This window comes from Lissotriton helveticus, chromosome 2_1 (genome assembly GCF_964261635.1).
Source record: "Lissotriton helveticus chromosome 2_1, aLisHel1.1, whole genome shotgun sequence".
Taxonomy (NCBI): Eukaryota; Metazoa; Chordata; class Amphibia; order Caudata; family Salamandridae; genus Lissotriton; species Lissotriton helveticus.
In genome coordinates, this window is record NC_136059.1 from 1,384,809,723 (window position 1) to 1,385,675,542 (window position 865,820).

Below are 865,820 nucleotides of genomic sequence, written 5' to 3' on the forward strand. Positions count from 1 at the left end.
AAAAGTCTAAATTATTCAACTGTATCTTCTGATTTCGTATGAGTTAAGCCATCCCCCCCACTTTGATTGTTTTATTATATGATCTAGCCCTCTGATCAGAAATCTGTGTGGCTAACAAATGTTCTATTCTTTCTCCATATTCATACTGCTTAATCTTATATTTATGATATCTAGTAGCTACTTTATCCACCAGCCCACGTTAAGTTTAGCTCTAATTTCCGCCAGGTGGAGATATATTTGCTGTTCCTCCTTATCTTTAGCTATAATAGCTCTAGCATGTTGTTGCTCCAGCTCTAATAACAACTTGAACTCCTGTTCCTTTTCCCGGTTAGCCTGCTGATTCTACCTTAAAATTATCTGCAATGTAGCCCCTCTAAAATACGCCTTCAGGCAATCCCATACCACTGCTATAGCCGTAGTACCCCTGTTATTTTCTAAATATTCCCGTAAAGTATCCTGCGTAAATTTCCCATACTCAGGATTGCTTATAAGATGCCCAGGAAATGTAAATTCCCTACGTGGCGTCTTATCGTCTGACTTGATTTGTACGGTTAACATGACCGGATTGTGGTCCGATGTAATCTTTGGACATACTTCCATAGTCGCTTTATCCAGTGCTGCCCTGGTGGTAAAAATCATATCTATTCGGGAATAATGTTTACGCGGGGACGAGTAAAATGTAAACCCTGGATCTTTTGGGTTTAACCTCCTCCAAGCATCCTCCAACTGGTGCAAATGCAGGAGTTCCAGAATTGCCGCCCTAGTTCTGCCCATTCTAGCCCGCTGTGCTATATTAGTAGTGTCAATCTTTTTATCGATTATACAATGAAAATCACCCATTAGTATCAGGTCACCATCCCATTCCAGCAATTCAGAACATACAAAATGAATAACCTCCGGACGATCCGTATTTGGACCATAAACCACACATATCGTATATTTACGCCCCGTGTTCAGCATTTGGGCAATTGCCCATCTACCTTTAGAATCCGCTAATGTGCGTGTTACTGTTGCTCTACAGTTTTTTAACTTTAATATGGCTACCCCTGGTATAGAGACGGCCTTTGACCTGCATACTATTACATCAAATCCTAACTGTTTAAGCTGAAATCTATCCTTAAACGCATTATGGTTCTCTGTAAGACCCAGTATATGGGGTTTAAATGCTCAAAGCGCCTCCATTACTAACCGTCGTTTCCCGGCCTGATTGAGCCGGCTACATTCCAACACATATATTAGAAATCAGACATTAGCTCTTAATTGTATCTTCGCTGTAGATACTTCCTCTTTTATTTATTAACTCTTTCCCTTTCATATTTCCCAAAATTACTCTAGCTAAGTAAATTAAAACATGGCTATTTAAACCCTCCCCCCTACCCGACCAGCCCCTCCCTTCTGACCTCACCACCCAGTCGGCCGATAGCAGCCCAGTACCTTCCTCTGCCTGTCATCCACCCTTCCTAACCCCAGCCTGTGCCTACCAGAAGGAATCATCCCTGCCTCTGCTGTCCGCACTGAGAGCTTGACAAGGCGCCTCGCCCTTCCCCCTCCCTGAACCCTCCCGATCCCTGCCCCCTCACCCCCCAATGAAATAAGCTAATGTAAGAAAACTAATGCAGTTTTAGAAATCCCTAAAAATGCAAAATATGAGTAACAGAGCAGGCAAGGCAAACATAACCAAGAGACATTAATAAACATTTAAGTATTCATTTCGCCTCTATTGCCCATGCTATACAATATTTACTATCAGCAATCACTTTTTAGGATCCGACTGCCACTTGGCTAAAGCAGATTTTGCCTCTACTTCAGTAAAGAGAAAATTTACTTGGGCATTTCTAATAATCTTGAGACTGGCCGGCTCCTGGAAAAACACTTGAGAACAGATTGTTTTAAGTGGATCCATTAGTTGCCACAGCCTCCAGCGCTGATCCATTGTGAATTTGCACAAATCCGAGCGTGCAAATATAGACATATTGTCCAGTTTGACGGGAGTTGCTGGGCGTGCCTTTAGGTAAACTGCCTGTCGCAGCAAAAAGTTCCCCAGAAACACCAGTATTGGTCTTGAATATCTAGGCACCGTCTGTTTCCCAGGTTTTATTGTCAAAGGCAATCTATGTGCTCGCTGTACTTGTGTATCCATATCCCAGTCCTCCAATTCAGGAAATGCTTTCTGAAACAAACTGACAATATAGGCTTGGGGGTCAGACCCTTCGGCCCCAGTTTTCCAAGTCTTCGATTTTGGTCTGCATAAACATGATTTGGTACTCCTGTGTCTTAGTTATATTTGTAGTGTGTGTATTAGCCTCTTCCACTGCTGCAACGCGCTCCTGCAGTTCCACAACTTCTGACGAGAGCTGAGCAGCCTTTGAGGTAACCTTCCTTAGTGCTTGTTTTATCTCGCTACTATCGGCCAGGCTTGTTGATAATATTCTTGATCCTCCGCTCTTTGGCTGGTTAATGCCTGCAGTATTATGGACAATGATGGTACCTCACAGTCAACCGACTGAGAGACCATTTCGGTACTCACTGTCATCCCAGATATAGATATAGAGCCAGGTCTGAAGATGCTAGCCTGCTTAGCGTATGAAGAAGGAGCCTCTGAAGCTGCATCTACCACAGTTGTGATTAGGGAGGCTTCCAGAGTTACTGAAGTTGTTAGCGTTCTTGCTACATGTGCATCTAAGGAGTGATGAATGTCTTGTGGAACCCTATTCATACTACCTCTGCCCTCAACCACTCAACCAAAACTAACAGAGCCCTCTGTCTGTGGTGTAAAACCCCCACTGTTTGATGTGTTGCTTACTTGTTCAGCTTCAGCAGCCGCTCCAGCCTTTCCTGCAACCTCCACATTACCAGTATTCGAAAGTCTTGAGATAATTGCTTTCACATCACCCTTTAAAGCCACTCACTTCCGTATGGGGCTAATTCTAGACCCCACACCAGGCTTTGCACTCTGTGCAACAAAGTCCTTTAGTCTTCCCACAGCAGAAGCAACTTGAGGTTTGACACCACCACCCCGGCCCTTACCTCATTTAGTTGCTTTAGGTGCTTTAGCCACTTTTGGGCCTTTCGCCTTTAAGCCTGAGCCTGTACCTGGGGCCCTCCCCCTCAGAGGGCTGTTTTTTTGGGCGCCAGGCTCCCCCACCATGACATATCGGCTGATCTGGGTAGTTTGCTGCATTAAATCTCCGCCCTTCTGATTATTCTGTGCATTGTCCGTATCCGTCTCGCATTCCTCTGCATCCTCTATATTTGCTTTGACTGCAGTATCAAGAGATTCGCCAGGAGTTATAGTAAGAGTTATAGTCTCTTTAGTCTGATGTTCCATGAGCTCTGATTGCTCAGCTGTTTCCAGATTACTACCATCAGGCTGTTTGCTAACCTTTGTGACTGCACCTTTTTGCTCATATTGCATTTGCATCAGTGTTACGCTTTCATCATGTTCCTCAAAGACATCGGATTCACAGTAATTCTCCTTAGTTGCTCCAATATCTTCCCCCATATCTATCTGGCTAGTCACAGACTTAGTTACACTGTCCTGTACTCTATTACCCATTTCTCTTTCGTCATAAGTCTCATAAGTCTCACATATATCTATGTGCACAGTGCCAGGTTCAAGAGTTAGAGGTGATGCTAGCTCGGTATTTCTTTCCTCATTTTCCCAGCCTGCCTCAACCGCTGCATTCAGCATTTCTGCCATCACAAAACCAGGGATGGACTCTTCTGAGCCACAGGATCGTAACACACCTACTGCTCTACCAGAGCACAAGAACCGCAGAATTGGTTTGCCAATTTGTGTACCTGAGTCTGAGCCTATCCCCGGTGCTGCCTCTGTGAGCCGCGGTGAGTTCGTAGCCCCAACACAGCTGCTGCAGTTTCCGCCACCATCTCCATTACCAGCTACAGGAGCGACCTCCAGGTGCCCCCGTCCCCTACCGGTACGTTGCGGGCCATATTAGTCTTCTGATTAGCCCACCAGATATTTTGCGTAGATAAGCTCACTGCTGCCGATACTGGCACCCGCGCCACGTTCCAGCGTGCAGCGCGTCCGGCAAATATCAGTTCCCGTAGCCGCTCAAACCGACGCATCCAAAATATGTCGCCTGTTCAGTATTCCTACTATGTTCGCCAACAAATTCCACATGAGTGAGGGGGGAGGAGGCAGGATCGGCGGTTACTCCAGGGAAGTCTCAGGGAGAGGCATCCTTTGATGCGAAAACCATCCGCCATCTTCATTCCTCTGAATTGAGGTTACTAGGGGGGCCACTGGTGTTCCCTCTTCAAGAGTATCCCCACCCACAGTATCCTGTTCTTCTGCCCCTCCAGGATTTTTGTCATCCTGGTGCAGTAGCTCTAAGAGCAGCTTAATGGTGGGGTTGCCACCTGTCTTTGTCTTCCTAAGGCTACACAGGGTCCTTAGTTCCTGGAACTTTAGACCACTGTACTTAGTAGGCTGGGGTACACTGGTATCCCCAACTAAAGACATGGCTCTAGGTATAGTGAGGTTTTGCACCTACCTACCCTAGTGGAAACTAAACTCTCTGAGTTTGGAGGAAGGGTTGTTCTAGACCCTTAACTACCCAACCCTAAGTTCAGTAGAACTTACTTATTTTAAGCTGTATTATATGTGCCTAATGTCAGTGATTGTTTTTCAATTAACCCACAATAATATTAGCTGTTACAACAATGCAGGCTTGAATCCCACCGCTGCCACCAATGTAGAAGGCTGGCTTAGTATATGGTGCTCACTTATGTAAGTGTAGCACCCTTCACTAATCCTGACAACTCTTATAGTGGATTTTAGTGGCCTTAGACAACTTTAAAAGCTCTCTAAGTGGTAGCTGTGAAAAACAACCTTCAGGCTTATTCCATAAGGAGTGTAAAGCTACTTCTTTTACCAGAACGTAATCTTATTGGTAAAGATTAAGTGAAAAAGAACCACACGGTGTATTTATAAAAATATGTATTTATTATAAGACACTCACTAACACATACACATATCTCCTATCCAGAGATATAACACAATGCATACAATACTTTGCAAATAAAACAGGTAAGTAGCACGAATACACAGTGGCCGCCAGGGGAGAACAAACCATATACTAAAATAGTGGGATGCGAACCAAGATTCAAGTCAAAACTATACCCAGAAAAGGTAGAAGTGCTGGGTACCCAAGGAACCACCCGAGGTAAGTAACCAGGAACCCTATGGAGGCCGTGTGCAGAGTGGGAACACAACTGCGTGCTCAATTCAAGTCAATTGGTAAGTCACAGTTGCAATTTTAAAGAAGAATGACCCTCCCAGTGGACCCTGAAGAAACCCTGTGGAAGACAGAAGGTTGGAGAGCCACCCCTACCCGTGGATACCCTAGAAACCAGGATACCTACCCCAGGGAAGCTGGGTGCATAGGTGTGAAGTGGTGTCGGAAACCACCATCAAACTCAATGGAGGATTTCAGGAAGATGCAGCTGGTGAAGAAGGTGAAAGTGTCCAGTAACCCAAAGGCAAATTCAAGATGTGAAGAACCTGCAAGCAGAGGGGACAGAGTCTATGCCACAACAAAATCCTGGCCAACTCCAAGGAACTTTTCAGTGTCATTCAAGAATTCACCAACCCAGGCAGCAAAGCCACAGACATCACCCCATCCCAAGACCTCGGTGACAAGCTTGGAACCTATTTCCACCTCAAGATCAAAAACCTTTATGGCAACTTCATTGACCATCCACCAGGCCCCACAGATGGCCCCCCACACCCCCAAAAAAAGAGGCCAGCCCACCATCTCCAACTCGGCACCGATCATGGCCGAAGACACCGCCTCAACATGAAAAGCATCCACTTGGGGGCCCCCACCGACCCCTGCCCCTCACATCTACCACAGAGCCACATCTGCCATTGCACCCGAACTACAACACACCATGAACACCACCTTCAAAACAGGCACCTTCCCATATGACTGGAAGCAACAGAAGTCAGACCTCTGCTCAAGAAGCCCACAGCTGACCCCACCGACCTCAAGAACTATCGGCCCATCTCGCTCCTCCCCTTCGCAGCCAAAATCACCTGCGGAGTCCCACAGGGTTCATCACTGAGCCCCACCCTCTTCAACATTTACATGGCCGCCCTTGCAGCCATCGTCTGACAACACGGCCTCAACATCATATCCTACGTCGACGACACCCAGCTCATCCTCTCCCTCACCCAAGACCCCACCACTGCCAAACTCAACTTCCAGAAAGGAATGCAAGACGGAAGACAGTCACCCACACACTCATCACCAGCAGACTGGACTATGGAAAAGCACTCTATGCCGGCATCAACAAGTCCCTCCCTACTCCACAAGCTCCAGACAACACAGAACACCACCGCCAGACTTGTCCTCGGCATCCCCCGACAGGAACACATCAGCCAACACCTACAAAGTCTCACTGGCTCCTCGTGGAGAAAAGCATCATTTTCAAAATCCTCACTCACGCCTACAAATGCCTACACAACAACAGACCCAAATACCTCCACAAGAGAATCAACTTCCACGTACCCAAAAGAAACCTCCCATCTTCCAACCTCGCTCTGGCCAAATCCCAGCGCATCCACAGAGCCAGAGCAGGTGGAAGATCCTTCTCTCATATTGCAGCCAAGACCTGGAATGAGCTACCAGCAGACATCAGACGTGCCGCCTCCCTGAACACCTTCAGGAAGACCCTCAAGTCCTGGCTCTTCGGCTAAACAGATCTGCAGACCCCAATCTCAGCGCGTTGAAACCTTCACGGGTGAGTAGCACGCTTACAATTCCTTGATTGATTGATTGACTCAGGAGTGACAAGGAGGCACAGAAGACGAATGCTCACCGATGTCGGGTGATTCAGTAGAGTTGTTGATGACCATGGAGCTGCAGCTGTGTGTACCAGGTGACACTGAGGGAGACAAGGAGCTGTTCAGAAGTTGTCCCACGTCGGATGTTGAGAATTCAGGGGTCAGTGTCCGTCTGGATCACCAACAGGCCTTGGCGACTGCAAACAATGTGGCAAGTGAAAAAGGTACAGAGTTAGGACCAGCAATGTCCAAGGGACTCATCACAAAGGGGGAGTCAGAGTAGGCCCTGAGCAATCTGCGGAGCCCACTGGAGTCGAAGAAGACCCTTGAGAGGACCCACAGGCCAGAGGCACGAGTCACAAGAGGACCTCGAGCAGCACACCAGATACAGACCCACAGTGGAAGGAATGTGGTGAGGATGAAGATCTTGCCTGTAGAAGATTCTTGAGGCTGGAGCTTTTTGGAGCCCAAAGATCTCTTGTGAAGAGAGCCAACAAGCCTTTGCAATGGCAAGTTGACGGAGTGCCCAGGGGTTTGGTTCCTGCAGTTTCGACGAGGGATACTGGCCTCAAACACAGTGAGAAGAGATTGAAGGCCTTGAGAAAGTTGTAGAACCACCACCTGTGTTGCTGAGCCTTTTGGAGTCCGTGGGAGCCCAGGAGCAGCAGACCGGTCAGCTTGGTTACAGTGCCTGCAGATGTAGGGAAGTGACTGCTTAACTTCAAGGGAGAGTCCTTCAGGTGTCTTGCATGTCCACAGGCCTTGGAAGAATCCTGTATGGAGCAAAGGCACAGACATTGCAGAGGACGAGCAGAACAACGAGACCAGAAGCAGCAAGAGTCTTCCTTGTAGCAGTCCCGGTGCCCAGAGCAAAGTCCAGTGAAGTCTAGAGTACCCAGACAATCTAAGATGAAGTGTTATCTTGATCTGAACCTTGTCCCACGACGAATCTAGGGACCCACCCACAGGTAAGCCCTTAAGTACCTTAGGGAAATGATTGGGACGATTCAGGGGTCCCTCACAGAGGAGGGGCTTCACTGTGGGGAGGATACTCCCATGTCCTTTGTCCAGTTTCGTCCCAGAGTGGGAGCCAACGGATCCCTGAACTGGTTTGAACTGGAGTATGCAAGGAGGGCACCAAATGTGCCCTTCAAGCAGTCTCAATGGAGCTGGCAAATGCCCCCACCCTGCCCCAATACACATAACCCTGTCTGGGAGGTGGTCACAACGTCCCTGTGACCGGATATCTATTGTTATGTCTTCCCCTGCTCGAGCTTGGATTAGCAGCAGGAGGGCAGCAGCCCTACCTTGCTGTCCTGTTCTGGAAGACTGGTACCAGGAGCACTGAGGGCCTCCCAGAATAGCTTTACAGTGCATGGAATCCTACCTCCCACACTGTTTATGGTGTGGGAGGTATGATTCCCACATGTATGATACCAAACATGATAGGGTTTATTACAGCCAATTTAGATATGGTCATTGCATAATGACGCATGGTCACTCTATATATCGTAATGGCTGATGCACTTACAATCTGGGAGAATGGACACCAAACGTTGTAGGGGTGTCCCGCTCACCCTCACACTTAGAACCGAGCACCCTGCCTTCAGGATTGAAAGGTCTGTCTCAGGGGTGACTTATAGGTTTTAAGTGCAGTGACCTCAGATAGTACCAACTTACACAGGCTGCAATGGCAGGTCAGTAGTCACAGTCTGATTGGTCTCCCATGGATGGCATAGTAAATGCTTCAGCCATGGGGGACGCCTGGTGTACCTATGCCATGGGTACCTTGGTACCATATACTAGGGACTTATAAGGATGCACAAGTAGCCAATATGGAGTGTACCTAAGTACTTACCATAGTCAATTTGGGGGGAAAAGCACAGAGACTGGGGTCCTCATTAGCAGGATCCCAGTCAGACTCGTCAGTAACAGCAAAACACAAGGCAAAAAGAGGGGGTAACCATAAAAGCAGTTCCTATTTGGGGGGCGGAACTTGCCGGACTCCAAGAAGGCCGCGCACTAGCGCCGCTCCGCCACTACCGGCTCATTATCTTTCACAATACTCTGCAATCCCTGGTGCCCTCGTTGAAGAGTCCACAGTCCCCAGTCCCCGGCTCTCGAACCGGGGCTGATTTGTTGGGTGTGGTGGGGGCTTCCCCAGGGCCCTGGGGGGCTGATACACGCTCCTGTGCTGCTTTGGGGCCTGGGTGTGGCCTAGCCGGCCTGCATGTTCCTTTGAGAACTCGCAGCCCCGGTGCAGAGGTTTTGGTGTGCGGGGCTGTGTCGGGGGATGGCCCTTCACGGAGCACTGAGGTGAGCATTGACTGAGCTGCCTGCTTGCCCCGGGGCAGGGCAGAGAGACAAGGGCTGCCTGGATTGGTACGGAGGCGCTGCGATGTTGATGAATGCGGCCTTGCTGTGGCCTGTGCTCGGATGACTGCCCGTGCTGCCTCCAGCGCCGAGACGAGCTCCGGCTGTGCCCCTTGTGGACCCTCTTTGCGCTCGGAGAGACTAGCAGATTTTGTGCTGGCCTGTAGCACTGTGGATGGGCAGACTACTGCATCTGGTGCACTGTTGTACTGTAGTCTCTGCTGTGGTTGATGTGGTTGCCCATGGTGGGGTTTCGCGGACTGTGGCAGGGGAAGGCCGGGGCGGTTCTGAGACCGAGCTCTCCCAAGTCAGGGGGTTTGGACACAGAGCTGAGGGGGTACCGACATATGAAGCAGTGGCGACGAGTGCCCCGGTCCCCCATCAAAGAAAATTGCACAGAGTGGAAGGGTACACCTCCTACACTGCGGTCTAGTGTTGGACCTAGTGGCTGGGAGAGTGCTGGTGCAGACAGACTGTGAAACTTCAGGTGCCTGGACAGGTTCTCCAGGGCATCGGCGGACGCACACAACTTCGCTCTACAACAGAGGTCAGTGCTGCATCAAGGACACTGGTGGGGCTGGGGTGGAGGATACTCTGTACCTTGCCTGCCTTCAGCCATACAACAATCTGAGTGCTGATATCTATGGGCGCCTGTGCTGGTCATGGCAACCTTGAATGCTACTTTCACCGTACCACGTCTGCCTCATGCCAATAATTGTTGCTAGTGGTAAAAGGCATCCGCAGTGACACTACAACAGTGGGAAGACAGACAAGTTGCAGTCAAGGCTATCATTTCAGCCACGGAAATTGCAAAGGAAGCAAGAACAAGATAAGAACCCTTCAGAATTAGGCTGTGAAGCCGGCGACCATGCCTCCGATCCAGATATCAAAAAGCTTCTGACTATCATGCAACACATTCTATATAAAATAGATGGCAAGATAGATGCCCTATCCTTTAGAATGGATAGGATGTCTGAAAAAATTGGACAAGCAAGGGGGTAGGCTTGCCAGTGTTGAACAACATATATCTGAAGCGGAAGACTCTATAAATTCAGTGACCAGATCACAAGCAGCTGTGAAAAAAAACTGCAGGCGGTGCAGGCCAGGTCTGAGTATTTGGAGGCTCGCTCCCTGCGGATTAATCTCTGCATCATTGGGATTACAGAGTCCACAGACATCTCTAATGTGGAGCTGTTCATAGAGCGCCTACTTACCACACTGCTGGGCTCAGATTGCTTTTCTGCAATGCTTGTGGTTGAGAGGGCGCACCAGTCGCTGGCCCCTAGGCCAGTCCGGGGGTGCCGCAGCGCCCAATAATAGCGAGACTACTCAACTATAGGGACCGCGATAGTGCAGTTCGGAAATCTAGAGAATTGCAAGAGCTGCGCTATGAGTGGATGGCAGTGTCTCTATACCCGGATATTACACCTCAGGTCCAGGAAGTACGCAGACTGCTCGCGCCTGCCAAAAGGACCCTGCGGGAACTCCACTTAGAGTATAACATGCTGTACCCGTCAAAGTTAGGAGTCACGGCGGATGGCACAACACATATCTTTATGGATGCCTACCAAGTGATGCAATTCATCAAATGCAGGAAAATTGCCGGTTCCAAAAATGTCTCTGAGGCTGGTAGTGAAGACGAGACTCATTAGCATGCACTGCTTCCAATGTGGGGACCAGCGATGGAACTGCTCTGGCCCAAGGTGGAAATTTTGTGTGGGTCGGCTGCATTGAAGACCGGACTGCTGTACCAGCCCATGGACTGTTAATTAGCATTCTTCCACCCCAGGTGCTGCGCCAGTAAAGGGCGGGGTCTGTGTGGTACGGTGGTGGCACCTGAGTTATCTGCTTTCAAGGTGTTGGTCTGTACTGCATGTTTTTGGCCCCTACCCGGAAAGAGGGGGGATTTACTCCCTCCTTCTGTTTATAAGCCCCTGCAGCGCACTGGCGGGATGTGTGATGACGGCTGGACTTCATCGATGGGCACACGCATCATAGACTGAACTATATGATTTTGACAGAGTGCCGGTTGGCACCATTTTTGGGTTGGACCTGGGCGACATCTGCCCTGCAGTGTGATCCACAGAAGGGTATGCTTTATTTTAGTCTATTAGGTTTTAATTAGTTTAACAGGGTGAACCAGGGGGGGTACAGGAGGGGGTTTTGTTTATGCACGGCTGGGGTTTGCATAGCATGGGTGGGGCAATGCAGAGAGGCGAGACATACACTGGAACTGCCAAGGACTGCAAGGTGCATATGAGTATGTTGTGGCTAATAATGTTGAATGCATTGCAGGAAGAGCTATGATGCACAACATCCTTGCCACTCTTGCTGATCATGGGTAGCACGGTTCATCTCCTCCTATGGAATATCAAGGGACTCAATGATCATAGGAAGCTTGTTGCATACATAAAGCGGCCTCACATAGACATTGCGCTGCTACAGAAGTCTCACTTGTCCCCACAGAGCAGCATGTTAGCGTGTAAGACGCGTCAGGGAAGGGTTTATGCTGCAGGTTTCACACCACATGCCAGGGGAGTCCTGACATGGGTGAACCCGTTGTCTGGTATTGCGGTGCAGACACTCGAAGATTACCCCAATGGCAGGTATGTTATTGTGAGATGCCAGAAAGAGGGTCTTGATGTCAAGGTTGTAAACATCTGTGGGCCCAATTATGACGACCAACAATTCTATAATAGCCTGGGTAGCAGCCTGCTCCGCTACAGGGACTCCTCAATGGTAATAGGCGGGGACTTCAATTGTATCCTAGATCCCCAAAAAGACCACTCAAAGGGTCCCCGCGTCGACCGGTGGCGGCCGGTGCGATACTAGATCTGATGGGAGGCTTAGAATTGAAGGACATTTGGAGGCTCCTCTACCCTGACATCGTTGGCTTCACCCGCTACTCTGCACCGCATGACACCCACACGAGAATCGTCTACTGGCTTGCGTCCAAGGACCTTATTGGCCAGATCACAAAATACTTTCTCCACCCGTGCACTCTTTCTGACCATTATCCTCTACAACTAGATTTGCATTGCCCAGCTAGGCAGGCGTCAGCTTTCCTTTGGAGGTTCTTTCTCTACTCTCTTCTTGATCCAGTCTTTGTGACAGAAACCTCCACAGACATTGAGACATACTTTGAGAAAAATATGGAGTCAGTTGACAGCTTCACTACCATCTGGGAAGCTTTTAAAGTGTATATCAGGGGTATAATTATAGCTAAACACTCTGGAGTGCTCATATCATTGAGGAACCGACTGACTAAACTTGAGCAGGACATTTCATCTTTAGATCAAAAGTTTCAGGGGGCACGGGACATCAACATATTGGGTGACATTAAGGCAGCTCTAGAAGAGTACCAGGACACAGCAGATAGGGAGATTAAACACCTGGGCAAGTATGCCACGGCAAGGGTTTATGGTGGGGGAGACCGCCCAGGGACAACATTGGCAGCACTGATGCGCCCCAAGCACGAAGTGGACACTATCTCCGAAATACTAGATGAAGGAGGTCAGCCATTGCGTAGAAGTCAAGACATAGCAAGTCAATTTCTTAAATACTATTCACATCTGTACACTTCCCAGGCTCTCCCTGATGTAGATGCTATACAAGACTATCTGGAACACATACAGATGACCTGGTTATCAAATGCGCTTGGAGGGTACCTCATGTCTCCCCTTTCCCCAGGGGAGGTCAAAATGGCCATCAATTCCATGGGAATCTGCATTGCCCCCTGCATAGACAGGCTTACTCTCCTTCTATAAGACATTCCAAGGTCTGTTGGTCCCGCACCTCATGACCTTGTATGAACATATGGCCCAAGTCAGCATTATGCCCCCATCCATGAGAGAAGCACTGACCATCATGCTACTGAAACCAGGGAACTGAACAACTGAACAACAACACAAGTGCCAGTACTGGGCTAACTTCATATATAATATAACCAAAGAGCCTGTTATGATTTAAACATAGCAGTCTATCTTTCACGATTTTTGCGAATTTATTTGATTAATTTTTTGATAAGATTTTTGAATACTTTTCAAACGAAGACTTTTTGGTGCATAACATGAATATATACAAAATGTACAATACATACAGTCTTTTTACAAATATTTACAAAAACAAAACATATAATAAACAGCCACCCTGAAACTTTCACTCCTCAAGCATACCGTTTATATTCAAAACAATATTTTAAAACAATAAACAACAAATAAACTCTGAGGTGAAGGTCTGTGTCAAAATTTAAATGTATTATATAAACTACCCAACCATATATCGCAGGGAACGTAAATCGCATTAGTGATTTAAACAAAGCAGGTCATATTATGTTTTCCTCTTTAAATATTTTATATGACACAGGACCAATAAGGTCGACGCGTTTCGAACCCCCTCAGTACAGGGGTTCTCCTCAGGACCAGACACGATTTCTTCAATAACTTGTGTGTTGAAGCTTAGTCCAATGTAACCAAATCTTGAAACCAGGGAAGCCATCAGAGACCTGCTCCTCGTACAGACCTTTGCCCGTTATAAACGTTGATACCAAGATATAGGCTAAAATTGTAGCTAATCGATTGGCCCCACTGCTGCATTGGGGGTTCATCCAGAACAGTTGAGGTTTGTCCCAGGGCGCAGCCTTACTTCTAATTTACAGCCATATTTGGCACATCCAGAGGCTTGAGCCAAGGGTCAAAGTGGCAGCTGTATTTTTAGATGCCAAGAAGGCTTTTGACTCTGTAGAGTGGACCTTCATGAAGGGAGTTTTACAAAGAATTGGGGTTGGAGATATTTTTCTTCAATTAGTAATGACTCTGTATGCGCAACCCACTACTCATTTCTGGCTTGGTAGGGAAGTTACGGCCCCTATACATTTAACTAGAGGGTCTAGACAGGGCTGCCCACTGTCCCCGCTCTTGTATGCTCTGGTTGCTGAGACCCTCGCTGTGCGCTGTGAGAATATCATTCACACAGGGGATTGGGATTCCCAGGATATCGGTTAATAATTTCTGCCTATGCAGACGATACCCTGTTGTATGTTGGTGATACAGTGAACAACCTCATCCCAGTCCAGGCGGAGGTGGTTCAATTTGGGAGTATGTCGGGACTTAGCATTAATTGGTCCAAATCGCTGGTATTTCCTCTTACCGCTGTGACTACCCCAGCTGCGTTAGACTTCCCTATGCAATGGACTTCAGACCCAATTTGTTTCTTGGGCGTTCAAATACATGCCGACCCAGCTGTTGTCCTAGTGGAGAACTAAGGGAAGACCATTTCTAAACTAGAGGGCGACATCAAAAGGTGGATCAAACTACCTCTCTCTCTCTCTGATAGGGCGCATTTTCTTAATGAAGATTGTCATCCTGCCCAGGTTCCTCTTCCTCAATATCCTGATATTACTCCCATGCTCTCTCTCATGCTCTCTCTTTGGTTTCCTTCACAAACTATTGATTACTATTGATTACATTGGCCTGGTCCGGAAAACAGCCAAGAGTCAAATGGGATACATTGACACTTCCATACGTGGCTGGTGGACTGGGGGCGCCAGACTTAGAACTTTATTACAGGGTTGCACAGGCTTCACATGCATACAGATGGCTGCACAGCCGTTTCAATCACCCACGTTTGTTTCTGGAGCGGGACGCAGCAGGCCCCTTGACCCTCCCACAGTACCACTTTACCCCCCACCACGTCCGTAGACACGGGGTAGTGGATCCCCTAAACTCCTCAATAAATGCATGAGGCAGGCTGCTAAACTTACAGGCGGGAGCGCTGATGTACTCCCCGCTCACTCCCTTGGAGTTTCCATCTCTCACTTACATTATTAAAGCTAATTCTACAGTGAAACTTATCACTGTTCTCTATTCCCTGGCCCAGAAACCTCAGAAATTACAGCCCCACAGAGCCAGGGCGGAATGGCAAGGTGATCTGGACACAGTTATTGACAATAGGTGCTGGATGTCCTGTTGTGAGGCCACGAAGCGGTTGTCCCTGATTGGTAGGCACCATCTGATCCATTTCAAACGTCTTAATAGAGTGTATTTTACCCCCTGCAGGCTAGTGCGATATGGACTGTGGGAGAATGCTTAATGTGACAGATGCGCAGAGCTGGACGCTGGATTCCTCCATGTGGCGGGGGACTGCCCTGAGATCTTGGCCTTTTGGGAGAAAGTATTGTCAGTACTGGGCGATATTGTGGGACAACTTTTAACGCCCAGTCCTTTAGTTGCGTTACTGGGATAAGACAGGGATATCCAGGCCGAATGCAGGAAACTAGTTGCTATGGGATTGCTATTGGCCAAGCAAAGGGTTGCAATGCGGTGGACTAAGGGCCCCTTACCTTTTAATTGTGATTGGAACTCGGATATGCTATACTGCAATACATAATCTGACGCAAAGAACAAACTTCTTCCCCTGCAGTATCGCCCAAAAGGCTTTTGGGGCCTATATCAGCAATGCTTAGAGTTGGGAAAGAGACTGGCGAGCCGGAGGGGGGAGATGAGCAGATTGCCACCTGAAGGGAGCTGTTTCTTGCTGCTGTCAATGTTATTAAGGCCACTGTAGTATCAGTCGTAGGGGTACTGCTGTACATTTTGCTTATTTCTGACTCTTCCTATATTATTTGTGGGACCGTGCTTCCATGTGCAATTGTGCACTTATTGTCAGGTCTTTGATGATGTAACTTGCCACAAGTACCTCAGCAATGATAATGGGATGTCTCGCCTTGTTGGGTGGGGGGACCTGTTTGACTGTTCATATGCACTTGCTATAAGTCACATCAGCTGCGATAGAATAATCGATGTATGTTGTGCAATGTTCTAAAATGCAATAAATCAATAAAAAAAAATACATTTTAAAAAAGCAGATCCTACTTTCCTACACCCGGATACCCCAGTTACCTGTTGGACTTGTTCTGCACAATCAGCTGATTTGAAACATTTCTCATTTATTTGTCCCCATGTTGCTTTTTTTTGGTTACAAGTCTGGCGTCAAATTAATCTTATTTTCCATTCCAACGTTCCATTTTCTATGTGTACTGTATTTTTGGGAAGTGTCTCTGATGTTTGGACAAATAGTTATTTTAATAATAGAATATTGGATCTTTGATTAGCAATTGCTTTTCTGTAAATCACCCAAAATTGGAAAGACTCTAAGCAGCTGTTGGCCAAAGCGTGGTGGAATGCAGTATGTCACAACCACCGTTTGGATACTGCATTAATGCAACCTTTATCTCTTATTTTAAAGCTAAAAGAGTTAAGGAATCCTGATACGCAATTCCTTGATAACTCTGTGAAGACTTCTTTTCTTCCTACTCCAGACACCCAAGAAGTTTTGCAACCTCCTTGACTTTGTTTACTTTATCATAATATATGTTTTAGTATTTCTTTTTATGACCTAAAGTGTCCTTTTGTTCAGACATGGATATATATTATTTGCATACTTTCCCCCTTCTCCTCACTCATTATTTATTTAGTTTTGTTATAGTTTTGCTTTAATATTAATAAGCTTACTCTTTAAACGTAATGGGAAATTAAAGTATGGTGGTCAGATCAAGTGGGTGCTGCGCAAATGTCTTTGAGCGAAGCCCCTTTAAACACTGCCCATGAGGAAGAGACCACCCTAGTGGGTTATCCCTCAACCTGCGATGGAAGCGAAAGACCTGCCCTTGTGTAACCCTAAGCAATCACTGTTTTATTCCACCTCTGAAGCATAGGAATGGTAGGCTTATGGCCTTTACACCGGATCCTGAAAGTGAGAAATAAGAAATCCACTTCCCGAAATGAGGCAGTTCTTTGCAAATAAATTGTAAGAGCTCAAACCAAATCCAAGGAAGGCAAAGCAATTTCTTTCTCTGGGGATCAAAAAGGAAAGAAAGAAATGAGATCCAAGACTTGAGATAAATAAAAAGAGGAAGAAAATTTTAAGAGAAAGGAAGGGTCAGGCATCAGCACAACCTTATCTGGAAAGATATGTAAAAAGGTTTTGTGGCAAAAAGAGCCCCAATTTCCCCCAACCTACGTCCTGAAGTGATGTCGATAAGAAAAAAATCTTTCAGAGTTATATATCTCAAGGATACTGAGGAAAGGGGTTAAAAATTAGGTTATTTTAAAGCAGAGAGAACCAACAGGAGATCCCATGGGGGAACTGGGTAATGAATCACAGGTCTTCTGAGATTAAAGCTTTTTAAAAGCCAATTAGCTAAAGGGTCATAAAGTACAAGGGAAAGGCCATGAATAGCCTTGATTGCTGCCCAATTGCTCCTCAGAGTGGAGACAGCTAACCCTAATAAAATCCATCTCTAAGAAATTCAAGTACCTTACCCTTCTCACAGGATGTAGGGATAGACCCATTATAAGCACACCATTTAGTAAAAGTAGACCAATGTCTCTCATAGACCTTGAGCGTACTTGCCTTGCCTTCCTAGAATTCTGAGTTGAGGCTGCAATATTTAAAGAACAACCTAAAGAATCCAATCGCTGCCTTTCAATGTCCAAATCCCCAGAGAAAGGTGGCGAAGGGAGGACTCTAGTAGCTGCAGAAGGGATGTATAAATTTGGAAAATACAAGGAGACTGAACCGCTAGTTGCAACTGGAACCAAGGTGGTGCTCTCCAATAAGCTGACACCAGAAGGACACCCCCCTCTTCTTGGATCTTTGAGAGAACTTTGCTGTTTAGCGGAAAGGGAGGGGTGGCATAGAGGAGAGCCCTGGGCCATCTGAAACTCATCGTGTCCACCCCCAGGCCTCCTGGCACGGAAGAAGGGAACAATACAGAGGCAAAAGTGCATCCTGTGGAGATGCAAACATGTCCAACCATGGGGTTCTGGAGGGAACTGTCATCTCCTGAAATATCTGAGGCGACAGGGCCAGTAAGAGAGACCAGGGAAAAGTCCAGCTCAAGTGATCGCCATGCATATTCTCCTTCCCTGGAAAATAAATCCCTATTAGGGAGGGAATGTTCGCCTCTGCCCATAACCCTATCTGTTCTGCTAGAACAGTCAACTGAGGAACCCGGGCACCCTCAAGATGATTGATGCAGGACCTGATTGTCTGTTCTTATTTGGTCAGCTTTCTAGACAATTTTAGGACAAAATGACAGAAGGGCTCTGAGCACCGCAGCCAAATCCTGCCAGAAAACAGAAGATGGCTCAACATGCTTTTCTGTGCATTAGCCGTTTCCCAGTATCTCCTCTGTATGTGTTTACATGCTGAAATAGCCGTCTCTGAAGCTACAAAAGCCGCTGAAAGAGAGTCAAAGTGATGTCAGAAAGGAATCTGAACTGAATGTCTTTTTTAAATCTCTTTATTGGAGTTTCATAGTATGAGCAGACAGATAGTGTCAAAAAGCTCAAAATACATTTCGCCTCACTGGGCGATACAAACAAGAAACCAACAACTAATAGCCTTGATCATATCTTACATGATGTGCCAACATAGTAAACATTTAGATACAGGTCATGTCATAATTTGTCATATAGTTACTCAGAGTCATATATGCATACAGCAGTACAATATTGTTTCAGGGTGACGTATCGATTCTTTGAGCCTGTTGTAGCAGGTATTGCCTCAACGGCTCCCATATATCCTTAGGGCGAGAAGTTACTGGAAGTTCCTTAGTGTATAGTTCTAAGGTTTCCTGGCAATAAACTAAGTCTTTGACCCAGGCCTCAACCTGAGGAGTAAGCTTACTTTCCCACGTGATTGCTACACGCCTTTTTGCCAATAGGATGGCTATTTGCACAAATCTACCCAACACACCCTTCAGCTTAGACACGTGATTGAGCAGACACGAAAGGGGTGTGTATTGAAGCGTAGGACCCGTCAGAGCGTGTAATCTGCTAAGCACTGTCTCCCAATATTTGAGAAGAGGCCCACAGCTCCATGCAAGATGATAGAATTCAGCTTCCCCATGCCCACCTCGTTTACATTGATCTGTTTCCCTAAGTCCCATTTTGTGTAATTTGACAGGGGTGTAATATATTTGGTGAATAAATTTAAAATGAATTATGCACAAATTTCCATTCGGCGACAGCTTACCATTTAGCATGCATATGTGTTCCCATTCATCCATAGTGAGAAGGGGGTCCACGATGGAGTTCCATCGCCCTAAACTTTTATCCTCCATTTGTAACCGTCTCCTCCTGTACTGACTTGTATGATTTAGTTATCAGCTTTTTCTTAGTGGGAACTACTATAAGAAGCTGAAACGATTGAAGTGAAGGAGGTTCGGTAGGGAAGGACGGGTAGGGGTGTTTCATAGCCTGCTTTAAGCGATATCCAGTGAATGGGAAAAGCGGGGTAGAGTTCGCGATAAATCCCAAGTCATCATCATCTAGGTATGTACCCTCAGGGTAAAGATCCCGCATATGTGTTAGCCCCACCTCCCGTAATGATTTTTAGAGGGCCAGACTCCTGCATGACAGACAGTGCCGCATGCCCCGCTAATGGCATAGCGGGCGCATATAAAGGTAATTTATCTGCTAGCTTGCCAATCGCCTGCCATGCCGCTACAGTGGTATCAATGGTGTAATGTGACCTGAATGTCTGTAATAGAGAGCTGCGCAGTCCCATTGTCCCACTGCTGTAGCTCCTCAGCCAGAGCCCTAAAGTCATGCAGAAGAGACTGTACAGTATAGGTAGCATAAGCCGAAGCCCTAATAACAAAATTGGAAGCCGAAAAGGATCTCTTAATGGCTCTTTCCTCATTTCTATCCACTTGGTCTGCAGGGGAAGCCTCCTCTGAAATAATCATATCGCTAAAAGATAGTCCCGCCACCAGGGAATCCACTTTAACAGAAGCGGGAAATTCTTCAAAAACTTTTCACATAGAGTATTTCCTGGTCATAAACTGAGGAAACCCCACCTTCTCAACATCAGCCCATTCTCCGGACAGCAGACCACAGACTGCCTTGTGAACAGGAAGAGATTCTTGCTGAATTCTTGCATATTGACCAAAAAATCTTCCTCCTCGCTCTGGGCCGTGGCAGCAGGAAAGGTAAGGTTCTCTCTAATATGCGCAAGGTTCCTTTTCAGATCTTACCCTTGAATAAAGCAACCTCTCTACTCTTCCTCCTCAGATAGGGCAGCGTCTGGGTCATGGGCAGGAAACACCACACTCGCGGGACTTTGGGCACCGGTTGTTCCATTGCCACAAAAGCCGCCTCCATCGCCTTACTGATCAAAGTCTGGAGTAGATCAATATCACCAAGACGATCATCAGGGGGTAAAGAAGACCCAGGACTCCCTTCATCAGAGCTAGATTAGGCCATATGCTGAAGCTAATAATGATGAAGTCCAATGTAGGTTCTTGTAGAATAGGTATTTATGTAGTAAGATGGTACAAGTGGTAGTAGATGGTAATAAGATAATAAGAAGGAATAAAAACCCCACCAGGAGCTGTCACCTTACAGCTCAGCCCCAAGCACCCAACTAAATTCAAAGAGCTAGGAACCCAACATTCTAATGTGTCATCAAGAATATTAATATTCCACATGGTGACATCAGAGGATGAGCAAAACAGGATGAGTAGCAATCACTACACATCTTCCCCTTTTATACTTTTTATAAAAATAACTAAAATGTACAATGTACGCATAGCATCAGAAAAAGGAAACCAGAGTACAAAAGGAAACAACACAAGAAAGGAGAATTACAAAGCAGTAAGGAAACAGAGTAAAGCAGAAGGAAAAACAAAAAATGTAAAATGGAGAATAGAAGATACATTTAGATAATGGAAACATAGGAGATAAGCTGTCACCTTACAGCTCAGCCCCAAGCGCCCAACTGAATTCAAAGAGCTAGGAACCCAACATTCTAATGTGTCATCAAGAATATTAACATTCCACATGGTGACATCAGAGGATGAGCAAAACAGGATGAGTAGCAATCACTACAGCTTACAAGCTCACTTTACCTCCATGGCTGCAATTGTTGTCGCCTGGAGAGAAAGGCTGCTTACATTTCATCGCCAAACATTTCCCGCATTAGAGCTTTGCTTAGCAATGTCCCCACGAAAGCTCAGTAACATGGGATCATCGCCATCATGGAAAGGGCAAGTGGTCATGATAAAATATGCCGAACTGGGCCTCTCAGACCACTCCCTACCAAAATAGAGCGGCGGACAGAAACAACGTGACTGCGCTCAGCAGCGATTACCCGCGAGAGGCACAAGGGGCAGCAGCGGCTGCATCCAAATCGCTCAACGGGGGAGACAGCGTTCAGTGTATGACCAAGGTGGAATGCGTAATGCAGCCACTATAGCCAGCCACAAGCACAAATGCAACATAAATAAATATAACAAATCAAAAGAAGATAAATGCATTTTACCTGAATTATGGCTGAACGAGACCTACGAGTTCACAGAAGAAAAAACACCAGATAGTGCTCTGCCTAAATATCCCTGGTTTCACAGTACTACCTGTGGGGGCCTTATTGGTGTGGGCATTATCGTGAGCATTTCTTTTAGTTTTGCGGATGAATGCTGTGCACGAAACATAACAGTGCTCATGAAGTATGGATTGTGGCAAGGAAGATCGACGAGGTAGGTAATGTTATTGAAGTTTGATTTTCTAGCGGGACCTGCGTGTGTAAGTACGTGTCCAACTTTCTCGCTAATTAAACTCTCTTCCTCAATAACCACCTGCCATTGGCATGGTGTTTGGACGTGGGGTGAGGCGCAGGCCTTGACCCATTTACCCATGATTAAAATCCTCATTTGCGTCTGGTCGGCTCTGATGGAACCCACTTACAGTAATGCCGGTAGATCGAAGAGAACAGCTGGAGTGGGTGAGGGGCAAATATTCTTTTATTGGCAGCAATTCTTTTCCTCTAGTTTTCAGGGAGCGCCTCTGTAGGCATGTTGGCAAACAGAGGCAGACTGGCCTATGGGGTGACAATCAAGCGGAGACACTCCATGTGGACAAAATGGATGTCATGCTCTTAACACTTTAAAAAAAAGTATAATGATTTATTTCTTTATTTTTATGTATTTTAAAGGTTTTATATAGCGCTGGTTAGACACGGAGATATCAGAGCACTTTACATTAGTGTCAGACCATAGTTGCAGGTTACATCGTTACAAAGGTTACACAATTATTCGAGCTTGGCAAACATAGTTACATGTAAGGTTGAGACAAACAAAAGGACATATACGTAAGGGAAAAAGTAGGCAAGGGGAGAGATTCAGGGGAGGGGTGTAGGAGCAGGGGAAGTAGACCGAGAATGGAGGAGACGAAGAGGAGGGGAGGCTGAGAGACACAGCATGGAAAGAGGAGGGGAGGGTGACAGGGACACAGATCGGTAGGCGAGTCAAGGCGGCGTCCAAAGTCCATTAAGCTGTGTCCCAGGGGAAGTGGTATCATTTCCCCATCTCTGTTGCGAGAGGCACCCTATATGCAGTGGAGACTCACAGAGGGGTCTCTGAGACTCCAAGGCCTACATACTGGATCCTTCCCCAAAAAGGGGAGTGGGAGTGCTTTGGCAAGGGGTGTCATACCATACCTCTACTGTGAGTGGCTCCCTTGGCACTGTGGACTCTCTCAGCGGGTTTGTTGAGCCTCCAGAGTATAAATATTGGATCTTTCCCCAACAAGGGGAGAAGGAGTGCTTAGTCAAAGGGCACAAAAGGACAGGGGGCTAGGCGGTGTAGTAGGCAGGGGAAGTAGACAGAGAATGGAGGAGGGGAGAGACACAGCATGAAGAGAGGAGGGGGGGGTGGCGGTGACACAAACCGAAAGACGAGTCACAGCTGCGTCCAAAGTCCAGTAAGCTGTGATCCCAGGGGAAGGGGTATTTTACTGAAATAGCTTATAAACATACACCCAGTTACATTCCCACTGTCAAATGTTTTCTTACATGAGTTTTCACTGTTCATGCATAAGTGTCCAACATAATAGAAACTTCAACCGAGGATTAATCATTAGCAGGAAAAAGACAAGCATTGGCATAGCCAATAGGTCTCGCATTTGGGACCTTATAAGTATTTAGTTATGCAGCACAATTTCCTTGGTGCAACAACACCAACTGTTGCATGGCTAAACACTTATAAGGTCCCAAAGGCGAGACCCATTGGCTATGCCAATGCTTGTTAAGAGCAGGCACTGGTCCATGGGACCACTGCCTGGTCATAAAAAAATATTTATTCAACCATTTTCAAAGTGGAAGTGGTCCCTTGCAAATGAGTTACCGCCAACTTTGAGTTGGTGTTAAACTGCAAATGTTTTGCAATCGCATTATGATTGCAAAACATTTGTACATAACATTGTGAATCAGTATTAGGAAGGGGCTCCCTCAACACGCCCCTTCCAAATATGGAATAAAAAACCCAAACTGCGACTGAGTAACAATGTAGTTACGTAATCACAGTTTGTGCTTGGTAATTTAGAAAAAGCATTTTTGTGTTTGTAAACAGCCCAATTCACAGAATCGGGCCTTTTTCGAATGCAAAAATGCTTCGTACATCTAGCCCCTGGTACTTAGAATGAGCAAGCAGTCTGAGGGTCAACCAGCTAATAGAAGTGCCACGCCGGGAGCCCATAGTTCCTACTTCTACACACATATACACATGCACATACAGTTGTACCTAGAGCAATACCTTTATTGCTTAAATGGAAGTCCAAGTACCATTCATTAACAACTCGAAAATATAGCAGAATAGTGTCAGAATAACTGCATTACGATGTGGTATCAGAAATTAGATTTAAGAATCTGACTATAAAAGGATGAAAGAAGGGTTATTCAAACCATAAGAGATCTTGGAGAGGGTGTTTGAGAATCTGTATTATCAGTTTGTACAACAGAAGTGCTCCTCCAAATCTGAGTGCCAAGACAGGCAAGTATGCTGTATACCATAGCAGCAATGCAGTCACCATACACGGTACATTTAAGGAAAGCAGCAACTTTCATTATACAGCACGCACTGTGGTGCCAGTTTGCCTCACAGCCTCCGTTATGTTTTTTACGGGTCGTGCTGACTGGATCTCTCAACACTTCAGGGGTTTTCAACCCGCTTTGTTTGACGGTATTTCTTCTGAAAATCATTTTTCTCACCTTTACCCAACATTTCCTGAAGTCTTCAACATTTTCGCTGTGTTTTCATACCTTATGAGAATATTGTTTCCTTCAAAATGCCTTCACTTTTTGTGACATGCCCCTCCTGTGAGAAAAACAAGGTTGCTTCTGAGCTCCTCATGACCTATGTGTGGTCTGTTTGTCTCCCTCTCACACTATTCAGGACCGCCACTTTTATCATAAAATGACAAAAAGGCCTCCGAAGGACATGGAAGGAATATGCGTGAGAGAAAAATTTGAAGAACTCTGGGCTGAGGAAGAAAGAACGAGCCAGAAAAGAGAAGGGACTCCCTCTACACCAGGCTTCTCCTGTAAAACGGACCCCTGTAGAGTGAGATCAGGTAGAGAAAGTGCTGATAACACCACCATCATCACTCAAAGTCCTTCCAAACTTCACTGAAATATTGATGCCTTGAGCATCAACATATCTGCTATCAAAGGCCTCTACAGTTCCAACAGCATCGACTCCGAGAGCCCACGTACCAATTATTACTTCTTCGATACCACTGCCCTTGACGTCCGTGCCCTAGATTTCAATATGCCTCTCTTTTTCCACAACAGCAACACCAGCAATGGAACAAATAATGATGCTGGTGCATCACCAAACAATGACATCACATTTAATGACGGTAACTCCATGGCACCTTCATTCGATGCCAAGATACTCCATGGCAATTTCTTCAGCGTTGAGTCACCATCATATTTCTGCGTTGTGAATAGCTCTCTCTCTCTAATCGACTCTGCGATCGATGTCAAGGAGATCAATGTTGAATACACTTAACAGTCTCGCTGAAGCTGATGAGGAGGGAGTGGGAGGGGGGAGTGGGGGCGGGCACAGTGGTGCGGCCGCAGTTGTAAAAGGCAGGGAAAGGGTGAGACTGAGAAAGGGAAAGATAGGGATCAAAGGAGAACAAGCGCGCGCTGAAGCTGACGAGGAGGGAGTGGGAGGGGATTTGCGCGCTGTAGAAAGCCAGATGGCAGCTGTGCACGTGGCGCGCGCTTGTGCGCGTAACAGCAAGCTGGTGGCCGACAAATGTAGCACTTAGAAACCCCCCTTACTAAAAGTCGAGCCGAGCAAACAGCGCATGCGCTGCTCTAGGCTCGACCTAAAAAAGGCTAGGAATTAAAAGAAAGGGAGGAAGGTTTCACGCATGTGCTCTGTGCGTTTTACTACGTTATGCTAGTGGGGTGCAACAGCTTTTCTCTGTATCGGTCGTGGAGGTGTTGATCAGCTCATGGGTAGTTCGTACCATATCTGATATGATTAGGAATGCGTATAACACTAGGGTGCTGGTGTAGCATCTGGGTGTGGGGAAGTAGCAGGCGCAAATCCTGTTGGTGTCGGCTGGTGCATGGGAGAGGGATCTAGGGAGGACTGCTGTGTCTGCTGCAGATAACAGCGGTAAACGTGCCATATGTCTTTGGGTCGTGAAGTCGGGGGCTGCAGTGTCGCATATACTTTGGTTTGCATATCACAATATGACATGCTTTGGAGCCATGCTGCTTTCATAAGGCTTTGTTTGGCTCCCCAATGTATCACAATTTCTCTTTTCGCTAGCAGCAATGTTATCGCATTGAACCTGCTGTAGCAAAGTTTTATATGATTAACTATTCCCAGCAGGGCGAGTTTTGGAGAGGGGAGGAGCAGCATGGAAACCACATCAGAAAGCGTCTGGAATACGTCTGTCCAATATGCAGCTATCCGGGGGCATGCCCATGTCATGTGAGCAAAGATCGCGAAGGGAGCCTAGCATTTTGGGCAGTTGGACGATTTGGAGGGGTCATATTTGGTCAGTTGTTGTGGGTTGATGTAAATCCGGTGTATAAACCTGAAATGGAGCAGTTTGTCTATGGTTGGGGAATACCCTCTTTATTTGTTCATGACAGCAGGTCCATTCTTTGTCAGTCATCGGCTGGCCCAGGTCCTCCTCCCAATTAAGCCTCACTCCCCTGTCCTGACCTGTTTAAGTGTCATACACTCCTGATACAGCTTGGTGACTAAGGGCTAGATGTAGGTAACTTGAAAATACCAATTCCTAAATACCGAATTTTACCGATTCCGTATTTAGGAATCGGTAATTCAGATGTAGGCACAAATTCAGTAAAAAATATTGAATTCTTAATATTCGTTACTACCGAATCGGTAATTGAGATTCGGTTATAACGAATACCTACCCATTCATTCCTATGGGCTTGGAGGCCCATAGGAATGAATGTGAAGACATTCTGTATTACCGAATCGGTAATACTGGGAGGTATTTCAAGGGTGCCAGGGTGTCCAAAGGACACCCTGTTGCACCCCTGAAATGTGCATGTGTGCACATGTGGCACACATGCATGCCCTAAGGGCATGGATGTGTGCCACATGGCACATAAAAAAAGCAAGAAAGTGCTTTTTTTAAGGAATTCGATAATTACCACCAACTTGAAGTTGGTGGTAATTACCGATTCCTAAAGGCACAAAAGCACTCTTTTAGGTGCTACCTACATTGCATTTAAGGAATCAGTATTACTGAATCCTTAAATACAAGGCCATAAGGAATCGGTATTAAGGCATCGGTATTTACCGATTTCTTAATACCGAATCCTCCCGACATCTCAAATGCCTAAATACCGGTCGGTATTGGCCACCTACATATGGACCTAAGTGCTTTCCCTCTTTGTCGGTTATAAGCAGTGTAAGTTGTGTGAACTCAACAGGTGGAGACGGGAAGGGAATGGTGGTCAAGCAAAGTGCTCCGAGTAATCTGGTCGCTACAAATGTAAATGCTAAAGCTTCTTTATATGTAAATGCTAAAGCTTCTTTATATGTTTTGTAGAATATCCCTGATAATCCGTTAAGGCCTGGTGGTTTTGTTCCCTCCAAAGCATCTACTGCCTGAGTGATCTCCTCCACAGTGAAGGGTTCACCGAGGAATAGCGCCCGTCCAGTAGTAAGCCACATCATTGCAACCTCCTCCAGGTAAGCTAAATGTTGTGTAGAATCTTTGGGGGGCTTGGTTGCATCCAAAGACTGATCATAAGCGACCAGCTCTGACAGTATGTCCGCATCGTCAGTGGCCATGGAGTCGCCTGTACGCCGTATTACTGCTATATGCCCGGCTCCACAAGGAGACCGCACCAATGTCCTACCAGGGTGCTCCCCCTCCCCATATCGACGTGCTGCTTGGTGCTTCCCCCGTAGGTTTGCCTCCCTGTCCTCGTGCTTGTTGAACTCAAGTATAAGGGCATTGCGTCGATTTGAGGTGTTTGGTGTAATTGGGGATGTGTTCAACCATGTAAAATATGTCTGAATCCTGGCAAGGCTGCTCCGTATCGAGCGCAGAACTCCTGAATTTGAAGGTGAATGCCGTTTTTATGATGATTAAAAGGCGCGATTACCGGTTCCGAGGACCACCACAGCCAACACCTAACCTGGGATCGACAGAACACTGCTATTCAGCCTGTGTCCTCGGAACCAGTGATCGTACCGACCGAGTACGCCTAAACAACACCCTACCGATCAAGCTCAATCGACTCTCTTGACTGAGGAGCCACATTCACCTTCAAATAATAATAAAGTTTTTATTGCACAATTATTTAAAATCATTGCAATATGCAAGAATACAAAAAACGGTAGTAAAAACATTCGAGACTGTTAAAAACTAAAACAGTGAATGGGTAGGAAGGGAAAGTAAAAAGACAAGGAAAGTCAAAAATCGATTACTTGCCGGGAATTAAATTCAGGCATTGGTGTTATGATCAACTTAATGTTTAATTTGATTTTTAAACATTTTAACATATTTATTTATTTTCTGTGACAAACACATATTTGTAATCTTGTGTGTCCAAATATGATGAAATATAGATTTATAATAGGGTGCTCTACTATAATGAATTGTAAGTCTTATATGTGATGAATCCTTTTGTTTTGTTATATTTTATTGTATCTTTTATGTTGCAAGTCAACGAAATAAAGATTAAAATCTGAATCTGAAATTCAGGCATTGCACAGAGGGAAAAGTCATGGAATTAATTTCAGTAATGAATTTGACAAAGCGGGTCGCCATTTGAGGCGAATCCCCCCTCATGCATTCCTCGAGTGCTTCTTGGCATGTCCTGATACCTAGAAGGAGTCAAATTGGTCTCAGCCAGAATATTCTTTGTGGCCGCAATTGATGACAAATGCACAAAATGTGAATTAAGTTTTCCTCTCCCCGTTTGCAAAACCGACATTGGGAGGAGGCTCCTATCTTATATCCTTGCCCAAACTTGTATGCTTTCAGCGGAATTAGGCCAAATTGAAATCTCATTAGCTGGTGTTTAATATACGGTTTCATTGCTGATGCAAGATAGGATGGAAGGGTTTTCGGAGCATATAATTTGGCGGCCCAGGCGCCATGAGAGAGCTTAAGCACCAGTTGTGTGTCCGATTGGTTTGAGAGGATTTTTGCTTGCTTGATTAAGAGATTTCCTTTCGTTTCATTGGGTAGAGAAGAAGACCATATGTCCCCCGCTTCGAACGATTTGAGGCAGAACGTTAGGTATTTATTCCATGATGTAGCGGGGTTGTTGAGGACCAGCCATATAGAGCTCTTTAACGTATGAGAATTTGCTTGTTTCGCTTTTAAGCAGTATGTAACGAATCTTGCAGCTATAATCCAACGCATGGAGGATAGAGAGAATTCTTTCCGTATTTGGGCATGGGAAGTCGAATTTGGCAGTCGAAAGACCAGGCGGAAACATGATGATTGCGCTCTATCGAGCCAGTTATTCAGTTTGTCCTTGAAGATGATTGCTCCAAAGGAAATTGTGGGCAGAAATTTTGCTTTAATCAATTTTATTAATGGGACAAAATCCTGAGAATGTAGGGCATTCTTTGTTCTCATAAAGACCCCCTCTAGACGGCGAGCCACTGTCAGCATCTCAGTTGTATGCACCGAGCATCTACCTTTGTGGTCAATCCAGATGCCTAAATATTTATATGTAGGGACAGTCTCCAGTTGCTTCCCCTCTATGAACCACAGGAGCTTTTTTGTATTCGTAGGTGAGACTGCCATCGCCTTGGTTTTACCTACGTTTATCTCGAGCATATTGTTTTTACAATACTGGGCGAGAGAGTTGAACAGCCTTTGGAGGCCCACCTGTGTTTGGTCTAACAGAATCGTGTCATCCGCATACTGCAGAATTTGGATTTTGCTTTGGCCGATTCCTGGGGGGAAGGCTCTTGATCCGGTTAACCATTCGGGAAGGTCAGCAAGGTACAGATTGAAAAGTAGTGATGCGAGAGTGCACCCTTGTTTAAGGCCTCTACTTGGGTAAATTTTATTAGAGGTGGTCCATTTTGATGTTACTCTGACCTTGACCCATGTGTCCGTATGAAGGGCTATTAGCGCATTTAATAGTGCCCGCGGAATTCCCCATTTTGACAGTTTTTCCCATAATTTGGGGCGGCTAACACTGTCGAATGCTTTGCGGAAATCAATAAATCCCATGTACAGGGATTTGCCTTTTGCAGCTATGGTAGTCTCCATCAGGTGGACTATCGAAATCAGATTGTCTTCGATGTGGCAGCCTTTTCAGAAGCCAGTTTGGCTGAAGGGGATTAGATTATTCGATTCCACCCATTTTGTAAGTTCTTTCAGCAATATGCTTGCATAGGCTTTCCCGTCCACGTCGAGTAGAGCTATCATCCGATAGTTATCGGGATCAGAGCGCGAACCTTTTTTATGGAAAGGTACTAAGAGTGATCCTTGCCACGTATGCGGGATGGTACGTCCCAGTATTGCATCTTCAAATAGCGGAGTCAACAGCAAAGCCCATTTTTGTGCAGCGGCTTTAAAGACCTGCGTTGGAATTCCATTAGGGCCTGGAGCACCGCCAGAGCGCATTTTCCTTATTACCGCAGCTATATCTTCTGTTGCTATCTTGATAGGACTGGACGTGTCTTCCTCCTCGACTTGCTGGTCTAGTGTTAGTTGAACGCACCTACTGCCCATTGGTACGCCCGATGTTGTATACAGCTCTTTGACATACTTCTCCCAATCAGCGGGGGCGATATTAGTTGCAGTCGGAGGTTTGGCAGCTTTGGATGCCTCATTCACCCAGTTCCAAAATTTCCTTTGATCCTTGGTTTTAATTATCTCGAAGGCTGCCGCACAGTGAAGCTCTTCTTCCTGTCTTTGTAAGGCGAATCTGGCCTTCCTATAGACTTTTCTAGCCGCTGATATATCGCTCTTCAGAGATTTGTGTTGGCTTTCGCTATACGTATGGGCTCATTGCAACTTATTTAGTTTACTCTTTGAGAGAATTACAGCTTGTTTTTGCTCCAGCAAGGTAGTCGAAACCGGAAGCACCTGCAGAGGGCTACTTGTTATTTTTAATGCCAGCCGGTCTCTGAATTTACTCAGTCTTGTTTCCCAGGAGGGACCTGCCAGATAGTCAGCCCCATCATGTCAATGTTCGGAAAGAAGATTATCAATCTCTGCTTCAAGTACCTCACAATTCTCCTCGGACCATCTCAGTTTTTTTACCTTCTGATGGTTTGATTCCCGTCCAATCAGGGGAATTATTGGGCGATGTTGGGGCCAAAGGGCGATGTTACATACTAGGATGGCATGATCGCTGTCTACAGATGGCGTTACCGAGAAATGGCGCACCAGATGAAAGGCGAGAAGAGATATCCAGATGTAATCTAAAGTGGCCATGCGGAAAGGGGATATATGGGTATAAGCTGCAGGATTATCGGTGGGAAACCTTCCATTAAGAGCACGCAGACCCGATTGGTTTAGTTTTGTTGCAAGTCTCATTCCGCTAACTTCCTTCCGTTGGTATTGAGACTTTATCTCCGGAATTGCCCACTCTTCATTTCCTAGTGCTATTTGGAAGGATTGGGTTGGGTCCAGGTCCATTAGGTTGCAGTTGAAGTCTCCCATTATCAACCACAAATCATTTGGGAATAGAGCTTCCAGATCCTCTATTATGGGAATCAAAGTATTTAAAGTTGCCTCCCGGCGAATTTTTACAGGATGTAGATAGATGCAACCGAGGATGATTTTTTTGCCTTATTTTCCCCTTATCGTGGCTCTTGATCTCGATACTGAGAAAAATATAATCGCCCTTCCCATTATAGAGTGTCACTAATTTTGCGTCCAGTGTATTCTTTACAGCGATCAACACGCCCCCGGATGCGTGGCCACCTACTGCAGAAGGAATAGCAAAGGATTCGACTGTAGTGAAATCTTCCCAGGTGGTATTCTCTAAGGCCCAAGTCTCTTGGATCGCAAAGATGTCGTTTAGCTCCTGGAGGTCCTTAATTGTGCGACACATTTTCTCTTTGGTTAGGCCCCTGATATTCCACGAGCAAATGTTTAAGCATCGAGCTGTGTCATACTTTGGTTTGCTTTCTTGCTGGCTTGCCTGTGTACTACCCTAAGGCCTTGGAAATCCAGGACCAATCATGAGATTTATTTAATTTAAATATGCACTTGCGTGGACCACCTGCAGCTGTGGTAGTTACTTGAAGTGGGGTGTCCATCCAGGGTGCAGCTTTTAATTCCTGTCTTGGGCCACGTAACGTCGGCTGTTGCTGCTGTCTTCTCCCTTCCACATTTAAGTCAGAGCCCGTATTGTTGGGCAACGGGGTTTCAGGTTTTTTTTTTAAGAAGGTCAGGTAGTTGAGGGACGTATAGGAACTAACTCGAATGCCCCATTCACTCAGTTGTTTTGAGTTTTTAGCTAATATTTCCGCAGGCTCTGGATTAGTAAAAGTTACCAGAGTTGACTCATTTTTTTGGCCCCAGGCAGGGTCAATAAAAGCCACTATTTCAATGTCTGCTGAGTTGATGTTTTCTAAGCCTGGCAAATTCTGGCAAAGTTTTAGAACATTTCCCCTGTTGAGGATGTCCCATTGACCCTGCGATCCGTATTCTGGATAGAGTAATACTTTTTTATTCTGTCGCTGTAGAAGGCTAGGTTCCTGAATATTAGTAGTAGCTTTATGCAGTTGTAGCCGATTGGGGCTACAAATAGGAGGATCTGTTTGGGGCTTTTCATTGACACAATGTTCTGAATTTTCTAGAACAGTTTGCTTTGAAGTCAAGGAGTGGGTACTTATTAACTGAGCGCTTGTAGCGGATTCTTGAGAGGAAGGTGTTTTATTATTAGGTCCGACCTCCTCTTGCGCAGCCCCTTTATTGGTTTGACTTTCGTCTTCTCTTAATGTTGGTGTTTCTCTGTTAGGGACTCTTTTTATTTGCCCCAGGCCTTCAGCAGTGGGCATGTTTATTCCGCTGGTAACAGCTGAAGAGTTTTTAATGGCAGGTTTAATAGACTTTTCACTTTGAGTCGGATGATTGCTACAAGGCATTTTCAAATTGCTGTTATGTTTGGGTGCTTTTTCCTCCTTTAGGTCTATTATTTTCTGTGTAGGATTTTGAATTGATTTTGATTTTTCAACAATGCCTTTGTGGAGGTCCGTTGATTCGTCTAGCTCCTCCACCTGGTTTGACAAGAGATTCCTCCCATTTGTTCCGAGCCATTGTAATAGTGCCATGTTCTTTTTATTAGCTTTATTTAATTTCTTCAGTTTTTTCTTATTTTTTCTGGACATCGTTGTCCCTTCCTTCAGGGCTTGCTTGGGCTCACTTAAAAGCATGGAAGAGTTTATTGTAACAAGAGGTTGGTCAGGAGGGAGACTTATTGCGGTATTTAATTGTTGCTGATCCTGGTTTGAGCTATTGTTATTATTACTGGGGCTAGCTAAGATGTTAAGAGTTGATCTAGATTTCAGTGGTGTTTCATGGATTTGGGGATTGGACACGGGGCTAGTTTTCTGTTGAATTGAAGTGCATGCTTTCTGCGGTTTATTTTGTGGCCTTGTCCTTAAATCTTCAATTAGCTCGGACATTATATCAGGCAGAGTCTCGAGTTTTTTTATCAGAGGCTCACAGATGCAATTGGTATGCGTATTGTTTAAATGTGGGGTGATGTTTGCTAGCAGTTCCTGGTTTAAGTGTGCTGCGAAGGTGTGATTTTCACCCACGTTATTTTGGACCCTTCGGATCAGTGAGTTTAACTGTTCAAGTTTTTTGTCAATGCCCATTATAGAATCTGCTAGGATTTGGAGGATAGCTATCTGCGTCTCGAGTTTATCGGCATGCATATGGGCAGCAATAGCCATAGAATTCAGGGCCTGATTAGTCGCTGCAAGCAGCATTTCAGCTTTAGATGTTCCTGGGCTTGCTCGAGGAGACCTTTGTATAGTATTTGCCGACTGGAAGTTTTTTCCATTGGGGTGCTTGTAGGAAGGCGGCGAGTTGAGAAGTGAGTTTGTGGAATCTTTTTGAGAATTTTTATTAGAATCGTAGTTGAAACACTTGTCTTTGTCTTTATTTACAATTTTACTGTTGATGAGGTTTGCAGACAAAACTTTGGGCAGTGCCTCAGGTGAATCGATATTACTAAAGGGCATGAATTGGGGGTCTCCATTTGGAATTGGGGTAGATGTATGAGATAGGAAGAGAGGACTACATTTTTGGGTGTAGTCATTTGGCACGCCCTCTGTCATGTTTATCGTTTTTTTATGTGGTAGCACTTCTTGCTGAAATAGTATTTTTGATGATTGATTCAAGGAGCAAGGCGATGAAATCCAGATTACTGAATCGGTTGAATCGGCTGAGGAAGGCGCCGTTGTTTTAACATTGACTTTCTCTTTTCCCCGCTGGGCAGATGTAGTTTCTTTCTCAGGGTCATTTGCGATGGTGAGGCTATTAGCATGCGATGTAACAAAAACAACAGACGATGAAGTGGGTGATAGCGCAGATGATAACGCAAGTGGTGATTTAGTTATACTTGACTGCACCCAATGATCGTCTGGGATAAGGGGGGGAATGGGTAATAATGGGGAAGAGAGGGGAAGGCTGTCCTGCACATTCACTAGTTTGGTGCCGGGGACTAAGGCAGTGGCTTGACGATGAACAGTTATTTCTGGGTAGAGAGACGTTAGATTAGAAGGATCAGACAAGTTTATAAATTGCTGCTGTAGTTTCATGGTCTTATTGCGTGCTAATTGGGGTGTTGCGCTGTTTCCTTGGCCGATCTTGTAGAAATGATCTCGAATATCAGTCATTCCGCTAGTTTTCGCTTTTGATTTATGCGGAAGGCGGGCCGTTAGCGCCGTTTGCGCAAAGCCTCTGCTGGGGTTGTTTTTGTCCTTTTTATCCTCGAGGATTCCCACTGGAGCGCTAGGAAGAATTTCTGAAGCCTCTTCCATTTGTTCCGCTTGCTTTGGGCAGAATCGAGATGGAGATTGGCGACTGCAACCTGTCGCCTGAGGATACAGCAGTTTTGATTTCTGGCGCTTGGCAGACTTGTGAGGACGGTGTGTTGGTTGCAGTAGAAGGGAGCTCCTAGTGCGCATTTTAGTCGGTGCGTGATTGAATTATATATAGGCGTCAGTCAGTCCAGCAAGATGGCTTCAAATGCGAGAGTTGGTGACAGCTTAAAACTTGACAGCTTAAAAAAAAATTTAAAAAAAATTCAGGTTTAAGAGCAGGACCCCTCCGATTGGGGGAGGTCAGGCGTTTCACCCAGCTGCTACTACCTTTATTAGAGAGTCAGCTAGAGAATACCAAAAGCTGATGCGAGAGTGAGCGGATCACATAGGGGGAGGCCACCGGTGGGATCAGACCTAGTCGGAACAGCCTGGCCTCCTACCCCCGGGCTCTTACTTTTAGCTGCCTCTAACGCCAGCTGAGCTCACTATCTCTCACCAGTGCACCAGCACCCCAAGGAGACTTTTTACCGGCGCGCAGTTTGTCAATGTGGTTAGCTGTCGCAGGTCCCAAGTCGCAGGTGCAATTCGCCAGTGCAAGTTTAAGTTTAAGTGCGTGAGAAGTGCAGGTCGCCAATCTGTCAGGGTTCTTCGGCTCTTCGGCTCTTGGCTTGCAGGCTCTATCACCCTATCCTTGCATTGCTTTCGCTGGTTCAGTCAGCTGGTAGCGCGACTAACCTCTGTTAGCGGACTCGGCACTTCCAGCGTTGCCTCCAGCGGTAGTGGTAGTGGGTGAAATGAGGGGGGAGCGCAGTGGCAAGTGCCTGGCCCCTTGATTATGGCACCCCTTGACTATGGCTCCTCACAAAACGCTGCGACCCTAGTAATCCATAGTAATCCGTACTATACTGGGTCCCGTAGCCTCGGACAGTGACGGCAGCAAGCAGTAGTTGGGGCAGTAGTTAAAGTCCGCTTTTGCCGCTTTTTGCCGCTTTTGCCGCTTTTGCCTTTCTTTTAGTACAATTGTTGCTTTTCTCCCTTTTCTCCCACTCCGCTTTCTCTCTCGCCCGGGGGGGACAGCAGCGGAAGCAGAAGCAGCAGCGGCCGCGTCCGGTGGTGGCTCTGTTTTCCCCCGCTTTATCTATCGTCCGGGGGGCAGCAGAAGCAGCGGGAGCGGCAGCAGAGGCAGCAGAGGCAGCAGCAAAAAGCAGCAGCGAAAAGCAGCAGCGGGAGCAACAGTGGCCGCGTCCGATGGCGGCGGCGGTTCTGGCGTTTCTGGCGTCCTCTCACAGATTCACGGCTCACAGGCGCCCTCTAGTGAGTCAAGAGTGAATGCATAAACAGCCCAACTGTCTCGAAGATCAAGTTCAGAATAGTACTGGAACAGAAACAAGCTTGTGAAGACCCACAAACGCCTTCAAATTCTCCACAGAGCAACCCCGTTGCCCATGGCCCTCGGCACATGAGGCTCTAATTACTCAGGCACAATCAATTGCCCTGATGATGATCCGCTTATCCCCTTGCTGGATCAAAACGCCGTTGACACCATAAAAGCACCGTTTATGCTGAAACTCTATGTATTTTTGCTGTAAAGGTGTAATTGGTGATTTGTTCTTGTGATACTGTCTATTTCATGTGTGCAACAAACCCCAATTTTGCCTGAGCCCTGTCTGTTGTCTCTGTCTCCCCCTTGTTCTGTAATCTATTGGCTAAGTTGGGCACAGGCTTGTGTCCCACTTTATGTATCATTGTGTATCATCTTAACCATCACTTATCAAGTAAAATTGACCTCTGTCCGGCTGGACACGTCCGTAAAATATAGCAACGATTGTGTCTATATTTAATTATTTACTTGCGCATTTCCCTTTCTGGGGACCACTGTTGTTCATAATAATTAACTCCCAAGGTCCCCGGACGACTTTTTGGGTTCCCTTGTTGTTTCAAAATATGTTTGCACAAAGCCAGCACGTCTGCAGAGCTATCAAAGAAGCAAGGTTTATCGCATACCATCACCCGCAAGATAGCTGTGTCCAGCATGGCTTATTTCAAGCCCAGTGCCTGTAACTGGATTTTTGCCTCCACAAATTTATGACGAGCTCATTCTAACTGGCGCGTTGAGTCTCTTGCTTGGTCCTCGTGGGTGGGAGAAGCATCTCTCCACCTCATCGAGGCTGGTACTGTGCCCCTCCAAGCGCTCCCTCATTCTGTCTTGTCTCACAGTTAGAGAATCAAATCTGGAATCTATTGCGTGGAATCCTGCACGTAGCTCCGCCATTATGGCTGCAGGCTGCAGCACCCTCCATGGCATGTGGCTGTTAATCCCTTTCCGATCCATCTCCCCTATCAAGACTATGGTCCGTACGTTCCGACGTGCCCTGTTTATCAAAAGTCACTTTGCGCTGCTTGGGGTCCCCACGACCCATTCTTGCATTGTGTGGAAGAGTGGTTAGTCAGGATTGTTACGAATATACTGTTAGAGTTCCTGCAGCAGGCAAGGGTGTTGAAAGCAGTGGTGTTTCTCCTGGGCAGGCGTCCGCAGCAGTTATTATCTGAGGACCCTACCCCTGAGAGTTGTGTGAGTCCTTTCTTCTCTTTATTAAAATAGCAAATTTAAAGTGGACCAATAAGAAAACTTTATAGAAACTTCAACTCCCATGAGCACATGGGCCACAGTGTCCATAACAACTGCCATCCAATCACGGGGCTGTCCACTGTATAACCGGTCCTGACGTCCCTTCCTCTTCCTCTTCTTCTCTGTGAGGAAAGATTCCCAGGGCGTACATCATTCCTTCTGGTCTTGTCCTAAACCAATATAAGACAAACCGTTATCTTGATTCCTTTCCGTATACGGAAGCAGAGAAAGCGATATACAGAGCTGCATAACCAGGTAACATATGAAAATTTTCACGGACCGTCCGTCATTTTAGTATGATGCCTGTAAGGCGTCCGTAATTTGGGGATCTCAAATTACGGACGCCTTACAGGCATCATACTTAAATCGAAATAGGGGGGAACAGCAGCCTTAAGCTATGTGGGTCTTCTAACCCCTAACGATGAGCTTTCTCGGGTCCTGCGTGCTGTGACCCGGCCCTCCAGACTCACCTGGCTCCTGGCGTTGGTTGATGCTCCCTCGGTCAGTCCACACACCGCAGCGGGGGGCCCAGCGTAGCACCGCAGCTCCGGCATCAGGCTCACCCGTTGACCCTGTCACCATGGGGCCTCCGAGGCGTGCTGGGCCTCCGCACGTCTCTACCCTCCACCACTGCAACAATCCAAAGTCTACGGGGAGTTTGCACTGGATTTGTTTGACCCCAGCTTCGGCACCGCAATGTCGTGTGTGGTTTCTGTGGCATTTTCAAAGGCAAAAACTACTGGATCATGCCGTTTCCTTCCCTTAGAGGGCATCGGGCGCAGGAGCTTCAATGTCTTGCAGCCATTTTGGTCGTCGGCCTGGCCACGCCCCCCCATGCTCTTAATACTTAACTTTAGAGTCCTTTTTACTCCAAAAACCTGTTTCATGTCTGTGAGTGTCCACTGGTGCTACATCTTTCCAAACTTCCACTTGTTGTGTGGTCTGTGGTATTATTACTACAGGTCCTGTTCCGGACAGGACACTTATGCCTGTTGCCTCGAAACATGCTCTTATTTGAGTGTGGAGACTATTGGGTCAAGCATTTGATATGAATGGGTGTCTGAGGCACCTCATCCTAAATGGTAGCTAAGATGCCCTCCATCCTAAGAAGGCCTGCAGGGTCTGCAGTCATCCCTTGTACAATTGCTGTTGGTGCCATTGTGAGACCAACCTGTATTATCTGCTCTTTTTTCTGCCTACAAGTTTCAAATTTGGAGGTTTCTTGCATTCCAAATTTAAGATGTTACAATGCAGTCTTCTGATATGAAGCAATAATGCACATTTCTGGACACTGTTTGACTTGACATATTTCTTTTTCAAAACACATAACAATGACAGATTTAAGTGTTGGCATATACTGTACATTTATTGTAGGAAGGTGGAGTATCATTTGGTGATGCTTTTTAGGCTTTACCATGCAATACTCTCACAAAACCCCAAAGATGGTCCTTGGATTCACAATAATAAATAATCTTTAGCTCAGTCCTGCTAGAGTGGCAAAGAGCAATCAGGCTTTATTAGAGGAACATGTACTAAATATTTCAGAGTACCAACATGGATGATAAGTAATTGTCACAACTTGAAAGAAATCTGACAGCAATTTATGAAAATAAAGCAGATTTTAATATAATTTTAGACACCAAAATTAAGTAAACATTTTAAGTTTTACCAACATTATGGATTTTAGAAGCAATGTTAAATCAGTGCAAAACAGTACTGCAAAACTTTATCATTTTGGTAAATTGAAAAAAGCACTAATGACAATCGGTCACTTACAGGTCGAGTTGCGTGGAACCCAAGAAGGAGAAAGGTGATGCGGGTCCCAGGACCAAGCCACAAGAGTCAGTTCGGTTTTACCTGACTCGAGAAGCCTGGGTGCAGAGTTGTCCTGGCTGTATATGTTGCTGAAGTGGGAGCCGCAGGAGAGCAGGTTTTTTCCATTTACATGGTGCTGGTGGGGAACAGGATGCAAAAAGTCAACAACAAAGCTACTGATGACGTTGGATGAAGGTTATGCAGAGTTCCCTTGAGGTGCAGCGTTGAGTAAAGGGGGTGGTTGGCGGACTGGTGACCAACAAGCCTGAGCAGTGGTAAGCACAGCAGAAAGTTATTTCGACATCCTGAGGTCTGGGGGAACATGGTAGCCACCTGATAGGTCATGGAGGTCGGGACTTTGTTTCCCACAATGTACTGGACCATGTACTTCTGGGCAGTCCTTCGGAGGGTCCCAGGTCCAGCGATTCTTTGGTTCCTGTACATTGTTTTTACCTGTGGTGTACAGAGGTCTAGTGCCACTAGTCCCAGGGAGTCTGGCGATCCCTTTGGGTCTCAAAGGGGTCCCTCTGTCCGGGGAACTGATCTCTGTCACAGGACGAGTCGCAGTCAGGCAGTTCCAGGAAGGTTGCCACAAATGCAGAATATTATGCTTTCGGTTTGTGTAGCTACTGTTGTCTCAGACTCTGGTCTCTTCTTGTGTCCTTTATTGCAAGTCAGCTGAGAACTGAGGTTTTGGTGTCAGGGGTAGCCCGTACATCCTAGATTTAGGGGCATTAGGGGTGTGGGTGCAAGTGGCCAATAGGTTACTAGCCCCAGCGGCTAATCACCCCCTGAGGTGACCACATCCCCGGATGTAGGTCACCTTTTCTACCGAGAACCCTCTATTCTACCACTTTTAATAATGACAGAGGTCTTCCTTAGCTGTAGAGACCAGGTAGCCCACCTTACATGTGTGCCTAGCATTCTGGGGGTGTACACCTCTTAAATACCTAATTTTCCCACCTCCCTGGTTGCAGGGGGAGGCCTGTTTCCTCTGTTTGTTGGCAGCCTGGCTGCATTTACAGGCGTTGCAGCCTTTGAAGCTCACTGCCTTGATGTGCCACTTCCTAACCATTCTGTCAGAGAGGGAAGTGTGACCTCCTTCTTATCCATGCCTTTGCTTCTGACTCCTGTGAGTTCACACCTCCTGGCAGAGGGTCAGATTCCTGTCTTGGCGACAGCAGCTGCTAGCTGGCAGACAAGCACAGGAAAAACTGGGGCAACCAGGTGGGCTACCTCTGAGGTATGCTCTTTATGTAGCCACCTGGGTGCATGCCACATCGTCCTCAACAAGAGATTCACGCTGGGGGTGATAAGGCATGTTTGATAACAACATGACATATTTAGGTGGTACCATAATGAAGCTGCCAACACTCTGATTTGCCTGGGTGCCAGCTCATGTTAACCTATGGACCATATATCACTTATAGTAGCCTTTAATGGTAAAGGCAACGATAGGGACATATAAGCTTTCACTGATGTTTCCATACCTTTAATATAATGCACCCTGCCTTCTGGGCTCACAAGGCCTTCCTTAGGGGTGATTGGAATATATTAAAAATAGTGCATTGATTTTGCCACACATGGTGAGGACAAAGTTGAGTTTGAGCAGTTCTCACTTCTCCTGCAGTCTGCAATGGCAGGCCTGCTGTCAGTAGTTTACTTGGGTCACTCAGGGTGGCACAAACAGTGCTTCAGGCCCTGGTGACCCCTTTAACGCCCATGACCTGGGTACCACTGGTACCATATACTAGGGAGTTGTAAGGGGGTTAAAGTCTTCGCCAACTGGGGTTAACAATTCACTCATATCAGTTTTAAGGAGAGAGCAGTGGCACTGGGGCCTGGGGAGCCAGTTGCAGTGCACTTTCAGAGTCATAACCATCAACACTTGAGCAAAAAAAGTGTGTGTGAGGCAACCATGCAAAAAGAGGACTTTCCTACATTTATAAAACACCTTTAGCTTCAAAACACTCATGGAGCAGTAAGACAAGAGAGGAGAAGAAATTTTTTGGGAGTGGTGATATGTTTCAGAGGACTGAACTACCTACTTTGGCTTACTGATTGTGAGAAAACCGGTACAATTGAAAAATAGGTTTATTTAAATGTTGCCACCTAGGGCTTCCGTTGTAAATAATTTTCTAAGAACAAAAACCAAATGCACACCAAAATACAGTATAGAGAGAGATGCCTCAATGGACATAAAAAGTTCAATTAACAGTGATCAAAGCAAAGGGAAAACGATTGTGGTACGATTCCTCTTTTATTGCATGGATGGCCAGCCGACACGTGTTTCGTCGTCAAGCGGTAACAGTGCTTGCACGACTCATCAGGGCTGGGGAGGATACAAAGTACAAACTGGAGTCTGATGTCCACACGATATTGACGTAAAAATGTTTCAAATAGTTCTAGTGACTGGTTTTCTAGTGCGCGGGTGAGTGCAGGTGGAAACGTGAAAATAATTAATTTATTCTTAATTAATTAAAAACTGTAAGGTGGAAGCACACGGTGCCACACATGGTGATGGTGAAAAAACTATATATTGGGGACAAGAGGTGACTAGATGGAGGTGCGTGAAAGAGTGTGGATAATGTGGATACCGTACGCCACGAGTGTGTGGAGGTTAATAACACTGGGGGATGATGGTGAGAATATGTATCCCGTGAAAAGACTAAGGGTGGTAGTACAAAAAGAAAAAAAGTCGTCCAAGGAGACAAAAATCTTTCAATGTCTTCTACTTATGGTGGGTAAATACCAGAATAAAATGCAGGTAAACTAGCGAGTGAGTATGGTAAATATACAAAAAGTCTTCTAAAAATAGGGGGGGGGGGGCGGGATACTTAGCGTTTCCTACCTGTAGCGAGAAGGGGAAGGAGCACAGGTCTGTAGCGTGAAAAAGGAGAAGGAAACAAAAGTGCAAAGCAACGTATCATGACCAGTGTGATTAAAGAAAAGAGCACTGTAAACAACTCATAGGTCTCATGGGCGGGTACAGATAATGGCAAATATATATGGTGGACACAAAGCATACGGACTCACCGCTTAGCCGGTGATACTTCCGACCCGGCCCCTGCTCGAGACCAGGTTATAGGTAGTAAATAGATGTGGCTCCAGATCCAATAGAATATTGAGGTAAAAGTGATGCTGAAAAGGGGAGCACAAAAAATGCCGTATTTATAATGCCCCAAACATTGTCAAAAATTTGACATCAATGTCACACTCGATCTGGGCGGCGTGGAAGGGGGGTAACGTGGCCGCACTACGTTAAAGCATTAAGAAAGTGTTGGGAGTCTCACCTCTACGTAGAGTAAACAGTGCTCCAAAATCCTGAAGTACGATTATGCCACCAAAAGGTAACGAGCATTCACTTCGAGATACAAAAGTATCTGAGTAGTCGATTCAGTGGTGATAGATAGAAGTCTTGCGATCGCTCTAATCAGCGGGATCTGTAGAGGAAGGCAAAGGAAAATCGAGCGTGAGTGGGCTCGTCCCTGAAGACCGAGCGGTGCGGTCTTGAGAGAAATGCTGAGAGGATCGGACCATAAGCGGTCGGGTGGGGGGAGAGCAAGCGCTTACCAGATATCAGAGCTAGAGTCAGCGGGACGGGTGCTCCCACACAGCGGTTCCGGGTACGGACACGTGGTTCCGACCCGGAAGTGGTTTTATGCTACAAGGCGTGGAGCCCGTATGTAGAAGACTAGAGCGGCAACTGACCCCGGTCGGAGGGTGTGACTCAAGAAAACTTTATTAGCACAACGGGATGCCCGTGGGTGAGGTCAGAATCCAGGAGATTGTCAAATGACAATATAGTTGGCAGATAGGATATCTAAATATAAAAAAAATATATAAAAGAACTTCTCTATGATTTGTTGTTAATGTTAATCAGGAAAAATGGGGTGATTAGGACTACGGCGGATATCCAGAACATGCAAAAAGGAGGTCATGCATCCGATCCACAGCATGCGAAAGTGTTTGTGATTCATTACGTAGTTGATAAAAACGTATTGCATTATATTGATCCTGTCATATAAATCAAATATACATGGTTGCGCAAGAAAACAGGTTATAAACATATTACATCACCACACTCCTGTAAGTTCTTTCGAAATACACGGTTAGGCATGGAAACAAGTGATAAATATGTTATCCTAGCAAGACGTTTGTGGTGGTCAAATAAGTCAAATAGTAGTGTGACATTCCTGGTATGACATAAAAGCAACTGACATAGTGAATGCATTATCATTTGTGGCATGAGATCATCACTCGTATGTTTGTGATAGTGCAAATAGAAACAGTTATGTCAAAACCAATAGTAACCCCATGTGAGCCCCATCAAGAGAAACTGTCCGCAAGGGTGGTGTCAGAGGACAGTATAATGGGGTCTGGTACAGTGTTAACTACAGAAAAAGACAAGATTACAGCATGTGTCCTAGCTATATATGCAGGCAGTGAATATAAGGGTTCAGTCTCCCAGAAAGAATTGCATCTCCTGGTCAAAATTGAGCCCCTGAGACACGGTACGAAGGCGGAGGATCCAAGTTGCCTCCAAGCGTCTTAATTTAAGTTCTCTATTGCCGCCTCGTACACCAATCGGGACAGTGTCGATCCCATAGAACGAGACTTGTTTGTCCAGAGATTGTTCCCCGCACGCAGCCGCGTGTAGAGCGACCGGATATCTAGGATCCTGTTTGTGTATGGCTCTTATGTGTTCTGCTATCCTTTCTTTGAGCGGACGGATAGTACTCCCCACATACATTTTTTTGCATTTGCATTCGATGATGTATACTACATAGCGTGTAGTACAATTGATGTTTGTTCTGATGATGTAGGTCTCTCCCTTGGTGTCATGAAATTCCGTAGTTTTGTGTTTAGCCCACCGGCACATGGAGCAGAACCCGCATTTGTAGAAGCCAATGTTACGTTTGGACAGCCAGTTATCCTCTGTGTTGCTTCGAGGGATTGTAGGGCTAAGTCTGTTCCTCAAAGTTCTGCCTCTCCTGTAGGTGATCTGAGGATGTTCTCCTACATAATTCGAGATATTCTTGTCTTTCTTGAGGATGTTCCAGTGTTTGCTAAAGGTTCTGCGTAGTGCTTGGTGATGGTAGCTGAAGTCGGTAATCATGCGGATAGTCCCAAGGTCGTCTGTCTTTTTGTTGGGCTTGTCCTTCAGAGTGTCTTTTCTTTTGATTTTCATGATCCTAGAGGTTGCTGTTTTGAGTAGGTCATCAGAGTAGCCTCTTCTCTTGAAACGTTCCTGCATACTTTTCAGTGTTTTGTCGAAATCTTGATCGTTACTGCAGTTTCTGCGAGCTCTTAGAAATTCTCCAAATGGTATGCTGCTGATCTGGTGGGATGGGTGAGCGCTGTTAGCGTGCAGAATCGCATTGCAGGCAGTGTCCTTCCTGAAGAGTTTGCTGTTTAATTTGTTTTCCCGGATGTATATCTCCAAGTCCAGGAACTCAATCTTATCCAGGCTTGCCGTCATGGTGAACCTCATGTCCCACGTATTGTGGTTGAGATGTCTGTAGAATTCCATCAGATGTTCATGTGTGCCAGACCAAATCAGGAAGCAATCATCAATGTATCTCCCCCAAAATACTATTGAGTCTATAAAATTGGCTCCTTTAGCGCCCCAGATTAGGTCATTTTCAAGTGCGCCCATGAATAAATTAGCGAACGAAGGGGAAAATTTTGAGCCCATGGCGACTCCTTTTGTTTGTCTGTACCATGTGTTGTTGAACATGAATGAATTGTTATTCAAGATGAGTTCCATCATGGAGATAAGCATGTTAGTATGTTGCCACATGGTGGCTGGGCGTTTCTGTAGAATTTTAGTGACAACATCAAGTCCAAGATCCGGTTTGATGCTGGTGTACAGGGCTACCACATCCATAGTGACCAGAAAATTGCCTGGTTGCCATTGAAGATCAGAGAGAATGCTCAATATGTGTTTTGTGTCCTGAATGAAGGATGGTAGGTTGCGTACCAAGGGCCCTAGGAACAGGTCGACGTATTCCGCTATTCTTTCCGTGGGACCCCCAATCCCGGAAATGATGGGACGTCCGGGAGGAAAAGGGTGATTTTTGTGTACCTTTGGAAGGGTGTACAACCAAGGGAACGAGGGTTTGATTACTTTCATGTAAAGATATTCATCTTCATTGATTAGACCACTTTCTTTCCAAGTGATGAGAGATCTATTGATGTAGGTCGTAAGTTGTGCTGTGGGATTATGGTCAAGGTGTTCGTAGCACGTGTTATCTTGTAACTGACTGAGAATTTCCTCATCATAGTCCTTTTTGTTCATGATAACAACGTTCCCTCCCTTGTCTGCTTCTCTTATGATGATCTCCTGGTCTTTAATGAGGCTGTTCATGGCTGCTCTTTCTCCTGTTGTTAAGTTGTCTTTGTATCTGAAGGTGCGTTTAGTGTCTTTCAGTTCCAGTCTATCGATGTCCTCCAGAACTCTTTTGTAGAAGCTATCTATGGAATTGCCTCCAGGTAATGTAGGTATCCATTTGGATTTGGATTTGAGCCCACTGACAATGCTGAAGTCTGATTCGATATTGAGTTCCTCTAGTAAGGTGTCCATATCCTGTGGAGTTCGTTCTAAGTCCGTAAGAGAGAGAAGGAGGTGTGTAGCTTGAATGTCATTGATAGTCAAAACATCAGGTTCAAACTCAGTAGGGATATTTGCAGAGCTTTTATTAGACATGATCTTGTTAGAGAAATGCTTTTTCAGTTTCAATTTTCGAGTGAATTTAAACAAATCAATCTTAAGTCTACATACATCAGTGTTGGAAAAGGGGTTAAAGTTAAGACCCTTACTAAGAAGGGAGATCATGTTAGGAGTTAGGATTTTGGAAGAAAGATTAATGACCTGAACCTCCCCTTCCTGTGTGTCGGTTACTGTTGGAGGTTCCCGGATCTGAGTTTCTTCCGGTAATCTTCTACACCTCCCCTTCCTGCCCCTACGGGTTTTGGTTCTAGTGTGCGGATGCCCCTTCTTATCCGCTGGATTTCGCATAAAAAAGGAGTTGCCTCGTTGTCAGTTCTATTGGACTCATCTTCACTGACACTGATAGTGCTTAGTGAAGTGCTGCTAGACGAGATAGAGCTGGCATCAGTAAGATTCGCTCTGTCTCTTGTTTTGGATGGTGGTTTGTTGATCATGTAGTCGTATTTCCTATCATAGGTAAAGATTCTGCCGTCAGTATTGTCAGCCTCATCTCTTTTCAATTGTCTAGCTTTACGGCTTTTAATCTCATTCTGATGTTTAAGTAGAATCTCATCTAGTGTTGTATAATTCTTAACAGTGGATTCAGGACGATTCAGGTCTTTGATCTCCTGCTCCAAAATGGCAATCTCGGCCTGAAATTTGGCGACCTTACGGTCAGAGCTCTCAATGAGAATGTCCATGAGGATATTGGAATTGTTGGTCAAAGCATCTTCCCATTTGCTGAGAAGATCTGTATCTAGGTTGTCGTAGGTTGGGAAGATCTGCGCTCTCAAACCTCTCGGTATGCGCTTCAGTCTAACATATTGCTTCAAAGTGATGCCATCCCACCACTTTGAATTTTCAAATTTTTTCAGTTTTTCTAGTCTCACAAATTTGTCCCTCAGACCTTCTTCCTTGGTGCTGCTAGGGGCGTTGCTGGTAGTGGCTCTATGTGTGGACATGCCTTTGGCAAGATTGTCAAAAAGCTCTTCGGCAGCTTTATCCCTGTTCATGGTGAAGAATAGAAATTGCTATCCTATATGTGGCAGTTAGAATACGTGGCGGCTGCCTCCCTGTTCAATACAATGAAGCCTATGGAGAACTGGGTTTTTTTTGGAGTACAGGCAGAAACTAGGCGCACAGCACACGTTAGTGTTGGGTATAGATAGGTCTGGGTGCAAGTAGGTGAGGGGACAAAGGCCCTAAACCCCTCCAAGAGTGTGCGACGCACACGCCATACAAAGCAAGAACAAAAACCAAATGCACACCAAAATACAGTATAGAGAGAGATGCCTCAATGGACATAAAAAGTTCAATTAACAGTGATCAAAGCAAAGGGAAAACGATTGTGGTACGATTCCTCTTTTATTGCATGGATGGCCAGCCGACACGTGTTTCGTCGTCAAGCGGTAACAGTGCTTGCACGACTCATCAGGGCTGGGGAGGATACAAAGTACAAACTGGAGTCTGATGTCCACACGATATTGACGTAAAAATGTTTCAAATAGTTCTAGTGACTGGTTTTCTAGTGCGCGGGTGAGTGCAGGTGGAAACGTGAAAATAATTAATTTATTCTTAATTAATTAAAAACTGTAAGGTGGAAGCACACTGTGCCACACATGGTGATGGTGAAAAAACTATATATTGGGGACAAGAGGTGACTAGATGGAGGTGCGTGAAAGAGTGTGGATAATGTGGATACCGTACGCCACGAGTGTGTGGAGGTTAATAACACTGGGGGATGATGGTGAGAATATGTATCCCGTGAAAAGACTAAGGGTGGTAGTACAAAAAGAAAAAAAGTCGTCCAAGGAGACAAAAATCTTTCAATGTCTTCTACTTATGGTGGGTAAATACCAGAATAAAACGCAGGTAAACTAGCGAGTGAGTATGGTAAATATACAAAAAGTCTTCTAAAAATAGGGGGGGGGGGAGATACATTGATGATTGCTTCCTGATTTGGTCTGGCACACATGAACATCTGATGGAATTCTACAGACATCTCAACCACAATACGTGGGACATGAGGTTCACCATGACGGCAAGCCTGGATAAGATTGAGTTCCTGGACTTGGAGATATACATCCGGGAAAACAAATTAAACAGCAAACTCTTCAGGAAGGACACTGCCTGCAATGCGATTCTGCACGCTAACAGCGCTCACCCATCCCACCAGATCAGCAGCATACCATTTGGAGAATTTCTAAGAGCTCGCAGAAACTGCAGTAACGATCAAGATTTCGAGAAAACACTGAAAAGTATGCAGGAACGTTTCAAGAGAAGAGGCTACTCTGATGACCTACTCAAAACAGCAACCTCTAGGATCATGAAAATCAAAAGAAAAGACACTCTGAAGGACAAGCCCAACAAAAAGACAGACGACCTTGGGACTATCCGCATGATTACCGACTTCAGCTACCATCACCAAGCACTACGCAGAACCTTTAGCAAACACTGGAACATCCTCAAGAAAGACAAGAATATCTCGAATTATGTAGGAGAACATCCTCAGATCACCTACAGGAGAGGCAGAACTTTGAGGAACAGACTTAGCCCTACAATCCCTCGAAGCAACACAGAGGATAACTGGCTGTCCAAACGTAACATTGGCTTCTACAAATGCGGGTTCTGCTCCATGTGCCGGTGGGCTAAACACAAAACTACGGAATTTCATGACACCAAGGGAGAGACCTACATCATCAGAACAAACATCAATTGTACTACACGCTATGTAGTATACATCATCGAATGCAAATGCAAAAAAATGTATGTGGGGAGTACTATCCGTCCGCTCAAAGAAAGGATAGCAGAACACATAAGAGCCATACACAAACAGGATCCTAGATATCCGGTCGCTCTACACGCGGCTGCGTGCGGGGAACAATCTCTGGACAAACAAGTCTCGTTCTATGGGATCGACACTGTCCCGATTGGTGTACGAGGCGGCAATAGAGAACTTAAATTAAGACGCTTGGAGGCAACTTGGATCCTCCGCCTTCGTACCGTGTCTCAGGGGCTCAATTTTGACCAGGAGATGCAATTCTTTCTGGGAGACTGAACCCCTATATTCACTGCCTGCATATATAGCTAGGACACATGCTGTAATCTTGTCTTTTTCTGTAGTTAACACTGTACCAGACCCCATTATACTGTCCTCTGACACCACCCTTGCGGACAGTTTCTCTCGATGGGGCTCACATGGGGTTACTATTGGTTTTGACATAACTGTTTCTATTTGCACTATCACAAACATACGAGTGATGATCTCATGCCACAAATGATAATGCATTCACTATGTCAGTTGCTTTTATGTCATACCAGGAATGTCACACTACTATTTGACTTATTTGACCACCACAAACGTCTTGCTAGGATAACATATTTATCACTTGTTTCCATGCCTAACCGTGTATTTCGAAAGAACTTACAGGAGTGTGGTGATGTAATATGTTTATAACCTGTTTTCTTGCGCAACCATGTATATTTGATTTATATGACAGGATCAATATAATGCAATACGTTTTTATCAACTACGTAATGAATCACAAACACTTTCGCATGCTGTGGATCGGATGCATGACCTCCTTTTTGCATGTTCTGGATATCCGCCGTAGTCCTAATCACCCCATTTTTCCTGATTAACATTAACAACAAATCATAGAGAAGTTCTTTTATATATTTTTTTTATATTTAGATATCCTATCTGCCAACTATATTGTCATTTGACAATCTCCTGGATTCTGACCTCACCCACGGGCATCCCGTTGTGCTAATAAAGTTTTCTTGAGTCACACCCTCCGACCGGGGTCAGTTGCCGCTCTAGTCTTCTACATACGGGCTCCACGCCATGTAGCATAAAACCACTTCCGGGTCGGAACCACGTGTCCGTACCCGGAACCGCTGTGTGGGAGCACCCGTCCCGCTGACTCTAGCTCTGATATCTGGTAAGCGCTTGCTCTCCCCCCACCCGACCGCTTATGGTCCGATCCTCTCAGCATTTCTCTCAAGACCGCACCGCTCGGTCTTCAGGGACGAGCCCACTCACGCTCGATTTTCCTTTGCCTTCCTCTACAGATCCCGCTGATTAGAGCGATCGCAAGACTTCTATCTATCACCACTGAATCGACTACTCAGATACTTTTGTATCTCGAAGTGAATGCTCGTTACCTTTTGGTGGCATAATCGTACTTCAGGATTTTGGAGCACTGTTTACTCTACGTAGAGGTGAGACTCCCAACACTTTCTTAATGCTTTAACGTAGTGCGGCCACGTTACCCCCCTTCCACGCCGCCCAGATCGAGTGTGACATTGATGTCAAATTTTTGACAATGTTTGGGGCATTATAAATACGGCATTTTTTGTGCTCCCCTTTTCAGCATCACTTTTACCTCAATATTCTATTGGATCTGGAGCCACATCTATTTACTACCTATAACCTGGTCTCGAGCAGGGGCCGGGTCGGAAGTATCACCGGCTAAGCGGTGAGTCCCCATGCTTTGTGTCCACCATATACATTTGCCATTATCTGTACCCGCCCATGAGACCTATGAGTTGTTTACAGTGCTCTTTTCTTTAATCACACTGGTCATGATACGTTGTTTTGCACTTTTGTTTCCTTCTCCTTTTTCACGCTACAGACCTGTGGTCCTTCCCCTTCTCGCTACAGGTATCCCGCCCCCCCCCCCCTATTTTTAGAAGACTTTTTGTATATTTACCATACTCACTCGCTAGTTTACCTGCGTTTTATTCTGGTATTTACCCACCATAAGTAGAAGACATTGAAAGATTTTTGTCTCCTTGGACGACTTTTTTTCTTTTTGTACTACCACCCTTAGTCTTTTCACGGGATACATATTCTCACCATCATCCCCCAGTGTTATTAACCTCCACACACTCGTGGCGTACGGTATCCACATTATCCACACTCTTTCACGCACCTCCATCTAGTCACCTCTTGTCCCCAATATATAGTTTTTTCACCATCACCATGTGTGGCACAGTGTGCTTCCACCTTACAGTTTTTAATTAATTAAGAATAAATTAATTATTTTCACGTTTCCACCTGCACTCACCCGCGCACTAGAAAACCAGTCACTAGAACTATTTGAAACATTTTTACGTCAATATCGTGTGGACATCAGACTCCAGTTTGTACTTTGTATCCTCCCCAGCCCTGATGAGTCGTGCAAGCACTGTTACCGCTTGACAACTAAACACGTGTCGGCTGGCCATCCATGCAATAAAAGAGGAATCGTACCACAATCGTTTTCCCTTTGCTTTGATCACTGTTAATTGAACTTTTTATGTCCATTGAGGCATCTCTCTCTATACTGTATTTTGGTGTGCATTTGGTTTTTGTTCTTGCTTTGTATGGCGTGTGCGTCGCACACTCTTGGAGGGGTTTAGGGCCTTTGTCCCCTCACCTACTTGCACCCAGACCTATCTATACCCAACACTAACGTGTGCTGTGCGCCTAGTTTCTGCCTGTACTCCAAAAAAAACCCAGTTCTCCATAGGCTTCATTGTAAATAATTTTCTGCCTGCCCCAAGGGGAATCAAGATTGGGCAGCCATTTTAGCAGGCAACCTTAGCATTCGGCAGCAAAGGCAATGGGCTACAAAGAAAACCTTGTGACCCTGCACTTGAGTTGTGTTTTTTATGGTCTGGCTTGACAGCGCAGCTGCCGCCAGACAATTATGTGAGCATCACTGTAGAGGGGCTTTGGCACCTCCCATATGTTGGGATTTTGGGAGCCAAGAGTACATGTTTAGTTTGAGTAGAAGTTATGTGCTTCCATACAAAAAAAGTGCTTCCCCTCCACAAAGCTTTGCACATTTTGTATATTTATCTACCTGCCGATGCTTGAACTTACATTGGAATGCTTTTAAAATGTCTTAGACGACTGGATAATTTATGTTGTGTTTTTCGGGCAGCAGCACAAATTGGAGAAAGGCAGTCATTAACCTACATGGATTTTTAGATGTGACTTGACAGTGCAACTATCATCTGACCTTTTAACTTACACCAATATTATTGTACAGTTCTTTTCTACCATGCAAATGCATATCTATTCCTGTGCTATTTGCTTTTCATGCTTCACAGCACCATACAACATTCCTTTAAAGTCAGACCCATTGCCATTTCCCATGCCTGTGTTTTTTACTTAAGCACAAAACTCAGCCAAATGATGCATTGACTGCAGAAATCTGTGGACATGCTTGTATGTTACAGGTTTAAATGCACATGAGATAGTAACGCTAATTAACGTTCCTGATGCAGCAGTCTATGTAAGCCATAAGTTATCATTTTATCAAGTAGTTTGGCAGGTTAATGTGCTGTCTGCGGAGGTCCACATGGAACCTGAAGCTTGTAGCTTTGCATCCAAGTTGCATAGCCCCGATTAATAAATCAACCTGCTGCTCTTTTGCATTTAGCTTTGCTGATCACATGTGCCAGCACTTCCCTTATTTGAAAAGCAGAGAACCAGCACTGCTCAGATGGAATGCAGAACTTTAATTTGGGAATTGTTGGCACTTCTGAGTAACAGCAGGTACTCTAGGATATAGCACTGCATTGTAGTTTACTCTACAGAATAACTTAGTACGTTTTGTAGAGCTCAGGCAAGCCGGAAACCTCCAAGTAGAACTCATCCCTAAGGTGTGGGTCGTGTGCTTGAGCATTTCTGTAGGTTTAGTTTACAAAATGCTTAATTTCTCCAAGGGTGATGTGTCCCAGTTCAAGGCAATGGTGTTATAAAAAGCCCTAATGCAAGGAAGGGGAATGAGCCTTCCACACCACATTTTGTAGTAGCAAACAGCCATTAAATGAGTCTAGTGTGCCTCTTCCCTCCCTGAGCCCTGATGACTTAGTAGCCCTGGTCTATCCGGCCAGCTCCAATTGTCCTGAATCTGTCAGCCTGATTTGCATTTACATGAGGTAGGAGTACTAATTTGACAAACTTTTTATAGGGGAGATCTCAGCCTCAAACCCTCTTGCCTGGTGTGCCCAACCATTGGGATGCCAGGCTTGTTTGGCAAACCAGGAATTTCCTCAAATGATTAGAGTGTTCTTACATAAATTATTTGAAAACTATTGTTTTTGTTCACTTATTAAGGAACTTTGTGCTGGAAAAAGTACTTTTCTCTATAATTAAAAAAAAAAAATTCTTGGAAGGAGAATCTCTCCCTCCCAGCTCCTAGCGGACAGTTGTGATTGTGTGCTCGGGCAAATTCCAGGTTTCACAATGTATTCTCAAAACCTATCCTGCTCTGGTCCATACTACGCTACTCTCTCCTGGCTCTTCCAATCTACAAGTGACAACCGCTTTCTTCTAAGGCTGATATGCAGGCTGGGGATTTTTCAGTCTTAGTAGGCCCCTGTCCCTGGCTCTAGTCTGGGCTCCATCCGGTCATCGCCCAGCAGGCAATAAGAAGCCTCTTTCTTTGCATCCGTGGTCTTATAGCCATCTTGCCATTGAACTGTCCCTTAACTGTGGAAAGCTGGTGCTCTGCCCCGTTCCTACTCGCTACCAGGCCTTTGCCAATGGTGCCAGGTGGAATCTCCTAGGGACTGAGATTCTTTCTATCAACCACAGTAATCTAAGTGCCAATATCTCTGAAGCCGGCAATCTTCCTCCCATTACTATCCACATCACTGACAAACACTATCGTGTTCGACTGAATGTGATGCATCTAATCACATCTAGATCCCTTTCCCAGATGTCCATAGCAATTCGCTGAGAAGCACTAGACCCACACTGGTACTCATCCCTAAAAATAGAATACTACAATTAAGGTGTAGCTGATTTTGGATCCTTAACCAGACTATCCTTCTAGTAATGACATTTCCAGAATCACCTAAAGCTGATCACTACCTTTGACAGGGGATGGTCTGTATCCCTCCATTTTCATTTTGTCTTTGAGTAGGAATACAGTTCTTCTTAGGTTTTTATCTGATCAGGAACCCATGATAACCATTCTAGCTGTTCCCTTTTACGTTGGGAGCATTAAGGTCACCAAATTATCTAACAACTTATCAGCTAACACAGCAAGCTTCTCTGGATCTCTTTCGATTAGTCAGAGAAGTACTGTTGGCGTAGTATAGAGCGTTACTACCTGAGTCGCTCTGCTCCATCAGTTGACTAAGGAACTGGTAATCCTTTGCTCCTATGCCTCCCACCACGTATTCCAGTCAGACAATATGTTATAGAACCAGTTCTCAAACTGATCTGTCTTCTTATTCATCCACAATCTCTGCAAGTACTGGACTGGCTTCAGCCAGAACTATCTAATTAGAGCTTCCTCGATACATTTATAGTTCAGTTGTCAGTTTCAGGCATTCTTCCAGTGGTCTCTGTACCTTCAAAACGAAATCTATGCAGTATAGTTGCTAAATTTTCATTAAGACTTTGCTTTTCATGCAATCTCAGTTCCACACAAGAAGGTATGTGCCTGTTACATATGAATGTATAAGCTCCTTTGGTAAGTCAGTGGTAGATTCCTTGGATTTGGAGGGGATTACTTTTTTTAGAGTTAACTGTTTTGTTATTACTGATCTGAGTTTCCTTTTTTCTAGGGATATCTGCTCCTTCTCCGATTCCCAATCTCGTGTTTTCTTCTGCCTCTCATGTACCCCTGTCCTCTCTTTCAGAGACCACTCATTCTATCTATCCCTTCACATCGCCTTCTCTTTGTGGTGGGCTAGCCAGCGTTTCTTCCTCCTAAACTCCCTATCCTTTTGCTCTTGCTTTTTTCTTAGTCTTCTAGAGTGCTAGCTCCAGTTTCAGGGTCTCAGCAAACATGAACCCATTTAAGGGAGTAAAGCCAGGGGGCATGATTAGCCTGGACAAGGTCAAGGACACTCTCTCTAGGAAACTCTGTAGAGCAATCTAGGATGACAGTTTGGGGGAAGGCTGCATCAGGGAACTCTGAGTGCCTGCCCATATATTGTGGGCTGCCACCTACCCAACGCCCCCTACTCTTCTTCTTGTTTGTAAGGGCGTTTCTCATGTTGGCCCGTCATGAAATCTATAAGGATCTCCCTATCCTTGGAACTTTGATTTCTCTAACCCCTGCCCAAACACAACTCCTTCAGCTTATATAGGGACAGGCTTTTCAGACTTGCTTCCTCCCATTTGCCAAGACTATGTGCGACTAAACTTGTTTGGTTAAACTCTATCTGCATCTATTGCTGCTAGTGTGGGAATTTTTTCAGAGTCACATGGCAATCGAGGGCTGCTGGGCTCAGGTTGTGACAATCAAAGTATTTGTACTACTGTTAATATTAGGGCTTTACCTTACTATTGTGCACACAAACTGAGCACCAAGGGCACTCTTTTAGCACTTCACCCCAGGGTAGTGAAGCCCAACATTCCAAGGCTAATCTTAGAGGGGGTGTGGGGGTAAAGGCTGGGTACTCAATAAAGCAGCTTGTACAACTTAATGTCAGTATATAGCCATTTCTTCGTCGTAAAAAGAAAGTATGTTACTATTAAATCCCTACATAATTCTGTAAATAGATTTTTAAACGGCAATAGTTATTTCTCCGTACTCAAGTAATCGTATATAGGTCACTGGGAGACAGAGTTGGCCGTTCCCTTGGAACATTTCTTAATAGTACCCTTAGTGCAAAGCAAAAGAGCCTTGGTCATGGGACATGTGGAAAAGTAAATTTTGCCATGTTCTGTGTCCCTACGCCTCATCCATCATATGTTATGTGTGCATGACCAATATGCATATGTTATTCCCCATGTCCGATTAATGACGCAATTACAGTTGTGTCCACCTCTGGTATGTCATTTTCCAGTCCTCGTGAATACTACGAATATCAGGCCTAGGTAAAGTTATGTTGCCACGTTTCTTAGTGTGCACGTTATTCCATTATAAAGTCCCCGTTTCCAGGCCTCAAAAGGGCCCGGACCCTGGATTCAGCTCCTGTCTCCTGAAAGCCTCGCTGAGGAGCGATACAGCCCCCACCTGTATCCTCGACCCTTCACTTACTTCCTGCTTCGCAGTGCCCGGTGCAGCTTGGCTCTGCCTCTGAGTCTGCCAAAAGTATGTTATAGTTCCAGTTATCAGTTCAGTCCTCCTCTTCTGCATTCCTAAGCTACTGAACTGCATCAATAGTTTCCGTCATTGTCTAGCCTTCTCGTCTCCACGTTAGAGAAATACTGTATTTATGGTCATTTAATATTCTTCATCACGCACTACATGTAGAATAATGCATGGTCCAGTCTTAGAGTCAAGTTAGTTTTTCCCCCCATGACTCCTAGTTTATATCAACATGTTCCCTAAACATCAGATACCAGATAGGGTTTAGGTACATGTCGCTCCGACCCTCCAGACTCTAGTCTCTGCTCCTAGCACAGAGTTCGTAGCCCCCAGTTTCTCCTAGTAACACGTCATTGCCAGTTTTCGCGCACCATTAGGTTAGAGGTCCCGGCTCCTTAGGTAGCCCCCTCCTATGTTTCCGCCCATTCATGACATATTCTGTTACGTTTGCATCACATGTCTAAGTATACTCCCAGTTACACCTCTTTTTACTGTTATCTCTCGCGACTGCTACGCGTCACGCCTTCTGCTCCACCCACTGCTACGCCTACTGCAATGTAATGCTATGTGTTTGCGCTATGTATATAAGTTGATGTATTGTTATTAAAAGTTAGCGCGCTCATCCCAGACCTAGCCCCAGCAGCTGCTGGGCCTCTTTTCCCCTGCTGGGCCCCAGTTGTCCTGCTGGGCCCTGTCACCTCTGTTCCTATGCAGGTTGTCCTGATCCTGTCCTTATGCTGTAATAAACCTGCAGAAACTCCTACTACCTCGAATCTTGACTCTTATTTTATTTGAGCTATCTGTTATTCATTCATTCATTCAAAAATAGATCCGGTATTATTTATTTATATACCACATAATGGCGCCCGAACAGGGACTTGCCCTTTCCCCACGCGTCGGTGAAGCCACGCCGACCCCCTGACCCTCTGCAGTCGTGACGGAACCATACCGTGCACTGGCAGATATTTCTGCTCCAAGTATCCCTCAGGCCCACGGAGGAGACGGAGGAGGCGGTCCAGCATCCAAACGAGACGGTGGAGGAACGCGGCGAGTCCCGACCAGAGCCCAAGCCGAGAGTCCAATGTCCGAGGTATCCGGAGGCCCACCTGTAACTGAAGTCCGAAGTTCGTCGTCCGTCGTCCAGTCCAGTCCGAGGCTTTCCGTTCCGTGCTGCCCGGTGAGTACCATTGCTGGGGTAGTATCTAGACAGGACCAATCTAAATTGACTCCTGGTCCGTGGGTTGGTGGTGCCCAGACTCACAAACGAAGTGTTCACCTAGGTGGATACGGGTCTTGATGCGTCCCTTTATGGGACCGGTATGTTCCGTACTGTTACAGCAGTGCATCCAGTAACTCTAGTCTGTTCCGTTCTCGAGAAATTCTGTTCTGTTTCTGTTCTCAGTATTTCAGGTAATATTCTGTTCGAACTGTTATTTATAATGTTCTTTATGTATTTTAATGTTGTGGTATGAGTGCGACGTGATTTTGTGTTTTCATTGTGTATTGTATTGTGTCCAGATTACAGTTCAGTCATGCCGCTCTTCTCCAAGTTACGTCAGTTAAAAACTAGAAAGGGTTTATTAGAAGAAGCAGTTCCTGTCCCGCCTAGGGACAGTCCAGGTCACTTTATGTATCAGAAACATGGCATAAGCGCCATAATGTATCTAGATTTATGGGTAGAGTATACCAAACAGTTAGAAGAAAAGTATAGATGGCCCGTATCGGGTACATGGGATGCCGAATGTATCATGCGAGTAGAAGAAGCATTATGGAAAAAGAAAGCCAGACAGTCACAGAAAGATGCCATCGAGTTATGGCGTAAAGAAGCGCATAGAAGAACCGAAAAGGAAGTCAGAAAGTCGGAGTTAAGTAGAGAATCCCAGGAACGAGCCCAAGAAAGAGAATTAATCGAGATAGGTGAACAAGTCAAAGCCGAACAGTCAGACAGACAGAGGCATGCCCTTATTAAGGGTATGTATCCTCTTCTTGCCGAGGGCTTGCCAAAAGCGACCCCAGAGGCATCCAGTAATTTCCCGCCGCCATTAGTTCCGACCAAGCTACGTCACAAACAGACCGCAGCTGATATTTTTATTTCGTCCTATCTGGACGACACAGTCCCCGAATATGCAAATCCTGTTCGCGCTCCGCCAGTCCCTGTAAACCAGGTAATTCATGCTCCTCCAGACACCGGGGTGCCCTTAACAGCTCCCCCGGCCCAGTCCGCCATACAAGTCCAGCCCACGTTACAATTACCGACTCTGCCAGGACGAAGAATGTCAGTCGACGATTCTAGTCTAGGGGCCGCAGGAGGAGGTCTTCCTCAAACCCCGCCGCCACACAAGCGTTTAACATTACTCGAATTACATGCTCAAGCGTTACAGCGCACGCCTAAACATCAGTCTGTTACAGAAATCAGGCAAACCCTTAACGAATGTGTCTATGATCCAGTTCCAGGCGAATATAATATGGTTTTATATTCCTTACGTGTAAGGAGAGTGACCGAGTATCTAGTCACCTTGCCGAATATGAAAGAAGATCTAGACAGAATATATCGTTTCATCCGTACAGGGGATGATCCAGAAAGTATTGGCGAGATTATGTCTCAAAGGAAAGCCGAGATTCAGCTCATGATATTAAAGTTCCTGATCAATTGTCTAATAAGAGAACAAGATTATCCGTCTAAAGATTCCGCCGAAATGAGAATCCTGACAAGGTGGAGTGATAATATAGCCGAGGGTAAGCACAAGACCGTCGGTGCTATGGAGAGTATGTACAAGAAAATTCGTAAAGAAATAATAAGGTTACACGAACAGCGTAAAGCAGCACAAGTAAGCGAGAAAGAAAGTATCTCTGATCCTGAAGAGGAAGACGAGAATCCCGTCAGAATAGCGTATGTAGGAAAATCCAGATTTCCAGATCGCCATTTACGCCTAGAACCCAAGTCTATTTTTCATCATTCAGCACCAGAACAAGGTTCTCTAGAACAAGTATTTCAAGCTACCGATCACATTCTGAAATCACGAATCGGTTATAGTGAGTTAAGTACCATGCATGAACAAGAACTAGTCCGATCAGCAGTCCGATGGATTACTGATTCTACCACTTTTCCAGACGAAATAGTGGCACACATGTTTCTGAAACTGCCCCCAGCCGAGCAACGACTGGTGGGTATGTATATGATCCAGCACCTCATTACTCTGTATGAGGGTCAACATTCTGATCCAGGCCCGTTACACGATGTCCTGAACGAGTTACTCCAGTATAGATGGAGAGGTCTAGGTACCGATTTAATTAGTGTCATTCTAGAACAGCGCCACAAATATAGAACGTTCCTGAATCCGCATTTTGTTCATGTCTCACCCCCAGAAAGTAAATCATTTTACATAGACAGACAGAATCCGTTACGAGAAGTCCACCCAGTCCAAGGGGCGGGTGGCGTAATGCAACGAGTGTTTGTATACACTCCGATTTCAAAGATGGAACTTCTTGAAATGAAGAAATTAATTCCCTGTCATGACAAAGATCCAGCCGGGTTCCATAGAGAATTAAAAGACATGCTCCGTATGGGAGAATACACGTACCCAGACATCATTAAAATGTTAAAGGTCCTGTTACCCGCAGGGGTGTATGAAAAGCTAAAGGAAAAAGAATGGGAGGTGGGAGAGAAAAAGATCGATTGGGCAGCTCTAGAAGCTGAAGACAAGGCACGAGTACCAGGTACCGGTCTTGGAGATAAATGTAAAGAATTACCAGAATTACTGATTCAAGTTTTACCCAGATTATTGACAACTAGGAAGGAAGACTGGGATGCAATCTCAGCCTGTAAACAGAAACAAGATGAAGATATTAGTGATTTTTATTCTAGATTTGAAAAATGTTTCAGTATCAATAGTGGTCTCAAGACAAGTAGTGAGTCATACCCTCATCTTTTTGTTACTAAATTAGTCGAGAATTCGAGTCCACAAATTAAAAATCGAGTTTTGAAAGTCGAAAGCACCTGGCAAGCAAATACCCCGTCCCAGATGCTCCAGATGCTCCAGTACCACCAGAATAGAATCAGGGAAGAGCAAGAACACGAGAGAAAACGTATGAAAGACACGAAAATGAAAGTGCTAGTTGCACAATCTGTTCCTCAAGACAGTCAGAAGAGGGGTCCGAATCAAGCCAGTCATCCTGCAGCTCCCGTTAAAGGGAACTGCAATTATTGTAAACAGCCAGGTCATTTTATAAACGAGTGTGCAGTTCTGAAACATAACATAGCTACTGGTAAGACTAAAGAAAGACCACGTCCGCCTAGACAAGAACAAGTTTCACAGACTCCGCAGTCACAGAATGCACAACAGACAGTTACAGCTCCGCAGCCTATTGCTGCAACACAGCACGTTACATCACAGATGTATCAGTATGCACAGTCCGAGTATCCAGAGTACCAGCCATATTCATGAAACAGCCTAGAGAGGGAGGTAGGCTTGCCTCTCATCGAGATACCTGTAGATCAAGAAGGTCCCTATGTTCACAGTCAAGTATTAGGGAAAGACAGAAAGTTTTTGATCGATACAGGGGCAAGTAGGACCACAATTAGTCACGCCGAAGTTCCAGGGGCTCCGCTCTCAGGCTCAAGAAATGTTTCCCTTGGATTTTCAGGAAAGCCAATAGTTAATGAGATTTCCAAGCCAGTTACTCTAGAAGTAGGTCCATTGTCCCGTACTACTGATCTGTTACTTACTAAGTCATGTCCAGAAAATCTATTAGGCATTAAGACACTGAAAAAGTTAGGTGCAGTCATATGCTGTTCCCCAGAGGGAATACGTCTGTTCCTACGTGACTTTAAGGGTCACTATGTATTACGAGATTTTGATTCCAGATTGTCTAATGTTCCGCAGCACTTATGGGCGCAAGGTCCAACTGATGTAGGTTACATGCAAATCACACCCCATCGTGTGACTCTCAAGCCAGGCGTAGTGTTACCCCGAATCAGACAGTACAGATTGCCACCTGAGGCTGTAGCAGCCTTATCCAAAATTATTGACGAGCTCATGGTTCAAGGAGTAGTTGTAGAAACTGACTCCAATGTATGCAATTCTCCGGTCATTCCAGTCATGAAACGTACTGATCCGAATGCACCCCCAGTATATCGATTAGTGATTGATTTACGAGAGCTTAATAAATGTATTATTCCTCAGTACCCAGTTGTTCCAGACATCTCTTCCCTGTTAACAGCCATTGATTCCGAAGCCATGTTTTTCACTGTCATAGACCTCAAGAATGCATTTTTTAGTGTTCCCATTCATCCGGACAGCCAGTTTCTTTTCGGATTTTGTTTAAATGGAAGGAGCTATATGTTTACACGCGCTCCTCAAGGTTTCACAGAAAGCCCTAGTATTTACAGTCAAGCACTTAAGAGACAACTAGACAACATTCACATGCCAACTGACACTGCCCTGCTCCAGTATGTCGATGATCTCCTGATCACAGCCCGTTCTGAACGTGACTGCGAACGAGCGTCACTGACAGTTTTGTATTTCCTTGCCGAGATGGGGCACAAGGTGTCACCTTCGAAGCTTCAATTCTGTGTCCAGCAAGTGGTATACTTAGGACACTTGCTGTCCAAGAGGGGTAGGCAGTTGACACCAGACCGTATCCAGTTAATAGCGAGTCTTCCCCAGCCCAGAACCCAGAAGGAGGTACGTGCCTTTATCGGCCTTACTTCTTATTGTAGACAATGGATTCCCCAGTATGCATTTCTAGCCAAGCCACTGATACAGTTAACGACACAGGAGGCAGCCGTATCGACTGTCCTCCCTTGGACATCTGACCATACACTTAGTTTCAACGAGTTAAAGAAAGCCCTATGTCAAGCTCCAGTTCTAGCTACACCGAACTACAGTAAGCCTTTTACACTTTTCGTTACTGAACGCGAAGGTACAGCATTATCTGTTCTCACACAAGATCAAGCAGGACAATACAAGCCCTGTGCTTATTTTTCGAGCACATTAGATCCAGTCGCCCAGGCGTTGCCTGCGTGCCTCAAGTCAGTTGCAGCCACAGCTCTAGCTATCAGACAAAGTGATTCCATAGTTTTAGGACACTCCCTGACAGTACAAGTTCCACATTCAGTAGAAGTTCTCTTAAACCGAACACAAACACAGCACTTGACAATTGCACGTTTAACAGGTTATGAATTGACACTGTTCCAGCCACACATAGAAATCAGACGCTGCAACGTCCTGAATCCTGCTACACTGTTACCATCAGTTAATTCAAATCCTGACCCACATGACTGTGTGGAAGTAGTTAACATTACGACTAAGCCAAGACAAGATCTGACAGACATTCCGTTATCAAATCCTGACCTGACACTTTATGTGGATGGTTCGTGTATGAGAACAAGTACAGGAGAACTAGTCGCCGCGTATGCAGTAACTACTGACACCGAAGTTATTGAAACACACCGTATTGATACTCTGTCCGCTCAAGCAGCAGAGCTAGTTGCTCTGACACAAGCCTGTATACACGCCAAGAACCTGAAAGTTAATGTTTACACAGATTCACGTTACGCATTCGGAGTTGTACACGACTTCGGAGTGCTCTGGCAGGAGAGAGGTTTCATGACTTCTCATGGAACCAAGATTCAGCATGGTCTCCTTATTCAAGCCCTGTTAGATGCCATACATTTACCGACATCCATTGCTATCATGAAGTGCAAAGCACATACGAAAGTCACAGACATTATTTCCCAAGGTAATGATCTAGCAGACCGCACAGCCAAGCTTACAGCACAGACTCCAGACATTCCAGTTAATCAGACACATACTCCAGATCCGATTACATGCATGACAGTTAAGGACCCTACTCAAGATGTCATAGATATCCAGTTACATGCTACTCCCGATGAAATCAAGAAATGGTATGAACAAGGAGGGGTCCAGACAGATCAAGGATGGTTAACGAAGGGTAGAGCCACATGGTTTCTCCCCGATTCTATGGTTCAAGTCATTATCAATACCGCACATAGTCCAGCACATTTAGGAGAAAAAGCTATGTTAGACAGTATCCAGAACATTTGGTTCAACAAGCATTTACGAGCTGCAGCCAAGCAGAAAGTCCGTACCTGTATGATATGTTGTCAGTTTAATCCAGGTAAAAGTGTCCCGGTGGAACAAGGTGGTTTCCAGCCCCCTGACCACCCTTTTGAGGTCCTCCAGATGGATTATATTCAGATGGAGCGATGTCGAGGTTTCAAGTATGTCCTTGTAGTAGTATGCGCTTTGTCCAGGTGGACAGAAGCATATCCAGTCCCAGATTACACAGCCGCGACCACTGCCAAGCAGTTGGTTCGTGAATTTTTCCCTAGATACGGACTCCCTAGAGTTGTATATTCTGATAACGGTCAGCCATTCTCATCTGAACTCATGAAGCACGTTTCCCTTTTGTTAGGGTACCAGTGGAAGTTCCATTGTGTACGCCATCCTGAAGCAGCCGGTCTAGTCGAAAGACATAATCAGACCCTGAAAATCCGTATTGCCAAAGTCTGTAAAGAAAAAGGTGTGGACTGGCTAGTAGCTCTGCCAGTCGCTTTGTTTTATATGCGCATGGTCGCACATTCCAGATCAGGTCTGTCCCCGTATGAGGTCGTATTCGGCCGCCCCCCTAACATGTGGGGTACTCCTAGACCCCGAAGTATTACTGATGTTTCATGTAATATGCTGACAGATTACCTAGCTTCCTTGATGTCTGCCCTCAACTCATGTCGTTCACAGGTTGCTGCCGCCTTTCCAGACAATACCGAGGTGGCACCGCACGAGATCGTTCCAGGCTCCTTGGTGATGATCAGAAATTTTGACAGATCAAGTCCGCTGGAACCACGTTGGAAGGAGCCACGTCAGGTCCTCTTGACCACCCGTACTGCCGTCAAGTTGGAAGGCAGAAAAGGATGGATCCACCTTTCTCATGTTAAACTTTTCAATGGATTGAAACCCGTCTCCAAGAACATTTCCCAGGATTCCCAGGATTCGAAAGACTGTCAAAACATTGTTTTAAAGGACTGTCCCGCACAAGACATTACTACAACCCCTCCCTTGTTAGAGAAAACTCCGCAACAGGAGTATAAGTTAAAGCTCAGATCTAGTAAAATAAGTCAGTCAGTTTGATTGTATAAGTCCTCCCCTAGGTGAAACGGTTAGACTGTTTCTGACATGTATAAAATAGACCCCCATAGTGAGAGAGTTAGTCGAAGTTCAATTCAATGTATCGTTTTTCTGAGTTTCGTATTATTCATCAGCATTTTGATTTCCTGCACCAGCTATGCGTTCTATCTGTATTTTCCAGTTCCTCATGCTAATATGTCTGCTAATGCTACAGTAGAGCACACGTTTAGTGATCTGCCTCCTCACGAATATTCATACCGCCTCGCTATGCGCAACAACACATTTATCCGTATGTTACATTATTCACACCAGACCAGCAATGCCACTAATTGTTGGGTGTGTGGTCGACTCCCCCCTTTTCAGACACCGAAGGGAGTTCTGCCACTGTTTCCTTATCCATTCTCACATAATGGTTCGTGTGGAGCATGGTCCACGTTAACGTCATCCTCAACAGATATGTCTTTTCTTAACAGTACATGTTTCTCAGACAAGCAAGGTTTCCCCCATAGAATAGGTTTAGATCTAGAAAATGAAGTTTATAATTTAGGTAATTATTCGTCGAATTTCATGGTCCTGAATGTTCAGTCTGATACTACTCCAGACTTACCTGCTATTTCAGTACTACCTGTCAAAGGCGAATTATGTGTCCGTAGTTATGGTTCCGTACACGTAGGACATAGTGATTGTACTACTGTTATCCAGTATAGTGACAGTGGGAAATCTGTTTTCAAAGCTTCACGTCATTCTTATTTTATTTGTGGCCAAACTGCATATGTCTGTCTGCCCCTCGATTGGGAGGGAACCTGTTACATTGCTTTCTTACTGCCACCTGTTTTCCTAGCCCCATCTGATTATCACAGAAACACACATCTAGTACACATTAGACATAGAAGGGAGTCCCCAATTGTCGATTATACTGAAACTACTCTAGAACAGTATACAGATTTCAATAAAGGTTTCTTCTTCTTTGTAGGACCTGTCCAGAATAGTAAACTGATCCGTAGGTTAACAAGAACCCTTGAAGCTGTAGTAAATGAGACTGCCTCTGCTCTAGGTAACCTAACCGAAGAACAATCTGCTATGAGATTTGTCGTTTTGCAAAATCGTCTCGTCCTTGACGTCATACTGGCCGATAGGGGCGGGGCCTGTAGAGTCATCGGATCTAGTTGCTGCATTTTCATTCCAAATAACGCGCCGTCTGTTTATTCAGCTATAACCAGACTCCATAAAATTGCCCATCTGTTACATCAAGATCCAGGCACCTGGACATGGTCAGGTTGGTTCTGGAATATAATTTCCGCATGGGGATGGAAAGTCCTGTCCTTTCTAGGTATTGCAGTAGCGATCATATTTAGCTGCTGCCTCTGTATACAATGTGGCCCTGCGATTTGCAGCATGTGTGCTACCTCTTGTATTCCTAGTCCCAAGCCCCGTTCTAAATCCCGTTCCAAGACAATTCGAGACGAGCAAATGATACTGTATGAAATGATAGATGGTATCATGAAAATTGATGTTTCCTGATGGAAACGTAGTGACAAGGAGGGAATGTGGAAAAGTAAATTTTGCCATGTTCTGTGTCCCTACGCCTCATCCATCATATGTTATGTGTGCATGACCAATATGCATATGTTATTCCCCATGTCCGATTAATGACGCAATTACAGTTGTGTCCACCTCTGGTATGTCATTTTCCAGTCCTCGTGAATACTACGAATATCAGGCCTAGGTAAAGTTATGTTGCCACGTTTCTTAGTGTGCACGTTATTCCATTATAAAGTCCCCGTTTCCAGGCCTCAAAAGGGCCCGGACCCTGGATTCAGCTCCTGTCTCCTGAAAGCCTCGCTGAGGAGCGATACAGCCCCCACCTGTATCCTCGACCCTTCACTTACTTCCTGCTTCGCAGTGCCCGGTGCAGCTTGGCTCTGCCTCTGAGTCTGCCAAAAGTATGTTATAGTTCCAGTTATCAGTTCAGTCCTCCTCTTCTGCATTCCTAAGCTACTGAACTGCATCAATAGTTTCCGTCATTGTCTAGCCTTCTCGTCTCCACGTTAGAGAAATACTGTATTTATGGTCATTTAATATTCTTCATCACGCACTACATGTAGAATAATGCATGGTCCAGTCTTAGAGTCAAGTTAGTTTTTCCCCCCATGACTCCTAGTTTATATCAACATGTTCCCTAAACATCAGATACCAGATAGGGTTTAGGTACATGTCGCTCCGACCCTCCAGACTCTAGTCTCTGCTCCTAGCACAGAGTTCGTAGCCCCCAGTTTCTCCTAGTAACACGTCATTGCCAGTTTTCGCGCACCATTAGGTTAGAGGTCCCGGCTCCTTAGGTAGCCCCCTCCTATGTTTCCGCCCATTCATGACATATTCTGTTACGTTTGCATCACATGTCTAAGTATACTCCCAGTTACACCTCTTTTTACTGTTATCTCTCGCGACTGCTACGCGTCACGCCTTCTGCTCCACCCACTGCTACGCCTACTGCAATGTAATGCTATGTGTTTGCGCTATGTATATAAGTTGATGTATTGTTATTAAAAGTTAGCGCGCTCATCCCAGACCTAGCCCCAGCAGCTGCTGGGCCTCTTTTCCCCTGCTGGGCCCCAGTTGTCCTGCTGGGCCCTGTCACCTCTGTTCCTATGCAGGTTGTCCTGATCCTGTCCTTATGCTGTAATAAACCTGCAGAAACTCCTACTACCTCGAATCTTGACTCTTATTTTATTTGAGCTATCTGTTATTCATTCATTCATTCAAAAATAGATCCGGTATTATTTATTTATATACCACAGACAGATGGTGCTGGTGGAGACTGATATGGACTTTACTGATGCTAGTGACTACTTCTTGCCCTGCAAGTTGAGTTCCTTTCCCCTTTAGTATTCTTCCCTTGCTTAGCACCTTTTATTTTGTTTAGTCTCAATGGTGCAGGTAGATCCTACTGTCTCTGTTGGTCTGCGGGAGACAGTGTGCTCTGCAAAGGCATGAATGGCATTACCTTGCTCCTGGACCACCTCAATATGGTTGCAGCCCCCAACTAGAGTGCCAGTGTGCACTGGATCAGGTGAGCAGAGACAGTGGCAGCACCAGTTGCGAAGGAGGTTGCAACTGGATCATAGTCTGATGGTTCTTTCTGCTTGGGTATTTCCTTTGGTCCAATCGCAAAACCCACCACCATAACAAACAAGGCGCCTGCCCTGGGTCACAGTGATAAGTACTTCGGACTGGTATACGCCCTCTCCCTAGGTGTCACATCTCCTCTGGCACGCTAATTCTTTTGTGATGGGACTGACAAATGTGCCCAGGGTAATTCTATCACTCTGATACTTTTCTGCAGTCGATCACTTTGATGGAAGCTACACATAGACGCGATCTTTATCACCCTGGGTAGAGCAGTGGGTAGCCTTTCCTGGAATTGCAGAGAATATCCTCAGTTTGTACCACCTTGTATCCTTTTTAGACCTCCTTGTTCTGAGCAGCAACCTTCTCGTGCAATGGCACCTCCAATGGGCCCCATCAGCATTCGGTCATTTCTTTCCCTCAAAGCAGGCTCAAGGCAGATTTTCCTGGCAGTCTTGTAGAGCTCTCCTACTTTCTTGTCGCAAACCATAGTTAGTTCCTCTGAATAATGGAGTTTTTCGCTTGCTACTGGTGTAGAGACCTTGTATTCTGGAAGAGCAATCTTGGCATCCTGGCTGGAAGCTTCTGTTCCATCTTTATATCATATCACATGTGATTGATGGATGAGTGATTGTGAAATTAGAAAGTAATTGATTCTGTAGTAAGAATTGTGTTTATCTGAATAGAAGGAATATTGTTCTTGAAGAATCCACCAAGGTAGACAAAACCATGGTGTTGAGGACTAATCATGTACACATAGCAGGGTAGCCCTCATCACAAACCACACAAGAGCCCTCGGGTCTATTGAGAGAAGGAAGGAAGACACAAAGGTTGACTAGGAAGAAGGCATCCCTTTAAAGGACTGTTTCCCTCACCCACCAGAGGTGGCAGGCTTCATCCTCGGGAATCCTCCTCGCATCATAAGACCTAGTCATGATGCGGCCTACAACCCCCTCACTCGAGGGAGGTGCTCAGGGATGTTTTAGTGTAAGAGGGGTTATTACTAAAACCCAATGCGAGTTAACAGAGTGTTGTGAGGGGTGCAGTGCTGGTAGAAAGGTGGAAGAAAACTAGCTATAGGGTTTACCACATCATTTTTATTCTGGCTACCTTTTGCTAGGATTAAAAACAAGATATACGACAAAAACCATTAGATCCTATCTTACTGGGCTTAGATCAACATGTTTCAGCCAATGACCTAGAGAGTGTTGCAGCTTTCTTCAGGATCTTAAATAAGCTACTGCTGTGAAAGTGATATATACAGGGGTGTGCAAAAATTATACATCAAGGCATTGAGCCGGTGTATTGAATAATGATACAAAACCAGTGACCCAAGGGAAACAAGATGGTGGATTCACCGGTGGTAACTGTAGGGGGACATAAACAACATACCAAGCAGTTTATGAGTTAGAAAGAGCTTGAAGCAGAGCAGCCGATGTGAGAAGTTGGCCTGGTATATGCTGTCCACTCGTTATAGTGGGCACCTTGTACCAGTCCAAACAACCCTTATTGATGAATAGTTTAAGACAACCTTTATTGAAAGCTATCCTAGTGGTAGCTATGGAGAGCAGCCTTCAGGCTAAGTCTTGAAGGAGTGTAAAGCAGCTTGGTTTACCAGATTATAACCTCTTGAATGACCAAATGAAAGGAGAACCACACCAGGTATATATAAATTATATGTATTCATTACTAAAAACTCTCTACTAATCTCTTTATGAGATTAGAGAGCAAGGTACACAATATTAAAACACTAGAATGACAGTAAATAGCACAATATACAATGGGAACCAGGGGGAGACCAAACCATATATTAAGAAAGTGGTATAACAAACCCGACTTGACTAGACACAGTGCCTAGCACACGTAGAATCGCTGGGACCCCAAGGAACCACCCAAGGTGGTGACACAGGGGACCCACGGGGGACGCATGCAGTGTGAGAACACAGCCGCGAGCTCCTTACAATCCTATGGGAAAGTCTTGGTTGGAATTTTAGCATTTAAGGACACTTCGGAGAGGACTTGGAGCAAACCGTTTTAGACCTAGACGGTTCTAAGACCAGCACCCATGTGAGCATGAGAGTAATCGTGTTACCTCACCCAGGGAAGCCGGGTGCATAGGTGTCAAATGAGGTTGGGAATCTTTGCTTTTTTCAATGGTGATTTGCTGCAAAGTGCCGCTGCTGTGGAAAGGAAAAGTGTCCGGTGTGATCCAAGCCTGGATCAGAGCTGTGAAGAACCTGAAGGCAGAGGGGACAGAGTCTGGGTCACTTCAGGGTGACCAGGGGCACGGTAGACCAATGCCCACCAATCTGGTGTTTCAGGTGCGATGAGGTGAAGCTTGACTCCGCTGCCACGGGGACCAGGAGACGTCAACAATGACCAGAGTCGGCAGGCAAGCTGTCCCACTAAGGATGTCGAGTGCTGGGGGGGTCGGTGTCCGGATCGTAGACCAACAAGCCTTGCCAACAGCAACCCAAGCGATGAGAGTAAAAAGCTTCGGTGTGGACCAGCAAGGTCCTGGTGACTCGCAAAAGCGATGGAGAGTCAGGGCACATCTGGAGCACCCAGGTAGGCCCATTGAAAGTTACAGAACCCTTCTCAGGGACCCACAAGTCGACGGACAAGGGATCGCGAAGGGACCTCGAGAGGAATCACTAACTACCAGTCCACGGGTCACTCATGGAGTGTAGGCCAGTAATCTTCAGTGGAATCACTGCTCTGGGTGTGGACTTCACGTAGCCCAAAGCACAGCCTCAGGGATTGCCAAAAAGCATATTCAGCTGCAAAATGTACGCGTATCCAGGGGCTCGGGTTGCACGTCCCCACGAGGGCTTTGAATCTCAGGTTTGCTGAGAGCACAGATCGGCCTCGGGGAAGCTTGGAAACCCACCTCCTGTGTTGCAAAGTCTTCGGGGTCCTTCAGGAGCTGCATAGTTGCAAACCAGACAGATGCGTCTTTGGTGCCTGCCTTGCAGGAGAGTAACTCCTTTACTCCAAGGGAGATTCTTTGGTCATCCAACGAAGCGTAGATAGTTGAAGTTCTGGGATTCTTTAGCAGAGTTTTGTCCAGGTTAATCTAAAGTCCTATAGTCAGGGGTTCCTACTTTATACCCAAGGAAGGGGTGGGACAAACTCTGTGGACCTACATATGGGAGGGTCAGGACAGAGGGGTGGCTACACCCATGTCCTTTGTCCAGTTTCGCACCAGAGCAGGGGCTTAGTGCCCCTGCAACTGGTTTGAGCTGGACTATGCACAGGGACACCAAATGTACCCCCAGTGCAGACATCAAAGCACTCTTGGTGTGCACCCACCCAGCCCCAATACACTAAAGCCTGTCTGGGAGGTGGTCACACCTCCCTGTGACAGGAAACCTATTGTCCAGCCTCCCCTGCCGGAGTTTCGTCCAGCAGCAGGAGGGCAGATGCGTGTCTGTGGCTGGCAGCATCCATTTTATGATGCCAGGGTTCTGTGAAGCTGGTACCGGGTGTACCGGTGTAGTCATATTTCTCCCTCTAGGAGGGTGGAATCATACCTTCCCTGCCAGTACTGGTGGGGATGTATGATTCCAAGATGTTTGACATCAAACACGACAAGTTTCCTTGCAGCCATTTCATAGTTAGCATTTACTGCAAGGTTATAATGCACTTAAGAGTGTATGGTTGGCTGCATCACAGAACAACCCCGGAGAATAGATTCCGAAGGCTGCAGAGGGGCCCTGCTCATGCATAGGCACCCTCTCACACAAAACCCAGCACCCTGCCTTCAGGATTGATAAGGCCTGCCATAGGGGTGACTGATAGGTTTATATGTGCAGTGACATTTTATCTGACGCCTGTACCAGGCATTCTTTTTTTTTAATGTTAAATCTTTTTATTTGCATTTCAATCAACCAAAGAACAATAAGCATATCATGGTTACATTTGTGCAAAGACATATATATACAATCCACATCATATAAAATCCACTCCCTCCCCTTTACGGGCTATTTGAATCTGTATTTCCCAGTCAATTATTGATCCCTGCATGTACCAGGCATTCTTAATATATTGATTCCATATGTGCCTTTTTGCACGTTCTCTAGACATAACAGAACGTGCACTGCTTTTAAATGTGTTGCTTGTTTCAGGCTTCCAAGAGAAGCCATATGGCTTCAAGGTTTAGAAAATGAACTTTTGACTCTGCGATTTTCGCAATTTATATGCTTTAACATTTTATTTCAAACTGGAGTGTCTGGTTGTGGAATTTCTGACATTCTGCTGTTGTTTTGTTTATACCAAATGTTTTAATTATTATTTCTTTCAAATGTTTTGTTATATAATGTCACATTGATTTATTTACAATTTCAGCTGGATGTTGTCATTGTAGGTAAATCGCTTTCACACTATGATTTCTTTTTTTATTTACGGATTCATACTGGTTTGGCACAAAAAAGGTGTCATACGAGTGTTCATACATCTGTGCATAGTTAATTACATAAGCGTGTGATTATGAAAATATGCTTTTGGCAAGCCATGACGAGTTTTCTTTTGACCAATGATGCACAACATTGGCAAAAAATGCTGTTGCCGATTCTATACAACCTTGCCCAAAAGCAAAACCATTAGTCCTCAAAGGCGAGGATATTGGCATTGCCAATAGGTCTCCCCTTTGGGACCTTATAAGTGTTGAGCCATGCAACAGTTGGTGTTGTTGCACCAAGGATAGTGTGCTGGATAACTAAACACTTATAAGGTCTCAAAGGCGAGACCTATTGGCTATGCCAATTCTTGTTCTTTTTGCATTTTGATTGATTTTTTTCTTTTCATAAACCATCAATTCTTCAATAATAATAATTGCACAAAAATCGTACAAAATCCACAGAAGAACACAAAACAAATATGGTAAATTAAATTGCAGACCTTTACACTACTACATACACTGTCCGACCAAACATTTACAATACATTGACAAGACACCTACTTACAACAGACAGGTACAATAAGCTCCAGTTCTGTTATTAATGATCCTATTTCTCATTTGTGAAACAGGAAAAAAGAACACTTCACTGTTGATCGGCTTTTGCCTGCCTCAAATAATCTTTTTAACAGGGCATAACTAAACAGTGGACTATTACTAAATCAAAAACTTTTTTCATAAATAATTTGGTTCAACCGTCATGTCTTGAGCCAGCTTAGTAAATCCTTGTGCAAACCACTTGTTTAGTGAAACACCAGTCGACGAGTTTCAAACCCACTAATATATCTTAAAAGGTTTCTCCTCAGGACACAAAACTCATTATGAGCTCTTTTTTTCCAGAAATCCTTCTATATTAGTTTATCTGTATTCAGACTCTGCCCCAATCTTAATTGTGTGCAAACATTAGTTTGAGAAATGCTCTTTGACGAACGAGGGGGCTGTATGCCGTTCTATTGGCGCCTGTTTCAGTTCATGGTGGTTACTTTGTAACTTAATCGCAAAGGGGCATGGCATGAGACGTGTGGGTTAACTGTTTATTATAATAATGAAAAGAAAAAAATGTGTGCAAAATTCGAAAAGAAAAAATTATATGCGAAAAATGAATAAAAAGGTCAACAAATGGTCACTTTAAGGGCCCGATTCTGATGCGGTTAGGAAATCTTCCCGATCTAATCGATTTGGAAATGGTTTCCGACCGACTTGGATTGGGAGAGACTGAATGACCGAGTATGATGCATCCAGATGCTTCCAGATACGATTTGGTTGGACTCCCATTGACTTATATGAGAGCCTTTGTTCCTAACCGCATCGTAATCTGGCCCTCGGTCAGGAAGATACGTTCCCGATCAGATTTGGAAGGCGCAAATGCTGTTGGGAGGCCTTCCTAACCACATCGTAATTGGGCCCTAAGTGTGAATGCTTTCCTATCCGCATCAGAATCAGGCCCTATGTGTCAAGTGTGATCATGCAGAGTGATGAGTAATGATTATCAGTATTGGCATGTGTGTTGTTGTATGATTGTTGTAGTACAGCACACACATGTGAGCCAGGGACATTACTACACCCTGCTTACCTTTTAACTCTTTGTAGTGAAGCATGGAGGAGGCTAAGAATCATCCTTAACTCCTAGTGAGGGTTTCACAATTTCTAAATTAACTTTAAGATACTCTCCAACATGGACATCAGACACACTGAGGCACGCTCTCTCTGACTGGAGCAAAATGAACACAGAGGGAGGATTGCCCCCCTGGATTTGAGATGCTTTTACAATATATATGAGTTGACTTGGTCTCCGCTTTTTATTATGCTTGTTCCTCTAAATTTGTACCTACATTAATGTCACAACCTTTATCTAACAGGTTGGAGATGCGTTTGTCCCTTAACCACCTAGGCTAAGGACAGCTGGGGCACTGTACCTGACTTTTGCAGGTGAGTGCTTCATATAGAGGACAACCTGTTTATGGTTTTATAGTAATTCCTAAGCACTGTGTAACACCCTTCATGACAGGGATCTTTGAGGGTGTTTATTGGAAATGTCTCTCTACTGTACAATACTTGTTTGTGTAACATTCTTACTTGACATCTTTATGACTCACAGTTTGACAAATTGGCTGCTCTGCTTCAAGCTCTTTCTACTTCATAAACTGCTCGATATGTTGTTTATATCCCCCTGCAGGTACCACTGGTGAATCCACCATCTTGCTTCCGTTGGGTCACTGGTTTTGTATCATAATTCAATACACCGGCTCAATGCCTTGATGTACAATTTTTGCACACCCCTGTATATATCACTCTCAGAGCATTAGCTTATTTAAGATCCTGAAGAAAGCTGCGACACTCTCTAGGTCTTTGGCTAAAACATGTCAATCTAAGCCCAGTACGATTTCTATCAAATTACTTCTGTCCTACGCCTTGTTTTTAATCCTAGCACAAGGAAGCCTGAATAAAAATGATGTGGTAAACCCTAAAGCTAGTTTTCTTCCACCTCTCTACCAGCTTGCACCCATCACAACACTCTGTTAGCTCATATTGAGTTTTAGTAATAACCCCTCTTATACTAAAACATCCCTGAGCTCCTCTCTCGAGTGAGGGGGTTGTAGCCCACATCATGACTTGGAGTGATGCGAGGAGGATCTTGATGATGAAGCATGCCACCTCTAGTGGGTGAGGAAAACCATCCTTTAAAGGTACGCCTTCTTCCTAGTCTGCCTTTTTGTCTTCCTTCCTTCTCTTAATAGATCTGAGGGAGCTTATGTGGTTTGTTGAGGACTAATCACCTCAGCCATGTATTCCCTTAGACATTGTCTCAAACCCGGAGTCGTATTTCCTATGAGAGGGTCAATGACTAGATTAAAATCCTAAATCCAATCACATGGAGCTGTAAAACTGATCAATTTCAGAATAAGTAGACTAAATGCCTGACTTAGCTCCATAAAAGAAACAAATCTGGAATCTTCTTCTATAATGCTTTCATTTCAGTTTTATCAATCACTCATTTGGCTCTCTGCCAATTCTAGCAACCTTAATGTGTGTGTTGTAAAGAAGAATTACAGTTGTGTAATGTTAAAACCCTCTGCAGTAACCCAAAGTGCCTTCCATGCAAAATGTCCAGAAAATTAAATGTAGCTGGAAGTCAAATGAGTTTCCAACAAGCCTACTTTATAAAGGTCCTGCCTTTAGACATTGCAGAATTCTATTTTTTTCTGACAGCTGTAAAGTCTGTTAACCTTCCACAATATTATTTTTAACCACATTGAAATGATGATTGAAAGACATTAGATTGTTGCTGAGGCTGATGTTGTAAAGGCAGTCTGCACCCCTTCTATTCTAACTACTGAATCTCGCACAGGGGCTACTTACCCCTGGAGGACGCTGAAACCACCACCGCTGAGTTGTTGTTGCCCGCTGTGTCGGGCCACCCGTGTTTCAGCTAGGAACTACTCCCGCCCGCCCAGGGACCACAATTCCCAGCAGCATTTGCGGCAAGGACCCCGCCTACGTTGTACCAGCGCCCGGGGGCGCTTAAAAACAGCTGGGAGCCCTGATGAAGCGGGGGACTGAATCTCGCACAGGGGCTACTAACCCCTGGAGGATGCTGAAACCACCACCGCTGAGTTGTTGTTGCCTGCTGTGTCGGGCCACCCATGTTGCAGCTAGGAACTACTCCCGCCCGCCCAGGGACCACAATTCCCAGCAGCATTTGCGGCAAGGACACCGCCTACGTTGTTCCGCAGGCGATTAAAAACAGCTGGGAGCCCCGATGAAGCGGGGGACTGAATCTCGCACAGGGGCTTCTTACCCCTGGAGGACGCTGAAACCACCACCGCTGAGTTGTTGTTGCCCGCTGTGTCGGCCACCTGTGTTGCAGCTAGGAACTACTCCCGCCCGCCCAGGGACCACAATTCCCAGCAGCATTTGCAGCAAGGACGCCGCCTACGTTGTTCCGGCACCTGGTGGCGCTTAAAAACAGCTGGGAGCCCCCGCTTCCCGGGACGCGAGCGGGCCGCGCCGGGCTAAGCCTGGGCAAAGGGCAGGCCGTCTGTGGCCATCGGGGGCCAAGGGAGGCCGGGCTGGGACCGCCCTTGTGGTTTTGATAATTGGCATCAGAGTGGGTGGACTAACAGCGATCAAGAAAGAAGAAAGAACAGAGGGGAGGCAGACTGTACTGTGACATTGGGACCTGTAAATCGCAAGTTGACTGAGAGGGACTGTGTTGGGGGGTTGGTTTGTGTTTTCTTTCTATCTTGTTGGATTGCATTCTGGTAAGGGGAGGAGAATCAATTTGAGCGTTTGGGTTCTGCAAAATCAGGCTTACCCTGGGTATATTGTATTGATTTCTCCCAGTATGGCCAGTAAAGTGAAAACCCGCTCTACCAAAGCAAAGTTGAATTCCCCTCCCACTCCCCGGGTGGTTTCACATGACAAAAGTATACCCCCCCCTTTTTTCCGCACAGCCTACCGCAATTGATTGTATGTTGCGGAAAGCCATCGGGGCAGTATCGTGCGAAATAGAGCGCACGGACAGACGCTTGTCACTTACACCAATAATCGACCTACTCACTCTGCCCCAGGAATTAGAGAATGAAGTTATGGTCATCTCCCCACTCATCTCTTTAGAGTCTTCTGATCAGGACATCCCTTGTGCGCAGCACAGTACCGGCGTAGATAGGGTAGAATCTTTGCCCGGCAAAAAAGCTGTAACTAGCAGGAAAAGAAGAGTTTGCCCAAAGAAGCCAAGACTTAAGAAAACTAAAACAAGCTTCCCCTCAACTGAACCAGGAAGTTTGCTGAGAGAAGCTGGGGCCGAGCAGGTGCCTCAGTTGTTAGCCCCCCCCCGAGCTGGATGGCTCAAATAGTTTTAGACTTACAAAATCACCTAGAATCATTCATTGTAAGTCAGATAAAGCCATTAGCTAGTAGGCTGGATAAACTTATAAATGAATTAAAGAATAGGGGTAGGGTGCAGGGTATACCCTTGGATACTGGTACCATAAATAACCCGACTATTATTGACACCAGTCAAGATCAACAGCCGGTTATGCAATCCAGCAGGATGTCCAGTGAGCATCCTACGGTTATACAGGTCCCTAGTCTATCAGGCATTTCCCTGCATTCGGACAGGGGCATGGTTTCTGGAGAGGGGGTTTTACGTGCAGGTGCGGAACTTTCCGTGCCATCGACAGAACGGCAAAGTAATCATCCTTCCACACCTGAAGTATTAGCGGTAAACCAGACTGGTTGTGTGGCCAATATATTAACTACTGAAGCTCTACCCATCATTAATTTACCTCCTGAAGCGTGCCCCTACGTACTAGTACTCGCGGGGGTTCCAGATCTAAAGATAGAGCAGAGAGAGTCACACACCGAATTGAGAAATAAGATCACACATTGGCTGAATCAGAACAGGCCTCTTGCAGGTAACAAAAATGGGGAAATCCTCCACGTTAGAAGGGTGAGCTGGATAGGCACCAGTTGTAAAGATATAGTGGGGAATTGCATAATTGTGAATTTCAGGGATGTAAGTGCAGTGCAGCACATTTTAACCTGTGGGACGAGTAATCAGGCAAGTAGTATAAGATCCTTGCCATTAGGATACTTTTATCCTAGACAAATTGTCTCCCATGATTCGGCCTACTTCTTTGGGAGTTCTAGGGAAGGACCAAATATAAATAAGGCTCGAAGCCACACTTTGTGTGGCCCTGTGGCAAGAGATTGGGAATTATCTAAATGGACCAACAGATTTAGCCCCTTGACGTCCCTAGAGGAAAATGATTGACTGATAAGGTTCCCCCTCATAGCTGAGAGGCCAGCAATAAGAGAAGGTGGGAACATGAACCCGCAGGGACCGCGAGGTGTGGGGCCACGGGTGCCCCAAAAGGTTACTCTCATAAATCCTTTCTCTATAGAGGAGGTTCATACACTAATAGGACCTAATGGGGTGAAATCAGTCAGTACGCTAGAATACAAGATTGGGCCTGCATCGGGAGGCATCAGCTGTGAGGAGGAGTTAGAAGATGATTTATCCCTGCTCTCACTACAGTGTCGAGGAGCTCAAGTAATGTCTTTAAGGGTTGACGACGGGTCTGTTACTGCCCAGGGACCAGCCTGTGATCAGTCACTAGAATGGGGGCTAAAAATAATCTCGTGGAACATAGCTGGTTTAGCGAGTAAATTTGATAATATTGAATGGCGGCAATACATAAGCAAGTTCCAGATAATTAGTCTACAAGAGACCTGGGTGGTTGATAGTAGTCTCTTCCACATGATAGGGTATAAATGTTTTTTGTGCCTGCCCAGAAATCGAGATCAGGAAGAGCAATGGGAGGACTATCTGTATATGTAGATTTAAATCTGAAAGGAACATGGACCAGTCCATCCTGGATAACTCACAATCTCCAGGCATTGGGGTTTAGGGGTAGCGGGGTAAGGCTGATCCTGTTCAATGTATATAATACAGGAGCCCTCAGAGAAAATAATCCCACATACCAGGAACTAGATCATAGACTTAACCAGGAGTTAGCCGAAAGGAACCGGGCCTTGGAACCAACTGTTCTAGTCATGGTTGATCTTAACTGCCACTTATGTCCAATGTTGTTCCCCCTGAATGCAGAATGGTCCCGCTGTCCAGTTGAGAAAGGCCCTCATTTTGAACACACAACTGAGGGAATGGCCTTTAGTAAACTCCTAAAAACCCATGTCCTGGAACATACCATTGACATGGTAAGACTGGAGCAAGACGGAACCCTCGTCCCAACTTTTAAAGGGAGAGGGTGTTCGTCATTTATTGACTATGTCTTAGCGTCCAGGTTATTAAAAAACTGGATTAGATTGGTGGGGATTGATTGGAGCCCATTTAGTGACCACAACCCTCTGGTTTTAGAGCTCATACACTTGGGTCGACCTAAGATAGGTCCCGTGGCTGGTACCTCTGCGAGGGTAACGGACCAGGGAAGACGGCTCAGGTGGTGAAAAATTGATGGTGAGGCATTCTATAAATCACTAATGGTCACTGGGAAAGTCCCTATTGGCGAGTGTCTAGATCTCGCGGTTGAGGGGCCATTGTTAGTCAGGGCGTTTTTTCTAGTAACTAGTTTGGTAGAGGGGCTTATGAAGTCAAGTGTCCCTATGAGAAATATTACCCACCCGAGATGGTTTGACAGGGAATGTTCGCGTGCCCTGAAGGAGTTAAAAATTAGTTTAAAAAACCATCCTAGGGACAAACAAAGAGTAGTGCAGTGCAGACAGGCATATAAGAGTGCAGTAAAGAAGAGGAAATTATCACTCCAAGTAGATGCATGGGCAGATTTAAGGGAGGCCGCAGATAGAAGGGACATGACAGAATTCTGGAGAATATTTAACAAACCGTGTTTCCAGGACAGTAATGCCCCTGAGATTGGTTCAAATATCCTCCCGGAACAATGGCTCACACACTTTAAGGGCTTGTATAATTACAGACAGGACACTGCCCCAGAGGGGGGATGGGTCGGCCAGTAGGGCCAAGTAGTAGAAGTCTCCTTAGAGGAAATTATTGTGGGAATTCAGGGCCTGACCAGAAACAAAGCCCCCGGCCCTGTCGGCACACCACGTGACCTGTACTTGAGCAATGTAGATCTATGGGCCCCTATCCTCACTGTGTTAAATGCGGCTATTAGGTGGGGACTACCCCGCTCTTGGTCCACGGCAACAATTGTCCCTATTTTTAAAAAGGGTAATAGGGACAACTCCCAGTGCTATCGATCTATCTCATTGATAGATGTTTCCGCCAAAGTTCTGGGTCAGGTAATTCTTAATTGTTTTACTAAGTGGACCGAAGAACATAACATCATCTCGGACATTCAGTATGGCTTCAGGACAGGGAGGTCCACAAGTGATCAATGCCTGAACCTTTATTTGCTGGTGGCAAACTACACCAAAACCAGCAATGAACCGATCTATCTTGGGTTTATGGACCTGGCAGCCACTTTTGACCATGTCAATAGGGAAAAGCTCTGGTCCTTGTTGAGTAATCTGGGAATCGACCCGGGCCTGATCAATATTCTTAGAGAATTACATCTGGATACCACCGCCACGGTCTGCTATAACACGGAGGGGGAGAATACAGAACCCTTTCCGTGTACTAGCGGGGTGAGGCAGGGTTGTATTCTTGCCCCCTTTTTGTTCTCGCTCTACATTAACAACTTAGAGCAGGCTTTGATTGCTCTGAAGACAGATTGCCCGAAAGTAGGAACGCGCCATATTCCGGTGCTCTTGTACGCGAATGACACGGTCCTACTGGCCCGTACCCCAAAGAGTTTACAGAGTCTAATTGACGGATTCGTAAAATTTATGGAAACTTTAGATCTCTCTGTGAACCTAAGTAAGTCCTATGGAATGTTGGCTGGCACAAAACCATGCAAAAGGTTCTCTTATAGAATAGGGAACCACATATTAGAAAAGGTGCAGTCTTTTCCCTATCTTGGCTTGTTATTTGATGGGTTATTAAAGTTTGATTTCTTGGTGGAGGAACGATGTAGCAAATTGGTATCCTCAAATGGTGCTATAGCAGGCTATGGGCGTAGGCTGGGTCGCTGGTCCCCTGAACAAGTTATGAACTTGTACAGTTCTATAGGCTGCTCCAAAGCTACGTATGGTTCTGAAGTGTGGGGTTTTGCAAATGTTGACCAATTGCAGCGGGAGGAAACAAATATTTGCGATCGATCCTGAAAATACCTCAGAGTACCCCAGCTGTAATTGCTCACAGGGAACTAGGGACGACATACATTGAGGACCTGGTTAAGCTCAGACCGATCATGGCATGGATAAAAATCTGGGCAAATCCTGAGGCAGTCTTGAGCAGACAAATTTTAAGAGACTGCTTGGATAGGGACAAAGGCCTGGAAATACCGTGGTTGAAATACGTGAAGATTACCTTGGAAGACCTAGATCGGAAGGATCTTTTCATAAACCCCACAGCAATCTCACTACAGGACAAACCTGAAATAAAGAGATCGTTCTTGGACTGGAGAGCCACACGTAGAGCAGCAATTGAAGGGACCAAACACTCAGTAAGTGCCCATGGCCATGTTAAGAGTACCGAGGGTATGGAACCGTACCTTTACCTCATGTATAATGCCCAGGATAGGTTTTTAATGTCTCGTTTTAGGCTCAATCTTTTACCTAATTTACTTGCTGATCCACCAGGTTTTACATTATCAGTTGAGCAGAAGGGTGCCTGCGGCAGTGACAATAGGTCTCCGCAGGACACCCTTCATTTTGTACTTTTGTGTTCTTTTTATGCAACACCTAGGGGTAGATTTTTGGTAGACATTTTAAAACAGGCCAAGTTGAGACATGCTAAAGCCGCTTTACTCTTCTTGCAAATGGCGAATGATTCCCGTACATTGTGCTGTATAATGAATTGTATGAAAGTTTCTTTAAGATTAAGGAAAACAAGGGGGTAGGCCTGACTGTGGATTTTGTAAAGTTTTTTTAAATTATTTGTGTAAATATCAGTCGGGTCCAGATGAATATTTAATCGTATTTTAAATTGTATATATTTGTGCTTTTATGGTGTTTTTTAATAAACAGAATAAAGATCCTCTGAACTACCCTACATAGTGTGCTATGTGCAAATAAATCAGTATTTGGCGTTTGATAACTTCTTTAGTGTTTGGTTTTTTGCCCACGGCCTTTGCCCCATTCTGCACTCCACCCTAACGTCCTCTTTAAAAGCAGCTGATGGCTTTATAGTTTTCTGCTTAAAGAGTGCCTGAGCCTAGATACCCACCATCTTCACTCCCTCCTATCCCTCCATGATCACCGAGCGTGGCAAAACCCGAAGTCTCCTGGTGTGTGACACTTGGAATTGAGCCCTAGTTCTGGCCTCAAGTGTACCTTGACATAGCTTGTGGTTTGATCCAGTGTCCACCAGAAAGAATGTTACCGAAGGCAATTGACTTGTTCCTATGCCTATGGAACACATAAAGACAACGATTAGAGCAAACGTTTTCAAGGAGATAGAGAAAATGAGCAGGCTAGCTTGGCGTCTGGGGTTAAATAAATGTATAGGAATCCATATCCGGTGACGTATCAGAGAGCTACTTGTTGTTGCGTGCTGGGCACCGAGACAAACTTCGAGGTGAGGCCCTTATGGCTGTTGAATGCGATTTAAACAGTCAACGCTGGCACTGCTGGTTGGCAGCCACTTCAGCTCGAGCTTGGTGCTTGCAGGCGAACTAGACCCGGCTTTCTCGTCTCGTGCATCCGCTGTTCTCTTTCCCGGGCTCTGCGAAGCACGCAGAACCGTGGTGGAAGCGACACAGAGCCCAGAGACCACCCCAGGCCTACACTGCGCGAGCTGCCTCGCCTGCACACCTGGCCCCACACTGCCTCTGTCATCCTAGCTGTTTAACGAGGTGGAGCAGCAGCACGGAGCAGTGTATAACGACTGTTAGTAAAGTGGCCCTTCCACGGTGTATGAAGAAAGATACTGAAGCTGGGTGGGACTTTCCAGCAGTGAGTGGCAGCAGCTGTGCCCGGGCCCAGAGGAGAGCTGTCCAGAGAGATGGAAAGAGAGGGAGTGAGAGCCCCGCCGCCCCTCCCAGCACAGTCCATCCCCTCGGCGCTGGCACTGCAGGAACAGCAGCACCGCACTCGGCGTGCAGCAACTTCTCGAGGAGGCAGTGCAACAGTTCGTCCGCTCAGAGCCCGGTCCCATCCGCACCTCAGAGAGCTCCCGGGGTAAGTGGCGCCGGTTCTACCCCCCCTCCCAGGTTTCTGTTGTTGTTTGCCCAACCCCACTGTCTGCGGGGCGCATCTTTTGTGATGCTGGGGTGCCGCTTCGGTCGCAGAATGGAAACCATATCTGGTCAAAATATTCAGCTGTCACCAAGTGGGACAAAGCTCGGCGGCTCCCTCTATAAATAGAGCGGTGATGGGAGCGCGCGAGGATGGCGCGAGGAGGGGCGCAGGAGCCCGCACGAGGAGCGGGGGCTGAGGTCCAAACCACCCGCGGGGCGCGATGGGGATGCTGTTCAGCGTGTACAAGACAAGCCCGACCCGACCTGGTTCTGTTAAGGGTGTGGGGCGAGCCGTGAACACACACACACATAAGTCCGTGAGGGCAGGGGGTTGTGTTTACCCAACACCCCCCTATGGTGCTATCAGAATCCACAGTGTTGAAGTCCGATGCTCAGTGGATGCTGGTGAGAATCCCTCATCTTTGGCCACTGGGGGAGGGGGATACATGTAGCTTACCTTAATTTAGTCGATGGGTAAAAGTCATACATTATTTAAGTTTCGGGAGTGTGATTGGAGCGTGAATAAACTCATTGTCTGTCAAAATCACGAGTACCCCCAAACAGACAAAAACTATACCCGAGGAGAGCAGTTGCTCTCTGGGTCACGAGCAAACATGGGTCCAGGCTGGGCACACCACAACTGAGCTTAATTTGTGCCGGTGGTTGTCACTGGCTCTCAGTTTAGAGAACGGTGGGCCTTTTTTATCGTCAGATCAATGTAGAAAAGGGAGAAGGGAAGAGGAAGAGAAATGTAGGAAAACTGTAAAAAGTGAGAACGCAGTGCTAAAAAAACTTACGGAGTGGGACATAGAGATAGGAAGCGTAGGGTCGTAGAAGAAAGAGACATGAGAAGGAATTAAAACTAGACAGCTTTCATATTCACCAACTTTCAAGTTCAGCTCCTAAGAAAATATTTGGGCAACTGCCCTTACCTTTTCATTTTTTTCTACAAATAACCGCATCACAGGTCTCCAAGACTGCATAAACCAGCGCAAATTTGAACTGTTCGATCAGCCCCAGATACGTGGCAGGCAGGTCTAGTTCGCCTCACCTGTCTTTCCTCTCTTCCTATTAGTTTCATGTAGCACTTCTAATGCAGTTTACTGTTTTTGCCAACAAACTTCATCTCGGTGTTATATCGTATGCACCTAGTAGAGCCCACCCTACACAACACCAACCCGTGACTTTTTCACTCCTTCTCTCTTTATTCCTCTTCTCCACTTATGTTTTCTCTCTCTCCCTCCCATCTCTGTCGTGTTCCACCTCCCCCATCACTCTTCTCCACTTCCCTCTTTTAAAACCCGATTCTAGACCTTCGCCGTACAGGGGGATACGTGTGTGTGCCCACCATTCTTGACGTTTATGAGAAGTCTGTGTTCTTTCTGGCTTTGAGCACCTCAGCATGTAGATTGCATGGCTATTCTGGTCTTGTCCTTGGAATTTTTGATGCTGAAAGGTATCTGTTTCCCAGTAATCGCGCCTGTCTTTCTCTTTACCCTGATAATGCGCTAAATTCCTCGATAAACAGGCTGCAGGCAGGGTGTGCGCGGGTGGAGTGATCTAGTACAATATAGTTTTTCTACCGGAGTCTACAAACTCAAATAATGTTTGAAAACCAAAGTAATATAATTTAAAGTCCTGTTCAGAGCCATCGAACAAAGCTTTCTGGTTTGGGGCACACCAGTAGGTGAGGGGGGGGGGGGGGGAAGCACGGACACAGACACCAGAAGTGTGTGAAAAAGGCCGCTTTTATTGGAATCAGGTGCACATATAAAAACATCCCCCTTGGCCTGTGCCGCACAAAACTACTGCTCACTAATTAACAACTGCCTAACAGCCCCCCACCCCCACCCCTAAATGCAAACCCGAACATTGCAACAGTAATACAACAACATACGCTCATCAACCTGCCCCTCTACTAGATGCCCCTAATGACCTCCATGACCCCAAACCCCCGCTACCATGCAGTCCCAGGCCTCCAGCCAACCACCCTATTTCCTTAGGACAGCGCCCCACAACGCACCTGTTCCAGCGACAAAAAACACAACCTCAAACCTAAATAGTGCACCCTCAACCAAAAAAGCCCCTCGTGACAAATCCTCGACCACCCCCCCCCCCCCACCCCGCAAGGGGAAAACAGCTTGGGCCTAACACAAAAACCCGAAGAAACCCTGCAAAAAGGGAGGGAGGGTGGGACAAAATATTTCCCCGACCTGGCTGCTGTGTCACCGCACCACAAACGTGCGCGGTGACACAAAATGGCCGCCTATATACCCCCACGTCCCTAGGCAGCCCAAAAGGAGCCCAAACCGCCCAACCAGCCCAAAAAGCGCCGCTACGGCGCCCCCATAGGGTCAAACTTCCCCCTCCCCCCCCCCCCTCCTCTGGTGCCCCAAACTTCCCCGGGGGGGCGAGCCTCCCGTTGGTCGGCCACCCCCCCAAATCCCCATTGGGGCACACCAGTAGGTGAGGGGGGGGGGGGAAGCACGGACACAGACACCAGAAGTGTGTGAAAAAGGCCGCTTTTATTGGAATCAGGTGCACATATAAAAACATCCCCCTTGGCCTGTGCCGCACAAAACTACTGCTCACTAATTAACAACTGCCTAACAGCCCCCCACCCCCACCCCTAAATGCAAACCCGAACATTGCAACAGTAATACAACAACATACGCTCATCAACCTGCCCCTCTACTAGATGCCCCTAATGACCTCCATGACCCCAAACCCCCGCTACCATGCAGTCCCAGGCCTCCAGCCAACCACCCTATTTCCTTAGGACAGCGCCACTCGAAAGTCGCTTACGACTTTCGACCCCCCCACTAGGACTCCTGTCTCCTGGGGTACCGAACCACCCCCAGGGCCCCATCTATAGCCTCCTTTAACTGCACTATATACAGCTCCATGCCGTACCTGGACAGGTGGACCCCATCCTCCAAGAAGAAATAGTTAGCACCATAGCACAACTCCGGGTGCTCCATCCTCCCCACCCCTTCCTTGGCGCAGAAAACGCGCATCTCACAATTGATCTTCCTACGAGCCCTGTCTATGGCCCCTGGGCGCTCAGCTCCCCTCCACACCCGCCTGGGAATAAATTCTGACCATATGACATGGCAGCCCGCCCATTGCCTCCCGATTTCCTGCAGGTCCTGTCTCATCTGCTTGAGCAGCGCCAAACCCTTGCACTGCACCAAGTCGTTCTCGCCCAGGTGAATTACCACCACATCCGGGCACACCCCCCCTTTTACCAACGTGTTTAACAATGGCAATAACTCATGCCAACGCCTACCCCCTTTTCCCCTCCAATGACATCTATACAACCCCGGATCCAATCCCAAATTGAGCGCCTGATGTCTGTCCCACTCCGCTCGTTCAGCCCGCCTGACGAACGAATGTCCCACAATATACAAATTCAGGACAGCCACATCCGGCCCCGCCACAGCACCTGCAAAGACACATATATTAACATCGGGAATCATTGCGACAAAGCACCATCCGCCTCCCTCAACCTCACATACGTCCTGTAAGCGTCCGATTTCCACCTACCCAGCCTCTGAATCTCTTCCTTACCCCAACCCCTCCGTGCCGCCTCCGTCGCTGCCCCAATCCTAAAAGAATGCGTCCCGAACGCCAGGGGATCCTCCCCCAGGACCCGCAGCGCCCGCCGCAAGACCCACAACGCTTGCGACGCCGTCACCCTTCCCCCCCCACCCCGCCCAAAAACCTCCCCCTCCGACACGCCACTTTCAGCCATCAACCTCCTGCCCCAAACCGCCGGGCACACCCCCTCCGTGTCGCCCGGCCCCAGCACCACCCAAGTACCAACCCCCCGCTGGTCAGTCTTCGAGCGTCTCAAACACACCGCCACTTCCCGGGCCCGCACCTCCACCTCTCCCCACAGCACCCCCCGCCGCCCCCTTGCGCCCAGCAGCTCCGACACTCGAAACGCCCCAAAGAAAAGCCATGACATCAACGTAGAGAAACGCACCGACTCGCCCACATCCCTGCACACCTCCGGCAGCGCGCCAATCACTCCTGCCAGCAAAACCGCCGAAATGGGACGGCGCCGCCGCACCGTCGCCCCACTCTCCCTCGCCCACCCCTCCAGCAGCCTGGTTCCCAACTCCCCCGCCGACGGAGGGTAACCCCACCACATCTTCCCCATGAAGGCCACCGCCGACAACTTTCCCGCAATTGACACCCGCGACAAACCCCTGTCCATAAGCGCCAACATGAATCTTACCACCTGTTCCTCGCGCTGCCACCTGTCCCCACACCGCACCGCACCTGACTGCAGAAATTCCTCCCACGCTAGCTCGTAAGCCTTCCATGTCGACACAGCCACAGACGTCCTCACCAACTGAAAGACCCGGCCTCGCCTACCGACCACAGCTCTTCCGGCACCGGCGTCCTGACTTCCTCCGCCGCCGTGGCTAGCCCATGGAACCTCTCCCACTGTGAACGAGACAAGGCATCCGCAATGTCATTGTCCACACCGGGAACGTGGCGCGCCTGAAACAGTATGTCATTGTCCAAGCACCGCAAGACAAACACCCGCATCAATTTCAGCACCTGAGGATCCCGAGCCGACTGCCTGTTCACCACCTGCACGACGGCCATGTTGTCCACTCGAAAAAGCACCCTCTTGTGTGCCAACGCCCCTGCCCACACCGTGACAGCCACCACCAAGGGGAACAACTCCAGGAACGCAATGCTCCTCCCCCCCGCCTGCCAATGGTCCGGCCACTGCTCCGCACACCATTTTCCCTCCCAGTACAGGCCGAAACCACCGACGCCCGCCGCATCCGAGTACATGGTGACCTCCCACTCCCAGTCCTCCGCCGGCGCCATCGGCACCCCATTGAAACGCTCCAAGAAAGCCCGCCACATGCGCAGGTCCTCCTTCACCCCCGCCGAGAGGCGCACATGGTGATGCGGCAATGGCAAACCCGACAACGCCAGCCCCAAACGCCGGCAAAACGTCCGTCCGGCCCGCACCACGCGGCACGCAAAATTCAAATGTCCCAACAACACCTGTACGTCCCGCACCGTCACCTTCCGCCTCGCCAACATGTCATCCACCAGACCCAACATCGCCACCCGTTTGTCTTCTGGCAGGCGTGCTTCCATGGCGACCGAGTCGAGCTCGATACCGAGAAAGGACAACACCGTACTGGGACCGCACGTCTTCTCTGGCGCCAGGGGAACCCCAAATTCCCCCATCAACCCGGCCAAACCATCCAGCAGCCGCTGACAATCCGCCGCACCGGGCCGCCCCACCAGGAAGAAATCATCCAGATAGTGCGTCACTGACTCCGAGCCTGTGCGCCTGGAAAAAACCCACTGAATGAAGGAGCTGAACCGTTCAAATAATGCGCACGAAATGGAACACCCCATCGGCAGCGCCTTATCCACAAAGTAGTGACCTTGAAACTGGATCCCTAGCAGCTGGTAATCCGCCGGGTGCACCGGAAGGAGTCGGAAAGCCGACTTGATGTCGCATTTCGCCAACAGCGCACCCCGCCCCGCCTTCGCAACCAGACGTCGCGCCACGTCCACCGACGAATACGTCACCGACGCCAAATCCGCCGAAATGTACGCATTGACCGACTCCCCCTCCGGCCAAGACAAGTGCTGTATCAGTCGGAACTGCCCTTCCTCCTTCTTAGGCACCACCCCGATGGGGGAAACGATCAAACCTGGCAGCGGCGGCGCCGTGAAGGGGCCCGCCATCCGCCCTTCCCTGACCTCCTTGAACAGTTTCTCTCGCACTATGCCCTTGTGCGCGTTCACCGATTTTAGGTTTTCCGCCCAGCGAGCAATCCGGGGACCTTCGTACCCCAACCGAAAACCCTCCCGAAAACCCCTGCGCAGCACCGCAGCATCCTCCGCCCGCGGATACGCCGCCAACCAGGGCTCCATCCGCTCGATCCTAACCGGCGTACGAGCCCTTTCCCAGAGCCCCTGCTCCCCCCCCTCTACCCCCACCCCTCCCCCCGCCTGAACCCCCTCTGGCAAATCCACCCCCCTGCGGGGGCAGCTGGCCTGGGGGGCCCCCGGAGCCCCAACACCGCAGCGCCGGGTGGTTCCGTCCGCACGAAGAGCACTCATGCCGGAAACGGCACGCCGCCCGCCCGCAGGCACCCCTATTGAAATCCCAGCAGGCCCCGATTGTGGCCTGGCTGCCGGAGGCGCCCTGACCCACCCCCCCACGGGTGGGGCGCGCCGAAAAGGGGGGGGACGCCAGCGGCAAACCGCTGGCCGTGTAGATGGTGCGGCCAAACTTGGCCCCTCCCATCGTCTGCTGGTACAAATCAGAATCCAGCTCCCCCCACTGGGCCTCGGGGTCCCCCGCCAAGCGAGCCCGAAACTCCTCGTCGTAGTGCGACCAAGCATACCCGCCGTACGTCACCTGCGCCCGTCGGACCACATCCATGTATTTAAAGAGCGCGACGCACCTGTCCGGAAATTTCTCGCAATACACGCTCGCGTAAATTAGGAACGCCGCCGACCAATTGTCCAGCGTCAGGGGTACCCTTGGGCGCCTAGCCAACTCCTGCTCCTCCTCTTTTGACCCCTCCTTCGATGTCAACTCCCTATGCAGCAGCTTCAAAATATCGATGTATTCCCCCTTCCAAATCTTCTCCTTCGTAGCCGCGGAAAGGTGCGCCCCCAGCGGCTTGGTCAGCCCCATGTACGGAAGCCTCCGCACCGGGATTACACAACTCTCCTTACTTCCCCCCGCCGCCTCCTTTCCGCCCGGCGCCGCGTCGCCCGCCGCCTCAACCCCGCTTCCTCCGCCCGGCGCAGCCCCGCCCGACCCCACGCCTTCGGTACCGACTCCCGCGTCCTGCACATACCGACCCCGCACCAGCCGCCACCCATCCTCCCCATCGCCCCCAGACCCCACGGACACCTGCACACAACGCCTCTTAGCGCTCCCCGCGCCGTCACCTGTCTTACCTGGCGTCAAGGTCGGCGTCCTTGCTGGGTCCCGCCGCCTAACCAGTGGAGCCGAGGGGGCCGTCACTCTGGGAGCTTCCTGCCGTGCTGGCACCTGAAATACACTTCCAACACCATTACCAGCCCCCCCATCTTCCCGAATCTCTCCCTCCTCCTCAGACTCACCATCCGCCGGCACCACACCACTTTGGCCCCCCAACTGGAGTTCCACCCGGCTCAAACCCGCCCGCTCACGACACACCCGCATTAAATCCATCAAGTCCACACTCCCCCTCCTAGGCACCACACTCGCAGGCAACCCAGAAATATTCGTGTCCATCCTTACTCCCCCAACCCCGGCGGCCGTAGAGACCCATCGGGAAGGGGCCGGCGGAGACGCGTCTCGCCTCCATTCGCCCAGTCCCTGAGCCAGGTCCCTCGCTGGAGCTCGGCCGTCCGCACCAAACAGAGCCGGCCCATCCACTCGGTGGGTGGGAGCCGCATGCTGCTCCCCCGAGCGCCTTACCAACAGCTCCTGCCAAGGAAAAAAGGTGGAGTCCAGCATGCCAGGGTAAAAACCACCCCCCTCGCCCCCCCACGCGCTGCCCCCACCGCCAAACCCCCACCCCATCGCCGCACCCCTCCCCCATCCCGCCGAATGGCCACCGCGCCGCGCCGGGACACTCCCTCCCCCCAGCTCCCAAGCCCCTTCCCCCGCCCAACCCCCCGGCCCACCCCACCCCCCGAAACCCCAACTCGGCCCCACCCCCCTTCCACGCCCCACCCCCCCAGCCTCCCCCCAGGCCACGCCACTGCCCCCCGCACCCCACCCAAAACTCGCCACCCGCCCGCCTGTGCCCCCATCCCGACCCCCAGCCCCCCCCTCAAAACCGCCCCTCCCAAACGCCCCCCCCGACCCACCCCCCTCGCCGGTCAAGCCGCCGCCTCCCCTCCCGCCACCCAGCGCCTCCGACCCACCCCGCCCTCTCACCCCCGCCCGGCCCCTCTCCCCCCCCCGGGCCCCCTGCCCCAGCGCCAACCGCCCCCTCGCCCCCCCTCCCCCCTCCTCCTCCGATGACTCACCCCAGTCCAGCTCCGTGTCCTCCCCCCACCCCCTCCTCCTCCACATCTGTCTCCTCTATGAGCAGAGGCGAAGCAGCCCCCCCCAGCCCCACCCCCACCAACTCCCCGCGCTCCCCACCGCCACTAGCGCCCTCCCCCCCCCGCAGGCCCCTCCGCACTGTCACCCCCCCGCCCCCCCCCACCATCGCTCGCGCCCTCCCCATCCACAACTATCCGATCCCCACCCCCCTCCCCCACACCTCCCAGGCCCCCCGGCCGCGCATCCACCGCTGCACTCCCCTCCTCCCGCCCTCCCCCCACCCCCCCCTCCCCACCGGTCACGAAGACGAGCGGCCTCTTCCGCCCCGCCTCCCGGGCCTTCCGCGCCCCCCCCTTCGATTTGGCCGCGGCCTTCGCAGGAGCCTTGGCCACCGCCCGGCCTCCCCCTTCCGCCCCCCCGCCCCCCCTCCCCCCCCGCCGAGCAACCCGCGACCTCGGAGGGTCGCACGCCGCCACAGCTGCCGCGGCGCCGATGGCAGCGCGCCGCGGCGGCCTCACCTGCACGTCGGGCCGCATTAAGTCCATGCGGCCCGCCTCTGCCAACAGCCTCAGCGCCTCCACAACACGCGGGTCCGTCGCCGCCATCTCAGTCCTCACGCCCCCTACCGCCGACGCGGATCACCGCACCACAAACCGCCGGAGCGCCGCACACTCCTCAGCCCGCTCCCACGGTTCGGACAAGCCGCGCACCGCCGCCACACAACCGCCGGGCCCGAAATCCCCACTATAGCCGGACAAAATATTTCCCCGACCTGGCTGCTGTGTCACCGCACCACAAACGTGCGCGGTGACACAAAATGGCCGCCTATATACCCCCACGTCCCTAGGCAGCCCAAAAGGAGCCCAAACCGCCCAACCAGCCCAAAAAGCGCCGCTACGGCGCCCCCATAGGGTCAAACTTCCCCCTCCCCCCCCCCCCCCCCTCCTCTGGTGCCCCAAACTTCCCCGGGGGGGCGAGCCTCCCGTTGGTCGGCCACCCCCCCAAATCCCCATTTTACTGTAAGTGCTCTTGAATTCAGTTTTTAAGCCACATTCCATATATTTTGCAAATGTGCAAAATGGAGCAGGTGCTTTTTTGCAATCAGTCAAACAAAACTGAACTATCACTTCTATATCGTATTTAGTATAAGAAATGAAGAAAATGCAGTTTACTCCACTTTTAAAAATGTGAAAAATGAATTTAGATTTGGGAAATAAAAATGTTTCTGTACATTTCCAGTTCAGCATGCGCACTGCAACATATGATTTTGCATTTTTTGGCGATGTTATTCATGATCTAAGATTCTGCTGTGTTAAAAAAAAGTTATTTACATGCATAAAATAATCTATAAGCACACAGAACGTTGTGTATATTTAGCAATTGATTCAGTCTTTGTTGCCTCTTTTTGTGGTGGTAGAAAGATGTACAGGGGACGGGATGAAATAAAGCCCCTTTTTATCTTCTCACCCATTACGTTAGGACCTACATGGTGGAAAATACCATTTACTGCATTTTTGCACGAGCGCAAAATTCATGTAATCTCACCATGTTGTGCACATTATAAGCCCTTAGCATAACACAGCAATTCATTTATCCATCACATTTCAAAGACAAATACAATTTCTTTCACTGTAGCACCATCCTGGCTCAAGGGTGTCTGGTTGACTCGTTACAAGTGAAATAATTAATTCCAGACCTTTGACCTGCGCTACTACGGCCTAACCGTGTATTTATTTGTCTGTGTCCACCAGTTGCTCACTATATGGAAGGTTAAGTGAACTTTCTATGTCATCTAATAGCAAGCATCAGCAAAGCCAATAGGTCTGGCTTGTATTTTCAGTTTTAATCCAGACCGGCTGGATTTGCCAAAGCTGTTGCTTGCTTTGAGACTGTATTTCCACAAGGGGGCACTCAACCTCAGCAGTGGCTGGGTCGTTGCCAAGGACGACAAAAGGTTGTATCTTTAATGGAAATTATTAAAGGGATGGTCCTTTTTTTATCCAAAGCAATTCATTTGTTTTGACATATATTGAACCAATGTGTCTTGCAGCAAGAAGAAAAAGCAACAAGCATTGGAAAAGCCAATATGTCTCGCCTATGCATTGGTCATGTCATACAGTGGCATAGCGTGGAGTAGAGTGGCTTAGCACAGAGCAGAGTAAAGTGTCATGGAGTGAAGTGCCGTAGAGTGGAGTGGACTGGAGTGAAGTGTCATAGAGTGGAGTGGCGTAGGCAGTTGCAGAGTGGAGTAGAGTGGTGTAAAGTGGAGTTGTATCGAGTAGAGTGGCCTAGAGTGAAGTGATATAGAGTGTCATAGAGTGGAGTGATGTAGAGTGGAGGGGCATAGAGTGGTAAAGCAGCGTCATAGATTGGAGTGCCGTAGAGCGGAGTGCCACAGCGTAAAGTGGAGTAAAGTGTCAGAGTGGAGTTGAATAGAGTGAAGGAAAGTTTTGTAGAGTGGAGTAAAGTGTCATAGAGTAGAGTGGCATAGTGTGGACTAAAGTGGCATAGTGTGGAGTGGAGTGGCATAGAATGGAGTAGAGTGGCATAGAGCGAAGTATCATAGAGTAGAGTATCATAGAGTGGAGTGATGTAGAGTGGCACAGTGTGACCTCTGACCCTGCTCGCAGGCAGGTCGCTCCCCACGCTGCTGCACGGCTCTGCCTGCATTGTTTTTGCCTAATCTTGTATTTTTCGCCTGTGCCTAACTTGCTTCTTGTCCAGACTTGTTTTTTTCCCCTGTGCCTGTCCTTGCTTTCTTGCCCAGACTTGTTTTTTCCCTAGGCCTAGCTTGCTTTCTTGCCCAATCTTGTTTTTATTGCACTGTGCCTGTACTTGCTTTCTTGCCCAGACTTGTTTTTATTCCCCTGTGCCTGTACTTGCTTTCTTGCCCAGACTTGTTTTTATTCCCCTGAAGACCTCTGGGCCTTTAAGCAAACCTGCTGAAAGCTGGAGAAGATCTGGCTCCGTGAACGAACACCGGACAGCCACGCAGCCCACAAGAACGCCACCCGCAGACACCATCACCTCATCAGATCCGCCAAAAGGGCCTCCTTCAAAAACCACCTAGATAACAACGCGCACAACAGCAAAGAGCTCTTCAACATCGTGAAGGAACTCTCCAACCCCAGCTCCAACACCAATGACGACCCACCCTCGCAAGACCTGTGCGACTCACTGGCCACCTTCTTCCGCCGCAAGATCGCAGACATCCACGACAGCTTCAACGCCACAACCGCCTCGACAACCACTGAGACCTCCGCCCCACGACCACCATCTGCACCAACCGCCTGCTCTCCCGGACCAACATCAAGGATGTCGACACCATCAAGATCATGAACACCATCCACTCCGGATCTCCGTCAGACCCATGCCCACATCACATGTTCAACAAAGCCAGCATATCCATCGCACCCCATCTCCGGAAAGTCATCAACACCTCCTTCAAGACAGTAACCTTCCCGGAGAGCTGGAAGCATGCCGGGATCAACGCCTTACTCAAGAAACCCAAGGCGGACCCCAAGGACCTCAAGAACTTCAGGCCCATTTCCCTGCTCCCGTTCCCGGCAAAGGTAATCGAGAAGACCGTCAATGAACAACTGACCCGCTACCTCGAGGAGAACAACATCCTGGACTCTTCCCAGTCCGGGTTCTGCAGCAACCACAGCACCGAGACTGCCCTCATCGCCGCCACCGATGACATCAAGTCCCTGCTGGACAACGGAAAAGCTGCAACCTTCATCCTCCTGGACCTGTCAGCTGCCTTCGACACGGTCTGCCACCACACACTATGAACATGCCTCCACAATGCCGGGATCCAAGAGAAGGCCCTGGACTGGACCACCTCCTTCCTCTCCTGCAGAACACAGAGCGTCCGCCTTCCCCCCCTTCTGCTCCAAAGCCACCTAGATCATCTTAAGTCGTACCCCAGGGCTCATCCCTCAGCCCAACTCTGTTTAACATCTACATGGCACTGCTCGCCCACGTCGCCCGTCGACACGACCTCAACATTATCTCCTACGCCGATGACACCCAGCTGATCCTCTCCCTCACCAAGGACCCCCACACCGCCAAAACCAACCTTCACGAAGGAATGAAGGCAGTCACTGAATGGATGAGGAACAGCCGACTGAAGCTGAACTTGGACAAGACGGAGGTCCTCATCCTCTGATCCACCCCTTCGGCCTGGGACGACTCCTGGTGGCTGACCGCACTGGGAACCGCCCCAACACCCACCGACCATGCACGCAACCTAGGGGTCATCCTCAACTCTACCCTCTCCATGACTAAACAGGTCAAGGCCGTCTCCTCCTTCTGCTTTAACACCCTTCGCATGCGCCGCAGAATCTACAAGTGGATCCCCACTGAAACGAGAAGAACGGTCACCCAGGCCCTCGTCAGCAGCAGGTTGGACTACAGAAACGCCCTCTACGCCGGAGCCTCGGCCAAACTCCTGAGATTGCTCCAACGCATCCAGAACACCTCTGCACGCCTGATCCTCGACATCCCTCGCCGCAGCCACATCACACCCCACCTGGGAGACCTGCATTGGTTCCCAGTTCAACAAGAAGATAACCTTCAAGCTCCTCACCCACGCACACAAGGCACTCCACAACACTGGACCAACGTATCTCAACAGACGACTCCGCTTCTACACCCCCACCTGCCAGCTCCGCTCCGCCGACCTCTCCCTCGCCACAGTCCCCTGCTTCCGAAGAGCGACCTCCGACAGCAGATCGTTCTCCCACCTCGCCACCAAGACCTGGAACACCCTCCCCATCCACCTATCGCAGACCCAAGACCTGTTGACCTTCAGAAAACTCCTCAAGACCTAGCTTTTCGAGCTGTAGTAGCTTCCCCACCCCAGCGCATTGCGACCCTCATGGGTGAGTAGTGCACTTTACAAATTATATTATTGATTGATTGATTGAGTGTAGAGTTGAGAGGAGTGGAGTAGAGTGGCATAGAGTGGAGAAGAGAGGTGTGGAGTATCGTGGATTGAAGTGGAGTTGCGAAGAGGGGAGAGGCATAGAGTGGAGGTGGAGGTGCCACTCAAAAGCTCGAGCCAGGCTCGAGCCTTAAGCCAGTCTCTGGCTCAGCTTAAGGTCCTGTTTGGAACCTCAAGTCCTTAATAAGCCGAGATTTCACGTGTCTTCTGTCTGCCTGCCTCCCTCTACCCAATATGTGGTGTTACAGCTAGAACTGCCGACCAAGTTTGAGACTCAGTGTCGGCTCAACATCCTGGGTTTCTGGACAAATCACTTAATCTTCCCCTGCCTATATACAATAAATGTGACATTGTGTAATATAACTAATGCTCATGTAAAGCACTCCAATACCTTCTGGTCGAGTTCATGCTATATAAAACTGCAGAAAAAAGCACAAAGAGGTAAAAACGAATTCTTGACATAATGAAAGTCAAATAGAAACCCATTTTCTGGCTGATTTGTACGAAGGGAAGCCAGAAAACCTGGATAAATTGAGGCTACCCTGCTTAAATTGTGTGATCTTAGGCAAATATTTTATTTCACCAAAGCTAATTTTTAATCATTATCACATATGAACGCACTTTTAAATATGTGAGCTCAGAATACCAGTTGAACTAAAACCTATTGTGCTAGATTTAATAGACTATAATGTTGCACTATAATTATCTGGGACACATACAGTGTTTACATGAAATTTGTCTTGCTTCTAAGTGCACTAACGGTTAATGTTTAAAAGTACCACTTTTAGTAAGTACTTCTCAGTGCAGTGCTATAATGTGATTTATTAATATCAAAGCTTCACATGTAAAGGAAACACACATTCTTGCTATATCTTATTTTATGTTACGTTTGTTGTGTGATCTACTCAACAAACATTTTCAGGGCTTGTGCATGGGCTCGGAGATCTGAGCCAGGCCCTTGGCTCAGTACTGGATTGGCTCTCCCTGCAAATCTCTTGGCTCTCCTACCTCTGGTGTAGAGTGCAGTGGCATAGAGTGGGATGTTGTGTCATAGAGTGGAGAGGCGCAGAATGGAGTAAAGTTAAGTGGCGTTGAGTGTCGTTGAGTAGAGCAGAGTGGCCTTATACTGGAGTGATTTACAGTGCACAGGCATGGAATGGCATAGCATGGAGTGGAGTAGAGTGTCGTGGAGTGGTGTCGAGTGGAGTGGTGTAAAGTGGAATGGTGTAGAGTGCAGTTTTGAGGAATGAACTAGAGTGGAGTAGAGTGGAGTAGAGTGGAGTGTCATAGAGGGGAGTGACATAGAGTGGCCTGGAGAGAAGTGGCATAGAGTAGAGTAGAGTGTCGTATAGTGGAGTAGTGTATAGTGTCATAGAGTAAAGTGGTGTGGAGTAGAGTGGCGTGGAGTGGAGGTGCATAAAGGGAAGTGTTCTGTCATATAGTGGAGAAGAGTAGAGACTTGTGTTGTAGAGTTGAAGGGTATAAAGTGGAGGGGCACAGACTGCTGTTGATTAGAGTAGTGTGGAGTGTCGTAGAGTGGCGTAGAGTTGATGGGTATGGAGTGGAGGGGTGCAGAATGTTGTGGAGAAGAGTAGAGTGGAGTGAAGTGGAGTGGCGTAGAGTAGGGGCACAGAGTGCTGTTGATTAGAGTAGAGTGGAGTGTCGTAAAGTGGCGTAGAGTTGATGGGTATGGAGTGGAGGGGTGCAGAATGTCATGGGGTAGAGTAGAATGGAGTGGAGTGCAGTGGCATAGAGTGGAGTGGCGCAGAGTGGCGTAGAGTTTAGTGGCCTAGAGTGTAGTAGCATAGAGTGGAGTAGAGTGCAGTAGAGTGGAATGAAGTAAAATGTCATAGAGTGGAGTAGAGAGTCACAGAGTGGCGTATCATGGAGTCGAGTAGAGTAGATTGAAGTGTTGTAGAGTTAAGTGTCGTAGAGTGGCCTAGAGTAAAGTGGCATTGAGTGGAGTGGAATAGAGTGGAGAATTGTAGTGTGGAGTGGTATAGAGTGGAGTAGCATAGAGTAGACTGTCGTAGATTGGAGTAGAGGGGCCTAGAGTGAAATGGCTTAGAGTGGCATAGAGTGACATAAAGTGGAGTGTTGTAGAGTTGAGTATTGTAAAGTGGAGTATGGTAGAGTGGTGTAGAGTGGAACAGTGTAGAATGGAGTGGCGTAGAGTGGAGTGGCATAGTATAGAGGAGAGTAGCGTGTCCTAGTGTTTCATGGCATAGAGTGTTGTACAGTGAACTGATGTACAGTGGTGTAGAGTGGCGTAGAGTGGAGTTGAGTAGAGTGGAGTATGCATGGTATGGTATCGGGCTTCCATTACACATTTTCAATTGAAAGGACAGTTACATTTGCGCAGAAATACAATTTTACTGACAAAACTATGCAGTGCACAAATGATAATGTGTGGAAATGACATCACAAAGTGTATTGAATTTTTTTTATCGTCTTAAAATATTACTTCACAGCAAACTTCTGAATTTAAAAAAAGTGCCTAATTTTTCTTTCCTTATTCCGATATATTCTGGAATATTTGCACAGTTATTTTACAGACATTTATATTTTGTTGTACTAAAAAAAATAACATCCTACACCCTTTAATCTCACCACAGGATTGTCACATAAATCCGCTCACTTTGAAGTCAGAGAAAGAAAAGTAAACACAGAGCTCCCTCAGAAGACAGAGCTTCAATTTTGACCTCTATGTTTGCATGCACAGCAAATGTGGCAAGATAAGTACAACATTTAAAGGTCTGTTTATAGAAAGGGAGGAATCATGGAGGAATACAAAGAGTGATGGTAAACTGGCTGTGCTTCTTGGGAGGGATAAGGGCATGTTGGACAGCCTAAACAAACAAAGTCAGCAAATAGAAAATAAGCAAATGTGAGTAACCAACTACAAAGGTAATGGTAAGCAATGGGTGGAATGCATTTCCAGGGAAGCTTTCAGAATGTCCCCAAGAAGTATATGCAAATCAGACAGCAGCACTGTCTGATAGACCTCGTCCTAATAAAAAGTGATTGCTTTTGCATGCAATGCACTTATGAGATAAATAATCACATGTGACAGAGGGTGTGATTGCCTGTAATTTACAGCTCTGGTAAAAGTCCAACATGCACTGCAATTGAACCACTACATAGGAGGCAGAATGACCAGCAAATACCCAGTAGCATGACTTATGGAGTGTATACTCCTCTGGATTGATCAAAGATGTGATTGATATCTCAAAGCAAAGACTGAAGGGGGCTGAGAGAATGCTTGCTCTCTGTATATTGTAAACAACGGGTCTTGCACACAGCTATGCTGGCAAGTCTGACCTAAAACACATGGCGCAGTCGTTGGTTGCACATTAGGGATGGGTTGTGTAGACCCCAAATATGAAAATCCAGTCAACTTTGCAGGACATCCCCAGTGAATACGTATAAGGTCAATTTCTATATGATGCATTTCATTGGAGATTATTTCCATGTGTGGGGGTCCGTCTGAAAACCATGTGTGTTTTAAATGTCAGTGGCTTTGGCGGCCCGACCCTAGTACAGAATAAATCCGAAACACTGCATGCACTAGGGCATGTCTGGCATGTCCCTGTGTGGGGTGCTTAGGTCATGGGCCAAGGGTATCTCAACATGGTACTGCTGAAACTGCCATTTGATTTCCTACAGGCGAGATTCTGTCCGAACCCCACAACACATTACAGGTGTTTTAACAACATGAATGTGTTTATAAACGTGGCTCAAAGTGTAACAACTCGGGGGCAGATTTACGAGCCCCTTACGCCAACATTGGGTCACTTTTTTAAACACATGACACATCTAGGGAGATGCATCGCGTTGTAAAGCCCTGAGTCACATTATACCTGCGCCAGGTATAATGTATGCAGGGTGGGCATTCCCACGCAAAAAAAAAAGTACAACTGACGCAGTGACATTTAAATTTCACTGCATCACTCTACACCTTCACTGCGTCAAAATCCCTACATCTGCTCAGACCAGGCGTAAGGAATGACACAGTGCTTTTTGTATGGGACTCACCTATCTGGTGTGGCACATTGCTGGAGTTGCGTCACTTTCATGAGCAACTGCAGCAATGCATCACTTTTGTGCCAACAGATGCGCCAATATTTCTGACGTATCTGTTAATCCTTGCGCCATAAAGTACTGTATTGTAAATACAGCGCATCCATGGTGGCACAAGGACATTTGGTACTGGCGCAAGGAAACTGACGCATCTATTCAGATGCGCCAGTTCCTTGTAAATCTGTCCCTCGGTACCGAACGTTGGTATTCTTACATTTTAGAAAAGCACGTTTGTTGTCGCCCAAATTGAAAAAAAATTCCAGTTCTTCTTAAACATTAAGATCTGTACGTTTAGTGTTTTACTTAGCACAGGGATACCATGTCCCTCACAGCCCACGCTATATTTTGGACTGCATCCACATAAAAACTCTAGATGTGAGGGAACTTTAAAACACCATCTGTGAAATTTCAAGAGACGTGTATATATTACTGCTTATGACAGTATCTTTATTGTTTAAGAACAAACTTTGCAACAGTGCACAGTAACAATTTAAAAAGAGTATTTTTAAGAGTCTCATGTCGTGATGTGGACAGGAATGCCTAAAGGGGTGACTCGAGCTATTCGGTAAACTGGTTTATTATAATCAAAAAGAGGCAGGGGTACATCACGCGTACTCCTCTAGGATCAAGATGTTGCTGTGCTCGGTGCCCTGGCACACTGAGCTTTCCCAAAATGACCCTCATAGAGCCAACACACAGAACACTAATGACACCAAAATACCCAGAACCACAGCACTCAGAAGAGCAGGGATGTAAACTCGTTAAACAAAAAGCTCTACACCTACCTACACAATCATCCGAATGCATGGCAGGTATGTGCTTTTATGGCAATTTTATTCCATGTAAAAGTTATTTTGGAATACCAAAATAATAACTTTTTTGCAAGTGTCACACTTAACGGACCTCCATAAACACTACAGTAAGTGGCAACATCAAATAGGTTGGGTGAAAGGGAATTCATTGTATTTCGAATTTAAACAAGTTCTTCAGGGAAATGAGAGACACGCAAGTAACAAGTAGTGACAAGTTCAAGAGCTCTGGCACGAAAGTGTGTTTATTTTGCTTGTTGAAACAGTGTTGTGTGTAGTTTTGGGCTGTTTTCATGTAACACTTCTTGCTGCTTCTCTCCTATTATTCTTTGTATATAGAAGGCTGTAGGTTTGAAAGCCCCTACCGCTTTGTCCAGGTGACAAATTGTTTCTCACTTTAATGTTTTTTGATCTGGTATGTTTTCTGATGCAAGAGATTCATGTCACAAGTCTGCTGGTATCTGATTTGGGCATGGTGTTCTCAAACAGAGTGCCAGACTTGGTTGGATGCTTGATGTCAGCCAACAATGGTGCTCCTTTTAATGTGAGTGGCTAGAACCTGTGATCAAACCATGACCCACTAATGGTTGGAAGCAGCTGACTACAGTAGTGGAATGCAGACCTTCTTACCTGAGCCCCAGGAGGCTGCTTCCATGCTCTCCCTGGTAATTCCAAGTTGTATGCCATGGATTGGTGCCCTCATTGACACTGATTGCATGCAGACTGTGCATGAGGAAACATGTGAGGTGGGGTATCTGTGTTAGAATTCCACCTGGATATGTGTAGCCTAAGCGGCTGTAGAACATTCCATAGGGTTTAGTGATAGTAAGGATTACTGTGTTTTGTTTTTCCAGCATGTCCCCATGCACTGCTCCTTAGACTTCCTGCTCCATTTAGAATTCATTGTAACGCCAGGTACAGATGGCTGCCTTGAATCATCTTCTTGCAGGAATGTCATTGACCATGTCATGAATGATGTAATATGTGACGTCATCAGCAGTGCATTATGGGGGTGCAATTTATAGTTAGCTGAACTAATTATAACAGCGGAATTTCTCTGGTTTTGGACGAGTGAAATGTCCAACTAACTATAACTTCCCTGAAACCTATGTTTTTTTCAGTGAATTTCTAAGGTTTTTTATATGCTAAGGTACCGCCAGTAAGCGCCACAGAGCTGCGTTGCAGAGAGGTGGTCCAAGGCCATGCCCCTTTTGACACCTCTCTGCAACCAGTATTCAAGGGGAATTAATTCCCCAACTTATAACGCGCTACGGGGCGCGTTTGCAGAGTGATGCATTGAGGGGACGGGGACTCTGGCACAATGCCGTTTTTTAAAATTTTATTTTTTAGAAGGGGAGCTGTGTGGCAACCCTTTTTTCCTATTTTTTGGGCCCTGGGGACCCCATCCCCCAGAGCCGGACCCCTGTTTTGTTAAAAAAAAATACTAGACAGTGGCCACGTGTCCTGGCCAGTATTTAAAAATGCTATTTACAATATCGCCGCGTGCTCCCCTCCTCAGGCCATTTATGGCCCCGGGGACCCCATCCCCTGGGGCCGGCCTTTCCTTTTTTGGGGGGAGGGGCCGCATGGCCCCCCTCCCGTGCCACTTCTAGCCCCGGGGACCCCATCCCCCGGGGCCTGGCCACTCCATTGGGGACCGTGGGGGGAGCCCCTATGCCCCCACGGTCCCGCCGGTTCCCCGCCTACTGCGGGACCTGGCATTGCTTTTACACAAGGGGAGCTGCTAACATGCAGCTCCCCTTGTGGAAAAGCAATCTGGTTTGGATTTTGGAAGGGAGAGCAGTAAACCTGCTCTCGCTTCCAAAATCCAAACCAGTGTTTGCTATGACAGGGTGAGAGCCACATAGCTCCCGCCCTGCCATAGCAAACAGCAATGTCCCGGGGTTGGGCATCCCAGGACACTGCAGGAGCAGGCCCGGGGGGGTGGCTGTCCCCAGGGCCATCAAGGGCTTCAGGAGGGGGGCTACGCTGCCCCCCTCCCTACCAGTGGAAAGGTGGTCCCTGGGGCTTCCATATTTAGTTCCCCGAGGAGGTGGTGGTCCCCGGGGCGTGTGGGAGGCTCGAGCCCCACCCCCACACAGGTTAAAAAATAAATAGAGCCCCAGGGAGGTGGCGGTCCCCGAAGCAGCGTGGGGGGGATTGGAATCTCCCCCACACATTCTTTCCACAGCCCTGGGGAAATGGCGGTCAGTGGAGCTGCAGGGGGGCCGCGTGCCCCCAAGGTTTTTCTGACAGCTCCGGGGAGGTGGCGGTCCCCAGGGTAGTGAAGGGGGATTGGCACCCCCTCGCATTTTTTTCACAGCTCTGGGAATGTGGCAGTCCCCAGGGATGCAGGGGCCCTCGCAGGTCCCTGTTAATTAATTGGCAGTACCCCCGGGGGCTTTTTGAAAACGAAGAACAGGAGCCTACGCTTCTATTTTTAAAATAATTTAAACTAGATTCGCGACAATCTCGATTTCTGCTGAAATTATTTTTAAAAACATACTTATTTTGGCCCTGGTGGTCCTTGTGGGACTCCCTGAGCAGGCCTAGGGGGTTAGGGTGTTTCTACCTTGCCCCCTTTTATTGTTTTTTAACCTCTTTTTTCTGTTTTTTTGTGACTCGGTTCTACCAAGTCACGAGATGGCTGCCAACACTTCCTGGTTTAGAATGTTGGCAGCCAATCACAGTGAAGCTCGTGCTCGGGAGGGTTCGCAAACCCACCACTGCCCCAGATATCAAAACTTTTTCTAATTTCTCAGGAACTACTGAACAGATTCACACCATTTTGAAAAAAGGTCGCTTTCTGAACCAAGACCTACCTTTTTGCCAAGTATGGTGTTATTCCGTTCAGCAGTTCGGGCTGTAGCTTTGTCTAAAGTTTCCTATGGAAAATAACATGGGGAAAACACGTTTTGGGACCCCCTTTTTTCTCGGCCGCAAGTCAAATCACCCTGAAACTATCAAGACAGGAGCTGACCAAAGTGCCCCACTAGTTTTGAAAATTTCGCGAAGATTCGTCAAACAACGGTAAAGTTATTGGGAAAACAAAAACGCTTTTCCTATGGCAACTAGATCCTAACTATAACTACCTACTGGCAACGGTGACCAAGGTGCGGCTGCACCGAAACGCGTTGGGCGTTTGGCTTGCCACATGCTGCAATAAATCACTTGCGTGAATGCAATTGGACTCAAGCATCTTTTTTCGTCAATACAGAAAAAAATTATGATATATTTGAGGACTCGCATCCTCGCTTAAGCCCGCCACCATTTGTGGCAGAGAGACTCGCAAACTGAGTTATACATATATATATATGGTCATCATGCTGCGGGCCAAAGTCCACTTGGAACTAATTTTCAACACACCCACCTGTGAACAAGGCGGAGTAACGCTGAAACGTGTCAGGACCAATTAATGTGTGTTTAAAGCTGCAGTGTTCTTGACGAAATAAAAGTCAGCTTTCTGCATCAGACGGAGTTGGGCTCCATGGTTGTTTGTGAGGCATCGGGCAGGATTCTGTTTGAGGAGCCCGCCCTGCAGACTCGGGGCCCCCAGTAAAATGGAACTTTTTGTGGCGATTCTAATGAGGGGGATGAGGTGCTTACTAACGCTGCCAGCCGCAAAAGGATTTCCAGAGGCTACGTGGCAGTTCGTTTTGTAAGAAAGGGAGAGGTGAGAGGTGCCTTCCTCTCTTCTGCAACTCCGCAGCGTCAGCAATAATTCGTAACACTGCAGCATGGTGAGACATTTGCCAAAGATGTAATTTTTCATGCACCCAGCTGATGGCAGAATGTATTGTTTTAAGGGAAGATATTACGTTATTTGCAAGACATGCACAAGTTCCTATTTACAAGCAAAATTACCTTGCTGGTGCATTCTGGGTCCCGTGGTCATCATGCTGCGGGCCAAAGTCCACTTGGAACAAATTTTCAACACACCCACCTGTGAACAAGTCGGAGTAACGCTGAAACGCATCAGGACCAATTAATGTGTGTTTAAAGCTGCAGTGTTCTTGACGAAATAAGTCAGCTTTCTGCATCAGACGGAGTTGGGCTCCATGGTTGTTTGTGAGGCATCGCTAAGAGGCAGGATTTCCATTCCTGTTTGAGGAGCCCGCCCTGCAGACTCGGGGCCCCCAGTAAAATTGAACTTTTTGTGGTGATTCTAATGAGGGGGATGAGGCGCTTACTAACGCTGCCAGCCGCAAAAGGATTTCCAGAGGCTACGTGGCAGTTCGTTTTGTTAGAAAGGGAGAGGTGAGAGGTGCCTTCCTCTCTCCTGCAACTCCGCAGCGTCAGCAATAATTCGTAACACTGCAGCATGGTGAGACATTTGCCAAAGATGTATTTTTCATGCACCCAGCTGATGGCAGAATGTATTGTTTTAAGGGAAGATATTACGTTATTTGCAAGACATGCACAAGTTCCTATTTACAAGCAAAATTACCTTGCTGGTGCATTCTGGGTCCCGTGGTCATCATGCTGCGGGCCAAAGTCCACTTGGAACTAATTTTCAACACACCCACCTGTGAACAAGGCGGAGTAACGCTGAAGCGCGACAGGACCAATTAATGTGTGTTTAAAGCTGCAGTGTTCTTGACAAGATAAAAGTCAGCTTTCTGCATCAGACGGAGTTGGGCTCCATGGTTGTTTGTGAGGCATCGCTAAGAGGCAGGATTTCCATTCCTGTTTGAGGAGCCCGCCCTGCAGGCTCGGGGCCCCCAGTAAAATGGAACTTTTTGTGGCGATTCTAATGAGGGGGATGAGCCGCTTACTAACGCTGCCAGCCGCAAAAGCATTTCCAGAGGCTACGTGGCAGTTCGTTTTGTAAGAAAGGGAGAGGTGAGAGGTGCCTTCCTCTCTCCTGCAACTCCGCAGCATCAGCAATAATTCATAACACTGCAGCATGGTGAGACATTTGCCAAAGATGTATTTTTCATGCCCCCAACTGATGGCAGAATGTATTGTTTTAAGGGAAGATATTACGTTATTTGCAAGACATGCACAAGTTCCTATTTACAAGCAAAATTACCTTGCTGGTGCATTCTGGGTCCCGTGGTCATCATGCTGCGGGCCAAAGTCCACTTGGAACTAATTTTCAACACACCGACCTGTGAACTAGGCGGAGTAACGCTGAAACGCGTCAGGACCAATGAATGTGTGTTTAAAGCTGCAGTGTTCTTGACGAAATAAAAGTCAGCTTTCTGCATCAGACGGAGTTGGGCTCCATGGTTGTTTGTGAGGCATCGCTAAGAGGCAGGATTTCCATTCCTGTTTGAGGAGCCCGCCCTGCAGGCTCGGGGCCCCCAGTAAAATGGAACTTTTTGTGGCGATTCTAATGAGGGGGATGAGCCGCTTACTAACGCTGCCAGCCGCAAAAGCATTTCCAGAGGCTACGTGGCAGTTAGTTTTGTAAGAAAGGGAGAGGTGAGAGGTGCCTTCCTCTCTCCTGCAACTCCGCAGCGTCAGCAATAATTCGTAACACTGCAGCATGGTGAGACCTTTGCCAAAGATGTATTTTTCATGCACCCAGCTGATGGCAGAATGTATTGTTTTAAGGGAAGATATTACGTTATTTGCAAGACATGCACAAATTCCTATTTACAAGCAAAATTACCTTGCTGGTGCATTCTGGGTCCCGTGGTCATCATGCTGTGGGCCAAAGTCCACTTGGAACTAATTTTCAACACACCCACCTGTGAACAAGGCGGAGTAAAGCTGAAACGCGTCAGGACCAATTAATGTGTGTTTAAAGCTGCAGTGTTCTTGATGAAATAAAAGTCAGCTTTCTGCATCAGACGGAGTTGGGCTCCATGGTTGTTTGTGAGGCATCGCTAAGAGGCAGGATTTCCATTCCTGTTTGAGGAGCCCGCCCTGCAGGCTCGGGCCCCCAGTAAAATGGAACTTTTTGTGGCGATTCTAATGAGGGGGATGAGCCGCTTACTAACGCTGCCAGCCGCAAAAGCATTTCCAGAGGCTACGTGGCAGTTAGTTTTGTAAGAAAGGGAGAGGTGAGAGGTGCCTTCCCCTCTCCTGCAGCTCCGCAGCGTCAGCAATAATTCGTAACACTGCAGCATGGTGAGACCTTTGCCAAAGATGTATTTTTCATGCACCCAGCTGATGGCAGAATGTATTGTTTTAAGGGAAGATATTACGTTATTTGCAAGACATGCACAAATTCCTATTTACAAGCAAAATTACCTTGCTGGTGCATTCTGGGTCCCGTGGTCATCATGCTGTGGGCCAAAGTCCACTTGGAACTAATTTTCAACACACCCACCTGTGAACAAGGCGGAGTAACGCTGAAACGCGTCAGGACCAATTAATGTGTGTTTAAAGCTGCAGTGTTCTTGATGAAATAAAAGTCAGCTTTCTGCATCAGACGGAGTTGGGCTCCATGGTTGTTTGTGAGGTGTCGCTAAGAGGCAGGATTTCCATTCCTGTTTGAGGAGCCCGCCCTGCAGGCTCGGGCCCCCAGTAAAATGGAACTTTTTGTGGCGATTCTAATGAGGGGGATGAGCCGCTTACTAACGCTGCCAGCCGCAAAAGGATTTCCAGAGGCTACCTGGCAGTTCGTTTTGTAAGAAAGGAAGAGGTGAGAGGTGCCTTCCTCTCTCCTGCAACTCCGCAGCGTCGGCAATATTTCGTAACACTGCAGCATGGTGAGACATTTGCCATACATATATATATATGGTCATCATGCTGCGGGCCAAAGTCCACTTGGAACTAATTTTCAACACACCGACCTGTGAACAAGGCGGAGTAACGCTGAAACGCGTCAGGACCAATGAATGTGTGTTTAAAGCTGCAGTGTTCTTGACGAAATAAAAGTCAGCTTTCTGCATCAGACGGAGTTGGGCTCCATGGTTGTTTGTGAGGTGTCGCTAAGAGGCAGGATTTCCATTCCTGTTTGAGGAGCCCGCCCTGCAGGCTCGTGGCCCCCAGTAAAATGGAACTGTTTGTGGCGATATATATATATATATATATATATATATTCACTGAAAAAACCATAGGTTATAGACCATATATAGTTAGGAATTAGCATTTACAAAACCTTGAAAATTCACTGAAAAAACCATAGGTTATAGACCATATATAGTTAGGGATTAGCATTTAAAAAACCTTATTTTACTCACACAAAACCATTGAAATTCCATATATAGTTAGTTGTACTAACTATATATCACGCACCCGCAATCCACTGCTGATGATGTCACATATTACATCATTCATGACATGGTCAGTGACATCACTGATGACATCACTGATGACATCTCAAATGACATCACTGATGACATCACTGATGACATCTCAAATGACATCACTGATGACATCACTGATGACATCTCAAATGACATCACTGATGACATCTCAAATGACATCACTGATGACATCACTGATGACATCTCATTTGACATTACTGATGACATCACTGATGACATCATTCATGTGATAATACGATGAAGCTCTTCAGACTCTAATATAACCTTAGATACACTCAGTGTAAACACAGACTCAAAGATTGTCACTCATCCATGAAGTTACACACACACCTAGACAGTCATGCAAACAATCAATCACACCTCCATTTCCTTAACTATACAGTTAAACACACCTTACTTATTCAAACATATACTAAGACATATTTACTCACTTATACAATCCTGGATACAAGTTCACAATGATCCATACAGCCACTCACACATTCACTGGCTCTTATGCACAGTTATTTATATATGTCAACTCTCACATGTATTGTATTTTACATATGTACTTAATTTGACATGTAGCACTGAGATATCTATTCACTCAACAATACAGTCATGCACACAGTCAACCGCCCATACAGCTGTTTCCAACATGCACTTTTGAACCCATACATCTATGCACAGAGTCATACACTTCCCAGCCACCCACACACACACTCAGTCTCCCATACAAATGCTTGGGCAACCAATCAATAACCCATATAGTTACTCATATAGCTACTGATCAACACATGCAGCAGTTTACAGAACAACAGACATAATGATGCACAAATTAAGACAGTTTAGTCACTAACCCATGCACTCAGTGAGACACATTTAATCACTCACTCATACATTCAGTCATGCACCTACTAAATCCTTCGTCCAGACACTTATACATCGACTCATTCATAAATATGTAAGACATATTTTAACTTTACAGAAAAATACAGTCACTGGATTTTGTCATCAGTGATGTCATCAGTGATGTCATTTGAGATGTCATCAGTGATGTCATCAGTGATGTCATTTGAGATGTCATCAGTGATGTCATCAGTGATGTCACTGACCATGTCATGAATGATGTAATATGTGACATCATCAGCAGTGGATTGCGGGTGCGTGATATATAGTTAGTACAACTAACTATATATGGAATTTCAATGGTTTTGTGTGAGTAAAATAAGGTTTTTTAAATGCTAATCCCTAACTATATATGGTCTATAACCTATGGTTTTTTCAGTGAATTTTCAAGGTTTTGTAAATGCTAATTCCTAACTATATATGGTCTATAACCTATGGTTTTTTCAGTGAATTTCATTGGTTTTTTAATAGCTAATATCAAAACCTTTACAATGTATTATTCTTTAAATAGAAAAATATTTTTTACATGTTTTTAATACAATTTTTTTTTAATTTTTTTTGTTTCGCTCCCGGTACGCGTACCGGTTGGCTTCCCGTTAGCTCAATCCGGAGGCGCGACCCGGTACGCGAACCGGTAAACGTTCCTTTTGCGCACCTCTCGCGTTACAAAACAACATCGTGACGCTTTGCGTCAGCATGACGTTTCGCGTTCTCGCGTAATACGTCATATTACGTGCTACGTTCGCGTACCCGGAAGCGTAGCGGTACGCGAACCGGAAGCGATCCGCGGCGCGGCGCCGACCGCGTAACGTAAACACAGCAGGTCATGTGACTCGGTAATAACACTTTTCATTGGTTCATTTCACTTTTGGTTTCCTAATGATGTAATACTAGGTCATGTGATCTAAAATGAACACTTTTCATTGGTTTAGAACTTTTGTTTTTCCCAAATGATGAAAACCCCTCCTTCTTTCCTCACTCTGACTTTCATCTTGGTGAGAGAAAGACCCTTTATTTAGACTTTGAGATGGCTTCATTAGTAGCTTCAGCTGGTGCTAACCCACCACCTCCACCAAATCCAAGAAAGAGAGGACCACCTGCAGAAGTAATTTTGCAAGAAGAGGAAGAACAGGAAGAGGAGGAAGAGGAGGAAGAGCCTGAGTTTTTGCCAGAGGAGCCCAGGAGGTACAATCGAAAGGAGAATTACATCTGGCAATTCTATAGAATTCCAGAGGGGCAAAAAAAAGTGAATGCACGCTACGTGTTTTGCCGTATATGCGGTGATAGATTGTCAAGGGGAACTGATAAAAAATACAGTTACGGCAATCACACTATGCATCGGCATATGAGTAGGTGGCACCCAAATAATTATAGTGCTGCCCAGCTACGTGACGAACAACAAAATCCCCTCCCAATGGCAAGAAGATCGGTTGTCCCAGAGGTGTCGGGACCAGAGGCGAGGGAGATGATCGCAAACATCCAAATGTTGTTTGGGCACGTAAAGCAAGTGTGCGTGGAATGTGGCGCTTTCATCTGCTACAGAGAAAGTAGCATCAGTTTGATTTTACGAGCTATTCAAAATCATGTTAATGTTTGTCCGAGACGCCCCAAAAAATAAATTCTTTTTTTGTTGTTGCTCCTGTTGAGCCCTTTACAATGGATCGTTTTTGTTTCCCCCCCCCCAAAAAAACCAAATTTTTTTTAAAAACGTTCAGAAAATACAAAAAAAGTAAAAAAATGTTCAAAAAATACTAAAAAAAATATAAAACAACAAAAACATAAAAAAAAAGTTCTTTTCAGAACTAACTACCCATTATAAAAAAATTGGTAGAATATTTGAAACTCTGCCAATCTCTATTTCTCTTAGTTCGCTCCCGGAGCGCTACCCGGTACGCGTACCGGAAGCTAACCAAAAAAAATATTTTTTTTAAAAAAGAACAGTAAGTATAAGGTAAGCAAACAGACAGTTATGTGAAAAGAAAGACAGCGTTAGGGAGTAAACAAGAGATACTGTTACCTACAATCCACTGCTGATGATGTCACATATTACATCATTCATGACATGGTCAGTAACATCAACAGCAGTGGATTGTAGGTAACAGTATCCTTAGTTTACTCCCTATAGCTGTCTTTCTTTTAACATAACTGTCTGTTTCCTTCCCTTATAGTTACTGTTCTTTTTAAAAAAAAAATTTTATGATCAGTCATAAACATTGACATTAATAGAAACAGAGAGAGTGAACAAGAGTGAAGAACTATGGTCCTCCTCAGCCACCCTCAGAAAACCAAGGGGGTCAAGATACATCTACCGTGCCCCCTTCTACCCATTCTGAACATTATTTGCCCTCCATCTTGTATCTTGATTCGACTGAAACACAAAATGGTGGACTCCCATAACGCTGCTGGTTTGCGAACCAGGCAACTTCCCGGGAAGCGGTCCAAAAAAAAAGGTGGGAAAGTAATTCACAGACACTAAGAGTAATAGAGATGGAGTGAGTGAACAAGACTGAGGAACTATGAGAACAGAGGGACTGAGAAAAAGAGTGGAAGGATTTGAGTAAGTAGGTAATAGAGAAAGGAATGAGGAAAGTAACAAAGGCAGGAAACTGAGGATTAAAGAAGTGAAGCAGTGGATCTAATAGTAGGTGAATGTGATAGAAATGTAACGAAAAGAGTACAACTATTTACCTTGTAATTGCCGTTAAATTAATCACATTTTATTTTTATACTTTCAATCTGTGAAAGAGAGAACCAACATTTGAAAAATATTAAAACATGTATTTAAAAATTACAAAAGACAAGGGAAAATATTGAAGGACAAATAGTTTTTCAACAACTTTGACACTGACAGAAGCTTCTGCTTCTCCAGGTCCTCTACACAATCCTAAAGATATACATTTTAAACTAACAGTATCTTGATGCAGATGAAGTGAGGCCTATCTTAAAACATGGTGCATCTTTTGCATTGCTCTTGTTTCAGAAAAGTGTCGCTTCAGGATGCCAATAACATGTCTCCTATCCAGAGATTTGTTTGAGGTGAGGCCTACTCAGAGTTCAAGATGAGATTTACACTTGTTGAAGTGTACAGAGGAGATAATATCTGTGAAAGTCTACCAATGAAGTGAGTCATGTCCACTGCACTCTTCAACAAAGTAGAAACCTCCTATGTTTCCCTGGACAGACCTAAACTTGATCTGCACAATGTGATTCATAATGATAGGAAACACAGGTGATGTAATTGAAATATGTGCAATTTATTTTGCTCATTTCACAATCACATCACTTGTGTTTCCTTTGCTTAGGTATCTCATTGTGCAGATGTAGTCCAGCATATGAAAGAATACGTAGAAGTGCAGCACTGCATGCAATAAATTTAACACTTACAGAAAACTCACCTTCTCCATGCCTCCTACACAGTTCTACATATATATCATAAATGCAAACAGTACAGAATTAATTATACATGTTAAATGGTTTATTTTTGCTGTTCTCAGAATGTATCAAAATTCACTAAAAACAGTGACTTGAAGGTATTCATCATGTAACAGCGGGGAAAAAAAAACACAATCAAAATGATTGTGTTTAAAAAACCCATACAACATCAGAAATTAAAATTCAGAACTCCTTAAAGTTAACTTACTTTCCATGACGTCCAAGGATGTCCTATGAACAGCTTACACTCTTTTGTGCTGTTATTACTTTCAGCCCGCCACTTTCTGAAAGAAAACCTCCATCGTTTTTAAAAACACGTTACATGCAATAAATGACTTCTTGCTCTCTACCACTATTTTCCACAAGGCCAAATCTAGTCAGAGATATTTATAACTCTTGGATTTCTTGTAAGCCAATCCCATCATTTGGCATTTCCGCAACTTTCACAATTAAAATGTTGAAGATCATTTTCACAATCCTGGAATAGTAATATCTTCCCCTTCTTGCTCAGTCATGTTCTACATTTCCTATGACACTGATACTGCTTAATATGAAGCAGACTTACACTACCTCTATGAGTACTACAATTATTTAATTCTGTACATCACTTTTAATCACAAAGCAATGTAAAACAGTAGACAGCATTGCAGACTTACATTCCCTCTACTCCATGTTTTGATTGGCTGCTTCAATTAGCTTATGAAAAGAAACAGTTTTTCTGAACTCATTAAAAGTGCACATATATCTCCATGATGTCCAGTCCTATGATTAGAAGTTATGTCTCTGAACTACACTTATCCTCAAGGCCAAATTGTGTAGGAGCCATTAGAACTTCTTGAAATTCCACAGAGCACATCCCGAGATTATTTCCCTAAAATATTGGTTTTAAAAACACCAGGTAAGAGTTTTTAAGGTCATACGGCAATTTTTTTTTGAAAATTAAAACAGAATCATTGCAGAATGACCAGCCATTTCTAGACTTTAAATAAGCTGTGTAATGTCCTGATGTTATTGAAGGGCCGTCATGATATATAATTGCTGTAGTTACAAAAGTCCTTCCTGATATTGACAACTGCGAAGCTACAAATTTTTTTATTAAAGTTGTCAATTTTGTTCCATCAGGCCTACATCGTTGGAACATTAAAATGACGTACTGGCCATATGTTCGTATAAATAATGTGGACATCATTTCAGATTTACATTGGCTACACTCCATGTTGTGATTAGCAGCTTTTACTAGCTTATTAAAGGAGCCTGATTTACTGTCTGGCAAAGTTAAATATATAAATCTTTCTGAGTCTACACTAGTAGTACTTGATACCATACAGTTCTCGCAGTCATGCTGCCATTGATAAGAAAGCCCAAACAGCTGATCTACATCTACACCTTCACCATGTAATACATCAAGCATATACATTAAAAACTCCTGACAATCTTGCTGAATATTTTGAGAGAATTGTGTTTGGCCTGAACATCTATCTAACAGATTTCTAATTTCAGACACACTTTCTATGTTTCTTCTATCAGTGGTACATTTCTCTAACACAGAATTTAACAAACTGCAAAATCTTTGATCAGAATTGACCACAATCTCTTCTTTTACATTTTTTAGAGAAAACAAAACATTAATTACTACATTAGCATAGCAGTTGACACCAGAACTGTTTTCAAACTGAAAACCAACAACATCTTCAACAGAATCCTCTTTGTTTCTGCTTGTAATTTTAGGTTCATTCACTTTTTGTCTTTTTGCTACAACCTCCCCAGTATTGTTCTCATTTCTTCGTTTCCGGCCTACCAGACGTTTCTCAAACAAAGGAAACTGAGGCAAATGTGGCGCATACTCTCTTCTTAATCTATTGTATTCCTTAACACAATCTAGATCTGCACAAATGTTTCTGACATCACACTCAATCAAGTACAATCCCGATAAAGTTCTAACTCGTGACAATGCCACATATGCCATACCCTCCTTGAACACAGAACTGCCAATATTCACCAATGCACTGTCTACACTTAAACCTTGCGATTTATGGATTGTCACCGCATATGCCAAGCAAACAGGGAACTGTTTACGGCGAACATATAAGTCTTTTACAAGCAAAAATCTAGCAGAACAATGAGCAATTAGCTGTACTTCCTCAATGCCATCAAATTTAATTTTTAAAAATTCAATTCCATCTCTATTTCTGTATTTCACAAAATCAACAACATTACCCATTGATCCATTTACCAGACCTCTTTCAACATGTAAATTCCTTCTTAAAATTATACGGCAGTTCAAGCACACATTCAGAGTCTTTTCAAAACCTGCAGTTTTAGATATACTCTTCTCTAATGAATCCAATTTAGTTTTCAGATTCTCAGACAAAATAATTGTTGATCCCATATGCTCTACTCTATCAATAGCTTCCAGTTTCACAATCTCTTGCTTTTCTAAATGCAACATTTTGTTGTTAAATTTGGCACATTCTGCAAGAGTTGGCATCAAACATATTCCAGATTTCTTTTCAGTAATTTTCTGAAAAATATTCTCAGGCACAACATCTTGTTCTGGATATAAATTTGACAGTAATCGTGCATTTAAAACTTCTTTCCCATGCTCGGTCACTTTTCCAATTCTAACATCTTGTAGAATAGTCTTGTAAACTTCATCCTTCGCCTGACGCATATTTTCATGCAGTTCAGCATAATTGAAGTTTAACCATATATTGACGTTGCCAATGCTGCCTAGGCACTTCCTGGTATCTTCATGCGTGAGCATTTTGAACACAGGTTGCCCTTTCACTGGTGTCAGCTGCAGAAGATCTCCGAAAACAATGATGTGTTTGCCACCAAATAACACATCATACTCTGTTTTGAGAACTTCTTGCATCCTCAAATGCACAAAGGCAAGCATGACATTGGAAACCATGCTTACTTCGTCAATGATAAGAAGTTTCATTTTCCTCAAGATTCTTGAAACTTCAAAACAAGCATCTCCAGATAGCTTGTGATATTCTAATTTGTTGTCATGCTCCACTGGCAGCATCAGTAAACGATGTAAAGTAATCCCTTTAATATTATGTGCTGCCAGTCCAGTTGGAGCAGTGACAACACAAGACAGCGATGACTCTGTCCTTTCCTGCAAATAGCATGAAATTGCTTTAATGAGGAAACTTTTTCCAGTTCCCGCTTCTCCACTCACGTACAGTCGGACAGGCTTCAACGACGTACATGAGCACTCTTTCTTATCATGACTTAATCCATGATCAATTTGCATGGTAACTTCGTCATATATTTTCCTCTGCTCAACGTTGAGTTGCCTTTCCAACTCTTCTAAGTTAACCGCATCCTCTTGAGCATGTGCCATGGCTCTTTCCACTTCATTCATAGCAGTGGCAGCTTCATTTTCAATAAGAGGTCCTCCTAGTGGATCCTGACTCAATGAAGCAGAACTCTGACTGTCCTGAGAACTGTCTCTGGCAATCTCGGCTGCAATCGTTGCTTCCTGCTCAATTTCCGCATTCAACATTTCTACATATTTGGGAAAAGCAGGACATTCTATGGTCTCCTTGGCGGCATTGAAAGAGTCTTCGTAACAGAGGAAATCTCCAAGCAGTTCCTCTTCTGCACGCCAAGGCTTGAAAAGTTGCAAAAGTGCTAAATAGAAAAACTCCTTTTTTTCAGGAGATTCGCCACTCAATTTTCGATGGTTTATCAAGTGGCATTTTCTTTGCTTGACCAGACATCCCTCACTTCCTATTACAGCATACACTCCTTTCTCAGTATCTTCTTTGATGTTCCTCTTGAATATGTAATTTTGCAGAACCTCATACAGACAAACATTCTCTAGGTGACTGCTTCGATTTGGATAATATGTATCCAACATGTTTGTCTTCAAAATGTCGGTACTGTTTGGCTCCTTTTCCGCCAAATACTCAATTTCCCGCACAGGTTTGAGAACTCGATTACGCGTTGCAGCAAGACCAAGACTCGCCCAAACGATACTCCTGGACTTGGCATAGAGACTTGCTGAAGACAACCGGTCAGAACATTCGTACGCTCCGATTTCTCGATGCGACAACATCTTCAGACTGAAACTGTACAACTTCTTGCTGAGGCTCTTTTCATGGGAAATGTCCTCCCACATATCCTTCAATTCTGTCTTCTCTTTTTTGGTGATGTAAGACGTCACATACCGAGCCACAGCCATACAGTTATCAGCCACAAACTGTATATCCATGTTAGCATTCCACATGGACAAAATCACCGGGTTGTAGTCGTTGATGTACTTGGACTCTTCATTCCTCTTCAAATTGTATGTGTTTTTAGGTGATTTCTTCATCACATTATGTCGCAGCGAAGACATCAAACTGTTTACTCTTCCTTTAGAAATCACCGGTCGTGGAAAGCCGAAACGACATTTGGTGTAGAACTTGTCTTTGTTTTGGAATTTACGACGGCAGTACTTTCCACATCGATGGCTTTGGAAACGCAGAACTTTTTCTCTTAGGCTTTTCTTCCCCTTTGCGTTTGGAACAGCACACGTAGAATACTGTTGGATGAAACTCATCACTGAGTCTTCTGGATCCGTTCCAAATTTAGGTGCATCCTTGATCCACAACAACATATGTATATGAGGAGCACCTCTTGCTTGGTACTCCTTTCTCCAGAAGAAATCCAACACCTCTCCAAGAGGTGGATTCTTCTTATTCATGATGAAAGACATCATAGCTTCAAATCTATGATTGAAGTACCTACATACATTGACTGGATCCAAAGAGCACAGTTCTCCGGGTGTCTTGAATTCGATGTTATCTACGTTAGCATTTGCCTCTCGTAGAAATTGAAGTAAGTCTTCCCAGCCATACTCGGCACAACTCAGAGTGAGGAACCATGTGGGAGTACCTAAGTTCCTCAGCATACATTTTAAATCACCATGACGACGGTACCAGTACTCATTAGTACCACGCTGACACGCCATGAGATTAATCAGGTGAGAATCCAAAATACTATCTTGGACATTCACTTTATCCATAAAATCACTTGCCGAGATGTTTTGCATGTGTATACCACTTTTCAAGATGTGGTTCACTGCATATGACAGTCCAGACAGATCGCTTTCAAACAGGAGATGAAACAAATAAGGAATGCATTGTCGAAACCTAGCATCTCCTGCATACAATCGCAAAGTCCGGTATTCAGAAGCAGGAATTTGATGAGGTCGCTCATCATATCTTCCTCCCTGACCTGTTGGAAAAAGCTGTGGGAAACACCGAGCTTCCAAACTTTCCTCCCAAACACTAATGGGACTCCCTTTGGCTTGTTTCATTTGAAACAACTCAATAGCATTCCCCATGACTTCCTTGGAATGCAAAGGATGAACACTATAATGTTCATATATTTCCTCACTAGTAGAGGGTTCTACTTTCTCAATTTGACCAGCACACAAATCGCTATCCTCTTCCTCACTTACTTCCTCTTCTGCAACATATACATTCTTATAGTATTTATTATTTTTTTCAAATACAATGTTGCCTTTTTAACTTTCCTAACATCTACTAAATCTTGCCATATTTTCTTATTCTTTGTCGGAACCCCATTAACTAAGATAACCAGAGGTTCCTCTTCCACTTTTTCTACTCCAATTGTGTTAATGTTTTTCTTCAAATCTAGAGGCAAATAAACAACTCTTCCCTTTAATCCTCTCTGTAAATCTGATGGAGGCAATTTCCCTGTCTTTGGCTCCATTCTTACAATAGCCTGAAAGGGATGGATACTTTGAATCAAAATAGATTCATAAGTATTTAAGTCCTTCAATTCAGAAGGAATCTCAACCAATTCCAGATTATTATGAACTGCTCTAGCAGGCATCTGGTTTTGTTTTAATTTGTTACAACAATAAGTACACACACGTTGATCCAATCCCAAATCAAAACAATTTTCTACCATCAAGTATGTTGCAAAATCCTTCCATTCACTATTATTTTCCCTTTCACTTTTTGCATATAAATCCACTAACTTAGTCTGATTCTTATAATAAGTGCGTCTACAACACACACAAGTGAAATTAGGCCTCTCACTTGATTTCATGTCAAACGTCGCAATTTCCCTCTGGAAATTATCTGTACTGGAAACATGTACACTATCTTCCAAATGACCCTCTACTTCTTGCTCAATTTCAACATTCTCCTCTTTACTTCCAAAGTAACAAAACTCAATTTCTTCACATATATTCTTCACATCTATTTCAGAACCATGCAAAAGAGCAGCGCATAATTGTTTCAGCATAATTGCTGGACTCTTAGCATAATACAACATTCTAACTAATTTCCTCACTTTGTTATGATGCACTGCTAGCATCCTGAAATGATGAAAAACACTCTGGCATACTCTCCTGGAAAGACAAGCCAGTGAATGACCATGCAAACCTGTCACTTCTCTTACTCTGCAAGGATCTAATTCTTGCAACAACCTCATTTTCTGCTTCAAACTTTTTTTGTTAAATGACCGTACAAAATCACAAAGCAAATTGATGGAATCCTGTCGCACACTGCAAATACTACTACACTTCCAGGTGTACACAGGACCCTTAGCACGTCTTCCTAAAACCTCATTACCTAACAACTCTTCTGCCTCTGTTGTCACAAGTTTTTCTTTTTCAACTGGACAACCATCTTTCACTTCATAAGCACGACCACTGATGTCAACTGCATGCACCAAATCATTATCCTGGAAATAACTCTCTTCATTAAAAAATGCCTCACAGCTTGAACTATGCATCCATTCTCCAGAAAAAACTTCACAAAAATTACTACGATTAACTATTCTCTTCCATCTACTATTTCTTTTGAAATCAAAAATTGCCTTGTTTAGCTTCCTAATTCTATTGATTATCAAAATAAATAACTTACGTTTAATTTCAAATGCCTGATCAATAACTTTCTCAACTTTTTTTTTTCTCTTATAAAAAACTAGTTTCTGTTGACCTTTCTTAATATTTTTTAACAAATTGCCAATTATCCTGTTGCGGAACATTCGTTTACGAATCTCCCTAAACTGTTGTTTCCTTCTACTATCATGCACAGATTTATCTCTTGCTCTAGCAGTAACATTTTCCATTGTCCTTTTCTTTCCATTTGATTTACTCCTCGTGTTATGGACTGAAACATTTTCTGTAGTAATATTTTTTTTATTACAAATATTTCTTATGAAATATTTAGAGCTCTTACCCGGTGCTTTCTTCGTGGCTTGAGAAATCTTTTTGTTAGAGGACTGCTGCATTTTTTTTTTCTCCTGCTGTTTTTGACGTTTTGCAGCCTTTATCTGTCTTTGTGTTGTAGGCATATTAAAATCTTGAAATGATCTGCAGTTGAATCTGAGGAAAAATATAATAAAAAATGTTAATAAACATTATTATCAAACAGTAAATCAGTAATAGTGATCAAAAACATAACACACTACTTGACATTTTAATTTGAAGATTTTTTAGTCATTGCCATTTTTACAATACAGAAATACCAGAAAAGAAATGACATTTATATTTATGTTACCTATGCTATTTTATATGTGAATCTGATCTAATTTTATGAGCATATTTTAATATTTTATTGAAGACACTACACATAACCTGTTTTTGAAGGTGTCTTTACTTTTAAATTAAACGGTTTACCTTTTTACTTTTTATTGATTATAAATTTTAAAAATAAATGTTTATAATTCCAAAGGCTCAAGCAGGTCAGCTTCCCATCCTATATCATATAATTCGGACAAATCTGCATCCTCATCACGCTCTTCTTCATCCTCAGGATTTAAATCATCCAAGGGATCAACATCCACTGATGTTTCAATTACGAGTTCAATGATGAGGTCAAAATCAACTGATTGCTGATTGTCGCTCATGTTGATGTTGTCTTTATCTTTAAAGAAAGATAACAACAATGAGATGTTGCAGAGTAAGAAACAAATCTCAGAGATTATAATAGTAAAATTGTTTAACAAGATTAACATTTTGCAGCTATTATTTAGCCATGTCCAGCAATGCTGAGCAGGTGAAGCCTATGTCTAATTTTTCACTGAACAGGACTCATCTCTTCTTAACCTTGGATAAGCCTCAACGACTCTGTGTCCCCTGCACATACTCAAATGTTAAAGTGCAGATTTATATTAAATGGCACATCCCCAGGCATGCACCAGTTAATGTGCACCACTGCTTTACCACCCATGGTGTGCCGCATTTACAATCAGATAGGAGAAAGCTGCGTCAAAACCCTGCGCCTGATTGAAGCTGGCATAGGTCTTGACGCAGCATTGTGCAGATGGGACACCCCTGAGCCTTGCTGGAGCTGCATCGCACTTGCGATACAACTCCAGCAATGCACCACCTTTACGGCACAGATGCGTCACGCATCTGTGCCGTTTTTGCCCCATGCTGCGCCACATTGTAAATGCAGCACAACATGGGTGGCGGAACAGTGGCGCAGGATGACTGTCACATCCCTGGTGATGCGCCAGTCATCATAAATCTATCCCTAAGCTTCTTATCTTGTTACAGATGAACTGCCATATGTATCATCAAAATATTTTACATTTTCTAAATAGCGAATTTTAAGGAATAAATAGCGATTCTTTACCATTCCTAATTTGTGATGAGCAAATTGCTAATTGCAAGTTACCCATTCATTTCCATGGCCTAGGAGGCTAATATGAATGAAGGTTTAATTTGCGATTAGCAATTTGCTCATCACAAAGTAGGAATTTTTCCAAGGGTGCAGGGGTGTCTCAAGAACACCTGCTGCACCCCTGAAAAACAAATTTGGGGGCATATGGCACACATACATGCCCTAAGAGCATGTGTTGGCGTCATATGGCACCTTTTGTTTTTTTGAAAAAAAGCTTTTTGAAAAGAATTCACAAATTACCACTAATTTACCACAATAGTTTCCAAATCCTTAATGTCATTTTTTACATAGTTTTTGTTTGATACATTGCATTTAAGTAGTCACAAAATTTACAAATGCTTCAGTGCAATCGCAAAATAAGGAATAGCAAATTTTGCTACTCCTTATTTTGCATCAAAGTTGTTTGATACATACCATTTGTCTAATTAACATTCGCAAAGGCCGAAATTCATAGAATTTTGATCTTTGCAAATGCTAATTAGCTTGATACATATGGCCCCAAGTGAGGCCTGTCTTGCGACATGGTGCATCTTTTGCATTACTGCTGATTGGGTTTTATGTGGTACGTTTTTTTTTTACACCATGACATATCTGCCTAAATGCATCAATTTTTAATGTTGGCACCTCATAGCAAATATTTTGCACCACCGCTGTATCATAAAAGTGACGCACAGTGGCAGAAAAAAGGCATACACCTATCATAAATCTATCCCTAGCATTTTAAATGATTAATCCAGGATGACAATAAAGTGTGTCCTATCCAGAGGTTTGTTTAAGGTGAGGCCTACTCAGGATTGCAGATCAAAGTTACGCTTGATGAAGAATACAGAGGAGATAATACATATAAAGGACTACCAATGAAGTAAGTAATGTGCACTTTATTGCACCAGTCATCATAAATGTATCCTTAAGCTTCTTATCTTGTTACAGATGAACCACCATATGTACCATCAAACTATTTTCCATTTCCTAAATAGCAAATTTTAAGGAATAAATAGCAATTCTTTACTATTCCTAATTTGCAATGAGCAAATTGCTAATTGCAAATTACCCATTCATTTCCATGGGCTAGGAGGCTCATAGGAATTAAGGTTGCAATTTGTGATTAGCAATTAGCTCATCACAAAATAGGATTTTTTTCAAGCGTGCAGGGGTATCTCAAGAACACCCTGCTGCACCCCTGAAAAAGAAATTTGAGAGCACATGGCACACCTACATGCCCTAATGGCATGTATGGGCGTCATATGGGACCTTTTTTTTTGTTGAAAAAAATGCTTTTTGAAAAGAATTCGCAAATTACCACAAACTAGAAGTTGGTGGTAGTTTCCAAATCCTTAATATCATTTTTTACATATTTTTTTTTTGATACATTGCATTTAAGGAATCGCAAATTTTGAATTATTGACATTTTAAGTAATTTCCACATGTGCAGTGTTTTCAAAATATAATATGAAAATCGTTTTTGGGGAAAAGTAATGGTTTGCAAATTTATGACAAGGACATAATGGTGTATGCTTCTCTATAAGGCATTTCAGTGTCTCTAATGTCATTTTTCCCATATTACATTATAAGACCTTTCCCCATGAAGCACATTCCTTGTAAATATGCTCCCACCTGTGCATTGCAAATTTAGATTTTGACTGTTTCAGTCACATAGCCATGTTGAAAGTGACCCAAAAAATTTGCAAACGTTTTAAAATAACACATTCATGTGTCTTAAGGACATTTTAAGTCATTTCCCCATGGACAATGTTTTCTAAGTGGCACAAAAGAGGTATACACCTATCATAAATCTGTCCCTAGCATTTTAAATGATTAATTCAGGATGACAATAGGATGTGGCCTATCCAGAGGTTTGTTTAAGGTGAGGCCTACTCAGGATTGCAGATTAAAGTTATGCTTGATGAAGAATACAGAGGAGATAATTCATGTAAAGGCCTACCAATGAAGTAAGTGATTTCTACTTCATTGCGCCAGTCATCATAAATGTATCCCTAAGCTTCTTATCTTGTTAGACATCAACCGCCATATGTATCATATAACTATTTTGCATTTCCAAAAAAGCGAATTTTAAGGAATAAATAGCGATTCTTTACCATTCCAAATTTGCGATGAGAAAATTGCTAATTGCAAATTACCCATTCATTTCCATGAGCTAGGAGGCTCATATAAATGAAGGTGCAATTTGCGATTAACAATTTGCTCATCACAAATTAGGAATTTATTCCAAAGGTGCAGGGGTGTCTCAAGAACACCCTGCTGCAACCCTAAAAAAGAAATTTGGGGGCATATGGCGCACATAGATTTTAACAACATTCCTTTACCTCAACAACGATTTTCAAATCATAACTTCAAAACACTACACATGGGAAAATTACTTAAATTGTCCTTAAGACACATAAAAGCGTTTTTTGATTGGCTTTCCTGCATGGTAGGGTCACTTTTAACATGGCTATGTAACACAAACATTCAAAATCAAAATTTTCCATGCACAGGTGGGAGCATATTTACAAGCAATTTGCGCCACAGAGAAAGGTCTTACATTGAAATGGGAAAAATAACATCAGGGACAGTCAATTGCCTTATAAAGAACCATACACCATTATGTCCTTCTCATGAATTTAAAAACAATTCCTTTTTCCCAAAAACGATTTTCAAATCATAATTTCTAAACACTGCACATGAGAAAATGACTTGAAATGTCATTGAAACACATGAAAGCGTTTTTTGATTGGCTTTCCTGCATGGTTGGGTCACTTTTAACATGGCTATGTAACACAAACATTCAAAATTAAAACTTTCCATGCACATGTGAGAGCATATTTACACACAATTTGCGCCACAGAGAAAGGTCTTACACTAAAATGAGAAAAATAACATCAGGGACAGTCAATTGCCTTATAAAGAACCATACACCATTATGTCCTTGTCATGATTTTATAAACAATTCCTTTTCCCCAAAAACGATTTTCAAATCATAATTTCTAAACACTGCACATGGGAAAATGACTTAAAATGTCATTAAAACACATGAAAGCGTTTTTTGATTGCCTTCCCAGCATGGTTGGGTCACTTTTAACATGGCTATTTAACACAAACATTCAAAATCTAAATTTTCCATGCACATGTGAGAGCATATTTACAAGCAATTTGCGCCACAGAGAAAGGTCTTACATTAAAATGAGAAAAATAACATCAGGGACAGTCAATTGCCTTATAAAGAACCATACACCATTATATCCTTGTCATGAATTTAAAAACAATTCCTTTTCCACAAAAACGATTTTCAAATCATAATTTCTAAACACTGCACATGAGAAAATGACTTAAAATGTCATTAAAACACATGAAATCATTTTTTGATTGACTTTCCAGCATGGTTGGGTCACTTTTAACATGGCTATATAACACTAACATTCAAAATCAAATTTTTCCATGCACATGTGAGAGCATATTTACAAGCAATTTGCGCCACATAAATCATAATTTTCTCCTTAAAGCACACTATTCTCTATCTAAAATAAAGAAATATTTTCTCACCTTAGCAAATACTTTGAGTTTGAAAACAGTCTAAGAAACACACCAATTTGTCTTCAGCAGAGCAAAAGGTATGCACTCCAGAGTCTGCAGCTATCAAAAGCACAGAAATGCTGTAATTCTTCACACATATTTCTCATGTCACCCAATCAAAACTCTTCCCTCACTTTTTTTCAAATGAAAACCCTTCCCCCCTCTGCCATTTCTGGCTATTTTCCATAGCAACCACCTCTTGGAGAAACTCTGGTGTTTGCAAGTTCACACAACAATGTTGCAATTGAACTCTGAACTCTCAGTGCACCTGCATATCCAGTGCTTTCTTTCATTTAATGATTTTTTATTGACCACTCAAAATACATCTCTCAAACAACACATCTGTACACCCTAACTTTCTGTTTTCATCAATCAAAATCCACCAATCACTGTTACTGCTTCATGAACACAGAAACTCCATAGTTTTTTTCATTTCAAACTCTCATTTTTTCAACTGCCATTTCATTGCCACACTTCATCTGACTGCAGGAGAACCTTCTCTCACCATGTTTTCTGTCTGGATTGTTGGTCATAGTTATATTCACTGGGCTCAAAGGTACGTTGAAAGCAGGAATTTACCTAACCTCAATTTACAAGATGTTGGAAATTAAGTGGTTTGGCCACAGAGGATTAAAATGTCACCAATTGATACCATTGGTGAAAACCTTTATGCATTTGCCCAAACCTGACCTGTTAATTGTGCACTGTGGAGGTAATGACTTGGGCACTTTGACTGGTGTAGGTCTGGAAATGCTTTTAAAGGACACCTTTGAGCAATTGATGGCACTTTTTCCTCAGACTGCCTTGGTATATTCAAATATATGCCAAAGACAGAAATGGAGGTGGTCAAACCAATTTTGTCCACAAATTGAGAAGTCGAGGAAGCATGTAAACAAATCTGTTTCAGCTTACATGAGAGACCATGGAATGGGCTCCCTGTACAACAATAACTTGCGTTACTACATGCAAGATATCTACAGAGGAGATGGAGTTCACTTCTCAGATGAGGGCAACAGAATTTTCACTCTGAATTTAAGAATGTGCATTGGTACCTACTTATAAGTACCTAAATGTACCATAAACCCAAAAGCTCTTCTCAGAGCTACCCTACATCTAATCACTCACAATTATTATTTTACTCTAACTTTTTTCACTAATTTTCAACAAAGTACACTCCCTGGGGCGCTACCCGGTACGCGTACCGGGAGCTAACCTCGCGAAATTTTTTAAAAAAATGTTTTTTTTTCGCACATATGGGCCTCCTCAGCCACCCTCACAAAACCTAGGGGGTCAAGATAAGTCTACCGTGCCCCCTTCTACCTATTCTGAACATTATTTGCCCTCCATCTTGTATCATAATTCGACCGAAACACAAAATGGTGGACTCCCGTTACGCTTAAGGTTCGCGTACCAGGGCGCTCACCGGTTCGCGTACCGGGTCGCTTCCTGGGAAGCGCACCATCAAAAAAGGTGGGAAAGTAGTTCACACAAAAGCCACTTGAGACAATTTCACCAAATATAGATTAGCTCATACTACATACCAATCCCTACCATTTTCACAAATTTGATTGGAATTCCATTTAGCCATTTAGCCTGTAGACCTCTCTAAATACCGTGAGGTAAATTACTTCACAAAACACATCTGAAGTGTTGGAATTGACAACCAATTAAAATGTTACTTTCATTTTCTACTTTTTTTACCTGACATTTGATTGGTTATGTACCCGAATATATATAAAGGAAGACAAGGAAACACAGCCATTTTGACTACTACTTCCTGGTGTACATTTCAATAGGATTTTCATTAATAACTTCAACTTCTTTTTAAAGGTAAGTTGTTATTTTTAAAACTGAAGTATATTGTGCACTTTAAGTTAATATGGCAAACTTTTTCTGTTAGTTATATACTATCCCTCTGTAGTACTTATAAATTTAGATACACTTTTTTATATTCCTACTTCCACTCTGATACTATACACTGCCCAAAGATAAATTCACTGTTAAAAACTGCCTATCTAAAATTAATCCCAACAGTGCCCTACCTCTACTAATATATATTTTTTTTATGCAAATTTCAGGGAAAATGGAAAGTGAACAAAAAATTTCATTTGAAATTGTCCTTCCAGAGTCCAACACAGAAATCATTGATCCAAATGAGATTGAATTTATGGATGAAACTTGGGACCAAGAACTACTGCAATGTGTACAAGCAGTAGATAACCTCATTGCAAATGAGGACATTTTACAACCTCAGAGACTACAATGTATATTCCATGATAATAATGAAATTTCTGACAATGAAATGTTAGAAAGTTTAATAAATTATGAAACACAATAAAAAATGCTTAAAAAAAAAAAAAAAAAAAAAATAATCAACAAAACCAACAATCAATTAACATACAGCATTTGAAAAGTCTATCATTCATTTTTCATTGTAGTACGCTCCCCAGAACGCTTCCCGGTTCGCGTACCGGGCGCTAACCACGAAAAAAAACAAAAAAAAAAATTTTTTTTTTTTTGCCCCGCGGGACCTCTTTAAAACCTCCACATTAAACCTAGGGGGTCAGCGAGGATCTACTATGCCCCCTTATAGTTATTTCCCCCTTTGTTTTGGCCTCCTCTTGTCTCTCGATCCTACCGAGAGACAAGATGGCGGCCGCTCCGGACTGTTTAGAATGTTGACAGACACCGGAGAGCCAATCAGCTTCGCTACGCGAAGTTCCGTTACGCGAAAAGTACGCGTACCGGGGCGCTGCCTGGTCCGCGCTTACAGATATATATCTTTTTTTGACCGTTAATTTCTCAAAATCCACTGCAGCACATATATTAAGACCTACAAAAGGCACATCGGGCTACCAGTCCCTACAATTTTGCCAAGTTTCGTGCAAATCCATTCAGCCGTTCGGGCTAAAAGTGAGGCTAACCGCCCTATGGAAAACTCAATGTTAAAAACACGTTTTGGGACCCCCCTTTTTTCTCGGCCCCCCCTGGACCAACTCCCCCCAAATTTCCAGGGGCTGCTCAGAAACAAAATGTGCCATTTTCCTGAAAATTTCAGCCAATTCCGTCCACAAACGCCAAAGTTATTAGACATAGAATTTTCAAAAAACCCATAGAGAAAAAATCCTAACTATATATACCTACTGGCGACCGCCAGTAGGTAATATATATATGTATATATATATATATATGTATAAAAAAAACTCAGTTCGCAAGTCTCTCTGCCTCAAATGGTGGCTGGCTTAAGCGAGGACGCGAGTCCTCAAATATATCATCAATTTATATATATATATATATATATATATATATATATCCTGTTACTTATCGCAAAATTCCAATAACGCACTCTCATGAAATGCCAAAGAATGCTGGCGGTACTCCATGTATTCAGCTTCACATGGGGGAGCCAGCACCAGAAGCTCCAAGGAAACATCATGATGAATATGGTGAGTATAACAATCATTAACGTATCCGATAGACAACTAAGTGAAATGGAGAAAATAACTCTTTGCCTAGGATTTCCTTGTGCCCAACCTGCTCGGAGTGGTAAATGGCCTTGGTTATTTTACAACTGAGCATGGATAGCACTGTGCTAGTCCTGTGCTTAAAAACTTTGCTGTAGAAATGCCAAAAGACTTTATCCCTTTCTCTCTCGGCGTGGATGGCCCTATGCTAATCCCACTCTTAAGGACTTTGATAGAAAAGCAGACATTTGAGGTGAGCAAATTTAGAGTGTTGCTGGTGTTGAAGGTGCTCTATACGGAGCTGCTTTCCACCTAAACTTGAGAACTACCCAGAGCTCTCTGCTTCTTTTTAAAATATTGTATGCATCACTCCAAGCCTGAAAGGGTATTCTTTTGATTGATATATATATATATATATATATATATATATATATATATATATATATATATAGTCATGTGATCAAGGCAGGGATCTGCCGAAACTCGTCATGGCGACTGATGGTGTGTTGAAATAAATATATTGCACCAAACCTGGGTCTACGCTCGTTTGTTTTGGAGAAGACAGTAAAGCAAGGTTTGTGGCATATATATATATATATCACACGGTCGTGTTGTTTACCTTTTATTTGGCAGGATAGCAGGGAAACAGCAAGACTCATCCAGCTTTAATAAATGGCCAAACGCGTTTCGGGCTGCCTTAGCCCTTGTTCACTGACACCTAATGGGGGAAACAGCAGCAATAGTTTTTTGCGGCGATTCAATATAAGTCTCACCCTTGTGGGCGTGTCTCCCGACTGCATTATGGTCTTTGAAGTATCAAAATGTTCTCAAAACCAAAGTGGCATGCTGCTGTGACTCCCAGTAAACTTGATTCCCTATATTAGGTCACTGCACAGGGTCGAGTGGGTTCCCTGCTCAAATTCACCTCGCCAAAGTGGTCACGTTGTTCCCTTGACGCCCGTCATCATTGGCGTACAGGAGCTGCTCATCCGTACAGGGCGTCTCGCGATCTGGCATCGACCCCTATTTTTCCAAATGCAACACACCACAATTGAGGCACCACACACGGTCGTGTTATTCACCTTTTATTTGGCAGGATAGCAGGGAAACAGCAACACCCTTCTAGCTTTAATAAATGGACAAACGCCTTTCGGGCTTCCTTAGCCCTTGTTCACCTTCATCTAACGGGGAAAACAGCAGCAAGAGTTTTTCGCAGCACTTGCAGCGATTCAATATAAGTCCCGCCCTTGTGGACATGTCTCCCGACTGCATTATGGTGTTTGTAGTATCAAAATGTTCTCATAACCAAAGTGGCATGTCGCGGTGACTCCGAGTGAACTTGAATCCCTATTGTAGGTTACTGCACAGGGTCTGCTGGGTCCCTGCTCATATTCACTTCGCCAAAGTGGTCACGTTGCTCTTTTGACGCTCGTCATAATCGGCGTACAGGAGCTGCTCATCCGCAGCTGGGCGTCTCGCGATCTGGCATTGACATATCCAAATGCAACACATGGGCGGGACTTATATTGAAAGGCCGCAAGTGCAGCGAAAAACTCTTGCTGCTGTTTCCCCCATTAGATGTACACCGACTAGCCTACCTCTTACCTCCTGTAAGCCCCACACAGTGGGATTGCTGAGAGATGGACACTGGCCTCGCCCCTTTTCTCCACCACTCTGCAGACGCACCTCCTGGTGCATTCTGGGTTGGAGGGGGCCGAGGTGGTCTGAGGCCACGCCCCTTTTTACACAACTCTGCAAACGCGTCTCCTGGCTCACTGCTGCTCGGAGGATGAAGTCCACTTGTGTCCTGAAATCCTCAGGACACAAGAGGACCTCATCACCCCACCAGCAGTGTGCCAGGAGGTGCATTTGCAGGGTGGTGTAAAAAGGGGCGTGGCCCCAGACCACCTCTCTGCAACATAGCTCTGTGGCGTATACTGGAGATACCTGGGGGGCTAGTTGGCCCCCAGGGACCCTCAGTATTCAAGGGGAATTAATTGTCCAACTTACAACATGCCAGGGGGCTAGTTGGCCCCTAAAGGACCCCCAGCAGCGAAGAGGAATTCAATCCCCATCCAAGAGCGCAACAGGGAGCGCATTTGCACAGTGGTGGGCAAAGGGGGCGTGGCCTGCTATAAGAACTTAGCAATCCTTCTGTGTAGGACTTACTGGAGGTAATAGGAGGGGTAGTTGGCCACCAGGGATGTCCTTGGGGACCAACTACCCCTCTTGTTACCTCCAGTAAGTGAATGAATGAATGAATTGTATCTTATACCGCGCTAACTTAGCCCAATGGGCGTCAAGGCGCCTAAAATAAAGAAACAGCCAAGTCAGACAGAAAAATCTCATTGATAGGCTCTGATGAAATACCAAGTTTTAAGGGCCTTTTTGAACAGGTCAATGGAGGGAAGGGTTTTGATCTCCACCGGAAGGGAGTTCCAAAGCTGAGGAGCAGCAACAGAAAAAGCTCTCGCTCCCCATCTGGTCAGCCTGGCGCGGGGCACTACCAATTGATGTAGACCGGCCGATCGTAGGCATCTAGTGGGAACATAGCGGGTGAGCAGGGTACCAAGTGCATCTGCAGGACCCGCCGCAAGTGCTCTATAAGTAAGACATAGGAGCTTAAAGAAGATTCTAAACTGGACAGGGAGCCAGTGAAGATCTTTCCTAGCAGTGGTGGCAGATGATGCTATAGGAAGGGCCAGGACGAAGCGCGCTGCGGCGTTCTGTACAGTTTGCAATCGGTGAATAAGGCCCTTGTTGGACTCCATGTAGAGAGAGTTACAATAATCAAGCCTGGAGCCAAGAAGAGCAATTGCAATCTGTTTGCGCGCCTGGAAGGAGAGGTAGTGGAGAATTCTTTTTAAGATCTTGATGACACCCCAGCAAGTGGCCACTGTCCTATTTACTTGGAGCGTCATGGAGAGTGAAGTGTCAAAGATGACGCCCAGATTTCTGGCCGATTGGGAGGGAGTGGGGCAGGTGCCTAAAAATGAAGGCCACCACTCGCTCGACCACATGTGTTGGTCTTTACCAAAGACCAAGACCTCTGTCTTGTCGCCATTCAGCTTTAGGGAGTTAAGAATCATCCACTCCGCTACACGCTGCATGCATGATCTAAAGCTGAATGCGGATGTACTGACAGAGTGGGCCAGCGACACCATTATCTTGGTGTCATCGGCGTAAGACACCACCTCCATCCCCTGCGATCTTACTAGTCTAGCAAGGGGGGCCACGTAGATGTTGAATAGGGTCGGGCTAAGAGCCGACCCCTGTGGCACCCCACATTGCAATGACTTGGCAGGGGAGAGGAAATCTCCAAGCATGACTCTCTGTTCTCTATCATGGAGAAAGGAGTTAAGAAGACTCAGGGCCGGTCCAGTAACCCCTGCCTCGCTAAGCCGAGATGTTAAAATGGCGGGAGACAGGGTGTCGAACGCAGCTGTGAGGTCTAATAGGACCAGCACTGTTGTTTGGCCAAGGTCCACTTTGCGGCGAATATTATCCACCACAACAGTGAGAGCGGATTCGGTGCTGTGATATTTTCTGAATCCGTGCTGAGAGCTATCAAGATACTCACTAGCCTCAAGGAAGGTGGAGAGATGAGTATTAAGGTGCGCTTCCAACATCTTAGCCGGGGCTGGGAGCAGAGAGATCGGCCTAAAATTTTTAAGGAGGCCCGGGTCCAGGGACGGTTTTTTAAGGAGAGGCTTCACAGTGGCTTTCTTCCACACCGGCGGAAATACACCTTGGACAATGGCCCCATTCATGATTTCCAGCAAAGGTGGAAGCATGCTGTGTCTGCACTCCTTTAGCTTTTTTAGCGGTACAGGATCCATTGGAGAGGAAGATTTGGTCCTGTCTAATAGGAGATTAAGTCCTTCCAAAGAAAGTGCTGGAAATTGAGTGAAGGATTCAGAAGGACCTTCAACAAAAGTATCAAGGTTGGCTATGGTGAGAGGAACATCGTCGTCCAGGGAGTGGCGTTGAGCTTCTAAAGAAGTGTGTATATCTGCGATTTTACTATAAAAGAAATCCGAGATGTTATTGCAGAGATCTTGTGAGCTCACCACTGGATCTGGAAGTTGAAGAGAGCACAGAGAATCAGCAATTTTAAAGAGTTCTCTAGATGAAGTAAGAGAACCTGTAAGATTGGAGAAATACTCCTGCTTTTCCATGATCACTCTCTGTTTGTATTCCCGCAAGGTGGACTTGTGTCACACACAGTGGGATTGCTAAGACATCTTCGGAGGCCATGACACTTTTTCTCCACCACTCTGCAAATGCGATTCCTGGCAGACTACGGGATGGGGGATTAAGTCCAATTTTCTCCTGCGGGACTTTGGGGGCCAAGAAGCCCTCGTGGTACTTCCTGTAAGTCCTACGCAGTAGAATTCATGAGCGCAGGTTGGAGGCCCAGAACCCTTTCTCCACCACTCTGCAAACGTTACTACAACTTAAAGAAGCATATTTCGGCACCTCTGACTTAGAGGTAGTTTTACTCCCCTTGCTCTATTATATACTAGGGCTTTACAGGGGAGGTTATGCCAATCATGGGGGTACCTCAACTCATGGTGTACCCTAGTGTATGTAGGTGTTTTCACTGTATTCTAAGTGTCTTTTAGCATAGCACTGGCTCCGGGCCTGGTTAGTCAGAGTCACCAGTACCAGTGAGCAAAAAGTTGGGGGCACAGGATGACTTTGTAACAAGGCCTATTTCTGTACCTCTATTAGTTCTTTCTGCATTTCTCTTGCCTCTTTCTGCACCTTTCTTTGTCTTTCTGGACTTCTGTTGCCTCTTTCTGCATTTCTCTTGCTTCTTGCTGCACCTTTTTTCTTCTTTCTGCACATGTCCTACCTCTGTAGGCATAGTTAGGAATTAGCATTTAAAAAACCTTTGAAATTCACTGAAAAAAACATAGGTTTCAGGACTTTATAGTTAGAAATTAACACTTAAAAAAACATACGTTTCAGGGACGTTATAGTTAGTTGGACATTTCACTCGTACAAAACCTGAGAAATTAGGCCGTTCAAGTTAGTTGAGCTAACTATAACTCGCGCCCCGGCAATGTACTGCTGATGACGTCACATATTACATCATTCATGACATGGTCAGTAACATCACTGACGGCAACTCAAATGACATCACTGATGACATCATCAAGTGACTGTGTGTTTCTGTAAAGTTTAAATATGTTATATATATATATATATAACACACAACACATTTTTTGCACTATTAAGCACTTTAGTCATTCGGCAAACAAATTACTAATGGACAACTCAATACGCACATATAGAATCGGGTTGACAAAATACAAAGGTTAATATATGTTAAAAGCAATATTGAAAATTGCATAGCATGATCATATGTAAGCACAAGAGAGCAGCATTTGAGACAATAATGGTATGGGATTTAACCTGAAACAACTCAAAAATTTAAAATGCTCAGAAATGGTTATATAATCAACCTTCTCTTTTTCTATTGTTATGTATATATATTTGTATATATATATTTTTTCACAACAAACATTTTTAACATTTTATCCTTGTTTTCACTGCATTATCAAATGAAGTATTTTGTCTATGTTTATGCGTATTTTGCACATGTGACTATGTTTGAAATGCACTGAGCACTTTAACCCCTTGCGTGCGGCTGCGATTCTGCGCCTGTGCGGCGTTTTTCGAAGTGGGCGGGTTCATGACGGCCCCCAGCCGTCATCAGCACACGCCCACCGTGCTGCATGACGGACGGGGGCCGGCATCAGCACGCAAGGGACTAAATACAACAAAGACATTGGTGAACTTTGTCATGTGATCAAGGCTCCGGTGGGAGCTGAAACGCGTCAGGCCGCCAAGCACGAAATAAACTATCAAATTGGCAAAATACCGTGGTCCGGACCTGTTTTGTTTGGAGGGAATCCACTGTTGCAGGTGTAACAAGATATATATATATATATATATATAAAAAATGCAGCTCTTGACCGCCAATTGCAAGGCGGAACCGAACAGGTGCGCATCTCTCCCCCAAAATGCAGATTCAATAACGGGCCACTGCACAAAGTTATGCAAGCAGTTTTACAAATGTATTGCATTGTTCTTGAGACTAATGTCCGCCATGACGCGTTTCACTCCCTGAAAGGAGCTTGATCACAATATATATATATATATATATATATATATATATATATATATATATATATATATCCTATCACGCCTTTACACCATCCGTCGCTCCTCTTAGCCTTGGGTGCCTCCTTCACGCACGGTGAGATGCGTAATATATGCCAACACACACGGTCCACACTCGCAGGTCCGTTCCACAATGAAGGGCACACTCAGCAATTACTCCGTCGTTTTAATGCCAAGGTTTATTATTTTTGGCGCTGCATAATCAAATCAACAAACGCGTTTCGGCGATCCCGCCTGACGATATATATATATATGTATGCCAAGGTGTATTGAAGAATGAGTGGGTGTATAAGTGTCTTTAGTAGGTGCGTGTCTGACTGTATAAGTGAGTGAATATATATATATATATATATATATATATATATAGTCATTTTAAGCAAATAGAGTGAATACTGTTTACAGTACCCACTTTTCTACTCATATCAGCTTTCAGCTTCGCTTATCTTTGTTGACTGTCTGGGGCTTGATACATATAAAAGCTCTCCATAGTAGGGCATTAGTTTTGGAACAAATGTTCAGTAGTTTTAGGGACTTGGCTTTCTCTGAACAGTTGTATAGAGATTGAACACCGCATGCAATGAGGGTTTTCCCATATATTTGTGGTTGATTGTCAAAATGGACTACGCTACCTGTGAAGTGTATGGTATAGAGTCAATGTGGCTTATAACCCATGCTTTCTACACCTAAGGGAGTTACTTCTGTGATGACATTAATGATGCCTCATATCCTTTGAGCTATTTTGTACTTACTTTCAGAGCTCTAATGCTATACCAGTTTATAGAGCTATGTTTGCAAAAGAAGCTTGAATAATGCCATCAGTGATGTCGTGGATTATGTCATAGAACGATTCATGACTGAATTAATATGCAAGGTCATAAGTAGTGCATGGCGAGGAGTCAAGTTATAGTTATCTCTGCTAACTATAACTGGTAAATTTCTGTGTTTTTTTTAATTCAAAAGTTTAACGTTGTCACTGACCAATTCACCTTACTATAATGTTACTTTAACCTTTATTTCTTTCTGTGAATTTCAAAGGTTTTTAAAAGAAACAAAAAATAACTTTTTATCACACCTAGCTATAACGTTTCATGAACTTTTGATTTCTTCACTAAATTTCTAGAGTTTTTTAAATGTAAAGTAATATTTTATTACCATACGTAAAGCCAACACCTGCCACACACACAGCCTAGCTGCAGGGAGTTGGTTACATGACCGTATATTTTTTAAAGGGGAAGGATCCACATTCCCCTCTCCTGATCCTTATTGGGACCTTTCTTTAATGAAAGTGGAGGCAGGCCACGTGACCCCCCACTCTATGCCTTGTTAGGCCTTGGGGATATCATCCCCCAGGGCCACTACTTAACATAAAGGAGAAGGGCCATGCGACACCCCTCCCCAAGCATTCTTAGGTCCTGGAGACACCATCCCCCAGGACCTTTTTTTGTTTTCAAATAAAGTGGAGGCGAGCACGTGGCCTCCTTCTTGAGCCTTTTTGAGTCCTGGGACCCCTTAGCCTTCTTAGGGCCTGGGGTCCACATCCCCTATGGCCTTTTCTTAGTCAAAGGGAAGGGGCACCATTTGGTTCCCCTCCTCGAGCCTTGTTAGGCCCTGGGGACTCCATCCCCCAGGACCACTACTTGAAATGAAGGGGAGTGGGGCCACGTGCTCCCCCTGAGCCTCCCTGAGCCTGGTTAGGCCCTGGGGACCCCATCACCCATGGCCTTCTGTTAAAATGACAAGAGAGGGGACCATGTGGCCCTACTCCCCTAGCCTTGTAGGCCCTGGGATACCCCATTCCCCAGTGCCATTTATTTTAATTAAAGGGGCAAGGGGCTGCATTTCCCCACTCCTGAGCCTTCTTAGGCCCTGGGGACCCCATTCCCAAGGGCCTTTTTTTGATGAAAGGGGTGGGGGTCACATGGCTCTTCCCACCGAGAATTGTATTGCCATGAGGTTACCACCCCCACGTCTCTTTTTTCTAAATAAAAGGAGAGGGGTCCTGTATAGCCCCCGCGTTGAGCCTTTTTTGGCCCTGGGGACCACATCCCTCAAGGATAAAAAAATTGTCAAATTTGGGAGGGGGCAGGTGCTCCACTCTTTGAGCCTACCTACCCCCAGTGAATAATTATTCAAAATGGGTAGGGGGCATGCGACCCCCTTCCTGTGCCCTTTCTGGCCTCAGGGACCCCATCCTGAGGCCCGCAGTAATAAAGGTGTGTTCCCACCCAGGGTGCCCACCATACATTTGTTAGGGTCTGCTGGGGAGCCCCAAGGCCCCCGTGGCCCAACCGGCTCTCTGCATGCAGCGGAAGCAGGCATTACTCCTGCGTATAGGGAGCAGCTACTAATGCTGCTCCCTCCAAGTGGGAGCAATATTTTGCTCATTTCCCTGCCCACATCAGTGCGGGCACAGAAACAGACCAAAAGTTGAATCCTGGCTGACAGGAGCATTTTTAAAGCTCCCACCCACTGGGAGTCAGCTAGGTGTTTGCTCATGCTTTGGCCATGCAGAGCAGGGGATTGGAAAAAGAGCCTGGCCTGCGGCCAACCCATCCAGAAGCAGCCAACACAGCTGAAGGCAGCCAAACCCACACTATGCACACCTTTTACCGTTCACTGGAAGCAATAAAGGTTAAAGTAACGGTATAGTTAGGTGAAAATGTCAGCTAAAATGTAACATTTGACACTAAAAAAAAAACACTGACATTTTTAATTCACCAAGCTAATTAGAACTTTTGCCCCACCATGCCCTGCGTTGGTATTAATTATGTCATTTGGGGTGTCATGAGTGATGTAATCAATGATGTCCTTGAACATGCTGTGAGTGGTGCAATCTGTGAGATCATAATCACACTGTTACCTAGGGCTAGCTCATCTTTCCTGCACCCTATAGGCCTTGAAAAACTTTGGTGTAATGTCAGGACTACAGATCAATTATTCCAAATTCTGTCTGTTCCTGCTGAAAGCTCTGGAAAACGGTGACATAGATCGGCTGCTACCATTTGCCCCTGAAGTAGAAGTGCACAGCTTTTAAATATGTTGGGGTCATATTGTACCACCAGAATTCAGACTTTATACATGGAAATGTTGCCACGCCCCTCTCAAGTGCTGCTGCATCTGCAACTTTCTGGTGGAAACTGCCATTATCAGCTATGGGAAGGATATCGTTTTATTTTTACTTAGCTTCCTTTATTTTATAGGGCTGGCACGCTAGCTGAAGGACCATGCCACAGCTGAGGCTGCATAAGTTTGAGAGGCCCTGGGAGTCAAATCACTTCTTACTGCTCTGATTGCAACCTTGGCTCCCAAACTGATGAGTAACACTACCAGAGGTGACATATCAGTGCTGGCATGGAGTTCTGAGGAAAACAAACACAAAAGTTTAATATACCCTTAGTTTACATATAGTGTATTCCTGAGCTCAGCTGGGTAATTTTGGCTGCTGACAGACGAATCTGGGCAGCGGCTGGTGTAATCAGGTTAGGTGACTTTTCAAACAGAATTTTATAGCACTGCTAATCACCTGCATGGGTATCCAGGTGCTGGGGGTTCTGCTGCTCGGGTGGAATCAATTAAACAACCAGGTCTTGAGTTCCTTTCTGAAAACCTGCAGGGAGGGTGAGGTCCAGAGGTGAAGGGGGAAGCTGTTCCAAGTTTTCGCGGCCAGGTTGGAGAATGCCCGTCCATCACTCTTGCTTCAGCAGATGCAGGGGTTATGGATGAGGGAGAGGGAGGCAGAGCTCAGGTGTCTGGTGGGTTGGTCGAAGATCAGGCGGTGATTGATGTATGCTGATCCATGACTGTGTAGGGCTTTGTAAGTGTGGGTTAGCAACTTGAATAGGTGCCTCTTGTGGACAGGGAGCCAGAGGAGTTTCCTGAGGTGTGAGATGATGTATGTCCACCTGGGAAGGTTGAGGATAAGTCTGGCTGCTATATTCTATATGGCCTGTAGTCTCTTCAGCAGGTGTGTGGTGATCTCTGCATAGAGTGTGTTGCCTAAATCCAGATGACTGGTGACAAGGGGTTGAGTAACAGTAGATCTGGTGCTCACTGGGAACCACTTAAAGATCTTCTGGAGAAGGCGGATGGTGAAAAATCATGCTGAGGATACTGCGTTGATCTTAGTTTTTCATGGTGAGTTTGCTGTCTAGTATGATGTTGGGGTGATGGGCGTGGATTGTTGGTGTGGGTCCTAGTCCCGCACGCCACAGGGAGAAGTTCCAGTTGTTCCCGAAGATTAGTACCTCCATTTTGTCAGTGTCAAGTTTAAGGCAGTTGTTTTGCATCCAGTGGATGGCGCTGGTCTCGCACAAGCAAAAGTTGGCCCTCGTGGTAGATGGGTTTGCGGAGAGATGGAGGGTAAGCTGGGTACCGTCTGCATATGATATGATGTTGAATCCATGGGTCCTGATGATGTTGGCCAGGGGTGTAATGTAGGTGTTGAATAGGGTGGGACTGAGGGATTACCCTTGAGAGATGTGGCAGATGATGTTCTTGGGATCCTAGGTGGAAGGTGGACTCTCTGAGTTCTTCCGGTGAGGAAGGATGTGATCCATTTGAAGGTGTCCTCTTGGATACTGATGTGATGGAGCCTCTTGATCTGGTGTGGTGTGACATGGTGTTGAAATCTGCTGCGAGGTCGAGGAGGATCAGTGTGGCCATTTCTCCTTGATCTAGGAGAGTCTCGATGTAATCGGTAGCTGCGATTAGGGTAGTTTCCGTGCTGTGGTTTGAGCCCAATCCAGATTGCTATGGTTCCAGAAAGTCATTGTTCTCCAGGTAGTCCATGAGTTGGCGTATTTCCATTCCTTTGGGAAGGTGGCTATTGTAATGGTTGTGTTGAAGATGGTGGTGAGCTTGTTGTTGATAGTCTTGTTTCATCTGTCAAACATGTGGAGGGGACAGAGGTCAGTTGGTGCTCCTGAGTGAAGATACAAAAGGAACGCTCTTCCTAATATCGAGTCAAGGGAAAACTGGTTTTATGTGGTCATGAAGTGTAGGAGGATGAGGATTCCTTCTCTTGGAAAATAGGGCCTTCACACACCCAGCAAGGTGTCATGCTTCATTATATGGGCTGCTCCTCATCAGGTCGGCGCTGCAATACCTGACGGGCTCCCCATGAGGGGCTCTTTGGCGAAGATCTTTTATTCCAAATGCCATTTGGTGCCATGGGGCTGAGGGGCCTAATTAGTGTTGATGAAAGTGTGGAGGTGTATAACCTGAAAGAAATTTTAAAACAGGTAAGGGAATACCAGCGAAGACTGTTTTAATCAATGGGTCCTATATTCCAAGAGGAGGAATCCTCATCCTCCTACACTTTGTGACCACATAAAACCAGTTTTCCCATGTCTCAATATTAGGAACAGCATGCCTTTTGTATTTTCATTATTGTTAGGGCATGTATGCTGGACCTGTCTAAGAAGCCCAATGTCCCTCCTTTGTGATTGGTGCTCCTGAGTGGATGATGGCTGTGCTGCTTTGCATGGTGAGCTGGTCCCATGTGGTGATCCAATGGTTGGGGAAGGCGTTGTGGAGGCAAGGAGGCTGAGGATGCTGGTGGCAGAGTGATGGAGTTAGATGTGTTTGTAGATAGTGGAGATATTGTTTTGGAAGAAGTGTGCCAGGGTTTCTGAGAGATCTTGGGAAGGGGAGATGATGTATTTGGTTGCTGAGGTGGTGAAGAACTCCTTGACGGTGCTGAAGAGTTCTTTGGTGTTGTTAGCGCTGGCTTTGAGGCGGTCGGCCAGGACATTTTCTTTTGCCTCTTCCGGAGTTTGTGGTAGTGGTTGAGTACAGTCTTGAGGGTGTCACGGTCAGGTGGATCATTGCTAGAACGCCAATTCCTTTCTAGCCACTTGCAAATACGTTTCATGATTCTCAGTTCTGTGGTGTACCACTGGTATGGTTGGTGGGTCTCCTGAGTTTGGTGGACTTGAGGGGGGTGATTCTGTCGGTGCAGTCGGTGATCCAGGTGTTGAAGTTCTTGACAGCCTCTGTGAGGTCGGTAGTGGTGTTGGGGTGGAAGGTGTTGAAGGCTTCATCCATTCAGATCTATATATTTTGTTGCAGCTCCTGTGTGCTGTGCTATATGGGTTGGTGGCAGTAGTGGTTGCTGCTGTGATGCTGAAGTGGATGATTAAATGGTCCATCCAGGTGAGCTTGTTGACATGGTGTTACTTGACTCTGGCTGTGAAAATGGGGTTGAGGGTGTATCTGGCTTTGTGAGTGGGGTCGGTGACTATTTGGGTGAGGCTGAGGTTGTTAATGCATTCACGGAGGCTGGCTGTGTTGGCATTGTTGGAGTCATTGAGGTGAAAATTGAGGTCGCCGATCCGCAATCGGGCATTGAGCAGGAGGCAGTGGAGTTGTCCTAGCCCAGTCATACTCGGCATGGCGGTGGGGTTGGGTGCATGTGTGGAGGCACAGGAGAAGAGGCAATAACAACAGGCGAGCAGTCCTACTGTTGAGAAAGGAGAAGCGTGGCTGCAGTTGTTGTTTCAAGGTCTGGGGTTCTGGTGTAGATGTGGGTAGTGGGCGAGCATGGTTTCCTGATACTGAGCGCGGTCCAGGCGTGGACAGGCACAGATAGACTTGCCTGTGGCGCACCCTCAGCGCTGCCGTGCTGCAGCTTCCATTAAGTAGATCCTGGGAGGGGGCTGGGCACTGAGCGGGATTGGGGAGAGATGGAAAGAGGGAGGGAGAAACGGCATTGAGGTAGGAAAAACGAGTGGTTAAAGAAAGCCTATAATACAGTGTGAAAACAAGCATTTAAGATTAAGTGGAACTAAAACAGTGGAAAAACGAGTGCCTAGATGGAGAAAAATGATGATTAAAAGGAGAACAAGTGATTAGAAGGAGAACAATGAGTGACTAGATGGAGAATAACAAGTAATTAGATGGAGAAAAACAAGTGATTAGAAGGAGAAAAACAAGTGATTAGATAGAGAAAAGTTAGGTGGAGCAAACAGTGGAAACAAGCATTGGTATATACATTAGGTTTCACCTATGTGATTATTAATACATCTTATTTTATCCAAAAATGTGACATGGATCAGATCTAAAGACCTGTAAGAGTGCTAGAAAATCTGAATTTGCTTCTGCAGCAGTACTGTGCTCAGTACAAAATTGAATGTGGTCCATTTTCAGGTGATTAGAAATTTCAGAGCGGGCTACCAGCCTTGTATCACTATAGTACACCGAAGCAAACAAGATTAGGTTTTTGAAGGGAGTATCACTTCAGAAAATGCCCACTGCATAACCAGAAAAATAAAACACAGCACGTAAACCAACGATTAAGACATCATGAGTTACCAGCAAGATAACTAAACGCCGGTCCCAGGTATATGAATCAACCAAAGAGCAGAGTAGCTATGAGTGCAGTGCAGGCAGCAAGCAACACGAAAAATCGGACACCTGAAGGGCCTACCACTGATGCCCCCAGTTATGGGTGACCCGTGGCTTCAGGGTTGCATCTTATCATAGAAGACAGTGGGGTGAGGAGCGCAGATCCCTCCATCACCAGCATACACAGTTTCACTGCATATCTACACCTCAGCTTTGTCTAAAGAGCCCTGTGGAGGATGCTGAGGTAAGAGCGTTCAGAATTAATAAATACACCGGAGTTCCCCTTTGTTTAATTCCTAAATCAATTTTGGTGGGAGTAAGATTTTATATAAACACAACAACCACATGCGCAAATACATTCCCTGAGCATATCTGGTAGTTAGGTAGAATGGTTAATGGGTAAAGCGTGTACTTACAATTCAGAGAAATCCCGCTGCAGCACGGCAGAGAAATAAAGCTGAAGAGTTCATTCATCACAAGATTATTCACAGCTGTTTGAATAAAAGTTCACCTGCACTGTGATGAACACAAGAGGCATGGTGGGTACTAATTTAGGTAGTGGCCTGTGTTACCTTCAGAGTTTTAGATACAATACAGTTAAATGTGTGAGAAGCAGTGCAATTTTAATGATGCTGTGAAAAGTAATTTAATCTTACATTTCATATATGCAAATCCCGTTTTCATGTACACAATCTGGCATTGGCTCTCGGGTGCCCCAATGAATGTATAGCACTCCATTGCTACCCAGGTATGTTCCTGCTAAATAAATCTCTAAACATACATACATGACACATGGTGATCTCAAAGTACAACCGCAATGGAATGGGATCTAAGAAGTTGAATGTGTCTAATCACTGGGGCAGCTGGTTTGGGATAAGCTGCGAGATCAAGGATGGCACGGCTGGGACGGTGGCAGTGGCAGATGGAATAGCTGCAGTGCCTCTTGATAGTTGGTCTGGCAGTGCTGAAGATACAAACTCAAGCACAGAGCTGGGCATCTAAGAGTTGCAGGTAAACAAGTTCAGAGCATTCGCTCCCTCTGTGGAACAGTATGTGCTGGTATCTTCACAAGCGAGGACTGTTCATTGCTTTAGGATTCATGGTTCCCAGGCATCTAATCTTTAAAATGCTTATTGGGCTCAGTGAAGTCACCACTCTAACAACCCGCAGCTTCATGTAACAGATCTGTGGGAGAAATCGCCCACAACATCAAATCAGCACTGACTGAGGCCTGTGAGATAAGAGCGCACCAGGAGGTGCAGCGCGTTGCACATGAATGGTCCCACCTGATATCCTAAGCCCAGAGGATGAAGATGTTTGTGCCTCTTAGGGGATAAGACAGAGGAGTCACCGGCCGGAGTGGACAAGGAGCTGTTTTCTACCTGTTCTAAGGGGTTAATGTGAGCATTAAAGCAGCTGAAGCTATAATATCGGACTCTAAGGTAACAAGCTGGTGCATGTCTAAGCCCCAGGACGCATGTAAGAAAACACATACTGACACTTACCAGTGTTCATCCGAGTACATGACATCAACGGCAGTGAAGTTCGGCGTACAGTAATGAAAAGCACCTGACTTCAAGTCTTTCATGCTAGAAGTACTCATCAGCCATGCCCCGATAGTCAACTAGCGTGTGATCCACCTCGCATAGCACACAAGCGCATAAAGTAAAAGAGTACCATCTGGTAAACGTTTTTGTCAAGAAAAGACGTAACGCCCATCACATAGTCACAGCATTTGTAAAGACCTGAAGCCTGCCACTTGTAAAGACCTGAACCCCATTTCCAGTCATGTCAGCACCAAACCTTGGGCCCAGACACCCATATCACAATTGAACCTGACTAAAAATGTGTTTAATGTGTTTAATCACTCAGCCGAAGTACACGTAAATAAACAAAAAGCGACGCCTCAGTATGTGTGCGCCTACTATATAGCCAATCATCTGGAAGTTGAGTGAAACAAGAATTCCAGCCCTGTCTTCAATTTGGAGGTCCGAGCGACTAAAAATTTGTTTAATCACTCACCCAGGACCCCGCGGACAAGAGCAGTAATGGGCCTCTAATATATAGTGAAAGGAAGGGGCGGGGAGCAAAGACAAAACATAAGAAAAAGTTCCACAAAATTGGATGGAAACAGTACTTGGGCCCCTGGACACTGATAAGAGAAACACATGAGGAACAACAGGAAATAGTATGCTACCACCAATAGAAACGCAGGAAAAGTGGCAAGCGGAGGAACCAAGGAAAGCAAGAGGGCAGGATGTAAACCCCTTTTAAGATTCATCTTAAATACAATAGATTTCACAAGCACAGTGCAAGTGCGGTGCAGGCGAAACCTTAAAATTACTTATATGATGATACAGCATGCCACTCCTTCGAAACTTTCCTGCAGGAATTTTTCATTCCAGCGGGGCAATTTCTCCTGTTGAATGAAATAAGCAGCATTGTTAAAATCATTTGGCCATGCAATGCTCAATACCTTGCTTGACAACGGCAAGTCCAAGAAGGCGTCACTAGATTATATACCGCATTGATAGAAATGACCAAACCGGACTTCTGTGACTTGAAATCTACAAAGAAGCTTCCTTTGAATACCGAAATATCAGAGCAGAAATAGGGCAAAGGTTCAGCCTACCCTAAAACAGTATCAATAAATGCTGGTTTAAATTAATACACCACAAGCTCATCTGCCACACATACCTGACTCCTGGCTAAATAGAATATTTTGCAATGTCCTAGACAGTTGCCCAAGATGCTGAGACAGGAAATCAGACCTATACGTTTTGGTAATGTACTAAAATACAACTATTCTGAGAGCATGTTAAAAGCACAGCTCAAAACATAATCAATATACAAGTTGAGCAATCCCCAGAACTGTTTTCTTGGGTTTAATGCCTCATCCTAATACACAAAAATATGCGACCAGGTTTATCTCTTGCACGGGGCAGAAGACTCTTCAGTTCAAAAAGAATTTTATTGAAAGAAAATAAGGTGTCTGAGTATAACATACAATCTGAAGTATAAATCAATACAATTAAAGCTTTTACATTTAAAGTAGAGATATTGGACTCTGAACATCAAAATAAAAAAAGAAGATAAAACAGGATTTGTTAACAAAGATACCATTGGGAGATAAGAAGAAATTACAGGAGCCATTAGGAGAATCAAGGTGGTTTAAGAACTTCCTGCTGAAAAGGTTTTAACATAGAACTTCGTTTGGCACAAACATCAATATATGTTGTAACAGGTGACCATAAATCCAGGCGATTCTTCGCCAAATTAATAGGATAAACAAATACAGTATCCAATCTATGATTATGGCAAACAGTGTACCACCAGGCCTTGTAAGAAATTTTTGTAGAGTCTTTCCAGTTAATGGTTATTTGCTGAAAAGCGACTGCTAATAATAAGTCAATAATTTTAACATTGAGCCGGACATCATCCAAAATAGGGGAGAGGCTGCCTAGGAAAATGTGAGAAAAAGAGAAAGGAAATTTAGTATTAAAAATTAAGTTGATTTGAGACCATACTTGCTTCCAGAAAGTGTGTACATGTGAGCAAGAAAAAAGCATATGGAATAAGTCAGCAGTGGGAGACGAGCAAGTCCAGCATAAATCTGATGTGGTGGGGAATCTTTTACTTAAGGTAGCTGGTGTAATTAGGAGTCTGTTGTAAACAAAAAATAAGGTTTGCGTAGTGTTTGCTGCCCTAGAAGATTTACGGATCTTAGTCCATATGCCTTTCCAAAGTGATAGGGGCCAGCATATATCAAGGTCACGTTCCCATGTCTCTTCTATTTTAGTCTTTTGTCTGTCCAAATCAGTATCTCGTAAATAATTATAAATAGTGGATGCTTTGGGTATAGTCTTTAATAATGTATGAAGATTTGGAGAGGGCTGTGGGGTAATAGAGGTATCATGTGATGCTCGGAGTTGATCATAGGTATCCATCACATTTTTTTTTTTAGCAAGTTGTATTTATGCAAAAAGGAGATTGTTAAGTTAAATAATTGGCTAAGAGTATCAAAAGACAAACAATTTGAGTCCAAAAATAATTGATGAACCCATATTAAACCTTTGTTTCTCCAAGTTTTCCAATACAAGGGCTTATTTCGGATCATCAAGTTTTTATTGTGCAAAATTGTTGAGTCAAGGAAAGAATCTGTGGTAATGGAAGTGTGAGCGGAAGGCAAATCAAGAAGTTTGGAAGTATGCTTTATTATTGGAGTGGAAATGGATTGTGGCTTACGTGAGAAGGAAAGGTACTCTTGGAATGAGAAGGGAGATAAAAAACAGCCGTCTAATGTAGTCCAAAGAGGGCGGTTGTCCATAGAGTTAGGCAACCAAAGAGATACTTGGCGTAAAAGGAAAGGTTTCTGGTAGATTCGGAAGTCCGGAAAATGTACACCTCCTTCTGTTTTGGGTCTTGTTAATTTTAATGTAGACATTCAAGGTTTTTTGTTATTCCATAAAAAGGAGGATAAAATAGAATTAATTTTCTTAAATAATTTGGCAGAAATTGGAACTGGTATATTAGAAATAGAATAAAAACTATGGGTGTCAACATCCTTTTTATGGTATCTAAGCGGCCCCACCAGGATAGATAAAGGGGATGCCATTTAGAGGTTAGTTCTGAAAGTCTTTGAATGCATTTATTCATGCATAATAGTACCGTGCTTGAAATTGAAGGTGTAAAATATATACCTAAATATTTAATATGATTTGGACTCCAAGAGAATTTAGAGGCAATGAAATCGGAACTAAAAGTGTATTTCGTCAAGGGCAGAATTTCACATTTGTCATTATTTAACTTGTAAGAGCAAGACTTAACTTCTGTTAAAAAAGCTGGAACCGAGTCATTTGGATTTTACAAAAAAAGTAAGATATCATCGGCGTAGGCCGCTAGTTTTATATGGGCTTTTGCCGTTTGGAATCCATGTATATTAGGATTCTGACGTATTTTGGTTAAAAATGGTTCCAAAGCCAAATTAAACAAAAAGGGGGAAAGAGGACATCCTTGAAGTACCCTTCTGCTTAAATAAAAAAATAGAGAGATCAACCCGTTGGCGCAAACAGCGGCCCAAGGGTTAGAATAAAGGAGAGAAATTATGTTTAAAAAATTGGGGCCAAAGCCAAACCATTTGAGGGTATAAAATAAGTATTTTGATTCAACTCTATCGAAAGCCTTTTCGGAATCCAGTGCAATTGCTGCTAAAGGGTGATTTAAGTGAGAGGATTTGGATAGGACATTAAAGAATAGTCTTGTGTTATCTGTTATAAACCTCCCCTTAACGAAGCCGGATTGTTCTTTTTCTAATAGTTTCAGTAAGTAGGAATCTAATCATATGACCAGGTTTTTAGAAAAAGTGTTATAATCAATGTTGACCAGGGAAATGGGCCTATAATTTTTACAATGTTTGGAGTCTTTATCCTCTTTAGGGATGAGGCAAATATATGCTTCTAAAAAAGAACAAGATGAGTTCTTTGAAGTATAAAAGAAATTTATCAAAGAATGCAATTTTGGTATTAAAAGAGTAGAGCAATGCAGATAAAATTCAACAGTGAATCCGTCTGGACCAGGTGCTTTGTCTCTTTTCAAGATATGAAGAGCTTTTAAAAGCTCTTGCTGATTGAGAGCCGCTTCTAAGGGAGAAAGATCTGGCTGGTCCTGTTGGGATTTTTGAATGTTTAAAAAAACTGTGATAATGTGTGGTCAGTAGGATGGGTTTCTGATGCATATAAGGATTTGTAAAAAAGGGAGAACTCATTCAAAATTTCAGCATCCTTAAATTTTAAAACCTGGTGCTTGTCATAAACAAATAGTTTGCTAGTATTTGACCTGCCTTGTTTTTACCACCATAAAAATGTGTGCTGGACTTTAACAAGTAAAGTGGAGCGTCCTCTGTTGATTTCTTGTTAAACGACAGACAATTTAGCATTTATAAGAGCCGTTAAACATTCTTTCGATTTAGATACATGAGTTTTTTAGTTTCTTAATGTCTTGGAGGAGATCTCTGGTATTTTTACGTGTGATTGTACGTTTTTTTGCAACAAAATTAATAATGAAATCTATGGCTGCAGCTTTAAAAGTATTCCAAATAGTCAGGATTGGTAAGGATTCTGTTTGGTATATCTCAAAAGTAATCATTAAAGAAAGAGATGAAAGAGGTAGTAAACTTTGGGTCTAAAAGAAGTGTGTTATTAAAATGCCATCTTCGAACAAAGCCATGAGGGAGAGATAAGATACCTATATAGCGAAAAAAATACAAAAGAGAACTATTTGGATGTGTTATGAGAAATAAAGATAACAATTTAGAGATGAGAAAAGAGATAGAAGTATTAAAGGCACCGTGAGAAGAGAAGGAAAAGAAATGTAAAACCAAAGACAGAACAAAAGACAATACACAAAACATACCTACAAAAACGAAACATGAATGTGGGGGTGGGTGGAACCACATAGAGCAGACGAACCTTCCAGGGAAGACCAACCGGGCCAGGGAGACACCACACCAGTAAATAAACATAACTGTAAAAGGTGAAGAATAATATAATTATAAAATAGCCAAGGAATAACTAATAATTAGATACAAAAAGAAACTGAAGGCAAAACAATATAAATTACATTGGACTAGTTAACTAGTATGGGTAAGCAACTATATGTAATCCATGTTAACGGAGGACAACAGTGAATAAGGAAGATAACAAAAACGTAATACTAATAAGAGAACATTCAACAATGAACAATAAAAACGTAACAGACCAACAGAGTAACATAATTCGAATTGGAAGTAAAACAATAAACATATCCTAATCAAATTGGGTAAGAATCCTTATGATCAAGAAACCTGCAAAGTAAAAAGTTAAAATCCAAAGAACTTGTGAATGGTATATATAGAAAACCAACACTAAATAGATAAAGGATTGAAAAGGCAGCTTCACAACCAATCCCTGAAAAATTAGGTACTAAGTAATTCCGATATGTCCATAAAGTCAAGTATTGCTCGAAGCAGAAGGTTGCAAGACGTCCATGGCATTTGGGTTACATGAATTAATGAAGCTTTGTAACCAAACTGGGTCTTCATATGTTTTTGTCCTGTCATTGTATGTAACCTTGAATAAACAGGGATTAAAAATACCATAGCGAGCACCCATTGATCGAAGAGCTGGTCTCAAATTGAGAAATGTTTTACGCCTGTTGGCAGGGGCTTTAGCATAGTCTTGCGCGAAATATTAAGTTGAACCAGACCAAGTAATCCGCTGAGAAGATTTGACTGCAGATAACACCAATAACAAATCTGTGTATTCCAGAAAGTATATGATAACTCCTCTTGGTCTTTGTGAGTATGAAGTGTTAGAAGAAGGACAACCTAATCTGCGTGCTCTTTGAATATTGAGTACTGTGCTCTTTGCTAGGTTTAGTACTTTGGGAAGAAAAGATTTAAAGAAGGTGAGGGGTTCCGACCCCTCACCTCCCTCCACCAGACCATATATTTTCAGGTTATTCCTCCTGTTATGATTTTCAAGGTCCTCAATCTGTTTTAGGAGTGTCGAAACGTGAGACTGGAGCTGGGCTACATCTGCTTTAGTATCCCTAAATGAGGACATACTTTGTTCAACTGCAGTGACTCTTGTGTCAAATTGAGACCAATTGTCTGTGAGGATTTGTAGTTTAGAGTTAGTCTCCTGCATAAATGGTCAAAGGGCCCTTATTTCACCCAGCAACATCTCCATGGATACTGGTGAGACTGATTTAGGAGGAAAAGGAGGGTTTTGCTTTAGGCGTTTAGTAACAGTCTTCCCAGAGGACGCCGGTGAGGGATCCATATCTGCCACCGAGGAATGTGGCGTAGCCAGCATAGAGTCCTCCAATTTAGAGTAAGCAGTGAAAATGTTGGCATTTTTGACAAAAATTTGCTTTGGTTGCTGCTTCGTAGTTAGAGCTCCTTTCGTTCTGCCCTTAGAGACAACAACACACCTTTCAGTGAGAAAAAGGCATAAAATGTATGACTCTGAAGTAATATGCAAATAGGAGGAAAGAACCATGTGAAATGTATACAAGATATGCAGCAATGGCAGAAAAGGTCAAATTCTGAGCGCCCTTTGAACTTGAAGTCAGAGAAACAATTTCATAGTTATGGCGGTGCTTGGTATAAAACAAGAAATAAAGAGTCATTGTTGTTGAAACCATAGTAGCTGAGGCTGTAAATATAATGCAAGAGTCATAAAAGTGACCAACGTTCCATAAGATTAAGAAGTAGATTTCCCCATATATATGGGGAAGGGTGCGCAAAATGGCCGACAAGGTTATCCTCTAGTCAGGAAAAATTAAGTATTAAAACACCAAACGACCTTCTGCCTTCAGAAAAAATTAAAGAAAATCCAGGAAATGTGCATTAAAACGCGTACAGGCAAAGCATGCTATAGAAATCAGTCAGAAAGATGTTAAGGACTCCATAGCCGGTACCTCCGTGCTCCTGAGGAATGCCGCCTGTGATGCAGATCCTAAGATGGCGGCCGTGATAATGCGTCTCCACTAAAGATACTCACTTGTTAAAAGGCAGCATTATCCTGATGATTTAAGAGCACCGAAAATCTCAGGATGCTCAGTGCATCTTCCGACGTCCTGTCCGCGTTTTGGTTTCGCGGGTGACGGTGGTGTAGTGCGGAAACTCCTGGTCCTGTCGGAGCACCTCACCTAGATGCCCCCATTCTCTGCAGGCGCCAAGCCACGCCCCCCAGGGCAGAAGACTCTTAACTCAGACGTGGAAGGCTGTCGATCCTCCTACATGCGAACAAAGGAATAGGGAGTTACATAAATGGTTGGAAGCAGAGTGCTCTGTGATAAAAAACCAACAACAGCCTACGACATGGTCATACCCAAATAACTAGCTGGGATACAATCATACTGAACCTGCTTAACAAAGATAATGGGAAATCCCTTTGAATCCTTTTCTCCGACAGTCAGGTAAGCCCTATAATATAGCACTGGCAGTTATGGGAGTAATGAGAATGCAGTTGACTCGATCAGACCGACAGCTGCATCGTCTTCTTCCTTGTTCCCTTCCCCCACTGGTCAGCGCCATACTTTACCTGTGCATCAGTGTATCTCTATATGCTTCATATTCTAAACCCTGTCCGAGGCACACTCAATACAATTTGCATACCTAAGTAGGAGGCCACATTTACAATTGTACAATCAAAGTTGGTTGATGTCCTGTTAGTTTTATTATGCACACAAGGCAAAATTGTTGTTGCAACTAAATATATCTGAATGTCTTCAATGTATATTGAATCAATAAAAAACTTTTTTTTCACTCATCTCTAAATTAGATAAACAATGTCTTCATCTGGCAGACTGTCAAAAGTGTTGGTGCTGATAATTAAGTGCTGGTGCGAAGCACTGGAACCCACCTGCACAGCTTAATTACTGCTCACTGGAAATTTCTCTGGATTCCAGCAGTATTAGCTTGTTTTGTTTGTAAATCAAGTGGAATAAAAAACGATTGAGAAAAATATTGATTTACTATTTTTAATTCCACATCTCTGTATCTTGAAAATTTAGATCTTAATACTTTGGTAGTATTTTATACTTTACTTATGTTTAGGGCTGAAAACAGCCATTACAACACAGCCATTACCATACAATACCTTTGCCATGCATTCATTACAATGAATATGCCTTTACCACGCATGTCTATACCACTCAAAATTTTACCACGCAAATGCCTTTAAAATGCATTGCCCTTAACAACGAAAATGTAAGTATTTAGCTGGTAAGTGTATAATATGTATTCACTAAAAATCCAGAGGTTACAGGGATCCCAACAACATACTACAGTTAAGGAGGCAAATTGTTTGAGATGCTCTGGAAGGGTGCTGGTAGTGGCTCGGGGGGTCATGTCCACATGGCTACACCAATCTGTATGAGAGGCTTGTCAGGGTTGTAACTTTTCACACCACCATCTTCATCCTACCTTTTGAGTGAGGTTTGTTTTATCTCACTTCACTATGAGCTCAATCACTTTTAAGGGCATGAATTTCAGAGCTCATGGAAGTTGGTGGACTGACAGTCTTGGAAGATAAAGTCTGCAATATCAGCACAAGACACTTCATATTGTCAGTCTACGTAGACCCAAGACCGCCCAGATGTATGAGCAGGTAGCTTTGATAAAACCAGTCATGACTCGTAGGGGGGGGCAGGTGGGGGGTTTGCATGGCGGAAGGTAGGGTTGGATAATATTTTTCTTTAAAGAATCTTACCTTTCCAAGTCCTGCGATGTTGCGGATCCTGACCGGGTCCCGTTTTCCTACTCTCCTGCTGAACAGGAAGCAGGCAGCCTCCCTCCCCTCCCCTCAGCCAATCACAATGCTGCAATGGCAAGGTTGTGATTGGTGGGGACAGGGCCCAGCTGGGGGCCTAAGGGGAAACTGTTTTCTCCTTGTAGGCTGCAGCCTTCATGGAGAAAAGGGAGAGTCTGCATGACTAGTTTGGTCGGCCTCTGGGGCCAACCAAACAGTCAGGACCCACAACATTGGGAAAGCCGCTCCTCCAGTCCCAACCCGCCCGACCCCCCCACCCATAACCAGGCATACCCTTCTGTATTTCTCACAGTGCGAGAAGCATAAACATAAAATGGTAGTTTAACAAATTTATGTTTCTGCTTCTCGCACTGCGAGAAAGCAGTGAGGCGACGCTCCTCCGCCCTAATGGAAGAGGCGTCCCTGGATAAAACACCAGAAAAACTATGACAACAGAAGCTATCTTTTGCTCTTCTGCTGTGGGCTTTCTCAAAGGCCCCTGAACCTGTTGGCATTTGTCCTGGCAAACGCGAAAATTACTGCATGTTGGTTAGCAGTGGAAAGTGGGGGGTTATATCCCATGTGATAACTACAGTCAAAATAGTTTGCTTTTTCTTAAACGCACTAATGCCGTTGAATTAGCCTCATATTGACAATCTATTCATAATAAACACAGTACACACACTCTTGCATCAACGTTCTGTGTGTCCATTGCCTTCATAAAACAGAGACTAAAGAGAAATTCTTCGTAGTTAAAGTTATTTTTAGTGCATATTAATGCCAAGCCAACGTAGAGTGGTGCATGTGACATCCAGCTAACATACAAACTGTTGTAAGTTGTTATGAATAGCGTTGTGTTATGACAATACATGCAAAGTGATTCGGGACCAGAGCTCTTAACTCGTTTGTTTTTTAAATAGAACATGTTCTTGTTTATATGAGGAATGGAAAAGAGCATCGTGCCTGGGCAGCTGATGATTTATGGTATATTTACACTGTTAACAATAATTGCATTTATGTATGATTTAGCTTTTATTGCTAATACAACAATGAAACACTGTGACGTCACTACGCTGATCAGAAACACCGTTTAATGTTACCGCTGTGTGTCTCAAGAAGGATTCACTTTTTTAGGTCTAGCCTAGGCAGTGTGCATGCGCTGCTCCAGGAGAGGGCCTTCACTTTTTTTTTTTTTTTTATATTTTATTCACAACTTGGTACATAGGACAAAGAAAAATAAAATGCATGTTTACATGATACATAATACATAACAAACAGAATGAAGCAATAAAAACACATACAAAAACATAGCAGTGTAAAACAAAGAAGAAAAATGACAAATAACATTGCAGGTGAATTCATCATATTAAATCCTGAAGCTTTTCAAATGATAAATGTACCCCAAATTTTGTCAAATTTAATTAACGAACGGGTGCCTCTTAGTTTCGCCAGGGCCAATTCCATAGAATATATATCATTGATCGTTGTCCACCATTCCATAATATGTGGAGGTTTAGAAGAGATCCAAGCACGTGCAACCACGTGCAACCACTAATTTAGCACACGATAGTGCAATAGTAACTATAGATTGCTGCGGAATAGGTGTTATATGGATATCAAGTAATGCAGAGGATGCTGTAAGGGAAGGGGAGGAATTTAGTTTCAATTTCAAAATGTTGTCCAAGGCGGACCAAAACTCAGATAAAACAGGACAAAAGAACAGCATATGTTCTAAATCCGCGGCGACCAAGCCGCATTTTGGGCATTTAGTTCCGTCACTAAATAAGATGTTATTAGCCCATTTGGATATCCTCTCAGGTGTGTGATAAAGCATGCAAGTGGTTTTAAATTGCTGTAGCCTTAAGCTTGAAGACTGAACTAAAGGATTTATATTATGGATCGGAGAAGTAATCATAGTGGGGTGATATTAAACCCTAGCTTCGCACTCCATTTTTCTGCTAATTTTGGGCAGTCACTGGTTTTAAAGTAATGAGACGTTTATAAGCTCTGCTGATTAATGACTTATTCTTTAATGAATAAAAACTGTCCCGTATATCGTTGTCAGATATTTCTCGTATTCTCATCTTACGGAAAAAAAAGTCGTGAATTTGCATGTATTTAAATCTCATTGTTTCTGTGATTTTATATAAAAATTGAAGTCTCTCAAAGCTCAGAAAACCATGAGTGCCGAATAGGTCCCCAAGTGTATTATTGCCATATATGCGCCAGATATTTGTCATATTATCACTAAATATCCCGGGGAGTCCGGGATTGCCCCAAAGTATCAATCTGGGGTGAAAAAGGGAGGTTTTACAGGAGGTCAATATATTGAACCATATCTTGACCATGTCCCTCGAAGTCTTAAATTTAACTCTTTTAAAGTAATTGGGGTCATTAACTCTTAATAAAAACATATTACAATCTGAATTTAACATAAAAATTTGAAAATATAGTTGATTATCAGCGTTAAGTAAGCTTCGTAGATGACCAATAAATGTTGCCCAAAAATAGAGTTTAAAATCCGGGAAGTTAAGTCCCCCGTTGTCTAAGGAGCATTTGAGTAGTGACATAGATCGACGGGCTTTCCGATATCCCCAAATAAAGCTACTAAATATTAATTAAATTAATCCGACCAATAATATTGAAAGGAAGTTTTTGTCATTTTTTTAATTGGATAATAGTAGATTTAACTAAAGTGTCGTAGTTAATTGTAATAATAATTCCGCTGAAAGTTTGACACCTAAATAGGTGGCCGTATTGCATAGACCCGGTACTATGGTTGTTGGTTTATAGTTAGCGATGATCTGCGTTTTTTTTAAGTTGATTTTGTGGCCCGAGACATCGCCAAATCTGCTAGCCTCCATAGCTATTCCCTGTAAAGCCTTCACAATGTCGGTGGAGTAGACCGCAATATCGTCGGCATACGCCGTAATTTTCAGTGTATGAGGGCAAGAGCTAAAGGGTATTATGCAAGATTGTAATTGCAGAGCATGGAGAAATGGCTCCATTGAAAGAGTAAAAAGTAAAGGTGACAAGGGACACCCTTGACGGGTGCCCCTAGATATGGAAAAGGTAGATGAAGTCAAACCCGCGTAGCTAATTCTCGCAGTAGGGTTGTCAAATAAGGATCGAATCCATGTTACAAAGTGACCTCTAAAACCCATAGTTGTTATTACTGACCAGAAATAATCCCACCCCACTCGGTCGAAGGCCTTCTCCGCATCAAGAAGGATCATACTGAGTGGGGAGGGGTTAGTCCCTGCTATATCGAAGGCAGTAATGGCCATATTATTATGAGCTGTGGTATCTCTACCTATTACAAACCATTGCTGCTGTGGATTAACTATCTTAGGTATCAGTGGAGCCAGCCGCATGGCCAATATTTTCGCAAATACCTTAGCGTCTGTATCTATAAGCGAAATAGGGCCATATGAGCCACATTCATTGGCCGGCTTATCCTTTTTAAAAAAAAAATCAGTTTGGCAGTGTTCCAAGAATTTGGAGCTTTCCCATTCTCACCAATATAGCTAATAACTTAATGGAAGAGGGGTGCTAGTTTGTCAATACAGATCGTATATACCTCTAGGGGTAGAGTATCTTCTCCAGCTGCTTTCCCAGATGGTAGAGAGAAAATGGCTAGCCGTATCTCTGATAAGCTAACGTGTTCAGACAATAGATCAAGGCCTAAGTGATCAAATTTTTCTGTAATATGACAATCCAGATAAGCTTGAATATTAGCCGGGATAGGAAAATTGTCTGGTGTATATAGTTTCTTATAAAATTCTACAAACTGTTCTAATATCTGTAAGGGTTGATTAAGTGTGACATTATTCGGACCTTTTAAACTTTTAATCCTAGTGTTAGCTCTTTCATCAGTAACTTTATAGGCTAGGAGTTTTCCTACTTTATCTCCACTTTCATATGGGGCAATATGGAATTTATGTAGTTTTATACTACTTTTTTCCCTGAGTATTGTTTTTAGAGCAGCTTTTAAATGTCCAAGTTTGAGCCCAAGTTCCAGCAAGTTGGGGGAGCAGGTGCGTAAAGCGTCGGCCAATAGAAGTTCAGCTGTAAGGATATTATTAGTGAGAGTTTTGTTGATTTCACGGCGCAGAGAATTTTGTCTAAAGAGAAATTGTGGGGTAAACCCCCGGATACTGGCTTTGCAGGCATCCCACACAATGATGCAAGAGGTAGAGTTAAGATTGTTCTGAATAAAATCTGTGATATGAATCTTAAGTTGGGAAATAAACTCTGTGCTTGTGAGTAGGTGCCTGGGAAAGAAAAACATCCTAGGGCTTGTATGAATTTGTGGTATATTAAACAAAAGCAAGATGGGGTTGTGATCCGAAGTGACTCGAGGACATAGCGCAATAGAGCTAGTATTCAATACATTATCTGATGCCCAAACCATGTCCATGCGAGAGCATAGCTTGTGAGGGGCAGAATAATAAGTGTAGCCGGCCACATTAGGGTGAAAGCTGCGCCAAACATCTTTAATGTTATGAATACATCCCAATTCTAGTATGGCAGCCTGGGACCTGCGCATGCGTTGGAAAGCACCGTGTCTAGTAGTATCCAATTGGTAGTCCATAATGCAGTTAAAATCACCCAAAATAATTAGTTCTCCTTCCCATTCCAGAAGTTCAATATTCAGTTGGTGAAACACATATGGGTCATCAAGATTAGGGCCATAAACCATACAAAATACAAATTTACATCTTTTAATTGATAATTGCGCTATTGCCCAACGTCCACTTTTGTCGCAAATAGTTTTATGTGTTTCTACTCTAAGGCGTCGATCTTTAGGAATAGCCACCCCCCTAATTGAGGTGTTAAAGGTAGAGCAAATAATAGTCTCATAGCCCAGTTGTCCCAATAGCTTCCTGTCTTTATGAGCAATATGGGTCTCAGATAGAAAAACCAAATGTGGGTCATACAACATTAGCTCTTCATAAACTAAACGTCTTTTATTTTTGTTATTAAGGCCTGCAACGTTCCAAGCCAAACATTTTAGCCGTAACATTCCCCCCAAAAAATATAAATATCTCTTTTCATTCTGCAAAAATATAGCAAAGTAACCTCTCCTTAGTGCATCCATCAAAACCGGCCCAAGTTGCTTTTTTTTAAACCAAACCCCCCCCCACCCAGCCGCCTCCTAGAGAGCCCACCCCCCTCCCCTAGCACCCTCTCCTCCCTCAGGAGGGAACACCCCTCAGCAATCCGCTGCCGCTCTAAAGGCAGATACCCTATTGAGCAGCGTAGGGCTCAACCCAGTACCCTACCCGGGAATATAATCAGAGAGAAAAGTAGGAAAAACCAATTAAAAAAACGCATATAGAAAAAAGAGAAAAAGTAGGCATTCCATTTTTTTTCTTTTTTTTAAGAGACTAAATTTTCATTCTCTCTGAATTAGGCAAATGTAGAAAGCACACTCTCAGCCTCCTTTTCGTCAGTAAAATAATAAGTGCGACCTCCCTTAATAACTTTTAGGCGGGCAGGTTCTTGCAGGAACAATTGTCCGCCAAGGGACTTAAATGGGTCTATAAGTTTACGCAATTTCCAGCGCCTGTCCATTGTAGCTTTACTGAGATCAGACCGTACAAAAAAAAGATAAAGATTCAGTTTTAACAGGGGAGTTAGGCCTTGCTTTTAGTGAAACAGCCTGACTCAGTAAAAAATTCCCAAAATAAATAAGAAAAGGGCGGGGGGATTTGCTTTCTTTGTTCCGCAGAACAAGTGGTAATCTGTGAACTCTCTGGAGTTGGTAATCCCAGTCCCAATCAACTAGATCCGGGAAAGCTTTCTGAAACAGATTAACAACATATGCCCTGGGATCAGATCCCTCTGCCCCCTCAGGAATACCAAATAGTCGCAGATTTGATCGTCTTTGACGGTTCTCTAAATCTTCAATTTTTAATTGTAAGGACACAATCTGGGCCTCATGTTGGTCTACAATTGCCTCAGTGGGCGAGGAGCCTTCTTCGATGTTAACCACCCTACACTGTAGATCCTCCACTTCTTGTGATATCCCCCCATTTTATGTGTGATCTCTTGCAAAGAGTTCTGTAGTTTGCTATTATCATCTCGCAGTTGCAGGTAATGTTCTTGTGCTTATTGCCGATGGTTGGTTAAAGTCTGCAAGATAATATCAAGAGAAGAGTTGACAGCTTCATGTACTCTTGGTATAGTTGGTATAGTTGGTGTAGTTAATCCAGAAGCAATGTTTGGGCAGTGTGGTACCACAGAAGTTAATAAAGAGAAGATTGAAAGAGTTAATAAAGTTGAACTGATAGGGGGGTTAGTATCATTTAAGGTTGCCTGTTTTAAAGATGTAGTCTCAATTGGAGGGATCAAAGCGTAAGGTGCACCAGTTTGGGCAACATCGGGGAAATCCATTGAAGATGAACATTTAGTAGTTGGCAACTGTGATATATTGCAAATAGAGGAGGTATCATCTGGTGAAGCAGAGGAATCTCTGGTAGAGTCATGATCTGATGGGCTCGTACCAGAAAGTCTGAGTGTCTATTTTTTTAACCAGCCCCTTTGCCTGTATCCATTTCCTGAGAGGACTTTTCTCTGCAGGAAGAAATTTCCTTGTAGGTGGAGCAGTGATTAGAGAAGATGTATTTACTACGCCGAGTGATTTCCCTTTTTTACTCTTGGATTTTGATTTGAGCTTAGCCTTCTCTCTTCTATCAATCAGATATTTAGCTGTGTCATGTGGAGAGCCAGTGTCTACTAAATCCTCATATTCCTCATTAGACGCATCTTCTCCTATAATCAGTGGGCAATCCAAAGAGTCTGCAGGTAGATCAGCAGATAAATCAGTGGGTATATCAACAGGTTCAATTTCCCCTGCCGCCTCTACTGCCACTGCTGCGTCGGAAATTAAAGAATCCCCTACTAGGTTCGAATTCATAGTGTTCTCAGTTCCAGTTCCAGATTTTAGCATCCCGTCAGGAATGATCTCGGGTCGAGGGGTTATCTCTGGGGCTACCTCTAGGGTTACCTCTGGGGTTGCCTCTGGTTGGATACTACACATTTGGATGTGGATGCCGCCACAAGCACGAGTGCGAGTGCTTGAAAAGTGAAAGCAGTGGACTTCCCTCACCTCCCGTGAGATGTAGCCTTGTACCTAATTTGTTGACATTTAGATTACTAAATGTTGTAACACCAACTTCCGCACGCGTTCATCATGAGTGATTAATCAATTAATCGCACGCAATCATCATGCGTGATTAATCAATTAATCTCCCCATGGTCCCCCTGTTTACTAAAAATGGGGTACTAAGGAACATTCACATGCACTATAAGAAGGGATCACCCTTTTAAATCTGTTTTGTGTTCTATCTACTCACTGTTTTTTTATTTCTAATATTCGGCCTCTTTCGCGCTCTTGTGAGTCCCCCTTCGAGATCTACCTCTCCTTCCGCATTCTGCCAGCACCCTCCTACCCAATAGTTTTCCACCACCACCACCACGTCCAACACCACTACCACCACCCCCACGTCCACCACCACGTCCACCACCATCACCAAGTCCACCCCCACTACATCCACCACCACGTCTACCACCATGTCAACCACCACCACATACACCACCACATCCACCACCACATCATCCACCACCACCACATTCACCACCACCACCACGTCCACCACATCCACCATGTCCACCATCACCACCACGTCCACCACCACCACCATGCCACCACATCCACCACCACGTCCACCACCACCACCACATCCACCACCACCACATCCACCACCACCACATCCACCATGTCCACAACCACGTCCACCACCACATCCATCACCACCAGCACATCCACCACCACCACCATGTCCACCACCACCACCACCATTTCCACCACCATGTCCACCACCACCACATCCACCACCAACTCTACGTCCACCACCACCTCCATGTCCACCACATCCACCACCACCATCACATCCACCACCACAACATCCACCACCAGCACCACATCCACCACCACCACAACATCCACCACCACCACCACATCTACCACCACATCCACCACCATGTCCACCACCACCACGTCCACCACCACCCCCACCATGTCCACCACCACCACCACATCCACCACCACCACATCCACCACCACCACCACCACATCCACCACCACCACATCCACCATCACGTCCACCACTACCACATCCACCACCACTCCACCACCACCACTTCCACCACCACCCCCACCATGTCCACCACCACCACCACCACCACCATCACGTCCACCACCACCACCTCTCGTGATGGGTAAAGTGTCACTGGAGGGCAGGGGTAATAGGAGTGTCAACCCTGGCTGTAAATTGGACATTTAAGGATGCATTGGGTGCAAGAAGATGGGAATAGGTGCTAGAAGTATTACACCAGACCCAAGGTACATTTTGAAGAGGCGCAATGTCACAGGGCCTCCTGTAAAAGCCCTTGCAGCATTTCTACCTCACTGTGGCATAACTGCATGAGCCACTCACTCAAAAAAAGCATTGGCATAGCCATAGGTCTCTCCTTTGGGACCTTATAACTGTTTAGCCATGCAACACTTTATGTTGTTGCACCAAGGATATTGTGCTGGATAACTAAACACTTATAAGGTCCCAAAGGCGAGACCTATTGGCCATGCCAATGCTTGCTCTAAGAGGGGTTAGGTTAGTCGAACCAGTTTATTTCGGTATTCAGCCCTTTAATGAAAGGATGGCTATCAACAGTTCCACATCATGGCGGAAAATCAGGATAGACTTGGCTAAGTGTGTTAGACTGCTTTAGAAGAACAGGTCTGCCTGTATCAAATAAAAATCCTGGCAAAATGCTTGACATCCTGCAAATCTGAAACCCCAGCCCAATAATCGATACACCAAACTTATCACTTCCCACCCTTAAAACGCCTGACAATAACCATACCCCACTGTAAGTACTCTCTGCCTGTTGATGCCAACCTTGATGAATCTACCCATCCTCAATGGCACCTGTCTTTGCCCTTCGTATTCCCGCCCTTTTAATCCTCTCCATTTGCTTTCTTCACCAAGTTTACAGGTTAGTGCTCTCGCTCAGTCCCCTTGAGCTGGTTTAGCTCCTCCGTGGTGAAGCCAACCTGCGAGATACTCAGTAAAATGAAGCCCCATGCTGCCTTGATCAATAGGCACACATGTCCTACCACAGGCAATGTAAACAAAATGAATGCAGCACACATCAAAAAACAAAAACAAATAGAAAGAAAAGCATTTCTCCTCGTGCACCATTCTAATGCCTGTTATTGCATGGCATTAGTTTTTGGCACTGCCACAGACTCACACCTCCTTGTAAATCTGGAACAGTGTCAAAAAGCAATGGGTGTAGCGGTGGAACACCCACAGCTACTCCCTTTGCAGGATCCTTTGCTGCAGAGGACAGTGGTGGAAAGGGGCATATGTACAAGGTGGCGTTAAACCATTCAAAGTGGCTTAGCGCCAACTTGTAAATATTGAAAATGGCGCTATGCAAAAGTGACGCTTCAGTGGCGATAGGGGCTTGTAAACATGCCCCACTATTCCTTGCTCATGTTGCAACAAAGCAGAAAGTGAAATATATTTATATTAGGCTCCTCTTCTTCTTGGTTACAGAGTATATGGTCACACTTGCACTCTACATATTCTGAACTGTAGTAAACGTCAATAATCCCCTAACAGTTTTTTCTGTGCACTTTGTGGAATAGAGTAGGAAAAGCCAAGATCACTATCAGCCTGATTCATCAAGCCGAATTGCACTCGCAAAGGGCCAGATTCTGAGAATCTGGCCCTTTGCGAGCGCAATTTTTGCATTTGGGATTCATCATCACAAATGCAAAAATCGGTAATTGCTAATTCGCTAAATTGCGAGGAATTACATTTAAGGAATCTCTATTTGAGATTCCTTAAATGCAATTCATCAACCATTTTTAAATTGCTAATTCGCAATTTCGGGCCGCTATTTACCGAGAGGTCAGACCTCTCGGTAAATAGCAAAAACTTAGAAAAATGCTTTTAAAAGCATTTTTCTAAGTTGCATGTTGCACACACACATGTCCTTTGGACATGTGTGTGCGCAACACCAGTTTCAATTTGCATTTAAGGGGTGCTACAGGGTGTCCTTTGGACACCCCCGGCACCCTTTAAATCGCTATCTTATTTGCGAGTAGCAAATTGCTAATCGCAAATAAGGAATAAATAAGTTATTCCTTATTTGCGATTAGCAATTTGCTACTCGCAAATAAGGAATGTGTAGGAATCGCTATTTATTTAGCAATTCCTACATGAATACCGTTTTGCGAGTCCTTAATAGCGATTCGCTATGAATCGCTATTAGGGGCTCGCAAAACGGCCCGTTGATGAATAAGGCTGTATATCCATTATCACTCATTTGGCACATATGAAATGGATGTGTACATGCAGGCACGCATCTACTTTCAAAGGCACTGCAATGCAAGCACTCTGTGATGCGAGAGTAATAGTTCTCGGGGCATAGCCAAAGCCCACTCCATGTGTATTTTAAGTAATTGGTAAGAAAAGGTTTAGTAGGCAGCTAAATCTGTCTAGAGATGAGTTTAGCCTGACCACCAAAAATAAAGTATGAAAAGAAAACTAAACAAAGGTAGCCATAGTGCCAATCCATGCAACCGACACACACAGGGACCCATACATTAGCAGGGACGTTTACTGTTGAAAAGCTAGACCTAGTGGCTTTCTCAGTACTTATTACTAAAAGTGAAATCTGTACTGAGAAGAACATTGTAAATGCGTTCAGGCTATTTTGCTGTACCGAACAAACACAGCATTTTAGAGTTAATCAACAAATTGCATTTCTGCTATACATTACTGTTATATATAGACACTCTAAATTCTGCAGTGCATTTCAGAACCTTCTAAGCAGTACCTTGCAAAAAAAAAAAAAGGTTGCTACACAATAGAAATGGCTCTGTCCTTTTGAATCTACAGGGCAGAAACAAACATATATTTGTAATAGGGACCACATCTGACAAGATTGCCACTCCATACATATTACCAGCAGTGATCACCTCAGTTGATGCGGCAAGGTTGCCAGCATTAGTGTGATAAGAGTTTTATAAACTTGGAATGCTTCAGCATTGTATATACAGCTCTGGCCCTGCCTTACCCGCAATGCTTCTAGTACCAAGTTACTAATCATGCTAATGTCTCCCCAACACCTTTCAGTTTATCACTCAAATATCAGTTTAAACATATTTAGAAAATCTAACAATTTTTTTCCAAACACCAGCTTGCGTGTTGTGAAAATACACACATTTGTGTCTTAAATATATGCATTTCCATTTTCAAATGCAGATAATAATTCAACCGAACAAATTGTTCCACTTTAGTATGCTGGGCTGGACACAAGAGAGATACCTACAAGTAGCTGGAGAGCTACCAGTAGCTCACGAGCTACTGGTTGAAAAAGCCTGCTCTAACCCCTTCGCCGCGGGGGTAATTCCCCCACGGCGCGGGGGGAGGGGGGGCAGCGGCACCGCGGTGCTCGTGACGAACCCAGCTCGTCATGAGCCACAGTGGAGCTGTGCTCAGGACGAGCTGGGCTCGTCACGACCCCGCCCACTGATTAATTCTCCCGCACAGGCAGGGAATCAATCGCGCGTGGGCGGGCAGCGGCCATTATGACGAGCCCAGCTCGTAAAGAGCCATTCAGTTTGGCTAATCCCACACTCAGAGGCAAACAAGGGTTCCCATTGGCAAGGTGGTTTGAGAAGAAATGCTGTGTTGCAGGAGAAAGTGCTTGTGGTGAATTTACCAACAGTCCAGTGGAAAGATACAAAAAATGACAGGGGCCAAACTAAGGGGCAGATTTATCATTCGTTCACTTAGCACAAAGCTGCAAGCCCCCTTCCTGCGTGAAAGGCAGGAATGTGCTGTATTTAGTATACGGAGCAATCTTGTCCTTTCCCAACCCATGAGCACATTTTACTGCCTAGCGTCAGCACAGGCCACTTACGTCATGTTGCAAGGGTGCCTGCTTTGTAGCCAAAATTTTCGTGCAGGAAGGGACACCATCTTGCCCCACAATAATGCTACGAGGCATTTTTCTCTTCCTACATGTTCTGCAGAACACAGCACATGCAGAAAGAGGAAAAACAAGTAGAAATAAAGGCATTTTCCCTCGTTCGCCTCATCTGGGAAAGTCTAGCATTTGAGGCATTGCCAGGACTACCACTAATGATAAATCTGGGAATGAGCCAAAATCCATGGGTGGATGAGTGCAAACACCCACACTCTACTCATGGAACGCCTCCCTGCCAGGGAGTAACTCAAGGTAGCGATTTACATTGCCTTGCATTACTCTAGATGTATCAAGCAATGCAAGGTGGCATAGCGTGGCTTGATAAAATTCACTTTGGTTTTGTGAGACTCTTTTGCCTCCCTGTGTGGTGCAAGGGTGACGCAATGCTTTGATAAATATGAGCAAGTGGTATTAAAAACCCATAAACATGGATCAAGACTCAAGTTGAAACATTTTCAAACCAACATTCAACATAGTTTTGCACAGTGTATCGTGCTCGAGCCAGATGATGAATGAGTGAATCTCTTTGGTGAACAATATGGGCAGCTGATGCGAGGCATCTGATGGACTAGTCATGGAAACTACCGTACTGGTTTAAAGTGTGGAAATGCTGTGAAGTTAACTGAGTTGAACCAAGGCATGTCTAAAGTCTGACACAGACAATTTTAGGTCCTGTCGAGTTTTGGAATTGAAGACAGTGGTAGAAGCCAGAGCATACAACATCCACCTTTATGGGTGTGATGGTCTCAATCACCAATAAAACATGATGATGTCATCTGTGATATGGTTTAAAACCTGTTGCAGTAACTCCACTTACAGAAAAGCTGAAAAATTGGTGTTAAATGTATGCAGGTCTTCATGTCCAGTCTCAATAGACACTCATGACTTGGTAGATGCATGTATACAATGCTTTGCTCAAAGTCCTTACCAGCACCACTCTGGCATCCCGCCGAGGCATCCTACATTCCACTGCTTGTCTCATCAAGGGCTTGAAGAAACTTAACCACATCTTTGACTAGAAGGTCATCAGAAAGTCTTATCTGTCCAACAAAAAACCCTGTTAGATGGATAGCAGCATATCAGGAGCCAAGACATTGTTAGACTGGAGAGGAAACTGTGAAGAAATGAAAAACATAATACATGCTTGCTCCATGTAAGCTCAGAGGATATAGACCAGCATCTCCATCAATATCAGAATTACTGCAACCACCCTGAAGTCAATAAATAATCAGAAGCTTTATCTCTTCATGGGACACTATCCACCCACTGGTTGAAACAATCAGGTTCCCTGCCCCTCTCCCCCTAATGACCTTGAATCGTTCACCTGGGTTCTCAGCCATTGTGCAGTGTTTTGTTGTGCATAGCTACGTCTATTAATATATGCATGCAAATGCATTTCTGAATGTGATATGTCAGAAAAAGGCTTTTTGCTGGTTCCCCCCCCCCCCCATTTTGGACTAAGAGCTGCTGGTTTTCGACTTTGAGAGTGCACTGAGGCCTTCTCTCGAGACCACAGTGACAGTGTTCTTTCCTTTTCAAATTGGTATGTTTAACTGGATGACCCCGATTGGCATGTGCTGACTTACTTATAAATCACTAGGATCAGATACCCAGGGCATGTAAGGCTGGCTGTGCATACAAGAGCTGCACCACTGGTTGTGCCACTCTGTGTGTAACAGAGTGAAACCATGACCATTAAAGACTGAAGAGGCTGTGCATGCATTGCACACATGGCTTTGCCATTACCATTATTGTCAAAGTGCACAAACCCCTTAACTAGCTACACAAGTCTCCTCTAAGGCCAGCCTATGAAGCCCTAAGGCAAGGAGCTGTATATTGTTAAGACAGACATATAATTTGGATTTTTCAGTACGGCAAAACCATAAAGTGTTGGTGGCTGCTGGGGATATTTAAGTAGCCTTATAAGGTCATTCCAGGATTAACGGTTGGCATTCAAATGCATGTAATTTCTGACAGGGACTACCGAACTATGTCATGTTAGATCATGCTGGTAATGTTTGTTATTAATGTATTGTTATTTTTCATGAAAATTCAATAAAAATAAATAAAAAATTCTATGTCATGTTAGATGTCAAATGAAAAGAGACATGAAATGTGACTCAATGGCGCAGTTGACATTCATGCCAAATTTAATGCTGGCCACATTTACGAAAGTTGCAGTTCCTTATCCCAGCTGGTCCAATGACATTGCAGAGGCACATGTTTCTTCTGCCTGCCTGGTGGGACATGTGAACAACTCCCAGGACAGGAAAAAAGGCTGTTTCCACATTATAGGTGTGCCCTGACCACCGTCCACAGAATGGTATGCAAAGGGTGTTAGCACAAAAGGCAAGCATCAAAGAGTGATGCTGCCTTTGAAGGGCCACTGCAACAGCACTCCCACATAGAACACGTTTCGTTTCCCCAAGACAAGCTAGAGCCAGGGCCAAGGAAGGGAAAACGGGTTTCAGAATTAGTTTTCCATGGGCATGCAGCCCCTTGTAGCCATACCGCCAGAAGTGAGCTACCAAGGTCCTTACACTCAAGGAAGACTTCAGCCCAGCATGTTTTTTTTGTGGTGTGCAAGTTACACTCTGGGATAATCAAGTACCATACATCACTGGAACTGTGTAAACAGATAGGAAGGGACCTACTAGCCCATCGACTAGTGACCGCATTGTCCCCTTAGACACTTTCACTGGAATATAATAGACACCCCTGGCACTCGAGACTTCAGTACTAACTCAATTTGGAACAAGGATAAGAAGAAGACAACTTTGCACCCATTGAAAGTGCACAAAGAGAGGCTGTGACATTAGAGCGATTGCACCTGCTGCCCTTTGGGCTAGGGAAGTTTGGAACCTGTTCTGTCTGCCTTGCTTGGGTAAAAGTTGATTCCCAGCCCCAGTCCAAAGTTGATACTCCAAGGGTCAGTTGGCTGACCTCCCAGACTGGCACTGGGAATACTAAAGCTGAAAGAGCCCAAGTCGCATCTCTGGTATACACCGAAGATGTTTTGCTGCTACCGGACGCCGGGCACCCCAAAGGACAATTTGGAAATGACTAAAATGTGCACCCCTGTCTGCTGTACATGTGAGTATTGGTTCTGACTGGATTTTTCACCCAAGGTAGACACTGACCCCCACCCCCACCAAAGATCTGCACCGTGACCACTGTGTTGCAAAAGAGCAAGGTCTTCATTGGCATCCTTTGGAACCCTGCATAGAGTACTTAGTGGGTCACTGAGATCTGTGGATGGAGTCGCCCCCACTCACCTGTGGACTGAGGACTCGACCGGACTTCACCCTGAGGACCGCACAGCATCATGAGCATTACTGAGCATCTTTAAGCTGCATCCCTCAGCATCAGGACCACTCCATAAAAGTCAATGGCGGTTGGCCTGTAAAATTTGGAACTCACTCTAAAAATGCTCTTGTGGGCTGTTAACTGTCCCACATATTATTTCTAGCCCCTTAGATCTAATTCCTGTTGGATTTGGTCACCCAAGTCATGCTGGAACACTCACTAACTTTTACAAACTTTTCAAGTTTTTTCAAACTTTAGGTTTGCCTATGCTTGTTTGTGATTGTATTCAAAAGTTATAAAAAAGTTCCAAAAATCTGTATCTCCCTCTGGTGGATTTTAATGATAAAGATCTAAAAAAAATTATTAAAATATGCTCTATTTTTAAAAATTGTTGTTGTGTCTTTTCTTGTTCAAGGATTTTCTTATTCTGTTGTTTGGTGCTGTTAAATGATTTGCACATTGTTCGTTTGCTAAGCCTTGCTGCTTTGTGCCATAGCTACCAAAAGGTTGAGCTTAAGGTTAAGTAAATAACCCTGACTGGACCCATTAAGGTCTCTGCAAACGTATTCTTGGATAAGGTCCCCACAGCTATATCATATAGTACACCTAGATCCTCACATGAACCAAATTCCAAAATGCCAGCAGCACACAAACTTTAATTTATTTCACTATATTCTATACTTTTAGGAGCCAGACCTTCAAATTAAACATGTCATACAGAAGCCTGAATACTTAATTTTTTCCCATACAGAAGCCAACTTTGGGTTCAAATGGTGTGTTTTCCAACTTATTTTTAGGTCGTGCTTACAGCGTTTGCACTGCTGCAAGACATGTTGTTGTCTATTCTGTGGGCTTTTGGCATGCCCATCAGTTGCCATTGGTTGTTACCTGTGGCATTCTGAAATGCTGGATTTTAATTGGTGTTTGTCCCTTCTTTCTGTGTCTGTTCCCGCCCCATGGCGATTTCACAAATTGTTTATTTTGGTCGTCCGCAAACCATCTCAACATGATGATGCCCCTTCCTGCATGAGATCCCCCCCCCCTCTGGGCATGCTGCCTACCCTTTGGTTAGTCATCACATCACAATGCAACACTTCATCATCACACGGCAAAATCCTCGACTCGTACCGTACCTGACAGCAAGTTCAACCATTTACTATGGCATTTATTTGTTATTTTGTTGTGATATTGTTTAATTTTAGTTAGTATTTAATTTGGCATGATCAGGGAGGGCTGACGCGGAGATTCAAACTGGTGTCTCCAGTCCTAAAGTTGGCAGCTCTGTATGTTGCACCAGATTCAGCCCTCTGTCTGTTGTGTGTCCCGTCTAACGTAGATGTCAGCACAAAGGACTTTCCTCTAGTTTTACTATGGAGTAAGATTTGGCACTGTTTCCTTCCCAAACCAATCAAAAACGAATTACTTCATGAAGTGTTCCCTGCATGCCTTCACCGTATTTGGCAGTTGTTAGGCATATGTGGAAATTCATTTTTTCTTACAAAACTATCATTTTAATTGCATTTATATAGAGCTTACTACTCCTGACAAGTCGTCGAAGCACTCTATGCCGAGCATGGCACTAAATATGCTGATAAATATCCTGAAAGAATGCTGTCATGCTATGAAATTTGTCTCAATCTCAGACTCTTCAGGGGGTGGTATAAATCGGGAGTTGCAGCCTTCATTGATGGACAGTGATGAAAGCGATTTTTAATATCAAATATTTAGAAGGGGGATGCCTGGAAACACTACAGAGGTCCCCCCCCCCTCCAGGGGGTTTGGAGTGCCGCCGAGCTCTTTGCCAGGGCGGGTTTGCGGACGATTTTGTTACAGGGCCGATTTTGCTGCTATGCTGCAAAAACGGCCCTGTAACAATATCGGCCCCCAGGGGCCCAAAATCGCCCCCACCCGTGCGGCGCAACGGGGGATTGCCCGGTGCCCGCTACGGCCAGTCCAGCCCTGGTAGCATAAGAAACAGTCCGGCTAAGTTTCACGTGCTTGTAACACAAAGCCTCTTAGCTTCAGAGGTGGATGATTACCTGCACACCAGGTTGTTTTCTTGCAGTGGTTGCCGTAACATTGAAAGGTAATTAAAACAGAGCAAGGTTAGTTGAGGGCACTCCAGTGATGGATAACCTGGGCATGAGGCAGGAGGGTTCAAGGACTGGGGTCTCCAGATGATTCGCGTGGTTTATGCCATGTGTACACTTCTGTTCGTGCTGCTATGTATCCTGCGCCCACTAGGTAGAGCTCTGAAATGAGCGGCTAGTAGTAACGTTTGCTACTTAAGACGGAAAGAAAGTTTAGCTTCGGGTACAGCAGAATTTAAAATATTTTTGTGCATCTTTTCACAACTACATTTAAATCAGAGCTATCCATGTGAATGATCAATATTATTAATATTTGTCTATGATTTGCGTCAGAGCAACATTTACTTTGCCTGATCTGAAGATTTAATTGTACAGTACTTTGGCACCTTGGAAGTTACAAATGTTTGATTAGGTGGAAGCTTTTTGGTTTTCATGTTATTGCGAGATGTGTGGGTGTCTTTTTTTTATTTTTTAATAAATGTAATCACTAAACTAGCCTGGGACAACAATTAAGTGATAGCTGGAAACGCTCAATCTTTGGAATTTCAGAACTAGCTGTGCTTAGCACCCCTGCGCTCTCCTCCCATTCCCTGTAATTTAACTCTACACCCCGCCACCCTCCCATTGCTTTACCACCCTCCTCCCTCATATTGTTCACAACATGGTTTTTGAAGAAAAGGGAAATGGAGCTTTGTGTGTTTCTAGCGTCCCATTTTTAGGTCTTGCCTCGCGTTGCTGCACACATGCGCAGCTCGTTCGGCGAGATTTAATGCAGATGAGTGCTTTTCTAAAAGGGCTTTAAGCCCTGCCCCTCATTCCCATTGGCCGGCGTCACCTTTTATGTTACACGGTGGCCTGCCATTGGAAATGAGGTGTTTGGGCTGCCTCCCTTTGGCTTTCTGTGCCGGCCCACCTGGACTGGCTCGCCTGCATTACGGTTGTCATGACGAAGTTTCTTATCAGAAGCTTCGTCACACGTTAAACGGTGGCCTGCCATTGGAAATGATGTGTTTGGGTTGCCTCCCTTTGGCTTTCTGTTCCTTCCCACCTGGACTGGCTCGCCTGCATTACGGCTGTTGTGACGAAGTTTCTTATCAGAAGTGTCCTGGCTCTCTGATTGGGCATCTATTGCAATCACGCTGCCTTCACGTTACTGTCCCTCCTCCCCTCTGCAGCAGCAGTGAGGCAGCGCCATGCAAGGGGGACTCCCTGGGGACACGGGGCCGTGCGTGTGCCCTCATGTCTTGAAGTTCCGTCTGACGGTTGCAGTAAAATAGAAGATTTGCAAATATATTAAACCCCCAGAGGAAGCACTGTGGTTTAAAGCTATTCTACGTCGTACTGTCTCTATAGTAACCAGAGTGCGCAACTTATTTGTTTCGCGGAAATGAAGTACAGGAGTTTGCAGCAGCAGCGGAATGATTCTCTTTTAACACCTCGGAGGCGAAAGTTGTCCATAGAGTTTTTTTTAATATCAAAAAGTTAGAATGAACAATTGCACTGTCGGCAGCCGGCAGCTCTTTCGTTTAATATCTGCGTGTCCTACGGGCTGATGTAATCAGGGCAGCGCAGCGCCTCTGATATTTATATTTTGGGGGCGCGAACTCCGAATACAGACAGGAGCGCAAGAGACCAGGACTGCGCCACACACTTAGTTGTATCGCGACAGGCGTGTGAATTTGAGGATTCTAAGCACTATATAAACGGTGACAAATGCAGTCACCACACATAATGGATTATCCTCTAACATAACTCGACAGGCTTGATTAAAAATTTCCTTTCATATGCCACATTCTTTCAGCAGTGTCCTTCCCTTATCTATGTAGGAGAGGACATAAGTAGAAAGGGGCCGGAAAGACGGAGAACGAGTAGAGGCAGTAGCGTAGCGTGTGAAAAATGATGGACTGGAATGCAGCCCTGAACGTCCTAGAGTGTCTGATATTAATTCAAGCATTCATTTAATTGTTTGTTACTCTTTCCCATCAACGTACACTCTCTCTCTCCTCTGTGACACATTCACTCCTTGGCTGCATTCTCTTTCTCTTTAGCTGCACTCTCTTCTCCCTCCTGGACGGCACTCTCTCCTGTACATACTCCTCAGTGGCACACACTCGTCAGCGGCACACCACCCACTAGGCGCGTGTTTTCTCCTTGGGTGCACATGCTATCTCCTCTCTGTGTGTTCTCTCCCTTCATTGAACTGTTGGTGCTTTCTAGCACATGCCACACCCAGAACGGCAAAGAATTGTCGCTCATTTCGAAAATGGAAAGCTGTGAGGAATACATGTAGGATAACAATTCATAGAGTAGGTGACCGGGTTTTCAGTAAGCCCACACAGGGCAACATCTTCGGAGGGTGCTGTGGGAGGTTGCTAGTTCTTGTTAATAGGTTGGCCGAGGGGCAGTGTTTCTGGGCTGCCAGAGGAAGCCTTTGGGTGGGGCGCTGACATACCTTGCTAGGTAGGCAATCAATGTGAATGTACCGAGAGGCGCTCACTGTATATCAATGAGTGTAGTGTCTTGAGTACAATAATGACAGACACTATGTATGTTGAACATGGAGCTTTATTAGCTGCCTCTTATCTCGTCCTGGTCCCTACTCTAACTAACCCTTTCCTGTCTCCGCTCCTCCTCTTCCTCTGGCCCCCTAGCTCCTCCCACTCCCAACTACTAGAATGCATCACAATATTACATCTCCCCCCTTGTTAACGAAATGAACTTAGCGTCCAACATCTTTATAGTTCCTCGATCAGCCACACGGGTCTGCAGGCCGTTCGTTTGAGCTATGGAGACGCATCTCAGCTTCCGTTGTGTGGCTTTCTGTCACCTTGACGAGAGCATCCTTCATTACAAGAGTGCATCTTTGCAATTGCACCACGTCTCATGTGATGTGCGTATGCTCAGATTTGTGGTGACTTTCAATCAGCTTCTGGGTGATCCCCTCACCTTCAGTGTCTGAGGTGACTGTGAAGGGCTCAGCTTGATATCGACAGTCTGTCTTCCTTTGTGACTCTTGTTCGATTGATGTTCGATCTCCTTTCTGAGGGGATGTTGTTCTGGTTCTCTTCCGAGCACTCGCATGTACTTTTACTTCTCTTTGTCTTGTCCAGTTGAAAGCAACGCTGCCCTCCTGTTCGGAGTCATGTATGCCAGACGGTAAGGTACTATCTGAAGAGATCGTCTTGGTTTGGTTTGGGGACTCCTTTGCTGCTTCTGGTTGCCTCATCCACTCCCCCTCGCGTTTGGGACTGGTGAACCCTTGAACCATCAGTGCATATGTATGTTTCTCTCTCATCCGATGATAATCTGTCTCTATGGACACATCTGGCTTTCCTTGCAGATTGACTGGCTGGTCCCTTTCCATCCAGTGAGTAATGTCCACTATATCTGCTTTCCTTTTGTAGGCCCTTTGAGTCAGACTCGCTGACCCCATCAGGGGTGACGGTGTATTATCTACGTCTTGATACACCTGTGACTGACATGACAGGTTGTCTTGTGGAGTGATTGAGTGTTCAGAGATATTGGTGTGAGACATGGTGCTCTTGACGGGAAGAATGTCCCTTGGTTCTCTGGTGTGTTCGGGTGATTGACGCCATGGCCGTTGTCGGGACCACGACTCGGTCGGCTCGAAGGATCGGACCGACATGCTTTCTGAATCAGAGGAGTTCTTTGTCGATTTCCTTTGAGAACGTTCCTTTGAGAATGTCTTAACGGGTGGATTTCTGAAATGGGTAGTCCGCGACGAGCTGCTCTTCACGTCGGAGTTATCTTTGGGATGTTTCTCCGAGTATCTTTCTCGACGTGTCTTCGTTGTCAATTCACTGGAGAAGTTGTTCGATAACCACGTACTTGTTTCTTGAGTTTGATCCCAAGGTATTTCATTTCTGCCTCTCTCGCATGATGGTAATGACCTCCTCTCAGTTTCTTCATTATCTCGGATGTCATGAATGCGTTTGTCTTCCCCTTTACGTTGTCTGAGTGAATCAGTCCATCTTATGCAGTTCGCTTCCTCTTCACACTTGTTTGGTGCACTGACATCTGTGCTACCGGTGTGATGTGTTCTCCTGTTTGCTGTCTCCTCGGACTCGTCTCTAGAATTTGGCAAACAGTGAGGTGCTTGTGTGTGGTCGTGTACCGATTTCCAGTGTTGACGTGACTGGTCCAGTCTTCTATAGTTTGCCTTTCTTGCGCGTTTGTTGGGCAGACTGTCATCTGGTCCATTGGTGCGATCTGTCCCACTTGACACTTCATCTGCTTCCGAACCGTTTGCACCATATATTGAATGACTCCTTGAGGTTGAATAACTCCTTGAGGTTGTATCAGTGCCGCTATCGCAATCCTGACTCATCCTGGTCTTTTGTGTTGTTGACTCAGAGTATTTCATGTCACTTTGTCTCTCCCGTTGTTTGGAGTACTCCATGTCCCTTTGTCTCTCCTTTTGTCTTGACTCTGGTCTGCCTTCACCCTCCCTCTTTCTGGTTTTGTTTGTTTCTTGGGTTTTGTTCCCAGACCTGAGGGATGTCTCTTTCCTGGTATCTTTGTGTCTTGCATTCAAGTGCAATTCTTTTGATCTGTCTCTTGCTTTGACCGGCACTCCAGCTTCGGCCTTTCTGATGATTTCCTTTAGCGACCACTGCCCTCGAAGGATCTTGCGCTTCGTGTTAGAATTTGAACAGCCTTCGATTATCCGGAGCCGAACTGCTTCCTCATTCGTAAATGTATTGAAATGGCAACATGGTACCAAACTTTGCAACCGGGTGATGAATTTTGGCAATGGTTCTCCTGGTTCCTGCCGTGCTGTGTTGAAGACGATGCGATCATGATCCACGTCTGCCTGTGCGTGAAAGTGGGCACGTAGCTTCTCTTGGAGTCTTTCGTATGTCTCTGTGTCCTTTTCAGGAAATGTTCTGATTAAGCGTCGGCCCTCATGACCTACCAGCTGGAGGAGTAGTATCAGACATTTTCTATCTCTTCGCTCACCAATGGCCTCAAGAAAATCGTCCAGTGATTCCAGCCACCGGTTCCATTCAATACCCAAACTCCGAGTGTCAGTCTGTGTCACTGAGGGCGGCACTTCAATGCAGGGATTGGACCGTTGTGTTACTTCTCCCACCGCCATGAGAGAGGAAGATTCTGATCTATTACAGGCACAGGACTGTTCACTTTGCTTCCCGTTTTCTTTGCTGACTCTCTTCAGCCGAGATCCTTGGTCTGGTCGTTTGCTTTGAGGTTGGTAAGCTTCGCAACTATCTCAGTATGCGCCAGTGAGTGAAACTTGGATTTCTTTTTTTTTTTCTTTTTAAAAAAACAAAACTTTTTATTAAAGAATAAAATGACAAAATACAGAAACAATAACAAAAACACAAACAAGGCAGTACTTTACAATACAGTGTCGCATCGTGCGGGGGGGGGCGGGAGGTGCACTACAAAGCGAGTTTAGGAACACATCATATGAGGGGGGGCAGAGGGACAGAAAGCAATCAAGAAGTCTAAGTCGTCGTAGGGGAAACGTTGGGCCGGGGAGATATCGGTTCCGTGTCCAAGTCCAGGAGGGGAGGAGCACATATCTCACCACGATAAACATTCCATTGAGACCATATCTTCCCCCATTTGCGAGGCGTACCTCGAGAAACATATACTGTTTTTTCTCTGAACATGCACCAATCCAAATTCTGTTTCCATAGCAGAACTGTCGGCGGTCTCTGGGCACCCCATAGTTGTGCGATATCTCGTTTGGCAATCATATTACCTAAGGTCACCCATCGAAGCTGCGCCACACTATAATCATTCGGCTCCCAAACGTTCAGCAAACATCTCCGCGCCTCGGGCATCGACCGCACACCCGTGACCTCAATCATAACTTCATGCACACGCGACCAATATCGCATCACAACAGGACACTCCCAAATGATATGGAGAAACGTTCCCACGAAACCACAGCCACGCCTGCACAGTCCATCCTCAGAAAATCCCATGCGTACAAGACGGGGGCCGGTCACATATATCCTATGGAGAATTTTAAGCTGGACAAACCGGAGGCGCGCCGGGATCGCCACTTCCCGAGGGGAGGAGATCGCAGCCCGCCAATCTTCGTCATCAAGTTCCAGCCCGTCACTAGTCCACGCCTCACGAAGGCGACACAACAGGTCGGTTCTAGAGTTGATCAACTTTTTATAAATAAGCGAGATCGTACTGTCAGGGACGTACCCATCTAATATCCTATCCTCAAGCGGGGATGCCTCCGGTATATCCGTGCCCAAGGGAAAGACAGACAGGACCGCGTGTCGAATTTGCGCATACCGGAAGAGTTCTCTATCATTCAACTCATATTCAGTTTTCAGCTCATCAAACGTCTTGACCCTGCCCTTAATCCAAACGTCATTCACCTTGCTGATACCGATGACGTCCCACTTATCAAACCCCTTTGACCGCCAAAGGGAACCAAGTTTGTCCGATGCGTACAACGGGGTCGCAAGAGTCAACCGGTCCGCCCAACGCCACCGTAGCACGATACCAAACCTGGACTGCCGTCCTGGTAGGGCCTGTGAGAGTCCCACCAGGAGATTTTGCATAAAGAGCTCTATCGTAGTTCCCACCGAGCAGCAGCCACTTATCCATCTCAAAGGCCGGATTCGGCGAGGGCCCGTAGGTACAATGATTAATAGCCCCTAACTGCGAGGCCCAGTAGTAGCAGCGGATATCAGGGAGCGCGATGCCACCGTCGTACCACGGGAGCGTCATCTTAGCGATAGCAATACGAGAGCGGCCCCCCCACAACAGTTGTCTCTGCAGACTTTCAATCTCTCGGAAATAACTAGCAGGTACAGCGTCGAGTGTGTTGTGCAGCGCATAAAGGAACCGGGGTAGCGACATCATCTTAAACAGCGCCGCCCTTCCCAGGGGAGAGAGAGGGAGCCTACCCCAAGCAAGGACATCAGCGCAGAGGCGCCGGAGGGGGGCAACAAATTACGTTCATAACGAAGCCCCGGGTCTAGGGTAACAAAGATTCCCAGGTATTTAAAACCCTCCCGCACTACTGCAATAGGACAGCCACGAGGCAAAAGAGGAGCGTCTCCCGAGAGAACATAAACACAAGACTTTGACCAATTAATGACAAGGCCAGAATTCTTACGGAAGGAGGTCAACACGTCAAAAAGGACAATTAGCGATTTTCGCCGCGACGTGAGGTATAACAGGATATCGTCCGCATATAAGGATACGCGGTCCTCAAACTCCGGAGTCCATCTAATGCCCTTCAATGACGGCTCCCACCTCAGCCAAGCCGCAAGCGGCTCCAATGCGAGGGCAAACAAAAGAGGAGACAAAGGACAGCCCTGGCGCGTACCTCTTCCCAGCGCAAAGGAAGCAGAGACTCGACCATTCACGACCACTTGAGCCAAGGGGTCAGTGTAAAGCAGCTTCACCCAGTTAATGAAAACCGGACCAAAACCAAATTTAGTAAGGACTGCCCATAGGTATGGCCACTCTAACGTATCAAACGCCATAGTGGCGTCCAGGGACGCCAAGATGGCCGGTTCCCGCAATGTTTCCGCCCGCGCGAGGACGCCATGTAGTCGCCGGAGGTTAAGCGCAATATTGCGGTGTGGTATAAAGCCGGATTGGTCCGTATGAACCAGGTCGCTTATAACAGTAACCAAGCGATTGGCAAGCAATTTGGCCAGGATCTTCGGTTCAGCGTTAATCAGCGATATCGGCCTATAGGAGGTGCAGCGGTCGCGGGGCTTGCCTTCCTTAGGAATCACTACTATAGAGGCTAGTCTCTGATCAGGAGGGAGGGTACCCATCACTAGCGATTCCAGGAACATCGATCGTAAATACGGGGCTATCGTGTCCGGACGGAGTTTGTAGAGCTCAATAGGAAGCCCATTAGGACCCGCGGCCTTCCCGGAGCGAACCGAACGAATGGCGGCCGAAACCTCCTCCACCGTGGGCAGCGCATCGAGGAGTTCCCTCTCAGGAGCAGACAAACAGGGCAGCGCGATGTCACGCAAAAGCAAGTGGGAGTCGTGCTCAGATCTATTAGACACAGGGGAATATACTCCCCGGAAATAATCAGCGAAACATCCAACTATTTCAACAGGATCAGTAAGAAGCACTTCATTCACATCCACAATCGCAGGGACCACCCGACTCGCACTCTCCCTCTTATCCAGCCAGGCAAGCAACTTCCCAGCTTTATCACCAACATCATACAGGCGTCCCTGCTGTTCCCTGCTCATTACCTTCGCAGCATCTGTGACCAACGCTCTATATTCAAATTGCTTGAGACCCAACAGATGTAGTCCGTCCGGGGTAACCCCGGACTCCAGTTCCCCCTCCAAGGAAGTCATTTCACCCTTGATACGGACAACGTCAGCTCGGTTACTCCTCTTAATGTTACTAATCAGAGAGAGGGCCTGGCCTCGAATAACAGTTTTATATGCTTCCCACAACGAAACCGAGGAGGAGACGGAGCCAACGTTCTCAGCAAAGTAGTGGTCAAGTGTCTTAATCAGGTCAATTCTAACCTTGGGATCACGGAGGTACCAGGAGTTAATCGGGGCAACGCGACCTTCCGTCCCCAGCTGCGCATCTACAACCAACCACACCGGGGAGTGATCCGATATACCTCTAGCGAGATGTCGTACCTCCCATATAGCGGAGGTCTTGGAGGAGGGCATCAGCCCGTAATCCAGTCTCAAGAGACGGCCGTGTGCCCCAGAGTGAAAGGTATACTGTGATGACCCCGGGTGAAGCAAGCGCCAACAATCTGTGAGCCCCAGAGTATCAAGGAAGTCGCCCAACCAGGACTGAGCTTTGGAAAGTTCCCGGGGAGGATAACGATCACACATCCCCGAAACTACGGAATTAAAGTCCCCGCCCACCACAAGCAGACCCTCCGGGACTCCCAGGAGCACCCCTCCCAGATCAGCATAAGTGGTAGTCTGGAGGCTGGGCGGTATGTAGACGGAGACCATAGTTATGACCTTCCCCTCCCAGCGCCCAACAATGGCGGCGTACCGTCCCCTATCATCAAGGATGATCTCGTCAATAGCAAGAGGGAGGGAGTTACGGACCAATATGCCCACCCCCCTGGATCCAGAAGTGAAACCCGAGTGCGCCAGGAGACAATAACCACGCCTATTCAACGCGTGGCACGTATTGCCAAGCAAGTGCGTCTCCTGGAGCAGAGCAACATCAGGGGATAGACGTCGCAGCAACTGCAACACCACACCCCGTTTAATCCTATCCCCCAACCCGTTAACGTTCCAACACAACAATCGAAGTCCCCTACCCCCATCCCAATAGTGAACCCCGCCCCCACTCCACACCCAGTGCAACAAAGTACAACAGAAGCTCGTCATTACAGTGCCTTGTAAAGAACTAAGAAACATGAACACCAACCCCCCAACCCACCAAAAAAAAACATACAACACACCCCCCTCCCCGCACCCCTGCGTGAGACTAAAAAGCCACCCCAACTTGCAGTGTGCCTGTCGCCCTAGTACCCAACTAATCTACGAAAAGAACCCCAGAGGAGGAAAAGGCACCCACCCCCCACCCACCCCCAAAAGTGACCAGGTGTCAGCAGCAATAATCATAGCATCAAACCAAAGTGAAAAGTCAATTCGATGGACAAGGGGCCGGCCACGATCCCTATTCCTGTTCCGCCGGGCCGCCCTCCGCACCTCCGGAAGGTCCAAGGTTCTCTGAGTGATCCCGCCCCATAGGCAGCGAGTCCAGCCAGTCACTTACGCCCCCAGGATGGTCGAAGAAAAATGTCCGTTCGTTGTAGACCACACGCAGTCTGGCCGGAAAGAGCATAGCATACTTCATTTCTCTGTCTCTCAGCCTCTTTTTCACCCCTTGGAAACTAAGTCTCTGCTTCTGGACCTGCTGGGTAAAGTCCGGGTAAAAACTGACTGTAGTATTCTCAAAAGCAGTCGGGCCAGACTGGCGTGACGCCTGTAGAATCGCATCCCTGTCCCGAAAGTTGAAAATCCTAGCAATGATAGGACGCGGAGTGGCACCCGATTTCGGCGCGCCACCAGGGATCCTGTGCGCACGTTCCACAGCAAAGAACTTGCTAAGGCCCTTGGGTGCGAGATGATTCAATACAAGATCCTCCACCAGTAGGTCCTCCGGAGAGGGCCCTGATGTTTCCGGGACACCGATCAGACGGATGTTATTCCGCCGGGCACGGCTCTCGAAATCCTCCAGGCGTCTAGAGAAATAATCCTGGGCGGATCGTAGGTTACCGACCTCGGCCTGCAAGTCAGAGACATCGGTCGTGAGACTAGATGTCTTAAGATCAAGAGACTTAACCCTCTCGTTGGTCTTCGCGAGATCTGCCCTGATCAGATTAACATCTATAGCGACCGTGTCTAACTTATGAGACAGGGCCTCATATTGCTGCCCCAACGTCGTCTTCATTGCAGAAATGGCGCCCATAACGTCCCACAGCGACAGGTCCTCACCAGTCGAGGAGTCATCTGTAGCAGTAGTTGGGGATTTAGTCGGTCCTCCCGGCGAGCCCTTGGCGAGGGTATATCTATCCATGATGTTCGTCTGCACAGACCTCCCTCGGACACCCGGCTTGGTCTTGCGTTTTTCACCCTCAGGCTTGGTGGCCATCTTAGATCTGGAACCCCGGAGGGAAGCCTGGTACCGGGTGAAAATGGCTACAACCAAGTCTCCAGCATCAATGAGAAGGGTGAGCTAAGCACCTCTTGCCAGGCCAAGAACCAAAGTAGGCCAAAGTCACACTTCCAAGAAGTAGTAGAGTGGAAGACGATCGGGACAGGCTACGCAGGCTGAATAAAGGAGGTCCTCGGACGAGAAACGAAACCGAAAGTAGACAACCGAGCCAACAGGACTCGGACGGTCCGTTGTTGTTCAATTACTGTCCGGCTGGCAAAGAAACAGAGCCCGGGGCAATGCCATGGAGCAGGCCTGAAAAAGTCAGAGATCCATATCGCCGGTTCCCAAAGTCCAAATCAAATTCTGGAAACTGATAAATGATCAGCAGGGCTGTGCCAGTAACAACCCGTCGTCCAAATCAGGATAGAAGTCAGGATAGACGGTGGAGGTGGCGAGGGTCCGGGGAGCCCTGTGCTCACGCGACCATCTTGGTTACGCGCGAAGCTCCTCCTCCGAAACTTGGATTTCTTGAGTTCAGAATGGTCACCACTCAGCTACACTATGCGTAACTCGTGGCTCCCTTTCCTTAGAGTTGCATGCTAGCTGCAGGTGGTTGATGGTTCTTCCGCGATGATGCCTGGCACATTTGACATCTTGTTCGTTCATGCGTCTCTTCTGGACTAGTACAGGTCCTTCAATCGCTTCGTTGATGAGGGAAGGCTTCCTCGACATTCATCTACTCATACTTCTGGATCATTTATTCTATTACCCTTTGTTACTTTTTGAATTGTTTGTCTTCACGTGGTGCTGAACATTTACTTTGGCACTTGCCTTTGCTTGTGTTTGTCGCATTCGAGGTTTGTGGGGGCTTGTGCTTGTTTTCAGTGCATCCCTTGCACTTGCCAGTGTTTGCTGTGTTCATTGGCTCTTTGCTCCTTTCACTTCATGTTTCTTGTACTCGTGCTTGTTTACATTCGGTGCGATCTTCGCTTGTTTCCGGTACTGCCTTCTGCAGGACTGCCCTCTTCAAGTTCTTCTGCAGGACTGTCCTCTCTGGGTCTTCTGCAGTTCTGCCCTCTTCGGGGTCTTCTGCAGGACTGCCCTCTTCAGGTCCTCTGCAATTCTGCCCTCTTCGGGGTCTTCAGCAATTCTGCCTTCTTCTGGGTCTTCTGTAGTTCTGCTCTCTTTGGTGTCTGCTGCAGGACTGCCCTCTTCGGGTTCTTCTGCAGGACTGCCCTCTTCGGGTTCTTCTGCAGGACTGCCCTCTTCGGGGTCTTCAGCAATTCTGCACTCTTCGGTTTGTGTTCAACGTTGTCTTTATCTGTCTCTTGCATTAGCTTGTGCTTGATCTCTTACACCTCTTGCGTTTGCTTATGTTTTTTTGATTACGTTTCTTGCATCTGCTTAGGCTTGTTTCATCACACTTCTTATATCGGCCAGTGCTTGTTTTCTTGCACCACTTCTATTTGCATGTGCTTGTCTTCGCCAATGTTTTTTTGGTCTTTGCCAACTCTTGTTTGGTCTTTGCCAATGCTTGTTTGTTTGCTTGTTGTTTTTTCCAGTGCTTGTTTTGCATCTATCAATGCTTATGTCTGACACTGCCTGACTTTAAGATGGCCGCTTGCAATCCTCACATAGGGGATGTCCTGATAGCTGCCTGACTCCAAGATGGCCGCCGTCACTGAACTCTCAGCTCACACGAGACTTCATCTCCATTCATTCTCTCAAGGCTGATTCTTTCCCAGGACTCACCGGCAGCCGGTCTTGGAGACGGTGGGGCTTCTTTATGGCTTCTCACTTTCCTGCGTCGCTGCAGCATCCAGGTAAGATCGGGGTGGGCTCCCGACTTACTTTCTTCAGTCGCGCTCTCGCTCGGCGGCCGCGTGCCAAGTCTCACGCATTTGGGGTGAGCTCCCGATTTTGGGCGCCAAGTAGCGCTCGGCTTCAGGGCACGTTTACGAGGCTTGGACAGTGCCTCAGACGCCTCTCAGTCACCGGAGCAGCAGGCAGGATCGGGGTAGGCTCCCGATTTCTTCTCATCGAGTGCGTGCCGTTTTACACGCATCGGGGTGAGCACCCTTTTGGCGCGGACCGGAGTTTTACTTCAAACGCTCTCAGCGCTCGATGACGCTTCTCCCTCGGGGCTCCACGCGACCAGCCGATCGCGGAGCAGGGGAGAATACCGCTGGCCTCTTGATCTGGGCGGCGGCCTCAATGAAGACACACGTGTCTTCAGCAGCGCTTTCCTCTTTCTGCGCTGCAAGGGACGGGACGCTTCTTCGTGGTGTTCTAGGGATGGCAGACTGCACTATCCCACCCTCGTCGCCAGCTGTAGTGTCTTGAGTACAATAATGACAGACACTATGTATGTTGAACATGGAGCTTTATTAGCTGCCTCTTATCTCGTCCTGGTCCCTACTCTAACTAACCCTTTCCTGTCTCCGCTCCTCCTCTTCCTCTGGCCCCCTAGCTCCGCCCACTCCCAACTACTAGAATGCATCACAATATTACAATGAGCATGTGCGTTTCACATGTTTGTGCTGATATCAATGGACGGGCTCCAGGCTGCACAGCCTTGCATATGGTTAAAAAAAAAAAAAAAAAATTCTCAGGCGATCAAGCAGGCGGTGATACGCGGATCACTCGATCGTCCATACCTGGGGCCCCTTGGTCCTAGGATGCCTCAGGGACTGGTTGGGGGGTGGAGGTGTGAGAGGGGAGGGGGGGAGGGGGGAGAGGGAAAGGGAGGGGGAAGGATGGGGAGAAGAAAACAGAAAATGGAAAAAGGAAGGAATGGTGCAGAATAGGTAAGGGTCAACGGAGGACAGCAAGGAAAATGATTTCTGAAAGGATTTTTGATACAGGTTGTAACACTCAAAGTGATGACACGCATTAATATATGTACAATGAATGTGGGGGGATTAAATGATTGGAGGAAAAGACAGAAATTAGCATACGTAGTAAAACATAACAGAATAGATCTTCTCTGTTTACAAGAGACCCACCTCCCTTGGTCTAAGAGAAATTTGCTTTCTATAAATGGATTTGAATTATTAGCCTGTACAACACAAACATCTACAATCAGAGCGGTTGCCATTCTAGGAAGGAAAAGTTTAGGGAAAGCGAGGAAGGTGAAAGTAGATAGTAATGGCAGATGGGTGATTATTGTGATGGATTTGGGTTTAACTATCTGTACGGTGTATGGTTCTAATGAGGACGACCCTGAAATTTACAATTTCCTAGAAATAGAGCTTGCAAATTGGCCCTCTCCTCTGGTTTTCACGGGAGATTTAAATATCTCATCTGAATGGGGGATGGGCACATCGTATCAGGGAAGAAAACCTAGAGTCTTTAAGGCGGTTCAATCTATGTTAGCTTCTCATGGGCTTCAGGATCTATGGAGAGTTAAAGAACCCTCAAATGTAGGTTATACTTACTTTTCTAATCCAGCCCAGAGATATTCAAGATTGGACTACTTTTTTGTCTCTGCTTTAGAATCTGAAAAAGTTAAGATATGTAGACTCCCAAGGGTCATTTCGGATCACAACCCTTTGCTGCTAAACTTCGATATGGGAGGGCTAGAACGGTCTAAAACAAACTGGACCTTTGAAAGAAGGCTGTTGGCAGATAGCAGATTCGTGGACCATTTGAATAAATGGGCTGGTGAATTGTTTGCGGCAAATAGATACAGCACATCGCGGAATGGGGTCTGGGAGGCCTTCAAAGCCGCTCTAAGAGGAGAAACAATCAGTTGTGCCGCCAGGCTTAGAAAAGAAGATAGAAGCGAAGTAGAGAAATTAATGGTCAAACTAGCTGAGGCGGAAGAACAACATATAAAGGATATTGCTTCTGGCAGCAATACTGAGGCTAGTCAGGGAGTTCTGCTGGCAGTAAAAGTAAAAGTGGCACTGCAGAAGGAGGTTACACAGAAAGCAATAGGGGAGTACCAATCATCAAGGGCAAAGAGGTACGAAACGGGTGAGCAAGCTGGTAGAGCGCTTGCACTCCGGATCAGACAGGAAAAAACAAAGAATGCGATTGCATGTATAGAAGAGGAAGGGATAACATATACAGAGATAAAAGATATCCTATTGGTATTTAAAAAATACTATCAGAAATTATATGAGAAGGATCCTTTTAATAATGATCAGGAGGAGAGATGTATTGACAGCGGACCTTGTTTGGATGATATAACAAGAATAGCACTTGATAAGGATATTACGTCTGAGGAAGTTTTATCTGCCCTGCGAGAATTAGCCCCAGGGAAAGCATCTGGTCCTGATGGTCTCCCCTCGGAGGTTTATAAAGCAATTGAAAAAGAGATCGCTCCTCTTTTAGTAGATCTTTTTAACGGGATACTGTACTCTGGGGTGGTTCCCGATTCGTGGAAAGAAACCAACATTATAGTCTTTCATAAGAAAGGTAAACCAGCAGAGAATCCGGGGTCATATCGACCTATATCCTTAATAAATGCCGATACCAAGCTATATTCAAGGATCTGGGCAAAGAGGTTGGGCAGGATCATAGGCGGTCTTGTCTCTCCATGGCAACATGGTTTTGTTCCTGGGCGTGGTATGACAGATCACACATGTAGAGCAATAACTTTGTTTGATGCCCAGGAAGCCATGGGGGGAGGGATGGCCATGATCCTGCTCGACGCAGAAAAAGCTTTTGATCGGGTGGGGTGGAGCTTCCTCTGGAGCATTTTGGCCGGGAGGGGTTTTGGTCCAAATATCGTTAGGGCTATCAAAGCTATATATATATAGACCCAGAAGTGACAATTACGGCAATGGGAGAGAAATCAGATAAGTTTAAGATAAGTAGAGGGACACGGCAGGGCTGTCCCTGCTCCCCCATACTATTCGCTCTATACATTGATCCGCTCATTCAGAAGATTTTAGAGTGCCCTAGAATATCTCCAGTGATTTTTAATGGCTAAGAAAACAAGATCTTAGCCTACGCTGATGACCTGGCGGTTATTACAACAGACCCGCAGCAGGCACTCCCAGAATTGGTACAGATGGCTAAAGCTTTCGGTCAAGGTTCTGGATATCTTCTGAATGAATCCAAAACCCAGATAATCTGCTCTAGGAACATACCAAGACCCGACATAAGGTATGTTGATTCTGCTATATATTTAGGGGTTAAGATAAATGCTACAGTGGGTAAGATAGTGGAAGAGAATTACCCCCCCCCCCTCGTAAAATCCATAGAGATAGAACTGAAAAGGATGGATGCTCTTCATCTTTCGCTGGTCGGGAGAGTAAATGTCTTAAAAATGGTGATGTTTCCAAGGGTGCTATATCTATTTAGAGCCATTCCCCTATATATTGAGGAGAAAATTCTGAAGCAATTAGAGTCTGTCTTTATCAGGTTCATATGGCAGTACGGTAAGGTTAGACGATCAACGACCCTTATGTCCCTTCCGTGGGAAAGGGGTGGGATGGCACTTCCGAACCTGAGATTGTATCACTGGACCTGTCTCCTAATCCAGATGTCAATCCTGTTTCAATGTGACACTGGTGCGACTATTACAGACAACCAGGGTCCCCCTCCTATCTTCAAACTACTGTTGGGGGGGAAAGCAACTGGTCTACTGCTGATGGAACTGGAATATAGGTTCTATAGGAAGGCACGATTTAAGATCTTGCTAGGTGCATGGCAAGCATGGAAATCAACCTTAAAATTCTTTCATGTCCCTAAAATCAACCCTTCTCTCCTTTTGGAAAATTCGAGCCTTTTTCCTCAGTTAAGTAATAATGGGATCCTACGAGTCTGGAAGGGCTTAGGGGTTAAGACTATTGGAGACCTAATGGTAGGAGATAAGATAAGCAGGTTTGAGGATATGCAAAGGAGATATGGCCTCCCTTCAAATCAATGGCTTATATATGGTCAAATCTCCGGTATCTTGCAGGCTTGTAGGCCAAAGCTTAAACCCCTTGCAGACTTTCCTGTGGTTGAGGGCATAGGAAGAAGGTGTAGGAAGATAAAAGATGTTTATAACATGCTGGTGTCCAGATTACAGGACGATGTAGGAAAAGTAGAAAGTGACTGGGCAACCAAATTGGGAAACCCGGATGTAGATTTGGACCTAGCATTATGCTTGAATAAAAAGATCTTTCGGGCGTCCAACTTACCAGCACAACATTTTAAAACAGTTTTTAATCTGTACCATACACCGGCTAAACTATTTGCTTGGGGTGTTAGGAACGATGATTGCTGCCCGAGATGTAATAAGGGGCAAGCCGACTTACTACATATGTTTTTTACCTGTGAGCGACTGGCCCCCGCCCTGGATGGAATAACAAAATTTTGGGAGGGGCTGCTAGGTCATAAGATCGATCAATCCCCAACACTGATGTTATTTGGCTCAGATTCTAAATTGGTTTAAACAGAGGATGAGGCTGCTTTGGTTTTTATGTCAGTCGCTGTGCTCAGAATTATAATCTCGGCCGGATGGAAGGATGTTACAGCCCCGTCTTTTCAGATGTGGATCTCCAGATTCTTGGCCATTTACAATATTGAGTCTGGCCTCTATGAATTTAAAGGTGTTAAAAAACGAGAAATGGGAAGACGATTATGGGCCCCGGTTAAGAAATGGCTGGACGATAGAATAAGAACTTGAAATGTACTGTATTGTTATATTTATTGACAGATCTTCTATATAATTTTTATCCCCACATGAAATATTGTGTTTTTTTAACTGCTTATATATGAGCGATCATATAATTGTATCAGATGTTCTTATACCTTGCTTATGGCTATTTATGTATTTCCTTATTGCACCATGAACTCCAATAAAAAAAAAATTAAAAAAAGAATTGGATGACTACCAACCGCTGTTATATTATGCCAAGAAGCCCCAAAGGGGTGAACATATTTTTTTCAGGTTCTGCTTAAAGCCTAATAGTTCATATTGAACTGTGTTGCATTTTAGTACTGTTGAACGCATGCTAATGCATTTTAAAAGTTATCACTGTTGCATCTTTTACTGTAATCAACTTATATTTTGGTGCTCGGATCTGTATATCACTGCACTTTAAAACCCAGAGCTCTGCCATCTTAAATAGTAAAATAAAAGTGGCACAGTAAACCAATCTGTTACAGCTGACGAGTCCCTCTTTTTAATCAGTTTTTTGTTTCCTCTGGAAAGGTATTATAAAAGACACTGGGAAAAGTATTCTAAAATACAAAAGGTGTTTATCAACTGTGTCTCTGAGAGCTGCAATCTGAGCATGGCACATCTCACCCATTCAAATCCCCAGATTTCTTCATTTTAGATGGATTGTAATACACACAATAGCCATCAGATACATACACTTCACTGCAAAACACATTTACATTACAACGCCAATAGCTCTAACTCTAAAAAATGCAAGACCTATTGTGTTGCTAATGCTTGTTACAGTTATGTGGACAAAAACATTATTTGTAGAGACAGTGCTGAAGGGGGTCTTATTAAATAATCTATTGCCATAGTGCTCGGGCAAGTTAATGATTTGCAGCAACAAAAACCTGTATGTGTGAATGAAAAAAACTGTGGGTCTTTGCCCATAGAAGCACAAGATGTACTGTAGGCAAATGTTTATGCTACTGGAGAAACAGTGCCCAGTTTGTATTTCTACCCTGCAGAAAAATTCCAATATTTAAATCCCACGCCAAGAACAAATAACCTCATTTTTAAGCATTGTACCACTGCCATTTAAAGAGAGTAAAATGAAATCTGAATTGCTGCTGTCAAATGTCTGGTTTTAGGCGAATACATTCTTTGGTGCTCCACGTTTCTATCAATAATGCCCGGCCAGGCACAATTACACGTTGTGGCTTCTAATCGCACTGGGGCGAGGGGATTCTATAATATGCCACTGAGTCGTTCCATTATGGGAATTACTCTGTTCGATTGTGTCAATATCGGTGTTTATTTATTAATTCTCAATGGCAGGTGTGCCATTTAAAGATGGCCGTTGTGCTTCACTGTTATGTCAGTAACATTGGTAATGTATGGCAATGTTACTGTACATGACAGTGGTTTCACAAAATGTGACAGCGGGCTTGTCATTTACTTCAGGAATGTTGCTGAGAAATGTCTCTGCGGCGGGCCAATTTCGTTAAATCATGCTTTAAATTAATAAAAGATGGCTACTCTGTTACTGCAGGGCCAGCTACTTTATCATGCCAGTGGTGCTGAGCAATTTTTCATCGTGGGTGCTCATTAATGCCACTGATGCTGCCTATTTATGTCAAATTTCTTAATTATTTTTGGAAAATATAAAATTGTGCAAGGGGTATGCACTGTCAAGTCAATTCCTATTTAGAAGAACCCACAGCCTAGTGCCAAAGTGCTGCCTATTTATGCAATGTGCCTGCCTCACGCCCGAATGCTAAAGAAATATAATGGTGCTGGGTCATCCCTGTGCCAAGTTTTTCTTATTCGTCCAAAAGCTGCCCTGTGCCGGCTACCCAGTTACAGAATACCGCTCAGTGATTTCAGGGTGAATGATGCTCATTGTCAACATACACGGGATGCCGAATACCACAGTTCTGCCCTTAGATAGTAGGAATATGCCGATTGCGTTGTTACCTCTGTACACGTGACATGAAGCACAATGCAGTGTTGTTTATTAGCATATTGAACACAGGGCCAGTCCTAGGACTTTTGGGGCCCCGGGCGAAAGGTAAAATGTGAGGCCCCTCTAATTTGCATGTCACAACACAAGTAGTGACATCACAGACTGTGGCTTCACAGGACTATTAATCTTCTTTGGCATTGTTGAAGTGGTTTACTCCTTTCATTTGGAACGTGTACTGCTGCATTTATGATGGAAAATGAAAAGGCAAGTTCCAGAATGCAAGGAAATAACAGCAGAATGAGCTACTTAGTTGCGGTATAAAGAAGCAACTCGAGACCTCCTCTGGTTTAACTCTGTCTTGTGAAAGTTGCAATTTTCATATAAATACCTTTTACTGTGACCAGAAAAGAAAGTTTGATTATGCACTTATTTTGGAAACATTAGTGAAGCCAGTTGTGAGGATAAGGCAGTGGACAGCTTTGGTGTGAGTGTACTCATGCAAGTGTTTGTTTGTTGCAGCTGTATACCATTGCTGTTTTTTCCTGGTGATGCAATAATATGGGAGTTGAGGCCTTTGTATCATCTGGACTGAGAAACAATATCAGCAATTAGGTTTTGCCTCAAGACTACTGGGGAAAAGCTAATTTTCATAGCTAAAAACTGGAGGCCGACCCCTTAATCATCCAGGGAGAATTGGTCTTATACTCTTGGAGTCAATAAGTTCTTGCATCACACTGCTGCGGGATGTTACCAAAGAGCTCTTGTTTTGGTGGTAAACAAAGGGTGCGATTGCTGTGACAGATCCACTGTAGTAATGCATTATGGGTATGTCAGCAAGAGTGACTTAAACTAGGGAGTCAGACTTTATTTATAGACGCTTTGCCGAGAGATGCACTGGCTGACAGAAGTCACAAAGGTGTCTCCCTGCAGCTTCTTAAAGAAGGCACACACTATTACACAGTTTGTTTTGGGCATCTTCCCTATTGCTACAAACATAATATACATCTCAAGCACTGCTCGTGGCACTATAAGGATCACTCTAGAGCAGGGGTCTCCAACCTTTTGTGTAGTCAGAGCTACTTCTGGCCAGTGAAAATCGTCGTGAGCTACTGAACCCGAAGCAACTCGCACATTTTTCCGAGAGACCCCCCAGACCCAGTTTCATTGACTTTAAGCCTAATTTCATCAGAGCCCATACTGTGGTTTGAACAAAATACCCAAGACAGGCCTGACTTGAGAGTTCCCTAGAACACCAAAAGGAATGACTTTGGATTTGTGACGCAAATTAATAGGTCCAAAATTAAGGTCCAAAATTAAGACCTTTCAGTAATAGTTGTCATTGAAATAATCATTGTAATGCAGCTCAATTAACAAACATACGTGGAAAGCGATCTTACCTTCAATGTGGAACTGATTTGTTCTTATGCTACAAATAATCATTTGGAAAGGTGCTCAAGATTCTTCTCTCCAGCTACGTTTTATTGTGTTTGTAATACAGACCTGCAGAACACATTGCATTGTTCTTGTTCAAATAATAAAAAAGCTTTGAAGGGGGCTGAAGATTCTTCTCTGCAGTGACTTTAATCTTGGTTTTAATAATGAAACAGATTTGTGATTTCAACAGGAACTGTGACTGAACAAGTATTGATTACGACTGCATACAAATAATTTCAGTGAGAGACTTGACACTGCATGGTGTCCAGTAATGCCTTGTAATCTGGGGTGTAGCTTGAGAGGGCAAATCTTATGGAGTCATTTAAATGTTCATCAGTCAGATGTGTGCGAAACTTAGATTTTATGAAGTTCATATCGGAAAATGCAGATTCACAAAGATAGGTAGAGCCAAACAGGGAAAAAAGTTTCAATGCAGCTGCGTGGATGTTCTTACATTTTTCTGCATCTTCAAGACTCCAGAAATTAATGTCAGATTGCCTTGATTTCAATTCAATGTCATTTCAAAGTGAGAAAATATCCATTTCCATGGTGTCAGAGTCAAGGTTCAGAAGCAAACTAATTTTCTCTGATAGGTCACTAACATCCACTTCCATGAAGGGGTTTTAAGTGAACATCACACAGGGCTCCAGTTGCTCAAAATCACTAAACCTGTCACTGAACTCTTGATTAAGCCTCACGAGGAGGTTACTGTATTTTTGTATGTCAAGGATCTCTGCCTCAGTTTTGTTTTCTGACAGGATTTGGAGCACAGAGGGAAAGTGCTGCATCTTTCTTTTCTGTACATGCTGTATGAAAAGGTTAAGTTTTGTTTTGAATGTTTTCACAGAACTAATCATGTTGGCTATTATCTTGTTTTTGCCTTGCAACTCGTAGTTCAATACATTTAATTTCTCTGTGACATCTGTCAAAAAAGCTAAATCGAGCAACCATTCAGTGTTTGACAACTGTGTGGTACTTTCATTTCTAGACTCCATGAAAGCTTTGACTTCTGGCAATAGAGAAAGGAATCTTTGCAGTATTCTTCCCCTGCTAAGCCATAGGATCTGAGTATGCAGTAAAAGGTCACCATACTCAGCTGATAGTCCTTCAAGGAACAATTTGAAGGTTCGGTGCTGCTTGGCCTTTGCACGAATTGAATTAATAATTTTAACAACAGGAGTCATCATATGATCAAACCCCATTACCTTGGCACATATTGCCTGTTGATGTATAATGCAATGGTAGTGTAATAACGGAGGGAAATCTGGATCTGCTTTACAATTGGCAATGAAGCCAGAATGATGCCCTATCATTGCGGGTGCACCATCAGTTGTTATCGCCACTAACTTTTTCAATGGGACATTTTGTTTCACAGAATAATTTTTCACCTCATTGTGGATGTCATATCCTCTGGTTGTGGTTTTCAGAGGCAACAGAGTTAAAAATTCCTCTTTATAAGTGAAATCTTAAAAAACCATTCTAACAAAGATTGCCAACTGTGCAATATCGCTTGCATCAACAGATTCATCACATTGCAGAGAAAAATATTTACATGTCTTTAAATCCCTCTCCAACTAATCTATCATGTTGCCCGATAATGAAGATACCCGTCTTACCATAGTGTTTGACCCCAACTGCACATCTGAAATGCCAGACATTATTTCAGGGCTATAGTGAAAGTCTTTGAATAAGGAGTGGGCCATTATAAGCTTTGCTTCCTTCACAATTGCTCCATCTGAAAATGTTGCTTTGTGCTTGATCAAGTGATGAGTAACTACGAAGGATGCTTCAGTTGCCGCAGTGGCTTTCTTTGTTGGCTTTGTAAAAAAAGATTGCTGTGTCTGCAATGCAGATTTCAGTTCATTTACTTTTTGTGATCTCAGGCTGCTTCCCTTAGGGAACTTCCTCTCAAAATGCATGTGCTTTGTTGAAAAATGCCTCTCAACATTGCCCTTTTTCCCCACTTCAACTTTTGCTCCACAGATTAAACACACACAGTTGTCTTTGATTTGTGTAAATAAAAATTCATTCTCCCACTCTTGATGGAAGTTGTAAGTCTTCGCCCTTTTGGAGGGACCTGGCTCTTCACCCATCATTGGTTGTTGAGGCTGTAGCAAGAGTAAAAATGTTGATGATGTCCACATCCAATCCATAAAAGGCAAGAATACCACGTGGACACCTTTAATAATGCTGTAATGCAGACCATTAAACCAAGGAAAAGACTTTCAATCACACACCGAAATGTTGAAATATCACATTCACTATTAATGGTGGACCTGGGAATGCGTAAAAAAATGCTATGCCATCCCAGGTGAGGCGTAACAAGGAGAACTACCTTTATTGCTTCTCTTTTAGGAGGTGCCCCTAAGCTGAAAATCTACGATTTGCTCAGTGTGCCACCAAGTGCTGTTTTTGGCTTTATTACACTACTATTGATGAAGAGATACCTTTTCAGAGTCACTGCTAACGAGTACAAATTACAAAACGTTACTTGGCAGGCAGGTAAAAATACTCGTTTTTTGTGCCTTTCTGCCCTCTGTTTCGCTCACTTTGTGCCTTTCTGCCCTCTGTTCCACTCGCTTTTGCTTTGTTTTTTGTGCCCTTTTGCCCTCTGTTCCACTCGTTTTTGCTTCCTTTTTTGTGCCGTTCTGCCCTCTGTTTCACTCGTTTTTGCTTCGTTTTTTGTGCCCTTCTGCCCTCTGTTCCACTCGTTTTTTGTGCCTTTTTCAGCAATGGAGATTGCTTTCTTTGCACTATCATAAGTCATCTCCCGATGTAAACACGGGACATCCACTGGTGCGCAGGCAGAGTAGACACCCCCCTTTGACAAATGGCTGCCATGGGTTAACCAGCCATTTTATTGGGAGCTGGCAACTGACCTCTGGAACTGCAAAAATCTAACATTTCTCCGCATATGTTTCCGCTTCAACAAACCTCTGGTTATGTCCTTTGTTCCTTCGTCAAAATCACACATGGCTGGATAAAGACATTTTTCTACAGAAAATGTGATTGAAGTAACTTCCTCCGAAGGGTGATTGGTAAATTAATGCAAACTGCTGGTGTGGATATGAATGAATCACCAACGCCTGGCGTGTCAGTGTAGCACTGGGAATTATTCAACATCACATTCATAAAAAAGACAGAATCCAACATCACTAAACTATTTATCTGCTCGTCCCATGGTACCAGGATGACTAAAGCCTCGCTTCAAGGGAGGAAGAGCTGCGATTCTTCCGTCATTTTTTAAATGATTCAACATTGCGGTATGTCTGAAACTAATTAGCATGATCGACAGAGAGCAGGGCAGAGAAGGGAGAGGGCAGCGTTTCAAAGATGTTATTATATAAAACGCAAACAAGCCTACCTTTTTAGCCCGGCCCTGCTATTTATATCGCTTTATTGTGACACAGTCCTCAATCGAACTTAGACGTGTGGGAGTGCGTCTAATTACACGTATAAGCAGGCCTGCCTCCTACCATCAGGACAGGAAGATAATTAAGTTTACCCGTTCAGAATTGTACATTTGTCTACTCTAAGTTAATGCCACGCCGTATAGGCAGAGCGAAATATATATTCCTAGTTGCAGAGAACTTTACATATAGTATCTTTGCACTTACAAACAATAAAAGCACCATTGAGCTTACCTGCAGTGTAAGGCACGTCTCCTGGCTGCTTCTGGCGGTGGAAGTCACATCTCCTACTGCTCCGCGCTGGCACCCGTCGCACAATGGCAAACAGTGCGATGCCAGCGCGTTTTCAGTAGACGATGACGTCACAAGAGTCAGACTCTCACGAGAGGAGTCTGCAGCTCCAGGAGAGGAGCGTCATCCTCTTCGCCCGCCCACACCCCAGCTTAGCTCCAATCCGAGCGGCTGGTTTGAGTGAGGGCTGGCAAATGGAGCTGGAAAGGCTGAAGGGCTACATGAGCTACTCCCGGGGTCTTTGCGAGCTACCGGTAGCTCGCGATCGACCGGTTGGAGACCCCGGCTCTAGAGTCTTACACTTAAAACAAAACATGCTAAAATGTACAGTTACTAACTAGTCTTGCATTCAAGTAGCAGTTGGGTGTCACTCAAAATGGCATATGAATGATGTAGAGATGTCATATATAAACTCACAATAGATCCGACCTGGGAATTACAAGGCAAACTTTTTAAAATCTTACAAATTGGTTTCGAAAATGGTTTTCTTGGAAAGAAGGAACATGCTTATTTGCAAAACAAACACCCAAGAACACCAATCTTTTACGTCTTGCCAAAGGTCCACAAAGACGAACATAAACCACCTGGACGACCAATCGTCTCAGGATGTGAATCCTTATTTGAGCCAATCTCAAAATTTGTGGACTTCTTCTCAAAACCCTGGATGACCGAAGTGAAATCATACATAAAAGATACAACCGATTTCATCAATAAACTCGAATTGCTGGAATTTGATGAACAGAATGACCTTTTGGTTAGTATGGAGGTAACATCTCTCTACACCCAGATCCCCCAGGAGGAAGGACTGGCAGTATTAGAACTATACCTAGACAAACGACAAAGACCAATGAAAATACCCACGAGTTTCATTTTGGAATTAGCCCGTATGGCTTTAAAAAGAAACTACTTTAAGTTTAAAGATGATTTCTACTACCAGATAAAGGGAGTGGCGATGGGGTGCCCATTTGCCCCAGAGCTAGCTGTGCTGTTTATGTCTCAATACGAAGAGAAATTTGTCTACCAAAATAACCCCTTCCATCAATATATCGGATGTTGGGTCCGATATATTGATGATGTCTTCCTGATATGGAAAGGCTCTGAAGGCCAGCTACATGGATTTCACGAATGGCTGAATAACCAAACAGAGGACATAAAATTCAGCATCAACTTCTCAAAAGCAAAGTTGGCATTTTTGGATGTTGAAATATATCCCTCAGAAGGAAGGTTAAAAACAACACTATTCAAGAAGAAAACAGATAGAAACAAATCGCTCCATTACACCAGCAACCATCCGCGCAGTTTAAAAGACAATCTACCGGTGGGACAATTTTTAAGAATTAGGCGCAATTGCTCATTTAAAGATGAATTTTTCTTTCATGCCAGCAAGTTGAAAGACAACCTGCTTGCCAGAGGGTACCCCAAAAAAATGCTGAAAAGGGCAATAAAGAGAGCTTGGTGGACCCCCGAGAGGTACTTCTAGAACCAAAACAAAAGAAACCTATGGATCGGATTGTGTGCGTTTCCACATACTGCCCATCGTCAAACTGGCTAAAAAAACAGATAAAAAACAACTGGCATCTAGTTCAAGAGTTGGACAAAAAATTGAATGAAGCCCCTCTTTTTGCCTTCAAAAGAGATAAGAGCATTGCGAACCAAGTGATACGAGCTGCCCTCCCAAAAGAGCGGATTCCAACAATACGTAATTTCGTGAATCTGCCTCCGATAAAAGGCCACCATAAATGTGGCACCTGCCTATGTTGTAATTCAACAATAGAAGGAGATTTGTTCAACCATAAAGGGGTCTTCTGGAAGCATGAAAGCTTTACGAATTGTAAATCAAAAAATGTTATTTACGCAATCTTGTGTCCATGTAAAAAAATCTACATCGGAAAAACCAGCCAAGAGGTAAGACATCGAATATCCCAACATAAATCAAGGATCAGAAAAAATGTACAAACGGCTCCCCTTGTAAATCACTGGCACATGCACACACACACAGAACAAGAACTACAGTGGACTATAATTTCGAAGGTTGACCAGGACGCCAGGGGAGGAGACTTGGAAGCAAAATTGTCAAAACGAGAAGCAATGCTTATCATCAAATTTAATACGACCATTGACGGACTTAACGAGCTGTCAGAGATTTACAACCTGTAGTGTAATAAATCTCTTCTTGCCTCCTACAAGCATAAGATGCGACATAATGTAAACAAACTACAAACAGGACGCGGATGGTATAAGGTCCATGCCAGACCTTTCGGTACAACCACTGACACGCATCAACAAGTTGCATAAAGAATTCATATTATAATCACCAATAGGTGTCTTATGGACAAAAGTAGTTTCGAAGAGTCGATCCGTCGGCTAGAAATGTTTTATACATTAACCGAACTACATGCCCCAGAATTCCTTGACTAATAAATAACGCGAGACCAAAAGCGGCAGTTACAGCGGCTTCTCAAGACGGATTACATGGAGAAAGATGAACGGTAAGCGAGCTGAGCGAGACGCAAGGTAAACACACATAATTCGAAAAAGGTCGAGTTTTTATACGAGTGAGGAGCAATTAGTCACGCGCCCCCCAGCAGCATAATCCCGTAACTCTAGCAATACACAATAGAACAGTCCGTTTCATATAAAATTCATCCGCGCACCATGCAACACAAAGGAAGGATATTACACAAAAGACTCTCAGACGAGACCCTGCATAATCGTCCATTTCAAACTGAATGCATTGTCACACGTTCCCTACATCAACTGGCCAAGTAGCATGACTCCGTTCCCGTTTATCTTCCAGATTTATACAAGACGTGTTCGCTTCAAGCAAATCAAGGGACCATAACAACGAGGCAACGAAGGTAGGAAGAGCACATGTTCTGCTCATGAAAAAACCGCTGATAATTAAATGCACGGCAACAACAGATATCACCAAGTAGCGTCTTTTTACATTTCTAGACACCCCTGGGTCCAAGCTTCAAGTTCTCGAAACATTAAAGCCCTATACCGGAAACAGCAACGATAAAGTAAGAACAAAGCCCACTTTGTAGTGATACACTGCACACACGCTTTTAGACAGACAGGCTCTGATTTATTTATCCTTTTTTATGATTTTTCAGAGTACGAATGTTGTTATTAAATAACAATAAAGGATGTGAACCTTAAGGTAAGAGAGCCACGCCCCGCCCTGCAGACAGAAGGGTTACCAGTTTCCTTTATAACACATTAAGACAAGCCCTTCTATTATGTTTTTCAGATCCAAATTGAGGTCCTGAAGAGAGTTCCTCCCCCAAGGAACTCGAAACGCGTCGACCATCACCGTGCTATGCCAATCTGTGTTAAAAAACCTGATAACAGATTTTGAAAAGTATTGTGTATTTCAGATGGCCTATTGTATAAATTAGCAAGTGTTCCATTGTAAATACATTCCAAGTGTAACGTTTGACCGAATAAGAGTTGTATAGAACACAGTTTTGTACTTATTTGGATTTGGTTTTCCCTTCCTCGCACCCTCCCCTCTTCCTCCACACTTTTCTTCACAAAGTATGTATGAGTATGACTGAGGTTTCATGAGCGAATGCCTGTATGAATGTGAACCTTAAGTGAGTGTAAATATTGTCCAAAGGATCTTTTCCTTTCCTTTCTCCTGTGCATTGAATTTCTTAATCTTTGTGATAATGCAAGAAAAGTTGCCGCTTAAATAATGTTGAGTGACTTTGTTTTGGAAAATAAATAGATTAAATCGAAAAGTAAATTGGTCTGCAGAACCAGTTTCATTTCTGTTCTTCGTGTTGCAATTGTAGTAAGAAGAAAAAATTGCAGTATTGGCAATTGTAGTTGTTTCTTAAAGTTTCAGGCTTGGCCTTACTGCAAAGGAGCCAGACCCTTTCTTTGTTTACACCACGATACATAAACTCACGGCAAATGCAGAAACGTCACCCATAGGCTAGGAAGGAGCCAGAATATTCAAATGCACCCCCACTTTGAACCAAAGCTCTTATGGCCCAAGCAAGTGTAGTAAGTCATAGAAGCTCTTCCCAGAGTCCTCTGTTGTCTATTCTATCCAAGCATCTGTCCAGTCACACTTCCATCTACCATTTTACTTTTACATTCCGACATCCATTCATTCTATCATCCATCAATCAGTCTTTCACCATTCAATCCGTCCGTCCATCCATCCGTCTGCCCAGCGGTAGCGAAACCTTTCCATCCATCTCCAAATCTATCCATCATCCATAAATCTACTCATACCTTCTTCACTATTTCACTCATTCATACATCTTCTCAATCATCCATCCATCCATCCTTTCAATCAACCAGCCATCCTTGCGCTTATCCGTCCAGTCTTTCATTACATCATCCATCCTCTCACTCACCCATCCAACCTTCCACCCAACTATCCACTCATCCATTAATTTACCCTTTCCCCCATCCAGCCATCCTTTCACTTACTCATCTACCCACCCATTCACTCATCCATCCACCCAGTCACCCTTTCACTCATCCATACATCATTTCTTCCATCTCTCCAACCTCCACTTTCACTCATCCATACATACTTTCATTCATCCACCCTTGTATCCATCCGTTCACTCAACCTTAGACCCATCGATCCTGTCAATCATTCATCCATCCACTCTTTCACTCATCTATCCACCCTTTCACTCAGCCATCCAGCCTTTCACTAATCCATCATCCTTCCACCCATGTATTCATGCATTGACCCTTTCACTCATCCATCTTTTCTCTCATCATTAATACATCCTTTCACTCATCCACCTATCCAGTCACCCTTTCACTCGTACATCCATCCTTTCATCTATCCACCCTTCCTTTCAGTCATCCATTTATTCTTTCACTCATCTATTCTTACATCCACCCTTTCATCCACCTGTCCATCCATTCACCTTTTCACTCATCCATTCATCGGTCCAGCCACTCATCCATCATTTCACTCATCAATCCATTATTTCACTCCTTCCCTCCATCCACCCTTTCACTCCATCCATCCTGCCTTTCACTCATCTGTTATCCACTCTTTCACTCAGCCATCCATTCTTTCATACATCCATCCACCCTTCTACTCCTCCATCCACCCATCCATTCATCCACCCATCCCTTTACAATTTCACTTATCTATCCATCCTTCCACTCACTCATCCATCCATCCTTTCTCTTATCATCCATTTACCCACCCTATCACTCATCCATCCACCCATTCACCCTTTCATATTAATTATGAGTCTATGTGAGTTGCACACAAAAGAGACACATAAAAACTCACCCCTGCTGTGGTTTCTAAAGTTGTAGGGGGGGGGGGGGGGGTTGGAGAGGGAGACACATAGGCAATCTGAAAACTTGGAAGACATGCATGATGCTCAGTGCCAAGATGTGAGTTGACTGACATTTTGTTGTGTTTCATTTTGTTTCTGTTTTTTTATAGCGTAAAATCGGCACAACAGCTTTGGAGCCCTTTACACGAGTACCAATTACATTACAAAAGGTCAGATATTTTTAACAACATGGGGAGATTTAAGTGATTTGCCCATAATCACAGGATTGTGAACTGACACCAGGACTTGTAACCGGGCCCCCAGGTCCATTAAACTGCTCCAAGTGCTGTGAGGCCCAGGGGAGGGAATTTCAAGCCCTGGGTTTCACAGCCATAGTGTAGCACCAGGAAGCCAAAGAGAACGAGCCCCTGCCCAGGGCCTCACAGCCCAGGATAAGGGTTGCAAGGCCCAGGGAAGGGGGCCGCACTCCTGGACCTTGCAGTATGGTCCAGCGCTGTTCACTGCTTGGCTGGCGAGGGATGACAATAATAACGTCGACATAGTTAAAGCACGTGAAAGCATGGAAGCAAAGGGACAAACATTGACAAAGTACATATTTTAACTGTGGTATAATAAAAATGCTGTCCCAATCTTTGCAAACGCGCACACACACCGGTTGGTTCCGTATAATCGCAAGTAGTGCAAAGATAAATAAACAATAAGGTACTGTTATGGTAGCACAGGTGTAAACTCTAGTTACGCACAGATGAGGTGCCCATCCTGGTTTTCAATCAAATGGAATCCGGGACATGGCACAAACATCGAAGTATGCCTAATGGCCTTATGGCATAGAATGACTCACTTAACCACTTGGCTGCTAAGAAGGCCTAGGAGAGGGGGTTCCTCTACCCTGGGCCTCACAGCACTGGATATTGACTGCAAAGCCCAGGGATGGGGGCCCCCTCCTTGGACCTTGCAGTCTGATTCAGAGTTTGAAGGCCCAGCAGAGAGCGCTTAATTGGGCTATGCTAAACACTGCTGCCTTGGCACTCTTATCTGGCTGTTACCTCCTCCCCCGACTCACCGCTCTTCACATGATAATGCCCGGCTGGTCCTTGAAATAAAGGTGCTTTCTGTTGCCTGGAAATCCAAAACAGAAAGGGAAGGCAAGGTTTCGGGGCAGGTTTTTAAGATAGGTCCTTTCCCGCCCCAAACGTTGTGAGCAAACACAATTGTTGACTTGTTGATCCTGCCCACTTCCCCACCACTGTTTCCTTTCCCCCACCCCAGCACCCCATTAATGCCACTATGTATTTGGACCAACGAGGTCAAGACACCTTGCTTAAAAAATACATTTGTGATGTGATCGGAAGGTAGAGGGGGCTCTCGGGGGGCTTGTGTGCTGATAGATGGTGTGGCCTTTCACTCGGAAGATGGGGCCCCATGTTTTCGACTTGAGCTCGGGATCCTGGGCAGCTGCCCACACTGCCCATGCCTAGCACTGGCACTGATTAAACAGAAGCAGTGCTCAATTTGTTAACAAATTAGTGCCAGGGCTCTAATCACCAGGGCACTGCAGCTTGCACCACCCATTGCCCCGCCAGCACTGCCTATGATAGTACTAATACAACTACTAACCATCCCACTCCTTCTAGTGTGACAATTCAGACTATTCCACGCCTCTAAAGCCATAAGAATGGCTTGGGCGGCAAGTAGTGATTTTTAATGTATAGTGAATTAATAAACTGTTGCTGTGCTCATCTCTAAATTAGACAAACACCGCCACCATGTGGCAGACTGTCGTAAGTGCCGATGCTGACAATTAAGTGCCTGTGCTGTGCATCGGAAACAACTGGCTCAGATTAAGCACCGAACAGTAGATAGTCATGATAAAAAATAGCAACACCACGGGGAAACCTATGTAACATGCAGATTTTATGCATGAGTATAGTGAACCTGCTCATTTATGGTTTAAATCTTTTATTAATTTTCAAGCAAGAGGAGAAACGAGACCCCCAGCTCAGTGAAATCAATGCAATATAGACAACAAGTGTCGCAAATAGTAGCATTACCAAGGTAATATGAGCGGAGCCGGCATGTGGGAATAAACAATAAAATCAAAACGAACAACTTGAATCCAACATTACCACCCCCCGTCCACCAGAAAAAGGGAAAATAAATAATCTGGGAATCAACGTGGTCACATGCGATGCTGTAAGGAATCATTATGTGGGAGCTGTGTGTCTGAAAGGCGGAGAAGTCTCGAGGTATCGGGGCATGCCAGTTCTCGGAACTCGGATACAAGTAGGGTCAAGAAGGGCAGCCACATCTCTGGGAAGTCAGACCCCTTGCCAGCTAACGTGAGGGTTAATTTCTCCATACCTAACACCAGCCAGAGTCGCTGTAGCCATCCGGAAAGTGTTGGGAGCTGGGCGGTGCGCCAATGCACCTGGATGTTCTGTGTGGCTGCGCCTAATGCAATGGCAATCAATCGGCCCCTCCGGGACTTTAGCGGATATGTTATGGGATTGGGTAAACCCAGGAGAATGTATGTAGGAAATCTCGAGAGCTGTGTCTCAAAGTGAGTGTCTATTTCATCAACCTGGGACCAGTATGATTGAATACGGTCACAGCCCCAGAGGAGATGCACCAGAGTGCCCACCTCCCCACAACCCATCCAACAAAGGGCGCTTTGTCGTGAATCAAATCGGTGCAGGCGTTCTGGTGTATAATACCAATATGTGGCTATCTTAGTCAGTGTCTCAGTAAGTCTCATTTGGTATCCGGAGTGTCGAGCCCTTTGATATATGCGTTCCCATTCCTTGTGGCTAAGTGTCCTTCCTAGGTCTCGTTCCCAACGTGCTCGACCAGCATTGTATGTATGCGTAGTGTATGTTTTTTTTTTTAAACCTTTATTGTTCTAGACAGTCCTTCACGTATTCACACACCTTTTAGCCTACAACCCATAGGGCCGGCCGCAATGGTTGTTAGACAGGGAGTATTGAGCAGTGTGACACAGCCATTCAGCCGACAACCCGGGGGTCCGGCGGCGTATTGTGTGGAGAACGTGTGGACACAGTATAGCATTGGGTACAACAAACTATTAGGTCCATACATTTTCCCATTTTCTGCAGTAAATCTGGTTGGTTCGACAGTGCGCCCATGACGCTTGTAACAGTCAGACAGCAATCTATGTCCACAGCTCGTGTGTAGTGACAGAGGTAAGTGCTGGGCATGTTGTGGATACATTGCCGAGGGTTTGAGGACGTCATGCATGTAGGGTCGCTATGGAGTGAGCGGTGAATAGTAGTATAGCTCACTAACGCAAGGAAATGAACTCGCAGCGCTGGTGACGGCAGTGCCTGGCCAGCACAGCCAAGGCTGGGATGCTCGTCAGTTGAACATCCGTGGCATCTCTCAGCAGCGGCCATGAGTGTGCTCGCAGCAGTGGCGCTAGCTTGTTCCCACGGTTAATCCTTCAGCGTCAGGGAAGGGGGAGGGGGCGTGGGGGTGGGGGGGTCGTCGTTCACCATGGTGTGCAACGTGCGTGTGCAGGGGAGGATCTGTAGATGTCTTGACAGGAGAGCATCTCGCCTCAACGCCCTCGTTGTTCCGTAGCAGTGTCACCGTATGTGGGATGTCTCTGTCTATGGCAATATAAGGTCCGGTCGGGGAACATGACCGATGAGTAAACAACAATAGGCATATGTGCAACTGTGGAGTAATAGCGGGGCGGGGGTGAGAAACCTGTTATGTTATCAGTGTGGTGTGCGATGAGAGGTCCGTTGTTAGCGAGCCCGGGGGGAGAAGGGGGGGGGGGAGGGCAGCGAGTTGTCAATAGCTGCGGGGCGGACAGCAAGAGTGTTCAAGGGGGGGAGCGAGCGCACGGGTATGGGCACAGTGCGGTGCGTCCGCGGTCATAGTGGGCGAGCGTGAGGTTAAAGTGTTGGTCATGGTTTGGGTGTGGCGGTAGCCAGACAGGAAAAAAAGTGGGGGAGGGGGGGGCAAAAAAAGGGGGGGGTCAGAGGGGAGGAGAGAGAAGTGGGGTGGCGAGGGCCATAGAGTTCCGGCTCGTCTCATTCCCATACTGCGGCGGCTAGTCACGTTGATTCAGTGCGCCTCTCTTTCCTGGCAAGCGCGCTGAAAGGAAGTAAGGAAAGTGTCCCAAGCTTGTGCTATAGGGAATTTCCGGAGGCCTGCCGTTTCCTCCCGGCAGAGCACCGCACTCTCTGCCCGTGCCCAATTAATGAAGGATGTGTGCCAGTGTCGGATGTGTGGGGGAGTGGTAGCCTTCCAGTGTTTGGTGAGTAGGCGTTTGGCTGTTATAAGTCCCATGTCCCAGAACCGTGTCGGCACTTTGTTCAACTTTGTGTGTTTGTATAGCCCTAGTATACAGGCTTCCCACGTGTGTGGCACACGCTCGCCAGTGCAGTGTGCAAGTGCAGTTGTAACGTCTTCCCAATACGATTGGATATTGGGGCAATGCCAGAGCATGTGTAAAAGATCCGCTCCCACCAGGGAGCAGCGCTGGCAGGCTGCGTCCGTGAGGGAGAAGTATCTATTGATTTTGTCAGGTGTGAGATAAGCCCGGTGCAGAATGTACAGCTGTATAAGTTTAAAACGGGGATTGCGTGGAACATTGGTTGGTCCCTGCAATATCCTCTCCCACTCCTTGTCTGTCCACTCTCTGCCTCTGTCAGCCGTCCATCTCGTCCTCAATTGCGCGAGTGAAGGTTGCGTGTGTGCCAATAGGGCTTGCGCCAGCCAATGTATAACATGAGAGCCATTGCCCATAACATGCAGATATTGCATGAATTGGTGCATCGGCGGTTCCTCCATGATGTCGCCCCAGGGGGCTGTCAGCGTGCGCATTATGGCTGCATGTAGTAGGAATTGCCCGGCTGGGAGGTCCGTGGTGGCGGCTAGAGCCTCAAAAGAGAGTAGGTCGCATTCAGCGTAGAGGTCACCCAGTGACTCCACTCCCGATCGTGTCCAGCTTGCCAGCTGAGTGTCCGTCAGTGCTCCCGTCGCCCCTGGGGTGCCCTGTAGAGGGATCGCCAGAGCATACGGCATCGTGGTCAGGGTGAGGCGCAAGCAGCGGAGGTAGCACTTGCGTGCCACCGCCAGTGTAACTGGGAGGGACAAGGGGGTCGTGCCAGGGGGTGGAATAATGCGCAAATCTGTGCCTGGGTCCAGGCATCAATGTCCGAGGCTGTATCTTCCAGATTCTTGCCACTGAGCCATCCCGACACCCACTGCATCTGCGCCGCCAGGTAATACAATTCCATGTTGGGAATCGCCAGACCTCCTGAGCCTGTAGGCATATATAGTTTGGTCAGGGCTACGCGGGGTCGGCCCGTGTTCCAGATGAGGCCACGAAGCAGTATCTCGAGGTCCCGAAATACTCTGGTGGGGATGTAGGTCGGAACATTGGAGAAGTAGTACAATAGTCGCGGCAGGACTATCATCTTGGCTAGTGCTACCCGGCTAGGCACGTTTAGGGGCAGGGTTTTCCAAAAGCCAATCTGAGCATGGATAGAGGGAATCGCTCTCATCAAGTTTCCGTCTGATATGTCTGCTGGATTCCGATATACACGTATGCCTAAATAGCGGAATGTGGTGGGGTACCACTGCAGCCTCGCCCCGCCGAGGTGTATGTCGGCTTCAGGTGTGTCCGGGTTGAAGGAGTAAGCCCCCGATTTAGACCAATTGACCCGCAGGCCCGACATTTCCTCAAAGGTTTGGAAAGTGTCGGTGAGGAAATCTGGAATTGCTGTCAGATCCCGGACGTATAAGAGCAGGTCGTCCGCATATAGCGAAACTACATGTAGACCGTCTGCCAGTGGGATTCCCCACTCGTCCCCCGCGACCGGAGAGTCGTGGCTAGCGGTTCCATAGCTAGAGAGAATAGCAGGGGCGACAGAGGGCAGCCCTGTCTGGTGCCTCTGCACACACGGATGGCATCAGAAATTAGTTTGCCGACGCGGACCGTCGGTCCGTGGTAGAGCAAGTCCACCATGGTCTTATAGCCACCTCCTAGGACGTACTTCTGCAGCACTGCCCCCAGGTAGGGCCACTCGACAGAGTCGAAGGCCTTCTCCAGATCCAACACCAAACACCCCGCTCGAGGCCAAGTCCGAATCGCGTATTTCTGAACACGGAACAGACGGCGTATGTTATGGGAGGTGTGGCGCGTGGGTACAAAGCCATTCTGATCTTGGTGCACCAGGAGAGGGACCAGAGGCGCCAGCCTTCGAGCCAGTGTGGACACCAATATTTTATAGTCCGTGTTCAGGAGGGCCAGGGGGCGATAAGAGCCTAGTCGCGTGGCATCTCTTTCTGGTTTGGGTATGGATATCAGGGTGGCCTCGCTCAGAGTGGGGGATAGAGCGGAGTCCTCCATGGCTGCAGTATACATTGCTAGGAGTTTCGGCACCAGAATATCCGAGCCAGCCTTGTAGAACTCGGCCGGTAACCCATCCGGGCCTGGGGTTTTACCATTAGATAAACCGAAGATGGCGTCACGGAGTTCCTCAGACGTGAGTGAGGCTCCAAGTTCATCTTGCTGTGCAATAGTTAACTGCGGCATCTGGAGGGGGGACAGGTAGGCCACTATATCTGGGTGGGGGTTGCGTAGCTTGGAGCGGTACAGAGCGCCATAGTGTGCCGTAAACGCCTCGTGGATGCTGCGTTGCGTGTATTGCAGGCCTTTCCCCTCCACGTGTATCACCGCCACTGGGGTCGCCCGGTCTTCCCGCGATATCAACCACGCCAGTAGTTTGCCAGGCCTGTCACTTAAATGGTGTGTGCGTGCCGAGTGAGCTGCGTAGTTAAGATCGCGCAGTCTCTCTAGAAGGCGCGTATGTTCTGCTCGCGCTTCCGTCAGTTGGTCAGGCGCACCCCCCATCGCATCTCGCTCTCTATCTAGTAGGTTAGTCTCAAGTCTTGTGAGGTCGCATTCCAATCTGCGCTGCATATGCCCCTGTGTACCCAGGCAATGGCCTGGAATCACTGTTTTAAAGGCATCCCATTCAATCTGGGGAGAGGACGCCGTGTTGGTGTTTTCCTCAAAGTATTGAGCCGTCTGCGTGAGCAGAGAGTCACGGAAGGCTGCGTCTAGTAAGAGCGCCGGTTGGAGTCGCCAGGTGGGGATGGGTGGGCGTGGGCGTTCCCAGGGGATAGCCTGAAAGTGCGGGTTGTGGTCCGAGTGTGTGCGCCCCATGTAGCACATATCAGTGACAAGGGGGAGAAGGTCAGTGGACACCATGAATCTATCTAAGCGTACGTGTAGGCTGTGCGCGCCAGAGTAATAAGAATACGCTCGCGTAGCTGGGTTGTGAACTCGCCAGGCATCATGTAGGTCCCACTGTGAAGCCCAGCTCCGCAGCGTCTTCGTGGTGTTGTGCGCTGGTGCAGCGGCTGTGGGTGGGTGGGAGCGGTCGAGGGTCGTGTCTAGTACACAAATGTAGTCACCTCCCAGCAGCCATGGGTCTGTGTGCCAGGTCGCCAGCGTCGTAGAGAGGCGCGTGAAAAAGCCGTTTTGGTCTGTGTTTGGGGAGTATAGGGAGACCAATGCCACCTGTTGCCCGTCTAGCCTGCCCCGGGCTGCTACAAATCTACCCTCAGGGTCAATGTGCGTGTCCGTGACCACCCAGGGGGTCCCAGGCCAAACCCACAGCAGGGCGCCTCGTGCGTATGAAGAGTAGGTCGCGGCATAGAGCTGCCCACGCCACCTGCGGTGTAATGCACTCACCTCCGCCGCATTTAAATGCGTTTCTTGAAGGAACGCTATGTCAATTTTGTGACGCTTAAGGTAGGAATATATCTGGTATCGTCTTGCCGGTGTGTGTATGCCCCTGACATTCCAGGTACAGAGTTTGATCTTAGCCATATTCACTAGTCGTGTCGATTCCCTTCTCGCCCACCCGGCCCAGTCCTGCGGGAGGCACACTCCGTAGGTTTCCCATCGCCTCTCCCGCCACCGGCCCACCACCAGACATCATCACAATTCCACAACAGTTACTCAGGTACTCATATGAAAATTGGGGGGGAGGGAAAAGGAGAGGGTACATAAGGCCAAGAACAGGCAACATTGTAGGTAATACCAAAAGGGCAGCTAGACAACATGTCGCCGTCCAAACTCTCAATTGAGCTTTAGTAAACTATACAGTTCTAAGGAGTGGTGATCAAAGTCTTCAGGCAATGTCCAGAGTTCTCAAAAGGTAAAACGCCTCTCCCGGGCGTGAGTAACAGGGCACTGCCAGGCGAGTTTCCCCAGGCCACTTCCGCCCCAGGCATTGTGAGTTAGTATTGTGGAGGGTGAAGGATAGCGTATCGGGTACATAGCAGGGCATTACTCACTGTGTCTCGGCGTCATGTAGTGGCTTTAGTCGGGAGGACACTTGCAGCAGACGGGGTCAGTGTTCATTGTCTCCAAGTTCAAACAAGTCAACACTGGGCTCTGCGCTCCATGTCCCTGCCGGAAGGAAGCAAGGGTCGCGCATCTCTTCAGCCAAGGAGATCTACAGTTTGTGGCGTGACGTCTGGAGGGTCCGTAGAATGTTGGGAGTCCGGTAGACCATATATTGCCTCGTTGTCACTTGGAAACGTGGATGGGCTAGCATTCGGGGCGTTGGACGGGGTCGGTGAGCTGCTGATCTCCGTGACTCTGCGTAGGGCATCTTGCTGTTCCTGCAACACTAGGTCCGCTGGCGGGGAGCGTGTGGGCGTTTCCTGAGTGCGAGGGGGTGTAGGTGTCCTGCGTCTGCGGCGCCATCTGGATCCCCTCGCTCGCGGGGCCGTGGTGGTCCCCAGCATTCTCCGAGGCATCTCGGTGACGCCCCCGTCCAGCCAGGCCTCAACTTCATCCGGGTTGGTGAAGAAGTGCGTTTTGTCCTGTGCCACCACTCGCAGCTTAGCGGGGAAGAGTAATGAGTATTTGAGGTGTTCCTGGCGTAGCCGTCTCTTCACTGCCAGGAAAGAGTGTCGTTGTCTCTGAACTTGTACCGTGTAATCCGGAAAGAACATCACTACGGTGTTATCTATCCTGACATCTCCAAGTTTTCGTGTTTCTCGCAGGATCGCATCCCGGTCCCTATATTTGAGGACTCGGAAGATCAGGGGCCTGGGATTGGAGCCAGTGGGCAGGGGCCGTGTGGGCACCCGGTGCGCCCGTTCCACCACAAAGTGAGCCGACAAAGCTCCCTCCGGTAGCAGTTCTTGTATCCAAGCTTCGACTCGCCCCACCGGGTCCATCCCCTCCCACTTCTCCGGAACTCCCACCAGGCGGATGTTATTCCTCCGCGCTCGTCCTTCCGTGTCTTCGGCCCGCTCCTCCAGGAATTCCACCCGATTAAGCAGGTCCCGAACATGCTTATCCGTCTGGCTTACAGCGGGTTCCAGCGTCGACACCGCCGCCTCCAGAGTTGAAGTGCGGTCTTGTAATTTCTCATGATCAGCCCTGAGGTGGGTTAGATCTATCGCCACACTGTCTATCTTAGACTCCATGGAGGTGCGAGTTTGTTGGAGTGATTCCTCCAGCCGCTCCATAACAGCCAGGACATGGTCCAGCTTGGACGTCACTTGGTCCGCGTCCATTTTAGACATCGCCTTGGGAAGTTTCCCCTTGTTTGACGCGCCTCCGGTGCCGGTTCTCGTCCTCACTCCTCCAGACATGAGCTAGGCACAGCAGTCGTGCCAGGTCAGCGTATCGGTGTGCCTGCGCAAGTCACAGAAGCAGGCAACCCGTGAGCAGTGTCACAGGAGTGCAGTAGATGTAGGAACTGCGCAGGCTGCAGATAAGCTTAGTAGTGTCGCCTGTTGCGTCGTGGGCGCAGCGTGGTGTAGGGCACCTCCTTGCAGGTGGTCAGCTGTGCAAGGTTAGTCGCTGCCAAGCGGGCGCGTCTGCAAGCTACTGAGTAACTCGTCTCCCAGCTGCGCCCCCGCTATCGCCTCAGTGGCCCAAGGTGTAGGCGTCCTCGCGGGGGAACCGCTCCGTTTCCGCCGTTTCCAGTGACGCAGTTGGGAGGTCTCCGCGGGGTGTCTATTATGTGGCAGCGGCCCCAGTCCGCATTGATGGGTCTTCACTGAGGAAGCAGGGGGCCCCACCTGTCCAGGTAGCTCGTGGACGCGTGTCCTTAGGCTCTCCCAAGTCAGGACGGCAGTGATCCCTCCCAGCCGCCTCCAATGGTGGCAAACGGCGAGCAGTGGGCTATGCTGCTCGTGCCTCAGGTCACCGGTTCACTTGGCATTTGCCTAGTTTTACTCCTGCGTGCCCGCCCTCTCAGTAGCTCCGGCAGCGGGCGACTTGTAGCTGCGCAGGGGGTGTCGTAGCGCGCTCTGGAAGGCACGTGTCGCTGTCGTCGGGGCCACCAAGGGAGCTATGTAATGTAGAAAGGAGGGGGTGGGGGGCGCCGTCCTGTCCCCACCCCTGGCTGTGTGGGGTATACTGTGGGTGCCGATGGGCCACGAGGCTCGGCTGCGCTCGTCTGGCTGCAGGCTGTGGGTGCCAGTGCGTTCAGGGGGAGGGGGGGAGAGATCCGACCCCAGGCCCTCAGCCCCCAGTCCTCGTGGTCACTCACCAGGTACTTGACCGCAGCACACCAGGGCAGTAGGCTGCACTCCTCCAGTGTCTCCTGTGTGTTGCCGGTGCCTTGCGCTGTTCGAAACGGCAGCCCGTCCGGATCCCCCAGTTATGGCGCCGTCTCGTGGTTCGTCCCCTCGCCCTCACTCGTGAAGCCCGGTGACGCGTACACAGTCTTCTGCCTAGCACCGAGGAGCCTGACCGAGTGAGAGGTCACATTTGAGAGGAGAGCCCTTTCTCAAACCCCCGCTATCTGGCTGCAGTGTCCCCCTCCCGCCGCCGCATCTGACCACGAGGAGCGGCCGCCGAGCGGAGGGGGGCCCCTAACAACTACAAGCCCCAAGACCCTTTGCGGCGCTACACGCCGAAAACATCGCGCCAGGCGGCGCTTAAAGGCTGCGTCACCCCGGCAGAGCGGGTGACGCGTACACAGTCTTCTGCCTAGCACCGAGGAGCCTGACCGAGTGAGAGGTCACATTTGAGAGGAGAGCCCTTTCTCAAACCCCCGCTATCTGGCTGCAGTGTCCCCCTCCCGCCGCCGCATCTGACCACGAGGAGCGGCCGCCGAGCGGAGGGGGGCCCCTAACAACTACAAGCCCCAAGACCCTTTGCGGCGCTACACGCCGAAAACATCGCGCCAGGCGGCGCTTAAAGGCTGTCACCCCCGCGACGCGGGAGCGCGCGGGAGCGCCCGGGGCTAAGCCCGGGCAAAGGGCGGGCCCTCTGTGGCCCTCAGTGGCCGAGGTAGGCCGGGCTGGGCCCCGGTATTTTCTATTTTAATTTCTAAGCTGATTAATCTTATTATTTCTATTTGTACGAAAATAAGCAGATAGATCTACAGACACAAAGTACGATATCTGCTTGTATGAGCCTTGCCTTCTCCCCCTGTCCGTTCATATTATATTAATTGTGATATTTATTCGAGACTGTGAATTTTGCAGTAGAACTAGACTCTTTTCCGATATTATGGAGGTAAAGAAACTACGCTCCGGGAAAGTTTTAACGGAGAAACCTGGTACAAATTCTGGATCTATTCACTTGAGGAAAAAGCCCGTAAATAGTGCTATTTTGAAAGGTCAGATGCACCTGGAACAAATTTGGGAAAAAAGTATGAATAAATCCCTAGAAGTTTCCATAAAATCTGACATTGACTCATTACCAAAATTGGAATTACTATCTAATATGGAGAAGGATTATCAGTGTGAACCTATGATGCAAACAAAAATGCTTCAGAGTCAGTCAAAGGAGGTAAACCTCCCCTCATGTTCAGTAAATGAAGCTGCTTTTGATCCTTCACTAATAAAATCGCAAACACTGTACCATAATCCTCTTAAGGGAAATGTTAATATGGAAGAAGATATGGGTGATGCTTCTATAGCTACCAGTATCGATCTGGAACTTTGTGGTCGATATGTGGACAAGAGATCTTTGACTCATCTTGCGGATAGTAAAACACCAACTGGAGAAACGCCTTCAGGATTGCTACTATATAGCAGCACTCCTTCTATCAAATCCAATGATAACCTCTCTATGCAGAGTGATTTGAAATCTCCACAATTTAACCTATCGGGGATTTGCGCTTTTACTTCATCTAGCTATCCAAAAAATGAGAAACCTATCTCTGAGTCACTCATAGTACTTGAGCAAATTCTGTCCTCCATATTACTTTTACTTGGTAAATTTGCTGTGAACTCTGACTGTATTTTGTCTTCGGTTACTGAGATATTGCAGGTATTGTTGGCTAAAAATGTTGAAAATGTGATTATTCCTCCCATTACTTCTATTGGTCCTGTTGCCCATAAAGTTGTTGATAACACTACCGTAGTGGGGGGAAATGCACCTGTGGGACTGTCTGTAGAGGTGGATATTCATAAGCCCCCAAACCAATCTACCTCATCTTCCTTATTACAGAGAAAAAATTCAATGTTGACAGGGAAGGAAGATAGTGTGGTAGAAGTATCACAAATGGGGGGTAATGAACTTTTCCCCATTTTTATCCAAGATAAAAAAGAACCTGAAGGTTCTTTGACGACTATTAGAGCCGCAAAAGTAAAAACTAGAGGGAAAAACAGGAAGCAGATACGTAAATATAAAAAGAAAAGACCAAGGCAAATCATTTTTCAAAAACATATAATATCTGAAGTGTCTGATTCTATTGAAAGTGGACATAATTCACGATCAGATACCCCTGTTAAAGAGGAAATTTTATGTATTACTAATGATGAATGTGGGAGTACCCCGGCTGAACCAACTATGAGGGGGATAGTTCCATGCCCTGTGATAAATGCTCCTGATCCTCTACTCTTAATTACCAAAGATATTACAAATACGCCGATAGTAGCAAGGGTATTTAATCCATCTGCACCCATTTTTCGGCCACAGCCTGAAGTAGTCAGAAATACAATCATTCAGCCAGTAAAAAGTCCGATTTCAAATGTGGATACTCTGTTATTGGATTTTCTCCCTTTATTTGATTCTGATCTAAAAATGAATAGATCTTGGTTACTTAACTGCTTTAAAGAGATAGAAAGCTTAAAATTAATCTTAACGAATGATATTGATTTAGTTCTCCCAATAAGATCCATAAATGGGCAATGAACAAGGGTAAAGTTTTACTCTAAAATAATTGCCAATCTTGTTCTTCAACAAGCGGAAGTTTTTCAATGTAGAGGAATTGACGTGTTACCTTATGATAATAATAATTTGTGTATTTCCTCTAGCGAAAGAAATACAAAGTTGGCTTCTGGGCAAGATGAGCATCCTGTATGTAATAAAGATCTAAAAATCTGGGTCTCCAGAGGTAAACGAATGGTCTCTCAGGTACTTCCATTACCTGATAGCACAGATATTCCTTTAACTGAAGACAATTCGATGTGGAACTGGTTACCAGGAGTTCTTTCAAATAATACTACCTCGAAAAACCCACGACTATTTTCGCATCTTTAACACTTATTTAAAAATTGTCTCTTGGAATGCCACCGGTTTGTCTAATTGCCCCGAGAAATTTGATTTTCTATTCTCTTTGAATGCAGATGTGTTATGTATCCAGGAAACATGGTGTAAAAATCTCTCATATGGCGGGAAAGATTACTTCGTCCTGGAGGCCCCTGCGACTCCCTCTAAAAAAGTCCACGCAAAAGGTGGAATTGCCTGTTTGCTATCAAATGCTTTACAATGGCAATTCTCCCATTATACAGACGAGAGTAATCTCTTCCAATCCATAACTATTTCTAATCTAGCCTCTGCTGCCCAACGGTCTTCGTTTATAATTTTAAATGCCTACATTCCTCCGGAAGATAAGTTTACTGCAGTTTTAAAGCGTATGTTTTCCTATGTTAAACAACTACTAGAGGTGGATCACCCCCCATATATATTATTGGTGGGGGACTTAAATAGTAAAGTGTCTAATTTTACTTTAGACATGTTTAGAAATAAAGCTAAGGAAGAAGCATATAATATACCTCAAGCACTCCTGCCTAATAAAATAAAAATGAATAAAAGAGGTAAGATTCTCCTCGAGGAACTTAGTTCCCTAGAGGGACTTATCATAAACGGCAGGATGCCCTCAGATACTCCCGCTAACTATACACATGGATCCATTAGGGGGGAATCTATTTTGGATTATGTAATAACGGACTTTGATACGTTCTCCTTTCTCAAAGATGTGGAGATCTCTCACTCCCCCTTGAGTGATCATAAAATTATTAATATAACTGTCTCATTAATTCCCCCTGAAACTAACTCTTGGTCCTTAAAGAATAGAGGTTTCTCTATTAAGTGTAACTCGAATAGATGTTATTGGGGATTTACCAATCTCAAGGACGTACAAAAAATCCTTGCCCAATTGCTATTAGAACGTGATCATTGGCAAGGTAGGGAATTCCTTTATCTTGAAAATCTCCTTAAAAAAGTCACCGCGACGGCTAGGACTATAGGAAATCCCAAAAAGATACATTTCTCTCCCAGTTCACTATTAATATTAAATAAGGAGATAAATAAACTTGTCAGGAAACAATACCTTAATAGATCAGGGGAAAATGAGTATCAGTTAGCTGTATTAAAAAGAAGGAGGGTAAGATTGAGATCCAAGATAAAAAGAGAAAAAGAAGATTCTCTATGGATCAAGCTAAGAGAGGCTTCAACATGCAATAATTCTAGAGATTTCTGGTCCTTAATAAGGCAAGGATGTGGTTCTATAACAACTCCCACTCCAATCGCTATTACAGAAGATGCCTGGACCCTATTTGTGTCTACCTTATATGTACCTAATGGTGCAGGGGGGGATACATGGGATCCAGGCCCAAATATTGATTATAAAATGGAACTTCCTACTGAGCAATCCATAGCTACCGTGATAAAGAGCATGCGCTCTTCCGGAGCTATGGGTCCTGACGAACTGCCCATGTCTATAATTAAACAAGATGTTACCGTTTGGAGTAGGATTCTTCTTCCAGTATTTCTAGCATGTTTTAAATTACGAACAGTCCCCGACTCTTGGCGGGGAAGTATATTAATCCCTATTTTTAAAAAAGGAGATCGAGACAAACCCTCTAATTATCGTCTAATAGCTCTATTAGACTCAATAGGAAACATTTTCGCTAAACTTTTATTACTGTTAATAATGGAATGGGCAGATTTAAACAGTATTTTACCTATGGAACAGACAGGATTTCGAAAAGAGCATGGAACCTTAGATAATTTAACACTATTACAGGTAATTATGGATAAATATGTTCGTGTCCGAGGCGGCGGCGTGTACGCAGCATTTATAGATTTCTCCACGGCGTTTGACAAAGTGGACCGTCCAACGCTGTGGAGAAAGCTGGCTGCATTGGGTATGCCAGGATACTTACTCGATCTAGTTAAGTCTTTACATTCGAATACATGGTGTAAGGTGTTACAAGGTGGTGAGAGGGGCCTTTCTCAATCTATCCCCTCTCTGAACGGATTAAAACAAGGGTGTATATTGGCACCCATATTGTTCTCCTTGTATACGGCCGATTTACCAACCTCCATTGCAGTTTGTGAGGGAGTAGCCCCGTCAATCGGAGGGTTACCCATATCGATTCTAATGTATGCGGACGACATACTTGTTTTAGATTTGACCCCGAAAGGTCTATCTAATCGTCTTCATGCATTGAATCAATTTGCTGAAGCACACTATATGAAAATTAATAGTTCTAAAAGTAAAATCATGTGCATCTTCGGTAAAAAGAAATGCAGGTCTAGTAGCTATAATTGGACTATTAGCGGACAAAAACTTGAGGTGGTCAAAACCTATAAGTTTTTAGGTAAAATAATAACTGCTAATCTTAGTGAGAAGCCTCACATTGAACATAATTCTCGTAAAGCGTCGGCCCATGGTATGGGATTATGTTCTTTGTATAAAGCTATCGGGAAGAGGCATTTCTCCCTATGTATGGATGTATTTAGAGCGAAAATTCCTGCAACTCTTCTATATGGAATTGAACTAGTGGAGTTGAAACAATGGGGTTTAATGCAAAAAATGGAAGGAAAGGTACTAAGAAAAATTTCTTCATTTAACACAGCTTGTTCTACATCTTCATGCAGGCTGGAATTCGGACTCCGAAGTTGTTGGGCACAGGGGTTGGTCGCCCTCGTAAGATGGGTAGCCTGTTTGGCCAGAGGTAAACCGGGTACCTTACGAGAAATCTTAAAAAAGGAACTCCTGGGCAACTTTAACGAGTTCTCGCAGCTGGTAAAAAACTTTAGAAAAGCGGTATCGCTGCTTGAATTGGATGAAAGTACGTTATTTTTACTTTCACCATCTGAGCTAAAGCTGAAACTAAAAAGCTCGTCTTGGGAACTTTGTTTCAAGTCGGATATACTTGCCCAACCTAATCAAAAAGAAAGGGAAGCCCTGGTTAAAACATATACCCCAAAATTGGCCCAACAATATCTTAATTGGAATACTCCTCATGGTGTCCGTAGATTATGGTACCTTCTACGACATAATTTGCTTCCACTCAATTCGCTTTTAGGAAAATGGTATGGGGTATCTCCTCTATGCAATTTTTGTAATAATGCTGTACAGGATCGTAACCATGTTTTGTTTATTTGTCCTGTATTGCGCCCTTTGCGCCAAAAATGGTTAAAACCAATTTGTTTACAATTGGGAATTGTAAATGTAAAAATGTTTTTCCATGCACTTTATTGCCCCCCTAATGAAATGTTCTGTTCCAGAATTTTTAAATATTTTAAAGGGATTTTAGATATTTATTAATGAAGCTCAGGGAGACGTTGATGATTGCTTTACGCGCAGATAACTTGTGTCTATTCTTTTTGCTTTATGATGTCATTTTTGTATGTAAATTATGTGTATAATTTTATGTGGCCCTCAATGAGAGCCAAAACATAATAAATTTTGACTTTGAGTAGCGTGAAGCCCGTCCACGGCAGGCAGCGGGTCCAGGGGGCCAGCGGCCTCCTCGATGCCAGTCGGCAGCCTCGATGGTCGTGGGAGGTCCGCCGCCGGGCGCCGCAGGGTCTCGGGTAAATGGCGTGCAGGCCGCGGGATACGGCCTGGTCGCAACCCTGAAGCCCCGGCCTCGCGTGATCAAGCTCCGAGGGAAGGTCGCGATCGCGCCGGCTATCGCCTCGCCACAGGTGCCGGTGCGGATCCGCTCATCCAAATTCTCCCCCAGCCGGTCAGTTGGTGGGCAGGGGGTAGGCGAGGACTCGCCTGCGGTTTCCGGCCAATGCAGGAGTAGTGTGTCGGATAAATTGCCCGGGAGAGGGGAGCTCAGTTGGGAGCTCTACCCGGACACGTCTTTCCCCATCTCGATCCAAGCCACGCCCCCTATGCGTAGTGTATGTTAGTAACAATTTATACAGGTTAGAAATGATTTTTTTTATCGGATGAGCCATTTCTCGTTCGGGGTCAGAAGGCGCTGAGCCTCAGGTTTGATGTGCGGCTGAAGTGCCCAGTGTCGGAGCTGTAAGTAGGGCAGGTGTTCTGATTCAGGAAGGCCGTAATCCACCTTGAGTTGTGGGAATGGGATAATCCCCTCCAAGTCGAAGAGGTGGCCCAGGGATCGACATGGGGTGGAGCGCCAGGCGGGAAAGGCCCTAGTACCCATGCTAGGTTGGAATTCTGGGTTATCGAACAGTTGTGTGAGGGGGAGGGATAGGTAGTCAGATTATGGGCAGTGTTAGTGCGATCCCAGGACTCGATAATCGTGCTTGTGATGTATGATGCATAGAGACTGGGTGGTCTATGTAATTTACGGAGGAAGGGAATGCCCTGTAGAGTTATGGCCGCCACTGCTTGGTCTTGGAACAATCAATGTTTCTCCAATTCTAGACGGTGCCATTCCACTAAATATCGAAGCTGTGAGGCATAAAAATAGAGCTGGAGATCAGGAACCCCTATGCCTCCCTTCCCCGGTGGAAGGATTGCTATCGCATGTTTAAACCCGGGCTTGCGGCCTTGCCAAATAAAGTGTGCTAGGTTTGATTGGGTCTGTTGAATCCAGCCTGAGGGAGGGCAAAGGGGAAGGGTCTGAAAAAGATACAGGATCTGGGGGAGGATGGTAGCCGCTATCCTACCTAGCCAGGATAGAATATAGTGTTTCCACTGGCCTAGCTCCTTACGTATGTGCCAGCGGAGCATCGAATAATTGGTTTCATCCGTAGCCTGTATGGAGGGGGCTACTTGAATTCCCAGGTATGGAATCAAGGAAGTTGACCATTGTATGGGGTGTTCTTCCTGTAGATGAGCTAAAGTGTGCGGGGAGAGGGAGATGTTAAGTGCAATTGACTTATCCATGTTAATCTTAAATCCTGAGGCCTGTGCGAAGCAATGCATTTTAATGAAGAGGGATCGCAGCGCAAGGATTGGGCTGGAGAGGGAAAGCAAGATGTCATCTGCGTACAAACTTATAGTGTGAACGTCTCCTCCAAACTTGATCCCAGAAATGAGGGGATGGCGTCTAATCCGTAATGCTATAGGATCCATATAGAGTGCGAATAAAATGGGTGAAAGAGGGCACCCCTGCCTGGTGCCCCTTCCTATGGGAAAACAAGAGGATGTATGGCCATTAACCCGGACCGTCGCCTTGGGTGAGCGGTAGCAATTGAGGATTCGAGTGCGCAGTTTCTCACCGAAACCGACGTGTGTCGAACCTGCTCATTTATAGAGAAACCATGAATCAAAGGCAATACGCCATTGACAGATCTGATAGAAGCCCTTTAGGAACTGTTATACTGACCATCGTTTGCAGCCTAAAAGGTTACAATTCTTTCAGCCAAAGATTAGCGTCTGCAAGGTCTTCTTCAGTATACATGCAAGAGCTTGTGAGTTCATTTGCATTACAGGTCAAATGGTTTAAAGTTTGGAAGTTTGCGTGATTCTTCTGTTTAAACTATTGTTGGAAGAATGTGTTTCAGTCTGTTTGGGATCAAGAAATTGACATAATCAGTTCATGATTTTAAATTTGTTATGGAGATTGTTAAATTAAGAAATACATTCTAAAATGGCAGAGTGAACAACTTTCCTTTCTGCTTCTTTATAAATGAGTATTATTTGGCATTCTTTGGCTAGTTGTAGTGCAACAACATTATGAATAGACATTATATAAAAGCTAGTGTTTCTTTTTAACATTACTCCGGTGAATCACAGCTATTACATACTGTTAGTTTCAGTTTTTTTGGACAAAGTAAGTGCGCATTTTCCAGTGCACAACTTGAAACCAATATTTTGTGACAAGGGCCCAGATTTATCATTATTGGAAGCAACGCAAGGCAGCAAGACAACTTGCTGCACTGTGTCAAATGGAGAGAGCAGGAATGCACCATATTTACCAACATATGGTGCATTTTTGCCAAAATATGGTTCAACTCACAGCTCACGGCGTTCATTTCCTCAATGGAACTTCTTGATCCATCACAATACGGTTTCCGGGAGGGGCATAGCACTGACACAGCTATGATCATGGCTGCTGAAGAACTAAGAGACATTCTGGATGTTGGTGGGTGGGCCGCCCTGATTCTGCTAAATCTGTTGAAGGCCTTTGACACAGTGAACCATGTAATACTAGCCAACAGGCTATCAGAATTAGGAATCAGAGGCACCGTCCTTAAGCTGCTGACATCTTTTCTCTCTGATAGGGTTCAATCAGTAGAGTCTGAAGCTTTCTCGTCCGAACAATTCGCACTCCCTTGTCCCTAAGCCCTACGCGGTTCAGTCTCTACATTTCCCCTATGGCTAAAGTCATCAGGCAGTTCGGTTTCTCAGTGTCTTCTTAAGATGACGACACCCAGCTAGTAGTGTCAGTTTCCAGTAAGGTTGAAGAGACAGCAGATCGTTTTAAGTGCTGCATGACCATGGTCAACCAGTGGATGAGTTCCAACTGCCTTAAATTGAATGGCAGAAAGATGGAGGATCTCTTGTTAGGTACAGACACATCTTGTTGGTCACCCACATGGCGGCCTTCCAGTTTCAGTGCAGAAGATGAAAAATGTACTATTATCTTTGATAACAATCTTACCATCAAAAACCAGATTAGTACCCGAACTTCAACTATCTTTTTCATCTTAAAGATAATTAGGAAAGTTTGCCCCTTCATTCCTAAAAAAACATGTGACATCACTAACCTTGTCCAGAATGGACTATGGTAGTGCCTTGTACATGGGTATCCAAACACCGTATCTACAAAAGCTACAGCCCCAAAATGGGGCAGCTAGACTGCTGCTGGATATCGAGAGGTTTCAGCCAGTCTCCCACTGCTTGAGAACCTTGCACTGGCTCCCAGTGGACAAGAGGATCAAATTTAAATCCCAATGCCTAGCATTTGAGGCATTGCACTGTTCTGGCCTTTATTACCTGAGAACCATCTGATCTGGTACGTGCCTTCCAGAAACCTAAGATCCGCACATAGCAAACTCCTACAAACCCCCTGGTTTAAGGAAATGCATTGGGTGGAAAAAGCTTCTTGTTAGCGACTGTTAAAACATGGAACTCGCTCCCAGTCGGCATAAAGAACAGCCCAACGCTGTTATCATTCAGAAAATCACATAAAACCTGGCTCTTTGCCAACTAAAATTCTCATCTTCAGTTTCATCAGCAACCTTACTGGATTTTCTGGTATTAGCGCCTAGACACACCTGGGCATTTTTGCGCTTTGTAAGTGTTCGATTCATTACTACACTCTGTTTGCGCTGGCACACTGTGTGCTGCCTAGCGGCACTGCAGGCATCCATGCGCCATGGTGAATGGTGTGTGCGTTGTAGACTAGATTGTTTTTGTGCAGGAAGGTTAACCTTCTTGCACAAAAACTGTCCTTAGAGGCGTTTTTCTCTTTCTACGTGAGCTGGTTGTGGGGTTTATAGGGGTATAAGGTGGGAAGTAATTTATTTTTAATGAATTATCAATTAGTTGGTAATTAATTGATAATTAATTATGGGACTTGTGTAATTCATTTTAGGTGCAGGTTGTGGGGTATATAGGGGTAAAGGGTGGGAAGTAATTTATTTTTTAATTAAGTGATAATTAGTTGATAATAACTAATTGATAATTAATTTTGTTAATTGTTTAATTATACTTTTGGGGGTGTAGGTTCGGCTTTATAGGAGTAAAAGGTGGGAAGCTGTTTATTTTTGATTAATTAGTAATTAGTTGTTAATTAATATTAATTCATTAATTGACACTATAATATGGAAATTGTGTAATTAATTTAAGTTGTGGGTTGTGGGGTTTTAGGGGTAAAGGGTGGGAAGTAATTTATTTTTAATTAATTAGTTGTTAATTAATATTAACTAATTCATAATTAATTAGGGTCATTTTTATTTTTTTGTTCGTGGGTTGTGGGGATTATAGCGGTAAAGGGTGGGAAGGTAATACATTTTTATGGCTTTTTTTAATTAATAATATTTGTGTAATTGTTAAATAATTCTGGTAATTATGTAAATAATGTTTATATGTATTTTAGATGTGAGTTGTGTGTTATAGGGTAGGAAGAATATAAACTAAATGTATGTAATAATGACTGTTTTTGTTAATACATAATTTCTGAATAAAAATATTTATTTGTTTGAAAATTATATTTTTTTATTTTATTTAATACAACATTTGTAGGTATTTGTGATATGTATTTAACATTTTAATATGTTTTTATTTTATTTTCAATTTAGAATATTAAATATGTTTTTATTTAAATGTGTAACATATTTATATAGATATGTTTTTTACTTTAAAAAATATTTGTATTTTGTTGATGATATTTTGTTTGCTTTTAATTTTGAACTGACTGGAGTGGGAATTAGTAAATGTTATCCCTCTGCTATCCAACACTTTTCATACTGTTGCACTCACTGGAGTGGTCATAGTAATTTTGACCCCTCCGCTATCCAACACTTTCCCTACTTTTGCACTGACTGGAGTGGGAATAGTAAATTGTTTCCCTCCACTATCCAACACTTTCCCTACTGTTGAACTCACTGGAGTGGGAATAGTAATTTGTACCCTTCCGCTATTCAGCACTTTCCCTACTTTTGCACTCACTGGAGTGGGAATAGTACATTTTATCCCTCCGCTTCCAACACTTTCTCTACTGTTGCACTGACTGGAGTGGGAATAGTAAATGTTATCCCTCAACTATACAATACTTTCCCTACTGTTGCACTCACTGGATTGGAAATGGTAATTTGTATCCCTCTGCAATCCAACACTTTCTCTACTGTTGCACTCACTGGAGTGGAAATAGTAAATTTTACCCATCTGCTGTCCAACCCTTTCCCTTCTACTGCGCTCACTGGAGGGTGAATAGTAATTTTTACCACTCCGCAATCCAACACTTTCTCTACTGTTGCACTCATTGGAGTGGAAATAGTCATTTTTACCCCTCCACTATCCAACACTTTCGCTACTGTTGCACTCATTGGAGTGGGAATAGCAATATTTACGCCTCCGCAATCAAACCCTTTCCCTACTGTTGTGCTCATTGGAGTGGCAATAGTAATTTTTACCCTTCTACAATCCAACACTTTCCCCACTGTTGCACTGACTGGAATGGGAATATTACATTTTACCCCTCTGCTCGTTAACAGTTTTTTTGGTGTTGTATTGGCTGGAATAGGTGCAGTAAATAGTTTTTATGTGTAATTTATCTCTTTTACCACCGTTGCATTTATTGAAAGGAGATTTTCAAATGTAATTTTTATCCAGTATTAATATTTATGTTTTGTGCTAAATGGGAGTGGTAAATTGTTTGTATTTACTTTAATAGTTTGCGTAGTTTTGTTTAAATTGTAGTGGGAAGAGTATGTGTTTTAAATGTTATAATTAATTTTGTATTGTTATAATTTATATTATTATGTTTTGTTTATTTTAAATTTTCATATTTTTAATTATTAATATTTCTTAATTGGAAAATAATTTTGAATAAGTTTTAAGATTTGTAAATATTTTAATGTTTTGATTTAATTACAAGGTTTTTTAAATAGATGTTATGTTATTGGTATATGTGTGTATATATATATATATATGTAAAATTGTATAATTCAGCATATATGTGTGTCACCAGTTACATTATTGGTGGATCCAGTACAAACCCATATGTTTTTTCATTTATTTTTTAAGGACTTCCAGAATCAAATCTCCGTATGAAATTTAGAACATCTGATTGGTTCAAGTTGCCCCAACGGGTGAACCAGTTGAAAATTCAACTAAGATGAACTATATAGCTGATACTAGTGATCCGTTATTGGTATACTCCCAGATAAGAACTTTGTATATATTGATAAATAGTAACTTTTTGTAAAAAAAAGCTTTTTTCTTCACTTTTTCACAATATCACATATATAATCATTTATGGTATAAAAAAATGTTCTTTCTTTCATTCACTTAGGATTAGGCAGGCACTGTGGGCACTTAAAGGACTTTTTGCGAAACAATTAATAATCGCATTATCATATACAGTTATTGAAATCATTTATAGATGCTATTATCTAAGATCTGGTATAAAGTTATGAAATTTATTGTGAGAAAATAAAATTTTTGATTAAATTATATATATAGTTATATTATATGTAATTATTGTAAATAAGATTTATGTATATTTATTTGTATATACATTGTTTCATTCTATTGGTTGGATTTGTTCAACAATGATTTCATTTCCAGTACTTTATAGTTCAATACTTTATATGATTGAGGAAAAAACAGTGCATTCATGCAGTTATATTGTTTTATGTGCCCTTATTGTTTTTATGGGTTTGCACCTATGTGGTGTATAGATGAGTATTTCATCTATGTTTATTTAACATGTGACTCACTAAGGAGGTGGAGCATCACGTAAGAAAAAAAGTATTTAATTGTTAGTTGACCAGGTGTATGGTGTGTGATCAAGGGCACGAGTTGCTCGAAACGCGTCGCCTGAGAGGTTGAATAAAATCTCCCTTACTGCAGCCTTGGGTCCGTGTCTTCATTACAGGAAGTTGATGGTATGAAGATTGCGTTGCATATATATAGGCCGAAACGCGTTGGGTTGTTTTCCGTGTTCGTATCACGATGCTGCAATGGAATAAATAAATACACTTGGAATAGCGCACTTTGGTTTGAAGTGTGATCCCTGGTTTTCTCGAGGCGAGTGCAGTTGGCGTGGCTTTGCTACGCATTGTGGATTGATATATATATATATATATATATATATATATATCAAACACCAAGAGTTTGCCTACTGTGGAGGATGTCACTCAAACAGGTAAAGTTTCGCCATAATTTTCTTTATTGTCGGTAGCAGCACGGGACCGAAGAACAGCCCAGCAACATAAAATTCCTTCCCAACGCGTTTCATGTTGTAACACACTTCCTCAGGGGCTCAGGAATCAAAGTCAATGGTGAGGCATATTTTGGCGGCAACCTAAATAGTCAACTTACTCCGCCTTAGTGGGCGTGGCCAAACCAATGGCCTGCTGGTAGTTGTGGTGCACGTCGTATTACTTCAGTGAGCAGCATCACAAAATCGCTTTGCATAATCAAGTTAATATCCAAGTGGATTGTGGCACAGTTCAAGGTTGCTCGCGCTGCTAGCTTACCCCGCAACAAAAGGCACCTGTTTCCATAAGCAGGTCCGCCGTATGACGAACTTGCTGGGATATATATATATATATATATACTAGCAGCCCGCCCCGGCGTTGCCCGGGGCAGAAGGGGGCTGGGGGCAGCATTTTCGGCTTTTGTGCAGTCCGTGCCGGCCCCCGCCCGCCCCGACATTGCCTAGACCGCCGCCCGCCTGCCTCCCGCCCGCCTGCCTCCCGCCTCTGCCTTACCTGAACCTCGCTCCGGACTTCACCGCCACTCCCGGGCCCCTGCCCGCCCCGACATTGCCTAGACCACCTCCCGCCCGCCTGCCTCCCACCTCTACCTTACCTGAGCCGCGCTCCGGACTTCACCGCCACTCCCGGGCCCTCGCCCTCCCCGACATTGCCCAGACCGCCTCCCGCCTCACCTTACCTCATGCGCCGCTCCTCCCCGAGCTCCGGACTTCACCGCCTCTCCTCGCCGCTCGTCACCGCTCCTCCCCGCCTGTCGTCATCACGCACGTCTAGGTCGCGGTCAGCGCTACGTCGCGGCCGGCGCTAGTTTTAGGGGACTACTTTGTTTGTAAATTTTAATTTTTTAATTTACGTTTTATTTTTATTTTATGTTGCCTATGTCCATCTACACACCCTGAGGATTCCAACAATGTATTGGGTGTGTGGATTGGCGCTGTGGTTCCCGAGTTTACCTCGCCAAAAGGTTTCTGTTCTCTCTTTATACTAGTAGTATAGATATATGAATTTTTTATACTATTTTAAAATTAAAAAAGACATTATAATTATTAGTTCACTAACTGTTTTGAAGTAAATAAATATATATATATATATATATAATATATATTAATATAAATGTATGTAACTTTTTTAAATTAGGTTTATTTTTTATATTTATTTAAATGTTTATTAAATCGAATTTTGCTTTTTTAAATTGTATTATTTAATATATTTAATATTTATTATTTTATTTATATATATATATATATATATATATATATATATATATATATATATATATATATATATATATATATATATATATATATATATATATATATATATATATATATATATTACCTACTGGCGGTCGCCAGTAGGTATATATAGTTAGGATTTTTTCTCTATGGGATTTTTGAAAATTCTATGTCTAATAACTTTGGCGTTTGTTGACGGAATTGGCTGAAAGTTTCAGGAAAATTGCACATTTTGTTTCTGAGCAGCCCTTGAAAATTTGGGGGGGGTTCGTCAAGGGGGGGCCGAGAAAAAAGGGGGGTCCCAAAACATGTTTTTAACATTGAGTTTTCCATAGGGCGGTTGGCCTCACTTTTAGCCCGAACGGCTGAATGGATTTGCACGAAACTTGGCAAAATTGTAGGGACTGGTAGCCCGATGTGCCTTTCCTAGGTCTCAATATATGTGCTCCAGTGGATTTTGAGAAATTAACGTTCAAAAAAAGATATATATCTGTAACAGCGGACCGGGCAGCGCTCCGGTTCGCGGACTTTTCGCGGTACGGAGCTTTGTGAAGCGAAGCTGATTGGTTCTCCGGCGTCTGTGAACATTCCAAACAGTCCGTAGCGGCCGCCATCTTGTCTCTCGGTAGGATCGAGAGACAAGAGGAGGCCAAAGCGAAGGGGCAAATGAGCATAAGGGGGCATAGTAGATCCTCGCTGACCCCCTAGGTTTGATGTGGAGGTTTTAAAAGGGCCCCGCGGGGCAAAAAAAAATAAATAATAATAATCGAATGGCTGAATGGATTTGCACGAAACTTGGTAAAATATTAGGGACTGGTAGCCCGATGTGCCTTTGCTAGGTCTCAATATATGTGCTCCAGTGGATTTTGAGAAATTAACGTTCAAAAAAAGATATATATCTGTAACAGCGCTCCGCTTCGCGTAACGGAGGTTTGCGAAGCTGATTGGTTCTCCGGCGTCTGTAAACATTGCAAACAGTCCGTAGCGGCCGCCATCTTGTCTCTCGGTAGGATCGAGAGACAAGAGGAGGCCAAAGCGAAGGGGCAAATGACCATAAGGGGGCATAGTAGATCCTCCTTGACCTCTTAGGTTTGATGTGGAGGTTTTAAAAGGGCCCCGCGGGGCAAAAAAAATAATAATAATAATAATCGAACGGCTGAATGGATTTGCACGAAACTTGGCAAAATTTTAGGGACTGGTAGCTCGATGTGCCTTTGCTAGGTCTCAATATATGTGCTTCAGTGGATTTTGAGAAATTAACGTTCAAAAACAAGATATATATCTGTAACAGCGCTCCGCTTCGCGGAGATAAAATTATATCTGTATTACCTAGTTGTTGCTAAAACCAGTTAGCGACGGCTAGTAGGAGATAGCGACCATCTTGGGCCCCACTTTGCATGTGAGTGATATTTATCACTAATGACATGCAAAGTGGGCATGCCAAGATGTTAGCGACTGGAAACAGTCGCTAACATCGCTATCTCCTATTATCAACTTTTGGAAATATTCGCGATAAGCGCGAATATCTCCAAAAGCTAGCACCTGCCCTGAGCAGTTCTTAGCCATGTTATCCAATGGGAGGTGGATAACATGGCTAAGAGCATTAGCTCGGTAATGCATGAATATCGCTGAGTTTTCAGCGATATTAATGCATTGCGGTCGTTTTTTATCGTATTTGCGATAAACCTTGATAATAGCAAGGTTTATCTGCGATAATTTCTGACGATGCTTAGCGGTAAAAAAATCGTTGCTAAGCATCGTTAGGGATAAATATCGCTTAACTTTGGTAATATGCCCCAACGTCTGTTAACGTTCGATTCGAAGGAAATCAGGAAGTGTTGAAAAACATTGTCTGCGCCATCTTGTCTTTTTTCAAATGCCACACTTTTGTCGTGCACTGCAGTCATTTTAGATGCCTTGACCAGACCCACTCTGTGCACGCTGTCGATCCTTAGCATGGCTCCCCACCCTCGCAAGCATCTCCCCCAGGCAGTGGTCACCCCCGCTCTCTGTCTTATGCATGGGTAATAAATCTCCCCCCATCTGCGCTGCTCTTCCCTGAGAATCACACCCTGTGCCCGCCCGACACCTCCCTTTCGCCCTATTCACTACCGCACCCTCTGACACTCCTTTTCCTCTGTGTCCGATTGTCCAGGCCGGTCCTAGGGTATCAGCTAGCCCTGCAGATGTAGTTTATGGCCCCAGCTGTAAAGAATCACCCCTCTTCAAAGGAGTTATAGTAGATCAAGGCCCACACTCGATGAGATCCGTCACAGCAGACGCGTTCCTATTATCTGAAAACCATCCTGTATTGTGATTGGGGAGGGGACCGAGCCTGAAGCGGAAGATTCCAGGGATGACTCTTTGTAAATCAAAGTTTTTACAATTATGTGTCACATTAAAAATATATAGCACTCCGACAAAGTAGTAAGATTATAAAACTTTAATAACTTATAAATATATACAAGAAAACAAAAACAGTAATAACATATAAACATTTTTAGGGAAAAACAACGAAGTAGCGGTCGGCTGTGCGAATAGTCCCAACGCAGCACAACGTCCAGATTTCTGGCGTGGGGCGTCGCGGGGGGTGGGTCATCAGTAGCAAACTGTTGTGCGAATAGTTCCAAGGCAGCAGAACGATGGCACCAAGGTGATGTCCAGTAAGTTGCCTCACTGGTTTTGGTATCCTACAATGCTGCTCCGAATAACGGCGTGGGGCGCCCCGGGGGAGGCGGCGTGAACGGGCCTCTCCAGGTGGAGTCTCATCTGTTGTAGTGGGGCGCCCCTTTACCGTTTCAGTTGCCATTCCGTCCGTTTTTGGTCGACTGTGTCAAAAGCCGCAATTCAGCTGAGTTGCGCCCACTCTTGCGGTGCAGCGATAGGCGGCTGTCACAGGACTCTCAAAATGGCGGCAGGCTGTTTCCTTTTTGGGCCTGGTCCACTGAAATGGCCCTGGGACACCTTGGAAATCGGACGCTTGTCTGCTAGGTCTTGGACCCCATTCTCGAAAGCGTCCCCTCCGCCTTGAGGATTCATCAAAAGTTTTGGGGGCCCCCGACTCCTGTAGGCTTCTGGTGGGGAGCGGCTGCCATGATTGCTCGCGGAATGACCACGACGGAGCTACGAGATGGTGGTGCTCTCATGCTGATGCCAGCTTCAGTCTGAAACATCCAGAAACAAGGTGGGGCTTTCATCGTTTGGGGAAAAAAAAAAGTTTTCATCCAATGAAAAGTGTTATTTTTAGGTCATATGATCAAGCCTTCCATCATTAGGAAACCAAAAGTAAAATGAACCAATGAAAAGTTTTATAAACAAGTCACATGACCTGTTATGCGGCATAGGGTATAAAATGCGGAGAAAATACGTTGGCACGTGAGGCGGCGTCAGTAGCGGACCGATGTGCGAATAGGCCGAAGGCAACACAACGCGCCAAGATCCGGATGGCACCGAGGTGGTGTCCAGCAAGTTGCAGCACTGGTGTGGCCATCCTACAATGCTGAAAGTCGGCGTGGGGCGCCCCGTTGGCCTGTGAGTTTGCGTCAGTAGCGGACCGATGTGCGAATAGGCCGAAGGCAGCACAACGCGCCAAGATCCGGATGGCACCGAGGTGGTGTCTAGTAAGTTGCCGCACTGGTGTGGCCATCCTACAATGTTGAAAGTCGGCGTGGGGCGCCCCGTTGGCCTGTGAGATGGCGTCAGTAGCGGACCGATGTGCGAATGGGGCCAAAGGCAGCGCAACAATATTTTCGGAATAGAAGACACCACAAGGCGCTGAGATGCCAAGATCCGGATGGCACCGAGGTGGTGTCTAGCAAGTTGTGGCACTGGTGTGGCCATCCTACAATGGTAAAAGTCGGCATGGGGCGCCCTGTTGGCCTGTGAGATGGTGTCAGTAGCGGACTGATGTGCGAATGGGGCCAAAGGCAGCGCAACAATATTTTCTGACTGACACCACAAGGCGCTGAGATGCCAAGATCCGGATGGCACCGAGGTGATGTCTAGCAAGTTGCTGTACTGGTGTGGCCATCCTACAATGGTAAAAGTCGGCGTGGGGCGCCCTGTTGGCCTGTGAGATGGTGTCAGTTGCGGACCGATGTGCGAATGGGGCCAAAGGCAGCGCAACAATATTTTCTGTATGGAAGATACCACTAGGCGTTGAGATGCCAAGATCCGGATGGCACCGAGGTGATGTCTAGCAAGTTGCTGTACTGGTGTGGTCATCCTACAATGCTGAAACTCGGCGTGGGGCGCCCCATTAGCCTGTGAGATGGCGTCAGTAGCGGACCGATGTGTGAATAGGCCGGAACCAGCACAAGGCGCCAAGATCCGGATGTCACCGTGGTGGTTTTATAGTTGAGAGGCACTTCATCTGCAGTGGGGCGCCGAGATCCGGATGGCACCGAGGTGATGTCTAGCAAGTTGCTGTACTGGTGTGGTCATCCTACAATGCTGAAACTCGGCGTGGGGCGCCCCATTAGGCTGTGAGATGGCGTCAGTAGCGGACCGATGTGTGAATGGGGCAAAGGTAGCGCAAGAATATTTTCTGAATAGAAGACACCACAAGGCGCTGAGATGCCAAGATCCGGATGGCACCGAGGTGGTGTCTAGTAAGGTGCACTGGTGTGGCCATCCTACAATGCTGAAAGTCGGCGTGGGGCGCCCCGTTGGCCTGTGAGATGGCGGCAGTAGCGGACCGATGTGCGAATGGGGCCAAAGGCAGCGCAACAATATTTTTGGAATAGAAGAGACCACAAGGCGGTGAGATTCGGTTAGCACCGAGGTGGTGTCTAGCAAGCTATGCAGCTGAGTTGCGTGCGCACTTGCGGCGAATAGGTCGAAGGCAGCATAACAATGTTTTCTGAATAGAAGACACCACAAGGCGCTGAGATTCGGTTACCACCGAGGTGATGTCTAGCAAGTTGCCGCACTGGTGTGGCCATCCTACAATACTGCTCCGAATAACGGCGTGGGGTGCCCGAAGGGGGGGGGGGAGGCGGCGTGAACGGGCCTTCCTAGGTGGAGGCTCGTCTGCTGTAGTGGGGCGCCCCTTTACCGTTTCAGTTGCCATTCAGCTGAGTTTCGGCTGCTCTTGATGCTACAGCGACAGGCGGCTGCAACAGGACTCTCAAAATGGCGGCCTGTTCTTTGGATTTGGGCCTGGTCCACTAAAATGGCCCTGGGACACCTTAGAACTCGGACGCTCGTTTTTTTTTTCCTTTCCTGTACATGCAAAAAAAGGTAAATGCCCGGTACGTTACACGCTTCATCTGCCACGATGAACTCTCCAGAGGAACCGAAAAAAAATATAGTTATGGTAACTATACCATGCATCGTCATATGGAGAGGTGGCACCAATTAATTATAGTGCTGCATAAAAGAGAGATTTGGAGGAGAACCCCTGACCTGCTAGTACATTCATCAAAGAAGTGGCACTGACAGCATCAGAGGCAAGGGAAACGGTCCCAAATATTTAGAAGAACTTTGGAAAGATTAAAATGACATGTTTAGATTGTGGCAAATTAATTTCATGTGGACAGATGAGTGTTACTCTAATAAATACAGCATATGAACATCATCATAGTCGATGGTTGGTAGAGACATTTTGACTATATATTCTGGACCTGCCCGTCCTCGCCCAAAATGGCGCCGGAATAAATGGGACTCGTAACTCCTTGTTGTGTACTGGTTGCAGAACCTTGAAATCACGAGATACGTATGCAGTTTTGAAGCACATGGCGGGCGGGGACGAGAATTGATTGAATATTTCGACATCCCTATTGATATTAAGTTCTGATGTGTTATTGATTACTGTACTATTGAAAGTTCGAATTAACGTTACCCATGGTACTTGCCCGCAAATGTATATCTAGATAATTTTATTGTAACTGGCCCTGTCGTATTTTAATTATAAAATGTACGTCCACCGATTCCGTAACTGTTAGACACCTTAGTTCTTGCAACCTAATGGCCCGCCCGTTACGTTCCTCTACAGTGTAAATGTCTACTCATCATATACGATTACAGTTTGCTCCGTGGCCGGCCCACGTGGTTATAGGCTCGTATTTGTATAATGAAATTTTCACAATAAAGGTTTTTAAAAGAAAACATGGTAGTAGTATATACATTGGTAAAGTTTTTAATAATAGTCACTGTTTTAGAATCATTAAAAGGCAAGTGAAATAAAGCAGACTAATTACATGAAGGGTAAAAGGTATAATACGAAGGAACGCAGTAAAGATAAATGGTCAAGGGCTGTTGTGTTTTCTATTCCTGCAACATAAAGTGATCAATAAGAATCTCATATTCAGGCGTATCGGCGACTAAGACAGCAGGTCGACCCTCTTTTGCTCAACGGCTCCGTCATGGGACGAAGAAACGCTCTTTTTCTCGAAAAAAGAATATATTTTACTTGCAGGACAGTTGTAAATTTTCCGGGAAAGTACACTAGCCTGGAACATTATAACATATATTTAAGAAAAAATAATGTTCAGAAGTAATAAAAAGCGTAATTTTTAGGTCATATGACCAAGCCTTTCATCATTAGAATAAGAAAAGTAAAATGAACCAATGAAAAGTTTTATTAACAAGTCACATGACTTGTTATGCTTACGTTACGCGCTGCGCGCCCCGGATGACTTCCGGATGCGCTAACGCGGCGCGTCATATGACGCATTACGCGACAACGCAGGTCCAGAATATAGTCAAAATGTCTCCACCAACCAGCGGTCGGAACACAACCCCTTTCAGCAGGCTAAATAGTTCTGTTAAATGACAACAGAAGGGACAGGCAACAAGAACCATTAGTCAAAGAGGGGAGGGCTAGTTCTTCTCTACCGGGTTACATTGGGGCGCTACCGGAACTGATCGAATGGTAGTCTACAGTGTTTCTGGATGTTTCAGACTGAAGCTGGGGTTAGCATGAGAGCAGCACCATTTCGTAGCTCCGTCGTGGCCATTCCGCAACCAATCATGGCAGCCGCTCTTTATCGTTATTTTGGGCGGGGTGGGTGGCGGAGCCGAGCTGTTTTGCAGCCATCATTGTGTGGAGTTCAGTTCATTTCACTAGTTTTGTATTTGTCATGAGGGGTTGTTCCTAATGTTTCTATTTTAGCGAGGTCAAAAAGAGATCCCATTAGTGGCCTACTGATTTTGCTCGATTCCTTTTCTTTTTTTTTTACACGATTTTTCGTTATCTGCAAAGACTAAACAGAGTATTGCGACTCTGTGTTTGTTTGTAAATAGAGAATGAACCAAAGAGAACCAATTCTAAAACAGTAAATACTTGGATAACAATCAATCAAATGGAGAGAGAAGCAGGCACAACGTATTACAACGGGGGCAAAGGCCTGCGTTAACTACCCTTCACTATGTGCAAAGAGAGAGTACTCCTAATAGAAATGAGGGGGGGGGGGGCACCATTCAAAGCAGATCAGTGTGCATAAACACGAAAATGTTTTCACTTACCACGTACTTGACATTCAACAGCTTTTGATATTTGCTATTAAAAAAACATTGAAATTCACTGAAAAAACCATAGGTTATAGACCATATATAGTTAGGAATTAGCATTTACAAAACCTTGAAAATTCACTGAAAAAACCATAGGTTATAGACCATATATAGTTAGGAATTAGCATTTAAAAAACCTTATTTTACTCACACAAAACCATTGAAATTCCATATATAGTTAGTTGCACTAACTATATATCGCGCACCCGCAATCCACTGCTGATGATGTCACATATTACATCATTCATGACATGGTCAGTGACATCACTGATGACATCACTGATGACATCTCAAATGGGCTGGTTTCCATTGCACCATGTATTATGCTGGAATAAAATAGTATATGATATACGATAAGCTGGAGTAATTGACTGGTGATTTTGCCGAACTGGAGTGCAAGACGCGACCGTTTGGAGCGTTGTGTGAGACGCGATACTATTGGCAGGGAGTCCTCTGACCCTGTATTGCACCGCAGTCTAGGTGTCCCGGTTCTTTCGGAGGGAGTGAGGTGGATGGTCTATAACCTATGGTGTTTTCAGTGAATATATATATATATATACGATATTTTGTACAACTATATTTATGACATCAATATTTTTTTCGAATTTTTTTTTTATTTACCTTTATAAATATAGGATGCCGATATTTTTTATATCGATATTTACAACTTGATATAGTGGTTTGGCGATCTTTTAAGAATTGATATTTTGTCAGTGAGCTGCCACTAAGTCTACGTGCAGCTGACTCACCTGAGCAGTCCTTTAACTGTTGAGAGTTCCTGCGGATGTGGGACACTCAGAGACGATGCACTCTTCCTCTCTGATTGAGCTGGTAAGACTTGTTACCTGCCTACTGGGCCCTGAGGGACTCGCTGCTGAAAGCGATTCGACACTATGACACTTTTGACTGTATTTAAAGAGGGAGAGTGGACTTTTGAGATAAGGCCTGCTAGTAAGCATTTTCTTGATGCAGCTACCAGTGAATGGGGAATAACCATTATCATTTTGTAAGGAATGGGTGGGACTTCCAATGGAGCACTAGAGGCCTGACTTCAAGTGGGGAAATGTGCTGTTGTCTGTGAATGCTTAATATTCCTTTTAATGAGTAAAGTTAGAAATAAAATACTTCTTTTAGTTATATAAGTAGTATTTGATTGGACATTGATTTGAGTTACGAGCCATATCCTCTGATCAGTATACACACTCCCATCCCAAGGGAACCTTAGATTGCTCCTCAAATTTACCACTGAGAAACAAGTGCAGAATGGGTAATTGGCCTGGTTGCTCAATATACATAGGAGGTCCGGCCCTGGGACATCTGGACTAGAAGGCCTCAAATGTAAATGTAAATGTAAATGTAGTATACTTGTAAAGCGCACAGCTGCCCCAGCAACGGGGCGTCCCGGCGCTGTATAACTCTGGGGAACCCGTCCTGGCTTTCCCTGTGGGATGGTCCCTGCTGGGAGTCCCCAAGGTGGAGCCAGGCATCCCCGGAATTGGTGGGGCCGTTGTGGAGATTAGGCAAGCTAATGCCCAGAGTTGCCGAGTGGAACCCCTGATTAGAGTAAGCACTGAAGCGAGAATTATCGAGTCCGCTGACCAAGGTCCACGACCCTGCCGCGTCGGGAATTGAACCCTGGTCCCAGGCTGACTTCTGCTCTCAGGCCTGCCGCCTCTAACCAGTCAGCCACACCACTCCACTCCACAACCACCACGGTTTGGCCGATTAACTCCTGTGTGTCACGTGGCCCTCTGAAAGGGGTTAAGACACATACATTTTACACATGTCAATAATAATGCTGAAAAAAGGGGATGTTTGCTGTTTTCCAGGAGTACCCACAGGATTATTTGAGAATTCCATAAAAGAGAGAAATGATTTTCATTTGTAAGAGTAATCCCATGTGAACTGATTGACATGTTTAATCAGTGCCTTTAGTCCATGGGCAGCAGAGAGCCTTACCGCTAACAAAAGGATGAGTTTACACTTCTTTATAGATATAGCAATGGGTGTTACATAGAAAACATAGTATGTAACAAACTGGTCTTTTAAAAGGATTCAGGAGAGGTTGATCTTCAGCCCTTTCGGGAAGGATGTAGGTTGGTATTCTGTTGGAGGTTTTCTTGTGAGTGGTTCCATAGCCTCGGAGTTTGGCATGAGAAGATCTAATTGAGAGTTTGTTTTTTATACTTTTTGGACTTCCTAAAACTGGTTTGCTTCTTGTATCTCTTTCACCTCCTGAAATTTAAATATATGGATGCGCGATGTGCAGTGACTTTTGTGTGCTGCAGGCTATTTTAAAGGTGATTAAGGTGTGGCAATGTGGTCTGGCTTTTGAGCGCCAGTGATGAGCCATGCAGCAACATGAGAATGACTCTAAGGACCTTCCTGGTTGTAGGTGACCTAAATATTCATTTAAACGACCCTCAAAATACGGCTGCCAATAATCTGATCAATGATTTAGCGGCCATGCATATTTTGCTTCATAATCAGGGGGCCACTCATAGAGATGGCCACTTACTTGACCCTATATTTGGCAACCTTCCTCAGATCCAATGCCTTCCTGCCTTACCCCTTCAATGGTCAGATCACTTTCTTACATATTTTACTATCTCTGGCGGGGAAGCCTCGTCCCCTCCCTACATATCATCCCTCTATGGTCACAGAAACTGGAAGAAACTTGATCTGACTCAACTGAATTCAGCATTAGACTCTGTCCCTGGTGATCTTCTGAGTGGCGAAACTAACATGGAGGCCATAGCTGCTTCAACGGACAGGTGGCTCCTGGGAGCCATTGACATCTGCCTGCCGCTTACTAATAAGAGAATCAAATCTCATAACACTCCAGCGCCATGGTTTAACGACGCACTCAAGGCAGCTAAATCCAAATGTAAACGCTACGAGCGTCTCTGGAGGGAAGACTACTCTCATATTTCTGGGGAAACCTACAAAAAGGAACTCAAGCAATACCATAGGGAGTGTGCTGTAGCTCGTGCAGCCTATGTCACCCAGACTATCTCAGCTGCATCAAACAAATCGAGGACATTATTTAACCTAGTTAAAGAATTGGCAGGATCTAAGTCTACTGCTGATCCCCCCTCCTTGAACAATGCTCAATGTGACGAACTGGCTCAGTTTTTTACAAACAAAATTGAAAGAATCTATGATGATATTTCTAAGCAGCAATCGGAAGAAACAAATAATAATACTGCTAATAATAATCAGCAAACACAATCTGCGCTAACATATCTCCCTCTAATTTGCTGGCCTGAGATTACTATCCAAAATCTACAAGAAATTGTTAAGAAACTAAAATCGGGCTCCCCGGTAGATCCTCTCCCTGTGTCAATACTCAAGAAACTTGACACTAGGCATTTGTCTTTAATCTGTAAAATCTTAAACCAGTCCCTTGTCTCTGCCACTGTCCCTATATCATGGAAACATGCTAAGGTCACACCATTGTTGAAGAAACCTACGGCTGACCCTAAAGTTCTGGGTAACTTTCGCCCGATCTCCTTGTTACCCGCATTTTCCAAACTTTTGGAAAAACATGTTTATTACCATCTGGCCCACTACTTAGAGATAAATGACATTTTCCACTCCTCTCAGTCGGGCTTCCGACCCGGTTACTCAACCGAGACTACCTTGCTGGGGGTCGTAGAACATCTGCGGAGCTTAGTTGACAAGGGACTCACTGCTGCACTGATATTACTTGATCTCAGTGCAGCATTTGATACCATCTCACACAGTATCCTGCTCAACTCCCTTTTTAATGTTGGCATAAGGGGAATCGCTCTTGAGTGGCTAACCTCTTTTTTAGATCAGCGCTCTTTCCAAATTAATTCCAACATAGGCACCTCTGGTGTCTATCAGTCCCCTTATGTTGTCCCCCAGGGCTCGGTGCTTAGCCCCCTGCTTTTTAACTTATACGTGGCCCCTCTTGCCCGTATCGCAGAAAATGAAGGCCTAACCATGTTTAGTTACGCTGACGATTCGCAAATAATCTTCCCTCTGTCCAGTACAAACAAGGACTTACCTTCGCCCCTGAAATCTGGCCTTGCCAAAATCGCAACCTGGATGCGGACCAATCTGTTGAAACTTAACGGAGAAAAAACAGAGGTTCTAATCTTTGGCCCCAGCCATGATCTATGGAATGCCTCCCACTGGCCATCCAGCATGGGCCCTCTTCCCATCCCATGTGACCAAGCCCGGAACCTAGGTATAACTATCGATAAAGGACTTACGATGCAGCCTCAAGTTGGAAAACTTACTGCCATGTGTTTTGTAATCCTGAGATGGCTCCGTAAGATTATATGGATGCTCCCGGAAGACACCAAGAAATCTGTAGTCAATGCCCTAATTACCTCTAGGCTTGACTACGGGAATGTCCTTTACCTAGGGGCAACCCAAGCTGTAATGAAATGACTGCAGCGTGTACAATATGCTGCGGCCCGTCTATTGCGCAAGTGCCATAGAAGAGAACACATGTCGGAACACCTAAAAAATTTGCATTGGCTTAAAATTGAGAGCAGAGTAAAATTTAAGACTCTCTGTTTCATGCATAAGATAAAATTTGGTTCTGCCCCAAGATACCTAAAATCCCTAGTTCATGTCTATCTTCCCACTCGGCATCTCAGATCCTTTTCTCAGGGCCTCTTTAACGTGCCTAAGGTCCGGCTTTCCAGAATGGGAGGCAGGTCCTTTTCCTACCTAGGTCCTAAGTTATGGAATTCCCTCCCCCTAAAATTGCGCACTGAAACTAATCTCGTTACTTTCCGTAGATCCCTGAAAACCTGGCTGTTCAACCAGTAAACCTGGCCTGGCTATCATCTCCCTCCCCTCCTTTCCTGCACTCAATCTCTCTACCAGCGCCGGGAAACCCTTCTTGGGTAGCTGTAGCGCTTTACAAATCAAAAAAATAATAAATAATAATAATAAGGGGAGGCAGTATAGATTTAAAGAGGTGGGATAGCCATGCATTTTCCCTGCTGAGATAAGAGAGCAGTGGTGTTTTACCTGGTGCCCTTAAACCTGCAAAAGGAACAACATGTTTGACTTTTCTAAGCAGATGTAATCAATAGAATATGTTTTTGTAAGTTTGGAGACATGTGGAATAATAGATTTTTATCAATACAGAATGAAAGTGTCTTATCAAAGGGGACCAATGAGGGAGTGAAATCTAACTGAGTGCTGTTTAAACCAGTTGTGTGCTGGAGAAGGAAAGTCATTAAAGTAAGTGAAATTCTGATTTTGTTTGATTCAATTTTAGAGAAAACTGATTCATTCAATTAATTAGATTTAAATAAAGTTATGAAGACACGAAAAGTTTAAAAGTGGTGAGACTCTGACATATAGCTAAGTATTATCAGTATAAGAATTGTTGATGCCATTTTATCTGAGCATGACACTGAGGGCCCGATTCTGATGCGGGTTGGAAAGCTTCCTGACCAAATCGGTTTGGAAATGGTTTCCAACCCACTCGGATCGGGAGAGTCCGACCGACCGAGTATGATGCATCCGGATGCTTCCAGATACGATTTGGTTAGACTCCCATTGACTTCAATGGGAGCATATGTTCCTAACCACATCATAATTGGCCCCTGGGTCAGGAAGACACGTTCCAGATCCGATTTGGAAGGAGCAAATGCCATTAGGAGGCCTTCCTAAATGCATCGGAATCAGGCCCTAGGTGGGAATGCTTTCCTAACCGCATCGGAATCAGGCCCTTAGTGGTTCCATGTAATGGCTGAATAGAAATGGTCTAAGCATTGACCACGGTTTAGACATGAGTGTTGTTGATGTACAAGAGTCCATCTTTTTTGGGGGCCTTGATGTGAGGAGGGTTGGAGACAGTTCTTCCAACCACATCCAAGATATCAAATAGAGTGTTTTGGTGAATTATTTGGAATGCCGCTAACAGCTCAAGCAGCACAAGGAGTCTGGTGTTATCTTCCTCTAGAATGTGGGGAATGCTGTCCAGTGGTTGTAGTGTTTCCATTTTAGTGGTGCACTTAGGGTGTAATCCAAATTAAAATATGTTTAGTAGGTCATTGAAACTGCTTTCACAAAAGTGTTCACCTGGAAGGGAATCCTGGCAACTGTTCTGAGATTCTGTAGGTCTCTGGGGTTGGAGGTTCGAGTGAGGGACTGTAGTTACTCTCATCCAACAAGGAGTTGATTTTTAAAAAAAATATTTAGTGGGGGGATGCCTTGGACATACGCCTCTATTAGAGTATCATGTATTGTAGCATCAGGATATGATTTGTAGTATTTCTTGCTTGTCTAGTTTCCAGGAGGACAACTACTTTAATGTGTTACTTTTCATGTGCCAAGAGGAGGTAAACTTTGAGATTTGGATTCAAGGTACTTTTTGTATTGCCTCTGAGATATTGTCTGAGATGGAAAGTGAGTTTGGGATTCTCAGTTGCTGGATGAGATTAGTAATGTGTCTAAATGTGCCAATGCGATGGAAGTAGCCGCTGTCATTCAGTAGGTACTCTGTTGAGATACACTTTATTTGTAAGTCATGGTGTGACGGGGCAGATCTGAGCTTGTGCTCTACTTGGGAGACAATCTCCTGATAAGTCTACCCCTATCAGGTGATTACCCACGCTTTATAAATCCTGATTGATTAATTAATTGATAAGCAGTGTACAGAAGGGGTACTGTGGTGTGGCAGCTTGTACTGATTTGACCCCGTGCAAAAACACTGACCTGAATGAAAGAGCTATTGCTTGTGTGGCATCTTACAGATTGCAAAGTAAATAGAGAAATCTGTAGTCTGACAAACCAAATTTCAGTAATTATTCGAAATTAAGTGTTCTAAAAATATGTTTTTGTTCTGATGTTATGTGCTTGAAATGATGTTTAGCATTTTAACTTAAATGAAGAGTATTAGCCAGAGGAAGAGATGTAAAAGATTGAACAGCCTCTGTGTGAAACGGTATAGTAGTTTTGTCACTAACTTAGTAAAAAGGGGCGTCTCATACAAATGATTTTAGCCTTCACAAACCATCTTATTTAGTGTATCAGAGAGTTTGTGAACTCTAGCTACCTTTTTCAAATGCACTAAGCGCATTTAACGATTCAGAAAAAGTTTCCGAATCACTCAATCAGTTTAGAAATAGTTTCTGAGTCACTATTTGGAAGGGGTGTGTTTTGGGTGTGGTTTCCAAATAGCAAGTCAGACCCCGATGTATCCCAAAACATTGAAAAGTTACAGGCAGGGGTGGCTTCTCCATGTGGGCCGAGGAGCGTCGCCCCACTGCTTTCTAGGAGTGCGAGAAGCAGAAACATAAAATGGTATTATAAATGCCATTTTATGTTTCTGCTTCTCGCACTGCGAGAAAGCAGAAGAAGTCAAGTCAAGTCAGGAAATTTATATAGCGCGCTACATACCCAGAGGGTCTCAAGGGGCTTGAAGAGGGGAGGGGAATTACTGGTCAAATATCCACGTTTTAAGTTGCTTTCTGAATGCTAGGTGGTTCTGAGTAAGGCGAAGGTGAGTGGGAAGTGAGTTCCAAGTTTTAGCTGCCAGGTAGGAAAAGGATCTACCTCCCATGGTGGTTTTGTTGATGCGAGGTACAGTGGCCAGGGCTTGGTTGGATGATCGTAGCTGGCGTGAGGGGGTGTAGAAGGACAGTCTTGCGTTGAGGCATTCTGGTCCGATTTCGTAGAGTGCTTTGTGTGCGTGGGTTAGGAGCCGGAAAGTGATCCTCTTATTGACGGGGAGCCAGTGGAGGTTTTTCAGGTGACCAGAGATGTGTTCGTTGCGCGGGATGTCTAATATGAGCCTGGCTGAAGCGTTCTGGATTCGTTGGAGTTTTTTCTGGAGTTTAGCGGTAGTACCGGCGTAGAGGGCGTTTCCATAGTCCAGTCGGCTCGTGACCAGAGCGTGGGTGACCGTTTTCCTAGTTTCGGTGGGGATCCAACGAAATGTTTTTTTGAGCATGCGAAGAATGTTGAAGCAGGATGAGGAGACGGCGTTGACTTGTCTGTTCATTGAAAGTGAGGAATCCAGGATGACGCCCAGGTTCCGTGCGTGGTCTGTCGGGATGGGTGCTTTTCCAAGGGCTTCTGGCCACCAAGAGTCGTCCCATGCGGAGGGGGAGGTACCTAAGATGAGGACTTCTGTTTTATCTGAGTTCAGTTTCAGACGGCTGTGTCTCATCCATTCGGCTACTTCTTTCATACCTTCGTGTAGGTTAGTTTTGGCGATGCTAGGGTCATTGGTGAGTGATAGGATCAGTTGAGTGTCATCCGCGTAGGAGATGATGTTAAGGTTGTGTTGGCGGGCGATGGCCGCGAGGGGGCTCATGTATACGTTGAAAAGGGTGGGGCTGAGTGAAGATCCTTGTGGTACGCCGCAGATGACTTCAGTGGCCTCTGACTTGAATGGTGGAAGGCGGACTCTCTGGGTTCTTCCGGTGAGGAACGAGGTGATCCATTCCAGTGCTTTTCCTTGGATTCCGATGTTTCTGAGGCGCTGTAGAAGGGTGCTATGGCAGACTGTGTCGAAGGCTGCGGAGAGGTCGAGGAGGATGAGGGCGACTGTGTCTCCATTGTCCAGTAGAGTTCGAATGTCGTCTGTTGCTGCGATGAGGGCGGTCTCAGTGCTGTGTTTAGCTCGGAAGCCGGACTGTGAGGAGTCGAGGGATTTGTTGGCTTCGAGGAAGGCGGCGAGCTGGTTGTTGACAGCTTTCTCGATGACTTTGGCCGGGAATGGAAGGAGCGAGATGGGGCGGTAATTTTTGAGTTCGGTGGGGTCCGCTGTGGGTTTTTTCAGAAGGGCGCTGAGTTCAGCGTGTTTCCAGCTTTCCGGGAAGGTGGCGGAGTTGAAGGAGCAGTTGATGACGTCACGGAGGTGCGGTGCTATGATGGAGTCTGCTTTGTTGAAGATGTGGTGAGGGCATGGGTCTGTGGGGGATCCTGAGTGGATGGAGTTCATCAGGCGGATGGTGTCCTCAGTGGAGATTGGGTTCCAGTCATTAAGGATGTTCGAGGGGGGTGAAGGTCCAGCAGATGGTTGGGTGGGTTGGTCTCCGGGTTGGTCGTCGAAGCTGTTGTGGATGTTTGCAATTTTGTTGTGGAAGAATGAAGCTAGGGAGTCGCAGAGGGCTTGAGAGGGGGTGATGTCGTTAGAGTTGGCCGAGGGATTGGTAAATTCCTTGACGATGTTGAAAAGTTCCTTGCTGTTGTGGGCGTTGTTATCTAGTCGGTCCTTGAAGGCGGTTTTCTTGGCCTTTCGGATCAGTTGGTGGTGTATGCGGGTGGCGTTTTTGAGGGTGTCCTTGGTGTTGGTGGTTGGGTCTTTTTTCCAGGCCTTCTCAAGGGAGCGGCAGAGTTTCTTGGATTTCTTAAGATCATCGTTGAACCATGAGGCCTTCTTGCTGCCAAGTTTGCTTTGTCGTTTTTTCAGTGGTGCTAGGATGTCGGCGCTGTTGGATAACCATAGGGTGAGGTTGGTGGCGGCTTGGTCGGGGTTTGAGGAGTGGGCTGGGGGGTTTAGAAGAAGCGATGAGGAGATCTGGTCGATGGTGATTTTGTTCCAGTTTCTTTGCAGAGTTGGTTGGGGGTGGGTGTTGGGTTTGGGCTTGTTGTAGGTAAAGTGAACGCAGCTGTGGTCAGTCCAGAGGAGAGCCGTAGTGTGGCTAAAGGAGACATGGTTGCTGGAGGTGAAGATAGGGTCGAGAGTGTGACCTGCGATGTGGGTGGGGGAAGTGACCAGTTGTTTAAGTCCGAGTTTGGCGAGGTTGTCCAAAAGGGTGGTGGAGTTGCGGTCGTTGTTATTTTCAAGGTGAAAATTGAGGTCTCCCAGAAGGATGTAATCTTTGGAGGGGAGCGCGTGTGGAGTGATGAAGTCCGAGATGTCCTCACTAAATTGTGCGCGGGGACCTGGTGGCCTGTAAAGGAGGGTGCCTCTGAGTGTGGTATTGGGGTCGGTGTGGATCTGGAAGTGAAGGTGTTCGGAGTTGGCGAGATTGACGTCAGAGCTGGTTGAGATGTGGATGGATTTCTTATGGACGATAGCGATTCCTCCTCCTGTGTGGCCGGTACGGTCCTTGCGTATGATCTTATAATTTTCTGGGATGGCAATGGTGATGTCTGGGGCGGAGGAGGCGTTCATCCATGTTTCTGTTAGGAAGGCGACGTCCGGAGAGATGGTGTCTAGTAGATTCCATAGGTCGATGGCGTGCCTGTGGACCGATCGGGTGTTGAGCAAGATGCATTGTAGGTGGTTGGGGTCGGGAATCTGTGGTGTGATCGTGGCGGAGTTGTTGACGGTGCCGATGAATTTGCAGGAGTAGCATGAGAAAGGTCCATGGGTGTGTCCAGGAGCGGCTTGGACGCAGTTGGGGTAGCGGCCGGGGTTAAGGGCTAGGAGGGTGGTGGCATCGTAGGTAATGCGGGAGGGCTGGGCAATGCGAGGGCCAGGGGGTCTGGCGCTGGGCGTGGGCCAGGCGTGGACGGGCGTAGACGGGCTTACCTTTGGCGCACCTTCGGCGCGGATTGGGCGCGATAGCTGCGCGTAAACGCTGCGCGCGGGACTGGCTTTCATATATGGAAAGTGGAGGGGGAGGGGCGAGGGCGGCTCAGCTGGGAGGCGGGGCGGGTTTACTCGGACCACAACAACAAACAAAATGGCAGCGGAGCGCTGGGGGATAACGCGCAAACACAGACAAAGTTACACTGGCAATTAATAATGAAAACAGAGCAAAAGCGGCAATGTAAAATGTCTACAGAGCAAAACGCGGCAAGCAAGGCAGATTGCAGGCAATAACAGCGAGGCGCTGCACAACGATACCAGGTGTCGTCAAAGACACTGGGGAGCGACCACTCGGCTCGAGAGCGAAGAGCGAGTCACAGCGCTTAGAGGGAATGGAGCGCTGGAAGTAGTCTGTGGGAGGGCGGCTCAGCTGGGAGGCGGGGCGGGTTTACTCGGACCACAACAACAAACAAAATGGCAGCGGAGCGCTGGGGGATAACGCGCAAACACAGACAAAGTTACACTGGCAATTAATAATGAAAACAGAGCAAAAGCGGCAATGTAAAATGTCTACAGAGCAAAACGCGGCAAGCAAGGCAGATTGCAGGCAATAACAGCGAGGCGCTGCACAACGATACCAGGTGTCGTCAAAGACACTGGGGAGCGACCACTCGGCTCGAGAGCGAAGAGCGAGTCACAGCGCTTAGAGGGAATGGAGCGCTGGAAGTAGTCTGTGGGAGGGCGGCTCAGCTGGGAGGCGGGGCGGGTTTACTCGGACCACAACAACAAACAAAATGGCAGCGGAGCGCTGGGGGATAACGCGCAAACACAGACAAAGTTACACTGGCAATTAATAATGAAAACAGAGCAAAAGCGGCAATGTAAAATGTCTACAGAGCAAAACGCGGCAAGCAAGGCAGATTGCAGGCAATAACAGCGAGGCGCTGCACAACAATACCAGGTGTCGTCAAAGACACTGGGGAGCGACCACTCGGCTCGAGAGCGAAGAGCGAGTCACAGCGCTTAGAGGGAATGGAGCGCTGGAAGTAGTCTGTGGGAGGGCGGCTCAGCTGGGAGGCGGGGCGGGTTTACTCGGACCACAACAACAAACAAAATGGCAGCGGAGCGCTGGGGGATAACGCGCAAACACAGACAAAGTTACACTGGCAATTAATAATGAAAACAGAGCAAAAGCGGCAATGTAAAATGTCTACAGAGCAAAACGCGGCAAGCAAGGCAGATTGCAGGCAATAACAGCGAGGCGCTGCACAACGATACCAGGAAGGGTTTGGTTGGGGACGGGCAGGTGGGCTGTCCTGCAACAGGGCAGGGGAGAGTGGCTAGCCCAATGTTGCAGGCCCTGACTGTTTGGTCGGCCCTCTGGGGCTGACCAAACCAGTCATACACACTCCAATTTCTCAATGCAGGCTGCATGCAGCCTACATGGAGAAAATGGCCTCCCCATAGATGTCTGTGCGGTCAGCGTCCAAGCCAATCACAACGCTGCGATTGCAGCATTGTGATTGGCTTAGTGGAGGGGAGGGAGGCTGCCTGCTTCCTGTTCCTGCAAAGGCAGGAAAGCAGGATCAGGCGCCGGAGCGGGAGCCGGAGCCTGGAAAACGTGGGACCAGGGAAAGGTATGTTTTCTTATTATTATTTAACCCCCCACCCTACCCCCCTCCTTGCGTGACCACTCACCCGTAACCCCTCACCCATAACCGCCCCGCCCCCCACCCGTGAGCCATGCCAGCTGCGACTGGCTACCTGCTGCCAAGTTGGGGTGCAAACTGATTCAGAAATGAGAAGGGGTCCCTATTTGGCCCCCTCCTCTTTGTGAATCTTGGACAAAGTTTTAGGGAGATTTGGCAGTGATCCACTGGACCACTGCCAACTCTCAGTGAAACCTTGTGAGAACAGAAAAATTTACTGTCCTAAATTCACTTCCGTTTTCTTTATGGAAAATGGGCTTCATTAAAAAAGAAAAATCCATATATATAAACGGATCACAGCCATGGTTGTCTGCTGACCCTTGCAGGCTGCCATTCATGTGACTGAGGCCAATCGCAGGGATGACAAGTTGCGACCTACCTAATGAATATTAATTAGGAAGATCTTCTGTGTTCCACTATGACTCAGTATTTCATGAACTGACCTATTTGTACATAGGTCAGTTCACAAAATACTATTCCATTCACAAAAGTACTTTTACAGATGACAACCACTTTTACGAACAAAATAATAGTACATGAGGCCTAAGTTTCTTTAAGCTTTAATCTTGACTTTGGCGCTTTACTACAAAATGTGTCAGTTTAAGCAAATCACTTTATCTTACTGTGCATAGAATTTTAAATATGGGGGGCCTCATTTACAAGAAAGTGCTGCAGCACCGCAAGCTCTTTGGCAGCACCATGCTGCAGCACTTTCAAAGCACAGGGATGCGACATATTCACAATGATATGTCGCATTACTGTGCTTTCCCCTGCGCTGCCGAACAATGGGCTGCCATCCGCCCGTGCAGGCACCCTTGCGTCACGAGGGTGATTGGTGTCTTTCAATTTCTATATCTGCTGCATTAGCACACATAGAACTTATAAATCGTATTTTTTAAAATTATTGTTTAGATGCAGGAAGGCTTACCTTCCTGTACATAAGCAATCAACAGATGTGATTTCCTCGTTCTATGGGGCCCATTATGATCGCGGACGGACTTGAGTCCGTCCGCGATCACCGAGGAGTAGGTAACCTCCGCATGGGCATGCGGAGTTCCTTCCTGTCCAATTAGGAGGTGACTGCCACCCTGGCGGTCACATCCTCTATTTGTAACATTGCGGCGGGTGCGGCTTCAAGCTGCACCAGCCGCAATGTTACAAATGCATACATTGCATTTGTATGCAGAAAGCGGCAGGCACCATGCGGTGCCTGCCGATTTCTGCATACAAATGCAGGGGGGTACCATAGGTACCCCCATGTGCACCCCCACGCCCCCTTCACCCAGGGGGCCCGCTACGGGCTCCCGAGGTGAAGATCCGCATGCTTTTCCTCGGCGGAGAAGCCGCCGCGGAAAAGCATGTTTTCTCAGCCATCCTAATATGTCTGGCGGTGTCTAAGAGACACCGCCACCATATTAGGCCTTTTCCGCCGTGGTTGTAAGCCAACAGCGGCGGAAAAGCGGCGGACTGAAACCAGGACCCACCAGCCATCCTAATGTGGCGGTGGGTCTTTGGTGGGTCCGCAGAGGATTTTCGCATCCTCCGGGCCGGCGGTGGCTTCCGCCGGCCCGGAGGATGCGGAAAATCCTCCATCGTAATCAGCCCCTTTGTGTTTTGCAGAATGCAGCACGCATAGAAAGAGGAAAAAAATGAGGAGAAATGAATACGTTTTTTCTCTTTGCACCTCCCTACACCTCCCCTGGGGAGGCATAGCATTTGACGCATTTCCAGGTTGACGATTTCTCATAAATCTGGAAATTAGTCAGGTTTCATCGGTATTGCCTGAGAACACCCACAGCTACATCCATGGAATGCCCCTTTCACGCAAAGTGCTGTGTGTAAAGGGGCAATATTTACAAGGACAGGAAAAGCCACGGAGGTTGGCGTTTCCTGTCCTTGTGAATATGGGGCAGTAAAATGCGCCGCCGGTGCATCACAAAAAGTGACGCAGCTGTGGCGCAAGGGGCTTGAAAATAACCCCTATGTAATGTAAAATATAAATACGTGTAACTGTGCAATGTAAGTATCCGACATTCCCATTTTCCCGCTTCCTCCCTGTAACTAACACCTGTTCTATAATCGAGTCACACAACACACCTTGCAGTGCTCTGCACAGCACCTTCTGTTTGAGATGCTTCTGATATAGTAAACTGTTTGCTTTAATGTGCTCCTGCTCCAATATGCTCCTTAGAGATAGGTCTGCCCTACATCAAATAGCCCAAATAAACAGTAATAATCAGTAGAGCTACCAACAAGCCGGTGCCATTTCACAATACATAATACTGATAATACGGCCGCTCGGTAAATGTTCTGCTCACATGAGCTGCACTTTAATGGGGGGCCAAGAACCCGTCAAGTACTGCCTTCGGCTGACGGCAAAACATTTTCACTTCATAAGTCTTAAAATAATGAATTGTTTTCGTTAAGGACTAAAAAGAGAAAAGAACTGGCAAGCAGCGCACGAGCCTTCAAATGCAGGGTCCCATGGCCAAGTATGTGTCTACACAGGGACATTGACTAGATTTATAGTTTATGCAAAGAGTCCATTGCTTTGCTTTTCGTTTTTGGCTTAATGTCATATTTCCTCATAGGAATTGCTGTTATCGTACAACACCCGAAAATTGGAAGCAAAATCCTTTTAGAATTACGAAGGATCTTTTTTTAAGTGACTCACACTCTAGTTTAAGTATGTCTTTCAAAGATAATGATATCATTCGTTTTTATTCTGGGCAATGTTCTTTAGAAATAGAAACAACAATCGCCTGTCCTAAATAGCTCGTCTAAAAGGATACAGGAAGTACTGCAGGGCTCAAGTGCAGTACTATTTGAGGCTGTTAGGGCTCTAAGCTCAACACTAGGTACTGTGACGTGTCATAGGTACTGCACCGGTAGACGTATCCAACCGGTCGACTTGACCATCATTCTGAGATGCCCACCATTAGAATGGTAACTCAGGTTTAAGTGGTGCACCCAATAATAGCTGATAGCATGGGGTTCAGAATTTACCAGGTCTGCAATTTGGAGCCCATTCCGATTTTAACCTCTTTGGAATGAGAGCTACCTGCTAAGAACACTTTGGGCCTGATTCTGATTCAGTGTGGAAATCTTCCTGACCAAATTGGTTTGGGAATGGTTTCTGAGCGACTCAGATCAGGAGAGTCCGAACGACCGAGTATGAGGCATCCAGATGCTTCCAGATACGATTCGATCGGACTCCCATTGACTTCAATAGGATCCTATGTTCCGACGGAATGCATAGGCTCCAATTGAAGAAAGGGATGAGTGCCTGCCACACTGTGCATGACTGGTAAGGGGGGACGCATGGGTACCCTCACTGGCCTAATTGGGAAGGCTCTAGTTGCAGGGGGGCCCGCTATGGGCCCCCAAAGTCTGATTCTGACTGCTGATTCAAGTCGGACGGCATGTTTTGGAAAGGCTGTCTGAATCCAGCATCGTAATCGGTTGTTCAGAAATGCGGCCCGTAGAGACGTACGAGTCTGCTCCGTGCAGCTTGGTCATTCTAAATGCTGTCGGGTTCAGATTGGGAAATTCCTTACGCCTAACTCGCATCATACTCGGTCGGTTGGAAACCTTTCCGATTCAGTCGGAAAGACATGCTCCCGATCCAATGCAGACAGAGCAAATGTCGTTAGGAGGCCTTCCTAACCGCATCGGAATCAGCCCCTAAAAGTCTGTTTTCTGTAAATACAAATATTTCTAAACTTCCACTTTGAACGTGCTTCCTGCTCGGTTAACCTACAGTGCTGTGAGGGTAATAGCCGAAGTGGCATCTCCTTTCACAGCACAGAGATTCATGCCAGGAAAGCGGGGATCTCTAAATTGGCTGGACTGTCCTCTTGCAAGGGGCGGAGACCATGGTGGAACGTTTTCCAGGGTCTAAATCATCCCCAATGCAAGCTAAGATTTTTGTTAGGGCATCCTGGGGTTTTGTTTTTAGTTGTTATCAATAGTCATTACTACATTTAGGGTAAAATTACACAACATCATATTTACAAATAATAACATGCCAATGATGTCACATTGCACGCTTGCTTTTCAGCCCAGGTTTCCTATATGACATTTGTACTTGAGGTATGCCTCCACTGAAAATCATATTTCAACGCGCTGACAACAGGCCGAAGGCAAGGCATAGAAAGTGCGCAGTTTTACAGAAATTACACGTTACATTTGGGAATATATGTCAATATACTGTTTGTCCATTGTTTGAGTCGTTTTTTATTTGGCATTAGGATGTCATTCAAAGCCAGGTGAGGTGCAGTGCTTGATGTGTGAAAAAAACCTCAAGGGATTCATTTACAAACAAGCATTGGCATAGCCAATAGGTCTCGCCTTTGGGACCTTATAAGTATTTAGTTATGCAGCACAATATTCTTACTGCAACAACATTAACTGTTGCATGGATAAACACTTATAAGGTCCCAAAGGCGAGACCTATTGGCGATGCCAATGCTTGTTTAAATTTGGAAAGCATGTTGTGTAATCTATTACAGTAGCAGTTAGACTAATTCCCTTGCTAAAGTCATCATGGCTTTTCGTTCTGCCCACCATTAAATAAGGGTCAATTCCACTAAATGAAGTAATTTTTTCTGTTGAGTAGGTATTGGTGTTTTGAAATTATTTTGGGTCACTGTTTCCTGTAAACAACCATCAAAGTCAGAGTATGTCTGGTTAAAAAAGCCCGTAGTTAGTCAAACATCACATAAGCAGCTTGACATCATTGCTTCCATATGTCTGAACAATCTCGTAAATACTAGTTGATTTGAAACAAGTGTTGCCCCTCTAAGACTGGTATGTCTGGCAATAGTTACTTACAATTCCGGATAACTTGGAAAAGAAACCTGGAAAAAGACCAGTGGGGCTAGGCAGGGTTCTAACCATTGAAAAATGTGCCTTTATGTTAACATAGCTGGTTATCATATATCATACAAGTCACTATGAAAGATTAGAAACTCACATTTCAGTATCACCTCTGTGAGGCTGACTTGACATGTTTTGAGTCAGTCATTTGTCAGGTTTACATCTGAAAGGGCCTTAGGGGGTCATTAGGATGTAGGGCGGATTGCCATCGCCCGTATGTCGGTGGCGATCCGCCCTACATCCGTCCCCGCCCACCACCCATTTACCCCCCGCCACATTAGTATGGCGGGGGGTACCGCGGCAGACGGGAAGACCGCCAACTGCTTTTCCGCCCGGTCGACTTGTCGACCGGGCGGAAAAGGGTTTAATATGGTGGCAGTATCTGCTAGACACCGTCAGCCATAGTAGAATGGGGGCGGAAACATGCCTTTCCGTGGCGGCAAAGGCATGCAGAGTTTCCTTACGGGGGCCCGTTGCGGGCCCCCTGGGACTCTGGAGGGTGGGGGGTGCACATGGGTGGTACCTATGGTACCCCCTACAATGTCATGGACATAGTGACAGGCACCTCGCGGTGCCTGTCACCTTGAAAACCGCCCGCCACAATGCTGGAAATGGAGGATGCCACCGCCACGGTGGCGGTGGCTTCCTAATCGTTGGGGCGGCACTGCCGCACCACAGGCGGTCGGTCCCAGCTCCGCTAGGCTGTCCGGCCGCCATCCTAATGGCCCCCTTAGTGTTTGGGCAGAGTCAGTCAGACCCCAAGCACATTCTTACATCTGACTGGCCCTGTTCCAGCACTGCTGTATTATGTGTGGGAAATTATGTGTGCAATAATTTTGACAAAATAAAATTCTCCATAAATGTATGTCTTCCTCTTAATAAATCTGTGTGAATTGGAGCTCCTGCAGGCTTAATTAAGCTACTATACCAGTGGGTCAAATGGCAATTTGTTGATTTTTCTAACTCTAAGTGAGCTTTTTAAAACAGTAAAGTATGTAGTCGTATTTTTGGCACTGAGACAAAATTGTTTGAAAAGTCACGATATGTACTCCTGTTTTGTGCTCTGGCTTGCTGATCTTCCCCCCCCCCATTGATTCATTTAACCGAGATTTAATTTTAACTGCATTTAATTTGGTTTAAATAACTGTAAGTTTATGAGGGCTAGATTTAGTAGCTATGTTTCAACATTTTAGCTTTTAGAGATGTAGCAGCCTGAGACCGAGAACTACCACAGACTTCATATATACTGTGATTGAGCTCCCTCACATCCTTGTTAGGGGATCCCTGTGGGGCAATCCAAATCTGTCTCCTAAGGTTTATTTTGTGGTAGCTTAGACATGCTGACAGACTATTTGAGATATTGTATGTGAGGTTGTCACATAAAAAACAGTCTATACTGTTAACAGAAAAATAACTGGGAGACGCAATTTTTTTGATAATAATATCAAAACCTATTCATTAAAAACGAAAAGGATTGTCAATAGAAAACATAGATCAAATGATAAAGAACATAGGTTCAAACATTACCATATAAAAGAGTGGAATTAACCATAAGACTTCAGGATTTTAAAGATGTGGGCTATGGAAAAGATGACCTGCGAATTCATGTGGATGATTGTATTATTGACTAGGGTTACTCAGAAGTGATATCCTTCAGGTTTGGAGTTTAAGAGGAAGACAATAATAGCCAGGGAGAAATGGAGGACATATCTGGAAAGACTTCCATATTGGGTATGGTCATCAGGAGTCTTCTGGGAGTAGAGAGGATTTAGGATATGCTCCAGCCGAGAGAAGGTGCTTTATTAATGGAGATGTAAAATCTGAAGGTCACCGGATGTTGTTGTTGAGGCCTTCTGTTGCTTGATTTATTTTGGGTTTCTTCAATCTTTCATTGGCCCTGCTGGTGAAGCTAGAGAGAAAGAGAGAGAGAGAAAGCGAGAGGAGAGAGAGAGAGAGCGAGAGAGAGAGAGCCCGGGAGTGCTACATGGGTGCGCGCGCATTCTGCTCATTTTCAAGCACTGCACTAATGCTTGTGGTGCACCCCTGCTTGCTCCCGCAAGGTGGATGCCGCCACAAGCACGAGTGTGTGCTTGAAAATGACCAGAGCGACGGCTAAAGGTCCTCCTAAGCAGCGCATGCGCTCTGAGTAGGCGAGACCAAAAAACTGGCGTGGGGCAGTGGCACAAGTCTTCTGCTGCACTGCCCTATACCAATTTGAAAGGGCGGGAATGCACCATATTTACGAGATACGCTGCATTCCTGTCCTTTCTTTCAGCCAGTCATGGTGAGCAATTTGGTGCCTCGCGCCAATGCAGATACCCTTAATCCATGGTGCGAGTGTGTCAGCATTGTTGGAAGGATTGTTTTGGTGCAGGAAGGGGCACACATGGAAAGAGGAAAAAATTAGGAGAAATTAAAATATTTCTCCTCATTACTCCTGTTCTGGGGAGGTGTAAGGTTTTGGTGCCAGGTTTAAGGGATTTTGTAAATCTGGGACAGCATCAAAATCCACGGATGTTACATGGGCACACCCACTGCAATGCCCATGGAACGCCTCAGTGGCACAGAGTAAAGCAATGCTGTGCTTTGTGCTTCCTTGCCTTAATCTATATCGTTGAGGCCATGCAAATCCATGCAGGGTGGCTTTGCGTCACTTCATAGATATAACTGAGAGGTCTGAGCCACTGGAGTGTAAAAAAGTGACGGTCCAGTGGCGCAGGCCTCTTGTAAATAAGCCCCTAATTACCAGGGCCCTTGTCAGGAGGTCACTGCAGCTTGCATCACCCATTGCCCCTTTCAGTGGTGCCAATGACAGTACCAACATGACTACTAACCATCACACTCTACAAGTGTGCTGATTCAAACTATTCCAGGCCCCCAAAGCTGTAAGACTGGCTTAGGCAGCAGGTATTGGTCATTTTTAATAAACAACTGTTTTAGTGCTCATCTCTAAATGAATCAAGCAGCGCTAATGTGGCACACTGTCATAAGTGCTGGTGGCAACAATTAGGTGCTGAGCATCAACTTTCACACAAAAAATGTTTTTGTGTGTAAAAGTTGAATGGTGTTGCCTTTTGTGCCACTTTGTACTGCTTAGCATGACACGAGCACCCACGCAAAATTCTAGTAAATCTGGGTACAAGAATTGCCATCCAAGTTTTCATTGTACGTTTCAACATCATACTGTTTTAGAGCATGTTATGTTATGTAACACATTTTTATATAGCACAGCATTCACCAATTAACTATCCATTTGTCACTTTTATTTTCTCAGTGGTAGAATAAGGATAACAAATTTGGGGTTTTCCCATGTGAACACCTCTATGAAGGTTAAATCATTTGATCTCAGCTTCCTTTGGTAAGAATTGGAGATGGGGTCTGTAGTATGAGCAGCGCAGCGCATAGTGCTGCCTTGGATTATCGTGCATCAGGTAGGCATTACATGGGTGGAGCCAGGGCGTTACCGTGCATCCACCTATGTATTTTGGTGCAAACCCATATTTACAAAACGTGTAAACATGGGCCTGCGCCAGATTTGTCATGTCTATCTGAGGCTAGTGTAACCAAGAGAAATATCTTTATTTGTCTCATTTTTTCCTCTTTGCATGTGTGCTGCATTCTGTATCACACATACAAAGAGGAAATAGCCTCAAAGGATAGTTTTTGTGCAGGACGGTATTCATTGGACCTAGGCAGACACTAGTGCACCAGCGCTTGTAGAGTGCAAAAGGGTACTATATCTTTCTAAATATGGGGCAGTTACGCTCTCTCCCTTTCACGCAATTTCCCTTGCTGTGCTGTGTTGCAGTGAAATCTTAGTAAATCAAGGCCTAAGTGCATAACTTTGTCAAAAATAGGTATGCAGTTCCGATGAGAAGATGAAGGTTTTACCAAGAGGAGACGAGGGGGAGTGCTCTTTTGAGGGTAACAAGACAAAATATCGAATTCAAAATATAGAATTACCCAAATATCGAAGTCAAAATATAGAATGGACAAAATATCGAATGGACAGAATATAGTGGTGAAAAATATCGAATTGAAGGTAAGTAATTTAATTTCGAAAAGTAATTTTTACCCCAACGCTATCCAACGCTTTCCCTACTGTTGAACTCTCTGCAGTGGGAATAGTAATTTTGACCCCTACGTTATCCAACGCTTTCCCTACTGTTGCACTCTCTGGAGTGAGAATAGTAATTATTACCCCTACGCTATCCAACGCTTTCCCTACTGTTGCACTCTCTGAAGTGGGAATAGTAATTTTTACCCCTACGCTATCCAACGCTTTCCCTACTGTTGCACTCACTGGAGTGGTAATAGTAAATGTTATATTTATTATTTCATTATTTTTAAATTACTTTAAAGACATTTTAAAAAATTCGATATTTTGACTAACTATATTTTTTAAAACGATATTTTTGATTCAATATTTTTGTACTTACGTGTTTGTAGGTAGGAATTCGATATTTTTGCATTCTATATTTTTTCTGCGATATTTTGGTAATTCTATATTTGTGTATTCGATATTATGTCAGTGATCCCTTTTGAGGAGTAATGGCCCTCATACACCCCAAGGGGTGTAATGCTTCATAAACGGGTAGCTTCTCGTTGGGCCGGCTCTGCAATGCCCAATGAGCCCTGCGAGGGGGCTATTTGCCTGAGTTATTTTCTTTTTCAATACCTCCCGGGCAATTATGTACCATTTAGGTAGATAGTTACATTGTGTGTGGCTTATTAGAAAATGTTAAGGCCCCCGCTATAAAGATCCCTACTGCATTTCAGGGTTAATTATAGCAGCTGCAGGATCTATCAAGGTAGACAATGACTGTACTGGGAAAGTGCCTATACATTTTATATGTTTGAAAATATATAGGCTGTATGTATCCTAATAGCAGTATGGATTTCATGGTAAACGTAACTTTAGTATATTTAAAACATTTTTACTAACTTCACGATGTATTTTTATAGCTTTTAATGTATTTTGTGATATGTTTGTTTTTGAATGGTCGTCTGCGAAAGAAAATTGATTGCTTTATTGAGTGAACCTTCCACGCCACTCCCACTTAATACCACACAGCAGGAGCTTCACTTGCTCCCCATACACAAACGAATACATTTCACACTCCTCACACACACTTTCAAGGCATTACATAACACTGGTATTATCCTAAATGCATCCTAAAGCATGGAACGACCTGCTGCTACACATAAGAGCATCCGCGTCACATCTTGAATTCCACAAGAAGTTAAAGACCTGAATGTTCAAGTCGAGATGGAGCGCGGGCTGGGTAAAGGGACCCACTTGGGCCCGTTGAATGAAAGTACCATTATCCTGGCTTGCTTCAGTGTCGAAGAAGATGTAAGGTGCATATTTAAACAGGCCCTCAGGTGTATTATCACTGTTTGTTGGAACTGGCACTGAGGAAGGTCGAAAGACTGAAACGCGTATGCCGAGCGTTTCACAACATTGAACTTGGTTCATGCTTTGCGCTTTTAATTTTGGCAATAAAGCTACTAGTTGTCACTGAGCATGTATTGGCCCGTTTCTGAGCAGGAATGGGGTTGGACCTGATATATAAACTAAGACGCGCCAATCCTGCGTCTATAAAGGAAAGCACTCACAAGGTATCCGGTATACAAAGTGCTTTATTCTGCAGACCCACTCCCCATGACAGATGCGTGTTGCCTTGCGGCTTTGTCAACGTCATAATGTAAAGGACCCGAAAAAAAGAAAAGATAAAAGGAAGGAAGAGAGAAAGAAAAGCAAGTCAAAATAGAGGAAATCAACATTTATTGCTGAATACGAGAATCAAACATGAGAGGTATAATCACTCCCCCAAATGCACTGCCAACTCCCTGCTACTGTTAAGACCCAAAGGACTCTTGCTTTGTAGATCTGTTATGTAGCTGGATTCCAAACGTCTCAGCCTCTGAATACTATCTCCTCCCCTGGGGCTAACTGATACATGGTCCAAGCAGTGGTATGTTAAGAGATGCCTGTTGCGTTATGTTCTTTATTAAAATGTCTCGCCACAGGGTAAGACTCGTCAGCATTAGCGATTGCCCTCATATGCTCTAGTATGCAAACTTTCACAGGGTGAATGGTAGTCCCGATGTATCTCAGCCCGCACGGGCATACTAGGCAATATACAGTGTACGGGGTTGTACATGTGAGGAACTTCATGATTTTCCTAGGTTTGCTGAGTCCTGAGACAGTGTAAGACAAAACTTGTTTGCTTCTTTTACAGGCCTTACACTTACCACACAGATATAATCCATTGAGTGTTTTTAAAGCCGATCTAGGTGTTTCAATGTTTTGATAACTGTGGACCAAATTATCTCTTAAAGACCTGGCTTTTCTAAAAGTGATCAAGGGGTTCGATGGTAGATGATCCCCTATAACAGTGTCAGAGAGCTAAATATGCAAGTTTTGTTGTAGCATCCTCTTCAATTGCCCCGCATTGTCAGAGAAAGTGGTAATCTTCCTGAAGGTCCCATTATTAGACTTTCTACCATCCTTCTATCTAGGACTATCTTGCTCGGCAAGTAGCTTCCCTCTTTGAGTAGAGTTTACTCTTTGTAAGGCATGAGAGAGGACTGCTTCACTATAACCTCTCACTCTGAAGCGTTCCATGCTAGATTTAGCTGCCTTTTGAAATTCTAGCTCTCTGGTGTTGTTCCTCTTTAATCTCAACAGTTCCTCATAGGGGATGCTGTTGATAGGTTTCTTAGGATGACTACTTGTCGCATAAAGGGTGGAATTCCCTGTGGTAGATTTCCTATAAAGCCTGGTATGCAGCTGCCCATCTGCCACATATACATCCAGGTCTAAATAGTTAACTTCCTGGGTGCTCACTTCGCCTGTAAACCTCAAATTGATGTTATTAGAATTCAGTATCTCTATGTACGATCTAGCCAGCTCTGGTGGACCCTTAAAAACAATGAAAAGATCATCAATATAGCAATGCCATGCTATTATCCTGTAATTCCAGGCCTGAATGGGTGCAGCTCAGGCCACCTGCTTCTTCTACCAGCCCACAAAGAGATTTACGTAGCTGGGGGTGAAGCAGGTGCCCATCGCTGTTCCGGAGACTTGTCTGAATAGTTGATTTTGAAACAAGATCATATTGTTATTAAGACAGAAATGGATGAACTTGAGCAACATACTGTTGTGTTCAGAGAACCTCAATGAACGGAACTCTAAAAAAACTGTACAGCTTTCAAGCCATCTGCATGGGCTATGCAAGTGTAAAGACTAGCAATGTCTAACACTACCAAAAAGAAGCCCCCCTCCCACTTGATTTTGTCAATACGTGTAAGGAAATCCTTGGTATCCCTCAGATAGGATTTCAATTGTACCACATGTTGGGAGAGAAAAAAGGCTATGTATATAGACATATGTTTGGTTAAACTGCCTTGTGAGGCAATGATAGGCCTCCCAGGAGGGTTCATGATGTCTTTGTGAACCTTAGGCAGGTAGTAAAATCTGGGAATAACAGGATTCAGACATTTTAAGAATAAATGTTCCTCCAGTACCAGCATATTTCTTTTGGACCAGGAGGAAATCATTAGATGATAATCAGTAATGCTCTGGTTATACATTTGCTCATTTGTCTTCTCATAGCTATGAATATCTGCTAGTTGATGATTCACCTCCGCCTTATACTGTTCTTGTGTCAATAGAACAATATTGCCCCCTTTATCCGATGGTTTGCAGATAAGAGAGCTATCTTGTCACAGGTCATTCAGCGCTAGTTGTTGTTGCTTAGAAAAATTCATTGTTCTCTTCTGATATATATTGTCACCCCATAAACGTACCAGATCTTTTATATCAGATTCCGAAAAGGTGTTGAATGCATCTGTGGAAGAAATACGGAGGCTGATTTGAATGGACTCAAATCCACGCTTTGCTAGACTTCTAATTGGGCCATTAGTTGAGTTGGGCCCATAGTTGCATCTACCATCTCCATTGCCTCATTTGGTAAACTTTCCAGTGTTTTTAAAGTCTGAAGATCTTTGCCCGTTAGAATGTCTGTCTCAGTTCTCATGAGACCCGAGTGTTTTGGTCTGGTTGTTGACGGCTTCAGCTTAAAGTATTTGAACTTGCAGGTAAACTTGAAGAGGTCAATACGTGACTGTGTGAATTTCATGTTCTATTGTGGGCAGAAGGACAAACCAAGTTTTAAAACAAACTGATTCCTCATCAGCTGACAAGATTTTAGGTGTTACGTTGATTATTGTTAAATTGCCTTCCTCATTGCCTTTCTCTTGTTGAAGAACTTCTTGCTGCGAGTGACTGGTGGTGAGCGTTCGCTTATTGTGGCCCCCGCCCCCTGCCTCCTCTTCCTCTTACTGCCCGTTCCGCCAGTTTTGCCAGCAGACAGTCCTCTACCGCTTTCCTCACTTGACGAGTCTCGCCCCTTCACCTCAGATTCCGAGGTATCCCAGGCATCCGCTGATGACTGCATTGTCTTCTGTTGTAATTCTTTTCTTGGATTGTTGTACTTCCTTGCAAAGGTTAGTACCCTGCCTTGGCTGTAGTCTTTCTCGTCACGATAACATTTCTCTTCCTTCCGTTGTTTGATCTTTTGCTCATAGCTTTTTATTCTTTTTTTCATCAATTCCAGCTTTTCTTCCAATTTTGTTTGATCTTCTTCTTTTAATAATTCTTCCTCCAACTCCTTACTCTTTTCCAGAGCCTTCTCTCGGTCGCTCTCTTCCTTCCTGTTATCTTTCTCTTTTCTTCTTTCTCCTTTTCGGGTCCTTTACATTATGCATTGAATATGTTTGATTAATTGTGTTCGGTACTATGAATCTGTATATGAGCACTTATTTGGTTAGGATACATTATGCTCAGACTGCCTTTTTAGCTGACTGTTGATTTATTGGTTAATGATTTTATACACATAAATTGCATCCGAGTATAATCATGTTGAGAACCAAAACCCATTCAGGGCGAGATTGCGGACAGAGGTGTGAAAACCACATTTGTTTACAGAATTATTTGTGGCCCAGATAGGGCATTATCATTGACTCTTTGATTAGATGAATTAATTCACAAAAGCATAGTGATGAAATAAAGTCATTGGGAGGGTGAATATTATGTATATCCACCATACCGGGTTCCGTTATAGATATTGTAAGATGGTGGAATTCTGTATGCTCAGTAAGCATTGTTATGTTTAATTGGTCCTTTCATTGTTTCTACTACCCGGAAACCGACAATGTTTGTGTACAGAAAATGCATATATGAAAAATGGCGGCTCCGGCGTTTCCTGCAAACATCGAGGAAGGCGGTTGCCGAAACGGGTCTGTATGCCCCGAGTTAATTTGGTGAATAAAGACTTTGGAATCTGCCCCCGTGAGTGCTGTCACCCTTTGAGGGTACGATTACCCGGTGGAACTGGTAGCAAGATACAGAGGGGGGGGCACCCCCGCCTGACAGGCACCTGTGTGCGAGTGAAACAGGCTGGTGTACAGGGAGCCGGAATATATATTTAAAATATATATTACACGCTGGCGGTCACCAGTAGGTAGTTATAGTTAGAACCTTGTTTCTATTTAAAAAGCATTTTTTCTTTTGCCAATATCATTAGCGCCGTTTAACAAATCTTTGCAAAATTTTCAAAACGAATGGTTCACTAAGGCCAGCTCCGGTCTTAAAAGTTTCTGGCTGATTCGTCGAGCGGGGCTGAGAAAAAGAGGCGTCCCAAAACGCATTTTCTCCATGTTAATTTCCATAGGAAACTTTAGACAAAGCTACAACCCGAACTTCTGAACAGAATGACACCCAATTTGGCAAAAAGGTAGGTGTAAATCTGTTCCGTAGTTCCTTAGAAATTCAAAAAATAAAAATATCGATATCTGGTGGCCGAGGAGGATTCGCGAACCATCCCGAGCACAAGCTTAATTTTTAATGGCTGTCAACACTCCAAACGAGGAAGTGTTGGCAGCCATATTGTGACTCGGTAAACCGAGTCACAAGAAAACAGTAAACAAAAAGGATAGAAAGCAAGAAAAGGGGGCAGGGTAGAAACACTCTGACCCCCTAAGCCTGCTCAGGGGGTTCCACAACGAACCCCAGGGCCCCATATTTTTGTAAAAAATATTTTAGGCCAATTTCGCACTGGGTGCTTGAATCCGGACAAATAAAAAAAAATGAAGCGCGGGCTCCCGTGCTAAGTTTCTATAAGCATCCGGGTGGGCCAGGTCCAGGGGGCATTATTTAATAAATGTGCGGACCCCCGGGGACCACCACCTTCCCGGGGATTTACTACTGATGGGAGGATGAGAGCCCCCCTCCTGGAGACCTCTATGACCCTGGGGACCGCCACCCCCCAGAGCCAGCTCCGGCAACATCCATGGGGTACCCGCCCCTGGGACATTGCAGCTGGCAATGACAGGGCAGGAACACGGTTCCCACTCTGTCATTGCAAACTATGCTTCGCTTCATGGAAGCGAGAGCAGAAAACCTGCTCTTGCTTCCATGAAGCGAAGCAGATTGTTTTTGGACAAGGGGAGCTGCGTGTTAGCAACTCCCCTTGTCCAAAAGCAATACCGGCTCCCGAAGGAGGCGGGGAGGCGGCTGCGACCATGGTGCATCGGGCTCTCCCCACGGTCCCCAACGTGAGAGCCAGCTCCACTGGATGGGGTCCCCAGGTCTAGAGTTGGCCCGGGAGCAAAATGCCCAGGCCCCTTCCAAAACCCAAATAAAATAAAAGCATCTCGCCGGAGGCCCAGCTCCCTCCCTGGACCACTGTGAAAATGCGCCTCCTGGTGCATTCTGAATTAGGGGATTAAGTCCCCTTCAATCCTAAGCATTCTTAGGGGCCAACTAGACCACCAGGTACCTCCCGTAATCCCCACATTGTGGGATTGCTGAGAGGTGGTCTGAGGCCCTGCCCCTTTTTACCCCACTCTGCAAACGCGCCTCTTGGCCCACTGCTGGTGGGGCGATGAGGTCCTCTTGTGCCCTGAGGACCTCAGGACTAAAGTGGACTTCATCTCCCGAGCAGCAGTGCACCAGGAGGCACATTTGCTGAGTTGTCTATAAAGGGGGCCTGGCCTCAGACCACTCTCAGCAATCCAGTTGTGTGGGGCTTACTAGACATAACAGGAGGGCTAGTTGGCCCCCAGGGACCTTCAGGAGGCAAGGGAACTTCATCTCCCAACCAAGAGCACAACAGGAGGCGCATTTGCAGATTGGTGGGGAAAGGAGGAGTGAGCTGTGTCCACCACTCAGCACTGTGTGGGGCTTACTGGAGGTAACAGGCAGGCTAGTTGGACCCTAAGGACCCCCACAAGCGAAGGGTACTTCATCCTACAACTAGGAGCATGCAAGGAGGCACGTTTGCAGAGTGGTGGGCAAAGTGTGCGTGGCCTGCTATGAGAACTTAGCAATCCTGTTGTGTGGGACTTACTGGAGATAATAGATGGGGTAGTTGACCCCCAAAGATGTCCTTGGGGGCCGAATACCTTTCCTGTTACCTCCAGTAAGTCCCACACAGTGGGATTGCTAAGAGGTCTTCGAGGCCACACACCCCTTTCTCCACCACTCTGCAAACGTGCCTCTTGGCACACTGCAGGTTGGGGGATGAAGTCCACTTTACTCCTGAGGGACTTTGGGGGCTAGGAAGCCCTCCTGGTACCTCCTGTAAGTCCCACGCAGTGGAATTCCTGAGCGCTGGTCGGAGGCCCAGCACCCTTTCTCCACCACTCTGTAAATGCGACTACTAGTTAAAGAAGCATTTGCAAAATATTAGGTTTCGCATTTGCCAGAATTAGAGCTATTGGCATTGCAAATGTAAAAGTTGTCTACTAATGTTTTTTGAAGTGGAGTGGATGTACGTTGTGTGAAGTGGAATTATGTGGTATGTTGTATGTTGTGCAGTGAAATTATATGGATAGAAATTATGTGGTATTTAGTGTATAGTAATTATGTAGAGTGGGATTATGTGTTATGGAGAGTAATTATGTGGTATGGTAGTCTGTGTTGTGGAGTGGTAACCTCAGGTTTAGTCTTTCTCATTTCCATAAAAGCTAAACTATGAACTAAATGAGACAAAAAAAGAAGGAATCACTGAGGAGCCCTTCTGGACCTAGTCAGAGGTATGAGCAGGGCCACTGGAATTATGCGACTGCTTGACTGCAGCGACTTTCTCACAATTATACATTTTCTGCATTAGCCACATATTCCATTATCTGCTGCCTAATCTGCAGATTGGAACAAAAAAAGCCTTGTTTTTAGCTCAAACGGCTCAAACTTTACAAAAATGCAGGAACAAGTGTTACAGTGTCGTGGAAGGTCCTTTGTAAACCTAGAATGGTTCCCTGTAACTTATTAAAAAATGTGGATGTTAAATTGGTACTTATGGTGTGCAAGCCACTCTTGCTTCTTTCTGCACCTCTCTTTCCTCTTTCAGCATTTCTGTTGCTTCTTTTTGCTTCCCTCTTGCTTCTTTCTGCACCCCTTGTGCCTCTTTCACACCCCTCTTCTCTCTTTCAAATCCCTCTTTGAAATCCCTCTTCCCTCTTGCAAACCCCTCTTGCCTCTTTCTGCATCTCTGTTCCTTATTTCTGTACTTCTTTTGTTTCTTTTTGTACCTCTCTTGCTTTTTTCTGCACCTCTCGTGCCTCTTTCACACCCCTCTTCCTTCTCTCTGCACCCCTTTTGTCTCTTTCTGTACCTCTGTTCCTTCTTTCTGCACTTCTCTCACTTCTTTCCGCACCTCTCTTGCTTTTTTCTGCACCCCTCTTCCCTCTTTCTGCACTCCTCTTGCCTCTTTGTGCACCTCTGTTGCTTCTTTCTGCACTTCTTTTATTTCTTTCTGCACCCATTTTGCCTCTTTCTGCACCCCCTGCCTCTTTCTGCATATCTATTCTTTCTTTCTGCACTTCTTTTGTTTTTTTCTGCATCCCCTTGCCTCTTTCTTCATCTCTCTTCCCTCTTTTTCACCCATGCTGCCTCTTTCTGCACCTCTGATCTTTCTATCTGCACTTCTTTTGTTTCTGCACATCTCATGCTTCTTTCTGCACCCCTCGTGCCTCTTTCTGACCCTCTCTTGCCTCTTTCTGTTGCTTCTTTCTGCACTATTCGTGCTTCTTTCTGCACCTCTCTTGCTTCTTTCTGCACCACAATGGCTTTTTTCTGCACCCCTCTTCCCGCACACTTCTTGCCTCTTTCTGCACCCCTGTTCCTTCTTTCTGCTCTTTTTTTGTTTCTTCCTGCAACCTCTTGGCACTTTCTCAACCCATGTTCCCCCTTCTTGAATCTTTGTTGCTTCTTTCTGCACTTCTCTTGCCTATTTTCCCACCCCTCACCCCTCTTTCTGCACCTCTGTTGCTTCTTTCTCCTCTTCTCTTGCTTCTTCTGCACCGCAGTCCTTTCTTTCTGTGACCCATGTGCCTCTTTCTGCATCCCGCTTCCCTATTTCTGCTTCCCTCTTGCCTCTTTCTGCACCTCTGTTCCTTCTTTCTGCACTTCTTGTGTTTCTTTCTGCAACTCTCTTGCTTCTTTCTGTATTCCTCTTGCCTCTTTCTCCACCCCTCCTCTCTCTTTCTGCATCTCTGTTGCTTCTTTCTGCACTTCTCTTGCCTCTTTCTGCGCCCCTCTTCCCTCTTTCTACACTCGTCTTGCCTCTTTCTACACCTCTGTTGCTTCTTTCAGCACTTCTTTTATATCTTTCTGCACCTCTCTTGCTTGTTTCTGCATCCCTCTTGCCTCTTTCTCCATCCCACTTCCCCCTTTCTGCATCTCTGTTGCTTCTTTCTCCTTTTCTCTTGCTTCTTCTACACATCTGTCCTTTCTTTCTGCAACCCTTGTGCCTCTTTCTGCACCCCTCTTCCCTATTTCTGCTCTCCTCTTGCCTCTTTCTGCACCTCTGTTCCTTCTTTCTGCACTTCTTGTATTTCTTTCTGCAACTCTCTTGCTGCTTTCTGTATCCCTCTTGCCTCTTTCTCCACCCTCCTCTCTCTTTATGCATCTCTGTTGCTTCTTTCTGCACTTCTCTTGCTTCTTTCTGCACCTCTCTTGCTTCTTTCTGCACCCCTTGTGCCTTTTTCTGCACCCCTCTTTCCTCTTTCTGCACTCCTCTTGCCTCTTTCTGCACCTCTGTTGCTTCTTTCTGCACATGTTTTGGTTTTGTTTCTTTCTGCACCTTTCTTGCTTCTTTCTGCACCCCTCTTGTCTCTTCCTCCACCCATCCTCCCCCTTTCTGCTTTACTGTTGCTTCTTTCTGCACCTCTCTTGCCTCTTTTTACATGTCTGTCCCTCCTTTCTACAACCCTTGTGTTTCTTTCTGCACCCCTCTTCCATCTTTTTGCTCCCCATTTGTCTCTTTCTGCACCTCTGTTGCTTCTTTCTGCACTTTTGTGTTTCTTTCTGCACCTTTCTTGCTTCTTTCTGCACCCCTCGTGCCCCTTTCTGCACCGCTCTTCCCTCTTTCTGCACCCCTCTTCCCTCTTTCTGCACCCCTCTTCCCTCTTTCTGCACTCCTCTTGCCTCTTTCTGCACCTCTGTTCCCTCTTTCTGCACTTCTTTTGTTTCTTTCTGCACCCTCTTGTCACTTTCTCAACCCATGTTCCCCCTTCTTGAATCTTTGTTGCTCCTTTCTGCACCTCTGTTGCTTCTTTCTGCACCTCTTTTGTTTCTGTTCCTTTCTGCACCTTTCTTGCTTCTTTCTGCACCCCTCTTGTCTCTTCCTCCACCCATCCTCCCCCTTTCTGCTTTACTGTTGCTTCTTTCTGCACCTCTCTTGCCTCTTTTTACATGTCTGTCCCTCCTTTCTACAACCCTTGTGTTTCTTTCTGCACCCCTCTTCCCTCTTTTTGCTCCCCTCTTGTCTCTTTCTGCACCTCTGTTGCTTCTTTCTGCACTTTTTTGTTTCTTTCTGTACCTTTCTTGCTTCTTTCTGCACCCCTCGTGCCCCTTTCTGCACCCCTCTTCCCTCTTTCTGCACCCCTCTTCCCTCTTTCTGCACTCCTCTTGCCTATTTCTGCACCTCTGTTCCCTCTTTCTGCACTTCTTTTGTTTTTTTCTGCACCTCTCTTGCTTCCTTCTGTACTCTTCTTGCTTCTTCTTATACCCCTCATGGCGTACCACCAACGATGCAGCTTCCCCTTTAATGTTACTTTACATAATTGTGGATGTTGCAGCAAAGTAGTCCATCAGTTTAATCCCCTGGGCAGCAGGTGCCCGGTACTCATTTTAGATCTGTATACGCACCTCTGGCAAAACAGCTAATGACGGTGTACCATGTGGTCTGGTATATACTGCAGCAAACACCATACCTCAAGTGGTGCAGTCTTCCACTAGGGGAGCCATCGCCATTGGCAGACATTTATTGAGAATTCAGTGCTTTTCCTGAGTTCCTGTATGGGAAACACTGCTTCAGGCTGGTTTGTTTTTTGTGCAATCCAGAACGAAATTTCTGCCAGTCTGATGGGAATTGTACCCACTACAACATTGATTGTTTATGGATTCATTCCAGATGTAGCCAATTGTGGTTGTGCAGCTTAAGAAGCCCTTGCAGGATTTATTGTCATGGTTCTCATGGCATCTATATGTTTTAACCAGATCTGTATATAGCATACGTAGCTCTGGAGCTGTCAGAATTTATATTTCTGGACATAGCCATGTTGCTCCTTCATTACTAAGGGGACCTAGTCTAACATTACTGCTGGTATATGGTAGGGCTCCTTTAAACCAATTTTGATGTTCTTGGTAAGTTAGTGGTATTTCTAGTGCTTCATAAGCTCCGTAGTTGTTAGGAACTGTATCTATACTGTATATGTGAAACAGTCTTGTGGTTGTATTAGCTGCTAGTATTGTAACCCATGAATAGAATACCTCTGTCGTAAATGCTTTGTGGGCCTCAACCATGAAGGCGATGTCTCCACCGTCTAGGGCAGACCACGTTATAACAGCGTTTGTATAACCGCATATCTGTAGTTAGCTGGTATGTTAATTGCTGGTTCATCTTCAGACATTTGAATATGTGGAATCAGAGAGGGTATCTCTATGGGGAGATTCTTTGAAAGGTTTAAGCTTGAACAACCTACAGCCAATAAATAGATTTTACCTACTAAGCTGAGGAGGATGTTTCCCTAACATCAAGGACGTTTCCGGTTAAGAGGTGAGTAGGGGTCTTTGGGTATTCAAAATATAACTACTCAGGTGATCAATTAAATAAGAACCCAAGCTAGAAAGTTGGTGGAGCCATGTCGTACAGCTCATACTTTCTTAAGTAAAACTGTGCATTTGTTGGACAACATAACCATCTGAACTGTGTGAGACTGATTCCCTGCACGCTGTCCGGATATGTTGGCCTAAGACCTGCTAGCTCACAGTGCACCATCTGTACCCCTAACCTGGTTAAATTAACAAATGGAGTGTGCAACCTCAGAACATCAGAACATGGCAACCCTGACTCCCCAAGGAAGTAACATCCTCCATATTACCATTCGGAAGCCCCAGCCAGGCTGCTATTGTTTATTCTTTTGTGATAGCTCTGTTGGTGAGATGCCAAATGTACCAATCCCTTGTACAGAAAGTTCAAGATGTTTTCATAGAGTGCCTACGAAATGATAGTGTAAGCAAAACCGAGTTCGAGGAATGAATGTGTGTTAAAATGTAATCGTGTTTAGGGAGGGAAATCAACTTAAGAATGTGAGCCTGTAAAATGGTGTTTCTTTACCCAGGCTGCTACCGTGACAATAGGAGAAGGATGTAATTTAAATTGAATTCTCAGGGAAAGTGGGAGTAATAACCTGCATCCAGTGACATTAGTCTACTAAATTATGATCTACTAGAATTAGCTTGATTGTGTCATTCAATTCACCCCCTTTGATATTCTAGATACATCTACTATATCATCAGGAACAAGTGAAAGGCAGCCTCACGGCGTTCTAATCCTGTAGTTGATATTATTCTTTAGAGAATCACTGTCTTCCCTTGTCTGTTCTCCTAGATTGAGCACGTCAACCATGTAAAGCACAGCTATCCTATTGAAATGAAACCTTCCACTAAATGGGTCCCTGCGTACAACATGTCTAGATATCATACAATCCTTAGGAACTGACTGGAAATGGAAACAGTTAGCTGAGTCCATTTTCCTGTATGAGATGCCAGCAGGAGCAGCAGGACCTTACAATAATGCGGGCAAAGTGTATTTCTCATGTTCTTTCAAGAATACTGCATATGCACAGGGGGCTCTGTCTGTTCTCGTAGGAAATTCTGGGGCGAGTCATAACTGAAGCAGACTGAGTTTGAATAGAAAAAGAGGAATGACACTCTATTCTGCATGACTGCACTCTATGCCACTGCACTCTACTCTGCATCACTAAACTCTATGCCACTCTACTGCACTCTATGCCACTGCACTCTATGTCACTACACTCTACGCCACTGTACTATACATCACTGCATTCTACGCCTCTGCACTCTACACTGCACCACTACACTTTATGCAACTTCACTCTACACCACTGCAATCTACTCTTCACTGCTCTACACCACTGCACTCTATGCTACTCTAAGACTCTGTACTCTACGCCAATGCATTCTACACCACTTTACTCAAAACCAATGTATTCTACGGCACTGCACTCTACGCCAATTTACTGTGCACCACTGTTCTGTATGCCACTTCACTCTAGGCCACTCTCCTACACTTCACTGATTGACACTCTGCTCCACAATACTCCACATTATGATGCTTTAGTCGATTAAACTTTGCTCCACTGACACCCTACTCCACTCTATGTCACTCCATTCTACAGCACTCTATGCCATTCTACGTCACTACACCACTCTGACGCGCTACACAACTCTTCCTATGCCACTCAATGCCACTTTCCTCCACTCCATTCTATGACACAGTACTCCACGCCACTTCATACCACTCCATGTCACTCCACTCTATGACAATCTACTCCAGTCTATACCACTCTACTTTACAACACTCTACTCCACTCTACACAACACCCTCTACGATACTCCGCTCTGCTCTACACCACTCCACAACACTCAATGCCACTCCACTCTACAGCACCCTACTCAACTCTGACATTATACTCCACTCTACAACAATCAGTTGTATGCCATTTCACTTTATGACACTACTCCCTCCACGACACTTCACAACACTGTACGCTACTCCATGACACTCCACTTCACTCTTCTCCACGCCACTCAACTCCACTGTACTCCACTTTACGACACTCCATGCAACTCTCCTTAACCCCACTAACTTTTAGCTATCCTGCGGTACAACATTGCTAAAACATATTGGTAAAGTCAATTTCTCTTGCATAAGCGAAATCTATTGGCTTTGCCAGTGCTTGTTTTTGTCTTCCATTTGGTTTCCATTTTTTTTCTTCGGACGTTACCAGCTATCATGTATTCTCCCCTTGCCATTGAAGCAAATAAGCAGCATTCTTCAATCAACACTAATATCAGACAATGTCAAATACTGACTAGCTGTTGTTTTACATTCATAAAAAGCCTCTAGCTGTGTGGGTAGCTAGGCCTTAGTGTGCCTCGATATATTCCTGTCCATGTGTTAGCAAGTTTACTCCTCGATTGGAGTGAACTAAGAAGGATATTTTCACACACGTTGCTTTCTTTCTATGGGTTCAGGACTAGACCGAGGCACAGTAAGCACAGGAAATTTACAGTTGGCTCCTAAAATATGCGCTGCTGCTGCAGAGCCATAATGCTCATAGGTGCTGTGCGGGCGATAAAGTAAAAAAGAAAAACGCCTTTGAACTCATTTATTTTTATTTGCATGCCATGACCAGGATGCCTTCACTATACTTTCTTGGTGCCCTGTGTGGCTGTAGATACACAATATTAGAGCCCGTCCCTGATTTGTTCACATGTCTAGCTTCAAAGGAGATCTCATGACGGAACCTGTTGTGGCATGAATCTTGAGGCATGGCACGTGTCACTCCGCCCTACAAAACATATATGTGAACATCTGACATATCGGTAGTCCTTATTCTCTTGATTTCTACTGAGCTAAAACTCCAGCTCGTTTTATAACCGAATGTTGAGGTGAAAAATATTTACTAACAATAATCTTGAAGGTAGGAATTTATAGGTAGGTATGGATTGACTGTTCTTAACTCCACCTCTATGTATTTTAAAAATTATATACATCACTTTGTCAAGGTTTATATATTGGGTTAAGAATAGTTAGTCTATGTTTATCTACATGTACGATGTATACTGTATATGATATCTTGGTACTCAATATTTGGCCACAATATTTTGGCCGGTTGTATTAAAATCTCAGTATTCTGGTGCAATACCCGTGCATGAAAAGCAGTACGTTGAGCAATGCCAATATCCAGAGGGTGTTTGAGATTGCTTGAATTGCCCCAACATTGGCTCAATCAATGATATGGGATGAGGGATGGTACCTCTTAATTTAAATACACCACATTAAAATACTCTCCAACCATTCTGAAATTGATTATGTCCCAATCTTAGTAAAAGGTCAGTTATATTACAAATCAATGTTGAAACGTGTCAAGTAAAATATTCATGAGACCCATATGCCATGTCAACAAAGTGCAATACTGAAGCAGTTTGGATAGTAAAGTTCTAGACAACATCCAAGATGATCAATACCAGATGATTGACAATAATGGGATTCAATGTCTAGATCAACCATTGAGCCCTCAGGCAGATGGCTATAATTCACTGTACAATCAATAATCTAAATTTTTGAGTCTGCTCTGTTTATGGCCCGAACACAGAGTATGGTTATGATCGCATACGGATTGTAGCTGAACTTGCTGCCTTCTCTTGTCCTATAACCTGGTGCAGGGATTTCCATATGACATGAAATCTGTCATGTGATATGCCCTTAGTGTCCTAAGTAAATCTTCACTTTGTACAGCAGCGAGAACAGTTATTCTGCAAGAAATTAAATCTCTTGATCTTGCAAATATTTGATGGAGTGTGAATCCTGACAGATAAAAGTTTAGACATTTTCTGACCCCCATAAAATATACCCATGTATGGATTATTTCTTATTTTCAAGTGCTAGGGATTGTCCTTCTCAGACTGGCCCAGTGGTGGTTACTGGCCATGCAATAATTTATCTTCTGCTTTCCTACACAGATGCAAGTGTGACTCCCTTATGCTGGACATTTAATCCTACTTGTTCATATTTGAAAAAAACATCTAGTTGGATATGAACAGAATTCAGTTGCTCTCCTGCTACAAATATAGGCAATATCAAGATATGTACAGTGTGAAATGCTTTGAAAGCTATTTTCAGGGCTGATCTCAAGGTTATCCTATAAGAACGCTCTTCGGACTCTAAAGGAATAGTCACAACTTCAGTATACTGTGCGATTACTTCAGATGGAAAACTATGTCCATCTCCAGACAGGATTTGCCCGCTGCTGGGCTTCCTCTAGAAGAGATAATCGGTTTAAAAGTAATTTTATTATAGCTGAGCCGGGTATCATTAGACAATGCATTAGAACCTAGAATAAAAATACATTGAAAATTAGGAACGTATTAGAACTACACTATAGGAGATTAGATGCTGCAGTATATAGCTCTCTTGGTGGATCCTCCTGGGGCAGTCTGACTTCAAAGCAGTCAGTCCTCGGGTAGAATATGATATCGCGTGACAAAAGATTATCAGTCAAATGTATTTTAGATCAGACAAGAATAGGTCCTCAGTCATTTCAGATACTTAACACTGCTTTATACAATTTGCTACCACGAGAAAGTATAAAAAAATCGATACTGGTGTCAGCTATTAATTTTATTGGTGTTTGTGTCATCAAAATGAATGGGCAACACCTCTGAGTCCCCATGTTTTACGATTAAGCCCACTGAAATGTATAAAGTCATAGACAAAGCTGTGATAAAGCTGAGATGAATGTGGCAGAATTTTATAAGTTTAAAGCTCTGGACCACTAACTTTTAGTACAAGTCTTGCAAAGGGCTATGGAAACCGCTCCAGTTCTAGATCTGGGGCCATATGTGTCAAGTCTTTTGCGAATCGCAAAGGCCGAAATTCGCAGAATTTCGGCCTTTGCGAATCACAAACGGCCTTTTTGCATGTTTTGGTATGTATGAAATATTCGCAAAATAAGGAATAGCAAAGATTTGAGATTCCTTATTTTGCCATAGCATTGAAGGAATCGCAATTTTGCGATTCCTTAAATGCTATGTATGTAGCATTTTTGGGTTGCGAATTATGGTTAGGAATTCTCAAATTACCACCAACTTGTAGTTGATGGTAACTTGCGAATTCTTCAAAAAATGCACAATTTGGCATTTTTGAAGGTGGCATGTGATGCACACACATGCCCATAGGGCATGTATGTGCGCCATATGCACACACATGTATATTTCAGGGATGCAGCAGGGTGTCTTTGAGACACCCCTACACCCTTGAAATAATTCTCAAATTGCGATTCGCAAATTGCGAATTCGCAATTTGAGAATTATTTTGCAATCATTCCTATGGGCCTCAGGGCCCATAGGAAAGCATTGGAAATTATTCCTTAATTGCGAATTCGCAAAATGCGAATTCGCAAATAAGGAAGTTTAAGGAATTGCTAAAAAAATAGCGAATTTCTTCATACATACCATTTTGCGATTCCTAAATAGCGATTCCTTAAAAATCGCTATTTAGGAATCGCAAAAGGGTTTGTTGATACATATGGCCCCTGGTGCTGAGCGGCGCACCTAACAGGGCCGCGCACATCGCCAACCCTTTTGGCTTTATCTATCACTACTCTACTCATGGCGATTGAAAAGTCCTCGGCTAGCTCACAATGTCAACATCTGAAACATACAGGGAAAGTATTATCTTAAGCATTCGGAGGGCACACAAACTATGAAGGAAATAATGATAACAGGTTCTACAGCTTTCTGAAAAGAATACAGGTATTTGAACTCTGGCTAAGTACCTGGATTCAAGCTCTGTATTGATCAGTCTCCAAGTTGGGTCATAACTTTTGAGCACCTTGATTATTGAAATATGCCATAATCAACCTCTACCTTTCCTTTCAGTAGGATTATAAATTAAACTACTGCCAGGAGGGAGATGCAATTTGCGTGTGCTCCTCTATTTGCAAGTCAGCTCCATCTTGCCAAGGTACTCATCTGTGCACGTGCGGCACCTTCTGAAATTTCAAAATTACAGTTGGCACAAATCTTGACAAAAAACAGCACTTCACGAGGTTTAGCGCTGTGTTTAGTTTTACGTAGCAAAGCCTCTGTGCTCATGATGAAAATATAAATTCATTGACTCGACCTTTCTGAAGGGATACAAATGGAGAAAAGAGAAGTGCACATTCCTACTAATATTACCTAATGTGACCAGACCGGTCCAAGGCGAGGAAACCTAATCCAAGACGTTCTTTCATCATATGTGCAAGTGTTAAACTCTTCAAAGCATTGATATAATGCTAGCAGCTGCCAGTGGAGGAATCCAAATGCCCCTTCAGAAAGGATGAAATAAACAGAAGACCGGAAGGTAAGGCCCTCCATGTGAAATCCATTCTATTTCTGTCAAAGTTTATATAAAACTTGCCTAGGGGTGCAGTTAGGTAGAGCTAACTGAAGACACTCTACTTAGAGTAGAAACTAACTGAACTGCCCCTTGCTTCCACCTTCATCCCAATCGCCAGTGGACATTCTCCACCCTACCACTCCACTGCCCTTCTCGAACTTTCTCAGTGGTGACAGATCGACGGACATGGCACAGGTAAAGTATTCCAGGCCTTTTCGGGCACCTCCTTGAGGCTCGCACTCTGTGAAAGGAATATACACTATTGTCCTTTCTGAAATCGTGGGAATTTTCTCTACACTAAATTGTTGACAGCAGAGAAGTAATTCCCAGTTGTGCTGAAATATTTCAGACTCCTGCTGGCAGCAACACGAGGCGCACCTCCTGTTAGCAATTTGGACACTCTCAAAAGTGTATTGCTTGTTGATATACGTGCATAACAGGGACATCTTAAGGTCTGTGGGGGCCCCAGGCCAAACGAATGTTGAGGGCCCCTGTTCGGAACAGCTTTGAATTTATAATCCAATTTTAGCACTTTTATGCCCTCTTTATCCAGGTCACTGACAGTGCGCAGACACACTAGTCCAAATTCTAAATGTGGTTACATCTAATAGTCAGGGATAGTGATGTGTGTTTTCAATATTGTAACATAGCAGCTGCTCAATAATATTACTGCAAATAATCTCTGTGATAACCCTCCCAATTTCATATGTGCGATCCTGTTTAGAATTTTGATTTAAAATAAAAATCAAAATAATTATGGATGTTGCATGAAACATATCACACTTTCTCTGCAAAATGTCTGTAATAGACTCTCGCACATCACCCATGCAAACATAAATTAAAGGAAAATGGTAGTTAATCTATTTAAGAATTATTAAACGTCTTCAGGGAAAGACTTTCTGCAGAACAGAGCTTGCTATATCAGGAAGCTCCTGAAAGGCTGGGCCTGAGTCTACTTTGCCGATACCTTAAACCGTTTCTGGTGCTTAAGGTCACTCTGAGTGTCCAACTGTACAATAGAGTGTAAAGATATATAGGATAAGTTACCCACTTTTGTACATTATAAGGGGAATGCAAATCACTAAGGAGTTACGGGACCACATAGACAAACAAGGTTGAAGGCTGGGTTCCTTTAGAAGGCCGTGGAACTTCGAGGTGAGTTACTATTTTCTTTTAATGTATGAGTGTATTTTATTCCTTATAATACATGGTCACACTATCACCCTTCCCATAACACGCTTAAATCCTTGGTGCATCAATCTTTCATACGAAAGAGATAATATGATTGCAGTAAGTTTAGTGCAAAATTAATCACACTAAAAATCAGTGAGTCATGTGTTGGTAAAAGATATTAGAATCAGCGTAATGTAAATCAGATTTTAAAAAAATGCTTAAGCTTAAAAGGCTTAGGGGTAGATGTATCAAGATTCCAACTTGCGATTTCTAAATAGCGATTTTTAAGGAATCGCTATTTAGAAATCGCAAAATGGAATGTATGTAGAAAATTGCTAATTTTTAGCGATTTCTTAGTCTTCCTTATTTGCGAATTCGCAATTTGCGAATTCGCAATTAAGGAATAATTTCCTATGCATTCCTATGGGCCAGGAGGCCCATAGGAATGATTGTGAAATATTTCTTAATTTGCGAATCGCAATTTGCGAATTCGCAAATTGAGAATAATTTCAAGGGTGCAGGGGTGTCTCAAAGACACCCTGCTGCACCCCCTGAAATGTACATGTGTGTGCATATGGTGCACATACATGCCCTATGGGCATGTATGTGCGTCACATGCCACCTTCACAAATGCCAAATAGGGCATTTTTAAATGAAATCGCAAATTACCACCAACTACAAGTTGGTGGTAATTTGCGATTTCTTAACACAAATTCGCAATTTTTAAAACCCACATACATCGCATTTAAGGAATGCAAAATTTGCGATTCCATAAATGCTTAAGCAAAATAAGGAATCGCAAATGTTTGCGATTCCTTATTTTGCGATTTTATGATACATTTAAAAAAATGCAAAAAAGCCGTTTGCAAATCGCAAAAGGCTTGATACATCTACCCCCAAGAAACATTGGGAAAGATTCTATCTTTTATGTAATAACTGATAGCGTGGAACTCCTCCTCAAATTAATCCTGGCCCCCTGATATACCTCCGTAAAAAAATAGTTGTCCACAGATTTTCATTTTTGATTTCTGTTTTTAGATCATTATAGAACTAATTCAGCTTGGGTAGACATTGCTGATTCGGCCTGAATTTTTCTGGAGGAAATGTCAGATGTGTTGCAGTGATGATGTAATATTTCAGGAACCATGAGACCTATATCTTTCATTTTGGTGTCATAACATAGGTTTTGGGGAAAAGTAGTCTTATAGAGACAGAAAATAACTCCTCAAATAATATATTATATTTGAACATTTGGTATCACGCACAACTCACTCCCGGGGGAGTATCTCGGTACTGCGCTGCTCAAAAAAGGCTGGAACGTTCTAAAACAACCAGGTCTTCTATCCCTTCTACAAGGTGGCGAAGTCTGAGCAAGAGTGAGGACTCGGGGAATTTATTCAGTTGATGCTTAGCTGTGTAAGAGAAAGATCTGCTCCATATCTTAGAGTGCAAATGCGTGGGATCACCAGAAGTGCCTTATCTGATAATCTTAAATATGTTGGAGGCAGGTAGGGGTATAGTCGAGTGGACAAATAGGTAGGTTGAGACTTATGAAGTGCCTTATGTGTCAGACAACATAGTTTGAAAATAACACGCTTTTTAATGGGCAGCCAGTGAAGCTTCCTGAGAATTGGAGAGAGAGGCAAGCATGGAGGAAGGTTACATATTAGCCATGCAGCGATATTCAGGACCACCTGCAGTTTGGGCAGCAAGGTGTTGTTTACTGATGTCAGCAAGGCGTTCCCATATTCTAGGCGGCTGGTGATAAGGGCCTGGACAACAGTTATCCTGGCAGTGTCTGGAAGCCACGGGAGGGCTTTTTTTAAGAGCCTATTGGTGGCAAAGCAGAGGCACAGGTGACATTAACTTGATCTTTCATTGAAAGAGAATGGCCTAACTTCACTTCAAGATTTTTTCCCATCCTGCTTAGGAGAGAGAGCGGGGCCAAGTTCTGAAGGCCACCATTCTGCAGACCATATCTCAGACGCCTTGCCAAACAACATGATCTCTGTCTTATCGCTGTTTAACTGGAAACAGTTGTTAATCATCCAGGCAGCAATCTCCCTCCTGCCATTTACAAATTTGCCTTTCACCTCATCTTGGTCAGGCTGGCGGAGGTAAGAAGTTGAATATCATCAGCATCCGACACGACCTCCACACCACAGACTCTCACGATATGGGCCACTGGGGGTACATAGATGTTAAACAAAGTTGGGCTCATGTACGATCCTTGAGGCACTCCCTTGTTCATATGCATCAGTCGAGACTTATAAGAGTCCATGCAGACTCGTTGGGTACAACTGGCAAGGAAGTTCCTGAGCTAGTGTAACGCCCTGCCATAAAGCCCAACCTCATGGAGCCTGCGGATTAGAATGGAATGGGATACTGTGTCAAAAGCTGCTGACACATCTAACCGGGGTTCCTGAATCTAGGGAGAGCCTGGTGCTATCAGCCACAGCCAGCAATGCTGTCTCAGTACTGTGGAGCGCTCTAAAACCTGATTGTGAGGGGTCCAAGATGTGGTTATCTTCAAGAAAGGTTGAAAGTTGTTTATTAATAAACATTTCTAGAGCTTTCGCAAGTGATGGTAACAGTGAACTTAGTCTATAATTAGAAAGAGCCTGTGAATTTAATGTAGGTTTTTTAAGTAACGGAGATACTAAAGCACATTTCCATTCCTTAGGTACTTTAGCTGTAGTTGAAGCAGCCCTTCTGCCGTTTTCCATTCGGTGGCTATAATAGAAGAAGAAAAGACATATATAGAAAATAAATAAATAATCATGGTGTTTTAATTTTTTTATGTATACACCAAACAATGTTTATGACCTGCATATAAAAAAGAAATGTTTATCACTCCTCTTTTAGACACATTTTCATAATTCACTTTATTTGTTTTGAAAATCACGAATGGCACCTTTTGAGAATGTTGAACATTTAGGAAGAGCATGTCATCAGGAACATCTTTTTGTACCACAGGTTTTGCTAGTACATTTAAGTACAGTACTGTGGGTAGAGGCTTTTGGATATTTTGTAGGTTTTAGCATCCCATCAATATCATCCCAACCAAATTCACTTACGTCTTCCTCTACATATGCATTATCCAAAACATTTACACGTCTTCTAGAACGCTCTTTTAATGTGTTTATGCAAAGAATATGACGTCGGTGGAAGGTCACTTAGCGGGACTGATCTCTTGAACTCACCGTACCCAAGATCGTCAAATGTGTGACATTCAGAACTCGTTATTCACAGACACACAAAGTATTTTTCTGTCTTTAAAGTCACATTCTTCTTCTGTCTCAGAAAATCCTTTTAAAAACTTCACAGGTTCAGCAGGCTCCAATTGTGCTCATAGTGTCATAATTCATAAGAATATGTGCCTTGATAAGAACACCTGGTCAAGTTTCTTGTACAGAATGTGAAGCAGGATTAAGTGTCTTTTCTCGCCTGTTCCATAGCGTATCCATAACTGTGACAATCCTTGACTTATGAGCAATGCAACAAATCTAAGTAGCACAATAATAACATTTGTGTCATTTGACACTACAATGACTCAATCAGAGCCATTTCAAACAGCCCACTCAACATGTGGCACAACACAAAGGTCAGCTTCCTCCAATTTCCTGTTAAGTTCTCGAACAATATGGCCCTTACTTTTTTTATATATCTCTGCAGGCACCAACTCCTCATTGACAATCATTGCACTTGCAATATTTGGAAATTCAGTGTTCACTGAAGCATCAGCAAAACTTTGGCACGTTAACATTTCCAAGTTCATCTTGTTCAATGTTGATGGCCAGAATTTATCAAGTTGCACAGGTATAGGTGGAAATTTTTGATGCAGGCAAGGTCAATTGTTCCACTTGTAGACATTAGTCTGATTCTCTCACATTATTTGACAGATAGTACAAGATAACTGTGAAAGACAATGTGCAGTTCTTACAAGGTGCACACTGACTTTGACATCTGTAGAACAGTTTGAACGATCTCTCCGAAGTTTTGCATGGATGAAATCTTGACCATTCGCAATTGTGACATATAGTCCACAACAACAGGAGGTTTCAATGAGGACACCTTTTCTAATTGAAATTCTTCAGGTGAAAGTTTTTTTCCAAGCTTTTGTATGAGTTTGTGCTTCACTTGTTTGGTTGCAGTATCTCTATCAAATAATGCGTTTGTTGTAAGAAAGGCATGCAGTAGATTGTCCTTGATAAATTCACACCTTTCTTTTGCTACATCCATCTCTCTATGTACTTGTAAAAGTTGTTTTTTGTAACCAGTTTTTCAGTGGCTGGTTTCCTTGCTGCTGCATGAAATAAAGAAGGCTGTCAACAAGTTTATTAAAATGTTCCCCTCTCTTTGTGGTGAGGAACAGTTTCACGATGGTCCATTAATTTAGAATTTGTCCTCTCTCTGAAAACATTGCAAATAGAAAGGACTTCATAGTAAACTAGCTGCCATTGAGCAACATATTCACTTTTACGTGTCTGACCAACAATTCCCTTGGAGCTTTTTTGTCATCTCTGGATCATCTGTTCCAATTTCGTATCTGGAGCTACAGCGTTGATCCTTTCCTCTCTGTCTTTCACCACAAAATGTATTTGGATGAATTTTCTGTAGTGGTATGTTTTTTCCACCTCTAACTTCTTCATTCTTTCAAAATTCCAATACCCATATCTCAGATAGCAATCAAATTTGCGAAACACAGTAATCAGTGACTCCACAGTCTTCACATGCAGCTCCCAACCACCTTCCAGATCAGCATGTAGCAAGTTTTTCACTAGAACTATCATGTGTAAAACATTTCCCCAGTATTGCAAAGTTCTGATTTTTCTTCACATTCTTTGACAAACTCTACAAACTTGGTGTTCGGATTTTGATCCAAGTGTATTGAACATTGCCTGGCTTTGTATTATGTCTTTTGAATGAAATGCACCCTGTGCCTTGTTCACTTCTGAGATGATTGCAAAACCTAATTTGTCATTCTTGTTCCAGAAAACATTCCAACGCAATGTTTCTATGGACTCAGATATGATGAGCATAACTTGTCACAAATCAACATAATGAGTTCCGCTCAATACTGACTGGACAGTTTTGCTTTCAAAGATTTCAGTCTCATTAAGCGCATTGTCTATGCCACTGCCACTGATCTAACTTCCTGCACACCTCAACGCAACTTTTGTCATGTGGAAAATGCCCATCATTGGATATGGATCATGAAATTCGACTGGATTGCTCATAAAAATTTCAATTACAATACAGAAAAAACCTTCATCACAGAAAATTGGCAGGATAGTCTGTTCTTCAAGCTGAGCACACACATTTTGGAATTTTTTTTAGAGCTGTGTATACTGTTGCATAGTTTGTGACTGGAGATGGGATTGCTGGTAAAAACTGGTTCAGTGGAATGTTATTGCTGGCTTTTCTTCATCCTTCCATCCACAGTCAATAAGTGATATGATAAATTCAGTGAAATTAGCTTTACATACCGCAGCATCAGGTCGAAGAAGATCCACGTGCTCAGCCACTTTGAAACTTTCTGGTAGACTGGGACGTGTTGATAGCTTGTAGTAATTTTACACACAGTTGGGTTATGAGTTTGCAGCTTCATTTGTTTATGCCTAAAGATGACATAGCTTGTTTTCCAGCAGCTACTTCATTGGAACATTCTTGAAAAAGCACCATGGCAGTATCATGTGTGCTAGATGTTCCAGACAACATGATCAAGAGCAGCAATTGTAAATCCTTTCCTAGTAAAGTGACTTGGAAGTGGTGTGCTGTCGATTCGCAAGATTTTTCAGCATGAGCTTATAACAAGTTCCTGCTCCATACTGTCATTATAACTTGTTGATACACCAGTCCTATCATTGGAAGTGATTATCTCTCTACTTTTGCACTTGTCATGGATTGCATGGGCAATCATCATGTGTAGCAGAGTTTTCTTTTTGTCATGATGTAAGTCATAAAGCATGATTCAGAAAAGACAGCACATTTACACAGCATAAACCTGTTGTTTCATGCAGTGTCGTAATGAAACTTGAGGGGGCCCCCCTGCAAAGCACATGGAGGGCCCCCCCACCCCGGCGGCGCGGCCCACCATCTACCACTTTGCCCTACCATCCAGAAATCTAGCACATTTTGATTTGAAACCTCCAACATTTAAATGAAATGCCTCTATATTGTATTTCTCTAACTTCTAATGAGAAAGTGGGAACCACTCTTAACATCTACTTATTGAACTATTTGTAAAGCGCTCTGATACCCTTCTAGGGTCAAGTTCGCGCTATATAAAACTTTATAAATAAATACAAGCTATGCAATTTGTAACAATACTGTCAAAAGCAGATTATTTAACTGAGGCAGCAATCAGAACAATGCCAAGGAGTGATCCTATTGTCTCAGGAACTGCCTATGGCTGAAGAACAAAGAACAACTATGAAGGGTATGAAATAGAATTGACAATACCTTGAAACTTTGAAAGACAAACTCAGTATCCTGCAAAAGTCAAGAGAAATAGACTGGTAAATTATCTGCATGCCACACACTAGTGACTGTCAAGGGTTGTGTATGATAATAACATGAACTGAGGAAGCAATTTCAATCATAATGTCTTTATTAGTAAGCACTGCAAAACAGGCAGGCAAACAAGGCTGAGTAAGAAAACTGTTTTGATGCTTCAGAACATTGATGCAGGTGTAACCCTTCCTTCCTCACCCCTACATGCCACCCAAAACGTTTCATAGATCCCAGAGACCCCTGCTCTTTCTAGCATCCTCCTGGCCTTCTGGAATGTCCTCCTAGAACAACTCCCACTTTCATTATTAGTAAAAAATGACATTTCAGGGTAAGGCTCTCTGTACGTGCCAACGCATTATCCAGGGCACTGGCCCTGTGTACCTGCGGCGTCTCCTTACCTCCTATTTGCCTGCACTAGTGGGACTGGCCTGCTGTTAGTCCCTAAGGTTGAGGCCAGGATGGGTGGTAGGTCCTTAAGGCTTTTGGTGGCCCAGAGCTGGAATAAACTCCCTCTTAACCTTCGGTTGGAGTCATCTGAGATGAAGTTTATGAAGGATCTCAAAACTTATCTGTTCTCATATTAATAGTTATGCTCTGACGTCGTCTTAGGTTTTGTGGCTCTGCCTCTCCCACTCATACTAGCGCGGGGACACGCCGATGGGCGTAACCAGGCACTTTATAAAACTCATTATTATTATTATTGTTATTATTATTAAAAAGGCTTACCCGGCGTTGACTGTTTAGGCCAGGCCAGCAGCATGGCACAGATTTGTTAGGACAGCAGCATGGCACAGATTTGGTTGGACAGCAGCATGGCACAATTTGGTTGAACAGCAGTATGGCACAATTTGGTTGGACAGCAGTACGGCACATAATTGGTAGTTCTCAGTTTATTCAGCCCTCTGAATGCCAGCTTCACCAGCTGAGTGTGTTGATGGAGTCTATTGTATATGCCTTTATCAGCATTAGCATATGAAAACATTCTGAGGCCTGCCAGCCAGCCAGGAAAAATCGAACTACCTCCACCACATTAAGGGTCGCTACAATGCCTGATGCTATCCTTGCTGACTCTAGTTCTAGTTCAAAAATCAAAGTTTATTTGGACTATTGTCCTTAAAGAGATAAAAGCATTTTAAAAGCAATACATTTTTACATTAAAAACTTTAAAACAGTATATGACTTATAACTCATTAAAATAGATCACACACAACTTAAGCTAATCACAATTCAAATTTCGTTTAACTTCTTGCATAAATCGCCCCAATGCACAAGCAATATCTAAGTTCATCATTTCTGTTAGGAGGACACTTGCAGCAAGTCTATTATGTATACCGTATTTTTTAAAAATGGGGCATAAGATCTCTTTCCGTGGTTCTAAAAACTTTGAACAATCCAATAAAATATGCATCATATCGCATGTAGTTCCCAATATACACTTACAGTTCCCAATGCTATCTATCATCTCTCTTTTCTTACTCTAATATTACAATAGCAAGGATTCAATCCAGTTCTTAATCTTAGAACTTCTCTCCTCAGCCATCTATTTGGTAGTCTATCAATATAAGGAAAATGTATGTCTTTTAGCCAGGATTGGGCCATAAACTGTACCGACTTTTTCGTCGCCAGGTAATCTTGGTCCTCGGCTCGGGATACTTCATATCCAACATCCCTAAGAGCCTTCCTCGTAACCTCCATTTGGAGGGTCACGGGGCTCACATCCAGTCTCAGCAGTCTGCCAACTATCCTAAGGGAATTTCTAACCCCTTTAGCCCATGATAGTTCACTCATCATGGCTTCCCTCCTACACCATTGCAAGACTTTAAGATCTTCTTCAGTGCCCAGGCGCTGCCAGAATCTAACTAAGGCCATACAAACTGTAATCTTCCATTAGATTACACATGTTTCTAACCTTACAGCTTGCACCATTGAGCATTTAGGGAGTGAAAATAGATTTTTCAAAGCTTTTCCCTCCTCGATGTCCATGTTTACTACTAACTTTTTCAATTTACAATACTCATAGAAGTTGTCCAACTTTCTTTGTAACCCGATCTCTGTTTGGTCAAAAATTACCAAATTGTCTGCATATAAAAGACATGCTATATGTTTCCCATTTATCTTAGGGCTTGCCCCCTTGCTCTACCTAAAATTGAGGGTAAGTCTGCTATAAAAAGTGAAAAAAGTTGAGGGGCCAAAACACACCCTTGTCTTAGCCCATTTCCAATTTCAATTTTTCTAGATAGACTCCCATCTGTGTCTAAAATAATCCGTGCCCAGTTTGCAGTGTGCAGAAGTTGTATTAGGGTCAACAAATCTCTGGGAATATCATAGCCAATCAATGTCTCCCACAGCTTCCCACGGTCCACTAAATCAAATGTCGCACGGAAGTCCACGAAGCAACAGCACAACCTACCATTCTGCTCCATGGACTTCCCTGCAATAGACCATAGTGCGAAACAGTGGTCGACCGTGGAATGGCCCTCCTTAAACCCCCCTTGTTCTAGAGGTACAACTTGATTCGTCTCTGACCACTCCTTTAGTCTTTCCAGGATCAATTTGGCAAATACTTTTTCGCCTATATCCAACAGATTGATTAATCTATAAGTTTTTTGGAGAATTAAGGTTACCTTTTTTGTGGATAGGCCTTATAATTGCGCCTCTCCAATTTTCCGGAATTTGGCCTGAGGTAAGTATCCCCTGGAACATTTTTGAAAAGAAAAGAGCCCACCACTCCGACCTCTTTTTTATCACCACCCCAGGGAGATTGTCAGGGCCAGCTGCCCGTGTCAAATTTAAGTTGGATATAATTTTTTTGACATTAACGACTGAAAAATGATCCTCCATTTCTTTACTCACTCCACACCATACTATTGAATTTAAACATTCACTTTCTTTCCAGTCCCCATAGATTTCCCCCAAGTATATTGCCCACTCATTTTCAGGAATCACACATTTCAGGGCTCCCCTTACTTTACTTGAACTTTCTTGTACCAATCTCCAAAACCCTTTCAGATGTTTGGATTCTATTGCGGTCAGCAATTTATCCCAGCAACTCTCTCTATAACATGTTTTTTATTCCTCACGAACATTTTATAAAGTCTCCTTTGCTTCTGGAGAATATACAACAATTCTACACTGTATTTTACCCTTAATCTTCGTTCCTGTTGCCTAATTACGATTTTGGCCTTCCTACATTCCTCGTCAAACCATCCTCCCCTTTCTTATATACTCTATTTTCCCTCCCACATCTAGAGTTTCCTTCTTTAATTTTTACCCTCAGACATTCCACTAATACACTAATTGAGTTCTCAAACCAGGAGCTGTCATATACGCTTGGGATATCTTCTACCAGCAACGTCTGTTGAACAGCTACTAATTTTTCCAAATATTCCTCCGTAATCCGAGTTTTAAGTCATCTGGGGTAATCAACCTGGACCGGCAACACTGTATCCCTTTGTTTTTTCTTTTGCTCACACATTTCCAGCCTCAACGGGAAGTGATCACTTTCTTCTTCACATAGCACCTCAAATTTTTTGATCAGCTCAAAATTCCAAGCTTGTATATAAACATAGTCGATTGGGCAGAGTTGCTGGCCTGACTTAAAGGTTCGCTTTGCTGGTCTATCTACATCAAATCTACCATTTGCACAAATCAACCCCAAGGCACCCAACATTTGACCTAAAGTCGAGTCATGTTCTGACATTGCACCCTTGGAAATATTGCATTCCCAATTTTATAGAAATGCAATAGATCCTGACACCATTGATCAGTCCACGCAGGGTTTAACTTGTGATTAAAATCACCCAGCACTAGCACTACATCTCTTGGATAGTTCTCGATCATAGTTGACAGATCTTCATTTAGTTTTTCCATATCTTCCCTTTTCGGCCTTTCTTCCCCCTTTTGAATGTACACATTTACAATAATAATACCGTCAAACCGAGAGTTGGGGTTCAACAATAACACTCTACATCCTATAACCTATTTACATTTTACATTCAACAGAACCACTTTCTTGGCAATTTTGGTCGATACCAACGTCTCTTGCCCACCTGAAAGTCTACCAAAGCGTCTTCTTACCGCTACCTTTGTCTGCTGAACAAACCCTGCACTTACTTGGGTATCGTCACACAGCCAGGTCTCTTGCAGGCACACAATTTCACAGCTATCAATGATCTTTTTAAAATTTGCCTGATTTTCTATTATTTTAAACCCATATACATTCCAAGATAACACTGTTAGGCTGTGCAACGACCCAGATACCTAGTCAATTTCATTTAGGCTCCTGTTTATATCATAATCAGGAAGTGCCAAGGCTCTATATCTATTTCCAGCTAATATTGCTTCATCGCCTAACTCCTGATCCCTGTTTCTTATCGTAATTTCTATATCATCCTTTTCTTCCCAGCAGGCACCAATCATTCTGACCTGCCTTTGTCACAGACCTGCATGGTTTAATAGGAAAGGTCTCTCCTGCGTAGTTGTTCCTTGCATTTCTATCTTTTTAACCAATCTAATACCTTCTTTATGTAACTCTGGTTCCGCTCTAATTAATGCAGACTTAACTAATTCAGAATACAGCAGAACCTTAGTGAGTTCAGCCCCCCTTATTATTTACAGAGAACCCCACTTCTTTAAGATCTGCTGAGGTAAATACTACGTAAACTTTTACAGTTAGCAAGAGAGAAAAGCAATTGGGATCTATTTAGCGGGATTCATTTCCTCACCTTTTTCCTCCCATTTCCCCGGTCACTCGGCTCAAAATATATCCACATATCTGAGCCACCTTTTACCTCTAGCTCTCGGGGAATCCTTAATGGGTCCCTTATGCTTATACTTCTTTCATGGAGAATACCAGTCTCAACCTGCCCTTTGGTAGAGCTAATACTTTCATCAACTTGTGGTCTCATTCCCTTCTTTTTAGCCTTTATCCCCTGGTCTGGTGCCACATTATCCTTACCAGGGCTATCTTTCTTGTTCTTAGGATTTCTAATGTATTTTTCATTGTGCCTACCACTTCGGGCATGTCAGAGGCAATTCCTTTACCTCGCTTATTTTCCATTAACTGGGCAAACCTTACTAACTCTTTTTCACCCTCTCGTTCTTTGTCACAAACTTCATTTATTGGTCTCTGCTGAGTAGAAGATTGGCAGTATGAAGAAAAGGGGTCCAAGACAAAGGACGAATAACTGCAAATTATTACCTTCGTACACCAATAATTCTGGCAGCAAAGCTAGTCGATACAAAAAGAAGTTTAATCAATTCTGCATATTCCCTATTCATGGGATAAAATTCATCATATATATTTCATTGCATATAAGACAAATTGTTAATAATCATAGGTGCCCACATTCACAACGGGGAGGGGGTGGTGAAGGTAGTGTGGGGGAGAAGGATGGTATCACGTAGTAGTGAGATTCATTCAGTGACACAAACTGTTTCAGATTTGGAAACTAAATACATGTGGTCCCTTTGGAACAAAGGGCCAACTCAAAAAGCTCAAAAAGAGTCCAAACAAAATTGTTAAATCACAGATCCAAAATCCGTTACAACCGTTAAAGTTCTGCTTGGGGTAGGAGATTGGTCGTGTTCAAATAGTCAACGTTTCGACCCGTAATCAAGGTAGGTAAATGTTCCTTACACGGTGGGTCTTCTTCAGGACAAAATAAGTTGTGGGTAGGCAACCTCCTACGGAGTAGAGAAATTTATTTTGATTTGTTATATAATCACCAATCTTGTTAATTAATAAACAGAGACGGCGGATTAGACTAATAAATTTCTCTACTCCGTAGGAGATTGCCTACCCGCAACTTATTTTGTCCTGAAGAAGACCCACCGTGTAAGGAACATTTACCTACCTTGATTACGGGTCGAAACGTTGACTATTTGAACACGACCAATCTCCTACCCCAAGCAGAACTTTAACGGTTGTAACGGATTTTGGATCTGTGATTTAACAATTTTGTTTGGACTCTTTTTGAGCTTTTTGAGTTGGCCCTTTGTTCCAAAGGGACCACATGTATTTAATTTCCAAATCTGAAACAGTTTGTGTCACTGAATGAATCTCACTACTACGTGATCCCATCCTTCTCCCCCACACTACCTTCACCACCCCCTCCCCGTTGTGAATGTGGGCACCTATGCTTATTAACAATTTGTCTTATATGCAATGAAATATATATGATGAATTTTATCCCATGAATAGGGAATATGCAGAATTGATTAAACTTCTTTTTGTATCGACTAGCTTTGCTGCCAGAATTATTTGTGTACGAAGGTAATAATTTGCAGTTATTCGTCCTTTGTCTTGGACCCCTTTTCTTCATACTGACAATTACCCAGGTCCTATTGACAGTAGTGGGTTTAACCCTGTTTTCCATAATCTATCATTCGAGTAGAAGATTGGGTCCTTCTAATTTTTCCCTTACCCTCCCACACTCGTGGTCGAGGGATGCGTAATTTGAAACCCCTCCTCTCACTCCTTTTTTTATTATCATTGAGTATCTCGAGATGTACACGTTAGGTTCGGACTTCTCTATCAGTATATTAGGCAGCTGACTTCCCCCCTCTCGAAGTTCCTCTCCAACCGGTCTAACCATAGAAGGCATAAGATCTTTAATTTGTTTTAACTCCCCTATCATAATATTAAACTGATCCCTTTGAGCCTTTATGGCTTCATTATTTAATACTGCTACCTCAAGTAAACCTTGCAAAGTATTTTGTAGTATCAACATCGGATCCAACATTGAAACACTAGAAGTCCCCGTAACCTCTAGATTGGACACAGATGGGCTGGTGGAGTCAGTTGTTTTTTCCTGATAGGTTTCTGCTCCGTCCTTCTCCCTCTCATCACGATATTCTTTTGAAGGGTGAATAATTCTTGGATACTCCTCTATCTCTATCCCCCGTTCCTCCGCCTCCCTCCCTATCTCATGGACACTTAACGAGGCATTTGGTGAGGTATATAGTCTTGGCGAAAGTCTTGGGGATGAGGACAATCTTGGGTCCAACGATGCTCCGGAGAGATTAAGGTCGAACAGCACCTGTGAATCTTGTCCTAAACTTACTGAATTGTCTGAAATTGAGCATACCATATTTGCTGAGGCTGGGGGATTCGTATCCGCACTTAATTCCCCATCCTTCGAGCTCTTTCCTTTATAATATTTCCCCACGAAGTCTTTAATTGATTTTGTAGCAAAAGAACTGCCCTTTACCCTCCTTGGGCAGGCCTGCTGCAGTATAGTATCCGGGGGTATTTGCTCCTTCAGTGGTTTTTTTTTACGTGCCGGTATCTTGCCATGTGTACCTTTTGACCCACCCGTAGCCAACTCTTTGCCCCTTTCTTCCATAACATCTTCTTCTGTTATGCTGAGATCCGGGTTTTGTTTCTTCTTTTTTTGAATGCCCTTCCCGACTCTTGTTCTCCCAAGGGCCATCACCTTCATTGCCCTACCCAGCTTAATATGTCCTTAGTGTCTAATAACAACTCTCCGTATAAGCGTTGTCTCCTATCGTACTCCTTTAGTACTCCTTTAGTACCCCCACAAAGTTCAATTGGCGATGCCTCCTTCAATTATCCCCACACCGTAATTACACTTACATCTGCTCCACGGCTACATGCCGCCGGCTGCACGCTGACTGACTGCTGTTACTGAAGCGGGGTCCAGCAGGGTCCAGCTTCCTACGTCCGTCTTCTGCACCCCTACGCTACGAACAGCAAGTTCTCTTACAAAGCAGTTCACTAGGTCCGCATACTGTGGAAAAGTAAATTTTGCCATGTTCTGTGTCCCTACGTGTCATCCATCATATGTTATGTGTGCATGATTAAATATGCATATGTATTCCCCATGTTCGATTCAAGACGCAATTACAGTTGTGTCCACCTCTAGTATGTCAGTTCCAGTTCTCGTGAATACTACGAATATCAGGCCTATGTAAAGCTACGTTGCCACGTTTCTCAGTGTGCACGTTATTCCATTGTAAAGTCCCCGTTTCTAGGCCTCAAAAGGGCCCGGACACCAGATTCGGCTTCTGTCTCCTGAACCCTCGCTGAGGAGCGATACAGCCCCCACCTGTATCCTTGACCCTTCACTTACTTCCTGCCTCGCAGTGCCCGGCTCACCCTGGCTCTGCCTCTGAGTCTGCCAAGAGTATGTTATGATTCAAGTTATCAGTACAGTCCTCCTTCTCTGCATTCCTAAGCTACTGAATCGCATCAATAGTTACCGTCATTGTCTAGCCTTTACGGCCCCACGTTAGAGAAATACTGTATTAATGGTCATTTAATATTCTTCATCACGCACTACATGTAGAATAATGCATGGTCCAGTCTTAGTGTCTGTTAGCCTTTCCCCTCCTGACTTCTAGTTTATATCAACATGTTCCCTAAACATCAGATACTAGATACTGCTTAGGTACATGTCGCCCTGACTCTCCAGACTTCAGTCTCTGCTCCTAGCACAGAGTTCGAAGCCCCCAGCTTCTCCTAGTGATACGTCATTGCCAGTTTGCGCGCACCATCAGGTTAGAGGTCCCGGCTCCTTAGGTAGCCCCCTCCATGGTTTCCGCCCCATTCATGACATATTCTGTTACGTTTGCATCACATGTCTATGTATACGCCCTGTTACACCTCTTTTCACCCTTATCTTTCGCGACTGCTACGCATCATGCCTACTGCTCCACCCACTGCTACGCCTATTGCAATGTAATGCTATGTGTTTGCGTTATGTATATATGCTCATGTATTGTTATTAAAAGTTACGCCGTCATTCCCGATCCTGTCCCCGGCAGCTGCCATCCTATTCCTGTGCAGGTGGTCCTGTTCCTGTCCTTATGCTGTATTAAACCTGCCAAACTCCTACTACCTCGAATCTTGACTCTTATTTATTGAGCTATCTGTTATTCATTTATTCATTCAAAAATAGGGTATTATTTATTTATTTACCACATAATGGCGCCCGAACAGGGACTTGCCCTTTCCCCACGCGTCGGTGAAGCCACGCCGACCCCCTGACCCTCTGCAGTCGTGACGGAACTCTTCTGCGCACCGGCAGATATTTCTGCTTCAAGTATCCCTCAGGCCCACGGAGGAGACGGAGGAGGCGGTCCAGCATCCAAACGAGACGGTGGAGGAACGCGGCGAGTCCCGACCAGAGCCCAAGCCGAGAGTCCAAGGTCCGAGGTATCCGGAGGTCCACCCGTAACTGAAGTCCGAAGTTCGTCGTCCGTCGTCGAAGCAGTCCAGTCCATTCTGAGGACTTCCGTTCTTGCTGCCCGGTGAGTACCATTACTGGGGTAGTATCTAGACAGGGTCAATTTAATTGACTCTGGTCCATGGGTTGGTGGTACACAGACCCACAAACGAAGTGTCCACTTCGGTGGATGCGGGTCCTGACGTGTCTCTTTATGAGACCGGTAAGTTTCGTACTGTTTCAGCAGTGCATCTGGTTTCTGTTCTAGTCAGTTCTGTTCTCGAGAAAATTCATGTATTCTGTGTTCCGTATTCCAGGTAGTATTCTGTTCGAACTGTTATTTTAAATGTTCTTCATGTATTTTAATGTCGTGGTATGAATGGGGAATAAGTATCGTGTTCATTGTGTATTGTATTGTGTCTAGATTACAGTCCAGTCATGCCCTTGTTTTCTAAGTTACGTCAGTTAAAAACCAGAAAGGGTCTGCTGGAAGCAGCAGTTCCGGTTCCGCCTAGGGACAGTCCAGGTCATTTTATGTATCAGAAGCATGGCATAAGTGCCATACTATATCTAGATTTATGGGTAGAGTATACCAAACAGTTGGAAGAAAAGTATAGATGGCCCGTATCGGGTACATGGGATGCCGAGTGCATCATGCGAGTAGAAGAGGCATTATGGAAAAAGAAAGCCAGACAGTCACAGAAAGATGCCATCGAGTTATGGCGCAAAGAAGCTCATAAAAGAACCGAAAAAGAAATCAGAAAGTCGGAATTAAGTAGAGAATCCTCAGAACGAGCACAAGAAAAAGAATTAATCGAGATAGGTGAACAAGTTAAAACCGAACAGTCAGACAGACAGAGGCATGCCCTCATTAAGGGTATGTATCCTCTTCTTGCCGAGGGCCTGCCAAAAGCGACCCCGGAGGCATCCAGTAACTTTCCGCCACCATTAGTTCCGACCAAGCTACGTCACAAACAGACCGCAGCTGATATTTTCATTTCGTCCTATTTGGACGACACAGTCCCAGAATATGCAAATCCTGTTCGCGCTCCGCCAGCCCCTGTAAATCAGGCACTTCCCGCTCCTCCAGACACCGGAGTACCTGTTACGGTCCCCCCGGTCCAGCCCGTCATACAAGTCCAGCCCGCATCTCAACTTCCTGCGGTGCAAAGACGAAAAGCATCAGTTGATGATTCTAGTTTAGGGGCCGCAGGAGGAGGTCCTCCTCAAACCCCGCCGCCACATAAGCGTTTAACGACAGCCGAATTACATATGCAAGCGTCACAACGTACGCCCAGACATCAGTCTGTTGCAGAAATAAGAAAATCCCTTGCCGAATGCTGCTATGACCCAGTCCCAGGCGAGGATGATATGGTTTTATATTCATTACGCGTAAGGAATGTGGCCGAGTATCTAGTCACCCTACCGGATATGAAGGAAGATCTAGACAGAATATATCGTTTCATCCGTACAGGGGAAGATCCAGAAAGTATTAGTGATGTCATGTCCCAAAGGAAAGCTGAGACCCAGCTCATGATATTAAAGTTTCTGATTAATTGTCTAATAAGAGAACAAGATTACCCGTCCAAAAATCAGGCCGAAATGAGAGCCCTGATGAAGTGGAGTAATAGTATAGCCGAGGGTAAGCACAAGACTATCAGTGCTATGGACAGTATGTACAAGAAAATTCGTAAAGAAATAATAAGGTTACACGATCAACGTAAAGCGGCACAAGTAAGCGAGAAAGAAAGTAACTCTGATACTGAAGAGGTAGAGGACGAGAATCCCGACAGAATAGCGTATGTAGGAAAATCTAGATTTCCAGATCGCCATTTACGCCTAGAACACAAGTCTACTTTCCATCATCCAGCACCAGAACAAGGTTCTCTAGAACAAGTATTTCAAGCTACCGATCACATTCTGAAATCACGAATCGGTTACAGTGAGTTGAGTACCATGCATGAACAAGAACTAGTCCGATCAGCAGTCCGATGGATTACTGATTCTACCACTTTTCCAGACGAAATAGTGGCACAAATGTTTCTGAAAATGCCCCCAGCCGAGCAACGACTGGCGGGTATGTATATGATTCAGCACCTCATTAAATTGTATGAGGGTCAGCACTCTGATCCAGGCCCGTTACATGATATCCTGAACGAGTTACTCCAGTATAGATGGAAAGGTTTAGGTACCGATTTAATTAGTGTCATTCTAGAACAGCGTCACAAATATAGAACGTTTTTGAACCCGCATTTTGTTCATGTCTCACCCCCAGAAAGTAAACCATTTTACATGGAGAGACAGAATCCGTTACGAGAAGTCCACCCAGTTAGAGGAACGGGTGGCGAACTAGAACGAGTGTTTGTTTACACTCTGATTACAAAGATGGAACTCCTAGAGATGAAGAAATTAATCCCCTGTCATGATAAAGATCCAGCAGGGTTCCATCGAGAATTAAAAGACATGCTCCGTATGGGAGAATACACGTATCCAGATATAATTAAAATGTTAAAAGTTCTGCTGCCCGCAGGGGTGTATGAAAAGCTCAAGGAAAAAGAATGGGAGGTGGGAGAGAAAAAGATCGATTGGGCAGTTCTAGAAGCTGAAGATAAGGCACGAGTACCAGGTACCGGTCTTGGAGCGAAATGTAAAGAATTACCGGAATTATTAATACAAGTTTTGCCTAGGTTATTGACAACTAGAAAAGAAGACTGGGATGCAATCTCAGCCTGTAAACAGAAACAGGATGAAGACATTAGTGATTTTTATTCTAGATTTGAGAAATGTTTTAGCATCAACAGTGGTCTCAAGACAAGTAGTGAGTCATACCCTCACCTTTTTGTTACTAAATTAGTCGAGAATTCAAGCCCACAAATTAAAAATCGAGTTTTGAAAGTCGAAAGTACCTGGCAAGCTAATACCCCGTCCCAGATGTTGCAGATGCTCCAATACCACCAGAATAGAATCAGAGAAGAGCAAGAACACGAAAGAAAACGTATGAAAGACACGAAAATGAAAGTACTAGTTGCACAATCTGTTCCTCAAGACAGTCAGAAGAGGGGTCCAAATCAAGCCAGTCATCCTGCAGCTCCCGTTAAAGGGAACTGCAATTATTGTAAACAGCCAGGTCATTTTATAAATGAGTGTGCAGTTCTGAAACATAACATAGCTACCGGTAAGACTAAAGAAAGATCACGTCCGCCTAGACAAGAACAAGTTTCACAGATTCCTCAGCCACAGAATGCACCACAGACAGTTACCGCACCGCAGCCCATCGCTGCAACACAGCATGTTACACAGCAGATGTACCAGTATGCACAGTCTGAGTATCCAGAGTACCAGCAGTATTCATGAAACAGCCTAGAGAGGGAGGTAGGCTTGCCTCTCATCGAGATACCTGTAGATCAAGAAGGTCCCTATGTTCACAGTCAAGTATTAGGGAAAGACAGAAAGTTTTTGATTGATACAGGGGCAAGTAGGACCACAATTAGTCACGCCGAAGTTCCAGGGGCTCCGCTCTCAGGCTCAAGAAATGTTTCCCTTGGATTTTCAGGAAAACCTATCGTAAATGAAATATCAAAGCCAGTTACTCTAGAAGTAGGTCCATTGTCCCGTACCACTGATCTGTTACTTACTAAGTCATGTCCAGAAAATCTGTTAGGCATTAAAACACTGAAAGAATTAGGTGCAGTTATATGCTGTTCCCCAGAGGGAATACGATTGTTCCTACGTGACTTTAAGGGTCAATATGTATTACGAGATTTTGATCCCAGATTGTCCAATGTTCCGCAGCATCTATGGGCGCAAGGTCCAACTGATGTTGGTTATATGCAAATCACACCCTATCGTGTGACTCTCAAGCCAGGTGTAGTGTTACCACGAATCAGACAGTACAGATTGCCACCTGAGGCTGTAGCAGCCTTATCCAAAATTATTGACGAGCTCATCGCTCAAGGAGTGGTTGTAGAAACTGACTCCAATGTATGCAATTCTCCGATCATTCCAGTCATGAAACGTACTGATCCAAATGCACCCCCAGTATATCGATTAGTGATTGACCTACGAGAACTTAATAAATGTATTATTCCGCAGTACCCAGTAGTCCCAGATATCTCTTCCCTGTTGACAGCCATTGATTCCGAAGCCACATTTTTCACTGTCATAGACCTCAAGAACGCGTTTTTCAGCGTTCCCATTCATCCAGACAGCCAGTTTCTTTTCGGATTCTGTTTAAATGGAAGGAGCTATATGTTCACACGAGCTCCTCAAGGTTTCACAGAAAGTCCTAGTATTTACAGTCAAGCACTCAAGAGACAACTAGACAACATTCACATGCCAACTGACACTGCCCTGCTCCAGTATGTCGATGATCTACTGATCACAGCCCGTTCTGAACGTGCTTGCGAGCGAGCATCCCTTACAGTCTTGTATTTCCTAGCCGAGATGGGGCACAAGGTGTCCCCTTCTAAGCTTCAATTCTGTGTCCAGCAAGTGGTCTACTTAGGACACTTACTGTCCAAGAGGGGTAGGCAGTTGACACCAGACCGTATCCAGTTAATAGCGAGTCTTCCTCAGCCCAAGACCCAGAAGGAGGTACGTGCTTTTATCGGCCTCACTTCTTATTGCCGACAATGGATTCCTCAGTATGCATTCCTAGCCAAGCCACTGATACAATTAACGACACAGGAGGCAGCCGTATCGACTGTCCTCCCTTGGACATCTGAACATACACTCAGTTTCAATGAGTTAAAGAAAGCCCTATGTCAAGCTCCAGTTCTAGCTACACCAAACTACAGTAAGCCTTTTACACTTTTCGTCACAGAACGCGAAGGTACAGCATTATCTGTTCTCACACAAGATCAAGCAGGACAATACAAGCCATGTGCTTATTTTTCGAGCACATTAGATCCTGTAGCCCAGGCTCTGCCTGCGTGCCTCAAGTCAGTTGCAGCCACAGCACTAGCTATCAGACAAAGTGATTCCATAGTCTTAGGACACTCCCTGACAGTACAAGTTCCACACTCCGTGGAAGTTCTTTTAAACCGAACACAGACTCAGCACTTGACAATTGCACGTTTAACAGGTTATGAATTGACACTGTTCCAGCCACACATAGAAATCAGACGCTGCAACGTTTTAAATTCTGCTACATTGTTACCATCAGTTACTTCGAATTCTGCCACACATGACTGTGTGGAAGTAGTTAACATTACGACAAAGCCAAGACAAGATCTGACAGATATTCCGTTACCAGACCCCGACCTGACACTTTATGTGGATGGTTCATGTATGAGAACAAGTACAGGAGAACTAGTCGCCGCGTATGCAGTGACTACCGACACCGAAGTTATTGAAACACACCGTATTGACACCCTGTCCGCTCAAGCAGCAGAGCTAGTTGCTCTGACACAAGCCTGCATACACGCTAAGAACTTGAAAGTTAATGTTTACACAGATTCGCGCTACGCATTTGGAGTCGTACACGACTTTGGAGTGCTCTGGCAGGAGAGAGGTTTCATGACTTCTCATGGAACCAAGATTCAGCATGGTCTCCTTATTCAAGCTCTGTTAGATGCCATACATTTACCGACATCCATTGCTATCATGAAATGCAAAGCACATACGAAAGTTACTGACATTATTTCTCAAGGTAACGATCTAGCAGATCGCACAGCCAAGCTTACAGCACAGACTCCAGACATTCCAGTTAACATAACACACACTCCAGATCCGACTACATGCATGACAGTTAAGGACCCTACACAAGATGTCATAGATATCCAGTTACACGCTACTCCCGATGAAATCAAGAAATGGTCCGAACAAGGAGGGGTCCAGACAGATCAAGGATGGTTAACGAAGGGTAGAGCCACATGGTTTCTCCCCGACTCTATGGTTCAAGTCATTATCAATACCGCACATAGTCCAGCACATTTAGGAGAAAAAGCTATGCTAGACAGTATCCAGAACATTTGGTTCAACAAGCATTTACGAGCTGCAGCCAAGCAAAAAGTCCGTACCTGTATGATATGTTGTCAGTTTAATCCAGGTAAAAGTGTCCCGGTGGAACAAGGTGGATTCCAGCCTCCTGACCACCCTTTTGAAGTCCTCCAGATGGATTATATTCAGATGGAGCGATGTCGAGGTTTCAAGTATGTCCTTGTAGTTGTATGCGCTTTGTCCAGGTGGACAGAAGCATATCCAGTCCCAGATTACACAGCCGCGACCACTGCCAAGCAGTTGGTTCGTGAGTTCTTCCCCCGTTATGGACTCCCTAGAGTCGTATATTCTGACAACGGCCAGCCATTCTCATCTGAGTTGATGAAGCATGTTTCCCTTTTGTTAGGGTACCAGTGGAAGTTCCATTGTGTACGCCATCCTGAAGCAGCCGGTCTCGTAGAGAGACATAACCAGACTCTGAAAATCCGCATCGCCAAAGTATGCAAAGAGAAAGGTGTGGACTGGCTAGTAGCTCTGCCAGTTGCCTTGTTCTATATGCGCATGGTCGCACATTCCAGATCAGGTCTGTCCCCGTATGAGGTCGTTTTCGGCCGCCCCCCTAACATGTGGGGTACTCCTAGACCCCGAAGTATTACCGATGTTTCAAGTAATATGCTGACAGATTACCTAGCTTCCTTGATGTCTGCCCTCAACTCTTGTCGTTCACAGGTTGCCGCCGCATTTCCAGACAATACCGAGGTGGCACCGCATGAAATCGTTCCAGGATCCATGGTCCTTGTCCGGAATTTTGACCGCTCAAGTCCGCTGGAGCCACGCTGGAAGGAGCCCCGACAGGTCCTCCTCGCCACCCGTACAGCCGTGAAGTTGGAGGGTCGCAAAGGCTGGGTGCACCTTTCACATATAAAGAAGTTTTATGGACTGAAACCCGTCTCAAAGAACATTTCCCAGGATTTGAAGGATTGCCAAAATATTGTTCTTAAGGACTGTCCCGCAAAAGACATTACTACGAACCCTTCCCCATTAGAGAATACTCCGCAGCAGGAGTACAAGTTGAAACTCCGGTCTAGTAAAATAAGTCAGCCAGTTTGATTGTCTAAGTCCTCCCCTAGGTGAAACGGTTAGACTGTTTCTGACATGTATAAAATAGACCCCCATAGTGAGAGAGTTAGTCAAAACTCTATTCGATGTATCGTTTTTCTATGTTTCATATTATTTCTCAGCATTATGATTTCCTGCACCAGTTACGCATTTTACCTGTGTTTCCCAGTTTCTCATGTAAATAAGTCTGCTAATGCTACAGTAGAGCATATGTTTAGTGATCTGCCTCCTCATGAACTCTCTTACCGCCTCGCTATGCGAAATAATTCTTTTATCCGTATGTTACATTATTCACACCAGACCAGCAATGCCACTAATTGTTGGGTATGTGGTCGACTCCCCCCTTTCCAGACACCGAAGGGAGTTCTGCCACTTTTTCCTTATCCGTTTTCACATAATGGTTCGTGTGGAGCATGGTCCACGTTAACGTCATCCTCAACAGATATGTCTTTTCTTAACAGTACATGTTTTCCAGACAAGCAAGGTCTCCCCCACAGAACCGGGTTAGATCTAGAAAATGAAGTGTATAATTTAGGTAATTATTCTTCGAATTTCATGGTCCTGAATGTTCAGTCTGATTCCACTCCAGATTTACCTGCAATTTCAGTACTACCAGTCAAAGGCGAATTATGTGTCCGAAATAATGGTTCCGTACACGTAGGACATAGTGATTGTACTACTATTGTCAAGTATAGTGACAGTGGGAAATCTATTTTCAAAGCTTCACGCCATTCTTATTTTATTTGTGGTCAAACTGCATATGTTCGTCTGCCCCTCGATTGGGAGGGAACCTGTTACATTGCCTTCCTACTGCCACCTGTTTTCCTAGCCCCATCTGATTACCATAGAAACACACATCTAGTGCACATTAGACATAGAAGGGAGTCCCCCATTGTCGATTATACTGAAACTGCTCTAGAACAATATACAGATTTTAATAGAGGTTTCTTTTTCTTTATAGGACCTATCCAGAATAGTAAGCTGATCCGTAGGTTAACCAGAACCCTTGAAGCAGTAGTCAATGAGACTGCCTCTGCTCTGGGTAACTTAACTGAAGAGCAATCTGCTATGAGATTTGTCGTTTTACAGAATCGTCTCGTCCTTGACGTCATACTGGCCGATAGGGGCGGGGCCTGTAGAGTCATCGGATCTAGTTGCTGCATTTTCATTCCAAATAACGCGCCGTCTGTTTATTCAGCTATAACCAGACTCCATAAAATTGCCCATCTGTTACACCAAGATCCAGGCACCTGGACATGGTCCGGTTGGTTCTGGAATATAATTTCCGCCTGGGGATGGAAAGTCTTGTCCTTTCTAGGTATTGCAGTAGCGATCATATTCAGCTGCTGCCTCTGTATACAATGTGGCCCTGCGATTTGCGGCATTTGTGCTACATCATGTATTCCTAGTCCCAAGCCCCGTTCTAAATCCCGTTCCAGGATAATTCGAGACGAGCAAATGATACTGTATGAAATGATAGATGGTATCATGAATATTGATGTTTCCTGATGGAAACGTAGTGACAAGGAGGGAATGTGGAAAAGTAAATTTTGCCATGTTCTGTGTCCCTACGTGTCATCCATCATATGTTATGTGTGCATGATTAAATATGCATATGTATTCCCCATGTTCGATTCAAGACGCAATTACAGTTGTGTCCACCTCTAGTATGTCAGTTCCAGTTCTCGTGAATACTACGAATATCAGGCCTATGTAAAGCTACGTTGCCACGTTTCTCAGTGTGCACGTTATTCCATTGTAAAGTCCCCGTTTCTAGGCCTCAAAAGGGCCCGGACACCAGATTCGGCTTCTGTCTCCTGAACCCTCGCTGAGGAGCGATACAGCCCCCACCTGTATCCTTGACCCTTCACTTACTTCCTGCCTCGCAGTGCCCGGCTCACCCTGGCTCTGCCTCTGAGTCTGCCAAGAGTATGTTATGATTCAAGTTATCAGTACAGTCCTCCTTCTCTGCATTCCTAAGCTACTGAATCGCATCAATAGTTACCGTCATTGTCTAGCCTTTACGGCCCCACGTTAGAGAAATACTGTATTAATGGTCATTTAATATTCTTCATCACGCACTACATGTAGAATAATGCATGGTCCAGTCTTAGTGTCTGTTAGCCTTTCCCCTCCTGACTTCTAGTTTATATCAACATGTTCCCTAAACATCAGATACTAGATACTGCTTAGGTACATGTCGCCCTGACTCTCCAGACTTCAGTCTCTGCTCCTAGCACAGAGTTCGAAGCCCCCAGCTTCTCCTAGTGATACGTCATTGCCAGTTTGCGCGCACCATCAGGTTAGAGGTCCCGGCTCCTTAGGTAGCCCCCTCCATGGTTTCCGCCCCATTCATGACATATTCTGTTACGTTTGCATCACATGTCTATGTATACGCCCTGTTACACCTCTTTTCACCCTTATCTTTCGCGACTGCTACGCGTCACGCCTACTGCTCCACCCACTGCTACGCCTATTGCAATGTAATGCTATGTGTTTGCGTTATGTATATATGCTCATGTATTGTTATTAAAAGTTACGCCGTCATTCCCGATCCTGTCCCCGGCAGCTGCCATCCTATTCCTGTGCAGGTGGTCCTGTTCCTGTCCTTATGCTGTATTAAACCTGCCAAACTCCTACTACCTCGAATCTTGACTCTTATTTATTGAGCTATCTGTTATTCATTTATTCATTCAAAAATAGGGTATTATTTATTTATTTACCACAATACTTATTAGCTTCTAATCATTTTTTCGGTACCCTGCGCGGTGCCTCCTCGATAATAATCACGCCTTTTTAACGTTTTTTTCTTTTGTAGCTTTAAACGCACCTCCACCGTTTTCTGCTCCTTCAATCCAATCCGGTCCGGTCAGAGAGTGCCAATCACGTGATCACGTTGAGCGTTGAGCGTTGTGCAGCGTAAGCAGCGTAAACGGCAGCCGGGAATCAGAGAAGTCCAAAGCCAATGAGTATCTGTGACACATGGGAGAGTCTACTAAGGAGCCTACAACCCAATGATTTGCTCTGCCTCGCCCTTGAAAGCATAGAAACAGAGTCAGCCCTATCTGGCTTCCAAACATTCTGACATGCTGACTCATGGGCGGGCACCATTCTGCTGACTCCTTACATTGTGGCGACAGGACCTGCTATCTGCCTTTATCAGCCTTAGGAAATGAAACCATGCTGAGCCCTGCCAGCCAGGAAAAAACTAACTACCTCCACCACATTAAGGGTGGCTACAATGTCTGAGGCTATACTTGCTGACTCCTGGTGGGGGGCTTCCTGCTGACCACCATATTTTGTGGTGATAGGACCCTCAATCTGCCTTTATAAGCATTAGAAAATGCAAGTACGCTCGCTGAGCCCTTGGATCACCCCTTTACGACACTAAGGCTACAATCTTGGGCCCAGAGAAGCTCGCGCCGTGAGGGAAACGGCTGTGGGGACATTATATCAGCTTCTTCTTCCACCGCCATGAGGGCAACGGCTAGAGACTCCAACTTCCAGGTGCCCCAGGGATCACCGGCGCACCGGTGACGACACAGCCTGCGCCCGGAGGTGCTACTAAACAGCGGAACGCCGAGCGCTCTGGGGGGCCGCAATCTTGGGCCCAGAGAAGCTCGCGCCGTGAGGGAAACGGCTGCGGGGGCATTACAGCAGCTTCTTCTTCCACCGCCGTGAGGGCAACGGCTAGAGACTCCAACTCCCAGGTGCCCCAGGGATCACCGGTGCACCGGTGACAACACAGCCTGCGCCCGGAGGTGCTACTAAACAGCGGAACGCCTCCCACCCCGCGGGATGCGCGCGGGCGGCGCCGGGCTAAGCCCGGGCAAAGGGGGGGCCGTCTGTGGCCATCAGGGGCCAGAAGAGGCCGGGCTGGGCCATCCCTCTTGGCGTTTTGTAGAAAGGAACAACGATCCAGTAAAGTAAGGTAAAAATGCCATTTACTCAAAGCATTGGTGCATTATACTCATCACACAAAGTATGTCACAAATGAGTAAACGGAAGGGGGTAGCAGGCACACTGGACGATTTTATCGTAAGGGCTGAATCGGTGCTCATCCACCAAATCCAGGCAACAGAGAGACGGCTATCCCTAGACCTTGCCGCACCCCAATCACGTTTATTTATTGGGGGCACCGATGATCCACTTTCCTCAGCCAATTCGAGAGCTAAACCTGTGCCTTTGAGTCCGGACATAGAGATAATAAATACCCCACTTATTCCCTCTCCGAATACCCAGGCCTCATATGCTCCAGCTCTTAACACACGAGGCAAGGTGACCAGGCGGCAGACACCGATTGCTTCAGTACTGGGTGGGAAGAAAAATGCACCAAAATCCAATCAGGCGGAAGCCAGAAGAAAGATAACTGAGCCAAGTACAGACGTCGCGAGTAATATTGAAGGAGGGGCCAGTAATGGAACACTTGAGGCCAGGCCTACTAACTCTATCTCTGCCCAGACTGAATTTCCCCCTGCCAATGGCTCCATCGCAACTGATATTGGCATTGAAATTTTTGACACCTTAATGGAAGGGTTTGAATCCAGACTCTATGACTTAATGGGTGTTTTTGCAAAGAAACTTGATGGCTTATGGAAAGAAATGCTTAAAATAAATGATGTAGTAGCAAACATAAAAAGTGTGGGAGAAGGTATAACTGCTTTGCAACCTATGCTGTTTGGTCTTATAAATTGTGATAAGGTCCCGCACCCTCGATGCGTAGCCGATACTACGATACCACCTCAAGCAGTGCCGGGTGACGTATGCAGGGACAGGGGGGCTGCGCCATCTCATGACAAAGATGCTACTATTAATAAGGGAAGCGGTGGTTTATTTCCAGTGATTCGTTCTGAAAGGTCGTACGAGGGTAATGCAAACCAAAGTAGACCCCCTAAGCTGTCCCTAAGGCCAATTGATGGTAGTAATGATATAACTCGAGCACCTAGTGAGTCAAGTGCCACCAATAACCTGGATGTTTTGCATCTCCCACCGGCCTCCACACCATATGTACTGGCCTTAAGTGGCGTTCCAGCACTGAAAATGGGACAGAGGGAGTCCTGGTTCGACTTGCAAAGAAAGTCAGTGGACTGGCTCCACAAGCATAAAAGTTTCGAACCCCACAGAAGGGAGGACATAATCATGGCCAGAAGAGTAGGGTGGATAGGCCCCTCATACAAATGTATTCAAGGGGATTGTGTTGTCTTAAATTTTAGAAGGCCCCAGCAGGTTCGCCATCTTTTGTCTGTTACTGATGATACTTTTAACCCTCCCACTGATATTAGTGCTCTCCTTCTGGGCTACTTTTATAAATGACCACCCACCCCCAATTGCGGCCCTAGAACAACTACACTCCTGTCAAACAATTATCAAGTTCTTTGTAGTTTAGACCAACAAGATTGACCACAAATGCCCTTAGATTCTATGGCCGATAGTATTATGCCAATTGAAGATATATTGACGGTACCACATCGTGCCCAAGGGAAGAGAAAACTGGCAAATAGGGATAATGGAGCTACTTTGAGTATATTGAGCTGGAATGTGGCAGGTCTTCGATCAAAACTTGACAATACCGAATGGGTAAATTCGATAAGGGAATATGACATTCTTATGTTCAGGAAACCTGGGCGACCGAAAATGTATATATCGAGGGTTTCCATTGTTTCAGTATTCCCTCAGAAATACCCAGGAAGGGCAAGCCATCGGGGGGATTATTTTTGGGAATTAATGTGGCAGCTGGGGGAAGTTTTAAAGTAATCTTAACACATAGCCTAGATTTTCAAGCAGTATTGTTTAAAAGAGGTATCCAACTCTACTTATTACATTTTTATAATAATGATTTTCAGTCAGTTCCCAACAAAAGTTTTTTAAAGGTATTTGATTTTATTTCAGATTTAGATAACCAATCTGACAAGGGAGACCCTTTGGGTATTTTAGTAGGTGGCGACTTTAACGCTAAAATCCACGGTCTAGGCCCTGATATGGGTATAGGTCTCTGTGCACAACCCTCGTTTAGCAGAGGTAGAGAAGTTAAAAGGATGATCAAATCTTATAATCTATCCAATGTCATGGACCTGGTCGTAGGTTCTGATAGGACCAACTATCCGACATATAGGGGAAGGGGGTGCAGTTCCACAATAGATTATATCTTTGTATGCCCTCTAATTGAAAAACAGTTGGCCTCTGCTGTAGTCGTACCCTCTGACTTCGGGGACCATAACCCCATTAACCTCATGGCTGCTGGAGCGATTCCCCTGCAGTGCTGGGCCGTAATAAAAACGGGTGTGGTCATGACGAGCTCAGCTCGTCATGAGCACCTGAGAGGTATATGCCATGACGAGCTGAGCTCGTCATGAGCACTGAAGGGGTTAAGGTAACATTATATACAACCAGAAGGCCTATCTTGAAGACTGAATATGGGGTGGCAAATTTACTGGTTTCAACTGATAAGCTAAGATTATGTTGGAAGGGGGCTGACAATGCAGAAATCTTCAGGATATTGGCAAAGGGCAATATGCCACTTATCGATTCTTGTCTTTCCCTCAAATCCACACCAGCGCAGATAATTGAGGATTTCGGGAAGATTTATCAGACGATTAAAACTATCTTATCTAAACCTGCACATAAGGTGGCATCTGCCCCCAGCTGGTTCAACCATGACTGTTCCGAAGCGAACAGGAACCTACGTAGGGCATGAACTACTACCCCGAGATGCCCCATGATGGTTAAACAGGCTGAATATAAGGTGGCTACCAAGAATAGAAAAAATTAAGTTCTGAAGGAACGTTGGGACAAATTGTCCGATGCCGCTAATTTGAAAAATGGCAACATCTTCTGGGCGGCAGTGAGGGAAGTACGCTCCATGGGTCAGTCACTGACGCTTATTAGCTGCAATATAACTAGTGATGCTTGGGTGGATTATTTCTCAACTATCTACTCCGTTCAATCTCCATCCGACTCAACTCCTATTCTTGGTAATCCAATACCTATAGATATCAGTATTTTAGAAGTTATTGAAGCAATCAATCATAGTCTAGGCAACAAAGCGCCTGGCCCCGATGGGCTGCCCATAGATTTAATCAAGTGGAACCCGGCCTTCTGGGAACCCTTACTTCTGAATATTTTTAACAATTTGATGTTGGCAAAGATACCCGACACATGGGCAAGAAGTATAATAGTCCCGATCTTTAAGAAGGGTGATAGGTCACTTCCGTGTAACTACCGCCCTATCTCCCTAATAGATAATACCCTCAAAATTTTAGGTAGAGTTCTTTATAATAAAAACACAGATTGGACAGAAGCAAATAACATCTTAGATCCCTGTCAACTGGGTTTCAGGGGTAAGGTAGGAACCAAGGAACAATGCCTCAACCTGAACTTAATTATTGGCAAATACGCCATTGCTAAGAAATCCCGGGTCTATATGGCTTTCATGGATTTGTCCACAGCTTTTGACCTAGTAAATAGGTCAAAGGTGTGGGCAATCCTTCTGGCCGGGGGTCTGGATGAAACCCTGGTCAACGTTTTGGCGTTTTTGCACAGAGATCTTAAGGCCCAAGTGAGAATTGGGGCGGGTGGAGAGGTCTCGGGACTCATTGATATTGACAGGGGGGTCAGATAAGGATTTGTTTTGGCCCCCTGCTATTTATCATATATATCAATGGCCTGAATGCCTCCCTGAAATTGGCCACCCAAGACGTCCCATATATCAACAAAGTACCCATCCCTGTGCTGCGTTATGCTGACAATGCAGTTTTACTAGGCCGTACACCAAATTCACTGCGCCTCCTTGTCCATAATTTTAACAATTATATGAAAAATCTAGACTTGCGGGTACATTTTACGAAATAATTTTTAATGAGCAGTGGACCGGGTAAGCATGACTTACGCCCGATCATAATAGATGGCCATAAGATGACCGCAGTAAAATCTTTTGTATATTTGGGCTTGGCCTTTGCTGCGAACAGCTCCTGGAGTGAGCATTTAGCTCACGCCAGGAGCAAGTTCTCAAAGGCCACCAATTCGATTTTAAGCATACTCCGCCCTAAGACCATGGGTGCATTATTAGCTGTACAAAAAATTTAAAAACTTCAGTGCACCCTGGTAGCCACATATGGCGCCGAGATATGGGGAACGGTCAATTGCTCAGCTATACAGCAGGAGGAGAATAGGTTTTGTAGGAAATTATTGAATGTCCCAATGTCAACCCCGCAATACATATGTCACAAAGAGCTTAATATTAATTTTATTACTGATTTTATTTGGGCTCGCCCGACACTTATGTGGATTGCAGTATGGAAGAATGAAGCAGCTTCCTTGACACAGTTGATCATTAAGGACTGTTTACGTTGTGCTAAGCGTCTAGAAATCCCATGGTTGAGTGGTGTGCTGAGTAGTTTGCGCAGTATAAATATGGAAAATATTTTTTGGGATTCCACACTTGTTGCCTCAGTCGCTAAAAAAGAAATGCAGAATGCTCTGTACTCTCTATATAAGATTGAGCGGGAGGCGGCAGAGGCCAGGAAAATAACTGTGCGCAACTACATGGTTATCAAACGGTATAGTCATCCACTCCACATGTATCTGTCTTTACCAATGAGCCGATGGGAGACAAACTTACTGTTTCGTCTAAGAGCTGGTACAATTTGTTTTGCACTCTGCTTTCCCCTTGGCTATAGCCTTAATTCAAACCTGAAGTTGTGCCCTTGTGACGGGAGGAGTGAGCAAACTATCATGCACTTTATATTTTCCTGCAAATACTATATCAAATATTTTAAACAGTTTTTAAGTTCTTATTTTAATAAAAGAAGACCAATCAGTCTAGGGGCAGCATTTCGATCCATGCTAGCATTAGATGATGTTGATCTTATTTTCCGCACTAGCACTTTTCTAAAATCGGCAGTAAGGGCGCGCAGAACTATGATGGACCCTTGATTGTTGCAAACAGGCTCTGTTATGCTTTTCTATTTTTACAATTTATATGTATTCTCATGATGTATAGCTTTGCACAAAGTCACTTTAGCTGAATATTTTTAAATTATCTTAAATTTCATGGGCAAGTTTTGTGATATATTTGTTTTTATGTGCTTTTATGGGTACTGTTGTATCCAAATAAAGTTGAACTGAACTGAACTGAACTGAACACTAAGGCTACACAATGGGCAACTGAAAACGGGCGACATTCACTCCCTCCGACCTTTGCTCATTCTTTCCAACCTTTCTTTTATTTCCTTTCTTATTCACTTCTTTCCTACTTCCCTTCTCACTCTCCACTCTTTCCATTTCTTCCCCTCTCTTCCTTCTCCCTCAACCCTTTCTGTAGCTCCATTCCTCTTTTCCTTCTTTGTTCCTTCTCTTCCTCCCTTGCAGTCTTCTTCCTTTGCCCTATCACTCTCTCCCCATCTCCTTGCAAGCTTCCTTCCTTCTCTCCTTCCTTCATTTCTGCTTCACCACATCTCTATCTTTCTTCTAGCTTTTCTTCCATACTTACCTTCCACCCTCCTTTCTTCTCTCCACCACTCCCTTTTCCTTTCTTCCTCCCTCCCTTCTACTCTCCTAACTGTCGTCTCCCCACCTGTCCTTCCTTCCATTCCGCTCTCTCCTTTCCCCCCTTCTGTCTTCAAGCACCCCCACCCCTCTTTTTTGCTCCCACTCTTTTTACGTGTACGTCTGGCCCAGCTTCATCTGAAGTGCAGCAGACACCCACTAAGGGTTTCTTCAAAGTGTGGGATGTGCACAGTCTATAAGTTTAACTGAGTTTTCCGTGCCGCCATGGGTATCACTCTCCTACCTGAGTGTAATAGAATAATCAAATGGTCGCAGGACTATTACGTCATAGCCCTCTCACCCTGGGCACAAGAAAATTTCTGGATCTCCAGCTCCTTTAATACCCACTAAGGGTTTATCATAAATCATTTAGCAATGTTTTGTTCTGGTCTCATATGTAATTAACAACTCGATTAATATTTTAATATTAACTTGCTTTATAAACCCTAACATCTGTTAATTCATTTATTGATGCCACTTGTAAGACTGGCAATGGGGCTCACATCAATTTAGAACAAAGAGAATTTAAGACAGTAAGTAAAGACAGGTGTAAGACACATCCCTGACAAAAATCAACTGCAATTTAAAGAAATATGACTCTAAACTGCTTGATGCACAGTCAGGCAAAAAGGCAGCGCTACCTAATGATGAATGCATGATGTCAATGAGCTACAATGACATCCACACAAGTCTCCAAGGAGCATCATTTAATCATTATAGTCTAATACCTCCTGCCTTGAAGGAACTGCACTGGCTTTCCATTAAACTAAGAATTACATTCAAAGGTAATGTATACAAAGCATTTCAAGTATATGGTCCTTTCTATCTCGGTAACTTGACCCCAAATATAAATCAGGAAACAACCTGAGGTCAAGCAGCACTAGTCCTCCAATAGACCCACATGCAGATGAAAGCCGCATGCGGAAAACAGTGAGAGCTCAGGGGATGCTTTTTGGAATTCCTTGCACCACATCCTTCAAGTCACCGCCAAACTTTCATCCTCAACAAGGTACTGAAGAAAAAGTCATTCAAAGGAACCTATGACCATGAGCAGACACTATTCAGGATCACCCGTCACCCTTTTTATCATTGCGCTCCTCATGGTCCGTTGGCTCACAGTGTAGCTCCCACCAATATCCATCTCAAATATTCACCCCTAACAGTTGCCCATGTCAGTCTTTAAGCCAAATTTTTATACTGTGAATTCCATCATTCTCCTACTCGAAGTGCAAAGTTTACTTAGCAATAGGTTAGGGAATTACAAAAATTATAAAACAAGTACATAACTAGAACACTAAAGGCAAGTGAACAAAGTGTGTAACTTTTCTTGGAACCAAGTAGAAACTCCTCCCTAGCCCCATAAATGTAGGTGTTCCTTCCACATTAACAATTTGGATATAGATAATTTAAGCCCATGTCAAATTCATGTTCTCCAAATACATCAATGGTTGCTCCCTGCCCATCCCCACACTGGATAGCTATTTATTCCTACCCTTAACATGTGTAAACCCTCAACTAGATCAAGGTTGGGAATGCGTTTCAAACTTTGCAAATAACTGCACACTGCAGGTTTTCCACTATTTTTCAAGGCACCTCCCCCCCCACTCGAATGCCCACTCCACACCACAGCACTGAGATGTTTGCTCAACCATATAATTACATCATGATTAAATCAAGTAGCAACTGAAAATTCACGACTTTTGTAAACACTACATGCAACCTGTGGAGCGGCCAAATTAATCTTAGTTACTCGTACTCGTAGTATTCTAGTATAATTATCCTGGCACGGCACGGCTGCACCCTTCTCAGAAATCAGTACTGGTACAAGTCACGCGTACTTTTCATTACAATGCGCATGACTGTGGCACCAGCACCAGCCCCGCCCCCACCCCGAAGACGCGGCACCGCGCACGCAGATGCACCATTTAATTATGATTACGGGCGTACGTACTGCACTAACTATTTAATTCTTTTATTAATTAAATAGTTAGAGGCCGTCACCATGGTGTGCGTGCACAGTTTAATTTATGGGGACTTGTGGAGGCCTCAGGCCGTGCGGGCAGGGAACTTGAGCATCATTTTATTTGCGAAGACTGAGGCTTGCTTGCACTGCAGCAGTCTCTCTCCGCTGACAGTGAGGGGGCCCCTGGAGGAACGTGGGGGGCCGGGCCCCCCCGCACCGCGGGGGCTGCGGGCCCTGTGTTACGCCCCTGGTTTCATGGGATTGTCTTGCACTTCTTCGCTTATATCTTCAAAGCCATCATCAATGTGGTCAGCTTCTGTTCTGAACTCAAGAACTTTAGTTTGTAACAGTTTTGCTTTGCTGATATTAAACAATGATGTAAAAAATGTTAAGACAACAACAGGCATTCTTGTTGACTTCCATGATTTGCGGACCTCCGGAACATCACAAACTGTGTCATTAAGTCCAAAATCTAAATCTTTCAGGAAATGTCTTAAAATGGTTCCAGCTGATATTACTGCATCCTTTAGTCTTATTTTGGCAGCAAGAATTTCAGGAGTCAAATTAGCTGAGTACTTTGGAAGAAGCGAACAATTAGCACCGGGTTTTGTGCATGTTTCTCAATGAGAACATTGGACGTTGTACAAATGGACTAGTTACCAACTTATGTATTCTTGATATATTCTGTTTTATTCTTATGAAAATATTATATTATTTGCATAAAGGACACTGAGCTTCCTACCATATTGGCATATTGCTCATCCGAAAAACCAAAAGTAGGTAATTTAGCCATGATTACAAAAATGCAAAAATTGTTAACCAATTAAAAAGTGAGGTCTAAGATTAAAAGTAACAGGAAAAAGTGTCAATGGCTAGTAGCTCCGCTAAGCCAAACCTCCCGGTGGGGAAAGAGGGTCCCTATGTGATGTAATGATTACTATTGTCAATCTGATCAATTGGTATATCTATGTCTAACCCCTCACGGACCTGCCGCGAGAATACTATTTGTGGAAAAGAGGGGGCACCTGCCTCAAAGGATAAACCCTAGCAAGGAAAATGTACTTTGGAAGAAGCGAATAATTAGCACCGGGTTTTGTGCATGTTTCTCAATGAGAACATTGGACGTTGTACAAATAGACTAGTTACCAACTTATGTATTCTTTTTTTTTATTTATTTTTTTATATTGGTTCAGATCAAAGCCAGATAAAAAAACAAAAAAAACATTAAATCATAGCAGGACATCATATATACGGACTTATGGTGCAAATATACACGAAAACAAGAAAAACCAAGAAAAAAAACCACAATACAGGGAACAATACCATCATATACAGTCAAACAAAGGTCATTCTAACGGGCCTAAATGGTCTATCATTGCATGCCAAATTTTACACCCCCTTTGCATTTTCCTAAGTAATTTAATACGATAAAGGTTATATTCTAAATAAAAAACATTATAGAACTTTGCCCGCCACATTTCATATATAGGTGCTTCTGTTTTCAACCACATTGAGGAAATACATAAGCGAGCTACGGCCTTAGCCATAAATAAAAGATATCTATTTTCATGATAACCTAAAAAAAGATCGGTGTCATTAGATAGACCAACGATAATCAACTCTCTGGAAATAACCACATCACAGTTTGTAATATGTGACAAAAAAATTTCAATAGATGTGAAAAAGGGTTTTAACACTAAACAATATCTGCCTGATCAGATTAACACCTATAACATTTCCCATTATAAGCATTACCCCATTTCAGCATTTTAAAAGGTGTATGGTAAAGGTTAAATAAAGTTTTATAATGCTGTGAGTATAAACTGGCAGACAAAATAATTTTGGCAGCCGTATGGATTGAATCTTGAAAGGGTACTACAGAAGTACCCAATCTGATACACCATTTAGACTCCTGTGACCCCATATCTTCCTACTGTATATTCAACAAATAATTATATAAAGTCCCTATTCGCGATGGCTTTTTAAGTATTTCAATAAAATCATTTGGACATAGCGGTAGAATATTTGGATGTTTAAGAATAAAGTCACGTAATTGTAAATACTTAAAAATATCATGCTGGGAAACAGTATATATATCTTTTAGCTCCTGAAATGAAGCAATTGTACCATCTTTAACCATAGAACCAAGAAATACCATGCCTTTTTCCCCCCATGTACTTATCGTGTGATCCCAAAATATTGGAGGAAACAATTCTGGAGACTTACATGGAGTATAAAAATTAATACGTCCTAAAGAAATAAACTTCCGAATTGATCGCCATCCTTTAAAGGCAGATAATACTAATTTGAATCTAGTTCTTTTATAATAACTAGGTTCTAAAAAGCATAGCAGCATCTGTCGTGATTGAGGGCCAAGTAAAAGAGAAAAAATATCAGGGCTCTCGAATACAGGCGGAGTCCCCCCAATCACAAAATATTTAATATTCTGCATAAGACAAGCCAAATAATATAATGCAAAATTTGGAAGCCCCCATCCACCGCGTAAAAGTGGGAGTGTCATAAATTTGGAAGCCCTGCGCGCAGATTTCCAACCCCATAGAAATCTATCAACTATAGATTGTAATTTCCTCTGTTGTAGCACAGGTATCTCCAATGGTACTGACCGAAAATAGTACAACACTTTAGGCAGAATAGACATTTTTAAGACATTGCGTCTCCCAACCAGCAACAAATGTAAGCATTCAAGTTTCTCTAGCTGATTTTTAACAGATTGTAATATATTTGTCCAGTTCGCCATAACCAACTCTTGATGCGATAGCCTAATTTTAATGCCAAGATATTTAGCCTCCGGGGTAACACGACAATCATTATGGCAGAGTCCTGTTGAGCAAATAACCTGCGTTTTCTGAATATTAAGCTTATACCCCGACACATTACCAAATTCGCGAGTTAGGTTTTCAATCTCGTGTAATGCTGATTCTGGATCAGATGTTATGACGGCAACGTCATCAGCATAAGCTAATACACGTATATTAACCCCGGGTAGCACCATAGATTGTATGTGTTGAGATGACAGCAGCATCTGTAAGAGTGGTTCGATGTACATAGCAAACAATAGCGGCGAGCATGGACACCCCTGCCGTGTACCCCGAGTGATATTAACAGCTGCAGATTCCTGGCCTGACAAACAAATCTTGGCCCTGGGACGTCTATACATAACCTGTATAGCATATAGAAATCGAGGTCCAAATCCCATTTTTTCCAAAATTGCCCACAAAAATGCCCATGCAACGCGATCGAACGCTTTTTCGGCGTCTAAAAACACCAAACCAACGTTCATACGAGTTGCAGTAGCATAGTCCAAAGCTGCAATAACGCAATGTATATGATTGATCGTGCCACGTCCTGGAAGAAAACCATGTTGTTGTTCAGAGACTAATGCCGATACAACTTGAATCAGCCGGTTCGCAAGGATTTTAGAATATAGTTTCGCATCTGCATTAATAAGTGAGGTAGGTCGGTAAGACCCCGGAAGATGCGAAGGCTTATCTTTTTTTTAAAATACAATTATACTTGCATCATCCCATGATGGGGGGGGGGTGTCCATCTTGGGCCTCAATAAATGTCGCCAGCATATCAGCTTTAATAATAGGAAATAGCACATGATATATCTCTACAGGAAGTTTATCGGGGCCAGTAGCTTTCCCCAAAGCTAATTCTTTAAGTGCAGTCTCAAGCTCTTGCATTGTAATTGGTGCCTCTATCTCTTCTTTATGTATAGAATCTAGCTGAGATAGATCAAATTTATCAACAAACTGACCAATTAAATCAAAAGAAAGGTCTTCTTGGGTATATAGGTCTGTATAATAGTTGTGAAATACCTGGAGAATACCCTCCGATGACTCAACTAGAACACCTTGGCTATTTTCTATAGATGTTATACGCTGTGCAGTCTGGCGCCCCCGCATTCTTTGAGCTAAGCATCTTCCCACAGTCTCACCATACTCATATCTCTCAGCACGATGAATTTTATATTGACGTGCTATATCCTGACTCCACGCCCCATTAATCTTTGCCTTGCATCTTGCAACTTTATCTTGTGAAGCACTACTATCCTGATGCATACTAATATCACGTGTCAATTCGCGCTCTGCATTTGTTAGATCATGTAGAAGTTGTTCAATTATGTTTTTTTGTTTACGTTGTAGAGTCCAGCCATAGCTACATGTTTCACCACGTAATCCTGCCTTAAAACAGTCCCATACCATTGCATGAGAGGCAGAGCCCCTATTAAGATCCAAAAACTGTTGGGCCCAATCTAGAACTTGACGCACATAGGTTTCATCCAAGAGAAGTTTCTTATTAAATGAGAAAGACCGTTGTATACGCTGGATTTTAAGCAAAGGCATGTCTATAACAATCGGGGCGTGATCAGATGTGATACGTGGCATTACAGACATTCGAGAGCCTTCCGCCAGATGGCTAGGTAAAAAAATGTAGTCTAAGCGCACAAATTTCTTATGAGATGAAGAAAAAAAAGTGAGGCATGGATCCCTCGGATTTGCCAAGGGCCACCCATCAATCAGCCCATGTTGAAGCAGTAATTGCCGTAGCTCTCTGAATACTTTCGGCTTCCTACCTATATAGCCACTAAATTTCGAATCCCAGGTATTCACCTCACCGTGGATATTAAAATCACCAAGTAAGAATAGTGGTGTACCTCAAAGAGCCAGCTCCACATTCAAAAACTCTAATACAGCAGTATCCTCAATATTTGATCCATATACCGTGCATATCGTAGCTGTAACATTCCCTATAATACACTCAGCAATTGCCCAGCATCCTAGACTATCGACTTTAATCTTTCCTGTTGCAGCTATGGACTGCCGCCCCAATATAGCCACCCCTCGGTTCATAGTAGTTTGTTGTGAAGCCGCCAATACTATATACCCAAAATCCCCCAGAACTTTCCTATTCACCCATGGAATATGCGTCTCCTGGAGACATATAATGTCGGGTTGAATCAAGCGAATTTCATGCAGCACTCGTTTACGCTTATGAACATTGTTAAGGCCACATACATTGAATGAACACATACGAAAATTATAACTAGCCATCGCTTCTTAGTTGACTCATTAAACAGTGGCACCAATAATTAGAAAAAAGCAGTATATTTAAGCTTGAAACTTTATGGCTTTGACCAAACTTTTCCCCCATTACTCCCCATAACCCCTGCCGTGACCCCCCAAACCCTCCACCTACCCCACCACAACCAACCCCCACCCCATGTGACCCTCCCCCACAACTAAGGCAAAGGGGCCTATCGCCCCGCCCCGTTGATGTGTGTGAGAACAGCTCTCAAGTTTGGACATATCCGTTAACATGAAAAAATAAAGCATGAGGGGAAAGACCAATATAAAGAAACAGATATACAAAATTCATAACATCCCCTCACACTAATGAATTCAGGTATTCCTTTGCTGGGGCCTCAGATGTAAAAAAACGATTCTGCCCTTTATACACAGTTTTTAAAGTAGACGGTTGGAGAAGAAAGACTTGAGCACCCTTCAGTTGAAACGGAGCAATCAGCTGGCGTAGTCGCCAGCGATTTTCTACAGTGGTATGGCAGTAATCAGGGCGCAAAGAAATTCAATACCCTTCCCAGAGCGCCTTTTATCCGGTCTTGCAAGATCGTATACTGTTTGTCTTGCCAGAAAGTTGTTTAAAGATATCAAAATGGCACGAGGATATTGATGGCCTTGAATCCCCCGTGATGGTTGTTGTCGGAATGGAAAACGGTGTGCCCGTTGGATCTCCTGACACCAATGCCAATCCTTAACCTGCGGAAAGGCCTCTTCAAAAAGTTCAACCACAAACTGTTGCATGTCCTGACCCTCACGCCCTTCAGGCACTCCCAAAATCCGGACATTATTACGGCGTAATCTATTCTCCAAATCGACCAGTTTTATATTGACATAATCTTTCTGAGCCTTAATACCATCAATGTCGGATTTGTTATGTGCAACTTGATCTTCAAGTGAAGCTATGTGCCCTTCTGCCTCTGTCATTCTATCTGTGAAGTCATTACATTATTTTGCCAGCCGTCTCACTGTATTCTGAAGTTTTTTGCAAGCAGTATGCGTTTTCAAATGTTCAGCTTTAGCCTCTAGGCGTTGATCTGAAATGGCTTTCAAGATAATATCTAGTGGGGCTTGGCTTGAGGTCCCAGGACTATAGCTATAGCTAGCTTGATCGGCAAAACCTGTTCGGCCTTCCTGGTCACATTGATCCAGTATAACCTCTTGATCTGTTTCGGTCATACCCCCGTTGGGGATTTCATCCCCCCAATTACTATCCGCTTGTTGGTGTACCATAGAGATAAATGTAGCTTCCTTGCTGGTATTTTCCAATGACGAAGTCTCCACTTCGTCCTCCAGGTCACCCTCCAAATCAGAGCCCCCGGAATGTTCTGACAATGAATAGAATTCGCTGTCCTTGCTGCTAGTTGGATCACCTTCTATCCCGTCTGCCCTAGAAGGATTCAGAGGAATATCCAAAGTTTATGTAAGTTCAGCACAAATATCAACATCAGCGTCAGCATCAGCGTCAGCAATAGTACCTTGAGGCAGAGCCGTTTGTGGTGAAGAAAGCACAGGGGAAACTGCTGGTGAGACAACTAGCTGTTCAAGTGCTTCCACCAGGGTCTTATCTTGATCAATATCAGCCTCCAAAACATCAGCGTTTTTGTTATCCCCGTCTCCAACGGTCAAAGTTTTTACCACTGGATTCTTTAATTTAGTATTGAACATTTGCGGAATTTTCAGGGTAACCGTTTGGCTGGAATCAAAATCATTGCTACTGCCATCTTGTTTTGTCTTTGCAGCGAGAGCGGCCCGGGTCCCGATCTGGCTCTCCCCACTGGGTCTAGTTTTCCCACCGCGAGCTGTTTTTGGACCCATAATAGGCTAACTGATTTTTTTTCATGAGCAGTGCGAAGAGGAAAAATAGTATACAAGCAGTTGAAAAAAAAAACCAAAGTCTATGGCTGTGATATCTAGAAATGTGAAACGAGAAAAATGTAGCAAAGTTTTTTTCCAGAGGTCACATACTCCAGCTTAGAACAGTATCAGTGTTGTCGATAATGTCTTGTAGCTTGCAGATTTTATAGCAACTTTGTAGCGATTTTAAGAAAAAAAAAAAACAGCCCTCTACAATCCACCTCACCGCACGCCTTCAGCAAAATCTGATCTGCCGGTCTCAGACTCGCCGGTAGCACCGCTCCACACAAGCCCCCGGACTCCGGGGTTACTGCCTCAAAGCTTCCGACGAACTCTCTTGAACCTCCACACGTCTCGGCGTTTTTCCACCTCTCTCACGAGAGACTGTCTGTCAAACGCCACCGGCACTGCAATACGTCTTGCCGCCTCCTCGCCTCCTCTCTGCCTCGCCTCCTTCCCTCGAACCAGCGGGTGAACACAGCGGCACCAAGCCGTGAACTACCACAGCCCGCGCTGGCTACCAGAAAACTTTCACCACAGCATCGTAGTCGTCGTGAACATCAAGTCAGGTCATACGCCCGAAAAACGCCCGGAGATAGCCCCAGATAAGGTAAATCGCCGGATCGCCCAAAACGGAGCTCCTCACACGCACGCCTGTCTGCAGGTGCCATCTTGCCTTCCGGAATGATTGCCGATTCAGCAACTTTTTATGTATTCTTGATATATTCTGTTTTGTTCTTATGAAAATATTATATTATTTGCATAAAGGACACTGAGCTTCCTACCATATTGGCATATTGCTCATCCGAAAAACCAAAAGTAGGTAATTTAGCCATGATTACAAAAATGCAAAAAATGTTAACCAATTAAAAAGTGAGGTCTAAGATTAAAAGTAACAGGAAAAAGTGTCAATGGCTAGTAGCTCTGCTAAGCCAAACCTCCCGGTGGGGAAAGAGGGTCCCTATGTGATGTAATGATTACTATTGTCAATCTGATCAATTGGTATATCTATGTCTAACCCCTCACGGACCTGCCGCGAGAATACTATTTGTGGAAAAGAGGGGGCCCCTGCCTCAAAGGATAAACCCTAGCAAGGAAAATTTACTTTGGAAGAAGCGAACAATTAGCACCAGGTTTTGTGCATGTTTCTCAATGAGAACATTGGACGTTGTACAAATGGACTAGTTACCAACTTATGTATTCTTGATATATTCTGTTTTATTCTTATGAAAATATAATATATTATTTGCATAAAGGACACTGAGCTTCCTACCATATTGGCATATTGCTCATCCGAAAAACCAAAAGTAGGTAATTTAGCCATGATTACAAAAATGCAAAAAATGTTAACCAATTAAAAAGTGGGGTCTAAGATTAAAAGTAACAGGAAAAAGTGTCAATGGCTAGTAGCTCTGTTAAGCCAAACCTCCCGGTGGGGAAGAGGGTCCCTATGTGATGTAATGATTACTATTGTCAATCTGATCAATTGGTATATCTATGTCTAACCCCTCAGGGACCTGCCGCGAGAATACTATTTCTGGAAAAGAGGGGCCCCCTGCCTCAAAGGATAAACCCTAGCAAGGAAAATGTACTTTGGAAGAAGCGAACAATTAGCACCGGGTTTTGTGCATGTTTCTCAATGAGAACATTGGACGTTGTACAAATGGACTAGTTACCAACTTATGTATTCTTGATATATTCTGTTTTATTCTTATTAAAATATTATATTATTTGCATAAAGGACACTGAGCTTCCTACCATATTGGCATATTGCTCATCCGAAAAACCAAAAGTAGGTAATTTAGCCATGATTACAAAAATGCAAAAAATGTTAACCAATTAAAAAGTGAGGTCTAAGATTAAAAGTAACAGGAAAAAGTGTCAATGGCTAGTAGCTCTGCTAAGCCAAACCTCCCGGTGGGGAAAGAGGGTCCCTATATGATGTAATGATCATTATTGTCAACCTGATCGATTGGTATATCTATGTCTAACCCCTAATGGACCTGCCGCGAGAATACTATTTGTGGAAAAGAGGGGGCCCCTGCCTCAAAGGATAAACCCTAGCAAGGAAAATGTACTTTGGAAGAAGCGAACAATTAGCACCGGGTTATGTGCATGTTTCTCAATGAGAACATTGGACGTTGTACAAATGGACTAGTTACCAACTTATGTATTCTTGATATATTCTGTTTTATTCTTATAAAAATACTAGCAGCCCGCCCCAGCGTTGCCTGGAGCAGGAGAGGGCTGGGGGCTGCATGTGGTGGAGCGAGCAGAGGTAGGTGTGATGTACCTCACGACCCCCGCAGCCCCGACCCCCTACGCTGGCAGATTGCTCCTCCACCCTGCTCCGCTCCGTTCTCGGCCGCCCTCAGCCCTCAGCCGGTCAGCTCTGCTCCGCTCCCCTACGCTCGAATTGCTGCAGCTGACGGGACTCCTCCTTCTCCTTTTTGCCTTCAAAACACGGACACGTTTACGGACACGGACCACCTCCCGCCCCCTCCCACCCCCACTCCCGCCCCGACATTTTCCGTGTTTGTAAATGCCTTACCTGATCCGCTGCTCCTCACATCACCGCCGCTCCATGTCCCGTCATCACGCACATCGCGGGCAGTGCGTCGCGGCCAGGGCTACGTCGTGGCCGGCGCTTCTTTCAGGGGACTACTTTGTTTTTAAAGTTAATTTTTTTAATTTACGTTTTATTTTATTTTATGTAGCCTATGTCCATCTACACACCCCGACATTTTCAAGGATGTATCGGGTGTGTAGATTGGCGCTGTGGTTCCCGAGTTTACCTGGCTCAAAGGTGAGAGTTCTCTCTTTATAATAGTAGTATAGATTATATTATTTGCATAAAGGACACTGAGCTTCCTACCATATTGGCATATTGCTCATCCGAAAAACCAAAAGTAGGTAATTTAGCCATGATTACAAAAATGCAAAAAATGTTAACCAATTAAAAAGTGAGGTCTAAGATTAAAAGTAACAGGAAAAAGTGTCAATGGCTAGTAGCTCTGCGAAGCCAAACCTCCCGGTGGGGAAAGAGGGTCCCTATGTGATGTAATGATTACTATTGTCAATCTGATCAATTGGTATATCTATGTCTAACCCCTCACGGACCTGCCGCGAGAATACTTTTTGTGGAAAAGAGGGGGCCCCTGCCTCAAAGGATAAACCCAAATTAGCTGAGAACACCATAAGTGAATCATTATTTTTGTTAGACTGACACAAATGAATTCTGTCATTGTACATTCTCATCTGAAAACTCTTAATTACGTTATTATGGATCAATACAGTTTCATCAATGTTGACCATTATTTCTCTGATCTCACTTAGTGTGAACCGGTAGCCAGCACTAAAGAGTGGCTTTAAAACGTAATGATTTTTCAAAGAGTGCAGACTTGACTGAAGGCTAGCTGTTACGTTGCTGAGAGCTTATATTCATATTTTCAAATATATGCACACATGCAGTTCGGGTGGGCATGTAAATCTGCTGCAAATACAACTACCTCACTGTTTAGATTAGCTACTCGGCTGAAAACGTCATCTAGGAGAAACTCACTGCAGATAAAAACATGTATACCCTTAGAGACTCACATACGCTGTACTTTGTTCTTTCATCAATCCCTGTGGCCCGTGCTCTGGATCAACCACAGATAACACATTGAAGATCTTCTGCTTTGTGATCAGTTGTTGGAGTTGGACAAGGGGTAGCCATCGATCTTCAAAGTGGATGGGCACTAGGTTTGGTTGTCATTGCTGTCTCAGAAGACGTGGGTTCTTGTTGTTATTCACTGGTTTTTGCTATTTATTGACACTTTTTTCAGCCTTTTTTCCATTGTATATGAGTAGTAGCACTTGTTGTTTCAATAAAATATTTGATCCTCTTCACTCATCAGTTTTAATCTTTTGTGAATTACGTCTTTCCCATATTTCTGCAGCATCTCAAACTTTCTTCTGTCCAGCGGAAGTTTATGTTAGCTTTCCTTTCAGATTAGTTTGGCATATAACACATTTTTCTTTATTGAAGGAGTCCTCAGATTTTGTAGTTCGCAACACTCTTTCAGGAGGTAATGATCCTCTCCTACCACCTGCTTTGCTTATGTTTATGAATTTGAATCAATGGACAACCTGAAACAAAAACATTATTAAAATACATTTTCAATATGATGGCTGAAACACATCATTATAGAGCCGCCATTTTGGAAAATGGCGGAAGAGTTGCTCTGAGGAGTTATTTTCTGTCTCTATAAGACTACTTGACCTCCAAAACATATGTTTTGACACTAAAATGAAGTATATAGGTCTCATGGTTTCTGAAATATTACATCATCACTGCAAGACATCCGTTATTTTTAAAGATGTTGCCCCGAAAAATTCGGCCAGGATCACTAATGTCTATTCAAACTAAATTACTTCTCTAATGTTAGAAAAACACAAATCAAAAATGAAAATCTCTGGACAACAGTTTTTTTACAGAGGTATATCAAGTGGCCAGGACTAAATATATAGAAATGCCATAAATATCTCAATTTAGCAAAACAGATCTGAAGAATAAAAAATACTTTCTTGTTTTCATTGTTTAAACTGCAGCTGTAATGATGCTCTGTGGCCTGCCTTTCATCCTGGCTCTGGTAACAGGTAACAGCATGGTTCTGAAATGGGCAGGAGTATTGTGGTCATTGCTAGCATCTCTAGCCATCATCTAGTAGAGTGTGGGGGAAGCATGCCCAATCCCTTATTTGGCATTTATACTATCTGGTGCTGCGATATTTCAAAATGACATGGCATTTCAGTTGTGTCAGTGTATTTAAAAACGATGGGGCTTGTCAGTGACTGTTGTTCCGCAGCATTATGAGTCTGATTGTGTTGTGAAGGCAGCCGGAATACCATCGCGAGATCTGGCTTTTGTTCGTTAAGGCGTTTACGAAGGATTATCAAACAACGCGTAACACTATGGTCTTATAACGCGGCTTAACTGTGCCTACAACAAGCAATTCTTTGGCTCTAAAGAATTTTGCCGTTTTCGAAATATACAAACTTGCCAGTATCGTTCCTGTCTCTGACTAAGAACCAATATGACCCGCTTTTATCCATTTTGAGGCGAATGAGGACTATTCGCTATCCAGGATCATTGATGTCGTCCATAGATTGAGCACCTTGATCTGTGATCTTAATCTGTTTGACTTAGGATTTGGTCTTCCTATTGAATATGGGTCGATTGTATGTTTTATCAATATAAATAGAAGTCAGACGACCATACCATAGAAGACTTATGAAAAACGATTGATTCTAATCAGCCTGACATTTAATCTATTTTTTGTCCTGTCCAGTTAATGTGCGAATGACGGTCACCTGATGAAGGCAGAATGCCGAAACGCGCGTAGTCAAAACCAACCGCTTTGCCTACTACAATAGAATATTGACCGGTCCAGTGTGACTTGTTGTAATTTATGTTTTTGGTCTGTTTGTTGTTTTCTGTATAAATGTGAATTGTTTATTATGAATTTATTTTCACTGAAATCATTATCAAAATTGAAAATGAATGTACTCAATGAAATAAGTATGCTTGGTGCAACTATTTAAACGAAACAAATTAAAAAAAAATTTGTATATCAATATAAAATGTGTTGTTATATTGATAGGAGTACATTCAAGGTCGCATTTGTTTGTAACTATTTTATTTAATTCTCTTTTTGAGAGAGCTGGCATTTATTAATTGAATGTTTGCTATATGTATACTTTTTCCAAAGCGGCAGCCGGAGGCAGTGCCTGTTCTGAGTTCATCTTGTGCACTAATGCAAGAGGGAAACATGTGTGAACTTGTACTCTCTGCTCTTTTGCCTGCTGTCCGGACACAAAGCAGACACCACCGGCCTGTTAGGATTAGTCGATGTTTTTCGGCCGTCATAGACAAAGGGACAATACCCCTCCTTTGTTCCTCACCAACCACACACAGTTAATGCTGCGGAAGAGTTTGCTGTAATTTCTCAGCCTTTCAGTGAAAAAAGAGGTAGATATGAACCTTCAAATCTCTCTTGAGAGTTCTCAGGCTGGTAATCTCATGGGCAGATAGCTCAAAAGCAAGTACATTGGTAGTACCACTAAAATGAAAACATTCGAGACCACACTCAACTCTGCCCGAATGTTAGGTAATCAGATGTGAAAACAGCAACCACTATGTATAAGCATGGATTTAACACTAGACTCAAAGCGCTATTGGAAATCCACATTGAGCACACACAGGAGAAAGCTTCTGTTAAGGTTCGGACTTAAGCCAACTGCTGCAAGTGAAAGCGCTTCTTCTTTATTTGGCGAGTTTGTGTGTGTGGTTGTGTGGATGAATGGGTGGATGAAAGGGAAATTTAAGCAATGGGTTGAGTGGATGATTGTGTGCATGGATGGATGGATGAATGACTAGCCGAGTTTATGGATAATTCATGGATGGATGGATGACTAGGTGAGTGGATGGATGAATGTATGGTTGAATACGTGAGTACATGGATTTATGCAAAAAGGTTACGCCAACTTTGCATGCTGAGCCTCAGACAGCAGTATTGATAAAGTGAACAAAATACCAAGAAATGCCAGTGTTATCTCTGTGTAAGCACTGCACCATGGCTGGGCCCCAATATGCTGAGAATGGCCACAAATTATGAAGAATTATTATCGTTCTGTCTATGCACACACCACTCAAATAGTAGGCCAAGGGTGTCTATAAAAATTTAGAATTATCATAATCATGCGGGTGCAAGAATTATACAGCAGTGGATACCATTGTTCTTAACATGCCATGTCAAGAATTATCACCATTATACATGACCCAACTTCTGCCAGCTTTTATTGATCCTTAATGCAGGTTTCCAGTTTTCATCATCCATCATTAACCCTGACAGAATGCTTTGATTTATCTCATAAATTAGTAATCCTCAGTTCATGTGAAATTTACACCCACACTCATTAATCTCAAATTGATCTTCAGATTTGCACCATGAATTCTCGACTTTTGTCGACTGGCCAATCCAGGTCTCTCTACACCTTCCAGTATAATTTCTGATCAAGACTTTTTTTCCTTCCTGATTCCCAGGGGAGTAGCTTTAGGGGGGTGCTTGGGGTGTTAGACCACAAGGCATGGTATCACTTGGGTGCCGCTCGCAGCCTTGATAGAAGGGCACAGAAACCTTTTTTACGGACTTTTCCTTGCTGGGACACTTGAAGGCTTCCCGCTGAACTCCGGACGCCGACTGGGGCAGAGTGGAGGAGTTTTTACCACGGGTGCGGGACTGCGAGGACTGCCACGACCAGAAGCCAGTGCGTGAATCCATCACACGCAGCTGGCCCTCTTCCCGCCCACTACCTCCTTCTATATAGCAACGCCCACATCCACGATACGCGGGACGCGCGCGGGCATGCGCCGGGCGAAGCCCGGGCCAAAGGCGGGCCCGTTTTAGCCCGTTCTAGACCGGGCGAGACCGGACCGGGCTATTTCCCTGACATCTGTTGTTCCAAAGTAACATCACCCCAGAGGACCCTACTCTGAGGACCATGGCAGGACGGGAGATGAGAAGTAAGTCTACATTAGCGGCGGGACATACAACGAGAACCATGGACCAATTTCTTGTCAGAGCCAATACCCTAATATCCAAAGAAATAACGGTCCTGGAAAAACGCCTTTCGCAGGGAATCTCGGCAGCCAAGAGATCCTCACTGGGTGGCATTGCGAACGCCAAAACACCAGAGAGGTGTACAGTCACAAATATTCATGAACTACTTGTACCCGTGTCTGATGACATCTCGTTAGTTAACGAACATGATTCACAGGATATTGAAATATTGACTAACGATATATTGCCGGAGATTAATTTGTTACTTAGTACCCATGGTATTAGTTCTACTGATAACGAGGGAAATGCTAACTATATGCAGACCAATGCGATTAGGGAGGGGCGGTCCCAAAAAGGAAGCGTGCGGCCCAAAAACATGTTGGGAGACAGGCCAAACAAGCAAAACAACTGAGTGGTACCGCTCACGAAGGAAGGACCCCTACTGATATGAGAAAGTCTATTGAACCACCGTGTGTGGGCTTGGCCCCTTCTTCCCAGGGCAACCAACAGCCAGTATCGACAAGCCCTATATTGTCAACTGAAGGCTTAGGCGCATTTCTTAAGACCCTACTCCACCCCCTAGAAGTAAGGCTGGCCAACATAGAATCTAGATTGGCAAGCATCGAAAAGGCTACTACTGGGGCCGTAGAATGCATAAGTAATGTAAAAAAAAAGCTGGATACAGGTGGGAAATAGATATGTTAGGGGGGGTGCATTTGCCTACAACAAAAACCCCAGTTATCACAAACGCTGCTCCTCAACATCCCCCTAGTACGACTGCCGGCCCTCCAACGAACGCCCAGGCACTAACTAGCAAACCCGAAATACCAGCAAAACAAAAGTTGCAGGTAGACAGTCCCACGGAAAAAAAACTATTACTACCGGATTTGCCTCCTGAAGCTAACCCTTTAGTGGTCGTCTTAGCTGGAGTCCCTGTCTTGGAGGAGCAGGCAATAGAGAATCTTTTGCTTCACTTAACAACAAGGTAGCTAGTTGGCTTAATTTGTATAGACCACTGCCCCTCCAAATCTCGAGCGAGATCATAATGGTAAGAAGGCTCCCATGGCTAGGTAAAACAGCTAAAAAGATAAAAGGCGATTGCATATTAGTGACTTTTAGAGACCCTAGATCTGTCTCTCATATATGCGCATGGCCTAGTCAAGTATCTGACACCACCATTCAGTCACTCCCGCTATCTTTCTTCTACCCCCCGGTTTGTACGGGGGTTTTTAAGGAGAGGATTGATGAATGGTTAACAGTAGAACGTAGGGGAGGGAATAGGGGGAATCGGGGTAGACCAGGTCCCATGCATATCCCTGACACATTTTGTAATTACAACCGTTATAGCTGCTTAGAGGCAGTAGATTGACTACTTCCTCTAAACCAGCAGTCAGGGATATGCCCGGATCCGGAGGGTGGTACTGGACCCCTGTCAGGGTTCCCTGAGGTGCCCACCCGAGATCAAGCCAACATAATGGAGGACCGTTGTCTAGCAGAGAACAATGTTGTGGTGGCACAAGATAATGTGGACTCCGCAGGGGCAGTTTCCCAGCCCGATTCCATTACAATTTTAAGTGGTCAACCAACTCCGAATGCAGTGTTAACAACGACATTAGATGCTACCCCCTTGACAACCATTGAAGTCTCCGAACCCAGAACAGGAGCTCAGTGTAAATGGTATAATTTAGCCAGCTGGAATATCGCCGGGTGGAATAGTAAAGCAGATTCTCTTGGGTGGAGGGACTTTGTTAACAATTATGATATATTATGTCTACAAGAGACATGGTGTACGGAGCACATTAATTATGAGGGTTATGTCTCTTTTAATTTACTAAAAAACAGTAATGGGCCTAGACTCGAACTCAGTCAGGCTGAGTCAAAATACAAAATAGAACAACACGATTGCCAAAACTGAGACAGCCTCCTACAAAGTCTTACTATAGAACTCTATGAACAAAACATAAATGTCTGCTTTTTAGTTACACCATCTAATGATTTATTCCAGTTTTTTTTTCCATAAATTTTGCAAAAAAGAAATTCATTGTGCATAGTATTAATACAAGCTATATACAAACATATAATATGACCAAACAATCAATACAAAAATGTACAATATTTATAACTGACACATTAAATCCAACTTCATACACACTACTCTCATACTTCACACACTCACACTACAAACAAGTCTCAATGTACACAACAATATATATCAACATAGGAATGAAACCGACTGTAAAGAAAAGATTTTCTTGAAAACTTTTTTATCTTTTTCCAACCAGAATAAAGCTGTGGTTACTTTTGTTTAGAAAAATAAGAACAAAAAAAGTCTCTTTCTAGGTGACCTGGGACCAGGTCGACGCGTTTCGAACCAGTAAACTAATGGGGTTCTCCTCAGGACCAATAAGACTCTACAAGACAAAACAAAAGACATAATTTAAAATGCCTATCCGGCTTTCATCTCTACCAATGCCTCTCCGATCTTTGTCATCCCTACCTTATGTCTTCTGGGTGACTCCCTTCATACTTCACTCTGATGTGTCAGTACCTACAAAGCATACATACATTACTCAGACCCAAACGGACTTCAATCATTTAATGTGTCAGTTATAAATATTGTACATTTTTATATTGATTGTTTGGTCATATTATATGTTTGTATATAGCTTGTATTAATACTATGCACAAGGAATTTGTTTTTTGCAAAATTTATGAAAACAAAAAAAGTGGAATAAATCATTAGATGGTGTAACTAAAAAGCAGACGTTTATGTTTTGTTCATAGAGGTGTATAGTAAGACTTTGTAGGAGGCTGTCTCAGTTTTGGCAATCGTGTTGTTCTATCTTTTAATTTACTGGCACAGGGATCGATTATGGGCAGAGCCAAAGGTGGTCTTCTCATTTTACTTTCTGTGAAACTCCCAGTGCAAGTTATAAGATATGAAATGGTCAGTTGTCACTCTCAAGTGCTCTGGTTACAACACAAGAATGGCCGCAACGTTTTGTTAATTAACTACTATAATAATTTGTTTGACTCCTCACGTTATTGTAGTTAATGAATTAGAGAATGCCTTTGATAAGATCTGTTTGGATACTCATGTTAATTTTGCTTTTATTTGGGGAGGTGATTTTAATATTCCCATGTGCCCCCTATCGCTAACCAAGGTCTGTGGGTTTAATGAAGACAAAGGGGAGGATTGTACTCACATTCTTCACAGCACCTATGGAGACTTGTTGAACTCTGTAATGGTTAAATTTGACCTGCTTGCACTGCAGCCTGCCAAAGATAAGGAGGGTCATTTTGTTCCTACTTTTACTGGCAGAAATTCTGCTACCGTTATTGACCATTTGTTGATCTCAGAGGATATTAGTGTTTATTGCGATACCCCGGTAGTACTGGATTTATATGTTAGCAATCACAACTATATTACGCTAGCATTATTTGTCTGGGGTTCTAAGGATCAGGGCATCCAAACTGTTGTTAATGATATAGTCCCTTGTAGGCCAAATGGCCATAGGATTAAATGGAAAGGAGACAATTCGGAAAAGCTCATGATTAAAAACGTGGTGGCCTGTTTACCAGAGCTGCATAATTGCTTGGATGGGAATACAGATTCATTGCGCATCTTAACGAGTTTTAATAAGATTAATGTTTTAATTAATAACATCCTGACTACGACAAAGGATAGTAAAAAGAAGGAAAAGATAGGGTGGTTTGATAACGCTTGTACAGAGTCCTTACGCAAGTTAAAGAAGGCTCTATCAAGTAGCCCCCGGGATAAGCCAACTATCATAACTCTTAGAGCTGCATATAAAGAGCAGCTGAAGCGTAGGAAGCGTGAGCTTCAGGAGGAAGCCTGGGGCAAATTGACAATGGCCGTAGAATTATCAAACAGTAAGCTCTTCTGGGATACAGTTAACAGTCCCTTTCTTAGGATTGACGATGCCCCAGTTTTAACTGCCCAAGTCAGTGAGGAAAGTTGGGTCTCTCACTTCTCTAGCATTTTCGGCCCGGCGGGTGTGGTTACCTCATCTACTCGGGACGACATTCATTGGCCAATTGTCCCCCTCCACATTACAGTCCTAGAGGTAGAGCATGCAATTAGGTGTAGTAAGGGAGGGAAAGCCCCGGGCCCAGACGGAGTGCCAACTGATCTATATAAGGCCGACATGTTACTTTGGGGCCCTCTCCTGACCAAAGTTTTGGAAAGTGCACCACCTACCTGGGGGGAGTCTGTAATCATCCCTATATTTAAAAAAGGGAAATGGGTCCGATGCAAAAAACTATCGACCTATTTCCCTTTTAGACTCATCCCTGAAAACCATGAGTAGGGTGCTGCTGTTTAGGCTAGAAGAGTGGGCCGAGGACAATGGAATCCTTGCGCAGTCACAATTTGGGTTCCGGAAGGGACTTGGGACCATCGAACAGTGCATTAACTTGGACCTCATAATAGAGAAATACACGCGCGCTAAGCAGGGTTCGCTTTTCCTCTGCTTTGCAGATTTAAGTAGCGCGTTTGATTTATTCGATCATTCCCTATTATGGACAACGTTCCTAGAACAAGGTGCCCCTGCGGCGATTATTTATTTCTTGGCCAGACTTTACCCTAAATTATCTGCTCGTATACGGTATGGTCAAGCAGGAGAATATACTGAGAAAATCAAGGTCAATCTAGGCATAAGGCAAGGCTGTGTCCTTGCGCCCCTTCTTTTCTCCCTTTGTAGGTCTCGTAGGCGTTAGCCGCGCGACGCGCGGTCTCGCCAGACACCTATAGTCAGCGAGTCTTCTTTCCAGGAGAGGAGACAGTAGCTGGCCGCGCGCTCGGAATTGAGCGGGCCACGCGCACGCAAACGCGCTTGCTGTGGCCAGCTCCTGTCTCCTCTCCTGGAAAACTGTACCACACAACCACACCTCCCCCTGCACGCATGCGCACAAACAGAGACACACACACAGGAGCGCACCTACACACACGCACGCACACACACATACAGAGACCCCCGCCACCGCCGCACACACGCCGCCGCACACACGCCGCCGCACACATACGCACACAAGCGCGCACACACACACACAAGCGCACCCCCCTCCAACTAAGCCCCACTTTCCGGCATTCTGGACTTCTGCAGACTCCGCTGGGCTCTCCCTTGGGCATGGGAGCCCCGCGTCAACAGCACTGCTTCTCTGGCCATCCGTGGGCGCGTGCGCGGGCTCCCGAAGGCAGAGGTCCCGCCCCACGTAAGGTTTCGGTTTCCTGTTGTGGGAGCAGAGAAAAACTTATTGTAAGTACCTGCTTTTAATGCATGCCTAGGATGTATTCTGTCTTTGTGCCTCAAAAGCTGGGCATGTGTGTTACTCATAAAGCAAATGCTTATTTAGATTCTGTCAGCTCACTATTGCTCGAAGGCCAGGGGTTGACTATCAAATACATGTAATGCAGAAAGGTTAAATACTCACATTTGGAATTTCTCTGCACGCTCATACCAGAAAGTAACGCTTGGACCTCAACCTTCTTAATTCATGCTGTCCTGTTTTGCCATCTTTTACAGCAGGCTTTTAACTTCACCCCGGTACACCTTGGGAACTGTTCTGCACGCACATTCCAGAGAGCAATGCTCCTTGCCCCTCACCTTTTACTTCGCTCCTATAGTGATCACGCTCACTTTGGCTTAGCCCGGTCGGCACTAGCACCTCCTCTAATTACATTGCGGACTCTACCTCACGAACTCTCTCTATGGAAGCCCCTCAAGACCCCACGGAGCTAACTCTTCACGTTCCTTACCAATCTGCACGGTGCCCCCAGCCGTATGCGAGCTACGATATTGGTCACTAAAACCTCCAACTTCGATATCCTGTGCTACCCCCCTGCTCACACCACCATTATTCACACTGCTCACTATTATTGACTCCAATCCCGGGCTACACCCTCCCTATTAGTCTATGAGTTTACTTTCTTTTGTTGCCGAATTTTAAGATGTGATTTAATTTTGTAATGGGACTTCAATTACCACTTGTAATACTTGTAACGCTTGTTTTTTTTTCTTCCGTGCTCGCTGGTTGCTGCGGTGGCTGCGGTCTCTTTTTTAATTTTTTTATTCATTTAATGCGTTTTTATATAACGCAGACTTTACCCGAAGGTGTCAAAGCGCTTGTTTAACTAGCCGCCTCTTCCCGGCTAGCCCCGGACTCCTCTGTGATCCTTGACAGAGAGCAGTCCTAGCACAGCCACGATAATGGAGAACCGGGTGTTCTGCTTTTCCGCCTTCCACGCGTCGGCCCTGGTGACCCCCTCCTGACCTGTGTACGTGATCGAAGCCTGATGGACCCTGCCCTCTTCCCCCACCCCCGTATCACTGGCCTAATACCCCCTGCTGGCATGTGTGAGTAAGTGTGATGGACCCTCACACCCCCTGTGGCATGTGTTCCTCGGTGTGATCGACACTGCCCCCGGCTTGTGCCCTTGCCCCCCTCATCCTGCCCTACCCCCAACCCCCCCCCATTGACTGATTCTTACCGAACTTCGAGAGGACCATTAAGAGGAGACAGTTCTAGCCGGCCACATTGGGAGTGAGGTATTGCGGGTGTCTGGTGTGTGTTTGTCCGTGTGTTCGACTGTACATGCCTCTACGTGCCTTTGTGTATTTATTTCTGTCTGCCTAGTTGTGTGCCTGTCTGCGGGAGTGCATTCGGACTGTGTGTTCCCATTTGTTTATCTGTGTGTGTGCGTTTGTGTATATTCCCCATCGAGGATCTTATCCAGTCTTTCCTCAGCCTGCAGCCGATTGTTCCTTTCTCCTGTTTGTTGGTTGGCTCTCCACAGTACTCCCTCTCACTTTTCAAGATTCTGTATATCCCTTAAAATTCACAAAATTGCTTTAAAATGCACCTTTTTGCCATATTTTAATTTTTTTTAGGAGATCAACACCCCACAACCCCAGTACCCATACACTCACTATTTGTAATTTTCTGGCTATTACCTTGCTTATTTATTTGTTTTCACTTTTATATAGCACAAACTTTACCCGCAGATATCAGAGCGCTTTAAATCAGCATGCTTATAACAAGCAAGACTAGCAATCTATATTACTGCCAATTTAGGTTAGCATAAGCAACAGCTAACCATTCACAAACAATGTTTATATACCAATTGCAAATTAAAAAATAATTAATGCAAAGCATTGTCATTTACAATGCCAGTAACTCAAACTTTAATGCTGCGAGACCTATTGCATTGCAAATGCTTGTTATTAATGCCATTGATGCAGAGCTTAAATTGGTTAATTCTGACGCCCCGCAAGCTGAGGGTCAAGTTATCCCTGTGCTGCTTTACGTAGACGATGCAGTGCTTTTATCGAGAACTCCCCTTGGCTTGCAGAGATTAATGAATAGGTTTTCAGGTTTTATTAGGGGAAGGAATCTGAAGATTAACAATACTAAAACATTTATCATGTCATGTGGCCAAAAAATGAGGAAGTTGAGACCCTTCTATATTGAGGACCAAAAAATACAAGTTTTAGAAATGTTTTGCTATTTAGGTATAACTTTTAGCAGTAGTGGTATGTGGTTGCAGGAGATAACTAATGTTAGAGCCAAGATGGCCAAAAGTGCCTTTGGAGTTTTTAAATTTGCTAATAAGTTGGGGGACCGCCGTATCCATGACATGATGTCTATATATTGTCAAAGATGCGTCTCAATTGCACTTTATGGATCTGGTGTCTGGGGGCATTGCCGCCATGGGGATTTACAAGTTGAAGAAAATTGTTTTTAAAAAAACTTCTTTGCTTACCTATGTCAGCCTCTACTGAGATAGTACATCATGAAGTGGGGTTGGAATATCTGACAGATTTAATTGGGCTAAGACCCCTGATGGTATGGAGAGCGATATGGTTGAAGGAAAAAAACGGTTTTACTAGCAGTATCATCAGTGACTGCCTTCGCCTGGATAAAAGCTCATTGATCCCATGGATTAATTATGTGGTAACAACCTTTAGGGATATGTTTAATGTGAATATTATGGCTAACCCAGAAAGCGTAATCAATATCCCCAAGAAAGAGATCAAGTACATATATCTGAGGAAGAAAGCCCAAGCACGTAGAGATGTCAACATGCAGTTGACAATCCCCCAGTATTATTACTCTAATGTGGTCACTACCGGCTATCAAAAATATCTAACGGTTGTTACCTGACCATCCCATCAGTTTGTTCTCACTAGGCTAAGACTAGGAATCGTACACTATTTGGTAGCATTCCCCTGTATTAAAAAATACCCTTCTGCTCCATGCCCCTGTGATGGCGTCACGTAACAGAGCACTACGCACTTTTTATTTACTTGTGATTAATACCTGCATTACCGCATCACTTATCTTAAACCACTGTTTAAAAAAAATGCAGTAACAACTATAAAATCTGCTATGAGTTTGTTGTTCTCTTTAGAAGAGTCAGATATATGTTTTTTTACGGCCACTTATATTCTGAAATCAATGGCCGCAAGGAAAAGCATGGTTTTTTAACATACATTGGTTGTTTGCTGCTACATGGATATGCACTGATTTTCTTTAACGCCTGCTTTTAAACTTGTCTTTCCTTCCTTGATAACTGTTTCAGAACATAATTTTATGGATTGTAAATGCTTAAAATTTCTATGTGCTTTTATGATTATTTTTTAATCGAATAAAGCTTTTGGAACTTGAACTTGACTGACACGCAATAGGCACTGGGCCCCGATGGAATGCCACCTGATCTTTATTTGTCAGATGTGGCACATTGAGCTCCAATACTCACTTCTGTAATCAACACAGTTGCTAGGCTTGGCACATCGTCGTAACTTCCATCATTGTGCCAGTTTTTAAAAAGGCGGATATGGATAGCACTGTGTGTTATAGACCCATCTCCCTATTAGATTTGGTGGTAAAGGTGGGTGGTAGGACAGTGCTGGATAGGTTATCGACCTGGGCTACTGACAAATACATTCTGTCGGAGGTCCAATACGGGTTTCGCCCTGGCCGTTCCACAATCGAACAGTCTTTGAACCTATTTCTAATAACCAGTAAATATAGAGCTGCCCGTAGGGGTACCATCTTCCTGGATTTTATCGATCTGTCATCTGCATTTGACTGCGTAAATAGGGGCATATTATGTCAGATCATTTTAGCCTTAGGGGTAGACAGGGAGATGGTCTCCTTTCTCTATGACCTCCACCGGGACACCAAGGTGGTAGTGCGATATTCGCCTAGCTTGAACGTATCTCATTCATTCCCCGTTAGGTGGTGTCTCGACTGTACATTGGCCCTGTTTCTTTTTAATCTCTACATTAACAATTTGGGGAAAATCCTCCTGGAGACTAAGGTTGATTATCCCCGGATCGGACATCGAGGTCTCCAGTTTCTGCAGCTGGGGACGCAGCCTTGTAGATCATACATCTTTAAGGTATGGCCTACCCTGATTCCTAAAACATCTGCTTTTTCCTATCAGGGGGTATACACTAGGATGACAAACTGAACTGGGGCCCACAACTTACCAGTAAGAGAAACAACCTTAATAGGGAATCTGCCGCAATTTTTTATTTTGCCGTGAGACTGGGTAAAATAGCGGTGGGAGCTCTTTTGGAGCTCTACAGGGCAGAGTGTCTGTTAAAAGTACTTTATGGCAGCGAAATTTGAGGATATGCTGAAGGAAAGGATGTTCAAATTCATGAGATTTTTGCTGTCAGTTCCCCAGGGTATCCCCTCTTTTATTGCCCATGAAGATCTATGAATGCCCTATATCACAGATAGCCTTTTGCCCGGTGTCACTTTGGTTAAAAACATGGGTTAAGGTGGGGAACTGGACCTGGATCAAGTAATAAGGATACCATGGCTGAAATACATTAAAAGAAGTCTAGCGAACATGGGAAGAGGAGACCTCTTTTCTAACCCTGAGGGAACCCAAAAAGTAGATATACCCCTTCTGAAGACAGAGTTTAGCACGTGCCAGACTATATTAAGGGAGGCGAGGGAGCTCATGAAGCCAAGTGTTCACCACTTTGTTATATTAAGGTCCAGAGAGAAGGCTGAGCTGTATATACTTGGTTTAGTGAACTCTTATGATAGATTCCTTCTGACCAGGTTTCGTTTTGATCTGTTTTATTTACTTCTTACTTGTCCCAGGGATTCAAACAGAGGGCAATCTATTCTGCCCTGCGGTTGGAATGGAACATCTCCGCAGGAAATGCTACATTTTACCAAGCTTTGTCTATTTTATGACACCCCAGGAAAATCATATTTAATTCCCATCTTGAAACAGGCCAACTCAAAAACAAGTTCAGCCCTCTTTTATATTTCTCCAGATGCTGACGGGCAATACTCTATTTTATGTTTTAAGTTTTTTTAAACCTGCTATCAAGCTTAGGGCGAGTTGTGACTAGCTGGCTCACCCCTTATTACTATTTTTGGTTTCATGTACTTTTATAGCTAACAGGTCGTGGATCTAGCTACCGACTTTTATGTACTTTTTTAGTAGTTTTATTCTAATATAATCGGTGTCTGGCATTTTAGATGCAATTTGTACATATAAGATGAATTATGAACTTGCACAGGCTTGCTCTTGTGATAATATATATTGTATTACACCATTTTTATTCTGGTTTTCACATTGTGCTTTTATGGTTTTATGTAACATGAAACCGAATAAAGAAATTTGATTTGATTGAACCCTGACGGAATGCTTTGTCTCATCTCATAATTTAGTAATCCTTAGTTAATGGTGAAATTTACGCCCACACTCATTAATCTCAAATTGATCTTCAAATTTGCACAATGAATTTGAAGTCTCAACTTTTGTCGCTGGCCAGTCCAGGTCTCTCGACACCTTCCGCTATAATTTCTGATTCAGTCTTCTTTTCCTTCCTGATTCCCAGGGGAGTAGCTTTAGGGGGGTGTTTGGGTGTTAGACTCCCCCTTATAAATGTCTTTTCTGATTAATAGTTGGGTACAGGTGCTTACAGTCAGGTATTGTGAGATGTCAATTGGATTTCACCAGGAACTTTTACATACAATTACAATTACAAACAGACAAAATGCTCACACTCTCTTTTTTTAAGGGTCCTCAAAGTGTTGGTTATTTTACAAAATATTACGTTTTCTTTACTAGTACTCCTACCAATCTGCATTTCTTTCCCTTTCCACGGCCCCAAAGGCCCCTCTCATGCGCCCTGCTTGTCCTAAAATGTTCTTAAACTTTATATTCCAGCCTGATTGTCATACAATCTAAGGCTCACCCCCTAATCGTACTGACCAAGCTGCGCCCCTGTGGATTCCTGCAGTAAAAAAGCAAAATGTTGAGTTGCTGTTCCAACACCAAATGACTGTAATGTAGGCTGATCCAAAATGTGAATGACACTTTCAACAAGCAATAACTGAAGAGGCCTGACTCATTGACCCTCTGTTTTCAGATTATTATTTTATTACCTAATGAGTTCAAGAGATGTGACAACCTACTACAGCTATCTCTGGCGCTATGCCACAAGCGTTTAGCACGCATGCCTTCACAATGCTGGCATTAGGACGAACATGTCGTTACGGTGTGTTCCTTTAGTGAGCAAATCATTACAAGGACTTGCCTTAGTGGGGCACTGGACTTCAGAATAGTATCTTTTACTATTTCAACTCCAGTCTGCACAACAAGAGAGAAGGTGTTGGACTTAAAATCCAACACCACACCACCTATGTGCCCTCTTAAAGCAAGTAGTTGTAACGACTTGTGTGCTAAACAAATGCGTGCTAATGACACTTTTGTTCTATTGCGGGCGTTGTGAAGGCATAGCCTGATTCTCGCTTCGTTCTAAAGAATGTTTCCCCTCTGGCAGACATAATATAGATTGAGTGTACTTCTATTAATCTAGCTGTTCCACTTCAGCCACCAACCCAAAAAAGTACAGTCATCTCCATATCGAATGTAGCATGCAGTGCTGCAAGATTAGCTTTACATGAATCATTTAACTAGGGATATAGAGTTGGTGGGACCGTGCACCTGTGTCGGAGGCATTGTATTCTAGATAAAAAGGCAAACCCATTACATACAAGGATGTGCAGCCAACTACAACTGGTCTGGTCTACCTAAAGTTACCACACTGCTCTGAGAGAGTCTCAGTAAAAGTGAGTGAATTGGTAGCCTACAACCAATGCTTGATGTGAATCAGGACTTCCCTTGCTTTCCTAGATGCCCCGAGTGGCAGGTTCGGAAGCAGCACACTCTCTTTACTTCACTAAAAAGCAACCAGTGTATAAGACAGTCTCTGCTTCTTGGGAGAAAAAAAAAAAAGAGAGAGCAACACTAGTGATAAGATAGTAGGCGACATAAAAAAACATACTGCCCCACAGTCGTAGCCCAATGTGTGGCCCTGGTTCTTAATGTGTAGCTACGTGATCGTCCTTATTGGCTAGCTTGACCTGCGGTAAACAACCTTTACAACGCAACTTTTACCACGCAGTGCCTTTATAACGCAACTTTTACAACGCAAACTATTACAACGCATTGCGCTGGGGGGCGCTCTAGGATAGGGAATAGGTTTAATGTACTATCCAACACCTTCCCTACTATCCACGGGGACTGGAGTTGTAATAGTAAATTACACAATTCACTATCCAGCGCCTAAAAGCACTATGCGTTGTAATGGTATGCGTTGTAAAAACCGTGTTGTAAAAGCATGCGATGTAAAAGCATGCGTTGTAATGTCATACATCCTTGACCTACAGCTGTGGTGACCTTGTTGTTGACTGGTCCTTCAGCCTACTGTATCCTCCTTCTATGAACTGATTCTTTGCGTTAGATGATGTTACTCTCCTCCTTGTGCTATTTGTCTGCTGTTCTGCTCTTTTAGGGCTTCTGGCGTTACATGGTGCTGGTGGCGCTATTGGGTTTTGATCTGTTTGGTGGTGTTATGGTGCTGGTAGAGATGGAATGACATCACTGATGTACAGTGATAGCATGGTACCAAGTATCTGACCCCAGACATAACTTTTGCACAAATCAAATGTCACTTTTGATGGCATAAGCTGCTGCGTGCTCCCCTCCCCCACCATTGTGAATTTGAATGCTGAGATGGAAGTCTGATGACTCATGAGGATCTTTAAGCATTGCCAATGGCTGACAAGGAGGCACAAGGCTGATTTCATCCCATTAATATTAATGAGATTTGCGACTTGATGCTCACAGCAAACAGTCCCTTGGCACTGGGGTGAATTTAAGTAACGTGAAGCTGTTCCAGTGGCATAACGTAAAATGATGGGGCTCCCTTGCATAATGTGGTGAGGGCCCCTGAATCTTCCATATCTCACAGATATTCATTGCCCTTGGTTTGAATGGGGTCCCCCTGAAGGTTTGGGGTTCACTAAAAGGTTGGGTCCCCATGCACAGAAGGGGGTGCAGGGGTCTGCATTAAGGCTCCGGGCTACTTGGAGCACAATGCAAAGCTTGCATAGCGCTGCAAGCAGCCTACTTATTCACGAGGCCTTTGGATGGTTCTGATTTCTAGAGCAGATATTTCTATGATGGGGCCAGTGGTCGAAGTGGGAGGGGTCTGAGAGGCACAACGTGCCCATACTTTTTAAAGTTTAGACAAACTATAGTGGTTCCCCTACTTTTTGTGAAATGGTTAGGTTAATTCCAACAGTTGAAATGCTTCAGAAAAAGTGTAGGGCATGGAGTCCCATGTGCTGTGAAACTGAGGGAGGGGCAAACAGCTAAACCATCCTTCTTGGAAGGCTGTCTGCTTGCCTGAAAGAAATGTAAATTTGCACAAATGGTCAATCTTCAAAAATAAAGGGTGCTTTAAAACTGGTATTGGCTTTAATTGATGGAATCACTTGAAGCTTCATGATGACACACATTTATGTTTTTTTTTAAAGTATTGTAAGGTAACTATTAGCTAAGCTAAGAAGTGTGTGCTTTGAAAAAGACAGTTATAAATAAAAAATTGCACAGTGTACAGTCTAGGTATTACTAAAACCTATATTTTGGAAGCAGTTTTTGTCTTAAACCATTTTGCGTATTTTGTAGCAGACCATCTTATACTGTAATGCAAGGCAAGTTGAAAATAATGACCTATGAGTTCACAGTGCTTTCTGTCACAGACTGGGACCTCGTAGCATTAACTTACACAAGTCACTGTCCTCCACTGTGCCACCTAGGATTGAATTATGTGGCACTCTGGTACAGTGCAATAACTAATAGAGGTTTCACACTGTAGGATAGTGCATTTCCAGCTGGTTAACATAACTTGCATTTAATTTTCATTTAAATTGTGCGTTATGTTATATGTAGTTACCTGAAGGTGAAAAACCTAAAAACGTTACTCAATATTTTGTTTTTTCAGCCACGTCTTTGACCACGCCCCCTTGCTCACTCACGCTGCCCCCATTGCGCACAGCATCACAGTTCCATACTTTTTTTTAGGTCTCAGCTCTATGAGAAGTGCATGTGCTGTCTCAAACCCAGACATGCTGTATCTACTTCTGGGCGTTTAGCCCTGCCCACAAGCTTGAAATGTGCTGGCATCATGGTGCTCCAATTTTAGGTCTCCCAATAGGTCAAAGGCATGCATACGTCTTTCCGTTTCCGGTGTTTGGCCCTACCCCAAGCACACAGCCCAAGTACTTTTTAAGCATATAGAGCAGCCATTTTCCTCTATTTCGGGACTACTATACATTTTTTTAACGGGTGACTGGTCCACCACATGTAAGGAGGGCTGGTGTGTTTATTGGCTACTAGCACTGTTTAAAAAAAAATCCTGGGGGCGTGGCCAAGATGGCGGCGTGATCAGACGCGCCTTCCCGGAGCTCCCGCCGACAGCGAATTCCAGCACAGGCCCACGGCCGTTATAGCGACGGTCGGTGTCTGGCGTTGGTGACCCTGGCCCCTGCGGGTCCTGGTAGTGTACGGCCATCGAATTGGGCTGCCCGACAGCGGACGGTCGCCGGGCGGGAGCAGCCGCAGCCGGGAGGTGGTGTGCGGTGAAGTGGCTGCGCCGGAGGGGCCGCGCTGTCCAGCCCCGGTTGGGGCGGCACCCCTGGAGGTGGTGTATGGCCATGAGGGAGTGCTCAGCAGAGTGACGAGCGGTACTCGGCGCCGAGAGTGCGGAGCCGGAGACGGTGACCCGGCGGCCCGCCATTTTGCGGAGGTTCGTCGGCGGCAGCCTACCGGGGCCCTCGCCGGTGCGGAGTGGTGGGCGTCCCGGCAACAGGAGCAGCGAGGCCACAGGTGGAGCGGCAGAGGACTGAACGGCCGGGGCCAGCGGTGGTCCATGGCAGACGATACCAAAGATCTCCTGAGCTTTACTAATGGTCTCTTCAATCACATTTTGGGTCGCTTGCCGGAGGAAGAGATACGCATTGGCCGAGCACACAGAGTGGCCCGCCGCGCTCTCCCACGGCTCCCCCGCCTGACATCCTGGCATGTGTGCAGGACTTTCGCACCAAGGAGGAGATCTTGCTAAAAGCTCGGCACCTGCACCCTCTTTCTTACAAGGGACAAGCCCCAGTCTTGTTTCAAGACCTGTCTGCCATTACCCTGCAGAAGCGGCGGCTCTTCAGGCCGGTCACGGCCTTCCTGCAACAGCACAAAATCCCCTATAGCTGGGGTCATACCTTTCGCCTGATGTTCAAGAAAGACAATAAGTTGTTTCAGTTGTGATCCCTGACAGAGGCCTGCCGATTGCTGGGAATTGACCCACCTGGGGAGCCGGACGGAGCGGCGGATCCCGCGCCAGACCGCGACGATGGGAGGCCCCGATGGCAGCAGCAACGCAGAAGACGCCGGCTCAATAGGCCTCCAGCGGCGGCTCTCGAGGAAGGACAACGTGCCGCGGTGGCGGCGGTGTCCTCCGCCCCGGAGGTGACCAAGCCCAGCTGAGAGCCGGACCGTGCCCTACCTTGATGGGGCGGGTTCATTGATGATAGCCCCCGCTGTCGGCGGGAAACCGGGGAATCGTGAGTGTGGTGCAGTTGATCTTCCCTGAGGTGACATTTTACCATTCATCCCTGGATGATGGACATTGACTGTGGGTTTTTTCGGTGGGGGATAGTTGTAACTGTTTTCCTTCATGGTTGGGCGGGTAGTTCTGGTGGGATGGGAGGGGGGTTCCGGATTCGAGTGCTGCTGGTGACGTGTGAGTGTGTTGATGTCTGGGATGTTGGTGAAGGGTCGGAGAGGAGAGATTGCTGGTGGCCTGAACATCAGTTGAGAATGATGCGGCCTGCGGTTAGGCCGGCGGACTATGTGTCAGAGCGAGGGGTGGTGATTACCTATGCCTGCGACTGAGCTGCGTCTCCTCACTCTAAATGTACGTGGGCTCAACAACTCCGTGAAACGCCGGGCAGTCCTGTCCCTCCTGGAGAATTCCAAAGCGGATATCTGTCTTCTCCAGGAGACACACTTGCTGCCCAAAGACTGTCACAGGCTTAAATCCCGTCATTTCCCAATACAACTCTTTTCTTCCGCACACACGAAGACAGCAGGGGTGGCAATCCTGGTGTCCCAACGGTTTAAGGGGAGAGTGATACATAAGGGAACCTAGCTTAAAGGGCGATTGTTGTCATGCAGATTCTCACTAGGGACAGACACCTTCACAGTTATTTCAGTGTATGCACCGAAAGAAGGGCAAGAGAAGTTTTTTCGCCAAGCACTCAACGAAGCAGCTTCTGCGCCCGACAGACACATCGTAGTGGGGGGGGACCTTTATCTGGTATTCGACAACCTCTTGGACAGATCTGCTCAACGGTCCACACAGGCAGGCACTCTCTCAGAGGGGGGGCGGAGCAGATTGGAAGAAATGGGGATGGTTGACCTATGGCGAAGCTTTCACCCGGGAGTCCGGGACTATACATATTATTCCAACGCTCACAAGACCTATGCGCGCCTGGATTATTTCCTAGCCTCTTCCTCGCTTCGGGCGCTAGCGTCAAGTGTAGAAATAGGGGCTGCGGCACTCTCTGACCATGCTCCACTCTCTGTAGTGTTCTCCTTTCCCCCCCTCGAGCGCGGCGCGCGTTGCTGGAGGTTGTGTGACACACTCTTACATAAGAAAGACGCAGTGGCCAAAATTAAGGGCGCTATAACCGACTACTTAACACACAATCGGCCGTCGGACACCTCCCTGGCGACACACTGGGCGGCTCTCAAGACGGTCCTACGGGGCGAGTTCATAGCGTACTCGGCGGCGGAGAACATGGAGAGGGCATGCAAGAGGGAGGAGCTCACGTCCCGCGTGAGGGAATTGGAACAGATACACCAACGGATGGGGGCGCCACGGGTTTGGAGACAGCTGCGACTGGCACGTCAACAGCTGGCGGCTCTGGATCAGGACCGAGCAGAATACGCGGCGCTGCGGGTGCGGCACGCGTATTACACAGCTAGGGCGAGCCCTCCGTGAGCAACAGCAGCGACACACGGTGCAGGAGGTCCACACACAGGGAGGGGATAGAGAAACCGAAGATGGAGCCATAACAAAGGCCTTTAGTGACTTCTACACCTCGTTATATGCAGGGGCTCGGCTTGATCCCGCGGACAGCGCGGCCTTTCTGGACTCGGTGTCCCTCCCGTCCTTATCGTCAGACCAGTCAGAGCTGTTCGAGAGGGCGAACCGTCCTGAAGAGGTCATATCGGCAATTTCACGTCTCAAATTAGCCAAGGCGCCGGGCCCGGATGGTATCACCGCTATCTTTTATAAGACTTTCTATGCCCAGATAGCCCCGTTATTGACCGCCCTTTTTAACTCCTTTTCTGAGTCCGGTGCTATCCCAAAGGATCTGATGGGTGCCACGATATCGGTCATCCCTAAACCTGGGAAGGACCAAACGCAATGTGGAGCCTACCGGCCTATATCACTCCTTAATGTGGATCTCAAACTCTATACTAGTATTTTGGCCGCGCGGTTAGGTCCATTCATTCAGGGATTGGTTGACCCGAATCAGGCTGGCTTCATCCCAGAGCGCCAGACCGTCGACAACACGAAGAGGGCACTCCATTTGCTTGAGCGGGCCACAAGACTGCCAGGCGAATTTATGATGATGGCAATAGACGCAGAGAAGGCGTTTGATCGCGTTCACTGGCCATAATTGGAGCAAGTGCTTATTAGAGCAGGGCTGGGGGATAAATTTCGCACATGGGTCCTGAATTTCTACACCTTCCCCACGGCGTCAGTGCGAGTTAACGGCTGTTCGTCGCCCACTTTTCCCATCGAGCGCGGAACCCGGCAGGGGTGTCCGCTTTCCCCCTTACTCTTTGCGCTGTACATGGAACCTCTAGCACATGCTATGCGAATGGACTCGAAGGTGCGGGGAATCAAATTTGGGGCGTATGTCCACACGATCAGCTTATACGCTGATGACGTCCTTCTTTCCCTAGCCTCCCCTGCAACATCGTTGCCGGCTAGTGTGGCGGTCGCGAGGCATTTGCAAAAGCTTCCGGCTTTAAAGTTAATTTGGCAAAATTGTTGGCCTTGGATCTTTCCCTGGAGACACAGACACGTGCCTCATTGGAAGCGCAGTTTCCCTTCCGCTGGGCGTATGATACAGTCCCCTACCTGGGGATCCAGCTGGCGGCCACACTGCAGGACACGGTGCGTATTAACTACGCTACCCTCAGTCGCACCATCCGTGCGGAAATAGGTTGATGGCGACATCTCCCGCTTTCTTGGCTGGGGCGGGTGGCGGCGGTAAAGATGACGGTCCTCCCACAGATCTTGTACATCTTTCGGGCTATCCCGCTACGCCCCCCCCCCCCGAGGGTTGGATCCGTCGAACACAGTCGGAACTGGCGCAGTTTGTCTGGAACGGAAAACGGCCCAGGATGAAGCTGCGGTTGGCAATGCATCCCCCGGAGAGGGGTGGCTTGGGACTGCCAGATTTACAGCTCTATTATCAAGCGACTCAACTCTGGACCCTTGTGGAATGGAGCAAATGGGAATCGGAACGGCATTGGCTTTTTCAGGATCAGGCGGTGGTGGGGCGCCCGCTGCAGGAGGTGCCCTTCCTCCGTCGACACCACCGACCCCTTAACCGGTACGCTTCTTTCATCACGTGGGTCCCGCTTGAGGTGTGGGATCAAACTTGTGTCCGACACGGCTTGACGACATTTCCTTCCCCCCTCACGCCCTTGTTGGAAAACCCTGATTTTGGCCCGGGTAGAGATGTTCGAGCTTTCGCACTCTGGCGCCCCGCAGGCTGTAGATGTCTTTTTCACATCTATTCGGGCGAGGGGGTGACACCCTTCGAGGATCTGCGGAAGGTCTATGGCTTACCGGAAACAGAGCGCCTTCGCTATCTCCAGGTGCGACACTGGGCGTTACACCCCTGGTCTGCGGGGAAGCGGACCGCAAGCTTAGTCAATACGAATATTGGCTTATCACACACAAGGCAGACAAACGGCTCATTTCGGACATCTATCGGCTACTCTTGGACAGGTACTCACACGTTTATAACGCAGGACGGGTGAGACGGGAGAGAGAACTGGGGCCGGACCTGAGTAACAAGAAATGGGATGACATTTGCTATCATGCCCGACACTCTGCTTACCATAGCGGCCATCTTGGGGGTAGACTGGGGTTGCCGGTGCAGTTGCACGGCCATTCCCCCCTCTTGCGAGTACTTAGACGCGCCCTTCACGACGCGCGCTTGTTGGCAGCATTTCCTTTGAACTCCTGAGGCGGAAGCCAGGAGCATCGAGAGCGCTGATTTTAAAATTGTTTATTTCTTTGCTGTTTGTTTTTAAATACCTGTCTCGCCATATCCCTCCTCACTGCCCTCCCTTTCTCCGAGCAGTCCATTCCTTCCGCTCAGCCGATTAGGTGCTGCAGCGGGGAACGGCGAGGACAGCGGCCATCTTGGGGGTAGACTGGGGTTGCCGGTGCAGTTGCACGGCCACTCCCCCCTCTTGCGAGTACTTAGACGCGCCCCTCACGACGCGCGCTTGTTGGCAGCATTTCCTTTGTACTCCTGAGGCGGAAGCCGGGAGCACCGAGAGCGCTGATTTTAAAATTGTTTATTTCTTTGCTGTTTGTTTTTAAATACCTGTCTCGCCATATCCCTCCTCACTGCCCTCCCTTCCTCTGCACAGTCCGTTCCTTCCGCTCAGCCGATTAGGCACTGCAGCGGGGAACGGCGAGGACAGCGGCCATCTTGGGGGTAGACTGGGGTTGCCGGTGCAGTTGCACGGCCACTCCCCCCTCCTGCTAGCATATCATGAACCCTCCTACCCGGCCGCGCAGCGGACGCGCCGACGGCCCGCCGAAGGCGCACCCAAGGCAAGCCCGTCTGCGACCGACCGGGACCCGGGCCCAGTCACTATGCCCGTCCCCTGACCTATTCTCCCCTCCAACTCCTCGCTTACCAGGGCGACTGGTCCCTTAGCATCCCCACTTTAGAACGCATAGGGAAGCTTGGCATATTAGTGCCCGCCCATTCTTTTCTCTCCCACTCCAGCCACAAACCCCAGCTTTCTCTCTCCTCTACTACTCTGTCTGAGCCTCCACCTCGGCCTCCCTCTTGCCCCCCTGTTGCGGCTATAGCCTACCTCCTCAACACCCGTTCGGCGGTGAAACACCAATTAGAATTATTTAATCTGCTTGACACTGTCAAACCCGATCTTCTGTTTCTTACTGAGACATGGTTTGCTTCGGACTCACTGCCTGACCTCTTAGCGGCCCTTCCTGACTCTTATTATGCTTTCCGTGCCGACCGCTCCGATGGGAGGGCCGGTGGAGGCATGGCCATGATCGCTCGCTCCAATCTTCAATTTCAACTCGTCTGTTACCCTCCCATCATGGCAGCCGATTTCTTGGTTGTTAGCTCTGTTAATCTAGTGGTCCCCTTCACTTGCACGCTCTTCTACCGCCCACCCCAAGCCATGCCCCACTTTATTCCAGCTCTTCAGGAGCTACTGGCCACTTTGGTGGTCAACAACTCCTCCGTTCTGCTTCTGGGCGACTTTAACTACTGGCCAGGTGACCCTAAGGAGGATCAAACCTCTAAAGATTTCTCTGAAACTTTACAATCCCTGAATTTTACCTCTCATATCTGCTCCCCCACTCATACTCACGGCCATACATTGGATCAGGTTTGGTCAGCCAATTTACCCATTCTTTCCCCCACCGTTTTCCGTTGTCCCTGGTCTGATCACCTTTTTGTTTCTTTTTCTCTTGACCTCGCGACCACCAACAAGCCCCCCATGGCCAAGAATGTCTGGGCTCGAAATTGGAATCATATAGACCTGGGTGCCCTCTGTTCTTCCCTGGCAGCATCGCCCCCTTATATGGCTGATGTCCCACTTGATCTCCAGGTGGCCACCATCAACAGCTGGCTCTCTGCCTCCTGTGATTCCATTGCCCCTCTCAAACTTGTTAGGAAATGCCGCTCCCACGAGGCTAATAGGTGGTTCACCAATGATCTAAAAACCCTCAAGCTGGCACTCAGACAAGCGGAACGGCGCTGGAGGCGCAGCTATTGCCCTACTCTTAAAGCTCAATATCTGGTCCTTCTCCGAGACTATAAACGAGCTATCCTGCTAGTTAAAACTGAATATTTCTCCCAGAAAATTCTCCTGGCAGCCAACATGCCCAAAGAGATCTTTTCTATTGTACAGAATCTAGCTGCATCCGACAGAGTTAATCCTAAGCCCGTCTCCTCTCAATCTCTCTGCAATCACCCTGCCTATAATTAGGGAGGTATTAAATACTTCAATCACCTCCAGTACTGTTCCGGTCGTCTGGAAGCAGGCCATGGTCAGAGCCCTACTAAAAAAGCCCAACCTAGACCCAACTGACCTGGGCAACTATCGACCCATCTCCCTGCTCCCATGGGTGAGCAAGATCCTAGAAAAACATGTAAATCATCATCTAGTGAACTTTCTGGAAAGCTTTCACTTACTAGACCCCACGCAGACGGGCTTCAGACCGAAACACGGGACCGAGACCGCCCTCCTCATGGTCACCGAGGAAGCTAGGAAAATCCTGGATCAAGGAGGGTCAGTGGCAGTGATCCTCCTTGACCTAAGCGCAGCGTTCGACACGGTCAGCCACGACACCCTGCTGCACCGTATGTCCTGTGCCGGGATCAAGGACAAAGCCTGGTTATGGTTCAAGTCCTTTCTAGAAGACAGATCCTTCAGAGTCTTTGAAGGTGAGTCTGTCTCCTCCAGCAGACCCCTGAAGTGTGGAGTCCCCCAGGGCTCCTCTCTGAGCCCCGCACTCTTCAACCTGTACATGAGGCCACTGGCTGAAGTCGTCCGCCCTTTCGGGATTAAGATCATCTCGTATGCGGACGACACACAGCTGGTGGTCTCACTGGCGCAGGAGGACATCCGACCTGCGTCAGGTGGGCTCAGAGAGTGCCTAGAAGAGGTGAAGACCTGGATGTCCTCTTCATCCCTCAAGTTGAACGGGGACAAAACGGAGCTGATGCTCCTAGGCCCCCCAGATCTTCGCCTCCCCGACGCCCTGTGGCCCCCGTGCCTGGGTCCTCCTCCAACCCCCAAGGATAATATCAAAAGCCTAGGAGTCTGGCTGGATAGATCCCTCTCCTTCAACGTGCAAGCCACAAAACTGTCTGCCACCTGTTTTGGCATCATGAGGATGCTAAAGAAAATGTTCCCCCTCCTTCCCATGGAAGCCAAACAGGTGGCTATACAAGGGCTTTTACAATCACGCCTTGACTTTAATAATGTGCTCTATCTCGGCGCCCCAGAGTACACTCTGCGCAGGCTGCAAACAGTGCAGAACTGCGCAGCCCGCCTACTGCTGGAGATCCCTCGGAGACAATCAGTGAGGGCCAGACTGGTTAGCCTCCACTGGCTACCGGTCCGCCATAGAATTCTTTTTAAGGCAATGTGTATTGCCCATCAAGCCTTCTGGGACACAGGTCCGAGTATTACTCGCGACCTAGTCACTCACTACACACCCAACAGAAGTCTCCGCTCCAGCCAAACCTTTCTAGCAGTGACTCCCAGAATAAAAAGATCCAGATCCGGCGGCAGGTCCTTTACCCATAACGCCTCCAGAACTTGGAATACCCTTCCACTGCCCCTCAGGTCCAACTCCAATCTCACTGCGTTTCGCAAACAGCTTAAAGCCTTCCTTTTTAACTCACCTTTGTAGACCTTCTCTCTTCCCTATCTGTCTATCTGGTAGGTTCTGGTTATCACTAGCGCTTGGACGCCTCAGGGCAGCAATTCGCGCTCTACAAATCCACATCAAATCAAATCAAATCAAATCAATTCCCTCAATTGCTATTTCATTGAGAAAATTGCTACTATTAAGCGCAACATCCCTCTGCCTTCCCCTTCCTTTTCTCCTCCCCCATTGCCCCTCAAGTTCATCGGTCTTGATCATTTTCCCCCGATCACCAAAGAGGCCTTTCTTACTCTGCTTAAAAAGGTTAAGTCAGGCTCTCCATCTGACTGCTGTCCGGCTCATATTTTGAGGGAAGCATTCTCTAGCTGCCCGACCCTCCTTTAATCCTCCTTAACACCTCCATTACCCAGGGAATGGTCCCAGCCTCCCTCAAAGCAGCCTCAGTGATCCCCATTTTGAAAAAAACAGGGGCCGATCCCTCACTACCGGCCAACTTCAGGCCAATCTCCTTGCTCCCCTTTCTGAGTAAGATTCTCGAGAGCCACGTGACCACCTGCCTCTCTGCCTTTATCGAGGACAACCATCTTCTGGTCTCCCATCAAGCCGGCTTCCGTCCAGCCCACTCGACGGAATCCGTGGTCCTCTCAGTCCTAGATGAGCTTAGGAGAAGTGCCGACATCAACATCCCTCAGGCCCTGGTCCTCCTCGATTTGTCCGCTGCTTTCGACGCGGTCGATCATTCCATCTTACTCGGCCGTGTCGAGGCAGCGGGCATTCGAGGGACTGCATTAGCCTGGTTTGCCTCTTTTTTGCAAGGCCGGACGCAGGCGGTCCAACATGATGGCTTTACTGCCCCCACTTGTTCGGTTTCCTGTGGGGTCCCCCAGGGGTCCTCCCTCTCTCCCCCTCCAATTTAATATCTATATCCATCCTCTTATAGCTTCTCTGCAAAACATGGAGGTCGGCGTTTTTAATTATGCCGACGACCTCCAGCTTGTCTTTAATCTCTGTTCTTCCCCTGACTCCATCCTTAAGCTCCAGACTACTCTTGTCTTTATTTATGGTTGGATGAATTACAATCATCTAAAACTTAATCCGGACAAGACGGAGCTGGTCCTCACCTGTGGCCCTTCCAACCCCGGGAATTCCGCCTTTTGGCCATCCGCCCTTGGCCTCTCACCGGTGCCTTCCACCTCTGTCAAAGCCCTGGGCATTAAAATCAGTCCTGACCTTTCTATGCGTCCCCAGATTAGCTCCGTCGTTTCCTCCTGTTTTCTGTCCCTCAGAGTCATTCGAAAGATTTCCTGTTTCTTCTCCCATGATGCCCTTAAACGTATCATCCTGGCTATGATCATCTCTCGCTTGGATTATGGAAATGGTCTGTATGTAGGCATCCCGGCCTATGAACTCCGGCGCCTACAATCCATACAAAACCAGGCCTCGTGTCTCATCTATCGGCTCCCCAAGTTTCATCGCATCACCCCCTTGCTTAAATCCCTTCACTGGCTCCCCTTCCTGCAGAGATCTCTTTTTAAGATGGGTTGCCTGACCTTCATGGCCCTCACCGGCTCAGCTCCAGCTTTCATCAACGCCATGATCTCCCCCTACGTCCCACCACGTACTCTTCGTTCCTCTACTCAGGCCCTTCCTAATGTCCCCCGCTTCCGGAGGACTAAGTTGGGTGGCATGAGGTTCTCTTTCCTTGCCCCTCATTTTTGGAACACTCTTCCCCCTCCTATCAGGTCCATGACAATCTATCTGGACTTCCGTAAAGACCTTAAAATGTATCTTTTCACCCAAGCTTACCCTCTGGAATAACCCTCTCCTTGGTGCCCCCTCTGCCCTCCCTGCCGACTTACAGCGCCATGAAACTGCTTGGTGATCAAGCGCTTTACAAATCATTTCAACTTCAACTTCAACTTCAACATGGGGTTAACGGACACCTTTACAAAGCTGGTGACCTACTGGTACTATACGCGAACGGCTGCATGAAATGGATCGTACTAGGGATGCTTCCTGCTGGCGGGGTTGCGGGGAGAGGGGTACGTTGACACACCTTTTGTGGGATTGTAAGCATATCCAGGGCTACTGGAAAGCGATCCTAGATGAGGTGAATGCACACTTTGATACGGAGATCCCCCGATTCCCGGCCTATGTCCTTTTAGGGCTTCTCAATGCCATTACCTTCCCTTTGAGAGCGCGCAGGGGCCGATTGATTGCGATAGCACTGGGTTCTGCGGTTCAGACTCTTTTGGCTCTGTGGCGCACCGCGCATGTCCCTAAATTCCAAAGTTGGCTGGGTAGGCTCTGGTCTGTCCTGGGTATGGAAAAACTGTCCCTGGCGAAGGCGGGAGAGGGGGCTAAATATGCGGAACTGTGGCAACCCTTCCTCTCCCTGCTGGCCACTGAATTCAGAGAGGTGACCTGCCCCCGGTATCTCCGATTACTCCGCTTATCACACACGGATGATTAACTTGCGTTGGTATGTATGGCTGTATGTTTGGTGCGGGACTTTGAATCCGGAACGAGGATGGGGGGTGGGTAGGCCGGGAGGTAGTTCTGGGAGGGGCGGGATGGGAGTGGGGTTGTTCTTGGTTGTGGCTCTGTGGACAATGGGCCTGCTCCGACTGATGGTCCCGCAACATTCGGGGATTATTGGACTGTGTGGGTGTACCCTAACGCTGAGTATCGTTGGTATTGCTTTGGAAGTCTGCAGTTTTTTATATGCTTTGTACAACGATCCATTTCTGCTTTGTGAAAGAGCCTTTCTTTTCTCAATAAAAAGATTTAATACTAAAAAAAATCATGTCCCACTGCCTGGCTCTTGATTGTCCCAGCAACCGCTTCCTACTCCTTTGGACCTAAGCCCCTAGCGCTACCCCCTCCCATTGCCCTCAACACATGCCTGAATGCATAAGCATAATAACTGTGATTTGGGAGCTCTTCCTCCAAACCACCCAACACAGAAACCTATGAACAATCTCACTACCTTACGAGCTATGTTTGTGACCCTACGTCAGCCCCAAAGATTTCTCCAGCGCACACATTTCTGGCACTGCCATGTTGAGCCCCTACACTGGAATAAATACGTTACAGCAGATAGCAGGGCATCAGCTAATGAGCAAAGGGGTAATAGAGCCTTGAAACCCATGAGCATGGCAAGGGAGACCCACCCCTTCAGTGTTCGTCGCCTGCCTGGTGACTATCTTCGAATGGCTGGCATGTGCGCCGCTTTCTTACACTCATATAGTCTGCAGTGGATTTTTCTTTTGCAGGGCTGAAAGCATTTATTTTTTAGTGTAATGTTTATTTTTGATTAGCTTATCAATTTTTCTTTTACATTAATGACAATGTTCTTCAAATGAAAAGAAGTTTACTTGTGATATGATACTTAGACCTTTTTCTTCTAATTACTTCAGCTGGGCTCAAGTTCGTTTCTCCTGCAGAGCAAACAATCGCTCCGTAATGGCCGCCGTATTTAATTTAACAGTAGCTATCACTCAGGGCCGGCGCTAGGCATGGGCAGTATGGGCAGCCGCCCAGGGCCTCGCGCTCAGGTGAGAGGCAGGGGGCCTCCCCCTTCACTGTGAAATGAATTACTTTCACAGATTGCCCCCCTGCTCCACCAGGGCCCCCTCCCCACACATTACAATACACATCAGAGATGTCTGGTGTCGACGACCGCGTGGTGGCATTCCTGGGGGTGCAGGTGTGGGGTGGAGGGACAAACAGAGTGGGGAAGTCAAAGCGGCAGGGCCAGCAATTAGGGCTCAGAGTGTCAGGGGCGAGGCAACACCTCTCTTAAGTACCAGCCATTCCCTGACTGCATTTTGTTGCTAGGTGACAGAAGGCCCCTTTGTTTCCAGGACCAGCCGGACACAGGTAAGGAGCAGTGGGTGAGGGGAGGAGGGAGCAGCCAGATCAACTGGTGCTGGGGCAGTGTTTTAAGAAAGGCCTTGTTACTGCTTCGAAGGCCCAGCGGAGGGGGGCCCCTTTCCCTGGGCCTCGAAGCACTGGAGCAAGCTGCGAGGTCCAGGTGTTGGGCCCCCTTTCCCTGGGCCTCTAAGCACTATAGAAATCTGCAAGGTCAGGGTGTGGGGGCCCCCTTCCCAGGGCCTTGTAACCACTACTCCCTCTTTTGTTTCCTTTATTTGTTCACCTGTGAAATGAATCCAAAAAAGAAAAACTTTTTTGCTGGAAAGGTCATCTTTTTTTGTGACATTTTTCACTTCCAAAGTGCAGCCTTGGGAAAGAGAGAAATAAAAATTTAAACTGTAAAAAATAACTAAAGCAAGACAGAGTGGGTCGAAAAGGGGCCAGATTGATTTTATTCACACCCAAAACACATTAGTGCCACTACACAGAGTTTACCAGTGAAGCGCTACTTTTGTTTTCTTGTCTTTCTCTAAACAGCATTGTTTTCCCCGGGTGGGGAAGTGCACCATTTCTGGATGTACTGCAATACCTGCTTGATGGGCGGACTGGAAAATAAAGTGCATACCGCTGCTCTGTATTCACAAATGTGGTCTTTTTAAACCATATTGCTTTAGTTTTGTAAGGATATATTCAATGGGCATTGAAGCAGGTCCGTTCCGGCCCTGTAGTCATGGCCTTAACTTTTCATGCAAAAGCACTCATTTATTTCTGAATAGGGATACATGCCAACCCTACCGATTCAGGCGTGAGACTACCGTTTTGATAGCTAGTCTCCCGCCTCCCGATTCTTGTATTGAAAAACCCGATTCCATGCGAATTGCAGAATGATCAGCTTAACTTAGAGCTAAATTGAGTTCGGAAATGACCTATGCTCTCTGCCCTTTCTCCCCCGCCTCCTGTAGTTGCCAATACATTATATTTTGAGCCCGTTATAAAGCTATTGGCTTAATGTGAGCTTAGGAAGGCCCAGGGGCAAGGACTCCGGAAAGGAATTTTGCCTGGCTATGTCCTGCGTAAAAGTATTCCTCGGTGGGCTTCAGCAGGCACTAGGGTTTGGTTTCCTGTGACTCAAAGTAGGCACTACCAGAAACCAGCTCCTGAAATATTGTCACACCCCCTTTGCCTGCCATAGCGTTTTTCTGTGCTCCTGACACACGTTAAGGTAAGAAAATAAGAAAAACAAGTGAAACTCATCAGTAGCCCCTGGGAGAAAAAATGTGTTTCAACCAAGGTTTCTAACTCTGTTTATTTGAACTTTGTAAAACTATGAAAATTAAAATGTTGATGCCAATCTCTACCTCTGACATTAAAGCTTAACTCTTTGTCCTCAATTTTTTGGGGGGGGATTAACTTTTTTGGGGGGTCCTTTTCACATAGTGCTTACAAAACAGAGTTTAGAACTCTGTTTTTGTTAGCGCCAACAATGAAATGCTGGTTCTCCCTATACTCCAGATGTGGTGTTAGGGGCAGAGTTGCATACTTTGGAACTGGGGAACCAGTTTCAAGTCCCAGCATTGGTTCAACATCCTGTGATTATGGGCTAATCACTTAATCTACCCATGCCTATAAACAATGAATGGTGACATTGTGTAATATAGCTGGCGCTAATGTAAGGCACTCCAGTACTTTTGGGTCAGTTCATACTACATGAAAAATGAACAAAAAGGTAAAACCAACGCCTTAGCATAAGTAAAGACAAATAGATACCTATTTAGGGGCTGATTTGTAAATTGTGGCTTCCCTGTATAAGTTGTGTGATTTTAGTCAAATACTTTATTTCACCAAAACTCATTTTTCTTCAAGAGCGCTTATTAAAGCATTTTCATATATGTGAGTTCAGAAAATCAGTTAATCTGGGCAGTCTACAGGTTTTACATGACACATGACTTGCCTTAGTTGACTAATGGTTTGTGCCTCACAACTATCACTTGTAAGTATTTCTTAGTACAGTGCTGTAATGTGACGTTTTAATGTTAAAGCTTCTACATGTTAGAGAAATTCACTTTCTTGAATTTTGAAGATATTTTGTCATATTTTACATGATGTATGTTGTATGATGTACATAGCAAACATTCTCACTGCTCAGCTTGTGCACGTGCCCTAAAAGCCAAGCCACACTCCTGGCTCAGCACTCCCTGTTAATTTGCTGGTTCTCCTCTCTAAGAAAGCATTATCCTTTAATATCAGAGGCAGGTACCCATCTACTGGCTGGCTGAATTGCACAGTGAGCAACTAGAAAATTGGGGATCATTGCTTTGTCCTTAATTCTTGGAGGGGGATATTATAGTCTGTGACATATATCAACATGTTATTTTTGGCAGTTTTACACAGCACAAACCAAAAATAGCAGTGTGGGACCGATTTTGTTGCACTAGCACTATCTATTGTGCGGCTGCTAAAAATAAAATGCTGATTGCCTGTTGCACAATCTCCCCTTTCAAGAATTAAGGACAAAGCATTAACCTTTGGTGTTAAAGATTGTACCCATCAGGTAGCTGAATTGCACAGCATGAACCTGGAAAAGTTGTAGATTAATCCCAACTTCTCTGCTCGACCAAAATGTCTTCCTGTATAGCTTCAGTGATTCATCGATATTTTGATAACTTCCACCTTCTGCTTAACAGCATCCAGTAATGTGATTCTGTACCCATTCCTTATGCACCCTTCTTCGTCGGGTATCTCTGTGTGGGATTATGAACATTCACTCATTTTGATGACAGAAGACACAGAGCCAGATGTGTATTACACCTACCCTTTATTATAAATATGAAGAAAGTGGTATTAAAATCACAACTCAAGTTGACACACAGTCAAGAGGACTTAGAATTGCTGGGGACCCAAGAAACCACCCAAGGTAAGTAGATAGGGATCCCACGGAGAGCGTGTGCAGTGTGCGAACACAACCGCGGTCTCCGTACAATTCAATGTGTATATTAGTGCACGGTGCAAACCGTGCTTTAATGTGCTCTCAATAGGTTTGTGCTAATTGAGTGTCATTGAGTGGTTGTGTGCCATGTATATTGTAATGCTGTGCATGACTTGGCATATTCTGAACAGTGACCCATGTCCTATGACGTGTCATTTTGGAGATGCATGTAAAAATTGTATGTCAGTGAATTTGTTATTCCCAGATTTCACAATATGTGAGCATATTTGAAATGCACTATATTTTATTGTTTGTAATTTCATCCGTGTATTTATTCCATTTATTTATTGTAGTTTAGGTTTATGTCATTTAGGGTGATGGTTTTTCTTCCATGTCTAGGTGAATTAGATTTTTTTTTATTTACTTTATTAATGTTTGCCTTTCTCCTATTAGTGTTATATCCTGTCTGCATTGGTTTTCAGAGTGATTCGCTTGCAGTGCATGTGAGTGGCTTACTCCAAGGCTTGGCTGGAGTAGATTTGAGCCTGTCTGGGCAGTTGTACTGCTTGAATAGCTGTAGGTGTAACTTATGAGCACTGGGTCTGCCTTACACTTTTGTAATAGTGGTTATACGTATTCATGCCCTCCGTATTCCCACTTACTTTTTGTACTTTTCCCTTCTTTTCTCCCACTTTGTAGTAGGTTTTGTTTATTTTTCTGACACTCCCCTGCCCTGGCTACTCCCACACATACTACAAAGTAGTAGGTCTACGTGTACCTGAGTTCTGCTTGTAGTGGTAGGAGCCCTCCGAGAAATGCAGCAGATTGAGGTGAAAATCTACAGTGTGGGTTTTGGCAAATAGCACTTAGTTTTTAGAGACGTAGTACTACAATAGTATTATTCTGAAACTCGAAAATTGCCTATTGTTTATAGTTTCAACATTCGTAGTCTCCATGGCCCAAACGTAAATGTTATCAGTGACCGTCAGAGGCAATTGGAACAATTGGAGGACAGTCACACAAAGCAAATGTGCGCCTTCATCCAAAGCAGTTCTGAATTACCTTTGGGTCGCGTTTCCACTCTAAACACTAACACTCTTTGAAGTGCAGAGTGACTCTGCACTTTAAAGAGTGTTAGTGTTTATAGAGTGAGAACGTAGACTAGTGCAGAAAATGTTTCTCACTCTGAAGCTACAGGCCCTGCCAGGCGTGACGCACCTCTGAGAAGCATACACACTGAGTGCCAGCACTGGGCCTAGCTTTAAAAACCTGACAATAGAAATGTTTCTGATGCTAGGCCCTTCTGGCACGCAGAGTGTATAGTGGTCAGAGGTGCGTGGCACTGGCAGGGCCTAGCTTCAAAAACATTTCTATCTACATGTTGTTTTTTGACATCCCTTTATTAATGTACACTGCACTTTCACACTTGCTTTATCAACATTCTTGCTTCTCAAATTTGCATGAAAATGCACCATTTACCCACTCTTTTTTCAAAATTTTCTCAGGGGTGAACCCACGAACCCTCCTTAAGGTATTCAGGCTCGCAAGCTGTGCTCGCTCACAGCAGTGCACTCCCACAGATGTTTACAGCCCACAACTTTCAAATGCCACCCGCCACCACTGCCTCCAATCTATTTTGTGTTACGCCTGACCCGTTTCGTGTTACGCGTTATTCAGGTCTTTCCGCCCGCGAATATTTCTCCCTCTTATCGAAGTTGAAATGTTGGCATGTATGGAATAAGTGCAAAAGCGTTAAGGTAACCATGTTGTTCCTGCTTACATTTCACATGTTTTATTTAATCTTACATTCCTTATGAGCGTTTGCTTTTTCCAGAATGTTGTCACTTTTTTTTTTAGGCGGCATATTGCTCTTGTCTAGTGCGTAATTTGAAATGAGTCGCCTCTAGGTGTTTGTAGCGGGGCACAATTGGGTTGTAGTTGAAGGCAATGCGAGTTTCTCTCAGTGGGGTAGTATGGTGTTCAGTGGAGAGAGGATGTGGCACTATGGTCAGAGCTGCCGAATTTGGAACTGGGGAGCCAGGTTCAGCCTTCATGACCAGTCCCCCAGACCAATCTCCCTGAGGGAGCACATTTCCATGCTAGACCTTAGAAGGACCCCCACGACCTTAGAAGCCCTGGTGTCTTAGCACCAGCAGGTGAACCCTAGCAGTGGCAAGTGTGGGTTAACCTTGAAGGCCTGTCTACCACAATCCCTATTGAAGCCCACCGCAAGTCTTTTGGGAAGGCCTACAAAGCAGCACACCCTAGAGCAACAGTGACTCTGTCATTGAGGTCACTGGACCCTTGAGCAGGGAGGCTCTAGGGCGGTGCAAACGGTGAGATCGCATTGAGCGCTGACTTTGGGTCATATTTGTGAATATATTATGTTTCTAAAAGCCCTTGCTGCCTCCTTCCTGGCCTCCAGGAATTTTCGGCAACAATAAAAATGTCATGAAACTCCGGTGATCAATGTTCTTCCTAGAGAGAGATGGAGGTTTGTCAAGTGGAAGTTTTGACTCATGAAAAGGTAGCGCAGAGGGTTAATGTGCTCGCTGCAAAGAACATGTCCCATGCAGATCACTAAGTCCACATAATGTAAATAGGCCAGCGGATTACTGCTTTTGTCAGAGAAATCCTATTGGTTCTTGCAGTTTATAAGTCAAAATCCTAACATAGAACAATAAGCTATTAACTGTCATCTATGAGCTGCATGCCAACTGCAAGGTATAATTTACATCGTTATGGTTTTTTCCCCAGTCTTTGATTAACATAATGTTGCGAAAAGGGTTCACTTGAACAGAAATCAGTTCTGGTTATTAAAGAGAACTTCCAATCATGGTATTGCGTTCTAAATTCAGAGTTTGTGTTTCTCCAGATCAATCACTATTAAACTATACTGCCTACTAGTACGATTGTCATGTGACTCCTAGTCCTTTGTCTTATGTAAAATTACCTATTGTGATTTCCACACGTATTATTGATTATCTCTGTGTAATGTGTGATATAAAGTTCTCTGACACTCTAAACTGGTATCAGTGGTGCTGTTTATCAAATTAAATGCATCTGAGAGAGAGTGTAGTTTATGGAGACTTGAGGGGCACTGTTAAAGGGTGGTAGTGAGGGAATCCGTGGCAGAGCAAGACATTGGGGGCACCAACATTGTCGCACAGGGCTCCACCAGTGCTAAATCTGGCCACATCTACTTCCTACAGTTCTAATACCAAATCAAAAGCGTTGATTTGACAACCCCTTGAATCTGTAGCATACCTTCAAGTCAATGTATGATTTAGCAGTGGTCTCGTTGTTCTAAGACTGTTTTTGTTTATGTAAAATCTTTATTTGTTTGCAATGGTGTCTTGTAATTTTGTACTATATGTGTTGTGTTTTTGCACTTAACATAATTCTGGTGAGTAAAGAGCACACACAAAAAAGATTGTCCTACGTCTCTTAGCATGGGAGTGTGGGATTCTGGTGAGAGGACTTACGTTAAAACAAATTACGTAATGTCATCCTAAGGTAGCACAATTATGGCACAGAAAGATAAGGGAGCCTTTTGAAATGTGCAATTATATCCATGGTGTGAGAGGTTTTCTCTTGTGTAATTTTATATTTTGAATGATTCCGCCCCTCATTACCTCAACAGGATCTCCCCCCTTTATGAGGCAGAATTGGAAATTGTATCATGCACTCATCTGGAAACAATCTGTTAACGAGGAGTAAATAATATATATATTTGTGAGACCTGCAACTAGCTTTTCCATCTAATGAGACAAATGTAATCCATTTAACAGTTTTAAAATAAATGGACTTATTTCATTTGTATATTTATCTTTTTGTCCATGTTACTGATATCCACGTTAGGTCTCTTCAGGGATGCCAAATAAGATCAATAGTCCTGCAATGTCACTTTCTATGATGTCACTTCTTGTGATATTACCAAGGGTGGCTCCTTCACTAGGGCGGAGGAACGACGCCCCATTACTTTCTCGCAAAAGCAGAAACACAAAATGTTAAAACGACCATTTTATGTTTCTGCTTCTAGCACTGCGAGAAAGCAGAAGTGTTTCGTTGGGGGCGGGCGGGTCTGTTTTAGGGCAGGGGAGGATTGCCTTGCCAACTGCTAAGGGCGCTGACTGTTCGGCCATACCAGTCTTGCGCACTCTGGCCTTTCTCTATGTAGGCTGCAATGCAGCCTACATGGGGAAAATGGCCTCCCCATAGGCGCCTGGCTGGTCGGCGTCCTGATCAATCACAACGCTGCCATTGCAGCATTATGATTGGCTTAGGGGAGGGGAGGGATGCTGCCTGCTTCCTGTTCTCCACCCCCCTTCCGAACTCCTGCGAGATCCTTCACCCGCGAGTCATGCCGGCTGCGACTGGAAGATACATGCAAATTAGATGGGCCTCACATCTTCTCTTTCGCCCGGGGCCCCAGGAGTTCTAGGACCGGCCCTGCTATCACTACTAGATACTAGAACACAGTACTCGCATCCAGGCGTGCCTCTAGATTGGAAACGCTTGCTGTCCGTGTTGATGAAGGAACACCACCAGCAGCAGTACTGCCTTTTATATCAAACACTAGAAACTGCGCCATGTTTTCAGTTAAGTAGCTTGGAGCTAGGGTGACCATCTAGCCTTTATTTTACACCGACGGACAGTTGTCCGTTATTTATAACATAACAGATAGTATCTGCTGTGATAGTGTGGCTGTGAGACAGACATTTAAATCAGCATTTTCTTCTACCATGTAAAGCGTGGACGTACTTAGTATGTGTTTTGCAGCTTATATAGTGCAAACTTAGACTGAGGGCATTAAATGTACACATGAAGCAGAAGTTTTACACTTGAAAGCATACTTTTCAGGTTTTATTGCGAGGGCAAGTTAAGTGATTTGACCCGATGCTGGGATTGACCTCCCCATGCCACAAAAACAAACAAGCATTTGCAATGCAATAGGTCTCTTATTTGCGAGAGTTTGGGATATTTGCATTGTAAATGACAATGTCTCTTTTTTATACGTTTTGAAAACCTGTTAGCGGTTCATAAAAACATACTTAGTACTGATAGTTCTAGCTTACGAGAAGCAAGGCTGGCAGAAAGAGGTGCATTTACTGCCAGCCTTGCTTCTCGTAAGCAACGACAAGAAGAACAAAGGGCGTCTTTACGCGCCCCTTGCAGATTTTTAAAACACATAAATAAAAGGCATTGTCATTTACAATGCCAGTAGCTCAAATTCTTGCAAAAGCGAGACCTATTGCACTGCAAATGCTTGTTTAATACACTTCGACCATTGGATAGGGCTGATAATGCAATGGTAATTGTAATTGCATTTATATAGCTCTTACTATACCATTTGAAGCGTCAAAGTGTTTTTTCTGTGATTAGCACGCTACTCTGGAACCCATAAAGGAATAGTGGTGAAAGAGTATAGTGAAATATGAAAGTAATTTGAGTGGTGGATATATTAGTCTGTTATTTGGATTAAGAAGGATAGTGGAGTGATAGAGGAGGGAACAGGTTTCCATGTATATAGTGCTTGCTACCCCTGAGGAGGTGTTGAAGCGCTTTTCGTCGAGAAGCACGCTACTCTGGAACCCATAAAGAATTAGTGGTGAACTAGTATAGTGAAATATGAAAGTCGTTTGAGCGGTGTTTATGTTAGTCTGTTATTTGGATTGAGAAGGATAGTGGAGGGATAGATGAGGGAAAAGGTTTCCATTTATATAGTGCTTGCTACCCCTGATGAGGTGTTGAAGTGCTTTTTCAGCGAGTTGCACGCTCCTCTGGAACACATAAAGGATTAGTGGTGAATTAGTATAGTGAAATATGAAAGTAATTTCAAAGGCCCTTTGTTACTTCTCGACTCAAAAGTCCTAATCGAACCAACTCCACTTGGGAATCCAGGAGATTTTCCTGAGCAAAGCAGTCTTCATGAAAACAAAAAAACAAAACATCCAGGAAGTGACGTTTTCCCTTAGCTGCGAGCTCTCTTCTACCTTAACGTTAACTTACCGCCTCATACAAGACACTGATGAAAGAAGATCGTTTTATTTTAAGAAAAGTGGAAGTGGAAGTTTAATCCATCGGTGCAATTTTTCTGACGCCCCCTTTGCTTTTCTTTGTGCGGGAAGACTAGTGGAATAAAATTAGTACTATATTTATCCGGTGTCCCTCTCGATCTGCTTCGGGGTTCGAGCCCTGCTCAGCGCCATCAGTTGGCTTCTGGTATGGAAACTCTGACTGGGATCTAACGCGTCATAACCTGTCTTCTTAGCATCCAAACAATTGGTGAGTTATGATGTCTCTGCACCTGTTGCGTTCTCTGAAAGGTGATCCCTTAACACGTGATTGAACAACACAGTGACTGGTATGACAGCTGCGGGAATTGTTTGTCCTTTATGAAGGGTTAAGGGAGGGTGATGTATCGCCGGGAATAGGTTGGCTATTGTGGAAGAAGGACTGAGGGAGTGAGAAGGGGGTGGCTGTGAAAAGGGTTCACGCTGCCAAGTAGCAGCACGAATGCCTTTCGCAGCCTGACCCCCCTCCCCCCAATCCGTATTTCATAATAGCCATCCTATTGGCCGTTGACTTTAGTTTGCAATTTACAGAGTGAGCAACGAAATAACCATGGTCCATTTGGGTGTAGCGTGGTGCAGCTCACCTGTTTGTCAAAGGCATCCTGACATCCAGGCTGGAGAGAGGCACTGAAAAAATAAGTGTGGCATAATAGACGTCAGTATTCTGCCCGGGTACGGGTATTACGCTTCGTGCGGGTTCCAAAAGCTATTTGCGTGTATAAGTCTGACGCACCTGCACAGATGGCTGAGATTCCGGCTGCTAGGGGCTTTGCCATTGCAACACTTTTACTCAATCGTAATGGCGCATTCTTACACAGGACTACATCCTACGCCACTGATGAGGAGTGGGCTTTCAAAAGTTTTGTTTGCCTTTAAAGTTTATTAAAACCCACAAACATGAAGTGGTGTGTTTTCACAAACTCTTCGCAAAACACTTTCCACAATGGAAGTGGTCAGTATTTCACGCCTGTTAAGGGCAGGAGTAAATCCCTCTCGATAAACCGAATAACCCCAATTTCTGTGGGTGTAGTGAAAGGGGAACAAGTACTTCACGAATCTTTTCTGCGACTGGCAAGTTTTCTGAGCATGACCAGAAATGATCTGTGAATCCCATACAGTCGTAAAACTACACCCACGCACGGACAGGGTGCTGAAGGTGTAGTTTTACCATTTTCTTTCTTGAATCCCACTCTTCGAATCTTAATTTCTGTTAATGACATCCTTTGGATCAAGTCCCTTGATTTTCAGGGCAAATCAACTCCGTGTGATGCGTTGGACTGGTTTTGCACCATATGTCCTGCTGCAATAGCAGTTGCCCCTAAAGGCATCCGACAGAAAAAACACATCACTGTGTTGGGCTCCGTTTTAACCTTTTAAAGAGCAGAAAAACATTTCAGAAATATCGAGCCACGGTCGATGAGAAGGCAAATATTATTCTAAAATAGATGCTTACCTCAGAACACACGTCTCTTTGCTCTCCGTCTATTTTGACAGAGTTGAAAAAGAATCCGGCCTCAGAATTACAATACACCAGCGGTGCGAGATCTTAGATATACGATTTTTAAAGCAGCTAACCTGAGAAGGGTGGAGTTATTTTCAAGGTAGCAGCTGTATTATACTCATAAAGTTATCTACAAAATCTCATTACATGCTCCAATAACTAATTGGGGGAATTGGTGACATATAAAGCAAGTGTCCATGTCTTTGTGTTTTTTGGGAAGAGCTGTTCCCTATTTTAGGCTTTAGTCTAGGAACTAATCTCATTCCTCACTCTTTTACTATACTATTTTCGTATACAAGAACCAATAAAGATTCATCAAGTCCAGTGTGTAAATTCATTTTTGCCTCTATGTCAATCAATAAATGCCAAAATAAATAATCAAGTCTAGGAAATTTCTAAAGATTTGGTAGTATTTTAACTCTTTAGTGAACAGGAAAAGATAGAGAAATTGCAGCGATGCATCAATCAATTTATTAGGAAGGTTAAGAAATCTCGCATGTCGAGACACAAAGCCTATCAGGCAATAGAGGATAGAGGTCTAGGAGTTCCCTGCTTACCACTCTACTACGCGTTGGCACCATTTCGATACATGGTCGAATGGCATTGCCCTTCCTCTGAAAAGCACTGGTGCTTTATGGACCAAACGGTCGCTGGCATGCAAATATGGAAAGTTCCATCGCTGGTGAAAAAACACGGCTCGTATAGGATGTATGTCTCTCTGGTGGTAAGATCAGCAGTGGAAATATGGGACTAGATTGCTAGGATCTAAGGATTAACAATGATGCCATCACCATTGGCCCAAGTAAGAAATAATTACCAACATCAACCGGCTAACATCATTAAAGATGTGGAAGCAAACACCAAGTCCGCTTCCAGAGGGAAGGCGCTTCAAGAATGCTCCAACTCACCGGGAGTGGACTTTTTATCTGTTTCCCTGCATTACTAGCTGCTCCTTGTGGGTGAGAGCAATGCTGGCTTCTGCTGTATGCAGTAAGCTTGCTGGGGCCACGCGCCCTTGTGCCTCCCCTCGTGGCCCCCAATGACACTATAGTGGGTGCTCACCTTTTATTGTGCCAGACCCCAAAGGGTGTAGTTCCAGGGCCGAAGCTGGCCAGGGAAGAGAGGCCGTGTGCCCTCCTCCCACAAAAAAGCATGCTGGGTCATACCCAGCCCTCCTCCCATTTACTTAAATAAATGATCCTGGAGTCCCAAAGGCCAATAATGGCTCAGGGAGGGGGACACACGCCCCTTCCTCTTAAAATAAAATACTGCCATGGAGGATGAGGTCTCCAGGCCTAAAAGAGGCTCAGGGAGAAGAGTCACGCAGCCTTCCTTATTTTTATTTTCAGAAATGACCCTGCGGAGGTCCCCAAGGCCTAACAAGCCTCTGGGAAGTGAGCCTAGACCCCCTCCCCTTTAATTAAAAAACAAACCGCCCTGTAGGATGTGTTCCCCTGGGCCAGGCCCTACGGCCAAAATCCCACTGCGCATGGGGATGGCTGTATAGGGGGGTTGGCAGCAGAGCATGGCAGCAGGCCATACCCTGCAGCCAACCCTCCACTGCACAATGATGAAGACCATGCGAGTTAGGGGGGTGAATTTACGTATGCTACTTAAGTATAACTTTACGTTAAAAAAAAACTAGAATTCGCTGAAAAAAACAAAGTTAACATAAGGTTATAGTTAGGTGTGATAAAAATATCTGCTTTCATTTTAAAAAACCTTAGAATTTCACAGAAAAACAAAAGTTTAAAGTAATGTTATAGTTAGGTGAATCTGTAAATTACAACATTAACGTTTCGAACCAAAAACCCACAGAAAACTATAAAACAAACTAGCACACTCATTGGATAATGTTATCAGTGATGTTATCAATGATGTCATGGAACATGTCATGAGTGGTGTCATATGTGAGGTCATAAGCAGTGTATGGCGGGGAAGCAAGTTGTAGTTAGTGCTGCTAACTATAACTGTGAATTTCTGTGGGTTTTTTAGGTCAAAACGTTAAGGTTGTCATTCACCTAACTATAACATTACTTTAACCTTTGTTTTTTTCAGTGAATACACATATATGTATATATATATATATATATATATATATATATATATATATATATATATATATATATATATATATATATATATATATATACATATATATATATTCACTGAAAAAACCATGGGTTATAGACCATATATAGTTAGGAATTAGCATTTACAAAACCTTATTTTACTCACACAAAACCATTGAAATTCCATATATAGTTAGTTGCACTAACTATATATCGCGCACCCGCAATCCACTGCTGATGATGTCACATATTACATCATTCATGACATGGTCAGTGACATCACTGATGACATCTCAAATGACATCACTGATGACATCACTGATGACATCATCCAGTGACTGTGTGTTTCTGTAAAGTTTAAATATGTTTTACATATTGAAGAATGAGTAGATGTAGAAGTGTCTGGATGAAGGATTTAGTAGGTGCGTGACTGACTGTATGAGTGAGTGATTAAATGTGTCTCACTGAATGCATGGGTTAGTGACTAAACTGTCTTAATTTGTGCATCATTATGTCTGTTGTTCTGTAAACTGCTGCATGTGTTGATCAGTAGCTATATGAGTAACTATATGGGTTATTGATTGATTGTCCAAGTATATGTATGGGAGACTGAGTGTGTGTGTGGCTGGCTGGGAGATGTGTGACTCTGTGCAGATCAATGTGTTATTGTATCAATGATTGTATAAGAGAGTAAGTATGTGTTAGTATATGTTTGAAAATGTAAGGTACTCTATGTTTAACTGTATAGATTAGAAAATGGAACTGTGATTGATTCTTTACAGGACTGACTAGGTGTGTGAGTAACTCCATGGATGAGTGGCAGAGTGTGAGTGTCTGTATAGGTGTATGAGTGCATATGATAGTGTTGTAAAGATGAGTGATTGTATGTATGAATGATTGTATGGGTGAATGAGTGAATGTGTGTGTAGACGTAGGAATCAGTGAGTGCGTATGTAGTAACTAGTATTGGTGTGTCAATGGTTTAAAAAATTATATTCTGTATTTAACACTGGGTGTAACAGAGGTTATATTAAAGTGTGAGGAGATGCATTGTATTGTCACATGAATGATATCATCAGTGATGTGACCATTGATGTCAAATGAGATGTCATCAGTGATGTCATTTGAGATGTCATCAGTGATGTCATCAGTGATGTCACTGACCATTTCATGAATGATGTAATATGTGACATCATCAGCAGTGGATTGCGGGTGCGCGATATATAGTTAGTGCAACTAACTATATATGGAATTTCAATGGTTTTGTGTGAGTAAAATAAGGTTTTGTAAATGCTAATTCCTAACTATATATGGTCTATAACCCATGGTTTTTTCAGTGAATTTTCAAGGTTTTGTAAATGCTAATTCCTAACTATATATGGTCTATAACCTATGGTTTTTTCAGTGAATTTCAATGGTTTTTTGTTAGCAAATATCAAAAGCTTTAAAATGTCAAGTACGTGGTAGGTAAAAACATTTTCGTGTTTATGCACGCTGATGTGCTTTGAACGCTGCCCCCCCCCCTCTTTTCTTTTAGGAGTATTCTCTCTTTGCAGATAGTGAAGGGTAGGTAACGCAGGCCTTTGCCCCCGTTGTAATCCGTCGTGCCTGCTTCCCTCTCCATTTGATTGATTGTTATCCAAGCATTTACTGTTTTGGAATTGCTTCTCTTTGGTTCATTCTCTATTTACAAACAAGCACAGAGTCGCAATACTCTGTTTAGTCTTTGCAGATAGTGAAAAATCGTTAGAAAAAACAAAAGGAATCAAGCAAAATCAGTAGGCCACTAATGGGATCTCTTTTTGACCTCGCTAAAATAGAAACATTAGGAACAACCCCTCATGAGAAATATGAAACTAGTGAGAGGAACCGAGCTCGACGCTATGATGGCTGCAAGACAGCTCGGCTCCGCCGCCCACCCCGCCCAAAATAACGACAAACCCTATGCAAATATTATAAATATATACAACACACCAGCAAAGTAACAGGGTAAAACGTTTTATTAAATAACTATTTACATGGCAGCCTGCTGCAACATCGATCCAAATGCATGCCGCCGTTCCCGGGATTTCTCCCCGACTACTCTGCGGCCTACGAGATGGAGAGGCCGGGGCGTTGACTAGGCGGGGCCTCCGGCCGCAACCACAGCGCCAACGATCGCTGCTGACGGAGGGGAGCCTTGCCGGTGAGACCACTGATCTGAAGAACCGCTGCCTGCGGTGCCTCCCTGAGCCGCTTGACGGAGGCCCCCGAGGGGCGGTGTGGTGGCGCGGACTCGGAGGGGGTGCTTGGCTCCTGCCCCCTCTCCAAGTCTTGTTGCCCTGGTGTGGCTTGAGATCTCCCCCGACATAGGCGGCCAGCTCCCGGGGTCTGGCGGAACTTTTAGCCTTTTGGTGACTCTTCCATTCTGGACCTTGTCCCACAATCCGTTTGACCTGAAGACACGTCCTGCGGTGCCCTGGTCCGACCATCACATATACCTGCGCCAGGAGACGGCGTGGGGTGCACTGGAAGGGAGAGGCGGCGCGAACGAGCCTCCCCCATCTCCCCAGGTGGAGGTTTCACAGCTGCACCCCAGCACTTCACTCGACGTAGGCGGCCGGCTCCCGGGGTCCGGCGGAACTTTTAGCCTTTTGGTGACTCTTCCATTCTGGACCTTGTCCCACAATCCGTTTGACCTGAAGACACGTCCTGCAGTGCCCTGGTCCGACCATCACATATACCTGCGCCAGGAGACGGCGTGGGGTGCACTGGAAGGGAGAGGCGGCGCGAACGAGCCTCCCCCACCTCCCCAGGTGGGGGTTTCTCAGCTGCACCCCAGCGCTTCACTCGGCAGCTGAGTTACGCCCAATCTTGCGGCACAGTGCCTCTCTCGGCCAGCTGAGTTGCGCCTGCTCTTGCTATTACAGCGTCTCACCCGCCATCCGGCTGAATTGCACCCATTCTTGCGGTACAGCGACAGGCGGCTGCCACGGAGCTCACGAAATGGCGGTCGGCTCCACAGAATTGGGCCTGGCCTGCAAGGATGGCTCTGGGCAACCCTGGAACTCGGACGCTTGACTGCTAGGACATGGGCCCCATTCCCAAAAGCGTCCCCTCAGCCTTGAAGATTCTACAAGAGTCACCGGGGCCCCCGACTCCCGCAGACTTCCGGTGGGGAGCGACTGCCATGATTGCTCGCGGAACGGTCACGACGTAGCCACGGGGTGCTCTCATGCTGACGCCAGCTTCAGTCTGAAACATCCAGAAACACTGTAGTATCGCGTTGTCGCATAATGCGTCATATGACGCGCCGCGTTAGCGCACCAGATGCGCGAAGCGAGGCGCGAAGTGCAGCTTCCCGGAAGCGATCCGGGGCACGGCGCGGAGCGCGTAACGTAAGCATAACAGGTCATGTGACTTGTTAATAAAAATTTTCATTGCTTCATTTCACTTTTGGTTTCCTAATGATGTAAGGCTAGGTCATGTGACCTAAAAAATTACACTTTTCATTGGTTTAGAACTATTTTTTGTCCCAAATGATGAAAACCCCTCCTTGTTTCCTCACTCTGACTTTCATCTTTGTGAGAGGAAGACCTACAGTGCCTCGCTCGGCCACCTGAGTTACGCCCGCTCTTGCGGCACAGTGCCTCGCTCGACCAGCTGAGTTCCGCCCACTCTTGCGGCACAGTGCCTCGCTCGGCCAGCTGAGTTCCGCCCGCTCTTGCGGCACAGTGCCTCACTCGGCCAGCTGAGTTCCGCCCACTCTTGCGGCACAATGCCTCGCTCGGCCAGCTGAGTTCCGCCTGCTCTTGCGGCACAGTGCCTCACTCGGCTGGTTGAGTTTCGCCTACTCTTGCGGCTACAGCGTCTCACCCGCCATCCAGCTGAGTTGCGCCCACTCTTGCGGCCTACGACATGGAGAGGCCGGGGCGTTGACTAGGCGGGGCCTCCGGCCGCAACCACAGCGCCAACGATCACTGCTGACGGAGGGGAGCCTTGCCGGTGAGAGCCACTGATCTGAAGAACCGCTGCCTGCGGTGCCTCCCTGAACCGCTTGACAGAGGCCCCCGAGGGGCGGTGTGGTGGCGCGGACTGGGAGGGGGCACTTGGCTCCTGCCCCCTCCCCAAGTCTTGTTGCCCTGGTGTGGCCTGAGATCGCCCCCGACATAGGCGGCCGGCTCCGGGGGTCCGGCGGAACTTTTTGCCTTTTGGTGACTCTTCATTCTGGACCTTGTCCCACAATCCGTTTGACCTGAAGACACGTCTTGCGGTGCCCTCGCAATGCGGCCTGGTCCCTGAATGTGTGCAGGGGGATGGTATTGATTGGATCAAGATGGCGGCTTCACACAAAGCTGACTCAAGTGTTGCTGCTGATGCTATGCAGACAAAAACTGGTTTTCAGTTTGTACATTCTTCAGGATTTTTCCATCCAAGGCTGGTTGTGAGTTTGTAGAACGATGGCTTCAGATTTTCCACATACTACTCTTCAACATTCTTCATACATGTAACAATGTGAGACTCACTAGGAGAACGGCCGTTTATCTTTCCTTTCAAAATGCTGCCAACAATATTTTCTGAATGGAAGACACCATCTTGTAGCATAAAGGGCTGCGTCAAGGGTGGTATTGCCCAGAATGTCTTGTTTTCTAGTGCTCGTAATGACGAAGCCAGAACTGCCGAAAGGGATTCTGGTCCTGCCGCTACTTATTGGAGACATTGAACTATACTCTGGACCTGCCTGGCCTCAACCAAAATGGCGCCAGTATGGGAGCGACTTGCAACTCCTTATGACGTTCTAGTTACTTAGCCTTGACGTTATGGGGGATGTATGCGGTCTTTGTGCACATGGCGGGCGGGGACGGGTACTGACTGGGAATACGGACAACCCTATTGATGTCGATTTTTCATTATTGATTATTGTATTAATAAAGTTTCGAAGTAATGTTACCCATGATACTCGCCCATGGTGTGCGTATGGACGATTTTATTGTAACTGATCCTGTTATACTTTCAATTAAAAAATCAACCTTCACTGATTCGGCAACCGTTTGTCACGTTTAGTTTTTTCAATTAAATGGCTCGCTTGTTACATACTCCTATACCCCAGGCTTTTGAAAGACACCATCTTGTAGAATAAAGGGCTGCGTCAAGGGTGGTATTGCCCAGAATGTCTTGTTTTCTAGTGCTCGTAATGACGAAGCCAGAACTGCCGAAAGGGATTCTGCTCCTGCCGCTACTTATTGGAGACATTGAACTATACTCTGGACCTGCCTGGCCTCGACCAAAATGGCGCCAGTATGGGAGCGACTTGCAACTCCTTATGACGTTCTAGTTACTTAGCCTTGACGTTATGGGGGATGTATGCGGTCTTTGTGCACATGGCGGGCGGGGAAGGGTACTGACTAGGAATACGGACAACCCTATTGATGTCGATTTTTCATTATTGATTATTGTATTAATAAAGCTTCGAAATAATGTTACCCATGATACTCGCCCATGGTGTGCGTATGAACGATTTTATTGTAACTGATCCTGTTATACTTTCAATTATAAAATCAACCTTCACTGATCCTGCAACCGTTTGTCACGTTTAGTTTTTTCAATTAAATGGCTCGCTTGTTACATACTCCTATACCCCTGGCTTTTGAAAGACACCATCTTGTAGAATAAAGGGCTGCGTCAAGGGTGGTATTGCCCAGAATGTCTTGTTTTCTAGTGCTCGTAATGACGAAGCCAGAACTGCCGAAAGGGATTCTGGTCCTGCCGCTACTTATTAGAGACATTCAACTATACTCTGGACCTGCCTGGCCTCGACCAAAATGGCGCCAGTATGGGAGCGACTTGCAACTCCTTATGACGTTCTAGTTACTTAGCCTTGACGTTATGGGGGATGTATGCGGTCTTTGTGCACATGGCGGGCGGGGAAGGGTACTGACTGGGAATACGGACAACCCTATTGATGTCGATTTTTCATTATTGATTATTGTATTAATAAAGCTAGAGATAAGTCAAGTACGTGGTAGATAAAAACATTTTCGTGTTTATGCACGCTGATGTGCTTTGAACGCTGCCCCCCCCTCATCATTTAGATTACCACCGCCCATTGCACAAAAGCGTACCGGGCGCTCCCCATGCAAAAAAAACGATTTTTTTTTTTTTTGTTTTTCCCCGCGGGGCCCTTTTAAAGCCTCCACATCAAACCTAGAGGGTGAGGGAGGATCTACTATGCCCCCTTATGGTCATTTCCCCCTTTGTTTTGGCCTCATCTTGTCTCTCGATCCTACCGAGAGACAAGATGGCGGCCGCTCCGGACTGTTTAGAATGTTGACAGACACCGGAGAGCCAATCAGCTTCGATTCGCGAAGTTCCGTTACGCGTCAAGTACGCAAACCGGAGCGCTACCCGGAGCGCTGTTACAGATATATATATTTTTTTGAACGTTAATTTATCAAAATCCACTGGAGCACATATATTGAGTTCTAGCAAAGGCACATCGGGCTAACAGTCCCTACAATTTTGCCAAGTTTCATGCAAATCCATTCAGCCGTTCGGGCTAAAAGTGAGGCCAACCGCCCTATGGAAATTAACATGGGAAAAACGTGTTTTGGGACCCCCCCTTTTTTCTCGGCCCCCCCTTGAAGAACCCCTCCCCAAAATTTTCAGGGGCTGCTCAGAAACGAAATGTTCCATTTTCCTGAAACTTTCATCCAATTCCGTCCACAAACGCCAAAGTTATTAGACATAGAATTTTAAAAAATCCCATAGAGAAAAAATCCTAACTATATATACCTACTGGGGACCGCCAGTAGGTAATATATATGTTTTTTTTGTTTGTTTTGCCAAGACTTTAATGCCGCTTGACGAATCTTCACGAAATGTTCACGAAACTTCCTGGTTCAGCTGTTGTGTTCAAAGTTTCGGGGTGATCTATTAAGCCGGGCAGAGAAAAAAAGGGGCTTTATAGGAATTTTTAAATTTTTGAACATGACGTCAGCCTGAACTGCTGAACGGAATTACACCAAATTTGGTTGAAAGCTAGGTGTTGCGATTTGGTGTAAATCCATTCAGTAGTTTCATAGCTAATACAATTGATAAAATATAGATATCTGGGGACGCGAATCCTTGCAGTGGACTCGCCGTTCCTATATAAAATTTGATTGACTGCCAACACTTCAACCAGGAAGTGTTTGCAGCCATCTTTGGATTTGGCTTGAAGCCAAGTCTCACAAAAAAGTAAAACATTATGAAAAGGGGGCAGGGTAGGAATACCCGGACCCCCAGATATGGTGGGGGGTCTAACAGGGTTCCCACGGGGGCAAAAAGCTTTTTTTTTAAATTTGCCACAGATTTGTGGGTGGGTTTGTGGCAAAAAAAATTAAAAAGCCCCTTGGTGGGCCAAATTCCAGGGGCATGCTAAAAATAAAGGAGGGGGGTCCCAAGGTGCCACCCTCCTAGGCTTTTACAAAGCCATGGACACCGCCACCTCTCAAGGCAGTAAACAAGAGAAATACGGTAGCCTACTCGGCTCCCCCACAGCCCCAGGGTCCACTACAAATGTGGTGGGCCCACTCAGCCCCCGGCGGCTCAATGTACCGCCACCTCCCCGGGGCACAAGTTTAAAAAAAAGAAAATGCAGGGTGGCAGTATAGCCCCAGGGAATGCCACCTCCCGCAAGCACATACATTCCTGAAAAAAAAATAGGGGGTCCATTACAGACCCCTGGGGATCGCCACCTCCCCGGGGCTTAAGTAAACATTGGAGGGGGCCCGTGCAGCCCCCTTCTGGAGCCGTAGATGGTACTAGTGACCGCCACCCACCCAGGGCTGGCTCCTGCAATGTCCCGGGAGCATTCCATCAAGCCGCAGCAAAACGCTCCGCTTTCAGCAAGCGAGAGCCAAAAAATGCTCTTGTTTGCTGAAGTGGAGAATGTGTCGGTTTCCCTGCCTGCTGTCAAGCAAGCAGGGAAACATATAAATTGCTTTTAAGATCCAAGGAGCTGCATGTTTAGCAGCTCCCTGGGTCTCCCGCAGGAGGCAGGGACCACGGAAGCCTCAAAGCTCCCTGCGGTCCCCAATGGAAAGGCCAGGCCCAGGGTCCTGAAATCGACTGGGGAGGAGTGGTGTGTGGCCCCCTCCCCTTTTTCTTTAAATGAAAAAATAAAGGCTGGGCCCGGGGTTGGTCGAAATCGGCCCAGGGAGGGGAGCCACGCGGCCTGCCTCCCCATTCAAAAAATGGCCTGGCCCGAGGGCCGGGGTCCCCGTGGCCCACATTGGCACAGAGAAGGGGGGCATGCGGCCCCCTCCCCTAATATATAAATTACAAAATAAATAATGAAAAGCAGACCGGCAAGTTGCCGCAGCCCCGCCCCCTTTCTCCACCACTCTGCAAACAAGCCACCTGGCGCACTGCTAGTTGGAAGTTGAAGTCCCCTTGGATGCTGAAAGTCATTGGGAAACAACAATCCCCCCTGTTACCTCCAGCAAATCCCACACAGTGTGATTGCTAGAGGTCTCGAGAGCCCTGCCCCCTTTCTCCATCACTCTGCAAATGTGCTGGGTGAAGCACTGCTGGTTCGGGGATGAAGTCCCTTGCATCCTGAGGGCATCAGGACTACAGAGGACTTCTTCCCCCAAGCAGTAGTGCTCTAGGAGGCACGTTTGCAGAGTGGTAGAGAAAGGGGGTGTGGCTTCTAAAGACCTCTCAGCAATCCCACTGTTTGGGCCTTACTGGATGTAACAGGAGGGCTTGTTGGCCCCCAAGGACCCTCTGGACCCAATGGGACTTCATCCCCCAACCATTAGTGATCCAGGAGACGCGTTTGTAGAGTGAGAGAGAAAGAGGGCATGGCCTCTGAAGACCTCTCAGCAATCAAGCTGTGTGGGCCTTACTGGAAGTAACAGGAAGACTTGATTGCCCTAAGGACCCTCTGGAGCCAAGGGGACTTCATCTCCCAACCATCAGCGCCCCAGGAGGCATGTTTGCAGTGTGGTGGTCGATTTACCGGCGTCTTGCTGACGCCGGTAAATCGCCGGTAAATCGAGAGTGGAGTACTCTCTACTGCTCGGATTCTGAAATACCAAGTGTGGTTGCCCTATTGTTCTGGATAGGAAGACTCTGAAAGATTGATGCCCTGATGAAGTCAGAGATGCGGAAACACATGTTGGCTATTTTTGATCTGGAGAAGATTTTATCATACTTCAAGAATAAAATCACTGTGGATAAGGAAGACTGATTGGACTTTGACTTTTTTGGAATATATAGTTTTGTGCTCAGGACAATCTATTCTTCTTGTTATTAGACTGGTTTACTAGTCCCTTTTGGGGGTATGAGTGGCTGTCCCTGTCCTTGGAGCACACAAGATAAATAGTTTATATCTGATTGAAGGGAACACTAGAAAACTTTTTGCGCACAAGAAGCCTTGCCACTATTCATTTTGTTTTCCAATAAGCTGCAGGAGTTGTAAGTGTTGTAGTAGATGTGGTTTTCATTACTGGGTTACGCAGAAAATGTCCATGTCGTTGTGTTTTTTAGACTGGTCTCACAAACAACAGAAGCAGCCCTATTAGGGTGCCTGCAGGAAGAAGATAGTCAATTAATTTGCAGACTGAATACATTTATTTACTGGCAAATGCTGAATAAGTTAATGCTGAATTAGTTCATATTTAATAGTCGGCACTCTATGAATTGTTCTCATAATTGATTTTCTGCAAAATGGAAATTGAGGAATCGTTTACTTATAGAGTGTGCTTCTAATAGAAAATAAAGAGGTCAGTTTTGCTCTTAAAGAGTACAGTGTTACATTTGTGTGATAACTAACTCAATGATAGAACACAGGAGGACAATGAATTTTGAGTTTCACAGCATTTGGAGGGCATACCATTAAGGGCCAGATGTAGGAAGCCAAATAGCAACTGTAAACGCCAACATTCGCAGAATTTCAGCCTTTGCGATTGCAATTTGGCTCTGAGCAATGTAGGTAAGAGTAAACCTACTTGCAAAATAAGGAATCGCTAAAATTACGATTCCTTATTTTGCAATTGCATTTAAGGAATCGCAAATTGCAATTCCTTAAATTCAATGCACGTAGCACAAAAGAAAGTGCACTTTAGCTTTAAGGAATCGCTAATTACCACCAACTTCAAGTTGGTGGTAATTAGCAATTTCCTTTGAAAAATAACTTTTTTGCTTTTCTAAAAGTGCCATGCACAGATTCATGCCCTTAGGGCATGCATGTGCGCCACATGTGCATTTCAGGGGTGCAAAAGGGTGTCCTTTTGGAACCCTTGCACCCTTGAAATTGCGCCCGGAATTTGCGGGTGCCTCTTGGTTACTCGCAAATTGTGTGCGCAAATCCTATTAATTTCTATGGGCCTCTTGGCCCATAGGAATGAATGGGATGGTATTCCTTAATTGGGAATCTCAATTTGCGATTCGCAATTAAGGAATATTAAAGAATCGCAAATATTTTTTTCGATTCCTACCTACATTCAATTTAGCGAGTCCTTAATAGCGATTCAGTAAAAATTGCGCTATTAAGGACTTGCTAAATTGAATTTACCTACATCTGGCCCTAAGACATTATTTAGGAATGTTTACATAATTCTCTGTGATAACAGAATTGTATTTTGTGATTTTATGTGCACGTTAATTGGTAGATTTACTGTTAGCCGTGAGCTAAGGTCCGCCCCTTTGTTTAATTTTAAAATGTTTGCAGAATATTTTACAACACTGTTCTGTCATATTTTGATATCTTCTTATTTATTTATTTATTTATTTATTTAAAAGGTTTTATATAGCGCTACTGGACCCAAGGGTATCAGAGCGCTTTACATGGTAGGTATACATATAAGACAAAATTAACAGTGTACATTTAATCATGTATGATAAAAAACATAGCATTCAAATGAGCGAAGGGGGCTGAGAGGCAAGGTGATCATTAAGGGGACGGGTAAAGTTGAAATTCAGAGAGAGATGGGAGTAGGAGGAGAGGAGGTATGAGAGGGGGAGTGATGGGGAGAGAACCGGAGAGTATGAGTGAACAGTGTCAGATTCAGTGACATTACATACCCCAGCATTTGTTGAGAAGAAGAACTTTGAGTCTTTTTTTGAAGAGAGGGTAGGAGGGGTTGCAACGAAGAACCTTGGGGAGAGATTTCCAGATCGTAGGGGCATTACCAGAGAAAGCACGCGATTGGGCTTTTTTGCATTTGAGTCTGGGAGGGATTAGGACAAGGGAGTTAGTGCTCCTCAGGGACCTGGAGCATCCAGCTTTTTGTAATTTGTCAGCAAGGTAGGAGGGGGTGTTTTGGTGGAGGGCTTTGTGTGTGATACATGCAATCTTGTAGGTGGATCTTCCTTCTATTGGGAGCCAGTTGAGGTTTTTAAGGACAGGAGAGATGTGGTCGAATCTTTTACAGTCGGAGATAAGTCTGGCGGCAAGGTTGAGGACACATTTGATCGGTGCCAGGTGGACTTTAGGAGTGCCAGCTAGTGTGGCGTTACCATAGTCAATTCTGGAAAGGACAAGCGATTGGACAACGATTTTAAAATCATCTGCTGGAATAAAAGGTTTCAGTTTTTTGAGGTGGTGGGGGGTGAAAAGGGCACCTTTAACAGCATTTTTAATGTGTGGGATGAGATTCAGGTTCAGATCAATGCTGATGCCTAGGGATTTGACAGAATTCGAGGTGGAGAGGGAGCAGTTGAGAGCTTTTATATCGTTGATCCAGAGATGAATAGGGAGGGAGTTGTTTTTGGGAGTGAAAAGGATGATTTCAGTTTTTTTCGGGTTCAGTTTGAGATGATTAAGATGGAACCAGGCTTGTACTTTGTTCAGGGTATCGTTGAGATAAAGGATGTCTTTGTGGGTTTTGATCTTGTAGTATAGTTGTGTATCGTCCGCATAGAGGTGGTAACATATTTTAGCTTGTTTGAGAATGAGGGTGAGTGGTTCCATGAATAGATTAAATAGGGTAGGGGAGAGGATAGAGCCTTGTGGAACACCAAGTGAGACAGGTTGGGATTTGGAGAGGCGGTGGCTGACCTTAATTTGTTGGGATCTATTTTGAAGGAATGACGTGAACCATTTGAGTATGGAGCCCTCAAGACCAAAGAGAACTTTAAGGGTGTTAAGAAGGGTGGGATGGTGGACAGTATCAAATGCAGCGGAGCGGTCAAGTAGGATCAGTAGAGAGGACTCACCTTTGTCTAGAGAGTGATGAATGTCATCTGTGATATTGAGCATGGCAGTTTCAGTACTGCATCCTTTTCTGAAACCAGATTGGAACATGTCAAGGAGATTGAAAGAGGCGATATGGTTATCAAGTTGGGACAGGACACATTTTTCCAGGGCTTTTTAGAGGAAGGGAAGGTTTGAGATGGGGCGTAGGTTGTTAAGGTCATTGGGGTCCGCAGAGGTGTTTTTAAGGATGGGGGAGATTTTACCTAGCTGAAGGGAGGCGGGAACACAGCCAGTGGAAAGAGAGGAGTTGATGATATCGGTCCGTAACGGGGCAATGATGTGTTTGAGTTCTTGGACCAGGTGAGCGGGAAGAGGATCTTTAGTGAGAGGGGATGGTTTGAGTTTAGAGATGATATTGATGATAGCGGATTCGGAAACAGGGGAGAATTCGCTCCAGGAGGCATTGTTTTTAGCATGGTGGCGCATGGGAGTGGAAGCAGGGTGGGGGAGAATAGTGAGGGGTTGAGAGGGATCCTGAAAAGGGGGAGAGGAGGATGAACTTGTATTAGGAATGTTAGGGAGGGGGTGTAGATTGAAGGGAGGTTGGAGTGAGAGAGGGGTGGAGGCGAAGGAAAGTTCGATCGTGTTGACTTTATTAGAAAAGAAGCAGGCAATTTCTTCACATCTTTCCACAGTGGCTAGTATTTTGGGAGGGCCAGAGGAAGTTTGTTTTTTAACAGTCTTAAAGAGTTCTCTAGGGCAGTTTCTGGCCTGGTCAGTTGTGATAGGAGGCTTTTTCATTGAAGATGTGTTTTTTGTATTGGTCTCTGACATTTCTAAGGAGAACCAGATTGTCAGAGGTGGGAGGATTCCTCCAGGCACGTTCTAATTGCCTGAGGGCCCGTCTTTCCTTATTGAGGTCAGAATTGAACCAGGATTTGGGTGGGATGTTTTTTTGTTGTTTCAGTTTGATTGGGGCAATTTGGTGAAATATTTTATACTGTACTGTTCGCGGGAGGATTTAAAGATTTTCCTAATGATTTTAATTAATTGAATGAAGGAAGTATTACCTATCTAGTAAAATATAAGGGCCTGATTCACATAGGTACACTTTCACTTTTGTGTAAGTTTACGAATATTTGCTATTCACAAAGGTATTTTACTAGTAGAATCTTTACAACTGTGGCATCTCCGCACACAAATAGATAGGAATGCCCAACATTTATGTGTGCGGAGGCTCCGCAGTCGTAAAGATACTACTCATAAATACCTTTGTGAATAGCAAAATATCATAAACGTACACAAAAGTGCACGTTTACCTTTGTGAGTTAGGCCCAAAGACTTTAAAAATTGCATATGATTAGGCATTAAGAGAAAATACGCTTAATGAGAATGGTTTGTGAATATCTGTGAAAAACCAAAACTCCTCAACAGAACCACAGTAAAGGTGAATAAGGAATGTTATTGGAACTGAAATTTAAAATAATAATCCAAACATGCAAAAGGTATGTCATGTTGGTGTGTTTAATCCTTCTTTTGTACCTGTGGTATTGCATCTTGCAGAATGTAATTGTGGCATATGTATCTTTGTTGTTTTTCATCTCTTCCCATTCCTCCCTTACTTGTTTGTGTGTGTGTGCGTGAGTTACCATGCAAACAGTGATTAAAATGTTGCCTGAGATTTTGAGCCATTTCTTCTGTGGTGCACCATAACTATAGGCAGAATAAAGAACTTTCTTGCTTACCTCAGCCTGTTTACTACTACAGGTTTTGGTGACGATGAGTGTGGGATAAGAAAATCTTCCCTTTCCACCCTTCACACTTCCTTGTGGGCTCATTGGCCCCTGTTCCTGGCCTTGTGACTGACGGTGCCCTCTGCTCTGTTACACACAGTCTGCTTGTGTAATTCTTCATTGGCTGCCTTAGTCTCTGTGTTGCTGCTCCTACTATGGGCCGTCCTTGTTGCTTGCTCTGCCTCAGCAGCCATGCCCTGGTGATGCCATCTGTGCAGATGTACGGGTCCTGCTTCACCGCCTATCTAGTAGCCACACCTGGAGTTGGGATTTTTCTTCAGTCGACACTTATCACTCCCTTTTGTTCTGACCTTAAGGATCCTGTAACACCCACATTTTTCTGCAGGCACTGTTATTGGAGTGTGTGTTCCTGCAGTTCTCTAGCTCCATCGTTTGGGTTTGTAGCCTGTTTAATATTCCCTTCTGCCAAGCTGTTATTAACTCACATTGGCAATTCCTTCACAGTTTATATTGTTATTATTCTCAGCAACTGCAGAGCGGCCATACGTTTTTCCTAATTAACTATGACAGGTGTAATTAATGCTGTGTCAATGCCTGCAACTTTCTTGGAAGTGCAAGGTACTTTAAGACAGAGATGGAGCCAATGGATTACAAGTTTTGAGATGTATTTGGTTGCCATTGACATTACACAGTAGTGCCAGATGCTAGCAAGCTTTAGTGTACAACTGTTTAGGGCCTGAAGGTAGGCGTTTTTTTGACAATCACCACCAATTGGGAAGCCAGATGAGGTAGATATGGATAACTTGGATGTTTATGTTGAAGCTAAAAAATGGAGTGAATATTAGACACGAGCATCAGCATTATCATGGAGCCCCACTACACTATTCTATTATATCTACTACAGTTACCAAGTTCTTGGTGAATCTGTAGAAGCATATGTGGCAACATTTCAAATGTGAGCTTCAACTTGTGTGTTCAACAACACTGATGAGATGCTTCCTAATAAGATTGTTATGCACACAACTTGCATTAAGGTACAGGAGAGGTTGCAATGCCACAATAATTCAACTCTCTACAAAGTAAGTAGCACTAATAAAAATAGCCAACTTTATGCCAAGGGTGTGGAACCTATTAAGAAACTAGAGAGTTGTGACAATAAGGTAAACCTTGTAGTCTGAAAGTCTAGGCAGTGAGTTAAATGTTATACAAGCCAATGCACAAGCCAGGCATGACAACGTCATTACAAATAATAGAACTGCTGGTCGCAGGCAGGATGAGGCCTACTGCAATCAATTCTACAGCTATCATCCTATAAGCCGTCTGGATTCCTTCAAGCTATGTCCTCGGTTGGGCAAAAAGTATTGCAGTTGTGGCAAAAGGGACCATTTCGTCAAGGTCTGTTATGCTAATGCCCGATCCATGAGGGTGCTTGCAGTGAAAAATGAGGATGACGAGGAAGAAATTGAGAAGAATTTGGAAGATCTTATTTTATTGGTTGCCATACTTGATAAGCATAAGACCCATGAACAACCGAAGTGTACCATTCAGCTAAATCAATGTGGCGTCCAGTTCCTGGTAGACATAAGTTCTCACATTACTATAATCTCATAGGGGGATTACAAGAATTTACCATGTAAGAAAAACTGCGGGTGTGCTGCATCACACCAGGTACTTATGGTGGACCCAAAATTGCATTGGAAGTTGTTTCATGACTGACCTGTCATTTGGGGTAAGATCAGCCACTGTTAAGGTTTATGTGGTAGACTTGGGAGACCACATTCTAGGGTGGATTGAGCAGCAGAAACTGCATATGTTAATTATCCATTCAAGGCACTATATAGTTTTAGCATTTCTAACAGCAATCTGGAAGGTGTCTTGCAAGAATGCAAAGTCATTTTTTGAAAGTAATTGAAACATTCAATCCTTATTTCGTACCTTTAGCATTGCATCTTACGGAATGTAATTGTGTCAAATGTATCGTTGTTGTATTTCTTCCCTGCCCTTTCCTCCCTTCCTCATGTGTGTGGGAAAGTGGATAACCTTGTGCGCTGTGTTAAAAAGGTTGCATTAGGCTTTGAGTCATTGCTTGGATTAGGGTATTTTGTGGTGCCCCATGACTGAAGGCAGAATAAAAAGCTTTCCTCCTTATCTCCTTCTGTTCATTACTGCACATATTTGTATTACTGAGGAGCCAGGAATTGGGGAACAAAGTTTGAGTCTCTAGGTTGGCTCAATATCCTGTGATTCTGGGCAATTATAAATGGTTCATGTAAAGCCATTCAATACCATTGGGACGATTTTGTGCTATATAAAACAACACATAATAACATTATATCTGGGGAATTATTAACCAAGACAGATATGGGATTTGAACACCATATGGATGATAGTGTGATAGTATTCCTGAGCTGCGGTATGATTGATATGTAAGATTTAGGGTGAGCACTCTTTCATTGTGTGCCTATATGACAAAATAGCACCCAAAGAAGAATGCCAAGGGGATCCATGATTGTGACCTGGGTGGAACTAAAAAAACATTCTTTTTTTGTCTTTTTTTGCAAAAAAGTGAGAGGACATCATTCTACAATATTGTATCCTCTGTTCAAAATGTATGGAATTGCGAACTATAAAGATGGGAAGGAAAGGCATCTGTTACAGGACAGTTACGACACTTATTTATATCACAGTATAACTTTCTATAAGAGCTACTTGATTGAAAACAAGTTAGCATAATGCATTGGCGTATGAGAATTATGAGCATAAGAATATTCTATGTTTTTTTGTGTTTTATGTATCATATGGCTTTTTAGGTGAATTTGAAACTGAACATGTTCGATCAGTGTTTAAAATACTATATTCAAATTTGGATACTATATGTAAAAAAACAATAGTAGTAAATTAGAAAAACATTGAATCATTTCGGATATAAGCTCAACCAGTCGTATGCTTATCTGATGAAATGGAGGCAGATAATAGATTTGTTTAATTTGCACCCAGTCATATATAAATATGTTATATTGCAAGTTAGCATGCTACCTGTTCAAGTGCAAAACAGTAGAGAACCGAATGGCTGGAAGGGGGAAGAGTTCCTTTTGCACTGTAGAAACAGCTATTAATTTGTTCAGTGCAATCCATCATTGTTTGCTCTCTTCAGCGGTGGTATCCAGTGTTTAATGTGTACCTATTGCAGGTGGTGGGTACTGATGCATGTTATATTGAACCGGGACATATTTATCATCATCAGACTTTGACTCAAAGCAAGAGAAAGAAAGGCAGAACAGGAAGAAATCAGTAGGGGAGTAAAGCAATGGAAACAGCCACAAATGGGGAAAGCAAGGATGAGAATGGATCTTCCAAGACTCAACTAACGACACAGGAATTGTTTTTGGGTAAAAGGAAGAGGTATGAAGTTTAATCATGTCTACAACCCTGGTATTCAGAAGTTCAGGCGGCAAGAGCCTGAGAAAAACTCCTGCTTTTTCTCTGTTTTTGTAGAAATTTAGCTACGATTGATGCAACAGGTGCAGTGGCACCGGGGCCCAGAGCCCAGACGGGCCCATTGAACCTTCGGACTGCTGTATGTTAACAATCCAACAGCAGTCAAAGGGGCCATTTTCCTTGCTTGCACCACACCCGTGGCATCCTTGCCGCACTACTGCTAAGCACTGGTGGTACTGTTAAAGTCTAGGCCCATTTACACAATTTCCCCTGAGGGGATAAGTCTTTCTGGAAGAGTGAGTTGTGAAATAAAAATAAATCACTGGCTATCATCCCAATACAGTGTAACCAATGGGGCTATACATTAATCTACTTGACTCTTGATCTGAGTTTAGTAGATTATAATTATAAGTTTAGGAACAAATCAATATAGCTCAATCTCAGAATAATTGTATAAAAGTACAAAAAGATCAGAATAAGTCCAAATCCCCTCAGGAGATGTACCCTATATAGTACAAAGCAAATGACTAACTTTAAGATGTTGATGCAATCAGAAAAAAAAGAAATGAAGGTTAAATTGCATCACATGATTCTCTTTAACGAGCATGAGCAAACTAACTTTCCCTACACTACCTTAAAAAAGGAAACCTAACTAAATCATTTGGGTCAAGATATCTTTATGAAGAAAGGGAAAGAAAGTTGTCAGCCATCAGAGTCTTCAGTAGAAAACACTCCAACTATAGATCAAGTAGCTTAAAGCCACTCAAGCAGAAGCCTAGGTCTGCTCTCTGAGAAAACCTAAGATGGACTCTCTTCCTCACTAAACATAGCACATAATATTAACTGCAGTCGAATTGACACTCCCATGTGACTTCTTCTTGGGAAATTTCCTTAGCTCCGGCACAACTGGATACTTTCAGCACTTTTCCACCTAGATAAACCTCAATCTCTTCTTGCCCTCGGTCATTCCTCTCCCATGAGAACTCCTCTCCTCACTCGTTACTTCGATTTCCCCGGCTGACTCCTCCTTCCCATGCTTTACTATATACTAAAACAAAACCCCTTTATTCTAACTAATGAGGCTTTGCCACACCTGCAGTAGAAACAAAATGTGACAAAACATTCTTTAGCAAGGACTGAACATAGACAAAACATGAGATTACAACGTAAACTTGCACTGAAACAGAGAACGTTAGGCTAAGATAAAATAACACATAAAGTTCGGCTAATACACACATTAGGCTGCACTTTAACTGTCAACTTTTTCTAGTGCGTGGGATTACAGATATGTGCCCATTTCTACGAACTATATGCAGCCTCTCATAATCATGAATATAATGCAACCAACTACGAAAATGTCATTATAATTATACTTTCACATAAATAACTTGGGTCATACATATGAACTTGTCAATTACTAGTTGCACACACCCTAGTTACAAATCTCACAATAAGACATTTGATGTTAAATTCTCCTGTCAAGTGTTTTCTTTTTTGTATAAATGATTTTTATTGTTTTTGACAAAATAATAAATTTAGCATCTGCATGACGACATAATCCAACATTGACATTGTAATGACAATAATTTGAATGGCGTAGGCAGGATGCCAAGAGAATCCCGTTCAGTAAGAAAGAAAGTTCACTCTATTAGCCGTGCCGCCTCACATTTCCGTGACATAGTACATTTACTAACAGTTGCATGAATCATACGAACAAAATGAAAATCCGTCATTATTACACAGATCAATTCCATCATTGAATTATACATGAATAACAAAGTGAAATAACATGAAAAAGAAGAACTAAAGGTCGATCTCTGTATGTTGGCACAAGTCAAAGTGTACTTGTCGGTTGAGCATGTCAGTGGGCATCACATATGTAGCTAATGGGTGTGGTGGTCACGCCTGGTGGAGAATGCACTGGGGGGGGGGAGGGGAGAGAAATTCTAATATGTATATTGTCACATAACTTTAATAATCACGTTCTAAGCATATATATTTCGAATAAAATGCAACACTTCACTTCTTGAAGTCCACTAATTACAACAGAACATATGAGTGCTGGCTATGCTTCGGCATGATGCACTCCTACATTAATCTCAGATGTGATCAAGATTACCTCTTCTTCAGGGTTTTTACTGGAAATATTTTGAAGCACTTGTAAGAAATTGTTTGGTTTATATTATTTGGGCCTTGAAATAGTGTACTTTCTTTGTTTGAAAAAATATTACTAAGGGTTAGCAGTGGGGATTTTCTTTAACTTTCTAATAGATCACAACTAGATCACTGCCTCTTTTTATTTCTTGTGCTCTCTGTAATAATTATATATGTGTAATTGTAAGCGTTTTCAGCACGTTAGTGGCACAAAATGAGGTAGTACATTCTGTACTCTGTTCTGCAGACCTTAAAACCCTGGGCAGCACAGCTTTCTAGATTATGTTCTAGATGTGTAATTCTCACACGACCCCTTTTCTGTTTTCTAGGTCACTTCGATATTTCAAAAACATCGCAGTTGAAACGAAGATTTTTCTAAACATGTCTTACAGACAGGAATTAGAAAAATACCGTGACCTAGATGAGGACGAAATCCTAGGGAATCTAACGGAAGAAGAGATCCGAAAGCTAGAAGATGAACTGGTCGAATTAGATCCTGATGTAAGTAACTTTCAAACTTGCACAGCTGGAATTGCAACTTTTAGTTACGAAAATTATGATATGAACAGAAAACGATTTGCAGGGTCATTTAAGGTCAGGCGGGTGAAACTGCAGCCTCCCGGTTTGGCAGAGGCCCTGGACTCTGCATTCCTCTGCAAAGGACAGGCTGCATATTTACAGATCCATGCCTGACTGTGCAGGACATCTAGGCCAAAAATGCCTACACCAGTGTGGTGGGCGCGCTTGCGACAGAGCTGAATGCTGAGTGGACTCCGCATGTTTTTCAGCAGTTTCCCAGTTCTAAATTGGGCAGGACAACAGTGAGCTTGGCAGGTGGAAGAATTCCTACCTTTGCTGCAGTTCTCTTCCCCTGCCAAACTTGAAATTAAATTCAAATGCATTTTCCATGGTCAGGAGGTGACTTGTGTACATACCGAAGAGGAGTCTAGGGCCCTGTGCTTAGAAATGGTTGTAAAGATGGAAGAACGCAAAATAGATGGTATTAAGATGATTTATTGTAGCATAGTCGCGCAGCAGAGAAACACCTCTACTCTCTTCCCTCAGCCCTCCAACTGTCCCACAATCTAGAACACCATGACAGTGGAAGCTAGCTTGGAACGAGGGAAAGAGTGAGACAAGGCACGAGAGTAACATAACTTACATAACACATCTTCCTCCTTATAAAACAACGCAAAAAAACGATAAAGATACCAACTGAAAAACATAACACATGAGGAAACAAAAAAAAATCTAACAAATATAATCTGACATCCATTTTGGTTTATGACAAATGCGCTTATCAAAACGCTTATGATTTACATTGACATTGTTATGCTCTAAACAAATTGGCAAATCTTGAGTGTCATCAGAAGGTAAAATGGCATAAGCAGTGTCTTCAGGGGGTAAAATACCATCATTATTTCTAACAACAGCATCAATATTGACATTAGGAGAATCAAAAGGTGGATCTGTAGAAATATCCCACTCAGAATGAGGATCAAAAGAACGAGCAGCCCCCAAAGGTACTGAATTCTCAGACCACTTTGAAGAGGGATGAAAAATTGCTACCCTTTTTAAATTCCAAACTTTACCATCTGACAATTTTACGGCATTTTAAAGAACTGACTTTCACCTTTACAAACCTTCCAAGGTTTCTTGACTCTAACCCATGAACCAACTTTGACAGAAACAGTTTTGGTGTTATGTTTCAAGTTATACTTATCATAGTACTTGTTACACTTGTCTACAATTCTTGACCTGACAACTTCAGTAGGAACAGTACTAGAAGCAGCTTCTAAAAGCCACTCAGGATTGCATTTAGTCCTTGCACACGACCCCTCATAACATCAAAAGGACAAACTCCTAAAGAATCATGAGGAGTGGTTCTATACGTCCACATGGTTTTAAAGATGTCCACCTCCCAATCACTTTGATTCTGAATACCCATTTGAATCGAGTTTTTTAACACTCTATTGAATCTTTAGATCATACCATTACCAGAAGGATTATAGAGAGAGGTGGTCCTATGCTTAATACCAACTCTTTTAAAATACTGCTGAATTAAGTTGGACAAAAACTGAACACCATTATCAGAAATAACCTGAGCAGGCAACCCTTCTTCAATAAAAGTTCTATCAAGAAATCTCAATACTTCATTCGAAGTAATCTTGTCAACAACCTTAATAACAGGCCATCTCGAAAATACATCAATCAGTGCAATTACATACTTCTTCTCAGAACCAATGGGACCCATAATATCTATGGCAACAGTATGCCAGGCTTTACTCAGAATAAAGGATTCTCCTAACTTAGGTCTTAAAGTAACCAAAGATTTATCAGAATTGCAGCAAGCTAAACAATCCCGAACAACCCTGTCAATTAAAACATCAATGCCCGGCCACCAAAACCATTGCTTAACTCTTTGTTTAGTTTTATTAATACCACAATGTTCTTCATGGCATAAGTTAATAACCTTCAATCTTAAAGAGCTAGGAGGTACCACTTTATCACCTCTGAAAATAAACTTATTAGTGACAGAAAGTTCTTGTCTAACTTCCCAGAAGGCTTTAAGCTAATCTAGAACTCTACTCTTACAAAGCCAGCCTTTGTTTATGAAACCCAACAATTGTTCCAAAGATAAATTCATATTGTAACTTGTTAACCATTTATCTTCAGTAAAATTGGATAACCCTTCATTGAGCACCAAAGCGACCTGCTCCACATCCAAATCAGAGGAATCACATTCAGAGATATCAATCGGTAACCTCGACAAAAAGTCTGCAATAACGTTCTTTTTGCCGGGTACGTAAACAACCTGGTAATTATAATCCTGTAACCGTAGGGATAATCTCGCAATTCTAGCAGAAGCGTTAAGAATACCTTCCGTTGTTAACAATTTAACAAGAGGTTTATGATCAGTGCGTAAAAAGCAAAATCTACCCCATACAAAGTAATCCATAGCCCAGGCACAAGCAAGGGTTTCTTTTTCAATGACGGAGAATTTCTCCTCCGAAGGAGACAAGGCACGTGAAGCATAACCCACGATATTCTCCTTACCATCAGATCTTATTTGGGATAATACACCACCCAAACCCTTATTGCTCGCGTCAACAGTGATAACATTCTCTAAATCTGGATCAAACCCTTTAAGGGCAGGTGCTTCAACAATAGCAGATTTGATAGAACTAAACTCAGCCTGGCATTCCGAACTCCCAAAAAACATAACTCTATTTTTAAGAAGCTGTCTGATGTTGTACATTTTAGAAGAAAAATGTTCAACAAATCTAGAGTAGAACTCCGCAAGTCCTAAAAAGGATCGAACTTCTTCTTTGTTCTTCGGATTTGGTGCATCACGAATGGCCTCTATCAAAGAAGGCTTAGGCGAGATACCCTCTTTGCAAAGAGTATGACCTAAATACGTGATGGATTTCACAGCAAATTTACATTTTGAATGTTCAACGGTTAGACCCTTGGATTCAAGAATAGAAAGTACCTCATTAAGAATTTTGTCATGCTCATTCCTATCGACACCAAAGACAAGGATGTCGTCCTGAAAACATCTTCCATTTTTCATCTTACCAAACAGATGGTACATCAACCTTTGAAAGATGGCAGCTGCAGAAGCCAAACCAAAGGGAAGCCTTTTATATTGAAAACAGCCAAAAGGTGTGATGAAGGCTGTCAATTGTTTGCTTTCCTCGGCTAATGATATCTGATGGTAGGCAGCAGATAAATCAATAGATGAAAACCATTCTGCATCTTTCACAAGCGACAACATTTCAGAGATTTTGGGGAGGGGAAATTTGTCTACAACACTATTATTGTTTAAATGCCTAAGGTCAATGCATAATCTCAATTTGCCATTATTGCGTCTGGCAACTACAATTGGAGAAATCCACTCAGCAGACACTATAGGGTCTATTATGTCAGCTTTAACAAGTTTATCTAATTCTTTCTCCACATCATCCATAAGAAGGATGGGAATGTGTCTTACTTTGTGCACTTTAGGACAAGCATTGGACTTTAAAACAATTTTGTGTTCAAAATCATTGAGATTGCCAATGTTTCCATTAAAAACCTTCGGAAATTTCTTTAACATCTCTGCACAAATTAAATCATTTTTATTAAGAACCATGACAGGTTCGGAAGTATTCGGATTAAGGATTATATTCAATTTACCCTGATCCTTCCAACCTAAGACAGCTGGCCCCTTCTTAGCAACATATAGCTTACTAGAAGTCTCTCTGTTCTTAAATTTAAAAACTAAGGGCCTGAAACCAACCATATCGATTTTTTCTCCGTAATATCCGTCAGGTTGAATATCTGAAACCAAAAGTTTGTTCCCTAATCTAGTAGCAAAAAGAGATTTCCAAGTAGCCTCATCAATAATCGTATAAGGGGAACCATTAGAGTCCGCATACATTTGTACAGTAATCCTTCCTATGATCATGGAACATAAGGGGTTTTTACACGACTTACTGTTGAAATCATTTATGTTCCAAATAAAATGGTCAATAGACTCATCACAAGAATCTTTAATAGTAAGTTTCTTGATGCCCTCATCACCATCACTGGATTCGTAGTCCGGTTCATCTAAACACTTAACTTTTTTACCACCCCCTTTTCTTCTGCAGGCCTTGTTAAAATGGCCAACAATACCGCAATTAGAGCAACGTTGCTTCAAAGCAGGGCACAACTTGCTTGAAGCTAAATGTGAAGGACTATCACATCTGAAACATCTAATACTAGGGTTGCGGCTATACTCTTTCTTCTTTTATGACTCAACTCTATGTTTAATAGGAATTGAAGGTTTAAAATTAGATGCCTTTGCTTTAATCTTATTAACAACTTCAGCAGAAGTTTCAGCAATAGCAGCATTTAGTTTAAGTAACTTTGCACTACGGCTCGACATTTCGGCTTTCTCGACAATACTAAGAACATCTTTAAGTTCAACATCACCGTTTATCCACAGTCTGTCTTGAACAGCCAGATCCTTATTGTGCATAACCACCTGATCTCTAATAAACTGATCTACCCGGTGATCAAACTTACAATCTTCTGCAAGTTTCCTAAGCGCTGATACAAATTGATCAATAGTTTCACTACTTTCTTGTTTACGCTGGAAAAAACGGAATCTTACAATACCAATGCATACTTTTGGTGCAAAATAAGTATCAAAATCATTCACAATAGCATCAAAAACATTTACATCACCACCTCCCAACACTTTTATCATTCCTTCATAAGCTTTAAGCCCACCAGGACCCAAGGAATGTAGTAAAAGTTTATTTTTTCTATCAGGTGACATTTTTCCTTCCTCATCAATAGAAGCAATAAAGTTAAGGAAGTAAGCCTTCCATTCTGACCATTTCATGCATGGTTCGGATCCTGCTAGCCAAAACGCCTGAGGAGGTTGTATAGAATAATTTTGGCTTGTCATGTTGGAAAAGAAAAATAATTTAAATAAATAAATAAATAAAAGTCACAAAATGTAAATAAGCAGAATATAAGCAAAATATCAAATCTAGCGCAAATATCAAATCTCAAATATACTAAGATGAGATGTGCATTAATTAATGGACTGGTGTGCACATCGCCAGATGTAATGCATCGAAAATAACAGAGTACATCAAATTAGCGAAATGTACATTACGATAAACTGTATGGAGAGCAATCTGCATGAAGATCCTTGAATCAACTTGTACTTTTAGAAGTCACATCAACACTTACTCCCCCAAAAAATTACCACAGAGTGTTGAAAATAAACTCCTTCAACGCAGAATAGCCTGGTGTGCGCGTCACTGATGAAAAATAATGGATTTGCGCTTCTAAAAGACACATCAACTCATATTTCCTTTAATCTGCAAGGTATGTAGAAATAACTCCTTTTGCGCTTAATAACCAGGTGTGCGCGTCACCGAAGCAGAAGTTACAAGGATGTCAACACGCAAAATCACTGGTGTGCGCATCACCAAAGTAGAAGTAATGAGGATGTCAGTGTTAAGAATCACCGGTGTTCGCGTCACCGAAGCAGCAATAATGATCACTTTAAAGATGGCAGCACGCAGAGGTCAACAACGTGACCCGAACGTAATGCGTGGTGCGTCGATTCAACAAGGAATGCAGAATCCTCGAGGCGAACTCTGCTGAGCTGAAGTCGAACGCTTGGAGCGAGGTAAGGTGCTCGCGTTCGAAATTGGCCGTTTTAAGCTTTAAACAAAAGCATGAATGAAGGAAGAAAAGAAATAAAGTTAACAGGTATATACGACCTGTGTGCGATCCAAACACCAACGTGGGAGGAGCAGCTGCAATGTACACCCAACCGATGCAGGACGCATGGATGTACGACATTACAACGCATGCTTTTACATCGCATGTTTTTACAACGCGAGTTTTACAACGCATACCATTACAACGCATAGTGCTTTGGGGCGCTGGATAGTGAATTATTTAATTTACTATTCCAACTCCAGTCCCCGTGGATAGTATGGAAGGTGTTGGATAGTAAATTAAATATATTCCCTATCCTAGAGCGCCCCCCAGCGCAATGCGTTGTAATGGTTTGCGTTGTAAAAGCTGCGATGTAAAAGCATTGCGTGGTAAAAGTTGCGTTGTAAGTGATGTTTCCCAGGACGCATGAGTAAATTCATCCAATAATTGTAAAACGAAATCCAAGCGCATAAAATAAAAATGCTAAGACGAAGTTCTTGAAGTGCGTGAGTTCTTGAATCCAGTCGCCAAATTGTAACGATGGAAGCACGCAAAATAGATGGTATTAAGATGATTTATTGTAGCATAGTCGCGCAGCAGGGAAACACCTCTACTCTCTTCCCTCAGCTCTCCAACTATCCCACAATCTAGAACACCATGACAGTGGAAGCTAGCTTGGAGCGAGGGAAAGAGCGAGACAAGGCACGAGAGCAACATAACTTACATAACAATGGTGTACACTGAATCATAATTGTTAACTATTGCCAGCAAGGAAGTTGGGGGAGCAATTACTGTGGCCACTGATAAGACTGCCTCCAATGTGGGATGATTCGGAGGCTGCTCAGAGTACCGGGAAAGTGACAGAATGAAAGGGGCTTCATCTGCAAGCCTACCCCAATTGTTTCAATTCTGTGAGCATTTTCAAACAAATACTCAGCAGCCCTTCTGTAGCTGTTGTTTCAATGAGGGATCCATCCTGTCTCTGGATCCTTATAGGATCAATTTGCTTTTGAAAAATGCAGTTGTTAAAAAAGCTGCTCAGGAACCCACGAGGTCTGGATAAGTTTCAGGTGATCTCCAAAATCTTCTATTTTGCTGAACAACTACATTAAGGTTTATCCCAAGTAATTCAGTCTTTCTGGACATAACTGATGTTATTTGCTGGCTGCTGACATTATGGAAGTGGTTGCCCTGTTTGGACCTTTCCAAAGCCTTATGACACAATTATTCGTAACATTCTGGTACTTAATGGTTGGCGACTGGCACTAGGGACTTAGCTCTAAATAGCTGCAATTTCTTTTGCCACGTGATTCTCAATTGGGTGCTTTGTCCCTTTTCTCATTTCGGCTTGAGTCCTTGAGTTCTGCTGTTCCACAAGGGATGCCGTTGTCAATTTATTTTTAATAGCCACACCTAACTAAGAATTCCAGTTATCCATTGTGTCTACCATTCTTTAATTAGGTAGATGACACCAAATCCTACCAAAGCTTCATTTGCATTATTGTATTTAGTTATTTCAGATTTTTCTTTTCTGTATATTTGGATGGAAATCTGTCAAAGTACATTTTGTCACATATAACGGGTAGCATTGCCAATGTTTTCAAAATCTAGAGAGCTTGAATGGGAACCAACCTCATCTCAACAAAATAATTGAAATCCTACTCGACATTGCACCAGGTGACCGAGCATAGAAAGCAGACTCTCCAGCGGGACTGGGATTCTGCTAACAAAAACTCTAGAAAATTAAACAAGAAAATGAAATGTAGCTGTGAGAAGTTGGCCTGGTATATGATGCTCACTAGTTCTAGTGATCACCTTGTACCATGCCAAGCAACCCTTATGGTGCAGGTTGTAAAGTCAACCTTATAGACAAGCTATCCTAGGGGTAGCATGGACTAAGCAGTGTTAGGCTAAACTCTGTAAAGGCATGTGAAGCAAGCTGTTTTACCATACACAATCCCTTGAATACCAAATGAAAGGACACCACACAGATATATATTGAAAATATATATAGATTTATTTCTACAAATAACCCTGATACTCTTTATGAGCACAGAAGCAAATGCGTTAAAACAAAACACAGTTTAAATACACAAAAGTTGCACAATTATGGATGAGCCCTAGGGGCCACCTAAACCATATACTAAAATAGTGGTATAAGAACCACTATGGGGAAAGTGAAGAGGCCTAGGGCCTGGGGAATCGCTGGAGCTGTTCGGGACTAGCAGTGAAGAAGTCGGGAAAGGCCCGCGGGACTCGGGTGCAGTGCGGAAAGTGCACGCTTTACCTATGCAATGTCAATGGTGCGTAAAAGTTACAAAGTTAGTTATTAAGGAACCTTCCGAGTGACCTAGAAGGATTAAACTTTAGACACAGACACTAGAGGTGTGTACCAGTGTGGGAACACCGGCGTTGCTGAGTTACCTCACCCACAGGAAGCGGGTGCACAGGGTCGAAGTAGTGTCGGGTTTCGTCACGCAGGTCGATGGTGCTTGGAGCTGAAGATGCTGCAGGCGGCTCGATGTGAAGAGTTCCGGTGGATCCAAGGGTGGATCTGAAGAGGTGAAGACCTGAAAGCAGAGGGGACAATGTTCAAAGTCACTAGCCAGTGACTACCGTGGAACCAGACTGGACCCAGGCGATGTTGGGTGCAAACAGGCGTCGAGGTGTAGCTTCTCTCTGCAGCCACGTGGACACGAGGGGTCGAAGACGTCCAGGAGTCAATCACGAGCTGTCCCACGCAGGCTTCTCGCTGTTGGCGGTGTCGGCAACTTGATTAGAGCAAACAGGCCTTGGCTACTGCAAGCCACGCAGGAATCAAAAAAGGCTTGTTACTCGGACCAGCAAGGTCAGAGCAGGTGCTCCTTTTTACAGGAGCGAGGGCAAGTCTGGAGCAACCAGACCCGTAGTGTAAGTTGAAGGTTTCGTCACCAAGATGGCCGCTAGCCACGTGGCAAGTGGACGGGATGGCGCATCGAGTGGCACAGTGCAAAAGGGCCCCACGCACATTGTGGAGATGCTGGGGGGCTGATCTTCGGTGCAAGGGCTGCTCGACGTTGGGGCTTCTCAAACCCCAAAGCACAGCGTCGAGGGTGCCTCTGATGCTGTGCAGTCAGCGTTTCGGGGGTCTTCCAAGAGGTCCGGTCCCACGTCTCTCGGTGCCTCCACGGGTCCCTTCTTTGCAGGGACTGTGGATCGGGCGGTGAGAAGTCTAGGAGTCTGGGTCTTGTCAGGCTCTGGGCTCGGGCTCCGGCGGGAGGCGGCGGCAAAGCAGACATCGAGTTGCTGGTTGGTGCCTGTGTTCACAGGGTGGTCACTCCTTGGCCACAAGGGAGATTCTCTTCCGTCTTCTGTGCAGCAGAATGTCGAAGTTCAGTCTTCTTCTGTATTTCAAGTTGATTCAGGATGATCTCAAGTCTCAGGACACAGCTCCTACTCTTATTCGAATCTGGGGGGCCGGATCACCTACTAGGTCCCTCCGCTGGGTGGAACCAGGAAGGGGGGTGGTTACACCCCCTTTCCTTTGTCCAGTTTCGCGCCAGGACTGGGGCTGGAAAGCCCCAGCACCGGTTTGAACTGGCCTATGCACAGGGACACCTTGTGTGCCCCAGGCATGTCTGATTCTATTCAGCCCTGTCCTACCCAATACACAAAATCCTGTCTGGGGTGGTGCCAGCACCTCCCCAGGCAGGAAACCCTTTGTCCAAGCTGCCCTCGCTGGAAGGACTCCCAGCAGCAGGAGGTCAGACTTGTGTCTGTGGTGGCAGCATCCATTTTGTGATGCTGAGGCTCTGTTTAACTTTAACCGGGGTTCAGGCTAGGTACATGTCGTGTCCCTCTAGAAGGGTGGAATGCTACCCCCGTCGCCAGAACTGGCGAGGGGGTAGTATTCCAATTCGTATGACACCTTACTGGACATGTTTTGATAAAGCCAAACCAAAGATAGCATTTAACCGCGAGGTTCATAATGCACTTAAGAGTATATGGTATGGCAGTATCATGAAACAGCTAAAGGACATGGTTCCGAAAGCTGCAGACAGGCTCAGCTCATGCCAGAGCACTATCTCACATATTTCCAAGCACTCTGCCTCCAGGATTGATGAGGCCTTCCATAGGAGTGACTGATAGGAACATATGTGTCCATTTTAGGTTAGGTATAGGCATACTACACCTACGTAAGGGGTGGTTACACCGACTTACCCCAGCTGAGTGATCAGCCAGTTGTGTCAAAATATGGAGGCCAGGCCAGGGGTGGCATAATACATGCTGCAGCCCCTGGTAGGCCTTGGAAGCACCTATGGCCTGGGTACCTGGGTACACTGTTACAGGGGCCAATAAGGTGAGCCAATTTCAATTGTGTATGTACCTAAGGTACATGGAGTCCATTTTAAGGAGAGAGCAATTAGCCTGGGGCCCTGAATAGCAGGATCCCAGGCCAACTATGTAAAAAACCAGCTAAACACCAGGCAAAAAGTTTGGGGGTAACCATAGTCAGATATCCACCTTCCTACAGTAGCTATAAATGTTTTTATTCGCTTTGGTAGCCACACATACCAGTGTCTATGCCCACAAGCCAATAATGCTTAAACGCAGGACAACTACATATAAACTATACCCAACATATCCCCACATTTTCCCAGCCCTCACCAACAGACTCTACTCATTTTAGATTGATGGACCTCAAAGTCCTTTATTATTTTGAAACTGCAGAATATCTTACTCTCTTCCATTTTTATGTGGGCTATTGTAGCATTTGTGATTGTTCTCCGAGTATGAGTCACATCACACTCAAATAGCATGGGCATGTGAGTTCCCTGTATTGTTGCGAAAATATTGTGATGTGTGGGTCCCAATAGTATGTCATATTAGGGATGTACGTTGTTACAACGCAGGTTGTAACAACGCATACCTTTACCACGCGGCCGCTACAACGCAAGTCGTTACCACGACTTGCGTTGGAGGGCGCGGATTTAGGATTTTTATAATTTTATATTCCAACACCAGTCCCCGTAACAGTAGGGAAGGTGTTGGAATATACATTCATAAAATTCCTTATCCCACAGCGCCCTCCAGCGCAAGTCGTGGTAACGACTTGCGTTGTAACGGCCGCGTGGTAAAGGTACCGCGTGGTAACAAATGCGTTGTAAAGGTTACATACCCATATTAGTGTTATCTTTTCCATGCATGGTGGTCCACAGACATTTTTTCAGGGGGTATAATTTTAATGTCATCCAGTGGATGGTCACATTTGAAAGTGGTGGGGTGTAAACGTTCGGGATGAGTGAAATGTGGCAAGCGAGCATAGTGAGCGAGTCTGACCGCTATGCCCCCACCCCAGTTCTCCCCCAAGAGCATTTTGAAAGAAATGGTGGGCAAATGGTCTATTTTCAAGCAAATTGGAAAAAGCAAGAAGGTTATAAGGCAATTGTGAAAGTGTAGTTATGACATCAATAGAGAGATTTCATGAGATAATAATGTAGGTAGCTGCTTATTCAAATGTGGCACATTTTGTGATAGCATTACTTCATAATTTGTAATTTTTACACGTTAGCACTGGCTGTGCTTTCATTACTCCTCATTAGTAACAGTTTAACAACCAAATATAGCAACAAGCAACTGAAAGGTGGCCATTCAACCTTTCCAAAGAGCCTTCCACTGCATGGCAACACATTGCTACGTTTTCAGTAATTTCTTAACTGTGTGAGCTAGAAACACCTTTTTTAATTTAAATCTGCAGATTATGCAGCAGCTGATGGATTATGTGGCAAATGCTGAAAATCTATAACTATGCGAAAACTACAGCGGTCGCACAGTCGCATAATTCCAGTGCCCTGCAAATACCATAGGAGGCGACTTTATGAAAGTTATCACTTGTCCAGGTTTTTGGAATTGAGGGTTAACTTAAGATCTGTCACAAAGACCCAGACAAATCACCGGCCAGTATTTTATGCCTAGACAAGTAAGGCAGGTACCACAGCTGCCAACACAAGCGGCTTTTTACTTCCAAGTTGCACCTCCTTATCCTGCCACAACCCTAGCACTTACCCACACTATACTGGATCTTTTAAACTACATCCACCCACCACCACGGTCCTTCTCACAGGATTAACATTTTTAATGTCAAATGAGGCTAATGACTGTGGTATCAGTTGCAACTAAATAAAGTGTTGGACGCTCACCGGCACAACTAGGTGTCCAACAGTAAAACACACTTGGTTTGAGTATCACAACCTATTGGATACAGTAGGACACATGTCATGTGTGAAGTTCAGGCTTCTTGCAGCTTTTCCTCCGCAGATATTCACAAGACATTAATTATTTTCACTAGTCCTCCTATGACTGTTAAACTGCAGATATAGAAGCTTGTGTATGTTTTATGTGTTTCTTTGAAATAGATATGTGTTCACATGCAAAATGAAATACAGTTGTGAAAGATTCCAACGCACTCTCTGCATGTGATTTTACCATTAATATTAAAATGATACAGCATACTCGAAGACCTTTCCCTGTAAAGCATCGCTCGATAGCGGAGAAAGGGGGCGGGGAGACTCATGGTCTGTATTCTCAATGAAACTGTTAATGCTGATGCTAAAATTGTAAGACATTTAATCATTCTCATTTTCTGTCACTTCGGGAACTAAAAATTATTCATGACATGTTCCTGCTGCATAAATATATACCTGTGTAGAAACATAGAGTGAACTGTACCGAGGACACACCTCAGTTCTAAAGCGAACAGGATTTTTTTTTTAACTATTAACTGTTTATTAAATTGCTTCCCTCCTTCCTTGTCATTCACAATCACACACAGGCAGGATAAAGTTGCAGCAAGATAACCAGAGCCCCACTGTTCCCCTCATTGCTAAAACAATGATTCCAAAATGGGGGGCCTCACAGCAATTCATGCTACGACCCTCACGTCCGTGCTAGGACTTGCACCAAATAGGGCAAGGAAGCTACTGTGAGAAGCTCCGACTTGAACGATTACTATAATATACAGCAAGGTGTTTTATAAATGCCAGCACAATACAAACCAACAGCAAATATAACTTGCACAGGGTGAAACAAAGGGTCACATGCAGGTGACGTTACCTTGACTACATCATGTGTTGGGTCTTGTTACTCTCTTGTTATTTATGTTATGAGAATAGCAGTTTCACTTATGTTAAGGTGCCCAGGGTAAGCTGTGAATGATGTGAACATTTTTGCTTTAAATGGCAGAGGAGTTAAGAGGCCATTTTATGGTCATTGTTAGACAAAACAGTGAAGTGGCAAGATGAGCATCTTGGGCGCAATGCATAGTCAGTTTTAGCAGTGGGACTAAGGAGGTACATCTGCTGGTGTAACAGCACACGGCGCTTGTGCCACCCCTCATAACTCACTAATGTGCACCTCTCTTGTGTAACACTATCTACACATTTGTGTATAGTGACAACGCCATTTTGTATAACGCGGCTATTCTATGCAAGCCCCTCGCTTTACAGCTACGGACAGACCTCATTACGTTTCTGACTTTTAGCTGCCAATACTTACCACTTAATGAGAATGAGTGGCATGGTGCAAGGGTTACTCAGTAGCCTTTAGATGGAACCACAGAATGATTTGTGCCACCGCATGCCCTAATTGAGCCCTTCGGGAGACAACAGTGAATTATTCTTTTTTAATAAAGTCACGACTGCTACTGATTAAAGGAGCCACCAAAGGAGGCATTTGTTTCTCTTCTTGATACTAGCGAATGGCGCCATAATTACTCGGTCTGATTGTCCACTTGACTCTGCAGTACTACTCTGATCTTCGTGATGATTGGTCAAAGGCTGCTCAACTCACCACAGCAGCATAGGTCACAGGTGTGGTCTGACAGGCTCAGCTCGCTGAGAGGGGGAAGAGGGAAAGACAGGCTGACCAAGCACGCGTCGCACAGTCAATCCTGACGCTGCTCCCTTGCTGTTATACAGAATGAGAGCACTGCCAACCAGGATTTGCTTGAGCGGGGAGACTTCATTAGGAGACTGGGGTCTGCAACTTTCAGCAACCCCCACTCATTAATGTGCAATAGGAAGAAGCCCCTAGTGCCCGTGTCGGGCTGGCCGGACAGGCGCACTTTGTGGCCTAGCCGCCCTGCGATGTCTGAGCTATCCATGCATGTTTACATCGCATTGGTGCCCCTTCAGAGCAGTTATCGTGCCCACGGAGAAGGCTAGCTCACAGTTGCGCTAATTGGATTCCAACAATTCGTGTAGTTTGTATATATTCACTTACGGGGACAAAATGTCAAAGAGTAAAAACCCTAAGGCAAGAACTGCCCCTCATCCATCCTCTAACACTATTTGACAATGTCGAAAGGCAGGCGCATAGTCATCAAAGGGCAGGTGAAAAATCCAGAGGGGCCAAGCGCCCCCCTCTCGCTCCCCGACCCACCTGCGGACACCCATGTCTCCATGGCCACTGTGTCCCATAATCTAACAAGCCAATTTACCTGGTCAATTACTTTTGCTTACTCCATCTCGCCGGAATTGCTTGGGTTGCTACTGTTGGTGTGACTGCCAACTGTTTACCCCTCAGTGATTTGTGGGATCTCCACCTTTGTATTCGAGGCCCAGGAGGATTGCCCCAGGCTCCCTTGGTATTTGGGCTTTAAAGGCCCTCTCTGATTCAACAAAACCTCCTCCCAGTAGCTTTTCATTTAGGCAATGCCAAGCTAATCGTGCCAGCTATTTCCCTTCTGAATGTATGGCAGCTTGCTAATTGCTCTGAGTATTATACCAATATGTTAGAAGCATGAAGCATGTATTGTGTTTCTCTCTTCCTTTGCAGTGGATGGATAGTCTTGGTCTGTCTCAGATTCTCTCTTAATTCCTTTTTGTCAGGAATCATCTACGGTTGTGTTGAGAATGTGTCTATATAGGTTTGATATGATATGCTTGTCGTGTATTCCATCTTACAGCAACTTCTCAAAAATTGTTAGTGGCAAACAGGGAACTGACCAGTACTCATCTGTTCTGTCTCCACTTCTGGAATTTGTGTTTGTTGTTTGCTGGAGTAAAATCTGGATTAATGTAAATGGGCAAGTTGTTAGTCCCCTCTGTACACTTAGGGGCTGATAACCATGGGGGAAGGACAGTCACTGCCGGCCCAGTAGTGGCGGTTCTTCCCACTGCGGATCGCAAATTTCCCACCACCAGATTGCAATGGAAGTGGGATCCAGACCCCGACTGTGGGGGACGCAAAGACTGTCCGTGCGGGAAACGCCACAGACCATCGCTCTGATTGCCTGACGGAGCGGTCTGCGTCTGTAAAATGGAGGCGGTGCCTAGCAGGCACCGTCCTCCAAATTACGATGAGCTCCTCCGCCAGCCTTTCTGCCGCTTGTAAACCACCACTGAAAGGGTGGTGGAGATTGGTTTCAGGGGCCCGTTACGGGCCCCCAGTGTTAGCGGGAGGTGTTGTTGCACTGGGGGGGTACCCATTGTAACCCCCGACATTGCATTGCACCAAGTGGCAGACACTGCATGGTGCCTGCCATGTAGTGCAGTGAAATGCACAACATGCCTTTTTTGACACCTCGGCGGAGCTGCTGTCAGCAGCACCCGTCTTAGTGTTTAAGGTGCAGGATGCGACCACCACGGTGGTAGTCGCATCCTGATTTGGTGTGCGGAACCGCTGCAGGTATTGCGGACGGTCCTGTTCTCCACCACCATGGCAGACGGACTCCTGTCTGTCTGCCATTGCAATCTGCCCCTTAGTTTGCCCAATATTGCAAGCGGGTCTCTTGTAATAGGGTTTCTGTGTTATGTAGTTGTCAATGAAAGATCATTACTTAGCCGTATCAACCTTTTCCCACTCCATCGGGAATTTGTGCCACTGACTAGGATTTGCACCCTGAGTAGGATTGTGGTTCCTGCTTGGACAGGGTGCATACATCTACAACCAGAAACCCAATTTCTAACATATATCTATTACCTACTGGCGGTCGCCAGTAGGTAGTTATAGTTAGGACCTATTTGCCATAGGTAAACCGCAACAATCTATTTGGAATAACTTTCGCTCCGGCTGACTAATCTTTGCGGAATTTTCAAAACTAGTGGGGCGCTCCAGTCCGCTCCTATCCTGAAAGTCTCATCGTGATTCGTGAAGCAGGGGCCGAGAAAAAAGTGGGGTCCCAAAACGTGTTTTCCCCATGCAATTTTCCATAGGAACCGTTCATCGCGGCTACAGCCCGAACTGCTGAACGGAATTACACCAAATTTGGCAAAGAGGTAGTCCTTGGTTCAGACTCGTGCCTTTTGCTTAAATGGTGTAAATCCGTTCAGTAGTTCTTGAGAAAAATCACATTTAAAAGTACATATATATCTATGGATCCGCTCATCCTGAGCGCACCTAAAGTGCACCGTGCGATCGCGTGCTGAATGCTAATTGGCTGTGGAACAAATGTCCAAAGCGGATAAAGGGGGCAGGTTAGAAATATTTTGACCCTCCAGACCTGCTTAGGGGGTCCCACAAGGACCCCTAGGGCCCAGAAAATGGAGAAATGTGCACTGGGTGCATGGATCCGCCGTAAAAAAAAAAAAGAAGCGCGGGCTCCTGTGCTTGTTTAAAAATTAGCTACCTGGGAGGGCCAAATCCCGGGGTCTAAAATATTACATTTGATGGGGGTTCAGAGGGGTCCTGTAGCCCGGGGACCCACATTCCTCGGTGCTACAAAATAAATGGGTGAGGGAGCTCATAGGTCCGTCTAAGCCCCGGGGATTACCACCCTCCGGATCTTTTTTATATTTTGGGAGGGGGGTCGAGTGGTCCCCATTCTGGAGCAGTCGAAAGCCTTGGGGCACACCACACTCCAGGAGCGGCTCCTGCTGTGTCTTGGGGTGCCTAACCCCCGGGACACTGCTGTTTGCTATGGCAGTGCGGGAGTCAAGTTTCCCGCTCTGTCATAGTAAACTTGAGGGCATATTAACAAGGGCCATTTCGCAGCAATAAAAAAAAAAGCCAAAAATGAGGTGAAAATGATATCGCCATATTTACAAGGCGACGCTAAGATGCATTAACGCATGTTAGCAGCCGGTTTGCTAACGGCTCACCTCGTATCTCCAATGAGTTGCAAAGAAGGCGTTCCCAGTGGCAAGGTAGGTGTTCCTATGACAATATAACATGGAAGAGGGAGGCATGACAACAGTGTTGTATTTACAAGGCGGCCCTGGATTTGAGGACCGATAGCAAAACTCTTGGTAATTGCGGTTTATGTTGGAGCTTAACATCTGTCCTGAAGTAGACTTAAGCATGGTTAATATGCGAGGTGGATTGATGTGTTAAGTCCACAGTCTTATATTAACAAGCTTTTCACTTGCGAGCACGAATTATCACTGTATTTCTCGTGATATTTAGGGCATATTTACAAGGACAGCGTTAAAATTATCGTCGCTTTAGCGTTAGGAAAGTGCCGGTAAAGCGGCCATAATGGGCTTAATAATAGGTTTTTGAGAATTCGTGAGAATTCCAATAGAAGCCCAGGTTTACACCCGAACATTTTAATGCTGTCCTTGTAAATATTCCAATTACCGACTCCTAATTTTACCGTAAAAAATATATCACCTACTACTAATTTTTATTCTTCCTCGGGATCCCATCCATGGGCGTATATTCAACGTTGGGGACTGTGGGTGGAAGCCCAATATCCCTACGGTGCCAGTCAGCTCCCTGCGTCCTTCAGAAGCCACCATTACTTTTCCACACGGGGACCTGCTAATATGCAGCTCCCCGTGGGGAAAAGCAATCTGCTTTGTATTTTGAAAGAGAGAGTAGGTTTTCGTGTTCTCTCTTTCAAAATGCAAACCAAGTGTGCTATGGCAGGGCGGGCGCCTTGGCTCTCCCCCTGCCATAGCAAACAGCAGTGTTGAAAAAATCTTCCGGTAAGACAACAAAGGATTTTGAAGTCCATTATCGCCGTTTTAGCAGTAGTTTGCTGCCGCTAAAGCGACGATAATTTTAACGCCGTCCTTGTAAATATGCCCTTAATTTTGGAATGTCGACAATCCTGTCTCCCATTTAAATAGGCACGAAGTATTTAGTGAAGTGCACACTGTGAATCGTGAAGCAACAGTGTCTGTGTTCGATAAAGAATTGCCCATTGTTGATTACAGAGTAGGCAAATTGTACATGGGGTTTAGTAACGTCAGTGGCTATTCCTCGAGGACTCTCTTGAGGTTAATTCGAAGAGTTGTGTACTTCTTTTGCTCGTAATGTACATAGTGTTCTGTCGTCTCAGTTTGCTTTCCCCTCTGTCATGTAGAGGATCCTGGGTAAATATAACGGCTTCTGTACAGCCAGTACCTTCCAACCCTACCCCCAAACTGCTTACTGCCTGTTACCATAGTACCAGTTCATGGAACACTTAACTGAGTACACAGGTCACAAGTTCACCACACAATGTTGCTAATCCAAACAGCAAGTGTGCTGGACTTTTTAAAATTTTCCATAGGAATCGTTAATTGCAGCTATAGACTCTGGTAAAGAGCTGGTAAAGAGTTAGCCTCAGTATTATACTTCTAGTTATAAACATCATTTCTACTTTTGATTTTTAAATCTTCTGTAAGGATATTATTATCACCCACAATAATAGTGAAATGTTGTCAGAAAAAGAAGACGTATACACTTCGTAACTTTTATTAAAACAAAAATAAATAAATAGAAACGTAACTTTAACATAACAGTATAATGAACAAAATGTGAGATGGACTCCAATGGTAGGAGCGTAGGTAACCTGCAAAACGAAAATGAAAATAAGTCTTTAAAATTAGATCGATGTGTTTGAATGAGGTGAGAGATTACATCTTTACGAAAGGCTAGATAATTTTTTCTCACATGCACACTCAGGGTAGTGCACCCTACCCCTCCCACAAAATCACCCTCAGCAGGAATCTGTAGGGCAGCGCTGCTTGTAGGCTTAGGCCTATCTTTTGGTATAGATGGTATTAAAAATGAGACAGAGATGTGACTGCAATGAGGTCAAAGATCACAAATTAACATAACACTTGGCAATATTGCTTATTCACACATGTGCAGTGTGCCTGATACATCCCACCCGTCTCATAGGCCCACGCTGAAGAGGTGTCTGTAGGGAAGTGCCTGCTGGGTCAGATCTAAAGTATGGTCCAGGTAGGTCTTTAAAATGATTCAGAGATGAGACAGAATTAGGTGAGAGATCAAGTTATTATGCAGGACAATATTGTTTATTTGCTGCGCGTTTAATTGGAGGCATTGTGTATCTAGGCCGCTCTGCTTACCTTTTGCAAATACTGCTTTTAGCAGAGCTCACAACTTCAATTCTGCTTTGGTTCTATACTGCAAACTGTATTAAATTCAGCCTTGATTTATTTATCTGCAGAGTGGACCACAGCGTTCATAACTTGAAAAGAGAAGGAGAAACAATCTGAGAGAGAGAAAGAGAGAAAAAACAACATTGAAAGTGTGAGAGAGAGAAAGTAATAGATGGAGTAGGAGAGGTAGTGTTGACACTGGAGAAAATCTTCATAGGTCACCTTTTTGCCTCCGGTGAGTGTCCAAGCACGTGCCGGTGCATAGTGCATCCTCAAGTTTAGTGATCTGAAAGATAGTATAGAGTTAGTAATAGCAGAGTCAACTGCACACGTATATTTCTGCGTTATGCCTTTGGACACTCAGGATGCTGTATTACATCAACTTCCACTCAAGGAGGTGTCTGTGTGCTCTTTTTCTCCCAGAGTACTATACCCATGCACTCCCACTGCATAGTGGTGAGTTCTCATTACTGCGTACCCAGACTGTTGTACCCCAGTGATTCCCAGTTTCCGGAGGTGAGTGCCCTTTCTTGCGCACCCAGACTGTTGCAACCTATCCACTCCCACTGCCTGAAAGTAATTGTACATTCATACGCAGTCAAGTTGCTGCATACTATCCACTCTCTCCGCCCACAGGTGACTTCTCGTTGCTTCGGAAACAAGCTTCTTTGCTCACCTTGTGCCATTGGCGTGATTAAAAGAGGGTCCACCATGTGTCGAAGCAGCCTTCCTATGCGTTGTTACGATGGCTAAGCATCATCGCAGAATCCTCAAACATTGAGCTTTGGAGGTGTTTGGGGGGGGGGCACTCCAATTTGTGAAACACAACCTGTTAGATAAAAAGGAAGATAAAATTGTGCGTCATTTGTTTATCAAAGGAGAGAGGAAGGGAGAGAGTGACTGAAAAGAATATTTGCAGCTCACCTTTCTGTCACCGGTGTGTCTTCCACCACGTGCTGGGACATAGTGCACCCTGAAGCTCTACATCTGAAAGATAGTAAAAGAAAGATGTTATGATTTGTAAATGCCACTATCTTAATGTGGAGTAGAATAACATTGTCCTTTCACACACCTTCCCTCTCGCATTAAAAATACAACTATTTGTACAGTTCCAACTTGTTTAAAGGGCTTCGATTTATGAAGAATTAGTAGAGTAGTAATGTTTTCCTTCCAGTTATAGAAAACAAGTGGTGCGCAGTGATACACGTGGTTTCAATCATCACGAGCGACTGACTTTTGACCGACTATAAAAACTTTCCTGCTATAGGAAAAAAAAATACAAATCCAATAAGATACGGTATATAGGACTGTGTATGCCTAAATCGCTGTGTTGCCTTTTTGTATCCAGTCTGCTGCACCCCATCGACTCCCTCCGCTGCGTACCCAGGCCTCACTGCTCACCTTTTCGCAGACAGGGTACATTCTACATCATGCAGTTCCACCCACCAAAAAGTCTCACATTTGGTGCTGAGTCTTGATATCGCTATGGGAAAGGACATACTTGTGCACCCATCATCATCGCAGGTTCCTCACCCGCTCAGTCCTTGCGGTATCACTAACTCAGTGACCAAAGAGGCCACGCACGTGGTAGTGGGCCCACCTGTTCGGTAGTTCGGGCCTACATGAGGCATCCGAAACACCAGGGCGGGCCATCACAGCGCTTGTGATAAGAGCAACTCTAAAATGGCGTAGAGCATGTGCGCTCCATCTTTTTTTATTGCCAGTGTCACGTGTGTTGTGACGTCTGTCCTGGATGGGTGTGGTGTGGGTGTATACTAGCAAAGAGGGAGTGTGTGTGTGTGCCGTTCTGACAACTAGACCTGGAACTAAGAAATCACTACAATGGAAATCTGGGCCATGTAGCATTGTTGTGTTTTCCTGGAAGCGTAAGCGGAGTGGGCTGGACTGACGTATGCCAGTGCTGCGCGAAGCTGTGAACGATGACTCCGGAACTATGGGCGTGGTTCCGTCGTGAGCTATATGAGAATTCAACTGATTCGGGTGTCCGTGTTGTAGTGCTGCCGTCACCCGGGTCTTAAACGCAAATGTGTCATTATGTCTGTAAAGTTCCACAACATGGCCAACATGGAAGGTACGGGGTATCACTGACCCTATATTCATCCATAGTTGCACACATAAAAGATGGTGGACATGACGCATTTCTGCGAATACGAATGTTTGTTGTACATTCAGTGGGACGTTTTAGCTGTAGTAATACAGGGCTATGAAAGCTTTAGGTTGCAGTTTTTGGCACATGAAGGACAGCTAATATATATATGTATGTGGTTATTCTGGTATACTGTCGAACTTGGTGCTGGAAATCTGTGTTCGAGGCTCGGAGTCGCGTCCACATCCTGTTATTGTAGAGGAATTAGGTAATCTACACGTGCCTGAAAATGTACTGTAAATACGGTGCTCATGTAAATTGCTGATATAGTTTTGGGTCGACTTCGCGCTATATAAATATACTACATTTTTTTATAAATTGAGCAATAGCACACACTTATAAATTTACTATACACTTTGTTTGCAGTATTGTAATGATCCAGTGTGTACGTTCGGATTTGTAGAATGAGCGAGAGAAATTTATATAATCAAGGTTTTTGTTATTGGCAGAGGTAGGATGGTTGCATACGCTGTTTACAGCACAATATAATGTGGTAGGGCGCAGGAGCAGCATTTTACAAACATAATAAATACACAGACAGATAGATAGTTGAAGTGGGTACGGGCATGTGTGCTCGCCTCCATTTTATTACGTTGCTGTTGGTAACAAGTAGAATAGTAATCATGATATCATTCACAGCTATTCAATCATAAACGGTTTATGACTTCTGCTGTACAAAGATAGGAGCACTATATGTGAAATAATACACAGAAGATTCTATCGTAAAGGGTTCATGAGTTGTGGTGCACTAAGGTAGGGTCAGTTTGTGTGGAGCCTGCGATGATGTGTGGTCCAGGCAGAACACACTGGTAAGAATGTCTTTTGACTACTGAATTTTGCCTTAATAAGGCCACGTGGCGATTATTTATGGTGCACTGAGTTAGTGGTACGTCTGGTGCTCAGTGTGTGCGCACTCTGCATAGATGCGTGGTTCGAGCGGTCTGTAATGGAAGCATTGTCTGTTGCCTACTGGATTACATCATCTGTAATCACGATTGAAATAATAGATGAAACATGTATGGAATACATTCTCAAAATATGTATGTTTCTGGGACATTATAGTTCAAATTATGACCAGTGCTGTCTGCAGTGTAGACTGCCATTGGGTGTGCCTTTGCACTTGCAGCGTGAATTTTATTATTCAACTAAATCTATAACTGATATAAAAGAAGTTCTTGAAGGAAGCATACTAAAGGGATATTGTATAGGTTTGATAGATGTTATACTTAGTTTGGTATTGTACACTGCAAATAATGAATCAACAGTCTATTTAATTGTGAGCTCTGATGACCGCAGTGTAGACAGGAGGCAACGGTTAGCAAGAGCCCACGTCCACGTGGGGTTGAGTAGAACTGCACAGTATTGGTAATTTAGCGTGTGTGCAGCCAGCGATGATAAGTGGTGCACTGAGTTAGTGGCACCTGAAACAACAAGGTTCTGTGGAGCCTGCGATGATGCGTGATCTGGTCCGGGCAGGCCGTACTGATAGCCATAGTTTTTGTCTTGTGAATTCTGCCTTAGTAAGGCCATGTGGCGATGATTTTTGGTGCACTGAGTTAGTAGTGCCTTTGGTGCTTAGCGTGTACGTACCCTGCGATGATGCGTGGTCGGGGGGCACAGTAATTGGAGTAATGTCTTTTGTCGATTGAATTCTGTATGAATTCCATATAAAATTTATAGTATGCGTCACAGGCCACCCAATCTCTATGCGTTGCAGATCACGAGCACGGTCCTGACCACGTGGGACAATGCAGCAGTGCAGCGGGGTCTCACCTCATTTCCCTCCCCAATGACACCGATCTTTGGCAACCCTGACTTCTCCCCTGGTCTCGACCCTCAGGCGTTTGCGATTTGGAGGAAGACGCCTTGCAGAGCGGTGGGAAACATGTTTGACCTCAACGGTATCCTTCCCTTCCAGAAGGTAAAGGAGGACTACGGCATACCGGAGACGGATTGCCTGCCCTACCTGCAGGTCCGTCACTGAGTCCTACACCCGTCAATTACATCTGGCGCGCAGCGACTCCTCACGCCGTATGAAAAATGGCTCTGACACGCACTTCCGACAAAAAGCTGCTCTCTGACCTGTACCAACATCTACTTCTCACCAACATCCATTCATACAATGCGGGGAGGGCCCGATGGGAGAGGGATCTGGGGAGAGAGCTCTCGAGAAAGGAGTGGGAGGGCATATACCACAGAGCCAGACACTCAGCCTACCACATGGGCCTAACCGAAACATTGACCAAAGTGGCCACCTATTGGTACCACACGCCTGAACGCCTACACCGCTGGGACCCCCGAGCTAGTGACCGTTCCTGGAGAGAATGCGGGGGACTCGGCACCCTAGAACACCTATTATGAAGCTGTGAACGCTTACAACCCTACTGGACCTCAATCCTAGATTTAATAGACATGCACCTAGACACGCAGCTTCCCCGATTCCCCGCCTATGTGCTGCTTGGCCTCCCTAACTCCCTGATGTACCCCCTGAAGTCCATGAGGGGGAGACTTATAGCGATTGCATTGGGGGCAGCGATACAGAACATTGTGCCGCATTGGAGGGACACTCAACCCCCTCTGCAACTTGGGTGGTTGCATAGGCTATGGATGGTACTAGGTATGGAGAAATTATCGCTGGCAAAAGCAGGGAAGAGTGCAGAGTTCGCTGAACTCTGGCGACCGTTCTTGACCCTACTCACTGAGGAATTCAGGGAACTGAGCTGCCCCCGCTACCTGCGATTGCTGCGACTGGCAGATACCCCACTTGCAGACCCTAAAAAACAGTCACATAAGACGAAAGCCCGGAAGTGAGACACCCTCTGTGAACCCCTTGAAGTGATGTTGGCCTCCTGCTGTTTACTTGCTCGATGGACAAGGAGGGGGGTGGGGCGGGTGGTGTTGGGAGGAGGGCTTGTTGGGGTTGTTTTTATGTTGTTCTATGACATACCGCAACCAACGATGGCTCCTGATCCTTTACTACGCGGCCGGCCCAGCTGGGTTGTAGGCGGCTTGCTGTGTATAAACGCAACTGTAAGGAGCTTGTTACAGAACTGCCTACATACCTGTATTATCATTGTTAGGCCAGTGCCACTTCGAATGCGAGCCGCTGTATCACCTGTGATGTCTTTTCTCTCCATAAAAAGATTTAATACTAAAATTGACAGTATGCCTCATTGCTGACATAAAACTGTTCACTCTTCATTGCGATGATTTATGGTGCACTCAGTTAGTAGTATCTTCGGCGCTAAGCTTGTATGTACCTTGTGAAAATGCGCGGTCCAGGGGGACGCATTCTGACCAATGTCTTTAGTCTGTTGAATTCTGCCTGAAAATGGCCATGTGGCAATGAATTAAGGTGCACTGAGTTAGTAGTACCTTTGGCACTGAGCATGTATGTAACCTGCGATGATGCGTGGTCCGGGCAGGCCTCACTGGGAGCAATGTTTTTTGCCTAGTGAATTCTCCCTTAATAAGGCCACAGGGAGATAACTTGTGGTGCAGTGACTTAGTGGCACCTAAAGAACTCAGCGTGTGCGCATCCTGCAATGATTCGTGGTTTGGGTGAGTTGCACTGGTGCTATTTCTCTTTCTTACTGGAATGCGTCATGTGCAATCGCCATTCCACGTGAATAGTGAGCCGTCACAATGTAGATCGAAGGCAGTAGTCAGCACAGACATCAAGAAATTATTTTTGTTGTATCCTTTAACAAAATCTGAGGACATAGAGTACAATTATCTCTGCCTTAAATACATCAAGGCTGAATTTCATGCTGTCCGTAGTGTAGATCCACAGCTGAATTCAAGTTGTGAACCCTGCTGTCTGCACTGTGCATTGAAGGCAGTAGTCAGCACAGATATCGACAAATGATTTTTGTCACTTATTTTAACAAAATCTGAACACATACAGTACAATTGTCTCTGCATTAAATAAATCAAGGCTGAATTCCCTACTGTCCGTAGTGTAGATGCAAAGCTGAATTCAAGTTGTGAACCCTGCTGTCGGCAGTGTAGATCGAAGGTAGTAGTCGACACAAACATCGAGGAATGCTTTTTGTCACATCGTTTAACAAAATCTGAACACATACAGTACAATTGTCTCTACCTTAAATAAATCAAGGCTAAATTCAATGCTGTCCGTAGTGAAGATCCAAAGCTGAATTCAAGTTGTGAACCCTGCTGTTCATAGTGTAGATCGAAGTCAGTAGTCGGCACAGACATTGACGAATGTCTTTTGTTAGATCCTTTAACAAAATCTGAGGACATAAAGTACAATTGTCTCTGCCTTAAATAAATCAAGGCAAAATTCAATGCTGTCCGTAGTGTAGATCCAAAGCTGAATTCAAGTTGTGAACCCCGCTGTCCGCAGTGTAGATCGAAGGCAGTAGTCGATACAGACATAAGTCTGTGGTGCTGTGGCGCTGAGTTCGCAATGGGCCTGTATCAAGGAGGCACGTGGTGATGGCAGCAGCCACCTGGCAGGGTGAGGACCTTTGCTGTGGCAGTCTTTTGTCTTTGCACAGGTGAACCACGCCCAAGGCGTAGCCTAATTATTTATAATCTTACCCTGGAGTTGCGTACTTTGGACCAGCCCACTCCGCTTCTGCTTCAAGGGGTGGGAGACAACACAGCTACATGACCGAGATATTCCCCAGTATCTGAGATAAATGGTTGCGCCCACTGAGCAGTACACTACACGTATCAATAGTATATCTACACACAGAACCGTTTTTGGTTTGTATAGTGAGTTGTGTATAGCATATAACCGGTAGTGTTAGCATTGTGTACATTATTGTTGATGTGCGAGTTCCCTCCCTTATACATAGTTGATTGCCACATCTCTGAACATTGAGCTAGTGTGCTGTTGAGGGGATATATTATTTTGGGAAGGTCCGTTGTCCTGTTTTGCGCTGCATCTGAGGTAGTAGAGGGGGAGGGGACAGGAGGGGTGGTTGTAGTGGTGGTGGCACTAGGTGTTGTGATTTTGTTGGGTGTTGGAAGTGCATAATTAGTACCTCTATTACATATTCGTCTTTAGATATGAGTGTAAGTTGGATATAATTCACACAGTACATAGACGACGTCCTTACACTAGTTAAATGTTGATATTAATTTGTTAGTGGTAAATGGAACTATCGCCTGTTTTTTTAAGTAGCAGGGGTTTCTCTGCTGGCCCGGGGGCGAACGTTTGGCTCTGTGCTGCCCTGCCACCTGCTCGCACAGCTTCCAGCTCCCGGCTCCGTGTAGTTCTCCCTCCCGCCGCCGCAGCTTTTCTCCACGCTAGCGCGGCCGCTGAGAGGGGGGAGACTACACCTACCGTGATCCTTTGCGGCAGGAAGCCGTCTGCAATCATCCCGCGCTCGGAGGCACTATAAGCCCACCAGAGACCCCGCATCGCGGGACTGCGCGCGGGCTGCGCCAGGCTAAGCCCAGGCAAAGGGCGGGCCGTCTGTGGCCTTCCGAGGCTGAACGTGGCTGGGCCACATCTCTTGGCTTTTGAACTTCAGGATCCCTACTAACAATGAAGTGAGACTCACGAGCACTATCACGGACTGTATGTGGGGAGGAAAAACTTTGGCTGTGGCCTTGTATTTTATGTTTTAGCTAATGAGGAAATTTGGATTATAGTTTATCTAGTTCCATCTGCTTCTATTCACATTTTGTATACATTTTTTGTTTTAGCTGCATAACGCAAATATGTCCAAACGAAAGGGTAATAAAACCCCCCTGGAGCTAGCTAGCGCCACGCTCGACAACTATCTGGTAAAAGCGGTTAAGAAAATAAATAATGAAATTGATAAAACTGAACAGCGATTATCGCTGGGTCTGGGCAGTCTGCCAATTATGCCCTCTACACCCCTGGCCATAACAACTATAAATATTAGTAGAGACCCTAGTAATTTAGCTGGTTCTTCCCCTGAGGCTCCAGCTCAAATAGTAATAACACCTACCAAACTGGCCAAAATCTCTAATACCCCTATTCAGAGATCTCCGGTCCCTAGAACAAGAAGGGGTTGTAGAAAAACACAAACTAAACGTGGGGGAAATCATAATAAAAAAGTTGTTAAAACGCCACCAACAAGTACTATAGGAGGAGAGGAGTTAATGGATAACTCAAGTACAGTAAAAATAAATGCTGATCAGCTTGATCTGTTAGTTAGTATTATGGGTGCTAAAATAGAAAATTTGATCAAACCCTTAACAGAAAAGCTAGATCTGATTTCTATAGAGGTCTCAAGGTTAGGCGACTTATTATCTGCCCATATTGAATCAGAGAAGAGACCTAGGGTTGAGGATGAAGGCCCCGGGGCCAGTAAAGCTGCGCTAAGTGCACCTAGCTCAGCTGTCAACTGTAATGAGGCGATAAATATGACAGAACCAGACATGCCTAACCCTCAACAGACTGTAGAAACTAATTGGGGGGCACTACCAACCAGAATATAAGATCCTTAAGTATTTGCCCGGCGGTGTCGCCTCTTGAACCCACAAAGAAGTTAAACTATTGAAGAGGCAGGCGCTGGAGACTGGAAGGCAGGAAACAAGGATTTTATTCTCTCCGGAGGAGAACACAACGAAACGGACAGAAGGTATCGTTCTGAGGTGCTCTAACTGCATCCCTGAGGCCTGGCCTCTTATACACAAGTTTATCTTTTTATTGCATGTAACACATTCTCGTCGATACTTTGATGTACGGAAAGACATCCTCCGAATCCCCCCCTTCCCAGCCCGTTCCCACGCAAGGTTACAGTGGGAGTCCCCGCCCCGTTCACAACAGGTGATGATCATCGCGCAGCTGGATATTCCGCCGATTCACGGAGTGTGTGGGGTTTGATCGGATCTCGTAGGGCGGGGGGGGCTTTGATCAACCCGGGGATCCCTTGCTGGGGGGAAACTTTCTATTGCACGGGGAGGGGCAAGGAACAGTATCGGCAGAGCTGGGTGTCGGCCTGGGAACGAGGAAGACAAACGGGCACACGGGGAAAAGGGGTTTGCATCAAAGGGCCGGGGATCATAAATGGGAAGAAGGGAGGTGTCGCGCTGGGAACAGGACGAGGGCCTGGCGCAGAGCAGCGCTGAAGAGGGGTTTTATGATTCGCGGCAGGTGCAGGCAGGGGGGTTGTCAGTATGCGGGGGATGCCGGCGAAGCTAGGAGTGGGAGAGAGGCGCGCTGGCTCTTGGCGGGAGCAGGGAAGCCATGGTGTTCAAAATGGCGGCTGTTTTACGCGCACAAAAAGGTTAAGGAGAGCAAGAGGGCGCCGATAATGTTGACGGTTTCAGCTTACTTTCAACAGTCCTCCCTTTTCAACATATCTAGCCAACTTGCTTACTCAATGTCAATTTTCATCAAATTCCTAACTTCGGTATCATACAATGCTCTCATATGTTCGCTTCCAATGTCCACAGTTTTGGGAAAAATACAACTCGCACATAAAGAACACATAGGTGGCAAACATTGAATTCCTAAGCATAGGCCACATATTACAACTACGGGAATCAGGATAATGGTGAGCAGTCTCCAGCCCCAGTTTTTGACGGTGTCCCAGAACCAACCACCAAGCGACCATTCTTCTTGCTCTTGGTGAACTTCCGAAGAGAGTCTGTGAAGATGTTCGATGGCTTTGTACACTGAGGGTGAGTTGTCCGGTATGTATGTACAACAGCTGGACCCAATAATGCGGCATGCTCCTCCACGGTCCGCCAGAACCACATCTAGAACGAGGCGGTTCTGAAGAGCCACCAAACGGACCGCTTGGAGCTCGGCAGTGTTGTTGGCAAAGATGCCCGCTGTGATGTTCATGGTTGTCTCGACTGCCTGGGTCAAATGTCGGATGGCACGGCTGTTTGCCATCGGGCCCCAGAGGGGGATGAGTCCTTTCATAGCATCGAGGAACTGCGCCCCTGTTGAGTCGGCTTGTTCAATGTCTTTGGCTCGTTTTTGCCGGTGGTGATTCGCTGGGGCTACATAAGTCGGAGGAAGGACGAAGGAGATGTAGCAAGTGCCCCCCCAGCCTTTGGGGAGCCAGGTGTAGGCCTTCGTGCCGCAGATGAAATACATGTTTGGGGATGACACAAAGGAAGGTGGATCCGTGGAATCCAGAGTTCTGGTAAAGCGGCAGGCGCTGCGACCCACCAGCTGTGTCCCAAGTCCTTCTACACACATGTGGCCTGTGACGTTGATGACCGTCAGGGCCACAGTCAGAGTGGCAGCCGTTCGTTTCCGCAGATAGGAGAAGGTGGGTCTGGTTGGATTGTTGAACACCTGCATTTCGATTCGTTCTTTAGCCGGGATGTCCATTTGGATCGAGTCGCTGGGGGTCAGCGGGCAGAAGTGTGTCTTTGTCTTGTTTCGCCCGGCCCCATGAGAAGGATGTGCTGCAGTTCTGCTGGAGGTGGCATTGCCCGTATAGCTTTCTTGCAGGAGGATCAGCCAAGCAAGGCAGGAGCCGTGGACAGAGAAGGGTGAAGGGATGAATGGTATTGAATGTCCAGTGGCATGGGGTAGCAACCCACAGATCCAGCAGTTGGTGGTATTGGTGGCAAGATTGTGCTGGTGAAGTAGCTGCACGAAAGAGTTGTTCCAAAACTCCTTTCGCCTCTCTCTTAGTTGAGGAGAGAGCGAAATTAGATAATGTTCCTTCATGGTGGTAGGCTGAGCAGTGGTTAGGAATGTTTCGTGAGCAGGTGCGTGTTCTTCCATAATCCAGAGCGTAGTCATGAGGAGAAAACAGAGGAGGATTACGATGAAGAGAGCAATTGTCTTTGAGCTATGGAGTCTGTCTATTCTCGGATTTCTGTAGTGGGTATTTCCTGCTGTCTCCGTCGGCTTCTTATTTGGCGCTTCCATCATCTTCTTATCTGGCGCTTCCATCATCTTCGTCTTCAAGGTGCTCGGTAGTGGGCAGGACCACAGACTTAGTTTTAGCCTCTCTCCAGGTAACCTTTGGTAGTTTGGGTCACCGTTCTGAGATCCTTTAACCTAGTCCGTGGCCTACTTAGCCGAAGCTCCCTCCTTTCGACGCAGGAAATACCCTTCTCGAGATGGCACAGTGGGGTCAGGATGTTTTGAAAGTTCAAGTGTCTCAGTATCAGGGTAGCAGTTCAACGATGGTCGGTCCTGGTTCAGGAGCTCTTCTTGGGTGTTGACGGTGTCTGTCGTGGCCAGGGCTGGAGAGACCTTTTTGCAGTGATGAGCGTGCAGCCAGTGTTTCTTCCCCTCCACTCGAAGTGCGGTCCGAGTGGTGATCAGCACTTGCCAGGGGCCCGTCCACCGGGGTTCCAAACTCTTTGATCGCTGAAAATTTCGGATCAGCACGAAGTCCCCCGGCTGGATGGCGTGACCCGGACCCCTGGAAGCATCGGGGATGGCCTGCTGCACCTGCTGATGAAGGACAGACAAAGTTTCAGTCAATTTGTACAGATAATCAGACATTAGGACATCCGGAACGTCATGAATGGAAGTTGGTTTCGGGGCGGACCAGACGCTCATGGGTCGACCGAAGACAACTTCATAAGGGGTTAAGTGATGTCGGGTGGGGGTAGAGCGCATCGATAGCAATGCCAATGGGAGGGCGTCTGGCCATTTCAGGCCCGTCGTAGCCACTATTTTGGCCAGTTTAAGCTTTAGTGTGGCATTGTGTCGTTCGACAAGCCCAGCAGATTGAGGGTGGAAGACTGCGTGGAATTTCTGTTTAATACCCAGCCCATTTAGGATGAGCTGGATAACGTTGGCTACAAAGTGGGGGCCATTATCACTCCATAAAACACGGCAGAGGCCATAACGGGGGAAAAACTCCTTTAACAGAACCTTTGCAGTGGCCATAGCGGTGTTGTCACGGGTTGGATATGCTTCCACCCACTTGCTAAATGCGCACACCACGACTAGTACATATTTCAGGCCTTGGCATCTGTCTAGCTGGATGTAGTCCATCTGCAGGACTTCAAATGGGTGGTTTGGGACCCCAAATCCTCCCCGGGGTACTACAGTTCCTTTCCCGGGGTTGTGTTGCAGGCATATTAAGCATTGTTGGACCAGGCGTTTGGCGGAATCTGGGATCTTGTCATTGTGCCAAACCCTGGAGACAAGTTCGATCATGGGGGCTGATCCTATGTGGGCAGGGGAGTGTGCCATGGTTAATATGGGAATCAAGTACGAATCAGGTAGCAACCATCTGTTCGTGTCTTTTGTCCGCCAGCAGCCTTCATCGTCTTTCAATCCCACCCGTGTCCATTCAGTCAATTCGTGTTGTGTGCTAGTCGTTTGTATGTCTCTAATTGTGTCCTTGGCGTCAGTCCAGTTTTCTGCTTGTGACCTGGTCACGTACATATGTGTTGTCGTTCTATTTTCAGCTGTCGTTCGGGCGGTGATGTCGGCTAGTGCATTTCCCTGTCCAATAATGTCTGTTACTTTCTTGTGTGCCTGGCATTTGATAACGGCAAGTTTGTTGGGGAGGAGGACAGCTTCGATTAAGGCGGAGACTAAATCCCCGTGCAAAATGGGTGTGCCGTGTGAGGTCAAGTATCCTCTCTCCCTCCAGAGGAGCCCAAAATGGTGAACCACCCCGAAGGCATACTGGCTGTCGGTGTAAATGTTCGCTGTGGTTCCTGTTGCCAGGATGCAAGCTCGCGTCAAAGCAATCAGTTCCGCTGCCTGGGCAGATCGCTGGGCGATGCGGGCTGTTTCTACTACAGTTCGAGCCGTGGTGACTGCATAGGCAGCGGAAGTGGTACCATCGGGGAGTTTGATGCAAGAACCGTCCACCCACAGCTCCCCGTCGGGGTCAGGGAAAGCCGTGTCTCTGAGATCGACCCTACTCCTGGTCTGTTCGTCCGTAAGAGTCACGCAGTCATGTACGGGGTGCACATTGGGATCGTTCTCTGGCAAGGGTAACAGAGTTGCTGGGTTCAATGTGGTGCATCTTTTCAGGGTGATATGGGGGGCAAGCAAGGTCAGTTCGTATCCAGTCAGTCGTGCACTCGTCAGATGTTGCGTCTTGGTTTGGTTCAGGAGGGTGTCGACTGCATGGGGTACCAGTACCGTGAGGGAATTCGAGAGTACAATCCCCTCACTCTGTCGGATAGAGACTGCAGCAGCAGCTACAGCTCGAAGGCAGGCAGGCAAGGCTCTGGCGACAGGGTCAAGAGTGGCAGAGAAGTAAGCGCACGGTCGTTGCTCAGGGCCGATGGCCTGGGTCAGGACAGATAAAGCGCACCCCTCCCTTTCGTGAGTGTAAAGGGAGAAGGGCTTTCTGTAATCAGGGGTACCCAGGACAGGCGCTGAGCAAAGAGCATCTCGCAGTTCTGTGAAGGAAGTTTGACACTCAGGAGTCCAAGGGAGTGGGAAAGGGACGTCTTTGTTTAGCAGAGAAAGCAGTGGTATTACAATGAGGCTGAAGTTTGGTAACCATTGTCGGCAGAAGGAGGTGAGGCCTAATAGGGAGCGAACCTGCTTCTGGGTTTTAGGGACAGGGGTATCTAGAATGGTTTGGATTCGATCAGGGGTGAGTTTTCTTCCATCTTTGGACAAAAGGTGGCCTAGGTAAGTGACCTGGGGTAGGCAGAATTGCAACTTCTTCTTGGAGACCTTGTGGCCATTTTCCGCAAGGAAGTGCAAGAGTTGAATGGTGGCGGTAACCGCTAGAGGGGTGGTGTCGGCTGCCAAAAGGATGTCATCGACATATTGTACCAACACCACCCCGTCGGGTAACTGGACTTGGTCTAGTTGTCTTTTGAGGGCCTGGCTGTAGATGCTAGGGCTTTCCGTGTAGCCTTGAGGAGCTCGGCAAAACCTATATGAGCGGGCTTTTAGGGTAAAGCCGAAGAGATATCGGCTGTCCGGGTGGATGGGGATGGAGAAGAATGCGTTCTTGAGGTCGATGACGGAAAAGGTGGTGGCAGTGGATGGAATCAAGGTCAGGATGGTGGTGATGTCTGAGACCACAGGGTACTGGGGTACCACCACTTTGTTGATCTCTCGGAGGTCGATGATGAAACGGTATGCTTTCTCATCTCCCTCTCCCTGCTTCTTGATAATGGGCAAGATAGGGCTGTTGCAAACGTTGCTAACCACTTCCTCTACCACTCCTGCGTCTATCAGTGACTGGATAATCATTACCAATGCCTTCTCGCCCTCTGGCGATATCCGATATTGTGGGAGTTTTGGGAGTGTTGCGTCTGGTCGGACAGTAATGTGCACTGGGTCAATTAACATACGCCCTACGTCCGAATCCGCTTTGGCCCACAGATACGGAGGTAGAGTGTCAAGCAGGGACGCGTCAACGTCGGTGATGGAAAACATGTGTCGGGGGGAACAATGTCTAAGCAGAACGGGGTTGTCGTAAAGAAACACTCGAACTCCATCTTGAGAACACCTAATCGTCGCTCGGAAGTGTTTCAGTAAGTCAAGTCCCATAATGGCGTCAGGGCTATTGGAGGAAAGCAAGAACGTGGTGTCGGTGGTGTTGTTTTCTACGTCAAAGAGAATCGGGGCAGACAAAGGGTTGGTGGAGGGCGTTCCATCGAAACCTGTCGATGTTATGAGTGAGCCAGACAAGGGTGCCCTTGGAATCAGTCGTTTAGATAACGCACTACGTGTTGCGCCAGTGTCTACCAGAAATGGAGACTTGGTACCCAGGACCTTAGCAGTGACATAAGGGCCCTGCTGGTCAACATAGAGCTCGACTGGATCCCTCCCTCGCCCTTGGCTGTCCTATGCGAAGGTGTGAGCGTCGTCATAGTCAGATTGTTGATATTGGTTCTGTCGGGGTCGATCGAACGTATTCGGTCTGCTTGATCTGTCATTAGTCGCGTCATTTGGGGGCCCTCGTTGTTGTCCCCTAGGTCTCGGTCCGTTTGTTACATCCCTGGGGTCTTTGTTTCTGATCATTTCCAGAAGAACTGGGCACTGGGATTTCCAATGGCCAGTCCCTTTGCAGAAAGCGCACTGGTCTTCTCTAAGGTCTGTGCGTCCACTGTAGGAAGTCAGAGTGCGGTCCTGGGGAAATGTAGTCTTAGGGACGTTTGTCTGGTAGTTTCCCCGGTATTGGTCTCGTCCTATAGTCACCCCTTGCAGTTTGGCAATCATCACCCTCTCTTTTAAGTCCTTCTTCTTTTTCTCTGTCGCCCTATCGTTTTCATTTTTCTGATGCTCATAATATTGGGCCATTTGGAGAATCGCGGTAGGTTTGGAGGCTGCCCAACTACTCTCGCTGGCCTGTAGTTTCTGGGAGATTTCCGATGATAGGCCCTTAACATAATTCTGGACAAACAGATGGTGTCCGGTTGCAGTGGTCATGTCCTGGCCGCTGTAATCGGAGAACACCGTTTCAAACCGGGAGAAGTATTCCGATACATCCTCCTGGGGTTTTTGGCGACAGGCTGTTACTATCGACCAGTCCACTTTCTTTTCTGGGATTAGGGTTTTTAATTTCTCTACGATTTTATCTGGGAGGTCTAGAATGGATTTCAACGGCTTTTGTCCTGGTCCCCGTTGTTTGTCCAGGTCATCGAGTTGTGACCAGGTATGTCCAAACAGCTCAAGGTGGTCGACTTTCCGGATTTGCTTCCACACATCAGCTGGTAGACATAACCCGAAGAACAAGTCGATGTCAGCCAGGGTCATGATCGTTGAACCCAGGGCTGTACCCAATTCAGTATAGAAGGCAGTGGGGTTTTTACGTAGGTCGGGTAGAGATTTCCGGAATGTCAGTATCTCTTGCCGGTCCCACGGCTGGTAGACCCAGTTGTACACTACCCTTCCCTTCGCATCTTGGTTGTTTGCATCATCGTGAGTCCCTGTACCCCTAGGAGGAACCCAGTAAGGGGCAGCCTCACGTATTGGCATCATGGTGTTAGATTGCTCGGTTGGTGGTTCGGTCACTACAGAGGCTGCGGATTTTGCTCCCGGCTTTCGTTCAGTGAGGTGGCGGAAAACCTCAAGCGTACGCGTAAGGAGGTCCGACACATCACACTCGCCCTCATCCCCGATATCGACCTTCCGGTACAGAGTCCTTAGGCTCTCGGGACCTTTGTCTCGATATCGGTCCTCGTATGCATTCAAGACATGATAACACAGTCGTACGGTAAAATGTCGTCTGTGACTCCCTGTATACGAGCTGAACATATCTGTGATGTACTCTTCATCATCCTTCCTTTCTACCAGTGTCCTTGCTATTTTGTCGATCCCCGCTCGCGCATCTTTGTCTAGTCTGTTTGTTCTTGCAGGGCCAGCCCCTCGAGTCTCATGGTCGTCTAACGTCGTTATTGATGCGGGTTTTAACACAAGGGGTTCGGCTGGCACAGAGGCCATTGGGGCCGACGCTGTGGCGGTACCTTCGTTTGTACCTGGGGGTGGCGCGTGCTGCGCCACGGGTTGAGAAGGGGCATATGGAGGGGGCATGTAGATGATAGGAGGACCTAACAGCAGGTCCTCATTGGCTTGTCGTTTCGAGGGTAAATCAGGGTAGAGCATGGAGGGGGTTCTAACCGGACACTGGCTTGGCGTTTCCATTTCTAGTTTCTGTTTAGCTTTCTCTCTTTCTTTTATCTCTTTTTCTAGTTTCTGAGCAGCTAGGTGGGCTGCTTTTCGTAGCTCTTTTTCCAACCTACTCTCAGTTTTCTTTTTACGTTGTTCAGTTTCTTTTCGCCACATGCCGAAGCTGTCAAGCATAGTAGGTGTTGTCTTGTTTTTACCCAGGGCAGTTTCTAGCGTTTTTATTTTATCATCATCGAAGGATCCTATCAGGGGCCATTGACTTTCTTGACCCTTTTTTGTATATTTATGCCATAGTTTACTATAGGCTATAGCGGTCAATCCATGCTTCATGAACATGTCCTTATTAGGGGTGCCTTCCAGTGGGGCTGGATGGTCCATCTCTAATAAGCGGTCCGGGCTAAACAGGCTACTAATCAGTGGGGAGAAGACAGACATGACGGCTCGTAACGAGGGACTAAGAAGTCAGCACTGCCTATCTTATCACTAGGTGCAAAGACGGGACAGAATATTTCTATTCTACGTTGTTTGCAGGCAGTGAATACCTCATGGATCAAAAAACCAAAAGACCAATAAATAACAATGGGGAGAATGAGTAGGTCCGCAAAGATCTGCGTTACCTACCCTTTTCACTATCTGCAAAAAGGGTGGTCTCTTCCCTGTTTGCAGACAGGGAATCTCCAGGAAACAATAGTTTTTCGAACAACAGTTCAGTTTCAAGTGTTTATTGAGTGGGGGAGAAAAAAATAAGCACGGCTGCTGCCCTACCTATCCTCCACTGTTTGCAAAGAGAGAGCCCGTTGTTTCTCCGTTTGCAGACAGTGAATCTCCAAATAGATCAAGATAACAAAAAGACCGATAAATAACAATGGGGAGAATGAGTAGGTCCGCAAAGATCTGCGTTACCTACCCTTTTCACTATCTGCAAAAAGGGTGGTCTCTTCCCTGTTTGCAGACAGGGAATCTCCAGGAAACAATAGTTTTGCGAACAACAGTTCAGTTTCAAGTGATTATTGAGTGGGGGAGAAAAAAATAAGCACGGCTGTTGCCCTACCTATCCTCCACTGCTTGCAAAGAGAGAGACCGTTGTTTCTCCGTTTGCAGACAGTGAATCTCCAAATAAATAAAAAGAGCAATACTAGTATTTTTTAAACAAACAAGCAATCAAACAATTATTTCGCGACTTGTCGTGGTTACACGACCTTACCCGGACCGCATGGACAGTTTCCTGTCTTCCGAGTCCAGCGCCCGATCGTCCTCTCTTCTTCGTTATCCTCGCGGCACTCCTGATGGTTCCCAGTCAGGACCGTAGATCACTCGAGAGAGGTCTGTTCGGAACCAGTGAAGTTCGGATGATCGGCTGTCAGACGAGGGTCTATCGGACAGACGCGTTCCCGATCGTTGCAGTCGTTCACTTTGTCGTCAGGACCTCTCCCACTGGATCCATGGGTCGCTGATGGGCACCACGCTTGGGACGCCAATTGTAGAAACTAATTGGGGGGCACTACCAACCAGAATATAAGATCCTTAAGTATTTGCCCGGCGGTGTCGCCTCTTGAACCCACAAAGAAGTTAAACTATTGAAGAGGCAGGCGCTGGAGACTGGAAGGCAGGAAACAAGGATTTTATTCTCTCCGGAGGAGAACACAACGAAACGGACAGAAGGTATCGTTCTGAGGTGCTCTAACTGCATCCCTGAGGCCTGGCCTCTTATACACAAGTTTATCTTTTTATTGCATGTAACACATTCTCGTCGATACTTTGATGTACGGAAAGACATCCTCCGAATCCCCCCCTTCCCAGCCCGTTCCCACGCAAGGTTACAGTGGGAGTCCCCGCCCCGTTCACAACAGGTGATGATCATCGCGCAGCTGGATATTCCGCCGATTCACGGAGTGTGTGGGGTTTGATCGGATCTCGTAGGGCGGGGGGGGGCTTTGATCAACCCGGGGATCCCTTGCTGGGGGGAAACTTTCTATTGCACGGGGAGGGGCAAGGAACAGTATCGGCAGAGCTGGGTGTCGGCCTGGGAACGAGGAAGACAAACGGGCACACGGGGAAAAGGGGTTTGCATCAAAGGGCCGGGGATCATAAATGGGAAGAAGGGAGGTGTCGCGCTGGGAACAGGACGAGGGCCTGGCGCAGAGCAGCGCTGAAGAGGGGTTTTATGATTCGCGGCAGGTGCAGGCAGGGGGGTTGTCAGTATGCGGGGGATGCCGGCGAAGCTAGGAGTGGGAGAGAGGCGCGCTGGCTCTTGGCGGGAGCAGGGAAGCCATGGTGTTCAAAATGGCGGCTGTTTTACGCGCACAAAAAGGTTAAGGAGAGCAAGAGGGCGCCGATAATGTTGACGGTTTCAGCTTACTTTCAACAAGACAGGATGTCGGAAGAACCGGGCAGTGGAATCTGAGAGTGGACCGGTGCTGATAGAAGTCAAGAGAAGCCATACAATTAACCTACCTCCTGACTGCGCTCCATATGTGGTTGTTTTAACAAATGTCCCACCTCTTGAACAACATTTGAACCAGAGCCAACAGGAATCGCATGAATCCCTTAAAAATAAAACTGTGTTCTGGCTCCATAAACATTGTGGGTTTCCTACAATCTATTCTGATCAGATTTTAACTACTAGAAGGGCTAACTGGATTGGCAACTTCAGAAAGAGTAGTGGTGGAGACTGCGTTATTGTTAATTTCAAATACCCCCAACATGCTGCTACTGCCTTGTTAAGAGCGGCTTCACTACCATATTCTGAGAAGGGTGTATGTCTACGCCCACTTGGTTTCTTCTATAGGCATCTTATTAATGAACCCTCAGACAAAAGTAGAGGAGGCCCCCTAACCCCCAACAAACGTGCCAACCCACTCCCTGTATTTGAGGTACCAGTGCTAAATCGTTATCAAGCCCTAAGTACCCTAGATGCTAACGATTGACTTAGCCAAGATTGTTGTTCTTACCCTGAGGTGATGCCAGCTTGTCAGGTGGCTGGAGTAAGTGAACAATCTGTAGCCCCCGGACCACTATCATTGGTCCATCTAAGTATAGCAGTAGTTAGTAGGGATATGTTAAAAGGTGATCATAACGTAGGGGATGGACAACATGAAGTGCCCACTTTAGACAGTATTAAGACAGGGGAAAGAAATGGCATTTCTATTGTTAGCTGGAATATCGCTGGCTTGAATTCTAAGGGCGATGTTCTGGGCTGGACGAATTTGATTAATACTCATGACATTGTTTGCTTTCAGGAAACGTGGAGTACGTATTTTGTCAACTATGAGGGTTTTGTTGCTTATAATTTATTAGCACAGCGCTCTATGTAAGGAAGAGCCAACGGTGGACTTTTGACCTTAGTTTCCATTAACCAGTCCATTACTGTAAAAAGGTATCTGACTGTGGGTGCTCATGTTCAGATCCTTTGGCTGTATGAGAGACAAGGACGTAATGTACTTCTCCTTAATTTTTATAATAATGTTTTTGATAACACCAGGATGCAAGTTGTAAAGGATCTGGCCGTTGCCATTGATAATTTGAATGCAGAATTGAATGTTCCTTTTGATTTTATCTGGGTGGATGATTTTAATATCCCGACTTGTGAAATGTCAACCCAAAAAGTCTGTGGGGTTAAAGATAATACTGGTCTGGATGATCTGCATTTTCCCCATACTAGTACTAGAAACACTTAATAAATTCATGGGCGAACATGACCTGGAGATTTTAAACTTCTCAAAAGATGAAAAAGGCCAGACTGTCCCTACCTTTAAGAACCGTTATACCAGCTCAATCATAGAACATGTAATTGTCTCCTCCAATATTGTCCCTTACTGCTTGGCTCCTAGGATAGAAGTCTCCTCTCTGAGTGATCATAATTATATTATTCTAGAAACTACACTTTGGGGGGGTAGGTATGTCTGTCATGGGAGAGCAGTAACGAATATTGAACCACATAGACCAAATGGAGTTAGACTTAGATGGAAAGGGGGAAAATCTGATGAATTATTGAGCTCCATTGTTAAAGAATGCTTGGCAGATATTACCCTTATCCTAAACAATAATACTGAACCAGATCGGGTTTTAAACGTTTTTAATGGCATTAATATATGCATCGATGCCAGGTTTACTAGATATGATAGAGTGCAGCATAAACATGGACCGGGTTGGTTTGATCATACATGCACCACACTATTAACGGAATTGAAACATGCATTGATGTCATACCCCAGGGATACCACGCTAATTATTAAGCTGAGATTAGATTACAAACTCGCTTTGAAACGGAGGAAAGGAGAGCTGCAGCAGCAGGCATGGGAAACCGTTCATCAAGCCGCTGAACTTTCTAATTGCGCACTTTTCTGGGCAACGGACAACTCTCCTTTCCTCAAGGAGGAAACTATCCCGGAGCTTACTAACGTTTCCAGCGATGGATGGGTTTCCCATTTCTCTATGATTTCTAAATCCGATAACTGTAATGAAACCAACCCTAGTAACTGGCCGGTGGTACCTTTGGACATTACTGTCGCTGAGGTCGAACTTGGTATTCGTGCAAGCAAGGGGGGTAAGGCCCAAGGACCAGATGGGGTACCCATTGATGTCTATAAAGCAGCCCCAGAGATGTGGAGCCCTCTTCTGGCTATTGTCTTTAATGCAGCTGTATGTCCCGAGGCCCCCATGACCTGGGGGGAGTCAATTATAATCCCGAAACATAAGAAGGGCAATAGGTCAGATGTTAAAAACTACCGCCCTATTTCTCTTCTAGACTCCTCAGTCAAGATCATGAGCAATGTTCCCTCTAATTTCTTTCCTCTGTGTGCGGCAGTGGAGGGTCTCTGTGCGCTGCAACCATGGCTATGTGCGCCAGGAACCAGACAACACGCGTGTGCCATGCCAAATATCACTCTAAATATTTACTTAAAAAAGTGAAAAGATGGTGCATTTTCACACATACAGCGCCACGTTAAGGGTCTTAAGGTCGGTTTGCAAATTGGATAAACACGCCATTACATGAATTAGTTACACAGACAAGTACACTTCAGGCTTAGAAAAGCACAAGACTCCAGTGGTGGTACCATCATTAGATTTTACTAAATATTCTTAACTGGAGCACTGTTCATTGGGTGGGGAAATATTGAGAGCCTATACAATATCACATGTACACAATAAGTTACAAAATTATATAACATATTTACAATTTGATGTGAGAGCTGCTGAGTGATGTTGGGCTATCCCACCAGAGATAGTTTGTAAAACTTAGACATCCAGGCAAACATGGACTGTGGGAGAGAGCCGTTCAGACATGTCAAGTGGCATCACTAGATGGGTGACAGGGTTGCTTCTCACGGCGATCCTTGCCATTTTTCCAGTGCTGATACACTCTATCAAGGTCAACTTTCCCATTCAGGAGGTAGGCCTTTGTCGTCATCAGCATATCCAAATGCTTCTGCTCTAGTCTATTCCTCAATTTACTCTTGATAGTATTCATGAGGCTGAATCCTCGTTCACAATCTGCACTAGATGCTTGAAATGTTGCACAGACATCAACAAGATGAGACACAACACTATACTGAGCAGCATTGCATACAGTGAAATTCACCAGGTCTTGAAAGGTGGTAAATAACCCACCCTTTACATGTTCTGCACCACATATTTATAATCTCTGTATTGCCGAACAACATCTTCTGGTGTTTCACAATCACCCAGGACCAAGACATTTTTATACTTTTCAACAAGTCTTTGTATATTCTCAGTCCCAAAATCAAAATGTGATTGTGTTGCCTTTGCCTGTATTTCAAAACGTGCCCATTCTTTCAGTTCATCTTCAGGGAACCTTTTTTGCATGTGCTCACAAAGAAGGGAAACAAAGGGCAAAATAGGTCCACTGTCAAACTCTTGCCTTTCCTTGTACAACACAATCATATCTCTTACATTGCTGCTCCAAAAGACAGTGTCCCCCAAATATTGTTCCTTAATTTGGCCAATCTTTGCTCTTGCATACTGTACAGCTTCAACAGTAGTCAAAGAACTTTTTGGGAACAGTTTGCACAAAGATGCAAATTCACTCAGAATGTCATTAAGTAGTGCAAGGGAAATACGGTAGTTTGAGTCAGATAGCTTTTTGTAACAATATTTAGCAACTGGATCATTCTCTTCAACTTTTTCATGCTCAAAGTACTTAAGAAGAGCCTCATAATTCCGAATTAGTGCACCAACTGCAAAATGCCTTGAAAGCCACCGGACTTCATTCAATGGTCGAAAAGAGACCATTTCAGAATAAGTGACTGATGCCATTTCATCCAGCTTGGACTTCCTTGCAGGAGATCTGGAGAACACAGTGTAGACAGTCCTCAGTAATGTCTCCATCTCTTTAATCATTGGAACCATCTTCCAGGCATCATCAACTCCCAAATCTTCTCGGTGAGCGACACAATGCTGCTCAACTAGATGGGGGAATGGATTGTTTAAGGCGAGTAGCAACACCATTATTTTTACCCAGCATCACAGAGGCACCATCGGATGTGAACATGACCATTTTCATGAGGTCCAGTTCATTGGCAGTGTAGAATTCTTTCACAGCAGTAGTGATAGCCTCAGCATTACAACTAGTTAGCTTCACTATGCCGCCAAACAGTGTTTTGTGCTCTGTTGAGGTTACAGGTCGGAACTTGAAATACATGATAAGCATTTTTGTAACAGAAATAGCTGTGCTCTCATCAATTATCAATGTGTGATACAAAGCGTAACGAAGTTCTGCCATACCTTCACAGTGTATCACGCTATTGATGGCCTCAAGGAACTCAAAGGCATAGTTCTTGCTCCACCAGCTGTCTGGTATCTTCACATACAAAGCTAGGTGGTCATGGATGTCTTGTACAGATAACATTGAAGTATTCATCTTCACTGCCAGCAACACATTGTTGATGAGAATCTTTATCTCCTCAGGCAGGGATCTTTGTCGTACCACTACTTCCATTCTATTTGCTTTGTCAGTGGCAGTTTCTGTCAGCATTGCCCGCACTCCAAAACCAAACCTGGCAGCAGCACTTCTGTTTCTCAATATCACCATGGCAGACTCGTGAACTTTGCTAATTAGATGGCGTTTCAGGTAATCCAGTTTCCAGTTATCACTCCATTTCTTCCCCGTAGAAAAGTCCCCAACAATCTTGGCTTCGGCACATGCTTTGCAAATCAAGCCCACGTCTGGACTGTATTGAAATAGTTCCCCAAGTTGCACGCGAACATTGCTTCGTGATTTCTGTGTCTCAGCCTCCAAAATTTCTTTCATCCACTCTTCCTTGAATACAAGGCAGCATTTCTTCCTTTGTGGTGAAGCATCCCACTCTGCAGAAGGTACAGCTTTGCGCTTGAACATATTTGTGATAACTAGGTTTAGCCTGCCATGCCACAAAGCCTGCAAAATAAAGAAACATAGCTACAGTTGATGCCTATGCTCATGATTTCAATCTGTCACATAATACAGAGGCATTGCAGGCAAAACGTAGAGTGTAATTACCTGGATTTCTGTCCACTGCCCTGCCCTTTCAAACTTAAATGATGCACTGTCCGTAGAGCCTGCAATAGAAGTAAAGATTGTTACAGCACATTGTGAATTTGTGATACAGCAATATACCATGTGCACCATAAAGGAACTCTACCAAACAATTACCTGTTGTGATTGTGCTCACGTATGCCCGTTCAAAGGTGTGGGGTACTGTCTGCGAAACCTAGAACAGAAGAAAACATGGGTAAGGTATGTTGTTAAATTACAATGCACAAGATGGACCACAGTTTAACTCTACCAAACAAGTACCTGCTCTGCTTGTACTCATGTATCCCCGTTCAAATGTGTGGGGTACTGGCTGGGAGTCCTAGAACAGAAGAAAACATGGGTAAGGTATGTTGTTATATTACAATGTAAAAGATGCTCCACAGTTTAAGACTACCAAACAATTACCTGCTCTGCTTGTACTCACGTACTCCCGTTCAAATGTGTGGGGTACAGTCTGCGAAACCTGCAACAGAAGAAAACATGGGTAAGGTATGTTGTTATACTACAATACACAAGAACACAAGATGCACCACAGTTTAACTCTACCAAACAATGACCTGTTTGTTCTGCCTGTACTCCCGTCTGCCTGTACAACTGTATTTGTAGCACGGTCTCACAAACCTGCAAAAGAAAAGGGGTGCAGATTATGAATCTATTTACCCAGCACCCCCAAAATCCAATGTGGAACATACACAGAATTACCTTGTCTTTGTGGGTACTCACGCCTGACCATTCAAATCCAAATACCTTACAGACTGCAAACCTGCTATTGAAGACAAGATGGTTAGCAAAGGCTCTAGGAGTTACAAAAAATGAATGGGACTGGCCCAGATACTCCATTAGGAAAAACAACCATAGCGGCCATGGTTTCAGGTTGCCTATGTGCGCCATTTGCATAATGTCAGTGTAATTATGAGTGCCATTCAAGGACTATGAGTGACACTTTCTCCTGAGCAAAATAAGCAATGATGGAAAGAGATAAATATTAGAAGTAAAAGCTTTTTGAGAATGGGAAGCGGTAAAATATCTCCAAACTGCTTTTCTCGAATTCATATTAACCCACTCGGCAGCAAGCACGGTCAGTCTCACTCACTTGTGAGGCCTCAAGGCTGTGATCAGAGCCACCGCAAATCAGGTTTACTTCGGTGGGCTGCCCTGGCTGCCCGCTTTTTCAAAGTACAGACCTGCCAGCTGCACCAGTCACTCCCCGTCAATTATCAGCGGGCCATCATTGTAATTTTACATTTATTTACTGCAGCCTGGAGCCATGCGGCAATGAGATTAGGGGAGCGCTGCTATGATTTGCTGTTGGAAACACAATCTTTATGATGCCTTTGGGACCATAAGGCAGCACACTCTGATGCCCTTAATAGAAGATTAGAGAAAAACCTAGAAAGCCACTTACCAAGCTTAACATGTAGGATATATAAAGTGTGTGCGCCACTGGTGATGGAGAACAGAGCTCTGCAAACAGTACAGCCTTTCGCTCTACCACAGGCTCTTACATAGCTGAATGTCCCGGCTGTCACCAATCTAGATTTTCCTTTAACCATTGCTGTAAATCTTTCAGATCCACAGATTTGGTATGCTGTGAATGTAGGGTAAGGGCCTACATTTATTATGTTACAAACTGAAACGCCTTCAACTTTCATTTCATGCCTACATTCTCCAGCAGCATGGCCAAATGCAAACAATGCAGCAAGTTTAAAAACACAGCTTGTGGGCTTTTTAGGGTAATCTGCCCGGTTTGCAGACTTGCTATATTTATTTTTTTACAAAGTTTTATATAGCGCAAACATGATCCCGAAGGATATTAGAGCGCTTCACAATAGGATGGAAGGGAGGACATAAATGCAATATCGAGCGGGAAAAGGAAAGTAATAAAATAGCAGTAATTACACAAGTTACATAAAAAGAGTAAGTAGTGCTTTCTCTTTTTATAACCTTCCTCCTTTGGTGCGCTCTGCCCCTCCCTGCTTATTGCTGTTACTCCTTGAATACGTAACGTGTGACTATCGCATTCATTTATTTATTTTATTAAACTTTTCAGGAGGTTCTGTACACCACAATTTACAACCTGGTCACTCCATCCTTAAAATGTGCTCCTGTGCACTTTTTTTTTTTAACGTGCCGCTCTAAGGTGGGCATCAACATCTTGAATGTAAATTAAAGAAGAAAAAAAGACAAAATGACTGTCACAACGTGATGTATAATGTTGCACTTGTGATGACTGGTGAGAGCATACGTGATCACACTTGCCTCAAAAGATAAAATGGCCACTGAGTCATGATACATGCATGCACGAACAGCACACTGGGGAAGGCTCTTCATTATTATTTTTCCCGGTGCTGGGCAGTATTGGCTGGAATAGTTTTTTTATTTTTGTCGATGCTGCTCAGTCTCAGACACTTGTGTGTAATGTGAAGTTGCTGGCAGGCTGATGCGTTTCATTTGCAATGCTCCCACTAAAATATGAGCCCACAGAATCTACTTTCCTTATGTCAAATTTTTAAATTAAGGTAGTAACCTGCTAGGGAACTTATCGCTGTGCCAAGGCAGCCAGCCAAAGCTCCCTGGAGGCCTGTAAATGTCATCTGTGTCCATGGCAGCCTGCTCTGCAGCACCCAGGGCAGCCTGCACCGCCTACTAAACATTTACAAATCTTCGCAGGTTTTCTCTAAATTTCTTCAGCACAAATTCTCTAAACATTGCAGTATTTGGCAAATAAACAATTATTACTTCCGTTTCTTTTCAAATTAGTTAACTGCAAATGTCTGAAAGGGGCTGCGATTAACTGGGATATTTAAATAAATTAACACAATCTGCCCGCAGCCTCGCTTTACTACCATAATAATGCAGCAAGTTTAAAAACACCGCTTGTGGGCTTTTTAGGGTAATCTGCCTGGTTTGCAGACTTGCTGTATTATTTTGTTAGTAACGCGAGGCTGCGGGCAGATTGAGTGCTTTTGTTAAAGTATCCATGTTAATCGCAGCCCCTTCACGAGCTGCGATTAGGATGTATGACATTACAACCCATACTTTTACATCGCATGCCTTTACAACGCGGTTTTTACAACGAAAACCTTTACAACGCATAGCGCTTTGGGGTGCTGGATAGTGAATAGTTTAATTTACTATTCCAACTCCAGTCCCCGTGGACACTAGGGAAGGTGTTGGATAGTAAATTAAATGTATTCCCTATCCTAGAGCGCCCCCCAGCGCAATGCGTTGTAATGGTTTGCGTTGTAAAAGTTGCGTCGTAAAGGCACTGCGTGGTAAAAGTTGCGTTGTAAAGAATGTTTCCCCTGCGATTAACATGGAGATCTAAATAAAAGAAAACAATCTGCCCGCAGCCTCGCTTTACTTCCAAAATAATGCAGCAAGTCTGCAAACTGGGCAGATTTCCCTGAAAAGCCCACAAGAGGTGTTTTTAAACTTACTGCATTGTTGTGTAAGATTTGATTTAATTAGAGGAACAGAACTGCATGGCATTAAGTTACTATTACACAAGAAGACAAACAATTAATAAGGAGTATTGGTCTGTCGATTAAATGAATTGAGTAATAGTCCTCAAATGTCATTAAAAACATTTCAGATGATTTATCGCTTTAATAGACATGCACCATGCCATACAAGAAAGTCCAGAAAAGGACATAGGTGAATAGGCCTCCAACAAGCCCTCCGGTGAAGAGTGGTCTTCGGGATTTGAAATATTTTTTCCACCGCCGGCCAGATTTTAGCACCAAAAGTAGAGATAGGAGAAACCAGTGCTTAATTTGTGCCGGTGCTTAGCACCGGCACTTAATTTTCAGGGCCGGGTCTACATGCGATATTGGCTGCACACCGGTGAAGAGTTGATATTGCATCACAGCAGCCCGCCTTATGAAGGCACACGCTTAGAAACTGCCAGGGTCCCTGCCTTATAATAAATCACACGCTACCAATGATGATCCCTTAGTTGCAAACTATACATTTAGCCCGCCCCATCCCTACTTGACAAATCGTCAAGTGTGTGTCCTGAGTTGGACCAATGGGATCACTGTGCTCGCTGCAGCCTGCCCAGGCATACTGCGCAGCTGCAGCGATTTTCAACGGATGTCATGAAGCGAGCAGCGTGTTGCGCAGCAGGCCTCTGATGAAATAAAACTAAAAGGCTGTCCCAGTAAGTAGTGATTTAACATGATGCTGCTGGTAGTAGTGTGTGACCAGGACCTCCGGGTGTGAGCTGTTGATGATCCAGGATACTGCCCTATTCTACACGGGCAGCCCCTCCTGCCCCCCTCTCCCTCGTGGCATAAACATTTCGCTTTAAGTTTAACACGTCCATGACACATCTTTGGGCCCCGTTACGAGATCAGGAGCAGTTCACAAGGACACTTCAGCAGCTGAAAGCAGCGAAATGTTCAGATGAAAGTAATGGAAGAAAGTAGTAAATCAGGTGCTGAAATCTCGCCCCTCTTGTAATTCCTCATTTCAGCGAGGTACGTACACCCCTGCTATCAGCAACTTTGGTAGGAGTGGGGCGCGGGGAGGGAATAGCATTCCTGGTAACTGGGCACCATATATGCATAAGTGGCGTATTCTGTAGGAGCTCCGTTTTAAACCTCACTCCAGTTTTAGTTTATGTATTCTATAAAGTGGGTGAACATAGACTAATGTTACGTATTTATTTGATAGCACGAGACAGGCGCAAGAGTGACTCTAATTTCACTTACACTTTGAGGCCTCACACATTTCATGCCTGCCAAACTTCGATCAATTCCAGATCTGAAGTGTTTACTGTGGCTGGAAGTCAACAAGATCCCCAGAAGGCGTGTGAATTCCTAGTTTCATCTCTTGCTAACCTGCAGTCTAGTGACATTTGAGTGAAATCAGTACCATCGCCACAAGTTAAAACCCAAATCGTGAAACAAGCAAAACTTGTATTGTATTCCGAACATCGAGCTGAGCTAAAACAAAAAAAACAGAAAAAAAGAGGAAGCACATGTGGATGATGCTCAGTATGTAGAATAACGTAGCACAAACATATCTAATCTTCCTCTTAGCCTCGAATGAATGTGCAAATCAATTAGGAACAATGTTTAGTCTGTTTCCTTCTGCTATGTTCGACCTCCTGGTTGTGCTTAATATGAGCTGGCTGAACAACAGCACCTAATCATTCATTTTTGGTGAGCACAGGTTGATTAAGTGATTCGCCCAGAATCACAGGATGTTGAGTCCAGGCCGAGGCTCGAACCTGATTCCCCAGACCCAAATTCGGCAGCTCTGGCCATTACGCCACTTCCCCCATCCCACTTGTAGGGTTTGTTGGCAATGTGTTAGGGAGTGCTGATAGGAGAAATTGGCCGGTCGAAACTGCCTTCTGATGAGAGCCCCGGCGCTTTTTTTTTTTTACAAATTAACCACTGGGAGAAACGAAGCCAGGAAATAAAAGACAAAGCCGTACAGGCCAGTCAGACCCAGAATTCCTGCTGTAGCCCCCGACAAGGCAGATACAGATGTCCTGCAATAGTCCAAAACTGCAGAATTGCCTCGCACTGCAGCTTCACTGATGAACTGAGGGCCTTCACGCTTCATCGCCAAAGCTGCCATTGCTGTAAATGGTTTTAACTGCAACAGCAAATACCCCGTTCAAGGGGTCACCAGGAACTCCCAGCAGACTCAAGCCCGGACGCCGGCTCAATAAAACGCAGCAGTCCGAGTCTAATCACTGAAAAATCAGGAAGTCGTCCATTTGACAGAATGGGAGAATATAAAGCAGATGCATGCTACAATAGAAGCACACCGTAAGCTAATGTTGCGTTTAAAAAACAAATAGCAGTCCAATGGGGAAAAAAGTGTGCTATCTTCGGAAATGGTTCTTCCATCTGTTGTGTAAGTAAAGCGAGGCTGCGGGCAGATTGATTGCTTTTGTTAAACTATCCATGTTAATCCCAGCCCCTTCACGAGCTGCGATTAACATGGATAGTTTAACAAAAGCACTCAATCTGCCCGCAGCCTCGCTTTACAAATAAAAGAATATAAAACCAACAGTGCGAGCACTACAGGGCGGCAAAACAAAAGCGAACCCAGCAAAAACAAAAGGCCAGCAAGTGGCCACATTAGAACACTTACCTCTGCTCCCGAGTATTCAATCACTCCAAAGTGTTCACTTCCGCTGCCGTCCTCCACAATCAGGAAATGCCCGTTTTTTCGCAGCGCGCGCCTTTTAAAAGCGGTGGCGGCGCGAATACCCTCACGGGATGTGCCCTCTGTGCGCGCTCCACACATGGGACTGCGCGCTCGGGGGTAGGGAAGTGCGTGCGCGCGCAGCCGCGCGCGTTCCTGGGAACAGTGATCATGAGTAGAGTTATGTTGGTCAGATTGGAAGAGTGGGGGGAGCAAGAGGGGATTTTGGCTAATAGCCAGTATGGATTCCGGAAGGGACGGGATACACTCGATCAGTGTATTAATTTAGATCTACTGATCGGGAAGTATACGCAAGCCAAATATGGTTTCACTATATCTCTGCTTTGCAGATCTAAGCAGTGCTTTCGATCTGGTGGACCATTCCATCCTATGGCCAACCCTGTTACAGCTTGGGGCACCAGAGGGCATAATCTTCTTTCTTGCCAGGTTATATGAAAAATTACAAGCAAGCGTGCGCTATGGCACCAAAGGAGAGTGTACCCCTAAATTCAGTGTTAACAGAGGTATGAGACAAGGCTGTGTCCTTGCCCCCCCTGCTTTTTACCTTATTTATTAATGAAATTGACGCAGTTTTAAAAACCATTAATGCTGATGCCCCCAGGTCAATGGCGTCACAGTGCCGGTGTTATTATATGCGGATGACGCCGTGCTACTTTCAAGAACACCCATTGGTTTGCAACGTTTGGTCAACAGATTTGCCGTTTTTATTAAGGATAGGAAACTGGTCATCAATAAGGGAAAAACGCATACCATGACCTGTGGGACCAAAAGAAAACTGTCTAATGCCTTTTTTATTGACAGCCAAAAAGTGCAACATGTAGATACATTTTACTACTTGGGTATAACCTTTTCAAAAGATAGCAAATGGTCTAACGAATTTACCAACGTTCGTAATAAAATGGCTAAAAATGCTCATGGGGTTTTTAGATTTGCGGCCAAGATTGGAGACAGACGTACCATGGATATGCTCCAGATTTACCATGCCAGATGTGTGTCAACTGCACTGTATGGGGCAGGTGTTTGGGGACATAGCTGTGATTATAGTCTACAGACGGAGGAAAATTCTTTCTTGAAAAAGCTTCTCTGTTTACCCTCTCCACCCCTACTGAGCTGATCAATAGAGAACTGGGGATTAATTATTTGATTGACTTACTATCCTTAAGGCCTCTTATGGTTTGGCACTCCCTCTGGTTAAAGGAGGAGAAAACTTTTAACAGATCTGTTATAGAGGATTGTCTCTCTCTAGACAACCACTTAAAAATCCCTTGGTTAAAATATATTGTTGATTGTTTGAGAAATTTTTAATATAAATATTATGGGCAATCCATGTGCTGCTACCGCAATACCCAAAAGTGAGCTGAAATCAACATTTTTAGCATACAGAGTGAGGAGGCGGATATTAAAGACCGGGGTGCTGCCCTCCACTATGTTTTATAATAGCCATATTGTTAATGAAGGTTATCCCCTATATCTAGCTATGGTGACTAGACCATCCCATAGATTTGTACTTACTAGACTAAGGTTTGGGCTGGTACACCATCTGGTGGCTGTGCCCAACCTTAAAAATCACCCGATCGGCCCCTGTCTATGCGATGGTCTATCAAAACAAAGCACCTTGCACTTTCTACTGATTTGTAAATTTTACATGAATTTTCGTATTGCCTATTTAAAACCCATGTTTATCAAATATAGCTTACGTACTGTTAATGAAGCTATGAAATTAATTTTTAATATGCAATCTGCAGATATATGCTTTTTTACTGCTACTTTTTTAATTCAATCAATTAATGCCAGGAAAAGTATATTGTTTTAATCTTTGTGTCTGTATTATTGTTTAACTCTGCAATATCTGTTATCCTATGTGTTATGCATGTGCTTTTATGGTCATTTTTATATGCACCGAATAAAGCTTTATGAATTGAATTGAATTGAAGTAGCAATGTAGATTTGGTTTGTTGTTGAAAGTATGGGGAAGTGGTGTTTTTTTTTTTTTTCTACGGGAACGCCTAGTTTGTGTATTATTAAAGTTAGCTGTGGTTCTGGTTTGTAGCGATTTTCTTGGCGGAAGAAATAAATTGAAGAGTGGTAATAATTGCAGTTTTTACTACGTTGAGAACGGGATGATAATTAGAAAAGATAGAAAAAAACAGATATGCTTAATGAACATTATAATTAGGAATGGTCATTTAAAACCCTTTGAAATTCACTGAAAAGACCATATGTTTCAGGCAGGTTATAGTTAGGAATTATTATTTAAAAAACCTTTGATATTCACTGAAAAACCATAGGTTTAAGGCAGGTTATAGTTAGGAATTATCATTTAAAAACCTTAGAAATTCACTGAAAAAAACCATAGGTTTCAGGGGAATTATAGTTAGATGTAGCTAGACATTTCACTCATACAAAACCATTGAAATTCCTCTGTTATATTTAGTTGTACTAACTGTAACTCTCGCGCCCGCATTCCACTGGTGATGATGTCACATATTACATCATTCATGACATGGTCAGTGACATCACTGATGACATCTCAAATTACATCACTGATGGGTACTGGTGGTAACTGACTCTGACTAACCAGGCCTAGAGGCAGTGCTATACTAAAAGACACTTTGAATACAGTGAAAACACCCACATACTCTAGGGAACACTATGCGTTGGGGTACCCCTGTGGTTAACATGACCTCCTTTGTATTTGCCATGAGTTAATGCCTAGGTCATTGCATGAGTACATGAGTAGTGACTGGATGATTAGAGTGCTACAAGGAGAGTGCATGGTGATTGTATAAGTGCTTGGGTTTTTGCGCAGTGATTGGATAAGCACATAGGATTGGCTGGGCGATTGGAGGACTGCAAAGATAGTACCAGGGAGATTACTGGATTGCATAGGTAGTCCTCAAGGTATTGCAGCAGTGCATGTGTTAGTGACTGGATCATTGCATGAGTACATGGGTACTGAGTGGATAATTAGAGTACTGCAAGGAGAGTGCGTGGTGAATTTATAAGTGCTTGGGTATTGTAGGAGTGTTTGGATTAGTACATGGTAGTGGCTGGGTGACTGGAGGAGTGCACAGGGAGTGACAGTGTGATTGCGGGATTGCATAGGCACTACCTGGGGAATTGAAGGAGCAAATGAGGTGTGTAAGTGGGTACAGGACTGTATGGGTAGGGCATATGGGATTGTAACAGTGATCAGTTAGTGCCTGGATCATTGCATGAGTACGTAGGTACTGACTGAAAGATTAGAATACTGCAAGGAGAGTGCCTGACTGAATTTATAAGTGCTTGGGTATTGGTGGAGTGTTTGGATTAGTACATGGTAGTGGCTGGGTGACTGGAGGACTGCACAGGGAGTGACAGGGTGATCGCTGGCCTGCATGGGTACTACCAGGGGAATTGAAGGAGCGAATGAGAAGTGTGTAGGTGGTTAGAGGACTGCATGGGTAGTACACAAGGATTGTAGCAGTGCATGTGTTAGTGCCCGGATCATTGCATGACTACATGGGTAGTGACTGGATGATTAGAGTACTGTGAGGAGAGTGCATGGTGAATTTATAAGTGCTTGGGTTTTGGTGGAGTGATTGGATAAGTACGTGGTGCTGGCTGGGTGATTGAAGGAGTGCATGGGTACTGACAGGGCGATGGCTAGACTGCATGGATAATGCTCAGGGTATTGTAGCAGTGCATGTGTTAGTGCCTGGGTCATTGCATGAGTGCATGGGTACTGACTGGATGATTAGAGTACTGCAAGGAGAGTGCATGGTGAATTTTTAAGTCCTTGGGTTTTGGCGGAGTGATTTGATAAATACACACATGTCCCATCAGTCCCTCCCCCTCCCTTCACCACTGTGCAAACGCGCCCCCTGGCAGGTTTAAGTTGGGGGATTAATTCCCCTTGAATCCTGAGTGTCCCCAACGGAAAGGCCAGGCCCCGGGGGATGGGGTCCCCTCCCTCAATAACAACAAAAAAAAGAGGCACAGCCCCAGGAGATGGGGTCCCCGGGGGCTAATAGGGGACTTAGGAGGGGGGCCATGCAGCCCCGCCCTAATTTGTTTAATCCCTACTAATAATATAAAGAGAGAGCCCAATCCTTTGAGGCGGGTAATCTCAGTAACCACAGCACCAATCACAACACCCAATACAGCGTTGGAAAGGGCAGTTGCAGCAGAAGGACATAGGCTATGCAGACGGCCACCATATACATTTAAAAGGTAAAAGAACCGTGCCAGCAAAGTAGTCCCTTGTGGGCGTGTCTGCGTTCTGCTGTGGGCGTGTGCTGGAAGGCGTGACAAATGCTGGGGGCGTGTGGTACGTTCTGCCCTTCATGCCATGTGAGTCGTAATTGCGCCGCATCAAGGGGCATGCTGGGGGCGTGACACGCTGGGGCCGTGACAAACGGTGTGGGCGTGTGTCCGCGCTGTGGGCGTGTGTCCGCCCTTCATGCCATGTGAAGCGCCAATTACGCAATTGCACCGCATCAAGGGGCCCGCTGGGGGCGTGACAAACGCTGGGGGCATGTGCTACGTTCCGCACTTCATGCCATTTGGGTCGTACATTAATCAGATCGTCTGCTGTGGCCGTGTGCTGGGGGCGTCACAAAGGCATTCACCTCAAAGCGTGTTAAGTAACCATTCGCAAGACTCCCTTGGGGGACTGCCCGTTGTCTCACACATACTGGGGCACCGAATGCAGTGTGTGCCTTGGCATGGGTGCGTCTGAAAGGGCCGAACGCAGTGTGTGGCTTGACCTGGGTGCATCTAAAAAGCACTCGGGCCGAAGAGCTACGGTGTGGGTCATAAAAAAATAAGAACAGCGGGAAACAATCATTCAAGACTCACACAATTCTAATTGTTAGACGGTCGCCGCTGGCCCTCAAGCCGGGGCACACGCGACTGAGCGTGTCTGCGGGGACAATTACTGCAGCCTCTCATGCGCGTGGTTACTGAACTATCACATTAAACCAAATTACACGCGCCTGCTAACATCAGCCAGGGCTGTAGCCGGGCTCAGGCGGCGGATCACTACACTAATTACATGCGCCTGCTAACATGAACCAGGGCTGCAGCTGGGCCTCAAGCGGGGGAACACGTGAATGAACGTATCTGAATACACACATTACACACATTCTATTTCATACCCGGACAACGTCGGGATGGGCTGCTAGTATAAAATAATTACATTTATGGACATGCCCCGGGGATGGGGTACCAGGGGCCGATATTGGCCACGCAGCCCCCTTCCCATTTATTTATTTAAATAAAAAAATAGGGGTTAGGCCTTGGGTAATGGGGTCCCCAGGGCTTCAAAAATGGGAAAAGAAGTGGGCCCTTCTGAAACCCCCCCAAAAAAACAGCATCGGGCTGGAGGCCCCGCCCCCTCCCTGCATCACTCTACAAGCGTGCGTTCCGACAGCGTTCCGACAGCGTTCCACGGCAGACCGGTGAATTCCAAAACATGAACCAAATGCTGATTTAAAAGATCCTCAAAAAACAGCAAGCCATAGCCCAATCTTCTGTATGTCAAGCTTCTGAATAAAAAAATGCTTTTGCAAAGATTGTGCCACGGCTTGCTGTTTTTTGAGGATCTTTTAAATCAGCATTTGGTTCACATATATATAGACACAAGCCCCGGGCCGCTTGGATGGACTTCCCCTTTGTCACATTATCTATATTGCCAGCAGCGTGTTACAGAAGCCCCTGTCACGTCGAGGGTCTGGACTGTCAACTGGCACGCCTCGCGGCTCACTTTGTTCTTCCAGGAATGGAATGGGTCCGGACCCGCCCCTGCTTTCATGAGGACAGACGCGGTTGAGGTACTTACCTCTCCCTGTGGCAATCTGCATTGTGCATATAGCCCCCGCATTTTGGACTTTTTTGGCGGCAGAGGCTGTGGTGGTACGAGGAGACTGGAGGAGGGGCTGCATGATCTTAGAACAGACTTGTGTTACATCGCGTCTTGCTCCTTGTGGGTCCCGTGACAGAGGGCAACATCATTCTACTCTCTCCCCCAATTTCCACCAACCCGGTTTGCTGACATACCTGGGCTTTCTGGGAGTTGTAGTTCGGAGTACTTACACGAGCTGCAACAGGTGAGCTCCATTTGCAAGGGGGAGGAGCGGACCCGTGCTCACAGCATCATAGGAGGCAGGACACAAACTCTCACCGTGGCTGTTATTCTGGTGATGGGCGCTGAGGAAGGCGAAAGCCGAAATGCATTCGCCGCCACTAGATTTGCACTGAGAAAATAAAGCCTCTTCTTCAAGTTTCTCCTCTGGGCTTCTGCTTCTTTCCTTGTTGGAGGGAGATTCCTGTTCACATTTTCGCGCTTGCCAGCAGCGTGTTACAGAAGCCCCTGTCACGTCGAGGGTCTGGACTGTCAACTGGCACGCCTCGCGGCTCACTTTGTTCTTCCAGGAATGGAATGGGTCCGGACCCGCCCCTGCTTTCATGAGGACAGACGCGGTTGAGGTACTTACCTCTCCCTGTGGCAATCTGCATTGTGCATATAGCCCCCGCATTTTGGACTTTTTTGGCGGCAGAGGCTGTGGGGGTACGAGGAGACTGGAGGAGGGGCTGCATGATCTTAGAACAGACTTGTGTTACATCGCGTCTTGCTCCTTGTGGGTCCCGTGACAGAGGGCAACATCATTCTACTCTCTCCCCCAATTTCCACCAACCCGGTTTGCTGACATACCTGGGCTTTCTGGGAGTTGTAGTTCGGAGTACTTACACGAGCTGCAACAGGTGAGCTCCATTTGCAAGGGGGAGGAGCGGATCCGTGCTCACAGCATCATAGGAGGCAGGACACAAACTCTCACCATGGCTGTTATTCTGGTGATGGGCGCTGAGGAAGGCGAAAGCCGAAATGCATTCGCCGCCACTAGATTTGCACTGAGAAAATAAAGCCTCTTCTTCAAGTTTCTCCTCTGGGCTTCTGCTTCTTTCCTTGTTGGAGGGAGATTCCTGTTCACATTTTCGCGCTTGACAGCAGCGTGTTACAGAAGCCCCTGTCACGTCGAGGGTCTGGACTGTCAACTGGCACGCCTCGCGGCTCACTTTGTTCTTCCAGGAATGGAATGGGTCCGGACCCGCCCCTGCTTTCATGAGGACAGAGGCGGTTGAGGTACTTACCTCTCCCTGTGGCAATCTGCATTGTGCATATAGCCCCCGCATTTTGGACTTTTTTGGCGGCAGAGGCTGTGGTGGTACGAGGAGACTGGAGGAGGGGCTGCATGATCTTAGAACAGACTTGTGTTACATCGCGTCTTGCTCCTTGTGGGTCCCGTGACAGAGGGCAACATCATTCTACTCTCTCCCCCAATTTCCACCAACCCGGTTTGCTGACATACCTGGGCTTTCTGGGAGTTGTAGTTTGGAGTACTTACACGAGCTGCAACAGGTGAGCTCCATTTGCAAGGGGGAGGAGCGGACCCGTGCTCACAGCATCATAGGAGGCAGGACACAAACTCTCACCATGGCTGTTATTCTGGTGATGGGCGCTGAGGAAGGCGAAAGCCGAAATGCATTCGCCGCCACTAGATTTGCACTGAGAAAATAAAGCCTCTTCTTCAAGTTTCTCCTCTGGGCTTCTGCTTCTTTCCTTGTTGGAGGGAGATTCCTGTTCACATTTTCGCGCTTGACAGCAGCGTGTTACAGAAGCCCCTGTCACGTCGAGGGTCTGGACTGTCAACTGGCACGCCTCGCGGCTCACTTTGTTCTTCCAGGAATGGAATGGGTCCGGACCCGCCCCTGCTTTCATGAGGACAGAGGCGGTTGAGGTACTTACCTCTCCCTGTGGCAATCTGCATTGTGCATATAGCCCCCGCATTTTGGACTTTTTTGGCGGCAGAGGCTGTGGTGGTACGAGGAGACTGGAGGAGGGGCTGCATGATCTTAGAACAGACTTGTGTTACATCGCGTCTTGCTCCTTGTGGGTCCCGTGACAGAGGGCAACATCATTCTACTCTCTCCCCCAATTTCCACCAACCCGGTTTGCTGACATACCTGGGCTTTCTGGGAGTTGTAGTTTGGAGTACTTACACGAGCTGCAACAGGTGAGCTCCATTTGCAAGGGGGAGGAGCGGACCCGTGCTCACAGCATCATAGGAGGCAGGACACAAACTCTCACCATGGCTGTTATTCTGGTGATGGGCGCTGAGGAAGGCGAAAGCCGAAATGCATTCGCCGCCACTAGATTTGCACTGAGAAAATAAAGCCTCTTCTTCAAGTTTCTCCTCTGGGCTTCTGCTTCTTTCCTTGTTGGAGGGAGATTCCTGTTCATATATATATATATATATATATATATATCGAAGCTCCTGCTTGGTCCCACCAATTGAGAGGCACTTAAAAAACAACACGGAGCTCCAAGCTTCAACTCCTTTATTCCAGGTATGGAGGTTAACACCAAGCCGATTTCTTTCACAGCCTTTGTCACAGATGCCTGACGCGTTTCAAAATTTCATTTCTTCCTCAGAGGCTGCCAGTGACGAGGGTAAAACACAGTCCAGTCCCCGCCTCTTAAGTACCTGTGATTGCGCGCCCTGGATGGGCTGTTCATTATGATGCTGCGCAAGTACTTCTGGGAGTTGGAGTCCCGGCAGGAAGTGCGATCCCTTTGTAGTGTTTGAATTCCACTGCTGACACATTCAAAACCCGCAAATGGGTCTCGGCAGGCGGGCTCCTCCTAAATCCTAAGGTGTTGTTTCTCCACATGGAGGGAATCGTTGCTCTAATCCCCCGTGGCCCCCTTTGGTTCTGAGGTAGTGCTCTCTCGGTGGCTGGGCTGCCACCAAAAAATCGAAGCTCCTGCTTGGTCCCACCAATTGAGAGGCACTTAAAAAACAGGAGCAGGAGCTTCGATATATATATATATATATATATATATATATATATATCAGAACAAATCCTGAATCCTTGGACTCTTCAGGAGCCTGAAACAGGTACAGACCACAAAAAAGTGCTCCAAATCAGCAATTCAGTGCATGAATCTTTATTTCAACATGGTGTTCGCCAGCATGATGCATTTCGGCTGCAGGAAGCAGCCTTGATCACATGACACCCCGGACTTAGTGCTCAGTATATATACATACACTTCCTGGTTAGGCTAAATTGCCTCACAAGTAAAAACAGACAAAATACTATTGAAATTGCATAGAATCCTGGATCCAAATCACATGATAAATCGTAAATACTAGCTAAAAGACATATAAATATGCTTTTAAAACCAAGTATATGAAATACGATAAAATATTTCCAATTTAAAACAACCAATATAATTAGAACTGTAAAATCAGAGTTAATTCATATTGTTGTGAGCATTTTTGTAAACATTTTGACATAACGGCCAAGTGGCCATAGATGATGGAACCATAAAGATTTAAAAGATCCTTCAATATAAGATAAAAAAGATGTCTGTTCCACCTATAAAAGTACAATAAACTCCTAAAAAAAAGTGCTAGTGCAAGAATTATATACACTCCCTTGTGCAAAACTTATGCCTAATATCAAGGAAAAAACATGATATTAAAAGTCATATCAATGGATTACAGGATAAAAAGTATTTATGTGTATTAAAAAAATAAGTAATTTAATAAAGAGAAACCATGGTCTTGTGTAGCTCTATTGATGAAAAACCTGACTATAATAAAGTGCAAGGTCGCTCCCCACGCCGCACGGCTCCTCCTCTGCTCCCTTGACCCCTGCGGCCACTGCCGAGAGTACGCCGCTCACGTGCTCCCGTGGTCCTGTCCTGGTGACTGCTTTGTGCCTTTGTTGACTGCTTTGTGCCTCTTTTCCTGTAATTTATTTTACTTCTTTCATCTGTATTGCATTTGTATTGCATTCGTATTGCATCTATTGTCGCCCTTAGCGCCCCTGCCCTCTGTACCCCCCGCTCCCCGCCGCTGCACTCCTGCGGCCCACCCCCTTTGCCTTCTGTGTCCCGTCCAGTCTCCGTCCCCCTTCGCCCATTGGCCGCCCCGCTCCCGCCTCCCAGCTGCTCCTCCCTCCCACTTGGCCTTTTATGGAGGATGCCGCGCGGTAGTGAGTGTGACCCTTGACCCTGTTCGTGGGTCAGGCCACTCCCCACGCCGCACGGCTCCCCCTGTGCTCCCTTGACCCCTGCCCCCTGCTGCCACTGCCGAGAGTACGCCGCTGACGTGCTCCCGTGGTCTTGTCCTGGTGACTGCTTTGTGCCTTTGTTGACTGCTTTGTGCCTCTTTTCCTGTAATTTATTTTACATCTTTCATCTGTATTTCATTCGTATTACATTCGTATTGCATCTGTTGTCGCCCTTAGTGCCCCTGCCCTCTGTACCCCCCAACTCCCCGCTTCCCTGCGCTGCACTCCTGCGGCCCGCCCCCTTTGCCTTCTGTGTCCCGTCCCGTCCCCCTTCGCCCATTGGCCGCCCCGCTCCCGCCTCCCAGCTGCTCCTCCCTCCCACTTCGCCTTTTATGGAGGACGGCGCGCGGAAGCGCAGCGGACGCGCGCAGCAGGCGTGCCGCTGGCGCGCCGCTGGCGTGCCAAAGGCAAGCCCGTCTGCGCCCGTCCGCGCCAAGACCGCGCCCAGCGCCAGAACCCCATGGACCCCGAGGCCACCGCAACACCAGACTGCACTACAACTCCAACACCCTCCACGCACTCAACGTCGGACCAGCTCACTCTTGCCACCGGACAACCCCGAAGAACACCCAAGGGCCTTTCTCCTGCCGGAACTGCAGCTTCACCAGCATCCGGCTCGCCAAACCATCAACCAGAGAACCCAACCACCTACGATGCATCCTCCTCAACACCCGCTCCGCTCGCAAGAATGCCATCGAACTCTGGGACCTCATAGACTCAACCACCCTGGACGTCGCCTTCCTGACGGAGACCTGGCTGAACGCCACCTCGGCACCAGACATCGCCATAGCCATCCCTGAGGGCTACAAGATCTCCCGCAGAGACCGCACCAACGGAGTGGGATGGGGAATCGCCATCATCCACAAGGACACCCTCAGAGTCATGACCAACGCCAACGACACCCTCACCACCGCCGAGCAAATGCACTTCCAGATCCACACCGACCCCAACACCACCCTCAGAGGAACACTCGTCTACAGACCACCCGGACTACGACCACAGTTCAGCGACACCATCGCCAACCTCGTCAGCACCCACGCCCTCGGATCCACGGACTACATCCTAATCGGGGACCAGAATTTCCACCTCGAGAACAACAATGACGCCAACACCACCACCCTGATTGACAACCTCGCCAACCTCGGACTAAAACAGCTCATGACGACACCCACCCACGCCGCCGGACACACACTGGACCCCATCTTCTCCGCAAGTCCCCACGTCTCCTTCAACCACACCACCAAACCCCACTGGACCGACCACAGATGCGTCCACTTCCCCTTCAGGAAACCCACCACACACCACCGCACCCAACAGTTGCCACGCCGCCGCTGGGGCAATGTCACCGAGGACCAACTGATCGCCACCCTCGCCCTCAGTCCACCCGACGACCCCACCGACCCCGACACCGCCGCCATCAACTTCAACAAATGGGTCAACAACTGCGCCGACACCCTCACCCCCCTCAAGACTTCCACAACCCATCGCATCAACAAGAAAGCCGCATGGTTCACCGAAGACCTCCGGACCTCCAAACACACCTATCGGAAGCTGGAGAAGAGATGGCTTTGCGACCGAACTCCAGACAACCACACAGCCCACAAAAACGCCACCCGAAGACACCACCAACTCATCAGGACCTCCAAGAGGACCGCCTTCAAGAACCGCCTGGACAACAACGCACACAACTCCAAAGAGCTCTTCAGCATCACGAAAGAACTCTCCAACCCCAGCTCCAACACCAACGACATCCCACCTTCGCAAGACCTGTGCGATTCACTGGCCACCTTCTTTCACCGCAAGATCGCCGACATCCACGACAGCTTCAACTCCGACACCCCCACACCTACCGCCGACACCGCCCCCGCGACCTCCACCCGCACCAGTCGCCTGACCACCTGGTCCAACGTCAGCGAGGAAGACACCATCAAGACCATGAACTTCATCCACTCCGGATCCCCATAGGACCCATGCCCTCATCACGTCTTCAACAAAGCCGGCACAGTCATCGCACCCCATCTCCGGAAAACCATCAACACCTCCTTCGAGACAGCTACCTTCCCAGAGAGCTGGAAACACGCCGAGATCAACACCCTACTGAAGAAACCCAAGGCAGAACCCAAGGATCTCAAGAACTTCCGGCCCATCTCCCTGCTCCCCTTCCAGGCGAAAGTCACAGAGAAGATTGTCAACAGACAGCTGACCCGCTACCTCGAAGACAACAACATCCTGGACCCATCCCAGTCAGGATTCCGCAGCAACCACAGCACCGTGACTGCCCTCATCGCCGCCACCGACGACATCAGGATCCTGATGGACAAAGGAGAAACAGCCGCCCTCATCCTTCTGGACCTATCAGCAGCCTTCGACACGGTCTGCCACCGCATCCTGACAGCACGCCTCTACGACGCCGGAATCCAAGAGAAGCCCCTGGCATAGACCACATCCTTCCTCTCCAGCAGAACCCAGAGCGTCCGCCTCCCACCCTTCCGCTCTTAGACCACCAAGATAATCTGCGGAGTCCCACAGGGATCCTCCCTCAGCCCGACACTGTTCAATATCTACATGGCACCGCTCGCCCAGGTCGCACGACAACATAACCTCAACATCATCTCTTACGCCGACGACACCCAGCTGATCATATCCCTCACCGAAGACCCCCACACCGCCAAAGACAATCTCTACAGAGGAATGAAGGCCGTCGCCGAATGGATGAAGGAAAGCAAACTAAAACTGAACTCAGACAAGATGGAGGTCCTCATCCTCGGCTCCAACCCCTCAGCCTGGGACGACTCCTGGTGGCCCACTTCGCTGGGAACACCGCCAGAACACCGAACACGCACGCAACCTGAGTATCATCCTCGACTCCACCCTCTCCATGACCAAGCAAGTCAACGCCGTCTCCGCGTCCTGCTTCAACACCCTCCGAATGCTCCGCAGAATCTTCAAATGGATCCCCTCCAATGCGAGAAAGACCGTCACCCACACCCTCATCACCAGCAGACTGGACTACGGGACCGCCCTCTACGCAGGAACAACAACCAAGCTCCTGAGACGGCTCCAACGCATCCAGAACGCCGCGGCCCGACTGATCCTCGACGTCCCACGACGCAGCCACATCACACCCCACCTGAGAGACCAGCACTGGCTCCCTGTCGACAAGAGGATCAGCTTCAAGCTCCTCATCCACGCACACAAGGCCCTCCACAACACCGGACCTATATACCTCAACGACCGACTCAGTTTCTACAACCCCACCCGCAGCCTCCGCTCGGCCAGCCATGCCCTCGCCACAGCTCCTCGCATCTGGAAAACCACCGCCGGCGGCAGATCCTTCTCCTACTTCGCCGCCATGCCCTGGTACTCTCTCCCCACCTACCTACGACAGACCCAGGACCTGCCGAACTTTAGAAGACTTCTCAAGACCTGGCTCTTCGATCAGTAGCAGCCCCCCCCCCAGCGCCTTGAGACCCTCACGGGTATGTAGCGCACTTTACAAATGTATTATTGTTGTTGTTGCAAGTGCAAGAGTAAACAATACACAGTTAGGCCAAAAATTGAATATACTTTGTAAACATTTCATATATGTATAAAAAATTATTCTCATCACGGTAGGAAAATAATAATGGAATTAACTAATCATTTAGTACATTATTATCAGAGGCATATAGTATAAAAAATTACGAAGGTCTTCCCCCATATTGAGCCCATTAGGGATTCTAGAATCTAGCATTAAAATGTATTTTGACTCTAGTTGTCTCAGTTGTTTTTCTCTGTTGCCTCCCCTGCTTAAATCCTTCAAATTCTTGGCATGCACAAGCTTAAAATGACAGACTACTGGGTAGTTGTCATCTTAATTTACAATTGCTCTTATGTGTTGTAAAATTCGGACATACGCTTGTAATTTAGTGCTTCCAACATACTTCAATTTACATGTACATTGTAAAACATATACAACATAGTCCGTACGACATGTGTATAACCCACGCATCTTACTGGGAGTTGATTGAAGTATAGATTGGTATTCACTTGTATTAATCCCAGATTTGCATGCTCTGCATGAAATGCATTTATAAAATCCTCTCCTGGCCGACAACCAATTACTATTGCTTACTACCTCAGGGCTAGACCTTACCAATGCATCCCTCATTGAGGGTCCCCTTCTGAAGGTAATGCAGGGTTGAGGGGTCAGTATTGGTGCCAGTGTGATGTCTGTCTTTAGTGTAGGCCAATATTTTTTAACAATTGCCCTCACCTTTCTTTCTTCTACATTGAAAGTAGTGATAAGTCTGATTGGTTCCAAAATTGAAGGATCAGTACTAACATCAATGCCTCTTCTATGGCTACTAGAGATGGTAGTTTTAAGGAAGTCATCTCTAGAGTGACAATTTACTTTGTTCATTGCTACTTTAAGATTGTTCAAGTTGTATCCTCTACCAAAAATCGTTTCAGTGCTTCTGTTTGGCAAGTCTCCAGATCCACAGGTGAACTACAAATCCTATGCATTCTTAAAAATTCACCATATGGTATACTTTTTATAAGATGACCCGGATGTGCACTACTGGCATGCAATATTGAATTGCCTGCCGTAGATTTACGATGCAGTTTAGTTTGTATACCATGATCATCAATATATATTTCAATATCTAAAAACTGAATTCTACTTTTACTGATGCCAGTTGTAAATTGTAGATTCAGTTCATTAAGATTGGTAAGTTTAACAAATTCCTCAGCTGATTCAATAGTACCTTTCCAGATCATACATATGTCGTCTATAAAACGCCAAAATTGCACAATATGAGCGTCATACACATTTTTATGGGTACCCATGAGGACGTGTTCCTCCCACCACCCTACATACAAGCATGCATAGGTGGGAGAGAAACACGCCCCATAGCCACACCTCTCAACTGCTGGTATATAGTTTTATCAATCATAAAATAATTGTGTTCCAGACAGAGCTCAATCATTCTAAGTAGCATATCATTGTGCTGACGAAATTCGATACTACACTGATCCAGAAAAGGTTTCACTGCTAAAAGACCATCTCTGTGATGAATACTAGTATACAGTGCACAAATATCCATGGCTTTCAAAACATAGTCATTTTCCAAAATCACACCAGACAACTTAGATGAAAAAATGGCCTGTGTCCTTGATGAAACTAGGTAAATTTACCACTGCATCATGTAAGAAAAAGTCTACATATTTCGATATGGGTTCCATTAGACTTCTCTGGGCCGAAATGATGGGTCGACCTGGGATAAGGAATGACTGTTTATGAATCTTGGGTATGAAATAAAGAATAGGCATAATGGGAAAATCGTTGGTGAGATATCCAAGTTCTTGTTTACTTAGTAACCCATCCCCCCTGCATTGATTCAACTCCTCAGTGACTGTTTCTTTTAACTTTTTCATATCGCTCATAGTTCCTTTTCGATAACATGACATATCTTCCAAGTGTTTTGGCTTCTTCCATGTACAAAGGCCGTGGCCAGATAACAATGTTCCCTCCTTTGTCAGCCTTATTGTCAGTAAGCCAAAGATCTTTATTCGGAAAAAATAAATCCATAAAAGTACACAACAAATGTTATGACATGCAATATAATACAAGAAATGAAACAGCTGGCAAATATGATGATATGTCTGATGTGCAAAAAGTGCAAAAACATTTTTTTTAAAAGAGACAAGGCAATATATACATTTCAAAAAAATTTCTTAAAAATAACGGCAGTTATCCACACAAATACATATAAATATATATATACACAGCTTAAAACATATAACAAACAAGGTTGATATAAGGTGCAATATGCAGATTGTAAATTCCTATCAATCAATGCTCAAAGTAACTCGTGAGCGAACAGCAGCCTTTAAGAAACAGCTCACTCTAAATATAATTTCATCAGTACCTAACATTAACAGATTCCTCATAGCAATCTTAAAGTCAACCAGATCGTGTTTCCTGCAATAAGGCATTAAAAAATGCATAGTAAACAATTTATAAAAATCACAGAAAAACATGAAATGCATGAGGCTTTGTTTCATACACGGGTTACAAGGACAACCTAATGTTTCCAAATCTTTATTATAACCCAGTGGAAAATTTAACAAATTTACTATACTGCCGTCCCGGAACCGGAATAGTAAACTTCTATTCCACCTACCAAGATTTAAACGTAGGTATTTCCGGGGTGGGGCAGTGTAACTAGAAATGAGCTCTGAATGGCCCAAATATTTGGCAACTGTACATTTAGGGAAGTGTATCCTTTCCCGTTTTTCTCTGTACAGATTGTTCAAAGCCCCTTGAATACACTTCTCATGAGAACGATCAATAAGGTTAGGAGATGTAAACAGATAGCCATACCCAACATCTATTAAGCTTTCTTTTACTGCTTTTAACCACGGTATATAATGTGCCCTATCACATTTTAGGCAGTCTAGTATTATGTCTTGGGTCAATATGGCTGCCGGATTCGTCCATAACTTTAACCAAAAAAGGGCAGGCCGTGATCTAACAAAGTCCTCAATATAGGGGATGTTTAATTCACTATGACATATGTAATTTGAAGCACAGATAACTCCTCCCAACGATTTCCGACAGAATCTATTTTCTTCCGTCTGGATATGGAGACAATTTGTATATCCCCATACCTCGGCACCATAGGTGCCGATAGGGATGCATTGTGTTTGGTAAATCTTAATTAATGGTGTTATCACATCCGCATGGTTGGGTTGACGTAAAGAAATTAAGGAGTTAATGGCTTTACCAAATTTGTTTCTGGCATAAGAAACATGCGGTTGCCATGAACCGCTGTTTGAAAACACCAGCCCCAAATATGGAAAAGTACATGTGCTATATAAAACATTCTCCCCTGAGGTTACCCTTGTGATTTTATACTTTTTTGGGCCACAGGACATAATAAGGGATTTTTTGAAATTTGTACTTAAACCCAGATCAGCCATAAAACTAATGAACCCTGAGATTAGAGTACGCAGGGCCTTTGGAGTGCGGCCCATTAGGACCGCATCGTCAGCGTAAAGAAGGGTAGGTAACGGCATGCCCTTAATATAAGGTACATCTTTAGTTAGGATTCCTAATGAGCTGCTCAATTCATTAATATATAAGATAAAAAGCAGCGGGGCCAGAACGCAACCCTGTCTGACCCCCCTATCGATTAAAATATCATCTGAAACTTCACCATAACAGTTTATGCGCACACGGGCTCTTAGGTTGCTGTGAAGGTAAGATAGGAAATGCACCAAATTTTCGTCTAAACCATAAGTAAGAAGGGCAGTCCATAAACGGGAGCGGTTTACAAAATCAAAAGCAGAACTCAGGTCCATAAAACCAAAATATAAGGGGGATTTTTTGGCAATTGTATATTTGGCCATTATCAAGTTTAAATTTAGGCACTGTTCTACCGTGCCCACCTTACTACGAAACCCTAGCTGGCTTGGGTGTAGAATAGAACTTTCCTCCGCCCAGGTTCTAATTCTTTTAAAAATTACCCTGCCCAATACTTTCAGGGTGTTATCAATCAATGATATTGGGCGGTAACACCCAGGGTCAAGCCTATTACCTTTTTTAAAGATGGGGACGATAGTGCTATTTGACCAAGTTTCAGGGATGGATTCATTTGTTAAATTGTTAAAAACATTGCATAATAATGGAGCCCAGAAATTAATTTCACATTTTAATTGGTCGATGGAAAGACCATATGGGCCAGGTGCTTTATTACTGGCGGATTCGGTAATAGCATCCTCTACCTCAAGCAATGTAATGTTTAAGGGAGTTGGGGAAGGAAGGTTTACTACAGGGTGATCAGATACAGTATAAATCGTTGAAAAATGCTCCACCCACGCAGGTCCCAGGATATTACAATTAATCGATGTTATATTCGAACCAAGTGATCTTAACATCTTTACCTCCTTCCAAAAACCCGGGGTATCTTTTAGGGCGGCTGAAAGTACTAAAGATTCCCAATGACCTTTAACTAGTTCATTTGATCTAGTGCGCAGCGTGGATTTGTATCTTACTCTCAGAAGCCTTACCTGGGAAATATCCCGTGGTTCGGCCATGAGAGCAACCCTTAGATCCCGGTTTGCCTTTGAGCAAGAGGCATCAAACCATTTTGGGGCTCCCTCAGCTTTCCTTGATGTTGGCTTGGAAATTTCGCTTTTTATTGCGAAGCAGAGTTCCCCAAAAGATTGAATCAAATTGCCCCCGCAATTATCAATGTCTAGACAATCCGAGATCAATACAGGATGTTTCCTAATTACGGTGCCCAAAACACCTCTGTTATCCACTCCCCTCCAGACAACCCTTAATCCATCCGTTGTCGCCGCCAAGTTAGCTGCGCCGATTTCCCTATGTGATGTTTTCCCCCTTGGCAATTTCAGATGAATCACAATTGGGTAGTGGTCACTATATACATTGCACACTACCTCTGCCTTTGATAAAACATCGGCAAGGGAAGATGAAACAAATATATAATCAATAGTTGTTGCACTCCCATGACCGATGTAAGTAGGGACTGGTTTAGTGCTTGTATCTTTACCAGCAAATTCCATAGAGTTTATGAGTTCTCTAGTTGCAAGGAGATCGGATAATTCTACGCCTCTCCTGCATGGGGGATTCTTTAAATGGATGTGAGCATTAAAATCCCCACCTAAACAGATCCCATCAAACTTCCCGTATTTATGCCCCTCTATTATATCATCGAAAAAATTGAACAAGTCTAAAAAATTACGGTTTGGGTGAGATAAAAAATCATTATTATAAAAGTTTATCAGACATAATTTTACCTCTCTTACATATACCAGTGCCATAAAACTTGGGTTATTAGTTTGTATTACTTCTATTTTTACCTCTGCTATTATTTTTATCCAAATTGATAAACCCCCACTTGGACAGCCTAAAAGTGGGGATGGCACAATACTATTGTGACAGCTATACCCTTCTAATAACAGATTAGTTGTGCTCCAAGTTTCCTGGAACATTAAAACATCATAACAATTTACCCAATCCTTCCAAGCTTTGTTTTCTAATTTTGCCCTTAGCCCTGCAATGTTCCAACTTACAATGGACAAATTCTCATAAACACGTGGACAAACATCATAAGTGACGATAGTTGTTAAATTAGACACTTGATCACATTGAGGGTTTAATGGAAAAGGAGGGTGGGGCAATGACAAGACCATCCCAGAATCTAAAGTCTTTAAAAAATCATCAGCAATGGGCAACACTGCAGCAGAATCTTCCAGAGTTGCAGGCAGTCAATCTAAAGTGCCCTGATCTGATAATGTTGAGAATCTATTATGTAATGGAAATGTTGGTGGTGATTGCAACAATCTGTTGGGGGGTCTGTAAAAGTAATTCAGAGGTAAGGGGGTCACCACGGTAGATGGACCATTCTGAGTATTCTTCCTGTTTAGTAAATATTTTACTACGCCCGGTTCCTAAAATTGATTGTGATACAATCCCCATTGATGTTTTTAAACAGGGGACCGACCCAGGTCACCCGGCGAGCAGAGAGAATTTCTTTTGTTATGTCGTAGCCAACCCCCTTGTGCTTAGTTAACCAGTCAATACATTTGTTGTGTAACTGTACCCAAGATTCGCTTTGGCCCTCCCTAAGTGGTGGTATACCGGCCAAGACCAATACATAGGGGCACGACTCAGGAGGAAGATGTAAAGCTGGACCTTGATGTTTTATTGGTCTATTATCCTCAGGTTGAGCCCTGTGCTGGCCAGGTCTGGTAGGTACTTTCTGTTTAGCTGTACCGGTGGGGGGGGATGCTCTTTTTGGTAATGTTTGTGATTTTAATCAGACCAGACGGTGGTGGGGGAATGGGAGGCGAGATTTGTACAATTTGTGGAGAGTCATTTTGTTTTGTGTTAGCTTCTGCTAGTGTCAGGGAGGGAATGTTAACAATTGGTACCCCTGTGAACCCTTGAATTTTAGCTAAATTACAATTTTTATTGGGCTCTCCGTTGGATAGAGTACTAGTAATAGACTCTAAATCTTTTAACAAACGATCGCCTCTAATTTGGTCTAAACAAACCATCCCTTTCCTCTTTGCTTCATCATTTTTTACAAGAGTCTCCAGTCTGTCAAACCTTTTAAAAATAATATTAAATTGTTTCATCATTTGACCTTCAAGTTGTTTAAAAATTGTATCTGCAACAGTCTCTATAAGGTTTCCCTGTGGTTTAAATTGATGAAAATTTTCAGTAGGAAAATCCGTCTGTGTGCAGATTGAATTAGTACCATCATTTATTATCCCGGTATCACAATGTTCCCCTATGTCCAAACAAACTATTGGGGCTTCTGTTTGACGCTTTTTCCCCCTAGACCACATACTCTGTGGGGTAGGCTGATTAACACTCCTAGGGGGCCGCTTCCTCTTGTTTAAAACAGTCTTTGCTGGGCCCCTTTTACCTTTTGCTCCTGCAGTCTTAATATTTACGGTTGAAGGTGCAGATTCGCTAGCAACATCAGTAGCTATAACAAGGGTGTTTCCTTCTTGCGATACAACAGATGAGCTCGCCGCAGAGCTAGATTTTACTATAATTACCTCTGGTGATAGGGGTATAGTGTGATTAGGATTTATAACAATGGTCGGTTGGCCATTACTTTGAGAAGCCAAAGAAAATCTCCTTTCGGTCTCAGCGATCTCATTAAACGCATTTTCCAGGAGACTCTCGAAGGAAAGTTGTAGTGATGCAGGGGCTTCGGTAATCTTAGTATCTATATTATTTGTACTAGTGGAGGTGTTGTTACATTCCCCCATAATGGACGATGAGTCTCACCTTCCAGTAAAGGTTAGATGGGTGGCCCGCCCGACCACTGTAGACCTCTGAGGGCCTCAGGGGGCCCGCCCTTTGCCCGGGCTTAGCCCGGCACACGCCCGCGCGCGTCCCGCGACGCGGGCGAAGCCTACGCCCTTAGAAGCGCCTCCGGGCGCGCTGTCAGGCGGAAGTGGGCGGAAGTGATCGCCGAGCACTCTGGGAGCTGTAGTCTCCCCGCGGCGTCCACAGGCTTCACTGGACCGCTGCGGCGGGAGAGAACTGCAGCGTGAGCACCCCAGAGGCGGCGAGGCAACGAGCAGGTGAGTGGTCCCAGGTCTGGTGTCAGCCGTCCGCTTATGGAAAATGCCCCCGCTCCTCAGATGGAGCCTACGCCCTTTGAAGCGCCTCCGGGCGCGCTGTCAGGCGGAAGTGGGCGGAAGTGATCGCCGAGCACTCTGGGAGCTGTAGTCTCCCCGCGGCGTCCACAGGCTTCACTGGACCGCTGCGGCAGGAGAGAACTGCAGCGTGAGCACCCCAGAGGCGGCGAGGCAACGAGCAGGTGAGTGGTCCCAGGTCTGGTGTCAGCCGTCCGCTGATGGAAAATGCCTTATTGATAATAAGGTTTGAATTAGATCTTAATTTCTTCATTAATTTGGAGTGTTGTTTTTCCATATATCTGTGCCTGTTTTTCTTTCTATTGGACTTATTCTGTAAGGCCTTCAGGTCCTCTATTATCACATCAGAACAAGTATCTATGGCATCCTTAGCCATCAAAGGTATAAATGTAGGGGGCTGTTTAAAGATACTACAACATGGCAAGTTACTTTTCACCCCCATATCTTCCAATTCTTGCTGTGTGGAATTAATTTGTGTCTCTACATTAGTTGTTAAGGCAAAAAAAGTTTTCAAATTCTCAGTGTCATTCACTGCTAATTTACTGGTTGGTCGTTTGGCAATATTGATGGTTTTGGATAACTCTTGAGCTTTATTCAATTTAAAATGTTTCCTAAGCTTGAGTTTCCTGATGAACTTAAATACATCAATTCTGGTCTGAACATAGTCAAAAGAGTTTTGAGGGCAAAAAGACAAACCTAATTCTAAAAGTTGGACTTCAGCTTTAGTCAAGATCTCATCAGATAGGTTCACCACCGTGTTATCAGGCTCCATGATGTTGTTTTGCTCCATTACCACTTTTTCCCCCTGCCCGTTTTGCAAACTTTGGAATTTCTGATTTTTATCCGTTCTTTTGCACTTCTGTTTTTCCTGCTGCGTTTTTCCCTGCGTTTTTCCCTTGTGGTTGTTGCGTCCGTGGTCTCAACGTTTGCCGCCTGTCCTCCACTAAAAAAAACAACTCTCCTGAGGGTGAATATTGTGTGGGTACTGTGGATTGATTGCCCCTAGTACCATCGCCATCTTCTAAGTCTGCGCTGCTTGCTACTGAGCTCACATCTGTATCAGACAATACGACATTGGAAGTGCAGCGTTCCATATTGGCAGGGTTTTTGGGAGCTTGTGTCTGAGTCTGTGCTTGTCTTTTTACATTGTCGAACTTGCGCGCACACGTGAAAATTCTACCTGTTTCGTAATCACGTTTATCACGCGCAAATTTATATTGTTTTCTGATTCTTATAGTTTCTTCATGCTTTGTCAGACGTATTTCCATCTCTCCTCTGTATTTAATGATCAAATCTCTGTTATCTTGTGATTCTATTTCCTGATTTAATGTCTCTATTTCATTCAAGATTGCCATGCGGTCAATTTCGGCATATTTAATTAATATGCAGATCATATTCATTGATGCCTCGAGATTATTTGATGCCCATTGCTTCAGCATTAAGGGTTTGGGGTTCTCAAATGATGGTGCTATGAGAACCCTCAAACCCCTAGGGACACGTCCAACTTCTTTGTATTTCTCTAGAGAGCGCTTCTCCCACCATTTCGTTATTTCTGTCCGTGAGAGCTTTTCCAATTTCCTAAATATTGTCCTTAAATCAATTGCAGTTTTACTGGAATTAGAAGTGTTAGAAGTAGTATGATTACTGTTATTTGTATCAGGTAAATCTTCAAATAGAGCAACTACCATAGTTTCTCTGTTCCGGAGCGTTTCTGCTGACATCTCCATATTATTTGAAAGATTAAACTGAGCACTCGAGAAAAAAGCTGCAGTCGCGCTGCGTTTCTCCCGTTAATTGTCGGCACTATCCTCTCACCCGCCAGACTTAAGGAAAGCAATATCGAGCATCGGCAGCTTATCACAGAGACACCAGGTCTTCCCGAAGGTGTCCTCCGACTCCTGTCCAGTTCTCCTTATGTGTTCTTGTGTCGGCTACCGAGCATGCTCTTCCATGCTCGTTGGCGGGGGACTGGCTGCTTGTAACTCCTTCCGGGTTAGTCCTGTGCTTCGCGGAAGCGAAATCGACCGCTGAACAAGCCAGTCTACAAACAAGAGGAGGGTCTGCATAGGCGAAAACCGCCAAAATTGTAGAACAGAACAAATCCTGAATCCTTGGACTCTTCAGGCGCCTGAAACTGGTACAGACCACAAAAAACGTGCTCCAAATCAGCAATTCAGTGCATGAATCTTTATTTCAACATGGTGTTCGCCAGCATGACACGGTTCGGCTGCAGGAAGCAGCCTTGATCACATGACACCCCGGACTTAGTGCTCAGTATATATACATACACTTCCTGGTTAGGCTAAATTGCCTCACAAGTAAAAACAGACAAAATACTATTGAAATTGCATAGATTCCTGGATCCAAATCACATGATAAATCGTAAATACTAGCTAAAAGACAAAACCAAGTATATAAAATACGATAACATATTTCCAATTTAAAACAACCAATATAATTAAAACTGTAAAATCAGAGTTAATTCATATTGTTGTGAGCATTTTTTTATATATATATATATATATATATATATATATATATATATATATATATATATATATTACCTACTGGCGGCCGCCAGTAGGTATATATAGTTAGGATTTTTTCTCTATGGGATTTTTGAAAATTCTATGTCGAATAACTTTGGCGTTTGAGGACGGAATTGGCTGAGATTTTCAGGAAAATGGAACATTTTGTTTCTGAGCAGCCCCTGAAAATTTGGGGGGGTTTCGTCAAGGGGGGGCCGAGAAAAAAGGGGGGTCCCAAAACGCGTTTTTCCCATGCAATTTTCCATAGGGCGGTTGGCCTCACTTTTAGCTCGAACGGCTGAATGGATTTCCACGAAACTTGGCAAAATTGTAGGGACTGGTAGCCCGATGTGCCTTTGCTAGGTCTCAATATATGTGTTCCAGTGGATTTTGAGAAATTAACGTTCAAAAAAATATATATATCTGTAAGCGCGCTCCGGGCAGCGCCCCGGTTCGCGTACCTGACGCGTAACGGAACTTCGCGAAGCGAAGCTGATTGGCTCTCCGGTGTCTGTCAACATTCTAAACAGTCCGGAGCGGCCGCCATCTTGTCTCTCGGTAGGATCGAGAGACAAGATGCGGTGAAAAACGAAGGGGGAAATGAAGGAAAGGGGGCAAGGTAGACCCCTCCTGACCCCCTAGGATTGATGAGGGGGATATTAAAGTGCCCCACGGGGCAAAACATTTTTTTTGTGATTTTTCGCCATAGAGGCGCGTCCCGGTACGCGAACCGGGCAGCTAACTGGCAGCGTAACGGGAGTCCGCCATCTTGTGTTTTTGGAGCGTCCGGTTCGCGTACCGGGTAGCGTCCCGGTAAGCGTAACAAGAGAAACAGTAAAAAAAAAAATTATGCAATAGATTATCAAGAAAACTTTGAAAAATTGTAGGGACTGTTTGTTTGATGTGCCTTTGCAAGGCCTCAAGATATGTGCACGTGTGGATTTTGTCTAATTAAGGTTAAAAAAAATATATATATCTGTAAGCGTGCTCCGGCGCGCTTACGTTACGGGTTTTGTTTGCGCTGCAGAGCCGATACGTCACGGTTATGCGACGCGTCATGAGGCGTCTCACGTGGCTACGTGATACGTCACGTAATAAAGAATATATTTTACAGATATAGATATTAGCTTTTAAAAAACCAATGAAATTCACTGAAAAAACCATAGGTTATAGACCATATATAGTTAGGAATTTGCATTTACAAAACCTTGAAAATTCACTGAAAAAACCATAGGTTAGAGACCATATATAGTTAGCTGGACATTTTATTGACATAAAACCAATGAAATTCCATATATAGTTAGTTGCACTAACTATATATCGCGCACCCGCAATCCACTGCTGATGATGTCACATATTACATCATTCATGACATGGTCAGTGACATCACTGATGACATCACTGATGACATCACTGATGACATCTCAAATGACATCACTGATGACATCATCTAGTGTCTGTGTGTTTTTGTAAAGTTTAAATATGTTTTACATATTGAAGAATGAGTGGATGTATGAAAGACTGAGTGTGTGTGTGGCTGGCTGGGAGGTGTGTGACTGTGCATATCAATGTGTACTTGTATCAGTGATTGTATAAGAGAGTAAGTATGTGTTAGTATATGTGTGAAAAAGTATGGTGTTCTGTGTTTAACTGTATAGATGAGGAAATCGAAGTGTGATTGATTCTTTACAGGACTGACTAGGTGTGTGAGTAACTCCATGGATGAGTGGCAGTGTGTGAGTGTCTGCATAGGTGTATGAGTGCATATGATTTTGTTGTAATAATGAGTGACTGTATGTATGAGTGATTGTATGGGTGAATGAGTGAATGTGTGTGTAGACGTAGGAATCAGTGAGTGCGTATGTAGTAACTGGTATTGGTGTGTCATGATGTCATCAGTGATGTCATTTGAGATGTCATCAGTGATGTCATCAGTGATGTCATTTGAGATGTCATCAGTGATGTCATCAGTGATGTCACTGAAGTATGGTGTTCTGTGTTTAACTGTATAGATGAGGAAATCGAAGTGTGATTGATTCTTTACAGGATTGACTAGATGTGTGAGTAACTCCATGGATGAGTGGCAGTGTGTGAGTGTCTGCATAGGTGAATGAGTGCATATGATAGTGTTGTAATAATGAGTGACTGTATGTATGAGTGATTGTATGGGTGAATGAGTGAATGTGTGTGTAGAAGTAGGAATCAGTGAGTGCGTATGTAGTAACTGGTATTGGTGTGTCATGATGTCATTTGAGATGTCATCAGTGATGTCATCAGTGATGTCATTTGAGATGTCATCAGTGATGTCATCAGTGATGTCACTGACCATGTCATGAATGATGTAATATGTGACATCATCAGCAGTGGATTGCGGGTGCGCGATATATAGTTAGTGCAACTAACTATATATGGAATTTCATTGGTTTTATGTCAATAAAATGTCCAGCTAACTATATATGGTCTCTAACCTATGGTTTTTTCAGTGAATATATATATATATATATGTATGTATATATATGTATGTATATATATATATATATATATATATATATATATATATGTATATATATATGTGCGCTCAAAGTGTAAAAACACCAACCACACTCGCGGGGCTTCTGTTCAAGGTTTATTCTCACAATAGTTGCTAGATGGACGATGAGTCTCACCTTCCAGTAAAGGTTAGATGGGTGGCCCGCCCGACCACTGTAGACCTCTGAGGGCCTCAGGGGGCCCGCCCTTTGCCCGGGCTTAGCCCGGCACACGCCCGCGCGCGTCCCGCGACGCGGGCGAAGCCTACGCCCTTAGAAGCGCCTCCGGGCGCGCTGTCAGGCGGAAGTGGGCGGAAGTGATCGCCGAGCACTCTGGGAGCTGTAGTCTCCCCGCGGCGTCCACAGGCTTCACTGGACCGCTGCGGCGGGAGAGAACTGCAGCGTGAGCACCCCAGAGGCGGCGAGGCAACGAGCAGGTGAGTGGTCCCAGGTCTGGTGTCAGCCGTCCGCTGATGGAAAATGCCCCCGCTCCTCAGATGGAGCCTACGCCCTTTGAAGCGCCTCCGGGCGCGCTGTCAGGCGGAAGTGGGCGGAAGTGATCGCCGAGCACTCTGGGAGCTGTAGTCTCCCCGCGGCGTCCACAGGCTTCACTGGACCGCTGCGGCAGGAGAGAACTGCAGCGTGAGCACCCCAGAGGCGGCGAGGCAACGAGCAGGTGAGTGGTCCCAGGTCTGGTGTCAGCCGTCCGCTGATGGAAAATGCCTTATTGATAATAAGGTTTGAATTAGATCTTAATTTCTTCATTAATTTGGAGTGTTGTTTTTCCATATATCTGTGCCTGTTTTTCTTTCTATTGGACTTATTCTGTAAGGCCTTCAGGTCCTCTATTATCACATCAGAACAAGTATCTATGGCATCCTTAGCCATCAAAGGTATAAATGTAGGGGGCTGTTTAAAGATACTACAACATGGCAAGTTACTTTTCACCCCCATATCTTCCAATTCTTGCTGTGTGGAATTCATTTGTGTCTCTACATTAGTTGTTAAGGCAAAAAAAGTTTTCAAATTCTCAGTGTCATTCACTGCTAATTTACTGGTTGGTCGTTTGGCAATATTGATGGTTTTGGATAACTCTTGAGCTTTATTCAATTTAAAATGTTTCCTAAGCTTGAGTTTCCTGATGAACTTAAATACATCAATTCTGGTCTGAACATAGTCAAAAGAGTTTTGAGGGCAAAAAGACAAACCTAATTCTAAAAGTTGGACTTCAGCTTTAGTCAAGATCTCATCAGATAGGTTCACCACCGTGTTATCAGGCTCCATGATGTTGTTTTGCTCCATTACCACTTTTTCCCCCTGCCCCGTTTTGCAAACTTTGGAATTTCTGATTTTTATCCGTTCTTTTGCACTTCTGTTTTTCCTGCTGCGTTTTTCCCTGCGTTTTTCCCTTGTGGTTGTTGCGTCCGTGGTCTCAACGTTTGCCGCCTGTCCTCCACTAAAAAAAAAAACTCTCCTGAGGGTGAATATTGTGTGGGTACTGTGGATTGATTGCCCCTAGTACCATCGCCATCTTCTAAGTCTGCGCTGCTTGCTACTGAGCTCACATCTGTATCAGACAATACGACATTGGAAGTGCAGCGTTCCATATTGGCAGGGTTTTTGGGAGCTTGTGTCTGAGTCTGTGCTTGTCTTTTTACATTGTCGAACTTGCGCGCACACGTGAAAATTCTACCTGTTTCGTAATCACGTTTATCACGCGCAAATTTATATTGTTTTCTGATTCTTATAGTTTCTTCATGCTTTGTCAGACGTATTTCCATCTCTCCTCTGTATTTAATGATCAAATCTCTGTTATCTTGTGATTCTATTTCCTGATTTAATGTCTCTATTTCATTCAAGATTGCCATGCGGTCAATTTCGGCATATTTAATTAATATGCAGATCATATTCATTGATGCCTCGAGATTATTTGATGCCCATTGCTTCAGCATTAAGGGTTTGGGGTTCTCAAATGATGGTGCTATGAGAACCCTCAAACCCCTAGGGACACGTCCAACTTCTTTGTATTTCTCTAGAGAGCGCTTCTCCCACCATTTCGTTATTTCTGTCCGTGAGAGCTTTTCCAATTTCCTAAATATTGTCCTTAAATCAATTGCAGTTTTACTGGAATTAGAAGTGTTAGAAGTAGTATGATTACTGTTATTTGTATCAGGTAAATCTTCAAATAGAGCAACTACCATAGTTTCTCTGTTCCGGAGCGTTTCTGCTGACATCTCCATATTATTTGAAAGATTAAACTGAGCACTCGAGAAAAAAGCTGCAGTCGCGCTGCGTTTCTCCAGTTAATTGTCGGCACTATCCTCTCACCCGCCAGACTTAAGGAAAGCAATATCGAGCATCGGCAGCTTATCACAGAGACACCAGGTCTTCCCGAAGGTGTCCTCCGACTCCTGTCCAGTTCTCCTTATGTGTTCTTGTGTCGGCTACCGAGCATGCTCTTCCATGCTCGTTGGCGGGGGACTGGCTGCTTGTAACTCCTTCCGGGTTAGTCCTGTGCTTCGCGGAAGCGAAATCGACCGCTGAACAAGCCAGTCTACAAACAAGAGGAGGGTCTGCATAGGCGAAAACCGCCAAAATTGTAGAACAGAACAAATCCTGAATCCTTGGACTCTTCAGGCGCCTGAAACTGGTACAGACCACAAAAAACGTGCTCCAAATCAGCAATTCAGTGCATGAATCTTTATTTCAACATGGTGTTCGCCAGCATGACACGGTTCGGCTGCAGGAAGCAGCCTTGATCACATGACACCCCGGACTTAGTGCTCAGTATATATACATACACTTCCTGGTTAGGCTAAATTGCCTCACAAGTAAAAACAGACAAAATACTATTGAAATTGCATAGATTCCTGGATCCAAATCACATGATAAATCGTAAATACTAGCTAAAAGACAAAACCAAGTATATAAAATACGATAACATATTTCCAATTTAAAACAACCAATATAATTAAAACTGTAAAATCAGAGTTAATTCATATTGTTGTGAGCATTTTTTTATATATATATATATATATATATATATATATATATATATATATATATATATATATATATATATATATATTACCTACTGGCGGCCGCCAGTAGGTATATATAGTTAGGATTTTTTCTCTATGGGATTTTTGAAAATTCTATGTCGAATAACTTTGGCGTTTGAGGACGGAATTGGCTGAGATTTTCAGGAAAATGGAACATTTTGTTTCTGAGCAGCCCCTGAAAATTTGGGGGGGTTTCGTCAAGGGGGGGCCGAGAAAAAAGGGGGGTCCCAAAACGCGTTTTTCCCATGCAATTTTCCATAGGGCGGTTGGCCTCACTTTTAGCTCGAACGGCTGAATGGATTTCCACGAAACTTGGCAAAATTGTAGGGACTGGTAGCCCGATGTGCCTTTGCTAGGTCTCAATATATGTGTTCCAGTGGATTTTGAGAAATTAACGTTCAAAAAAATATATATATCTGTAAGCGCGCTCCGGGCAGCGCCCCGGTTCGCGTACCTGACGCGTAACGGAACTTCGCGAAGCGAAGCTGATTGGCTCTCCGGTGTCTGTCAACATTCTAAACAGTCCGGAGCGGCCGCCATCTTGTTTCTCGGTAGGATCGAGAGACAAGATGCGGTGAAAAACGAAGGGGGAAATGAAGGAAAGGGGGCAAGGTAGACCCCTCCTGACCCCCTAGGATTGATGAGGGGGATATTAAAGTGCCCCACGGGGCAAAACATTTTTTTTGTGATTTTTCGCCATAGAGGCGCATCCCGGTACGCGAACCGGGCAGCTAACTGGCAGCGTAACGGGAGTCCGCCATCTTGTGTTTTTGGAGCGTCCGGTTCGCGTACCGGGTAGCGTAACAAGAGAAACAGTAAAAAAAAAAAAATAATGGAATAGATTATCAAGAAAACTTTGAAAAATTGTAGGGACTGTTTGTTTGATGTGCCTTTGCAAGGCCTCAAGATATGTGCACGTGTGGATTTTGTCTAATTAAGGTTAAAAAAAATATATATATCTGTAAGCGTGCTCCGGCGCGCTTACGTTACGGGTTTTGTTTGCGCTGCAGAGCCGATACGTCACGGTTATGCGACGCGTCATGAGGCGTCTCACGTGGCTACGTGATACGTCACGTAATAAAGAATATATTTTACAGATATAGATATTAGCTTTTAAAAAACCAATGAAATTCACTGAAAAAACCATAGGTTATAGACCATATATAGTTAGGAATTTGCATTTACAAAACCTTGAAAATTCACTGAAAAAACCATAGGTTAGAGACCATATATAGTTAGCTGGACATTTTATTGACATAAAAACCAATGAAATTCCATATATAGTTAGTTGCACTAACTATATATCGCGCACCCGCAATCCACTGCTGATGATGTCACATATTACATCATTCATGACATGGTCAGTGACATCACTGATGACATCACTGATGACATCACTGATGACATCTCAAATGACATCACTGATGACATCATCTAGTGTCTGTGTGTTTTTGTAAAGTTTAAATATGTTTTACATATTGAAGAATGAGTGGATGTATGAAAGACTGAGTGTGTGTGTGGTTGGCTGGGAGGTGTGTGACTGTGCATATCAATGTGTACTTGTATCAGTGATTGTATAAGAGAGTAAGTATGTGTTAGTATATGTGTGAAAAAGTATGGTGTTCTGTGTTTAACTGTATAGATGAGGAAATCGAAGTGTGATTGATTCTTTACAGGACTGACTAGGTGTGTGAGTAACTCCATGGATGAGTGGCAGTGTGTGAGTGTCTGCATAGGTGTATGAGTGCATATGATTTTGTTGTAATAATGAGTGACTGTATGTATGAGTGATTGTATGGGTGAATGAGTGAATGTGTGTGTAGACGTAGGAATCAGTGAGTGCGTATGTAGTAACTGGTATTGGTGTGTCATGATGTCATCAGTGATGTCATTTGAGATGTCATCAGTGATGTCATCAGTGATGTCATTTGAGATGTCATCAGTGATGTCATCAGTGATGTCACTGAAGTATGGTGTTCTGTGTTTAACTGTATAGATGAGGAAATCGAAGTGTGATTGATTCTTTACACGATTGACTAGATGTGTGAGTAACTCCATGGATGAGTGGCAGTGTGTGAGTGTCTGCATAGGTGAATGAGTGCATATGATAGTGTTGTAATAATGAGTGACTGTATGTATGAGTGATTGTATGGGTGAATGAGTGAATGTGTGTGTAGAAGTAGGAATCAGTGAGTGCGTATGTAATAACTGGTATTGGGGTGTCATGATGTCATTTGAGATGTCATCAGTGATGTCATCAGTGATGTCATTTGAGATGTCATCAGTGATGTCATCAGTGATGTCACTGACCATGTCATGAATGATGTAATATGTGACATCATCAGCAGTGGATTGCGGGTGCGCGATATATAGTTAGTGCAACTAACTATATATGGAATTTCATTGGTTTTATGTCAATAAAATGTCCAGCTAACTATATATGGTCTCTAACCTATGGTTTTTTCAGTGAATATATATATATATATATGTATGTATATATATGTATGTATATATATATATATATATATATATATATATATATATATATATATATATATGTATATATATATGTGCGCTCAAAGTGTAAAAACACCAACCACACTCGCGGGGCTTCTGTTCAAGGTTTATTCTCACAATAGTTGCTAGATAGCTGAGAGACACAGGAACAGGGTTCGTGATGCAAGCCTGATTCGTCGTGTATCCTGACGCGTTTCGAAGGCGTCTGCCTTCTTCTTCAGAGGAGGACGAATAAAGTATTCAGGTAGTGGCAGGAAAAGCCCTTCTTTTATGTTCATGACACGCCCCTGGATGGGCGCCGTGCCTTATGGTGCTTGTATTCCTGCGAGTGATGCTTATCGCTTATGGCGACCGAGTCCTGAATTCTCAATTGTCGGGAAACAGCCATGGACTAGAAACTCCCTCGCCAGCCGTGCAGCGTCATGGTGTTAGAGCAGGGGCAAAGAAGGATTCATCTCCCCTTAAGCTGGATGCTCACCATTACGGGCTCATTCCATCTCGCTGTTTGGCGGTGCTCTGACGTAATGTATATACACACATACACACACGCCCAGAAGCTTGAGGCCGCACTGCAGGTGAGTAACAGCTCTATTTAAACCAAGCAGGCAGCTTAACATCCCTTTGAAGTCCATGGCCTGACGCGTTTCGATGCCGCTGTTTGCATCTCCTCAGAGGCCGTGTCAGCGGAGGTGATTCGTGGCTATCGCATCTCCCCAGCGTGTTTCCGCAAGCTTCTGGGCATTTTTGGTTACATATTATGCGGCGGTTCCAGGCCGCAGAAGGATCGCACTGCCCGAAACTAATAGGCATTAGGAGAGAGGAAGTTTCCTCTTTCCGAAGCTGCAGGGTACCTTTAATGAAGCTGGCAGAGTCTCATCCAAGGATCAATGGAGGGCCGAGAAAAATTGTCCATAATTAGCTGCAGCGGAGGTAACCCACTAGAGGGCGTTAATTGTAAAAATTAGACCTCAAATCCCAGCGTGCATTTAAAAATGAACTGCCACCAAAGGAGGAGCACTGAAGCCCCCTATTACGGAAACACGCAGGGGAGATACTCGACTGCAGTGCTGTGCGGCCTCAAGCTTCTGGGCGTTTTTGGTTTTAATTTCACAGGAATTCATCAGGGATAGGGGCCCCTCACGGCACTGTGCACTAGGCCCCATGCCATTCTTGTTCCTGATAACACCTTTAGAGCATGCCCAATTTGGGCAACACTTCGAGCATCAAGATATCACAGTGGCCACTGGGTTCATCTGAGCCCTCAGGACTATTTTCTTGCCACCTGGACATTTGTCTACTCACGTATGTAATCTGTAATTTATTTTGACACCATGCCCAGCTTCAATTGAAGGTATTTTACCTGGTAACCTCAACCTGGCAATATGACAACTGACCAGTTAATCACAGTTGTCCTTATTGCCGTCTGAGCACGCTTTTCACAGCCATGCAAAGACTGACATTTGTTTCACACATTTGTTTAAATGCAAAGCATGTAGAACCCAGGTCATGAGACCTGGCCTCTCTTCAGTCCTGCCAATCATTGAGACATAGGACCAACACGTCATGCAGGGGCAACCTGCGAACCGGGGTTTTATCGTTCTTGCGATTGCATGCATTCATTAATTGTGGAAATGGATAATTCCTGAGAACGATTTATTTTTATGAAGCTTTTATGTTTGTGCATTGTGTTCAACAGCATGTTCAAAGGTGGTTTCACATTTCATTTGGCGAGCAACCTGTTACAATCATGTGTTATTTAACCATTACAAGATGGCCGCCATTGTTTTGATTTACATCTCAGTCCTTTCTCTATGGCCAGGTGATTGCTCGTAACTTTATTTAAAACTTGCACGCATTTTTTGTCACTTACGTGATCAAGGCTTCGTGGAAGCCGAAACATGTTGTAGGTGGTAATAAACACCCTTGGACTTTGCTGGCTTGGCGTGGTGTTTTGGGTCTCTGAGAGCGTGTGGAATTACATTGGAACTGTTGGATTTATTCGTTTACCGGCACGCTCGGCCGGTGTACACGCCACCTCCCTCGGGGCCAGGCAACCTGATGAGCAGTGTTTGGGGGATATATATATATATATATATATATATATATATATATATATATATATATATATATATATATATGTATTTATTATATGTATATGTGACAAAGGGGAAGCCCATCCAAGCGGGGCTTGTGGGCGACGTCACCGCCATAACACAGCAATACCTACATGCAACATCCAAAGAGCGAAATTAAGCCACCCAGCCAGACGCCAGGTAAGAAAGTTTTAATCTTCAACAGGCAGAGCATTATGCTCTCCGACTGCCAAGTGGTTCTTAATCATATGCTAATGTGAGGGTCAGTGGGATTGGGATTTAAATGCACTTAGGTTTTCAACAGTGAAGAAGGACTGCAAGTGCACCACATGTCATTTTCAATAAAGAGTGTTTTTTTCAAGTATGAGGAGCCAGGCAACATTTTTACTTATTTAGTACTCTTTCAATAACATAGCTAATGGCCACTATTAAATAATCTTTGAGTTTTAATGGTCCTGGATAGAAATCCTGTCTTTCAACGGAGTACCATGTCCATAATGCATTGTGATTGTCTTACAAAGCCTCGTAATGTCCTTCATTCTTTAAAAACCTTGGATGTCTTATTAGGCCTCAATGAAAGCAAACTGCCACATGCTAGCTTCAAAAGGAACAGTTCCATGTCGTGCCGAGTGGCAGTCAATCTCATTTTACCTGTAAGGCACTGTCCCTCGTGTGCTCATTGGTCCGATTTTCATAGTAGCTGCCTGTGAATTGTTTTACTCGGTCTGATTGTGCATGAGTCCAACAACCCACACAAACCCTGGCTGCCTAGCAAATATCGAGAAATCTCCAGCCTCCATGCCTCCTAACAAAACAATGGCGGAGGCCCCTGTGTTTGAAGTGGCACCATCATGGCGAAATCCTTCTTTCCAAAATTAGAGCAGCCGGCGGGCCTCCCGTTACATGTAGATCCAAATGCAGATGCGACGAAAGGGAGGCCCATACAAGCGGGCCAGGGCTTGTGGGCGACGTCACCACCATAACACAGCGCAACCTCCAAAGCGCGAAATCAAACCCTCCAGTTAGACGTCAGGTAAGAAAGTTTTAATCTTCAACAGGCAAAACATTATGCGTTTCGACCACCAAGTGAGGCTTAATCATATGCTGATGAAGGGTGATGCCCTGAAACCGGTCTCAGGATGCTTATTTCCGGTCCAGGGAGGACCTGGCTTGGCAGTTCGGGCTGGACTACTCCGACAAGGAACAGGGTCAAGACTGATTGGCATATGGCTGGGTCCAAACTGGGGTGGTGTGGTGAGCAAAAGAATGATGGATTTAACTCAGATCCTACTGACTGGGGGTGAATGTGTGCACTGTCCAGCATTCTGTCCATCAATTGTTTCTTTTGCCTATGTCGCCCTAAGTGGGAAGGGTATGCCCAGACGTGAGTCCTGTGCTCACTACACCACTGGATTTAAGCTAGTCTGACTGTTGAAGGGTGATGGCCTGAAACCGGTCCCAGGATGCTTGTTTCCGGTCCAAGGAGGACCTGGCTTGGCAGTTCGGGCTGGACTGTTCCCACAAGGAACACGGTCAAGACTGATTTGCATATGGGTGGGACCAAACTGAGGTGGTCTGGTGAACAAAAGAATGATGGATTTAACTCAGATCCTTGTGACTGGGGGTGAATGTTTGCATTGTCCAACATTCTGTCCATCAATTGTTTCTTTTGCTAATGTAACTATAATTCGCTCCTCTGCCACACACAGTTTTCTAATCAATTATTTCACAGCAAATGTTGGAGAGATATTATCAATGATGTCATATGTTATGAGTGATGTAATATGTGGGGCAATTAGAAGTGCATGGTAAGGGCATGAGTTATAGTTAGCTTAGGATAAGAATTATAGTTACTTGAGATAATTCTAATCATAACTGCTGAATTTCTTTAGTTTCGTGTGTGTAAAATGTGAACCTAACTATAACCTCCCTGTAACTTTTGTTTTTAGTGAATTTCTACAAATGTTTAATAGTATTTCCTAACTATAATGTTCCTATAACCTTTGCTTTTTTCAGTGAATGTCTGTTTGTTTTAAATGTAAAGTAATATTTAAATACTATAAGTTATTCCAACCATCATGGGGGTTTGGCCGCAGGGCCTGTAGCCAACCTCCCACATGCAGCCCCCCTCCTTTATTGATTTTCCTTTAGCGTCTTCCAGAAATCTGTGATAACATGAATCCTTGCATAGAGAAGATGACAAGACTACAAAATGGTGAATCTCCACAACACAAGGGTAATTCCTCTTAACTGTATGAAATAAGTTCTTCTTTGTTAGGTGTATATGTTCCCCCATTCCTCAGAATTGCTGAGAAAATACCCTTGCTTTGCCGTAGTTAAGCCCAAGAATTTCAGTCGATGTTTATATTTGCTGGTGTTTCCTGTTGAGGATTAATTTCTGTGTAATGAGAATCAGGGCCAGATCAGAACCTCACCTGCCTTTTAATCCAACAAGATTCATTAGTTTTGTACAAAATGGCTATCCAACTTGAGTACTTTCTACTGATTGAATACTAAATGCTACCTTGTTGGATAAACGTCTAGTGTATATTCTACACTACAGCTGAGTAATGGAACATTAGGAAATGATCCAGTGACCTTGTGTGTGTACTATTTTAGCTATGTGATTGTTCCTCGAGTGTTTTCTTCCAGAAATCTGTGATAACATGAAACTGTGTTTAGAGAAGACAATGAGACTACAAAGAGGTGAGTCTCCCCCGAACAAGGGTACTTCCTCTTAACTATATGAAGTAAGTGCTTCTTTGTTTGGTGGAGATGTCCTCATATACCTTGGCATCAAGAACACATTGGCAAAATTGGCAGGAAATGCGCTGGGGGGGCCTTTTGGTAAGCTGTCCATCAACCTGGCAAAAGGCGGAAAGATCTTTGCATACTACCAAGATGGACAGGGTGGGTCCATATGGGCGAGCTTCTAGGTGATTATGCACTTTGACGTAATATTTTAAAGAGAGAACCATGGATTGTGCTCTCACCAGCACTGTAGTGTAGTTCCTATATCCCTAATAGGCTCTGCGCATTGGAATAATATACACTATAGATTTGACATAGGACTGAGGTCAGTATATCTCTATCGAGTACATTAAACTTAATTGTGTGTGCCAACTAACTCAGAGGTCACTAGACACTTTCTTGAATGAACAAGGGATTAGTCTCTGACAACCACATAAACATGACAACGTTGTTTCCCTTAGAGTCGGAACAATATCTTCAGAGTTGTGGAAACAATAGATAACTATTTCATTCAGTCAATCTTGCATGCTTCTTTTCTACAGAGTAGCAAAGAAATAGAGAGACAGGCGTTTCAATAAAAAGGGTTTATTGAACAGTCTTCTTTCTCATGCAACCGATATGAACTGCTACAATCGTAAGACAGAATGCGAAGTATAATGCGTACAGCGTAAACAGTAATATAAATTAATACTGTAATAGCATGGGCTGTTGCTATGACATATATAAAAATACATACATAAATAACACAGGCTAAAATACTCAACTGGTGCTTCTAAAATACGCCTACCCCAGTGTATCTAACCTAGGTCTAGTACGAGGGAAGAAGTAGGTGCTGGTTTAGCAAAGGTTTAGTTTTGCCAAGAATTGCCAAAGGTTTCTCTAGGTTCTAATCAGCTCCATACCTTAGAGTGAGAGAGGTTGGTATCTCTTTCCGGGGACTCGATTTCCCAACAACACGCAAGGGGATTCAGAAACACTGGAGCTGGATTTTCGGCAGGAGGATGACAGCTTATGCTCAGTGCGTCAGCTGGGGAGTTGGCTTCCTTCAGTACTTGCTGTGGCGAACTGCGTCGTGCAAGTAGGTAGTCAAACTGCACCGAACCACACCATGCTTTGCCATAGCAAGTGAAGGTATATGTATACCTTGAAGGTGTTTAGGAATGCCAGTATTGACGTACGAGTCGGGCATATGAATGTCATGAATGTACCTCTAAGGAATAGATGTTCATATATAATAATGAGTTTCTTGGAGAAATCAATATTCAAACAAGGGGATGTCCCTAACGGCTTAAGAGTCTGTTTTTCCAAGAAATCGTTGTGACGTAGATGAACGGATGTAAGTAGCTATGCCTGTATTTGGGTAGCATGGGCTATGCCTAAATAAGGATTGGATTTCTATGCCTATATAAGAGCAATGTGGATTGTACCTATATAAGGGCATGAATCAGGAAATACATATGGAATCTAAATCAATATATAATACCCACTCCACTTTCGTATGTACGATGTTACTAAATTCTAAACATGATAACATATCTAAAACTGTATCTACACACGAAGTACGTAAAGCATGTTATAAACACATTGTAAATATTTTATTCAAACTATTTCATTGGTGCTGTACACATTAAAGCAAGTATTCACTCATAGCATATTTTCGACATTGTGAAATGCAAACATGAATGAATCATAAAAATATACACTTATGAAATGGCTCGTAAATACAGAAGAAAAAGGGCCGAAACCATTTCATGTCAGATTACATAAAACTGTTTGTTTGTGGACAAGGACTCTGGAAGTATTCAAAGAATTCTTGTTCTCTATGACTAGTTCTACTGTAAGCAGATTACATGTGCCAAAAAGTGAAAAATACAAATTTGGAGAAAAAAATTTAATCATAGGAAAAAATTCCAAAGTTAGTACCTTGTTTTGAAAAAATGAAGGTCAAATTCAAAGTCTCTCAGAACACTGTGTGCCAAAATCAAAGTCAGTGTTAGGGCTTGGAGAAAACATGAAATCTTCTATGTCTGTTGACAAAAAGGCATCTACCATTGTAGGCGAAAGTTGGATTACCTCGTTTAGAAGATTAACCGCACATAGATGTGAAGCATCGCCTTCAGCATTGGTCGCATCAGCAATGTTCGAATTGGATGGTACCTGCGGGCCTATTATTTTCTCTCGTACCTCAACATCAGCATTTTGTGTCTGTGAGATCTTAATGTATGCCGTCATCAGATTTGGTAGCCGCTGGGGACAACACAGAGCATGGGCTGTTACGGGGTCCAGCAAAGTATCAACATCCGTTGGCATGACTGATGGAAGTGTCAGACAGGTGTCCAGCACGCATTCTTCTCTGCATAGCAGGCAACGTAGAACAGGTAAGATGCAATCTTGCCAGATTGGTCTGGATGACAGAAACCATGTGGTATTTAATTCTCATAGACGAGGTAAACCCAGAATTTGATCAATGCACTCACAACACTTCATCGACAGTAGAGTTGTCTCCATGGAGAACTGGGTGTCGCTGGTGATTTAGCTTGCCATATCGCAGCAGTAGGAGCAAAAATAGTATCCCTGCAGCAAGTCTCAAAAGGAGGGGCAGTCCGCCAAACACAGAGTGCACAAAGTTTGGAAATATTCCGAGGACTGCTTGAAAAGGTGCTAACAGTCCGTAAAATACGTTCTTAAATAGATGTACAATACCGCTCGTATCAGACATGTTTAAGATACGACTTAACATTTCTGAGAAAGGTATAGGGCAGTTTGTATTCAAAAGGGCATGTATCTCAGCAGAAGTCCTTGCGACTTGTAGTTCATACGTTTCTTTGGCCGAGGTCAGTGGCACAGTTGTTTGCAAAAGAATGGCTTTTATTCTGCTTAAGGTGTGAATTCGTATAGAAGAGATGTTCCGTGAAGGCCAGATTGGCGACTTCCTGACGGTCTTGGTTTTTGGAAACAATACTTGCATACAGCAAGGGACCCTGGATGACACAGTTACTAGATATGGTATACCTGGCAACATGCCACAGGAGCTGTGATCGTTCAACATGAGGTAACTCCCATTCGAAAGTTTTCAAAAAATTGGATCAATCACTGCAGCTGGGGAACCTTGCAGGTGACAAGATAAGTTGTTAGAGGAACCATCACAGGCCCCGTGTAAATTAATACCCTGACAAAGGAGAGAACCGCTTAGTGCATTTTCACAGTTTGAACCACTAAGAAACACCTCACGCTCCCCACTCCAACATCTGTGTGTGTATGGTAAATCCCAGGATGTCTTGATGTATTCTTTACCCAACCCTTCATATTTGCCTGCTGGTATGTGTTGTAGGCAATACTGAAAATGGAAAATTATAACAGGCAGAGAGATTGTTCCATGTATAATCCATTTAGTAGCTGGTTTTTCTGCCACTGTAAATGGTAATCTTTCCAGTTTTTCAATGCTAACCCAAGGCAAGACGTCTGTTGGACAGTGTCATTCAAAAACATTATTTGCTCAGGGATGCTACAGGCTCTAAACATAGCTTCTACACCCTGTACCTGCCAATGTTTCGTACCCCAGACAGTTTTTGTCTCAATGTTGTCTTTCCAAAAGTCGAAACCTAGTCTAGACAGTTGGGCAAAAAAGCTGCAGAATAAATCTATTTGGTATTGGTCAACATACTTTACCTTCCTGTTCTGTTCACATTTCTAAAGTAAAATGTTTCTGGATTGGATACATTGAACCCTGAAAAGTATTGAAATATAATAGCAAATGTTTTTGAGCTACCCTTTTGTGGCGTAGGACAATGTTCCCATTGGTTATACATTAATAAATTTCTAGGACTTGCAGATTTGTGCAAGAAATGATGACCATAATGGTTATAACAATACATTTGTTCATAGTCTGAAGAACCTTCTAAATATTCATGATTTGTGAATACTGCAGACATTTCTAAATCTGACATCATATTATTAACAGTCTTGAAGTCCCAATTATCAGAAAAGGTACTAGATGAAACAGAGTCACTCAATGAAATCTTGAATAAGTGTGGAATCTTCAACAGCTCCGACGGGCCAAAAATGTCATATTCTGTTTTGTCCCAGGCTATACCATCAGGTATAGGAATGGCTGTGATATATACTGCTGACAAGTCTCTTTGTTCACGATGGGATGATTTGTGTGGCTTGAGGAGTAAGTTTACATTCTTACTTGCGGTGTCCATTTTGACATATCTTCCATTTATCAGCATACCCAGAGTTATTACTAGAGTCAACCAAAGTAGAAGAAACAATATTCCCAACACAATCCAAAGTTTAATACATGGTGAAACCAGATAACCAGATAAGTCTTTTCCAGGTGATGAAAAAGTTTGGTTGCTTGTTCTTTGAAAGTTCCTTTCGCTGGCGTCGTTTCAGATTCACTGGAATCCTCAGAAAATGTATCAAAGTTAATGAAATAGCCAGAGGCAGTTCTGTCAAAAGTTGGGATAGCATCCGGATTTGTTGAAATCACTGAAACCACTTGATCACTTGTTACGTCGTTGTCGACAGGTGTTTCACGACAAACTGTTATTTGGGTCTCAAGAGGAATGAGTTCCATAGCTTTATTGCTTAGTCTTTCTTTTCTCACTGAAGATTCTTCAAAGGTGATGAGTCTCTCAGTTTGAACCTCTTGGATTGTAGCTAGAGGAGTGCGTCTGCTACTTGGTCGGAGTCCACATGGCCTACTGCTTAGTATCGGCCACATAGTGTGGTTTGATCAGGTCGATAGACACAAACCTGTTCTCCTTTTTACCAGCCAGGGGCGGCAGCAAAACTGTTCTTGATTTGTGGATTGCTAGGACAGGCACTGGTTGTCTGTAAGAAGGCCCAAACTCCTTCATGTCCGCAATCTTTTCTCTGACTAGATCACCAAGCTTTGGTTTTTCCCCAGTGGTGGTTGGCTTCAGGAACACGTTGCTTTGTTTCGTTCTTAGTTCATTTAAGTCCTGTAAAACAGCCAAACGATCTTTGATATCAAATTTCTTTTGTTCCACCACTGATGTGTGACAATCAAGGTCCAAGACCAACATTCTTGTCCCCAAGAGCACCTCATATGAAGTGATACCTTTGAAAATACTTTATTCGAAACAAAATTTCATAAAAGTACATATACAGTATCCATAGTAAATCCATAATAAACTGTACATAAAACAAAACATAAAACAATTCAGACAATGGGTACAAGTTTTGACCTAATGAGCCAAGCATTCGCCACATATTTAGCCACCCCACAGACCATATACATTGAAGAAACGTCTGTTAAAAAAATACGCATAGCTAATCTATGATCCCTCACCCCTAGGTTCCTACAGACAGGTTTCAACCACCTTCCTCTAGGTATTTTGTAGGCTACACATGCAAATAGGAAGTGGCCCAAGGATTCTTTTGGGCAGGAACAACCTGGGCATTTGTACTCTGTTCCTCTATATCCCTTCCAACCTGCCTTGAATGTGTTAAGGGGTAGAATACCATATCGGAGTTTCAGGAACAGTGTTCTATCACGAGGGACCTGGATGAAATCCAAAAAGGGCTCTAACTTCCTAAGGGGCTTGTGATCAAGGAAGGTACTAGTTAAATGACCCCAGTTTGGATTCATGTGTTCTTTGGCAACAACCCAATCCCAATAAAGTTTTTTGACAATTGCTTTTGGGGGTGGCAGTTGCGAGATCCAACTCTCCTCCAGACCTATTGATTTTACAAGCCTCTTTAAATTGTTGAGCCATTTGATTTTGTTTGCTACGTTTAGACTAATCAGCTCATCCAGAACCTGAGCATAATTATAAAGTTCTGGGGTCCTTCTAAGACGAACCCAGAATAACAAGGGGCGAATTTGCACTAGATCAACAACCGATTTTTTACCCATGTCAAGAAAAAGAGGTTTCAGAGGGGACGATAAGGGTAGCGAGACCATATCTCTAATAAACTTATTCTCGGCCACCGCTAAACCTTTTGTATTTTCCGCCCCCCATAGTTCTGAACCATAAACTGCCGCTGCCAATGCTTTCCCTTCATAAATTGCCAGGGTGGGGGCTATGGGACGACTGAAAGATCGACGCTGGTTCTTAAGAATTACTCCTGCAACCCTTTTGAGATTTAAAACCATTTTGGCGATATGGGCTGACCAGCTCAAGTTATTACAAAGTCTCACCCCAAGGTAATCAAATTCCTCTACCACCTCCAACGGGGTGTCATTCAGCCTGAGGTTTACCTTCCTATGTTTCTTTTTATTAGATAACACCATCACTGGAATCCTCAGAAAATGTATCAAAGTTAATGAAATAGCCAGAGGCAGTTCTGTCAAAAGTTGGGATAGCATCCGGATTTGTTGAAATCACTGAAACCACTTGATCACTTGTTACGTCGTTGTCGACAGGTGTTTCACGACAAACTGTTATTTGGGTCTCAAGAGGAATGAGTTCCATAGCTTTATTGCTTAGTCTTTCTTTTCTCACTGAAGATTCTTCAAAGGTGATGAGTCTCTCAGTTTGAACCTCTTGGATTGTAGCTAGAGGAGTGCGTCTGCTACTTGGTCGGAGTCCACATGGCCTACTGCTTAGTATCGGCCACATAGTGTGGTTTGATCAGGTCGATAGACACAAACCTGTTCTCCTTTTTACCAGCCAGGGGCGGCAGCAAAACTGTTCTTGATTTGTGGATTGCTAGGACAGGCACTGGTTGTCTGTAAGAAGGCCCAAACTCCTTCATGTCCGCAATCTTTTCTCTGACTAGATCACCAAGCTTTGGTTTTTCCCCAGTGGTGGTTGGCTTCAGGAACACGTTGCTTTGTTTCGTTCTTAGTTCATTTAAGTCCTGTAAAACAGCCAAACGATCTTTGATATCAAATTTCTTTTGTTCCACCACTGATGTGTGACAATCAAGGTCCAAGACCAACATTCTTGTCCCCAAGAGCACCTCATATGAAGTGATACCCCTTAGAGTCTTGGCAAGTTGTTAAGACTACGTTGGACACTTATTAGATGTTTGACCCACCCATCACCCGTACCTAATACCCTAGCTGTTATAGACTGCTTTATGTCCCGGTTTTTTCTTTCCACAACCGAATTTCCCTCAGGATGGAATGGACTAGAATACAGAAACTCTGTCCATCACCAACCCCCTTTTCCAAAATCGGTTTTATCCACACTATGTGTGGGAGGGTATGCTCAGACGTGAGTCCCTTGCTCATTGCACCATCAGGATTCAAGCAAGCCGGGCCGAAGAAGGCTGTGATGCCAGAAACCGGTCCCCGGAAGCTTGTTTCCTTACCAGTATAAGAATTGGCTTGGTAGTTTGGTTTGCCCTGTTCCCAGCATGCTCTGGGACAGGAACAGACTAATTTGCATATAGCCAGGTTCTGAGCTGGGATGGTGCATTGAGCTAAAAAACGGTGATGGATTAAAACCATGATCTCTTGACTTGGTAAGAGTATTCTGCATCATTCAGAAACTCTGTCCATCACCACCCCCCTTTTCCAAAATCGGTTTTATCCACACTATGTGTGGGAGGGTATGCTCAGACGTGAGTCCCTTGCTCATTGCACCATCAGGATTCAAGCAAGCCGGGCCGAAGAAGGCTGTGATGCCAGAAACCGGTCCCCGGAAGCTTGTTTCCTTACCAGTATAAGAATTGGCTTGGTAGTTTGGTTTGCCCTGTTCCCAGCATGCTCTGGGACAGGAACAGACTAATTTGCATATAGCCAGGTTCTGAGCTGGGATGGTGCATTGAGCTAAAAAACGGTGATGGATTAAAACCATGATCTCTTGACTTGGTAAGAGTATTCTGCATCATTCAGAAACTCTGTCCATCACCACCCCCCTTTTCCAAAATGGACTAGAATACAGCAATGCAACGCCAAACTGGCCATGGCCTCTTTGTAAGCTCAAGAGCTAAACGCAGGACCCTGGTCAGAATGTAGCGTGCCAATTGCGCATGTGCCGATAAAGACTCGCAAATCTTTTATAACAGTTCGAGCGTCAGCCGAGCACGGCGGCCACATCCAAAGGAACCTTGTCTTAACATTTGTGGAACTGCATGTATCCACAGGGATGTCTGTGTGTAGAAAGTCTAATGCTGTCTAACAAGGGTGTCTGTACTGGGCTGCCTATGTTGTCAGGTATCTGGTGGCGTTATGTGCTGCGATCTCTATTGCAGTCTATGCAGGTAATGACAAAGATGTGAATATGTGCATTCATCCCTGGCCACCTTTAAAGTTAATATTGTTTTAGAGATCCCCAGATGTATCACACCCTCTCCCAAATGTGCTTCGTAAATAAAAGCCGCTCTTCGTTCCATGTTTGGAATTACCCTATCCCCCACTCCAGGAAGTCGAGCAAATGGAACGCTGTTTGCATCAATTATATATGAGTATTTGAGTGGAAACGTTTTAGGTAACACTGCACCGCTGCCTTTGCTTGTAGCATTGACAACCAGCATTATTTCACTGTCTATTTACGTTTTTGAACGAGTGATTGCAGCTACGGAAGCCGTTTGCACAGCTGCCTTTGCGGCTTCATCAACCAATGAATTCCCTTCAGCGTGAATGCCATCACGTTGATGACTCAGTGTTTGTATCACGTGAGTGTTTTGTAGTCCTTCTCGTAACCGAACTACTTGTTCCCAAAGCATTGTATGCTTGATTGTGCCACCTTTTGCATCTTTGAAACCGTTTTGAAACGAATTCTGTAAATATTCATTGTAAGATTGGACACAATAGAAAGAATCGCACACTATGAGTGTGGGGAATTCGCAATCCATATTTTCAAGTGCCATTTTGAATGCTTGTAGTTCAGCTCGCTGAGCTGTACAATCTCATAGAGATTGCGTTTTTGTGACCATAGGTCTGAATTTGCCATTGCGCATATGACCTTTAAAGATCGTGCATGCAGCACTATAAGCTTGTTTACCCCCTGTAGCGGGTTGTGCTGATCGGTCAGTATAAATTATACATTCATACTGGTCTAGAGGCAGAATTTCAGTAGGCAGAGGACATTCTTGTTCGTATTGTAGAAATGCATGTGTTTTCAAATAAGGATAAAAAACGTATTCAACATCAGTTGCAGTAAGAGAATTAACCCATTGTATCCATCTCGGATGTTAAGCTTTAGCATTTAGAATGCTTGCTTATGTCACTGCCTCTAAGGCAGGTACTGGAGTTACGACTATAATGCATTTCCCTTGTGCTAGAGCTCTTTCTCTTGCTACAGCGGTTTGAACAGCTGTCTGATTTGTTTCTGTAGAAGTGAATTTCATTTCTGCTTGTGTGTACAAATGTGATTTGTATGCTAATGGTACTTTTTCACCTTCATTAAAAGTTAAGTAGGTGAATCCGCTTTGACCCGGAATTATTCAAATCACTAGATTGCGTACGTTTACGCATGTTTGTAAATGTTTGGTTGCTAACATGTCTGTATGGAGTGAATGCAACATTTCTGTGTATTCTTTTTTCCAATGAATGGTTTTGAAATCAGGTTTGATTAATTAACCCTTTCTGCGTACTTCAGAATGTAAGTTCTTCAGAAATTCAGGAAACCTAGAATCGGCTGTAAGTTTTTCAGCGTTTTTGGAGGTTGGAGCAGCGCACACTTTTCTAAAAAGTTGGCTGCCAGGCTTTTGCCTTCCCTTGATAGTTCATATCCTAGAAAGAAGACGTTGAGATGGGCAATTCTCGATTTTTTTAAAATTGAATTCATACCCTTCAGAGGCGAAGCGAAGTATAATGATGTTCACCCTGTTCAAGTGCCTACCTAGGTCATCGTCTCTCAGATATATATCATCGACATATGACAATGCCTCATCATCATAAGTTTGTTATAACTCTGTTACCCTTGCTGAAAATAACCCAGTACTGTTCTTGAAACCTTAAGGGAGACGACAGAAGTGACGCTGTGTCCCCATTATTGAGAAAGCGGTCAAATACCTACTTTCTGTTGCAATGTTTTGACAAAAGAAACCATTTGATATGTCTAATGTGGTTTTATATTTTTATGCACAATGTTATTCATTAATGCTGTACTGTGCGCATTTTTTGCACTGCAAATGTTTTGTAACAAGAGTTTAGATGTCTGTAATCCAATACTAGATGATATGTATTGTCTGGTTTGGAGACAAGAAACAAAGGATTGTTCATTGATGAGCTGCATGTTTCAATCACCCCTTGATATTCAAGTTGATCTAAGATCTCCCTGACCTGTTTTTTAGCTTCTTGCTTAACTGGGTACTGCCTTTGCGCAGTTGGTTGATTTTTCAACTGGATTTTATGGTGAGGTGAATCCTCATCCCATCCTACATGATTTTTGTATAATGCTGGGACTTGGGCGACTGCCCATATCCTGGCGTAAGTATATTTTAAATGTATTGGAATATGATTAGAGAAGGCTGGCATAATGATGTCTTCTCCCTGTGGGCACTCCCTGACATATTCTGGTGGCCAGTCTTGTTCAGCTAGAAGTATATCATGGCCTTTAGAAAGTCGCTCCCAAAAGAGTGCTTTCACTTTTCTTGGTATGTCTCCCTCCATCCGGAGTGTTATTTCATATAACCTATGTGGAGAACTAACCCTGGTATCTGCAGTTTCAACTTCAATATCCTCATTCAAATCCACTGTCTCCAGAAGTCCCTTCAGGTTCTGGCGAGCTATTGTTACTTCTGCTGCGCTGTCCATCATTGTCTGAGCCCATTCTCCATTCTTGAGTTGTGTCCTCAAGATCCTCAGTATGTCTGATTTTTAGACCTGCTACCTTCTTTTTGGTGAATTGAGGTTTTTTGTTTTTCTGAACGTGTTGATCGTCTTTGGACTTCACGCGTTCTTCCTTGTTTTCTGACCGTCCTCTTCTTTTGGATTTCCCTGACGAAGTCTGAAAGGTACGAGAGGAACGTGTATGAGTATCTTGATATCTATCAGGTTTTCTCAAATTATCCCTATTCCTGAGGTTGTACCTCTTTTCAGAGGGCTCCTTTGGGGAGACCTACGTCAGGAATGAAACCGCTTCTCTTTTGAAGTTTGTTTGCTTATTTCCCACTTCTTTTTAGAAGAGGTAGGAGTGTTTTTAGAAAAGACCTTCTCAGGACTTTCGGACAATTGTGGTTTCACTGGTTTCCCAACCAAACTGTCTCTGCCTGATTCTTCATAGGATTTTTCAATTATTCTGGCTAGTTCTTGTGGTTGCTCTGTTACATTAAATTCCCTAAACTTCTGGCAGATCGCCACTGATGCTGCTTCTCCTTTAATATTTGATAATATTATTGTAGAGACCTGTTTAAAATCTTTCAGTAGTTTCATACCTAAATTTAGAACAGGCTTTGACTCGTATTCATTTTGAATCTGTTTCAGGACATCAAGTATTATCGCCATACACGGAACACCATGTGTTTTAGTGTAGATTGTAGTGAAGATTGTACCCCAAGTGGTGCAGTCCTCCAGGTGTGGTGTGATCCCCATTGCTAAACAGATTGTTAAAATTCTGTGTTTTTCATGAGGGCTAGTATTAGGAAATACTGTTTTTTCTGAGTAATTTTTAGAGCTATCCAGAATGGAATTTGTTCACGTTTTGTGGGTAATTTACCCATGACTGCGCGTAAAGTCTGTAGTGAAATTTTTAGTGTATTCCCCTTGGTGAAAAGTTTTTTTGTGGAATAACTATTGTAGGTTGGACTGTAAGAGTCCACATGACATATTGGACCAATTGTCTGTAGATTTTGATTAACTCTTTGAGTTGAGCTTGTAACTCTACGTCTGACATGTCGTTAATGTCAGGATGTGGCTAAAACCGGCCATGCTGCTCCTGGTCTACCTAGTGGACCGAGCCTGGTAATGTGATTTAAATGTTTTAGGGCGCCATTAAACCAGAGCTCATGCTCCTGGTATGTGAGTGGAATTTCAATATCCTCGAAAGGGATACATTCCTCTGGTGGATCATCTTCTTTGTAGAAGAGAAACCTACGTGTTACTGGATTTGCTTCAGGGAAGACTATCCACGAATAGACTGCCTCTATCTTGTGATACTCATGTGCCTCTGTCACAAAAACTGTTTCTTCCACCCCTTGATGATAGGCCATGTTTTATAAGTTTTATAGTGATGGCTTTCCTTAAATTTTGAGGAATGATTATAACATTCGCATCAGTTTCTTGGAAACCGGTAAAGTTAAAAGCTTCTTCGGCATTGCTGCCTGTAGCTCCACCGGCTTCAGTGTTGTTGACTTAGTCAGCCATTTGTTTAATGAAAGTTGCAGAGCAAGTTTCAAGGGAACAAAGATAAGGTGCGCAATATTTTGGAACACTGTATCCTTCAACGTTGAACAAACCAAAAAACTAATACATAGGATTTTTCGTCCTACTCAGCTATGGCGGATATTAACCCTTACCCACTCCAGACGTCTAGTGGAGTATCATGAGTAGGGGGTCTCTGAGAAAAGCACGACTGAGTTACTTCAGTATCTAGCATTAAATTAGTGCCTTACCAAATGTTGGGCGCCATGTAGTGTAGTTCCTATATCCCTAATAGGTTCTGCGCATTGGAATAATATACACTATAGATTTGACATAGGACTGAGGTCAGTATGTCTCTATCGAGTACATTAATCTTAATTGTGTTGCCAGCTAACTCCGAAGTCACTAGAAACTTTCTCGAATGAAGGAGAAGGGATTAGTCTCTGACAACCGCATAAACATGACAACTTTGTTTCCCTTAGAGTCTGAACAATAGCTTCAGAGTCGTGGAAACAATAAATAACTATTTCACTCAGTCAATCGTGCATGCTTCTTTTCTACAGAGTTGCACAGAAATAGAGAGACGGGCGTTTCAATAAAAAGGGTTTATTGAACAGTCTTCTTTCACATGCAAGAGATATGAACTGCTACAATTGTAAGACAGAATGCGAAGTATAATGCGTACAGCGTAAACAGTAATATAAAATAATACTGTAATAGCATGGTCTGTTGCTATGACATATATAAAAATACATACATAAATAACACAGGCTAAAATACTCAACTGGTGCTTCTAAAATACGCCTACCCCAGTGTACCTAACCTAGGTCTAGTACAAGGGAAGAAATAGGTGCTGGTTTAGCATAGGTTTAGTTTTGCCAAGAATTGCCAAAGGTTTCTCTAGGTTCTAATCAGCTCCATACCTTAGAATGAGAGAGGTTGGTATCTCTTTCCCGGGACTCGATTTCCCAACACCCCGCAAGGGGAGTCAGAAACACTGGAGCTGGATTCTCAGCAGAGAGGATGACAGCTTCTGGTCAGTGCGTCAACTGGGGAGTTGGCTTGCTTCGGTACTTGCTGTGGTGAGCTGCGTCGTGCAAGTAGGTAGTCAAACTGCACCGAACCACACCGTGCTATGCCATAGCAAGTGAAGGTATATTTATACCTTGAAGGTGTTTAGGAGTGCCAGTATTGACGTAAGAGTCGGGCATATGAATGTCATGAATGAAGCTCTAAGGAACAGATGTTCATGCATAATAATGAGTTTCTTGCCAAAATCAATATTCAAGCAAGGGGATGTCCCTAACTGTTTAAGAGTCTGGTTTTCCAAGAAATCGTTGTGACGTAGATGAACGGATGTGAGTAGCCATGCCTGTATTTGGGTAGCATGGGCTGTGCCTAAATAAGGACTGGATTTCTATGCCTATATAAGGGCAATGTGGATTGTACCTATGTAAGGGCATGAATCGGGAAATTCATACGGAATTTAAATCGATACACAACAGCACCTGCTTCCCTAGCTACTAATTTTTACCTTCTGCCCCTTCTCGAGGTGTAGGAACTGCCCGGGCATTGTTGGATCTTCAAATTCAGAGTTGAAACGACGAGGTGGAAGCTGCTAACGCAAGGCTTGCTGACGTGCCGGATTGCATTCTGTGGCTAGGTGAGCCCGTGATGCACGCGCGGTATCACGGAGATCGTGGCTGAGGAGAAGACGAGTGGAGCGACAAGCCCTGGTTGTGCTGCGATCGAAGAGAGGACCGCCTTTGCTGCCCGACTGGTTGCGGCAGGAAAGACCACGGAGTTCCCGGCCAATGGGCAGTGAGGTGCCTCAACTCCCAAGAATAGTCCGGATGGCGCTCTGTGAAAGCCCTGGTCAATCCGGGCATCTGAGGTGAGGGACCGCTCAGCAGGAGATATTTATGCGGCAACGACTGGAAGCCTTGTGTGCCCCTCCCTCCGGAATGCCATTTCAATAAACCTGCAATTCTTTCATCTGTTTTCTTGTCCGCTTGACAGCATGCAGGAAAACAGATTAAAAGTCCACTCCCAGCGATTGGAAGCAGTTTTCCTGCTCTCGCCAGCTGGGACTTACTGTTTGCTCACACTTGGTGGGAGCTGTCAAAGCTCTTGCCATGGGACAGCAAACAACTATGTCCAAAGGGTAGGCCCCTGGGGAGCCGGCCCTGGTGGTGGCTGTATCCAGGGCCATTAATAGTTCCAGGATGAGTGCTGCATGGCCCCCAGCATTTGTTACTGCATGGTCTGCCCCAGGGGTTGTTGACGACGGGAGTGGGGCAGCGCGGCCCCCCTCCCCATTCTAAATTTGCCCAAGCCCCTCGCGGTGGTGGTCCCTGAGGCTGTATTGGCCTGGGTAGGGGGATATGTGTACCCCTCCCCCTTTTAGATAAATCAGCCTGGCCCTAGGAAGTGGTGGTACCTGGAGATTGTAAAGGGCCCTCGAGGGGGGTCCGCTCGGCCCCCCTCCACAGGTATTTTATTTCTTGCCTAGCCATGGGGAGATGATGGGCCGCTGGGTTGTAAATGGCCTTTTGAGGGGGGTTTGAGTATGGCCCCCTTCTCCAACTTTATATTTAAATTAGCCCCCAAGGACCTGGCTGAACTTTAAACAAGCATGGGAGTTTGCAGTAGTTTTAAAAAAAATGTTGCAGTGAATTTGCAGAACCAGCATGAATTTGCTGCAAAATTAAAAAAGAAAATGCTTTTGCCACCCCCATTGGGTCCCTGTGGGACCCCACCACCGGGCCTAGGGCCTCAAGGTATTCTTACCCTCCCGGTTCTTTTTTTATGTTATTATTTGGGATCCGGCTGAGTCTTTGTCCCCAAAAGGGCTTCCAACACTTCCTAGTTGAAGTCAGTCAATAAGATCTCAGCATGGAATCTGTTAGATCCGCAGAGCATGTGCATCTCTAGATATACAATTTTATATTTTCTTTAATAACTCAAAAGCTGCTGAACAGGTTTACACCAAATCTAAAAAATGGCTCTTTCTAGACCAAGAGGTAGTTTTCTGCCAAATTCGGTGTAATTCCTTCTGCGGTTCGGGCTGTAGTTGTGTTCAAAATCCCTATGGGAAAACGTATGGGGAAAATGTGATTTGAGACCCCCCTTTTTTCTAGACAGCAGGTGTACTCAAGTACGTGCTAAGTTTGAAAATTTCATGGATAAGGATTTTTTGACTTGCCCATATCTTTGGCGCCGTTTGATGAATCTTCACAACATTTTCCCAAACAAGTGTCAAGTTAGGTCTTGTTGTGTGCGGAAGGTTTAGTGGCAATACATCAAGTAGGGGCGGTCAAAAAAAGTGTTTTTTCCATGTTGATTCACATAGGAGCTTTGAACACCACTACAGCATGAACCACTGGGGGGAATTAAACCCGATTTTGCAGAAAGTGAGATTTGGTTACGCAGATAATGCTTTCCGTTATTTGGTGTAAATTAGTTCAGTAGTTGTAGTGTGTCTTGAGTTAGGTCAGGTAAAGGCAGTGTGTTGTGCAGTAAAAGACTTTCCTTTTGAAATTTGCCTACTTCAAAGGCAGAAAGGTATTGGACCTCTGACATCCCAAAATCAGAAAACTTCTGGACTGAGGACATTCTGCCAGGAAGAAGAAATGGATGCTGTAGGAGGGACTGCCACTCTGCCTGTTGCTTTGTTGTGATGCCCTGCTGCTTCTGTCCTCGGAGTGAAAAGACTGGACTTTGCTTTCTACATCCTGCTTCCAAGGTTCTCCAAGGGCTTGTGCACGCGTGCTTCCTGTTAAGAAGTCTCAGGGCCATCAAAGACTTCACCTACCAGTACCTGGACTGCTCTGCTGAGAGTCCTGACTTGCCAAGTGGGGCCAAATCCAGTTCCTGGGCCCTTGGAAGCGTAACCTGGTGATCTTAAGGAGAAAATCCATGCACAATGTAGGAGAGTAGGGTCTGCTTCCTATGGTCACCCCCACTTTTTGCTGTGATTCTCTGATTTTTCGACGTTATTGTGGCTGTGGGCCTGCTAATGAGACCCACAGCCCAGCTGTTTTCTCTCTAAATTGATACCATGCACTTTAGGTGCATACCAGATTGGTTACTGGGTCACTCTCGTGAGCCCCTGTATAGTGTAACATAGGTACCCAGGGCATAGGTGTAGCCTAGGCCTACCAGGGCTACAGCATGTATTGTGCCACCCCTGGTTTGCCTTCCAAACTGACACCACAGTTCTGTTCACACAGCCTGGGTAAGGTGGTGTAATCACCCCTTACTTAGATATAGTATACCTATATCTAACTTTATATATAGACACATATATACCTATAAGCCACTCCTATGGTAGGCCTCAACAATCCTGGAGACAGAGTGCTTGGTTTTATGTGAGAGGGTGCCCTAGCATGAGCTGAGCCCCTCTGCAGCTATCAGAACCATCTCCTTATAGCTGTTCTATGATATAGCCATACCATATACTCTTAAGTGCATTATAATCCTCGCGGTTAATGCTAACTTTGGTTTGGCTTTATCAAAACATGTCATGTAAGTTGTCAAACACTTTGGAATACTACCCCCCCTCCCTGCCAATTTTGGCGGTGGGGGTAGCATTCCACCCTTCTAGAGGGAAAAGACATGTATGTTACTGCTTTACCCGGTTAAAGTTAAACAGAGCCTCAGCATCCCAAAATGGATGCTGCTGCCACAGATACGAGTCTGACATCCTGTTGCTGGAGGAAAATCCAGCAAGGGCGGCCTGGACAATAGGTTTCCTGTCCAGGGAGGTGCCAGCACCTCCCCAGACAGCTGTTTTGTGTATTGGGGCAGGGATGGCTGCATTCAGTGAATGAATCTAGACACTGCCTGGGGCACACAAGGTGCTCCATGCATAGCCCGGTTCAAACCAGTTGCTGGGGCACTCCAGCCCCAGCTCTGGCGCGAAACTGGACAAAGGGAAAGGGGTGTAACCACCCCCTTCTCAGGTCCACCCATAGGAGGGACCTAGGCATATAATCCAGCCCCCATCCTTAGTATAAGTATAGGAGCTGTGTCCCCAGGACTTTAGATTATCCTGGAAAGAAACTTTGATACAGAACTCTTGGACCTTCAACATTCTATTCTGACTAGAAGACGGAAGACATCTCCCTTGTGGTCAAGGAGTGACCACCCTGTGCAAACAGGCACCACCAGTAACTTGCTGGTCTGCTTTGTCGACGCTCCCGCAGGAACCCGAAGACTCAGCAACACAGGAACTGGACTCTCAGACTTCTCTAACTCCTACCCATATCCACAGCAAAGCTGAGACCCGTGGCGGACACGAGAGACGTGGGACCGGACACACTGGACATTCTGCATTTTGGTAACTGTTCGACTACCGAGGTACCCTCGCAGTTGTTCATTGGGGTACAAGAAGCCCCAGACCCGAGCGCCATTTGCACTGAAGCTCAGCCTTCCACACTCCATGAGTGCCACGTGGGGCCTGCTCTTGCATTTCAGCTTGACGCGTCTTCCCGGTTCCTTGCCCGTTTGCTAGTGAGCCCCCTGAAGACTTTTCTTTTGAACTAAACTGCTTTCCTGGTTGCTTCAGGCTTGCTCCAGCTTCCCTTTAAAGGAGAAACGACACAGACCTTGCTGGTCTGCATCAGAGCCAATCTTGACATCCTATGTGGGTTGCAGTTGCCAAGGCTCGTTGGGTCCAATCCGGATACCGACACTGCAGTCAACTAGATCCTTTATGGGACAGCTAGAATCCAGTGCCTGGTCATCGTCGATGCCTCCTGGACCTCGTGGCTGAAGAGACAAACTCACCTTCTTCACCTTCAAGCACGCGACATCACCTGGTTCCTTCCTGGTCACTGACTAGTGACCCAGACTCTGTCCCCTCAGGTTTCAGGTTCTTCACATCACCGATCCACCCGGACACTTTTCCTCTGGTCGCCTGCAGCACTTCTTTGCAGATCTCCATAGAAAACGACGACGAAACCCGACACGAAAAGACACCTATGCTTCCCTGGGTGAGGTAACACGAGTACTCCAGTGCTCCCGTGGGTCTTGACTCTCGAAGTGTCCTAGTTTAAAAGGGTTCCATCCTAGTCCATCCGGAAGTGTCCTTAAACAGTAACTTTGTAACTTCTTAGTTTCCCATTATAAGTCAATGGTAACTCGCGACTGTGTTTAGACACTGCACACGTCACCCGTGGGCCTCCTACGTCCTAACCTTTGGTTGTTTAGTTTAGTCCCAGCGATTCTACAGGCCCTAGGCCTGCTGTATAACTCTCACGTGGTTCTTATACCAGTTTCTTAGTATATGGTTCGTGAGGCCCCTAGGGCATAACTGTATATGTGCAACTTATCGTATGCTAATTGAGTAACTTGTGATGTACTTTGACCTCTGACCTCATAAAGAGTGCAGAGGGGTTGTGTTAGAAATAAATACATATATATTTGATATATACCTTGTGTGGTGTCCTTTCATTTGGTACTCAAGGGATTATATATGGTAAATCAGCTTGCTTCACATGCTCTCTGAAGTCTTAGCCTATGACTGCTGGTTGGTGCTACTATTAGGATAGCTTGTCTATAAGGGTGACTTTACAACCACCTTCAATAAGGGTCGATTAGACTGGTGCAAGGTTCCCACTAGAATAGTGGACATCATATGCCAGGCTAACTTCTCACACACCAACTCCCAGCATCTGTTTTATCGATGCATTGCTACAAAAGACTGATGCAGTGCCTGCTTCATGGCTGAGGAATCGATGCAGCACCAGCTTCGCAGGTGTGGAATCGACGCACACCTGCATCACCGCTATCGCATCTGGATTTGCGAAGCATAGTCTGTCAACACCGATTCTTCATCGACACCACACGCAGTAAGGAACCGAGGACACATGTCCAGAACCCAACGCATCACCTCCCCTGCCATTAAGGAACTGATGCCTCACCTCCCCTGCCAGTAAGGAACCAATGAATCACCTCCACTACCGTGCAGTAAGGAACCAACGTATCACCTCCCCTGTCAGTAAGGAACTGATGTATTGCCTCCCCTGTCAGTAAAGGAACCAACTCATCGCTTTGCTTTTCCAGTCCTTTAACTCCCCTGCGCCTAGCACCATCTTTGATTTTGCCGCATCTAAGAAACTTGTGCTAAAACTAATGCATCCATTGATTTCTATAGACTAAACTTGCTTAACCTTTTAAAGTGATATCTTCACTTGTGTGTGTTAGATTTTGTCGTTTTGATCTTGTTTATTCAGATACATGTTGGCTAGTTTAAGTTTTCTAAACTGGTGTGGACTCCTTTTGTAGTGTTTTCAATGTGTTCCTGTATGATGTGTGTGTACAAATACTTTACACATTGCCTCTGAGACAAGCCTGACTGCTTGTGCCAAGCTACCAAGGAGGTGAGCAGGGGTTATCCTGATGTGTGACTCCGACTAGAGTGAGGGTCCCTACTTGGACAGGGTACAAACCACTGCCAAAGACCCCGTTCCAAACATGTATCCTTCGATGGGCTTATGAATTAGATTGAGGGTTATTTGAGACCGAGGAAATTGATGTTAAATTATTATCAGTAGCTCCTGAGAGGCGCTTCCTACCTCACTCCCATCATAATCAGACAAGGCCACTGGATGAATTATCGTTGTCGAGTATCCATCCTTCATCCTCCAGCCCGCTTTCCGAAGCCCTGTCTCAGTCTCTTTCTAAAGTTTACTGAAAAACTATTTATGCAGGCTAGCGTATATCTTACCTGGACTTATGTTTTCACTCAGTCCTGCGATTTGTTTGTATCACCTTCCTCCTTAATATGACTGTTTTAGCACAATGGCTTATTTGAATCTTTTTCGACATGTAACTGATGAACAGGCCCCAAAAATATTTGTAGAAATAAAGAAAAAACAAGGATCTTATGTGATGCTGTGTTTATTTGCTTTATTCTTTCATCTTTACGAGTCGTGGGGATAATCATGGCTGTAGAATGCTGGGGATGGATTGTTGTTCCCCTCTACACTGTAGTGGTTGTACTAGGTTTGTGTTTGAAAGGGAGTATGTTTTAGCCTTTCTATGAAAATGTATATGTCCTTTTTTGTTTCCACTAAGTCAGTGGGAAAACAAGATTCAGTTTTCTCAGTATGCACAGATTGTGTTTAGTCTGCTGCAAAAGCCTATTAATCTTTTTTTATAATTTGCATGAATATCAGCTGTCTTTCACCCACCGAGATATACCACAGAGACTGCAACATGAATGAAAGATGGCTGAAATATTCTCCAAGTGCAGCTTCAGGTCATAAAACTAGTTGTATAGCAGTTCATTGGCACTCCCAGTTTCAGAGTTTGCTGATATGAGGTCTGGGTTTTAATGTTACCTGCATAAGAGGCATTTTAATGCAAGGGGAAATGAGCCATTATTTGTATTCTGTAGGTTTTAGGTAACATCAACAAAAAAAATACACATAAATCGTGTATCTTAATGAACAATAATGCTGCAACTTGTTGCTGTGTTTTGGTAGTTTTCTTTTTAGTCATGCAAGAGCAGTTCAGCGGTTACTCACTTCGATACCAGATGCCTCACGCTGCATGAACACGCCATCGGTACAGGTGACGTGTCACTGCTCATCTAAATAAGTTCATGAGAGATCTCTGTGTTGGTTGCCAGTGTTCCCTTTGATATTCCCTTCTGGTATTTGGAGCATGTGCCTGGTATGCATGTCTTTATGGCTTCTGCATAGCGGTTATTATAGCAGTATAAAAGGTTAAGGGCCGGATTGAGATTTTGCAGATGGGTTACACCGTCACCACGGTGTCAGATATCCGGTACTCCAAAATATAAATCCCATAGGATATTAGGAGATTTAAATTTCGGTGGACAGAATATCCATCACTGTTGTGAAGGAGTAACCCGTCCACCAAAATCTAAATCAGACCCCAAGTCATCTGAAGAATTAGTGATGCTGCTGCGTCCCTCACCATGCCCTTCATGGTGGTATGACATGCAATGTAACACCATTTTTATAAAGCGCATGTTCACCAATGGAACAAACAGAAAACTCCTAGGGTCAGATTTACTATATTTTCATGCAACGCAACACAGCAAGGGAACTTGCTGTGCTGCTTTGCTTTAAAGAGAAAAGAAATGTGCCATACCTATTAAGATATGCTCTCTCCCAGTGCTGGCGCACCTATGACTGCCTTGAACCAACACAGTAATACCTTCCTGCACAAAAACATTCATTAGAGGACTATTACTCTTTATATGTGTGCTGCATTTTGCAGCACACTTGCAAAGAGGAAGAAACATGGGGAAATAAAGATATTTCTTCTTATTATGCCTCTCTTGGGGGGGGCGCACCATTTTAGTGCAAACCCAGTTTTACTGACTTTAGTAAATCTTGTTTTTTGTCAAAATACATTGGTGGATGCATGGGAAGCCCATGCTCTACCCATGTAACACCTTTCCAACTCAGGCTAATGCAATGCAATGCACGTCACTGCATTTCGTTACTCTGTGTCTGGAAAGCAACGCAAAGTCATGCAAATATCGATTGGTGTGGCTTTGTAAATGTCACTTAAGCATTTGCAGTGCCTTGCATTGACTTGCATGATGCAACGGCAATGCAAGTGCATAGCAAATCTGGGCCTCAATGTTTTCTTACTTGGTTTGCATGCTTTGATCGGTGAAACGTGGTTGCTGTGTTTTTAGCTTCACATGTGCAACCTACAGCTTAATTCATTTAATGTTTTCATCGCTGAATGGCAGCAAATGTGTCCTATATTTAACTCATTCATGGAATGAGGCTTATACCATCTCACTGGTGATATCACACAGAGACACAGGTTTACAAAAGTGTCGCGCAGCACAGCAACCAAAAGTTGCTGTGCTGCGGTTTGTGAGACAGAGAGCAGGAAAGTGCCACATTTCCTAGTATATGGCACTATCCTGCTCTCTCCATACTAATGGCGCACAAGCAGAATGCCTAGCACCGAGCACACTCCTTTTCACCACAGATTCACATCTAGCTTGGGTTTTCTACTGGAAGCGTGCCCTTACAGTACAAAATACTATGCTTAGACTAACTTTGAAACTTTTCCCACTTCGGATGTGTGCTGCACAGTACATCACTCACTGAAAGTGAGAAAAGTTAGGCGAAATAAAAGCATTTCTCCTTTTTACAGCTGCTTACTAGTGGTATTATTTTTGGTGCAAAACCCTGTCTACTATTGTTAGTAGATAGGGACTTGCATAAAAACAATGTGTGGTTGCATTGGAATGCTCCTGTACCACGCATGGAACACCTGCTTTACGCAGAGTATCTCAAAGCAGCGTTACTTTGTGTTACTTTGAAGCAACTTTCCAGCAGAAAACAAGCTCTGCGCTGTAAAGTAAATCCAAAAATATCATTTTGTGAATATTTGCATATCTTTTATAACACACACCTAGTGCAAAATGTTGTATATCTAGGCCAGGGATTTTAAGAGACTGCCATGACAGATGTGGGGGATATCTACCTGGGTGTTTTAGTGTTCATCAGAAAGGTATATTGTGGTGAAGGGATAAATGTTGAAGTGGGTTCCCACACCCAGGCTCTCATTATCTCCACAGCATGCAAGAGACCATTGTGCTGAACTTAAATTGAAATTCATTTGATTTTACGTAGATGCTCGTGGCCCACGCCAGAGACTGTGTTCGACAAAAAATCACGACTATATTTGTAGCTCCCAAATAAACCCATACCTGGAGAAAGAGAAGTACTGGCACCTGAAAGGCGTATTGGAAGGTAAATAACAGTTGTGGTGCCTTCAGTAAAAGGAGGCTTGTAAAACTACCACCTCTGTTTGGTGCCTTAAGCTGACGTATTTGACGTAAATAATTGCAGCAGCCATCTTTTTGTGGTATATTTTGTGGATAAAAGGCGCTAAAGAAGCTCTCTTGGTGCAATATATTAAATTGAAATAGTTACCATATGAACCACCTTGGTGTATATGGTAGTGGTAGTTAATTCTGTGTTCCTGCCTCTGTGGTTGAATGTCACAATACTGAGATTAAGAATCTCAATCTAATCGCATATTTACTTCAGAATAGCGATTACCAACATATTGTTAAAAGTGAGCCTAAACAGAGAAGAGTAGATTTGCTGTTTTTATCTTCTGACCATCATGACAGCTATTGATAGTTGATGCAAATGCAGCTTGATGACCCGATATTTTAGCAAAACACCACTTCTGCTAAAGATAGAAATACCCATTTTCTTCATTACTTTCCCCCATAATGTTTATGTATTTCTATGATCCCCTACTACTGTGCTCCCTCTATCTCAACCTGGTTCCTACTATACACGCTTCCCCTCTCTCTTTCCAACGGCACTGGCTATCTCCTCCTTTACCCTCTCCCTCCCTTGCTACTGCTACAGACATTTCTTCACTCTAAAAATATGCGTCAACGGGAATCAATTTATTTGGCCACGGTAAGTAAATCATACGGCAATTGAAAGGCAAATTGTGCAGCAGCAAGGGGAACATTATGCAAATTATTATGCAATAAAGAAATATGATGTGGCATATTTTGTGGTACTATCATATTATTTTCACATTTTAATAGGCAATGATGCAAAATGGATTGTAGCACTTTAAGTAAACAATACCTATACCAAATGTTATTCACCAACCATTGTAGCTTTCTTGTCATTCATGAAAGTGCATGATTATCAATGTATTTACTATCCTTTCCCCCTACGACAATGAAAAGGTTTGTATAGAACATTTGCAAGTTTGCACTCAGCAAAACTAAGTCTACATGCACACAGTTATTGGAGTACTAGATGTCCATCTTTTATTTTACGGTTCTCAAGCACGCTTTAAAACCTGTCTTCAATTTTAGGTTTACACTGTGTTCAAACTTTAAGATCTCCGAGAGCACTTATGTCCAACAAGAAAAAGCAAGACAGAATAGTGTAGTGGATTGAATATTAATTGTGTATGTGTCTCACTAGCAGAAGCGGTTGCAGGGCTTCTGCAACAAACCTGGTTGCATCTTTAAGATTTAAAACGAAATGTTCTGCAAGCGAAGATAACACATAGCAGATGCATGCTCTTACGTCTCGTAAATTTCTGACCACACTAATTAAAAGAGCCATTGTGGCCATAGTATGTGCTCACATTTGATCTATGTGTTCTAGAAGCATTTAAAAATTAATTTCTGCAAATTGTGTAGCAAAAATGGTAATGTAGCAAATGCAGCAATTCCATGATTACACGGATAATACTCCAGACACGGAATTGTGGAATGATGTGGGTTTTACATATACGCAGGGCTGTTCAGTCCCCTCTTCTCAGGCCCTTCTTCTTGTACATTCTGTTCTTCATCCTCCTGTTCTTCACGCCCTAACTTCCTAGTACCAAAGAACAGTTACTGCACTCATTTTTCTCTCTGCACCCTCCACTAACCTCTCCTCGACCTACATGTGGCTGTGCAAGTGTCCCCAATAAAGCTTATACTATACAACAAAGGTATTGCATTTTCAGTGCTTCTTTGGTTAGGTCGACAATCACTTTTGAACTTAATCCACCGACTCATTTCCTACTGAACTCTGCATGGTTGCTAACGGATGCAGATAGTTTGTCTATACTAAATAGGACTTGGCTTGAACCAAAGGGAAAGTTCTCATTCACAAAGGGCAGTGACAAAACACAGCTGTTTGCTCACATAGTGTTCCTCTTAGGGATTCATAATCTTCTGTAATGTACCTAGTAATCTTTCCAATCTAATTCTTCTAGAAATTCTCATCTGCTCCTCATTTCAGCATGCAGAGATGTATAATACATGTGCTTTATCACATTCCAACTCTTTATGTTTCTCCATCCGGAAAATATATTTCCCAATGGAGGACCCACTTTGCACCATCTCTCTTAAATATGGGTCCTTCCCCATTTCCACCTTGGAAACATGTATCCTCTTGCATTTGAGAGGAATACATTTGGGAGCATTTTCAGATTAGTACAGCATCTGTAAAGGGGAACGTGTAACCCCACAAACCTATTGTTCTTGAATAATTATCTACTTTTGCCAAAATGCCTTCTTGGAAAAGTTTCCAAATTCACAAATTGCATTTGCACGGATAAAAATCCAAATCTGATACTGTGATTAGGATTTTCTATCTCAAATGTATATTTTTTTCGAAGGGGGTTAACATATTTGGGCACACAACCATGTAAGTGGCAGCAAACGTAGGGGTCATTATGATGGCGTAACGAACGCCACTGCCGAGCTGGCGGTGGTGACCGTCACGCCATTGTAACAAGAAATACCCCCGCCATATTATGATGCCGTTGGGTATCCCGGCGGACGCAAAGTCTGTCTGCCAATTTTCCGCCGGTCGGCAATTGTTACGATTGCCGGCCGGGCGGAGCTGGGCCAGTAATTTGGTTGCGGTGCCTAGCAGGCACCACCAGCCATATTATGATGTTATGCCATATTATGCCATATTATGATGTGGGTGTTTTCAAGGCCTTTCCATGGTGGCAAAGGCTAGCGGGGATTGGCTTTGGGGGTCCGTTGCGGGCCCCCGGGGGTGTGGAGGGTGCACTTGTGGGGTACCCATGGTAACCCCTGCAGGTCCCTGCACCAGTTGGCAGGCACTGCGTGGTGCCTGCCACGTGGTGGAGGGAAATGCTGTGCATGCCCTTTTACCATTGTGGATGATGCTGTAACTAGCACCGTCCACAATGGTAAAAGGGTAGGATGCGCCTGCCAGTATGACGGGCACATCCTTATTGGGCCGGTGGGACCTCCGCACGTCTGGCGGTCGGTCCCATCCCCGTTATGATGGTGGGCGGGCGGACTGATGTCTGCCCGCCTTCATAATTACTTCGGCATTCATTATTCATTATTCTGAATATCTTAAACTGAAGTTTCGATCTCACAGAATGCCTGGTTTCCCTACTAAATACCTAACCCCAAAATGGGAATAGAGTTGGTTACTCAAAGCCTGTAGCCTCCAAATGAAACATTGAATTAATATTACATATTTTATATTCTATTTATATTTTATGTTCCTTTCTGTAGCTACTAAAGCATGAACATTACTTCTATGACCATACCTAAAAACACTGGAGGTACACTCCAAGCTTGTAAAATGTATTTGCAGAGCAATTTATAAGCTTGACTCAATGGGCTAATCATCACCGGACAGTGCGCCTTAGATTGATAATTGTCTTATTGTAGAAACATTTTATTTGCAACTGGAAAGGCCAGATTAGCTGACGAAAAACAAACGGGCACTGTTTAAACGGCATTTACTTTTTTCTATTTCAATAAGGATTTTTAAATAATTTACCGTATTACAAAAATGATGTGAACTTGTTATGATTTAATAAATCGAGCAATAACATTTACTTACTGTGTACCATGTAAACCAGGCCCATGGAGAAAAAACGCTTGTTGCTGCTGCTTTTGTTCCTATCCCTTGGGCTACTGCTTACTCAAACACGCGGAGTGTTTTGCTTAGTAACACAAAAAATAGTACTTAAAAATCTTTCCAAATTAAGGTGCAGATAAGAAATAATTTAAAGTAATCGTGATTACCATATCCATTATAAAAAAGCATTTTGCTATTTTCATTGACGATGTCTATGTTCTTTCTTAGAATGCTTTATTGCCTGCTGGAATGAGGCAAAAGGATCAGACACAGAAAACACCAACAGGCCCGTTTAAACGCGATGACCTCTTGGACCACTTAGAAAAACAAGCCAACGAAGTGAAAGATAAAGAAGACTTGGTGCCCTATACAGGAGAAAAAAGAGGTAGTGTACCACTTTTCTGCTTTCAGGTGTAACGTTTCTGGTAAGTTGGCTCTACTGTTCACATTTTTAAACTTAGGGTGAGTTGTCTGAAGAAATTGATTGGAAAAGAAAATGTAAACAAAAGGGTTAAACCTAAATCAATATCCAAAATGTTTGGACTAGTTACTGCTAATCTTCATTACTTTGGGCTGGCCATATTCATCTGTTCTCCAGTGGTAGTTGGTAACCTTTAGAAGAGGTGAGGCATAATGCTTGATTCAAATTCCAAAGAGCTTTTTCTTGAAGGATTCTCTCGCACTTTCTTAAACTTAGTTTAGTGTCTCACTCTGCCTCACTCAGTCTCACTTGGTCTCACTAATTCATGCAGTCTCACTTATTCTACTCTGATTCATTCTTTCCCACTCATTCCCACTCATCCTTACTCATTCTGAATGACCCAGTCTTACTATGTCTTACGCACAGTAACACTCAGTTACACTCACTGGCATTCTCCCTCACTCACTCAATTCATTCATAAGCACATGTTAAAATATGATTAAAACAATCCTCTCAGGGACATATCAGGTTGGATTCTGACTCACTCTGTCACTCTCTCTCTCTTTAACTCACACACATAGTCACACAGACATGCTCAAAGTGCTGGAATTCCATCAGCTCTGAACAGTGTTTCTGGTGGCTAGTCCAGGCACCTTCATGCACCTGTGTCAGCAATCAAACAATGTCACTAGAGTGAATAATAATTTACTCTTGCTACAATAAAAATGGACCACAAAACAAGGAGGGTGTAGTGTAGCTGTGGAACCCATATAGGAGAGCCGCCACTAGTCCAGGGATCACTATCCATCAAATCTATCCATCCACTCAATCATTCATCCTTTCACTTATCCATACCCTATTCCATCCATTCATTCATCCGTCCTGTTAATCATCCATCCATCCTTTTGCTCAAACATCCACCATTTTACTCCATCTATCCCTCCTTTCACTCCATCCATCCACCTTCTCGTCCAATCCATCCATCCATCCCTCCATTTACCCTTTCAGTCAGCCATCTATCCTTTCAATCACTCATCCATCTATTCATTCTTCCAACAATTCACCCTTTCACTCATCCATCCATCCTTTCACCCAGACATCCATCTACCCTGCCTTTCTCTCATCTATCCATTGTTTTACTGATCTATTTTTAAATATAGCCTTACACGCATCCATCTTTTTGCTCATCCATCCATAATTTCATTCCATCCATCCATTGACCCTACCACTCATCCATCCATCCATCTTTTCACTCATTCTACCATCCATTCTGTCGTTTCAATCACCCATCAACCGATACTTTCACTCTATCCATCCACCCTAACTTTCACTCATACACGCTCTCTCCCTTTCACTACTCCATTCTTACATCCATTCTTTCACTCATTCATCCGTACATCTCTCCATCCACCATTTCATCCATCCTTCCTTTCACCCACTCACCCTCACAAGTTAGTTAGGAGCCTTTGTCTGCCGAGCTGAACACAGAGGAGGCCCATCCAGAACCCCACCACACTGTAGCTGCTAAAGCGGGGTCGGAGGGAGGTTGACAATGCCCCTGGTGCAGGCAGAAGCTTAACTGCACAATTACCTCTGAGCCCACTAGTTCAATTGTTGTCCACAGGTGGTTCCCTCCCTCCCTTGGGCCTCTACCATCGAGATAAAGAGCACTCTGTCATGCTGTGAGAAGTTGGCCTGATATATGATGTTTCCAATTCTGGAACCACCTTGTATCAGTCCAAACAACCCTTATGGTGTCTGGTTGTAAGTCAACCTTATTAGACAAGCTATCCTAGGGGTAGCATGGACTAAGCAGCCTAAAGGCTTAACTCAAGAGGTCGTGTTAAGCGAGCTGTTTTACCACATACAATCCTGTAATATCAAATGAAAGGACACCACACAAGTATATATTATAAAAATATATGTATTTATTACTAAAACAATCCCCAGTATTCTTTATGAATAAAGGGGCACAAGCGTTAAATCAAAAGCACAGTGTAACATACAAAGTTGCACAATTTTGGATGAGGCCAAGGGGCCACTCAAACCATATACTAAACAAATGGTATAAGAGAGACCATTCGATCAGTGGTTAGGCCTAGGGCCTAGGGAATCGCTGGGAGCAGTCGGGACAAGCAATGCTGAAGTCGGGAAAAGCCCGCGGGATTTGGGTGCAGTGCAGAAAGTGCACGCATGCATCAATGTTAACCAATGGTGCGTAAAAGTTACAAAGTTAGAGTTTAAGGACACTTCCGCTGAACCTAGAGGAACAAAACTTAAGACACAGACCCTAGAGGTGTGTACCAGTGTGGGAACACCGGCGTTGCAATGTTACCTCACCCACAGGAAGCGGGTGCACAGGGTCGAAGTTGAGTCGGGTTTCGTCACGCAGACTCTTGGTGCTTGGGGCTGAAAGGGCTGCAGGCGAGGTGAAGGAGAAGTGTCCGGTGGAGTCCAAGGGTGGACTCATGTCGAAAAGTACCTGAAAGCAGAGGGGACAGAGTCTGGGTCACTCAGCAGTGACCAGGGTGGAACCAGGACGGAACCGGGCAATGTCGGGCGCAATCAGGTGGTTGTCGAGGAGCTTCTCTCCGCTGTCACGTGGGCTCTGGGGCATCTACGAAGTCCAGGAGCAGGTCACGATCTGTCCCACGCAGGCTCTCGCCGTCGGCGCTATCGGCTTCAAGATTAGTAATAATAATAATAATAATCCACATTTGTATAGCGCACAATCACCCGTTAGGGTCTCTAGGCGCTGGGGGCCGTCGGGAAGATTAAGCAAGCTATTGCCCAGAGTCGCATGGTGCTGGACTATCCTGCCGCCGGAGCCGGGGATCGAACCCTGATCCCCAGATTCCAGCGTCAGTCGCCCTGGCCGCGGCGCCACACCTCTCCCAACACTTGGCAAAAGCAATCCACGCGGAACTGGAAGATTGCTTCTCACTCGGACCAGGAGGGTCAGAGTGGGGGCTCCTTTTCAGGGGAGCTGGTGCAAATCTGGAGCAACCAGAATCACAAGTCGAATTTCAAGTTTCGTCGGCGCAGGGGCCACAAGCCAGCTGGCAAGGGACTGGCCAACGCGGTGAGCCAAAAGAAGCAGAAGGGCCCCACGCAGCACTCGTCGAGTGTAGGGGGCTGAACTTCGGTGCAAGAGTGGCTCAGGGTTGGGGCTTCTCAAACCCCGTTGTACAGCTTCGAGGGTCACTCGTGGGCTGCACGGTCAGCGTCTCGTGGTCTTTCCAAGATGGCGTGCCCCACGCTTCCGGTCGCCTCCACGGGTCTCAGCTCTGCAGGGACTGTGGATCGGGCTGTTAGAAGGCAGGCAAGCTTGATCTCGTCAATCTCTGTCCCTCGAGTTCCGGCGAGAACTGCAACAAAGTTGACGTCGAGGGCAGGATGGTGCCTGTTTGCACAGGGTGGTCACTCCTTGACCACAAGGGAGATTCTTCAGTCTTCTACATTGAGTAGGATGTCGAAGGGTCCAGAGTTTCGTTTCTTATGTTTCATCAGGATAATCTGAAGTGCATTGGCACTGCTCCCACTCTTATTCGAATCTGGGGGGCTGGATTACCTGCTAGGTCCCCTCCTATGGGTGGGACCCAGGAAGTGGGTAGATACACCCCCTTCCTTTGATCCTGGCCGCGCTGGGACGGGGCTGGAGTGCCCCAGAACCGGTTTGGCCGGATTATGCAAGGGGCAGCCTTGTGCTCCCCAGGCAGTGTCTGGTTTCTTTCAAACCTCCCTGCTACAATCCACTATCTCCTGTCTGGGGGGTTGTAACACCGCCCTGCGACAGGAAACCCTTTGTCCAGGCCCCTTGGGCTGAGTTTCGGTCAGCTTCAGGGGGTCAGACTCGTGTCTGTGGCAGAAGCATCCATTTTGTGGATCTGAGGCCCTTTTAGAAATTAACCGCATTTAAGTAAAGTAACATGTCTTACCCCTCTAGAGGGGTGGAATGCTATCCCCGTCGCCAGAACTGGCGAGGGGATAGTATTCCAAATCGTATGACACCTTACACGACATGTTTTGATAAAGCCAAACCAGAGTTGCTATATAACCGCGAGGATTATAATGCACTTAATAGTATATGGTATGGCATTATCCTGAAACAGCTTAGGGATTTGTTCCCGACGGCTGCAGACAGGCTCAGCTCATGCTAGAGCTCCATCTCACATTAAACCACGCACTCTGCCTCCAGGATTGATGAGGCCTTCCATAGGAGTGGCTCACAGGTTTATATGTGTCCAGATATAGGTTTAGATATAGGTATACTATACCTAAGCAAGGGGTGATTACACCACCTTGCCCCAGCTGAGTGATCAGCCAGTTGTGTCAATTTAAGAACCAGCCAGGGGTGGCAAAGGATATGCTGCAGCCCCTGGTAGGCCTTGGTGGCTCCTATGCCCTGAGCACCTATAGTGCATGGTACAGGGGCTGACAAGGAGTCCATTTCCAATTGTGGTATGTACCTATAGCACATGTATCAATAATTTAGAGAGAGAACAGCAGGCTGGGGGTCTGATTAGCAGGCCCACAGCCTCAGGAGTCTAAAACCAGTGAAGCAAAAAGCTAACATTTGGGGTGACCATAGGATAGCAGACCCTACTCTCCTACACAACCCCCCCCCCCAAACGCAGGGACATTAAACTAACCTTGACCAGATAAGTCTTCATGTTCTAAGTGGAAGTACCTGGAGAGACCATCTGCATTACCATGGTCAGTCCCTGGGCGGTGCTCCACTGTAAAGTCCATCCCCTGTAGGGAAATGGACCACCTGAGCAGTTTGGGATTTTCACCCTTCATCTGATTGAGCCACAATAGGGGCTTATGGTCTGTCTGAACTAGGAAGTGAGTTCCAAACAAGTAGGACCTCAACTTCTTCGGGGCCCAAACCACAGCAAAGGCCTCCCTCTCAATGGCTGACCAACGTTTCTCCCTGGGGGTCAGCCTTCTGCTAATGAAAGCAATGGGCTGGTCTTGACCATCTTGATTAAGTTGTGAGAGCACAGCTCCCAGCCCCAACTCAGAAGCATCTGTCTGTACAATGAATTGTTTGGAGTAGTCAGGACTCTTCAGGATAGGTGCAGAGCACATGGCCTTCTTCAGGTCATCAAATGCCTTCTGACAGCTAACTGTCCACTAAACCTTTTTTGGCATCTTCTTGGATGTCAAGTCATTTAATGGTGTCACAATGGACCCATAGTTTTTCACAAACTTTCTGTAATACCCAGTCAGGCCCAAGAAGGCTCTGACTTGTGTCTGGGTAACTGGAGGAGCCCAGTCCTGTATGGTCTGGATTTTGCTCTCCAATGGTTGAACCTGACCTCCACCTACTAGGTGGCCCAGGTACACAACCTTACTCTGCCCTATCTGTCACTTTGTAGCCTTGATAGTCAGGCCTGCCTTTTGCAGGGCCTCCAGAACCTTCTTCAGGTGGATCAGGTGATCCTCCCAGGTGGAGCTAAAGACAGCAATATCATCTAGATATGCTGCACAAAAGTCATCCAACCCAGCAAGGACTTGATTCACCAACCTTTGGAAGGTGGCAGGTGCATTCTTCAAACCAAAGGGCATCACCACAAACTGATAATGCCCACTGGGGGTAGAGAATGCTGTCTTGGCTTTTGACTCCTCAGCTAGTCTGATTTGCCAGTAGCCAGCTGTCAAATCAAATGTGCTCAGAAACTTGGCAGAAGCCAATCTGTCAATGACCTCATCTGCTCTTGGAATGGGATGTGCATCTGTCCCAGTGACAGCATTGAGACCTCTGTAGTCCACACAAAACCTCATTTCTCTCTTTCCATCTTGGGTATGAGGTTTTGGCACAAGGACTACTGGGCTGGCCCATGGGCTCTCTGATGGCTCAATCACTCCAAGCTCCAACATCTTTTGCACCTCAGCCTTGATACAATCCCTGACATGGTCAGGTTGCCTGTAGATCTTATTCTTGACAGGCAGACTGTCACCAGTGTCCACCTCATGGGTGCACCAGTTTGTCTGGCTGGGTGTGAGTGAAAACAAGTGTCTGTGGGCTTGCAAAACTTGTCTGCAGTCCATCTGCTGCTGGTCAGTGAGGCTGCCTGCCAAGGCTACTCCATCAACTGAACCATCATCAGGGTTCTGAGAAAGCAGGTCTGGGAGAGGGTCACTCTCTTCCTCCTGTTCCCCATCTGTGGCCATGAGCAAGCTCATGTCCTCCCTGTCCACAAATGCTTTCAAACGATTCACATGGAGCACCCTGTGGGGGCTCCTAGGGGTTCCAAAGTCAACCAGGTAGGTGACTTCTCCCTTCTTTTCAATGATAGGGTAGGGTCCAGTTCATTTGTCCTGGAGTGCTGCTGGGGCCACTGGCTCCAACACCCACACCTTCTGCCCTGGCTGGAACTCAACCAGAACAGCCTTTTGGTCATGCCAAGCTTTCTGTAATTCTTGGCTGGCCTCCAGGTTTTTGGATGCTCTTTCCATATACTCAGCCATCCTGGAGCGGAGACCAAGTACATAGTCCACTACATCTAGCTTAGGCTTTTTGAGAGGTAACTCCCATCCTTCCTTCACCAAACATAGTGGACCCCTCACAGGGTGGCCAAACAAAAGTTCAAAAGGGCTGTAGCCAACCCCCTTCTGTGGGACCTCTCTGTAAGCAAAGAGCAAGCAGGGTAAAAGGATGTCCCATTTCCGCCTAAGCTTCTCTGGTAACCCTTTTATCATTCCCTTGAGCGTCTTGTTGAATCTCTCCACAAGCCCATTGCACTGTGGGTGATAGGGTGTGGTAAACTTGTAGTTTACTCCACATTCCTTCCACATTGCTTTTAGATAACTAGACATGAAGTTAGTACCTCTGTCTGATAATACCTCCTTTGGAAAGCCCACTCTTGAGAAACTGCAATGAGGGCTTTTGCCACCACAGGTGGTCCTCAGGGGAATTGCTTCTGGGTACCTGGTGGCATGATCCACTACCACCAGTATAAATCTGTTCCCAGATGCTGTTTGAGGATCCATGGGACCCACAATGTCTATTCCAACACGTTCAAAGGGTACCCCCACCACAGGTAGTGGTATAAGGGGGGCCTTTGTTGTGCCACCTGACTTACCACTGGCTTGGCAAGTGACACAGGAGCGACAAAACTCCTTGACATTTTCTGACATATGAGGCCAGTGAAAGTGTGAAACAAGCCTGTCCCACGTTTTGTTCTGGCCTAAGTGTCCTGCAAGGAGAATATCATGGGCCAAGGTAAGAAGGAAACCCCTAAGCTTCTGAGGTATGACCAACCTCCTGGCTGTACCAGGCTTGGGGTCTCTAGCCTCTGAGTAAAGGAGTCCATCATCCCAATACACAGTATGGGTACCTTGGGCATCCCCAGCAGCCTCAGCAGCAGCTTGCTGTCTGAGGGGTTCAAGGGAAGGGCAATCTAATTGAGCCTGCCTCAGGTCTGCCCTTGAGGGTCCCCCTGTCCCCAGAAACTCAACCTGTTCAGGTTCAAGTTCCTCAGAGACAGTCTCCTCTTGGACTGCAGAATCAGTTTCCTGTGAAACCTGATCCTCAACCTGGGGCAAGGTGGAAGGCTCAGCCTTTCCTCTCTTGCTCCTTCTCTTGGGTTGTGGTTGGTCTATTGTTTCCAGATCCACCACTGGTTCAGGAAGGGGATGTATGACGTTACAACGCATACTTTTACAACGCATACCGTTACAACGCATTTTTTACAACGCAAAAACTTTTACAACGCATACCATTACAACGCATGATTTTACAACGCAAGTACTTTTACAACGCATGCCATTACAACGTAAGTATTGGTAAGTATATAATATTTTTTTTTAAATTAATTGTAATTAATAAAATTTAATTTAATTTAATTTATTTAATTTAATTTTTTTTACCTTGTACCCCTGTACCCCAAAAACCCAAATTAACCCAGAAACCTAAAAATACCCCTGTACCCCAAAAACCCAAAACTGTCCCTAAACCCTAAAAATACCCCTGTACCCCATAAACCCAAAACTGTCCCTGAACCCTAAAAATACCCCTGTACCCAAAAACTGAAAACTGACCCTGAACCCTAAAAATACCCCTTTACCCAAAAACTGAAAACTGTCCCTGAACCCTAAAAATACCCCTGTACCCAAAAACTGAAAACTGACCCTGAACCCTAAAAATACCCCTTTACCCAAAAACTGAAAACTGACCCTGAACCCTAAAAATACCCCTTTACCCAAAAACTGAAAACTGACCCTGAACCCTAAAAATACCCCTTTACCCAAAAACTGAAAACTGACCCTGAACCCTAAAAATACCCCTGTACCCAAAAACTGAAAACTGACCCTGAACCCTAAAAATACCCCTGTACCCAAAAACTGAAAACTGACCCTGAACCCTAAAAATACCCCTTTACCCAAAAACTGAAAACTGACCCTGAACCCTAAAAATACCCCTTTATCCAAAAACTGAAAACTGACCCTAAACCCTAAAAATACCCCTTTACCCAAAAACTGAAAACTGACCCTGAACCATAAAAATACCCCTTTACCCAAAAACTGAAAACTGACCCTAAACCCTAAAAATACCCCTTTATCCAAAAACTGAAAACTGACCCTGAACCCTAAAAATACCCCTTTACCCAAAAACTGAAAACGTAAAAAAAACCAAACATATAAAATATTAAATATAATTATATACTTACCAATACTTACGTTGTAATGGCATGCGTTGTAAAAGTACTAGCGTTGTAAAAACATGCGTTGTAATGGTATGCGTTGTAAAAGTTTTTGCGTTGTAAAAAATGCGTTGTAATGGTAGTGCGTTGTAAAAAGTGCGTTGTAAAGGTTGTTTACCTCAGGAAGGCACTTCTTAGCCTGAGACCTTGTCACTGCAAGGACATGAGCTGAAATCCCTAGCATTTCTGCGTGAATCCTGTACTCCACTTCTGACCAAACTGAGCTTTCAAGATCAGTGCCTAACAGACAGTCTACTGGGAGGTCTGCACTCACAACTACTTTCTTTAGGCCATTTACCCCTCCCCAGGAGACGTTCACAACTGCCACACTATGGGAAGTAGTGGAGTTGCTTGCATTGGTCACTAGGTAACTTTCACCTAGTACAATCTGTCCAGGGTCCACAAAGTCAGGTGTCACCATCGTGACACTGGCACATGTGTCCCTGTAGGCCTGAGCCAGTTTCTCATTGATTAAAGGCGTCTGCCTATATTTGCCCAGGTTACTGGGACTCACTGCAGTGGACAAAGCTAAGTCCACATCATATAGGAGAACTGCCTGAGTAGGGATTCTGACTAGGCCAGATCCTACTTCAGTACCCAGGGTTAACCCTACCACACCCTTTGGCTGTGTTCCACCACTGCTTACTGAACTAGGGGGTGCAGGTGCTTTAGGAGCTGCAGTGGTGGGGACTGGATTTGTCTTGGTGCATTCACTGCCCCAGTGTGAAACTGATTTGCAGTTATTACACCAAGGCTTCTTTGGGCCATTATTCTTCTTCTTTTTGTTTCCATTCTGGGAACCACCCTCCTTATTACTATTTTGGGGGCCTGAAGACTTCTGGTCCTTTTCTTTATCTTTCTGATTCCCACCCTTCTGGTCTGTTTTCTTCTGGTCACCACCTTGGTTCTGGGGTTTCTGCTTAATCCTTGTTCTGACCCATTTGTCTGCCTTCTTTCCCAATTCTTGAGGAGAGGTCAGATCAGAGTCAATAAGGTATTGATGCAACAGCTGGTTTGTACAGTTATTAAGGATCTGTTCTCTCATGATAAGATTGTACAATCCTGTATAGTCTGAAACTTTACTTCCCTGCAACCAACCCTCCAGAGCCTTAGTGGCACAATCTACAAAATCAGTCCAGTCTTGAGTCTGTGCTTTTTGGGTGTCTCTGAACAACAACCTGTATTGCTCAGTGGTTAGGCCAAACCCTTCAATAAGAGCACTCTTCAAGACAGAGTAGTTTTTGGCATCCTCAGGTCTACCTGTGAGGAGCCTGTCCCTCCCTTTCTCTGAAAAGGAGTACCATAAAATTGCAGCCCACTGATCCTGAGGAACCTGCTGTACCATGCAGGCTCTCTCAAGAGCAGTCATCCATTTGTGGATGTCATCCCCTTCCTTGTAGGGGGCCACAATTTTTGTCAGGTTTCTATTATCATAGCTCCTGTCTTTTTCTCTAGGAATGTTGCTGCCACCAGTGACATCTAAGCCACACAATTTCTGCTCTCTTGCTAAGGCAAGTCTAGCTTGGGCCAGGGCTACCTCCTCCCTCTCTATTTGGAGTTTAACAGCTCTCATCCTGGCCTTATGCTCTATCTTTTGTGAGGCAGTCATGCCTCTCTGAGATTCTCTTGAGGCACTAGAAATATGAGAGTCCCCTGATGGAGATCTCACTCTTCTGTCGCCTGGGAGAATGCTCTGGTGGGATCTGGGGAGGTGCTGGCCCTCTCCATTTCCCAGTAGGTTTAAGTTGGCCTGGTTAAGCCTGGCAACTACAACCTGGTTAACCCCCTGATCCCGATCTTCAGGGTCATCTACCTCTGAGTCCTCCTCCTCTTCTACCTCCTCTTCTTCCTCCTTTGGGGTGGTCTCAGTGGCTGTGGGGTTCACTCCATCTCCTGATTCTAAGGGAACTGCATTTGCCTTTTCCAAGTCATCCTGTTCTAGAATGGCTATCAGGGAAGGACTGGTGGGACTTCTGCCCCTTTTTAACCCTCTTGAGATGCACAAGGCAACCAAGTATTTGTGGGTTAGTTTGTCATAGCTGGAAGTTGCCTGGGTAAGGTCAACTGTCACAGGAACAGACCCTGAGGCTTTTCCTGTGTCAGACATGACTCTAGTGTGGTGTAAGTGATGCACCTACCTACACTAAGTGTTTCCCTACTGTACCTTGCTAGTGAGTTGTAGTCAGGGTGTGCTAATCTCTTTACTCTACAACTACTAAGTTCAGTAGAACTTAAATATGCTAAGCTTTTGATTTATATGTACCTAGAGGTACTTGATGTGATCTTTCAATTTGATAAAAAGATTGCAATGGTAAAACAAACAGCAAGCTCAAATCCGCACCGCTGCTCACCAATGTGAGAAGTTGGCCTGATATATGATGTTTCCAATTCTGGAACCACCTTGTATCAGTCCAAACAACCCTTATGGTGTCTGGTTGTAAGTCAACCTTATTAGACAAGCTATCCTAGGGGTAGCATGGACTAAGCAGCCTAAAGGCTTAACTCAAGAGGTCGTGTTAAGCTAGCTGTTTTACCACATACAATCCTGTAATATCAAATGAAAGAACACCACACAAGTATATATTATAAAAATATATGTATTTATTACTAAAACAATCCCCAGTATTCTTTATGAATAAAGGGGCACAAGCGTTAAATCAAAAGCACAGTATAACATACAAAGTTGCACAATTTTGGATGAGGCCAAGGGGCCACTCAAACCATATACTAAAAAAATGGTATCAGAGAGACCATTCGATCAGTGGTTAGGCCTAGGGCCTAAGGAATCGCTGGGAGCAGTCGGGACAAGCAATGCTGAAGTCGGGAAAAGCCCGCGGGATTCGGGTGCAGTGCAGAAAGTGCACGCATGCATCAATGTTAACCAATGGTGCGTAAAAGTTACAAAGTTAGAGTTTAAGGACACTTCCGCTGAACCTAGAGGAACAAAACTTAAGACACAGACCCTAGAGGTGTGTACCAGTGTGGGAACACCGGCGTTGCAATGTTACCTCACCCACAGGAAGCGGGTGCACAGGGTCGAAGTTGAGTCGGGTATCGTCACGCAGGCTCTTGGTGCTTGGGGCTGAAAGGGCTGCAGGCGAGGTGAAGGAGAAGTGTCCGGTGGAGTCCAAGGGTGGACTCAAGTCGAAAAGTACCTGAAAGCAGAGGGGACAGAGTCTGGGTCACTCAGCAGTGACCAGGGTGGAACCAGGACGGAACCAGGCAATGTCGGGCGCAATCAGGTGGTTGTCGAGGAGCTTCTCTCCGCTGTCACGTGGGCTCTGGGGCATCTACGAAGTCCAGGAGCAGGTCACGATCTGTCCCACGCAGGCTCTCGCCGTCGGCGCTGTCGGCTTCAAGATTGGAGCAAACAACACTTGGCAAAAGCAATCCACGCGGAACTGGAAGATTGCTTCTCACTCGGACCAGGAGGGTCAGAGTGGGGGCTCCTTTTCAGGGGAGCTGGTGCAAATCTGGAGCAACCAGAATCACAAGTCGAATTTCAAGTTTCGTCGGCACAGGGGCCACAAGCCAGCTGGCAAGGGACTGGCCAACGCGGTGAGCCAAAAGAAGCAGAAGGGCCCCACGCAGCACTCGTCGAGTGTAGGGGGCTGAACTTCGGTGCAAGAGTGGCTCAGGGTTGGGGCTTCTCAAACCCCGTTGTACAGCTTCGAGGGTCACTCGTGGGCTGCACGGTCAGCGTCTCGTGGTCTTTCCAAGATGGCGTGCCCCACACTTCCGGTCGCCTCCACGGGTCTCAGCTCTGCAGGGACTGTGGATCGGGCTGTTAGAAGGCAGGCAAGCTTGATCTCGTCGATCTCTGTTGCTCGAGTTCCGGCGGGAACTGCAACAAAGTAGACGTCGAGGGCTGGATGGTGCCTGTTTGCACAGGGTGGTCACTCCTTGACCACAAGGGAGATTCTTCAGTCTTCTACGTTGAGTAGGATGTCGAAGGGTCCAGAGTTTAGTTTCTTATGTTTCATCAGGATAATCTGAAGTGCATTGGCACTGCTCCCACTCTTATTCGAATCTGGGGGGCTGGATTACCTGCTAGGTCCCCTCCTATGGGTGGGACCCAGGAAGTGGATGGATACACCCCCTTCCTTTGATCCTGGCCGCGCTGGGACGGGGGCTGGAGTGCCCCAGAACCGGTTTGGCCGGATTATGCAAGGGGCAGCCTTGTGCTCCCCAGGCAGTGTCTGGTTTCTTTCAAACCTCCCTGCTACAATCCACTATCTCCTGTCTGGGGGGTTGTAACACCGCCCTGCGACAGGAAACCCTTTGTCCACGCCCCTTGGGCTGAGTTTCGGTCAGCTTCAGGGGGTCAGACTTGTGTCTGTGGCAGAAGCATCCATTTTGTGGATCTGAGGCCCTTTTAGAAATTAACCGCATTTAAGTAAAGTAACATGTCTTACCCCTCTAGAGGGGTGGAATGCTATCCCCGTCGCCAGAACTGGCGAGGGGATAGTATTCCAAATCGTATGACACCTTACACGACATGTTTTGATAAAGCCAAACCAGAGTTGCTATATAACCGCGAGGATTATAATGCACTTAATAGTATATGGTATGGCATTATCCTGAAAGAGCTTAGGGATTTGTTCCCGACGGCTGCAGACAGGCCCAGCTCATGCTAGAGCTCCATCTCACATTAAACCACGCACTCTGCCTCCAGGATTGATGAGGCCTTCCATAGGAGTGGCTCACAGGTTTATATGTGTCCAGATATAGGTTTAGATATAGGTATACTATACCTAAGCAAGGGGTGATTACACCACCTTGCCCCAGCTGAGTGATCAGCCAGTTGTGTCAATTTAAGAACCAGCCAGGGGTGGCAAAGGATATGCTGCAGCCCCTGGTAGGCCTTGGTGGCTCCTATGCCCTGAGCACCTATAGTGCATGGTACAGGGGCTGACAAGGAGTCCATTTCCAATTGTGGTATGTACCTATAGCACATGTATCAATAATTTAGAGAGAGAACAGCAGGCTTGGGGGTCTGATTAGCAGGCCCACAGCCTCAGGAGTCTAAAACCAGTGAAGCAAAAAGCAAAAATTTGGGGTGACCATAGGATAGCAGACGCTACTCTCCTACACATGCTCAGCTCCATAACATTTTTTCAAAGGCAAAGCAAATGCAGTACTAAACACGTGTTACTGTCAGGCGAGCAGCCCCCTGCATCCCTGTACAAACAACAAATTGTTGCCACCCACTCCCTCCTTGTCTTCATGGCCTGGCCCACCCTCAGCCATTGAGGTGAATGGAACTTTGTAGTTCCTCCTTGGGCCATTGTTTATGCGCAGCAAACGCAACCGGATCCATGACTTCTAATTCAGCACTTCCTCTGTTATGATGTCACTGCTGTCGCTTGTGCATGCAGGTCAAAGAAAACCTTGCCCACCTGGCACTTGAATACACACAGTGAATCACATCCACAGTAACAAGTTATTCAGAGTCCGAAGGATTGGATCTCCGATTTATTATGCTGTTTTTGTTAATTGTAATCTGATAGGTAGTTGTCAACGTTTCGACCCCTGTATATAGAACTTAAGACCCCTGTATATAGAACTCAAGAAGCTAATTGATTTTACAGGTCACTATCACATCCTTCACCACTAAACAAAATCACCACCCTAACACATAATTTTCCATTACCTCTAGGTGCTCTACCACAGTCCTGATGAAGACCCCTAGTTCTATACACAAGGGTCGAAACTTCGACAACTACCTATCAGTTTACTAGCAAGGAAAATTGTATATTATTAACAGTATCCATGTGAAGCTATGTAATTTATGTGGAACAACTGACCTATGTTTAAGGCCGGATCAGTATTTCAATGCAAATGTGATGGATATATGTCACACCACCTTGTCCATGTCCACTACCCTCACAAGTCCACAATGTTCACAAGTACTCCTTCTTCCATTTCCTTATCCTGAGCACTAAATCGTGTAAATATTTGTATATATACTAGTACCAGTTGATGAGTATTGTGCAACTGCGTTGCAATTAACAAAAACAGCATAATAAATCGGAAATCCAATCCTTCGGACTCTGAATAACTTGGTACTGTGGATGTGATTCACTGGGTTTATTCAATCTATTGTATACTACCTGACCACTTTGTTACTGTACTGTACTATTAACCTGGGTATGGTAGTCTTTCGGGTCTCCCCATTGATACGTAACATACCTGGCACTTGGGCAGTAGGAAATCTGCAAAGTTCACTAGAGTTCACCCAGGAGATTCAGCACTGTCTCGGAGCAGTAATTTATTTTTAGCTGCTCTGTGTTTATTTCCTTGTTCCTGCCTCTCCCCCAAGGGTTGCAGGGCAACACCCCTTTTGCCCATTAACACCATGTGCCCCTGCTGTGCTCCCACTGGAAGGAATCTATCAGATTGAGCTCTGTCAAAGCAGACAATTCCATTGGATTGTATTACAAAATGTTGTCTAATGAAGAATAATATTACATAGGTATGTATCCTAAATATAATTTACAAACATAATGGCCCATTATGTTTAGTTGTTATTCTACTATTAACTCCAATGCAGTGATATTTTTGTAAACAATATTTAGGAAATAACATTTATTTCAAATGATGTTCTGACCACAATATTCTTCTTTCATACCCCTTTCTTGGGCAGACAGAAAAAAAACCTAGGAAGAGTTTAGCATTGGCACACTCTATCAAATAAGACCCTGGGAAGCATGTGGGTTAATGGTATGGGTTCAGGATGAAAGAATATGTTTTTACATAGCAATCAGGAGAAGGATGCGCCTGTAATCTGGAAGAGGAGGACAGCACTTACATATCATCCAAAGTTTGGGAATGAGGAGCATGGTAGAAGGATGCTGAAAGAATTTTCTTTTTTGCTTCCAACTAACTACTCGTAATCCAGAGGCATGTGTTCATTATAGAACAATTTAAAGATGTTACTCCTGACTGAATCTTTCTTTCTCTGAAGAGAGGCAGTGGGATTAAAATATGAAGCCAACAAAAAATTACTTTCTGTTTGTGTGAAGGTAGAAATAAACATGTAGAGCCTTCCTCATTTTCTGCTGGGCCCAGACTAGGGAGTTGCTTTAGAGTTCAATGGGCCGAGTTTACTTTAGCTAACTCCAAGGAGATCTCTGTCCGCCAAACTGGTATCCCCCCACCCTATTTAAGGCAAGATAAAGACAAAATTATGGGAGCGAATGTCTGATGTGATAAACAATGTATAAGGGGAAGAAGATGCCTCCCGGATCACTCAAGCTAAATAGTGAAAAAGAAACTGGAGAAACTCAGAGTCCTTAAAAGTAGGTCTAGAAGCAGTGACATATATGTTATGTTATATAGAGATTTGTAGCACGCACTGCTACTCAGGAGTATCCTGGCGCGGAGGGAGGTCAGTGACAGGAAGGACATAAAGTTTACACAGATTGCTTGAACAAATGTGTTATGAGGAGTTTTTTAAAGGTGGCTAGTTCTTTAGTGTGTCGAAGAAAATCAGGCAGAGCATTCCACATGATGGTGGCCTTGACCACAAAAGATTGTCCCCCGAATCGGGCTCGTCGAAACCTGGGAATTACCAGCCGTCTTTGAGAGGCAGAGCGGAGAGAGTGACTGGGAAAGTAGAACGCAAACCTAGAGCTCATATATGATGGGCATGGACCGTGAAGAGCTTTGTGTGTCAGGGTCAGAGTTTTAAAGCGCACTCGCTGAGCCACATGAAGCCAGTGCAAGTTATTGAGCTTCTTGCGAATGCTCGTTCTCCTTGAGATGTTAAACAGGAGCCTGACAGCTGCATTCTGGATAACGTGCAGCTTGCCCAGGAGGTACCCAGGAATGGCGATGTACAGGGCATTAGCGTAATCAAGGCACGATAGAATAAGTGCCCTGGCCACAGTCTCCCTGGCGGGATGGGGGAGCAGGGGGAAGAACCTCCTTAGCCAAAGCACGTCCATGAGAGTCGCTTAATCTGTTCATGGAAGCTTAAGTCGGCTCCGAACCAGATTCCCAGGTTCTTGGCGCCACAACAATCACCACTGGGGCATGGGAACCCCGCGGGCCAGAGAGATGCTCTGAAAGCCGGAGGGAATTGGCCATCAAGGAGTATCTCGGATTTGTCCTCATTGCATTTGAGGCTTGCCTGAGCCAACCAAGCAAATACAGAAGACAGACATCGCTGGGCCACATCAGTTTGGAGATCATCACCCTTCCAGGTGAAGAGAAGCTGGGTGTCATCAGCGTAAGCCATGATTTTGGCACCCAGCTTCTCTGCCAGAAAGTTCAAAGGGGTAAGGTATATGTTGAAGAGCAGGGAGCTCAGCGTTGACCCCTGTGGTACCCCAGTGGCCACTAGACTGGAGGATGAGCAGAAAGGGGGCATCCACACCTGTTGGGAGCGGTTGTTCAAAAAGGACCTGAACCAGGACAAGGCCACATCAGTAATGCCGATATCAGGCAGCCTGGAGACAAGCTGGAGGTGGGGTATCGTGTGGAACGCGGCAGAGAGGTCCAACAAAATCAGCGCCACCCTGCCGCCCGCGTCCAGGCACTCTCTAATAGCCTCCGTAATCTCCAACAGCGCTGTCTTGGTGCTAAAGGATGTCCAAAACCCGGATTGAGACGGGTGCAGAGCACCGGAAGATTCGACGAAGTTCTCCAGCTGTTTAAAGGCCACCTTTCTGCACACCTTCGCAAAGGCCGGGAGAAGAGAGATGGGGTGGTAGTTGGACAGAAGGGAGGGATCTGCTGAGGGCTTCTTAAGGAGAGGGAGGAGTTTGGCATGTTTCCATTGCTGCGGCACTCTACCCGATTGGAGTGAATCAAATTCAAATTCAAATTCAAAACAAGCTTTATTCGATTTTCAAGATAAAATCATAAAAGCATGGGAATACAATAAATACATTTGAGCAAGTATTAAAACATAATAGTCAGAATAAGCTTGAAGAATGTTCATAAATTAACATTTCAAATATTTTTATGATTTAAAAGAGTATTTAAAAATAATGGATTCATTGCACAGTACTATGACCAACACAATTTAAATTCATGGGCTTTACATAGTGTTCCTAAATTTAATGATGAGTTTTATAAAGCTTGAGACTGCGTATATAACATTAACATCTTCTAGTTGCTGTAATTTCGTGTATGCTAATCTGCAGGACCGAATCCCCCAAGCTTTCAAAACAGGTATCAAAAGGGTCCTACGCGGTCTCTTATAAAAAGTGCAAAACAACACACAATGTATGCTAGATTGTGTTGAAATATCATCGCACGGGCACAGTTGAATTTCTGAAGACCAGTTGTTGCAGGTAGGAAAGGTCACCAGACGGAAGAAAGTGCCTAATCTCAGACAGGTCATGAGCGTGCGGGCGTGTGGACTTAGGTCCAAGGTGAGATAATATTGAAGGCCTTCATGTTGGGTGATTGCCTGGTACCTGAGAACTGTGTATTTCTTTTTCTCTAGGTTCCATCTGTAATTAATTAGATGATCAAGGGCCATCTTTTTCAGCGCGCCTCTTGATATCCCCTCCATAGTGGACGGTGTGTCAAAAAATTCTGGGTGGCCTATCTTCGTGAAGAAGTTTTTCACGTAGGATAGCCATCTATTATTGACTGCCCCGTCCAGTGAGAGACAATCAGCTAATACCTCTCTGTTGAAAGTAGTCTCTTCCCTCACCCAGACCTTATGCCACAGCATTAGGGGAGAGATCTTGATGGTGTCACAAATGTAGGGGAGTCCTACTTTAATATGAGTCATGAATGTTGATGTGTATTTAGAGACGCCAAGTAAGTGGCAGATGAACTGGTTCTCACAACTTTGTAGCATCTGTGAGTTTTCTATCCCCCATAACCCGGCCCCATATGTTGCTGTGGATACGGATTTGGCCTTATAAATCTGTATTAGTTCCTTTGCGGGCTTTCCCCCAATTTTAGCAGAGAAGTTGTTCAGGGCACCAATGGAACGGGTGGAGGCTAGTTTCCTAGCAACTACTGCTGGTTGCCAGCTCCCTCTCCTGTCGAAGGTAACGCCTAGGTAGCAAAACCTGTCAGTTGTTTCGATTCTTTGTGATTCTAGATATATAGGGCAGGATCCCTTTCTTGGCCCACAACCACGGGACATAGTGTAGGTTTTAGGGATGTTTACTTTTAGACCCTTTTACCTCATGAAGGTGGTAAAATGTGCCACAGCCCGCTGTAGTCCAATTCTGGTCCGCGACATTATTGCCGCGTCATCGGCATACAGAAGTAGTGGCACCGGTGAGCCATTTATAGAGGGGTAGTCACACTGAAAATTATTTAAGTGTTCCCCAATAGAATTAACATAAATGGTAAACAGCAGGGGGGCTAATATGCGGAAACCTGGATGAACGCCTCTTCAACACCCGACATCGCCATCGCCATCCCAGACGGCTACAAGATCATCCGAAGGGACCGCAGCAACCAGACCGGAGGAGGCATCGCCATCATCCACAGGAACACCATCCGCATCACGACCAACACCGACGACACCCTCGCACCCGCCGAGCACCTGCACTTCCAGGTCCACATCAACCCCAAGACCACCCTCAGAGGCACCCTCATCTACAGACCCCCGGGACCACGCACACAATTCAGCGAAGACATCGCCGACTTCATCAGCCCGCACGCCCTCCTCTCCGCCGACTACATCCTCCTCGGGGACCTCAACTTCCACCTGGAGAACAACAACGACCGCAACACCACCACCCTGCTGGACAACCTCGCAAACCTCGGACTCAAGCAGCTGGTGACCACCCCCACCCACTACGCCGGACACACACTCGACCCAGTCTTCTCATCCTGCAAGGACATCGCCTTCAGCCACGCCACCGGACTCAACTGGACGGACCACAGCTGCGTCCACTTCAGCTTCAGAAGGACCACGATCCACCACCACCAGCAACAGGCTGCACGCAGAAGCTGGAACAAGATCACAGCCGACCAGCTCGCGACTTCCCTGAGCAAGAACCCACCCACCAGCGCAACAAACCCAAGCCAGGCGGCCACCAACCTCGCGAAGTGGATCAGCAACTGCGCAGACGACCTCGCCCCTCTGAAGACCCCGCCTAGCAGACCCGGTAGCAAGAAAGCCCCATGGTTCACCGACGAACTCAAGAGCTCCAAGAAGAACTGCAGAGCCCTCGAGAGAACATGGCGCAGAGACCCAACACCGGACAACATGACTGCCCTCAAGCTCGCCACCCGAAAACACCACCAACTCATCCACGCCACCAAGAAAACCGCATTCAAGGAACGACTGGACAACAACGCACACAACAGCAAGGAACTCTTCAACATCGTTAAAGAGCTCTCCAACCCCAACGCCGGAAACAACGACATCACCCCTTCGCAAGACATCTGCAACTCCCTCGCCTCCTACTTTCACAACAAGATCGCGGACATACACAACAGCTTCAGCACTCAACCGACGCACGCCACGACTGAACCACCGCCCCCCACCACCACCCTCCGCGCCTGGACCCCGATCAGCACAGAAGACACCGTCCGCACGATGAACTCCATCCCCTCCGGATCTCCTACCGACCCCTGCCCTCACCACATCTTCAACAAGGCCGACGCTGTCATCGCACCCCACCTGCGGGACATCATCAACACCTCCGTCGACACCGCTACCTTCCCGGAGAGCTGGAAGCACGCCGAACTCAGCGCTCTACTAAAGAAACCATCAGCGGACCCCACCGACCTCAAGAACTACCGCCCCATCTCGCTGCTCCCGTTCCCTGCTAAAGTCGTCGAGAAGACAGTCAACAAACAGCTGGCCGCCTTCCTCGAGACAAACGGATCCCTCAACCTCTCGCAGTCCAGCTTCCGGGCCAACCACAGCACCGAGACCGCCCTGATCGCAGCCACCGATGACATCCGAGCACTGCTTGACAACGGAGAAACAGCAGCCCTCATCCTACTAGACATCTCCGCGGCCTTTGACACGGTCTGCCACCGTACACTAGTGCAGTGACTCAGCAACGTCGGAATCCAGGAGAAGGCACTGGAGTGGATCATCTCCTTCCTCGCCGGAAGGACACAGAGAGTCCGCCTCCCCCCGTTCAGATCTGAAGCCACCGAAGTCATCTGCGGAGTTCCTCAAGGCTCCTCGCTCAGTCCAACCCTCTTCAACGTCTACATGAGCCCCCTCGCAGACATCGCACGCCAGCACAACCTCAACATCATCTCCTACGCCGACGACACCCAGCTGATTCTCTCCCTCACCAACGACCCCGCCACCGCCAGAGCCAACCTTCACGAAGGGATGAAAGAGGTATCCGAATGGATGAAGAACAGCCGCCTGAAACTGAACTCAGACAAGACGGAAGTCCTCATCCTGGGATCCTTACCCTCCGCCTGGGACGACTCCTGGTGGCCCCCCGCCCTAGGCAGCGCACCCAAACCAACAGACCACGCACGCAACCTAGGCTTCATCCTGGACTCCTCCCTCTCCATGACCAGACAAGTCAACGCCGTCTCCTCGTCGTGCTTCAACATCCTGCGCATGCTACGTAAGATCTTCCGGTGGATCCCCACCGAGACCAGGAAGACGGTCACCCAGGCCCTCGTCACCAGCCGCCTGGACTACGGCAGCTCCCTCTACGCCGGAACCACCGCCAAGCTCCAGAAGAAACTCCAGCGGATCCAGAACGCCTCAGCACGTCTCATCCTGGACATCCCCCGCCGCAGCCACATCTCCGGACACCTGAGAGACCTGCACTGGCTCCCGGTCAACAAGAGAATCACCTTCCGACTCCTCACCCACGCACACAAAGCCCTACACAACCAAGGCCCAGGATACCTCAACAGCCGCCTCAACTTCTACGCTCCCAAACGCCAGCTTCGATCGACCGGCCACGCCCTCGCCACCGTCCCCCGTATCCGAAGAGCCACCACAGGGGGACGGTCCTTCTCCTACCTCGCCGCCAAGACATGGAACTCCCTCCCGACCCACCTCCGCCTGACCCAGGACCACCTCGCCTTCAGGAAGCAACTCAAGACCTGGCTGTTCGAGCAGTAGCGGACCCCCCTCCCCCAGCGCCTTGAGACCCTCTGGGTGAGTAGTGCGCTATATAAATGCCTTGATTGATTGATTGATTGATATGCACCCCTGTCTGACCCCCCTTAAGATGGGAAATTTAGCTGAGCATTCCCCCTGGCGTCCAAATTTCACCCTTGCTCCTGCATCTTTGTACAGTTCTTGAATAAAGGTGAGGATTTCAGCATTAATGCCCAAGTTGAACAGTGTTTTCCATAGGAGCGCATGGTCCACGCAGTCGAAGGCGGAGCTTAGGTCTATAAAGGTGATATATAATTTTGCGCTCCTCGCCTGTGTGTATTTTGCGGTGATAAGAGCCAGGTTCAAACACTGTTCAACCGTCCCTTTCCCTGGCCTGAAGCCATACTGTAAGTTGGAGATAGCCTGGTTTTCATCTTCCCAGCTTTGAATTCTATTTAGAATTATTCTACCGGCCACCTTCATTAAGGCGTCGAGGAGAGAGATTGGCCTGTAACAAATGGGGTCATTTCTATTGCTCTTCTTAAATATTGGCACGACAAATGCGTCGCGCCAAGATGGAATGAATCCATGTTGATTGGACTAATTTTAAGACATTCGTGAGTAGGGGCGCCCAGAGGTCCATCTCTGCCTTATAAATGTCAATAGGGACGCCATCAGGGCCAGGAGCCTTACCAGACGAACTCTCCGTGATGGCTTTAATAACCTCTTGATAACTAAAGGTTATATCTAGGGGAAATGCGCATAAGTCGTCAGGTTTAGTTGGACCTATCATACTGTTAAGAGTGGACAAGCTATGCCCATCGATCGGTCTATTATAAAGCTGTTTAAAATGGGTCACCCATGTGTCCCCTGGAATAGCTATGTCTATAAAGTCCTCCACTCTACTTTGCAGGTATGGGGCGTTGATCACTTTCCAGAAGGCCGTGTTGTTTCGTTGTTCCGAGGCCTTGCGCAGGGACGCCCAGACCTCCCTTTTGCGGGTTGCTTTCCTGGTATTAATGGTTAGTTTGTAATCTCTCCTCGCTAGGCGAATTAAATCTTGATTTTTAGGTTTATTCTGTAATGCCTTTTTTAAGGATGATAGTGCTTTGGTGCATTTATGGTCAAACCACCCTTGGGCTTTATTTGCAGCTGATCTGCGTTCTCTGATTAGAAGGTTCTTCACGGCTAGTTGAATGTTTGAGAAGGAGGCCATAACTTTGTCGGGCTCTTCATCGTCTGTCAGACATGTCAAAATGTCTTCGAAAGACGCCGTAATTAGATTTTTTAAGAACCCGACGGTCTCAACCTTCTCCCATTTGATAACACAACCGTTAGTTGCAGTTAGTTTGACCTTTGATGTGTAATTAGCTTCCTTTTTATTTAGCCTTAATTCCCCCTTTTTTTTTTACTAAAAAGGATATGGGATAGTGATCGCCGAAGAGATCATTGCCTGTTTCCCAAGTGAACACGGATCCTGCATGAGCTAAGGACATTAAAGTAAAATCGATAGTGGAGTTGCACCCCCGTCCATTGAAAGTTGGTTGGAAAGGGACAATCAGGCTGCATAGCTCATTCACAAAGGACAGATTGAGGTGAAAGATCATGTTGTTGATGATATTGCCTAATTTTGAGTGGACAAAGTGGGTTGGCCAGTCTTCCCTATAATCCGCCAGGCCGCACAAACCAGTAGCAGAACGAGGGCAGACAGTACAGTTAAAATCACCGACCCAAATTATCACCGTGTCTCCTGCTAGCTGATCTCTTAAAGATGTTAGACTATTCAGGAGGCTATGAAAAGTAGGCTCAATCATATTAAGGGGTACATTATTATAAAGATTTATTAAAATTACATTAGGTAAGTGACTCCCTCTAAGGACCAGTATCTGGTAAAACACTGTGTTTAGGAGCTTGCTAACTTTTATGTCAGCTGTAGTTGCGACATAGGTGCAGAGACCTCCTTTGTTCCGTACCCCAGTGGCCACTAGACTGGAGGACGAAAAGAAAGGGGACATCCACACCTGTTGGGAGCGGATGTCCAAAAAGGACCTGACCTAAGACAAGGCCACGTCAGTAATGCCGATATCAGACAGCCTGGAGACAAGCTGGAGGTGAGGTACCGTGTGGAACGCGGCAGAGAGGTCCAACAAAATCAGCGCCACCCTGCCGCCCGCGTCCAGGCACTCTCTAATAGCCTCCATAAACTCCAACAGCGCTGTCCTGGTGCTAAAGGATGTCCTAAACCCGGATTGAGACGGGTGCAGAGCACCGGAAGATTCGACGAAGTTCTCCAGCTGTTTAAAGGCCACCTTTCTGCACACCTTCGCAAAGGCCGGGAGAAGAGAGATGGGGCGGTAGTTGGACAGAAGGGAGGGATCTGTTGAGGGCTTCTTAAGGAGAGGGAGGAGTTTGGCATGTTTCCATTGCTGCGGCACTCTACCCGATTGGAGTGAATCATTAACAAGCTCCCCAACAGCAGGAGAGATTATCTCCGCCACCCCACTCAGAACCCTCGTGGGACACGGGTCCGCTGGCGAGCCCGATTTGAGTGATTTCAGAATGGCTAAAACATCCTTTCCTTCCGCCAGAGAAAAGTGTGAAAAGAGTTGGCTAGGAGAGTTGATGCTCCGGGCAGGCGGCAGGACGGGAGAGTGTTGGATAGGGGGTGTGGATCTTAGGCTGGCCTGAATTTTATGGATCTCAGCGATGAAGAAGGTGGATAACTCCTCGCACCATTGGGATGAGATGGGCGGGGTGGAAAGTTCCGCCGGCGGTGACATAAAGCTACGGACAATAGCAAAGATTTCTTTGCTGTTGTTGTTGGCTTTTGCTATTCTGTCTGCAAAAAACTTGCCCTTAGCTTCTTTAATAGCAGCATAGTATTCTCTCTGGGCGGAGCGGAGTGCAGCCTTAGCCCGGGGACAATACTTTAGGCGCCAATCCCGTTCTAATTTCTTACATCCCATCTTCAGTGTTTTTAAGTGGTCTGTGAACCATGGCTTCGAGGGAGAGCCACGCGAACGACAACTCGCGGAGGATTGCGGGAGAGAGTTAACGGTCTGGCTAATCCAGTCTGAGAAACTCTCCACTGCTCCCTCGAGGTCAGAAGCTTTGTCGGGGAGCGTAAGAGACAGCGCTCTGGCCAGAGCTGGGATATTGACCTTTTTTGAGGGTGGTCCAAGGGCCTTCCCTACATCTGAGGTGGCGCTGCCTAAGTCCCACAAAAAGCAGATCAAATAATGGTCCGACCAGGTAACCGGCTGCGAATCCCGCATGGTAAGCTTAAAATTAGAGCATACTAGGTCTAACAAGTGACCACATTTATGAGTAGTGTCGGGAACCTCCTGTGTAAAGTGGGTCAGATTACAAAGGTCTAGCAAGTCTCTTGTCCCTGGGGCCAATAGGTTCTCCAAGTGTATGTTAAAATCGCCTACCATCAGGAATTTGGAAAACCTGATCGCTCGTGAGGTAATAACCTCCTCGAGAGATTTAATAAAATTGCCCGGCGGGCCAGGGGGGCGATAAACCAAGACCCCCCCCCCAAAGTGAAATGTGGGGAGATGGCCAATGAAAACTCCAGGACCTCGCCTTCCTGGATTTCCGCTGTGGACTCCATAGAGAGCGTCCACCCTTCTCTGAAAATTACAGTAGTGCCACCTCCTCTGCATGACTTGCGATCCAACCTTCAAATCTTATAGCCCCGTGGTATTGCTAATTCGACCACCGGAGCACAGGAGGAATTCAGCCACATCTCCGTAATGAACAAAAGATCCAGTTGTTCATCCACAATCAGCTCATGCACATCCGCTGCATGCTTTACCAGTGACCGTGCATTGATAAGAGCCGCGCGGATGTTAGCGTTATGTGCCGAGAGAGGAGGAGCGTTGGGGTGAGATGTTTGGAAATGAAATTGGCAGAGAGGGCAGGACCGCGTCATGCACTGGAGAACTTACCAATGTCTGTCACTATTGCACGGGTTAGTATCCATATCAAGCAAAGACTCCCGGGTATAGCGGATTCTTTCAGGCTTATCCACAACCTCGATACAGCCCACGGTCATGGCGCTGTGCGCTGTCGGAACGCGGATGGGCGCAGAAGGGCAGACCTTTGGCTTACCTTCGGCGCGCCTGCGGCACGCCTGCTGCGTGCGGCCGCTGCGCGCTCAAGAGAGCATGTTCAATTTATGCCTGCAGCTCCCTCCCCCAGCTAAAACGCTCTCCACTGGTTCTGCCGGGGTACGGGACTACCTGCATGATGGCCGCCCGCCCCCCACTCATTCGGCAAAAGAGCCGCGGTGGAACGGGGCAGGAAAGGCACACCTCACCGGCCAAACAGCAACCCAGGTAAGTGAATCACCCCAGAAAGTAAAATAGACTGTGTGGAGTAATCCGAATAAAAATTAGGCAAGCGCAGCAGCGCAATTCTTAGACACAGAGTAAATTGGTGAAATAGAATTTAAAAGCAGTTAAAACAATTTAGAGCAGAAGTATGGCCTCAGAGCAAAAGCGGGGCCGCATGGGAGCTGCCATCACCCACACTAGCCGCCCCGATCTGACAGCGAAGCTCAATTTATGCCTGCAGCTCCCTCCCCCAGCTAGAACGCTGCCACTGGGTCTGCCGGGCTCCAGGACTACCTGCAAGATGGCCGCCCGCCCTCCACTCAATCGGCACAACAGCCGCGGTGGAACGGGGCAGGGAAGGCACACCTCACCGGCCAAAAGCAGCCCAGGTAAGTGAATCACCCCAGAAAGTAAAATAGACTGTGTGGAGTAATCCGAATAAAAATTAGGCAAGCGCAGCAGCGCGATTCTTAGACACAGAGTAAATTGGTGAAATAGAATTTAAAAGCAGTTAAAACAATTTAGAGCAGAAGTATGGCCTCAGAGCAAAAGCGGGACCGCATGGGAGCTGCCACAACCCACACTAGCCGCCAGGACTATCAGAGGAAACCAGAGATGCACCCCATAGAACTTTTCCTTGACAACTTTATTTTCAGCTTGTGTACCAGTCAAAACACAATGAGAGTTGACAGAGCATACAAAAAACTACGCCAGCGCTTGTCTCTGTAAGCACCACCAAAATTATTATGATCTGACTATAAAAGTACAGTGACAAACTTAAACTGTTGTCTAAGCCGTGCAGGTAGGAAGACATTTAATATAATGCAAACCAGATTTAATTTTACCCTAACTATTGATTGCCGCCCAAATGTAAACTAATTAAAACCTTCCACAAAGTCAAGCAGAAATGAGCAAAAATAGCCTTTACTCACTACTACCCCCAGCTCAACTGCGTATTGATGTAAAAGGGAAGAACCAATTCTTTTATCAACCAGAGGAGGATTATGATACATTGAAAATACAATTGATGTATACCTATTGTATTAAATGCACTATCATTGCTTCCACAGAAAGGAATTAAGACTATTTCTGTGAGAAAATGGTTAATTTTGTATGGTCACCACATTTTTTGCTGAATTTAACTGCTGCTTTTAAGAATCTCCACACAGGAACAAAGCTGTCCAGTACCCAGTGTATGTGCTCTGACCACTTAAAACATGTTGAAATCGGCAATACCCTAATTGGCTTGTTTCCCTTTCCAATAAGTCCATGGTATATGGTGTCCAAAAATACACCCATGGCATGGAAAGTTAAATGTCACCTATAGATCACAGGACTCCTGTGCCATTTACTAGTGTGAGCAGGCAAACAAAACTTCAGGCTTCTCACTGCATTCTGGTAGCTGTAGTTTAAACCTGCAGCCCGACCTGTCAAAATAAACCATTTTGCTAGGAGAAAACCTCCCTTTACAGTGTTAATAAGTCACCCCCATGTAGGCCTTGTTGTCCACAAGTCAGGCTGTATGGTAGGATATGTAAACATTTAAAGATAAAATGTCAAAGGGTCCTACCCTTTCACAAGCAGATAACAGAGGACATCTGGAAAAGCCACTTCTTTTGTTCTCCTGGTCAGGCAGGCACCAAACCCAGTTGGAGGAGAGTTGCCCAAAACTGGTTTGTAGTGACCACAGAGGAGGAGCTGCTCATTATCCTGACCACACCTCTGGGTAAGCATGAAAGATCTGCACAAGGGGAGAAGGGTTTCTCCAACTTGTGTTTAGTGTATGAAGGGCACACAATACCTGCTGCAAAGATGGGTAAGGTTACCCCTGGGAACTATTTTCCTATTGCTTAGAGTGGGGTCATGAGTCACCCCCACACACAAGCTATGCTAGGCATAAATGTGTCGCACCAAGACACCTTTTCCAGAATACTCTGGACATGTGGAAAAACAGAAGAAGGATTACAACTGCTGTTTGTTACTTGGGAGGAGACCTGCTCTCACTTGTACCCAGGACAAAGCAGTGGACTCCAAGGATCAGTTTGACTTATCTTCTGTGTAAACTACAGTGACACAACAAGCTCCAAGAGTCTTTTTTCAACAAGTGCCTATCTGACCAGTACCAAATGGACCTGACGTGGACCCTGCTTGTGGTCTCTGTTTGAAGGGAGTCTTAGCCCCAAGTGCTGTTCCTGAGGTATTGAGACACTTGGCTGTGTCTAACTGGACCTCTCCTATCACCTCTGAAAACCTGGGACTTAAAAACTATTTGAACTTCAAGAATACCAGAGGACAGGGACAAAGCGCTCAAGCCGGTTCACCCAAGGCTCGACCTCGCTGGGCTTAAGAAACTCCTGTTGAATTGCAGCACAACCGTTTGTGGATTCCGGCATTGGCACCTTCTATAAACTTCACCTATGGCTGGCAGCGCAGTAGCACATAGATATAAAGGGGCAACTAGTTATTCTTTTGGACGACTTTATTTGAAAATAAAAGTCACACTTAAACCCTTATTAATTTGTCTAGTTTTATTGTACCTTGGTTACTACTCCGCCAGCTCTTCTAAGTTGCATAAACATTACAACCATAATCCCTGAAGAAGTCTCTTCTAGACAAAACGTGTTGGCTGCATTACCCATGGCTACATTACCCGTCTGATGTCATATAAGAAATAACCAACTATTGCCTACTGTGCATTTTTTTGTTTGAATTATATATATGTTGCCTGGCACTCTGTAATTTGGCACTTTGTTGCCATGATTATAGGCATGTGTTCTTACCTATTCATATGATTCTCTTTTTTTGTTCAATGTTATTGAATGGTATAATTGCTTTCCAAACTTTTAATAAGGATAACATTCTCTATGCAACAAAGTAATAGAATAAATATTGATATTTTCGAAGTTATTAAACTGTTAGCTAATCTTGTGTAAGCACGTGTTTAGTGTGGGGTGGTCCAGCTTAGTATAGCATATTATACTTGGTAATTACATTGTAGTTTCCATGTTTCTCACTTTGCTGCAGCAGGAGTGTCACCTGTGTTGGCACCCACCTATTTTCATTTTGTCATTGCTTCACACATAGGGTGGGTTGATGTGGTTTGTTTTTGCTACTGCTGCAATCTGTGATAGTAGTTAAAAACAGGTTTAACCTACTTGGAACTTTTCGGCAGCAGCAAATCTGTTTAGCGGGACCTCAGTGAGAAGGTATTTGGCTTTGTGGAGGTCTCGTCAGACACAGTCCGCAGCCTTGCCCTGCTGGAGGATACCGAGCAACAGAAAAAAAGACTACGCCTGAAGGTAAAAATCTTGACTGGGTGCAGGTGCCAAAAGTATCAGGCCTGTGAGAGGACTTCCCTTGGTGTGAAATTCGAATTTTCTCACTCTGAGCTTTTCCCATCAAAACCAACAACGTCACTGGGACCTCATCCAATGCATATCCGACGTTGTGGAGCAGTCTGTGGATACAGTCTGCTGACTTGCCCCCTGAAGAATTTTGACGCAATTTTTGAGACTATGGTCCTGATTTATACTTTGGCGGATAAAATATTCCATCACAAACGTGACAGATATCCGATCCAAATTATTACAATTACATTATATCTAATGGCATTTGTCAATCAGCGAACAGGATATCTATCACTTTTGCACCAGAGTATCCTATCTGCCAAAGTATAAATAAGGCCCCACAGCAAAAGCTCGACTGGATCAAATCTGGTTGATGTATCGAACCCATGCTCCAACATGGTTGGCCTGAAATCGTGCTTAGATCCCGAACTACTGCAACCAGTTGACCAACATTGACGCTTAGTAAAATTTTTACTTAAACCTTCTAAAATTCATATCTCTGAGTCCCCTTATTGTATTTTCCTCATTGTGGTGTAATTTTCCTCAATAAATTATTCTCTATTTTCTTTATTGAAGTTGGATTTGATTTGGATTGTGTTGTGTTTTTGATTTTTTTTCTGCATTGGCATTAGTAAATGCTTTACACATTTTCTCTAAGTTAAGCCTCTCTGCTCTTTGCTATAGCTGTCAAGGGTTGATCTCAAGTTTAAATTACTGAAACCTTATTTCTGGATCTAATACAATAGTATCTTTATCACTTGTGGTGGACTTCAGTCCACCCAACTAATAAACCACTTTCTCACAACATCAGCACATAAACAATTAATACTGACAACCTGGGCTGCGGCTGTTAGACAAGTGCACAGCCATATGTATATGATGCAGTTGATCTTATGAAAGATAATCTGCCCTGACATGCCTAAATTCATCTTGTAAATACAGGAGAGAACAGCGCAACATCTTACAAAACTTTTTTATGAAGAAGAACAGTTGTGGGGGTTGGCAGAATTTTGCAATAAATGGGATATAGGCAATGTTAATTTTCTTACCCTTGCATGACTAGAAACTACAGTTCAGAAAATAGGGCGAGACTTCCCAAAACAGAAAGAAAATCATATGCTAAACCAATTGAAATTGCCAACTGGGAGAAGGCGGTAAATTCACTACAATACTGTAGAGAGCATGCATGTCCATTGACACTATAAAGGACATGCCCAAACAATAGAACTTTATTACCAGCAAGAGCCACGTCTACCAGCTTTCCTGGAGTCAGGAAGTTGACCGCGACACAGCGCCCAGTGCTGAGACGGGCACACAAAATGAAGAGTTTGGCACCGCTGAGCTGGACACGCAAAAACAGCAGCACTTTGCCACCAGCAGGAGCCGGGACTAGGACGACATCACCCAGCTTCCCTTGAGGCACAGGGTCCACCCCTGTGCCTCAAGGGAAGCTGGGTGATGTCGTCCTGGGAACTGGGACACAGTTACAGTCTGGCGCACAAAAGGAAGCGCCCCGCCCTGCAGCGTGGGACGCACCAAAGCAGCGGCACTTTGTCAAGTCACCAGCAGGAGCTGGGTCCAAGGCTACGTCACTCAGCTTCCTTTGAAGCAGGGTGGCGGACATAGCACACTTCGCCAGTTGTGAGCACAAAAGGAAGTGCTTGGGATGGGCCCAGCATGTGCCCTGGCCAAGTTCAGGCCAAGAATGCCCGCCTTCATCTGTCATCACCCGAAAGGGGCCAGGCCACCCCTCTTGGTCCTGCTATAAGATGCCCAGCACTCCAGCATTTGCCTGTAAGGTAGGCCTCCGTTTCTTCTTGCCATCCATTTTCAGCCATGAGGAAGAAAAGAGCTGCACCCGTAAAGGAGAGGAAATGTGTTTCTTTTGCACCTCAGTTCTCCATTGTAAACTATCTGAGCAGAGTAATGGGCGTAATAACATTGGAAATAGAGAATTTAGAGGAAAGGATTGATGTTGCACAGCGGCAAGTCCAGAAGATTCCACTAAAACTAGATGTCATCATAGTTAACAAAGGGAAGCCCAATACTAAGATCTCTTTGCCTAAGGAAAGTGGGGGGTCCCAGGTTGCCAGGGCGGGGTCTGAATTATTGAGCGAGGTGAGCTCTGCCTTTACATATATCGGGCACAGCACGGAAGAAGCACAAGGAGGAAATTCATTCATAATAGCAAGCCCTCCACCACCAAAAACGAGAAGGGACACTGAGGTCAGACTATTTAGGAAATCAGCTCCAGTGGAAGGTGCTCCTGTGTTAGGAAGAGCAAATGGAAAAGGAAATGGGGTTGATATGCTGGAAGGGCCAAACTAAGGAGTGGTCAGGATGGGATTACAAAAGACACCCACCACTCCGTCTTGGTTATTTGAACCAGTTTCAAATCAAAATTGAAGCATTAATGAATGGCTTTTGCATTAAGCTTGAATCCAGGGTTAAGGCCCTGGTGAAACATCAGCTGGAGCAAGCACTCATGCCCCTGATTCCCATAGTGAATAGAAGAGATCGGGTAATTGCTCGTCCCGAAGAAGTGAGTGATCTATTATCAACAGCACAATGCTAACCATGGAGGGTCTGGCCACCCACAAAGCCAAAGGGAACATCAATATGGGTATTATTGCTTGGGCTAGCGCCGTCGCAAATGATCACCCACCAGGAGGTGCAGACATGCAAAGGAGACCAGGGGGACAAAAGAGATTGCAGAACTTGCTATGTACAAAAGATGTGTATACTATAAAACCGAACTCTAATCAAAATTCCAACTATACGCATACATAGTGCATGCAGTTCCCGCCTGGCTGCACCCCTTGTATGATTGTATTAGAAGATGTTCCTCCAATTACCCATGTGATAGAGGAGGATAGCGAGGCTTTAAAACGCAAGACTGCTCATTGGTTACGCTGTAAAATGACATTCTTTTCACCCGCAGAATAGAGTTACAGGACGATCTAACAAAAAATCAAATGGTGAATGCGTGGTCATAAACGTAAGAGACCCAAAGCTGGTAAATATTCTCCTTTATTATTTAAATTACCTGCCTAAAAATCGAAAGCGCATACAAGCCCTACCTCTAGATTTTTTCTACAGGCCTGGTTTCCCCTCACCAAACTGCCATGTTTTTGAACAGAGAGGAATAACTATACATGAAAATATGAAGGGTCGTTACAATTTTTCAATGACAAACTGTTATGATATTATGGAAGGGATGGAAGCGATTGATTGACTCCATTTGCAGGATAAGTTGACTTTGCCAGTGTGTCAATCTGTAGGGGGTGCTGATCTTAAATCTTTAGACACACAGATGATTGATAGAATGCAGAGCAGATCAAACATTCACCCCCAGTCAAGAGATCGTTGTTAAATCCATTGTTCTTTTTCTCACAATGCCACCCCAGTTTAGACCCAGCCATATGCAAATCCGTCTTCACCCTGTTCCTCATAGGAACAGTCCAGCCCATACTGCCAAGCCAGGTTCTCCCTGGACCGGAAAAAAGCATCCTGGGAGCGGTTTCGGGGTAACAACCCTCATCAACCGGGCTAGCTTGAATCCAGTGACAGAATGAGCCCTGGACCCTCGCTGGGCATAACCAGTGCACTTAGGGCGAGAAAGCAAAAGACAGACAGATGATGGACGGAATGCAGAGCAAATCAAACATTCACCCCCAGTCAAAAGATCTGGGTTAAATCCATTGTTCTTTTGCTCCCCATGCCACCCCAGTTTAGACCCAGCCATATGCAAATCAGCCTTGACCCTGTTCCTCATTGGAACAGTCCAGCCCAAACTGCTAAGCCAGGTCCGCAATGGACCAGAAACAAGCATCCTGGGACCAGTTTCGGAACATCACCCCTCATCAGCTAGGCTAGCTTAAATCTAGTTACACAGTAAGCCCGGGACCCACGTCTGGGCATACCCGGTGCACTTAGGGTCAGAAAGCAAAATACACACAGATGATGGACGGAATGCAGAGCAAATCAAACATTCATCCCCAGTCAAGAGTTCAGCATTCTGTCTATCAATTGTTCTTGTTGCATTTGTCACCCAGAGTAGGACGAGTATGCCCAGACGTCAGTCCTGTCTTCTCTCTATGCCACTGGAGTCAAGCTAGCCTGGTTGATGAGGGGTGATACCACGAAACCAGTCCTTGGATGCTTATTTCCAGTCTTGGGAGGACCTGGCCTGGCAGTTCAAGCTGGACTGTTCAGGGTCAACACAGATTTGAATATAGCTGGGTCTAAACAGCAATGGCAGGTGGAGCAAAAAAATGATGGATTTAGGCCCAGATCTCTGTACTGGGGTGAATGCATGACAATGTTCAGCATTCTGTCCATCAATTGTTCTTTTTGCAGATGTTAAATCTTTGACACAGGGATTCCTCAATCCTTGGGTTAAGTAAGCTGTCTTCAGCACAAGATCTTGACTCTGACCCTCCATTATTTGGAACTTGACAATTAAAAGATGAAGCAAAGCTGTCCACAGTTCAAGACTCTCGACCAGTACGGAATGGCCTTAGCCTTATTTCTAGGAACATTGTGGGAGCCTGTTCAAAAATTACAAATCCTGAATGGGTTAAGTTTATTAGTGCCTTCGAAATTATCTGCTGCCAAGAAACACGGATGACAGAATAGTTTTATATTGATGGGTACCGTGCTTTATTTCAGGTAGCCCTGCCTCAAAGGCAGGAAGAGCAACAGGTGGCATTGCTAGTTTTTTAAAGAATAAACTTAGTTTGTGCACTGCTTAGATTTGAGAGTATGTCTCCAATGTGTTTTACTGTGCTCCAAAGCTTTCTCCCCACTCAGGAGAAGCGATAAACATAAAAAACTGGCAAGACGTGATTTGGCTTGACTCCTTGGGCACAAGTATTACGCTGGATCCCCAGCAAATAAATCTCTCCAGTTCCGTCTTTTCGTTTCAGAGATTTTTATTATACTTCTTATTTTCCATGACAATCATTCATTTGAGTTTTATGTCACTCATTTGGTAGTATTTACAGTAATTTCATCGTTTCATGCTTTCTAATTTGTACATTAAAGTAGCCTCCCAATGCATTTCGGCGTAGTCGCCTTTATCAAGGGATCTGTAAATCAAGAGTGAAGTTCATTAGTACCACTGTACTATCGCCCACTATATTATGCTAATACATCGTATTTCGCATCTTCATTAGTTCAACCGTCTCAGTTCACCTTTATATACTCAACATAATATACATAATATACAATGATTCTTGTATTGTGTCTAGTTAATCAAATTCCACATTTCCTGTGTATCTCATTACCTCTTAGGCATCACACTTATATTTCCTCGCTAATATCAAGGTTGTCATGGCGTAAAAAAGCGTACGTTTTATCCCTCAGATCTACATGGTGATTTCTATCGGTACACTTGCAGTAACTCTTACATTACGCCGTCTAACAATGTGACTAGGTTATCGCTCACCGTTATTCAAAAAGCTCCATAACCTGGTATCGCTGCTACTCCGCTAAACTCCGACCTGGACGTACAGAGCCGCGGGCGGGAAAATTTTACTCGCGAGAGGTTTTTCGTCTATGGTTAATAGCTAAGGATGCCGGGAAGTGTATTTCTCCGGAGATTTAAAGGGCCAGAGATTCATTCCGATGTAAACACACCACAGCGGGTGCTCTACTGAGTTCGTCAGCGGTTTATAGTGCAATACGCTAAATTATGATGTGTTTAAAGGATCAGAGATTCAGAAAGCTAAAGAGTCATAGGAAAACATTTAAAGGATCATTGAAAAACATTTAAAGGGTGTAGGTGACATAAAATGATCAATACATTGTTCCATGACAAGAAATTCATAAAGTTCATAAAGTTCAAGATCTTGAATTTACAAGTAACATAAAAATTCCACTCTCTCATTTAATCCTCCCGGTTTCAGAGTTCTCAAGTAGTAAATCCAATGATTTTCTCTTTTCAGTAATTGTGATTTATTGTTCATACCATCGTGTCTCTCTACAATTTCAAGAATGCATGCTTTCAGATCGGTCATGTTATGTTTGGCTTCCATAAAGTGCGTGGCTACTGTTGATTTGAGCATCCTCGTTCTTATATTGCTTTTATGCTCGTTTAATCTTATCTTTAATTTTCGTTCTGTGTGGCCTACATAGTAGAGGTTGCAAGGGCAGCTTAATAGATAAATAATGTTCGTTGTGTCACACGTTCCATTTACTTTCAGATGCACTTTTTCTTTGAGGTTTGGAGGTAGTAACTCATTACCTTTCATGATGTTTGGACAATTGTGACAATTCATACATGGTAGGCTTGACTCTTCTCACTTATCTCCCAGGTAAACTGGATGCGGTCATCATCAGTTTACCTGGGAGATAAGTGAGAAGAGTATCAACTTCTTAGATGTGGCAATAACCAGAGAAGGTAACAAGTTCAATACCTCCTTATTCAGGAAAAGCACGGCCACACAGAACGAAAATTAAAGATAAGATTAAACGAGCATAAAAGCAATATAAGAACGAGGATGCTCAAATCAACAGTAGCCACGCACTTTATGGAAGCCAAACATAACATAACCGATCTGAAAGCATGCATTCTTGAAATTGTAGAGAGACACGATGGTATGAACAATAAATCACAATTACTGAAAAGAGAAAATCATTGGATTTACTACTTGAGAACTCTGAAACCGGGAGGATTAAATGAGAGAGTGGAATTTTTATGTTACTTGTAAATTCAAGATCTTGAACTTTATGAACTTTATGAATTTCTTGTCATGGAACAATGTATTGATCATTTTATGTCACCTACACCCTTTAAATGTTTTTCAATGATCCTTTAAATGTTTTCCTATGACTCTTTAGCTTTCTGAATCTCTGATCCTGTAAACACATCATAATTTAGCGTATTGCACTATAATCCGCTGACGAACACAGTAGAGCACCCGCTGTGGTGTGTTTACATCGGAATGAATCTCTGGCCCTTTAAATCTCCGGAGAAATACACTTCCCGGCATCCTTAGCTATTAACCATAGACGAAAAACCTCTCGCGAGTAAAATTTTCCCGCCCGCGGCTCTGTACGTCCAGGTCGGAGTTTAGCGGAGTAGCAGCGATACCAGGTTATGGAGCTTTTTGAATAACGGTGAGCGATAACCTAGTCACATTGTTAGACGGCGTAATGTAAGAGTTACTGCAAGTGTACCGATAGAAATCACCATGTAGATCTGAGGGATAAAACGTACGCTTTTTTACGCCATGACAACCTTGATATTAGCGAGGAAATATAAGTGTGATGCCTAAGAGGTAATGAGATACACAGGAAATGTGGAATTTGATTAACTAGACACAATACAAGAATCATTGTATATTATGTATATTATGTTGAGTATATAAAGGTGAACTGAGACGGTTGAACTAATGAAGATGCGAAATACGATGTATTAGCATAATATAGTGGGCGATAGTACAGTGGTACTAATGAACTTCACTCTTGATTTACAGATCCCTTGATAAAGGCGACTACGCCGAAATGCATTGGGAGGCTACTTTAATGTACAAATTAGAAAGCATGAAACGATGAAATTACTGTAAATACTACCAAATGAGTGACATAAAACTCAAATGAATGATTGTCATGGAAAATAAGAAGTATAATAAAAATCTCTGAAACGAAAAGACGGAACTGGAGAGATTTATTTGCTGGGGATCCAGCGTAATACTTGTGCCCAAGGAGTCAAGCCAAATCACGTCTTGCCAGTTTTTTATTGCTAGTTTTTTCTCAGTTCAAATGATGGCATTTTAAGCCTCAGAACTCTGATGTTCTTCTTATTTATTTATTACTCTTGTATCTTTCCCGGCGGAAACTGACATTATGCTGATCAATTTCTAAAAGAATATGTTTAATCAGAACTCAAGTGATGCCATAGACCACTTTGATGGGTTTTTAGAAGACTTTTACCAGACAAAAAATCGCAGCTCTATATAATATTGGTTGAGGATTTTCATACTACTTTATGTCAAAATATTGCCAATAGTGTGTGTGGTTTTATGAATCCAAAGAATTACATTGTTACTCATTTTAAGCATTCAGTCTATTGTGAGGCACTAAACACTCTTTTTTTAAGTATAATGTATTTTTGCCTGCGAGATGTTATGTGCGAATAATGCCCATATCCCAACATTCTTGGGTAACAGTCAGGGAGCACTATCAATTATATTGTGATAACGGCTGAGCTTTGTCCCGTACTCCTAGATTTTTAAGTGGTTGGTAAATGTGCAAGTGACCATAATCCTCTCATTATCAGACTGATTCCTACACAATATCTAAAGGCCCTAAAAATAAGGACTGGATAGCATACTCCAAGAATAAAGGATTACGGATAAAATGGAATTTGACTGATCCTATTGTATTTAACTAAGATATTGTGGTTGAGAACATGGCCTCTATTTTAATCTGTCTAACAGAGGTGATTAGGCTTGATACCATAGAAGTTGGGTCTAAGGACATTTGTAGGTCTATATTGGACAATTTAACCTCCATTAGGACCCACAGGGACACCCCCACTCCCCCAATGATGGTTTTATGCAGTCTGTTCAGCTACCAATAAACAGTTGATGGTGGTTCTGAAATCCTACCCACGTTCAGTACAAGAGGTTAAGAATGCACGAAGGCTATGTAAAACCATCTTAGAGGGGAGGAAACGTGAAATAAGGAATAAAGCATGGGATGATCTGGTAGTGGCAGGGGGGAAACAAGGGACAATACAAAGTTCTGTGAAGTAGCAAATCAGCCTTTCTTTTCAGAGCTAGATGCCCCAAAATGTGAATCCTTAATCACTGTTGATTCCTGGGTCTCCCATTTTCAATTTTTTTTAAAACTCCTTTAATACAGTAATGGGTCACAGTTTGATTTCCCAAAACCCACAAAGTCTACGGATCCCTATTGGCAAACAAGAAGTGACTCTAGCCATTGGCAAATGTGTTTCTGAGGAAGGCACCTGTCCCTGACTGTGTCCGAGAGGATTTTTTTTAATCAAACACTAATATGTGGGCTTCCTTGCTAGGAAATGTTTTTAGATCCACTGTTTCAGGCACTATTCAAGTATCCTGGCAGACAGGTACAGTTGTCCCTATTTTTAAAAAGGGCAATAGATCCCTGCCTTCCTGCTACACACCATTTTCGCTATTGGACTCTAGTATTAAGATTCTGAGCCATGTCCTTTTGTCCCATCTGGAGAGCTCGGCTGATAATAATAACCTAACGCAAGTTCAATATGGGTTTAGCCCAGGCATCGGCACTGTTGATCAGTGCCTAAACCTCTACCTCACAGCAAAAGACATATGTTAGGGCCAAAGGGGCACTATACATCTGGCCCTTATTGATCGATCAAGGGCATTCAATTAAGTGAACCGCTGGAAGTTAGGGGACTTAATGGAAAAGATGGGCGTTGAAAAAGAACTCCCCGTCCTCATAAGGCGTTTTCATCAGGATCTAATGCTAAGGGTCTGTTATGGCCCCTCAGGGGATTGTTCCCTCTGTAGTAGCTCCACACAGGGTATTAGACAGGGGTGTATTTTGACTTACTTTCTTTTACTTCTTTATATAATGATATCAATAACTATTTAGTGGATAAAAGGAAAGATTCGCACCGTATGGAAACACAGTCAATACCCATTTTATTATATGACAAAAATGTGGTGCTTCTTGCCGGCATAGCAAACGGCCTACAGATCTTATTAGATTTGTTTTTTATTTATATGGAAGACCTGGATCTGCAGGTAAACCATTCAAAGTCTTACATTACGACCTGTGGCCACACAAGCACAGAGTCTATGGGGGTCATTAGGATGACGGATGGACTTTGTCCGCCCGCCATCCTGTCGGAATTCGGGACTGCCCGCCATAAGGGCGGGGGTCCCGTGGGGGGTATTTGGAAGTGCCCGCCACAGTGGCGGGCACATCCTGCATTTTTAGCATTGTGGCGGGCGGTGCTCTCTGCACCGCCCGCCACAATGCCAAAAATGCATTTCAGCATTTGCATTAACAAAGCGGCAGGCACCGTGTGGTGCCTGCCGCTTTGTTAATGCAAATGAAGGGGGGTACCACAGGTACCCCCTGTGTGCACCCTCCACCTATACTTCACTCTGGGGGCCCGCAGGGGGCCCCCAGACTGAAGACCGCATGCCTTTCTGTGGCAGCATCGCCGCCACGGAAAGGCACCTAAAGACAACCATCATAATATGGCTGGCGGTGTCTGATATTCCTTTTCCAGTCCCAGATGCAAGGCGACCGGGGCGGAAAAGCGGCGGACGGTCTTTCCGTCCGCCGAGGTTCCCCCGCCATACTAATATGGCGGGGGGAAATGAGTGTGGATGTCGGGCAGATTGCCCCCGCCAGGCTGGCGGTGGCTACCGCACCGCCAACCTGGCGGGGGCAATCCGCCCGACATCATAATGGGCCCCTATGTGTTTTGTTAGGGGGGGAGGGGGACACATTTAGAAAAAATGTAATCTTTTAATTATTTGGGAATTCTTTTTAGCTCATCTTTAAGCTGGACCTCGTTATTAACCCTAAGATCCCAACATTTTAGCATGAACATTGAGGCTATTTTTAGATTTGCACACAGACTAAGACACAAACAAATCAAAGAGATGTTTACCCTATACAAAAGTAAATGCTGAGCGACAGGGGTATATGGTGCAGGGCTATGGGGTTACTGTATTGCGGGGATCTTCGTGCGTGCTGAAAACCATTTTACTCGTAGACTATTGTCAGTCACTGCTGGGACAGCTACCTTTATATGTCACAAAGAAACTAGGGATTCCATGCTTGGAGGATTCAAATGGGGTCATCCCCTTATTAATGTGGATAGAGTTAGGGATCCCGGGAGCCTTGTCAGACTTGTATTTCTGATTGCCTACCTGTTGATAGGGTAGACTAGATTCCTTGGTTCTCCTATTTGAGGAAAATGTTTGGGATCCTAGGCCTCAACAGAAATTCACACAAGATCACGGTTAAACATAAAGAAGTAGTCAAACAGCGTTATCTAAGTTACTGTACGAATTTGAGTCTGGAGAGGGCCCGATGTAGAGAATTAATGATAAGATACTGATCAGTATCAGCAACAAGGAATCTGTAACCTTAAGTAGCCTGGATCGTGAGCCTTAACCATCTTTTTATATGACCCTTTTTAGATTAGATTACGCATGCTGCACTTAACGTTTGCTTTCCACCTGCAAGGTCCTTGGCAAAATAATGTACTTCATTTTCGCTGTGATAATGTCTCTAGGCAAAGAACAAGTCACCTTACCTTGTTTTGCACTTTTTACTCAGCTATGCGGTTCTTCTTTCTGATCCCTATTGTATACCACACAAACCTGATCCAGCATGAGGAGGGGCTTGTGTTGTTTGCAGTGTCTTGGTTCAATAGAGATTAGTTCTTCAATTTAAAATTTTAGGAGACAGGCTTTTGTTATCAGGAAACACTATGAACTTTTATGTCTGTAATGCTGGCATTCTTTGTGCACTAATTATGAAGATTTTATTTACTGTTGCTGGTTTTTGTTCTGTTTATATTTTATTCTTTATGTCTCTTTCCATGTACTGAGTATCTATGTTTTGTTGTTATGGCTTCAGCCGAATAAAGTTTGTATTGATTGATTAATTGACACTACTAGGATTTCCGGTCTGAAAGATGCATGATGAAATTTGAACTAGGTGGTAAAATGAAGAAGTGGGACTCGCTTACAATCTACATGAAAGGTGACCAGAAATGCTAGGCTCACATTAAATAATAACCAGAAATGTTAGGATTAAATGATTTCATTATGAATGCATTCACGGAACGTATCTGACTCCCAACGCATGCACAAGCAACAGTGCAACAGAAAACAGTGCTAACTACTCCAAATGTAAAACATCAGTTGGTACATACTTATGCATGTGTTGGGCCTTGTTAGAAATGGGATTTCTGGTTGGCTAAGGCTTGCGCCAAAGCCAGGCAGAAACCACCACTCTAGTTAGGGCAAGGGAGTTACACGCCATGATAACCCCTGTTCACCCCGTTGGCAACGTGACAGGAGCAGTAAGGCTTATCCCGGAGGCAATGTGTAAAGCATTTGCACATGCACCCACCAGCAACAACATCCCAGGCCCCCCACAAAAGGAACTCCACAAAATAGGTCATAGAACGTACAGCCAGTAAACACTGATAATCACTGTACTTTGTAACAGTCTGTGACATGAAATCGATCATGCACAGTATCCCAGCAGTCTAACTACAGTAGACCCTCACCACCTAAGTAAACATTACACTAGGGGCTTAAATCACACAGGGAAGTATAATCTACCTAACACAAACCTAAACAGGTAAAACAACCTTCTATGCATAAGTCATATCTAGAGGCATCAAACAGGGTGTGCAAAACATACTATAGAGCATACATTTCATAGCACCCAAAAGCATTAGCACATAAATCACAATAGCACATAAATCACATTAGGTCCTGCGCCCTATAAATGTACCAACCCCCCTGGCCAACTGGCCATCTAAGAAGGGGCTCAAATGCCCTATGTCCCGAGAGACAGAGCTGCTGTCTAGCAGCGAAGGTCAAGGTTGCGCCACTGCGCCAGAACCTAAACATTGCAGCTGCCCACTACTTGCTGGGCAGCTGAGAACAAGAACTGGGGCCTAAACGCTGCAGCTGGCACTAAGTGCTGCGCAGCTGTGGAAGGCCAAGGTACGGCGAAGGAGTGCGACTCACTCCTAGGTTCAAAGAGAACAAGTCCCTAGAAAGAAAACCTAAACGGTGCAGCTGCCCACTACTTGCTGGGCAGCTGTGAATCAAAACTGCGACATGGACCCTCACTGGCCCTTAGGAACAAAGACTGCGACACGTGGGAGCCTTCTAGGCTCTTTGACAATACTGCGCAGAACGGTGGAGCCCTCTAGGCTCTAAACAAATAATGTGCATTTTGGGGAGCCCTTCTAGGCTCTGGAATAACTGTGCCCCTGTAAGCCATCTGGCTCTTAAACCAATACTGCCCTCATGGAGCCACGGGGCTCGGAAACTCATGGGGGGCGGGGGAGCCACCTAGGCTCCTTAAACAAACAACATGGCCCCCAAACATAGGAGCTCTCAGGCTCTGGTCACAAAGATGCGGAACGTCAGAGCGGCCCTCTGCCATCCGGGGCCGCTCTGGAAAACTGACACCCCTATGGTGCCTGGATGCGTAGCGGATTGCGGGCCCTTTAAACAACATGCCCCTACCGTGGGGGCAGCCCTCTGTTAAGCGGGGCTGCCCGGAAGAGGAGTACTGGTCATGTCTCCCACACCGCCCTCATTCTCCGGCTCGGGCAGACTCTGGGGTGGCTTCATACAGCACGACGCGGGGCTCTCTCCTTCATCACGGGAGCCCCGTGCTGCTATCGGCAGCTTCGGCCGCTGCTGCACTACTTAACCCGGGCCCCCTCCTGGGACCCGGGGCTCTCTCCGCCTGCTACTGCGGGGCTCTCCCCTCCACTCAGGAGCCCCGCGATGTCACACGGTGGCGTCACTTCCTTTTCCATCCGGCGGCCCCGCCCACAACCAGGTGGGCCGTGGACGGCGATGTCAGCGGTGAAAAGGGAGGGGTAGGCTCCCTCCGTAATCCCAAAATAAACAGCGGGGTAGGCACCCGCGAAAAATGTGGCAAAATGCGGGGTGGGCACCCGTAATTAGGAACCATGAGCGGGGTGGCACCCGAGCAATTTAAATAACGGACAAGGATGGTGGGCACAATGAAGGGTGGGCTCCTGAAATAAAAATATCCAAATAAGCGGGGTGGCACCCGCACTGCGAGTACAAGGGCAGGAGAGCTTCCTCCTGGGAAAATGACAGTGCTCTGCCCATAAATCAAGATAGAGCGCTCACGAGGCGCTGGGGGCACAGGAATCACCAAGCCCCAAAGGAAGGACCCCTAAAGCAAAAAGGGTCCCAGCAGCAAGGTCAAAAAGAAAGTCTATCAGGGCATCCAGGGGCTGGGCAGGGCCCAGGGAGAAAAGCCTTCCCCTGGGCCCCAGCAGCACGCCCCTGGTAGATTCAAGTTGGAAACAAGAACATTTACTTGGGTTCACAGCCCCTCCTTTATACACACAATCCTTTGTTGTCAAAGGTGCAGGCAAGGGGCGAACCAGATGCAACTGGTTCTTGAGCACTTTGTTTTGCTCAGCCCCTCTGCCTATTCACAGGATGGGTCAGGGACATCAGACATACCACAGGGGGTGGAGCCAGCATTGTGGAGGGAAGGCCCAGCCCTATTCAAGTCCCAGGTGCACCCCTCCCTCCCATCAACATGCAGATCTCTCCATTCACCACCGGGGCAGACCCATCCTGACTCCTGGAGCCAGGCACACCAGCCAGCTCCAGCCAACCAAACTCGCCCCTGCACTCCCCACACATCAGGAACTACCAGTGCCACACATATACCCCATGCATTCCTATGGGAGGGCAGGCCAATCTCACACACTCACTCAGAGAGCGCACGCACTTTACACTGGGACACAGTGTCGAAGAACGCAAAGACCGGAAATCACTATAATTATGTAATATTAAAAGGCAAGAAGTGCCTGGGTGAACCTGCCAGAAGGGCCAAGTCCAACAGGCCTGCAGGAAGATCCATAGATTTTGGAAAGTTATGGTGCAAAAAAGATCCAAACTATCAGGACTTACACTCGTCCCAAGCCTGAGTCTATGTTTGCTCAGGCCTGTAGCATTCATGCAATGAGATTGAAATATGGATCAGAACAAATCATTCCTCCTAATCCTCCTAGACCTATCCTCAGCCTTCGACACGGTCAAACATAATAGCCTCCTTGAATTACTTGAACACAGAATGGGATTATCAGGGATTGTCCTAAATTAGTTTGCCTTATTTCTACACAACAGAACTCAAAGAATTAGGGTTAATCATTTCTTGTCCACTACCACTCCTGTCACTTTATGGGTCCCCCAGAGGTCCACCTTATCACCTACTCTCTTTAACCTGTTCATGGAGCCTCTAACCGAAATTCAGAAATTTTCCAATGTACAATAGCACATGTATGCAGACGACACCCGACTATACTTTAAAATTTCCTCCCCTAAAGATATCCGGCTACTCAACACAACTCTCCCAAAAAAAAAAAACTCGCTAACCAGAAACCTCTTTAAACTCAAGTCGATCAAATCCGAATTCCTCTTAATTGTCCTACCAAAAAGATCCCTCGACATCGAAGATTGGATGAAACACCTAACAGTTTTCAACTGCATTCCACACATTATAGATTCCACAAGATCACTAGGAATTATACTTGACAAAAATCTCAAAATGCAAGAGCACATCAACTCAGCCACCAGAGGAGCAAACTCTCAAATGAGTATTCTCAGAAAAATACAACCCTTCCTCCCCTGCGACAAACTTAAATCAGCGGTGCAAGCGCTAGGTATCCCCAGATTAGAATATGGGAGTGCTACCCTATGTGGTCTGCCAAGATCCAGGGTGGCTCCACTAAGGGCATCCCTTAACTCTGCTGCAAGGCTTATCACTGGATCGAAAAGGTACAGCCACATCACTCCAGCTCTAAAGGCACTAAACTGGCTCCCTTATGAGGCAAGGATTCAGTTGAAAATTGCTTGCATGACCCACAAAGCTCTACACTTCAATTCACCGAGGTACCTAGCTGACAAACTGGAACTGTCCGGCGGTGGCAGATCTAGAAGCACCAGCACTTTACTGTTGAAACCTCAAAGATTTCAAAAAAAGAAAACCTACAAACAAGCCTTCTCCGGATTGGCACCTAGAATCTGGAATTCCGTGCCCCTGAAATCAGACTGATCCCTTCAATCACTTCATTCAAAAAAGAAGTCAAACTGCTTTTAATGAACAAATCTCTAACCTGAACCCAAAAACTCATTCTCTGTATACTGATCTGGCCAGCTGTTCTCCAACCAGGGCTTGCACGCCGTCTAAGTACTGGTTTATAACTCACTGTCTCACTCCTGATTGCAACGGACATAGTCCTCGTGTATGTTTCTTGTTTATCTATTTTCGACCTATTTAACTAATCTGTAGAGCGCTCGGATACCCTCTAGGGTCAAGTTCGCGCTATATAACACTTTATAAATAAAATAAATAAATATGTATAAGGTAATAGAGCTTTGTTTAACTCCGGCAAGAAAAGAATTGCATGTCAACAGAAGAGGCCTAGTGTGTTAGAGCTGAAATCGTGTGAATTAAACTTGTTAAATGGATCACAACTGAGTGCAGGGTTAGGATATATAACTACAGACCGGAGTGCGCAATTCCAATATGGCTCCTCTGAAATGGCACAATTGAGAGTGAAGTCAAAATGGGCAATGCTTTCGCCGTAATACAAGCAGACCATAAAGTTAATTTAAAACAAGCATTGGCAAAGCCAATAGGGCTCGCCTATGCAAGAGATATTGTCTTTGCCAATATGTGTTAGCCATTGTCTCCAATTCACTACCCTATTTTTCACACTATACCTCTCTCAAAAGTTCCTCTGCCTCCACTCTCTGACTTATCCCAAGCCTCATTTCACTACTATGCTCTCCAAAATAACCCTTGCTAGACCCTTCTCTTCTCTATCCCTCCTTGGATCGCCCCAAGCCCCATTTTAATACTATGATCTCCCAAACAACACATCTAAATTCTTCCCTCACCTATCCCTCCTTTGACTCATCTGAAAATTAATTTTACAACTATGATCTTCCTAATCCATGTCTAGAGAATCTTCCCTCCTCCATCGCTCCTTATACTCATCCCAAACCTCATCTTACTACTATGATCTCCCAATAAACACTTTCTAGACTCTTACCTTTTCTATCCCCTCATTATCCTTTTCAATCCAACTAACAGACTCAGATGTCCACCGCTCAAATTAAGTCAGATTTCACCATCTTAATCTACCACTAATCCTTATTTTGTTCCGGAGTAGCATGCTATTCGCCAAAAATAACTTTGCGCCCTTGTCAGGGGTAGTAAGCGGTATATAAATACAATTACAATACAATACAGAATGAGTAGAATATAATGGCGGGATGCGTTATCGGAGTTGGCGTGGAACTGATAATTGAATATGTCGATCCTTAATCCATGTAATTAGACCTAGAAGTGAACAGACATCAGTAAGGACAATGTAACTCCAATTATGTAATAAGTTCTATGATCAATATATCCCAATGAATGTATATTAATAGTACAATGCTGTATAACTCTATTACTGTATGTTAAATATCGACTGGCATTCTGCGAATAGAAGCTGTATGAAATAATGCCATTGAGTGCCATTTATTAATTTGCTTGATTTCTGTTTGAAACTAATAAAATAAATATAACTAAAAAGGATTTCTAGAGCTTGTCTGGCATCAGCCGTAACTCAATTCCGAAGCGTAGCATGATATATTAACTACATCTAGACTAAACAGACTGCTATTATGGAGTTATTGTCTCAGACCATATGCTGTTGGCCTTGTTTACATATTAGACAGGGTAAATGGACCTTTTTGTCTGTAGCACCCTCTTCTTGAAAGCTTAGAGAGGTTATAATTCTAGGGACGATAGCTTAAGTGTAGGGATTCCTACAGATGCTCCAAGGGGTGCCACGGCATGTGTACGCAGATGGATTGAGGAACATCACCACGTCTTTGAGTGACAAGGGAGAGATAACTGCAGAATGCATGCCGAAGTCTGAGTGTAAGCGACAATGCCTGCAAAAGGGGGGTGATTAGTTGTGCACCTGCAGGAGACTGGCTGTGTGTGTAGGATGTAAAACTGTACCACCAGAAGCAACCGAGTAAGTAGGCATGTTATTGATTCTGCAGAGCTGCAGAGTAGGGCGGAAGATGAGGAGGCAGCAAGTTGGGCTCCTGTTTGCCCCATTTAAGAAAGGATTATTTTGCTTGGAGGACCCTAGCCTTGGAGAAGGGACAACACTAATTTGGATCCAGTGGCTTGAAGGGCTTGCACTGGGTCAGATTCCCTTTCCCGAGCCTTGCAATGCAGACCAATGCTGGAGATAAAAAGGAGTTACTTGGTACTAAGATCCCTGGTTCTCCTCGGGTGCTGTAGATGCCAACTTGTTGCTTCTAGCTATTAAAGGTACTGACCTGGATAGGCATGATAGGGCATAAGTAGGACCCAGCACCATGTCTAGGGTTTATAGTTCTGTTCCAACTCCAGGTGCACAGCAGTGGATCTGAGTCAGGATCCAGGGCATGTCCAATAAGTTGTTAGTCAGAATATCACTGCCAAAAATATAAATATTGCATCCTAAATATTGTTTCCAAAAATATCATCCTATTGGGTTTAGATTTTCTATTCTTAATTCCAATAGGGTGATATTCCCACTGGGTATAGATTTTCTAATATAGAGTTGTTGGAATACAATATTGTTAGTTCATGGTTGTTTTCTTTGCAGTTTTATTTCACACAAACTCGGTCCAGGGGCATTGGAGAACTTTCCACGAGCACCAGTTACATTACATAAGGTCAGAATTTTTATTTTTTTGCACAGAATTTACTCTAAATCACAGAATGTTGCACCAATGCCAAGACTTGAACTTGGTCCCCCATCTCCAAAGCCGGCAGCTCTTTTCGTAAGGCCATATTCTTTCCCCTCATGACATTCTGGTACCATACCTCCCCAACTGTTCAGCGTACCCACAGATGGACACAGAATGGTTCATCTCACACATTGTATCACATGATCTAGTCAATGTCTATCCGAGTTGCTCTTCATAACCCAGGAAAGGTGATCCCTGTGAGAATTGTCTATATGAGACCCTTAGAGTCAGTGCGTGGAGTGTGCAAGTGCCTCAGTCCCCAGGGAAGCAGCACAGCATAAGGAGAGATTAGTGTCTATTTCCTACTACATTCTTGGTATAGAGAGTAATCTCAGACTCTCACTCTTTCACACCTTCTGTTTCTCCTCTACCCTTCCTCTAGGCTATACTTTAATCTATTCCAGCCTCTCACACTGTATGTTGTTCGATTCCCACTTCTCTTCTCTCTTCAAGCATCCTCCTTTTCTTTCATTTGCAGCGTCTTTTGCCCTCAACTTCTCTCTAATATTTACACCTATGTCTCTCCTAGCCTGTCTGTTTTAGGTAGTTATGCTCTCATTACAGCCTCTTCCTTTCAGTAGCTCTGTTATTGTGCCTAAATTCATAATGTTCCAAGTTTAATGCAGTCTGTTATTATACGATTAGATATGTAAACACTTTGGGCCTGATTCCGATGCGGTTAGGAAAACATTTCTACCTAGGGTCTGATTCTGATGCGGTTAGGAAGGCCTCCTAACAGCATTTGTCCTTCCAAATCGGATCGGGAACATGTCTTACCAACTGAGGGCCCAATTATGATGCGGCTAGGCACATATGCTCCCATTGAAGTCAATGGGAGTCCAACCAAATTGTATCGGGAAGCATCCGGATACATCGTAATCCGTCAGTCAGACTCACCCGATCCGAGTGGGTCGGAAACCATTTCCAAACCGATTCAATCAGGAAGCTTTCCAACCCGCATGAGAATCAGCCCCTTTGTTGTAAAATGTTCAGCTTTAGAGCTTAGCTGTCCTGCTCCAAGTTTAATGCAGCTTGTTTTGATATGTTTAGGTATTTAAACAGTTTCTTGTAAAATTCTCTGCATTAGGTGTTTATACAGTGTGAAGAATACTAATTAAGATGACATCCTAAGTGCTCCCGCTAGTAGAACTGTCACCCATGGCCCTAGATGGTTTGACTCTCACTGTTCTAAGGCAGCTAAGAAGCTGAGGGAATCGCTGTCAGCCAAACCAAGGAGCCAATTCGCTGCACGTGCTTGTCGCAAAGAATATGTTAGCTCTGGTTAAACGAAAGGTTGAGCTGAAGGAGGAGGCATGGAGGGAATTGATTGCCGTCAGTACACTTAGAAATAGCTCCAGGTTCTGGAACATTGTGAATCAGCCATTCCTCTGTCAGGAAGAGGGGGACCTTAGATTCAAACATCACTGAGGAAGAGCGGGTGCTTCATTTTCAATCAATGTTTGACTGCCCCACGGAACACAGCTGCCAAGGGAGTCGGGTTGTAAATGACCCGCCAATAATCTTTGAAAAGGATGAGGTTATAGATGGCATTGAAGGGCTATCCATTAACAAAGCACCGGGCCCAGATGGGATTCCTCCGGACCTATTTAAGTCCAATCCCCCGTTTTGGGCACCAATTCTAGTGGCTGTGTTAAATACAGCGGCAAAAATTGGGTGCTCTCCATCATGGGATCCTCCACCATAATCCCGGTTCTTAAGACAGGAGATAGAAATAGTACCCACTGTTACAGGTCTACATCTCTTATTGACCCAGTGGTGAAAGTGGTAGGATGTATCCTCTTGCAGAGATTGTCAACCTGGGCAGAGAAGGAAGAGATTCTGTCGGAGGTCCAGTACGGATTCCGGTCGGGCCGCTCTACCATTGCTCAGTGCCTTAACTTATATATGATATTGAGCAAATATACTGTGGCACGTCCTGGTGCTATCTATCTTGCCTTTATGGACTTGTCCTCCACATTTTAGTGCGTTAACAGAGGTAAATTGTGGCAGTCCATGAGGGCAAATGGGGTCGATAACATTATTGTCAATTTTTTAGCGGACTTGCACAAATTAACTAAGGCTAACGTCAGGTTCTCCCAGGACCTTTGGGTTACTAGGGATCCCGAGATCAAGAGGGGTGTACGGCAAGGCTGCATTTTGGCCCCCTTTTTGTTTCATTTTTTTATCAATGACCCGGAGACTGAATTAGGAGAAACTGAAGTGAATTAACCATATGTAGGGTGCCGTGGCATTCCAGTACTGTTATACGTGGACGATGCCGTCCTTATACCTAGGACAGCAATGGGTCTGCAATCCCTTCTAACAGCCTTTTCTAGTTTCATGTCTGATCGGGACCTATTAATTATTAATTCCAAATCATATGTAATAGAAGTGGGGCAACGATCTAAAAAGAGTTTTCAATTCCGTGTTGGCCCTGCCAAGTTCCCCCTGGCTAATATCTTTTCCTATTTTTTGACAATAAATTAAAATGAGGTCCTTTAATCTTGAGGAAAAGGGGAGATGTGGCCCGGGTAAATGCATCCATTTTTAATTTTGCCTCAAAACAGGAAGGAAACCAACAGGAGCTATGCTAAAGGTTTACCAAGCCAACAGTTTGGTACCTATGTTTCAGTACACATAGTTTCACTACCTATGGTAGTGAAATATGGGGATACACTGTTGTGGACTCGCTCCAGGTGATGGAGAACGACTTTTTGAAATGCCTCCTGTGTGTCCCGCGGTCCAGGGAAGGCATGGTTTGGCAGTTCGGGCTGGACTGTTCCCATGAGGCACAGGGTCAGACTGATTTGCATATAGCCATGTCTGGTGGCAGAGTGGGCTAAAGAACCGTGATGGATCAAACCTAGATCTTTTGACTGGGTGTGAGTGTTTGATTGGTTCAGATGCTCTGTCCATCACCACCCCCTTTTGTACCGCTTTGGCCGCCATAAGTGTGGCAGGGTATGCTCAGACGTGAGTCCCTTGCTCACTTTGCCACTGGATTCAAGCAAGCCGGGCTGAAGACAGATGGAATGCCAGAAACCGATCCTCGGAAGCTTGTTTCCGGTCCAGGGAAGGCATGGCTTGGCAGTTTGGGCTGGACTGTTCCCATGCGGCACAGGGTCAGACTGATTTGCATATAGCCATGTCTGAACTGGGGTGGCAGAGTGGGCTAAAGAACGGTGTTGGATCAAACCCAGATCTTTTGACTGGGTGTGAGTGTTTGATTAGTTCAGATGCTCCATCCATCACCACCCCCCTTTTGTACCACTTTAGCCGCCATAAGTGTGGCAGGGTATGCTCAGACGTGAGTCCCTTGCTCACTTTGCCACTGGATTCAAGCAAGCCGGGCTGAAGACGGCTGTAATGCCAGAAACCGGTCCTCGGAAGCTTGTTTCCGGTCCAGGGAAGGCATGGCTTGGCAGTTCGGGCTGGACTGTTCCCATGAGGCACAGGGTCAGACGGATTTGCATATAGCCATGTCTGAACTGGGGTGGCAGAGTGGGCTAAAGAATGGTGATGAATCAAACCCAGATCTTTTGACTGGGGTGAGTGTTTGATTGGTTCAGATGCTCCGTCCATCACCACCCCCTTTTGTACCGCTTTGGCCGCCATAAGTGTGGCAGGGTATGCTCAGACGGGAGTCCCTTGCTCCCTTTGTCACTGGATTCAAGCAAGCCGGGCTGAAGACGGCTGGAATGCCAGAAACCGGTCCTCGGAAGCTTGTTTCCGGTCCAGGGAAGACATGGCTTGGCAGTTCGGGCTGGACTGTTCCCATGAGGCACAGGGTCAGACTGATTTGCATGTAGCCATGTCTGAACTGGGGTGGCAGAGTGGGCTAAAGAACGGTGATGGATCAAACCCAGATCTTTTTTACTGGGTGTGAGTGTTTGATTGGTTCAGATGCTCCGTCCATCACCACCCCCCTTTTGTACCGTTTCCCTCACTGCAACAGCGGAGGCTGCTTGGCAAAGTCCTGGTAGGTTTTACACTTCCCGCGCTGCGGGGGAGCTGCGGCGATTTTATCGCGCCTCCTGGCGCGTTCACTGTGTCAATGGGGCAAAGGCTGTTGGGAGTTGTGGATTTGGGTTGTTCTCCTCCTGGCCAGGAAGGATTGATTCCAGCTGTTCCCCTCACGGTAGCAGCAGAGGCTGCTAGGCAAAGTCCTGGTAGGTTTTACACATAGATTGGGTAAGAGAAGCAGAGCAAGAGATTTTTAGAGGGCGGTACCAGAGTTTGTCCCAGAAGATGATAGTCCATTCACATCCCAGGTCGGATTCCCAAGAAAGTTCCCATTTGGATTTTGTACGTTCTGGGTTAGGAGCTAAGAAGTATTTATAGATGAGAGAAGCTTTGGGTAGAGAAAGAAGTATTTTAAGAAGAACATTTTGGACAATAGGAAGAGGTGAAGAGGGAAGAGAGTAGTAAGTATCAAGAATAACCGCCATGAGAGTAGTGAATTTCTGTAAAAAGGACTGGGGACCATGAAATACATTTTTAAACTGGGGAAAGGAACATGGAGATAATCCATCAAAAAGGTGCTTGACCCAAAATATGCCCTTTAACCTCCAAGCTTTCCAAAAAATGGGTCTGTTATTAATGAGATAAGGGAATTATACCAAATTGGAGAATCTAGAAATTATACTCTAGAGATGGGATTAGATTGGATCAAAGGCTTCAAAAGGGAACAGGTGTGTTTAAACAAAGGAAGAGATGTATAAGGGGTTTTGGTAGAAAAAGTTACAACTTCCTTTAACGAGAAGGGTAACAATAAGGTTTGTTCAATGGATAGCCAAAGAGGATTGAAAGGGAAAGGCTCGCAAAGGAGCCATTTCAAGGCCTGACGAAGGGAAAAGGACTTATGATAGAGACGAAAGTCCGGAAAATTCACACCTCCATTAGACTTTGTCTTGCGAAGAGAAGATAAGGAGATCCTGGCTTTCTTGTTCTTCCAAAGAAATTTAGAAAGACAAGAATTAATATGCTTGAAATAATAAGCAGGAATATGAATGGGGAGCATGGAGAATGTATAAATCAAAATAGCCAGCCCCACTTAGAAAGAAAAAGGGGATTCCAAGAGGAAAGTAGCTTGTCAATTCGGGATAAGGCTTCAGACATATTTAATTTAATAGAAGAAGCGATGGAATTGGAAAACCACATAGCCAAATATTTGATTTTTGAACTATTCCAAGCAAAACCAGTAGGGGAGAAAGAATGAGGAAGACAAAACTTAGTGAGGGGGAGAATTTCTGTTTTGTCTGAATTGATTTTGTAACCAGAAACAAGGGAAGAGGAAGCACATTCCTGTAATAAGGGGGGAATAGAAGTTTTAGGGGCAGAAATAAAAAGTAGGATATCATCCGCATAAGCAGATAGTTTTAAATGATGGTCACCATAAGAAAACCCGGAAATGGAATTATTATGCGGATAGAGGATAGGAAGGGTTCAAGGGCTAAGACGAAAAGAAGAGGGGAACGAGGGCAGCCTTGGCGAACTCCATGTTGAAGAGGAAAATAAGATGAAACACAGCCATTAACTAATACCGAAGCTCTAGGGGCAGAACACAATAGAGAGATAAGTGAAATCAATTTGGGACCAAAACCGTGCCACTTCAGCGATGCGAATAAAAAGGACCAATCAACTCTGTCAAAAGCTTTTACAGCATCAACTGAAATGGCGCTAAGAATGTGGAAAGGGAGGGGATTTTGTTTAAAACATTAAGAAAAAGAAGAGAATTATCTAAAGTAACCCTATCCTTGACAAAACCACATTGCGCTTTACCAATCAAGTGAGGCATAAGAGGATCTAGACGTAAAGCAAGAGTTTTAGCAAAAAGTTTATAATCAACATTGACCAAAGAAATCGGGCGATAATTTTTACAATACATGGGATGTTGACCTTCTCTATGTATGAGGCAAATAGTGGCTTCCTGAAAGGTACCCTTTGGTTTACTGGTTAGAAAAAATGAGTAGAAACGATTTAAGAGTTTAGATAGTAGTAAACTAGAAAAATGTAAATAAAATTAAACTGAAAGACAATCCGGACCAGGAGTCTTCCCTTTCGTTAAGGTATTTAAGGCAGTGGATAATTCATTTAGGGATAAGTCTGTTTCAGGAGCAGAGAGATTAAGATGAGAATTGGAAGGAGTTGGAATTGTACTGAGATACGCTTGGATAGGAGATAGGAGAAGAGGAAGGAGGCGAGTGACCCTTGACCCGGTCACTCCACTCACTGCACGGCCCCCGTGTGCCCTAGTCACCGCTGCTGCCTTCTGCCGCCTCTCCTGCTGCCTTTTCCCCCTGTGGGCTGCAGGTACTGCTTGGGCCTCTGCCCTCAGGCTTGCCCCCTCGCCACTTCCCCCGCGTCTGGTTTTCCCGCCCTTGTCTCCTCCCCGCTCCCCGCCGCTGCTCCCCTGCGGCCCGCCCCCTTCCCACTTGGCCATATATTGCGGGAACCGAGCAGCAGAGAGTTGTGACCCTTGCCCAGGTCACTCCACTTACCGCACGGCCCCCGTGTGCCCTGGTCACCGCTGCTGCCTTCTGCCGCCTCTCCTGCTGCCTTTCCCCCCTGTGGGCTGCAGGTGCTGCTTGGGCCTCTGCCCTCAGGCTTGCCCCCTCACCACTTCCCCCGCATCTGGTTTTCCCGCCCTTGTCTCCACCCCGCTCCCCGCCGCTGCTCCCCTGCGGCCCGCCCCCTTCCCACTTGGCCATTTATTGCGGGAACCGAGCAGCAGAGAGTTGTGACCCTTGCCCAGGTCACTCCACTCACCGCACGGCCCCCGTGTGCCCTGGTCACCGCTGCTGCCTTCTGTCGCCTCTCCTGCTGCCTTTCGCCCCTGTGGGCTGCAGGTGATGCTTGGGCCTCTGCCCTCAGGCTTGCCCCCTCGCCGCTTCCCCGCGTCTGGTTTTCCCGCCCTTGTCTCCCCCCCGCTCCCCGCCGCTGCTCCCCTGCGGCCCTGCCCCCTTCCCACCTCGCCATATATGACGGGGACCACGCATACGCGCAGCGAGTGTGCCGAAGGCGCGCAAAAGGCAAGCCCGTCTACGCCCGTCCGCGCCTGGACCGCGCCCAGCGCCAGAACCCCTGGACCTCGCCGGAGCCAGCCAACCCGACGGAAATACGACGACGCCACCCTCCACGCACTCACACCGGCCGACAGCCAGCCTGCTACCAAGCCACCCCGAAACGCACCCACGGAGCCTTCACCTGCCATGCCTGCACCTTCACCTGCACTCGATCCTGCACCGCGCTAGCCAGAACGACCTCCAGCAACAACCACCTCAAATGCATCCTGCTCAACACCCGCTCCGTCTACAAACACGCCGTCGAACTCTGGGACCTCCTGGACAAAACAGCACCGGACGTCGCCTTCCTCACGGAAACCTGGATGAACGCCACCTCAGTCCCCGACATCGCCATAGCCATCCCGGACGGCTACAAGATCACCCGGAGGGACCGCGTCAACCAAACCGGAGGCGGCATCGCCATTGTCCACAGAAACACCATCTGCATCATGACCAACACCAACGACACCCTCACCGCCGCAGAGCACCTTCACTTCCAGATACACACCGACCCCAAGACCACCCTCAGAGGGACCCTCATCTGCAGGCCCCCGGGACCACGCCCACATTTCAGCGAAGCCATCGCAGACTTCATCAGCCCGCTCGCCCTTGCCTCCCCCGACTACATCCTCCTAGGAGACCTCAACTTCCACCTGGAGAACAACAAGGACATCAACACCACCACCCTACTAGACAACCTCGCAACCTCGGACTCAAGCAACTGATGAACACTCCCACCCACTACGCCGGCCACACACTTGACCCCGTCTTCTCCTCCAGCAACCACATCTCCTTCAGCCACACCACCGAGCTCCACTGGACCGATCACAGCTGCGTACATTTCAACTTCAGAAAAACAACGAACCACCACTGCCCGCAACAAACCCCTCGAAGATACTGGAGCAAGATCACCACCAACCAACTCACCACCTCCTTGAGCCAATACCCGCCCTCCAACACCACGGACCCCAACGAAGCAGCCCGCAACCTCACACAATGGATCACCGACTGCGCGGATGCCCTTGCTTCACTGAAGAACCCTCCAAGCAATCCCGACAGCAAGAAAGTCGCATGGTTCACCAACGATCTCAAAGACTCCAAGAAATCCTGCAGTGCCCTCGAGAAAGCCTGGCGCCACAACCAGTCATCGGAAAACATGGAAGCCCTCAAGATCGCCACCCGCAAACACCACCAGCTGATCCGCACCACCAAAAGGACAGCATTCAGATAACGACTGGACAACAACACCCACAGCAGCAAGGAACTCTTTAACATCGTGAAAGAGCTCTCCAACCCCAACGCCAGCAACAACGACATCATGCCATCGCAAGACCTCTGCAACTCTCTCACCACGTTTTTCCACCGTAAGATCATCGACATACACGACAGCTTCGGTGCCCAGAACCCTCACCCTGCCACCGAACCTACGCCCCCCACCACCACCCTTTGCGCCTTGACCCAGGTCAGCACGGAAGACACCACCCACACGATGAACTCCATCCACTCGGGCTCCCCTACGGACCCCTGCTCACACCACATCTTCAACAAGGCCGACTCCATCATCGCACCCAAACTCCGGGACATCATCAACAACTCCTTCGCATCCACCACCTTCCCGGAGAGCTGGAAGCATGCAGAGATCAGCGCCCTCCTGAAGAAACCCACCGCAGACCCCACAGACCTCAAGAACCTCTGCCCCATCTCGCTTCTCCCCTTCCCCGCTAAAGTCATCGAGAAAACCATCAACACACAGCTGACAGCCTCCCTCGAGACGACCGGCTCCCTCGACCCATCGTAATCCGGATTCCGAGCGAACCACAGCACCGAGACCGTCCTCATTGCAGCCACTGACGACATCAGGACCCTGCTTGACAGCGGAGAAACTGCTGCCCTCATCCTCCTCGACCTCTCGGCTGCTTTCGACACGGTCTGCCACCGCACCTTAGCAACCCGCCTCCACCACGCCGGGATCCAAGGAAAGGCCCTGGAATGGATCACCTCCTTCCTCGCCGACAGAACCCAAAGAGTCCGTCTCCCACTCTACCTCGCAGAAGCCACCAAGATCATCTGCGGCGTATCGCAAGGCTCCTCGCTCAGCCCCACCCTCTTCAATGTCTACATGAGACCCCTCACAGCCATAGCACGCAAGCACAACCTCAACATCATCTCCTTCGCCGATGATACCCAGCTGATCCTCTCCCTCACCAACGACCCGCCTCTGCCAAAGCCAGCTTAAAGGATGGCATGATAGACATTGCGGGCTGGATGAAGCTCAACCATCTGAAACTGAACTCAGACAAGACGGAAGTCCTCATCCTCGGCACGTCCACTTCCGCCTGGGAGGACTCCTGGTGGCCCCCAGCCCTGGGCTCCCCACCCAAGGCCACGGACCACGCACGCAATCACGGCTTCATCCTTGACTCCTCCCACACGATGGACAGACAAGTCAACGCTGTTACCTCCTCCTGCTTCAACACCCTCCACATGCTCTGTAAGATCTTCCTCTGGATCCCCACTGGAACCAGGAAAACGGTCACCCAGGCCCTCGTCACCAACCGTCTGGACTACGGGAACGCCCTCTACGCGGGAACCACGACCAAACTCCAGAAAAGATCCAGCGCATCCAGAACGCTTCAGCTCGACTCGTCTTGGACATCCCCCGACACAGCCACATCTCCACCCACCTGAGGGACCTGCACTGACTCCCAGTCAGCAAGAGAATCACGTTCAGACTCCTCACTCACGCACACAAGGCTCTCCACGACTTAGGCCCCGAGTACCTCAACAAACGCCTCACGTTCTACACGCCAACCCGCCAGCTCCGCTCCGCCAGCCTCGCACTTGCCAATGTCCCACGGATCCGCGGAGCCACCACCGGAGGAAGATCCTTCTCCTACCTGGCGGCAAAGACTTGGAACACCCTCCCCACCCACCTGTGACTCACCCAGGAACATCTCTCCTTCAGGAAGCTCTTCAAGACCTGGCTTTTCAAACAGGAGCAGCCCCCTCCCTTCCCAGCGCCTTGAGACCATAGCGGTGAGTAGCGCGCTTTATAAATGTGATTGATTGATTGATTGAGTCTGGGGTATAAAGTTCCTTATAAAAAAGCTTAAAGTCATTGAGAATGTTCTGATCTTTGTATATGAGAGAGCCATTTGGAGAATAGTTAGAGTCAATTATAGTACGATCTTTACGTGCTTTGAGGTAATTTGCTAAGAGTTTACCTGCTTTATTACGACCACCGCAATAACGAGCACTACTACGGAGAAGTATTGAAGACACATTATCGGTAGTAGTTTTATTGAATGCCAGTTTAGGACGTATCAATTCTGGTGAAATCGAATTCATCGAAGAAGTATAGAATTTATGTTCTAAAAATTTAATATGTGCCAATGTGGTTTTCCGTTGTTGGAGGTAACATTTCTTTTTTTTGAGACAGTCTATAATGAAGCCTCTCACAGTAGCTTTAAAGGAATCCCATAAGATATGGGAGGAGGAATTGGGATCGCTGTTGAGATCAAAAAATGATTTAGCAAAAGTGCGAAAAGAAGAAGAGAAAAGAGGATCTAGAAGAAGAGAGTTATTAAAACGCCAGCGCGAGGACCTGGGATGTGGAGGGAGCAAATCAAGATCTGTTACAATTTGGGCATGATCAGAGATGACGATAGGTTCAATAGAGGAGGAAAGCAGATTTTGAGATAAAGACTGAGAAAGAAAAATATAATCTAGACGGGTTAAGGAGTTATGAGGGAGAGAGAAAAAAGAAAAGTCAAGAGTATTGGGGTGGGGAAGTCTCCAAGAATCTACAAGGTGTATTTGAAAGATAGTGTTGAGAAAATGTTTATGAGTTTTGTGAGGGCTGAAATGAACTTGAGATTGGCGATCAAGAAATGGGTCTACAACTTGACTACAATCGCCTCCTAATATAAAGAGATCATCTCTAAATTGAATACATTTCTGTGTAATCAAAGGCCAAAAGGAACAATCAGGATGAGTAGGTCCAAAAACATTAAAAACAGTTAAAGAAACATTGTTAATTAACAAGTTAGCTAATAACCATCTACCTTCTGTGTCAATCTCTTGCAATATACCTTTACAATTCAATTTCTTGTGGCATAGAATTAAAACACCATTTTTCTCGTTGGTGGAAGGGGAGAATAAAACTGAACCACCCAGCCTCTTTTTAATTTTAACGCCTCAATTTCTGTGAGGTGAGTCTCTTGTAAGAGAACCAAATCAGGCTTATAAGAGGCAAGATGGGAAAGTATTCTTTGTCTTTTAATTGGGTTAACAAAACCTTTCACATTCCAAGAGATAACCCTGAATGTAAAACCATTAAAAATATATAAAGAAGAAAATATACATTAATAAAAGAATGAAACAAGAAACAAATGGGATAAAGAAAGAAAACAAAGGAAGGAAAAGGGGAAAACAGATGTAAGAAGAGACGAAAAGTAAAGAACAATACGTTCCACAATGAACTTCTGAAAGAAGAAGAAAGAAAAAAAGGATAATGGAGAGTGAAAAAATTGAAACTGGAATGATGCTGAGAAATAGGAGAGAGAAATATAAAAGAAAGGCGGCAGATGATAGTGTCTACCCTCAAAAGGTAGGTGAAAGAGGAGGGAAAGAGGGAAGAGGAAAAAGAAAGGAGGGCCAGAAGAAGAAGAGACAGTACACATCCAAAAAGGACGACTGAAGAAGCATACCTGAAAGGGAGAAAATCGGGATAACAATGGGGCAATGGCGACACACAAAAAGATGAAGCGCCCGAACCCGGGAAGTCCGGATCACACAAGGACAGGAAAAGGATAAGAGATACGAACCAAACAAGATAAAAGAACAGACAAACCTGTGGGGAAATAGAAGAAAGGATAAACAAACATCATGAATACTAGGAAAGCGACTTTAACCGTAGACATAGGACATGGAAAGAACGAATATGAACTATACAGTTGAACCAAAATTCAACAAGAATGAAAAATGCAAAGAAATAACAGTGGGAATATAACTAATCAACCATTAGAAATACTAACAACAGCTATGATGCTACCAGGATAAAATAAAAAATAAAAAATAAAAAGTAACGTTTCTAACAAACATGAGAAATGGAAAAAACACATATTGAATACGTCTTTGAATCATACGTCAATCATATGTAGAACTGTAAAGAAATATAAATAATTGTATAGCTAATCAACCATTAGTAGGACCCGCAGTGTCCATGTTACTTGTAATGTGAGAATGGATACATTTCTTAAGTTCCGCAGGGTCTTCAAATGATGACGTCCGTTTTTGGAAAGTCACCTTGAAAATGCAGGGATGAAAAAGGCCATAATGAGCTCCAAGAGAACGGAGAGGTAGTCGAAGATTACGAAATTCCTTCCTTCTGGCTGCAGTAGCGTTGGAAACGTCCTGACATAGGAAGACCCTTTGAGCTAGCCAAGAAAGTTGACGTTTAGCTCTAGCTGCAGAGAGGAGTGAAAGCAGGTCAGTAAATTTCAAGAAGAGGATGATGACTCCTCTAGGTCTGACTGAAGAAGCAGAAAGTGGAGGGCGAGGGCCAAGTCTATGAGCTCTCTGAATGCTAAGGGACGTTGAAGGAGGCATGTCCAACAGTTTCGGCAAAAAGAAGGAGAAGAAGGAGACAGGGTCTTCCCCCTCGAAAGCTTAAGGCAGGCCATAAATACATAGATTATTCCTCCTGTTTCAATTTTCTAAATCTTCAGTATGCTGTTTGAGCCTGTGTACCTCCTTCTCCAGAGAAGAAAGTCTGAGAGTCACCTTGGACAACTGAGATTTGCTGCTCCATTGTAGATACTCTATTCTCCATTTAGAGACACTTTTCCTCCAGCGATTGCATTTTGCTATTGGTTTCCTCTACAAACGGACCTAAGGCACGGATCTCCTCCAGCAGTAGTTCCAGGGAAATGGGAGGAGATATCCTGTCCGGAGAGGGAAGATCATGCTTCAGTTGCTAATAAGTTGAAGATGGTGGAGAAGGTTTATTAGTTGTAGCCTGTGATGAGGGGGTGCGAGTAGAGGCGACCCGGCCATCTCTCCAGCAATTATTATTATTATTTATTATTTAACGATTTGTAGAGCGCCTGGTGACCCGGAGGCATCCCCGCGCTATAAGAACCTGCGTTGGCCAAAAGAGAAAATGGACTTATTTGGGAAAGAGAAGGGTTTTAAGCTGTTTGCGGAAGCGTAAGTAGCATGGTTCCAGCCGCAGATAGCGGGGGAGCGAGTTCCAGCCTGAGGATGCTTTTACTGAAAAGCGTCGACCTCCAGTGCGAACCCTCCTGAATTTGGGGACATTAGCAATAGGAGATGGAGGCACCACTGACAATGGAGATGGAGATGACGTAGAAGTGCACCCTTTAGGAACAAATATACATTTTGGCTTGTGTAGTTTCCCATAGAAGGAAGCCAAGCAGGTAGAACAGTGTCCGTTGTACAGGAAGGACAAGAGGAACGCTATACAGCTGTCGTGGTAGCAAACTTCCCGAGAAAGGTAATGTATGGCATCAGTTGCAATGTTCTGACAGGTACATTAAGGGTATAATCAACAATTAAACCAAAGATGAGAAAAAGCTACATGGCCTGAAATAGTGACATCCAAGTAGGAGAGCCTTGATAAAAGTGACAGGATATGCTAATTATGTAGAAGGAGGCACTAGGTGAAGAAGAGAAAAAACGAAGCTCCTCTAAGAATAAAATGCCATAAAGAGTGTATTCATATTACTAATAAAGTCAAAGGTGTGGTATAGCATATAGGAAGTAGAAGGATCCATGCAGAAAAATCATGAAAAGTCTGTGAGAGAACAAAATGCATGCAGCGCGCATTGCAGGATAGACTCTGACAGGAACAATGATCATTAAATGGTGGTCCTGCTGGGGTGAATGAAGCCGCACAGAAATGAAGGTGAAGCGGAACGCACTTCAAAGTTGCAGACAGCTCACCATGCTGACGAAGTATTCCGCTTGCAGGGAGGTTGTTGTCCTACAAAGAAAGATGCGAAAAAACGCATCTGCATTCTGAAATTCGTCCCGGTGCAGCGGAGCCTCTCGATCAGGCAGCCATCTTGAATGGTGCCGAAACCACGCCCCTACAGGGCTTAATTTGTTGAAGAATGAGGACCGGTGCTCAAAGCATTCCTCAGCAGCCTGCAGCCTCTACTATTAAATGTCAGCCCGCCAGCCGCGGTCCGTGCAGGTAAAGGCGGTGGGGCCGGGTAAGGGGGATTTTGAGGGACGATGCAGAGAGAAAATGAATTGTTTGTTAAATTTTCCCTCAGCATCGTCCCTCGAAATCCCCCCTTACCCGGCCCCACTGATGTTACCGTCACGGACTGCGGCGGAAGCACGCTAAATACCAAAGCTGCATAGTTGTAGATCCACCTCATGTCTCTTTAATCCACAACAAGACACTCCCTGCCCCTTTTTGAAAAAAACTATCATGAACTAACAATCTTGTGTTCCAAAAATTGTTTACAAAATTATCATCCTTTCTGGAATTAATGTTAGTAAATCTATTTGCAGTGGAATTTTCACCCTATTGGAATTAAGAATTTTAAAATCTGAACCCAATGGGATAATATTTTTGGAAACAATATTTAGGATGCAATATTTATATTTTTTGCAACAATCGTCTGACATACACCCGATTGGGCATGCCCTGGATCCTGCCTCATATCCCACTGCTTTGCACCTGACTCTGGTACAGAACAATAAACCCTGGGCATGGTACAGAGTCCACTTATGCCCTATCACTCATGCAGGTTACTGCTTCCTCACTTGTTGACAGATTTTTGTCTTAACTTCTCCTTTTTTTTCCTCGCTTGCTCTTGTTAAATGTCTGATGAGGAAAAATAAGTGCTGGTCTTCAAAAATGAGTACCGTTGACCCCCACCGCCAACCACCAGCTCAAATTAAGCACTGCATACACAGAACACTGTTCTCAGACTCCACCAGCACCTACCATGGGTATCAAAAACGTTATGAGTAAGCAGTAGTGCTGTCAGTATTTCATGGGTCTCAGTGCAAGGAAGGGAATGGACCCTGGCTGCTACTTGAATTATAAAATACAGCAACATCCAGGGTTGAGTGGGCCCCTAAGGACTTTCGGCTCTGGTGTCACTACTCTCACTGCATCAATGAAAATTACATCCCGTGAGTACATTTATACCCTTCGTTTGGTAGGATAACAAAATGCACCCAGAAACATTTCATACACCACAGATGTGAACGATTCCTACCGGGAATTACACTATTTGTTAGATACGTAAATGTTTTCAGAGAAGCAGCAGGTGGTGTTGAGATCTGGGCCTGACTGTTCTGTTTAAAACAACTCAAGCTTTGTGATAAATGTTCTTCATTTCATTATTTTTCAAACAATTACTACACTATTTCATAATCTGGTGAAGAAGAGTGTGTGGGTTTACAAAAACAACCTTAAATGGTTGAGAGTTGCACATTTCCGGTTGTTCCTTCATGTAAGGTGAATTTCAGGTGACCTGTTTACCTAAAACATTACAAGGGACGCCAGGTAATCCACAAAGCTTGTGGTGTTTGCATGGAGACTGTTGTTTCAATCTCTAAAAATAATCCAAACCCACTTCTCACCCTTCAGACGTTTGCCTTGTGGTGCATGCATACCCCCTGCATCACCTATTGGAAGGTCACCTTTGAGGGAGCAACAAAAGTTGGTCTAGAGCCACTCAAAGTGTTTCCACGCTCCACAGCCAAGCTCGGCTCAATCTAAAATAATAGACCCCATCACTCCTGTCCTTGGACAACTATGTTGGCTCTCCCTGGGCACGAGAATTACATCCAGGTTGTGTTGTATTTATAGCCATCAGAACTGAGCAACAGACAACTACATCACTCTTCCCTCACAATGTCAGTTGGTGTAAAAGAGTGCAGGAGCAAAAACACTCTGACTGGAGATAAAACAAATCAAATATCATGGTACAATAGTGCAATCATTCCATCAAGCAGTCCTCACTCCATGGAACTCTTTGCTAGATGAAATAATAGGCATTGAACTTGGCTCTACACCTTACAAACGTAAAAACCCATGTTTATAGTCCTGTATTTCGACTAGTAAGTCTTCTTTTCAAGCCTAACCCATCCGCGTCTTGCGCTTCCCAGCCTCAGTGCAGCTACCTCACACACAAATTCATTTCATTTTTCACTCTTTATTTCCAATGCTTTCTTTCCCTCTCCTTCCTCCTACCCATTATACACCTGCCGATCCCATCTGTCCTACCATTAACCTATTCACAGTTCTGCACTTTCTATTCTGCCCCATATATTTGTTTGTGGCCTCTCTCACCACTCTTTGTTTTGCTTTCTCAAACCTGACAATTTCCCTGTTTCTTGTTCAGTGTTCAATTGTTCTTTGCATTTATTTTTGAAAAGGTAACCCATCCCTCAAGTTGTTCTATGTACAGTTCGCTTACATCATCTTGGAAGAGCTACAGTTTAAAAAAATGTAGAATAAATAAACGAAGGAAGAAAAGCACACTTTGTGACCACTGCCCACTGGTTTTGTTGGAAATGTCACCAACCAGAGGGCAGGAAATAGCACAGACATATTATTGTAGATAAATATCCTTTACCCTTCAGTGAGAACAATGACCTGCCTTTCCTACGCAGTCACTACCCCGGCTGTGACATTACCACGCATTCCTTAACCCCCAGGTCGGTATAACGACTTGCTTTTGGGGGCGAGTTGTTGGGCTGGTGTTGGATTTTAAGTCAACACCTTCCCTACTGTTGCGTAGACTGGAGTTGGAATAGTAATTTATACTATTCCAATTTATACTATTTATACAGCACCCCCCTAAGGCAGGTCATTGTAATGACTTGTGTGGTAAAGTAAAGCGTGATAACGTCACAGTCAAGGTAGTAACTGCGCTGTAAAGGCATGGGAGGTAAATGCATGTAGGGTTCTGTCATACAACCATTAATGTAGCCTTAAGGGCCTGATGTACAAAGGTATTTTGTGGTCACAGACTCAGCGATTCACAAAGTCACAGGTTTTGCAAATGCAAAATACCTTTTAGTATTTTACAAAAGTTTTTAAAAATTTTTTTAAACAATTTTTTATTAGAGATTGTATACAACATGCAGGTCTCTGTAACCCAGAGATAGCTGCAGGACATGTAAGCTTCAACAGGTAGAGCACAATCCAGTTTTCTTTGTAAATGAGGATCAAACAAATAGAGAAGCATAAACCATCAATGTAACCTCAACCCTCCAGCTTCGACACTCACAGGGAAAACCAGGAAGGGTTCCTAAGCGGTATACGGACAGCGCCGGGACACTACCTCAGGGAAGTAGATGTGCGCTCTATAAATACCGGTACATTTACACATTTACATAAACTGTATAAGCCAGAGACGTATCGAAATTGCGGCACCCCGGGGCCCCGCCAATGCCTCCCTCCAATCGTCTTCCTCTAACTCACCAACATCCGCCTCCCAGGGCTCCCGTATCTTCTGTAAGGAGGGGGAACAATGAATAACTAAGGACTGGTATATGCGGGATATCTTCTTGGTCCCCAGGTCTCCCATGAACACCTTGGCCTCTAGGGGGCTAAACTCGGGGAGCGATTCCAACCCATCCAGGTACGGGGTGAGGGCGTGACGAAACTGGAGGTACTTAAAGAACTGAGAGCGGAGCATGCCAAACTCCTGGCTCAACTCCGGGAAGGACTTAAGGGTCACCCCCGACAGTAATCCCCCAATGTGGAGATTCCAATACTATCCCTCCCCCCCCCCCCAAATCCCTGTAGAGCTGCCAGATCAGGGAATCAACCATTACGCCAGAGGGGAGTCTCACCTGTCAATGTGTTCCACCAACCCATTCGCCGCAAGGCCTGCCTCCAAATTTGAAACACTAACAGCTTGCCAGGTGGTAGTGTGTTGCATATAGTATAGTGTGTAGCGTACGTGTCCCCATTAGGAAGCGCTCTAGAGTGTACGCCAGGTCTCCCCTGTCCCCGTACCACCAATCATTTAAAACGATGAGCTGGGATGCCTGATAGTATGATAGGATATCAGAGGTTGCTAAACCACAGCAGTAGTAGGACAAAAAGCAAGTACGCACTGCAACTCAAACTGCGCCCCCGGCCCAGAGGAACTGTCCAAATACCGCGTTCACCTGTCGAAACCAGTGAGAGGGAATTGGATAGGGGTGAGTCTGCAGCTGATATAGCAGCCTGGGAAGGGCCTCCATTTTAAATATGGCCGACTTGCCATATATGGTCAGTGGCATGCGGGTCCACGTTTTAATGTCTGATCGAGCCCTCTCCCACACTGGCACTACATTCCGCTCCCAGGATACCGCTGGGACCTCGGCGATGAACTCCCCCCAGTATTTAATGCCTCCCACCGCTACCTGTAACGCCGAAGCCCAGTCCCCTGCCTGCGCGTGCCCCCCCCTACTCCCAGAGGGTGGATATGCGGTGGTTCATGTAGAGCCCGGACGTCTCGCCAAAAATCTGCATGATTTCCATGATACGCAGACCTGACCGGTTAATGCCCGTCAGGAAAAATAGGACGTCATCCGCGTACAACGCAATTCTGTCTGACAGGTCCCGATCCCACTCGAACCCCCTCAACTGCGCATCCATGCGCACCCATGCAGCCAACGGCTCCATGGCCAGGGCAAAGAGGTAGGGCGAAAGGGGACAACCCTGCCGGGTGCCCCACCCGATGGTGAATCTGGAGGAGTTAGCCCCCGCCACCCTGACCGAGGCCGTCAGGTCAGTATACAGCAGCCGTATATACGACAGGAAGTGAGGACCCAAATTAAGCCGTGGCAAAAGGGCAAAGCGGTAGACCCAGCTCAGCGAGTCAAATGCCCTGTCCATATCGGCCAACAGGAGTGCCGCCGGCACCCCCGTATTCCGAACCGCTGCTACTGCCACGTGCGCCCTCCGAATGTTATGCCTGGTCGCCCTCTGGGGCATAAAGCCGGCCTGGTCGGGGTGGATAAGGTCGGCCACATGGGGCAGGAGTCGATTGGCCAGCGCTTTGGCTAAAATCTTTGCTTCGACATTCAGCAGGGAGATCGGGCGATATGATGCATGTTGCTCGGGGGTCGGCCCGGCTTGTTGAAGACAACCACTTCTGCATGTCTCCAGTCGGGGGGAGGCTACCCCCCTCCCTAGCTTCTTCCACTGCCGCTCTATAGTGGACTCCGAGCTGTACATGGTACTTCCTGTAGAATTTGCTAGGGAACCTGTTGGGCCCGGGTGCTTTACCCAGTTAAGTTCGTCCAATGCTGTGCCCAGTTTCTCTGCTGTCAATGGGAGTTCCAGACGGTCCCACACCTGATCCGGAACCGCGCGGGGCGGCAGATCAGCTAAGAATTTGTCCACTACGTCAGCGGGGAGACATTCATTCGGGGCATATAGATCGGCGTAATAGGCGGCAAAGCCTTCTGCCAAGGCTCTGGGATCTGTAACTGGGGACACCTCGTTGTCCAGTATCCGAGGCAGGGTCTGGGCCCGGAACGTGCCCTGACAAAGCCGATGAAGCATCGTCCCGGATTTATCTCCCCATTGGTAAATCCGGCTGCGCGTGGCAAGCCATATCTGTTTGGCTTCGTCCATCAGCATGGACGCATACGATTGTTGCGCCAGGAGGAGCTGCCCTGCCGCGTGCGCCCCATCTTCCGTACTCCCTTGGAGCTCTAGGGCTGCAATATTGGCCTCAGCCCGAACCAGGTCCTCCCTGCGTTTCTTCCGTGCAGCTGCGCACCATGCTATGTCTACCCCTCTAAGTGTTGGCTTCATAGCCTCCCATACTGTACTGACTTCCGCCACAGACCCCACGTTATCAGTCAGGAAGTGGGCGATGGCTTCGCCCATATGTTTCTGATAGTCCGCCTGTTGTAGGTGCCACACCGAGAAACACCACCTGAATAGCTGGCGCCCTGTATCCAAACAAACATCCACTGCAGTGGGGGAATGGTCCGAAAGCCCGCGTGGCAGGATATCCGCGGTCTCCACTCTATTGATTGCTACTCCCGGGACAAATATGTAATCTAACCTAGAAAAGGATTTATGGACTGCGGATAAGTAAGTGTATCCCCGCTCGTTACCATGTAGGTGTCGCCAAGTATCCACCCAATTAAGCCCCCGTGCCATGTCATTAAGTTTAGTGGAGGGGCCAACCACCCCTCCGCCCCCGGGGCGGAACCTATCCGTGTGACTGTCCATAACATCATTCCAGTCCCCCCCAATGATTGCCAGAGCTTCGGGAATATCTGCCCAGAATACAAACAGTTTTTCGCCCAGGGACCACTGCAGTGGAGGCGGAGCGTAGACACTTCCTAAGACCAGCGGCTCCTCACCCACCATACGTTAATGTAGCGACCTTGCGTGTCAACCCACTGAGCTGATTGGACATATGGGATCCTGCGATGTACGAGGATGACCACTCCCCTGGAACCCCAAGTAAAGCCTGCATGAAACACCTGTTGGTAGCCATAGCGCTGTAAGCATAACGTTTTTGTGCCCAGTAGGTGGGTTTCTTGGAGCATCAGCACATCCGCACCAGCCTTCTTCGGCTGCCGCAGTACTGCCCCCCTCTTAACCTTGTCCAGTACTCCCCGCACATTCCACCTGAGGACCCTAAGGGAGCCCTTGGACCCATAAGCTCTAGTCTCCGTACCTGCCATCAGGGAACATCGCGGGTGAATGCCCAGACTTTGGGCCCAGCCAGTGCACACAAGTCAACATTCCAGACCTCTACGAGACCATGCGACCCCTCCCCCCCATTGAGCCCCGCCTCAAAACTCTAACAACCCCCCTTCCCCCCTCCCCCACTCCATACCTCAGAAACGTTGAAGTATCTGTCGCGGTATAGCGGGCACCCGGCCCCCAATGGGAGGCCCAAGGCCGTCTACTCCAATGGATCCCCATAAAACTCTCCCCCAACCTCTCAACCACCCTCAACCAACCCGCCTGTCAGAAACCTCCCGCCCTGAACATCCCCCCCACCCCTCCACGCCCCCTGATTCTCCATACTATATGTAAGTCTGCCCCGCAAGAGCCACTCGCCCATACTGTACAGCTGGAGAAAGAAACAACAGAGATAAAAACCATATCAACACACTCATGCATAGTGGAATGCTCAGACATGTACTAAGCTTCGTTCCCATGGTGTGCCCGCCATAGACCTCAAGTTCCTTCAGCTCGGCTGTCAGGGGCCCCATTTCCCTTCTCTGATGCACTCTCTGATGCGGAGCGCTGCCGGGACCTGGACCTCCAATTACCCTTCCGCCGAGCTCATCGGGAGGCCCGTGACTGCGGCCCACTCTGGGAAGAGTCCGACTCCATCCCTGGAGGTGTATGCACTCTTACTGTCACTGTCTCGTCTGTCCATTTGAACACCTCCTCAGGGGTGTCGAAAAAGTGGGTGCGGGACTGGAACACCACCCGCAGGCGGGCCGGGTACAGCAAGGCGAAGGGAAGTTTGAGCTCCCGCAGGTGAGCCTTGGCCACAGCAAACGATTGTCGCTGCTGCTGCCCCATACGGGTGTAGTCCGGGAAAATGAGGATTCGATGGTTCTCGTAGAGCGGCGGCTCCTTTGCTCTGCCAATTTAAGGATAGTGTCCCTGTCATGGTAGTTCAAGAGTTTAGCGATCACCGGCCTTGGACGCGCCCCACCAGCGGCTTTTGCATGAGGGCCCAGTGCGCCCGCTCAATCACAAAGCAGTGGGAGAGTGAGTCTGGGGGAGCCAGCCTGCAGCCACTGTGTCAAGAAAGCCTCCATGTTGCCTTTCTCACATCCTTCGGGCAGTCCCACAAAGCGCAGGTTGTTCCACCTCGCACGTCCCTCCACATCTTCCACTCGGAGAGCCAAGCCCTTCTGAATAGACTCCATGGCGGCCACTTTGCGCTTCAGGTGTTCGACGTCATCCTCTACCCCGGTGATACGTGTTTTGGCTTCTGTGATGCGGGACACAGCGTTCCGCAGTTCCTGGCGCAATAGTGTAACATCTGACCCCCACGGCCCCTATCTTTGCAACTAGCACGTCCCGGGACTGAGTTATGGCTGCTATGAGCGAATTTTTCTAGTCACTAGCGAAGACAGCTCGGGAATATAAGGAAGCCCATTTCCTGTGGGGTGGAGATTTCAACTTAGTGCTCGACTCGCTGCTGGATAGATCGGCAGGCCCAGCACATAGGTCCTCCGCAGCTGCGCAAACGTTACACAGCGTGATTACTAGCTTAGACCTCGAAGATGTGTGGAGGCTGAGACACGCAGCGCGGGGGGTTCACCCACTACTCAGCCTATTATGCCTCCACTATACTGAGCCGGATTCGGGACTGCAGGGTCCTCCCGCGTACCCTGTCGGACCATTCACCGCTACTTCTAGTGATAGAGGCCCCGGCGAAGTCGATTCCGCCGTTTACATGGCGCTTTCCGCCGTATTCACTGCTGGATCCCGTGTTCAGAGGAGAGCTGGCGGAGGCTATTGATGTCTTCTTTGAGACCAACATAGGCTCCATGGATAGCTTCCAAACAGTCTGGGAGGCATTCAAGGTGTACATAAGAGGAGTAGTCATGTCCAAACATTCGGGAGTGCTTAAGTCCATTAGGCAGCAACTTGCGGACCTGGAACGGCAGCTAGCACAGTCAGAGACTCATCAGCAGCGTAACCCTGATTTAGCGGTAGACGAAGAGATTAAGACGCTCCTGACTGAATACCATGCGGAAGCAGACAGGGAAGTTAAACACATGGGCAAATACGCACCTGCCCGTGTGTATGGTGAAGGGGAGAGGCCTGGCTCTGTGCTGGCTAGGCTACTAAAGGGGAAGAGAGGAAGACCCCAGGTCACAGAGATTAGGAACGAGGAGGGATTGGTCCTTACAGACGAGTCCGACATTGCGCAAGCATTTAGAAGGTTTTACGCAGACTTGTACTCCTCCAAGAGTGTCGAATTAGAAGATGAAATTCTCGATTACCTTGAACATATTAAACTACCTATGCTCACCAACACACATAGGGAATTCCTGATGCTCCCAATAGAGCGAGATGAGATTATTGAGGCTCTCACGGGCATGCGGTCGGGTAGTGCCCCTGGGGCAGACGGGCTCATGGTGGGTTTTTACAAAGCCTTCCAGGATAACCAGCTTCCACATCTCTCTGCGCTGTTTGATTACATTTGTGTGGAAGGTAGTATGCCGGCACTCCATCAGGGAAGCGCTCTTGGTAACCATTCTTAAGCCAAACAAGGCACAGGATGAGTGTAGCTCGTATAGGCCCCTCTCCTTGTTAAACGTTGACACAAAACTCTACGCCAAAGTCTTGGCAAACCGCTTGGCGTTCCTAGCTCCCATGCTTGTTGCACCTGAGCAGGCTGGGTTTATCCCCTGCAGAAATCAAACATATAATATTCGCACAGTACTTGGCACCATGCAGCATGTAAAGCAAGACACAAAGGCCATTGCTGTGTTTCTAGACATGGAAAAGGCCTTCGATTATGTGGAATAGCCTTTTATGCGGCAGGTGCTGCGGCGGATGGGACTTGGTCTACCATTCCTTCAGATGATAAGCTCCCTATACCACGAGCCTAGAGCCAGACTGCGGCTTGGAGATCTGGTCACAGACTCCTTCCCGATAGGTAGGGGGACCCGACAGGGGTGTCCGCTGTCCCCGCTGTTGTACGCGCTGGTGTCAGAACCGCTTGCATGCGCGCTTCGTGAATACCATGGCGGCGAGGGCATAGGATTCCCGGCATATAGAATTGTGGTCTCGATGTATGCGGATGACACGTTGCTGTACATCCGCGACCCTGAACATCATTTAACATCAATGCTCCGCGAGATTGTTCACTTTGGAGCCCTATCTGGACTAAAGATTGAATTGGACGAAATCGCTGGCCTTTCCTCTCCCCCCGGCAACCTGAGAGTTTGACATGGAATATCCACTATTGTGGACCACGGACCCGATCAGATATCTGGGTGTTAGGTTACACACAGATTCTGAGATACTATTCAATGAGAACTACGGGGTGGCTTTTAGCAAGCTGGAAGATGACGTTGAAGCATGGTGTAGGCTCCTACTCACGTTGCTGGGCCGAATCTCAGTCATGAAGATGGTTGTACTGCCATGCTTCTTGTTTCTGTTCGCTACTGTCCCGATAGTGTTACCCAAGATTTTCTTTCAGAGGCTGACACAACTGTTACTTAAGCTGGCTTGGGCAGGCAAGCAGCCCAGAGTGAGGTGGGCTCTCCTCACACTGCCACATGACTTCGAGATGTGCTACAGGGTGGCTCAGGCGTCCCACTTGCACACCTGGATACACGGGGATGTTAGCATTCCACATGTATGTTTGGAAAGACAATTTGCTGCTCCTCTTCCACTTCTGGCCACAATTTTTCAGCCGAGGGATCGCAGGACTGGCATCTTAGATTCCATTTCTGCCACAAACCACGCATGGCATTGCCTTCTGCAGTCACAGGGAAGCACGCTGCTCTAGTCGTCCAGTATGCCGATAGAATGGGCCCAGTGGCTCTCCCCCCTTAGGGAGAAAGGTGTAGTACAAGCTATGCACAAGCTCAATATCATACACGTGGGGGATTTATTTCACGAAGAGAAGGTCAAAACTTTGGAACAGGTGGTGGGGCCTGGAGGGGAGCCCTCTCTATTGTTGCGATTATAGTTTCATAGAATGCGGAGCGCCCTTCTGGAGCTACTGGGTGAAGACCTGGCGGAACCGCCGGATGTCCCTGAGCTCACGTACATAATTAAGACTGAGTCTCCCCGTAAGCTTCTGACCTATCTATATAAAATCGCCTCTCTATTGTTGCGATTTCAGTTTCATAGAACGCGGAGCGCCCTTCTGGAGCTACTGGGTGAAGACCTGGCGGAACCGCCGGATGTCCCTGAGCTCACGTACATAATTAAGACTGAGTCTTCCCGTAAGCTTCTGACCAATCTATATAAAATCGCCATAGCACATAGGGAACACCAATTCACAAAGGCCAGGCTGGCGTGGCAAAGGGACCTACATGCCCCAATAGACGATGACATGTGGCGTTACTGCTGCACTAACACTAGGTGGATATCCTTAAACGGTAAGCACAGATTGATACACTTTAAATTCCTTAATAGAATATATTACACACCAGAGAGGCTACATAGGTATGGTCTCCGTCAGTCGGCGGAATGCGATAGGTGTCATGCGCTGGAGGCAGATTTTCTACACCTGGCGTGGCAATGTCCAGGAGTGCGGGCATACTGGGACAACATTTTCACAGAGATAAGTGCCATAGTAGAGACAGAATTGGTCCCGGACCCTGCTTTCGCGCTTGTGGGCCACTCCAGGAAGCTACCTCCTGCGATACGTAGACTTGTAGACATGCGTATGTGTGACGGGCTCGAGAGAAATCGGCAATAAGCGGGTCTTGGTTTTAACTGGTTTTATTATATTATATAGGTGATCAGTACACGTTTTCCTTAAAGGCACAGTTCGACGTGGAGATCGACTTCTACTGGACCTCCTGTGGCGACGTTTGGGTGGGTCGAGTCGGCGAAAGCCTTCTGGACTCCGTCGGGGTGTTACTTCCTCCGTGTCCGTCTTGACTCTCGGATTAAACAGACAAAAATAATGTCTCGTGAGAGTGGTTTTCTTAGTTATACAAGTGGAGGGGAAAAGGTGTGAGGACGCAGTAACCCGTGCAGCACTCTTTGGTATAAGATACTAAGTGTGAAGGGTAGTGCTCAGGGAAGGGTAAACCGGGACAGGGAGATACCAAGTTTAAACAGTGGAACCGCCCTTACGTTCCACCCAGCTCCGGATGGAATTGCGTACCTGGGCCACACACCTCCCCTGGGTGTGTGGCCGGGCGACTCGTGAGGACGTTGGCCTCCTGGCTTCTCCTCCGTCCCAGACGCCGTAGCTCCTCCGCTCTCTATCTCCTCCGCTGTTTCCGTCTCCTCTTCAATACTGTTCCGCTCCTCGATAGTCTTCCTCCGCAACTCTTCTTCTCTCCGAGTGAACAAGCACACCTGGTTCTGGCGTTCCTCCGTATAAGACGTCTCCGCCTCATCGTACAGACCCACCCATTCCTCCGCTGTCTCAGAATTAAAGGGCCAGTGTATCTCTTCGTTCTCCTGTGTGCTGGTTCCAGTATTGCCGTGCTGTGAAGGGTAGAAGAGGGGTGTTGAAGGTGGAAAAACCTCCTGTAATGTCCCGTGATCATGAACAGGAGTATCCTGCGAGTCTACTCTGTTACACACCTCCCCCCTTGGACACTCACGATCGGGGAGTGGGTGACAGGACAGGAAATCAGCCCCCACATTGTCCGAACCTTTGCGATGATGTATTGTAAATGTATAGGGCTGTAGGGACAAAAACCATCTCAAAATCCTGGCATTGTTCGATTTGTTGCGAGCCATCCACAACAGGGAGGCATGGTCTGTGTATAGGGCAAATTTGTGTCCTTCGAGATAGTAAGCGAGTTTCTCCACTGCCCATTTTATGGCGAGGCATTCTTTTTCAATTGTTGCATACTTTAGCTCACGAGGGAACAATTTGCGGCTTATGTATAGGATAGGATGTTCATGATTGTCTGACCCCAACTGAGAGAGAACTGCCCCAATACCATAGTCCGAGGCGTCGGTGTGTAAAAGAAAAGATTTGGAGAAGTCTGGAGAGGTAAGGACGGGGGTAGATGTGATGATTGATTTCAACCTGTGAAATGCATCTTGCATTGTAGTCGTGGGTTGAATGGGGGCTGTGGATTTTCCTTGACGTCTTAGTGAATCAGTGAGGGGTGCAGCTACATGAGCAAACTGTGGGATAAATCGCCGGTAGTATCCAACCAACCCTAGGAAGAACCTCATTTCCTTCCGGTTCGTCGGGAATGGGGTGTCAGCTATGGCGCGTATCTTCTCTATCTGTGGCTCTATAACTCCATGTCCCAGTAAATAGCCGAGGTACTTCACCTTCTGAAAGGCCACTCTAGATTTTTTTGCGTTGATCCTGAGTCCAGCTTTCTCCAACTCTTTAAAACCGGTGTGTAAGTGGGAGATATGTGTTGACCAATCCGGGCTATAGATAACTATGTCGTCCAGATACGCCGACGTGAATTCTGCCAAACCCTTCAAGACAGTATTCATGAGATGCTGAAAAGTGGCGGGAGCCCCGTGCAGTCCAAAGGGGAGCACTGTAAATTCAAAGTGCCCATCTTCCGTGGAAAAAGCAGTTTTCTTTCGGTCTTCCTCTCTGAGGGGCACCTGCCAATACCCCTTTGTAAGGTCCAGTGTGGTGATATATTGGGAGTCACCCAGTTTCTCGATAAGTTCGTCTACACGTGGTATCGGGTAGGCATCAAATAGCGAAATCTCATTTAGGGCACGAAAATCCATGCAAAAACGCCGACTTCCGTCGGGCTTTGGAACCATGACAATGGGGCTCGACCAGTCGCTTTTAGATGGTCGAATAACCCCCATGTTCAACATGTCGTTGACCTCTTTCCTGATGGCAGCCCGTCTCACCTCTGGTATTCGATAAGGGCGGATCTTAACTCTCTTACCGGGAGGCGTATCTATGCAATGTTCTGCAAGTGTTGTTCTACCCGGAGTATTCGAGAATAAGGAATCATGTCTCCGCAACATGTTCTGAAGGTCTTTTTGTTGCAGTTCGCTAAGTTCGTCGTTTAGTATCAGTTGTTCACGTGTGGATGAGTGTTGTTGTGGATTAGATATCATACGTACTCCTGCAGGCAAGGGACCCAACCACTTCTTCAGCAAATTGATGTGGTATGTTTGTTGTTTGTGCGGACTCAACTGTAGTCTGTAGCTGGTTCTCCCAATCGTCTCGACCACTTTATAGGGTCCGACCCATTCAGCACGAAATTTCTGTGTGGATGAGGGGAGGAGAACGAGGGCCCAGTCGTTTATTTTGAGCTGTCTCCACTTCTTCCCCTTATCATAGGCTACTTTCTGACGTTTCTGACTCTCTTCAAGGTGAGTCGAAGCCAAGTCTCTAAGTTTCCCGAGTCTGGCTCTCAGGTTTTTGGCATAGTCTAGCGTGGTGGCCGGTTCTTCCGGTGTCTCGTTCTCCCACGCATCTCTGGTCATCTCCAGGAGAGAGCGTGGATGCCTTCCATATAGTAGCTCAAAGAGGGATATTCCCATGCTGCTATGTTTCTGGCCCCTTATGGTATATAGTGCTAGGGGTAGCATTTGGTCCCAGTCGGCGCCGCTGACTTCCATCATCTTCCTAAGGGTCGTCTTCAGAGTGCGATTATAACGTTCCACCAGACCGTCCGTCTGAGGATGGTATACTGAGGTACGAATCTGGTGGATATTCAGGTTGTGGCAAATTTCTTTCATCAACTTTGAAACAAATGGGGTGCCTTGATCCGTTAGGATCTCCTTGGGAAATCCCACTCGGCTGAACAACTCAATCATTTTCTCACCAACTTGTTTTGATGTAGCGGTGGTCAATGGAAAAGCCTCCGGAAACCGGGTGGCATAATCAACAGCCACAAGTATGTGTTGGAAGCCTTTTCTGGTCTTGGGTAAGGGTCCAATGAGATCCATTCCGACTCTCTCAAGTGGCTTTCCAATGATGGGCAATGGTTGCAATGGGACCGATGGCGGCTTGGTCATGTTCTTCTTTTGACATATACCGCATTCTTTGCAATATATGGACGTGTCCTTATATATTCCTGGCCAAAACAAATTTTTGAGGATGCTTTGGGTAGTTTTCTCGGTCCCTGCATGTCCGGCTATTAAATGGCTGTGGCCAAAAAATAATACCTGGTCCCGAAAGGACGCGGGTACTAGAAGTTGGAGTGAATCGTCTGGTTTTCCTTGTCTATAGTTCAAGTTCAAGTTCAAGTTCAGAAATTTATATAGCGCACTACTCACCCAGAGGGTCTCAAGGCGCTTGAGGGAGGGCGCGTGCTTTACTTATCGAATATCCAGGTTTTTAGTTGCTTTCTGAAGGAGAGGTGGTTCTGTGTAAGGCGGAGGTGGGTGGGGAGGGAATTCTAAGTTTTGGCCGCTAAGTAGGAGAAGGATCTTCCCCCCATGGTGGATCTATGGATGCGCGGAATAGCGGCGAGGGCTTGATTGGATGATCGTAGTTGGCGGGTGTGGGTGTAGAAGGACAGTCGCGTGCTGAGGCATTCGGGTCCTAGGTCGTAGAGGGCCTTGTGTGCGTGGGTGAGGAGACGGAACGTTATCCTCTTGTTGACAGGGAGCCAGTGGAGGTCTCTCAGGTGAGCGGAAATGTGAGCTTGACGGGGTATGTCTAGTATGAGCCTGGCTGAGGCGTTTTGGATGCGTTGGAGTTTTTTCTGTAGTTTGGCTGTGGTTCCGGCGTAAAGGGTGTTTCCGTAGTCCAGTCGGCTTGTGACCAGTGCGTGGGTGACCGTCTTTCTTGTTTCGGTGGGGATCCAACGGAAGATTTTTTTGAGCATACGTAGGATGTTGAAGCATGATGATGAGACGGCGTTTACTCGTCTGGTCATAGAGAGGGAGGAGTCCAGGATGAAGCCCAGGTTACGTGCGTGATCCGTAGGTGTGGGTGCGTTTCCCAAGGCCGGTGGCAACCATGAGTCATCCTAGGCGGAGGGGGATGAACCTAAAATGAGGACTTCCGTTTTGTCCCAGTTCAGTTTTAAGCGGCTGTTCTTCATCCACTCGGCTACCTCTTTCATTCCTTCGTGAAAGTTGGTTTTGGCGATGTTTGGGTCTTTGGTGAGGGAGAGGATTAGCTGAGTGTCGTCTGCGTAGGAGATGATGTTGAGGTTGTGTTGGCGTGCGATAGATGCGAGGGGACTCATGTAAACGTTGAAGAGGGTGGGACTGAGTGATGATCCTTGAGGTACGCCACAGATGACTTAAGTGGCCTCCGATTTGAATGGGGGGAGGCGAACTTTCTGGGTTCTACCGGCGAGGAACGAGATGATCCAGTCCAATGCTTTTCCCTGTATTCCGACGTTGCTGAGGCGTTGTATAAGGGTGTTGTGACAGACTGTGTCGAAGGCGGCGGAGAGGTCAAGTAGTATGAGGGCAGCTGTTTCTCCGTTGTCCAGTAGAGTTCGGATGTCGTCTGTTGCTGCGATGAGGGCGGTCTCGGTGCTGTGTTTGGCTCGGAAGCCGGACTGTGAGGTGTCGAGGGATTTGTTGGATTCAAGGAGCTGACTGTTGACGGCTTTCTCAATGACTTTGGCAGGGAATGGGAGGAGCGAGATGGGGCGGTAGTTCTTAAGTTCCGATGGGTCTGCTGTGGGTTTCTTCAGAAGGGCGCTGCTTTGTTGAAAATGTGGTGTGGAAAGGGGTCGGTGGGTGATCCTGAGTGGATGGAGTTCATTAGGCGGATGGTGTCTTCAGTAGTGATTGGGTTCCAGGTGCGAAGGTTGTTAGAGTGCTCTTTTTGTTCGGAGATGGGTGGTGTGGACTGGTCTTCGGGCTGGTTTTCAAAGCTGTTATGTATGTGGGCGATTTTGTTGTGGAAGAATGAAGATAAAGAGTCGCAGAGGTCTTGGGAGGGAGTGATGTCGTTGGTGCCGGCGGTGGGGTTGGTAAATTCTTTTACGATGTTGAATAGTTCCTTGCTGTTTTGGGCGTTGTTGTCAAGTCGATCTTTGAGTGCTGATTTTTTGGTGGATCGGATCAGTTGGTGGTGTTTGCGGGTGGCGTTCTTGAAGGTGGCCAGGTTGTCAGTGGTTGGGTTTTTTCTCCAGGCTTTCTCGAGGGTGCGACAGAACTTCTTGGATTTCTTAAGGTCATTGTTGAACCAGGGGGCTTTTTTGCTACCTTGCTTGATTTGATGTTTTTTCAGGGGTGCTAATTTGTCAGCGCTGTGGGTGATCCATTGTGTGAGGTTGGTGGCTGCTTGGTTTGGGTCTGATGATTTGGCAGGAGGGTTAAGGTGAAGCGATGAGAAGAGCTGGGTGGTGGTGATTTTGTTCCAATTTCTTCGGGGAATACGTTGTGGGGGGTTGTGGGTCGTGATCTTTTTGTAGTTGAAGTGAACGCAGCTGTGGTCCGTCCAGTGGAGAGCTGTGGTGTGATTGAAGGAGATGTGTTTGCTGGAGGTGAAGATTGGGTCGAGCGTGTGTCCGGCGAGGTGGGTGGGGGAGTTGACAAGTTGTTTGAGTCCGAGATTGGCGAGGTTGTCCAGAAGGGTGATGGTGTTGCTGTCGTTGTTCTTTTCCAGGTGGAAGTTGAGGTCTCCCAGTAGAATGTAGTCCTCGGAGGGGAGGGCGTGTGGGCTGATGAAGTCAGTGATGTCTTCGCTGAATTGTGTGCGGGGTCCTGGTGGCCTGTAGATGAGGGTGCCTCTGAGTGTGGTCTTAGGGTCGGTGTGGATCTGGAAGTGAAGGGGTTCGGCGGCTGCGAGAGTATCGTCGGAATTGGTCGTGATGCGGATGGTGTTCTTATGGACGATGGCTATGCCTCCTCCAGTTTGGTTGATGCGGTCCTTTCGAATGATCTTGTAGCCGTCCGGGATAGCTATGGCGATGTCGGGCGCTGAGGAGGCGTTCATCCAGGTTTCTGTAAGGAAGGCGATATCCGGCGATGTGGTGTCGAGTAGGTTCCAGAGTTCAATGGCGTGTCTGTGGACCGAGCGGGTGTTGAGCAGCATGCAATTTAGGTGGTTTTTGTCGGAGTTCTGTTTGGCGTTTCTGGATTTGCTGTGTGTCCTGATGCTATTGTATTTGCAGGAGTGGCAGGTGAAGGGTCCATGGGTGTGTCCTGGGGTGGCTTGGAAGCAGTTAGATGGGCGCCCGGGGTTAAGGGCTGAGAGGGTAGCGGAATCGTACGTTATGCGGGCAGAGTGGACTTTGCGGGGGCCAGGGGGTCTGGCGCTGGGCGCGGTCCAGGCACGGACGGGCATAGACGGGCTTACCTTTGGCGCACCTTCGGCGCGCATAGGGCGCGACCGCTGCGCGTGAACGCTGCACGCAAAGGCATCTGTCATATGCGGATGGTGGAGGGGGAGGGGCGAGGGAGGAGCAGCTGGGAGGCGGTAGCGGGGTGGAGGTCCGGGCAGGGAGGCACGACAACAAACAACAAAATGGCTGCAGGCCAAAAGCGAAACTGGATAGGGGCAAAACCTTAAATAAACGCAAAGGCACAAATCAAGATACAACTTTAAATTAACGCTGAATTAACGCTATGCACAACTGAAATTATTTAGCCAAGGCAGGCAAGCACAATACAATGCTAATGAGTGTGCGCTTTCGAGATGTAGCGCTGCGATAAATATTTAGAGAGAGCAGCAGACAGGCACTAATGCGCGTTATACAATTTAAGCGCCACGATAAATGACTTAATGGTAGAACAGGCAGCAATGGGTAAAGCGCTACGATACCACAGCAGTGCGGGGAGCTGCGTGGGGAGCGACCGCTTCAGCAGACTTCAGGACGGTCTATAAAGTAGTTCTTTGTGTATCACGAACCTGGGATAGACATTGATGTTTTTATCTTGCCCATCATGAGCCTGTTCCCATGCATTGTAGAGGGTAGGATCGTTAAACTGTGCGAACCGAAAACTCTTATCCAGAACCCAGGGATCTGGGGAGAGTAATGCCGGAAATGGACCATGAGATTTGTCCGTGGAGCCAAAACCTCCCGAACCACGTTCTGTATCATCTAGAACGTTTAGTTCTTCCAAGGTAGGATAGGATATGCGTTCACAAATCAGCTGTGCCCCTCGATCGCCTTTTTTTACTTGGAATTCTTTTTTTCCAAAGTTAAAAAGTATGATTCCAACATTCCCTCTGTAGTCTTCATCAATGACCCCAGCTCCTACATCAATAAAGTATTTCGCCGTCAATCCAGATCGTGGTGCGAGTCTTCCATAACATCCTGTTGGGACAGCAATTTGGATGTCAGTTTTTACTAGTGCCTTTTCTTGCGCAGGAATTACATATTCATAAGCACTGTATAAATCATATCCGGCTGCTTTACTGGAGCCTCGTGTTGGAGTAGTTGCATGTTCCGACAATTTTACGAAGCGTAGGACAACTCCGTTTGTCTCTCTGTGGTTATTTTCCTTGGTGTCTATTCTTGGACGACAAATATCTCGGTGTTGTACGGGGAAGCCCTGTTCCAACATTTTTTTAAACATTTGTAAAAATTCTGGGTTATCTGTCCCTATGATTAAGTCTTCTGGAAGAGTAGCAAGGACTCTCACCCTAATAGTATGAGGTTTTCCCAGGGCGGGTTGGATTGGTACGTTGGCCAAAGGGTAAGGTTTAATGTCCCCGTGTACACACCTGATATTTACTTCTTCCCGTGGAATATACTGAGCAAGAGGCACGTGTTGGGATTGAATGACTGATTGACGACAGCCTGAATCTAAAAGTGCTTGTATAGAAGAACCATTCACCTTGACACTTACTCTGTAGGAACCTCCCATCTCTGCAGAATAGAGTACGGCTTTGGGTAGGTACCCCACCTCCATCGGCTCTTCTGTACTTCTTCTTTTAGGGCATAGTCGGGCGATGTGTCCCCAATTACCGCAGTCGAAACACTGGGGTTCTGAGGTTCGCGCATGCTCGGTTCTCCATGTACGAGGTCAGAGAGGGTCCAATGGTCGCGATGATCGTTTCTCGGGTTTTGGGATTAATTTAGAGGATCTTTCATAATCCCAGCCGGGGTTCTTAGGTTGTGCTCGAGAGAATGTGGAGGCCATCTCAACTGCCTGATTGGTTGTCAGATTATGGTGTTGTCTAAGCCATCTCTGAGTGGCGTAGGGGAGAGCCTCCAGGAATTGTTCTAAGTAAATGCGATCTAGTATTTCTTCCTTGGTACTAGTCGCTGGAGTGAGCCATTTATCGGCTGCCATTTTGAGTCTTACAAAAAGGGGTTTCGGATTTTCTCCGTTGTTCCCTCTCTCTTTTCGAAAACGCAGGCGATAGGTCCTCGGCATCGAGACCTAGATGATCTAATATTATTTTTTTTATATCATTGTAAGGAGTACCGCCTGTGGGGTTGGCTACCTGATAGACGGCCTGTGCTTCACCTCCTACGAGTGGTGCCAGGAAGAAGGGTCCTTTACTGATTGGCCATCCGCAGGCTCTAGCAGCTCGTTCAAAGTTCAGTAGGAAAGAGTCGTGGTCTTCTCCGGGTTGGTATTTCTGGAGGGATACTGCTGGTGCTCCATGTGGAATGGGTCTTTCCCCGCCTCCACTCCTCTGTACAGGGTCACTCCATGGCTGGGAGATTTCGGGTCGTGTTTCTAAAGCTTTCTTCCATATTTCCCGGTCTGCTTGTGCAGACGTTAATTGTTGTTCTACGACCCACTCTAGTCTCTCTTGCCCTTTCACCAGTTGTTGAACAACTGTTTCCATCTTTTCTATGCAGATGGTGTCGATGCCGGCATTCTCCAATACTGTGACGGGCTCGAGAGAAATCGGCAATAGGCGGGTCTTGGTTTTAAGGGGTTTTATTATATTATATAGGTGATCAGTACACGTTTTCCTTAAAGGCACAGTTCGACGTGGAGATCGACTTCTACTGGACCTCCTGTGGCGACGTTTGGGTGGGTCGAGTCGGCGAAATCCTTCTGGACTCCGTCGGGGTGTTACTTCCTCCGTGTCCGTCTTGACTCTCGGATTAAACAGACAAAAATAATATCTCGTTAGAGTGGTGTTCTTAGTTATACAAGTGGAGGGGAAAAGGTGTGAGGACGCAGTAACCTGTGCAGCATTCTTTGGTATAAGATACTAAGTGTGAAGGGTAGTGCTCAGGGAAGGGTAAACCGGGACAGGGAGATACCAAGTTTAAACAGTGGAACTGCCCTTACGTTCCACCCAGCTCCGGATGGAATTGCGTACCTGGGTTAGCCACACACCTCCCCTGGGTGTGTGGCCGGGCGACTCGTGAGGACGTTGGCCTCCTGGCTTCTCCTCCGTCCCAGACGCCGTAGCTCCTCCGCTCTCTATCTCCTCCGCTGTTTCCGTCTCCTCTTCAATACTGTTCCGCTCCTCGATAGTCTTCCTCTGCAACTCTTCATCTCTCCGGGTGAACAAGCACACCTGGTTCTGGCGTTCCTCCATATAAGACGTCTCCGCCTCATCGTACAGACCCGCCCATTCCTCCGCTGTCTCAGAATTAAAGGGCCAGTGTATCTCTTTGTTCTTCTGTGTGCTGGTTCCGGTATTGCCGTGCTGTGAAGGGTAGAAGAGGGGTGTTGAAGGTGGAAAAACCTCCTGTAATGTCCCGTGATCATGAACAGGAGTATCCTGCAAGTCTACTCTGTTACAGTATGCTTATGGCCAAGCGAGTAGTTGCCATTTGTTGGATGAGAGGTCCAGCCCCCACTATTAAGCGCTGGGTGCACGACATGCTTTACTGTTGTACGCAATTCGAACATTACAGTGAGTTGCTGCCCCCCACTAGCCGCCCCAAAAAGTTTCTGGGGGCAATATCAGACATACATTAACAATGGGAGCGCGGTGGAGGATCTAGTGGCCGCTGGTGTTGATGGAGAGGAAGCCGAAACTCTTTAACTCCCTCTCTGGTGGCGGCGAGCGGGCCCAGACATCTGGGAGTTGGGCACTCATTGATTAAGCAACCAAGGCAGATTGCGCTGACTCTAATCACATGCTAAGTAACTCTAGACGATACACGAGGGTTGGGGGGAAGCCCTTTCGGAGGACTGATCCGGATGCCTGGGCTTATCTCAGGAGTGTAGCCGGGTACTGGGACCTGGGAGAGGGTGGAGTGCTCTGTAGAGTGTCAGGGAGGGGGGAGGTGGCTGGGATAAATGTACTTTTCTGGACAGTCAGTTATATATATATATTTTTTTTTTTACATGTCTACCGCCTGCCCTATTAGGGTTGTTGGCTGAATGGCTGTGTATGGGTTTATGGAGGGATTGAAATGTGGTCAGTATTCCTGCAGTAAGGTGTATGTTCCATCGGGGGGAGGGGGGAACAGTAACAGAAGCGATCTTGTTTTGTTTTTCTTAAAATCTCAATAAAAATATTTAAAAAAGTTTAGCCTTCATCTTGAATGCAGCACCAAACGTCTTCTCCAAAGTTCTCTTTACCTTGATGGAGTTATCCTATTTTGCTAAAGCACTAATCAAGAGGATTCACGACTCACTGGAAATCAGACTTATTGGCACAGTCCATAGGTTTCTTGACCATCACTGATGATGGCTGTGGTCCTGTATAGAAAGCTGCCGCTGGTGTGTGGATGAGGCTACCATGTATTTACGTAGACTAACCTTTTCCTCCTAGGATAATCATTTAATCTCCCTGGATCTTTGATACTCTTAAGAACAGCCATTAGAATGGTATTGGATACCAAACAAGAGTAGCCTTTTCCAACTCCAGGGAGGATTTTCTTAATCTGGGGTGCCTTTGAACATCAAATACCGGAGACTGTCAGATCTTTCAAACACACAGTTGCCCCCAAATACATACCTTTGCTACTTGCAAATCTCTGGTGTGCATTCTGAATGCCCACCGAATAAAGCTCCTTCTCTTTCAGTAATTTCTATAGAGCCAACTCAAACAAGAAACTTGTGTGTGCTGATAGACAGGAAGCTCTCTTGGGACTCTTTATTTCAGACAAGGTTAATTTCGGCATATATCCTGCTAAGATATGCTGCTGAGCCAGTAAGTACAGTGACAACTGAGTGATGCACATGAAGAATGCATGTGAAGCAAAAGTCCTTCCTCTTTTTGCGCTAGATGGCCTCAATATGATTGTGACCTGAAACAAAATCACCCACACCATCAAAGATCCTCTATATGGGAGAGCCCTTTCCGCTGAGAATTGCTCCTCTTAATGAGCGAAAGAACCTTGAGTTAGGCTTAGGATCTACTTGGGTCATTTCCTTGATGTACGCTTTAATGTAACTAATACTTCTAGTTTAGATGGCCTGCTCTACCTGGTTGTCCCTGATATGGGATCTGTTAATGAATACCTAGGAATAAGCCATTCTTGACTTCATTCATAAATAACTTTATTCGATTGTTTTGCTTGGAACCATCAAAGTATACAAAAGACCCATCATTTGCAATCTAAATCAAAGAAATAGGGTTCTTAAATTACATATAAAATATATAATAAAAAACAGGATAAAAGCATTAAAACAGGTAAGCTTGCAATTAATGGCCTTGCAGTTAAAAACAACGTTGCTTAAAAATGTTGAAATGTAATCTTATATACAATACACATTTAATTTGTTCCAGTAGCCAACATTTCAAAAACATAAGAATTCATTTTGATAATAACAGTCAGTGCAGCCTAGGATAAAAGCTTCTGTCGATTAATCCGGAATGAGAGTAAAAAGCGACTAACTGCAAAAACTACTGGCCCGGATGTATCTGTTTTTAGGATTCTGTTGGCAACCTGATATTGCCTGGCACCAAGGTGTAAACAGATTGGCAGTATCCATCTCCTGTGAATCAGTTGGTTTTTAATGCAAAAAAAAAGTATGTGTTCTTCTGTCTCTTGTACTCTAGCACAGGCAGGGCATAGTTCTGGCGAAAACCCAGCAACCTGATTATTGGGAAACCTTAGGAGCAGGTTGCCATATCTAAATCTTACATATAGCCTTTTAGCAAGTGGGGGTGTGATTTGATCCAAGAAGAGTTCGAATTAGGGGCAGGGTTTGACCCTTAAAAACTGCGTTGTTAAATGACCATTTACTGGTCTGGTAGCATAGCGCTCTCCCACAACCACCCAGAACCTGGATTTCAGTCTCGGTAGGTCCCCTCTAGTTGCCCTCTCTGGGTATTCCCATTGTTACGACATGCCTAGTGATTTGTACCAGCTTGCAATATGTTTGAATCACTGTAGTTTTTTTGTGCCACTGATCAGCAGAACCTCCCTCAGGGAATTACAGTATTTAGAGAGCTGGGGCGTTTTCCAGATACGTAGCCAATACATTAATGGTTTCAGTGAGGCCATATCTCCTATTCTTTTCATCCCTAGGTCAAAGAACAATGGGATTAGTGGAGTAGTGGTGGGTACCGAGATAAGTGTTCCTACAAAGATATTTCCGCAAGTCGTCAGTTGTGTTTGTATTGCCCCATATCTCTGCTCCATGCAAAGCACCACTCTGGGCTTTCGCATGCTAGACTTCTAATGCAGGGGTCAGTGATCCTGTCTGTGATATATCAGCATTGATTTTGACCTGTGGCATAGAGTAAGATAACTCTAATTTAATTGTTGTTCCCAGCCAAGTGAGTCCCTTAATCTTATCCCAAGGTTGTCAACATTTTTAACCCTCTCAAGGGGTTCACATGCAATCCTAAACTCACGTGATTTCCTCTTCGCTTTCCCGAACACCATATATTTTGTTTTGGTAATATTAGGCTCCAAACTCTTGTCCCTGCAGAAATCTAAAAATGTATCCACTAAGATTTTCAGGGCCATAGGTGTTGTGGAAATGAGTAAAGAGTCATCAGCAAAGAGCAGGATTGGGACTTTGGTGCCATTCATAATGGGAGAGTCATTCCTGCAGTCCAGTAGTCTGCCAGCCATATCATTGATAAACAATGAAAATAGCGTGAGAGCGAGCACGCACCCCTGGCACATCCCGTGCTGTATGGGTATTCTATCAGTCAATTCACTGCTTTTTCCCCATCTTACCTGGACATAGTTGTCCTCACGAAGTCTGGCTATCAAAATTACCAGATCGATTGGGGTTCCTAGGTCAAGGGTGGTTCTCCATAACAATTGATGCGGTACTAAGTCGAACGCGGCTCTCAGATCGACAAATGCTACATCGAGTTTAATGTTTTTTTTAGCAGTACGTATTTCCATGCTAATAAGGTAAATCTGAAGGCCTGGTCGCATGTACTTATTTTGGATCAAAAGCTTGCTTGATATGGCGACAATATTGCCTTATCGTCTATCCAGTTCCGAGTTTGTCCAAGACTTGTCCTGCAAAGTGCAAATTGTCAATCAAGCTGATGGGTCTATAATTGGAGGGGATGGAAACGTCTCCCTTTTTATGTATTGTAGTTATCTCACCTCCCCTCCAGGTTGCGGCAATATCCCCACCAGCAGTTATACAATTTGTCAAGGGATTTATGTACAGAGCCCATATCATTGGTTCTGATGTGTATAAGTCACCTGGTATCTGGTCAGCGCCAGGGGCTTTTCCTGCCTTAAGTCTATTAATTGTTGACAATGTCTCATTGAGGCTGAAAACCAATGCAGGTCCAGTAGTCTGTGTGACTGGGAGGATATTAGAAATGTTCCGGTCAACTCTAAGGTTGTCTCTACAGCAAGTAGCCTCGTTCCTGGTATATAGAGTGGAAAAATGCTCAACCCATACCTCTGGCTGGATATGATAACTGAGTGTATTTGCATTTTCTGAATTTTCCCTTTGCAAAAATATTCCAGAACAGGCGATTGTCATTGCATTTGGCAGCTAGTACCAGATCTTGCCAATTTTTATCTGCGTAATCATGCTCGGCTTTGGCAAGTGCAGCTTTGTATCGCTTGAATGCTAGGACTACCCCAGGCTGACTACGCTAGCTGTGATGCCCCCTTTACTACTTTGCATTCACAATTAAACCATTTGTTATTTGTTATGCCAGCAGGCCAACTGCCAGAGTTATTTTTGGTAAATGCAGTTTGCAGGGCTCCATAGAATTCTCTATGCAGTAGTAGCAGGGAGGTTGGCCCAGAAGAATGCACATGGTCCAAACTGCTACTCAAGCCAGACAGATATTGTACAAATAATTTGTAAATCCTAGTATATAAGACTGGGTTGTCGAGGACATTGGGCCAAGTGAATCTTTTGCAGTTGTTAGTTACAAGTAGCCCGTCCGCCCTAGAGATGCAACTGGATGAGTTCCTATCGAGGGCAGTACCCATCATTCTTAACAGCAAGGGGTTGTGATCACTGTCGGATCTCGGTGCAATTATCATATCCTCAACTAGTGACCAGATTCTTACGTCAACTAAAAAGTAGTCGATTACACTAGTGCTGACACCCCGTTTAAAAGTAATCTGCCTGTTTAAATCAGATATGGTCCTCCCGTTGCATGTCCTCAAGCTCCTTCCGGTAACCAATGATGCAATCTACAGGGAAACAGACATTTGGCGATGGCAGCATTTAGCCGTTGCCGGGTTAGGTATGCCCCATATCTCATCCTCCTCCTCTAGTAAGATACTTAGTAGGGGAGAGGGTTCAAAAGAGGCATTGAAGTTGCCAGCTACTATGATTTTAAAGTTGCTTTGATGTACTCTGACCAGATCATCTAACAGCGATAATACTGGAGGCCCGCTGGTATAAGGTTCGGGCCTAGCATAGAAATTGAACACGATCAGGTTTAGGCCTGTAGGAAAGGCAAGCTGAATCCCCAGTATATCTTGTGATTGTATTGTTAGTTAATTATACTTGCAGACTGGAGTATTCCTCACGAGAATTATCTGCCCCCCACTTGTTCTACCCAGTTTTTTTGGTGTGTTGGCTTCCACACTGTATGTCGTGTTTCCTTTTATGTATATCCTATCCACAGACCAAGTCTCCTGGAAAATATAATATAATGTTTGCCTATAAAGGAGTGCCATTCTGGATCTTGAAGTTTTAAGTGGATCCCCTCCAGGTTCCAGGAGATTAGGGTTAGTCTGTTATTTGCCTCCTGTTGTGTGTGGGCACGCATCTATGGGTCTCTGCATCGCTAGGTGACATATTATCAGTGGTCGAATAGACAGATCGGGTAGGAGAAGTAAATGACAGTGGTTGTGCAACCACGGCTTTACCAATATCGCTGGTAGATGGTACATCATTATGTGCTTTGAAATGTGAGTTAATAGTTTGTGGCTCAAGAGTGTGACTGACTGCCAAGGGTTTTGGAAGGAGGCCGCTATTAAAAGGTGTATGACAGGGGCTGCTGGTGTTAACGGGCAAAAGGTCATTGCCCTACTATCAATCATTCAATCAAATCAAGCTTTATTTGGATCATACAAAATGTCAATAAAAGCATACTATAAAGTACTATAAAATCCATTTATAACCAAAAAATGTCAAGAAAAAACAACATCTTAATATATTTAAAATACACATAATCATTATACAGTTGTACATGTCATAAAGAATATACACTTTATATTGTTTCATAGTTCAGATTTTCTAAGTAAACAAGTTCATTCCTTTGTTTAATTGCCGACATTATATAGCAAATTACTCTATTACAGACTGATATTTTTCCACATTTCGTAAATGATTAAAACCAGCTTTATAGGAGTACAGGCAATTATCTTTAAAAATTGGACGGAGATTTTTTTTTTCTAATTTCCATATAAAATTTACAGAGAAGTGAAAAGTGAAGGGTGCTTTGTTTGGACCTGCCATCGTATGGGCAATTAGGGAGATTAGCACACCACTTGCCCCTCTTAGGGAAAGCAAAAAGATAATGTAATGTGTTCATCCGTTCTCTGGTTAGGTAGAATCTATGCTGAACATTAGTTATAAAAACGAGGTATGGCTGTATACCTGTAGCAATTGGCCCCTCAAGATAAGATACAACAGTTATCTTGGTACTTGAAACCTCGTCTCTTGAAGCTATCTCAGCATTCAAGAGATTCCTTTTTAATTCAACTTTACTATTTTTTTATATATTTTCAGGTTGATTCCAGTTCAGGGCCAAATGGCATTCTTCTAAGAGACCACTGATGTAACTTACCAAGGTATTTTCTTACATCGGTCTTGGGACTAACAGTCTAATATAATATCCCTCGTAAAATGAGTTTCCTCTCTAGTCCAGACATGGTGCCACAGATTTAAAGCGGCCATACTAATCAAACCCTTTGCTGAAAAAAATAAAAACTGGAAATTTGGCGCCTTTGTATACGATTTTTTTTAAGTCAGCCTGGAAGACAAAGATATAAGTGCTGCTAGACCCCCACTGGCCCTACCTGCCTTTGAGGGGATAGCATTTGTTGAAATCGTCTAGAACCCGTTTGCGAAGAAATTATCTGTGAGCCAAGTCTCTTGTATTAAAACCACATCGCATTGTTGGATGCTTTTGAGCCAGTTTACATCCCCCAGTTTGTTCCTTGCACCAGCTACATTCCATGTCATTATATGTAGGTGTTCCTGCTGTGAGTCACTAACAAAGTTTGGCTCAGCCAACATGATAGACCCTTTCTTACAACTAGCAGTACTATCCTCCCTAACAGACGTTATCCGGCTCATTCTCCTCCCTGCATAATTTAATGTGTCTAGCTGAATAGCTGGGTTAATTACAAGAGATAAGGAAGACCGAACATTGATGTTCTACAGCGAAGGAGGACTTACAGATTGTAGTCAGTCACAACCATCTAAACCGGACAGAGGGGCAAATCTATTATCTAGGTTTAGATAGGGTGGTCTCTGTGTGGTTCTATACAATGCTCTTGGATGATTTGATACACAAGGCTTTGACCACCCTTTCAAAGTGAAATAGCGGGGTCTATAAAAGAACCCTAATGGCAAAAGGGAGATTTTACTAGAGTAATGCTCTAAGTTAATATTCCCGATGTGGTCTAACAAAAATCTCACAACCTGCTCATTATTAAAATTAGCAACCACACAATCCCCTCTCCCGTCCTTCTTAGAGTGTCCTATCCAAGCGGAACGTCTGGCCATAATCATCTGGTTACAAATGTCCCAATCCCAAACCCCAACATCCTTCAACTGAGTTGTAAGCCAGTGCATAGTTTTGGCCATCAACTGATCAGTGGTTTCAGTCTGTCCATCCTGTAAAACTGGGACATTCCGCAAAACTACTACCAAGGGGGCAGCGGCTGGAGGGAGGTGCAGGACCTGAGAGCCCTCTAAGGCTAAGCTATGATCCACTCCCTCGTACATCTGTGGGGATTCTCGGCGTTGCGGCCCCGGTAACAAGCTGGATATGTTATCACCCACAATCCCTGCGCATGGTCTACTTTGCTCCCCTCCCTGAGTACAGAAGTTGGCCTGAACAGGACCACTAGAGATAGCCCCCGACTCACCCATTTTACCTCCCACATACGCTAAACCAGCATCATGAGTACTAACAACATCCCGATCCTCCCTGATACTGTTGGCATTGATGGTATTTGTCTAACTACGGTGGGTTTAGGAGGCATGGGATTTCCAGCTACCGCATTACTCAGCTCATTAGATGTATTTGCCATTAGCCTGTTACTGGAAACTAGAGAACCCTCTAAATTGCAAATGTTCTTCATAACCTTCGATTCAAAATTAGTTATTCTTTCCTTGATTTTAAACAGCCTGTGGATAATAGGGGACAGAGATGATACAATTAAATGACCCAATTTAGACCACATAGCATTGTTAGCTTTAACAGAGGGATTGCCTGAAAGATCTGAAATCAGGTCACCAGGCATACTTGGCAATGAGTCCACCGTTATTGGAGATGGCAGTGATGCAGTTCCTCCATTTTTATTCGACCTTTTGATTTTTGCAGGTTTCTGTCTCTGAGGACCCCTTCCCCGCTTCCTCTTTTGTGATGGATCTGGGGTTAAAGCAGAGGAGTTGGTTTTGCCGTGTGGGGCAGATCTTGTAGCAATGCGTGGGGGTGGACTATTTTGAATATTTGCTGTGACCACCTAAACCAGCTCAACTGATGGTGAAATATTTAGTGTCCCCAGTCCACATTGTGACCCCGATAGGTAATTTAAGGAATGTCCAAGGTCACTTGCATCAACAGAAGGGTCGATATCTGCAACATGGGAACAGTCAGGAGTACGAGCAAGAGCCAAGGCACCCAGAGAGGAACGATTGGCCATTTGTGGATCAAAAGATAAACGGCGCTCTGTCAAAGCTATCTCATGAGCAAGGATCGAACTGGCTCTAATCAAGAACTGATCCAAAATCCCCACCAAGCTACCAGAGGGCTGCACAGTGCTCCCCTTGCCCTCACACAAATTCATCCTGACTGTACTTCTGATGTAATAAGAAATAGAAATAACGATTTAATGGCTTCAGCCTTCCTAATTAACAACACCTCTTCTGAAGTACACCGTGTGTCAAGTTAAACTGACCTTATGAACACATCAAGCTTAGGCAATGGGCCCGGCCTCATCCGGTCTCTAACGGGCTAAAGCGGGCCTGCCCGGCGCACGCCCGCAAAGCGGGTGCCATGAGGTGCTAACTACCGTCCAGCAGGCACAGGTGCGGGCAGTTGCTGCGTGGGTCCCTGGGACTTGCAGTCCCAACAAAGATGCATGCGTTCTCCACCTCTGCTCAGCTCCTCAATTCACGATGCGGCTCCCGCGAAGTGGGTGCCGCGAGGCGCTAAGTACCGTTCAGCAGGCACAGGTGCGGGCAGTTGCTGCGTGGGTGCCTAGGACTTGCAGTCCCAACAAAGATGCGTGTGTTGATTACCTCTGCTCAGCTCCTCAATTCACGATGTGGCTTCTGCGAAGCAGCTGCCGCGAGGCGCAAAGTACCGTCCAGCAGGCACAGATGCGGGCAGTTGCTGCATGGGTCTCTGGGACTTGCAGTCCCAACAAAGATGCGTTCGTTCTCCACCTCTGCTCAGCTCCTCAATTCACGATGCCCTACTAGCTTTGGGACTAGGATCGAGGAGGAGATAAGAGACACTGTATGCAATGCAGCAGCTTCAAATGAAGTGCTCACTGCTTCATGTTGAATAAAAATTCAGTTTTTTTTTTTTAGGAAATGATGAGGTCAGAGATCTCCTGCGCATGTGCTGGCCGGGGCGAGGACTATTGCTCGCCCTCGAAGCACATGCTAAAAGAGTGATGTCAGCCTGAAGGGAGTGGCCAGAGAAAGCGGAAAATGGTTAGTTTTAAATGGAGCGCTTATGCTGTGGCCCAGGCTATTTTAGCAGTGCGCTATCGAAATGAATGATAAAGGGCAGGGCTGGCTATTCTCAAGACAGAGTAGTGGGTGGCAACAATTGGAGCACTCCCTTGCCTTTGCGCTACTTTTAGGCCTCCTGATTGAATAATGGGAGCTGAGGGAGTGGGCTGTGGAAGAGTTTGACTGCGCAGCTCTGATTTTGGCATAATCGGCACCAGGACTGATCCGCACGCAGCAGATTCCATGTGTTGTTGGCTGTGTTTATTGCTCGGGACGGACACTGGCACCGGCTGGAGTCACAGCATAGCACTGCAGATTATTGACAGGTTGGGCTGTGACAACAGGTTAGTACAATGACCTGTAATGACTCGCAAGTTGTGTTACATGCGTGTGTGACGAGATCAGTCCTCGTAGTATTACGGAATGCCTCAGACTGCGCAGGTAAAATGACTTGTATTGGTCTGCACACATTTTTTGTGGGTTTGAATATTCTCGCTTTAATTTGTTTTTATTAGTGACTTGTTTTCGGTCTTTCTTCTGACTTGACCCGTCACACTGCTAAAATGTGGTGTTTCGTTCTCTGTTTTGATTCATAATTGTCAGTTTTATTGCTTCAGCTTTCCCTGTCATCTTATGTGGGCAGTTGCTTGTAATCAGCACTTGGGGCTCATCGGGAGACGGGGAGGGGAAAGACCGACCGGAGACAAATTAAGGTGTGATAAAGGCCGCTTTATTGGGAACAGGTGCATCTTAAACAATACCACATCCTTGGCCTTTGTCGTACAAAACTAGACCTAACTAAATATACACATTCCTGCCAAACCCCCCACCCCCACCCCTAAAATGTTCCCCCGCAAACAACATATACATAATTACCAACTACCCAAACGCCTGCCTCAACTGTTTAACCACTTGCCATATGTACACTCCCTCCCCTTCTGTCCAGGAAACCTCATTCCTCCTATCCTACCCCCCTCCCTTAAACTAGGAAAAACGCCACCTCCAGACCATCTTACCGGCACATGCCCCAGCGACATCAGACCCCAGACAACCTAACCAAGAACGCACCTGCTCCCAACAAAACCCCTCCTCAATGAAACCCCCCCCCCTCGAAAAAACACCTGCAATTCCCTGCCAAACTAGGGCGGGTGGGAAGGGAAAAACTCTCCTGTTTACACTCGGCTGCTGGGTCACTGTCCCCAAAATGGTGGCCAGTGACCCAACATGGCCGTTCTTATGACCCCCAGCCCAAAGGTGGCCCAAATGAAGCCCAAATCCCCCCGAGCAGCCCAACCAGCCCAACCTGGCTTCCTGTCTCCCAGTCAATACCCTCCCCTCCCCTTCCTCCCGGGGCCCCAAACTTCCCCGGGGGGGCGAGCTTCCCTGCGGTCGGCCACCCCCGCAAAGTCCCATTGGGGCCCATCGGGAGACGGGGAGGGGAAAGACCGACCGGAGACAAATTAAGGTGTGATAAAGGCCACTTTATTGGGAACAGGTGCATCTTAAACAATACCACATCCTTGGCCTTTGCCGTACAAAACTAGACCTAACTAAATATACACATTCCTGCCAAACCCCCCACCTCCACCCCTAAAATGTTCCCCCGCAAACAACATATACATAATTACCAACTACCCAAACGCCTGCCTCAACTGTTTAACCACTTGCCATATGTACACTCCCTCCCCTTCTGTCCAGGAAACCTCATTCATCCTATCCTACCCCCCCCCTTAAACTAGGAAAAACGCCGCTCGAAAGCCCCATACAGCTTTCGACCCCCCCCTAGGGCCCTTGCACCTTTGGATACCTGCGCACCCCAACTGCTCGATCCACTGCCTCCTTCAGCTGCACAATATAGAGCTCCATCCCATATCTCAACAAATGCACACCATCCTCCCTGAAAAAATACACCGCCCCATACCTCAGTCCTGGGTGCTCCATCCTACCCAAACCTTCTTTGTGACAGAATGCCCTCATTTCCCTGTTCATTTTTCTCCGTGTCCTGTCAATAGCTGCAGGCCTCTCTGCCCCCCTCCAGCATCGTCTAGGAATGAATTCCGACCAAATGACATAACACCCCGCCCACTGCCTCCGAATTTCTAGCAAATCCCCCTTCATTTGTTTCACGAGTGCCAGTCCCTTACACTGCACCAAGTCATTTTCTCCCCCCCGCACAACATTGTTTAGAACCGGCACCAACTCGTGCCAACGCATGCCCCCTTTTCCTCTCCAATGACACCTAAACACCTGGTCATCTAACTCCAAATTGAGGTTCCTGTTTTTCTCCCATTCGGCCCTCTCCGCTCTCTTAACAAAGGAATGGCCCACCACGTAAATGCTCATCGCTGTCGCAGTAGGCCCCGCCACCGCACTTGCAAAGATACATATGTAAGCAATGGGCGAAACACGTCCACTTCATTCCACACCTACACCCCGCATTCTAATGTACGTCCTATAACAGTCCGATTTCCAGCGTCCCAGCCGTTTGATCTCCTCCTTACCCCAAGCCGTATTCGCCGCCTCCGTCGCCGCACCAATACGAAAGGAATGCGTCCCGAATTCCTTCGGGTCCTCACCCATAGACCGTAGGGCGTGCCGCAGGACCCACAGTAACTGAGCCGCCGTCACCCGACCTGCCTCTCCCCGGCTGAAAACCTCCGCCCCGTCCTGCGCCTGCCCTCCCGCCAGTCGTCTCCCCCACTCCGCCGGACACACCGCCTCTGCCCCTCCAGGACCCAGCACCACCCAAGTACCCTCTCCCCGCTGATCCGTCTCAGACCTTCGCAGACGCACCGCCACCTCCCGGCCCCGCAACTCCACCTCCCCCCACCGCACAACCGGCCGTCCTTGCAACCCCACCAACTCCGACACCTGGAATGCTCCAAAAAACATCCACGACATCAGCGTGGAAAACAAAACCGTCTCCGCCTGGTCCCTGCACACTCCCGGTAGGCGGCGCACCAAGCCCTCCGGTAGGCGGCGCACCAAGCCCTCCAGCATCACCTCCGTAATAGGACGCCGCTGCCACACCCGCGCCCCCTTCTCCCTCTCCCACCCCTCCAGAAGACGCCCCCCCAACTCTCCCACCGAAGGCACATAACCCCACCAGAGCTTTCCCATGAATGCCACCCCGGCCAACTTCCCTGCGATCGTCACCCTCGCCAGTCCTTTGTCCATCAAACCGAGCATGAACTGCACCACCTGCTCCTCCCGACGCCACTTGTCACGTTGCCTTACCGCTCCAAAGCGTAGAAACTCCAGCCAAGCCTGCTCGTACGCTTTCCACGTGGGTGCCGCCAGAGACGCCTTCACCAACTGAACGACCCGCGCTCTCCTACCAACCAAAGCTCCTCCGGCACCTGCGTCTTGACCGCGGCCGCCTCCGTGGCTAGCCCATGGAACCTCTGCCACTGTGAACGAGACAATGCATCCGCAATGTCATTGTCCACCCCCGGCACATGCTGAGCTTGAAAAAGAATGTCATGTTCCAAGCACTTCAACACGAAGACTCGCATCAACTTCAGCACTTGTGGCTCCCTCGCAGACTGCCGATTCACCACCTGCACCACTGACATATTGTCCACCCTGAACAGAACTTGTTTGTGCGCCAGGTCCTGCGCCCACACTGTCACAGCCACCACCAACGGAAAAAGCTCCAGGAACGCAATACTCCTTCCCCCCGCCTGCCAATGAGCCGGCCACTGCTCCGCGCACCATCTCCCTGCCCAGTAGAGCCCGAAACCGCCGACTCCCGCCGCGTCCGATGACATGTTGACGTCCCACACCCAATCCTCCGGCGGCACCATGGGCACACCATTGAAACGCCCCAGAAAAGCCAGCCACATTCTCAAGTCCTCCTTAGAACCCGCCGACAGGCGTACGTGATGGTGAGGCAACGTCAGACCGGACAATGCCAGCCCCAGCCGACGGCAAAAAGTTCGCCCGCCCGCACAACCCGGCACGCAAAGTTCAAATGCCCGAGCAACACCTGCACCTCCCGCACCGTCACCTTCCGCCTGGCCAACATGTCACTCACCAAGCCCATCATCACCGCCCGCTTATCCTCCGGCAGGCGTGCTTCCATGGCCGCTAACTCGAGCTCTATACCGAGAAAGGACAGCACAAAGCTGGGACCCTGAGTCTTCTCCGGTGCCAAGGGAACCCCCAAGTAGCCCATCAAGTCTGCAAAAATGTCCAGCTGTGCTGGCAATCCGTCGAACCGGGCCGACCCACCAGGAAGAAGTCGTCCAGGTAGTGCATCACCGCCTCATAGCCTGTGCGCCAGGAAAAAGCCCACTGCAAGAAGGAGCTGAACCTCTCAAACAATGCACACGACACGGAGCACCCCATGGGAAGCGCTCTATCCACGAAAATGAGGCCATCAAACTGGATCCCCAACAACTGGTGAGCCGCCGGATGCACCGGCAACAACCGAAACGCATTTTGCCATGAGTGCACCCCACCCCACTGCCGTCACCAGCCTCCTCGCAACATCCACGGACGAGTACGATACCGACACCAAATCCGCCGAGATATAATCGTTCACCGACGTGCCTTCTGGCCATGACAGGTGCTGATCAGCCGAACCGGCTCCTTCTTTGGAACCACACCAATCGGGGAAATGATCAAATCCAGCAGGGGCGGCCCCTGAAAGGGGCCCACCATCCTCCCTTCCTTCACCTCCTTGAAAAGCTTCTCCCGGACGATACCTTTGTGCGCATTCACGGATTTCAGATTCTCAGCCCACCGAGCGATCGCGGACCCTCATACCCTAGCCGAAAACCTTCCCGGAAACCCCGACGCAGCACAGCCGCATCGTCCGCCCGCGGATAAGCCGTCAAGAAAGGTTTGAACCTGTCCAGCCTAACCGGTGTATGAGCCTTTGCCCATGGCACTACCCCCCCCTGCCGGCCCCTCTCCCCCCAGTGGAAACCGCCGCGGACTGCTGCCCCTGTGCGGGCCCTCCTCCGAGCTCCCAGCAGCGCACCACTGGGTGTCTCCTCCCGCACTTGGAGCATTTGTGCCGAAAACGGCACACTTGCCTGAGACAGGACCCCTGATTGAAGTCCCAGCAAGCCCAACGCTGTTAGTGCTCCCAGTGTCCCCTGCCCCCACTCACCCCGGGTGGGACGGGCCGAAAAGGGGGTCGGCGCCAGCGGTAGCCCAATGGCCGTGTAGATGGTGCGGCCAAATTTCGCCCCACTCTTCGTCTGCTGATACAAGTCCGCATCCAACTCCCCCCACTTCGCCTCTGGATCCGACGCCATGCGCGCCCGGAACTCCTCGTCGTAATGCGACCACGCGTAACCCCGTACGTCACTTGAGCCCGCCGCACCACATCCATATATTTGAACAAAGCGACCGACCTGTCCGGGTACTTTTCGCAGTAAACACTGGCGTAGATCAGAAAGGCCGCCGACCAATTTTCAATGGTCACTGGCACCTTAGGGCGCCTCGCTAGCTCCTGCTCCTCCTTCGAACCCTCCTTGGCCATCAATTCCCTGTGAAGCAACTTCAAAAGCTCCACGTACTCCCCCTTCCAAATCTTCTCCTTAGTAGCCAATGACAAGTGTGCCCCCAGTGGCTTCGCTACCCCCATATAAGGTAGCTTCTGGACCGGCACATCACAACTCTCCTTCGCCCCGCCCGTCGCCGCCGTCCCTCCGGACGTCGCTGCATCCCCCGCCACAGCGCTCACGGCGGCCATGTCTCCCGCCGCCCCCTCCGTCCCCATACCCACCCCCGCATCCATCACATACCTGCCCTTCACCAGTCTCACCACGTCCCCTCCTGCAGCATCCGTACCCACAGACACCTGGCCTCCATGAGGCGTGCCCAAACCGCTCCCCTCGGCATCCGCACCCGCAGACACCCGGCCTCTATGAGGCCCGCCCAAGCCACTCCCCAACCGTGCACCAGCCTTACCTGGCATCAAGGCTGGCGTCCGCACCGGATCCCGCCGCCTAACCAGTTCCGCTGGGGGGGCCGTCACTCGCGGCACCGTCTGCCGGGGGCATACCTGCAAAACACTTCCAACAGCATTACTCATTTCCCCCCCCTCCCTCAGCTCCCCCTCCTCCTCTGACTCCAAGTCCCTGCCTTCGCCACCATACCCCCACTGCCTGGCCTGGTCACCCCCCACGCTCACCCTGCTCAAACCTGCCTTGTCCCTACACACCCTCATCAATGCCCCTAAGTCCACGCTCTCCCTCCTCCCACGCTCAGCTTGGTAATCCGCATAGCCTGACACATTCGCACTCCATCCCCGTCCCCCGGCGGCCGTCTCGACCCATCGGGGGGGGGGCGGCGGAGACCCATGGCCTCGCCATCCGCGGTCCTCACGTGCATGGTCCCTCGGTGGAGTGCGACCGCCCGTACAAGGCAGAGCCGGCCCATCCTCTCGGCGGGTTGGAGCCGCATGCCGCTCACCCGAGCCCCCTGCCAACTGCTCCTGCTAAGAAAAAAGCGGGGAAGTCCAGCATGCCGAGGAAAACTCACCTCCGTCACCCCCCCAACCTCCAGGCACTCCCCTCCCCCCTGACGCCGAATGCCCTCCCCGCCGCGCTGGCCGCACCCCCACCCCCCTTCCCCCCACCCTCCCCCGCGCCTACCCCCAACCCCCCACGCACCCCACATCCCCGCGACCCCCCCATCCACCCCCCGCCGCACCCCCACCCTCATGCATCCACTCTCCAGATCCACCCTCGCTCCCCCCCTCCCCCACCCCCCGTTGCAACGCCTGTCCCCCCGCCCCCTGTCCCCCCTTGCCAAACCCCCCCCGCCCCCCTTCCACCCTCGCCCCCCGCGGCGACGCCGACCAGCTGGGGCCCACCACGCCCCCCCCCCCGTCTGACGATGACCCCCAGTCCAGACCACTCTCCCCCTCCCCCCCCGCCCCCCCCTCCACCACCGACTCTTCAATCAGCAAAGGGAAACCCCCCTCCCTCCATCTGAACCTCCAGCCCCACCCCCCGGCTGCTCCCTCTACCGGCCTCTCTCCTCCCTGACCCCCACTCCCCCCATCCTGCCCGGCAGTCATCCCCCCATCCTACCCCTCCCCCCGCACAACCCCCTCCTGCACCATGGGCTCCAACCCCCTCTCCCCTCCTGCCAGCACCTGCACCCGGGCACCCCTCCCCTTCTTCCTGGCACCCCCCCACCCCTCATCACTCTGACAGCCCCCCTCGAGCCCCCCGCACCCTCCCCCAACCCCCCGTCCGTGTCAATCGCGCCCCCCCACGAACACCAACGGCGCCTTCCGCGCTCCTCCTCGCTTCTTCCCGGCGCCTCTTCCGCGCTTCAGCGCCCCAGTCACCCGCCGACCGCCGCCGCGCTGCACTCCTCCTCCTTCACCCGCCCCCTCCTCCCTCCGCGTCCTCGACCTCGGCGGCTCACAGGCCGCAATCGCCGCCGCGGCGCCATCAGCAGCGCGCCGCGGGGGCCTTACCCGCACATCGCTGCGGAGCAGGTCCATCCTGCCAGCGTCCCCCAGGAGGCGCAGGGCCTCACGCACTCGGGGATCGGACATCGCCACCTCCGCCATGCCGTACTGCCAGGTGATCTCGCCGACCCGTCGCAACCTGCACTGCACACAACCGCGTCTCGAAGACCCGCTGAGTCCCGTTCACCGAACACTCGCCAGTCGCTACAAGCCCTCTAACCGAAATCCCGACACACTACAAATTGCGCAAAAACTCTCCTGCCTGCACTCGGCTGCTGGGTCACTGTCTCCAAAATGGTGGCCAGTGATCCAACATGGCCGTTCTTATAACCCCCAGCCCAAAGGTAGCCCAAATGAAGCCCAAATCCCCCGAGCAGCCCAACCAGCCCAACCTGGCTTCCTGTCTCCCAGTCAATACCCTCCCCTCCCCTTCCTCCCGTGGCCCCAAACTTCCCCGGGGGGGCGAGCCTCCCTTCGGTAGGCCACCCCCCGCAAAGCCCATTCGCAGTCTCTTTTTGTGGTGATGGAAAGACACATACAGAGAAAAGGAAAGGTGTTTTGAAAACCATTTCCAAGGGGTGGTGGTGACCCCGCTTCAGCACTTATCCCTGTACCGTCGAAGCACCGGTAGGAGGTGGGTGAGGGTGTCTGAGCGTTTTGATTGACATTTCACTGTCACTGCCAAAAACTCATCGTCACCTGCTAACAGAGCTGGGCCAGACTTTTGTAAAATTAGATTTTCAATAGGAAGTTGCTAGTGAGGAGCCGGAAGGGCTGGGGCAGTGTTAAGATTGTGTCCTATGAAGCTGATTGGGTTTTATGTCAGAACACCAGGAATGAGATCAATTTATCAGCCTTCTGGCTTCCTGGCATGTTCAGCACAGCACAGGGCAAGACCCTGTGTTATGGAAGTGGTCTGAAATGTGTCCTGGCATACAGGGATAGTGTTGGTATCGTATAACTGGCAACACCCCATAAGACCACCTGTACCTGGCATTGATTTCCCTGTTGCAGCCAGGAGCAGTGCAAGCCTGTAGAGAACTGCAAAGAATAATCTGTGACATTAGTCTTGTTTACTTGGGATGCATAGATGGTCATACCGTTTTTAGCATGCTGTCACAAATATATTACTAAACGATGGTGTGAAAATGTATTACTAAAGGATGGTGCAGTAGCTCATTGCCTTTCACATAATGCTCATTTTCACTGGAATGGGCATTACATTTTAACAATCATCCACTTCTACTGATAATTTTATAAACCGATTATTTGTCCACTCTTCCAAAAAAAAAAACTCCCCAGACCCTCCCTTATGATAGTCAAGCTACCTCGCTTAACTTGCAGCATAACATTCATCCATGACTTTTACGCCCTACCATCTTCAAATGTCACCAGCCGTCACTGGTGTATGATCTAGTGATAGATGTAAAGAAGTTTTTAATTTCCCCATTTGGCGGCACCCCATACTATTCAAACTAAATTCATCCCTTAGTCCACTACCATGAGATTGAATTAAGGTAATGTGATCTGGCCCTACTATGCATGTATTACCACTGCTTTTTACATTGAGTGATGCAGGGGTAGGGGGGAAAAAGTTAGTAGTATTCCTGAGTCCATCCACATCTTGCTGTGAGGGTGAGGGCCTCTTCCCTGGCATAGAACCCTGTGGTACATCAGTTCTTGGCCTGCAGTACTTAAATCTAATACATTAATTATTTGAGGGATTTGTCCTAATGTCTAGGGCCACGAAATCATCCACCATCTTCTCGTATTTTAGTGTTAGCTCTATCACATCAAACATTGAGCTCTTAGGAGAGCTCCTTCAAGCACAAAGAATGTGTTTTTGAATAATTGAGCGGCATCCTCTAGTGTGCCTGATCCAGTGGATGATTTTAGTTATAAGGAAATCTTCAGATTCAAACTTTAAGTGGGGTTGCAGTTTGTGTACCTTTATCATAGCAACTGTGTTTTTTAAGTCATTACGCCTACTTCTAAGACAGGGGGCGAGCAAAAAGTTCCACTTTCTGTTGGTTATATCATACGGGGAGTTGGAAATCCATGAAGGATTCTGGAACTGCAACTGACGGGAATTTAGGCAAACTAGAGTTGCTCAGAGCACTGTTACTCCAGTGTTGTAAATAATTGGCTCTAATATTGTGCTGGGGGTGCTTGGAGTGTAGATGGGAACTTAGAGACCTGCAACTCCTGCCTGCTGCCTCTTGTGCCCCATAAGTCCCCAATGGATACGGAGTATTAGGTGGGGATACTAGCTGTTGTGCACCACACTGTTGAATAGACTGGATAGTCTGAGTAGACTGGCTATTTGAAATAGTAGATTTATCAATATCTTTTACACATTTTAATTTTTTTATCGTGAAAACTAATCTAGATATAACAGTTTTTATCTCTTCCACTTCGGTTCTTAACTATTTAATTAAAACAATACATTCCCTACTTGGCTGAATTGAGGATTCTGGTAACATAGCCTCCAAAGCGAGATTTGGGTGGGGAACAGGGATAGTACAATCATCTGCAATGTTAAGTAAAGGGGAGAATTGATTGCTACAGTGGACATTATCAGCTATATTGGATGGAAAAGATAGATCTGGCACATCCGTCCTAAGGGATTTACTCTGGGTAATGGCCATGGACATAGGCTGTTTCGCTGCCTTTCCAAACATGCTGGGTATTTGCAGTTGTGTGGTAGAGTCCAGGGTAGATAAAGTATTCCACAATACCGGTGTGTCAGAGTGTAGCAAGCCCTCACATTCAACAATGAGGTTATCAATTTGATCAATCGCACAGTTCCCACTGGCAGATTTGAGTAATCTTTTAGTTTTTGTAGTGACAGAGGACCCCTCAGTTGCCTTCCTCTTTCCCATAGTAATATTTAGGGTGAAGTACTGATGGGCAACCCCAGTACAGGCAAGAGAGCGCCTCGAAATAGTTACGTAGAGAAAAACCTTAAACAACAATGGTATTAGTGGCACCCCTCCCCCCCGTGAAGTCTGTGAGAAGTTGGCCTGGTATATGATGTCCACTATTCTAGTGAGCACCTTGCACCAATACAAACAACCCTTATGGTGATGGTTGTAAAGTCAACCTTATAGACCAGCTATCCTAGTGGTAGCATGGACAAAGCAGTCTTAGGCTAATACTTCAGAGAGCATGTGAAGCCAATTGTTTTACCAATTACAATCCCTTGACTACCAAATGAAAGGACACCACACAAGGTATATATCAGGTATATATGTATTTATTACTAACACAACCCCTCTGCACTATTTATGAGGTCAGAGTTCGAGATACAGCACAAGTTACTCAATAAGCATACTATTAGTTGCACAAATACAATTCTGCCCTAGGGGCCTCACGAACCATATACTAAAGAAGTGGTATAAGAACCACTTCAGGAAAGGTGAGTAGGCCTAGGGCCTAGGATTTCGCCGGGCCTACACTGATCAACTAAAGGATTGGAAGTAGGAGACCCACAGGATGCGTGTGCAGTGTCTAAACACACATGCGAGTTACCATAGAGAATCAATGGGAACGTAAAAGTTACAAAGTCGTTGGTTTCGGACACTTCCGGGTGGACCACGGGAAAACCCTGTTAGACTAGGACACTTGGATAGTTGTTACCCATGGGAGCACCGGAGTACTCGAGTTACCTCACCCAGGGAAGCCGGGTGCATAGGTGTTCTTTCGTGGCGGGTTTCGTCGATCAATCCTATGGAGAGCTACAAGAAAGTGCTGCAAGCGACCAGGAGGAAGAGGTCCGGATGGATACAAGGGTGGATCGGAGCAGTGAAGAACCTGAAAGCAGAGGGGTCACTAGCCAGTGACCAGGAAGGAACCAGGAAGGAACCAGGCGATGTCGAGATGCAATCAGGTGAGGATGTGAAGCTTGTGTCTGCAGCCACGTGGACCAGGAGGCATCGACGATGACCAGGAACTGCATATGGACTGTCCCACAGAGGATCTAGCTGTTGGTGGTGTCGGTATCCGTATTGGCAAAGGCAATCCGCGCAGGAAGGGAAGATCGGCTTCTGTTTAGACCAGCAAGGTCTGGGGAGCTTCCCCTTTACAGGAAAGCAGAAGCATGCCCAGAGCAACCAGACAAGTGGTGTTGTTTCAAAAGGATATCTTCAGGAGGGCCACTAGCCAATGGGCTAGCAACCGCAAAGACGCGACAAGGAGAAATGCAGGCGCAGGCCCCACGCGGCACTCGTGGAGTGTGGAGGGCTGAGGTTCTGTGCACTTACTGCTCGGGGTTGGGGCTTCTCAATCCCCAATGCACAACTTTGAGGACACCTCAGAAGCTGCACAAGTAGCAAAAAGCAGGTACTACAGGATGTCCGGTCCCACGTCTCTCGTGTCCACCACGGGTCTCAGCTTTGCTGTGGCTGTGGGTCGGGGTCAGAAAAGTCTGGAAGTCCAGAGGCTGCGTCGCAAAGTCTTTGGGATCCGGCAGGAGCGTCAAAAAAGCAAACCGGCAAGTTACTGTTGGTGCCTGTTTGCACAGGGTGGTCACTCCTTGACCACAAGGGAGATGTCTTCAGTCTCCCAGTCGATATGGAACGTCGACGGTCCAAGAGTTTATGTCAGAGTTTCTTTCCAGGATAAATCTAAAGTCTCTAGACTCAGCTCCTATCTTTATACCAAATTATAGGGCTGGATTACCTGCTAGGTCCCTCCTGTGGGTGGAACCTGGGAAGGGGGTGGTTACACCCCTTTCCCTTTGTCCAGTTTCGCGCCAGAGCTGGGGCTGGAGTGCCCCAGCAACTGGTTTGAACCGGGCTATGCGTGGAGCACCTTGTGTGCCCCAGGCAGTGTCTCATTTCTTTCAAACCACCCTGCCCCAATACACTAAAGTCTGTCTGGGGAGGTGCTAGCACCTCCAGAGGCAGGAACCCTATTGTCCTGGCCTCCCCTGCCAGAGTTTCGTCCAGCAGCAGGAGGTCAGACTCATGTCTGTGGCAGCAGCATCCATTTTGTGATGCTGAGGCCATGTTTAACTTTAACCGGGTAAAGTAGAACTTACATGTCTTCTCCCTCTAGAAGGGTGGAATGCTAGCCCCGCCGCCAGAACTGGCGGAGGGGTAGTATTCCAAAGCGTATAACACCTTACATGACATGTTTTGATAAAGCCAAACCAAAGTTAGCAATAACCGCGAGAATTATAATGCACTTAAGAGTATATGGTATGGCTAAATCATAGAACAGCTATAAGGACATGGTTCCGAAAGCTGCAGACAGGCTCAGCTCATGCTAGAGTACGATCTCACATAAAACCAAGCACTCTGCCTCCAGGATTGTTAAGGCCTGCCATAGGAGTGACTTACAGGTATATATGTGTCTATATATAAGGGTAGATATAAGAATACTATATCTAAGCAAGGGGTGGTTACACGACCTTGCCCAAGCTGAGTGATCAGCCTGTGGTGTGGGTTTGGATGGCCAGCCAGGGGTGGCATAATACATGCTGCAGCCCCTGGTAGGCCTTGGATGCACTTATGCCCTGGGTACCTATGGTACTCTATACAGGGGCTCACAAAGGTGACCCAATACCCAATTGGATATGTACCTAAAGTACATGGTATGAATTTAGAGAGAGAACAGCTGGGCTGTGGGTCGAAAGTAGAAAAACCAGAGAATCAGAGCAAAAAGTGGGGGTGACCATAGGAAGCAGACCCTACTCTCCTACAAAGTCCCCAAGTCCTGATCAGTTAAACAGTCAAGAGAATCTTGTATAAAGCACCTAGCAACTGTGTAAAATAAATAGAGGGACAAAGTCTTGATTACGTACCTCCCAGAATTCAGATATTAGAGGGATGGCCTAGCCAAGCCACCTCTAGGCTCCAACGGGCATGGACGGGCCTGCCCTCGGCCAGGGCTTCGGGAGCCCCGAGCAGTGTTTAAGCGCCTCCTGGCGCAAACAAACACTGTTGGCGGCAGCAGGGCGTGACTAGGGATGAAGTCCCCTCCTGGCTGGCTGTGATGGGCTTCTTGACTTATAATGAGTTGCTTATATTCCTCAGGATGCATCAAACTGCTTGCGGTAACTTCGTCACAATGTGCTCCAATTAAAAATGAAACTTTAACATTTTGTTGAGTATAATGTTCCTTACAATTAGGAGACTATTCCATGGTATATGAGTTTTATGATGTCCTATGGAAATAGATGATTCATGTTGTTTAACCTCAGTATTATCCCTCTTTCTAATGTGGAAGAAACATAGCCTGGGTTCTTAAGGAAAAACTGTTTACCGTTATGCAGGGATTATATTGTCATTTAAAGGGATTCAAGTGAGGCATCTGGCTCGGAGTGCTATTATATGTAGAGACAGAACAAGAAATTGTATATCTTCATAATTTTTTGGTCTTACTCCAAGGACAGTTTCTTGCTAATATCCAAGCTGCTCTAATTTTGATGGACACAGTAAATCGTTGCAATTCAGTATCAACTGTTTTGATGATAATATTCATAAATCTCTCAATTCATTAAATAATGACAACTCCGAAGCATACTTTTTAATGAGCCAAGATCTACACAACTAATTCAATATGCCTTTGACTCCTTACCACTTGATACAATCATGTCTATGGTGACCAATGCTAAGTCTCGGTCTCTACCCGATCTATGTCCAGACCATATTCTACACTGAGCTTCGGACACTTTTGTCATAGTCATCTCTACACTAATTAACTTATTGCTCTCTTCTGTGTCTGTCCCACAAGCCCAAAAGATGTCGCTGGTGGTTGTGTAGTTTAAAACAGTCTTCAGATGACTCTTCAATTCTCAGTAATTATAAACCTATTTTTCAACTCCCTTTTTTTGCAAATATCCTTGAAATGGAGATTAAGAAGCACCTTTCTGATTTGTGGAATCACATAATATTCTTGTTCGAAGTCAAGCGGGATTCAGACCCCTTCATGGAATAGCTTCAGCAGTTTTATCTGTCTCAAGGGCTCTGCAGGCCATCCAGCATCAAGGCAGCAGAGCAGTAATGATTCTGCTAGATCTTAATATAGCTTTTGACATTGGCTCCCACCCTACTCTTATGGGGAATCTTTATAATGCTGCTGGCTTGTGTGTTTTCTTCAGAATAGAACACAAGCAGGCCATCTACCTCCTTATTGGCCATCCCTTAAATCAGTCAACATTGAGGTGCCTTTAGATTCTTCCTTTAACCCCATCTAATATAACTCCTACTTATCTCATTTACCTGAGATCATTCAATCCTTTATATTGACACTGGTATCTTATGCAGATGACACCCAGATTGTTACTTCTTTCAGTGATAACCTGGTCATTTGGCAAATAATTTTAGCTTCTATATGTCAGCAACTGCCCATTGGATTAAAGGCAACTCACTGAAGCTAAAAGGTGATAAAGGAGAGTCCCAATTATATGACAATTTTTCAATCTGTGAAAACCCTGGAGGTGGCAACAGAACTTGGCATGATACCTACTTCAATTGAGGCCCCTTGCGCCACTTTAGCTCTGCCGGTTCATCAAAATTCTGACGTTCCGGTATGTGCCGCAGCATATTTAAAGGTCACGTAAAGCCACTCCATTGTGCGCCAGAGCAGGGAAAAAGGAAAGGAATGCGCCATATTTCATAGAAACAGCACATTCCTGCGCTTTTGTTTTAACATAGGACACCGCAGCAAGATTTCTTGAGGCACTGCCCTGCGCTAAAACCTCATAAATGAGACCCCATGGATTTATCTTTGACAGCAAACTTTCCATTTCAGATCAAATCAAAAAAGTATTCCTCCTCGCCCATTAGCATGGTGCATAAGATCAGTCCACTTTCAGTAAACTGTCAAAAAGCAGTCATTCAAGCTCCCATCACTTCCTGTTTGCACTATTGCACCTCATTCTATCAAGGTTATCCAACGTTTCTACTAGTAAGAACAGCAATTTATTAACAATATTGCGGCTAGATCGCTACTGAGCCTACCACTGCAATCTTACAGACCTTTTAATTTATGTTACCTGCATTCTAAACCGGTAGGAAAAACATCCTCCTTCAAGGCCCTTTCCTGGGTCCATCATTCACTACAGAAAAAAGGCCATCTTTTTATTCAAGAGCAAATCACGCCTTATACCCCCACCCGTACCCTCCTATGTTCTACAGTCTCCTTAGTATGTATTCCAGCTATCCGGAAATTGTATCAATGTCCTTCTTTTATTTGGCAGACAAACACTGGAACTGTCTCCATTAGAGTTACACCTGGAAACAATCACTGTTTATGAAGCTGGCTGTTTATGGCCCAGTTTTTCATCTATGGCTTTAGTTTTGTTGTGCAAGTGTAAGCCTAAAGTAAGGCATGATATTTGGAGCTTCAAAGCCAACTTACAAATAACTACATTCATTAGACACATGCCTTACTTTCACATTACAATGAGCATCCCTGTCTCTTAGTGGATTTTGAAAACTCAAGCATCTGTACCCTACACGGTCTTGCAGCTGCCACTGTTAAAAATATTGAGAAACTCCTATGAATCTATGTAAGTCACCCAGATGCATAACTACACCCCTGCAGGCACTCCTCTGAACAGGCAGCCAAATAGTATGCCACTCACACCTGGTTCATCCTGTTCACACCCCCATATATACCAACCATGGATGTCACTTAGGGATGTCCAGGGATCGAAGCAGCGACCCGTCTTGCCCTTTGCGACCACTAGCACTGCCTTTTGCGGCTCCTTGCATCAGAGGTGACAAAGGCAATGCCAAGAGCAGAAAAGAAGTTAAATTGTGTTGAGATGTGCAGTGTTTACTTTCTGCTGCTCCGGATTCAACCTGAGGCGTTCAACTCTTAGATCAGTAAAACAAATAAGTAGAGTGCAATGAAATATATGCTCTTCTGAGTAAATAAAAAAATAAATACACATTTTTAAACAAGTTGTTGCTGATTTTTTTATATTTTGAAACACATAAAAAATAATTTTTGGGAATAAAAATCTCACCTATTTGCTGTAGTGAGTGATAATGTACTTCACTCCGCCTGTAGCAAAGTGGTCTCTGCACTTGAATGTGGTCTGAATACGCTTTTGCCTTCTATTCGTACTAGTTTTGTACTCACATGGGCATGTGATTTTAATATCAAAGCATGGCCAATGCCGGCTACCAGGGTCTCTGGGGTAACCAACCAGGATGAGGCTGGATATACACACATTTGTCATAATGCGTATGGGGGTACATTGATTCTTATGATCACCAAGTTTGATTTACAGTTACCTAAATGTGAGTGTGATGACAATGGAGTTCAGATTCCAACTTTTACTGGAAGAAATGCATTAATCGTCATTGACCACTTATGAATTGAGCCTATGCTAGTAACTTGTGTCGTACCCCTAGTGTCGTTGAGTCGGCATTAAGCAATCATAACTTTATCATATATTTTTCTTCTGGAGGAGGAAGTGTGAAGTCCCATTTAGAATTGTTAATAATATTATCCCTACTATGCCAAATGGGGTACGTATTAAGTGGTCTGGCAATTATCCCCCAGTATATTTCATGATATAGTTTTTAGGACTCATGTTGATACCACTTACTGTCTTTTTAAACAGTTACCCCATACCAGTTATTGGTCAGTTTAACCCATATTACTTGCTCTATTAAGTGTCTACTGACCCGTACTTGTAATCCAATACACTGAAAATGTAAAGGCTGGTTCGATCGTGCATGTACCCGTGCCTCCCAGGAATTGAAACTGGCTGTTCGATGTTAACTCATAGATTATGAGTTGATCAAAACCCTTCTCTTTAATTATAAACTGCCCCTTTCTACCCAGACAAAAAGAGCTTCAAGAGGAAGTTTGGCTTAAATTGTCTCAAGCTGCAGAAACCTCAGATAATAAACGTTTCTGTGATACAGTTAATTCATCTTCCTAAAGAGTGACTCAATCCCAGAGGTTATCTCTCATGTTCCTTGTGATGCCTGGGTGGCCCACTGTTTAGATATTTCTAAACAGCCAGCTTTGGCTCATGGGCATAAACACAGTGAGGTGCCGTTTTGCTGGACTACTCTTCCATTGAATATTACCATCAATGAGGTTTTGTTAGCCCTGAAAGAAAGTGTAGGGATGAAAGTACCAGGCCCTGGTGGGATCCCAGTGGACGTCTTTAACCCCTTGCATGCTCATGACGGAACGGTTCCGTCATGAGCGTCGGTTGAGCTGTGCTCATGACGGAACCGTTCCGTCATGAGCCCATAGGCTCATTAGAACCTTCAGCACAGCGCGAAAATTCGCGCCGCACTGAAGGGGTTAAAACAGCCATAGACTTGTGGGGCACCATTATTACCAGGGTATTTAACACAGCTGCAACCAAAATGATTCCATCATCATTGGGTACCTCCACCATTACACCTATTTTCAAAAATAGTTCTAAATCTGAACCGAAAAACTATCGCCTGATATCACTTTTAGATTCCTCAGTGAAAGTGATGAACAAGGTATTTCTAAAGAGATTAGACATCTGAACGCTTGATCCTTTCTCTGGCAGAATTTGGTTTCAGACAAGGGCTGGGGACTCTAAATCAATGCGTGACCTTGGATCTGCTAATCGGTAAATATTCTTGTGTTAAAGGTGGCACATTGTACCTTTGCTTTTCAGAAATAAGCAGCACATTTGACTTAGTTGATCATTCCGTCATTTGGCCAACCTTGCTTGCCCTTGGTGTCCCTAGACCAATTATTTGTTTCTTGGCCAGGTTGTACAAGACATTAACAAATAAAGTTCGGTTTGGACACCCTGGTGAGAACACCCTGAATTTCAATGTGAAAAGAACCATCCGGCAAGGTTGCATCCTTGCCCCCTATTGTTTTCCTTGTTTATTAACGAGGCAGACAAGGCCCTTCAGGTGGTCCAAGAAGATGGCCTACGAGTCACCGGGAGTCTTATACCAGTGCTATTATATGCAGACACCACTGTTTTAATTTCTAGGACACCGGTTGGCTTACATAGATTATTGAACACATTTGGAAAATGTTTCTCTGCAAGGAAATTAGTGGTTAATAAAACTAAAACTTTTACCATGATATGCGGTGACAAGCAAACAAGCATTGGCATAGCCAATAGGTCTCACCTTTGGGACCTTATAAGTATTTAGTTATGCAGCACAGTATCCTTACTGCAACAACATTAACTGTTATATGGCTAAACACTTATAGGATCCCAAAGGCAAGACCTATTGGCTTTGCCAATGCTTGTTAGAACTGCTTGTGCAGATCACCGGCAGGACCCGAGCCACTTAAAGCCCTGACTGTACCTGGACCTGTGGCCTGTATGACTTTGGTCAGGCGATGATCTGCAGCAACGTAGGCTGCAGTATGAAATGCACTACAGTACAGTGGCGCCCTGCCTTGCGGTTGACATTGGTCTAATGACATTCTATATCTATTCACAGCTGCCTCTGATGATAATGTACGGGTGAGCCCCCACGCGGCTGTTGTACTGCCTCCACTCAGCCAGTATATGAGTGCTGTGCTGAAAGTCATGTTCCTAGACGCAGAGAACATTAATAACATGTTGGTGGCAGCTGGAGTATTTCATTATAATTAAAGGGCAAAGGGTGTCACAGATTGAGAGCCAGACTTCCTGCTGCTGAAAGGGTATTTATCTGCATGTTGACTTTCGACTGAACAAGTTAAGTGAGTCAACTTTTTAAAGCAATGTCTGCGGACCACCGTGCACGTTATGCGCATTCGGTTTCTGTAACAACTAAAAGGGTCCGGCTTGGAGGAGTCATAAGGAAGTACGGCCCGCTCTGTGAAATATTACAGCTGTTGGAGGCAGAGAGTGCTTTATGTATGAGGCCGGGGGCTGGTGCAGTTACTTACCTTTGGAGTAAATCACTCAAGGTATGAGGCAAGTGTTTGGTTTTGAATAACAGTGTATGGAGGATTCATGCAGAGTAATAATGGACCCTATGTTTACGTGGCAGAAATACAGCTGCAGATTGTTTCCAGGTTTGGCTTCTGTTTGTGAAAGACCCAGTTTTCAGTAAGGAAGAAAGCTAATCATTGTAGAAACATCGTACACACACACACACACACACACATACACACACGCATGCACTCAGTCACACTAGCTTGCACGCAGACACACATACACACACTCAAGCAAACACAGACACACTCACACAGAGACACACAGACACACACTCATACAGACACACACGGACACACACAAAATCACGCAGACACATTCTAAACTCTGGATAGTGGTGGTAGACATGATATGTTATAATAAAGAAAAGACTCCTAGTGTGTGGCGTTTCTAAAGGGGGGGGCACAGGAGGCTGCAGGGGGAAAAGTAAAGAGGTGCGGGTGTGCAGGTCACCGTTGAGGTGAGAGGGTAAACTGCTGGGGTGCAACCAGCATAAATCCCGTGGTTTGATTGTCAGAGCATCTCACAGTGGGGGGAGGAGGGTGGCGGGGCTTTCATTGGGAAAGGAAAAGTCACACACGGGGCAGAAAAAATGAATCCCCTCAGCACAAGCTCCGTGGAGCGTGCTTAAACAAGCCCGGAAGTGGTGCCTAGCAGAGCCAATTAAAGTCAGAAGATGCACACCTAAAACCAAACTTTGGGTGGGAAAGGGGGGTGAGTGGAAGGGACGTTGGGATACTCTTTTGAAGAATGTTTGAGGCTTGAAAAAGTAAACAAGTGGGAGGGGTGGAGGGAGTGCACGTGCATGCGCAAAGAAGCAGCTGTTTGCTTTTTTTCAAAGCACACACTCGTGCTTGTGGCGCGCCACTGCGCACTCCCGCAAGCTGTATGCTGCCACAAGCACGAGTATGTGCTTGGAAAAAGAGCTGCACGACCGCTAAAGTTCTCCTATGCAGCGCATGCGCGCTGCATAGGCGAGACCTAAAAATGTAGTTAACACTTTCTGCTATTTAGGCATTATATATGTAAGCAATGGGTCATGGCTGCATGAGCTAACTAATGATAGAGCTAAAATAAGTAGAAGGGCCTATGGGATTTTTAGGTTCTCAGCAAAATTGGCCAGTCACCCAACCAGAACTATGGTAGCGATTTATAATGCTAGAGTAGTTGCTACCGCTACCTATGGGGCTGGTGGTTATGTTTTTAAATAACAAATAATTGCAGGTCGAACAAAACTGTTTTTAAAAACGTTTACTATGTTTATGAATCCCAGCCTCTACGGAGATTGCTCACCGGGAGGTTCGGCTTCAGTATTTAGAGGACTTGCTCATGCTACTCCAAGGTTTGCTGAAAGTGACTATGTTGAACCATGATATTTTAAAAACTCAGAAAATGCACCTTTTTAAAATTGAGGGAGAATTACATGGCATTAGGGGGCAAATGCCATCAATGTTAAGACCGGTCTCGGACCCTGTATTGACAGCCCCGCTGAGAGAGGGGGATGAGGAGGTTGGAAATGTTGATCCCCCAATGGTTAACCTTGATGTAGAATTACCAACTACTAATCATGATGTTTATGTTTCAAGGTGGCCAATGTTGGTAAAAAGAAGGGGAGGATATAGAACCTGTGGGTTGCCAAAACGCGCGAAAATGGTAAGAAGAAATGTACGAAGAAATATTGAAACAGGAGTAAGGAAAATGACTAGGGAGCATAAGGATCGTATAGGAGTATCTGAACAAGTATTTAAGTATGAACCCTTCAAAGTAGTGAGAGAAACAGGAATGGCAAGAATAATTGCAGAGAAACCAGCAAGGGTGTTAGTAAAAAAGGAGAGCTGTAATAGGAAACAAAACCTCCAGGATAAGGAGTTAAAAAATAAAAACCAATTGCCTCTCAATGTACCAAGAACTCCTGGCCTTATGACTTCCCCTAATGATAAGTTATTTCGGGGTATTAGCCTGGAGGAAGGGGAAAGACATAATACTCAACTGCCACCGAGGGGATTTAGATTGGAAGGTGAGGAGGTTAAAGGGAATAAGTGGCTTTATTTCGAAAAAAGTGCGAAAGGGAAGGGGTGGGAGAAAAACGAAGAAAAGCTCCTATTTAAATAGATCCAACCTTCTTAACTCATTTGCCCACTGCCGAAATTTAAAAGGAATAGGATCCAAAGACCTTCGGCAAGTGGGATTTCAAGTATCCTGGGATGGCAAGGAGTTTACTAGAGTACAGTTCTATTCTGACCTGGTCCAAGCTGCAGTGATAAATGCAGAGAAGGAAATACGTAAAGAAGGGATTAGGCTAGTGCCCCAATAGGAGGCCGTACCAGAATTTACTGCTCCGCAACAGAAAACTTTCCTACGTTTTCATGCAGGCCTAGGTAAAAGACAAGTGAAGCTACCTGGAAATGAAGTGGACCAAGGGTTGGAAAATTTCAAAATAGTAATAAATAATTCAGACCCGATGAAAGCATGGAAAAACTGGAGCTATAGTGTAAGCCCCGCAGGCCCTTCTCAGCGCTATATGGAGGGAACTGAATTTAACGGGATGCTGAGCGATGTAGAATAGGTAATGGGGCAGCCACATGGCATAAAACTGGTCTCCTGGAATAAAAATGTTCTTGGAACACAGTTAAAACAGGAATTTTTAACAAAGCTCTCGAAAAATAACGAGATCATGTGTATACAAGAGACCTGGCTTTGTGGCGAGCCCCGCGTAGTTGAAGGATTTCAACAAATCCATCGTCCAGCGATAAAGTCTAGCTCTGGCCGTGCGGCAGGTGGCTCATTGATTTTATTGTCAACAAACTTAGTGATTAGGGTATCACAGTTACCTGTGACATGTAAGTGGCTTTTGGCCTGTAGGATTTCGACAACGTTTGTTGACAACAAATATGAAAATATATTGATTTTAAATGTTTATATGCAATGGGGCTCACAGGAGGAATATGGGATTGAAGTGCGACAGTTTAAGAATGATTTGGATAAATTATGTGATAAATATGGGACTGATTTAATTTTGTTGGTGGGAGATTTTAATCATAAATGAAACCCAAAATTGTTAGATCTTTGGTATACAAAAATTCCGGATTCATGCGATATAAAAAAAGCAGAGTTTTATGAAAATATAATATCAACTGATGCTGTTAAGCTCGGAAATTACCTAGCGTCAAAAAGTCTTTTCGGCTTAAATGGCAGGCAAGCTCAAGATTGCCCGGCAAAAAAAACGTTTAAATATGGGAATCAGAATTGCCCGATTGATTATGTTTTCATGCTGGCTTGGAACTTTGAATTAGTATCAGACTTTAGGATTAGCCCTTCGGAGTGTAGTGACCATACCCTAATAAAATTAGAGTTGGTAATATCCCCCCAGGTTGCTTGCGATAAAGTCATATTACAAGAGATGGAATATCCCAAGCGGATAACCACCCGGCTATCGGATTTTTATATAGAAAGGTTAACACGCCTGCAACAAAATGTTAACCTAGGATGCGTGAGCGGCCAAGACTTACCATGGTATGTTGACAAAATAGATCAAGTAGTTAAATGTATCCGTATAGAATTAAGAACAGATGTTAGGGCACCCAAGGATAAAGAAAGGAGGCAGGCAAAACAAGGAAATTGGTTTAATATAGCTTGCTTAAATAAGAAAAAAGAACTCAGGAAAGAAGAACGTACTTTACGCAAAAAAGTCGACCAGAGAGGATTTACCTCACTTATACATAATGCCAAAAGGGCCCACAAAGAATTGTGTTGGGGGAAAATTATTGGAGGCAATAGAAGCTAAGAACATTCGTCAGTTCTGGATGCTAATAAAATCAGCTACAGAATCTTCTGTTGCCACAATGATTTGTGTAGTTGAAGAGGGGGCATGGGAAGACTATTTACAGGAATTATATTCCCTGGAGAGGGAGATTGAAGAGGAGAGCCCAAAAGATTGGAGCGGCATAGCAGAGAACTTAAAACCAGATTACTCAATAGCTAATGCTCTTAGTACAATAAGAACTTTGAACTTAACAAGAGCAGCTGGCCCAGATAATCTACCAGCACTGATAATAAATTCAAACCAGTCCTGGTGGGCAGAATTCTTCTCGAAGATGTTTTTAGCAACAAGGGAAGATTGCCATAAATTGGAAGGATGCAATAATTAGGCCGATACACAAGAATGGGGATGTATATGGCCGAAAGAATTATAGACTAATTAGCCTGTTAGATATAGGAGAAAAGATTTTTAAGAAAATACTATTAGGTAAATTAAAGCATTGGGTAGAACAGAGATCCATTGTTCCAGTTGAACAAGGAAGGTTTAAAGAAGGTCACTCCACAATGGATCATTGTTTCGCCCTGTGGGCATTGGCCAGGAAATCGATAGAGCAAAATGGCAAACTGTTTTGTTGCTTTGTCGACTTCCGGGCAGCTTTCGATTCGGTGGATCGTAATAGCCTTTGGGAAGTCCTGGAAAATTATGGAATACCGGATGGTATTTTAATTATTTTAAAAGAGTTACACAGTGACAACTGGGCCCAGGTCATTAGCGATACAAAGGGGTCACTAACTCACAAAATACCTGTAAAGAACGGTCTTAGACAGGGGTGCATGTTGGCGCCACTGCTTTTTTCAATTTTTCTAGCAGATCTCCCCACAGTGCTGGAAATTGAAAGAAGCGCGAACCCGAGTATTAACAGAAAGAAAGTGTCCTGTCTTTTGTAAGTCGACGACCTTGTGATCCTTGACCAAACCGAAATGGGTCTCCAAAGAAAATTAAATGTTTAAAAATTATTGTGATAAAAAGTTTTTAACCGTAAACATGGAAAAAACAAAGGTCTTACGATTTGGGAAGAGAGTTAAAAATAAAAATTTTAATTGGTTTTAAGGATAAGATAAATTAGAAATCGTAAGCGAATATAAATACCTAGGCCTTTGGTTTGATAGTGCATTGAAGTGGGGTTCTCACTTGGAGGCACAAGCTGCAAAAGCCTTTTCCTCAGTCTGCGGTCTGAAAAAATGTAACAAAGAATATGGCGACATGTCACATAGACCCATGCTAAATGCATTTGAAGCAATGATCCCCCCTCAAGTTCTGTATGGTGCAGAAGTGCTCTACTTGAGTGGCAAAAGGATGTGGGATCGGGAAGAAGGAAAGATTTTAAAAATGCTGCTGTCTTTATCCAGTAGTACCATGATTCAAGCAATCAGAATGGAGGTAGGACTTATAGCCTGGAATGTAAAGACCCAAATGTCCCTACTGAGATTCTGGAAATACCAGGAGCCAGAAGGCATGCAAAAGGTCTCAACATGGTCCAGAGAGGAAATCCTAACGAGTAGACTCGTGTGGGCACGGGATGTAAGGAAAACCCTCCAGACCGTAGCGGCGTATCTATAGTTGAACCTTTGGCAGCCATCCCTGGACATAGTCTTTACCAAGAGAATGCTAAGAGAATAAGGGCTCCAATACTCTAGATCACAAGACCATGACTATTTGAGGGAGAAAACATCGGTTAACTGGGTAAGGAGTGCATGGGAAAGGGAGGACCGGTTTCCATATCTAGATTTCTTGCCCAATAAATGTCTAAGACACGAAATCCTACGGGTTCGTGTGGGCATTAATCCTTGAATGTCGGAAGGAAAAATAAATATTTAACAACAAGGGGTGGTGATGGACAGAGTTTCTGAATTAAGCAGAATACTCTCACCCAGTCAAGAGATCAGGGCTAGATCCAACACCGTTTTTTAGCTCACTGCACCATCCCAGTTCAGAACCTGGCCATATGCAAATTAGTCTGTTCCTGTCCCAATGCATGATGGGAATAGGGCAAACCAAACTACCAAGCCAATTCTTACACTGGGAAGGAAACAAGCTTCCGGGGACCGGTTTCTGGCATTTCAGCCGTCGTCGGCCCGGCTTGCTTGAATCCTGATGGTGCAATGAGCAAGGGACTCACATCTGAGTATACCCTTCCACACTTAGGGTGGACAAAATATTTAACAACAAGGGGTGGTGATGGACAGAGTTTCTGAATTAAGCAGAATACTCTCACCCAGTCAAGAGATCAGGGCTAGATCCAACACCGTTTTTTAGCTCACTGCACCATCCCAGTTCAGAACCTGGCCATATGCAAATTAGTCTGTTCCTGTCCCAATGCATGATGGGAATAGGGCAAACCAAACTACCAAGCCAATTCTTACACTGGGAAGGAAACAAGCTTCCGGGGACCGGTTTCTGGCATTTCAGCCGTCGTCGGCCCGGCTTGCTTGAATCCTGATGGTGCAATGAGCAAGGGACTCACATCTGAGTATACCCTTCCACACTTAGGGTGGACAAAATATTTAACAACAAGGGGTGGTGATGGACAGAGTTTCTGAATTAAGCAGAATACTCTCACCCAGTCAAGAGATCAGGGCTAGATCCAACACCGTTTTTTAGCTCACTGCACCATCCCAAGCAAAAATAAAAGCAGCACTGATTCAAATGGATGGTATTTGTAAATGTGGCCTGGGGTAGAAAATTATATTTTGCACATACTGCTTGATTGCACATTGATTTTAGCTATACGGAAAGTATTTTTATGGCCAATATTTTTAAAATATAAGGTGAATTCACGTGCTCAAGCGGCCTGTCTTCTTATGGATATGCTATCCCTAGATATTACAATCGCTTTGGGGAAATTCCTGAAAGCAATACACGACTTTATAAAGGAGAACTTAAAAGAGGGATGCTGATTTTACATTTTTTAATATGTCCCCCTAAAAATGAGAACTTATGGATGAGAATTTTATGGCTTTATTTATATTTTAGAAATTGTGCTAAAATGAAATGTGTCTTTTACTATGTTATCACTATGAGGATCCAAAAGCTGTGTATGGTTTTAAAGACTATGGTCTAAATAAACATTGTTTATATCTCTCTCTCTCATGCTACGTCCCTTGCTTCTCTGGCACTCTATTTGTATTAAAGATGAGACCAGCTTCACCAAAACAATTATATTTGATTGTCCTTGGACAAAGCGCTGAGCATTCCTTAATTAGGCTACATCAATTCCATTTTAAGCAGTCTGTTTAAGATGCCAATCCGGTACAATCCCTCTCAGGTGAACTCTTTAACCAAATTGTCTATTAAAGATACCTTTTTGAATTATCGAAGGGAAACTCTTAAGAGATCTGAAGCGGGAAAGCCAACTGTTATGTTTTACATGTTGCTTTTGCTGGAAGAGGGTTGTCAATTTATCTAGGATTATTAATTTATCATATTGTTTTGTATTAACTAAATTCTGATTTGGGACCGTCCATCTTTTTGGTGGCCTTCCCTACAATGAAATCCTACCCTCCAGATATGATTTCCTGTCCCTGTGATGGGCGGAGCAAGCAAAGTAAAGCTCATTTTAAGTTATTTTGTGATTTCTATTTGAATTTGAGAAGTTTTTATCTAAAACCCCTTTTGGTAGCACAGAACATCAGATCACATATTGCCGCCCTGAAATGTATGCTTGACTAAAATGAATGCAGGATCTGTTTTAACGTTGCACTTTTTATCCTAAAAGCAATAAAGGCTCAAAAAAGTATCATGTCTTAAATGTTGGAGGACTATAGAATTATTAACTTGATTCAATGTCTAGTACCTGTAAACAATTAATAGGGAAGACATTATTTATTTATATTAGGTACTGTTTAGGATTGTGACTACCGGTTTTAATGTTATCTGTTTTCCTGTACCCACTTTTATGGCTGTTTAAATATGCTGAATAAAGTTTTGAATCAAATTGCCTTACAAGTGCTGCTAACTAAGATGTATTAACAATGCAATAACATCTTTCACATCGGTATAAAGAAATATAGTCGGACAAAACCACTAATATTTTTATAATATTTTTGTGTGTCATTCTGTAATTTTCCAATGCATTTATGCTGAAGATATTAAATCATGACAGTTTGAGAACTACATAATTTTGTTTCCTAGTGTTATTTTATGTTTTTATGGCATTCTTTTTTCCTCTTCCAATGAATGCATAATTTTTCATGCAATAAAAAATAGAAATGTGTGATATTCCTATCATGTCTACATCCCATTTAAAATATATAAAATGGATATTTATTTGTATTCATGACTTTTGTTATTATATTATTGTTTTCTTAAGAGTCTCTTAACTTCAGTAATGATAGTTATTGTGATGTCATCGGAATTAAGGTAAGGTGACATCACTCTCTGCGAGACTTCGGTGTCAAATGTCATATGATGTCAATTTCTGCAACTTCATTGGGCCCAAGTGAGGTTAGGTGATGTCACTTCCGCTATACCTGTCATTTTGTTGAACTAATGCATATGATGCCAACACTCCTGATTTTGGCGAGAGATTGAAGGTTTTTAAGACAAAGTGAAGATATTTTAGTGTTCCATTTCTCTACTCATATGCGAGAAAATACATTTCTCCTGATTCCGGACTGTAAACTATCCTCTTGAGTGTTCCAAAATATTAGCATTTCTGCACTCCATAGACAAATCCCTTGCCACCAAACCAGGACACTGGGTTCTCAAGCCTGCATAATAACTGCAATCAAGTCCCCACTCATCTTCACAATTATGGCAGGAGGAAAAGGAGCCCAGTTTGTAGCATGTCACAAAATAAGCTAGCACAGTAAGGGGTATATTCACAAGCCCCTATTGCCACCACAACGCCACTTTCAGTGACGTTGTAATGGCGATGCTGGCCGCGCTTTATTCACAAGGCAGTGTTAGGCAACTTAAAGTGGCTTAATGCTGCCTTGTGAATAATGCACCCTTTTCACGCTGTATTTAGCGTGAAAGGGGCGTGCAGTGGGAGTTGCGGTGGGTGTTCCACCACAACATCCATTGATTCACAAGGGCAGCGTAAATAGGAGGCAGTGCCAAAATGAAGACCAGGAAAATCCTGGTCTTGAACAGGCGAAACGAGGAGAAATGCTTTATTTCTCCTCGTTTTAGCTTTTGCCATCTGTCCTGCCTCATGCAACACAAATGGAAAAAAGCAAATTGCCATTGTTTGTGTATGTACAGGAATGTGTCCCTTCCTGTACATAAACAAACCTTTTTTTTTAATTCCATTCTGTTACTTTCATGTGTGCTGCATAAAGCAGCACACATGAAAGGGAGATAATTGCATTTAGGATTGTTTATGTGCAGGAAGGGATCCCTTCCTATACAAAAACAAACCTTCCCTGCACACAGACACCCTTGCACTCTGGTGCAAGGTTGCCTGCGTTAGCTCTGAGTTGTTAAACTTAGTGCCATCGCAGGGGGAACCGCAAGGCTGCACCATATCCTTGTGAATATGGCGCAGCCTTGTGTTTCCGAAGTGGCGGAGAGAGGCGTTAGGCCAAGAACGCCTCTCTCCACCACTTCCTTGTGAATATCCCCCTTCACTTTTTAGTGTATAACGTTCCTTTAAAGCTAAGGGGAGGGGCAAAGGTGTAATAATTATTAGTTCAGCAGGTGAAGTGGCATCGGAAACTAGGGAATGAGGCGTCCACCATACCACATTATGACTTTTAGTACCGAAACTGAGAACGAAGGAGGAATATTCTTGATAGTCTTAGGATCCTTGGTATTCATATTACACTACATTTGAAGGCAGCACAGACTTCTTTGAATGCAGCAATTAAATAATTGCTCATTTTCTACAAGTAATCATCACTAAGGCTCTCTTTTAGACACCAGGACTTCTTTTTCATCATCAAACTTGTGCGAGATCAGGTGGAAAGCAAAGTGAGAAAGAATGAAGAGAAAGGTAGAAAACAGTGAAAAGGTAGGCATCAGGGATACAATAGTAGAGCCTGCAAGACTGGTGATATAAAGAGTTACAACGTGTAGGGTGGTAGAAGAAAGAGGCATGAAGTGGAATCAAAACTAGGCAACCTTGATATTTAGCCACATCAGCGTCAGGCTGCTTTGAAAGACTTTGGGCCTTTTCTTTTTTCAAATTGAGCATGGCATAATTTAGGGCAGTTCAGCGTCCAAGAAGGGCTTCTTTTTAATGAAATTTAATTCAGGCCATTTACAGGTCTATCTTGACAGTGCAGCTGTCGCCAGACATTATGTGATCCAATTAAAGAAGGACTTTAAGAATCACTACCAGAAGAAGGGTTGCGACACCGCCCACATATTGGTAGCTAGGAGTATACGTTTGATTGGGCAGAAGTTGCGCGCTGCCACAAAAAGTGCTTGTCCTCCACACAGCTGTGATCATTTTGTTATTCATCCAGCTGCCATACCTTGAATTTTCAGCTGCACACACATGACACAATGCTATTAAAGTGTCTTAGATAACTAGGTCATTTACAGTGTTTGGTTTTCTCTGGCAGCAGCACAAATAATAGGAGGGGCAGCCATTAATGTTAACCTTCAGAGTGCAGCACTAAAGGCTGCCCTGGACTCAGTTGGTTATGGCAAATGAGCATTGCTGCTGGCCTGATCTGTTTATTATGAAAAGTTACGATAAAGGAAAAAAGGCCTGACATATTGATTGTGAAAAGCATATGTTAAAGTCAATAGGTATTTAAGGGTATATTGTTATTACTCTCTATTAAAGCCTACAGATAAGTATTATGTTACATAGACTATCACTGATTACCATATTAGGCACCTTTGCACCAATTGTGCAAGGGTGCCTGCTTTGCGGGGATGATTATTTTTGTGCAGGAAGGGAAGCCTTCCTGCACAAAAACAATCACAAGAGGCTTTTTCTTTTTTCTATGTGTGCTGCATTCTGATATTTCTCCTCGTTGTGCCTCCCTTATGCCTCTCCTGGGGAGGCGTATGTTTTTTCCGCTGCATCAGAGTTAAGATTTCTCGTAAATCTGGGTCAGTGTCAAAAAGCCATGTATGATGCAGGGAACGCCCACAGCAATACCCATTGCACACCCCTTTAATGCAGAAAACTGCTTTAAAGGGAACGATATTTACAAAGCAGCATTACGCAAAAAAAGTGGCTTAGTGCTTCCTGGTAAATACAGAGCAGGCTTCTGAGCCACCAGAGCATCACATAAAATGAAGCACCGTTGGCCCCCTCAGTATCTCAGAATGCTGATTTCCTTAGGTTAACAGGTAGAAAACAGGTATGCACAATGTTGCTCCCACTCCCTTATAAAATGGCCATTGTTTAGCCATATTGTGCGCGTATCAGATGAATAACTAAACTCAAGTCTTCGCCCTACCCCGGGTCCTGCTGTCTTTCAAGAGTACCTGCAGTGTAGGCGTTGTATATGGTGACCGTGTTTTCCACCAATATTCATCCCAGGCAGGCTCCAGATTTTGCTCAAGGCTTGGTTACTACTCAGTTCCAGGGCCGTCAGCCCTAACAATACCTGCAAGCACCATAGGTGGCCGCAGCTCTGCTCGTGTAGCCAGGTGCCGCACTGTCCTTCACAAGCCTCCGTAGTCTCTTACTTGCCATTCTCAGATACCTTAATCCAGGAGACCATTCATTAGAGGTTTGCAAACTTGCTGTTATTCTGATGCCATATTAGCTCCGCCACTTCCATGTACATATACATGCCAATCTTGATCTCTACATCATTGAAGGCCTACCAGGCTAAAGGGTAATGCAAGATTCAGTGTTTCTCCATTTTTGAACTCTCATATTTTCACATTTACTTTTATGTTCTTCATGTCCATGAATTCCTCTGCTTCCTACTATACATGTATGTCAGTCAATCAAGAAACTTTATTCGGTCGATTTGACCATCGAAGTATAATGGGTACAGGATAGTAAATTCACCAACACTTACAATAAATACTGATGTTACTATATACAACATTAGCTGACAATAAATACATCTTCATAAGAAGGTTAAAAATAGATAAAACATTGTGAGTTTAAAAAGAGAAAAGAGAAATTTAAACTTGTCGATAAAAAACATACATTAGCAATAAACAATTATTAAAACATGCAACTAATGTCTAATAGGTGCAGTTTCCTTGGTTCATCTGAGTAGCTCCTTTAGTTGAGTAGACTAAGCTTACAAATATCATAATAAAAAGAAGCTTCATATTGATAAAGTTAAGCGCAAACATGAGCTCCAAACAGAGATCTCAGACATAAAAAATAAGAGTGGAAGCTGTAGAAGAAAAGTGCTAGTGCTTGTAACACAGGAATACCACTGTACATACTTGTGATTTAGCTAGTACAAATGCAGATTACAGTGTTTTACCCTAATAAAGGGGAAACAAATGCGCAAATAAATAGGGCATATATACATAATAAAAAAGTCTGCTTCGTTTCCATAGCATTTCAAGCCCGTAGTACAATTTGTGAACATTTACTTTCGAGACCACAGTCAAGATAACAAAACTACAGATACTAGTGCTAATGGTGTAACATGCTCTAACTATATCTGTAAACTAAAAGGGCTGGGTGAAGTTAGAGAGCTACAGTAAGTAGGTTAGGCTTTCTCCAGTCTTAGTCTTCTTAAAAGCCACATTTTCCCCAGACATTTGGCCACTGCACAAAACAGTGGCCTAGAGTCTGTTTTTAGAACACGCAGTGCCTCTTGATGGCATTGGGTACCCATCAACCTACAGATGGGGGCTAACCACTTGAGCCTTGGGGATTTGTACAGTGGGCATGCCCAAAAACAAGCTTAATCATCTCATGCGCTCCTGAGCAATGGGGACAGCAGCGTAGTGTGTCTTCAGATCCCCGCTGCCATTCAGCTGTAAATGAATTCAGTGGGAGAGTGCCATATCTGAACTGTATGTATAGCTTTCTATCATTTGGGATGGTGATTACCTCCATATACTGCTCATACATACTAAATAGCTTGAATTCAAGAACTTCTGTTGTATGGCGGCCACCTGCTAGTGATACATTTATCTGGTCTACCCAATTCCAATAGCAGGTCTTGATGCAGTCCCTACTAGGTAGCTAACTAATATCAGACTCAGCCCACAGATTCCCCAGACCAACCGCAGTAAGGAATTTTTTAATGTTACTAAACCACCCAATTTTTTTCGAACGGTCTAAACTACAAGCTTCTTCAAGGGCAGCCACATAGTGGATAAGCTCAGGTGTTTTTTTCAGATGTAACCAAATAATAATGGAGTGTAATCTGGCCTTGTCCACTATTGTGGATCTACACATATCGTGTCTAAGAGGGAGCAGTGGAGTACTCTGCAAAAGGGTGCAAAGGGACCGCAGGAATTTATTTTCAGTGCGGAGAAGACCCTCAAGGTTATCAAACCCCCAAAGTTCAGCTTACCACTTTCTGATCATAGATTTAGAGTAATGCTGCTATCGGCCTAGTTTGTTAAGCCCTGTGTTCCTTCAGTAATGCCCCTGTAGTTTTCCTCTGCTGGAGGTTCTGTTTCAAGATGTGATGTTTCCAGGACATTTTCTCCTCAAACGTTACGCCCAAGTAATCAAAAGTGTCAACTCTCTCTAGGGGCGTCCCATCCAGCAATAGTTTGCCCTTGAATGATTTATGTGGATTTAACCTCATGAGCTTTGTTTTTGAGCAGTTAATCTCTAATCCTCTCGATTTACAGAAGGACATGAAGCAATCAAGCAGCAACTGAAGGCAACTGGGGTTTTTTGAGACCAGGAGGGTATCATCCGCAAACAGTAAGGTTGTAATTTTCACTCCTCCCAATTTGGAGGCTTCCGCTTGAACCTCAGCTAGGTACTTCACCACTCCTTTTATGAACAGTGAAAAAAGAGTGGGAGCCAGGACGCAACCCTGCCGTACCCTCTAGCAACTTTGATTGGATCTGTCAACTGCCTTTGGTCTCTCCACCTCACCCTTGCATAGTTTCCCTCATGTAGCCGTATAAGAAGAGTCAAAATGTCATGTGGGAGCCTCTGGTCATGTAAAACCTGCCATAGTGTAGGCCTGGGTATAAGATCAAAAGCTGACTTTAGATCAATTAAGGCAGTATACAGACTACCCTGTTCTAGTAGAACTGTCTTCCAGGCCAGCATGGAAAAACGAAAAACTTGATCAACGGTGCTCACTTTCTTCCTGAACCCTGCTTGGTAGGGTGATAGTATGTTGTTTTCCTCCATCAAATCTGTGATTTTGTTTAATAGAGCACGGGAGAAAACCTTCTGAGCGGCATCAAGTAAGCTGATTGGCCTATAGTTGGGGGGGTAGTGAACAATCCCCCTTCTTAAATACTGGGATAACTTTGCCTCCCCTCCAGGACGGGGGTATTGGAGCCCCTGCGGCAATTCCATTTGCTAATGTCAGAATATAGTTAGCCCAGTTCAGGATGTCGCTCAGGAAAACATCTCTAGGTATGCCATCAGGGCCTTTGTTATTAATTGTAGTGCAACTACTTTGCGCTATCTCCGCTGAGGAAAAAAGATTGATACTAAGTTGGTTACTTCTATGATCCATGAGGGGACCTTCTGAATCTTTTACTTCTGATCCTGTATAAACTGCTGAGAAATGTTCGTACCATGCAGCTTCAGATATTACTTGTAGGTGGTTTCGATTTTTCAGCATTGCCCCTCGTAAGAATCAGCCAGAAGAGCTGGGAATCTTTCCTTTGAAAGGCTTCACGAATTTTAACCCAGCAGTTTTCAGTCCACTCCTTTTTTGCTTCGGCCTGAGCTTTTTTGTATTATTTCGTCACCAGTCGTATCCCTCTACTTGAATTGCTCTTATCACGGCTGCCAGCTCAAGCCGCAGCTTTTTACATTTCGGGGTGAATCAGGAGAAGTGATTATTGTCTGATATCTTCTTGCCGTGAGACATTGGAAGAATAAAATGAGAAGAAGCTCAGAAAACAAGAACGTGTGGGTGGTCGTTATTGCTGAAAGCTCATCCTGTTTCAGTAGTAGATCACTAAGAATGTTAGTACTGTTCAAAAGTGCTTGATTATTAGCTTCCAGCTTACGTTCATCAATAGCTACTCATGCCCACTTAAGACACCTATTGTTATTTGTGGGGCATATCTCCTTAGTTGCAAGCTTCGCAGCAATAGAGCATGAGTTCTCCACCCAACTATTGTTCATTGTAAGGTCAAGGGGGTTATGATCACCATCTGGGGTTTCTCCAACAATCATATCCAATACATCAGGCCACAGTCTCAGATCAGTAGTACGTAGTCAATTCGGCTCACATTGTCCGTTCTATCGAATGTATTTGCCACCTTCCTATCAGATACGGTGCGGCCACTGGCTGCCCTGAGACCGTACTCAAGAGTGAGGGCTTGAAGATGTAGGGCAGTTTGGGTCCATTTTTTGATAGGTTGAAGATCAAGTAGAGAAACATGCCACATCTCATCTACCATGTTGGTGTCTGTAGGATTATCTATACCCAGTGGTTCAAACGTAGTATTAAAGTCTCCTGCTATTAGGAACGATGATAAGGACTCTCTTTCTTCAAGGCAATCTTCCAAGGCCTGTATGGTTGGTGATATTGAGCCCTCTTTGGTGCCACGGGCATCAACGTCATAAATGTCCAGCCCCTTGCCGTTCTTGCCCCTCAGGTTGATCGCAAGCATATCTGGGCTGTTGATCTTGATCACCGTGATGGCGCATTGTAATTTGATCTTTATCCAGATCAGCAGTCCGCCAAGCAGCCGCCCAGTCTACTTTTCAAAGCTGGGCATCAAAGTGTACTGAACCCAGTGGGGGAGTTCCACCTTAGATCTTAAACCTGCCACATTCCATGTAAGTATACGGAGTTTAGACGTCGATTCTACTGGGCCGCTTCGAGTTGCCTGGAAATCCTCCATTACATTGAACGTCTGTGGTGGGGTAGTGCATACTTTCTGGTCTAAACTTAGCAGTGGAGTAATGCCGATATTAGCTGACAAAGAATCTGGCAGCTCCGTGGTGGTTAGCTTGAGCTTCAGTGGCAAGACACTATATAGGGCCCCGGCCTGATTGCACTCAATGGAAGATGGCAATATATTGGTTGAGTGGCACAAAATTGGGGGGTTTCAAAGACCTGCTCCACCTGTCAATCAATTAGGACCAAAGGTGAACCTATCCCCAACTGGGTGTCATGCCTTCTATTTGCTTGAGTCTGGAACATGGCGGGGGGTTATACTTCATCTATATATTAGTGGAAGTGGGTGAGCATGATCTTGCCTCCAATGCTATAAGATTATGAACCAGGGTCTCATCTTGTGTAATTCAATTGAATCGGTCGGTGAGGTGTTATAAGTTAGCCGTCTTGCCCAGGAGATGTTCTCTCTAATTACCAACCTACACCCTCTTGTTTACCGGGTCCAATTTATTGCTTTGTCAATCAAAGAATGTTTGTCTTCTTATTTAGCTAGGGATGGTGGAACTTTTGGTACATTGATAAAGAAAATACTTTTAGAGAGAGGTCTGTGTCGATCATACCTCGGGCTGTGAGGATACTCTAACTCAGCTGACTGAGTATCATTTGATCCTGCTGGCTTCCGAACCTTTGCCTCTACTTGTCTTGAGTGCCACGATTATATGGACATAAGAGGGACAGGAGGTGCTAAGTTATTAGAAAGTATAGGTGGAACATTGGTACCTTGCAACGTATCCTGTCTGCGTTGAGGGCTCGGTAGCTTGGTGTGAGAGGCCTCTCTAAGTTGTTCATTAGCCATCAGTGTCTTAACTTGTTTGGTAAGTGCTACAATTAACGAGTTAAGTATGGTAACTTTATCCCTAAGATCAGAGATGATCCTATGTATTTCCAGTCCTACTGACGGAACCTTAAAACTCCCTCCCCTCTCTTGTCTTGAACCTCTATCGCAGGGACTGGATGTACTGTAACTTGGGTTACCAGTGAGGGTATCCAACCTTCTTCCTGACCTCTTGTTGGGCTTTCAGATAGACCTTATAACAGAGAATAACGGTTAGTAGTAGAAACGTTAAAGATGGTATTGCTTGAACCACTATTGGCCATCTCTGCTACATCTATAAGGTCTTCACTTGAGCTTTTATCTTTCACCTCATCGGGTGAAAAAGTTAATCCTTTATCACTAATGGCTTTTGCTGAATCAAGACGGGGCAAATATCTAGCACCGATGCCATAGTTGTTGCGCTACGCGTAGTGCGCTTAAAAAAAATGGACGGGATTCTTTTAATCGGGTTAGAAGTAAGGCTGGGGAGAGGGGGAGGGTTGGAAACGCTAGGCGAATGCTGAGTATCTGAGACAGCTGGAATCAGAACCGGGTCTAATATATCATGGCATTCTACCAGAAGATCATCAATACGGTTAAGAACACAATTGGTAGCACTGAGTTTTGGGGTCGCCTTGTATTTACTAACTTTCCTGCGCGGACCTTCACTCTTCCCATCCCCCTCTTTATCAACAGACTTCCTTTTTCCTATAATAGTAGATCAATATGTGGAGGTGCTTTGATGTGCAAATCAGAGAACAATTTAGTGAACCCATACAAATAATCTATATAGCCTTGATTGCACCAATAGGAAATGAGAACAGAATGAAAGAGACCCTGGATCAACAGCTCAAGGAAGAGAGGCTCACTAGTAACCTTTAGGTTTAAACAAAATAACAAAAGAGCATGACGAATTCTATATTATGTTATTAACTCAGTTTTTGAAGTATAACAGAGAGCAGAGTCCCATACAGTTCCAGCTGGAATAGGAGCGCGAGGACAGGAAGCCAAGAGGGGTGGCCCTGCCCTGCCTCTTCCTGCCGATGACAGGGCGCAGGACAGGCCCGCCCTTGGTCCAGGCTTGGCCTGGGCGCGGCCCGCACCTGTCTCATGTTGCGGGATGACTTTAGCACTTTTAAACGCGATAGTGACTCCTCCCTCCTGGGAGGCAGATGACTTGTAGGGCTTGAAGTCCCCTCAGGAGCGGCAGCAGCAACAGACCCAACAGCGTCCCATGCCGCGGGATGACTTTACTGCTTTTAAGCGCGATGGTGACTCCCAACCAAGTAGTGAAGTGGAAACTGTGTGTGAAGTGCACTTATATACCTAAAGGCCTCTGGTGACAACTACACAACCAACGGACTACAACGAGAACAACAAAAATGCATTCTGAAATATTTGTAATATTTGGCTTAGCGCCTAGAGTCATTCAGAAACAAAACTCTAAGCACAAAATGGAGACCTGAAGAGTTTCTCAGAAAACCAAGGACTCCTGAGCTCTGGGCCTTAGGGCGGCATAGTCCATCATTCCAGATGTTATCTTCTTAAAGACGCCCGGCTGTATGACTATAGAATCAGTCCAGACGGAGCTTGCACCTGTTTTTATTGTTTGCACTGATTAGCAGTGTTCTGCATTTTTCTGCCATCAATAAAGGACAGCGCAATTTTAAAGATTTAGTGCCTACAAGACGGCAACCTTTATAGCGTCATATGACTTTGTGTCCAACCGCTCTAAGTGACCACCACCCCCCAAATAAGCCCCTGTTGCTCACTCCGCCCTATGGACAGTCAGGATCCAAAGAGGAGGGCTTGACAATTCAGGGACACCACACAAGTAATCAGAGACCTGGGTCGCCACTGGCATAAAAACTCACAAGAGAGGTATCCAGTGCCCGCTGGCTGGTTCGCGAGCTGGAGGGGAGGCCTGACCAAACATGCCTGCAATGCGCAGAACACTTAGTGGCGTGGTTGAAAATCCAGGAGTGGTGGAAGGACACCATCCTGACACAATGTGAGTATGACCCTTGTGAGCGAGACAAAACACACTACTTTGTGAGGGTGATCACCAACGAGAACTAAAACAAGGTTAGGGCGCGAAACCGAAACCACGGTTGTAGCGCAGGAGACGCCGTCGCCGTGCGTGTGCACGTTGGCTGTCCCTGCGCAAGCTGTAATGAGAAGACACACCGAGCCGAGGTAGGGGATGTATGTGTGTAAGCGCCGGGGGGGCGGGGGGTTCTGTATGTATGTGTGTGTGTGTGTGGGTGCGTGTGTGTATGCGCAGCTGCGGGGAGGGGGGTGGGGGGGTTCTCTATGTGTGTGTGTGCGTGCGTGTGTGCTTCCAAGGAACCATGAGAGATAGGAAGCGCATGCGACCTGATCCCAGTTCGCAAGGTTGCGCGTGCACATCACTTGTCTCCTGTCTCCCTTGACTCCTTGAAAGCAGAAACGATTACAATAGAGTTTCGCAGCGACGATCGCTTCGCGATCGGTTCGCAGTGCGAAACCTAATATAAAAAGGAGTGCTATCCAGGCGTGTCAATTCGAGTTTCATGTGTACTGTTTCACGACCGGAACAAACAACACCGGCTCCCTTCCACGGGACAGGACTGCACTATACATGTATGTTCTTACAGACATCTAAAGGCTGACTGGAATAACCTTGCAAATCACATATGTAAAATAACTCATCACTCTGAAACCACCCTGGCAGAAAATGTAAATTTTCTGCATACCAACGTATACAATATTCCATAACACACTATGGGGTGATGCATTGTGGACAATTAAAGACAAAGGGTCTGATTCAAAAAGGGAAACCAAGCTTTGGTGTGAGTTTACGATGTTTTCCTATTTACAAAGGTATTTTACAAGTAGTATCTTTACGGCTGCAGAGTCTCACTCATGGGGGAGGCGCCACACATAGATAGATAGGACAGTCCTATCTTTTTGTCCACCTTGAGTGCAGAGATTCCACACGGTAAAGATACTACTCGCAAAATACCTTGGTGAGCAGGTAAACGTGGAAAAACGTGTAAGTTTACCTTTGTGATTCGGGCCCAGGATCTCATGGAGGCATAAGTGCAGGGCTTAATTTGAGCCTTTGGTTCCTGCAGAGGCCACTTCATGGTATTTTATTTAGATTTAGACCACACACTAAATGGGGGTATGTTGCAATGAAATGAGGATCCAATTCCAGGGTAACTTAAGATGCTATTTATTCAGATAGTAGGTTCAAGATGAAAGGTACATCGTATCCCACACTCGTTGCCAAAAGTTGCAATTAAACGATGATCCAATTCCAGGGTAACTTAAGATGGTGTTTATGCAGATAGTGGGTTCAAGATAAAAGGTACAGAGAGCCTCACCAGGAGCAGCCTTCCTGCTGCTCAGCTCATCCTGCAACTCTCAGCATCACTCATCCAACATTCCACAGCGCCATCCACACCAATATTACACACCACACACACACTGGCTGAGCAGCAGGTACAACAGGGTATCTGTGGGCATTCACTGCCTTCTTAATGACAACCCTCCAGCCCATCTGCTGAGAACAACCAGGTACATACCTCCAGGGCACAAGTCGTAAAAAAAGAAGTGGGGGGACGCTGTCACTGGAAGTGACGTCACAACAGGAAGTGACATCACGAAAGGTGCAAAGGTCCTAGAGAGGCCAAAGAGTGAAGTCCAGCTGTTTGGCAAGGGGGATGGCGTCCGCCGGTAAAATAAGTTGGGGGACCCCGCGTGGTACCCCGACTCGAGCCCTGCCTACCTCTACCCTACAAACACCTTGTACGCAAAAAACACCAAACTTGCAGATCGTGTACAGCAAGGTTCTATTCGCAGGAGTAAATGTCCATAGATCTAGATTCTGCGAATCACTAATGACCTTTTGTGCCCACAAACTTCACCTTTTGAGCATCAAAGTAGGTGTACAAAACTTGTTGTGTATCGGCTTCTTTGTGTGGAAGTGTACATGAACAATCTGAAAGTATTTAATAGAGACCAGACAGTGCTCATAACCTGCGTGTTTCTTCTGGAGTAGGATTTCAAGTCACTTAAAAACTGTCTTCCATTGAAACATTTATTGCATGTATCTGAAAGTATGGGAAGCTGTGTGATTGGCAAAAGGCCCGCCGGATGGACGGTTGAAGCATCGCCTGCTGGTGCTGTTCCAACGCTGGCTAAAGCAGAATAGTATTTGTTTCTGGTGCAACGCCAAATAAAACTTCTTTTACTGTGGAGTTTTTTTTTTTACTTTGTTTAAAGGGTAGAAGTTAAGAGTTTAAAATGTGTTTCCGGCGAAGAATGTGCTCCGAAGTGTCCTGCCATGCGTTATCTGATGTAGGGCTGAACATGCTTATAAATGTTATTATAAATCTCTTATATAGTCTATGATTGTTTCCGGGTTACTACTAGGTCCCAATTGTAATAGGGTACAATGGAGGTAGCGTAGCCAAACATTCCCGCAGGATCTAAGCATAACTGTGTGGTCAACCTCTGCGTCGAGGAGCTCCAAGGTGAGTTTTGGCGTGTGTAAGGTTAGCTACCGGATCTGAATCTGAAAATAAGACTTACTGGCTACAAACTTGCATCTTTTAAGACCGCACCATGGATATCATAGCTCTCGGTGTCTCCGCCTGGTAGAACAAAGGCATGGTTCACTGAGAAATTTGAAATTTTATATGTCATAAGTTTACCTCTAAGTTTTCCATACAGCTACTCAATTTATTTAGGGATTGATAGAAGTCCCTTTTGTATTGTTCTTGGAAAGTTAGGAAAAAATGCTTAAACTGCAGGATTTCCAGGCCATTGGTTAGTCATATGGTGCGAACATACCTCAACTTTTCTTATTTTTGTCTCCATGTATAAAATACTATTTGTATGAGGAGAAATCTCTTTGCTAACAGGAATAGGTTATTTGGGGCAACATTTACACTGGTTTTAACTCTTAATTGTAACATTTTGATTATTGCGACTGTTAGTAAATTAGTACTATTGGTAAAATCTGCACAAATACCCATTGTTTTCATTCTATCCCTAACGCTTGAGTCTAAATTAACCTGTAATTGTAAAATTGCATATTTACACTTTTATGCAAGTATGTAGATAAATGCAGGAGTAGTTATGTGCCCACTACTCAGGACTAGTCCAGCTCTTTTCCCTGGAGTGGCCTGGGTACTAGTCGCCACCAACCAGCAGGAAGTTGTGGTTCACCCTGACCTTTTGGTTCTGTTTTCAGGTAAGGCCTGGATCCCCAAGCAGCAGCCAGTCGACCCAGTGTTTGAAAATGTGACTCTGGAGCCAGAACTGGAGGAAGCCCTGGCCAATGCGTCCGACGCTGAGCTCTGTGACATTGCAGGTAGGATTCTTTACATTCACTTTCCATCATGCTTTCCCAACGCTGTGCCCGTTTTTTTTTAATAAGCAGATAACAGCAATTTGTCCAAGTACTTAGGGGAAAATGCTGTTAAATGTGAAAGGGACTTCTGAAGTAGCTGAGTCGGCTCCAGTCCTCATTCTTGTGAGAGCCTCGTGCCCTCCTCCCACGGCAAGGCTTCAAAGAAGGTCATCCTCCTCTTCGGCCTAACTGCGCATGCGCTTCTGGTCCACTGCTGTGACAGAGGACGCCTTTCTGCTGACGTTTCAAAATGAAAAGGCATTTTGGCAAACAGAACCATTCTTTGACAAAAACATACAGTGACAATAACCAGGCGATTAAGGTCCAATCTATACTATGGTACTCCGTGTTACAAAGTATAATCAGAACATTAACACAATTACCATTTTTAGTATTCTTTCATGAGGATAAAATAGGTAGTACATAAAGTAATACAATGATTCAGAAATCTGCAAGGCATTGTTTAGCTTAATGTTTGTGCAGGCTTGAATAGTTACAATTCGGAGATAAATGCGAACATTTAAAATTTCTACTGAGCATAATTTCTTACTGGTTATCAATGCAAAAGCCCCGACAAGTGTTTTTTGCCTACAAGCAATGTATTTAATTTCAGATAGTGTACAAGACAAGCTAAATCAGTAAATCAAGCTGAGCTGCCAATTGTCCTTATGTCACTTGCGACACATTCGGCTAGTCTTCACTAATCACTTCAGTTCATCCTGTAGTGCAGAATCTTGTATTTTCACTTTTCTTACCAAGAGTAAGGGGGTAAATGTCCCCAGCATGCACAGGGTTGTTGGCTATAAAGCCTGTACTTGCTGATGGTGGCCACACTTGATACTGGCACACCTGGCAAATAAGTTTAAGTTGTCAGATTCAAGGCAAATAAATGATTACATTCCTACCCCGGCAATTGCTAGAACAGACGCTTTTCTAAGGGGGCATGATTTACCAATCAAATGTGTGATAGTCAGGAATTGGGAGGAGATTGAACAAATGGCAACCTGTGGAACCTGCTCCAAAAAAGGCACAAGGTCGTATCCTGACTGGTCCTAGCATTTTAGCCAACACATTTTGGCATTCTTGGACATGCAGTTTGTTAGACCTGACAACCTTAGGGTTGTCTTCCCCTCCCTTAACATTTAGCCTACCTCCTCCACTTTTCTGACCTCGTTTTTGGTGGCTTTAGAACACTGTGCACTCTACCTCTGCAGGAAACGACATTTACAATGGAGGCTTAAGCACGTCTGCCGTTTTCACGCAAGTGGAACAACCCTTGCCTTAACCAGGCATATGCAGGTAGGGAGGGAGAGGAACAGGAAGGATTGGTCAGGAAGGACCAGGACGCGGCTTGGTGAGTAAGGCTGGGGCCGGGAGGTGGGTAGGTAAGGGTAGTTTTTAGGGCTGGGGGCAGGTTTTATGGCTCAGGGTGGTGGGCTTGTGTCGTGGTAGTTTTTAGGGCTTATGACTGAGTTTTAGGCTCAGGTCAGCGTGGAAGGGCAGTTTTCAGGGCTGGGGGCTAGTTTTAGGGCTCAGGGTGGGGGAGGAGCTGGGGTTGGGGTAGTTATTTGGGCTGGGGATGGCGTTTAGGGCTCAGGGTAGGGTGTCAGGTAGTTATTAGGGCTGGGGTGGGTAGATTGCAGGCCTGTGTGCCAGCTTTGGGGCTAAGGGCAGGGGGGGCTGGGTGAGCTCTTAATCATGCATATGCCTTTACCAATCATGCCTTTACAATGAAATTCGTTGTAAAGGCATGCGTGTTAAAGATGCGATCGTTGTTAAGACCGTATTGTTATGGCATGCATGGTTTAGGGAGTCGTTGTTCCGTCATAAAACCTATCACTGCTAACCAGTGATAAAGTGCTTGCTCTCTCTCTCTTTAACATGGTAATGTTGACTCATCCCTAATTGGCCTATTTAATTTACGTATAAGTCCCTAGTGAAGTACACTACATGTGCCCTGGGCCTGTAAATCAAATGCTACTAGTGGGACTGCAGCACTTATTGTGCCACTCACTTAAGTTGTCCTCTAACCATGGTTCGGGCTTACCATTGCAAAGCCTGTGAATGCAGTTTACACTGCCATTACGGCCTGGCAAGATAGACCTCTTGCCAGGCCCAAACTATTCCTTTTTGTACATATAAGTCATCCCTAATGTAGGCCCTAGACAACCTACAGGGCAGGGTGCAATGTATTTAAAAGGCAGTACATTTACTTTTAAGTTTTACATGTCCTGGTAGTGAAAATCTCTCAAATTTGTTTGTCACTTCTGCGAGGCCTATCTCCCTATAGGATAACATTGTGATTGCCTTATTAAATATTTTAAGTGTAATTCTCAATTGAAGGGACGGCCTTTTCAAACTTGGTGTCTCTGGAATCACAAATTAAAATCGCAATTTATGGTGAAGTTAGATTTTTATTTGCAATCCCGAAAATGCATCTTTTAGAAAGTTGGTGTTTTTTTTACTTTAGCCATTTGGTGCCTGCTGCCTGTCTCTGATGCATGTCTAGGAAGGATGACAGCTGGACTTTGTGTATTCCCCTTAGACAACCACAGACAATGGGAGATTAGGCCTGACTTGATGGGCCACCATGGCAGGATAGGAGGGAGAAGCTGGACTCAGTCTCACTCACACATGAATAGGCTGTGTCCTTTCCCCACACAAATGATGAACAAAATGCTGAATAAATCATACATTCACCCCCATCAAGAGATCTGGGTTAAATCTGTTGTTCTTTTGCTCACCATGCCACCCCCGTTTTGACCCAGCCATATGCAAATCAGTCTTGACCCTGCTCCTCATAGGAACAGTCCAGCCGGAACTGCCAAGCCAGGTCCTCAGGAAACAAGAATCCAGGGGCTGGTTTTTGGGTATTACCCCTCATCAGCCAAGCTAGCTTGAAACCAGTAACTGCAAACACAACAATGATGGACAGAATGTGGATCAATGTCACACATTCACCCCAGTCCAAAGATCTGGGCCCAAATCCATTGTTTTTCCACTCCACACCACCCTGGGTTAGACAATGGCGATATGCAAATCAGCGCTGACCCTGTGCCCCATGGGAACAGTCCAGTCCGAACTACAAAAGCCATGTCCTTCCCAGAACGGAATCAAGCATCCGAGGACCGGCCCGGTTTCGAGGTAACACCTCTCATCAGCCCGGCTAGCTTGACTCCAGTGGTGTGGAGTGCCTGGGACTCACGTCTGAGCATCCCCAGTACACTTAGAGCGGTAACTGCAAACACAACAATGATGGACAGAATGTGGATCAAAGTCACACATTCACCCCAGTCCAAAGATCTGGGCCCAAATCCATCGTTTTTCCACTCCACACCACCCTGGGTTAGACAATGGCGATATGCAAATCAGCGCTGACCCTGTGCCCCATGGGAACAGTCCAGTCCAAACTACAAAAGCCATGTCCTTCCCAGAACGGAATCAAGCATCCGAGGACCGGCCCGGTTTCGAGGTAACACCTCATCAGCCCGGCTAGCTTGACTCCAGTGGTGTGGAGTGCCTGGGACTCACGTCTGAGCATCCCCAGTACACTTAGAGCGGTAACTGCAAACACAACAATGATGGACAGAATGTGGATCAATGTCACACATTCACCCCAGTCCAAAGATCTGGGCCCAAATCCATCGTTTTTCCACTCCACACCACCCTGGGTTAGACAATTGCGATATGCAAATCAGCGCTGACCCTGTGCCCCATGGGTCCAGTCCGAACTACAAAAGCCATGTCCTTCCCAGAACGGAATCAAGCATCCGAGGACCGGCCCGGTTTCGAGGTAACACCTCTCATCAGCCCGGCTAGCTTGACTCCAGTGGTGTGGAGTGCCTGGGACTCACGTCTGAGCATCCCCAGTACACTTAGAGCGGTAACTGCAAACACAACAATGATGGACAGAATGTGGATCAATGTCACACATTCACCCCAGTCCAAAGATCTGGGCCCAAATCCATCGTTTTTCCACTCCACACCACCCTGGGTTAGACAATGGCGATATGCAAATCAGCGCTGACCCTGTGCCCCATGGGAACAGTCCAGTCAGAACTACAAAAGCCATGTCCTTCCCAGAACGGAATCAAGCATCCGAGGACCGGCCCGGTTTCGAGGTAACACCTCTCATCAGCCCGGCTAGCTTGCCTCCAGTGGTGTGGAGTGCCTGGGACTCACGTCTGAGCATCCCCAGTACACTTAGAGCGGTAACTGCAAACACAACAATGATGGACAGAATGTGGATCAATGTCACACATTCACCCCAGTCCAAAGATCTGGGCCCAAATCCATCGTTTTTCCACTCCACACCACCCTGGGTTAGACAATGGCGATATGCAAATCAGCGCTGACCCTGTGCCCCATGGGAACAGTCCAGTCCGAACTACAAAAGCCATGTCCTTCCCAGAACGGAATCAAGCATCCGAGGACCAGCCCGGTTTCGAGGTAACACCTCTCATCAGCCCGGCTAGCTTGACTCCAGTGGTGTGGAGTGCCTGGGACTCACGTCTGAGCATCCCCAGTACACTTAGAGCGGTAACTGCAAACACAACAATGATGGACAGAATGTGGATCAATGTCACACATTCACCCCAGTCCAAAGATCTGGGCCCAAATCCATCGTTTTTCCACTCCACACCACCCTGGGTTAGACAATGGCGATATGCAAATCAGCGCTGACCCTGTGCCCCATGGGAACAGTCCAGTCCGAACTACAAAAGCCATGTCCTTCCCAGAACGGAATCAAGCATCCGAGGACCGGCCCGGTTTCGAGGTAACACCTCTCATCAGCCCGGCTAGCTTGACTCCAGTGGTGTGGAGTGCCTGGGACTCACGTCTGAGCATCCCCAGTACACTTAGAGCGGTAACTGGTGTGGAGGGGAAAAACGATGGATTTGGGCCCAGATCTTTGGACTGGGGTGAATGTGTGACATTGATCCACATTCTGTCCATCATTGTTGTGTTTGCAGTTACCGCTCTAAGTGTACTGGGGATGCTCAGACGTGAGTCCCAGGCACTCCACACCACTGGAATCAAGCTAGCCGGGCTGAAGAGAGGTGTTACCTCGAAACCGGGCCGGTCCTCGGATGCTTGTTTCCGTTCTGGGAAGGACATGGCTTTTGTAGTTCGGACTGGACTGTTCCCATGGGGCACAGGGTCAGCGCTGATTTGCATATCGCCATTGTCTAACCCAGGGTGGTGTGGAGTGGAAAAACGATGGATTTGGGCCCAGATCTTTGGACTGGGGTGAATGTGTGACATTGATCCACATTCTGTCCATCATTGTTGTGTTTGCAGTTACCGCTCTAAGTGTACTGGGGATGCTCAGACGTGAGTCCCAGGCACTCCACACCACTGGAATCAAGCTAGCCGGGCTGAAGAGAGGTGTTACCTCGAAACCGGGCCGGTCCTCGGATGCTTGTTTCCGTTCTGGGAAGGACATGGCTTTTGTAGTTCGGACTGGACTGTTCCCATGGGGCACAGGGTCAGCGCTGATTTGCATATCGCCATTGTCTAACCCAGGGTGGTGTGGAGTGGAAAAACGATGGATTTGGGCCCAGATCTTTGGACTGGGGTGAATGTGTGACATTGATCCACATTCTGTCCATCATTGTTGTGTTTGCAGTTACAGCTTGAAACCAGTGGCACAGTGAGCAAGGGACCCACGTCTGGGCATACCCATCCCACACAAAGGGCTGCATACTCTCCTGTGGTGAGTCAGGAGCAATGGCAGGAAGGGAGACCTCTGTGAAATTCAAAGACATGTCTTTGAAGTTTCCCTTACTTTAAAGGCACAACTGGGTATATGTACTGGATCTCCAACACTACCACTTCAGTACACTTCTGGACCTGTAAAGACTCTGCCAGGAAGAAGGACTGTTATGCTGCGGAACGGACTGCCACTCTGCTGGACTTCTGCTTTGTTTGACTTCTGCCTTGCTGTGCTAACCTGCTGGCCTGTTGTACTCCTGCCTGGGTGAGAGGTACTGGACCTGCATCACTTGATCCCAGAGTGACTCCAAGGGATAGCTGGCTGGCCTCCTGATCTGAGGTTTCAGTGACATAAAAGACTTACAATTTACCTGCTTCTGCACCTGGACTCTGCCATCTGTGAGTCTGCCCTGCCAAGTGGCTCCACCCCAGTGCTAGACCCTTGGAAGTGAGGCCTAATGTGCTTGATTCACCACAACCCACGCATCCTCTGTTGAACCGGCGCATCACCGCCATTGCGTGGATTGGAACCAGTGCATCTCTCCTGTTGCGTGACAAGAACTGGCACATTGCCTCTTCAGCTTGGATCAGCCCCAATGCATCACTTTCATGTCCACTACTGCACAAGTCTCTGCATCTCAGTTGACGGCATCCTCAACTGTGATGACAAATCTCTGCACCACAGCTCTTCACTCATCAGAAATGACGCATCATCGCTACTGTGTGGATCAGGGCCCGGAGCATTCCCCCACTGCAAGGATCAACACCAAGTGCTAATGTTTGAAACTTATGCTTTGTATGGCATTGCTATCAGTGTTGAAGTGCTTACAAAGACCATGTGACCTTCAGTCTCAGTGTGTGTTTTGGGGTTGAGTAAATGTTTTCTTATGGGCATACCATGCTCGTGTTTTGGTCCTTTTTAATAACCATGCGGGGTATCTCCTTTCAGCTAGGCAGGAAATAAGAACATCAGATTCTCAGAAGAAATCCTCCTTCTTGTAGCAATTCCTACATACCCTAAGGAACTGACGATAGGTAAGGTTATTGCATAGTCCTATGTGATGGTGGCTAGAGTGCATCAAAAGGGAGTTCCTGTTGGTCAGTTTCCTGAATAGCGATGTATACAGTACCCCATTCTCTGTTTTGATGGTGAGATCAAGAAATCTTTGCCCTGTGTCTTCCATTTGCCCAGTCAGACTTCCCACTGAGTTGAGACTGACCTTCTGTAAATCCTGCTATGTAGGTGACTACCAAATGTCTGCCCTGATGAAAACCTGAGATAATTTGTCTAATTAGGGGTTGAATCATCAACATTTCATAGGCCTACCCATATCATTCACTGTTGGATACTCAAACTCAAATGCTCTGATCATTGTGTTTGTTATTGTTTCAGTCTTAAAGTCCATGAGTATTGGCTATTTGTACATATTGTAAATACTTATCTATCCTTGTACTTTTTCCATTATTTGTTAAGGCTCACTGATTTCCACTTCTCACTACGCAGTCACTTGAAGCACCTACAGCATGATGATCAGTCTCTTGAATCCTATTGTTCAAATACAAAACCGAAACATCTGCATCTTTGGTTGTACTTGTTTCTTCAGTTGTTACCAAAATGCTTTATGTATTCTTTCATACCTTTGAAATCCATGACTGAACCTGTTTTTGTCAAATCATTCTCAAAATGATTTCCTTGTAGGAAATTTGTTTATCCGTAGTTTATTTACCCTTGTTTGAATACAGGGTGCCCCATTATTTTGCTACTTTCTAAGTGAAGCCTGACTGCTCAGTGCCATGCTACCAAAGAGTGAGCACAGGTTAATTTATGGTTTGCCTGCTCCTTACCCTGACTAGGATTGTGGTTGCTGCTTGACTAGGGGTCATATCCCAGTCAACCTACATCCCAATGTCTCAAACAGTTCCACTTTTAAAATAGTAAAGGGCCTATTACGATGGTGGGCAGATCGCCACCGCCGGGTCGGCGGTGGCCTCTGCACCGTGACCTTAACCTTGAAAACCGCTGGTCAGATTATGATGGCAGTGGTGACCGTGGCTGTGTGAAAATCCATCGTCCACTTTTCCATCGGTAGCAATCCACCTGCTGGTCTGGCGGGTGGAGCTGGACAGCTAAAATGGTGCCTGTGCCCTTTTCTGCCGTCTGTATTAGGATGCATGCAGAAACCAGCTTTTCCGCTGCGGTCTCTCCGCTATGGAAAGGCTGGTGGGGATTGTGTTTGGGGGCCCGTTGCGGGCCCCCCTCGTGTTGGGGGGTGTGGGTGTACTGGGACTGCACCAAGTGGCAGGCACAGTGCAATGCCTGCCACATAGTGCAGTGAAATGCACAACATGCTTGTTTTCTCAACGCAGCAGTGCTGCTGCCAGCACTGCCCGCCACAATGTTAACGCTGCGGAATGCGACCGCTGCGGTGACGGGCCCATCATAATTTAATGGCCGGGACCCCTGGAACCAGGGAGGTCTGACCCAATCACCGCCTTGCTTGCGGCAGTCACATCATAATGCCATGTGCGGGACCGCCGCACGCATGGCAGTTAGACTCAATCTCCGCTACGGAAAAAGTCTGACCGCCATCCTAATAGGCCCCTAAGTCTTCAAAGCTGAACTGGCCAAAGGTGTCTCATATGACCCGGGCCCAGTTCGAATTATTTTTCCCCTACTGTGATATTTGAGAACTAACTGGATTATAGACTTTTAAACGAAAACAGAAAGTGCATTGATAAATCCTCGTATTTTATTATAAAGCAGAGTGGCCTAGTTGCTTAACTGGTGACTGGGTACAGAAGAAGTCTAGAAATTAATCTCAACTTCGCCACTTCATCACATCTGAGTGGACCTGTGTGATATGCAATACCCTTCAGCCAGTCCTGAAATTAAAGCCTTTCATTCTGGGAGTTGTAATTTCACTTTTTACTTTGAATGTATGTGTTAAAAGACCCGTATACAAAGTACTGTTGGTGTTGGCCAAAAAAGCCAGGAATAGATGAAGCTGTCACACATGACCCTGGGCACGATAGCTGCTATAATTGTGATGCCAGGAAAACAAAAATGATTGTCCCAGGGATTATTTCCATTCAATAACTGCCCACGGTCACACGGTGGCAGCTGAAGGTGTTGCAGTTAGCAGCTGTTCCCATGTCACATACACTCTTTCTGACATTCCTGGCATTTGTAACAAATGTCATGTTGCACGCTGGGTCATTTAAATGCATGCACATTAGAAAAGTGAAACAGCAACACCTATACATATAACGGGAAAGAAGAAACTACAAGTCTCGGCTTGCAAAGGTAAATCAGGTAATGAGGCAAGATGAGCCTACTGGATTTCAAATTGGAAAAAAACCCTACACATATGAGGGTGCAAATAAAAATCCAAGGTAAGAATCCCAGACCGTGAAATGTGGTTGATGTAAAACATGCTTTGGCTGAAGGTGTCACACAGAACACTGGGATCGACTCGGCTGACCTGGAAATATTGGTGAGAGACAGCAGCTTCTTCCCAATAAGCACCCCATCTTTGAAATTCAGCTGCACCCGTGGTCAACATTACCTACACATTACCTTTGAACTGCAGAGCAGTGAGGTGTTCCTTAACATGGCAATTTGCAATCAAGCAGACAAAGCCCATGTTTCTCAAATGGCAGTTTCAGTATAGGGAGTGACACTTTTGGCCTATCATTACCCTAAAGCGGTTTTGTCATGAAGCTTGCCAGTTTCTTTAAAAAGTGGCTCATTACACTGACCACCCAAATATACATGCATAAAAATGTAGCCCTATTTAATATAAAAATACTAAAATTCCATTTGCAACTTTAAAAACGTAAAGAAATTACATATCATTAAAACACTATTAGCTGAACCCTCGAATAAACTCCATAACCCAAGAAATTAAAAAAATAATTGCAAACCTCAAAATAATTGTTTAGCTAAAAGATAAGGCATATTAAAATCTAATTTAACAAATAAAATGTAATCATTTTCAAAAATTGAAGTAAATTATTACATTTCCCAAATACATGTAAATAAAACACCTACCATCCTAATATCCAACTAAACCACAACCCATCGAAATAGAAATAAATAAATGTGACAACCAAAAAAATGATAACATAACAAATAATTAAAGATATATATTTTTTAATTCATATTCTATTAATAAACAATCACTATACAACCTTAAAACGAACTATAGTAAATACAACTATATTCTGTTAAACAATATTTTAAATAATGTTTAAATACATACAAAAATGACATACCTTCCATCAATATTATATTTCAATTTTTTTATTCACAGTCAGTCATAATAGTTTGGCCATAATATTATGGTTAAATGAAATTCGATATTCAGGTACCATACTACTGCCTCCATTGGGCAGAACATATTCACAGGGTGGCTCTGATATAGAGAAGGTTGGTATATTCACAGTATCACCACAATTTTGTAATTACCTCAACTGGTAAACATGATAGTACAGCAAATTTAGCATTACTTCGGAAACAAAATGCAAAAGTTGTGATTCCACATGTTTTACAGCATTTAAAGTTACAAAGTTAGCACCAGCGTTCTGCTGTTGCTAAGAGGCATGGCTTTCCCGTGCTTTAAGTGGCATTATCACATTTTACAATGCAATAATGCCACATGACTTTAAATCATATCATTTTTTTTTTTGTTCAAATCATTTTTATTAAAAATCATATCATTTTAAATGAAAGGAAATACGCTCATCACATAGTTAACAAAATGTGTATTACATTCTCTCTGTCTTCTGTAAACGAGTGGCTATGTGTGAACTTTGTCTTCATATGAAGACAATAAGAGCAGATTAGCCAGTGTAGGGCTGATTAAGCATTGCATAATGCAGGGGTCGTGGAATTACAAGAGTCAACAATTCCTCCCCTGGACTGTGCTGTTACAAGGGCGAGTCACCGAAATAACGACTAACCATGCAGACCCACGATTACCATATCCTTTTCAGCATGGCTATCCTTGATCCAAGGGACTATTCTGAAAGCATTTACGACCTTTTCTTAGCAGTTGGTAAATGGGGGATGGGGCTGATGCGTCAGAGAGTAGTGGATCAGGAGGCTGTGGACATGGATTTTACTGGCATGCTCCTTGTGATCTCTGGCACTGCCTTCGTGATCCCTGGCCTCAGAGGTGGCAAAGGCAATACCAAGAACAGAAGGTAAATGGTGCTGTGATGTTCACTATTTCGTTTCTGCAGCTAAGACTGCAAATTAGCTCAGTTAAATTACTATACAGCAGTGTAGTGTAGTGTATACTCTGCTGAATGCATTTTAAAAATGATATAAAAATACACATTTTTAAACAAATTGTTATGAACCCCAATGTATCCCAATATAGACCTACATTTGTCCTACCGTGCTCTACATAACGGTTCTTGCACTGACCTTTTACCTAGTTATGTGCTGAATAAATGTTGATCAGTTTTCTCCTAAACTAGTCTAATTTATTATGTATGAGGATTCCTAGAATCATATCTCAATCCCCAAACCCAAAAAACGGACCCCACTGAAGGGGAGTAATTGGGACTACAGCTACTAGCATGCATTTCACTGGAGAATGCATGCCGTATGAAAATAAGCTGCAGTCTGTTCCTGATTTTCCAAACCACCCACCCTATGATTAAGATGTCAGTAGGCATTGAAACGCGTCAGGAGGGACACTTATTAATTAGGCTTTAATTGCTGCCTCATGTGATTAAAAGTTCGGTTGAACTCTTCTTCGTGGTTGTGCGTCTCTAAAGCTCGGGGCTTTTTTGGATGGACATATTACACGGCAACTCCGGCCGTGGGAGACTGCACCGCCGCTAGCATCATGTTGAAGGTCTGTGTGGCTGCATAACGTTGATGCAGTCTGTTTCCAGCACGAAGAAGCAAACAATTAGCAGGCAGAATTACAAACCTGAGGCCCACCGGAGGGCTAAGAAAACTTTGCAGTGAAATTTGGGAGCAAAATTAACTTTGGAAAAAACGGACCCCACTGAAGGGGAGTAATTGGGACTACAGCTACTAGCATGCATTTCACTGGAGAATGCATGCCGTATGAAAATAAGCTGCAGTCTGTTCCTGATTTTCCAAACCACCCACCCTATGATTAAGATGTCAGTAGGCATTGAAACGCGTCAGGAGGGACACTTATTAATTAGGCTTTAATTGCTGCCTCATGTGATTAAAAGTTCGGTTGAACTCTTCTTCGTGGTTGTGCGTCTCTAAAGCTCGGGTCTTTTTTGGATGGATATATATATATATAACAATATTTTGTACAACTATTTTAATGACCGATATTTTTTTCTCTATATTTTTGTACTTACCAATATTTTTTACATAGATATTTATAACTCGATATTGTGGCATGGGGATATTTTGGGTGTCGATATTCTGTCAGTGAACCCATGTATCGTAATGCCTGCATATATTTACTGTTTTAGCACCATGGTAGGATTCTACCTTTTATTTACTCTGTCGGTGCTTGTAATCTTATATGTCTGTTTCTGTCTAATATTTTTTTGCAGCAAACATGTTTTATAATAGAATGACACTGGCTCAATAAATGCTTATTGAAAATGTCTCCATCGTTTATTCTGTATATCTCTCTGAGACTAAGTGGCTCATTAGGATGGAGGGCGGACCTGAGTCTGCCCGCCATCCCTGCCTTGTTTGGACCGGCTGCCAGACATGCAGCAGTCCCGCACTATGAATTAGGATGCAACCGCCACCATGGGGGTCGCATTCTGAAATTTAACATTTTGGCGGGTGCTGCTGACAGCAGCACCCGCCGCAATGTTAAAATCGCATTTCTAGCATTTCACTGTACTACATGGCAGGCACCACACGGCGCCTGCCACCTGGTGCAGTGAAATAAGTGCACCCCACCTCCCCCAGACACAAGCCGGACCCGCAACGGGCCCCTAGATCCAATCCCCGCCAGCGTTTCCATGGCGGCATCGCCGCCATGGAAAGGCCTTTCATTTCCCATATCCTAATATGGCAGACGGTGCCTTCTAGGCACCGCCACCATATTAGGGGCCCTGCTCTGCCCACCAGGCAATCGTTACGATTGCCACTGGCGGAAAAGCGCGGACGGACTTTGCATCCACTGCGATACCCACCGCCATCCTAATATGACGTGGGTAAATCTCATTGTGGTGGCAGAACAATCGCCACCGCCGGCCCAGCATTGGTGACCATTCCGCCATTGTAATGAGCCCCTAAGTGAGCATGATTGACTGAGCGAAAAATACTGCACTGTTTCCACGATCCCTGAAGGATCAAGTGTTGTCATGTTTGATACTTGCCAGAAACTATTTACTTCTTGGTAAAATTAGGGGGCTTATGATGGCACTGTGAGCTAACTGGTCATAAGGCTAACATATCCTTTGGGGGTGTCTGGAATCAGTTTGGACACCACTCCCTTAGTTTATGTTGTCTAAATGCTATAATCCTATGTATTATTAGGAACTACTCGACATAGCGCCACCAACATTGGTTTGGTTCTTATTTAACAGTCAAATCTGAGTAGTTCAGTAGTGCTTTCAAAGAGACCCCTACTCACATTTACCCAGCGAGGTCTGGAGTGGGAAGGGAAAAATCTGCCGCAGTTGAGTAGGTATATGCTATGTATTAGCTGTAGGTTTGTTCAAGCTTGAAGGAATATAGTTCCCTACATTGTGAATAAACCTTATCTCTTTTTCGTAAAAATGTCCTCTCATAATGTCTCAGACTAGAGTCTCTAGTACGAGTGGTACTAGTGCAGAGGAAGCTGAGCAGGAATGTGCTATTAACATTCCAGAAAATTGCAGACATGCACTTACTATGAAATTATTAGACTATGGGGTCACATCATTGGGTGGGACCGTAACCTTCGTGATTGAGGCACACAAGGCATTCAGAACAGAGGTATTCTATTCTTGGGTTCAATTCCCACCAGCAGATGCACTCACACATACGTTTCATACTTATACTCCAGATGAACCACCAGAAGAATATTCTCCTTACGAGGACATTGAAGTCCTGTTAACTTACCAGGAACATATAAATTGGTTTAAAGGGACCCACAAGATTGTGACTGCCGTAGCTCAACATCGTGGTGCCTGTGCTGGTAACTTGCGCTTTTTAAAAACTATTGAAAATTCACTGCTGCATTTAAAAAATGTATATTGTGTTAAACTCCTTACCATCACTGTTGCTAAATCCCTGGCTGTAGCTACCCGCCTATGCTCCCGGGTCCGTCACGGCAAGTGCCGATTGTACGGAGGGGGCGAAGGGCGCGGTCAGAACGACATCACTTCCGGCTGGGAGAGCAGTACAGGGGTGAGCGGGCTAGTTGTTGAAACCCTAAGACTACAAAACCACGGGAAGGACGGACACGGGGTCCACAAGATTGTGACTGCCGTAGCTCAACATCGTGGTGCCTGTGCTGGTAACTTGCGCTTTTTAAAAACTATGGAATTCACTGCTGGATTAAAAAAATTTATATTGTGTTAAACTCGTTACCGTCACTGTTGCTAAATCCCTGGCTGTAGCTACCCGCCTATGCTCCCCGGTCCGTCACGGCAAGTGCCATTTGTACGGAGGGGGCGGAGGGCGTGGTCAGAACGATATCACTTCCGGCTGGGAGAGCAGTACGGGGGTGAGCGGGCTAGTTGTTGAAACCCTAAGACAATATAAACCCATGCTGTTACGTTCGCACAGCGGGCGCGCCGGCGGCGCGCCAAATGCAAGCCCGTCAGTGCCCGTCCGCGCCTGGCCCGGACCTAGGGTCAGAATCTCTGCGCAAAATAATAACAGCGCGAACAGGAAAGTTTATAACAGTTTACAACTGAAGAAACTACGGACTAAGCCGGTTTGTGAAACCCTCAATCCTTTGGATGAAGTCAAACACTGCACTAGCTTTCTGCTATGCCTCTGTTACACGCTCTGTGGTGCAGCAGTGCGTCAGTATCAGCAGCCTGGTCTCACTTCAAGTAAACAGATAAAGGCAGCTCTGGTGAATGTCAGGTCCCTTCTGAAACATAACACGGAAGTAGCCAATATGATCGACACTCACGATCTAGATCTGTTGTTCATAACGGAAACGTGGGCAGATAAATCCTCAGATATTGACCTGGCGTTAGCAGTCCCGGGGGTTATTCTCTCCTTCGAGCAGACAGAATTGGGATGCGGGGGGGAGGGCTTGCCATTATCAGTAAAAAGGCATTTCAGGTGCGGAGTTTGGAGGGCTTGAGCTCCCCTGAGTGTGAAACCCTACCGTTTAAAATCTGCATCACTAATAACTATACATTCACCGGCCTTCTGCTGTATTGGCCTCCAAAAGCTAGCTCCCCTTTGTCACAATTGCTGGGCCCCGCTCTGGAGCATTTTGGACGCGGGGGGGAAGGCTGCCCTCATATTGTTAGATCTGTCGGCAGCCTTTGACACCGTTAACCATGATATTCTCCTAACCCGGCTAGAGGAAATAGGCCTACATACATCGGCAATCGCATTGCTGGCCTCCTTTCTTGGTGAAAGATCCTTCTCGGTTCATCTTGGGGAATATGTATCAAGATCATTCAGCTTGCCCTGGGGGGTTCCCCAGGGTTCTTCACTGAGCCCCTCCCTCTTTAATATATATGTTGCCCCTTTAGCCAACATCATTAGAAATTGCGGTTTCATCCCACGCTCTTACGCTGATGACACCCAAATAGTGGTGGCAATCTCAAACAACACTACTGAGACAGCGGATAGATTCAGGCATTGCATGGACCAGGTCAGTCAATGGATGCAGGCTAACTGCTTAAAGCTGAATGGCGATAAGTCAGAGGTCCTGCTACTGGGGGCTGAATCCAACATCTGGTCAAGCAACTGGTGGCCCGACAGTCTCGGCAGATGCCCATCGCTGGTGAACAACGTAAGGAATCTGGGGGTTATATTGGACTCCAAACTTACTTTTAAGGCACAAATAAATAAACTTGCCTCCTCTGTATGATACACGCTAAAACTGATCAGGAAACTGCTGCCATATATTCCTCCTGACACCTGCAAAACCCTGATAACCTTGCTTGCTCTTTCAAAAATAGATTATGGTAATGCACTATATGTAGGGCTGCAAAAACAGCTATTATTAAAATTACAGTGTCCAAAGCCCTGTGGCAGAGGGCAGAGGCTGCGCGCTGAGCGCTGGAAAGCTAATTTCTTTTTTAATTATTTACTCACCTTGCTGCTGACTGCTAGCAGCCTGTCATCATCCCCGTCCCGCTGAGTACGAGCGGCGGACGGGCATCTTGATTTTAAATCACTCCCCCCCTCCCGCCTTCCTGACTCCTCCCCCACCGCGTCGCAGCCTATTTAGGCTCCGCCCACTTCCCCTCGCGAGTGTCCAAAGCCCTGTGGCAGAGGGCAGAGGCTGCGCGCTGAGCGCTGGAAAGCTAATTTCTTTTTTAATTATTTACTCACCTTGCTGCTGACTGCTAGCAGCCTGTCATCATCACCGTCCCGCTGAGTACGAGCGGCGGACGGGCATCTTGATTTTAAATCACTCCCCCCCTCCCGCCTTCCTGACTCCTCCCCCACCGCGTCGCAGCCTATTTAGGCTCCGCCCACTTCCCCTCGCGAGTGTCCAAAGCCCTGTGGCAGAGGGCAGAGGCTGCGCGCTGAGCGCTGGAAAGCTAATTTCTTTTTTAATTATTTACTCACCTTGCTGCTGACTGCTAGCAGCCTGTCATCATCACCGTCCCGCTGAGTACGAGCGGCGGACGGGCATCTTGATTTTAAATCACTCCCCCCTCCCGCCTTCCTGACTCCTCCCCCACCGCATCGCAGCCTATTTAGGCTCCGCCCACTTCCCCTCGCGAGTGTCCAAAGCCCTGTGGCAGAGGGCAGAGGCTGCGCGCTGAGCGCTGGAAAGCTAATTTCTTTTTTAATTATTTACTCACCTTGCTGCTGACTGCTAGCAGCCTGTCATCATCACCGTCCCGCTGAGTACGAGCGGCGAACGGGCATCTTGATTTTAAATCACTCCCCCCCTCCCACCTTCCTGACTCCTCCCCCACCGCGTCGCAGCCTATTTAGGCTCCGCCCACTTCCCCTCGCGAGTGTCCAAAGCCCTGTGGCAGAGGGCAGAGGCTGCGCGCTGAGCGCTGGAAAGCTAATTTCTTTTTTAACTATTTACTCACCTTGCTGCTGACTGCTAGCAGCCTGTCATCATCACCGTCCCGCTGAGTACGAGCGGCGGACGGGCATCTTGATTTTAAATCACTCCCCCCCTCCCGCCTTCCTGACTCCTCCCCCACCGCGTCGCAGCCTATTTAGGCTCCGCCCACTTCCCCTCGCGAGTGTCCAAAGCCCTGTGGCAGAGAGCAGAGGCTGCGCGCTGAGCGCTGGAAAGCTAATTTCTTTTTTAATTATTTACTCACCTTGCTGCTGACTGCTAGCAGCCTGTCATCATCACCGTCCCGCTGAGTACGAGCGGCGGACGGGCATCTTGATTTTAAATCACTCCCCCCCTCCCGCCTTCCTGACTCCTCCCCCACCGCGTCACAGCCTATATAGACGTCCTTCATGCGTCAGCGCAGCGGACGAGCGCAGCGGGCGCGACGTAGGCGCGCCGGAGTTGCGCCTGAGTTAAGCCCATCTGCGCCCGTCCGCGGCAGACCGGGGCCAGGGGCCATTACCCCTGGTCCCCCTACCCAATATTCTTCCGCTGACTTAACACTACTTCAAGGCCACTGGCCCCTTGATCCTCGTACTATTCACCGGACTACCCTTTTGGGCTGTAATTCTTCCTGCCATGCCTGCCCATCCGGTTGCCCATCTACTCTCGTATCTCCGTCGGCTCCCGTCTCTTCCACTAGTTCTGATTCTCATTCATCCCCCTTATCTATCATTTTACTTAATACTAGGTCCGCCATCAAGCACCACCAGGAACTTTTTATTTTACTAGACACTGCCAAACCTGATCTCCTATTGCTGACGGAAACTTGGTTTTCGGAAGCCTCCCGTCCATCCTTATTGGCTGCCCTCCCCTCGACTTACTACGCTGTACGTGCCGATCGTCCTGGCGAGAAAGCGGGGGGAGGTGTTGCTCTCATCGCCCGCTCTGATCTCCAGATCCAAGTCCTCCCTTCACCTTCTTTGGGAGGAATTGACTACCTGGTGGCCCGCTCTACATCTCTTTCCCCCCACTTAGCCATTGTGCTTGTTTACCGCCCTCCCCAACCAACCCCGTCTTTCCTTCCGGCCTTTCAAGATCTACTTGGCACCCTGGCGGTCAACTATGCCTCGGCTTTAGTCCTCGGGGACTTTAACTACTGGCCTTCAGACCCCAAGGAATCCGCTCCATCAAAGGAATTCTCAGAAACCCTCCTTTCTCTTAATTTCACCTCTTTTGTTCATACCCCTACGCACACCCACGGTCATATTCTAGACCAGGTGTGGTCCCTCAACTGCTCCCTGTCTGCACTGTCTGTTGTCCCTTGCACATGGTCTGATCACTTTTTAATTTCGTTTTCCCTCAGTCGTTGTCTGACCAAGACCCCTATCCTCACTAAAAATTCTTGGGCCCGTAACTGGGGTAAGGTCAATCTGTCTGATCTGTCAACCTCACTTCTGTCCTCCTCTCCCCCTCTATCGGAACTGGATTCTGCAGCCCAAGCCATAGCCATTGATTCATGGCTCTTGGAAGGAAGTGATTGCTTGGCTCCTCTTCGACGCACCTCGATTAGACGCCCTAAAGACGCCAATCGGTGGTTTAACAACGAGCTGAAAGATCTGAAGCTCTCGTTCGAAGGGCAGAACGCAAATGGAGATGGGATTATTCCCCCGATTCCAGGTCCCGCTACGTCCATCTTCTAGGGACCTACAAGCATCACATCACGGAGGCCAAGAAAGCTTATTTCTCGGCCAAAATTCTGGCGGCCGCGAATCAACCAAAGGAGATCTTTGCCATTACTCACGACCTGGCCTTCTCCGATAGGACCTCTCTCAAACCCCCTCCCTCCCAGAAACTCTGTGATTCACTGAATCTTTATTTTGTCGAAAAAATTTCGACAATCAAATCTAACATCCCCCCCCCCCCTTCTTCTGCTTTTGTTGACCCCCTGCCGCCCCCTGCCCAAGCCTTGTTAAATTCCTTTCCTCCCCTTTCGGAAGAACTTTTTCTGTCTCTCCTTCCTAAAATTAAATCCGGTTCCCCTTCCGACATATGCCCGGCACATATCCTACGGCAGGTCTATACTGTCTGCTCCCTGCCTCCCCTGGGCTTCCTTAACGACTCATTGGCCCGAGGGGTTGTCACTCCATCGTTAAAAGCTGCCTCTATTGTCCCTATTCTGAAAAAGCCAGGAGCCGACCCCTCGGTGATGGCCAACTATCGCCCCATCTCCCTTCTCCCCTTCCTGGCGAAGGTGCTTGAGCGACATGTTACATCTGTGCTCAGCTCCTTTGCCGAGGAGAATGGGAGGCTGGCTCCGTGTCAGGCTGGGTTTCGGCCTAAGCACTCGACAGAGGCAGTGGTGGTGTCTGTATTAGACACCCTCCGAGAGGGTATGGACATGGGCAGATCTCAGGCGCTGGTCCTCCTTGATTTGTCCGCCGCTTTTGACACGGTGGATCATTCCATCTTGCTTTCCCGTGTCAAGGCGGCGGGCATAGGAGGCTCAGCCCTTATCTGGCTTTCATCTTTTTTGAGGGACCGGACCCAGGCGGTCCATCTCGGGGAGTTTTCAGCTACCCCCTGTCAGGTCCAGTGCGGTGTTCCCCAGGGCTCTTCTCTCTCTCCTTTACTGTTCAATCTTTATATCGCTCCTCTTCTCTTTGCCCTACAGCAGCTGGAGGTCACGGTATATAACTATGCCGATGACCTCCACCTCATCTTCAATCTATCTTCTACCCCTGATTCTATCTCTAATTTCCAATCTATTCTATCTTTCATCAGGGACTGGATGAATTTCAACCACCTGAAACTCAATCCCGATAAAACGGAACTTGTGGTGACGGGTGGTTGCTCCAGTCCCTGGAATTCTCTCTTTTGGCCCCCCTCCTTTGGTTCTCCCCCCCACCCCTGCTTCCTCTGTTAAGACTCTTGACATCAAGCTAAATGATAAACTCACTTTGCACTCCCAGATTGGTTCGGTGGTTTCGTCTTGCTTTCTTACTCTTCGTACTATCCGCTCCATCTCTCGTTTCTTTTCTTTCTCTGCACTCAAACTAATTATGTCCGCACTGGTCCTGTCCCGCCTGGATTACGGGAACATTTTGTTCAATGGCATCCCTCAGTACAGCCTGCGTAAACTGCAATTAGTGCAGAACCAGGCTGCCCGCCTGGCCTTTGGTCTCCCCAAATTCCACCATACCTCCCCCCTCCTGAAAACCCTCCACTGGCTCCCTGTGCGGGAACGCGCCTTATTCAAATTAGGCTGCATGGCGTTCCAGGCCAGGACTGGCCTGGCCCCCTTTTTCATATCTTCTGCCATCAAGGCCTATGTCCCGGGCAGAGACCTCCGCTCCTCGGCACAACTTCTTTTAGCAGTACCCCGCTACCGGAAAAAAAACCAGGGTGGCTCCAAATTTTCTACTCTCGCCCCAATTTTCTGGAACTCTCTCCCCTTCCATCTCAGATCCCTCACTCAGTATTCCAGTTTCCGCAAGGCACTGAAGACCTTTTTATTTTCTCAGGCTTTTCTCTCATAAGCCCTGTCTGCCTCTCCAGTTGATGTCCTAGTGACTTTTCTTGCTCAGCTGGCTGCCTGCTACATTAGCGCCAAGAAACCGTCGAGGTGTACGTTGCGCTTGACAAATATTTTAAACTTAAACTTAAACAGTGGCTTCAGAACGCAGCAGCCAGGCTGGTACTGAATATCCCGAGGTTCGAACCAGTGCCCCATAAAATGAGAGGTCTCCACTGTCTCCCCATAGGAAAAATAATTCAATTCAAGTCAGCTTGCCTGGCTTACAAAACACTGCATGGATCAGGCCCTCACTTCCTAAAAAGAAATTTACAACATTACGAACCTCCTTGGACTCTAAGGTCAAGCAGTGCTAAGCTTCTCAAAACTCCCAGATATAAACAACTGAGATGGGAGGAGAGAAGTTTCCTATTCAACACAGCCAAAGCTTGGAACAAGTTACCTGTAGAACTAAAAAACAGCCCCTCACTGTTGTCTTTTCGTAAGAATCTGAAGACCTGGCTTTTTTCAGCTTAGTCCTGTCTGGCTGTCGCACGGCTCTATCCATTTCTGCAGCATAGTCATTTAGCGCCAAGACGCCCTTGGGCATTCGAACGCTCTACCAGTCCTATAATCAAGTCAATCAAATCAAATCAAACCACAGATAAAGTGAGACTCGGTCCGCTCAGCAAAGATGGGGCAACTTGACTGGTCCTAGCTGCTTACACACCATATCCAGAGATTGATACATTGCTGGCAGCAGACTTACGTCCACTTCACAGAGAAATAATAAAATTATACAGAAATCTTACACAGTTCGTAATGCGAACACTTACAATTTGATCTTCAAGGGTAACTCAAGCTGGTCAACCACAAGGGACTGCAGAAAAAACCATCCCACAAACTCTAAACATGATTATTGGAAGAATGCCCATTAGACATGAGCAAATGCCATTCTGGATAGCACAGATAATAGCTCAGCTTGAGGCTGTATTTCTACATAAGGGCCCACAAGAAAAATACAGAATACTGACTATTTGCTTGCCATTTGGAATAGCTTCCCCGATAGAGGATTGTACCACTTGGGTACAGTTTTTGCTGCCGTGTTCACCAGAAATCATGGTACCCCCTCAATAACGGTCATGCAAGTAGTATTGAAACAAATACAGAATGAGTACGGGGCAGAACCTGCCCTGGACTTAGGAATGAAATTGATATGCAATTTTGCCCAGGTAACGACAATTATGTTAGCCAACACAAAAGGAGAGGCAGCAGCAGTGGCTATATGCCAACACCGGAGGGAATGCACTCCTGCACATCAGAAGCGTAAACTGCCTAATATTATCAAAAACACCTATACTTTACTGGGTAGAGAAATTTGGGAGCTAGACCTGTGAAACCACAATTGATGAGTAATCCGGAAAAGGACAACTCACAGCAAGCTCCTGTTTCTTCGAAAAATAAATGGGACAACAAACAATCAAAACATAATACGCAGATTGCATCACAATAACGGGCTGGGTCTCCTCAAAAGGAGCCCTCTATAGAAAATATAATCTTGGGAACCGTGATAATATTAAAAACCTGACGGGTATCAGGATACTGATTCACGCTCCTTTTAGGGTTCATCATAAAACTCAGAGAGGGAAGGACGGTCAGAACGCAGATCAAAAGAGCGGGCAAAGCCAGGAGACACACATGGCACTTCAGACTACATTATCAAACAAGATGATAAACCTAAAACCAAACCTCAATTTAAAAAGAAGAAAATAGCTGGCCTTAAAATACCAAATGCTCAGGCTACTAAGGACTCTACTACTGAACTGGGAATGGGCTCTGACGATGCTACCAGCGCAGCAGAAGGAAGGAGTAGTTTCTGTCCTGTGACTCCAGTTCTGTAGTAGGGGTATCTCTGTTATAGTCATAATCTAGTGAATAGTCCCGCCCATGTGCGTGGACCCCGGAGCAATCAAAAATAATCTCTTACAGTGTAAAAAAAATGCAGAACTGCACAAACACTTAAGAGAGAATTTAAAGACAGATAATGCAGCCTATAAAGGCTACACTGTCCAGTACTTCAACTAGAAATTCCACCACAAAATCCACAAAACAGCAAAGCCTGTACAGATTTCCCTTGCCTCAACAGCAAACACCCTCTGGAATGATAGAGAGGAGAACCTGGACAGACAAGCCCCATAGGCTGCCATTATGTGGCTCAGAATAGGATACTGTGCCTTTAATAGAACCTTCCAGAACTTCACAGTACCCCAGAATGCACTGCAGGTCCCAGTTACTTTCAGTTCTTTTTGAAGGCGTAACACGCCAGACCTGTAGCATTCCTTACATGAATAACTCTCTCCACCGGGGAGGCGGGCGGGCGCTTATGACTATAACAGAGATACCCCTACTACAGAACTGGAGTTACAGGACAGAAACTACTCCTTCTGTAGTAGGGGATCTCTGTGTATAGTCATAATCTAGTGAATAGAATGGCAAGCCCATCCCCACACCAAGCGGCGGTGGAGGAAAAAGAAATAACACCACTATTGTGCGAACAGATTTCGCAGCGAAGCCTGCCCAACCTGAGCGTCTGCCCTGGCATCAGTGTCCAGGCAGTAATGCTTAGCAAAGGTATGGACCGACTTCCAAGTGGCCGCCTTGCAGATCTCTGCAATGGGAACATTACGAAGCAAAGCTGTTGTGGCAGCTTTGCCCCTGGTGGAATGAGCCTTAGGTTTGCCCCCTAAGGTCTTATTAGCTTTGTAGTAACACAATTGTATGCAGGACACAATCCACCTCGAGATGGACTGTTTAGAGGTAGCAAGACCCGTCCTGACTGATCCATAATTAATAAACAATTGGTCTGACCTACGAATATCTTTGATTTTATCCAGAAAAAATGTCACACCCTCCTAACATCCAGGGAATGTAAAGACCTTTCCGCTGGAGATGAAGGATTCTGAAAAAACGTAGGCAAAGTTATAGTCTGTTTGACATGAAAATCAGAAATAACCTTGGGAAGAAATTTAGGGTGAGTACGCATAACAACCTTAGCAGCATGAAATACAGTATAAGGTTCTTGGCAACACAACGCCTGAATTTCACTCACCCTGCGGGCCGATGTAATGGCCACGAGGAACGCCGCCTTCCAGGACAGGTGCTGCAACGAAGCCTTATGAATAGGTTCAAAAGGCTCCTTCATCAATCTGGACAGCACCACATTCAATTCCCATGAAGGCGAAGGAAGCCTGACAGGAGGGAATACTTTCTTCAAGCCTTCCAAAAAATCTTTGATCACAGGGATCTGGAAGAAGGAAGTCTGTGAAGGGCATTTCCTGTAGGCAGTCAAAGCAGCCAGATGAACCTTAATGGAATGGACATTAAGGCCAGACTGCGCCAGATGTAGCAGATATGGAAGGATGACATCCTCCTTGCATGTCGTAGGGTCATAGTTCTTGGACTTGCACCAGATGCAAAACCTCTTCCACTTGTAAGCATAAGAAGTCCTAGTGGAAGGTCGCTTAGCCTCCTTCAGTATGTCCATGCAATCCTCTGGAAGATTCAGATGGCCATATTGCACTATCTCAGGAGCCATGCCGCCAAACTCAAAGACGAGAGGTTGGGGTGCAACATCCGCTCCCCGAACTTCGTGAGAAGGTCCGGCCTGCACAGCAGCTTCATGTGAGGAAGGAGAGACCGGTGAAGCAGGTCCGTGAACCACCACTGTCTGGGCCATTCCGGGGCAATCAGAATCATCCGCGCCCTGGACTGGGACAGCTTGATGAGAACCGTCGGAATCAGGGGAATGGGTGGAAAAGCATACAGAAAGCTGTTCGACCAGTTGATCCATAACGCGTTCCCCAGCGTCCCCGGCTGGTAGTACCTGGAGGCGAAGTCTCAGCATTTGCTGTTTTCGGCGGTGGCGAACAGATCTACGTCTGGAGTCCCCCACCTTGTGAAGACTTCTCCTAGTACTTCGTCGTTTATGACCCATTCGTGGTTCTCCTGAATCAGTCTGCTCAGTTTGTCTGCCTGAACATTCTGCACACCTGGCAGATGTGTGGCCGTTATCATCAGTCCTCGGGCCAGAAGCCAGTGCCAGATCGCCTGCGCCTCCTGCGACAGAGTGCGGGATCTCGAGCCCCCCTGCTTGTTGAGGTAATACATCGTGGTCATATTGTCCGTCTGTACAAGCAGAGAGTTGGTCCGTAAGGACAGGTGAAAAGCCTTCAGTGCCAAGTGAACAGCTCTGAGTTCCAGGAAATTGATGTGGTACGTGGACTCCGTCGGGGACCACGTCCCTTGAATCTGTAAGTCTCCGGAGTGCGCTCCCCATCCCTGGAGAGAAGCATCCGTCACTATAGTCTGTGTGGGAATGTCCTTGTGGAAGGGAACCCCTCTCAGGAGATTCTCCGCTGAACACCACCACTTCAGAGACTGAAGAGCATGCAGAGACAGTCGTATCTTGTCGTCCCAAGATCCTCTCCTCTGGTCCCACTGATCCTCCAAGCACTCCTGCAGCGGTCTCATGTGCAGCCGCGCATCTGGCGTCAGGAAGATGCAAGATGCCATCGATCCCAGTAGAGAAGACACCTTCCGCACTGTCGTAGATGGAGTGGTCATGAGAGCCTGAGCCTTCCGAAGGAGTGATAATCGTCGCTCCTCCGAAGGAGACACGCTTGCTGACAGCGTATTGATGGAGGCTCCCAAGTACTGAATGCACTGGACCGGAGTCGGGACAGACTTGGACATGTTGATGTGCAAGCCCAGCTTGTTCAAGAGAACGCACGTCTTCTGGAAGTGCGCTTGAGCTTCCGAGAAGGAGGAGGCCTTGATCAACCAGTCGTCCAGGTACAGGTAGACAAACACCTTGTTCTTCCGCAGGTGTGCCGCTACCACTGCCATGCACTTCGAGAAAGTCCTGGGCGCAGACTTCAGCCTGAACGGAAGTACCGTGTACTGATAGTGATTGGTGCCGACTTGAAATCGCAGGAACTTCCTGTGTTTGTGTGCAATGGGCACATGGAAGTATGCATCCTGTAGGTCTATGGCACACAGCCAGTCTCCCTGTTGCAACTGAGGATAAATCTGATGCAACGACAGCATGCAAAACGTTTCTCTGCGAATCCACTTGTTTGCCTGTCGCAAGTCTAGAATGGGCCTGAACTCGTTCTTGTCCTTCTTGCGGACCAGAAAGAACCGGGAGTACAGACCTCTTCCTCTTTGAGACAGAGGTACGACTTCTATCGCCCTTTTCCTTAACAGGATATCGGCCTCCACCTGGAGCTCGCGCAGCTGATACTGCGAGCTGACCTGAGGAATCGATGGAGGAGGGCTGGTGAACCGAAGACTGTATCCATTGCAAACAATATTCAGCACCCACTTGTCCTGATTAATTTTTCTCCACTCTGCCAGAAAAAATTGAACGCTTCCCCCCACCGGAGCGGGTAACGGATGAAGGGGAAGTAACCGCTCAGGGTCGAGACCCGGCCGGGCCTTTGTTCACGGTAGAGGACTGCTGTCCACCTCTACCCCTCTGGCGTTTTTGAAAGGGTCTCCGGAACTGCTGCTGTTGTTGCTGCTGCTGTTGTCCCGAAGATTGTCCTCGTCCTTTCCCCCGCGAACCGAACTGTCGTTGGAACGGGCGGTAGGGCTTCTTGTCTTTGGGCTTCTCCAGGCCCACAGCCGTCAGGGTCTCAGCCTCAGCCTTAATGCGGGCCATTTCATCGTCGGCATGTTTTCCGAATAGTGTTTCACCGGAAAAAGGCAGATTGGCCACCCGCTGTTGCGCCTCAGGCTTGAGTGACGTAAGCCTGAGCCAAGCATGGCGGCGCTGGTTGACCCCGTGACAGTAACCATGTGCCACCAACAGTGAGATATCCGCAGCGGCGCTGATGGCCTGGTTCGAAACCAACATCCCTTCCTTATCAATTTCTTGGAAGTCCTCCCTCCTGTCGCGTGGCAGAAGGTCCGCGAACTGTTGCAGGGAATCCCACAGCGCACGGCCGTACCGCCCCAGCAATGCCGAATCGCTGGAGGCCTTCATAGTAGTGGAAGAAGTCCCACAAGCCTTCCTTCCAGCCGAATCAATCCAGCGTCTTTCTTTATCCGGTGGCACGGTGGAGGACGGGGAGGTAGAATGCAACTTCCTGGCCGCCGTCACTATCACGGAATCGGGCACTGGGTCCCTTCGCAGGAAGGCCGGGTCCGAATCCGGTGCCCTGTACTTCTTCAGAAGTCGGGAGGGAGCAGCCTTCATCACCGTAGGCGTAAGGAACAGCTCCGCCGCAGGTTCGACCAGTCCTGGCACCAATGGCAGCAGAGGGCGAGACAGGTGCTTCTTGTGAAGAGTCTCGAATATCACGGACGTCGTAGGTGTAGGAGCCGTCACCGTGATACCCAACTTCGCAGCCCCCCTCAGGAGAACCTCCTGGAACGTGCTGATGTCGTCTACCGGGGACACCCTAGCCTCGGGGGAGTCCGATAAGGTAGGTGAATAGGAGCGAGTCCTAGAGGAGTCCGTACGGGACCTCGATCTACGCCTCCTATGGCGATGCCTAGATCTAGTGGAGGAACTGTGTCTACTCCTCGATCTTCCTCTCCGTCCGGAGCGCGACCGTGATCTCCTAGGTCTGGGACGCTCTGCCGGTTTCCCCGGGGCGGGCGTCTTGGGCTTGGACGGGACCTGAGGCTTAGGAGTCCCTTTGGGAGGGGTCGGAAGCCTGGGCAACGAGACCGACCTCGGTGGAACTGGGGGCGGCTTTTCTGGCACATGAGGCCGCGGTACCGGTGGAAGCGGAGGCAGAGGAGGTAACGGAGGAGGGGTCGGAGCCCTCGGAGGGAGACCCCTCGGCAACGGAGGCGGGGGTGTAACAGTCTTCTTAGGAGTATACACCTCGGAGTACACCGATCCAGGTGACCCGCCTTCCTTTCCAGATCCGGACAGTGGAGAGCCCCCCACAGCATCAGGCCTCTCACCACTATTCCTCGACGTCGAAGAACGGTGACCAGACGGCGAGCGTAGGCCCCTCGACGTCGAGCGCCCCTTCGGCGTCGACCGTCTTCCATGCCTCGGAGTCGACCGCCTTCCATGCCTCGACGTTGATCTCGTCCGCCTCAACGACGACCTCTTGCGTCTCAACGACGACCTCTTGCGCCTCGACGGCGACCTCGACCGCCTTGACGGCGACCTCGACCGCCTCGACGGCGACCTCTTCCGCCTCAACGGCGACATCTTCCGCCTCGACGGCGATCTCTTCTGCCTCGACGGCGACCTCTTCCGCCTCGACGGCGGCCTCGACGACGAGGATCCCCTCGATGACGATCGCTTCCTCTTCGTCGACGGCAAACGGCGGTGTCGCCTCGACGGCGAGCGCCGACGCCGGGCCCGTCGACGCCGATCACTCGACGTCGACGCCGACGATGACGACGACGAAACCGTCAAAGGCTTCGACGGCGGCCTGTGTAACTCCCTCGACGCCGACCGTCGACGTTTCCTCGACCCAGAGCCCTGGGGAGATGGGGAACAGGCCGTGGTCATCCGTCTCGACGTCGTGGTCAGTGCCACCGACCCAGACGGAGAATGGTGACGTTTGCTGGTCTTCCTGCCCCTGGGGAGCCCCCCAGAGGCCTCAGCATGGGCAGAAGAAGCCCCTCCAGACCCACCTTGCGCCTTCAGCCTTCTTTCCTCGAGGCCCTGAAGCCTGATCTTCTGTCTTTCCTTCAGGGTCCTGCCAGAGAAGCCTTGACAAATCCCACACTCCTCAGGGGTGTGGGAAGAGGGAAGGCAGAGAATACACACCTCATGGGAGTCTGATTTTGCCTTCTCCCTGGAGCACTCCGGGCATTTGTCAAATAATGCAGGCATATTTGACATCAAAAAGGAGCAAAAACCAAGAAGAACAGCACAAAAGTACTTTAGAAGCACTCAAATCGAAATTATAGTGAAAAAACACCAATAAACCCTTGAAAAGGGAGAGCTCAATGTTCCAGGGTCCTGCTTGCAGGAGCCGGAAAATAGAACTGAAAGTAACTGGGACCTGCAGTGCATTCTGGGATACTGTGAAGTTCTGGAAGGTTCTATTAAAGGCACAGTATCCTATTCTGAGCCACATAATGGCAGCCTATGGGGCTTGTCTGTCCAGGTTCTCCTCTCTATCATTCCAGAGGGTGTTTGCTGTTGAGGCAAGGGAAATCTGTACAGGCTTTGCTGTTTTGTGGATTTTGTGGTGGAATTTCTAGTTGAAGTACTGGACAGTGTAGCCTTTATAGGCTGCATTATCTGTCTTTAAATTCTCTCTTAAGTGTCTGTGCAGTTCTGCATTTTTTCGACACTGTAAGAGATTATTTTTGATTGCTCCGGGGTCCACGCACATGGGCGGGACTATTCACTAGATTATGACTATACACAGAGATCCCCTACTACAGACCAATAGCTTGCCAGATCCTGATGGAATTTCTGGTGACAGCAGCGTTAAATGAACATATCACAGTGGAAACACCTAATACTAGGGTAAGTGTCCCACATCAGTTATACAAAATGAAACTTCAAATGGAGAGGGGCATACCCAGAAAAGTGAATGGTCTTTTTTGGGAGAGCCTGACTTTTAGATACGATATCCTTTTGGCTGAAAGGGATCGGCCGTCTGAGTTTGTCATGGATTGCCCACAGGGGAAGAGGTATTTTACCAGCTTTCTCCGACCTCGTTCCAGACTCACTCAAACATACATATGCGCAGGAGTGGGCATTGGCGCTAGCTCTCACACTTTACCGCAATCATGTAGGGTGGGATTCAGAGTCACCTCACCATGAAATCCCAGCCAAAAATACTCCTACATCACAGAGGCAGTACCCAATAAAACATGAGGCAAAGAAACAAGTCAGGAAGATCTTAGATCAACTTGAATACTAAGGTGTTATTGAGAATTGCCCCTCCCCTGTGAAAAATCCCTTTGTTTTTTGTAATGAAATCCGACAATTCATACCGTCTAGTTTTAGACTATAGGTATTTAAACACATGCACAAAGACATTTGCAGTACAGAATGCACACAGTGCTGCATTAATGAATAACATTGTATGGAAAAAATACAAAACAGCATTAGATATCTAAAATGGATTTTTCTGCCAAAAAATAGTGCCTGAACGCAGACATTTTACATTCTTTTCAGTGCTCGTCTCTCAGCGCCAATTCTGCAGACTGTCCCAAAGGTATATAAATAGCCCTGGGTTATTCTCAGCAAGAGTATCAGAGTTACTTCACAATTGTGATGAGAACGCCTTATCCTATGTAGATGATATTTATCTGACGGACGATGAATAATTGGATCCCTTGCACAGGGTAAACAACAATCTTGGGGTTCATCATCCTTGGGCTTCAAATGTAACAAAAAAAAAATTAAAACTGCCCACTTCAATGTCCTATTTTTGGGATATGAGTTCTCAAGCGTTGCTCCAACCTCCAAACATTTACACACATGTAAACACCACAAACTTGGTGAGCCGTGTAATCGTGAGTCACTCCGGGAACACTTACCTAACCTTCAATGAAGGCTAAACTGTACCCATTTCATAAAAAACTAAACTGTACACAAACGCTGAAAGGCACTTTGCATCAACTGAAAAGATACTGACAGCAGTACAGACTGATGTAGTGACAGAAAGGGCACTAGCTCAGGGGAAACAAAGAATTGTAGTGACTCTAGAACCAACTTTAGAGGCTGTCACGAAAGCAAGCGTTCCTAATGCAAAAGCACTGCATCCAAGATGGACACATAAGGGAAATTCTCTCAATACAACAGATTTAGACTACAAGTTTGACTTTACATTAAAAACACAAGCATTCCTGCAGTACGAACAAGAATATCCTCTTCCAAATGAAATAATGCCTCTAGATCAATATGAATGCATAATTTACACAGACGGATCTGCTCAGCCTGCCGTATGAAGTAAACAGCAATACAGCGCCGCATCTGCGATTGTAAAAGGATGTATGTGGGCCGGCAAGTTCTGTCCTTGCAATACTCAGACGCAGTCTCTAGGAGATTGCATAGCACAACTGGCAGAACTAAAAGCCCTAGTACTGGCACAAAAAATACTCCAACCCTTTTTTTTTTATCTCTGCCACTATTGTGCAACCTTTTGAATCTCTAAACCCATTCTGGCCTCAATAATGGAGATATTAATTGTAAGACTGGACACAGTAGAACAAATTGCGCACGATGAGTGTGGGGAATTCAGACCGGTCTGCCTCCTACAATGCCCTAATGAGAGACGCATCAAGAGTGCACCTGCCAACACCACAACAGTCCTTGCGGGCACTGCATCGTCGGGGGCAGGAGTGGGATGTGGCAGGCTGACATGTTTTATACACTGAGTCATCAATATTTTGGCGTGCCCATTTATTTTTCTAGGGGTTACATTGTCCAGGTGCCACAGCAGCTTTACTGTCGCTGCAGGTGTGGTGGAGTGACAGCAGCAGGGAGGAGGGTGGGCTGTCTATGCACATATGTTTAAAGTGTGTATGTCTTTTTGGCCAACCATTTTGACTTGGAATACATAAAATGGAAACAGACCATGGACTCAGAGGATTTGGAACAGAAGCGAGACCAAGTGAGCGGAAGCTGCATTTTCTGCACACAAGTGAATCTGCACACTCACAGCACAATCCATCATCTGCTGCATTGTTGGCAAATGTTAACAAAAATATTTCTAGTGCACATGGTTTAAAATGAGGAGGTGTTGCGTGGGTGAGGGTGGTTAATGTGCTGAAAACTAACCTGTTGTGCCACGCACCGCGCCCAGAGTGCCCACTGCCCTCGCTGTCTCACTCTGCAGTCAGTAGCACCTGGCATCCATAGGAAGAGGGGTGCGGGCATGTGAAGAAAAAAAACAATAAGATCTTACGGACGCATGCCATGTCCTCCGCTACGGACCTCCACAGAAACAAGAAGCTGGAGCCTGGAATTCCTTTGACCAACCAAGGTGTTGCTCTCTTGCTGTGAGAGCAACACCCTAATTGGAGGGAGCAACCTCACTCGGCGCACCACAGCTCCCTGGAGTCCTGCAATGCCTGAAGTGCCATGTAGCGGTCATGTACTGCCGCCACAACCGGCCCTGAGTGCCTGGAGGAGAGGCTTTGCATACCAGCAGTTTTAAAATTAGAAAAAAAGACAGTTGCTGCAAATGACAAAGTCGCCCAGCATGAGTGAGGGTGCCTCAAAGCCCTTCTCACTTTGCTTAGTTGCACATACGCCAGAGGGTAGCCTCCCCTATCAGCAAGTGAGTGCTGCATGGCCCACAGATAAGGAAAGCTGTCACGACCTCAGAGTAGAGGTGACTGCAGCGCCACCTAGCGGGCATGTGCTGCTAGTGCCACCACTGGATAATAAGAGTCACCACAGAAAGAGACTGTCCCTTTAAGCTGCCTATTCTTTTGAAGGAGAAAGACTGTGAACCCCTGCAGAGAGAGAGCCCCAAGAAGCGCAAAGCAACCCAGCCAATGAAACTGCCAAAAGTACAGTGAGGCCAAGGGCAGCAAAGCCTAAGAAAGCAGTGCCCAAAAAAGAAGATAAAAGCACAGCAGCAAAGAAGGTGCAGACCCCCACAAGGCCCTGAGTTCCATTACCCCCTGAGAAGGTTGATTTTGCATTGGCCAGAGAGCAGAGGCCACATGTGATGCAGGAAAGTCCCTGATGGGAGAGTCGCACTGTGCGCCTGTCAGCCACCACTGCAAGTGAGAAGGCAGTGCTGCATGCCCCCTAGTGGTGAACGGCCACAACTACAAGAGAGAAGAATGGGCATGCAAGGTGAAAGCTGAGGGCGCCCACAGAGAAACTATTAGCCCCACCACTGTATGATGGATCACCCGGTAACAAGAACGCATCCTGTGTCCTGCGTAAGGTGAGAGACCGAGAGCATGAGATCAGAGCTGCACTGAGGGCCGCACCTAAAAATCGGACAGCACGGGCAGGAGCCCTTGAAAAACGAGAAGTAAAGTTGAACAACAGAGGCCTCACCAACTGGCCACCCCAGCACCGAATGGCCACCATTGCCTCATCCGTACGAATGTGACATGGAGTAACCGACCCTGCCAAGCCCGCCTGAACTTCGACAGGACCCATCATCACAATGGTGAAGCCTCGAGGCCCAAGCACTACACCCTTGAGTGGAGGTGGAACGAAGATGACCCTCCTTTGAGGCAGTGGCGCACCAAGAAGATCCCTGAGGAAGGGACTGTAACTGTGAGAATTCTGCGAAGAGAGCAGAGTCAAATCTTACTAACAGGACAGACATGCAACAGGTCCGCAGCAAAGAAGAGATACAGTTCAATGAACCGGACACAACCAGTGAGATGTCTATGTGGATCAAGCATGCGACATGTGGCATGACGTCACATCACTGTGAGGAACCTGGTCAGAAGTAGAGAAGCGATTAGCTTGACGTCACATTGTGAAAGATTTAAAGAGAAGAAAAGAGTGGCAGGATGCCACAGTGTGAAGGAGAAGAGGAGAGAAAGGTATGTGACAGACCCGTCACGCAGAAGATCTCGATGACCACAGGTGTACAGGAGAAAGGGAGAAGAGCGACAAGACCGAGGACTTGTGTCACTATCAGAGAGGGCATCCATCAATGCAAGCCAGACAATGGGGTGCAGCGTTGTCACTGGAAGCAGCTCAGCGGGAGTACTGAACATAAGCTGCCTGCATGCGCAAACGGCATATCTGCCCCACGCTTCACAGTGCGACCGTCCAGCCACCTGTCACCAGCTGCTTGACATAGATGGCTTCCTTCCTAGCAACTACATATGCCAAAGAAGAAGAAGAACTGCAAGCAGCTACAGAGTCCCTCCAGTCACACTCACTCCAAGCAAGACATCGCCACATGTAGCCCAAGTTGTTAGATGGAAAAATTGTAATTATTACCAGGTGCATTAAAAGGAACCACCAAAGGAGCATCGCACCACCAGAGTGGAGCCGAACGCCTGCAAAACATCGGGAGACCAGTGAAGCATTCCTGGCACCATGGGAGACTCATCACTCAGAGACCATCTGTTAGACCCCGTGTGCACCCGAGTCCTGCTGAAGAGAGCTCACCCGACCATTGCATCTCCTACCCTTGGGATTTTACTAGTGATTCGGATGTGGCTCTGTTGGGAGTTTCACAGCGACCCCCTTCGCTTGGCCTAAGTGAATTTCTATGTGAGGGATCCTGGCATGAGAGATGAGTATGAAGCTGCTCCAACTACCGGTACCGGGAGGCACCGAAGTCTCAGAGGGAGACGACCTTCTACAGCACTGTCATCCCAGTCTTGGCGGGTTTGCCTTTAATGAAGCCAGGGCACCTCTAAAGAAACCTCTGCAGCACACTCCCTCAACATTCCTGATGCACCCCTGAAGTGAACTATCTAAATAGACTCTTACACAGTGAGACCAGGCAGGACCGAACATCATCGCCCAGGTGTACTGTAACCCCACAGACATGTGATTGCGAGATCCGGACTCCATCCACACCGTATTTTGTTCCCAGAGTCCACTGGTTAAACTCTGGATGCATGCTGTGATGCCAGATGCTCCCAGCTGCACCTGTCCACTCATGACGTCCTGCGGACTGCCTGAAGAGATTCTATGGTGTTTTGTTGTGTTGTTTTCTGTTTTCAAAAAGTTTGACTAATTGTTTTTTTCCCAATAATGTTTAGAAGGGATGTAAAGCCCTGCTGCGCTCGGTCTAGTGTTTGCCAAGGACTGTGCCTCCAGCCACTCTCTGAGGGCTAGCTTCTACACTCACCCCACACCCATCCATCACAGGCAACACCGGCCAGGTGACCCTGCCAATAAAAGAGACCAGGCGTGCGTGCCCTGGGCAAGTTACCAGTATTATACCGATGTGTCTTTGTACCTTATTCCCATAGTGTGTGGGCCCAGACCCCACAACATTACAGTGAGATCGCTCTCCAGTCCCTGATAGACGAGTAGCACCTGGTGCTGCAGGGCTTCACGCTTCTGTGCCCGGGGCTTACTTCAGCACCACGTTCTCGGGGTGGAGTTTTTCCCCACAGCTATGGTTTTGCCAGAATGATGACCTCACAGACTTCAGAGCTGTGAGATGGTCAGCCCGGCAAATGTTTTTTGCAGGTGTAAGGCAAATTTGCACATGCACATTCAGTGCATTAGTAAGCCTGCGGTGAACAAATCTGAATTTGTCATGGGGCAAAAAATAAAGAGGGTGGAGCCCCACATGCCCAAAAAGATGAGGTGCTGCTGGTTTTAATAGCCTATTCTACATGTACATTTTGTTTTCAAAAGCTATCTTTTTTGTAGTAGTAGTTACATTTCTCCTAACTCTGCCCTAACCCTCTTCTTTCTCTTTCCCAAGCTATTCTTGGCATGCATACCTTGATGAGCAACCAACAGTATTACGAGGCTCTGGCAAGCAGCACTATAGTCAACAAAGAAGGTCTACACAGTGAGTACTAAAAATAGTCACCTTTACGTGAGTAACAATGTTTTTTTAGTTATTCTGTAAGAGTAAACAGTGACGATGCACCTTATGTATGACTTGACCTTAGAGTAGACAAATGACAATGTTCACAAACTGAGGTGAATGCTAAAACCTCATAAAATAAGTCAAACAACATAAGCATTAGCATATGAGGAATGTAGGAAATTCTCTATTTCTTTTTTTTCGGTGTAGTGGCCCCATATTTTTTTGCCTTTTGTCAGACCCAATATTTTTGCTGGCTTTTTGAAACTCTGCACTTTAACCCTCCTAACTAGTGGTAAACTGCCTGTGCTCTCCCTTTACAGATGGTTGAATTGTCATGCTCCTAGTTGGTATATTTGCTTACATAGACATACCTAGTAAAGGTATGATATATACCGAAGGACTGTAAGTTAAATATCACTAGTGGACTGCGGCATCTATTGTGCCACCACTACTGTGGAACTGAAAACATGGCTTCAGGCCTACTAATGTAGCTTGGCTGCTGAAGTTTAAATACTGTAATTCGACCAGTTAAAATTAAACCATTTTGACAGGTAAGAACCTCTCTTTTATATATTATTAAGTCACACCGTGTAGACTTTGAAGTCCACAAGGCAGGCTGCATGCTATTTAAAAGTCTGACACATAGAAATGTTATGTTAACATATCCTTACATTGACTAGCACCCAAAAGCTATTTTCCAATGTAGCAGGTATAGTTGTCCTATGTTGAAAACCAGAGTATAGATTAACATCCTAATTTTGTATCTCAGGAATGGGACTAGCTATAAACATAATTAAACAACTATTGTAATAGTGATTAAGAATCCAATTGAATGGTGAACTCTGTTTTTTTAATAAATATTTAGGAAAGGTAACTTTCATAATGTTACTTTTACCTGGCCTGAAGCTCCTGGAGGCTAATTTGCATTTGCTCGCAAATTTCTACCCTGCAGTAAATAGCATTTGAATAGGTGTTAGAAAGGCGTGGAATACCTCACAGGAGCAAGCAGTAGGTTGATGTGAATGGGCAGAAATTACTCCTATGGATCTTCACAAAAATGCAGGGTGGGGTTTTGAGCATCCTTTTTGACATTACTGTGTCACATCTGCTTCAATGTCAAATCCTGCTGGACAGTTCTGCTGGGTTTACATATAGCTCTTAGTGACCCACTTGAAAGGAAGGGAAACAGGAAGACAAAATAATTCATGTGCATCCATGGTCCGGTTTGTGGAAACCCCTACTTTTGTTCTACCAGACTTCTTTCTCTGGGTTTTACGTATAACACTGGGGGTGCACAAGGAAGGGAGACAGGATACTAAAACAATATTTATGTATACGCTTTGTGGTTTTTCGAACACCCTACTTTTGTTCTACCCAGCGTCTGTCTCCTGGTTTATTGTGGGTATCATGGCTGATGCAAACTGGGGTTTAGAGTTAGATGTGGGAGGACACTAGAATTACCATAATGCACTCCCTACACTCGTCACAGTCCCCTGAGCCTATGTTTTGTGTGGCTAAGAACAATTATCCTATTGCCCAAGAGTCATTCCCACCCACTAGCACATGCTAGACATAAAAGTGGCACTTCCAAGAACCCACTTCAGAACACTCCTGGACTTCAGGAAGAATAGTTAAGAACTGGACCTGCTGATTGTGACCTGAGAGGAAACCTGAAGGACTGGACCTGCTTCCTTGTGTACCCAAGACAAAGAAGTGGACTTCACGAGTCAGAAGGTTGACCTCCTGTGCAAGCTACAGGAATACAAAAAGCTACAAGAGGCCATTCCTGCAACTGCCCAGCTGATCAGTGACAACTGACCCAGGAATGCAGCCTGTTGTTGGCCTCTGCCTGAAACCCTGTGAGTTTCTAAGTACCTCCCCTGAGGTCCTGCGAGGTGTCAGAAGAGTACGCCTGTAATGGATTGGGATTTAAAGGACTGAAGTCAGAAGTTAAAATCTTTGAGTAGCACAAGCCTTATTGTTGTATCCAACAATTTTAAGACATGGGCCATTACAAATATGTGCTGAAAGCAGAATTACATGGTTTTAGCTTGTCTGTGCCATTAATAAGAAGGTGGAACCATATGCAAATAATTTCAACAATATACCAAAAGGAGCATTCCCGCCAAACCTGGTATGGCAAGTCCCATCTGGACAAAACAAAAAGCAATCTGAAATATAGTGTTTTCTAGTAGCAAAGAACGATAACACATAAAGGATTTATTGAGACATCAAGAAAGGGACTTCTTCAGCAGCTGCCACACTATGTACCCTCCAATGATAAATTGAACATTCCATTACTTGGGATGAAACCGCACTGAATGTAATAAATGCACCTACAAGGTATAAGACATCCCCAATCAGATGTGCATGAGGTGCATCTTGGATCTCTAGGAGCAGCGAACAAGTAGATCAAATTGTAATATACTCTCCCTACTCAGCAACACTCAACAAAGAAGATAACAAAGATCAAAGACCATGAGCCTGGCTCCTACGTCTTAAACAATCAAACTATTTGCTTTTGAGTTAATTTGCGCCCCTGTGCTCCTATTGACTCCTTCATTGTGATGTATGTTCCGTTAGTACTTTTGTTTTAGCCATATTAACTTATAATGTATTGACAGACATATTCTACACCAATATTGTTAAATAATAATATTGTTAATTAATGCTTGTACTGTGCCCAACCGCAGCATGCCGTACGCACAGTGGTTAATTTGAGCCATTGTTGCTTGTGGGGCCCACTGTCAAGTGGTGTGTGATCAGACAACTATTTGTCATCAGCCAACCAGAAGGCTATCCATATCAAGGACCATGTGCATGTCATTTGACAACCAATTTAAAATCAAATGCTTGAAAAGTAAAGTCAAGTAAAATATATTGTTATTGCCAAACAAAAGGTAGTGCCAGAACATTAAACCGGAATACTCTCTTGTAAAAGAAACATACTGTCCTGTCTTTCGAAGCCTTCTAAAAGTGTTTGTTATTCATTATGTTAGCACACAACTTAATAAAATCCTTAAACCGTTTTGTTTAGTACGTTTTGGCCTTTTTTGTGCAAAAGCACGAATAGATTGTAACGTTTCCCTTGCATATTATTGTACAATGGCTAGGTTCTAACTGGCTCACAATACTTACACAATGAGAAAATTGTTTGATGTAAGTTTTCCACCTCTATCCACTTATACACACCCTGTGTGGAGCTGGGAACCTTTGTGTTCCAAACTACAGTTTAAATTGAGATCAAGTGAAAAAAGAAAATAATTTTCCTTGGGTAGCCTTCTGAGTTCAAGTTTAGGTGATTCTGGACGCGCACTCATGGCTCATGGATCAGTGGCTTTATCTTTGTGGTTGTCCTAAATAGGTGTTGTATAATCCGTTTAGCAGTTCTAGATCTCAGTGACCACGTTGGAATGCAGTGAGGATGTGGGCATATATGACCATTTTTTGAGGCACCTCTATGTACCATGTAAGGTAATCTAAGCGAGACAGGATCCGTCTTCTTGTAAGTTAAAAACAGTGACTAGAATGTAAAAGAGGTTGAGGCTGGTGACTACAGAGTTGATTTTGGAAGGTACAAATTCAGCACTCACCAAAATTTTAAGCTGGTTTTGTGAGTTATTCTGGTGTTTTCATGTTAAACTAAGCACTCTTGGAAAAACGTATTACTTGCTTATTAGACTCGCGTAGCAGACCAAGAATATATTTTTTTAAGTGCTTTGGGTGTCATTCATTAACCTAATTTTCACTGGTTACTCTTTCACAAATGTAATATTAGACGGTCTTGGATATTTAAAGCAGTTTGATTACATAAAGGCTTTTCCTATTAGACAGACGGGTTCTTATCTACTTGGATCCTAGGAAATACCATTGTGTGGTCTGATTACAAGTGGGCTGGCAATCTTGATGCAGCCCGCAATGCGAATTACTGGCTCCATTGGGATTACAAATGATGAAGGGAGTGTTTCATTTTTGAAAGAATATGTGCCGGGCCCAAAATCGCACTGGTGTCAAATGTTCGGGTGCTGATTACCAAGGGCCCAATTCTCAAAGGTATACTTAGACTTGAAGTCTAAGTTTAGACCTGAACTCTACGTTTAGACCTAAAGTCTAACTTTAGACCTGAAGTCTAACTTTAGACCTGAAGTCTAGGTTTATACCTGAAAAAATCTAAGTTTAGACTTGAAGTGTAAGTTTAGACCTAAAGTCTAAGTTTAGACCTAAACTCTGAGTTTAGACCTGAAGTCTAAACTTTTTAGACCTGAAGTTTAAGTTTACACTTCAGGTCAAAACTTAGACTTCAGGTCTAAACTTGGAATTCAGGTCTAATTTTATGTCTAAACTTAGACTTCAGGTCTACGTTTACTGTAAGATAGCGGGTTGACTCAGAAGTAAGATTCCAAGAAATATATGTTTATTGTAGTATAAGGATCTCATCCATGAAGTCAGTCTGCACAGCAGCAAGGGCAGACTTCAACTGCCTAACCTCTAACTCAAAGGATAACATTCTGATCAAGTACATTCTGAGGCACCTAGCAACAGCAGGATGCCACATTTACCTTCGTGATTCGAGCCCCAAGGCCACATAGTCTTGATTTCACCTCATGCCCCTTTCTTCCACCAACATACTCTCCTTGCCCCTTTATCTCACTCTTGCAGAATTTTATATCCCTGCTTACTTCTTTAGTTACCATTTTTCCATCTTACTCTTCCACCTCATTTCTCCCTTAGCTGTGTTTGTCTCTATTACTCTGGGTCAAATCTGGTGATTAAAAATAGTTCCCAGTTTCCAATAAATTGTGCCAGTGGGCCCGACCTGCAACTACCGCTCAACGTAAGCACTACATGGGCAAACACTTCCATCCTCGATGCTTTCTGCACGGACATCTCTGCTGCAAAAAGCGCTTAAAAATGTCTTGGTAAGAAGCAGGATAAACTTGCCTTTATTTAGCCTGAGGCTAAATATAGAACTCTGGTTTTAAACTGAATAAATTATTAATTTAAGCAATTTCGAGTATTAGCAGAGGAATATCGATCATTTTTTTAACAACTCGTAGGAATGCTTTAATTATTTATTCATTTAGGCAGTTACAGGGAATAATGTATGCATATATTTATTAAGTAACATATTTGTTTTAATACTAATGACTGTGCCTACATTATTTACTCATCATTTTTAGTTGTTATACGGTCATTTATAGTTATTACATTTCACGATTAACTGACACTCATTACGCTTAGAAATGGACTGAGGGCAACTGAGGCACAATCTTAGAGACTGTTAAATTGAGGTGGATATTGATTCACAAACACTTATTGTACTGTGTAGAATAAGTACCTGAATACTGTTTTTTACACACTAAAAGAAAGGACTTAGATCGACATTCCTTTAGTATACCAAGAGAGTGAGGCCTTCTATCTGTGACCACCACAGGGCCAGCGACAAGCTGAGGTGATTCTAGGCAGCACTGTTGTGTACTCCCACAAGGAGACAGGAGATTGCAACCAAAGTACTGAAATAAACTTCATAACATGACATGAACTTTAGCTTTGATCGAAATGTGTCCAAACAGCTTTCAGCCATTCAACTGAACCTCTGTCAACTTTGACCCTACTTGTAGTTGAGGAAAGTTCCAAAATGAAAAAAATAGAATGTTCCTGAGTCTTAACATGTTTTTGCAGTGGAAGTGCGCATCGCTTTTAAAAACATACTGCGTCATTCTAAAGGTTTGGAGTGTATCAGCAAAAGGCATTACATACAAAAACTCTGGGATGTGGCATGTGAAAAGCTTGTGTCTGTTAAGTACTGCCATATATTGTGCAATTGTGCACACCTGTTTTTGTCTTTCAGGTGTTATTCAGCCTACTCAATATAAACATGTTCCTGACGAAGAACCGAATTCCACAGACGTAGATGAAACACTCGAACAAGTAAAGAACAATGAGCCTGACCTCGAGGAAGTCAATCTTAATAATATCAAGGTAATTTATTTTTTGTGAGTATGATGAATGAACAGAACAACACACGTAGAGAAATGTAGCTTAAAGATGGCCTCAGTGAGGTGGGTGGTCTTCCACAAGCCAAGATTGTGGCGTAATGCTCTTGCCCCTGCCCAAATCTCCACCATTGCCCATAAAAGTCTCACAATGAGAACACGCCAATAGCAGATATATCTGCCTTCCAGCGGAGTCTACCCCCTCAGTTGGATGGGAGCAAGGCTGGTTCTGGTATTTTTGGGAATGTGCCCCTCTAATTTGCATACATGACCTATTCAGGGCCCCAGAAGCTGTTTTGTTGAGACTTCTCCTGGGCCACAGCTCCTCCTCTCAGCCACCTACAAGCACCTCTTTTACAGCCCATTTCGGTCTGAAGGTGTGAAAATTGAGTGGGGGCTGAGAGTTAAACCTGAGGGGCGCTAAAGTGCTGACAATGGGCGTCCTGCAGTGTCTCTGAATGAGCAGCCGGACAGGAGCGTAACAGCAGGACAAACCTGCAAAATGTGTCTCCTCATTGGCTGACATTTCTGTGGACATATGCAGGTGGCAAGGGATGGTATATGCTACGCAGTGCAATCTACTCTTAGCTCTTACAAGCGGCTCAACTAGGTTGAGAAATTATGTGTATCTACACTATTAGGTGGAGAACCCAGTGTGAGTGGTTGGGAGGTATGTTTGGGGATGTGGTATTGTTTCTGAATGTTGGTTGCCAATAACACATGTCTGGTAACATTTTTCTCACTACAATAACATGAACTACAAAGTTTCAACACAAGTTTGTGCATCATGCATGTGCATCATGCCCGCACCTAAAACATAACTTTAAAAATAAGTATTACATATTTTCCATATTTAAAATCAAATAAATAATGAGTTAGCAATTCATAATTAATTGTTAATTAGCTATTACCGAATTAACTTTCCAGCCTAGACCCCTACACACTTAACAGCATGCAACTACAATAAAATCTAAATCATTTAAAAGTCCATAATTTAAATACTTAAAATTCAGTTAAATAACGGATTTACAAATAATACTGAATCATAACTTAATTACTGAATAAATAACTTCTCACTCTATATCCCTACAAACCCAGCATCCTGCAACTAAAATGTGAGGCCCAATAATCCAGTATTCCATATTTTACATCTTTAAAAATTCATTAAATAATTATTTAGAAATTGTTATTAAATTATTAATTAATTATTATTTATGTTCCCACCCTAGACCCCTACAAACCTAGCAGCCCACAACTAAAATACAAGAAAAATAAGGAAGTATTCCATAAATTACATAATAGAAATCAATTAAATAATTAATATTAAGCGTTAATTAATAATTCCCACCCTATCCCCCAACAAACCCGATAAACTGCAACAACACTATAAATTGCTATAAAAAAACTTAAAATTATAAGCTATATTTTAAAAAATAATCTTTATATAAACAATAGTTACACATAAAATAAATGTATCAACTAAAATGCATTCAAATAATTAAAAAACTATATTTTTACCACTATATTATAGAAAACGATAGTAAAGACATTGATATTATCCAAAAATATTTACTTACCTCAAAAATGATATTCTTGTCAATGATATTTGTGCATCACAATATTTGTGTATCACAATATTTATTCTCTGATATTTCTGCCTCCCGAAATTTTTTATCAGATGTTTTGTTCAAATACCATTTTAGAGGCTGCCGTTAGACAAAATCTGTTTTCTGGCAGCCTATATGGCATGTTGTATCATAATGCTTGTTTACAATAGTCCTGATGAAGACCCTGCCTAAATGGGAATCTGGCTCTAAATGTTGATGTAATTAACATTTTGGACTGAATTTTGTTCAGATTGTTACCAAGTGCCTGGGTAAGAAATATTTATATCTGCACTTTTTGTCCCCAAATTTGCACTGCACCGCTATCCACTTCATTTGACTAAGGGCCTTATTACGAGTTTGGCGGGCCGACCGCCGCAGGAACGCATCCGTACCTGCCAGCAGCCCATTGTACTGACGGTCCAAAGACTGTCGTATTATGAGTTGGCCACGGGGCCGACGATGTGGAGGCAGGGATCTTGCAGCGGTTGTGAGTACTTTTCACAAATATATTAATGCCTGGGTGTGCATTTCGACTGCAGATGTGTCGGATGCACACATATTCATGATGCGGGTGAAAAATTCCATATACCTATTACTGGGGTTATGCTCATATGTGGGCAGTCCTAGCCAAGGGTATATGGTTTGTAAAGGACTCACATGTACATCACCGCAAACAGGGTCTTAATCCTCGGCTTGAAGATGCTGCTGTGAAAGGGGAACCTAGAGAAATGGATTCATGAAGGAATCTACCTGGAAGAAGAATAAGGGAGTGAGTATGCACCTAAAATCCTTAATTACCGCCTCCTTGAAACAGGCGGTCCGACCCCCGCAGTCCGCTTGTGGACAGGTAACTCGTAATACAGAAGGCGATACAGCTCCCCTGTACTGCCCTATGGTGGATGCCTGCCCCTGACCGCAAACCCAGCGGTCGGCAGTCTCGGTGGTCAAGTGTCGGTCTTCGCAAAGCCAAACCGACCTACTCGTAATACAGTAGTCGGACCTCCAAGCCAAATTTTTAATAAGGCCCTAAATCTTTTTAATTGCACGTGGTCATCATTTTCTGCTAAGCTTATCGTTTAATGTTCATATTGATGCTAATGCTCGTGGGCTCTCCCATTAATTGTTTCCTAAAATCAGTGTAAAATTCTTGAACGATTCCGAAGTGACCTAGGAATATTGGATTTTCCCCTAGCTCCTTTAGTACATAAAGTCACTAGGCATATTATCACACGTGTCAAAAATATGCCCGCTGGGTTTAATAATTTAAGTCCTTTTTTCACTTTTTCATATAAATTTTGTGACTAAGATAAGTTAATACCGCTATGTAATGCAGAAAATGGGGCAACGAGTGAGAAACAGTCATTGTACATTTCATTTTCTCTGTCTTTCTGAAAAACACAATAAAAGATTTTTTTTTTTTTAAATCTTCCAATTAATCGTTTGTGCGGCGTTTAGTCCCAAAACGGTCCCAGAAAAGACTGGGTAATGACTAAGCATGAGCGCAAAATCCGCTCCGATCGCGGATTTTGCGGATTTTCGGTAAATCCGCGATCCGCGAACTCTCGCGAATTTACCGAGAATCCGCAATCCGCGATCAGAGCGGATTTTGCGGTCAAAAGTTCAAGCCTAATGCATAATTTACGATGGCGCCGGCAAGCTGCCAGCGCCATCCTCAAATGGTTACTTAATTAGCTTCGACAGGAAGCTCTAACAGATAAGACAAAGCAGGGGCTCGAGCGCCTGCTTTATTTTATCAGTTGGAGCTTCCTGTTGAAGCTAATTAAGTAACTTTTGCAGGATGGCGCTGGCAGCTTGCCGGCGCCATCGTAAATTATTTACATGGTGTCTTCTGGCAGAGTTCATTCTGGCACGACGGTCCTGGCACAAAAAATAAACCTCAACAGGATACACTTGCAGATTTCAATAACGCATGTGCCCTAGTTGAAGCTTAAATTCAGTGACTCATTCATCAGCCCAAAAATAATCGTGAGCGTTGTGGAGGCTGGGCAGGTGTGCCTTGTTCCCAAATATACCATCGGAAATCCGCTATGATGCTGGTCTCTGTGACCTTTTATACACACAAGAGGCATCATCATGTGCGCTCGCATGGAAGCCCCGTCCGTTTGGCCCCGCCCACACACTCGAGGTGTGCACCGTCTTCCCGCCATTTACCCACTATGATGGACATTTCACTCAAGGGACCCCTGCGCACTGCGGCGCGATTGCATACTAACACACACTTGGTCTCTGGAACTAGTTGAAGCGCAAATGCAGTGACTCATTCATCAGCCCAAAAAAAATCGTGAGCGTTGGGAGGCTGGGCAGATGTGCCTTCCTCCCAAATATACCATCGAAAATCCGCTGTGATGCTGACCAGAGGCATTTGCATCTTTGACTTTTACGAGCGCAATTTCCTGTGACCAGGGGCTTCTGTCTCTTAATCTGCTGCTCTGATCGGTCTCTGACCTTTTAGACACACAAGAGGCATGTGCGCTCGCATGGAAGCCCCGTCCGTTTGGCCCCGCCCACACACTCGAGGAAGCCCCGCCCCCAAATCCGCAGATCCGCTAAATCCGCGGATTTTGCGGATCCACGATCCGTGAATCCGCAAATTCGTGAATCGTGGATCCGCAAAATCCGCCCATGCTTAGTAATGACATACTCACACCATAGACCTAGCTAAAATATGTGCACAGCTCATTCTTAAAAAGCTACTTAGCTGCGGCATGGGTTATACACCGATAATCAAATTTTTCTCAGTTTGAAGAAAACAGATTGTTTTGATGTGACTGTACGGTGTGAAACGTTATGGCACATTTTGATATGCTGTCGTTATTCTCTATTTCCTGTCTCTTCTTACAGAACATTCCAATACCAACGTTAAAAGCCTATGCAGAATCAATGAAGAAAAACAGCTATGTCAAAAAATTAAGCTTAGTAGGAACAAGGAGCAATGATCCTGTTGCTTTTGTAAGTCATGTGTGCCTAAATAATCACTTCTAATGTGAAAAGTATGCGTTCATCGGGTGTCCATATTTACTTATAGAAGTAGAAATGTTCATATTTACAGTGATTAAGAAAATTTAATTACTTTGCAAGTGCAGTCACAATTACTCTCCAGGGAGCACCAGTTTTGTGAAACGTGTATAGGGCTCTACGTCACCAGGGTCATTTCTTGGGAATGGGGTTTTATGGTTAAAGCTGTGTGTTGCAGATTTGCTGAGGAGGGAAGGATGTTTATCAATTGGTTCAGTATCAGAAGTCTACACCAAATATTTTATCATATGTAACTGAAGCCCAAACTAATTGGAAATACATTTCACAGATAATTGTGCCCCTTCACAAACTTTATTTATTGTTAATGTAAGTGTGTCTGATGCAACACAATTACCATATTAACACCATCAAATGTGTTAATGGTGGCACAAGTGTATTATTGTTGTCTGACATAGAAACCAGTGTATAAACAGACAACCCAATTCCCTTTCAACCTCTTCATATCCAAAGATAATTCCAACAAATTCTGTGCCAAATGTCGGAGGGTTAACACATTTTAACACTACCATATTTCCAGCCAATGTTTTCATTAGGACAAAAAAAACTTGTGTCACGATTCACAAAGACCCTCCGCAGTTGTGTAGTAGCCTACACACTCGTGGGGCGGAATCTCTGCACTGCAGTGTCTCATCGAGGAGATTCCGCCATGACTGCTTAGGCTCTGTGTGAATTGGGCCCTCGGTGGTGACACCAAGCTGCCGGTTGTGAAGGAGTATTGTGTATTGAGGCGCTCAGCCCAGTGCTGTAACAGGGTCAAACAGAATCATGAGATATGGACGCTATCTGTAAAGCTGGCCAAAACAGAAGAATCCATAGTACCATCATGGCAACACTCCCCACCCCCAAGCACATAGCATGCATGCAAATAAATACACAACACACAAATTTAGTTATGGGAAAAACTGCTGCAGGTTTATTACATACAACGTTATGTAATATGGTGGGTTATCTTACGGGCGATCCAAGGGCAGGCAGCATTTTCGGCACCTGCCCGCCTGATGAGCCAAGCAGCACTGGGGCGAACCCCGTCTGTGCGGATGTATGTCATTACATCGCATATTAATACCACGCATGCCATTACAACGCGGGTATTACTACGCAATGTCTATGGCATCGCATTCCATTACATCGCATACTTTTACCACGAGTATGCCTTTACCACGCATGCCATTACAGCGCAAAGGCATGCGTGGTAAAGCTATACTTGTGGTAAAAGTATGCAAGGTAAGTGACAACCCTACCCCTACACCTACACAACACACTACTACCACCCCTACACTACCCCTAACCCAAAAACACTATCACACTACACTACCCACACTACTCCCACCCCCACACTACCGTAAACCCTAAAACACTACTACGCTACCCACACTACTCCCACCCCTACACTACCCTAAACCCTAAAACACTACTACGCTACCCACACTACTCCCACCCCAACACTACCCTAAACCCTACAACACTACTACGCTACCCACACTACTCCCACCCCTACACTACCCTAAACCCTAAAACACTACTACGCTACCCACAGTACTCCCACCCCTACACTACCCTAAACCCTAAAACACTACTACGCTACCCCCACTACTCTCACCCCTACACTACACTAAACCCTACAACACTACTACGCTACCCACACTACTCCCACCCCTACACTACCCTAAACCCTAAAACACTACTACGCTACCCACACTACTCCCACCCCTACACTATCCCAACCCAAAAACACCACCACACTACTACACTACCCACACTACTCCCACCCCTAGACTACCCTAAACCCTAAAACACTACTACGCTACCCACACTACTCCCACCCCTACACTACCCTAAACCCTAAAACACTACTACACTACCCACACTACTCCCACCCCTACACTACCCTAAAACACCCCTACACTACCCACACTACTCCCACCCCTACACTACCCTAAACCCTAAAATATTACTACGCTACCCACACTACTCCCACCCCACACTACCCCAACCCAAAAACACTACCACACTACTACACTACCCACACTACTCCCACCCCTACACTACCCTAAACCCTAAAACACTACTACGCTACCCACACTACTCCCACCCCTACACTACCCTAAATCCTAGAACACTACTACGCTACCCACACTACTCCCACCCCTACACTACCCAAAAACACTACCACACTACTACGCTACCCACACTACTCCCACCCCTACACTACCCTAAACCCTAAAACACTACTATGGTATCCACACTACTCCCACCCCTACACTACCCTAAACCCTAAAACACTACTACTCTACCCACACTACTCCCATCCCTACACTAACCTAAACCCTAAAACACTACAACGCTACCCACACTACTCCCACCCCTACACTACCCTAATACACTACAATAAACAAACACTACACTACCCTAAAACCTAAATCACTACACTACATAAACATTACACTACCCTCCCTAATACACTACACTAAACAAACACGACAACACCACAACACACACTAAAACACTACATGTAAACTACCCTAAACCCTACGAAAGTAACCCCCACCCCATGCACAAACCCCCTTACCTCTCTCCTCTCCAGCGTCGCCGTCGGATCCTGCTTCCTCCTTCCTGCTTGCTTCACGTCGTTGTGAGGAAACAGCCTGTTTCCTCACAACGACGTGGATAGCCGCCGCCGCCATTACACATTACATCGCATGCGTTGTAAAAGCACATGCGATGTAATGGTATGCGTGGTTTTACCACGCGTTGTAACATCGCAAGCGTTGTAATGCATGCAATGTAAAAGCAACGCGTGCTAAAACCCGCGTTGTAATGGTTGTTCCTTGTCTGTGCTGCCCCTTCTGGTGATCCTCCTCCCAGATCACGTGACACTTCTTACTCACGCCCCTTTCAGGGCGGAGCGTAGCAAGGCAAGCCCCCGGTTGTTCAGGCCCACAACCGCCCGAAGGACAAACGGGGCGCCGACGCGGTTTCCAGGAACCTGCCATGAGGCTCCTGGGCTAGAAAGAACACCACTTGGGTCAGCACATAGCACATCACAGACAGCACTTCAAGAGTGCCATGTTTGAAAAGATGTGGTATTATTTCGAGAATTTCTTGTGCAGCCAGCATTGCGTCAGGATAACAATAATGACAAACAGGCAAAATCAAAAATAGCTACTTCTGTAGACAAATAAGTTAAAAAGAGCTAAACATCCCTTATGGAACTGAAATGAGTTGAGCGAAATCGTAAAGGGAAACTGGTCAGGGCATATGTGCATGTTGTCAGACTGAGCTAATGGGTTGAGAAACCTATTTTGAAAGGCAGAGAAATAGAGCAAAAGGTACCAGGAGAGAAAAGGTTCAATCAGAAGCGAAGTTCGTAGCAGGAAGATAGTTTTTTTTGTTGACAACATTTGATAATTTAAGGGTAGAAGTAGCTCAAATTAAAGTGATGATTTAAAGTGACTTGGCAAAGACACAATTATTGATGCAGTTATTTTTTTCAGTATGAATAATAGGAGTACACACAACAGTGGCGGCTTGTCAGTGCCTCCGCGGGACACCCTCTTTTCCAAACGCATGATGAGTGTCTAGCAGGCTGAGCAGAGGTCAGTTTAACAGACACTCACCATGTCAGGGTCAGGCAGCCAGTCGCTTTACATGCGCTAATGCACAGGCGCCGCGCTTCCTGAGCCAACGTATGCCAGGCACAGGAGTGTGCTCTTATTTACTTGTCACAGGGGTATGAGTATGAGTACATGTGTGCTTCTGAATGGATAGCAGTATGTGCGTACGGAGGATGCATGTGTGTATGTCCACACATGGGTGCTTGCTTCCCATACACCCCCCGCTGGCATCAGTGCGGCCCTCGGGCACACCACAGACCAAACTTTGCGGCCCCTGGGAAATTGTTTGTGAGTACCCCTGGCTAGTGAGAGGTGGGCTCTCTCAGCCACACTTTATGTTTATGAGATGCTTATCTGTCCCACATTTTAAAGCAGTTGGGAAGACATGTTAACAGGTGCACATGTAAACATTTCATTGAGGATTGAAGAAATCTGTTTACTTGTTACGTTTGTGGCATTATGTGTGTGTATTTCTAAAAAATATGACACATCAAATAGCATTAATGATAAAATATAAATTAAATGTTTAGAGTGCACTGCGTCCAGAAATTCAGAGCGCTTGATGCAAGATTCATATAAAACTCATTTTAAATGTGATGAAGTAGAAACATTTTTTTGACTAAATTGTGATAGTGTTTGTCGGTCTATTTACCGGATTTTACAATTCAGAAGCATACCACAATACTGTTAACTAAATGTAAAACGATGCAAGTCGTAATTGGCATGTTTTGAATTTTATTCCAGTTACTTAGTTTCAAAACGTCAATATACTGTTATAATCAGTACACAGTATGTTTTAAACTAAGCAATAAACGACATTGATTCGTTGTAAAGTGAAGAGAGTCAGTAAAGGTATGAAGAGCGGTATGGTCCAAGTAGAGGAGAAATGTATGAAGTCAATGCTGCAAGGAGACTAACTCCATCTACATTTACAAAAAGATAAAATGCAGCAGCACAGTGGCAATCCTGCCGGAGTAAAGAGTTCAAAGAAAACAAGTGGCTCTTATGCAAAGAGTGCTACTTGAACCGCTGCAGTCCACTGTTTTCAGAGAATGGTTTGTACTCCCATTGTGACATGAAAAGTTGTACAAAACTGAATTTGTCAAAGTTCTGAGAGGTCTACCTCTTTCTAAAAGATATAGATGTCTAGATATGTTGACAATGTCATCACTGCATTTTCCTTATGTCATTTAAGGCACTGGCAGACATGCTAAAAGTTAACAGCTCATTGAAAAGCCTGAATGTTGAGTCAAACTTCATCAGCGGGATGGGTGTTCTGGCGTTGATTGAGGCTCTTCAGTACAACACATCGCTGGAAGAACTGAGAATCGACAACCAGGTGAGGTGCAGACTGATACACCGTGCAAAACCGAACCAACACTGTGCTCGCTATCATCTTCAGATTGATAGCCAGCACAAATTAGATATCGAAAACAATCAGTTTTCAATGAACTAACAATCTTCTGGTGAACATACCACAGTCCCATTCAACAAAAAACATCACATATGGAAAATATATAATCTGATGGAGAAGGCTGCACTCACAATGGAGTTTCTGATCCAGTTGCAAAACAATGTATATATTCAGATTGAGAGCATTTATAACAATATTTCTTTTCCCATAGATCTATGCATTATGGCACTGATAGCATATTCTAAGAATGACTAAATTAGTTCACCTACATAGGGCGTACCATCTGCTTAGGTCTTAGTTGTGTGTGATTACATTTGATGCTATGGGTGGCAGAAATATACGCTTCAGTGATATCCGACACTTCCCAATATCATAAACAATTGCCAGTCTACAGTGCACAGTATTGACTTGTGTTGTGGTCGATGGAGAATAGCGCATGATGACAGCTTTCATTATAAATTGTACGGCGCTGGAAGTTTAATCCTTTGATTAAACAAAAGAAATCAATTATACTGGTATACATGATCATTTTGTGGATTATGATCTAGGCATGGGTATAAATCCAGGTGAATGGATTGTCAGATCGAATTGTTGTGCCTTTACTGAGCACATGTTCAAGCCACAATAAAAATGAAAGGAAGCCTTTGGTATTCAATCAATCATTCAATTATACATCAGGTTTATAGAGGGCACAGCTACTCGGAGCGTATCCCGCCGCTTCTAAGTTTGCTGATTATCAGAGTTGACACATAGGGCTAGATGTAGGTAATTCTATTTTACCACTTCTTAAATACCGAATTTTTCCGATTCGGTATTTAAGAAGTGGTAAAATAGAGGGGGGGGGGGGGGTATGTAGGTGTTTCAGAATCGGTAAATACCGAATCTATGAGATTCGGTATTTACCGATTCTGTAAATACCGATTCGGTAATGCCCATTGATTCCTATGGGCCTTGAAGCCCATAGGAATCAATGGGCAATACCGAATCGGTATTTACCGATTCGGTAAATACCGATCTCAGTAAGGATGCAGGGGGTGTCACCGTGACACCCTCTTGCACCCCAAAGACGGGCATGTGTGTCATGTGGCACACAGACATGCCCTAAGGGCATGTCTGTCTGTCACATGGCTAGGTGTGCATGCACACCTGGATTTGGTATTTTACCACCCAATTGGATTGGGTGGTAAAATACCGAATCTGTAAGGCTTTAGGGACTCTGAAGAGTCCCACCTACATCTGGCCGTTACCGAATCGGTAAAAATACCGATTCGGTATTTTACAGAATCGGTAAATTTACCGATTCGGTAAATTTACAGAATCTGTAAAAATGGCCCCCTACATACCAAATACCCATTTACCGGTCACCGGTCGGTAAATGGCCTCCTACATCTGGCCCATAATTACTTAAATGCTTTGTTGAATAACCAGGTCTTAAGAAGTCATTTAAAGGTATGTTAATTCTTCAACTCCTGCAGTTGCAAAGGGGTTGAATTCCATGCAGAGGCAGCAAAGAATGAAAAGGAGGAACCACCCCATTTTTTCCATTTAGTTCTGGGGACCACCGCCAGCAAAGCGTCCGAGGAGCGTAAGGATAGAGTCTGAATATATGGTCTGATCCTGTTCCTCAGATAGCATGGCCCCTTTTGGTGAAAGTCTCTGTGAGTCAGTATGAGCCCTTTAAACAGGACTATCTCCTTTATGGGGTGTCAATGCAGCTCTTTCGAATGCTGCTGGATATGACTCCTTTTTTATATATTCAATACAAGCCGAACTACAGTGTTCTGAACTAACAGCAAATGGTATGCAGGAAGAACCCAGAGCAGGGCATTTGCATAGTCCAATTGGGATGTGACAATTTCAAGGACAATACTTTTCTGATACTGCACATGAGTTTAGAAGACCATGGCAGACGGCCACAACGCTATTGAACTGAACCCCAAATGAGGTCAAGTTTTTTAATTTCACCCCTAGGGGGACCTGACTAGATCAGCATAAGCCATCCTACACCAGGGGAGGAGAACCAAATAACCAAATCTCCGTTTTGCTGGTGTTGCACTGAAGATTGCTCCGGTCCATCTGTCGGAACACAGCTGAAAGGCAAGTCTAGAAATTATTCAAAGCATCGAGAGTGTTCCAATCAAGCTTGAGGATAATTTGAATGTCATTTGTGTACGACACCACCTGCACACCGCAAGAGGTGTCATATATACATTGAATAATGTAGGACTCAATGCCGAGCCATGGGGGACTCCAAACTCAAAAGACTAGGGTTCAGAGGAATGGGGAGCCATCCAAACTGCTTGGCTATGGTCCAGTAAGAATGTGTGCACAAAGGCCAATGCGGAGCCACGGACACCAATATTTCCCAATTGTTGTAATAGAATGGGGTGGGACACAGTGTGAAAACCTGCAGATAGATCGAGGAGCAGCAAAGCAACCTGCTTACCCTGATCTATTGCCAGTTTAATGGTATTCAAAACCTCAGCAAGAGTTGATTTTGTGCTGAAACATGTTCTAAAACCAGATTGGGAAGGGTGTAATAACTACTGTTGTTCCATATATTCAGATATGACGCATTGGTAGTGTGAACACAAACAACCACCTTTAATTGGTTGAGCTTGAGAAGCTGCTGTGATTATATGAATCTGCAATGGGTTGTACACTTCATGTCTTCTTATGTAGCTACAAAAGTAATTGCTTTAAGGGTGACAAAATAGGATATATTCTAGTTAACTTTCTCCAACAAAAATCAATGTAGATTCAGTATATGTCATTGTTTTCCATTGATGATTTTTACGCAAACATTTAAATTGGACAATATGCATTTCGTAATCCCTTTGATGCTTTCATTTACAATATAATGTTTTCTCTATAATAAAAAACACATAAATGCAATCAATCCATAGAGATAAGAAAGGAAAGAAAAAAGGTGTACTAGTAATTAAAGAACATCCCATTTGCTAAAAACTAGTCATAGTGTCCCAATTTATTTGACCCCCAGTATGATCAGAAAAGAGTAAAAAATGGTCTTCTGTGAATATATGTAATTTCAAGATGGTGTATGCCTCGTGCGTGTAGCATCCTAAGACAGAATCAATGGTTTTAAAATGGTGGCCGTCATACGCATATGGCATCCTTGTGCAGGCTTCATTAATTCAAATGGAGTCCACCAAGAATGTCACTAACTCTGTAGTTGTGTGAAAAGCTGGTGAATGTGCTCGATATTAGATATTATACAATAATATGTGATCTAAACAAAATGTACTAAATTTTCAGGTTGCTAAATTACAAACCTATATGTGAGAAACACAATATTAAGAATATATATATATAAGTAAATCATACAATCTGAAAGGGAATGCTATGTAAAAAAATATTTTTTCTATTGTTATTAACAAAAATAATTTTTATACAATACTATTGGACAATTTACCACAAACAATTAACCAGATCACACTGTTTCTGCATACATTTAAAAACATTAATCAATTTATAAACATTTTAATAAAATACATTGATAAAAAAGAAAGAACAAACTGTCGACACAGCGTTTCGGTGTTAAGTTGTTTCATCACCTTCTTCAGGACAATAGTTCTGTTTAAACAATCTTAATGAACAATATCAAAAACTATATTAGAGACAAAATTAAAAACAAGTAACATTCCCTTTTTACAAGATACCATTTTAGCAACTCAGAAACATAACCTTGATAAGCTAATTCATGGTTATTCACAATATCTACTAATTCAGCTAGTTTTTTTTAAATAAACAGCACTGTACATCATCGTGCCACACAGTAAACATGTCCCTTTTGCACAGTTGAAAGTGAACATAATTGCAGCATACCTTTAGTCATAATCCTGAAGCCCCTGAATCATTTTATTAGGCTTTCAGAGGGGATCAACCTCCCAAGTGTCTTCTTAATTAATCTCAAGGACACTGTAGTTGATTCTAAAAAGGGAGCATAATTACACTCGAATCAACACCACTAATCATTCCCTGTTATTATATCCAAAATGGATAAACAAAGTTCTAGATTTTATAAACCCACCTGTACGGTCTGTATTTCTTAATTGCAAAGACATGTACTACTGAATTGTCGTTCTCCTTTACAGTATTGGTAAATAATATGGTACTACAAGAGATATAATAGAACTTTAATGATATGTCCACCCTGCGTGTGATAAAGAACTCAAAATAAAAATACATGAGCCCACCTGTGCAGTATCCTGTCACTTTATCAAGGCGTACTCTTGGAGACTTAATTAGTGTGGCGGCTGTACTGTAACATAAAAACCTCAGCTCAAGAATTTCATATAAGGGTTTTATAAACAAATTACCTTGATCGAGCTATTTACAATCTCTCACCTTGATTGGAGTTTATGAGAATGCAAAACGCAATATGTGTTGTTTTGCAAAGTCCAGGAGGGTATGCTTTTGGATAACTTTTTATCTATGAAAAATAAAACAACTATTACTGTGGAGAACATGTTTAGTTAGTATTCAGTGTGAAAAATACAAAGTTAATTTTGAAGTATACCTCATAATACAAACGTATTAGATTTCCTTCATTTGTTTTGGAACTCTGTTGTCTCCATTGGATCTATTGGATTCTAAAGGGAAATGGAAGAATGAGTGTTAATAAATCCTTTACTTACATCTTTGTATCTCCCCGTTTTAACATTGGATAATGTAGAGGAGTGTACATTCTGCCTCTGCATTCTGCAGTGATTGCAACTTATTCATTTTTAAAATCACTGTCACCCCGGCTGGTTTAATGTTAACCAATTTTTAATTCTTTAATTTCCCTTAATTTATATTCTATTAAAATATAGAGTACGTCTATAAATTATCTAAAGGCTAAACACCCATCCTGCATTTAGCGGGTTACTTACCTTTAAAAGCAGAAATGGATACGACCGTCCGTATCGCTATCCCTCCATCAAGGTTTGATAAAGGGACTTGTTCTGGGCCTCTTTTTAAGCCTCTATGCCTGCGTCGCTAGGTTCCGACGGCATATCATAACTGAATACACCTGTGCTGACCCGCCGCAGTTGCCGCAATTCCATCCCTTGCATGGGTTGAAAACGGAACGGCCATCTTGTAATGTGAGAACACTTAATATTAACGGGGCTTAGCATATCGGTACCCCGTTTTTGAACACCAAGTTGACTGATCTCTTTTTATCTATGACCTGGATTGGACATCCTAATGTTACAAAACCATTAAAAAAATGCAAAGTTTCGCCCGAAGTATAGCTGCGTTTATTATAAAAAACCGTGGCGGCCATCTTATAGAGGGAAACAATATGTTTTCACATGACACCGTGAGTTCGTAACTAATTATATATAATCATGATATGTTCTCTGAACTTAATCTCATATTAGCCCTCAAATATTCCAATTATCAGGCATACCCAATAGTGTACGTGTCGAAGGTCCGCTAGTTCGTATTTCTAACATTTTTACAAACAGTATGCCAACCATCCTGAAGAAATATAAACCTCCTAAGGGGTTCACTGATACACCTGGTCCTTTTAACCAACAAAGAAGAGATTGGCACAGAAGCTGTAATATAAAAATAATGCATTTATTAACCTCAGATGAGGGAGACTGCGTCATACGGTTCCCTCTAGCCACTGTAGGAGGCATTCTAAGAAGTACAGAGAACAGGGGCCTTATATATGCATAGATTACATTAGTCAGCATAAAACCAAGAGGAGGTCCTGGCACATACCAGCAACCAAATTGACTAATATGGGTATACAAAATGTGCTTGCTCAACAAAGTGGGAGGAGAGACATTTCTCCTTACATCAGCAAGAACAGCCTGACAGTAATATCCTAAGAACAGGTGTTTTCTATCAGCTAGGCCTTTCTGAGCATTTGCAAGGCTCTGGAAGAGGGAGAAAGCACATAGCAAGCACATGGCTAACTAAGATGGTTGCCAAGTACAACATGGCTTTCAGCTCATGCTAACAGCAATTCTTGCAATCTTTAACAGATAGTCCTTTTAGCATGAGCTAAAGACATTCCTATGATCTAGTAGGAACATAGAACATATTTTGCACATTTATTTTAATAAATTCATCAATATCCTAATCAATTGCTAGGTGGGCATTTTTCATTCTAAACATTTCATTAAGCGGGTATATATAAGGTATAAGCAGGAGTACAAAGGGAACAAAGCATTGGGTCATAAGAGAGTAATGACTATTATCGAGATCGATTCAATAGTATTTAGTTTAGAAATGAGCCAGTCTAGCGTGGCACCTTTTGAGTGAATGGGCTTATAGACAGCTTGGATCAGGGAGTGGTCAGCAAGGAAGGTTTTAAGAGTGTTGACCTGCTTGTACAGTGTGTTCTCCCAGTGGAGATTGAAATCACCAAGGAATATGTTATTCGAGTGAGGGGAAGAGTTTGCCGTGATGATTTCCATAAGTTGATCTGTGAAAATTATGTTTTGTCCTGGAGGATGGTAGAATACATGTAATTTAAGAGAGTGGTTACTTGGTGAGTTCACAGAGATCCCAAGGTATTTACAAGAGTTCAGGGGTTCCAAGTGAAATTTTGAGATGGTGAGGTCAGATCGATGTATGCAGACTAAGCCTCCGCCTATTTTGTGGGTTCTGTCTAATCCAATGATGTTGAAGTCTGGGGACCAGAAGGTCAAGGCATGGTGAAGATGATTCCTTGAGCCATGTTTCAGTGAGGATAACTATGTCCATGCTAAGGATGAGGTCGACAATGTCAGAGGCGTGTTTAGGGGCTGAGCGGCAGAGTAGTAGAAGGCAAGAAATCTTGTTTGAGGGCTTCATTAGACTAGGCTCCTGGTAATCTTGGTTTGGGGTTATAGAGTGAAGATTATTCCAGTTTATTCCTCTATGGATTGGATGTGATGTTCTGCAAGGGTTAATGGAGACTGGGCGAAACGCGTATTCCTCATTGTCTAAGACATGGTCTGGAGGAGATTCGTACAGCCGTAATAGCGTTTGTATTTCCTGGTCTGCAATGGATTTGGAGAGATTGCGTGTGCGCAAGTATCGATTGTCATGGGGCAGGGGGATAGTTTTTGTCACGTTGTCGACTGTCTTTAGCGAGTTTTGAAGATACTTAAGTTTAGTAAGAGGTTTTTCAGCAAGTTGTAAGATGGTTTTGATTTCTAGGATAACGTTTTGAAGGTTTCTAGTGGTGCAGTATGAGGTCTTGAGACAGTCTTTTTCCATCTGTTGATGTTGTGGGGAAGACAGGATAAAGGGTGTAGAGGGAGTAGAATTAATGTTGGTTCTCATGGTAGTTCTAGTTGAGGTTGGTAGTGCAGTGTGTACTAACGAGGGCGAATTGTTAATTATTCTTTCACTGGATCTGAGTGCACGAGGGGGCGGTTTTCTTCAGGAGAGGGAAGGGTGGTGGGGGTAGTAGTAGTACGGTCCCGAGAAGCGTTGCAAGAAAATGATGAGGATATCGGAGTATAGCATGCTAAGGAGAGAGAGTTGTTACCTCGTTCATTGGTTCTAGGTGAGGGATGTGGTCGATTTTCTTCCAGAGAAGAATGGGCAGTAAGGGTAGTAGTAGGGTCCCTAGACGTGCTGCGTGATGTTGAAGATGTTGAGGGTGTCAGTGCAGTACAAGATAGGGAGATGGAGTTGTTGCTTCTATCACCAGTTCTGAGTAATAGGGGTCGATGTTCTTCCAGAGAGGGTAGTGTTAAGGTCCCGAGAAGTGCAGCTTGCGGTATATGGAGGGGTCCTTGCAGTGCGTGGAAAGGAGGGAGAGTTGTGTTGCTTCTTTCCTCGGATCTATGTGAAGGAAGGGGTGGAAGAGAAGTGCAGCGTGAGGTAGCAGAGGGTGTCAATGCAATGTGTGCTGAGGTGGTGTGAAGTAACACCGGAAGATGTAAAGCAACACCGGAGTCTTGATAGAAGTTCAAACGTAGGTTTATTGTGGTAAAGAAATTTACACCCACAACTAGAGCCGTCCACTCGTGAAGAAGCCAACGTCCAGAATGACGTTCAGAGGAATCTTCACGACTGAAGGGCAGAACTCTAGAACATGAGACATAGAACGAGTCTCGAGGATGCAACCACGAGACTCGAGGTATAAAGAAAATAAATATGCATTTATTATTATATAACATCTTCCCTTCTTTGAAGGGTAACAAACGAAACAGAAAATTGCAAACACAAATTTACTCCAAAACGTAGTCTCTCAATCTACAGGACAATTGCTTTAAACGAGAAGCTCTCTTGATTGCCACTTCGGGAGACTCTTCCAAAGCTGTATCTGTAGGTAATGACAAATGGTCAGAGACAGTAGATTGTGATACCGTAGATGTTTCTAAAACTGGAATAGAAGAGGGTTGCTCATAAGCTAAATCAAACCAATCACAATGTTCTGACTCTGAAGTGGCATGTTCTGTGATAACATGGGCCTGAAGTGGGGATATTTTAACAAGAACCCGCTTGTTCCACCATCCTTTGTTATCAAGAAGAGCTGAACCTGTTCTACTGCACTGCATCCCATGGTACACTTCCTACTTCACTGCACGAGCTGGCGGACGCTCCTCTCACAACACTGTTTTACGCCACCGGGCCTCCGGGATCCCGGTTTTTAAGGCTGTGTTTATCCGACTATAATTTTCCTACTGATTACTATGACGCTGCCGGCCTCCGGGTTGTAGGCTTGTGAAGCAGTGTATTGAAGGCAAGATACAATAAAGCATTTTTTTCAAAATTGATCCAGCACACAAAATGATATAGTAAGAATCTATATAATCACAATTTTAGTTTATAAGTCAAAAGAATGCAAAATCAATTCAGTAGCAGAGTCTTGAGAAGCTTTTCGGGAGTTCAATCTTTATTTGATTCTTCACACGTGTAGCCAACGCGTTTCGTCCTCCACGGACTTCTTCAGGGCTTCTCTTTGGTAAATGGCAATTCCTTCAATGTCATCAAGTACAGAAACTTGGGTCAGATAGCCCAATATAACACGGATTTGAAATAGTGGATCAAGCCGGCTCAGTCGCGTGGCGTCTTCTCTTGTGGTTTATACAATAAAGCAGTTTGAACCACAAAAAAAAAAATGAAGAGCTGAACCTTTACTAACTTGTGTAACCAAATTTGGAGAAGATAACTTGGATTTCCCTTTCATAACTCTTTTAGGATTTTTAATGAGCACCCAATCCCCTTTTTGCAAAGGCTGATCAAAGGAATGTTTGCCTTCGTCAAAACGTGATTTCATATAATGTTGTTTAGCCTTCACATGTTCCTGAATAGAGTAAGAGTTAACAGACAAATGACAATTCCCATGTAACCACTAGGGTTGAGAAGTGAATGTACTTTCCTTTTCCTAAGCAAAGTAAATGGTGCAACACTAGTTGTGGAGTGTGGAGTGGTATTGTACGCCCACACTTTGTCATGAACAAAAGACAAAGGGTCTAGCCTGGAGGAGATTGCAGTTTGTATACCCTCCTTGATTATACGATTACTCCTCTCAACTAATCCATTCAAAGAGGGTGAATACAATGCATAACACTCAGAAGAGTAGACCAGGTCTGGGGGGTGGTGTGTATCTAAACAGATGACCGTGAGACCAATGGATGTAAGGCTGGGCAACTGAGTCGCAGAGGTTTGTGTAAATCCCATCAGACCACCCAATTGGTGGATTTTCATCATATGGGGGTTGGTAAATACTCAAAACCTCTCCTGACCAAGTAGTGCCAGGATAACATCACAACTCTATGTGTGTTGTTCCTCGACAGAAAAATGTGAATCAGGTACAGTGCTCAAATAATCGTGAAAAATAAATAAAATTGACTACTAAGATTTAGAAAGATCTTTCCAAATGTAAATCTAAGTGTCAAGAGTTTAAAAACATGCCCGGTAGTTAATATTGGATACTACCTTGTGGCGCTAAACTGGTGGAAGAGAATCAAGGCTTCTTCCCATCTTTGTGTGGGTGACGACCTCACCTCACCCGGCAGCCGCTCGGGAGAATGAGGCCCCGCTCTCTCCGTCGGTGCCCCTCATGTTGGCCTTCCGCTCGGCCAACATGAGGGGCACCGACGGAGAGAGCGGGGCCTCATTCTCCCGAGCGGTTGCCGGGTGAGGTGAGGTCGTCACCCACACAAAGATGGGAAGAAGCCTTGATTCTCTTCCACCAGTGAACGTTGGAGCGCAAGGTTCCTGGTAGATATGTGACGTCTTCCAAGTAAATAAAAAAAAAATTCTGTTCCTCACATCACAATTACTCCCTTTTGCAGTAGCGTTTCCACACAATAGGTCCTGAAGAAAGCCGGGGTAGTTCCCCAGACGGCTGAAACATGTCGACCACCATGTTTAGCGCCACAAGGTAGTATCCAATATTAACTACCGGGCGTGTTTTTAAACTCTTGACACTTAGATTTACATTTGGAAAGATCTTTCTAAATCTTAGTAGTCAATTTTATTTATTTTTCACGATTATTTGAGCACTGTACCTGATTCACATTTTTCTGTCGAGGAACAACACACATAGAGTTGTGATGTTATCCTGGCACTACTTGGTCAGGAGAGGTTTTGAGTATTTACCAACCCCCATATGATGAAAATCCACCAATTGGGTGGTCTGATGGGATTTACACAAACCTCTGCGACTCAGTTGCCCAGCCTTACATCCATTGGTCTCACGGTCATCTGTTTAGATACACACCACCCCCCAGACCTGGTCTACTCTTCTGAGTGTTATGTATTATGAATATGGGGTGTGAGTAGACAGGTCGTTAAATGTTCCCCTTGACCCTCCACACCTTTTGTTTGGTGAATACAATGCAACCTTGTAATGAGAAATGTCATGTTTTTTAAGAAAAGAGCACATTTTTGGGGAAACAAAGTGTGTCCCATTGTCGGTGACAATGGTTTTGGGAAAACCTTCAACATCAAACACAGATTGTAAACATTTTACAGCATTTTCAGTTGATGCAGAATTGCAAAAAGAGTAATACAACCATTTGGTATAGTAATCAACTAAAACAATCAGATACTTGTTCTCAATTGGTAAAACATCATAAGGGCCAGAAAAATCCAAACCCACTTTGTCCCATGGACCTGCCGTAAGAGGTACAGGACATAAAGGAGTGGAAAGTGTTTTCCAATGTTTGTCAGAGAGGAGACATTGAGTACAATTATCGATCATTCTCCTAATATATGAATCCATGGAGGGCCACCAGTAAAATTGTTTGATGCGTTGACAACTTTTTACAATGCCAAGGTGTCCTTGATGAGCAGAAAAAATGATAAGATCTCGCAAAGACTCAGGTGGAACAAATAAATCATTACGCATAATCATGTTGTTAACTAAAGAAAGTTCATCTGACACATTTGCAAAAGCTTTTAAGTCAGAAGACAGAGTTCTACACTCAGGCCATTTGTTAACAATAAATTCTTTGACCTTTGAGAGTGTTACATCACTTTTATAGGCTGTATTCCATTGAACCTCAGAAATGGGTTGACATTCAGCAATGGCATCAATTGTAGCGACAACGCACTCAATGTCATCATCAACAACAGAATTATCATTTAAAGACATTCTTGAGAGGCAATCTGCCCTGAAATTCTTGTCCCCAGACATATGTTTAATGACGAAATGAAATTCATGAAGTTTTGAAAGAAGACGAACAAGTCTAGCAGAAGCCCTGTTGGAAGTACTGTCAGAAAGCATGTGCATAAGAGGCTTGTGATCAGTGTAAATCTCAAACTCACGACCCCAAATGTAAGATTTACATTTTTGTATGGCCCAAACACAAGCCAAGGCTTCTCTTTCGATTGTACTGTATCTAGTTTCGGCTGACAGAAGTGTTCTGGATGCAAAGGCAACCGTTTGTTCTTTGCCTTCCACCCATTGTCCCAAAACGGCACCCAAACCAGTGAGACTAGCATCAACGGTGATAAAACACTTCGAACCATCCGTAAAAGGATGCAAAGCTGGTGAATCCTCAATAATCTTTTTAACTTGCTCAAAAACTTTTTGCAAATCTTCTGACCAGGAGAACTTCACTCCCTTTCTTAAGAGCGCTCTCAACGGCTCAACAATCTGAGCATAGCCATGCAAAAACCCGGCGTAATATTCTGCTAAACCCAGGAATGAGCGAAGGGCATCTCTATCTTTGGGAGGTATAGCATCTCTGATTGCTTTTATTAATGAGAACTTAGGTTTGATGCCATTGGGTGAAAGTGAATGGCCCAAATAATCCAATTCTTGAACACCTAGGGGCCGATTAGGATGGCGGACGGACTTGCGTCCGTCCGCCACCCCTGAGTAGGAGGGACCGTCCGCATGGGCAGCGGCGGTCCCTCCATGGCAATTAGGATGTGACCGCCACCCTGGCGGTCACATCCTGTATGTTTTACATTGCGGCGGGTGCTGCTTGAAGCAGCACCCGCCGCAATGTAAAAAACGAAAGCTGTGCATTTGCGTGCACAAAGCGGCAGGCACCGCGCGGTGCCTGCCGCTTCGTGCACGCAAAGGCAGGGGGGTACCATAGGTACCCCCCATGTGCAACCCCCACGCAACCTTCACCCAGGGGGCCCGCAACGGGCCCCCAAAGTGAATGTCCGTATGCTTTTCCACGGCGGCAAAGCCGCCGCGGAAAAGCATTACTTTCCCTACATCCTAATATGGCTGGCGGTGTCTGATAGACACCGCCAGCCATGTTAGTGCTTTTCCGCCGTGGTCGCCTTCCGACCGCGGCGGAAAAGCGGCGGACAGATTGTGAGACCCACCAGCCATCCTAATTTGGCGGTGGGTCTTTCAGGCCTCCTCGGCGGATTTCCCGCATACTCCGGGCCGGCGGTGGCTTCCGCCGGCCCAGAGTATGTGGAAAATCCGCCATCATAATGACCCCCCAAATTTGCATTTGTCATGCCTGACAGTCATACCAGCTTTTTCTAAAACCTGTAAAACAGTGTTAAGAGTGTGATTATGTTGAACAATGTCATTGGCATAAATTAAAATATCGTCCTGATAGGCCTGCACCCCAGGAACATTTTGCAATAAGTTGTCCATCAGTTTTTGAAAAATGCTAGCTGCCGAAGCCAAACCAAATGGGAGCCTAAGGTACTTGAAAGCGCCAAACGGCGTAATAAAAGTTGTTAATTCTTGAGATTTGAGAGATAAAGGAATTTGGTGATAGGCAGACCTAAGGTCTAGGAGGGAGAAAAATTTAGCCCCACCCAGATTAGCCAGTAGATCATGAATTTTAGGTAGCGGATGGCAATCCACAATTATATTATTATTCAATGAGCGTAAATCAGCACACAATCTCACCTCCCCAGATTTTTTGGGAACTAAAACTATGGGGGAGACCCATTCAGATGAATCACAAGGTGCAATGATTCCCTCATCACATAAGTTTTTTTAAACCTTCTTCAATTCATCTCTTGCACTCAATGGAAGAGACCGAACCTCGTGGATAACAGGTTGAGCATTGGGTTTAAGCCGAATTTCATGCTTGAAACCCAGAACTGTACCAACTTTATCCTTAAAGAGGTTTGGAAAAGAATTAAATAAGTTATCCATTTTGTGATTTGGAAAAGACAAATCTGAAATATTGAAGTTTCCTGAATCATGACTAGTGTAGTAATCATGCGGAATGTCACCTAAAGCAATAGGTTGATCAGAACCAGGTCTAAGAATTAAACCCATTCTGGCTTGATCAAACCAACCTAAAATATCTCTGCCCTTAAGAGCAACATAAACTTTCGTGAAGGTGCATCTACCAAGACATGCAATGTTAGAATAAAAGAAACCTAGCATGTCGATGTCTTTCTCGCCGAATGCTTTAGGATCGACATCAGATTTGCAAAGGACAACTTTTTTACCCCAATTCGCATAAAATGTGAGATCTGATAAAATGGTGATAGGTGAACCAGAATCAGCTTTGACTTTAAGTGGAACTGTACCAACCACTAACTCACACCAAGGACCCTTAATCCTGGAAAAATCAACAGAATCACAATCAATAGACAACATGACATCATTAAGTCTGGTTGAGCAAGATTCTAAATTTTCATTAAATTCAATATTATTGACTCTAGTAAATTTTTTGCGACCCCTGCAAACAGATGGAAAGTGTCCAATTTTCTTGCATGAAGAACACTTTTTCCCAGATGCAGGACAAGTAGGAGAATTACCGAGATGACTCCTTGATCCACATCTATAGCAAATGACAGATCTCTTGTTTTGTTGCCTGAAAGAATTATTAACACGGTCAATGGAACCAGAAGTGGAGGCTTGATCAATCATATGGATACAAGGTTGGGAAATGCTTTCTTGCAAAATTTTAGACGAATTAGTTGCACGTTCAATCCCTTTGGCGATATCTATTGTTTCAGACAAAGAGGGATTTTTACAACTCAACAAATGTTCCTAAATATTTTTAGAAAAAGAAGCAAAAATAAACTGATCTCTAATAGAAGCGTCTGTACTTGCACCAAAATCACAGGTAGAAGCAAGGATTCTGAGTAGAGCAATATAGTCTTCCACGCTCTCATCTATACTTTGTTTGCGTTTAAAGAAATTGTGACGTTACAAAACAATACTGGGTTCATCGTCATATTGCTTGTTAAGTCGTGCAATAGCTTCTTGATGGACATTCCAATTGTCACCAGAATCACCAGAAGGAGAAGGGATAAGAGGAAGATTCTCAAAAACTTGTTGGGCCGCAACCCCTAGGCAACCATAAAGAATAGCAACCTTGCGAGGAGGATCATATTTAGTGGCGTCAATGGCCACCAAATAGTTCTCAAAACCTTTGAGCCAGTTGCGCCAAATGAGCGGAGGTTTGCCCGGAGTTTGCAAAAATGGAGCTGGCGTCTGAAACTGCTGAGAAGAAGCCATGGTAAATACATCTTAAAAAGAAAAATAGTGCCAGAGAAAACTTCTTCAAAAACGTTTGATGTAATAGTGTGTAAAACACTGTAATATGAGATGCAGCGTAGACAAATAAAAATAAACTTTAGAGTAACGCTGAAAACTGACACAGACACTGTAAATGTTGAAAATGAATTGGCATGCAGATTTGTGAATAGGCGTGCCTAAGGTTGTGATGAAAAAGTGTGCATATCACTGAAAATAGCAAGAATGATAAATAGAGTGTGCCTATCGCTGAAGAAAAGTGATTGAAAAGTGACAGGCAAGTAATAAATAAAGCGTGACTATCGCTGAAGAAAAGCTTTGCATTTATAAATGCTTTGTTGTGACGTAGGTAAACATGGTAGGCAGTAAAGCGTGCCTATCGCTGAAGAAAAGCCTTGCATTTATAAGTGCTTTGCTGTGAAATAGATAAACATGGTAGGCAGTAAAGCGTGCTTATCGCTGAAGAAAAGCCTTGCATTTATAAGTGCTTTGCTGTGAAATAGATAAACATGGTAGGCAGTAAAGCGTGCCTATCGCTGAATGATCGTGAACGAAGGCTTGAAAATGGCAGACCGATGCTGTTATGACAGGGTTACAGTTGTGCGTAACTCTTGCCAGGCGGTGGCCTTGAATTGCTTGCACTGTGACGTAGCTGTTGCGCGAGAAGGAAGCTGTTGCGCATGTGCACAGTGGAGTGCAAGGGAAAGTCAAACTGTCACAACATCCGCTTAACAAAACTTCATGAAATGCAACCTGAGGGCGAAATCAAAGGTGGAAAGATGAGCGAAGGCAGGACGAGTGAAGACGAAGGACGGCAGTGTGCTGGTAAGATCTTTAGGTCTGGCCGATTTTCTCAAACTGCTTGTCTTTCTGGCGGTGGGTGCAGGGAAGTTCCCGATCGTCGCCAAGATGTAAAGTAACACCGGAAGTTGTAAAGCAACACCGGAGTCTTGATAGAAGTTCAAACGTAGGTTTATTGTGGTAAAGAAATTTACACCCACAACCCGAGCCGTCCAGTCGTGAAGAAGTCAACGTCCAGAATGACGTTCGGAGGAATGTTCACGACTGAAGGGCAGAACTCTAGAACATGAGACATAGAACGAGTCTCGTGGATGCAACCGCAAGACTCGAGGTATAAAGAAAAGAAATATGCATTTATTATTATATAACAGGCGGAGAGTTGGTGGTGTCTCTATCCTCATGCCTGGGTAAAGAGGGTGGTCTCAGAACTTCAGTAGAGGAAGGGGTGGTGTGGGTAGTAAGTACCTGAGAGGGAGTGAGTGTGCTGAGGGTGTGGGTTTTTAGGGTGGAGAAGTATGTGTCGAAAAGTTCTAGGCCCTTGTTAGCTGCTTGAATAAGAACAGTGCCATTTTTGTAGGAAGTTATATTCAATGAGGCTCTGAGGTTCTGTGTGGGACTTGTTGTAATCCTAGTTCCGTAGGGAATGTTTTTATGGTCTTGAATGGATAGTAGCTGATGAAAGGCCGATCGCCATTTGGCTATTTTTCTTGTGAAAAATAAGAGGTTATGGATTATAATGCCTTTTTTGGAATTGTAGGACTGATCCAGGAATAGGGTTTCAGGTTTTTTTCTGAGGAGGTTGTGTTTGAAGGTTTTCGAGGCATTTTTAAAATGTTTATGAGGGTATTGAATTGAGTAGGCGCTGTTTCCTTCCGGTATCATGACTAGTACAGTCATGATGTGAGATTCCTTTGGGCAGTGAGGAGCGACAGTAAAATAAAGTAAAGGAATGAGAGCTGTTATCAATTGGTTATTGTAACATCTAAGAGGGTGTTGGGACTTGACATTCAACGTAAGTGAAACTTATGTCAGATTGAAAATATACATATATTAGCCGTTACAAGATGGCTGCCAGGTTAGTTAGGGCCGCTACAAGATGGCCGCTGCTTTGTGCCTCTTAGTGGGTGTTAGCAATTGACAATCAAATTGGGTGGATCTATTGTCAGATTGCAAATATGTATAGGTTAGCCGTTACAAGAAGGATGCCCAAATTGTTGGGGATCATTACAAGATGGCCACTGTAGTAGGGGGCTGACTACAGAGGTTGCTGCGAGAGGGGTAGTAGCCGTTACAAGATGGCTGCCATGGTTGTGGGAGACCTCACCAATGTAAACAGTGGGTAGCTGGATTCAGGAGTTCAGCCATTTTCAAAGTTGTAAAATAACGAGGGGTTAAGTAACGAGGGGTAGTGGTTTGAGGTAAAATGGCTTCCTTCTGCATTTAAAGGACACTTTATTTAATGTCACGGTTCCTTAAGATAAGAGTTAGAATATAAAAACCACTAGAGCGTTTCTACTCACAGTTAGCATGGGTCAGGAGCCAAGTTGGGTGTCACAGTGGTTTCCGCGGAGAGCGGGCAGTCTTCCGGTATTCAAAGCCTGCCTGGGAAACAAACAACCAAAGCCTCCCTGCAGGGGTCCAGGCGCCGCGATGTGAGGCGCGGCGGAAAATGCTGAGGTCGCAAGTGAGACGGCAGAACTCCGTCACTCACAGCCGGTCCAAAACAAGCATCGTCCTCCCTGGATCCAGATGCTGAGGCGAGCAAGGCCAGGGCGGGCAGCGAGGACCCAGCTGGGGTCGAGGAGAGCCGTTCCTACGATATGCGTGTGAACGGCAGCTGTTGCGGGGCACGTCAGGCCTGGAACAATGGATCAGGCGGCCATACCACAAGACTCTGGCAGCCCCGTTACCGCTGACATCAATACCTTCGGCTCACCTCGCAAACATCCACTGCGGGGTGCTTCAGTCTTGGGACCAGGGTGCAGGGGGCTGCACAACTGTACGGCAGCTGTTGCGGGGCGCTTCAGGCCTGGAACGATGGATCAGGAGACCGCACCACAAGACTCTGGCACCCCCGTTCCCGCAGACATCAATACCTTCGGCTCACCTCGCAAACATCCACTGCGGGGTGCTTCAGTCTTGGGACCAGGGTGCAGGGGGCTGCACAACTGTACGGCAGCTGTTGCGGGGCGCTTCAGGCCTGGAACGATGGATCAGGAGGCCGCGCCACAAGACTCTGGCACCCCCGTTCCCGCGGACATCAATACTTTCGGCTCACCTCGCAAACATCCACTGCGGGGTGCTTCTGTCTTGGGACCCGGGTGCAGGGGGCCGCACAAAGGGTATTGGCCGACCAGTTCACCACTCGGTCTCCGCTGACGGTGTCATTACCAATCCTCGTCCCTCGCAGTCAGGGGGACCACTCGAGGACGTGAAGCAGTCTCTGCCAGTAGATTCCGCCACTATGGTCTGCTCTGTGCATCGGTCCAGGATCGTCAGCGAGGGGCCAGCACCGCGGGACGTCGAGTCCTGCAATCTATGGATTCCTTCCGCAATCTCTAGTTTTCTTCTTGCATTCGAGTTTCCATTTCCCCAGTAACCATCAGCTTACAGTTACGGGGGACTCACCAGATGAAATCTGTCTTGCCCCGCAGTCCAGGATCCTCCGAGCGAGGCTAGCGACATGGGACGCAGAGACCAGGGTTCTTCACACTGTAAAGGTACAGGATCGATCGGTGAGCCCTTAATCATTTAGATTTTTGCATGCATTCTGTGTGTAGATTCTTGTCACGTCGCATGTGTCAATCGATAGTGACGATGGGCTGGGTTAAACAGGGATTTAAAGCTGGTGGCTATCCCTTACCTTAGGAGCTCATAAGAAGAGCTCTTTCCCCTTCGGCCATTTTGGACAGTTGAAAGGGAGGGAAGCCCCATTTAAATAATAAGCAATTCTTGTCATGGTGAACTACAAAAGTCACTAAATGAGCTGTGTTTAATCTTCTGGTAGCTTGGTAGAGCAGCAGGCAGGCTTAAATTAGTGGCAATGTGCCAAGTATTTATGCCAGACTCAACTAGTAATAAAGTGAAAACACCACAAAAGAAATATCCCAAACCAATTTAGAAAAATAGAGTATAATTTAATAAATAAAATTACACCAAAATGACAAAAATTTAATTTTAAAACAGCACTGATGGAAAATGGCCCTCTTTGAAGGGTCACTCCCAAACCTTTTGCCTTCCTCCTACTTTTGGCTGACTTCGTTTTATCTGGTCTTAGAACTCTGAGCTCTTTACCTCTGCTAACCAGTGCTAAAATGCATGTGTTCACTCCTCTAAACATGGTAACTTTGGCTCATACCCAAGAGGCCAATTTAATTTACTTACAAGTCCCTAGTAAAGGGCAGTACATGTACCGAAGGGCTGTACATTAAATGCTACTTGTGGCCTGCAGCATTGCTTGTGCCACCCGATTAAGTAGCCCTCAAACCATGTCTCAGGTCTGCCATTGCAGAGCCTGTGTGCGCAGCTGTGTGTGCAGCTACATTGCCATTTCAATCTGGCAAGATACCCCTCTTGCCAGGCCTAAACCTTCCCTTTTTATACATATAACTTACCCCTAAGGTAGGCCCTGGACAGTCCAACAGCAGGATGCAGTGTATTTAAAAAGTAGGACATGCACTTTTAAGGTTTACATGTCCTGGTAGTGAAAAACTTTTAAATTAGTTTTTTATTACTGTAAGGCCTATCCCTCCCATATGATAACAGTGGGATTTTATATTACATTTTATACGTGTGATTTCCAATTGGTAAGAGAGAGGACCTCCTAGTCTGGTGTCTCTGAAATCACAATTTAAAATCATAATTTATGGTGAAGTCGGATTTTAAATTGCAATTCTAAAAATACCACTTTAATAGAGTTGGCATTTTCTTACTTTAGCCATTTGGTGCCTGCTGCCTGTCTCTGTTCAGTCTGGGTTGAGTGACACTTGGGCTTATGTATTTCCTCTAGAAAGCTACAAGGAGCTTAGGAGTGACTTGATGGGCCATCCTGGGGGATGGGAGGGAGGAACTGGGCACAGTCTCACACTTACACATGAATAGGCGGAGTCCTGTCCACACACAAATAATTGCATACCCCCCTGTTGTGAGCCTGGCTTGCTGACATTCCTCCTGATTTGAAGTCTCAGGGACATAAAAGACTTTCATCCCTCCTGGACTTTGCACCCCAGTCCTGGACCCTTAGAAGTTGGCCTAAGGTGTTTGCTCCATCATATGTATCCTCTGCTGCATGAGCAGAATCAACACATCGCCGCTGTTACAGAAACAGGACTGACACATCACCCTTGGTACCAGTGCATCTCCTTCGGACATATGACCTTTGCTACGTAGAGAAACCGAGCACCTCGTCACAGACCGGACACATGCTGGAACCAGCGCATCACCTTTGAAATTACCACTGTTGCTTGTAGAAAATCGACGCATCACCCCTACTGCCTGGGAACACTGATGCATCGCTCAACTGCACCTTCGTCAACGAAGTCAGGATGAAGTTACTTTTGTTCAGCAGGCCAAACTGGGTCTCTGTATCCGGCCTACGCTCCATCACGATCAGCCTGAACTTTTGACTTTTTCACGGTCCAGCGCGACCAGATAACCCAAGTAAGCGATTATTGCTTGCAAGCGCTTTTTTACAGTTTATTCTTTAAAACATCATATCTCAAGTTCTACTTCTTGGATTTTTGTCATTTTGGATTTGTTTTATTTATTGCATTAAGTTTTCAATGTTTCTAGCCTGGTGTAGATTCTTCTGGCAAAAGTTACAAGCTCAGGCCAACAGTAGTGGGATGCAGGTTGGATACAGGGACTAGGTTCATCTTACTGAAGAGTTACCTTCATAAGTCCATGCAAGGAGCTGCTATTTATGTTGGTGGGGGCCCCACGGAGGTCATGGTCAGTGTGATGAATAGGTCAGGTGTCACGGATGGTCACTGTTTTGGCGCTGAGAGACGGCCATGGCTGGAGCTTCATGTTGGAGGTTATATCAAAAATGAGTTGCCTCTGACACCATACATTTCACAAATAATTTTGTCCAATGTCCTATTTATTGACATTGTCTGCATTTGTAATTAAGCATTTTCTTCAAAACTGTTCAATGGTACATACTTGGGGTTTAGCACATTGTTTATAATCATCTCCTTTGGTGGAAAAAACATTCAACATATACCCAAAATGACTTCCTTACATAAACATTTGTCTACACAACATTTAACAATACTATACATGAATACAAAACAATAAAAATACCTATTTTGCTAGTGTTTTTGCTCCTAAACGAACACTCTATTTCAAAATTGCTACTCTTTCAAGTTAGCTAAAAAGAGAGGGGTCCTACTTAAAATCAATAGGTTGACTATCTTTGGGGTGTAAATACTTTGCCCCACAAAGAATCGATAATTACAGTCCTGTATGAGGTCGGAGAGTTCCTTTTTTGTGTTTTTTTGCCGTAGCGTGAGATACTTCTCTCACTATATGTCCTGTTAATTCACTGGCTTATTATTCAGGCCAGGAGAAGTGTATGCCTCATGACCCAGTGAAGTAACAGGACATATAGTGAGAGAAGTATCTCACGCTACGGCAAAAAAACACAAAAAAGGAACTCTCCGACCTCATACAGGACTGTAATTATCGATTCTTTGTGGGGCAAAGTATTTACACCCCAAAGATAGTCAACCTATTGATTTTAAGTAGGACCCCTATAGAGTGTTCGTTTAGGAGCAAAAACACTAGCAAAATAGGTCTTTTTATTGTTTTGTATTCATGTATAGTATTGTTAAATGTTGTGTAGACAAATGTTTATGTAAGGAAGTCATTTTGGGTATATGTTGAATGTTTTTTCCACCAAAGGAGATGATTATAAACAATGTGCTAAACCCCAAGTATGTACCATTGAACAGTTTTGAAGAAAATGCTTAATTACAAATGCAGACAATGTCAATAAATAGGACATTGGACAAAATTATTTGTGAAATGTATGGTGTCAGAGGCAACTCATTTTTGATATAATTTAACCTGATTCCAGCCTCTAACTACCTTAACTGAATCAATCCCCTGTGATTGCTTGCTTAATCATGTTGGAGGTTGTCACAGGCAGTCACTGCTGACACAACATAGAGGTCTTGCAGGAGCTTCGCATTGGCAGTTGTCTCAGTTGTTCAGCACAAAGAGTTCATGACGCGGTTGTGAGGAGCCCAAACTGCTGTATTTTTCACCTGGTGTTCAGGAAGAGTACACTCTGATGTCAGTTAAGGCTCCAGAACCTGCAGGGCACCTCCTGGTGACTCTCCAGCAGAGGCCAGCAGCAGGGCTCAGGCAGGTCCAGGTAGGTCATTTTGGTGCTGGTCAACTGCACAGAAGCAGGTGGGCCTCTGGAACTTGTTGTGTCGCTGTCACCCACCTGACCCTTGAAGCCAGTTCTAGAGAGCCAATCTTCCTTATCAAACAGCAGAACAGTCATTCTTCTGAATTTTCCACAGGGACAGGAGTGTTCTGATGAAAGGTCCTGAAGGTGTCACTTTTATTCCCAGTGCCAGCCTGTGGGTGGGGAGTGCCCCCTTTGCCTAACATTCCCCCTTTCCTATGTTTGACTGCATTTGTAGGGCATGATGCCCTTAGAGGTCAGGAAGGAGGTGGGCAAGCACCGAGGATACACTTTGAAATGCAGGACGTCTGAGCACAACAACCCAGTACATCCTGCTCAGGAAAGCAACACCCTGCCCTAAACCCAAGGCCAAGCCCTGCACCAAACCTCACGCCACACTAGACTGTAGAATTGAGTGCCCTCGCCGTGCACTGCAAACTATTTTATACATTACGTCGTTCATGACATCTTCTATGACATCATTGATAACATCGCTGCAACCTCTGAAATGAATTGTAGGGGAGTGAGCTATAGTTACTTTAGGGCATGAGTTATAGTTACTGGAGATAACTGTTGAATTTCGCTGATTTTCTTAATTTAAAAAGGTATGTTTTATCTGGCCTTTTGCCTAAGTATAATATCACTTTAACCTTTGTTTTTTTTCAGTGAGTTTCCAGGGTGTTTTTAATGTAAAGTAAGATATTATCACAATTCCTAACTATGGAGTTACTTTAGCCTTTGATTTTTCCAGTGAATATATACATAGAGATATAGTATTAAGAAAGCAAAAAAACGCAGAACTAAAAATAAATGTCTGAGGAGTAAAGACTCTGGTTGTAAAGACACTTACTATTATTTTAAATGAAACTGTGGAGTAAATGCTTGAGGAGTAAAGTCAACAGAGTAAAAGCATGTGGACTAAAGGTTTGGGAACTAACGTTTGACTTTCCATCAGAGTACCTTACATATACCCATTGTCAATAAAATACCTCAAAAAGATTGGTTCATTGCTCCAGTTAAATGATGAAATCCCAAAGGATTGAACCTAGATATACAATACACTTGTGCCGTTCTACTGCTTCATGTCTCTAAAGGAACTTCTGAAGTTGCTTCAGCACCACTTTCTCCAAGATGTTTGAGGACCAAGGCACTCCAGAAATGCCTGTTATTGTGTACATAAAAACATAATTCAAGTGGCAATGGCCAAGGTTGGGACCCATGATGACAGGTCTCCACTGGGCTCCCGGAGCTGGACTCCACCAAAGCCCACAATGCCGTCAGGAGTCTGCCAACAGGAGCGAGAATAAATATCGAGAAGCCCCAGGAGTGGAATAGACAGTGATAGGGGTCAATTGACTGGAATATGCCACTACAAGTGCTGATTCGTAAGCGGAGCACGCAACACCATGCAGCCGCCCTGAAAATGGCCACCGCAAGCTATGGCCCCCTCCAGAGCCCGACCTAAAACACACACATTGCTTCAGACTACATCAAACTTGTTACAATTCTGCAACAGCTAGTGAGGGCTTCACATCCTATCACTCCTCAATGACTCCATTAACACATAACACTGATTTACAACCAGGTTTAATAGATCCAGGTTTCTACAACTGGAACCAGGCTAGTCTACCACTGCTAGATGATCTCTTTGAAAACAATCTTTTTACATGGGAAGCAATCAGCGTCAGTCTTGACTTGACTAGGGAAGATGACCATCATCTAATTCAGGTGTTACATTGGGTTAACAAACGAGAAATACAAGAAAAAACCCTCACCACATTAGCATGCTCTCTCTCATATATTAGCTCAGAAAATCTCTGAGTTATTGCGGGAAATTCAGACAGCACAGCCTATGCAAGTAACACGTATAGTTAGCGATTATGTGCATGGAGCTAGCCCAATTTCTATCAAAATGTGCACTATTGCTGGCCTGTTTCCCTCTTTCAGGATAGGCCGCTTGGATTACTCCCTTGATTTCTACATGCTATCATGCTATCATTCATGGACCATTATTCATGTCCATAAAGACTTTATTGTTTATAATAAAGTCGAAAATAAAAGTAGGCTCCACTCAAACCATCCTATTCCCAACACCCGCAGCACACAGTGCTCTGACTGAGCACAATCCATGTGCTATCATTTGAATTAGTCCAAAATTGACTACATGAGGACTCATATAACTTTCCCTTTTATGATTCCTCACAAAGCCTCTAGTCACTAATCGACTAAGGTGTAAGGGCATTACATGGCAATGTCACTATGTCCAGGAACTTAGGCCTCTAACAAAACACACATATACTCTGAATTGGTAAAAAGATCTAGAGATGGAAATGACGAACGATACCTGGCTGGCAATTTGGAAGAGGGTTGCTGCGTCTTCTGTCTGTATACACCGTAGAGAAAATGCCTATGGGGTCATGACTAGATAGTACCTTTCCCTCAATAGGCTAAAGGTGATGTTTGGAGGTCCCAACTCCTGCTGGAAGGGATAGGGGGGAGTGGCCTATTACTTCATGCCTGGTGGTCCTGAACCCACAAACCACATCCGAAATTATGGCGAGAAAACTTGTGACATAAAACAGCCATACTCAGAGGCTTCAAATGCTAGTATTCTTGTTGGGTGCTCAAGGTGAAAGTATCTTCCTTTTGACCACAGCCATGGGAAGGCTAATTTCACGCTCACTGCGATTTCCATGCATACAAAACGACATTACAGTTGATAAAAAAATGTAATTCAAAGTTGGGACATGCTGTTAAGAAGGCATAACCTTACTGTGGTGCAAGACGAGAAGAGAGCATTTTAAAAGTACAGACATGTTTTTGTAGTCGATGTATATGGCTACGCTAATCCCTTGGGACAGGTATTTATAATAAAGATTGTTTCTTGTACATAGCTAAATCCACTCCCTGCATCATTAGAGTGCCGCTAGATGGGCACAAACTCGTCAGCCAGAGTAGTTCAAATTTTTTGAAGGTAGGTGTTTTTGTAGATACAAGTTTGAAGTTTGAAGGCACAGTGTAGATTATTGCGGAGCTACCGTTGCTGGGGGACAGCGCTCGACCCCCCCACTGGTCTATTTTGCCCTGTCCATCACCGATGTTGGGATCCCAGTTGGGCTGATGTGATCTGACTGAGTTGAATAGCGACATTGACTGATGGGGACATTTCTATACCACGTCCCTCAGAGACAAAATGGCGTGGAATCCATGATCTTTACTCCCTGACCCCTTAAGATGGACGCTCAGCCAACAACAACAAACGTCCTGACCACTTATCTTTTTCCTCCTGAACCACAATGACCCTATACAGACCTATTTAGACCGGCTAGTCTTGAGCGCCACCTAGTGGCCCTATTCTGAACTTCGCCCCTCAATGCTTATTTTACATGACCAGCTATAGTCCTATTCCTTTCAGACCTGCTAGCCGTGAGCGCCACCTAGTGGTCCTTTCCTGAATTTCGCCCCTCAACTTGTTCATTTATATGACCAGCTTTGTTATTTCCTTTTCATGACCCCGATAGGCCTCTTTCACCCGATGTCCTATTACATGCACCTATGTTCATAACCTACCACTATCCCCTACTATGCCTCCTCTTCAGCTATCCCAACATGGCCCAAACTCCTGGTCCATTCTCTATCCCCACAACCTCTCGAAATACGCAAGAAAAAAATTCAAACACAACCTTCTCGTCCTTAACCCTGAAACTCTCATTGTGGACAACTATTACAGTCTGACCTCCCCTATTATTACCAACTACATTTTCTATTCCAAACGCCCCTCTAAATGGAAAAGCATTTTCCTACAATATCTCCCAGTCACTAAGTCCCTCAAAATCCCCCATGGCCATAAACTATCCACTTCTCCCTTTTCTACCTTTCCTGGGGAAATCAATATCTCCATTTTTAAAACCGGTAACATCCTCATCCAAGCGGCCGTTCCCCACCTTAACTCCTTTGAATTACACTTCAGATCACTGACCATCCAACTTCTAAACTCCGCTAATAACCTACCCCCCTCTCATCCTTTGCCCTCCCCCTTAACCCCTCTCCCTCATCCTATACTCCCCTCCGCTGATGCGCCCATGTCCAGCAATACCTTACAATTGCCGACCATCCAGCTTCACAATGCCGCTAATGACCTTCCCCCCGCACATCCTTTGCCCTCCTCGATTACCCCTCTCTCTCATCCTATACTCCCCTCTGCTGACGTGCCCACAGTCAACAATGCCTTACAATTGCTGACCATCCAACTTCATAATTCCCCCAACAAACATTCCCCCCTCTCTCCCCTTGCCCTCCACTTTAACCCATCTCCCTTATCCTTTACTCCCCTCTGCAGATATGTCCACTACCAACAATGCCCTACAACTGCTGACCATGTACACGTCCAACAATGCCACACAATTGTTGACCACCCACATACCCCCCTGGCCCGGCCTTCTTCCATGGACCCTCCTCTTCCCCTGATACTCCCTACTCCCCAAAGCTCCCAACCGCCCACACATACAACCTGCCCTCCCTCTCCCCTCATTTCCCACACCACGAGTGCTATCCCCACCCCCTTTCTGACTCTCCCTGCCCTTCCCCTTCCACTCTTACTCCACCCTATTCCTCCTCACCCAAACCCATACTCTGTCCCCCCGAAACTCAATGCACCCATCAACCCGAACCGTCTCTCACTCTAATCCAGAACCGCCCCTTCACCCCCCCCCTAGTCCCATCCTCTCTCCCTTTGATTATCATGGCTCCCCCCCTCCCGACCCGTCCCTCACCGTTCTTCCGAACACTCCTGCCCCTCCATTTCCTCCTTCTTCACTCTCGATGACCACATACCCACCTTCCCCCTCCATGCCCCTCCTCTTGCCCTGCTACCACAGTCCTCCCATCTCCCTTTCTAGGAACCCCACCCTCCCTCCGAACAGCAAACCACCCCCTATGAAGAACATCGCTCATCCCGTTCTGCTCCCACCCCTTCTCCAATATCCCACCTTAGTCTTATACCTAACTCTCTTTGCAACATTGAACACGCTCTCGCCACTCTCACCAGAGATCTCGCTCATCTTAGATCTGATTTCTATTCCCTCAAAAACAGAGCCCTCCCACTTCGGTTAAACTGCGCTCGTACTAGACCTATGAATCCCGCTACCCCTAAACCGTTTTGCACGACTCCTCTACACTGCCGCACACACAGACCTCTCCGCACCTCCTGCCCCCTCTCCCCCATGGAGATCCTCGACCTCTGCAAATTCTACCCTCACCGCTCGCCCACTAATTTCCAGCCTCCCCCGGCCTCCAGCATCCCTGTCATACTGGGGACTAGCCGAACTCCCCGCTCACCTTGCTCACCTAGGCCTCCTCCCCAACTCACAGCCATCCACTCCCTTCCACTCCCTAAAACTCCCCCGAAACCTCTTCATTGCATGCTTGTTAATTGTCGGTCCGCTGTGCGACATGCCACTGAAATATCAGAAACTATCCTTAGTGAATCCATCGACATTGCGTTCCTAACGGAAACCTGGCTCAAAGACCACTCGACAAGCATCCTGGACCTCCTAGCCCCTCCGGGCTATTCTATTCTCAGGAAAGACCGGCCCATCCGAATTGGCGGTGGTGTTGCCATCATCTTCAAAGAGGAACTACAAATTTCCTTTGTCAATAATACTAATTACTCCACCCTTGAATACCTTGAAGCTGAACTCAAAATTCACGGCTCCCAACCCATTCGCCTTCACAACATATATAACCCTCCCGGCAATACTCTTCCCTTCGTTGATGAACTATCCAACATTCTTACACAATCCTCACTTTTGAATTCCCTCAACATTTTCCTGGGAGACTTTAACCTCCACTGGAATGAGCGCATCGATCCCTCTATCACCCTCCTTTCCAACCTTCTCGAGATCAATGACCTTGAGCAACTCTGTCACTCCCCGACCCATTCCAAAGGAGCTATCCTAGATGCAATAATTACTAGCAAAGATCTAGCCCTCCTATCCAACATTGTTCCCATCGACTGGTCCGACCACCATCTCATACTGTTCTCTATAGCGGTCTCTGCCACTACCCGGCCCACGAAAACCACTAAACCCTCGAAACTGACCAGAAATTTGAATAATATCCCCCCGGATGTACTGGAATCCAAACTCCATGCCCAACTTCTCGCCATTCCGCCCTCCCTTAACGCAAATGAGCTCACAGAACACTACAACAAAGCAGTTACTGAAACCCTAGACCTCCTGGCCCCGCTTAAGCTCAAAAACCAAAGAACCGTCCCTTCCAAATCATGGTTTAATACGGAGCTTAACAATGAAAGACGCTCACTGAGACAGACGGAAAGAACATGGAGACTGCACCCTTCCCCCTTGCACCTAGCTCGCCTCAGACTTGCAAGATCCTCTTACAAAAAACACATCCTTGCTCAAAAAGCATCCTTTTTCAGAACACAACTCGACCAAGCCAAAAACAGACCCAGAGAACTGTTCAACATTGTTCGCAATCAAACCTCAGCCGCTCCGCCTGTACTTATGGTCTCGACGACCCGATGCGAAGAAATAGCCCTCTTTTTCTCTGAAAAAATTACAAAAATAGAGCAATCCTTCCTGCCGACTCCGACCCCTACCTCCATACTACACATCCCCCCTACCGCACCTGCTTCCTGCCCACTCCCCCCCACCCCCTCCACGACCCTCCATAATACTGATCTCACCCCCACCCCTTTCCCTCCACCCTCCAAGATTCTAATCCCCCCAACACTCACCCTAAAAATAACGCCGCTTGGCATAATTTCCAGCCAGTCACTGAAAGAGATGTCTTTGACATCATCGCAAAACTTAAACCCTCCTCCCACACTAAAGACCCCCTCCCTTCTAAACTTGTCCAAAACCTCAAACATATCATCACACCTGCCTGGACCTCGATCATTAACACCTCCCTAGCCACCGGCTGTGTCCCCACCTCCCTTCAACTGGGACAAATCACCCCCATTCTTAAAAACCCTACGGCTGACCCTAATGACCTCAACAACCTCCGTCCTATCTCCAACTTGCCCCTCCTCTCGAAAGCCCTTGAAAAATGCGTCCTTCTTCAGCTTGACAGACACATTGAACTTTTTAACTTACTTGACCCTCTTCAATCTGGCTTCAGGAAAGGCTGCAGCACCGAAACCGCCATGCTTAACATTATAGATGACATTCACCACTCCCTCGACAATGGCGAATCTAGCCTACTGATCCTCCTTGATCTCTCCGCAGCGTTCGATACTGTTAACCACTCTGTTCTTCTCAAAGTCCTTAAAGAACGATTCGGCCTTTTTTTTTTTTTTTTTTTTTTTTTTGGTGTAAGACATTTATTTTTCGTAGAGAAGTGTTACACTGCGTCATGCCAACAACCCGGAGGTAGGCCGCGATACGTACAAGTGTCAATCAATAACAGGACTTCTGTAAGGGACTTTCCAGCATAGCTGGTGGTATCGTATCTGGCAATTCCTGTAAACATTTGAAAAGGTGTTTAAACATACAGTGCAACAGAGGCAGATCACATAATCTCACATTTTAGTAGTTGGTGCCGCAATTAGTCAAGATCTCATATGCACTAGATATCGCCCCATCATAGTGACGAGCACGGTGGCCATGGCTCAACAAAACATCAGTTCAGCACAGACAAATCTGCGGGCACCTTTTCTCCCAACCCCTCGCAACAACTCGAGGGTAACAAAGAACTTTGCGGTGCTTAGCGGAGCAGGAGCTACATATCTGAAATGGCAACCTCGGGGCCGTGAGCACGAGGTGCAGTCAGTTGGTGAAAGATATAAGCATGTGGCAGGGTCAGTGGCAGGGGCAGTCCAGGTATCTCCCGGAAGGCGGGGGGGGGACAGACCAGCTAGTGTGTCGTGCGATCATTGAGTGGGGCATAACAGTAGGTCTGGCAGGCGCTAGGTGGAGTACATCCAGGGTGGGGGCAGAGTGATTCGCAGGCCAGAGGAGCAACCTCTCTAGCAGTCAGCAACCCATCAGAGAGAGAGTGCATGCAGTCCAGGGACCTCAACCCCCGTCGTCAGAGACGCCCACGTCAGGGGAACATTCGGAGGTAGCAGAACCCGTTCTCTCCCTGGCCCACTGGAGGAATGGCTCCCAAATGTCATTGGGTCTGGTGGCAGTGGGCATCGGTTCCCAGTAGTGTGTAAGTTGTGCTTGACCATAAGTCACGTCATTAATCCACGCCGCGAACGCAGGTAGGGTCCTGCGGCCCCAATTTAATGCCACCTGGCGTTTCGCATATAGGAGTAATATCGCGTGCAGCTTCCGGTCACAAGGCTCAGTGTCTCTCACATAACCTAACAGGCCCATGAGCGGGGTGGGCTCGTCTGACCTTCGCAGCATTTGGTTAATTGCAGTGAAGATGGCCGACCAGTATTCACGTAATTTAGGGCAGTCCCACACCACATGCAAGAAGGATGCATCCGCCCCACCACATTTCCAGCATGAAGCATCTTCTCTGATGCCCATGCGATGTAACAGTGTCGGTGTGCGGTAGTACCTGTGCAGGAACTTAAAGTGGACCAGTCTCAACCTATAATTCGGAGACAGTGCCGAGAGTTGTGCGCAGCAGTAGTCCCATGTGTCGTCAGTGAGGGGGTCAGCCAGGTCGGCAGACCAAGCCTGTTTGGCCGCCGGCACAGTGATCGGGGCCTGCTCCTGCATGCAGTTATATAGTCTAGAGACCAGCTTCGCGGGGGACGGTCGAGACAGCAAATTATGGAGTGCATCTAGGCGTGGCGGCTCCTCAGGGAATTGGGGCCACAGCTTTTTACAGGATTCCCGGAGGGAGTGGTGTAGCAGTGCATCCGAGAAGGAGTCGGGTTGGCCGTCCTCTCGCGCTGGTAACTCAGCGAATTTTCCATCGGGATAGAGGTCAGCAAACGTCATTACGCGTTTCCCTCGGAGCAGGATGGTGTCACCCCTGGTGCAGAGGCACGGTAGCATCGGGTTACCACGTAATGGGATTGATGGCGCGTAGAGCAAAGGGAGTTTCGCTCGGATCCTCAGTTCGCGCCAAGACCAGCGGATCATTTCCACCGTGTCAACGTCTTTCGATGGGCGTGTAACCCCGCCGTAAAGCGCCACCTGCAGAGGCGATGGGGCGACAGCGGCCAGCTCCACCGCCACGTGTGGCTGGTATGGGGTGGGGAAGACCCAGAAATGTAGGAACTGTGCCTGTGCGCATAGCGAGTACAGTTTTAAATCCGGCGCTCCTAGGCCACCTTGCCTGAGCGGGAGGGTCAGCAAGGCCCAGGAAGATCTAGCTTGGCCCCCGGCCCACACCAGTTTTAGAAGTAGTGACCGCACGCGCGCATGGAAATGTGCCGTCATTGGTATCGGAACATTGACAAATAAATATAGAAATTTGGGGAGTACAACCATTTTCGCCAATGCTATCCGTGCAACCAGGGAGAGGGGAAGCCTGTTCCAGATCTCTACTTTGCTCTCAAGCCAGTCCACCGCTCTCCCGAAATTCAGGGACCATATTTCCTGCATGTCCCGACTCACCCAGACGCCCAGATATTTCACCGCCTCAGTTTCCCACCTCAGGGGATATTCCGAGGGGGGTTTTGTAGTCTCGTCAGTTAGGGGGAATGCCACAGACTTTGACCAGTTGATCGATATTCCAGCCAGACCCTCGAAACGCACGAATTCTCGGAGCAGTGGGTTCATATTAACAGCGGGATCCGTAACGTACAGAGTGACATCGTCCGCATGTAAGGAGATCAGCAGACTCCGGGAGCTGAACCCTATCCCCCTCGCCGTGTGATGTTGGCGAACCCTGGCCGCGAGCGGCTCCATGGCAATAGCGAAAAGGAGAGGAGACAGGGGGCATCCCTGTCTGGTCCCTCTGGGGATGTTAAAGGGCTTGGACACCAGGCCATTTACACTCACCCGCGCCCTGGGTGCATCATACAGTAGTTTTATGAGTGTGATGAAGTTAAGACTAAACCCCATCCTCCCTAAGATTTTGAACAAGTAGGGCCACTCCAAGGAGTCAAACGCTTTGGTGGCGTCTAGGAACACCATCGCAGCCTGAACAGACGGGTGTAGATAGTGTAAGACGGAAAAAAGAGTCCTGAGGTTGTGGGAAGTCGCGCGGCCCGGGATAAACCCGGACTGGTCAGGGAGAGCTATTATGGGTAGTAACGGTTGTAGCTTGTCTGCGATGACCTTAGCAAAGATCTTAGCGTCAACGTTAATGAGGGAGAGGGGACGGTAAGAGTCAAGTACCATGCTGTCTTTATCGGGTTTCAGGAGGGTAATGATTAGGGCTTCGCGCATCGAGTCAGGAAGTGAATTCAGCTCGAGGGCCTCAGCAAACAGCGAGTGCAGCTTCGGGGCCAGTTCCTCCACATAAGTCTTGTAAAAGGAAGTCGTCAGCCCATCCGGGCCAGGCGCCTTGTTCGATGGCATGCTCTTAATGACCTGTGCTATATCTTGAACAGTAACGGGGAGGTCCATGTACTTCCTGTGATTGTCATTGAACCAAACCAGGGCAATAGAATCAAGGAAGCCATCTAGGGAATCAGGGATTTCTGTCTGTTTAGCCTTGTAGAGGGATGAATAAAAGTCAGTGAAGGCCTTTAGGACTGCCTCTTGACCCACCACCAGGGTGCCTGCGCTGTCGTGGATAGTGTGTATGTGGTGTGTCTGTGATCTAGGGGCGATTAACCTGGCCAGGGTCCTGCTTGGCCTGTCTCCTTCCCCGTACCTGCGTGCTTCAGCTTGTTTACCCAGAAATTTCACTTCTCGTTGCGCCTCCTCATTGAATGTGAGCAGTTTGGCTTTGATACTACTGGCTAGCTCTAGTTTCGGGTCTCGGCAGAAGGCCAGGTCTAACTCCTTCAGTTCCTGCTCTAACCTTGACAGAGAACGGCAGATGTCATGTAGTACCCCTGCTTGCCTGGCTATGCACTGTCCCCGTATTACCGCCTTAAATGCGTCCCATACAATAGCCTCCGTGGAGGCCGATCCCTCGTTATCCTTAAAGTAATTCTCAATGTCAGTACGTATGTCCTCAGTGAACACCTGGTCTGTGAGGGCATGCGGGGGCAAGCGCCAAGTGAACGCCCTTGTATAGCTGCCAGGAATGCTCAGCTCGAGTGCACAGGGGGCATGATCAGACAGCGACCTAGCTTGAACGTCGGCCCTCTCCACCCATGTCGCCACTTCCGGCGTCACCAACCAAAAATCCAACCTAGACCAAGCAGCATGATGGCACGTGATGCAAGTACCCATTCTCTCTCCCGGGTGTCGAACTCTCCACACATCGGACAGCAATCCCTCCTCCATCACATCAAGTATAGCCTGTCTTGCTCTGACGTGCGTGGGCCTGGCCACACCCTGTCTGTCTAACTCATCATTCAACACAACATTAAAATCCCCTCCAATCACAATCGAGCTACAGTCTAACAGAGTAATTTGTGCCCAGACCTCGCGAAAAAATTCCGGGTCATCCACATTCGGGCCATAGATAGCAGCCAGAACCAGAGGCTTACCCTGTAGTGAACCATGCAAAATTACAAAGCGGCCTTCATCATCAAGCACACATTTATGTTCTTTCCAATCCAGCCCTCTACGCATAAGGACAGCCACTCCCCTAGCATAATTAGAATAAATGGCGGAGTACACCTGCGACCATCTAGAGTGTTTCAGCCTAGGCGACGGAGTCGCGTTTATATGAGTTTCTTGCAGGAAGCATATGTCCACATTGTGTCTGGACAGTACACCATGCATCAGCTTAGCTTTTTTGTAGTCTCCGAGCCCTCTAATGTTCCAGGTCCATAGCTTAACCCCCCCCATTCCAGCAATTGGGACGAAATGTCTGAATGCCCTCCACCGTTAATCTCAACATTGTCTGAGAGCCCTCGCATCGCACATCTAACAGCCCCTTGCGCACCACGTAAGTAAAATCAGAAACTATTTTGCACCAGTTCAAACCAAAAAACCAAACACCCAACCCCCCTCTCCACCCCCCACCCACGCCAACCCCCCAATCAGGTTGCGTTAAAACCCATGTCGTGCCTAGACCAGCACTCCAGTGAAGCAGAAACAAGAACAGCGGGAAATACCCCATGGGGGCGAGGTGCTCCCGGCATACACCCCCGATCGCTCGGGGTGGCTGCACATCCAAGGAGATTGGCAGCTCTCGAGAGATAGCCTGTCCCACGAAGGTGCCCTTAATGTACCAATATAGGAAACAGCAGTGTCTTAGACCCGGGATCTCACTCGGTTCCAGGTCGATCCCCGGACAGGGCAAATAGGTCAGGCTGCTGGCAGCGAACTAATCCAGTGACCACTTTTCGCGACGAAGCCAGGGCCGCCCATCCAGGATCCAAAGAAGGGGGCTCTCGGCCAGCCAGTTCCGATGTGTTCAATCATTGTCGCTCATCCGGTCAGCGCTTTCTTCCAGTCTGGGTGATTTTCGTCGAGCGCCAGTCCCGCATATGTGTTTGGCGAACTTCAGGGCAGATTTCGCGTCCGTGAAGAAGTGCGCTTCCTGCTCGTGCAGTATTTTCAATTTGGCCGGGTATAATAAGGAGTATGAAATTCCGGCTTGCATCAGCAGTTTCTTGGCCGGCAGAAATTCTTTCCTGGCCGCCTGAACCATAGGGGTGAAGTCAGGATAGAATGAGAGATGGTTCCCCCTGTGGGTGATCTTGCCTTTCTCACGGGCCAGTCTCAGGATACGGTCACGATCCTGGTAATTTAGCAATTTCGCCAAGATGGGTCGAGGAGAGGCCCCCGTCGGAGGTTTCTTGCCCAGGGTTCTGTGCGCTCTCTCTACCGTGAATACCTGGGAAAGGTCGGGGTCAAACAGCTCGTGCAGGAGATCCGTTACAAAGACCTCCATCTTCCCAGTATTATCAGTTTCCGGAATGCCTGTGATTCGAATGTTGGATCTGCGGGAACGCGCCTCCAAATCATCCGCCTTGGCTCGCATGAATTCTAGTTCACGTTCAATATTGGTTATGTGTTGCTTAGTTTGTTGCTGGAACTCACAGCATTCCGTTTGCCTGTTTTCAAGACGGTCCAGGCGCGTCTCATGTGTGTCCACCTTGGCTTTGACCGCTTCCAGCTGTGAGGCCATGGCATCTAGTTTGAAGTCGATGCTTTTGAGGCTAGAGCGGACCTCCATAATTAAGGCGCCAAAATCTATGTCCGGTGTAGGACTAGTGGAAGGGGGCGTCGCTGCCTCCTGATCAGCCGTTGTCTGTTTGGCCCTCTGTTTTTGCTCGAAGGTGAGCTTGGGCTGTCTCGCATCCCTGTTGCCTCCCATCGTGGACTAGGAGGCCACCGCCTTGTAGGTTGCGTATGTCCACCCCCACCTGTGTGCCGTGAAGACCGCCACCAAGGATATCCCAGCCCAGATCCAGGTCCAGCTAAACGGAAGCGGGTGAATACGTGAGTGTCACATCAGGCGTTCCCCCCTAGCCGTAGGCGTTGAAGGAGTGCGGCGCTATCCGGTGGGCCCCAGGACAGGGTAAATGGCGGGCCTCCCACCAACGGGCACCAGCCGAGCTCCGTGTATCCTGTGGTTGCTTCCCCCAGTCCTCCCCGCGTGCGTGGTCAGGGTGCACTCACCAGGGGCGCGGCGACTCTCTGCGTGGCTAGCAGGCTACAGGAGTGCTGAGGATTACCGAATAGGAGCAGTCCCCTACCGACCCAGCCGAGTGTTCAGGCTGCGGCGCTCCGCACCGCAACCCTTCACCAAGATGGCGGCCGCTTTGCCGGGTCGGCGTCAGTTCGCTCCGTGGGCACAGGGTCGCTGGCAATCACCTCCGCTGGGCTCAGACACCGCAACTGCAGCTCCGTGATCCGCAGCGGCTGGCCAGCAAGCGTCGCTGGGGTTCCAACAGTTCCGCCACAGTTCAGGCGAGTAGGCCCGACAATCCCCGGGGTCTGGTGGGCATCAGCCTCCGCCTCGGGCTCCACAGCAGTCGGCGGGCAGAGCCGGCTAGGTTGTCAGCTCCAGAACTCATGCGCCCGGTGTCAGCTTACCGCAGGATTTTAACCGAGTGTGCCCCAGGTCATTCAGTGCTCGGTCATCCGCGATTCAGGGTCTCTCTACAGCGTAAGAAGGATCGTTTCAGGATTTTTAGTGTGCAGCCGGCGGAGCTCGCTCACAGAGCGGCCATTTCGCAGCTCGGTTAGCCACGCCCCCCAAAAACGATTCGGCCTTAATGGCATGACTCATAATTGGTTTGTCTCATACCTGCAGCACCGCGCTCAGCAAATTAAAATCCACAATTGCCTTTCGAACCCCTCCCCCATCTCTCTAGGAGTTCCACAAGGATCCATACTATCTCCCTCTCTCTTTAACCTCTTCATGGAACCTCTCACCCTCATTCTCAAAGAAGCAGGGATTAACTATCACCTCTACGCTGACGATACACAACTCTACCATAAGATAAAAACCCATGCTGACATCCTCCACCTCAACAACACCCTCATCAAAATTCAAGCCTGGTTCCACTCGAACCATCTCAAACTTAACCCAAAAAAAACTGAAATTATTCTTTTCTCCCCAAAAAACAACCAGCTCCCCATTCAAAAGTGGATCACAGACCTTAACGCCCTCAACTGCTCCCTGTCCCTAGCCACCTCAGTCAAATCCTTGGGCATCACCCTTGACAACCGCCTAACTCTCAACGTTCACATCAACAACTCTGCCAAAGGAGCCCTCCTTACCCTCCGTAACCTTAAGAAAATTAAGCCCTTCATCCCAATTGATGACTTTAAACTGGCAGTCCAATCGCTTGCTCTATCGCGCATTGACTACGGCAATGCCCTCCTCACCGGAATTCCCAAAACCCACCTGGCACCTCTTAAATCTGTGCTCAACCTTGCGGCTAGGCTTATCACGGACTGTAAACGTTTTGACCACATCTCTCCCGCCCTTAAATCCCTTAAATGGCTCCCCATTGAAGGTAGATCCACATATAAAACCGCCTGCATTACGCACAAAATCCTCCACCAAAACACACCGACATACCTCTCCAATAAACTGACCAAAGCAGGCTGCACGCGATCACTGAGAAGCTCCAACACCCTCCTACTTCTCCCCCCCTTCAGAAAAAGAATTCCACTCAGTCACGCTCCTTTTCAGGCAATGCCCCACTTATTTGGAATGCCCTCCCTAAAGACCTCCGCTGTAACCAGTCCTACCCCAGCTTCAAAAAAGAACTCAAACTTCTTCTCCTTAATAAATACTGGGGTTTCTAATCCCTCCTTGGTAGCCTCGCCCCTCTGCATCACCCCACCTATCTGCTCTGCATATGACTTGTGACCACCCGCCTGGCCAACTCCCTTTCCTTCTATATGATCACCATACCTCCCCTCCTCATGACCGTCAGTTCTCTTGCATGTTTGTATACACCTAAGTGAGGCTTCCCGCCAAACTGTGACCGCTATTTTGTATGACTCATAGTGTCTAGCAATTGTTTTTACTTTTTTTATCTTGATGTCATGTATCCTATGTGGACTTGTTATTTTATTATTCCGTTGTCTGTGCTTATACACACTGTACCTGTATGGAAACACCTTGTAAAGCGCTCTGATACTCCTAGGTCCAGCCAGCGCTATATAAAACCTCTTAAATAAAATAAAATAAGTAAGGAATTGGAATCCGTGGTTGGGAAAAATTGTACCCTGAACATGACAGGTCCATATTTTAACTATGTTGATTGACATTTTTTAATAAAATATTAAAGGCCCATATCTTTCTCATATCAAATTTTGCTAAATCTACACAGCACACATATTCTTCTTCTTTCTTTTTTGTGGGACATTTTATGAGCTTTTCTAATTGTAAAAACCAAATGTGGATACATGTTATTCCTTAACTTCCTTCATAACTTTGTAAGGACATTTTGTTCTAAAAAATAAGACATATGATATGCACAGACTGTAAGAGCTTGAAAGAGTCTTCCATCAGCATCCTCTGTGACAAGAAATTATTTATTCCACATATTTCTAAAATGCAACTAAAATAAACAGAATGATCCTTTCAAATGGTGCATCCGTCCCACTACTCAATACTGTGGTGCATTTCTTAGAGTGAGCTTAAGACCTCACACAGAAGTATATGCACTGACTTCTGCCTTACCAAGAATGTCGGCACTGGAGATGAACCATGTTTTACAAATTTTAGGTCTGGCCTTTGAGATAGCTTTAGCTGTTTTGCCAGATTATTATTTTTCCAAAAACATTATATATAATATACATACATAGAGGGGCTATTGGTCTGCAGGCTCTATCCATTGTTCTGTTAAATTGACATTCACATTTTGGTTACACCCACCACAGCATATACAATGGGTCAGCCCACTTTACCCACTGGCTCCCCTAACACTAGGAGGGGCTTATTTATGAGAGGCTTGCCCCGCCGTAGCATCGCTTTTTTTTACATTCCGGTGCGCAAGCCTCTGAATCGTATCTATGAGGCCAAGCAAATCCACTTTGTGTGGCTTTGCATAGCCTCATAGATATGGGGTAAGACACCGCAAGTCACTGCGTTGCCTTACTCTGCGCCAAGGAGGCGTTCTATGGCCGTTGCGGTGGGTTTTCCCAGGCAACACCCATGGATTTTGACACTGCCATAGATTTACTTAATTACATAAGCCTGGGGCAGTGCCAAAACCTTACAACTCCCCAGAGAGTGTAATGAAGAGAAATATTTTTATTTCTCCTCGTTTTTTCCTCATTACATGTGTGCTGCATAAAAGAGGAAAACATTGTGGGATTGTTTTTGTTCAGGAAGGTACACCCTTTCTGCACAAAACAATCCTGCATGCAACGCAGACACCCTTGCACCATGATGCAAGGTTGCCTGCACTAACGCTAGGCCCAAATTGTGCGCCAACACAGGAGGAAAGGACAGAAAGGCACCATATTTCATAAATATGGTGCATTCCTGCCCTTTCACTGTGGTGTAGGGCAGCACCGCAATAGGACTTGCGGCGCTGCCCTATGCCAATTCCCCATAAATTAGGGCATTAGTAACTGCCCTGAAGTTGTACACATTGCTCACATCTGCTAAACAATAGCTCCCTTCTCATCAGTGACAATGTTGGTTCAAAGTGTGTTTTCTGTTATAATTATTTTTTTCTAGAATATCTTTAGATTATTGCTATTTATTTTATCTGCATTTCGGGTTTCAAGTTAGCTGGTGATTCATTTCCTGTCTCCTTTTTAAAGCTGCAGTTATAAAGACCCCAAGTGATATTGTGATTTACAAAAAAGGGGTGACCCGGTGTCCCTCAGAACCTGGGTATTTAGTAGTTAAACAAAAGATTGGTTCTGTTGGGTAAGACAGATTATTTGAACAATGCTCATAGATGCAAATGAAAACAAGTTAGCTCTCTGATACAAGGACTTATGTTTTTAGAGAAATAAATGCTAAAAAAAACAAAAAACAAAGTCATAGGGTCAAAGCACTGTATTATATAAATTAACACAGGATTGTTTCCATATATATCCGAATTACTTCATTTATGGATAGATTTTAAATACATGGTAAGACCGTCATACAGGTGTGCGATGGGAGCTTGCTGACAGTGGGCACGAGCCTAGGCCTGGCGGAGGGACTACCCCCACGGTGCAACTTTCCTATCTGTGACCTGTGCTCCATACGTCCGCCACATATTCGGCTGGTGGGGTGTGAGTTGTGGCCCTGGAACTGCTGGCCCTCGTGCCCTGCATACCTGTCCCCAGTTTGCTGCCTACGGAGCAGTTGTTGGCTCTGCGATGGGGCGCACTGACAAGACTCAACCCAAACGGTCTTTCGACAGCCGGAAATCCAAAGCTAGCTATCCCCCCCGGGCGAGGACCGCGCTGAAGAGGACGCCACGGGCGACACGTCCTAGCAGGATCTTCGCGGTAACCTCTTGGCAATAGAGAAGGGCCTTCAGGGCGGGATCGCTTCACTGGAATCTAAGATGGACGCCCTCACCTACCGCATGGATCGGATGGCGGAAAGGTTGGATAAGCATGCTGAACGCATCAACATGTCTGAGCGCCGCATCGTCGAGGTGGAAGAAGCACAGACGTCTTTGGATGTGGAGCACAAACAATTGGGCAGAGTGATCCAACTCCTGCAAGATAAAACCGAGGACTTGGAGGCCCGGTCACGGAGATGCAACCTCCGCATTACGGGCTTGCCGGAATCCACACAGACCGGGAATATGGAAGTCTTCGTTGAACAGCTTCTAAAAACTCTACTGGGAGACGCGGCCTTCTCAGTAATGTTTGTCGTCGAGAGAGCCGCCGATCCCTGGGCCCAAGACCAAAACCGGGGGGCGCCCCGCGCCCAATCATTGCTAAACTGCTTAACTATAGAGACAGGGACGCGGCACTGAGGCTTGCCAGGGAGAAGCAACCACTGACCTATGAGGGCTCGGCGATCTCCCTTTTCCCTGATTTCACTGCAAAAGTGCAGGAGGCGTGGAGACAGTTTGTACCGATGAAACGCCAGCTCCGTGAAATGGGCTCGGACTACGCGATGCTCTACCCTGTGAAGCAGCGGGTTAATAGACAGGGGAAGTCCTTTATCTTCACCGACCCCGGGGCTCTCCAGAAGGCCCTCAAAGACCGGCGCAGGGAGTGGAAGCAGCTCCCAGACAGGGAGAGCCGCGCCGATGCTCCGGAGAGCTCACTGGATGAACAGGAGTGAATTGAGGAATTGTTCTCTGAGCGGCGTGCAACGATCTGCTGTTGCTGAGACCTGGGGGAGAGGAGCTATCGTAGTATGACGGGGGGAAAGTTTTTCTTCTTCTCACTTTTTTTCTTTTTCAGAGGCTGCCCCTGGGTATGCATTGCTTCCTGTGCTCATTTAACTTTCCTGTCAGATATGATGCGGGGAGGGTTTGTTGGGACAGCAACTGTGCCGCATTCTCTGGTAATACTTGTTGGGGAGCGCTGATAGCGATGTTGTTGATTTTATTTGATGGCTCTACTGTTCAGCGTTTTCTCCTGCTATGATGACTAGCACCTGGATGCCCACACGCGCTCTGACGAGCGGAACTTAGAACTATCGCTACGGCGACCGTTTGTGAGGTTATTTGAGAGAGAGTGAGGCGCTGCCGTATTTTGATAATGTCTGGGAGATAGTTGAGGCCACACACTCTCTATTTTCTTCCCTTTTTTTTTTGTTTAGGGGACGGGGGGATGCCACATGGCAGCATGTTAAAATTGGACGAAGTTTCTGTTTTCTGTATTGCTGGCTACCTGCGCCCCTGTGTGAATTACACTTTCCTGAGCAGGATTTCCTTTGTTTTTCAACTTTCTCGGGGGGGGGGGGGGAGGTTTCTTGTGACATGAGGCAGAAAGTCATGGGAGAACTGGTGGGTTGAGGGGTAGATCACGGCCTAGTTGGGGTTGGGCAGGCGTGGGAGGGTTTGGGGCAGGAGGTGTTCAGTTGCTCCCTGGTGTTGTTGGGATTGGGGGGAATCTGTACAGGTTCTATGTGTTTTTTCTGGACTTTTTTGCGCAGGCACTGAACGCTACGAAAGGCTGACACATGCACGATTCGCACTGCACAGACACCCCCATCTACTGATCTTCCCGGGCTGACACATCCGAGCAACACTTTAGATACTATTACATTACTGACGTGGAACGTCAGAGGTCTTAATGACCACCTTAAAGTTAGGCGAGTTCTACACTATCTCTTGAGACATGGAATTGACGTAGCGCTGCTACAAGAGACCCACCTGCGTCCAGACAGCGAGACATTGCGCTACAGAGGTTTCTTGCATAATGTCCACGCGGCGGGATTTACTTCACACGCTAGGGGGGTTTTAACATGGGTCAACCCTAGGGCTGCGCTGAAATCCACCCCAATAGTTACGGACAGTGAAGGGTGATACACGATCACTAAATGCACTGGAAAGGGTACGGAGTTCCACATAGTTAACACGTATGGGCCTAACTACGATCACCCCTCTTTTTCCATTGCACTAGCGGCTCAGGTGCGGGAACATTGTGGGGGACACATCCTAGGGGCGACTTTAACATGACAAGACAGCCCTCACTGGTTAGATCAGACAATCCTGATCGCCGACCCTCGGCTTCGGCTAGAGTGCTGGATGTTGAGATGACCCGACTGGGATTATGGGACATATGGAGATCTCGCCATCCAACTCAGGGTGGATACACGCACTACTCAGCGCCACACAACATTCATACTCGGGTTGACTACTAGTTGACCACTTCCCCTCTTCTTTCCTTGGTTCAGACGTGCACGATCCTCCCACGCACTTTCTCTGACCACTCCCCTGTTCTTATCACACTAACTGTCCCGGCGAAACGTATTCCACCATTTGCTTGGCGCTTCCCCCCTTATTCCTTGCTAGACGACGCCTTCAGAGAAGAACTAGCCACGGCTATTGAGGACTTTTTTTACACAAATATTGGTTCCGTGGACTCCTTCTTGACTGTGTGGGAAGCCTTTATGGCGTACATATGAGGTGTGGCCATCTCTAAACATGCGGGGGCCCTTAAATCCATCCGAGGGCGCTGGACCCTTCTGGAAAGTAGGCTTAGGGACATTGAGGCACAACGCCTACGAGCTGACGGCGAAGACCTACTTCAGGAACTCGCCCAAACACTGCGCGAGTATCAGGAGAAAGCTGACTCTGAGATTAAACATCTGGGAAAATATGCCACCGCAAGATCCTATGGGGAGGGAGAGCGTCCTGGGTCGGTGTTGGCGCAGATGACCAGACAGCGGAGGTGCAGTACGGCAATTCCGGATATGAGATCACCTCTGACAGACGAGCCTCTATCTGACAAGCAGGTTGCGGATCGTTTCCGGGAGTATTATACATCTCTATATGCCTCTAGAGGCCCTGTCCCGGAGAAACGTATCCTTGACTACCTGACTCATATTGAGATGCCCTGGCTGACTAATTTACACTGCGAATTCTTGGCCGGCCGTTTGAGCGTGAGGAAATCGTCTGGGCCCTATCGTCAATGAGAGCTGGGAGTGCCCCGGGTAGTGATGGCTTAACGGTGTCATTTTACAATTCTGACCTGTTGACTCCTCAGCTATTGACGATAGTCGAGAAAATGGCTGAGCCTTGCGAAATGCCCCCCACGATGCGGGAGGCGATACTTATTGCGATTCTCAAGCCTGGCAAGCCCCCGGGGGAATGCTCTTCGTACCGCCCATTATCGTTGCTCGTTGTCGATGCTAAGATATTTGCAAAAATTATCGCAAACCGCCTGAGCCCTCTGGTCACCACTCTGGTCGCCCCTGAGCAGGTGGGCTTCGCCCCCAGCTGCAATCTTACTTATAATTTACGAACGGTGTTCGTGGCATTTTAACATACTAGTCCGGATGTCTCAGCTGTCGCGTTTTTTTTAGATATGGAAAAGGCCTTCGACTCTGTCAAATGGCCTTTCCTACGACTGGTCCTGAGTCGCATGGGGGTGAGGGAACTCTTCCTCCAGCTCCTGAATACTCTATACGTGTCCCCTACGGCCCGTGTTCGCATCGGGTCACTTACCACGGACCCCATAAAAATCGGTAGACGCACGAGGCAAAGATGCCCCCTTTCCACTATCCTCTATGCTCTAGTAGCTGAACCCCTCGTGTGTGCTCTACGCGAATTTCATGGGCATAGAGCTATACGGTTCCCCACCTACAATTTGATTGTGTCTACATATGCGGACGACACATTGTTATAACGTCCGTGACCCGGTGGTCAATCTTCTGGCGGTGTTACGTGAAGTAGTCTTATTTAGCTCCCTTTCGGGTATCCATGTGAACTGGAGCAAATCACTTATGTTTCCGCTCACACCTGCTACCAAGAGATTTGAACCGGAATATCCCATTCAGTGGACCACAGAAGCGGTACAGTTCTTGGGGATCCGGCTACACACGGATCCGGAGGTGGTTCTCCGGGAGAACTACGGGGTGGCCGTCTCCCAACTGGAAGACGATATTACCAAGTGGATTGCCCTCCTTTTGTCCTTGATGGGTCGCATCTCCCTCATGAAGATGATAGTGCTGCCTCGTTTCCTGTTTCTGTTCAGTAACATACCCATGGTCCTGTCTAGCCTGTTTTTTCAACAGCTGCACACACTTATAACTCGGCTGGCACGGGCCAGCAAGCAGCCTAGAGTTGCATGGAACATCCTTATCTGCCCTTATTCGGAGGGCGGTCTGAATGCCCCGGATCTATAGCTCTTTTACCGAGCCGCGCGAAGTGCGCATGCGTACCACTGGATACATGGCCCTGCGGATATTCCGCACATACGTATCGAATCAGTCGTCGCTGCCCCGGTCACTCTCCTAGCACTCATGGCTCGTCCACGGGACCGCCTGACGGGTTTCCTTGATTCCCTGAACGCTGTCGTTCACGCCTGCACCACATGATGGATGCGCAGGCTTGCACGCTTCTGTACGCCCCGAAGGACCCTCTTGCCTGGTGTTCGTGGATTGCCCCATGTAAGGATAAAGGGGTACTGGCAGCGTTGGCCGCTTTAGATATAACTCACATGGGAGATTTATTCTTGGAGTCTGAGGACACCACTCACTCCCTCCTTCCCCGCTTTCAATTTCACAGGGTCCGGCACGCATTAAAAGACCTCCTTGGGGACGACATGGCTGAACCCCCGGCGATCACGGCATATGATTTTATCATTAATGCCAAGACTTTGACCAAGCTAATAACGAATTTATATCGGATCACCCTTTCTGAAAGAACAACGTACTATACTAAGCCTCGACTAGCGTGTCAGTCAGACCTGGCTGTGGACTTACCTGAAGACACGTGTCGATACTGTTGTGCTAATGTCAAAATAATATCGCCCAACGGTCGCCACCGGCTACTGCACTTCAAGTTTTTAAACCGAGTTTATTACACCCCCGAGTGGCTCTGTTGATATGGACTTCGGGAGAGCCCACGCTGTGAGAGATGCGGAGTACAGGTGGCTGATTTTTTTACATGTGTCTTGTTCCTGTCTGAGAATTTTTGCCTTCTGGTGCTCAGTTTATGAGGAAGTAAACAGAATTACAGAACTCTCGCTGCTCCCAAACCCCCCTGTTTGCTATACTGGGATACTCTAAGACCATTAAGACTGAACGCAGACAACTCGTGGACATGGCCTTTCTGGTGGCCAAGAGGTGCGTTGCGCTCTCCTGGATGCGTGGGCCGGTTCCGACGCTTTCCCAGTGGACTAAAGAAATGCTGTACTGCTGCACACAAACTGAGTTATATAACGACTTACTCCCCCCCGCAGTAGGCCCAAGAACTTCTGGGCACTGTTTTTGGAGAGACAGCCCGATCGGGGCGTTTCAGGTACACATGAGACTGACGTGGCTTTAGCGGAGGTGAGATCGCAGATGGGTTCGCCCCCTTCTGTGGGAGAGTAGATGGTTGCTGGTCACGGGGGCCCTTGACTGGTTCTAGGACCCCGTTTGATACGCCCCTGGCGGTCTTTGATGGGGTGTGCTGGGAGTAGCTCTGTTTTACTAAGTGTAAGTGTCAATTATTGTTTTGCTGATGATGTCACTCTACCTGACTGTTGTATATATATATCGCATTGTTATTTTATTTCGTGCTGCCAATGCCTGTGCATGTCTTTCGTTTTGCTTTGTTTTTTATTCTGAAATGCCAATAAAAAAATAATAATAATAATAATGTAATAAGCTGTAACTGGTCAGTGAAATGCTAAACAAATATTAGAAATTGGGTTGGCCTTCTCTTTATGGCTACACCTCTGACTCCGTCCACTGGCCCAAACCTTGGGTTATGCCCACCCTTTGATTCTCTACCCCACAGTTCCCCTACTTTTTTTCCCCCACTTCGACCACTGGTTGAGTTCAGTTATGTTCTCTCTTCAGTTCTCTGTAGTGGGTGCTGCTTTTATTCAGGGACCTGGGCCCCGGGTTTGCTTGCATTCCATTTGCGAGACTCTAGCCACCACGAATCTTACACCCATCATAAAATAAGCCTTACTTTCGTGACATTTTGCATATGTCAGCCTGGGCCCTACAAGGGTATTTTATTTATTAATGCTTCTTTATTGGAGGGTCCGGTGTCTCCAGATGGGGTGCGACACATGAAAAACTTGACAAATGGCTTTTGCAACAGTCAATCTCCATTACAGCTTGCTGGGAACTATGAAAGCGGACAAACTCAAGACCCAAATGTCTTCAATCCCATGCTTCCTTTGGAGGAGCGGTGTTCTGTTAATATGGCAATGTTAATTTTTCACTTTGTTGAAAATACCCAATTGTGCTTCGCATCCCACATTCAGAGTAAATTGTGCATGCCCTATTTCTTTTTTCTGCAACACTTGTATGTATATTAGGTAATACTTCAGTGATTATTTTTCTTCAGCAGTGAAGTAGCATAAGCCCCCGGAGAGCAGAGCTCCAGGGGGCCCCCTCAGCAAAAGTGGTAGGTGTTGGGGAGGGGGCCCCCTCCGTGTACTTTGCAGGAGGGCCCCCTCAAGTTTCGTTTCGCCACTGTCTACAACACAAACTTTAGTTCAGAAAATCTCGTAATTAGTGCATGAAATGCAGACAGCACAGCCTATGCAACTACCTCCTACAGTTACGATGCTGTGCATGAGCTTAGAGAAATTCAAATTTCTTTGAAAACATGAAGAGCTCTGTTGTGAGCCATATTCCCTTGTTCACGATAAGCTCTTTGGTGTAAAGTACGAATCCAGCAACCTATGACTCTGCTCGCAGGCAGGTCGCTTCCCACGCTGCTGCACGGCTCTGCCTGCATTTTTTTTGCCTAATCTTGTATTTTTCCCCTGCTTTCTTGCCCAGACTTGTTTTTATTCCCCTGTGCCCGTACTTGCTTTCTTGCCCAGACTTGTTTTTATTCCTCTGTGCCTGTACTTGTTTTCTTGCCTAAACTTGTTTTTCCTTCCCGTGCCCAGTTCTCCCGCGGCCCCCGCCTGTTTTTTCCCCACAGATGCGTCCCTGCGGCCCCGCCCACCTGCAATCCCATTCGCCGCCCCGCTCCCGCCTCCCAGCTGCTCCTTCCTTCAACAGCCCCTCATATGGAAGCCGCTACGCGGCCGCGCTCAGCGGACACGCCGCTGGCGCACCTAAGGCAGGTCCGTCTGTGCCCGTCCGTGCCTGGACCGCGTCCAGCGCCAAGACCCCTGGACACCACGAACGCCACGACGCCCGACACCGCTACAATGCCAGAACCCTCCACACACTCAACACCGGACGATCACACACCTGCTTCCTGGCGGCCTCGAAGCGCACCCACAGAGCTTTCACCTGCCGGAACTGCAGCTTCACAAGCATCTGCCCCACCATGCTGCCGACCAGAAAAGAACCCAACCACCTCAGATGCATCCTTCTCAACACCCGCTCCGCCCGAAAACATGCCGTTGAACTCTGGGACCTACTCCACTCAACCTCCCCAGTCGCCTTCCTGATAGAGACCTGGCTGAACCCCACCTCGGCACCCAACATAGTCATAGCCGTCCCGGAAGGCTACAAGATCACCCGCAAGGACCGCACCAACAGAGCGGGAGGAGGTATCTCCATCGTCTACAGGAACACTCTCAGAGTCACGACCAACACCGACGACACCCTCAGCACCGCCAAACACCTGCACTTCCAGATCCACACCGACCCCAACACCACCCTCAGAGGAACCCTCATCTACAGACCGCCCGGACCCCGACCACAGTTCAGCGACTCCATCGCCGACTTCGTCAGCACACACGCCCTCGCCTCCATGGACTACATCCTCCTCGGGGACCTGAACTTCCACCTCGAGAACAATGACGACACCAACTCCACCACCCTGATCGACAACCTAGCCAACCTCAGACTCAGACAACTCGTCACGACACCCACCCACGCCGCCGGTCACATGCTTGACACCATCTTCTCCGCAAGCCCCCACGTCTCCTTCAACCATACCACCGAACTCCACTGGACCGACCACCGCTGCATCCACTTCACCTTCAAGAAACCCACCACGCACCACCGCACCCAACAGATGCCTCACTGCTGCTGGAGAAAAGTCACCGAAGAGCAGCTAACCACCACCCTTGCCCAGAGCCCATCCACCAACCATACCGACCCCGACACCACCGCCCGCCACCTCAGACAGTGGATCAACGAATGCGCCAACACCCTCGCCCCGATCATGAAACAATCATACCAACAAGAAAGCCAGCTGGTTCACTGAAGACCTCCGGGCCTCCAAGCAAACCTGCCGAAAGCTGGAGAAGATGTGGCTCCGTGAACGAACACCGGACAGCCACGCCGCCCACAAGAATGCCACCCGCAGACACCATCACCTCATCAGATCCGCCAAAAGGGGCCTCCTTTAAAGACTGCCTAGACAACAACGCGCACAACAGCAAAGAGCTCTTCAACATCGTGAAGGAACTCTCCAACCCCAGCTCCAACACCAACGACGTCCCACCCTCGCAAGACCTGTGTGACTCGCTGGCCACCTTCTTCCACCGCAAGATTACAGACATCCACAACAGTTTCAACGCCACGACTGCCCCGACAATCACTGAGACCTCCGCCCCCACGACCACCATCCGCACCAACCGCCTGCTCTACTGGACCAACATCAACGACGATGACACCATCAAGATCATGAACACCATCCACTTCGGATCTCCGTCAGATCCATGCCCACACCACATCTTCAACAAAGCCAGCACATCCATCGCACCCCATCTCCGGAAAGTCATCAACACCTCCTTCGAGACAGCAACCTTCCCGAAGAGCTGGAAGCATGCCGAGATCAACGCCTTACTCAAGAAACCCAAGGCAGACCCCAAGGACCTCAAGAACTTCCGGCCCTTCTCCCTGCTCCCGTTCCCGGCAAAGGTCATCGAGAAGACCGTCAACAAACAACTGAACCGCTACCTCGAGGAGAACAACATCCTGGAGCCTTCCCTATCCGGGTTCCGCAGCAACCACAGCACGAGACTGCCCTTATCGCCGCCACCAACGGAGAAACGGCGGCCCTCATCCTCCTGGACCTGTCAGCCGCCTTCGACACGGTCTGTCACCACACACTACGAACACGCCTCCACAACGCTGGGATCCAAGAGAAGGCCCTGGACGGGACCACCTCCTTCCTCTCCGGCAGAACACAGAGCGTCCGCCTTCCCCCCTTCCGCTCCGGAGCCACCGAGATCATCTGCGGCGTACCACAGGGCTCATCCCTCAGCCCAACCCTGTTTAACATCTACATGGCACCGCTTGCCCACGTCGCCCGTCGGCACAACCTCAACTTCCTCTCCTATGCCGATGACACCCAGCTGATACTCTACCTCACCAAGGACCTCCACACCGCCAAAACCAACCTTCACGAAGGAATGAAGGCCGTTGCTGAATGGATGAGGAACAGCCGACTGAAGCTGAACTCGGACAAGATGGAGGTCCTCATCCTCGGATCCAACCCTTCGGCCTGGGATGCTTCCTGGTGGCCAACAGCACTGGGAACCGCTCCAGCACCCTCCGACCACGCACGCAAACTAGGGGTCATCCTCGACTCCACCCTCTCCATGACTAAACAGGTCCACGCCGTCTCCTCCTCCTGCTTCAACACCCTCCGTATGCTCCATAGGATCTACAAGTGGATCCCCACTGAAACGAGAAGAACAGTCACCCAGGCCCTTGTCAGCAGCAGGTTGGACTATGGAAACGCCCTCTGCGCAGGAGCCTCGGCCAAACTCCTGAGACGGCTCCAACGCATCCAGAACGCCTCTGCACGCCTGATCCTCGACATCCCTCGCCGCAGCCACATTACACCCCACCTGAGAGACCTGCACTGGCTGCCGGTCAACAAGAGGATAACCTTCAAGCTCCTCACCCACGCACACAAGGCACTCCACAACACCGGACCAACGTACCCCAACAGACGACTCAGCTTCTACACCCCCACCCGCCAGCTCCGCTCCGCCGACCTCGCCCTCGCTACAGTCCCCCGCTTCCAAAGAGCGGCCTCAGGCGGCAGATCGTTCTCCCACCTCGCCGCCAAGACCTGAAACACCCTCCCCATCCACCTACGGCAGACCCAAGACCTGCTGACCTTCAGAAAACTCCTCAAGACCTGGCATTTCAAGCAGTAGCAGCAACCCCCACTCCAGCGCCTTGAGACCCTCACGGGTGAGTAGTGCGCTTTACAAATGTTATGATTGATTGATTGATTGATTGAATAAATCAATAGTAGTCCAAGAAGTATTTCTTCTAAATTGAAACACCTAAATGCAGCAGAAGAGATCGCGTCGTGACTTGGTCCTTCCTCTCCAGCAACTCCCAATGTTCTCTAAAACAAGGTTCTGGGAACACAGGGCCAGCAGCTAATGGAATGGAAGAGGCTGTACAAACGTAACTCATATGAGCTGCAAAGCATCACAATCAAATTAAGAATTGTATACAATAGAAATTACATAGCACTATTTATGCTACAAATGACAGTATAACACAATACTTGGATTACTCATTTGATTCCAACATGCTGTGATGCTATAATACATTGGATTCTATAATCCCTGTGTGAACAACAGTCTTTAATTTCTTAATAATCAGCGACTTGTGACACTCAGTCACTGAGACATCAGAGCGCTACTATTTTAAGTTATTTCGGTTGAGTTCTACAGTCACAATGCCTGCTGGCCATGCTGCCAGCACCAGCAGCCGAGGTGAAAGGCAGGTCAAGGCCGCTGCATAAAAGGGAATATTGTTCTTCTTTCTTCTGCTTTATTTTAATAGCTTACAATGACAAGCAGAGAGAGCATGTTTATTTTTTGGAATCCTTAGAGAAATCATTCTGCATGTTTCTACATATACCGAGCTATTGCAGTTTTTTTGTTTTAATCTGACCTGTATTAAACTGTTTCGAATATCTGTTAGCAACAAATATCTAACAGGTTTTTGATGTGTTTAATTTTTCACTAGAGGTTTTATTTTTAGTCTTCATGTTTGCAAACATGATCGCTCTTTTATATGACAGAAATACACACCAAGGTTTGAAGAGGTCTGTGGGAAAGGTGATGGTCTGACCCCCTGGCGTATATGATACTATTGCATGTCCCTCGGGGTTGCATAACCTTATAAAGGAACTCAGCCTTCAGCCTTGTTCCTCTATATGGTTATGGAACTCATTGGTGACTTGAAATATCCTTATAATGTACCGCAGGGAGTTCTTTATCTCTTATATAATTCGCGGAACATTATTCGTCTCCACGAAGATGTTAATCTTTCTAATAACTGTGAAAATTAAAGTAGGCACCACTCAAACCATCTCATTCCAAACACACGGTGTTCTGACTGAGCACACTCAGGGCCAAACTGAGAACACAAAGCAGCCCTGGCAATGTTGTCAGACTAGCCCCCGCACGGAGTGTAGTGAGCGAGGCTGACCACTACAAGGGTAGTTGGGGGAGGGGGAAGTGCAAGTGTGAAGCACTTTGTGGCCCCAGGGATGGAAACGAAAGTGAGTGGATCATGCTCGCCTGCTGCCTTTGTTCCTGGGGCTGATGTTGCGGCACTGCTGCAAAACTCGTCCCCTGTAACAAAACCGGCCCCCACCCTTCCAGGATCTCAGAGAAAACACTGATGCCTTGTACGGCCAGTCCGGCCCTGAGCACACTACATGTCCTGTCATCTGCCTTGCTTCAAAATACACTGCATGATGACTCATGTAACTTTTCTTTTTCTGTTTCTTCACAAAGAGCCAACCGCTGGGCAACAAGGTTGAAATGGAAATTGCAAGCATGCTGGAAAAAAACACATCACTCCTGAAATTTGGATATCATTTTACACAGCAAGGCCCACGACTTCGGGCATCAAATGCAATGATGAATAACAATGACTTGGGTAAGTAGGCATAGAAACATATCTAAGATTATTTAATCTGGCTCCGCGATAAAAAAAAATAGATAACAAGTATCTGCAGTGAAGTTAGGCGCCCACATTTCAGCACACTTGGTTGTTTTATTTCCCTTTGTTATTTTTACTGTCTAACAACATGGGTTGTCGTGAAACCATACATCAATTAATAAAAAATGTAAACTCATATTGTTTAATCGCATTCTCCTATTTTAAAACAATCAAGACACTAAATATAATGCAGGTCCTAGCAGTTTAAAACAAACAATAGTTTATGTTCTGTGGTCTGCAAGACACTTACTGTCATATGCCTGTCCTTCTGGAACACTTGAACTTCCTCCGGTTCAACGTGGTGGACAAGCATTATCAGAGCAGATGGCTGTCGAAAGTGTAGCTGTCTGAGAGTTTGCCAACATTTTAGCTCCATTAGGGTACTTCAGCAGCTGCACATGGCCCATTGCTACTAGAATAACTGCCAGGTAAAGAGTTGTTTCCAGGGATGTGACTGTCACCAATTTCTCAGGGCCCTTTTCAATTGTAGGTTCTGATGGAACTTCCCTTAGTCCTTTACAATACCATCAAATGAAGGGAGGGACTCTGGACACAAGCCTGATGAGTGCCTTCTCTTCACTAGAAACAGTAATATCCATCAAGGAGATTGGATCCTCTTTCTACGATGCAGTTTGTTGTTAGGTGGTTTGAGATGCTTTTGAGACCACAGGCCTCCCTTGTAGGGCAGGTCCCATATCATGCTGGTTACTACAAAAAATATCGAATTCAAAATATAGAATTACCAAAATATCGAAGTCAAAATGTAGAATGGACAAAATATTGAATGGACAGAATATAGTGGCTAAAAATATCGAATTGAAGGTAAGTAATATAATATCGATTTTTTTAAATATAGAAAGTCAAAATATCGAAGTATATAATATAGGTTTTAAAATATATCGAATTTTTTAAAGTGTTTTGTATGTTAGTATATGTGTGAAAAGTGTATATTATTTTTGTAATTTATTATAAGTAATGAATTTTATGTTATTTAATTTTTGCGTAATTTAATTCTGTAGTGGGATGTGGGTTTATAGGGGAATAGGGTGGGAAGTAATTTAATTATATTAAATTAAATATTAATTTTTAGAAATTACTAATTATTTTAATTTAATTTTGCGTTTTAGTTCTGTAGCGGGTTGTGGGTTTATAGGGGAATAGGGTGGGAAGTAATTTAATTGTAATTAATTAAATATTTGTATTTATTTATTGGTATTCATTTTGAATTAATTGTTAATTTTTAATTTGTAATTAATTTTTATTAATTGATTAATTGATAATTAAGTTAATTTTATTAATTTATTTTCTGTAGCGGGTTGTGAGTTTATAGGGGAATAGGGTGGGAAGTAATTTAATTGTAATGAAGTAAATAATTTTTATTTATTTATTGGTATTTATTTTTTATCTATTGTTAATTGGTAATTAATTTTTATTAATTGGTAATTAATTTATATTAATTTATTAATTGATAATTACGATAATTGTATTAATTTATTTTCTGTAGTGGATTGTGTGTTTATAGGGGAATAGGGTGGGAAGTAATTTAATTGTAATTAATTACATCTTAAAAATACTTTTTGAGTATTGATAATTTACTGTTAAATAAATATTATTGGTATACATTTTTTTTATTATTTAGTTTTTGTTATTGAAAATGTATTAGTTGTTAATTATGAATAGGTAATTAATTGTAATAATGGGTATTCATTATTATTATTATTTAGTTTGGTTATTGAAATTGTTAATTATGAATAGGTAATTAATTTTAATAACTAATTTGTATTTGTATTTATAATTGATTAATTATTACATAATATTAAATTGGCAATTAATTTTAATTAATGTTTTCTTGGTATTGATATTTAATTTATTTTTATTAATATATTAAATGATTCGTTTCCCTACTGTTGCACTCACTGGAGTGGGAATAGTAATTTTTACCCTCCCGCTATCCAACGCTTTCCCTACTTTTGCACTCTCTGGAGTGGGAATAGTAATTTTTACCCTCCCGCTATTCAACGCTTTCCCTACTTTTGCACTCTCTGGAGTGGGAAAAGTAATTTTTACCCTCCCGCTATTCAACGCTTTCCCTACTGTTGCACTCTCTGGAGTGGGAATAGTAATTTTTACCCCTACACTATCCAACGCTTTCCCTGCTGTTGCACTCACTGGAGTGGGAATAGCAATTTTTACCCCTACGATATCCAACGTTTCCCTACTGTTGCACTCACTGAGGTGGTAATAGTAAATGTTACCCTCCCGTTATCCTACGGTAAAAATATTGTATATTTTTATTAATATTATGTTAATATATATATGTATTAAAAAATAAAATTGTATGTTCTTTTATAACTTAAATGAATTATTTAATAATGTTAAGGTTATTTAAGTATTTTTAAGTATGTTTGTGTTAATTATATTCATTATGTCATACATTTTAAATTACTTTAAAATTACTGACATTTAAAAAAGTTCGATATTTTGACTAACTATATTTTTTAAAACGATATTTTTGATTCAATATTTTTGTAGTTACCTGTTTGTAGATAGGAATTCGATATTTTTGCATTCTATATTTTTTCTGTGATATTTTGGTAATTCTATATTTGTGTATTCGATATTATGTCAGTGATCCACCATGCTATATGAGGTCCCTAGAGCTCCATGTAGAGAAGCACTTAGTCTGCTACTGAACAGCCAGTCTACGTTTGTCCAAGTCCACCAATCCATAATGACATCTCCAAGATGGTGGCCCAAGCTTCAGATCTCTTAGTCATGACAGACTCATACAAGTTTGGATAGTGAGCACACCATGGGGACCTCTTCATAAGCACACAATGAAGCACATTCAATGCATACCTTAACAATATTTTGTTGTGATCTTAATAGCTGTAAATGCTTTCCTCCCAGTGGTCAGGTTCAAAGTGGTCTTGAAACATGCCCAAACAACTACAATAATTTTCACTGCTAATTTTTTTAAACAAAAGAATGTATAAAATGTAAGCAAACGAAAAACAACTCATGCAGCCATTTTCATGTTGGAAAGTAGTAAGCATTAACTCACCAGAACTCTGCTAGCAGGAAGTGTAACTGTAGAAGGATATTATCCCCCTCGACTCCCTGAAAGTGGGCTGCTCAGCCAGACATCCACAGCAAGCATCTCTACTCATCTTCTGGGTTAGAGTTCAACCAAGCAGTCTTTGACTTCATCTTCTAGGCCTATGAGCCGTCAGTCATGAACAGGTCCACAACATATATGACCAGTCCACCAGTCGCGGCTAGCATGACTCGTGGTGGGGGGTCGCACGGGAAGGGGGGGTTGTGCATGGGGAGGGAGGTTCATTTTTAAATATAAAAAAAAAAACAGTTAACTTACCTTCCCTGGCCCGGCCCGGTCCTGCGTCCGCCTGTGTCGTCTCTGCTCCTCAGAGGAAGCAGGCAGCCTCCCTCTCCTCCCCTAAGCCATTCACATCGCTGCAATGGCAGCGTTGTGATTGGCTGGAACGCCGACCACACAGGCATCTATGGGGAGGCCATTTTCTCTATGTAGGCTGCATGAAGCCTACTTGGAGAAAAGGGAGCGTACGTATGACTGGTTTGGTCGGCCCTGGGGCCGACAAAACTGTCAGCGCCCTCAGAGTGGGCAAGCTACTCCTACCCTGCCCTTGAGCAGGACCGCCCAACCAACCAAACCCTTCTGCTTTCTCGCAGTGGTGGTCTCATCCTGGTTTGTTTTGGGAGATTTATTTATGACTTTTTTTCGTTTTTTGCTAATTTCTTTATTGGTTTTACATATAAGTGTATAACAATTCCATTGTATAAGCTAAAAACAGGTTTACATACGAAATAGAGTAGCAGAGCTAGCACATGCACACTAGCCTAAAGTGTCCAGGATATAGTAGAATGAATGGAACAATAACAAAGGTAACATATTGGGGCATTAGCTTAATATCAGCACCTATAATTGCCACTGTGCTTTAAGTAGTCCCTCCATTCCAGGTCATACCCTGTCTCCATCTCCTCCCACCAGACATCAACCAAACAATGAGCATAAACCCGTAATAGGTGAGATCAATAGGACAGTGAATAAATATCCCAGGTACAGCCCATCCAGCCCAACCCCCAGAGACACCTGCGGGGTAAATACATCTTTGGATGCAGAATTCCTTGTTTATGAATATACTGTATGTAAGATCCGTCAATAATATATAACCCTAAGGTTCCTAAAGACGTAGAAAAGGTTGCCAGACATTATCAAATGATTCAATTTAATCCTGAATCATATATATGTGCCTTTCATTATTGGCCAGCCAGTACAATTCGGTCACCCATTCCTGGTGTGTAGGCACCTGTGTGGAGTGCCGATGGCGCAATGTACTATCATAGCAGTCATTAAGGCTCTCAACATCCATCTCTGCCAGTGGGAGGTGATGTCCTCAATGTCCATGAAGTCATGTAAAAGGGCTAGGTTGGAGGAAGCTATCAAAGGGATAGAGTTAGTATTGCAGAGCATCCTCCAGATAGCTAGCCAATATGGGGGCAGGTGGTGTCACGACCACAGTATATGATAGAGGGCACAGCCCTCTCAAGGGCACCTCTAATATGCATCAGTCAATAGTAGGTTAGCCCTACATTTATAAGGGGACCGGTACCAGGTATGTATAAACTTGAAAAAGGAATATTTTAATCGGCTACTCCATGATTTCCTTCCAGTTCTCTTCTCTGTAAGCAATCCGAGTAATTCCTGCCAATAATATTTAACCAGCAGGCGTGTATAATTCTGGTATAAGTTGGCAATAAGAATCTGGTATAGGTTGGATACAGTAATCCTACAGAGTGCCCACTTCCTGATATATTCTAAGAGGAGGGACTCGGAAAGAAGAATAGGATCCCATCCCAAATTACCCTGTAGCCGATCTGCCAGTACCACAATAATTGCGATTGAGGCAGCACCAGGAATAATTGAAGCATCTCCCATAAGGAGATAGTCAAACATTTGGATCCCCTTCTCTTCCAAGACTGGCCATCTTACTATCTTTCGATCGATACTATGCCCTCATTGGACCAAAGTGGAGCATTCTTATGAAAAAAGCCATCTATTCTCAATAACCAATGGGGTCTTTTTACGTCACCCACATAACCTTCAGAGTAGGGGGCAAAGATCAGACTTAGAAGCCTTACTATCATATGGTAACCCCAGGTCTTTGGGGCCTACAGCGATGTGCGTTCCCAGGCCACCAAGATTGCTTGGTCATCAGCAGGTGCCAAGAAAAGGACCAGTTGTGAGAGATGATGCACGAGATAGAATCAGTGCATGTCAGGGAGTATCGGACCTCCGGTTCAAGTATCTGCATGTATTCTTGCCGATTTGAGATGAGGTATATTGCCTGCCCATACAAACGTCTCAATGCGTTTATTTAATGCGTTTTTGTAAAGTACTGGACACATTTGTGTGGACTGTAAGTGGCAATGTGCCGAAAACATAATTAAGTCTGTTTGCCGTTACCATACTTATCGACCAGCTTCTGCCCCAAAAACAGATCTGGAGGACATACCTGCGTGAAATGTACACTCCACTTTTGTCGTCAGAGGTTGTAAATTATTAGCCTTTTAACCCTGAGGTCTTCCTTGTAAAGCCAAAGTTAAGCGTGGACCTTCAGCCGCTAGCTGTCAATGGTAGTGCCACACTTTTAGTCCAACTGATTGATATAACCAGAAAAAAACATAGACAGCATCAGCAAATGAAATAAGGTGTGGTATTGAAGTGTCCAGGTCACTAAGGATCAACAAGATATCATCAGCGTAGAGCAGTATTTTATTGCAGCCCTCAGGTGTTTAAATGCCCTGAATTTGATCAGACTGGCGAACTGCAATTGCTAAGGGTTCTAAGGCCAATATAAAAAAAAAAGGGGGACTGTGGATAACATTGTCTTGCATCACCTATAAATAGGTAAGGTGCTCAATACATGCCTCCCACACTAAGTCTGTGGTGTAGGAGGAGTATAAAGCCATTAGATCTTTTTCGAAAGTTGGGACCAATTCCTGCTCTGTTCAGCGTGCGGAACAGATACCCCTATTCAACCCGATCAAAGGCCTTGTCTGTATCCAATGAAAGGAAGAGCTTATTTTCAGGATCATTGCATATGTACCACTGAATATTCTTTAAGAGGCGCAGATGGTTATGAGATGAGCAACCTGTAACGAAGCCCTCTTGTGAGGCATGAATCAGGCTCGGGATGATCCTTTTAAGTCTGGTCACTAAGACATTTACAAGTACCTTCCTGTCCGCGTTGATAAGCGATATCAGACAATAGCTTCCACTCTTTGTGGGGTCCTTGTCTGGTTTTATAATGCAATGTGCCAGAATCTTTAGTCTACTTAAAGAGTTTATGAAGTAGGGGCACCATCAATTATTTTTTGATCTTATAAAATTCGACCGGGAAGTAGTCGTCCCCCAGTACTTTGTTATTGGATAGATCGGTAATGGGCTCTGACATCTCATCATCTGTTATCTCCCCCGTAAGAGCAACCTACCTGCCTCTGACAAAGTACATGGCCAGAGGCCATTAAAGAAGTCTTGTTCACATAGGAAATTATCGGGCGCCTCTGAGCAGTAAAGGTTACCAAGGAAAGAAGCACATTTCTGCGCAATCTCCAAAGGTTGTGTTACTAGTCTCCCACTTTCATTTTGCACGCCGAATTGCCTTGACTGGCCTGTCAGTGGCATAATAGCACTGTCAGAGGTCTGGCTGCCTTTTTTCCTGCTCATAATGACACCATTTTAGACACAACAAAGCAAATTGAGCCTGTTCTTTGAAATAGGAGTTTGGGCTATACTTAGCCATCTCCACTTGGTGTATTAGGCCGGGTGTGGGATGGTTCCCATATCTCCTGATGATGTTGCGCAACTCTCCTTTCAGTTGTATCTGTTTTTTGCAAACCTCCCATTTTCACACTGCTGAGCCCCTCATAATGTTCCCTCTTAAGATAGCTTACCCTGCTGCTCAAAGATCTTGAGATGAGGAAGTGGACCATTAATTACTGACGGAGGTTGGTCGTAGGTCTGTTTATCCACGGACATTCTATAGTGTGAGAGATTCATTCTCCAGCGTTTGGAAGAAGGTAAGATGTCCTGAATCTAGTTCAAGGAGCACCAGGGCATGGTCATCACTCTCCCAGTCTATCTGCTTTTCCCCTAAACTGTTATGTTAGTAACTAGGTAAAATCCCAGATTGGATACTGGGGTATCCTTATCCATCCCTAGTATATGGTACCCATGTACCCAGGGCATAGGTTCCCCAAAGGCCTTTCATGGGCTGAAGCATGCATTATGACACCCATGGGAGACCATGCAAAATGGAATTACAGGTCTGCAATTGCAGCCTGTGTAAGTAGGTTTCCTAAATATAAGGGTCACAGGCACTTAAAACCTATAATTCACCCCTATAGCAGGCCTTTGCAATCCTGAAGGCAGGGAGCTTGGTTATAAGTTAGAGGGTGCAACTGCATAACGCGGTACACCCCTGCAGCCTACAGAGTCCATTCTCCTCGGTTGTCAGTGAAGCAGCCAAATACTTTATAGAGGGGCACAGGGTAATTACTCGATGCCCATCTCGAAAACAGCTCCAACGAATCCTATCATGTTTGGTATCAAACATGTTGTAATCATACCCCCACACCTTCAACGGTGTGGGAGGTATGATTCCAAGCACAAGAAGAGCCCTCCGTTAGGCTCTCAGTGTTCCCGGTGCCAACTTTCTAGACCCGGACAGCACAAAATGGTTGCTGCCGACCAGAGATATATTTCTGTCCCCCTGCTGCTGAGCCAAGCGCGAGTAGAGGAAGGTGGGACAATAGGCATCCTGTCATAGGGAGGTGTGACCACCTCCCAGACAGGATTACGGGTATTGAGACCCGGTGGGTGTGCTTGCCAGAGCCAGAAAGCATGCATGAGGGGCACATTTGGTGTCCCTGTGCATAGTCCTGTTCTGGGAGCCGTTGGCTCCCGCTCTGGCGTGAAACTGAATCAAGGACATGGGAGTAACCTCCCCCCCTGTCCAGACCTTCCCCTATTAGGGGCCCCTGAATCTTTCCAACCTTTTCTCTAGGGTACTTAAGGGCTTACCTGGGTGTAAGTCCCTAGATTCGTCGTAGAACAAGATTCAAATCAGACACAACTTGTACTTCTACCGTCTGGGCACTCTGGACTTCGCTGGACTTCGTGTGGGCCTGACTTCATCTTGCTTACAGTCTGCTGCTTTGTCTGTGCCTGTGCATCATACAGGAACCTTCCAAGGCCTGTGAAGCATCAAAGACACCTAAAGAAATCTCCCTTGAAGTGAAAGAGTCACTCCCCTGCATTTGCTGGCACCGTAACTGAGTCGCCCGATCTGCAGATCCTGAGCGCCTATGAACTCCATAGGCTCTGCAACACAGGTAGTGGTTTTCCACAGCTCTCCAGGCCTGCCCTGCCCTCTCACCAAGTTTGAGGCCATTATACTCGTAGGGCTTGCAATAACTGAACCCCGGTGCACTGCGTCCAACTTGCAGTTGTAAAGTCTTGTTGGCTTCCTTCCAAGAAGATCTTCAGGCTCCATGTAACTCCAACCTCGAGCACCTCCAGTGACTAGAATCTTCAGCCACACCACATTGTGTGCATTGTGGCCTGCATCTTTTGGTTGGCTGCTTGAGGTCCTCTCGCGACCCTAGTCCCTCTGACCTGTGGGTCCACTCGAGGGTAACACTTTTTTCATTTGGGCTCCCCTGATTGCTCGGGACCTGCCCTGACTCCTGTGCTGTTGGTGTGTCCCCTGGACCTTGCTGATTCCTGACGTTGCTCCTTCTTTGATTCCGGCGTTGGTTGCATTTATCAAGGCTTGTTGGTGCTCCCACCGGACACTGACCCCTCAGCACTCACCATCCTTTGTGGGACAGCTCGTGCATGGCTCCTGGTCCTCCTCAGCATCGCCTGGTCCTCACAGCCGCATAGTCAAGATCCTTTTCATCCATCTTGCCACACCAGACATTGGAGGGCATTCATCTTCCAAGTCTCCTGGTCACTCCTGAGTGACATGGACCCTGTCCCCTCTGCTTGCAGGTACTTCTCATCAAGAATCCATCCCGGTATTCCACCGGACACTTCTTTCACAGCGGCACTTTCCTGAAGTCCTCCATTGGGTTCGGCTACGGTTTCCTACACCACCTCACACATATGCACCCGGCTTCCCTGGTGAAGGTCACATGGGTATCCACGGGTGAGGTGGCTCTCCAACCTTCTGTTTTCAACGTGGTTTCTTCAGGGTCCACTAGGAAGGGTCCTTAATCTTTAAAAATCCAACCGCGACTTGCACATAGAGTTGTACGTAGCACGCAGTCGTGTTTCTACACTGCACACGCTCTCCGTGGGATCTCTATCTACTCTCCTTGGGGTCCCAGCACTTCTGTGTTCTCTCGACCCTGTCTTGATCCGAGTCGTGATTCTTATACTACTTTCCTAGTATATGGTTTGTTCCCCTCCAGGGTCCACTGTGTATTTCCTGCTTTTTACTGTGTTTCTTTGCTGAAGTATTGTGTGCATTGTGTTTATCTCTGTGTTGGGGATATTGGAACATAGTAGAGAGTATTATATAATAAATACATATTTTTACAAATACTTGGTGTGTTTTTTTCACTTAATCTATACTACAAGATTGCTTTCTGGTAAAAACAAGCTGCTTTACACTCCTTCTGGACTAAGCCTGAAGACTGCTATCCACAGCTACCACTTACGGAGCTTTCTAAGGTTGTCTAAGACCTCTTAAATCACCATAAGGGTTGGCTGGACTGGTGCAAGGTGCCCACTTACATTAGTGGACATTATATACTAGGCCAGCTTCTCACAAAGTCAATAAGGTATAACACATGATACAGGGCCATTATAAGAGGTAAACATCAAGAAACATCAGGAGGAGGTTGAAATGCTAAGGGTTTGATGGGGGAGTGCAATTTGTTGCGGCCTCTGGTAACCTGGCTCATGCCATCTCTGAGCATCCTCTCCCCCCAACATTTCAGCGCAATGTCCAATCTTTGACGTTCTGAGGAAGCGTCAATAATGATAGGGTTTTGATTTTGAGGAAAGGCCAGCTCTTGTCCCTCTATGATATGTGGTTTATTCACTAGTGCTGGGGAGTCCATAGCATTTGTGTCAAGAGAGAACAGAGAATGCTCCAGATCATCTGGGTCCTAAAATTCTCTGTGTCTGTTATCAATGATGAGCAACATGGTAGACATCTCCGGAAGGCCATAGCTCATGCCTAGCTTCCAAGGTTTAGTCTCATGTTAGGAATTTCTTCTGATGCACTTCAAGAGAAAAGACAGCTGCAATATGGATCCTGGTATCTTTTTATATAGGGCGTTATGACATTTGCTGCAGTGATTAATTAGTTGGCGGGTTTGTTGATGCCAATGAAAGCATGCGACGATCGGTCTAGGAGTATTTTATCATGTGTGTCCCCTGATATGAACTCTGCGCACTCTATGGAATTCCAATTAGGGCATAAAGGTAAGACCCATGAGCTCTGGAAGAAAAGTGGTGAGAAAGGCGTCCATTGTCTTCTCTTCTATCTCCTCCAGCACTCAGAGAAAACCAATGTTGTTCCTTCAACTGCGATCCTTCACTTCCACACCTCACTACCAACATCAGGATTGGTCTCCAGAACAGTCAGCCACTCCTCAGTGGCCTCCATTTTATGAACTGTGCCATCCAGTTGCGCATTGAAGGAGCTCAAATCCTTTCATGGAGTTTTCAGGACAGCAAATGTAAATTTGTTGTCTGCATGCATCAATTCTACTTTTTGTTTTAAATTTCTTTATTGCAATTTTCTTGACATACTTTACAACTGAAAATAGTTACATCACATGTACCACTCCATACAGTGAGCAAGACATTCCCCGGTCCGGGGTTAATGAATCAATACGAGTGTCCACTGAAGCCTCCATCAAACCCTAAATCAGTGAAAGCATCATTAACATGTGTCACGTTGGTAATTTGATAACTTGTGAACAAACTCCCCCCATACTTAAACTCCCCCCCTTCCACCGGGTCCACCCATCCCAAGGCCTAGAGAACAAACATTCAGGTCGGGGCATCCTCCCGCCTCTCCTGTTGTCTGGGGGACTCTGTTCCATCCGGACTATCTCACGTGGCCGTCGCCTGTGTAGAGCCGGGGGCAACCCCATTTATCTCCTGGACCATTAACCCCCATGCCTGTAACACCTCCGGGAGTTTAGCGTCCCTCATAGTACTACGCATGTGCCCCTCCTCCGCCAGTGCCCATTCCTTCAGATCCGCTTTCCAGCGTGCTGGTAGTGGCCCCTGCTGTGTCAACCAGTGGATTGCTATTCGTCGTCTGGCCATCACCAGTCCTAATACTAGGAATTTTCTACTGGTTTTGTGTTTAGGGTCTCGGGGGATCAGTCCCAGGATACAGGTGCGTACCTCCAGAGCCACCCTCCACCTTGTGATCATGTGCAGGTCCTGTAGGGTTGTTACCCAAAATCCCTGGATCGTAAGGCATGACCATACCATATGTGTGAAATCTGCCGGGTCATAGTGGCCTCTGGGACAACATGAGGCCCTCGAACTGTCAATGGTGTGTAAGCGTTTGGGAGATAGATACGTCATGTGGATCATATTGTATTGGATCCTGTTAAATCTATTGGAGACTGCCACCTTTCGGACTCCCTCGTCAATCTTCTCCCAGTCCCGTGGCGTTATGTCCTGTTGGCTCACTTCCTGCCATCTACCCTCCACCCTAAGAGGTACACCCTTCCTGTCTTCCCTAAGAGCCCTATACAGATGCGTGACCAGCTTCCGCCCGCCATGGTAATCAACGTGACCAGGATATTTGCATGCTCTGGGGCGTCCGGGAACGTAGGCCATAGCTGCCGTGCCGTTGCTGCTATCTTGGCGTACTGTAGGAATTGCCCTGTGCCTAACTCAAAGGATTCCACTGCTTCCTGGTACGTAATGAACCGCTGCTCTGGGTAGAGATCCATCAGCATAAGACAGCCTCCTGCCTTCCATTTGTCTACGGACATTACGCGTTCAATACGCGCAAAAGGAGGCATCAACCAAAAATCCGCCTCCGGGGCGAACGTTTTCACTTTGATAATTCGTTTAATCACCCTGGCCCAGACGGCCACCAATAATCCACCTAGTGGGGGTCTTGCTTCTGGTGACCATCCGAGTGCCCCAAAAGTGCGCCCAGCTGTCGGTCCCCGTAAGTGTCGGCTAGGAGCGAACGCTCCCCATGAGGGGTCTGTGTCCAACCAAGCCACTGCGTGCTGTAATTGGGACGCAAAATAATAATGTTCCAGATGAAGGATTTCTAGGCCACCTTTACCCCAGGTGCGTTTCATGACCTCCAGGCTTACCCAATAGCGTTTGCCATTCCAAAGTAAGCGTAGGAGCAGCGAATCAAGGTCTTTGAAAACCTGGTGTGGGATTTCGAAGAAGGAGCCTTGCATTGTGTAAAGACATCGTGGCAATATCACCATTTTATTAGGGACAATCTTCCCCATCAGCGAGAGTGGAAGTGTGTTCCAGAACTCAATACTGCCCCAGAGAGCACTGAGGATCCTCCCCATATTATGTTGATAAAAAACGCCTCTGTCCCCGCTTATCCAAATACCAAGATACCGTAACACATCGGGCACCCATGGGATCCCCATCTCGGGGAGCTGTACTCGGCCTTGCTCAGTCGCAGACCCCACTAGGTATAGTTGGGATTTGGTGTTGTTGACATACAGTCCAGAGACCTTGGCAAATTGGCCCAACGCCGTCATAAATAGCGGAAGCGAATGTGTTGGCTCCCACAACTATACCTGTGCGTCGTCTGCGTACAGTGATATTACATGTTCCACAGCCCCCACCCAAATACCCCTCCCCTGTAGAATCCCACTAAGATGACACGCCAATGGCTCCATCGTGAGGGTGAACAGCAAGGGGGACAGAGGACACCCATGCCGTGTCCCTCTAGCTATAGAAAAGGTGTCCGAGACATAACGCCCCGTGCGGACCCTAGCCGTCGGCCCAGTATAAAGGAGTTTCACCCAGTTCACAAATCCCTCGCCCAACCCCATTTTTAACAGCACCTGCTATAGATATTCCCACCGGAGCGAATCGAATGCCTGTTCGATGTCGAGACATACCAGGGTGCTCCACCCCGCCCCCCCCTTCACGGGACTGCATGACGTGGGCCAGGCGACGGATGTTCCGAAGCGTGTTCCTGCCTGGGATAAAACGAGACTGGTCGTCATGCACCAGTTGTCGAAAATACAGAAGCAGTCTGTTCGCTAAAACCTGGCTAATAATCTTCAGGTCGACATTAAGCATATATATCGGCCTATATGAGGCCGCGAGCAAGGGATCCTTCCCTGGCTTGAGGATCATCACAATCAATGCTTCACGCATGGAGGCGGGCAGCATACCTTTCTCCTCAGCCTCTAGGACTACTTCCAGGAGCCGGGCAACCAGGGTCCCCCCAAACTCCTTATAAAGTTCCGCCGCCGGGCCGTCTGCGCCAGGGGACTTAGCTGTTTTCAGGTGTGCAATCGCCGCCTTCACCTCTTCGCCCCGGAAAGGCGTCTCCAAGGACTCCTGGCTTTCCGGGTCCAGGCAGGGCAGGTCTACTTCGGTAAGATGGGCTTCCAGAGATGGCAGGGCGGTAGTGGGCTCAGAATATATTTTCTTGAGGTGTGCGGCAAAGACCGTGTTTATCTCCTGTTGGGTGCAGACCACCCGACCCTGAGGGGACCTAAGGGCTAATATTGGGGTGGGCTGAGTCTCCTCCCTAATCAGGCGTGCCAGTAGGCGCCCTGCTTTGTCCACCTCAGTGTACAACCGACGTCTGCTAGTGGACATGTTATATTTGCCCAATGTCTCCCATAGCTCCCCTACCTTCTGTCTTTGCTCCGTCCACTTAGTCGGTCCCTCTGGGTCTGTGGGGAGGGCCGCCTCCAGAACCTTTAAGTGGTCCTCCTGATGCGGTAGGTCCCGCTCCAACACTCTCCTCACTCCCACCTCCGTGGCCACACATATTCCCTGCAACACCACTTTCATTGCGTCCCATTCAAACTCCCTCAAACTAGCCGTGTTCCAGTTTTCCTCAAAGTAGCCGTCCAACCCTGTCGTGAGTGTTTCCTTAAAAACCGGGTCTGTCAACGCTTCTGTATTAAGTCTCCACAACTGTTTTTTTGAACGTGGGCGGCCCAAAGTATAGGCCACCAGCAGAGGGGAGTGGTCAGACAGATAGCGGGCCAGGTACTGCGTGTCTAAAATCCGACCGGCCGCCGCTTCTGGTACGAAACAATAATCTAATCTACTGTAAGTATTAGCCGCCGAGGTATAACAATAATACACCCGGCTATCCAGGTGACGGTGTCGCCATATGTCCAGCAAGTGATAATTATTATGCATTTGCTGCATGGCCGCGCGAGACTTGGGTTTAGCGTCTGGTCTTGGAAGGTGTCTGTCCCGAACCCCATCAACGGCACAGTTAAAGTCTCCAGCCACAATCAGTTCTACATCAGGCGCCAACTCAAGGTTCCACAGGACCTTCCCCAGAAATTCCCCATCTTCTGCATTTGGGGCATAAACATTCACTAGGCACAGGTGTCTCCCATCCAATGTCCCCTTCACCACTACGTATTGTCCCTCTGAGTCTGGATAGCAGTTCAACATTTTGAAGGGGACCCCCCGGTGCCACCCACACCAGTGCCCCCCTGGCGAACCCTGTATAGGAGGTCGCATAAAACGGGCCCCTCCACCTCTCTGAACATACTTCAGGCAATCCCCCAGAGATGTGTCTCCTGTAAAAAGGCCACACTTATCTTGTATCGCCAGAGATAGGTCGCAATCCGAATTCTCTTAATTCTATTGTTAGGCCCCCTAACATTACATGTTATAAGCTTGTAAGCCTGCTGATCGCCTGCCATAAATACTGATTACTAGGCACCCATGCCCCCCGGGGGCGACAGGGAATGAACTGGAAGGCGTATCGTCGAGGGTCCTCCGCCTCCCTCCGAAAGCTCTCAAGAGGATGTATGACGTTACAACGCATACATTTACATCGCATGCCTTTACAACGCGGTATTTACAACGAATACCTTTACAACACATAATGCTTTTGGGCGCTGGATAGTGAATAGTTTAATTTACTATTCCAACTCCAGTCCCCATGGATAGTAGGGAAGGTGTTGGATAGTACATTAAACCTATTCCCTATCCTAGAGCGCCCCCCCAGCGCAATGCGTTGTAATGGTTTGCGTTGTAAAAGTTGCGTCGTGAAGGCACTGCGTGGTAAAAGTTGCGTTGTAAAGGTTGTTCACCCTCTCAAGACCTCCGGTGACCCGGCATAAAATCATCCCCAACAAAGAACAATAACAATAATACAGAACAGTGGAAACAATCCCCCCCACCCCTAGGCAGTAGAACCTCATTCTCACAGTCCAACCGTGGTCTGAAGACGCAGGACTCCCCCCATGGCCACCACCCTCCCCTAAAACCCCCCCACAACCTTGTAGGCAACGCTAACAGTCAGTCGAAGTACTATCCCGTCTACGTCGTACAGCCAAACTGCCTGCCTAGCGGCCCTGCCCAACCAGCGGCCTTGCCAGGTTGCCACAGCACACTGCAGTCGGAGTGTCTAGACTGCTTAGTGGCGGAATAGCATCTCATCCCTCCCGATGGTCTAACCCCTCATACAGTCCCCCCCAAAAGGGGATCTCCTCCTGCCACTGCACAACAAGTTTGGGCCAATCCTCTGATGGGGTCCCTACTCACAGTGGCCCATGTAGACTCATTGACCCACCATACCACATGCCGACCCTATCAACAGACGCAGGCAGCTCAGGAACCACCTGCATTCGGTTCAGCAGTGCCCTCCGGTTCCGACTGAGTTTCTTGGACGAGGCAAAGTGGGGAGAACTGATTCTGAGTTGGTATGCTCCCCAACTCCTCCCTCAGAGTGCCATCCGGCCCCACCAGGATGCGACCCCGATCCGACTCCCCCTGCGACTCAAGACGGTGTTCTCCAGTGCGACAATTCCGCTGTGCTGTCTGCCGCTCCGCCTCCTCTGCTCCTGCCATCTGTGTTGTATATCCTGCCCCCCCAGACCTAACGGGTCCATCCATTCCAGGGCCTCCTGCGGGGTATTGAAAAAGTGGACCTTGTCAGTATATTGTACTCAGAGCCGAGCCGGGAACATTAGGCAATATTTGATATTCAGCTCTTGCAGCCTCCGCTTAACGCCCAGAAAGTCGTTTCTTAAGTCTTGGACTCTTTTGGTGTAATCCAGGTAGATGTGAATCTCCTGGTTTTCAAACCTCGGGGGCCATTCTTGCGGATGAACTGCAGGATCACATCCCGATCCCAGAAATTGAACAAGTGTGTGATCAGGGTTCGAGGCGGCGCCCCAGGTTTCGGGGGGGGGGGACCCAGGGATCGGTGGGCCCGTTCTATCGGGAACATCTTGGAGAGTCGAAGGCCTGGGAGAGCGGTGCCGATCCACTCCTCCAGAAATAAGTCCGCTGCCGGTCCCTCCGCCTTCTCCGGAAAACCCAAGAAGCGGAGGTTGTTCCTCCGTGAGCCTCCCTCCGCATCTTCTCCCCTATCCTCAAGACAAGAGGTATGTTCTTGCAGTGCGGACACCGTCGCTTGCAGGTGTTGGACCTCTGTCCGCAGGGAGGTCAGGTCTCCATCCGTGGTAGTGACCCGGTCTGCCACCTTCCGCAGATCCAGGCGCAGGTGGTTTATGTCCATTGCCATGCCGTCCATTTTTTATTCTAGTGCCACTCGTGAGTCCCTGATGGCCTCCAGGATGTCTGCCTTATCTTGGGCCGCGGCTACCCACGGCAGTCCCTGCTCAGGGTCTGGCCTGTTGCGCTCCATTGATGAAGGTCCTGGTACTGTGTATTGCATAATTTTATTTATTTGCGCTCCACGAAGGGGTCTGTCCCTCCCCATCGTCAGCGCGGGTCTGTCGGAAGCTGTCATCAGAGTTATTCTGCGCCGCTGTTCCTGGCAATGCGCTTCGCCGTGTGCCGGGCCAGAACCGGGAAGTCTTTGTGTAGGCCACTCACCACTTTTAGCCCCCAGGCAATCTGTCGGTGTTCAACCAAGGAAAATCCACGGGGCCCGTCCTCTCAGGCCTCTAGGCCACCCAAGGCCGCCGCAAGAGTCGCCGTCCTGCAGGGGGTCTAACTATGTCCCCCACGTCTCTGTCTTGTACCCCTATAGTGGTCCTCACCGCAACCTCCAAGGCGGCGCCGCCCGCCCCGGCTATCTCAGGGGTCCAGGATCAGCCCCTTCCAGCAGCTTCTCCAACCTCCGAGGGCCACTGCCAGTCAACCAGTAGCCAGGCAACTCGTAGCACCTGGGGTCGCCTGGCGTCTTACCTCAGCGAGCCTTCCAACAGCGTCGGCCAGAGGCAGTCTGCTCAAGCCTCCTGACCTCAATTAGCGCGTCCCCGGGCACCGTCAGTCACGCACTCCCCCTGCGCTGGTACCTCCATCTGAGCCCAATCCCGAGGGCCTCCAGGCACAAGGCCGTCGCTTCTCCCCGCTGAGGTCTCTAACAAGGGGGACGCCAAGAGTGCAATTCGGTCTGGGGAGCGCCTTGCCACGGGTCCTGATGCCGCCAAAAAGGAGTTCCACAACACCGGCCTACCGCGGCCCATTGGAGCCCCGGGGTTGCGCAGCATCCGGCCCCGGGGACCGCCCAGGCCGCTATTTCCAGGCTCACTCAGGGTCCGACCTCCACCTACGCTGTCCCAGAGGGACCAGTGCAGCAATCCAGGATCGTCTGGCCGCCGGTAGCCCCGCTGCACCGGACCGCACAGCAGGCGCCGACCCAGCACAGGCGGCCCACAGCAGGGAGGCAGGCTGATCTCGGCAGCGCCGCCATGTTGTCGACAGCGTGGCCGCCAGCTCCTCCAAGAAGAAAGATCGGTGTTTAGGTCCGCTGCGAATTCATTCCGCCTACGATCCCAAGGCACGGGACCAGGGCGGGGCTTCGACCCCCTTTTGTGGGGGATAATCACCAGTCCGCCAGGATTAGGAAGGATTTCAACTTGTGTGGGTAGGAGCTGCTCTACTCCGCGTCTAGCTTGCCATGCTTCCAAGCCACGCCCCCAAGTCTACGGTTGATTTGATATCCGTGAGCTTACTCATTATCTTCTCCATTAGGAGGTTGGTCATGAAAGGTGGAGTGTGATTTTCCTTGCTGCCACAACGTCTGTAAAGAGGAGATGATGCACTGTTTTCCCCTTTGACATTCAGAACTGCTGCTAGGCCAAGTTGAACAGGACAGGGCAGGCATAAGACCTAGACCATAACAATTGTCTAAAAGGGATAGAATAGCCAGCACATGTGATAAGGACCAAGATCCTAACTGTAGTATAGTATGTATCAGGACCAGCGTAGAATTCTGCCAATGACCTTGTCTGATGTATACCGAGATCAATGATTGTTCTGGCACTGAAGTCTCCAACACAGTAATGAAGTATACTAAATATGGGGCACAGAAAAAGATATGTAGTCCTTCCTCACCCCCAGGGACAGTCAGTATAGAGTGTGTTTCTAGCTGGCCATACCAGCTAGGAAGAGGCCCTGTCATCATGCCTTCAATATGTGTGATAGGTGATTATGGTCTGGAGCAGATAGATGGAGGAACCGCATCCGCCTCCAGTCATCAGTGAGTAAGTACTGTGAACAGTAGGGGCCTCCAGGCCTAAAATAGTGTTGCAAGGTGACCGCCGGCTGGGATGCATCTTGCAGCTGAAATCTCAGTATCTATCAGAGTCTGTGAGGCAATGCAGATCGAAGAGCCAATGGTACTCGCTGCAGCAGCTATAAGGGTGTTGTTGAACCGTGGCCGGGCCCTTAAGCAGACTATGCTGCGTCCAGCTATACAACACCTTCACAGTTTGGGATGCTCGCCGGACGAATTTCCCCCAAAAAGGCACCGCTCAGGCCCACACACACTCCGAGGCTTAGCAGCTACTCAGCTGACAGCAGAAGTCCCAAGATGTGCAGTTATAAGCAGGAAGGTGCTGGGCGGCCCAAGCACATCAACCGGAGTCTTCCATCTTGCTTGTGGTCAAACTCCACCCATCTATTTATGCCTTTCGTTTATCTACTCTGGTAGACAGACCAGCTTGATCCCTCAATTTGCAAAGACGGTCCTGCCCAGGACTGGTTCTCAGGCATTCTTCACGTGCTTGAATGGAAGGACAAGTATCTCAGGCAAGCACTTCTATCAATGGATGAGGATTCTCCATCCCTCTCTGCAACTGTTGAACTTGAGCAGCTGGTTCTTCATCTACTAGGCTTGTATGCCAGTAGCCTACATGGAATGGCAGCTGCCACATAATCCGCCCTTGCCTTCAACATAATAGCCAGTGGTTAAGGTAATGCCACATAACGTTTCCAAATCAATTCCCTGCCTTGGCCGATGGATAGTGTGTCATTCACCAGGCAGCTGGATCAGCTAAATGAGTCATGTATGTAATTTGATACTTATATTCCTAGATGAATCAGATCAGGGATTGGTTTTCCTCCTCCATTACAGTGGTCAAAGTGTTTGTAAGTGGCCTGTTGTATTTATGGCAAGTGTATCGTTTATCTGTCCAGTAATTCTTTTAAAAGCAAGTGACTCTGAACTGTCAGCTGTCTGGTTTACTAGTGGAGTTGCTATCAGTTAATGACTCCTCCTAGTTCATAGTCCCTCGGGAAGGGGATCTGCCATTTTTGATCTAGATGTCTGCTGATAACTTTCCACTATGGGTTCCTGGTTGAGTTCCCAGGGCCAGCTCAGACATTTGTTTTCTCCTTTCATCTCTGATCCTTTATTTATTTGGTCCTTGAAGCCCTTCTGTGGACATGTGCTTTTTGTGGCATGGACCCACTGCATTCCCCCAAGTACACCCGAGTAAGCAGAAATTATCCTTTTTTTGCACAGCCTCCGATAGTTGCTGTAGCATGCCTTCAGATTTGGGAATCTGTAATCCTCCTCTCTACTGATCCGGGATCTAGTTAAATTCCTGTGGTCCCAGGTTGGTGTCTAAACCAACCTTCTTAAGTATTCATCCAATAAACATCTGTGGTGAAAAGTGTTATCAAAGTGGCCTGTAGAAAATGCATTGGTACTTCCAGCGGTTACCCAAACCAACTCTACCCTCTGGTTTTGGTTTGCTAGGATGCCAGCCACTCTTGTATCAGAAGCATAGTTCATTCAATACCTCCGAACACAACAGACACATCGGAACAACTCCTCTTCTGTTTTCTAAAGTAAGAAATGTATTTAGTTAGAAACCTTGGTGGGGCGTGGCTAGCCCCCGATCATGGCAGACGCGGATTAAAAAGGCTCCGGAGCCCGAGCATAATTATCCTGAATAAAACACAGAATTTAGACCTGGTTGCACTGTACCAGGTCGGCGGAGTGAGGAAAACGACGAGCGACAACCCCTGCAAGTCGAAACCGCGCTGATTTCTGGCAAAAAAGCACATCCGGAACCGCGACCTGCGGGATGGCTGCTGGCTACGGAGAATCGGTGTAGCTGCGCACTAAGGAGGCGAGACCTGAGATGAACCTTGCGCTGCCACTTGGTTGCTGAGAATCGACCGAGTGGTGGATGTGGAAGACCTGATGGCGCAAGACTGACCCCGAGCGGAGCAGCGGCGGCTCTCTGGCTCTCGAGCCCGGATCCTGTGGTGCGGCCTTTGAGTGCTCCGACCGGCCGGAGCAGCGTCACGGCGAGAGAGGTGAGCATCGGGGAGGGCCTGCCTAGCCCGCGAATGCGAGTGGCGAGCCCCTTGTTCAAGTGGGGAACGCTCCCTTGGGAGCGGACCGGACTGCGGATCCCTCAGCACAGCCTAAAAAAAGAGCGGCATGCTCCCATTTCATCTTGGGGATATCAGGGGGATGATTGGAGCCTGGCATAAATGCGGATGGCAGACGCCGGACCCGAATTTGATTTTCTTGCTGGTAAGGCCTGCAGGTGGGATCTTTTCGGGGGCACCAAACGGCACTTTGGGAGAAGGGCAGTGCAAACTGCTGCGGGGATACTACACCATGACTTCTTCTCTCCCCTCCCCCCTGCATTGAGAACTGACCGGAGAGCCGCCAACATCCCCGGTATGGGAGGTGATCCCTGGGTGTATGCTGATCACTGGCTGAAGTTGGACCCGAAACATAGCTCCTGGCGATTCCAGGGGAGACCAGATAATCACGAACTCCTACTGCACCCCCAGCCCCTACAGCGGATCACACTGGCTTCTTGAGGGTGGGTCCCACCGAGACTACATCTCTGCAACGGGCCTGCCAGTAGGATTGATTCCGCCAGCCATCTACTCTAGGGCCCTCGCAGCGACAGGGGGAAGGAGAGCGCACGCTGCGCATTGGAACCGGGCCGCCATCTTCGCTGCTGCGGAGCCGCTTGGATAATAAGCATTGCTACGCATTACAGTGGAGGTGTGTGGCAAGCAGCGCTCGTACAGAGTCATGGGCCTCCTAAAAGGGAAAATACAGGAGGCAGCCACCGCTAACTCCCAGGACGTGGATGAGCGAGACTCAACTGTGAGTATGCAATCAGTTAATACCCTCCCACCTACAGGCGGCGCGGAAGCCCCGGACAAACTGGACTTGCTACTCAAAGAGGTGCAAGAATCCCAGGGAGCCATAGAACAGCAGATAGGCACCCTCACTACAGGTTTTACCCTACTCAAGGCAGATCATAACAAACTAGCGGACACAGTGAAGGATCATAGCTCCACCCTAGAGGACTTAGTGCCAAAACATAAAGACAATACGAAACAAATCCAGGTCCTCCAAAAACAAGTCACAGGACTGATGGACAAGGTTAAAGATGCTGAGGGCAGAGCAAGGCGCAATAATATCCATGTTATTGGACCACCGGAGCGAACTAAGGCAACGGAGGCAACCACCTACATGGTGCAATGGTTCTGCACGCATGTGGCTCCGGGGGGTCTCTGATTTCTTTTGCATTGAGAGGGCACATCGCATACCCTTGGGGTAGCCGAGAGTGGGGGCCCCACTGAGACCCTTGAAAGTGAAAATCCTCAACTATAGGGACCGCGATCTGTTACTTCAAAAAGCATGAGAAAAGACAGAGATTCAATTTGAAAATTGTCAGATCTCACTATACCCCGACTACAAGCTAATGGTCAAGTCTCGGAGGTCCTCATACCAAGATGTGAAGAGAAAGCTGCGCACCATGAACCTCAAATATGCACTGCTTTTCCCTGCGGGTTTGAAGATCATATTTGATCAGAAGACATACTTCTTTGAAAGTCAGGAAGATGTGGAAGAATGGCTGGAGGTTATGGACCCTACGCAGCTTTCAGGTAAATCCCTTCCGAACCCGCCACATGGTCCTGGGAAAATTGGATATTGACGATCTCGATGGACAGCCGGACCCACGGGTACATCGTCATTTCCTGGTCCGACACAGAAACAGGCCCAAGCAAGCAAGGAGTTGGCGCTGGCGACTGCAAACACTTTTAGAGACAATTCCTCTAGCAGGAACTTGGGATCATCGGAACGCAGTACGGTTAGATCAGTCTCTGAGAACAGTTTAACACTCTTTCCTTCCGTGACACCTCAAACGACAGATGACCTACTGGGGCTGAAACCCTCTTGAGAAATCTACAATGCTAGAAAATGCTGTGGATGAAGGCGCTGCAGGCGTACATGCCCCAGGACTAATATATCCCTTTTTTGCTCTGGTTTTATTTAAGTTTCCTGATAAATGTAATGCTAGGCAGTATTTGTTCGGGCTCGGAGGAGCTCTTGATTGCATGTTTCTTTATATGATGGCTGTGGCTGCCAGTCCCCACTTTACGAAGGCTACAGTTTATTATGTATTAATTCAATGGATGTTTTGTTTGGTCTGGCCTGGTTTAGTTTATAGGCGAGACCTGGTATTGTGTTTAGTTTTGGGGTTACAGGGTTCTGGCGCAATGCAATTGTTATGTCCCATAATGCTGAATGGTCCACCACCTAGAAGAAAGAAGGTACGGTTAACTCAGGATGCAGGCACTTGACAAGTATACATTTGTTACTTGGAATGTCTATGGGTTGGGCTCCATACACAAAAAACATAGAGTACACGCACAACTATTATGTCGGGGAGCAAATGTGTTTTTTCTCCAAGAATTGCACCTGTGAGGATGAAATGGAGAGGGCAGGTGATCTCCACAAACTACTCTGCATTTGCCCGGGCGGTGACTATCTGGACAAGGGGAGGGGTGTCATTCATCATACAGGAAAAGAGGGTGGCTACACAGGGAAGATACATCTTCCTACGTGGCACGTTAGATGGAGTGCCGGTCATCCTTGGGAACATTTATGCTCCAAATCACGATCAATATAAATATTTTACAGGCTTGAACTCGATTTTGGCTGGATAGGAAACTTATCCATGGATTATAGGGGTGATTGTAATGCGGTCATGGGTGTCAATATGGACAGATCGCATCCCCCTTTGGGAGACACAGGAGCCAGTAAACAAGCAGAAGCATTATGCAACTGAGTGGAGGACTGGTCCCTTAGTTATACATGGAGGCTTTGTAGTGTAGTTCCTATATCCCTGATAGGCTCTGCGCATTGGAATAATATACACTATAGTTTTGATATAGGACTGAGGTCTGTTTGTCTCTATCCAGTACATTGAAATTAATTACTTGTGTGTGCCAGCTAACTCAGTGTTCACTAGAAACTTCTCGAATAAACAAGAAGGGATTCGTTTCTGACAACCGCATAAACATGACAACTTTGTTTCCCTTAGAATCGGAACAGTCTCAGAATCTTGGAAACAATAGACAACAGTTTAACTCAGTCATTTGTGCATGCTTCGTTTCTACAGAGTTTACACGGAAATAGGTAGACAGGCGTTCCAATAAAAAGGGTTTATTGAACAGTCTTATTTCTCGTGCAAGAGATATGAGCTGCTACAATCGTAAGACAGAATGCGAAGTATAATACGTACAGCGTCAGCAGTAAGATAAAATAATATTGCAATAGCATGGTTTGTAGCTATGACATATTCATAAAAATGCATACATAAATAATACAGGCTAAAATGTGAATAATCGCCTGGTGCTCTAGCTAGTTCTACCCCAGTGTACCTAACCTAAGTGTAGTATGAGGTAAGAAGTAGGTGCTGTTTTTCTATAGTCTAGTTTAGGTATAGTTAAGATTGGTGTTGCCAAGATTTGCCAAACCTCCCTCTAGGTTCTAGTCTGCTCCATACCTTAGAGCAGAGGTCTTCAAACTTTTTGATGCTGAGACACACTTGTCAGACTTTTTTAAGAGTGAGGACACCCTCCTGATAAAAATTTCTAGAACCTGTTACTCCTCATCATCGACAACCATAAATGCCCCCAATTCCCACACAAAATAATTTTTACAGTGGGGAAATAATATTAAACAGTGTTTGGCAAAGCAAAGGTCAGTGGGCGTGGTCAAAGGTGTAGCTAAAAAAAAAGGGCCTAATTTATGAGGAATTGGGGTTGGTCAGCGCTGCAGGTCCACTTGCTGCACTGCCCTATGCCAATGTGGAAGGGCAGGAATGCATCATATTTATGAAATACGGTGCATTCCTATCCTTTCCCCTTGTGTTGGCGCACAAATTGCTGCCTAGCACCAACATAGGCAGGATTGTTTTTGTGCGGTAAGGGCACCTTCCCTCACAAAAGTAATCCCAAAAGAAGTTTCCTCTTTCTATGTGAGGTGCAGAATGCAGCACACATGGAAAGAGGAAAACACGCGGAGAAATGTTTTCACTGGGGAGACGTACGTTTTTGGTGCTGCCCCAGGTTTAAGTGATTTTGTAAACATGGGCCAGCATCAAAATCCATGGGTGTTGCGTGGGAACACCCACGCAGCGCACATGGAACAGCTCTTTGATACAGAGTTAGGCAAGGCAGCAACTTGCCCTGCTTTGTCTTATTCCATATCTATGAGGCCATGCAAAGCCATGCAGGGTGACTTTGCGCCACCTCATAGGTATGGTTGAGACGCTTGCATCCCAGAGCGTAAAAGAAACTGGTGCTCTGGTGGCGCAAGCCTCTCATAAATAAGTCCCAAAATATTCTGTATGTTTTTAGGTCTTTCACCATCAGGTACCTACATATAAAATAATGGGCAGTGTAAATTAAAAATAAATGTAAAAAGTTGTTACTCAGTGGGAAATGCGCTGTAGTACATTATAAAACCTCTATTAGTTAATGCACTGCATAGATCTGTGTGTAATTTGAGAGACACAGAATTAAATCTTGGTTGGTGCAGTGGAGAATAGTGAACTTTTAGGGCTACGTGATCACAGCCTGTGACAGAAAGCACTGTGAGTATGTAAGTCAATATTTTATACTTGCATTGCATTACACACAGTAAAATATAGACTAATACAAAATGTATAACTAGTTTTAAATATAATGGTACTTCCAAAATTTCGATTTTAGGAATACCAGGGCTTATGTAATGCAATTTTTTGTAATAACTTTCCCTTCAACACCTCCTTAGGGGTACTAAGGGCGGTGTAACTTCAGTTATGATTAAAAGCAAACACTTCACAGCCCAGTTGTTAACTCTTTGCACTACCACTCAAAAAACAACTCTTTGTCATCACAAAGGTTGGAGTGATTCACCGGTCTCAAGCACCCTTTACATTTCCAGATTAACTAATGGGGCATATTTGCATTTCTTTCAGGTGGCCAGGCACCCTGACACAAAAGCTTTTCACAGAACAGGAGACTCAGCAGAAGCATTATAAACAATCGAAATTAGCTGTCCCAGGACCGTTCTCCTTTTCCAAAACCAAAGCAAATATTTTTGAAATCAGGTAAAGTGAGGCTGGGGAATGTGCGACCCCCTTCCCAGTGCTCCATGGCCCCCCTGGGGGTCGTGCCCCGCAGATTGAAGACATCTGCCTTAGAATGAGAGAGTTTGGAATATCTTTCCGGGTCTCGATCTCTAACACCCCGCAAGGGAAGTTAGAAACACTGGAGCTGGATTCTCGGCGAGGAGGATGACCGCGTCTGGTCAGTGCGTCAAGCGGAGACTCGACTTCCTTCCGAACTTGCCGTGGCGAGTCGTGCAAGTATGCAGCCGTGACTTGCCATGGTAAGTGAAAGTATATTTATACCTTGAAGGACTTTAGGAATGCCAGTATTGACGTAAAGGTCGGGCAGAGGAACGTCAAGAATGAACCCCTAAGGAATAGTTGTTCATGCATAATAAATGAGTTCTTGGAGAAATCAATAATCCAAGCAAGGGGAAGTCCTAAAGGCTTAAGAGTCTGGTTTTCCAAGAACTCATTGTGACGTGGATGGACGGATGTAGGTGGCATGCCTGTATTTGGTTAGCATGGATAATGCCTAAATAAGGATTGGATTTCTATGCCTTCTATTCACAATGTGAATTGTGCCTATATAAGGGCATACCTATATACTGTATCTAAATCGACACACAACCGCTTAGGTACCCACAACATAAGGAATACTCATTCTTTTCCCTGGTGCATCACCTACATACCAGGATAGACAGGATTTTGTGTTCCAGCTCCGTAGCAGACCAGGTGACTGACACTACTCACCTGGTGAAGACTTTCTCTGACCACAACCCCTTGGAGACGGCCTTTAGCTGGGGCAGAATACCCACCCCGGTTCCTACATGGAGGTTATGGCCCCAATTGCTAGAAGACACTGTGTTTCACAGCACGCTCTCCACAACACTTCAAAATTATTTTACAGAAAACCGGAACACTTCCTCCACAGTCTTAGTCGAATGGGACGCGGTGAAAGTGGTTATTTATACGGGGAACAGCAATTAGTGCCACGGTGGGAGCCAGGCAAGAGACACAAAGGAATCTAAAGGACATTGAGGATGCCATGTCAAAATTAGAACAGGAAGCAGCAGACGACCCTACGAAGCAGGTTCCACTGCAGGAAGCAGGTATTCAACATGCAGAACTGCTTGAAACTCTCGGATTGATAGATTATAGGTCATATACTCAAATGCGGCTTTCAGACGCAGACAAAACTGGAACCCTTTTGGCGAACTAATAAGAAAAGACCTTCCCACCACTATTATTAGCTCTATCAACCTCCGGGGGGGGGGGGGGTATTGGCACTGCAGACACGCAATATGACATTAATGAAGCCTTCATTACATTCTACGAAAAATTATACAGTGCACCGCTCTGCTCGGAGGGGTCCCATATTGACAAATTCCTCGTGGAACTGCCATACCCACAGACACCGAGGGCTATGAAGGAGGCCCTGGCGGGACCCATTACTAGGACAGAAATCAGGGCAGCAATAGGTGGGCTCGCGCGTAATAAGTTACCGGGTCCGGATGGGCTGCCGGTAGAGTTTGTTGTTACATTTTCAGAAATACTAATACCACAACTGGAGGAGATATAGAACAAGTCGATTGAACTAGGACATCTCCTCTGTACCACTGCTCAAGCACTGGTGAGATCGCTGCCCAACCCCGGTAGGGATTTATCAGATATGTCGGGTTACCGCCCTCTGTCAGTTCTATGCACTGAATACAAAATCCTAAGTAAAGTGTTAGCTAATAGAATTCAACCATATCTCAATAAGCTGATCCAAATAGATCAATGCGGATTTATACCAGCTAGGAGCACGTCCCTAAATATACGCAGATTGCATCAGATGATCTCTACAGATCTTGCACAACACCCACATGCTGGCTGCATATCATTAGACATGAGACAGGCACTGGACACACTGTAATGGGAATACATGTTCGAAGCTATAGCACGCTTCGGTTTACCCCCCGAATATGTCCAGTGGATAAGGCTATTATACACAGCTCCAACGGCAAGAGTCAGATCTGGGAGAGATATTTCCAGAGAATTCTACATTCACAGGGGCACACGACAAGAATGTCCCCTGTCAGCAATACTCTTTGTCTTGGCACTAGAGCCATTGGCCCTCCGTCTAAGGAATACCTGTAGGTGCATCGATGCACCTGATGTCGGTATACGCAGACGACCTGATTGTATACCGGATAGACATACTGGAGGGACAGGGTCAGATTCCCTGTATTTTTGCTGATTTTGAAAGAGTATCTGGCCTATCCATTAACGAATCCAAATCTAATGCTTTTTTCTTCCATGACCAAACACACCCGGACAGTATTGCTTTTGGGAGACTCACAATACCAACAGCCCCAAATACCTCTAAATATCTGGGCATTAACATCTACTGGTCGCAGGTGGATATGTTAGAGGGCAATCGAACTAAGGGCATCCGAGGTATGTGATCTCAGGTAGCTTCCTGGACCACACTCCCCCTATCGGCAATAGGCCGGGTGGCTTTATCTAAGATGGTGGTACTTCCTCGCCTCCTATATTACTTTAAGAACCTGCCCTTGTTGATACCGGCCACTCTTTTTAACTCGCTAGATACCATACTGATAGACCTCATCTAGGATGCAGGTCGTCGCAGAGTAAGTCTTAAGAAACTACAAATAAGTACACAAGGGGGAAGCCTGGGAGCGCCTGACTTTAAACCTTATTATTATGCATGCCAGCTGCAGTGGTTATCCTATTGGATGGCAGGTCGTAACGTGCAGGAGATCGGATGTACATCCAGACACATAGAACAGGTAGTACTTCTCGCTCTACTCTTACCCCATAACAAAACCCCCCCATTACTGCCCACTCTACTACATACCGCATTGCAGTGTTGAAAGAAGGCCCTGAAATACACAGCTAGTGGTTGGCTTTATGCTGATAACATCCCACTAGTGGGGATACCGCTGGCGAGTGGCAGGCTGAGGACACAGGCACTTGGTCCCTGGTTGGAGGCGTGGGTGGAGACTGTTGGGGCACTTTTTGGTGACGGGTCACTTATGGATCATAATACCTTTACACATGGCACGGGAGGGAAACAACCTTTACAACGCAACTTTTACAACAAACTACCATTACAACGAGATTTTTACAACGCAAAAACTATTACAACGCATGTTTTACAACGCATGTTTTCACAACGCAGGTACCTTTACAACGCATACCATTACAACGTAAGTATTGGAAAGTATATAGTTTGTATAGTATTATAGTTTTTGGGTAAAGGGGTATTTTTAGGGTTCAGGGTCATTTTTTAGTTTTTGGGTAAAGGGGTATTTTTAGGGTTCAGGGTCAGTTTTCAGTTTTTGGGTAAAGGGGTATTTTTAGGGTTCAGGGTCAGTTTTCAGTTTTTGGGTAAAGGGGTATTTTTAGGGTTCAGGGTCAGTTTTCAATTTTTGGGTAAAGGGGTATTCTTAGGGTTCAGGGTCAGTTTTCAGTTTTTGGGTAAAGGGGTATTTTTAGGGTTCAGGGTCAGTTTTCAGTTTTTGGGTAAAAGGGTATTTTTAGGGTTCAGGGTCAGTTTTCAGTTTTTGGGTAAAGGGGTATTTTTAGGGTTCAGGGTCAGTTTTCAGTTTTTGGGTAAAGGGGTATTTTTAGGGTTCAGGGTCAGTTTTCAGTTTTTGGGTAAAGGGGTATTTTTAGGGTTCAGGGTCAGTTTTCAGTTTTTGGGTAAAAGGGTATTTTTAGGGTTCAGGGTCAGTTTTCAGTTTTTGGGTAAAGGGGTATTTTTAGGGTTTAGGGTTAGTTTGGGGTTTTTTGGGTAAAGGGGTACAGGATAAATTAAATTAAATTAAATAATTAAATTAAATTAAATAAAAAAATCAATTAAATTAAATTAATTAAATTAATTAAATTAATTAAATTAAATTAAATTAAATTAAATTAATTAAATTAAATTACATTAAATTAATTAAATTAAATTAATATTAATTAATTATATTAAATTACATTAAATTAAATTGAATTAATTAAATTAAATTATTTACATTAAATAAATTACATTAAATTAAATTAAAATAAATTAAATTAAATTAAATTAATTAAATTAAATTAAATTAATTAAATTAATTAAATTAATTAAATTAAATTAAATTAAATTTAATTAATTTACATAAAAAAAATATTATATACTTACTAATATTTACGTTGTAATGGTATGCGTTGTAAAGGCACCTGCGTTGTAAATACCAGCGTTGTAATGGTACTTCGTTGTAATGGTTCCTGCGTTGTAAAAATTGCGTGGTAATGGTAGTCGTTGTAAAAGTATGCGTTGTAACGTCATACATCCGGCACGGGAGCACCTAACACGATATATGTAACACACGCAGCTGTGCTGCACTATGTTAAGAGACAGTGGTCCCCACAACGAGAGGAACCCCAAGTGAATGAGTTTGTTAAAGCTCTTTATTATATGGGACAAGGCAGCCATTTCATTAAATGGTTCTATATTAGTATTCGTGCCCATGCAGGAATCCCTCTAGATTCCACTTGAACGCAGTGGACAGAGGACAGGAATTAACGGACAGGGAATGGTTTGACATATTGGAATACCCGCAGAAGATACCGCGCAATGCCAAGTTTAAGTTTATACAATGTATAATTGTACATAGAGCTTACCTGACCTTGCATAGGCTACAGAGAATGTATCCGGCCACTGCCCATCCATGCCCGCGATGTAACATGCCAGAGGCAGGTTCACTTCATATATTATGGGCGTGCCCACGTCTAGGTGGGTTTTGGGAAGGAGTTAAGAAATTGATTGAAGATGCTACTCACCTTTCGGTGGAGGGCCCAGCACTGGAGTGTTTATTGGGTATCCGGAGACGTAAGAAGACACAAAAGGTCCAGCTACGCTTCTTGGACTTGGCGCTCATTGTTGCAAAATGGGCCATTACCATGCGCTGGAAGTCAGCCAGTGCTCCTATATTACGCATGTGGCATAGCGAACTGATCAGGTAGGGAGGAGGCACGCGGCCTATTGAAAAATGCAATTTCCCTAGATTGGGACACGATGGTAGAAGCCTGTAAAAACAACATACCCGATGATGCCGCTGATGTTCCACATACACAGTAGTAGATGGAAAACTGAGATTGTTAAGAGTAGCTAGGCACTACTGGTTCTGTACATAGCAATATGACAACTGAGCCTGGGAGGTGGGGTGGAGTTAATGGGTATTAGTTAAATAATGACATTTAGGAATGGTTTGCATTCTGTGTAGAAGGCATACTGTGTACGAATCCCTCCCCCTCTCTTTTTTTACTTGCACGTTTATTTACGTTTTGCAGGTAGTTATCGAGGATAATAATTCTCATTGTATGGAAGCAATAGTAGTAGTTACTTTATTTGTTGATTAATAAAAATAATTACAGTAAAAAATAAAACACAGTAGGTTAGGAACATTATTTTTTCCAAACACATGTACAGCTTTATACTGAAAAGTTAGCAGCAATAATTAAAAGTACCTGTGCTAATCAATAATTAAAGTACAATTGTGCAAATATATTTTTTTTTTAAGCAGTAATGAGTAAAGTGCATTTGTGCTAGCGGCTGGAGGACAATTCCAAGAACTGTTATTAAACATTAAATAACTTTCTTCTTGGCAGGCCCACAAAATACAGATATTTGTACGTTTTAAAAAAAATTTAAAACCATTTTTCATAAATCTCAAATTTGTTTATCCAATCACTGTAACTATGTAAAACCTTTTGAAACTTCAATTCAGAGTCGTACACAGAACTTTTAGGAGCAAATTATCATTTTGGCATTAATGACTTTGATGACATGTTCCTGCAATAACATTGTATGGAAGCATTCTAGATAGAAGATGTATAATCTCATAAGATAATGTATGCCATATGTTTATTATTTGATAACAAGGACAAGATCAATAAAAAAAATAATGTTTGAAACCTTTAGGTAAACAATGGAACACAGTTCGGCTGACACATTTCACACACTAAGCTCTCTTGGCAGTTCGGGCTGGACTGTTCCCATGAGGCACAGGGTCAGACTGATTTGCATATGGCCATGTCTGAACTGGGGTGGCTGAGTGAGCTAAAGAATGGTTTAATCCATCACCATTCTTTAGTTCACTCAGCCACCCCAGTTCAGACATGGCTATATGCAAAACAGTCTGACCCTGTGCCTTATGGGAACAGTCCAGCCCGAACTGCCAAGCCATGTCTTCCCTGGACCGGAAACAAGCATCCTGGGACCGGTTTCGGATTCATAATCCTCATCAGCCAGGCTATCTTGAATCCAGTGGCCAAGTGAACAAGGGACTCACGTCTGAGTATACCCTGCCACTCTTAGGGCGAACAAAGCGATACAAAAGGGGATGATGGACGGAGCGTTTGAACAAATCAAACACTCACCCCCAGTCAACTGATCTGGGTTTAATCCATCACCATTCTTTAGTTCACTCAGCCACCCCAGTTCAGACATGGCTATATGCAAAACAGTCTGACCCTGTGCCTTATGGGAACAGTCCAGCCCGAACTGCCAAGCCATGTCTTCCCTGGACCGGAAACAAGCATCCTGGGACCGGTTTCGGATTCATAATCCTCATCAGCCAGGCTATCTTGAATCCAGTGGCCAAGTGAACAAGGGACTCACGTCTGAGTATACCCTGCCACACTTAGGGCGAACAAAGCGATACAAAAGGGGATGATGGACGGAGCGTTTGAACAAATCAAACACTCACCCCCAGTCAACTGATCTGGGTTTAATCCATCACCATTCTTTAGTTCACTCAGCCACCCCAGTTCAGACATGGCTATATGCAAAACAGTCTGACCCTGTGCCTTATGGGAACAGTCCAGCCCGAACTGCCAAGCCATGTCTTCCCTGGACCGGAAACAAGCATCCTGGGACCGGTTTCGGATTCATAATCCTCATCAGCCAGGCTATCTTGAATCCAGTGGCCAAGTGAACAAGGGACTCGCGTGTGAGTATACCGTGCCACACTTAGGGCGAACAAAGCGATACAAAAGGGGATGATGGACGGAGCGTTTGAACAAATCAAACACTCACCCCCAGTCAACTGATCTGGGTTTAATCAATCACCATTCTTTAGTTCACTCAGCCACCCCAGTTCAGACATGGCTATATGCAAAACAGTCTGACCCTGTGCCTTATGGGAACAGTCCAGCCCGAACTGCCAAGCCATGTCTTCCCTGGACCGGAAACAAGCATCCTGGGACCGGTTTCGGATTCATAATCCTCATCAGCCAGGCTATCTTGAATCCAGTGGCCAAGTGAACAAGGGACTCACGTCTGAGTATACCCTGCCACACTTAGGGCGAACAAAGCGATACAAAAGGGGATGTTAATGGGTATTAGTTAAATAATGACATTCAGGAATGGTTGCATTCTGTGTCGAAGGCATACTGTGTAAGAATCCCCCCCTCTCTTTTTTTCTTGCACGTTTATTTACGTTTTGCAGGTAGTTATCGAGGATAATAATTCTCATTGTATGGAAGCAGTAGTAGTAGTTACTTTATTTGTTGATTAATAAAAATAATTACAGTCAAAAATAAAACACAGTAGGTTAGGAACATTATTTTTTCCAAACACATGTACAGCTTTATACTGAAAAGTTAGCAGCAATAATTAAAAGTACCTGTGCTAATCAATAATTAAAGTACAATTGTGCAAATATTTTTTTTTAAGCAGTAATGAGTAAAGTGCATTTGTGCTAGCGGCTGGAGGACAATTCCAAGAACTGTTATTAAACATTAAATAACTTTCTTCTTGGCAGGCCCACAAAATACAGATATTTGTACGTTTTAAAAAAAAATTAAAACCATTTTTTATAAATCTCAAATTTGTTTATCCAATCACTGTAACTATGTAAAACCTTTTGAAACTTCAATTCAGAGTCGTACACAGAACTTTTAGGAGCAAATTATCATTTTGGCATTAATGACTTTGATGACATGTTCCTGCAATAACATTGTATGGAAGCATTTTAGATAGAAGATGTATAATCTCATAAGATAATGTATGCCATATGTTTATTATTTGATAACAAGGACAAGATCAATAAAAAAAATAATGTTTGAAACCTTTAGGTAAACAATGGCACACAGTTCGGCTGACACATTTCACACACTAAGCTCTCTTGGCAGTTCGGGCTGGACTGTTCCCATGAGGCACAGGGTCAGACTGATTTGCATATGGCCATGTCTGAACTGGGGTGGCTGAGTGAGCTAAAGAATGGTTTAATCCATCACCATTCTTTAGTTCACTCAGCCACCCCAGTTCAGACATGGCTATATGCAAAACAGTCTGACCCTGTGCCTTATGGGAACAGTCCAGCCCGAACTGCCAAGCCATGTCTTCCCTGGACCGGAAACAAGCATCCTGGGACCGGTTTCGGATTCATAATCCTCATCAGCCAGGCTATCTTGAATCCAGTGGCCAAGTGAACAAGGGACTCACGTCTGAGTATACCCTGCCACACTTAGGGCGAACAAAGCGATACAAAAGGGGATGATGGACGGAGCGTTTGAACAAATCAAACACTCACCCCAAGTCAACTGATCTGGGTTTAATCCATCACCATTCTTTAGTTCACTCAGCCACCCCAGTTCAGACATGGCTATATGCAAAACAGTCTGACCCTGTGCCTTATGGGAACAGTCCAGCCCGAACTGCCAAGCCATGTCTTCCCTGGACCGGAAACAAGCATCCTGGGACCGGTTTCGGATTCATAATCCTCATCAGCCAGGCTATCTTGAATCCAGTGGCCAAGTGAACAAGGGACTCACGTCTGAGTATACCCTGCCACACTTAGAGCGAACAAAGCGATACAAAAGGGGATGATGGACGGAGCGTTTGAACAAATCAAACACTCACCCCCAGTCAACTGATCTGGGTTTAATCCATCACCATTCTTTAGTTCACTCAGCCACCCCAGTTCAGACATGGCTATATGCAAAACAGTCTGACCCTGTGCCTTATGGGAACAGTCCAGCCCGAACTGCCAAGCCATATCTTCCCTGGACCGGAAACAAGCATCCTGGGACCGGTTTCGGATTCATAATCCTCATCAGCCAGGCTATCTTGAATCCAGTGGCCAAGTGAACAAGGGACTCACGTCTGAGTATACCCTGCCACACTTAGGGCGAACAAAGCGATACAAAAGGGGATGATGGACGGAGCGTTTGAACAAATCAAACACTCACCCCCAGTCAACTGATCTGGGTTTAATCCATCACCATTCTTTAGTTCACTCAGCCACCCCAGTTCAGACATGGCTATATGCAAAACAGTCTGACCCTGTGCCTTATGGGAACAGTCCAGCCCGAACTGCCAAGCCATGTCTTCCCTGGACCGGAAACAAGCATCCTGGGACCGGTTTCGGATTCATAATCCTCATCAGCCAGGCTATCTTGAATCCAGTGGCCAAGTGAACAAGGGACTCACGTCTGAGTATACCCTGCCACACTTAGGGCGAACAAAGCGATACAAAAGGGGATGATGGACGGAACGTTTGAACAAATCAAACACTCACCCCCAGTCAACTGATCTGGGTTTAATCCATCACCATTCTTTAGTTCACTCAGCCACCCCAGTTCAGACATGGCTATATGCAAAACAGTCTGACCCTGTGCCTTATGGGAACAGTCCAGCCCGAACTGCCAAGCCATGTCTTCCCTGGACCGGAAACAAGCATCCTGGGACCGGTTTCGGATTCATAATCCTCATCAGCCAGGCTATCTTGAATCCAGTGGCCAAGTGAACAAGGGACTCACGTCTGAGTATACCCTGCCACACTTAGGGCGAACAAAGCGATACAAAAGGGGATGATGGACGGAACGTTTGAACAAATCAAACACTCACCCCCAGTCAACTGATCTGGGTTTAATCCATCACCATTCTTTAGTTCACTCAGCCACCCCAGTTCAGACATGGCTATATGCAAAACAGTCTGACCCTGTGCCTTATGGGAACAGTCCAGCCCGAACTGCCAAGCCATGTCTTCCCTGGACCGGAAACAAGCATCCTGGGACCGGTTTCGGATTCATAATCCTCATCAGCCAGGCTATCTTGAATCCAGTGGCCAAGTGAACAAGGGACTCGCGTCTGAGTATACCCTGCCACACTTAGGGCGAACAAAGCGATACAAAAGGGGATGATGGACGGAGCGTTTGAACAAATCAAACACTCACCCCCAGTCAACTGATCTGGGTTTAATCAATCACCATTCTTTAGTTCACTCAGCCACCCCAGTTCAGACATGGCTATATGCAAAACAGTCTGACCCTGTGCCTTATGGGAACAGTCCAGCCCGAACTGCCAAGCCATGTCTTCCCTGGACCGGAAACAAGCATCCTGGGACCGGTTTCGGATTCATAATCCTCATCAGCCAGGCTATCTTGAATCCAGTGGCCAAGTGAACAAGGGACTCACGTCTGAGTATACCCTGCCACACTTAGGGCGAACAAAGCGATACAAAAGTGGATGTTAATGGGTATTAGTTAAATAATGACATTTAGGAATGGTTGCATTCTGTGTCGAAGGCATACTGTGTACGAATCCCCCCCTCTCTTTTTTTCTTGCACGTTTATTTACGTTTTGCAGGTAGTTATCGAGGATAATAATTCTCATTGTATGGAAGCAGTAGTAGTAGTTACTTTATTTGTTGATTAATACAAATAATTACAATAAAAAATAAAACACAGTAGGTTAGGAACATTATTTTTTCCAAAAGAACACATATACAGCTTTATACTGAAAAGTTAGCAGCAATAATTAAAAGTACCTGTGCTAATCAATAATTAAAGTACAATTGTGCAAATATATATTTTTTTAAGCAGTAATGAGTAAAGTGCATTTGTGCTAGCGGCTGGAGGACAATTCCAAGAACTGTTATTAAAAATTAAATAACTTTCTTCTTGGCAGGCCCACAAAATACAGATATTTGTACGTTTTTAAAAAAAATGTTAAGCCATTTTTCATAAATCTCAAATTTGTTTATCCAATCACTGTAACAATATAAAACCTTTTGAAACTTTAATTCAGAGTCGTACACAGAACCTTTAGGAGCAAATTATCATTTTGGCATTAATGACTTTGATGACATGTTCCTGCAATAACATTGTATGGAAGCATTCTAGATAGAAGATGTATAATCTCATAAGATAATGTATGCCATATGTTTATTATTTGATAACAAGGACAAGAAACAATAAAAAAAATGTTTGTTTAAAAAAAATAGTTAGAAACCTTTAGGCAAACAATGGCACACAGTTCGGCTGACACATTTCACACACTAAGCTCTCTAAAGGGTGGTTAGTACAGCAGATATTTAGTGCAGTTGTCAGAGACAGATGGCCCAACCAATGCCATCATTTATAGTTTGGAGGATTTGTGATGTCCTGACCACCCTATTTAAAGTGTATTGGCATATCAGACCTGATTTTCTTTGCAGAGAGGGAACTCCGTGGCGATATAGACCGAGTTCTCTTCCTGCCAAAGCTATGGTCCACCTGCCTGATTTAAATTTTGTGGTCAAACTCCTATAACAGCTCGACGGAGTGAGTGCGGTGGAGGTTTGGCTATATGTTTGCCCACCTAGTTTAGCTGGGCAGACACATACATGTTTTTCAATGCCTGTCACTGCAGTAAAGGAACACTGGAAAGTACTGGATGCTGCACTCACCATGAAAGAAAACTCCCATGGCAAGGGAGGCTATGTGTTTTGTTTTGTTTTTCAAAAACAAAATCCCGCTTTGGGATTTTCTTTCTGAAAAAAATAATAATAACTTTGACATACGACCCGTCATGTTTGTCCTGCAAAGTGACAATGCATTGGCAGGAGCGCTGTAATGGTGGTTACCGTCAGTGCATGAAATGTCCATGGTGCAATTATACACTAGGGTGCAGCCTTTATGTGCCTATGACCAGACCCCACTCCCAACCTACTATGAGAGCTAGCCCCACTGCACAGCAGGGTTGGTGAAAGGTGCCTGCCATACCCGTCGTGGGCTCTCGTGCGGGTCCTTGAAGTTAACAGAGGTAGTCTTTCTTTAAAGTTTTGTTGGTGGTTTAAAAGAACGTTTTGTTGCTTTAGGTTTTTGTTATTTATATTCTTGAGGTGGTTGTGGTTTTGGGGTATTTTTCCTTTTTTGCAACTGTTGTGGCACATTACGACCTAAAAACTTTAAACATTTGTTTGCACTGATGGAATTTCTTGTAATGATTGCCAGTCCTGGGAGTCGTCTCTCCACATCAGATGTTAGTTCTGCCTTCCATGCAAAAAAAAAGTGTAAATATGCGGAGATAAAGATTTTAGCTCACATTGCTTCCAAGTTCCATGTGACCCTCCTTGCCTTTTTTTCATTTTTCCCTGGGGAATATGTAAAATGTATTGTTGCAATGAGCCTTTATGTATTTTTCCTTCTTCCTCCAGTACAGATATTTTTCTCATCCTGACCTTCAACAGAAGTTCCAGGAGCCTTCTCTTCAGCTATGTTACCCATTCATCAGTGTCCAAGCAGCACTGCTTTTGTATGTGAACTGAACAAGTGTCCTGTTCTTCACAAAATGGTTGAGCAACGTGCACTTTCCGATATGGTGAAAGAATATAACAACTTCAACCAACCAGTAGCACACAATTCCCAAAAGTTCATGGATTTGGCTGGAAGTCCGCAAACATCAGAACAAATCCCACCCTCATTGCTAGGCATGTCCAGTCAGTGGTCTGGACTCTTGAGTTCAAGTCTGTGGACCCCATACACCTAAAATGGCTAGCAAATGAAATCGAAGGTGACCCAACAACGATCCAAGAGTTTTAGTGTCCATGCTTTCAGAACAGTGAACGCGGACATCTAAGAGGACCCATCGTGGATCCAATATGTTTTATAGTCTCGGGTCTTGAGTTTACTGCAGTGAACTCGACACACACAAAATGGCACCCATAGTCCTTGAACTTGGTACCCAAAGACCTCAGACTATTGAAGTTTACCAAACATAGGTAAACGAGTTTCATAATCCGCAACCTCAGTACCAAGACCACAGACTTTGGAACACAAAAACTCAGGAGCTGGTGCCTGTTGGGGCACATGAGAGGAGAATCCTGGCCCTGCAACACAATTCTAGTTTTTTGCATTATTAAACTACATGGTAGGGGGCAGTTGGGGTCCTCTCGCCTTCACCTGGGGGTCAGATATGCCCACTTATGTGACTTTTAAGTTTTTTTTTAAATGTATGGACACTCAAATATGACAGTTACAAGGTGATGGATATAAATGATGGCTATAAATGCTTAAAACAATATCAGTCACTGTTGACCCCAGAGTAACATTGCAATTCAGTGTTTCATCTGACAGGTACAGTTAGAAAGGGGCCACCCATATGCCAACCAGAGGAAATACATCACCCTTGGTTTTCTGAATTTAAGGGCTCGGGCTTTAGAAGATGGAATTAATAGTAATATTTGCATGATGCCAATGTTCATGTTGCTTCAGGATATAAAGTACTCATTCCCAAGCCATCGCCCAGTAGGTGTATAAATACCATCCCCAGATCAGGCCCAAACATCCCTATGTTCCCATTCCATCATCACTCCAGCATGCGCTGTGGAAGCGCCAAGACCACAGGGATGAAGTATTTTCCCTGAATTATCCCTCTCCCAGCATCCGACATAAAATGGCCACCTCTCAGAGGCGCTGCTGTATAGCTTATGTTCACAGTGCGCAGGGGCAACGAGGGCAGCTTCCAGGGCTTCGGGAAGCACCCCAGGCTGCTCCTGGCAAGCAGACAGTGCTGCTGCTCTCCCGGACACTGGTACTCCTAACAGCTTCCACGGTGACCTCACTAACGTATCCATGGGGCTAACCTGTGTGACCTTATTGGCCAGCGCAGTGCGTGCCTGTTGCCTTTGAAGCAGAATAAAGGTAGTATGAGCCCAGCAGCCTGGTGATCTACAGCTCAGCTACTATATTAGCTGACACAGCTTCGGGCCATCTTGATACCCGAGTTACTTATTTCTAAATAAATTATGCTAGTCTGGGTTGTAACGGTAGTGTCCGAAATAAGATGCACATATATGTATTTGTGTCAGTTTTGTGCTGTGTTAAAAAAAAAACTGTTTTCTTGTGTAATAATAATGTACATTGGCATTCACGTCCTTGTTCAAGAAGTGTTCTCATTTAGTTCTTGTTTACAGCTCGTATGCACCGGTCTGACGGCCCATGGCATAAAGTTTCAACTCTGCAACGGGACGATGTATAAGTATAGACAGATTTTTCTACGTGTCTGTTGACCACAAGCTTACCAAGTCTTGGCTCACTGGCGGTGCTCTCTACTGCCACCTCCTGGCTCTATGCTTGTTTACTGTATCTTCTGCCTGTTGTTTCTCCTTCAGATTTGTGTAATCTTCTCTATGGCTACGTTTTGGCGTTTCTTCTTTTTCTCGGCATGATACAGCTCTGTTTTAAAATCGCTTTGTCTCGAGAGCACTTAGCCAATGGTTCAGGAATGTCAACATGATGTGAGGACAGTAAACCTTGAAATAGGCTTAATGGAATTGTAACATTTAAAGAGGTGCACATTTTCGCAAACCACAAATCTGTTTTCAAAGTAGCACTTGCGAGCAGCCATAGTTTGTTTGTGGTGTATACATTTTTTGATAGTTCCGGTTCAAATACATCAGATGCTTTTCTCACAAATAAGAGTGCATTCTTCTAGTATTTTCAGACCTCACAAAAGTAATGGGTATGAAATCAAAAATATATTTACCCCCATCTAAAAAAATTTATTTAAACATGTTAATAAGGCAGAACCTGGTAATTGAAAGGGAAAGTCACCCCAACATGTTTACGTATTAACCCAAAATGAACCTTTGATTTTGTTATCAACACACCTTTAGGTTTTCTTTTTAAATAGGGCTTTTAGGTAGACAATAAGGTTTACTACACTCAATCCTATACAACGAACTTCCTTCTTGCCCTTTAAATGTGGATGACTGCACGTGGGTAAAGGGAAAGTTGATGACTTCTGACATAAGTGTGTGTGGTGGTGGGCACATAGCTCAAAGCGCAGTGTCATTGCAGTGTAATCCGGATTATATTGAACAGCAGCACGCTGCTCTGTTCAGTGGCACAGTATCACACCATTCATGAACACAGTATGGTAACGGATCATGGCCCTGCTAAACTGTTCCTATTCACATACCACATAGCTGCCAAGGTTTCAGATTGCTGTGTGTGACATTTCCATAATTTCAGAGTAATTATGAGTGACATTTCAACGACTAAGAGTGACACTTTTTCGCGAGCAAAATCAAGCAATGAAGACGAGCGAAACATTAAAATATTAGAAATTATACCCATTTGAGCATCGAGAAATTCTAAAACCTTACAACTGCTGAAAAGCACCAGAAAATGAAGGGCACTAATTTAGGGCCCTTGTAAACTAATTGCATATCATTTCAAATAATGCACAATAGGGTGTGTGCCTTTTATTTTGCTATCCAATATTATTGGAGAATGCTTGCCTGATGTAGTTCGCTAAAGGTGACGTCGTCCATTATATTATGAAAAAGTATACATGATGTGTCCAATTATAAACTGATTCCTGCTAAGTAAATCAGTGCTATTCTCATCTGTGTTGCTCTGCTCTCTGGCTCTTTCCTGGCCCTTTTAATCTTGCACAGTTTGTCTCTTTCCAGTTGTCAGCGTTTTGCTTACCATGTGCCTACTTCTCCTTGTTTGTCCCATATATTTCAATGCCTGTTTCTCCCCTGCCCCATGTCTCTTCCTCATTCCTGCTCAGCACCTGCTTTCCCTTGCTGTATCTTGTCTCCCAAGTCTCACCATTTTCCCTCTCAGCTTCACCCTTTCTCCGATACCTCTGCAACGTCATCGTACTCCACTGCCTTATTATACAATCTTCCTATTCCTTTCTTGACTAGTCTCCCCCTCCCCTTCTCTCTGTCTCAGTGTGTTATCACAACCTCCTGAAAAAATGAGGTAGGGGACATTCTTCCCTCATCCATCCTGTCGTGCTCTGCTGTGACGTGAAACTCTCTGGTTTCATGAAACACTGGTCTGAATGCCAAATTATTGGAATAAGGTGGGATGTCCCCAGAGACCTAGGACTCTCTAGCATGATCGTTTACACACATCGAGTGCGGTCAGACCAGACAGCAGCATGTGTCTGTCATGTCTAGTGTGGTTTGTCCTTTACTTCAAAGAGGACACGCTGCTACCTTCTTTCTACTTTTAGTGCAGTCACAAGCAGGACCTACCGAGGCTGCAGCTACAACAAAAAATACAACATCATAAGTTAACGTGCGTGGCACACACAGTATAAAAGAAGTCACTAAGCATTGACACAATATATGCATGCACTGCACAGAGGGCCGGCACTGCAGGATTGACTGGACAGTGGGGGTGAGGGGGGGGGGAGGGGGTAAGGTAATGGGAGGCTTTGGGTACAAAAGGCCCCCTGGCATGTTGTATTCCGTGGAGCATACCTCACCACGCCACAAGGCAAATGCACCTGACTGAACCGCATGCTAATTTTCCCATTTTTCTCTCGTTCCGCTGTTTTCCTTCTAGATGTTTCACTTCCTTTGAAAATATACTCTTGCACCCGTTCTAAGTGGCAACTCGTTACTCCGGCAATTATGGATCCTGCTCTGTATTATTACAGCTATTTCAGAAACGCCGCTTTCTTATGTTTAACGATGTGTCAGTCTAAAAAGTGCGAAGCTAGGTTTGTGGCGGAGTGTGGCAGCATCTTTTCAGAAGTGAGCAGTAGGTACACAATACTCTGACGCTCTCGGGTCACGAGTGTGTAAAAGGACACCCGAGGCAGACTACCGAGCATATGTTTAAACTTTACACTCACACGCAAATACATTGTGACTGGCATGGAACTCTTAACTTTTTACATACCTAGGGACCAGGCTGCAGTACTACGGCACTAGGCCACAACTCCAGCGGCGGTACCCCACACGTCTACTGAGGATTGGAAGCCTTCTAATAAGTGTTCATAACCAGGCTGGGAGCAGCGGAGCTGCAGCAGAGGCGGGTTCGAGTGCCGGCTGCGTGAGCTGACTTCCAAAGTTTAAAGTATGCCACGCCCTCTCGCTCTCCCACAGCCTATAGGTGCGCGGGATAATTCACAGTGTGTCATGGCAGGGTGATGATGCTGAGAGTGAGGACTGCATGCGCGCCGGCCCGCCCGCAATGAACCCTGCTGCCTGCACTAATCACCCGCCGCTTTACTTCCTGCTTCTCCCAGACGTGACGGCCCATCCCAGCCAGGCCGGCACATCCAGATATAATTCCTGGCGCCCTGTTGCGCCACCAGGTGCCGTGATTGACAGCTCTGATGCTGTATCGACTGCGCGGGCAGGCCGGGCGCCGGCCGGCCCCCCTGCAGACTCATGTTTCCAGGGCAACGGGAACACACTGTCGGACGACGTCACGCCGCGCGTAGGGACTCAGAGCAGCAGAGATACATTGTAGCGCGGCGGCGCCGCTCAGAGAGCTCAGCTCAGAGCTGCTGCAGTGTCTGTGGTTTCAGTTTAGGCACACACACAGAGTAGTCGGCAATATGCGCAGGCAGCATTAACTCGTGAGAACTAGAGAGCCCGGGCCACAGGAGCTGCTGGCGCGCCGCTGGCACAGGTGGCAAAATGCGTGACAAATGCATTCAGTGCGGTGATGCGGATCACCGCACTGATATGCGTGAGTGTCACACCAGTTGCGTGACGCTTGACAGGACTGATACCAGAGCTGTGCAATTTGCGCACCAACTGGTTTGCGAACGGGGCAGTGATTTGCAATGCCTACTATGTACTAATATGTTGCATCGAGAGTTGTACATTCACAAGGGGTCACACAATGACCCGACTTATCAATATATATTAGGCCATTCTCAATTTGTGACCCCAAATCTCTGAGATCGACTATAAATGCAGGAATGAAGGCCTGCAGGGTACAGCAAACCTCTGTCTGTACATTTGTATTCCAAATTTCAAAACATATATATATATATATATATATATATATATATATATTTCTAAAGCTGCCTATGTTTATTAAAGGGACTGGTGCTACTTTAAATAAAAAAATAAAAAAATATTCTAGTTTGGGAAGACATCAGGGACAGCAAGCACTAGCCCACAGATCACTGACCATAAGGACGAGTTGTTTCTGTTCCTGGCACTGATTTTGGGGTCGCAAAGGTAGTCATCCACAATAAGGAGCATGAGAGGGAATTACCAATCAGGTGGCACTCCACTCCTAACATCAATATATCAAAAAAGACCTGATTGTACACGGACACGTAATCTTTCCAAGGTTCATAAGGGCAGGGTAGTGAAATCTCCACCCAAAACAAAGCTGGCTTCTGAGGAATGCCACTAGCAGCCAGACCTTAGTGTCCAAATTTAAATGTTTGTCAATCCACCCCACTTGTACCCCTACATGTTAGTGTATACAAAATAAATGTGTGAAAGGTCTGAAAGTAACTCATGTAAGCATCACCAAGGGAGCTGCTGGTAGGTACTCACCACTTTGCTTGCGTTTTTCATCATTGGTTACTTTCAAGACCGTGAAGAAATGAAATAAGTGTCAAATATAAGTTTTAGGAGGTGTAGAAAAAGAAAAGAAGGAACAAACAGTGATGTATATATGGATGCACAATACATGCTTGTTGTGTACTGTCCCACTCAAACCCCATAGTGAGAGAAAAGGTAAAGCCACTTCTCCAGGCTAAAATGAGTTGGGACTCACTCGCAAAGATGCCAACTTTATTAGATGCCGTGAGCCCACTCAAGTTAAAAAAATAAAACACAATGTTGCAGACCACTTCAATTAAGGAAGGCCAAGAGGCATACAGCGACCCCTGGCGACCCCTAAATGAAGTCAATGGAGAGGTAGTGCAAGACTGAGAATAATAAAGATGGTTGGATCTTGGCCTGTAAGAAATAGTGGAATCTGCAGAAGGAAGCGCTCTGTTAGATGCCAAGGCCTGTAGGCAAGACGGATGTTACAGCACTTGGAAGGCGGGTTAGTGTGATGCTCTGGTGGGTATGAGTGTTATATGGTAATTAATGTAATCATTCTAAAAACATATGTGGTCTAGAGTTGTACTTTAAGTTTGTGGCTAATGTGAATAGAAAAATGGGAAGCAACTGAAACATTAGGGTGAAGATGGCTTCACCCTAATGTTTACTAATGTGATACTTTACAAACTACATGCTAAGTTGGTTAGAGCTGGGAGGTGCAGTGGTAAAGGTGGAAGACATTGTGTTATGGTTCCAATGGTCTCATGGCTCGAGTATCTCAAACACAGTCACCTAGAAATACCAGAGGTGAATTGTTTTTGTGCGCAACTATGATGGATAAATGCAAATATTTATACCACCAAAAAAACACCTGCCACATGTCTTATTTTCTGAAAAGTGGAGAAACCATAAAGAGGCTGGTGTTTCTCCCTGGGCTACCTATTGCATGAATCAGCGTTGATGTGATATTCTGCATTTGCACATAAGCAGGCAACCAGTACAAGTCTTTCAGGACGTGAAAGGATTGTGAGACATTGTTGCCACATTTCCACTCCATTGAGCCTTTGGAAGGCCACTGTAAGGATTTCTGCTGCTGTCTCGCTTGAAGCGCACAATAGCCGATGCAAAGGTACCTTGATGTTGTAAAGTACACTACGGCAGGGAACATTTATGGAGCTTCTAGTAGTTAGATGTTCTGGACATTCATGGAAAAGCCAGTGGCAGTGTAAAAATGGCAAGTGTATTTCTTGCACTGTGAGCAGAAATGCCATATTTGTGTACACACCATTGTACAACAGAGAGGAGCAGTGAGCTTTTAAATGTGAAGGGTTGAGGAAACCACTTTGCTAATCAGCACAAATGAGAATCTGGCTTCTATACACAACTATTATATCAGATTCTTCTTTTCCGATGGAGTTTATGCCAGAGTGAAACTTGTTGGACTCTGACTAGTTATTGTTCAGCAAAGCAAGACACACAAAGATAGAGGGATCCACCCCAGATTACGAACAGCGTAATGGTAGCTGAGACAGGAAACGATCACAGCGAGCACATACACCCACCCGTACGGTGTTCTGAAATATGTGCATCATTTCTCTATTGTTAGTTAGAACTCCAGCATGAATGGCTACCAAAAGCCAGGAATGAAATTGCATCATCAGTGGCCATGAGGATCTCACCACGAATTTCACTGGTAGCCAGCCTTGTCAATGATTTCCTTTGTCCCACCCTATGGGGAAGAGCCACCAACTACAGCATAGTTATCTAGATTTTCATCACATCAATTTAAATGTTCTTACTATGTTTACTAATAGCTTCTTTTAAATGGCAAAACCTACGTTTTGCTCCTGAAACACACACATTGGAAGACTTAAAACAAATTGTTACTCGAGATGACTTTGCACTTGATACATCTAAAAAAGAAGTTGACTCATGGGTGCAAGTCCTTGTCTAGAAACACTTCTATAGTGATATGTGTGTGGGAAGATCATGGATAAGTGGACGATTGGAGTCATTTTCTACATGTGAATATGACTTGGCAAATATTCCAAGAGATAGATGAGAAACAACTAAATTGATGTCACAGATTGCTTTGAGTGGAATATTTGTATTCAAATGTAACCATGGTCCTCACAATGCCAATCACGCAGCTGACGTCTAGCCTTGCACTTTCTAAGGGGGCCCTCTGGAGAAACTCTCCTTTGTGTGCTCTAGAATGGCGAGGATTTACTTTTCAACTCAACTCCTTTTGTGCTTGAATCTCTTTCGTCTTCTGTTTTTATCTATTACTGCTTCCTGTTCTTCTACCGTGCTGGTCTTAATATTCTGCATCTGTGTTTTAGTGTAAATGCATATTTAAAAAAGATTAATGTCACTTATTGATAGTAGTGTTGACCATGGTTTTGTATTGGATGATGGCAAAAAAAGAAAACTGTTGGAGCAATCAATGTAAAATTGCTCAGTAGATTAGGTTTCTATTCTATATAATTAGTACTGGGCAGTCCTCCAGCAATTCGAGGACCAAAAAATGGAAGATTAAATTGGTAGCCTCTCTAAATTATTGCTGTTTTTAAGGTCATTCACCCCATATGAGCACCAGAAAATGTAACACACTATAGGCACAGAAGACACAAACTGAGACACACGCATGAAACTACAAGTTGATATGATTGCTAATTAAAATGCTGTGATCTTCCTTTTTTTCAGTGAGGAAGAAAAGACTTGCAGACTTAAGTGGTCCCATCTATCCCAAGTGCCGGATTGGGGTGTAGCCCCGACTGGAGGTGTGACGAGACTGCGCCCTGGAACAGGACACCTTGCACCGATAGCTTGTGCCAGACTGTGGAATCCTAGCAGCAAAGTGGGAGCACCAAACATTTGTCATGGCTCTGTTCATGTTTGCGTCATCCTTGTGCACTGCAGAGGTTTAACTTAACTAGAAAATGTAGCTGAAAATTTCAAAATATGGCTCATGATTCCTTCCATGAAGACAAAGTTTTTTCCTGGATCTGTCTACTCGCCTTTTCTCAGTCTAGCGTGCCTTGCTTTAAGAGGTGGGGAGAGAGCTGAAGGAAAGACCCATCATGCAACACTATTTAACAATCTACAAAATAAGCTCTTTTGTGGAACACCACACTATTTTCCCAATTATAAAACTGGATTCATTTCTATGACAAAAGGGTACAAATTACTGCAGATCTCCGTGCTTCTAGCCAATTCTATTCTTCATAAGCAAAGGATTTCTGTCACCATTAGAGGAGGGTGCCGGAAGCACCTGCTACAGCAGTGAAAGCCGGTCAGGAAGATGGAGCAGATCAGTGGCTATAAATCCACAACCCCTGCTTGATCTTAGCTCTTCGGTGCCTTTTCTCTCCCACTAACTTGATGGAACATCATGCCACAGAAAGAGTTGTGAGATGGTCTCTTAGATGAAGGTTGTGTAGATGGACTAGGGGTACATATGTCATACCAATGAATAACGTGGTCCTACTCCAGCGTGCTCAGCCCCCTTTTGCCCATATGTGGGAAGGAGAACATACTCTAGGCATAGCCAGGACCAGATGGTGGAGGGAGTAGCAAAACCATGAGGGTTTGCTCAGATGCTGAAGTATTTTTTCAGGCAATACCTCTCTGCATATACTTCTCATTAATAACAGAAAAGGCAGCCCATACAGTGCCTGTAAAGAAAAAAAGGCCTGACGGGTAAGCAAGCTTGGCAGGATCTTCCCCCACTTCAATCGTTCGTTCATTCAATCAATCATACCTCATGACCTCCAGAACCTGGTTGGACATTAGGAACCAATGAGAATTATTCTGAATTTCTGTTCAGACACTAGTGGATGAAAGACCTAATATTAGTAATAAGAAGTCAGGCATTTAGGAACCTTCCCATTGAGTCCTAAAGGAATACATCTCATAGGGATAGTGTCCCTTTGTAACTCTGTGCAGACACATGTCTCTTGAGGTCCTCTAAACTATGGCGGCCGCCTCGGAACAGGGGTGGTGGGTGGTGGGTGGTAGGGCAGGGGGCACGATTAAAAAAAAGATAATAAAAAAGTAACCTACCTTTTCCTTCGCCACCGCACTGCCACACGTCTCTCCTCCGTCCTCTTCCTCAAGATCTGCAAGGAGGACCGGAAGCACCCAGGCATCTGGGCTCTCCCAGCCAATCACAACGCTGCAGGTGCAGCTTCGTGATTGGTTTGAGCGTCCTGTTTGGACGCTCAGGCTGTGCCTGGGGAGACCGGGCATGTTCTCCACAGGGCTGTGCAACACAGCCCAATGGAGAATATGCCAAGTGCGCATGATGGTTTGACCAGCCCTAAAGTGCCAAACTGTCATGTGCACTTAGAGGAGTGTAAACCACTCCTCACTCTGTTTGGCGTCACGTAGCCCCCACCTCGCTCAGTGTTCCACAAAGGAAAAGGAAATGATAATAACGTTATGTTATCATCATTTTTTTTGTTTTTGTACACTGTTGAATTAGCAATGGGGCAATGCTCCTCCACCTTAGCGGAGGAGCCACCTGGCAGCAGCACTAATTAAGATCCTGTCCACCACCACCTTGTGAAACACTTGCTCATGGGGATTAAGACTCAAGCCTGCACAACATGTCTGCCAGATTGTTCTGCACTCCAAACAAATGGATTAGATAAACAATTCTGCACTGCAGCGCGAAAATATAAGTTCATATCCCATAGGGAATTTGCAATGAGACTACCATTAGGTCCCATCCTGTTTGTTGATGTAAACGATGACAGTGGAATGGTCCATAAAGACTAGGTTCCTCTTTCCCTATTGCCTTCATAAGAATGCCTTCATCACTATGAAGATGGGCATTATATTGATATTGTGCACTCTTTGTGCCGGGTACCTTAGGTTCTGAACCTGTTAGTACCTCAAAGTATCCTGCGTATGCATTCAAGGAGTCCGAGTTAAGAGACATTTCTGGGTACGGATGATTGAAGGGGACCCAAGAGGTTGGATTTCTCCAACCAACAAAGATTTATTTGCTTGACCAAAACACAGTCCTGTCAACATCCTCTCAGGAGAAATGTAAGCCTTGACCAGTAGCACATCTGTCTCAAACTGTGCCTGCTGCGATATCACTGTGGAGGATATTGTCAGCTTCACAGAAAAGCACAATCTGAAGAGTGGGGATGTCACCAGCTTCTGCTGAGTCATGGATTACTGGGTCAATCACAAGCAAATCACTTTTTCAGGGCCCTCTGATATTTTCTGCTATTGTCTCTTGTGGATGTATCTTGGCGGGAATGCTGATACGAAATACATATTAAAGTCAAGCCCTTTGCTGGGGATGTCAGAACAAAACATGGAGTCACAACGACGTTTTGGGCTAAGGCCTGGAAGACATAAGGGAAAGAGGCACTGTAGTCATCGTCATAGACTTCCTCTCGTTTTACACTACGCTAGTGAAAAGACTAGCGCTGCTTTATGGGGCTCCAGAGATGGGGTGCCTTAAGGCTTCTAATTTAGCAATGTCCGCACACCTTGCTGCATGTGTTTGTTGCATCTCACTAGCATGAATGTGGCATTAGCTTGGTTGAGGCAAAGGGTTTCATTTTGCTAAAACTTCCTCCTCAGCTCACTTGGCCTCTTAATGTAAAAGGAACTGGTGCAACAAAGGCACCTCCTAAGATCTGTCAAACACTGAAGTCCACACGCACAACTGCGTGACTCACATTGAAGCTTGTCCACTGAAATATCTGAAGGGATGACTGTCGATCTTTTTATAAGAGACGTGTGGCTCACCCAGCTCTGTCTTATGGTTCTGGTTACCATGTTTCCAAGTTCTCTCTCTCAAGGAAAGAGCCTGAGCCCGTTGGAGCCTGGAGACCGATCCTCCCCTGGGACAGGTCAGGGCAGTCAAGGTTGGACCACATGAATAAAGCTTTCAGAGGCTTCATCTTGTTGGAGCCTCCCACTGAGGTATGAAGAGAATGGAGCATCGGGCCTTTTGTAAAAGCCCATCCAGGAATCTTCCGAAAGACGATTACCTTTGTAAGCCTCATCCTCGAACCATCTAAACTTTATGGGAGGAAAGGACTACTGCGAAATCTGAACAATATAAATGCCAAACTCCGTCAGCTGGTTTCCCTTCTAGCCTTTTCAGAGTCCGCAGTTATCTTTATGTAGAGGCCAATGTAACCACAGAAAAGGCCAATTTAAGAGGGGAACTCCAAGACGCGATCTAGCCAGTCTTGGACTGTTTGCAAGTGCTGGAGGCTTCTGTGGTACCACTGAGGTGCCTGTTTCGTCCTACTGAGCTCTCTTGGACCTAAAAGAACCGCGCTGCTCCAAATACACAGGGTTCTGTCAGGGCTGAAGGCAATGCAAATGATGAGCCCCTGGAAGATGGAGCAGTCAATCTCTGGAACCATGGACTTGTAATGCTCTGACGTTTCGGTACATTGCCCCAGAAAGGACAAAGTGGCTTTAACCCCTTCCACGCTCATGACGAGCTGGGCTCGTCATGAGGTAGCCTCCTCGCACGCTCATGACGAGCCCAGCTCGTCATGAAACATGGGAATCAACAAATCTCAGCACAGGAGGGGAAAATGCATAGCATCGATGTGGTTAAGACGCATGCTAAATGTAAGGCCAAGAACAGTAGCTATGGATTCTCGTCCTTAAAGGAATAGTGTGAAAAGCCTGCTCTGACACTCCAAATTCTCCTTATAAACACAGGCAGAGATGACGGACCTAAAGGTATTCTCATCAGGTGAAGTGGCACTTCAGTGTATTCCCAAGGAGGGAGCAACAGGTGCTTTAGAAAGAAATGTGATCACATGGCCCCAAACCATAGCAGCAGATCCGAAAAACGACCCAATGGGGCATAAAATGGTACACAATGCTTAGGGCCTCCCAAGAAGGAACTAGCTAGCCACGGTCTAGCCACAGAAAAATGAAAGCAGACACGTGGCCCCCTGTTCAAGGGGTTGTGCTGTAACGGTCACTAGAGATGGTGCTGGAAAAAAGAAACTGAAGTGGGAAGATCAAGCAGAGCAAAGAGCAGACGGGTCCTGGGCAAGTGGACGGATGATGGTGGGTACCCACATGCGAGCACTTTCATCTGGACTTCCTGATCGTTTTTCAACTGCTATTGTAGGTGATTCTAAGCGCTTTCTTTTAGCGTGACAGACATCTCAGACGTAAAATCAAAGGTAGCTTGAGCACCCTCCTAGACAAAATCCTCAAAGCTGTTTCTAGCCATTTTAAAATCCTATATTATTTATGAACCTCACCACGACGATTGGACATCACCACCTTTTTGTTTTGTATTGTTTTTTTAAATGTGTACGGCAAGCATATAGATGTTTCTTCGTGGTGTGCTGGAGCACCCAGCTGGCCACTTCTGACCTTAAAGGAGACAGACATACACATCACTTGGCAGTAATTCCATGACTTAAAGAACAGTTTTCACAAACTCTCATCTTCATTGGTTTCAACTGTATATGATTTCTAGCAGAAACCAAAGGTGCGCCTTTTTGTGCTCATTTGTGTTTATTGAACAATATGTATTTTAAGTAATCATGCAAATGACAGTTTCCACATTTCAAAAACTTGAAATAGATTTTAGCGTTAAGAATCTGAAAAAGGAGCATTTCTGTGTGCAATAGAACGTAAACAAGTGTTAAAAAACAACCGCTTTTAAAGGCAAATACCAAGAAAAAAATCCTAACGGTTGCACAATACTTTAAAAAACATCAGATCCTAAAAATGTATCAGGTGCAGAAGAATGAAAATATATATATATTTTTAGCAATGTAGGTGATTTTTTAAGAACATTTATGGATCGTAAACCATTGCACGCCCCACAAAATTATTTTTTTTGAAAGGTAGCATACATATAGTGACATGTATTCTGAACAAGCGAATTCAGTGCTGCTGTAAAGATCTGATTTACCTCTCAGGATAAACGTATCTATGCAGGGGCGCTCAAAATAAAATAAAATCCATGTGCCTAGAACTTTCCATGTTACATTGTTAGTTATTTCTCAGTGAATGAGTTTCTCACACTTTACAGCGGTGGACGTAACATTTTGGGGCAGATTTATTAATATTTTAAACCGGGTTTACGCAAACCGACGCAAAATGTTTATTTGGAATTTACTTGCAGCGCAGAACATGTTTTGTGCTAGAAAGTTGCGCTGCTTTGTATTACTTTGCATCATGAGGTCATTCCATGATTGGTACATGGGCTTTCCCGTGCAACCCCCATGATTTTTTTAAGGAAAACCCTGTTTATAGTAAAAAAGGGTCTTGAACCAAAAAATAACACCTCTTTGAGGCAGGTGTAAAAAGCAGAAATGTTTTTATTTCTCCTAACTTTTCCGACTTTGTCTAGGCAAAGTATTTTGGACTGGAAGGGTACCCTTCCAGCAACCAAACTTATGCTAGACACAATGTAGACACCTTTGCACGGTGGTGCGTAAGTGTGTGTGTGGCTTTAGGCGGCCATATTGTGTGCCAGCACTAGGGAGAGAGTAGTAGAATGCCATATTTGCTAAGATATGACACCATCCCGTTTTCTCTCTAGCCCTGGCACTCAATTAGGCTGCCTAGCTCCAGACACACACACCCTGGCACCATTGTGCAAAGATTTCTGTATCATGTCTAGTGTAGGGTTTGTCCTGAAAGGGTACATTTTCAACACAAAATGCTATACCTAGACACACTTTTAAACTTTTCCCACTTTGGATGTGTGCTGTACAGTACAGCACGCATGTACGTTTGAAACCTTTGCAGAAATAACACCATTTGTCCTTTTAAGGCCTGCTTCAAAAACGTGTTCATTTTTGGTGCAAAAGCCTGCGTACTATTGTTAGTTGATATAGGTTTGGGTAAAAAAACATGGCTGTTTGCATGAGAACACCCATGTAACGCCTTTTGACCATCCCCTTGACGTAAAGTAATGTAAAGCTGAGTTACTTACAAGCACTTGCATGTGCAAAACACATTTTGAGCTGGAAAGTACATTCCAAATAAACATTTTGCTCTGGTTTACACCACTTTTGTGAGGCAAACCAGCACAAAATGTTAGTGAACCTACCCTAGTGAGAGGCTCAGTAAGCCAGATTAGCTGAAATCTACGTTTTGTTTCCAAAGTATAAGCGTAATTGCATGTACATTTCAGAAAAGAATGTGTGCGGAACAGCTCTCATGATAGACCTGCAGTCACCTGTAGGCCTACTCTTTGAATATATGCACGTATATATTTCGCCGAAATGCACACTCGCACTTCAAAGTATGTACATTTTCAGTCAGAAAGCTGTGCACAGATTTCACTACCATAAAAACAAGCATTGGAAATGCAATCGGGCTCGGATTTATTTGAGTTTGAGCTAATGGCATTGTAAATGGCAATGTCTTTTCGCCATGTGTTATGGAGTGTGTGCATGTGGTGTGTAGTGGAATTATGTGCGTTAGATTGGAATTGTAGCAATGGTGGCATGCTGTGCTTTACATGAATATGTTTAAAAGTAAAGTGTACCATACTGAGATTGCTACAATAGTTAATTGTGGATGCGTTAACAATTAATGCGTGCACTGATGCCTGGTGGTGTGTGTGACTGCCTGTAGAAATTGTGCACTGATGGCTGGAGGTGTGTGTGCCTGGTGGAAGGGTGCACTGACGGCTGGTGGGTGTGTGGCACCTGCTACGCCACACTGGTGCCACTGCACCTGCTGCACTAATGATGTCATACCACACTGGTGCCACTGCACCTGCTCCACTAATGATAACTATACCACACTAGTGCCACTGCACAATGGTAGCTACGCTACACTGGTGCCACTGCACCTGCTCCAGTAATGATAGCTATATCACACTGGTGCCAGTGCTGGTACCACTCCACCTGCTCCACCAAAGATACTTACACCACACTGGTGCCACTGCACCTGCTGCACAAAGGTAGCTATGCCACAGTGGTGCCACTGCACCTCCTGCACAAGGGTAGCTATGCCACACTGGTGCAACAGCACCTGCTGCACAATTGTAGCTATGCCACACTGGTGCCACTGCACCTGCTGCACAATGGTAGCTACGCCACACTGGTGGTACTACACCTGCTGCGCAGTAATAGCTAAGTAACACTGATAACACCTCACCTGCTCCATGAATGGTAACTACGCCACACACTGGTGCCACTGCACCAGCTGCACAATAATAGCTAAGCAACACTATCACTGCACCTGCTCCACCAATGGTAGCTACCACTCACCGGTACCACTGCACATGCTTCACCAATGATAGCTACGCCACACTGGTGCCACTGCACCTGCTGCACAATCATAGCTAAGTAACACTGATAACACTACACCTGCTACTCAACGCCATCTACCACACACTGGTGCCACTGCACCTGCTGCACAATCATAGCTAAGCAACACTACCACTGCAACTGCTCCACCTATGGTAGCTACCACACACTGGTACCACTGCACCTGCTGCACTAAACTGGTACCACAGCACCTGCTCCACCAAATATACTTACACCACACCGATACCACTGCACATGCTGCACCAATTATAGCTACGCCACACTGGTGCCACTGCACCTGCTGCACAATCATAGCTAAGTAACACTGATAACACTGCACCTGCTACACAACGCCATCTACCACACACTGGTGCCACTGCACCTGCTGCACAATCATAGCTAAGCAACACTACCACTGCACCTGCTCCACCAATGATAGCTACCACTCACCGGTACCACTGCACATGCTGCACCAATGATAGCTACGCCACACTGGTGCCACTGCACCTGCTGCACAATCATAGCTAAGTAACACTGATAACACTACACCTGCTACACAACGCCATCTACCACACACTGGTGCCACTGCACCTGCTGCACAATCATAGCTAAGCAACACTACCACTGCAACTGCTCCACCTATGGTAGCTACCACACACTGGTACCACTGCACCTGCTGCACTAAACTGGTACCACAGCACCTGCTTCACCAATGGTAGCTACGCCTACGCCACACTGGTACCACTGCACCTGCTCCACCAAATATACTTACACCACACCGGTACCACTGCACATGCTGCACCAATGATAGCTATGCCACACTGGTGCCACTGCACCTGCTGCACAATCATAGCTAAGTAACACTGATAACACTGCAACTGCTACACAACGCCATCTACCACACACTGGTGCCACTGCACCTGCTGCACAATCATAGCTAAGCAACACTACCACTGCAGCTGCTCCACCTATGGTAGCTACCACACACTGGTACCATTGCACCTGCTGCACTAAACTGGTACCACAGCACCTGCTCCACCAATGGTAGCTCCGCCTACGCCACACTGGTACCACTGCACATGCTCCACCAAATATACTTACACCACACTGGTGCCACTGCACCTGCTGCACAATGGTAGCTATGCCACAGTGGTGCCACTGCACCTCCTGCACAAGGGTAGCTATGCCACACTGGTGCAACTGCACCTGCTGCACAAGTGTAGCTATGCCACACTGGTGCAACTGCACCTGCTGCACAATCATAGCTAAGTAACACGGATGACACTGCACCTGCTACACAACGGCAGCTACCACACACTGGTGCCACTGCACCTGCTGCACAATCATAGCTAAGCAACACTACCACTGCACCTGCTCCACCAATGGTAGCTACCACACACTGGTACCACTGCACCTGCTGCACTAAACTGGTACCACAGCACCTGCTCCACCAATGGTAGCTACGCCTACGCCACACTGGTAACACTGCACCTGCTCCACCAAAGATACTTACACCACACTGGTGGCACTGCACCTGCTGCACAATGGTAGCTATGCCACACTAGTGCAACTGCACCTGCTGCATAAGTTTAGCTATGCATGCACAATCATAGCTAAGCAACACTACCACTGCACCTGCTCCACCAATAGTAGCTACCACACACTGGTACCACTGCACCTGCTGCACTAAACTGGTACCACAGCACCTGCTCCACCAATGGTAGCTACGCCTACGCCACACTGGTAACACTGCACCTGCTCCACCAAAGATACTTACACCACACTGGTGGCACTGCACCTGCTGCACAATGGTAGCTATGCCACAGTGGTGCCACTGCACCTCCTGCACAAGGGTAGCTATGCCACACTAGTGCAACTGCACCTGCTGCACAAGTTTAGCTATGCATGCACAATCATAGCTAAGCAACACTGCCACTGAACCTGCTCCACCAATAGTAGCTACCACACACTGGTACCACTGCACCTGCTGCACTAAACTACTACCACAGCACCTGCTCCACCAATGGTAGCTACACCTACGCCACACTGGTAACACTGCACCTGCTCCACCAAAGATACTTACACCACACTGGTGCCACTGCACCTGCTGCACAATGGTAGCTATGCCACAGTGGTGCCACTGCACCCCCTGCACAAGGGTAGCTATGTCACACTGGTGCAACTGCACCTGCTGCACAAGTGTAGCTATGCCACACTGGTGCCACTGCACCTGCTGCACAAGTGTAGCTATGCCACACTGGTGCCACTGCACCTGCTGCACAAGTGTAGCTATGCCACACTGGTGCCACTGCACCTACTGCACAATGGTAGCTACGCCACACTGGTGGTACTACACCTGCTGCGCAATCATAGCTAAGTAACACTGATAACACTACACCTGCTACTCAACGCCATCTACCACACACTGGTGCCACTGCACCTGCTGCACAATCATAGCTAAGCAACACTACCACTGCAACTGCTCCACCTATGGTAGCTACCACACACTGGTACCACTGCACCTGCTGCACTAAACTGGTACCACAGCACCTGCTCCACCAATGGTAGCTACGCCTACGCCACACTGGTACCACTGCACCTGCTCCACCAAATATACTTACACCACACCGGTACCACTGCATATGCTGCACCAATGATAGCTACGCCACACTGGTGCCACTGCACCTGCTGCACAATCATGGCTAAGTAACACTGATAACACTGCACCTGCTACACAACGCCATCTACCACACACTGGTGCCACTGCACCTGCTGCACAATCATAGCTAAGCAACACTACCACTGCACCTGCTCCACCAATGGTAGCTACCACTCACCGGTACCACTGCACATGCTGCACCAATGATAGCTACGCCACACTGGTGCCACTGCACCTGCTGCACAATCATAGCTAAGCAACACTACCACTGCAACTGCTCCACCTATGGTAGCTACCACACACTGGTACCATTGCACCTGCTGCACTAAACTGGTACCACAGCACCTGCTTCACCAATGGTAGCTCCGCCTACGCCACACTGGTACCACTGCACATGCTCCACCAAATATACTTACACCACACTGGTGCCACTGCACCTGCTGCACAATGGTAGCTATGCCACAGTGGTGCCACTGCACCTCCTGCACAAGGGTAGATATGCCACACTGGTGCAACTGCACCTGCTGCACAAGTGTAGCTATGCCACACTGGTGCAACTGCACCTGCTGCACAATCATAGCTAAGTAACACTGATAACACTGCATCTGCTACACAACGGCAGCTACCACACACTGGTGCCACTGCACCTGCTGCACAATCATAGCTAAGCAACACTACCACTGCACCTGCTCCACCAATGGTAGCTACCACACACTGGTACCACTGCACCTGCTGCACTAAACTGGTACCACAGCACTTGCTCCACCAATGGTAGCTACGCCTACGCCACACTGGTAACACTGCACCTGCTCCACCAAAGATACTTACACCACACTGGTGGCACTGCACCTGCTGCACAATGGTAGCTATGCCACAGTGGTGCCACTGCACCTCCTGCACAAGGGTAGCTATGCCACACTAGCGCAACTGCACCTGCTGCACAAGTTTAGCTATGCATGCACAATCATAGCTAAGCAACACTACCACTGCACCTGCTCCACCAATAGTAGCTACCACACACTGGTACCACTGCACCTGCTGCACTAAACTGGTACCACAGCACCTGCTCCACCAATGGTAGCTACGCCTACGCCACACTGGTAACACTGCACCTGCTCCACCAAAGATACTTACACCACACTGGTGCCACTGCACCTGCTGCACAATGGTAGCTATGCCACAGCGGTGCCACTGCACCTCCTGCACAAGGGTAGCTATGCCACACTGGTGCAACTGCACCTGCTGCACAAGTGTAGCTATGCCACACTGGTGCCACTGCACCTGCTCACCAAAGATGCTTACACCACACTGGTGCCACTGCACCTGCTGCACAATGGCAGCTATGCCACAGTGGTGCCACTGCACCTCCTGCACAAGGGTAGCTATGCCACACTGGTGCAACTGCACCTGCTGCACAAGTGTAGCTATGCCACACTGGTGCCACTGCACCTGCTGCACAAGTGTAGCTATGCCACACTGGTGCCACTGCACCTACTGCACAATGGTAGCTACGCCACACTGGTGGCACTACACCTGCTGCGCAATCATAGCTAAGTAACACTGATAACACTACACCTGCTCCACGAATGGTAACTACGCCACACTGGTGCCACTGCACCTGCTGCACAACTGATGCCACCGTCTATAAAAACACAGCTGTAGTCAGTAAAGAAAACCAGATCTGTATGAAAAGAGGAAACGTGAGTAATGTCTTTGGTAGAAGGAGAACACAGAACAAGCACGAACGCGCGCCACTCACTGCAGACTGGTGAACGCGCCCAGAACATCTGGATTCCATTACCGCGGCCCCCTGACAGCTCCTAATTGAAATTTATAACACTCCCGTGCGCATAACCACACAAAATATGGCGGAGGTGGCCAAAATGAATAACATATGGCCTATTGCGTGAAGGCTACTAGAAAGACAGCACCGTGAAGACCAATTACCATGCAGATTGGAAAAAAAACGAATGAAAAATCTCGCGCACTGAGGAATTTTTCCGGCACGATTCAGAACCCCTTAACAATAGGAGCTCGGAGCTCCGCCCCCCTGCTGACGCAGTGGTGACGTAGGCCGAGCCCTAAAAAGGCTGTCACAAAGGGTTATGAACTTCAACCTAGATGTATGCACAGTGACAAATAACACACAAAGGAAAAATCCACCCTGATCTAGTCACATGTGGATCTTTATTTTGTGATAATAAATGTGCAGACATTGCAACAGGTAACGGGTGAAATCATGAGCAAGTCGATAACAGCAAGCCTTAGCTGGGCCTTTTCCCCTCTAGCTGCAGTTAACCGAGTATTGAGCAATGGAGGCTTGTGACTGAATGGTCTGTCTTTAAGGCGCTCGAGAGGGAAATTAATTTAATTGAGGAGGAGACAGAGACCTTCTTGATCTGTGCTCTTGAGCATTATTAGAAGGGCGCACTCAGGCCCCTCAGAAACTCAGTGTAACTATTTAGTAGGCAATATTGGAGCAAGTAACCAGCTCCCACATAGCGAATACACTGGGTGGGAAGCGACCCAAAGCAGACAAGGCCTTGAATTGGGGGCAGAATTTGATGTGTATTAAGATGGTCAAATATGGCGACCAGAGCCAGCTCGGAGTCACATCACAGACTTGCCCTACCCGAGGAAGTCATCACGTACATCTTCCAAAAGTAGATGTTTCAGGAAATAGCTAACCAGAATAAATAGCTGCATGGACAGGTAGGTCAAGCAGCATTCAGGACTATGCCACATGTCTCACATTTCCCAACTCCCTTTACCTTTTGCCATACCCTGTCTCTCCTACTTCTGCTTTGCTCTGTCTCTTTGCCTTTTTCCCTTTCTTCCTTTGACTATCTTCTTTCAATCAATCAATCATAGCATTTATTAAGCGCACTACTTACCCGTCAAGGTCTCAAGGCCCTGGTGGGAGGGAGGTGCTGCTACTGCTCGAAAAGCCAGGTCTGGAGGAGTCTTCTGAAGGTCAGCAGGTCTTGGGTCTGCCTTAGGTGGGTGGGGAGGGTGTTCCAGGTCTTGGCGGCGAGGTGGGAGAATGATCTGCCGCTGGAGGTTGCTCTTCAGATGCGGGGGAATGTGGCGAGGGCGAGTGGGCGGAGCGGAGCTGACGAGTGGGGGTGTAGAAGCTGAGTCGTTTGTTGAGGTACGCTGGTCTGGTGTTGTGGAGTGCCTTGTGTGCGTGGGTGAGGAGCTTGAAGGTTATCCTCTTGTTGACGGGGAGCCAGTGAAGTTCTCTCAGATGGGGTGTGTTGTGGCTATGGCGAGGGATGTCGAGGATCAGGCGTGCAGAGGCGTTCTGGATACGTTGAAGCCGTTTCAGGAGTTCAGCCGAGGCTCCTGTGTAGATTCCGTAGTCCAACCTGCTGCTGACGTGGGCATGGATGACCGTTTTTCTCGTTTCGGTGGGGATCCACTTGTAGATCATGCGATGGCCTTCATTCCTTCGTGGAGGTTGGTTTTTATGGTGTGAGGGTCCTTGGTGAGGGAGAGGATCAGCTGGGTGTCATCAGCGTAAGAGATGATGTTGAGGTCGTGCAGTAGGGCGACGGATGTATGACGGTACGACGCGTACTATGACAACGCGTACCGTTACCACGCTAGTTTTACAACGCAAGTCGTTACAACGACTTGCGTTGAGGGGAGCTGGATAGCAAATAGTTTTATTTACTATTCCAACTCCAGTCCCCGTGGACTCTAGAGAAGGAGTTGGATAGTAAATTAAACTATTTACTATCCTGGAGCGCCCCCCAGCGCAAGTCGTTGTAATGACTTGCGTTGTAAAAGTAGCGTGGTAACAGTACCGCGTTGTTAAAGTTTTGTCGTAAAGGATGTTCCCCTAGGGCGACATGGGCGAGAGGTGCCATGTAGATGTTAAACAGCGTTGGGCTGAGGGATGAGCCCTGGGGTGAGCCGCAGATGATCTCAGTAGCTTTGGAGCAGAAGGGGGGGAGGTGGACGCTCTGTGTTCTGCCGGAGAGGAAGGAGGTGGTCCAGTCCAGGGCCTTCTCTTGGATCCCGGCGTCGTAGAGGTGTGTGCGAAGTGTGCGGTGGCAGACCTTATCGAAGGCGGCTGACAGGTCCAGGAGGATGAGGGCCGCAGTTTCTCCGTTGTCTAGCACGGTCCTGATGTGATCGGTGGCGGTGATGAGGGTGGTATTGGTGCAGTGGTTGCTGCGGAACCCGGACTGGGACGGGTCCAGGATACTGTTTTCCTCGAGGTAGCGGGTCAGTTGTTTGTTGACGGCCTTCTCGATGGCCTTTGCCAGGAACGGGAGCAGTGAGATGGGCCGGACGTTCTTGAGATCTTTGGGGTCCGCCTTGGGTTTCTTGAGTAGAGCGTTGATCTCTGCGTGCTTCCAGCTCTCCGGGAAGGTGACTGTCTCGAAGGAAATATTGATGGCCTTCCGGAGGTGGGGTGCGATGGCGGTGCTGGCTTTGTTGAAGATGTGGTGCGGGCAAGGGTCTGACGGAGAACTGGAGTGGATGGTGTTCATGATCTTGATGGTGTCATCATCGTTTATGTTGGTCCAGTAAAGCAGGCGGTTGGTGCGGATGGTCAACATTGTGTCCTGTCTTAGCATCCACATCTAGATTTTCCAGTTCATCTCTACATATCCCACTTCCAAATCTTCTTATTATTCCCATGTTCCTGTCTCTGTCCCCTTCCCTTACACTTCTCAGTCAATTTCACCTTTTATGTTTGTCCCTGTCACACTCCCTTCTCTCCCTTTGCCCATCGCCTCATTTTTCAAATATAACTTTGCTGTACAGCTCCGTCATGCCCACCGGCTAGACTGACATTTACAAATTTCTTCATTGGGGCCTCCGTCAAGGCAATGGAGTCATGTCGACCGTCGCCCTGGCGGAGGCCGACCAGACTTCCAAAATATAAATCAGTCCCTTAGTTATTATTGGAGCGAAAGCCTTTTAACTTACATACTGTCACAACCAGGGAGTTAGTAGAATTCTTAGTAACCCAGGTGCTGTCAGTGCCAGGGCTACGATAGAAGATCTAACAACTCAAATCATCACAGGTGCTCACTACCATCAAAGGCAATACCTGTACTGCAAGCATTCGACACTTGTGGCCAAATTTAGCAGCACTTTGAACCAAAACTGACACAAGCTGGTGCAAAGTGGTGATCTGGTATTTATTTTGCACTGGAAGGTAACCTGCAGGGTGGCTTCAACTTGCCGTGAAATGGAACGCCCGTGTCAATTCAACGGAAAGAAAGGTGTTGAAGCCAGGTCTGGGAACAGATGCTTTTATTCCATAACTTTAATGTGGCAGTGTGCATGTCAAGCCGTAGACTATTTCAGCTCAATCGTGAGTCATGGTCACTGGTGAAGCAGTTTACAATTTGTTCGGTAACCAAGTGACTTAAGTACTAGCGTAAATGTAAATGTCCAGTATATGTAAAGCGCGAACAATTATCCGAGGGTGTCAAGGCGTTGGGGGCCATCGGGAAGATTAAGTGAGCTACTGCCCAGAGTCACATGGTGCTGGGCTAATCTGTCACCGGTGCCAGGGATTGACCCGCCAGCCTCCGGGTTCCAGAGTCAGTTGCCATGGCCGCTGCGCCACACCTCTTCCCTGGCTGCTGTGCCCCACCTCTTCCCCAATATGTCACTACAAACACCAGCAGGCCTCTGAAATAGAATGTCAATGTCAGAATACTTGCAGTGCTTCCAAAATATAGGTTAAATGCCACCCTTGACACCACACATATTGTTTATTTCATTTACAAACCAAGTGATGTAAAATAAAGTGATTGCGTACATTTCATTAAATCCAATTTGTGGGCAATGTGCCAAATAAAAATAGTCTCTTTGTAAAACATTAAGGTCCCAAACTAAAAGACAGCAGCCACAAGCTGCTTTTCTCCCTTACTCACCTAAATTCGCCAAAGTGCAGGGAAAATACAACTCGTGGCATAGAGACAAGCAGGCCCGGCTCCAGCAAACATTACTTTCAGACGATTCCTCCATTGTAGGAGCCACAGGCCCATGCAGGGCGGCTTCAACTTGCATGCTGGTTGTTGTAGTGACATATTGCAGCTAGTACTTAAGTCACAACATCTAAAAATGTTGCAGATGGTACAAAATTCAGCCGCAAGACTCCTATTGAATCGGCCCAAAAAAGCATCAGCTTCTAACGAAAATTAGAAACTTCATTGGCTGCCTGTAGCAAGTCGCATAAAGTTTAAGACGCTGTCCTTAGCTCATAAAGTCTTGAATAACATAGGACCAGTATCTTAAAAAGTATTTTTCATTGGTAGCATCCTGGTAGACAGCTATGCTCTACTGACGCTAGGCTCATGATGGTTCCCAGGATTCGCACCTCCGAATGGGGGGGGGGGCTAGCATTGGTAATGGTAGGGCAAAGTTATGGAATACACTTCCAATGTATTTTAGGTCAGCAAGCTCACTTTCCTCCTTTAGAAAGAATATTAAAATATTGCTGTTCCAGGACTAGATCTTGATTACCAGGGCATACGTTTGGTCTCAGCACCAAGACACCTCCGGGTATTCGTGCACTCAATAAGTTAAATTAACATAACTCAACATTTGTAACCTGTCTCACATTTGACCATGGCTCACAATTGAGCTGAATCGCGTAAGGACAATGGCTTGACATGCACGCTGCCACTTTAAAGTTATGGAATAAAATCATCTGTTGCCAGACTTAGCTTCAACACCTTTCTTTATCTTTTAGAGATATATATGTATATTAGAACCTAGTTTCTATCAAAAAGGTGACTTTGGTGTCTGTTGATATATCTTCATGAATTTGTTTTTTTTAAATTGCCATTGCTTCAGCTTCTGTCTGGAAAGTTTTGGGGTGGTTCGCCAAGTGGGGGCCTGGGAAAAAAGGGGGTCCCAAAAGACGTTTTCCCCATGTTAATTCCCATATGACCTTTAGACACGACTGCAGCCTGAACCACTGGATGGAATTACACCAAATTTGGTGAAAGCTAGCTTTTGGTCCACAGATAGTGCTTTGTCTGATTTGATGTAAATCTGTTCAGTAGTTTTAGAAATATTAAGGGAAATCCAAATTTGTAGATAATAGGGTCACCAATCCTCCGCCGATACAGCAGTCCCTGTGTTGAAATCTGATTGGCTGCCATCATTGAACCAGGAAGTTTTGTTAACCATCTTTGATTCTGCTAGAGCTGAATTCCACAAAAACATATAGTAAGAGGGACAGGGTAGGAATACCTTGACATCCCAGGACTAGTGAAGGGGTCCCCTGGGGCCCCCATTGGGGGTTAAAAAATATTTTTGGGGTCAATTTTGCCACGAAATTGTGGGTGGGTCCGTGTATTTTGAAAGAAGCCCCGTGTGTGCCAAATCCAGAGGGCACTGCTTTTAATTATGTGGGGTGGTGCCCATGCGGCACCCCCTCACCCTGGGCCCGCCACCTCCCTGGGGCAAACAATAGTAAAATAATGCGGGTGGTCTGCACGCCCCCCAGTAGCCCCACGGACTGCCTCCTCTCTGGGACTTTATTTGAAATTAATTTGGGTGGCTAGCAAGACCTACCCGTAGTCCCAGAGACCTCCACCTCCCCGGGGCACTTTCAAATATCAATCAATCAATCAATCAACCATGCCATTTATAAGGCGCACTACATACCCGTGAGGGTCTCAAGATGCTGGGGGGTGGGAGTGGGTTCTGCTAGTGATCGAGGAGCCAGGTCATGAGGAGTCTTCTGAAGGCCGGTAGGTCTTGGGTCTGCCGTAGGTTGGTGGGGAGGGTGTTCCAGGTCTTAGCAGCGAGGTGGGAAAAGGATCTGCCGCCGGCAGTCGTTCTTCGGATATGGGGAAGTGTGGCAAGGGCGTGGCTGGCGGAGCGGAGCTGGGGTGTGGGGGAGTAGAAGTTGAGTCGTCTGTTGGGGTATGCTGGTCCGGTGTTGTGGAGAGCTGTGTGTGCGTGGATGAAGAGTTGGAAGGTTATCCTCTTGTTGACGGGGAGGCAGTGCAGGTCTCTCAGGTGGGGTGTGATGTGGCTGCAGCGGGGGATGTCGAGGGTCAGACGTGCCGAGGCGTTCTTGATGCGTTACAATTGTCTTAAGAGCTTGGCCGACGTTCCTGCGTAGAGGGCGTTTCCGTAGTCCACCCTGCTGGTGACGAGGGCCTGGGTGACTGTTCTTCTCGTCTCGGTGGGGATCCACTTGAAGATCCTGCGGAGCATTCGGAGGGTGTTGAAGCAGGATGAGGAGACGGCGTTGACCTGATTAGTCATGGAGAGGGTGGAGTCGAGGATGATCCCCAGGTTGCGTGCATGGTCGGTGGGTGTCGGGGCTGTTCCTAGGGTTGTCGGCCACCAGGAGTCGTCCCAGGCTGAGGGGGTGGAGCCGAGAATGAGGACCTCCGTTCTGTCCGAGTTCAGCTTCAGCCGGCTGTTCCTCATCCATTCAGCGACGTCCTTCATCCCTTCGTGGAGGTTGGTTTTGGCAGTGTGAGGGTCTTTGGTGAGAGAGATGATCAGCTGGGTGTTGTCGGCGTAAGAGATGATGTTGAGGTTGTGCTGTCGGGCGACGTGGGCAAGCGGTGCCATGTAGATGTTGAACAGCGTCGGGCTGAGGGAGGAGCCCTGGGGTACGCCGCAGTTGATTTCGGTGGCAGTAGAGAGGAAGGGGGGGAAGGGGGGGAGGCGGACGCTCTGAGTTCTGCCGGAGAGGAAGGATGTGGTCCAGTCCAGTGCCTTCTCTTGGATCCCGGTACAAAAGGGGGTGGTGATGGACGGAGCATCTGAACCAATCAAACACTCACATCCAGTCAAAAGATCTGGGTTTAATCCATCACCGTTCTTTAGCCGTTCTTTGGTTCAGATGCTCCGTCCATCACCACCCCCTTTTGTACCGCTTTGGCCGCCATAAGTGTGGCAGGGTATGCTCAGACGTGAGTCCCTTGCTCACTTTGCCACTGGATTCAAGCAAGCCGGGCTGAAGACGGCTGTAATGCCAGAAACCGGTCCTCGGAAGCTTGTTTCCGGTCCAGGGAAGGCATGGCTTGGCAGTTCGGGCTGGACTGTTCCCATGAGGCACAGGGTCAGACTGATTTGCATATGACCATGTTTGAACTGGGGTGGCAGAGTGGGCTAAAGAACGGTGATGGATCAAACCCAGATCTTTTGACTGGGTGTGAGTGTTTGATTGGCTCAGATGCTCCGTCCATCACCACCCCCTTTTGTACCACTTCTCTTGGATCCCGGCATCGTGTAGGCCTGTTCGTAGTGTGCGGTGGCAGACCGCGTCGAAGGAGGCTGATAGGTCCAGGAGGATGTGGGCCGCTGTTTCTCCGTTGTCAAGCAGGGTTCTGATGACGTCGGTGGCTGCGAGGAGGGCGGTTTCGGTGCTGTGGTTGCTGCAGAACCTGGACTTGAGGTCCTTGGGTTCTGCCTTGGGTTTCTTTAGTAAGGCTTTGATCTCGGCATGCTTCCAGCTTTCTGGGAAGGTTGCTGTCTCGAAGGAAATGTTGATTACTTTCCAGGGATGGGGTGCAATGGCTGTGCTGTCTTTTTTGAAGATGTGGTGAGGGCATGGGTCTAGAGGTGAACCAGAGTGGATGGTGTTCATGATCTTGCTGGTGTCCTTGTCGTTGATGCTGGTCCATGAGAGTAGGCGGTTGGTGCAGGTGGTGGTCGTGGGGGTGATGGTTGTTGGGGCTGTTGTGGCATTGAAGCTGTCGTGGATGTCGGCGATCTTTCGGATATGGATGTGGGCAGGCCCACTTGGCCCACCCACAGCCCGTGTTCCCCACCTACCCAGGGTCAAATCCAAGAAAGGAGGGCGGCTGTGCATCCCCCCTCCTAGAGACATACATTGCCCTGGGGACCTCCACCCCTAAGGGCTGGCTCTTGTATTGTCCTGGGGTGTTTGCTGTTGCTTTGTGGGAGCGTTACCGCTCCTACCAAGTCACAGCAAATACTCCACTTCCAGGAAGCGAGAGCAGAGACATGCTCTTGCTTGCTGGAAGCTGAGCATTCATCTGTTTCTCTGCCCGCTGTCAAGCGATCAGGGAAACAGATTAATTGCTTTCACACACAGGGGTCTGATTTCCCAGCAGTTTCCTAGGTGTGAAAGCAATGTTGACTCCCGCAGCAGGTGGGGTGCCATCAAGGACCATGAGAGCCTTCAGTCTACCCTGCAGTCCCAGTGGAGAGTGGGTCACCTGGGGGCACCCACAGAAAGATGTCCAGGCCCTGGGGATGGGGTCCCTGGGCCGATTAGGGGGCTGGGCAGCCCCTCACCCCATTTCTAAATGGTCAGGCCCTGGTGGATGAGGGCCCCATGGCCCCCCTCCCCTATTAAGAATATCTTTTAAAAAAAGGACGGGGGATGGGGTCCTTGGGTGGTATCCCATAGCCCCATCCTCTATTACGAATAGGCTGGGTCCCAGGGAATGGGTTCCTAGGTCTGAAATCCGCCAGGGAAGGGGGGTGATGCGGCACTCCCCTCCCCATTGCAAAAAAGCACGGCCCCGGGGGATGGGGTCCCTGGGGTCGAAGTTGGCCCAGTAAGGGGGGCCACGTGGCCCCCTTCCCCCTAAAATTGTTTTGAAAAAGCCGCCCCCGGGCGAAGTCGCCTGAGGGCCCCATCCCCCCTTCTCAACCACTCTGCAGAGGGGCCTCCTGGCACACATCTTGTTGGGGGATGAAGTTTCCTTGGCTTGTGAGGGTCCTTGGGGACCAAGAGCCCCCTTCTGTTACCTCCAGTAAGTCCCTCGCAGCAGGATTGCTGAGAGGTCATCTGTGACCCGCCCCCTGTCTCCACAACTCTGCAAACGCACCTCCTCACACACTACTGGTTAGGGGATCAAGTCCCCATGTATGCTGAGGGTCCTTGGGGGCCAAGAACCCCTCCTGTTACTGGCAGTAAGTCCCACACGGTGGCATTGCCGGGAGCTTGTCGGAGGCTCTGCCCCCTTTCTCCACCACTCTGCAAAAGTGCCTCCAGGTGCACTACTGATTGGCGGATGCAGTCCCTTGTATGCTGAGGGTCCTCAGGGCCAACAACCCCTCCTGTTACCTGCAGTATGTCCCACACAGCAGGATTGCTGTGAGCTCGTGGGAGGCCCTACCCCCTTTCCTCACCTCTCTGCAAATGCACATCCTGGAGCACGACTAGTTGGGGGAAGAAGACCCCTTGGCTGCTGAGGGTCCTTAGGGGTCAACAACCCCTCCATTTACCTTCAGTAAGTCTCACTCAGCAGGATTGCAGAGAGTTCAACGTAGACCCTGCCCTCTTTCTCCACCACTCTGCAAACACAACTCCTTGTGCCCTACATGTTGGATGGCCCAAGTCCCTTTGGATGCTGATGGCCCTTGGGGGCCACAAAACCCTCCTGTTACCAGCAACAAGTCCTAAAGAGTGGGATCGCTGAGAGCTCGTCGGAGGCCCTGCCCCTTTCCCCACCACTCTGAAAGCACACCTAGTAGTTAAAAACCCAAAGAAATTCAGTCCTACACAGATCTTCTCCAGCTTTCAACAGGTTGGCTTGGAGGCCCGGAGGTCTCCAGTGAACCAGCTGGTTTTCTTGTTGGTGTGACTGTTGAAGGGTTTCTTGATCGGGGCAAGTGTGTTGGTGCAGTCGTTGATCCACTTTCTGAGGTTGCGGGCGGCGGTGTCGGGGTAGGTGGGGTGGACGGGTGGGCTCTGGGTGAGGGTGGTGGTTAGCTGGTCTTCGGTGACTTTGCTCCAGCAGCGGTGAGGCATCTGTTGGGTGCGGTGGTGCGTGGTGGGTTTCTTGAAGGTGAAGTGGATGCAGCGATGGTCGGTCCAGTGGAGTTTGGTGGTGTGGTTGAAGGAGACGAAGGGGCTTGTGGAGAAGATGGGGTCAAGCGTGTGACCGGCGGAGTGGGTGGGTGGGTGTTGTGACGAGTTGTCTGTGTCGGAAGTTGGCTAGGTTGTCGATCAGGTTGGTGGAGTTGGCGTTGTTGTTGTGCTCGAGGTGGAAGTTCAGGTCCTCGACGAGGATGTAGTCCGTGGAGGCGAGGGCGTGTGTGCTGACGGAGTCGGTGATGGAGTCGCTGAACTGTGGTCAGGGTCCGGGGGGTCTGTAGATGAGGGTTCCTCTGAGGGTGGTGTTGGGGTCAGTGTGGATCTGGAAGTGCAGGTGTTCGGCGGTGCTGAGGGTGTCGTCGGTGTTGGTCGAGACTGCTCCACATGAATAATACAAGGAAGTATGCAAGCTAACCTGGTCGCAATAATTTTAGCATACAGTTTACAGTCTTCATTTATTAAAGAAATAGGATGGTAATTGGTAACCAGAGAAAGGTCTTTATCTGGTTTCGGGAGGACAATAATCAGAGTTTCAGTAAGCGACCCTGAAGTAGACCCTGTATTACTAAAATGTGAAAACAAAGAAAGCAGGTGTGATGAAAGGTGAGATGAAAATTCTATATAAAATTTTGCAGGAATACTATCAGGACCCAGAGATTTCTTTAATTTTAGCAATTTGGGGGAGGCGTCAAGATGGCGGTCGCACTTTAAGAGTGCTCTGGACCCCCCATCCGTCATCCGCCTTCATCCTACCTACTGCAGTGCCCTTCCTTTGCCCACACCGGGCCGCCTGTGTTCGCCATCCCCGACGCTCTCTGCTGCTTCGTTCCTGGGTCCTGCAGGCTGTCCCTGAGGCTCGCGGGGCTCCCGCTGGCCTGGAAGATCGTCGCTAAGACAAAATGGCGGCCCGCGCGTTTTGCAGGTAGTGACGGCTCCTCCACTAGAGCCCTGGGACGATCTCCCCGACTCCCCGCGGTGGACGGAGAACCTGCTGCGGACCAAGGAGCCCAAGGCCGGGACTGAGGCGAACTGGCCCTCCCCTTCGGTCCCCGCCGCGGGAGTCCGGTGTCCGATGCTGCACCAAGATGGCGGCCCCCTGAGGTGCTCCGGCCTGCTGGGTCCGCTGCTTGCCGCCTGCCTCCCCCAGCGTACTTCCACGCCTGTGACATCGGCGCCCCTCTCGCTGGCGGTGGGGCCGGTCCTGCAGTGGATCTGCCTGATCCGCCGCTGGAGCGGAGCTCTCGCGGCGGCCCCCCCGCCCTGACCCTGGGAGGACTGCCGCACCATTGGGAAACCTCGGGCACCCGCGGTTTCCGTACCTGCTGCCCAGACGACCCTGGACAAATTTGCTATGGTTGAAAAGGGGACTGGCGCGGACAGGTTGCCGGGCCCTGGCGCGGCTGGAGGAGACTTACAAACTATCCTTCAAGCGATCTCGACCTCACAGACATCGGTTAAAGCCAAGATAGGGGAGGTAAAGATAGACGTATCTCTTATCCGTCAGGACCTCCGCAAGGCCACGGAGCGCCTCACGGAGGCTGAATCCCGGATCTCCACGGTCGAGGATGATGTCTCCACCATCAAGGCCCAAATGGCTCGTCTCCAATCGCAAACCGCTGAGCTTCACCGTCGGGCTGAGGATGCGGAGAACAGGGCGCACCGGAACAACCTACGCCTCCTGGGATTCCCGAAGGGGGTCAAACAGGCAGATGCGGCCACCTTCCTAGAGGAATGGATCCGCACCTGGATGCCAAAGGACAAGCTCTCCCCATGGTTCGCGATTGAGCGTGCCCCTCGCTCCTTGGCCCCCAAACCACCACCGGGAGCCCCTGCTCGACCTTTCATCCTTCGTGTTCTCAACTATCAGGATCGAGATGCCATTTTGAGAGCCGCTCGGGAGTTGGGGCAGGTACACCACCGAGACTCCAAGATAATGATTTTTCCCGACTACTCGAGAGAGGTCCAGTCCCAGCGCCGCTCCTATGAGGAGGTGAAACAGAAACTTAGGGCGATGCACCTCCGATATGGACTCCTCTTCCCAGCCCGGCTTAAGGTCTTCTTCCAGGGTCGGACCCTCTTCTTCGATTCCCCGCAGGCAGCGTGGACCTGGGCCACGGAAGAAACACCCCTCCAGCTGCAGGCGACCCGTTCTCCGCCCCAAATGGCCCCACACCACCTGGGCGATGCTGCATCCAAGCCCAGGCGACACAGGACTGGATCCCGCAGGAGGGGGCACGTGGGGTGCGGAGCTCCCGCTCGCCGGGCCCTGGTGCCCAGCAGGCCTCCCCTGAGGCACGGCAACGCGACCCTGAACCGACCTCGCAGACCCCGTCCCTGATTGACCTGCGTTCGGCCCCTGGGCCCGCCGACACCCTGCGACGTGCCGTTTCTGACACTGACCTCTCCAGAAGTCCGAGGTTTCGTGACTCCGAAGGTGACTCTGACCCCTGATTGAACGCGACTTTGTACTGACCTGCTTTGACTGGAACCCTGAGACTCACGCCCGGATCCGAGGAGCCAGGACCGGCTTCGGCTGAGCCTGTGGCTCAGCGCTCCTGTGGCTCCCTGAGCCCCACGTCTTAGGACATGGAGTCCTCCCTGCACCGCCATGGAGGCGTTGGCCTGTTCACAGACTGTCATTCATCTGCTACTGTACCTGGATGGTGATGTTTTTGTTTTTGTTGGCACTGCTGGTTTATATCCTACATCATGGAGGGGGGTCCTCCCTATTGGTGTTCTAGCTATAGTCCCTACCCTTAGCTAACCGTTTTAGTTTAGCACTTGTCCTAAGAGGTTGTAGCTAGTTAAGGGCGGCAGATGCTTCCCGTTTCGAAGTATAGGGTGGGGGGAGTTGGGGGGATGGGGGGGGGAGGGATCGTTGTCCCTCAAGAGTTTGTTGTTTTCGGCCGCCTTTGTTGTTTTTCATCGCTAGTCACCTGTCCTTTTCATCTTCCCCGGCAACTGCACACACCCCTGCCTCCACATGCCACACCCCGGTTCCCTGAGCTTGACCTTGACCTGCCCCCTGCTCACGAGGGGTACCTATCCCTTATGGTTTGGTTCTTGTTGACCAACTCTAGACAGTCTTGCTCTGCCTGTATGTGCAGTCACACGCCCCACTGTCCCCTGCATTGGTCACGTATGCCCCTACATGAGCCCCGAAGTCCCGAACATTTCCGGGCCTCTCCCCCGGCTGCGGGGAGACCCCTTGCTCTCACCAGTTTCGCGACAGATCACGCCTCTCCACATGCCCTACGTCTCTGACACGCCACTCCATATTCTCTCCTGGAACATGAATAGCCTCCTGGACCGTATTAAACGCACGGCGGTGCTGCGCGCTGCCCGCCGCCACCTCCCTGATGCCCTGCTCCTCCAGGAGACCCACCTACTGGGCTCTCAGTGTCAATTCCTGGTGCGCTACGGGTTCGATCGCGTCTGGCACTCCGGCTTTGCCAGAGGCTCTAGGGGGGTGGCCGTTCTTCTGCGGCGCGGGCTCCCGTTCACCGTAACCCATGTTGCCACTGATACTCAGGGTACGTACGTGGCGATCTCGGGCCTGGTTGAGGGTAACCCCCTGAACCTTCTCTCCGTATACGTGCCCCCGGCCCTCCTGTCCTCCACCCTTCAGCACCTCACGCGCGTGGTCTCTTCCCTCCCCCAGGGCCTCACAGTTATCGGAGGGGACTTCAACGCGGTCCCCCAGCCCCACAGGGACGTATCGGGCCCTCCTTCGGCACAGCGGCGCACTTCCGCGAAGTGTCTGGAGGGCTGGGCTTCGGCGCTGGGACTCCGATGTGTGGAGGGTGTGGAACCCTCGAGTGACACGATACACCCACACGTCCGCTGCCCACCGAAACCACTCGCGGATAGACCTGATTCTTATGCCCGCTACTGACTGTCAGCTGGTGTCCGGGGCGGAGATCCTTGCTAGAGGGATCTCGGATCACTCCCCTGTCGCTGTGCGCATTGGGTCCCCCCACCTACTGGCCCTAGGACTACCTGGCGTCTCAATGCGTGGTACCTGCAAGACCCAGACCTGGTAGACTCCCTCGGTCAGGAACTCCGGCACTACTTCTCTGCCAATGTGGGGTCGGTCTCTTCACAAGGAACGCTCTGGGAGGCTGGCAAGGCAGTGCTTCGAGGAGTCGCTAGGGGACTTGTAAATGCCAAACGCGTGGCTCAATTTGCCCATCTGGCGCAACTGGAGTCCACGGCCCTCCGCCTAGAGCGGGACCAACTGGAATCTGACGCCACAGATTCTACCAGACAACTGGCCCTGGTCCGAGACGAGATCCGGCGGGTCTCTATGGAGTCCGCCAAAATGCTCTGGCGATCCTCGGTTGCCCGCGTATACGGATGGGGCGACAAAAACGGGAAACTGCTCCATAATTTGATCTCCTATCCCAGCGCTCACCGTATTGTCCCCGAGATCCGCGCGGCTGATGGGACTAGCCATGTGGCGTCTCAGGCCATAGCACAGACCTTCGCTCACTGCTATGAGGCCCTCTAGGCTGCGCATCCCTCCATTGCCTCCCTTGCAGACCTGATGGCAGACTCCGGATTATCTCTGCCTCGCCTTCCGAAGGAGGTAGCAGACACCCTTGACGGCCCGCTTACCTCGGAAGAAATCCATGGGGCTATCACCCTGCTACACTCCGGCAAAATGCCTGGGCCGGATGGTTTACCCCAGGAATACTACTCTGCGTTCCGAGAGGATCTGGTACCCCACCTGACGGAGCTCTTTCGACAGGTGGTGGAGGATGGGTCCTTTCCATCTGAATCAGATGTGGCGACCATCGTTGTCATCCCAAAGACTCACCCACCCTCCCTGGATTGCTCGGCCTTTAGGCCCATTTCCCTGAATAACACTGAAATTAAGATATTCGCCACCGCCATTGCCCAGAGGCTCCGCCCTCTCCTGTCTGACCTGGTCCACCCTGATCAATGCGGCTTCATGCTGGCCAGAGGCACCCGACATTGCATCCACCGTCTTCACCTTGCCCTGGCCCATCGTCACAAGCTCCCCCCCTACCTGGCCCTTCTCCTTCTTGACTTCGAGAAGGCATTCGACACGGTGGATTGGAGGTATCTAGGCGATGTTTTGGAGCGGCTGGGCTTCGGCCCTCCCTTCCGCCGCCTGATCCAAGTCCTCTACAACGGCCCTAGAGCTCGGGTGCTCGTTAACGGCAAACTCTCCGCCCCGTTCCCCATCCGCAGGGGCACCTGCCAAGGGTGTCCTCTCTCCCCACTCCTGTTCGCGTTGGCGATGGAGCCCCTGGCGGCGCTCATACGACAAGACCCCTTGATTCGAGAATGGCAATCGGATCGGAGCCACACGGACAAAATCGCTCTATATGCGGACGACGTGCTGCTCTATTTGGCTGACCCGGAGTGCTCCAGCCCCCGGTCCCTGAGAGCGCTAGCGGCCTTTGAGCGGGTCTCCGGTCTCCGCCTTAACCCGGCAAAGTCCACCCTGGTTCCCCTCCACCCCTCCCGAGCCTGCTTTGATTGGTAAGCGGTGATCCCCCTTTGGAAACTGTCCTTTAAATACCTGGGTGTGTGGATAACCCTCTTGCCTGAACTAGAGTGGACCCTCACCATCGCCCCCCTAGTCGCCCGGATGAAAAATGATCTCCGTAATTGGCAATCCCTCCCCCTTAACCCGCTGGGACGCAGTGCCTTTTTTAAGATGATGATCCTCCCACGCTTCCTATATATCCTACAAAATACCTCGATCCCCCTCACGAGCGGCTGGTTCCGGGAAATAGATAGTATGTTGATCCGATTCTTATGGGGAAGGGGACGCTCCCGCCTATCACTCTCTCACTCCCACATTCCCCCATACGACGGTGGTATGGGCGTTACCAACCTCTACGCCTACTACCTGGCCACCAAGCTCATCATGATCCACGATTGGTTTGCGGGTGGGTGGTCTGACCCCGCTTACCGGGTGGAGCTTGCCGTTCTTGAGTTCACACACCTGCAGGGCTTTCTGTACGGCTCCCCGGTGCCCAGAGACATACCCTCCGTCACCAGGTCGGTCCTTATGGCTTGGCGCGCCGCACTTCGCCTGGTGCGCTGGGACCGGAAAGTGACTAGGCAGACACCCCTTTGGTGCGGCACCTGGTTGGGTGAGGCCGCGGCCCTGGAGGGGTTCCGTCAATGGGACCTGGTGGGGATAACCCCCCTCGGCGACGTCTGGGTGGGGGACCACATACGCTCCTTCGCTGACCTGCAGCAGCGTCACTCACTCCTACACTCCCAATTCTACAAATACCTACAACTCCGACATGCCCTCCACACTCCCCTCCCCACGCCCACTTCCCTCCCGGAGTTTAGTCCCCTGGAGGCCCAGGTCATGATGGGAGATCTGGGGAAGGGAGGGGTCTACCGGATATACCGTGCCCTCATTAATAATTCCCCTGCATCCTTGGATCACCTTAGAGAGAGATGGGAGGAATGGGTGGGCCCCTTGGATGAGGTGGACTGGCGCAACGCCCTTATGGCACCCAGAACCCTAACCACATCTTCAAAACTACACCTGGTCCAGCTCTACTTCCTCCACATGGCCTACTTGACGGCGGTCCGTCTCTTTCGTGCGGGTGTGCGGCTCTCCCTGTCATGTGCCCGATGCGCTGGTACCCCGGCTGACTTCTTCCACGTGGTGTGGCTTTGCCCGGCCCTGGAGTCATTCTGGAGGGGAGTGGAGAGGGAGTTCACGGGTGTGCTGGGTTAGGTGGTTCGGCATGACCCGAGACATTTGCTTCTTGGAGTGTTTGATGGTCTGGACGGCTCCCGGGCCGATAAGCAGTTTCTGGGTACGGCGCTGGCGGTGGCGAAACGAGACATCGCTGCTAGGTGGTCTCAGAGGGAGACACCGACCTTGTCGAAATGGAGAAGAGGGGTGGACTGGTGTGGGACTCAAGAGGAATCCGTTTTTGAGGCGAGGGGTTGCCCGGAAATTTTTAACAAGATATGGGGCAAATGGTTTGGTGTACTACCGCCGTGAAGAATCTGATATTATGTTGTGATTGCTGGGAACCAATGACTCGCTCTATCCATGTTAAACTGCTTTGTGAGGTCATGTGGGTGAATCAGGGGTGCTTTAAGGGAATATGTGACTTGTTGCGAATGAATTTCCTTGTGTTTAAAACTTCAATAAAACTTGATTATCAAAATATTTTTTTAGCAATTTGATAGCTGAAATTATTTCCTCTACCGTAATAGGGAGATCAAATTTAGTTCTATTGGTTTGAGATTTTAGGTAGACCACAGCCTTCCCAAAAATTATCAATATGAACTGTATCAGAAGAAGGTGGTTTATTATATAAATCCGAATAATATTTAATAAATTCTTTAATTATATCATCATGGGATAAAGCAATTGAACCATTTGGAGAGGGAATAGCATTAATTTGATTTTTGTCATTTTTCATACGGAGATAATTAGCTATAAGCCTACCAGATTTATTAGCACTAAAACAAAATTTAGCTTTGTTGTTAGAGATCTGTATTCCAGTTCTATTGCTTAAAATAGAGTTCAGTTCATAACAAAGTTTCTGTAATTTTACCATATTAGAGGTTGTTGTAGGTCATATATAGATGTTTAAATGTAGCTATCTGTTTACCTAATTCTTCAATTTTTGTGTTAAATAATTTATTTTCATGTGCCATAATGGAAATAGCTTCACCTCTAATATATGCGTTAAATCCGTCCCATCAGTTAGTAGTTGACTTGGAGCTTTCAGTGTTGAATGAAAAATACTCTTGAATAGAAGATAAAAGCTTAGGTTTGTTTTTGTCATTAAGAACAATATTGGTAAGTATGAGTGTTGATGAATACATTTGTTATTCCCATTGACCACTAATGAAGGAATATCTCTGGCAGCCTTTCGCATCAAAATTAAATGGTGATGACGTAAAACTTTGTAAATCATTTGACATGGCTTATCTTGTCTTGGGTTGCAATGAGAAGGGATTCTGTGCGCCTTATCAATCCCAATTTGTTCAGGAAACACAATACGTAAAAGACTGGGAAGTAGGTTTTCTAAATAAACCCTGCAGCAATTACCCTCCACATCTTCTGGTAAATTAGAAATTAGGAGGTTATATTGTCTATTGTGATTTTCCAAATCCAGCAGTAATTTATTAATTGGTGCAATTTGGCTGCAATAGGTAGAAGATGGTCAATTTTAACTGTATTGTCTTGAATTTGATAGCATTGTCAGAGACCTTCATGGAAAGACCAGCCATATATTTATGTACATTTTTAATCTCAGCCGCAGTATTGTCAGTATTTGAACGTACAGCTTGTAACTGCTCCAGCAAAGTAGATAATGAAGGCTCCTTAATATCCACTAATTTAGACTTAACTGGTGGAGGAGAAAGGTTTTGTTTTCATTTGGTAGACATATTATGGGACTGCTTGCCATCCATATTTAAAAGAAAATATTAACAATAAAGGAGCAAGCTAGAACAATATTACATGGGTAATATGACTACAGGAGTGAAATGCTGCCTAAATCATCACAGTGCAGCAGCTAGAACTAACAGTGGGAGTGGTCCAGGTCTCAGCTGTGCCCTTTACTGAGCTTCACTCCACCCTTCTGACAGGAATTCCAGCAACACAAGCTCCCAGGACACCGGAGAGCAGCTCACCGCTGTAATTGCAGCCAATCTTGAAGAAGAGGCACCAAAGGCTAATGGGCAGAAACTTTTTGTCAGTTTAAAATCAAAAATGCCAGACTTAAATCACCATAAAATTGTCGATAATGAGCATATTTCGCGGCTGCTCAGCGGGAGGCAGCCATCTTGAACGGTGCGCTCGAGCGACATAAAACTTTTTTTTTTTTAAAGAACTCTTCTAAGTCTTTTCCCTTACCTCCTCTGGCAACTGTCAATCCAATTGGCCCTAAGGGGACAAAACAGAACTAAGGTGCCTATTAGGATGGCGGGCGGACCTGAGTCCCCCTGCCATCCTCGCGGTGTTAGGACCGGCCACCATACATGCTGTGGTCCTGCACCGCGAATTAAGATGCGACTGCCACCATGGTGGTCGCATTCTGCATTTTAACATGGCGGCTGGTGTTGCTTACAGCAGCACCCGCCGCAATGTCAAAGTTGTATGCCTGGCATTTCCCTGCACCACGTGGCAGGCACCACGCTGTGCCTGCCAAGTGGTGCAGGGAACTGCCGGGGGTACCATGGGTACCCCCCAATTGCACCCCCCACCCCCGTGGGGTCCCACAACAGGCCCACACGGCCAATCCCCACCAGCCCAAGGGCCTGTATACCTCCCACATTGTAATATGGCTGGCAGTGCCTCCTAGGCACCGCCACCATATTACTGGCTCAGCACCACCCGGCCAGCAAACGGAACGATTGCCGACCGGAGGAAAAGCTGCGGACGGATTTTGCGTCCGCCACGATACCCCCGACATCATAATATGGCGGGGGGTATTTCTCGATACGCCATCGTAAGGAACCCCCAAGTGCTTACCCTGAAGGGAGCCTCTCCTTGCCTCATTATTAGGGAACCTTCCCAATAATTTGAGAAGAAATCCCTGTTTGGGTAACACGGAAAACACCAAAAAGAAGCAATATATATCCCCAAACAATCCTTTGAGGCAAACATAGAATTATGACCATGTGCTTGTCTCTAGCCATGGCACCAGAAAAAGAACAATACAGAACATGGGAAATTATATCTGCTAATCTTTATACTGCCACACATGGCATCCCCACCATTTTATGTAAGGTCAGGCAGCATGTAGATTTTAGGATGAAGCTTGTATGAAATATAGATACAGTTTCAGAGATTGTTTTAAGCAGTGTCAATGAAGAATCAGCAATTTTGTCTAACAGACGTATGCAAAGATGTGCTTGACAACGGTTAAACTGAATCCCTAAAATAATTTCACAATTTACTGTATTCTGCTATTGCTGGCAGGAAAACACTGTCAAGAAATGCTGACGCCACACACTGCTGCTACAAAGAAGTGCTTCTGCCGCTCCCGGCTCCTGCCACATGGTCACGATTTGCGCTTGGTTTAGTTGAAGGGGTGTTGAGCTGCAGAGGTCAGTTCTGCTTTTGACCTTCGGCAATGCCAGGCTACACAAGGCTGCTTCTGGGGACAACACCCTTCTCGTGGGCAGCCAGCCCCAATTGGGGGTGAAGTCCTGGGCTCACCTCCCTTAACACGAGGCACAAGAGGCATTACAGGCTCATTCCGAAGCGGTGCTGAGGCAGGGGTTGCAGGAGAGTGACAACCCCACGCACGCAGCTGGCAGCAAGAAGATGGTGAGGGTTGGCGAACTGAAACACTAGGCATAATCTCCTGTTTCATGTAGAAGTGGCCAGCATTACACCAGTGCAGCATGCACGCAGTGAGATGGCCGGCGCCAGCTCCGTCTAGCACTGTGGGACTTACTTTGAGATGCCCAAAGCTGACACAGTAATCGGAGCCCCAGTCACCACATAACCTCAGCCATCAGTCCATTACAACTACATGTTAAGCCAGGGAATAGTAGCTGGAGCAATAAAAAACCCATAGGGCAGCTAGCAAGTTCTACCGCCCTCTCTGGAAAGACTGTTGAAAATTATTTCTTCGTGAAAATTACCATTAGCATTAAGTCTTCCCTTTTCCTCGCCCTTTAAGTTGTCTTCCAGAATCTCTGTATGTTCTATTGTCTTACCTCATCCAAGCGAGATTCCAGACTTGACAGTTAGGGTCTGGTCAGCTGGCGAGGTGCATGTTGTTTCTCTGCTCCATAAATAAATACTAATTACTTACCAGACGTGGCTCCAAGAAGTGAGTTTTTACACTTACATCAAAGACTTTGGGGGTACCCGCTCTGGAAACTAGAGTTGACAACCACACTTTACCTGGATTCACCGAGCTCGAGTTTTCAGCTCGGGCCATTTTGCCGTTCTGCTCAACTGTCCACCCTCGGGACATGGATACTGCCAGTTCTGGTGTGCTTGTGCCCCGCACGACGTCCCTGCGACACCCTTTGTCTATCAGGGTTGTGTTGGAAGGTGGCACTGGAAACCGACTCATCATTACTGCCGCGACCGGGGCCAGGAAAGGCAGCAGGACAACAGGGTCCAGGCTGCACTACTGCTCCACGGACGCCATCAGCAGCATGCCAGCGCTTGGAGGCGCAGTAAAAAGCACTGTGGGCTCCCGTGCAGTTTACCTGGATCCACCGAGCCCGAGTTTTCAGCTCGGGCCATTTTGCCGTTCTGCTCAACTGTCCACCCTCGGGACATGGATACTGCCAGTTCTGGTGTGCTTGTGCCCCGCATGACAACCCTACGACACCTTCTGTCTATCAGGGTTGTGTTGGAAGGTGGCACTGGAACCCGACTCCTTGCCATCATTACAGCCGCGACCGGGGCCAGGAAAGGCAGCAGGACCACAGGTTCCAGGCTGCACTGCTGCTCCACGGACGCCATCAGCAGCACGTCAGCGCCTGGAGGCGCTTTAAAAAGCACTGCGGGCTCCTGCTGTGTGGGAAACCCAACTACTTGCCATCATTACTGCCGCGACCTGGGGACAGGAAAGGCTGCAGGACTACAGGTTTGGGGTGGTTGGCATGGGTGAAAGTTTAGGACGGTAAGTATAAAAATTCAGGAGACAAGGTTAAAATTCAGGACAAAAATTCAGGACAGAAGGTCAAAATTCAGGACAAAACGTACGTTTTACAGACACATCAGAGGAAGTTGCGCAATAGCATAAAAGTAAGTAAACAGACAAGCACTTAAGTGTAAGTCAAAATAAGTTTTATATTAGGTTGAGACAATCATGCACTTCACGTTTTTTCGGTATACACGCAGCTTTGAGCAACTATGCAGGTCTTTTGTGGTATTTCATATGATAATAATCTGTTCATATGGTTACTGCACTGGGTTGTCCAGTCTGATATTTTGTATACAACTCATGGTCCTGAGCAGGCATGTTTGGTGAGAGAAGTGGGCAGGAAGATCTGCTCGGATAGACTTTGTCACAAGCATCTCATATCTGAGTGACATTGTGAGATGTAAAGCGGCAAGCACATGTGAACTAAAGGGAGGATTGCTGTGATGAACTAACTATAAGGAACGGATTATGGGTGTCTCAGCAAGTGGAACTTAAAATATGGAATCTGACTTTGCTTATAGGGGCTTCACAGAGAGTTGCACAAGCTGACGGAAGTCACAAAGGTGCTTTTCCATGCAGCTGTCTTAAAGAATGCACTGTTGATTCACTATTACATAGTTTATTTTTGACGCCTTGCCTATTGCTACAAACACAATATACATCTCAAGTACAGCTCATGGCACTATGAGGCTCTCCCTAAAACCTTACACCTAAAACAAAACATGCAACATTTACAATTACTAGTGTAAAATTCAAGTAGCAGTTGGGTGTCACTCAAAATGTCATCTATTAATTATTTCATCCATCATTCAGTCTTCCACCATTCATTCTGTCCTTCCGTCTGTGTGTCCATCTATATCCAAACTTTTTCAACCATTTGCACACCTATCCATCATCTATCCTTCCATGCATCATTTTCTCATCCATCCCTTCATCCACCCTTTCACTCATCCATTCATCATCCATTCACCATTTCACCCAATCTATTCTTTCACACATTCATCCACTCTTCTACCTGTCTATCCTTTCACACATCCATCCATTTATCCTTTGACCCAAGCCATCCTTTCACTCATCCATCCACTTTTGCACCCACACACCAATTCACTCATCCATCGAACAACCCATTCAGCCATACTTTCACTTAATCATTCATCCACCCAGTCACTCATCCGCCAACCCTTTCACTTATCTATCAATCCATCCTTTCTTCCAGCTCTCCACTCTCCCTTTCACTCATGTATGCATTATCTCACTCTTCCATCTTTACATTCTTCTTTTCACTCATCCATGCAAGCAATCGCCCATCCATTCTGTCAATCATTCATCCACGCTTTTACTCATCCATCCATCCACCCATCCTCTCTCCATTCCCCTTTCACTTAGCCACCCATCCTTCAGCCATCCACCCACCCATCCAGTTGCAGACAGAAGAGGCCCATTAAGAACTTCATTAAGAACTTCATCCTCGCTGTAGTTCCTAAAGCAAGGGGTGGGGTGGGGTGGGGGAAGGTTTACTATGCCTCTGCACATAGGCAATCTGAAAACTTGGCAGTCATGAGTCATGCATGATGCACAGTGCCAGGACGCGAGGTGACTGTGACATAGCGTTTTTCCAGAGCTTTAAGAGGGATGAAAAACCTGGGGGGGGGTCTCTCCGAAGGGGGTGTTTGATGTAATTAAGGGACAGCTTAAAACACATAAGCTAAACATCTGTTCTTAGCATAGTGTGCCACTCAATGCACCACTCCCAGGTAAGCCATGAACAAAAACTACACACACTCATCATAGGGTCTAAACACCACTTCCATCACTTTCACAGCAGATTCGTCATAATCTTACTATGTTAGAAAACAAGTCACGATATAGCTGCATGCCCATTGTGTTGTCACCAAGGCATATTTGTTCAATTCACTGTGTGAATATGTTTTAAATCACGCATAGTTTGAATAATTGCCTGCCCATTAACACCCAACATTGTGCTCCATAACTTCACAGTACAATACCCCCAGCAGGAACAAGGGAAGCCCCAAGACCACTGCCTTGTCACTCAGCACCTAAGTCAGAACCAAACAGCACCTTGAAGGTGAGGCCATGACCAGACCTATGGAGTTATAACATCCAGAGATACATTTCATCAGCTCCCCAACTCAGCGGGCTACTCCACGTGACAGGTCTGTGTCATAAAGAATATTGGCATAGATACAGAGTAGACATGGCATCTATGAGCATGTGGCTGAACCAGGGGTGATAGGAAGAAATGCACAAAACGCACCGTGAGATGGGGCACAAACCCCCAATGTCTAGATGTTCTTCTTAAAGAAAAAGGTGCGCCTGCCCTGTGAAGCACTTGTACCTGCTGCTTCCCAGCTGCTAAAACGCAATGCCTTCCTTCTGTCTCCTACCATTCAGTAGTCCTGAGAGCAGCCGACCTTTTCCAGGCTTGCAGGGAAATAACTATATGATGCAAGACCTAACCCAGAAGAGGTAGAATTCCCCGACCTAGACCAGGGCAGGAGGAGGCACCACATGCAGTAAGAGCCCAAACTGGCCGATTGTCATTCTGTATGTGGCAATCAGCCGCAGACAGAATGGCAATGGGCGGGTGGGCCTGCTCTTGTGCTCCGATGATGAGTGCGAGGCGGCCCCATCAGGGAGCTGAGGCCTTTCGCAGGGAACAGCTCTGTTCCCTGCAAGGCCCAAAATTACGGACAATAGGCGTCCGTAAAAAGGATCCTCACGGACAACGGACGTGATGTCCAAATTACGGACCGTCCGTGAAATTTACGGACGGTTGGTCACCCTACACAGGTTCCAGGCTGCACTGCTGCTCCACAGACGCCATAAGTAGCACGTCAGTGCCTGGAGACACTTTAAAAAGCTCTGCGGGCTCGGACGCGCGGGGGCCGCGCCCGAGCAAAGCCCGGGCCAAGGGCGGGACTGACCTTGCCCATCATTGACATGAAGAGGCAGGGTCACCTCTCTTTCACCTGCCATCTGGGTTTTAGATCGCTTTATGGACTCCATCGGAAGTTGCGGTACTGAGCGTTTGTATTCCTCCAATTGCTTCTTGTTTTAAATTGTAGCTCTAAGCGGAGGACAAGTGCTGGAACTCGAACTCTAAAACATCTTGTATTGCTTCTATTTTAAGGAGTGTTTATATGCCAAATGATATTTTGATTTTAAGTTTGGTTGCAGGCTAGACGGGAGAGCATCTGCAGATATATAGAGTTGGTCTTATATCTTATAAGAATGGGGAAAAGGGAAGACCATGGAAGGAAGTGGGGGCAGAGGTGGAGGTGGTGGTACTGGTAGCAAAGGGAAAAAGGCTAGGAAGGTAGTTAAACATGCAGGTAGCAATTGTGTTTTGGACCGTATTGATACTCTCATTGATGAGTGTGAGGATATACTAGTAGCCGAACCAAGTGTGCAATCTGATAGGGATAAGTCTCCCTCTAGATCTACCCAACTCACTAATGAAAGTCCACACCGCCACTCTGCTATTCCTGCTATGTTTCTCAAAACACGTAAAAAAAGACCCACTAACGCTGAGGGAAAGCAGGGCTTAATGAGGATAGGTGACACCCCTACTAGTCCTTCTAGTATGAATCCTCAACAAATCAACCCCACAATCACATGCACACAGAGATTCTTGGCCTTGTCGGAACTGCCTAACACTGAGGGGCAAGAGAGGTCCCAGCCACCGAGTCTTCTCCAGTTAGTAGCATAGGGGTAGCTGCAAGCCATATCACAGACTCTCAGGATATGATCCATTTGGTTCACACCCTTCGGTCTGGAATAGGGACTATAAAAGCAATGATTGAGGACTTATCCACTATGGTTAGACTTTTATCGCAAAGGGAGTCCTCATGCATAGAATGTGTTAACAACATGGCGAGCCATCCTTCTTTACCTTGTCAATCTACTAATTCTGGAAGAGTAACAGCCCCCCTTTTCAAGGGTGGTAACCATAATGGCAGTTCGCTGCTTCCCGTGGTGGCTAAGTCCCAAAAGCCTACACCATTACCATCTATGTTTAAGCATGTGCCTTATTCTAACTCAGATAATCCTAATAATCACCGTAGTGTAGAACCCCCAACGGACCAGTCAATACATGACAGATACACTCAGCCCTCCCAGTCTCAACATCCACAGTGTAGTACCCAAACTGGGCGGGTGGAACAGAATGCTACTAATGTGCTTAATACCCATAGAATTTATATGGTGAACGTACCTAAGTATGACACCAGGAGAGGCACAGAAAATGCGGATTCCCTGACCAATAAAGCCATTAATTGGAAACGGCATGTAAGGGGATGCCGTTCTGTGATTAGGGAGGACATTGTCAAGGCATGCAGGCTTACTTCCCCGTTCATCAGTTAGATTGCATTGAGCTTACCTTAAAAAGGGAGGATCTGGTCGAAAATCCTTTTGCTCTCGAGTTTCGAACCAGGTCTCCTGATTCGTCATCTATTCAGTTTAGACAATCTCGTACGAGTAGCCAACTTGGACATCTCCCCAGACAGATGCCTATTAGATAGATGGGATGCTCCTTACTAGAGAGTAACAATTGACTCAGAGGAGCCCGTCGAATACATCAAGGACCCAGTGGAGTCCCAATAAACACTAGGGTTAGTCCTCCCATCATTAAGCCTCCAAGTACAGATGTTGGTTGGTTCTCAAGCACCATAATCACAACTCCAACTTTTTTAGAGAGCCAGCGGGAGGCTAGTGGTACATCTCCTTGCGATATTTAAATGAGCTATTGTCAACCTGTCATGTTTCCCAAAGGGGAACCCTATTGTCATGGAATATCGTAGGAACGAGTTCTAAGTTATCATCTCCTGAGTGGTATGCTTTCATAGATTGCTATGATATCTGCCTCTTTCATGAAACGTGGCTAGTGGACCCTCACCACTGTGCAGGTTATCTAAATGATCACATCCCAGCTATTAGAGGAGCGAAAGGCCACCCCTCAGGGCGACTGATAATCTGGGTTCACCAAGAATTAGGCTACATTATTCAGGAGCTCTCAACTAAGAGTAATGACACTCCGGCCTTAAGATTGAATACATGTTAGAGAACGTAGATATCTACAACATTTATGTGAGGGGAACTAGAGGGAAGAAGTCGGAGGTTCGAGTGGCTCTCGACGATCTCCTTGATTTATACTCAGTAGATTCTAATATTATAATTGCAGGCGATTCTAATTCGACGTTTGAGCCCATTGCTAATGAGGAATGTTATCTCACATAAGAGGAAAATGCACAGTGGGGCATCCCAAAGCTGGAGCTTGTACCCATAAAAAATGGACAGATGTGGCCATTCAAATTAACTCCATCTGCCTGGAAAAGGTTTTGCGGGCGGCAAATGGAAGGTCCCCATCAGACAGACTTGGGGCAAATACATTTAATAATGGATCTAGTGCCAGTCGCATAGATTATAAATGAATTAGCTTGAAACTATGGCACACTCTTGGAGAAATGGTTGTGAGGGACCGGATAGAGAGCGACCATAACACCTTATGAGCGACTTTGGGATTATTGCGGCAGAAGGCACCCATACAAATTAGGAGTGAATTGCTCTCTTGCCATGTTCTCCCCACTAATGATATGAGACGTCTAAAATGGGTGAAGATAGTAGAGAAGCCCGAATCTATAGCTAGTATTACCAAGGATATCGACCATGCCTTAACTGAGCTACAGACTAGCGTAGCTACTATTGAAGTACCTGAGCTTACTACTCATACTCCTAATACATTCTTTGCCCTTTTGCATACATATTTTATAAAGCAGTGTAAGTCTAAAAAAGTTATAAATCAGAAAGTCTGCCTTTGGTTAAATAAGGAATGTAGACGGCACGTGAATCATTAGGGAAAGTTATTAAAGCAGGTGAGCCCGCAGCAGTGCGAGTAGCTAGACAAATATATAGGAGTACCCAGAAAAAGGCTAAGAAAATTTGGGATGAGAAAAGATGGCAGGACCTTCAGGAGGCTTGTGACTCGAGTGATATCAAGTGCTTTTGGAATATAGTAAAGTGGGACAGAGGAGGGCAACCGGAACAGCCACAGAATCATGTAACGCAGGAAGATTGGGTTGATCATTTTAAACCCCATTTGCCCGTAGCTCCACTGAGACAAACTTGGTCGAACCTACTTACTTGTTTCATCTAGATGAGGTTTTTTGTAGTACCAACGTCAATGCAGCACTTAGGTCAGTAGCAGGTGGCAGAGCACCTGGACCAAATAGTGTTCCTGCAGACATGTTTCTTTATGATAAAGCTAGATGGTGTTGGTACATTCTTTTGCTGGCTACCGCTATGGCCAAAGGTGCGCCAGTACCTGACTCGTGAAAAGGGGCAGAAAACTATAGACCCATGAGTCTAATGGATTCCCTGCAAAAGATAATGGGGCGGTTAATTCTTAACAAGATCCAGGAGTGGATAGATGATCATAGTATTTTATCCCCCCTGCAGGCTGACTTTGGGGCATACACTAGCACCATCGACCAGGTGTTTCGTTTTATTTTGTTGCACTGGAAGACGGTGGTCCTGGGCAAAGGCAGCTTGTATGCTGCCTTTTGTCGATTTAAAGTCAGCATTTGATCTTGTTCACGTTCTAAATTATGGGTGGTCCTGCAGGAATTGGGGATGCCTCCCGAACTGCTAACACTCATTATCAGATTACATTATGTTAAAGTTCGATGGGGCTCTCAGGGTATGGTTACTAGTGATTTTCCAGTGGAGAGAGGTGTGCGCCAGACCTGTGTTATGGCACCTACACTATTCTCCTTGTTTATCAACGGAATAGTGAATTGTATGGAATCTACCACTACTGATGCCCGACATTAGCAGGTGAAAAAATCCCTATTTTAATGTTCGCAGGCGACACATTGATTATCTCAAAAACCCCAAGTGGTCTTCAGCGGGCCCTGTTAATTTGTTAGGAGTTTTGCTTCACATGGGGTCTGGAAGTTAATGTGTCGAAAATAAAATGTATGTCTTTTAACCCACATCGAGCATTTAAAGGTAGTATTTTAATGAACAATCATCCTTTGGAGCAAATAAAAGTGTTTACCTACCTGGGGATTAATATACAGAGTGATTTAAAATTGAACCAACAAATTGACCTGGAAACACTAAAGCATCGACAACTGTCGGGAGTGCTCCAATTGGAGTATAACACCTCACTGACAAAACCAATTAGTCCGGTGCTCCACGTATACAATATGAAAGTGGTTAGCTCAGCCCTCTACGGAGCAGAACTATGGGGGTGTGCTATACTGGCTTAGATTATGGAGTACACCTGAATATGCTGCAAGCTTTATGGATATAATAAAGGCTGATAACTTCCATCAAATCAAATGGCTACGAAAGGTTAGTGATACCTTAATAAGCATTGGCCTGACAGCGCTATGGGGTGACCCAACTAGTGCTCGCTTCCGCCCCGAAAAAGATCTTAAAAGAAAAATTCTGGGAGATGGTAATGCACAAAACACTGAGTAATAGTGAGTCATCCTCGCTTACAGGAATCTTTTTGGAAATAAAATTAACCCCGAGATTAGAACAATATTGGGACACAATAACTAAACCACATGATCAAAAGATATATTTCCAATTTAGGGTGGGCTCATTACCACTAAGAGCTTTCACTGCCAGATGGGCCAAATCAGGTGATAGCAAGTGGCCCATGTGGAGTCGTTGGCACACATACTGTTTGTTTGTCCAGCATATGCTGCCCCACGATGTGCAAGGCTGGTGCCTATTAGTAAATTGCTAGGGCACTAGAAGGAGTGAAGAAGCTGGAAGTATACTAAGCACCGACACGTCAACTCCTATTACTTTAGCAGTCGCAAAATTCCTAGGGTGGTCAATGGGCCATAAGGTCGCATTTTTTATCTCTATGAAATGGGCGTATTTGCCATAGTTCGTTTTGCACATGTACCAGGGGTTCTATAGCCATATACTATTTAAGTAGCTATTAGTTCTATCAAAGTGTTTGGATTAATTATCTGTGGCTAAAATTTCGTGTTCCTTTGGACGTGAATCCCATAAATGTTCCTGTTTTTAAGTATATATTGTTGTTTTTTTAAGTTTTTATTTAAAACTAGTTTTTTATGATGATCTGATCTAATTTCCCCAAACAGGCTCTGTAATCATGCTTTGTATTGTGTGTAAAGAAATATCTATGTACCATGCTTTTATGACTAAAGTGTTGAATAAAGCTTGTTTGGATTGGATTGTAAACACAATAGCGTCTCTGTAACCTGAAGGGGCACTGTAAGGTCACTGGAAAATTACTTCTGAAAGTACACCTCATACAGCCTGAATCTACCCCTGACTTTATGAGGCTGGTCTCTAATGCAGGCAACATAGAGAATTTCGCTCTGGGGGGAAGTGGAGAAGACGCTCAGTAAACTGGTGAGGGATAAGCCACCTACACATCTCCCTTCATAAAGGCTACCACCGAACTTGATTAAGGGGGAAGAGTGGGAGATGAAGGGATGGAGCAGCGATTTAGCTCTAACCACAAGGACATAGTTCCAACCTCACAGTAGCAGCCCAGTGGGACTCAGTGAGGCTTGCATTAAGGAGAGCTCCCCTAGACACATATACTCAATTTTGTTCGCCTTAACACCTTATAAGAATAAAGGAATAATTTGCTGTGTGTAATCTGAAACAACTAGGTCATGAGGTCTGGACGTTAAAGGATGCCGGACATCTTGACAAAAAGGAAGAAAAGACTTCAACCTTCACAAACTGCACACTGCACAAAAGGTAAACCAGTAAGAGAAAATCAGTCTTTAATTTCACCGGTAGCCCACATGTTCAAGAAATACTTAGCCACATCAGCGCGGCGCAGATTCCTGCGCTGTGCTGAACGTTCTAATGATATATGAGTATGAAAGGGGTAGGCCCTTAAAACTCAGGACCTGGGTCCGTTGGTCAGTACAAATGAGATTGGTCTGAGTATGGCAGATTTAATACACATATATATATAAATTCAGATAGGACCATGTTCACCTTAACATTTAAATCAATCAAAAAGAGAATTTGATTATTTGTATTTCTTTCAGGCGTTTTATTCATTCATAATCAAAATAGTGTCGAGCAATTTATGATAAAGACATGTAATTGTATCATCATTACATACTGTATTCGAAATCGGTGCTCTCTGTGAAAAGGGAAGGGTAGGTGAATATGTGAGGGGGACAGAGTAAAGGTGTTGTGACATAAATAATTGAATCCAAGTTAAAAATGAAAAAAACCTCTACAACCAAACTAATGGGCAAAGGTTCCCAATTTAACATCACACATAGATATATGAGAATACATCTCTCAATTTGCTCCTATGGTGTGTCAAGGAAAAACGGCGTATTTCTACGTTTCGACCCCTGATACGCAAGAAGGGTGATTCACAGCCTCATGTTGGGGTCTTCGTCAGGAAGAGGAAAGAGAGCCTATGAGGTAAGTAAATACATACATCAGAATTTTGCAAGCGTGAACAGGCATGGTGGTAATTATCAACATGGTGATGTGGATGGTTACCTACATCAGCCGACGGTCAATGAATGTGCCGTCTGCAGGAGGGGCTTTCACATGCTCCAAGGGAACTGAAATATAATAGAATAGGTGCCGTCAGGGCCCTATGTTTTGCTAATACACAAAATTGTAACGAGGGCGAGTGAATAGAGGAACTTACTTGATGTGCCGGCGAAAACTAGGCACAGGTAGGTCAGTCCTCGGTAGGGGTGATTTATCTAGAAACAGAAGGGGAGGGTGTTTTGAGCATGGGATTGCCGTGATGTTAAAACCGGTCTGTGGCCAATATGCACTAAATCATGAACAATTGGTAATATATCAATTACCTTGCAGGGTTGGAATGTCAATGCCACCCTGTTATCCCAAACGCGTGTTCACTCGCGGTGGGGCTGTCAGTGCCGGTACGTTTTACTAAAAATAAATGTAAAGCAGTACTCGGTTAGGATTACAAGATCAGCTATGTCGGAGCTACAGTGAGTGTGGCCGATCAAATGGGGGGCCCGTTTGGGCAGTACATACCTTATTTATGTGAGCACGCATCAGCGCTATTACTTCCGCCTAACTGACAGAGGCTATCCCAAACGCCTAGTGAAGAGATCCAGGAAAAGGGCGTGGTTTCAAGACAGGGCAACTTTACTGGAACCAAAGATGAGAAAAACATCGCAAGAACGAATGATATGTGTCACCACCTTCTGCACCGAGAGCAACGCCATCCGCAAAATTGTGAACCAACACTGGGATCTGGTAGGAGAAGTTTTGCAAGTGCCTGAACCCCCCCATGCACGCCTTCAAAAGATCAAGGAACGTAAGGGATTCGGTGGTGAGATCTCTACTGGAAACCCCACCGGCACCGACAATTCGGAACCTATGGAACTTACCTGATTTGTCGGGCCATTTCAAATGCACAAAATGCAAGGCCTGCCCGCTGTGTTTGGAAACCAAGCAGATACGGTATAACGACCAGACAGTAGACTTAAAATCAATGACCAACTGCAACACAAGCGGAGTGATTTATGCGATTCTTTGCCCATGCAACCTGATGTACATAGGACAAACGCAGCAAAAAGCAAAGAACCGCATCTTCCAACACTGCAGCAGGATTCGCTGCGCAACCTTAGGGGCCCCTTTGGTTGAGCACTTTACTGAGAAAAACCATACTCCAGAGTCCATTCGCTGGTTGATAATTGAGAAAATCACCCTCGGCCCCCGGGGTGGTAACCTAGCGGCCGCACTGAATACAAGGGAATGCAAATGGATGCAGAAGTTTCAAACCATAACCAAGGGACTTAATGAACTGGAGGCGAGTTTCTCGCAGATGGCGGGACTTAATCCCGAATAGACTCTGGGATTATTGCCTTTTGTTTTCTCCCCCTGAAACCACACTGTGTATTACTATCTTTAATATACAACATGACATTACACAGAACTACTTTGATAACACCCTTGTGGAATGTATACTGTGTGTTGTAACTTGTTAAGCATCTTTTTTCTCCAAACATGTAGAAGTGGATTACACGATCTTTGTACATAATGTCTGGTCTTAAACATGTTAATTTGGTGATCCATTGTTTAATATCAGGCTATGCAATTAGATGCAATCTCTCTGCCCTGGGACGGTTTAATACAAATGTAGCACGGCACGCACGAAAAGGCCACACCCCAACGTGCCAGGGTTTACCCTGTGACATCATTGGAGACCTTTTTGCCCTCCCCGGGCATGTTCGCCTTCGACTCGATGACGAACAGCCAGTTCTTTTCCACAGAAAGGGACACTACCCCTTTAAGAAAGCCTCTGGAAACGCGCGAACCCAGCCGCGATCCCATTGGACCGCCGGGTCGAGCCTCTTCTGCATCTAGCCTTCACTGGCATTGAGCGCCTGCACCGCGAGTCTCTTCGGATGCAGGCTGCCGGGAAGTAATAGCGCTGATGCGTGCTCACATAAATAAGGTATGTACTGCCCAAACGGGCCCCCCATTTGATCGGCCACACTCACTGTAGCTCCGACATAGCTGATCTTGTAATCCTAACCGAGTACTGCTTTACATTTATTTTTAGTAAAACGTACCGGCACTGACAGCCCCACCGCGAGTGAACACGCGTTTGGGATAACAGGGTGGCATTGACATTCCAACCCTGCAAGGTAATTGATATATTACCAATTGTTCATGATTTAGTGCATATTGGCCACAGACCGGTTTTAACATCACGGCAATCCCATGCTCAAAACACCCTCCCCTTCTGTTTCTAGATAAATCACCCCTACCGAGGACTGACCTACCTGTGCCTAGTTTTCGCCGGCACATCAAGTAAGTTCCTCTATTCACTCGCCCTCGTTACAATTTTGTGTATTAGCAAAACATAGGGCCCTGACGGCACCTATTCTATTATATTTCAGTTCCCTTGGAGCATGTGAAAGCCCCTCCTGCAGACGGCACATTCATTGACCGTCGGCTGATGTAGGTAACCATCCACATCACCATGTTGATAATTACCACCATGCCTGTTCACGCTTGCAAAATTCTGATGTATGTATTTACTTACCTCATAGGCTCTCTTTCCTCTTCCTGACGAAGACCCCAACATGAGGCTGTGAATCACCCTTCTTGCGTATCAGGGGTCGAAACGTAGAAATACGCCGTTTTTCCTTGACACACCATAGGAGCAAATTGAGAGATGTATTCTCATATATCTATGTGTGATGTTAAATTGGGAACCTTTGCCCATTAGTTTGGTTGTAGAGGTTTTTTTCATTTTTAACTTGGATGCAATTATTTATGTCACAACACCTTTACTCTGTCCCCCTCACATATTCACCTACCCTTCCCTTTTCACAGAGAGCACCGATTTCGAATACAGTATGTAATGATGATACAATTACATGTCTTTATCATAAATTGCTCGACACTATTTTGATTATGAATGAATAAAACGCCTGAAAGAAATACAAATAATCAAATTCTCTTTTTGATTGATTTAAATGTTAAGGTGAACATGGTCCTATCTGAATTTATATATATATGTGTATTAAATCTGCCATACTCAGACCGAACGTTCTAATGAGACAACGGGCTCATGACGGAACGGTTCCGTCATGAGCACAGGCCAACCGACGCTCATGACGGAACCGTTCCGTCATGAGCACCGAAGGGGTTAAAAGTTCCACAAAAATGTGACTTCTTGAAAGATCCCGGCTGTATTATTTTTTCCACTCCACGTGAGCCTAACTCCCTTCCAGATCCTATTTTACCGATAAGAAACCCCAGTAGCTTTGCTCAATCTTCCAAAATGAATTTAGAATCTGGGGAAGGTCCATTATTGTGTATGTCAGAGTCCAAACTTGAGGAGAACAAAGAGCCTGCATGGGGTCCAGTCACTGATTTGAACTTCTGTTGTGAATATCAGTGTCACCTCAACAGCAACCGCAATTTTACTAAAGAACGGAAAATCTTCCAATTGAAGTAAAAGTAGAATTTAAGAAGGGAACACGTGCAATGGGCCCAAAACCACTAACTCATTAAGGACCTGGTCCAACAGAACTTGATCTAGTGAACTCAGAACCTCTACAGGATATCCTGCCAACCTCTCGAAAACCCAATAAGAGCAGGGGGATCAACCTGCAAACCATTCCTTACAATTTGACTCATCAGCAGTGAAAGACACAAGGACAGAACGGGACATTTTGTTCAGTACATCGCAGCTGACGTGTGACGCCTTAACTTATCAATCAAATAAATGGATGTTCAAATCAATCTATTGAACTAAATGGTGGCCTCAGTATCAGGAATTGACCAGAAGTTGGATTAAATTATTAATTTGATTATGCATGTGCAAACATATAACCCTTCAATGATTATAGACTGTACATGTGCACTGGTGATAAACAAACTAGCTACTATCCACGATGCACTGTCCACATTGATATAAAGAACTTTAAAAACATTAAGTCTCCTTGGTACAATAAAGATCCCCAATTGCATATTGAGCAAGTTCCTGAAATGGGTGGTTATATGACCCCTAAACGAGTAAAGGGATATGATGACAGAAAAAAGAAGGAAGAGCCCCAGCAGGATGGATATCCACCCCAAACTACGGTGGACATATTAATGGCACAACTTCCCCAGCCATAAAGTCTGCATGGAACATCAGTGAATCCCAAGATGTCAGCCAATCTTTTCTACAGCCTAAAAGGTCAAATAACAGCAGAAGAAATTGCATAAAGCAAGAAACAAACAAAGAGCAACCATTATAAAGGTGCAGGGACTGACCACAAAAAAGCAGAGGAACAACGAAACCATTATCATACATCAGGACAGATTCAAATGTGAACAATGATAAGATCTCAGCAAAAAATATAAAGCTCTTGCCGATTTATAATAATGCACAAGCAGGCCAAACTGCGAAGAAAACAAATGCAGAAACAGAAAACCCGCTGGAGATTTAGACTAAATTGCTTTAACACCTAGGTTAAGTATATCATGTCTCTCTCTTAATTGATATGTGGGGGCAAAAAATGTTTTACAAGGGGTACTAAGGATTTGAGATACACAGGTATCTCCCTTTTCCTTTATAGGTAACAACATATTTGATGATGGGTATGTCGGATTGTTTCTACATTTGTATTCACTGGGCCCAGATTCATCTAGGCTAGCCATCCCTATTATTTAGGTTTATTGTCAATACTGCACCTGTATAATTGTGCAGGTATAGGTTCTGCTGTTGCGGGGACTCCCTATGATGCATTTCTCTCTGTGGCTGTTTACTTATGGTACTTGCACCTTTATAACATTCTTAAACTAATATAGGTGGTTCCCTCCCTAGCTTCGAAAACCTCCGCAGACATTAAATCAATCACATTTCTAGGCTCAACGGATGATAATTTGTGTTTTCCTGGAGTAACGGCAAAAATTAACAAATAAAGTGCTTGTGCATGGAATCTAGTTTTGTATTTTTGTAATTTGCCCAGACAGACTTTGAATCTTTATACAATTTCGTCACAACCTCATTCAAGTTAAAGCTATGCCGCTCTTGAAAGGGCTTTCCATCTGGTAAGCCATGCCTGGCCAAGAAACTTTGCTACTCAGCAAGCGAAAAGAGGTCTAGAATCAGACCTAAGAATGCACAGAGATGTAGGTAATCCCGCGTGCCCAAGTACTGACAAATCAATTTTAGCCATTTGGCCCGCGAGGTGTTATATGCCGGGCAGGCGAACATTACATGGGTAATGCTTTCTTTCGGGGCTCTACAGCATGGACAATCTTTTGATGTCCCATTACATGAGTGCCATTTCGCGGTAGTCTCACGGACAGGGAGAGTTCCAAACCTAAAATGTATATACAACATCCTGTCCCTAGGGACCTGGATTGTGTCAAGAAAGGGCTCAAGACATCTAGTTTGTTTATGTGAATAAAATTCCATTGTCAGTCTGCCCACATTAGGTTTACGGCTTTCCTGTTGGTCCACCCATTCCCAATAGAGTTGTTTAAGCTCGTCTCTCCTTTGAGGTTCCTGCTTTTCCCAATGAGCTTGGAGCCCTATAGCTAGGCAGCATTTTTCTAGCATTGGAAATCCAACCTATTTTGCAGCCAGTATCTAGGCGGGTAATCTCGGTAAGAGCTTTGGCATAGGGAAGAAGTTCTGGAGTCTGCCTAATGCGGGCGCAGAAGAGCAATAGGCGTAACCTAGCTACAACTCCAATCGACCGCCTGCCCATATCCAACAGCAGAGGGATAAGAGGGACGTTTTTGGGTAACATCACCAGATCTGTAAAAAAAATGTATGCTCAGATCTACAAAGGTCATTGAGCTTGTCAAATCCCCAAACCTCTGCTCTGTAAACAGCAGAGCTGACTGCTTTGGCGTCATAAACTTAAAGGGCAGGAGCTACTGGCCTAGTGTGTGAAAGGCGGTGTTCTTTCCCTATTGCTTCAGCCACTTGTTTATGTCCCAACAGCATCTTTGCTAAGTGGGGCCTCCAAGACATTTTATCGGAGACACCTAAGTAGTCAAAGGTGTCTACCCTTTGTAGGGATGCCCCGCCCAGCAGAGGGCTACTCCTACACGACTTGTGATAATTAAAGGCCATAATTTTAGTTTTTTAGCTATTTATGACCAGCCCCCGGTTGTCACAAAAAAGTTGGAACCTATTGAGTAGGCATTGTAACCCGGCTGGGGTCTTTGCTATCAACAGGGTGTCATCAGCGAACAACAAGGTTGGTACCTTGTTGCCCCCCAGAGTTGGACAGTCAAGTGGGTCTTCTTGGAGAAAGCTAACCACCCCATTCACATACCGGGAGAATAGGGTTGGGGCTAGAACAAGCTAGCCGGGCTGAAGAGAGGTGTTACCTCGAAACCGGGCCGGTCCTCGGATGCTTGTTTCCGTTCTGGGAAGGACATGGCTTTTGTAGTTCGGACTGGACTGTTCCCATGGGGCACAGGGTCAGCGCTGATTTGCATATCGCCATTGTCTAACCCAGGGTGGTGTGGAGTGGAAAAACGATGGATTTGGGCCCAGATCTTTGGACTGGGGTGAATGTGTGACATTGATCCACATTCTGTCCATCATTGTTGTGTTTGCAGTTACCGCTCTAAGTGTACTGGGGATGCTCAGACGTGAGTCCCAGGCACTCCACACCACTGGAATCAAGCTAGCCGGGCTGAAGAGAGGTGTTACCTCGAAACCGGGCCGGTCCTCGGATGCTTGTTTCCGTTCTGGGAAGGACATGGCTTTTGTAGTTCGGACTGGACTGTTCCCATGGGGCACAGGGTCAGCGCTGATTTGCATATCGCCATTGTCTAACCCAGGGTGGTGTGGAGTGGAAAAACGATGGATTTGGGCCCAGATCTTTGGACTGGGGTGAATGTGTGACATTGATCCACATTCTGTCCATCATTGTTGTGTTTGCAGTTACCGCTCTAAGTGTACTGGGGATGCTCAGACGTGAGTCCCAGGCACTCCACACCACTGGAATCAAGCTAGCCGGGCTGAAGAGAGGTGTTACCTCGAAACCGGGCCGGTCCTCGGATGCTTGTTTCCGTTCTGGGAAGGACATGGCTTTTGTAGTTCGGACTGGACTGTTCCCATGGGGCACAGGGTCAGCGCTGATTTGCATATCGCCATTGTCTAACCCAGGGTGGTGTGGAGTGGAAAAACGATGGATTTGGGCCCAGATCTTTGGACTGGGGTGAATGTGTGACATTGATCCACATTCTGTCCATCATTGTTGTGTTTGCAGTTACCGCTCTAAGTGTACTGGGGATGCTCAGACGTGAGTCCCAGGCACTCCACACCACTGGAATCAAGCTAGCCGGGCTGAAGAGAGGTGTTACCTCGAAACCGGGCCGGTCCTCGGATGCTTGTTTCCGTTCTGGGAAGGACATGGCTTTTGTAGTTCGGACTGGACTGTTCCCATGGGGCACAGGGTCAGCGCTGATTTGCATATCGCCATTGTCTAACCCAGGGTGGTGTGGAGTGGAAAAACGATGGATTTGGGCCCAGATCTTTGGACTGGGGTGAATGTGTGACATTGATCCACATTCTGTCCATCATTGTTGTGTTTGCAGTTACCGGGGCTAGAACACAGCCATGTCAAACTCCTCTGTTGACAGGGATGCGTTCTGTTAGTTGTCCTTGCACTCCCCATCTGACCAGGGCGAAATTGCCCTTGTGTAGCCGAATCAACAGTTTAAGGACAAAGGGGGGATGCCCATCTCTCAAAGTGTTGTCCACAACTCGGTTCCAAGGACCAGGTCAAAGGCAGTCTTTAAATCGATGAATGCAAGATAAAGGCTGCCCTTGCCTATCACTACTACCGTCCAATAGATAAGAAGGGGTCTAAATACCTTATGATCGTCCCAGTCTTTGGTCTAAAGCTGGCCTGGTACTGGGAGAGGATGTCTTCATCCTAAGTCCATGACTGTATCTTATGGAGAAGGACTCGTCCGAAGACCTTCTGCATAGCATCAATCAGGCTGATGGGTCTGTAATTGGAAGGGTCGTCCCTAACTCCCTTTTTATAAATAGGGACCACCTCAGCGGCCCTCCATGACTAAGGGACTGGGCGTCATTAGCTATTGCATTTACTAGTAGTAAGATGTAAAATGCCCAGTTATGAGGGTCCGCCAGAAAGAGTTCACCTGGCTAGACATCTGGTCCAGCTGCTTTAGAGGGCACAATTTTGCTTATTGCAACTTTTATCTCCACTAGATTAAAACACTCAACTTCTGCAAAGGGCCTGTTTAAATAGTCTGGTTCCACCAGTGGGGTAACCTCTGGCATTGAATAGAGCTTTCTAAAGTGATTGTGCCATGCCTGGCCCAAGATATGGTTTACAGGTGAACATGCACGTGATTTACTCCCCCAGATGACTAGTTTCCAAAACAGATTAGCATCTTTGGATGAACATGCTTCTTTAAGCTGTTGCCAGTGCGATTCGTCCCATTCTAACTTTGCCGCCCGCTGAGCTGCTCTGTAAGATTTTATAGCAGTTTTTATAAGGGGCTGGTTCTTATCTTTAATAGCTGCAGCAAGGATCGATCTTTCTTTCTTGCCCACAATTTTTGGTATACCACAAATATGGCTCCTTAATGTTGTTGCTAGATTTTTTGCCTGGGTTAGGGACTTGGACGTATGCGCTAATTTGATTGACCGAGTGTAAGTGGTCCCTAGGAACGTGAATCAATCTGGTTACGCTAGGAGTTGCAGCCTGAAGCTTGAGTGTACCTGTAGCGAAGTCGTGTTTAATACCGGCAATCTTTGTGTCGTGCAGGGTTACCTTCGGCCATTTCAAAAACTTTTTGCAGTTTGAGGGGATTGCCTCCCTGGTAGTTGTCAGTGGTAAGTTGCTCAACTGGTAATAAGGTGCCTCCCACAGGGGTTTCAAAGTTAAACATAAAGGGTTGTGATCGCTGTCTGTGGTGGTACCCACTATCATGTCAACCAGTTCCCCCCACAGTTTCAAGTCAAGGAAAATGTAATCAATCCGGGACGGACAATAGACTCTGTTGTAGGTGTTAGCACCGTGTTTATCTGATGGTGATCTGCCATTAACTGCCCTCAAACCATACCCTATAGTGATGGCATTGATTTGGAGTGCCTGCTTTGTCCATCTCTTGACTGGAGTCTGGTCTAGTTGGGGGACTGCCCATCTATTAACATGTTCTTCAGTTCCTGTTAAATCTTCTTTAGCCAGGGGTTCAAATGCGCAGTTGAAATCTCCTACAACCACCACTCTGGCGTGGTGGGAGCAATTAACTAGGCCTTCCTCCAGTACTGAGATAGTAGGTGAGGGCTTGCCCCCTTTTGTCCCTCTTGAATAAACATTGAAGAGTTCAATTATAGATCCACCCCTTGCCCCCCTTATGCTTAGCCACAGAATATCTAAGCTCAAGCTTATTTGACAGATAATACGGCAATCGAGGGCGATATTTACCCAAGTAATCAGACCCCCCAGATGGGTGCCCACTCCCTATGGAGGTTGCGGGTGAGTAAAATCAAGCATAACCGGGTTTGTATAGTGGGATCAGACTCAAATCCTTCCACAAATTGGTTCCAGTGGGGAAGTGGTATTTTGCAATTTTGTCCTGCCACATTCCATGATAAAATCTTCAGTTGTTGGTGAGGTGTAGGACCAAGGGCAATACTTTGAGTAGAAATAGGGTTTTTGGTTGGTAAGTAAGCTGGTGTTTGCAAAGTTGGGTGCATAGGAGTACCAATGTCCATCTTTTCTTCAGCAGGAATAGTAAGTCTGCTTGTACTTGCCTCATGTTGGGAGCTATCCTCATTACAATATGAGGTACTGTGGGAAACCAAAATGACAGAGGGGCATAAATAATCGCCAGGAGTCCCGCAGTGCGGGACGTGCGTGACCGTGCCCGGGCGAAGCCAGGAAGAGGCAGGGCTGGGCAACCCCTCTGAGCTGTAGTTCACGAGTTGGACCAAGAAAAACGAGCACTGTGACACCATCCAGGTACCCTGTCTTATTCTTTTTGTTAATGAACTGGAAGTGTATGTACCGATAAGTGGGTAGAGCACGGCAGGATGGGGAAACACAAGGCCAAAGGACGTCCAAATGGAGCAATAAAGGAGGCTAAGAGACCACCAGTAAGCGCTGCTGCTGTGTAGTAGACGATATAGACTCGTTAATTGAGGAAGTAGAGAGCCTGTTAAGTGGCCAAAACAAGAATCTTCAAGCGGGCCCCAAGATTGCATCTATGTTTTCACAAAAGAATTCTAAGAGGAAAGTCACACGTTCAGGTCCATTACCAAAGGATATTGCAACGTGCCAAGCACCGACCAGCGACACAAACAACCAAGAGCACCAGGAAGTAAGTTGAGAGACCCAGTCTCCATCTGCCGCTCCTCCCAAGAATATGGCGGAGGAAATATTGCGTGCTCTAACCGCATTGACCCCCTGGCCACTAAAGACATGGATTATATTGACATCAACAATAAAAAGGTCACCAGTCCCCGCTTGGATTGTTTTGCGGTTAGGTCTGTTGGAGGAGGAGTGGAAGTCCTGCTGAATGGAGGCATTGAAGTCCTACATTCCGAAATATATGAGCTCAAGATAAATGTCAAGGACTTAACATCTGAAGAGTCTGTACTAGATCAGCTTAACAGCACGCACCCCAGCACAATCTATTCAAGTACGACTCCCCCGCAGCACAACTCAAGGGGTAGGTGAGGGTGTTGAGTACAGATGTATGCCTCATCGTAACAATAATGGGGAGACTAGTCGTGCAAGAAGTAGGAGCAGGAGTAGGGGGCACATTTCGCATTCTAGAGCCCCGAATTGTCAGAAGCACATGACTATGAATTACAACCTCGAAACACACCAACAAGCACCCATGTCCATGTTGCCCACCAAAGGAAAAACTGAGATTATTAAGAAATGGATTAGTACTAAACCAAGGCGGGTTGCTACTATGGAGTGGGGGGGACTAGAGGCAAAGTGGGCCCCGTGGTAGGCACTTCTGGAGAATTGACCAACTCAAGAGCTTCTCTATTTGGTAACATTGGGCCAAGGGATCCTGTCCCTAACTATTCACACAGAGAAGGTGAGGGATGGGTCACGGGAGGTGGATCTCTTAAAAGTGCCCCTAAGGGCACTTTTAAGTGAGTGTACCTGACAAACGTACCAAAATTGACCAATGAATAGAGAGAGTCAAGGGGCGCCTTGTAGAACAAAGCCATCCACTGGTTTAGGCAGGTGAGGCATTGTCACTCTATCATAAGATCCGATATCCAGAATCCCACAAACTTAGATTTTGACCACATTGAATTGGATCTGGTCTCTAACGACCTGGTCATGGGATTGGTTAATCTGGAGCAACGCTCCCTGCCCTTAACCAATTCGCAAATCCAGATCAGGTTCTCATCCCCAAGAAAGGTTCCCAACATTGGCCAAAGTCAGATGCACTCATTAACTAACATCACTAACAGCAATGCCCAAGCCATTACCAACGTAGCCCCTGTGAACAGGCCCATCTGACGGGTTGAGAGATTGTTTCCACACAGCGCTATCTCAACCACGCATCATAATTTCCCCTCTATCCCGAACGAACCATCAGGGGTCAGTACAGCTAGCGTTGAGGGGAGACAGTCCCTGAATGTAGTAACTATACAACCCCCATTTAACAAATCAATTGGCATTTAACGACGTAAGGGTTCAGCAATCAAGCAAAGAGAATTGTGGGGCACACAGGTAGTTGTCCTGGAACCTAGCAGGATTAAGGTCGAAGATTGCCTGTGACGACTGTGGGAGGGTGATTTGACAGCTATGCTATCTGCCTCTTCCAGGAGACATGGGCAGTCGACCAATTTTACAGAGTAGGATTCACCAATTACAGTGTAGAAGTCATTCCATCAAAAAAGGGTTGTCCAGCGGGTGGTCTAATAATTTGGATTAAAATTGATTTGGGGATTCATATCAGCAAGCTTGATTTTGATAATTCTAATTTAATGACCCTGATCCTGAAAGACACCCGCTCGAAGAGATCCTTTCTACTGGTGAATATCTACAATAGGTTTGCCTCACAACATCAAGATTCTACAACTATTGCGGACTTAGAGAAAATAATTGAGAAGGAAAGGGCACTCCATCATATAGTAATAGCAGGGGACTTTATTGTAACATTCAATCCCTTAGAAGTTACCAAAAATATCACTGATGAAAAAGACATGGAACTGGGCATTCCATCCTTGGGCCACGAGAAGCTAGCTAAGAACGTTAAAGTGGCTCTCCAAGTCGCTTCCCTTACCTACAAACATGGGTTACGAGCTGTGAATGGCCGCTCGATCTCAGATCTCTGTCTACACCATACTTATAAGTGGGTGAATTTTAAAAAAGATTAGATTACTTCCTGATGGACAAGCCTTGTTGATATGCAGGTTCTAGACAGGGATGATAGTGACCAATGCCCTCTCTCTAGAATTAAAAGAGGTATTTTGCTCCTGTTGTCCATCTGGGGAGCCAAACCTCCTGAATTATATTGTTACTAGTAACAACAACAAAAAAGGATTACATGGCCACAAATAAAGAACAATGCTGAGTCCCTGTCAAAAATGTACACCATTGTTGCCAACTTCTTGGTGTCCTTAGGGCCTAATAACATGGAGTTGCAGGCGACTGTAGATGCTTTCAGGATTTTATTAAATAATATCTATATTTATTTTATAAAATCTCTAGTAAGATTAAAACCACAAGGTCCAATTCAAATGTGTGGTTTAATGGTGATTGTAAATCAGCGCATCAGTCCTTGATGGATGCAATAAAGTCTGGCCAAAGAGAACCCATTGTTACTTATAGACGAGCTTACAAAAAGGCCCAACATGAGGCACACTGGAATTGGCATAAAGGGCAGTGGGAAGACCTACTTGTGTGGCTCAGACTAGAAATAATTCCGATTTTTGCCACCTAATTGCAAAAGGGACAAAAAGCTTTGTTGTGGAAGACAGTTTTCACATCCTCCCACAGGTTTCGGAGGACCACTTTTCGAGACTATATGCAGGACCAGAGGAAAGTGAGGCAGCACCCAAGGAATCTTCTTTCCGGGGAGCTGACACTGCTGGTCTTTCATTTTCAGTAGATGAAACTCATGAGGCAATCATTACCATGAAGTGGGGGAAAGCCCCAGGCTTAGATCTAATATTGGGCGACCTTTATCTCTCTGAACCTCAAATATGGAGTGTGATCCTAAATTACACTTTCAATGTCATACTGGGATGAGCAGAGATACCAGATACATGGCTGGGAGAGGAAGTCGTGCCCTTCCACGAAAAAGGAGATAAAAGCGACCCGATAAATTACAAGCCGATTAGTCTTATTGATATAGCACAGAAAATATTCTGTCGGCAATTGCTGAAGAGAGTTAATGAATGGATCTGCGAGGGGGATTTATTATCACCCCTGCAGGCAGGATTTCGAGAGAAGTCAAGCACTGTTGATCAGTTTATTTATTTATAAAGTTTTATATTGCGCAAATACTTCGCTTCCTCTTGATCCTGTAGAAATATGCAAAAATAGGTAACGGCTCTCTATACATGGTGTTTGTAGATCTTAGGGCTGCGTTTGATTTAGTACCACGGGGAAAACGCTGGACAGCTTTGACTAACCTTGGGATACCATCAAACCTTTTGCAGATCCTTATTAGTCTCCACACAAACAACTATGCCCAAATAAGATGGGGTAACAACAGAGGATTAACTAACCAGATATGGATGAGCCGCGGAGTAAGACAGGGATGTGTTTTGGCACCAACAATATTTACACTTTACATAAATGGCCTGATTGATCAGCTAAGGGATTTCAGGGGCGATCCCCCCCAAGCTGGCAGGACGTGAGGTGCCTGCACTACTCTTTGCAGATGACACCCTGCTTATTTCAAGGGCCTCGATGGGGCTCCAAAACTTAGTGGACCAATTTGGGAGGGGCTGCGAAGAACAGGGGCTGGAAATCAAGCACCTAGAAACGAAATTCATGGTTTTTAATAGTTATAAGTCTTTTAACTGAAGTATAAAACTGGGCTCAACTGTGCTGGAAGAAGTTAAACAATTAGACTATCTGGCGGTGAGGTTTTTTAACACACTATCATGGTCACCCCAAATACAAAAAAGCCAATTCTCACTATAACACGTGGGATCGGCCGTATGCAAAAAGTTAAAAAAGTCAAGCCTCAGACCATTGATCCCAGTCACCCAAGTGTTTCAGGCAAAGGGACTAGGGGCAGCGCTGTACGGCGCAGAGCTATGGGGGCATGTAAATGTAGCAGCCATTAAGAAGGTTGAAAATAATTTCATCAGATCAATAATGGAACTTCCCCGAAACGCACCACTCGCACCCATGAGCCTAGATTTAGGAATGAGGTGCATTTCTCATGTAATTTCTCTCCGACCATTAGTCTATTGGATGCGCATATGGGCAAATGATTCACCACTACCCTTGAAAGAGTCAATTCAAGGTATACTATTATTAGACACTAAAGGGAGTATCGAGTGGTTTGTTTGATCTGTGGCTTGCCCTCAGCAAAACTGAAAGAAGATTGGTAAATCACCTTAAAAAGAATTACTGGAATCAAGTCATGGATAGCTGGCTCAATAAGAGTTCTGCAGGTGAATTGACATGTAGGTTCTTCAATTTCAAAGAGAACATGCTACAAGAGGAATTTTTAAATCGAATAGAGCCACCCCTTGCTAAAAAATTATACCTAAAATCTAGGTATGGTATTCTACCAATTGATAGTTTAGTTAGCAACTGGAACAGGGTTGATATTTCACCCAGTTGCCCTGAGTGTGATTCAGCACTCAAGTCAGAAATACATTTTTTGTACTTCTGTCCCATGTACCAAGAGACAAGAAGCACATGGCTAATCCCGATTTGCCAGATTCTAGCAGCAATCCGCTTAAATGAGATTACTAGAATCCTGAAAAGTGATACTTCAGAATACTTGGTCTTCGCCCTATCTAGATACCTGCTCCATGTATGGACCATAAGAAGCAAGGCAGTAAAAATCACAAATAAAACCAATTAGGTGCGCTAAAGGATCTATAGTGATAGGAAGACAAAGACAATATGTAGAAGGCATCATACATGTTTTATACTTGATGGAATCTTTATCATGCAAATGCTATCATCATTAACTTGACTAAATGCGCTAGAGGTGTAACACAAACCGCTTATAGGTGTATGGAGTGTATAGGTCAAACTGCCATTGCAAAATGCTACAAATTAACTTGTTTTAATACTTGTAAATATCTTAATTTTAGCATACATTTTATCTGATTTTAAATGGTATTAGTATTATGCATTTTACCAAACTTCAATATATATATTTGTTGTCATCCGAGTGAAATGATATAGTCCTGGTTTATCTTAAAAAATAGATGCTTGGCGATGCCTCCGTGATTTACATCTAGGACTAAGCTGCTAGTCACCGCATATATTTCAGCAACTTAACCCAGACCTTTAAGACAGATAGTCTCGGTTTCCTCAACCAATTGTTCTTCTCAAAATGTTTTTCTCTTCTCTTTTATGAATTGTATATGATGTGCTTTTATGGTTGTAATGCAAAATCGAATAAAGATATTTACTACTACTACTGACATCTGTTACCTCTCTGTGGTTAATGTCACAGACTCTTTTTTTTTATATTTCTTTTTATTTCAAATAAACATAAACAAACAAGCCAATAAAGGTCAGTACAGCTGGATGAGCGCTCAGCGAGGAAGGGAGTGCATTCAAATTTGATACAAATCATCAGTGCAAGGGGGGCCGCAGGGGGGGAAATTCAGAGTCATAGACATCAAAGCATAAACATCATTAGGAATGTCAGGTCAGGGTGAAGACGGAACATCCGGAGCATCCACGAGGGGAGGTGTACATGTATCACCCCGGTAGGAGTTTCAATGGCCCCAGACTTTACCCCACTTTTTAGGTCTGCCGCGCGCCACATACACCGTCTTCTCTCTAAACATACACCAGTCCATATTTTCCTTCCATGCCAGGACCGTGGGCGGTCTCTGGGAGCCCCACAATTGCGCGATATCTCTCTTGGCAATCATATTCCTAAGGGTCCCCCACTGAGTCTGCGCCACATCATAATCAGTCGGCTCCCAAACATTCAGCAGACAACGCCTTGCTTCCGGCAATAGCGCTATACCCGTGACCTCCTCCATCACAGCATGCACTTGACTCCAGAACAGCACCACCTCCGGACATTCCCAAATTATGTGGAGGAAAGTACCAGTTAAACCGCATCCACGCTTACACAACCCATACACAGGATATCCCATACGAATCAGGCGAGGGCCGGTCACATAAATCCGGTGCAGGATCTTGAGCTGTACGAGTAGGAGACGAGCCGGAATCGCGACCTCCTTCGGTGAGGATATTGCCGATTGCCAGTCCTCGTCGTCCAACTCCAGAACGTCACTAGTCCAAATCTCCCTGAGGTGGACCAACAAATCAACCCGATCATTAATCAATTTCTTATATATCAGGGAAATAGTGCTGTCAGGTACATATCCGTCAAGCACCCGATCTTCAAGTGGGGATGATTCCGGGATAACGGTACCTGCAGGAAAAACCGAACTCAGCGCGTGGCGAATCTGCGCATATCGGAAGAACTCCTTATCACTCAACTCATATTCTACTTTCAATTCCTCGAAGGTCTTAACCCTATCTTTGGCCCAGATATCATTCACCCTGCAGATACCAATCATATCCCACTTCTCTAAACCTTTCGTCTTCCACAGGCTGCCCAATCTTTCAAATGCATAGAGCGGAGTCACTCTAGTCAGTCGATCCTTCCATCCCATTGCCGCATTAGCACATTGCCACACTCGCACCGCTATCTTAGTGGGTCCCGAAAGTTTCTGCCAAGCAGATTTGGAGTAAAGCGCCCTGTTATAATCGCCACCCGGCAGCAGCCACTTATCCATTTCAAACGCAGGATTTGACGCAGGACCGTACATTCCATGGTTAATCGCTCCCAGCTGGGAAGCCCAATAGTATCGCCTTATATCTGGAAGTGCAATACCACCATCATACCAGGGAAGCGTCAGCTTGGCGAGGGCGATACGCAAACGCCCACCCCATATCAATTGTCTCTGCAAACTTTCTACCTCCCGAAAATAGCTTCCCGGAATGACATCAAGTGTGTTTTGTAGCGCGTATAAAAACCGCGGTAAAGACATCATTTTGAAAAGAGCTGCACGCCCGACGGGGGACATGGCAGTCTGCGCCAGGCCACGACGTCGGATTTTAAGCGTTGGAGCGGGGGAAGCAGATTACGTTCATAACGGACCACGGGGTCCAAGGCGATAAAGACCCCCAGATACTTAAACCCCGTCTGTACCACTTGCATGGGACAACCGCGTGGCAAAGAAGGAGAGTCACCCGAGAGTACATAGACACAGGATTTAGTCCAATTAATCACAAGGCTGGGGTTTCTCCCGAACGAGCTCAACACATCAAGCAATACAATCAGCGACTTTCAAGGCGATTTAAGATACAACAAGATATCATCAGCATAGAGCGATATTCGGTCCTCAAAATCCGGGGTCCACTGAATCCCCTTCATCGATGGCTCCCACCGCAGCCAAGCAGCCAGGGGTTCAAAGGCGAGGGCAAAAAGAAGCGGGGACAGCGGACACCCCTGCCGCGTGCCCCTCCCAAGAATAAAAGACTTAGAAACCCGACCATTCACCACAATCTGAGCCAATGGTTCCTCATACAAAAGTCTCACCCAGCCGATGAAACCAGGACCAAAACTGAACTTTGCAAGAGCGGCCCAGAGATACGGCCATTCCAACGTATCAAAGGCCATCGTAGCATCCAAGGAAGCCAAGATGGCCGGTTCACGCAGTGACGCTGCTCTCGCAAGAACGCCATGCAAGCGCCGCAAGTTCAATGCTGTATTACGATGTGGAATGAAACCGGACTGATCCGGATGGATCAGGTCGCTGATCACTGTTATCAAACGGTTAACTAGCAATTTTGAGAGGATCTTGGGCTCCGCATTTAGAAGCCAAATAGGCCTATAAGATGCGCAGCGATCCCGCGGCTTCCCCTCCTTATGAATCACCACAATGGTCGCAAGTCGTTGATCACGCGTGAGGGAGCCGATGTCTCGCGACTCCAGGAACATAGAAAGAAGATACGGCGCAATTTTGTCAGGACGCAGTTTATAAAGATCGATGGGGAGACCATTAGGGCCCATAGCTTTTCCCGAGCGTATAGAACGAATAGCAGTTGCCACCTCGTCAACGGAAAGTACTGCGTCAACCAGTTCCCTATCTGAATCCGACAGGCAAGGCAATGCAATGTCCCGTAGCAGCAGATGTGAGTCCTTCTCTGGTCTATCGGTCACTTTTTGAAAATATTCTGCGAAACACTCCACAATCTCAACAGGATCAGTCACTCTCACTCCGTCCACTCTCTCAACCACAGGGACCACACGACTCGCCTTCTCCTTTCTATCTAACCAAGCAATCAATTTCCCAGCCTTATCTCCCACATCATATAAACGTCCCTGCTGCTCTCTACTCATAACTTTAGCGGCATCCGTTACCAACGCCCTGTAGTCAAGTTGTTTGAGACTGAGAAGATGAATCTTGTCGTGAGTGGTACCCAATTCCAAATCCCCTTCCAACTCAGCTATTTTGGTCTCAAGGCGGACTACCACCTCATTTTTGCTTTTCTTGGCGCCAGCAATTAACGACAGCGCCTGGCCACGAATAACCGTCTTGAAAGCCTCCCACAGCGAAACAGAAGAGGACACAGACCCCACATTCTCGGCAAAATAATGATCCAGAGACTTGATCAACTCCGCCCGGGTTTTGGGGTCACGGAGGTACCAAGGATTGATCGGGGCCACTCGACCCTCAGTTCCCATCTTCGTATCCATCATAAGCCACAGTGGGGAGTGGTCAGAAATACCCCTAGCCAGATGTCTGACTTCCCTGACTGAAGAGGTCTGCGACGCCGGCATCAGGACATAATCCAGTCTAGAGAGACTGCCATGAGCACCAGAGTGGAAGGTGTATTGCGATTGTCCCGGATGCAGTAGTCTCCAATAATCTACCAGTCCCAGCGTTTCTAAGAAGTCACCCAACCAAGAGTGTGATCTCGTGAGATCCCTGGGGGGGTAACAGTCCTCCCTACCGGAGACGACAGAATTGAAATCTCCACCCATCACCAGGATGCCTTCCGGAAGCCCCAAAATTACTCTCCCCAAATCAGCAAAGGTCGTAGTCTGTAGGCCGGGAGGAACATAAACGGAAAGCAGTGAGACAGTCTTCCCCTCCCATCTACCAGTGAGAGCAGCGTAGCGCCCCCTATCGTCAAGGATTATGTCATCGACCTCCAGGGGGGGGGAACCCCTGACCAGGATACCCACCCCCCTAGAACCAGTAGTAAATCCTGAGTGTGCCACAAGATGATAACCTCGCCGATTCATGGCATGGCATGTGTTTCCGATCAGATGAGTCTCCTGCAGCATCACTACATCAGGGGAGAGGCGTCTCAGTAGCTGCAGCCCTACACCACGTTTTATCCTATCCCCCAACCCGTTAACATTCCAGCACAATAACCTCAGCCCTCTACCCCCCATCCCAAGAAATAAATGCAGAATCCACCCCACAGCGAGCACAGCACCCAGGTCCAAAAGTTAAACAATGCGTTGCCTTGAAACAAAGTGAAACATACACAACCCCCCCCTCCCCCAACAAATACCCAAAACACCCCCCCCCCACCCTGCACCCCTGCGTTAGACTCAAAAGCCACCTCAACTTGCAGTGTGCCTGTCGCCCTAACATTAAACTAGTCTACAAAAAGAAACCCGGAGGAGGAATGAGTCTCACCCCCCCCCCGCCACCTCTGGGTATCCCATCACAAACAGTGCAAGTGTAAAAGTCATCGAACCACAGCTGCCAGTTGTGCGCAATGTCCAGAATATCCGAAACCACTGCTCACTCCTGTTCCAATGGGCCGCCTTCAGCTCCTCCGGAATGTTCAGAGCGGTCACGCTGCATGGGCAACATATCGAGCCAGTCACTCACATTCTCAGGGCGGTCAAAGAAAAACATCCGATCTTCGTATTCTACACGCAGCTGAGATGGAAAAAGCATCGCATATTTCATACCCATGTCTCTCAATCGTCGCTTCACCCCCTGAAACCCCATCCTTTGTTTCTGAACAAACTGGGTGAAATCTGGGTAGAAGCTCACCGTAGTGTTTTCAAACTTCGTAGGGCCGCCCACCCGCGATGCCTGCAGGATAGCGTCTCTATCCATAAAGTTGAAAATTCTGGCGATGATAGGGCGCGGAGGTGCGCCCAGCTTGGGTTTCCCGCCCGGCACTCTGTGTGCACGTTCCACCGCAAAGAAGTTGCTCAGGCCTTTGGGGGCAAGATGATTGGATGAGGTCTTCCGGTTTTTCAGGGACCCCAATAATACGTACGTTGTTGCGTCTGGCCCGACTTTCAAAATCCTCCAGCCGGCGAGAAAAGTGATCATTGAAGGATCGTAGATTGCGAACCTCCGTCTGTAAGTCGGACACATCAGTCGTGAGGCTGGAGGTCTTCAAGTACAAGGATTTGACTTTTTCATTAGTCTTTGATAAATCCGCCCTGATCAAGTTGACATCTATTGCCACAGTGTCAAGCTTTAAAGCCAGAGCCTCATATTGTTGGCCGATAGAGGTCTTTATACTAGCAATGGCGCCCATGACATCACGCAGGGTCAAGTCATCCACGGCCGCTGAGTCGTCTCCCGCATCTCCCAGAGACCTACACGTACCACCGGGGGACCCCTTAGGATGAGTGTAGCGATCCATGATATTCGATTGAATAGTGCCCCCCCAGTGAACGGTCTTGGTCTTCCGTTTCTCGCTGTCTGGTTTGCCCGCCATATTGGATGTTGCGCCCCTGAGGGGCTTTCGAGACCTGGTAAAAATGGCTCCTTTCGATTCACCCACCAGGGTCACCAAAAAAACAAATTCCAGCCAGATTTCACATGACCGGAGACACTCGGTGGCAATCACACAGTGGGGCTGCGGGGTCAGCCTGCATCCCGGGTTGCCAGAGCGGCTCTTAACAGGAGAAAGCAGAGGAGCCAAAAACGAAACTGAAAGTTAACTCCGGGGTTGTAAGCAGTGCCCCGTAGGCCATTGTTGTTCAATTACTACCTGGGCGCCACATTGACTCGAGCCCCGGGCAGTGCCATGGAGCAGGCCGCAAAAGTTCGAAGTGCCGTAGTTACGGTTCCCGGAGTCCAAATCGATTTTTGAAAGCAGCTGTTATATCAGCTGGGGTGCATCTTCAATAACCCGTCGTCATAATCAGGATAAAGTTCAGGATAGATGCGGGAGGTGGCAAAGGTCTCGGGAGCCCTGTGCTCAAGCGTCCATCTCGGTTGCGCGCGAAGCTCGTCCCTCATGTCACAGACTCTTGATTCTAAAAAAATCAATCTTTACTTCTACAATCTTTGACAAAATGACCGAACCTGCCACAACATAAACAAACTCTGTCCTCGTCTTCTTTCTCATTTTTTGATTTAGGTCCTCTTATACTGCCTAATTGCTTAGGCAGAAAAGTATATACCACAGGATTGTTTCTCTTTACTAACTGAATAATACAATTTGCTGCATTCACACCTAAGCATAGGAAAACAAAAGGTACTTTAGTTTGATCATCAAGGAGAGGCAAAGGTCTACAGAAGAAACATAACTGACATTGATTAAGACATAATATAAACTTCTTTGGATCTCAAAAAACCTCTTTGGAGTTACTAGGGAGATGATTGGAGTCACCACAAAACACAAAAGTACGACCGGTCTTCAGGTCATGGATTAGACTTCTTTATTTGGCACCCATGGCTCAGGTGGTAGTTAATAATAAGCGATCAGCCACTATTCAACTGCACCGCGGGACCAGACAAGGGTGCCCCTTGTCCCCGCTGCTCTTTGCCCTCGCCCTTGAGCCATTGGCGTCCTGGATCAGCGCGGACCCAATCAATCAATCATAACACTTATAAAGCGCACTATACACCCGTGAGGGTCTCAAGGCACTGGAGGTGTGGGGGGTCCTGCTAGTGATCAAAGAGCCAGGTCTTGAGCAGTCTCCTGAAGGCCAGTAGGTCCTGGGTCTGTCATAGGTTGGTGGGGAGGGTGTTCCAGGTCTTGGTGGCGAGGTGGGAGAAGGATCTGCCGCTGATGGTCGTTCCTCGGATGCCGGGGGACTGTGGCGAGGGGGAGGCTGGCGGAGCGGAGCTGGCGGGTGGGGGTGTAGAAGTTGAGTCAAGATTTGAGGTATGCTGGACCGGTCTTGTGGAGAGCTTTGTGTGCGTGGATGAGGAGCTTGAAGGTTATCCTCTTGTTGATGGGGAGCCAGTGCAGGTCTCTCAGGTGGGGTGTGATGTGGCTGCGTCGGGTGATGTCGAGGATCAGACGTGCTGACGCGTTCTGGATGCGTTGCAATCGCCTCAGGAGCTTGGCCGACGTTCCTGCGTAGAGGGCGTTTCCGTAGTCCAGCCTACTGGTGATGAGGGCCTGGGTGACTATTCTTCTTGTTTTGGTGGGGATCCACTTGAAGATCCTGCGGAGCATTCGGAGGGTGTTGAAGCAGGATAAGGAGACGGCGTTGACCTGCTTGGTCATGAAATACTCACATGTAAAGTGTTTTGCGAATTAGTTAAACACAGTATGGGTCCTTACTTGTGCCATGGTTGTTATGGGAGGCTTATTTCTGCACCATAAACATTTCCTCGGTTTTACAGAGCTCTAAACATGTTTGTTCGCACACCGCAGAAACACGAATCTGTCAAACCTTTCTTAAATTGGCAAATCCATTACCCTGTATTTTATTAGACAAAAAAAGTGCCTGGAAATCTTGCATTGCGTGGTCTGTGCCAAATGTTTCGCTTTGGGGACCGATTCATAAGCAGACAAATTAGTTTGCATTTTTTAAGGTTAAACATGAGCTGCGTTGTTGATAACGCTTATAAACTGCTTTTTTGAAGTCATTTATCAAGGTGCTTTAGGTTCAGCTACTGCTGAAACAGTTAATATGTTTTTAGTCCCAAAACGGAGCACAAGGCATCAGCTTTCAAGTTATTGTTTGAGGGTCATTTTGTAACATCTACCCCCCACCCCCTCTTCCTCCTTGTCCCACTCGTGTCAAAACTTACCGAGCGCCAGAAATGGGGAGCGGAGGGGGCTCTCTAAACTGGAGTTTGCATTCGACGTACGTGCCAAAGACAACAAAGCTTCGTGCACAAGCCTAATGGTCTCCCTCACCGGCGCCTTCATCAGCGATGCGCAGTTCCGTCCTGCTAAAAATGAATAAGTGCATCTCCTCCTCGTTCCGCGACACACCAACACGTGGCAGGCGACACAGTACCGTGTCGCAACACACAGTTTGGAAAGCTGTGGCGTAGGAGATGATGTTGAGGTCGTGCTTTCGGGCGACGTGTGCCATGTAGATGTTGAACAGCGTCAGGCTGAGGGAAGAGCCCTGAGGTACGCCTCAGATGATTTTGGTGGCCGTGGAGCGGAAGTAGGCGGCGAACGCTCTGAGTTCTGCCGGAGAGGAAGGATGTTGTCCAGTCCAAGGCCTTCTCTTGGATCCCGGCATCGTGTATGCGTAGTGTGTAGTGGCAGACCGTGTCAAAGGTGGCAGACAGACCAGGAGGATGAGGGCTGCTGTTTCTCCAATATCAAGCAAGGTCCTGATGTCATCCGTGGCAGCAATGAGGGCGGTCTTGGTGCTGTGGTTGCTGCGGAACCCGGACTGGGACAGGTCCAGTATGTGGTTCTCCTCGAAGAAGTGGGTCAGTTGTTTGTTGACGATTTTCTCGGTGACCTTCGCCGGGAACGGGAGCAGGGAGATGGGTCGGAAGTTCTTGAGGTCCTTGGGGTCCGCCTTGGGTTTTTTGAGTAAGGCATTGATCTCGGCATGCTTCCAGCTTTCTGGGAAGGTTGCTGTCCCGAAGGAGGTGTTGATTACTTTCCGAAGATGGGATGCGAGGGCTGGGCTGGCTTTGTTGAAGATGTGGTGGGGGCGTGGGTCCAGTGGTGATCCGCTGTGGATGGTGTTCATGGTCTCGCTGGTTTCCTCGTCATCAACGCTGGTCCAGGATAGCAGGGGGTTGGTGCAGGTGGTGGTCGCATGGGGCGGTAGTTGTCGGGGCGATCGTGGCGTTGAAGATGCCGTGGATGTCGGCGATCTTGCGGTGGAAGAAGGTGGCCAGTGAATCGCACAGGTCTTGCGAAGGCGGGATATCTTTGGTGTTGGAGCTGGGGTTAGACAGTTCCTTCACGATGTTGAAGAGCTCTTTGCTGTTGTGTGCGTTACTAACCTGGTCCGACCACAGCTACATCCCTTTTGAACTCCAAGGGATACTGACACACAAACCTGGGAATAAACCATGCGCTCCCCAGGGAGTGCCCCACTGGAAGGACCTAACAGGAAAACCGGGGTTTCTAATCAAGGCACTAGAAACCATACCGTTATCAGTAGGTGACCCTGGGAAGGATAGCCAGTCCTTTAGGGAATGGATGGATGCCCTATCTATAGAGAATGGCAAAACAACACCAAGATCAAGACGAAACAGGAAATATAGAACTTCTGCCCCCTGGTTTTGCCCAACCCTAAAGGAAGAACAAAGGAAGGTCAGGGCATTAGAGCGGACCTGGCGCAGAAACTATGACACAACTGACCAGACCAGGTACAAAGTGGCTCGCCGACACTACCACGGGATGATAAAAATAGCCAAAAAAGACTTTTACACCGATGCCATAACAAACAGTAACAATAAACAAAAAGAAATCTTCAACATCGTCAATTCTTATACCAACCCCAAAACCATGCAGAGAGACATTCCTCCCTCCCAAACCCTGTGCAACAAGATTGCTGACTATTTCCATAATAAAATACAGACGCTTACTAAAGACTTCCCACATCCCCTCCCCCTGGAGGAGTCCCGAATAAACAAGACTAGCATGATAAACCAGCTATCCTCCTTTCAGCATGTCAGCTTGGAAGAATCCCAGGCAAAAATTTTACAAATCAAATCAGGCTCTCCTTTCGACCCCTGCCCCCCCCTATGTCCTCCACACTTTGGTGGAGATCGTGACTCCCATCATCAACAACATTATAAACTCTTCACTTACTTTAGGAGTAGTTCCCGAGGAATGGAAATTGGCAGCAGTAAGACCCCTACAAAAAAAACCCTCACCAGACCCCACCATCCTAACCAATCTGCGACCAATCTCCCTGCTCCCCACCTTTTGTAAACTTACAGAAAAGGAAGTAAATCAACAGCTAACTGCCTTTTTAGAAGCCAACAACATCTGGCACCCCAACCAAGCTGGCTTTAGAGCACAGCACTCAACGGAATCCGCTTTAATTTTTTCCTTGGAAACACTGAAAGCAGCGCTAGACCAGGGCAAAAAAGCAGTCCTTATACTCCTAGACCTGTCCGCGGCTTTCGACACGGTGTCCCATACCATCTTGATAGACCGACTAGCCGCGGCAGGGATAACCGGAAAGGTACTGAGCTGGCTGAAAAGTTTCCTAACAAACAGACGACAAGTGGTCACCCTGGGCCAGTTCAGATCAGAAGAGATACCACTAAACTCAGGCGTACCCCAGGGCTCATGTCTGAGCCAGACACTTTTTAATGTTTATATGGCTCCCCTGATTACCCTTATATCATCCTTTGGCATAGCCACCATCTCATATGCGGATGACACACAACTCATCCTAGTGATGGAGGACGAAACCAGCGAAGCAGAGGCCAGGCTTAAAAACTGTCTAAAAGCCACTTTCCACTGGATGAGCACGAATCACCAAAAATGCAATTCGGGGAAGACCGAGATCCTACCTTTTGGAAAGGGAAACTCATTTAACCCAACACTGTGGTGGCCAGAAGATGCTATCGTCCCCCCTAACACAGCCAACGCAGTACGAAACCTAGGGATACAATTTGACCCTTCCCTGAGTTTCCAACAACAAGCAGTAGCCGTGGCGGGGACCTGCTTCGGCATAATAAAAGGGCTCAGGAAATTCTTCGACCTAATCCCTTTCGCAGCGAGGAAGATGGTGGCAGTAGCCCTCATGACCTCTCGCATCGATTACTGCAACAACGTATACGCAGGAACAAATAGGACAGTCTGCCACAAATTACAAATGGTGCAGCATGCAGCGGCCAGACTAGTGTTGGGATGGAAAAGAAGGACCTCAGCCACGATAGCTATGAGCATGCTGCACTGGTTGCCAATACATAAAAGGGTGCTGTTCAAAATTCTGCTAATCACCTTTAGGGCTTTCAACAGAACAGGACCCAAATACATCGAAAACTTGTTCCAACGGTATGTTCCCTCCCGATGTCTGAGGTCCCAAGGTGACAACCTCCTTACCATCCCCAAGTTTAGACTCAAAACCAGGGGAGACAAAGCCCTGCAGTTTTGGGGTCCAAAGCCTGGAATACACTACCACCCCCTTTCCGACAAATCCTCACAGAAACCACCTTCACAAAGACCCTCAAAACCATGGATCTACACCTTATCCGACACACAATGTAAAAACATGATATAACACCCCTATCATGACCTGCCACACGAACAAAGTCACCTGTTTCGTTTACATTCTGAAGCACTAAGATGCTCCCTGGAGTGTAACCCGCGCTATATAAAAAACAGTTACATTACATTACCCAGGCAGTTTTTGAAGGAGGCCCTCTTGGCGATTCTGATGAGTTGATGGTGTCTGCGGGTGGTGCTCTTGTGGGCTGTGTAGCTAGCCAGTGTTCGTTCGCGGAGCCAGTTCTTCTCCAGTTTTCGGCAGGTTCGTTTGGAGGCACGTCTGATGTCGAGGATCAGACGTGCTGACACGTTCTGGATGCGTTGCAATCGCCTCAGGAGCTTGGCCGACGTTCCTGCGTAGAGGGCGTTTCCGTAGTCCAGCCTACTGGTGATGAGGGCCTGGGTGACTGTTCTTCTTGTTTTGGTGGGGATCCACTTGAAGATCCTGCGGAGCATTCGGAGGGTGTTGAAGCAGGACGAGGAGATGGCGTTGACCTGCTTGGTTATGGAGAGGGTGGAGTCGAGGATGACCCCTAGGTTGCGTGCGTGGTCGGTGGGTGTCTGGGCTGTTCCTAGGGTCGGAGGCCACCAGGAGTCATCCCAGGCTGAGGGGGTGGTGCCGAGGATGAGGACCTCCGTCTTGTCCGAGTTCAGCTTTAGTCGGCTGTTCCTCATCCATTCGGCGACGGCCTTCATTCCTTCGTGGAGGTTGGTCTTGGCGGTGTGAGGGTCTTTGGTGAGGGATATGATCAGCTGGGTGTCGTTGGCGTAGGACACAGCTTTCCAAACTTTTCATGTTGGTGATACACCTTTCGTTCATCTCGCGACACAGTATTGCGCGTGAGCGCAGCAACCGTGCGGGAACCACCTAAGGGGGGATGGGGGGTCCCTTTGCCAAAAGAGGTAAGGTACCAAACTCGCTTCTTGTAACCAGACAATGTTTCCAATATCTGACCTTTAACCTAAAAGGAAGGAATGAGTGGAAACTGCAGATGATAAACAGGGGTAGCAAGAACAGCCAGGGATCAAGGAGGGCAAGCAAACCACCCCTTCAGGGACGCCTGTCTTTTAACACCCATACCACAAACTACAAGTCCCAGGATGCAAGTGCTTTTCCATAAATTAGGCATGGCTGCAGGTGCCACACATGACGTAGAACAACTTGGAGAGCAGTGCTCTGCTAAATTAAAATAGTGTGACTGAAGATTACTGTGTGTGTATAGTGGTACAGTGCAAAGCAATGTTGCTGGAACTGGCCTTGCCGTTGCAGCTGAACATCAGTGCATGCTGCTCAGGGCAAACAGATATATTCTCTTTAGTGATATTACGTTGTCAGGTTTTATTGTTTTATTTAATTTTAGATATATAACCTACATCAAATACATCTTAAGGCAACTAATATTATGGAGATTTACCTATTCTATGTGGTGCAAGACATATTATGTATCATAAATCGTTTTCTCTGAAATACTCACATGTAAAGTGTTTTGCGAATTAGTTAAACACAGTATGGGTCCTTACTTGTGCCATGGTTGTTATGGGAGGCTTATTTCTGCATCATAAACATTTCCTCGGTTTTACAGAGCTCTAAACATGTTTGTTCGCACACGGCAGAAACACAAATCTGTCAAACCTTTCTTAAATTGGCAAATCCATTACCCTGTATTTTATTAGACAAAAAAAGTGCCTGGAAATCTTGCATTGCGTGGTCTGTGCCAAATGTTTCGCTTTGGGGACCGATTCATAAGCAGACAAATTAGTTTGCATTTTTTAAGGTTAAACATGAGCTGCGTTGTTGATAACGCTTATAAACTGCTTTTTTGAAGTCATTTATCAAGGTGCTTTAGGTTCAGCTACTGCTGAAACAGTTAATATGTTTTTAGTCCCAAAACGGAGCACAAGGCATCAGCTTTCAAGTTATTGTTTGAGGGTCATTTTGTAACATCTACCCCCCACCCCCTCTTCCTCCTTGTCCCACTCATGTCAAAACTTACCGAGCGCCAGAAATGGGGAGCGGAGGGGGCTCTCTAAACTGGAGTTTGCATTCGACGTACGTGCCAAAGACAACAAAGCTTCGTGCACAAGCCTAATGGTCTCCCTCACCGGCGCCTTCATCAGCGATGCGCAGTTCCGTCCTGCTAAAAATGAATAAGTGCATCTCCTCCTCGTTCCGCGACACACCAACACGTGGCAGGCGACACAGTACCGTGTCGCAACACACAGTTTGGAAAGCTGTGGCGTAGGAGATGATGTTGAGGTCGTGCTTTCGGGCGACGTGTGCCATGTAGATGTTGAACAGCGTCAGGCTGAGGGAAGAGCCCTGAGGTACGCCTCAGATGATTTTGGTGGCCGTGGAGCGGAAGTAGGCGGCGAACGCTCTGAGTTCTGCCGGAGAGGAAGGATGTTGTCCAGTCCAAGGCCTTCTCTTGGATCCCGGCATCGTGTATGCGTAGTGTGTAGTGGCAGACCGTGTCAAAGGTGGCAGACAGACCAGGAGGATGAGGGCTGCTGTTTCTCCAATATCAAGCAAGGTCCTGATGTCATCCGTGGCAGCAATGAGGGCGGTCTTGGTGCTGTGGTTGCTGCGGAACCCGGACTGGGACAGGTCCAGTATGTGGTTCTCCTCGAAGAAGTGGGTCAGTTGTTTGTTGACGATTTTCTCGGTGACCTTCGCCGGGAACGGGAGCAGGGAGATGGGTCGGAAGTTCTTGAGGTCCTTGGGGTACGCCTTGGGTTTTTTGAGTAAGGCATTGATCTCGGCATGCTTCCAGCTTTCTGGGAAGGTTGCTGTCCCGAAGGAGGTGTTGATTACTTTCCGAAGATGGGATGCGAGGGCTGGGCTGGCTTTGTTGAAGATGTGGTGGGGGCGTGGGTCCAGTGGTGATCCGCTGTGGATGGTGTTCATGGTCTCGCTGGTTTCCTCGTCATCAACGCTGGTCCAGGATAGCAGGGGGTTGGTGCAGGTGGTGGTCGCATGGGGCGGTAGTTGTCGGGGCGATCGTGGCGTTGAAGATGCCGTGGATGTCGGCGATCTTGCGGTGGAAGAAGGTGGCCAGTGAATCGCACAGGTCTTGCGAAGGCGGGATATCTTTGGTGTTGGAGCTGGGGTTAGACAGTTCCTTCACGATGTTGAAGAGCTCTTTGCTGTTGTGTGCGTTACTAACCTGGTCCGACCACAGCTACATCCCTTTTGAACTCCAAGGGATACTGACACACAAACCTGGGAATAAACCATGCGCTCCCCAGGGAGTGCCCCACTGGAAGGACCTAACAGGAAAACCGGGGTTTCTAATCAAGGCACTAGAAACCATACCGTTATCAGTAGGTGACCCTGGGAAGGATAGCCAGTCCTTTAGGGAATGGATGGATGCCCTATCTATAGAGAATGGCAAAACAACACCAAGATCAAGACGAAACAGGAAATATAGAACTTCTGCCCCCTGGTTTTGCCCAACCCTAAAGGAAGAACAAAGGAAGGTCAGGGCATTAGAGCGGACCTGGCGCAGAAACTATGACACAACTGACCAGACCAGGTACAAAGTGGCTCGCCGACACTACCACGGGATGATAAAAATAGCCAAAAAAGACTTTTACACCGATGCCATAACAAACAGTAACAATAAACAAAAAGAAATCTTCAACATCGTCAATTCTTATACCAACCCCAAAACCATGCAGAGAGACATTCCTCCCTCCCAAACCCTGTGCAACAAGATTGCTGACTATTTCCATAATAAAATACAGACGCTTACTAAAGACTTCCCACATCCCCTCCCCCTGGAGGAGTCCCGAATAAACAAGACTAGCATGATAAACCAGCTATCCTCCTTTCAGCATGTCAGCTTGGAAGAATCCCAGGCAAAAATTTTACAAATCAAATCAGGCTCTCCTTTCGACCCCTGCCCCCCCCTATGTCCTCCACACTTTGGTGGAGATCGTGACTCCCATCATCAACAACATTATAAACTCTTCACTTACTTTAGGAGTAGTTCCCGAGGAATGGAAATTGGCAGCAGTAAGACCCCTACAAAAAAAACCCTCACCAGACCCCACCATCCTAACCAATCTGCGACCAATCTCCCTGCTCCCCATCTTTTGTAAACTTACAGAAAAGGAAGTAAATCAACAGCTAACTGCCTTTTTAGAAGCCAACAACATCTGGCACCCCAACCAAGCTGGCTTTAGAGCACAGCACTCAACGGAATCCGCTTTAATTTTTTCCTTGGAAACACTGAAAGCAGCGCTAGACCAGGGCAAAAAAGCAGTCCTTATACTCCTAGACCTGTCCGCGGCTTTCGACACGGTGTCCCATACCATCTTGATAGACCGACTAGCCGCGGCAGGGATAACCGGAAAGGTACTGAGCTGGCTGAAAAGTTTCCTAACAAACAGACGACAAGTGGTCACCCTGGGCCAGTTCAGATCAGAAGAGATACCACTAAACTCAGGCGTACCCCAGGGCTCATGTCTGAGCCAGACACTTTTTAATGTTTATATGGCTCCCCTGATTACCCTTATATCATCCTTTGGCATAGCCACCATCTCATATGCGGATGACACACAACTCATCCTAGTGATGGAGGACGAAACCAGCGAAGCAGAGGCCAGGCTTAAAAACTGTCTAAAAGCCACTTTCCACTGGATGAGCACGAATCACCAAAAATGCAATTCGGGGAAGACCGAGATCCTACCTTTTGGAAAGGGAAACTCATTTAACCCAACACTGTGGTGGCCAGAAGATGCTATCGTCCCCCCTAACACAGCCAACGCAGTACGAAACCTAGGGATACAATTTGACCCTTCCCTGAGTTTCCAACAACAAGCAGTAGCCGTGGCGGGGACCTGCTTCGGCATAATAAAAGGGCTCAGGAAATTCTTCGACCTAATCCCTTTCGCAGCGAGGAAGATGGTGGCAGTAGCCCTCATGACCTCTCGCATCGATTACTGCAACAACGTATACGCAGGAACAAATAGGACAGTCTGCCACAAATTACAAATGGTGCAGCATGCAGCGGCCAGACTAGTGTTGGGATGGAAAAGAAGGACCTCAGCCACGATAGCTATGAGCATGCTGCACTGGTTGCCAATACATAAAAGGGTGCTGTTCAAAATTCTGCTAATCACCTTTAGGGCTTTCAACAGAACAGGACCCAAATACATCGAAAACTTGTTCCAACGGTATGTTCCCTCCCGATGTCTGAGGTCCCAAGGTGACAACCTCCTTACCATCCCCAAGTTTAGACTCAAAACCAGGGGAGACAAAGCCCTGCAGTTTTGGGGTCCAAAGCCTGGAATACACTACCACCCCCTTTCCGACAAATCCTCACAGAAACCACCTTCACAAAGACCCTCAAAACCATGGATCTACACCTTATCCGACACACAATGTAAAAACATGATATAACACCCCTATCATGACCTGCCACACGAACAAAGTCACCTGTTTCGTTTACATTCTGAAGCACTAAGATGCTCCCTGGAGTGTAACCCGCGCTATATAAAAAACAGTTACATTACATTACCCAGGCAGTTTTTGAAGGAGGCCCTCTTGGCGATTCTGATGAGTTGATGGTGTCTGCGGGTGGTGCTCTTGTGGGCTGTGTAGCTAGCCAGTGTTCGTTCGCGGAGCCAGTTCTTCTCCAGTTTTCGGCAGGTTCGTTTGGAGGCACGTCTGATGTCGAGGATCAGACGTGCTGACACGTTCTGGATGCGTTGCAATCGCCTCAGGAGCTTGGCCGACGTTCCTGCGTAGAGGGCGTTTCCGTAGTCCAGCCTACTGGTGATGAGGGCCTGGGTGACTGTTCTTCTTGTTTTGGTGGGGATCCACTTGAAGATCCTGCGGAGCATTCGGAGGGTGTTGAAGCAGGACGAGGAGATGGCGTTGACCTGCTTGGTTATGGAGAGGGTGGAGTCGAGGATGACCCCTAGGTTGCGTGCGTGGTCGGTGGGTGTCTGGGCTGTTCCTAGGGTCGGAGGCCACCAGGAGTCATCCCAGGCTGAGGGGGTGGTGCCGAGGATGAGGACCTCCGTCTTGTCCGAGTTCAGCTTTAGTCGGCTGTTCCTCATCCATTCGGCGACGGCCTTCATTCCTTCGTGGAGGTTGGTCTTGGCGGTGTGAGGGTCTTTGGTGAGGGATATGATCAGCTGGGTGTCGTTGGCGTAGGACACAGCTTTCCAAACTTTTCATGTTGGTGATACACCTTTCGTTCATCTCGCGACACAGTATTGCGCGTGAGCGCAGCAACCGTGCGGGAACCACCTAAGGGGGGATGGGGGGTCCCTTTGCCAAAAGAGGTAAGGTACCAAACTCGCTTCTTGTAACCAGACAATGTTTCCAATATCTGACCTTTAACCTAAAAGGAAGGAATGAGTGGAAACTGCAGATGATAAACAGGGGTAGCAAGAACAGCCAGGGATCAAGGAGGGCAAGCAAACCACCCCTTCAGGGACGCCTGTCTTTTAACACCCATACCACAAACTACAAGTCCCAGGATGCAAGTGCTTTTCCATAAATTAGGCATGGCTGCAGGTGCCACACATGACGTAGAACAACTTGGAGAGCAGTGCTCTGCTAAATTAAAATAGTGTGACTGAAGATTACTGTGTGTGTATAGTGGTACAGTGCAAAGCAATGTTGCTGGAACTGGCCTTGCCGTTGCAGCTGAACATCAGTGCATGCTGCTCAGGGCAAACAGATATATTCTCTTTAGTGATATTACGTTGTCAGGTTTTATTGTTTTATTTAATTTTAGATATATAACCTACATCAAATACATCTTAAGGCAACTAATATTATGGAGATTTACCTATTCTATGTGGTGCAAGACATATTATGTATCATAAATCGTTTTCTCTGAAATACTCACATGTAAAGTGTTTTGCGAATTAGTTAAACACAGTATGGGTCCTTACTTGTGCCATGGTTGTTATGGGAGGCTTATTTCTGCATCATAAACATTTCCTCGGTTTTACAGAGCTCTAAACATGTTTGTTCGCACACGGCAGAAACACAAATCTGTCAAACCTTTCTTAAATTGGCAAATCCATTACCCTGTATTTTATTAGACAAAAAAAGTGCCTGGAAATCTTGCATTGCGTGGTCTGTGCCAAATGTTTCGCTTTGGGGACCGATTCATAAGCAGACAAATTAGTTTGCATTTTTTAAGGTTAAACATGAGCTGCGTTGTTGATAACGCTTATAAACTGCTTTTTTGAAGTCATTTATCAAGGTGCTTTAGGTTCAGCTACTGCTGAAACAGTTAATATGTTTTTAGTCCCAAAACGGAGCACAAGGCATCAGCTTTCAAGTTATTGTTTGAGGGTCATTTTGTAACATCTACCCCCCACCCCCTCTTCCTCCTTGTCCCACTCGTGTCAAAACTTACCGAGCGCCAGGAATGGGGAGCGGAGGGGGCTCTCTAAACTGGAGTTTGCATTAGACGTGCGTGGCAAGACAACAAAGCTTCGCGCACAAGTCTAATGGTCTCCCTCACCGGCGCCTTCATCAGCGATGCGCAGTTCCATCCTGCTAAAAATGAATAAGTGCATCTCCTCCTCGTTCCGCGACACACCAACACGTGGCAGGCGACACAGTACCGTGTCGCGCCACACAGTTTGGAAAGCTGTGGAGTAGGAGATGATGTTGAGGTCGTGCTGTCGGGCGACTTGGGCGAGGGGTGCCATGTAGATGTTGAACAGCGTCAGGCTGAGGGAAGAGCCCTGGGGTACGCCTCAAATGAATTCGGTGGCCGTGGAGCGGAAGGGGGAGACGAACGCTCTGAGTTCTGCCGGAGAGGAAGGATGTTGTCCAGTCCAAGGCCTTCTCTTGGATCCTGGCATCGTGTAGGCGTATGCGTAGTGTGTAGTGGCAGACCGTGTCAAAGGCGGCAGACAGGCCAGGAGGATGAGGGCTGCTGTTTCTCCAATGTCAAGCAAGGTCCTGATGTCATCCGTGGCAGCAATGAGGGCGGTCTCGGTGCTGTGGTTGCTGCGGAAACCGGACTGGGACAGGTCCAGGATGTGGTTCTCCTCGAGGAAGTGGGTCAGTTGTTTGTTGACGATTTTCTCGGTGACCTTCGCCGGGAACGGGAGCAGGGAGATGGGTCGGAAGTTCTTGAGGTCCTTGGGGTCCGCCTTGGGTTTCTTGAGTAAGGCGTTAATCTCGGCATGCTTCCCGCTTTCTGGGAAGGTTGCTGTCCCGAAGGAGGTGTTGATTACTTTCCGAAGATGGGGTGCGAGGGCTGGGCTGGCTTTGTTGAAGATGTGGTGGGGGCGTGGGTCCAGTGGTGATCCGCTGTGGATGGTGTTCATGGTCTCGCTGGTTTCCTCGTCATCAACGCTGGTCCAGGATAGCAGGGGGTTGGTGCAGGTGGTGGTCGTATTGGGCGGTGGTTGTCGGGGCGATCGTGGCGTTGAAGATGTCGTGGATGTCGGCGATCTTGCGGTGGAAGAAGGTGGCCAGTGAATCGCACAGGTCCTTGCGAAGGCGGGATATCGTTGGTGTTGAAGCTGGGGTAAGACAGTTCCTTCACGATGTTGAAGAGCTCTTTGCTGTTGTGTGCGTTGTTATCCAGGCAGTTTTTGAAGGAGGCCCTCTTGGCGGTTCTGATGAGTTGATGGTGTCTGCGGGTGGTGCTCTTGTGGGCTGCGTAGCTGTCCAGTGTTCGTTCGCGGAGCCAGTTCTTCTCCAGTTTTCGGCAGATTCGTTTGGAGGCCCGGAGGTCTTTGGTGAACCAGGTGGCTTTCTTGCTGGTGTGGTTGTTGGAGGGTGTCTTGAGCGGGACGAGGGTGTTGGCGCAGTCGTCGATACACTGTCTAAGGTTGTGGGCGGCGGTGTTTGGGTCGGCGGGGTCGGCAGGTGGGCTCTGGGCGAGGGTGTTGGTTAGCTAGTCTTCTGTGACCTTGCTCCAGCAGTGTCGGGGCATTTGTTGGGGGCGGTGGTGGCGATTCCTCCAAGGCCGTTTGGACGGTCCCTGCTGGTTATCTTGTAGTCTTCCGGGATGGCTATGGCGATGTCGGGGGCTGAGCTGGGATTCAGCCAAGTCTCCGTCAGGAAGGCGACGTCTGGGGAGGTAGAGTCGAGAAGGTCCCAGAGTTCGACCACGTGTTTGCGGGCGGAGCGGGTGTTGAGGAGGATGCATCTGAGGTAGTTGGGTTCTTTTGTTGGAGGTTTGATGGGCCGGATGCTGGTGAAGCTGCAGTTCCGGGAGGAGAAGGTCCGTGGGTGCGCTTCGGGGAGGCCCGGAAGCAGTTGTGTTTTCATCCGGGGCATCGTAACGGAGTCGGGCGTCGTGGCGTTCGCGGGGGCCAGGGGTTCTGGTGCTGGGCGCGGTCCAGGCGTGGAAGGGTGCAGACGGGCTTGCCATAGGCGCGCCCAGCATAAATGGAGAGGTGGGAGGGAGGTGCAGCTGGGAGGCGGGAGCGGGGTGGCCAATGGGGGACGAGGGGTCGGGCCGCAGGGGACGCATCGACGGGAACCGGGGATGGGAGGGGGCGGTGAGGGAGAGCAGAGGTCAAGGGGACAGTGGGGGTTTCTCACCTGTTGCCTGTTGTGGACTAACGAGGGAGCTTTGGACTGCGAGCACGCAGGAGCTGCTCTTCCTTCAACCCTCATTTCACTCCTCGCGGAACCCGCTCCGCGGGTCCCGCTTCGCCCCTGGTTCTGTTTCAGCGCTGCTGGAAGTGCGCTGTGTCTTCAGGACTTTTTCTGACTGAGCCTCTGTGGCGGTGGTGTGGGCAGGGCTGCGAGCGTGGTCAGGCGAGGACTTCAAGTCCCAGGAGCGCCTGACCCTCGGCATCACCAGCAGCTGACCCGCTCTCCCTGCTGGCTCCTCCCCCGCCTCAGCGCGGCTAAAACCAGCGCGTCAGTTTGTTCTTTGGTTTCTCACCTGTTGCCTGTTGTGGACTAACGAGGGAGCTTTGGACTGCGAGCACGCAGGAGCTGCTCTTCCTTCAACCCTCATTTCACTCCTCGCGGAACCCGCTCCGCGGGTCCCGCTTCGCCCCTGGTTCTGTTTCAGCGCTGCTGGAAGTGCGCTGTGTCTTCAGGACTTTTTCTGACTGAGCCTCTGTGGCGGTGGTGTGGGCAGGGCTGCGAGCGTGGTCAGGCGAGGACTTCAAGTCCCAGGAGCGCCTGACCCTCGGCATCACCAGCAGCTGACCCGCTCTCCCTGCTGGCTCCTCCCCCGCCTCAGCGCGGCTAAAACCAGCGCGTCAGTTTGTTCTTTGGTTTCTCACCTGTTGCCTGTTGTGGACTAACGAGGGAGCTTTGGACTGCGAGCACGCAGGAGCTGCTCTTCCTTCAACCCTCATTTCACTCCTCGCGGAACCCGCTCCGCGGGTCCCGCTTCGCCCCTGGTTCTGTTTCAGCGCTGCTGGAAGTGCGCTGTGTCTTCAGGACTTTTTCTGACTGAGCCTCTGTGGCGGTGGTGTGGGCAGGGCTGCGAGCGTGGTCAGGCGAGGACTTCAAGTCCCAGGAGCGCCTGACCCTCGGCATCACCAGCAGCTGACCCGCTCTCCCTGCTGGCTCCTCCCCCGCCTCAGCGCGGCTATAAACCTCCTCTGTGACACCGCAACGCGGGAGCGCGCGGGAGCGCACCGGGAGAAGCCCGGGACAAGGGCGGGACCGTCTGAGGCCGTCAGAGGCTGAAGAAGGCTGGGCTGGGCCCCCCCCCTTGGTTCTCCGGTATCAAATTAGTGTGTTATTGCATTTATAGGCTTGTATTGTATTTTAAGGCTTTGTTAATTAGGTTTTATACTATATAATTGTTATCATTTCTTTTTTTATTTTTTCCCTCCTTTTAATATAAGTCTCATGACGGCTAAAAAACTACGCTCTGGGCGTGTGATTGTGGGGAGATCTGGGTCTAAAACCAAATCCAACCCTCTACGGAACAAAATTGCATCTTCCATGCAACTGAAAGGTCAATGCCAGCTTTTCAACTTATGGGACAAAGGGAAAGATAAACCCACTGATTTGCAGTCCCCGAATGAAATTCCGGGTTCTAATGAATCGGTGCCTGTTAACCGGGTCATTGATGTTTCTTCTAGTTTAAGCTTGGTTGCTAGTCAATCTTTGCCTATTCTAGTTAGCCCCGAAGTTTTAAGGGGTTCGCCGTCGGCGTCTAACAATGTGCAGCTGAAACAGAATGCTCCCCTTGAATCTCTGGGTAATATGCCCTCAAAATCTGTCAAAATTGTCCCCTCTCAAGTTGCACTAATGGATGCTCCTAAAGTTCCAGTGAATATTGATCTTTTTTCAGCCGCGCTGGTTAAATCCCCTGTGGTAGGGAATGATTTTACATTGCCTGACATTGATTTAACAGCTCATAGGGCGCGGGTAGGATCGGTACAGGGGAACCCTAAAGGTGAACCTTTAGAGGAAGCAATAACGATTTCAAGTTCCGGTCCTCTAAGTAGCACACCTTCTAATAAAATAGATTTTTCCCTTCCACAATTAAACCTTACATCCTGTTCAGGTCAAATGTTGAACAATTTAGGGGAGGGTTCCCCAAATATTAATGGGAGGTTAATTTCTAATTCTTTGTCCTCTTTGGAATCAATTCTCTCCTCGATTTTAAGTCTGCTTGAAAAGTTTGTGGGAGGTTCGGAATGTATTTTTGACACTGTAACGCAAATTTTGCAAGTTCTCTTGTTAAGTAAAAATGAGTTAGTGTCAGATCTTCCCATACCATCGGCCTCTTTGTTGGTACACCCGAAAATAAGCGCGCCCTCCGCTTCGGCAGCTTTGGATTCAGCTCTATCTTCTCCTTTGATAGAAGGACAAAAGGAAAAGAAGCCGGTAGTTCTCCTAGCTGTCCCCAATCCTTCCAAAGTGGTTTCGGCTGGCGCTAATTGTATAGCTCTAATTAGCGACAAGATAGAGGCAACAGTAACTTCCCCTCTCATTCCCAAATCCGAAATTCCATCTCTTTTTCCGATATTCTCCTTGCCTTCAAGTAAAGAAGAGGAGATTCCTAAAGTAAATACGGGAGTGATGGAAAAAGAGAGTCCTCTGAAACACAAAAAGATTAAAATAAAGAAGAGGAAACCCATTCGAAGGTTTGCTAATAAAAGACAGAGGAAACTTTTCTTTGATAAGAATGCTGAATTAAGTATGGATGATTCCCCGCAGGCGGAGCAGCCTCCTCCCTCTCATGTAGAAGTTAGGGTTGTCTCGCCCAAAGAAAATGCCCTCTCCCCTGGTCTAGGTCCTATAAACTTTACTAATCCTTTTCTTCCCAAGGTTTCCTACCCTTCCGCAAATCCTTTTTCTTATGGTAACGTTAAAGCAGGATCTGGCCAAGTAATTTCTAAGGTTTCCTCTCCTTCTGTCATCCCGTTTGCGCCTCCGTTGAATCCGTCAGCAAGACCCTTTCAGGCTTCATCCTCAACGTCAGTTAGTGTCCCAAAAGAAAAAATAAATGTGGATACGTTATATCTTGATTTCTCTCCCTTATTTGAACCTGATTTAATTTTAAATCGATCTACCCTGTTGATCTGTTTCAAAGAGATCGAAGGTTTGAAATTAATTCAAACGTCCGATTTAGATATTGTATTTCTCCTTAATTCCTACATGGGGAAACCATTAAGATCAACAAGGGTGAAATTTTATTCGAAAGTTGTATTAAATCTTGTTCTACAGTGGGCAGAGGAATTACAAGTTAGAGGGATAGATGTCATGCCATACTTCGGGGATAAATGTTCTCAAAGTATTGTTGCTGATTCTTCACTATCACTTCCCTTAAATATGGGAGTGCAGTTGTCGGATTGGTCTAATCCTAGATCAGAGGACCTAAAAATTTGTGTGGCTAAGAATGAAAGGCTAGTTTCATACAAAATTCCTCCCCTTAAGCAGACAGTGAAGGATGATCAATCTAAATGGAGTTGGTTACCTGGAGTTCTAGCGAGTAGATCTGTTCCCGGTTTTAAACATCATTCCAATTTTTAACAGAGAGCTGAAATTTATTTCATGGAACACTGCTGGATTCAAGGATTATAAGGAGAAATTGGGTTTCCTACATTCTCAAAAGGCTGACATAATCTGTTTGCAGGAAACATGGGTCGAAGGAAGATTAGCTTTGGAAAAAGATTTCTTTGTTTTGGATTGCAGTGCAACCAGTACTAGAAGAGGCCATGCTAAGGGAGGGTTAGCATGCCTGTTATCTAACAGATTGCATTGGAACTATTCATATTACTTAGATCCAGGAAAACTGTTTCAAGCAATAACGCTAAAAGATGTTTTTGAGGATTGCCCTAATAGATTGTTGATTGTGGTAAACATTTATATTCCTCCCAATTGTAGTTTTAATGCTGGTCTAAAAACTCTGTTTACTTTTTTAACTAAAGCGTTTGATATCTCCCCTACTCCGCATGTGTTAATGTTTGGGGACCTAAATTGTAATATATCTAACTGTGGGTTGGAGTTGTTTAGAAATATTTTATTGGAAGAGTCTTTGAATATACCATCAGCCCAGTTTCCCTCCAAAATCAAAATTAAAAAAAGAGGTAAAATTATATTAGAGGGTCTACTTAATGTTGAATGCTTAATAGTAAATGGGAGGCTTCCATCCGACATCCCGGCAGCTTATACTCGTAAATCTGAAAAGGGAAAATCTATTATTGATTTTATCATGGTAGACTATGCCGGTTTTCACCTATTGAAGGATATGAAGGTCATTGAGACTAATCTTAGTGACCATAATGTGTTGACGCTTTCTGTATCTGTTAAGCTTCAAAAAGCGGATCCGTGGAGTCTGGATACAGATTCTGTGAATTTTGACTCCAGCTCAGGGAAATGTTTTTGGAACCCTTGTATTGTTGGAAATCTGATGCCTCTTTTGTATTTTACTGTTGAGAATTTACCCCTCTGGGAAGGGAGAGTGCTGTTATGTTTTAATAATTTTTTAGATTCTGTAACGGCTAGTGCAAAAAAGAAACCAGGTCTGAAACAATCCCTTGTGGTCCCTCATCCACTAAGGGCTTTAAATAGAGAAATAAACAAAGTTGTAAGGGGGCAATTTTTATTCTTTACCGAAGAAGCTAAGTCTAAGTTGCTTCTCTTAAAAAGAAGGAGAGTTAGGCTCAAGGCCCGCTTAAAACGGTCTAAGGAAGATGCCCTCTGGATCCAACTGAGGGAAGCTTCTTATAATGGCCAAGCCAAGACATTCTGGTCCCTAATTGGCAAAGGTTGTGGTACCAGAGCCAGTCCTACGCCTATTGCCATTGAGGAACAGGTGTGGGTTAATTATATTGAGAAGTTGTACAGTAGCAATAATTTTCATGTTTTTAATGTTGAATTGGATAATGTCTCACGTATACCTGACTGTCCCACAGAAAAGGAAATTGAATGTGCCATTAAGAATATGCGCTCCTCTGGTGCGATGGGTCCTGATAAAATCCCAATTTTAGTATTAAAAAACCAGAGTGAACTTTGGAGTAAAATACTCTTCCCAGTGTTTAAATTTTGTTTTTCTAGCGGAACAGTCCCCCCCTCCTGGAAAGGAAGTATTATTGTCCCTTTATATAAAAAAGGGGCACGAGATCTACCACAAAACTATCGTCAAATAGCTTTGCTTGATGCGATTGGTAAGGTCTTTGCAAAATGTGTGCTTACTTTAATGAATCAATGGGTATTTGAACATAAAATCCTTCCCATGGAGCAAACAGGTTTCAGACAAAATCACGGAACTCTTGACAACCTGACTGCATTACAAGTTATCAATGAAAAATATGTGAAAGTCCGTGGTGGTCAGGTATATGGCGCCTTTATTGATTTCTCCACCGCCTTTGATAAGGTAGATAGAATTTTGCTTTGGAGAAAGTTAGTTAACTTGGGTATGCCTTCATTCCTTATTAAGTTAATTCGCGCCCTTTATTCTGACACTTGGAGCAGAGTTCTACTTGGAGGTGAACGTGGTGTATCTAAATTAATTCCCACCTCCAACGGGTTGAAGCAAGGTTGCCTTTTGGCTCCATTGCTTTTTTCCTTATATACAGTTGATCTACCCGTTACTCTCTCTGCTTGCGCCGGTATTGCCCCGTATTTGGGTGGAGCTCCAATTGCATGCCTTATGTATGCAGATGACATCTTGATTTTGGATCTCACCCCAAAGGGCTTGAACAATCGGCTGCATGCATTGTCTGAATATGCTGAAAGCCACTTCTTATCTATAAACACGGCAAAAAGCAAAGTTATTTGTTTTTCTGGTAGAAAGAAGCCTAAATGCCTTAACTATCCATGGGTTGTGGGGGGGAAAAAACTGGAATGTGTGAAATCTTATACCTTCCTAGGTAAAATTGTCACTTATAATTTAAGTGACAAACTACACATTGACAATAACTCTTGTAAGGCTATTTCGCAGGGAAAGAGCATAGTTTCCCTATATAACGCCACAGGTAGAAGGCATTTTTCTATTCTCTTAGATGTTTTTAGAGCGAAAGTTCCTGCCTCCCTGTTATACGGTATTGAGTTAGTTGATCTAAAAAAGTGGAGTTTTTTAAACTCTGCGGAAGGGAAAATTTTACGTAGTTTAATGTCTGTAGGTACTGCAAATTCAACTGCCTCCTTGAGACAGGAGCTGGGTTTACGTAGCAGCTGGGTCCAAGGTTTGGCAAGTATCATACGTTGGGTAGTAGCTTTATCTAAAGGTGAACCTAATACTTTACGAGTTCTTATAAAAAATGAATTATTAGGATCTCTTAATGACTTCTCACTGATTGTAAAAAACTTCAGATTTGCCGTGTTAAAATTGAAATTGGATGAGGAGACTTTATTTCTATTGTCCTCTCTCCAATTAAAAACGGTTCTGAAGTCAGCCTCCTGGGAATTGGGGTTTTGTCAGGATAGAGACCTCTGTCTAGCAAAAAAAGGTTGTACGCCTGTTATTGAATCTTATACCCTGCGGAAAGCTCAACCATATATGTATTGGAATATCTCCCATGGCGCCAGGCGCCTTGTGTATTTATTAAGACACAATTTGCTTCCGCTGAAAGTTCTACATGCCAGCTGGTTTGGTCATTCGGCACGCTGTGATCTTTGTCAATTGTATGATCAGGACTTAGATCACGTCATGTTTGTCTGTCCGACACTGATGCCTTGCAGGCGTAGATGGTTAAGACCAATTTGCCTACAACTCAACATATTATCTGCTTCTTTGTTTAAGGCTGCCTTGATTAACCCACCTAATGAAATGTTTGCTTTTAAACTGTACAACTTTTTTAAATGTTTTTTGGACTTGTATTAAGATGTCTCTTGTAATTTCGATGGAATAATATTTTAAGTATTTCTTGTTTGTATGTATATGCTGTTTTATGTGGACCTCATAAAGAGTTCCTTATCATAATAAAATAAAACTTGAAACTTGTGGGGGAACAAAACGTGGATGAGCTAACACCCACACAATGCAGGACAATTATACAGTACAGTGTAGTAACAATCACAAAAAAAAAAACAACGATGAGCAGAGCCTAAGTGGGCTTCGAACCCTGACACAGTGGCAGGAGCTGGCTGGGAGCACTGGCGCCGAACAGGTGGAGCTGCGCGGTGCGTGGAGCGACCTGCCAGGAGGCAGGGAGATGGTCGCACTCACTGCCGCTGCGCGGCCACCATAAATGGAGAGGTGGGAGGGAGGTGCAGCTGGGAGGCTTGAGCGGGGTGGCCAATGGGGGACGAGGGGGCGGGGCCGCAGGGGATGCAGCGGCGGGAACCGGGGATGGGAGGGGGCGGCGAGGGAGAGCAGAGGTCAGGGGGACAGTGAGCCTAAGCGGGCTTCGAACCCTGACACAGTGGCAGGTGCTGGCTGGGAGCACTTGCGCCGAACAGGTGGCGCTGCGCGGTGCGTGGAGCGACCTGCCAGGAGGCAGGGAGATGGTTGGCCGGCTGGGAGGACCGAATCTCGCTCTTCTCGGATTACATCCTCCTCTATTTAACCTCCCCCCAAACATCCCTAATATGTGTGCTGGATATTGTCACAACCTTCGGCAAGTACTCAGGCTATTCAATCAACTGGAGCAAATTGCTCATATATGTAATGGGAGGCGTTACACCCCCCTTACCGAAAAACTGCACAATGCAGACAGTGAGGAATGGCTTCCGCTACCTTTCCGCTGTCTTTGTTACCACGGACCCTAAACTCCGGTATGAACATAACCTTGCCCCGCCCCTGCAGCGCCTTAGGAGAGATGTGTCCTGTTGGAAGGCCTTACCGCTTTCGCTTTTGGGCAGAGCACCACAATTTAAAATGCTGTTACTGCCGCGGCTACTCTACACCCTACAAAATCATCCCGACCCAGTCCCAGCACGACAGCGCTTAACAAACTGGTCCTTAACTGGTATGATGGAGGCATCAGTCTCCCTGACATTCGTAAGTATTATTGGGCGTCCCATCTAGTGCCTATCAATCAGTGCATGTATCGCCAACCAGATGACCCTGCGTGTAAGATGGACAGGTGGCTACTGCCTGGGGGGAATTTTATCAGATCCTTATATTCCAACCCCCGGGGACTCTCCCTCACGGGCCCCACCAACATTCTGTGGCTATTTGGCATTCCATTACTAAGAGCCTTGGTTGGGACCGTAAGCTCACACTGGCTATGCCGCTGTGGGACTCGGAACTGCTGGGTAGCCTCTGGTCCACGAAGGGTTTTGATAAGTGGGACTTGATCGGCATATCTCGTCTGGATGAACCTCTGGATTATAGGCACCATGATCCCCTTTGCCACGCTCCAGCAACAGTATGAACTCTCACCACAGAATTATTCCAGTACACACAGATTCGGCACATAATAACCACTGCCCTACAGACAGTCACGACCCCCCCAGAATCATCACCACTAGAGGACCGTTTACTGGACGGCTACCTTCCCCAAAAGCGATCTCCCTAACATACAAGAAATTGATTACCAACACCCCAGATCTTCTTGGGCGTCTGCGTGAGTGTTGGGAGAGAGATGGCCAAGAATTTGATGACGAGGAGTGGCGGGAGGCGGTTGCCTCACCCAGGGAGGTTGCCATCCCGGCAGGTCTGCGACTGGTCCAACTCAAGATACTCCACCGAACATACATCACTGGGTCACAGCTAGTTCATATGGGGAGGTGTGACGGGGGCAACTGCAGGTGCCGTTTTGGGCACACGGGTACCTTCATCCACATAATTTGGGAATGCGACCGGATAAAACAGTATTGGCGGGAGATACATGAGGTAATGAAGGAAGTGTTACATAAGACCATTCGTCCGGAGGCAAAGCGATGCCTCTGGAAC

General features: G+C 45.8%; 2 protein-coding genes and 1 long non-coding RNA gene across 5 annotated transcripts; 2 read left to right on the plus strand and 1 right to left on the minus strand.

Annotated features, from left to right (window-relative positions):
- Positions 1-82,155: 82,155 nt before the first annotated feature.
- TMOD1 (tropomodulin 1) lies at positions 82,156-779,056 on the plus strand. 3 transcript variants are annotated; one of them, XM_078676321.1, is made up of 11 exons: positions 82,156-82,161; positions 380,385-380,556; positions 493,595-493,751; positions 627,805-627,924; positions 662,733-662,822; positions 668,695-668,825; positions 673,309-673,416; positions 678,313-678,456; positions 730,376-730,520; positions 770,705-770,769; positions 777,767-779,056. In XM_078676321.1, exons 2-10 carry the CDS (start codon positions 380,437-380,439, stop codon positions 770,767-770,769), a joined length of 1,080 nt encoding a protein of 359 aa, XP_078532447.1. In that variant the 5' UTR covers positions 82,156-82,161; positions 380,385-380,436; the 3' UTR covers positions 777,767-779,056. The 3 variants fall into 3 exon arrangements, with proteins under 3 accessions (XP_078532447.1, XP_078532448.1, XP_078532446.1); XM_078676322.1 differs by having other exon boundaries at positions 770,705-770,763; XM_078676320.1 differs by lacking the exon at positions 770,705-770,769 and having other exon boundaries at positions 777,767-779,054.
- LOC144819766 (uncharacterized) lies at positions 195,974-196,325 on the plus strand. Its single transcript, XR_013607558.1, has 3 exons — positions 195,974-196,009; positions 196,103-196,149; positions 196,240-196,325. It is a non-coding gene; the product is annotated as an uncharacterized LOC144819766 (long non-coding RNA).
- On the minus strand, positions 427,376-429,478 carry LOC144819767 (ER membrane protein complex subunit 6-like). Its single transcript, XM_078677521.1, has 2 exons — positions 429,174-429,478; positions 427,376-427,537 (listed from the first exon to the last, which is right to left on the minus strand). Exons 1-2 carry the CDS (start codon positions 429,357-429,359, stop codon positions 427,376-427,378), a joined length of 348 nt encoding a protein of 115 aa, XP_078533647.1. The 5' UTR covers positions 429,360-429,478.
- Positions 779,057-865,820: the final 86,764 nt, after the last annotated feature.

Bases quoted from the DNA above. Each gene is read 5' to 3' on its own strand.
- TMOD1 (XM_078676321.1), top strand. From the start codon at position 380,437: ATGTCTTACAGACAGGAATTAGAAAAATACCGTGACCTAGATGAGGAC. The intron at 380,557-493,594 runs GTAAGTAACTTT...GTTCTTTCTTAG, and splicing joins TGGTCGAATTAGATCCTGAT to AATGCTTTATTGCCTGCTGG. The intron at 668,826-673,308 runs GTAATTTATTTT...CTCTTCTTACAG, and splicing joins TCAATCTTAATAATATCAAG to AACATTCCAATACCAACGTT.
- LOC144819767 (XM_078677521.1), bottom strand. From the start codon at position 429,359: ATGGCAGCTTTGGCGATGAAGCGTGAAGGCCCTCAGTTCATCAGTGAA. The intron at 427,538-429,173 runs GTGGTTAATTTG...GCACAAATTAAG, and splicing joins TCCTGGCTTCGTTTCTCCCA to CACTGGTTTCTCCTATCTCT.